This window comes from Typopeltis vanoorti, chromosome 6 (assembly GCF_054136105.1).
Source record: "Typopeltis vanoorti isolate ZY-2024b chromosome 6, IOZ_Tvanoo_1.0, whole genome shotgun sequence".
NCBI classification, from domain to species: Eukaryota; Metazoa; Arthropoda; class Arachnida; order Uropygi; family Thelyphonidae; genus Typopeltis; species Typopeltis vanoorti.
The window spans coordinates 55,902,532-56,892,204 of NC_143554.1; the positions used below are offsets into that span (position 1 = coordinate 55,902,532).

A 989,673-nucleotide genomic window follows, 5' to 3' on the forward strand; every position below is an offset into this window, starting at 1 on the left:
TAACATTTATTTTTAAGATGTATATAGGCGCACTAATCGAATTTGGGTATCGAAAAAAAAATGACGCACTAATAGGGGGGTGCATTAATTGAGGGATTGCTGTGTGTGTATACACACACACACACACACACTATTAAAAAAGTTCTTAGCTCACAGAGATTAACAAAAAACTTAACATCATGTCAAACCACCTAGGCTGGGGTCGCTAAAATTCATAAACCTAATTAACCCTGTTTGTCCAATAGTTGATAGCATAGACATCCCCACCTACAAACTAGCTAAACATATATCCAAATCACCTCCCCACTCCTCACAGTCAACTCTTCCTCTTTTATAAAAAAAATTCATTGCTCTTTAAAAAAAAAATTTAACCTTGACAGATTGTGACATTATGGTGAGCTATGGCATTACTTCACTTTCACCAATGTATCTTAGGCAGAGATACGAGGGACGTCCAGAAAGTAAGTTCTGTTTTTAAATATTTTCACTGCAGTGCTGCGAAAATGGTCCGCATGCATGCTGAGTTTGTTGATTCGTTAGCAAGGCGTTGGTGCCATTTTCAGACTTTCTCACGGTGCGTATGCTTCTTGGTGTGTGTTTATAATGTCTAAGAAAGTCGAATTGCCATGTGCCGCCAAACCATTAAGAAACTGTGTCATGCGATCCAGAATAAACGATGTGGCATACTTACCAGGGGCATTGTTTTGATTCATGATAACGCCAGCTCTCCCCCCCACACACACAACAACTTCTCGCCACCGTCGCCAGGGAACAATTCCATCATCCCCCATATAGTCCTGTCCTCACGGCAAGCGACTTTCACCTGTTCAAACATCTGAAATCTTTCCTTGGTGGCCGGCAGTTTCAAGACGACGACGAGGTCAAAGAAGCAGTCAATACGTGGTTTACGTCAAAGGCGGCAATCTTCTACGACGAAGGTATACAACTCTTGGTGCCCCGTTATGATAAGTGCCTGAACAATGGCGGAAATTATGTAGAAAAGTAGTGAAAGATGTCTACTTTAATTTCCAATAAAGTTTTTTTTTGTAAGTATATTTTTGTTTGTCTGACATCCCATCTGCATGTGCCTTGTACATTGGTGAAATACAGAGATACATAAGCCACATTTCTACTCTGTTATATTTGCATTATTCAAATTCACCATTCATTCTAATTAGTTCTTGTGGAAAAGAAAATTATATAAACAGCTGGATTGGACTGCTATGGGTTTCCACCTTCCTCCCCACAAGCCAACTTCTACATGGAACATTTGAAAATCAAGCACTCAACACAATTATACTCAAACCAACGGTCTGGTTGCACCATGTTGATGATTTGTTTTCCATTTAGCCTCATGGCTCAGACATATTGAGTACATTTGTAACACATCTCAACAGCCAGCATCCAAAAACAAAGTTCACCATAGAAAATGAAAGTAACAATTGTCTCCTCTTTCTAGTATACAAGTGACTTCCTAATGTCACGTGATCTTTTCCATTTACAAAAAAAAAAACAAAGAGTCCTGACTCGTTAGTGTTTTGAGGAAGGTACTTACATAAGCAAATCACGCCACCAACCACATCCCAATGGTACAGCATCCTCAAAACACTAACGAGTCAGGACTCTTTGTTCAAATGACCCAGCCCTTAAAACAGTGCTTTTGTAACACTTTTTTACCCAATGGCTATTATATGCATCTCCATCCCTCCAACAACCAACATATAGGATCACAGCAAAGCTATTCTAATCCCATATATATTAAGGTCACATCAGAAAAGATAGCTAAAGTTCTCTTCAAATACAATCTCCATGCAACTTTTAAACCACTCATGCAGCTAACTACCCTCATCTGTTCTCTGAAAGATCAACTTCATCCTCTTGCACATCTTGGAGTGTATAAGTTCCTTATGCCTGCAGTTTTGGTCTGCTTTGGACAAATTGATAGATCAGTTAACATCTGCCTCAAAGAATACAAAAATTACATCCACAATCATCTCTATACCCATGCCTTAGATACACCTTCACATTGCATTAAATGAATGGAGGAAGACATGTTTTACACAGAACTTGTTATAGGTCCAAAAGACTTTTTTTTAGAATCAGCATCTGCTATGAAGCCCCCCTCACCACCAACCTCAATAAGTATTGTATTAATTTGTCTGAGATCTGGGAGAAATTATGAAACTATATAGTCTGAGTTCTTCAAATTAACTTTATGGTTAACCATGCCATAGATGGCACCTTGTTAGGACATTAGTTCTGTATCAGTTACAAATTGAATTGTTTTTTAATGTGGTACTTATCACAGTTATAATTTGTGGCCTAATGATGATGGGTAGAAAACCAGAAATATTTGTAACTGCATTACACAAGGTATGGAAAGATGATCACAAAAATGGCAGGGTTTTTTTGTTGCTTATAGGAAAACAGATCAATAGAACATTATTGTAAAGAAAGATTTTGCAAACCTACATATATTTGCTGGACCTCAAACTAGAGAATTATTAAGAGATTAATTTAAAAAAATAAATAAAAATTCAAACAATTTTTTATAACATAGAAATGAATGTTAATGACAGGTTTTCAAACAAAAATAAACCTCAAAATTATTAAACAGCTCGTTGACCAACTTATAACAAAATACCATACAATAGTAGAGACCAGGATGTCAGAGGTTTACTTTTAAATTACAATTTAACTTTCCTGAAAATGATGGTACAGTGAGTGATGACTATGGGAAATTGCTCCACCAGAACACTGCGAAAATGATGTCCTAGTAGAACCATTATAAACCTTGAATGTTACACAGAAGAATACTGTTGGTTTCTTTGAGATACATGAAAGGTACTTACAAAGGTGAACTTAGTATACTGATAAGCACTTGTGCATTTTTAGCAATCTGTCCCCATTTTCTAACACAAACTGGACTTTATATTCATTTTCAAAAAAGTTAACTGATTTTTTTTAATCACTGGACATTAATTAGCATATAGTCTGCTATATACATGAGGTTCCTAACCTCTTAATAGACATGAGCTGGAAAGAGGTTAGGAACTTCACATACCTAGGGCGTAATATGCCAATTTAACAAAGATGACATGGAATCAGATAATCCTTGCTATTTGGACAGACGCCATTCTGCTTTGATTTAGAATCAAAGAACATAAAGATATTACATTTTTGGAATCCAACAAGACTGACCCTGCTTTTCATATTGATGATAATAAGCACTGAGTTCTTTTGAACCAGACAAAGATTTTTTCAAAACGTATATTCAAATTTGATCGTCTTTTCTTTCAAACATGAGAAAAGCTACAAAATTGTCTGAACCTTAACTACTCTGACTATCCAATGTATACCAATCTAAGTTTTGGGAAGTAATTACTATTAATTGTCCACAAATATACACATGCATACACACACACACACACACACACACACACACACGTGCATGTGTTTTTCCTAAATAATTATTTAAATTTTTTTTTTTTAATCTGTGCAACTTTCACAATTCTTCCTGTGGACTCTAGTACACTTCAGTGGTAGCCAAGACACAAGTTAGTAAGCACAAGCTTTGACTCATTCTTATGATGCATGTTTTGAATTGTTAACTTCCTAAGTCCACTATGGAATTCTCATTTTTCTATCCTTGCAGACAATTTCACCCATGTCTCCCTAGCTAAAGCAATCTATGTTTTCTTCAGAGTTTACCACCAAGACTCCAAAATTTGGTTTTTTCAAATGCTTTCATTTTTGCCTCAATAATGTTTGTAGAGCTGAGTCTACAGTTAACCTGTAAAAGCTGGTCAACGTTTTTTTTCCCAAAAACTCTTACATGCCATTCTTTTCAGTGTGACATTCATTTTTATCCTACTTAAAACTAAATGATCACTTACAATTTCAAATCTTCTGTACATTCTTGTACCTTGAAAAAAGGATGAAGATATCACTATCAACAATGGGCACAGTTAATGAGACTTATTTTTCTTGTCTTCTTTCCATGTGAACTTCTGCATATCTTTATGGTAGAAGATGGTGTTAGTTATTACTAGTCTATATTCTGAGCAGAAATCCAGCAGATAGCATTATTAGTATTGCCCTTTTTTTCCAAATTTTCCCAAAACATGACTATATGCCTGGTGGGATTAGTTTCCTACTCTACAGTTAGATCTCCAACAAGAACCACTCTTTTCCATTTCTTTATGATGACTCAAAAAAATCCCTCCACTTCTTCCTTAGAGGAATCTTTGGTGGAATCATCAGTACAAATAAGTTTCATTGTCCATTTCCCTATTTTGAAGTTTGTGCAATATAACCCTACTTGAAATTGCCTTCCAATAAGTTTATCTTCATGTTTGGTGTTGAATGCTATTACTACTCCTTCCTTTTCTTCATAATATTGCCTGAACATAGTGTTCTATACTTATTAAGATCTCACCTGTTTGTCTCAATAATGCCAATTATGTCCACGTGGTACTTCTCCAATTCTTCTGCACATTCAACATCTTTTTCATTAATACTCCTTATGTTGATGGTTCATATCTTCCATTCTTTTTAATACTACCAACTGCATTTTTGGTGCATTCGTTAACATTAATGAATCATGCTGATAAACTAGTTTTCTAAAAGTTCCTAATTTAAAAGAAGCTGTTTTTTTTTTTGGGGGGGGGGGGGGCTTTTTGACATACAGCATTCACCCTAGAATAACAATATTCTTTTCTGAGTATATTAATATTAATGTGCAAATCTGTAAATTTTGCACATTATTTCTGACAAGACTTGGGTTAATTCATCACACGGATGAGATGAAAAAGATGAATGTAAATAACCACCATGCCCTTTTATGCTCATATTACCTTCATCAGACCCTTCTTCAAAATCAGAATTTTATCATTTTCACTCCTAGTATTTACACAATCTTCACTTTTAATGTTGTCTTTTATCATAATATCACCTAAATCACTTTCCTCCCATTGCTTTTCCCCTGAAACTCATGCAAAATTTTTGAAGCTTTGTAGCAAAAGTTTGGATCACTTATTTCCAACTAAACAAAACTTCAAGTGATTACTAGTTTAGCCAGATGTCTGCAAGGAAAAAAAAATGTGCAGGATTCACTCATTTATAGGATTGCTTAAATCCATCAAGACCAATAAGCATCAATACATGAATTAAATAAAAAATTTTTTAAATTATAACACTGTTATTCTAGGAAGCTCTTCCTAGAATAACAGTTCTTTCAAGAAGTGTTATTCTAGAAAGAGCTTGCTTCCATAGCAGCTCTTTGTTTTTTATTTAAAATTTTTTTTTTTTTTTATATCGCACACACAAACACCACAAGGCCTATAAGCAAATAAATGCATGTGAGCTGGAGTCAAAAGCTTGATTGATTTCTGGTTTTTTTCAAGGACATAGGATATAAATAAATAATTATATGGAGAAAAATTAATGAATAAGATAAAATCCAAAGAAGATGATGGGAGGTGCTTTACCATCTCATAATGGATGTAATCAGGGCCCACAGTGCCAGGGTGAGACAGGAGAAGAGCTATTTTTGAATTTTAACTCCTGAACAAATGGCTGACTGTACAGCTCTGTCCCTTTGGTATAAAAGCTTAGCTGCTGTTTCTCTTTCAATATTAATATTAATAATATCAGAAAGATATGAAACTGTTGCTGAGATTCTGGCAAAGTTTTCTCTTTGGGATTAGCAACAATACATCCATTATGTTCCAAGGTAGACAAGCGGTGTGTTCAATATCTACCTTTCATCCTTCTGATTTTATCCGATACAAATTTTGCACTGGTTGTTTGATTAAGCAATGATGCAAATTGAATCAAGAATTATTTTTGATTCCGACGTCTCACGTAACATGCTTTGGCCCGAGCACATTTAAATACAATTAAGTTCATTGTGATAGAGCATCTACGAAATATATCCCATGCTTTATCTTGATCTTTTTTTTTAGCTACTTGGTACACTGGTTCCACAAAGGCTTTAGATAAAGTGGAAATCAGGATGATGTTTTTGGAATTGTTATGGTTGCTGCATGGACAATACAATTGCCACATACTTCACTGATAGGCTGACTGCTTTGGTATTAAATTTTGCAAGATTGGAAAATGTATTGCAGTCAGCATGGTCCATTTTCCACATGGACATACCTGAAGGATGACGTGGTTCCTGTGAAGACAGTGCAATAATAGGAAAATGATCATTTCTGTATGCATTTTCTTTGACATCCCACATGAGCAGTGGTAAAATAGCAGGAGAGCAGACTGCATATCAATTGCAGAATAACAGCAGACAGGTATACAGAAAAAGTTATTTTATTAATAAAATAGAGAGATCATGGTTGTCAAGCATTCACTCAATGATACAACCTCATCTATTTGTGTTGGCAATACCTTACAGAGTGTTATGTCCATTAATATATCACCCGTTAGGAGTATGGGTGAGGCAGCTAAAATATGAGATTATCAAGTTCCGTTTCATTTATACCATAACCGGTGGTAAATATATTGAGCATACTGTAATAAGAAACCCCATAGATAGTCAAATTGCTATCACGTCCAGATTAATATTAAGCTGGACATGATGGAAAGGAGTATGACTTCCCATGAGAATAGTTACTCCCATGAGCATGACCATCTTCAAGGTCCTCACTGGATTTTAAATATATTTCCTGTACACAGAAACAAAAAGGTTTGTGTTTCTGCAGCAGGTGCTTGATATCGATTCTGGCAAAACCCACAACAGTTCCATTGCAAAAATATTCCTCTTGTTTAACTTCCTAGACTTGTCTGATTTCTGGGAGATTGAGGACTTACACTTATTAAGTTCATATTTTTCATTAGATTTTGTGAAGTATGAGTAACTAGTTTCCATCTCTTCCTCTGAAAAAAAATATCCAATACATTATGAGGTGTGTCAGGATCACAGGGTAAGTTCAGGTTACTTTCAGTGGATACCGAAGTATCCATTTTTCTGTGGGAAGGTCTGGTGGTTTGTCTTTAAGTGATAACCTTGCCATAATTTTTTTCTCAAGTGGGTTCTCATTGAATGGAACCATTTTTGGGGCGACAGCATACATCATGCAATTGATGTGCTCTACACAGAAGCATTCATGATTGTAAAGTTCAAGTATGGTGAAATTATTAGATAGTGGAACAGACATATGAGTTCGAGTTACTGTTGATATTTTCTTAACTGCTAATTTTTCAGCATAGATCTTAGAGCAGGTGTGGTGATAGCTAGCTACCTTTTTGCATCCTGATATGATATATTTTGTTCTATCTTTTGTTTCTTTTTCATCTTTCCATTTCTGACATGCACAGGAGTATGCTGGATGATCTCCATGACAGTTTGCACCATTGGCTTTCTTTGCAGAGCAAGATTTGTTATGTCCTTTACTACCACACTGGGCATAGATGACAAAGCCACAACAGTTTGAGTATATCCATATTTCTGACATTTTAAGCATCTTAGTGGATTAGGGATGTACAGTCTAACAGGACAACTGAGATACCCTGCTTTTACAGATATTGGAGGCTTAGAAGTATCAGAAAGTAAGGAGGATGTTTCTGGTTGGAACCAGGTCACCTTCCCTATGGATCAAGCTATGCCTCATACCTGTCAACCCCCCCTCCCAATCTTTCATCTCTGAACATCTGTTTCATCAGGAACATCAAGAGATCTCATTCTAAGATCACTCCTCTACAGTAATTAATGTTTTATGAGGTATAACTATTATTGGTATTCCATCCATTGATGTTGCTTGGAGTAGTTTTTCAGAATGTTTTTTTTTTTTTTTTTTTAACTGTTTTGGGAGAACCTGCCAGTCCTAAACTGTCTGAATAAAAAAGGGTGACATATTTCCAAATGGTTTTTCACCTGTGGCATGATGATTAGAAAAACTGGTATATTTATACTGGTATGACATCTTTTGCTTTTTACTTCTATTATCAAAAGGTGTATCAATGGCATCATAGTTTTTTGGGGCCCCTCTGAAACAACTGAGATGAAGAATTCATGCTGGAGTGATTTTTTTTGTTCAACACCAGAGCTCTCCACTCACCATGGAGCCACATATGGATATGGATGCCCACTCTCTGGCAAGCAATGACTGGTGCTTGGGAGTAGAAAGCCAGAGCTAATACAGATGCTATATGTGCAACCACAGCAAGCCTTGGGCCATGGTCCCTGCTCCTTGGGGAAGAAGACTTACTGCAGCACACTTGATCCTTGCAGGCAAGACCACTGGCCAACTGATCCTGTCCTGGCCATCCAAGACCACCTATCTTGCCAAAGTAGTACAAGACTACCAGGGTCCCTCCTTTCCAGATGTCCATGGATCGCATCTCACAGCAAACTCAGTGGGAAGGTATTGGATTGCAGTGATAGTAAGTCTAGAAGACAGGATAGTAAGAAAGACTCCGGAGTAGTACAGCGAAGAATACTTGAAGAAAAGCAAAAGGGAAAGAAGAATGAAAAGGGCCAGTACCATAACTGAGAAGTCCCCTCCAACATGAATAGGTGCCTCATGTAATTTCTTGAAGAGTTGGAGATTGTAAAACTTAAGAAACACTTTGAGGGGGCAGGCTGTTGCATAGAACTAAGGTGGATAGAATAAAACATGAATAGGTGAGTCAGCAGTTCAACTATAAAGTAACATGGGACAGCTACTCATGTTGTTTTAGTTAAAATGGCAATAATAATGGAGACTGTGAAAATATCTGCAGAAAAAATACAATGTGGAAACTGTATGAAACAGGAGCTAGAGTCTGCAAGACTGGTCATCAATCAACTGAACCACTCTTTGGAATTTCAAATACGAGAGCAGTATTCCAAAGGTTAGGCAAATTTGTACATAGTAAGCAAATGGACAGGAGAGAGAGAGAGAGAAGCAACATCTTGAGCCAAAAAAGAATGCCAAGTTTTCTGGAAGCTGAAGATGCTATAGCATCATCTCATCCGCTTGGTAATGGGTTGAGTCCACTAAGAAGAATAGTTCTCCACTTATCGTGATTTTTGGCCATCTCAGTTATGACTGAGAACATTCTCATCTGCTCGGCAGATGAGAATGTTCTTTCAACAACTTTATCCAAGTACTTCTTGGTCTGCCTCTAGGTCTTCTACATCCATTCAGAGCTAAATATGGCAATCTGTGAGGGGGTCATTCTCTGGATGTATCCAAACCATCTGAGCTGATTCTTAATGTTTGTATCTATTATATCTCTGGGAAGTTTAAATCTATTCTGACTTGATCATTGGTCTTGTGTTGCATCCAGTGGGTGTTATTGATTTTTCTGAGGCATTTCATTTCAAATGCTTGAAGTTTCTTGATGGGTTGTTGAGTTAATCTCCAGGCTTCTGAAGCATAGATAGCCATGGAGATGATAATTGTTTTATATAATTTTAGTTTTAGACTTGTTGGGATTTTTTTTTATTTTTCCATATTTTATTTAGTTTATTCATGCTGGTCCAACCAAGGTTAAGTCTGTGTTTTACTGTTTCCATGCTGTTGAGGTTACTAGAAATGAGACTGCCAAGATAGACATATTTATTAATTTGCTCCAATGGATGATTTTCAAGATTTATAGAAATATTTTCTTCTTCTCTACCTCTCTTCATTATTTTTGTTTTATAAAGATTTATTTTCATACCATAGGTTTTACAGGAGTCATTTAAGATATTAATAGTTTTTTCTGTGATTTAGCGTCTGCTAGGATAATGATCTCATCAGCATATTTGATGTGATTAATGTTGGTGCCATTGATTTTTAGACCTGGTTCATCAGCTATGGTTTTACAGACATCTAGGAAGATGATAAATGTTCAGGTGAAAGAGGGCAACCCTGAATTACATGTTTCTCAACTCTGAAATCCTTGGTTTTAATGTTGTTCGTTTTAACAAAAGCTTTAGTATCTCCATAATAATTTGTAATAAATGTTAAAATATCAGAATCCATTCTTACAAATTATTTATATTAACTGAATCAAAGGCTTGCTTGAAATCTATAAAAAACAACAGCATATGGACATGTCGTATTCCTAATATTTTTTCTGCTATATTATTAATAGTGAAGATGTGGTCTATAGTGGCCTGAATCCTGTTTGATTTTCTTCTATGATTTTTTCTGTAAGCACCTATGTTCTCTTTCGAATAATTCAGATAAATAGTTTATAACTATGCCTTAATCCCCCTTAACGTACCAGAAAGCAGTCGTTTTTCTGCCAATTTTTTTGGGCGAGAGCGATTTGCTGGATCAAATTCATCATTTGAAAAATAATGATAAATTTGTGCAAACGCAAACGAAATAGCCGGTACATGCGTTGGCAACTTTTCTCGGCTGAAAGGAAATAGGCACAAGATTGTCTAGAGTCTACATTCAGTTGTATTTATATGTGAAACCAAAATTCAAAATCAATTTTGGTGCAATAAACAAAAGACGTGTCACAGACGTCTTTGTATGTTAAGGGGTTAAGAGTGTTATGGATCTGTAATTTTCACATATTCTTTTGTCTCTTTTTTTATGAGTTGGTATAACTCCTGTTTTCCAGTCAGTTGGAATTACTCCAGTATAAAGAATTTGGTTATATAATTTCTTTAAGAAATTAATGGCCTCCTTGCCATCATATTTCTATAGATATTTCATCTTTTCCAATAGCTTTTGAGAGTTTCATTTGGTTCATTGTATTTATAATTTCTGCTGCAGTTATGGGTGGTGCCTTTTCATATATCATCTCTTATATTATACTTTCCTCATGTTCTTTCTGAAATAACGTTTGACAGTAGTCCTTCCAGATTATTTTAATATTTTATATTGATCCACTTTCTAGATAATTTATATATAGTTTTATTGTCATTTTTTATTAGCTTCTTCACACAGTTTTGCTTTTTACTCCAGCCAATCATTTTTGGCAGATATGCACATTTTATCTATTTTGTTTTTAAGGTTCTTATGTTGTTTATTTTCTTCTGTATTTTTTTATATTTAACATATGCTTTGCTACTCTTTTTTCTTCTAAAGTATTTAAAATTTCAGGGGTTATCCATTCATGATTTGGTCTTGCTATTGTTCCAAGTATGTTTCGTGCAGTATTTATAATAATTTTTTTACTTTGATTCCATGTATTTTCTATATTATCATAGGTTAATCATCTAATCTCATTTCCTATTAGTGCTTGATAGCTGTTTTGAATGAATTTCTCTTTCAGTTTTGACATGTCCATTTTGTTGATAAAAGCTCGTGACTTGCTGTACTTAAATTTTAGTTTTATTTTTGCCACAAGAAGTTCATGGTCAGTGTCGAAATCTGGAGTTTTTAAAGTTCTAAAGATTTTGAACTGATGATTTTCAGTTACGTTTGATTAAAATGTAATCAATACAGTTCTTTGTTGTACCATCTGATGAGGTCCATGTGTATTTGTGGGAATGTCTATGGAAAAAAAAGGGTATGGCAGATAAATAGATTATTTGCTTTACAAAATTCTAGTACTCTTTCTCCTCTTTCATTTCTATTATCAACTCCAAACATGCCCATCACATTCTCCATGCCTGGGATGAACTGCCCAATTTTGGCATTAAAGTCTCCCATCACAATTAATATATCTTTCTTATTAGTCTTATCTATTAAATCTTGTAACTTATTATAAAAGGTGTTGATTTCTTCATCTTCATGTGACTGGTTGCGGGCATATATAAGCGGTGTTATTATGCCAGGAAAGACAAGGAGTAAGTGTCACTCCAAGAAGAAAGATCGGCTCTTGACTGTTAAGTTGAGTATTATCTAAAGTGGAGAATAAATTCTTTTTTGCAAATAAACAAAACTGTTTTGAAAGCACTGAAGATGACTGTTTTTTTGGTTACTTAATCAAAGATAATAAAAAAATAATTAAGTAATCAAAAATACAGCCATCCTAAATGGATATAATCCTAAAACAACTCAAAAAATCCACACATCAAACCAGACAGGAAGAAGTCCATAGGATTCCTATACCTTACTTTAAAGGCATCTCCGAACGTCTTTCTAAAATTATGAAGAAATACAAGTTTGCCACTACTTACAAACCTATCAACCAAATTTACAACTTGTTACCTTCTCCTAAGGACAAACTCTCACCTTTGATGTTGCTTGGCATTTATGAGATTCCATGGTCATGCAAATCGTCTTACTTTGGACAGACAGGTAGGTCTGTTCAGAAATGCATCTCGGAACATCAAGACCACATTCGTCTTTTTAAACCGCAGAAATCTGGCCTCTCTCAACACGGAATTAAAAATCCAAACCATAGGATCCATTGGAAAAGTCTAAACTTTTACACAGATCTTTATATAAACATGAACGTTTATACAAAGAAAGTTCTGAAGCCCTACTACACAGACCAAACTTAAACTGCAATGACATTCTTACTATTCCTAAAGTATGGGAAATTGTCATACAAAATTGTGTTAAATAATTTATTTTTTTTTTATTTTTTACTTCTGTAGCACGTTAAGCACACTTAATGAGATTCTATTGTAATCATGCGCCTAACTGTATGTTATTCCTATTATTGTTTTAAACTACTGTACTGATGATGATGTCCATAAATACTTAGGATGAAATATTTACAATTAAATAATTTTCACTGTGGTTAATACGTGTGTTTCTTTAAATTTGAGATGTTTATCCTTTGAGTGAATAGAATAAGGTTCTAATTCCATCTATAACATGCAAGAACCTTCATCGAGCTTTTCCAACTGATGGTGAGGAATTAGGTAGCAGGATTTTTCTCTCAGAAGCTACTTTATCATCGAAAAACAGGCAAACCGACCAGAGGAACATGAACAACTGGCAGAAATACAGTAAATCCTCGATTTAACAGACAAAATTTCCGTTAGTATGTCACATGTGAAAATTAACACCCTGTTAATTTTAAAATGCCTTTTAACCAAGATTTGCTTATAATTAAATGAACAGGTTATTTTTAACAAATTTTGGGAAATAGGCCACATGTTGGAAAAATAATATGCTCATAAACATGTTTGGCAAATGATTAGCATGTGATCACACCAATCACACTGTAATTGGTTCTTTTGTTGCATGGCGTGACTTTCTACAACAGTTTTAACGTGTGACAGCCGATGTTCCGATGTGCGCTAAGCCACGCCCAGTAGTGCATTTGTTTACTCGTGGCAAATGGTTTATGTATGTATGCATTTTATAAACCTATTCAACATAAATTTAATATTAGATATGTATGAATGGTAAAACACATCTTTGTAACCCTAACATAAAAGGTTCTACATAAGTAAAAACATGTAAATTAGCTAATTTGTCAATTTTTTAACATACGCATTCGGAAAATCTACTTTATTATATAACGTACTTTTGGATTTAATGGACACCCCTCGTCTAATTAGTTTGTTATATCGAGGTTTTATGTAATACACTATGTAGATTGGATCAGCTGCCCTATCAGAGCATTAATTACATTTCAAAGAAAAAATTACTCAAAAACTGTGAGAGGACATTGTGCTAAACATGCAAGGGAAAATGGGATGGCTAATCCCATTTTCCTTTGCATGTTTATACGCTATGCAGATAGGATCAACTGCCCTATCAGAGCATTAATTACATTTCAAAGAAAAAATTACTCAAAAAATTGTGAGAGAACATTGTGCTAAACATGCAAGGGAAAATGGGATAGCTATTTTAAAGTTAGTGCTATATTCGTTAAACTTTTACTCCTATTTTCCATTAATGGTATAACAAAGAAACTTGGAATTTATCGATATTTGATGAATAATTTGCCATTCTTTTATGAATGAGATGACAAACTGTAAAAAAAAAAAGTATAATAACAAATCAACAATAAATATATTGCTGGACAAATGTTTGTTAACAATACTCATCTAAAAAATTAAATTGTAACCCCCATTCTTCTTCTTCTTGCAGAGAGATTAATCGTGGAATGTTGACATCTTCCACCAATGTTAGTATTTCAGTGAATATCAGTGTGCTGTAATAGAATATCATCAAAAACACTGATAAAGTTAAGAAAAACTGATGGTAGATTGTCTGATTTATTAGAAAAAATAGTGTATTGACACACTGCAGTATGAATAAAATAGCAAGTATAGCATGTTGAGCTAAACATATAATAAATGCCAGAAGTAATTAACAGCAAGTTTCCAATTATATTTTATTCAATAGTAAAATGAATTAACATTCTTTAAATACTTTAGGAATAACTCCATAAAGATAGGAGTAGTGAATAATTGAAAATATTTTTTTCAATTACCTAGTAAGTTCAACTTACTGACAAGAAAACCAACTGCCTAAGACTTCCATGTAAAAGATTACTGTACATTATAAAATTCCATTCCCTTAAAATGACATAATTTGAGATAATTTAAAAACTGTGCATTGTAACTAATAGAAAAAATTGAAAATAGGAAACAAGTTTTGCAGTAACAATAATAAGAAGATTGTCATTAATATACAAACCACATGACAAGCCTGTGATCCAAAGAAAATTTCTTATGCACTTAATAAACTAAAGATGTAACAACCTGTAAAATTTTATCTCAATATTAACAGATGTGTTTATTATCTAAAAGCATGGTAGATTTTAAAAAAAAATTATAATAATAAATAACTGCACAACAATGATACTTTGTTGTATATACATTAAATTTCTAACAGAAGAATGACCAAGTGGTATATGTGATATAGTTAATACCAATTTAAGGTGAATATGAACTTCACTGACTTAAAATAAGAAGCATTAACAAAGTTCTTGTAACATAAAAGCCAAATATATGACAGCATAAATCCTATGAAATTATGTTTAATGGAAATAATCTTGGATATTCATCTTGACATTAATAAACAACTGAATTCTGATTTATCACTATTTTTATCAATAGTATGATAAAGTCATTAGAGAAATCATATCTCTAAATATAGAAAATATCAGATTAAGCAGATATCATATTTGTCACAGAAGCATACAAGCCAAATAGTCTCACTACATTGCGGGCCATATTTCTCAGTGGATGATTCTCAGGTTGACCAGTTTTCTGCTTTTCAGCAAATATTATAAGACCTTCCTGAAACAGAAAGTTAAAAATTATATGCACATCCTACAGAATTTAACAACTTGTAGAGACAAACTAAAAATATACAAATCATCAAGCAAAAATCATACTTTGAGCATCATATCTGATAAAGTTTTTTTTTTTTTTAATGCAGTTTTAGTGCTTACGTATGTTAGGGGGGAAAATAAAGATCTCAAAAAGAAAGCACACTTCTGGAAGTGCAAAAAAGCAAACTATAAGGAAGAATATAATTATAATAATCTTCTTGCTTTAAGCTTCAGCTTGTTGCATCTCCAATACTTCATATCTGTGTCACTTTTTTGGTCTTTCTGTATCTGATTTCCAGTTTGGCTACTTTAACTATTATTTTTTGATCCATCCTATGAACATGTTGATTCCATTCCAATCTTCTCTTTTTTATCCATGTGTTTATGGGTTATGATATTGACATTATTCAGAAATCTTTAAATTTTTTTTTACTCTATCGAATTTTGTTTTGTTAGCTATTTTTCTTAATGCTTTCAAAAATGCATGTTGTATTTATTTGTTGTGTTTCACATCAATATTGGTCAGACTACTGATTTATATACTTACTTTTATTTCTTTTCCTAGATCTTTATTTTTCCATATAGCTGAATTTAGACATCCTGCTATTTTTATTCATCTTCAAGAATTGTTCTTTTTTCTTCATCCTGTGTTATATTTTCACAGTTTAGTTATTCCTAAGTATTTAAATTTCATTACTTGTTCCAGTATTTTTCCTTTTAGTTCTAATTTACATCTGACCAGCTCTTTTGCAATTATGCATTGTTTTGGTTTTCTCTGTTGAGATCTGCATGTTAAAGATGCTTCTATCTGTTGGAGTCCGACTAATTGCTTTTGGAGGTAATCTTTATTTTCTGCAAGTAATGCTACATCAGCATTATTATTATTATTATTCAGGCCTCCATGGAGTCAAAAGACTCATCGTGGAAGGTTCTTCCTAAGAACATAAAGTCTGTCAGGATTCATCGAGGGGAGGTCCCCCTTAAGAAACACAAAGTCTATCATACTACTCCTTAAACTCATTGACCGTTCTCGCTCTCACCACTCCATCAGGCAATGCATTCCATCGTTCAAATACCCTCCATGCAAAGAAACCACTCCTCACCCTCTTGCTCACAGTTTCCTTTCGTAACTTCCAGGGATGGCCTCTTGTAATCACTCCTTCCCGCTGTTCAACTAAGCGAAAGAACTCCCCAGTGTCAACCCTGTAACCACCTCTCAACAGTTTAAAAGTCTTAATCATATCACCTCTCCTTCTATCCACCAAACTCTGCAGTCCACATTCCCTCAGCCGATCCTCATAACTATGCTTGTACAGTCCTGAAACCATCTTTGTCATGTTAATCCACAGTTAATTTATCCCCTTCAAATCCTGGGGACCAAATCTGAGAACAATAGTCTAAGTGTGGTCTGATCAGAGACTTATACAACGGAATGATAACCCTTTTATCTCTGCAGGTCAGTGTCCTTCTCATAATTGCAGCAATCCTCTGTGTTACCTTCACCACCTTTGCAATATGTCCCCTAAATTTCAGGTTTCTATCAATCATCAAACCAGGATTTCTTGTCTCCCCTACTTCCTCCATTATAACTCCTCCCATAGAGAATGCAGCATCCCATCGATGTTTCCCAAACCTCAAGACCTTACATTTTGCTGCATTAAACTGACACCCCCCATTCATTTGCCCATCTATCTAGCTTATTCAAATCCTCTTGCAAGGCTACCACATCTGCACTATTACTAATAATCCTTCCCAGCTTCGCATCATCCGCAAACAACTGAATATTCCCTTGCAGTCCACTGGCAATGTCATTGATATAAAGGTTAAACAATATAGGTCCTAGTACTGAGCCATGTGGGACCCCACTTGTAACCCTCTGCCTCCTTGAAACTGCTCTACCATACACAACTCTCTGATACCTATCAGACAGCCAATCCTGAATCCAGTTGACCAATCTGACATCCAGACCCATGTGATGCAACTTAAATATCAGCTTATCATGTGGCACCCTGTCAAATGCCTTTGCTAAGTCTAAGAAAATTGCAGTATATGCCTTTCCCTCATCTAATGTTCTTGTAACTTTATTATAAAAGGCTAGCATATTGCTAAAACAAGAGCGCCCTTTCACAAATCCATGTTGACTCTCACAGATAACATTACTCTCATCTGCCCAATGCTGTATACGGTCCCTCACTACTTTCTCCAAGATCTTAACTACTGATGACACACAGACTGGCCTATAATTAGACACTTCCAGTCTGTTACCACCCTTATGCAATGGCACCATCTTACCTTCCTTCCATTCCCTGGGCACCTTTCCCGCAGCCAGACTTTCATTGAAAAGCCAAGTTAAAGGCACTGTCAGTTCCCTAGCACATTCTCTCAAAACTCGTGGTGAAATACCATCCAGTCCCAAAGCTTTATTGACATCCAGAATACTCAGTATCTGAAACACACTCTCCTCCTGTACATCTAAACCTCGAACCAGCCCTATCCCTCTAGCATTAAAATTGACTCCTCTAGGATGAAATACTCCAATAAAGTGTTCATTGAACAATTCCACTATGTCCTCTGCATCAGTCGCTCTATTCCCATTTTTATCCCACAATATCATTCTTCCACAGTCATTTCTCCTCCTATTGGCCACATAGCTAAAAAAAAATTCCCTAGGATTTTCTTTGGATCTTAGGGCCAATCTCCTCTCATATTCCAGTTTCGCTTTCCTTACCACACTAGTCACTCTTCTGGCCTGTGTCTTATATTCTTCGTGCATCTTCATGCATGTCCAACCAAAATTAAATTTTCTTTGTTAATTTTATTTCATTTAATTTGTTTCTTAAATTCTGTTATTTCATCCATGATTATGTTAAATAAACATGGACGTAAAGAATAACTTTGTCTGATCTCTTTCCTTATAAGGATTTTTTGTACATTTGTATTTTGATATCTTATTATACATTCATTTTTTGCATATATATCTTTGATTATTTTGATGATTTGCAGTAGTATCTTTCATAATGCTAGTACTTTCAGAACATCCTGTAATCTGATTTTGTGAAAGGCTTCTTCAAGTCATTGAAACAGATAAATATTGAGTTGTTAAATTCTATAGCTTTTTCTGTTATTTGCTTTATAATAAATATAGCATCAGTACATGATCTTCCCTTATGGAATCCTTGTTGTTCAACGCTGTAGTTTAGTCATGATTCTAATTCTACCTTAATAATTCTTGCACATATTTTTAGAATGGTGCACAGTAAGTTTATTCCTTGATAGTTTTTGGGTTCAGATTTCGTTCCCTTTTTAAATACTGGTAATGTTCACATACCAGCCATTGAATTAGAAACCTTTATGCATATGAACTTCACTTATGCAACGTAATACAAAATATTTGGTCATGTGCACCACATGTTCCAGGCAACTATTTAAAAATGTTGCTGGTCAATAATCATCAATAGTGTTGATCACAATGGGAAAAACAAAGGATCTTTCAATCCTGTGTTTTTCCAATGAGTTCAATAAAGGAGGACTTATTGTAGGTACACATCTAGCTAGAAGCAGAGTAGACTGGTTTCTCAAAAGGTCAGGTAACCAGGTGCTTAATCAGTGGAAAAATAATTCACATTGCTTGTCTTAAAACATAACTGTGGTCCTAAGACAGCCTGTCAGGAAAAAGAGATCGGCATGATCCAAAAAAAGCTTGCACAGACAAACAAAACCTCCTGTGTGTAATTGACTGAAGCATTTAATGAAGGCTGTTCCCAATCCACATCTCACCAAACCATGCACAGGGAATTGATGACGATTGGTATTGGCAGTCGCATGCCTATATGGAAACCAATGATTTCTGCGAAGTTCTAATTCAGTGGCTAGTATGCATAATATTCATTCTCCACTCATTGGGAATCTGTCTTTTCTCAAATATATGTTTAATTAAATTTCTCATGTTTTTAGTTATTTCTTTATCTCCATATTTTAGCATTCCATTATAAATTCCATCTGTTCCAGATGATTTCCTATATCTCAATTTTGAGATGACTGATTCTATTAAATTTTTGTTTATTTCAATTCCATCTGTGTTTTCTGGCTGTGGTATTTGAGAAATTTTTATTTCTTCTTCTTCTCCTTCATATTTGGTAAAATAGGAAAAGGAAAAATGGGAAAACTATGATTGATATATTTATGTATTCACAAATTTCATTTCTCTGATTTTGAATCGTTCTCCATACTTGTTTCTGTACTCTAAAAGTCATTCTAGTTGTTTAGAATAACCTTCCCAATATTTTTGTTTTATTATTACTATGTGACACCTCCAAGGAGTCCAAAGACTCATTAAGGGAGAGCACCTACTCTATCTCCACCACTCAATCCACCAACTATAGCAAACTGCATCATCTACACCAAACTGCACCAACAGCATCTACTGCCCACCACCACTAGTATTTTCAGACAATCACAAACATCCATGCCCACAGTGGGATTCGAACCCGCAGCGCCTTTTGGCTGGAGAGTAGATATGCTAACCACTCAGCCAACCAGGCCAGCAATGAGTTATTTATTTATGAGTCTTATTTCACTTCTTTATATTTGGCTATATTAGTTTTATCTTGTAAATGTTTATTAAATGCAGTTTTTTGGTTTCCGATAATGCTTTTATTTCTTCAATATACCAGGGAGTCATGTTTCTGTCCAGGTACCTCATATGCCACTTGTTCAATACTTATTTGAATTTTTCACGATGAGAATCTATTTCTTCTTCATTATTGATAGCATTTTTTTTTTTTTTAATTTTTCTTTTAGTGTATTTTGGTCAAGTATACTGTCTTCTTGTAATAACTCGACCTTAAATTTATTTTGTTCACAGACAAGAAACTGACCTACATGGTCAAGTCAAACTGAACACATAAGGAGTATGAAACCCAAAAACTCATACTTTTTGCATTCGTGAAAACAGAGCATCATGTTATTTCTTTTGGTGGAATTAACATACAAAGGCCATCTGATTCCATTTCTAATCAATTGAATGCTCTGGAATTGGAAGACATTTGTTATTGCTCTTTAGATTTTAGTTCCTACTATTATTTTTTTTTATAGAAATTCCTGAAAGATAATGCCTACAAGAATATCCCACATTCAGATCAACTGCCAGCATAAATTACAAATGCTTAGAAAAGTATTGTTCGAGAAACACCAAGTACAACAACATAATACTAGATGCAGGAGGATTGATTGCATACTGAATGTTTTCATGTGAATAAAATATCCCATCCTTCATTGTGATTGTGATAACAGTGCTTAAAATATATTAATAAAAATGCACACTGAAAACTATATATATATATATATATATAATTTTTTTTTTTTTTTTGTATTATTCAATAATTGTCATACCACCTCCATGGAGTTTCAAGACTCCTCACTGAATCAGATCACAAAGTCCTCTAAATTACACTACCATTCCCTCACCTACTACTTTTTGGAGGAGGTGAGGGAATATTTCATTCCCATAATACAAGCAGCAGTATTGCATTCCATCCCATAGACATATTAGCATCAACCTTTTTTAATACTTTAACTTTCTGTCTCCAGTCAAATTCAACAGCCCAAGCTGCCCAGGTAACTCCAACATGAAATATATGGTCATACTAACACCCATCTGCAACCAGAACTATTCTCCCATACCAATTCTTTTTCATTGTCAATATGAACTACCTATGATTGCAACAGTCAACTTTTCTATTCCCTTTCCTCCTTTCTTATCACACCTACCACTTTTTTGTCTTTATCTCAACATGAAATATATGGTCATACTAACACCCATCTGCAACCAGAACTATTCTCAAATACCAATTATTTTTTATTATCAATATGAACTACCTATGATTGCAGCAGTCAACTTTTCTATTCCATTTCCTCCTTTCTTATCACACCTACCACTTTTCTTGCCTTGATACCCTTTATGCAGTTGCTGACTATTCTCTTACTTATATCTCTTTTTGCAACATTTCTCTGTAGGGCATGTCTAGATTGCAGTTTCACATGGCTATTTGAAATGGTCTTAAATTATTTTCCAAGCACGTTGATTCCCTCCACCCTTTAAATTCAGGTCATGATATCTGCCCAAGCTGCCGAGTTAAACATTCTTCATTGAAGTATTCAGGGAAGAATACTTCATTTATTACATTCTGAGATACTGATGGCCCAACACATTTCCTCTGATTATCACATGCTGCTTTTTAAATAATGGTTTTCCTAGACAGTTCAAGAAATTAATTTTTGCTAAGCATGTCAAAAGCACACTTTTCAATGTTAGTTGGGTCATCCAATTCTCCTCCCCCTTCCTACCAACAAGACTATCTTTCTCTCACCCATCCCCAGATTTCAATGAGGTCATCACCTCCAGTCATTGCTCTTTTCACAGCAATATGCACAGCTGTCATTATGACCCCTTTCAGTGAAAAAAAAACCACCATTTACAAACAGTTCCTTGACTTGATCCACAAATTATAACCAAGCTACAAACTCTAGCTATCACACTGTTTACTATCACTGCTTGCCTTACTCAATACTATCATATTGTGGTAAATGATTCTTCCTCTTGCACTTTTGACAAATAACTGTGTATGTTTTCTAAAACTCCATAATTAGTTTTCTGCAGTCTACTTAAAAAAAAAAAAAAGTTATAGAGTAACTTTTGCACATTGCAAAAAAGAGTCAACTATGTAAAAGTTATTTTTCCTTTTAACAGCAAAAATGGTGAGACAGTGAGTAAAAAGGAAATTAAAGAGATCAACCTTCATTTACAAGGAAAAGTTGAATTTGGTTTCTGAACTAAAAAATTAATCTGGCTGGATGTTACAAGGAATAACAATGAAAGAAGAGAGAAAGTGAGGGTCTGAAGAAATATGATATATTAATGGACTTCTGTGATTTGAATGAAAGTCGTGAACAAGAAGTAACAAGTACTAGATGAAAAGAGAAGGTAGTAATGGGTACAAGACAGATAATCGCCAAAAGAGCAAGCATGTGAATGTATGGAGAATGTGATAGTGAATACTGAAATGATTGAAAAAAGTAAGCATAAATGCAGAAATGGAAGAGAGTGGACAAACACAGTAAGCAATAGCAGAAACAATTACTGGAAATGCAAGAAGTGAAGAATGAAATTATTATGATGGGAAATAAGATTTAAGTGTACATAAAATGAAATTAAACGTATGGTAGATATGAATGGAAGAGTGGGAAAGAATAAAACTAAAGATGGTGAGAAATAACCAATTACTCAAGAATAGCATTACATGGAAATTCCATTATAAAAGGTGTGACAAATAAGAGGGTGCACAAGGTCTGTTTTCCAGGAGGGAGGATGAAAAGGACTGAGGTGCTGGATATGAGAAGAAAGAATATGAGGGAGTTAGTGATTGTGGTTGGAACGAATGATTTGGGTTGGACATAGGGAGAACGTGAGCATGGGATATCACATTACTGAGGAGAGTGAAAGACAACACTGTGGTAGGTCGGGTAGTCTGTGTGCTGCCCAGATATGACAACGATGAGTTATGGCAAAGAGTAAAAGATCTTGAATGGAATGTTAATGAAAATGTGTGAAGAGAAAGGTGTGCAGTTTGTGAACATGTGGAATAAGTTTCAGGGACAAATGGAACTGCTTAAGAGTGATGGACTGCATCAATAGTTTTCGAGTGAGTCTCCTGGTAAGGCTGCTACTACTTGAAAGAAGTAATTAGTAACATGAACAAGGTATTAGAGGAAGTCAGAGATGATGCCAATGAGCAGGAGAGTTAACCAGGTAAGAATGATGTGAGTAGAGAGGAGAATGTGAGAAGAGGAAAACAGGGTGGGCCAGGGAGAAAGTGTAAGGAGAGTGGATTATGAATGCATGTAAGGGAATGGTTAGCAAAGTAATGGGACAGCCAGGAATATGTGGGGAGGTAGCTGAGACTGTGGGAATATATAGATAAAGAGTAAGGGTGAGCACAGAGCCAAGCATAGAGAAGTCACAAATGAGGGGCAGCTTGAGCAAGACTGGTTATAGACCAACAAATGAATTGTTACCAGGAGACAACTAAGAGCTACAGAATGGAAAAAAGTGTTGAATGGAACAGAGACAGATGACAGATTCTGCTTTGGACATTGATCAAGAGCTATTTAACAGCAGCAATATCAATGTATTCCAAAGATCTTTCTATCATGGATTTTAGATCAAGTAGCTTGTTCCAGTCTCATACCATGGATTTATTAGTCTTCCAATTCTCTTTCTTCCATTTATTTAATATTATTATTATTATCATCACAGGCAACTCCAAGGAGTCGACAGACTCATCGAGTGAGGCCCTAACATCATGTCAAGAACAACTATTCGACATTCACACAGTATCTATCATACGTCGCCTTTAACTCATTCACAGTCATGGCACCACAACAGACTCTGGCAGTTTATTCCACTCATTCACCACTCTCCAAGTAAAAAAACCTAGCTCTAACACCCTTGCTAACCACATCTTGCCTAGCTTCCATGTATGGCCCCTAATCCTCCCACCACCAGTCCTATTCTCAAAAATATCTTCTGAACTAATCTTATAGAAACCCTTCAGTAATTTGAATGTCTCAATCATATCACCCCTTTTCCGCCTATCAACCAATTTCTGCAACCCTCAAATCTTCAACCTGTTCTCATAAGGTTTATTCCATAGACCTGCTATCATCTTGGTCACTCGTCTCTGGATCCTCTCCACCTCCTCCCCATCAAGAAGAAACCCTGGCGCCCATATCTAGGCACAGTAGTTTAGATGGAGTCTTATCAAGGCTCGATACAGAGGAACAATAACCTGTTTGTCTCTGCTTGTTAAAGTATTTTTCAGCAACCAAGTGATTTGATGAGCTGATTTAGCCACTTTTGCGATGTGTCCCCTAAACTTCAACTCCCTATTCACCAACACTCCCAAATCCCTGGCCTCGTCAATCTCCTGGAGTACGGTTCCACCAATGTGATATACTGCTGCTAATCTTTTCATCCCAAAATGCAAACCTTACACTTTGCCATATTAAATTGACATCCATTCTCCTTAGCCCAGTTCTCCAAACTATTCAAATCATCTTGCAAAATTTTGACATCCTGTGCACTCACTATTGCTCTACCCAACTTTACATCATCAGCAAACAAATGAACACTTCCTCTCAGATCCTTTCCTATATTGTTAATGAACAAATTGAAAGGTGGTGGTCCAAGAACAGACCCCTGTGGCACACCACTAGTCACAGGCCGTCGTTTGGACTCTACTCCTGAATAAACCACTATGATATCTCTCCATCAACCCCCCCCCCTCCTATCCATCTCACCAACCCTATATCACTGTAAACCCATTATCCTTATCCAGTTCAGCTGTCACTGTGTTATAAAACATGAGCAAGTTACTGAGGCATGATCTACCCTTCACAAAACCATGCTGTCCCCCATACAGAGTCCCATTTTCATCTATCCAATCCTGTATTTTTCTCTTCACTATTTTCTCTAAGACCTTGACAACGATTCCTGATATGCTGATCGGTCGGCAATTTACAACAGCAGTCTTGGAACCACCTTTATGCAGCTGGACTATTTTCCCCTCTTTCCACCCACCTCAGGACTAACCCAGACCCGAGACTCAAATTAAACAAAATGGTCAAGGGCACTGACAATTCTTTAGCCGCTTCACATACGACATGAGCTGGTATACATCCAATCCCACAGATGTATTGACATTGAGGTTTTGTAATAGACTATTCACCTCTACTTCATTCACCACAATTCCCATATAAGCTATTGGTTCATTCATTCCTGCAGTGTCGCCACCTGGATGATATACTCTTATTGCAAAGTGCTAGCTCAGTAATTCGACTATATCAACTGATTTGGTTACCTCCCTACAATCGGCATTCTTTAAAATCATTCTGCCACATACATTTTTTCTTTTACTTGCAACATATCGAAAAAACTGTTTGGGATTCTCCTTAGCCTGCATTGCTAATGTTCTTCCATGATTTGCTTTTGCTTTTCTTACCACACTCGTTAATATCCATATAGTGTTTTTGGCAATCTGCTATTGTCCATTTGATTTCAACGTTCTAACTATTTTTGTTTATATTTACCAATATAGTGGTAGTTTGGTTTTATATTCAGGGATTGTAGAATTTCTTCATTTGTTTTATGGTCCCACTTGGTATATCCAGCTGTTGCTATTTGAATTTGTTTTTCATTCTTTTTTTATGGTCCATGTTTTACTTCTATATAAAAAAGTTGGTTAAGACAGAACATTATATCTGATTCAGGTGTGTTTTGTAGCAAGGATGGCTTAAGTATATTAATTATGCCATTTACTTAAACAAAATTTGATACTTTAATGGCTACATCTTTTTCATCTTTATATGAAGGGTCGTAATCACAGGTATTTGAAAGTATTTACTTGGTCTAATAATTTACTTTTTATTGGGTTTTCTCCTTTGAAAACCATTATTTTTGTCTTTACTTCTGATAATCTCATATTATACCATTTTGAAATTTCATTTAATGATTTTACTGATCTCTGTAGACAATTTTCTGATGTAGCTAATACAATTTGATCATCTGAAAATAATAGTGTATGTCTTATTTAAGTTAAGGGATATTACATCCCATATTGTTTCATAGCCAAATAAGTAGAGATCCTGTGGGTAGTATCTACCCACAGGATCTCCTGGAAAAAAACAACCATGCTCCACCATAGTAAATTCAAAAGAGAAAGACTGTTTTTTGAATCTGCATCTGCACTCGGGAATCAACCTAATTTAAACAAATATGGTTGCATTAAACTTCCCAAAATTTGGGAAACATTAATTATTAGAGATCCCTCTTTAAATCCTAGGCCACCTGCCCATAGAGGGCACACCACCTAGATAGGACTTTAGTTTCACTCACTGCTGTATTGTTTTTGTGTGTGTGTTGTTACAAAAAGTTTTTTGTAATCCCTGAAGATGTCTCTGTGACAGAGATGAAATATTGGAAGTATTAAAATTATTTTTAATCCTTGCTCAGTGCTGATAATTATTCCATTAAACCTCCAACATGAATCAAATGGGTTATGCTTTTAATTATATATATATATTAAAAAGCAGTGGTGATTGTGTACATCCTTGCTGTACTCCTCTTGATGTGTTTTTCCATTCTGATATTTGTTCTAATTTGACTGCTATTTTATTTCTTGTGTGTATTTCTTCAATAGACTGTTAAGAGCTGGTTTGGCACATTTAAATTGGTTAATATTTGACATAACTTTTGTGTTAATTTTATCAAAGGCTTTTTCATATTCAATGATGGCCATGTGTGTTTCTTTTTGAAATTTTTGCTTTTCAATTAATATTTTTAGAGTGAAAATTGAGTCTGCAAGATCGACCTTTTCGGAATTCATTCTGTTCTTCTAGTAGTTTGTCCTATAAAATACTTTTAGTTTATCTTTTAATATTTCTGCATATATTTTGTACTCTGCATTTAGCCGACTAATTATCTTGAAGTTATTGCAGTTATCTTTATTTTGATAAGAGTAAATTTGTTAAATGAAGAGATTAAGAACGAAACTTGGAAAATAAGAAGAAACTGTAGATGCAACACAAAATGAATGTTGATGTTAATCAGTTACATGAGGAATAAAGAGCAGACCAGGAAAGTGACTTGGTTGGTAAAGACAGAAAAAGTGCAATATAAGAAATTAGCCAATGAATCTAAGAAAAATTCTTGTTAGTCCATTCAATATGTGACAAGTAGAAGAAAAAATGACTATGGAGCACTGATTCTAGATGATGACACCACTGACAGATTTGTCACTAATGCAGAGGATATAGTTGAACTATTCAATGAGCAGTTTATCAGTGTATTTCATCCTCATAAAGGCAACTTGCAAGAAGCTAGAGTATAAAGGATATGGTAGAGGAGGGACTGATGGTGAATGAGCTGGAGGTATATAAGGAATTAAGTAAACATGTTAGTAAGGCAGTAGGATTTGACAAGTATATTAGAGAATGTCTTGAAGGAATGTTCTAGGGAATTAACAGTGACTTTTTTGCACACCTGATTAACACAAGTCTTGCAAAAGGGTGATTCCTAAACCAAGGGTGGGAAAAATTGTTACACTACACAAAGGTGAGAGGAGATAAGACTGAGGCTAAAGATTATATGCCAATCTGTGTATCTGGAGTTAAGGTGTCAGAAAAATTGGAGGACAAGGATTCAGAAATGGGTTGATAATGGCAGTATTCTTTATGGTCAGCATGGGTTCCTTAGGGTGGGGGGGGGGTGAAGCACTTAGGTTTGCAACAAAGTGACAAATATACAATAAAGGAGATGCATATACAGTGCTGTACCACATGACAAGCTGGTAACTAATTGAAAGAGATGGGATTAGATAACAGACTAGGAATTGGATATCAACATATTGTGTATGGGTACTACCCGAAAAGAGGAAAGTCACTAGTGAAGTGCCCGAGAGATCTATTCTGGGACAATTATTGGTCAACTTGTATGTTAATGACATTTGAACTGGCTTAACTGGAGATATGCAACTGTTTGCCAATGATGCAAAATTGGGAAGAACTATGAGAAGTAGAGCAGATGATGTAGCCTTACAGGAGGATCTAAATAGACTATGTGACTGGAGCTGTCAGCTTAATGTGCAAGGTAATGAATTTTGGTAGGGAAGGTTGGAATGCAGAGCATACAGTTAAATTGGGAAATTTTAAACGAGGTGGAAGTAATGAGAGATCTGGACTGTTTAGGAAAGGAAAAATCCTAAACTTTTTCCTTAAAGGAAAAGGGAAAAAAAATTTTTAAGGATTTTTTTTTCTTTTAATGGCAATTCTGCTATGTAAAGTGAAAGTTATTCTGAATATAATGCAATCAACCCTGGAATTCTTTACATGAAAAACAACTACTTTAAGCAAAGCAAATGCTTAGTGCCCTGCTTATGTCCAGCAATGGTATCCGTCCCCATTTTAAATGTCAAACCACAACAGTTTTCTGACCGATTCGGGATTGAATTATCGGAGAGGCGGGTGCACCACTTAGAACCAGCCTATTACTCAGTAACGTTTTCATTCAAAAAACTTGGATAATTCACTCTCAGTTATAAAGGACTGAATATGTCTCTCCAACAATGAAGTTGGGATTACAAAGTCTTCGTAAAGAAATGAATGGAACAAATATTACAATATATATATATACTTACTTACCCAACCTCGATTGTCATTTATCCATTGCATAAGATTTTTACTGATATAACTACTCAGCATATGAATAATATCAGTAACAACACACACATTAAATCCATTTCTTAAACAATGAACTCCAAATTCACACGCAAATACAATTAGGCCTACAATTCTTGCCCATGTTATGCCTTCATTAAACATTTCATTTGCTATTCCCCAAAATACTGTGGAAAGATTTTGATAATTAAAAGGCAAGTCTTCAAAGATTTTATCCAAAGAATCGTGAAATTCATCTTTAAAGTCTTTGACGAGAATTTCTAGAGTACGATTAAGTCTATCTGACTTAGGTAAAGAAATTGATATTTCAAAGCCATTTGCTTTCAGGTAGGATATGATCACGTATGTAACCAAATTAACCGTGTTATCTACGCATATAAGACTATCTTCGGGCTGCTTGATGCATTTTACTGGATATGGTGAGCGACCTTCACACCTAAATGGCATTTTCTACTGTAATAATAATAATAAAAAAATGATTTTCATTAAAAATTAGAAACGCCCTTGCCAGATTCCATTATTAATTGACTCCCTAAAGAGCTAAACTAATCGACTACCTGTAAACACCACCAGTTCTAAAAATATACACGTATTCAAATATATGGAATATATACGTGAGCATATCTGTACTATGATTGGCTGAAAAGCACGCGCTTCAATATTTTTTCAACAACTCTCTTAATAAAAATAAAAACTACAGTAAAGGATTTACTTTCATTCGGGCTTGGCATACGTTATTGATTGAATTGTTTGAGCTCATGTGATTATACTCGATGGTATAAAGGCGTGCTTTAATGATCTGCGTTTTCGTCTATTTCAGTTTTTTTCTTTTCTTTTCTTTTCTTTTCTTTCGAGTTTGTGTGGTGCATAGAATGATCGAGGGAGTGTTGTTATCTGATGTGCAGTTCTGGTTACTCTAGGTAAGTACTTTACTCCAGAAAACTGTAATTGCAACGAGGGCAATTGCTAGGCCTAATTTTGCTTCCGTTACACACCGTCGTTAGAATCGCCATTGTTAGCTTATATATATTAGAAATAACAGATTATTAACTATTGTAGTGCTATCATCACCATGTGCGAGGAGGAAGATGACGTTTATATTGAATCGCTCAGCTAAGGGCGGGCACTCAGCATTCTCATAAAGATTGTAAGAAAAGTCGAATGCGAGTGGCCTGGCCCGACATCCTTAATTTCTGCTCAGTGCCAGAAGAAGTTGAAAGGCGAAGACACTGCCCAGATGGAGGAGAAGCTGGATATGGTGATTTCCACTCCCCCAGACATTGAAGAGGTCCGTGTGCGCAAGAAACGCAAAACCACCGACGCAGAACCTCCCATGGATTCCGGTATGGAAGATGACACTCCCAGTTCCGATCCCTCGGACTCCCCAAAGAGAGGATGCTACTGATTGTCTTCCGGGAAAAGAAAAAATGGACACACTTAAGGTCCACCATGACAAACTTACAAATACAATATATCTCAGCTAAGAACATAGATGATGGCATCAAAATCCAGCCTGCTACCGTAATGGACTATAGAAAGCTGACCAAAGAGTTAGTTTCAAGTAATACTCAATATCACACTTTCTCTCTCTCGGAGAGGAATCTGAAGGTGCTCCTCCGAGGTGTTACAGATGATGTAACTACAGATGAAATAGAGGACGACCTCTGCCACCTATTAAGGTCAGTAGGATGACTAGGGCAGACAAAACCCATATGTCTCTGATTTTAGTGGAGATCCATAACGCTTATAAAAATATTTATGATCTGAGATCAGTCTGTGGACTTTGGATCACCCAAGTGCCTCTGAGGAAGAAAGCTTCAACTGGACAGTGTCACAGGTGTCAAAAATTTGGCCGTACTCACAGAATCTGCAAGGCAGAATATAAATGCCTGAAATGTGCCAAGACCCACCCCACTAACACCTGCACAAAGCCAAAAACCACCCTGGCTAGTTGTGCAAACTGTGGTGGCTCTCACACAGCTAACTATAAAGGATGTGTTCAACACACGAACAACAGACGGTCCGAAACAAACGGACAATCACCTGCCTCTATCGGCTCACGAACACTTACTCCTCTGGCACCACAGTCTCACAGTGTTCAACAATATGTGACAGAAGTCCACCAATGCAGTTTCAGGCTCCTAAGAGAACAAACCACCAATGACGGGCAAGAATCTATACGGACGTGGCTCGTTCCAAACCGACAACAAAGGAACAGAATCCGAATCGATCAGCAGCACAGTCAAACCTGACAACTGTCTTTACTGCTTTGCTGGCAAACCCTGGATTTCAGGATTTCAGCAGGTCCAATTCTTCAGCAGCTGCTAAAAAAAAGATTTCTATATGAAACTCGATCATCCTCTCAGCACTTATTAATGAACAGAAATAAACTAACTCCAGACTCTTCACAGATTGCGATGTGGAATGACAATGGCCTCAAACACAAGATGATGGAGTTCCAAGAGTTCACTCAGAGACTTCAGCCAGACATTGTTTTGATAAATGAAATTCACCTAAAACAATCGGACAGCCCCAAAATTAGGGGATATTACCCCTACAGAATTGACAGGCCAAATTACAGAGGTGGTGGCACTTCAATCTTCATTAAAAATGCTATCCAACGCCATACAGTGAACAACTCTCCAACCATTAACCTCGAGGTAACCGGTGTGGAGGTTCTTACTAGCTCGGTTGGCAGACTGAAAATTTATGCAGCATACAATCCACCGCAAAAAAAAAAAAAAAAAATTGCACACGGATCTGGATGCCATTCTAGATGCTAGAGCGTCCATCATTATTGCTGGGGACTTAAACTCCAAACACCGGGCATGGAATTGTAGAACCACGAAAAACAACGGACACATCCTCGCCAACTACACAGAAATCAATTGCGCGGTCGTCGCAGGCCGCACTAAACCTACACAACACACTCCGAGTGGCACTGCAGATATCTTGGATATAATCTTTCTGCAATATGTTAAATTTCAATATGATTTAAAAACATTAAACGAGCTGTCATCAGACCATGATCCAGTGCTATTACAGCTGGGAACGCAACACAACCTGTCTCCACCCCCCTCACACTCATTCATATCCTGGGAAAAATTAGCAAAAAGCTATCCCAGAGTTCATTGGCCCTGTTCTTTCTGTAAGGTCAAAGCAAGAAACTGAAACAGCAGTCAAAAATTTTACTCAGCAAATCAATGCAGCCATAACGGCAGTCACCTCTTACACAACACACTCCACAAGAAATGGATTACCAGGGGATATTATGAACCTGATCAGAGAAAAATAAAGCTATAAAGATATAAAAATAAAGATAAAAATATAATAAACCTTATCAGATTAAATGGAGCTGTGAGAGACGATCTCAAAGTCCACAGGGATCGACTATGGGAGGATAAGTTTGTTTCCTTCTCACCTGCAGATCACTCTATTTGGTGAATCTTGAGGAAGCTCAGAAACAAAAACATATATCTTCCCCCCTCTACAATCGGATATGGGCCTTGTGCACATGGATAGAAGGCAGAAACCATTGCAAAAAATCTAGAAGGGCAGTGCTGACCTGCTTATGAAAACTAAAATTTCAACCACTTGTATAAAATTCATCGTCATGTGAGACGTGTACAAAAACTTCCTGATGCCTGTACTAATCAATAAACCCCCTAGTCCAGATGGCATCACCAATAAAGTTATTAAACTACTGCCCCGCAGAGCTATTGTGCACCTTACCAAAATAATCAAAGTGATTATTAGATTCCGATATTTCCCTTCCCCATGGAAACTGCTTATATAACCCCCCATTCATGAACCAGGCAAAGACCCCCGTCTACCACAAAATTATCGTCCCATTAGCCTGATTTCAAACCTGGGAAAGTTTGCCGAAAGGGTCATTCTCACCACACTCCAATCCATAGTAAATAAGCCGAATATCCTCCCAAATGAACAAATTGGATTCCCTCAACATCACAGCACCACTCAACAGATCCATAGACTAACTGAATATATTACCACAGGCTACAATTGGCATCAACTTAGCGGAGCTGTCTTTCTGGATATGGCCAAGGCCTTTGATAATATGTGGCATTATGGTCTGCTCTACAAGCTCATCTCCTTTAACATCCCGCTACAGATGGTACAGTTGATCCAATCATACCTCAGCAACAAATTTATGCAGGTCAAGAAAAACTACACTATATCTACCAAGTCCCCCATCCTGGTTGGTCTTCCGCAAGGATCATTACTGGCCCCAATTCTGTTTTGGATATTTATGGCAGATATCCCATACAATCCAATGTCATCTATCTTGGCCCTCTACGCTGATGACACAGCGATACTAACCAGATCTCTTCGCCCACACCTAGTCACCAAAAAACTCCAAAAAAGCCTACAAACATTAGAAAAATGGTTCTCAAATTGCAGATTAGAAGTAAACCTCTTGAAGAGGGGATATCTTCCTGTTTAACACCAAATTCCTTGGAAAATAGAAGTCAGATACCTTGGTGTATTGCTGGACAAAAGACTAACCTTCAACCACCACATCAAGGACTCGTGTGGAAAGGCATCAAAAGCCATCGCCTACCTCTATCCTCTAATAAACAGAAACAGTAAATTACACACCAGAATTTAACTGCTCCTCTACAAACTGATGATTCATACTATAATCAGTTTTGGTGTTAAACAGGAAGATGTCCCCTGTATGCTTCGCCAACATGGAGCCACACCGCTGATATTAATATCCTCAAACCACAGCGAGTGAAAAAGAAGTGCCTTTGTATGATTCTGAACGCCCCATGGTTTGTAAGAGTTCTTCCACTTTATCGGGACACAACCATCCCCTATATATAATCTTTCCTCCCATCTCTTGCAGCAAAGTATTAAGTATTTCTTAAAAACGTCTACACATTCCAATCCACTGGTGCAACAAGCTGCTGACTATCATGAAACGGATCTGTACAAACACAAAAGACCTAAAGCCATCCTGATTTCAAGAAATGATCCATAATCCCCTTGCCCTCTCAGGGCGAACATATTGCTCATAAACGTTTTCTTCACTATATCCCTTCAGAAAGCGGAGAATATGAAAAGCATGCTTCACCCTTGAAGTCAGTAAAGTTGAAGTTAAAGTACTTTTATTCGTGATATAGATCTATACTACGTTTGATTTGAATTACAAATTCGACAGCATTAGTGATACAAATCTACATAAGGCAAAGTCTATTCAGTATATTACGAATACTATTTGACTAAAATGACACTAATATTAATTTAATTTGAATTCTAATGAATGTGAATTATCTTGGAGAAAGGCTATTTTATGTTTATTATTATTATTATTTATTATAATAATAATATATTAAATAATATTATTATATTGGACCACATCAATGAGATGCTAGATTGTGTTCCCAACACCACCGCCTCCGAAACCATAAAACACAGCTTTATGAAAGACACAAAACCTATCCAACAACTAGTAAATGACTTTAACCAATACTTTGCAGACTCCATCCAAGAACTGCACAGAAATATTCCCCCAATCACAAAACGTAACCCTCCACTTGGACCACAATCAAAACAGACATTATGGTTCCCAATCATAAACGAAGCTGAACTTCTCTCTGCAATACATCAAATCAAACCAAACAAAGGCCCAGGAATTGACGGTATAAGAGCTAAAGATAGAAAGCAACATGCAACTAGTTTAAGTTCTATCCTACTAAAATTGATTAAAAAAATATTTAAAACAGTACAGATACCAAGTATGCTAAAGACCGCCATAATCACACCCATGTACAAACATGGAAAAAAGAAATTTAATCAGCAATTACAGACCCATAGCAACATTACCAATTATCAATCAAATTATGGAGCAGATCATACTGAAGAAACTCACTGCATACACAGAGACCTTTCATATTATCCCCAAAACACAATATGGTTATCAGAAAAATAAGGGAAGAACATCTCTCTTGGAAGACTTTACAGACGTAATTAATACCGCCTTACACAAAAACAAAATTGCCATGGTAGTCTTTATTGATCTAACTAAAGCATTCGATGCACTCACACATCAAACCTTGTTAGAAAAGTTGAGGCATGTTGGAATAGGCGGGCCTCTGCACAGACGGTTTACAAACTACCTTCAAAATAGAAAGCATATCACACGTATCGGGTCAAACCGAAGCAGAGAACTACTAGTAACCTGTGGAGTACCACAGGGACTGTACTCCTCTCCGCAACTCCATTCAACATCTACACGCACGATATTAATCAGCTGCCTCTCAAAGGGAAGTTATTCCAATATGCAGACGATACAGCTATAATATCCATCCATAATAACGCAAGCATAGCCCAAACAAATATGCAACATGACATAAATCTGATCACAGACTGGCTCACGAAAAACTCCATGCTGTTAAAAGACATAGTTAAAAGACAAAATTAATGATATTCAGAAACCCACTGACTCGACCAGCAAAACCACTACGACCAGTCAAGTAGAAACAATACGATACCTTGGAATTTACTTCGATGCAGATATGAACTGGAAGAGCCACATAAACCATCTTCACAACAAACTCCGAACAATAACTGGCAAAACTCTACAGGTTAAAAGAAATAGTTTCCACACTCCTAAAAACACTAATATACAAAGCACAAATATGCAATATGAAATATGCCAAAATATACTAAGATATGATATAACAACGTGTGCTTTCTGTGCACCCTACAAATTAAATAGATTAATGTCGCTACAGTACACAGTACAAAATGATAAAACTGATCTTTTGGGAGTTGTTCTTTTAAAGACGTCTAACTGCGGAAGATGAGCTTCTGACAATTTTTTGCTGGTCATTGAGAGGCTGTTTAGCTGAACCATCTGTCGTGGATCTACTGGGGGGGGGAGGAAGAGTCTCTGTCTCCAATCTATTTTTTGCGTTTTGAATGCATCCTCTGTAGTTTGCTGTGTGTGGGCTACCACAGTTGGCACCAGTAGCGCACTCAGGATTTAATCTTGGAGGGGGCCGAGCACTCGAGATTTAATCTTGGGGAGGGGGGAAGAGAGCACTCATGATTTAATCTTGTGGGGGGGGAAGTTGAGTAGACGATTTAATCTTGTTGGGGGTGGAGTTGAGTAGACGATTTGAGAATGCACACTACATTACATACGACTTATAACTGAGCATCTGCAGTGATCGCCAATACATGATACCTGTGTTCTCCTCTGGCTCGGCTAGGACAAACGAAGTAGCGCTCGGTCCGCAAGAGCACTACTTCGTTCACCTTGCGTTCACAGTGGCCGGGATTCCCGAGAGCTATAGGGTATTACAACTTTATGTGGCCGCTAATTCATAAGTAGTATAGAAATAGAAGACATAACATAAATTTAAAAAAATGAATTTTAATTAGGAAATGATTTTTGGAAAATTTTCTAGTGTTTTGTTTTCCGTTTTTCTTAGGGGGGCCAGGTCCCCTTGGTCCCCTCCCTGGGTGCGCCACATTTTAGACATTTAAACTCAGCCTAACACATTTTCTGGGCGTGGTCAAATTTTTGACATCTTTGCAGCCTTTTTCCTAAAGGGTTCTGGGTTGATTTTAAGTCCACAGTATCTCAACTAATACTACTGGCATCAGAGTGTTGTCTTTTTTGGTCATTCTGCTGACCTTGATAGGTGGCAGGTCCTGATGGCGTAGATCAGCAGCGACGACTTCTGTGGATACGTCTTCAGACACTCCTAGGAGCACCACCTTCAGATTTTTCTCTCAGCCGAGTGAGAAAGTGTGATACTGAATGCTTCTGGCATTCATTTCTCCTGTCAATTTCGGTAGTCCATCATTGTGTGTGGGCTGTATCTTGATGCCGTCGGTGACATTTTTGGCGGTGATATAAGAGATCTTCAGATTGGACATGGTGGCCCTAAGAGACAACCATCTTTGTTTTTTGCGGATTATGATTGGAGGTATATTTTCCCTACTGGAGGCAGAGAAGTCCGAAACTGGACCATCTTCTTTGATTCCATCCTCTTTTGGTGGTTCAGAGGCGGTGATTTTTTGCTTCTTACGCGCTCGGACCTCTGTGAAGTCTGACGGGTGCAGATCACCAAGTCCAGCTTCTCTTCTGTTGGAGCATTGTCGTCACCCTCTTCGTCGTCCCCCCATAGCGTAAAAATTGATTTCAAATTTTTTAAAAATCTTTTTACGTATGTTTATGGCTATCCCTCTGTTTAGTGGCTCCACCAAGGCGTCAGCGTCAACTAGGCTCATTTTGAGAAAATGAGGTACAAAAGCACTATTTAAGCTTAAATTCGCGTAAAACTCCCATAGACCCAATCAGCGGTCTACCCGCAAAGAGAATCCTGCAGCCGCAAAGGACTGCCAGCAAAAACCGAGCATTGGCACAAAACTCGAAGTAGCAGCAATGATTTAAATTAAATTAACCCGTGGTTTAATGGGGGATGTGTGATTCAGGACCTGCCTTGTCCCTTCTTTCCACCAAGAGTAGACCCGCAGTTGAAACCTCCTACTAGAAGCGGAAGACTACTGGCGGGCGCGGGACAGGGAACAGGAGAGGGCCTGTGAAAGTTGCATTAAAGCCAGAACATTACCTTGCGCTGAACGAATCCAATCGGCAAAATCCTTCCAGGCAAATCCGTCACATAACCATCGTGAAAACTAGGTGAAAGACCATAATCACAAAACTATAATCATATCATTGACAACTGACAATGCACAATCCTATCCCCCCCAAAAATCTAGATCACAATCACTGATTGAAGTTCATGCCTTGTGGCTCTATTTTATAGCACTGCCGCGGGCGTATCGCACAAAACGAAATGCATTAATCGAATATAATAATCAATAGGAAAACTTATAATTGGTCCCTGACCTTCAGTAATGTCCATAAAGAATTTTAAAAAATCGCAGAGTCTTTTATTCCCATCATTGGGTGTAGACCGATAAAATATCTTATATAACCTTTAAACTGCACATACCATTTAAAAGATATTAAAAATACACTGTAATTATAGAATTAGATGTTTATTGCATAAAATCCTCAACGAAGAAGCTATTTGTTGCGAAATATTTGAACATAAATACAGAAACAACAACAACAACAATAACATTACTGTCTAGATGGGCGAAGCAATTATGCTTTTATATTCCCCTTTGTCTGTGTAGGTAAACTGATGAATGGGATAGTTTTGAGCTTCATGCTCTCCCTTTGTGGGTCATGTGGTTAGTTGATTTCAGCTGGGAGCAGGATTGCTTTTGGTATTTTGTGCTTGCTGTAGACTGTCTCATCGTATTCTGAAGCTTGTGTGATCAGTGGATTAGGATGAGTGATTGCTCTGGCGAAAAACTTTTCTGCTAGATCATGTAGTAGAGGGGATGTTTGGGATTTTGGTCCCGCGATGGATCTCGGTGTTTCTGACATACCACGGTGCGTCCAAAATCATCCGTAGGCACTTATTTTGAATCCTCTGGAGTTTTAGGATATTAGAATGTGAGGTGTGACTCCACGGTGGGGAGGCATAAGTAATTACAGGATGTATCACCATCTTATATATTAGTCGTTTATTTTGTGCATGAAGTTTACTTCTGCAGTTGATCATGGGGTAAAGCTGTGCTATGGCTCTGGATGACTTGCAGGAGATGAGTTTAATGTGACTGTTGAATCTAAGTTTTTTGTCCAGTTGAACTCCCAGAAACTTGGTTTCTGTTTGCCACAGGATCTTTTTTCATAGGATTGGGTGTCTTCATTATTGAGCACTTTTATTCTGATAAAAAGCATAGCTTAGCTTTTCTGTGGATTGACCTGAATCCTCCAATCCGAGAACCCATTTGCAAGAGAAGATATACTATCCTGGAGACTTCTGACGACCAGCTTGGGGCTGAGTGATCTGGTCAATATTACCGTATCATCCGCATATAGGGCAGTGATGGTTGTTCTTGGGTTTTGCGCGATATCAGCTACGTAGATCGAGAAGAGTGGAGGAGGGGAGCAAGAAGAGAGAGCCCTGGAGTACACCTACCAGAATATTTCGTCTAGATGACACAATTCCATTGATTTTTATCTGCATGTATCTGTCAGAGAGACAAGATTTGATCAACCTTACGATGTTTATGGGTTTGTTGGCTTTTATAAGCTTGTAGATTAGGCCCTGATGCCTGACTTTGTCGAATGCCTTTGCTAGATCTAAAAATATGCCTGCAGTGTGCTGGTTCCAATTAAAAAAGAGTGTGATGTGTTCTACCAGGCGATGTGTTTGTTGTGTATCACTGTGCTCCTTTCGGAAACCAAATTGTTCATTAGGGATGATTCTAAGTTTCTCTGTTGCATCTTTTAGTCTAGAGAGAATTACTTTCTCTGCGATTTTACCGAGGCTGGATAGTAGACTGAGGAGCCTGTAACTTTGGGGGAGTTGTGGATTATTTCCAGACTTTTTTACAGGTGTTATATCCGCAGTTTTCCAAGCTATGGGAAAATGTTGCAGTCTGATTATTGCATTTTTTATATTAACTATATGAACTATGGCCTTTCTGGGGAGAATCTTTATGATTTTATTGGTGATTCCGTCTGGTCCTGGAGCGTTTTTTGAATTTAAGTACTTGATGATGTTATATATTTCTGTCGGGGTGGTACGGGTGATGTGTTCGGAGCAGCTCTGCCTTAAAGTACACCTGACTTGCCTATGAATATTGTATATTTGACTAATATTGAGGTTTACATACGAAGGTCTGCACTGCCCCTCCAGGATTTCAGCCAGAGCTTCAGTTTTATCTCTATCCTGAGTGTGTAATTCTGTAATGCTTGGTCTGCACGTTTGGGGCGGAGGGGGGGGTAAGGTTTGATTATTTCTGCGGAGGATCTTCAAGAATTTCCATACAATATGATCAGTTGGGTTTAGGGATGTTAGCTTCTTTTCCAACTCATGGTTTCTATGTTTTTGTAGTGCGTCTCTTACTTTTCTGTTTAAGTTGTTTGGGATCGTTGTACCTTGCGGGGCCCTAGTATCATGCTAACTCTTCCTAGCTTTATTTTTTATCCTGATTAAGTTCATAATCTCCTCTGGGATTCGACTAGTTGAATAGATGTGTGTAGTTCTGGCGATCGATGCAATTGCTTTTTTGATTTGGTCTGTTAAACTTTTTAATGCAATGTTTATCTTCTCCTTTTTGTGGATGAAAGGCACTGGGCCAATTTACTCCAGGAAGACTTTGGCTAATTTGTCCCATGCTATGAATGAGAGTAGGGGTGAGAATTGATCTATTTGCCTACTTTCAGCACTATAGGATTGTGATATGAAGATAATTCGTTAACTGTTTCCAGTTGGTACTGGTAATTGATGTTTTTTAATATGATGACGTCCATTACATCTGGTCTGCCAATAGGACTCTAATGGGTAGGCTCAGCAGGTCCAGCAACTATGGCCATATTGGATGCTGTATAGTTGTGTAGAATGTGGCCACTTGGATTCACTGTGGTGCTGTACCAGACAGTATGTTTAGCATTTAGATCGCCTGTTATAACTATGGGGTCTGTAGAGCTCTGGATGGAGTCCAGATCCGATATTAATAGGGGGTTTGCTGGAGAGTTGTAACCTGCGTATATCTTCAGACTTAATGCATTCTTGGTGTGCTTCTACTCCTGTAATCTCCAGGTTGGTGGTTTGTGGGTTGTGTACAGTATTGTGGTTGAGGTAGGGCTTGATATAGATGGCTATTCCTCCTCCTCTGGCACAGAGTCTGTCGGGGTTTCGTCTGAATGCGATCTCTTGTAGCTCCAGTTCCTTGTTGGTGAGGCCGTTGGCATTCCAGGAGACTATCAGAAGCAAGTTTGGTTGTATTTTAGTTTTGTTCATTTTTGAGGGCTTCCAGTATGGAGTGGGTTCATCGCAGGAATCTCTTCGTCGAGGGTGGGGATGGTTTAGTTTGACTAAATTCTTGTAGCATAGTGGCTAATGAGGCGGTCAGAATTGCCGTTATGTTGGTGCTTGTTTGGGTGGTATGTGCTGTATTCTTGGGGAGATTTGCTTCTGTGTAGGTTTTGGTGGTGGGTTATGATCTTTCCTGACTTGTTTGCTTTGGATTTCTTTGATTTGTAAGATGGTCTCAACCTGGAATCTTCGTGTGACAATGGGAGTAGGACTGAGGGGGGGGGATCTTGTCGCCACGCGGTTTTTAGGATGATGGATGCATCCTTTGTAGTTGGAGAGATGGGGGGAGGTCCACCAGTTGGCACATTTGGCCGACATGGTTCTTGGTGTGGTGCAGGTGATGGTTTGGTGTTTTTCGCCACTTTTAAGGCATCTGCTCGGCTTTGCACAGTTCTGGGGCATGGTCAAACTTTAGGCAGCAGTGGCATTGCCCTGGTGATGCTCTCTATCTGAGTGGTTCTGTGTTTATTCTGAAACTGCAGACGGCGGTTATCTCGTAGATCTGTTTCTTCATGTTATGGACTTCCACTAGGACTAGTGGCATTGATCGTTTGTTGGATCTGGTCATCCTGCTGATATTGATTGTTATTACGCCCTGCAGGGTGAGGTCTGCTGCGATCTCCTCGGAGGTAATGCCCTCCTCTACTCCCTGGAGTTTAGTGCTGCTTAGTGTGAAGTTGTGGTATTGTAGTTTGTTGTTGTTGTCCATGATTTTCGTTATTTGCCTGTAGTGGGTTGCATTTTCACCCCCCTCGTCAGTGTTTTTTTTTTTTTTTTTTTGGCCTAGGAGTAGTTGTTGTTGGGTTCACTGAGGTTTCGGGCGACTGCAGTCCATTTCGTTTTATCGTGAAGGATTACAGGGGGACCTTTTCCTTTTTTCCCGGGGGTGCTTGTGCGGGTGCGTCGTCTTCCGCGGTCCTGCGTCTTTTGTTTGTGTGTTCTTGTGTGGGGGTCTGTTTGTCTGTGGTCATTGGGTTGGGGAAGGATCGTGTTGTTTCTATCTGTGATCTCTTCCTCTTCGTCATCGATGTCTTCGGGTACGTCTGTCTGCATATACAGGCTTAGAAATCCTGGCCATTCTGTGTCGAACTTTTTTTGTAGTAGCAGTTTAAATAGTTCAAGTGCTTCTCCTCTATTTAGATGTCTTTACAAGTCTCTATTTCTAACGTGTATGTTTTTGTCACTCAGATGGTAATGCAATTTCTATATATAGCTAAAACAGGAATGATTAAGCCTTACCTTGGTAGATGTATTCATAACACTTTTAGTCCTCGATTCCTGTGGCCCTTTGCGATCCTATCAGGGTACCAAAAGAATTTCTTCGATTTCTCTGCGCTTCGGAAATCCTTGATCTGCTGCTTGAAGAATACATTTGTCTCATCAATAATCTTCAATCACTGTCACTATCACTCACGATGATCCATCATAAACCTTAAAAGTAATAATCTTTTCTCCTTTTTCACGATAATCGCTAAACTTTTATCTAATTTTGAACATAAATAATGTGGGCTTTTTCTTTCATCCTACAACTGTCGGCCTGATTGGCTGAGTAGTTAGCGTATCCGCTTTTGCAGCCATAAGGCTGCGGGTGCGAATCCCCCTCCCCCCATGGGCATGGATGTTTATGATTGTCTGTGAAAATACTGGTGGTGGACTGTAGATGGCGTTGGTGTATATGATGATGGTGGTTACGGTAGGTGCCCTCCCTCGATGAATCTTCGGACTCCCTGGAGGTGTCATGTCATAATATTAATTTCCGATAGCCAAAAAGATGCTTCTCCTTGACCCTGGAGAAACAGCGTGCTTTTTTCTATGGACAGTTCACCATCCATCTACCATTTGTTTCTTTGTGATATGTGTCACATAATAATAATACTACTACTACTACTACTACTACTACTACTAATAATAATAATAATAATAATAATGTGAAAATTTTCACCAAATTCTTTTACGGCTACTATTATCATCATTTTTTGCGGTAATATTTTCGTCTAGTTCACACTCTTTTTCTTCCACCTCTTTGTATGCACACTCCACTATTTATGTTTTATTATTATTATTTTTTCTCCATAACTTTCATGGATTCACAAAACTCATCTTGGGAGATCAACGCAAAGACTATCACCACCCTCTCAGGCAATAGCAATGATTTCTTCAATTCATTTGAAGAAGATTATAATCACGTAGCATGGGAATTGGTTTTAAATGGTTAGATACTGTTAACATTCGAGAATTACTAGAACAGCTAAGTGATTATGATATCCTTCAAATAAATTGAAGAAAATCATCTCTATTCCCTGAGATGGGGGATTAGTATTAGTTATGTCTTCAATAATCATTTTGAACTGCATCCTTGAAGAAATAAAATCGTGTGCCCAATTTGGTGAAATATATTGTTAAATACGAAATATATATTTCTGAAGTACGAAACTTTCATAGTTTCTACATTCGGCTTTACAAATAATGCTGATTTATATAATATTTCTAAGGTGTTCTTCATAATGCTGGCTGTCATGACTTCTTCCCATGACGTATGAATGTTTCCAATGGCCACTAAGATACTGCTAACGTTCGAGAATTACTGAATTCGCATTCAGAACAGCTAATTGATATGTGACCATAGCCATTGCCTGAGAGAGAGTGGTGAACGTCTAGACACTGGATGAATTTGGAAGGAGTGGACTTAGGGAATTCATGTTAACCCTCCACGATGAGTCTTCTGTTGATTGATTGATTTGATTTTTTATAACGCAAAGACATCAAGGGTCATACTGCACCAGGACTCATGTCACAGCAGTATCTATGCTAATTGGTTAGTAGGACAATCACAAGCACCCATGCGCTTGACAAGATTGTTTCTACATTCGTATTTTTTTCTAACAATTACGGTTATAAACTCGAGTTTTCGGGAAAAGGAACTCTATTTCCAGTTCCCAAGACCAACTATCTCGGAATTAAATGAAAAAAAAAAAAAAGTCACCTAGGCAGGTTACAGAATTTGTAATTTCTTCTGGAGGCCTAACATTATGGTAGAAGGAACGTTCGACAGGCAATATAGGAGCTATTAAAGAGGGAGATATGTTTTTGAAAAAAAAAAGTCTGAAGTATCTAAAATATCTTCATTTATTTTTTTCTCCATAATCTCTCTCTCTCTCTCTCTCTCTCTGCTGCCATACATTTTCTCTACCGTGTAGCAAGTTTTTCAAAGCCGTCGTTGTATTTGTATATAGTGAAAGATACTACAATAAAGAGAAGGTTGTGAGAATGAAACAATAAATTTTTTCTTACCTTAGGAACAGTTGATCCTGAGGTAATAATATGGCTGTTTTCTCAAACACCCAGTGGTGGCTCGTGGCTTGAAATCGTGGGGTTGCTGCAACTTTCGAAATATAGATACACACTGTAAATACAGTGTATACATGTTTGGATAAAATATCAAAATTATGGTAAAAATTTAAAAAAAAAATTAAACATGAAAAAATATTGTTTATTATCTTAAAATAAAATCCATTATCATTACCCCAATAATGTTCTAAAATAAAAACTATAACAAATGTTATGTTTTTAATTGTAATGTCCACATATTTAAAGAGACGGAGTAAACACGATAAGCATTACGAACACTCTACTACTGGCGTAAATTGCATATAAACATCAATGGAACTGCGCGACGAACAGTGCCGCATTACGCTAATAGCACGGATCTCACTATTACGTGCATATCCCTGCGCACGTAGCAATATGTCAATGTGGTAAACACAGTGCTGCTAGCGTCCTTCGCCCTCCTGAGTGCTACAAGATGGATTTTTATTATTTTTTTATACAAAATAAGAGAATTGTATAGGATTGTTGATGATAAAATTAAATATTACAAGCAAATATAAATAAATTAATAAATATATTTATATATCGGGAAAAATTGGGGGGGTGCTACAGTTCTGCAGTGCCTATGTACAAGCCGCCTCTGCAAACACCTATATTTTATCAGCTGGTAAAGCGAGATTACAATTGTGGAACATCGTCTCTACATCCTGGACTTGTCAGTGGTATATCGCTGTCATCAGTTGCTAATGAACATGAAAAATAGGTTAGTGTATAGGAAAGAAAATGCTTCCGAAAACAACGTGCCGTGAAGGTTGTTTTCGGAATATAATCCCCTATGTGGTAGGAAATAAAATACCACGCTACCGGCCAAGACGGCTATAGACGTCAAGGTTATCATAGATGCGAAGTGCATATTAAAAGTGTAATACCATTATTATTACATTGAAATATATGATGAATACGAAGCGTATGAAGATGCGTATTTGTTCCATAATGGCCGGTAAGGTGGTTAAAAGTTGGAAAGATTATTCGTTTATAAATAAAACTAGAGACTTAAAACTATATACATGTATGTTATACGAGCAATATAAAAATAATAAAATATAATAATATAATAATCGTATAATAAAATATAATAATATAATAATCGTATAATAAAATAAAATAAATAAATCAGCTAATACCTTTTATTCCCTTATACTTATAACTTTTGTGGCTGGATGAACCCCAATCCCGTGGATTATAATCAGTGGTGAGCTATGGAAATTTTAACAAAGGGCTTGCATTGTTGAGCAAAAAAAAAAAAAAAACTACACCAACGCCTCTATCTCCGACCGCCACCACTAGTATTTCCAGAGACAATCACAAACATCCATTCCCGCAGAGGGATGCGTGTGAACGCTAATGGATGTTCGAGGGATGTTTATAAACAAAATTAATTTCTTTTGTTTGCGATAGAAGTTTTTATGACAAACAATCTATAAATAATACATAAATATTATCTAAACACAATAATATTGAAATACATTATATTTCTCTTTTGTTTTTATACTTCAAGTGATAATCAACGGTACCAATCAAGGGGCATTATTTTATAGTCCTATTTATTATTTATTTATATGAGACTACCAAAAGTGAATTCTTATTTGTAAAATGGTAGTAACAGTAACTATAATATTTTATTTAATAAAATCACTTTCGAAACTATGAGACAATTTTACATGAAAAAAAAAAAAACTCACTGTCTGGTGCACATTTATCCAGAAAAAACTCTCTCCTTTACAGGTTAACAGTTACGAACAATTACTTTAAGGAAATACTTATGACAACAGCTGCCACACCTTATTTCCTCCTTCACGTCTTGTGTTCTTCTAGGAGGATCTATAGCCGAGCGATGATTTTCTAAAAAAGATTTGACATAGGGATTCGGATTAAATTCATTCAAGGGTTTCCCATTTATACATATTGTCATTAAATCCGAAATATGTTATATTGAGAGAAGATCTCTTCGTCGTTACGATGTTATTCATCACACTAAAAGCTCGTTCGGCTTCAGCACTGCAAACTGCGATTGTTGCCATAATCGCGTTTGCTTTTTTCGCCGTGCTGGGAATTTCGTTTTGTAACTTTCTAGTCAAACCCATTTCCACTAAATCTCTAAAATCATTAATTTTAATTTCATATTTAAAAATAAAATTTAAAGATCTTATCTTTTTTTCCCTTCTAACCATGGACACATGGTTAGAAGGGAAAAAAAAGGGTCTGTGCCGCCCGCATGCAATTTCTATCTAAGCGCCCCTGTAACGATCCGGGCGTGTGTGGTTCTTTTACGATAATAAAAATTTAAATTATTTGAAATTTCTTAAATAAATTTTGACAGAACAGCCACACGTTGGTTCGCTAAATGTAACGAACCGAGGGTGTTGACTAGGCATGATAATCGTTAAAAACCCGAATATTCAAAAAATTCTCAAAAGTTAAAGCAAATTTTGATAAAGCCACTTCACTTTTATCGTTGAATATAATGATACAGGGATTATAGCCTTCTCACCGACCAGAATCGCTAACAAAATTAAAATGAATTTTAATTAAAGTTAAAATTTATTTGAACTAAAGTTTAAAAAATTCTTCCATTTTACAAGTTACTAAATTCTTAGTAACTTGTAAAAAATTTTTAATAATTGTTATAAGTGGAACTATCTTTTAGGAAAATAAAAGAAACTCAAGATAGATGAGAAAATAAGAAAAGAATTCAGAAATAATTAGAACATTTAATATAAGTATTCAAAAAATAACATTTTTACAGAATAACAGAAAATAAATTAAATTACATAAATATGCTTGAAATTTAATTTAAGAATTTTTGATTTCATATTCACAAAATTAGAAATAATGGTCTTAACGTCTAATTCCGCACATATATCATTTTCAAAAGCTATGAACTCCACACTAACAAGCCTTTTTTTTTGTGACATACTTGTTCTTAAGTAGGTTTTAATCAATTTCAACTTGGAAAAGGGACGTCACCGCTCGCTACACTAACAGGTAAGGTTAATAGTATTCTTAAAGCAATTGAAAAGTTAGGGAAAGATAAATTATTGGACACAATAAAATTAAGAATATCGAAAGGGTTTTGAATTTAAATTATCCTTCCGAAAAATATCTTGGAAAGCACATAACACGTCATATAGTTCTATTGCATTTACGTCTTTACTCTCGCCGTCCTTCAAGAGAATCTCGAAATAGTCAAAATTTTTTCGTAAATCTTCGTTATTAATTTTTGGTAATCTATACAGGAAATTAAAATTAACATAATATGTTTTTAGTTGTTCAAAACGTTCTATTAACGAACACATTGCAACGTCTAGAAGTGTATAAAACACATTCACTCTAAATTTATCTTCTGGCGATTGTGGCGTTTCGTCATGATGCTCGTAGTCAAATTGTCGTGGTTTCGTCGTCGAACTTTCGTACCAGTTTTAAATTCTTGTTCTCCATCCGCCTCTTCACTCAATTCTTTTGCTGTTTTTAGAACTTCTTTAAAATTTGTATCTAATAGATACTCTTGTAAGAATATTTTTAAGTTTTCGATAGATTCTAAAGCAAGTATAATCTTCATATTTTTGTCTTGAAGCATTTTACTCACAAGGTTTATTTTGTTAAGGAAATCATGCCAAGATATAAGAGAGCAAATAAATTTGTAGTCCTTTATTTTAGCACATAATGTTTGTGCTTCATGCTGAGTTTCTTTATTAAGATTTTCATTACTTAAAATTTCAAAAAGTGCATCGTAAATTTCTCCTAAGTGATATCGTAGAGGGCGGATTGCATTAATTTTACTTTCCCATCGCGTTTCTGATGGCTGTTTCAATGTTAATAGTTTTACGAACTTTAAAAGGATTGCCCAACATTTGTAAGGGAATGAAAAGAAATTGTATATTTCTTGAATAATTGCAAAGAAACTAATTGTATCTGCATTTACTTTGGCTGCATCGTTAATGATTAAATTTAGAGTGTGAACAGCACATGGCACGTAAAAAGCTCGAGGATTTTTGTTCAAAAGCAAATTTTGGAGCCCATATTTTTTCCCTTTCATATTTGCCCCATTGTCATACCCTTGACCTCGCATGTCTTCATTGGGAATGTTCCATTTTCCCAGTTGTTCCATTATTGTTGCACATTAACCACGTCCTGTGGAATCTGATATATCTGCAAAACCTAAAAAGTTTTCCCTGATCCCTGAATTTCCTTGACAATTCCATTGTCATAGGAAACAAAGCGAATAATAATGGTCATTTGTTCTGTTTTACTTGCATCAGGTGTGCAGTCTAAAATATGGAATAATATTTAGATTTTCGAATTGATAATAAAATTGCATCCCTGATTGCATTACTTAAAGTTTCCAATATTTCATTTTGACTGTCTTTACTCAAATAGTGTACTATATTGTTTCGTTGTAGGACCCTTTCAACATGATTTTCCATAACGGGATCAAACTTCGCAAACAGTTCGACTAATTTAAAAAAAATGCAGTTATTCCTTTCATATAATTAATCAGATGATCTGTAAAAAGCTAAATTTTGGCTACCAAGGAATTTTATCATTTCCATCAAGCATTCTAAAACACTCGTCCAATGTTTCTTCTCCATTTCATACATGCTTTGAGTCTGGCAATCAAAGTTTTGTTTTTTAAATTTTTATCAAGTTCCTTCCATTTTAAGAAATTTTTCATGTGAGTTAAACTAGTCTCATGTCTATGCAAAGTTGTATTTACATTTCTCCAATCGTTATAACTTTCTACAAGACTACTTGATTCAGTAGGTGCGTAAAGTTTGCAAAAAAAGCAAAATACCAGAATTTAAAGTTTCAGAATAAATGAGGCATGTTCTTGGCACGAGCTCCCCGTTTTCCATTTTTCTATTATATACGTATAGCCAAATTTACAACCTTATGTATCTCTGGGATATACTATATTTTTCTTTTGAACAGGCCCCATTTCAATTAAAACAACTCGTAATTTTTCATCAATATTTCCCCATTCACTTGGATCTTCTAAATTTACAGAGACTAACAATGTGATAGTTTCTAGTCAGCTACAACTAAATCTTCTCCTGTTTTTCACTTAAATCATGCGTCTTGTTATCTTGTTCAAGAGTTGCAATAGTACTTTCGTACAAATTGGATGATGTGCACGGTTCTTCAAGTCTGATTTCTGATGTATCGAATTGGTTACAATCTGCATCAGAATATTTTAATATTTTAACAAATTTATTAAGAGCCCCAGTTTGTTTCTTAATATCTGCTTCTTTCGCAGCATGACGCTTACGATTTTGTGCACCGGATAACTTTTTTTTTTAATTTTTGATTCCATTTCTATTTTATACCCACAAAAAATTATTACACAACACGACACAGAGACGAACTAATAGTCCGCATTGCGCTACTGTCAGTAGCCTACTGAGATGCGTACCATATGACTGGTTAACTAGCAACAAATGTTTTGTACGAAAATTCGTTTCTACGCATAAAAACCGTTTACCGTTTCACTTTAGATAGACTGCAGTAGACACAACATTCTGCAGACAAGCCTTTACCCTGCTCTCGCTGCAAAATTGTAAACAGCCCGCTGATCAAAGAGGCGGCAATATGCAATTTTTTAAAATTTTTATTCGGTGTATCCGGCCTTATTTAGTTTAATATTGATCATTCTAAGAATTTTGGTTTTATGATAAATATTTTGTTTCTTAAAAATGAACTTCTGAACCGTGCCCTGATGGTGGCGCCCTCTTCTTAGCGTCGCCCGTATGCCCCGCATGCTCTGCACGCCCGCTTCCGCCGGCCCTGCATGGACAAGTAACTTCTTCCATGCTCCATGTTTCAGGATAACATACATTTTAAATGATTTTGAGTTATTCATCTTCTAAATCCTCATAATCTTTCATTTTTAAGTTTAAAATTTCTTTCCTGTGTTAATCTATCCTTTAAACACATTATAAGAGAGTTTAGTAATGTTTCTCGCGGTAGTTTGTGAAATCTGATTTTGCTTTTGCTATTCCTTCAAATTGTTTTGATTTTAACATGGTATCAATTTTAGATTCACAAGAACCTACAGAATTTTTAAAATCATTAATTGCATTAATTATTCACTTGATTAAGGAATTAGCCCTTATAATACTTATATTGCGACTTTGTAGAGCTTCTGACAGATATGATAATTCCTATAGGATATCAACCATTAATGCTAGATCTTTTAACAATTCAAATTGAGAAGTCGGTTTAAAAAGCCCTTATTTATCGTTCGATGCAAAATGCTTGCATAAAGCTGGGTAATTTCGCCACACAGCAAGAGCCGTTCGTAAACTGCAAGCTGCCCATCGTGGTCCAAACACACGACCGATCTTTAAAATTTCGATACCAAGTAATCGTATTTAATTCTCGTTGATGTTTTGGTGATTGATGATGAAAAGCATATAATTTATCCATAAATATTTCAAAATAATTTATTTCTTTAATTTTTTTTTATCGAATCGTCTTATGCTAATTGTAAACGATGAGATACGCAATGGCAAATCACAATGTTGGAAATTTTTGTAGACGTTTGATTGCAACAACTGATTTGTTTCCTGGCATTACACTAGCTCCATCAGAGCAAACTACAATAAGATGATTTTTTAAATTGTTATAAGAAAATCCATATGAATTTAAAGTAGCATGTATCCATTTCGCGGTGGTATTTTCTAGTTCTGCAAGATCTAAAAAAAATCATACATGGTTCAATGAGCTCAACCTGTATGTAAATAACTAAAACACTTTTTTTCTATAATAGCAGACGAATTGACAACATTATCGATTCGTCTGCTATTATGGAAATTTTGCATTTTTTTTCTATTATTTTAGAGAATATTTCTAATTTTATTTGTTTAGAAATATGTTCAACTATTCTACTTCATGAGAATCTAGAATGCAATGATAATCCTAGAACAATACCATTTTTAATTTAGAACTCTATTAAATCTGGCAAATCAGACATTGGTTGGTTTTTCTTCACCAACTTATAAACAGAATTAAGCATTTTTGAAGTTATCAAAATTTATGTTTCATTTAGTTTGTAAATTAAATTTGATAATATAGATTTGCAACATTCTTCATTTATTTTTATGATATTATTATGAGCAAATGATTCATTATGTTTGGATAACTTTTTACGCAGAGATGCGGTTCTTGAGTCTGTAATGTTTCCATTCCGTTCCACTTTCATTTCTACCCATTTCTTTGATGATAAAACAACTTTTTTCTCCTTCAACACTTAAGTTTTTATATTTTGAGCAAACACGACATCCTAATTTACCATTTTTAACTTCTTACCACTTATACATAGTGCGTTTAGAAATGCGATGCTTGCTTCTCGTTCCAGCCATCAGGTAAATTATTTTCTTTTTCTCCTCCAACTTGTTGCATATTCATTGAATCAATGTGCATATTATCTTCAAACTACATCTTCAACTTCAAAGAAGAAGAACAAGAGGCTCGCAAATTTGAGACAAATTTAACAAAGGGCTCGGGCGAGCCCCTTATAGCTCAGCACTGATTATAATCCCTTTAATCTCTATGAAAAATAGCTTAAATTATGAAAGTTTATCGAGCACCTGACTCACCCATTTTAGGGCAGTGTGGGAGCGTCTGTACCGATGAGCAGGGCCGCTTTCGGACGCTTGTGTTTCCACCTATCGTTTTCATCATAGTTAGATGACTCTCAAATGAGTTGATTGGGATGATTAGCTGCTTTGGTGAAATATGTAATGGCAGTATCAAGGAGAAACATGTGAATATCCGGAATGTCAGCATCTCGGTGGAGGAGAATATTCCTGATAAACCACGGAGCATTGAATATCATACGGAGACATTTGTTCTGGATAACCTGTAGCTTTTTGATGTTGCCAGGAGAGGTGTGACCCCAAGCCGGTGATCCATAAGTTAATGTGGGTCTAATGATTGCTTTGTAGATCCGTAATATGTTTTCGGTGCTGACACGGCTTCTTCGGTTGAGAAGAGTAAAGTTGCATAATTGCAGAGTTTGACTTGCTGCAGGCATAATCGATATGAGAGTTAAAGTTGAGACGGTTATCTAGTTGAATACCTAGATATTTGGTGCTGGATTCAACACAGCTATCCCATTTTCATGGGAAAGCTGTGTTGAAAAGTTTGACTTCTCCGTAGTGGGATGCCTTCTGTCTTGTGAAGAGAATGGCAGTGCTTTAGTCATCATTCACAGCTATTCTCCATTTACTGAGCCATTTTTTCTAGGTTTGTTGCTGCGGTTTGTAAGCGCTGCGTAGCTAAGTACGGTCTGAGAGATCTACTCAGAATTGCTATGTCGTCCGCATAGCAAGCTATGGTGGTTGATGTCGTCCCAGGGACGTCAGCAAAGAGGTGTTAAAAAGCAGCGGAGAGAGCAACGAACCTTGGGGAAGACCTGTAGTGATTCTTTTCGAAGAGGATTTGAGTCCTCTTAACTTGACCTGAAATTTCTGGTTTTTTAGAAAGGAGTCAATAAGCTTAGCAAGGTGTAGTGGAACGTTGGCTGTGAACAATTTATAGATGAGGTCTTTGTGCCAAACCCTATCGAAGGCTTTTGCAACTTCTAAAAAGATAGCTCCTGTATGTTGTCGCCAATTAAAACCGGTTGTGACGAATTCCGTCAATCTGTGAACCTGTTGTGTAGCACTGTGTACGGTTCGAAACACAAACTGCTCTTTAGGAATTATGTTGTTTATGTTCACTACATCTTGAAATCGATTGAGAATGAATTTTTCCGCAATTTTCCCCAAACATGAAGGGAGCTGATGGAGGTAGAACTTTGTGGTAATTGAGGTGCTTTTCCTAGCTTATGAATCAGGATTATGTCTGCTTGTTTCCATTGGGCGGGATAATAACTTAATTTGAGTATTGCATAATGGCCACCAAATGCATGACAGTTTTGTGCAGAAGGCCCTTAATAGTCTTGTTAGTAATCTCATCAGGACCGGGGGCTTTTTTGTTATTAAGTTTTCTAATTATTGATTAGACTTCTTTAGGCGAGGTGTGACAAATGTTTTCACGGCTGTAGGGTTGACAAAGCGCAATACGAACGCATCGGTGGATTTTTTCAATGAAGTGCAAGTCCGCATATACGTAGTTGGGACTGCACTGAAGTTCTAATGCAACTGCAAGAGCCCCCTGCTTTTCAACGTCCTTATAAACTATACATCTTTCTCCATGAATGGCTTGGATATTGGAACGATCTGTACAGAGAGCTTTTGCCAGTTTCCATAAAGAGTTATCTTCAGCTTTCAGGGAACAAAGTTTTCTTTCCCATTGCTGATTTCTGTAGTCTTTTAGTACATAACGAAGTAAGTTTGATGCTTTATTCAGCTGTCGGCGGTCTTGAGGAGTGCTGTGAAAACGGCGTCTGATTTTGTTTTTGTTTCTGATTAGAACAAGGATTTCTTCTGGAAGTAGTTTTGCTTGAGCTGGGGTGAAAACAGAGGAGGCTGCGGCTAAGCCAGTTTGAATTGTGTTTGCTAGGTTGTAGACTGCCGCGTCAGTTTCTTCACAGGAGGAGATATTTGGTACAGAATCTATGATAGTGTTGATTGTAGCATTGAATTTTGTGAAATTAGTAAAGGATTGACTGGGTATGAGTTCTGGATTCTCTCCCAGTTTTAAAAGTACTGGGTTGTGGTCTGAACTGAGGTCGTTAATCACTTGCAGCTGGTATTGATGAGATGTGTTTTTGAATATAGCTATATCTAATACATCGGGCCTTCCGTGCGTTCCGTAGTGTGTTGGGTCACTTGGACCTGCGATGATAATATTTCTCAGCCTAGCAAAATTGTGAGAGATTTTTCCGTTGTAATTGTAACACCTGCAATTCCATAATGGATGCTTTGCATTTAGATCTCCTGCCACTATTGTTGGTTCCATAGTGCCAAGCAGCTGAGAGAGATCAGAGGATAGCAGAGCTCTGCTTGAAGGGTTATAACCAGAAAATATATTCGAAATGCCTGCATTTTGGTGTGAATTTCTATGCCAGTTTTTTCCAGATTGGTTGTAGGGAGCTCTTTTATTTCATTGTAATGGATGTTTTTCTTGGCAAAGATCTTAGTGCCTCCACTTCTGGCATTGAGCCTGTCATTTCTGATTAAAGAGTAATTCCTCAGCTTGGGATTATCACAGGGCCGTAGATGAGTCTCATTGATTAATAGGATATCAATTTTGAAGTGATTAGCAAATTCTTGAAGTTCTGCAATATTGTTCCTGAACCCATTATCATTCCAGAATGTGATCTGTATGGAATTTATTGTGATTGCGAGATTATCCATTAATGATTGAGAATATGACTTGGGTATTTTTTTTAAGAAATCTGTTTGTATCAGCCTGGTTGGGATTTGATTTGTTAAAATCTTTTAGCATTTCTCCTAAGATGGCGGCAAGCATCGCGGCGGAGTTTAGACAGCTTGGTATGGTTTCTGCTGATTTTGTGAGGAAACCAGGCATACGATCTGTTACTTGTAGAAGCTTGCAAAGGGTTTTCTGGTGCAGCATGCTTCTGAGTTGATGGGACTCCTGTTTCTCTAGCTTGAGGCATATTAGATGGATGGGATGAGCAACCTTTGTAAATCGCCGGGTGCGGCCCACCGCAGTTTGCGTATTTGGCGGGAGTAGTGCATAGTTTAGAACATGTATGAGAGGGGTGATTGCCTCCACATTTATCGCACTTGTACTCTGCCCTACGAAGCTTCTGCATATACTCATACTTCTGGCAGCGGTGGCATTGACCTGCAGATGTTTTCCTTCTGAGCGGCTCTGTCTTAATCACTAGGTTGCAGACAATTTTTAGGTCATATATTTCTCTCTGGTCTTTACTAATTTGAACTAAAACGAGGGGCATGGGACGTTTGTCTGCACGGTACATGCGCGAAACTTTTATAGGTTTTAAGCCTTGTGACTTGAGGTCAGCCGGTAACTCCTCTGATGATGTTACTGTTTCCACTAGACCTCATACGACTACTTTTAAATTTTTCTCGCTTTTTAGCGGGAATGTATGATATGGAATTTTCAGCTCGTTCATAAATTTAGCAAGCCAACGGTATTCCGATGCTCCTTCTGGTTGAATGCGGACACCCTCATCTGTATTTTTAGCAGAGCTGAACTTGATTTCAATCTTCTTCATGACCTCTGCTAATGTCGACCATTTGCCTTTAGATCTTAGAGTTACTGGTGGAATTCTTTCTTTGGGCTGAATCGCTGTGTTCCTTGAAGCTGCTCTTTCAACGGACTGTATCGATGTGTCCATCGGTGCTATCTGAGTCTACTAGGGGCTGGTCGATAGCTGGCGACATAGTCTCCCTACTGTTATCTTGAGAAGTGCTGAAAAGTGGATCAGGGTGTTGGTAGTCCTCTGATTCCACTTCAGTAATCTGGTGGATCTCTACCCTACCGGGCCATTTGGAGTTAAGGAGGTGTCCAACATGCTTGAAAATTGCAACGAGTTCCTTAAAGTATAAGTCATCATATGGGGTATTCATGATTATTCTTAATCTGTAGTTTGAAGGGTGTTTCGCGTGGAACAGGACCTGCCTTGTCCCGTCCTACCACCGAGTGTAGACCGACAGTGGAAATCTCCTTTTTAAAGGCAATTTTGACTACTGCCGGGCACTGGGCAGAGAACAGGAGAGGGCCTGAGAAAATTTCAGTGAGATAAAATCTCACCTTGCACAAAATATAACTGCAAGAACGCGGTGTTGAAAATCACTCATCTGCCTGACATCTTGAAAAGCTCACTAATGCAAAGAAATGACCGCCACTACCTTTATTCCCTTATACGGAGTAGGCAAGGCCTTTATATCATATCTAGCTTTTAGAGAAGTGGGCAGTTCATTCTCCACCGGTAGCCAATCAGAGATAGCTGGCCCATGTCTATCACTAATTATAGCAGCCACCAATGAAGAGGCTGGCAAAAAAGTGTTGCCATCTCTTGGTACCTAATCCTAACAAGATATGTTGCTGTCTGAAATAATGTGGGTACTACGGTCGATTTTCTTGAGTTTACGGGATAAAAAAACCCGAGTGTCCAAGAGGAAAAACCCGCTTGCCCGTGCCCGAGATCGACTAACTCGAGAATTGGTCGAAGAAATACTTAGAAAAAGTTCCTTCAGGCGGCGACTAGACTTGAACTTAAGTCTGACTTCAACCGACCAAGCGCAGAGGAGGCAAGTGCCACTTCCGCTGAGCTACACAGGCCTTTTTAATCGCATAATAAAAATAACTAATACTGGGTTTATTGGTCGTAAAGATTTAATACAACTAGTTTCGCTACACTAAACTAGTGGCTTCATCTGGGTTTGGGTGAACATAAAAATATAACTGTACAGCAAGCATTAATTATGAATAAATACATTACTAAAAAATACCGACTGCATAGGAACCGTTACATAAAATAAGCATTCGGTAGTTTTTTAGTGATATATTGATCCATAATTAACGCTTGTTGCATAGTTACATTTATTTTCGTCCAAACCCAGAAGAAGTTACTACTTTAATTCGGTGAAACTAGTAGGTGGCTAGTATTATTAAATATTTAAGACCAAATAAACCCAGTGTTAGTGATTTTTATTACATTAGTTTCGTGGTCGAAAATAAGATATTTATCATGTATGTTATATATTACTTTGAGAATTTTCGGAAATAGGTGCATGAAGACAAGTCCAAAACAAGAGGTCAAAGTGACATTGTGAGAGGGCTGACAGCAGCAGCAGCACTGACCTAGAACAGTGCTTCCCAAACTTATGGATGCCAAGGCCCCCTTTAGAAATATTAAAATATTTCACGGCCCCCATTAAAAAATCGTAATATAGACACATATTATTATATTTATTGTATTTATATTCAATACAATTTATATTCAAGATTTTGCGTTTGTAATCTTTTTTTTTTGTGTTTCTTATGAATACCTTTGAAATGAAACTTATAGGAATAAGAATATATTTACTTCTTTCATTATGCGTTATTCCCGCTTTCTGTGCAGGGCCTGCGTGTTACTTAGATGCAACTACTTGTTAGTACCACTCCCAACCGACCTGTCGCCTCGTCGGCCGCTGGGGGGGGGGTATATTTTTGGCTGTAGAAGCGTATGTTCACGGGGCCGATTTGGCTGATTGTGGGATGAAAAACGTCAGATAAACTGACTATGCCTGAGGGAGATCCTCGAGTTCCTCACGTCTTCGATGGGAAATGGAACCTGGGACACTCCTTCCCCAGGCATATGGTTGCGAAGCACAAAGCCACTAGGCTAACTGTGCGGACAATAAGCATATAATTACTAATATTCATTAATCGCCGAAATACACAAGACACAATGTGTGATTTTTCCATTAAAATATAAAAAAGAACAAAAAAGAATTTATTAGGCCTCCTCTGAGATCTCGCATGAAGTTTGGCAACCCCCAAAGAATCGGTATGAGTCTTTCATCTTAAATTTCATGTTCGGCACGCCTTTTGTTCTCCTCCGCTTTCTTTTGATTGTAAGTTGTCGGCCATCGGAAAGTTGTTTGAACTCTTTCTGACTGACTTCGGAGATGTTTACACTTAGAGCCTGCAAGCTTTTCTCATACGTACAAGTTTCAATAACAATCTTTCTATTGCAGCCATGTACAGCTTCGGCGACAAAAACATTGCCTTTGTTTTTAATACTCTAACATATTCTTATTAAAGCAGTATATACAGTTAGCTTCAAAAGAGTTATTTATAAAAACATCTAATACAAACTATACCGAGACAAACGAAGTTTATTTTTTTACAATATTAACCTAAGTAAAAAATCGATGTAATATGCTTTGGAATGTTTAATATTTAAAGTACAATCGAGTTTTTACACTTTGCTTATAATCGTATTCACTCGGCTCGCTGTTGTTTGACTTCCACTGATCCAAATTAATTCATTTACCCTGACTTATAAGAAAATTACTGATTTGACAATTTTAACGAAAAATAAATAAACAATAGCAATACACTTAATGCCAATTAAAAATAATACAAAATAATGATAAATAAAACATTATGTTTTCAGTTTTAATTAAATTTGTAAGGAGGAATACACAAGAGATCGACGAAAAATCGCTCCGCGATCGACGGGTTGAACACCCCTGTCCTAAGGGATGTGTTTTACATTAGGGCTAATACTAAGAACAGTGATCGTATCTTTATCCACCTTTACTACGAATTTCCTGGTATTGTACCACCAAGTGTTTGCTTACGCTTGGACTCGCCGAACTTTTATAGTTTGCTATATTCGGCATGAAACTCTTTCATTTAATAGCCTATGTAGCGCAGTGGATGTAAGAGAGTGCCTCTAGTTTTCATAGTGTAGACGTGTTTTCTAGTGCTCTCTATTGTTAGTGACCCGCGCGACCCTTGCCCTGACCCCACAAGCTGCAGGCCGCAGAGGAAGACCGAAGATAAACCGTAGCTTCGCAGGCTAATGCGAAGGTTAACAAAGAAGGAACTGTAAGTACCTATTGATTTCAACCATCTCGTGATATGAATAGCATAATGAATAGAAATAACGATATTGAACCTAAAGCAGATACTGAACAAGAAAATCGGTCCGAAGGTTTTAACTCGCAGGACCTATTAAAATCGCTAAACTTAAAATCGCAAGTGACTATGAAAATCTAATTAATTTAATTAGTGACTCTGATTTAAAACAAAAATACAAGGAACTGTCAATAAATGATTCCTGGAGTGTCAAAGCTAGCTATTTTTGTTTTACTTCCTTTTACAACGAAATATTTATGCGAGGCAGGATTTTCATATTATGCTGCAACCGAATCAAAGTCCAGGAACAGATTCGACGCTACACCAAATATGAGAATTCAACTTTCTAATATTGTATCTGATATCAAAAGAATTTGTAATTCAAAGACCCAAAAACATAGGAGTCATTAAGAACTTAATTTGCAATATACTTTTACTATTTTTATGTGTTTTGTTTTTACTAATTAACATTTGACAATAAATGATTGTTTATTCTTAACGCTTAGATTTACTCATTTATTTTATTTATATTTCCCTAACCTACAAAACCAGCACACAGGAGAAAAAGTCTGCATTCACTAAATTTTTGGTGATCAGAATGGGATATGTCAATGAATCAGCACAAATTAATTTAATGTTGGTTAATTGATGTTTAATTAATTAATAATTAAAAATTAATTATCAATCATTAATAATTAAGTATAGATCATTATTAATTAATTATCAATCATTAAAGATTAATTATCAATTATTAAGTAACAGTAAAAAGCTAAATTACCAATTAATTATTAATACATTACAAACTAATCAAGGTGTTCCGTGAACATTTCAGGATTTGTGAAGTGTTCCGTCATAGAAAAAGTTTGAGAAACCCTGCCATATACTATACGAGTAAAAAAGGTTATGGGATTAGTTGTCGTCCCAGGAAGACCGCCATCCTGCTTCCGCTGTAAAAAAATCGGACATCTACGCAGGCACTGCAATGAGCCAAAATGTGAAAAGTGCAACCCGCATAGGTCACGCAGCAGATCAATGCAAGGGTAGCACGTACGCTTCCATATTGAGGCAAAACGAAGAGTCCCCAGACATGGAAGGCGGAGAAGAGGATGTGCAAGACACAGATGGGCATAACAAAGGTAAAGAAGAAAATAGGGAGAATAACAACGGAAGCAACAACTCATCAACAGACAGGGAAGAAAAAAAAAACTTCACGTTACAAAAAGGCAACAAAATCACTGTTCCAGAAATGTCTATATCAGACGATAAGAGGAGTAAAAGCAGAGAAAGTGAAATTGCAGAAAGTCGCCCTGAGCCATTACCGAGGGAAGGGATTAGTTGAAAGAACTGTACAGGTGGCAAGTAATAAACCTCAAATGAGTCACAAATAACCTCTAATCCGAAATCCCAAGGGCAAACAAGTAGCAAGTCGCCAGCAACACAAAACGTAGCTCCTAAAACAAAGCGAAGAACAAAAATTAAAGTCACGCCAAATACTACCAGAGCCAGAAGCAAAACATAAAACAACCCGAATAATTGTAACAGAACAAATCAGAACCAAAATGAAGTTAATGAGCCTAAATTGTAACGGGATAAATACCAAGGAATGCCAAAACCTGCTGATCTTGCCAGGCATCGTAATGCTGCAGGAAACAAGAATTCACTCGCCAGAGCCGGTAACACGCCTAGAAAAAAGACTAGCCCATCACTACATCCTAATCAATGAACCTGCCAGCAGTAGTAGTTCTAGGGGTGGAGTAGCTATCCTTATCAAAAAAGACACCACACATGCAACTGCTGTCCCAAGAAGTCTCTGTTGGGCACAGAACCCTAGAAGTTGACATACATCTCGACAATAAAATAATAACCTTAATGAATGTGTACGGCCCAACAAAACGTGAATAAAAAAACAACATTTTGGCAGATAATAACAGAAAATATGCAACAGAAGAACATAGCAGTAATTGCAGGTGACATGAACTTCGCGGAACAGCCCTTCATTGATCAAGATAAAGGGTCACAAGCTCCACAGAAAGGACACATCAAGACCTTTGTAGACTGCAGGCTAACAGATGCCTTAAGATTCCTGCATCCAAGAAAAAAGGAGTTCATGCATTTCGCTCCTGGGAACGCCTCAAGAATCGACAGGGTTTACCTATCCCAATGTTCAACACTGCTCGCAGTGTTGAACATATCCCTGTAACTTTCAGCGATCACTACATGGTAATAGTAGTGATCGCTGGCAATCAACTTCAGGAAATTGGCAACAACTTCAGGAAACAGAAGGAGCATGGCTCTGCTCCCGGTTAAGAACCATAGAAAATGATGAGGACAAAATATCCACAGCTTGGATTTTCGAAAAAAGGAATTACGAAAGAAAGAGAATAGAATGTTTACACTACGATGGGAAAATTATTAAAGAAGATGCGGAACTACTGCATGCTATTCACGAATACTTCGCAACACTGTTTTCGGAAAAACAAAGCGAGGAACGGGACATAAACAAATTCCTCCCCTTCATACCTAAGATAACTCAGCAGGAGGCAGAAAAAATTGACATCCCGATAACAACAGCAGAATTCAGGCAAACAGTAAGGCATTTACCAGACAAGAAATCCCCAGGAGAAGACGGTCTTACAAACGAATTTTACAAGCACTACTTCCAAAATTCGAGCATTTATTTATGAGAATGACGCAAGAAATATACGAAACACAAATAAAGCCAGACAGATTCAGCACAGGGTACATCACACTTACCCCGAAAACTTCAGACACATAGAAATTAAAAGACATAAAGCAATGGAGAGGGATAACTCTTTTAAACACCGATTATAAGAGCATCTTAAAAATCCTATCCAATAGAATACAGAAGTACCTACAGAAATTAATATCTCCCTCACAGACTTGTGCAATTAAGGGCAGATACATAGCAGACACAATTACTCATTTAAGATCAGTATACTACAATCTATACTACAATCTATACTACAGTACTACAATCTGACTGACAAACCCTGTGTCCTACTAGGCTTGGATATAGAAAAGGCGTTTGACACCATAAGCCACTATATATATTCAAAGTTGTAGAGGAAATGGGATTTGGCCCAAAATTTAGGAACTAGCTGCACACTTTCTACGAGAACGCAGAAAGTCGAGTGATCGTGAACAGGAAGCTATCTGCATCTTTAAAATGAAATGCTCAGTGAGACAAGGAGACCCCCCCCCCTCTATGGCCCTCTTCGTCCTTGCACTAGAACCAGTCATCAGAGCGATCAACTCCAACAAAGAAATCAAGGGACAAACATTCACGGGGAGAGCCAAGCAAAAACATTGGCATATGCTGACGACATCACATTAACCCTAGAGACGGAAACATCCATAGAAGAGTCAATGAAATTACTAGACGCCTTTACAAGAGCTTCTTGCCTGAAAGTAAACCTAAATAAATCTCATTGCATGGTAATAGGAAAATGGGAAAGGAACCCTGAGATTCATCAAGGCATAAGAGCTCAGGAATACTTGCCGGTTCTGGGAGTTAAAATAGGCGGCCCAGAAACGTATGAAGAACAGTGGAAAGAACTCCACGCAGCTGTTGCGTGGAAAATAAATACCATACGCCCAAGACAACTATCTGTAAGAAGAAAAGCGCGAATATGCAACATATATTTATCCTCTCGCATCTGGTACAAAGTGAACAACATCCCGTACCATGGGCAATGGGCAGACAAGATCCACAGGCTGTGCCCCACCTACATCTGGGGCTCTCGTACGAACCGATGAGGAGAACAACGCTCTTTCACGAATTAGAAGCCGGAGGTCTAGGTCTACTTAATATCCACTTAAAAACAGTTAACAGAGCGAAGACCGCAGAAATAGCAAACACTAAGTCATACCACGGATATGCAATAGCATTCCTACAGAAATGCCTTCCACACAGAATAATCAGCACAATGCCAGAGATTCACGGAAGAGTTCCCAGAATGTTTACAGAGATGGCGGAGGGATACGTATTTGTAACAGAGCGCATCAACACTGAAACCTTAATAAGTCCAAAAAACAAAAGCAACATACTACAAACTAAGCAGAACAACCATTCCCATACCACAACATAGAGAATTAAGAAGAGGACAAATCACACTCAGTGCGGTATTAAACAATGTCTTTAAGCACCCAATACATCCAAGGTATAAAACCTTCTTCTTTAAAGTGCACCATGCCTGCCTACCAACCAAGATGTGGATAGTGGCTAAAGGTATACCTATTGAAGGACATGCAACTTGTCAGTTTTTCCAGGAACCGGAAACACTATACCACCTAATGTTATATTGCAAGGAAGCAGAAGTAACTTGGAAAGCCGTTAAAAGATGGCTTGCCGAAATCAAATTAATCAATGAAGAAATATTATTCTGGCTAAAAGGAAAACATATAAACAGAGTGCAAACAATTGTTCTAATCCTAACGATGTACGCAATTTGGGCTCACAGGTGCTACCAAGCGTATGGACGGGAAGACAGTCCCGGAACAATATCGAAATTATATCACTACATCCAGGAGGAGATCACCAATTCAGTCCAGTCTAGAAGAATGACTACAGAAGAATGGACACACTTAACCTCCAATCTTACATCAGACGAACCCTCCAACCAACAACAGAACGACACCTTCATCACTCCTAGTAGGAATGGGGCAAATCGGAAGTAAATTCGGAAGGATACTAACTCTCCACCTTCATCAGAGGAAACAGCGCCTGAGTCACTTGGAATGATTAGAAGAATTAGAAAAATTAGAAGAATGACTACAGAAGAATGGACACATTTAACCTCCAATCTTACATCAGACGAACCCTCCAACTAACAACAGAACGACACCTTCATCACTCCTAGTGGGAATGGGGCAAATCGGAAGTAAATTCGGAAGGATACTAACTCTCCACCTCCATCAGAGGAAACAGCGCCTGAGGCACTTGGAATAGATCTCCTACCGCAAGAAAAAAGACTGCTCCTACTTCATTGGATATAAATGTTATTTCGCTGTACAGATGTATATATGATTTATCTTGTAGAATATATAAATTGTTAAATATATAATAAGTGTGATATATATTTATATATATGGTATGTAAATATAATTAACTGTATATTCTTTAAAAAAAAAAAGTGTTAAACCCAACTGAGAAAAAAAAAAGAAGAAGCTGAATTATACCTTAATTGATGTAATAGGAAGTAATGTGTATGTAACTACCAGTTATGATATTCCATGTTTATAAATAAAGGAAGTCAAGGCATTTTAAGAGAACAGTAATGTAACAACTAATTTATAACATGATGATATAATATAAAATGAAACTTCGATAGAAATAATGGTATAACAATTGTATATATTGTATATATAATTCTTTATGATGTAAATAATTGCAAAAGTTGATAATAAAGTTGTTCAAAAAAAAAAAAAAAAGTAGCGCAGTTGATGTGGCGTTTGCGCACCACGGTGCTTAACCGCACGAAAGAAGATTTCTTGGTTTCGAATCTAGTCGGCGACTAGAAGAAATTTTTCTAAGCCTTTTTTTGACCAGTTCCCGAGTTAGTCAATCTCTGGCACGGGCAAGCGGGTTTTTTCGCCTGGAAACGTTTCTTGAGTTTACGTCCGTAGAAACCCACATTATTTCAGACATTAAATACGAGTGTTAGGGTTATGGACCACGAGATGGCGGCACTTGTTGAGCCGTCTCTCTTCACTGCGTGCCGCTTAATTTGTGATAGCCTTGGGCCAACTGTCTCTGATTGACTACCAGTGGAGATTGAACTGCCAACTCAGTCTCCAGAAGTTAGATAGGGCTTAAAAACGGCCTCGCCTGCTCTCTATATATTGGAATAAAAAGGGCTTAAAAACGGCCTCGCCTGCTCTCTATATATTGGAATAAAAAGGCATTAGCTGGTTTTTTTTTTTAACTCTTTGATTTCTATCTTAGAGTTTCTTATTCGGCTTTGAAATAATGTGGAATTAAATATCCCCTTAATTTAAATAACTCTTTTAGCAGCTTATATATTTCTGTCACATGCCATTGAATCTTCTCAATCACTTCTGCATTCTCAAAAAAAAAAAAAAAAAAACCGAGGAGATCAAATCTGAGAACATCCCATATGTAGATGTATCAAAGCCTTTAAAGAGGGATAATGATACACCGACTAGCAAGAATAAAGAAGTCGGTGTATTTTTAAGCATACAATTGATCCACAGCGCTGTGTTGCAATTTTTTTGCGATATGGCCTCTGAATTTCAGTCCCTTGTTAATTATAACTTTAAATCAATGATTTCATAAATATTCGGAAGTAAAATGAAATTGATGACGTACAATAATAACAACAACATTACTGGCTAGATGGGTTAAGAAAATATGCTTTTCGTATTTCCCTTTATCTGTTTAGGGAAACTTGGGAGTGGGGGGGATTGTGTATTTTACACTCGCCCTGTGGGACCTGTGGGGGTTAGCTGTGTTCAGCTGGAAGTATGATTGTCTTGTGTCTTTTGGGTTTGCAGTGGTTGGGTTCATTGTAGTTTGCAGCTTATCTGATTTGTGAGTTTGGGTGTATGCTTGCCTAAGTGAAGAACTTTTCCGTTAGGTCGTGAAGGAGCGAAGAGATGTATAGGATTCTGGTGTCTAGATGGATGTTTCGAGTGAATCGTGTGGTGTCCAGTATTCTCTATTCGCTGCAGCGCAGGCACTTATTCTATATTTGCTGCAGTTTTAGAATGTTTGATTTCGAGGTATGGCTCCATGCTAGGAGGGCGTATCTGAATACATGGCATACAGAGTGTTGTTTCACCACCAGATAAAGTAGTAGCTTGTTTAGTGTACTGGTTTGCTGTGGCGGTTGATCATGGGTTAAAGTTGAGCTATGGCTTTGAATGTCTTTGCACCTATGTTTGATGTGGCGGTTAAATCGGAGTTTTTTGTCGAGTTGTACTCTGAGATATTTGGTTTCTGTCTGCCATGGAATCTTTTCTCCAAAGAATTTGATGTCATCTTTGATGGAGCCTTTCCTTCTGGAGAATAGTATGGCTGTGCTTTTCTGGGGATTACTTGGATCCTCCAGTGAGAGAACCATTTCTCCAGGTAATGGAGTCGTGGGATTGCAAGATGGAACGGAGAGATCTTGCTAGTATTGCCATGTCGTCTGCATATAGGGCTGTGATAGTTGTCCTCGGGTTTTGTGGGATGTCTGTGATGCAGATTACGAATAGTAGGGAGGCCAGCCGGGAATACCTCCTAGAATTTTCACCTGATTGAGATGGTTCCGTTGATTTTTACCTGCATTGTTCTTTCACTGAAGTATGCTTTTATTAACTTTATTTGATTTATTGACATGTTTGCTTTTATGAGTTTATAGAGGCCTCGGTTCCAGATCTTGACAAAGCTCTTAGCGACGTTTAGAAATACCACTCTTTTCTGCAGATTCTATCCTGTTGTGATACATTCTACTAGTCGGTGGATTTGCTGAACTGTGCTGAGCTCTCGTCGGAAGCCGAATTTTTCATTTGGAGATTTCTAGTTTATCTGTTGTTTCTAGTAATATTGAGAGGATGAGTTTTTCTGTGACTTTTCCTAGGTTGAATAGTAGATTAATGGGTTAGTAACTTTGAGGGAACTGGGGGTCATTGCTTGGCTTTTTTTATGGTTATGATGTCGGCGGTGTTCCGTGCTGTGGGAAAGTACAGCATTCTCAATATTGCATTTGTTATATTGACGAGGTGCACTATAGCCTTTCGTGGGAGCAGCTTTATAATTTTGTTGCTGATGCCATCTGGACTGGTGCTTTTTTTGTTGCTGACATGCTTTTTTACGATGTTGATTATTTCTGCTGGAGTAGTGGAAACGATCTGTGTTGTCCTTGGACAACCTTAAGGTGCATTTGACCTGTTGATGAACTTTGTAAATGAGGTTAATGTTTATGTTTTCGTATGATGGGCTGCGTTGTGTTTCTAGATTGTCCAGGAGAGCTTGCATTTTCGATATCTGTGGGTGCAAAACCGTGCTTGGCCTGAATAGAGCCTTGCAATTTGGGTACGAAGGGTTCTCGGGAATTTTCAGATTATATGATTCTCAGGGTTGAGTGCTTTAATTTGTTTTCTCATTCCTGATTTCTGTGGTTTTAGAAGTGCATCCCTGACTTGCATTTTTCTTTTCTTTTTCGAAGAGGGCCAGCGTGGCGTTATACTAACTTTCATAAAGTTATAACTCCAGGAATGCGAAAGAAAGGCACTTATAGGCTCGATTCTGTGAAAGACTTTATGAACTTCTTTATAAGGTATTAAAAAAATGATAAATCCTTTGTTGCCTTCCCCCCCCACACACAAAACGAGTGAGAGAAAACTCCTTAATCTTCATTTTGAAAATGAGGGTTGGCAGCGAGGTTCCACTCATAATCATCGTCATGTAACTGAGTTTAACAATACCTATAATTTATTAATTTATGGATAACGAGAGCAGAGCAGACACTGGTCTCATCTCCAAGCGATATTATGGAGGCTCAGAAAAAAAAGTCAATATGAGGACAGATTAGCGCAGGAAAGTTGGCTTACATTTCTTTTCTAGAAGAAACTCATGTTAGTTGAAAGTATATGCCAGCGTTCTTCAAACTTTTTATAACTGCGGATCGGGGAAAATAGGAGAAATATTTTTCAGACCGGCTGACGTCTAGGATAGAAACATAAACCAATGTACATAGTATTTTATTTATTAAATCTAGTGTTATAAAATTACAATTTTTAGCTAGCGCGACATCTGCTGCTGCTTAGAGTTTAGAAAATTTGATATATGTGGCTGGAGCAGATCACAGGTCGAAGAACAAGGGTGTACACTACATGCAAGCGAATGACAGAAATATCATCTAACGCCTATTATTCAGAATAACTTTCTTAGTCCTACCTTTTGCAAATCTTTAGGTAGTGAGTAATGGTCACTGATAATTAAGTTAATGGATTCCGAAGCTATTTACAAGAATTACGAATGGCAAGAATATGACAGACGACCGACAACGACTTCGTCATCCAAATCTAACTGCTATTACTATATAAACTCTTAATTAAAGATTTAGAAAATTATAACTTTGACCAGTGGCGGCTCGTACATAAGCTGCAGCACCCCCCCTCCCCAAGGAAAAAAATGAAAAAATTAAATTTCGTTGAGTTTATAAATAATAACAATGCTTACAACATTATATAAATGCAATACAACATGTTAAAGGTTACAGCTTATGTTTTAACATTGATTGAATAGTTAATAATTGGAATTGTTCGATTAACGCTTTAGATTACGAAACAAATGCACTGCGATCTAACACAGAGTCAGAATTATCACGTTAGGCCAATTGCAGCTATCCTCGCCGATATTCGGTTACGCTTCTCATTGCACGTTACAAGTGATTCCGACGCTGGTTGTTTGGGCAGTGTATCGTATGCTTGCGCGCGTTATTTCTATGAGATACGAAACTTTTATTATGTGTTTGTTCACGGTGAGGGTGAAATATTTTTAATAAAGCAATTTTTTAATATGTAAATTTATTTATTAATAAATTGGTTACTGATTTTTAAATTTTTTTATTTTGTATATGCAGCACCCCCACTTAAAAATTTCACCATCCACCACTGACTTTGACTAACTTGATAAATGGCAGGAAAAAAAGCCCAGAAATGTTTTCTAGTTATAAAATAATGGGAAACATGTTTTAGTTAATATATCAAGAACATATGTGTGTGCATATGCTGATTTAGTCTCCTGGGTTCCAAGGGGATAAAGAAGCTGTGGAAAGGGTGCAAAGAAGAGTTACAAAGATTATATCCAGATTATGGGATTTAGATTATGAGGACAGATTGCAAGTATATGGATTGCAGACTCTAGTTAATGGAAGAAAGAGGGGGGGGGTGATATGATAGAGATCAATAAACTTTTGAATGGGCGTTATAGCATTTCAAATGGTGAATTTTTTGTTAAATGGAAGGCGAGAAGAGAAAACGGTGTCATCCATGGAAGTTAAGTTTGTTCACAGTCAAGAAAGGGTTAAGAGCTAGGTCTCCCAGAGAGCAGTGAGTGGAATAAATTGCCCTTAGAGGTAGTGAGTGCATCTAGTATAAATGAATTTAGGGGAAGGTATGATAGCTGGGTTGGGTATTTACAGCCTCTCTCGATGAGTCCTTGACTCCCTGGAGTCAAGGACTAAGAACTCAGATAATATGAAGTCAAGGACTCATATAATAATAATAATAATAATAATAACAATAATAATAATATAAAACTGTAGAAATATATGAGCCTGTATAGCTCAGTGGATGTGACTGCATCCAAAGTACTAGGCCGTCGCAAGAAAGAGTAAGTTCGATTGTAATCGTTGACTAGAGGAACTTTTAAGCCTTCCTTCGACCATTTCCAGAGTTAATTGATCTTTGCCACGGGTAAGCAGGTTTTTTGTCCAGAAAACTCGGGTTTTTCGTCTCATAAACTCAAGAAAAATCGACCGTTGAACTTACACTAATTCAGACAATAAATATTACCTCGCCTTCTTCCTATACGAAAGTAAAAGGCGTTAGCATATTTTTTAGAAGCATCATAAGAAAATACGACCAGAGAAATAACAGATTATAAGAACTCTCACATAAGTACAAGTTGTAATCTTATTGGTAAAAACAGATTTTTTTAAATATGACTATAAGTAGGAATAAATCTAGTAAACTATTTACTTGTTTCTAACTAGCATCCACATTCGTCAACGTCTGAAGATTATTGCGATCTCTGCCAAGCGTACATAGACAAAGACAACAGGATATGAGCCTTCATGACACGTTCGTAATCTTCTTTCCTCTACTTCAGTGACTATTTTCAATTATATCAGTTGAAATAACTGAAAATTCCAGAGAAGTAGCTGAAAAATGTGTTGGAAAAAGTTTTAAACTGCGACTAGAATCGAACTTACTCATTCTTTTGCTGATTTGGACTTTCAGAGGTTATGCAGGAATATTTAGTTGATAAGGCAGAGTGATGACCCATAAAATTTAAAAAGTATATATATATATATATAATTAAGAGCGAGAAAAAATAAAAAACGAGGATTTAATTATTTTATATCAGCAAGAATTATCTTAGAAATTATCGAATGACAATTTTAATGAAAATCGATCATTATTTGTAAATTACAAAAATTATATCCACATATAACAGTACAAGAGAGCCTGTGTAGCTCAGTGGATGTGGCGTTTGCATACCATGGCGCTTGGCCGAACGAAGGAAGACTTGATTTCGAGTCTAGTCGGCGACTAGAGGAAATTTTTCTAAGCCTTTTTTCGACCGGTTCCCGAGTTAGTCGATCTTTGTCACGGGCAAGCGGGTTTTTCCTCCCGGAAACTCAAGAAAATCGACCGTGGAACCCACATTATTTCAGACATTAAATGTATTGTGTTAGGGTTAGGAACCACGAGATGGCGGCACGTTTGAGCCGTCTCTCTTCACTGTGTACCGCTTAATTAGTGATAGCCTTGGGCCATCTATCTCTGATTGGTACCAGTGGAGATTGAACTGCCCACTCAATCTCCAAAAGTTAGATTGGGCTAAATGGCCTCGCCTACTTCCCGCATACGGGAATAAAAAGGCGTTAGCTGATTTTTTTTTTTTTATATATAACAGTACTGAACTTTATGCAGATGTGCGTAAACGTCGCTTCTGCCGCGTATGTGCACAAAAATCGTTAATAGTATTGACCACAATGAAAAATATTCTTTATTTTTTCAAATGACTAAAATAAAAGGCTTATTGTGGGTGTCAGTCTGACTGGAACCACAGGTTTGAAAACAGCAGAGTAGACTGGCTTCTCAAAAGGTGAAGTATCCAGGGTGTTTAATCAGTTGAAAAATAACCTCCATTGCTTGTTTAAGAGATGTAACCATAATGATCCTAAGACATTCTGTCAGGAACGAGATCTGTAAAAGCTTGTATAGAGTGTAGGTAATTCCTACACAGCTTGTGTGTAGGTAATTCCTACACACAGAACTTTCTGTGTGTAGGAATTATCGAAGCATTTAAGGAGGGATGTTCCCAACCCACATCTCACTGAACAATGCACATGGTATTGATGAGGATTGGTATTGGCATTCGCATGCTTATAGGAAAACGACCGATTTCTGCGATGAACTGAAAGTTTGTCTACAGCGATGTGAGGAACACCATGACCGGATATCGAAAAACCTGGAAAGGTTATGTGATCCGACGAGTCATGGTACACCTTGTTCTCTACCGACTGCTAGAACCCAGTCTGCCTTCTAAACGCAATTCAAAGTTCTGGAGGTGGTGTCATGGTGCAGAGAATGTTATGGTACTGGTCCCGTGGTATTGCTGGAAGATCAGGTGTCCTACAAGGAATATCTAAACATTGTTGCCGATCTGCAATATTGACTTTTTATCTAGCAGGTGACGATTGTTTTATGGAAGAAAATGCTACTGTTCATTTTGCAAGAATTGTTTAGCAGTGATTAAGTGAGCATGACAGCGACTACGACCATCTTCCCTGACCACCAGGACATGTAAGTAAAACAGATCTGGGGGAGCAAAGTCCTCTTCCATCAAATCTGCCAGTTAAAGGATTCTCTGATGAATGCCTGGTATGCTTCAGACGTAGATAAAAGCCAGCACCTATGAGAAATTTATGCCAAACCTGTAATTGGGGCTAAAGGAGGTCCAAAAGTTTTTCTAATTCAGTGGCAGGTATATGTAGAGAATACATCAAGAATACATCGTCGTCATCATCAACACACACACACACACACACACACACACATGCACAAATAATCCTAATGAATAAAATATATGTAAAAATATGCAACGAAATAAATAGTAATAAAAAATTAAAATGTTTCTTGGATTGCTTATGTAGCATTGCAGTAACTTTCATTCATAATGCCAGAGGAAAGATTGTTATAAGTTCGATCTCTTATCTGTTCCTGGGTAGAGGAAAGTTTTCTCTTAGTCTTTTTTTTTTTTTTTTTTTTTTGAACCAGTTCTCGAGTTAGCGGGCGTTTAGGGCTGGCGATTAGCTTTCTTTCTCTCTCTCTCTCTCTCTCTCTCTCTTGCAAAGCATGGTTTTTATTTCCAAAAAAATTCACCTTAGAAATTGCACTATTCACACAATCACATTTAATAGACAGTAGACGCTAATTATGATTTTTATTTCACAAAAAATCGAACTCAGAAATTGCATTACATATTCACAATACAACATTTGTTAGAGAAAGGAGATGCTAAGTACTCCGCTAATCAGACAAAACCTCAGCCTGGTTAGCCAAGTGGTTAGCATGACTGTTAAACATCTAAGCTGTGGATTCAAAGCTCGCCTTGGGAATAGATGCCTGTGATAGATGGGAGATGAATTCCCTCTCAAGGTGTCAAAACACTACCCCGCTTACTGGAATACTGAAGTGGCTTTAAAAAAATTCAATATTTGCCCCCAGAACAGATTTCAGGATTATGAAAAAAATAAAAAATAAAAATAAAATAATAATTAAATATATATAAAAAAATCTTAACCCTATCCTCATTATTAATGCACTATATGCTAACGACTTTTCTTGGGTAGAATTCATATCAAATATTTATCATTAAGAGCCTTAGATTGCAGTAGTTGTCTGTCATATCATGTGTTTTCGACTTTCGGATAAAGCTCTTATTCAGGATATATTGTTCATTTAACTCATTTCTAAAAAAAAACCAGCTAACGCTTTTTATTCCCATATATAGGGAGTAGGCGAAGCTGTTTTAGCCCTATCTAACTTTAGGAGACTGAGTGGGCAATTCAATCTCCACTGGTACCCAATCAGAGATAGCTGGCCCAAGGCTATTACTAATTAATTTCCGGGAGAAAAATGCCGCTTGCCCATGCCATAGATCGATTAACTCGGGAACCGGTCGAAAAAAGGCTTAGAAAAATTTCTTCTAGTCGCTAACTAGATTCGAAACCAAGAACTGTTCTTTCGTGCCGTCAAGCGCCGTGGTATGCAAACAACACATCCACTGAGCTACACAAGCGATATTTATTAATCCAAAGCATCTATATACATTCAGAATAAATATATATATACAACTATTTACAGATATATACAATATATACATAGCATGCTTTTCAAAGGAAACGTTTTACATCGATATTTCATTTTCATGTACAACACTATAACATGCCCAGAGGATATTTCCGCCTAAAGTCTTTTACAATACTTTGAGCAGTCATTTCTCTTTATACAGCATAAGTTACATATTGATTTGATACAATGCTATTACTTATCTTTAGAAATAAGTTATTTACATATATATATATATGCGATGTTTGTTTCCTAGTATTTCATATTCATATACAATATTATTATTATTATGGTTATTTTTATTTTTATACTATTATTATTATTAGGTTATGCATTTTGGGGTGAAAAGATTAGCAGCAGTATACCACATTGGTGGAACTGTATTCCAGGAGATTGATGAGGCTAGGGACTTGGAAGTGTTGGTGGATAGGGAGTTGGAGTTTAGGGGGCACATTGCAAAAGTAGCTAAATCAGCTCATCAACTCACTTGGTTGTTGAAAAATACTTTGACGAGCAGAGACAAGCAAGTTATTGTACCTCTGTACCGAGCCTTGATAAGACCTCATCTCAACTACTGTGCCCAGATTTGGTCACCTAGGTTCCTTCTTGATTGGGAGGAGGTGGAGAGGATCCAGAGGCGAGTGACTAAGATGATAGCAGGTCTATGGAATGAACCATATGAGAACAGGTTGAAGATTTGTGGATTGCAGAAATTAGTTGATAGGCGGAAAAGGGGAGATATGATTGAGACATTCAAATTGCTAAAGGGTTTTTATAAAATTAATTCAGAGGATATTTTTGAGATCAGGACTGGTGGTGGGAGAACTAGGGGACACCTATGGAAGCTGGGCAAGAGTGTGGTTAGCAGGTTCTTTACTTTTAGAGTGGTAAATGAGTGGAATAATAAGCTGCCAGAGTCTGTTGTGGGTGCTATGACGGTGAGTGAGTTCAAGGCAAGGTATGATAGATACTGTGAGAATGTCGTATAGTTGTGATGGACATGATGTTTAGGGCCTCCCTCGATGAGTCTAAGGACTCCCTGGAGTCGCCCGTAATAATAATAACAATAATACCGCCCACCACCACCACAACTAGTATTTTTTGTCTGTAAATTCCGTGTGTTCTGAAGGGCAGATTTGTCTGTATGCGGGATGAAAAACCCTGCAACCGCCGTATGAGATAGGATAACTCACCTTCGATTGAAAAAGTCCACATAAAGATTCCTCCCGTCACGACGAGAATCGAACTTAGACCTATTCCAATCGAAGGGCGCAATGTACCATCGTTCAAATTATGACAAGCTTAGAGTCTATTTCCACCTAAAGTCCTTTTCATTTCTTTGAACAGTCATTTTTTGTCATATAGCATAAATTACATATTGATTTGATACAATGCTATTATCTTATCTTAAGAAATATGTTGCTATCTACATACGATGTTTGCTTCCCTATACAATTTTTTCATTGGTATTTAATTTTCATGTACAACAGAGTCTATTTCCACCTGAAGTTCTTTTCATTTCTCATCATCATCTTCCTTATACCCTCTGTTACCTTGCGGTGTCGAGAGTCCATTGATCATCGGACCTCACTCCGTTTACAGGATAAGGTGGTCAGCCTTATGCCCCAGTGTATCCTATGGCCTGTAGTGTTGAGTTCTCAAGGCCAGTTTGCCTGCTTTGCGGGATGAAAAACCCCAGAATAAACTGGGGAAAAAACCCTGCTGTCCACGCCCAAGACTGGCTAACTTGGCTATGGGTGAGGAAGATCCTTCAGTTCCTCACGTCACCGACGGGAATCGAACCTAGGACACTCCTTCCCCAGGCATATGGTTGCGAAGCGCACAGCCACTAGGCTAACCGTTTCTTTGAGCAGTAATTTTTTTTCATATAATATAAGTTACATATTGATTTGATACAATGCTATTATCTTATCTAAGGAAATAAATTGCTATTTACATACATACGATGTTTTTTCTATATACAATGGTTTTACATTAATATTTTATTTTCATATACAACACTATAACATGCTAACATGCTCAGTGTCTATTTCCATTTCCACCTAGGCTACTTTACCATTCTTTGGGTAGTTACTTTACATATCACACATATTCTTTACATATAATTACTTAAATTTTTTTTTTTTTTTTTTTTTTTTGCAGTACATCATTACATGGTTTATTCTGCCATTATTATCTCTTTTGGATTGCACTCTGTATATACATATGCAGTGTTGCTTTAACATAAAAGAGAGTGTTACATTTTGGCAGAGAGTTGAGATTACCCAGCGGATCAAGTAGAGTGTCGTCACATTCTTCCACTAAATAGACTGTCATTGACATTTTTGATACATAAAACTAAACTACAACCTCTATATTTGACCAATATTATGCACAAAATACAACTAATTATAGTATAAAGCAATCAATGCACGATTGGTTATACAGCTTAATGAAAAAGTGTACAATATGTTTTTCATTCGCTTATGTATGTCTATTTTATCCTTTCGCGTTCTACAAAAAGTCGTGTATGGGTTTGTTTATGTATTTATTTATGGCGGGTTCTTTATTGTTATGATTTGCAGTTGTTCTTCGAATTCTGAGATGAGACCTATTTTCCGCCATTGGTGTTTTGTTATTTTGTTTCTGTTTATGGTATCGGTGATTGTTTCTTTTAATATGTTGTTTATTTTCCTGAGTATGTCTGGTCCTGTTTCCCTTCCGTAGATTTTCCACTGAGCTACACAGGCTCTTCGCATATTTTTTCAAGCTTCTTCAGGTTTATAATAAGCAATGTCCGTCTCGATGAAAATCATCTAGACATAAAGACTCAAAAAACTTATTTCATAGTAGAATTTCTTATCTTCACATATAAAAAATGCATTCGTCATAACGAAAAATTTCAAGATCATTGTAAAATCTTTTTATAACGGATTTCTACTGTGATATATATTAACACGCACGATTGCATTTATATTTAAAATCAGCTTAACAAAACCTTCTGAAAATCCCTTTGATATGATATTCAGAAAATATAATAGTAGTTTCTTTCTTTTTAATATTAACTATATCAGTTGTTTTGTTGTCCTTTTAGGATTACATCAAGGTAGCTTAAACGTTCTCTCTCTCTATGAAATGGAGGTGTTTTCTACCTTTGGATATTTTGCAACATGAAAGTCCTGTATGTTACGGCTAACGCATATGACATTCAAAAACATCTTATGTTCTTTGCGTGTTGTATGTTACTGAAACTCAAGTTTTCCAATTGCGTTAATGAGACACGTTGTGTGTGTGTGTGTGAGAGAGAGAGAGAGAGCCTGATTGTTATATCAATAATATACAGTATAAGGTTTCTCCCGCATGCAGAAAATCTGGTTAGAGTACTGAAAAATTATAAAATTGGAGGGTGAACTGGTTAGGTCGTTAAATGGGCTTATTTTCATAAGGCAATCCTGTTCCCGCAGTTTTTTTTTGTGTGTGTGTGTGGGGGGTAACTGTTATCATTGATTATCGTTGTGATCAGAATTCTGGATGAGTTCAGTGATTATATAAATGATAATGCATCAACAATCTTTATTATATCACATGATCAATTTCGTTTGATGTACAAATGATGTGATTACAGAAATAATGTGAATGTATCAATAATATTTATTATATCACAGAAATTCGGTGCTTTTATTATATTATAAATAATTATTAATCTTAATAATTATTAAGATTAATAATTCTTAAAAATTATTAAGATTAATTATTTTTTCATGCTTAAATTATTCTCTGAAGAGAATAATTTAAGTATGAAAGAATGCCTTGATGAGTCTTGACTCCAGGAGATGTTTGTATAATAATAATAATAATAAAAAACAGAACTCGAGTGTAGTTAAAACGCAAGTCACCTACGATACATGACCTTTGAATCTCGATCAATCGTTCAGAAATTGCTACTGATGATAACAGCTATTTTAATTATTTGTGTGCCGCTGCTTGAAGAGAGCTTAGGACAGAGAACAAAATGATGAAGCCACAGTTTATTGCGTTATATTTTGGAGCGCTTTTTACGGGATGTTCAATGATCGGTCAATTTAGGCAAATGTTCCCCAAACCTATTCCTTTAAGTGATAATGTGGATTTTCAAGAATATGGAGAGCCACTGTTTCTTACCCCATTAATAGCTGCTGGCCAAGTTGAAAAGGCACGCAAATTAAGTCAAGTCATTTTATTACCTGGTGCTCCACGTATTCTCAGTTACAGCGGATTTTTCACCGTCAACAAACAGTACAGCAGCAACATGTTTTTTTGGTTTTTCCCTGCAATGGTAAGCTAGTCATGTTGATATTCTTTCTTAATATATTTTCTTCGTCCTTCTTAATAAATTCTTGTAATGTATTATTTCTTAGGAACAAAAATAATAAAGTTTATTAGCAAAATAAATTATTTTGTTATTCTTTCTTAATATAATCTGTTATTATTTCTTAACACATTTTATTATTCTTTTTTGATATTCTTTATTGATAAATGCTTAAAAAGTTTACTCATAACGCAATTCGCGAGACATTTTTGTGACTTTGATGAGATCGGATGTGCTATTTTAGGCTGTGCCTGATTGAATTTTATACAAGGTTTTTCGAGAAACTCACATTGCACTGGCGCTGACACAGTGTGAAACCTGTCTCCCCCTCTGCATGAAAAATGCACGAGGTCTGATGGCCGTGTAGGCCCCACCAGCTATGATGATGACCAGTGGCGGACGTATGGTATTTTAGGGAGGTAGGTTTTCACTCTGTGGTCAAGTGAGTTCTTGACACTCCTTTCCCACTTTATTAGGGCATTACAATTTTAAAAATTGATGCTACTTCGCGCGTTTATCCAACGCTAGGTTTTGCTGGCAGTCCTTTGCGGCTGCGGGCAGAATATTGATTGGGTCTATGGGACGTTTACGTGGACTTAAGGACCAGCGCTACAGTGCTTTTATGCCCTCATTTTCTCAGAATGAGTGACGCTGACATTGTAATAGAGTCTTGACAGAGGGCTGGCCATAAACACACTTAAAAAGATTCTTAAAAAAAATTTGAAATCAATTTTTACTCCATGTTGGGGTATGACGAAGAGGGTGACAGCAATGCTCCAACAGAAGAGAGGCTGGACTTGTTGATCTCAGTCCCCCACAGACTTCACAGAGGTTCAAGTGCACAAGAAGCAAAAAATTACGGCCTCTGAACCACCAAAAGAGGATGGAATCAAAGAAGATGGTCCAGTTTTGGACTCCTCTGCCTCCAGTAGGGAAAATATACCTCCAATCATACTCCGCAAAAAACAAAGATGGTTGTCTCTTAGGGCCACCATGTCCAATCTGAAGATCTCTTATATCACCGCCAAAATGTCACCGACGGCATCAAGATACAGCCCACATACAATGATGGACTACCGAAAATTGACAGGAGAAATGAATGCCAGAAGCATTCAGTATCATACTTTCTCACTCGGCTGAGAGAGAAATCTGAAGGTGGTGCTCCTAGGAGTGTCTGAAGACGTATCGACAGAAGTCGGCGCTGCTGATCTACACCATCAGGACCTGCCACCTATCAAGGTCAGCAGAATGACCAAAAACGACAACACTTTGATGCCACTAGTATTAGTTGAGATCCATCAATCTTACATACAGATTTATGACCTGACGTCAATCTGTGGACTTAAAATCAGCACAGAACCCTTAAGGAAAAGGGCTTCAAAGGTCAGTGCCACAGATGATTGTAAGGATGAGTTTAAATGTCTAAAATGCTGGGACAGCCACCCAACTAATATCTGTACAAAGCCGAAAACCACCCCAGCTAAAAAATGCCAACTGTGGTGGCCCACACAAACAACCAATTAGAGGATGCATTCAAAACCTAAAAAATAGAAGATCAGAGACAGACAGTCTTCCTTCCCCAGTAGATGCACGCCAGAGGCCTTAGCTCCACAGCCTCTCAATGACTAGCAAAAATTGTCAGAAGCACATCTGCTATGGTCAGAGGCCTTTAAAAGAACAACTCAACAGCGACAGACAAGGACATATGCAGATGTAGTCTGTTCTTAACAGATAACTCATGAGCTGGATTGCAAGTGGTTGGGCCTGAGGGCAACTTCCCTCAGGCCCAACCACTTGCCAGAAGATATCATGAACCTGATCACGGAGAAAAATAAGGCTAGAAAAAGGTTTCATACCTGCACACCACAAGACAAACGAATCCTGAATAGGCTCAATTCTGCAGTGAGAGATGCCTTTAAAGCACATAGAAGTCAATTTTGGGGAGAAAGATTGACTTCTATCTCTCCTTGCAATCACTGGAATCTAATAAGGAAGATCAAAATCAAAAACAAATCTCTTCCTCCTCTCCACACAGATCATGGCTTCATCCACACCGATGCAGATAAAGTCGAAGCAATAGTATAAAACTTAGACAAGCAATGTAAACCCTCATATGAACATCTAGACTTCAATGACATCTACAAGATCCATCTACATATCAGATGTTCGTTAAAATCTTCTGTAACCTGCTCCAATCAAATTGTACCGACATCACCAGCAGAAATATGTGGTATCAAAAAAGTTTTGAGACTAGGTTTATAACACCAACAGATGGCAGCACAAGGTTGCACACACAGTCACAGGGAGCACCTACTTTCATAAGTCAGTGTGCCAAAAGACATCGTCCTGTGTACATCAGGAGCTGTGCAACTGATGCTATTCTGACCACCTGTGTTACCACATCTGCGATTTGATCATGGACAGCAAGTTAGAACAAAGAACAAACATGAAATTCTGCATGAAACTGGACAAATCTGCCACAGAGACGTTTGACATGATTCGGCAGGTTTACGGCGATGCTGCAATGAGTTGCTTGAGGTGTTTTGAGTGGAACACGTGCTTCAAGAGCAGAACATCACTGGAAGACGATGAGAGATCAGGAAGACCTTCAATGAGCTCAACCCCCAAAAATGTCGAAACCATTTGCCAACTTGTGCATGAGGATCGTCGGAGAACACTCTACAACATTGCTGCCATTGTTGGTGTGTCATACGGAACAATCCAGGCAATCCTCACATGTGATTTGAACATGCCCCGTGTTGCTGCCAAGTTCATCTCCAGGCTGCTGACCCAGGAGCAGAAGGATCAGCATGCCGTGGATGACCCATCCTTTATGTCAAGGATAATTACCGGTGATGAAACTTGGGTGTACGGGTATGACCCTGAGACGAAGCAACAATCTTCACAGTGGAAGAGCCCATCATCTCCACGATCGAAAAAGGCGAGGCAGGGCCGCAGCTCGACCAAGTGCATGCTCATCATCTTTTTCGACATTCGCGGCATTGTGCATCGAGAATTTGTCCTCAGGGGCCAGATTGTCAATAGCGAGTTCTACTGCCAGGTTTTAAGGTGTCTGAGGGAGGACATTCGGCGAAAGCGACCAGATCTGTGGTGCGCGAAAAACTGAATGCTCCACAACGATAGTGCACCCTGTCACCGAGCTCTCCTCAAATGCGAGTTTCTTGCCAGAAACAACATGATCTCACTTTCGCACCCACCCTACTCGCCAGATTGGGGCTCCTGCAGACTTCGCTCTCTTCCTGAAGATGAAAATCCAGCTCAAAGGTCACTGTTTTTTCACCATTGCGGAGATCCAGTGCGAATCGCAGAAGGTGGTTGTCATGCTTCGAAAAGAAGACTTCCAGGACACATTACAGAAGTGGTAAGGATGCTGGGAGCACTGTATTGATATGCAAGGGGACTATTTTGAAGGTGATAGTGTGTAAATGTAGATAAATAAAGTAATTTCTCGTAAACAGAGCTAGTCTTGAAACTTTTTGATACCACCTCGTATATGACATAATCAAGAAACTAAACACGAAAAGGCTCCTGGACCTGATGGCACCACCAACAAGATGATAAAGCTGTTACCTTGTATAGCTATTGTACATCTGACCAACATAATTAATTCCATCCTCCATTTCAAACATTTCCCTTCCTGTTGGAAGGTGACAGATATAATTCCAATCCATAAGACCAGAACCTGCACCTGTGTCAAAATTATCGGCCGATCAGCCTCATCTCAAATCGCAGAAAAAAATTACTCACTAGACTCCAAGCCTCTGTCACAAATTAAACATTCTTCCTAAAGAGCAGTTTAGATATCAATCCCATAGTACCACCAACAGATACGTAGACTGGTCAAATACATCTCCATTGGATACAATTGGCATCAGTACCCTGGGGATGTTTTTCCTTGACATAGCCAGTGCATTTAATAAAATTTGTCATTTTGGATTACTCCATAAACTGATCTCAACTGGAATGCCAGTTGAGATCAGTTTATGAAATGGTTTACCTAATTAAATCATACCTTTTTGACAGGTGTATGCAAATCAAGATCAATGGTATAGTATCAGCCCAGAAACGTATCGTGGCTGGAGTCCCACAAGGATCCTTACTAGCTCAGATTCTGTTTTTCATATACACCCCACACACACTCTATTGTCATCCATCATGGCTGTATACGTGGATGATACAGCAATATTAGCCACTACAACTGCATCTTGGCATCAAAAAACCTGCAAGAAAACCTACTACAGATTGAGAAATGGTTCTCCAAATGGAGATTACAAGTAAATCCCCAGAAGAGCATAGCCATGCTATTCACCAGAAGTCCGATACTTCCTAAAGGGAACATCTTCCTGGTTAACACAAAAATTCCATGGCAAAGAGAAGTCAAATACCTTGGTGTACTACTGGATAGAAGGCTAACTTTCAGCTGCCGTACCAAGGCTCTCTGTGCAAAGGCATCAAAAGCCATTGCTCAACTCTATCCTCTAATCAACAGGAACAGTAAACTAAAGACCAGAATCAAACTACTTATCTACAAACTGATGGTTTGTCCTATACTCATGCTTCTCCAGCCTGGAGCCATACTGCTGATACTAATGTCCATGGTTCGTTAGAAATGTACAACTCCATCAGGACACAGATGTCCCCTATATTTACACTTTCCTGCAAACTATATCAACAAAGTTCTTTTCAAAAGCATCTGAACACCCCAATAAACTGGTTCAACTAGCTGCAAATTATGATGCAACGGATTTCTTCAAACATAAAAGACCAAAGGCCATCTTAAACTCCAATTCTGATGTTCATAAATTTTTCCACTCACTGGTTACCTATCAGATAGCAGGAGTATGAAAAGCATTTTGCTTCACCCTTGAAGTCAGAAATGTTAATCGTTAGTTTACTTATAACTGTCAACTACAAACTCTGCCATACAGTAAAGAAATTATAGCAGTTAATATATAACAGCAGTATTATTTTGTATGATATGCATAAGAATATGCAGTACATCCTTATGTCCTTATGTAATACATTCTTATACTTTATTATATTGAAGTGTGAGCACTTTTTGTTGGGAAGAGCTAAATTCGAATTCCATTTAGACAAAAGAAATTTTTATAATGGCTTATCAGCAGAAGTGAGTTATCTGGTCTCCCTCCCTCACTCACACACACAAAACTGGCCAGCGAGCATATTAATTGTATACTGTGGTTGTATAATTAATTGCTGAATTAATTTTAGTATTATTACTAATACTAAAATCAATCTTATATAAGATACCTGTTTTAAAAAATTCTTTGCATTATGAATATATAAAAAACTTTTTTTTTTTTTTTAAATCTAAATCTAATATATCTAATATTATAAGGAGGAGAGATGAAGCATATATATATATATATAGCATGTTTTATTCATTACTAGCTTCTCTAGTTAATTTACATTTTAGAAATCACTACACACACATAATTCCACTCACAGTTCTCACATTCTATCACTGACCACTGACGACATCAGGTAACATTGAGCCCGGGGGGGGGGGGTCGAGAGGGTACAATGATAGGTATAGAAGCAGTGACATTTTTATGCTCTATACTAATGCCAGGAGTATTCGAAATAAAGGAGATGAATTGGTAGCACTGATACCATCAACCTGGCCAAAGATTATTGGGATCTTCGAGATGTGGTTGATGGAGGATGATATAATAACCGGAATTGAAGTGGCAGGGTACAGCATTTTTCGGCAGGACAGGAAAGGAAAACGTGGTGGTGGAGTACTGCTTATGATAAGTGATGACTTATGTCCTCTAAGAGTGGAGGCTTTGGAAGGCAGTGACACAAATGGTTTTGAAAGCATATGGTGTGAGGTAGAAGTGGCCAAGACAGGATATTTAGTGGGATGTTGCTATAAACCAAGTTGAGCTTGGCAAGTGCAAGAAGAATAATTGTTATGGGAGATTTTAACTACAGCAGTATAAGCTGGGAAGAGGAAAATGCAAGTAGTACGAAGGGAATAGAATTTCTGCAATTCTTGAGGGACAGATGTTTTCGGCAGCATGTAATAGAGGGAACAAGAGGTTCAAGAGTTTGATTTGGTCATAGCATCAGAAGAGCTGATAATAAGTGAGATGACATCTTGCCCACCAGTTGGAGAGAGTGACCATGTGTTTTGACTTGAAAGATGAACAAACATGCAGGTGTATCAAAAGGGAACGTATGTGGAATTATAAGGTGGGTGATTATAATAGTCTTAGATATCAACTAGGGGCAGTTCCATGGAGGGCAGAATTGGAAGGCCAGGATATCATTAGTGCGAAATTGTGAAAGAATATTTGTTAGCAGCAGTAGTAAACTGTATTCCATGGGTGAAGAAGCAGACACAATTTGGTATGAAGTGGATGACAAACGATATCAAACAGGAACTGCAGTTGAAAAAGAGATTATGGAAGAGATATAAGGAGAGGGGGGGGGGGAGGACAGATACATGAAGAATATAAGATGCAGGCCAGGAGAGTGAATGGTAGGGAAGGCTAAACTGGAATATGAGAAGAGATTGGCACTAAGATCCAAAGAAAATTCTAGGGAATTTTTTAGCTATGTGGCCAGTAGGCAGAGAAACGATTGTGGAAGAATGACATTGGGGGATAAAAATAGGAATAGAGTGGCTGATGCAGAGGACATAGTCAAGTTGTTCAATGAGCACTTTATTGGAGTATTTCATCCTGGAGGAGGTTTTAATACTTAAAGGGATAGGGCAGGTTCAGGGTTTAGAGGTGCAAGAGGAGAGTGTGTTCCAAATACTGAGTATTCTAGATACCAGTAAAGCTGTTGGACTGGATGGTATTTCACCACGGGTTTTGAGAGAATGTGCTAAAGAACCGACAGCTCTGTTGACCTGGCTTTTCAATAAAAGTCTGGCTGCGGGAAAGGTACCCAGGGAATGGAAGGAAGGTAGGATAGTGCCGCTGCATAAGGGCGGTAGCAGACTGGAGGTGACTAATTATAGGCCTGTTTGTGTGTCATCAGTAGTTGTTAAGGTCTTGGAGAAATTAGTGAGGGACTATATACAGCGTTCAGCATATGAGGGTAACGTTATCTGTGAGGATCAACATGGATTTGTTAAGGAGTGCTCTTGCTTTAGTAATATGATTGCCTTTTATAATAAAGTGACAAGAGCAGTTGATGAGGGAAAGGCCTATACTGCAATTTTTTTGGATTTTGCAAAGGCATTTGACAGGGTGCCACATGATAAGCTGATAATTAAGTTGCAGCACATGGGTTTAAATGTCAGATTAGTCAAATGGATTCAGGATTGGCTGACTGATAGGTATCAGAGAATTGTTGGTGGGGCAATATCAAGGAAGCAGAAGGTTACAGGTGGGGTTCCACAGGGCTCAGTACTGGGACCTGTATTGTTCAACCTTTATATCAATGATATTGTCAATGGATAGCAAGGGGACATTCAGTTGTTTGCGGATGACGTGAATCTGTGAAGGGTTATCAGTAAGAGTGCAGATATGGCAGCCTTGCAAGAGGATTTGATTAAACTAGACAGATGGGCAAATGAATGGGGATGTCGGTTCAATGCAGCAAAATGTAAAGTCTTGAGGTTTGGGATCCGTCGATGGGAGGATGCATACTCAATTGGAGGAACTGTACTGGAGGAGGTAGAGGAGTAAAGAGATCTGGGGATGATGATTGACAGAAAACTGAAATTCACCAGTCATATAAAACACATAAGCTCGAAGACATCCAAAGTAATTGCTCATCTCTACCCCGTGATCAGAAGAAGCAAACTGGATACTCGAAACAAACTACTCACATACAGGATGGTAATATGCCCAGTTATCACTTACGCATCTCCTGCATGGAGCCATACCTCAGACACAAACATTCAAAAACTACACAGGATACAGAATAAATGCCTGAGAATGATTCTGGATGCCCCATGGTTCATTAGAAACTCCCAGATTCACAGAGAAGTCAACATTCCCTACATCACATCCCTCCTTTATGATTTAGCAGAAAAGTTCTTCATCAAGGCAAGTAATCATCCAAACCTGCTGATCAAGCAAGCTTCAGATTACAATGAAACAAAATTCTACAAATATAAAAGACCCAAGTCATTTCTATGCTCAGCTGAACACAGCTAATCTCACTGCCCTTCCAGGGCGAGCTTAACGCTCAATAACTCTCCACTCAAAGAACTTCCCTCTCAGAAAAGCATTTATGCTTCACTCATCAAATCAGTAATGTTCTCTGTGTGTCTGTGTCACATTAAAGTAAGAATTCTTGCTTTAAGTTACGTTCAAGATATATTGGGCTACAGGAAACACTGAGAACTTTGAAGTTCTCCTCTCCTGTTTTATAACACATTTAGTATAATACCTACCTATATTTTAAGATTTTTGATTCTTCCTAAATTCTTGAATTCTTAGCAGTGGTCTAGTTTGCCTTGGCTATGGTTTTGAAGATGGACCAACAGTTAATTTATTTGTGTGGTGTGTGTAGAAACAGTGAAAGATTGTAGATTCCACATGTAGATAGCAGGGTTCTACCACCTGGCCAGAGAACAATTTAGACACAATATTAACAATATTTTGTCATCTGAGCAATTCAGGTATAGGCTTTTTATGTCCTGTTCCTGCTCTGCAAATGAAGTTGATCTTTCCACCTTGATCTTGGACGTCTGCAGTAATTAACAATATTTAATAATATTAAATACATTCTTCTTCTTCAACCTTTTGGTTCTGTCCACTGCTGGACAAAGGTCTCCCCCATGATTTTCCAGATTACTCGGGTTTTCTGCCTCTCTCATCCATCTCACTCTTGCAATTTGTTCCAGTTCATCCCTCCACCTTCTTCTCGGTCTTCCTCTTTGTCTTGCTCCATCGATTGGTCTCCACTCTGTTGTTTTTCTAGTCCATCTCCCATCACTGCATCTGGCAATATGGCCAGCCTATCTCCACTTAGCCTGTTTAATGATTTTACAATATCCATGACACCCGTTTGAGATCTTATCCAGGTATTGTCTTCCTATCTCTTAATGTTATTTTTAGCATACTTCTTTCCATGTGATGTTGTGTTGTTCTCGGCTTTTTGTTTAGGGCTTCTGTTAAAGTCCATGTTTCTCCTCCGTATGTTAGAACAGGAAGTATGCACTGGTCGAAAGCTTTCCTTTTTAGACTCATAGGGATGTCACTTCTGAATATGTCTCTCTTTTTCCCATAAGCCATCAATCCAAGGTAAATTCTTCATTCAATCTCTTTTCTTTGGCACTCCTCAAAGGATAACAATTGGCCCAAATATACATATGAAGTAACTTGTTCTATTTCATGGTTTTCAACTTTGACAGTTCTATGGTTAATATATTTATTCATCATTATTTTTGTTTTCTCTCTATTTATTTTTAATCCAATTACTCTGGAGGTTTCATTTAGCTGATTTAGCCTTTCTTCCAGATCTTCAAGATTATCTGCTATTAGGACAATATCATCTGCAAATTTCTGATGATGCAACCTTTCTCCATTTATGTTTATTCCTTTTGTTTCCCAATCAAGGCTTCTAAAAGACTTCCTCTAGTGCAGCCTGTAAATAATTTGGGAGATATGGTGTCACCTTGCCAGATACCTTTTTTGTATTGGGAACTTTTCACTGTTTTTATATAATTTAATTACAGAAGTTGCATTATTGCAAATATGTTTTAGTGTTTCAATAAATGGTTTCTCAGTTCCCTGGGATTCAAGTGCTTTTAGTGTTGCAGATGTTTTAACTGAATCAAATGCTTTTTCGTAATCTATATAGGCCAGACATAAGGGTTTATTGTATTCAATTGATTTTTCAATGAGCTGTCTTAATGGGTGAATATGGTCCAAAGTATTGTAATTCTTTCTAAATCCAGCTTGTTCACAGGATTTCATTCCCTCTAGTTTAGATTTTATTCTATTATTTATAATTTTTGTGAAAACTTTATATATGGTGGAGAATAGGCTTATAGGTCTGTAGTTTTTAATTTCTTCCTTATTGCCCTTTTTAAAAATTAATATTAGAAGTGAATTGTTCTAATTTTTTGGAATTTTTCTCTGTTTTAGGCATTTATTAAAGAGTTTAGTCAGATGTTTGATGACAGGGCTTCCCTCTCAGTTTTTAAGAACTCTACCATAATTCTATCTTCTACTGGGGCCTTTCTATTCTTCATTTCTCGCAGTGCCATTTCCACTTCGCCTTGTAAGATCTGAATATGGTTTAGTGCACAATAAATATGAATGAATCCCACCATTCATTGGTTATAATAAAATAATAGGCACAACGCTTTACTGAAATTACAGAGTACATGAATCATGTACATCTGAATCGAAAATAAGCATTTTTTGATTAAACTAGTTGCAAATGATGACAGGAAAGGAAGTGTACTTCCTCGAAGAATAAGAAATTCTGAAGAGTAAAATCGAATAGGTTTCCATAGTCATTACTAGAAATTAATGAAATGCAAATTTCTAGCAAAAGAGACAACAGCAGTAAAAAAAACTTTTAAATTAGTTGCAATGTATACTCAATGACATACTGTTCTGTGCAGTGGCGCACCCAGGGAGGGGGCCAGGGGGCCTGGCCCTCCCCAAAAGAAAAAGGAAAAAACACTAGAAAATTTTCCAAAAATCTTTTCCTAATTAAAATTCATTTTTATTATTATTATTACCACCCCAAGACCTCATGGAGTCAAAGACTCATCTGGGAGGTCCTTTTATCACACACACAGCTCATCATACTGTGTTTTAAACACATTCAAACTCTTTGCAGACACCACATTCTCAGGCAAGGCATTCCAATCATTCACAACTCTGCACGAAAAAATCCTGCCTCTCAACTCCCCTACTCACACCCTCTTTATACAGTTTCCAGGGATGACCTCTGGTTCTCCCCTGATCTCTCACTATTCTCTGTAAAACTTCTCCAGCATTGATCCTATAACAACCCCTTACCAACTTGTAGGACTCTATCATATCTCCCCTCTTCCCCCTGTCCACCAGACTCTGCAAATTACATCTTCTCAATTTTTCCTCATACTCGACATCCCAGAGGTCAGAAACTACCTTAGTCAGTCTCCTTTGGACCCTTTCCAACATCTTTTCATCCTTCTGAAAACCTGGTGACCAACTCTGTGCACAAATAGTCCATGTGTGGCCTAATCAAAGCCTTATACAACGGAACAAGAATCTCCCTACTTCTACACGTCAGTGTCCTCTGCATCATTCCCAGAAGCATTTGTGTTGTCTTCACAATTTTGGCGATGTGTCCCCTAAATTTTAGATCCTTATCCACTATCACCCCCAGATCTCATATTTCCTCTACTTCCAACAATATATTCTCACCAAACATAAATTCTGCATCCCATCTTTGTTTTCCAAAATTTAAAACCTTACATTTTGCAACATTGAATTCACATCCCCATTTCCGTGCCCAATCACTCAATCTATTCAAGTCTTCCTGTAAGGCCACAACATCTTCACTACACTTCACGATTCGTCCTAACTTTGCATCATCTGCAAACAACTGAATATCTCCATCCAAATCTTCACCTATATCATTAATATATCATTAATATACAAGTTCAACAGTAATGGACCTAAAACAGACCCCTGAGGCACTCTACTAGTGACTTTCTTTTTCCTGGATATCGCTCCCCCCCATACACAACTTGTTGATACCTATCAGATAGCCAGTCTCCAATCCAATGCACCAATCTAATATCCAATCCCATCTGCTCTAGTTTGACTGTCAACCTATCATGAGGTACTCTATCAAAAGCCTTTGCGAAATCCAAGTATATTACTGTGTATCCTTCTACTCTGTCCAAGGAAGCAGTCACTTTATTGTACTAAGTAAGTAGATTACTAAAACATGACCTTCCTTTAGCAAATCCATGCTGTCCATGAAAGATAATACCATTATTGTCAACCCAACTCTGGATCCTAGTTCTCACAAGCTTCTCCAACAACTTAACAACAACACCTGACAGATAGGCCTATATTTTGATGCTTGAGTTCGATCACCTCTTTTATGAAGTGGCACAATCTTGCCCTCCTTCCACTCCTTAGGAACTTGACCGAGTGCAAGATTCATATTAAAAAAAATGTCAAGGCAGGTGTCAACTCCCTGGCACATTCTTTCAGAATATGTGGTGATATATTATCAAGTCCCACAGCCTTATTAACATCTAGTTTGCTTAACTCCCCATATACCTCTTGCTCACCTACAGTCAGTCTCTCCTCCCCATCATCAACTGCTCTCAATCCCTCCATGAAGTCACATTCACAAGACTGAAAGATCTTTATGAACTGTTCATTAAGTATCTCCACCACACATTCTGCATCAGCTGTCTTTATACCATTTTCTCCAATCAATGTCATCCTTCCATAATTATTCTTTCTTTTGCTGGCTACATATCGAAAGAATTCTTTAGGATTCTTTTTGGCTTCATTGGCCAACTGCTGTTCATACCTCTCTTTTAGCTATCCTCACCAACCAAGTCACCCTCCTTGCTTGGTCTTTGTAGACCTCATGGAATTGGTTATTTCCACTTCTCTTATGCTGCCTCCACAATGCCCTTTTTCTCTGTATTGCATGCTTAATCTCTTTATTCATCCATCTCACATTGCATTGCATCTACTAAACAGTTTTTGAAAATCTCCCAAGCTGTAATGATATCTTTTCCAGCTAACTTCTCATTCCAAGCTACACCCACAAGCTGTCTCCTGAGCTCTTCATAATCACCCCCCCCCCCTTGTAGTTCCACATATACCCTTTTCTCACAGAGGTCCTCACACTGCTGGCAACCACCCAGGTAATCACCTCATGGTCACTCTCACCAATTGGTGGATGATTTGACACCTCATTTATAATTACATCCTCTGATGAGATGACCAAATCCAAGACCCTCAATCCTCGTGTGCCCTCTGTTACATACTGTCTGAGGTAGTTATCCCTCAAAAACTCAAGAAACTCATTTTCTTTACTTCCAGTTGCTATCTCATCATTCGAGTCTATATTGCCATAATTAAAATCACCCATAATGATCAACCTTTTCTTATTTATTTGGCTAATTTGATTGTACATTTCATTTTCACCACCATCCACATTACCTGGTCTATAACAACATCCAACCAAGTATTTGATTCCATTCACCTCTATCTCACACCATATTGCCTCAAAACCGCTGACACTAATTTCCCTCTTGCATCTCCACTTTATATGGACATAACTCTTTCTCTATCATCAATAGCACTCCCCCTCCCTTTTTACCCCTTCTGTCCTCACGAAACACATCATACCTTTCCATCTCTATTCCTGTCAGGATGTCATCCTCTTCCAACCATGTCTCACTTATTCCGACAATCTTTGGGTGAACAGATGCAATTAATGCAACCATTTCATCTGCCTTGTTTCTTATACTTCTAGCATTTGTGTACAAACACAACAGCTCATTTCTGGATCTACAGCTAGTTCCACTGATACCACTCACTCGATGTGATCTCTCCATGCTCAACTGGGGCCATTTCCCTTTCTGCTTCTTCATTTTAAAACCCTTTTCAATTCCAACTGTTTCTTCTTGATCCCTGGTCACCCCATTCCTTTCCTGCCTACACATGCTCATCTCCTCTTGGAGCATCCACCTTTCTCATGCTATGTACACCTGTCCACCCTGAGCCTCCCCTTTTCCTTGCTCCTCTTGCACACTCATTCTCTCATTTTCTATACTCATACCAATCACTTCCCCATTCATAACCACCTCTTCAATCTCTCCTGTCTTACTCTCCTGCTCTTCCACATCACTTCCTACTCGATCTGATTCATTCTGTCTATTCACTTCTCTACCTTCCAGCAGCATTCTCTCTGCAAGCGACTCACACTATAACCACTCAAATGCAGTACATCACTCCCATACAGCTCACTTCATCCCTCAAACTCTTTCCACACATTATCAAACTGTACTCCCGTCTCCTCACACATTTCAGACAGCATATTCATAATCCCTGCTCTCCACCTCATTTCACCACAGTCATACCTAGGCAACACTCTAACTACCCTTCCTGTTACACTATTCTCTTTTATCCTTCTAAGCAGCCTGCTGATATCCATTCTGATACTCTTTGTCCTCTCTCAAATCCGTACCTATTAATACTATTAACTCTTTTGCTTACTCCTGCCACATATTCAATGCCTCAGTCACTCTACTCATTTTATTGCCTGGAAAACATACCTTGTGCATCCTCTCATCCAACATACAATGCCACTCGCTCATCTTTCATGGCATCATTATTTTAATAGTTTTTACCCGAATTTTCTTAATTTCATTCCGGATCCATTTCATTTCTTGCCTCATCCAATCCATTTCAACTTCCTAATCTCACGACACATTCTCTCTATCATTCAATCTTTCTAACTTTCCAACTCTCTCCCCACTCTTCTCACTTTCACTCATCCTTCTTTGTTTCCGTACTTTCGGTCCAAAATGTGTCGAACTTTCGCTATCATTCATTCTTTTTTTGCTATTATCCATTCTTTCGATTTTTTTTATTTTCGATTTCTGCATCATGGCATTTCTAGTTTCATTCGTTCTCTCAATTTCGTTTCCTTTCGCCACTCTCACCTCACTTTCGTCCCTTTTATGGTTTTCAAATTGCTCTTTTTCTTTTTTTACTAATTTTTTAACGTTTTTTCGCCTCTCTTTCTCACCATCCTTTTCTTTCAAACGTGTACTCATTTTCCCCGCAACAATTTCACTACTAACACTTTCTGTCATCTCTGTCATCAATTTCATATTTGCATTCATCAATTCCTCGTTCAGGTCACACTTCGCACACACCCTCCCTCCATCCTCACCAAATATCCACAAATCATTTATGTAATCAAAAGAATACATATAACAGACCTCACACTTAACGAAATGACTGAAATCTAAATTAAAGTCATGGAATGACAATGCCGCTGCCATTTTTTGCAGGTTACTAAGTCTAAATAATAACAATTCGTAATTAAGTTTGAGCAAAAAAAAAATCCCCCACACTAATAAAACAGGTAGCGCACAACGTTTACAGCCTCTCTTACTCAAACAATTACGCATATATATTTAATTATTTTCCTAGAAAACTTATCCCAATCAGGAGCTCTTCTTATACATGTCACTGCGCTTGACTCATTTTATTTATGTTGTGTCTTCTATTTCTATACCACTTATGAATATACCACTGTGAACGCAAGGCAAACGAATTAGTGCTCTTGCGGACCGAGCGCTACTTCGTTTGCCCAAGCCAGGCCAGAGATCACGGGTATCATGTATTGGCAATCACTGCAGATGCTCAGTCATAGGTCGTATGAAATGCATAGTGTCATTCTCAAATCGTCTACTCAACTTGGCCACCCCCCAAGATTAAATCTTGAGTGTTCGCCCCTCCCCCTCCAAGATTAAATCCTGAGTGCTAGTTCTATGTCATTCTGTCAAACAGAACGAAGTGCATAACCTTGAGAAAAATATAAAAATCAGATAATGTAAATTCAAAGTTACACTATAGAATTGTAGATAGTAACATCACCTATTATTTTAACATTTGATTTGCAGACATAATTTTGTTCTAATTTTACCATTAAAATGATCCCAGAGATATCAAAATTGAAATGAATATAAATTTTAATAATAATCTAAAATATACAGTGAAGCAAACAAATATATCAGTCTTGAACCTAACATTGAAAATTACCTAGTAGCAACTTGAAATTATTATTTTTGGTTTCTCTTTATGTTATACGAGGTTGGTCTGAAAAGTTCTCAGCCTATCAATGAAAAAATGAATTTATAATTTCAAAATTCCTGCAATGCTCCAGCACCATTATCCGGTCCCTGTAGTGGTTGTCAGTAAGATCTGCAAAATACCCCTCTACAGCTGCAATCACCTCTTGATTAGAAGAAAAAAGCTGACCAGTGAGGAAGAGTTTTAGTTTTGGGAAGAGAGAAGTCAGAGGGAGCCAAAATCTGGGGAATAGGGTGGTTGTTCCAACAATTCATAGTGCAGATCCCTTAATTTTCTCATTGCCAAAACACCTTGGTGGGCAGGTGCATTGTCCTGATGTAAGATGATTTTTTTTCTTCTGCAAACCGGGTCTTTTCTCATGAATTTTTTCATCTAGTCTGCTTAAAAGATCGGAATAATATTCCCCAGTTATTGTTTTACCCTTTTTAAGATAATTAATAAACAAAATGCCTTGAGCATCCCAAAACATCGATGCCATGACCTTTCCTGCTGATGGAACCAACTTTGTCTTCTTTGCTGCCTGAACAACCGGCTTCTGCCCACTGTTTTGATTCTGGTGTGTAATGGTTCAGACATAATTCTTGGTTGTATTTGGTTCAGACAGCTGTAGCAAAAAAAACTACTTGAATTCAAGTCTCATAGTAATAAACAAAATCAGTTTTATTCCTATTAAAACATTCCAAGCACTGTTCAGAGATTTTCATGCAAGTGCGTTTTTGATCAGCTGTGAGCAAGCGTGGCACCCATCTTGCGCAAAGCTTTTTCATATGCAATTCTTCATTCAAAATATATCCCACACATTCTTTTGACATGCCTATAGTCCCAGCAATTTCACACACTCTGACTCACTGGTCAACCAATACCATATTGTGCAGTTGTTCGATAATTTCTGGTGGTGTTACACTTTTTGGACAATCTTCATGTGGATCATCTTCAAAGTTGGTACAGCCACGTTTAAACTCGGCAGCCCATTTCTTAATTGTCAAAAATAGAGGAGAAGAGTGCCCATAAACTGTTATGAACTTCGAATGAATTTCTTTTGGCGTTAAACCTTCTTTTACAAAGAATTTTATCCATTTCAAGGGATACAGAAAACACTTCTGGTTCAGATAGCTGTATAAAAAAAAAAAAACTACTTGATAGAATGAATTGCAATTTCATATAGATGCTTACGACAGATGTACCAACTTAGAAAAATATTTTGCAGATAGTGTTGCCATCAATGGTCGAGGCCGAGAACTTTTCAGACCAGCCTCATATATTATTTTTCTAGTACTTTCTGAGTCCCATGACTTATTACGAGATGTCACTCCAACTGCACTAATTTTTTTTGTAATTCTATATTGTCTACTAATTTTGTGTTTTCAGGCCACTTTCTCTATTTTGTGGGAGGAGATAAAACCCAGTTACCTTAGTTTCAGATGCAAATACCTGTAAATATCTTAGATGGGAATCCAACCAGTGGTGGCTTGTCCATAAGGGCTGCAGCCTCCCCAGTATAAAATGAAGTTCCTGTTTTATTATTGCCATTCTTAAATTCTTATATATTTATCTAAAATCCATTATTTTCTTGTTTGTAATATAATACTGCTCAATAATATTTTATATAATTCATTTTGTAGCAATAGTCAGTGTGCTGTGTGAGTTAGGGCTAGTATCAGTACTGGCAAGTATACTCAATGCTGGAGTGTATTCAATGTGGGGGGATGCACCAAACGCTACCTAGTGGGGATAGCACGTGATTTATGTGCAGTTTGGGCTGGTAGCATTGCAGCCCTACCACTACTAATTCTTACAAGCTGCCACTGAATCCATTCCAGATCATTTCAACTAAAGAGCATCATTGTTATGGATAAAACTCTTGGTTGAATTGACTGTTACCACTGCAGAGCCGCAAAACTTATTAAAACACATTGTTTTAATAATTATCAAGTCACCCTTTCATCATTTCTTCAATCTTTCCACTGGTCTTTTAGAAGTCTGTTGAAACTTTTCTATGTTTTTTTTGTTCCAGCATTTTGCATTCTTTATATCTATTCTATATATATTCTATTCTATATATTCAGTTGTTTACGGATGATGTGAAGCTGGGAAGGATTATTAGTAATAGTGCAGATGTGGTAGCCCTGCAAGAGGATTTAAATAAGCTAGATAGATGGGCAAATGAATGGGGGGTGTCAGTTTAATGCAGCAAAATGTAAGGTCTTGAGGTTTGGGAAACATCGATGGGATGCTGCATACTCTATGAGAGGAGTTATACTGAAATAAGTAGGGGAGACAAGGGATCTGGGGTTGATGATTGATAGAAACCTGAAGTTTAGGGGACATATTGCAAAGGTGGTAAAGGTAACACAGAGGATTGCTGCAATTATGAGAAGGATACTGACCTGCAGAGATAAGAGGGTTATCATTCCATTGTATAAGTCTCTGATCAGACCACACTTGGACTATTGTTCTCAGATTTGGTCCCCAGGATTCGAAGGGGATAAATTAACTGTGGAAAGGATACAAAGACGGATGACAAAGATGGTTTCAGGACTGTACAATTTTGGTTATGAGGATCGGCTGAGGGAATGTGGACTGCAGAGTTTGGTGGATAGAAGAAGGAGAGGTGATATGATTGAGACTTTGAAACTGTTGAGAGGTGGTTACAGGGTTGACGCTGGGAGTACTTTTGCTTGGTTGAACTGCAGGAAGGAGTGATGACAAGAGGCCATCCCTAGAAGTTATGAAAGGAAACTGCGAGCAAGAGGGTAAGGAGTGGTTTCTTTGCGTGGAGGGTGGTTGAACCGTGGAATGCATTGTCTGATGGAGTGGTGGGAGCGAGAACGGTCAATGAGTTAAGAGTGGTATGATAGACTTTGTGTTTCTTAAGGGGGACCTCCCCTCAATGAGTCTTGACAGACTTTATGTTCTTAGGAAGGACCTCCCACGATGAGTCTTTTGACTCCATGGAGGCCTGAATAATAATAATAATATAAAAAGATAAGCTGAAATTTGAAACATTTTTATGTCATGTTTTTTGTCTTACCAGCTTACCAGCCTGGAACTTGGGGGGGGGGGGGGATTGGGAAGCGTGGGTGGCGTAGACACCAGGGGGAGCCCCCCCTAGTATATATATATATATACACTGATGTCATTATTTCACGTTCTCCTTTACTTATCCAGTCATTACTTGGTTGTACAGAAAACTGCCCATATATAAAACAAGTAAATCCTCTAAAGACTTTTATTATCATAAGGAATAGGCGAGGCCGTTTAGGCTTAAACAACTTTTTGAAGATCATAGGCAGCCAGCTCTACTTTCAGCTGTCACAGTTGGTCAAAGGCTATCAATGATTTAATAGGTATCTGTGAAAGAGATGGATAACTGCTTCAAACTTGTGGTTCCTAACCCTAATTATATTAGGATTAGGAACATAATGTCTGAATTAGAGTTCTACAGTCAATTTCCTTCAGTTGCAGGGTAAAAAACAAAGTATCCAGGAGAAAAAACTTAGTCTTTGGCTTTACCAAAGACTAAGTTGAGAACCAGTTTAAGAAGCCAAGTTCTTCTAGTTGGCAAACTAGTGCTATGGATGCAAACACTTCTACAGGATCTTTATTATATAATATATACATATATTTCATCTGATTTACACTCATTAAGTATGTGCAAGGATGTCTGTATAAGAGAAGCATTAGATGCTAATGCAGTTTGAACATGAATCAGAACGTTGTAATCTGTATGACCCAGTAGTATCATACAGATTACTGAGGAGATTATACAAAAAAGCATGGAGGTAACTTATGTCTAGATACATAAATGCCAGAAGTTAAGGGAACAAAGAGGTTGGGTTTGTTGTCTTAGTGAATACACTGTAGCTTCCAATTGTTGGCATTAGTGAAACCTGGCTTTTAAAGGTGCATGTACAGTGCTAACCAGTATCGAGGGTAAAGGGTACATTATTTTTAGGAAGGATAGATAAGATGGGAGAGGATGGGGGTGTGATGCTAATGATATTGATGATTTGAGTCCAATTAGGATAGAAAGGTATGATTGGAATACTAGTAACTATTTTCTTTTTGGCAGTGAGTTTGAATCTATGTGGTGTGATGTAGAGTCCAATAAGATCAAATGCAGATTTGGGCGTTGTTACAGACCTAGAGGACATGTTAATAGCGACAACAAAATGTTACCAAATAAACATAATGATGTGAAATGAGTAATTATCATGAGTGAATTTAGTTATCAAAACATTGATTAGGAAGTGGTAAAAACAAACAAGAAGAATGAAACTTAATTTAATGAGCTTCATTAGACAACTTCTTCATGCAGCATGTGAAAGAAGGAACTTGAGGTAAAAGAGTGTTAGATCTGATTATAGTGTCAGAAAGAGGTTTTAGTTAAAGACTGACTGTTTTGCCTCCAGTTGGTGACAGTGACTTTGGAAGTGGCTAAGTGTATAGCTATTCGATTTATAAAAGGTTACATACTAAACTACAAAGCTGGAAATTCTGACCATCTGAGGAGTATGCTAGGTTCTGTGCCATTGTATTGGTTGCTAGATGGAATCGATATCGACAATGCATGGAAAGAGTTTAAAGTACCTAAATGATGCAATATCAGAATATGTTCCTAGAGTTGGAAGAATAAATAGAGTAGGACAGAAATGGATGTGCAGTCTTATTAAGCAAGCAATTCTTAAGTTAATAAGAAACAGGCCAGAAGAGTTACACTTATTGTATGGAAAGATGCCAAGAAATTGGCATCTATAATTTATAGTATAGAGCCTGTCGGTATAGACGAAGCCCCTTGGTCTATACCTGAAAGACCTGGATTCGATTCCTGTCTATGACATGAGGAACCTTTATCTGGTCTCTTTTGACTGAAGGTGAGTTAGCCGTGTCACATACGGAGGTAGAGGGTTTTTCCTGCAAGAAACTCGGGTTTTTCATCCCTCAGAACAGACAAACCGGCCAGTAGAACACATGCAACTTACAGACAAGAATACTTGGCAGCATGGGGATAACCACCTTATCCTCATATTACAGTTAGGTGATCCAAGGATACTTGGTGCATAAGTTAAAGCCACTGTGGGTGGATGGAATTTATAGTACATGGTACCTTGAGATACGAGTGCCCCAACACACGAGTTTTTTAAGATACGAGCCATCACTAGGTTGATTTTTTGCCTTGAGTTACGAGCCAGAATTTGAGATACGAGCCTGCTTCAGTGACGTCACAACCACCACTCTGCTCAGATTCCCGAGTCTTGCACGTCGCTCATGTTTACCTCACCACAGAAGCATTTCTGTCGTGTTCAGTTTTAATTTTGTGTTTTTTTTTGTATGTACAGTTATTTAGCTAATTTTTTTCGTATAACCACGAGTCCAAAGAAGGTGAGTGTAAGTGAGAAAAGGAAAAAGGTGATATCCATGGAATTAAAGCATGAGATAATAGACAAACATGAGCAAGGTGTAAGGGTAATAGACTTGGCAATGCAGTACGATCGCACTACTTCTACGATATGTACTATTCTGAAGCAGAAGGACTCGATAAAGACTATAACTCCAGCTAAGAGCGTTAAAATTATTTCAAAGCTATGCAACTCTGTCCATGAAAAGATGGAGAACCTGCTGATTTTTTGATTGACAGGGAAGTAGCTCGCAGGATTCACTGTGATAGACTATAATTTGCGAGAAGGCATGAGCCATTTACGCAGATTTGCTACAGCAGACCCCAGATACTTCAGCACAGGAGGCTTCACAATAGCAGTTCAAAGCCAGTCGTGGGTGGTTCGAAAATTTCCGAAAAAGGACCGCATTCACTCTGTTGTCAGGCATGGTGAGGCAGCGAGCCATGATTCTAAGGCAGCTGAGGAATTTGTAAAAACCTTTGCTGAATTGATCGAAGCCAAAGGATACATCCCCCAACCAGTTTTCAACTGTGACGAGACAGGGCTCTTCTGGAAGAAGATGCCAAGCAAATCTTACATAACGGCAGAAGAAAAGAAGATGCCAAGCAAAACTTACATAACGGCAGAAGAAAAGAAGATGCCAGATCACAAGCCCATGAAGGATAGGTTGACCCTCGCACTGTGTGCAAATGCGAGTGGCGACTGCAAGATCAAGCCGCTGCTCGTATACCACTCAGAAAACCCCAGAGCCTTCAAGACACATAAGGTTTTAAAAGAAAAACTGCAGGTTATGCGGAGGGGAAAACCCAAAGGTGTGGGTCACCAGGCAGTTTTTTGTGCAGTGGGTCAACTTGGTCTTTGGTCCTGCCGTTAAGGAATACCTTGAGGTCAATGACTTACCCCTGCAAGCCCTTCTCGTCCTTGACAATGCTCCTGCCCACCCACCAAACCTCGAGGAGTTCAGCTTTATAAAGGTTCTCTACTTTCCACCCAACACCACCCCTATCCTACAGCCTATGGACCAACAAGTGATCTCCAATTTCAAGAAACTTTTTTACCAAACACATGTTCTGACACTGCTTTGAGGTTACAGAGAGCACAAACCTCACCCTTCGAGAGTTCTGGAAGGCCCACTACAACATTTTCATATGCCTCAAAATTATTGATATGGCCTGGCAAGGTGTTACAAAAAGGATCTTGACCTCTGCATGGAAAAAGCAGTGGCTGAAAGGGACTTTGAAGGATTTAGACCTGAACAGGAAGTGTTGGAGGAGATTGTGTCCCTCAGAAAGTCCATGGGCCTGGAGGTGGATGAGGGAGACATTGAAGACCTTGTCGCCATACATTCGGAGGAGTTGACGGAACTACACACGCAGTAACATATGGAGGTTCTGCAGGAGATTGGTACAACCGCAGAGGCAGAGGAGGTTATCTCTTCAAGTGAGATAAAGAAAGTGTTGGCAATGTGGGAAAAAGTTTCGGACTTTATTGAAAAGAAACACCCTGAAAAAGTTGCAAATGGTAGTGCAGCGGCGCTATTTAATGACACTTGCCTAACTCATTTCAGAAACATTCTAAAAGGGAGGAAGAAACAAAGCTCCTTGGACAGGTTTCTATTGAAACGCCCTGCCGATGAAAGTGACGAAAGCATGGCAAAAAAGGAAAAAACTAGTGAAGAAGAAAATTAAGTTAAGCAAAATTGAAGTGAAAGAAAAAATTAATACCATATGCTAATCGGCTCCGCCAACATCTGTTTATTTCTTTAGATTCTCTTTTACATGTATGTATGTATGTATGTATGTACAGTATTTGGTTTATTTTGTGTGTATACAATATTTGTTCATTATAAATACATTACTATAAAAAAATTTGAGTGGTTTTTTGGGGGCTGGTATGAATTAATCTCATTTTAATTAATTTCAATGGGGAAAATTGATTTGAGATACGAGCATTTTGACTTACGAGCTTGGTCATGGAATGAATTAAACTTTTATCTCAAGGTACCACTGTATAACCAAGTTGAAAAACTTTCAACAGTATGAAAAGAAACTGGCTCTTCAAGCTAAAGACAACTCAAAAGAATTCTGTCTTTATGCTGCATGTAAAAGAATCAGTATGAAAGAATGATTCTACTGAATGCAGATGGTATGCAAGTGACAAATGCAGAACAGGTCATTCAACTTATAATAGTGCATTTTGATAATAGCTATCAACTTGGTGAAAAGGCAGCATTGGGCTGAATGCTACTTCTACATTGGGGAAAGAAACTCAGGTGTATGAGGAGGTACTAGATCTGTTGTATAAACTGAATAAAAATTCAGCAATATGGATTGAAGGGATCAGCACAAATGCCAAATGTTTTCAGCTGAACTGGTTGTTCCTTAGATCAGGCTACATATTTTGAGTCTTGGAACAAGGAAGATTCCACAGGAGTGGAATGTGTGATAATCCCATTGCACAAGAATTGTGTAAAGACTGATCATGAGGGTGGTGTAAAACTAGCTGTTGACTTACCAGTATCTATGGAGTGGTAGTGAAGCGTTTGGAAAAGTGACAAGAGCTTGTAAACAAAAATAGTTTGACAGAGAATCTATACTTTGCAATGAATAGCATGGGTTCAAACCACCCATGCTATTCATTGCAAAAAAATAAGTGCAAGTTGCTTGCATTTTATATTGTTGAATTAGACAAAGGAAATGGATGTACTATGATGCTTTTATACTTTGTTCAGGATACAGATTATAAAGATTGAAAAAGTTTTGGACTGCAGACACTAGGAAACAGAAAAAAAGGGGATGATATGATTGAGCTTTATAAACTTTTAAAGGATATCATACAGTATAACCAAAAGATGGAATTTTTCATTTTATAGAGGGTGGGGAATGGATGAAAGGCCATCACTGGATGTTAAGAGCAAATGCATTCAAGAAAGGAATGAGAGCTCTATTTTTCTTCATATAGTAGTGCATGATTCCACTGGCTTAACTTTAGATATAGTGAGTGCAGGTATAGTGAATGAATTGAAGAAAACATATGACATCTGAGTTGGTGATGTGTAGCCCACACACACAATGAGTCCCTGACCTCTTGTAGGTCTGATAATAATAATAATTATATGATTATTGAATTACTTAAGGAATTCACAATGTAAACTGGAATATAAATTAAAATAAACTTTAATATATACTTCCTATATTTTGGCAATGTCACATTGCCATCTTCATGGGAACTTAAGATTAAAACACGTGCATGCAGGCACTAGAACAGCAAATGAGGTAGAAGTGAGGAGACCACTGTTATTCCTAAAGTTCTGATGGTGCCCCCTAGCGAGCTATATTAGGTATTCTTGGCCGTTGGGCTGAAGTGCTCATGATGTACATTTCCAAAATTTGGGGCAGTCTCATGCATCCAAATTTGTTGAGGTTGGGCATGTTTTTTAGGTCTGAGGCTAATTTCATGAATAGTCTTTCAAATTTTGTATATTGGTGGATTGATACAGTACAAAGTGCCTTAGACGATAGAAATATACGATCTGATAATGTTGGAGTCTTGACAAGTAACAGACTAATTTGGAGGAAAATTGTAGATAAGAAGTTAGTAATGATGTAAATTTTTTATGTAGTACTATCATATCCTGTACACCCCTTGAGGGTACATATCAGGAATTTGATGATGATCATGAGTCTTTCAAATTTATACTTGCCATGGTGTATTACTTCTACAAGAATAATAATTATAATAGCCGTTTCTTCAACCGGTTTCTGAGTTAGCCGATCTCTGGCATGAGCAATTAGGTATTTTCTCCTGGAAACTTGGGTTTTTCATCCTATAAGCTGAAAATCGACCTTAGAACTACACCTTCATGTTCGAGGCTTAATGGAATTATATACAACACTCAGAAAGGATTAAAACTGATTTTAATGCTTCCAATATTTCATCTCAGTCACTGAGACATCTTCAGGGATTACAAAAAAAACTACTGTAACACACACACAAAAAAAAGAACACAATACTAAGTGAAACACGTGGATGACTCTAATCCTATCTAGGTGGTGTGCCCTCTATGAGTGTTTGTAGGTGGCCTAGAATGTAAGGCGGGATCTCTGATAATTAATGTTTTTTATCAAATTTTGGGAAGTTTAAAGCAATTATATTTATTTAAATTCAGTCGATTTCTGAGTACCACCCGCAGATTCTAAAAATAGTCTTTTTTTTTAAAAAATTTACTATGGTGGAGTATGGTGGTTTTTTTCCAAATCCTGTGGCTTGTATCCAAAACATGGTCTGCAAGGCCAGATTGACCATAATCGTGATTGCAGATGTATGATTTGTGTTCTTCTAAGTGGATGGTTGCTAATATAACCGTTTGTCCAATCTTCTGTCAAAGCAACTGGCTAACTCTCTGACCCCCCCCCTCACTGGAGTTATTATTATTACCCCAAGACCTCATGGTGTCAAAGACTCATCTGGGAGATTGTTTTATCACACACACACACACACACACACACACACACACACACACACACACACACACACACACACACACACACAGCTCATCGTACCATGCCTTGAACACATTCAAACTCCTTGCAGACACCACACTCTCAGGCAAGGCATTCCAATCATTTACAACTCTGCATGAGAAAAACCTGCCTCCCACTCCCCTACTCACACCTTCTTTATACAGTTTCCAGGCATGACCTCTGGTTCTCCACCGATCTCCCACTATTTTCTGTAGAACTTCTCCAGCATTGATCCTATAACAACCCCTTACCAACTTATAGGTCTCTATCATATCTCCCCCTCTTACACCTGTCCACCAGACTCTGCAAATTGCATCGTCTCATTCTTTCCTCATACTCGACATTCCAGAGGTCAGAAACTACCTTAGTCAGTTGCCTTTGGACCCTTTCCAGCATCTCTTCATTTTTCTGAAAACCAGGTGACCACATCTGGGCACAATAATCCATGTGTGGCCCCTAATCAAAGCCTTATACAAAGGAACAAGAATCTCCCAACTTCTACATGTCAGTGTCCTCTGCATCATTCCCGGAAGCCTTTGTGTTGTCTTCACAATTTTGGCTATGTGTTCCCTAAATTTCAGATCCTTATCCACTATCATCCCCAGATCTCTTACTTCTTCCGCCTCCAACAATATATCCTCACCAAGCATAAATTCTGCCATCCCATCTTTGTTTTCCAAATTTTAAAACCTTACATTTTGCAACATTGAACTCACATCCCCATTTCCGTGCCTAATCAACTCAATTTATTCAAGTCTTCTTGCAAGGCCACAACATCTTCACTACTCTTCATGGTTCATCCCAACTTTGCATCTTCTGCAAACAACTGAATATCTCCATCCAAATCTTCACCTATATCATTAATATACAAGTTAAACAGCAATGGACCTAAAACAAACCCCTGAGGCACTCCACTAGTGACTTTCCTTTTCCTGGATATCGCTCCCCCCATACACAACTTGTTGATACCTATCAGACAGCCAGTCTCCAATCCAATGCACCAATCTAATATCCAACCCCATCCACTCCAATTTGACTATCAACTTATCATGCTGTAATCTATCAAAAGCCTTTGCAAAATCTAAGTATATTACTGTGTATCCTTCTCCTCTGTCCATGGAAGCAGTCACCTTGTTGTAATAAGTAAGTAGATTACTAAAACATGACCTCCCTTTAGCAAATCCATGCTGTCCATCAAAGATAATACCATTGTTGTCAACCCAACTCTGGATCCTAGTTCTCACAAACTTCTCCAACAACTTAACCACAACACCTGACACACAGATAGGCCTATAATTTGATGCTTGAGTTCAATCACCTCCTTTACGAAGTGGCACAATCTTACCCTCCCTCCATTCCTTAGGAACTCGACCGAGTGCAAGACTCGTATTAAAAAAAATATGTCAAGGCAGACTTGCATCCTATATAAAAAACTCTATCCATTTTAAAACTCTGATTGAAAATCTAACTTTAAATAATAGAGACATATCGGTAAACTTTGACATCACATCACTGCTCCACCAATATTCCCTTAAATGACACCTTAACACTCAAATAAAACTTTTTTCCTTCTGATATCTTAGATCTCTTTTACTTTACAATCAATTCTGGTTATTTTTCTTGGAAGAACAAAATTTACAAATAGATTTATATCTATTATAGAAAGATATCTGGAGAAGCAGAAAGAAGTCTACTTATGTTTTATTGACTACACAAAGGCCTTTGACAATATACAACATGAACAACTAATCAAATGCATCAGAAATTTAGGAGTAGATGGTAAAAATACTAGATTACTGATAAATCTATAATTGGGAGCGAACTGCCTCAATAAAAATATTCAGGAGAAATCTTGAAGGAATTTCCAGTAAAGAAGGGTGTCAGAGAAGGCTGTGTTTCTTTCTCCTATATTGTTTAACCTCTATAATGAAAATACCTTCGAGCAATTAGAAGAATTTAAAGGAGTCAGCATAGGAGATAGGAATATAAACAACTTAAGATATGCAGATGATACAGTACTGCTAGCTGAAAATAAAAAAGATCTTAAAAACCTAGTAGAAGAGACGCTGAAGCTAAGTGAAAAATATGGACTTAATTTCAACTTCAAAAAAACTAAAACCTGCTGGTCACAAGAGAAAAAGGGAAATGGAAAGTGTAATAAGGAAATATCAAGAAGAAAAGAAATTGCCTTCATTAGCATGAAAAACATTCTGACCTCAAAGGAAATTCACACAAAAACAAGAATTAGGCTATACAAATACTACGTATGGTCAACACTGCTATATGGAGTAGAAACCTGGATAATATCAAAATATTGTGAAAATAAACTCAAAGCATTTGAGATGTGGATCCTCAGAAGAATTCTTAAAGTCCTATGGACTGCCAAAAAAGCTAATTTAGAAATATTAAATATGATTGGAGAAGATAGGAATCTGTTGAAAACCATTAAGAAAAGGAAGCCCACCTACCTTGGTCACATACTAAGGCATGAATTCCTATAAAAAAACACTTCTAGAAGGAATAATACAAGAAAAAAGAAGAAGAAGAAGACAAAGAACAAATTGGATGGGAAATATTAAGGACTGGATGTTTTTGTCCTATGAAGAATACAAAAGAGAAGCACAAAACCTTACATGGTGGAAGCTCATGGTAGTCAATCTCCTGGAAGGAGATGACATCTGACAAGACAAGAACCACATACACAACCTTCTTTTCCAATGGCTACAGCAATTACAGAATTAAAAAAATAATCAGTTCCTCTTCCATTCCCAGCTATCTCTTGAGAAGGATTTCAGAAATGGCATCACCATACCCTACATCCGTGGCATGTCAGAAAAAATAGCCAGCTCCTTAAAAAAAGTACAACCTTCACACAGCGTTTAAGCCCTACCATAAACTTGCTACCCTTATGCATTCTACTAAAGATCAGCTCCCTGCTCTCTCAGTGCATGGAGTTTATAAAGTACCTTGTTCCTCTAAGCCGGCTTACTTTGGACAAAAAACACTTCTAGAAGTGTTTTTTTGTAGATTAGCAGCCATCTGTTTAGAGAACATAAATCATACATCTGCAATCACAACTATGGTCAATGCAGACCATGTTTTGGATACACCCCACAGGATCTGGGGGGGTATATGCAAAACCCACCATGCTCCACCATAATAAATTCAAAAAAGAAAGACTATTTTTAGAATCTGTGGCGGCACTCAGAAATCAACTGAATTTAAATAGATACGGTGCATAAAACTTCCCAAAATTTGGGAAACATTAATTATCAGAGATCCCACCTCACATCCTAGGCTGCCTACAAATGCCCATAGGGAGTGCACCACCTAGACAGGACTTTAGAATCACCCACATGTTTCACTTAGTGTTGTGTTGTATTTGTGCGTATGTTACAATTGTAACATGTCAATTGTAATTGTAACCTGAAGATATCTCAGTGACTGAGACGAAATATTGGAAGCATTAAAATCAGTTTTAATCCTTTCCGAGTTCTGTATATATTCCATTAAGCCTCCAACATGATGTCCTCACAGTGCTTAAGCCTCAACACATGGAACTATACCATCTCAGACAATATACTGTGCTAAGGTTATTGACCACAAGATAGCAACACTTGTCTGCTTCTCTTCACTGGATGTCATTTATAATTAGTAATATTCTTGAGCCAGATTTCTTTGCTTAGGTGTCTTGGAGATTGAACTTCTCCTCTCCCCTTTTCCAAAAGTTACATGTAGCTAAAATATATCATCAGATGCTGTTAAATTCATTGATAGTTTGAGCCAGTTATCTCTGTTTGGTAATGGGTGGAGTCTGAGTGTTCCACAGTCTCCAAAAGTTAGATAAGCACACAAAAAATATGCTTAGAAAATTCATCTAATCGGTGGCCTTCTTCTGTTGATCTGGTATCAGAGAGAGAGAGAGAGAGAGAAGAAAAATGGCTGAAACAAACTTCACCACCATATTCCAATTCACTTGTCCATTTTTGGTCATTGTTTTCTTCTTTCATTTGTAGTGAATAGCTGAGTCAGGCATACTTTCAGTTCCCATATTTTTGTTCTGTCTTAAAATCTTCTGCAAGGGTTTTACCAAGTCAATTCCAATATTCCACTGGTCTTGGAGGACTTCATCTGTTTTGGAACAGCATGGAAAAAAAAAAAGCACATGGAACCACATCTTATTTTGTTGTATATCCTTTACTCCTGACTTATTGTGGCTATCTACTTCATAGAAATCAAAAATGTTTCATTGGCAATGAAAGAGATCGTCAAAGGTTACATTTGAAGAAGTTTTCTTCTATTGGGTTTATTCATCATTTGTCTTAATGATCAGTAAACTAAGCAAAAGATAATAAATAAATAAAACACATCTTCTATAAATCAAACAACTTTTATTCTACAAGGAGATTAGATACAGAATCTTTAGCTGTAACCTCTTTGAAGACTGATGGATAACTGTTCTCAGTTTTAAGGTTTCAATGAATGATTTTTCAGGAGAGAAAGAGCAGGATGACAACTGCACCATCTAATGTCCATAAAATTAATAGTGAAGTTCCTGCAACAATTTTTTTGCAGTGTGTGTATGTATTTGTGTAGTTAAAAAGTAATGGTTCTTGGAGAAAAGTCTTACTTTCTGCGAAAGATCAACTAACTCCAGAATCAGTATAAAAAAAAGCTTGAAGAAAAAAGGCCTTCTAGTCAGCGACTAGAAATAAACCTAGAACAGTCTTTCCTCAGGCCACCCAGTGCTATGGATGCAACATCTTTCTAGAATTATGCAGGCACTGAAAAAAAAAAAAAACTTATTTCTATTACATATGTTGTGTCGGAAAAAGAGCTGACTCACTATTCGTAAGCCATCTTGTTTCCGACCCAACACGTAGTGACAATTAGACCTAAGGATAAGGACATGCTTATGCCTCCGGAGAAAGGGCTAAGAGAGTATTGTATATATGTTCACTCAAAAGTATATCAAACCGACTGAGATTGTTAATATTAAATAAACTTAGGAAATCTGTATTTAGAATTTATCAATTCTAAATACAGATAAATTGATAATGTGTAAAATAAGCAAAGGGAAATTGTGTCTCAGGACCGAAATTGTTATTATTATTGTGCATAAGAGATCTATGTATTAGAACCATGTCAAAACAGTTCGGAGTTGGGGTGACAAATCAGCCGTGGCTAATTGGTCACCCCAAAAGTTATTCAGTTATTTATGTTTTTCAAAAGCATAAACCCTCAACAAATTTTCCCTCAGTTCTCTGGCGAAGAATCAGACGACGTGGGGGCATTTTTTGAATACATAGAGGAACTTAGGAAAATAGGGCGCTGGAGTGACTTCCAGTTGCTTATTCTGCTCCGCAGCAAGTTGACTGGAAGGGCAAAAAGTTTCTTCTACTCCTCGCCACTATTGAAAAATACGATGGACTACCAGAGGTTCAGGCAAATTCTCATCTCACAATTTTCAAAAACCAAAACCGTGGGACCTAACCTCTGGAAGCTCCAAGGAATAAAACAGAAGGGAAAAGGAAAGCGTCCCTGAATACTATAACAGGTTACTCACATTTGCTAATACACTGAGTGTACCTGAGGATGAGAAACGCCATTTGGACTGGACCGTGTTCCAACTTTTCAGAGTAGGCTAAAGACAAGAACTAAGGGGGTAGCTTTTGCAAAGGGGATATCCAACCAAAAAGAATGCCATGATGCCGTTACAGAGAAAGAACAACTGCTTGGGGACATCTACCCCTCAGCCACTGTAAGCCATAAATGTTGTGAAGAATAAGCAAAGAAGATAATAGATGCCCAAGTCAAAGAGGGGAAGGGAGAGAAAAGGAAATGGAGAAATGTCAGAAAGTGCAGGAAAATATAGAAAGAAACAAAACTGAATCATCTGCAAAGTCACTATTGATGCCTGTAACTTCAATGAAGTTCACTCCTTGGTCAGACAGGAGGTTGAAAAGTTACAACAGCCGCTCATAGAACGACTTGACTTAGTAATCAGTCAGTTAACGATAAATCCTTCCAACGGTCAGAGTTCTCAAATGATTCAGGAAGAAAAGGTAACTGATCTCATTCATCAAGAAGTAAAAAGATTGCACCAGCCTGTGTTCGATAAGTTAGAGTCTCTGATGGAAAGGTTAACGGAAATGTCTGCCTAAAGTGGACCGAACTCTCCTTTGTCTTTAGAGAGGTTAGATGAGATTTTTGCCGAAAGATTCCTAGGTGTTACCAATGTAATAAATTAGGGCACATTGCTCGCGATTGCTTTACTGCGCCAGGAAGCTAAAGAGTCAGGCACCAACCTGAGACTACATCTCACATTTGTGCCAAACCAAATGAAAAGGGGGGGGAGAAAATTCACAGGGATGACCGTAAAAACAAGAATAGGCAGAAGGGATATTAACGCACTCTTAGACACCAGCTCTCAGGTTTCTACAATATCTGAGAACTGCATCAGGGAACTGGGTACCTGCATGAAAATAAGAACTAAGAGATTGAGGAAGTCCATTAGACTCTTACGGCTATGCATTAGACTCTTACGGCTACATTAGACTCTTGTGGCTTATGCCCAAAAGCGTGTGAGGCTAAAAGTAGAATTGGAAGGATTAGGCCTACATGCCTGGCATAACTTCCTAGTTCTACCCAAGAACTCGCTCTCACACGTGGAAATGATTTTAAGTGAGGACTTTTTAAGGAAGCACGGATTCTCTTGTGACTATCCCAAGGCGAGTTCCGTGGAAGAAAGGATGACAAAACAAAGGATCAGTAGTTCGAATGCCAAGGAGAGGAGGACAAACCCTTGCTCAGCGAGACTCAATACAGGAAGGAGGCAGAACTGAAGACAGGAAGGGAAGACTCAACGACTGACACTCAATCTAAGATTGATACCATTACACTTAAGAGAGTAGATAATAACTTGGTCACAGTAAAAAGGGCAAAGCAAGGAGATGGAAATAGAGAATTTGACTGAAAGCAAGAGCACACATCTGAGCGGGCGGCATGTGCAGGTCAAAAACCCCTACATATATCGTGTTACTGCCAAAAGTCAGTGCGTATTGGAAAGATCACCCCACCGCGGAAAACTGAGGACTAAAATTTTCTTGGGGAGAAATTCTGGTTACAGTGGGAAAGGGGAAATGAAAAGTAAGAGACAAAGAAATTTTCTCGTAACTCTGTTAAGAAAAAATTTTAAAGGGGAGGCCTTTGTTGTGTTGGAAAAAGAGCTGACTCACTATTCGTAAGCCATCTTGTTTCCGACCCAACACACAGTGACAATTAGACCTAAGGATATGGACATGCTTATGCCTCCAGAGAAAGGGCTAAGAGAGTATTGTATACATGTTCACTCAAAAGTATACCAAACCGACTGAGATTGTTAATATTAAATAAACTTAGGAAATCTGTATTTAGAATTGATAATGTCTGTGTAAAATAAGCAAAGGGAAATTGTGTCTCAGGACCGAAATTGTTATTATTAAATGTGCAGAAGAGATCTATGTATTAGAACCATGTCAAAACAGTTCGGAGTTGGGGTGACCAATCGGCCGTGGCTAAGAGTATGACGTAGTCACCGAGAGAGGGCGCTCGCATTTGTAACATAAGGCACGGCGTGAGACTCAAACTCTCTCTCATTTTCTGTTCCCGTCCAATCATGGAGAGCTACGGAAGCTTGTTGCCGGTGCCCAGCAACAATCTCCCAATTGCTGTTGTACCGAGTCGAGTAAAGCCACCAAAGGAATGAAGTCAGAATTCTAGTAAAGAGCCATTGGTAAGCTATGCCAATGCGAAGGGCAACCTTCGAAGATAGTGGAAGTAAGTCGCTGATGCCATAGAAACATGTGGTGAGAAAATACGGAAGTCTTGCATATCGGAAGTGAAAGCATGGAGGGAAGTCTTGGAAACACTGTGAATAGAACAGGATGGTAATATACAATTTTTCATACTCATTATAGAATTGTAATCGTAAAAGAAATAGGAGCCAAGGATTTAAGGAGCTCCACACATTAATTTACCCATAGTGCCTAAAAGACTGCTTGGACTGATCTGTCTGTGTCAAATAAGCTGGTGCCACTCTAAGTTTGTGCTGAAAAAGGAACCTAACCTTTGAACTGTTTGTCAGGAGGAAGCTGTATGATATAACGTTAGATATTAGCCTGATTTTTAATTAAGTTGTGGGGGGGGGATAGAGCTTGAGTACGAATTAGAATATTTTTCCATGTTAAAATATAAGACGGGATGCATCTGACATACTTACTTTGCATAAAGTTTGTATATAATTGTGCTTAGAAAATGAGCACTGAGTAACTCTGTATGGAATAATCGAGTCTAAACATAATAACATAACAGAGATATAGGATTGTTTCTTTTAAACATAAGAATTGAAATTTTGGATATCTTAACCTAAAGAAGGGGGGGGGGGAGTTCAGACTCTCTAGCATTGAAATTATTACTTAAAGTGTATCTATGCAAGTGTTTATAGTAAATGTATTTCTTTATATCAAAGTTCATGAGTCTGTTGTCTCTGAGATTGAATTACCACTTATAAAACTTTTGGACCTGTATGAGTGAAGGGGGAAGCAATTTACGTAAGAAAGAAAAGGGAGTAGCCATGACTGCACATCACGTGATCCCTTTGTTGTTTAGCGTTATTTATTTGTATCAGAATTTGGTTGCCGGCTGGCGCAGTCATTCTAAACAAAATATAAATTTGTTGGCAATGAAATAACTGATATGCATGAGAGATAAATAATACATACAGAATAATACAACATGAGAATAAAAGTAAAAGTGACAAGAGACGACGATGTAACACATACCAAAATGCACTTATGGTTATTCAGAGTTGATGTAAAGGTAAAGGAAATGAAGGGAAGGAGATTGTTTTGTCTGTTAGTTACATGTGTTCATTGGCCAGTTATGTTTCACAGGATGGGAAGGGGGGGGTAGAACAAACTACTTTCCTGGATGGAAGAAAAATCCCTTAACTTCCACGAGGCTAGATAACTCACGTTTATCTATTTGTATTTAATAAGCATTTAAGTGAAATCTTTCCAGCAAGAGGGCATGACTGCTGAAATGTCTTCCAGTAACAAAAGAATCAAATGAAAACTAATAATTACTAAAATATATGATGATGATACTTATGCAAAATTTCAATAACTGAATACTGTTTTCATTTCGTTTCAATAGAATAAAGATCCAAATGCACCAGTATTGCTTTGGCTCCAGGGTGGTCCAGGAGGATCATCGTTATTTGGTCTTTTTGTTGAAAATGGTCCCTTTGTGATAAATTCAAACCTCTCTGTAAAATTAAGAGAATATACTTGGGCACGTCAGTTTTCTATATTATACATTGACAATCCGGTTGGAACAGGATTTAGCTTTACGCAAGATGACAAAGGATATGCTCGCAATCAGACTGATGTGGCAAAGGATCTTTATGAAGCACTGCAACAGTTCTTCACTGTATTTTATGAGTTCCGGCTGAATGATTTTTATGTCACTGGAGAATCATATGCAGGTAAGAATCAGGAGATCGTAATTATAGATTTAATTATTATTATAATTTATATGTATATATAGAAAGAATTTATGCTATGTAGAATGTAAGCTGGAATAAATATTAGAAATTAAGTAGAGACTACAATAAATGCTTAATAAGCTTGAACTGCTGAAGTAACAGAGGGGGGGGTGGAGTGTTGAGACCCAAAGAAAGAGAGAGAGAGACTCATAATTTACCCAAACATGAATATATCACAATAATGCATTTTTTTCTATTATACTTTGCATATTCTAGAAAGATATAAAAAATGAGATTGCCTGCTTGTATGAGATGAGTAGTGATCAAAAAAAAAAAAAAAAAACAGAAATGAGTTCAAAAAATCAGAAGAGGAGTTTTGATTTAATCGTCAGTGTTATTTACATAATGTGGATTCTGCTTTATGATACTGAATATTTTCAATGGTTGCTTATAAATGACAGAAGAAATTATTATTATTATTATTAACATCTGACCTCCATAGAATCAGAGACTAGTTATGGGACGTACACACTATTGCATACAAACTTATTCAACCATGCCTTAAACTGATTCAATGTGCTTACATTCACAACACATTCAGGCAATGCATTCCACTCACCAACCACTCTCCATGGTTCTTTGCTCATACCCTCCTTATACAGTTTCTAGTGATGGCCTATTGTTCTACCCCCCCCCTCCAATTCTATGAAAAATCTCTTGACTAGCTTATATAGTTCAATCATATTACCCTCTTCCTCCTATTCATGAGGCTGTGAAATTCACATTTTCTCAATCTGTCCTTGTACACCACATTCCAAAGACCATGACCACCTTTGTGAATCTTCTCTGGACCCTTTCCAAGATATCCTAATCACCATGAAAACCAGGCAACCAAATCTCTGCACAATATTCAATATGCAGCATCATCAAGGCCTTATACAACAGCATTATAAGCTCTCTATATCTGTATGTCAGGGTCCTCTGCATCATTGCCATTATCCAATGTGACAACTTCACAACTTGTGAAATGTGGCCTTGTCCACCACCACTCCCAGATCTCTCATCTGCTCTCCCTCTTTAAAGTTTCCCCCACCAAGTGTATACTTGGCATCCCGTCACCATTTACCAAATTTCAAAACCTTACATTTTGCAACACTGAACTGATAGTTCCATTTATCTGCCCATTCAAGTTCTCGTGCAAGACCAAAATATCTGCTTGACTCTGCATTGCTCTTTCCAATTTGGCATTATCTGCAAACCACTGCATATCCCTAGTTACACCTATCCCAATATCATTAATATACAAATTGAACAACAATGGTCCCAAAACTGATCTCCCTGCAGCACCCCCCCCCCCCCCCCCCAGTGACCTTCCTCTTTCAGGATACTGCACTGCCATATACAACTTTCTGATACCTATCTGAGAGCCTGTCACTGATCTAACTCAGAAATATGTTATCCAATCCCATCTGTTTCGATTTATTTAGCAGCTTGTTGTGTGGGAGCCTATCAAAAGCTTTTGCAAAATCCAAGTACCCCACTGTATATGTATCTCCCTTGTCATAGTACATAAGTTAATAAAACATGATCTCCATTTAATTTGTTGCCATAGCCTTATCACTACCTTTATGCAGTGGAACAATTTTACCTTCTTTCCACTCACCTTGAACCTGTGCTATTGTAAGACTCTTATTAAACAGGCATGCCAATGCTACTGCCAGTTCCATGGAACATTCCCTTAAGACACGTGGTGGTATGTCATCAAGGTTATTTATTTCCTTAAATACCTCCTGCTCACTCACAATTAAGCCATCCTCTCCTATGACCTCTACACTTAAGTTGCTCATGATTCCACCCTGGTGAGGATGAAACACCCTTATAAATTGATCACTGAATACCTCAACAATGTCTTCTGCAGCAGTTACCATTCTACCACTTTCATACTTTCATCCATTAACTTCATCTTACCATGATCATTCTTCCTTCTATTTGCCACATATCTAAAAAACTCTCCTAGTTTTTCTTTGCCCCTGATTTGCCAATTTCTACTCGTACTCTACTTTTGTTTTCCTTACAAATGAGTCACTCTCCTGGCTTGTTCCTTATATTCTTCATGCGACTCTTGTGGAAAGGCTTAGACGTTTGTTATGCATTTTTTACTAAATAATTTAAGGAAATTACAACGTAAACTAGGATATATATTAAAATAAATTTTCATATACGTCAACGTCACATTGCCATTTTCAAGAAACTTAAGAACAAGACATGTGCATGCAGGCACAACAAAAAGTAAGTGAGGAAGAAGCAGGAAGCTATTATTTCTCCTAAAGTCCTGATGGTGCCCCCTAGCAGGCATTGTTGGTATTCTTGGGCGATTGGGCTGAAGGTCTTCTGATGTAGGTTTCCCAAATTTGAGGCAGTCTCATACAGCCAAATTTGTTGAGGTTTGAATTGTTTCTTTGGGCTGAAGGTGATTCCATGAAAAGCCTTTCATATTTGTATTTACTACAGTGTATTATCATGGCTTTCTTCCACCGTATTCTATGGCAGGTATCCAGCGCATGGTCAGCAAGACCAGAGTGGCTGTATTGGTGAAACCGGATGTAGTCCTTGTGTTCTGAAATTCTGATATTTGCTGTCCTGCCTGTTTGGCCAAAGTAGGACAGCTTACAACTGCAAGGGACCTGGTATACACCAGGTAGGTCTGGGGGGGTGGGAGAAGGTTGGTCTTTAGGAGAGTGGATAAGGGAGGCCAATTTTTTATATGGTCTGTAACAAGACGTTAAGTCATGTTTTTTTAAGGATTTTTGTAATTTTTTCCAAGGTGCCTTGGATATAGAGTATGGTGATGGTTTTAGAGTAATCCTTGTTGTTGGGGGGGGGGTTGTGGTTTACTGGTTTCAATATTTTTTGGATTTTTTTGGAGGGGTAGCCATTGGCTGAGAAAGTGTTGAGAATGTGGTTTAGTTCTGTGGTTAGGGTATTGTCATTTGAACAGATAAGTTTAGCCCTGTTGTGTAGTGTCTTAATGATTCCATAGTGTTGTGAGGAGGAGTGGTGGGATTGTTGATGAATGTATCTGCTTGTATGGGTGGGTTTTCTATAGACTGAGAAAACCAAGGTTCCATCAGGCTGGCAGGTGACTAGTGTGTCTAAGAAAGGAAGGCAGTTGTTTTTTTGTTCTTCCAGGGTGAATTTGATTCTGGGGTGTTGGTTATTTATGTGTGTTAGGAAGGAGAGGAGTGCATCGGAGCCATGTGGCCAAATAGCAAACACATCATCAACATAGCGAAGCCAAATGGTTGGTTTTTGTGGGGCAGAGTTTAAGGCTTCAAAAGTCTCCATATAAAAGTTGGCCAAGAGTGGGGAGAGTGGAGAATCCATGGCTGTCCTTTCTATTTGTTTGTAGAATTTTCCTTGCCAAACAAAATAGCCTGAGTTCATTGTGAACTGAAATAGGGCTGTGATATCGGGAGGAAATTTAGCTTGGATTAGCTCTAAGGATTCTTTGAGTGGGACATTTGTGAATAAGGAGGAGGAGGAGACATCAAAACTGACCATTATGTCAGTGTATTTGAGTGTAAGGTTTTCTATGCTGGCTTTGAAGTGGGCTGAATTTTTTAGTGTGAAGGTGTGTTGCCAGTATAGTGTGTGAGAGCTTTGGCCAAATGTTTAGTTAGTTTGTATGTGGGGGAATCTTCATGTGACTGATTATTACCATTATTCATCTTGTACTTCCTCCAAAGTACTTTCTTTTTTCCAGATTTCATGCTTAAGCTCTACATTCATCCATTTTACACCTACCTTATTCAGTCTTTTGGCCTTCAGAATACATTCACATGTTGATGTTATGTATTTCTTTGTATTTTATGTTATGTATTTCTTTGCAGCATTTATTTCCTTACTGCTCAACTCCTCATTCCATGCTATAGCTCCAAGCTGACTCCTAAGCTTGTCACAATCACCAGCCTTGTACTTCCATATATATCCTCTCCTCACGGAAGTCGGTATGTCGTTAGCCACAACCCAGGTGATCACGTCATGATCACCCAACAATTGGAGGAAAGTGCAAAACCCCACCCACAATTACATCCTCTGATGAAATGATCAGATCCAAAACTCTCAATCTTCACATTTCCTTCTATGTATATGCTGCCTGAGATAGTTATCTGTCAAGAACTTGAGAAATTCATTTATCTTATTCCCAAATGCTATCCCTTTATTCCAATCTATACCATAATTAAAGTCGCCCATAATAATTACACTTAGTTTGTTCACTAATCCAAGTTGTTTATATATTTTTTCATTGCCATCCTCCACATTCCCTGGCCTGCAGCAACATCCAACTAAGTATGTCTTCCTGTCAATCATCACTTCACACCACACTGCTTCATAACCATTGCCACTATTTTCCTCTTTATGTCAACCTTATGTGGACATAATTTCCCTGTTATCATCACCAGCACTCCTCCCTTCTTGTCCTTTCTATCCTCGTGCTGCTTCGTAACCATTGCCACTATTTTCCTCTTTCATGTCAACAGTATGTGGACATCCCCTGCTCATCATCAGCGTTAATTCTCCTCCCTTCTTGTCCTTTCTATCCTTGTGAAAAATACTGTATCTTCCATTTCTATTCCGATTAGGATATCATCATCATCATTCAGTTATGTTTTACTTATTCCAATAATTTTGGGGCAAATAAACTCAGTCAATGAAACCATTTCATCTCCCTGATTTCTGATACTTCTGGTTTATAAACCAGTGCTTCCCAAACTGTGGGCCGCGGCCCCCTTGGGGGCTGTAGGTTTTGTTGAGGGGGGGGCGTGAAATAATGAAAACAAATTTAAAATGTTTTAAGACTAAGTAGATTTTTTTTATTTTAAAAGAAACGTATTTAACTTTTATTATTTCTTTTTTGTTATTTTTTATATTTTAATGGAAAAATTCACACATTGGTGTTGGTTCACAAACTTTGCTTCCTGCGTATTTCGGCGCTTAATGAATATTAGTAAATATTGCTTATTCATATGTTTCATTTCAAAGTAGTGGTTAATTGTATTTACTTCGAATGCTCTCCAGCTCCAAATCTTCCTGTCCCTTTCATCACGCGTTCGTAATCGGGGACTGTTGATATTGACTTTATATACATATCAAAACTAGTTTTATATTATCACTGTCATCCGAGCTAGTCTTCTGTTACCAATAAAAGTTTCGCACATACTTCACACATGAAAAAAAGCTTAAACAAGTTCACGGGGAGATAATAACTTGCTTGCAGTGGTAAACAACACGCCCTCCCTAACAGCCATTATACTGCAGAGGCAATAAAAACAAGTACTTTTATTATGCCAGTGAATAAGGTATGAGGAGTCTGTGTAATATATTTCTCAACAAATAGTGCAATTAGAGACAACTGGGATAAAAACACACTAATTAATGAATCACATGTCCCCTCATACAGAAACTGCTGTATAGACTGAAACAAAACCATATGTTGCATGGGCAAACACATTATCTAACTAAAAACTATTGTTATTAATTAGATGTGTGCGAGTTCGATTTCCCAAGGCAGCAATAAAATTCAACCGAACGTGTTAAAATTCGTAAAAGTGTTAAAACTAAGTAATATATATATATAATGAATGTTATGGCAGTTTCACACATGGAATTCGGTTGAAGAGAGTTAGCATTTCAACTCAATTGTCGGCTATGCTTTTATCTTTCGGTTGCGCGATCTTTTGTTAATACCGCACCAATCATATGCACGTTTTAATAACCTGCCTTTGCTGTCTGTTTCGTGTTAGGCTTAATTACCTTAAAGGGAGAAAAGTCACTAAAGAGAAAAATGTTCCTGGTCCAGGGATTCCCTTATTCAGGTAATATTCACTAATTTCATGTTATCAGTCTGTGGTGTGCCAGTATCGGTAAGTGGTGATATTATCAGAACAATCAGAAGAAGCAGAAACAGACTCAAAAAAAAGGACAGTATTTAATATTTTACCAGAACAGCCCGCATCGTCTTCAGAACCAAACGGTAAGAGGCAAAAAATGTAATATATGCATTTGATTTTTGCAATATTTGCTGTGTATGTTTTGTATTGAATATAAATACAATAAATATTATAATAATATATCTCCCTATTACGATTTTTTTTGAGGGGGGGGTCATGAAATATTTTAATTTTTGCAAAGGGGTCCCGGACATCCAGAAATTTGGGAAGCACTGTTGTAAACAAACACAATAGTTCATTTTTATGTCTATAGCCAAAAATCTTCTGCCCTTGCCCAATCACTTTTATCATTGCTTGTCACATACATCTGTTCAGTCTCAACTTCCCCCACCTGCATGGCAATATACTCTATCTCCATACACACATTCACTACTACTTTCTACATCCACTCTCTTTCTATGTCATGTCTTCCTGTCCACTCAGGCTCCCCTCCCATTCTTTTTCATCTCTCATGCTACTACTGTTTCCACTGCCAAGCATTTCTGTCTCTTCAATACCACTCTCCTGATCTTTCACCTAATCTCTTACTTCTGATCTCTCCATCAGACATCTTGCACTACACTTCCATCCTACAACACTTTCTCCAGTGCACTCAAATGTAACCTATCACACCTGTATAATTCCATTCTTCCCTCAAACACATGCCATACATCCATAAACTGCACTCCCTAATCCTCACACAGATCCGCTAGCATACCATTCATGATTCTGGCTCTCCATCTCAACTCGTCACTGTCATACCTCGGCAACACACTGACTACCTTTCCCATTATGCTGTTATCTTTCACTCTTCTCAATAACCTCCTGATATCCACCCTGACATGCTCCTTATGTCTACTTAGATCATTTGTCCCCACAACCACTAATAATCTTCCTCATGTCCAACACCTGAATTATCCCCCACACATTAGTTTAATGAAAGAGCCTGGATAGCGCTTTCATTAAACTAATCCTCTAACTATGGAATCTCCATACACTGTTATCCTGGAATCATTCGTGATCTCTATTACTCCCCTTTTTTTCATTCTATTCTTTTGCACACTTTCATTAGTTTCCACTAAATGTCTAATATAACTCTGCTTATTTCTCCTTTCATTTTCAATAACTGTTTCAGCAAATACTGCATTCCAACAATTTCACTTTCTGTCACTCCTGTAGTCTCACTATCTCTCATTCTGCTGCACCTAACTTCCATTTGCTCATTCATACTTCCTTTCACATCCTTATCACTAACTTTTGTTTCTATATTCTTGTGTTCTTTTGCTCCCTCAGTTTCACTAGTCTTCATTTCATTTCTATCTTTCATTTATGCCATCTTTTATTTTCTCCCCTATATATGAACGGAGACTTTGTCTAGTCTTCCGTTCATTCTCTCCACAAACACATCTCATATTCTGCCATGCATACATATTACACTCACAACATCAAATCATTTTTGAAAAGTATGTTGTTAGTGCCACTTGATTTTTTGGAGCACTCGTCTGGTCGCATCTGTTGCCTCCCACGTGGTTGACCTTGGGAGTACCACTATTGTGTTCTGTTTAAACACAAGGCGATTTTAATTAATAAATCAATGCAGAAATCATGCCAAAAATCATGCAGACACACTACGTTACCAAAAATAAACAGTACCACACCAAAATTCAAACAATACCACCAATTATTACCACTTATCTTTTTGGAGCTTTTTTTTCCATCATCAGGAAACATACATATGTACAATATACAAGCTACATTCCATTGCACTATACAAAAGTAAAACGAATCTAAATGTTTGTTAATCATTTATCCTAGCCTGACCTCTGTGAAGAAAAAGAAAAAAACAGAACTACATTAAAACAATTTCTACAGTCCTTTCATATTGAGATTTTCTTCTGTCTTGTTGCTATATGGGTTAAAGATGTGTCCTTCACATTCTTGGAATAATTAATTCATCATTTTTGTTTAGATTTGGATGATGTTTTAGCATTTCACAAGCTTCTTTGAAATTTCTTTCATACCAGGTTTTGATGTGGTGTGGGGACTTAGAGCCTTTCCAGTCAATTCTGTGGCATGTTTGGAGAGTGTGGTCTGTTTTACCATAGTGGAGATATTTAGTGTGCCATTTGTATTCCTCTTTTCTGATTGGGATGATGCATCCTGTTTCCTCTATGTAAGGTATCTTACAGGTACAATGAATTTTGTAAACCCCTGGGTGGGCAAGGTATGGAAGAGGATCTTTGGAGGAACTAAGTAAATTTCTTAGTTTTGCTGGGGATTTGAAGATTGTCTTAATGTTGTATTTGAGTAGTGTTCTATCTATTTTTTCTGAAATGCCCCTAATGTAGGGTATGGCTATGGCATTCTTGTAATCTTTTTTGCTTTTAATGGCATTTTTATGGAGGATATTTGAACTGTCTTTTTATTTTTTAATGTAGCCATTTTTTATAAATGTTTGGTTAATGATTTCTAATTCTTGGTTCAGAGCTTGTTCATTGGAGCAAATTGTTAAGGCTCTGTGTTTGAGGGTGCTAATGACTCCTAGTTTTTGTGTTGGATGGTGCTAGTAGTCATTAGCACCCTCAAACACAGAGCCCTAATAGTTTACTCCAATGAACAAGTTCTGAGCCAAGAATCTGAAATCATTAACTAAACAAACATCTGCAAAAAATGGCTACAATAAAAAAAAAGTTCACAAGATCCTCCAACCTACCTTCTCATTCTCATCAGCTAATCTGTTCTTTCTTTCTTTCTTTATTTTTTTTAAAGAAATTATGGACTTTACAACTGTGTTATAAATGACTATTTTAATTTCCCGAAGTTTCATCATCCAGGTCATCATCTGAAGTATATACAAATATACAAGGCCAAGCTAAGTTACATTTCACACAGTAAGCTAAAGAAACAATGATCGTTGGTTATTGATCATCGGTTAATGAAAAAAAATACCATATATAGAGGAAACAGGACGCACAATTCCTATCAGACAAAAGAAACAAACAACGCATTAAATATAATAACTATGGTGAAGCTGGCCTTTCTGATCATGCCCTAAACACGTTACATAGAAATGACTGGAAAAGCACCAGTTGTTTACATCACACCAAAACATGGTATGAATGCAAATTTAAGGAAGCCTGTGAGATTCTTATCAACCACCCTAATCTGAACAATAACGATGGTCTAAAAATCCCAAGCATATGGAAGGCACATATTCTAACCACGGAACCTTTCTCCCTAAGAGTTAACTATAAACAGGACTGTAGATAATTCAGAATCCTAAATCTAATATAACAATTGTAATGTTAAAAATAGGACATCATTGTTACTGTAAGAAAACTATATATAAGAAAGAATGTTTCTGTCATGTTATCTTAAATAGAATTTAGCTTTGATGTAGTTTCTAAATAATTAATTAATTTGCAATTTTATCAGTATTTTTATTACTAGAGGTCATGCCAGTAGCATAACCAGTGATCAAATCATTGTTCCTTTAGCTTACTGTGTATAATGTAACTTAGCTTGTCCTTGTATATTTGTATATACTCCAGATGACGATCTTAACATGAAGATCAAAACGTCAGGAAATTAAAATAGTCATTTATAACATGGTTGTAAATGAATGCTGATCACAAAGGAATCTCTTCTTTAGTTGTTTAATATCCTCTTCGAGATGTTTCATTTTGCTTTTCATTTTCACTAACTCTTGCCTAAGCTCTTCTACTATGGTCTGGACTGTTGTTCCCATTTCTAATCGCTGTAATTTATCAAGAAACGTTTTGCATACATTAATGCTTCCCTTCTTTTTGTTGACCCAAACAGTACACAAATCTTTTACATTTTTCAATGTATACATATAGTAATTTTTTCACTGCAAGCAATGCATCCACTATGAAAAATTCAAGGCAGAACTCGATCTTTGCACCGAAGCTTTTCATGCCACAACATGCGTTTCTTTATGGAAGCCATTTTCAGAAGCAGTAAGAATAAACAAGAAGCAAAACAACAACGCATTATAAAAAGACACACTATACAGTAATAAAAAAAACACTTTTTTTTTTTCAGCACAGCTCAAATCTACCAATATGTTCACCTTGCAACTATAGTGCCACATCCACTTAAATCCATCCAGTTAAACTATGTCATATCTCTTAATTCAACATCTTTTCTTAAAATGAGTACAGTGAATGTAAATTTACTCATATTTCTAACCAGGATATAATACTTTCTTTTTAGTGCAATTATTAATATTCACAGTAGGAACAACAGTGCAATTATTAATATTCACAGTAGGAACAACAGTTATATTATGTATAACCCAGACCTGGTTATTTAATGAATGTCTTGCAGTGGGGTAGGTTCCTAATGAGTGGAAAGAAGGCAAAATAATACCTCTCTACAAGTATGGTTTGAGAACAGAAGCTTTCAGTTATAGACTGAACTGTATATCTGCAGTTGTGATCAAAGTATTGGAAAAATTGGTTAGAAATAGAATACAGGATTGAGTTGATAGACATAAGATTCTCTATTGATCACCATGGGTTTGTGAAGGGCAGGCCTTCATTTAGCAATCTGCTTATGTTTTATGATAAGGTGTTGAATGTGTTGGATAAGGGAGATTCATATACAGTGATTTTCTCATCATTATCATCAAATTCCTGACATGTACCCTCAAGGAGTGTACAGAATATGATAGTACTACATGAAAAATTTACATCATTACTAACTTCCTATCTACAATTTTCCTCCAAATCAGTCTGTTACTTGTCAAGACTCCAACATTATCAGATCTTATATTTCAGTCGTCTAAGGCACTTTGTACCATATCAATCCACCTATATCTTGGTCTTCCTCTGGGTCGTTTTCCTGCCAACCTGGCAGAGAAAACTTGTTTTGCTAATCTTTCCTCTCCCATTCTGTTTAAATGACCATACCATCTGAGATTAGCTCTGCTAACACATTCCTGGATGCTGACAATGTCAAGTTCTTTCCTAATATCCTCATTTTTAATATGATATTGCCATTGATGCCATCTGTTCACGCCTCTAATCTTTCTCAGAACTCTCATATCTGTGGTCTCTAGTTTTTGGACAAGTGTTTTACTTCTGACACAGCTCTCAGATCCATAAGTTAAAACTGGTTTGAACACTGTCTTGTATACAGCTAATTTAGTGTTCAGACTAATTTCTTTCTTATTCCATATGAATTTATTCAATTAACTTCCTACCATACCAGCTTTGTTAATTCTGTTGTCTATTTCCATATTTAATTTACCATCTTCAATAAAAATCGTGCCTAAGTAGCTGAAATGTTTTACTTGTTCCACAGGTTTCCCGTTCACAACACAGTTGATATTTTCAACAATTCTACCTATTTTCATTGTCTTTGTCTATTTAATGCTGACCTTCATACCATATCTATTACAACAGTTATTCAATTTAGTCAGGGAATTCTTCAAACTTGTAGCGGATTTATTTAGAAGTATAACATTGTCTGCATAAAGCAAAGAGCTGACATTAACATCTCCAATTCTGATATCATGTTTAATACCACTTTCCTTCATAATGTGATCCATATAGATAATGAATAACAGAGGGGATACTGTACATCATTGTCTCACACCAGATTTAACATTAAACCATCTTTTTGTACTTCCTTCAATTCTAACTGCTGATTTACAACTCAAATAAAGACTAAGTATCGGAAAGACTTTTAATGGGATTATATTGATCAAGTGCATATAATAAACAACTAAGTTATACCAACTAGTTTCACCAACTAAAGCTGTTGCCATCTTCAGGGTACATCAAAACGGCGTACCATTCTTTTGGTTTCCCCATGGATTCTATTCATATTAAAAAAAGTTTAATTTTCTTGACCAATATAATCCCATTAAAAGTCTTTCCAGAGCTTTTTGGTCAAGAAAATTAAATGTTTTTTAAAGGCTATGTATTGCTTGATATAATGCCCCATTGACACCATGTGTTTTGAATAGCTTCTCTCTTGGCACCATGTCGCATGCCTTTTCCAGATCAACAAAACTTAAATACAGATCTTTGTTATATTCCCATGCTTTCTCAACTATTTGTCGTAAAGTGAAGATCTGATCCTGACAGCCTCTATTTGGCCTGAATCCAGCTTGTTCTTCACCAAGCTTTTCTTCCACAATTCTTCTCAACCGTTTCTCAAGTATACTGGCATAAATCTTGCCCGGAACACTCAGTAGGGAAATACCTCTGTAATTCTCACATTCAGTTTTATTTCCCTTTTTATATATGGGTACTATTAGAGCTCTACTCCAATCATCAGGAATTCGTCCCTGTGTCCAGGCCTTCTGAACTATGCAGTGCAGCCACTGTAAGACTTTTATACCACCATACTTATTTCTGGTCGAATATCATCTATTCCTGCTGCCTTTCCCCATTTCAAGCCTTTGATGGCTTTTTCTACTTCAAGTATGTATATGTATTCCTGATTGTATGCCTGTTGAGTGTTTTTTACCACTGTGCTATCACTGCTTGTTTCATTTAGCAATTTTTCAAAGTAATTACTCCATACTTCAAGGATATCTTTGTCTCCCATTTTCATGTCTAATCTCACCTTGATCATCTCTAATGCCTTTTACAGCACTCTTTCCTCCATTTCTAAGCTTCTTCAACAACCTCCAGAATATCTTACCACCTTCTTGATATTTATTTTCTATGTTCTTGCCAAAGTCCTCCCATGATTTTTGTTTAGCTAGTTTTACACAGTGTTTAGCTTTCTTACATTTGTCTTTATATTCTCTAAGAGCACAAGTGGACTTATTTGCCAGGAACTTTTGATATGCTTCCTTCTTTTCTTTAATTCCGGGTCTTTAACTTCCTGTGTCCACCGTGGAGTTCTGATTTTTCTATTCTTGCAGACAACCTCACCACATGCCTCTCTGGCTGAATCAATCAGGTTTTTCTTCAAGGCTTGCCACTGAATCTCCAAGGTTTGGTTCCTGTTCTCAAACTCTTTCATTTTTTTTTTATTTTTATTTTTATTTTAGTCTACAGTTCACATCTGAGAGCTGCTCAAGTTTTATTCGCTTTAAAACTTTCATACATGTTATTCTTTTCTAATATGAAATTCAATTTTATCCTACTCAAGACTAAATAGTGATCACTTCCAATTTCAAATCCTCTGTACACTCTAGTGTCCTGCACCAGGGAGAAAACATCACTATCAACAATAACATAGTCAATGAGACTTTTCTTATTCCTTGCCTCTTCTCTCCATGTGAATTTGTGCGCATTTTTATGTTGGAACATGGTGTTAGTAATAACTAGTCCATGTCCTGAGCATAAATCCAACAGATATTTGCCATTATTATTAGCTTTTTAATTGGGCTCAAACTCTTTTAAATTTTTAATTTAAAAGAGTTTTAAATTGGGCTCAACATTTAAGTTATTCCTGTACTTGTTTTTGATATAAATGAGAGAAGAAAACCATATTCACAAAGGTAAGTAGTTGCAAACACCAACAGAAATTTTACAACTTTTTCTGAGATCATTGGATATTCATTTCTTCTTGCCAACCAGAAGTCTGTTAAATCCATCCTCTTGATCGTTTGCCTGAGACTTCTGTCACAGGAAAGCTGAATCAGTTCATCTTTCTCAGAAGGCGTTAACGTTTCTGGTAAGGTGTCATCAAAGGAAAACGGCTCTCTAATCCAAAATTCTGAAGCCGGTTTTCAGGGAAGTATTCCTTGAAATCTGTGTTTAGACTCTCAAGATGCTTCTTTATATTCACTGCCAGTTGACTATGAAGAAGAATTTCATTCTCAGTTAAGAAAGCATCCAAAAATGGAAAAGAACATGTGTTTCCAGTATCGATTTCTTTAATGATGAAGACAAGTTTTTTTCCTAAAAGCACAAGTTTTATCCTGTACCAAGAATAGGGAAGTATGCACCCTGCAAGCTCGTGTTCAGCTGGTTGAGGTGGCAAAATAAATCTGCCAGGTAAGCCAACCAGGAAAGCCACAGTTCATCATTGAAATAATTCAAGTCTGAGTCTGAGGATTTGTCAGAGAGAGAAATCTGCACTTTTGAACGAAGTTCAAACAGGCGGCTCAATACATTTCCCCTCGACAGCCACCTATCTTCAGTGTGAAGTAAAAGAGAATCATGTTCAGTACCCATTTCATTGTACAAAATGGAAAATAGTCATGAATTCATAGTTCTGGACTTAATGAAGTTAACAATTCTCACACTTTCATTCAAAACTGTCTTCAGAGCAACAGGCATATTTCTTGTGGCTAAAGCCTTGCGATGAATGCTACAATGTACAAATTTTGCTTGTGGAGCTACTTCTTTAATTTTTGCAACAACGTCACTGTGTTTCCCAGCCATTGCATATGCTCCATCAGAACATACACCAACACATTTATTCCATTCTATATCATTCATTTTCATAAATTGGTCTAATTTTGAAAATATTTCATTTGAAGTTGTTTGAGCAAGCAGTGTTTCACAAAACAAGAACTCTTCCTTCACTGTTTTCCCATCTATAAATCTTATATACGTAAGAAGATGGGCCATGCTGGTAATGTCAGTAGTTTCATCCAATTGTATGAAAAAATATTTACTAGCCTGAACTTTTTGTATTAACTGCTCCTTAACTTTGAAGACAAATCTGAAATTCTTTGTGATATGGTGTCATTGGATAATGGAATCGTTTCAAGTTGTTTTGCTGCCTTTTCCTCCAAAATTATTCTAACCATATATGTAGCTGCTGGTAATATTAATGACTTTCCGGTCGTGTGAGGTTTTCCTGCCTTAGCTATTCTTAAACTGACTTCATAAGATGCCTCCAGAGCCTTCGTGTTAAATCCTGAAAATGAGGATATTTGTTATTTCCTTGCTGACAAATTGGACAGTTTTCTCTGGAAATATTCTAAAAGTTTGTGTTTTAATTTGCCATGCTCGATTTCAAAATGACGTTTCAGAAGGGAAGGCTTCATCGAATGTTTTGATAGCATTTCATAACAAATCACACACTGGGGAACAGGTGTGGTTTCTTCTTCAATATATGTGAAAGCATATGATAAATAACTAAGATTATATTTATGTTGTGCTGTACGGGGCTTTTTGTTGCATTCTTATACAATGATGTCCTCCGTCGGTTGGTTAGGATTCAAAGTAGTGGCTTCTAGCAGAGAGAAATTGTTTCCCCTGCTTACACTCATTTCTCCCTTTGATCTTTTTGAGGACCCGCTCGTTAACCACTTATTCATGTTCTGGTTTCTATCCTCTGACACAAACTACATATAAATATGACAATTTCACAAATAAAATTGCACATTCAAAGATTCAAATCTAACACCACTACTTTCTTAACTGTAACTACAGCTCGCAGCTAAACAAATGACAACGGACAAACTGGTTCCCATTGTTGTCCGATCAAATATATTCGAGTTACTTTGTGTCATTGTCATTTGATTAATACTTCTTAAATTCAAATTGCACTTCCATATTATTTTTGTATATTATTATACAAAAGTTTTTAATGATAACGTAAAATCTAATTGTTTTCATTTAGTTGCATGAAATATTTCAAGTAGAACTGTTAAATATTTGTCATATATTTTTAATTCTCAACTCATGTTGTGAATAAAAAAATATGTTAATTTACCCTTTTATTTTATACTCTGTTTTCGTACAACCCGGCAGTGGCTCACATACCATAGGTTGAGAATCCCTGCTCTACACGAAGATTTGAATAGACTTTTAGCTTGGAGTTTAGTGGGATTGCAGTTTTAATATTAATAAATGCAAGGTGTTAAATTTTGGGATGGGATACAGAGATATATGGCTACATACTGTATTGATCGAGATGTACTTAAGTAATTGGATGATATGTGGGATCTTGGAGTGATGGTAGAGAGTGGATTGAAGTTCTAAAGGCATATTGCAAGTACTGCAAAAGCTGTACATTATATTTCTGCTGTGATAATAAGTACATTAACATGTAGGGATAAGGAGGTGGTGGTGCCTCTATATAATGCATTAGTCAGACAACACATGGACTATTGTGCTCAAATTTGGTTACCTAGTTTTCATTGTGATGTGAAAACACTAGAGAGGGTCCAAAGACTAAATAACCAAGTGATATCAGGACTCTGGAGTGTTGATTATGAAGAGTGCTTGAGGGAATGTTCATTACAGAAGTTGGTGGATAGGAGGAAAAGAGAGGAGATATGATAGAGACCTTCTAGTTAGTTAAGGGATTCTACCAGATTAATATAGAAGGAATTACAAAAAGAGTGGATGTTAAGATGGGAAGAACGAGAGGCCATTCCTGGAAGTTTATAAAGAGGTGGTGAAGAAGGGTGCAAGGAATAGGTTTTTTATGGAGAGTTGTTAGTGAGTGGAATGCATTACCAGAGCGTACTGTGAATGCAAGTAGCATAAATAACTTCAAACCTAATTATGAAGGGCATGTTGCTGGTGTTGAGTGTCTCCATGGAGTTAACAGTCTCAATATGAGTGTTAACTCCATGGAGATTGCTAAAATAATAATAATGATGATGATGACGCTTTATGTGTTGTTAGAGTTTTTTCACAGATGTACATTTTAGCTAAAATTATCGTACAAATAGTCTACTTCTGGAATCATTCAATCATGGAAGTACAGAACAAAAAAATTTCCCTACCACACAAATCCTTTGCTTTTTTAGTTTCAAATGAGAGCAGACTCAATACAGAACTTACATGTGTGCTTTTATAAAGCCTTCTGTTGTGAATTGTCTCCAAGTGATGGATTTTTAAAGCAGTGCTTAACAGTGTGAGTAGAATGATCCATCTTGTTTTTCTCACATGATGATGTTTATGACTTGGTGTAGATATTGACAGTGACATCTCATCCAGTTTGGTGGTTCTGATTGAACAGGGAAAAAACAAGATGGATGCTTTGCACCAGTATGCTAATTACATAATTTAAAATCCATCACAGATGCTATTAAAAAAATTTGAAGCATCCCAGTATTCCTAGATTATCTGTACCAATATCCCTCTGTGCACCATTAAGACTGACTTCACACTGATCTGTTGTTACTTTGAAAAAAAAAAAAAAATTCTAAAACTAATAGTTTGCCACTGAATTTGATTAGTTATAAGGACAGGGATACACAGCGTGAGAAAGGTGGATGCTCCAAGAGGAGGTGAGAGCATGTGTAGGCAGGAAAGTAATGGGATGATCAGGGATCAAAAGGAAACAGATGGAATTGCAAAGGGTTCTAAAATGAAGAAGCAGAAAGGGAAATGGCCCCAGTCCAGCATGGAGAGATCACATCGAGTGAGTGGTATCAGTGGAACTAGCTGTAGATCCAGAAATGAGTTGTTGTGTTTGTATACCAATGCTGCTAGAAGTATAAGAAACAAGGCGGATGAAATGGTTGCACTAATTGCGTCTGTGCACCCAGAGATTGTCTGAATAAGTGAGACATGGTTAGATGAGGATGACATCCTGACAGGAATAGAGATGGAAAGGTATGATGTGTTTCGTGAGGATAGAAGGGTAAAAAGGGAGGGGGAGTGCTATTGATGATAGAGAAAGAGTTATGTCCATACAAGGTAGAGATGCAAGAGGGAAATGGGGCCAGTGGTTTTGAGGCAGTATGGTGTGAGATAGAGGTGAATAGAATCAAATACTTGGTGGGATGTTGTTATAGACCTGGTAATGTGGATGGTGGTGATAGTGAAATGTAGAGTCAAATAAGCCAAGCAAATAAGAAAAGGGTGATCATTATGGGTGATTTTAATTATGGCAATATAGACTGGAATGAAGAGATAGCAACTGGAAGTAAAGAAAATGAGTTTCTTGAGTTTTTGAGGGATAACTACCTCAGACAGTATGTAACAGAGGGCACAAGAGGATTAAGGGTCTTGGATTTGGTCATCTCATTGGAGGATGTAATTATCAATGAGGTATCAAATCATCCACCAATTAGTGAAAGTGACCATGAGGTGATTACTTTGGTGGTTGCCAGCAGTGCAAGGACCCCTGTGAAAAAAGGGTATATGTGGAACGACAAGGGGGGTGATTATGAAGAGCTCAGGAGACAGCTTGCAAGGGTAGCATGGAATGAGGAGTTAGCTGGAAAAGAGATCAATGCAGCTTGGGGGATTTTCAAAAAATATTTAGTAGATGCAATGTCTAAATGTATACCATGGGTGAGAAGGTTAAATAAGGTAGGTGTGAGATGGATGAATAAAGAGATTAAGCATGCAATACAGAGAAAAAGGACATTGTGGAGGCAGCATAAGAGAAGTGGAAGTAACCAATTTCATGAGGTCTACAAAGACCAGGCAAGGAGGGGTGACTTGGTTGGTGAGAGTAGCTAAAGAGAGGTATGAACAGCAGTTAGCTAATGAAGCTAAAAAGAATCCTAGGGAGTTCTTTCGATATGTAGCTAGCAAAAGAAAGAATGATTATGGAAGGATGACATTGATTGGAGGAAATGGTATAAAGACAGCTGTTGCAGAATGTGTGGTGGAGATACTTAATGAGCAGTTCATAAAGATCTTTCAATCTTGTGAATGTGACTTCATGGAGAGATTAAGAGCAGTTGATGATGATGGGGAGGAGAGACTGACTGTAAGTGAGCAAGAGGTGTTTGGGGAGTTGAGTAAACTAGATGTAAATAAGGCTGTGGGACTTGATAATATATCACTGCGTATTCTGAAGGAATGTGCCAGAGAGCTGACACCTGCCTTGACATATTTTTTTAATACGAGTCTTGCACTCAGTCAAGTCCCTAAAGAGTGGAAGGAGGGCAAGATTGTGCCACTTCATAAAGGAGGTGATCGAACTCAAGCATCAAACTATAGGCCTATCTGTGTATCAGGTGTAGTGGTTAAGTTGTTGGAGAAGCTTGTGAGAACTAGGATCCAGAGTTGGGTTGACAACAATGGTATAATCTTTGATGGACAGCATGGATTTGCTAAAGGGAGGTCGTGTTTTAGTAATCTACTTACTTATTACAATAAGGTGACTGCTTCCTTGGACAGAGGAGAAGGATACACGGTAATATACTTGGATTTCGCAAAAGCTTTTGATAGAGTACCTCATGATAAGTTGACAGTCAAACTAGAGCAGAGGTTGGATATTAGATTAGTGCATTGGATTGGAGACTGGCTATCTGATAGGTATCAACAAGTTGTGTATGGGGGTGCAATATCCAGGAAAAGGAAAGTCACTAGTGGAGTGCCTCAGGGATCTGTTTTAGGGCCATTACTATTTAACTTGTATATTAATGATATTGGCGAAGATTTGGATGGAGATATTCAGTTGTTTGCAGATGATGCAAAGTTGGGACGAACCATAAAGAGTAGTGAAGATGTTGTGGCCTTGCAAGAAGACTTGAATAAATTGAGTGATTGGGCAAGCAAATGGGGATGTGAGTTCAATGTTGCAAAATGTAAGGTTTTAAAATTTGGAAAACAAAGATGGGATGCAGAATTTATGCTTGGTGAGAATATATTGTTGGAAGTAGAGGAAATAAGAGATCTGGGGGTGATAGTGGATAAGGATCTAAAATTTAGGGGACACATCGCCAAAATTGTGAAGACAACACAAAGACTTCTGGGAATGATGCGGAGGACACTGACGTGTAGAAGTAGGGAGATTCTTGTTCCATTGTATAAGGCTTTGATTATGCCACACATGGACTATTGTGCCCAGATTTGGTCACCTGGTTTTCAGAAGGATGAAGAGATGTTGGAAAAGGTCCAAAGGCGACTGACTAAGGTAGTTTCTGACCTCTGGAATGTCGAGTATGAGGTAAGATTGAAAAGATGTAATTTGCAGAGTCTAGTGGAGAGAAGGAAGAGGGGAGATATGATAGAGACCTACAAGTTGGTAAGGGGTTGTTATAGGATCAATGGTGGAGAAGTTCTACAGAGAATAGTGGGAGATCAGGGGAGAACCAGAGGTCATCTCTGGAAACTGTATAAAGAGGGTGTGAGTAGGGGTGTGAGAGGCAGGTTTTTTTCGTGCAGAGTTTTGAGTGATTGGAACGCCTTGCCTGAGAGTGTGGTGTCTGCAAGGAGTTTGAATGTGTTTAAGAAGCGGTATGATGAGATGTGTGTGAGATAAAAGGACCTCCTAGATGAGTCTTTGACTCCATGAGGTCTTGTTTAATAATAATAATAATAATAATATGCAGCCAACTTTTGATTAAAAAGTGAGAAATTAATGAAACCACGACTGTTTGATAGATCATTTTGAAATGTATATCCATTTTTCTCAAATGTTGCAAAGACTGTGGAAATTGTAAATTAACCAGGAAAACAAAAATTCAAGCATTTTCCCACTCATGTGTATTGTATTGTATGTTTTCTTGCCGGCTTGGTTGGCTGAGTGGGTAGCATCTCTTCCCAGTGTCTACACATCACTATGGGTTGAGGCATGAATGTTTGTTAATAGTAGCCTTTAGGTAGGAGATAATTTCTGTTGTCATCTTGAAAAAGTACCATGTTTGGTCTGTACACGTTTACAATCATTTGTGGAAGAGTTTGCCATAAAAGTTTTTAAAACTGTTTAAAAATTTAAACTAAAGGACTACTTAGTGGATAGTAGTTTTATAACTATACAGAATTTTCAATTTTCTTAATAATAAGTTTACTTTTTTCTTACTTTTTTGTAGGTTTATTTAAGGGGCTAATATTCATTATTTTTCTCATCTTCCAATATTTACAGGTAAATATGTTCCTGCTATAGCCTATAAAATCCACTCCGAAGGCAATGCTGCTAATATCAGTCTGAAAGGAATAGTAATTGGTGATGGCTTGTGTGATCCAGAAACTATGACTGATTATGGAGACTACTTATATCAAATTGGATTAATTGATCGAGTACAAAGACATTACTTTAAACAGCAGAGTGATCTTGCTGTGAAATACATCCAGAAAAAACAGTGGCTCAAGGCATTCTATTTATTTGATAACCTTCTAAATGGAGACAAATCTTACCCTTCATTTTTTCAAAACATAACAGGATTAAATTTTTATTATAATTTTCTTCTTACGGAAAGTCCAAAAGAATTTCAGTTTTACAATAAATATTTAGCTCTCTCAGAGGTAAGGAAGGCAATTCATGTTGGTAATCTGACCTATAATGATGGTTCAAAGGTGGAAGATTTCTTATTGGAAGATATTATGAAATCAGTAAAGCCCTGGGTTAAGATACTGTTGGAAAATTACAAAGTGCTAATATATAATGGCCAGCTGGATATAATTGTTGCTTATCCTCTTACTGTCAACTTTTTACAGAGTATAAAATGGAAATATGAAGCAGAATATAAAAATGCTAGTCGAATTATTTGGAAATTGAATCCTGCTGATGTCGAGATAGCAGGATACGTTCATCATGTTAAAACCTTTTATGAAATATTAGTGAGAAATGCAGGTCATATTTTACCTTATGATCAACCTAAAGTTGCATTTGATATGGTTAATCGATTTGTTAAAGGAATACCCTTTAAATAAAATAATTGTATAAATGTTCAATTATATATGGAAGATATTTCTAATTTTCGATTTTCTATTTAAAATGCATCCTCTGCTTTATTAAACCAGTATGTTTCATATTCCAGAACTAAAATGAACTTAAAAAAAAGTACTTGTTAGTTAATGATCATGTTAGTTAATTCACAAAGCATCAATGCTTTGTGAATGCCTTTAAACAGTAGATGATTTCTGTGTCTCATGAGAGACTACTAGCATGAGGGCTTAAAAAATGTACATGCTTGGTCACTAGAGTATGATTCCTAAATTATTTAATCCTTAATCAGTTCACAGTACTAATATTAATGTATTATATGGATTCGCATAAGTAAATAAATAAATAAACCTCCAAGAAAGATGCAATTTTAATAATCAGAGATTACAGTTGACCTTTGAAGAACGTGGCTTTGAACAGCATGGATCCACTTATACACGGTTTTTGGAAAAATTTTTGGAGATTTGCATCAATTTGAAAAAACTCGCACATGAACTGCATAGCTTAGAAATATCAAAAAAAATTAAGAAAACGTTAGGAATGTTATGAACGCATAAAATATATGTAGATATATTTTATACTAGTCTATTTTATCATTTACTACCATAAAGTATACACAAATCTATTTATAAAAAGATCAAATTTATCAAATCTTATGCACACAAACACTGTTAATAATTAGTTAAATAAATTAATTATCATAACATAAATTTTTATAACGATTCGTTCATTAGTGTATAAGGCTGGGCTACCATCAAGCAATTGTATTGATTGCTACGATAAAGCAATCATATTGCTGCTGCTTCATTATCAATGCATGAATCGTTATACCTGTAAATAAATATGAATTTCTTTTTCACATTATCTTTTCATTTTTGATGTCTAGTGTTAGTAATATGTATAACATCTAAAGTGTTTTGTATCATATAAAACAATACTGATGTAGGTACTGACAAGATGATTCATCTTGTAAACAGACTACATAAACTTACAATATCAATAAGTACAGTACTGTAAATGAAATTTCACTTCCTTATGATTTTCTTTAATAACATTTTCTTTAGCTTACTTTATTGTAAGGATATAGTATACTAGGGGCTCTTCCCCCTGGTGCCTACGGTGCCCAATTCCCCATGTTCCGGACTGGTAGGCCGGTTCTTGAATTCTGATGACTCGAAAGGGGCCACCTACAGAACCCCCCCACCCAAATTCCGGACTGGTAGGCTGGTTCTCCTTGAATTCTGATGACTCGAATTTTGAAAATGCGAAAGGGGGCACCTACAGGTTCCCCCCTGAGTGTTCCAGACTGGTAGGCTGGTTCTCCTTGAATTCTGATGACTCGATAATAAACCAATTATTATCTTGGTTACTAATTAGGAAAAAAATAATTTTTTAAAAATTATTTTATATAGGCAGCATCCCCACTTAAAGCTTCACGGGCCGCCACTGGGTGTAATAATAATGATAATAATCAGCACTTTTTTTGGGATGGTATGCAGCACAATGGCTTACCGTCACCTTTATTAAGACTGATATGTGACATATGGTTTTAATTTTCACTTTTCCTGTTAGCAAACAATGAGTACCAGCAAAAAGTGCCGATAATCCATTCAACTCATTCACCACTCTTCATGCAAAAAAAAAAAAAATCTAGTCTACATACCTCTACTAACCACACTCTTACACAATGTCCATGGATAACTCCTAGTTCTCTATTTGTCATACCTCGAAAAATTTCCTTTGCATCAATTTTATAAAACTCCTTAAAAGTTTCTATCATGTCCATTCTTTTCTGTATATCAACTAAACTTTGTAACCTGCACACCTTCAGCCTATATTCATAGAGAGCATTCCACAGATCTGCTTAGTCACTCATCTCTGAATCTTGTCTACCACCTCCTGGTCCCCAAGAAACCCAGGTGACAAAATCTATGCACAGTAATCAAGATGCAGCTGAATCATAGCCTTATAAAGAGGGATAATACTTCCATATCTTTACTTGTTAGCATGTTTTTCAACATCCAATAATATTTTGAGCTATTTTACCAACTTTTGTAATATGCCCTCTGAACTTCAACTCTCTGCCCACCATTATCCTCACGTTTCTAGCCTCATTAATTTCCTCCAATCTAGATTGGAGGAAACCACATGCAACCTTTTCAACCCAAAGTGCATAACCACCACAAAGCTGTGCATCCCTAATCCATCCGCTGTTGGATTTTTACCTCCTGATATAGTAATTGGTCTGCAGCGCAACTATCTTACCATCTTTCCACTCCCCATGGAACTCTATCAGAGCTGAGACTTAGATTGAACAACTTCATCAGAGGTAATGCTAGTTCTCTTGCACATTCACATAGTACACAGGTTAACATGCCATCTGGTCACACTGTTGTGTTCACAATGATATTTTTCAATATGCTGAACACCTCCTGTTTATCTACTCAATTTTGATATGCCACTCTGTCACATATCAGCAATCCTGAAATCTCCACATGAATGATACACATTTACAAAATGATCATTTACCAACTCAGCTATTTCTTTCATCTCTGTCACCTTTCTACCATGAATATTGTTTAAAGTCATTCTACCAAAAGTCATTTTTTCTCTTATTTGCTACGTAATGAAAAAACTTTTGGATTTACTTTGGCCTCTAAGCTAATTTTCTTTGAGAAGCTGATTCGGCCTTTCTTACCACACTGATCACTCTTCTTGCTTGCACTTTTGTACTGCTCATGAGTATGCTGATCTCCTTTTTCCTTATATCCCCTCCGTGTTGTCTTTTTTGCAGCTCTTGCTTTATATCTCTACTCATCCACTTAATCCCTACTTGGTTTTTCCTCCTAACTTTGGGTATGCAGTCTGATACTGCTTTTTACAAATAATCTGATCACTTCCCATGCACTAGTGACATTCTTTCCTTGTAACTTCTCAAGCTTTTCTTCGCTGCTCCAAGATGACTCCTAAGTCTGTCATAACTACCAGCTTTATAGTTCAGCATAAACTCTTTGTTGACAGTTCGGCAACTTCCCAAAACAAAACTGCATGGTCACTCTCCCTAATTGGAGGCAGAGTGTCTACCTTGGTTATGGATATATCTTCTGATACTATTACCAGATCCAACATTCTCAAACCTCAGGTCCACTCTATAACATTATGTTTCAGGTAATTATTATTATTATTTTCCTGACCTGCACAGAGTCACAAGACTCATCATGGGAGGACAACACTAGTCAACACAAAGTCTATCATACTACTCCTTAAAATCATCCACAGTCTTCATGTTCACTACCCTCTCAGGCAATGCATTCCATGCTCCCACTATTACTCTTCATGCAAAAAACTTACTTCTTACCCTTTTACTCACTACCTTCTTTTACAACTTCCAGGGATGGTCCCTTGTCCTTGCTCATTTCCCACATTCTACCATGTGAAAAATCTCCTTGGTTTTAATATGATAATAACCCTTCAACAGTTTAAATGTTTCAATCATAATCCTCCTTTGCCTTCTATCCACCAAATTACACTCTGCATGCTCTCAGTCTATCCCCATAATCAAAGTTGCTAATATTATTTTTGTTATTCATCTCTGCACCCTCTCCAAGGTTACTTCATCCCCTTCATTCCCGGTGACCAGATCTGAGCACAGAAATCCAGATGTCTTCTGATCAAAGCTTTATACAACAGAACCAGCACTTTTTCATTGCTCAGTGTCAGTGTTCTACTCAACATTGTCACAATTCTCTGAGATGTCATCACAACCTTTGCAATACATCCTTAGAACTTCAAATCTCTATCCACAATCACCCCAAGATCTCTTGCTTCCTCTACTTCTTCCAGTATAACTCCACCAAGTGAGTATGAAGCATGCCATCTCTGGATCCTAAATTTTAAAACCTTACATTTAGTTGCATTAAACTGACATCCCCATTCATTTATCCCCTGCCTTTCCAGCTTATTCAAATCCTCTTGCAGAGCCAAAACATTAGTACTAATAGTGCTGATGTTCTGACAACCAATAATCCTCTCAAGCTTCACATCATCTGCAAACAACTGACATCTTTCTGTAGTCCTGTATCATTGACATAAAGATTGAAGAGCAATGGTCAGAGGACTGAACCCTGTGGAACTCTACTTGTAACCTTCCTACTCCCATATACAACTCTTTGATATCAATCAGAGAACCAATTACCAATCCGATCCTCTAACCTGATATCCAAACCCAAAGGTGCAACTTAAAAATCAACTTGTCATGTGGCACCCTGTCAAATGCCTTGAAAGTCCAAAAAAATGACAGTGCATGCCTTACCCTCATCCACTGCTCTTGTTATTCTATTGTAAAAGGTAACCAGATTACTAAAACAAGAGTGCTCTTTAACAAATCCATGCTGACCCGCATAAATAATAGAGAGAGAGTCAAAAGGACCCCCCCATCTGCCCAATTCTGTATATGAGTTCTCATTTCTCCAAAATCTTAACTAGAGAAGAAATACAAACAGGCCTATAGTTTGATACCTCCATTCTACAACCACCCTTATGTGATGGTATTATCTTACCCTCCTTCCACTCTCCAGGAACCTTTCTCATTGCAAGACTTTCATTAAATAGTTCATTGCACAGTCAGTTCCATAGCACATGGTGAAATTCCATCTGGTCCCCCTTCATTATTACATCATTACAATATTAATGCTATTTTTAAACTCCCTATAAAATTGTACATGTTTTTGGTCATAAAATGTTACAAAATATAAGACTTATTGTTAAATTGACCATATATTTAAAACATACTTCTGTTCGTACAAATTGCCTACCGGTTTCGCTAGTAACTGACTAGCTTTCTCAAGGTTTGCACAAAACAAAAAATGGTAAATGCAAAAAGGTTTAAGAATACAAAGAACCGTTAGTGCCTGTTAGGTAGCTAAGGTAACACGTTTGCGTGACATATCTACTCAGCATCATGAACACGCGTTACATGCAAGCGCGTAATATGATTATTTGCGTACTGTAGCTCTGTTGAACTGAGGGAATTAATTAAATTTTTCCAAGTATTGTTCAGTATGACCCCCTGATTTCTGTTTAGGTTACTGCCCGTACGTAGTACAACTGCTGCTTCTTTAAATACTCGATGTCTGTAATCCCTCATCTATGTAGGGCATGGAGCTATTATTCCAGTCTATAGTGTGGTTTGAAGTTGAAAAGTGATGTGCCAATCCGAAGATGATCGTTCTGTTGTGATTAACATCGCCGACATGTTCTTTCTGTCTTATTTACAGGCTTCTCGAAGTCTGTATGTAGGAAAGACCGCACATACAAGGAATATTATACACACCTGGATATTTATAAAATGGAAACACTGTATATTTATAAAAATATACTTATATTTATAAATATATTTATAAAATTATAAGTATATTTTATAAGTATATTTATAAAAAAACTGGATATTTATAAAATGGAACTACCTATAAAATTATAAAACATACTCACTCCTCTAAGGATCCTTGCCTTCCCCATTGGCCCACCCTGGAGTATACCGTATCCATTGACCTGAAACTTGCCTTATATTGGTGAAACTGGATGCACAATCCCTATCTGTAAACAAGAACACAAATGACACATTCAATTTAACAATTTTGGTAAAGCAGGCCTCTCAGAACACATTCTTAACACCTTACACCAAACTGATTGTAAACGAACCTGTTCCTTACACCATACAAAAATCTGGTATGAATACAAATTTAAATAAGTCTGCAAAATTTTGATCAACCATCCTAATCTTAACAATATTTTTCTTGAGTATTCTGCAACTGAGCAGGTTCTTCTCTCAGTAGCAAAAACTTTCCTTCCACTCTCTTCTCTTCTCTTTCAAATAAGATGTGTTAATAAAATAATCTTTTCAACACGTGTATTTTTGTGTCCCTAAATTTATAAATATGAATGCTGATCACCATGTAAACTTAAAAGAAAGAATTCAGTATGTCATCTAGCATTGTTTTCTTTACTCTTCCTCTGGGTCTTTTTCCATCTATTTTTCTTTCGATGGCATCGCTGATGATTCCATTCCCCCCCCCCCCCTCAGAATATGTCCGATCCAGTTTCCCTTTCTTCTTTTTATCATCCGTAACAGACTTCTTTCTTCTTCTACTCTTTTTAAGACCTCTTCATTAGTTATTTTATCTGTCCATTTGATTTTTTCCATCCTTTTCCAAATCCACATCGCCAAGCTTTCCAAAATCTTAATTTCTTCTTTCTTCAATGTCCAAGTTACAGCTGCATAGAGAGCAACACTCCACACATAACATTTTATTAGTCTTTTCTTTAGGTTTCTATTCATTTTACTTCTGAATAAATTATATTTTCTATTAAAGGCATCTCTTCCCATCGCTACATCTTCCGTCACTGCTAATCACACTTCCTAGATATTTAAATGTCTTTACTTGATTCAATTTTGCCCCATTTATTCTGATATCCATATTTGCCTCTTTCCTTGCTATTTTCATTACCTTTGTTTTTCTTATGTTAATTTTCATCCCATAATCGATACAGGATTCCAGTAATCTGTTCCACAGATGTTGTAGTCCTGTTTCAGTATTTGAAAATAATGCCTTGTCATCTGCTTATCTTATTGCAAATATCTGTCTGCCTCCAATCTTTATTCCTTCTTCCGAATTCTCCAGTGCTTCTTTTAACATTGCTTTGGAATACATGTTAAACAAAATTGGCAAAAGAGAACAGCCTTGTCTTACTTCTCATCCAATGATACCTGGTTCGGTTGTACCATATATGTCTCTCACCATGGCAGTTTGTCCCATATATAGTGAAATAATTAGCCTTCTGTCTTTCCAATCTATACCAATCTTTTCCATTACTTCCACCATCTTATCCCATTTTACAAAGTCAAAAGTTTTTTCAAAATCTATATAACGGATATTAACTTCTTTATTCACTTCCCGACTTCTTTCACTTACTATTCTTAACAGTGTCCAATTGCATATCTTGTTCTCCTACCCTTCCTAAAACCAAACTGATCTTCTCCAAGAAATTCTTCCATCTTAGATGCAATTCTTTGTGTTAAGATTTTATTACTTTTCTTTGGTATAGGTATAAATATTAAGGTCATATTTATACTTTTGGTAATTCTCCTTTGTTATAAATTAAATTTATTATTTTGGTTATTTCTTCAGTTCCTTTCTTCTGAAGTTGCATCAGCAATTCTGCAAGTATTTCATCTATTCCTTCTGCCTTTCCACATTTTAGTTCATTAATGCCATTTCTATTTCTGTCTTCAAAATCTCTGGGCCTAGATCATCTTCATTTACCTTCTTTATATCTTCTAATGGCAACTCATTTGGTCTATTTTCCTTGTCATATAGATCTTCAATGTATTCCTTCCATCTCATTAGGATTTTATCTTCTTCATTTATGATGTCTCCATTCTTATTTTCTATGCCTCTAGCTCGAATTCCATTTCTCTTGTGATTTATGGTTCTTGCTTTTTCATACAAAAGATATCATACCTTCCCTCTCTCTCATAATTTTCCATTTCTTCACATTGTTTTTAAGCCAATCTTCTCTACTTCTTTCTGCTTCCCTTATCAATTTGTCATTCAAAGTTCTATATTGTATTTTCCCTTCTCGGGTGTCTTTATTTTTCAATTTTCTTCTTTCTTACATTAGAGAAATCATCTTATTAGTTATATCCAAGTTTTTTTTTTTTTTTTTAATTCTTTTAGCTCTTACATATCCAATTTCTTCTTCTGCAATCTTCTCTATTTTCTCTTTAACTTGTTCCCATTTCTTTTCTGGATCTTCAGTTTTGACAAAACTTGTTTCCTCTAATTCTTTCTCTAATCTATTTCCAAATTCCTTGGTATTTTTTAATTTCTCTAAGTTCCATTTTTTCCTTTTCATAGCGTCTTTTATTTTCTTTAGTTTCACATTTATTTCTATGAATAGTAGGTTGTGGTCAGAGTAAATATCAGCTCCAGGATACGTGCATGCAATTTTTTACACTATTCTTGTATCTTTGCTTTACTATAATGTAATCAATTTGATACCTTTCCGTATCTCCTGGTTTTTTCTATGTGTATAGTCTTCTCTTAGATTTTTTAAACCAAGTATTCGTAATTATTAGCTTATTTTCTTTACATAATTCCACTAACCTTTCCCCTCTCTCATTTCTATTACCTAGTCCGTATCTTCCTACTACATTCCCATTCTCTTCTTCTCCCAGAACTGCATTCCAGTCTCCCATTATAATCGTAGTCTTTTCTTTTTTCTTCCTTAATTAGCTCTTGTAATTGTTCATACATTTCCTCTATTCCCTAATTTGAATAGTCACTTGTTGGATCTTCCCCAGGCATAGCCAAGTTAGCTGGTCTTGGGCACGGGCAGTAGGGTTTTTTCCGCCAGTTTATCTGTCGTTTTTCATCCCGCAAGCAGGCAAACCGTCCACGTGAACATACGCTTCTACAGCCAAAAATATATCCCCCCCCCCAGGGCAGACTAGGCGATGGGTCGGTTGGGAGTAGTACTAACAAGTAGTCGCATCTAAGTAACACGCGGACCCTGCATAGGAAGCGGGAATAACGCGAAGAAGAAGAAGCAACATCCCACTAAATATCTTGTCTTATAAATATCTATCTCCACCATACTTTCAAAGCCATTAGTGTTATTTCCACTGAGATTTTCCATTCTGAGAGTGCACAATGCATCTCTTATCATGAGAGTAACATCCATCACCACCACCATATTTACCTACCCTATCCTGCCAAAATATGCTATACCCTTTGATTTCTATCCTTGTTAGAACATACCCCTCAGTTACCCAAGTTTCAATGATAACAACAATTGCTGGAGAGACTGAGTCAATCAATGCCACAAACTCATTCCCTTTATTTCTAATGGTCCTATCATGTATATTAAAAAAAAACCAATGTGTTGCCAGTATTCTTATAGTCATTATACTTCACCTGGCTCTGTAGTATAATGTACACTCCCTCATTTATCAAGCCACTATCCCCATGAGGCCATCCCTGCAACATTACATCTTGCAATTCTAGTTTCCCTGTCCTGACAACTCACTTACCCAGAAAACAACAGTCTATCCAAATGCCTGCATTCAGATGTCCATCTCTTAGATACAGCTCTCTTCTGTTCTCAAACGAACTCCATGCATCCATATATTCCAGATCTCTTTTCCTGCATTCTTGCTATCATCTCATTTGTCATCACTGCTCTTCTTCTACAGGGGCAACATGCTCACTATCTTTCCTCGTACACATTTCGGCTGCGCCATGTCTAACATCGACCTCGAATCTCATGCTTCCTCCCACGTCATTTGCCACAACCATTACTATAACCTTCTCCACACTTTCACTCCCCTCTTCACTACCATTACTATGCTCTATCATTCCACCAGGCAAGCACTCTACTCTGAACATCCCAAATCATCGAATCTCCATGCATGATACTCTGAACAGATTCGTTCATCCTTCTCTCACTGGCATCCCCTGACTCTTATGGCTTCCAATCTCTCTTTTTTCTCTCCCTCCTCCCTCTCACCTCTGTGTCCCTTGCTTCCACACTCTCACAACTTTCTGCAATTTCCTCTCTTTCCCTATCTTCCCATTTTCTCGCCTTCCTCTCTCCCTTGCTCTCTGAGTCGTTGTTTTACACCTACTCTAATTTCTCTCACACTGGCCAACCTCTATCCAACCATTCATTCACCCTCCTCAACTCAGTCTTCATTTCTTCCATCTCCTTTCTCAGGAGTTCTATTTCTCCACACATTCTGCTTTCAATTGACACTCACAAACACAATCATGGCCATCCAACAAACCATTTCCGTTCGCTAAACTACCCAAGGCTAAATCTATATGTACGTGTTTAACATTCTCTCCATCCTCCAACACACTACTCGCATCCACAAAGTGAAAACTGCTCATTTCTAAAGCCCTATCTCTGCCACTACTAAATCCTGAGATCGAGACGCTTGTGTCTCCCAGTGCCCCCCACTGCCTACGTTTCATGCATACCTACACATTCCCATCTCAAACCTGCCACATTTTTAAGCAATGGGACACATACATACTGCATGCATAGCAAACTACAAAATCACCAACTAGGTTATGAATAACATGGTCTTTAAATGAGGGAGGGCTAGTAGTGTAGTCATGTAGTAGTAAAACTGGTGGCCACCATGTTGATTATAATCGATACATGTGAAGACAATAGTGAGACAGTAAAATCCTAAGGAAATACCACACGATTATACAAAAAAAACAAAAAAAAAAAAATTGTCAATTGGAATAGTGCAAACTTAAAAACCAGTACTGTCATGAAATAAACACAATAATTTCTTTCTTTACTACTAATATTTATCTTTTTTTTTAACAGCTTGCATCGATCTTTGTGTATAATAGCAGTGCCCTGCCCTTAGCAACTGTATAAATTCCACTTCCATCTTGCCTTGCACCCTTTTCTCCCTCCAATCTATGTCCTCATAGTTAAGTGTCCCATAATAATTGTTTGACCAGCATTCATTATGCTAATCTGCCGATACATGACATCTACATCTTCCTGTGGATCCCCTGGTCTACAGCAGCAGCAGCAACCAACAATATATTTTATCTTATTGGCCTCTATCTCACACAAGACAGAGGCCAATAATACTTTCTGGCATTCATGTACATGCATTTCAACACCCCCCCCCCCCTTGTACATACAATTACCCTTGTGTAATGTCATTACCAGCCTATTCAAATTGAAAATCTGTAAAATTACATCCAGCATTGCATAATCATTTCTGTAATATGCTCATCTATGACATATGCTTGATTGCATCCTCCCTAATATCCCTAGTTTTGCACTTCCAAACTTTCTCCAACCAACCCCAAAACCATTTAAATGCAGTCCGTCAGGCATATATAAGTCCATTTGTCCATCAAATTCATTCCAGATTTCAATAAACTGCAGACCATTCCTCCTGCACTATCTTCTCATTGGCTCATTAGCAATCATGACCCTTCATCTCAACTCTTTCCTATCACACTGAGGCAGCAGAGTCACAATTTTTACTTCCTTACTCTTCATTTTCACTTCTTTCAACAAATCACTCATATCTTCTCGCATTGTATATTTCTTACCTTTCATATCATTTGTTCCTGTCATAAGAATCATCTCTTTCACTTTCTACCTTCTGCAGTATAACAGTTTCACTAACGTCCTTTACTTTGTAGCTGGGAAACATGCTTTTGTCACTTTCTTATTAAGTATAAGAAAGTGACATCATCGAATGTCACTCTCTTATCATCGAATCTCCATACAATCTCCTCTCCTTATTTCCAGTTTCATACAATCCCATTTACTTTTTCTTTAATTCTCCTCCCTTGCTGTACCACACAACAGTCATTTATCCAGTTGCTCTAACTTCTGTTTTGTCCTGTGAAGGATGCCACAAAAGCGCACTGTTTCGCTCCTTACTGTCACTTCATTACGAACATTACTTCTAGCCACCGCTTTCATGCTCTCATTCTGCACTATCATTTACTGCTTCCACATTTGCCAGAACACTTTCATTGTTAATATTTGTCATTTCATTTTCCAACTTTTCACATGACTTGCATTTCTTGCAATGGCACACAAAACATTAATGATAAATTCTCTCTCCATTCTCTCCTACATACCACAATCCATTCCCTCTTGGTAATGAATATAGAACACACAATAAAAAATCCCTCTTGCTAAACTTGGTGAATAAGGAAGCCTTGACCACCATTTTCCTTGCAAGCATCGGTGCCACCATGTATAAAAACGTTTTGTAAACAATATCCTGTGTTAAATTTCACACACACACTCTCTCTCTCTCTCTCTCAACATTACAGTCTAAAATGAGTAAGATATAACCAGAAATAATTAGTAAAATTACTAATATTCACTAAAATAAAAGACTTATGTGCAGAGCAAGTGCAACTTGCTCTACACCAGTGGCGGCTGGTGCAAATTTTAAGTGGGGGTGCTGCATATACAAAAAATTCTAATCAGTAACGAATTTATTAATAAATAAATTTACATATTAAAAATATTTCATCCTCACCACAAACAAACACCAATAATAAAAGTTTCGTATCAACAGCAATGACAAGCGCAAACGAATATCGGCGTTAGATCGCAGTGCTTTTGTTTCGTGTAACGATAATTGAAAAAATATAATTCTTTTCATATTTTCAACAGTGACACTCGTCATAATTCAGCCTTGTATCTATAATAAATAAATAATTATATGTTATTTTAACAAAATAAAATAACATTGACAAAAAATAGTTAACCATGCACACGCACCAATAATAAATGTTTCATATCTCACAGAAATAACGTGCGTAAGGATACTAAAAATACACTGCTGTTTGGGCAGTGTATTTTTATTTTTTTTTTATTTTATATGTATTTTTATTTATTTTTATTTTATTTTTCAATTGTCATTGCACGTTATGTCTGAATGACATAACATGCAATGACAAGCGAAAACGAATATAGGCTTTAGGTCACAGTGCATTTGTTTCGTAATCTTAAGTGTTAATTAATCGAACAATTTGAATTATTAACTATTCAATCAATGTCAAAACATAAGCTGTAGACTTTAACATGTTGTATTGCATTTATATAATGTTGTAAGCATTGTTATTATTTATAAACACAAACAAAATTAAAATTTTTCATTTTTTCCTTGGGGATGCTGCAGTGTCACAGTGCTTATGTACGGGCTGCCGCCACTGCTCTGCACATAAGTTTTCTTTTACATGTGTGAAACTGTTATTTAAAATATTGTACAATATAAAGAGATAATGGGAAATGTGATGAGCGAAACAAGAGCAGCCACAAGCATGGCAGGGAAGGTAAAATCAAATTACATGAGGAAAGTGAAGAAACCAAAGGAAATTCCAGATTTCTTTTGGTATAAAAGGAAGAATGATTATGGAAGGATAACTGTGCTGAATGCAGATGTTACAAAGATGAAAAGCAGAAGAAACAGCAGTTGAATTACTAAGTAGTCACTTAGTACACATTATCTCTGCCTGGACACACATTTTCCAAGTGGAGATAATGCAGTGAAGGTTGTGATATGAAGAAATGTGAAAATATAGATAAATGAACTGGAGATATTCAGAAAATTAAGAAAACTAATGTGAATATAGAAGAAATGTGAAAATATAGGTAAATGAACTGGAGATATTCAGAAAATTAAGAAAACTAATGTGAATATAGCCAAGGGATTTTATATTATGGACTGTATATTATGAGAAGGTGCAAGAGGAATGGCAGCACTCCTACCTAGGCCATTTAATTTAAGTCGCAGCACTAGCAGGTTCCAAAGCAGGTGAAAAGATGGCCAGATACTTTCATTACATGAAGGAGGCCCAAGAAAGAAAGAGGTTGTAAATTATGCACAGATCAGAACAATTGAGGGAAAGATTGGTTAAGGCCAGATTTCAATAATAGGTGGACAGAAACATGATATTCAGTGAAGGTGGGACAGCAGATTTTGTAAAGGGATGATCTTACCTTGTTACTACTGTACTCATTTTCTACAATAAAGATGATTTTGATAAAGAAATGGCTATACCACTGGACTCATTTGCCAGGCAAACACATGGAAATCTGTTACATAAAGCGGAGCAAATAGGAGATAGATATCCAACCGGAGTTGCAGATAAGAGAGTGGCTGATAGACATCAGAGTGGTATTATGGTAAGGAATGTGACTAGTGGTGAGCTCTGTGCTTGAAGAGCTGAAGTTTGGTTTGTCCATTAATAATACAGTTACTTGCTGTTGATGCTAAACTATAGAAAGCAATATTAAATGAAGATGATGCAGAGAGATCCTATGGGAGGATTTGAATAGGTTGACATTATAGGAAATAGATAATGGTTGCTAGTTCAATGTTACAAAGTAAACTTCACAGTCCAGAATATGCATGTCATGCATTCTTGATTGAGGAAATTACAAGATCTGTATTAAATGGACAATGATGGAAGGTTGAGATTTATGAGTAAGTAATGGTGGTAGGGAGTTGAAATTGGAAATATACTGCAAAAATAGCTCAAAAGGATCACATAGATATTGAAAAACACACTGACAATTAAGAAGAAAGAAGTTAGTGTCTGGCTTTATAACTGCCTTTATTCGACAGCATTCTGGACCACTGTACTCAGATTACCTAGGGGCTTTACATGGATAAAGAAGTAGAGAAGATGCATAACCAGATGGCTCCTGTCCTGTCAGGTGTCTTCTCCAGGAGATTGACTACCATGTGTCCCCACGATGTCCTATTCTGTGCCTCTCTGCTGCATTTCTCATATGAGAGATAGGTCCAGTCTTCTATATTTTTCATCCACTCCAGTCTTTGTCTTCCTCTTTCCCTCAACAGTTCCTTCGAGAAGTGTCCTTTGTTGGCAGTTATGTCTCAGAATATGTCCAAAATATCTGACTTTTCTCTTTTTAATTTCTTTCATCAGGCTCCTGTTGACGCCTGCCATCTCTAGTATCTCTTTATTTGTCTTTTTTTCTTTCCATGATATTCTCGTAATTCTTCACAGCATCCACATTTCAAAGGCCTCCAGTTTTTTCACACTCAGATTGGAGCGTGTCCATGTCCCTACTCCATATAACAATGTTGACCATATGTAGCATTTGGAGATTCTTAGTCTTGTTTTCAGATTTAATTCTCTAGATGTTAGTAGATTTTTCATACTGTTGAAAGTTGACCTTGCGATTTCAATCCTTTTTCTAATTTCACTTTCTGTCCTGCCATTCTCTGTGATCAAGTGTCCGAGGTATATGTATTTTTGCACCTGTTCTAATTTATTTCCTTTTATATCGATGCATATTTTTGGTATTTTCTTTTCTCTTGAAATTATCATGATTTTTGTCTTTTTAAAGTTGAAACTGAGGCCATACTGTTCGCTGTACTTGAAGGTTTCATCTATATAAGAGTTTTGAGGTCACATTTGTTTTCAGCTAGAAGAACCATGTCATCTGCATATCTTAGGTTATTAATATTTCTGCCCCCTACAGTGATTCCTTTGAGGTTACTAATTTTATTAAATATTTCTTCTGTGTATAGGTTAAAGAGAATCGGAGAAAAGACACAGCCTTGTCTCACACCTTTCTGAACTGGGAATTCTTCTTCCAGATGACTAAGATCACAATATGACTAGATTTCTCTCTGTAAGGTTATATTGAAAGTTTGTCAGTTGTAAAAATTTTTACATGAAGCAGTTCATATGATAGGCAGGAGATTTTATAGGACAGATGCAGAAGAAATTTTTCAATACATGGCATGATGGGAAGGAATGAGTCAAGTGAATAAGAGGAGTGAGGTTAGCAAGTGTGTGTGTGTATGTGTGTGCGCATTATCTGCGAATGAGTTAAAGGAGAGGTATGAGAATTTCTAATAATGCCTGAATAGTGATTAATGCAGTCCTTTTCCCATGGCAAGCCCTAGGAAGATGATGGCCAGATATATGAGGGTTGTTTGAAAAGCTTGGTAAAAAAATTAAGTTAAACACATTTTTTGGGAAAAAATCATCTTTATTTCTCAACATAGTCTCCATTGAGGTCTACACATTGGTCCAGCGAGTTTCCAATTTTTTCATCCCATCTAAAAAGTAGGATTTATCAAATTGTGCAAAACAGTCATTGACAGCCTTGATGACATCCTCATTCGAAGAAAAGTTTTTTCCACCGAGCCAAATTTTTAAGTTTTTGAACAAGAAGAAGTCACATGGGTCCAAGTCTGTTGAACACGGTGGATGTGGAACCAATTCAAACCTCAATTTTGCCATTGCAGCGGCTGATGTGTTGGACGGTGCATTGTCTTGATGAAAGAGCACTTTTTTTTTGTGCCAATCTTGGAATTTTTTTCCTTCAGTTCTTCTTTTAAAAGGTCCAACAATGCCGCATAATAGACTCCTGTTATTGTCTTACCCTTTTCCAAATAGTCTATCATGATAATTCCTTGGGAATCCAAAAAACAGTGGCCATCACCTTCCCAGTTGACAAAACGGTCTTCGCTTTTTTTGGTGGTCTTTCACCAGGTTGTCCACTGTTTTGACTGCTGCTTGGACTCAGGTGTGTAGTGGTGGATCCAAGTTTCATCTACAGTCACAAATTGGTGCAAAAAAATCCTATGAATTGCGATTAAGCATCGCCAAGCGTTGAAACATCTTTTTGCATGTGTTTTTGATCGACAGTCAACAATCGAGGCACCCATCGTGCACACGGCTTTTTTCATGCACAATTTTTTGTGTAGGATATTATATACACCCATTCAGTTGAGATGCCTACAATCTCAGCAATCTCACAAACTTTCACTCAGCAGTCTTCCATAATGATACCATGGATTTTGTCAATCATTTCTTTTGTAGTGACCATGTTTAAACTCATTTATCCAAAAATAAATAGTCTTTAATGCTGGTGCAGAGTCCCCATGAACTGTATCTAACTGCGTAGCCGTCCACTTCTTCAAATAAAAGGTTTTATTACTGCATGAAACTCATTTTTCTCCATTTTTTTATGAAAAATGTGAACACGGTCATTTTAAATGTTTGCCAAAAGAAAATTACGCATCGCACGTGGCTAAAATTTTGCCAGGGTCATGAAAAAGATGATATGTACCGACACTGGTATGAATGAATTGTATCACCATCTATTGGAAATTTACCATACTTTTCAAACAACCCTTGTATCTTATGTGAATGATAATATAATATGGATAAAAAATATTCTGCCAAAACCGTTTATGTTGCAAATTGATGAATTAATGGTTATTTCTAATAGTGTTCATTAACTATACTGATGATGAAGTTGATGCAAAAATATATATACTGTGTATGTGGTTGCAAGCAGCCAGACACAACAATGATGGAAAGGCAATTTAATAATAAACGAGCACCTTTAAAAGGATTGTCACGAGAAACGGTTTACATATGTGTGATCAGAAAAATGGCTTACTTGGAAGAATGGATTTGTTGGCTCAATTTATCAGGAAGAATCACTGCATTATACACATACAAACACTGGTTGCAAAATATCTGTATCAGGATTAATACATGCTGAAGACTGTGATGAAGAGTATAAACTTCATATAAGCACTTGTCAAATTCACATTTTGTTTGTAACTTTGTATATATCTGGGATAAAAGCATATCACTGTCATCTCTCTTTGTTAAGGTGAACTTCACTTGATATCTTATGGAAAGCTTCTGAAATATCCATTTGAGATGAGACATGTTACTTTTCTAAGAGAAGAAAAATAAAACTTTTTTTGCTTTATTTTTAAGGTAATATTTAGATGTGCAAAGATTATGCTACATTTTGCATAAAATTTTCAATGTTATTTTATGTATATGTTACCATTAAAGTATATAATTCAGTTATTCTATAGAATACCTAGTTATTCGACAGAATAAGAGATAATTTTTTAGAGTATGAAATAAGAATTTTATTTCATACTTTATCTAGGCAATTTATGAAATGCCTGGGTATTCATTCTATAGAATACCTAAGTAGTTATCCTTAAAGTATATAAAAAATAAATATTGCTTGGCAAGAGGTTGAAATTATTATTATTACACCCTCCATGGAGTTGGCAGAGTACATGGAGGGTGTAATAATAGTAACTGACAAGAGATTTATCACATAGAATCTTAAAATCCTTAACACTCCTTGCATTAAGAACACATTCTAGTAATGCATTCCATTCACTGACAATTCACCATGTAAAAAAATCTACTCTTCACACCCCTCTTTACCAGACTTTTATATAACTTCCAGCGATGACCTCTGGTTCTTCCCCTCTCACTTTCTACTCTTTTTATAATTCCCTTTGGATTAAGCTGATAAAATCCTCTCACTAACTTAAATGTCTATCATATAACCACTTTCCCTCCTATCTACCAAACTCTGTAATTTACATCTCTTCAACTTCTCTCCATAGCCAGCATTCTAAAATCCTGACATTGTCTTAGTCACTCACCTCTGAACCCTTTCCAATGTCTCCACATTACATTGAAAACCAGGTGACCAGATTTGAGCACAACAGTCCAAGTGTGGTCTGACCAGTGCTTTATACAGTGGCACAACCACTTCCTTATCCCTACATGTTAGAGTACTTCTTATCATAGCAGCACTATGATGCCTTTGCAACACTAGCAATATGGCCTCTAAACTTCAGTCTACTGTCAACCATCATCCCAAGATCTCTAATCTCATCCGCTTCTTGCAGTACAGCATCATCGATGTAGTATATAGCCTTATATTTCTGCACTCCAAAATGTAGCACTTTGCACTTATTGATATTAAAACTACAACCCCACTCCTTTGTCCAAGTAAAAAAAAGTATTCAAATCTTCCTGAAGGGAATTAACATCAACAGCCTACTTATAATTCTTCCCAACTTAGTATCATCTGCAAACAACTGAAGATCCCCAGTCAGTCCACACTACTCCTTGAACTCATTCATCATTCATGCTCTCACCACTCTATCAGACAATGCATTCTACAGTTTAACCACCCTCCATGCAAAGAAATCATTCCTTACCCTCTTGCTCATGACTTCTTTTTGCAACTTCCAGGGATGGCCCCCTGTCCCTGTTCCACCATACAAAAGAACTCCCCAGTGTCAATCCCATAACTACCCCTCAACAATTTACAGTTACCTTGCAAATTATCAATTACTTTATTTGAAAATTATCTCCTTAATATTATCAGAAATTTATCATTATCACCTCTCCCTCTATCTACCAAACTTTGCAGCCCACATTCCCTCAGTCTATCTTCACAAAGATGATATCAGGACTGTACAGTGGTATGGTCTGATATCATACAATGGAATGACAACTCTTTTATCTCTGCTTGTCAGCATCCTTCTCAGTATTGTAGCAATCCTGAGGGTTACTGTCACCTTGCAAATTATCAATTACTTTATTTGAAAATTATCTACTTAATATTATCGGAAATTCATCATTATCAGTCCAGTCTATAACACTGTGTCTATATCAAGACCATTTAACAAAATTTATAGCACTGAAGCCATTACAAACTAATCAGGTACTCCAAATAGTAAAAATATATAAAGTATTTGACATGCAACTTCCTCTTCCAGTTTAGTTACTATTGGTTTTGATACAGTATTATCAACTTGAACTTTCCATCAGAGTGTGAATGAAAAATTCTATTAAAGCTATTCAATAATGACAATATGAAGTTCAGAAAATACTACTGGCTTTACAACCACATCTTTTCTCACTTTCTTTCTTTTCCACTAATATTGACGCCAGTCTTGACATATTTTTTTAATACGAGTCTTGCACTCGGTCAAGTTCCTAAAGAGTGGAAGGAAGGCAAGATTATGCTGCTTCATAAGGGAGGTGATCGAACTCAAGCATCAAATTATAGGCCTATCTGTGTGTCAGGTGTTGTAGTTAAGTTGTTTGAGAAGCTTTTGAGAACTAGGATCCAGAGTTGGGTTGACAACAATGGTATTATATTTGATGGATAGCATGGATTTGCTAAAGGGAGGTCATGTTTTACTTATTACAATAAGGTGACTGTTTCCATGGGCAGAGCAGAAGGATACACAGTAATATACTAATATACTTAGATTTTGCAAAGGCTTTTGATAGATTACCGCATGATAAGTATAGTCAAATTGGAGTGGATGGGGTTGGATATTAGATTGGTGCATTGGATTGGAGACTAGCTATCTGATAGGTATCAATAAGTTGTGTATGGGGGAGCAATATCCAGGAAAAGGAAAGTTACTGGTGGTGTGCCTCAGGGGTCTGTTTTAGGGCCATTGCTGTTTAACTTGTATATTAATGATATTGGTGAAGATTTGAATAGATATATTCAGTTGTTTGCAGATGATGCAAAGTTGGGACGAACCATGAAGAGTAGAGAAGATGTTGTGGCATTACAAGAAGATTTGAATAAATTGAGTGATTGGGAATGGGGATGCGAGTTTAATGGTGCAAAGTGTAAGGTTTTAAAATTTGGGAAACAAAGATGGGATGCAGAATTTATGCTTGGTGAGGATATATTGTCGGAGGTGGAGGAAATAGTAGATCTTGCGGTGATGGCAGATAAGGATCTGAAATTTAGGGGACACATAGCCAAAATTGTGAAGACAACACAAAGGCTTCTGGGAATGATGCGGAGGACACTGACATGTAGAAGTTGAAGATTCTTGTTCCTTTGTATAAGGAACAAGAATAATATGTAGAAGTTGGGAGATTCTTGTTCCTTTGTATAAGGCTTTGATTAGGCCACACATGATTATTGTGCCCAGATTTGGTCACCTGGTTTTCAGAAGGATGAAGAGATGTTGAAAAGGGTCCAAAGGCGACTGACTAAAGTAGTTTCTGACCTCTGGAATGTCAAGTATGAGGAAAGATGGAGACAATGCAACTTGCAGAGTCTGGTGGACAGGAGGAGGAGGGGAGATATGATAGAGACCCACAAGTTATTAAGGGGGTTGTTATAGGATCAATGCTGGAGAGGTTCTATAGAAAATAGTGGGAGATCAGGGGAGAACAGAGGTCATCCCTGGAAGCTGTATAAGGAGGGTGTGAGTGGGTAGTGAGAGGCAGGTTTTTTTTCATGCAGAGTTGTGAATGACTGGAATGCCTTGCCTGAGAGTGTGGTGTCTGCAGAGAATTTGAGTGTGTTTAAAGCATGATATGATGAACTGTGTGTTTGATAAAAGGGACCTCCTAGATGAGTCTTTGACTCCATGGGGTCTTGGGTAGTAATAATAATAATAATATGTTTCACAAAAAACAAGAGATATCTTTATTATTGCATGCATTATATTTTTATACCTATTTGTTTCTTAATCATTCTATCTCTACCTTCATGACCAACTGATAAGTGGGTGTCATATAAAACTTTAAATCTTCTTTAATGACATAATATAATATATCATTATCTGAATCTTTCGTCAGAATAATCAATTTTTCTGTCCTTTGAGCCACAAGACTTTTATAATGTTGTAGTAATCAATAATCCCAAGAAATCTACTTTTTCAGTACTTTTATTTTTTACTTCATTTATTAAATCTAGATATTTATTGCACATTAACAATGCACAGTTAACCTCTGTTTCAATCTTATTTAATAATTCATTAAATTTCAGTTTCATTTTAGTTATACACATCATTATTTTCACACCATACATATCATCTATAGCACCAAACTTCACAGTTGGCACAACACATTGAGGCAGGTAGAATTCTGTTGGCATCACCAAATCCAGACTTGTCTGTTGGACTGCCAGATGGTGAAGCATGATTCATCACTCCAGAGAATGAACATGTTTCCACTATTCCAGAGTTCAATAGCGGTGATCTTTACACTACTCCACTCAATTTTTGGCATTGCCCTTGATATTAGGTTTGTGTTCAGCCATAGAAATTCATGTTCTTCAACTGCTGAAAAACAGTTGTGGTGCTGGTGTTGCTTGCAAGTTATTTTGGAACTCAGTAGTGAGTGTTTTTCAACTGAGGTGATTTTTTCATGCCATGTGCTTTAGCACCTAGTCATCCTACTCAGTGATTTTATGTAGCCTATCAGCTCACTGTTGTGATGTTACTGTTTGTATTCGTCTTGAATAATTTCTACCACAGTTCTATCACTTACTGTAGATAGTGTTATCTCATTTGATAATTTGGGGATAAGGAAGAGTTGTGCGAGGATCCAATGGTTGAGTAGTCTATGAAATGCTCTTTATGAAGACGGATTGAGGATTTGTGAGTTATAGAAGTTGGTTAATAGGAAGAAAAGTGGGGGGGGGGGTTATGATAGAAATGATAAGTAATGGTTTTATGGAATTGATGCAGAAGAAATTTTTCAATATATGACTAGAGGAGGAAAACAAGAGGTTATCCCTGGAAATTAGGTATAATTGTGGTTAGTAGGGCATCAGGACTAGATTTTTCGTTTGGAGAGTGGTGAATAAGGGGAATATGTTACCAGATTCTGTTTTGAGTGCCATCAGTGAATGTGTTCAAGCAGAAGTATGACAGGTATTGTATAAATAGGGTTAGTTTTGGTTTCCAGCAATGAATCTTCAGATTCCATGTGAAATAATAATAATAATACTTACTTAAATTAAGGGGATATTAAATCCCGCATAGTTTTAAAACCGAATAAGAAACTCAAAGATCGGAATCAGAGAGGTTCTTGCTGAATATAGTAAACTATAAAGTATCGGCGACACTAGCGTTAGCCAATGCAAGTGATCCTAGTACGTAGTACAATATCGGGCAACTCGTTGCAGAGGTGGAGGGAGTTCAGATCGCTATTCTTAGGTATTTTCCATAATGTAAAAACACATTTCCTAGGAAATGTATGCTGTTATTACATTATGGAGGGAGGTCACTACCCAGACCGGTTTCAGCCTTTTTTGAGGCTTCATCAGTGAGTAGCTAGACCTAATTAGGTCTTAAGGGTATTAGGTCTAACTCTTTCCTGAACTAACACTCAAGATATACAACCCGGTCAAAGTATACAACCAGTTAAGCTGAACATTCCTTTAGCATACATGGTGATATCCCATCTGCCCTCTTCCTGAAACTTAGTCCAGGTTATGCAACACTCTAGAACTTCCTCATGCACCACACTTTCTTCATCCAATGTGGTGTTGGAAACATCGTGTTTCATGCTGAATACATCCAAATTGATAGAAGTTCATGAAGCAACTTAAACAATTGTATCTACTTCAGAACACACACACACTGTCTGTAAAATTCAGTAAAATTATTCTTCCATTTTTCATTCTTTCTTTTACTTGCAAGATAACAATATAAATTCATTTTGGTTGCCTTTAGCCTATATAGCGAATTTCTTTTGCATATGCTGACTTTATGTACAATGTAAATTTTGGCCTGCTCTTTATATATTTCATAACTCCTCTCATCATTATCACAATAATCTTTCCACATTGAATCATCTTCTTATGAATCTCTTGCTTAATAAGGTTGCACATCCCTTTCGCTCCCATTCTATTTGTTTTTTATTTTTTTTTTTGAATTCTAGGGATACACTCAGATACTGCATCATTTGATATTCCTCCTATTCAGTATATGTTACCATGGGATCAAACATAGTATTCTTCTCGGTTTGTCATAATTCCCATCTTTGTGGTTCAGACTGTAAACTGTCCTAATTGGAACATCCATATACCAGGGTGGTCTGAAAAGTTCGCGGCCTAACAATGAAAAAACGAATTTATAATTTCAAAATTATTTTTATTTTTCAACATAATCTCCCTTAAGACTAATACATTTATTTCAGCGTTGCTCCAGCACCATCATCCTGTCCCTGTAGTGGTTCTCACTAAGATCTGCACCTCTTGATTCGAAGAAAAATGCTCACCAGCAAGGAAGAGTTTTAGTTTTGGGAAGAGATATAAGTCAGAGGGAGCCAAATCTGGGGAATAGGGTGGATGTCAAACAATTCATAGTGCAAATTCCTTAATTTTCCCATTGCCAAAACACCTTTGTGGGCAGGTGGATTGTCCCGATGAAAGATGATTTTTTTTTCTTCTGCAAACTGGGTCTTTTCTCACAAATTTTTTCATCTAGTCTGGTTAAAAGATCGGAATAATATTCCCTGGTTATTGTTTCACCCTTTTCAAGATAATTAATAAACAAAATGGCTTGAGCATCCCAAAACACTGATGTCATGACCTTTCCTGCTGATGGAACTGACTTTGTCTTCTTTAGTGCTAAACAACAAGCTTCTGTTCACTGTTTTGACTTCTGTTTGGATTATGGTGTGTAAAGGTGAATCCAAGTCTCATCCATAGTAATAAATCGATGCACAAAATCAGTATTATTCTTGTTAAAATGCTCCAGGCTTAAATACTCCAGTTAAAATGCACAAAGCTTTTTCATTTGCAATTCTTCATGCAAAATATATCCTACATGTTCTTTTGAAATGCCTATAGTCTCAGCAGTTTCACTCACTTTGACTCACCAATCAACCAATACCATATCGTGCACTTGAACAATGATTTCCGATGTTGTTATACTTTTTGGAAATTCTTCATGTGGATCATCTTCAAGGCTGGTACGGCCATGTTTAAACTCAGCAGTCCATTTCTTAATTGTCGAAAACGAAGGAGAAGAGTGCTCATGAACTTTTATGAACTTCAAATGAATTTCTTTTGCTGTTAAACCTTCTTTTACAAAGAATGTTATAACCGCCTGATATTCAATTTTATCCATTTCAAAGGATATAGACAACACTTTTGTTTCAGACAGCTGTATAAAAAATACTACTTGATAGAATGACTTGCAATTTCACACGGATGCTTATGACATATGTACTAACTTAGAAAAAAAAAATCTTGCTGATAAGTGTCGTCATCTATGGTCAAGGACGAGAACTTTTCAGACCACCCTCGTACTTAGCTATTTAGTCAGTATAACATGACCACCAACATTGAGTAGAATCCTTTGATGCTATGAACAAATTAACACTGATTCCCCCCCCCCCCCCATGGAGAATTGCTTGAACAAGTTGTGAGACAATTCTCCATTTTTTATTATGAGTTTTTTTCTGCTACTCAGTCAATATCTGGATAACTTAAGTCACTAATAATGATTACATTAGTATCATCAGGATAATTTAGTGATGCATTTCATTATCCCAAGCAACTGGACTGCCATGTCTGTAATAATGCTTCACTGTATGTTTCATCCTGTTAACCTTTACTTACACCAGACAGTGAGTATTACTATTATTACTATTATAGTTTTCATGAGTTTCTATGCTAACTAGAACTCAAAAATTATGATATTTTTAATAGCAATCCCCTTGTATCACCTCTGTCCTTCCTGAAAATAATATACTTATTACATTCGATTCCAGTTACTATATCTGTTTTCAAGAGTCAGAATTTACTAACAATCACATGCACAACGTTTACACTAAGGAACAAATTTAATGCCTTTGTTTCTGAAGCTCGTATACTTGGCTGTTTGGCTCAATTGAGTAGCTTTCTCTTTCTTTTACCCCCCCCCCCCACCCACACCCACACATTCAAAATGTCCACATCCAAAACAAAAAAAAAAAGCCCAGTTCCCACCAGATTAATAGTCATGCTTATTGACATTCATATTATCATATATGCCATCCAGTCATCTTGGTGATCTTGTGAACAAAGGTACTCCAACTCATTTGGCCTCGTCTTTTCTTTCAGCAGTTGTAAGTTCAAGTTGGTTCTTTAATCATTCTTGCAGTCCATGGGATTCTTAAGTCTCCTCCACATCCATAATTAAAATGAATCAATTTGCTTTCTGCCTTTCTTCTTAATGATCCAGCTTTCAGATGCATACATCACTAATGGAAATTACATTGCTTTGACAATTCTAACTATTCTGTCCTTATTAACCCCTCTGTCCTTTATAATTTTTGTCAGATCTAATATAGCTTTTTTTTATTTTTTCCCCCCATGCCTATCCTCCTTTTAATTTCATCTTTATGTTGACCATCTTTTCTTATTCTCAACCCCCAAGTAAATCATAATTTTCAACCACCTCTATCTTATCTCCTTCCATCATACATTCATTCAAATTGCCATCACTTTTGTTTTGCTGATGTTTAAATTAAGCCAGGCTTTTTTTTTTTTTTTCACTTTCCCTCTTAATCGACTGCTCCAGATCGTTTTTAGTTTCTTCTATGAGAGATATATCATTTGCATATCTTAAATTATTTATTTTTCTGCCACCAATTATAATTCTTTTGTCTAAGTTATCCATTCTCATAATATATTCACTATAAATAACAACAAGATAGGGTGACAATATATAACTTTGCTGCACCTCTTTTTTCTACCCAAATACTGTTTTTACTGAAGCTTCTTGGTTGTCATACAGCTCTCTTATCAAGCAAATTAGATGCTTGATCAAATATTCCCACTGATCTCATCACATTCCAGATTCTGTTGTGACCTACACAATCAAAAGCTTTCTTATGTATTTATAATCAATAAAACAAATGAATACTTCCTTCTGAAATTCTTTTGTTTCCACAATCTATCTCATTCATGTTTGGTATCTGATCTCTAGTTCCTCTACCTATCCTAAAGCATGCCTGTTCTGGCATTTCTCTATTCATATATGGCTCTAACCACTGTTGGATCACTTTTAACATAACTTTAGACTAGCACATGAAAATAAAGCAATGGTTCTGTAATTCTCTAAATCTTTTTTTTTTTTTTTTGTAATTGGGATTATTATTATTATTACGGGTGACTCCAAGGAGTTCTTAGACTCATCGAGGGAGTCTCTAAACATCCTGTCCATCACAACTACTCGACATTCACACAGTATCTATCATACTTTGCCTTGAACTCATTCACTGTTATAGCATCCACAACAGACTCTGGCAGCTTATTCCACTCATTTATCACTCTAAAAGTAAAAAACCCAGCTCTAACTCCCTTACTAACCACACGCTTGCCCAGCTTCCATGGATGTCCCCTAGTCCTGTTCTCAAAAATATCCTCTGAATTAATCCTATAGAAACCCTTCAGCAATTTGAATGTCTCAATCATATCTCCCCTTTTCCTCCTATCAACCAATTTCTGCAACCCACAAATCTTCCACCTGTTTTCATAAGACCTGCTATCATCTTGGTCATTCACCTCTGGATCCTCTCAACCTCCTTCCCATCAAGAAGAAACCTAGGTGACCAGATCTGGGCACAGTAATCAAGATGGGGGTCTTATCAAGGCTCGATACAGAGGAACAATAACTTGCTTATCTCTGCTCATCAAAGTATTCTTCAGCATCCAAGTGATTTGATGAGCTGATTTAGCCACTTTTGTGATGTCCCCCCCCCCTAAACTTCAACTCCCTATCCACCAACACTCCCAAGTCCCTGGCCTCATCAATCTCCTGCAGTACAGTTCCACCAATGTGATATACTGCTGCTAATCTTTTCACCCCCAAAATGCATAACCTTACATTTTGCCACATTAAATTGACATCCATTCTCCTTAGCCCATACTGCCAATCTATCGAAATCATCCTGCAAAATTTTGACATCTTCTGCATTCACTATTGCCCTACCCAACTTAGCATCATCAGTGAACAAATGAACTGTTCCTCTCAGATCCTTCCCTATATTGTTAATTAACAAATTAAACAGCAGTGGTCCAAGAACAGAACCCTGCGGCACACCACTAGTCACAGGCCGTCTTTTGGACTCTACTCCTAATCATTCAACCACCCTCCTATCCATCTCACGAACCCTATATCCATTCCCATATGTTGCAGTTTACGGATTAGACTTCCATGTGGTATCCTGTCAAAGGCCTTAGCCAGGTCCAGCAGTATCACTGTAAACCCATTACCCTTATCCAGTTCAGCCGTCACTGTGTTATAAAACCTGAGCAAGTTACTGAGGCATGATCTACCCTTCACAAAACCATGCTGTCTCCCATACAGTATCCCATTTTCATGTATCCAATCCTGTATTTTTCTCTTGACTAATTTCTCCAAGACCTTGACAACGATTCTGGATATGCTGATCAGTCGGTAATTTGCAACAGTAGTCTTGGATCCTCCTTTATGCAGTGGAATTATTCCCCCCCCCCCCCTCTTTCCACCCCTTTGGGACTAAACCAGACCCGAGACTCAGATTAAACAATAAGGTCAAGGGCACTGACAATTCTTTAGCCACTTCACATAATACCCGTGCTGATATACCATCCAATCCCACAGATGTATTCACATTAAGGTTCTGTAATAGACTATTCACCTTCACTTCATTCACCACAATTCCCATATAAACTAATGGTTCCTTCATTCCTTCAACGTCACCACCGGGATGATACACTCTTGCAAAGTGCTCACTCAGTAATTTCACTATATCGAGACTGATTCAGTGACCTCCCTACCAATGGCATTCCTTAAAATCATTCTGCCGTGTACAGTTTTTCTTTTACTAGCAGCATATTGAAAGAACTGTTTGAGATTCTCTTTAGCTTGCATGGCTAATTTCCTTTCATAATCCGTTTTTGCCTTTTCTCATGAATAGTGATGTTTTCCAATCTCTAGGCCAGTATATTTTCTTCCAAACTTGTTGAAAATTTCCATTAATATATTCACTACTTCATCTCCAGCTACTCTCAGTAATTCCACTGATACTCAGGTGCTTTTTGTTTTGGCAGCTGTTCCACTGCTGATATCACTTCACTTTTTTTTATTATCATGGGTTCCTCAATAAATATCCTTTCATCAAATTCTCCTTCAATTGTAATATCTTTCTAATCCAAATCTTCTACATACTCTATTTTTTTTTTTTCACTTTGTTCCTATAACTTTATTTTTCTAAACAGATCTCTTGTTATCAGGAATATTACTTTTTTCAGTTGCCTTGCATCTTTTGTTTAGATGTTTTTCTCTTATCTTTCCTAGCCTGTCACTGGAAATATGCACTCAGTTGTTAACCCATTCTTTATTTCTGTGAAGTTTCATTTTTTTTTTTCCCATGCTATTGACTAACTTCTTCTGAAAGCCATTTACAATCTTTCTTTCTTGATGTTTTACTTAGAGTTTTCTTTGCTTTACATTTTCTATTACTATACATTTGGTTTCTTCCCAGAGTTCTTCTAATATTCTTCCTGTCCTGTCCAAACTTTTTAATTTTTTTCCAACTTCTACTTTAAATGCTTCATTTACATGATTTAAATCACTTTTGATGCTGTCCTTTTGTTTCTTCTTTGCCCTTAATGTCACTTTAACATCAGCTATCAATAATTAATAATCTGTTCTACAGTCTGCACCAAATAGCATTTTTGCTGCTTGGATAGCACTTCTCCATCTTTTGCTGGCAACAAAATAATCTATCTGATTTCTGCATTCACCATTAGGTGAAGTGCACAGTCTTCTTTTATGTTGCTGAAAGTCTGCAATAAAGAAAATGTTCTCAACAACAAAACTCCAACATCCTTTCTCCTACTTCATTCCTCAGTCCTAAACCAAATTTTCTAGTGATGCCTTGGTCTCTTTTTATTAGGTGCATTAGGTGAAGTGCACAGTCTTCTTTTATGTTGCTGAAAGTTTGCAATAAAGAAAATGTTCTAGACACAAAACTCCAACATCCTTTCTTCTGCTTCATTCCTCAGTCCTAAACCAAATTTTCTAGTGATGCCTTGGGCTTCTTTTTCTCATTGCATTATAATCATCACTTAATATCAAGAGAAAATCTGTTTTTTCAATAGTGTTGAACAAAATGTTGCAGTCTACTATAAAATTCTTCCTTGTCCATCTGTAGCGGGTGCACACACCTGCATGAGTGTAATGTTCACTGAATATGACAGGAATGGATATGTGTTTGGGGGGTGGGGGGAGTGTGGAGGAGTCATATCCGAGGAGTTGGGGGGGAGGTGAGTGGTTTATTACAGAAACAGAAATCAACTAGTGTATGTTTACAAATGCTTTAAATATATGAAATATGAAACAAGGCAAATGATGAAATTGTAGCATTGATAGAGTTCATTCATCCAAAAAATTGTTGGTTACAGGAGAACACGAGCCAGTGCTCTGTCTAGCCATGTTCTGTTTTCTGCAAATTCTAATGAAGAGAACCACACCCATCCAGTACTATGGGACAAGTCTACTAATATTTTCTGATGTTATGATGAATTAGAGAGAAGAATAGTAGAATCTAAAGAAATCATTCTCAATCCTATACATCTCAATAACAACCTAAGTTATAACCTGTCTGACTGTCACTGTGCTGCTATACAATATTGGCGTACACAAGATTGTGAGTGCACGTGAATTCCCAACAATGAAGTCAGAGAGAGAATGTTTTTAAATACACAGATGTTAACACATTAATGTTGAAATGCATATGCTAACCTTTTTTGTACTGTTTAGAGTTATTTCCTTTATGGTTCTTATTGGTTGTTTCTTTTATTTTTTTTCACCTGAAGAAGTCTGTTAAAGACGAAACTAGTCATGCCATTAAATTTGTTTTATTTCTTATCTCGGTTTCCCAGTCATTTAATCCTAAAAAACATGTACCTCAACCGAGTAAATCAGTCTTATATATATATATATATATATTTAAATGTGAATTGTGGATGATTTTTGTCTTTGTGTACATTTTAATGGTTATCAGAATAAAAAAAAAATCAAATCACTTTGTAATCTGCAGTAATTCCAACTACACACAGTATACAAGTATACATGCTTGAAAACATGAGAATGAACAGTTCCATATACAGAGTAATTCTGAATGTTTCAAATAAAATGACAGTGTCATATACAGAGGGACTCTGAATAATGCAAAAAACATCAAAGGCACAGCAAATAGTCAGAACATGAGAACACTGGTCTTACTGTGGTATGTGTTGACTGTGTATTCAGTCAATGCATACCACAGGATTCAGCAGAAAATGAAGATTTCTGAGATTTCTTTCTTTTCACATATATACTGTAATTTGTTTTCATATACAGCATACACCTGATAAACCAAAATTAAATAGTGTATATATGTAAAGTGAAAATTAATATGCAGTAATTATTATGAAAGGAGTTGGCTTTCTTGTAAACAAATGAATTTCGGATAGAATATCCAAAGGTTTATCTGATAGAATAGCTTTTGTCAAATTAAAATTTAATGACAAAACATATATCAAAATAACAGATTTATAGCCCAACAAGCAAAAGTGATGATGATGATGATGAAATGGAAATATTTTATTATGTCAAAAAAGCATTAGATGAAGATAAGTGTCAATATGCAATAGTCATGGGAGATTTCAACTCGAAATTGGGACTTAAGAGGGAAGATAATGAAACATGTAGGGAAATATGAATGAGGCTTTCAGAATGAAAGGGGAGCCATGCGGATTAATTTCTTGCAGCTGACTAACTTCAGAGCTATGAATACCTTCTTCAAGAAAAGACCCAACAGAAGATGGACTTGGCTGAGCACGAATGGGACAACAAAAAATGAAATAGATTTCGCACTTTCTTCAAGCACTATTTTCAGGGATGTTAGTGTTTTAAACGATGTCGACATCACCTTTCACCTGTATTTCTCTTTTCCCCTCTCACCATTCTATGATGGTGAGAGGGGAAAAGAGAAATACAGGTGAAAGCTCTGAGATAGTCATATTGCAAAAAAAAGAAAAATATTATAAAAGCTGAAATACTTCACGCAAATAGGGATACCTTTAAGATACCAGTGGAAAAGAAACTTAAAAAAAAATACAAAGAATATCAAATACAGGAATAAGCATTGACCATGAAGAAGAAAAAATAAGAAACATTCTTATTGAATCAGCACAAAACATACGAAAATTTTATCATTGTCAATAGTAGTTCGCATGTACCTGGATGAAAAATTCATGGGAAGCTGTAAAAGAAGAGACGATTATTAAGTATTTTAAAAAATGCGGCATAAGTAATGCGATGGATGGCACTGAAGATGACTTAGTTTTTGAAGAGAATGATAACAATCGTTCAGACAATAATGTGACAGTAATGAGATGAGTGAAGATAAACTGAATGCTGCTGGCATAAGTTATGGTAATAATAACTGAAATTTAAGTTTGTGAATTTTTTTTTTTTAAATTGTCTCATAAATTTGCATCTTATAGTCCGGTGCATTTTATCGTCTGAAAAATACATTAAGCTTTCATTTGGAAGAAAGAATATTATAGCTCTTGAAGATCAAAATGGAAGAAAATTATTTGGCAAACAAGAAATCACAGAAGAAGCAAAAATTTCTACATGAATCTGTATAAAAGTGAAGACAGAAAGAAAATTTCAGAATCAACAGAAAAAATCAATTGTGATATACCTCTGATATACCTCCATTAGAAATCTTTGAAATTGAAAAAAGCATTAAAACAAATGAAAAACAACAGAGCTGCCAGAGAGGATGGTTTAATAATAAAGATGATTAAAGAAGGCAGGGATATTCTAAAACAAGAATTGAAAATCCTCTTCAACAGATGCATCAAAAGAGGAGAAACACCCCAAATATGGAATAATGCAAACGTTATTTTACTGCATAAAAAAAAAACAAAGTAAATTAAAACTAGAAACTACAGGCCTATTAGTTTGTTATCCCACATCTATAAGCTATTCACTAGAATTATAACCAATAGATTAGAAACAGGACTCTATTCAATACACCCTCTGAACAAGCTGATTTCAAAAAGAACTTCAGTACAATAGATAATATTCATTCAATAAGCCTACTTATTGAAAAATGCAATGAATATAATCTCCCTCTCTTCAATGGTCTTCATAGATTTTAAAAAAGTTTTTGATTGCATAAAAACATCATCAATAATAGAGGGTCTTAGAGATTATATTATTGTAAAACAATTTATTGACATAATAAAATGTATTTTTTGGAAATGCTACATCAAATATCATTCTTAATGAAATAAACAAAAAATTTCACACAAATCAAGGAATAAGGCAATGAGACACCATTCCTCTCAAACTCTTCACATTAATACTGGGACATATGATGAGTAATTTAGAATTGTCCAATAAAGGAGTCAGTATTAATGGAATTAAATTAAATAACCTAAGATTTACTGATGATATTCTTATTATTGCAATCAATATGAAAGATTTTAAAGAAATGATAGAAGATCTAACAACTAAATCGATAGAAATTGGATTAGACATTAATTCTGAAAAAACCAAAATAATGACAAACTGAAAAGGATACGAAGAAAGACCACACCACATTATTAAGGTAAGCAATAAAGAAATTGAAATAGTAGATGAGTATGTATACTTAGGAAAATTGTTAACAACGAAGAAACAAGGAGTCATGGAAGAAGTGAAAAGAAGAAGAAGAATAGGAATGGGATGGTCTGTTTTTAGAAAATTGAAGCAATTTTTAAACAGCAAATAAAACCTAAGAATAGAAACGCAAAAAAAAACCAGAAAGAAGAATAGAATGATGTCTGCTAAACATAAGACTCAGAGACAAAATTAAAAATGAAGAAATAAGAGCTAAAACCAAATTTTTAGATATTGTAGAAAACATACTTCAAAAGAGATGGAAATGGGTAGGACAAATTACAAGATTCAAATATCACATTGAGATGGCTAATGAATACAACAACGATGTAATGCATTATGAAAAAACTGTCAGTAAAGTTATACTGGAAGATACTGAAAGAAGATGGTCAGATGATACAAGAAAAACAACTGGAACTCTTTGGCACAAACAAGTTCGGGGTAGAAACAGATGGAGAGAATTGGGAGACACCTATAGTCAAAAGTGGCTATAAAAAGGATTAAAAGAAGAATTATTACGAGCTAAATATTACATGGAAAATACAATTTAAATGTTGATAATTTTTAATATATTTTGACAATACCATATATTCCGGCGTATAAGTCGACTCTTCAGCATTGAAAAAAAGTACTAAATTTTTTAATACTTTTTAGGTCGACTTATACGGCGGGTCAAAAATTGATTGCTTTCCAAGAAAAAACTAGTACGTATCATACTCTGTTAAATTTATTAGCAATATACAAAAAGTAAGCAAGTAAAAATTATTTGCATGTCCTATTAGATGGTTAGATCTAATATCTAACGTGCTATATCTAACAAATTAGATGGCTCTTCTGAGCCATCTAATTTGTTAGATATAGCACATTTTTTAAAAGATTTTATTACTGTATCTGGTTTTATTTCATCCCATGCTTTAGCTACCCATTCACACATAGTTACCAAAGATGCATGTCGCATTTGTCCTTCTTTTGTGTAACTTTTCTCTCCTTCTTGCATCCATGCATTCCACTGTATTCGGAAACTGTCTTTAAATGGCTTGTTTATACAAACATCCAATGGTTGCACTAGTGAAGTTAACCCACTTGGAATCACTGCCATATTGGTATTATTCTCTCTTAATAAAGATTTTGTGCTCTCCGTTAAATGGGATTTGAACATGTCCCACACTAAAAGAGTGTTTGGGATTTTTTAATGCACCTTGTCTTGTATTCCAAATATTTTTTATCCACAGCTTAACTCCTGCTTTGTCCATCCAACCATTCTCATGAACATGGACAAAAACGTTTCTTGGAATTTTGATCTTTGGCATTGTTTTTCTATGATCCTAGTGGTTGATACCTGTATAAAAATTTTACTTAAAAACTGTCATAATTTTTATTTTTAAAGAAATTTTTTGAGTCTGCTTATACAATGAGTATACTATAAAAACTCAAACTCAAAAAATTCCAATATCGACTTATATGCCGGAATATACGGTAAATAAATATTTTAAATGTAAGATAGGGAATATGATAAACAGGAATGAAATGGCCTAATATATTAGATATTAAATAATAAATATAAATGCTTTTAAGCCAGAATCACTTTATTTAATGATGAGGCAATATTTAGTGCCTAATATCACCTTAACAGTGAATTTGTTATTTCATATTTTTCTAATTAATGATGTAATCATAGCCTGCTTTGATTTATAAAAATAAAACACTAAATGCAAATATATAAAATGACTATTTTATATTTTATTGAAAATAAATATCACATAGAGATGGCTAATGAATACAACAATGATGTAATGGATTATGAAAAAACTGTCAGTAAAATTCACTTTTTTACAATGATTACAGTTCAGAGTTCTGAATGTAGCAGGAAATATCATCATTCCCGGCACGCGAATATGACAGATGCTAGGAAACTAATACACACACATACTGTAGTATTTCTTTTTATAAATCAAGACATTTTTTTTCCCTTTCTATTTAGAGATATTTTTGACAGACTGTATTTACTATTACATAATATTATTTCTCTCTTTCTCTCTCTCTCTCTCTCTCACTCACACACACACACACACACACACACACACAATCAAAGGACAGAGATTATAGCACATTTCTCCAAAATAAATCTCTCTCTCTCTCTCACTGTTTAAGTGGTTAATTTTTAAATGATAACATTGTTAATGATGACTCTGTTACATTTCATTCTGGAATTTTCTTAGTTCTGTATCAAAAGCAAACTCAAAATAACTAAAATAACACAAGTTTAAATTAAATGCATAGTAGTCATATCTGGATGAGAGTTTAATATCTACTGATATTACTTTTCTAAATAACATTATAAAAGAAGCACATAATGTGGTAGAAGTATAGATTACACAGAATTAGCAAAAGATAAGATAAATGTGGTAAAAGTTGGTCAAAAAGATAATTCAGAAATGGGTGGAAAAGAATATGTACTCTACAAGTATCAGCATGGCATTGTGAAGGGTAGGTCATGTCTTTAATCTTCAACTTTTTTATAATAGGGTGACAGCTGAATGGCTATACAACAATACTGCTGGATTTTGCAAAGGTATTTGACAGGATAGTACATGGAACTTTACTATGCCAACTGCAACAAATAGGGATGGATATGAAACTGGTGATATGGATAAAAGAGTGGCTGATGGACAGATACCAAAAAGTAGTATACAGAGGAGCAGAATGCAGGGGAAAGGTAGGTGACTAGTGGTGTGCTGAAGTGATCTGTTCCTGGACTACTGCTGTTTAATTTGTACATACATACATGATATAGGAAATTATTTGAAGGGAGATATACAGTTGTTTGCTGATAATGCAAAGTTGGGTAGGTTTATAGTTAATCAAGGTGAGTAGAGTTTCCAGGATGATTTGAATAGACAGACAGTATGGACAAAACATAATGGATGTCAATTTAATGTGGAAAAGAGTAAAGTTATGCATTTTGATATACAAAGATTACAAGCTGTGTACCACATTGAGGAAGCTATACTCCAGGAAATTGATGAAGCCAGGGGTTTGGCAATAGTTGTAGTAATAGATACAGAGGTGAAGTTTAGAGGTCATATTGCTAAAGTAGCTCACAGAATTACTTGGTGATTGAAGAACATGCTAACAAGCAGAGAGAGAGAGAGAGAGAGAAGAGTTATAATTCCTCTTTAAAAAGCCTTAATATGACCACATCTGGATTACTGTGCTCGGGTCTGATCACCTGGGTTTCTTGGGGATAAGGAAGTGGTGGAGAGGATCCAGGAGTGAACACGATGGTGAGTGGTCTGTGAAATGCTCCCTATGAGGATAGATTAAGGGTTTGTGGATTGCAAAAGTAGGTTGATAGGAGGAAAAAAAAAAAAAATCACTTCATAGATGAATGCTTATTACTGTAAATCTCACTGATGAAGAGGAGAGTTAAGAGTTTCACCTTTAAAATCTCCATCAGTAATCCTATCAATGACATTTGTTTTTAATATTTTGCTTACTTAAATATTTTTTTTAAACAGAAAGCATTATTAATATCACACATAATTAACCAAACTACAAATATTAATTTAATAAACATGAACAAGTTCTCTTATAATTCTGACTGTGGTTAATTTTATTTCATGTGTTTACTTGTTATACTCTGAACTGAATGAAGGTAAAGGAAAAGTCGAAACCTTTACCTTCATTCAGATTTAACACGGTTTATCAATTCTGGAGCCAGTATTAACATATCAAGAGAAAAATAACCAATTGTAATTTATCAGTTACGTTAATATTTAAGAAAGTTTTACCTAATGCATCATATTGAAAATAATTAAGTGTTTTGTGAAGTTTAAACTATGTGTAATCTATGTAAGTGCTATTACAATGTTGAAGGCAAAGGACAATCCGATTATACAGCAATGGCCTGAAGTTATACACGTGCACCTAATAGAACGCGCATGCGGATGTCCTCCGAAGACCACACTAGGGGAGAGATTGGCGCTCGGTGCTGAAAGGAGTGATGTGCTGTGAGGAAAGGGAGAAATCAGGATGATGTAGGCAAGAAACATAGGGCGCGTGCTTTAAAAGGCACTGCGGCGCCAGCTCGTAGCTTTTTTTCTCGTTCCCTGTACTGGAGTGGTCATCAGCAGAGAAGTCCATGGGCAGTTCTAGGCTATTAAATGACCTGACATGGTAAAGTTCCAGATCACGCTGGAGATCGAAAACCCATGCCCAGCCGATTGATGAGTGAGCAGGGAGCCAGAATTGCTTCCCCTGTCAGCGATGTGTCATGTCCAAATTCAACTGATGTGTAGAAAAGCCGAGGTAAATCTGGAAAGTAATCTGGAAATTGAAGGTGCTGTAGGGATACATACGAAGGCCTAGTGCGTCCCCAACTACTGGTAATGTAGACTCTTATTTGTTATGTAAAATTGTGTAGGGAACAATAATTAGATATAGGTAAAATTTTCAACTCAGGACTGAGCCCTCATTGAAAGAACTTTAGGAGTTATGCTGATGAAACTTAGGAACTCTATACTTTAATTGGAATAATAGTGTGAAGATAATTGTGAATATATATGAATTATAGAATGAATAGCCTTTAATGGTGTCATATATAGATGAGAGTTAGATCTTTGTTAGAATTAATGGTATGAAATTATGATCTAATATGTTAAAGGAGATAGCAATCATAAGTGAAACTACTCACTTCCCAATATTATCAAGATTAATTTTATGTCAATAAAAATTTCTTATAACATGTATTATGTCTATTCAGTGAATTAAATGTTAATTTCTTTTGAAATGAATATGAAGACTTGCCTGATTTCCATTTTACTGAACCGTTCATAAAAGTTCAAACCAAGGCGGGAGGTAAGAATAACAAACATAAAAAAGAGGGCTACGACTGCAAGATAAATCCTAACAGTGAGATTAATTGAGAATACTCTGCTAAGTGTTTAAGAATTACGAGACAGTGTGCTGATCTAGACTTTGGTTCCATGAATAAATATTCATCAAGCATATTTTAGGGTGGCGCAGTATAAATATAAATTTTCCCTAAAATTAAAAAGGAACCAGTACAAGAATTGAAACAAAGGAATTGGCGCCATTTCCTTTGTCTTCATAGCCCACGTGCACATCTTGTAAAATTGCTTATCGGCCTAGATTGATAGTTAAGACATGACTCACTGATGTTAGATTAAGAAGTTACTAAAGGGGACAAGTCAGAACAGAAGATATATATATGAATATAAATATTAAATTAAAATTGGAACCCAAGTTTAACATACTGCATTTGGATTTGAAAAATCATTAATATAGGTAAAATTTTAAAAACTAAGGTCATTGACAGATAATACCCATTTATGGAATATTTTAAAGATATGGTTAGATTTACCTTAATTTATCCATAAGTGTAACCAGAATGTCTGAAGGCGAGTAATGGCAGTAGAGTTAAAAGTAGGAAAGTGCAGAATGAGGGGAGAAGAGAGTAGTGTTGTGTGTTAGGATATGTGATATGAAGATAGATCGAGGGAATGCAGTTTGCAAACCCTTGTGTATAGGAGGAAGAGAGGGATATGACTGACTGAGGCATTTAAGTTGGTCAAGTGTTACTGGGTTAATGTAGAATAAATTTTTCAGATGGGGGAAGGGGAAGCTGTATAAGGAGGGTGTGAGCAGGGGCATAAGGAGTAGGTTCTTTGCATATAAAGTGGCTGGTGAGTGGAATGTATTGCCTGAGATTGTGATTAATGTAGACACACTGAATGAGTTTAAAGCATGGTTTGATGGCCTTTTGTGTGTAACATTGTGTGCCTCCTGCAACGAGTCTTTTGACTTTGTGAAGGTCTAGTTTTAATAACAATAAAGTGATATTTTGCGAGCATATATCACCCAGGTGGAGATAATACAGTGATTAATGCAAGAAGAAATGATACAAGAATTGAAGGTATTTAGGATATTAAAAAATCTCATTATGAATACACCATGGTATTTCAGCCTATGTATTATTAGAAAATGGAAGAGAAATGGTAGCATCTCTAAATAGGCTATTTAAGTCTCAGCACTGAGAAGTCCCAAGGAGAAGAAAGAAGGCAAGATAGTTTTATTATATAAAGAAGACTCTAAAGGCATAGACCAATACTGTCTCACGAGTTGTAGCTAAGGTAGCATTTGAAAAGTTGGTTAAAGCCAAAATTCAGGCATTGGTGAATAGGAATGTTTTTCTATAGAAGCAGCTTTCATTTTTTATGAAAGGCAGCTCATGCCTTAGTAACTACTCATTTTCCACATTAAAATGATAGTTGAGTTGGATAAAGGAAACTACTACATAATGATACTGCTGGACTTTGCAAAGGCATTTGACAGAATATCCCCTGGAATTCTATTACATAAATTAGAGTAAATAGAGATGGATATGAAGCTGGTGACAAAGATAACAGGACAGACACAAAAAGATGATATATGGTGGAATAGAATCCAAGAAAATTCAGGAGTACTGCAAGGCTCTGTTCTTAAGCTACTCTATTTAAATTGCATGTTAATGATATAGCGAATGATTCGAAGAGGAATATCTAGTTGTTTAATGATGACACCAAACTAGGAAGGAATAGTTAATAAAGATATCCTGCTTTTGAAGTAACACACAGAATATCCTGCTTTTGAAGTAACACACAGAATATCCTGCTTTTGAAGTAACACACAGAATTAGTTCTTCTGCCAGTCCAAGAGATAACATAAACTAAGATCTAAAGGAAACAACTCATCTGGCTTGGTCATATCAGCAAAACTAATGAACTTTCAATGCAAGTTCTTGAAGGACTTATTCCAGGAACTTGAAAAAGAGGCAGACCTAGAATAAATTGGACAGACAATATAAAATATTGGACAGGTGCTTCACTTACAGAGATGTAAGCAAAGTGACAATCAAGGATTGAGTGGAAGATTTCTGTGAGGAATATTTCCTGATATCTACTCAATGGTCCTTTGTGGATTATGGGAAGAAGAAGAAGGAGAAGAGATATCCTATAGGATGTTCACATTACCTTTATTAATTGACTATTTACTTTATAGACAGACTGAGAGTTTGCACTATGAATAACTGTTACCAGTATAAGGCTTTGAGCTGTGTATTACATAAGTAACTAGACCTAGGCTAGAGGGAAAAATAGCTCTACGGATACATGGATGTTAAGAAGCAAACTGATAAGCAAGGATAAGGAAATTATTATCCCTCTTTACCAGGCTTTGATGCAAAGGCATCTGGTGCACAGATTTGGAGATGAAGGTGGTGGATCCAGAGGCAAGTGATTAAAACAGAGATTACTCTGTATGAGATATAATGAAGGTTTATGGATTACAAAGTTTAGATGACAGGCAGAAAAGAGGAGATACAAGAGAACCATTTAAGTTATTAAATGAGGTTTTACATAGTAGATTTAGAAGAAATTTTCTAATATATGACAAGAAGGGAAGAGTTACTACTACTGGGAGTTGTAGTTCATAAGAATTGAGCACAAGTTTTTGTCAGTGAATGAACTAAAGGAGAGGTATGATAAGCATTATGTGAATAATAGTTAGCATGGGCCTCCCATGATGAGTCTTTGGATTCCATGGAGATGTCTATGTAATACTACTACTACTGCTAATAATAATGTCTGCATCATGGGACCAAATAAGAAAACCACATCAACATAGCACAGTGCAAATTGAAGGGTAGCTATACTGAAGGGAAGAATCTATGCCAATCACATCTTTATATATATATATATATACAGTAGCACACTCAGAATTTAATCTTGGGGGGGGGAGTTGAGTAGACGATTCGAGAATACACACTATGCATCGCATATGACCTATTACTGAACATCTGCAATGATCGCTAATTCATAAGTAGTATAGAAATAGAAGACACGACACAACATAAATAAAAAACAAATTAATTTTAATTAGGAAATGATTTCTGGAAATTTTTCTAGTGTTTTTTCCCTTTATCTTTGGGGGGGGGGGGGGGCAGGGCCTCTTCCCCTCCTCTGGGTGCATAACTGTATATATATATATATATTTTTTTTTATAAAAGAACAAGCACAAACAGTAATTCAGCATAGTCGGTTAATATCATAGCATGCCGCCTGAATTTTTGAGAATGAGGTTTTCTAAACTAATTTTTCATTTCAACCTTTATAAGTGAAGCTGTTCATACTAACAACTAGTGGATGAAGATACTGGATCTGCAAATATTTTGAATTTAGTGTTTGACTGAGTTAGCATAGAAAGGTTTCAGCTTGTTATTGATTTATTTGGGCCAAAAAGTACCCTCCCCCATTAATTTATAAACTTTTTTTTCCTTCTTGTGTGTCAGTGGGATCATCGTTTATAATCTATTATGAAGCATGTAACAGCTGATGCATTGATTTGTTATTATATCCCCCCCCCCTTTGTTGATGTATAGCTGTATAGTTTTAAATTTAAGAGCTATCTCTTTTTCATGCAGTACTGACTTGAGAAAGTTCAAGCTCAAGTAAGGATGTTGGTAACATCCAATCAAACAGATAATGCTCACCATCCATTATTTCCAGTTTAGGCACTTGTCTGATTTTGATGGCATGTTGAAATGAGCAGAATGTGTGGAGTGTGGTAAGTGTTGCAAAAAAAAAAAAGATAGGCAGAGAAATTGAGAAAGTGCATTTACAAGTTGAATAAATAAAGTTATTTCTGGTGGTCTGCTAGACAGTATCACTGTATTTACATTGTGATGTTAAGCTTTATGTTTCCTACTGAATCAATGGTGTTATAGTATTATGTCAAGACTGCCACACTTCTGTGGAAAAAATAGTAATGATACTTGTGTCTGTATCACTATCATGAGCCAATAAAGTGAGAGGATGGTTTAATTTTCAGAAGTGGACCATACAAAAGAAAATGGCAAATTGCTCAACACTAAAGCAAGCAATGCTTTAGTATCACAAAAGCAAAAACTAGTCACTCACTCACTCGACCAAAAAATTGTAGTATCATATAAACACTTAGATGGATAACCAAGACCTGTTGAAATACTTCATTACTGACAGGTGATAATTACTTTATTAGCCAAATAACTGGATTAGTTAATAATAGCTTAATAATTATAGTTATTATCATTATCGAGGTTACTTAAGGGTCAAAGCTAGATAACTTGGAAGATACCTCCACATAACTTTAAGGAATGCAGTGAATTGACTAGGGCTTCTGACATAATGTCAAGTCCTCACCTTCAGGCAGTGCTCTCTGTTGGTAGGTATCCACTGGATACTGAATGAATGAGGGACTAGCAATTTGAGACTTAGCTAATCAAGCTTTATTCTGTATTGGCTTTAACCACAAATAAACATGCACCATAATTTTGCTGGCATGTGAAATTTCATGCCAGCTCAGGTGATGCTCATTTAAACAGGCCTCACTATTTTCTGGCAGAGGACCAGGGCAAATAATGAAATACTCACTGGAACAATCTAAAATGTCAACAGAATTGAAGATAAGCATCATCAACATACAAGGCATCAAGGGAAGAAAAGAAACTGAACTAGCAGAAGAACTAGAGAAGTATCACATGGACATAATTGACATTACTGAGACAAAGAAGAATAAAACAATTGAGCTCCTACTAAATAATAAATACAGAATGCTATATTTGAGTGATCATTATCAGGGAAAGGATCATTATCAACATTCATCACCAAACATGAAGATAAACTTCTTGATTGGAAAGTCAAGTAGAATTATGTGGGCAAACTTGAGGAATTGGACAATGGAGCTTATTGTGCCTATGCTCCCACAGAAGGTTTTCATAAGGAAGAAGTGAAGCAAATTTATTATTAGTAGATTATATAATAAATTATTATTAGCAAAAGCTAATAATAATGGTGAGTACCATTATTTATCTGCTGGATTTCTGTTCATACCACAAACTAGTCATTATTAATACCATATTCCAACAGAAAGATGTACAAAATTCACATGCAGAGGAGACACAATAAATAAAAGCCTTGGTTACTATGTTAGTGCACTAATAGCAATATCTTCATGCTGGTTCAGAATATAATAGCATACAGGGGATTTGACATTGGAAGTGATCATCACTTAGTTTCAAGCAGGATGAAAATAAATATCATATTGAGAACAAATACATGTAAGAAAATTTTAAAAAGAATTAAGGTTGAGCAGCTTTTACAGGTGAACTGTAGACTCAGCTATACAAACATTATTCAATAAAAAACAAAGGTGTTTGAATACAAGAACAAAACCTTGGAGTTTCAATGGCAAACCCTGAAGAAAAACATTTGACTGATTCAGCTAGGAAGGCATATGGTAAAGTTGTTTTCAAGGACTGAAAAATAAAACCTCTGTGGTGAATGCAAGAAGTCAAAGAAGGAGTCCCAGAAAAGAAGAAATCTTCAAAGTTTCTAGCAAGTCAGTTATTAATATTATTATTAGCATCAGACCTCCATGGAGTCAAAAGACTCATTGGTTTGGCAGATGCGCAAAAGTATACAAAAAAAGTATACAGCAAAAAATATAAGACAGCTAAGTTATGTGCAAAAGTAGCTAAACATAAGTCATGGGAACACTGGTAAAATATAGAAGATAAATATCAAGAAGGTGACAAAATGTTCTAGAGGCTATTTAGAAAGCTTAGAAATGAATGAAAGTTTACAGTAAAAGGAATCAGAGATGATAAAGGTGACACGAAAGTGAAACTAAAGCCATTCAGGATATCTGGAGTAATTACTTTGAAAGATTGTTAAATGAAATAAGCAGTGACAGAACAGTGGTAGAAAAATTCAAGAGAAATGCAATCAGAGTACATATCAGTACTTGAGGTAGAAAGAAATATCGAACGCCTGAAATATGGAAAGGCAGCTAGAAGAGATGATATTTGATCTGAAATGCTCAAATATGAAGGTATAAAAGTTTTGCAGTGGCTACACTGCAGAAGTGAGAAAGTCTGATTAGAAAGTGAAATTCAAGATGACTGGAGTAGAGCTATTATAGTTTCCATCTATAAAAATGGAAATAAAACAAAATGTGAGAATTACAGAGAAATTTCTGTATTAAGTGTAGAGATACACAAAGTAGAGAAAGTCATCTATAAGCTAAGATTTACACAAACATATTTCAGAAGAGACTAAGAAAAACTGTCCAAGAGAAACTTGGAGAAGAACAAGCTAAGTTCATGCCAACTCTCCCCATCACCCTAATTATCTGATGGGGGCAAGAGAAATTACTGTGCCCTGCAGAAATTTTGTACTTGCATTTTGGCAGATGTGCTACATGTAACAGTTCTTTAATGTTAACCTCTTGCATAAAGGTGGATAATAATCTGTTTGTTTTAGGATATATTAGAAAACAATAATGGATGAGAATGTACATTTGATTGGTTGATTGAATTACGCAAAGGTGTGTATATATATGAATCATCAATTAATAAGCTATGTGAGAATAAGAAATGTAAAGGAAAGAACAAGTGTGAGTAGAAATATTTTCATTACTGGCAAATAAATGATTAATAATTAATATTTGTAATATTATATGTGTGTGTGTCCTTTAAGTTGCTGGTTGGAGCGAATAGCATGTGATCCATTCTAGCATGTGTAGCATAGCATGTGATAAAAATTCTAGACACGATCGAGTGAATTTATGGTGGCATGATTAAAAAAAAAAAGAAACTTACAAGGAGAGGGATAGAGATTTGTTTGCAAAATATAAATAACTAAACAATAATAAACAGCCGCTGTATATATATGGTAATAAGTAAATAACTATAGGGAGGGACTAATCTAACGAACTAACAATGTTGCTCAGGTGATTCATTTACGCATGGTGGGAATACGTGTGGGTTGATGGAGCAGCAAATCATCTTGTAAAATTTGTGCTTGTTATGTGTGTTTATTTTTATGGGTTTTTTTAATACTGAGCTTCATTTTCTAAGAATTTTCTTCTGTTTACTGAGGATCAGTATACATTTTACATAGTAATACATAGCATCTGATTATTATTGGAATTATCCACACTTTCACAAATTCTACATTCATTACTTTTTTTGTGAGTAGCTCTTCTATCTTATCAATAATACATATCTCATATATACTTTTATTACTTGTTGTAGGTCAACCACTTCTTATACAAGTATTATTTTTATTCAGGTCTGTTTTTTCTATGTCTGTTGTTTCCAAAGACTGGAATAAACATGTTCCTACACTGTGAAAAACATTTCAACCTCAAATCTCAAAAGATGCTATATTGCAAAAGAAAGAAAAACAAGTAGCTTTGTCATAAATAAGTACAGATGTTGGATTCTGAATAAGGAGAAATTTAAGTTATTAATATTCCTTATAGAATTCAACTTAATCCACCATACCAAAGGCTATACTTGTAAAAATTATTTGATATTAATCCCATGATTGTGAATTATTATTCATGTAATTGCCTTGAGTTTATTTATTAAATTTTATTAATTAATCTAAAATATGTCTTAAAAATGATAGGACCTTGTATCGAAATATTATTCTGTTTATTTTGATTATTCCTAATTTAATATTATGAGGAATTGTATATATAACTTTAATATGCCTTATGTGAATTATAATATTTTGATTTTTTATTTATCACTACCGGTATGTAAAGGTATAATGTTATGCAATATTTCTGTTTTATTTTATTTTGTTTGTTACTATGGAGACGGGCTAGAAATAGCTAGCGCATGCATGGATCACGAGATATGGTATTCAACTGCAGAGAAGGAATTGACATAAGAGAGCGTGAGAAACAATTTTGGGCAGGAAAAAGAAGGGAGGTATATAAGCTGAGAGCGGAGAAAACCATGAGGCTTCTCTTTTTCAGGACCAACCATTTAAGGATAGCACAGACAGACAAAGAGAATACTGAGAGGCAGCAAAGTGAATGCAAACGATTGCTGTGTCTAGAACTTTAGTGCTGTAATTGGACTATTTAAGGACCAGGAAAGTAATAGGATCAGTATTGAACTGAGAATAATTCTAGAAGTTAAAGAATTACTACGAGTTCCATTAGTTTCATGGAACTTTAACAGAGAGCTGAATTGGTCGAATGGTATTAAAGAAGGAATGAGCATTTTCCTTTATCCAAGTACGTCTATACACGTGAAGTGCGACCATTAATAGTTCAGTTATTATTGAGAAGATTTATTCTAAATAGTGCTGCCATAGTGTGCTAATTAAATATATTTATAAAGTGTGCCCATAGTGAAATTGATGAGCAAAGGATTTATCTGGTAAGAACTGTCCAATTTTATGTTACTTCAGTGCAGAGATATATGTGTAATTGCTCCTGTTATTCCCCACATTAACTGTAACGTTTTTTGCTGAAATTAGCCGGAGTATAAAGTATGAAAGTTTATACTTATGAAGCAATTGTTGCCACCATTAATGCATTGAGACTTTACTGACTTATGTGATAATAGTAAAATTTGTTACTAAGAGATTTTATGATATTGAACTCTATTAAAAGTTATTTTAATATTGTGAAAACCCATAGAAAGCCCACAGACTGATTCTGTAAGATGTTGTAACTAGTTAGTTAAGCTAAGACATTTATATTATCTTGTTCTCAGAATTGAGTTTATACGTATAATATATAACCCAGAATTAAATGTTTTGTTTTGATGATTTTAAAACTGTGTTTGCCTGAATCTCCTTTACTGCACCGTTCATGAAATTATCGGACCTAGCGGGAGCTTCAAACATAAGAGATAAACTCGGTCTATGTAAGAAATAATACTGATATAAATTTAGTTGATGTTTGGGTTCACTACATTTCATTTGGCTAATCTAGATATAGAGTGGTGCAGTCTAAAAATATAAATTTCTCTATATTTAAGTTAGTAATCAACCAGCAACTTATTACTTGTTTAAGAACAGAGTTAAAACAAGATGGCGGATTAAAAACAAGGAAGTACGATCCAACACAGAGACATTTACAGTCTCTGTACTATATTTAGCAACAATTTGTGTAACCAGTGACAACTGGAATGATACTCATAATGGAAAAACATTCCCTCCCACAGACTATGCTGCATGCATGCAAGCAAAACAGATTTATTGTAGCATTAAATGTAGCAGCTAACTAAACACATTTGTCCTAACATCCTCTTTCAAATTTTCAGTTTAAGAAAATATGTATAACAGCTATTTCTAATGCAGTCATTAGATACAAACAAGTACACAATTTATGTAAAGCAAAGAGATCAATATGAGAAAAAATATATATACGTGGGTGATCTGAAAAGTTCTTGGTCTCGACCATAAATAGCAACACTATCAGCAAGATTTTTTTTTTTCTAAGTTGGTACATCTGTCATAAGCATTCATGTGAAATTGCAAATCATTCTATCAAGTAGTTTTTTTTTATACAGCTATCGGAAGCCAACGTGTTGTCTGTAAACCTTGAAATGGATAAAATTTAGTATTGTGCAGTTATAAAATTCTTTGTAAAAGAAGGTTTAACAGCAAAAGAAATTCATTCGAAATTCATAAAAGTTTATGGGCAGTCTTCTCCTTCATTTTCGACAATTAAGAAATGGGCTGCCGAGTTTAAACATGGCCGTACCAGCCTTGATGATGATCCATGTGAAGGACATCCAAAAAAGTGTAACAACACCAGAAATCATTGATCAGTGCATGATCAGTGCATGATATAGTATTGCATGACCGGCAAATCAAAGTGCATGAAATTTCTGAGACTATAAGCATTTCAAAAGAACATGTAGGATATATTTTGCATGAAGAATTGCAAATGAAAAAGCTTTGAGCAAGATGGGTGCTACGCTGAACAAACATGCACTCGCATGAAAATCTCATCCAAAAAGTTTATCTAAATGTGTTTAGTTTATCTAACTAAACACATTTGTTAGGACAAATGTGTTTAGTTAGCTGCTACATTTAATGCTACAATAAATCTGTTTTGCTTGCATGCATGCATGCAGCATAGTCTGTGGGAGGGAGTGTTTTTAACAGTACTTGGAGCGTTTTAACAAGAATAAAACTGATTTTGTGCATAGATTTATTACTATGGATGAGACTTGGATTCACCAGTACACACCAGAATCCAAACAGTGGACAGAAGCTGGTTGTTCAGAGCCAAAGAAGACAAGGTCATGGCATCGGTGTTTTGGGATGCTTGTTTATTAATTATCTTGAAAAGGATAAAACAATAACTGGGGAATATTATTCCAATCTTTTATCCACACTAGATTAAAAAATTTGTGAGAAAAGACCCGGTTTGCAGAAGAAAAAAATTATCTTTCATCAAGACAATGCACCTGCACACAAAGGTGTTTTGACAATGGGAAAATTAAGGGATCTGCACTATGAATTGTTGGAACATCCACCCTATTCCCCAGATTTGGCTCCCTCTGACTTCTATCTCTTCCCAAAACTAAAAATCTTCCTCGCTAGTCAGGGTTTTTCTTTGAATCAAGAGGCGACGATTGCAGCTGTAGAGGAGTATTTTGCAGATCTTACTGAGATCCACTACAGGGATGGGATAATGGTGCTGGAGCATTGCTGGAATAAATGTGTTATTCTTAAGGGAGATTATGTTGAAAAATAAAAATAATTTTGAAATTATAAATTTGTTTCTTGACTGTAAGCCTGAAATCAGTGTGTATTATATCTGAGATATTCGATATCATCCAAACACTTCATCGATGTTAATTTTACAAATAAAATTCTACTGAAAAAGTTGCAACTAACATGCTGTGTAAGCTTTGCGAAAATGCAGCTGATCAACGCAGAATACATATGCTAAAGCTAGCTCCTGTCAGCGGTTACACACATGCCAACATTGCCCAGTACGAATGTGTTACGGCAAAAAATTTAAAAATCATGGAAATATAACAAGGATTTATATTTAGTTTTTGTAAAAGCTGGAAAATTTTTGAAAAGGTGTATGGCAAAGTACCAAAAGAAAAAGTTTTTTGGAATGCCTCAATTATATAGGGTAAATGGAACACTGACATAGAAAGACACAGTCTATATTTACATTGCAAAACAGCAGTTAGAATTGAAGAAGTACAAAAAGATGGTTTAGTGTAATATCAGATGAGACAAGGATGCATATTACCATTGTCATTCTTCTATATAGATAATATTAATGAAAGAAAGTGGGAATAAACCTGATACTAGAATTGGAGATATAAAATTAAATCTTTGCTTTATGCAGATGATGTTGATTCCTAAATAAATCTAGTGCAAATCTCCAGGATTCTTCAACTAAACTGAATAAAATTTGGTAGGAAAATTAACAATAAAAAGATCTGTGGAAAACTTTAAATGGATTTGCATTATTAATGGAAAATCTATAGAACAAGTAAAATATTTTAGCTATTTAGGCACAATTTTTAGTGAAGATGGCAAAATTAGTGAAGATTTTGTTGTCTGTTTCCACATTAAATTAATGTGGAAATAGATAATGGCTTGAAAAAATTCCATGTTTGGTCACTAGAGCAGAGTTTTTGGACTTGGTAAAAACTGAATAAATATCCTAAAAAATATATAAAATTAATAAAAAATATAAATAAAATAAAACAAAAACAAAAACAAAAAAAAACAGAATGGTAGAAGAAAGAATAGAAAAACAGGTATCTGATGCAAGAAAGAGATCCAGCAGAAGACAGAAATATAAGTTTCCTAATTTTGGAGTACTGACAATTGGTAATATAATTTGGAGGAAAATTGTTGACAGGACATCAGTAATAATGGAAACATAATCATGTAGTACTGTCATGGTATTCTGTACACCCACTTGAGGATAAATATATCTAGAAATTGATGTTGCTAATGATAATGGTATCATACCATCATATGGCACTGCCAGGAAATTCAAGGACTCATCACGGAAGGACACTGCACTGCACAACCACTAATTACTCACTTAATCTTCTATTCACACTATGTTCTCCTCCACATTTACACCATCTGCTGCCCAATGAAAGCATTTGTGTTCTCTGGCCAATTTGCATGTATTTATTATAACTATAAGGATTTGCAAAATATCACTGGTAAGCTTGTTTATGCCTAAAGTAATTTTGATGAAGTCAGTGGGAAAATATTAGCAGGTATCTTTATACACCTCTGAATCAAAAAATTAGAATAATCAAAGAAAATGTGTTGAATGATTTGCAATAGAAAGTAATTGTTATCAAATATGAATTAGCATAAATGTAATACAAATGATAAGAAAACTGTTATTTGAAAACATTCACAAAATTAGAATAATTTTTAACGCAGTTCAAATAATCCATATTTTTCCAATTAGTTTTGAGGAGAGCATAAAAATAACATATATTTCAGTAGCTGTGGGACTGACTTATGTGTGAGGAATTGTTTGTGTGTGGACTTCGGCTAATCATTTGCTAAACAAGGGTCGAACAAGTGACATATCAGAAGCTAAGAAGTTCGTATGGTGTCTCTACACAAAGAAGACCAAACTCAACAGTTTATAGCCAAGGAATTGAAATGTTCTCAAGCAAGCGTAAGTAGAGTATTTAGACAGTGTTCTAATAACTGCAGTTTTCAAAATAATCACTGCAATAGCAGTCAAAAGGTAATAACTACATCAAGAGATGAGAGGAAATGGAAGAATATCGTGAAGAAAAATTTATAATATAATATATAAATATATAATATGCAAAGTACATAGATTTAAATTATGATAATTCATATTTGGTAATAATTATTTTCAATGCAATAAATAGAATTGCAAATCATTTAACACATTTTTTTTTTATTATTCTAATTTTTTGATTCAGAGGCCACATAATTTATCACATTACAGAAATGTTTGCTTAATATATGGCACTTTTATTGCAAAAAATTTAAATTTTAAATCTTTGCAGAGAGACAGGACAGCATCTAGCTTAGAAAGCATATATTCACACACGCACGCACATTTAAAAAATATTTGGTGTAAATCATTGACTGAAAGATAAGTGAGCACTCAATAGTTGGTGAATATGGTGTTTGGGTAGAAGTTGTGTTTTAGTGTGGTATTTGTTAACATTCAAAACCACAACTGAATACGAAAAATCAGAAATGAATATTTCTGAAGCAGCAAGGCTGACCTTTGATAATAAAGGAGTATTTAAATAATTAGTTAATTAACCTTCATCTTTTAAAATCACAAAAACTAAAAGATTATAGTTAGGCTAGGTATAAAACCTCATATGATGGCTAATCTACTTCGAGAAATTGTACTTATACCACTTAGTGTTGAGTGCTGGTTAATGAAAATATTCTTAGCATTCCCCATCATTATGAACACTTTCCTTAAGACTTCCTGTTTCAAGACCAGTAAAAATTCTGTTATGACTGCATGAAATGCTTGATCACAAAAGCAAATTAATTGGAATATGTAGGTTACTGACTGACTGATTGAGACCACAGTGTACAACTGAGAATAAAACTTTTAACTAGAATGAATGATTTTTAATAACTGAATCAATGTGGTTTATCTTTAAACCAATAACAAAGTTTTATATCACAATATATTGTATACATATCTGCATTAAAAAACAATATGCCATGCAGCATTCATACTGAGCTGTTCTTATTTGATTCACTTGTCATTTATTATCAATTTATTTAATTTAAAATCATTTACAGTACAGTGCATATTTGTGACCTCATAAATGTATGAAAAGAGGAAAAGTGAATTTGAGAATACAAAACACAGTATGAAGGACCTAATCCTATTCACAAGTTTAGATTACAATGGCCTAGAAGCTTTTGCTGGTTAAATTTGGAGAGTGATGATCCAATTTTTTAATGGGATAGAAGATCTTAGCCACAGTCAGGAATGCCTTCTGTGGTACAGGGTTATAGAGTTCAAAAGAAACTACATGTGAATTTCTATTTATTTTTATTTTTTTTTATTATGGAATGCAGTACTTGCAGAATGATGCTAGTATTGTTGGTATGGGAAAATGAATGTCAGTTCAACATCAGTAAAATCATGCCTTTTGCCATAATTAAATATCCAATGTTATATTTGTGGGATTATGCTAGAAGAAGAAACTGATAGGCTAGAAATCTTGGAGAGTGTTAGTAGATAGGAAGTTGAAGTTCAGTGACTATGTAGCAAAGATTGCAAATACAACTGAAAAGCTAACTGTAATGCTGAAATGAACTTTGACATGTAAAGATAAGGATATCATTTTGTCTCTTTACAAGATCTTGATAAGACCTTGTAAAGAGAACTTGGACTATTGTCTGCAGGTCTGGCCTTCTGGTTTCCATTGTGATTCTGATACAGTGGAGAGAGAGTGTGTTAAAAATGATATTGGGATTGTGGAATACTGATTAAAGACAGACTGAGAATTTGTAGACTGCAGACACTAGCAAACAGGAGAAGAAAGAGGGGGGGGGATATGAATGAGACTTACAAATTTCTGAAAGGATCATACAGGATTTCAGTTGATGGAATTTTTCATTTTATGGAAGATGGGGAAAGGATGATGGGGCATCCTTGGAAGCTGAGAATGAATGCCACCAAGAAGGGGGTGAGATCTACATTTTTCTCTCATAGAATGGTGCATGATTGGAATGGATTGCTGCTGGATGTTGTGTTTGCAAGTGATGTGAATGAATTCAAGTATGTGGCTTCTCTCAATGAGTCCCTGAAAGCCTCTCTTAATAATAATTAAATGCATGAGTTACTTTTTCATTTCCTTATTTAAGGGATGTATTTTAGATTAGTGGATATTTTGGTATGGTATTTTATAGTTTACACTCTATTTCCAGGAATGAAAACTCAATTCATGACACTGAATCTTTGGCAATTTAGTGTTTGATTTATAATGCCCACTTAATGATAGCTTTCCAGGAGCCAATCAAGTCACAAGAGTGGGTCTAAGTTGTCCTAAGAATGCTAACAGTCTTAGGACAACAGTAAAATAAACTATTCTGTTTAAGTTACTCACTGTGACCAGTTATCAAAGTTGGAGATAAGACATATAATGGTATCTGTGTACAAAGTTTCATGCATCTGTGAATAAATAAAATCTCCTGTTACTTTCAGAACATCCTTGTAAAGATTTCTAACAAATGATACAACTGAATCAGTGTGAAAGGTTATGTATTCTTATGTACATATGAGTTTGAAGAATTCAACAACTCTATGAATATAAGCACTGAATAACTGAAGGTTATGTGTATATTAAAACAGTGTAAAGCATTTTAGTCCACACATCAGATACACATAGCAAATGATTCATAAAGTTCCTCCTTTGAGTTTTTTTATTGTATTTTTCAATGCTTGCCTTTTATTACAAAACCAGACCCTTATAACTTCTCGATCATAACTCAATTGTTCTGCAAGTTCAGTCATTTCAACTCCTGCAAAAATAAAGAAAAATAATTATTAAAAACTTTTAAAGATGATAACAAAAGAATAAAAAATCTATATACATATATATGATGTTTTGGAATGCTTAATATTATCAAAAGTCAATGTTAGGTTGTTTTAGTTTAATATCAATTAAATCCGATGACTATATAAAATGAAAGGCACCAACTAAACATTATTATTATTTCTTGTGCATTTCCATGGAGTCAAAGACTTATCATGGAGATCCCCTCTGACCATTGTTCACAAACACCTATCATACCTCTCCTTGAACTCATTCACTGATAACACATTTCTAACTACCTCTGCTAACCCATTCCATCCATTCATTACCCTCCAACCAAAAAAATCTAGTCTTAATATCCTTGCTAACTAGACTCCTATACAATTTCCAGGGGATGACTCCTTGTTCTCTTATTTCCTGCCATGTACTTAAAAAAAAGTCTTTGGTGTCAATCCTATAAAATGCCTTTTCATAACTTACATGCTTGCATCATGTCCTCTCTTATTTGCCCATCATCTAGTTTTTGAAGCTCAATGACTTTCAATCTATTCTCATATGAAGCATTCCACAGACCTGACACATCCACATTAAACTGGTAGCCATTTAGCTTTTTTTATATACTGCCATCATGTCCTCTCTTATTTGCCCATCAGCTAGTTTTTCAAACTATTTATGCTATCCTGCAGAATATCTACATCATCTTCATTAATATCACTCTTTCCAGCTTTGTATTATCAGTTAACAATCAATGGATTCCCCTCAAATCATTTTCTATCATATTGATGTACAAATTAACAGCAGAGGACCAGGTACTGAATCCTGTGGTATAGCACTAGTCACCTGCCTTCTCCTAGACTCATTTCCTCCATAAACCACTCTTTGATATCTGTCCTTGACCACCCTCTAATCCAACCCCATTTGCTTCAATTTATGTAACCGAGCTTCATGTAGAATCCTCTCAGATGCCTTTACAAAATTTAGCAGTATCACTGAGTAGCCATTTCCTTTATCCAACTCAGCCATCCCTTTATTAAAACAGAAATTAAGCAAATTATTAAGGCAAGACCTACCATTCACAAAACTATATTGTTCCTATAAAGTATTATATTCCCGTTCACCCAGTCTTGAATTCTCTCTTTTGTGAAACTGCTCCAATATCTTAACCTCTACTCCTGAGATACTGATTGGACTATAAGTTGCAATTTCTGTTTTGAAGCCTCCTTTAAGCAGTGGAACTATTTTGCTCTCTTTCCACTCTCTTAGCACTTTCCCAAAACTGAGGCTCAAATTAAACAGATTGGTCAGAGGAGATGCTAATTCCCTTGCACATTCTTGTAACACATGACTTGATAGCCATCTAATCCCATGGCAGTGTTTGCATTAAGTTCTGCAATACCTTAAGCACCTCAAATTCATCAAGCTCTATTCTCCCATCAGTCGATGTCACATCTGGGTATACACACTTACAAAATGATCTCTCAGTAATTCAACTACTTCATTTGCTTCTGTTATCTACCTACCATCAGTGCTTTATAAAGTCATCCTTCCAGTCATTCTCCCTTTTACTTGAAGCACATAGAAAATACTTTTTGGTATTTCTTTTGGTCTCACCAGCTATCCTCCTTTCATAATTAGCTTTGGTCTTACTCACTATAGTGGTCACCTATCTGCTTGTGCCTTGTACTGCTTATGGGCTTGCTGATAACCTTTTCTTTATATTCCATTTGCAACTTTTTCTTTTGCTGCATTTCTGGTTAATAATGCTATTCAGCCATTTAACTCCTACCTGATTCATCCTTCTAACTCTGGGTATACAGTCTGCTACTGCTTTCTTCAAATACCCCTTGCCCACCTTCCATACACCACCAACATTTCTCCCCTCCAAATTATTATGCCATGACACAGATGAAAGCTGACTCCTTTCATCCCCTATAATCACAAGCTTTGCAGTTCCATATATATCCCTTCTTAACAGAAAATTCTGTGTGTCTAGCAATCTCCCAGGTCAAGAAGCCACACTGCAGAACTGCAGTGTGGCTACAGTTCTGCTAAGTTCTCTGATACTATTGATCTGAACCAGTACTTTCCAACCTCGCATTCCTTTCATTAAATGTTGTTTCAGGTAATTATCTCTTACCAGATGTATAAATTCCATTGTATTTACATAGCTGCTAAGAGATAATTTCCTCTCATTCCTGCCACATTCTTCCATCCAGCCTATGTCTCTAGTTCAAATCTTCCCATAATTACTCAACTTGCACTCGTGCTAATTTGCCACTGCATGCCACTTACATGCTCCCTTATATCCCCTTGCCTATAGCAGCAGCTAACTATATATTTCATCCTGTTGGGGTCTGTATCACACTACATTGCCTCAAATGAATTGCTCTCTGTATCCTTGTCCTTTTGATGTACTTCCATTCTTTTTGAGTTCAATTATTCTGCTATCATTAGCAATACCCTCCTCCCATTCTGTTCCCTCTGTTCTCTCTGAAAATAGTATACCCCTTGCATTCTACACGTATCATATCATCTGATGGATAATGATATGGTAGGTGGAGAATGACTGATTATAATGACTATAATTTTCGGCCAAGATGAACCACCCAATATCAAAAACTCCTCATCCTCATTTTGAATACTTCTGGCATTATAATACATAAACTGCAATACCTGCTTCTTCATTTCACAATGTCCCTTATGCCTTGTGTTGATTAATCCACAAATGTTAAGAACCTGGCAGGCAGGCTATGTTCAGCATCATGTGATCACTCTCACTTACTTGTCTTGGTTGCCAGGATTCAACCCCCCCCCCCCACCACAAAGCATTCTAGTTTTCCTGACATTGTTCTTCAAACCACTCACTAAACAATACTTTCTCAAGACATCTAATTCTGAGTCTGTTCAGTTGCAAACTAATAACCACCACTTTGCAGCAAATATTTATTATCCATAAATATTTGCTGCAAACCTTGCGCACTAACTCATTCACAATCATAGTTCTTTGATTCAGTGCAGTGCTGAATAAGATGTCACAGAGGAGGTACAAGATGGTAGTGATCATATGCATAAGGAGTATAAAGTGCAGGTCAGATGGCAAGCATGGTGAAGAAAAGAGGTGATATTATTATTATTATCATCATCTGACCACCTTGAGAGGTACACATTATTGCACACCATGCTCATCCAACCAGGCATTAAACTGATTCAATGTGTCTACATTCCAAACACATTCAGGCAATGCATTCCACTCATCATGCAAAGAACCTGCTCCTCACTCCTCTGCTCACATCCTCCTTACACAGTTTCCAAGGATGGCCTATTGTTCTAACCCCACACTCTCCCATTCTAAAATGGGAAATTTTCTCTTCTACAAATCTCTTCCACATCATCCTGTAACAACCCTTGACTTCCTTATATGTCTCAATCATATCTCCCCCTCTTCCTCCTATTCACAAGGCTGTGCAATTTCCATTCTCTTAATCTGTCCTCATACTCTACATTCCAAAGACCACTACTTTTATGAATCTTCTCTGGACCCTTTCCAACATATCCTCATCACCATGAAAACTTGGTGACCAAATCTGTGCACAATAATCCATATGAGGCCTGATTAAGGCATTATACAATGGCATCAAAACTTCTCTATTTTTGCATGTCAGGGTCCTCCACATCATTACCATTATCCGATATGACGTCTTCACAACTTGTGCAATGTGGCCCCTGAATTTCAGGTCCTTGTCCACCATCACTCCTAGATCTCTCATCTTCTCTACTTCCTTTAAAGTTTCCCCACCAAGTGTATACTTCACATCCCATCATTGCTTACCAAATCTCAAAACCTTACACTCTGCAACACTGAACTGAACAGTTCCACTTAAATGTCCATTCATGCAATCTATTCAAGCCCTCCTGTAAAGCCATAAAATATGCTTGACTCTGCATTGCTCTTCCCAATTTTGAATCATCTGCAAACAGCAGCATGTCACTAGTTAAACTCATCCCAATATCATTAATATACAAATTGAGCCAATAATGGTCACAAAATTGATCCATGCAGTACACCACTAGTGACCTTCCTCTTTTGAGATACTGCACTCCCATATACAACTCTCTGATACCTATCTGACATCCATATTATGTTATCCAATCCCATCTGTTTCAATTTATTTAACAGTCATTTATGTGGCAGTCTATCAAAAACTTTTGAAAAATCCAAGTACACCACTGTGTATGCATTTCCCCTCTCTAAGGTATTTGTCACCTTACATAGAGATTAATGCTTCATGACAGTCAATTGAAGATTGTTGGAGGCAGGGAGGACTGCCCACAGACAAAAAAAAAAAAAAGGCTCAGTGGGCAAAAAGTGTACAAAGATTGGACTGTTGAGAAGTGGTAGAAGGTCATATTCTCAGATGAAAGCCATTTCTTTGTTCAAGGAGAGCGAATACCCTATGTTCACAAATCAGTGGCTGAGAAGACTTCTCCTGCACACCTGCAACAAGCTTGTAAACACCCAGCTAAAATGATGTTCTGGGATTGTTTTACACATGATGGTCCAGGATCATTTGTGTCTGTTGATGGCATGATGAAAAAGTGACCAATACATAAAAATAATTGAGAAAAGAGCGATCCCACAGATCCAGAAAGACAAAGAACCTATCTTTGAACAAGCTCTCACTCCATACCAAACTTAAAAAAAAAAAGTCAGAGTCCCTCAAAAATCACAACATCCAATTGCTTCAGTGGCCAGGTAACTCTCCTGACATTAACTGAATAGAAAATTTGTGGGCCAGAGTGAAAAGAGACTTGGAAAACTAAACTGATACAAAGGATAACTTAATACAATCCATTATAAAAGTATGTTTTGAGATGCAGAAATAAGAAAAATGTGTTCTGCATTGGTAAAGACCATGCCTAAGTGAATTAATGAACTTATTAGGAACAGAGGAGCACACAAATCATTAGGTAAAGTTGGAGTTTAATTTTTGTACTTATTTTCTTGTGAAATTAAAATTTTTCTTTAAAATGGGAGTATTTAGATTAATTTGTTCACTATTGTAGTACATTATAAAATTCATTATGGCCGGAGCATCACCTAGTTAAACAAGGCCCTTGTTGGTTTCATCAGAGAACTAGGGTGAACAGCAAAAAGTCAGCTACTGGAACAAATTCAACCTCAGCAGAACTGAAGATAGCCACCATCGATGTAAGAAATATCAGTGGAAAAGAAATGGAACAGACAGAAGAATTAGAGAAATACCATGTTGATATAATTGATGGTAGAGAAATGACGAGGACTAAAACTGGTGATAAACTACTTACATAATAACTATAAGATGTTGTAACTCTGGCATTCCACATTATATATGAAAATAAACTTAGAATTGGAGATGATTTCAAGTAGAGTAATGGTGACAAATTTCAAAATGGGTAATTAACAATCAGACTGATTTGTGTGAATAGACCTACAGAATGTTCTATTAAGGAAGAACAGAAGAATTTTTCGATCCAAGAGAAAGTAGATGACAAAGAATAAGAAAAAACCTGGTCCTCATAAGAGAAATTTTATTCCAACAGAAGTGGATGTATTTTCTAATCATATTAAAGAAGGAAGCTGACAAAGAAAAGAAAAATAAAGTTGATCCTTGTTAGAGATCTAAATAGTAGAGTAGAAAATGAATACCATATATATAGAAATGTTTTGAAAAATTTAGAGTAAAGAGCTTTACTCTTTTCTCAAGTTTTGAAATGAATCTAATTTGCGCAGCTTTTAAAGATTAACTAGAGACCAAATATGAAAAAACTACTACAGAAAAAAAAAGTTTGAAAATAAAAAACAAAACCCATAGACATAATGTACAAATTAAAAAAAAAAAAAAATTCTGACTGATTCATTCAGGATGGCAGGTGGAAAAGTTGTATGTCAAGATATAAGATCACATCCTTTCTATTAGTGTTGCACGGTGATCAGCATTCATTTCAGAAATTATGGACATCACAACCGTGTTATAAATAACTATTTTAATTTCCCGATGTTTAGAAGACAAATACCACCTTTGTGATATTCATCTTCTAAATTCATACCAGTCTTCCCATAGCTTAGCTTTTTTTTTTTTTTTTTTTTACATTGCCTCCAAATTCTTTCAGGGCAAGTGTTGACTTACCTTTTTTTTTTTTATGATTTCTTCTTTTTTCAGGATCACATCCTTAACTTTTTGTGTTTACCGTGAAGTTCTGATCTTATGTTCATTTTAGAAATTATGGACTTTACAACCGTGTTATAAATAACTACTTAAATTTCCCAACGTTTCGATTCATTTTTGACGTTTAGAAGATGAATACCACCTTTGCGATATTTATCTTCTAAATTCATACCAGTCTTCCCATAGCTTAGCTTCATATTTAGATCTCTAACAAGGATCAACTTTATTTTTCTTTTCTTTGTCAGCTTCCTTCTTTAATATGATTAGAAAATACATCCACTTCTGTTGGAATAAAATTTCTCTTTTTTTTTTTTTTTTTACATTGTCTCAATATTCTTTCAGGGCAAGTGTTGACTTACTTTTTTTTTATGATTTCTTCTTTTTCAGGATCACATCCTTAACTTTTTGAGTTTACCATGAAGTTCTGATCTTATATTCATTTTAGAAATTATGGACTTTACAACCGTGTTATAAATAACTATATTAATTTCCTGACATTTCGATCTTCATATTAAGATCATCATCTGGAGTATATACAAAGACAAGCTGAGTTACATTATACACAGTAAGCTAAAGGAACAATGATTTGATCACCGGTTAATCTACTGGCATGACCTCTAGTGAAAAAGAAAAAAAAAATACAAATAAAAATACAAATAATTAATTATTTAGAAACTACATCCAAACTAAATTCTATTTAAGATAACATAGGAAAAAATTCTTTCTTCTAGATAGTTTTCTTTCAGTAACAATGATGTCCTATTTCTAGCATTACAATTGTTATTTTAGATTTAAGATTCTGGATTATCTACAGTCCTATTTATAGTTAACTCTTAGAAAGAAAGGTTCTGTGGGTAGAATATGTGCCTTCCATATGATTGGGATTTTTAGACCATCATTACTGTTCAGATTGGGGTGGTTGATAAGAATCTCACAGGCTTCCTTAAATTTGCGTTATACCATGTTTTGGTGTGATGTAAACAACTGGTGCTTTTCCAGTCAATTCTATGTAAGGTACAGGGAATGGTCAGAAAGTTAGTTTCACTATAGTTATTATAGTTAATGTGTCGTTTATGTTCCATTTGTCTGATAGGAATTGTGCATCCTGTTTCCCCTATATATGGTATATTACAGGTGCAATAAATACGGTATACTCAAGGGAGGGCCAGCGCAGGCAGTGGGTCTTTGGAAGAGTTGAGTAAGCTTTTTAGTTTTGCAGGAGGTTTAAAGGTGGCTTTGAGGTTGTATTTTTGTAGTATTCTGTTTATTGTATCTGATGTCCCTTTAATGTAAGGAATGTTATAGCTTTATTGTAGTCTGATTTATCTTTGTTTTTATTAAGGTCTTGTACAGAATTCTGTTAATGGCATTATGGCTGTAACCATTTTTTAGAAAAGTATTGCTGGTAACTTTAAATTCATCTTTTCGCACTTGTTCATTGAAGCAGATCTTCAAAGCCGTGTTTTTTAGAGTATTAATGACACCTAGTTTTTGTGTTGGGCGGTGGTAGAAGCTTATGTGGTATATATATTGGCCAGCATGTGTCGGTTTCCAGTAAACAGTGAAGGAAAGACTGCCAGAAGGAAGACCTGTGACAAGTGTATCTAGAAACGGAAGTGTGTTCTATTTTTCAATTTCAATTGTGAACTGTATGCGTTTGTGTTGTTTGTTTAGGTGACTAAGGAAAGCGTCTGGTGGCCATGGGGCCAGATCGCAAAAACATCGTTAACATATCTAAGCCAGACTTTGGATTTTAAAAGAGAGGAATTTAGAGCATGTTGCTCAAAATTTTCGATATAAAAGTTTGCAATGGGGGGGGGGGAAATAATGGCGAGCCCATGGTTCTGCCTTCTTTTTGTAGGTAGAAAGCATTTTGCCATACAAAATAACCAGAACGTAGTACATTTAAGCAAAGAGCACCATTATGTCTGGAGGGAATTTGTTCTGTAAAAGAAGGATTATGTCATTGATTGGGACATTCATAAAGAGTGCAGAGAAGTCAAAACTGACTAATAAATCTTCTTTTTCTAGTGTAATGTCTTTGATTATGTTTATGAAGTGTCGTGTGTTTCTGATATAGGAGGGGGAATGACCTACCAACTCCTTGAGTGTTGCCGCTAATTTCTTGGCTAGGTGATAATTCGGGCTATCTATACCTTCGACTATCGGCCGGAGTGGTGTGTTTTGTTTGTGTATCTTTGGTAGACCATAAATTCTAGGGGAACGAGCATGGTGTGGAAGTAGTTTTTTGACTGTCTCTTCTGGCCATGTAGTAATAGATTTAAGTAGTTTCTTTCTCAGTTTTCTTTTTTATTCTATTGATTGGGTCATAGTTAGCGAGTTGGTATGTATTATTGTCCGAGACTAGCAGATTCATTTTTTCTAAAAAAAGTGGTTCAGTTTATAATAACGGTGGCATTTCCTTTATTGGCTCTAGTTATTACGATGTTTGGATTTGATTTTAATGATTTCACTGCCGTTAATTCGCATTTCGTTAAGTTACTAATTATTGTTTTCTTATGATTTATATTTAAAATGTTGGTGTTTCTAAATGTATTTTGTCTGTAATGTTATTTGGGATGAATCTTAAGCCTCTTTCAATAATGTTACAAATAAAATCCAGTTTGTTCATCGATCTGGGTGCTACGACAAAATTTAGACCTTTGGAGAGTAGTGAGAGTTCATCTTTGTTTAAGGCGTGGTTGGACAGGTTGACTACGTTTCCAGCTGGCGATTGGTGGCTCCTATTGCTTGTTAACGTTCACTGTGGAGAAATTCGAACATGTCCATTGGTTTTGTAGATCTTTTAGTCTATGAAATTTGGACCATGCCCTGAATACTTTACATAGAATTGACTTGAAAAGCACCAGTTGTTTACATCACACCAAAACATGGTATGGATGCAAATTTAAGGAAGCCTGTGAGATTCTTATCAACCACCCAATCTGAACAATAACAACAAAATACGGAGCTTGTCAACACTAGTTGACAAGCTCAATATTTTGAACAGAACACGCTATCTATGCTTTAAATTAAACCGCATTACCAATGTCAGCGCAAGGCGCTGTTGACAGCTTCGAGGTCATGAAAACTGATTGCATTGCCGACATAGGAAGTTTCGCTTGGTTGCTCCTTAACTTCATTTGTTATTGAATCGTGTAAGAGTGAGGTGTTTGTTTCAAAAATAACTTTTTAGTGTGACTTTTCGTGTTTTCATCATTTGAGTGTAGTGCAAGTAAAAAAAAAACTGTAAAATTGTAAAAAAAAAAAACGATAAAAAAATTTAAACAAAAAATAAAAATAAAATAAAAAGTTTTATTATTTATAATCCTTTAACCCTTTAACAGGCAGAAAAATCCAGAAGTTCAAAAGTACAAAATTTCATTTATTTGCCACCTAACTTTTATTTTTTTTATTCTTATTTTTTGGGGCCCTAGCCAAATATAATTTGCCAAGGGGCCCCCCAACTATCCTTAATCTGCCACTGCATACATCCATACCCATGTTGGGATTCAAACTTGCAGCCTACTGGTTGAAGATGCTAACCACTCTGTTAACCAGGCTAGCAGTTTTTAAAATTTTATTTATCATACACATGAGAGGTACAAAAACTTATAGCATATCAGTGTGTGTGTGTGGGGGGGGGGGGTGAAAGTAAGAACTGAGAAAGGAGAAATATATTAACATTCTCCTTAAAGAGAGCTGGAAGTTGCAGTTGTTGGGAAACAAATTATGAAGAAGGCTGTTCCAGAGGTGGACGGAAAAAATGTGGAAGAGGAGAAACAAGTTCAATGTGTTTGTTGTACTGAAAAGTGATGTTGGGCAGCTACTGATCCTTGTTTTGACAGGCTCACCAGAAAGCAGAGGAATGATGCTGGAGCAGTGACCACTGAAAAAGAGAAAAAGCTCTGTAAAAGAGATATAGAGCTGAAATTGCATTTGTGAGAAAGGGTTATCTATGAAACAAACTTCTCTCCTTTGTCTCTGGACAGCATTAAGAATTTTTAGGGAGGTGCTAGATGTTGCACCATATATGTGAATACTATTTGAATAGGTGGATTTGGGATTTACATAAGGTTAGTATCTGGGTGGGTGTAAAATAGCATCTTGAGTGGAAAAGTGTTTAGTTTTTTAGAAGCTGAGGAAGCTATTAATGTGATGCATTTATGCCAGTGAGGTAAATGTCAGTCCAAGGAGAGAGATTTTATCCTGTCTAGTGATATGTGTATCACTGAAGATAAGAGAGTGCGAGCTGAGATTCCCTTTTATGAGAGAAAAGGCAGTCCTGTTTTGGTGGTATTGAAAGTAAGCAGGTTATCCTTGCCCCATTGAAGGATAGTATGGAGATCAGTGTTTAAGGCATACTGGTTGCAGATGATCTTGAAGCTTTGGATATCCGAGAACTATATGGTTTGTTGAAAGAGTAGGATGAATTGAATAAGCTGTTGTCAGCAGACTTTAAGACAGGATTGGTGGTAATTGAGAGTAGATCATTTATGTATAAATCTGCTCTCTCATTGTAATAGGATGCCATGTTGCAGTATAAAAGAAAAAAGGCAGGTGATAGAACAGAGTCCTAAGGCATTCCTGCTGTGATGTGGGTGTAAAAACCTTGTAAAGAGGTGCCATCCATCATGACACACATTCAATGACCAGAGAGAAATCTGGCCATCCAGTTCAGAGGGTGACAGGTAGACTGAACGAAGGTGGTTTGTAAAGCAGGCCTTAACGCCAAATATGAAGACAGGCAGTGCATGCTTCTCCAAACCTTTTGATGACATGTGTCCAGTGGTGGGTGATGTGAGCTAAGAGACCAGCCATGGATCTGGTTTGACAACTAGTGGTTGATTGTTAACTAGTGAGCTTCTAGGCAGTGAAGAAGTTGACTGTTGAAAACCTCCATTATTTTTTGGCTTTTTTTTTTTTTTTTGTAATGGATTGGACAACTTACTCACATGTGCTGTGATAAATGCCAGCTAAGCATAGAAGATTGTAGAGGTAATAGAGGACAGGTGTTAGCTCTGGCGCACGTCTGAGCACACTTGGAGAGATGCCATTGGAAACAGAAGACTTTTTAGTGTCCAGATTATTTAGCATTCTTCTTATGTCTTTTTGCCAAAAAAGACCACAGGAGGCATATGGTGCTCAGTTAGTGGCATGGAAGGAGGTGATCTGCCTTTCTCATTTAATAGTATCAGAAAGATCAGAAGATGCATCCATAACCTAAGTAGCCCTACTCTCTGCCTTCAATTAGGGAGAGTGACCATGCATTCTTGTCTTGGAAGCTGCTAAATATGTGGAATTTTCACTTAAGGGGAAAGAAGTCAATAGACACTCCTATGAACAAGGTGCATCATGCCCTATAATCAATCACATTTGTAGCTTGTAAAAATTGGAGAAATATGATGCTCCCGAGTCAGTGTAACTGTGTCCAGATGAAATGGCTGTGAGAATGGAATTGATGGAGTTTGAAAGAGGCATTGTAATAGGATGCCATGTTGCAGGCCTATCTGTTTGGCAAATTGGACTGTTCCAAGTCAACAATCAGTGATGACATACTGTGATTGAAGTGCACAGAGTCAACTGTAAGTGCTACCTGCAATGGATGACCCACAACACTCCTCAAACATGACTATAGGTGATACAAAGGATAACATATAAAAACTACCATTCATCGACAACATGTTGAATGCAGAATTCCGGGTGTTGACTGAAACACAAATCTACACAAAACATTCAGAACCAAGACTCACAACATGGGTTCCATGGTAGGACCACAATAAGCAAGCCCCACATTACCCAAATCAACATGTAGGGTTGTCTTCAGGGGTGCAAAAAGCATTTACAGTGGGACATGGAAACATGGAAAGCCGTGTTATAGAGCGACAGAGCAAGCCACACCCTCTACTGAGCTGATGGATGGGTCTGGATGCAGCAGATGCCCATTGAATGTTTCTCCACAAAGCCCTGATCTCAACCCTATTGAACAACTGTGGGATGAACTGGAGCATTGGGTGAGGTTAAGGGATGTCAGATCCACAACAGTTCAGACATCATTATCAATGGGAATCCAAAATTCCCACTGATTGCTATCATATACTTGTGGAAAGTATGCCCTGTAGGATTGCTGAAGTCATCACAGCTAAAGGAGGTGTCCTACATCGCATTAAGGTGGGTGCCATGGCTGCTTGTTTCTCACATTATGGTGTCTGTGGTCTTCTTTCCAAGCATTACTGTCTGTTGACTTCTTTCCAACCCATAGAGCTGTGGCATAATAAATTGCAAGGGAAGGATTAATTCAGCTGGTTTCCAACAGCTGAATAAATTTATTTGGAATAAGGGAGAACTTAGCTAAAGCAGTAAACCATCAGTATACAAGACAACAGTATTCTAACTAATTTTAATTATGAATCTGAGAGTTGGTTAGGAATAAAACAGCTGACTAAACATTAAAGATTACAGATGTGAGGGTGCTGAGAAAAATTAGGGCAATGAGCAGATAGTATCAATGGCAGAATCATATTAAAAATGAAGATATTAGAAATCAACTTGATATTTTGCATTCAAGAAGAAATTAGACTGTGTGACCATACTATCTTAGATTAGGTTACCTCTAATTCAAAAATTAGAGGTAACCTAATCTAAGATAGTATGGTCACTTAAACATAATACTACCTCTTGATGGCAGGAAAAAGACTTTGAGGAAGACATTTGAAATTTGACAGGGTACCACATGATAAGCTGATATCTAAGTTGCAGCATGTGGGTTTAGATGGCAGATAAGTGAACTGGATCAGGATTGGCTATCTAATAGGTATCAGAGAGTTGTGTATGGGAGAACAGTTTCAAGGAGGCAGAAGGTTACAAGTGGGATCAATGACATTGTCAATGGATTGCAGGAGGATAAGTTGTTTGCAGATGATGTGAAGCTAGGAAGGGTTATTAATAATAGTACAGATGTGGTAGCCCCATAAGAGGATTTGAATAAACTGGACAGATGGGCAAATGAATTGGGAGTTTCAGTTTAATTCAGCTCAATGTCAAGTCTTGAAGTTTGGGATACATCAATCTCAACCCTATTGAACATCTGTGGGATGAACTGAAGCATTGGGTGAGGTTAAGGGACGTCAGACCCACAACAGTTCAGACATCATTATCAATGGGAATCCAAAATTCCCACTGATCGCTATCAATCATCACCTCCAGTGATGATTGATAGAAACCTGAAATTCAGGAAACATATTGCAAAAGTGGTGAAGGTAACCCAGAGGATTGCTGCAACACTGAAAATGATGCTGACCTGCAGAGATTTTGATTTGATTTTTATGGTGCAAAGACATTATAGGCCATATTGTGCTTAGTGCTGAATACTACAACTACACTTGATTTAGTCTGATATCTACCGGCTGATGACTGACATATGCAATTACGGCTAGCACAACTAAGGCTAAGAGGCTAGTATATTATGTTTATTAACTGTGTTGCTTTCTGGCAAGTTTGTCTGTTATGTAGAATGAAAAACCAAAGTTTCTGAAAGGCAAAGTCTTGCTACCTCTGTATGATATCAGCTAAGTCACCCTCAGTAGTAAAATCTTTATAATTCTCTACATTCACATTATCAAAACCAATTGTTTTTCTTGTAACTTGATATAATGCCTGAATGAATCATATTTATTATTTAGGAACTCACCTGAAGGATGAGTATTCCTTTCAAAAAACTGATTTAAAACTTCTAATGCAGCAGGAGTAAATGATGTGCGCCTTTTTCGTTTTTTGCTCGATTCACTTCCTATGAACTCTGTAAGTGTCTGGGCTCCATTTTTATACCTTTCTTCTGCTTCTTTCATCCACCTTTCAAGAACTGGTTTTATTTTTTGAGCACTTCTTGGAGTAATATCCAGCTTCTCAAACCTGTAAACACCATAACATACAAAAATATTAATATAGATGCATGCATATCAAATAAAACAAAATTATTGCACTTCACTTATACTTATGAGATAAAAAATCATCTGTGACAGAAAAAAAATAAAGTTAGGTTCAGTACTGAATAATGCAGTGAACCTTATAAGTCAACCTGGATTGTATTTGCTCATTAAATGAATATATTTACACCCTTTCGCCTGAACAGGTGTAAAAACAGTTATAAATGTCTACTGGCCTAATTGGTCAGTGGTTTACATGCCTGTTTTACAATCAACAGACTGAAGGTTTGAATCCTGTCATTGGTATAGATGTTTGTGATTGTCATTAGGTTGGAGATGAATTTCATCACCTAGTATGAGACCACTACCTGATTATTAGAGGCCTGAAGTAGTTTGGAAAAGTTTCATGGTTTCTGGATTATGTAAAAAATATAGGCCATCCACATTTCTAACATACTACAGGTTTATAACTCTTCATGAGTGGAACATTACATAAAAAATAATAAACAATAAAATATATGTATATATTCTATCATCATCATCATCAGCAGCAGCCATTGTCAATCCACTGCTGGATGAAGGTCTTTCCAAGATTACTCCAAAACTGTCTGTCCTCTTTTCCCATGTCACTCCTGCAAAGAGATGATATCATCAATGCACCATGATGTGGGTTGGCATTGTGGTCGTTTTTCCTCTTGTGGAATCCAATCCAGTACTTCTTTTGTTTTCCTTCTAGTTTTTGAGCAGCATGCCAAGCCCACTGCCTCTTTAGATGTTCCACTCTTCCTATGATGTCAGAGACTTTGGCTTGATTTCTTATTCATGTACAGTCTTTTGATACCTTTTGAGATACAGTCTTGTGATACCAAGCATACTTCTTTCCATACTAAATTGTGTTGTTCTTAATTTTTGAATTTCCTTTAAATTTAGTGCCTATATTTCACAGCCATATGTCAATACAGGAAAAATATTTTGGTTACATTATTATTATTATTATTATTAATGAGAGACCTCCAGGGAGTTAGAGACTCATCAAGGAGGGAGGCCACATACTACACACAACAGCTATCATACTTATTCTTGAATTCATTCACAGTGCTTGCACTCACAACTTCCCAAGGCAATCCATTCCAATCATGCACCACCCTCTGAGAGAAAAATCTAGCCCTCACACCCCTCTTGGTGGCCTTCATTCTCAGCTTTCAAGGATGCCCCTCTTGTCCTTTCCCCACCCTCAATAAATTGAAAAATTCCATCAATTGAAATCCTCTATGACTCTTTCAGAAGTTTGTAAGTCTCAATCATATCATCCCTCTTTCTCCGGTTTGCTGTGTCTGCAGTCTACAAATTCTCCATGTGTCCACAATCCTGATATCATTTTTAACACTCTCCTTTGTACACACTCTCTCTCTCTCTCTCTCTCTCTCTCTCCAATATATCAGAATCACAATGGAAACCAGGAGACTCGACTTGCGCACAATAGTCCAAGTGAGGTCTTATCAAGGCCTTGTAACGAGGCAAAATAACATCCTTATCTTTACATGTGAACATTCGTTTCAGCATTGCAATTATTTTTTGAGTTGTATTTGCAATCTTTACCACATGGCCCCTGAACTTCAATTTCCTATCTATTAACACTCCAAGATCCCTAGCCTCATCAGTTTCTTCTAGCATAATCCCACCAACATAATATGACATTGGATATCCATGCCAAAGTGAATGACTTTACATTTACTGGCATTGAACTGATACCCATGCCCATGCCCACAATTCCAGCCTATTCAAATCATTCTGCAAAATCATTCTGCATATCAGTAGCATTCCTGATTACCCTACCTATCTTTGCATCATCAGCAAATAACTGTATGTCGCTGTTAAATCCCTCCCAATATCATTAATGTACAGATTGATTAACAGTGGGCCAAGCACTGATCCTTGTGGTACACCACTTGTTATTTTTTTTTTTTATTAATCTTTGTACTGGTTATGGGCAGTCATCACGTCCAGTCCCTTACATCATGTCCAGACTTGATATAGGCCTAAGCCTTTACAAGTTTTATCCTATGCCTGTTCTAGTTATCATTGTAGTTATTCTCTGGTGGCAATACCATGCCACCAGTATGCCCTGTAGGGTCCTCAAGGAAAGAACTTTTCTCTGGATTAATCCAATAAAATCCTCTCATTACTCAAACGTCTCAATTGAAGGTAAATTAGTTTTGAAGATGCTAATGTACAGAAATATTAGCTTCAATAAGGGTAAAAAGGTAATAAATTTCATGTTTACATTGTAAAATTGCAATAGCAGAGAAGACTCGATTCTGATGCACTTATTATGGCCTTACATAATAAGAAGCTTGTGGATACTGAATTTATAAGTTTTAAAAATTATTATTATTATTCCCTCCATGGAGTTGGCAGGCTCATCAGAGGAGGTTCATTCAACTGATAATATACTTATCATACCGACTCTTAAAATCCTTAACACTCCTTGCATTAACAACATATTCTGATAGTGCGTTCCAATCACTAACAATTCTCCATGTAAAGAATCTACTCCTCACACTCCTCTTAACCACACTCTTACATAAATTCCAGGGATGGCCTCTGGTTCTTCCCCTCCCACCTTTTGCTCTTTTTATTATTTCCTCTGGATTAATCTGATAAAATCCTTTCACTAACTTAAATGTCTCTATCATGTCACCTCTTTTCCTCTTATCCACCAAACTCTGCAATCCACAAAGTCCTGATATTGTCTTATCACTCATCTATGGTTCCTCTCCAGTGTTTTCACATCACACTGAAAATTAGGTGATGAAATATGAGCCAGTACTTTATACAGTGGCACAATCACTTCCTTATCCATACATGCTAGAGCACTTCTTACCATAGCAGCACTATGATATGCAATCTTTGCAACATTTGCAATATTTCCTCTAAACTTCAGTCTACTGTCAACCTTCTCTTAGAAATCTCAAATCTCATTCACTTCTTGCAATATACTGTACAAAGCCTTATATTTCTGCACTCAAAAATGCAACACCTTGCACTTATTAATATTAAAACTCCAACTCCTACTCTTTTGTCCAAGTCAAAGTTCTATTCACATCTTCCTGAAGGGAACTAACATCAGCAGTGCTACTTATAATTCTCCCCAACTTTGCATCATCAGCAAACGACTGAAAATCCTCAGTCAGAAAAATGAATTAGATAAAAGTTATAGATAGATGATAAATTAAATAGACATAATTTTTAATTTATAATTTTTTAGACATTACCCATGACAAAGAAATAATATTCCTGTTTTAATCTTTTATTCACTATATAATAATATAGTGACCAGAATATAATTTCTTGTGAAGTATAATATACTTTGTAACTCAACGGTAAAACTTTCTACAAGATCATGTAATGTTGGTTAGATAACGATTATTAGTAAGTAATAAGAAATAACATTGTTGATAATGAGATATTCAGCATATTTATAATTGCATGAAGTGACTAAGAATAATTAACATAAGTAATTGGCAATGCAGAATTATTAAAAATAGACAATATATTTCAGTATAATGATAAATATTTGATAGTCAATTATCACTGAATATATTAGACGAGTTTTTGGAATATTTGCAGTAATAAAATCTATTATTTATTCTTGAATGTGTGTTGTTATTGTTAAATTTAATGACACTTACTGTGAAGGGTACTACTGAGTGAATGTTTATTATGCAATACACATTAATGAACATGTTGAGATGCTCTGGCATCTCAACATGTTCATTTAATGTAACAATAAAATAAAAATATTTTATTGTTACATTACATAGGAAAAATGGATATTAAAGATCCAACATTATTTCAAAGCCAAAGGTTTGCAGAAACTATGAAAGTTTCATAAATTTGACCAGAGCTTACGAGAATACAATCCTTGGCATCAGAGTTGCCTTAGCTTTTACTACTTAAAATAACACAACCACTGCCCAGAGCAACTCCATTGACGAGGATTGTATTCTCATAAGTCCTCAGGTCAAATTTATGAAACTTTCGGCTTTGAAATAATGCTTGATTTTAATATCCACTTTTCCTATGTAATTTTACATCACTGAAATGAAAAAGAGTAATTATAAAGAAATAAAAAGTAATTACTTTTACACCCTGACTGAGAATTCACTTATGAAAAATACATTTCTCTGACATTTGATTTTTTTTAAAATCAAATGTCAGAGAAATGTTTGATTTTTTTTAAAAATACAGAATGAGAGTTTTTCCTCTCTTAAGGTTTCTGCTTTGAGACAGTTGTTGAGCATCCACAGATTTTAGTTTGTTAGGGTGGCGTGTATCGAGGTTACCTCCATGGATGCTTTTCCTGGAATATGAACAGTTTTGCTCTGTGGTAGGGTTAGCCTGTTGCTGAGGAACTACCACTGAGTTAAATGATAGTGGTCTCTGAAGAGAACCAACCAGTTCAAAACAGTTGTCATGATAGTGAAACCTTTATGAAATGCACTAATAAGGTGAACATATGGATGCTTGGGTAGTGGTCATGTTCTTTTAAGTAGCAAGCTAAGGCAACTCTGATGCTGGGATTGTATTCTCATAAGCTCTCAGGTCAAATTTTATGAAACTTCATAGTTTCTACAACCTTTTAGCTTTGAAATAATGTTGAATCTTTACTATCCACTTTTCCTGTGCAATTTTACATCGCAGAAATAAAGTATTACGACTCTTTTTTTAGAAATTATATTTTATAGTTTTAGGTTTACAATTAAGCACACCGGTATGGAAAATTAATTGAGTTTTCACCCACAGCAATTAAAATGCACCAACAACTTCTGGTGGAAGGATGAATTAAAAATGAAAAATAAACAAATTCTCTAATGTCAATTATCCAAAAGGAGCAGACAGAAGCTGTTAACCCTAAATAACTTTTAGAAATCGGTAGGCAGCTGTTGCCACAACAGTTATCACCAGTAGTTGGGTTTAGGGCTACTGACAATTTTAAGACTTCAGGATTGAAAGAATGACAGCCAACTGCTCAGCCATTTGAGATTTACAAACACTGATGTTAGTGTCTGAAACAGGTGTGAATTCTATGTCAGTTTTTCTGAGTTGTTGTGGGTTTAAGAAATGAAGTTTCTGAGAATCCTGGTACTAGGCTTTTACACTGATTACTGCACATGATATTGTTTCAAGAAACTGATAACATATACTAAAATAATAACTAAAAATTTACTTATTTACTGAAATGTGCTGGCTTGCGCATGCTGATACAAATGTATTAATCCCCAAAGATGTCAATATAACTTTGGCAAAAACACTGGAAATAATAAGTAAATTTTTGTTATTCATTTAATCTACATTGTCAATTTCCTGACACAACATTATGTATGATAATCAGTATATAAGCCTGAACACCAGGATTACTGTAATCCATGGACACTGACATGCAAGACCCACAAGTTCAAGTAAGCTAAAAGAGAAGTTTCTGAGAGAAACAACCCTACTTGCCAAAGATTGCCTAACACGAGACACAGATGAAAAGTTCTAGAGAAAAACTGAACCTAATGGGCTTTTTTCTAATAGCATTAAGAAAGTGCAAACATTACCACAAAGTTATACAGGTAGGATGAAATAAAAATAATAATTAAAAATCTTGAAGGTTACAGTTTTCCAATTACATATGGATTATTATTTGTAATATTTCTGATTTGTTATGATATATATTTTTTTAAATTAAGACAAAAAAGCTTTAGTCTTACCTGCATATTGCACTCTGACTATAAGAAGGCCCTTCTGTTGCACTTAATGCTTGACCAACCTGAGTTTGAGTTAATCCTAAGGATAAACGTCGTATTTTAAAGGCTTTGGCAAATTCTTTGATTTCCTCCAAGTTAATTCCATCTACGACATTGGCTTCTGTATTGTTTATTGTATCTAAAAATATAAATTGTTATATGTCATGTACATATGACATTTACTGTATATCATGTTATATGACAACAGATATAAGATGAAAGTATAAATATGATGATTATCATTATTATCATCAGAGGCCTCCAAGGAGTCAAGGGCTCATTGAGGGAGGCTACAGATCACCCACATCAGATGTCATACCTTCCGTTACACTCACTCACATTGGATGCACTCACTTCAACCAGCAAATTGTTCCACTCAATCACTTCTCTATGAGAGCCTCTGTAGTTTAGTCGGTATAGACGAACCTCAACCAGTCCCATGGGACAGATGAGGAATCCCATATGAATGAATGAATAAATAAACTGCTCTATGAGAGAAAAATCTAACTCTTATCCCTTTCTTAACAGCACACAAACACTTAACTTCCACAGGTGCCACCTTGTCCTCTCCCCACCTTATGTATAATGAAAATTTTATCAACCAATATTCTATAATGCCTTCTCAAAAGTTTATAGACCTCTATCATAGCACCCCCTCTTTCTTCTGTCTACTAGTGTCTGTAAGTCCACATACTTTCAGTCTCCTCATGATTTATTCATAATCTGATATCATCTTTGTTACTCCTCTATGCACTCTTTCCACAGCTTCCTTATTCCTTTAGAACTCAAGAGACAAAATCTGCATGCAGTTGTCTAGGTATGGTCAGTCATATCAAGGCCTTGTAAAGAGGTAAAATTATTTCCTTATCCATAATACATATCAATTTTCTCCTCATAAAGCAATTATCCTCTGGAGTCGTGTTTGCAATTTTTGCTAATTGACCTTTGAACTTCCAATTTTTATTCACCATAATTCCAAGATCTCTAGCTTTGTCAGTTACTCCAAGCACAATCCCACCAATCTTATCATGCCAAAGTACATAACTTTGGCATACATAACAATAATACTGATATAGAGTCCTTACCAAATCATTTGGTAAGGACCCTATATCAGTATTATACCTGATCGCCCTGCCTGTATTTGCATCATTGGCAAACAATTAAGCATCTCCTGTCAGATTCTTCCCAGTATAATTAATATTGATATTAATGTACCTGAACAATTCTAGCTGTTTGAACATCAATTTTTGCAACTCAAATATAGATAACGTATTAATGAAATAAAGAGCCAAAAGGCTTCACTTCGGTGATGTAAAAATTAATCCCTGCCCCCAATTTAAATAATTTTTACATTGCCAAAGTGAAGCCTTTTGGCTCTTTATTTCATTAATTTATTTGTGCACCTCTTTAACAACTCATACTGTAAAGTGTTAAAGCTATTATCACTACAATCTTGGTATTTATTGGCCTACCTACTCACTAATGAGACCTCAAAAAAAGGTTGAAACTGGTCTGGGTAGTGATAATGTAAAACAACATACATCTCCTAGAAGATGAGTTTTACATTAGGGTTAATACTAAAAATAGAGATCCTAGCTTTATCCACCTTTACTACCAGTTGCCCAGTATTGCACTACCCCAGGTATTTGCTTATGCTTGGACTCGCCGAACTTTTATATAGCTTGCTATATTTGGCATGAAACTCTTTGATTTCTATCTTAGAGTTTCTTATTCGGTTTTGAAATAACGTGGGATTAAATATCCCCTTAATTTAAATAGATGATGCATTGCTTCATATGCTAGCAAAGGTTGGTCAACTGGTAGAGCCTCTGCTACTAATGGCTCACGAAAAAAGTTAAGCAAGTTTGAGCACGGTTAGTAGTTGGAAGGGATTCAATTGTTCGATGCTATTGGTACACTCTTCTTCGTTGAGTCTTTTGAACTCCCTGGAGGTGTCACATAATAATAATAATATAATGTCTTGTTTCCACTATACTTGAACAGCTTTAATCTTAGCACCTTTTCATATGTCTTTTCAAGGTCTACAAAACTTAAATACAGATTCTTGTTATGCTTCCATGATGTCTCAACATCTGTGTTAAAGTGAAAAGTCAATCCTGACAACCCCTATTTGGCCTGAATCCAGCCAGCTTGCTCTTCTCCAAGTTTCCTTCTACAGTTTTCTAAGTCTTATGTATGCTTGCATAAATTTTCTTTCTTATTGATGCTTCTTACAGTAACAGTGCCAATCTCAAACTCTGCTAACTGTGATTTGGGGTTTGTTCCAGTAGCTGATCTTTTATCATTTGCTCTGGTTTCCTGATGATAATAATAACAGGAAGTCTTGTTTGACCAGATGAAGTTCCAGATGATGGCATGACATTTTATCTTGTTGTACCAACATTATTGTTTGGTTTAAGGCAATACAAAATAAAATTTGTCTGCTAAATTTCAAATTGTCAGCCCCATCCTTGTTTATTCAATATCCAAGTAAATACCTACTAATGGGTGCACCCCAAGAAGGTGAGTATTGTCTCATATTATATATCATAAATTCTAATAAACTGTAATTACAATATATGTTAATACTTTCATCTAATCAGAAAGCATAAAACTGACTATGAATACTCGCAAGCAACTGTTGTGTGTGACATTCACACTCACTTGGATTAGACATTGGTATTATTTGATAGAGAAACTAAATTTAATACCTCATTTTCTTTATCACCAAGTATTGTTCTTGACAATGTTATAGTAACTGGATGAATATCATTACCTATAGTTTGAAGATTTCCTTCTTCACACAAAGAATAAATATTACTATTTATTCCTTGTGTTTTTAGTGTACATCTTAGTAGAAAAGGATAGTGAATGATTTTAAAGACAGCAACAATAATAATAAAAAAAAAAGCTGTTTCAACATCATATCAAATGTTGCTACTTACAACACAAGGAATAAATAGTAATATTTACTTAAACAAAGCTAAATATTTCATCCTGAGTATTACAGGCCATCATCAATGGCAATGATAATTAACTGCAAGGTGAAATGCAAACAATAGATTCATTTGGAACAGTACGAGCCACATGATGATATACATCATATGTCACGCTTTCATGCAGGCCTACACATTTCGCCACGTAAGCGTCCGTAACCGTTAATCCCGCGGAATAGGTTGGTTGCTCCTTATTCCCTTATTCAATTTTCCAGTAGTATCCCATGTCTGTCGAAACGTGTGTTCAAGAGGCCAGTTTGCCTGCTTTGGAGGGAAAAACCTGCTGTCCACACCCAAGACCGGCTAATTTGGCTATGGCTGAGAAAGATCCTCACATCGTCAACGGGAATCGAACCTAGGACATTTCTTACCCAGGCATATGGTTGCGAAGCGCATAGCCACTCGGCTAACCACGTGGACATGTTATACATAAAACAATGATAATAGTGCAACTGAGGAAATATTGCATTAATTACCATTAACTGTATTAAGAAAAAAAAATTGTGATGTGTGATTTGAATAAAATTTTCCCATATTTTAGATAGAGAGCGACAGTCATTCTGATTTAAGTTTGGACAATGAAGTAAATGCATTTCAGACCATGGGATATTGTGGTCTGTTGTTTTAAGGATACTTGTGACATAAGATTGAATGATATATTCATGTAAACACAAGAAAGATATTTATTTAACCAAATATTTCGGTCTGGAAATAGCAGACCATCTTCAGTGGTATTACAAATAAAATATTCGAACGTTTGTTCAAAGAAAGCGTGGAGGCCTTGCTCCATCGTCCCAACCTGAATTGTAATGACTGTATATCTATATCAAAAATCTGGGAAAGTCTAATCAAGATTGCTCATTAGGTTTTTATTATTTTTTTTTCAATCATGTCTCTACTTCAAAATATTCCGTTTCATACTTAGTGATATAACATCACGCGGTGTGTTCTATTTTTAATGATCTACTGTTAGTATTCTAGCTTGTATTTTTTTTTTAAACTGTTCTTATAATACCACTGAAGATGGTCTGCTATTTCCAGACCGAAATATTTGGTTAAATAAATATCTTTCTTGTGTTTACGTGAATATATCATTCATTGTGGTCTGTATCAATTCCATGTTATGTCAAGCCAGATTTCCTGTTGCAAATATAAGATTGGTAGTCATTTTTCTCTTTTCTACTGAGCAGCCAGTTTGTCTGAAATGAGACCAGAATTGACTGGAAAGGCACCAAGTCCTTACACCACACCAAAACCTTGTTTGAAAGACAATTCAAAGAAGCTTGTGAAATGCTGAAACATTATCCAAACTTGAACAAAAATGATTAATCATTCCAAGAATGTGGAGAACCCATCTGCAATCCATATAGCAACAAGAACAAGCCCAAACAGAAGATCTCAGGAGATCTTCTGTTTGGAGAGGACTCTAGAAATGCTTAATGTAACTTAATGCTTTATATTTTGTTTTTATTTTATTTAATATTTTCATTGATTTTATTTTATTATTTTTTACTTTTTATTTCTTTATTTTTTTCCCACAAGAGATCAGGTTAGGCTAAATAATTAACAAGCATCTTACTTTTGTATAGTGCAGTGTCATGTAGCTTGTATCTTACATATTTTTTTTCCTAATGATGACCTCAATACAGAGGTTGAAACATCGAATGTTACTTTACTAAAGTTTAAGTAAAGTAATTATTCTAACATGAGTGTTGTATCTCCATAAATTCTTCACTATGAATGCTTACCACCGTGTAACCTTAAAAGAAAGAAATATTACTATTTACTTGCATTTTTCATGTACATCTCAGAACCCTCTTATGGCATACCTCTCAACGAATGATCCCTTTCTTCTATTTATGAAACTCTTGCTTTTTATTTTGAAAAATATAAAATTTTTCTTCAGCATATTCCTCATGTGTTTTGTCTCAAGATAGTTTCATCGATTTATTAGATGACAAATCACACTGCATACCAAGCACAGTAGATTTTGTTCATTTTTGCTATCAACACGTATAAATCCCAACAACAAATAGTTATCAAAATATTTCTGTACATTTTGTTTCCAATTACTTACAAGCTACATTTTCATTTTCTGATTCTTTCACTGTTTTCTCTTTTTTGAATTTAAATTAGCAGGTCAATAATTTATTAACCACTGGCAAAGGTTGGTCGATTGGTAGAGCCTCTGCTACTAATGGCTCAGTTAAGTAAGTTTGAGCGCGGTTAGTAGTTGGAAGGGACCAAATCATTCGATGCTGTTGGCACACTCTCCCTCAATGAGTCTTTGGACTCCCTGGAGGTGTCAAATAATAATAATAATAATTTTAAACAAATTACAAAGGCAAATGAGTTTGATAAGGAAGACTGCGATTTACTAATTTACAGTGTATGTAGACAGCTGCACATGAATCAAACCTTCATAAAACAGTTTCCTGTTGGTAAACATTCATACTGATCAGGAATGTGGGGCATCTCCTAGTCAAATATTCTGTACAGCATATAAACATCAACTAATTCCTTGGCAGCTGCACTTGCTCAAAACATAAAATGTTTAGTAATAAAACTAAATTTAGAAATAAAGTGCTAAATCTCAGCAGTCTACTGGTGCTGGACTTCATTGAAGTCCAGCTGATTTGCAGACTGCAATTTACTAATTCACAGTGTATGTAGACAGCAACCAAATCCTTTATGTTGATGAACCTGCAACTAGCTCTGGATATATTCCCCAGCTGAGAGTCATTAAATTCAGTCTAGAGGAAATTATTATTATTATTATTATCTGAGCCCTCCAGAGAGTCAAAGACTCATCGAGGAAGGCTATAAATCACCGAAATCAATTGTCATACCTTCTCTTAAATTCATTCACACAGATGTACCCACTATCCCTAAAGGCAAACTATTCCACTCACTCACTGCTCTCTGGGAGAAAAGTCTGGCTCTTACCCCTTTCTTGATTGTGAACAAATTTAACTTCCACGGAGTCCCCCCACCCCCTTGGAAAAAGCCTTTCCTTTACCAACTGAACAAACCCACCAGGGATGGAGACATTTGCTATCACCATTTATTTTACAATTGTGCTTTTAATAATGCAAAGAATCCTGCCATCTTTGCCTCACACCCTACAGGCAACATGAAGTGAGGTAAAAGTATCCAACTGAATGAAATATTCAGTTGGATATTGCTGCAGATCTAGGAATGTGAAGGGCAGTGACAATGAAAGGTATAAGCTAACTAGACAAACAAAAAAGAAAAGGGTGATTTTAATTATGGCAATATACATTGGAATGATGAGATAGCATCTGGAAGAAAAGAGAATAAATTTCTCAAGTTTTTGAGGGACAACTACTTTAGATAGCATGTAATGTGAGGATTAAGGTTCTGGGATTTCATCATCTCATCAGAAAACGTCATTATAAATGAGATGTTGAATCTCCTTTCTGGTTAGTGAGAGTGATCATGAAGCGATTACTTGGTTGGTTGCCAGCTACATGAGAACACCCATGGAACTACAAGACTGACAATTATTAAAAGTTTAGAAGGCTTGTAGCTGTATCATGGAAAGAAGAGTTGGGTGAAAATGAAATCAATACAGAACTATCTAGAAGATGCACTAACTAAATGTATTTCAAGGTTCAGAAGGTTAAAATAAGGTAGGTGAAATGGATAAATGCAGAGATCAAGCATACAGTACTGAGGAAGAAGACATTACGGAGGCAACAGATGAATGGTAATAATCAGTTCCATGAGAAGTGCAAATTTAGTTATTTTTAATTTTTATGGCACAAAGACATCAAGGGTCATACTGTGCCAGGACACAGGTAAATGGTAAGTAAGACAATCACAAACATCCATTTTCTTGGTGGGATTTCAACCTGCAGCCTATTGGCTGGAGAGTGGATATGCTAACCACTTGGCCTCACAAAGTACAAAGAACATGCAAGATGAGTGACTCAGTTGGTAAGGGTAGCAAAGATGCAGTATGAATAGCAGTTGACTAATGAAGTTAAAAAACAAAAAACTATGGAGTTTTTTCAATATGCAGCAAGAAGAAAGAAAGATAATGGAAGGATGATGCTGACTGGTGTAAATGGTAGAAGGATATAGTTAAGATATTAAATGAGTAGTTCATAAAGGTATTTCATTCTCATGAATGTGGCATCATGCGGAGTTTGAGTGCAGTGGAAAGAGAGACGTGGACAGACTGACTGTGAGCAAGCAGGAGGTATATGGAGAACTGAGTAAATTTGATGTTTAATAAGGTTGTGGGACTTGATGATATATTACCACATGCTTTCAGGGAATTTGCCAGGGAGCTGACATTTGCTAATGAGAGTTTTACAATGCACCAAGATCCAAAGGACTGGAAGGAGGGCAAGACTGTCTCACTTCACAAGCGAGGTGACAAGACTGAAGCTTTAAATTATAGGATAATGTGTGTCTGATATTGTATTTAACATGTTGGAGAGGTTAGCTAAGGCAAGATCAAGAAATGAGCTGACAAAAGTGGCATTCTCTTTCAATAACAGAATGGAGTTGCTAAAGGAAGATGTTTTAGTAATCTACTTATTACAGCAAGGTGACATTCATTTTACACAGATGATGCAAACATGGTGTTTTACTTAGATTTTGCAAAAGCCATTGATACACTGCCACATGACAAGTTGGTAATTAAACTGGAACAGATAAGATCGGATAACAGATTAGTGCACTGGATTAGAGACTGAACAGGTGATAGGTATCAGAAAGTTGTGTGCAGAATAGAAATATCTGAAGAGGAAAGTCAAATGGTATTTGTTTATTTTAGTGCCACTGCTGTTTAACTTGCATGTTAATGATATCGAGGAAAGTCTAAATGGAGAATTCAGTTATTTTCAGATAATTCAAAGATGAGAAGAACTATAAGAAGTAAAGCAGATGGGCCTTTACAAGACAACTTGGACAGAGCAAGTGAGCAGGCATGGGAGTGGAATTACCAGTTCAATGGTGAAGAATGTGAGCTTTTAAAATTTTGAAAACAAAGCTTGGATGCAGAGTATATTCTTGGCGGGATATATTGAAAGAAGTGGAGGAAACGAGAGATCTGAGGGTGGTGGTGGTGGATAGGAACTCAACATTTAGAAGACACATTAAAATTGTGAGGAGAGCACAATGAATTCTGGCAATGATCCTTGCTTCTACAAGATGCTAACTTGTAGAAATAAGGAGATTATGGTTATTATTATGGACAACTCCAAGGAGTCCATAGACTCATCGAAGGTGGCCCTGTTGGATTCTAATTATGTAGAAAATAGAATAAATGTTATTTGATTCAGAATCCAACATGATTTTCCATCACAAAGGCTGCGTTTGTAAATATTATTTAATGTAAGTAACGTAAATTATGATTTGATATCATATAACCACCTTAATTATATCAAATATTTAATTATTTAATCAAAGAAATGTATTAATGGTAAATAGATTCTGTATTAAATATTATTAAGCTATTTTATTTATTGTTATGTCAATATTATAAAAACTTGTGTTTGCAATATTAACTACGCATTTGTTGAAAAGCAAATATTCTAATTATTCCTATTTGTGTATAAAGCTTAACGTATGTAATGACTCAATGTAGTAGTATAGCCTTATCTAACATTGGCGAGAATGTTTATGTTTGTCTGTTGTCATGGAGACGCGTGAAATAAACGAGCGCGAGTGGAACAGAGCGTGGGCTGAAGAGAGAATAAAAAAAATATATAAAAAGTAAGGAGTGGGGACGGAAACGGGACAGTGAAAGGAAGCAGGGTGATAAAATAAAGAAGTAGAAGTAAATAAAGGTTCTTAAGGGTAGGAGTTAAGTGGATAATTTTTATAAGTGAGCAAGAATGTAACGAATTTTATAGTTAGCTGAAATTGAAATCAGCAGTAATAATAGAAGGAAAATTAAAGCTACAATCAGATAAGTAAAAAGCTGAACATTCAAGGAAGAATTCTGAATAAACCCAGCTGATCTAGTATTGCAGCTTATTTCCGATTTGCCCTAAAGAGAACCTCACAGTGTTTTAATTAATTTATGAGTGGTAATAAGGATAGTTGAAGTGCCCTCTAATTGATGTCAAGAATTCTGAAGCGTAATTGATAGTGCTTTAAGTATAACTGCGGATAAGTTTTTGTAGATGTGTTTTTATTCTTTAAGTGTGATAAGTAAATTCCAGAAGTTTGCTCACAACAAAATAGATGTTCTAGGAACCATTTCCAGTAAGGTCTATCATAGTGAATTATTAACTTTAACTGTGGAAACCCTTCGTGATTGAGAGTTGAAGATAGGAATTGTTTGAAAGATATTTTCAGCTATTAGATCCTGTAATATTTTGAACTTATAGCATGACTGAAAAATGTGTGAAAACTAATTAGATTGGATGTTCTATTATATTCATTTAAGTGTAAAAACTTTATAACCCAGAAGCTAAGAGGGTGTATGTGAAGACTTGGAAGATTATGCTAATGTGATTGACTTGACTTAATGTTTGACTTATTTCTATTGTTTAAAATTAGAAGTAAAATTTATGTAAGTGTTATATGACCTATATTAAATGCTTTATTTGTTAACCTAACTGTTGTATTTGCCTGAAATTCTTTTTACTGCACCGTTCACAAAAATTCGAATCTAGCAGGAATCCCAAAGAGAGAAAATAAATACTTCGGCCTGAATGAGTGAAAAGACTGCTAACTAATTTTGAATTGATCCTACTATTTCATATAGACTTATCTAAGGATAGAGTGGCGCAGTATAACAGAAATTTCTCTACCCTTAGATCAGTGATCAATTTACAATTAGTTTTCCTTTATTTTATGAAAGTGACTTTTTAGCAAGATGGCGGATTCGAACATCAAGAGAACAACGTCACGACAAAATGGCGCAGTCGACAGGATGTGATTTAATTGATAGAAAGTAATTTAACAGCTGTAGATTAACAGATTTAATTTAACTTGGTAATAATAATTGTGAATTGCTCCCTGAAAATTTAGAAAGTAAAATGAATAGATCACAATGAACTGGTTGTAATCAGAAATCAGGCAAAGATAAAGTTTTTTTTTTAAATTAAAGGATTATATTATTTGAATTAATACTCCATTTATCACAATGGCTGTTACTTCAAATTCAGAGATGGAAGACAGTGAATTTTTTAGAAGTGTGAATCCCCAACAAGTAGTTCCCCAATTTTCAGGAGAAGACTCTGATGATGTATTATCTTTTTTTACTTATGTTGAGAAACTCAGAGAAACAGCAGGTTGGACAGACTTTCAGTTGTTGATATTACTTAGAAACAAACTAATTGGTAAAGCTAAGACATATTTTTTCTCATCTCCAATACTTCGGGAAACCTTATAATACAAGAAATTTAAGGATGAACTAATTTCTAAGTTTTCCCATACTAGGTACTACGTTAAAACCCTTATAGAACTCCACAAGTGCATGCAAGATGACAAGGAAGATGTGACTAATTATTTCAACAGGTTGATGAACATTGCTAGATCTATGAAGGTGTCCCCTACAGAGAAACCTCACTTAGATTGGATTGTGTTTCAACAATTTCGACTGGGACTGCATAAAAATTTAAGAGAGGTCATTTACAAAAAAAGGGCTGTCAGTTTAGAAGCATGTTACAGTCTAGCCAAGGAAGGAGAGAAAATATTGGAGGAAATGCAACAAATATACTCCATAAGACAATCACTCACTCAAGATTGTAATGATCAACTTACACCTTTACCAATTCTTGAATACCTTTCAAACTGTAAAAAAGGGAAAGAGATTAAGAATGAGGAAGTCAATGTAGATAACTCTATCACCTTAACTAACAAACCAGATTCACTAGACTACAATTTCCATAGAATGCAAAGTGTAATGATGGCCAACCAAAGAGAATGGCAAGTTGCCTTTAACCCTTGTACAAGGTCTGATTGGAAAAATTCCATGCAATATTCTATTAGATACTGGAGCCCATATATCAGTTATTTCTAACTCTATGGTGAATAAACTTGTTGATGATTTTTCTGATAACATCACCCTGATTCAGAGACCAGTAAAAATCATGGGAATTGCTAAAATTGAACTGATTGCTACAAGAAAATTAAATGCTGAAATTTCCATACCTTGTTTTCCAGTGGAGTTTTCACATGATCTCATTATCCTTCCTGAAGTTGCTGACACAAATGACCAAATCATACTAGGACTAGATTTCCTAGAGAAAAATAAATTCATGTGTGACTTTGCCTCTGAAACCATTTCCTTGTGTGGCGTGAGTCATAAATCAATGTACAATGAAGACAATAAAAGAAAACTATGTGACAAGATGGAGATTGAAACCTTAAACCTTGAAGACGGACTAAGTGATAAGAAAAGAAAATTATTGCACGAAGCTATTAATTTAGCAGAAATAAAAACTGATAGAGCAGAAATAAAGAATTTCATTCTATTAATCTTTCAAAAATACCATCAAACATTCACTGAAGATATTAGCTCATTGACCTGTACAAACAAAGTAGAGCATTCCACTGAAATCACTTCAGACACGCCTATCTATACTAAGCAGTACAAAACCCCTCTTAAATATCTATTACTATTATTACGGGCAACTCCAGGGAGTCATTAGACTCATCGAGGGAGGCCTCAAATCATATTCATCACAACTATTCGACATTCATACAGTATCTATCATACCTCGCCTTAAACTCATTCACTGTCACAGCATCCACCACAGACTCAGGGAGCGCATTCCACTCATTCACTACTCTAAAAGTAAAGAACCCAACTCTAACACCTTTACTAACCACAATTTTGCCCAGTTTCCATGGATGTCCCCTAGTCCTCCCACAACCAGCCCTGTTCTCAAAAATATCTTCTGAATTAATTTTATAGAAACCCCTTCAGTAATTTGAATGTCTCAATCATATCTCCCCTCCTCCGCCTATCAACCAATTTTTGCAACCCACAAATCCTCAACCTGTTCTCATACGGTTCATTCCACAGACCTGCTATCATCTTGGTCACTCGCCTCTGGATCCTCTCCACCTCCTCCCCATCAAGAAGAAACCTAGGTGACCAAATCTGAGCACAGTAGTCGAGATGGGGTCTTATCAAGGCTCGATACAGAGGAACAATAACCTGCTTGTCTCTGCTTGTCAACGTATTCTTCAGCAACCAAGTGATTTGATGAGCTGATTTGGCCACTTTTGCAATGTGTCCCCTAAATTTCAATTCCTTATCCACCAACACTCCTAAATCTCGTGCCTCATCAATTTCCTGGAGCACGGTTCCACCAATGCAGTAAACTGCCTCCAATCTTTTCACCCCAAAATGCATAACCTTACATTTTGCCACATTAAATTGACATCCATTCTCCCTAGCCCAGACCTCCAATCTATCCAAATCATCCTGCAAAATTTTGACGTCATCTGCATTCACTATTGCCCTACCCAACTTCGCATCATCCGCAAACAAATGAACTGTTCCTCTCAGATCCTTTCCTATATCATTTATGAACAAATTAAACAGCAGTGTCCAAGAACAGATCCTTGTGGCACACCACTAGTCACAGGCCGTCTTGTGAACTCTACTCCTGAGTAAACCACTCTCTGATATCTCTCCGTCAACCACCCTCCTATCCATCTCACCAACCCTATGTCCATTCCCATATGCTGCAATTTACTGATTAGAATTCCATGTGGTATCCTGTCAAAGGCCTTAGCAAGGTCCAGTAGAATCACTGTAAACCCATTACCCTTATCCAGTTCAGCCGTCACTGTGTTATAATAGGTGAGCAAGTTACTGAGGCATGACCTACCCTTCACAAAACCATGCTGTCCCCGATACAGTATCCCATTTTCTTCTATCCAATCTTGTATTTTCCTCTTGACTATTTTCTCTAAGACCTTGATAATGATTCCTGTTATGCTGATTGGCCGGTAATTTTCAACAGCAGCCTTGGAACCACCTTTGTGCAGTGGAACTATTTTCCCCTCTTTCCACCCCCTTGGGACTGACCCAGTCCTGAGGCTCAAATTAAACAAAATGGTCAAGGGCACTGACAGTTCTTTGGCCGCTTCACGTACGACACGAGCTGGTATACCATCCAATCCCACAGATGTATTGACATTGAGGTTCTGTAATAGATTAGTTACCTGTACTTCATTCATCACAATTCCAGTATAAGCTGTTGGTGCTTCCATTTCTGCAAAGTCACCACCTGGATGATATACTCTTGCAAAGTGCTCGCTCAGTAATTCCACAACATCGACTGATTCGGTTACCTCCCTACCCTCAGCATTTTTTTTAGGCTCATTCTACCATGAGCATTTTTCCTTTTATATCTAGATAGACTTCAGATCCTTCTGAATGATTATGAAAAAGCTGGGATCATAGAAAAGTCTAATTCCAGATGGAATAGACCCTTTCTGTTAGTAGAAAAGCTTGATGGAGGTCTCAGATTTATATTAGATCTGCGTGAGATTAATAAGGTCACTAAGCCCATTGACTTTCCTCTATGTAACATAGAAGAACTCCTGACTAGTCTAGAAGGAGCAAAATATTTTTCAAAATTGGACCTAAACTCTGGCTATTTCCAGATACCTCTTAGAAAGGAGGACAGACAGTTTTTTGCCTTTACCACTCGATGGCAAAAATACCAACTCTGTCGACTTCCTCAGGGGGCCAGAAATTCAGCTATGAGTTTCCAATGTCTGATGAACACTGTACTCTCAGACATGTTAGGAAAGGGAGTCATATGTTTCCAAGATGACCTATTAATTTACACCCCAGATTTAACATCACATGAAGAAATTTTAGATAATGTATTAAATAGATTAAATTTGTCACATCTATCGTTGAAGTGCTCAAAATGTAAATTCTTCATGAGAAGGGTTGAATACCTAAGACATGTTGTCAGTGAGACTGGAATAATCCCCACTCAAGAAAACATCTCTGCCATTCTAAAAGCTAAAATACCCACCTCCGTGAGACAAGTACGAAGGTACTTAGGAATGGTAAACTTCTATAGAAAATTTATTCCAAATTGTTCTCAAATAATGGAGCCCATAATTAAATTGACTAAAAAGGGAGAAAAGTTCATATGGGGAAAGGAACATGAATCTGTCCATAAATCTTTAAATTTAGCATTAACTAGATCTCCTGTTCTCACTCATCCCACTCTTGGAGAACCCTTCTATCTTGCAGCAGATGCCTCGAATAATACCATTGCAGCTGTGATATAACAAAAGAAAAAGGAAGAAATTAGACCCATTGCTTTCCTAAGTAGAAAACTATCTGCATCAGAAAAAAATTACTCAGTTATTGAAAAAGAAGCACTAGCTATTGTACATGCCTTAAGGAAATTCAGATACATGTTACTAGGACAAGAAATTTTTCTAAGATCAGACCATAAACCCCTAACCTTTTTATCCACGATGAATGATAAAAACCAAAGGATCAATCGATGGGCATTAGAATTACAAGAATTCCAAATACAGATATGTTATATTCCTAGAAAACTCAATGTAGTTGCTGACTACTTATCCAGGGTCCTAGATGATAAAGTAGATGAGGATATCAGTGCGAAGGAAAAGATAGTGAACTTGATAGCCGAAGAAAATGAGGGACAAGAAAACACAAGGAAACCCCCACACCTTCAGAATTGGACCAAATTCTCCATTATAGAAGCACAAAAATTAGATCCAACATGGGGAGAAATATATCGACGAATCAAAAATGGGGAAGGAGTCTTGGAGGAACACACGTTTTTGCAGTCCTTATTTTTGGATGATGATGGCCTCCTGATGGCAAAACATGGTATCGCCGGAAATTGGAAGAACAAAATAGTAGTTCCTACTGTCATGATACCTTGGGTGTTATATACCTTTCATGATGCTGATCTAGCAGGACACCAAGGGTTTTTCCGGACATGGGGGAGAATTAGAAACAGGTATGTGTGGAAGGGAATGAGACGAGATGTTGAAAGTTATGTGTTTTCATGTCATCTATGTCAAAGAAAATCAAATTACGGAGGAAAGGCTCCTCTTCAACCTTTCCCTATTCCTAGTCACCCTTTTCAAGCTTTGGCCATGGACATTATAGGTCCACTCCCTACTACCTCTAAAGGAAACAAATATATACTTGTTGTAATAGATATGTTCTCTAGGTTTCCTGAAGCCACAGCTATGAAGAATCAAACTGCGCAAACTGTAGCTGACAAGTTGTTCAAGATGATCATTTCAAGATATGGAACCCCCCAAACACTTCTCACTGATCAAGGTTCAAACTTTACAGCTGAAGTTATGCTTCAATTATGTAAGTTACTGAAGATAAAAAAGCTTTTCACTACTCCTTATCACCCCCAAGGAAATGGAATGTGTGAAAGGATGAATTGTACGTTGAAACAAACCCTATCCAAACTTGCTGATAATCACCTGTATAATTGGGATAAATTCCTTCCACACACCCTTTTTGCCAGCCCTGCATACTACCATAAAAGAAGCCCCTGCTGTAGTTTTATATGGTTTTGAACCACTGTTTCCCAGTGACTTCAAGAACACGCATGCAAACTCAGGATTCCCAGACATTGATCAGTAACTTAACAATATGATCTCTGAAAACAAAATTGCATATGACCTAGTAGCAGAAGCCAGTCAAAACAGCTCACAAAAGGCTAGAGCCTATGCTAATAAACTAAGAACCTATAAGGAATTAAAACTTGGAAACTTAGTACTTTTGCGACAAGATCATAGTAACAAGAGAACAGGAAAGTTTGGAAAATGTGCAATAGGACCTTATGAAGTTGTTGAAAAGACATCTCCTGTCAACTTTCGAATAAGAGAATCTACAGGAATGAAAAGAACTCTAGTTATCCACTCAGACCGACTGAAATTGTTCAAGAAGAGACCTGACAAATTAGTCTGCCTAGGAGATTCTCTAGAGGCAATATAGACTCATCGAAGGTGGCCCTAACATCATGTCAAGAACAACTATTCGACATTCACACAGTATCTATCATACTTCGCCTTGAACTCATTTACAGTCATGGCACCCACAACAGACTCTGGCAGCTTATTCCACTCATTCACCACTCTCCAAGTAAAAAACCTAGATCTAACACCCTTGCTAACCACACTATTGCCCAGCTTCTATCCTAGTCCTCCCACCACCAGTCCTATTCTCAAAAATATCTTCTGAATTAATCTTATAGAAACCCTTCAGCAATTTGAATGTCTCAATCATATCTCCCCTTTTCCTCCTATCAAACAATTTCTGCAACCCATAAATCTTCTCCCCGTTTTCATAAGGTTCATTCCATAGACCTGCTATCATCTTGGTCATTTGCCTCTGGATCCTCTCAACCTCCTTCCCATCAAGAAGAAACCTAGGTGACCAGATCTGGGCACAGTAATCAAGATGGAGTCTTATCAAGGCTTGATACAGAGGAACAATAACTTGCTTATCTCTGCTCATCAAAGTAATCTTCAGCATCCAAGTGATTTGATGAGCTGATTTAGACACTTTTGTGATGTCCCCCCCCCCCCCAAACTTCAACTCCCTATCCACCAACACTCCCGAATCCCTGGTCTCGTCAATCTCCTGGAGTACAGTTCCACCAATGTGATATACTGCTGCTAATCATTTCACCTCCAAAATGAATAACCTTACATTTTGCCACATTAAATTGACATCCATTCATCTTAGCCCAGTCCTCCAAACTATCCAAATCATCCTGCAAAATTTTGACATCCTGTACACTCACTATTGCTCTACCCAACTGTGCATCATCAGCAAACAAATGAACAGTTCCTCTCAGATCCTTTCCTATATCGTTAATGAACAAATTGAAAAGTAGTGATCCAAGAACAGAACCCTGTGGCACACCACTAGTCACAGGCCGTCTTTTGGACTCTACTCCTGAATAAACCACTCTCTGATATCTCTCCATCAACCACCCTCCTATCCATCTCACCAACCCTATATCCATCCTGATTTGCTGCAGTTTACTGATTAGAATTCCATGGACCTTGCAAAGGCCTTAGCAAGGTCCAGTAGAATCACTGTAAACCCATTACCCAACAAACTGAACAGTAGCTCAATTTGTTGAGTAATAGTTTAGCTCACTGTGTTATAAAATGCGAGCAAGTTACTGAGGCATGATCTACCCTTCACAAAACCATGCTGTCCCCCATACAGTATCCCATTTTCATCTATCCAATCCTGTATTTTCCTCTTGACTATTTTCTCCAAGACCTTCACGACGATTCCTGATATGCTGATCGGTCGGTAATTTACAACAGCAGTGTTGGAACCTCCTTTATGCAGTTGGACTATTTTCCCCTCTTTCCACCCCCGAGACTCAAATTAAACAAAATGGTCAAGGGTACTGACAATTCTTTAGCCGCTTCATGTACGATATGGGCTGGTATACCATCCAATCCCACAGATGTAATGACATTGAGGTTTTGTAATAGACTATTCACCTCCACTTCATTCACCACAATTCCTGTATAAGCTATTGGTTCATTCATTTCTGCAATGTCACCACCTAGATGATATACTCTTGCAAAGTGCTCGCTCAGTAATTCCACTGTATCAACTGATTCGGTTACCTCCCTACCATTGGCATTGTTTCAAATCATTCTGCCGTATACATTTTTTCTTTTACTTGCAACATATCGAAAAAAACTGTTTAGGATTCTCTTTAGCCTGCATGGCTAATGTTCTTTCATAATCCACTTTTGCTTTTCTTACGGCACTCGTTACAATGTTAATTAAGCATCGATTAAACATAAACATCGTCAAATTAATTTGTGATGATTTTCATTGACATATTCCATTCTGATCACCAAAAATTTATAATATTATTATAAGTACTTACGAGTTAATGCAGACTTTTTCTCCTGTGTGCTGGTAGTTTTCTCCTCCTTTTGTACATCCTGGAGATCGCTTTGTAGGCTGGTGGTGGATGACTCACTATCTGTTGTGTCACAAACACCTTCAATAAGAGATTTCTTAACAACAAAATTAAACCAAGTCCCTTGTCTCTTATTCATATTAAAATTTAAATCTGCTGGTCTATTACTTTTAAAAAATCATGGCACCATGTTTCGAACTACTTTCACACTACAATACGAACTTGCAAAGAAAGTATTCAGTAGTACTAGATTTGAGAACTGGATACGGACTGCCTTGATCTCCAATTTTAGTGGAAAAATTTTCTTTATACTTCCTTGCTGATTGGTCACTAACATTTGCAACACAGATATCATTTCATTTAGTTTTGAGAACAGAGGAATACGGCATCCATTGTTGTAATTGGCTTGCAGGCAATTTTTACGATCGGTCATAAACAGCAGTACAGTAAAACCCCGAAGTTATGCAGTAGGCGGGACCAACAGAAAGTGCATAAGTTGAATTCGCGTAACTCGGGGTATAATTCTGCATGTAATTTATATATATACAAACATACAATTGGGACCAAAGGTTTACAAAAACACCTATATTTGTTAAGAAATATAATCATAATTGTAATTTTTCGTACATAAAAAAAAAGAAAGTTATTTCGATGTCGATGGTTTCATAAAATCTAATAGATTCGTCTGACGGCATTATGTATTTTTCTTGTCAAGCAAAATTTCTTCATAGCAAGCTAATGATTTTTTTATTTCTTCCCTTGTGGCTACAATTCGTTCCTCGTTAGAATCTATGTCCTCCAAAATCTGTAAACCTTTCTTTTATGATTGTTCTTCCTGTGGATTCCTGTAGATCAAACTTCTTTGCTAGCTCACAAATTTTCATTCCGCCTTCAAAATCCTTAATAATGTTGAGTTTTGTTTCCAAAGTCAATGTTTTTCTTTTCTTGCTAGCTGTAGAAGAATCGGACTTGCTTCTTTTGGATGACATTATTATTTTTTATGTGATAAAATTTTTATCAAGAACATAACATTAAACAATCACAAGGTTTGTAGACTATAAAAATCTACAAATCGTGTATGAATGGAGATCATGCAAAACACGTCAGTGCTTGCTCACAGCATGTGCAACACTGGAGAATGCGGCCGGCGCCTGAAAGATACAACTAGTGGTGAGGCGTGAAGTGGGACGAGAATAGAATACGTACATATAAGAAACCGCGTAATTCCAGATTTGCAAAGGTCAGGGTATGATTGTATTCTCTTTTCTGATTGTTGAAAGATTTCGATGTGTGAAAATTAAAAATAATTCATGAATATTTCCATGTTTAAAAATATGCTGCTTGGTCACTGACATTTGCTACACAAATGTCATTTCCTTCAGTTTTGAGAACAGAGGATACCTCGCCCATTGTTATAATCCGCTTGCAGGCGGATTGTTTTTATGACCGGTCATAAACAGTGGTATTCCCTTTTCCAAATATTGAAAGGTTTCGATGTGTGAAAATTAATGATACACAGATGTTATTAGGCGTTCTGGGTCTGAGCTTTTCGACATATTCAAGAATATTATTCTCCTCAGAACATTTCCACTATAAAATATTTATTTATGAAAAATGCTTAGAAAACTAAAATGACAAATTCCAGGAACTTCTTGCAGAACACAGTTTGGGAAACCCTGGTGTAAGGCCTTGAATAGGCCCCAAAAAAAATCAATGATTACAGACATCACCAATCCATTGAATACGATGATATCACATATCTCTTCTGTACATTCACTGCACCTGAAAACAGACTGCAAGGCATTTTCATTCATTCATTCAATTCGGGTTTTATCCCACAATGTTGTAGCTTGTACTGCTTTGTGAAAAAAAAGACTGGCTGCCATTTCAGTTTAAAAACATGAATACATTATTGCAAATGTCAGTCTAGTCATCTTGAGCATTCACTGCAGTCAGTTACTGGATCACTAGAAAAACACAAATGTTATCTACAGTTTCTATTATATGAAAGACTATATAAAGAAAATTATTATTATTTTCCTGACCTCCATGGAGTCACAAGACTTGTTATGGGAGGTGAATGCTAGACAACACAAAGTCTATTGTACTACTCATAAAACTCATCCATCGTTTGCACTTTCACTACTCTCTCAGGCAATACATTTCATGCAAAAAAATTTATTTCTTATCCTTTTACTCATTGCTTCCTTTTGCAACTTCCAGAGATGGCTTCTTGTCTTTGTTCCTTCCCCTTGTTCTACTGTATGAAAAATCTCTCCATTATCAATCCGATTCAGGCCTCCATGAAGTCACAAGCCTGCCTCATCGTGGCAGGCCCGTCCTAGATAACACAAAGTCTGTCATACCCCACCTTGAACTCATTGACCGTTCGTACTCTCACCACTTTATCGGGCAATGCATTCCACGATTCAATCACCCTTCATGCAAAGAAACCACTCTTCACCCTCTTGCTCACAACTTCTTTTCATAACTTCCAGGGATAGTCCCTTGTTCTTAAGTGAACAACTCCCCAGTCTCAACCCTGTAACTATGTCTCAACAGTTTAAAAATCTCAGTCATATCACCTCTAATTTTTCTATCTACCAAACTCTGCAGTCCACATTCCCTCAGCCTAGCTTCATAACTAATTGTACAGTCTTGACACCATCTTTGTTATCTGCCTCTGTACTCCTTCCATGGTTAATTTATCTCCTTCAAATCCTGGGGACCAAATTTCAGCACAATAATCCAGGTGTGGTCTGATCAGGGTTTTATACAATGGAATGTCAACTCTTTTATCTCTACAGGTCCCAGTACTGAGCCCTGTGGGGCCCCACTTGTAACCTTCCACCTCCTTGATACTGCTCCCCCATACACAACTCTCTGATACCTATCAGATAGCCAATCCTGAATCCAGTTTACTAAGCTGACATCTTAACCCATATGCTTCAGCTTATCATGTGGTACCCTGTCAAATGCCTTTGTAATATCAAAAAAAAAAAAAAAAAAAGGCAGAATATGCCTTTGCCTCATCAACCATTCTTGTCACTTTATTATAAAAGGCAATCATATCACTAAAACAAGTGTGCCGCTTAACAAATCTATGTAGACTCTCACAGATAACACTACTTTCATATGCCCAAATGCTGTAAATGATCCCTTACTAATTACTCCATGATTAATAATTACTGATGAAATACAAACTAGCCTATAGTTTGACACTTCCAGTCTGCTACCACCCTTATGCAATGAAACTATCTTATCATCCTCCTTCCCATGACCAGACTTTCATTGAAAAGCCAGGTCAAGGGAGCTGCCAGTTCTTTAGCACATTCTCTCAAAATCAGTGGCGAAATCCCATAGTCCCATTGCTTTACTGACATCCAGAATACTCAGTATTTGAATCATATCCTTGTCTTACACTTCTAAACCTTGAACCTGCCCTATACCTCTAGTATTAAAACCTATTTCTTCAGGATGAAATACCCCAATAAAGTCTTCATTAAAAAACTCCATCAATTTGCATTCAATCACTCTATTCCCATTTTTGTCTAACAATGTCATCCCTCCACAATCATTTCTCCTCCTACTAGCCACATAGCGAAAAAATTCCTTAGGACTTTCTTTGAATCTCAGGGTCAACTCTTCTCATATTGCACTTTTGCTTTAATTACCATACTAGTCATCCTGGCATGAATCTTATATTCTTCACACATCTGTTCTCCATTCCTCTCCTTATATCTCTTCCATAACCTCTTTTATACCTGCAGTTCCTGTTTGATATTGTTTTTGTCTTCTAATCACCAAACTCTGCAGTTTGCATGCCTTCAGTCTATCCTCATAACCAACACTGTAGAATTTTTAGTTATCAATATAATTTTTGATATTGATAACTAAAATCATTTATAGTTATCAATATCTATACTCTTTCCAAGGTTATTTTATCTCCTTCAAATCTTGGTGAACAACCATTGCAATATATCCTCTGAACTTCAAATTTCTATGTACAATCACCTTAAGATTCCCAAGGTCAACAAGTGAGTATGAAACATCTCATCTGTCAATCCCAAATTTCAAAACCTCAAATTTAGTTACATTAAACATTGTACCATGCTTAGCATCAAGTGATTCAGGAGTTCTTGAGGCAAACTGGCCTATTCCTCCCTTCAGAACAAGAATAAAGCCTTGTTTTTTGGAGGCGAATTTTGAGCAGCAATATGTCTCCCTATTATGTTCCAAACACGTTTTATGGAGTTGAGATCTGGGGAGCGTGCTGGTCACATGATTTCATTAATATCCTTGGTCTCCAGTGGAGAAGTATCTCCACTGCTTGTGTGCAATGTGTTGCTGCATTGTCATCCATAAAAATGAATTCTTGGCCTACAGCACCATGGAACAATAGAACATGACATTGAAAAACTTCATTGCAATATCATTCAACAGTCATGGTCCCTTTTTCCAACACTTGTAGCTCGGAACATCTATTAAGCATAATACCTCTCCCAACTTTTCACTAAAAAATATCGGTACTTATATTAAACTTTATTACTGTGGTTATTATGTAATTTTGTTGTTAAAAGAACAAATTTTTCTTCTTATTATTGTCTCCTATTGTCATTTGGAGTAGAAAAACGTCCTTATGCATTTCCTAAAATGTACAATCTGCAAGTACAAATCAAAAGTGAACAGTATTTCTTTTTGACTTTTTGTCTATCCACCTACTAAAGGAAATGGCTACACTATGATACTGTAGGACTTTACAAAGCACTGAAAGGCCACTACACTCTAGTATGTTGTAAAGAAAGTTCGATCAAATGGGATGGATTAATGTAACTAAACATTAATAAGAGGGTGGCTCAGGGAGAGACAAATATTACTATACAGTGGGACAAAATCAAAGAGAAGGAAGGCAAGTAGTAATGTGCCACCAGGACCTGTGCTCGGTTGCTGTTTTAGTTTGCAAATTAATGATATTGAAGATTATTTGAAGGTAAACATTCAATTATTTGCTGAGGTTAAATTGGGAAGAGCAATAGTAAACAAGTGATGTAGACATCCTGCATGATGATAATGGTTGTCAATTCAATATGGTCAAGTATAAATTTGTGCACTATGATCTGAAAAGATTGAAATGATGTATTATATTGATGGACTGCAATGCTAGAAATTAATGAGAACAGGGTTTTGGAAAGGACAGAAGAGAGTTTAAGCTCAGAAGTTGTATTGCAAAGGTGACCAAAATAAAGGATTCACTTGGAAGTTGAAAAACTCCACTGAGAAATAGAGATGAAGTCTGTCAACCCAAAATTTTTGTTAGGTATAGCTATTTATAAGGTCTTGAGATAACCAAGATGACAGGCCTATGAAACACATCTTAGGATAAATTGCAGGTTATGAATTACAAAAATTGGTTTATAGGCAAGAGGGAGATATAAATACAAATTATTAAGGAGGTTTTAGTAAATAGGCTGAGTAAATTTTGGACTTTTTTTAATAAGATAATGGCATTACCTGATATTTGACACTATTCCATTCCAAAGTAGTTCCCTTGAAATTTGAAGGGAGTTTATTTTCCCACTGCTGTAAATTATGTTTTGAAGTACAGCCTTAATCACAATGGTATCAGATCTTGATATCAGAATTCTTTGGCATTAGTACTAAAATTTGCCTAATTTTGGTCTTACTGTGTTTGGCCAAAATTTTAACATAGACAAAGCATGGTGAACAGATGCATTGTGGAAAAACACCAGTTTTCACAGACAGAGCATTGAATGTAAATGTTGATTCACAGTTTGACATTGGAACTAAATCCTAATGCACAATTTATGAATGCCAAAAAATATTTCTCATCTAAAACATTGGTTTAGATGTTTGTGTTCTGATCATTACTTCCTCTCAACAGGATGCTGTAGCATCCCAAATGCTTCCTAGTTTGGAGATTTGATGTGCACATCAGGTATTACTTATCAATTAACGCAAGCTGTAACTTTAAAATCAATTATGAATGATTCATGCCTTTATAATTAATTTTTCAGTTTTCATGGGATAACCCAGAAACCCAGAATTCAACACCCATAATAAAAATTAAGTTTATCAAAACCTTACAAAACAGAGCTTTAAATATACTCAAATATGATGAAATTAAGAGTAAAGAACTTCAAATCCTGTTAAATCAGTTCCTCCAAAATGGCTACTGAAAAAGGTAATAAAGAAACTTTTATTTCTTTAATAATTAATAATTGAGAGTGGCGCTAGTGTCCTTGGTAAATGTGGCGGTCGTGTTTAGCTAGTCTAGAAAACGTGTTTTTAAAGTTAAATATAGTGTGGCTTTTTGTCACAAATTGTGCTGCAGTTGTGCATCGGTTAGATACAAGTGTCCTTCAGTGGTATTATTGTTTAGAACTGTGTTGTATATATTGTGTTTTCACTGCCGTTTGTTTCACTATATCAACGTGTAAAGATGGCGTCCAACAAGAAACGTACGTCAGCGGCACGCAGGACTTCTACTACTACACGAAAGGCTGGCTCAGCGTTAGATTTTTCGCAATGGATGCGTTGCAGAAACTGCTACATGTATGCGCCGAAAAATGTGAAGGATCTGTGGTCGGTCTGGCAAAATGAGAACGAAAATGTCGACGTATGTGAGATTTGTCGGGATAGGCTGGAGCGTTTAGGAATGGAAGCTGACATCGGGACCATAGCGGAAGAACTTCGGCGGGAGTTTATGAAAATGAAAAATGACCTTCATCTTCTTCATGAGGAAGTGGAAGTGATCGGTAAGGAGATACTGGAAGTTAAAGCTGAGTTTAATGTGTTAAACAGAGAAATTAGGACTACAGAGATTACTTTAGCTGAAGTAACTAGAACAGGATTACATATGGGTGAGTCTTTGGTGAATGATTCAGTAATAAATAGTATGGGAGTGATTGGGAGTCAACAAAATAAAACCACAAGTGGCCTAGAAGAAATGAGATGTAGTGAGAGTGGGGGGGTAAGTAATAGAGAGTTGAGTAATGAAGCTGGGAGAGTCATGCTGAATAGTGTAGAGAATGAGTCCATGAGTGTGGACTTGAATGAAGTTAAGAGTGGTAAAATATATGGTGATTCTATGATTAAGGGTATGGAGAGTGGTATGCATGAGGAGTGCTTGGCTGATGGTACAATAGAAAGAGTGGCTTTAGCAATAAAGAGAGTGCATGAAGCAGACAAGATGATAGTTATGGTGGGTACGAATGACCTGAGAGGTAGTATAAATCGGGTAGGAAAAGATTTAAGAACATTATTAGATATTGTGAAGAGGAAAAGTGTCAATGGGAGGATAGTGTGTGTGTGCTGCCTCGTTTTGACAATTACGAGTTAAGTAGACGAGCAATGATAATGAATGATATGATTGCAAGAATGTGCAAAAAAAGAGGTCTGGAGTTTGTTGATGTTTGGAGTGTGTTTGAAGGAAAAAGGCAGTTGTATGCTAGAGATGGACTGCATCTTAACATGGAATGACATAAGCGATTGAAGAAGTTATTGTTTTCTGAACAGTTTGAAGTTATTGGGCAGGGAAACCAATATTGAAAAGGTTGAGTGTGAGAGAGAGAAACTTTAGCACTGATTGTGTATTTATTGATCCTTATAGGCAGAATAAATTGCAGAAGAGAGGGGATAAAAATCGGCATAGGACTACGGTAGTTAGTGACTTATATATCAGTTCTAAAGCCGGTACAAGATCTAGAGGGAATCTGCAATTTTTGTATACCAATGCTAGAAGCATTCGAAATAAGAGAGAAGAATTTTTGGCATTAGTCAGTGAAATCTCACCAAAAGTTGTAGGCATTAGTGAAACTTGGCTGTCAGCAGAAGATGTGGTCACTGGAATTGAATGTGATGGGTACAGTATTTTCAGGGAGGATAGAGAAGATAGAACAGGAGGAGGAGTACTGTTGATGATAGCTGATGTGTTGCAGCCAAAGAAAGTAGTATATCATGACGATAGACATGTGAATGAGAGTTCATTTGAGGCAGTCTGGTGCGAAATAGTGACCAACGCAACCAAATATACAGTTGGATGCTGCTATAGGCCAGGGAGTACGGGGGGAGATATTGAATTCATGCATCAGCAACTTAGTGCAATGAGTGAAGGCTTAGTGATTATTATGGTGGATTTTAATTATGGTGATATCAATTGGAAGGAGGGAATATCACGTAGCAAAAAGGAAACGGAGTTCATACATCTTCTACGAGATAATTACTTGAAACAGCACATAACTGAAGGGACACGTGGTGTGAGAGTGTTGGACCTGGTTATTGGTTCAGAGGTTATATGCATAAGTAAGGTGTCCTCGTTACCTCCTTATAACCTGGTGGTAACCTAGTTACCACCAGGTTATAATTGCCTAACCTGTACGGAACTACAGGTTAGGCAATTATAACAAGCTTCGGAGTGAGCTTGCAGCCATCCCATGGCAGAACATATTGCAAGGGAAAGATGTTAGCAGTGCTTGGGATAAAATCAGCGGGTATCTGAGGAAAGCAATATCAGATTGTGTCCCCATGGTCAGGAGGTCAAACAAGGCAGGCATTAGATGGATGAGCAGTAGTATCAAGCTTGAACTGCAAAAAAAGAAAATGTTATGGAGAATTTACAAGGAGAAAGGCGATCAGGACACCCATGAGCAGTACAAGGCTCAAGCTAGGAAGGTTACCAGCATAGTAAGAAAAGCTAAATCAGATTATGAGAAGACCTTAGCCAAAGAGATCAAGGGTAATCCCAAAGAGTTCTTCCGCTATGTGGCAAGTAAGAGGAAGAATGACTTCGGAAGGATAACCTTAGTGGGTGCTGATGGTATTGAGGTGACAAAATCAGATGTAATAGTCGAGTTACTGAGTGATCACTTTTCAAAAGTCTATCACCCAAGAGGATATCTCTATACCTTTAGCAATACCTAATGTGAGAATTGAAGCTAAAGAATCAGAGGCATTAAATATATTGCAAAACTTAAATGCAAACACTGCGGTAGGCTTAGATGGAATATCAGCTCGGGTGTTGCGTGAATGTGCAAATGAATTGTCAACCCCTCTTACTTGGATATTTAATTTAAGTTTGAACTCTGGTATGGTCCCTAGGGAGTGGAAGTTAGGCAAAGTGGTTCCTTTGCATAAGGGTGGCTCTAAAACTGTGGTATTAAATTACAGACCAATCACCATCTCAGGAGTAGTGGTAAAAGTATTGGAAAAGTTGGTTAAAGACAAAATTCAAGAATGGGTGGATCAGGATATGATACTCTATAGAGGCCAACATGGTTTTGTTAAAGGTAGATCCTGCCTTAGCAATCTATTAACTATTCATAATAGAATAACATCTGAGTTGGACAAAAGAACTGGCTACACAGTGGTACTTCTGGATTTTGCTAAGGCTTTTGACAGGATACCCCATAGAACACTGTTACGCAAATTGGAGCAGATGGGAATGGATATTAAATTGGTGATATAGATAGGAGAATGGCTCAGGGAGAGATACCATAAGGTGGTGTATGGAGGAGCCGAATCCAGAATGAGGCAGGTGACCAGTGGTGTGCCTCAGGGCTCTGTGCTTGGGCCAATGTTGTTTAATTTGTATATAAATGATATAGGAAACGGCTTAAAAGGAGATATTCAGTTGTTTGCTGATGATGCAAAGTTGTGTAGTGCAATAAAAAATCAAGCTGATGTTGAAAGTTTGCAGGAGGATTTAAATAAGCTGGTAAAATGGGCAAAAGAAAATGGATGTCAGTTCAATGTGGAAAAGTGTAAAGTCATGCATTTTGGGATTAAAAGATTACCAGCTGTGTACTACATCGATGGAAAGGTACTCCAAGAGATTGATGAGGCTAAGGACTTAAGGGTATTGGTAGATAGGGAGATGAAGTTCAGAGGACACATTGCTAAGGTGTCCAAGATTGCACATAGGATTACTTAGTTGTTGAGGAACACACTGACATCCAGAGATAAAGAGGTTATTATTCCCCTTTATAAAGCATTGATACTTCCACATTTGGATTTCTGTGCTCAGGTCTGGTCACCTGGATTCCTTGGAGATGAGGAGGCTGTGGAGAGGGGGTTCAGAGAAGAGTGACCAAGTTGGTGAGTGATATAAAAAATGCTCCCTACGTTGATAGATTGAGAGCTTGTGGATTGCAGAGATTGGTTGATAGGCGAAGAAGAGGGGATATGATAGAAACATTCAAATTACTAAAAGGTTTTTATAGGATTGATGCAGGGGAAATGTTTCAGCTGTGTGATAGTGATGGAAGAACAAGATTTCATCTCTGGAAATTAAAGAAGAGTGTGGTTAACAAAGGTGTCAGAACAAGGTTTTTTGCCTGGAGGGTGGTGAATGAGTGGAATTCATTGCCCGACTTAGTTGTGAGTTCTTCGTCTGTAAATGAATTCAAGAAGAGATATGACAGATATTGTTTTGCTAGTTTGGGTCTCGCGCGATGAGTCTACTGACTCCATGGAGATACCCGTAATAATAATAATAAATTTTCTGATGAACCATCCCGTGATAATTCAGAAATTAATCACAAAGGCAGTCCTTACTATAAGTTGGCAGTGCTTCAAGGAAAAATAGCCCAAGCATTAAAATCAGTCAACATGAGAACAGATTTCAAACCATTTAACACCTTACAAAGTTTCCTACGTTCCCCTAAATACAAAGTTCCATTTTATAAACATTCTGGAATATACAAGAATCTGTGTTCTTGTGGAAAGGTGTACATAGGCCAAACTGGGAGAAGATTTAAAATCTGTAAAAAAGCATGTACGTGATGTTGAAAACAAAATGGAAGAAATATGTGAACTTGCAGTGCACATCCTCAAAAAATGTCATATGATAAGCAAGCATCCTCCATGCCTTACTTAAAAGACAAATTGTTCAGGGAATCTTCTGAGGTGTTCTGCTCAAAAGACACTTTAAATGAAAACCAAGAACTGATCCTTCACATTTGGAAATCATTAATTAACATGCAATATTCAAGACCTCTCCAATGCTAGCAATCACATACAGAGTTTACACAACAGTGTAGCGACTGCACATATTATGAGTGGCCTGAAAAGTTCTGATAAACACCAAGGATAAAAATTATAGTTGCTTTACTATTCAATATAATTGCAAGAAAGAATATATCTTATAATGCTTTAACCACCCCATCTTTCATCAAATTATTACAATTTGATGAAAGATTGGGTGGTTAAAGCAATCTTTTTCTTTTAGGATATATAAGAAGACATGTCAGAGGTTTTGAAGAAATTCAAAGACACAGAGGTGCCAGCCATCATCAAGTTTTTTGTGCTGCAAGAAACGTTTGCAACTTAGATTCACCAAACTTTAAATACAATGTGAGACTTTAAGCAAATGGGTCCCAACATATCCAACAGTTGCCAGATGGGTGGTCAAGTTTAAAACTGGGACAACAGATGCCCTCAGGTCAGGAAGACTTCCCACAGCAATCACACCTGAAAACATCAATGGAGTGCAGGCCATGATCCTTGATGATAGATGAATACCAGTCAAAAACATTGCAAAGATTCTGGAGATATCCAGAGAATGAGTTGAGGTCATTATCCATCAACATCTGGACGTGCAGAAGCTCTCAACAAAGTGGATTCCCAAATGTTTGCATGTGGACCAAAAGAGAGAACGTGTGCTGTCATCTCAAGGGATTTGGGGTCACTTTGAGAAATCAGGTGCAAATTTTTTGGCTCATACTGTGACTGTTGTTGAAACACAGCTTCATCAACTATGATTCAGAGACCAAACAACAGTCAATCGAGTGGAGACACAGAGGTTCTCCATGGCCAAAGAAGTTCCAAATCCAAGTCAGCAGGGAAAGTTCTTGCCATTGTCTTTTGGGATATGGATGGTGTAATTCTTACCAAGTACCTCAAAAAAGGTGAAACTATTACAACAGCAGTTTATTCAACAGTTCTGCAGGAAATGAAAGAGGTACTGAAGGAAAAATGTTGCAGAACATGAACAGAGGCATGTTGTTTTTGCAGGAGCAATGTTTCTCACACTGCTCATAATACATAATAATATACAAGTTGGGCTTTCAATGTATGCAACACCTACCCTATTCGCCACTATTTCCTATTCCCAAATTAAAGAAACACTTGAAAGGAACAAAATTTACCACAGATGATGAACTCATATCTACAAGAGAAAGACTTTTTTCTCAAAGGATTGCAAATGATGCAGTAGCACTGTAACAAGTGTGTTCTACGTATTTCACACAAAGTGTAACACTTTGTGTAGAATACGTAGAATAATGTGTGCGAGTTACATGGTTCTAGCTCAATTCCTTCATTGTGATTATCACAACTTTTCAGCACATCCTTGTATACCTAATGATACATGTGATTAAACTATCATTCCAGCCCTTTTCAATTTATAGAAATAATAGCTGTTAGGAAACGAGTAGAATTACATTAAGTTAATGTAAATCTACTCATAGTGAATTACTTAATAATGTAGAACTCTGTTTCAGACAATATACTGTGTTAGAGACCATGAAATGGTGATAGTTATCTTCTGTACTCTCTTATTACTAATACTTATCTTTTTTTAACAGCTCACATCGACCAAGTACATATATCTTTGTAAGCTAGTGTCACCTCTGTGGACCACTAATAAATGGCTGCCTCCATCTTTCCCAATTCTGAGAAGTGGTGTTAATTTTTCTACGTCAATGTTTAAGGTTATATACCTTAAAATGTTTTAAAGTATACAACCACACTGAAAATGTTGCATCTTTCTTCTCATTGCACTATTCCATCACTTAAACTCACTTGTCTTTGTAACATGCTTTAATAAATTTAACAGATTAGACATGGACAAATTAAGAGTTTATTAAAAAAATTACAGCTAATATCTCTCTATAGTTATGCTAGCATTATCAGAGCCATATTGAACAAGATAAAAAATTAAATTTAACAGTTTCTGAATCATATAAAAGATTCTCGCTAAGATGGATACAGTATCTTTAATAATTAGTCTAATACAATGAGAGAAAATTAATTTAACTAATTGTATATTACTCATTTAGAGAATTATTTCTCAAGCGAAGAAGTTCCGAAAAGTAGATACATAGAATCAGTCTTATGGAAATCTGGCTGATAGAAAGTCTTCACGATTCTTTAACTATAGAATAACATGTATACCACAGTAAATAACTTTATTATTATGTAAATATTTCATCTTATGTATCATAACACATCAATCAGTACAATTATTGAATAACAATAGGAAATGAATTAAAAAACAGTAGTGCACATGCTTAAATTGGAATACATTTGCGTGTTAATGGATTAAAATTAATGGAGTGAAATTAAAACTAAATTAAATTAAAATATAACAGATAAATTTATTTAATACAATTAAGGATAACAATATCCCAAACTTTTGGAATAGTCAGACAGTCATTCTGATTAAGATTAGGTCTATGAAGTAAGGCTTCAGCACCTACTTTATACAAATATTCATGTTTATACATTGATCTATGTAGTAGCATAGCGTTTTGCCACTGGATCCTGTGGATAGCATTTTCAATGCCATGTTGTGCAAGGCCAGATTTGTGAGATTTGATGAGACAGACGTGGTTTTGATGTTCACAGATACATTTATTTATAGATCTTCCTGTTTGTCCATAGTAAGACAATTTACACAAACCTTTAATATATGATATAGGAGATATGCAAGGTTTTTCTTGTCTGGGTTGATTTACAAGAGAGTGGTTGATTATCTTTGGGGTTACTATTGGATTATATCCATTTATTAAGGCTGTTTCTTTGACAATTTCCAATTCCTGTTTCAGAGATTCTTCTGAAGAACAAATCTTGTGTGCTCTGATACTATTTCATGATGCCATGTTTTCGAGGTGGATGGTGTGCTGATATATTATGGATGTAACGACCTGAAAAAGTTGTTTTTCAGCAGACAGAAGTGGAAATAGACCCATGTTGCTTACATTGGATATGTACATCAAGAAAGGAAATATTGTTTGAAGATTCTTTTTCCTAGTGTGAGCTTGATACAAGGATGTCGGTGTTGATTTTTTGTAGAAATGCAGAGAGTTCTGGTTCTGTGTGGCTCCAAACTGCAAAAACATCATCTACAGTAGCAACATTGCTGTTTTGGGGTCAAGAGCAAAAATTCTTTCTTCAAGGTGTCAAGAAAAAAGTTGGTTAGGTGATAAGGGTGAACCCATTGCTGGCTTGTTTATATATTTTATCTTTCCATACGAAGTAACCTGATGTGATTGCAAATTTGAATAAGTCTACTATGTCAGACAGAAATTGTTCAGTTAGAAATTCTATTGTCTCTTTGTGAGGGATATTCTATGATTCTTTAATATTTATAAGGACTATGATGTGAAAAATTATAAGGACTAAGTAAACGTTTATAACAGAAAATGTATATAAGGATTATATTATATTATATCGATTTGCCTTTCTTTGAGCCATCTAGTAGTGGTCTTGGAAGCGAGACAAGAAGCTGAATCTTGCTGGAAAAGGAAATCACCATCACCTAAATCTTCCAATGTCAGTAACATAAAGTGCTCAAGAATTTCTTGGTACACTTTGGAATTGACTCTTTCATACACAATACACGGCCTACTTGGATCCTCTGCGGTCATATAAGCCCATGCCATGACAGAGGTTGCAAATTTCACCGAACATTTCATGCATTCTTTATCAAATGCTTCAGATGGCAAATACATATTCCTTGATGACCATGGGACACACAAAACATACTTTCATCACTAAAAAGTACCTTTTTCCAGTTCTCTTGACCCCACAACAGTCTCCGCTTACACCATCGCACTCTAGCTGCCTTTTTCTTGGAAGTCATAAGGAAGTCTTAGCCACATGTGATTTAAAATCCAATTTGAGAAGTTGTCTCAACATCGCAGATTTAGACACATCCACACCTAGTTCATTCCATCTCTGTGAAATTACCTTACACTTCAGAAGCAGTTATTCTTAATGATGTTCTCTCATCTCTTGATGTAATTATTACCTTTTGACTGCTATTGCAGTGATTGGAAAACTCCGGTTATTAGAATATTGTCTCAATACTCTACTCATGCTTGCTTGCTTGAGAACATTTCAATTCCTTAGTATTATTTACTATAATCTGTTCGGTTTGGCTTTCTTCATGTAGAGACACCGTACAAAACTTCTTAGCTTCTGATATGTCACTTGTTCTACCCGTGTTTAGCAAATGATTAGCTGAAATCCATGCATAAATGATTCTTCAAACACACACACAAACACAAGTCAGTCCTACAGCTACTGAAATATATGCTATTTATTTCTATGCTCTCCTCAAAACTAATTGGAAAAATCTGGAATAGTCTAATATTTTAAACCATGTTAAAAATTATTCTAATTTTGTGAATGTTTTCAAATAAGAGTTTTCGTATAATTTATATTACATTTTTATGTGCTTACATGGTTATATAATTTACAAAGTACGTAGATTTAGATGATGCTAATTCATATTGGTGATAATCATTTTCTATGCAATAAATTTGAATTGCAAATCATTCAGCACATTTTCTTTGATTATTCTAATTTTTTGATTCGGAGGTGTAATAATGGCTTTGAGGCTATTTTATGTGAGGTTGAAGTAATATTGAATTTTAAATATTTAGTGGAGTGTTTCTACTGTCCAGGAAACATAAAGGGAGATGATTCTGACATGTTTAGAGAAATGAGACAAGAGGGTGATAATAATGGATGACTTTAACTATGGAAGGATGCAGTATTTAGTTCAGTCAACATGTGGGACACAGTGTTGGATTTAATAATATTTTAATAATATTGTCTCATGTAAATAACAGTAGATGTCACCATGATGCCAACAATCGGAGAGAGTGATTGTGTGGTTTTAATACAAGGAGCTATGCAGCAACAAGCTTTAACCAAACAAATCAAGGGAACAGACTGCTGATGTGCAATGACTTGATCAACTGATGGAGAGAGAAATCAGCAGTGCTTGGGATTTGGTTGGAATTCAGTTACTTATAGCAACATCAGATTGTATTCCTAAGAGAAGGAAGAGGATAAAAAAAAGCAGAGTTGAAGGATGAATCATGGAATTATGCAAGAGCTTCTGAGAAACAGGGTATTATGGAGGCAATAAAAAGAACAAGCTACCCCTCAGCAGTATAGGGATTAAGGCACAGGCTAGGAAGGAGGAAGGAAAAACTGGCATATGAAAGGAGATTGGCTGAAGGAGTAAAGCAAAATTCTAGTGAATTCTACAGGTATCTAGCTAGTAAAAGAAAGGATGAATATGGAAGACTGACTTTAGTTGCTGGAGATGGGACACAGGGCACATCTGCTGAAGATGTAGCGGAAATGTTTAATGAGTATTTTGTTAGTGCATTTCATGTAATTTGTTAGAAGTAATGTTAAAGGAAGGAAGGAAGAAGACTGACAGTTCAAGAATAGGAAGTGTTCAGAATATTAAGTGACCTTGATGTTAATAAGACTGTGGGATTGGATGGATATCACTACATACATTAAGGCATTAAGGGAATGTACGAAAGAGCTGGCAGTGCTCTTGATTGCGTTCTTCAACAAGAAGTGTATGGCAAGAAAAGAGTTCCAGAATAAAGAAAAGCACAAGACAATCTTAGTCAATGGTGTCCAATTATAGGCCACTGTGTATATCAAGCGTAATAGCAAAGATTGTAGAGAAGCTGGTACAAGAATGGAAATCTTTGAAGAGAGCAGCATGGCTTTGTGAGAGGTCCTGCTTTAGTAATTTAGTTGCCTTTTGTAATAGGGCAACTAGTGTATTGGATAGAGTGGTTGCTTATACAGTGATTTATGAGAACTTTGCTAAAGCATTTGATAACAGTACCACATGATAAGCTGCTGCTGAAACCGAGGAGAATGGGGATGGACAAATAGTTGGTAACTTGATAACAGGGATAGTTGACTAATAGGAGCCAGCAAGTTGTGTATGGGATGTCAAAAAAGGAAGGTGACAAGAGGGATAGCTCAAGGTTCTGTTCTAGACTACTGTTGTTCAATTTATATATCAACGATATAGTTCAATGTTTAAGAGGAGACATTCAATTGTTTGCCGATGATACTAAATTAGGAAGTTCTGACATGATGATGATGATGTGTTTTAAGCAGATGTGAATAGGTTAGTGCTTTGGGTTTAAGAATGGAGATGTCACTTCAGTTTTGCTTAAAGATATGTATTTTGGCTAGAGAAGAGAGAATGAGGTCTATTGTACTGGAGAAACATTGCTTCTGGAGGAAGAGGAGGAGTAGTTTGGGTGGATGGGGAATTGAAGTTCAGGGGACATATTGCAATAGTGTTGTAAATGTTATCCCCAGAAAATTGTTGCTATAATGTGAATATAGATAAGAAAGTGACAGTTTGACTACTTAAGGCCACATTTGGATTCTATGTATAGATCTGGTCACCTGGTTATATGGGCAATAAGGAAACATCGGAGGGCATACAGGGACAAATAACGAAGCATTAGGACTGTTGAGAATAGGGACAGACTAATGGAATATTGTCTGCAGAGCCTGGTAGATAATAAGGAGGCATAGAGATGATATGATTGAGACATGCAAGCTGGTGAGAGGAAACTATCAGACAAATGGAGAGGAATTATTGTTTAGGGTAATTGGTGAAGGAAGAATGAAAGCTCATCCTTGGAAACTGAGAAACCCACCATGCAAAAAATCTCATTTTTTGCATGGTGGGTGGTGAATGAGTGAAATGCATTGTCGGAGTGGGCAGTGAGTGAGTGCTTCAATGCTGAATGTCTTTAAAGGAAGGTTTGATTGTTACTGTAGTGTGTGTGTGTGTGTGTGTGTGTGTGTGTGTGTGCATTCAAGCTACTGTGATGAGTCTTTGGACTCCATGGAGGCTTGGAAGTAATACTAATTATTCATCCACTCTACTTGAACCTGTAAGAACACAAACAGGTACTAATCAACATCCACTTACTGTACAGGTTTCAACCTACTGAACCAACTTCACTTCTTACTCTTTCAATATCTCTTAAACATTCAATCAGCACTGATATTTCACCACTAGCAATCGTTTCCCATCCTAGCTCAGCAGGAGTTGGTCAAAGGAAAGACATCAGCTGCCAGTCTTCCAAAAGCAATGGACAAAGGTCAGTACTCTCTGTCTCTCATGCCAATATTGTAGCTAATACCTCCATGCAAATTCCTGCTACTGGGACCGCTATGGTGCACACAAATGCTCAACTAACCAACTGTGTTTCCCAAGACAATGGAATGATCATCTTTGCAATCGAAAATACCCCATTAGAGAAATACCTAGATGCAGTGGCACAGCAAAACTGAACCAACTGGTCTAAGTCTGGTCCCAGATCTGCAGAGGAAAACAAATACTTGGGAGTTTACCTAGGAAGCATGCCCTCTTACATGGATAAGAACTGGGATACACTCAGTGGTGAGCTATAAGGGGCTCGCCTGAGCCGTTTATTAAATTTTTCTCAAATTTGCGAGTCCCTTGTTCTTCTTGTTCACGTTTTTTTTTAAAAACAATTTTTTTAAAATATATTAAGCAACAAACTCATACGGTAACCTAACAAAGTGATTTTATTAAATAAAATATTATAGTCATTATAATGCTCCTTGATTGGTACCACTGATTATCATTCGAAGTATAAAAACAAAAGAGAAATATAACTTTTGGCTTATTATCTTTGTAGAAATATAACATATTTCAATATTATTGTGTTTAGATAATATTTATTTATTATTTATAGATTGTCATAAAAACTTCTAGCGCAAACAAAACAAATTTATTTTGTTTATAAAAAATGTGGACTATTGCATATGTGTGATTATAAAATATTTTATTCTTATTATATTTTGATAGTTAAAAAAATGTTTTTCTTATGTAAGATAAATTAACACAGAAGTGTGCAAATATTTCATGTTTAGATCATGAAATATTTGTTTAAAAATGATAGCCTTTACAGGTTGATTGTCCCCTCATACTTTTTGATTAAGGAGTACACAAGCTGTATTAATAAAAGTTTTTGTGTGAAACACGGCTTTTTTTTCTTTTTTTTTTGCTCGATGATGCAAGCCCTTTGTTAAAATTTCCATAGCTCACCAATGGATACACTCATTAAATATTTCAAGCATGTAATAGGAAAGTGGACAGCAATACCTCCACAAGAGGGGAGAGCAATAATTGTTAATCAAATAGCTTACACTAAAGATTCTCACACCACTAGTGCAATTTATGAAAAAAATACAGTCAGCCATCTACTGATTCATACGGAAAAAAACAAACTGGCTTTCTTACTCAAAACTAAGCATTTCTCTTAAAGGAGGACAAAACTCGACATCCATCTTTTTCGTTATTACCCTACAACAGGAAATGACACACAAATGCACCATCAAATATATTTCATTAGAAATATATATACGTTAACACAAGAATAATGTTTAATTTGTGAAATATTTTGGTCCGAATATTACAGATCATCTTCAGTGGCTACATAGGGATAGTTTTAAAAAACAAAGTGGAATACGAACAATTGATCATTTATACATAGAACGCGCCGTGTGATGTCATATCGCTAAGTATTAGAAGAGTAAACATTTTGTAAAAAATATATTAATTCAGAAATTCATATAATGATCTTAAATAACATTATACTGATATAAAAAAAAAAAAAAATTATGGTCTACCAAAAATACATAAGACAGATATTCCTCTTCGCCCTATAGTGGATTGTATTGATTCTCCTACCTATCGCATAGCCAAATATCTATCTAATTATTGAAGTCACACATTGGCAACTCATGCTCTTTTTTGAAAAACTCTTCTGATTTCTTAAATAAATTAAAAAACTTCTCTTTACAACTTACAGATCTTATAGTTGCCTTTGACATAGAATCTTTATATACGAATGTACCTCTCAAAGAGACTTTGGAATTACTAGCTGACATCTTCCCACAAGATATTATAAAACTATTTGATTTCGTAATGCACTCTGGATATTTCTTATGTCAAAATAAATTTTACAACCAAGTGGAAGGACATGGGAAGTGCACTCTCTACTGCTCTTGCAAAATTTTATTTAGAACATCTAGAAGTCCTGTTCTCATCTATATTTCCTCAACCATCCTTTTGGGTTAGATATATAGACAGCATCTTTGCTATATGGCCTCACGACAGAGACCCCTTACCTTCCTTTTTAAGCAGTATCAATTCCTTACATCCTCGTATAAACTTTACCATGGAAATTGAAAAAGACAACAAGTTATCCTTTTTTAGACGTCCTTCTCATCCGTTCACCTTTTGGTATTCTTACAACAACAGTTTACAGAAAACCAACTTTCACAGGTCGTTAAAGAATATTCTCAAAGAATCTGCTCATCACCCTTGTCAAAAAATAGGAGTCACAAAATGTTTAATCTGACGAGCAAAAACTAACTGTTCAACTTTTCATTTATTACAGAAGGAACATTCAACTATCAAACATCACATGAAATTTAATGGCTGCTCCGAAAAGAGTACACAACATCTTTTCGATTCTTACAAACCAACACAGAACAACCAAGATTCAATATGTCAAGTTCCAATTCCTTACATTTCCGGGATTTCAGAACCAATTTTGAGAATTCTAAAGAAATATGATCTAACAGCCACTTATACACCTTTAACAAATTATCCAACCAGTTTCCTTCATCTAAAGATAAACGCTCAACCTTGTCTCTACCTGGTGTGAATTAAGTTCCTTGTAATTGTAATCTTTCTTACTTTGGACAAACTGGACGTTCCATAGAAAAAAGAATTCAAGAGCATCAGTCATCAATTTAACAAAACAAACCTGAGAAATATGGATTAGCCCACCATGGATTCGAAACAAACCACAACATCCTTTGGTCCAAGACTCTCCTACACAGATGTCGCTACAAATTTGAACGTTTATTTAAAGAACGTTAGAGGCCTTACTTCAACGTCCTAACTTGAATCGTAATGACTGTATATCTATATCAAAAATTTGGGAAAGTTTAATCAGCATAACACATAAATTTTTTTTTTTTTTTATATCATCATCATCATCATCAAATTCCTGCCATGTACCCTCAAGGGGTGTGCAGGATATGACAGTACTACATGAAAAAAATTACATCATTACTAACTTCCTATCTATAATTTTCCTCCAAATCTGTCTGTTACTTGTCAAGACTCCAACATTATCAGATCTTATATTTCTATCATCTAAGGCACTTTGTACTGTATCAATCCACCTACATCTTGGTCTTCCTCAGGGTTGTTTTGCTGACAACCTGGCAGAGAACACTTGTTTTGCTAATCTTTCTTCACCCATTCTGTTTAAGTGAAAATACCACCTGAGAATAGCTCTGCTAACGCATTTCTGGATGCTGACAATATCAAGTTCTTTCCTAATATCCTCATTTTTAATATGATATTGCCATTGATGCCATCTGCTCATGCCTATAATCTTTCTCAAGATGCTCATATCTACGGTCTCTAGTCTTTGGTCAAGTGTTTTACTTCTGACCCAGCTCTCAGATCCATAAGTTAAAACTGGTTTGAACACTGTCTTGTATACAGCTAATTTAGTGTTCCGACTAATTTCTCTCTTATTCCATATGAATTTATTCAATTGACTTCCCACCATACCAGCTTTGCTGATTCTGTTGTCTATTTCTATATTTAATTTACCATCTTCACTAAAAATCGTGCCTAAGTAGCTGAAATGTTTTACTTGTTCCACAGGTTCTCCATTCACAACACAGTTGACATTTTCAATGATTCTGCCTATTTTCATTGTCTTTGTCTTTTTATTGCTGACCTTCATACCATATCTATTACAACAGGTATTCAATTTAGTCAGATAATCTTGCAGACTAGTAGCGGATTTATTTAGAAGTATAACATCGTCTGCATAAAGCAAAGAGCATACATTAACATCTCCAATTTTGATATCATGTTTAATACCACTTTCCTTCATAACGTAATCCATATAGATAATGAATAACAGAGGTGATAATGTACATCCTTGTCTCACACCAGAATTAACATTAAACCATCTTCCTGTACTTCCTTCAATTCTAACTGCTGACTTACAACTCAAATAAAGACTAAGTGTTGCTTGATATAATGCCCCATTCACACCATATAACTGCAGCATATTGAATAGCTTCTCTCTTGGCACCTTGTCATATGCCTTTTCCAAATTGACAAAACTTAAATACAGATCTTTGTTATATTCCCATGATTTTTCCACTATTTGTCGTAAAGTGAAGATCTGATCCTGACAGCCTCTATTTGGCCTGAATTCAGCTTGTTCTTCACCAAGATATTCTTCCACAGTTCTTCTCAATCGTTTCTCAAGTATACTTGCATAGATCTTGCCAGGAACACTCAGTAGGGAAATACCTCTGTAATTCTCACATTCAGTTTTATTTCCCTTTTTATATATGGGTACTATAAGAGCTCTACTCCAATCATCGGGAATTCGTCCCTCTGTCTAGGCTTTCTGAACTATGCAGTGCAGCCACTGTAAGACTCTTATAATACTTCAGCATTTCTGGTGGAATATCATCTACTCCTGCTGCCTTTGCACATTTCAAGCCTTTGATGGCCTTTTCTACTTCATTTTTTTATATCAGGATAATGTTATTTAAGATCATTATATGAATTTCTGAATTAATATCTTTAATTATGTTTTTTACAAAACGTTTACTCTTCTAATACTTAGCGATATGACATCATGTGGCGCGTTCTATGTATGAATGATCAATTGTTTGTATTCCACTTTGTTTTTTAAAACTATTCCTATGTAGCCACTGAAGATGGTCTGTAATATTCAGACCAAATTATTTTGCAAATTAAACATTATTCTTGTGTTAATGTGTAAATATTTTCTAATCATTATGTCACAAGTATCTTTAAAAAATTGCAGTTCTGCCACTAGAGATCCCTCTTTCTCCACAACCTTAAGAATGATAACAGTCCATGTGTCAGTGAGTCTAACAAATTCTACAAAGATGCCCTTTGAAGATGGAAGAACTTAAACCTTCAGCACATAGTGAAGACAGCAATATCCCTTTCTGAAATCCTCATGGAACAGATCTTCCATAACATGATGATAAGGAACCTCCATCACTTAGAGAGAGAGATTTTCGTTCCTCCATGGAACTGACGAAGTGTTTGGGTCTTGGGTGACATTCTTTCTCCAAGCTTTACCTGGCACTTTTCAAGTGGCTATGCCCACATGAAAATGTGTTCTCCTGGAGGGCCAAAGGGGTGGCCCTATTATAAGGGCCCTTTACCAGGCATGGCTTGATAGATACTATGCATCCATGCACACATTACCCATCATAAGGAGCATTACATATCTTCCATCTTCTAAGCATCTGTATCCCTGGACTCACTGAACACAAAGGAGGAGCATTGAGAGGAAACAAGAATTCAAGAGCATCAGTCATCAATTCAACTTAACAAACCTGAGAAATATGGATTAGCTCAGCATGCATTAGAAACAAACCACAACATCCTTTGGTCCAAGACTCTCCTACACAGATGTCGCTACAAATTTGAACGTTTATTTAAAGAAAGTTAGAGGCCTTACTTCAACGTCCTAACTTGAATCGTAATGACTGTATATCTATATCAAAAATTTGGGAAAGTTTAATCAGCATAACACATACTTTTTTTTTTTTTTATATCAGCATAATGTTATTTAAGATCATTATATGAATTTCTGAATTAATATCTTTAATTATGTTTTTTACAAAACGTTTACTCTTCTAATACTTAAAGTAAAGTTGAACAGCTCTCAGATGTGAACTGTAACTAAAATACACAAAGATTATTGAAGAAAAAATGAAAGAGTTTGAGAACAGCAACCAAACCTTGGAGACTCAGTGGCAAGACTTGACTGATTCAGCTAGAGAGGCATGTGGTGAAGTTGTCTGCAAGGATAGAAAAATTAGAACTCCATGGTAGACACATGAAGTTAAAGAGGCAGTGAAGGAAAAGAAGAAAGCATATCAAAAGTTCCTGGCAAATAAGTCAGCTTTTACTCTTACAGAATACAGAGACAAATGTAAGAAAGCTAAACAGTGTGTAAAACTAGCTAAACAAAAGTCATGGGAGGACTTTGGCAAGAATATAGAAAATAAATATCAAGAAGGTGGCAAAATATTCTGGAGGTTGTTGAAGAAGTTTAGGAATGGAGGAAAGAGTGCTGTAAAAAGAGTTAGAAATGACAAAGGTGACATGAAAACGGGAGAAAAAGATATCCTTGAAGCATGGAGTAATTACTTTGAAAAACTGTTAAATGAAACAAGCAGTGATGACAGCACAGTGATAAAAAACACTGACCAGGCATGCAGTCAGGAATACATATCCATACTTGAAGTAGAAAAAGCCATCAAAGGCTTGAGATGTGGAAAGGCAGCAGGAGTAGATGATATTTGACTAGAAGTGATGAAGTACGGTGGTATAAAAGTCTTACAATGGCTGCACTGCATAGTTCAGAATGTCTGGACAGAGGGACAAATTCTCGATGATTGGAGTAGAGCTCTCATAGTAGTACCCATATATAAAAAGGGAAATAAAACTGATTGCGAGAATTACAGAGATATTTCTCTACTGAGTGTTCCTGGTAAGATTTATGCCAGTATATTTGAGAAACAGTTGAGAAGAATTGTGGAAGAAAAGCTTGGTGAAGAACAATCTGGATTCAGGTCAAATAGAGGCTGTCAGGATCAGATATTCACTTTACGACAAATAATGGAGAAATCATGGGAATATAACAAAGATCTGTATTTAAGTTTTGTCGATTTGGAAATTCATATGACAAGGTGCCAAGAGAGAAGCTATTCAATACGCTGCAGTTATATAGTGTCAATGGGGCATTATATCAAGCAATACTTAGTCTTTATTTGAGTTATAAGTCAGCAGTTAGAATTGAAGGAAGTACAGGAAGATGGTTTAATGTTAAATCTGGTGTGAGACAAGGATGTACATTATCCCCTCTGTTATTCATTATCTATATGGATCACATTATGAAGGAAAGTGGTATTAAACATGATATCAAAATTGGAGATGTTAATGTCAGCTCTTTGCTTTATGCAGATGATGTTATACTTCTAAATAAATCCGCTACAAGTCTGCAAGATTCTCTGACTAAATTGAACAGCTGTTGTAATAGATATGGTATGAAGGTCAGCAATAAAAAGACAAAGACAATGAAAATAGGCAGAATCATTGAAAATGTCAACTGTGTTGTGAATGGAGAACCTGTGGAATAAGTAAAACATTTCAGCTACTCAGGCACGATTTTTAGTGAAGATGGTAAATTAAATTATAAAATAGACAACAGAATCAACAAAGCTGGTATGGTAGGAAGTTAATTGAATAAATTCATATGGAATAAGAGAGAAATTAATCGGATCACTAAATTGGCTGTATACAAACAGCCAATTTAGTGTTCAAACCAATTTTAACTTATGGATCTGAGAGCTGGGTCAGAAGTAAAACACATGACCAAAGACTAGAGACCGCAGATATGAGCGTCCTGAGAATGATTATAGGCATGAACAGATGGCATCAATGGCAATATCATATTAAAAACGAGGATATTAGGAAAGAACTTGATATTATCAGCATCCAGGAATGCGTTAGCAGAGCTAATCTCAGGTGGTATGGTCACTTAAACAGAATGGGTGAGGAAAGATTAGCAAAACAAGTGTTCTCTGCCAGGTTGGCAGCAAAACAATCCAGCGGAAGACCAAGATATAGGTGGATTGATACAGTACAAAGTGCCTTAGATGATAGAAATATAAGATCTGATAATGTTGGAGTCTTGACAAGTAACAGACAGATTTGGAGGAAAATTATAGATAGGAAGTTAGTAACGATGTAAATTTTTCATGTAGTACTATCATATCCTGTACACCCCTTGAGGGTACATGGCAGGAATTTGATGATGATGAAGAAGAGAAACATGGAAAACAACAATACCGAAAGCAATAGCAAATATTAATAAAAACAATAGCAAAAAACTGAGTCTGGTGGAAAATGGTCGTGGAAGACCTATGCTCCCAGGTGGAGTGAAGAGGATTAAGTAAGTTATTTTTGAACATGTGAATTATAATAAATTACACACATATGAAACAATTTTTAAATTTAATAATTTAAATATTAAATAATAAAGTTTTTTTTTATTTTTTTTTAAGTCTACTAATTCTACCAACCCAATTTTGCAATGATGTGAACTGGGAAGGGCAGTGATACTTGAAAATCCTTTCTGACAGACCTGGATATTTGTATCTCAAACTGTAATATCTCAATTTAAGAACGATTTTGAAATTTAGTGGAGAGTTCAAACTGTGTGTCTCGAACTATTTGAATTTAAATTCAAACAGTTTGAGCCATGTAGTTGGAAAATAACTGTTGATCAGACAAAGTCCTAATGAAGGTTATTTGATACAAATCAAAAGACAGAGTTTCTTTAAAAAAGTTCTTCAAATTTTTTTAGTTATTGAAAAATTGATTACAGAACAGATCTGCACTTGTGTTATGACAATACGTTGACAAAAGTTATTATTATTATACAGGCTCCTCCATGGAGTCCAAAGACTCATTGCGGAAGACCCAATCTATCCACGCAGTCTATCATACCTCTCCTTGAACCCATTAACAGACAAAGCACTCAGAACTGACTCTGGCAACCTATTCCGCTCATTAACAACTCTCCAAGCAAAAAATCTAGTCCTCATACCCCTACTAACTACACCTTTATTCAACTTACAGGGATGACCCCTTCATTGTTCTGGTTCTTCTAACAAGTGCTGAAACATTTCCCCTGTATCTATCCTATAAAATGCTCTAAGCAAATTAAATGTTTCTATCATATCCCCTCTTTTTCTGCTATCAACCAACTTCTGCAATCCACACATCTTCAATCTATCCTCACAGGGAACATTCCACAGGTTATTTACCACCTTGGTCACTTGCTTCTGAATCCTCTCCACTGCTTACTCATCCTCAAGAAACCCAGGGGATCAGACTTGAGCAAGTTAAATAATAATAATCAAAATTTAAAAAAGTGCCTCGTATCCCCTAAAGTTTTGCATACTCTTGGGAGTATACATACCACTTTGGGAAACACTGTTTTAGAGAATATAATACATAATCAGGACTGTAAAGTAAACATTAGACTTTGCTTATTTCTCATTAGAATTAACTATTTTTAACAAAGAAAGGAAAGAATTAAAAACAGAATTATAATTAAATCATAAAAACAAAACATTAACAATTTTTAAGGAAATACTTTTTATGCTGAACATATTGCAGCAATCATTAAAAAAATTCAATCATCACTAGTGGTGCAGAGCTTATATAAGTAATGTGACAAGGAGAAAACTTTTGTATAATGAATGGTGAGCGAGCAGAATGTAATGCGTGCGCGAGAGAGAGAAAGAGTTATCAATATACAGAAAGGGAAATAACTAAATCTAGGAAATAAAACAATCAATATTATGATATACAAATAAGCTAGATGCTTTCTGTGCCATAAAATAACTTATTTTCCACAAATTTCAAACTATTTTACACAAAACTTAAAGCAGTACAAGTCAATTATTTTAGTTAGCATTACAAATGATGTAAAATACATCACCAACTTGCTACTTTTGTTATAATAGTTGTGGGAAGATGGATTATATTATCCATCCAGCTATGGATAATATAATCAAACTTCATAAATGATTTTTAATTTACTGATTATAACTCAAATATTAATTAAAAAATTGAAAAGTAGGAACTGAGTTGTATATTCAGACTAGTTTCTGAAAGTCACTAAAGAACAAAAAAAGTAATTACTTGAAATGGCACTGGCATCACCTACACTGCTTGAATTATTATTGCTATTGCTTGATGAAGGTGCTTTCTGTTGTTGTACTGTCTGGGTAAGTGTAGAGACAGTATTTTGGCTTTGTTGAATTTTCTGGATATTGAAATAGTATAAACAATATTAGATAATTTATTTTATTTTTCAAACACAGGTTTAAAACAATTTGTTATACAAACATTATTACTGCTATATCCTCAGTGGCCACTTCACTGTATAACACCTCCATTATGTGACATATAAAGAGGGAGGTTTTCTTCTTTATAAAAACAGATTGAGAATGTTCATCATGTGGAATCAATAGATTCCACATGAGAGAATCATTCTGCAGGAATATTAAATGAGATAGCAATTCTCAACAAAATGACATCACAACTATAAGACATGAAAGAGATCGATCAATATCTCAAACTTCTCATTTTACATCATTCCATAAACTATAAACCTCAATTCAAATAGCAGCTCTGAACCTCAATTTGAATTGAGAGTTTGCTCAGTTAGGTGACAAATTTATCACCTAACTGAGCAAACATGCTTACATTATGCAGCTAACTATTACTTGATATAAGTCATATGGCATAGTATGTTATTTTGCTGGACACAGCCACCATAAAATGATAGTCAGCATAGATTTGTATTTGGCCTGCAACACTGTTGTGTAGAATGTTTCAGGTCAAGCACTGGACATATTTTGCCTATCCACATGCTGACAACTGTTTTGTGGGTGGGATTTACATAAAAAAAAAGAATATAACTCAAATAACTATATTACCTCCACTAGAATGTTTTTGCCACATTTGATAGGTCAATGGTTCTTACTTTTTTTCCCCCCATTTCTCCAGTTACAGTATGTTCAACTGGAGAAATTGTGATGATGCAACTAGAATATAATGAAATACAAATTCATGGTTAGAAAACTTCAGGATTGAGAAAAGGTATCTCTTTTTTTAAATCCTGAAGCAACTAGTTTGGGTTGTCCAAGGACACGATGTTTTAATAGGTAATGACAAAAGTGGTACATAGCAAGATTGTACTGCTGCTGCAACCCAAATAATATTACAACATGAAGTGTAGTCCAATAAATTAATCACAGATGCATTCAGATATCATTTTGGTAACGTGGCATGTCTCTTTGTTTGACTGCAATTTTCTTCCTCCACACTGCAGGTCTCAGATAACTTATTTTTTTTCAAGAAAAATATTTTGTTGTCTCATTCTTGCTAAATCCTTGACTGTTTCGAAATAAATTACAGATATCGTGTGTCAAATATTTTGTTATTTCTCTCCTGGTATGTATCCATAATTATACACTTTTCATAACCTGTTCATTTGCATGCTTCATCCATTGTTCATTTGACATTTCAAATTATGCTTTATAAAAATGTAAAAAATTGTAAAAGCCAAGTGATATCAAAAAAGAGATAAATAACATACAGTTCAGGTATGTTTCCAATAAAGAGGCCAATGAGTATTAACTAGCATAAACTGGAATACACATTACATATATCTGTATTTTATTCAATATTTTATAATCTTTTTTAAATAATAAACATACATTTAGAAACAACTAATAAAAACACAATGTAATTTCATCAAAAAAACTTCACAGCTCAGGGACCCAAAAGTTGCATTATAAAAAAAAAAAAAAAATCCTATAAATTTTCAGAATACCCATATGATTTAATGCGGCAGGCAATCAAGAAGTATGTTTGCTACAATGCCATCTTAAGGTGTAAGCTACGTGGGGGCCCTGTCTGGAGTCTTTAGACTAGGGGTCTGCTTTAAACTGAACAACATGTTTTCTTAAACTGTTAATATTTTGCTGGAAGCAGCATTTTCAGAGAACAAAAATACTTGTCAATACAAAAATCAAGAGTACATAAGAGATAGAACAAGCCATCAAAATATGAAATATGGAGGTCCAGCTGAAGTGGATGATATCTGACCAAAAATGATTATTATGGAGATACAAAAGTTTTATGCAGTCGCTGCTGGATTCAGAGGACATAGCCTTGGTCATAAGCTTGAATTACAGATCACTGTACACAATGTACAAATTAGAGGAAGCAAAATCAAACTAGAGAGAGAGAGAGACATGTTCCCAATCTCTAGGACAGATTAGGGAGTTTATCCACAGCTAATATGTTAGAAATGGTCTTAAAATGACTGTTGTCTAAATTTTTGATAAATTAATGCACCCATACTTTGGGGGAGGGGGGGATGATTAAGGATCAAGCAGAGAATTGTCTAGGACTTTTGAACCATTTGTCCAATCATCACTTTCTTGTGATACAATATTCATTCATTCAGTATCTGGATAGTGAAGGAATGAGAATAGCTTGACAACTTGGGATTTAGCTGACCAAACTGTATTCTATTAATAGCTTAAACAAACAAACAAAAAAAAATGAAGGTATAACATGATGATATTTTATGCTGGTTTGTTAACTCATCAAGTTACAAGGCTCATGCTTTTCATCATTGAATCAGGACGAACAGTAAAAAGTTATCTACTGGAACAAACTCAAACTTGACATCAGCAGAATTCAAGATAGATACATCAATGTAAGAAATATCAAAGAAAAAGAAGTGATAGAAAAATTAAAGGACTATATTGACATTGACAAAAGGTTCTTCCTGCTGAAGAAAAAGCAGAGCAAATTTTTAAGTCATGAGAGAAGGCAGCACAGTCGGAAATAAATACTAAATATATGAATTGGGAAAATTTGTAGAAAAGAGTAAAGCTAATAATAATGGTAAGTATCTGCTGGATCTCTCCAGCAGATGCTTACCATTATTATTAGCTTTACTCTTTTCAGGACATGAACTAGTCATTAGTAATATCATGTTCCAACATAAAGATGTATGCAAATTCATGTGGAGAGAAGACATGAGAAATAAGAAAAGTCACGCTTACTATGTTATTGTCGACAGTGTTATGTTCATACTAGTTCAATAGACAAAAGTATGCAAGAGGATCTAAAACAGGAAGTGATCACCATTTAGCTTATTGCAGGATAAAAAAATCAACTTCATAATGAAAAGAAAAATATATATGAAAGTTTTAAAAAGAATCAAAGTTAAGCAGCTTTTAGAAGCAAACTGTTTGTTAACAAAAAACAAGAAACTTTGGAGACTCAGTGGCAGATGCAATATTCATTCATTCGGTATCTGGATAGTGAAGGAATGAGAATAGCTTGACAACTTGGGATTTAGCTGACCAAACTGTATTCTGTAATAGCTTAAACAAAACAAAAAAAAAATGAAGGTATAACATGACAATATTTTATGCTGGTTTGTCGGAAGACTTATCAGAAAACTTTGGAGACTCGGTGGCAGATCCTGAAGAAAACAATCAATGATTTAGCTAGAGAGGCATGTCTGGATGTGGTGAAGTTGTCAGCAAGAATAGAAAAGTCATCTTGAACTCAAAAAAGGCTTAGATGGCAACTGGAAAACAAGAAAGCATATCAAAAGGTCCCAGCAAATAAATTAGCACATATTCTCAGAGAATACAAAGAAAAATGTAAAAAGCTATGAAATGCATAAAAGTAGCTAAACAAACATCATGGGAAGACTTTGGTAAGAATATAGAAGATAAAATGAGGAAGGAAGGTGGCAAAATGTCTTGGAAGCTATTGCTTCCAAGACATTTTGACAAATAGCTTAGAAATAAAGGAAAGAGTACAATTTAAAAAAATAATAATAAACATGACATGAAAACTAAAGATATTCAAGATGTCAGGAATAATTACTTTGAAAGAATGCTCTAAAAGAAACAAGAAATGACAAGAGGAATGAAATCAAGAGTACATAAGAGATAGAACAAGCCATCAAAATATGAAATAGGAGGTCCAGCTGAAGTGGATGATATCTGACCATAAACGATTATTATGGTGATACAAAAGTTTTATGCAGTCGCTGCTGGATTCAGAGGACATAGCCTTGGTCATAAGATTGAATTACAGATAAAGCAAGCATAGATAAATACATTATCTATATTTGAGATGTAAGTCAACAGTTACAACTATAGGAGGTACAGGGGATGGGTTGATCTAAAATCAGGACTGAAACATGGGTTGACACTATTTCCAATTTTATTAATCAAATATACATGGATCACATTATGAAGGAAAGTGGCATTAGGCCTGATATCAAAATTGGCAATGTTAATCTCAATTCTTTACTGTATACAAGATAATATTATATTCTAAGATAAATACAGATATTAAATACAGATAAATTCTAAGATAAGATAAATATAAATCTGCAGGATTTATTAAACTAAACTAGTACACAAATTTTATATGAAAATTAGCAACAAACAGACAAAGACAATGAAAATAGGAAGAAATATTGAAAAAACCAGCATCCTGAATGGGAAACCTATAGAACTATCAAAACAATTTGATAGTCACTAAAACAATTTTTAGTGACTATCAAATTAAATATATGAAAATAGACAACAGAAGAAGCAAGGATGGTATGGTGGGAGAGAGCTGAATAAATTTATACAGAGTAAGAGCAAAAACAGAGGAAAAATAGTCTATAAAACAGTGCTCAAAACAATTTTAATTTCTGGATCGGCAAGCTAGGTTTGAAATAAACCAATGGATCAAAGAGTAGAGACTACAGATATGAGTATCAGAATTAGAGAAGGAATACACTGTACAAATAGGAAAAATATATTAATAATGAATATATTAGGAAGGAACATGGCATTGTTAGCATTCAGGATACAAACAGGCCTAATCTGAAGTGTATTATTATTATTATTATATGAAATCTCCATGGAGTCTGGCAACACATTGTGGGAGACCCACACTACTGTTTATACACACAAAATCCATCATACCTCTCCTTAAGCTCATTCTCTGAATAGGGCACTTACAACTAATTCTGGCAATCCATTCCACTTATTTACCACTCTCCATGCAAAGAGTCTAGTCTGTACAGTCCTGTCGTTACTAACCACACGCTTACACAACTTCCATGGATAACCCTTGTTCTCTATTTGTAATATACTGAAAAATTTAATTTGCATCAATTTTATAAAAACAACACATTATGGTGTTTTTATATCATATAAATTTATAAGTTTTTAATATCGTATAAGTTTCTATCACGCTCCCTCTTTTCTGCCTATCAACTAAACCAACACACCTTCAACCTATTCTCCTAGGATCATTCCACAGACTTGTCACAAGCTTAGTCATTCATCTCTGAATCCTCTCTTCCATCTCCTGATCCCCAGAAATCCAAGCCAGTGCACAGTAGTCAATATGTAGCTGAATCATAGCCTTATAAAGAGGAATAATAATTTCTACATCTTTATCTGTTAGCATGTTTTTCGACATACAAGTAATCCTTTGAGCTATTTTGCCAACCTTTGCAATATGCCCTCTGAACTTCAACTCTGTTCACCATTATCCCCCAAGGCTCTAGCATCATTAATTTCCTGCAATCCAGTCACAATGCAATACACATTATGTAACCTTTTAAACCCAAAGTGCATAACCTTACATTTTGTAACATTAAATCGACAATCATTTGTCCACAATGCCAATTTATTTAAATCATCCTGCAGGATATCTACATCACCTTTATCAACTATTGCTATTTTCAGTTTAGCATCAGCAGCAAACAACTGAATATCCCCAAAGAATTAGTGATCGTAGTATAGAACCCTGAGATACTCCACTAGTCATCCTCTTTCTGCTAGATTCCACTCTAATATATCTTCTTCTTCTTCTTCTCCCGTAGTCAGTTGTCTCGGTCTCTTGTTCTTGATGTCAGTTGAGAAAGGGAGGAATTTGTCCATTTTTTGATGTTATCAGTCCATTTTAATCGAGGTCAGCTCCTACCCCTTGATCCCGGAATGATTCCTACTAGTGCTTTGGAATGCCATTAGCCATCTCCACATGTCCGAACCATTTCATCTGTCCTCTTCTGATGACTGTCAGAATATTTTCCCCTTTTCTCCCATCTATTGAATCAATCAGTTTTTGGACATTTTCATTGGTTTCGTAAGAGGTATAGGGAATTCTCAAAAATCTTCTGTAAGTTTTCATTTCGAAAGACAGGAGTCTCCTCCCATCTTCCTTCAATAAAGTCCAGCCCTCACAACCATACAAGAGGACAGAATTCACCAAGGTGTCACTTAGCCTTAGTCTGGTTGTGATTGCTATTCTGTTATCTCCCCACAATAGTTTTAACTTCTGTAGGGCCACAGTTGCCTCAGCAATTTGGTATTTAATGTCAGTTTTTGAACGACTATCTTGACTCAACATGCCTTCTAGATAAGTGAACTTCTTTACATTCTCAATTTGTTTATTGCCAATTTCTATCTTTAAGAATTCAATGTCTGATTTTGAGGTTATCGTTGTTTTTGTTTTTTGTAGGTTTATGTATAATCCATATTTTTTTAATGTTCCAAAAACATGGCTGGTTATCTCTTGTAATTCTTCTTCACTTTCTGCCAGAAGATCGATATCGTCAGCGAAACGTAAGTTATTTATTCTTAGTCTGCCAACTACTATTCCAGTGTCATATTCATAAAGAGTCATATTCATTCACATTCATAATTCCAGAAAACAATTAAAAAGAAGAGGGGACAAGATGCATCCCTGTCTTCATATGCTGACTTCATATGAAGTATGTCACAACTGGGCCACTTGTATATAGAGGCTAATGACTTCACATCAACTGCCTTAGTATCCCATAATGCAACGCATACCCCCCCCTTTCAGACATGTATGAAGGCTGTTCAATAAGTAATAACTTATTAATAACGCGAAACCACTCATCACAATATTAATTTCTGTGGAATAAAGAAATGTTGCTGTCTGTATTAACAAAAGAGGTTGATAGATGGCGTATATGGGCTGATGTGCCAGAGTGTCACGTGACTAAACGCAGGCTTGTTTCAGCTTGCCTATGAATCACGATCAGTCGTCGAAATGGAAGCGTCCTTGGAACAGTGTTATGCGATTAAATTTTGTGTGCATTTGCAAAAATCGGCATCGGACACTTTTAACATGATACGTGAAGCTTTTCACAATGAAGCAATGTCGAGGGCAAGTGTTTTTCGCTGGCATAAAACTTTTAAGGAAGGAAGGCAAAATGTGGAAGATCTTGAACATGAGAGAAGACCTTCAACGTCCATCACAGAGACAATGATCAACACAGCAGCGATTATCATCAAGGAGGATCGCAGAATTACAGTACGCCAGCTGCATGTTGTCCTGAATATTTCTGTGGGAAGTATTCACTCAATCATGGTTGAACATTTGGGACTGAAACGTGTTTGCGCCGATGGATTCCCAAACTCTTGACACCGGAGCAAATGCAGCATCGAGTGGATGTGTGCACAGAATGGAAAGAAAGACTGGAACAAGAAGGCAACAACTTCTTAAAACGCATCATTACAGCAGATGAAGCTTGGTTGTATCACTATGACCCTACAATGAAACAACAAAGCAGTGAGTGGAAGCATCCGTCTTCGCCTACCCCCAAGAAAGCAAAAACTGTAAAATTGTTATGACCATAATGTTTTTTGACTAGGAAGGCATTGTTTACCAACATGCTGTAGAACCCGGGAATACTGTAAACAGCTCATACTATGCTATATACATAGAGCACGTCAAAAGGAAGTGTCCATTGCTGAAGAATGGCTTCTTATTGCACCACGATAATGCAAGGCCACATATTGCTGGTGGTGTAGTGGACGTTTTGTAGAAGAACAACATAGATATCCTACCACACCTTCCATACAGTCCTGATCTCGCATCGTGCGATTTCTGGTTGTTTCCTCAGCTCAATAAACCACTAAGAGGCCGCCATTTCAAAAGCAACAAAGCATGTGTAAAAGCTGCGGAGGCGGTTTTGAAAGAACTCTCAAAAAACAGACTTTCACATGTGTTTAAGAAGTAGATGCAACGTTGGAACAAATGCATCGCATCTCACGGTAAACTCAGTTACTTCGAAAAAGACCATGATGTAAATGATGATGATGATTAAAGGTAATCTGTTTTCTGTATAAATATAGTCTTATAAGTTATTGAACAGCCTCCGTATAATGCTATGCATTATGGGGAGGGGGGGGTCACTACTCAGACTGGTTGCGACCTTTATTGAGGTCTCATCACTGGAAGCTAGGTCCAGAAGAGATACAAGGTTAACTGTTCTGAAAAAATGGATTAATTGACCTGTGGTCCCCTTTTATCCTTTTGTCAGATTTGCAATGAAATTTCTGGATTAAGAAATATTATTGAGCACTTGGCTCACCTACTGATGGCCTACTGACTGCCAGTGAGTTTACTTTTTTTTTCTTCTTCTTTTTTCCCCCCTTAAAACAACAACAACAACAACAAAAATTACTTAAATTAAGGGGATATTAAATCCCACATAGTTTTAAAACCGAATAAGAAACTAAACAAAAGGTTTCTTATTCAGTTTTAAAACTATGTGGGATTTAATATCCCCTTAATTTAAGTAATGTTTTCATTGCCGAAATGAAGCGTATTAGCTCTTTATACTTAAGTTAAACAAAAATTACTTTTTTAAATAATGAAACCTGTGGTGCGTTCATAATTAGAAGAAACACACGTATAAACCACAGTGAAAATTATTTAATTGTAAATATTTCATCCTAAGTATCTTAGGACATCATCAGTACAGTATTTAAACAAAAATTAGGAATAACATACAGTTAGGGCGCATGATTACAATAGAATCTTATGAAAACGTGCATAACGTGCTGAAGTAGTACAAAAAAAAAAAAAAACATTAATTATTTAACAAGTTTTGTATGATAATTTCCCATACTTTAGGAATAGTAAGAACGTCGTTGCGGTTTAGGTTTGGTCTGTGTAGTAGGGCTTCAGAACTTTCTTTGTATAAATGTTCATGTTTAAATATAGATCTATGTAAAAGTTTAGCCTTTTCCCAATGGATCCTATGGTTTGGATTTTCAATTCCGTGTTGAGAGAGGCCAGATTTCTGCGGTTTAAGAAGACGAATGTGGTCTTGATGTTCTGAGATGCGTTTCTGAACAGACCTACCTGTCTGTCCAAAGTAAGATAATTTGCATGAGCATGGAATCTCATAAACACCAGGTAACATCAAGGGTGAGAATTTGTCCTTAGGAGAAGGTAATAAGTTGTAAATTTGGTTGATAGGTTTGTAAGTAGTGACAAAATTGTATTTCTTAATAATTTTAGAAAGACGTTCTGAGATGCCTTTAACGTAAGGTATGGGAATCCTATGCACTTCTTCCTGTCTGGTTTGATGTATGCAGAAGTGACTGATGATTTTTTGAGTTGTTTTGGGATTATATCCATTTAGGATGGCTGTATTTTTGATAACTTCTAATTCCTGGTTTAAAGATTCTTCAGAGGAGCAGAATTTGTGTGCTCTGGAAACTAGTGACTTAATAATGCCAGATTTCTGAGATGGATGATGAGCAGAAGAATTGTGAATGTAGCGACCTGAGAATGTAGGCTTGCGAAAGACGGAAGTGGAAAAAGTAGCTAAAGTGATCTACAATGCCAAACCTTCAGAATTAAATATCCCACCGTCGGAATTGAAAGCTATTATTTCCTTAAAACGTAACAAAAATTTAATCATTACTAGAGCTGATAAAGGAAATACCACTGTGGTTCTTGATACCAATTCAATATGACCGAAAAATTAATTTACTTCTTTGAGATTGTAATACTTACTCCAAATTGGATTTTGATCCTACGAATCGTCAACTCAGAAAATTAAATGAGCTACTTAATGAAACTTCCTCCTTAGATGAAGAAACAATCAAAAAACTTAAGACATACCATGCAAGACCTCCTAGAATTTATGGCTTACCTAAGCTACACAAAACTAATGTTCCACTTAGACCTGTCGTAGACTGTATCGGCTGTCCAACGTACAAGTTATCAAGATTCTTATCTAACCTTCTCCGCCCTCACATAGGCCACTCAGTCTCTTCAATCAAAAATTCTAATGAGTTTCACACAAAAATTAAAGACATTCAACTATCAAAAACTGACTTGTTGATCAGCTTCGACATTGTCTCCCTCTTCACTAACATTCCCCATAAAGAAACAATAGAATTACTAACTCAAAAATTTCCGTCTGATATAGTTGAATTGTTCAAGTTTGTTATTGCATCATGTTACTTCACCTGGAAAGGTCAAATTTACAAGCAAGAGGAAGGAACAGCAATGGGATCTCCTTTATCACCAAACCTAGCAAATTTGTTTCTAGAACACCTTGAGGAAAAAATATTCACTTTTGAACCCAAACCAAAAAATTTGGCTAAGATATGTCGATGACGTATTTGCAGTATGGAATCATCCCGAACCTGAATTACAACCGTTTCTAGATAAAATTCATTGCATCAACTTTACATTAGAAAAAGAATCTCCACAGGGTATCTCTTTTTTGGATTTACACATCAAAAGAAAAGAAGACGGTTCCATCGCCTCTTTCGCAAGCCTACATTCTCAGGTCGCTACATTCACAATTCTTCTGCTCATCATCCATCTCAGAAATCTGGCATTATTAAATCACTAGTTTCCAGAGCACACAAATTCTGCTCCTCTGAAGAATCTTTAAACCAGGAATTAGAAGTTATCAAAAATACAGCCATCCTAAATGGATATAATCCCAAAACAACTCAAAAAATCATCAGTCACTTCTGCATACATCAAACCAGACAGGAAGAAGTGCATAGGATTCCCATACCTTAAGTTAAAGGCATCTCAGAAGGTCTTTCTAAAATTATTAAGAAATACAATTTTGTCACTACTTACAAACCTATCAACCAAATTTACAACTTATTACCTTCTCCTAAGGACAAATTCTCACCCTTGATGTTACCTGGTGTTTATGAGATTCCATGCTCATGCAAATTATCTTACTTTGGACAGACAGGTAGGTCTGTTCAGAAATGCATCTCAGAACATCAAGATCACATTCGTCTTCTTAAACCGCAGAAATCTGGCCTCTCTCAACACGGAATTGAAAATCCAAACCATAGGATCCATTGGGAAAAGGCTAAACTTTTACATAGATCTATATTTAAACATGAACGTTTATACAAAGAAAGTTCTGAAGCCCTACTACACAGACCAAACCTAAACCGCAACAACGTTCTTATTATTCCTAAAGTATGGGAAATTATCATACAAAACTGTGTTAAATAATTAACGTTTTTTTTTTTTGTTTTTTTTTTGTACTACTTCAGCATGTTATGCACGTTTTCATGAAATTCTATTGTAATCATGCGCCCTAACTGTATGTTATTCCTAATTTTTGTTTAAATACTGTACTGATGATATCCTAAGATACTTAGGATGAAATATTTACAATTAAATAATTTTCACTGTGGTTTATACATGTGTTTCTTCTAATTAAAAATTACTTGTTTGATATGGTTTTTTAGGAGCACTTGAGATATTTGTCTTTTGTCTTCAGATATTTGTTTTAGTCTACTGCTAGGTGGTACATTGTAATGAGCTAGGAATATTATTGAGCCTTTGGTTTACCCATTTTGGGCTTCTGGCAGTGATTTTTGGGTTATCAGTAGATTAGGATGGATAGCAACATTTGCAAAGAATAACACAGTAAGAGTGTAGTTAGCAAGGGTGTTAGAACTAAGTTTCTTGCTTGGAGAGTATTGAATGAGTGCAATAGGTTAGTCTTTGTGGGGAAGTCCATAGTGAGTTAGAGTTTAGATCCAAAGGTCATGGGTTTGAGTCCTGTTGAAGATAGATTTTTGGATTGAATGCAAGGTGGCATATGGTAGTATGACTGTGTTTGGAGAGCTCTGAAAACTAAGTTGTTTAGTTTTAAAAAAATAGCTTTATCAGTTAAAAAATTGTGTTAGAATTAGACTGTATTGTAGAGTAAATTAGTTTAAAGTTAAACGTTTTGTTGTAAATATTGTTAATTTAATCTTTTGAAAAATAAGTTATGTAGAAAAGTAAGCACATGGCACTGAAGTGAAGCAGAACAATGGCATCCAAGGCATTATTGTTTAAAGAATTTAACCAAAGGATCTTCTTGCAGTGAAATGTCTGCAAATGTATGCATTATCGAAGGCAGATGAAATTTGGTTTGAAAGTGACAGTAGGGAAAGTGTGCCAAAAATGCTATGCCAGTGAGGGTTAAAAGTGTGTATCAGGTCGAGAGATTGAAGTAGTGGATGGAACTCAGAATACACTTGAAAATATGCAATGAAATAGCAGATTATTTTGTCTATGTTTTTGCCAAAGTCTTTGCATGACTTTTGTTTAGCTAGTTTTATACAGTGTTTAGCTTTCTTACATTTGTCTCTGTGTTCTCTAAGAGCACATGCTGACTTATTTGCCAGGAACTTTTGATATGCTTTCTTCTTTTCCTTCCTTCGCTGCCAATTTAACTTCCTGTGTTCACCATGGAGCTCTGATTTTTCTATCCTTGCAGACAACCTCACCACATGCCTCTCTGGCTGAATCAAAAACAATGTTTTCTTCAGTTGCCACTAAATCTCCACAGTTTGGTTCCTGCTCTCAAAACCCTTTCATTTTTTCTTCAATAATGTTACTTTAGTCTACAGTACACATCTGAGAGCTTGTCAAGTTTTATTCACTTTAAAACTGTCTTACATGTCCTTCTTTTTAATATGACATTCAATTATCCTGCTCAAGACTAAATGGTGATCACTTCCAATTTCAAATCCTCTGTACATTCTAGTGTCCTGCAGCAAAGAGAAAACATCATTATCAACAATAACATACTCAATTAGACTTTTCTTATTACTTGCCTCATCTGTCCATGTGATTTTGTTCACATTTTTATGTTGGAACATGGCGTTAGTAATAACCAGTCCATGTCCTGAGCAGAAATCCAACAGGTATTTGCCATTATTATTAGCTTTGCGGGGTGCTTAAGGGTCAAAGCTGTATAACTGAGAGGAGACCTCCACATAGCCTTTAAAGGAATGCAGAGAACCGACCAGGGCTTCTGACCTAATGTCCAATCCTCACCTTCTCGTGGTGCACCCTGTTGGGTATCTACTTTGATACTGAATGAACGAGGATGGGCTGGCAATTTGGGATTTAGCCGACCAAATTGTATTCTTATTGGTTAAACCAAAATAAAAAATGATGGTACAACATGACAAAATTTCATGCCGGCTGGGGCGTCGCCCGGTTAAACAAGAGGCCCCCCGTTGTTTTCGCCGGGGAACCAGGGTGAACAGCGAAAAGTCAGCTACTGGAACAAATCTGAAAACAAACCCCAACTCAACCTCACCAGAGTTAAAGATCGGTACTATCAACATAAGAAGCCTGAATGGCAAAGAAATGGAGCTAGCTGAGGAATTAGATAAGTAACAGATCGACATAATAGGGGTGACTGAAACAAAAAAGACCAAAACTGGTGAGAGCTTTCTGAGCAATAAATACAAAATGTTATATTCAGGCAATGACAATCAAGGAAAAGAAGGAGTAGCCATAGTAATCAACACAAAATACGAGGCTAATCTTCTTGAATGGCAGTCAGTCTCAAGTAGCGTAATGTGGGCAAATATGAGAATGGGGAACTGGACAATGAGACTTATTTGTGCCTATGGTCCCACAGAAGGTTCTACTAAGGTAGAAGTGGAGGAATTTTTTGACGCTCTAGAAAAAGCAACTGACACAATGAAAAAGGAAAAGTTGGTCCTTGTTGGGTATCTAAATAGCAGAGTAGGAAATGATTGTGAGACATACAAAAATATTTTGGGAAAATTTGGAGAAAAGAGCAAAGCTAATAATAATGGGAAATATCTGTTGGATTTCTGCTCAGGACATGGAATGGTTATTACTAACACCATGTTCCAACATAAAAATGTGCACAAATTGACATGGAGAGAAGAGGCTAGGAATAAGAAAAGTCTCATTGACTATGTTATTGTTGATAGTGATGTTTTCTCCCTGGTGCAGGACACCAGAGTGTACAGAGGATTTGAAATTGGAAGTGATCACTATTTAGTCTTGAGCAGGATAAAATTGAATTTCACATTGAAAAGAATAACATGTAAGAAAGTTTTAAAGCGAATAAAAGTTGAGCAGCTCTCAGATGTGAACTGTAGACTAAAATACAGAAAGATTATTGAAAAGAAAATGAAAGAGTTTGAGAACAGGAATCAAACCTTGGAGATTGAGTGGCAAACTCTGAAGAAAACATTGATTGATTCTGCCAGAGAGGCATGTGGTGAAGTTGTGTGCAAGGATAAAAAAATCAGAACTCCCTGGTGGACACAGGAAGTTAAAGAGGCAGTGAAGGAAAAGAAAAAAGCATATCAAAAGTTCCTGGCAAATAAGTCAGCTTTTACTCTTACAGAATACAGAGACAAATGTAAGAAAGCTAAACAGTGTGTAAAACTAGCTAAACAAAAGTCATGGGAGGACTTTGGCAAGAATATAGAAAATAAATATCAAGAAGGTGGCAAAATATTCTGGAGGTTGTTGAAGAAGCTTAGCAATGGAGGAAAGAGTGCGGTAAAAGGAGTTAGAGATGATAAAGGTGACATGAAAACAGGAGAAAAAGATATCCTTGAAGTATGGAGTAATTACTTTGAAAAACTGTTAAATGAAACAAGCAGTGATGACAGCACAGTGATAAAAAACACTGACCAGGCATGCAGTCAGGAATACATATCCATACTTGAAGTAGAAAAAGCCATCAAAGGCTTGAAATGTGGAAAGGCAGCAGGAGTAGATGATATTCGACCAGAAATGCTGAAGTATGGTGGTATAAAAGTCTTACAGTGGCTGCACTGCATAGTTCAGAAAGCCTGGACAGAGGGACGAATTCCCGATGATTGGAGTAGAGCTCTCATAGTACCCATATATAAAAAGGGAAATAAAACTGATTGTGAGAATTACAGAGGTATTTCCTTACTGAGTGTTCCTGGCAAGATCTATGCAAGTATACGTGAGAAACGGTTGAGAAGAATTGTGGAAGAAAAGCTTGGTGTAGAACAAGCTGGATTCAGGCCAAATAGAGGCTGTCAGGATCAGATCTTCACTTTACGACAAATAGTCGAGAAAGCATGGGAATATAACAAAGATCTGTATTTAAGTTTTGTCGATTTGGAAAAGGCATATGACAAGGTGCCAAGAGAGAAGCTATTCAATACGCTGCAGTTATATGGTGTCAATGGGGCATTATATCAAGCAATACGTAGTCTTTATTTAAGTTGTAAGTCAGCAGTTAGAATTGAAGGAAGTACAGGAAGATGGTTTAATGTTAAATCTGGTGTGAGACAAGGATGTACATTATCCCTTCTGTTATTCATTATCTATATGGATCACATTATGAAGGAAAGTGGAATTAAACCTGATATCAAAATTGGAGATGTTAATGTCAGCTCTTTGCTTTATGCGGATGATGTTATACTTCTAAATAAATCAGCTTCAAGTCTGCAAGATTCTCTGACTAAATTGAATAGCTGTTGTAATAGATATGGTATGAAGGTCAGCAATAAAAAGACAAAGACAATGAAAATAGGCAGAATCATTGAATTATGTCAACTGTGTTGTGAATGGAGAACCTGTGGAACAAGTAAAACATTTCAGCTACTTAGGCACAATTTTTGCTGAAGATAGTAAATTAAATATAGAAATAGACAACAGAATCAGCAAAGCTGGTATGGGAAGTCAATTGAATAAATTCATATGGAATAAGAGAGAAATTAGTTGGAACACTAAATTAGCTGTATACAAGACAGTGTTCAAACCAGTTTTAACTTATGGATCTGAGAGCTGGGTCAGAAGTAAAACACTTGACCAAAGACTAGAGACCGCAGATATGAGAGTCCTAAGAAAGATTAGAGGCGTGAATAGATGGCATCAATGGCAATATCATATTAAAAATGAGGATATTAGGAAAGAACTTGACATTGTCAGCATCCAGGAATGCATTAGCAGAGCTAATCTAAGGTGGTATGGTCACTTAAACAGAATGGGTGAAGAAAGATTAGCAAAACAAGTGTTCTCTGCCAGGTTGGCAGGAAAACGACCCAGAGGAAGACCAAGATATAGGTGGATTGATACGGTACAAAGTGCCTTAGATGATAGAAAAATCTGATAATGTTGGAGTCTTGACAAGTAACAGACTGATTTGGAGGAAAATTGTAGATAGGAAGTTAGTAATGATGTAATTTTTTCATGTAATACTGCCATATCCTGTACACCCCTTGAAGGTACATGGCAAGAATTTGATGATGATGATGATATTAGGTTTGCTATTTTCTCCACATTTTCCCAAAATATTTATGTATGTCTGACAATCATTTCCTACAAAGCTATTTAGATTCCCCAACAAGGACTGACTTTTCATTTTTCATTGTATCAGTTGATTTCTCTAAAGCCTCAAAAAATTCCCCCACTTCTACCTTAGCAGAACCTTCTGTGGGACCATACGCACAAAATAAGTCTCTGTCCAGTTCCCCATTCTGATATTTGTCCACATCACTCTACTTGAAATTGCCTACCATTCAATCAGATGGCAGTGTTTAAGTACTATGGCTACTCCTTCTTTTCCTTGATTGTCATTGCCTAAATATAACATTTTGTATTTATTGCTCAGAAAGATCTAACCAGTTTTTGCCTTTTTTTTGTTTCAGTCACCCCTATTATATTGATCTGGTACTTATCCAGTTCCTGAGCTAGCTCCATTTCTTTGCCATTCAGGCTTCTTATGTTGATAGTACCGATCTTGAACTCTCGTGATATTGAGTTGGAGTGTGTTTAGGGTTTGTTCCAGAAGTTGACTTTTCATTGTTTGTCCTGGTTCCCTAGCAAAAACAACAGGGGGGGGGGGCTTGTTTAACCGGGTGATGCCCCAGCCGGCATGAAATTCTATCATGTTGTACTATCATTTAAAATTGTGGTTTAAGCCAATAAGAATACAGCTAAATATCAAATTGCCAGCCCATCCTTGTTCGTTCAGTATCCAGGTAGATACCTAACGCAGTGCACTCTAAGAAGGTGAGGACTGGACATTAAGTCATGAGCCCTGGTTGGTTCTCTGCATTCCTTCAAAGGCGAAGTGGAGGTCTCCTCACAGTTATACAGCTTTGACCCTTAAACACCCAACCCTCCATAAACTGAAAAATTCTACCAATTGAAATCCTGTATGATCCTTTCAGAAGTTTGTAAGTCTCAATCTTATCATCCTTCTTTCTCCTGTTTGATAATATCTGCAATCCACAAATTCTCAATCTGTCTTCATAATCAGTATTCCATAATCCTGATATCATTTTTCACACTCTCCTTTGCACTCACTCACCCCCTCTCTCTCTCTCCCCCCACAGTATCAGAAACACAATGGAAACCAGGAGACCAGACCTAAGCACAATAGTCCAAGTGAAGTCTTATCAATGCCTTATAAAGAGGTAAAATGACATCACTATCTTTACATGTGAACATTTGTTTCAGCATTGTAATTATCTTTTGAGTTGTATTTGCAATCTTTGCTACATGGCCCCTGAACTTCAACTTAGTATCTATCAACACTCCAAGATCCCTAGCCTCATCAGTTTCTTCTAGCCTAATCTCACCATATAATACAACATTGGATATCTAATCATATCAAAGTGAATGACTTTACATTTACTGACATTGAACTAACACCCATTTTTGCATGCCCATAATTCCAGCCTATTGAAATCATTCTACAAGTACTGCATATCAGCAGCATTCCTGATTACCCTACCTATTTTTGCATCAACAGCAAATATCTGTATGTCGCTTGTCAAATCCTTCCCAATATTATTAATGTATAGATTGAATAACAGTGGACCAAGTACTGATCCTTGTGGTACAATGATCAGTACTTGTTACTTAAATTTTGCAGACTCACCCCCCCCCCCCCATATCCCACTTTTTGATATCTGTCAGTCAGCCATCCTCTTATCCATCATAACATTCTAATCCAAACCAAACCCATATTCTCCAATTTATGGAACAGGCTACTGATTTAAAAAAAAAAAAAAATGCTGTAGTCTGTCAAAAGTCTTAGCAAAATCCAAAAGTACCACTGTGTATCCATATCCCTTGTCTAGTTCAATGGTAACATTGTTATAGAATGTGAGCAAGTTGCTAAAACGATATCTACCCTTATTAAACCCATGTTGCTCATTGGAAAGTAGAGATTCACTATCAACCCATTTCTGAATGTGAGCCGTGACCAATTTTTCCAAAATATCCACCACCACTCCTGAGATACTAATTGGTCGATAGCTGGATACATCAGTCTTTGCACCATCCTTGTGCAATTGAATTACTATACATTCTTTCCATTCCTGTGGAATATTCCCTCTTCTGAAACAGCCTGGTCAAAGGAATAGCCAGTTCAACTGAACATTCTTTTAGCACATGTACTGATATCCCATCAGTCCCCACTGCTGAATTTTTATTCAGTTTGTGCAACAGCTCTAATACCTCATCCTCATACACCTGAGTTTCTTCATCCAGTGAAGAGGTAGCAGTGAGCTCAATGTTGTGTACACATTAGTTGAACAACCTCTTCTTCATCTGCAACCCTCATGCCACCTGTATTTTGAAGAGTTATTCTTTCATATTCATTCTTTCTTTTACTTGCAGCATATCAATAGAATTCTTATGGGTTGTCTTTAGTTTGCAGAGCCAGTTCTTTTTATACTCAGACTTAGTTTTCCATACAATAGTCGTTACCATTCTAGTCTGCTGCTTATAATTTTCATAACGGACATCATCCTTATGCATACGATATTCTTTCCATATCATCCTTTTTCTGACAAATCTCTTGCTCAATAAAATTACACATCCATTTGACTCCTACCCCATTTATTCTTTGAACTCTCGGAACACATTCTGAAATTGCATCATTTAAGTATTGTTCAAATGCTTCCCATGCACTGTTGATATTCTTCCCATCCAGCAACCGATCCCATTCCATTGAACTCAGTATACTCCTCAGTTGGTCATAATTTCCTACTTTGTTCAGGAAATCCTTTAGAAAAGGATTGAATGTTCCTTTTCTAAATGGAACATTCAAAACTTAGTCACTTCCCAAGTGAATACCGCATGATCACCGTCACCATCCTGAGGCTGAATAGTTATACCCCCTGACAGTATAATCAAATCTAACACTCTTTGACCTCGAGTTCCTTGTCACATGCTGCTTGAGGATGTGTCCTGCAACAGCTCAATAATGCATTTTCATTCTTCTCATCAGATTCTACTGCTATCCAATCAATATTTGGATAATTAAAATGTCCCATGATGATTACTCTTTTTGTGCTCATCTTTTCTATTTGGTGATGCATTTCTTCATCACTAGCAATCGATTCACCAGGTCTGTAACAATACCCCACTATGTAATTGATCTTGTTAGATTTCACCTCACATCAAATGGCTTCAAACTCACTGCAACATGAAATACTGTTAGTAGTAGCAGTACTACAATCATAGGTCTCAACTCTAACTGGATTCAAGTCATCTGATATCATTAGCAGCACGCCCCCTCCTCTCTTAACCCCTCTATCCTTCCTAAAAATATTGTATCCTTTACACTCGATATCAGTTAGTATGTGTGATTCTGAAAGCCAGATTTCACAAATGCTTACAATCTGTGGTTCCAACATATTGACTAAGGCAACAACCTCTAACCCTTTGTTTCTGATACTCTTAGCATTCGTGTACAGACATAATAATCTACCTGCATAATCTTTTGTATACTCTTGTCTGTAGTCTGCACGACATACACCCTCTGTCTAGAAAGAAACCGAATTTCTGATAGAAAATAAAACAGGTCAATTATCATTATTCCAATCATTTATTTCAATTCAATATACTCTCCTTCAGCTTCGATACAGTGTTTGGCATGGTCAATTAATTCATTAAATGAGTTTTTTATATCGGTTTTTGGGATACTGTTGAGGGTCGTGGTTACAGCCACTTGGATGTTTTCAATGGTGTTGTATCGCTTTCCTTTCATTGGCAAAGGAAATCGGGAGAAGAAGTCACAGGGTGCTAAATCAGGTAGGTGAGTGATCCAACACACAAACTTGGTTTTTGCTAAAAAACTGTCTCACAATGTTTGAACGATGAGATGGTGCATTATCATCCAATAGTGACCAGCTGCCTGCATCACGATATTCATGCTGAACGAGACTAATTCTTGCCATCAATCGCTTTAAAACTTCGAGATAAAACTCACCATTGGCCGTTTTGGCCAGGCAGAACGAATTCTTTGTGGATAATGCCCTTTGAATCATAGAAACAAATCAGCATTGCCTTTACTTTTGACTTCTCCAAACGACTTTTTTTCGGATGCCCCTCTTCTGGTGGTCTCCAATCAGCACTCTGTTGCAGGCTCATACTCGAAACACCATGTTTTGTCACCAGTAACGATCGTTTCAAGGAAATCTGAGTCCTTACGAGCGGTTTTAATGAGGTCCTTGCAGTGTTCAATTTGATACATTTTTTGGTCAACTTGTGGGGAACAAATTGCAAATTCAATTTATGAAGGCCCAACCTCTCGGTCAAAATGTCGTGCACAGTTGATTTTGGAATCCCCAATTCATCTTCAATCAATCTCACGGACGATTTCGGGTTTTCTTTGATGAAATCACACATTTTTTGGATGTTTATTTTGCTCAGTCCAGTTTTTGGAAGACCTGGCTTTTCGTTGTCCTCACGCATCTCACGACGACCACTTTGAAATCACTTAAACCACTCGTAAATTTGAGTATGGGATAAGCATTCATCACTGTATGCTTTTTGAAGCATTTGATGCGTTTCGGTAAAACCTTTACCAAGTTTAACACAAAAGTCAATTGCAGCTCTCTGATTGAAACTCATTTTCCGACCATTCATCAAAACACACTGACACTCTTGGCACTATAACTCGGCTTACAGTTGACACAACATTAATGAAGATTGCCGCTTTAGACAACAAAAAGATACAATAGGTGGCACCACTAGTTTCTTCTATTTTCGAAAAGTTTAGTTTCTTTTTGGACAGAGGATGTAGTTGGACATTTACTATTACTATTATTACGGGCAACTCCAGGGAGTCATTAGACTCATCGAGGGAGGCCCCAAATCATATTCATCACAACTATCTGACATTCATACAGTATCTATCATACCTCGCCTTAAACTCATTCACTGTCACAGCATCCACTACAGACTCAGGGAGCGCATTCCACTCATTCACTACTCTAAAAGTAAAGAACCCAGCTCTAACACCTTTACTAACCACACTTTTGCCCAGTTTCCATGGATGTCCCCTAGTCCTCCCACAACCAGCCCTGTTCTCAAAAATATCTTCTGAATTAATTTTATAGAAACCCTTCAGTAATTTGAATGTCTCAATCATATCTCCCCTCCTCCGCCTATCAACCAATTTTGGCAACCCACAAATCCTCAACCTGTTCTCATACGGTTCATTCCACAGACCTGCTATCATCTTGGTCACTCGCCTCTGGATCCTCTAAACCTCCTCCCCATCAAGAAGAAACCTAGGTGACCAAATCTGAGCACAGTAGTCTACATGGGGTCTTATCAAGGCTCGATAGAGAGGAACAATAACCTGCTTGTCTCTGCTTGTCAACGTATTCTTCAGCAACCAAGTGATTTGATGAGCTATTTTGGTCACTTTTGCAATGTGTCCCCTAAATTTCAATTCCTTATCCACCAACACTCCTAAATCTCGTGCCTCATCAATTTCCTGGAGCAGGGTTCCACCAATGCAGTAAACTGCCGCCAATCTTTTCATCCCAAAATGCATAACCTTACATTTTGCCACATTAAACTGACATCCATTCTCCTTAGCCCAGACCTCCAATCTATCCAAATCATCCTGCAAAATTTTGACGTCATCTGCATTCACTATTGCCCTACCCAACTTCGCATCATCCGCAAACAAATGTACTGTTCCTCTCAGATCATTTCCTATATCATTTATGAACAAATTAAACAGCAGTGGTCCAAGAACAGATCCTTGTGGCACACCACTAGTCACAGGCCGTCTTGTGGACTCTACTCCCGAGTAAACCACTCTCTGATATCTCTCCGTCAACCACCCTCCTATCCATCTCACCAACCCTATGTCCATTCCCATATGCTGCAATTTACTGATTAGAATTCCATGTGGAATCCTGTCAAAGGCCTTGGCAAGGTCCAGTAGAATCACCGTAAACCCATTACCCTTATTCAGTTCAGCCGTCACTGTGTTATAATACGTGAGCAAGTTACTGAGGCATGACCTACCCTTCACAAAACCATGCTGTCCCCGATACAGTATCCCATTTTCTTCTATCCAATCTTGTATTTTCCTCTTGACTATTTTCTCTAAGACCTTGACAATGATTCCTGATATGCTAATCGGTCGGTAATTTACAACAGTAGTCTTGGAACCACCTTTATGCAGTGGAACTATTTTCCCCTCTTTCCACCCGCTCGGGACTAACCCAGACCCGAGACTCAAATTAAACAAAATGGTCAAGGGTACTGACAATTCTTTAGCTGCTTCTCGTACAACACGAGCTGGTATACCATCCAATCCCATTTGCAGATTTCTATTCTTCTCTAGGCAGGAAAGCAGCCTGATTGAGCAATAGTTTTGGGGAAGATGTTCCTCTTTTCCTGATTTGTGATTAAGAGTACATCTGCTACTTTCCATCATGCAGGAAAGTAGTGATATCTTAACACTGCATTAATAATAGCAACAGTGTGCATTATGGCTTTATGTGGCAGGGGATACCAAGGTTGAAGTAATGCAAAAGTCATATATTTTCCATATACAAGTAGTGAAAAAAAGGTGTGTCAACTATTATTAAAATACTCTGGATCACAGACAGATGCTGAAAGATTTTCATGTGGTTTGAATTATAAAATTAAAGATACCAAGAAATTATATTCTTGGCTTAATCCTTTATCCAAGTATAAGCTAACAAAGTTTGCACATGAAGTATCTTCATGACTGAGCTACTTGTATAAAGAGGCTATTTCACTCCTTATTGTCACTTCATCACTCACATTACTTTCAGCAGCTTCGTTCATGCTGTCTTTCTGCACACTATCATTTACTACCTTCACATTTCACTATTCATCACACTTGCAAACAAAACATTTACCACAAACTCTCTCTCTCTTTCCACTCTAGCTTTCATACCATAACCCACTCACTCTTGGCAATGAATACATGGAATATAAACTACATCCTACGTGATTCCTCATGCTAAACAAGGAAGCCTTGGCTGCCATTTTCCTTGTATGCATCAGTGCTATGAGAAAAATATGCATTCTAAATGATATTCTGTATTAAACAAACACACACTCCACTCATTCAAGACTAATGTGGAGGAAAAAATGTTGACAGTAAGTAAGTAATAATGTAAACTTTTTCATGTGGTAGTATCATAGTATCCCACACACCTTTTAGGGTACACATAACAAATTTGATGATGATGATACTTATGAAGAAAAGGGGAGCTGATCTTGACTCAAAAATAGCCTCTCACACTTATATTGACTTCTGTGCAGCACTTAATAGTTGAGATCCATTTAATCCTGTGTGAAAGGCTATCCAAAGTATTATTATTAATATTAAGAAAGACTTCCAGGGATTTGAAAACTCATGTTAGAGGTTTAATGGAATATTATCAGCACTAATATTCCATATATATAAGAAAGGATTAAAGCTAATTTTAATACTCCAATATTTTGTCTCTGTCACAGAGACATCTTCAGGGATTATAAAAAACTTTTTGTAACAACACACACAAAAATACAATATAATACAGTAGTGAGTGAAACTAAAGTCCTGTCTGGGCGGTGCACCCTCTATGGGCATTTGCAGGTGGTTTAGGATGTAAAGAGTGATCTCTGATAATTAATGTTTCCCAAATTTTGGTAAGTTTAATGCAACCGTATTTGTTTAAATTAGGTTGATTCCTGAGTGCAGATGCAGATTCAAAGAACAGTCTTTCTTTTTTTGAATTTACTATGGTGCAGCATGGTGGTTTTTTTCAGATCTTGTGGGTTGTATCCAAAAAAACATGGTCTGCGAGATCAGATTGAACAAACTACTTAAATTTAAAGTCTGACTATTTAAATTAAGGTCTGACATTTAGCTACAAGATAACCACAAACTATTTTTTTTTTTTAAAATCTGGCCTTGCAGACCATGTTTTGGATACACCCACAGGATCTCCTGGGAAAAAACCACCATGTTCCACCATAGTAAATTCAAAAAAGAAAGACCGTTCTTTGAATCTGCATCTGCACTCAGGAATCAACCTAATTTAAACAAATATGGTTGCATTAAACTTCCCAAAATTTGAGAAACATTAATTATCAGAGATCTCTCTTTACATTCTAGGCCACCTGCAAATGCCCATAGAGGATGCACCACCTAGACAGGACTTTAGTAGTTTCACTCACTACTGTATTGTATTTGTGTATGTGTTGTTACAAAACGTTTTTTGTAATCCCTGAAGATGTCTCTGTGACAGACGAAATATTTTCCAATATTTCCAGTATTAAAATTAGTTTTAATCCTTTCTCTCTGTGCCGATAAATTTCATTAAACTTCCAACATGAATTCTTCAGCACTTAAGCCTCAACACACGGATTTGAGAACTCATCAAGGAAGACCACACATCACCTGCACCAGCCATCATACCTTTTCTTGCATTCATTCACACTACCTGCACCCACAATTTCCAAAGGCAATTCATTCCAATTACACATCACTCTATGAAAAAAAAAAAAATCTAGCTACCACCCCTCTATTATTTTATTTTATTTTTTTAACACATGGAATAAGATCAGCTGAAAAAGTCTACATAAAGAACCCTTGTATCATGATGAGAGAATCAAATCTTCTAATCAAAGGAGGCATATCATATCACTCTTCAAATGTACTATGGAGGTACTAAAGTACATTATCCACTATATTTTATCAGGAAAAATATAAGCAATACAAAACCAAATAAATGCAATTCTTTATTACCTATATAATGATTATTCATATAAGACAAACCAGTACTGTGTAAGTTTGCTTGACCTATAGAAAAAGATGTGAGCCAACAAGTACAGGATTTAGAAATATTCAGATTGGGGGGGGGGGAATAGAATAAATTTATTATTACTATGGATCTGAACAGACTACTTAAATTTAATGTCTGACTATTTAAATTAAGGTCTAATATTTAGCTACAAGATAACAACAAATTGTCTTTTTTTAAACAGACTATCACTATCTATAAGACAGCTACATAAGTTTTATTATTAAAACCAATATTTTCAATGTATGCAGACATGAATAACATAAACAATACAAGCAAACATAATTGTTTATTATACATATAATGGGCAATGATGTATGACAAACCTGCATTGTATATGTTTGCTTAATTTGCGGAGAAAGTTGTGAACCCACAGTAGGCACAGGATTTAGAGATACTTGAGTTGAATGATGCTGAACTGGATGAGTCTGGGACACTGCAACAAATGAACTTGAAGTCTATCAAAACAAAAATTACAATTAAAACAATTAGAAGCTGTACATTTATATAATATGTTCAGAAATTAATAAAGTATTAATTTATAAAAATATAAAATGTAACATTATCGGGGCTTAATTACATAAGAATAAATACAATGTCATTTACTTATTATAGGAAATAAATTTTATTATTATTATTATTTTTTATGGCATTTCCATGGAGTCAGAGACTCATCATGGGAGACCCAAATCAACTGTCATACACGCAAATCCTATCATACTGCTCCTTGAATCCATTCACCGTCAGGGAACTCATAACCAATTCTGGCAATCCATTCCACTCACTCACCACTCTTCATGCAAACAATCTGGTCTGCACACACCCCTACTATCCATAGTCTTACACATCTTCCACAGATGGCTTCTAGTTCTCTGACTATTTGTTACATAATGAAAAATTTCACTTGCATCAATTTTATAAAATCCCTTTAATATCTTAAAAGTTTCTATGTTCCCTCTCCTCTGCCTGTCAACAAAACTTTGTAACCCACAAACCTTCAACCTATTCTCATAGGGAGTATTCCACAGACCTGTCACCATCTTGGTCACTCGTCTCTGAATCCTCTCGACCATCTTCTGTCCGAAAGAAACCCAGGTGACCCAGTGTGCAGTAGTCAAGATGTGGCTGAATCATAGCCTTATAAAGAGGGATCATAACTTCCTTATCTTTACTTGTTAGCATGCCTTTCAACATCAAAGTAATCCTTTGAGCTATTTTACCAACTTTTGCAATATATACCCTGAACTTCAGTTCTTTGTCCACCATTATCCCAAAGTCCCTAGCCTCATCAATTTCCTGCAATCCAGTACCATCAATATGATACTCCATATGCAACCTTTTCAACATGAAGTGCATTTTACACCTTACATTTTGCATTAAATTGACAATCATTATCCTTTGCCCACAATGCAATGCCAATTTATTTAAATCATCTTGCAGGATATCTTCTTCTTCTTTGGCACTACAGCCCCATGTAGGGCCATGACCTCCCATTTTTTTTGGTTACATAACTCCCTACGAGGTGGGGTCGTTACCCCCATGCTCAATCATGTGTAATTTTCTGTGAAGCGTTGTGTTGTTAAGACTGGTTTGCCTGTTTGCAGGAGGAAAAACCCCAGATAAACTGGGGACAAAAACCCTGCAGTCCATGCCCAAGACCGGCTAACTTGGCTATGTCTGAGAAAGATCCTTAGCTCCTCATGTCAGCGACGAGAATCGAATGCAGGACACTCCTCTCCCAAGCATATGGTTGTGGAGCACATAACCACTCAGCATGTACCCTGCAGGATATTTACATCATCTTTATCAACTGTTGCTCTCCCCAATTTTGCACTATCAGCAAACAACTGAATATCCCCCTCTTAAACCTTCCCCTAGAGTAGTGGCCCTAGTACTGAACCCTCAAGTACTCCACTAGTCACCATCATTCTCCTAGACTCTACTCCCCCATATACTACTCTCTGGAGTCTGTCCATTAGTCCCACCCCCATCTCCACATTCATGCTACTAGCCTCATATCCATAAATTTTATTTAAGCTGAACATATACAGTGGATACCTGCTTGATGAAATAAACCAATTGTAGATCACTGATACAATAAACAATAATAGCATTGATGGAGACAGAGATGACATGTTTTGGATTAACACATTGAAAAAATCCTATGAACTGTACTGGTAACTAATTGTCATTACTTGGTGTTTAAAATCTACACTATTTTATTATTATTATTTTTTGAGGAGGAAGCAATATATATTATTAGTAGTAGTAGTATTATGAGTGCCCTTCCAAGGAGTCTAAGGATTCACTGAGAGAGCCCATTTAGGCACAATACCTATCATATCTCTCCTTGAACAGATTTACTGAAGATGCAGTCACAACATAGTAATATATTATAAAATGGCTAACACATGTAAAGGAAATCAGAATTTAATATCAACTCCTCACCTATCACATGCTTCTATAAATCTATTATGTATTCAAAACATCCATCTAACCCTCTCATGCATAAGAGTCTCATATGAGGACACATATAGATGGCGTTGATGGAGATGATTCGTAGTATAGGTTCGGTGTGGTGATTGAGACAGCTGTAGATATCCTCCCGCAATGAGTCTTCAGACTCCTTGGAGGTGTCAGGAATAATAATAACAATATATTTTCCTTCATAATAATTATTCATTCATAATTTAGTGCTACTGTATGCATGTAGTCCTCATCTGGGAAGACCAAAGTGTTCTTAGAAACCACATCAGATGGCAGGAGTATCAATAGAGTTACAGGAATACCAATCTCTCTCTCTCTTTGCAGTGCATGGTGATATCAAGGAAGTGAAAAGCTGCTGTTCTGTTGATTTGAATTTGGTGATTTTATGAGTCTTCTGGAAAGGTTAGTATGGTTTTATATATTGTTATACCTTGCAGATGAAGTGTGAATATTTAATTTGCTCATGTTTATTACCATATTCTTAAAACGAACTTGAAAACAACCTGTCCTCACATGAGGACAATATGTTTGTAAGGAAATCTATGCAGCAAATAGTTTGAGGTTAGAAAGTTCTTGTACAATATTTTTATAATTTTACTAGGGGGGCTCTCCCCCCTGATGCCTATGGCACCCCCCCTATTGAAGTCAAGTCCCTTTAAGAAGATCTGAATAAGCTAGCAGCTTGGACAGATAACTGGGGTTGCTGTTTTAACATAGCAAAGACCGAAGGGTTTGCAGTTTGAAATGCATAAGTATAACGATGTCTACTGTATTTTGAACTCTGATATAAGTGGTGGATAACATTCAGAATTTAGAATTGACAGTTGATAGAAATTTAAAGCTCAGGTGTGATATTGCAAAAGTTATAAAGATCAGATTGCACTGCTGATATGATAAGAAGGACACTGACAAGCAGAGACAGGCAGTTGTACTTAGTAAGGCCTTGATTAGCCCAGAACTGGACTATTGTACACACAATTGGTCATCTGGTTTCCATGATAATAAAAGAAACGTAAAAGAAAGTCCAGAATAACTAAAGTAATATCAAGATTCTGGAATAATGGTTATGGAGAAGAAGTGTAATTATTAACACTTGATGGAAAGGCAGAAAAACATTCAAGTTAGTGAGGAGATTTTACCAAATTAATATAAAAGGGATTATTTATAGGGTTGAGGAAGAAAGGAGAAGAATGAGAAGTCACCACAGTGAGTTGAAATTGAGGAACAGATTTTTTAAATAGCAAACAGGTTATGAGCAGAATGCATTTCTGGAGGATATTGTCAATGCAGAAAGTGTGAATTGATGGCAGGTATGTTAATGGTTGGGTGGTACCTATGATGAGCATGTTGACTCCATTGTCTGTTAATAATAATATTTAATTATGGATAGCCAATTTAGAGTCTATCTTCAAATAAAATTTTATTTATGAAACAATCATCTGTCTCCTTTAAATGTATTTCACATTTCAGTTCACAGAATAGTCAATTAGCAGAAATTTTATTCTAAATTCTGTTCTGGTTAGTCTAAAAGTAAATTTTCCAAGAAGTAAAGCATTTTGTAAACCACAATAAATGATGCTTTACTTGTTGTATAATGATTTGACTAATACTGTCAATAATCCTCTACCATACCACCAGGTAATGAGTATTCTTTCTTTTAGGGTTACACGGTGATCAGCATTCATTTTAAAAATTTTATGGAATTTACAACAGTATTAAAAAAAAAATTTTTTTTTATTATCCGGACGTTTCGATCTTCACATCAAGATCATCATCTGGAGCGTACATAAATATACAGGACAAGCTGAGTTACATCATTAACTGTAAGCTAGAGAAACAATGATTTGATCACGTTATTCTACTGGCGTGACCTCTGGTGGAAAAAATAAATAAATAAATAAAAATAAAATAAAATAAAAAATAAATTTTTACATCAAGCTAAATACTATTTTTACAATGACAGGAATAAACATTCTTTTAGATGGTTTTCTTTCAGAAACAATTAGTGTCCTATTTTTAGTATTACAATTCTTATTTTTGATTTACAATACTGGATTTTCTACAGTCCTGTTTATAGTTGTTCTTGGTGAGGAAGGTCGAATAATATATACCTTCCATATGTTTGGGATTTTTAAACCATCATTGTTGTTCAGTTTGGGGTGGTTGCTGATAATCTCACAGGCTTCCTTGAATTTCCGTTCATACCATGTTCTAGTGTGATGTAGACAGCTGGTGGTTTTCCAGTCAATTCCGTGTAAGGTATTCAGGGCATGATCAGAAAGGCCAGCTTTACCATAATTATTATATTTAATGTGTCGTTTATGTTCTTTTTGTCTAATAGGAATAGTGCGTCCTGTTTCTCCTATATATGGTATGTTGCAAGTACAGTATCCGGTATACTCCAGGGTGAGCTAGTGGAGGGAGTGGGTCTTTGGATGAGCTGAGTAAGCTTTTTAATTTTGCAGGAGGTTTAAAGGGGGCATTGAGGTTGTACTTTTGTAGTACTCTGTTTATTTTGTCTGATATTCCTTTAATGTAGGGAATGGTTATAGTTTTACTGTAGTCTGGTTTGTCTTTGTTTTTTATTGTGGTTTTGTAGAGAATTTTGTTTATAGTGTTTTGGCTGTATCTGTTTTTTTGTAAGTTATTACTGATAATTTTAAATTCATCTTTCAGTGCCTGTTCACCAGAACAAATCGTCTGAGCTCTGTTTTTTAGCGTGTTGATGACACCTAGTTTTTGTGTTGGGTGGTGGTAGGAGTTCATGTGTATATATTGTCCCGTATGTGTCAGTTTTCGGTAAACAGTGAAGGAAAGATTGCCCGAGGGAAGACATGTGATAAGTGTGTCTAGAAACAGAAGTGTGTTGTGTTTTTCAATTTCAATTGTGAACTGTATGCGTTTGTGTTGTTTGTTTAGGTGGCTAAGGAATGTGTCTAATGTCTGGCGGCCATGGGACCAGATCGCGAAAACATCGTCAAAGTATCTAAGCCAGACTTTGGGTTTTAGAGGGGAGGAATCTAGGGCAGGTTGCTCAAAATGTTCCATGTAAAGGTTAGCAATAGGGGGGATAATGGCGAGCCCGTGGCTGTGCCTTCTTCTTGTAAGTAGAAGGCGTTTTGCCATACAAAATAACCCGACCGTAATACATGCGCAAAAAACGCTGTGATATCTGGAGGGAATTTTTTCTGTAGGAGAAGGATTGTGGCATTGATTGGGACATTCCTAAAGAGGGCAGAGACGTCAAAACTGACTAATAAATCATCTTTTTCTAATGTAATGTCTTTGATGATGTTTATGAAGTGTTGTGTGTTTTTGATATAGGAAGGGGAATGACCTACCAACTCCTTGAGTGTTGCCACTAATTTTTTGGCTAAATGATACGTTGGGCTATCAATTCCTTCACGATAGGTCTTACCGGGGTGTTTTCTTTGTGAATTTCTGGTAGCCCGTAAATTCTAGGGGAGCGCACGTAATGAGGGAACAGATTTTTGACTGTATCTTCGGGCCATGTGGTAATTGATTTAAGTAGTTTCTCTGTTTTGTTTTTTGTTCTGTTAGTTGGGTTGTAGTTAACTAATTTGTATGTGTTATTGTCAGAGACCAGCAGATTCATTTTTTTCTCTATAAGTGGTACGGTTTAAAATGATAGTGGCTCTGGTTTTTACTATGTTCGGATTTGTTTTAAGTGATTTTATCGCTGTTAATTCTTGTTTAGTTATGTTGCTTGTTATTGTTTTGTTATGGTTTAAAATGTTCGCAGTTTCTATACGTATTTTGTCTGCTATGTTATTAGATATGAATCTTAGGCCTCTTTCCATATTACAAATAACTTCAAGTTTGTCTATCATTTTTGGTGCTATAGCAAAATTTAAACCTTTGTTAAGTATAGAGATTTCGTCTTTGTTTAGAGCATGGTTAGATAGGTTAATTATGTTATTGATACCTGTGGGTGATTGGTGGCTCCTGTTGTTTCTTGCTTCTGGTTGGTTGGTGTTGTTCACTGTGGCAAACTTTGAATATGGTGGCTGGTTTTGTCGTTCTTTTAGTCTTTGAAATTTGAAAATTAGGTTTTCTTTCTTCGTTTCTTGGATGTGGTTTGCTGTGTTGTCCGTAATCCTTTCTAGGATTATCCAGATATCTGCGTTTAAGTAGCTAGACAGATCTGTTTTTTCTTTTAGTAGCTGGTTTTGTGTAGTGGCTAGATTCTTTCTGGTAGCGTGGATCTGCTCTCTCAGTAGTGCTTTCTCCATATGGTGGTGTATTCTTTGTGCCTTTGTTGAAGTGAATTTTTTCTTTAGCCTGATGTAATTAGGAGTGATATCGCTGTCGCCACAACGGATACAGCCAAAACACTATAAACAAAATTCTCTACAAAACCACAATAAAAAACAAAGACAAACCGGACTACAGTAAAACTATAATCATTCCCTACATTAAAGGAATATCAGACAAAATAAACAGAGTACTACAAAAGTACAACCTCAATGCCACCTTTAAACCTCCTGCAAAATTAAAAAGCTTACTCAACTCATCCAAAGACCCACTCCCTCCACTAGCTTACATTGGAGTATACCGGATTTATTGTACTTGCAACATACCATATATAGACAAATTTTGCCTATTAGACAAAAAGAACATAAACGACACATTAAATATAATAATTATGGTGAATCTGGCCTTTCTGATCATGCCCTGAATGCCTTACACAGAATTGACTGGAAAACCACCAGCTGTCTACATACTAGAACATGGTATGAACGGAAATTCAAGGAAGCCTGTGAGATTATCAGCAACCACCCCAACCTGAACAACAATGATGGTTTAAAAATCCCAAATATATGGAAGGTATATATTTGACCTTCCTCAGCAACAACAACTATAAACAGGACTGTAGAAAATCCAGTATTGTAAATCAAAAATAAGAATTGTAATACTAAAAATAGGACACCAATTGTTTCTGAAAGAAAACCATTTAAAAGAATGTTTATTCCTGTCATTGTAAAAATAGAATTTAGCTTGATGTAAAAATTTATTTTTTATTTTATTTTATTTATTTATTTTTTTTCCACCAGAGATCATGCCAGTAGAATAACATGTGATCAAATCATTGTTTCTCTAGCTTACAGTTCATGATGTAACTCAGCTTGTCCTGTATATTTATGTACGCTCCAGATGATCTTGATATGAAGATTGAAACGTCGGGATAATAAAAAAAGTTTTTTTTTTACTACGGTTGTAAATTCCATAAAATTTTTAAAATGAATGCTGATCACCGTGTAACCCTAAAAGAAAGGATTACGATAATTCATGGAGATTTGATCCACAAGCGATGTAATCAATACGGTAAGCTGAAGATCCAAGTTTCAAATTTGATCAATGGACTGGCATTTTTAAAACGGTGTAGGGACAGCGATATCACTCCTAATTGCATCAGGCTAAAGAGAAAATTCACTTCAACAAAGGCACAAAGAATATACCACCACATGGAGAAAGCACTACTGAGAGAGCATATCCAAGCTACCAGAAAGAACCTAGCCACTACACAAAACCAGCTACTAAAAGAAGAAACAGAGCTGTCTAGCTACTTAAACGCAGATATCTGGATAATCCTAGGAAGGATTACGGACAACACAGCAAACCACATCCAAGAAACGAAGAAAGAAAACCTAATTTTCAAATTTCAAAGACTAAAAGAACGACAAAACCAGCTGCCATATTCAAAGTTTGCCACAGTGAACAACAATAACCAACCAGAAGCAAGAAACAACAGGAGCCACCAATCACCAACAGGTATCAATAACATAATTAACCTATCTAACCACGCTCTAAACAAAATAAAATCTCTATACTTAACAAAGTTTTAAATTTTACTATAGCACCAAAAATGATAGACAAACTTGAAGTTATTTGTAATATGGAAAGAGGCCTAAGATTCATATCTAATGACATAGCAGACAAAATACGTATAGAAACTGCGAACATTTTAAACCATAACAAAACAATAACAAGCAACATAACTAAACAAGAATTAACAGCGATAAAATCACTTAAAACAAATCCGAACATAGTAAAAACCAGAGCCACTATCATTTTAAACCGTACCACTTATAGAGAAAAAATGAATCTGCTGGTCTCTGACAATAACACATACAAATTAGTTAACTACAACCCAACTAACAGAACAAAAAACAAAACAGAGAAACTACTTAAATCAATTACCACATGGCCCGAAGATACAGTCAAAAATCTGTTCCCTCATTACGTGCGCTCCCCTAGAATTTACGGGCTACCAGAAATTCACAAAGAAAACACCCCGGTAAGACCTATCGTGAAGGAATTGATAGCCCAACATATCATTTAGCCAAAAAATTAGTGGCAACACTCAAGGAGTTGGTAGGTCATTCCCCTTCCTATATCAAAAACACACAACACTTCATAAACATCATCAAAGACATTACATTAGAAAAAGATGATTTATTAGTCAGTTTTGACGTCTCTGCCCTCTTTAGGAATGTCCCAATCAATGCCACAATCCTTCTCCTACAGAACAAATTCCCTCCAGATATCACAGCGTTTTTTGCGCATGTATTACGGTCGGGTTATTTTGTATGGCAAAACGCCTTCTACTTACAAAAAGAAGGCACAGCCACGGGCTCGCCATTATCCCCCCTATTGCTAACCTTTACATGGAACATTTTGAGCAACCTGCCCTAGATTCCTCCCCTCTAAAACCCAAAGTCTGGCTTAGATACATTGACGATGTTTTAGCGATCTGGTCCCATGGCCGCCAGACATTAGACACATTCCTTAGCCACCTAAACAAACAACACAAACGCATACAGTTCACAATTGAAATTGAAAAACACAACACACTTCTGTTTCTAGACACACTTATCACATGTCTTCCCTCGGGCAATCTTTCCTTCACTGTTTACCGAAAACTGACACATACGGGACAATATATACACATGAACTCCTACCACCACCCAACACAAAAACTAGGTGTCATCAACACGCTAAAAAACAGAGCTCAGACGATTTGTTCTGGTGAACAGGCACTGAAAGATGAATTTAAAATTATCAGTAATAACTTACAAAAAAACAGATACAGCCAAAACACTATAAACAAAATTCTCTACAAAACCACAATAAAAAACAAAGACAAACCAGACTACAGTAAAACTATAACCATTCCCTACATTAAAGGAATATCAGACAAAATAAACAGAGTACTACAAAAGTACAACCTCAATGCCCCCTTTAAACCTCCTGCAAAATTAAAAAGCTTACTCAGCTCATCCAAAGACCCACTCCCTCCACTAGCTCACCCTGGAGTATACCGGATACTGTACTTGCAACATACCATATATAGGAGAAACAGGACGCACTATTCCTATTAGACAAAAAGAACATAAATGACACATTAAATATAATAATTATGGTAAAGCTGGCCTTTCTGATCATGCCCTGAATACCTTACACAGAATTGACTGGAAAATCACCAGCTGTCTACATCACACTAGAACATGGTATGAACGGAAATTCAAGGAAGCCGGTGAGATTATCAGCAACCACCCCAAACTGAACAACAATGATGGTTTAAAAATCCCAAACATATGGAAGGTATATATTATTCGACCTTCCTCACCAAGAACAACTATAAACGGGACTGTAGAAAATCCAGTATTGTAAATCAAAAATAAGAATTGTAATACTAAAAATAGGACACCAATTGTTTCTGAAAAAAACCATCTAAAAGAATGTTTATTCCTGTCATTGTAAAAATAGTATTTAGCTTGATGTAAAAATTTATTTTTTATTTTATTTTATTTTTATTTATTTATTTATTTTTTCCACCAGAGGTCACGCCAGTAGAATAACGTGATCAAATCATTGTTTCTCTAGCTTACAGTTAATGATGTAACTCAGCTTGTCCTGTATATTTATGTACGCTCCAGATGATGATCTTGATGTGAAGATCGAAACATCGGGATAATAAGAAAATTTTTTTTAACACGGTTGTAAATTCCATAAAATTTTTAAAATGAAAAGGTAATGAGTATGATGTAGACATTTTAAGAGGAGAGGTAGAAAAAGCAATAGGATGGCTAAAATACAACAAGAGTCCTGATAATGTCCTGGTAATGATAACATCGCTGGAGAAATGATTAAATATGGTGGTGAAAGTATCATCAACTATGTAATATGGTATGGAAAGAAGGGAAAATGCCAGAGGAGTGGGTAAAATTATACAAGAAAAGAAAGAAGCTAGAATGTAAAAATTATAGAGCAACTGCTTTGACAAGTCACTGTGTTAAGGTGACGATGATGATATTGGCAGAAAGACTGAGAACACAATTGGAAGCATACCTTGCAGAACTGGAAGCAGGATTTAGGAAAGATAGAAGCACAATTCAACATATTTTGACAATTCAGTTAATAGCAGAGAAAGCTAGGAGAAAAAACAAAAACATATATATCTGCTTTGTTGATTTTCAGAAGGCATTTAACAGTATAGACCAGAAAGTGACATTAGCAGTGCTAGAATCCTATGGAACTGATAGAAAATTAATAGCTATATTAAGATATAATAAAATTAGTTTAATCTTTTTTCCAAGTGTGAGCAAACAAAGAACTTTCAACAGCTATATTAAGAGATTTTACAAGAATGCAGTTGCAGCAGTTAGGATAGGAGATGATTTGGGGAAACGATTTAGAACAAGCAGAGGTACTTGACAGGGGGGTGACCCAATATCATTAAGCATTTTCATCACACATTTAGAAAGCGCAATGGATAAAATGAAGAAAGGTGCAAAAGGAATATTGATACATGGGATGAGAATTAACAATCTGAGATTTTTTTTTATGTTGAGCCCATACACAAGAGGTTGGTAGATCAACCTGTAGTACATTAGTACCTTGTATGGGTTGGGAAAGAAGGTACTTGTTCACATTGGATTTGAATGACTGTATATCGTATTCCTTAGGGAACCCATCAAAGGGAAGACTGTTCCATAGTATAGCAGTTGCAGGGAAGGAGGGAGAAAAAACTTGTTCTGTGGGTTTCAAGTTGCACTGTGCAGGGATGTTGAGCAGCAGCTGCACATGTTCCAACGAGCTTAAGTACTAAGTGGGGGAATTATTGATGCTATTTCAGATAAACATTTTCCATGGAAATATTTTTTATTTTTTTTATGAGACAGTACTGGGTTTTATTTGCATTGAAATTGACTAGGTTATCTGAACCCCATTGGAGGATGGCTTGCAGGTCTGAATTGAGGGCAGTGGTGGTTGCTGTTCTGTAGGTTGAGGTGAGTTGTGTGGAGTAAGGTTTATCAAAAGAAAGGGAGGAGTACAATGTGCTGTCGTCTGCAAAACTGTGTATTGGGCTGGAAGTAAGCTGAAGTAGGTCATTAATATATAGTAGGAAGAGGGCTGGTGAGAGGACAGAACCTTGAGGAACCCTGGCATTAGTCGAATGGTGAGACGATAAGAAGCCATCCACCACCACCACACATAGCGTGCATCCAGAGAGAAAGCTGGCAATCCAGCTACAGAGGTCTTGAGATACACCAAACGATGGCAGATTGCTTAGTAAACCCTTGTGCCAGATCCAGTCAAACACTCTGGAGATATTAAGTTCAACTGCTTGATGCTATTTTGATGGCATTTGTCCAGATATAAGTGACAAATACCAGCAGATCTCCTGTTGATCAGCAGCGACAGAATCCATACTCACAGTCGTTTATTAGACTGGTAGCTTCAAGGTAGTGTAGGAGTTGGGAATTGATGATTTTTTCCATTACTTTAGACAGGACTGAGGTGAGCAAGATGGGGGAGGTAGTGACAGCAATGACTTGTCGCCCTTCTTGGGAATGGGTTGAATATAGGCCAATTTCCAGGCTGTGGGATATTGGCCTATATTCGGTATATAGGCGACATAGTATATATAAGCGACATAGGACAGCAGACAGTTATGGTGAACAAACCTTCAGGACAATTGGGGCATGTAAGTGCATGTTAAAAACGAAGCAACGAAGATCGACTTACACCCCATTCAGTAGAGGATAGAATGTGAATGAGATTCAATGCTCTCTGTTTCTGTTAGTTGACAAACATGTGCAAGGAATGTTAAATTTTCTGTCAAAGATGGGTCCCAAGAACTTGGCTTCTGTTGCTACTGGAATAACAGTTTGTCCCATTCTTAATTCAGGATCTGGGTGAATCATGTGTTTTTGAAAGAAATATTTAAAGTTGCATTGTTTTCTGATGAAAACCTGAATCCATTACTAAGAGCCCATAGAGAAACATGATCAATTGCTTCCTGAAGTTGTCTTTCAACTACATTCATGTTACAAGTGACGGTAAATTCTGAAGTCATCAAAATACAGAGCATTGTCTACAATGGAAAGAAGATGTTCAGTGATTGAGTTAACTTTGTTAGCAAAATGTGTCACAGTTAAGACAGAGCCTTGGGGAACACCCTATTCTCGAAAGAAGTATTCAAAGACAATTGTTTTCTGATGAAACCTGAACCCATTACTAAGATCCCATAGAGAAACACGATCAATTTCTTGCTGAAGTTGTCTTTCAACTACATTCATGTTACGAGAGTGACAGTAAATTGTGAAGTCATCAAAATACAGAGCACTGTCTACAATGGAAGGAAGCTGTTCAGTGATTGAGTTAACTTTGTTAGCAAAATGTGTCACAGTTAAGACAGACCCTTGGAGAACACCCTGTTCTTGATGACATGGCTGAGATATCGTACTTCCTACTCTGACTTGGAAAGCTTGCCTGGACAGAAAGTTTTTAATAAATACAAAGTGTCCTCTGAGACCAAGATTATAGAGATTTTTAATATGCCATATCTCCAAGCATATTGCATTTTTTCACTCTTGTCATAAGCATTTTCCATGTTAAAGAACACTGAAACTAGATGTTCTTGCTTCAGAAATGTGCCTCTTATACAAGGTTCTAAACAGGCCAAATGGTCTAAAGTTGAACGTCTATGAAATTTACACTGTGTATTGGAGAGAAGATCTTTGCTTTCTAAATACTAGAGAGGTCTGGCATTAGCCATTTTCTCTAATATTTTACATAGGTAGCTGGTCAGAGCAATAGGTCAATAATCATTTGCTTGTATTGGATCCTTTCCTAGTTTTAGGATAGAAATCATAACTGACTTATGCCAAGAATCCAGAAACTCTTCCTGTGCAAGAATTCTGTATATTGCAAGAAGATCCATAGAAGATGTTTTATCATTTCATAATTGATGTCCTCAGGGCCCTATTGCATTAGGGTGAGAGAGTAAAAGGGAAGGGCTCTTTTTAGTTTCACTTTAACAAATGGCTGATTGTATGGCTCAAACCCATTGGTAGAAAAAATTAGCCACTATTTCTCTTGCTGCTTTTTCAATATTAAAAATTCAGGAGGATACGAACTATCCAGGATTGTTTTTGACTCACGTCTTGCACAGCATACTTTGGCCACAGGACATTTAAAAGCTGTTAAGTTTGATGTGGTGGGGTATTTACAAAATACACACTATGCTCTGTGTTGATCTTTTTTTTTTTTTTTTTTTTTTTTGGCTGACGGGCACTCTGAGTTCTACCAAAGCTTTAGATAGAGTGGAAATCAAGATAATGTTTTTGGAATTTAACTGTTGCTGTCTGGATAATGCAGTCTTTTACTTTACTGCTTTATTAATAGGTGTTTGACTGACTGTATCAGCATTAAATTTTGCAAGATGAGAAAATGTATGACAGTGAGTCTGGTCCATTTTCCATATGGCCATCTGTGTAGGAGAACATGGTTCCTGTAAAGACCTTGTGCAAAGAACAGAAAAATAATCACTTCCATATATGTTCTCTTAGACATCCCACGTGAGCAGTGGAAAAATGGAAAGGAAGCAACTAAAAGTTCGACTGCAGAATATGAGTGAGGGAGGCATATGGAAGAAAGTATTCAGTCTATTATTCAAAAGGGAGAGGTCATTATTGTCAAGGATTTGTTTAATGACATAACTTTGTCCATTTGTCTTGGCACTACCTCACATAGTATTGTGACCATTAACATTAAAGTCACCCACCAGAAGTACAGGCTCAGGCAGTTGCAAGATAAGGTTATCAAGATCGATTTCATTTAACTCAGCACCGGTGATAAACAAAGCAAACATACTGTAATAAGAAATCTCATGAATAAGCAAATTGCTACTGCTTCCAGAGCAGTATTAGGCTGGACATGATGGACAGGAGTATGATTGCTCACTCCTCCATGAGCAAAACCACCCCCAGTTCTGTCCTTGCATACAATAGTGACATTCCTTAAGATAGTCTTCATTGAATTTTAAGTATGTTTTTTGTAGACAGAAACAGAAAGGTTTGTGTATCTGTAGCAAAAATTTTCCTATTGTTTAGACTTTGTAGACTTGTCTGGATTTTAGGAGGTTGAGGGCTTAAAAAAGTTAATAAATATAAACAGTTGATAATTATAAACCTTTGTCAGGTTTATATTTATAAACTGTTTTTGGGAAGTATCGATGGCCAGTGTCTATATCTTCCTCTGGTAAAATATTCAATACAGCTGATGTGTCAGGGTCAGTTGGCAAGTTTAATTTACATTCAGTGGATAACAGTGGAAGAATCCATTTTTTCTGTGTGTGTGTGTGGGGGGGGTGTCTTTGTTTATCTTTAAGTGACATCCTCACCATAATTTTTAACAAGTGGGTTCTTACTGAATGGAACCATTTCTTGAAGCTGCTTCTGGGGTAAGACTATAGGTCATGCAATTGATGCACTCATGATCATCAAGTTCAGGTATGGTGAAATAGACATATGTTTGAGATGCTGTTGACATTTTCTTAGCTGCCACCTTCTCAGCATAAGAAGATCTCAGAACAGGTTTAGTGGTGGTTATTTTTCTCTTTGCATCCTGTATAATAATATATTTTGTTCTGTTTTAATCTTTTATATTTCTTTTTCATCTTTCCACTTCTGATAGGCATGGGACTAGCTTTCTTTACAGAGCAAGATTTGTTATCATGCTCTTTACTACATATCAGGCGTAGGTGGTAGAGCCACAACAGGTGGTTTTGTGCATATCCACATTTCTGACATTTAGAGCATCTCAGTGGATTAGGGATGTACAGCTTAACAGGACAGTTGAGATATCCTGCTTTTACAGATTTGAAAGCAAGAATGGTGTTTCTGGGAGAAACTAAGTGAGCACCCTACATATCAGGATGCACTTCATACCTGTCATTCCCTGATCCTTAAACTATTAACATATTTCCTCATCTGAAACATCAAGGAGATACTATTCTGATATCACTCCTCTAAAAGAGTTTAGTATTTTATGAGGCATCACTGTAATTTGTATTCCACCCATTGATGTAAGCCTTGAGTAATTTTTCTCAGTGTTGCTGACTAGATGTTTCCACAAGGATATCACCCAAATTTAGTTTCTTGCCTGTTTTAGGAAATCTTGCTAGTCCAACTCTTTTGAATAAAGGAGGGTCACATTTTCCCTATTGGCTTTTCACCTGTTGTGTGGATGATGAGGAATACTGGTATATTTATACTAGTATAACATATCTTTTGATATAATTGCTTACTTCTGTTACCAAATGCTGTATCTACTGGGTGGGACTTTGTTATGGTCCTTGAAATGTTTGAGGATGAAGAATTCATGCTAAAGGAGTTTTTGGTTTGGCATCAGAGCTCCCCACTCACCATGGAGCCACGCATGGATGTCTTCTGACTGGCAAACAATGACTGCACTCGGGAGTGGAATGTCAGTGTTATCCTGAATACTATACCAGCATTACAGCAAGCATTAGATCCTGACCCCAGTCCATGGGGGTGAGGCACTTACTGCAACACCATTGACCATTGCAGGCAACCCTGCTAATCAAATGATCCTGGCTGGGATATCCAGGACTGTCCATCTTGCCAAAGTGCAGGAATACCAGGATCTCCCTTTCCAGATGTCCATGAGTTGCACTGCATCATAAACATGGCAGTCGGGAATTCGATATCAGTGATGGTGGTCTGGAAGAAGGGATGGTAAAAAAGACTCAGAAGAAATAGAGTGAAGAATATGGGAAGAAAAGGAAAGAAAGAGATTAAGAATGAAAAAGGTTAGTATCATCACTGGGAGTTGATATTACACTTGATGTTGCCAGTATTTTTTATCTATTTTTACCTTCTAAAGAAAATCTATCTTCTTGGCAATTCAGTGCCCTTAAGAAACTACAAATATAGCAGTATAGTTATCACCAGAGATGATAAGGGTAGTGCTACCATTATTCTTAATAGATTCTGTGAATACAATAGAAAAATTGGATAACATTGAGGCTATTCCACCTACGAACGGACCTTTAGATTACGATCTCACTAAATCTTAGATAAAAAGTTTCTTTCTGGCCCCCTGAAATCACAAAAAACTCAAATCCTCAGTCCCCCCCAATATACAGATTACTAAAGACACATACCCTCCCCTCCCAGGACCTATAGTAGATGATACAGATTTCCCATGCTATAAATTAACAAAACAGTTAGCAAGCTCTCTTACCTCCGAACTGGTCCTACCACTTCCTATATTAAAAAACTTTATCCATTTTTAAAACTTTCACTGAGAATTTAACATTAAATAATACAGATACTTTAGTTTGCTTTGATATTACCTAACAGTTCATTCACAATATTCCCTTAAATGACACCTTATCACTTATAAAAAAGTTTTTCCTCCTGATATTACTGATCTCTTTTCCTCTGCTATCCATTCTTGATATTTCTCTTGGAAGCACAAAATGTATAAACATATAGAGAATACCTCTATGGGTTCTCTCCCCACCAATTTTTTAATGGAATATTTTGAAAAACAAGTTCTTCACTTGCCCCCCCCCCCCCCAACCTTCTATTTGGTTAAGATATGTTGATGATGTGTTCTCCATTTGGCTTCATGACCACCCAGACACATTAGATTCTTTTCTTTCTCACCTCAATAGTCTTCACCCTAGAATCCAGTTTACCATGGAAAAAGAAACTAATAATAGTTTGGCCTTTCTAGACACCTGCGTAACATGCCAATCCAGTGGTAATCTGTCCTTTTCGGTATACAGGAAGTCCCCCCCCCCAGTCATAGGCAGATACATTAACATATACCTTCTCATCACCCATCCCTCTCAATATGGTATCATTAAAACACTAACCAATATAGCCTATCACCTTTGTTCCAGTGAATCCTCTCTTACAGCAGAACCCAATCATACACACTACACCTTATCTAATAGCTACAGTTCCCATAGTATATAAAAAAAATAACCATCCTTCCCCCAATCCTTGACATTCTTTTCAGAAAGATTTTAAGTAATGCTATCATCATTAAGTATATCTGAGGCACCTCAGAAAAAAATAGCCAGAATCTTAAAGAAATACAGTCTGCGCATGAGTTTCAAGCTGCACTCCTGAAGGGCTCACTTTAGTGAGTAGAGGAATGGAAAATCCAAGGTACATGATGCTGAACCATACCTTATTTCATATAATATCGATCTGTTATATTATTTATAGACTGGTCCCTACTTTTCTTACAATGGCAAACCACTTCTGTATATATTTTGCCAAGAAAATCTTATGAACAGAGGCTTAAGTTATTGTGATATAGTGCTGAAAGATGGGACACACAGGTCAGAAACACATTGAAATTGCTACTGGGGAAAGAGAAGAGAGGAACTTCCAATGAAGTTAATGAGAATGATAACTTAATCTCAGAAGATGCCCCTACTTCACTGATTTATATAAAATAGGTACATAAAATGTAAGAAGCATGCATCGAAGATGTTGGAGTTTTGTGTCAAGAACATTTTCTCTATTGCAAACACTTACTTTCAACAACATTAAAAAAGACTGTATATTGTTGCCAGCAGAAGATGGAAAAGTGATATCTAAGCAGCAAAAATACTATTTGGTACAGACCGTAGAATAGATTATGAATTACTGACAGCTGACATTAAAGTGACATTAAGGGCAAAGAAGAAATAAAAGGACAGTATCAAAATTGATTTAAATCATGTAAATGAAGCAATTAAAGTAGAAGTTGGAAAGAAACAAAATGTACAGTAATAGAAGAAGAAAAGAAAACTCTAAGTAAAGTAACAAGAAAGAAAGATTGTAAATGGCTGTCAGAAGAAGTTATTCAAATAGCAGGAAAAAAAATTAAACTTCACAGAAATAAAGAAAGGGTTAGACAACTGAGTGCACATTTGCAGAGACAATTAGGAAAGATAAGGAAAAACGTCTAAACAAAAGGTGCAAGGAAATTGAAGAAAGCAATATTATGGGTAAAACAAGAGATCTGTTTAGAAAAATAAATGATGTTCCTGGGATCTATCCCTAGATAAGAGTGGTAAAATGTAATTTGAAAAAATGTCTGATGGAAGAAGAAGCAGTGGAGAAACATGGACAGAGTATGTAGAGGTTTGTACAAGAAAGATAATAATACTGAAGGAAAATATGAAAGGAGTGAATTTGTTGAGGAACCTATGATAATGAAAAGTGAAGTGATATCACTTCACTTTTCATTATCATAGGTTCAGCAATAGAACAGCTGCCAAAAAGAAAAGCTCCCAGAACTTATGAAGTGTCAGTGGAATTATTGAGAGCAGCTGGGTATGAAGTAGTGAATATACTGACTGAAATTTGTCAACAGGTTTGGAAGAAAATATACTGGCTTAGAGATTGGAAAACATCAGTATTCATCCCAATTTAAAAAAAAAAATCAAAAAAAAAAAAAAATCTCAGAGATTGGGAATTATAGAACCATCACTTTAATTTCACATGCAAGTAAAGTTATGCTGAAAGTGATCCAACAAAAGCTGGAGCCAAATGTGAATAAAGAAATCCCACAAGAATAGGAGGGTTTAGGACTGGTAGAGGAACTAGAGAAATAGCAAACGAAATGGATTATCTGGATTAAATAGCAAACATGAGAGGAAAATGATCTATAGCTTGCTACCCTCATATGTCCTACTAAAGATCATCTCCCTCCTCTCTCTCTCTGTGCATGGAGTATATAAAGTGCCCTCTTCTAGCAAGGATGAACGCAAAAATATATCTATAGTGATGATTATGGTCAATTGAGCCTTGCGGACCATGCCTTAGATACAGTACATAGAAGCAGGGCTATGCAGAGACTGAATTTCTTTAAGATAAGATGTTTTATTGATCATAAGAAAGGTTCTGATTGCATGGATCACAACAGACTGTGAATTGTAATGAGATCAACGGGAATGGCACTGAGCATCTAATTCTCTTGATAAGAGATCTGTATGACAACCAAGAAGTTTCAGTAAAAACAGTCTTTAGAATAAGAGACAGTGTTTGGGTAGAAAAATGGCTGCAGCACGGTTGTATACTGTTGCACTATCTTTTTAATATTTATACCAATATATTATGAGAATGGCTAACTTAGACAAAGATCCAGCTGGAATTAAGATTTCTGATAGAAAAATAAATAATTTAAGACATGCAGATGATACAATGCTCATAGCAGAAACTATAAAAGATCTGAGTGGTTGATTCTATTGGTAAAGAGGAAAGTATCAAAGCTGGACTTAATTTAAACATCAGCAAAACAAAAGTGATGGCTTTTGGCAATTTAAATGAATTTATAATAGAGGGACATAAAATAAAAATTGCTGAAAGTTATGATTTCTTGGGATCCAAAATCAGAAATGATGGTAAACATGAAGATGACATTAAAAGAAGGGTAGTCATGGGTAAAAAACGCTATATTAAGACTGACACAAATTATGAAAGACATGAAAGTTAGAATTGTTAAAGAAATGGTATTTCCAGTAGTGATGCATGGATATGAGAGCTGGATTATTAAGAAGAAAGACAAAAAGCAAACTGATTAATTTGAAATATGGGTGTGGAGGAGACTAGTAATAATCCATGTACTGCAAGAATGACCAATAAGAAGGTTTTAAGTATAGAGATAGAATGCTCCTTAGAGGCAATGATTATTAAACAGAAGTTGATCTACTTTGGACATATTATGTGAGCTGATGAATCATTGGAAAAGGCAGATGTTGGGGAAGATTGAGGGAATGAGAAAAAGAGCAAGACCACAAATGAATTGGATGGACAACATAAAAGAACTTGCCAACTTTAACTTACAATTGCTGAAAGAAAGGACAAGAGGCCAAGTGGGATGGAGAGCCTTTGTTCACAAGGTCACCAAGAGCTGAAAACAAGTGGATGGCGCATAACAACAACAACATCATTCTGTATGTCTGAGCACTTCAGAAAAAATAGCCAAATCTTGAAGAAATACAATCTCTGCATGGCTTGCATGCCTCACTGAAAGCTTGTTACTCTCATATGTTTTACTAAAGATCATCTCCCTCCTCTCTCTCTCTCTCTCCTCTTTGTGCCTAGAGCATACATGAGAGGTTGATTAATCAACCTCTCGTGTATGCTCAACATAAAAGAAAAAATCCATGATTATTTCCTTACTTGTTTTGCATATGAGATGTATTTTTAAGGAATATCACTTATATAACTTTAATAATTTAGTAAATAACTTTAATTTATTTTTCAGTACTGAGTTAGTTGGTTGGTGTTGGGGCTTTGGCTTTGTTCCAAGTGCATAATAGTGTTCTTTCTTCCACACAAACAAAGCTGACTTTTAACACAGTTTGGAAGGGGCACTGTTACAGTGAATTACATATAAAATAGGAATATGGATATGGAATTCATCCTATTGCTAGTTGGCCATAAGTCGCTGATGGGGAAGGTGACAATATGCCTTGTAGTGGCATCCAGTGTGGGGATTTCGTCTTGTAGAATCTTTCCCCATTTTAGCTTATTCTGAAATTCTCAAATTAATCTAAGAATCCCAAGAAACAACTATACAACTGATCTTAACAGTGTGCTGGAGAATAATGAAAAGATACCCAAATATTGGAAAGAAGCAATGATAACTATAATTCCAAAGAAAGGAGATCTCACTAGATGTAAAAATTGGATGGGAATTAGTCTACTCTCAGTACTTGCAAAAATTTTACCTTACATTATCTTATAACATTGAATTGACACCATTGTCCTTTGGCCATACGACCAATTTATTAAATTACCTTGTAAAATGTCTACATCACCTTTATCAACTACTGCCCACCCTAGTTTTTCATCATAGGCACACAACTGAACATCTCCCCCTTCAAATCTTCTGCTATATCATTAATGCACAAATTAAAGAGTAGTAGTCCTAGTACAGAGTCCTGGGGCACTCCACTAGTCACTTTGATTTGCCTTGATTCCATTCCAGTATACACCACTTTCTGATGTCTGTCTATCAGTACCCCCCCCCCCCCCTAATCCATGCCATCAGTTTCATATTCATTCTGATTTGCTCTAACTTATATGCAGTAGAAGTAGCTAAAATTTTACATGCTTGGGAGAAAATGTAGATATGAAGGTAGAACTGGCAAGGATTTAATGCCAAGAGTGACAAAAGCAAATACTGCTTTCAGAAAATTAAATAATATATGAAAATCATCCAAATATCATAATAAAATCCAAGTAAAGTAAAATCAAAATAAAATCACAGTAGCAATGTTAAGGCTGTATTATTATTATATGGATCAGATACATGGAAACTGACCAAAAAACAGAAAGCTAAATAAAATTGTTTCCAAAGAAAATGTCTGTGTATATTTTGGCCACAACATATAACAAATGATGACGTGACCAAAAAACAGTAAGCTAAATTAAATTGTTTTTAAACAAAATGTCTGTGTGTATTTTGGCCACAACATATAACAAATGATGACATATATTATTATACGTCATCATTTGTTATTTACGGCATCTCTATGGAGTCCAGAAACTCATCGCGGTAGACCCAAATCAACCATCATACACACAAATCTTATCACACCACTCCTTGAATCCATTCACCATCAGGAAACTCACAACCAATTCTGACAATCCATTCCACTCATGTGCCTCTCTCCATGCATAAAATCTGGTTGCACACTCCTACTAACCAAACTCTAACACAACTTCCATGGATGGCCCCTAGTTCTCTGACTATTTGTCATATACTGAAAATTTTCACTTGCATCAATTTTATAAAACCCCTTTAATATTTTAAAAGTTTCTATCATGTTCCCTCTTTTCCACCTATCAACTAAACTTCAACCTTCAACCTATCCTTGTAGATATTCAAACCTTCAACCTATCCTTGTAGATATTCAAACCTTCAACCTATCCTTGTAGATATTCCACAGAATTGCCACTATCTTGGTCACTCGTCTTTGAATCTGTTCGACCACATCCTGGTCCCCAAGAAACCCAGGTGACCAAATCCGTGCGCGGCCAAGATGTGGCTGAATCATATAACATCCTTAACTTTACTTGTTAGTATGTTTTTCAACATCCAAGTAATTCATTGAGCTATTTTATAAACTTTTGCAACATGCCCTCTGAGCTTTAACTCTCTGTCCACCATTATCCGTAAGTCCCTAGCCTCATCAATATGATACACCATATGCAACCTTTTCAACCTGAAGTGCATAACCTTACATTTTGCAACATTCAATTGATAATCATTATCCTTTGCCCACAATGCCAATTTATTTAAATCATCCTGCAGGATATCTACATCATGTTTATCAACTATTGCTCATCAGCAAACTACTGAATATCCGCTCTTAAATCTTTCCCCATGTCACTGATATAAAAATTAAAGAGTAGTGGCCCTAGTACCAAACCCTGAGGTATTCAACTAGTCACCATCATTCTCCTAGACTCATATCAATTCCCATCCCCTCCAGTTTATGTAAAAGTTTTCCATGTGGTGTCAAATGCCTTGACAAAGTTGAGCAGTATCATGGTGTAGCCATTACCTTTATTCAATTCTGCTGTTACATTATATTATAAAATGTGAATAAGCTACTAAGACAGGACCTACCCTTTACAAAACCATGGTACCCCACTATATAGTTATAGCATACCTGTCCACCCACTGTTGTATTTTACTTTTCACCAACTTTTCCAATGCTTTAACAACCACTCTCAATATGTTAATTGGTCTGTAGTTTGCTAGGTCTGTCATGGACCCCCAACTTTATTCAATGGTACTATCTTATCCTCTTTCCACTCCCTTGGAACCCTGCAGAGATGAAACTTAGATTGAACAACTTCATCAGCGACAATGCCAATTATCTTGCAAATTCAAATTAGTACATGGACCGATATATCATACAGATCCCACTGCTGTGTTCACATTCATATTTTTTAATATGCTGAACATTTCATGTTCATCTACCTCAATGTTGATATGCATCTCTGTAATATTTGTAACATTAGCAACTGTAAAATCACCACCTGGATGATACACTTTTGCAATTATAAACTGATTGAGCAAAAAAAAGTATCATCACTAAAATCGGGTGTAACAGCTAAGTTTTTGTTCCTGCACCCTAAGTACCCATTAGGGGAATTTAAAGCTGTTGCCAACCAAACGCAAGTGATCAAACTAAAATGCTCCCAAATTCCTGCCCTAAAGGATCCCACCTGGGGCCAGGCCTAAAAATAATATAATTTAATACTGAAGGTTTCTCCAGTGTCAAACAAGATCTCATTGCAAATATTTGCAGAGATAATAACTGTGATGTGCTCTGCCTACAAGAAACTCACAGAGGAGAAGGTGCTGAGTGCATGAAATTCATCAAAGAGATACCCCATGATAAATACAGTAGTGCAATATTTACTAAAAAAAAACTTAATTCCATCATCCATTGACTCAACGAATAACAGAAACATTGAGATTATTACGATCACATTTAAAAATACCTCAATCACCTCAGTTTATAAACTGCCTGAAGAAGCCTTCTCCTTTCCCAACATTCTCCTCAATAATAATGCATACACGACCAATGTTACATTACGTGACTTTAACACCCATAGTATTAACTGGGGTTACACAAAGTCCAATGAAGATGGAGAACTTGGTGATAAATGGGCTGAAAACTTTTCTCTAAACCTGATACATAATCCAAAACTCCCTGCATCTTTCAACAGTGGCAGATGGAAGCAGGGATATAACCTGGACCTCATATTTGTTAGTCAAAAATATCCAACACTTGTGTTAAAAAGGTCTTAAATCCCATTCCACATAATCTACATAGACCTATAATGCTTCAATTCAATCCAGCCATTATGCCTAACAGTTGACATCCCTTACAGATGATGATTTAATTTCAAAAAAGCTAATTGGAAGGGTTTCATGGAAGATCTTGACTGCTCCATAGGGCTTAATCCCTCCAACCCTCAAGAATAACCCAATTCATAAAAATACTGAGGAAAATCTCCACCAAACACATCCTCCCGAGGATGTCGCATAAACTATATTCCAGGCCTTTCCAGTGATATACAAGCCTAGCATGCTGATTACTTACAACTTTATAACACCAACCCCTTTTCAGAGGAGACTATCCATGCAGGAGAAAAATTATGCTCCGAGACGGCAGAGGAAGGGAGTTCCTCATGTAAAAAAAGAAATAGACGCCCGTGATTATGAATCATAGTAGCAGAAAGGCATGGAACTTTATCAAACAGAAATAGGAAGGATTTTACTAAGCCATATGAGCATCCACAGGAAATAGCTAATGAAATTGCTCAACAGCCGCTGCTGAATGGAATATTCCGTAAACAGCACCCCAAAAATAAGATATTTGGAACCTCAAGTGAGGAACAAAATATGATTAACTCAGATTTCACGATCGCTGAACTCAATGTTGCCATAAACCTATTAAAACCTAGAAAATCTGCAGGCCTTGATGATATCTGGAATGAACAAATCAAACATTTTGGACCCAGGACTAAAGAGTGGTTATTAAACCTTTACAACACTTGCCTCAGAATCCTACGGATACCAACTATCTGGAGGCATGCTAAAGTGGTGGTCTTTCTGAAACCAGGGAAAACTCCAACCGAAGCAAAAAATTACAGACCTATATCACTACTCAGCAATCTCTTTAAACTTTATGAATGATTAATTTTGAATAGGCTACAACCCCTAATCAAAGCCCATCTTATTGCTAAGCAGGCTGGTTTTAGACTAGGCAATCCTCTACATCACAAATTCTCAACCACACTCAATATATAGAAAATTATCATGAGCAAAAACTAGCACAGGAGCAGTCTATGTAGACCTAACTGCAGCATACGATACCATAAACCATCTTTATCGCCTTGTTCTCCTGATCCAATCACACTCTTGGAAAACAGTCGCTTTTTTGTGGACCTGGGAGGTAGGAAGACCCACTGGCATCCCCAAAAAACAACCTCCTCCAAGGAAGTGTGTTATCATCATTAAGGATCCCTTAATGATGATAACACAAAAAGTTAATGCAAGAAACAACATACTAAGAAAGCTTACTTCCTCCAAATGGGAAGCAGACCCTAGCACACTGAGATCTTCTGCCTTGGCAGTTTGCTATTCTTTTTCTTCTTCTGAATATGCCTGTCCTGTATGGTCCAGATCCTGCCATGCTGAAAAACTTTACCCAGCATTGAATGAAAGCTGCTGTTTAATTACAGGATGCCTAAAACCAACACCACTAAGAAATCTGTATACTTTGGCTAGTATTGCACCCTGTTCAATTCGAAGATGTGCATTCTTAGCTGACAAAAGAAGCAGACAAATGAATGATGAGTGCCATCCACTGTTTGACCAGATTACAGTGCTCTAAAGATTAAGATCCTGATGTAGCTTCCTAGCAACCGTTGAACCACCTAAAAACTCTCCAGATAAGACTTCAACAATGGCTTACAATATACCTTGAGAATAATACTGGTATTCCAACAGCTGAACATCTTCCACATGGTGCCAACTTGGACTGGAATACTTGGAAAAGCCTCAACAGACTACGTACAACAGGATGCTGCAAACAAAACCTCATCAAATGGGGCTACCTCACTGGACCAGATAATTGTGAGTGTGGGACAACCCAATTCATGGAACACCTTCTTTCTTGCTCCCTTCTTCAATCACCTTCAATCTTATATCCTGCACAGAAAAGAGAAAGAGCAGTTGATTGTGCAAGATTCTGGAGGAACATATGACCATATTTATTATATATAATTTATGTATAGTTTCTTTTTTCCTTCATATTTTACTTATTATTCCCTATAATTTACCTTTTTTAAGCTGTTCTCATTTGTAATGTAACTGAGCCTCTATAGCTCAGCCCGTATTGAAGAAGACCTTTGGTCGGAAAGATCTGGGTTCGATTCCTATCCATGAATTGAGGAACCTTTATCTAGTCTCTTTCGACTAAAGGTGAGTTAGCCAGTCTCTTATGGAGGAAGAGGGTTTTTTCACCCAAAAAGAACAAGCAAACCAGCCCCATAAACACATGGATCTACAGTCATAAAATATAAACTTAATCCCTCACTAGGAGGACTCAACCAGTCCTAATGGGCAGTGGAGAAAAAGGGGGAACCCCACACAAATAAATAAATAAATTTGTAATGTATCCTAATTCATTGTAAATAATATTGTACTAATTATTTACTTTTTAATTTTTTTTTTTTTTATGTTGGGTCCATATATGAGAGGTTGGCTGGGTCAACCTATAGAACCTATAGTACTTTAGTACCGTATATGGATAGTGGGTTGGGAAAGAAGGAACTTGTTAACATTTGATTTGAAAGCCTGTATATTGTATTCCTTGGGAAATACATCAGGGGGAAAGACTGCTCCACAGTACAGCAGGGATGAAGGAGGAAGAAAAGAAACTTGTTCTGTGGGTTTCAAGATGTACTGTGAAGGGATGTTGGGAGGTGGCTGTACGTGTTCCAATGGGCTTAGTACAGAGTGGGGGAATTATTGATGTTGTTTCAGATGAGCATTTTCCATGAAAATATTTGTAGAATATACAAATTTCAGAGACTAAACATCTATGTGAAAGTGGGGGTTCCCACAAGCATTTTGAGGGAACGTTTAGGAGCCCCACTTCAAATGTGAGAACAGTATTCGATAGCTAGACAAATTTGCGATTTGTATAAGGTTAACAGCTGTTTTGAAGTGAAGTAACGTCTTGAGTGAAAGAGAAAGCCTAGTTTTTTGGAAGCTGAGGATGCAATGGTTGTGATGTGTTTATGCCAGGAGAGGCCTGATGTCATGGTAATTCCGAGAAGAGAGATTTCATCTTGTCTGGGGATTTGAGTGTTATCAAAAATAATACTGGGGGAAAATGGTTCTTTTTTGTGGGAAATAAGACAGAACTGGGTTTTACTAGCATTGAAGTTGACGAGGTTATCTGAGCCCATCAGAGGTTTTGGAGGTCTGCGTTAAGGTAAGTTGTGGTTGATGTTCTGTGGGTTGAAGTGAGTTGTGTAGGGTAAGAATTTATCAAATGAAAGGGAGGAGTGCAATGTGCTGTCATCTGCAAAACTGCGTATTGGTTGGAGGTCAACTGAAGTATGTCATTGATGTATAGAAGGAAGAGGGTCAGTGAGAGAACTGAACCTTGTGGAACCCCAGCATTAGTTGGATAGTGGGAGGATAGGGAGCTATCTACCATTACACATAATGTGCATCCAGACAGGAAGCTGGCAATCCATCTGCAGAAGTCTTGAGACAGTCCAAATGATGAACGTTTGCTTACTAAGCCTTTGTGCCAGACCCAGTCAAAGGCTTTAGAGATATCGAGTGCAACTATTTGGGATTTGCCAAATTTTTCCATGGTATATGTCCAGAGATGGGTGATATATGAGAGCAGGGAGCAGGTCATCTGTTGATCGACATCGGCAGAATCTGTACTGGTGGTCACTTAATAGCTGGGTACCTTCAAGGTAGAGCAGTAGTTGAGAATTGATGGTTTTCTCCATCACTTTAGATAGGATTGAGGTGAGTGAGATAGGGCGGTAGTTAGATGGCAGCGATTTGTCTCCCTTTTTGGGAATGGGTTGAATATAGGCCATTTTCCAAGATTTGGGATATATATATATATATATATATATACCCAGTGGAGTAAGATAGTGTGTACAGATTGCTACTGTACCACTCGTGTTTTGATATGAAATAAATAAATAAAAATCACTAAAATAAAAACAAGCAGACGGAAATGGAATAGACAGTAGAGAGATTCTGGAAGGAAAAGGGGAAGGCCTAAATTAACTTGACAGAGAATGACAAAAAAAGAAAGAAGAATGGCAAGTTGGGAGATCTGAAGAGAAGTAGAATTAGTGGCACAAGAGAGGTATCTGAGGAAATGGATCTCAGACTTATGTGCCACAAGACAAGAAGAGGGAAGTAAGAAAGAACTATATTTTAAATTTGGCAAAAATCAGTCGAATAATGAAACTTAGTGAGCAGCATCTACAACATAAAGTATCTCCCTTTAGTCACAATATGCTCATATTTAAGAAACACAAGAAGCAATTATAGTATATATCCTATATCTGGATGAAAATGGTTCAATGATGTGACCTGTAAAAGTGCAGTGCAGAGCAGAGCAGCAACGCTTCCTTTTATAAAGAATGTTGCAGACAAAATCATCTGCATCCTGAAACAGAACAGCATAAGTATGTTAATTTCCATGAACAGGATGGTTCCTTTTTTGACATCAAAAATTCCAACAATGATTCTATATATCTTTTAAGTGAATGCCACCAACAAAGAGTTGTAAACATATTGTACATTAGTACTATTGCAAATGGACTATGGATAAGTTAATCAGAACACTCCCTCTGTAAAGATCACATACAGACCTTTGCCCACAAAGTATCAGGAATATTTTGTGGGCAATGCCTAGAAAGTCACCTACAGTCGGAAATGACTGAAAGGGAAAATCAGTCAGTCAACCAGACCAGATCTCTTGTAGAAAAAAAGCTTGGAAGAAGCTATTAAGGGAATGTACAGAAAAGATCAAAACTTATTACAAAAATAAAAAAAGGGGGTTACACTAGTCAATACATCAACCCCCCCCCATTCACACAAGATTCATTCCATATTCATTCATGATAGCATTTGTAATACATGCTGTATAAATGTTATCATGAATGAATTTGGAGTAAAATGTTAACTCATAAAAGTGCAAAAGTGAGTGTGCTCATGGTTCATATGTTTGTATATAATATAGTCCATGTTTTTATAGTTTTTATAACATATGATAGTCATCATCAGTGAGTAACAGAAGGTCTGCTAATCTTACAGTGAACAATAGCAATTAATTAAATATATAAATAAATAAAATAATAATTCTGACATACTGTAATAACGTTCCTTGAGTTAATTATAAAAAGTTTGACTTCTGCTTGCCTAGAAAAATCTTGTATGTGTCACACAGCAACTTATAAACCTTTTTTCTAGCAATTATTTCAAGTGTAATGATTGTTATTTGAACCTCTTTGCATCTTTCTTTCTTTCTCTCTCTGCCAAGATGGTAAAACTGTAACACACCTAAAGGTAAAACTAATCCCCTAGCATCACTCTTCTCATCTGTCAAATCCTGCACAGACAACCAAAGCAAATCACCTCCTATCATAAGAGAAATAGTGCATCAAATGCTTTCTTTGGTTTTCTATCTGAAATAAAGATGAATCCTTAATGACTTACTCTACAGTGTTTCCTTGTCCTGAAGGTATTTCCCTAGTTTCAGCACAACTTTTGAGTTATGCATGGAAAAGGGAGATGAAAATCTGGTATCAAACTATCAATCTTGGGTAAATCATGAGGGATCTTTCCCTCACAATCTACCTCAAAATTAATTTGATTAATTTGAAATTGTAATAAATAAACTAAGAAACAACTATATTCCAAATCTGACAAAATAAACTAAATGTTGTAGCTTGATGAAGTATCTGCCTTCACCTAATTCCTTTCTAAAATAATCACTTCTCCCTAAATAATGAAGTTCACTGTCATAAAGAGTGAATTTCTTCATTAGTGAATGCTCACTATATATATTTCACCACTCCAGATCATGGCATATTCCCTAGTTGATATCACCTACTTCTGAAACACAGCTTGAAAAGGTTTAGCACAACCCATGCTGTTAATCTTGACATATTCCTGAGCATTTGACTGAATATGGCAATGAGGCCTGCTCAGTAAACTGTCATTTAATGAGCTACCTTCCATCCAACTGTAACTGTGTAGCCAGTTTCTCCTTGGTCAATGAATACACATTATGGTGGATAACTTCCTCTTTTTGGACTTCTACAACAATGCAAAAGTGCAACCAAAGTGATGTGTTCTATTGCTTGTTCTCATTCTCCTATTTACAAATGACTTTCTCTTCTTACCCAAACATGGACTTACCTTCTTTTTCTACAAAGAAGGTAAGACTATATGTTACGTTCTTTGTGGCACTTTTCTTTACCTTTGATAATATACAAATTGCCAGATAGGATCAGATCTCTTGTTTATTCTTCTTCTTGAGATGTTTTTTTTTTAAAGAAAATATTCACAATATTTCACAATACTTTATAACTGTATGATTCAGAGTGTTTGCTTGCAATTTTTATTTACATGATATTGTTTAAAAAGCATTTCTACACACGTTACTCGGCATGAAACTCTTAGATTTCGATCTTCAAGTTTCTTATTCGGTTTTAAAATAATGAGGGATTTATTATCCCCTTAACTTTATTTATTAACTAGCCGACTCATTTTTTGTATTTTAAATTTCAATATGACTTCTATACACTTCGTAATTCTACAATTACGAAGTGTAATTCTTCGTAATTATACAATTCTACACAATAAAAATAAACTTAATTATACGTTGTTTTTTTCAAATTTTATGTTTATACTGTTCTTTTAACTCATTTGTCAAAAAATGTTATTTAAATTTATCTGGTAATAGATCAATAGAATAGAATTGCATATTTGATCTTTTATTCCGTCATCCAGTTATCCGTTGCCCAGTTGTCATGTACCCTGTTGAAAGCAGAAAAATTAAGAAGTGAATGCTAATGATGTATGGTTGATAATGAAAGTGTTGTAGAAAAGGTAGTAGAAGGACATTGCAACAGTAGATGAAATATGAATGAGACTGTTATGAAAGAAGTGACTGAAGGTAATGTGGATGATGAGGTGGCAGTGAAAAGAGAAAGAGTGCATTTATGAAGTCCCTCACAGGACAAAACATGAGGTCTAGTGACTTGAGAAATGTTTGGCACATGGCAGAGAAGTAGGGAGAATGAAAGAAAAAAGTGAATGGAAAAAGTATGAATGAGAGAGAAACTGGAAGTAAAGAGAGGGTACTGTATGGAGATTCTATGACAACATGTGTACTTCATGGGAATGTGATGAGAGCGTGTTTCCCAGATGTGAAGATCAAGGATGTTAGTGAAGCTGTTAGTTTGCAGATGGGAGAAGTAAAAGAGTTAATTGTTTTGGCAAACAAAAATGATCTGAAAGGTGAGGAATATGCATGCAATGAAAGATATGAAAGTGCTGCTGGAAGATGTGAAAAAGAAGACTGAGAAAGTAAGGATTGTGAGTGTGCTGCCACAGTATGATAGGACTGAACTGATGATTGTCAATGAGAAGCCTGGGTAGTTTATAGTCATATGGAGTGAATCTGATGGATGAAAGAACCTTGTATATGCCTAATGAACTGCATTTGAATGATTTTGGAAAGTGTTGTTCAGTGAGAGGCTGGAAGTGCAATCAACGAGATTAGGAAGTATTGGAAACAATGTTCCTTCTAAATTGCATGTATATGTGCATACACATCAGTCAACAAAGGAGTGAATATGCCTAGTAAGTGCATGCACAAAATTTTTGCTTTCCGAATTTCTAATTTACAGTTAATAATTTTTTGAACTTACTATAAAAATGAATTATATGATAAATCACATATATATCACTTATTTTATTTAGTAATTTCAATAATTTCTCCAATCCAATATTACCCTAATCCATTCTAACTTAATAAACTCTAATTAGTTACTTTTAGCCTGTGCCATGTGGGTGAACTGACACTTATATTAGTAAATTGCAGAGGCATATATTTATTTAGACTGTCCAGACTGTACAGTCACTTGAACTCATGCAAACATTGAAGAATTTTTGTAGCAATGTGGATTTAAGCAAATTAAATATACTATAAATCAAATAAAACTAACCACATACTTATCGAGTCTGAGATTAGAAACAGCTTGCACACAAAATGTTTATCATGCGCACATGGGCTAGCAAGAATTAAATAGAATATAGGTTGTGTGTGTGTGTGTGTGTGTGTGTGTGTGTGCGTGGTGGTGGTGGTGGTGGGGGGAAGCAGTCAAATGTATCTCCAGCTACCACCAGTGAGAAAAATATTGTGATTACAAAATGGCGTTGCAAGGATATTTGTGGTTTATAGGGATGCTAATATGCACATACAAAAATGCCAGAGGTATCAGAAATATAAAGGAAATCTTCATCCCCCCACCACTTCAGAGATACTGATAGATCAGTAGTTGGATATATTAGACTTTGCACCACCACTGTGAACATAGTAGTGGGTTATGACAAAATTAGCAGACATCTCGGAGAAGTGACAGTATCAAAAAAAAAAAAAAAAAAAAAAAAGAATGTTGAAAGTACATGGGAAGTGGTCAGCAATTGTTTGGAAGAAGAGTATCAGACTGCACAATCAGAGTCAGGAGGATAAACCAAGTAGGGGTGAAATGGATGAATAGCAATATAAAGCAGGAGCTGCAAAAAAAAAAAAAAAAAAAATATTGTAGAGGTAACATGCTCTGATTCAGTTCTTATGCAGTTCTCCTTATTGTTGGTAAGGAAAGCAACATCGGACTATGAGAGAAAGTAAGCTCAACAGACCAAAGGACATTCTAAAGAGTTTTTTTGCTATGCAGCAAGTAAGAAGAAGAATGATTATGGAAAAATAACTTTAATCAATGTTGATAGCAGGAGAGTGATAGAAGCAGAAGAAATAGTTGAGGTATCAAAATCACACTGCAAGATGTGTATCGTCCAGTTGGAGATTGTGAATTTGCTGATGCAACAGAGCTTGATGTGAAAAATGAGGAAGATAAACCAGAGGTGCACAGAGTATTGAAAAATATCAATGTGAATACAGTAGTGGAATTGGATGGCATGCCAGTGATACAAGAACATGCAAGAGCACTGGCAGTGCCTCTGACAAAGTTGCTTCATCTAAGTCTCAGCTCTGAAAGGTTCAAAGGAATGGATAGAGGGTAAGCAAGTTCTCTTACAATAATAGTGGCTTCAAGAAAGAAGTAGCAAATTACAGATGACAAATTAGTATCACAGGAGTGGTGGTGATTAAGGTATTGGAAAAGTTGATTAAAGATAGAATACAGGAGTGAGTAAATTGGCCCAAGCTTAGTAATTTACTCACATTTTATAGGGTGGTAGCAGATTTATTATTATTATTGTTCTGGGAAACTCCAAGGAGTCGACAGACTCATCGAGGGAGGCCCTAATCATGTCAAGAACAACTATTCAACATTCACACAGTATCTATCATACCTTGCCTTGAACTCATTCACGGTCGTAGCACCCACAACAGACTCTGGAAGCTTATTCCACTCATTCACCACTCTCCAAGTAAAAAACCTAGCTCTAACACCCTTGTCAACCACGCTCTTGCCCAGCTTCCATGCATGGCCCCTAGTCCTCTCACCATCAGTCATATTTTCAAAAATATCTTCTGGATCAATCTTATAAAAACCCTTCAGTAATTTGAATGTCTCAATCATGTCACCCCTCCTTCGCCTATCGTCCAATTTCTGCAACCCACAAATCTTCAACCTATTCTCATAAGGTTCATTCCACAGACCTGCTATCATCTTGGTCACTCATCTCTGCAAAGGTATTTGAGAATACCACAGAAAACTATTGCATAAGTTGGAGCAAATAGGATTGATTGACTCATTGATGGTTTATTGGCACCTGGACAGCAAAGGTCATACTAAAATAATAATAAAGTGAAAAATTAGTAAATAGTATGTACTACATAAAAAGCAAATAAAAAAATAAGCAATTCAGTACCAACACAACAGAATTCATAATCAAATGTGCTTAAATAAATTAATTCTTTGTGAAACAGATAATGCAATTTGTTCAAGTCTGATAGTATCTGCCTGAGTGTACATGGCTTAGCTAGATTAGCAAAAATTTCATTCCTCTCTTGTGTGAAGTACTGACACTCTACCAGAATATGACAAATAGTGAGATGTGTGTTGCATTTTTCACACCTAGGTGGGTCATCAGTCCTCTGTAAATGAGAGTATGCAACATGACTGTCATCTATGTGGAGCCTATGAAGAATAACTTGCTTTCCTCTGCTGAATGTTGACTAGATTGCCAATGATTAATTTTAGACTTAATCTTGTGCAATTTGTTTGTCAGTGCTTCCTGCCAGGAAGAATGCCATTGAGTAATTAGCTCTGCTCTTATAAGCTATCTGAAGTCTGTATTTGGGACTGTCAAACAGTACACTGAAAAAGTATCAGCTGATCTAGAAGCTGAATCTGCAATCTCATTTATTTTAATTCCAATGTGGCTTGGAATCCAGCACAACTGAACATCGAAATTAAGTCTTCATTTTGAAAACAGTAATAAAACCTCACAAAGCTCTGGATGTGGATTACACAGAAGACAAGATGGCCTGTAAATAATTCAATGAGTTTGTGTAAATGACATACTTTTGGTAGCATTTTCTTTGGCAAACTGAATGGCATGCAACTCTGCTGAATAATTACTGCAATTAAGTGGGAAATAGTAATGTCAGGAAGCACAGCCGCACAACTAACAGAGGTATCAGATCTTGAACCATCAGTACAGACGAGCAAGAAATCAGAGTGGGCTGCTCTGTGCACATTAAGCAATTGCAGGTAGATGGAGTATGAGATGTCTATAGTTGACAAAGTGAGAGGTTAGAGCATAGGTTCCCAAACTTTTTCAGGCCACCGCCCACTTTGCAAGACATAAATTTTGTAATCCCCCCCCCATTATACCCACAACATATATGCATGCTTTATTTTCTCATTGACATAGAAAATTGACATCTCTTTCTATCTGACATGGTAAATTTTCAAATGATTAAATAATTGAAATAGAAAATTAATAAATTATTAATTTCTTCTATAAAGAGCCACCGACCCCTAGACTGCCTGAACGCCCCCAAATGCTTCTGATCCCACTATAGCCCCCCCCCCCCCTTTAGAAGGCTTCAGCACCCACTAGGGGGTGGTATCGCCCACTTTGGGAACTTATGGGTTAGAGGATGGAGTGCAAATTTACCATGGAGGAATGCTGTTATATTTGGTGCAAGTAATGTTGTTGACATTCATGCCAGCTTCCATAATCTCTTTAACATGCATACCAAAGGGATGCATGGCAGTCTTATGCATGTGATATGATCTTCCCAACACAGAGAAAAGATACTAATCCACACAGGATGCTCTGGAACAGACTTTATTTTTAAGGCATAGTTAAGAGACAACTGTTTTCATTTATGTGATAGAGACAGTTCATTTGCTTCAAAATAAAGACTTTGAATTGGAGATCGAAAATCACCAGTAGTTATTCATATATTCTGATGATGGATAGGGTCCAACCATCAGAGCATGATCACCCTTGCAAAACTGTAAAGCTGAAATCAGGCTTTGACTGTACAAGTGCATGATAAAGGTGCAGCAAGGAACAGTGATCAGCACCGCATTCTGTAGAGGATGGAGTGCAAACGAGATTCAATACTTTTTTAATTTGTCCATGAGTTGACAAATGTGTATAAAGAATATAAGCTTTCTGCCAGAGTTGAATCTCAAGAACTTGGTCTCTGGTGCTACTGGAATAACATTGTCAGAGAGAAAAGTGAACATCATTAACTTCATTCATAGCACAAATCACATGATATGAGTCATGTGGCATGTGCTTCTATAGCTGAGTTATCAAGTGAATGCACTAATAGAGTTGAAATGAACAAAATGAATAGCTTCTGTAATTCAAAATTAAGTGACTTATCGAACATTGCAAAAAAATTGTGAATAGTTTATGGCAATAACTTCCCAGAACTTTGAGACTAGCATGCCAGAACAGCTAAGATTTAGATGATGTTGTAAAGTTTCCCATTGTTTCAATGAACAGATAATCAAATTTAAATGTGCTGGAATGCAACTCTTACTTTGTGATTCATGTTTCAGATATAGTTAACCGATCTTCTCTTTTTTCTATGACAATGTTCATGTAACATTGGGAAAAATATAATGGAGTTTTAATCAATTTTATTTTCTATATGCATTAACTGTCATAATACACGATTATTTTCCTCAACATGTGTTAGTCTCAATGACTTGTCATGGCCAATTAGGTATCTATGATAGGGTGATTAAGCCCATCTGAAAAGTTTGTATGCTTGTCAGACTGATTTGAACCTCTAATCAATAGGTTGAAGGTTCAGATCCCACTATGGCTATGGATGTTTCTGATTGTTTTCAGGTGGGAGATAAATTTTACTGCCAAGTGTGAGATCACTACTTTGCACTGGAGACCCTGACTATGTAAAAATAAAAAAAAATCTATAATCCACTAATGGTTCTTATGTAGTATAGGTTTACAACCTTTAATGGGTAGGAGACAAAAGATGTCTGTGAACTGTGTGTATTCTCTGGTCTGTCTGATTGCCATGTGGGATGAGTAGAGTCTCTGGTTTCTGGTGGAAAAAGCCCAGCCACCTCCATGTGAGACCAACTAGCTAACCTTCAGCTGAAAAGTACTTATAAAGATTATTTAAGTCCTATATGAGATTCAGATCCAAGTGGAGGTCTATATTTATCTCCCCTCTAAAATCTCCTCTTTTCTCTTCAATGCACCCTATTCCTGCTACAGGTTTAAATTTGGAAGAAGGCAAGTTCAAAAGCTTTAAGTTAGCAGTCCTACCACTGGACTATCCATTGCCAGGCTAGTAACCTGACATGGAGAACACTAAATTACTTTTAAGCTAACAGAGAAAGGTATATGAAATGAATCTATGGAAAATGACCTTGGAATGAAAAAGGTAAAATGAAAATGGAAACGACAAAATATAATACACATAGCGAACTGGAATGTAAGATGAATGGCATATAAAGAAATAGAATTAGATTTAATATTAAACGAAAAAAATTTCCAAAAAGCAGTAATCACGAAAAAAAAAAAAAAAAACCACCTAAAAGGAGCCATGAAAAATAAAAATTTTAATGTAATTGTTGACTCAACTAATATATAGTGGAGTCAACAGAGACCAAAGAGCACAAACAGGTATTATGATCTTGATTCATAATTCCCTTTCAAAACATTTAATATATTATAAATTATGGAATAAAGGAATAACAGAAGCTAGAATAAAAATAAACTGAAGTTATTTAACAATAGTTAGTTTATATGCCCCAGAAGAAGGAAGAGAAGGTGATAATATTGAATTTCATAATCAATTACAAAATATATATAATAAAATAAATAAAAATGATTATGTAATATTAGCAGAAGACTTAAATACAAGAACTGGAAAAAACAAAAATTAATAATAATATAAGAATAAGCGGAGAACATATTCTAAAACAGGAATGGTAAAAAATTGATTGACTTTGTAGTTTATAACAATCTTAAAATAATGGATTCTTTCTATAAACATAAAGACATACATAAATATACTTGGGCAGCAAGACGATGGAAATCAATATTAGATTACTTTATCTTAAATGAAAAGATCAAAATTTTCTATAGATGTTAGAGTCCACAGAGGATATGAAATCAGTGGAGATCATTTCCTCATTAAAATAAAATTAAGATTACCACCTAAATGGCTACCAATAACAAGAACAGAAAGAAAAGTTAAAAAATTCTTTTATAAAACTAGTTATTAAATGACACAAATATACAATGACTATATGAACAAAGAATTAACTAATATTTAGATATAATAAATTTAGTTTAATCCTTTATCCAAGTGTGAGCAAACAAAGTTTGCACCTGAAAGTATCTTCAGGACTGGGTTAAGGTGGTACAACACCAGGGCAACTCGTTGCAAAGGTGGAGCAAGTTACCAACACTCCTATCTCAGTATCTCCTATAATGCAAAACACATCTCCTTGTGGATATGTCTAATGTTATGCATTAAGGGAAGGGCCACTACCCAGACTAGTTTCGACCTTTATTGAGGTCTCTTCAGTGGAAGCCAGGCCCAAGTGGAAATATCAGGTCATCTCTACCTATAGGAATTGCCAATTGGTGTGCCACCCTTTTTTTACCACCTTAACCCAGTCCTGAAGATACTTTCAGGTGCAAACTTTGTTTGCTCACACTTGGATAAAGGATTAAACTAAATTTATTATACTCTAACCAAGTGAAAAATAAACGTTCAACATCTTTCTCTAAATCCAGAGTAAATTATTAAAAAAGGGTGGCACACCAATTGGCAATTCCTATAGGTAGAGATGACCTGCTAATGCTTCTGCCTGATATTTCCACTTGGGCCTGGCTCCCACTGAAGAGACCTTTTTCAGCAGCCCTGAGAGAAAGCTCCATGTTCCAGTCCTTCTTCAAACCTGTTCCAGCGGATTCCAGCAACAGTTTAGGAGAACCGAAAAGAGAGCTCCGATTGAAGTCCTGCCTTGGTAAGATTCCTTTGTTCTTTTTGTGTTTTTTTTTTTTTTTAGGCCTATACACGGCATTCCGCTATTTTATAGGAATAGACTATCCTTGGAAAGTCTTCTTCCTTTCTTTCGTTAAATAATGTCTTCGGTTTTACCGAGGGTAAGAACCCTCGGGTTCGAAATAGATACTGGTCTTCACCAGAGGACGTTTGCGAGGGCTATTATTGACTGCATCGGGGCAGACAATATTTCCGGTTTCACCCCTTATGGGGGGGGGGGGAAGGTTTCAAGTTGTATGCAAATACGCTGCTACTAGAGAAAAACTTCTGAAAGGAGTCGAGTGCGAGGCAAAAATTTTTCAACCTTTTGTGGTAGGAAGCTTTGTCAAAAGAGTAAGAATAGATCGTTTTCCGCTTGAATACTTAGAAGAAGACAATGACATCATAACTAAAGTCTTCTCGAAATGGGGAGCTGTTCGAGATATCGAAGTTGGCATGGACGCTGAGATCCCACAATGGAAATCTGGTGAAGTCACCTTTTCCGTCATGATGAAGGCAACAATTCCGAATTTTGTCAGGATAGGATCGGCCAGGGTAATGGTGAGTTACCCGGGAGTAAAGAGGCAATGCTTTAGATGCGGCACCCTCACTCATCTAGGGGCCCAGTGCCCGAAGTTAATATGCAAGAACTGCCTAACAGCGGGCCATACAGTAGCACAGTGCCAGTCAGCATGCCTAAAATGCGGCACTAACGGCCATAAGGTGGACACCTGTCCAGACAGAAACCTGGCCGAAAAATTGGGAGGCAGTATTATGCCCAACATGGAAGCAACAGCCAAAAATGTCATTGGCGCAGAACAGAATGAGTTCCCTACCCTGAAGGCCGCTCATGAAGGAACAACAAGAAAGAATCATGCCGCCACGTCTGAAACACTGCCGAATACACCAATAGAGAAACCTACAAGCAGGAAAGACAAAAGGCAGAAAGAACCAGCCACCAAGCAAACCGCCACTACAAATGTAGCAACCGAAAATAACCAGCAGCACCAACAAAAAGGAACTATCACTGCAGTCACAATAGACGAAGACACGGAGGCAGTAGATATGGAAATCAACAATGCAGAAAGCACACAAAAGAGGCCAGCTAGCCCTGAAGAAGTAAATATAAAAAAACCAAAACCAGCTGAAGTTGGAAAAATAAAGTCAACTTCAGAACCCACAAAGTTCCCTCACGCAAAGGCCAATGCACCTATATTGCATCTCTTAAAAGATTTCCCAGAGGAGGAGGCGAGACTACGAAAAGCAATAGAAACATTCGGAGACATTCAACTGATACTCACAGGACAAAACGGGCCAAGAGTCGTCAGTGCAGAATGGAACGACGTGTTTGTCGATAACATAGATGAAATCACTCCTGAAAAGATCATTGGTCTTATCGATGCAGAGGACGACGTGGGACTAGCACTGCACAGAGGCCTCTACATGCTAAACCACGTCCGTGGAGACAAATTAGCAGATCTCATCATTAAAACCCACAACAATAGACAGCAGGAGGATTTAAACCTCGCCTAACAAGTCAGTCGACTCCTAGTATCGATCTGGCAGAGGGGGGGGGGTGGAAATCTGGTTTGTTTTTTCTTCTTTTTGTCCTCTTTCAGATTAGAATTTTTGTTGTAAAAAAGGTCTATGTCTATTCCACACAGGAGGGGGTATCCTGAGAACCTGGGCTGCGAAGGCTTACACCGAGGCGGTGCAGCTCCTTGTGGGCTGCATCACCCAGGCCAGGCTCTGCCCCCGCTCTTCTCAGTATTAAACTGGTCATTCCGGTTGAAATTTCAGAATTTTCCTAGTTTCTTACAAAGTGTTATATGTAATTTTAAAGGTTATTTACCAGTTCCTCTTTTTCATGTGGTGCTTCTTTCATTTGTTTTTCCCCACTTTCCTCAGGCAGACACCTGAAGAGGTGACTGACCGGGGAAAGCTGAAAAGAATGGATGGAGGGAGATAATGTCGGAGATCTGCTTGGTGCTGACATTTAAGTCAGGCCAAGTAGATCGACTGAGGCCTCTTTTAACTATCTACTGCTATCCACTCTATCTTTCTCCTCCTCTCTCACTATCAAGCTGACTCTCAGCACAACTTTTTTAAATCTAAAGAGGCCAGTGATGAAAGGCATGAACTCCCATTCGACCTCAATAAAGGTCAAAACTAGTCTGGGTAGTGGCCCTTCCCATAATGCATAACATTAGACATATCCGCAAGGAGATGTGTTTTGCATTATAGGAGATACTGGGACAGGAGTGTTGGTAGCTTGCTACACCTTTGCAACGAGTTGCCCTGGTGTTGTATCACCTTATCCCAGTCCTGAAGATACTTTCAGGCACAAACTTTGTTTGCTCACACTTGGATAAAGGATTAAACTAAATTTATTATACTCTAACCAAGTGAAAAATAAACTTTCAACATCGCTTCATTATGTAAAGGTGGCTTCTAAGAAAGGAGTTGCAAATTACAGATTAATTAATACCTAAGAATTGATGGTTAAAGGAAAAATCCAGAAATGGGTGGATAGGAATACAAAACTCTATGGTGGTAGCATGACTTTGTAAAAGGTAGGTTCTCCTTAGTAATTTACTCACAATATAGTGACAGCAGAATCAGATAAGAGAAATGGCTGAAAAAAAGATAAAAGGCATTTGAAAGATTAATGCGTGTAAAACTATTACAAAATTTGGAGCAAATTTTGGGAATGGATACGAGGCTGGAAGAATGGATAGGAAGATAGCTGACAGACAGACACCTAAGAGTGGTATATGTTGGAGTGGAATCTACAAGAATGAGAATTGACAAGTACCGCAAGGTTCTGTACTACACCCACTACACTTCAATATGTATACTGATGATATAGGGAAAGATTTAAGGAGGAAGGATATTCAGCTGTTTGCTGGTGATGCAAAATTGCAAAAGGCAATAGTTGAAAAAGGTGATACAAATGTCCTACAGGGTGATTTAAACAAAGTGGCAATGTGAGCAAGGGAAAATAGTTGTCAATTTCATGTTGCAAAATACCCTATGGGTTGAAAATGTTACATACTATGTATCATGTTGATGGTGTTGGAATGCAGGAAATTGATGAGGCTAGAGACTTAGGGATAATAATGGACAGAGAGTTGAAGCTAGAGGGCATATTGCAAAAGTTGGCAAAATAGCTCAAAGGATTACTTGTATGTTGAAAAACACAGCTAACAAATAAAGTCAAGTTAGGGAGATTATTATCCCTCTTTATAACACTATGATTCAGTTGCATCTTGAACTGTGCACAGATTTGGTCACATGGGTTTCTTGGGATTCAAAGACAAGTGATGACGAGAGAGAGAGAGAGAGAGAGAGAGTGTGTGGGAGGGGGATGCAAGTTTAGTTAATAGTTGGAAAAGTCAAGACATGATAGAAACTCATAAGTTTCTATAATTATACGTTGGCTCTATAAGGTTGACACAAAGAAAATTTTCAGTACATGATCAGCGTTCTCTCCAGAAATTTTTACCTAGTGGAATGAAGCATTAGCCGGGTGTACAAAAATTTTGAATCAGTTAAGAAAGACCCTTTTTCATAACAAATTAAAATAGTAATTTTATTAGAAATTACTTCAAACAAGGATAATATTTTATATAGTAATTATAACAAACAAGACTAGGATTTTTCTTATTTTCTCATTAAGTAATGAAAAACCTTGTAATGCTCACATCTTAAAATTCTATATTCTCTTCTTCTTAGAAGCCCAGTTGTCAGCAGCTTTTTCATAATTAACACGTTCGCTGCCACTCTACTTTGGCATAGTCTGTTCCCCTACGCCGAGCAGCTTTACTTCTTCAAGATCAGTACGATAATCTCGTTACCGGAGGTAAACGTCCTACGAGTATACTCGTAGTTGGCTTGTACAGAGCACATACGTTCTATGAGAATGCACAGTGTTCATGCTAGCCCCACAAGCCAAGGATTTTCACTTCTTCAAGGTCACTACAATAATCTCGTTCCCGGCGGTAAGCGTCCTACGAGTATACTCGTAGCTGGCTTGTGAAGCAGGTTTAGCCACTACGAGTATACTCGTAGTTGGCAGCGAACGTGTTAAAATGGATCTGGTCCCTCCAGTGAAATCAGCATCCGATTATTTAGAGTGCTCTGACTGATGTGATTCCTCATACAGGTTTTTATCCTTTTTTTAATGCAGAAAAACCCCTTTCACATTCAGTTGTGCTCACAGGTATGGCCAGTCCAACAGTAGCTAGTTTTTAAATTTAGAAAAGCCTCTTTGAGCTCAGATGCTGTTGATAATTTCATCAGTATTTGTCTTGGATCTAGATTTTTGTATGACTGTCCATTAATCATTAGATGCAACTGCCATTCTAGTTTAGTACTTTCATAGTTTAAAAATGCAGAACTTCCATTTCTAGAATAATAATCAAAAAGAATCTCAGAAGCCTCACGTTGATCATGACTTTCTGCATTGAAAAGCAGGAAATGATTGGCATATCTGGAAATCTTGCATCTAGGTGTTTAATAACTGTGCCTGTGTATTTATCATATATTGTAGTCTTAAACGTAATAACATTAGAATCTGAATAATCAATGTGAAGGTCTGACCATTCACCTGAAAGATGCCGATGAAGATATTGAAAATGACTGCCAGGAGTGTCTTTCAATTCCATGATGGATAATTTTCTGGCTTCCAAGACTGGCTCTATTTCAGTTAAGTCAACATCTTGCCTTTGCCATGATCTAGACAAGTTAGATAAATGCAGTAGCACATCTGAAAGCATTTCATTAGTGAAGCTACGAAATTTTATGTTCTGATATATTTACTTAAACCTTCAGTGTGATATCATTTCGTTCGGTGGCCTCTCTTTCCAATGCAGAAATTTCAAACATCAAAATTATGTCTCTTTCGTAAAAGATATTCTTTACAACCGATACTGTTGTATTCGAGATCCCGATTTTTGTCTTCTTTCACGTACGGATTGGTATGTATCAAAGCGAATATCCGAAGCTCTTGAGATTAGCTTGCAATGCAAGAAACTGAGCTGGTCTCACGAGTATTGAGACTCTCCGGTTCGATTTCTCATCACTATTAATTAAAAAACGTCTTAAATTATTTTTCCATTCTTGCTCATTATTTAGCCATGTCAATTCACAACATTAATAAGCTGGGCGGTAATAAAACCAACCGGGCAGTTTGCCCATTCAAAAGGTCTTGGGGAGAACATAGATGATTGAGAGAGAGAGCCTGGAAGTTGTGTAAGAGTGTAGTTAGTAAAGGTGTGAGATCTAGAATTTTTGCTTCGTAAATGAGTGAAGTGGATTACCAGAATTAGTTGTGAGTGTCCTGACAGTGAATGAGTTTAAGGAGAGATATGACGGGTGTTGGGCAATATAAAAGTTAATCTCCCACAATAAGACTTCTGACACTAAGGAGATATCCTCCATATAATAATAATAATATAATAATAGTTTTCCAATGCATGTAACATATCAAGATATATCACAAGTAGAGAGACAAAAAAAAACCCTCATTGCTTGTCACGTATGGAATTCACTTACAATAATCCTGTATAGTCACAATTAATCATGATAAGTGGACCCAATTGAACACTTATTTATTTATTTATTTTTTTTTTTGTATGATTTTCTTCTAGATATGATGGTGTGGAAATGTCACAAAAAGTTGATCAACAACAAAAAAAAAGCTTCTGCTGTATAGTTCTTCGAAGCAATATGGTGTGAGATTATGGTCAATATGACAAAATATATAGTCAGAGGATTCCAGGGATGATCTGGAAGCATGCATCAACAAATTAGTATGAGTGCAAATTAAGCAGTATCAGATTGCATACCCAAGGTCAGGATTAACGAACCAGGAGTTAGATGGATGAGTAGTATCCACTTCATGCTTAATTATTATTAAGAATGAAGTGAAAAAAAAAAAAGAAAATGTTGTTGAGAATATATAAGGAGAAAAGTCACCAGCATTTAAATTTCAATTGAAATTAAATTGAAACTGAAAAAAATAAGTTGAGCAGGTCACAGGAAATCCCAGAGTTCTTTCATATTACATAGCAAGTAAGAGGAAGAATGACTATGGAATGATAACCATAATGAGTGCTGATGGTAGCAACATGACAGAAGCAGACAAAATAGTTGAGTTAGTGAGCAGCAACTTTGCAAGGGTAATATCATCCAAGTGAGGTTATTGCTGTGACGTGACAAAGTGACAAATGTGACATATGCGCACAAGTACCTGATGTGCAAACAGAGGAGGATGAACTGGAAATTCTTAAGGTAGTACAGAATTTTCAATGTGAAGATGGCCGTGAGTTTAGATGGGATAACAGCTTTTTTTTTTTTTTTTTTTTTTTTTTTTTATAAAAATGCACAAGGGAAGTGGCAATGCCTCTCACTAGGCTCTTAAATTTAAGTCTCAGCTCTGGCAGAGTTCCATGGGAGTGGTAAGAGAAAAATTACTTTCTTTGCATAAGAAAGGTTCTAATATTGCAGTAGCAAATTATAGACCAATTAGTATCTCAGGAGTGGTGGTGATAAATGTACTGGAAAAGTTGGTCAAAAAGAGGATTCAATAGTGGATGGATGAGAATAAGATACTCTACGAGGGACAATATGGCTTTGTGAAAGCATCGGTCATGACTTAGTAATTTAATAACTTGCTATAATAGCATGACAGCCAAGTTGGATAATGGGAATGGCTCCACTATGATACTGCTAGATTTAACAAAGGCATTTCACAGGATACCACATGGAACTCTATTGCACAAATTGGAAAAAATTAGGACGGATGCAAGAGTGGTTGATGGACAGATTTTATAAAGAAACATATGGATGAGCAGAATTCAGGAGAAAGCAGATGATCAATGGTGTACTGCAAGGGTGTACTTGAAGAGAAATATTCAGTGGTTTGCTAGTGATGCAAAATTGGATACAGTAACAGTTAATCAAGGCGATGTGGAGAGCTTGGAGGATAATTTATATAGGTTCTCAGTATGGGCAAAAGATAATGGGTTTCAGTTTAATGTGGAGAACTGCAGTTATGCATTTTTGGGATAAATCACTTACAAGCTGTGTGCTACATTCATGGAATTGTACTCCAGGAAGCAGATGAAGCTAGGGATTTGGTGGTGGTAGTAGACAGAGAGTTGAATTTTAGAGATTATTGCTAAGGTAGCTCATAAGATTACTTGACTATTGAAGAACACACATTAACATGCAAAGATAAGGAATTTGCTATTTTTCTTGATAAGGTCTTGCTATGTCCACATTTAGATTAGTGTGCTCAGTTCTAGTTTCTTGGGAATGAGAAAGTAGTGGAGCAGATCCAGAGGTGAGTGACCAAGATGGTGGGTGGTCTGCTCCCTATGAGGAAAGATTCAGAGTTTTGGGGTTGTAGAAGTTGGTTGACAGGCAAAAAAGAGGGCGATATGATAGAAACATTTAAGTTACTTAAAGGTTTTATAGAATTAATGCAGGGGAAGTGTTTCAGTGCTTGGCTAGAAGGAGCAAAACAACAGGTCTTCTGGAAGCAGAGTAAGAGTACAATTAGTAGAGGTTTAAGGACTAGATTTTTCATTTTTAGAGTGGTGAATGAATGGAATGGGTTGCCAGAGTTAAGATGCGAGTGCTTTGTCTGTTAATGAGCTCAAGGAGAGGTATGATAATATTGTGTGGATAGTCTGGGTTTCCCATAATGAGTATTCATCTCCATGGAAGTGCCCATACAATAATAATAATTCTTTTTTTTGGAACAGCAACACTTCTTGTTTAAAATTCTTTCATGCAAGTTTGCCATACTTTAGGATTAATTGCTTTGACACTTCCACTAACTGCTTAAATACACATTTGCCTTATGTTAGATTTATTAACTAGCTTTTGTTCCACATTCAATTTTATATGAATATGTAATCAGCTGATGTGAAACTGCTTTGCTAATACCTGAAAAAATATAGTCTATTTCTTTTTTTTTTTAATTAATGTTGGCAAACCTTGAAATATATTCAATTCCTAAAATCTATTTTCAAATCATTATTGATAATAATGCAAATGGAAGTACAAAATAATACCTTAGGTGGCGAATGTAAAGATTGTCCATTTGTCTGTACAGCTGTCACTGTATTTGGAGACTTATCCTCTTGTTGAATGGTTTGATACTGCTGGAGCTGTGTGGTTGTTATTTGAGGTGCTACTTGAATAAGGTTAGGTGCTTGAGTTGGCGACAACAACGGATGAGTCATTAACTAGTCAAAAATAATGCATTCATCAAAATGTGCCAGTGAAATTTATTAAAATAATCAGTAGTTAATTATACAACTTACTAATCAAAATGATAAAAAATAATATTTATTTGAAAGTAAAAAAAAAATGTACTTGATGGTATGTCCAGCACACCATTCTTTTTATGTTGTATAAGCAATGACTATGCAAGATCATGTTGGAGGGAGTCTCCAAGCAGCATACAGGGAGTGATGTCAAGGCCACACTTGGATTGGAGTCTGGGGACTCTCAGTGTGAGAGTTATGTGCACAAGTACCTCACTTCAGATGCTAAATCCCTGCTCTATAAGTTTTCTGTACCAACTCCACCAAGAAATAACCAAACAAATATTAGGGTCACTGCAGATGTAAAAAAATCTCCCAAAAAATAACCAAAAAAAAAAAAAAAAAAAAGAAAAAATACAACAAAAATAGCAAAAGATAACAAAAATATTCCCCCCCCCCCCTGAAAAAAAAACTAAAACAGCAAAATTACATCCAATAAAAAATACTTCTACATCCATTTTACCAGGACATCAGTACAAACATTAATGCTATATACCACTGCTTATAGGCATTGAAACCTGATCTGCTATTCCTATCCAAAGTTCAATGGGCTTCATAACTATGGAACTATGGTCCATCTCAGCAAACAGAACATCTTGCATGATGCCTTCTGTAAAAAATGGGAGGAATGTGCACTTTTGTTAATATGGACATTTCTTGAAAGGTTATCAAACTTGGAATTCCTACAAATCTATTCTAGTTCAAGATTTACCTACCTGACTTTATAGATTCCATTTGCTGTCTTGATTGCTCTCCTAATTCAGACAACCATGCAGCTCTTGTTGTTACTTATCTGTAAAAGTTGATTCCAACAGTCTAATTACTTAATGGTGATGTTATCTTCTTAAGAGACTTTCCAAGTACATATACACACACACACACACATTGGCTTCCCTTGTATAACTTCACAGATTAAGGTTGAAGGAAAGCCATATCATGATCTAACACAACAAGAATACCAGATGATGTTCATTATTCTTCCATTACTCTAGATCTTTTCCTTAATCAGCTCCACTTCCAAATATATATCACAAATGTCTGCTCTCCTCTTGGCAGTACCTTCCATACCCTAATCCACATATCCCTTTCTACAGATTGATCTCCTATGAGCCAACTTCAGTCTCGTAACCTATGGCACTATAATGGAGGTAAGAGGGATGAAATCCAGGATTTCTGCATCACTTTTCCATATGGGCATGTTTACTTTCAGTCCCTATTTCAATCACTAACCTCAAACTAAGCTCTGGTTTTCCAAAATATGCACCTTTGCAATCTAGGATAAAAATATAGCATACAATTCAAGGGCTTGAGTCAAAAACCTCAGTATCTCACTCAATCTACACCATAACCCAAAACAAGTATAAAAAATTATCATTCAAAAATAGACCTCATAAAGGGCCAAATACAACAAACTTGCTTCCTGGCAGTTGAGCCTTCTCCCTTACTAAGACTGTTGGACATAACTTTTGCCCTTCCTCATTTCCATCTCTTTGTCACATATTAATGTTACCATGGTAATATCAATGAAAGATAAAATAGATCTCTTGGCATCAGTCTTTTTCTCCAACTGTTGTCTAGACACCCAAGGCAAATTATCTCCTTCAATACCGAGAAATGCTCACATCATTCCTCCTCTTATATTTTGCTAGAAAGCCATCAGAAAAATCCTCATCAGTCTTGAGAGTAATAAGTCTCTTGCTCCAGATGTCATCCCCTCCAGTTGAATTCAAAGCTTGTGGTCCAGAATTAACGCTCATCCTGTACCGTATGCATAAACTGCCATATTCATCTGGAATCTAACAAACTCATTCATCCTTTCCCTAAAGAGGGAGATAAAAGGCAACAATCACACCATCATTTCAATGCTCTCACCTCAGTACTCTCAAAGTGATGAAGAACGTCATCAACAACTTACCTTCTTCCTTACACAGAAATCCATCAGTTAATTAGTGATCACAAATATGGATTCCATCTTTCTTATTCTACAGCAGACCTCCCTCACTTACTCATCTTTGGGCCTGCCAGGAAACATGGCAGGTCCAAAAATGGGTAATATGAGGTTTCTGAAAAATCTTTCCATGAGAGGCCATGGAAAGATTTTGAGAACCTCATGCAGTCACTCTTGATATTTCTATGGCATTTGATCATCAAGGCCCTCTCAATGAGCTAACATCTATGATCTCTCTTTTCCTGCCCTTTATGACACACAGAACACAGAGACTTCCTCCAGTCACTTTCTCATAGTTCTCGCTTAAGGGCAATGTACTGCTTAAATGGCCACAGCTGTTCCTCTGCTTTTCCTCTTATCATGTGAGAACTAGAGTCACTATTCAACATTCATACATAGTCCAATTGTAAACATATCAAACTGCCTCTCATCTTCTTCCCTCATTCCATCTACTTCTGTTATTTGGAACAGCATTCCCTATACTGTTTTTCCCAATGACTACAACTCCCAGCTTTTCAAAAAAAAAAAAACAAAAAAAAAAAACCTATTAATAGATTCTTTCTTTCTCTTTAACTACATAACACTACTGTGTCATAGGTCTTGTGACATATCATGTATGGGAGCAATATGAAAAAAAAAATCAAAAGATTCAACACAAGTAATAGGATATAAATGGACATGTTGCGCTAGTGTCATTAGTGAATGTGACTGTCGTGTTGAGTTGTGCTGGAAAACGTGTTTTTAAATTAAAGTATAGTGTGCCTTTTTGTCTCAAATTGTGCTACAGTTGTGCTTTGGTTGGATACAATTGTCCTTCAGTGGTGTTATTGTTTGGAATTCTGCTATATATATTGTGTTTTCGCTGCTGTTTGTTTCACTATTTCAGCAACTAAAGATGTTTCACTATTTCAGCATCCAAAAAGAAACGTACGTCAGCAGCTCGCTGAACTTCTCTACGTTGGATTTTTTGCAGTGGCTCTGCGTTGGATTTTTCACAGTGGATGTGTTGTGGAAACTGTTATATGTATGCGCCGAGGAATCTGAAGGATCTATGAACTGTTTGGCTAAATGAGAAGAATGAAAATGGCGACGTATGTGAGAAGTGTCGGGATGGGCTGGAGCGATTAGGCATGGAAGCAGATGTCTGGACTGTAGCGGATGAACTTCAGCAGGAGTTCGGGAAAATGAAAAGTGACCATCTTTTGCAAGAGGAATTGGAAGTGCTCAGTAACAGGGTTCTGGAAATTAAAACCGAGTTAAATCTCTATGGGTTGCATAGAGAAATTAGGACTATGGAGATTACTCTAGCTGAAGTAACTAGAACAGGATTAAGTATGGGAGAGTCATTGGTGATTGATGAAGAAATAAATAATATAGGAGTGATTGGGAGTCAACAGAATGAAAGCACAAGAGGTCTAGAAGAAATGAGATGTTGTGAGAGTGAGTAAGTAAAAGAGCGTTGAGTAATGAAACTGGGAGAGTCATGCTGAATAGCATAGAAAATGAGGCCATGAGTGACTCTTGTTTGGACTTGAATGAAGTTATGAGTGGTAAAATATATGGTGATCCTATGATTAAGAGTATGGAGAGCGGTATGCCTGAGGAGTGCTTGGCTGGTGGAACAACAGAGAGAGAGAGTAGCTTCAGAAATAAAGAGAGAGGCATGATGCAGAAAAGATGATAGTTATGGTGACCTGAGTGATAGTATAAATCGGGTAGCAAAAGATTTAAGAACATTGTTAGATATTGCGAAGAAGAAGAAAAGTGTCAATGGGAGGATCGTGTGTGTGTGTGCTGCTGCCTCGTTTCGACAAATATGAGTTAAGTAGACGAATGAATGATATGATTTCAAGAATGTGCAAAAAATTAGGTCTGGAATTTGTTGATGTTTGGAGTTTGTTTGAAGGCAAAAGACAGCTGTATGCAAGAGAAGGGTTGCATCTGAACATGGAAGGTCATAAGCCATTGAAGAAGTTACTGTTTTCTGAACAAGTTGAAGTAATTGGGCAGGGAAACTAAAATCGAAAAGGTAGAGTGTAAGAGGGACAAACTTAAGCAGTGATTGTATAATTGTTGATCCTTATTCACAGAATAAATTGCAGAATAGAGGGAATAAAAATTGGCATGGGACTACTGAAATTGGTGACATGTACAGTGGTACTTTGGATTGAGAGTAACTTGGTCTGCGAGTGTTTCGCAAGACAAGCAAAATTTTTTAATAAATTTTAACTTGATAAATGAGCGACGTCTTGCAATATGAGTACTGTATTACTACGCTTTGTCTGCCGAGCGTCATGTGATCACAAGCCACTCAGGATTGTGATCCGGATGTGGGTAATCGTCTCGCATGCACAGTCTCGATCGGCATACCTCATTCGTATAGTCAACATTCATGCTAGCGTTGTGACCATGTGTGTGCGCGCGCAAAGCATTTTTTTTATTTTGTGTCCAAATGTAGTGACTGTTCTTTATTAAATGTACTATGACAATGGCCCCAATGAAGAAAAGGGTAGGCGGTAAGAAGAAGGAGATGATTATGGTGGAAGTTAAGAAGGAAATCATCGGGAAACACGAACAAGGTATGCAAGTGGCTGCCATGGGAAGATTTTTTAAGAAGTCTACATCTAAGAAGTCTAGGGAGGTGTGTAAAATGTGGGAAACAGTGCAAAATTTTGTAGAAAAGCACCACCCGAGTAAGGCTGTGGAGTGCGAGCGATGAATCTGTTTAACGACAATGCAATGTCATATTTCCGTGAAATCCTCAAAAGGAGGCAAAAGCAAGTGTCATTGGATAGGTTCCTTATTAAAGCCACACAAAAAAAAAAGAAAAAGAGTCAACAGATAGCAGTGATTCCGTTAGTAACAATGAAAGTCGTCCTACCCAATACAATTACTGTAATTTGTAATGTAATTAATAAATTCGATTACTTTATGTATTTTGTATTAATCATTTTTATATGAATATTTTTGAGTTTTGGAATGAATCCGAGTTTCTATTATTTCTTATGGGGAAATTCGCTTTGATATACGAGTGCTTTGGATTACGAGCACATTTCCGGAACGAATTGTGCTCGCAAACCAAGGTACCACTGTATATCAGTTCTAAAGCTGGTACAAGAAGCTGGTGCAAAAAGCATTCGAAATAAGAGGGAAGAATTTTTGGCATTAGTCAGTGCAATCTCACCAAAAGTTGTAGGCATTAGTGAAACTTGGCTGTCAGCAGAAGATGTAGTCACTGGAATTGAATGTGAACAGTATTTTCAGGGAGGACAGAGAATATAGAACAGGGAGGAGTACTGTTGATGATAGCTGATGAGCTGCAGCCAAAGAAAGGTAGTATATCAAGATGATAGACATGGGAATGATAGTACATTTGAGGCAGTCTGATGAGAAATTGTGACCATCGCAACCAAATATACAGTTGGTTGCTGCTACAGGCCAGTGGTTATATGGGGGTGATATTAAATTCATGCATGAGCAAATTAGTGCAACGAGTGCAGGGTTAGTGATTATTATGGGGGATTTTAATTATGGTGATATCAATTGGAAGGAGGAAATACCACATGGCAAAAAGGAAATGGAATTCATACATCTTCTATGAGATAATTACTTGAAACAGCACATAACTGAAGGGAGGGACACGTGGTGTGAGAGCGTTGGACCTGGTCATTGGTTCAGAGGATATATGCATAAGTAAGGTGTCCTTGTTACTGCCAATTGGTGAGAGCGATCATGTGGAATTGACTTGGGAGGTTGCAAAATTTGTGGATTTCCCTCTTAAGAAGGGGTATATACGGAACTACAGGTTAGGCAATTATAACAAGCTTCAGAGTGAGCTTGCAGCAGTCCCATGGCAGAACATATTGCAGGGGAAAGATGTTAGCAGTGCATGGGATAAAATCAGCAGGTATCCGAGGAAGGCAATATCAGATTGTGTCCCCATGGTCAGGAAGACAAACAAGCTAGGCATTAGATGGATGAGTAGTAGTAGCAAGCGTGATCTGCAAAAAAAGAAAATGTTACGGAGAATTTACAAGGAGAAAGGCAATCAGTACAAGGCTCAAGCTAGGAAGGTTACCAGCATAGTAAGAAAAGCTAAATCAGATTATGAGAAGACTTTAGCCAAGAAGATCAAGAGTAATCCCAAAGAGTTCTTCCGCTATGTGGAAAGTAAAAGGAAGAATGACTTTGGAAGGATAACCTTAGTGGGTGCTGATGGTATCGAGGTGACCAATTCGGATGTAATAGTAGAGTTACTGAGTGATCACTTTTCAAACATCTATCACCCAAGTGAGAATATCTCTGCACCTGTAGCAATAATTAATGTGAGAATTGAAGTTAAGAAATCAGAGGTACTTAATATATTGCAAAATTTAAATGAGAACACCACTGTAGGTTTAGATGGAATATCAGCTTGGGTGCGTGAATGTGCAAAGGAATTGTCAACGCCTCTTACTTGGTTATTTAACTTAAGTTTGAACTCGTGTATGGTCCCTAGGGAGTGGAAGGAAGACAAAGTAGTTCCTTTGCATAAGGGTGGCTCTAAAACTGCGGTAGTTAATTACAGACCAATCACATCTCGGGAGTGGTGGTAAAAGTATTGGAAAAGTTGGTTAAAGACAAAATTCAAGAATGGATGGATCAGGACACGATACTCTATATGGGCCAATATGGTTTTGTTAGAGGTCGATCCTGCCTAAGCAATTTATTAGCTTTTTATAATAGAATGACATCTAAGTTGGACAAAGGAAATGGCTACACAGTGGTACTTCTGGATTTTGCTAAGGCTTTTGACAGGATACCCCATAGAACACTGTTGTGCAAATTGGAGCAGATGGGGATGGATACTAAACTGGTGATATGGATAAGAGAATGGCTCAGGGAGAGATACCAGAAGGTGGTGTACGGAGAAGCAGAGTCCAAGATGAGGCAGGTGACCAGGTGTGCCTCAGGGCTCTGTGCTTGGGCCATTGTTGTTTAATTTGTACACAAATGATATAGGAAATGGCTTAAAGGGAGATATTCAGTTGTTTGCTGATAATGCAAAGTTGGGTAGTGCAATAAAAAATCAAGCTGATGTTGAGAGTTTGCAGGATGATTTAAATAAGCTGGTAAAATGGGCAAAAGGAATTGGATGTCAGTTCAATGTAGAAAAGTGTAAAGTTATGCATTTTGGGATTAAAAGATAACCAGATGTGTACTACATTGATGGAACGGTACTCCAAGAGACTGATGAGGCTAGGGAGATGAAGTTCAGGAGACACATTGCTAAGGTGTCCAAGATTGCACATAGGATTACTTAGTTATTGAGGAACACACTAACATCCAAAGATAAAGAAGTTATTATTCCCCTTTATAAAGCGTTGATACTTCCACATTTAGATTACTGTGCTCAGGTCTAGTCACCTGGATTCCTTGGAGATGAGGAGGCTGTGGAAAAGGTTCAGAGGAGAGTGACTAAGTTGGTGAGTGATGTAAAAAATGCTTCCTACATTGATAGATTGAGAACTTGTGGACTGCAGAGGGGATATGATAGAAACATTTAAATTACTAAAAGGTTTTTATAAGATTGATGCAGGGGAAATGTTTCAGCTGTGTGATAGTGATGGAAGAACAAGAGATCATCCCTGGAAATTAAGGAAAAGTGTGGTTAACAAGAATGTGAGAACGAGGTTTTTCGCCTGGAGGGTGGTGAATGAGTGGAATGCATTGCCAGACTCAGTTGCGAGTTCTTTGTCTGTAAATTAATTCAAGAAGAGATACGATAGATATTGTTTTTTTAGTTTGGGTCTCCTGCGATGAGTCTACTGACTCCATGGAGATACCCGTAAAAATAATAATAATAAAATTGGCTGTGAACGAATAACCCATACACAGAGCTGACTATAATGGACAAATACTTCAAACCCAATATACCTTGCAGATCCTGGCTTATTTTAACAACAGATGAGGTACCTTTTGGTAATCACGGTATAGTGGATATGTTGTTTAGAGGGATGAAGGCAACTTTTACGTTGTACTGTTTCTAGATCTTGTTATTTTGGCAGTCAAATTTTTTATAGAGTGACAGAGTCTCTGAACAATTTTCTTAACTACTATCAAAAGCAACTGTATTCTTGTTTTAATGTGTTAATAGCTGTTTTTGCATTGTATCTTTTTAATTAAGATATCCTTTAGGCTGATGTGGATCTCAGTGGATAGTGCTTCTACTCTCCAACAAAAAGATACCCCCCCCCCCCCCCACCCCCCCCCCCCCCCACCCCCCCCCCCCCCCACCCCCCCCCCCCCCCACCCCCCCCCCCCCCCACCCCCCCCCCCCCCCACCCCCCCCCCCCCCCACCCCCCCCCCCCCCCACCCCCCCCCCCCCCCACCCCCCCCCCCCCCCACCCCCCCCCCCCCCCACCCCCCCCCCCCCCCACCCCCCCCCCCCCCCACCCCCCCCCCCCCCCACCCCCCCCCCCCCCCACCCCCCCCCCCCCCCACCCCCCCCCCCCCCCACCCCCCCCCCCCCCCACCCCCCCCCCCCCCCACCCCCCCCCCCCCCCACCCCCCCCCCCCCCCACCCCCCCCCCCCCCCACCCCCCCCCCCCCCCACCCCCCCCCCCCCCCACCCCCCCCCCCCCCCACCCCCCCCCCCCCCCACCCCCCCCCCCCCCCACCCCCCCCCCCCCCCACCCCCCCCCCCCCCCACCCCCCCCCCCCCCCACCCCCCCCCCCCCCCACCATAGCACTTCACAGAATAAACAACACCAAAAGAAAAAATATTGGAGTAATATAATCCAAATATGGTCAAAGGAAGTGCTTATAAAAGATAATAACTTCTTTATCCCTACTTCTCATTTATGTTTTTCAACATCTAAGCGATTTTTGTGATATTTTGTCCACTCAGTAATATTCTTCAAACTTCATGCATAACTACAGAATAACACATATGCCACAGTAAATAACTTTTTTTATTATGTAAATATTTCGTCTTATGTATCATAAGATATCATCAGTACAATTATCGAAGAACAATAGCAATTGAATTCAAAAAACAGTAGTGCACATTGGAATAGGGATTCCAATCCCTATAGGTATACAGTCGTATACCTATAGGGATTCCAATATAAGTATACATGTTCATGGATTAAACCTAATGGGCTGAAAAAATATCAACTCATTGCTACCTATAAACCCTCAACCAAATTCACAACTTGCTACCTTCTCCAAAATACAAACTCTCACCAATGATGCTACCTGGCATATATGAAGTACCATGTTCATGCAACTTGTCTTACTATGAACAAATAGGAAGATCTATAAATAAATGTATTTCTGAAAAAGACTACATCTGTCTCATCAAACCTCACAAATCTGGCCCTGCATAATGGAACTGAAAACACTAACCACAGGATCCAATGACAAAAAGCTGCTACACAGATCCAAATATAAAGAAAGTGCTGAAGCCATACTTCATAGACCTAATCTTGATCAGAATGACTGTCTTAGTATTCCAAAAGTTTGGGAAATTGTTATCCTTAATTGTATTAAATAAATTTATCTGTTATATTTTAATTTAATTGGATTAGTTTTAATTTCAGCCCATTAGGCTTAATCTATGAACACACGACTGTATACACAGAGGGATTCCAATTTTAAAAAGTGTGCTACTGTTTTTTTGAATTCATTTTCTATTGTTCGAAAATTGTATTGATATGATACATAAAATGAAATATTTACATAATAAAAAGGTTATTTATTTACTGTGGCATATATGTTATTCTATAGTTATGGATACTCCACAGGTTACACTATTTAAGAAAAACTTCATGCATTCCATCTGTGTCACACATCTTGTATTCTCTTCAAGCCAGAGTGCACTTTAGAACATCAAACTGGCAAACAATATCCTTTGATCACAATATAAGTTCATTCAAATGCTTCAACAGGATTTCTCTCTACATGGGTTTCATTTATAATTTGGCTAATGCTAAGGTGCTTCTGCAACTTAGCATTATAAACAAAAAAAGTGGATGTTTCCCTTAAAATCACCCTCAATATCATTACATTACAAATGATAAGTAGAGATCATATATAGGCAAAAAGTCGGAAGAGTTTTAAAAAAAAAGAAAAAATGTGCTATTTTTGAAAAATCATGACAAAAATTAAGTTAAAGAGAGATGGTAAATCCCGTATTATTCTACAGCCGGGTACGAAACTCGGATCGAAATCCATCGTAATCCTAGAGTTTCATGCCGAAAAAACTATCAGCGAGCCCAGTGTAAGTAATCACTTGGGTAGTACAACACCAGGGCAACTCGGAGCAAAGGTGGAGCAAGCGCCATCACTGTCCTTAATATTCTCTCATAACGTAAAATGCAGCTCCTAGGAGATGTATTACTGTTTTACATTATGAGAAGAGGTCACTACCGAGACCGGTTTCAACCCTTTTTGAGGTCTCATCAGTGAGTAGGTAGACCTGGAATATCAAGGTTTTAAGTGAACCAAACTTACATATACCTCTACTAATGAACTGCTAAACTGGTGTACTTATATATTGTTATTACTACTATAAGAAGCCAAAAGGCTATTTTACCGGTGACATAAATTAAGTTTATGGGAGATGGTAAATCCCGTATTATTCTACAGCCGGGTACAAAACTCGGATCAAAATCCATCGTAATCCTAGAGTTTCATGCCGAAAAAACTATTGGCGAGCCCAAGTGATTACTTACACTTGGGCCCGCTGATAGTTTTTTCGACATGAAACTCTAGGATTACGATGGATTTCCATCCGAGTTTTTCTTACCCGGCTGTAGAATAATACGGGATTTACCATCTCCCTTAAACTTAATTTATGTCGCCAGTAAAATAGCATTTTGGCTTCTTATATCATGACAAAAATTTTGGAGATTACTGATGAAGCATTTGAAAAAAAAAAAAAAAAAAAAAGTTTGGTTTGGCTGTAACACTAATTATAGCTGAAGTAGATAAGGTTTATGAATCCAGAATATTAATGTATGATAACTGCATTTGCTTTCTGGTTGGCAGTGTATCTCTTTTGTGATATGATCTACCCCAGAGTTTTTAAGAGGAAAATTCAATATCTTTGGCTACCAAGGAACACTGTGCTAAATAAATATGTCACTTGATCTACTAAAACTTATTTAACAGCAACAAAGCAACAATAACTATAGCACTAAATCATTAGTCAAACTATCAGACTTTCTTCCATGTTCACAGAGTTCCATTATCAATACTACTATTTACAATATTCACAATTATCAATCTTCTAACTTCTGTAGATGCTATGCCAATTAGAGAATTAAAAGAGAGAAAAAATTCCTAATAACTCTATCAGTAGTGAAGAGATTTTAACCATCTCAATGGCAGGTAACTAATAGCAGGTAGCTGATATCGGTGTAGATTACATCTCACTGTTCAAAATAAGAAAAACAAAACTACTTCTTAATAAACCAACACATAAATAATCCACTTCAAAAACTTTGACTTACAATAATCAACAACAAAGGTTTTGTTAAATCTGCTTTAATCAAAATGCAATATCTCTTTAAACAACACACTAACTTAAAATGAACTCTGAATGATGAAATGAGTGCATAGACAGTTGATTCTATTATAACTGCAGTATTTCGATACATATCTCTAACTTTAACAACTTCTGATATCAAGTATCCTAGTAAATGACTCCCCTTATTTCATGAGCACCAGTCGAGATGCAATCTGTACTTAAACTGTTCATAAGGGTGTAAACATGTATGCCATGTGGAATATACTACAAACTTTTCTGCATGATTCCAGCATATTACATATTCTTACATACAGTTTAACAACAATACAAGAAACATAAACAAATAATAAATAAAATAAAATAAAAATTATTAAATATGCTAAACTAAACTCAGCAGGGAAAACTTAAAATGATTCAGTGATGCAGCAATGTGCAATTTTGTGAAGGCTGGTATGGCTGATGAAAAACTCATCATGGACAATGAACATCAATCATCTACTACCTAAAGACAACCATAATTATCTGTGCAAAAATGGGACTCAAATCCACAAGCTATAAAGTTAAAAAGTGGAGTTGCTATCCACCACCATGGCCAACTAGTAACCAGCTTGTTCATATGCTCACAGGCAGGTTGTGGTGAGAAAAATCCTTAGATGTACTGAAACAGACTTATTAATTTTGCATTTAAAAATTAAATAAGTAATGAAAAACAAATGTAAATATCACTTTTTTATTTAAAGGATAGTAATATATATATATATTGTTATTAACATCTAACCTCTATAGGGTCAGAGACATTCTTGAGAGGTACACACTATCACACATAAAGCTCATCTAACTATGCCTTAAACTGATTCAATGTCTCCATACAAACACACTCAGGTTACGTGCATCACTCACCAACCACTCTCCATAAAGAAACTCTCCTAACTCTTCTGCTCACACCCTTCTTAACACAATTTTCAGGGATGGCCTCTTAACACCCCCCCCCCACTCTTCCATTCTATGAAAAATCTCTCAATGTCAACCTGAAAACAACCCTTGATTGCCTCATATGTCTCACTCATATCCCCCTCCCCTCCTCCTCCTATTAACAAGGATTTGCAATTTATATTTTCTCAATCTGTCCTCATACTCTACATTCTAATGACCACTGACCATCTTTGTGAATCTTCTCTGGATCCTTTCTAACATACCCTTGTCACCATGAAAACCCAGTGATTAAATCTGTGCACAATAATCCATATAGTTCATAAGGCTGATCAAAGCCTTATAAAATGACATCATAACCTCTTTATTTCTGCATGTCAGGGTCCTCTGCATCATTGCCATTATCCGATGTGATCTCTTCACAACTTGTGTAATGTGACCCATGAATTTCAGGCCCTTGTGCTCCATCACTTCCAGATTTACCATCTCCATTCCCTGCCCATTCATGCACCCTATTCAAGTCCTCTTGTAAGGTCATAACATCTGCTTAATTCTGCATTGCTCTCCTCAATTTTACATGTTTAATGTAAAATGCCAATGTTTAGCTGAATACCACTAGTTAAACCCATCCCAATATCATTAATATACAAATTGAACAACCATGGTCCCAAGACTGACCCCTGTGATATACACCACTGGTGACCTTCCTCTTTTGAGATTCTGCACCCCTACAACTTTCTGACAGCCAGTCACTGATCCAACTCAGAACCCTGTTATCCAATCCAATCTGTTTCAATTTATTTAACAACTTGTAGTGTGGCAGTCTATCAAAAGCTTTTGCAAAATCCAACTACACCATGGTATATGCATCTTCCTTGTTCAAAATATTTGTCACCTTGTTATAGTATATAAGTAAGTTAGTAAAACATTATCTTCCTTTAACAAACACATGCTGATAACCACAGATAATATTGCTGTATCAACCCATTTCTGTATCCTACTTCTCACCAATCTCTCTCTCTCTCTAGTACTTTCACCGCAATTTCAGATATACAGATTGGCCTATAATTTGTAGCCACAGCCTTATCACCACCTTTATGCAGTGGAACAATTTTACCTTCTTTCCACTCCCTTGGAATCTGTGCTGTTGTAAGACTCTTATTAAAAGGCATGCCAATGTACTCCCAATTCCCTGGAACATTCCCTTAAAATGCTGGTGATATGTCATCAAATCTTATCGCCTTATTGACATTAAGGTTATTTATTTCCTCATCCACCTCCTGCTCACTCACTCACAATTAAGCCATCCTTTTCTATGTCCTCTACATTAAGTTTCTCGTGATTTCACCCTCATGAGGATGAAACACCCTTATAAATTGAATTGAATACTTCTACAGCAGTTACCATTCTACCATTTTCATCCATGTGATATACAATATATATACATATATATATTTTTCTTTTTCAAATGTGAATGCCACCCATGAAATTTTGTGAACCTATTTTATATTATTACTGTGGTGAGAAAAATAATTACATAACACTATCTTACCATAATCGTTCTTCCTTCTACTTGCCACTTTTCTAAAAAACTCTAGGGTTTTTCGGCACGTGATTTGCTAATTTCTACCCATACTGCACTTTTATTGTCCTTACTAACTGAGTCACTCTGCTGGTTTGTTCTTTATACTTTTCACATAATTGATTATTACCATTGTTCATCTTGTACTGTCTCCAGAGTGCCGTCTTCTTGATTTCATGAAGAAGGGGGGGGGGCCTCATTCATCCATGCTACACCTACATTATTCAGCCTTTTGACCTTCGAAATACAGTTACATGTTGATGCTGTTAAGTATTTCTTTGTCAGTTCCCAAGCAACATTCATTTCCTTACTGCTCAACTCCTCATTCTGTACTATAGCTCCAAGTTGCCTCCTAAGCTTATCATAAAGAGTTAATAGATTCAACTTATGAATATTATTCTCTGCACATAACTTTTTTAAATCTTTTCATTATGCCCTTAACTTATGTTATTTTATAAGCCATTTAAAAATGCTATTAGGAATTTGCCATCAAAAAATTATACCAAAACAGTATCATTTTTTGATGGACATAACTTTACAATGAGCAGTTCAACATACTACTATGAGAAGTGTACCTCTCTTGTAAAGGAGAAATATTTCTTCTTCTTTTTGGTTATGGAAAGAGGAAGCTACCATACTATTTTTATTAAAGAGTGGTTGGATACTATGAGAGAAATAAAAACAGATTAGTTGGTGAAGTTAAGAAAATACGAGACTAAAAATAAGAGATTGAGACTAAGAGGTAATAAAATTCCAAAATCTTAAAATGTTGTCAAGTATTATGAAATCATTTAAGATAAGAGGAAAAAGAACACTTGTACTGCTGTCATGTTCACTTGTGCTTGTTTTCTCAACAAACATTTTATGTAAGGAACCCACAGGTGATGCATAATATATATACATATATATATTTTTTTCTTTTTTAAATGTGAATGCCACCCATGAAATTTTGTGAAAATCTATTTATATTATTACTGTGGGTGAGAAAAATAATTACATAATCTAGTAAATCCATTCTAGCAACTAAACACAGTTTTTTATTTTATTATTATTTTTAATGTCACTTTAGGCCTCCAGTATGCAGCGTGGCAGTCTTACACTGGGCAATGAAAATCATTGTTCACCTAAAAACTCACACACATCCATCCCAGTGAAATTCAAATGAACCCACACAATCTTAGCAGGAGAGTAAAAATGTCATCCAGTTGGCCAACCAAGCTGGTGTTAGTCTAAGAAGCAATAACAGTATAAGATATCATCATCAGCAATGTGTAATATTTACAAATATGTCAACAGTATTTTAAGCAAATGTGATCAGGTGCTGTGTCACCAATATCTAAATTTGGAGTAAGGATGATATATTTCAAGGAAACAAGATTTCAGTTTCTTTTTTTTTTATTTAAAAAAACTATACATCATTGAACATTTTATTAAAATATGATGAAATTTAATTTGATAGTATCAATCCGCTTAGAGGAACACAAGTCTTACATCTGTAAACACAACTATGGTCATTCAGGCTTGGCTGACCATGTCTTGGACACCACCCACAGAGTATCATGGAAGAAAACCACCATGCTCCATCACAGCAAATTCAAGAAAGAGAGACTATTCTTAGAAGCAGCTCTTAGAAATCAACCAAATCTTAATAAATACGGTTGCATTAAGCTTCCGAAAATTTGGGAAACACTCATCACCAGAGATCCTACTTTATATTCCAGGCCACCTACAACCGCCCTTAGAGGGCGCTCCACCTAGATAGGACTTTAGTGTCACCCACGTGGTTGGGCTTAGTATTGTATGATATTTGTGTTATGTTACATTAGTTATTTTTGTAATCCCCGTAGATGTCCTAGTGACTAGGACGAAATATTGGAAGTATTAAATTCTTTTTAATCCTTTCTGAGTGTTGTAAAAAATCCATTAAACCTCTAACATTATGTCTTCACAGCACTTAAGCTTCTATACACAAATTAATTTGATAGTGACTAGTAACTTCTACTCTTTTACAAAACATATACATATTAATGAAATATTAGGAGTTGAATATTTGTATATTTGCAACAACTTTTTGAAATGAGGTTTAAAGATGATTAACCTATTCACAAGAAAGAGTAAGAATGACCACCTGATCAGTTCCAATCAAGAAAAAAATCTGTTTGCATATCTATGATAATGAGAGAGAAATTAGAAGAAATGGGTTAATAGGTGTTGAAAGTTTTTCCACTTGGTTATACTATAAATTAAAGATACCACGAAATTATATACTTGGTTTAATCCTTTTTTTAAGTGTGACACCTTTTGGCAACTCGCGTTATTTCTGCATTATTTCAACCTTGGTATCACCTCTGGGTCTGGCTCCCATTGATGAGACCTCAATAAAGGTCAAAACCCGTCTGGGTAGCAACCCTTCCCATAATGCATAGCATTATACATGTCTGCAAGAAGATGTGCTTTGCATTATGGGATACTAAGGCAAGTGATGTGAAGTCATACCACCTTTATCACGAGTTTCCACAGTCCTGAAAATACTCCAGGTTCAAACTTTGTTTGCTTACACGAAGGATTAAACCAAGTATATAATTTCTTGGTATCTTTAATTTATGGGTTAATAGGTATATGATACTTTATGATGGGTAGCATGATTTTGTAAAAGGTATGTTCTGTTTTGTAATTTACTCACATTTTATGACATAGAATGACAGCAGAATTAGATAGGAGAAATGGCTACACCATGATACTGTTGGATTTTGCAAAGCCATTTGAAAGAATACTGCATGGCAAATCATCACAAAATTTGGAACAAATGGGCTGGTAAATGTAAATATGAAGCTGGTAAATGGATGACTGAAAGACAGATGCTAGAGAGAAGTATATGGTGAAGTGGAATCTAGGAGAATGAGGTTGACTAGTGAGTGCCTCAGGGTTCTGTACTAGGGCCACCACTCTTTAATTTGTATATTAATGATATAGGTAAAGATTTAAAGGGTGATATTCAGTTGTTTGCTGATGATGCAAAACTTGGGAGAGCAACAGTCAATAAAGGATTTATATTATAAATGTGAAATAAACTGGCACTGTGGACACAGGCGGTTGTCAATTTGATGTTGCAAAATGTATAGTTATGCACTTCAGATTGAAAAGGTTATATGCCATCAAATTGATGGCAATGGACTGATTAATTGATTCAGAAAACTGATGAGGAGAGAGAGAGAGAGAGTTGGGTGTAAATGTGGACATAGAGTTGAAGTTCAGAGGGTGTATTTGCAACAGTTGGTAAAACAGCCCAAAGAATTATTTGGATGTTGAAAAACACACTAACAAGAAAAGATAGGGAGATTATTCTTCTTTGTAAGTCTATGATTTAGTTGCATCTTGACATTCCCACAAAACCCAGGTGACCAAATCTGTGCACAGATTTGGTCACCTGGGTTTCATGGGAATAAGGTGGTAGAGAGGATGCAGAGAAAAGTGACTTAGCTGGTGATAGGTCAGTGGAATTCTCACTATGAGAATAGGCTGAAGGTGTGTGGGTTGCAAAGGTTAGTCGACAGGCAGAAAACAGGGAATATGATAGAAACTTATAAGTTATTAAAGGGATTCTATTAGATTGATAAAAAGAAATTTTTCTATTCATGACGAACAGGGAAAGAATTAAAGGTCACCCTCTTGAAGTTGTGTAAAAATGTGGTTAGTCAGGTGTGTGGACTAGATTTTTGTGTGGAGAATGGTGAATGAGTGGAATGGATTTGCCAGAATTAGTTGTATGTGGCATGACACCGAAAGATTTAAGGAGGAGTACAACAGGGGATACACAGCTTTGACCCTTAAGCACCCTAACTCTGCAAGATTCCCTGATTAAATTGAATAACTGTTGTAATAGATATGGTATGACGGTCAGCAATAATAAGACAAACACAATGAAAATAGGCAGAAGCACTGAAAATATCAACTGCATTGTGAATGGAGAACCTATAGAACAAGTAAAACATTTCAACTACTTAGGCATGATTTTTAGTGAAGATGGTAAATTAAATATGAAAATAGAAAACAGAATGGCTGGTATGGTAGGAAGTCAACTGAATAAATTTATATGGAATAAGAGAGAAATTAGTAAAAACACTAAATTAGCTGTATACAAGACAGTGTTCAAACCAATTTTAACTTATGGATCTGAGAGTTAGGTCAGAAGTAAAACACTTGACCAGAGACTGGAGGCCACAAATATAAGAGTCCTGAGAAAGATTAGGGGCATTTTTAGCATCCAGGAATGTGTTAGCAGAGCTAATCTAAGGTGTATGGTCACTTAACCAGAATGGGAAAGGAAAGATTAGCAAAACAAGTGTTCTCTGCCAGGTTGGCAGGAAAAAGACCCAAAAGGAAGACCAAGGTATAGGTGGATTGATACGGTACAAAATGCCTTAGAAGATAGAAATACAAGATCTGATAATGTTTGTGTCTTGACAGGTAACAGATTGATTTTGGGGAAAATTGTAAATAGGAAGTTAGTACCAGGGGTGTACAGGATACAATAGTACTACATGAAAAACTTACATATCCTGTACACCCCTTGAGGGAACATGTCAGGAATTTGATGATGATGATGATAAATGGGAATGTAAGACATAACTTGATAAACAACAACTCACTATGGATTTAATACTTATGTGATATTTTTCAATATGATATTCAAATTAACCAAGCTGAAGAGAAAACCAGAAGACAAAAAAGAAAACTTATGAGCTACATGTACATGATACAGAGCAGCATTGTCTAAAATATGTTAAGGTCTAAAATACACAAATTTAAAAAAAAAAAAGTATTACTTTTTAAAAAAAAAAAAAAAAAACCTATAGAATGTGAGGAGAAGTGCTATTTTTTATAACAGGAATAATTTCAGTCTATTACTATTATTATTATTATCAGAAGACATATGAAAGACTCGACATGCAGGTGTCCAACTTTTTCACACATAATACTACTGAGCCTTAAATGCATTCAGTGTCTCTCCACACTCTCAGGCAATGCATTCCAACAACTTGCTACGCTATATTAAATGCCTACTTCTCACCCCTCTATACAGCTTCCAGGGATGGCCCGTTGTCCTCCTCTATCCCACCATTTCTATGAAAAATGTCATCCACGTTGATCTGGTAATACTCCTTACCAGCTTATTATTATTACGTGACACCTCCAAGGAGTCCAACGCCTCATCATGGGAGGGCAAACTACTCTACTTTGCTAAATACATCTCATTCTCTCCACTACTACTTAATTCTTCTACTATGACAATACTACCATCAATACCATCTACTGCTTATCATCACCAACAACAGTATTTTTTGTCTGTAAATTGTGTATGTTCTGAAGGAAGGCTGATTTGTCTGAAAAACCCAAGTTTCTGGGAGGAAAAAACTGTGCTACCTCCGTAGGAGATCTGCTAACTCACCTTCAATTGAAAAAGGCCATATAAAGATTCCTCTCATCATGACGAAAATCGAACCTAGGTCTTTTCCAATCGAAGGGTTACGATGTTCTTCTATTCTTCCAATTGCATTACTGAGGCATTGCATTCTTTCAAATGTCCTCATAGTCAACATTCCAGAGACTAGCAACCACTTCAGTCAGTCATCTCTGGGCCCTTTCCAACATCTCTTCATCCTTTTGAAAACCCAGGTAACCAAATCTGTGCACAATAGTCCATATGTGATATGATCCAAGCCTTATACAATGGAACAAGAAAATTCTTATTTTTACACAATAGTATCCTCTGTATCATTGCCAGAATCTGCTGTGCTGTCCTCACAATTCTAGAAATGTGTTACTGAAAATTCAGGTTCATGTCCACCATCAACCCCCAGATCTCTCATCTACTCCAAGATCTCCCCATCAATTGCATACTCTGCATTCCATCTATGCTATGTGAATTTTAAAACCTTACACTCCGCAACACTGAACCAGCAATCCCTCTCATCTGCCTATTTTGACCAGTCTATAGTCAAAGCTTCAGCATCTGTGCTATTTCTCATAGTTCTTTCCAACTTTGCATCATCTACAAATAATTATATCACTATTCAAACCTTCCTCAATATCATTAATGGCTACAAACAGACTCTTGGAGCACACCACTAGTGACTTTCCTCTTCCAGGATATTGCTTCCTCATACAGAACTTGATGATATCTATCAGATTGGTTTGGTTTATTTAAATTTATAGCCGAAGCAACTCAAGTTATGAGGCCAGTGTATTATGTATGTTAAATGTGTGTTTTCTAATGGCTTTGTGGGATGAAAAATCTGACTTTTAAGGAGACCCAGGGATGAAAAACTCTGCCATCTATGAGACCAGCTAACTCAACTTCAGTCAAAAAGCCCTGATAAAGGTTCTTTGCATCCTAGATGGAATTCAAACTCGGGCCTCACTAACCCAAGGGTATCATTGAAACTGACTGAGCTAACGAGGCTTCACCTATTAGACAGGAAATTTCCAATCCAGTGCACTAATCTATTACACAACCTCCAAGCTTGTCATGTAGTAATTTATCCAAGACCTTTTCAAATTCTAAATATACCACTATCTCCCCTTGTTTATAATAAGTAAGTAGACTGCTAAAACAGCCTCCATAGCTCAATCGGTATAGATGAAGCCCCTTGGTTGGAAAGACTTGGGTTTTCCTATCAGTGATATGCCTTTATCTGGTCACTTTCGATGAAAGGTGAGTTAACTGGTCTTCATACAGAGGCAGGAGTTTTTTCACCCAGAAACTTAGGTTTTTTATCCCCCCAGAACAGGCAAACTGGCTCCATGAACACACATCTACAGACATAGGACACACTGGGAGGCACAGGGCTAACCACCTTACCCTCAAGTTATTGTTGTGAAGTCCAAGAATACTTGGAAAGGTCATGGGCACTTAAGTGCCTGTTAGGACCACTGATAGGATAGGACAAAGAGACTATTAAAACACATTCATCATGTAGCAAGCCCACGTTGTCTATCAAAGAGAATGTTGCTGTTATCAACCCAATGATGTTAGGCCTAAAACTTAACCATAACTCCAGACACAAAGTCGAAATTTGTGGTAAAAGGAGGTGATAAGACTAAAGTAAAGTTCAAATCTTTAGTCTTATTACTTCCCTTATGATGAAGAATAATTCTGCCCTCTTTTCACTCCATTGGAACTTTGCTCAATCTAAAATTCATGTTAAAAAGGTAGATCAACACTGTTATAAACTTCCTGTAACCTCAAAACATTAGGTGATATAGCAATAGTCATGTGAATTAGCATAGAACATAGCAATTGCATGTGAATTAGTCCTCCCTCCGGCCTAATTCACATGCAGTTTATTCAAAAATCTCCCCTTCCCAGTACAGGAATACCTTGTATAGTGCGGTTTTGAACAACGCGGGTTTTGGTGTAACGCGGTTTTTATTATTACACTAACATTGTTAACACTGACTGGCTACTCCCGGGCACCGCAAGTGACAGTTGAGAGCCACGTTTATGCAGTAGTTTTTCGATTGGTTCTCACATAAACATGTTCTTTCCCCGCGGCATTTTATTATTTACGTTAATATTAGTATTTAATATTTTTTTATTAATTAAGTATGAGTGAAAAGAGACAAAACAAAGAAGACACTGTTGGAGTAACAAAAAAACGCAAGTGGTTGACATTACAGAAGAAACTTGAAATTATAAAATGTCACGACAATGGGGCTTCGTTTGCTAAAATAACATGTGAGAATTCAGTGAATGAGTCATCTATACAAACAATTATTCAGAGCAAAGAAAAGATTAAACAACAGGGAATGAGCACCGCTTCTTATATGTCAAAAGTGATCACGAGAAATCGATCTTCTACAATGGAAAATATGGAACGCCTTCTAATGATCTGGATTGAAGATTGTAATCAGAAAAAAGATCCTTTGAGTAAAAAGATAATCCAGGCAAAAGCAACAAGTCTATATGACAAAATAAAAGAAAATGAAAGTGAAAATGAAGGAGGTACAACCAGTGAAACGTTTATAGCAAGTCGCGGGTAGTTCTACAATTTCAAAAAGCGTATGGGACTCCATAAGCTAAGAATCCAAGTTGAAAGCGCAAGTTCTGACACTAAAACTGTAGAATTATTTCCCAATGAATTGAAGGAGCTTATTGAGAAGGAAGGCCACACAGATGATCAAATTTTTAATGCTGACGAGACTGGCTTGTTCTGGAAAAGAATGCCATCGTGCACATTTCTAGCAGAGAAGGAAAAAACACAAGCTGGGTATAAAGTGTCAAAAGACCGATTGACACTTTTACTAGGAGGTAATGCATCAGGTGATTTAAAATTGAAGCCACTGTTAGTGTACAGAGCAGAAAACCCAAGAGCTCTTAAGGGCTTTACCAAGAACAATTTACCTGTTCATTGGCATTCGAATAAAAAACATGGGTGACTCGTTCAATTTTCGAAGACTGGTTTAAAACCTTGTTTTTGCCCTGAAGTTAAAAGCTATTGTAAAAAGAATGATATTCCTTTCAAAATTTCACTTTTATTGGATAAATGCGAGGGTTGATGTCAGGAAGGGCATCCGGTCGGAAAACTTCAATGCCAGCTCAAACTATGATTATGAGTCAAAGAGAAAATGATATAAGGGCTAGGGCGTACCCCTTAAGCGACGCGCAGCCACATCGCCCTACAGCTGCGAGAAATGGACGAGGGCTACCGCATCAAGGGCGGGTGCGGTTAAAGAAGCGAGTCCAGCAGGTGGACAGGATGTTGCGAGTGGGAACACTGAATGTTGGAAGCATGACTGGAAGGGGAAGAGAGGTGGCAGACATGATGAGGAAGTTGGACATTTTATGTGTGCAGGAGACAAGGTGGAAGGGGAGAAAGGCAAAGGAACTGGGAGATGGATATAAATTGTTCTACTCTGGAGCGAATAACGAGGGAAGAAATGGTGTAGGAATTGTGGTGTGTGGCAGAATGAAGGGTGAAGTACTGGACGCGGGTAGAAGGAATGACAGGATCATGCGAATGAAATTGGGTCTTGGAGAAGAGCGGGTGGTCGTATTATGTGTATATGCCCCGCAAATTGGTTGTACAGCAGAGGAAAAAGATGAGTTCTGGAACGTGTTAGATGAAGAAATGAGCGAATTGGAAGAAAATGAGATGGTGATTGTCGGAGGAGACTTGAACGGACACATAGGAAGACAGAATAGAGATTGTGAAAGGGTGCATGGTGGCCACGGAGTGGGAATGATGAACCAGGAAGGAGAGAGGGTTGTGGACTTTGCAGTAGCTTTTGATCTGGCAATTGTGAACTCGTTTTTCTACAAGAGGGAAGAACATTTGATAACATTTAGGAATGGTAACAACAGCTCACAAATTGACTACATTTTGACTTGAAGAAAACATCTTAAGGTTGTGACAAATTGTAAAGTAATTCCAACAGATCAAGTAGCACAACAACACTGACTGCTGTGCGCAGATGTTCAAATAAGATCGAAGATAAGAACTTCTGGATGCCGTGGAATGAAGACAATTAAGTGGTTTCGCTTAAAAGAGGAGAGTGTGAGGAATCGTTTTAGGGAGAGGGTGTTAGAGAGGATTTCAGATGAACTGGAAAGTGTACAGGATTGGTGGAAACATAATTCAAAAGTAATCCTGAGCTGTGCAATCGAGGTGCTTGGTGAGACATCTGGAAAGATTAGAGAGCAAAAGGAGGGTTGGTGGTGGAATAATAATGTACAAGTGGCAGTGACAGCAGCTAAGCAGAAGTGGGATGAGTCAAGAGTGGAAGAGGACAGAGAGGTGTACAAAGAGAGAAAGCAAGAAGCCAAGAGAGTTGTGGCACAGGCAAAGGCCATGGCATATCAAGATCTGTATGATCAATTAGAAACAAAGGAAGGACAGAGGAAAAATTTACCAACTAGCGAAATGTAGACATAAAGCAGCAAAGGACATCTTACATGTGAGGCAGATCAAAGATGCTGAAGGAAGAGTATTATGGAAGGATGTGGACATAAGAAACAGATGGAAAATATACTTTCAGGGACTTTTGAATGAGGAAAATGCAAGGACTCTCAGAGGAGATGGGCAGCCTTCTGAGGGGATGGTGCAGAACATCAGTAGAGTGGAAGTGACGGAGGCCATGAAGAGGAAGAGGAATGGAAAATCGGTGGGCCCCAACAGAATTCCAGTGGAGGCATGGAAGGCACTGGGGGAAGAGGGAATTGAAATATATAAAACTTTAGGGTATCTTTATTACTGAAAGAAAGAACTTTTAGTTTACTATCTCGAAAAACAACTTGTATATTTATAATAAGAAAGATGTGGTACTGTTTTTTTTATAAGAAAGTTTTCAAAGACAGCATTTCTTCCACAGTGAAAAAATATATGGAAAAAACATCTGAAAAAAACTTCTGTGAAAAATACATCTTCTACAAGCCCATCTACAAGGGTAAAGGGGATGCACAAGACTGTAAAAATTACAGAGGAATAAAGTTGAGGTCCCACATAATGAAGATCCTAGAAAGCGTTCTTGATGGTAGATTGAGGAAGGAGGTGGAGATTGCAAAGGAACAATTTGGTTTCATGCCTGGTAGATCAACAACGGATGCTATTTTTGGGTTACGGCAGATGATGGAAAAATATCAAGAGAAACAAAGGGAGCTACATCTGGTATTTATTGATCTGGAGAAAGCATACGATAGAGTGCCAAGGCAAGAAGTCTGGAGGTGTCTGAGGGAGAAGAAGGTGCCGGAGAAATATGTCAGGTTGGTGTGGGAAATGTACACAAATGTGAAGACAAGTGTTCGGACCTGTTTGGGACAGACAGAAAGTTTTCAAGTAACAGTTGGCTTGTATCAAGGGTCAGCATTAAGTCTGTTTCTGTTTAATATTGTGATGGAGGTGGTAACAGAGGAGGTGAGAGAAGATGTGCCTTGGACAATGTTGTATGCAGATGACATCTTGTTGTGTGTAGATTCAAGAGAAGAAGCGGGAACTAAACTGGAAAGATGGAGAAAAGTACTGGAAGAGAGAGGTATGAGACTGAGCAGAAGTAAGACAGAGTATATGTGTTGCACAGTAGGCGGCGGCCAGGAGACAGATCTGGAGCAGGAAGGAAATGTCATCAGGAAGGTGAGAGACTTTAGATACTTAGGTTCAACAGTGGAAGAAGATGGAGGAGCTGAGAAGGAAGTGGGATGCAGGATACAAGCAGGTTGGAGGAACTGGAGGAAGATGGCTGGAGTGTTATGAGATAAGAGGGTGCTGATCAATCTGAAAGGCAAAATTTATAGGACAGTAGTGAGGCCAGCTATGACATATGCTATAGAAACTGTGGCCCTGAGAAAAAATAATATCAGCAGGATGGAAGTAGCAGAGATGAGAATGCTTAGGTGGATGTGCGGTGTGACCAGAAAGGATCGTCTGAGAAATGACTATGTCAGGGGAACAGTGAAAGTTACGAACTTAGGAGCGAAAATACAGGAGGCAAGGTTGAGATGGTTTGGTCATGTGATGAGGAGGGAGGATGAATATGTGGGAAGAAGGGTCATGCAGATAGATGTGCAAGGAAGGCGGAAGCGTGGGCGGCCAAAGAAGAGATGGAGGGAGCTGGTAGAAGAGGACTTGAAGATGAAGAACTTGGATGTGGTGACAGCCCAAGACAGGAAGGTGTGGAAGAGACTCATTACAAACAGTGACCCCACTTAAGTGGGAGAAGCTGCAGAAGAAGAAGAAGATTGGACAATGAGCCAGGCCATCCAACTCTATTGACTGACTTAGATGAAAATGTCAAGATTTATTTTTTCCCTCCAAACACAACATCAATTCTGCAGCCGATGGATCAAGGCGTTATCTCCACTTTCAAGGCTTACTATTTAAGACGAACTTTTGCTCAGGCTATTAAAGCTGCAGCAGAAGAAGATTCTTGATCTTTGAGTGAATTTTGGAAGAAATTTAACATAAAAGATGCCATTCAAAATATTTATGAATCTTGGCAAGAGGTGACTCAAAGCAACATGATAGCCATATGGCATAATATCTTGCCACATTGTTCAAAGGACTTTGTTGCCTTTGCAACACAGAAAGAGGAAATCTCAACAGAAATTGTGCAGATGGGCAAAGACCTTGGTTTTACAAGTTTAGATTGTAACAATGTGAACGAATGTATTGATTCTCATTCAAATGATCTGGATGATGAAACCCTTTTGGAGTTGGAACAACAATGAGCTTATGAAGCAGAAGAAGACGAAGATGACCCCATTGATGTCATGGTTGAAGAATTTTCTTTTGTTGACCTTTCAACTTTTGTGAGAAAAATCGACGAAGCTTCCTACTTTCTAATAAATGCTGACCGGAATTTGGAAAGAAGTATCAAAGTGAGACAAAGTCTCAATAATTCCATCAAATGCTACAGAGATGTAGTACTTCAAGAGACAAGGATGGTTCAACGAACACTAAAAGACTACTTTAGTAAAAAGTAAATTACTGTATGCTAAAATTGAAGCAACATTTGTTTTATTTTTGCAACTTTTATATCAGTTTAAAAGGATTTTATTTGTTATTTAGTTAATAAAAATAACATTTTTTTTTTCATTTTTAAACATTTGTATTATCCTAAATTTTTGTAATAAACAAATTAAATTGAAAACCTTTATAAATAGACCCCAAACAATGCAGTTTTGCATAGCCCGGACGCTTCTTGGAACCAATTAACCGTGCTATGCAAGGTATTCCTGTATACTCAAGTTCTGCATGATGTCACTTTCGAAAGAAGTCATTGGGATTTCTTTTGTCATAATTAACTAACTGCTGCCGATGCTGCACATTTGCCATCCTTACCAAGCAAGATGCCTTAATTTCCAGATTGCATAACTAACCTCTTCAGTCATCCAATTTATACCTGGCTTATTTAACTTTCATCATCATCAAGTTCCTGACATATACCCTCAAGAGGTGTACAGGATATGATAGCACTACATGAAAAACTTACATCAACAAATTTCCTCCAAATCAATCTGTTACCTGTCAATATTCCAACATTATCAGATCTTATATTTCTGTCTTCTAAGGAACTTTTTACTGTATCAATCCACCTATATCTTGGTCTTCTTCCTGCCAACCTGGCAGAGAACACTTGTTTTGCTAATCTTTCCTCTCTCATTCTGTTTAAGTGACCATACCACCCAGATTAGCTCTGCTAGCACATTCCTGGATGCTAACAATGTCAAGTTTGTTCCTAATATCCTCATTTTTAATATGATATTGCCATTGATGCCATCTGTTCACACTCCTAATCTTTCTCAGGACTCTCATATCTGCAGTCTCTGGTCTCTGGTCAAGTGTTTTATTTCTAACCCAGCTCTCAGATCCATAACTTAAAATTGGCTTCAACACTGCAGCAATACAGCTAATTTAGTGTTTTGACTAATTTCTCACTTATTCCATATAAATTTATTCAGTTGACTTCCTACCATACCAGGTTTGTTGATTCCGTTGTCTATTTCCATATTTAATTTACCATCTTCACTAAAAATCGTGCCTAAGTAGCTGAAATGTTTTACTTGTTCCATAGGTTCTCCATTCACAATGCAGTTGATATTTTCAATGCTTCTGCCTATTTTCATTGTGTTTGTCTTGTTATTGCTGACCTTCATACTATATCTATTACAGCAGTTATTCAATTTAGTTAGAGAATCTTGCAGACTTGTACCAGATTTATTTAGAAGTATAACATCATCTTCATCAAGTAAAGAGCTGAGATTAACATCCCTAATTTTGATATCAGGTTTAATACCACTTTCCTTCATAATATGATCCATATAGATAATGAATAAGAGAGGGAATAACATACATCTTTGTCTGACACCAGATTTAACATTATTAAACCATCATCCTATACTTCCTTTAATTCTAATTGCTGACTTATAACTTAAATAAAGACTTGAGTATTGCTTGATATAATGCCCAATTAACACCATATAACTGTAACATTTTGAATAGCTTCTCTCTTGGCACCTTGTCATATGTCTTTTCCAGATCTACAAAACTTAAATACAGATCTTTGTTATATTCCCATGATTTCTCAACTATCTGTCGTAAAGTGAAGATCTGATCCTGACAGCCTCTATTTGGCCTGAATCCAGCTTGTTCTTCACAAAGCTTTTCTTCCACAATTCTTCTCAACCGTTTCTCAAGTATACTTGCATAAACCTTACCAGGAACACTCAGTAGGGGAAACACCTCTGTAATTCTCACATTCAGTTTTTAATTCCCTTTTTATATATGGGAACTATGAGAGCTCTACTCCAATTATCTGGAATTTGTCCCTCTGTCCAGGCCTTTGAACTATGTCTTACAGTGCAGCCACTGTAAGACTTTTATACCTTCATACTTAGGCACTTCTGGTTGAATATCATCTACTCAGCTGCCTTTTCACATTTCAGACATTTGATGGCTTTTTCTACTTCAAGTATGGATATGTATTTCTGATTTCATGCTTGTTGAGGGTTTTTTTACCACTGTGCTGTTACTGATTGTTTCATTTAGCAATTTTTCAAAGTAATTACTCGATGCATCCTAGATACATGGAGTAGTTACTTTCATATCTTTTACTCCAGTTTTCATGTCTTCTTTATCATTGCTAATTCCTTTTACAGCACTCTTTCCTCCATTTCTGTGGCTTTTTCAAAAATCTCCAGAGTATCTTGCCACCTTCTTGATATTTATTTTCTAAGTTCTTACCAAAGTCTTCCCATGGCTGTTTTTTAGCTAGTTTTTCACAGTTTAGCTTTCTTTTTAGTTTTCTATTTAACCTTCTGATCTTCAAAATACATTTAAACACTGCCTCTGTCCGACAGTTGCAGCACTGAAACAGCACTAATCTCCTTCTCAACCAATTCCTCATTTTGTGATACAGCTGCAAGCAGCCTCCCAAGTTTGTCATAACTGCTAGCTTTACAGTTCCTTATACATCCCTTTCTAACAGAAATTGTCATATGGCTAGCCAAAATCCAATTATCACTTTATATTGACTATCACAAAATGGTGGAAGATTTGACACTTCATTTTAATAACATCTTCTAATGAGATGTTCAAATCCAAGATCTCTGATCCTCATGTGCCTTCTGTTATGGTAGTTGTCTCTCAAAACTTCGAGAAATGCATTCTCTTTATCCCCCAGATGTCATCTCTTCAGTCCAGTCTATATTATCATAATGCAAGTCATCACCCAGAAGATTACTCTTTTATTATCAGCAATACCCAACTAAATATTTTATCATGTCTACCTCTACCGCAAACCATACTACTTCAGAACTACTGCCACTCTCTAATCCTAGTATTGCTACCTTAAATGGTCATAACTCTTCTGCTATCATCAACAGCACTCCTCCTTTTCTGCTCTGTCTGTCTTCATGAAAATCAATATTCCTCCATCTCTATTCCATGTCAGAAACTCATCCTCATTCATATTCCAACAATTTTTATGCATATGAACTCACTCAAAGTAACAAACTTCATTGTTCTCATTTCAAAAACTCCTGGTATTTGTATACAAACATAATAGCTCACTTCTGGTTCTATAACAAGTTCCATGGATTCTCCTATATCACTAACAATCCTACAACCCTTACCGTATATTCTCTGCAAAAATATTCAGATCATGAAGCAAGGTTTCATAACTTTTTTTGAATAATCTTCTGTAAGATAATTACTTATAGAATGTTTAATGTAAATCTTTCATTCTCATGATGTTACTTCTGCATCATCTTTTTATGGATCTCTTTCTTAATAAGCTTGTGCATCTATTTCACTCTCTTCCTATTTGTTCTGCAAATTCCAAGGATACATTTACATCATTTAGATATATTTTCAAACTTTCCATGTGCTGCTGATGTCCTTCCAATTCAGTAACTGATACAATGGAACAAGCATAATATTCTCCTGAGTTTGTAATAAATTTTAGCTTTGTAATTCAGCATGTATCCCCTGTTAATTGGATTGTTCGTATATACTGAGCTACTTCTCAGGTCAGCATAGAATGACCACTATCACCAAAGACAAAACACTCACATTCTTAACTGAAATCCTTTCTGACAATATGATCAAATCAAATACTCTTTAACCTTGACTTCCTTCTTTTCACTTATTTAAATTCTTTCAATATATCTTTACCTTACATGTTAAGAAGTTCTTGCATGGGAGATCTCCACATAGTCTGTAAATAAAGACTATGGAGAGCCAGGTTTTCTGATCCAATATTCAATCCTCAACTTTCTATGTGCTGCTTCCTGTCAGTAGGTATTTAACCATATATTGAATGAATGAGGATGGGTTGGGAAATTGAAGCTTCCAAACTGCACTTTGTATCACCTTAAACCACAATAACATTTAATGGTGCAACACATATTTTGTTATTGGTAGCAATTCTGACAAGAATGCTGTATATTTAGGTATAAACTCTCCTATCATTTGTTTGCAATATTGTTCATCATTTGGTGTACACATGAAGACCTAGACTACCTATTGTATGAAAAATACATTCTATTGTAATCATAGAGTCTGATAGGAATGTAATGTTCTTCTGTTGCATACCACATATCTGATATGAAACAAATATGAAAATTACCTTCTATGCATGAACCATTTTAGTCATGTTTTCTAATAGAGTCAGAAATGTCTTACATTCCACTTTTTTATTTATTTGTAATATTTCCTACCTTGTTCTTTAAAAATATCTGTGCATATGCATATAATAAATTTAAGATTGTGCATGTTTGTGAGAGAGAGAGGGGAGGAAGAAAGGAAGGGAGGACTAGGGAAGAAAGATAATTCTGCCAATCATATATTACCTGAGGTCCAAATGCTAACACTTGTCCAGCACCATTTGTGAAAATTTGTGGGATAGCAGCTACTGGTCCAGTGACACCAGCAAGGTTTCCTGCAGTTATTATTGGTTGTGGTTGTACTAGAGTAGCAGCTAATAAGAAAATAGAATGACTAATATAATTTTTCATTTAAAAGTAATTCCTAACTGAAATAATATATATTTCAGATGATATAATATAGGATAAAGTTCATTGAATACTGCAGGAATATCCCCATATAACACTGTTTAAAACAGCCTGAGTTTCACTATAATGCAGTTTGCAATTAGCATAAAATGCATTTAGTTTATTTATTGTAATTTCATCAGAAAGGCAATTATACTGATTATATTTTACATTGTAGACATTGTCCAAAATATTAAGGAAATCAAAGAATGAAGAAAGAAATACAGCACAAATCAACATATTATAAGAATTTACGTATGAACCAAATTTATTAATAGAAAATAGATGAAGAAATCAGCACTGATATAGAACCAATTCAACTAGAATAACTAAAAGAAGCAATAAAGGTGTCAAAAAAAAAAAAAAATCAACTGGATTTGATGGTATAAATACCCAGCTGTGGAAGTATTGTGGAGAATATTTACATCAAAGATTCTTAAAGTTAATAAATAACTGTTGTAGGCAAAGTGAGCTTCCATCAAATTGGTCAAAAGCTAAGGTTATATCTACATTTGAGAAAGGAGATGATTGTGGAAATTACAGAGGAATAAGTTTATTAAGTTTATCTCTTCGTTTCAATCAATATTGCCATAGTAGAAATCATCCATAATGATCACTTTTTGCTTGCTCATTAAGCCAAGATGCCTACACATTTCTTTGACTCTACCTTCTACATTTTCTGGCCTATAGAAACACCCCACCAAATATCTCATTTTATCACCCTCCACTTCACACCACATTGCTTCAAAACCACAGCCACTTTTTTCTCCTTGAATCTTAACCATGCATGGACATAATTCCCCTGCTATCATCAGCAGCACTCTTCTCTCTCTCTTCTTGCCTTTTTTAGCTCATGAAAAACATCATATCCCTCCATTTCTATTCCCATCAAGATGTCATTCTTGTCCAACCATGTTTCACTTATTCCTACTATTTTATTATTATTATTATTATTATTCAGGCCTTCATGGAGTCAAAAGGAGGTTCCATGGAAGGTCCTTCCTAAGAAACAGAAAGTCTATCAAGACGAATCATGGGAGGCCTGTCCTAGATAACACAAAGTCTATCATACCACTCCTTAAACTCATTGACCATTCTCACTCTCACCACTATATCAGGCAATGCATTCCATGGTTCAACCATCCTCCATGCAAAGAAACCACTCCTCACCCTCTTGCTCACAGTTTCCTTTCGTAACTTCCAGGGATTGCCCCCTGTCATCACTCCTTCCCGCTGTTCAACCAAACGAAAGGACTCCCCAGTGTCAAACCTGTAACCATCTCTCAACAGTTTAAAAGTCTCAATCATATCACCTCTTCTTCTATCCACCAAACTGTGCAGTCCACATTCCTGAAATAATCTTTGTTATCTGCCTTTGTACCCTTTCCACAGTTAATTTATCCCCTTCAAATCCTTGGAACCAAATCTGAGAACAATAGTCTAAGTGTGGTCTGATCAGAGTCTTATTCAACAGAATGATAACTCTTTTATTTCTACAGGTCAGTGTCCTTCTCATTATTGCAGCAATCCTCTGTGTTACCTTCACCACCTTTGCAATATGTACACTAAATTTCAGGTTTCTATCAATCGTCAATCCCCAGATCTCTTGTCTCCCCTATTTCCTCCTCTATAGCTCCTCCAATAGACTATGCATCCCCATCAATATGTCCCAAACCTCAAGACCTTATATTTTGCTGCATTAAACTGACACCCCCATTCATTTGCCCATCTGTCTAGCTTATTCAAATTCTCTTGCAGGGTTATCGCATCTGCACTATTACTAATAACCCTTCCCAGCTTTACATCATCTGCAAACAACTGAATATCCCCCTGCAATCCACTGCCAATATCATTGATATAAAGGTTAAACATATAGGTTCCAGTACTGAGCCCTGTGGGACCCCACTTGTAACCCTCTGCCTCCACCATACACATCTCTCTGTTACCTATCGGACAGCCAATCCTGAATCTAGCTGACCAACTTGACATCCAGACCCCCATGTGCTGCAACTTAAAGATCAGCTTATCATGTGTCAAATGCCTTCACTAAGTCCAAGAAAATGGCAGTATATGGCTTTCCCTCATCAACTGTTCTTGTAACATTATTATAAAAGGCTAGAATATTACTAAAACAAGAGCACCCCTTCACAAATCCATGCTGACTCTCACAGATAAAATTACCCTCATCTGCCCAATGATGTATACGGTCCCGCACTAATTTTCCAAGTTCTTAACAACTACTGATGATACACAAACTGGCCTATAATTACACACTTCCAGTCTGCTACCGCCCTTATGCAATGGCACTATCTTACCTTCCTTCCATTTCCTGGGCACCTTTCCCGTTGTCAGACTTTCATTGAAAAGCCAGGTCAAAGGAGCTGTCAGTTCTTTAGCACATTCTCTCAAAACTCATGGTGAAATACCATCCAGTCCCACAGCTTTACTGACATCTAGAGTACTCAGTATTTGGAACACATGATGAAATATTCCAAGTTCATTGAACAATTCCACTATGTCCTCTGCATCAGTCACTCTATTCCCATTTTTATCTGACAATGTTATTCTTTCACAGTCATTTCTCCTCCTACTGGCCACACAGCTAAAAAATTCCCTAGGATTTTTTTTTGGATCTTAGGGCCAATCTCTTCTCTTATTCCAGTTTCGCCTTCCTTACCATACTAGTCACTCTCCTGGCCTGTGTCTTATATTCTTCATGCATCTTCTCTTCACCTGTCTCCTTATATCTCTTGCATAGCCTCTTTTTCGCATGCAGTTCCTGTTTAATATTGTTTGTCATCCACTTTACTCCAAATTGTGTCCTCTTCTTCACCCTGGCTTACTATTGCTGCTAACAAATATTCGTTCACAATTTCCCAAGCACTAATGATATCCTGTCCTTCCAATTCTTCCTTCCATGAAACTTCCCCAAGTTGATGTCTAAGACTATTATAGTCACTTGTCTTATAATTCCACATACATTCCCATCTCTTTGATACTCCTGCATGTCTATTCATCTTCCAAGTCAAAACCATATGGTCACTCTCTCTCTCTCTCCAACTGGTGGGAGAGATGTCATCTCAGTTATTATCAACTTTTCTGATGCTATGACCAAATTCAAAACTCTTGAACCTCTTGTTCCCTCTATTACATGTTGCCTAAGACATTTGTCCCTCAAGAATTCAAGAAATTCCATTCCCATATTGGTACATGCATCTTCCTCTCCCCAATTTATGCTGCTGTAGTTAAAATCTCCCATAACAATCATTCTTCTTGCACTTGCCAAGCTCAACTGTCTAAACATCTCCTGGTCCCCATCCTCTGTGCTCCTTGGTCTGCAGCAACATTTTGTAGCATTTTGTCTGTAGCATTTTTGGGCACCTTATTTCTGATGTTCTTGGCATTCATAAATAGACATAACTATTCATTTCTTGGTCTATAGCCAGTCACACTCATTCTGTCCCCTGTCTGTGACATCTCCACACCTGCTCCTGTCTGATCTGATCATCTTCTACTCCCCACAGTGCTTTCTTCACACACTCCTTGACCACCTCCCTTGAAAATTTTATGCCATGGCATGGCTGATAGCTGACAACTCAGCTTTATATTCACTTATAATGAATGACCATGCCAATTCAAGTGCTCACAAAAATCAAAAAGTTAGAGAAAACTGGTGAAGAATGAGGTTTATTTATGGTAAACAGATGTAGTCAAAATCAGACTTGAGTTAACATCCAACAGTTGAGATATCACAATAATATAATAAGTTATATTCCTATGATATCACAAGTTTTGATGATCTTGACAATGCATATGACAAAGTATGAAGAACTAAAGTTATTCAAGCTGTACAGTGTAAATAGAATAGAATCTTAATCAGAGCAAATATAGATTATACAAAAGTTGCAAATGAGTAGTTAGAATTAAAAGATATACAGAAAGATGGCATGATGTCAATTCATGTGAGGTAAGATTGCATCGACATCTAGACTGTTACTTATTAATTGGTATGAACTACATTATAAAAGAAAGGAATATTAAACCAGATATCCACATAAGAGATAAGTTTCTCCATTTTATGCAGATGGCGTTATTCTCTTAAATATGCTAACAATTTGTGAGAGTCCCTAGCAAATCTTTCATATGTGCATTAATAACACATGAAAATAGGCAGGAAAACAGAAAACATCAGTTATGTTCTCAGTGGAAAATTTAACAGGTTTGCAGATGCTGCATTTTTTCCCTATTTTGGCAATGTTTTTATTAGAAATAATAAATCAAACATGGATATAGATTACAGAATAAGTTAAGAATTACGGTTGGTATGGCAGAGAAACACATGCTAGTAATATACAGAATATAGCATTAAAATCAATTTTAAGATAGAGTTATGGTTAAAAGACATGTGATGCTTCTTTAAGACATTTGTATTCTTAAAATAATTGTCCTCTTTTCAGACATTTTTGAGACATAAATGTAAATATGTTCTGTACTATAATTTTTAAATTAAACTGACAAAAAAAGGAGTGACGCAAATTAAAACATTTTGCTTTAACTGTAGGTTCCCTTCTTTACCTTGGAAGTGATTGGACACAGCAAAAAGAGTGACAGTTTTGTTTCTTTTTAACCACAAGTATGCATGCAGTATTTTGTGGCATAAAACTCAATCACTGGATAAAAAAATAAACCATGTTAATTCAGTTATTAGAAAACATTCATACTGATTAAAATGTTTTAGAAAACAAAACTATGAAAACATGCAGAAAAAAATTATTATTAAAAGTAAAACGCAAATACACTCATACCTTGCTATACAGCCGAGATATGTTGGTGGAAAGTCGGCCACAAAGCGAAATACTGTATAACGAATCATTTATTTCCATATAAAGCCGTATAAATTTGGTAAGATTGTTCCAATTTTATAAAAAAAATAGAAAATCATTGGGTTTCTGGTTGAAAATGCATTTTTTATTTCATTTAAAATATCGTTTACATTAGTTATTAATAAAAACAAAAATATAATTCTATAATACTAATAAAATAAAACGAAATAAAATACAAATAATAAATGAACGTTTTTCGTTTTTTTTTAAATTTTCGAATCAGTCTGTGACGAATTGCATGACATCACTTCATTATTGTCACCATCTGTTGCTGTCTGAGGACCCGGTTTAAAAAATTTGTCCAACGTTTGTTGCAATGTGTCCTTTTTCTTTTCTTTTTGCAATTCTTTGTAGCAGTTAATAAATGTGTTAATGCTGCAAGAAACTTTGGCACTGTGTTCTTCATTAGGATCGTTTTGAAGTAGGATGTTTATTCCTTGTTCGAAATGAGTAAGCGCATTCGATAAATCCTTTGAGGTTAATTGTCAGCAAACAACTGGCTCTTGTTGTTCCTCATCAAATGTACGGTTTGTTTCCAACTGTATTAATTTTTCATTAGAAAGTGGTTCTCTAATCAGCATCTAGCAAATTGATTACATCACGTTCTTCCACATCCTCAAAACCAAGTTCATTTGCTAGGTTCAATATATTTTGTCTAATTTCAGAAAGGGGTTCAAATTCAGAATCATTACTTGTAATGCATTCTGGCCAAATTTTTTCCATATATGGTTCATTGTGGTTAATTTCAACTCATTCCATGATTCGCTAATGTTGTCCACAGCATCTATGATATTGAATTTTTTCCAGAACTCTTTAATTGAAGATTCACCATCGGTTTCATTTATAAGTTTTCAAAAGGTTCTTCGTAAATAATATGCCTTAAAAGTAGCTATTGCACTCTGATCCATTGGCTGGATTAGGGCCGTTGTTTTTTTAGGTAGATATTCAATCTCCACATCTTCAGATAAGTTAACTGGATGCCCTGGAGCATTATCCAATAGGAGCAAGAATTTGTTACTTAAATTTTTCTCCTGCAAGTATTTTTTGACATCAGGGCAAAAAATAATTTTTGAACCAATCTTCGAAGAGTATTTTGGTCATCCAATAATTGCCCATCGTTTGGACCTCCAAATGACGGGCAATTGTTTCTTGTTCAATCCTTTTAAAGTACTTGGATTTTCAGAAGCATATACCAAAAGCTGTTTCAGCTTAAAATCCCCTGCCGCATTTGCACCAAGCAGCAAAGTTAATTGCTCTTTGGACACCTTATATCCAGATGCAGCCCTTTCGTTCTTTGAAATGTATGTTCTTTCAGGCATTCGCTTCCAATAAAGGGCTGTTTCGTGCACATTAAAAACTTGCTGAGGAACGTATACACCTCTTTCAATAATTGATTTCAAAATGTTTGGATAGGCTAGAGCTTCATTGGCGTCGGCACTAGTTGCTTCACCTTTCATTATAATATTATGCAAATTATTACGATTTTTAAATTTTTTGAACCAACTTGTGGCTTGCTAGAAACGTTTCATCTGCCAAATCTTCACTAGTATCTTCACTCTTCGAATTTTCAAAAATACTTCTCACCTTTTCCTGGATAGTCATTTGGCTCATTGGCATCCTATGTTGATTGTTGTCTTCAATCCATATGTTTAATAATTTTTCCATTCTTTCCATATTGCTACTTCTTTGGCATGTTAATTTTGAAACACTTAAAGGTGCAAGTGACTGTGAATGTGCATTCATTTTTTCTTTGTTAGTGCGAATTGTTTGAGCCGTACATTTCGCAAGCCCTAATGCCTTACATATATCAACAATTTTTTCAGAAGCTTCAATACAATGCAAAACATCTAGTTTAATCTCTAGTGAGACAGATTTATGGCTTCTTTTTTTAACTTCATCACTCACCAAATTCAAAGACCGTTTCGGGCTCATGTTTACCCCAAATACATACTTTTTCGATTTAAAAAAACAAAAAATAATAACAGTTACAATGTACACATTTTATAGCAACAAAAATACATACATACATATTTATTGAACACTTTAATATGTATGTATTTACATACAAATGCATATTGTGTACTTATCAACAATGTTTATAGTTGTTCCTCATCAACTATAAATTCATAGTGTTAACATAGTGTTTGGTTTAACACATTCATATGTGTTAAACCAAACACTTCTACTTTTGATACTGGGGATTTACCTAATTTACTAAACTAATCACTAAATGCATCTACTCATGAGCATGTTTACAGAAGGCAGGGACGAATTATGTGCTACGCAAAGATTGCGTGACTACAAGACGACGCAAGTAGCGTTCCTGCGTGGAGCAGTGCGGCCAGCCTAGAACACATGACAAAAGACGCACACAGGGTATTTCCCGACTTTTTTGGCTGTATATTGAAAAATTGTAGGTTGGAAATCGAAACTTAGCCATAATTACACAAGGCTGTTATAGCGAAAAGCCGTATAAAGAGGGGCTGTATAGCGAGGTATGAGTGTATTTTTATCTGAAGCTTACAGATTGTCTTTGGTGGAATGATAATTCAAAAGGTAGAATTTTACAAAAGAGAAATAAGCCACATGATAGAAATGTTTTCTTTTTTTTGTCAACTTCATATTGATTATAAACAAATAATCGATAAAAATTTGATAAAAATAATCTCCCTTAAGACTAATACATTTATTCCAGCGATGCTCCAGTGCCATTATCCCATCCCTGTAGTGGTTCTCAGTAAGATCTCCAAAATACTCCTCTACTGCTGCAATCACCTCTTGATTCGAAGAAAAACACTGACCAGCGAGGAAGAGTTTTAGTTTTGGGAAGAGACAGAAGTCAGAGGAAGCCAAATCCAAGAGCCAACAATTCATAGTGCAGATCCCTTAATTTTCCCATTGCCAAAACACCTTTGTGGGCGGGTGCATTGTCCTGACACAATGTGATTTTTCTCTTCTGCAAACTGGGTCTTTTCTCACGAATTTTTTCATCTAGTCTGGTTAAACGATCGGAATAATATTCCCCAGTTATTGTTTTACCATTTTCAAGATAATTAATAAACAAAATGCCTTTAGCATCCCAAAACACTGATGCCATGACCTTGTCTTCTATGGCACTGAACAACCAGCTTCTGTCCACTGTTTTGACTGCTGAATGGATTCTGGTGTGTACTGGTGAATCCAAGTCTCATCCATAGTAATAAATTGCCACATAAAATCAGTTTTATTCTTGCTAAAATGCTCCAAGCACTGTTCAGAGATTTTCATGTGAGTGTGTTTTTGATCTCTGCGGCACCCATCTTGCGCAAAAGCTTTTTCATTTGCAATTCTTTATGCAAAATGTATCTTACATGTTCTTTTGAAATACATATAGTCTCAGCAATTTCATGCACTTTGACTCACTGGTCATCCAATACCATATTGTGCACTGATCAATGATTTCTGGTGTTGTTACACTTTTTGGAGGTCCTTCACATGAATCATCTTCAAGGCTGGTACAGCCATGTTTAAACTCGGCAGCCAATTTGTTAATTGTCGAAAATGAAAGAGAAGAGTGCCCATAAAATTTTATGAACGTTGAATGAATTTCTTCTGGTGTTAAACCTTCTTTTACAAAGAAATTTATAACTGCACGATACTCAATTTTATCCATTTCAAGGGATGCAGACAACACTTTAGCTTCTGACAGCTGTATAAAAAAACTACTTCACAGAATGACTTGCAATTTCACATCAATGCTTATGACAGATGTACCAACTTAGAAGAAAAAAATCTTGCCGATAGTGTTGCAATTTATGTTTGAGACCTAGTACTTTTCAGACCACCCATGTATGTTCATCATCATCATCATCAAATTCCTGCCATGTACCCTCAAGGGGTGTACAGGATATGACAGTACTACATGAAAAAATTACATCATTACTAACTTCCTATCTACAATTTTCCTCCAAATCAGTCTGTTACTTGTCAAGACTCCAACATTATCAGATCTTATATTTCTATCGTCTAAGGCACTTTGTAGCGTATCAATCCACCTATATCTTGGTCTTCCTCTGGGTCGTTTTCCTGCCAACCTGGCAGAGAACACTTGTTTTGCTAATCTTTCCTCTCCCATTCTATTTAAGTGACCATACCATCTGAGATTAGCTCTGCTAACGCATTCCTGGATGCTGACAATGTCAAGTTCTTTCCTAATATCCTCGTTTTTAATATGATATTGCCATTGATGCCATCTGTTCACGCCTCTAATCTTTCTCAGGACTCTCATATCTGCGGTCTCTAGTCTTTGGTCAAGTGTTTTACTTCTGACCCAGCTCTCAGATCCATAAGTTAAAATTGGTTTGAACACAGTCTTGTATACAGCTAATTTAGTGTTCCGACTAATTTCTTTCTTATTCCATATGAATTTATTCAATTGACTTCCCACGATACCAGCTTTGCTGATTCTGTTGTCTATTTCTATATTTAGTTTACCATCTTCAGTAAAAATTGTGCCTAAGTAGCTGAAATGTTTTACTTGTTCCACAGGTTCTCCATTCACAACACAGTTGACATTTTCAATGATTCTGCCTATTTTCATTGTCTTTGTCTTTTTTTTGCTGACCATCATACCATATCTATTACAACAGCTATTCAATTTAGTTAGAGAATCTTGCAGACTTGTAGTGGATTTATTTAGAAGTATAACATCATCCGCATAAAGCAAAGAGCTGACATTAACATCTCCAATTTTGATATCAGGTTTAATACCACATTCCTTCATAATGTGATCCATATAGATAATGAATAACAGAGGGGATAATGTACATCCTTGTCTCACACCAGATTTGACATTAAACCATCTTCCCGTACTTCCTTCAATTCTAACTGCTGACCCACAACTCAAATAAAGACTAAGTATTGCTTGATATAATGCCCCATTGACACCATATAACTGCAGTGTATTGAATAGCTTCTCTCTTGGCACCTTGTCATATGCCTTTTCCAAATCGACAAAACTTAAATACAGATCTTTGTTATATTCCCATGCTTTCTCGACTATTTGTCGTAAAGTGAAGATCTGATCCTGACAGCTTCTATTTGGCCTGAATCCAGCTTGTTCTTCACCAAGCTTTTCTTCCACAATTCTTCTCAACCGTTTCTCAAGTATACTTGCATAGATCTTGCCAGGAACACTCAGTAGGGAAATACCTCTGTAATTCTCACATTCAGTTTTATTTCCCTTTTTATATATGGGTACTATGAGAGCTCTACTCCAATCATCGGGAATTCGTCCCTCTGTCCAGGCTTTCTGAACTATGCAGTGCAGCCACTGTACGACTCTTATACCACCATACTTCAGCATTTCTGGTCGAATATCATCTACTCCTGCTGCCTTTCCACATTTCAAGCCTTTGATGGCTTTTTCTACTTCAAGTATGGATATGTATTCCTGACTGCATGCCTGGTCAGTGTTTTTTATCACTGTGCTGTCATCACTGCTTGTTTCATTTAGCAGTTTTTCAAAGTAATTACTCCATACTTCAAGGATATCTTTTTCTCCTGTTTTCATTTCACCTTTATCATCTCTAATTCCTTTTACAGCACTCTTTCCTCCATTCCTAAGCTTCTTCAACAACCTCCAGAATATTTTGCCACCTTCTTGATATTTATTTTCTATATTCTTGCCAAAGTCCTCCCATGACTTTTGTTTAGCTAGTTTTACACACTGTTTAGCTTTCTTACATTTGTCTCTGTATTCTGTAAGAGTAAAAGCTGACTTATTTGCCAGGAACTTTTGATATGCTTTCTTCTTTTCCTTCACTGCCTCTTTAACTTCCTGTGTCCACCAGGGAGTTCTGATTTTTTTATCTTTGCACACAACCTCACCACATGCCTCTCTGGCAGAATCAATCAATGTTTCCTTCAGAGTTTGCCACTGAATCTCCAAGGTTTGATTCCTGTTCTCAAACTCTTTCATTTTCTTTTCAATAATATTTCTGTATTTTAGTCTACAGTTTACATCTGAGAGCTGCTCAACTTTTATTCGCTTTAAAACTTTCTTACATGTTATTCTTTTCAATATGAAATTCAATTTTATCCTGCTCAAGACTAAATAGTGATCACTTCCAATTTCAAATCCTCTGTACACTCTGGTGTCCTGCACCAGGGAGAAAACATCACTATCAACAATAACATAGTCAATGAGACTTTTCTTATTCCTAGCCTCTTCTCTCCATGTGAATTTGTGCACATTTTTATGTTGGAACATGGTATTAGTAATAACCAGTCCATGTCCTGAGCAGAAATCCAACAGATATTTGCCATTATTATTAGCTTTGCTCTTTTCTCCAAATTTTCCCAAAATATTTTTGTATGTCTCACAATCATTTCCTACTCTATTATTTAGAACCCCAACAAGGACCAACTTTTCCTTTTTCATTGTGTCAGTTGCTTTTTCTAAAGCCTCAAAAAATTCCTCCACTTCTACCTTAGTAGAACCTTCTGTGGGACCATAGGCACAAATAAGTCTCATTGTCCAGTTCCCCATTCTGATATTTGCCCACATTACTCTACTTGAGACTGACTGCCATTCAAGAAGATTAGCCTCGTATTTTGTGTTGAATACTATGGCTACTCCTTCTTTTCCTTGATTGTTATTGCCTGAATATAATATTTTGTATTTATTGCTCAGAAAGATCTCACCAGTTTTGGTCTTTTTTGTTTCAGTCACCCCTATTATGTCGATCTGGTACTTATCTAATTCCTCAGCTAGCTCCATTTCTTTGCCATTCAGGATTCTTACGTTGATAGTACCGATCTTTAACTCTGGTGATGTTGAGTTGGGGTTTGTTTTCAGATTTGTTCCAGTAGCTGACTTTTCGCTGTTCGCCCTGGTTCCCTGGCGAAAACAACGGGGGCCTTGTTTAACCAGGCGACGCCCCAGCCGGCATGAAATTTTGTCATGTTGTACCATCATTTTTTATTTTGGTTTAACCAATAAGAATACAATTTGGTCGGCTAAATCCCAAATTGCCAGCCCATCCTCGTTCGTTCAGTATCAAAGTAGATACCCAACAGGGTGCACCACGAGAAGGTGAGGATTGGACATTAGGTCAGAAGCCCTGGTCGGTTCTCCGCATTCCTTTAAAGGCTATGTGGAGGTCTCCTCTCAGTTATACAGCTTTGACCCTTAAGCACCCCTATGTTGGGTTATTTATTTATTTCGTGTGTGAACTACAGAAAATGTAAGTGCATACATATAAATGATTAAACGCATACATTAAAAAAAAAATAGACATTAAAAGAATAGGAACTAAAAGCATATATTAGAAGACAAAAATGCCACTTGCATGAAATATTAAGCATAAAAAAACATATAATGTCAAATTTCACTCATCCAGTGACTAATATACTTTAAAAGCTGTTTCATTACACTGCATTAATTCTTCTCAGGTACATATATTATTAATGTCTATTAAGCAGCTTTGCAGAAGATGATCCATGATTTGTGTTTCACGACATGAGCAGCTGTCATTGTCTGTGTAGCCCCATCTGGCCACATTCTGCTTTGATCTGCCCATTCCGGAACGAAGTCTATTCAATATCTTCTATCTTTGCCAGTCAAGACGTAAGCCGGAAGGAAGAGATTCATTTAAGTTCAGAGCCTCTGGAGATTGTTCTTGCCACATTGTTGACCTTGTAGCTTTTATGGAATCAACCAACAGTTCCACCGAGTGAATAAAACTTTTCCTTGACCTTAGCCGCTTATGTACAGGTATCCCTCGATTAACACGGTAAATTAATCCCTCAATGTTACCGGGTATATCAAAATCGTGTTAATCAAATCTAATAATCAATAGTAAAAAAGTACAATTCATTCCTGATCGATTACTGTACTAATAGTTCATTTTATATGGTACTCTTTTAGGAAAGATAAAAAATGAATGCAAAGTAAATGTTTAATAAATGCTTATGCCTACATTATTTACTGCAATTTTTTATCAAAAGAAGTCATCAAGAGTCATTTGAACAGTTTTAGTTTTTTTCTTATCGGCATAAATTCTATGATAACAAGTAAAATGACTCTCCAGACCTCGGCAAAAAAAGCAATAAAACATGAAGAAAAAACACTGCAAATATAATACATGATGGTACAAATTAAGTGGATAATCAATCCAATGTTATTTCATAGCCGAATATAGAAACTACAAGAGTTTCGTGCCGAATATATAGAAACTAAAAGTTTCAGCAGATGCAAGCATAACCAATCTTACAGGCAACCGTAGTAAAGGCGGAATAATCTCCAGATCACTTTTGCTTAGTATTTTCCATAAATGTAAAGCACATCTCCTAGAGGACATGTATGATAAATAAGTCATTGGCTCTCTATTGTAATACATGATGGTTTATTTATTTTCAGTTACTATCTAAAAATTATTGAACAAAGAATAAAAAAAATAAAAAAAATAAACCATATTATACTGACATCGGAGATCGCGGTATCTCTCAGATACAGTTTACTGTCAAATATCACAAACCTTTGCATAACATGTGTTAAACCAAACTGATAGCAAAAAACAGTGCGGAATATCACTCGTAACATATGAATGCACAGCTACTCATGACCTCCAAGCTATACACTGAATTGTGTGAGAATATTTATATTAAGCATTTTGCTTGTATCTGTCAGATCAGCTGTGAGCTCCTCAGGGTTAAAGGCGCGTTAATCAAAACTCTTGCTGCGTATATCAAGGGAATGCCGCAATTAATTTTGCCGCGATAATCAAAACCGAATTCCACAGATGATCCGGAAGACATGCATCACCAGACTAGTACAATGAGTACAGGTCAAGTGATTATTATGGGGGACTTCAACTATGTAGATATAGACTGCAAGGAAAGAAGAAAGATCACATTGCAGGAAAGAAATAGAATTTATACACCTACTAAGAGATAATTACTTAAGGTAGCACGTGATGGAGGGGACTAAGCATGAAAGAGTATTGGACCTAGTCACAGGATCAGAAGATCTATCTATAACAAATGTGACAATGCCTGCAATTGGTGAAAGTGACAATGCAGTCTTGACTTCGGAGATTGCAAAATATGAGGAATATTTTATCAAGAAGGGTATTAGTGGAACTACAAGGCAGGTGATTATGACATGCTTAGGAAAAAGCTTAAATCTGTACCATGGCATAAAACACTGCAGGGTAAGGATGTTAGTAGTGCATGGGATATAGTTAAGGGTAATCTAAAGGAAGCAGTATTAAGTTGTATAATTAGAGTAAGGAGGGTTAATTGGGTAGGAGGTAAATGGATGAGTAATATCATTAAGCAAGAGCTGCAGAAGAAGAAAATGCTGTGGAGGGTATATAAAGAGAAAGGTGAAACGTTACCGATGTATAAGCTTATTAACAAGAAAGAGAACGGCGACCAGCAAATTCATGAACAGTACAAGGCTCACGCAAGAAAGTGACCTGCATGGCAAGGGAGGCAAAAATCAGATTATGACAAGAATCTAGCTGATTAGGCCAAAGGAAATTCTAAAGATTTATTTTGTTATGTGGCAAATAAGAGGAAGAATGACTATGGAAGATTAATCTTAAAGAGTGATGATGATGGGCACGAGGAGACAGAAATGGATAAAATAGCTGAGTTACTGATTGACCACTCTGCAAGGGTATATCATCCTAGAAATGTTACTGCTTTAACCTATATGACAGACACTAATGTGGGAACAGAGGTGGATGAACTGGAGGTTCTTAGGATATTGCAGAGTCTCAATGTAAATATAGCTGGGATTAGATAGGATATCAGCTAGGGTTTTGTGAGAATGTGGAAGGGAACTGGCAATGCCTTTAACTAGGCTGTTTAATTTAAGTCTCAGCTCTGGTAGAATTCCAAGGAAGTGAAAAGAGGACAAAGAACCTCTCTTGTGCAAATTCCTTTGCATAAGGGAGGTTCTAAGACAGCAGTAGCAAATTAAATTCCAATCACAGGCATGGTGGTAAAAGTACTAGAAAAATTGGTAAAAAGAGGCGATATCATCCTAGTGAGGATGTTAGTCATGCCTTAATAATTTACTAACTTTTTATCATAGAGTAACAGCTAGGTTGGATTGAAGGAAATGGCTACATGATGATTTTGCTGGATTTTGCACATGGAACTCTGTTATGCATATTAGAAAAAATGGGGATGGATATGACACTGGTTAAGAGGATAAGAGGGTGGCTGCTGGAGATATCAAAAAGTGGTATATGGAGGGGCAGAATAAAGGTGAAAACAGGTGACTAGTGGTGTGCCACAAGGTTCAGTGCTGGGACTGTTGCTATTTAATTTGTACATAAATGATATAGAAAATAACCTGAAAGGAAATATGCAGTTGTTTGCTGATGATTTAAATTTCGCAAAATTAGGTAGAGTAATAGTTAATCAAGGTGATGTGGAGAGTTGAGGATGATTTAAATAGGCTATCAGTATGGTAAATAGTTAATGGGCATCAGTTTAATGTGGAGAAATGTAAAGTTATGCATTTTGGGATAAATAGATTACAAGCCATGTATCACATTGATGATACTGTACTCCAGGAAACAGATGAAGCTAGATTTAGGGATGGAGGGAGACAGAGCGTTAAAGTTTAGTGGACATATTGTTTAGTTTGCATAAGATTACTTACACATTAACAAGTAGAGATAAGGAAGTTGTTATTCCTCTTTATAACGCCTCCATATGCAACATCTGGATTAATGTGCTGAAGTTTCGTCCCCTGGGTTTCTTGGGGATGAGGAAGCTATGGAGAGGATTCAGAGGTGAGTGACCAAGATGATGAGTGGTCTGTGGAATGTTCTCTATAAGGATAGATTGTAGGTGGGTGGATTGCAGAAGTTGGTTGATAGGAGAAAATGAGGCGATATGATTTAAACATTTAAGTTACTTAAAGGGTTTTATAGGATAGATTCAATGGAAATGTTTCAGCACTTGGCTAGAGGGACCAGAACAAGAGGTCATCCCTGGAAGTTGAATAAAGGTGTCATTAGCAGGGGTGTGAGGACTAGATTTTCTGCTTGGAGAGTTGTGAAGTGAAATGGGTTGCCAGAGTCAGTTGTGAGTTCTTTGACTGTTAATTGGTTGAAGGAGAGGTATGACAAATTGTGTGGATAGATTGCGTCTTCTGCGATGAGTCTTTCTACTCCATGGAGGTGAATGTATAATAATAATAATACTTTGGATAAATAATAGATTCTGTTGAGAAGAGACTTCAGGGACATCAATCTGACATCCATTATAAGAAATCCCTCCCCACCTTGTCTGGCTCAGCATGGGGGTGACACTGACCACAGAATCTTCCAGTCAAAGACTTGTTTCTTATAGTTTAAATTTGGGCACTTATTCAAGAAGTGAGAGTGTTAAAGTGCTACTTCAACACCCTAAACTCAACTCTGAATGATTGTGTTTCATTATCAAAAATATGGGTTTCCTAAGTAATTACGTATTCTTAGTAAATCTAAACAACATTTTTTGTGTGTTTGTTTGTTGTTGTCAACTTCATCATGATCAAATTCCTGGTATATACCCTCAAAGGGGGTATATAGGATATGAGAGTAATACATGAAAAATTTATCATTACTAACTTCCTATCTACAATATTCCTCAAAATCAGTCTGTTACCTGTCAAGACTCCAATATTATCAGCTTTATATTTCTGTCTTCTAAGGCACTTTTTCCTGCCAACCTGGCAGAGAACACTTATTTTGCTAATTTTTCCACTCCCATTCTGTTTAAGTGACCATACCACCTGAGATTAGCTCTGCTAACACATTCCAGGATTCCAACAACATCGAGTTCTTTCCTAATATCCTCGTTTTTAATATGATCTTGCCATAAATGACATCTGAAAACTCTTTCTCAGGACTCTCATTCTGCAATCTCTAGTCCTTGATAAAGTGTTTTATGTCTAACCCAGCTGTCAGATCCATAAGTTAAAATTGGCTTGTACACTGTGTTGTTTACAGCTAATTTAGTATTCTGACTAATTTCTCTCTTATTCCATTTAAATTTATTCAGTTGTCTTCCAATAATACCAGGTTTCTTGATTCTGTTGTTTCCATATTTAATTTACCATCTTCACTAAAAAATCATGCCTAAGTAGTTTTAATTTTAATTTAATGAAATTTAATTTTATCCTGCTCAAGACTAAATGGTGAACACTTCCAATTTCAAATCCTCTGTACACTCTGGTGTCCTGCCCCAGGAAGAAAACAGCACTATCAACAATAACATAGTCAATGAGACTTATCTTATTCTTTGCCTCTTCTCTCCATGTGAATTTGTGCACATTTTTATGTTGGAACATGGTGTTAGTAATAACCAGTCCATGTCCTGAGCAGAAATCCAACAGATATTTGCCATTATTATTAGCTTTGCTCTTTTCTCCAAATTTTTCCAAAATATTTTTGGATGTCTGACAATCATTTCCTACTCTGCTATTTAGATCCCCAACGAGTACCAACTTTTCCTTTTTCATTGCGTCAGTTGCTTTTTCATCATCATCATCATCATCAAATTCCTGCCATGTACCCTCAAGGGGTGTACAGGATATGATAGTACTACATGAAAAAAAAAAATTACATCATTATTAATTTCCTATCTACAATTTTCCTCCAAATCAGCCTGTTACTTGTCATCACTCCAACATTATCAGATCTTATATTTCTATCGTCTAAGGCACTTTGTACCGTATCAATCCACCTATATCTTGGTCTTCCTCTGGGTCGTTTTGCTGCCAACCTGGCAGAGAACACTTGTTTTGCTAATCTTTCCTCGCCCATTCTGTTTAAGTGACCATACCACCTAAGATTAGCTCTGCTAACGAATTCCTGGATGCTGACAATGCCAAGTTCTTTCCTAATATCCTCGTTTTTAATATGATACTGCCATTGATGCCATCTGTTCACGCCTATAATCTTTCTCAGGACTCTCATATCTGTGGTCTCTAGTCTTTGGTCAAGTGTTTTACTTCTGACCCAGCTCTCGGATCCATAAGTTAAAACTGGTTTGAACACTGTCTTGTATACAGCTAATTTAGTGTTCCGACTAATTTCTCTCTTATTCCATATGAATTTACTCAATTGACTTCCCACCATACCAGCTTTGCTGATTCTGTTGTCTATTTCTATATTTAATTTACCATCTTCACTAAAAATCGTGCCTAAATAGCTGAAATGTTTTACTTGTTCCACAGGTTCTCCATTCACAACACAGTTGACATTTTCAATGATTCTGCCTATTTTCATTGTCTTTGTCTTTTTATTGCTGACCTTCATACCATATCTATTACAACAGCTGTTCAATTTAGTCAGAGAATCTTGCAGACTTGTAGCGGATTTATTTAGAAGTATAACATCATCTGCATAAAGCAAAGAGCTGACATTAACATCTCCAATTTTGATATCATGTTTAATACCACTTTCCTTCATAATGTGATCCATATAGATAATGAATAACAGAGGGGATAATGTACATCCTTGTCTCACACCAGATTTAACATTAAACCATCTTCCTGTACTTCCTTCAATTCTAACTGCTGACTTATAACTCAAATAAAGACTAAGTATTGCTTGATATAATGCCCCATTGACACTATATAACTGCAGCGTATTGAATAGCTTCTCTCTTGGCACCTTGTCATATGCTGTTTCCAGATCGACAAAACTTAAATACAGATCTTTGCTATATTCCCATGCTTTCTCGACTATTTGTCATAAAGTGAAGATCTGATCCTGACAGCCTCTATTTGGCCTGAATCCAGCTTGTTCTTCACCAAGCTTTTCTTCCACAATTCTTCTCAACCGTTTCTCAAGTATACTTGCATAGATCTTGCCAGGAACACTCAGTAGGGAAATACCTCTGTAATTCTCACATTCAGTTTTATTTCCCTTTTTATGTATGGGTACTATGAGAGCTCTACTCGAATCATCGGGAATTCGTCCCTCTGTCCAGGCTTTCTGAACTATGCAGTGTAGCCACTGTAAGACTCTTATACCACCATACTTCAGCATTTCTGGTCGAATATCATCTACTCCTGCAGCCTTTCCACATTTCAAGCCTTTGATGGCTTTTTCTACTTCAAGTATGGATATGTATTGCTGACTGCATGCCTGATCAATGTCTTTTACCACTGTGCTGACATCACTGCTTGCTTCATTTAGCAGTTTATCAAAGTAATTACTCCATACTTCAAGGATATCTTTTTCTCCCGTTTTCATGTCACCTTTATCATCTCTAATTCCTTTTATAGCACTCTTTCCTCCATTCTTAAGCTTCTTCAACAACCTCCAGAATATTTTGCCACCTTCTTGATATTTATTTTCTATATTCTTGCCAAAGTCCTCCCATGACTTTTGTTTAGCTAGTTTTACACAGTGTTTAGCATTCTTGCATTTGTCTCTATATTCTCTAAGAGCACAAGCTGACTTATTTGACAGGAACTTTTGGTATGCTTTCTTCTTTTCCTTCACTGCCTCTTTAACTTCCTGTGTCCACCAGGGAGTTCTGATTTTTTTATCCTTACAGACAACATGTAAGGATAAATTTCACCACACGCCTCTCTGGCTGAATCAATCAATGTTTTCTTCAGAGTTTGCCACTGAATCTCCAATGTTTGATTCCTGTTCTCAAACTCTTTCATTTTTTCTTCAATAATCTTTGTGTATTTTAGTCTACAGCTCACATCTGAGAGCTGCTCAACTTTTATTCGCTTTAAAACTTTCTTACACGCTATTCTTTTCAATATGAAATTCAATTTTATCCTGCTCAAGACTAAATAGTGATCACTTCCAATTTCAAATCCTCTGTACACTCTGGTGTCCTGCACCAGGGAGAAAACATCACTATCAACAATAACATAGTCAATGAGACTTTTCTTATTCCTTGCATCTTCTCTCCATGTGAATTTGTGCACATTTTTATGTTGGAACATGGTGTTAGTAATAACCAGTCCATGTCCTGAGCAGAAATCCAACAGATATTTGCCATTATTATTAGCTTTGCACTTTTCTCCAAATTTTCCCAAAATATTTTTGTATGTCTCACAATCATTTCCTACTCTGCTATTTAGATCCCCAACAAGGACCAACTTTTCATTTTTGATTGTGTCAGTTGCTTTTTCTAAAGCCTCAAAAAATTCCTCCACTTCTACCTTAGTAGAACCTTCTGTGGGAGCATAGGCACAAATAAGTCTCATTGTCCAGTTCCCCATTCTCATATTTGCCCACATTACTCTACTTGAGACTGACTGACATTCAAGAAGATTAGCCTCGTATTTTGTGTTGAATACTATGGCTACTCCTTCTTTTCCTTGATTGTCATTGCCTGAATATAAGATTTTGTATTTATTGCTCAGAAAGATCTCACCAGTTTTGGTCTTTTTTGTTTCAGTCACCCCTATTATGTCGATCTGGTACTTATCTAATTCCTCAGCTAGCTCCATTTCTTTGCCATTCAGGCTTCTTACGTTGATAGTACCGATCTTCAACTCTGGTGATGTTGAGTTGGGGTTTATTTTCAGATTTGTTCCAGTAGCTGACTTTTCGCTGTTTGCCCTGGTTCCCTGGCGAAAACAACGGGGGCCTTGTTTAACCGGGCGACACCCCAGCCGGCATGAAATTTTGTCATGTTGTACTATCATTTTTTATTTTGGTTTAACCAATAAGAATACAATTTGGTCGGCTAAATCCCAAATTGCCAGCCCATCCTCATCTATTCAGTATCCAAGTAGATACCCAACAGGGTGCACCACGAGAAGGTGAGGATTGGACATTAGGTCAGAAGCCCTGGTCGGTTCTCCGCATTCCTTTAAAGGCTATGTGGAGGTCTCCTCTCAGTTATACAGCTTTGACCCTTAAGCACCCCCTTGCTTTTTCTAAAGCCTCAAAAAATTCCTCCACTTCTACCTTAGTAGAACTTTCTGTGGGACCGTAGGCACAAATAAGTCTCATATTTGCCCACATTACTCTACTCGAGAGTGACTCCCATTCAAGAAAATTAGCATCGTATTTTGTGTTGAATACTATGGCTACTCCTTCTTTTCCTTGATTGTCATTGCCTGAATATAACATTTTATATTTATTGTTCAGAAAGATCTCACCAGTTTTTGCCATTTTTGTTTCAGTCATCCCTAATATATCGATCTGGTACTTATCTAATTCTTCAGCTAGCTCCATTTCTTTTCCATTCAGGCTTCTTATGTTGATAGTACCGATCTTGAACTCTGGTGATATTGAGTTGGAGTGTGTTTAGGGTTTGTTCCAGGAGTTGGCTTTTCATTGTTTGTCCACACTATACTAACATACTATTACTGCATCAGTACCATGGGTACTGATGGATTATTAGGTTTATAACCTTCCATGAGTGGGATTCATTTAAAATAATAATAACACTCCTATTGAGGACTGCCACTAGAAAATGATCATGATATAATTTATATAATTTAATTTTAATACTAGATGTTATGACAGTACCTGATACCACACTTGAATTTTTTAATGCTTCCAGTATGTGTTATAGTCTTGCTGTACAACACAAATTTCTTCTGATCCTCTAATCTTTCTTTCATTATTGTAATTTTATTTTATTTACATACCCAATGTATTTATTCTTTTTATTAATTACATCCTTTATTGTATACTTTTTTTTCCTGCATAGTATTTTCTTTTTAAATTCTTATTTAGTGTGTTGTTGTTGTTGTAACACTATGATCAACAGGCAGGCACAGCATGAGTCACTTGACAATATTATATCCTTTCCACTCCTATGATGAGCATGTTAAAATTCAATTTTAGTCTATTTCCTTAGGCTACTTAATGATTGTTGAATCATTTTTGTATGAGCTTTATTAACGAAAGCTCTTAATAGGTTCACCATATGTTAGCAATTTAATCTGAACATTATTTGTAATGCCAATTAAAAATAACCAAGTGCAAATGCTTTCCTCTGTCCAATTTTCTAAATGAGGCATTTCAACCTAAATGTTTAAAATTAAGTTACTAAAGTATAAAGAGCTAATAAGCTTCATTTCGGCAATGAAAACATTACTTAAATTAAGGGGATATTAAATCCCACATAGTTTTAAAACCGAATAAGAAACTCAAAGATTGGAATCAGAGAGTTTCTTGCCGAATATAGTAAACTATATAAAGTATCGGCGGACACTAGCGTTAGCCAATGCAAGTGATCCTAGTACATAGTACATTACTGGGCAACTCGTTGCAAAGGTGGAGGAAGAAGTTCAGATCGCTATTCTTAGGTATTTTCCATAATGTAAAAACACATTTCCTAGGAAATGTATGCTGTTTTTACATTATGGAGGGAGGTCACTGCCCAGACCGGTTTCAGCCTTTTTTGAGGCTTCATCAGCGAGCAGCTAGACCTAATACCAAAGTGTATAGCGAAAAGAACTTATGTACTTTGCGAACGAGTTTTCCAAACAGGTGCAACCATTAAGTTACTAAAGTATAAATATAAAGATAAAGAGCTAATAAGCTTCATTTCGGCAATGAAAACATTACTTAAATTAAGGGGATATTAAATCCCACATAGTTTTAAAACCGAATAAGAAACTCAAAGATTGGAATCAGAGAGTTTCTTGCCGAATATAGTAAACTATATAAAGTATCGGCGGACACTAGCGTTAGCCAATGCAAGTGATCCTAGTACATAGTACATTACTGGGCAACTCGTTGCAAAGGTGGAGGAAGAAGTTCAGATCGCTATTCTTAGATATTTTCCATAATGTAAAAACACATTTCCTAGGAAATGTATGCTGTTTTTACATTATGGAGGGAGGTCACTGCCCAGACCGGTTTCAGCCTTTTTTGAGGCTTCATCAGTGAGCAGCTAGACCTAATACCAAAGTGTATAGCGAAAAGAACTTATGTACTTGGTATTAGGTCTAGCTGCTCACTGATGAAGCCTCAAAAAAGGCTGAAACCGGTCTGGGCAGTGACCTCCCTCCATAATGTAAAAACAGCATACATTTCCTAGGAAATGTGTTTTTACATTATGGAAAATACCTAAGAATAGCGATCTGAACTTCTTCCTCCACCTTTGCAACGAGTTGCCCAGTAATGTACTATGTACTAGGATCACTTGCATTGGCTAACGCTAGTGTCCGCCGATACTTTATATAGTTTACTATATTCGGCAAGAAACTCTCTGATTCCAATCTTTGAGTTTCTTATTCGGTTTTAAAACTATGTGGGATTTAATATCCCCTTAATTTAAGTAATGTTTTCATTGCCGAAATGAAGCTTATTAGCTCTTTATACTTTAGTAACTTAATGGTTGCACCTGTTTGGAAAACTCGTTCGCAAAGTACATAAGTTCTTTTCGCTATACACTTTGGTATTAGAATATATTTGATTATGGAATGGTGAAAAAATGGCGGCCCGTGTGTTAGTGTTTTGTGTAGTGTATTATTGATGATGAAATTAAAGAGTCAGCTGAGTCATTGTGTTGTTAATTAGTGGCGATAGTTTTGAATGATAAATGATATATACAGAGGTAAGTGTTCTTCATTTTCTAAGGTTTTTTAAGGTGAAATATTTGCTACCGTTGCTGGTAGATCGATTTGATCTACGGGATATATATACATAGAGTAACATTTTATTGCTGGTAGACACCTAAGAGTGTCTACGGGATCTGCTAGTGGACCCTCAAAAGTTCACAGGATTGTCTTTGCCTGCTCGGGGCACCTGAGGGACCTCTACTCTTTCTCCATCTGTGTCTCAACACATTTTTATTTCTTGAAATGACAAAACTTCTAAATGAGACCCAATTCGAAGAAGTCTACAGGGAATTCCTCAGACTGGGAAAGCTACTGAGTGATAACTGGCCGGGAAAGGTTAAACTGTATGACACGTTTCCCCCTGAATGTGTCTCAGACGCTGTCGCTGAAGATCATTTAGAGTCGATGCCTTCTACTCCTTCAGACGTTGCAGAAGTGCGTGCTCACAAAGTCGTCGCTGAAGATCATTTAGAGTCGATGCCTTCTACACCTTCAGACTTTGTAGAAGTGCGTGCTCGCAAAAAGCGAAGAACAACAGAAGAACCGCACAATGACAACGAAATGGAACAGGATTCTCAGGGTTCGGACGCCGCTACCTCCAAAGAAAAGGTGCCTCCGGTCATCCTTAGAGAAAAACAAAAGTGGGCAGCTTTACGATCCACAATGTCCAATCTGCATATTGGCTTCATTAAGGCCAAAAACATGGATGAAGGCATAAAGATTCAGCCAGCAACAGTGACAGACTACAGAAGGTTGACCAAGGAACTGGACAACAGAGGCATCCAGTATCATACCTTTGCGCTCAGTTCTGAAAAAAATTTAAAAGTAGTCCTTCGTGGTGTCTGTGAAGACATTGACACAGCAGAAATCGCTGCTGACCTAAATTCTCAGGATCTGCCACCAGTCAAAGTGAGCAGAATGTACAAAGCAGACAAAACTCCCATGCCATTAGTCCTTGTTGAGATTCACAAAATATATAAGGATATCTACAACTTAAAAACAGTCTGTGGTCTCATCGTCACACCGGAACCACTCCGTAAAAGATCATCTTCTGGGCAGTGCCACAGGTGCCAAAAGTTTGGCCATGCCCAGAATCTATGCCGAGCAGAATATAGATGTTTAAAATGTGGAGACAGCCACCCAACCAATACCTGCACTAAGCCAAGGACCACCTCGGCCAAATGTGCCAACTGCAGTGGCCCTCATCCGGCGAACTACAAAGGATGTACTCAACACCCAAAGAACAGACGGATGGAGGCAATCAATCAGCCCTCCTCCTACAGTACAAGAACACCAGCAGCCCAGACATCAAAACCGGAGACTCATCGACCACAGTCGGAAACCTCCAACCAAAAGCAAACAAGAAGTTATGCCGATGTGACCCGTACAACTAGGCCAATTCCAGAACAAAATCAACCAAGAGCACCTAAAAACCTAACAGCTATTATCACGGCCTCACTAGCAAACATGCTACAAAATTTTAGCCTATCAAACCCTACTGAAACCTCCACTAAAAGATTTCTTCGTGAAACACAGGTCATCCTCACAGCTCTCATAAATGAATAGTAACAAACTCATTCCAGCATCTCTTCAAATAGTTGCTTGGAACGCAAATGGCCTCAAAAACAAAATCCTGGAACTCCGTGCCTTCACATCTAGGTATCAGCCAGATGTTATTCTAATCAGCGAAACTCATCTAAGACCCTCAGACAACCCTACAATAAGGAGCTATCACCTATACAGAAATGACAGACTACTCTACAGAGGTGGTGGCACTGCCATCTTCATTAAAAACTACATTAAGCACCACTCTGTGAGCATTCCTTCAACCACTAACCTTGAGATCACAGGAGTGGAAGTAGTCACCAGCTCCACTGGCAAACTGAAAATCTACTCAGCTTACAACCCTCCCCAAAAATCTCTACTTCACTCTGATCTAAATGCCATCTTAGGCATCAGAGGGCCCACCATTATTGCCGGGGATCTGAATTCCAAGCACCCTGCCTGGAATTGTTCAACCACAAACAAGAATGGTTGCATCCTTTTCAATTACTTAGGATCAAGCAACGCTGTTGTGGCAGGCCCCACCGAACCAACTCATCTCAGTACGTTCGGCACTGCTGATATCCTGGATATAGCTATCCTGCAGGATATTAAACTTCAGTACAGTATCATTTCTATGGATGAACTATCATCCGATCACAATCCAATACTGCTGCAGCTGGGAAATCATGAATTCCTGTGTCCTCCTTCTCACTCCTACATTGTATGGGAAAGACTGTCAGCCGCACTCAAGGATCATATTGGACCTGTTCCTCACATACGCACAAAAGAAGAAGTAGAAACTGCAGTTACAAATCTCACACAACAAATTAATTCTGCTATAAAGGTAGCTTCCTCCTACAAATCTGCCCGCAAGCCAGATCGTTTGCCTGAAGACATCATGAACTTAATCAGAGATAAAAACAGAGCTCGAAAGAGATTCCGTAACACGTGTGCACCACAAGACAAAACAAATCTAAACAGACTAAATGGGGCAGTAAGAGATGCACTGAAAGCTCACAGAGACTATGTATGGGATGAAAAGTTATCCTCCATTTCACCTAGTGATCACTCCATCTGGGGACTACTGAAAAATACCAAAAACAAAGGCAGATCCCTTCCCCCAATATTAACTGATCAGGGCCTTGCTCACACAGATGTGGACAAAGCAGAGGTTATAGCGCACAGCGTGGAAGAGCAATGCAGGCCTTCGTATGGAAACCTTGAATTTGACCACATACATAAGATTCACAGCAAGGTCAGACACTCACTCAAACTTCCTATCACCAGCACTGACCATATTGCATCAACATCACCTGCTGAGATATATGACATTATTAAAAATTTAAAGAACAAAAAAGCTCCTGGACTAGACGGCATTACTAATCGTGTGATTAAACTTCTGCCCCGGAGGGCAGTAGTGAACCTGACCAGTATAATAAATGCAATTTTAAGATTTCACTATTTTCCTTCCACCTGGAAACTGGCTGGCGTAATTCCCATACATAAGCCAGGCAAAGACTCACACCTACCCCAAAATTATCGTCCAATCAGTCTCATCTCAAATCTGAGTAAGGTTGCAGAGAAGGTCATCCTCTCTCGACTTCAAACCTCAATAAATGACCTAAACATCCTTCCAAAAGAACAGTTTGGTTTTAGGCAACACCATAGTACTACCCAGCAAATCCACAGAATTGTTGAATACATCACAACCAGCTACAACTGGCGCCAGTGCACAGGCGCTGTTTTCCTAGACTTATCCAAAGCATTTGACAAAATCTGGCATTTTGGACTCCTGCACAAGCTTATCTCAGCCAGCATCTCACCTAAAATGGTTCATTTAATCCACTCATATCTTCAAAATAGATCAATGCAAGTAAAAATCAACGGTTCTACATCCTCCCAGCGCCACATCTTTGCTGGAGTGCCGCAGGGATCTCTGCTGGCTCCATTGCTGTTCTCTATATACATGTCAGATATCCCACACAATCCGATGACTTCCATTTTGGCCCTATATGCAGACGATACGGCAATACTAACCAGATCTCTCAGACCTCTTTTCATTACCAGAAAGCTTCAAGAAAACATTCTAAAGCTGGAGGGTTGGTTCTCTAAATGGAGATTGGAAGTCAACCCCCAGAAAAGCTCAGCCGTTCTTTTCTCAAAAAGGCCAATGTCTCCTGTAGGAGATTTGTTACTATTCAATATTAAAATTCCCTGGCAGTCAGAAACAAATTACCTGGGTGTAATTCTCGACAAAAAGCTATCTTTCAATCAACACACCAAGTCTGCATGCACAAAGGCATCTAAAGCCATAGCACAGATCTATCCGCTAATTAATAGAAATAGCAAGCTCAGCAACAGAATCAAATTGCAGCTATATCAGTTGACGATTCGTCCTATAATCACCTATGCCTCTCCGGCCTGGAGCCACACCTCTAATGCTAACATCATCAAAATACAGCGAGTGCAGAACAAGTGCCTGAGAATGATTTTGAATGCCCCGTGGTATGTTAGAAACATTCAACTCCACAGAGACACAAATATTCCCTATATCTTCTCTTTTCTACGATCCTTAGCCACCAAGTTTTTCTTAAAGACGTCCACACATCCCAACGATTTGGTTCAACAAGCTACAGCATACGATCCAACGGACATATTCAAATACAGAAGACCAAAAGCTATATTGGCCTCCTTTAGTGATGCATAATCTCCATGCCCAATCAGGGCGAGCATTCTGCTCATAAATTTTACCTTCACTGCAACCCCAACAGATAGCGGGGAATATGAAAAGCATCTTGCTTCACCCCTAAAGACATAAATGTCAATTGTCAATTGTCACTTTGGTATTAGGTCTAGCTGCTCACTGATGAAGCCTCAAAAAAGGCTGAAACCGGTCTGGGCAGTGACCTCCCTCCATAATGTAAAAACAGCATACATTTCCTAGGAAATGTGTTTTTACATTATGGAAAATACCTAAGAATAGCGATCTGAACTTCTTCCTCCACCTTTGCAACGAGTTGCCCAGTAATGTACTATGTACTAGGATCACTTGCATTGGCTAACGCTAGTGTCCGCCGATACTTTATATAGTTTACTATATTCGGCAAGAAACTCTCTGATTCCAATTTTTGAGTTTCTTATTCGGTTTTAAAACTATGTGGGATTTAATATCCCCTTAATTTAAGTAATGTTTTCATTGCCGAAATGAAGCTTATTAGCTCTTTATCTTTATATTTATACTTTAGTAACTTAATGGTTGCACCTGTTTGGAAAACTCGTTCGCAAAGTACATAAGTTCTTTTCGCTATACACTTTGGTATTAGGTCTAGCTGCTCACTGATGAAGCCTCAAAAAAGGCTGAAACCGGTCTGGGCAGTGACCTCCCTCCATAATGTAAAAACAGCATACATTTCCTAGGAAATGTGTTTTTACATTATGGAAAATACCTAAGAATAGCGATCTGAACTTCTTCCTCCACCTTTGCAACGAGTTGCCCAGTAATGTACTATGTACTAGGATCACTTGCATTGGCTAACGCTAGTGTCCGCCGATACTTTATATAGTTTACTATATTCGGCAAGAAACTCTCTGATTCCAATCTTTGAGTTTCTTATTCGGTTTTAAAACTATGTGGGATTTAATATCCCCTTAATTTAAGTAATGTTTAAAATTAATATTCTGTACAGGTTCTGTCCATCTGATGTTATGTGCTGTATAATGCGAGTATAACAATTTATAAGCAATTTCTAGATCTTCACTTTGATTGTTTGCATAGCTGTATACTCATGTGGTTCGATCTAGGAATACATTCCTTGTAAAATCTGTGGGATATACTGCTTAACAAAAATAGCACCTCCTAACAACACCTATCATAGTTCTTAACTACTGGGTTGATCCATCATAAACAAGTATAAAGGGCTTTGGCAGCAGGAGTCTCAATCTGCTTTCAAAAAAAATTCTACTTTGGTTTGGTAAGACTAAGCCATTGGTACCTGGATTTCTATCTGACTAATATTGGTTGACAACGTCCAATATTTATTAGACAATGTCAACCATAAGGAAGTTTATTTAATACTTGTCTGGAAGCATGTAGTGGCCCCTTATTATTATTACATGTAACTAAACATAAAAACTGAGTTATATTCTTCTTGCCTCCTTGCAGAACAAAAAAGTATCCCTGTCTTCAATAATGGAGAATTTTTAGTAATGGAGAATATATCTGAATTTTTGCAACTTGTGTAAAAATTCATCTAAATTAGATAATGAATGTTTGACACAAAATGAGAAAATGAACCTCTTATCCTCAGAGACGAGGTGGAACTAGCCATTAAAAATAAGAAAACTGGAAAAACAGCAGCTAATGATGGAATTTATACTGAGATGATAAAGAGCATGGGCAGAGTGCAGATTGAAGTAATGCTGAGATTATGTAATCGAATTTGGGATACTGGCATATAGCAAATGGACTGGTTGAAGATAATCTGTAGATCGATCATCCATAAAAAAAGGAAGCATCAAGAAATGTGCAAATTATAGAACAACATCAACATTAATCTGAAACACAAGTAAAATCATGCTCTATATTATCAAATAAACAATTAATAATCACTTGAAGGCTCATATTTCTTTAGAACAAGATAGATTCAAGAAGGGAACAGGAACCAAAAATCAGATTTCAAATCTCAGAAACCTTATTAAGAAATCAAGAGAATTCAATACTACAGCTTATTTATATTTTATTGACTACATAAATTGGAAAGTGATGTGGGAAATAATGTCCAAGTCTGGCTTTCCCCAACATATTAATAAGTCAATTTTATAACAATAACCAAGATGCAGGAAAAACTGATAACACAGTATTAGACTGGTTCTGTTTAAAAAAAAAAAAAAAGTAAGGCAAGGCTGTATTCTATCTCCTGACTGACTCTTTAATCTCTATGGAGGAAATCATCAAGAGATCTCTGGAGCACTGGAATAGAGGCATATTAATAGGCAGCTCAAGAATCAATAATTTAAGATATGCTGACAACATAGTACTAATAACAGAAAATTAAAATGAAATGAATGAACTCCTTGGAAGAACATAATAATATGGTCAGCCATATGTCCTCAAGATTAATGTCGATAAAACAAAGATGATGATCCTGGATAAGAATCATAATGGAAATACTGAAATACTTCAAGACTGCTTACTAATGTTAGATCCTGAATGGACGAATTTCAAGAAATTATTCATTCAGAATCTAACATGAGAATTCTGGCTCACTTAGATAATACCTGCTCACCAGCAGAAAATTCTGATTTTTGTTGTATAGGAAATTGTGTAATAGTATATGAATTGTATCAGAAATGGGTATCTAAGGCATGGTCTGCCTTAGATACCTACCATAGAATAGTGGGTATCTAAGGCAGACCATGTATCCGGTTTCACCAGTACAGCCGCTCTGGGCTGGCAGACCATGCCTTAGATACCCACCATAGAATTCGTTGGAAGAAAACTAAAATAATATACTGCAGCAAGTTTAAATACGAAAGATTATTCAAGGAATCATCAGCAGCTCTAAAAAATGTTCCAAACCTCAACAAATTTGGGTGCATGAAACTACCCCAAATTTGGGAGACTTACATTATAAGAACTTCAGCCCAACGGCCAAGACAACCAAATTAGCCTGCCAAGGGCACCATTAGGACTTTAGGAACAATATTAGTTTCTTGCTTTCTTCCTCCTTTGCTTTTGTTAGTGCCTGCGTGCACATACCATATCTTTATGTTCCAGAAGATGGCAACATGACGTTGCCGAAATATAGAAGTTATTCATTAAAGTTGCCTTTAATTAATATACTTTATATGCGTTGTTAATTCTGTAAACTAATTACCAGTTAGGTGTTTAAGTAATAGATTATTGGCCACGATTGCAATTGGTACCGATATCTATTTAGAGTGTGTTAGAGTGAATGCCAACCAATCAAGGAATATTCCCTGAACCTGAATAAACTCATGTTATAGGATACTGGCTGGCGCAGCACAAAAATATAAATTTGCCAGTGTCCGAAAAGGAATCATTCCTAGGTAGGGTCAAGTTAGGCGTACACACGCACACACACACACACAAAAAAATATATATATATATATATATATAAAGGAGGAGATTGTATGACAAAAATTTTAATAGGAACAAGATAAGAACCATATATAAAAATGGTATATATAACAATGGCACAGCCGACTAAATATGGCATTTTAACAATGGCGCAGCAGCCGACAGGATGTGTTTAGGGCCCAAATAAATTAATTGAATAGATCCTAAAGCACTGCAAGTAGTCTTGAACTCGCATCAGGCAGTCAGGCAGTTATTGGAATTGAAAATTTTGAAGAAAAAGGGTTAAAATTTTGTAAAGTGTAAGCTGATAGCAGGTATGTCTCATCTGACCAGTTCTGAATTGGAAATTTGGAATTTTTCTGAATGATAAATCCCCAGCAAGTAATTCCACAGTTCTCTGGGGAGGAGACTGATGATGTGGTCACGTTTTTTAATTTTGTAGAAGAACTAAGAAGGATTGGCATATGGTCTGACTTCCAACTTCTTGTGCTGTTATGCAGCAAGTTGGTAGGGAAGGCCAAGATTTACTTTCATTCATCGCCAATCCTGAAAGAAACCAGGGAATATTCAAAATTTAAAGAAGTACTAATTTCCGAGTTTTCAAAAAGGGGGCTGGGTCAGACACTAAGGGAACTGTACAGGTGCACACAGAAAGAAGGGGAAAGGGTAGCAGATTATTTAAACAGATCATTGCTGATCACCCAATCTTTAAGGGCGTCAACGGAAGAGAGGGCTCACCTCGAATGGGTGGCCCTTCAATGTTTCAAATCGGGCCTGGTGGGTGAATTGCAAGAAGCTGTTTTTTCAAAAAATACGAGAAGTCTTGATGAATGTTATAGTCTGGCCGAAGAAAGAGAAGGGGTGCTAGAAGAAATGGCCCAAGCCGATTCCCTGAGAGCATTACTGTTGGGAGGTTCAGATACGCACCCCCCCCCCACACACACACCCGCTTGGACAATGAAGGCAGAACTAAGTCTAATAAGAGTACAAGCCATGTGATATCCCCAGAACACAGGAGTGAAGAAAGGGCTGGAAAACAAGACCTAGGAAGGTTACCTCTATCCCTAGTGGAGGGCTTTATTGAGAAAGTCCTGTGTAGTTTCCTGTTCAACACTGGAGACCACATTTCAGTAATTCCCATGTCGTTATTCAGGCTCATTACTCTGTCTCCTGATAGTCTGGTTGAATTACGAAAACCTATTAAAATCATGGGAGTTGCCAAGATTGGATTATACTCAACAACCAAAGCCAGTGTAAATCTTTCTTTTCCCTGTTTTCCCGTGAGCCTAACTCATGAAGTGCTAATCCTCCCTGAACTAGCTGACACAAGCAATCAAGTCATATTAGGGCTTGACTTCTTGGAGAAGCATCATTTCTTGTGTGATTTTAAGCACCAATCAATCTCTCTCTGTGGAAAGACATTCCAACCAAAATTTGAGACAGGTAATGAATGGGGAGCACAGGAAGCCATGTGTGTTGATTTAAAAAATTTTGGGGAAGATCCAATTGAGTGGAAGAAGAAACTAATGCATGATGTTATAGGTTTGTCTGATACAGAGGGTGAAAAGGCAGAACTTGAGATAGTTTTTCAGTTTATGTATCAAAAATACCCAAATGTATTTTCGGAGGAGATTAGTTCCCTGCCGTGCACAAACAAGGTTGAACATGCGGTGCAGATTACATCGGAAACCCCCATTTATGTCAAGCAGTATCAGACCCCCCCCCCCCTCAAGCATATGGACAAACTAGAACGGCTGTTGCGAGAATATGAAAGGGCGGGGATCATCAAGAAGTCTAATTCCCGATGGAACAGTCCATTCATCCTCGTAAAAAAATCGGTGACCTGAGGTTTGTGCTGGATTTAAGAGAGATTAATAAGGTCACCAAAGCCATAGATTTCCCTGTATGTAGGATTGAGGACTTGCTGATTGGCCTGGAGGAAGCTAGGTACTTCTCCAAACTAGACCTGAACTCTGGATATTTTCAAATCCCCCTTAGGAAAGAAGCCAGAAAATATTTAGCCTTCACTACCAGGTGGCAGAAATATCAACTCTGCTGACTTCCCTGGGGGGGGGGGCAGAAATTCTGCCATGAGATTCCAGTGTCTGATGAACTCTGTACTGAGCAATATGTTGGGGGAAGGGAGTCATCTGCTTCCAGGACGATCTGCTAGTTTACTCTTCCAGCATAAAGGAGCACCAGAAAAATCTTGCTAGGGGTCCTAGACAGACTGAGCGAAGCCCGCCTATCATTGAAGAGTTCAAAGTGTAAATTCTTCCTGAGAGAAGTGGAGTACTTAGGGCATGTGGTGAGTGAGACAGGGATTTTTTTTATCTAGAAGACTTTTTTTTCTAGAAAGGGGAGACCTTTGTTAGATCCTGAATGGACGAATTTCAAGAAATTATTCATTCAGAATCTAACATGAAAATTCTGGCTCACTTAGATAATACCTGCTCACCAGCAGAAAATTCTGATTTTTGTTGTATAGGAAATTGTGTAATAGTATATGAATTTATCAGAAATATTTGTAGTCGAAAACTAAACTGGAGAATTATCAGATATTAGGAATTTTGTAAGAAGGAAATAGTAGTTAAATAAGAAGTTCCAGACAACTTAATTTAAATAAATTAAGCTGCGTGGAACTTCTTAAATAGCCAGACAGTAAAGGGCACCAGTGCAAAGGTCACGTCTGAAACGCACATGTCGGCCATAACGCTGCAGGGTACTGCGTACGTGGAAGATGACGCAAGCACGCTTCCCTAGAAGACAGCACCTAACGGCAGTAAGGAAATTGAGGATCATCTTGAGGGCAAAAAAATTAAGGGTCGTGCGGAAAAGAAGAGAGAGAATATAAGGCAATATGCGCCATATTAGGATTCCTGACCAGTGGATGGAAAAAGAACCAGCCAGGGTCCAATGATGTTGGAAAGTCGTTCTGAGTATGCCGAACAAGATCCCATGATGAGCCGCTCACGAATCATCGGCTTATGGAGAAAATGTGCCAGTAGTTGAATGTTTCATTCGATAAGGAGCAGAGATAGCCCTCAGTCGAGGCAGTAATAAGTTCGAGTTTGAAAAATGTAGAAGGAACTACGTAGCCATAAGCCAGGTGCTGAGACAACCGATCGAAGGATGACCCGGACAACACGTGGCAGTTAACAGACCTTCGGAAAGAACTGGGTAATGTAAAGATCTTTACTGTATGTTTTGAAAAAAGATAGAAATTAATGTTAGATTAAGTAATGTGGATAATCCATAGAGGACTCCGATAAGAATTCGTAATTTGAGATGGCATAATTCTGATGAACAAAGAAATATCTGGAATGAATCTATATAGTTGCATGTGACTAAAATTATATGTGTATTTGTATTTTGTGGATGACCTTTATCAGATAGTAACAAGTTGTATAAGATGTCTTTAAGAGTAGCATGCATAAGAGAATTTATTTCGAGTAATATCGTCATTTAGTTCTATTGTTTTGTATGATTAGTATTGTGATCTAAGTGCATTTTGATAAGTTTAGCATTCTGTAACTAGCGTAGCATGAGATATTAACCTAGTAAGAGATTTGGAAGTATTAGTATTTTAATCCAATTTTAGTCATCATCATCATCATCAAATTCCTGACATGTACCCTCAATGGGTGTACAGGATATGATAGTACTACATGAAAAAAAATTACATCATTATTAATTTCCTATCTACAATTTTCCTCCAAATCAGTCTGTTACTTGTCAAGACTCCAACATTATCAGATCTTATATTTCTATCGTCTAAGGCACTTTGTACCGTATCAATCCACCAATATCTTGGTCTTCCTCTGGGTCGTTTTGCTAATCTTTCCCTGCCCATTCTGTTTAAGTGACCATATCACCTGAGATTAGCTCTGCTAACGTTCCTGGATGCTGACAATGTCAAGTTCTTTCCTAATATCCTCGTTTTTAATATGATATTGCCACTGATGCCATCTGTTCACGCCTCTAATATTTCTCAGGACTCTCATATCTGTGGTCTCTAGTCTTTGGTCAAGTGTTTTACTTCTGACCCAGTTCTCAGATCCATAAGTTAAAACTGGTTTGAACACTGTCTTGTATACAGCTAATTTAGTGTTCCGACTAATTTCTCTCTTATTCCATATGAATTTATTCAATTGACTTCCCACCATACCAGCTTTGCTGATTCTGTTGTCTATTTCTATATTTAATTTACCATCTTCACTAAAAATCGTGCCTAAGTAGCTGAAATGTTTTACTTGTTCCACAGGTTCTCCATTCACAACACAGTTGACATTTTCAATGATTCTGCCTATTTTCATTGTCTTTGTCTTTTTATTGCTGACCTTCATACCATATCTATTACAACAGGTATTCAATTTAGTCAGAGAATCTTGCAGACTAGTAGTGGATTTATTTAGAAGTATAACATCATCCGCATAAAGCAAAGAGCCGACATTAACATCTCCAAATTTGATATCATGTTTAATACCACTTTCCTTCATAATGTGATCCATATAGATAATGAATAACAGAGGGGGATAATGTACATCCTTGTCTCACACCAGATTTAACATTAAACCATCTTCCTGTACTTCCTTCAATTCTAACTGCTGACTTATAACTCAAATAAAGACTAAGTATTGCTTGATATAATGCCCAATTGACACCATATAACTGCAGTGTATTGAATAGCTTCTCTCTTGGCACCTTGTCATATGACTTTTCCAGATTGACAAAACTTACAAATTTTTGTTATATTCCCATGCTTTCTCGACTATTTGTCGTAAAGTGAAGTTCTGATCCTGACAGCCTCTATTTGGCCTGAATCCAGCTTGTTCTTCACCAAGCTTTTCTTCCACAATTCTTCTCAACCGTTTCTCAAGTATACTTGCATAGATCTTGCCAGGAACACTCAGTAGGGAAATACCTCTGTAATTCTCACATTCAGTTTTATTTCCCTTTTTATATATAGGTACTATGAGAGCTCTACACCAATCATCGGGAATTCGTCCCTCTGTCCAGGCTTTCTGACTATGCAGTGCAGCCACTGTAAGACTCTTATACCACCATACTTCAGCATTTCTGGTCGAATATCATCTACTCCTGCTGCCTTTCCACATTTCAAGCCTTTGATGGCTTTTTCTACTTCAAGTATGGATATGTATTCCTGACTGCATGCCTGGTCAGTGTTTTTTATCACTGTGCTGTCATCACTGCTTGTTTCATTTAGCAGTTTTTCAAAGTAATTACTCCATACTTCAAGGATATCTTTTTCTCCCGTTTTCATGTCACCTTTATCATCTCTAACTCCTTTTACAGCACTCTTTCTTCCATTCCTAAGCTTCTTCAACAACCTCCAGAATATTTTGCCACCTTCTTGATATTTATTTTCTATATTCTTGCCAAAGTCTTCCCATGACTTTTGTTTAGCTAATTTTACACGGTGTTTAGCATTCTTGCATTTGTCTCTGTATTCTCTAAGAGCACAAGCTGACTTATTTGATAGGAACTTTTGATATGTTTCTTCTTTTCCTTCACTGCCTCTTTAACTTCCTGTGTCCACCAGGGAGTTCTGATTTTTCCTTACAGACAACCTCACCACATGCCTCTCTGGCAGAATCAATCAATGTTTTCTTCAGAGTTTTCCACTGAATCTCCAAGGTTTGGTTCCTGTTCTCAAACTCTTTCATTTTTTCTTCAATAATCTTTGTGTATTTTAGTCTACAGTTCACATCTGAGAGCTTCTCACATGCCTCTCTGGCAGAATCAATCAATGTTTTCTTCAGAGTTTGCCACTGAATCTCCAAGGTTTGGTTCCTGTTCTCAAACTCTTTCATTTTTTCTTCAATAATCTTTGTGTATTTTAGTCTACAGTTCACATCTGAGAGCTGCTCAACTTTTATTCGCTTTAAAATTTTCTTACATGTTATTCTTTTCAATACGAAATTCAATTTTATCTTGCTCAAGACTAATAGTGATCACTTCCAATTTCAAATCCTCTGTACACTCTGGTGTCCTGCACCAGGGAGAAAACATCACCAACAACAATAACATAGTCAAAGAATTTTCTTATTCCTAGCCTCTTCTCTCCATGTGAATTTGTGCACATTTTTATGTTGGAACATGGTGTTAGTAATAACCAGTCTATGTCTTGAGCCGAAATCCAACAGATATTTGCCATTATTATTAGCTTTGCTCTTTTCTCCAAAATTTCCCAAAATATTTTTGTATGTCTGACAATCATTTCCTACTCAGCTATTTAGATCCCCAACAATTACCAACTTTTCCTTTTTCATTGTGTCAGTGGCTTTTTCTAAAGCCACAAAAAATTCCTCCACTTCTACCTTAGTAGAACTTTCTGTGGGACCATAGGCACATATAAGTCTCATTGTCCAATTCCCCATTCTCAAAATTGCCCGCATTACTCTACTTGAGACTGACTGCCATTCAAGAAGATTAGCCTCGTATTTTGTGTTGAATACTATGGCTACTTCTTCTTTTCCTTGAGTGTCACTGCCTGAATATAACATTTTGTATTTATTGCTGAGAAAGATCTCACCAGTTTTGGTCTTTTTTGTTTCAGTCACCCCTGTTATGTCGATCTGGTACTTATCTAATTCCTCAGCTAGCTCCATTTCTTTGCCATTCAGGCTTCTTACGTTGATAGTACCGATCTTTAACTCTGATGATGTTGAGTTGGAGTTTGTTTTCAGATTTGTTTCAGTAGCTGACTTTTTGCTGTTTGCTCTGGTTCCCTGGCGAAAACAAAGGGGGCCCTTGTTTAACCGGTCCACGCTCCAGCCAGCATGAAATTTTGTCATGTTGTACCATCATTTTTTATTTTGGTTTAACCAATAAGAATACAATTTGGTCGGCTAAATCTCAAATTGTCAGCCCATCCTCGCTCATTCAGTATCCAAGTAGATACCCAACAGGGTGCACCACGAGAAGGTGAGGACTGGACATTAGGTCAGAAGCCCTGGTCGTTCTCCGCATTCCTTTAAAGGCTATGTGGAGGTCTCCTCTCAGTTATACAGCTTTGACCCTTAAGCACCCCAATTTTAGTTGTAATTGTAATTTGATCCAATAAACATGTTTTGTTCCATATACCTGACTCATCCTGAATTCGAGATTTCAAATACCACTTACAAAAATTAGAACCATAACAGGAGGAATTTTGATGAATGTGTTTAAGTAATAGATTATTGGCCACGATTGCAATTGGTACCGATGTCTGTTTAGAGTGTGTTAGAGTGAATGCGAACCAATCTAGGAATATTTCCTGAACCTGAATAAACTCATGTTATAGGATACTGGCTGGCGCAGCATAAAAATATAAATTTGCCAGTGTCCGAAAAGGAATCATTTCTAGGTAGGGTCAAGTTATGCACACACACAAAAAAAAAAATATATATATATATATATATATATATAAAGGAGGAGTTTGTATGACTAATAAGATAATAGAAAAAACATAAAAGGAATAAGATAAATATAGAACAAAATGGCATTTTAACACTAACATACAAGAGTTGTTTGAAAAGTCTGGTAAAAAAATAAGTTAAACACATTTTTTTTGGAAAAAAATCACTTTTATTTCTCGACAGTCTCCATTGAGGTCTACACATTTGGTCCAACAAGGTTCCAATTTTTTCATCCCATCTAAAAAGTAGGATTTGTAAAATTGTGCAAAATAGTCATTGACAGCCTTGATGGTATCATTGTTCAAAGAAAATTTTTTCCCACCGAGCCAAATTTTTAAGTTTGGGAACAAAAAGTCACACGGGACAGAGAATACTCCGGATGTGGAACCAATTTGTACCTCAATTTGTGCAATTTTGACACTGCGATGGCCAACGTGTAGTCACAATGTTAAATATCACAATGGGACGGTGCACTGTCTTGATAAAAGAGCACTTTTTTTTTGCACCAATCTTGGTAGTTTTTTCTTCAGTTCTTCTCTTAAATGGTCCAACAATGACGCATAATAGACTCCTGTTATTGTCTTACCCTTTTCCAAAGTCTATCATGATAATTCCTTGAGAATCCCAAAAAACAGTGGCCACACCTTCCCAGCTGACAAAATGGCCTTTGCTTTTTTTGATGCTCTTTCACCGGGCATTGTCCACTGTTTTGACTGCTGCTTGGATTTCAGGTGTGTAGTGGTGGATCCAAGTTTCATCTACAGTCATGAATCGACGCAAAACATCCTGGGAATTGAGATTAAACATCACCAAACACTGCGTTGAAATGTCTTTTTGCATGCATTTTTGATCGAAAGGCAACAATGGTGGCACCCATTTTCACGCACACAGCTTTTTCATGTGCAATTTTTCATGCAGGATATTATATACCCATTCAGCTGAGATACCTACAATCTCAGCAATCACATACACTTTCGCTCAGTGGTCTTCCATAATGATACCATGGATTTTGTCAATAATTTCCTTCATAGTGACCACAGTCAGGCGTCCGGAGTGCGCTTCATTTTCGACAGACTTACAACCATGTTTAAACTAATGTATCCAAAAATAAATAGTCTTTAATGATGGTGCAGATTCCCCATGAACTGCATCTAACTTGGCTTTGATTTGTGAGACTGTCCACTTCTTCAAATAAAAGTGTTTTATCACTGCACGAAACTCGTTTTTGTCCATTTTTATGAAAAATGCAAACATTTTAAAATGTTTGCCAAATTAGAACTACGTGTCGCACGTGGCTAAAATTTTGCCAGGGGTCATGAAAAAGATGATACATGCCAACACTGGTATGAATGAACAAATTGTGTCGCTGTCTATTGGAAATTTACCAAACTTTTCAAACAACTCTTAAATAAAGTTGATCAGTTTATTTGGGTTCATTGCTCTCTGCCAATGGAAGTTCATATGGAGGAGGTAAAAAAAAGACAAATTTACTGTGGGAAGATCCATAATGACTCAGCTCACAAAGATCACAGTGGTTAGAACCATAGTCTTTTCTATGGTTCTTTATGGCTTAGAGTGTTGAACACTGAAAGAGAGAATTAAGAAAATCAATGCTTTTGAAATGTTGGCTGGAGAAGGATGCTTTGAATTCCTTGGACAAAGAAAAGACCCAACCTGAGCATCAGTGGTCAACAGAATTTTGAAATGAGTCTCTGCAACATGGTGCATCAAAGAATCCTCAAATATTTTTCACACCTTGAGAAGAGAGGACTGAAAAACTCTTCATGTAGGGCAAGATGCCAGGGGCTAGAAGAAGAAGCAGGCCCATGGGGGAGATGTATGTATCAAATTCCTGCTCTAGCTGAACTAAGGTTGGAGAATGTCAGAAGACAGAGACAGGTGGGAAAAAAACTAATGAATCAGATCATAAGTCCTCAGCCATGGGAGGAGTGACCAGAGTGACATAAGAAATAAAAAAAATTAATTTCTTTTTTTTCCCCTCTTCTTTTAATTTCATTCATTTGGTTTATCTTTTTATTATAAATTTTTATTTAGATTTTCCATATTTTCCATATATACATATTTTAATAAACTGTATAAATTTTAGTGAAGGCTGTGCATTCTTCACCAGATTCTGACTAAAACGTTACAGACAGCATAAACAATGGGAGTTATAAATTACAACCATTACTTTCACTTCACAATTGTTAACTGGTAGATAACAAAAAATAGGCCATCCTAGTGGTGCCAAAATGCTCAGTGTAAATAGCAATTAAATAACTATTGATTCTCAAAAATAAAGGTGTTCAACTGCCATGAAGTTTAAGTAATAAAGTGTAAAGAACGTGATTAAAAAACTTTCATCTGTCATATGTTACAAAAAATCAATATTAGCATTTAAATTTATAATCATATATTTTATCTGGTGTATTGATAATATCTTAGATTTAAATATCAAAATGTCTTAAAATTTACATACAGTAACAAATATTGTGAATGGCAATTCTGGGTATCAGTTTTTTTTTTTTTTTTATCTGGGGTAAACAAATTCAATGTGAATTCCACATATGCTCCAACATTACCGGAGTAACTGAAACTGCAACATATCTAACTATGTCTTCTAACTCTTGTAGTGAAGTAAATTTTTTAATATGTGCACTCAGTCTTTTACTTAACCCCACAAAAAAAAAAAAAAATAATAATCTAAGTTTGTGTGAGGTCAGGATTATGAGGTGACTAGAAAACCAGTCCTTTTGTACACAACCACCTATTCTGGAAATGGACATCAAGGACAGATAGTCTGTAGACTTATGTTTATGACTGCCTGCAAAAATATACAAGTATGTTTTTCTTTTTTTGCAGAACCCTTAAACAAATTTTGAGGGATGGTATGTAAAATATGCTTGTGACATGATAGTAGAGTAGCTGACTCAGAGTAATGTATGGAGGTGATAAGACTAAGGTCCGTGGGATATATTTCATCTTCTGTTTAACTTGTACAGTACTAATGATAATCTGATTAGTCGGGATAATAATTTACAATTATGCAAAATACACTTGTGACATGGATAGCAGAGTGGTTGATTGATAAAGTATCAGATAGTAATGTATGGAGGTGATGATTCTAAGGCTAGTGGGATACTTGGACTTCTATTTAACTTGATTTAATTCAATTATCCAGACCAATCCCATATCATTACTACTGTAATGATATGGGGCTGGTCTGGATAATAATTTACAATTATTTACAGATGATGCAAAGTTAGTGAGAGTGATATGGGACATTTCCAGCAAAGAATCCATGCAGGATGATCTGAACAAACTGTTTCTAGTTCTATGGACAAATGACAATGAATAACAGTCCAGGAATATTATATTAATGGTACATTCATGTTACACTTTAATGGAATAATTGTACTGTACAAAGAGAAATAATTAAACCTGTTGTTTAATTATTTCTCTGTGTGGTAAATTATTCCAAAGTGCAACATGAATGTAAACCAGCACCTAAGTCTAAAGACTTGTATAAAATGGTAATTTGCTATAAGTGGTCATTTCAGCTAGGGGTGATGGTAGACACAAAGTTAAAGTTTAGGGGATATGTTGCCAACATGGTTAAATTATCACATTGAATACAATTTTGAAGAGGAACACTAACTTGTTGGAATAAGTAATTTATTTTGTCCCTGTACAAGACTTTGATAGAACACATATTGACTACTTGAGCTCGGATGTACCTAGATTTTGAAGTCAAGAGGAAACAAGGGGGAAAGATCCAGTTGATGGCAATCAGATGATATTTAGCTTATGGAATTTGTGTGTATGAGAAAAGATTGAGGAAATGTGACCCCTCAGTGATTGAGGAAACATGACTAGAAGCTGCTAAGTGTGTGTCCTGACCACACACTTAGCAGCTTCTGTTTTCTAAATTCAGGAACTAATTTAGGCTCAGGTTTTTCTCATGGAGTATGGTGAGTGCCTAGTGGAATGAGAGTGTATGGTATATACGTGTGTCTTTGGTGAATGTGTTCAAGGAAAGATATGACAGGTATTTAAGTGAGTAAGTGGGCTCGTTTCGTAATAAATCCTTTAACTCCCTATAGGAGGATATGTATAATATATCTGGCCTAAGGGACTGCACATATGATAATAGGCTGAGGAGAATGTGGTCTGCTTGAGTAATAGATGAGATGACAGGAAATATATGATAGAAACACTGACATCTGCTCATGCATGTGCGTATGTGGAAATGGGCTACTTTTGCAATGCATGTGTTCAAGGAGATACATGATAACTATTTAAATTGAACTGGAAGAGGTCCTCCGTCATGCATTCTTGATTCACTGGAGAACCTTGCATAACATCCTGTCCTCCAGGCATGGAGGATGTTTTTTTGCACTTTAGAACTCTGCAAATCTTCCTCTAAAAGATTCAGAGATTACATCAAATAATTCAATTTATTCTTAGATCAGTTCATTTTAAGACAGCTAGATGGCAGCCTCTTTTTAGTATACAAAAACAAAATTAACGAAGTGAGATACATTGATGCTAAGTCTACACAATAAACAGTTAGGTTTTTGGTGTCCTTGTAGCTTTTTTTTATCTTTTTAGTGTGACAATTCTGAAATTCAGTAAATATCCTGTCGATGGTGTGTTGGCACCTGCCTCAATGCTGTAGTCTGTCTATGCTACTGCAATTTCACCATCCTAAAAAGTTAGGTATCATCAAAATGCTTTCATCAAGCTCACACCAGTCCTTACAACCTTTGTTTTTGATCTCCTCAAGAAAACATGCATAGTGTCACCTTCTATATGTCCAAAGTTTATCAGAAAAATTATCAAGTTCCTAATCATTTAATATGTAAGTTAGTTTCCTTCCAACACATAAATAAAGACCTTACTCCATTATCTCATGAAGGATGCTATCAGGTTCTGTTCATGTGGTCTATCAAATTATGATCAGAGAGTCAGCATTTATATACTTAAAGGAACACTTGGAATATATAAATATAGAGATACCAGGAGTCAGACAAATCAGATCTTGCACATGATATGATTTTTTCCCCCACTTAATTAGTAAACACATGCTTAACATGCTCTTAAGATAGACTGATACTAAAATATTAATTATAATAACTTTAACTTGAGCCAAGCATGTGATGGAAGGGATTAGGAGTGTGTGAGACTATGGGAAAATGACGTGGGAAATAATGTCTGAGTCTGGCATTCCCTAACATCTTATCCAATTAATAAGCCAATTTTATAACAATAACCAAGCTGCAGGAAGGATCATAGGATCAGAAAATCTATCCATAACAATGTGAACACATTGGTTATGGATAGATTTTTTATTCTGTTTGGTGAAATTCATTACTCTGATTGGTGAATGTGCATTGTGGTCTTGACTTGGGAAACTGTAGAAGATGAGGATGATTTTGTCAAAAAAAGGATTTTTGTGGAAATACAAGAAAAGTGATTATGATATGCTTAGGAAGAAGTTTAAATCTGTACTATGCCATAAAACACTGCAGGATAAGGATGTTAGTAGTGCATGGGAGATAGTTAAGGATCATCTAGAGCAGGGTTTCTCAAACTTTTTCTATGACGGAACACTTCACAAATCCTGAAATTTTCATGGAACACCTTGGTTATTTTGCCATGTATTAATTAATAATTAATTAGTAATTTAGCTGATTTTTATTATTAATTAACAATTAATTAAACATCAATTAAAGTTTAATTTAATTGATGTTTTGATTAATTTAATTAAAGCATCAATAAACCATCATTAAATTAATTTGTGCTGATTTTCATTGACACATCACATTCTGATCACCAAATATATTTATAATATTATAAGTACTTACGAGTGAATGCAGACTTTTTCTCCTGTGTGCTGGTAGTTTTCCCCTCCTTTTGTACATCCTCGAGATCTTTGTAGGCTTGAGGTGGATGACTCACTATCTGTTCTGTCACAAACACATTCAATAAGAGATTTCTTAATACCAAAATTAAACAAAGTGCCTTGTCTCTTATTCATATTTGAATTTAAATCTTATTCCTAATACTTTTAAAAAAATCATGGCGCTCCGGTTTCAGAATAAGCACTTACACACTGCAATACGATCTTGCGAAGAAAGTATTCAGTATTAATAGATTTGAGAACTGGATACAGACTACCTTGATCTTCAATTTCAGTGGAAAAATTTTTTTTATACTTCCTTTCTGATTGGTCACTGACATTTGCAACAAAGATGTTATTTCATTCAATTTTTGAGACTAGAGGATACATACACCACCAATTGTTGTAATCGGCTTGCAGGCAATTTTTATGATCGGTCATAAACGGCGGTATTCTCTTTCCCGATCATTGAAAGATTTCTATATGTGAAAATTAACAATACACATATGTTATTAGGCATTCTGGCTCTGAGCTTTTCGACATATTCACGAATATTATTCTCCTCAGAACATTTCTACTATAAAATATTTATTCATGAAAAATGCTTAGAAAACTAAAATGACAAATTCCAGAACTTCTCGTGGAACACCTATTCACCTTCCGCGGAACACAATTTGAGAAACCCTGATCTAGAGGAAGCAATATTAAAATGTATACCTAAGGTAGGGAGGGTTAATCAGGTAGGAGTTAGATGGATGTGTAATATCATTAAGCATGAGCTGGAGAAGAAAGAAATGCTGTGGTGGGTATATAAAGAGCAAGGCGAACAGCAAACTCATGAACAGTACAAGGCTCAGGCAAGAAAAACGGTTACCAGCATAGCAAGAAAGGCAAAATCAGATTATGAGAAGAACATAGCTAAGCAAGCCAAAGGAAACCACAAAGAGTTCTTTCATTATGTGGCAAGTATAAGGAAAAATGACTATGGAAGATTAAACTTAATGAATGATGATAGTCGCAAGGTGAGAGAAGCAGATAAAATAGTTGAATTACTGAGTGACCATTTTGCAAAGGTATATGATCAGGTTACTGCTTTAACATATGTGGCAAACACCAATGTGGAACAGAGATGGATGAATTGGAGGTTCTTAGAATATTGCAGAATCTCAATGTAAATAGAGATGTGGGAATACATGGGATATCAGCTAGGGTTTTGTGAGAATGTGGAAGGGAATTGGTAATGCCTTTGACTAGGCTCTTTAATTTAAGTCTCAGCTATGATAGAGTTCAAAGGAAGTGGAAACAGGGCAAAATAATTCCCTTGCATAAGGGAGGTTCTAAGAGTGCAGTAACAAATCATAGACCAATCAGTAATTCTCAGGAGTGGTGGTAAAAATACTGGAAAAATTGGTAAAAAAGAAAATTCAAGATTGGGTGGATAAATATATGATACTGTATGAAGGCAACATGGCTTTGTGAAGGGTAAGTCATGCCTTCGAAATCTGCTAACTTTTTATAATAGAATAACAGTTGAGTTGGATAAAGGAAATGGCTACATGATGATTCTGTTGGATTTTGCAAACACTTGACCAAATACCACATGGAACTCTGTTATGTGAATTAGAACATATGGGGATGGATATGACACTGATTATGTAGATAAGAGGGTGGCTACTGGACAGATATCAAAAAGTGGTATATGAAGGGGCAGAATCGAGGTGAAAACAGGCGACTAGTAATGGGACAATTGGTGTTTAATTTGTAAATAAATGATATAGGAAACAACCTGAAAGGAAATATTCAGCTGTTTGCTGATAATGAGAAATTAGGTAGAGTAATAATTAATCAAAGCAATGTGGAGAACCTACAGGGCGATTCAATAGGCTGTCAGGATGAGCAAAAATAATGGGTGTCAGTTTAATGTGGAGAAATGTAAAGTTATGCATTTTTGGATAAATAGATTACATTGCTTAGTTTGCATAAGATTACTAGCTATTGAAGAACATATTAACAAGTAGAGATAAGGAAGTTGTTATTCCTCTTTATAATGCCTCCATCTGGATTACTGTGCTGAAGTCTTGTTCCCTGGGTTTCTTGGGGATGAGGGAAGCAGTGGAGAGGATTCAGAGGTGAGTGACCTGTGGAATGTTCCCTATGAGGACAGATTGTAGGTGTGTGGATTGCAGAAGTTGGTTGATAGGAGAAAAAGGGACAATATAATTGAGTCTTCGGACTCCATGGAGGTGATTGTGCAATAAAAAAAAAAATAATAATTAGCACTTTCCTACATTCCGTCAACATTACATTGCCATCATAGGGATCACAAAAACATTGATATGTGCATCAGGCACAATTACTGGGCAAATGAGACTGAAGAAAGGCAACCAAAGACGGGAGTCCTAAATGGTCCCCTCCTAGTGGACTAGATTGGGTGGTCGTGGCTGTTGGGCTGAAGATCTGAAGATGAATGCTTACCAAATTTGGGACAGTCTTATGCACCCAAATTTGCTGAGGTTTGGAAAGTGTTTGAGGGCTGAGGCAGCTTTGAGGAATAGCCTTTCATATTTGTATTTGCTGTGATGTAATAGAGTGACTTTCTTTAGCATATCCTGTGGTGGGTATCCAAACCATGGCCAGCAAGTCCCGAGTGGCTGCAATGATGGAACCTGATGTAGTCCTCGTCTTCAGAAATTATGACATTGGCTGTCCTGTCTGTCTGACTGTAATAGGACAATTTGCAACTGCAAGGGACTTGGTAGGTCTAGGGAAGGTGGATGGTCTTTAGTGGAGCAGATAAAGAATGTGAATTTTTTATGTGGTCTGTAAGTGGTTGTAAGGTTGCATTTCCTTAGGATTTTTGTCAATTTTTCAGATGTGCCCTGGATATATGGAATGGTGATAGATCTTGAGTAATCTCTGCTCTGAAGAGGGAGGGAATGTGGGGTTGCAGTTACAAGGTTTTAAAACTTTTTGGATTTTTTGGGGAGATTGTAGTCATTGGCTAAGAAAGTGTTGAGAAGTTAGGATACTGTTATCAGAACTGATTAATTTTGCCCTGTTATATAGGGTTTTATAATCCTATATTGTTGGGAGAGAGTGAGTGACTGCTGGTGAATGTATCTACTTGTACGTGTGGATTTTCTGTGGATGGAGAATGCCAGGGATCCATCAGGCTGGAGTGTAATCAGAGTGTCTAGGAACAGGAGGCTGTTGTTTTCCTTTTCTAAGATAAACTGGATATTTAGATATGTTAAGAAAATGTGGAGCATATACAGGCCATGTGGTCAAATGGAGAACACATAATTTACGTGGCATATTCAGACAGGTGCATGAGCCTGCCCCAAATTTGGGAAGCACTCATCCTTAGATCTTCAGGCCCAACAGCCAAGACCACCCAATCTAGCCCACCAGAGGAAAGGGGGGTATTCAGGAATCTAGGCCTGACTTTGTTTGCATTTCTGCAGTGTCATTTGCACAGTTTCAGTATCTGCATGCACATGTTTCTGTGATCCCTGATGATGGCAATATAACATTGCTGAAACATAAGAAAGTATTAATTAAAGTTATTACAATTAATATTTTACTATATGTTGTTATTTCCTGAAAAATGTTAGCTATGAGTAACCAATGTATAAGTCTATCGACCAGAATTACTATTATCCATGGAGATTCCATTAAATGCAAGGACTGTCAATATGGCAAGCTGAATTTGAAGATATCCAGACAACTGAATAGATTAGGCCTTTTTTAAAACACTGCCCGGATAATAACGTTATCCCAAATTGTGTGAAATTGAAAAACACTAGTTTACTTCACCTAAGGCTCTATTGTATTTACAGGTGCACTAGCTTCGTTCTTTTATGGGAACAGATTGCCACCACTTGTGTTCTCCTGGCCAACACTAACAAAGCTATACATATGTTAGAAGAGGAGCTTGCCACAATGCTGAACATCAAGAAACATGAAAATCTGCTAAAAAAACTCAGCTTTCAAGTCTCAAATACCTCCTAACACAGTAGTAAACTTATTAATCTTTACCCCTCAAGCCAGAGGCAATAAGCAGACTTGCATGTGACCATAACTACATACCAGCACCTAAAAAAATCCTGCAGAAGAAATAATGATCCAAGTAGAATGAGGTATCATCAACCTTCCCAACCATATAGCAACAACATCAGACTAGATGTCACCATTGTATTCAATCACGGTAAACCACCAAAAAAAGCAACCTGTCAAGAAAAGAATTTGAAGCTCTGCAAGAAAGTGAAAACAACAACAGAATACTAATTACCAAAGTGGATAAGGGAAATGCCACAGTGGTTTTGAACCAATTAGATTACACAGGTAAGCTTGTGTAATCTAATTGGTTCTCCTTACTTCTAGATTGCACTACCTAGATTCTTATAGACTATGATCCAACCAATACACAGATCAGAACACTCCATAAGCTCCTTAAAAAAATTTACCTTTTTGTCTATGGAAACCACAAACAAACTAAAAGTGTATAACTCCAGGTTCCCCCCCCATATATGGACTACCAACCCCCCCAAATGTTAAAGCCATCTAAATGCACCCCCCTTCCTTCCCCTTCAGACCAGAGATTAGATTACTCAAGATCTATCACCACCATTCCATATATCTTGGGGCACATCCGAAAAAATGACAAAAATCCTAAGGAAATACAACCTTACAACCACTTAGACCATATAAAAAATTGGCATCCCTCATCTGCTCCACTAAAGACCAGCCACCTTCCCAAGACCTACCAGGTCCATTGCAGTTGCAAATTATCCTACTCAACCAATGTCAGAATTTCTGAACACAGGACTACATCCGGTTCCATCATTGCAGCTACTCAGGACTTGCTGACCATGTTTTGGACACCCACCATAGCAAATATAAATATGAGAGACTATTCCTCGAATCTGCCTCAGCCCTGAAAAACTTTCCAAACCTCAACAAATTTGGGTGTATGAAACTACCCCCAAATTTTATTCTGATGACAGCTTTCCCACACCCATTGGATGCAGTAAAGTTGTCATCAGAATAAAAGAATAAAATTTTGTACTGTACATTATGAAGACTGTGTCAATGCCATTAAGGTATTCTAATTGGATGAAACTTTTTTGTTGTTGGGAAGCTGCTAAACCTCAGATATAATGTAGTGGAAGTGGATATTGTTTCATTTTTTTGGAAGCTAAGAATGGTTTACATACCATTAGCTTACAAAAATGGGATACAAAGTTAAGAACATCAAAAGCCATTGAAATAAAAACACACTGCAATACTGTCAATGTCCACTGCTCCCAGATGATATTTGAGGTTTGGTAGCTCCTCAACACCAAAAAACTTTCAACTAATCAGAAATAGCACTGACAAGCCTAAATAATATACACTACAAAATTTTATTCTTTTATTCTAATGATGAATTTCCTGAAATGGCCTTACTTCACCCTGATTCCATTTCATCAATTTTATCTTTCATCATAGATTTTTATATCTTTATGTTTTACTTTCAATTCCTTTACATTCTTTTCTTATCCTTTATAGTTTTTACATTCTGGTTTTTAATCTTTTAATATTTTTCATTTTAAAATAAAATTTTGTACTGTACATTATGAAGGCTGTGTCAATGCCGTTAAGGTATTCTAATTGGATGAAACTTTTTTGTTGTTGGGAAGCTGCTAAACCTCAGATATAATGTAGTGGAAGTGGATATTATTTCATTATCCACTAATTCTATTAAATTAAATTCTACAAGTTTTATAATATATTTATTAATAATATCACATCATTCATTATGGGATTTATTATCATCTTTAATAGTATCCTTTTTTTATGCTTTTAACTCCTTTATTCATATTTGTTCATTCATAAAATAGTTTATAACTATTTTACCTATCACTAATATCATACTCATTCATCACCATCTGCAATCTCCATTCCAAATTTCAAAGTCTGCTATTTCTAAAAGAACAACAAAGGTAAGCAATATACAGGTAGTCCTCGACTTACGATGGGGTACGTTCCAACATCTCCGTTGTAAGTCGAGAACTTTTGTTAATTCTTGATTTGTTTGATTTCTGTTATAATATTTTCATAAATTAGAATTTCTATTTCAATTTCTATTTAACTTAAAACGGTTGAAAATGTATAAATTACATAAACATTTATAAATTATTTATTAGCACATATACATATAAAGACATAAATACAAAATTAAGAAAGAAAAAAATACATAAACACATATCAAAAATCACTATTTTTGATGTCTGTTAATTTCAGATTTTTTTTTCCATATCTTTTTTAAAAATTTCGGCAGTTTCAAAACCAGAACTAGCAGCTTCTCCCGTTATTCGTATGTTATGTAAGTTAAATAGGCTTTTGAATCGATAAAACCAACCTTTACTAGCGTTAAATGTACGCTCGCCATATTTATCTTCTTGTCGTTTCCTTAAATTGTCAAATAGGCTGCGTGCTTTTGTTTGAATCTTAAACAAACTGAGAGGAATATTCTTGTTGATTTGATCATCTATTCATATCATTAAAAGCTTCTCCATTTCATAAATTGGCCCTTCTCTTTTTTTTTTTGTTAAAATTGTACATTTCATATTAACTGCCCCTTTAGCTGCCCCTCCATTATTCTTGATTTATCTTTTATAATTGCTGAAACAGTTGAATGAGATAGTTTTTTTTCTCATGCTGCTTCACCAACTTTCTTTCCTTCGTCATATGCTTTAATTACCTTCATTTTAACATCTAAACTTAAAGCTTTCCTCGCCTTCTTTATTATGTTGGAATTGTGATCAGTAGTATTACTTCTCTTAATGGACATGATAGAGTTACGATGAGATACAAAAATTTCAATGAGAGAAATGAACACTTCGACAGATGATTAGCAACTAACTTGCCAAAGGCTGCGATAAGTTAGAAGTGGGCAAATCATAGCAGCGGCTATTGCGTATTGGTGATAGGCTTTGCTTGTCGACTAATGGCAACGCTGCAATGCGTATACAAAAGTAATGTGATATATGTATGTATATGCTGGCGGCAAAGTTAAATTAGAGAATTTTTAATAATAATTTTCGCCATCGTAAGTGCGAATCATTGTAAGTTGAGTCGTCATAAGTCAAGGACTACCTGTATATATGATCACTTAATTAAATTTTTATTTCATTTTTTAATTAAAAAATAAAGTTGCAGTCAAAAGACACATTCTGATTTAGGGTGCTCTTTACATAAAAGCTTTGCTTATCTCTGTTTATCATACTGTTATCATTTTAACATGAATTTGGATTATTTGGCTAAAGCCAAATAGTCCAAATATGCTTGTTCGGTAGAACATGAGAGGACAAGCCAACTATATGCAATAAAATTAAATGAAAGGCCAATTTCACATTTTATGTAAACAAGAAAAATGAGATGATGGATCAAGCACTAACTTGCAGAAGATGGTGAAGGTACTCCAGCTAATGGAACAGGTTGAGAAAGAGCTTGCAGATTAGCTAAAGTAGTAGTAAATAACTGGCCACTGGAAGCAACTAACTGGACAACTTGGTTACCTGCTAAGTGGCTCACTGGTATGGTAATTACTTGTTGAGTGGCAACACCTGAAACAGATGCATATTTTTATTTTGTAAGATATCCTATTATTTGGCATATTGATATTTTATTTCATAACATTATACAAGATATTGATTATAACTTAGTAATTAATGTACTGAGTGACTCATTTATTAAATAAGTATATACTTATGATTACCACTTGTGAAACAAAAAATAGTGCAGCTGTGAAAACAGACAAAATGTATTTTCTGCTTTTATATCTTTCAAAAGAAATTTCTATAAACAAACAAAGTTTTAATTATGGTTGTTGATAGTACTACTTATATGGTATAAGAGGATAAAAATTTTCTCCAATCTCATGATACAATTTGTGTGAATCCAGGGATGATTCCTGGAGTCTGTAGATATTGAGAAATACTTTGGAATATTATTGAATGAGATTAAGCAACTAGAATTCTAGGAGGAATACAGTCATGAGTAAAATTATTATGGGATGAAGAAGCAGCTAAAAAATTCTGAAATGTGAAAAGGCTATTCCAGTGTTTCATTTTTTTTTTCCTTTCTAGTTACTTCAGAGGGTATCTAAAGAATTATCCTTATCAAAGCTTTCACTCTTTTTCTTCTTCTATAACTTCATTTATTTTGGGTATAATTATAAATGATATAAGGATGCAGAGGATGGGAATAGACAGTATATAGGTTAGATGGATCAGAGATTGGCTCTCTGAATGATACCAGCAGGATGTGTATGATGGAGCGGTGCCTCAAAAAAGAAGGGTAACCAGTGGTGTGCTCCAGGGTTCTGTTCTTGGGTCCCCTGCTATTTAACTTGTTTGTAAACGATATATCATGTGGACTGACTGGGGATCTTCAGTTACTTGCTGATGATGCAAAGTTTGGAAGAATTATAAGTAGCACTGCTGATGCTGAATCCCTTCAGGAAGATTTAAATAGACTTTTTACTTGGACAAAAGAGTGGGGGTTGTAGTTTTAATACCAATAAGTGCAAGGTGTTGCATTTTGGAGTGCAAAAAATAAGGCTGTGTACTACAGGAAGTGGATGAGATTAGAGATTTGAGAATGATGGTTGACAGTAGACTAAAGTTTAGAGGGCATATTGCTAGGGTTGCACATCGTAGTGCTGCTATGATAAGAAGTACTCTAACATGCATGGATAAGGAAGTGGTTGTGCCAATGTTTACAGCACTTTTCAGACCACACTTCGACTATTGTGTTCAGATCTTGTCACCTGGTTTTCAATGTGATGTGGAGACATCAGAGACGGGTGACTAAGACAATATCAGGAGTTTGGAATGCTGGCTATGGAGAGAAGTTGAAGAGATGTGGATTGCAGAGTTTGGTGGATAGGAGGAAGAGAGGTGATATGATAGAGATGTTTAAGTTAGTGACAGGATTTTATCAGATGAATCCAGAGGAGTATATGCAAAGAGTAGAAGGTGAGAGGGGAAGAACCAGAGGTCATTCCTGGACGTTATGTAAAAGTGTGGTGAAGAAGGGTGTGAGAAGTAGATTTTTTACATGGAGAATTGTCAGTGATGCATTACCAACACACTGCCAGAATGTGTTGTTAATGCAAGGAGTGTTAAGGACTTTAAGATTCTATATCATAAATATGTTGTCAGTTGAATGACCCTCCCTTGATGAGTCTGTCGACTCCATGGATGGTGTTGTTGGATTCTGAATATACAGAGATTAGAGTAATTATTATTTGGTTCAGAATCCAACATGATCTTCCATCACAAAGGCCAGACTTGTAAATATTATTTAATGTAAACAACTTATTTTACAATTTAATATTCATATAACTACTTTAATTTTGTCTAATATCTAATTATTTAATCAAAGATATATGTATTAATAATGAAAATATTGTATTTAAATATTATTAAGTTTATTTTATTTATTGCTATATTAATATAAGAACTTGTATTTGATAATTTAACTGCGCATTAATTAAAATGTAAATATTCTCTATTTATTCCTACTTGTAGAAGTTCAACGTTATGCAATAGCTCAATTTTATTATATTTTGTTTGGTTGTCATGGAGACGTATGTAAGCAAGCAAGCACGAGTTGGAACACCATGTGAGGAGAATGTTGAAAACTTATTGAAAACAGTTTTAGTAAAAAGAGATCACGAGAACAATTTAGGCAGGAAGAATGGATATAAAAAGGAAGAACGCTGGAAATTATTATTATTGAAAGAGATTAGATAGATTATTACGAGAGAGAGAGAAAGGAGAGGATTGGCATTAGGTTGGAATCGAAGTATTCGGCATTCGGGAATCACAGTACGATAATAGCGAGTTGGCAAGTCACTCAAGCAGCTAAATAAAGTCTACTAGTCGAGAGGCGGTTAGCTAATAAGTTGTAGAATAACAATTATAGTTACGGAAGACAGCTGAGTGACTACTAAATAGACTAGCAATACTTGAGGTGAGATTTAATTTAATAGGGCCGACCTGTCAAGGACACACAGAATCTTGAAATAAAGCATCGAGTAACTAGAGAATAGTAGAGGCTGTAAAATTGAAGTTTACCGATAGCTGTGTTTAGAATTGTAGTGTCTAAAGAATTAATTGAATGCCAGAAGAGTGAACAACTGTGCATATAAAACCTCAAGATAAGGAATTATTGTGTATTGCCTTAATTCATGAGTGATTAGTAGTACTTCATGCAAGAACATTTGTTTATGTGAATAGTGACCGGTGATTAATTCAGTTATTGCTTAGAAGATTTATTTAATGAGTGCCGTATACTGCTTAAGTGTTTACAGTTATAAAAAGTGTTTAAGTATAAGTAGATGAAGATAGAAGATTATCGGTAAGATTATTCCCACCACTAATATTCCTATACAGAGAAGTGTGTGAGTTTCATCCTAGAATTTCCTTATGTTAACAGCAACTATTGTGAAGATTAGCTGAAGTGTAAATTTAAAAATGTTTGCTTGTAAAGTGGTGTTACTGTGATTTTATTGTATTTGGAACTTAAGGAACTGTGAGAAGACTGTATTAGAGACAACGAATTTACCTTTGTCTGAGTCTGTATGATTGAACTTATCAGAGAAGCTAAAATGTTTGTGATATCTTAATTACTGATTTGATTTTAAGTGTGTAATTTGTGATTCTAAAATTAAATGTTTGTTTTTGTTAATCAAAGGTTGTATTTTGCCTGAATCTCTTTTACTGCACCATTCATAAAATATTCAAACCAAAGCGGGTAAATTAAGTAAGTTAAATATACTCAGCCAATATATATAATATTAACACCTAAAAGGAGAGATAGTTGTGAGTTGGTTTATCTTCAATTCTTGAACTAATTCAGATATAAAGTGGTGCAGTCTTTAAATATAAATTTTCTTTATATTTGAATTAGAAATCAACTAGTAACCTTCTATTTTGTTAAGAACATCATAGTAAATAACATGTCGGATCCAAGGTATAGATAAGACGAAGTAGGATCCAACAAAATGGCGCAGTTGGAAGGATTTGAATTCACTAACAAAGATTGTGATATTAAGTATTAGATTTTGTAATAGTAAAGAGAATTTAAAGTAAATTAAGTGAATCAAGTGAATTGGTTGTAAACTAGAATCAGGCAAACTGAGAAATTATTTTAGAATTCTATTTTTTTTTTTAAAGTTATTGTTAATAGATTAATATGGCAGTTTCATCAACTTCTAAAATGGAAGATTGTGAATTTTTTTGTACAGTGAACCCACAACAGGTTTTTCCCCAGTTTTCAGGTGAAGAATCAGATGATGTACTCTCTTTTTTTACTTATGTTGAAAGACTTAGGGAAACAGCTAACTGGATTGATTTCCAATTGCTTATATTATTAAGAAGTAAATTGATTGGCAAGCAAAATCTTTTTTGTACTCATCTCCAGTGCTGAAAGAGACTTTAGATTAACAAAAATTTAAAGATAACTTGATTTCACAGTTCTCAAAATTAAGAAGTATTGGTCCAAACTTATGGAAGTTACAGAGAGTCTAACAAAAAGATAAAGAAACTGTTACTGATTTTCACAATCGTTTATTGACACTAGCCAACAGTTTAAATGTGACTAATGAGGATAAACCACACTTAGATTGGGCTGTATTCCAACAATTTAGACAAGGTGTTAGGCAAGAATTAAGAGAAACAGCCTATAAGAAGAAAATTTCCACCTTAGAAGAGTGTCTCAAAAGTGTCAAGGAAAAAAGAACAAATGTTAGGAGACCTTTATCCCTCATCCAGCGTAGGTCTTGTAAATGTTGTAAATAAGACTGATTGTTCCTTGAACCAATCTGAAGTTGAAAAGAAAAATAAGGATGAAAAAGGAAAAGGAAAGAATATTGGAGAAAGTCCAAGTAGTATTAATTGCATAACTGAAAGTAAAGAGCAATTTGACAAAAGGCTGATGACAGAAGTGCAAACCCTAATTCACCAGGAAGTAAATAAGTTAAATCAGCCAATAATGGATAGTCTTAATGAGGTTGTGAGACAATTATCAGCTATTACTTTGAAGTCGCAAGAAAACCAAAACCCCACAACTGATAAAATTAATGAGATAATTAAACATGAAGTGGAAAAACAAAATAAACCCATTTTAGCTAGTCTAGATAAGGCAATTCAAGGACTAGATAATGTTAAACAACAGATGTCTATTGTCCCTCAACCTAAGACAGAGATAAAACATAGAGATCCTCCCAAATGTTATAATTGCAACAAAGTTAGACATTATGCCAGGAATTGTTTCTATAACAAAGGAAACTACTCTAATAGCAGATGGGACTTGAAGTTTGGATACAAACCCCACAGAAGAAATAATGGAATTCAGAAACACCAAGCACCTAATGAAAGAATGATGAGAGTTAGAGGAGAAATCCTAGGTTCTAAATGTAATATTTTGTTTGATACAGGATGTAATGCTTCAACTATTAGAAAGGACTATCTCCAAGGTATAAGACATAAATTAAGGAATAATATTGCCAAACTTAGACAACCTGTAAAAATTACTACTCTTTCAGATCCAAACTTCGTAACGTATGAAAAGATTCGAGCAAGAATCTACCTACCAGAATTTAAACTAAGTGTCTGGCAGGACTTACTTACCATCCCCTCAACCGCTGACATAAGCTCCCATATCATATTGGGAACAAATTTCTTAGAAAGATATCAGTTCTCCTGTGATTTTTTTAAAAGGGAAGTATGCCTAATGGGCAGGAAAATAAGTGTCAGAACAAATGGCAATTATATGCATAATAGAACAAGGAGGCAGAAAGAAAGGTTTCATGTACCTGAGAAAGGATTTGCCCCAAATAAAGTGGAGCTGTCTGTAACTGAACCAACTGTGGAGGATAGTAATACACAGTCTGTTATGCCTTATCTACCAGAATCAAAATGTAACACTGATGAACATTCTCAACAACTGATAGCCAAACCTGAACCTGAAGTTATCAATAAGGAACAAACAACAGTTGAGGTAAATTGCATCAGGGTGACTAGTCTATATAACAGAAAACAAGATTTGTATCTTAAAAGGACATTCCCACATAATAAATATAAAATACATTTAGTTACTAGTGTATGGAGCAAGAGGAATCCAAGAGAAAAAGTAAAAGAAAGTAAGTGCACAAACTGGAATAGTAGGTGTGGAAACTATATAAGATCTCATGGAGAAAATATAAGATCTGATTCTTCCACATATGTGAAAAATTTTTCTTTAAAGAAAAATTTTTCAAAGGAAGAGTAAGCCTTTGTTGGATTCTGAATATATAGAGATTAGAGTAATTATTATTTGGTTCAGAATCCAACATGATCTTCCATCACAAAGGCCAGACTTGTAAATATTATTTAATGTAAACAACTTATTTTACAATTTAATATTCATATAACTACTTTAATTTTGTCTAATATCTAATTATTTAATCAAAGATATATGTATTAATAATGAAAATATTGTATTTAAATATTATTAAGTTTATTTTATTTATTGCTATATTAATATAAGAACTTGTATTTGATAATTTAACTGCGCATTAATTGAAATGTAAATATTCTCTATTTATTCCTACTTGTAGAAGTTCAACGTTATGCAATAGCTCAATTTTATTATATTTTGTTTGGTTGTCATGGAGACGTATGTAAGCAAGCAAGCACGAGTTGGAACACCACGTGAGGAGAATGTTGAAAGCTTATTGAAAACAGTTTTAGTAAAAAGAGATCACGAGAACAATTTAGGCAGGAAGTATGGATATAAAAAGGAAGAACACTGGAAATTATTATTATTGAAAGAGATTAGATAGATTAGTACGATAATAGCGAGTTGGCAAGTCACTCAAGCAGCTAAATAAAGTCTACTAGTCGAGAGGCGGTTAGCTAATAAGTTGTAGAATAACAATTATAGTTACGGAAGACAGCTGAGTGACTACTAAACAGACTAGCAATACTTGAGGTGAGATTTAATTTCAGGGCCGACCTGTCAAGGACACACAGAATCTTGAAATAAAGCATCGAGTAACTAGAGAATAGTAGAGGCTGTAAAATTGAAGTTTACCGATAGCTGTGTTTAGAATTGTAGTGTCTAAAGAATTAATTGAATGCCAGAAGAGTGAACAACTGTGCATATAAAACCTCAAGATAAGGAATTATTGTGTATTGCCTTAATTCATGAGTGATTAGTAGTACTTCATGCAAGAACGTTTGTTTATGTGAATAGTGACTGGTGATTAATTCAGTTATTGCTTAGAAGATTTATTTAATGAGTGCCGTATACTGCTTAAGTGTTTACAGTTATAAAAAGTGTTTAAGTATAAGTAGATGAAGATAGAAGATTATCAGTAAGATTATTCCAACCACTAATATTCCTATACAGAGAAGTGTGTGAGTTTCATCCTAGAATTTTCTTATGTTAACAGTAACTATTGTGAAGATTAGCTGAAGTGTAAATTTAAAATTGTTTGCTTGTAAAGTGGTGTTACTGCGATTTTATTGTATTTGGAACTTAAGGAACTGTGAGAAGACTGTATTAGAGACAATGAATTTACCTTTGTCTGAGTCTGTATGATTGAACTTATCAGAGAAGCTAAAATGTTTGTGATATCTTAATTACTGATTTGATCTTAAGTGTATAATTTGTGATTCTAAAATTAAATGTTTGTTTTTGTTAATCAAAGGTTGTATTTTGCCTGAATCTCTTTTACTGCACCATTCATAAAATATTCGAACCAAAGCGGGTAAGTTAAGTAAGTTAAATATTCTCAGCCAGTATATATAATAACAACTTATAAAGGAAGGGTAGTTGAGAGTTGGTTTATCTTCAATTTTTGAACTAATTCAGATATAGAGTGGCGCAGTCTTTAAATATAAATTTTCTCTATATTTGAGTTAAAAATCAACTTACAACCTATCAACTAGTTAAGAACATCATAATAACTATATATTGGATTCAAAGTATAGATTGAGAAGAAGTAGGAATCCAACAGTGTAATAATAATAATAATAATAATAATAATATTTTTTAATACTTTCTTCTTAGAATAGCTATTCTTTATATTCTAGTATATTTCTTGTTTATTTCCTCCTTCCCCCCCCCCCCATTTGGTTAATATATCTATTTTAGAAAAATACCAAATATTGATCTGAGAAATTTTGATGTTATTTATAAATATGTACATTTCTATCATTATGTGGAGCTAGTTTATGGTTAGTAATGACATAATTAACAAACACAGTGAAACTAGCTTTCCAATTGTATTTGTTTATATCTTTCTTTTTTTTTTTTTTAAAAGGTATCTGTTAGTTTAAGTCATCAAAAATGCCAATGTCTAATAGTTTTTTCTAATTTTTATTCACAAATTTCTCCATATATTTAATGGTTGTTTTTTTTATACTAGCATTTATGTCTCATGATATTAATATAGTCAATGTTACCCGCACGCACAGCAGTAACACTGCTATGTTATAGGTCTTGAAACTTCTCATGTGTGAAGGTGATATATTTTTTGTACTTAATTTGTCCATTTTCTATTAATCCGAATGGGCGCTCTATTTTATCTAGTATGTTGGTAGAATCGTCCACATTTGTTGGTCTGTTTGGCTGAGGTGGCAGAACTTTTGCCATATGTGCAGCAAGTTATGGGTTTGAATCTCATGACTTGCTGTAAGCATGGCAGGCTATTCGTGAATCTCTAAGAAGCAGATGAATTTCATTATTCTATGTGAGACCCTGCTTACTGGCATATGAAGAGGCCTGAAAAAGTTCCATGTTTGGTCTCTAAAACATGGTTCCAGAATTACTTAACTTTTAGCACATCAATTGTATTAATAATATATAATGGTTCAAGAGCTTTTGAGCCTGAGATTCATATACCACACACACACACAGTAATCTACCATTTATCCAACCTTCAAAACGATGACTCATCAATTAACTGACCCTTGCATGCCAGCAAACTTCTAGTACAGCAGCACTAATTATACTTCAATTACCCGACCATTCAATTATCAGAGCAGCAAACTGCCTTACTGATGTGGCCTACCTGACATAATTGAAGAAAGTTAAATGACTAAAGCCGAGGGCTAAGAAAATAGAAAGAACTATTTATTATTTGAATGCATGATTAGCTCATCTTCCTAGTAGACTTCATCAGGAATATAACACAGAAGTGAAAAAAAAAAAAAACTATATAGAGGACAACAGCTATAAATTAAGTTACAAATGGACTGCTAACATTTGAAGGCATTCTGGATCCCACAGCACTGTTGAGCATGTTCATGTGGGCATGATCTCTTGTACACCACACTTCAATGGCTGAGGAGTAATAATCAGAGAAGCTATAACTTGGGTTAGGATCAAGGTGAACTAGATTGAGGACAGTTTCTAGTGAATCAATAAATTTTCTTTCAAGCTCATCATAGCATCTAAAAATGTGTTCTGATTTATCCAAGTTCATTGGGCGAGTGGTAGAATCTTCATAGTTAGGGTTATCAGAATTAAGAATATGAATGGATAGAGCAGTGGTTCTAGTTCTGTCATAGGTAATGTCTCTCACACGTTCCTCTATATGCAGTTCAATAGATTTTTCATTCATCAGATCAAAATATGGTATATTGCAGTTACACTAAATCTGCATTTCTTTCACTCCTCTATCCAGACTCCATTCTTTGCTTGGTACAGAAAAACCAAAACATGACACATTAAAATATTTAAGGGTTTACTGTCTTTGGTGTAACTGCAATATACCATATTTTAGTCAGACAGAAATATCTATTGAACTACATACCGGACATTGAATTAGAACCGTTTACTTAATACCATGTTGTATTTCCTTTAGCCCAATTTACAGCAGATCCTCTTCAATTCCCTGCACATAGTTCGGTGAGATATGGGTTGGGAACAACCTTCATTAAATGCTTCGGTCAATTGCTGCACAAAGGAAATTTTGTTTGTCTATACAAGTTTTCTCAGACAATGGTGATCTCATTCCTGACAGGCTTTCTTAGGATCACAGTTATGCCTCTTAGACAAGCATGGTGGATTAATTTTCCACTGATAAAATACCTGGGATATCTCAAATTTTGAGAAACCAGTCAGTTCTGCTGTTTTCAAAATTGTGGCTCCAGCCAGATGGGCACCCACAATAAGGCCTTTATCAAACTCAGAAAGATCCTTTGTTTTTCTTATTCTGATCAACACTATTGATGATTACTAACCAGCAGCATTCTTAAACAGTAGCCTAGAACACATTAACACAAGGTATCTAGTATTTTGCATATATGCTGCTTAAGTGAAGTTTACATATATCAAGGTTTCAAATTCAGTGGTCAGTGTGTGTATATATAGAGGAACATGCGGGATACATCACCTGAGGACAGTTCTATTGAATCAATAGAAATGTCCTCAGTCCAGTCCACCTTAATACTAACTTCAGTTTTAGCCTCTTTGATTATTATTCCTCAACCATCCAACTGTGGTGTATAAGCGATCATATCCACATGAACATACTAAACAATACTGTGGAATCCAGAAATGCCTTCAAATGTCAGCAGTCCATTTGTAACTTAATTTATAGCTGTTGTCCCCTGGTATTGTATATATCGTATTCCTCTTTTTTCACTTCCATGCACCTAATGAAGTCTTCTAGGAAGATGAAACTAGTCATGCATTCAAATAATATATAGTTTTTTCTATTTCCTTATGGCTCAACTTTTGGCCATTTAAGTTACTTGAATATATATACATATACTTCTTATTTCTCATTCGTCAGATGACGAGCTGAGTTCCTAATTGAAGAAAAAATCTTTACCATCTGGCTCATCTATGGCCATTTCTGTCATCTTTTACTGAAGCTGATATTTCTGACATTTCCTTCAAAGACTGTAAAGAAGTTCTTTTTGGTTGTCTTCCTTCGGTGATTCTGTTCAAGGCAACATTTGGTAATCTCTAAGAAGAAATTTTCTAGAGGTGCCTAAACCATCTTAATTGTTGTTTAAGAATAATATCTATGATATTTTCTTTATAGTTTAATTCATGTTTGACTTGCTCATATGTTTTCTGTTTTGACCAGTGAGTCTTATTTATTTTTTTATTTATTATTATTATCCTAAGAGTCAAAGACTCATCTAGGAGGTCCCTTTGTCATACATGCAGCTCATCATACCTTGCCTTAAGCACATTCAAATTCTATGCAGACATTACACTCTCAGGCAATGCATTCCAATCATTCACAAATCTCCATACAAAAAAACCTGCTTCTAACAACTTTACTCACACCCTCCTTATACAGCTTCCAGGAATGACTTCATGTTCTTCTCTGATCTCCCACCATTTTATGAAAAAACCTCTTCAATGTCAATTCTATAACAGCTGCTTACCAACTTGTATGTCTCTAACATATCACCCCTTTTCCTCCTATCTACAACTCTGTAAATTGCATCTTCTCAACCGTTCTTCATATTGAACATTCCAGAGATAATATACTATCTTAATTAATTGCTTCTGGACCTTTCAACATCTCTTCGTCCTATTGAAAACCATGTGACCAAATCAGTACACAGTAATCCATGTGTGGCTTAATCAGAATCTTATGCAATGGAACAAGAATCTCCTTACTTCTCAAGTCAGTTCATCTGAGTTATTACCAGAATTTGTTTTGTTTTCCTCACAATTTTGGCAAAGTGTCACTTAAAGTTTAGATCCTAATCTACCATCACCCCCAAGATATCTTATTTCCTCCACCTTCAACAATATATCTGCATCAAGAGTAAATTCTGCTTCCCATCTTTGTTTCCCAAATTTTAAAACCTTACATTTTGCAGCACTGAACTGGCATCTCCACTCTCATGCCCATTCACTCAATCTATTCAAGTCTTCTTGTAAGGCCAGAACATCTGCTCTACTCCTCATAGTTTGTACCAATTTTACATCATCTGTACCAATGTGTAGATCTAGTCAAAATGTTATCAAAGAGATGTTGTTCAAAGTGTTCCATGAAGAAGGTTGGCAATGGTTAGAGAAATAGAACTGCCCATAGCTGTTCCTTCAATCTGCTAATATAATTTGCTTTGAAAGGTGAAATATCCAGGGTGTATAACAAAATCAGATAGTTTAACAATATCCAATGGAAATTCTTGTTGGAGTAGTTCAATGGTGTCTGATAAAGGAATATTAGTAAACAAAGATGTTGGAAGTTTATTTTCCACTTGGTTAGACTATAATAAATTTAGTTTAATTCTTTATCCGAGTAAGCAAACAAAGTTTGCACCTGAAGTATCTTCAGGACTGAGGCAACTCATAGTAAAGGTGGACCAAGCTCTCATCACTCCTTGTCTCAGTATCTCCCTTAATGCAAAGCACATCTCCTTGCGGACATGTATAATGCTATGCATTAAGGGAAGGGCCACACAGGGTCGTGGCCCAGCCAGTGGGTCTGGATCCCACTGACGAGCCCTCAATAAAGGTTGAAACCGGTCTGGGTAGTGGCCCTTCCCTTAATGCATAGCATTATACATGTCTGCAAGGAGATGTGCTTTGCATTATGGGAGATACTGAGACAAGGAGTGATGAGATCTTGATCCACCTTTACTACGAGTTGCCTCAGTCCTGAAGATACTTCAGGTGCAAACTTTGCTTACACTTGGATAAAGGATTAAACTAAATTTATTATAGTCTAACCAAATGGAAAATAAACTTCCCACATTTTTCTCTAAATCCAGAGTAATTTAATAATAAGGTGGTACACCTTTTGGCAACTCGTATAAGTAAATATGACCTCTCCATTGCTTCTGCCTTAGTATCACCACTTCTGGGTCTGGCTCCCACTGACGAGACCTCAATAAAGGTCGAAACCGGTCTGGGTAGTGGCTCTTCCCTCAATGCATAGCATTATATATATATATATCTGCAAGGAGATGTCCTTTGCATTATGGGAGATACCGAGATAAGGAGTGATGAGAGCTTGGTCCACCTTTACTACGAGTTACTTCAGTCCTGAAGATACTTCAGGCACAAACTTTGTTTGCTTACACTTGGATAAAGGATTAAACTAAATTTATTATAGTAAACAAAGATAGAATATCTAAGACGATAACATTGGAAGGGTTTAGATGAAGATTGCAAATTTTGTTTTAAAAAGCAAAAGTGTTTTTTATATAGGTTGAAGATCTAGTAAAGATAGGAAGTAAATCAGATAGGTATTTAGATAACTTATAAATCAGACATCCTATTCAACCAACAAGTCTTATTGGAATATCGGCATATGGACTTTGGGTAAACCATATAACCTAGGTGAACATCCATGGTAGGTTTTAAACTTTTTCTTTTGCTTTCCTCCCAAATAGAAATATTCATATTCATCATATACATTAACAATAAGAGAATTAAGATTATTCATCTGGCTACCACTAGGTTCAGAAGAAAGAAATCTATAAGTAGAATAGTCTCAAAGTAATAATAGTGACATTTTGCTATCATATTCTCATTTATCTTGTACAACCACAGCCTTTCCTTTGTCTCTGCTAGAGTAATAATAAAATTCTTGTTTTCCTTCAATGACTTCAGAGCTTTAATTTCAGAAAGAGAAAGATCAGAATGAGAAGGTTTAGCATCAAAAAGAATTTTTGCACATTTGAACCAAATCTTGTTAGCTGTTTTAGCAGGTAAATGATGGAAGGCCTCTATCTATGCTGTGAAAAAATTTATACAGCCATGGATAGCTCTCTGTCCCTGCCCTTGGTGAATTATGATTATAGGGTGTCCCATAAATTTGTAAATATTTCAATAATTCATAAAAATCAGAAAAACTGGCATATTAGAGCGCAGCTTGCATGAAAGTGAATTGCAAGGCAGAGGATTTCTTTCGGTGGGAAAAAAAAAATTTTAGTTCAAATTTCACTGATAGAGGGTGACCCCAGTGATGACAGTCAGAATGGCATTGAAAACTTATTTATTCATATACAGGAAACCTGTTACATATCACTACAGTAATTGTTCAATGTGTCTGCTGGCACAAGATATTATATGCTGCAAGTAAGTGAGAATGCCACTTATAGAAGCGTGGAGCATATCCAGTTGGATGCAAGTAACTTCATGCAAATGGCATCTTTTAAAATCAGCTAAGGAAGATGGGCTGCTCAGTTAATGAAATGTGGTAGCCATTTCATCAGTTAACCAGTTGTGCATGTCTTGTATTCTGTCTTTCAATGGCTTGTTTGTTTCATACTGATGATGTACTGTTATTTTCAGCAAGAAATATTTGTGCTACTTTCTTTAAAATTATTTACTCTGTCTGATGTCTATGTTCTTTTGATCAATTAAGCTTCCATAATACTTTCATATTTCTCTAACTTTAAAATGTGGAAGCATGCCAGCAGCTCAAAAAATGACAGCTAAGCTTAAAAAAAAACTGCCAGTAATTCTTGATGTATTTCTAATCCATGACCGACATGAGTGGATCATGGATTAGAAATATTAATGCACCATAAGTTTGCAATAACATACAAAAGATTTATATTTATTGTATAAATTTTTCTCTATTCAAAACAAACATATATAGTCATTTTTATTTTCTGTAAAAAAGTAAAATGTATTAAAAATTTTGCTAATTGATATTATTAGGTATACCTGATGAGGTAGGAATCAGAAGCTGTGCTCCCTGAATACCCTGAACTGGCTGTCCACCAGAAGCAAGGATAAAATGTGGTGCAGTTACTTGGGGCTATAAAATAAGTTTTAGATCTTGAAATAAATATAACTGCACTTGAAAAATTCAAAAAATTCTCCTATAAATATGTTTTTTTTTTTTTAATAACTATAATAAGAAATTTCATTCTACTTTTTCTGTTCTAGTAAAAAAAAAAAAAAAAGGTTTCCAGTCACTTGCAAAAATTCATACTGGATACCTGATACTTAAGATTTCTTCAGTATGATGTAACTATTAAAGAAATGTCAGAGCAGAAATTTTTTAAGTAATGTTCAAATTCCGGACTTGGTATATCTACCAAAACTTTGAATTTGCTTCTCCAAACACTTGCTAGAGAAGAGCCTTACTAGTCATGAGTAAACAGGTGAATTTTCTAGAAGGTAAAGTTATTTTTTTGTATAAAATACTTTACTGGTCTCATACTGCAATAAAGTATAAAGTGCAGGAAATGTGTCATTTATAGCTCACTAGCCAGAAGTGGCCTGATAACATTAAGTAAAAATATCAAAACCATGAAATTATAAGCATATATCCAAATGCTCCGAGCCAAAGTAGTGCATGCAACAAACATTAAACATATGTGATGGATATCTGCTATATTGTTTGTTACTTTCATTTCAAAATATTCTAATTTCTGTATCACTATCATCATACACTTTTCTTTGTATGAAATCAAACAAAACTAAAACTGGAATTATCATGCGATCCTCTTCACTGTTTATTGCAAATCTGTATATCATCTATAAGGGTAGAATTAAATTTTCATATCTTTCTTCAAATCTTTTTAATAACACCAAAAATGCCACATACTCTCAAGGGGGTGCAGCATGTCAGGAATATTATGATGGTACTAAATGAAAAACTTACATCATAATACACACATCATAACTTCCTATCAACAATTTTCCTCCAAATCAATCTGTTGGTGGTGTGTTTCAGGATTTGTTCCATAGCTGACTTTTCGTTGTTTGCCCTGGTTCCCTGACGAAAACAACGGGGACCTTGTTTAACTGGGAAACACTCCAGCCAGCATGAAAATATGTCATGTTGTTTAAGCTTTAAGTTATATTATGGTTTAAGCCAATAAGAATATAATTTGGTCAGTAAATCTGAATTGCCAGCCCATCCTCATTTTTTCCGGATGCAGGTAGATTCCTAACAGGGTGCACCATGGACATTATGTCAGAAGTCCTGGTCGGTTCTCTGCATTCCTTTAAAGGCTATGTTGAGGTTTCCTCTCAGTTATACAGCTTTGATCCTTAAGCACCCCATACAGCAGACCATGAACCAGCAAACATGTCATAGCAAATGTTTGCTTCCATTGTTGTTTCATGTTTTTTTGTCTATTCACGTATTTCTCCTAATGATGTGAAACAAAAGAACATTCATTAAACTAACAGAGTAGTCTATAAAATTACGGCTAGTTTGTTCATAAGAGTAATACTGTTGAAAGTTGAAAAAAATATTTCTCATGTGTCCTCTCTCCACTGAGGCAATGCAATAAATAAATTGCATCAATATCAGATTTTCACTTTACAACAAATAGTTGAGAAATCATGGGAATATAACAAAGATCTTTATTTAAGTTTTGTAGTTCCGGAAACGGCATATGACAAGCTGCCAAGAGAAAAGCTATACAAAACACTACAGTTGTATGGTGTCAATGGAGCATCATATCGAGCAATACTTAAGTCTTTATCTGAGTTGTAATTCAGCAGTTAGAATTGAAGGAAATACAGGAAGATGGTTTAATGTTAAATCTGGTGTCAGACAAGGATGTACATTATCCCCTCTGTTCTTCCTTTGAAAAATTGCTAAATGAAACAATCAGTGACAGCACAGTGGTAAAAAACACTCAACAGGCATGTTGAATTGGAGTTTACTTTATGCAAATTATGTTATACTTCTAAATAAATCTGGTTGAAGTCTGTAAGATTCTCTGACTAAATTGAATAACTGTTGTAATACATGTGGTATGAAGGTCAGCAATAACAAGCTAAACACAATGAAAATAGGGAGAAGCAGTGAAAATATCAACTGCATTGTGAATGAGACCCTATAGAAAAGTAAAATTACTACAAGACCATTTCAGCTACATAGGCACAATTTTTAATGAAGATGGTAAATTGAATATGGAAATAGACAACAGAATCAACAAAGCTGATATGATAGAAAGTCAACTGAATGAACTTATATGGAATAAGAGAGAGAAATTAGTCAAACACTAAATTAGCTGTATACAAGACAGTGTTCAAGCCAGTTTTAACTTATCTGAAAGCTGGGTTAGAAATAAAACAATTGACCCAAGACTAGAAACCACAGATATGAGAGTCCTGAGAAAAATTAGGAGCATAAACAAATGGCAATATCATATAAAAAACGAGGATACTGGGAAAGAACTTGGCATTGTTAGCAGAGCTAATCTCAGGTGGTATGGTCACTTAAACAGAATTAGAGAGGAAAGGTTAGCAAAACAAGTGTTCTCTACCAGGTTGGCAGGAAAAACACCCAGAGGAAGACCAAGATATAGGTGGATTGGTACGGTAAAAAGTGCCTTTGAGGACAGAAATATAAGATCTAATAATGTTGGATTCTTTACAGGTAACATATTGTTCTGGAGGAAAATTGTAGATAGGAAGTTGGTGGTGATGTAAGTTTTTTTATGTAGTATCATATCCTGTACACCCTTGAGGATACATATCAGGAATTTGATGATGATATATATATACTGCTATATACTACTGGTAACCACTTATGTGTTGTGTTGAATTTAAAGAAGACCAGATCTGATGTAAAATCATCACTTGTTTTCTTTGTTGCACTGTTGAGGATGTGTTATCATTTCAGCTGATTTGCTGAATGCTCTTGTGAAAAATCAGATCTATATGTGGAGCAGGCTTGTTTGTTGCCATAATACTTGATGTTTAGTTTCAGATGTATGTACTGATATTCCTGATTTGCGTTTTCTTTCATTCTTGGTCTTTGAAGTGCTCAGATTGGTGCAGCTCCGCTAACCCATCTGTTTGTCCCATTTATTGTAAACACAACTGCAACTGAATTTGTAGACAACAGGCTTTTATAGAGGTGTTAGGAGAGGTTTTGGATGTCTCAGGAAATTAGAGATCTTATTGATGGAGTGGAAGGCAACTTTTATATTTTGCTGATGAAGTATTCCTGCTATTTTATCTGTAACTGATTATATAGTGAGCCTCTGCAGCTCAGTCGGTATAGAAGAAGCCTTTTGGTCGTAAAGACCTGGGTTCGTTTCCGTCAGTGATGTGAGGAACCTTTATCTGGTCTCTTTTGACTAGAGGTGAGTTAGCCGGTCTCGTACAGAGGCACAGGTTTTTTTCCTAGTAACTCAGGGTTTTTCATCCCTCAAAACAATTAAACCGATCCTGCAGACATATACATGGCTACAGTCATAAAATATACTACGACAAGGAAGGCAATGGGAAACCGCCTTGCTCATAACCATCTCCATAGAATGGTAGCTTATAGCTACCCTTACCAGCCATATGGCTGAGGGAATAGGATGATTATATATAAGAGAGAATCACTTTTCCTCTAAAGTTTTTGGGTTTGTATCTATTGCCTGGTAGGATGGAGTTGAGGTAATCTAACTCTTGGTTTCTTTTATCTATATTAAGTGAAAATTCTGTAAGCTCTATCATGTAAGGAACGAATAATGATTATTTTCTGTGCCAGGTGGTGATGAGATGTGGCATGCAACTTATGGAATTCCTAAGATGTATAAGCATAACTTTGCACTGAATCCTATTGTTGATGAAAGATATTCTCCAGCTTTATTGTTATCCAAATATTTATCAAGCCTGCTAAGCCCATATTGCCAAAAAAATCTCCTTTATAACAAGCATTACACACTTTATAGAACATACTAAAGACATGACAATAGATCATACTGATCTACTTGCAAGCCTTGACATTGTTAATCTGTTCACAATGTACCAAGAACATAAAACATACAACTACTACAAGACCTCTTTCCACCAGATCTTTAAACATTGTATAAACAGCACTTTTTTGTCTTCAAATTCCAAGAGAAATACTTTAAATAGAAGCTCACCTTATGAAATATTTTTGCTCACCTTGTTAGCATATCTGTTCATGCAGTGGCTTGAAGAAAAAAAAATTTCAGTACCAAGGAACCTAAAGGTTGGCTCTCAGAAATGTTGACAATATTTTTAATCATTTGGCAAGGTTCAATTATCCAATTATGAGAATTCTTAATGTACCTTAATAACATTCATCCTTAGAATAAATTTGCTGTTGAACTGCACATGTTGATGTATCCAAATAGAACACATTCAGTTTCTCAGTTTATAGGAAGCCAACAAACATTGGATGCTACTTACATGCCACATCCCATCACTACTCAGCAGAGAAAATAGTCATTATTCATTCCCTACATGACAGAGCTTACAGAATTTCCTATAGATAAAAGAAATCAAGAATTAGATTCCTCAGCTCCATTCTGCAAAGAATGGTTACAATAGACCAACAGTGAACAACATTCTACATCAACCTCCAAACCAGTTAGATGAACATGAAAACCAAGACTTTAGCGGAACAGCGATTCTACCCTATATGCAATCAGTCACAGATAAAATAGCAAGGACACTACATCAACAAAACAGAAAAGTCGCCACCCCCATCAACAAGATCTTTAATCTCCTGAAACCTCCAAAACCTCTTCTTCGACCTCTCACAAAATCTTTTCTACACATTCAGCTCCAGCTGTGGTTTACAATACATTGGACAAACAAGTAGGTCAGGAGAAGTATGTCAATCTGAACACTTCAAAAACATCAAAAACAAAAGAAAACACAAATCAGGACTGGCAGCATATGCAACCAAAACTAAACATCAAGTATTATGGCAATAAACAAATATACTCCACACAGATTACTGATTTTTCTCAAGAGCATTCAATGAATCAGCTGAAATGATGAAACATCCTCGATGGTACAACAAAAAACAAGGAATGATTTTACATCAGCTTTAGTCTTCTTTAATTCAATATGACATGCACATAATTACCAGTAGTATCATAGCAAATGTGTACTGTCATTGTGATTTCTGTTCAAATATCTTCATTATACATTCCTTGTTTTTTTAGTTTATTCACATATTTCTCCTGATAATATGAAACAAAGAAATGTTTATGAGGATTCATGAAATTGACTCATGAGGCCTCATAATAATCCATATGAAACCTTGAACATGCTTCATACGAATTACTGTGCACAGATTTGGCTGCCTGCTTTTCATGATGATGAGGATATATTAGAAATGGTCTAAAGAAGATTGACTAAGGTGGTAACCTGTCTTTGGTATGTGGTGTATGAAGACAGACTGAAGGCATGCAATTTACAAAGCCTCCTGAACAGAAGGCATAGGAGAAGGGATATGATTGAGACCTTTAAGTTGGTAAGGGGTTGTTACCAGGTTAATGTGAGAGAAATTTTTCACAGAATGAGTGAGTGAAAATAAAACATGTGGCCATCTCTGGAAAATGTATAAGTAGGGTATGAGCAAGGGCATAACAAGTAAGGTTCTATGCATGGAGAGTGGCTAGTGAGTGAAATTCATTGCCTGACAGCATGTCCACATTCACTACTGTTATGCAATGCATTTCACTCACTAGTCACTCTCCATTTGATGAGCTTTGTGTGTGTGTGTGTGACACCATGCACCTCACAAGAAGAGTCTTTTGACTCCATGGAGATCTGGGATTATTAATAATAATAACTCATCCTGTTGTGCTGTGTAATGTAGAAGCCTTGCACAATGAGTTCTGGGAATTCATGAGGTGTTATGTAATAATAATTTCAGTGGTATTTTCAGAATATATAACCTTATAAAACCAAGTAGCATCACTGAAATACATCATTTACTAACTATTTCATACATCAAGCTTCTGATGAAGCTTAATGTGTAACAAATGGCAAGAGGTGACAATCTTCTTTAATTTAATACTATGATATATAAAATGTTGTTCAGAACGTTTTCTTTGAACTTTCCTCATGGCAGTTGTGGCTGCCATAAACATGCATTATAACCACTGAGTTGTATTCAAACAACAATCAAAACATGTTATAGCATGTTTATGAAATATGTTTTAAAACAAAAGGCTAATGCATTTAATTTTATAAAAATTCACTCGAGTAAAAAAGCTCACAACAGAATAACCTTTTACTTCATATCTGAAGTTTAAGGGAATCAACTGCAATATTTTTCTGTTTTATAAAATTTGAGCACGTGAGCTCTCAAACTTTTCAATGCAAATATGACCAAAATGTAAACAAACAACTGCTGAGAAGAACAAATATTATTTTCATTATTATTATTAAGAGAGACTTCTGGAGAGTCAGGGATTCATCAAGGGAGGTTGCATATCACTCACACCAGCTGACATACCTTTTCTTGAATTCATTCACATATATCTACACTCACAACCTCTAAAGGCAGTCCATTCCAATCACACACTGTTCTGCGAGAGAAAAATGTAGCTCTCACTTCTTTCTTCACTGCATTCATTTTTAACTTACATGGATGCCCTCCTCTCCAAACCCTTCATAAATTGAATTCCATCTAGTGGTACCCTATACGACCCTCTTGGAAGTTTTGCAAGAGGGTTGTATAGGGTACCACTCAATCATAACTCCCCTCTTTCTTCTGTTTGTTAATGACTGCACTCCACAAATTCTCAGCATGTCTTCACAATCTTGATGCAACAACCACAATATTATCTTTAATACTCTCCTTTGCACTCTCTCCACTATATTTTTTGATGGCACCATTGAAACCAGGAGATCACAACTATGCACAATAGCTCAAGTGAGGTCATATCAAAGGTTGGTAAAGAGGCAAAATGGCTTCCTCATCCTTATACTTTACGGTTTTTTCAGTACTCAAATTATCCTCTGAGTTGTATTTGCAATCTTTGCTATATAAAACTTCATATCTACTAAAATTCTAAGATCTCTAGCTTGATCACTTTCTTCTAGCATAATCCCACCAAATTAACATTATATTGACAGTGGATTTCTGATTACACCAAATTGTGTAATGTTTCAGGTTGGTCAGTGAATTTATTGCTCATGTAAAATTGGTGATTTTTGCCTGTTTTATTGTGTTTTTCCCTTAGAAAATTAATGTTTTATAGTAAATTACTGTAGATTTTAGTGTTCTTAGTGTTTTTATTATTATTATTATTAAGAGAGTCTTCCAGGGAGTCAGAGACTCATCGAGGGAGGCCACATACTATATAACATTAGTATACAGAAATTAGTATGTTTTATAACATATTTTTATTAAGATATTTCAATAATAAGTATAAGTTTAAAATGGTGCCAAAAACACACAAGAAAAGTAATAGTAAGAAGACCACCACAGGCAAGAACAAGAAGGCTAGCCCTCTTGAGGTTATAGGAGATATGGAAGAGGTTACTGAAAATGAATTAACCTCCAAAATAGAAAACTTAAAGCAGATCATCGAGAGACAATGCAGGAATTACAAAAAGGTGAGAGGCATTTAAATGAACATCGGGAGAAAAAGAAAATTAAGCAGCAAAATAAGAAACAACAAAGCAAGGATACAGGTAAGTCAGGAAGTAGCAGAAATTAGGCAAGTGACGTTGTTTGTAAAAAGAAAAGTAAACGAGATCGTAATTTTAGTAGGTACTAAAGACTAAACTAGCGATAAATTCAGTGTGAAAGGGCTGTTGGAAGAGATGAGAGAGTGAAGAGAGAGAGAAAGTGATAATCGTCAGTATTTTACCTCGATATGATAAAAATGAATTAAGAAGAAGGGCTATGATGGCAAACAATTCGATGTGTAGGCTGTGTAGAAGGAATGGATGCGAGTTTTTGGGAGGACGCGTGTGTGTGTGTGTGTGTGGAGTGAGTTTGAGGGAAGACGATTTGTATAAGACAGACAGCCTACACCTGAATGTGTTTGGCATCAGAAGTCTTGAAAAACTAATAACAGGTATGAGACCTAACACAGAGAGCAAGAGGAAACTAAATTCTAAAGGGAGAGGAATGGTCAGAATGCAAGTGTAAGAGTGACAATCTTATATAACCATGTTAATGATGGGAATGGTCTTTATTATAGAAATATTGACGAGGAGAGTACAAGGAACTCGAGGTCAAAGAGTGTTAGATTTGATTATACTGTCAGAGGGTATAACTAATCAGTCTCAGGATGGTGACAGTGATCATGTGGTATTCACTTGGGAAGTGACTAAGTTTTGAATGTTCCTTTTCTAAAGGATTTCCTGAACAAAGCAGGGAATTATGACCAAATGAGGAGTATACGGAGTTCAGTGGAATGGGATCAGTTGCCGGATGGGAAGAATATTGACAGTGCATGGGAAGCATTTAAACTATACTTAAATGATGCAATATCAGAATGTGTCCTGAGTGTTCAAAGAATAAATAGAGTAGGAACCAAATAGATCTCTAATCTTATTAAGCAAGAAATTTGTAAGAAAATGATGATGTGGAAGGAATACCATGTGCATAAGGATAATGTCCATTATGAAAATTACAAGCAGCGAGCTAGATTAGTCACAACCGTCATACGGAAAGCAAAGTCTGAGTATGAAAAGAAACTGGTTGTGCGTGCCAGAGATAACCCACAAGAATTCTATCGATATGCTGCAAGTAAAAGAAAGATTAATTATGAAAGAATAACTCTTCTAAATGCAGATGGTGTGAGGGGTAACTTATGCAGAAGAGGTTGTTCAACTAATGAGTGTCCATTTTGTTAAAAGCTATCAACCTGGTGTATGCAACATTGACATCACTGCTACCTTCACTGGATGAAGAAACTCAGGTGTATGAGGATGTGGTATCAGAGCGGTTGCAGAAATTGAATAAAAATTCAGCAATAGGGACAGATGGGATATCAGCAAGTGTGCTAAAAGAGTGTTCAGCTGAACTGGCTATTCCTTTGACCAGGCTATTTTACCATACATTCTGCAGTAATGGAAAGAATGTATGGTAATTCCATTGCACAAGGGTGGTGCAAAGACCAATGTCTCCAATTATCGACCAATTAGTTTCTCAGGAGCAGTGGCGAAGATTTGGAAAAATTGGTTAGGACTCGCATTCAGAAATGGGTTGATAGTGAATCTCTACTTTGCAATGAGCAACATGGGTTTACTAAGGGAAGGTCATGTTTTAGCAATTTGCTCACATTCTATAACAATGTTATCACTGAACTAGACAGGGGGAATGGATACACCATGATATGTTTGGATTTTGTTAAGGCTTTAGACAGAATACAGCATGCTAGATTGTTGCATAAATTGGAGAATATGGGTTTGGATTATTTTGCTTATCCTGTTGATAAGCAAAATGATTTGAATAGTCTGGAATTGTGGGCATGGGAAAATGGATGTCAGTAAATACAAAGTCATTCCCTTCGGCATGATTAGATATCCAATGTCGTATTATATTGGTAGGATTATGCTAGGAGATACTGATCAGCCTAGAAATCTTTACGGTTAGTAGACAGGAAGTTTTCAGGAGACATGCAGCAAAGATTGTAAATAACTCAAAAGAAAATTGCAATGCTGAAACTAATGTTTGTAGGTAAAGATAAGGTTGTCATTCTGCCTCTTTACAGGGTCTGGTCTCTTGGTTTCCGTTGTGATTCTGTTATAGAGGAGAGAGTGCAAAGTACAGTGTTAAAAATGATATCACGATTGTGGAATAGTGATTATGAAGATAAATTGAGAATTTGTAGACTGCAGACACTAGCAAACAGGAGAAAGAGGAATGATATGATTGAGACTTACAAACTTCTGAAAGGGTCACATAGGATTTCAATCGATGGAATTTTTCAATTTATAGATGGTTGGGAAAGGACAAGAGGGCATCCTTGGAAGCTGAGAATGAATGCCGCTAAGAAAGGGGGGGGGGGAGATGAGAGCTAAATTTTTCTCTCATAGGGTGGTATGTGATTGGAATGGATTGCCATTGACTGTTGTGAATGAAAGCAGTGTGAATGAATTCAAGAATAAGTATGATAGATGGTGCATGTAGTATGTGGCCTTCTTCGATGAGTCCCTGACTCATCGAAGAATGGAGGTCTCTCTTATGTCAACAGTTCTTGCTGTCTGTCTGTCTATAGTAAGCCAAGTCACAAGTACAGGGCACTTCATATATACCTGGATGTGATAAAGGAGAAAATGTGTATCCTTAGATGAATGGATGACAGTCACCAATTTGTGGTTTGAATGTGGTGCATAGCTGATATTTATTAAGCACTCTAGATATCTTTTGGATTGCCTTGAATGTATGGGATGGTAACAGTTTTGTTGTAGTCTTATGTAATAGGCAACGGAGGGGGATTTCTGGGGAGCATGTAGTATTTTTCTATTCTTTTGGGATTATAACTATTGGCTAAAAAACTGTGATGTAAGTAAGTGTGTTCAGTGGTGAGAGTATTCTGACTGGAACAGATAGCTCTAGCTGTGTGAGTCAGTGTTTTCAGCATACTATATTGTTGAGCTGGATAATGGTGGGAGTTTGTGAAAATATTTCCCTGTATGTAGGTTTTTTTATAAATAGAAAAAGATAAAAGTTTTAAAAATTGAGACATAAGTGGAAGCATTCATTATAATATATTAGTAATGGAATCAACTTAATTTAAATGCTGTAAAATTTTTGGCTAAGTTTCAAATCCATTGTCAATATAATTATAGGAAAACACAAAAAAGTGAACATCAATTCAATTGAAAGCATGTGATATTATATGCTATCGGCTACATGAGAATAGTGCCATGTAAATAACCAAAATTGATACAATAAAATAATTTAGTCAATAAATTATTTCTAAATAAAAACAATAATACTCATCATTCATGTGTTCCATAATTTGTAATTAATTTACTGTTTATATTTAGAAATAATTTATTGACTAAATTATTTTATTTATTTTGTATATCATTTAATGCAGATGGAACTATTCTCCTGCAACTGATAGTGCATATAATATCACATGCTTTCAACTGAATCGATGTTCTCTTTTTTTTTTGTGTTTTCTTATAGTATCGATAATGGCTATGAAACTTAGCTGAAAATTTACAATTAAAGATATTTAAATTAAAGTAACTTGATTCCATTATTAATATATTATAAAAAAAAAGATAATGAACCATCAAGAAGGCATGTGACTAGTGTATCTAGGAAGGGCAGACAGTCATTAGCTTCCGTTCCATTGTGAAGTGGATTTTAGAGTGTTGGCTATTTAAATGCACTAAACATACATGTGGCCAAATAGCAAACACATCATCAACATAGTGCAGCCACCATCTGAAAGTGGCTGTATTCATAGCTAGGTTTTTTAAGTGTTCTGTGTAGAAAATGTAGAAACTTAAGAATTCTTCATGGAGATGATATTGTATGCAAGTCACTGCAATTCACTATGGGGAAATTAAAATTGGTATGGCTGCTAAACAGAGCCTTCTTAAAGAAGAGTTGAGACACTAATACAATACCAAACTATGTCAAAATTAAATGCAAGTGGCCAAAACTGAAACTAGATCATTTGTATTTACACATGGGCTAGTTTAGCACAGTTGCGTGAACAGATTACAGCTACTCATATGGAGCTGTCAAAAATAAATGCAGCCATTAATCTCTTGTGACTCCATAGAGGTTCTGAATAATAGTAATAAAATTATCATTATATTTCATTATAATGTTAATTATAATGTTTCTTTAAAATACTATATACACAAGAGTGTTTTGAGCCCTAAGGGTCTTTTTTTTTTTGTGAAATATAGTGTACTGTTTAAAATGCATAGTTAATGAGAAGTAGTTTAAAATAATGTAGAATTAATGAGGATGATACTTTTCAGATCATTTCATGATTATGTTTCAAAACAATTACAGAAAATTTTTTGATACAAAGATGACAATCAATATTTATGAAAAATACTTTGCATTACTGTCAGATAATTATCAGCACTCTTTATGGGGGCACAAAATAACTAATTATTTGATATTTTGACAAACTTCATATTAACGTCTTCATCATCTGGGTAAACATACATATGCAAAGAAACAAGCTAGCTACATTACAACACACAAACACACACACCATTTTTACATTAAGCATTACTGATTTGCTCGACTGTCAAGTCTACTAGTCTGACCATAGGAAAAGCTAGAGGTCCATTTATTTTGGGTGGGGCATGGAGTACTTCAGTCTTATAATCTGCTAATTTTGGTTGGAAGGACAATGGTTTAATGCTGGTAGCAGCCTACGATCTCTTATTGTTAGCTATTTGTATCACCAAATATGGATCAAGGTTATTCAGTGTAAAAGTTAAGAATGCTGAAGACCTAGAGTCCTAATTCATTTTATTTTATTTGAGACCTGTCTTACTTAGAGTCCTATTACTTAAATTAATAAATATTGTTAACCTCTTGAAACAGAAGTTATAGCTCAACCACATTCCCGAGATTTTTAGGAGATCATTACTGCTAAAATTAGGATGAGTGAATACGATCGCAAAGGCTTCTTGAATTTGCATTCATACTAGGTTTTGGTCCAATGTAAGAATTGGGTATCTTCTATGGAACTTATCCAGGGTATGATCATCAAGGACTAGTTTCCCTGAATATGATCCATGATTTGTGTTCCTTTTTTTTTGTACTGGAATTGTGTGTAAAATTTTGCACACACACACACACACACATATATATATATATATATATATATGGCTATTACTTCACTATTTGGATAGCTGGACGGTAAAGAATATCTGATTAAGAGAGCAATATAACAGCAAACAAATTTGATACAATGAGGCAGAGTGATTTCTCTGTACAAAATATCAAACATAATCAGAGAAAACATATGCACAAATGGTATCTTTGAGTTTCGGTTATCAAGCTGAAATCTGAGTTTCTGTTATGAAAAGTAGGTGTGGTTTTGAAGGCTGGAGATTGGAAATGAACATTCTTCTAGTTTGAACTAAGAGCACATACATTTGTGAGATAAATGTAGAATGGCTTGGGAAGTTTGCCTTATTCCTTCTTGTAATGGAGAAGAGTGATCATAATATCAGAGGAGTTGTGCCCATCAAACAACAAACAGCACAGTGGTTTTGAAGAAGAAGTGGTGTGAAGTGGAGGTGCACAAGAAGATATGTCCACCTATAGACCTGGTAATGTGGAGGACAATGAGAAGGAAATGTATAGGTAAATTGGTCTGGCTAATAAGAAAAGGTTGATCATATGGGTGATTTCAATCATGCTAATATAGCCAAAAGGTTATTTTAAACTTAAACTTAACTTACGTCGCCGGTAAAATAACCTTTTGGCTTGTTATAGTAGTAATAACAATATATAAGTACACCAGTTTAGCAATTCGTTAGTAGAGGTATATGTAAGTTCGGTTCACTTAAAACCTTGATATTCCAGGTCTACCTACTCACTGATGAGACCTCAAAAATGGTTGAAACCGGTCTGGGTAGTGAGCTCTTCTCATAATGTAAAACAGTAATACATCTCCTAGGAGCTGCATTTTACATTATGAGAGAATATTAAGGACAGTGACGGAGCTTGCTCCACCTTTGCTCCGAGTTGCCCTGGTGTTGTACTACCCAAGTGATTACTTACACTGGGCTCGCTGATAGTTTTTTCGGCATGAAACTCTAGGATTTCAATGGATTTCGATCAGAGTTTTGTACCCGGCTCGAAATTCATTCTCAAGAACCAAAGAGAATGAATTTCTTGAGTTTTTGAGGGACAACTATCTTAGACAGTATATAACAGAAGGTACATGAGGATTAAGAGTCTTGGATTTGAATATCTCATCAATGTTATTGTAAATCAGGTGTCAAACCTTCCTCCAGTTGGTTTAAATGACCATAAAGTGATCACTCGAGTGGTGGTGGTCAGCCATATTGTCTGCATGTGTTACAAATAACAGAGATTAAATAAAGTAGGTATTAAATAAAGCAGTTACATGGTGAGTACAAAGAGTAAGCAATGAAGGTGACTCACTTTGTAACAGTAGGAAAAGTGAAGTATGATCAGCAGTTAGCATGTGAAACCAAAAGAAATCTTAGGGAGTTTTGTCAATATGTGGCCAGTAAAAGGAAGAATGATTATGGAAGGAAAATGTTGGTCAGTTGTAATGATAGAATAATAACTAGTGAGGAAGATATAATAGAGATGGTAAATGAGCAATTCATGAAGGTATTCCATCCTTGTGAATGTCACATAATGACGAATTTGTGAGTAGTGGAAAGGAGGAAGAGCAATTGATGATGACAGAGCAGGATGTATATGAGGAACTGACTGACCTTGATAGTACATCACCACGTGTCTTTAGGCAATATTCTAGGGAGTTAATAATAGCTTTAACTTGCCTCTTTAGTATGAATCTAAGATCGTTTAAATAATGAAATGCCATGAGTTGATATATTGAAAAAAAATTATAAAACTGGAGGAAAACTCATGTAAAAAAAGGGAGGTGGGGGCGGGGAACCTGATCAAGACATAAGTAGGTAAGGGATAATTACCAAATTAATGTGGATGAATTATAAGCCAATCTGCTTGTCTAGAGTTGTGGTCAAGGTGTTAAAGATACTGGTGAGAATCAGGATTCAGAACTGGTTTGACAGCAGCAGAATTCTCTTTGATGGACGATATAGGTTTGATAAAGAAAGATCATGTTTTAGTAATCTGCTTACTTATTAAAACAAGGTGACATGCATTGAACAAGGAACTTCATAAACTGAAGGATAGTTAGATTTTGCAAACGCTTTATAGATTTCCACATGACAAACTGGTAATTAAAATGGAACAGATGATGATTTTGGATGGTAGATTAGTGCACTGGACTGGAGATTGGCTGTGTGATAGATACCAACAAGTTATATATGGATAAGCAATATCCAAGAAGAGGAAAGTTACTAGTGGTGTGCCCAAGGGGTTTGTTTTTGGGGCTATTGTTGTTCAATTTGTAAGTAAATGACATTGGGAAGGGCTTGAATGGTGATATACATACATTTGAGATGATGCAATGAGTTGGAGAGAGCTATAAGGAGTAGAACAGATGTGTAACTTTGCTTGAATAGACTTTCTGAATGGACAAAATGGATGGGAGGACTATCAGTTCAACACAGCAAAGTGCATTTTGAAGCTTGGGAAGCACAGATGGGATGCAGAGTATAAGATTGGTGGGAATATCTTTCTTACAGGAGGTGGAGGAGATGAGGAATCTGAGGATGATGGTGGATAGGAACCTGAAATTTCAGGGACATTTTCTTAAAATTGTCAGGACAGCACAATGGATTATGGCAATAATGCTGACATGTAGAAGTAAGGCAATTATGATTTGATTCTACAAGGCTTTGATCAGACTGCATACAGATTACTGTGTGAAGATTTGGTCACCTGGATAAGGATGAAGAGTTGTTGGAGAGAGTTCAGAGATGACTAAGTCAGTTTCAGGTCTCAGGAATGTTGAGCATGAGGATAGATTGAGAGAATGCAAATTGCAGAGCCTAGTTGAGGAGGGGGGGGAGATCATGATCAAGACATATAAGTAAGGGAAGAGATAATTACCAGATTAATATGGATGAGTTTTTCATAGAGTGGCTGGAGATACAGGGGGGGGGGGGGCGGACAAGAGGCTATCCTTAGAAGCTGTAAGGAGGGAGGGGAGTTTGCAAAGAAGGGAGGACTAGGTTTTTGGGAGAGTGGTGGGTGATTGGAATACATTGCCTGTAAGTGTAGTGAGTGCAAAGAGTGAATGCATTTAAATCGCAGTGATGAGCTGTATGTGTGTGAGAGAGAGAGAGAGAGAGAGAGAGAGAGAGAGAGAGAGAGAGTGGGACCTCTTGCAATGAGTCTCTTGACTCCATGGAGGTCTAATGATGATAATAATAATAGCTTTACAAAATGTCTTGTAAATTTTTTGAAAATGTCTCTTCAAGATAACGAATCTGAACATAAACAAATATGTACTGATATTCACCGATGTAAATTTGTGATGTGTGCAACTAAGAAATGCATGGCACTCAAAATACTGTCAAGTTAGCACTCTGAATGCAAGCTGCAATGCTGGCAACTTGCAACACATGGTCACTGCTCAACTAACATGTGGTATCTCAAGTGACTGTAGAAAATACACAAACAAAGGGACATGGCTGTGTCATGTTAACACTATTTTATGGATACTGAAACAACAGTTTCAAGACTCTGTCGTGAAATTCATTTAAAAACCATCTTAAGCTCATGAGGCATACAATAATATGTGGAGACCAAAGATCTATGGGCCATATTCTGTCAATCCCTGATCTAGGTGAAGCCAGAACTATTGTTTGTCCAGAATGTCAAACGATATTTACCACCTCTATTAGTCTTGGTATTCACTATCATGCAAAACATCCTGTTGCTGTTAATGCTAAAATCATTAGCAACTGATGGTATAGCTCATATTAACAAATGCTTTAGCAGAGAGGTTCTGCCTAGTAACAAATGACAACAATTAGATCATATCATGAATTACCATTCTACAATGGTAAGGTAAGAACTAATGATGAGGATGCAGATATATCTATATTAGAAAATCTCTCTTGGGTAGGTAATACCTTTGTACCTCCTGTCCTGAGACTTATCATCTCCCTAACTACAGTATAATCTTAGGGAAGTAGTAGGAGTAAGACTGTAAAGAAAATTATTAGAATGTGTCATGCTTGACATCCCCATTACAACTAAACTGGATCATTATTTGGAGGCAGAATTTGCAAGGCAGCATCCTCCTTCCCAATTAGCAGAATATGACCATTTGATCCAAGCAAAATGAGAGAAATTTTTTATTTTTTTTGTACAAATGCTGGTGTTATATTCTTAAGAGGAATAGAAGTATTTGTGCCAGAACAATACTGGATGGAACATCTCCAACTTCTCCAAATGAAATGTATGATGAATTCTTCCTCTTTAGGAAAGCTATTTTTCTCAATCACCATCACTACATCTATACGATTTTCTTCCTTCTATTCCCCATTCGATTCCAAAGAAAGAACTCTTCCATTCATCTTATTTTCATGAAATAAAGTCTTCTCTTTCAGACACTTTGTTATCGATAAAGCCATACCTAGATAGCTTTACTGTTGCTGAGCTTTGGTTGGCCCTTCTGCCTATCATGCAAGATATAACTAATTTAAGTCTGTTTACCAAACATATACTATTGCATCAGCCTAGAACAGTGTTCTTAATCGGTGTTCCGCAAACTGGTTACAAGTCTTCCGCCAGTGAAAGATGTCACATGACATCTTTCAAAAACATTACTGCCAATATTAAAACTGTACTAGACCAAGTTGTAAATATGGTAAATTACATCAAGTCAGGATCTTTAAAAGCACACCTTTTTAAAAAACTTCGCATATCTATAGAAGCCAAGTATGAATTTTTGCTTTTGCACATAGAAATAAGATGGTTATTCAGGAGTAAAGTGATATTCCGAATTTTAGAACTTAAGAATGAATTATTGGCCTTTATTCAAAATGAAGGCACAGATGCTTTTGTAAAATGTCTTCAAAATGATATTTGGTGTTGCTGAAATGGCGTATTTAGTCGATATTTTTAATTACTTAAATAGCATTAATACAAGTATCCAAGAGAAAAATAAAAATATTTTGACATCCACTGACAAATTGTCAGTTTTCAGAAAAAGTATCTCTTTGTAAAAACCGTATATCAGAAAAAATATAGTAGATATTCGCTCCATAATAAAAATGAAGAGGGAATTATTTCTGTTATAATAGAACATTTCACAATATTGAAAGAAAAGATTTCAACTTACTTTCTTTCCTTAAATACACACAATTATGACTGGATAAGATATCCATTTGGCACAGTTAATATATTGAGGGTAGCAATATCACATATTAGACCTGATATTGTTGAAATCTGCAAAAGCTGACAAGCTCAAATATTTCATTAAAATAGGTTCCATTTTTATGAAAGGCAAGCCCATGCATATTTTTATTGTTACTTTTATGACCCTAATGCTTTTGGTGTTCACCAAATTTTTCTTATAATCAAAAGTGTTCCATAATGTTGTTCTGAGAACAACATCACTCCTGTTCTCCTATATCTGCATAAAACTCACAGATAAATGTTTTCAATCATACATCCAAACATTTTAGGTAGGGCTTCATCCCTTTAGAGAACACCATTATTGTTTCCTCTCTCTCTCTACCCCTCTGGATCCAGGTGCCAATGCTGGCCTCTCTTTATGGCATTGCTAGACCTCCAGAAGCCTTTGACTGCATTGCTCTTCAAGCTATACACTACTTAGGAAGAAGTTAACAGAACACCATGGTGTGAGGAACAAATAGCCATAATAGCTATGGCACCCACCTTAATATGTAGGACTGCCATTTGCTGCAACGACTGCAGCAATCCGACAGGGCATACTTTCCATAAGCATATGATAGTGATCAATGGAAATTTCGGATCATTCTTTCTGTAAGCATATAATTGTTGTTGAGCTGACATCCCTTGACCTCACCTGAAATCTAGTTCATCCCATATGTGTTCAATAGGATTAAGATCAGGGCTCCGTGCAGCCAGTAAAATGTGGTGACATTCATGTCCACAAACCATGCAATTACAGCAGCAGCAGCAGCCTTATAACATGCTGCATTGTCTTCCTGAAAGAGACAATGGTCAGTTCCATAGAAACACCACAACGTAGGAAGCATTGCATTGTCCAGAATGTTTAAATACCTCTCGGAGTTCAATGTTCGTGGCACTACAGAGGACTGAGGCCAAACCATGAAAAACAGGATCATATTATCACATAGCCACCTCCAAATTTCATAGCTGGGGTTATGTACTCTGACAAGAAATGTTCACCAGGCATCAGCCAAACCCATCCATTTGCTCAGTAGAGAGTGTAGAGTGATTCGTTTCTCCATACTGAGATGGAGAAACAAAACAGCTTCCAGTTTTCCTTTCCAAGCTTCTATGTTCCACTGTACATGCCTCTTTGCAACACCAAAGATAATGCTACATGTTGGTTCAGGTAATGTGGGGCTTGCATATAGTGGTCATACCATGGAAACCCATGTCATGAGCCACAGTTCTGAATGTTTTTGTGCAGATTCGTGTTCCAGTTGATACCTGGAACTCCACATTCAACGTGCCGGCTGGCAAATGGTGGTTTTTACATATTATCCTTCGTAACACCCTATGGTCATGTTCAGTGAGTGTGGGTAGCTCTTGCAGTTGACTCCCTGCACTTCCATCTCAGTATGGTATCACTGACTGTTGAGCTGGGATACCATAATTTGTCAAGAATTTGCCAAACAGATAGGCCTGCAACATGGAATTCTATAACAACCCCCTCTTTCAAACTCTGTCAGTTCCCTTCTCGCAGCCATTTCACCCAGACACAGTTGCACTGACTTGGGAGCATCATATTCCTTCAATTTATATAGGCAACAAATACATGGCTCATAAAATGGCACAATGCATATTACTGATGGGGGGGGGGGGATCCATTCACTTCTTTCCAAGCAGTGTACTTTAAATGCTATCTATTGTAGGATGTCCAGAATTTTTCCTTGCCCATGATTTGGAGATTTACTCTGTAAATTCTCTTACTTTTGCTCTCTACTCCAAATTAATGTCCATTCCAGGATTAGAATATTCTTTGTCACCTATTTTCTTCAATTGTATCATTGATGAGTTTCTTTATTCTCTTCCAAACTGCACTAGATATACTACTAGCTTTAAAATTACTGATAATGCTGGGACAATTGCAGATGTTTTCATACTCATAATCTCTATTGAAGGGTAGGTGGGTGGGTGGGTGGGTGTTCAAGGCCTAAATATCAGTGTGGTAAAATGAAATATACTTTTTTAATCACTTCCCTGCTTGGCATGTTCTTATCTCAGCCAAGCAGCATCAGTAAATAAGCTATGCTAAACTTGTGTTCCTGCATTTTTTTCATTATTGTGAGTGTTTTTCATCGAAATTAATCATTAAACGGAAATCTTAACAATGAGTACTAAGGAGCGGATTACTTCTGCACAACCTGTAAGTACTTATAGTGAATAAAATCGGCAATCATTTGAATTCTAAATCAGCCACATGTAAGCACCCACTATGCCAACTGTAAAGCAAAAATGGCAGCAACAAATGAGCACCCCTGTGTCTCGCCAGCACAGTGTTGTCAATCACTGCCGACAAACCCACAACATGCTGCAGATGTAAAACTGCTGTCACAGATAACAACAGGGGGATATTGCCACTGGCTGCACGCTTCCTGTGCCAAAACAGACAAATCAGCATACAAGCTATTTATCAACCACAACCAGCCCTTTTTCTGTTCACCGTGCCTCCCTTCTGTAAAACAACTCCTGAACATAAATAAATGAGTCAAAAAACCTTGAACAGCACATCAATGCTATAAACGCAACTTTTCCTCCAAAATACGAGCGGTGGAAGCTAAGCTCGAACAAACTGACAAGCAGCAGAACAACGCAAGTTCACCCTTGCCCGCGAATGAATTCTGCGATCTAATCACATCAATAGTATATGACTCGATGGATGTCAAAAACAAAAAATTCAACGCCGTTATTTTGAACTTTCTGATGGGAAACAGAAAATCATTAAAAGAAGACACTAACAAATTAGCAGAAGAATGTAACATCAATTCTAAAAATATCGTCAGGCACCATCATTTCAGGCCCATAAATAAAAGAAAGGATGGAATAAACTTTCCATGCCTCGTTAAAGTGACTTGTAACACTCCGACAAGCACATCTAAATTAATAACAGTGATCAATAACAAGTTCAAAGATATCTGCCCTCAATTGCGCATACATGCTCAACCAGACCTAATTTGTATAGACGCCATCTTCGAAGAGAACTTGAAGAAAAACATCAAATTGGAGACGTCAGTTGGATCACTGACTAAGAGCAAGTTAAACTGGTGCAAAAATCAAGTAACACCACTAGTAGCCACCATGGAAACCAGTATGTAGGGACTAGATAAGATATGTGCAAGACCCATGTGGTCAAATATATGCCTCACAGAACCTTTCATATCCACTACACCAACGTTCGTGGCCTAAATTCCAACCTTAATAGTATCCACTACCACCTACATTCTACCAAATCCCACCTACTCATTCTGGCAGAAACTTAAATCTCACCTCACCCCATCACTATTAATCTCAAACTTCACACTCTTTAATTCCTTTCGACCCAAGGGTGGCATCTGTGCATACATCCACTGACATACCTTGCCAGAGAGCACCCAACCTAAAATTGCCAAACTTTGACCTTCTTTGGTTGAAAATATCCCTTCCCACTCAGTCAAATTTATTTGCTGTCTTTATCACTCCCCCAATGCAACTAACCACTCTGAGCTCTTTAATTTTCTCTCCTTAAAAATTGATTTTCTCCAGTCCCACTTTCCTAACAGTGAAATTATCCTCTTAGGAGATTTTAATGTTCACAACAACAGCTTGCTTTCCTCCTCCAGTTGTACAGATCTTGCAGAGTTCTGGTATTCTGGTTGTTCAGATACCAACCAGAATACCAGAACCAAATACCCTAGACCTCTTCCTCACCAATGACCCTTCCAAATACACAGTGAACATAGTGCCCCACCCCCAGGTAATTCTGACTACAATCTAGTGCTCATCCTCCTTCCCCATGCAACAACACTCACACAGACACTCCCATACAAGAGTAGTTTGGCATTATAAAAGCGCCAAGTGAGACACCCTCTGCAACTTCTATGTCACATTCCCATGGTTAGACTATTGCTTCGACCGTCCAACTGAAACATATGCACTGAACTTATCACCAAAGTAATCCTCACCAGTATGGAAACATACATTCCCCACACTACTCTGAAATGCCATGCCCTAACCAAACCCTGATTTTCCAAAAGATGTGCCAAGGCTGTACAAATGAAAAACCAAACATACCACAACTGGCTAAAATCAAGAACCTCATCCTCCTTTAGAGCTTATACCGAAGTCCAAAATAGATGCAAAAAAAAAAAAAAAACAGTCAATGCTTCCAAAACAGAGTTTGAAAGAGCAATAAGCAGGAAACAAGCAGCCTGTCCAAACAGCAGCAGAGACTTTTGGTCTCTCACCAAAGCAATTGGCCGTGACTTCTGCTGAACACTATTCCCACCCCTATCATTCCTGGAAGGCTCTAACATCATCTCCTACAGAAAAAGCAAATCTTCTGGCTTCACACTTCCAGTGCATGCATAACTAACAATGGCAAATGTCCTCCAACCATTCCAGACACCCAACATACAATGCCCCCCCCCCATAACCTTCTGCCAGCAAGAGATCAGAAAATACTGTACAAACTAGACACAAAAAAGTCATCTGACCCTGATGGTATTCCTCCAATTGTCCTGAAAGTTTGTGTACTAGAACTGACTCATATTATTGTATATTGTGGTATTGTGTATATTAGTCAAAACACTAAATTAGCTGTATACAAGACAGTGTTCAAACTAATTTTAACTTATGGATCTGAGAGCTAGGATAGAAGTAAAACAGTTGACCAAAGACTAGAGACCACAGATATGAAAATCTTGAGAGAGATTAAGGGTGTGAACAGATGTTATCAATGACAATATCATATAATTAACGAGGCTATCAGGAAAGAACTTGACGTTGTTAGCATCCAGGAACGTGTTAGCAGGGCTAATCTCAGGTGGTATGGTCACTTAAACAAAAGGGGAGTGGAAAGATTAGCAAAACAAGTGTTCTCTGTCAGGTTGGCAGGAAAAAGACCCAGAGGTAGACCAAGATATAGATGGATTGATACAGTAAAAAAGTGCCTTAGAAGACAGAAATATAAGATCTGATAGTCTTGACAGGTAACAGGTCACCTCACCTTTGATTTGGAGGACTATCATATCCTGTGCACTCCTTGAGGGTACATGTCAGGAATTTGATAATGATGATGATGAACTGACTCCTATCCTATGTCGCCTGTATATACTCTCTTACCCCACTGGTATCTGTCCTGCAACCTAGCCTATATTCAACCCATTCCCAAGAAGGGTGACAAGTCACTGTTGTCCAACTACTGTCTTATCTCGCTTACCTCAATCCTGTCTAAAATGATGAAAAAATCATCAATTCCCAACTCCTACACTGTATTGTGGAACAGGCTGCCCCTTGTTGTTTCTCCCAAGGAATACAATATACAGTCTTTCAAATCAAATATACACTAGTTCCTCCCTTTCCTAACGCACTACCCATATATAGTTATGTACTATAGGTTGATCAACCAACCCCTCATGTATGGGCTCAACAAAAAAAAAAAAAAAAAAAAAACTTCTATTACAGTTAGGAGTGAGATATTTTGATGTCCCTTTGTCCATCCACTAAGGATCTTATTTCTTCTCTTCAAAGGGTATTGTGTTGCCTCACTTAAGCCTTAACAGTGGCTGTTGATTATTAATTACTTTTTCTTCCTAGACTTTACCATATTAATCCTAGGCAAAATCTCTCACACTCAGTACTGTCCTGGATGGATGCAGCTGTTTTCTTAGCAGTTCACAATATCACATTAACGTTTTTTCATGCCAGTAAAGTATAGAGGTCTTGGGATTCCTTTTGTGTGGTTAGTAACTAAATTCTCTCTTACCAGATTATAGAAACTTTTCCTTTCAGAAGTATGTGTTGTTATTTACAACTTCAGGTAAGCAACAGGTCACATCAGGTAAAGATGGTTACTGACATACCTCTGCATGGGTATGTGATGGAAAGAAAATGATTATGACTGCTGAAAGTCACAAAGGAGATGGACTTTAATGCTGCACCTTCAAACAGCATTACAAGAATTAAAACATGTTTCTTTCCATCATTAGGGAATAAGGGATAGAGAATATATAGATTTAACCAAGATGAGAATCAATGCTCTGCAGACTCAAGCTTGTATAACTCAGATGTGAAGATGATAAATGTAGTGTAGGATGCAGAGTATCAAAACTTTGGTTCATGATGCACAATATTACTATCACACACACAGTGAGTACATGTCACAAATGCAGTGGGCATGGGTTATAAATAACAGATTAAAGAACAAATGTTGAATAACAGCAGAACCTCACTGTTGAATTACATTGTAATTCAACTTTTTTTATTTTTTTCCTTTCATTATTCAAATAGTTGGGTGAGAAAGTTGATCACTATGTTCAATACAAGACCGGGTACATCTTCTTTAAGAACACCAGCACATCATCATCATCAAATTCCTGACATGTACCCTCAAGGGGTTTACAGGATATGATAGTACTACATGAAAAAAAATTACATCATTATTAATTTCCTATCTACAATTTTCCTCCAAATCAGTCTATTACTTGTCAAGACTACAATATTATCATTATCAGATCTTATATTTCTATCGTCTAAGGCACATTGTACCGTATCAATCCATCTATATCTTGGTCTTCCTCTGTGTCGTTTTCCTGCCAACCTGGCAGAGAACACTTGTTTTACTAATCCTCCCTCGTCCATTCTGTTTAAGTGACCATACCACCTGAGATTAGCTCTGCTAATGCATTTGTGGATGCAGACAATGTCAAGTTCTTTCCTAATATCCTCATTTTTAATATGATATTGCCATTGATGCCATCTGTTCACACCTCAAATCTTTCTCAGGACTCTCATATCTGCAGTCTCTAGTCTTTGGTCAAGTGTTTTACTTCTGACCCAGCTCTCAGATCTATAAGTTAAAACTGGTTTGAACACTGTCTTGTATAAGGTAATTTAGTGTTCTGACTAATTTCTCTCTTATTCCATATGAATTTATTCAATTGACTTCCTACCATACCAGCTTTGTTGATTCTGTTGTCTATTTCCATATTTAATTTACCATCTTCACTAAAAATCGTGCCTAAGTAGCTGAAATGTTTTACTTATTCCACAGGTTCCCCGTTCACAACACAGTTGATATTTTCAACAATTCTACCTATTTTCATTGTCTTTAGTCTTTTTAATGCTGACCTTCATACCATATCTATTACAACAGTTATTCAATTTAGTCAGGGAATTCTTCAAACTTGTAGCGGATTTATTCAGAAGTATAACATCATCCGCATAAAGCAAAGAGCTGAAATTAACATCTCCAATTCTGATATCATATTTAATACCACTTTCCTTCATAATGTGATCCATATAGATAATGAATAACAGAGGGGATAATGTACAGCCTTGTCTCACACCAGATTTAAAATTAAACCATCTTCCTGTACATCCTTCAATTCTAACTGCCGACTTACAATTCAAATACAGACTAAGTATTGCTTGATATAATGCCCCATTGAAACCATATAACTGTAGCGCATTGAATAGCTTCTCTCTTGGCACCTTGTCATATGCCTTTTCCAGATAGACAAAACTTAAATACAGATCTCTGTTATATTCCCATGCTTTCTCGCCTATTTGTCGTAAAGTGAAGATTTGATCCTGACAGCCTCTATTTGGCCTGAATCCAGCTTGTTCTTCACCAAGCCTTTCTTCCACAATTCTTCTCAACTGTTTCTCAAGTATACTTGCATAGATCTTGCCAGGAACACTCAGTAGGGAAATACCTCTGTAATTCTCACATTCAGTTTTATTTCCCTTTTTTATATATGGGCACTATTAGAGCTCTACTCTAATCATCGGGAATTCGTCCCTCTGTCCAGGCTTTCTGAACTATGCAGTGCAGCCACTTTAAGACTTTTATACCACCATACTTCAGCATTTCTGGTCGAATATCATCTACTCCTGCAGCCTTTCCACATTTCAAGCCTTTGATGGCTTTTTCTACTTCAAGTATGGATATGTATTCCTGACTGTATGCCTGTTGAGTGTTTTTTACCACTCTGCTACCACTGTTTGTTTCATTTAGCAATTTTTCGAAGTAATTACTCCATACTTCAAGGATATCTTTTTCTCCCGTTTTCATGTCACCTTTATCATCTCTAACTCCTTTTACAGCACTCTTTCCTCCATTTCTAAGCTTCTTCAACAACCTCCAGAATATCTTACCACATTCTTGATATTTATTTTCTATGTTCTTGCCAAAGTCCTCCCATGACTTTTGTTTAGCTAGGTTTACACAGTGTTTAGCTTTCTTACATTTGTCTCTGTATTCTCTAAGAGCAAAAGCTGACTTATTTGACAGGAACTTTTGATATGATTTCTTCTTTTCCTTCACTGCCTCTTTAACTTCCTGGGTCCACCATGGAGTCCTGATTTTTCTATCCTTGCAGACAACTTCACCACATTCCTCTCTGGCTGAATAAATGAGGGTTTTCTTCAAGGCTTGCCACTGAATCTTTAAGGATTCGTTCCTGTTTTCAAACTCTTTCATTTTTTCTTCAATAATCTTTGTGTATTTTAGTCTACAGCTCACATCTGAGAGCTGCTCAACTTTTATTCGCTTTAAAACTTTCTTACACGCTATTCTTTTCAATATGAAATTCAATTTTATCCTGCTCAAGACTAAATAGTGATCACTTCCAATTTCAAATCCTCTATACACTCTGGTGTCCTGCACCAGGGAGAAAACAGCACTATCAACAATAACATAGTCAATGAGACTTTTCTTATTCTTTGCCTCTTCTCTCCATGTGAATTTGTGCACATTTTTATGTTGGAACATGGTGTTAGTAATAACCAGTCTATGTCCTGAGCAGAAATCAAACAGGTATTTGCCATTATTATTAGCTTTGCTATTTTCTAGAAATTTTCCCAAATTATTTTTGTATGTCTGACAATCATTTCCTACTCTGCTATTCAGATCCCCAACAAGGACCAACTTTTCCTTTTTCATTGTGTCAGTTGCTTTTTCTAAAGCATCAAAAAATTCCTCCACTTCTACCATAGCAAAACCTTCTGTGGGAGCATAGGCACAAATAAGTCTCATTGTCCAGTTCCCCATTCTCATATTTGTCCACATCACTCTACTTGAGACTTCCTGCCATTCAAGAAGATTAGCCTCGTATTTTGTGTTGAATACTATAGCTACTCCTTCTTTTCCTTGATTGTCATTGCCTGAATATAACATTTTGTATTTATTGCTCAGAAAGATCTCACCAGTTTTTGTCTTTTTTGTTTCAGTCATCCCTATTATGTCGATCTGGTACTTATCTAATTCCTCAGCTAGCTCCATTTTTTTGCCATCAGGCTTCTTATGTTGATAGTGCCGATCTTTACCTCTGGTGATGTTGAGTTGGGGTTTGTTTTCAGATTTGTTCCAGTAGCTGACTTTTTGCAGTTCGCCCTGGTTACCTGGCGAAAACAACGGGGGCCTTGTTTAACCGGGCGACGCCCCAGCCAGCATGAAATTTTGTCATGTTGTACCATCATTTTTTATTTTGGTTTAACCAATAGGAATACAATTTGGTCGGCTAAATCCCAAATTGCCAGCCTATCCTCATTCATTCAGTATCCAGGTATACACCCAACAGGGTGCACCACGAGAAGGTGAGGATTGGACATTAGGTCAGAAGCCCTGGTCGGTTCTCCGCATTCCTTCAAAGACTATGTGGAGGTCTCCTCTCAGTTATACAGCTTTGACCCTTAAGCACCCCGAACACTAGCACATTATACCCATATTTTTGTCTAAAACTATATGCTTTAGAGGTTTACGGTGTTAGCAAAAAAAATATAAAGACTTACTAAGCTCTGGACTCTATTGAGCTGATTTCAACATACTTTTGGGCATGATTTGTTAGGCACAGTGCAAATGACTTCTCAAAATGACTTCTCAATTTCTCAGGTCTGCAGTTGGATAGAACAGGATATTTTTGGATTTTAGATCTGCTCTGGCAGAGAAATGGAGCTGTTTCTGTGTTTATGGCAATAAATTTCTATATAAATCTCTTACTGACAGCAGATGCTTCTGAGCTACAGTGCTGCAAAAATAGCTTCTTTATGCATAAACCACAGTGCAAAAACTCTGACCACATTCCTTGTGGCATGAGGAATAATGTATGTGTGTGTAAATGAGATATTTACTTTTACTGAATAGAAGAATATTTTCTAATCATGGATAATAAATTATAAATAATAATCAACAGTACTAATGCTTTAACTTATAAACTGATTACTACAAAAAAGTTTGTTTATTACCTGTCCACTCACAGCTGCATTTATATTTCCTGCATTAGTGTTTGTTAACACAGTATTAGTATTATTAGTTCTACAAACTGTTGCTGATGGATGTAATAACTGTGTTGGAATTTGTCTGGCTACATTGAGACCTGTAATTCCTGGTATAGTTGCCATCTGTGGCATATTTGTAAAACATGCCAGTGAAGGGGCTGTAAGCACATGTCCTGTAGAGGCATTTGGTGATTCTAATGACATTATTTGATCCAACTGAACAGCACCGGTAACTGAAGGTGTACCTTAAAAAAAAAAATAATAAAATAAAATAAATACACACATGCGCACACAAAATGAAATCAATGAATGCCCTTTTTTATAAAGTAAATCCCATACACTAAAACTAATGAATTATTATTAATAAAGGTGCTTAAGGGTCAAAGCTGTATAGCTGAGAGGAAACCTCCACACAGCCTTTAGCCTTCAAAGGAATGCGAAGAACTGACTAGGGCTTCTGATCTAATGTCCAATCCTAACCTTCTCGTGGTACACCCTGTTAGGAATCTATTTGAATACTGAACAAAAGAGGATGGGCAGGCAATTTGGAATTTAGGCTGACCAAATTGTATTCTTATTGGCTTAAAACACAATATAAAATAATCGTACAACATGAGAGAATTTCATGCTAGCTGGGGCATTGCCGAATTATACAAGGCTCCCATTGTTTCTACCAGGGAACCAGAACAAAAAGTGAAAAAGTTAAACTCAGGAACAAATCATGAAACACATTGCAACTCAATATCACAGTTTAAGATCAGTACTATCAATATAAGAAGCCTGAATGGCAAAGAAATGGAGATAGCTGAGGAATTGGATAAGTACCAGATCGAAATAATAGGAATGACCGAAACAACAACAAAAAAAAAAAAAAACTGGTGAGATCTTTCTGAGCAATAAATACAAAATGTTATAATCAGGCAATAACAATCAAGGAAAAGAAGGAGTAGCTATAGTTTTCAAAATTAAATACGAGGCTAATCTTGAATAGCAAGGAAATATCAAGTAGAGTGATGTGGGCAAATATCAGAATGGGGAACTGGACAATGAAACTTATTTATGCCAATGGCCCACAGAAGATTCCACTAAGATAGAAGTGGAGGCATTTTTTGAGACTTTAGAGAAAGCAACTGACACAATGAAAAAGAAAAAGTTGGTCCATGTTGGGGATCTAAATAGCAGAGGAGGAAAATGATTGTCAGATAAAAAAATATTTTGCAATTTTTGAGAAAAGTGCAAAGCTAATAATAATGGCAAACACCTGTTGCTCAGGACATGGACTGGTTATTATTAACAGCATGTTCCAACATAAAAATGTACACAAATTCACATGGAGAGAACAGGCAAGAAATAAGAACAGTCTCAATGACTATGTTATGACTATGTTATTGTTGATAGTGATGTTTTCTCCCTGGTGCAGGACATCAGAGTGTACAGAGGATTTCAAATTGGAAGTGATCACTATTTAGTCTTGAGCAAGAGAAAATTGAATCTTATATTGAAAAGAATAACATGTAATAAAGTTTTAAAGCGAATAAAAGTTGTGCAGTTCTCAGATGTGAACTGTAGACTAAAATACACAAAGATTATTGAAGAAAAAATGAAAGAGTTTGAAAACAGGAACCAAACCCTGGAGATTCAGTGGTAAGTCTTGAAGAAAATCCTGATTGATTCATCCAGAGAGGGATGTGGTAAGGCTGTCTGCAAGAATAGAAAAATCAGAACTCCATGGTGGACACAGGAAGTTAAACAGGCAGTGAAGAAAAAGAAGAAAGCTTATCAAACATTCATGGCAAATAAGTCCTTGTGCTCTTAGAGAATAAAGAGACAAATGTAAGAAAGCTAAACACTGTAAAACTGGCTAAACAAAAGTCATGGGAGGACTTTGGTAAGAACATAGAAAATAAATATCAAAAAGGTGGCAAGATATTCTGGAGGTTGTTAAAGAAAGCTCAGAAATGATGGAAAGAGTGCTGTAAAAGGAATTAGAGATGATAAAGGTGACATGAAAACTGGAGAAAAACATATCCTTGATGTATGGAGTAATTACTTTAAAAATTGCTAAACGAAACAATAAGTGACAGCAGAGTGGTAAAAAATACTGACAAAGCATGCAATCTGGAATACATATCCATACTTGATGTAGAAAAAGCCATCAAAAGCCTGAAATTTGGAAAGGCAGCTGGAGTAGATGATATTCAACCAGAAATGCTCACATATGGAGCTATAAAAGTCTTACAGTGGCTGCACAGCATAGTTCAGAAGGCCTGGACAGAAATATGAATTCCAGATGATTGGAGTGCAGATCTCATATTACCCATATATAAAAAGGAAAATAAAATTGAATGCGAGAATTACAGAGGTATTTCTCAACTGAGTGTGCCTGGTAAGATTTACACAAGTATACTTGAGAAACAGTTGAGAAGGATTGTGGAAGAAAGAGCTTGATAAAGAACAAGCTGGATTCAGGCCAAATCGAGGCTATCAGGATCAGATCTTCACTTTATGGCAAATAGTTGGGAAATCATGGGAATATAACAAAGATCTGAATTTAAGTTTTGTAGATCTGGAAAAGCATACAACAAGGTGCCAAGAAAAAAGCTATTTAAAACGCTAGAGTTTGTATGGTGTCAATGGGACATTATAACAAGCAATACTTAGCCTTTATCTGAGTTGTAAGTTGAGTTGTTTTATTTCTAACTCAGCTGTCAGATCCATAAGTTAAAATTCGCTTGTACACTGTGTTGTATACAGCTAATTTAGTTTTGACTAATTTCTTCCTTATTCCATATAAATTTATTCAGTTGACTTCCTACCATATCAGCTTTGTTGATTTTGTGGTCTATTTCCCTATTTAATTTACCATCTTAACTAAAAATCATGCCTAAGTAGCTGAAATGTTTTACTTGTTCTGTAGATTCTCCATTCACATTATCAACAGTGAGAATTGAAGGAGGTACAGGAAGATGGTTTAATGTTAAATCTGGTGTCGGACAAGTGTGTACATTTTCCACTCTCTTATTCGTTATCTATATGGATCACATTATGAAGGAAAGTGGTATTAAACCTGATATCAAAATTGGAGATGTTAATCTCAGCTCTTTACTCTATGCAGATGATGTTATACTTCTAAATAAATCTGGTACAAGTCTGCAAGGTTCTCTAACTAAATTTAATAACTGTTATAATAGATATGGTATGAAGGTCAGCAATAACAAGACAAACACAATGAAAATAGGCACAAGCATTGAAAATATCAACTGCATTGTGAATGGAGAACCTACAGAACAAGTAAAACATTTGAGCTACTTAGGCACGATTTTTAGTGAAGATGGTAAATTAATTTGGAAATAGACAACAGAATCAACAAAACTGGTATGATAGGTAGTCAACTGAATAAATTTATATGGAATAAGAGAGAAATTAGTCAAAACACTAAATTAGCTGTATACAACACAGTGTACAAGCCAATTTTAACTTATGGATCTGACAGCTGGGTTAGAAATAAAACATTTGATCAAGGACTAGAGACTGCAGAATGAGAGTCCTGAGAAAGAGTTATCAGATGGCATTTATGGAAGATCATATTAAAAACGATGATATTAGAAAAGAACTTGACATTGTTAGCATCCTGGAATGTGTTAGGAGCTAATCTCAGGTGGTATGGTCATTTAAACAGAATGGGAGTGGAAAGATTAGTAAAACAAGTGTTCTCTGCCAGGTTGGCAGGAAAAAGATCCAGAGGAAGACCAAGATATAGCTGGAATGATACAGTAAAAACTACCTTAGAAGACAGAAATGTAAAATTTGTTAACATTGGAATTTTGACAGGTAACTGGATTTAGAGGAAAACTGGAAATAGGAAGTTAGTAATGATGTAAGTTTTTCATGTAGTATTATCATATCCTACCTCCTTGAGAGTGCATGTGAGGATATGATGCTGATGATGATGTTATTATATGGGTATCTCTCTCCATGGAGTCAAAAGCTTATTGCAGGAAACTCATACTAAACATTATTAACACAATACCTATCGTGCTTCTCCTTAAACTAATTCACCATTGGAAACACAGAACTGCAATCCATTCCACTCAATCATCACATTCCAAGCAAAGACCTTACTCTGCACACTCATACTAACCACACTTTTAAACAACTTCCAGGGGTGACCGCTTGTCGTCGATGTTATAGAATCCCTTTGCTCTGCAACCCGCACATATTCAGTTTATCATCATGTAGAGCATCCCACAGAACTGTCACCATCTTGATCACTCATCTCTGAATCCTCTCCACCACATCCTGATGTCCAAGAAACCCAGGTAACCAAATCTATGTACAGTAGTCAAGATGTGGCTGAATCATAGACATATAAAGAGATATAATAACTTCGCTATCTCTACTTGTCAATGTTTTCTTCAACAAACAAGTAATCCTTTGAGATATTCTGCCAACCCTTGCAGTATGTCCTCTCAAATGTAAATCTCTGGAATAACCATAGCGATGGTGAAGAAGTCATAGGGAAAATTGAAAGAATTTTTTCACTATGTCACAAGTAAAATCAAAAATGACTATTGAACCATAGTATATAGAAAAGTGTCAGGTGCTTTAGAAATGGTTAAGTTCTTAAGTGATTACTTCAGTAAGATATACATCCCAGGTAGAAATCGATTAACTATCAGTATGTGGAATGATGAAGGTATAGTAATGAAGGTATTGCACTGCAAGAGCTTGAATCAAACACAGAAATGGGAGGGGAGGATATATAAGATATAATAAATTTAGTTTAATCCTTTATCCAAGTGTAAGCAAACAAAGTTTGCACCTGAAGTATCTTCAGGACTGAGGCAACTTGCAGTAAAGGTGGACCAAGCTCTCATCACTCCTTGTCTTAGTATCTCCCATAATGCAAAGCATGTCTCCTTGTGGACATGTATAATGCTATGCATTAAGGGAAGGGCCACTACCCAGACTGGTTTCAACCTTTATTGAGGTCTCGTCAGTGGGAGGCAGACCCAGAGGTGGCGATACCACGGTGGAAGCAATGAAGAAGTCATATTTATCTATACAAGTTGCCACAAGGTGTCTCACATTATTATTAAATTACTCTGGATTTAGAGAAAGATGTTGGAAGTTTTTTCCCACTCAGTTAGACTTTAATAAATTTAGTTTAATCCTTTATCCAAGTGTAAGCAAACAAAGTTTGCACCTGAAGTATCTTCAGGACTGAGGCAACTCATGTAAAGGTGGACCAAGCTCTCGTGGTAAAGGTGGACTAAAGATCCATTTTGACCTTTATTGCGGTCTCTTTAGTCAACTAATGTAAAATCAACCATCTCTATATAAAAGTAGCCTAGTTGTGAAGATACTTCATGTACAAACCTTGTTTGCTTATATTTAGACATAAAATTAAAACAATAATATTATTTCTTATCTTATAATTTACCTGATAACCAAGTGAAAAAAACTTTTCTACAACTATCACTGATCCAGAGTATTTTAAACATATGTCAAGGCATTATTTAACTACTAAAAAAAAATTTTCACATTTGACGTCCGTAGACACCATATGGGTCACTGCCATACCTCACATGGTTTTTGCTATGATGTCTTCTGCTAGAATAAATAGGGTCGCAGATTTCCTTTCCACACAAAGTTTGTAGGGCAATCACAAACATCCATCGGGATTCGAACCCGCAGCCTCTTGGCTGGAGAGCGGACATGCTAACCACTCAGTCAACCAGGCCGACTTTAACTACTTGTACATGGAAAATACATGAATTTTGATTTAACCCTAGTATCTTACTAGATCTAGCTCATAATGAAGAGACCTTGATAAAGGTTGAAACTGATCTGATCTGGATAGCAACCCCCTTCCATAATGCATAGCAACATACGCATCAGAAAGGAAGTGTGCTTTGCATTATGGGATACTAAAGCAGCAGATGTAAAGTCAATAGCCTTTATATACAAGTAGCCTAATCATGAATTGCAAATTTTATTTGCTTATGTTTGGGTTTAAAGAGGATTAAAATAAGAATGTAATTTTTACCAATCATAATTGACTTCATGACCAAGTTAACATTTTTTTTGCAACTATCTCTGATTCAGAGTATTCTAAAAATATGGTAATACATCATTTTACTAGCTGCATATAGAAATTATAAGATTTCCAGAAGTAGAAAGATAATACAGATGGAAATTAAATGGATGACTAATAACATCATTAAGCAAGAGCTTCATAAAAAGAAAATGTTATGAAAGGAATATTTTTGGGATTAATGGACAGGTGATGTGCAATATACAGCCACTCCCAATAAAGTAAACTCAACCTTTACATGGTACCACCTTTTTTTTTTTTTTTTTTTTTTTTTTTTGCAAAACAAGGCTTTGGCAAGGTGGGTAGTACCAACTAATAAGCATTTATCTTTCCTAGTATTAGAATAAATGCCAACTAGACCTCTAGGTGGCTTTCATTATCTGGTAAAACACTAACTGCACTGCTTCTTGGAGACAAAGGGTTACTGCCAAGTTCCCAGAGCACAGTCCTGGTTTGTGTGCCCCCCCCCCATCTTTCTTCACACATGCAGTGCAGGTTATGGATTTGCTAGGCATGCTGAATATACTATTATTAGGAAGCCAGCACCACTTCCAGCTAAGGATAGAAAAGTAGAGTAGTTTTGGTGGGTCAGCCAATAGATGGTACATGGGAATGAACCTGATGGTAAGTGACACTTCATGATCTGCTGGCAAATAATTCTGCTGCTGCTGCTTGCAGATTCTCACAGATTATTATGCAAGGGAATGATTGTTAGGACTATGCTTGGACTGGAGTCTGGGTACTTCCCAGGTGGGATTTATGCACAAATCCATTGCTTCTGCTACAAGCCCTTGCTCATAAGTTTCTAGTACTACTTGAACATGAAAGGTAATGAAAAAAAAAAATACCAGTGTCACAAAAAATATCAAAAATGCAGCCAAAAATTGCAAAAATATACCTCTCTGCAAAAAAAAAAAAAAAAAAAAAAAAAAAAAAAAAAAAAAAATCAGAATTTCCTAGAATAAAATGTTTCACCAACATATGGAACAGCAATATAAATATTAATGATGTCTCACTAGTTACAGGTGAACTCAATTTGCTATTTCTTAATGAACTCAAAATATCATCTTCTACCACTGTTCTCCTTGGTGTTGTCATATCCTGAAAACATCAAGCATGATGCCTTCCTTAAGATGGACAGAATGTGTTTTCATGAAATAAGACACTTACTTGAACTACAAGTGAAATCCCTACTGTATGATAGCTCAGTTCAGAATTTTCTCGCCTCGCTTTATAGCCTTCGTTAGTTGTTGCCTTTACTGTTTTTGTAATTGAGATGGCTATGCTGATTTCTTTGATTATTTATCTCTGAAAGTTGATTTTATATGGTCTAAATATCCAAAGTGTGATTATCTTCATCGTAAAAATTTTTTTTTCTGCCTAGTTATTTCATCATCTTAATTATATCATTAAATTATAACATAAATTAAAAATACCAAGATTATATTCTAATTATAGGCTAATTGTATACAGAGATTAATAACTTCAAATCAGATGCAATAATATCCCATATACTGCCTTTTGGATGTGTAAATAAGGTGATGCAACTTTTCACTACTTGTATACAGTAAAAATATGACTTCTGCATTTATTCAACCATTGTATCTCTTCTGCGCTAGGTAGTGGCCCCTCCCATAAAAATGGCGTTATACATGTCTGAAAGGAAGTATGCTTTTCATGAAGAGATACTAAGGCAGCTGATTGCGAAGTCATTAGCCTCTATATACAAGTAGCCTAGTCATGATAATACTTCATGCACAAACTTTGTTTGACTACATGGATAAAAGATTAAACAAGAATATAATTTCTTCATCATCATCAAATTCCTGACATTTACCTTCAAGGGGATGTACAGGATATGATAGTACTACATGAAAAACCTACATCATTACTAACTTACTACCTACAATTTTCTGCCAAATCAATCTCTTACCTGTCAAAGTTACAACCTTGTCAGATCTTATATTTATATATCTATCTTCTAAGGCACTTTTTACCATATCAATCCACCTATATCTTGGTCTTCCTCTGGGTCATTTTCCTGCCAACCTGGCAGAGAAAACTTGTTTGCCTAATCTTTCCTTGCCCATTCTGTTTAAGTGACCATACCACCTGAGATTAGCTCCACTAATGCATTCCTGGATGCTGGCAATGTCAAGTTCTTTCCTAATATCCTCGTTTTTAATATGATATTGCCATTGATGCCATCTGTTCACACCCCTAATCTTTCTCAAGAATCTCATATCTGTGGTCTCTAGTCTTTGATCAAGTGTTTTACTTCTGACACAGCTCTCAGATCCATAAGTTAAAATTGGTTTGAACACTGCCTTCTATACAGCTAATTTAATGTTTTGACTAATTTCTCTCTTATTCCATATAAATTTATTCAGTTGACTTCCTACCATACCAGCTTTGTTGATTCTGTTGTCTATTTCCATATTTAATTTACCATCTTCACTAAAAATCATGCCTAAGTAGCTGAACTGTTTTACTTGTTCTATAAGTTCTCCATTCACAAGGCATCTAATATTTTCAATGCTTCTGCCTATTTTCATTATCTTTGTCTTGTTATTGCTGACCTTCATACCATATTGATCACAACAGTTATTCAATTTAGTTATTCAATTCAATTCAGGGAATCTTGCAGACTTATAGCAGATTTATTTAGAAGTATAACACCATCCACATAAAACAAGGAGCTGACATTAACATCTCCAATTTTGATATCAGGTTTAATACCACTTTCCTTCATAATGTAATCTATATGGATAATGAATAACAGAGGTGATAAAGTACATCATTGTCTGACACCAGATTTAACATTAAACCATCTCCCTCTACTTCCTTTAATTCTAACTGCTGACTTACAACTCAAATAAAGACTAAATATTGCTTGATATAATGATCTACTGACACCATACAACTGTAGCGTTTTGAATAGCTTCTCTCTTGGCATCTTGTCATATGCTTTTTCCAGATCTAGAAAACTTAAATACAGATCTTTGTTATATTCCCATGACTTTTCAACTATTTGTCGTAAAGTGAAGATCTGATCCTGACAGCCTCTATTTAGCCTGAATCCAGCTTGTTCCTCACCAAGCTTCTCTTTACTTAGTGTTCTCTTTACTGAACTTACCAGGAACACTCAGTAGGGAAATACCTCTGTAATTTTCACATTCAGTTTTATTTCCCTTTTTATATATGGGTACTATGAGAACTGAACTCCAATCATCGGGAATTTGTCTCTCTGTCCAGGTCTTTTGAACTATGCAGTGCAGCCACTGTAAGACTTTTACACCACCATACTTCAGCATTTCTGGTCTGATATCATCTACTCCAGCTGCCTTTCCACATTTCAGGCTTTTGATGTCTTTTTCTACTTCAAGCATGGATATGCTTGAAGTAGAAAAAGACATCAAAACAGTGTTTTTTATCACTGTGCTGTCATCACTGCTAGTTTCATTTAGCAATTTTTCGAAGTATAATTACTGTATACGAAGTATGGAGTAATTATCTTTTTCTTTTTCTCCAGTTTTCATATCACCTTTTTCATCTGTAATTCCTTTTACAGCACTCTTTCCTCCATTTCTGAGCTTCTTCAATAACCTCCAGAATATCTTGCCATCTTCTTGATATATAATTTCTTGGCAAGTTTAAATTATCTTCATTGGGAACTATAATGTTAGTAACTTGAATTGGCTCCCTTCTCTAACTTTGCAGATCAAGGTGGAAGGGATGCCAAATTCTTTGATACAGTCATGATCTAAAAGAGATTGTTCACTAGCTATCCAGAATAATATATAATGCTCACCATTCTCCAAATGTTATGGTCCTTTTCTTAATCAGCTTCCCTCTAAATACACTGTAGATATTTGCTCTCCTTAGTAACTCTGACCATAAACTTATTCTCATTTCTTTTTTTCCACAGACTATTTTTCTATCAGTCAATATCAACCTCATACTATATGGAACTACAATGAGAACAAGATGGAATGACTTCTGGGATTTCTATATCTCTTTCTATGATATAATTGTTGTTTCTGCTCTCCTGATCAAAACACCTGTTCCAACCAAATATTTGAGATATTTACTGGAGTGAGGGCCTTCATTTCCCACTCCACTGTAAACCCTTACACTTCAACAAATGTGTCAAAGCCAACCAAAATAAAAATTCAGGATGTATCCAATGGCCTAAGTCAAAATTTCAGCTTTCTCACTTGGTGTGTTGAAAAATTTTCTGCATATGTGCCATTAATTTATAAATCACGAATGTTATGATCTAAAGTTATTTCTTAACTATTACAAGCAAACAAAATGCAAACTACTGCACCATTAAGAGTTTAAAATAATTATATTCCAAAAACTATTACCAAAAATTAAATAAGGTCAGGGATTAATGAAATGACCACTAATTATTGTAGTGCAAGTCTGAACCATTTTTGACTTAGTAGTATTCACTGTTATGTCTGAAAAACTTTCTGCCATAACATTACTAAATGTTTCCTAAAATTTAATGAAAAAATGAAAAGAAATTAAATAAATGAATGGGAGAATATATGCTTTTGAAATTTATCTGCCTAACTACACACAGTAGGTTTATTATAAGTTTATAATTTATAACTTATAATAAACCTAAGAAGCAATATTTCCCTGTGATTTTATTTCATTTCTCTTAGATTTAAAGCAAAAGAAGGCTAATCTATTCAAAGTTAAATGAATAGACTAGTCTTGATTAATGCCACTGAGATTAATTAAACAAGATTAATTTCACATCAATCCCACTGAGAAGTTCATTGATTATTATCATCATCATTTAGTGGAATTTTGTAATCAACACTGACATAAAATTTTTCTTTCTTATTCCAGAAAAATACAGTCAACCAGCTGATGAATATGTATATGTTTCAGAGATATAAAACACATCTATTTCATGGTCTCAGTCAACTTGACAATAATTCGAAATAATCTAAACTAAACCAGCTTGTTTAAGTTAATACTTTTCACTTGTGTAACAATGATAATCTAATTTAGATTCAATTGGAATTACAATTGAAACAACTTATTTTATTAGGTCAGCATATGACAAACCCAAATAACCATGAGGTAAACTACTCTTCCTCCATACAGGAATGATAAACTTATTTTCAGCTGAATAGCTTACAAAAGGTTCTTCACATTTCAGATGGGATTCAGATCTTCCAAAGGGCATCACTATTACTGACTAAGCTATGGAAGTTTTATGTGAATGGCTTGATGAAGAAAGATGGGGTACATTTACTTGCCCACTAATGAGATTAAATAGGAAATTACTTTAACTTAGCATCTCTTCAAGAAGATTTTAATAAACTGCATGCTTATTTAAACAGGTTTTAAATTGTGAAATTAAGGCAGATTGTGAGTTGCATTTTATCATCCTCATCAAATTCCTGTCATTTACCCTCAAGGGGTGTACAGGATATGATAGTACTACATGAAAAATTTACATCATTACTAACTTCCTATCTGCAATTTTCCTCCAAATCAGTCTGTTACTAGTCAAGACTCCAACATTACCAGATCTTATATTTCTATCGTCTAAGGAATTTTGTGCCTTATCAATCCACCTATATCTTGGGTCTTCCTTTGAGTCGTTTTCCTGTCAACCTGGCAGAGAACACTTGTTTTACTAATCCTCCCTCATCCATTCTGTTTAAGTGACCATACCACCTGAGATTAGCTCTACTAATGCATTCCTGGATGCTGACAATGTCAAGTTCTTTCCTAATATCTTCATTTTTAATATGATATTGCCATTGATGCCTTCTGTTCATGCCGCTAATCTTTCTCAGGACTCTCATATCTGCTGTCTCTAGACTCTGATCAAGTGTTTTACTTCTGACCCAGCTCTCAGATCCATAAGTTAAAACTGGTTTGAACATTGTCTTGTATACAGCTAATTTAGTGTTCCGACAAATTTCTCTCTTATTCCATATGAATTTATTCAATTGACTGCCCACCATACCAGCTTTGCTGATTCTGTTGTCTATTTCTATATTTAATTTACCATCTTCATTAAAAATTGTGCCTAAGTAGCTGAAATGTTTTACTTGTTCCACAGATTCTCCATTCACAACACAGTTGATGTTTTCAACAATTCTACCTATTTTCATTGTCTTTGTCTTTTTAATGCTAACCTTCATACCATATCTATTACAACAGTTATTCAATTTAGTCAGGGAATCTTGCAAACTTGTAGCGGATTTATTCAGAAGTATAACATCATCCACATAAAGCAAAGAGCTGACATTAACAACTCCAATTCTGATATCATGTTTAATACCACTTTCCTTCATAATGTGATCCATATAGATAATGAATAACAGAGGGGATAATGTACATCCTTGTCTCACACCAGATTTAACATTAAACCATCTTCCTGTACTTCCTTCAATTCTAATTGCTGACTTACAACTCAAATAAAGACAAAGTATTGCTTGATGTAATACCCCATTGACACCATAAAACTGTAGCCTATTGAATAGCTTCTCTCTTGGCACCTTCTCATATGCCTTTTCCAGATTCACAAAACTTACAGATCTTTGTTATATTCCCATGATTTTTCAACTATTTGTCGTAAAGTGAAGATCCGATTCTGACAGCCTGTATTTGACCTGAATCCAGCTTGTTCTTCACAAAGCTTTTCTTCCACGATTCTTCTCAACCGTTTCTCAAGTATACTTGCATAGATCTTGCCAGGAACACTCAGTAGGGAAATACCTCTGTAATTCTCACATTCAGTTTTATTTCCCTTTTTATATATGGGTACTATGAGAACTGTACTCCAATCATCGGGAATTTGTCTCTCTGTCCAGGTCTTTTGAACTATGCGGTGCAGCCACTGTAAGACTTTTACACCACCATACTTCAGCATTTTTGGTCGAATATCATGTACTCCAGCTGCCTTTCCACATTTCAAGCCTTTGATCGCTTTTTCTACTTCAAGTATGGATATGTATTCCTGAGTATATGCCTGTTGAGTGTTTTTTTTACCTCTGTACTATCACTGCTTGTTTCATTTGGCAATTTTTTGAAGTTATTACTCAATACATCAAGGATATCTTTTTCTCCCATTTTCTTGTCACCTTTATCATCTCTAACTCCTTTTACAGCACTCTTTCCTCCATTTCTAAGCTTCTTCAACAATCTCCAGAATATTTTGCCACCTTCTTGAAATTTATTTTCTATGTTCTTGTCAAAGTCCTCCCATGACTTTTGTTTAGCTTTCTTACATTTGTCATTGTATTCTCTAAGAGCACAAGCTGACTTATTTGTCAGGAACTTTTGATATGCTTTCTTCTTTTCCTTCAATGCCTCTAACTTCCTGTGTCCACCATGGAGTTCGGATTTTTCTATCCTTGCAGACAACCTCACCACATATTTAGTGCTGAATACTATGGCTTCTCCTACTTTTCCTTGATTGTCATTGCCTGAATATAATATTTTGTATGTATTGCTCAGAAAGATCTCATCAGTTTTTGTCTTTTTTTTTTTTCAATCACCCCTATTTTGTCAATCTGGTATTTATCTAATTTCTCAGCTAGCTCCATTTCTTTGCCATTCAGGTTTCTTATGCTGATAGTACCAATCTTTAACTCTGATGATGTTGAGTTGTGGTGTGTTTTCAGATTTGTTCCAGTAGCCGACTTTTTGCTGTTTGCCCTGGTTCCTGCCAAAAACAACGGGGGCCTTGTTTAACCGGGCGATGTCCCAGCCAACATGAAGTTTTGTCATGTTGTACCATCATTTTGTATTCTGGTTTAAGCCAATAAGAATACAATTTGTTCAGCTAAATCCCAAATTGCCAGCCCATCCTTGTTTGTTCAGTATCCAGGTAGATACCCAATAGGGCACCAAGAGAAGGTAAGGTTTGGACATTAGGTCAGAAGCCCTGGTTGGTTCTCTGCATTCCTTTAAAGGCTATGTGGAGGTTTCCTCTCCGTTATACAGCTTTGACTCTTAAGCACCCCATTGCATTTTATTTATTTTTTTTATTTTGACGAGACCACATTGTTAAACTAAAAAAATGTAGTAAGATAGTGACGCAGAAAGAGAAGTTCAGAAGATGCACTACAAAAATGATAACGGTGACAGATAATCAATGCTTTAAGAATAATGATACTGATGAATATGAACAAAAAGTTATGTTTGTATAAAACCTTATCACATTGTAACTGAATTATTACAAGTGACTTTCGTCACTTGCATTTAAGTGAACTTTCTTAAACAGGAGAATGTAGTAAGATAGTGGAGTAGAAAAGGAAGTTTAGAGGATGCACTACAAAAATTGAACCCACTAAATGACAGGATTTTGTCTGACCAAAGAAATTTTGGTCAGGCCTCAAATTCTGTCTAGAACATGAAGAAATATATATATATATATATTTTTTTTTTCATCCTGCAAAATGGACAAACTAGACAGAGGAATATATGCAGTTTGTTAGACAAAATATTACATAAGTGTGCATTGACCACTTCATCTTACTGCACATTCAAATGTTGAAAGCCATGGACACTTGGCATGAAAGCCTGGAAAACATCAGTGAATAACAGGGATAAAGAATCCTCACCTGAGTCCAGAAGTTCCATTTTAGATTCTCCATCTACTGTAACATTCCCATTAATATTTGGTACGGCAACCATTAGATGTTCTGGCAATGATGCTGCGGTGTTCATAATAAACTATAAATCTGGAAGAGGTGATTTTTTTTTTTTTTTTAAATATGCTGAAGCTGAATATTGGTATTCAGGATTATTTCTGGAATGCAAAGAAAGAAATAATCAACAAACTTTCTAAAACACACACACAGATATAAACAAACAAAGAATTAAACATTCTTGTAGAGAGGCTTATACGCTGGTTAAACATGATAACTAATAATTAAGGAATTGACAGCGTACACTAGAAATATAAATTAAATAAACTTTAATATATACTTTCCGATATTTCGGCAAACGTCACGTTGCCATCTTCTTGGGAACTCTTGGGAACTCCTTGGGAAATTCCCAAGAAGATGGCAATGTGACGTTTGCCGAAATATCGGAAAGTATATATTAAAGTTTATTTAATTTATATTTCTAGTGTATGCTGTCAATTCCTTAATTATTAGTTATCAAAGAATTAAACACTGTTATGAGAGAACAAGTTATTTCTGAACAGGTTCTTAGTATAAAGATAAACTTTGAAAAATTTGACTAGGGATAATCAATTTAAAAAATATCATTTATTGCCAACAATTTTTAATGCAAAGATACATATAGTGTACTCTTTGCAAAGATACAAAGAATGAACTATAGGTAACTTTTTTCCTCCATTTAACTCAGTTTCTCACTTAACCTAATCAAGGAGAGAGAGAAAAGAAAAAAAAATAGCTTCCATATTTTCTCTGCCTATCACATATGAAACAGTAAAAGAGTACAACAAATTTTATACAATCTATTACTTTATATTACTAGAACACAATCATTAAAACCTTATAAAAAAAAAACTTTTTATTTTTACTTTAGTAAGGGAAAACATTTTGTTATATATGAATACTATAAACTAATCGATATTTACAGACAGAAACATATCTTGTGACAGCCACTATCAGTTGGATTCAGAATTATAGCCAAAGCAACTAAGGTTATAAGGTATGTGGGTTTGTTACCTGCTTGTGTTCTTCCAGATGGCCTTGTTTTTCAGGATGAAAAACCTGCGTTTCTGGAAGGAAAACTCTGATATTTCCACATAAGATTATGAATTCACTTTCAGCTGAAAAGCTCTTATAAAGGTCCATCTCATGCTCGATGAGATTTGGAATAAGGTCATACCAACCTGAATGACAAATGTCACACTATTCCTCTGACTGTATATGGAGATGACAAAACAGTCTCTGCAACTCAGCAAGTAGTGATGCTACTGTTTGGGTGGAAAGAACAGTGCAGAAATCCTGTTTAGGCTTTAAGGAGACTTGATGAGGGATTTCCCACTAAACATGCATAAGCCAATTTCATACATAAACAATGCTTTTCCCACTGAAAGCTGTAGTTTTTGATCCTTCAAAATATCAGAATCATGCAGATTAGATTAACTGTCCTATCACAATATTTATTGTGATAGAACTTCACAGTCAGTACTGCAATACTGATTGATAATAAAATTTCTGCTTCAAACAGTAGCCTGGATTTTTTCCATCTGATGAAGTGATCTCCAAGGCTTGTGGTGAAAGTCCATTTTTTGGATGTCTGTTCCAGATATGTTTTTATATTCTTTTTCCCTGAATAAAGCAGTCCATCCTGTCGGTCTGAAATACTGAGTTCCACACTGGCAAGGGATGCTGTATACACCTGAAAAGGAGATCCTGGCAATCCTTCAATTGTGGTAGATAATTTTTTAAATGTTTGTATATTGTTCTCTTCTGTGTTGTTTCAGGCAGGAGCATAGTTTATCTGTTGTACCTTAGATGGAAGGTAAAGATATGGTCTATGTATCATCTAGTTTGGAGTGGAGGGAGAGGAGGAGGTTGTTCTTTTTTAAGCAGTTTGGAATGATGTGAGCAGAGCTTGTTGTTCCAAGTGCAGAGCTGATCTTGAGAACAAAATTTGCTCTGTGCTGGAAGCTTATCTTTTGAAAAATCCAAATTTCTGGGCAGAATGGTGGAGTAAAGTGGCATGCAGATATCGGGTTACATTCAGTTTACAATAAACCTACCCACACATAGAGATGTGTGGGCTTATTGTAAACTGAATATATGATGGACTCATCTACTTTCCTTGTATCCAAGATGGCTACAGACCCCTTCTTTTTCCTCCAGAATGAAACTAATTTGAGGATGGATATCATTGAGGAAATGTAAAAAGTTAGAGAGAGAGACTGTGGGCCATGCAGCCCAATGGCAACGATACTGTCTATGTACCTCAACCATACTTTGGGATTGGGGGGGGGGGGGGGGAATTAAGTGCCAAAGATTCAAATGATTCCATGTATAAGTTAAAAATGGGGATAAAAGTTGGAGCCTATTGCTACACATTCAATTTGTCTAAACTGGTGGTGTTCCAGCTAAAATACCCTGATTTAAGACAGTGCTTAAGAAGTTTACAATTGTCAGGGAGATAAATTTTTGAAAGAACTAATGTAATATCTACTGAAACATTTATAAAAAGAGAAAACACATTGATGCTTACTAAGCAATCATTCTCCTCGAACTGAAGGTTCAGTATAGTGGTTTTAAAGTGCAAGGAGTTTTAATGTAAGACAGCATTATATTACAGGCATCAGTGACAGCATTATATCAAAAATCAAGATATTAGGAAGGAAGGGACTCACATTATTAGCATTCAAAAATGTAAATTAAACTTCACAAGAAATTATATTCTTGTTTAATCCTTTATCCAAGTATAAGCAAACAGTCTAATTAATTTACAACCAAAAACTTTTCTACATTCAAGAATGGATGAGCAGAGTTAATCTTTGGTAGTATATGTAAACAGAATGGACGAGGAATGGTTAGCAAAACAGGTTTGATGGAAGGATAAAAGGATTCAGAAGAAGATCTCATTATAGATGGATACTGAAGCATAAAGACTATGCCTTAGAAGGTTGAAATAAAAGATCTGACAATATTGTAATCCTTACAGATAAGACTAATTTGAAGGAAAGTTGTCAACAGGTAGTTAGTAATAATGTAAACTTTTTATGTAACTATTATCATATCCCATACACTCATTGAGAGGATATATATTAGGAATTTGATGATGAGTTTATTGTAATGATTTGAGAAACAATATCCAGTTGTCTGCTGAAGATGCTAAACTGGGGAATGTTATAATTAATAATTTGCTGTGCAGATCCTGCAAAATTATCTAAATAGACTGTTATTTCCATGTCCATATTTCCATAGCTGTTGCTATGATTCATTTCTACATTTTTGGAATGGAAAACTACATAGCTGGAATGCAAATAAATATTGTACTGACTAAAATTAACTATATACAAGCCAACATTTTGCTGGCTCAAGATAGCATTTTCAGAAGCACTTTAACATTTACACTCATTGAAGACACAAAATAAAAATGCTTGAATAACAAGGACAGTTATATGTATAGAGGGTAACAATGGCATTCTTTGTTGATTCCTGAAGGTACATTAATGATGACAGATATATAGGGCAGTGCACCAAAATCTATTCAAGGTCGTACCAGTGATTCATTAGAACTTGAACTGCTTCCAGGAGCAGCCTCTCGGATTTAAACTGGGATTTGGGAAGTAGCCTGGCATTCTTCCATCTGATGAAGTGTCTTTCTCCAAGGAATGTTGTTCGAGTCTGCTTTTTGAGCATTCATTTCAAATATGTTTTTTATATATTTTTTTCCTGACCAAGATCTGATCATCCTGTCTATCCAAAATTCTGAATTCTACAGCAGTGGAATCTGAACTCAGCAAACACATTTTAAGAACATTTCTAATCTTTTCCTAATCTATTCCTAATTTTTCTCAGAATTCTGAATGTGTGGTGTCTAGTCTTTGATCTACTGTTTCATTTCTAACCAATCTCTTCATAAGTTGAAGCTGGTTTGAACACTAGCATTCTGACTATTTTGACTGATGTCACTTTTATTCCAAATAAATTTATTTGCTTGATTCCTCAATATAAGAGCTTTGATTATTCTGTTATATCCATTTTCATATTTAATTTGCCATGTACAATAAACAATGTGTCTAAAGAGTTGAAATGTTTTATTTGTTTTTTAGGTTCTCAATGCAGGATACAGCTGATGTTTTTCAACATTCCTGCTTAATATAATATTTTCTTGCTAATTGTTTTTTTCCCCCTTAATTTCATGGCAAATATGTGACAGCAAAAATGGGTCAATGGACAATGAAACTTATTTGGACCTGTGATCCCACAAAAAGATTCCTAAGGAAGAAGTAGAAGACTTTTTCAAGTCACTCGAGCAAGCAGTTAACATGAAGAAAATGGAGAAGAAATTTGAAGAAAAGGGCAAGGATAGTAATAATGGTAAGTATCTGCTGGATTTCTGCTCAGCATATGAACTAGTCATTACTAATAGAATGTTCCAAGATAAAGATGTGCACAAGTTCACATGGAAAGAAGACACAAGAAATACAAAAAGCCTCATTGACTACGTTATTGTTGATAGTTATATCTTCATGTTGGTTCAGGATACAAGAATGTACAAAGGATGTGAAACGGAAAGTGACTACCTAGTTTTAAGTAGGATAAAAACTGAATAGTGAGAAAAGGACAGTATGTAAAAAAGTTTTAAAAAGAATTAAAGTTGGGCTGTTGTTACAGGTAAACTGTAGACTTAACTATACAAACATTACTGAAGAAAGAAGGAAACAGTTCAAAATAAAAACCAAACCTTGAAGTCTCGGTGGCATACTATGAAGAAAGCATTGATAAATTCAGCAGGAAAAGCATGTGTGAAGTTATCTGCAAAGATAGAAAAATAAGAATGCCATGGAAGACACAAGAAGTTAAAAAAGCAGTCCTGAAAAAAAGAAGAAAAACATACCAAAAGTTCCTAGCAAATAAGTCAGCACTGACTACAGAGAAAAATGCAAAACAGCTAAGCTATGTGTGAAAGTAGCTAAAGTCCTGGAAGGCTGGCAAGTATATGGAAGGTAAATATCAGAGATATAGCAAATTATTTTGGAGGCTATTGAAAAAGTTTAGACATGGAGGAAAGAGTACTGTAAAAGGAATCGAAGATGATAAAGGTAAAATGAAAACTGAAGATATGGATATGCTAGATGCCTGGAGAAATTAATTTGAAAGACTGTTAAATGAAATAAGCCATTAAAGAACTGTAGTAGAAAATTTCCAAGCAAAAAGGAGTACATATCAATACTTAAGGTAGAAAAAGCCATCAAAAACTTGAAATGTGGAAAAGCAACTGGAGTAGATGATATTCGACTGGAAAATTTCAAATATAAGAGCTATAAAAGTTTTGCAGTGGTTACACTGCATAATTCAGAAGGCCAAATCAGAAGGTCAAATTCCAGATGTTTTGGAGAAGAGTTCTCATGTTACCATCTATAAAAAGGAAATAAAACAGAATGCGAGAATTACAAATTTCGTTACCAAGTGTTCCAGGTAAAATTTATGCAAGTATATTTGAAAAGAGGCGGAGAAAAATTGTGACAGAGATATTAGGAGCAGAATAAGATGGATTCAGGCCAAATAGAGGGTTGTAAGGATCAGATTTTCACTTTACAACAAACAGTTGAGAAATCATTGGAGTATGACAAGGATCTGTACTTAAGTTTTGCAGATGATCTGGAAAAGGCATATGACAAAGTGCCCAGGGTAAAGCTTTTCAAAGCATTCCAGTTATATGGGATAAATGGAACATTTCTCCCATATTAAAACTCTGTTTTAATAAAACAGAGCAACACATACCCTATATATTTAAGTTGTCAGTCAGCAGTAAGAATGGAAGGAAATATAGGAAGATAGTTTGATGTAAAATGAGGTGTAAGATAAGGGATATACATTTTCTCCACTCTTATTCATCATCTATATGAATCACACTGTGAAAGAAAGCAGCATTAAACTGATATTAGAATTGGAGATATCAAATTTAGCTGTTTACTTTATGCAGATATGTTGTACTCTTAAACATATCCAAATCTCCTGGATTCTCTAACTAAATTGAATAACAGCTGTAACAAATTTGGCATGAAAATCAGCAATAAAAAGACCAAAATTATGAAAATAGGCAGGAGAATAGAAAACTTCACAAGTAAAATATTTCAGCTATTTAGGGACAGTTTTTTAGTGAAGATGGCTGGTTATATCTGGAAACTGATAACAGAATAAGCAAAACTGGTATGGTGGGTAGCCAGCTGAATAAATCTATAGATAGGAGAGAGAAATTAGTCAAAACACCAAGCAAGCAGTATACAAGGCAGTGTTCAAAACAGTGTTAACTTATGGATCATTAGAAATAAAGCTCCTGATCAAAGATTAGAGACACAGATATGAGAGTTCTTAAAAAATAGTGGTCCAAACAGATGGCATAATCATATTAAAAATTAAGACATTAAGAAGGAACTTGATTGTTAGCAATCAAGAATGTGTGAGCAGGCCTAATCTAAGGTGGTATGGTCACTTAAATAGAATGGGGGAAGAAAGATTAGCAAAACACACAGGTGTTTTAAGACCAAGATATAGGTGGATTAATACCATCAGAACTGCCTTAGAAGAAAGAAGTGTTAGATATGACAATATTGGAGTGCTGACAAGTAACAGATCAATTTGGAGGAAAATTGTTGATAGGAGATTAATAATAATATAAAATTAATCATGTAGTGCTGTCACAATAGGCTGAACACCACTTGAGGATATATATCAGGAAACTGCTGCTGAAAATGATATATTGTTGTTGTTTTAAAAACATTATAACAGACCACATATTGGTAATCTCCCGCCACCAACACACAAAATTCTTAAAATGTGTAGAGGAACCCAAAATTTTAACAATGAAGTAAGATACAGAGTATGACATGGTATTATTACTTGAGGATATATATCAGGAAACTGCTGCTGCTGCTGCTGAAAATGATATATTGTGGTTGTTTTAAAAACATTATAACAGACCACATATTGGTAATCTCCTGCCACCAACACACAAAATTCTTAAAATGTGTAGAGGAACCCAAAATTTTAACAATGGAGTAAGATACAGAGTATGACATGGTATTATTACAGATTAAGTCAGTGCAATATTATAAAGTGACAGAATTATTATTTTATATAGAGTTATTAGTACATTTCATGCACAGCATTTGTCTTACTTGTACAGAGGGATGCTTCAATGCATTCCATCTCTGACATAATGAAAATCTACTAGAGAACTAATGCACTGTTTACCATGCAGGGCAACATGATGAAAATGTTACTGCTTTTTAAATAAATCAATGCAGAAAATTTATTAGCATTTTCATCATATAACCTACTAATTGTAATTAAAGACAATAAAATGTTTTCTAAGTTAAGTGACACTGCAGGATTAGACTTTAACTAAACAAATCACTATTTTAAAAATAAAATGAGACAAAACCAAAATTTTGTGTTTTCATCATATAAGGCGAAACATATCTAAAAATCCAAACTCAAAATATTAACTAACAGGTAATTAGCGTGTCTGATGCATATACACATAAAATCTATTTTTGTGTTTCATTATGTAACAAAGGTAAGCATATCAAATTAATATGAAATTAATATTTAGATGCAGCTACAACCAGTTAAAAATTGAGAGAATTAACATTTTGTATCATTTGGCTACCTAATCATATAAAATACCATATAAAGCTGAATGTAAGAATTACAGAGGAATTTCTCTATTAAGTAAGATTTATGCGAATATACCTGGAAAGAGGTTAACAAAAATTGTGGAAGAGAAACCTTGATAACAATAAGATGGGTTCAGGCCAAAGAGAGAATCTGTATTTAAGTTTCAATAGATATGGAAAAGATATACAAGAAGGTGCCCAGCAAAGTTTTCAAAACACTACAATTACACGTGATAAATGGAATATTATAATATTATACAGAGCATGCATATGAGTAGTCTATATTTCAATTGTAAGTCAGCAGTTAAAACTGAAGGAAATACAGGCAAATGGTTTGATATAAAATCAGGTGTAAGACAAGGATGCACACACACTATCTCAATTCTTATTCATCATCTATATGGATTGCATTATGAAAGAAAGTGGAATTAAACCTGATATTAGAATTGAAAAAGTAAAACTTAGTAAACTCTTTGCTTTATGCAGATGATGTACTCCTAAACACATCCGGTGCTGGTCTCCAAAAATTCATGCTAAAGTGAATAACAAATGTAACAAATTGCAAATGAAAATGAATAAAAAGACAAAGAGAATGAAAATAAGCCAAAACATCAACTACATCCTGCATGGGGAACCCAAGTAAAATTTCAGTAAATTAGGCCCTATTTTTTAGTGAATTACAGCAATTAAATATGGAAATAGACAACAGAATAAGCAAAGTGGATAAGGTGCGGAGCCAGCTGAATCAATTTATTTGGAATAAGAAGCAGTTAGCCAAAACACCAAACTAGCAGTATGCAAGGTAGTGTTCAAAACCAGTTTTAAGTTATGGATTTGAGAGTTGAATTAGGAAAAAAAAAAAAAAAAACATTTTATCAAAGATTAAAGATCACAAATATGAGAATGATAAGAAAGATTAGGAGAATGACTGCACGACATTAATGGCAGAATCATATTAAAAATGAAGATACAAGGAAGAAACTTTTCATTGTTCTCATTCAGGAACATGAATAGTTGCTTAAACAGAATGGTAATAGGAAAGGTTAGCAAAACAGGCGTTTGATGCCAAGATGGTTTGAAAAAGACCCAGAGGAAGACCAAGATTTGTGCGGGATGATTAAGTCAGATGTGCCTTAGAAGACTGAAATGTTAGATATGACAATATTGGAGTGCTGACAAGTAACATACTAAGCTGGAGGAAAACTGTGGATAAGAGATTAATAATAATGTAAACTTAAATCATGTAGTACTGTCATAGTAGTATATCTTGTTGAAGGTACATATCAGGAAACACTTATGACTAAATCAATCCACCTAGACCTTGGTCTTCATCTAGGTTGCTTTTCTGCCATCTTGGTATCAAACAAATGTTTTGCTAACCTCTCTTCACCCATTCTATTTAAGTGGCCTCAGTACCTTAGATTACCTCTGCTTACACATTCTTGAATGCTAACAATGTCAAGTTCCTTTCTAATATCTTCATTTTTAATATGATTCTGCACTGATACCATCGGTTCACTCCCCTAATTCTCCTCAGAATCCTCATATCTGTGGTCTATAAACTTTGATCAAGTGCTTTATTTCTAACCCAACTCTCAGATCCATAACTTAAAACTGGTTTTAACACTACCTTTTATACTGTTAATTTGATGTTTTGGCTAATTTTTCTCTTATTCCATAAAATTAAATCTGGAAATAAACCAAAAAATTCCATTCTTTGGTTTTTTTCCAGATTTAATTTGCCATCTTCACTAAAAACTGTGGCTACATAGCTGAAATATTTCACTTGTTCTATAGGCTCTCCCTCCACTGAGAATGCAGCTGAAGTTATCTATGCTGCTGCTTATTTTCATAGTTTTGGTCTTTTTATTGTTGATTTTCATGCCAAATTTGTTATATCTGTTATTCAGTTTAGTTAGATTATCCTGGAGATTTGCACTGGATCTGTTTAAGAGTGCATCATCTGCATAAAGCAAAGAGCTAAGTTTGATATCTCCAATTTTAATATCAGGTCCCTAACGCCACTTTCTTCCATAATGTGATCCATATATATAATGAATAAGATTGGAGATAATGCGCATCATTGTCTTACACCTCATTTTACATGAAACTTCCTATATTTTCTTCAATTCTTACTGCTGATTGACAACTTAAATATATGTTATGTATCCCATTCCAGTTATATGGGATAATGTTCCATTTATCCTATATAACTGGAATGTTTTGAAAAGCTTTTCCCTGAGCACTTTTCATATGCTTTTTCCAGATCTAAAAAACTTAAGTATACATCCTTGTCATATTCCCATGATTTCTCAACTATTTGTCGTAAAGTGAAAATCTGATCCTGACAACCTGTATTTGGCCTGAACCCAATTTGTTCTCCTCCAGATTCTTCTTTCACAATCTTTCTCAATCATTTTTCAAGTATGTTTGCATAAATCTTACCTAGAACACTCAGTAGTGAAATTTCTTTGTAATTAATCTAACAGACAAGCTTATGTGTTGAACATTATTCATAACTTATTTTAATGGTATTAACCACACCAGACAAACTATTTTATATTAAAAAAAAAAAGTTTATTAACTGGCTTATATTTTGTTGAACCTTGACAACCTCTATTTGGCCTGAACAAAGCTTGTTCTTCTCTGAGATCTTATTTCACAATCTCTTTTCAAGTACCACTAACTCTTGATTTAATAAAGAATGATATCTATGAATTATTCAAATTTACTATGTATGCTGGTTAGTTTATATGAGGAGAAAGAATCTACAAACAGATTAATGGCACTGCAATGAGTTCCCTCCCTCTCTCTCCCCTTTAGCAAACTTTTACATGAAACACTTTGAAATGCCAACCTTAATAGTGTCCACTACCACCTTCAGTCCACCAAACCCCACCTACTCTTTCTGGCAGAAACTCAAATCACACCTCCCCCTCCCAGCACTATACATCTCAACCTTCCAAACTATTCACTGTTTAACAACTTTCGTCCCAAGGGTGGTGTCTGCACATACATCCACTCTGACATACCTTGCCAGAGAGAGACCTAGAATCATCCAACTTTGTTCTTCTTTGTTTGAAAATATCCCTTCCCCCCATTCAATCAAATTCATTTGTTGTCTTTATTGCTCCCCCCCAACGCAACTAACCACTCTGAGCTCTTTAACTTCCTTTCCTTAAAAACTGATTTTCTCCAGTCCCACTTTCCTAACAGTGAAATTATCATCTTAGGAGATTTTAATGTTTACAACAACAGCTGGCTTTCCTCCTCCAGTTATACAGATCTTGCAGACAGAGATATTGAATCATTTGCCGTCACTAACGACCTTACACAACTTGTTCAGATGCCAACCAGAATACCTGAACCACTCCCCAAATGCCCTAGACCTCTTCCTCACCAATGACTCTTTCAAATACACAGTGACAATAGTGAGCCCCTGGTTAATTCTGACCACAATCTCCTCCCATGCAACAACATTTACACAGACACTCCCATACAATAGTTTGGCATTATAACAGTGCCAAGTGGGACAGCCTACACAACTTCTATGCCACATTCCCATGGTTGGACTATTGCTTCCGGCCTTCCAACCCAAACATATGCACAAAACTTATTACCAAAGTAATCCTCACTAGCATGGAAACACATTCCACACAATTCTCTGAACTGCCATTCCATAACTAAATCTAACATTCCCTAACTGATGAGAATTCTCCAAAAGATGTGCCAAGGCTGTACGAGATGAAACACCAGACATACCATAACTGGCTCAAATCAAGAATCTCATCCTCTTTTAGAGCTTATACTGAAGCCCGAATTAGATCAAAAAAAAATCAATGCTTCCAAAACAGAGTTAGAAAGAGCAAAAAGCAGGAAACTAGCAGCCTGTCCAAACGGCAGCCGAGCCTTTTGGTCCCTCGCCAAAGCAATTGGCTGTAACTTCTGCCCAACTATTCTCTCTCACATTTATCATACCCAGATGGCTCTAGTGCATCATCACCCACAGAAAATGAAAATCTTCTGGCTTCACACTTTGCTTCTAATGCATGCATAATTGATGATGGTAAATGTCCCTCCAACCATTCCAGACACTCAACATACAATGCCCTCTATATCCTTTTGCCAGGATAAGATCAGAAAAATACTGACCAAATTAGACATAAAAAAGTTTCCTGGTGCTGGCGGCATTCCACAAATTGTCCTAAAATTTTGCGCAGCAGAACTGACTCCTATCATATGTCACCTATATATACTCTCTTACTTCACTAGAATCTATCCCACAAACTGGAAATTGGCCTATATTCAGTCCATTCCCAAGAAGGGTGACAAGTCACTGCCGTCCAACTACTGCCCCATTTGTTTACCTCAGTCCTGTCAAAAGTAATGAAAAAAATCATCAATTCCCAACTCCTACACTACCTTGAAGACACTCACATAATAAATGACCGCCAGTATGGATTTTGTCGCTGGCGATCAACAGGAGATCTGCTCACATATGTCACCTATCTCTGAAATGTTTAGCAAATCTCAAGTGGATGCACTTGATATCTCCAAAGCCTTTGACAAGGTCTGGCACAAAGGCTCACTAAAGAAACTACCATCATTCGGTCTGACCAAGGACTTCTGTAGTTGGATTGCCAGCTTTATGTCTGGATGCAACTGTATGTGATGGTGGATGGTTCCCTATCCTCTCACCATTCAATTAATGCTGGAGTTCCACAAGGTTCTGTCCTCTCAACAACCCTCTTCCTGTTATATATCAATCCCTACACAACTCACCTCAACCTACAGAACATCAAGCATCAGTCTCAATTCCGATCTCCAAGCCATCCTACAATAGGGTTTGGATAACCTCATCAATTTCGATGCTAATAAAACCCAGTTCTGTCCTATTTCCCATAAAAAAAAAAACATCTTTTCCCAGTATCCTTTTTGACAATATCCAAATTTCCAGACAGTTTGAGATCTCTCTCTTCTTGAAATTACTTCACATCAAATCTCTCCTGGCATAAACACATCACAACCATTGCATCCTCAGCTTCTAAAAAACTAGGATTTCTCTTTTGCTCAAGACATTACTTCACCTCTTAACAGCTGTTAGCATTATACAAATGACAAATCCGCCTAGCTATCAAATACTGCTCTCGCATATCGGATGGAGTCCCTAAAAGCTCCCTCAAAATGCTTCACTCAATACAGAGGAGAGAAATTAGACTTATTAATGACCCATCTCTTACCAAATCACTCCCCCCACTTTCGCACAGATGTTTGGTTTCTGCAATACGTAATCATCATCAAAATCCTGCCATACTATCATATCTTGTACATCAAGGGGTGTACAGGATATGATAGTACTACATGAAAAATATACATCATTACTAACTTCCTATCTATAATTTTCCTCCAAATGAGTCTGTTACTTGTCAAGACTCCAACATTACCAGATCTTATATTTCTATCGTCTAAGGCACTTTGTACTGTATCAATGCACCTATATCCTGGTCTTCCTCTGGGTCGTTTTCCTGCCAACTTGGCAGAGAACACTTGTTCTGCTAAATTTTCCTCGCCCATTAAGTGACCAGGAGCTGACATTAACATCACCTGATATTAGCTCTGCTAATGCATTCCTGGATGCTGACAATGTCAAGTTCTTTCCTAATATTCTCGTTTTTAATATGATATTGCCATTCATGCCATCTGTTCACGCCTCTAATCTTTCTCAGGACTCTCATATCTGCGGTCTCTAGTCTTTGGTCAAGTGTTTTACTTCTGACCCAGCTCTCAGATCCATAAGTTAAAACTGGTTTGAACACTGTCTTGTATACAGCTAATTTAGTGTTCCGACTAATTTCTCTCTTATTCCATATGAATTTATTCAATCGACTTCCCACCATACCAGCTTTGCTGATTCTGTTGTCTTTTTCTATATTTAATTTACCATCTTCAGTAAAAATCATGCCAAAATAGCAAATGTTTTACTTGTTCCACAGGTTTCTCCATTCACAATACAGTTCTACCTATTTTAATTGTCTTTGTCTTTTTATTGCTGACCTTCATACCATATCTATTACAACAGTTATTCAATTTAGTCAGGGAATCTTGCAGACTTGCAGCAGATTTATTTAGAAGTATAACATCATCCGTATAAAGCAAAGAGCTGACATTAACATTTCCAATTTTGATATCATGTTTAATACCACTTTCCTTCATAATGTGATCCATATAGATAATGAATAACAGAGGGGATAATGTACATCCTTGTCTCACACCAGATTTAACAATAAACCATCTTCCTGTACTTCCTTCAATTCTAACTGCTGACTTACAACTCAAATAAAGACTAAGTATTGCTTGATATAATGCCCCATTGACACCATATAACTGCAGCATATTGAATAGCTTCTCTCTTGGCACCTTGTCATATGCCTTTTCCAGATCGACAAAACTTAAATACAGATCTTTGTTATATTCCCATGCTTTCTCGACTATTTGTCGTAAAGTGAAGATCTGATTCTGACAGCCTGTATTTGGCCTGAATCAGCTTGTTCTTCACCAAGCTTTTCTTCCACGATTCTTCTCAACTGTTTCTCAAGTACACTTGCATAGATCTTGCCAGGAACACTCAGTAGGGAAATACCTCTCTAATTCTCACATGCAGTTTTATTTCCCTTTTTATATACGGGTACTATGAGAGCTCTACTCCAATCATCGGGAATTCGTCCCTCTGTCCAGGCATTCTGAACTATGCAGTGCAGCCACTGTAAGACTCTTATACCACCATACTTCAGCATTTCTGGTCGAATATCATCTACTCCTGCTGCCTTTCCACATTTCAAGCCTTTGATGGCTTTTTCTACTTCAAGTATGGATATGTATTCCTGACTGCATGCCTGGTTGTTTTTTACCATTGTGCTGTCATCACTGCTTGTTTCATTTAGCAAATTTTCAAAGTAATTACTCCATACTTCAAGGATATCTTTTTCATCCATTTTCATTTCACCTTTATCATCTCTAACTCCTTTTACATCACACTTTCCTCCATTTCTAAGCTTCTTCAACAACCTCCAGAATATTTTGCCACTTCTTGATATTTATTTTCTATGTTCTTGCCAAAGTCCTCCCATGACTTTTGTTTAGCTAGTTTTACACACTGTTTAGCTTTCTTACATTTGTCTCTGTATTCTCTAAGAGCACAAACTGACTTATTTGCCAGGAACTTTTGATATGCTTTCTTCTTTTCCTTCACTGCCTCTTTAACTTCCTGTGTCCACCATGGAGTTCTAATTTTTCTATCTTTGCAGACAACTTCACTACATGGCTCTCTAGCTGAATCAATCATGGGATTTCTTCAAGGCTTGGAACTGAATCTCCAAGGTTTGGTTCCTGTTCTCAAACTCTTTCATTTTTCCTTCAATAATCTTTGTGTATTTTAGTCTACAGTTCCCATCTGAGAGCTGCTCAACTTTTATTCACTTTAAAACTTTCTTACATGTCATTCTTTTCAATATGAAATTCAATTTTATCCTGCTCAAGACTAAATAGTGATCACTTCCAATTTCAAATTCTCTGTACACTCTGTTGTCCTGCACCAGGGAGAAAACAGCACTATCAACAATAACATAGTCAATGAGACTTTTCTTATTCTTTGCCTCTTCTCTCCATGTGAATTTGTGCACATTTTTATGTTGGAACATGGTATTAGTAATAACCAGTCCATGTCCTGAACAGAAATCCAACATGTATTTGCCATTATTATTGGCTTTGCTCTTTTCTCCAAATTTTCCCAAAACATTTTTGTATGTCTGACAATCACTTCCTACTCTGCTAATTAGATCCCCAACAAGGATCAACTTTTCCTTTTTCATTGTTTCAGTAGCTTTCTCTATAGCCTCAAAAAATTCCTCCACTTCTACCTTAGTAGAACCTTCTGTGGGACCATAGGCACAAATAAGTTTCATTGTCCAGTTCCCCATTCTGATATTTGCCCAAATCACTCTACTTGACACTGCCTGCTATTCAAGAAGATGACCCTCATATTTTGTGTTGAATACTATGGGTACTCCTTTTCCTTGATTGTCATTGCCTGAATATAATATTTTATATTTATTGCTCAGAAAGATCTCACCAGTTTTGTCTTTTTTGTTTCAGTCATCCCTATTATGACGATCTGGTACTTATCTAATTCCTCATCTAGCTCCATTTCTTTGCCATTCAGGCTTCTTATGCTGATAGTACGGATCTTTAACTCTGGTGATGTTGACTTGGGGTGTGTTTTCAGATTTGTTCCAGTAGCTGACTTTTTGCTGTTCGCCCTTTGTCCCTGCCGAAAACAACGGGATCTTTTTTAACGGGGCGACGCCCCAGCCGGTATGAAATTTTGTATGTTGTATCATCATTTTTTATATTGGTTTAACCAATAAGAATACAATTTGGTCGGCTAAATCCCAAATTGCCAGCCCATCCTCGTTCATTCAGTATTCAAGTAGATCCCCAACAAAGTGCACCATGGGAAGGTGAGGGTTGGACTACATTAGGGTGCCAAATTAGGACTTTAGATCTTTTGTGTATTATAATTTGAATTGTTTCACATACTAATTGTTGTGTATATACATGCTGGTTTGTTCTCTAAATATGCTGATTTGAAATTCAGTGAAATATAAACCAGTTAATAAACACCTTTTTTTATGAAATAGTTTGTCTGGTGTGGTTAATTCCTCTATAGAGTAAGATTCCTCTATATCGACCTTTTGACCAGGTCCTCTGAATTATATAGTGTATCACTGAAAAATTTCTATATGTATTTAGAAATACATAGTATTGCCAATACTCACCTGTTACACTTTTATATAATCCACAGACATATTGCCATCAAAAGGAATAAATATAATGGAATTTTTTTTTCAAGAAACACACAATTTCTGCTTATTTTCTCTGTACAACATCTGTTCATTTTCATTTTCCTAAAAAAAGGATAAAAAAAATTTATTTTATATTAGTTCATCGAGAATAGCATAAAAGAACAAGACAGTATCAAAAACATCTGATAATTAAAATAAGGCAGAAAACCGATTTGGTTAGAATATTTAAAATTTAAAAGATAACTTTTATTTAACAATATTACTGAAGCATATTAGCAGACAGGTTTAAATGATTATGGATTGTAACTTCTGGCCAACAAGACTTAAGTTATTATTATTATTATTACTCCTATTACATGGGTATCCCCATGGAATCAGAAGACTCATTGTGGGAAACCTACACTAACCATTATTCACACAATGGTTAATCACACACAATTCACACCTATCACACATCTCTTTACACTCATCCACTGGCAAAGCAATCACAACTGTTTGTCGTCATTTAATCCACACCACCACCACCACTCTTCAAGCAAAAAAATCTGGTTTGTACATCCTTATTAACCATGCTCTTACATACCATAAGTGACTTCTAGCTTTCTTTCTATTTGTAACATATTGAAAAATTTGTTTTGTGTCAATCTTATAGAACTTACATATCTGTCAACAACTGTATACTGTGCAACCCAGCTTGGTCACTTATCTCTTGCCTCACCTCCTGATCCTAGAGAAATCCTGGTGACTACAACTGTGGACAGTAGTCAAGATGTGACAGAATTATAGCCTTGATAACCTCTCTTTTTACTTGCCAATAAGTTCTTCACCATCTAGGTCATTCATCCTTTGAGCTTTTTTGGCAACTTCTGCAATATGCCCTTTGCACTTCAACTCTGTCCACCATCATTTTTAAATCCCTAGCAATGTCAATTTCATGCAATCCAGTACCATCCTTTTGATATAAAGAATGTACAAGGGTGTGTTGAAAAGTTGTGATAATCACCATGAAGGAATTGACATGTCTGGCATATCTTCTTATATATCTTAAAAGAAAAAGAACAAATTCTTACAATTTAATGAAACATAGAGGTTAAAGTGTTTTAAGATATGTTCTTTCTTGTGGTTATATCAGTTGCTTTAATATAATTTTTGTTCTACGTGTTTATCAGAACTTTTCAGCCCCCCCCGTATGTTTTCATTCTGAAGTACACCTTACATTTTGCAACATTAAATTAACAAACACATTATTCTTTGCCCACACTGCCTTGAAAAATCACATCTCCCTAGTTTTGAATTGTCAATAAATAAGTGAATATCCTCCACCCTCTCCTAAAAACACATTCTCTATATCATTAATATAGAGTAGTGGAACTAGTACAGATATCTGAAGCAGACCATTAATCACCCTTATTTCCTTGAATCCACCCCACCATAAATCTCAGTTGTCTGTCTGTCAACAACCTCCCCAATTGATACTATCAGTTTCATATCCAATCCTATTTGCTTTAACTTGTAACAGTTTTCCATGCAGTACTGTCAAATGACACTGCAAAGTCATCCACTATCATCATGGTGTAGCCATTTCCTTTATCCAATTCCACTGTTACTTTATTATAAAATGTAAATAATACCAATACAGGACCTAACTTTAACAAACCATGCTGCATGCCATAGAGTATCAAATTCCAATCCATCCATTCCTGAATTTAACATTTGACAATCTTTTCCAATACTTGAACCACCACTCCTGACATAGTTATTAGTCTGTCATTTACTACTTTTGTCTTGGAGCCACCTTATATAACGGAACTATCTTATCCTCTTTCCACTCCCTTGAAACCTTACCAGAACTGAGACTTAAATTAAACAGCTTTGTTAGAGACACTGTCAATTCTCCAGCACATTCTTGTAGCATATTAGCTGATGTGCCAACTACTTCCACTATTATATTCACACTGATATTTTCAGTATACTGAGTGCCTGCAGTTTGTCTAACTCAATTTTCATGTTAGCCTGTATCACATGGCATACTACATTCCCCTGGGTCTACCTCTCCCTCTTTTTTTCCATCCAGTTTCCCTTCTCATATTAATTTCTGAATGCCTTCGTGTCTAGTTAGATGTCCAAAATATTTGTTTTCATTCTTTAATGAACATTATTTTCATTAATGTTCTTTTCATTTTTGCTTTCTTTATAACATCATTTTCTCTGTCCATGATATTTTCAATATTCTTCTGATAGTCCACATTTCGAAAACTTCTAATTTTTTCTCTGCTTTATTTAGAGTCCATGTTTCATTGTTGTAGAGAAGACTTGACCAGATATAGCATTTTATTAATCTTTTTCTTGTGTCTATGTTAATGTTTCTCGATGTTAGAACAGTTTCATATCAATAAAGGCTTTTCTTGCTATCTCTATTCTTCTTTTTATTTTTTTAAGGGAATTATTATTATTATTATTAGATACCTCCAGGGAGTCCAAAGACTCATCGAGGGAGGGCACCTGCTCTACAACTCTGTCTCTGCAACTCAATCCACCAACTAACTGCAACTAAACCAACACCACCTACCACCACTAGTATTTCCAAAGACAATCACAAACATCCATGCCCACGGTGGGATTTGAACCCGCAGCCTTTTGGCTGGTTAGCGTATTTCCTCCATCTGTAAACATTTGTCCCAAATATATAAAAGACTGAACCTGTTCAATTTTCTTTTTGTTAACAGTTATATTTAATTTTTTATTTATTAGTTCTTTTGATATAATCATTCACTTTGTTTTCTTTACGTTAATAATTAATCCCATGTCTATGCTTCTGTTATAAATTTCAGATTTTGCAGATCAGTTTTGCAGGTCATCTTCAGATTCTGCTATAAGGACTGTGTCATCTGCATACCTGAAGTTGTTGAAGTTCCTACCCCCGACTTTTATCCCCTTCACAATTCTGAAATATCTTTAAAAACTTGTTCACTATATATATTATACAGTAAAGGTGATAATATAGAGAGAAAGATATTGTGAAGCAGGTTGTGGAAGGACAAGAGAAAGGTGGATTCAAGATTGAAGATGTGATTATGGAAGAACATATGATGGAATACATAAAGGTGGAGATCAGATGGATATGGATGAAAATCAAGAGTCAGGATCAGGGAAACAGGAGTGGTAAGGCTGGAGAGAGAGAGAGAGAGAAAAAGGAGGGAGGAGTAATAGAAGCTGGAGTAGGGAGTGATTCTGTTTGTTGGATGGCCTCAAAACTCATTAAGCAAATTGGTTAGGCATCTAAAAAAAGAAGAGATTTTAATTATAGAAGTGTGGATGGCAATGAAGAGATAGTGTATGGTTGCAAGAAACATGAATTTATTTAATTTCTGGAAACAGCTCAAGGTTTTCAAATGTCTGATTTGATGATATCCTCTCAGGATGTTTTTGCTAATTAAATAACATTGCTGCCTGCTGGTTGGCAAGTGTTTGGTACTGGTTTGGGAAGTGATGAAATAGGAAAAGTTATTGTCAAAGAGGGATATATAAGGTGGGTGATTATGAGATGCTCCATAAGCAACTATCATCAGTATGTTGGATTGATTTGCTGTGTAGAAAAGGTGTTGACAGAGCATGGAAACTGATAAGTCAATATTTGACAAAAGCAATACATAACTGCATACAGTTAAGTGAATAAATAGAGTAGGAATGAAGCAGGTGGTGGAATTATGCAGGTGGAAATTTCCACCTGCATAATTTACTATGCAGTGTAACTGCTGTAAAATTTTATACCTCTGCATTTAAGGATTTTTGGTAAATATCATTTACTCCATTGCCTATTCACATTACAGAATTTTGAAAGTCGTTTCTACCTCCAATACTGAAACATTCTTATGACTACATTTTCCTCCAGGATATTTTGTAGAAAGTTATACCACTGGATGAAGAAGTATATTAAACTTGACAAGAAATTATATTCTTATTTTAATCATTTACCCAAATGTAAGGAGAAAAAAAGCTTGCATGTGATATATCTTCATGACTAGTCTACTTGTTTATAGAGGCTGTTAACTTCCCATCTGTTGTCTGAGTCCCATAATGCAAAAACATATGGGAAGAGCCATTACCCAGATCAGATTTCACCTTTATTTAGGTCTCATCAGTGGGAACCAGACCAGGTTAAATCAATTCAGAAATCATATATTTTCTATATAAAGTAGTAAAATAGTGCATCACGCTATTATTAAATTTTCCATATCATCGATAGTTGTAGGAAGTTTTCCTGCTGGATTATAAAGTATATATTTGTTTTAATCCTTTATCCAAGCAAAGTCATAAAGATATTTCACATGCAAACTTTGTTTGCATGTGAAATATCTTGGCATCTTTAATTTGTATAGAGAGGCTGTTGAGTTCACATCAATTGCCTCAGAATCCCATAATATGAAATTATTAAACTAGACCCAAAGATACAAAGGTCTATTTGCTTATGCTTGTGTAAAAGAATACTAGAAGCATTATATAAATCCTTCTTTCCATCAAATATAGACCACAGATCCACAAATCCTACATCATTCTTTCTGCACATATAGACTTATTAGCCTCCTCAGTTCGCCTCTATCATAGCGTGGTAGGAGACTTACAATCTTCATCTCGCTCTTCAGTTTTGCCTCTTCTAACAACTACTTTACATCCTTCCTTGTACAATATTTCTTACCTCTCAAATCATTTGTGCTAACCAAGACAATCATTTCCTTAGATTTACCTTTTTTGCATCTGGGTGGCATTTTGAAATTATGTTTAGCATTATGAATTCTGTTTTTCTGTCTTTGCAGTGAACTTCATCACGTTTCTTTGGATTAATCGATGAATGTTTTTTCATATCTTGCCAACTGGATTTCTAAACTTTGTTTTATGTTTCAAGCTCTTTCACTTTTCCTTTAAGAATATTTGTATATTTCACTCTGTAATTCGCATCTGAAAGATTGATCAATTTTTATTTTTTTTAAAAACTTTTGTATGTTTTTCTTTTAAATGTAGTACTCTTTTTATACTAGTACTTATCCTCTTCATGCCATGACCCATGAAGAGAATAAGTAAATAGTAAATAATTAAGTCTCAGATCTGTTTTTTCCAGATACCTCTGTCTTGAGCTACCATTTCAACTTGTTTCCAACTCTGCCAACCAGCCAACTATTCTTCTTTCCTTTTCTGTCATTCTCTGACAAGTTAATTTAGGCCTTCTTCTTTTCCATAATCCTTCTGGGATCCATGTCAGTGCCACTCTATGAATCCCTCTGCTGTCCATTCCAAGTGTGTATCTAATCCATTTCCACTTGGGATTTTTAATTTCATCAGTGATACTTTTTTTTTTTTTTGCCAGTCTGCTTATATAAAGTCATTGTTTGTTATATATTGAGGTCAAAATATTATATTTTATGTTATTTGAAAAATATTTAATTAGCTTCCTGTTTTTGAATCAGTTTCCATGCCTCTGATCCATATAATAATACTGCTTTAACATTACTATCAAATATCTTTATTTTGTTTTTATTATGACATTTTGATGATTTCCATGTATTATTTAATTTTCTGAAAGCAGTATTAGCTGTTGTCAATCTTTGCATTATATCCCTGTCAATTCCTCCTTCAGTATCTACAAAATTGCTCCCATGTATGTAAAATTCTCATCTTCTGCATACTGACTAATTTGATCTCCTTGTGCCATTTGCTTTTTAGTTTAAATTTAATTCCAAACTCTCTGGCAATATCAGTAATTCTGCAGCCTTCTTCAAGCTTTTCATTAATTCTTCCCCAGGTGAAATCATCTAGATGACATCTTTGAGTCATTGCAAGACATCCAAGTTTGTTACGACCTTGTTCCTTCACAAAAAGAGCTTCCTTCGAACACAGTTCACTTAGTGCAGCCTTTTGTCTTTTATTCTGTTAAGTGCTAAGTGCTACCCCTTTGCATGCAATTTGAAAATTTGAATGTGGAAACCCGCTTTCTATTGAAATTGTCAGTTATACAAATTGCCACAAGCTGATTTGTCTGAATTTGTTGTTGTAATATAATATTAAGAATTAGTGTTTGCTCATCCTTAGGTTTTTGGACACCAGTGTATAAATAAATGAGGTCATTGTTTTAAATAAAACTTCTTCATTGCATAAAAGACTGAGAGTTTCTTTGTGCTTGTTATGTTAAGTTATTACAGGAATGAATAGTATTTTTTCATCATGCATCCTTTTTTTTTTTGTGTGTGTGTGTGTGTGAGAGAGAGATAAATGCAATCAGAATATTTCACCAACAAGAATAGTCACTCTAAGAAAATGTAGATTAAGAAATATAAAAATAATAATAATGATGATTATTATTTTAGGGAATGGGTTTCATGATTAAGAAAGACATCTTTAAATATGTAATGGGGCTGTGGTCCATAAATAAAAGGATGATGCTTATTAAATTAGCTGCAAAGCCTTTTAACATCATAATTATCCAGGTTTATGCCCGCTCCAATGAAGTAGTAGATTTACTATAATAATAACTTGCAAAAATCTATAGAATATGTAAAATCAAATGAGATATTCATAGTGATAGTGACTTGAATGCAAAGGTTAGAGAAAGGGAAGAAAATCTAGTTGTTGGAAAATTTCGATTGGGCAAAAGAAATGAAAGAGACGAGAGATTGATACAATTCTGCATTCAAAACAACTTGCATATAATGAATACTTTCTTTCAACATCCAAAGCACAGACTATATACTTGGACAAACCCAGATAACTCTATAAGAAACCAAATAGATTTCGTAATGATAAATAATAGATACAAAAATAATATAACCAACATTAAAACATACTCAGGTGCTGATATAGGTTCAGACCATAACCCTATTGTGTGTACTTCAAAAATTAAACTTAAAAACATTTCTAAAAACAATCATTCTGAAAGACTTAACTTGACAGCTCTGAATATACCTGACAATATAATGGCATATAACTCAGAAATTAGGAAGAGATTAGATCATGTAGGATATAAAACAGAAGACGATATGCTTTGAAACATAGAGGAAATTGAAAACAGATGGTCAAATTTTAAAAGTGCAACATATGAGACAGCTAACAAGATTATTCCAAAAAGTAAATACAATAAGAAAAAACCCTGGATGACAGAATCAATATTAGAACTTATGAATGAAAGAAAAGTACACACCAGTATGGAATACTTAGTAAAATTATAAAAAATGAATGCAGGAAGGTAAAGACAAGTGGCTAAATGAAAAATGTAAAGAAATTACAATATCTCAGGCTACTGGATTAGATACTCACATATATAGAAAGCAAAAATCATACATAACCAATGAACTTTATAAAATGAAAATATATTTCTGCTTGATATAATAATTCTAAATTATAGATGTACTGATTCAAAGATGGATATAATTCTTGTCACTTTGAATTTCCATACCATGCAAAATTAAATTTTTTAAAATCTTGTTCTTATCCAAAATACTGGCAATACATCTTTTTATTTCTTACATATTTGATAATGGTTTGAACTGCTTAGTAAGCTTACATAAGCTTTGGGAATTTTCACTCATTGAAAAGATCTCAGTTTAGGACTGAAACAAATGTTCCAGTGCATGTGTGAGAACAACTCATGGTAAAGTCATTACTCTTAGAATGGAAACAATGTCATGAATAAAATCAAACTTGCTAGAACTAACAAGAATGTTTTGTTTATACTTGGCGAACAAGTACAATAACAACTCCTGCTAGTTGAAATTATATTCAGAGCAGCTGACGTCAATATGCAGCATTATTTAGAGCATACTTGATCAGTGCTTAGAGAAATAGGACTAATAGTGTCCTTTCACAGAATGTAATATAACACGGATAAAAGCATGAATGTAATTTTTTGTTAACTATTAAGAAAATGTTTTACTGTGGTTGATTAAAATTCAGTGAAGTTTCTAAAAGAAATTATATACACACCTTCTTTAAATTAAGTAAAATCAGATCCTATGATCCTCAGTAGTCAACTTCCAGCTTATACATGTTTTTCTTCTGTCCAAAGAAGTAAGCAACTATGTAGTAAACAAACATACTATTAAATCGGAAAGTTAAAGTCCTTATCACAAAACAGCATAAATTTCAAAAGTAGGTACATGCTAACTGTCACGTGGAAGAAAGAGAAATTATATTCAGAGCATGCTAAAACAGAATTAGCATAAATATTAAGAGGAAATTGCAGAACAGGTAATAAATAATGCTAAGGAAAAAAGCCATACCTGGGTTCTTATTTCAAGAATACCATTATTATTATTATCATCATGTCAGCTCCAAGGAATCAGCAATAAAATAAACTTAAGGTTCATTTTAGAACTTTAAAATCGTTAACATTCCCTGCATTCACAACACATTCTGGCAATGCATTCCATTCATCAGTAATTCTTCATATAAAAATCTACTCCTGTCACTTCGTCACTATAACTTTTACACAGCTTCCAGGGATGGCTCTTGTTAATTCCCTCTTACCTTCTACTTTTTTTATAATTCATACCTTATATAAATCCAATAAAATCTCAGTTTTTTTTTTTTTAATGAAAAGTTATTTGCAAACCATAGTAGTACATTTTGTACCTGGGATGGGCTACGAATATTTTTTTTTCTAATTTTTATCAAGTATATATTTATTTTTAATTTCTTTTTTACATAATCTGGAAATCATGCTCTAGAAACTTAATATGGAACTTTTTCAAACCACTTCAGACCTCCAATAAGTGGGGAGGTGGTCTCACACTGGGCAATGACGTTTCTCTGTCTAAAGACAATCACAAACAACCATGCCTATGGTGGGATTCAAATTCTTATATCTCTGTACTCCAAAATGCAATGCCTTGCACTTATTACTGTTAAAACTAAAATTCCATTCATCTAAACGAGCTAAAATCCACTCAAATCTTCCTGAAAGGAACCGACATCAGCAGAGATCCTTATAATTCTCTCCAACTTTGCACCATCAGCAAACACTAAAGATCCCCAGTCAATCCCTTCTTTTTTTTTTTTGAGATACTGCTCTACCATTCAGAGAGCTAATCTCCAATCCATCCAACCTATCTAGTCTGCAGAGGATGGGAATGGATAATAATCCATTCCTATCCTCTGCAACTTGTAATCTATTATGAGATAATTTATTAGATGCTTCAGAAAAGTCCGAGAATATTAATGTATATGAATCTCCCATCTCCAACACATTTGTTGCTGCATATCATAAATTCAAGTAAATCACAAAACAAGACCTACTCTTTATAAGCCCGTGCTGATTATCATAAAGAATTGTGTATATATATATATATATATATCCATCAACCCAATCTTGTAACCTTCCTAACCAACCTCTCCAATACCCTAACACAATTACAGATATACAAGCTGATCTCAAATTCAAAACTTCCATCCTAGAATCATGACTATGGAGTGGTACTATTTTGCCATCTTTCCACTCCTTAGGAATCCTTCTCACTGCAAGATATTTTCATTCAATAACCAGGTCAAGGGCATAAATAATTCTTTTGCACATTCCTTAAATATATGTGGTGATATGCCTTCAACCTCTAATTTTCCTAATATTTGCCTCCTTTCTACATGTTGCACAACATTATTTAAATTAGTATGATATATATTGATAAAGTGTTCATTAAATAAATCCTCTTTTATCATTTGCAATGATTGCTGCTACAATACCAGTCCACCAGTGTTACCCTGCCATAATTATTCTTCCTCTGGAGTGCTACATAGCAAAAGAATTTCCTTGAGTCATCATTGGCCTTTCATACTATATACCATTTCTTTCTTTATCATGCTTGTCACCTTTCTAATCTAGCCTGCAATTTATACCCCTCTCCCTCATGCATCTGATTGCTGCAGAATGTCTTATCTTATACCTTCTCAATAACTTCTTTTCCAACAGTGCTTCCTGATTTTATTGTTCATCCATTTCATTCCTACTCTATTTATTCACTTAACTGTATGCAGTTATGTATTGCTTTTGTCAAATATTGACTTATCAGTTTCCATGCTCTGTCAACACCTTTTCTACACAGCAAATCAATCCAACATACTGATGATAGTTGCTTATGGAGCATCTCATAATCACCCACCTTATATATCCCTCTTTGACAATAACTTTTCCTATTTCATCACTTCCCAAACCAGTACCAAACACTTGCCAACCAGCAGGCAGCAATGTTATTTAATTAGCAAAAACATCCTGAGAGGATATCATCAAATCAGACATTTGAAAACCTTGAGCTGTTTCCAGAAATTAAATAAATTCATGTTTCTTGCAACCATACACTATCTCTTCATTGCCATCCACACTTCTATAATTAAAATCTCTTCTTTTTTTTAGATGCCTAACCAATTTGCTTAATGAGTTTTGAGGCCATCCAACAAACAGAATCACTCCCTACTCCAGCTTCTATTACTCCTCCCTCCTTTCGCTCTCTCTCTCTCTCTCTCTCTCTCTCTCTCTCCAGCCTTACCACTCCTGTTTCCCTGATCTTGACTCTTGATTTTCATCCATATCCTTCTGATCTCCACCTTTATGTATTCCATCATATGTTCTTCCATAATCACATCTTCAATCTTGAATCCACCTTTCTCTTGTCCTTCCACAACCTGCTTCACGATATCTTTCTCTCTGATACTTAGTTACTAAATTAATCTTGATTCTGTGCTCTCTCACCAAGCAACAATTTCTCTAAATGTCCAACATCAAACCCATTCAAATGCAATTCATCAACCTTAAAATATTTCAACTTCCCTTCAAATTTACTTCATAGATTCACAAACTGAATACCTTTTGCCTCACATACTCAGCCATTTTTCTATTCATTATCTCTGCTCTCCTTCTTACTAACTACTATCATATCTGGGCAACACATTAACTACTTTCCCAACAATGCTATTTATCCTTTATCTCCCACAACTCAAATCGCTATTAACATTCCTTTTTTCACCATCCAAGTCACAATTACCACTAATTCTGATGCATATTTCTTCCTTCCATGGAAAGAAGAAACATCAGTTATTTGTTTCAGTGTTTAATGTGGATAACACGTTTTATGCATATTAAATTCCACTGTGATAATGTGACTTGTGTTTAGGTTTATACGTTGATTCTCCAGCATCATGTTGGTTAAGGAAAGTAATAACGCAGACTAGAAAATAACTAAAAATATTTAATTATTACTTCCTATATTTTGTCAAAGTTAAATCAGCATCGTTAAAGATACCAAGCTATTTTAAATATAAACCTGGTTTTGATTCATTTCCCAAGTAAGCAAACAGACAAGTAAGTCAAGTTTGCACCTGCAAGTAGTGCAAGTCTGGGTGACCCCCATTTTACCCAAGATAAAAAACTTTCTACATCTATCTCTCATCCTGAGATTTTTATTTAATAAGGTCAAAGCACCTTATGGTAACTTATGTTAAAGATACCAAGTAATTTTAAACCTGGTTTTACTCCATTTCCCAAGTAAACAAACAGACTAAAAGTCAAGTTTGCGCCTGCAATTGATGCAAGTCTATCTGATCCCACAGGTAGTGCAGGATCAGGGCAACTCGTGGCAAAGGTGGAACAAGCTCCGATCACTAATCTTAATATTTACCCTTAATGCCAAAACACATCTCCAAGAAGGGGATATATGATGTTTTGTATTAAAGGCAAGGGGCCACTACCCAGACCGGTTTCGACCTTTATTGAGGTCTCGTCAGTGGGAGCTAGGCTAGAAATACCAAGATTTACTTCCTTCCTACACTTATGGTAACTTGTTTTGGTAAAATACTTATAAGCTCTTAAACCTTGGTATTTCTAAGCCTGGCTCCCACTGATGAGACCTCAATAAAGGTCAAAACTGGTCTGGGTAGTGGCCCCCTTGCCTTTAATACATAGCATCATACATCTCCTCAAGGAGATGCATTTTGCATTAAGGGTAAATACTAAGAATAGTGATCAGAACTTATTCCACCTTTACGAGTTGCACTACGTGCGGGTCACCCAGACTTGCACTACTTGCAGGCGCAAACTTGACTTACTTGTCTGTTTGCTTACTTGGGAAATGGATCAAAACCAGGTTTATATTTAAAATAACTTGGTATCTTTAATATATATTATACCGAAGGTAAAAAACTTTTTAAATCAGCATCTTCAGAGATTATTACGCAGGTACACTTCAGTAATAAAGATGAAAATCCTCATCAGCAGAGTTAGCCCAACAGCCAAGAACATCCAACCAAAGCCAACAGATGGCAATAGGTGATCTTCTTGTATCTCTCCTGTTCCATCTTTATTACTGAAGTGTGCCTGCATGCATGTGTTAACCCAACAGCCAAGAACATCCAACCAAAGCCAACAGATGGCAATAGGTGATCTTCTTGTATCTCTCCTGTTCCATCTTTATTACTGAAGTGTGCCTGCATGCATGTGTTAATAGCAGTGTATTAATCCCTGAAGATACTAATTTACTTCAGCAAAATATAGGAAGCAATCTATTTAGTTATTTTTATTATTATCTAACCTATGTTGTTAATTTCCTTAAACAACATATTAAATCTTAATTTGTCATAAATGTCTCACAGTAACATTACAGAACTACTTAGAAAAGACTAATGAACAATACAAAAAGGAATTAAATTATTCTTCATCAGTTAAAAAAAACAAAACAAAAAAAAAAAAACAGCAAGTGTACCTATAGAGTTGCAACAAATAAGATCTCAAATGCAAAATCCTTCAGAATGTAATTCCATGAACAACTCAGCCTCTTGTTATTCTCTGTATCAGTTTTACAACATAAGTGCCCTTGTTCATGTGTCACTTATCAAAACATAATTGATCTCTCTCTTTATAAAAAACTTAGGCATAGTAAAGCCTATTTCTTTAACCCATTGATTGTTCAGCAAAAGACATCAAGACATATCATTTTTAAAATGTTCCTTTGTTTCTATCTGATAAATGAAACAATACTATAGTTTTTCTTTCTCCAGTCAACTACAAAAACTTTTTATATTAATTGTCGGCCTGGTTGGCAGAGTGGTTAGCGTATCCTCTCTCCAGCCAAAAGGCTTTGGGTTCGAATCCAGTCATGAGCATGGATGTTTGTGATTATCTGTGGAAATATTAGTGGTGGTGGTGGTGGGGGGGGTAGATGGCATTGGTGTAGTTATGGTTAGTTGTAGTTGGTGGATTAAGTGGCAGAGACGGAGAGTTGTAGAACAGTGCCCTCCCTCGATGAGTCTTTGGACTCCCTGGAGGTGTTACATAATAATAATTTACTAAAGATAAAGTAAATTAATTCATCCACAGAAGTAACCAACTTTAGGGAAAAACACACATCTCTCTATTGCTTTCTTCACATCCTTTATCTTTTCACATGTGCATTGGCTGTTGTTATCATGTATGAATATATCTTATTATGTACTACTAGTCAGTGAGACTGTGCTACAGGATATCACTATAGCTTTATGTGTGTTTGGATTTATGTTTGCTTTATGTATTTTTGCTGAAAATTGATCACTTCTATAGTTGATTTTATTTATTTTATTGTTACTAAATATGATGAAGCCACTTTCATAATTATTTGGAGAAAGGAAGCCATAGTACCATTTAACGAACAGCAGTTAGAAAGAAACAAAGGAAACATACAAGGAAAAAAAAAACCCTTAAAAATAGACACTCCTATGCGGAGGAGGAAGAGAGAGAGAGAGAGAAAGAGAGGAGCCTAATTGTGTTTCCACTACATTTGAAAATGACTTGTGTGGCAAAATTGAAACAAAGATTAATGATGAAATTAAACTGTAAGTTATGTTTATAGATGGCCTAGAATTCATTCCGAAATATTCTACACATTTGAGATATGGAATTTTATTGCATCACTGCATGACTGTTTAAAAATGCACCTGCTGTTTCTTATTTCTGCTAGAAGAACTTTCATTGCTCAAGTTATTCCAGAAAATGGAAAGGATGATATTTTGTAAAAATACAAAATATCAGTAAAAGGGGAAAGAGACGGGTGGAAGCAAAGTGAGCACAACTGTCTGTGTGAAAGCTGGTGCAAATTATGGAACCAAAGCAAGCATGATTGCAGGAGAAAATGCAAGAGTACAAATGACAGACCAAAAGTTGGTGTGAATGAAGCCATGAAAGAGAATGCAACTACTGGAATGTAAGATTTGAAGAATGAACTGATCTTTATGAAACATGAGATGAACATGTGCAGTGAGATTAAATTTAATTGGTAGGAATGAAAGTGTGTCAAAGGATAGAATGAAGGAAATTAGTGAAAGAGAACTGAAAAATGACTCAAGAGTTTAAAAAGTGTGATGAATGAGATGTCAGCAAGATCTATTTTCAAGGAGGGAGGAAGAACAGGATGTTATGTTTTGCACATTAAATGAGCAAGAGTGATTGAAAAGTGGTGATTGGTGGAATAAACGATTTGGCTGGACAAAAAAAGAATATGGATGTTTGAAAGTTTGTTCAGTTGGTTATACTATAGATTTAAATTAAAGACTCCAAGAAATTATATTCTTGGTTTAATCCTTTATCAAAGTATAAGCAAATAAAAATTTGCACATGAAGTAAATCACGAAAAGGCTACTTGTATATAGAGGCTGATAACTTCACATCAATTGCCCTAGTATCCCATAATGCAATGCAAATATCCTTATGGACACACGTATAATGCTATGCATCATGGGACAGACCAGTTTCAACCTTGATTGAAGTCTATCAGTGGAAGCCAGACAAAGAAGTGATATCAAGATCGAAGTAATCAGTCTGTTTAGTGGCCCTTCCCATGGTGCATAGCATTATACATGTCTGTAAGGATATACAAGTTGCATTATACGATACTAAGGGAAATGATGTAAAGTTATCAGCCTCTATATACAAGTAACCCAGTTGTGATGTTACTTCATTTGTAAATTTTTATTTGCTTACACTTGGATAAAGGATTAACCCAATAATATAATTTCTTCATCATCATCAAATTCCTGACATGTAGCCTCAAGGGATGTACAGGATATGTTAGTACTACATGAAAAACTAACATCGCCACTAACTTCCTATCTACAATTTTCCTCCAAATCAATCTATTACATGTCAAGACTCCAATGTTATCAGATCTTATATTCTATCTTCTAAGACACTTTTTACCATATCAATCCACCTATATCTTGGTCTACCTCTGGGTCTTTTTCCTGCCAACCTGGCAGAGAACACTTGTTTTGCTAATCTTTCCTCTCCCATTCTTCTCTATAAGTGCAGATAGCACCTGGGTTAGCTCTGCTAACAGTCATGTTCTTTCCAAATATCCTCGTTTTTAATATGATATTGCGATTGATACCATCTGTTCACATCCCTAATCTTTCTGAGAACTCTCATATCTGTGGTCTCTAGTCTTTGGTCAAGTGTTTAACATCTAACCCAGCTCTCAGATCCATAAGTCAAAACTGGTTTGAACACAGTCTTGTAAGCAGCTAATTTAGTGTTTTGACTAATATACACAACATGCAATGATACACAATACCTACCACAATATACAATGATAGGAGTCAATTCTGGTGCCAAACTTTCAGGACAATTGGAAGAATGCCATCAGGGCCAGAAGACTTTTTTTTATGTCTAATTTGGACAGTATTTTTCTGATCTCTTTCTGGCAAAAGGCTACAGGGGGCATTGTATGCTGGGTGTCTGGAATGGTTGGAGGATATTTACCATTGTCAGTAATGCATGCATTGGAAGCAAAGTGTGAAGCCAGAAGATTGGGTTATTCTCTGTGGGCAATGATGCATTAGAGCCATCTGTGTACGATGGCTCTAATGCAATAAGTGAGGTGAAAGGTGGATGAGATGATTGTGATGGTGGGCACAAATGACTTGAGAGGTAATGTAAATAGTGTGGCGAGAGAGAGATCTGAGATTCATGCTTGAGGTTGTACAGAAGAAAACTCAGAGAGAGAAGACAGTGTGTGGGTGTTACCCAGGTATGATAATGATGAGCTGAGCAGAATAGCAGTAATAATGAATAGCATAATAGCCAGAATGTGTCAGAAGAGAGGAGTGGAATATATGGATGCTTGGAGGGCATTTGAAGACAGAAAGGAACTGTATGCGAGAGACCACTTGCATCTGAATAAGGAAGGATGTGGGCATCTGGAGAGATTGCTGTTTTCTGAATGAGTCGGTGTGTGAATGCAGAGAAACTAGAATTCCCAGGACGGACAGTAGCAGGGGGGGGGGGTGACCTCGCGTAGGAATAGGTGCTTGGAAGAACAGTGAATACAATGGATAATGCTGAATCCAGTGGAGTCTGGAGGAACAGTGACATTTTTATTCTTTATACTAATGCCAGGAGTATCTGGAATAAAGGAGATAAACTGGTGGCACTGATAGCATCAGCCTGTCCAAAGATTATTGGAATCTCTAAGACGTGGTCAATGGAAGATGATATACTATCAGGAACAGGAGTAGCAGAGTACATCATTTTTCAACAGGATACGAAAACGTAGTGATGGAGTACTTCTTATGATACGTGATGAGTTACGTGTTCTCAGAGCAAAGGATTTGGAGGGCAATGGCACTAATGGTTTTGAGAGCATTTGGTGTGAGGTAGAGGTGGGCAGGACTGGATATTTCTACAAGCCAGGGAGCATAGGGGGTGAGGAGCCAGAGAAATTTAGGCAGTTAAGCTTGTCGAGTGTAAGAAGAATGGTTGTTATGAGAGATTTTAACTATAGCAGTATAAATTGGGGAAGAGAAAACTGCATATAATAATAAGGGAAAGGAATTTCTACAATTCTTGAGGGACAAATATCTTAGGCAACATATAGTAGAAGGAACAAAAGGTTCAAGAGTTTTGGATTTGGTCATAGCATCAGAAGAGCTGATTATAACTGAGATGGCATTTCTGCCTCCAGTTAGAGACATGACCATGTGGTTTTGACTTGAAAGAAAAATAGACATGCAGGAGTATCGAAGTGAAACAAATGCATGTGGAATTATAAGGCAGGTGATTATAATAGTCTTAGATATATCAACTTGGGGCAGTTCCATGGAGAGAGGAATTCGAAGGGTGAGATATCATTAGTGCTTATTTAATTATGAAGGAATATTTGTTAGCAGCAATAGCAAGCTGTATACCATGAGTGAAGAAGATAACACAATTTGTAAATTAAAGATGCCAAGAAATTATATTTTTGATTTAATCCTTTATCCAACTGCAATCCAAGTTTGCACCTGAAGTATTTTCAGGACTGGGCAACTAGTATACAGAAGCTAATGACTTCATAACATTTGCCTTAGTACTCCATAATGTAAAGCACACATCTTATGGACATGTGTAATGCTATGTGTCTCATCAGTGGGAGCCAGACCCAGATGTGATACCAAGATTGAAATAATGTAGAAGTCATATTTTCATATATGAGCATCCAAAAGATGTCACAGTTTATTATTAAATTACTCTAGATTACAAATAGTTGTTGGAAGTTTTTCACTTGGTTATACTATAAATTAAAGATGCCGAGAAATTATATTCTTAGTTTTATCCTTTATCCAAGTGTAAGCAAACAGAGTTTGCACCCGAGGTATTTTTTGGTGTACAATTTGGTGCAAAGTGGATGAGAAACAAAATCAAACAGGAACTACATTTTAAAAAGAGGTTATAGAAGAGACATAAGGACAGGGGATGGAGAGCTGATGAACGAAGAATATAAGACTCGGGTCAGATGAGTGACTAGTATGGTAAGGAAGGCAAACTGGAATATTAGACGAGATTGGCCCTGAGATCCAAAGAAAATTCTAAGGTTTTTTTTGATATGTGGTCAGTAGCTGGAGAAATAACTGGTAGAAGAATGACATTATTCGATAAAAAAAAGGGAACTGAGTGACTAATGCAAAGGACATAGTTGTTGGATAAAGGACATAGAGGGATATGGGAGGTTTAGAAGTGCAAGAGGAGAGTGTGTTTCAAATACTGAGTACTCTGGATGTCAATAAAGCAGTGAGACTGCATGGAATTTCATCACAGGTTTTGAGAGAATGTGCTAAAGAACTGAGAGTTCTGGTGAACGGCTTTTCAATTAAAGTCTGGCCAAGGGAAAGTTACCTAAGGAGGGTAAGGTCAGTAGTTGTTAATATCTTGTAAAAATTAGTGAGGGACCATATACAGTATTGGGCAGATGAGGGTAATGTTATTTGTGAGAGTCAACATGGATTTATTAAGGATACTCTTGCTTTAGTAATACGATTTCCTTTTATAATGAAGTGACAAGAGTGGTTGATAAGAGAAAAAATTCTGCCATTTTCTTGGATCTTACAAAGGCATTTGACAGGATACCACATGATAAGCTGATATTTAAGCTGCAGTACATGGGTTTAGATGTCGAGTTAGTGAAATGAATTCAGGATTGGCTATCTGATAGGCATCAGAGAGTTCTGTATGGGGGAACAATATCAAATAGGCAGAAGGTTAAAAGTGAGGTCCAACAGGGCTCAGTACTGGGACCTGTACTGTTTAAAATCAATGACATTGTCAGTGGATTACAGGGTGGATATGCAGTTGTTTGCAGATGATGTGAAACTGGGAAAGGTTATTAGTAATAGTGCAGATGTGGTTGTGGTATCCCTGCAAGAGGATTTGAATAAACTGGATAGATGGGAAAATGAAATGGATATAAGTTTAATGCAGCTATGTGTAAAGTCTTAAGGTGTGGGATACATCGATGGGAGGCTGCATACTCTGTTGGGGGAACTGTACTGGAGGAAGTAAGGGAGGCAAAGGATCTGGGGGTGATGATTGATAGAAACCTGAAATTCAGGGAACATATTGCAAAGGTGGAGAAGGTAACCCATAGGGTTGCTGCAATACTTAGGACACTGACCTGCAGAGATGAAAGAGTTGACATTCCATTGTATAAAGGAACTATTGTTCTCAAATTTGATCCACAGGATTTGAAGGAGATAAATTAACTGTTGATAAGGCACAGAGCTGGATAACAAAGATGGTATCAGGACTGTACAATGTTAGTTATGAAGACAAGCTGAGGAATGTGGATTGCAGAGTTTGAGACTTTTAAACTATTAAGAGGTAGCTACAGGGTTGATGCTGGGGAGTTCTTTTGCTTGATTAGATGGGAGAAAGGAGTGAGGACTAGGGGGGCCATCCCTGGAAGTTACGAAAGGAAGCTGTGAGCAAGAGGGTGAGGAATGGTTTCTTTGCATGGAGGGTGGTTGAACCTTGGAATGCATTACCTGATAGAGTGGTGAGAGCACAAATGGTCAATGAGTTCAAGGAGTGGTATGATAGACTTTGTGTTTTCTAGGCTGGAACTCCTACGATGAGTCTTTTGACTCCATTGAGGCCTGAATCGTAATAATAATAATAATATAAACTTAACCATATACTGCAAAAACATAAGGCTTTCTGTTGTCTTCTTAACATTAATGATTCATTTAAGATAAGTGAAAAAAAAAAAATTACATTTTTGAAAGCTTTTTGTTTCATAAATATTTCTGATAAAGATATGGAAGAAGGTATATGGCATAGCCAGATATTAAGTAGAAAAAATTTTACTGCAGAGAAGAGGATTATATTAACAGTTTTAGTTTAGGTAGCAGGATGTCAAAAGGATGTTAGTACTGTAAATACAACTGGGAATGGTGAGGGGGGGAGGCATTACGAGCAGAAGCTTATTTGGTATGTATGGTGTTCATGATTTTTCTGATCTTTCTGGTGAAAGGATGCAGCATGTATGCAGTGCATTATTCCTAGTAAGGTTGGAGAAATTTGTCTTTATAATGGCAGAATGTTAGCATTGTGTTTAGGCATTGTTACAAATAGTGCCATAAAAAAAAGAATGTGGGAGTATAGATAGACAAAATTTATGGAAACTTTTGCAAATAATGAGAAAGAACAACTGCTGTGTGTGTGTGTGTGTGTGTGTGCAAGGTGAGAGTTTTCTGCATTTAGTTTTCAGAAAGTTAAACTTAGATTTGTTACTGGTTGTTTTATAATTGTTGCAGACTTCAGTATGGGCTGAGAATGATGCTAAAGTTGTTTGTTTCTGGCCACTTGCAACATGCTGATTTCTTTTCTCAGACTGCCGTGGCACATTTGTTGGAAAAAAACCAAGGTTTGAATTCTGTACAGGTAATATGAATGAAATGAAGGATATCATTTCAACATGAATAATTTCAGTAACCCCATCAGGGCCAGTACTAGGATCTAGAGAGCAAAAACAGTGTTGTAATGCTAAAGGACACAAGATGAGAGTGGCTGAGGGATAGATGAAACCTGTAGAATATTATGGTTTGAGTTAGCAAGTCTGCAACAAAGTTAGCACTTTGTTGCAGACTTCTAATTGAATTAAGAATTGCTAAGAATTTGTCAGATAGTTAAGAATTAGAATATAACTAGGATATGTATTTAAGTTTCTTAGATCTCAAAAAGCATTGACAAGTACCAAGAGAAAAGATGTTCAAAATATTGAATTTATTTGGTGTAAATAGGACATTATGTTGAGCTGTACAGTCTATAGCTCAGTTGTAAGTCAGTGGTTAGAACCTGGAGATACAGGAAGATAGTTTGACATTTAAGGCAAAAATGCCCATGCCCACTATCTCTTATTATTCTTCATCATCTATATGCATTAAATTATGGAAGTAGTATTAAACTGATATCAAAACTGGTGATGTTAATCTCAACTCATTTCTTTATGCATATGATCTTAGATTCTTAAATAAATCCCGTACAAGTATGCAGCATTCCTTAACTGAATAGCTGCCATAACAAATCTGTCTCAAAAATCATTAATGAAATAACACAAACTATGAAAATAGTCAGGGACATGGTATTAGAAAAAAGTGTAATATTTCAGCTATTTGGGCCCCATTTTTTAGTGAAGAGGGCCAACTAATTTAAAAAACAGAATAAACAAAGCTGATGGTGGAGAGCTTGTGGAATAAATTTATATGGATAAGAGAGAAATTAACAGTACCACTAAACTAACAGAATATATATATGACAATGTTTAAACTTACGAATTTGAGATTGGGGTAGAAATAAAACAATTAATCAAAGACTAGAAACCACAGATATGAAAATTTCTGAGAAAAATTAGAGTAAAGATATTAAACACTTAGTACTACATGAAAAGTTCTATTATTACTATCAGCGTATCCTGTAAGCCTAAGATGAGTGTAAATGTCATCAACTGATAATGATACCGGTATTGTTTGAGGTATTCTCAGCCTCAGATTACCATTTCTTCCTCATACAACATTCATAGAATGTGAAATTACTTCTTTCTAGGCATTGCAAATTATGTTGATTACCATTGCAATTTTAAGCAGTCACAAGAATTCTTTAATCGTAGGTTATCTATTCATCAAATTATTTTGGGTGTTATATAAACCTGGAAGTTCAACAGGTGCTATATTTTGAAAGCTGCAACGTTCCTTGATTCACAGTTTGAAAATTCTGTGGAGAAAATATCAGAAGCTGGTAGCAGGGGTTTCCACTGAATAGTGTACAATACTTGACAAAAATTATAATCTTGTTTTCATTTATATTTTATCCTAGTAAGCAAATGATATTTTGCTCATGAAGGATCTTCAAACTTATCTAATTGTGTAATAGCAACTTAACAGCTGCAAAAAAAATTATAGACAGAAAATAATTACATGGATAAATATTCATCATCATCAATTTCCTGATATGTATCCCCAAGGAATGTTCAGGTTACTATGACAGCACTACATGATTAAGTTTAGATTATTATTAATCTCCTATCAATAATTTTCCTCCAAATCAATCTATTACTTGTTAGCACTCCAGTATTGTCATATCTAACATTTTGTGATTCTAAGGCACTTCTGAATGAATCAATCCACCTAGAATTTGGTCATCATCTAGATCTCTTTCCTGCCTTATTGGCATATAACACCTGTTCTGCTAACTTATCCTCACCCATTCTATTTCACCCATAGCACCTTAGATTAGCTCCACTTACACTTTCCTGAATGCTAACAATGTCAAGTTAATTTCTAATATCTTCATTTTTAATATGATTCTGCACTGATACCAACAGTTCAGTCCCCTAATTTTTCTTAAAACTCTCATATTAAGTGCTTTATTTCTAACCAGATTCTCAGATCCATAACTTAAAACTGGTTTGAACACTGCCTTATATATATACTGCTAGTTTAGTGTTTTGGCTTAATTTCTCTCTTATTCCATAAAAATTTATTCAGTTGGCTACCCACCATACCAGCTTCGCTTATTCTATTTCTCTATTTTCATATTTAATTTGCCATATTAACTAAAAATCATGCCCAAATTGTTAAAATTATACTTGGGTTCTCCATGCAGGATGCAGTTGATGTTTCTGTCTACTATCATTCTCTTTGTCTTTTTATTGCTGATTTTCATTCAAAATTTGTTACAGCTGTTATTATTATTATTCCGGGCAACTCCAAGGAGTCTACAGACTCATCGAGGGAGGCCCTAACATCATGTCAAGAACAACTATTCGACATTCACACAGTATCTATCATACCTCGCCTTGAACTCATTCACAGTCGTAGCACCCACAACAGACTCTGGCAGCTTATTCCACTCATTCGCCACTCTCCAAGTAAAAAACCTAGCTCTAACATCCCCTGCTAAACACATTCTTGCCCAGCTTCTATGTATGGCCCCTAGTCTTCCCACCACCAGTCCTATTCTCAAAAATATCTTCTGGATTAATCTTATAGAAACCCCTTCAGTAATTTGAATGTCTCAATCATATCACCCCCTTTTCTGCCTATTGACCAATTTTGCAACCCACAAATCTTCAACCTGTTCTCATAAGGTTCATTCCACAGACCTGCTATCATCTTGGTCACTCATCTATGGATCCTCTTCACCTCTTCCCCATCAAGAAGAAACCCTGGCACCCATATCTGGGCATAGTAGTCTAGATGGGGTCTTATCAAAGCTTGATACAGAGGAACAATAACTTGTTTGTCTTTCTTGTTAAAGTATTTTTCAGCAACCAAGTGATTTTATGAGCTGATTTAGCCAATTTTGCAATGTGCCCCTAAACTTCAATTCCCAATCCACCAACACTCCCAAATCCCTGGCATCATCAATCTCCTGGAGTACGGTTCCACCAATGTGATATACTGCTGCTATTCTTTTCACCCCAAAATGCATAACCTTACACTTTGCCACATTAAACTGACATCCATTTTCCCTAGCCCAGTCCTCCAAACTATTCAAATCATTCTGTAAAATTTTGACATCCTGTGCACTCACAATTGCTCTACCCAACTTTGCATCATCAGCAAACAAGTGAACACTTCCTCTCAGATCCTTTCCTATATCATTGATGAACAAATTGAAAAGTAGTGGTCCAAGAACAGAACCCTGCGGCACACCACTAGTCACAAGCCGTCTTTTGGACTCAACTCCTGAATAAACCACTCTCTGGTATCTCTCCATCAACCACCCTCCTATCCATCTCACCAACCCTATATCCATCCCCCATCTGCTCCAGTTTACTGATTAGAGTTCCATGTGGTATCCTGTCAAAGGATTTTGCAAGGTCCAGTAGAATCACTGTAAATCCATTACCCTTATCCAGTTCAGCCGTCACTGTGTTATAAAACGTGAGCAAGTTACTGAGGCATGATCTACCCTTCACAAAACCATGTTGTGCCCCATACAATATCCCATTTTCATCTATCCAATTCTGTATTCTTTTTCTTGACTAATTTCTCCAAGACAATGATTCCTGATATACTAATTGGTCGATAATTTACAACAGCAGTCTTGGAACCTCTATTATGCAGTGGAACTATTTTCCCCCTCTTTCCACCCCCTTGGGACTAACCCAGACCCGAGACTCAAATTAAACAAAATGGTCAAGGGTACTGACAATTCTTTAGCCGCTTCACGTACGACACAAGCTGGTATACCATCCAATCCCACAGATGTATTGACATTAAGGTTATGCAATAGACTACTCACCTCCACTTCATTCACCACAATTCCTGTATAATCTATTGGTTCATTCATTCCTGCAATATCACCACCTGGATGATATACTCTTGCAACGTGCTCGCTCAGTAATTCAACTATATCAACTGATCCGGTTACCTCCCTACCATCGGCATTCTTTAAAATCATTCTGCCATATACATTTTTTCTTTTAGTTGCAACATATCGAAAAAACTGTTTGGGATTCTCTTTAGCCTGCATGGCCAATGTTCTTTTGTAATCCTTTTTTGCTTTTCTTACCACACTTGTTACCCTTCTGGCCTGCGCTTTATACAGTTCATGTGCCTGTCGGTCACCTTTCTCCTTAAATTCCCCCCATAGTCGTTTCTTTTTTTGCAGTTCAAGCTTAATGGTGTTATTCATCCATTTAACCCCTACTTGATTTATTATTTGGACTCTAGGTATACAGTCAGTCATTGCTTCATGCAAACACTTCTTAACTGCTTCCCATGCACTATCAACTTCTAGCCCATTGCAGTTGTACATGCCATGGCACTGAACTAATCAAACTCCTAAGCTTGTCATACTTACCAGCCCGATAATTCCACATGTACCCTGTCTTAATTGTAAATTCCACACCTTTAGCCACCTCCCAAGTCAAGACCCTATGATCACTCTCACCAATTGGTGGCAATGTGGTCATATTTGTTACAGCCAAATCCTCAGATGCAATTATTAGGTCAAGCACTCTCTGACCCCTAGTATTTTCCATTACATGCTGTCGCAGATAGTTATCCCTTAATAATTGCATAAAATCCAATTCCTTCCTCCCGTGTGTCCTCACCTCACTCCAATCAATGCGACCATAGTTGAAATCTCCCATAATAATTACCCTCCTTCCACTCATTTCTTCTATTTGCTTGTGCATACTATCTCCACCATCTTTTCCATCACCTGGTCTATAACAGCACCCATTGTATATTTTGTTCTGCTAGCCACAATTTCACACCAAATGGCTTCAAATGTGCTCTTTTCTCTATCCTGCAATTTAACTTCTATTCTCCTTGGCTGCAGCTCATCAGCTATCATCAACAATACTCCTTCCCCATTTTATTCTCCCTGTCATTCCTGAACACACTATACCCATCATATTCAATCCCACTAGCTATATCATCTACAGTCAGCCATGTTTCACTAATGCCAATAACCTGTGGTCTGGAAGTGCCAATCATGGCCAAAAATTCTTCCTTCTTGTTCCTAATACTCCTAGCATTAGTGTACATGAATTTCAGATCCCCCATTAGCCCCATCCCTACCTTGATCCCTTATACTAACTATCCCATTCTGATTTGTTGTCCTTATTCGCTCAGGCATATTATACTCATTCATACACTCAACTGCCTCCCTAAGGTCTGCATATCTACTCCACATCCCTTAATAAATCTAGTTTCCCTGATTCTGCACATCCACTTCATTCAACAACACTTTTTCAAGTCTCCTTACACCGAATCCATTCAAATGCAGGCCATCCATCTTATATAGATCCTTTCGCCCATCGAACTCACTCCACACGTCCACAAATTCCATACCACTCATCATACATAACCCATGCATAAAGTCATTTGCAATTATGGCCCTCCTTTTAAACACTTCACTGTCATACTGTGGCAAAAGACTAATCATCCCAACTCTCTCACTCTTTTCTTTTGCTACCTCAAACAATTCATTCAGGTCCTCTATCATTTCCATTTTATCTCCTTTCAAATCATTCATACCTGCCACAATAATCATTTCTTTCACCCTTTCCTTTTGCTCTCTATTAGAGACTCAATTACATCCTTGATGGTCGCACCAGGTTGGTACGATTTTGTCAAATCCTCTACTAACACACCTCGTACTAACGAATCTCCATACAGCACTCTCTCTTTCATTTTGTTTAAGTTCACACTCATACTCTTATTTTTCCTATCATACTTTTTATTATTGGCTGGTACACTCAGTAGACTTTTGTTCATACGTTCTAGCTGCTGCTTTGCTCTTTGTATCGCTCCGCTCAACAACGCAATCTCACTCATAGCATCTATCTCATCTTTTTTATTTTCTGTTAAATCATTAATTTGCTCTGTATTAATACCATCATTCACACTTTCTACATTCATGCCCTCACAGTTCTCTGGTACAACCTCGCCATTTCTTGTCATATCACTATTTTCTTCATTCTGAAGTTTGACAAAAATATCACACTCACGACCTGAAATATACTTTAATTCCTCATTTTCCTTACATTTTCTACACACGTTCACTCCTTTATTATCATCTAACCATACACCAACCGCACTCTGTAAAACGTACATTTCACAGATAGTACACTGAATAATCTCCTTTATATTACAGTTATTGAATAAAGATGGCAATCCATTATTACTAGCCGCCATTTTCCTTTTTAAGGGAGCCATGCTCGCTTCTATCATACTTTATCAAATTAATAATTGAAACACCAAAAACCCACAAACAGACACACTAAGATACGCAAAGCAAACAAAACTACGTAATAATCAAGTAAATCTGTCCATGATAACTTAAAATAACACTTATCTTATCAGGAGCTCTCAACGAACACTGCACACCACGAATCCCTCTAGCCAAAAAATTATATCAAGATTCCCTACTGAATCTTGGAGACTTGCACTAGACATGTTTAGGAATACATCACTTGCATAAAGCAAAGTTTGACATCTCCAATTCTAATATGAGGCCTAATGCCGCTTTCTTTCATATGATCCATACAGATGATGAATAAGAGTAGAGATAACGTGCTCCTTGTTGTACTCCTGATTTTACATCAAGCCATCTTTCTGTATTACCTTCAATTCTGACTGACAACTTAAATATATACTATGTATTATTCTGTATAATGTTCCATTCATCCCATATAATTGCAGTGTTTTGAAAAGCTTTTCTCCAGGGACCTTGTCATATGACTTTTCCAGATCTACAGAAGTTAAGTACACAATCCTTGTCATATTCCCACGATTTCTCAATTATTTGTCTTAAAGTGAAAATCTGATCTTGACAATCTCTACATGCATAAATCTTACCTGGAATACTTAGTTGAGAAAGTCCTCTAATCCTCACATTCAGCTTTATTCCCTTTTTCTTATAGATGGTACTATGAGAGCTCTACTCCAATCATTTAGAATTTCACCCTTCTAACCATGCCCTTTGAATTATATACTGCAAAACTTTTATATCTCCATATGTAAGCATTTATGGTCGAATATCATCTACTCCAGATGCCTTTCCCCATTTCAAGTTTTTGACAGCTTTTTCTACCTCAAGTAATGGTAAGATTTATGCAAGCATACTTGAAAAGAGGTCGAGAAAAATTGTGGAAGAAAAACACTTTGAGAAGAACAAGCTGGGTTCAGACCAAATAGAGACCATCAGAATCAATTTTCAAAGTGTTTTTCTTCCACAATTCTTCCAAAATAAGACAAATAATTGAGAAATCATGGGAATATGACAAGGATTGTGTACTTAAGTTTTGTAGATCTTGAAATTTTTCTAGTACAGTTCTGTCACTGCTTGGTTTGTTTAACAGTTTTCAAAGTAATTACTGCAGACATCTAGGATATTCTTATCTTCAATTTTCATGTCACCTTTATCATATTTGATTCCTTTTACAGTACTCTTTCCTCATTTCTAAGCTTCTTCTTCAATAGCCTCCAGAACATTTTGCCACTTTCCTGATATGGAACAAACAGCCCCTGGCACACACCTTAATAAGATGTAGGACTGATTTTTGATGTGATGACTGCAGCAATCTTACAGGGCACATGTTTCACAATTATACAATAGCAATCAATGGGAATTTTGGACCATTCTTCCTATAAGCATGTATTGAGATCCCGGACTGCTTGGGGAGGATAAATATTCTACAGATATAAAATTTCATAGTATCGAAGGCATCTTCAACACAACTAAATAATTGAACACAATTAAAATGTAAGTACCAGAACAATTTTAAAAAATACCATCACAGCTCAAGTAAGACAACAACCAGTTAATAATTCCTAATTAAAAAACAAAAAATATACACTGCTTGAAAAGAAGCCAATGGAAAGGTGCCCACCTAAATAAGATAAACCGCCATTTGCTGCGATGACTGCAGCAATCCTACATGACATACTCTGCATATGTGTATGATAGCAATTAATGGGAGTTTTGGACAATTGTTCCTGTAGTCATGTAATGAGGTCCTGTAATGTTGTGGGGGTAGATGTCCCAGAGATGTTCAATAGGGTTCTAACCAATTACCATGAGATCAAGCTCTGTGTAGCCAGTAAAATGTGGTGATATTCATGTCCACAAACCAGGCAGTTACAGCAGCAACCTTATGACATGGTGTGTTGCTTGCTGAAAGAGACAATGGTCAGTTCCATAGAAACGCCACAAAGAATGAAGCATTGCATTGTCCAGAATCTTCAGTTACTTCTCAGAGTTCAATGTTAGTGACACCACAAACAGAGGTCCAAGGCCAAACCTAGGTAAAACAGAACCATACAATCACACTGCCACCTTCAAATTTCATAATTGAGGATCATGTGCTCTGGTAAGAGACATTCACCAGGCATTTGCCACACCCACACCTATCCATCACCAGCCTGGTTGGCCGAGTGGTTAGCGTATCTGCTCTCCAGCCAAGAGGCTGCAGGTTGAAATCCCGAGAGAAGGGCATGGACATTTGCGATTCTCCTACTAACCAATTACCATACATACTGCTATTACCTGTGTCCTGGTGCAGTATGATCCTTGATATCTTTGTACCATAAAAAAAAAAAAAATAAATAAAATAAATACAAAATCAAATCATCTGCTCGGTAGAGGGTGTAGCGCTATGTATTGTTCCATAACATAGCTTTCCAAGCTTCCATGTCCCACTGTACATGCTCTTTGCACCACTGAAGATACTTAATGTTGGTTTGGATAATGTGGGATTTGTATATTGCAATATTTGTATATCTACAATGGAAATCCATGTTATGAGCCTCAGTTCTAAATGTTTTTGTGGAGATTCGTGTTCCAGTCGATGTCTGGAACTCTGCATTCAGCGTGTCAGCCAACAAATGATGGGTTTTACATATTATCCTTCATAGCACCCTACATTTGTTGAGCATGGTGGGTCATCTACCACAGGTAGCACTTCCATCCCAGTATGGTTTCACTGATTGTTGATTTGGGATGGCACCCAATTTGTTAACAATATGCTGAACTGATAGGCCTGCAACATAGAATTCTATACTACAATGCTTCTTTCAAACTCTGTCAGTTCCCCTTCTTGCAGCTATTTAATTCAAACACAGTTTCACTGACTTGGGAGCATCATATTCCTTCAATTTATACCAGCTATAAACTTGTCTCATTACATGATACAATGCACCGTGCCCATAGGAGTGTGTGTGTGTGGGGGGTCCATTAACTTCTTTTCATGCAGTGTGTGTGTATATAAAACAAAAATTAGGAATTTTTGTTTTATATACACACACTTATTTTTATTAGAGAAGTGAGAAGTGATATTAGAGAAGTTTTATTAGAGAAGTGATAATACAGTATTTCCCACAGGGGAAATAACCGAATGGTATTGGCTCTGTTCAAATCTGGAGAGAAATTCTGTAAGGACCCTGCTTTTATGCAGGAGTGTGATTTTCGTCCCTATGATTCTGTGCTGAGAAAAAATGACATGTTCGACCAAGCCAGATTGCTGAGGTTCATGCTATTGGATATAAGATTTATGTTCTTGTAATGGACAACAGTATATCTATTGATTAATCGAAATAAGGCAAGTCACAAAAGCAAGGAATCCAGTAGACACCTGGAAAGCTGAGTGGAGGAAGCTATTGTTTAGGGGTGGAGAAAAGAAGGATGAAATGGCACAATGATGTTGAGAAACCTCAGAACTTTTGCAGTACACTCTGATATCCCTTTAACATAAAGAAAAAAAAAGAGGATTTCTTCTTGAGACATAATAGAGGTAGGGAGCCTAAAATTATTGAATGCTTTGGTATTAGAGGACTCAATGAAACCATTTTTTAAAAAAGCTGATTTGATGTAATCTTGCTCATGAAATAATAAATCATTTGTAAAACTTAAAAGCACAAGCACAATGTATTAAGGTCTTGATAGATCATATTTTTTCGATAGGATGATGATGTAACATAACATGGGTGTAGCTGGTATGACTTTTTTCTGAAACAGTGAAAGTTGCAGACTACAATCCAGTTGACAAAGAATTAGTAAATCCAGAAAGGCTACTCAGTTGTTTTTTGTCTCCTCTAGAATAAACTGAATCTTAAGATGAATTGCATATATTTTGAAGATGAAAAGTTCTAAATCAGAGAACTATTCCAGATAGCAGATGTCATCCATATGCATGTGCCAGAGCATAGGTTTATGGAAAATGTCATTCAGAAGAGACCATCTTGAAAACACTCTATAAAATAGTTTGCAAGTGTAGGAGAAAGAGAACCTCCCATAGCTGTACCTTCAGTCTATTGATATAAGTCATCTTGAACAGCAAAATAATAAAATTGAATAACAAAATCTAAAAGCTTAATGCTGTCAGAAGGAAAATTTTCTTGATACAGATAGTTGGTATCTGTTAAAGGAATGCTTGTGAAAAAGAGATACTATGTCTAAGTTGATCATAATATCTGAAGAGCTTATATCCCATACCATAACCCTGAACAGACCTGGCCTGGCTGAACATGCCTTCTCTGCTAAACCCAGATAATACTCTGGATTAGAGATAGATGTTTTTTCAAAAATTTTTTCACCTGGTTATACCATACCTATTCTACACTATTCTATCCTAATCCAGAGTGTTTTAGTAATAAGGTGCGACACCTTTTTACTACTTGTATATGGAAATATGGCTTCTGCATTATTTCAACCTTGGTATCACCTCTAGGTCTAGATCCCACAGACCTCAATCAAGGGTGAAACCGGTCTGGGTAGTGGCCCTTCCCATAATGCATAGCATTATACATGTCCATAAGGATATCTGCATTGCATTATGGGATACTAAGGCAATTGATGTGAAGTCATTAGCCTCTACATACAAGTAGTCCAGCCGTGAAGTTACTTAACATACAAACTTTGTTTGCTTATACTTGGATAAAGGATGAAACCAAGAAGATAATTTCTTGGCATCTTTAATTTATAGTATGACCAAGTGCAAAAACTTCCAACTGCTAATATGCAATTAACTAACTCAGCTGGGAAAAACAGAAAAGTAGATTAATCATATACTGAGTAATCATCATTATTATGAAACCACTATGTAGTAGTGCAGCAAAAAAAAAAAAAAAGTCATGGGAATTTAGGCAAAACATGGAAAAGAAAAATATTTTCTTAGTCATCTTCTTCAATTCTTCAAAATAATCCCCCTAGGGACCAAATATACTAGTAACAGCATCTATCAATTCACAACTAGGTCTTTGGAAAGATCAAGTTGTGATGATATTTTTAAGCATTATAAATACTATTAAATCAGCATAATTTCAATCCTGATTTTCAACTCAGGGGAGTAAGGAGGGTAACTGAGCACTGTAAAGTGCTTGTGAGCCAGAAACATCTACACATTGATTTGCTGTGTGACCTAACACATTATTATGCAACAGCCAACTAGACTGTTCTAAATCTGAACAGTGTGGTTGGTTATTCAGTTTTAATTCGATAATATCTTCAGCATTAACTGGTGGACAGAGCATGTTTTCAACTGTCAGCTTTGAGGATCATTTGCTACATCCTTTTTGTCCTCTTTAAAACACCTAAACCATTGAAATGTTTGTTATTTAGGACAGAGCCTAATCTCAACAAGCTGTTCATAACATTGTGCATTTCAGTAGGACTTTCCACAACTGTATATAAAATTTGGTAATGATCTGTTGAGTTATTCTTGCATTTCTGTTAGTGATGCTGGAAATGATGCACAAAGAATATTTGTACAAAAAAAGAACTTGAAGGTCATTTGGTTTGGTGAGACTATTCACCTGGTTATACCTGGTTGCACCTTTATACTTCTCAAGCATCCTCTCTAGGAGCAATACAGACAATCCTTGACTTACAGCAATCTGGACTTGTGAAGTTTACTAATAAGGGAACATGATCTGGATATCATTATTATTATTACGTGACACCTCCAAGGAGTCCAAAGACTCAAAGGAGGGCACTCACTAAACAGCTCTCTCTCTCTGTCTCCACTACTCTCAATCCCTAACTATAGCGAATCGCAACTAGTCATCATCTACACCAACGCCATCTACTGCCCACCACCACTACCACTAGTAATTTCACAGATAATCACAAACATCCATGGCCACAGTGGGATTTGAACTCGCAGCCTTTTGGCTGGAGAGCAGATATGCTAACCACTCCACTAAACCAGGCCAGCATTTGAGGCATTTTGATATGATATGAGATATGAAGCATTTTGTTCACACTTACAACATTTAAGATTCAACTCTTGGAAACAATTTTAAACATGTATTTATTGTAGATTTAAAAATCAGTTAATCTCTATTACAATGTGAAAAAGCATTCTGCTAAGTAAGCGTGTGTGTGTCCTGAGACTTCAAAGTGAACATGTTTACCCCTGAACATGACCTTCATTCTACAACCAATAGACTGAAGGCTACTGTGTCCTTTAAAGCCTAGTATCTCAGATGAATATTTGACCAGGCCATTATATCCACAGAATTTAGGCTAATGTTAATTTTGTTCTCACACTATTTATTTTCCTTTTCCAGCTAAGTAAGTTTTATTAGAATAAAAATCCAAAATATTTTTTAGTGTTTTTAATCTTTTACTCTTCTAACAAAAGCAGCACATACAAAGCGTACTTGTAGACAATCTTAAATAAAAGAACATAAGGTTAATTTTTAATAGTCCAGTAAAAGGAAATCACAATTCAACTTACAATGCAACTTATCTGGAACCATTTGTAAGTGTGAGGATTGTCTGTATTTGCATTAATTTTTATTTTATTTTATTTTTTAAATTCAGTCTCATTACATTTTTGCAAAACTGTGTACACATTTATAACAACTATTAATAAACAGAATATCAATATGTTTTGCTATGCTAAATTATTATAATCATCATATATAGACTTCTAATTAATTAATCCTATAACCACAGCAAATGCATAATTCTTTCTAAAATTACATAAATTCATCACTTGTTTATGAAGGCCAATTCAAGGATTTTTAACTCTACCACTAAAAATGAAGAGCATATTTTTGTTCTAACCTCTTATTCACAAGCTTTTTTTTTTCATTAAACCATCTAACAGAGCCTGGTTTAGACAAGCACAATCATCTTCCCCCTCTCTATCTTACATATGTTTTAAATAACTTGAATTAAATCTCCTTTTGTCTCCTATTATAAAAAAAATTCAACAAATTAAAACCAACTAGTTTTCATAATTTCCCTGATAAATCAATAAATCATGGTGGGCTACTTTTTAAAAGCTCTACAAACTGCTGGTTCATTCACCACAATACTATATAATAAACATATTTTGAAAAAAATATAAATAGCGTAAATCCTACTGAATGTTGGTTAGTCACCCTATAGTGTAATAACAATTAATGTAATGCTATAATACTAAAATCAAAAAAAGTTTTGAAAAACTAGAAAAAATAATTTTATTAAAACATACTGGAGATATTCTATATATACATACTGTATAATAGACATGTGAGAATGAACACAAAATGTGGTTCAAAATGTAAAGCATTTCATAGTATAAACTGCAGAAACAGTTGATGGACATGGGGTGAAATTTTCAAGCCTCACTGTGGTAGGTAATAACCATTGGTTCTATCAGCCAACCATTCAGATGAGTACAGAACTTTTTTGGATAGAACTAATCAGAATCTAGAATCTTCTGTGATGAAGTTCAACATGAATCCTATTCTTTTGTTGATCATGGATTAATTCTTGTGAAGATTTGGAAAATACCTAATTTCAACAATAAACAAATGTGAAAAATCAGAATAAAAACAATACAAAATTTAAAAAAAGCATGCTATTAATGAATATGTTATAACTATGATAACAAGTGTTATGTTTATTTATAAGATCTTGATCAGAGTAAGTATGCTGTGCATCTTAGTTTATCTTAAAATTTGTCAATTCAGCATTTTTAAGATGCTTATATTATTCATGGGTAAATTTTTCACTGCAATATGGCATTACCTATTGTGATGGAGATTACTGCAACAATCTGCTTCTAATACAAAATAGAGCAATCAGAGCTATAGCCATTACTAATTTCTTCACATATTCATCTTGTGAGCTGTTTGCCATTCTTAACTTCAATTCCCATTGAAGAAACTTTATCTATATAATTGTATACTATATGTAAGAAATAATATTGTAAATTTTTCTGTATATAATGAAGACTATAGTTCATGTTGTGGCTGGAACTTGCTGGTGGTTCCCAATGCAAACAAGGAAATTTTTCACAAATCTTTTGAGTACTTAGCGGCAGGCAGCTACAGTACCTAATGAAATAAAGTAACTCCAGGATACTCTATTAGAAAAAGATCGAAAGACTAAATAATGTTGACTTTTATTTTAAATGCATCATCATCATCATCATCAAATTCCTGCCATGTACCCTCAAGGGGTGTACAGGATATGACAGTACTACATGAAAAAATTACATCATTACTAACTTCCTATCTACAATTTTCCTCCAAATCAGTCTGTTACTTGTCAAGACTCCAACATTATCAGATCTTATATTTCTATCGTCTAAGGCACTTTGTACCGTATCAATCCACCTATATCTTGGTCTTCCTCTGGGTCGTTTTCCTGCCAACCTGGCAGAGAACACTTGTTTTGCTAATCTTTCCTCTCCCATTCTATTTAAGTGACCATACCATCTGAGATTAGCTCTGCTAACGCATTCCTGGATGCTGACAATGTCAAGTTCTTTCCTAATATCCTCATTTTTAATATGATATTGCCATTGATGCCATCTGTTCACGCCTCTAATCTTTCTCAGGACTCTCATATCTGCGGTCTCTAGTCTTTGGTCAAGTGTTTTACTTCTGACCCAGCTCTCAGATCCATAAGTTAAAATTGGTTTGAACACAGTCTTGTATACAGCTAATTTAGTGTTCCGACTAATTTCTTTCTTATTCCATATGAATTTATTCAATTGACTTCCCACGATACCAGCTTTGCTGATTCTGTTGTCTATTTCTATATTTAGTTTACCATCTTCAGTAAAAATTGTGCCTAAGTAGCTGAAATGTTTTACTTGTTCCACAGGTTCTCCATTCACAACACAGTTGACATTTTCAATGATTCTGCCTATTTTCATTGTCTTTGTCTTTTTATTGCTGACCTTCATACCATATCTATTACAACAGCTATTCAATTTAGTCAGAGAATCTTGCAGACTTGTAGCGGATTTATTTAGAAGTATAACATCATCCGCATAAAGCAAAGAGCTGACATTAACATCTCCAATTTTGATATCAGGTTTAATACCACATTCCTTCATAATGTGATCCATATAGATAATGAATAACAGAGGGGATAATGTACATCCTTGTCTCACACCAGATTTAACATTAAACCATCTTCCTGTACTTCCTTCAATTCTAACTGCTGACTCACAACTGAAATAAAGACTAAGTATTGCTTGATATAATGCCCCATTGACACCATATAACTGCAGCGTATTGAATAGCTTCTCTCTTGGCACCTTGTCATATGCCTTTTCCAAATCGACAAAAATTAAATACAGATCTTTGTTATATTCCCATGCTTTCTCGACTATTTGTCGTAAAGTGAAGATCTGATCCTGACAGCCTCTATTTGGCCTGAATCCAGCTTGTTCTTCACCAAGCTTTTCTTCCACAATTCTTCTCAACCGTTTCTCAAGTATACTTGCATAGATCTTGCCAGGAACACTCAGTAGGGAAATACCTCTGTAAATCTCACATTCAGTTTTATTTCCCTTTTTATATATGGGTACTATGAGAGCTCTACTCCAATCATTGGGAATTCGTCCCTCTGTCCAGGCTTTCTGAACTATGCAGTGCAGCCACTGTAAGACTCTTATGCCACCATACTTCAGCATTTCTGGCCGAATATCATCTACTCCTGCTGCCTTTCCACATTTCAAGCCTTTGATGACTTTTTCTACTTCAAGTATGGATATGTATTCCTGACTGTATGCCTGGTCAGTGTTTTTTATCACTGTGCTGTCATCACTGCTTGTTTCATTTAGCAGTTTTTCAAATGCATATTATAGAAAATTTTATATCACCTCAGAGAGTCTATAGCTCAGGTGGTATAAACAAATCCCTTTGGTCGGAAAGCCCTGGGTTTCATTCCTGTCCATACCTTTATCTGGTCTCTTTTGACTAAAAGGTGAATTAGCCAGTCTCATACAGATGTAGAGGGGTTTTTACACACAGAAACTCAGGTTTTTCATCCTTCAGAACAGGTTAACAAGTCCTATGAACACACAAACACTGATTTACAGCTATGAATACTTACAACATGTTGACGAGATAGGGTCCTCACCACATGTCGTTACGGCCGTGGTCAACCTTCTGAATAGGAGATGGCACATGAATGGGATAGAAAGTTACTCTAAATGTTATATACTGTCTCTAATTATATGCTATATGTATACATATGCCCTCATAAATATAGTGATTTAAATTATTAGTGACTATTGCCTACATTTGTATTTTTATAGTAATCAATATAGCTATGGCTCTTGATAAACACTGTACTGTTTCCTTTTAATCGATTTTCATTTTTTTTTTTTTTTTTTGTTATTTGTTCCTATTATCAATTATATTATATTTTCACTTGTACTACTTCAGTGTTAATAAATTTCAATTATTCAGGACGTCAATGCAGTTATAAGACTAATTGTGGAAGGACAATCTTATACAACACAAAGCTTATAATATCATTCTTTATAACAATTCACTATCTGCATTTTTTCCATCATCAGGAAATGCATTCCATGGTTCAACCACCTTCCCATGTAAACAAACCACTTTGCCCTTTTACTTACTGCTTACTTTCACAATTTCCAAGGACAGCCATTCTTGTTTTGTTTCTTCCAAATGTTCTACCACATGAAATATCTCCCTGCTCTCAATTTGGTAACTACCTCTCAACAGTTTAAATATCTTTCTTATATCACCTCTTCACGTTCTATCCACTAGGCTCTGTAGCTTGCATGTCCTCAATCTATCCTCCTAACTGACTGCACTGTACTGATATCAATTTTATTATCTGCCTCTATACCCTTTCCAAGTTCACTTCACTTCTTTTAAATCATAAAAAGCTTACTCTACCTTATCCTTCTCAGCATTGCAGTGGTTCTCTCAGTTACCTTCAATACTAATGTGGTATATCCATTAAATTTCAACTTTCTACAGACAATCACACAAAGATCCCTTGCCTTCTCCACTACCTCTAATATACTTATGAGGGAGGTCTGAAAGGTTCTCGGCCTCAACTATAGATGGCAACACTATCGGCAAGGTTTTTTTTTTTCTAAGTTGGTACATTTGTCACAAGCATTGCCAGTCATTCTATCAAGTAGTTTGTTTTATACAGCTGTCGGAAGCAAAAGTGTTGTCTGTAACCCTTGAAATGGATAAAATTGAGTATTGTGCAGTTATAAAATTCTTTGTAAAAGAAGGTTTAACACCAAAAGAAATTCATTCGAAGTTCATCAAGGTTTATGGGCACTCTTCTCCTTCATTTTCGACAATTAAGAAATGGACTGCCGAGTTTAAATGTGGCCATACCAGCCATGAAGATGATCCATGTGAAGAATGTCCAAAAAGTGTAACAACACTAGAAATCATTAATCAAGTGCAAGACAAGGTATTGGATGACTAGTAAGTCAAAGTGTGTGAAATTGCTGAGACTACTGGCATTTCAAAAGAACATGTAGGATATATTTTGCATGAATTGCAAGTGAAAAAGCTTTGCACAAGATGGATACCATGCTTGCTCATAGAAGATCAAAAACGCACTCGCATGAAAATCTCTGAACAGTGCTTGAAGTGTTTTAACAAGAATAAAACTGATTTTGTGCATCAATTTATTAATATGGATGAGACTTGGATTCACCATTACTCACCAGAATCCAAACAGCAGTCAAAACAGTGGACAAAAGTCTGTTGTTCAGCGCCAAAGAAGACAAACTCAGTTCCATCAGCAGGAAAGGTCATGGCATCGGTGTTTTGGGATGCTAAAGGCATTTTGTTTATTAATTATCTTGAAAATGGTAAAACAATAACTGGAGAATATTATTCCGATCTTTTAACCAGACTAGACGAAAAAATTTGCGAGAAAAGACCTGGTTTGCAGAAGAAAAAAAAATCATCTTTCATCAGGACAATGCACCTGTCCACAAAGGTGTTTTGGCAATGGGAAAATTAAGGGATCTGCACTATGAGTTGTTGGAACATCCACCCTATTCCCCAAGATTTGATTCCCTCTGACTTCTATCTCTTCCCAAAACTAAAACTCCTCCTTGCTGGTCAGCGTTTTTCTTCGAATCAAGAGGTGACTACAGCTGTAGAAGGGTATTTTGCAGATCTCACTGAGAACGAATACAGGGACGGGACAATGACGCTGGAGCATCGCTGGAATAAATGTATTAGTCTTAAGAGAGATTATGTTGAAAAATAAAAATAATTTTGAAATTAAAAATTTATTTTTTCATTGTTAGGCCGAGAACTTTTCAGACCACCCTTGTACATCAACAGAATATGCAACCTCTCATCAATATATTTCAAGACCTTACGTTTAATTTATGTAGAAGATAACGTGCCAAGTGTGAGGTCATCACACCATTTATTGGAGATCTGAAGTGGCTTGGAAAAGTTTCATGCTTGGTCTCTAGAGCAGAGTTTCCAGATTAAGTAAACCAAAATGATGTTGGAAGTTTATTTTGCACTTGGTTAGACTATAATAAATTTAGTTTAATCCTTTATCCAAGTGTAAGCAAACAAAGTTTGCGCCTGAAAATATCTTCAGGACTGAGGTAAGGTGGCACATCCCTTGGCAACTCGCAGCAAAGGTGGATCAAGTTCTCATCACTCCTTGTCTCAGTATCTCCCATAATGCAAAGCATATCTCCTTGTGGACCACCTTACCTCAGTCCTGAAGATATTTTCAGGTGCAAACTTTGTTTGCTTACACTTGGATAAAGGATTAAACTAAATTTATTATAAAACAAAATGAATTAAAATACAAAAAATATATATAAAATCAATAAAAATAGAAAAAAAAATCCTAACCTACTCATGGTATCAATGTATTGTAGATTTACAAATGAACCTTTCGTGGGTGAGAGCCACATAAAAAAAAAATGATTAAATTGACCTCCCCATTCAGTTCCCACCTGTCTGGCTTATTCAAATTCTCCTGAAGGGCCACACAGTATACTGGCACTATTACTAATAACCATTCCCAGCTTTTTTTTAATCATCTACAAATAACTGAATATCTCCCTGTAATTCAATGACATAAAGGTTAAAACAGTTGAGGTCTCAGTACTAAGACAGGTGGAACTCCACTTGTGACCTTACTCTTTCTTGTCACACACAGTTCTGTTATAATTATTATACAGTCCATTTCCAATCCATTCAACTAACCTGATATCTAAACCCATATATTGCAAAATCAAAAAAGATAGCATAAGTTATCCTTTTCAACTGCTTTTCTTACTTTGTTATAAAAGGCAAGGATATTAGTGAAACAAGGGTGCCTAAACAAAGTCCATGCTGATATTATTATTATTATTTTGGTAACCTTCATGGAATCAATAGACTCATTGCAGGAGGCCCACTCAACTAGCAACATGTCTGTCCTAATCATATTTGAAGTTATTTACACTCCCTGCATTCACAATGCACTCTGGCAATGCATTCCACTCAGCAGCAACACTCCACATAAAAAATCTACTCCTCACATGTTTATACAACTTCCAGGAATGGCTTCTCATTCTTCCCATTTTAGCATCTACTCATAATTACTGTATTAACTGGTAGAATCCCTTAACTAACTAGAGGATCTCTATCATATCTCCTCTTTCCCTTCTATCTACCAACCTCTGTAATCCACATTCCTTCACATGATGTTCATAACCAACATTCCAGAGTCCTGATATCACTCTGGTTATTCATCTTTGGACCCTCTTTAGTGTTTCCACATCAAATAAAAACTAACTGACCAAATCTGAGCAATAGTTCATGCATGGTCTGACGAATGCCATATATAGAGGCAAGACCACCTCCTTATCCCTACATGTTAATATACTTTTTATCATACCAGCAATATGATGTGCAGTCATTGTAACACTTGTGATGTGTCTGTAGAAATTTATTCCATTGTCTACCATCACTCCAAGATCCCAAATCTCATCCACTTAACGCAGTATAGCTCCACCAATACAGCATGTAGTCATATCTCTGTACCCTTAAAAAGTGTAACACCTTGCATTTATTAATATTAAAACTGCAACCCCACTCAATTGTCCAAGCTAAAAGTCTATTCAAATCTTCCTGTAGAGAATTAATATCATCACTACTCCTGATAATCTTACTTTGCATTATTGGCAAACAACTGAAGATCCCCAGTCAATCCACAAGAAATATCATTAATGAATAAGTTAAACAGTAGGGGGGGAGGGGGGCTAAGAACAGAACTCTGAGGCATGCCACTGGTCACTGCCATTTCTAAGACACTGCTCCATTACACATACATACATATATATATATATATGCTCATTTAATTGGAAATATATTAATATGCATTCACATAATTCCAATACATTCTTCACCTTATCATAAAACATAAAGCATATTACTAAAATAAGACCTACCCTCCACAAATCCATGCTGACCATAACAGAGAATTTTATGTTCATCAACCCAATCCTGTATTCTATTTCTAACCAATTTTTCCAACACTTTGATCACAACTGCAGATATACAGACTGGTCTATAACAGGAAACTTCTGTTCTCAAACCATGATTGCGGAGAGGTATTATTTTGCCTTCTTTCCACTCCTTAGAAACTTTCCTCACTACAAGATTTTCTTTAAATAACTAGGATGAAGGACATGGCTAACTCTTGTGCATTCTTTAACAATACGTGGTGATATGTCATTCATTCCCACAGCCTTATTAACATCTGGTCTGGCCAAGTAATAATTGATACACCTCTGATTCTTTCACCATTAATTCTAATTCTTGCCTCCCTTCAGCATGTTGCACAGAATCATTCATACCACTGTGATATACACTGATGAAGTGTCCATTAAATAATTCTACTAATCATTTGCTATGGTTACTCTGCTACCATAATTATCGACCAGCATCAACCTGCCATGATTATTTTTCCTCTTGCTTGCCACATAGCAGAAAAATTCCCTTGGATTAGCTTTGACCTGACTGGCCAATCTCCTCTCATATTTTACTTTTTCTTTTTTAACCATGCTTGTCACTTTTCTGGTCTGCATTTTATATTCTTCATGCGTCTATTCACTGCAAACTGTCTTGTTCTTCCTCCAAAACAACTTCTTTTGTAACACTGCTTGCTAGATTTCATCCATCTCACTCCTACTCTATTTATTTGCTTAACTCTTGGTATGCAGTTATGCATTGCTTGGGTTATATACTGCTTCATCATTTCCCATGCAGTTGTCAACATCTTTTCTATTTATAAACACAATTTAAAAACCCAATGTATTGATGCCAGTTGACTATGGAACTTCTGATAATCACCCACCTTATAGTTCCACATATGGCCTTCTTGATAACTTTTCCCTGTTTGACTACCTTCCAAACCAATATCTCATTAGCACTTTCACCAACAGGTAGCAGTGTTGAGACCTCATTCACAACCAAATCCTGCGAGGATATCACCAAATCCAACACCAATAAACATCGTGTTGCTTCCATCACATGCTGCTTTAGATGGTCGTCTTGCAGAAACTCAACAAATTCATTCTCATTGTTATCATACATTTTCTTTCCAATCTACATTCCTATAGTTAAAATCTCCCATTAGGATCATTGTCTTTTTACTTGCCCAACTAATTTGTCTAAACATTTCTACATTTTCTAGCCTATAACAACATCTCATTAGATATACTATTGAAGTTTTCCACTTTCACTCTTTAAGGGCATAATTCCTCTGCTACTATTAACAATACCCTCCCTCTCCTCTTCACCTTCCTATCCTCTCGGAAAATTCTATATCCTACCATTCCTACTACACATTACCCTCATCTGCCCAATTTTTTATTGGATAAGTATTTAAGACTTATGTGTTGGTTTAAACTTATTATTAGGATCAGTGGAATGGATACAACACACAGAAATAATTAAACACACATTTAATGGATTTTATATTTCATTTCAGTCATTATTAGGATTACAATACAAAAACACACAAAACAAGTGACAAAAATTAAATTAAAAGTCTAAAGTTCTATTAGGGATGCCCTAAGAATTAAAGTTTCCCAAATCTAGGACAGTTTAATACAACTGTATTTATTAAGTTATGTTGGTTTATGAAATCTGCTGCTAATTCTAAAAAAAAAAGTCTTGGTATGCAGTTATGCATTGCTTGGGTTATGCATTACCTTTCAAATTCATATTTGTTACAGTGAAGCACAGTAGTTTTTTCCATTTGATTCTGCAAGGTATCCAAAGGCATGATCAACTAGACCTGACTGCCCAAAGTTATGGCAGCAGATGTATTTCGTATGTTCCTCTAAGTGGATGTTGGTAGATCTCCCAGTGATATGATATGACATGATATAACCATGATATGATAAACTGAAAGAACAAGGAACCTTGTAAACACCTAGAACAGGGAGAGCAGATAAGGACAGCATCTTCAGATGAGGTTTGAAAGCAGTTGAGAGATTACATTTCTTTAGTGTTCTGGTTAATTTTCAAAGGAGTCCTGGACAGAGGGAATATTAATAGCATTACTGTAGTCTATGTTGAGAGGGATATGCAGAGATGAGAGGAACAACTAATCTGTTGAGCATTTGGCATTGTAACCATTGGACAGGAAAATTTGGTGAATAAAGGAGTGTTCGGCTGTGAGTGACGAGTGCATAGAACAGAGGTTGGAGGTTCTGATGACAAGGGTTCTGATATTGTTAGGTGGGGGGGAGATGATGGGCATATCTACCTGCATGGGCGAGTTTTGTGGAAACTGAGAAAGAAAGGGGACATTGTGAAGATGTATTATTGGAGTATCTAGAAAAGACAGACTATTATTATTTTTCTGTAGTAAACTGGATTCAGGAGCACCTGGTAAGGTGAAGGAGAAAATGGTCTAATATATCATCAATATATCTTAGCCAGCCAGCCTGGTTGGCCGAGTGATTAGTGTATCTGCTCTCCAACCAAGAGGCTGCGGGTTCAAATCCCACATAGGCATGGATGTTTGTGATCATCTTCCACCTTCATACATTCATTCACCCAAGTATAGATACTCTCTCCCAATATAGACTGGGTCACCATGGGAGTAGTAGACCCAAACCTCACTCAATGGGAGAGGCCTTCACCCTGCAATGGGTAGAAAAATAGGCTGTTCATCATTATATCTATCTTAGCCAGATAGAAGGTATGAGAACAGTAGTATCTATGGCATGTTTTTCAAAATATTCCATATAGAATTTGGCTAGAGGGGAGAGTGGATATCTGCTCTATCTTTATATATATATATATATATATATATATATATATATATATATATATATATATATATATATATATATATGGATTCTTCCAAGTAAAGTATCCAATATGGATGGTCAAATTGAAAAGATCAATAACACTGGGGGGGGGGGACATTTTTCAGGAAAGCTGAAGTGTCAGAAAGGGAAATATTGGTAAATAAAAAAGTAACATCACAGCTCACCAAATTTTAGATTAAAAATTTGAAATGAGTGGAATTTTTAATATAAGACGAAGTATGACCATTAAGTTCTTTGGCTAACTTAAAAAGGTGGGCAGTTAGTAGCATCTACCATGGAATTTTTTCCACTTATTGTTTTATGATGCTTTTACAATTTAAGATTTCATTCCTGATGATGTCTCTAGTGTCTGAGATGAAATATAGTATCTATTAAAATTTTATTTAATTGTTTCTTTGTGTTATATTCATTCCATTAAATCAAATACAGGTAACCCTCATATAACGTGCTACTTATACAATGCGGTTTCAATAAAAATAAGGTCTACAAATTGTAGTAACCCTTTATCTTTTCATATGTTTTTCACCGGGTAACATAAGAATCAAAAAACAACTGAATATTTCCACCTACAGTCCCTGTGGCAATATCATTCACATAAAGATATGAATAGTAATGGTCCCAGTAGTGAACACTTGTCACTGTCCTTACTGGAAACATGTCACTTGACTGCAAAATGGATGAAGATAAATAAATAAATAAAAGGCAACAGAAATTGTGTTTCAAATAAAACTTTTCCATCAGAAACCTATATCAAAGAAAATTAGTAATCTGGTTGCCTTAAATAGTACTACTCTTTGATAGCTATCAGAAAAGCAATTTACATAATCCAATCCACTAATCTGATATCCAAACCAACTTAAAAATCAACTTGTTATGCAACTTGTTATGCATTGACAGGTGTGATGTATAGACAGAGATTCAATGATTCAAGGAGTGCAAAATAAAATGCTAGAGGAGTACTTGCTTGGAGGAACAAAAGAGAGTGTGACTATGGCAATTAAGCATGGTGAAAACATAGAGGAGATGATAGTGATGGCAGGCATGAATGACCTGAGAGATTGTGTGAATTGGGTGGCAAGAGATCTGAGGTTAAAGTTTGAGATTGTATAGCTGATGACAGTAAGCATGTTATCCAGATATGATAATGCAGAGATAAGGAGAACAGCAGCAGTAATGAACGATGATAGCAAGAATTTGTCAAAAGAGAGGCTTGGAGTAGGTGGATGCCTGGCATGCATTTGAGGATAGAAGAGAATTGTATGCAAAAGATGGACTGCATTTGAACGAGGAAGGATGTAGACATCAGGAGAGAGAGACTGCTGATTCTCTGGGTAAGCGAGAGTATTAGAGAAAGGAAACAGAGCTACAGAGCGGTCGGTAGCAGGGGTGGCCTCTTGTGGGAATAGTCATTTAGAAGATGGGAGAATGTAATGTATTTTGCAGGACAGAACTGATCCTGCAAAATGTCATACATTAATTCACTGCACAATCCTACTTGAGTGGGAATGAAGCTGAAGAAGAAGATAGATAGTAATATTATATTGGCAATGCATTGATGTTTCTTTATACAAATGCCAAAATTATCAGAAATAAAGGAGATGAATTAGTGACACTGATTGTTCACAGATTATTGAAACATCGATGATGGAAGATGATATATTGACAGGAATTGAAGTATAAGGGTACAGCATATATTGGTAGGTGAAGAAGGCAAATGTGGTGACAGAGTATTACTTATGGATGAGTTGAGTTCTCTTGGAGTAAAGTAATTGGAGGGAAATGCCACTAATGGTTCTGAGTGCATGTGATTTGAAATCGAAGTGGGCAGAATGGGATATTTATTGGAATGCTGCTACAAATCAGCAAACAGAAAGGGTGAAGAATAATAGAAGATATTTACACAGTTGATTCTGCCAAATGAGTGATCATTACAGCAGATTTTAACTACAGCAATATAAACTGGGAAGAGGAAAGAGCACATAGTAGTAAGGGAATGGAATTTCTGGAATTCTTAAGGGAATAATGTCTTAGGCAACATACAGTAGAAGGAACATGAGATTCAAGAGTTTTGCATCTGGTCTAAGCATCGCAGGATATGATTATAACAAAGATAAGATAATAAATAAGATTATAATCTTATTTATTTATACTCCCTAATACTTATTTAGCTTTTATTTTTTAACTAATTAGCCACATTATTTTGAATAATTAACGATTACACTAGTATTCGCTCAGCAGTAACGAATAATGACGGATTCAGCTGCAGTCGCAAAGTCCTCCACCATTTAAGAATTCTATTATAAACAATATAATAAAGGAGTTTGTGGCATGCAGTACTTGCGGCATGTATGTGTCTCGGGGGAATTGGATATCTAACTTGTGAGGGGGGGTGTGCATGTGCATAAAGTGTAAGCAGTGGGAGGAAATAAATGCAGTAGATATCTCAATAACCGACCTTGTTGCTCCAGGAATGGGGAAATGAATACCGGAAGACGAGTAGTGGGATAGGAGAGAATGAAGAAAAAAATGTGAATGAGAAAATAATAGTTGATAGCATAGAAGGTGTGAGTGACTGTGAAAGTTTAGGAGATGGTTTTTTTTGGAGAGTGAATTTTGATTAAGAGTGACTGACCTGCAGAGAAAGATTGAGGAGCTGAAAGAGGAGGTGGAATGTCTTGGGAGAAGTACAAAAGATGAGATCAGGAGAATGGAAGAGATAAATGCAAGGCAAATCAGAATAGGAGAGAGTTTCGGGAATGATAGGAGAGGAGAGAATGGAATTGGATATGGAAATGGAGAGAATGGAAACAGAAGGAGAGAGGGAATGAGAAAGAGGTATGGTAATGCTAGAAGAGGAGAGAATGGAAACAGTTGGAGAGACAGAATGAGAAAGAGATATGGGAGTGCTAGAAGAGGAGAGAATGGAAACAGTAGGACAGACAGAATGAGAGAGAGGCATGGGAGTGCTAGAAGATGAGAGAATGGAAACAGTAAGAGAGATGGAATGAGAGAGAGGTATGGGAGTGCTAGAAGATGAGAGAATGGAAACAGTAAGAGAGATGGAATGAGAGAGAGGTATGGGCTTTACTAGAAGAGAAGAGAATGGACACAGTAGGAGAGACGGAATGAGAGAGAGGTATGGTAATGCTAGAAGAGGAGAGAATGGAAACAGTAGGAGAGACGGAATGAGAGAGAGGTATGGAAGTGCTAGAAGAGGAGAGAATGGAAACAGTAGGAGAGACGGAATGAGAGAGGGGTATGGGAGTGCTAGAAGAGGAGAGAATGGAAACAGTAGGAGAGACGGAATGAGAGAGGGGTATAGGAGTGCTAGAAGAGGAGAGAATGGAAACAGTAGGAGAGACGGAATGAGAGAGAGGCATGGGAGTGCTAGAAGAGGAGAGAATGGAAACAGTAGGAGAGACGGAATGAGAGAGAGGCATGGGAGTGCTAGAAGAGGAGAGAATGGAAACAGTAGGAGAGACGGAATGAGAGAGAGGTATGGAAGTGCTAGAAGAGGAGAGAATGGAAACAGTAGGAGAGATGGAATGAGAGAGAGGTATGCCAGTGCTAGAAGAGGAGAGACGGAATGAGAGAGAGGTATGCCAGTGCTAGAAGAGGAGAGAATGGAAACAGTAGGAGAGACGGAATGAGAGAGAGGTATGGGAGTGCTAGAAGAGGAGAGAATGGAAACAGTAGGAGAGACGGAATGAGAGAGAGGTATGGGAGTGCTAGAAGAGGAGAGAATGGAAACAGTAGGAGAGACGGAATGAGAGAGAGGTATGGGAGTGCTAGAAGAGGAGAGAATGGAAACAGTAGGAGAGATGGAATGAGAGAGGGGTATGGGAGTGCTAGAAGAGGAGAGAATGGAAACAGTAGGAGAGACGGAATGAGAGAGAGGCATGGGAGTGCTAGAAGAGAAGAAAATGGAAAAAGTAGGAGAGATGGAATGAGAGAGGCATGGGAGTGCTAGAAGAGGAGACAATGGAAACAGTAGGAGAGACGGAATGAGAGAGGTATGGGCTTTACTAGAAGAGGAGAGAATGGAAACAGTAGGAGAGACGGAATGAGAGAGAGGTATGGGAGTGCTAGAAGAGGAGAGAATGGAAACAGTAGGAGAGACGGAATGAGAGAGGGGTATGGGAGTGCTAGAAGAGGAGAGAATGGAAACAGTAGGAAAGACGGAATGAGAAAGAGGCATGGGAGTGCTAGAAGAGGAGAAAATGGAAAAAGTAGGAGAGACGGAATGAGAGAGGCATGGGAGTGCTAGAAGAGGAGAGAATGGAAACAGTAGGAGAGACGGAATGAGAGAGAGGTATGGGAGTGCTAGAAGAGGAGAGAATGGAAATAGTAGGAGAGACGGAATGAGAGAGAGGTATGGGAGTGCTAGAAGAGGAGAGAATGGAAATAGTAGGAGAGATGGAATGAGAGAGAGAGGCATGGGAGTGCTAGAAGAGGAGAAAATAAAAAAAGTAGGAGAGATGGAATGGGAGTGCTAGAAGAGGAGAGAATGGAAACAGTAGGAGAGACAGAATGAAAGAGAGGTATGGGAGTGCCAAAAGAGGAGAGAAAGGAAACAGCAGAGGAGAGGGAATGAGAGAGAGGTCTGGGAATGAAAGAAGAGGAGAAAATGGAAACAATAGGAGAGAGGGAATGGTAAGAGGTATAATATATGGGGACTCAATGATCTGTTGTGTTCAAGATAGGATGTGTGAGGAGTGTTTTTGCCAGGAGGAACAATAGAAAGTGAGGCTTTGGCAATTAAAAGAGGTGAAAGGGTTGATGAGATGATTGTGATGGTGGGAATAAATGCTTTGAGTGGTGGTGTAAATAGGGCAGCTAGAGATATCAGATTCTTGCTCCAGATGGTACGAAAGAAGACACAGAGAGGAAAGATAGTGTGTGTGTGTTGCTTAGGTATGATAATGATGAGCTGAGCAGAAGAGCAGTAATATTGAATGACATAATAGTTATTACACATTCTAAGAGAGGACTGGAATATGTGGATGCTTGGAGTGCATTTGAGGACAGAGAGGAATTGTATGCGAGAGACTGCTTACATTTGAATGAGGAAGGACGTAGGCATCTGGAGAGATATTGCTGTTCTGAACAAGTCAGTGTGTCCCAGGGATGATGGCTACACGGGTGGCCTCTCGTGGGAATGGGTACTTGGGAGAAGGGGACAACATCAGGTAACACTGAGCCCAGTGGAGTCTAGAGGGGATAATGCTGAGTATAGAAACAACGGCATTTATATGCCATATACTAATGCCAGGAGTATCCGGAATAAAGGAGAGGAATTGGTGACACAGATATCATCAGCCTGGCCAAAAATTATTGGGATTACTGAGACATGGTTGACAGAAGAGGATATAATAACAGGAATAGAAGTCGCTGGGTACAGCATTTTTCAGCAAAATAGGAAGGGAAAGCGTGGTGGTGGAGTACTGCTTATGATAAGTGACGACCTATGTCCTCTAAGAGTGGAGACTTTGGAAGGCAGTGGCACTAATGATTTTGAAAGCATATGGTGTGAGGAAGAGGTGGGCAAGACAGGATATTTAGTGAAGTATTGCTACAGACCCAGTAGCACAGAGAGTGGGGACCAGGAAATGTTTAGACAGTTGAGTTTGGCAAGTGCAAGAAGAATGGTTCTTATGAGAGATTTTAACTACAGTAGTATAAACTGGGGAGAGGAAGATGAATGTAGCAATAAGGGAATAGAATTTCTAGAATTCTTGAGGGACAAAAGTCTTAGGCAACATGTAATAGAGGGAACAAAAGGTTCAAGCGTTTTGGATTTGGTTATAGCATCAGAAGAGTTGATAATAACTGAGATGACATCTCTCCCACCAGTTGGAGAGAGTGACCATATGGTTTTGACTTAGAAAACGAATAGACATGCAGGAGTATCAAAGAGATACTCAAAGAGATACTATCAAAGAAATTAACTGTGGAAAAGGTGCAAAGGCAGATAACAAAGATGGTTTCAGGCCTGTACAATGATAGTTATTAGGATCAGCTGAGGGAATGTGGACTGCAGAGTTTGGTGGATAGAAGGAGAGGTGATATGATTGAGACTTTTAAACTGTTGAGAGGTAGTTACAGGGTTGACACTGGGGAGTTCTTTCGCTTGGTCCAACAGCAGGAAGGAGTGATGACAAGAGGCCATCCTTGGAAGTTATGAAAGGAATCTGTGAGCAAGAGGGTGAGGAGTGGTTTCTTTGCATGGAGGGTGGTTGAACCATGTAATGCATTGCCTGATGGAGTGGTGAGAGCAAGAACAGTCAATGAGTTTAAGGAATGGTATGATAGACTTCGTGTTTCTTAGGAAGGACCTCCCACGATGAGTTTTTTTGACTCCATGGAGGCCTGAATAATAATAATAATAATAATGATGATGACATACCTACCCACAGTTGGAGAGAGAGAGAGAGAGAGTAGCCATGTAGTCTTGGCCAGGAGGATAAACAGAGCTGCAGAAGTATCAAGGCAAAAGGCATTTATGTGGAATTATAAGGCAGGTGATTATAATAATCTTAGAAATCAGACTTGGGCAATTCCATGGATAGAAGAACTGGAAGGGAGAAATATCACCAGGGCATGGAAACTAATGAAGAGATATCTATTAGCAGCAATAGCACACTGTATACTTTGAGTGAAAAAAAGAAAACATGGTTTCATATCAAGTGGATGACTAATGATACAAAATGAAACTAGAGATGAAAAAGAGGTTATGAAAAAGTGTAAAGAAAAGAGCAGAGAGAGTAGTGCAGTTGCATGAAGAATATAAGTCTCGGGCCAAGAAAGGGACCGGCATAGTAAGAAAGACAAAACTGGAATAAGAGAAGGAATTAGCCCTGAGATTCAAAGGACATCCTAAGGAATGCATTTCTTACATAGCTAGCAGGAAAACAAATGATTGTGAAAGAACAACTGTTAGACAAAAATAAAAGTCAAGTGACATATGCAGAAGATATAGTGGAGTTATTTAATATCACTTTATTGAGGGATGGGAAGGGTTCAAGGAATAGAAATGCTGAAGGAGAGTGTGTGGTTCAAATACTAAGTATTCTAGATGTCAATATGCAATAGGATGGAATGAGATTTCACCATGTGTTTTAAGAGAATGTGTAAGGAACTGAGAGATCCAAATGACTTGGCTTTTCAATGAGAGTCTGGCTATGGGAAGGGTGCCCAATGAAAGTGTCAAATTGTAGACCAGTTTTGTAATTCTGCTATTGTTAAGCATTTAGAAAAATTAGAGATGTTAAACAGAATTATGCAGAAGAGGATAATTTTATTTAAGAGGGTCAGCATGAATTTGTGAAGGGATGCTCTTGTTTTAGTAATCTGATTCTCTTATAATAGAGTAAAATGAAAGGTTAATGAGGGAAAAGCAAATATGGCCTTTTTTTATTATTATTTTACAAAGGAATCCAACAGAGTGCCACATGATAAGCTGATATTTATGTTTACAGCACCCAAATATAGATATCAGGTTAGTGAATTGGATTGGGACTTGGCAGTCTGACATATCAGAGGGCTGCGTACAAGGGAGCAGAAGGGTGCAAGTGGGATTCCACAGGGCTTAGTACTGGGGCCTGTGTTGTTTAACCTTTTAAATCACTGGCATTATCAATGAGTTGAAGGGGGGGGGGGGAATATTCAGCTGTTTGCAGATGATATGAAGCAAGGAAGGGTTATTAGTGATAGTGATGTGGTGGACTTCCAGGAAAATTTCAACAAGTTGGATAGATATGAAAAGGAATAGAATGTCACTTTAACACAAATAAATGTGAGGGCTTGAAATCTGAGATCTGCTAATAAGAGGCAGTGTACTCTGTTTGTGGAAATGTGCTAGAGGAGGAGGCAAAGGATCTTGCTTCCTTGTCTTTTCTACGTGGAGGATGGTTGGATCATGGAATGCATTGCATGATAGGGTAGTGGGAGCACAAACAGTGAGACAGGTTATAGAGTGGTATGATAGACTTAGTGTAGTAAAAGATGGGACATCCATAATGAGTCTTGTGACTTAATGAAGGTCCTGAATCCTAATGCTACCTGAAATACTCATATCCTATTCACAGATTATGAAAAAAAAATCTGACCTAGTTAAAAAAAAAATAAAACTTTTTGAAACTTTGTTAAAATGAAATATAAAATAATATAAAATATTAAAATCAAATCTTATTAGTTAAAACTGAATAACTTCCTCAATAAATAAACACTACTGGCAATATATATGAAATAATATCACAACAATCAAGGCCAGTAATATTCTTTAATGACTTTAAAGATCTAGCATGTCTCTCCAGTCCTTTTTACCGTGTTTCCCTGAAAATAAGACCTAACCGGAAAACAAGCCCTGGCATGATTTTTCAGGATGCTCGTAATATAAGCCCAGGTTAAGATCGTCAGCCAGACAGACGCATTTAGTACGTCCATTGCAACACACGACGGAAGTATTGAATTATAAAATAATAACATTAATATATAATTAAATATAAATAAATAATATTATTGACATTAATACTTAACATAAATGATAATATAAATTATAATTAAGTATCTGTAAATACCCAAGCGGACACCTTTGGACGAGAGGTAAACGCCTATGTAAACAGATGAACTCTAGACTTATTGCCGAATGACCAATTGGTCGTGACTTAGGTGAAGAATTCATGGGATAAAATCACTGACAGCTGTGTTGCCAATGCATTACAAGCAGACTACATGGACAAGAAGTGCTCATTTAAGGATAGCTCTATTGCTGGACATGAGAGATTGGGGCCAATGGTTCTACAGGAAATGGAGTCGTAAGAATTTCAGGCCAGAATTCGGGGTTTGGAGAGTTATGACAATGTTCCAGAAGAAGATGACATAACTGTATTTGAATAAATGTAGATTTTTGTACATGAAAATATAAGGCATCCCCTGAAAATAAGCACTAATGTGTCTTTTGGAGCAAAAATTAATATAAGACCCGGTCTTATTTTCGGGGAAATACGGTATTAATAAAACATTAAAGAAATAGCAATGTGTAAATAGTGAATCAAATAAATGATTAAAGATATGTGCAAATGATAAAATCTTAATTACTAATATAGACAATAAACTACAAGACCAAATATAGTATCAGATATGTGATTATTAATATTATTATGTGGTACAGGGAGTCAGAAGACTTGTCAGAGAAGACTCATTATTCACACTATACCTATCGTATATCTCCTTGAACTTATTCACTGATGAAGCATTCACAAACCTCCAGCACTAATCCAAACATTCTTGCTAACTACATGCTTATATAATTTCAAGGAGGTGACCCTTTGTTCTGTCTAACAGCCATGCACTGAAAAAAAAAAAAAAAAGTCTTCAGTGTCAATCCTATAAAACCCTTTTAATAACGTATATGCATCTATTATCCTCTTTTTTTCACTCTCAGCCAATTTGTGACACCTACAGAACTTCAATGTAGTCTCATAGGAACCATTCCATAGATCAGGATCTTCTCCACTGCTTCTTCACTCCACAGAATCCAGGTGGACAGATCAGCATGCAGTACTTCAGATGTTGAACCTCCCTATCCCTCCTTGTCAGTTTGTGTTCTTCAACAACCCTTCAAGGGATGGAGGGGTACTTGAGGGGTTTTTTGAACAAGTTACGGGAGTTTTTGGCATTGACTAGTTCATGGCCAAAGGTTATAGGCATTAATGAGAAATGATTAACTGAGGATGATATTGTGTGTGTATGGCGGGGGGGGGGGATGTATATATATTTACTTTCTTGCTTACACTCAGAGTGGATAAAACTCTTAAATTCAAAATAAAACACCAAAACTAATCTCCCAATTAATCTTGCACACAGGTTCATATCCCAGGATATCACAGAAACACCTTAACCCCTCTATTACCTTAATAACCCATAAAGAGACTGAGTCTTCAAAAACTTTATAACCAAAATACAAATCTAATTTAAAATTAACACAAATTATATAGAACATCAAATCAACTACTTAACTATCACACAAGTGTCAATGTATTCTTCACATTACAACAATAATTAAATGTGCACAGCTTCCTTTCTATCACATAAACCAACAGGTATTGTCCTAATTAAAAGAAACGCACGTATTAACTACAGTGAAAATTATTTAATTGTAAATATTTCATCCTAAAGTATCTTAGGACATCATCAGTACAGTAGTTTAAAACAATAATAGGAATAACATACAGTTAGGATGCATGATTACAATAGAATCTCATTAAACATACGTAACGTGTTACAGAAGTAAAAAAAATAAAAATAAAAAACTAATAATAATTATTTTACACAATTTTGTATCACAATTTCCCATACTTTAGGAATAGTAAGAATGTCGTTGCGGTTTAAATTTTGTCTGTGTAGTAGGGCTTCAGAATTTTCTTTATATGAACATTCATGTTTATATAAAGATCTATGTAAAAGTTTAGATTTTTCCCAATGGATCCTATGGCTTGGATTTTCAATTCCATATTGAGAGAGGCAAGATTTCTGCGGTTTAAAAAGACGAATGTGGTCTTGATGTTACGAGACGCGTTTCTGAACAGACCTACCTGTCTGTCCAAAGTAAGACAATTTGCATGAGCATGGAATCTCATAAACGCCAGACAACATCAAAGGTGAGAGTTTGTCCTTATGAGAAGGTAACAAGTTGTAAATTTGGTTGATAGGTTTGTAAGTAGTCGCAAAATTGTATTTCTTCATAATTTTAGAAAGACATTCGGAGATGCCTTTGACGTAAGGTAAGGAATCCTATGGACTTCTTTCTTGTCTGGTTTGATGTGTGGGAAAGTGACTGATGATTTTTTGAGTTTGTTTTAGGATTATATCCATTCAGGATGGCCGTATTTTTGATTACTTATAATTCTTGGTTTAGAGATTCTAAACAATCAGAATTTGCACTATCTAAACAATCAGAAAAGACGAGCAGAATTTGCATGCTCTACCTCACGTCAAAGGCATCTCCGAACGTCTTTCTAAAATTATGAAGAAATACAAAACCGCAATGACGTTCTTACTATTCCTAAAGTATGGAAAATGTCATACAAAATTGTGTAAAATAATAATAATAATTATTATTATTATTTTTTAAACTTCTGTAACACGTTACGCACGTATAATGAGATTCTATTGTAATCATGCACCCTAACTGTATGTTATTCCTATTATTGTTTTAAACTACCGATTGATGATGTCCTAAGATACTTAGGATGAAATATTTACAATTAAATAATTTTTGCTGTGGTTAATACATGTGTTTCTTTTAATTATGATCTCACCACAGGTTTCGTTATTTAAAAAAGGTATTGTCCTATATGGACAAAATCCTCAAAAGTTAGTCTCTTGCCTACAACAGAACTTTTTATTCCTTCTTAAATTCACACAAGAGAAAGGATTTCAATTTATATACTAATAAAATTTTAGTTAAATTAAATAGTTATTTTAATAGTTTTGTAGATAAGAAAGAAATGAAATATCAGCTAGTCCAGGTTTCCCAAAGCAGGGTCTGCAAATCTTGTTTACAAAGATTCACTTATTTAATGAATGAATGAAATTAATGAATCGATAATATCACGAAATGATATGATGCTACAAGTTACATCCATCATACCAAACTGAAAAACTTTGCAGTTCAAAACAACTGCACTGTAGTCATTAAAATGAACTTAATTTTTTTAAATTTACAGAGCACTAAATTGTAAAACAGTGAGTGTTTATTGATTTTTTTTTTTTTTTTTTTTTTTTTTTCATGTTTATTTTCAAGATTGAGTTGTGAGGGCTCCACAAAAATGTTTTGCTTGCTTTTAGGGCTCCACTTTAGCAAGAAGTTTGGGAAACCCTGAGCTAATCTAATAAAGCTAATAAATAGTGTCTTATAATGCAGCTGAAAGAATAATAGAAAATTGCCTCTTCAACTGGAAGAGAGGAAAAAAAAGGCCAGAAAACACTTGCAATTAACAGACCAAAATATCAAGAGTAGGTGGCAGACAGCACAGCATGTAGATGATTAATGATGAGTAACTCCCACAATGTGTCACATAATGGTAATAATAATAAAAGCTTAATATTTCTACTTGTCTGACATCGTGATAAGCATAATTTTGCAACGAAGAAAAATTATGTTCCCAAATTCAAATATAACTGTTTATCTAAGATGCCTTGATTAAAACAAAACAAAATATCTGAGAGAATGCTGCAAATATTTCATTTTGTTCATATCTCACAAATGAGTCAGGATGCTGCAGAATAATACTACATGAAGTAAATACCACAGTATTTTTTACTTATGATTTCATTTAAAATTTAATCAATGTCTTGGAAGATGTCAGCCTTCTATTATGATAAATATTCTTTAATGCATAGTGTTTCTTTTTCATTTTTGAAATCATTATTGCCAATGAAGTACAATAAAACCATCATCTTCATCATCATCATCATCAAATTCCTGCCATGTACCCTCAAAGGGTGTACAGGATATGACAGTACTACATGAAAAAAATTACATCATTACTAACTTCCTATCTACAATTTTCCTCCAAATCAGTCTGTTACTTGTCAAGACTCCAACATTATCAGATCTTATATTTCTATCGTCTAAGGCACTTTGTACCGTATCAATCCACCTATATCTTGGTCTTCCTCTGGGTCGTTTTCCTGCCAACCTGGCAGAGAACACTTGTTTTGCTAATCTTTCCTCTCCCATTCTATTTAAGTGACCATACCATCTGAGATTAGCTCTGCTAACGCATTCCTGGATGCTGACAATGTCAAGTTCTTTCCTAATATCCTCATTTTTAATATGATATTGCCATTGATGCCATCTGTTCACGCCTCTAATCTTTCTCAGGACTCTCATATCTGCGGTCTCTAGTCTTTGGTCAAGTGTTTTACTTCTGACCCAGCTCTCAGATCCATAAGTTAAAATTGGTTTGAACACAGTCTTGTATACAGCTAATTTAGTGTTCCGAGTAATTTCTTTCTTATTCCATATGAATTTATTCAATTGACTTCCCACGATACCAGCTTTGCTGATTCTGTTGTCTATTTCTATATTTAGTTTACCATCTTCAGTAAAAATTGTGCCTAAGTAGCTGAAATGTTTTACTTGTTCCACAGGTTCTCCATTCACAACACAGTTGACATTTTAAATGATTCTGCCTATTTTCATTGTCTTTGTCTTTTTATTGCTGACCTTCATACCATATCTATTACAACAGCTATTCAATTTAGTCAGAGACTCTTGCAGACTTGTAGCGGATTTATTTAGAAGTATAACATCATCCGCATAAAGCAAAGAGCTGACATTAACATCTCCAATTTTGATATCAGGTTTAATACCACATTCCTTCATAATGTGATCCATATAGATAATGAATAACAGAGGGGGATAATGTACATCCTTGTCTCACACCAGATTTAACATTAAACCATCTTCCTGTACTTCCTTCAATTCTAACTGCTGACTCACAACTCAAATAAAGACTAAGTATTGCTTGATATAATGCCCCATTGACACCATATAACTGCAGCTTATTGAATAGCTTCTCTCTTGGCACCTTGTCATATGCCTTTTCCAAATCGACAAAACTTAAATACAGATCTTTGTTATATTCCCATGCTTTCTCGACTATTTGTCGTAAAGTGAAGATCTGATCCTGACAGCCTCTATTTGGCTGAATCCAGCTTGTTCTTCACCAAGCTTTTCTTCCACAATTTTTCTCGACCGTTTCTCAAGTATACTTGCATAGATCTTGCCAGGAACACTCAGTAGGGAAATACCTCTGTAATTATCACATTCAGTTTTATTTCCCTTTTTATATATGGGTACTATGAGAGCTCTACTCCAATCATCGGGAATTCGTCCCTCTGCCCAGGCTTTCTGAACTATGCAGTGCAGCCACTGTAAGACTCTTATACCACCATACTTCAGCATTTCTGGTCAAATATCATCTACTCCTGCTGCCTTGTCACATTTCAAGCCTTTGATGGCTTTTTCTACTTCAAGTATGGATATGTATTCCTGACTGCATGCCTGGTCAGTGTTTTTTATCACTGTGCTGTCATCACTGCTTGTTTCATTTAGCAGTTTTTCAAAGTAATTACTCCATACTTCAAGGATATCTTTTTCTCCTGTTTTCATTTCACCTTTATCATCTCTAATTCCTTTTACAGCACTCTTTCCTCCATTCCTAAGCTTCTTCAACAACCTCCAGAATATTTTGCCACCTTCTTGATATTTATTTTCTATATTCTTTCCAAAGTCCTCCCATGACTTTTGTTTAGCTAGTTTTACACACTGTTTAGCTTTCTTACATTTGTCTCTGTATTCTGTAAGAGTAAAAGCTGACTTATTTGCCAGGAACTTTTGATATGCTTTCTTCTTTTCCTTCACTGCCTCTTTAACTTCCTGTGTCCACCAGGGAGTTCTGATTTTTTTATCTTTGCACACAACCTCACCACATGCCTCTCTGGCAGAATCAATCAATGTTTCCTTCAGAGTTTGCCACTGAATCTCCAAGGTTTGATTCCTGTTCTCAAACTCTTTCATTTTCTTTTCAATAATAGTTCTGTATTTTAGTCTACAGTTCACATCTGAGAGCTGCTCAACTTTTATTCGCTTTAAAACTTTCTTACATGTTATTCTTTTCAATATGAAATTCAATTTTATCCTGCTCAAGACTAAATAGTGATCACTTCCAATTTCAAATCCTCTGTACACTCTGGTGTCCTGCACCAGGGAGAAAACATCACTATCAACAATAACATAGTCAATGAGACTTTTCTTATTCCTAGCCTCTTCTCTCCATGTGAATTTGTGCACATTTTTATGTTGGAAAATGGTGTTAGTAATAACCAGTCCATGTCCTGAGCAGAAATCCAACAGATATTTGCCATTATTATTAGCTTTGCTCTTTTCTCCAAATTTTCATAAAATATTTTTGTATGTCTCACAATCATTTCCTACTCTACTATTTAGATCCCCAACAAGGACCAACTTTTCCTTTTTCATTGTGTCAGTTGCTTTTTCTAAAGCCTCAAAAAACTCCTCCACTTCTACCTTAGTAGAACCTTCTGTGGGACCATAGGCACAAATAAAACCAAGGTGCTTTAATATTTAAAACTTTCAGATTATTTTGTACCAACATATAGTTTTAACAATGAACTGATGCTTTAACTAGAAGAGAATCACATAGTTTCTTTTATTCTTGTCCCCTTGGTTATACTATAAATTAAAGATGCCAAGAAATTCTATTCTTTGCTTAATCCTTTTTTCAAGTGTAAGGAAACAAAGTTTGCAGGTTTGCAACTGGGCTACTTGTATATACAGGCTAATGTATCCCATAATAAAAAGCACATATCCTTATGGACATGTATAATGCTATGCATTATGAGAAAGGTCACTACTCAGGCTGGTTTTGACCTTTATTGAGGTCTCATCAGTGGCAGCAAGACCCAGAAGTGATACACAAAGATAGGAGCAATGCAGAAGTCATATGTCTGTAAGGATATGTGCTTTACATTATGGTATATTAAAGCAAGTGATGTGAAGTCATTAGTCTCTATATACAAGTAGTCCAGTCATGAAGTTACTTCACATGCAAACTTTGTTTGCTTATACTTGGATCAAGGATTAAACCAAGAATATATACTTTCTTGGCATCTTTAATTTATAGTATAACTAAGTGAAAAAACTTCCAACATCGATCTCTAATACAGAGTATTTTAGTGATATGGTGTGACACCTTTTTGACTAGTTGTATATGGCAATATAACTTCTGCCTTACTTCAACCTTGGTATCACTTCTGGGTCTGGCTCCCATTGATGACTTCTTGGATTTCAGCAAGATCAATACTTGGTTGGTCGAGTGGTTAGCGTATCAACTCTCCAGCCAAAAGGCTACGGTCCGAATCCTGCTGTGGGCACGTATGTTTGTAATTGTCTGTGAAATTAGTGGTGGTATTGGACAGTAGATGCCATTGGTGTAGTTGATGATGGTAGTTGTGGTTCACTGTAGTTGGTGGATTTAGTTGTGGAGTGGACGCCCTCCCTCAATGAGTCTTTAGACTCCCTAGAGGTATCATGTAATAATAATAATAATAACACTTTGGTTTTCTTTTGTTTGTCTTTCACTGATTTTATTTTACTGATGCTTTTTTCGACCCCATATACTGGTTTTTTTTAAAGTAAATATCAAGGTTACTGCTAGTGCAGTTAATATCAACATTACGGGATTAATTTTGATGATCTCACAGTAACCATTTTATAGTAGCTTAAACAGAGCATTTGCTGGTGGTGTAGAATTATTTCTATATCACAGGATTATTTAATTCTCAGTCTTATGATTGAAAGTTGTTTTTTTTTCCCCTCTCTTACAAACGCAGAGGTTTTAGTCCTTATTCCCACCTGATATAATGATATCAATTCCTCCAAGGGTGCGAACTCTAGGAATTGAAATTCTAGGATGTGAAGAAGTAAGATGAGTGACTAAGGTTTTAAAATAGATAGTCAATGCTAAAAAGATTTATTCTTTCATCCCATATGACAGAGAGAAATATTTCATTGTAGCTGAAGATGTGGAAAAATGAGATAAACTATTACAGGATTTTACTTTCCAAGGCAGGAAAGTAATTCCTGTAATGGTGGGAAGCCAGGTTTAAACATAAAAAATCGAAAGATTTTCAGTTGAATATATAGTTAACAGTAATGAAATTCTTATTCAGACATTCTTGAAATGGGGTAAAATTAGTAACATATGAAAGGATTTATCAGATGAAGATCGAAACTAGTTTTCTGGGGAGGTCACCTTCACAATTTTGTCAACATTAGTACAACCCGAGTTATGGTAAACTATCCCAGAGTACAGAGGCAGTGCTTGTAGTGTGGTTCATACAATCACTTGACAGCAAATACCTCATATCTAAATGTTTCAAATGCATGGAGATTGGCCATATCACTAATCAATGTCTCAAACCCTGTCAGAAATGCGTTAACACCTGCACTTTAAGAACTTTCGCTGAAAGAGTGGGAGCACTGGTAGAGTCAATATCAGAGAGGCATACAGAAGAGTTCCTGTATCTTCCAATTCAGTCTAGTAAAGGCAGTATTTTTAAACAAACTACACCTGGTAAAATCACAAAAAGTGATTTTACCAACCAAATCAGCCAGAAATTAGTCCTAAAATTCCAGAACTACAGGAGTCACTTTCCCAGTCAAATATGGATGGGACAACATCAGTTGAAAGTGCCAATAATGAACCTCGTACATTATTGGCAACTGAACAGATACTAAATGAAATGAAAAAACTGTTCTACAAGGAGATGGAGAAGAAACAGAAAAGCAAGTAAGAGAACTGAAAGAACTTAATAAGCAGACAAGATCATCAAAAAAGAAAGATAAATTAATAAAAAAAAATTGAGGATAAACAAAGAAAATTAAAAGATGTGTTTAAAAAAAGGAACTACAAGTAGAAGAAAAAGAAATAATCAAAAATGTAAAGATGATGAAAGTTGCAGATCATCAAATGAAGACACTTCAGCCTCAGAAGAGTTTATGGACTATGAAGAACCCTCTCATGCTAATAAAGGGAAAGCAAGAGATACAATTAAAGAAAAAATAATAAAATTTACTGATTCAAAGTTTTCTCAATATGATTATCATCTACATGAAAAGAAAATAACTAGCTTTCAAATCAATAACAACATGTATGAAATTAAAATAATGGAAGGAAACTGTAAAAAAGTGGAAAACAGTTTACAAGAAGCAGGATACACAACTGCTCCTTCAGAGATTGAAGGCCTCATCAGGTTCATCCAAAATCTAGAAGACTTACCACTGACACTTCACTAATCATAGTGCATCCTTTCTGAATTGCCTCATTAAATGTAGGAGGATTCCACTGGCATATTAGACAAGTAACTATAAAGAAACTTATCTTCTTCTTCTTCTCTTCCGTCTAAGACGGGTTGAGTCTTCTCTTGAGCAGGATCTTCCAGTCTTCTCTATTCCTTGCTGTTCGAAAAAGTTCCTTACATGTTCTGCATCCTGACATGTTCTTTATTAATTTCAGCCAGGTAATTCTTGGTCTTCCGGGTCTTCTTTTTTAAGTTGGAAAAGTACTGATTAGGACATAAGAAGTCTGTCTGCGTCCATGCATACAGTGTGTCCAAACCATCTCAGTTGTTGTTTTCAAATTTTTTCTATTATTGTCTTTTTATACAATAGTTCTTGTCTGACTGTGATGTTTGTTTTCTTTTCTATCCAACTTGTTCTATTTATATTTCTTAAGCATTTCATTTCAAATGCCAGCAGTTTTTTCTCCTCTCTTTTTTTAACTGTCCACGCATCTGCTCCATAGATGACTGTTGGTATAATTATTGCTTCATATAATTTGATTTTGGCTTGCTTAGATATCTTGTTTGTTTTCCAGATTTTCTGTAATTTTCCCATGGTGGTCCATCCTATCGCTATTCTGTGTTTGATTGTTTTAAGTTCATCTATTATTTCTGTTCCAAGGTATATGAAGTTGTCTACTTGTTCTCCGTTTAGGGTGGCTGAGATGGTAGTTCTGTTCCTCCCTATTTTTATCACTTTTGTATATTTATTGTCATGTCATATGTTTTACAGGTTTTGTTTAGCTTGTTGATCAACTTTTGTAGTTCATTTGGGGTTCTTGCAAGAAGGACGAGATCATCTGCATATTTGATATTATTTATGTTTAAACCATTGACATTGATTCCAGTCTCATTGTCTATTGCCTTCTTTACAACTTCTTCTAGATATATGTTGAATAGGCATGGGGATAATGGGCATCCTTGCATTACTCCTTTTTGGATCTCTATGGGTTCTGTTGTGAGTGTGTCCTTTTTAATTATTGCATTTGTCTTAGAGTAATATTTTATCAGAAACTGTATTATGTATTTGTCTATTGCTTTTTTCTAGTAGAATTTTAAGAAGGATTTCTCTGTTGATGTTATCGAAAGCTTGTTTAAAGTCCACAAAACAACAATACAGTTCTTTATGGTCTTCCCAGCTGAGCTCTGCTAATTGGTGCAATGTGAAAATTTGGTCTATTGTTGAATAGTTTCCTCGGAAACCAGCATGTTCTATGCCTATCATTTCTTCGTAGGTGTTTTTTTTTTAATCTATTTTGTATAATTATTATGAATATTTTATAGGTGTGAAGGAGTAAATGGATTGGTCTGTAATTTCTGCAGTCTCTTTTGTCTCCTTTCTTGTATATTGGGATGATCTTTCCAGTTCTCCAGTCATCTGGGATCTCGCTTGTTTGTAGTATTTTATTGAATAGGGTTGTTAAATATTCTATTGATATGCTGCCTCCATATGACCACAGTTCAGTAGGGATAGTATCAATGCCTGGTACTTTATTGTTTTTCATCTGTTTTATTGCATATCTAACTTCTTCTTGTAAAATTTTTGGGGGATCATTATTTTCTTCTATTGTTGGCATTGTGGTTTTGTTTCCTTGGAAGATAGTCTTAAAATGGTTTGACCAGATTTTTCTTATATATTCAATATTCCCGGTTTCAGTCATCTTGTTTATCATTGTTACTGTTTTTGTTGAGAATTTCTTTGTAATTTCTCTTACAGTATCATGGAAGACTTTTAGGTTGTTTTGTTGGTATGCTTCTTGGCATTTCTTAGCTTTTTCCTCTAACCACTTTTCTTTGGCTTTTTTGCATAGGTTATCAACTTTATTTTTTAGTGCTCTGTATTTTTCTCTATTTTCTTCATTGTTTTTTGGTTTACAAGTATCTTGGTCTCTCTTTTCTCTTCTATAGTAGCTATGATTTCTTGGGTTATCCACTGTTTATTTTGGATTTGGAACCTAGAGTGGCTTTTGCAATTGATAACACTGTTTCTTTTCCTTCTTCCCAGTATTTTCTGCTGTTCTGGAAGATGGAGGGTTTTAATTTCGAGCACATCTGTTCTAAAAATCAACTTCTGTTTGAGCTATCTTTTAGTTTTGATAGGTTGATGTTTTCTTCTTTTCTGATATTATTTTTCCTGTTGAATTTTATCTTCACTTTGGCAGTTAATATTTCATGGTCAGTGTCAAAATCAAAACTTCTTAATGTTTGTATATTATTTACTGATCTTTTCCATTGTTTGTTTATGATGATATAGTCTATGCAGTTCTTTATATGGAAACTTATGCTATACCATAATAATATCAAGTTTTTGTTTCAACAAGAAACATACTTCTGCAGATATAAAATCTTTAACAGATAGATATGCACTTCTTTCTTATTGGAGCTTTGAAAAATTTAACAGGACTGGAATGGGAGCTTTTATTCTAGCTCCCCCCCCCCGGGTTATTCGGTAATATCCAAAGGGATGCCGAATGGAGAACTTGACAACAGACTGGAAATACTGTGGATTACGTGTAATAAGCTTAATAAATGTTTATGCTCAATCCAATGGAAAGTTAGAAGAAAATATGCTTCCAGCAATTGAAGCCATTTATAAGGTACTCACTATATCATAGCAGCTGGAGACTGGAATTGTATTGAAATCCCCCACATTAGACAAAACAGAACACCCCAGGAGTGAAAAAGTGGGATATTCACAGTCATAAACATGTCTCGACAATACTCAACTAGTAGACATATGGAGGATTCGCAATCTCAATTTCTAGGCTTACACATATGTGAATCAAGATATTGGTAACCACCCATCTTGATAGAATTAATATCTCTTCTTCTTAAGTTAACAGGATAATAAATCCCTCATTATTTTAAAGCTGGATACGAAATTCGGAGATCAAAATCGAAGAATTTCATGCCGAAGAACTATCGGCAAGTCCGAGCATAAGTCAACACCTGGTAGTACAACACTAGGGCAACTTGGAGCAAAGGCGGAGCAAGCTCCATCACTATCCTTAATATTTTCTCCTAATATAAAATGCAGCTCCTAGGAGATGTATTAGTATTTTACATTATGAGGAGAGGTCACTACCCAGAGCGCTTTTGACCTTTATTGAGGTCTCATCAGTGAGTAGGTAGACCTGGATAATACCCAGATTTAAGTGAACCAAACTTACATACCTTTACTATACAAATTGCCAGAAAGGCGTACCCATATATTATTACTACGATAAAGAGCCAAGAGGCTATTTTTCCCGGCGGCGTAAATTAAGTTAAGGGGATAATAAATCCCTCATTATTTTAAAGCTGGATACGAAACTCAGAGATCGAAATCTAAGAGTTTCATGCGAGGGATTTATTATCCCCTTAACTTAATTTACACTGCCAGAAAAAAATAGCCTCTTGGCCTTTTATCTCTTCTTCCCTTATAAATAGGATAATTCAGATAAAACATCTCGACATCAACACGTCAGATCATAATCAAGTTCTACTTAAATTTTGCTGCATGGATCAAGTAGAGATCAGTTCTGGCCAGTGTAGACTTCCAAATTTTCTGTTTTTTCAAGTAAATTCCAGACCCTCTTTTTCAAATTAGAATAATGTTACCCAGAACTTAGATATATGGTTAAAATTCAAACAAGCAGTAAAACAGAATATGATTGAGTGTACCATATACGCGGGTGGTCTGAAAAGTGTTTGGCCTCAACTATAAATGTCAACACTATTGGCAAGATTTTTTTTTTTTTTTTATCTGTCATATGCAACCATGTGAAATTGAAAGTTATTCTATGAAGTAATTTGTTTTATACAACTGTCTGAAGAAAAAGTGTAGTCTGCATCCCTAGAAATGGATAAAATTGAGTATCGTGTGGTAAAATTCTTTGTAAAAGAAGGTAAGAAATTCATTCAAAGTTCATAAAAGTTAATGTGCATTCTTCTCCTTCGTTTTCGACAATTAAGAAATGGGCTGCTGAGTTTAAAACATGGCCATACCAGTCTTGAAGAAGTCCTAAAACTGTAACAACACCAAAAATCATTGATTGAGTACATAATATGGTATTGGATGACTGGCAAGACAATTGCTGAGACTATAGGCATTTCAAAAGAATGTGTAGGATATACTGAGTAAGAAATGATGGAGGATTCAGCAGCAGTCGCAAATGGCATATATCGCCAAGTCCTCCGCCATTTAAGAACTCTATTATAAGCAATATCATAAGGGACTTTGTGGCATGCAGTACTTGCTGCATGTATGCGTCTCGGGAATTGGATACGTGGCTTGTAAAAGAGAGCGGCGAGCGTATGTGTGCAAAATGCGGGCAGTGGGAGGACATAAGTGCATTAGAAATATACTATCGATATCCGACCTTGTTGCTCCAGGAACGGGGAATGAATGTAGGAAGACAAGTAGCGTGATAGGAGAGAATGAAAAAAAATATATATATGAATGAGAAGATAATAGTTGATAGTGTGGAAGGCGCAAATGACTATGAAAGTTTAGGAGATCGTTTTGTTTGGGAGAGTGAATTTAGATTAAGAGTGACTGACCTGCAGAGGGAGATAGATGAGCTGAAAGAGGAGGTGGAAGAGCAAGAGGGTGAGGAGTGGTTTCTTTGCATGGAGGGTGGTTAAACCGTGGACCGTGGAATGCATTGCCCTGATGGAGTGGTGAGAGCGAGAACGGTCAGAGTTTAAGGAGTGGTATGATAGACTTTGTGTTTCTTGGGGGGGGGGGGGTGACCTCCCCTCGATGAGTCTTGACAGACTTTATGTTCTTAGGAAGGACCTCCCACGATGAGTCTTTTGACTCCATGGAGGCCTGAATAATAATAATATATTGCATGAAGAATTGCAAATGAAAAAGCTTTGCACAAGATGGATGCCGCGTTTGCTCACAGCAGATCAAAAACGTACTCACATGAAAATCTCTGAACAGTGCTTGGAGAATTGTTATAATAGAACTGATTTTGTGCATCAATTTAATACTATGGATGAGACTTGGATTCATCATTACATACCAGAATCCAAACAGTGGACAGAAGCCGGTTGTTCAGTGCCAAAGAAGACAAAGTCTGTTCCATCAGCAGGAAAGGTCATGGCATCAGTCTTTTGGGATGCTAAAGGCATTTTGTTTATTAATTATCTTGAAAATGGTAAAACAATACCTGGAGAATATTATTACAATCTTTTAACCAGACTAGATGAAAAAATGTGTGAGAAAAGACCCGGTTTGCAGAAGGGAAAAAAATCATCTTTCATCAGGACATTGCACCTGCCCACAAAAGGTGTTTTGGCAATGGGAAAATTAAGGGATCTGCACTATGAATTGTTGGAACATGAACCGTATTCCCCAGATTTGGCTCCCTCTGAATTCTGTCTCTTCCCAAAACTAAAACTCTTCCTTGCTGGTCAGCTTTTTCTAATCAAGAGGTGATTGCAGCTGCAAGGTATTTTGCAGATCTTACTGAGAAGCACTACAGGGACAGGATAATGGCACTGTAGCATCACTGGAATAAATGTATTTGTCTTAAGGGAGATTATGTTGAAAAATAAAAATAATTTTGAAATTATAAATTCATTTTTTCATTGTTAGGGTGAAAACTTTTTAGTCCACCCTCATACAATATTCACCAGGGGGTGATAAAATTCTGTCTATTTATGGTATGAGAGGTTTTTAAATGGATCCATCCTCTTAATTCAATGTGGTCTTATGGTCAATTGCAGGGATGAATGGAAGGCAATCCCAGGCAGAGAAGGCCAACTGAAGGCAGTTAACTCAGATAAGGTTAACCATCTCAGTATCAGTCATCTTTGAGCTTTAGTTTCAATTGTTCTTTTGGTTGTTCATCTATATGAGATTGGAAAGGAAAACTGATAGCCTTTGGCTATATGATGATATAAATGAGCTGCAGCCTTTTTTCTATTTCTCAATCAATCTATCTATCTGTCTGTCTTTCCTTCTCCTATACTATCAGGCTTTCTTGCACACCTATACTGACTACTCTAGCTCTATGATGAGTACCCGCTTTAGTTTTTCACCTTAATAAAACCAGTCTGGACCATATCTGTAAGGATATGTGCTTTGCATCATGAGATACTAAGGCAAGTGATATGCAGTCATTAGCCTCTATATACAAGTAGTGTGGTCATACGTTTGTATGTGAAGTTACTTCACATACAAACTTTGCTTGTTTAAATTTGGATAAGGTATTAAACCAAGAATATGATTTCTTGGAATCTTTAATTTATTTCTTGTCCCTTAGTATTGTCTGGGAAGCATTCTCCTGGTTATGGCCATAATCTGCTGTGTTCTCTTAAAATCCCTCCAGCCATGATGTGTAGCATTCAAACAAAATAAAGTGTACTGTTTAAAATGAAAAACCCTTCAGATATCACTGAAATAACACGGATATGGTCTGTTAATATATTTCATCTACAATGGTTGGATGGGTGATTATTAATTTCTGTCATAAGATTTCTAACCTCTAATCTGGCCTCTTGATCTTAAATATTTTCCACCATTTTAAATGTCTCATTAACATAATTATCAGGTAACCAAAACAGTTCGTGTGATTTTTGGTAGAGTTTGCTGCAATGACTTGTTTTATTTTATGGTGGTTTGCAAAGTGCAATTTTTTGTGTGCATAGAATGGTGCACTCTAACTTGGTGTTTACTCTTTTTCTGTAACTCTGAACCATTTAAAATGTCACTTGAACCTGGTGTAATTCGGGCTTGTTTGCATCTCAAATTTAAACTCAGTTCAAAGGCTTCAGAAGCATCCTGTAAGATATGTGTAGCATTTGGAGAAGATGTGGTAGCAGAACATATTGCTCAGCTGAGAAATGGTTTTAAAAATTTGTTTCTGGTGATGAATCACTTGAAGATGCACCACATTCAGGAAGACCCTCCATTATTGATAATGAAAATAATTCCACATTAACATGACAAGAACTTTCACAAAACGTTCAATGTAAGTGGTGAAATGATTTGTTTACACTTATATCAACTGGGAAATCATGGAAGCTAAGCAAATGGATCCCACATGTATTATCAGCATGCATTCATCAACAATGCATTAATTTTTATTATGAAAAACCGTACAAACTTTTTCGGTTACCTGATATTACTATTACATTATTAAAATACTAATACATACTATTATAACCTCCACGGAGTAAACAGACTCACTATGGGAGGCCCACTAAACCAACATGTCTATCATAATGAACTTTAAAATTATGTATGCTAACTTCATTTCACAATGCAGTTGTTAGTTTTTCGCTATTATTGTTTGTTTTCTTATGTTTTAATTTTTTCAAGGTATGCTAGAATTCCTCCCCCTTATCCTTACTCAACTGCGTTCGAAAATTGTTAGATGTACCTGCAAATATAGTAATTTATCTATCCTTGACCCCTCTGCTACTACAATCTGCTTTAGCTAAATCCTATCCCTTTGGTGGCTGCTCCTTCGGTTGGTTATGAGGTGCAAAGCTCAGAAGACAAAGAGTCTGTCTCGGGTTAGAGTCAAGCCTCTTTGAATGCAAAATCCGGAATTAACTCCCTTTCAGAATTAAGAAAAATTTGTTTGATAATGCTGTGCCATCTTATTTCCTATACAAGAGAAACCTCCTTGTCATGGAGTTAATACAGACTATTTTACAATTCTAGAATCTAGCAAACAGCAATCCCAATTACAAATTCTTAATAAACTTATTCTACATGCAGTCGTAGCCAATCCGCCCGCATTTGAATTCGTACAGGTTCTGATTTTTAGTGAGTGGTGCATTGATTTTAGAGATCATGCAACTTTACAAGGTAAAGAAAACATGAATGTTTATTCATTCTTTAGCTCAATATACACTTATCAAAAGTTCACTTAACTAAATTGAATTGCACTTGCACGTAACAATTATTAACTAGACAAAATAGAACTACAATCAATATATCACATTATGAGACAATAATCAAATTTAAGTTGTCCTGCTTCTACTCATGTAACACAATTAAGTTAGCGATTATCTCATTCATCTAAAGCTAACAGACAATGGCACACCTCAACAATTCAATGTCAAACTCTACTACTATGCACTTTTAGAGTTACAGTAATTTATCGATAGGCTAAATACTAAAGTCCTATTACTATCAAGTCCTATCACATAATATATCAGCACTTTTTTGCACTACAGCTTAGTTCAGAATACAATGGAACTAGAAAGATTTTACATTACCCATCATCTGGTTCGTGCTGGCATCTTCTCCCAATCAGTCCTTTGTGAGCATGTTACCTCATTCTACAGCCTGTTGACTTCGGCTATGACCCTCCAGTGACTACATTCATGAATCACCCACTTGCCGATGTGGGCGAGACTGCTCTACCTGGACAGGTCCTCGTGATTGGGCATGAAGCTTCGGTTCTCGCTGACTGTCTAACTGTACCGTAGATATGCCTGGACTGGACCGCCGCTGCTGACCATTGTCCTTCCTGACCACTTGTGCCACTTCTACCGGTACCCAAAAGCCAAAAGGGAGATGAAGAGCCTGAAGCCCACGCCGCTATGCTTCTTATACCTCCACGTTTCTGCTCTCTCTGCCTAAGTCACTGATTCCACTCGGCACCTAAATCCCTTGCACTTGGTACTATCTTCTCCTCAATATCTTCTCCACGTGGATGTCTCGTGTGCATTTCAGACCTCATGACTGCCTCGGGTTATGTCTTTAAGCCGATTATTTCAATGTGAACTTCAATCTAACCTTTCCTGTTCTAATATAATTCTCACAAAAATCTGATTCCTTTCAGTTATACATAGGACAGTTAGTAATATAGCAAAACGGAGGAATTCACAAAACAAAGGACTAATACGTTATTTATTTCATTTATACCTATATACAAATACTTCTTTAGGAAAATTTATTTGTATCCTAGTTAAATCCCGAATGAAATGTTTATTCCAGCAATGCATTCCACTCACCAACCACTGTAAACATAAAATATCTACTCCTCACATCCTTCTTCACCGCACTTTTATACAATTTTGACAAATCATCTTTCATTCTTCCCATCATAATGTTCACTCGTTTTATAATTCTATTATATCTCCTCATTTTCTACTATCCATCAAACTCTGTAATCCACATTTCCTCACCCTGTCTACATAACCAAAATTCCAGGGCAATGATATCACTTTCCAGTTTCTTCACCAATATCACAAATTCTTCAAATTAGGTGGATATTGAATCCAACATTATTTGAAAGCCGAATAGAGAAACTACAAGTTTCATGCCGAACATAGAAACTACAAAAGTTTCGGCGGATCCAAGAGTAAGCAAACCTTTCATGACAGGGGCAACTCGTAGTAAAGGTGGAGTAAGCTCTGTTCACTATCCTTAGTATTTCCCATAATGTAAAACACATCTCCTAGCGGACGTGTATGATGTTATATATCATGGGGTGGGGGGGGTGGGGGGTCACTACCAAGACTTCGACTTTTGTTGAAGTCTCGTAGAACCCATACTTTACGATACGAGTTGACAAAAAAGATGTCACATCACAAAAGGCACCAAGAATTACTGAAAAAACAGAGCTAAAAGGCTTCACTTTGGCGATGCAAAATTTTTCTAATTAAGTGGATATTGACTCCAACATTATTTCAAAGCTGAATAGAGAAACTACAAGACTTTCGTGCCGAATATAGAAACTATAAAAGTTTCGGTGGATCCAAGCGGTAGAAACTGGTCTGGGTAGTGACCCCCCCCCCCATAATGTATAACATCATACATGTCCGCTAGGAGACGTGTTTTACATTATGGGAAATACTAAGGATAATAATGATCAGAGCTTACTGCACCTTTACTACGTGTTACCCCTGTCATGATGAAAGGTTTGCTTATGCTTGGATCTGCTGAAACTTTTATAGTTTCTATATTCGGCACGAAACTCTTGTAGTTTCTTTATTCGGCTTTGAAATAATGTTGGATTCAATATCCACTTAATTAGAATAATTCTGCATCGCCAAAGTGAAGCCTTTTGGCTCTCTTTTTTCAGTAATTCTTGGTGCCTTTTGTGATGTGACACCTTTTTTGGCAACTCATATGGTAAAGTATAAGTTCTGCATCACTTCATCCTGAGTATTTACATCTGGGTCTGGCTCCCACTGACAAAACCTCAACAAAGGTAGAAACCGGTTGGAAGCTTGGGTGATGAATGGCAATGCTGTAGTCCATGAAGTTCTAACTGAGGCTTGGCTGTTGCTGTCAACCAGGTCCTGGGTGTGCGTGTGTGTGTGTGGGGGGGGGGGGTAATGAATGGCAATGCTGTAGCCCATGAAGTTAACTGAGGCACGGCTGTTGTTGTTGTTACCCCTCCGATGAGATATGAGTGGCTCTGCTCGGTGGTGGGATGAGCCTGACATAGTGTAGAGTCAACCGGTTCTGAGAGTTCTCAGTGGCAGGATAAGCCTGTTACTGAGGGGAACAACGTTGAGTTTTTGAAGTTTGACCCATACTTGATCATTCAACAAAGGTCAAAACCAGTCTGGGTAGTGACCCTCCCATAATGTATAACATCATACATGTTCGCTAGAAGATGTGTTTTACATTATGGGAAATACTAAGGATAGTGATCAAAGCTTACTCCACCTTTACTACGTGTTGCCCCGTCATGAAATATTTCCTTACGCTTGGATCTGCCGAAACTTTTATAGTTTATATATTCATCACGAAACTCTTGTAGTTTCTCTATTCGGCTTTGAAATAATGTTGGATTCAATATCCACTTAGTCTGAATAATTTTGCATCGCCGAAGTGAAGCCTTTTGGCTCTCTTTTTTCAGTAATCACAAATTCCACCAATTACCTTTCAATTCTTCCCATAATAACATCCATTCATTTTATACCTCTATCATATTTCCTCTTTTCCTACTATCCACCAAACTCTGTAATCCACATTCCCTCACCATTATGCATAACAAACATTCCAGGGCACCAATATCACTTTGCGCACCATTTGTCTTTGGATCCTCTCTAGTGTTTCCACATCACAATGAAAACTAGGTGACCAAATCTGGGCATAATAATCCATGTATGGTTCGACCAATGCTTTTTATGGATGCACTACCACCTCCCTATCCCTTCATGTTTTACTAACTTACTTATGTACTATAACAAGGTGACAAATGTCTTGGAGAAAGGAGATGCATACACGTATACTTAGATTTGGCAAAAGCTTTTGATAGATTGTCACACAGCAAGCTGGTAAATAAACTGAATGAAATAGGACTGGGTAACAGACTAGTGGACTGGATCGGTGACTAGCTGTTAGATAGGTATCAGAAAGTTGTATATGGGGATGCAGTATTGGAAAGAGGAAGGTCACTAGTGCTGCAGGGGTCAGTTTTGGGACCCTTGTTGTTCAATTTGTATATTAATGATATTGGGATGGGTTTAACTAGTGATATGCAGCTGATTACAGATAAAGCAAAACTGGGAAGAGCAATGCAGAGTCAATCAGATGTTATAGCTTTAACAGAAGGACTTTAATATACTGCTTGAAAAGGCAGGTAAGTGAAACCATCAGTTCAATGTTGCAATGTATACACTTGGTGAGGAAACTTTAAAGCAGGTAGAGGAAAAATGAGAGATCTGGAAGTGGTCAAGACAAGGATGTCTGGCTTGTGAGAGAGGATGGGGGGGGGGCGTGTGTGTTTAAAGTGTATGGGAGGAAATAAATGCAGCAGATATCTCAATGATCGACCTTGTTGCTCCAGGAACGGGAAATGAATACAGGAAGTCGAGTAGTGTGATAGGAGAGAATGAAGAAAAAAATGTGAATGAAAAAATAATAGTTGATAGTGTAGAAGGCATGAGTGACTGTGAAAGTTTAGATCGTTTTGTTTGGGAGAGTGAATTTCGATTTAGAGTGACTGACCTGCAGAGGGAGATAGAGGAGCTGAAAGAGGAGGTGGAATGTCTTGGGAAAAGAATGATAAGTATGAAAGATGAGATTAGAAGAATGGAAGAGATAAATGCAAGATAAATCGGAGTAGGGGAGAGAGAGAGAGTTTTGGGAATGAGAGGAGAGAAATTTGTGAATGATAAAAGAGAGAATGGAATTGGATATGGAAATGGAGAGAATGGAAACAGGAAAGAGAGGTATGGAAGTGCTAGAAGAGGAGAGAATGAAAACAGTAGGAGAGACGGAATGAAAGAGAGGCAGGGGAGTGCTAGAGGAGGAGAGAATGGAAACAACAGGAGAGACAGAATGAGAGAGGGGTATGGCAGTGCTAGAAGAGGAGAGAATGGAATGAGAGAAAGGTATGGGAGTGCTAGAAGAGGAGAAAATGGAAACAGTAGGAGAGAGGGAATGAGAGACGGGTATGGGAATGTTAGAAGAGGAGAGAATGGAATGAGAGAGAGGTATGGGAGTGCTAGAAGAGGAGAAAATAAAAACAGCAGGAGAGAGAGAGAATGAGGGAGAGGTATGGGAATGAAAGAAGAGGAGAAAATGGAAACAATAGGAGAGAGGGAATGGTAAGAGGTACGATGTATGGGGACTCAATGATCCGTGGTGTTCAAGACAGGATGTGTGAGGAGTGTTTGCCAGGAGGAACAATAGAAAGGGTGGCTTTGGCAGTTAAGAGAGGTTAAAGGGTGGATGAGATTATTGTGATGGTGGGAACAAATGACTTGAGTGGTCGTGTAAATAGGGCAGCGAGAGATATGAGATTCTTGCTTGAGGCAGCACGATAGAAGACACAGAGAGGAAAGATAGTGTGTGTGTTGCCTAGGTATGATAATGATGAACTGAGCAGAAGAGAGGTAATATTGAATGACATAATAGCTAGAATGTGTGATAAGAGAGGTCTGGAATATGTGGATGCTTGGAGTGCGTTTGAGGACAGAGAGGAATTGTATGCAAGAGACCACTTACATTTGAATGAAGAAGGACGTAGACATCTGGAGAGATTGCTGTTCTGAAAAAGTCAGTGAAAAAGTCAAGAGGCCACCCCTCTACCATCCTCAGGGAGGATGGTAGAGAGAGAGAGAGGTGGCCTCTTGTAGGAATGAGTACTTGGGAGAAGGGGGACGACATCAGGTAACACTGAGCTCAGTGGAGTCTAGAGGGGGATAATGCTGAGTATTGAAACAACAGCATTTATATGATATATACTAATGCCAGGAGTATCCGGAATAAGGGAGAGGAATTGTGGCGCAGATAGCATCAGCCTGGCCAAAAATTATTGGGATCACTGAGACATGGTTGACAGAAGAGGATATAATAACAGGAATAGAAGTCGCTGGGTACAGCATTTTTCAGCAAAATAGGAAGGAAAAGCGTGGTGGTGGAGTACTGCTTATGATAAGTGACGACCTATGTCCTCTAAGAGTGGAGACTTTGGAAGGCAGTAACACTAATGATTTTGAAAGCATATGGTGTGAGGTAGAGGTGGGCAAGACAGGATATTTAGTGGGGTGTTGCTACAGACCCAGGAGTACAGAGGATGACCAGGAAATGTTCAGATAGTTGAGTTTGGCAAGTGCAAGAAGAATGATTCTTATGAGAGATTTTAACTACAGTAGTATAAACTGGGGAGAGGAAGATGCATGTAGCAATAAGGGAATAGAATTTCTAGAATTCTTGAGGGACAAATGTCTTAGGCAACATGTAATAGAGGGAACAAAAGGTTCAAGAGTTTTGGATTTGGTTATAGCATCAGAAGAGTTGATAATAACTGAGATGACATCTCTCCCACCAGTTGGAGAGAGTGACCATATGGTTTTGACTTAGAAAATGAATAGACATGCAGGAGTCTCAAAGAGACGGGAACGTATGTGGAATTATAAGGCAGGTGATTATAATAGTCTAAGACGTCAACTTGGGGAAGTTTCATGGAGGGAGGAATTGGAAGGCTGAGATATCATTAGTGCGTGGGAAATTATGAAAGAATATTTGTTAGCAGCAATGGTAAGTTGTATACCTCGAGTGAACAAGAGGACACAATTTGGAATAAAGTGGATGACAAACAATATTAAACAGGAATTGCATGCAAAAAAGAGGCTGTGGAAGAGATATAAGGAGACAGGAGAAGAGAAGATGCATGAAGAGTATAAGACACAGGCCAGAAGAGTGACTAGTATGGTAAGGAAGACGAAACTGGAATATGAGAGGAGATTAGCCCTAAGATCCAAAGAAAATCCTAGGGAATATTTTAGATATGTGGCCAGTAGGAGGAGAAATTACTGTGTAAGAATGATATTGTGGGATAAAAATGGGAATAGAGTGGCTGATGCATAGGACATAGTAGAATTGTTCAATGAACACTTTATTGGAGTATTTCATCCTGGAGGAGTCAGTTTTAATGCTAGAGGGATAGGGCAGTTTCAAGGTTTAGAGGTACAGGAGGAGAGTGTGTTTCAAATACTGAGTACTCTGGATGTCAGTAAAGCTATGGGACTGGATGGTATTTCACCATGAGTTTTGAGAGAATGTGCTAGGTAACTGACAGTACCTTTGACCTGGCATTTCAATGAAAGTCTGGTTGCAGGAAAGGTGCCCATGGAATGGAAGGAAGGTAAAATTGTGCCATTGCATACGGACGGTAGTAGACTAGAAATGTTTAATTATAGATCAGTTTGTGTGTCATCAGTAGTTAGTAAGATCTTGGAGAAAGTAGTGAAGGACCGTAAACAACATTGGGCAGATGAGGGTAATGTTATCTGTGAGAGTCAACATGGATTTGTGAAGGGGCGCTGTTGTTTTAGCAATATGCTAGCCTTTTATGATAAAGTTACAAGAGCATTAGATGAGGGAAAGGCATATACTGCCATTTTCTTAGACTTAGCGAAGGCATTTGACAGGGTGCCACATGATAAGCTGATATTTAAGTTGCAGCACATGGGTCTGGATGTCAGATTGGTCAACTGGATTCAGGATTGGCTGTCCGATAGGTATATGAGAGTTGTGTATGGTGGGGCAGTGTCAAGGAAGCAGAGGGTTACAAGTGGGGTCCCACAGGGCTCAGTGCTGGGACCTATATTGTTTAACCTTTATATCAATGACATTGGCAGTGCATTGCAGGGGGATGTTCAGTTATTTTGCAGATGATGCAAAGCTGGGAAGGATTATTAGTAATAGTGCAGATGTGGCAGCCCTGTAAGAGGATTTGAATAAGCTAGATAGATGGGCAAATGAATGGGGATGTCGGTTTAATGCAGCAAAATGTAAGGTCTTGAGATTTGGGAAACATCGATGGGACACTGCATACTCTATGGGAGGAGTTATACTGGAGGAAGCAGGGGAGACAAGAGATCTGGGATTGATGATTGATAGAAACCTGAAATTTAGGGGACATATTGCAAAGGTGGTGAAAGTAACACAGAGGATTGCTGCAATAATGAGAAGGACACTGACCTGCAGAGATAAAACAGTTATCATTCCGTTGTAAAAGACCCTGATCAGACCATACTTGGACCTATTGTTCTCAGATTTGGTCCCCAGGATTTCATGGGATTAAATTAACTGTGGAACGGGTACAAAGGCAGATAACAAAGATAGTTTCAGGCCTGTACAATGAGTTAGGAGAATCGGCTGAGGGAATGTGGACTGCAGAGTTTGGTGGATAGAAGAAGGAGAGGTGATATGATTGAGACTTTTAAACTGTTGAGAGATGGTTACAGGGTTGACACTGGGGAGTTCTTTTGCTTGGTTGAACAGTGGGAAGGAGTGATGACAAGAGGCCATCCCTGGAAGTAACGAAAGGAAACTGTGATCAAGAGGGTGAAGAGTGGTTTCTTTGCATGGAGGGTGGTTGAACCATGTAATGCATTGCCTGATGGAGTGGTGAGAGCGAGAGCAGTCAATGAGTTCAAGGAGTGGTATGATAGACTTTGTGTTTCTTGGGGGGGGGACCTCCCCTCGATGAGGCATGATAGAATTTGTGTTTCTTTCTTAGGAAGGACCTCCTACGATGAGTCTTTTGACTCCATGGAGGCCTGAATAATAATAATAATAATAATATAGCAGAAAAACTCCGAGTTAACCTTGGTCTGACAAGCCAATCTCCTCTCATACTGCACCTTTTCTTTCTTTACCATTCATGTCATCTTTCTAGCCTGCACCTTATATGCTTTATGGATCTGATCATCACCAACTGTCTTGTACCAACTCCATAGCATTTTCTTTTCCAACACAGCTTACTTGATTTCACTGTTCGTCCATTTCACTTCTACTCTATTTACTCGCTAAACTCTTGGTATGCAGTTATAAATTGCTTCTGTCAGACAGTGCCTTGCAAATTTCAATGCACTGTTGACATCTTTTCTGTTCAGCTCATCTACCCAATGTACTGATGCTAACTGACTACAGTGCTTTCCATAATCACCAGGTTTATACTTCCACATATATCCATTTTTGGCAGTAACCTTTTCTTGTTTCACAACTTCCCAAACAAGCAGCCTATGATCAATTGGTGGCAGTGTCAACACCTAATTAACAACTACATCTTGTGAAGTTATCACCAAATCCAAAACATTACAGCCCCTAGTTGCTTCAGTCACATGCTGCTTAAGATATTTATCTCTAAGAAATTGAACAGATTCACTCTCCTTGTTCCCATACACTATTTCCTCCTTCAATTCCATATTCCTGTAATTAAAGTCTCCCATCAGGATTCCCTTCTTTTTACATGCCCAATCAATTTCCCTAAAGATTTCACAATCAGCATTCTCTACATTTCCTGGCCTATAATAGCATCCTATCAGATATACTAGCCCATTTATTTCAACTTCTACACTTTGTGGACACAATTCCTCTGCAATCATTAAGAGTACTCCCCCGCCTCCTCTTTACACATTCCTGTTCCTCTAAAAACTTTTACATCCATCCATTTCTATTCCTAACATCAAATCCTCCTCAGACAACCAAGTTTCACTTATTCCAATTATCATTGGGCATACTGAGAAGGCGAGGTCAGAGTCGGACGTATTCTGCAGAAGAAGAGAAGAAAAAGATAAGTTTTTGTTATTTAGTATAGTTGTAGTATAGATAAGTTTATACTTATAGTATCATGTAAATATAAATTATAGTAGAGGGTTTAGTATAGTTGTAGTAGTACCTAGTACTTAGCACTATTTAAATGATGGCAGCAGTTGCAGCGCAAATTACTAATGGCATGTCATAAAGTCCTCCCCCATTTAAGGACTACATTTTGCATAGCATACTACATTATTTTGTGGTAAGTATGCATTCTGGAAATTGGATATGCGACAGGTAAGAGATGGAGGAATAATACATATATGTGGAAAATGTAGGAAATGGGAAGAACTTTATGAGTTAGACATTAGAATAACCAACCTCAGCAGCATTGAGTCAGAGGTGGAAGAATATTGACCTAGATGTGATAGAGGGTGAGGATAATGAGCAAAATATAAATGAAAGAATAAGGAGGGAGGGGGTAGAGTGTGGAAAGTTTGAATAATTGTGAAGTTTTTGAAGATGGTCTTATTTGGAAGGATGAATGGCGAGCAAGAGTGGGTATTTTGCAGAGAGAGAGAGATGAGCTGAAAGAGGTGGAATGTCTCAGCAATGAGTTGAGATTAAGTGAATGGAAGAGATGAATGCAAGGCAAATTGAAGTAGGACCGAGACAGAGTTATGGGAATGATAGAAGAGGAGAATAATAGAAACAGTAGAAGAGAGAGAATGAGAAGAATGCAAGGGAGTATACTTACAGTATCATTAAAATATAGCTTATAGTAGGGAATTTAGCAATACTTGTAGTAGTTCCTAGTACTTAGCACTATTTGAATGATGGCAGCAGCCACAGCTCAAATTACTAATGGAGTGTCATAAAGTCCTCCACCATTTAAGGACCACATTTTGTAGAGCATACTACAGGATTTTGTGGTATGCCAGAATGGCAGGTAAGTAAGGGAACACAGAGAGAAAGTATTGGGAGAGAGAGTGAGGGATGCAAGTGAGCACTCAAGGAACAGAGTGATAAGATGATGTATGAAGACTCAACGATCCATGGCGTGGAAGATAGGATGCCTGAAGAGTGTTTGCCAAAAGGAAAGATAGAAAGTGTGGCTATGGCAATTAAGCAGGGTGAAAGGGTGGATGAGGTGATTGTGATGGTGGGCATGAATGACTTGAGAGCCAGTATAAAATCGGGTGGTGAGAGATCTGAAATTCATGCTTGAGGTTGTACAGAAGAAAACTCAGAGAGGGAAGATGGAGTGTGCATCTTGACCAGGTACGATAATGATGAGCTGAGTAGAAGAGCATTAATAACGAATACCATGATAGCCAGAATGTGTCATAAGAGAGGACTGGAATATGTGGATGCTTGGAGGGAATTTGAGGACAAAAAGGAACTATGTGAGAGACTGCTTGCATTTGAATGAAGAAGGAAGAATACTGTTCTCTGAATGAGTCAGTATGTCAATGCAGGGAAACTAGAAATATGTGAGTGGATGGTAGCAGGGGTGGCCTCTTGTGGGAATAGGTGCTTGGGAGAATGCATCGGGTAACACAGAATCCATTGGATTCAGGAAGGGATAAGGATAGGTATAGAAACACTGACAATTTTAATACTTTATACTAATGCAAACAGTATCTGGAATAAAAGGAGATGAACTGGTGATGCTGATAGCATCAGCCTGTCCAAAGATTATTGGGATCTCTGAGACGTGGTTGATAGAAGATGATATAATAACAGGAATAGAAGTAGCAGGGTACATCATTTTTCGAAAGGAGAGGACGGGAAAATGCGGTTGTGGAGTACTGCTTGTGATAAGTGATGACTTATGTCCTCTAAGAGCGGAGGCTTTGGAGGGCAGTGACACTAATGATTTTGTAAGTATATGGTGTGAGGTAGAGATGGGCATGAGAGGATATTTAGTGGGGGTGTTGCTAAAGCCAAGGAACACAGAAGGTGAAGAGTGGGAGATGTTTAGGCAGTTGGGCTTAGCAAGTGCAAGAATACTGATTGTTATGGGAGATTTTAACAACAGCAGTATGAATTGCGAAGAGGAAAATGCATGTATTAATAAGGGAATGGAATTAGTACAATTCTTGAGGGATAAATGTCTTAGGCAACGTGTAATAGAAGGAACACAAAGTTCAAGAGTTTTGGATTTGATCAGTTATAATCAGAAGAGCTGATTATAACTGAGATGGCATCTCTTCCCCCCAGTTGGAAGAGTGACCATGTGGTTTTGACTTGGAAGATAAATAGACATGCAGGAGTATCAAAGAGAAGGGAATATATATGGAATTATAAGGCAGGTGATTATAGTAGTCTTAGATATCAATTTGGGGAAGTACCATGGAGAGAGGAATTGGAAGGGTGAGATATCATTAGTGCTTATTTAATTATGAAAGAATATTTGTTAGCAGCAACAGTAAGCTATATACCATGAGTGAAGAAGAGGACACAATTTGGATGACAAACAATATTAAACAGGAACTGCATGTGAAAAAGAGGCTATGGAAGAGATGTAAGGAGACAGGTAAAGAGCAGATTGATGAAGAATATAAGACACAGGCCAGAGTGACTAGTATGGTAAGGAAGGCAAAACTGGAATATGAGAAGAGATTGGCCCTAATATCCAAAGAAAATCCTAGGGAATTTTTTTAGCTATGTGGCCAGTAGGAGAAGAAATGATTGTGGAAGAATGACACTGCAGGATAAAAATGGGAATAGAGTGATGCATGCAGAGAACATAGTGAAATTGTTCAATGAACACTTTATTGGAGTATTTCATCCTGGAGAAGTAGGTTTTAATATTAGACGGATAGGGCAGGTTCGAGGGTGCAAGATGAGAGTGTGTGTTTCAAATACTGACCACTCTGGATGTCAATAAAGCTATGGGACTGCATGGAATTTCACAACGGGTATTGAGAGAATGAGTTAAAGAACTGATAGTTCCCTTGACTGGGCTTTTCAGTAAAAGTCTTTCTAAGGAAAAAGTACCCAATCAATGGAAGGCAGGCAAGATAGTGCCATTGCACAAGGGAGGTAGCAGACCAGAAGTGTCAAATTAGAGACTAATTAATTAACAACTTTTATCAGCAGTTGTTAAGATCTTAAAGAAATTAGTGAGGGACCATATACAGCATTGAGCAGATGAGGGTAATGTTATTTACACGAGTCAATATGGATTTGTTAAGGGGGCACTCTTGTTTTAGTGATATGATTGCCTTTTATAATAATGTGACAAGAGCAGTTGATGAGGGAAAGGCATATTCTGCCATTTTTTTGGATTTTGCAAAGGCATTTGACAAGCTGCCAAGTGATAAGCTGATATTTAAATTGGAGCACATGGATTTAGATGTCAGGTTACTCAACTGGATTCAGAATTGGCTATCTGACAGGTATCTGAATGCTGTGTATAGTGGGGCAATATCAAGGATGCAGAAAGTTACAGAAGGAGTCCCACAGCGCTCAGTTGGTACTTTTGTACTCAGTACCTGTATTGTTTAATCTCTTTATTAATGAAATTTCAGTAGAGTGCAGAGGGGATATTCAGTTTGTTTGCAGAAGCTAGGAAAAGTTATGTTATTAGTAACAGTGCAGATGTGATAGCCCTGCAAGGGGATTTGAATAAACTGGACAGATGGGCAAATGAATGGGGATGTCAATTTAATTCAGCAACATTTAAAGTCTTGAAGTTTGTGATGCATCGATGAGAGGATGCACACTCTCTTTTGGAGGAACTCTACTGAAGGAGGCAGAGAGTGCAAAGGGATCTGGGAGTGATGATTGATAGAAACATGAAATTCAGGGAACATACTGCAAAGGTGGGAAAGGTAACTCAGAGGACTGCTGCAATACTGAGAAAGTCGCTAACCTGCAGAGAGAAAACGGTTGTCATTCTATTGTGTAAAGCCCTGTTCAGATCACACAGGCTATTGTTCCTAAATTTGTTCCCCAGGATGGAGGGGATAAATTAACTGTGGAAAGGATACAGAGGCAGATAACAAAGATGGTTTCAGGACTATACAATGTTGGTTATGAGGACTGGCTGAGGGAATGTGGGCTGCAGAGTTTGGCAGATAGAAGAAGGAGAAGTGATATGATTGAGACTTTTAAACTGTTGAGAGGTAGTCACAGGGTTGACACTCAGGAATTCTTTCGCTTGATGGAACAAGGAGGCCATCCCTTGGAAGTTACGAAAGGAAGCTGTGAGCAAGAGGGCGAGGAGTGGTTTCTTTGCATGGAGGGTATGGTCAATGAATTCAAGAAGTGGTATGATAGACTATGTTTTCTAGGAAGGACCTCCCACAATGAGTCTTTTGACTCCATGGAGACCTGAATAATAATCAACCAATCAATGCAACAAACTCTGACTTTTTGATTAACATTTCAACCATATTTTTAACTGTTTTTCATTTTGCTATGTACACCAAATCAGCAGTAAATCTAATATTAATTCTAATGATGCTTATTTTTATCCCTATTTCGAGTAATTTGTATTCTTTCATTATCATTTCGGTTTGAAAATATATTGAAAAAGTATGACAAATATTATACACCCTTGTCTCACTTCTCTTTTGATATCTATTGTTTCATTATTAATTCATTTATAATTTGTGTATTATAATTCCAGTATAATTCCATTGTTATTCTAAGGTCTTTTGAACTAAATGCAATGTCATTTAATATTTCTATTAATTTTCAAGGCTTACCGTGTCAAATACTTTTTTTTTGAAAGTCTATAAGGTATAGATATATGTTATTTATTTCTACTAATCTTTCAATACAAGTTCTTAATTCATAAATTGCATTAATTGTACTTTTTCCTGGCATGAATCCTTTTTTCTGTTCACTTATATACCATTTAATTCTAGAAAACATTCTATTTTTTTATTATTTTCAATAGTATTTTTGAAGCATAGGATATGATAATAATTGTTCTAAAATATTTATTCTGCTGCATCATTTTTTTTTGGTTTCAGAATGTATATAATGTAATAGATTTTATGAAGTCTTCTGGTAGTATGCCTGTATCAAATATATATATTCTTTAGTATTTCTATTCAAAATTTTGTTTCATTCCCCTCTCCCATCTCTTTTATTAACTAAGCTGATATTCCATCATTACAGTCCCTAGTCTGTTTTGTTTTGCCCTGTTGCACACTTTTCAGGACTTTCTATTAGAGATATACTGTAAATCTAATAAATTTGGGAATGAGGTCATTAGATTTCCAATCAGTTTAATGTGAAAGCAATCCTTCATGATATCTTCTCTCAACTTCTGAGGATTCTGAATGTAGCCTTTGCCAAACAGGTGAATAATTTGTTGATAGAAGTTTCCTTTAGCAGAAAATATAAGCAATAATTTATACAGTTGATTAATGCTAAAGGAAACAAAACACAGAATAAATTATTCCTGTTAATTTAACAGCACTACTAATTTTGTCTTTCTAGGTGCATCAGAAATGTTACACCAATACTATTATAAGAAGAAACGAAAGGTATCAGAATCCACAGAAATTATGCTGAACTCTTAGTACAGCTTATGAGATTGTTATTCAGCTATGATTCAGGTATAGCATAATAAGACACACACGTTCTGAACAACAGAAATTTAATGGAATGAGAAGAGTACGAAAGGAATGAATTAAACAATTGTTTAATTCACTTTCAGTGTAATACTTTCTTTGAGCTGTTTCATTCCACTCAACTGTTACTTTTATCATTATTATTTTTTAAAAAAATTTTTGATCCTTATAAACCACTAAATATATATATTATTATTATTATCATCATCATCATCCTAAGATCCCCATGAAGTCAAAGCCTCATCTAGGAGGTCGCTTTGTCATACACAAACTCATCACACTTTGCCTTATAAACATGATCAAATTCTCTGCAACAATTACACTAAGGAAAGGCATTGCAATCATTCATAACTTTGCATGCAAAAAACCTGCTTCTCACTGCCTTGTTCACACCCTCCTTATATAGCCTCCAAGGGTGAAATCTTGTAATATTCCAATCCCCCACCATTTTATTAAAAACCTTTTCAACATTGATTCTATAACAAACCTTTACCAACTTGTACGTCTCTATCATATCAACCCTCTTCCTCACATCTACTAAACTCCGTATATTCATCTTCTCAACCTTTCCTCATATTAAACATTCCAGAGATCAGAAACTACCTTAGTCAATCAACTCTGGCCCATTTCTAACATCTTTGGCCTTTTGAAAACCACAAATCTATGCACAGTAGTCCATATTTAGTCTAATCAAGGTCTTATATAATGGAACAAGAATCTCCTTACAAGTCAGTGTCCTCTGTATCACTTCCAGAATATGTTGTGTTGTCCTAACAATTTTGGCAATGTGTCCTGCAAATTTTAGATCTTTATCCACCATCATCCCAAAAATCTCTTAATGTTGGAGGTTTAATGGATTTTTTACAACACTCGGAAAGAATTAAAAAGAACTTAATACTTCTTTAATTAATACAAAAAAATAAAAATAAAAATAATTAGTTCCTCTCCCATTCCCGGTCCTTCTCGTCAACAAGAATTTAAAAATGCCATCACCATATCCGACATCCGTGGCACATCCAAAAAAATAGCCAAGATTCTAAAAAAGTACAACCTACACACAGCATATAAACCCCACCGCAAACTTGCTACCCTTATCCGTTCTACAAAAGATCAGTTCCCTCCTCTCTCTCTCTGCCTGGAGTTTACAAAGTACCCTGTTCCTGTAAGCTGGCGTACTTCGGACAGACAGGCAGATCAGCATCCATCCACTTAGAGGAACACAAGTCTTACATCTGTAAACACAACTATGGTCATTCAGGCTTGGCTGACCATGTCTTGGACACCACCCACAGAGTATCATGGAAGAAAACCACCATGCTCCATCACAGCAAATTCAAGAAAGAGAGACTATTCTTAGAAGCAGCAGCAGCTCTTAGAAATCAACCAAATCTTAATAAATACAGTTGCATTAAGCTTCCAAAAATTTGGGAAACACTCATCACCAGAGATCCTACTTTATATTCCGGGCCACTTACAACCGCCCTTAGAGGGTGCTCCACCTAGATAAGACTTTAGTGTCACCCACGTGGTTGGGCTTAGTATTGTATGATATTTGTGTTATGTTACATTAGTTATTTTTGTAATCCCCGTAGATGTCCTAGTGACTAGGACGAAATATAGGAAGTATTAAATTCTTTTTAATCCTTTCTGAGTGTTGTAAAAAATCCATTAAACCTCCAACATTATGTCTTCACAGCACTTAAGCCTCTATACACGAATTCCAAAAATCTCTTATTTCCTCCACCTCCAGCAATATATCTCTACCAAGTGCTAATTCTATATCCCCATCTTTGTTTCCCAAATTTTAAAACCTTACATTATGAACAATGAAGTGGCATTCCTGCTCCCATGCCCTCACTCAATCTATTAAAGTCTTTTTGTAAGGCCAGAACACTTGCTCTACTCCGCATAGTTCATCCCAACTTTGCATCATCTGCAAACAACTGAATATGCAGATCCAAATCTTCCACAATATCATTAACATACAGTTTAAACAACAATTGCCCTTAGTTATACCACTAGTGACTTTACTTTTCTGGGATATTGCTCCTGCATAGACAACTTGCTGATATGCATCAGATAGCCAATCTCCAAACCAATGTACTACTATAATCCATGTGTTGAGGCTTATACAATCCATTAAGCCTCCAACATGAAGTACTACTATAATATCCGAACCATTCTGCTCTAGTTTGACTATCGACTTATCATGTGGTAATTATCAAAAGGCTTTGCAAAATATAAGTATACACCTGTGTATCCATCTCCTTTGTCCAATGAAGACATCACCTTATTGTAATAAGTAAGTAGATTACTAAAACATGACCTCCCTTTAGTTGGATCCTGGTTCCAACCAGCCTCTCCAATGTTTTAACCACAACATATGACACACAGATAGGCCTTATTTGATGCCTGAATTCTGTTACCTCCCTTATGAAGTGACAGAATCTTGCCTTCCTTCCACTCCTTTGGAACTTTACCTGGTACAAGACTCATAAATATAATAAATTGAAAAACAAATATAATAAATTTAGTTTAATCCTTTATCCAAGTGTGAGCAAACAAAGTTTGCTCCTAAAAGTATCTTCAGGACTAGGGTAAGGTGGTACAACACCAGGGCACTCCTTGCAAAGGTGGAGCAAGCTACCGATACTCCTATCTCAGTATCTCCCATGTGTTTTGCATTATGGGAGATACTGATATAGGAGTGTTGCTCACACTTGGATAAAGGATTAAACTAAATTTATTATACTCTAACCAAGTGAAAAATAAACTTTCAACATTAAACAAATATGTCAAGGTAGATGCCAACTTCCTGGCACATTCCTTCAAAATACATGGTGATATACACCTCCACATCAAAAAGTCTGAATAATCAAAGGAAAGGTGCTGAATGATTTGCAATTCTAATTTATTGCATAGAAAATAATTATTATCAAATATGAATTAGAATCATCAAAATCAGTGGTTCTTAACAGGTGTTCCTGAGAATACTTGTGTTCTGCGAACTGGTTACAAGTGTTCCGCCAAGGAAAGATGTCACATGACACAGTTCTGAGTGTAATTGGCTATTCTGATCCTAACAACTGAAGAATGCTATGCACGTTGACTTCTAAACCAATAGGATATCATTTAGAGATCATGTGTTTGCAGGAGGAGGGGGGGGAAAGGGAGGAGGAGCAACTCTTTTACAATCATTCAGTGATGTGTGTTTGGCTTGTACATTGTGTACCATCATAATAGCGCACAGTCCATTTTTAATGTGTATTTGGTTTGTGTGTTGTCCAACATCGTTAAATCGCACACTTCTTTTTTTATGTGTATTTGGTTTGTGGGTTGTCTAACATCATGGTAGCGCAGAATGGATAAATTTATTATTACACGAAAACGTGATTCTGAGGCAAATATTAATGATGGAGCAAGTACAACTGGAAGTAGTAGTAATGACACTGCTACAAATATGTCTCATACAGAAGACAGTATTATACGTAGTAAAATAAGAAAAATTAATAGACAATATTCGGATGAATATTTACGTTGCGGTTTTACATGGATCAGTGAGGAAGAATGTACTATATCCCCGCATCTTGTATGCGGGGAAAAACTATCCAATAGCACAATGGTTCCTGCTAATTTGAAATGCCATTTTACTACCAAGCATGCCAATCTTGCTTCACAAACTAAAGATTATTTCAAGAGATTGTTGGATATGCAAGTTAAGCAAGTAAAATATTTTGAAAAGACTTAAAATTTCTGATAAGGCACAACTTGCATCATATAAGCTAGCTGAATTAATTGATATAAAATTAAAATCACATACTATAGCAGTCTCTTATTTTACCAGCATGTTGTGAAATAGCAAATATTGTTTGACAACAAAGCAATAAAGGAAACTATGAAAATTTCTCATCATAACATGATGAAATTTCAAACTATGAAAATTCCCGTTAGCCAGCAATTTTCAAGGTATACAATCCAGAACCTATTCTTCTGAAGACATCTTTATTTAGAACCTCACGATGGCAGAATTAGAAACAGCAATTAGTCAAACTGAGCCTGACAAATCACCCAGAATTGATCTTATCTTTGGCCATATGTTTTTCTTCTGAAACATTTCTTCTGAAGATATTTAACACTTTCTGGAATGCTGGTAAACAGTCAAAAATTTGGAAAACATCAGTCATTATACCCTTACTAAAACCTAACAAAAAACTTAGGGACTGTAAAAGCTACAGACCAATAGCGCTGACTAGTTCTCTCTGTAAAATAAATGAATGAATAATACATACTAGACTTATGAATTGGCTCTTAGAAAATAACAAGATCAACTTCTATAAAATTGCATACAAGTCTCAACACAGTACAGGCAGTGGCATATTTAGGTATTTCCTGCCCCCAGGCCCACAAAAAGTGCTTCCCCCCCCCATATTTAATGAACATGTTGATTTACATGCATAACCTATTTATATCGTAAATTTGTAATATAAATATAATTACAAAAATGAGAACCCGGAAATTTCCACCACCCCTCAAAATTTACTACTCTAGGCATGGGCCTATATGGCCTAGGTACCTAAATATGCCACTGAGTACAGGAGATCAATTATTTTTGTGAATCAATCATAGATGGCATTCAAGAAAAACCACCATAGAAGACAACAGCTATCTTCTTGGATCTTATAGCTGCATTCGGTTGCGTTTGGAAACAAAAGTTAATAAAAATTGCATATGATACTGGAATAAGGGAGAACGTATTAATTTGAATTTCGGATTTGGTGAAGGAAGAAAAATGAAAGTAAAAGTTAATGGAATTCATCCCAACATGCATCGAACTTGGGCTGGTGTCCCACAAAGTTCTGTTTTAAGCCCATTCCCATTTCTCATCTACACGAGGGTGGTCTGAAAAGTTCTCAGCCTAACAATGAAAAAACAAATTTATAATTTCAAAATTATTACGATTTTTCAACATAATCTCCCTTAAGACTAATACATTTATTCCAGTGATGTTCCAGCACCATTATCCTGTCCATGTAGTGGTTCTCAGTAAGATCTGCACAATATCCCTCTACAGCTGCAATCATCTCTTGATTTGAAGAAAAACGCCAACCAACGAGGAAGAGTTTTAGTTTTGGAAAGAGACAGAAATCAGAGGGAGCTAAATCTGGGGAATAGGGTGCATGTTCCAACAATTCATAGTGCAGATCCCTTAATTTTCCAATTGCCAAAACACCTTTGTGGGCAGGTGCAATGTCTTGATGAAAGATGATTTTTTCTTCTGAAACTGGGTCTTTTCTCGCGAATTTTTTCATATTATTGTTTTACCTTTTTCAAGATAATTAATAAACAAAATGCCTTTAACATCCCAAAACACCGATGCCATGACCATGTCTTCTTTGGCACTGAACAACCGGCTTCTGTCCGCTGTTTTGATTCTGGTGTGTAATGGTAAATCCAAGCCTCATCCATAGTAATAAATCGACGCACAAAATCAGTTTTATTTTTGTTTTAAAATACTCCAAGCGCTGTTCAGAGATTTTCATGCTATCCAAACCTCAACAAATTAGGTTGTATGAAATTGCCTCAAATCTAGGAAGCACTTGTCTTCAGAGCTCCAAGTCAACAGTCAAGAACACCAATCCCAGTCCATTATTTAGGACTTAACTTGCCTTTGATGTTGTTGCTCTGCCTTGGTCATACGTACCCTATATAATACCTATGCGCATGTATCAATTTGTTCATTGGTCCATGATGGCAATGGCAATTTGACTTTGTCGAAATACTGAAAATATTAATTAAAGTTATTCTAAGTAATATATAGTGTATATTGTAACTTTCTGAATTAATATCGTTATGAATAATCAACATATAATCCTTACTACCAGAAGGCCCATAGTTTGTTATAATTTCTCAACATTATGGTTTCACTCACTGAAGATGCAGTGCAATATATTTATTTTATACCTAGAAATTATCTACCCTCCACCCCAGTTCATATTACTATACTGATTTTGTTAACATTTCTGCTGGTAACAATAATCTAGTACTTATTACATCAAAGAATATTTTTGATGAAAATTTTTTGAAAATGAAGTCAACAGCTAGCCAAATTTGACTTATCTCATTCCTTAGTAGTTTGGTTAGAAGTATTGTCATTACTAGAATTGGCAAGCAATTACAAAAGCAAAACTTTCTGAGAAAATATAAAAGTGTATTTCATGAGCAAAAATAAGGCAAAATGTATTTTATACATAATATTTCAAAATGTTATCTAGTATTTACAAAACAGGTGCTGATGCCTGTTATATTTTTCAATGTTACAAACTGTAATGCTTTGTTCCTTGTACCTTTGAGTTTTTTTTTTTTTTGTTTTGTTTTATATTACCCTTAAAAAATAGCCCCTTGGCTCTTTATTGTTATATTACCCTTTTTAGAATTTGTATAGTGTAAATTGTAGAACTGGCAAATCTCATACAACAAAATAATGTTTTTTAGGTGACATTTCTTAGGTTTTCTGTGTTTCACCAATGATATCTTTTTTTTTACTCATCATGATATAGAGTTCCTTTCTGCTGAATTAAAAAAATTTTTTTTTTTTATTTGTGTGGGGTGTCCTCCATTTCTTGATCGTCCTTAGGACTGACTGAGCCCTAAAGAGGGATTAAGTACTATATCCAATGACTGTAGCCTGTGTTCATGGAGCCAGTTTGCCTGCTTACGGGATGAAAAACCCTGCTGTCCACAATCGAACCTACGATATACTCCCCCAGGAATATGGGTGCAAATCGCATAGCCACTAGGCTAACCACACGGACATTTTTTTAAATACTATCAAGTCACTTGACTATGCACAAAAATTACAAAGAAACAGTCTAATACAGTGGATCAAAATCAACTGAAGTTAAAAGATAGCATTCCAGTTTTTCTTCATTTGTACAAATAAAATTTTGTGTTCAAGTACAAATTCTGAGAGCAGCTCATTACAAGTACCTTAATGTTTGGGACTTAGGTATTGTTTTTGATTTTTATTACTGCACACTTAAATAATTAGGCTTTATTTAAAGAAATAAAAGAATTACTAAATGCTTTAAGAATAATAACACCTTAGATATTGCATGCTATTCCTTTACTTATTTCCAGTTGGAATTTTCTATCCTGATATGATCTTCTTATCATATGAACTATTCAGATAAAAAGATAAAGTCAACATAAGTTTTTCAGATTGGGTATCTTCATACTGAATACATTATCACCTGATATTTGCTAAAAATGTTTTACAGAACTGCCACATCTTCAAAGCACAATGTTAATAAGGCAAATATGTTGTGATATGGATTGTCTTTACAAAACAATCATCATACTGATTGTCCTAATTTTCTTGAGATGTTCAAGAAAAGTAGGAGAATGAACCTGTTGCCTGTCATGTCACTGGTGTTATTGTGGGCACTTTACATACTGATATTACAAGTACATGTTATAATGCTATAATAATAGCATCTAAGGATGTGTCCATAAATGAGATGGCCATTCTATCTCCAGTTCATGAATGATTATTTAGTTCTGACCAGGAAGGTCACAAGGCCTGTAATAACTGATACTTAGAGAAAAAAAATAAGCTATATGTGCAACTTCAAAGCAGGAAATTTGATAAACCAAGAGGAACTGCTACACACATCTCACCATCTCCTCTAATATGTAAATTGTGTGTGCTCTCATGGCTGATTTGCCTGTATGTAGGATGAAAAACCTGAGTTTCCAGGAGGAGGAAACCTTGCTACCTACATATGAGATCAGGTAACTCACCTTCAACTGAAAAAGTCCATATAAAGATTTCTCTTATCACACAAGAATCGAATGCAGGTTCTTTTCCAATCAAAGGGAACAATGTTTCTTTATTCTTCCAATTGCACTATAGAGATGATGGAGAAATAATTTCAGCGAATGCAGATTGTAGAAAAGTTAAGATGCAGCAAAAATAGCAGAATTCTGCGAGAAGATAGTAGGGTAGTTCAGAGGCAGTAATGAAGATTATATGACATGTGGAATACTGCATACATGCTAATCAAATGTAGCTTCAGTTTCATAAATAAACAAGGAAAGGAGATATGACAACCACACAAGTAAATTAGCAAAAGAGAACGTTTATTTATTTATAATCTCTCACTGTGCAAAAAGTACTATCAGTTGCTGCTGAATCTTGTGCATGCATCTACAGCGAATTTAGGCAGTTATAGTTAAAGGAATCTTCTTCTTGTTGAGCCCTAAGACACACTGGAGATAATATAATCATACTATTACTATAATAAGGGGATGAACTTTTCGGTGACCTTCACTGTCTGGACAGTCAAACAGTCTTAAGATTATTTCTTTCCAAATGAAGGTTCAATATGAGCTAAATATTTGTCTATGATACTTACTGTTGTTAACTACATTAGTTTTCTCTATATATCTTGTAACTGTGTTTATTGCATTTATGTAAACTTATCACTTCTTTCACCAGTTATAGTCAATGTCTAATAGACACTCTGCATTCACATAAATAGTTATTCACATAGCTTTATTATTATTTTTTCAAAGCAAACATGTTACATATGTTATAATTAATGTAAAATAATGAATGTTATAATGCGCTTTAAGAAAATAAAGATATGTGTCCTGCATCCCACCTACTGTGTTTCACAGCACATATATATTTCAGAGGCAGGAGAATAAACAAAAGGTGATCACCCCTACTAGTTGAGTAAAAGTGTGGATAGTAAGGACTAAATTTTCTGTTTGGAGAGCAGTGAAGGAGTGGAATGAGTTGCTGGAGATACTCTAAGTGAATAAGGTTGAGAAGGAAGTATGATAGGCATTGTGTGGATAATGGCTAGTTTGCCCCCCCCCCTTTTGCAGTGTCATCTTCTTGATGATGGTAAAAATAATGACTTTTCATTGAACGTGCATCCAGGCAAATGCACTCTGCAGAACTGTCAAATTATAAAAAAATATTTTAGTACATCTACATGAAGTTTATTGGCATAATGATCAAATGCAAGAAAATAAAAAATAAAATAACGAAAATAATTTAGCTTGTTTTTCTACATTGAATATCACAAACATCATTGGGTTATATTTATTTATATTAATAAAACTTAATATCATAATATAAAATATGTTCAACGTTTTTACTACAGCTGTCGAGTAAAAACGCGAAACACTTTTTTGTTTTTAAATAATTTTACTGACATGGCATGTAACGCAATTCTATATATGAAATCACGTATGTGGTATATGAAGAGCCATTCTCTACATTCGAAAAACACTATAATCATAAAAGTTATTTTATGAACCATTTCGTTATCCGACAAAAAATAGCAACTTTCATAAAAACAAACGATGTAATGATGTTTCCGATACAACGGACTTTTTCGGTTAATAATTAAAGGGAACTGGGGTATATCAGTTCTAACGTAAGAGTAGCTTTGTTCTAAACTCGGAAATTTATACTGGCTCCCAAAATATTATTATTGCAATGATTTTTAAGCGAATCGTCTCCTGCGTTGCAGTCAAACCAGCACTGTACAACACATCCCCCCATCATCGATATGAAACATAAACCTATAATAGCTTAAAATTTTGATAAACTATTTAGATATGCAAATATAATCAGCAGAAGTATGGGAGTATACAATAAGATAAATTATGCAAATACAGCAAACAAGTAGCACATGTCTGTACATAGTATACGCCTAACGCCATTTAAACACAGATACAAAACTGATTTTTAAAGAGCAAGGATTCACATAACATGACTTAAATTTTATTTTCGAATTAAAATCAAAAGCAGTTAGGTGCTTTTCTTCTATTACAGAACAGCCATTATGTTCCGATCTCCGAAGTCTCGAATGATGGAGCACGTTATACTAGTCGGTATTATGTTGAGGAAGGAAGTAACACAGCAACAATAAATATTTATAAACAAAGAACAAAAATGTACGACAATCCAAAACCGTACAATTTAACAAATTAAAGTAGTATACCTTTTAATGAGGTCGGAATAGCTAACCCTGAGAAGTTGCCCGACGGATTTTAGAGCCAACAACACCAGCGCACAGAAATATCCAATTGAAAAATGCAATACATAAGTCCTTGCCCACTTCTATATAAATTATGATAATAGCTTTCTTGACTGTTTTTCATCGTCAAAATAGAAGTAACAACTGCTTCTTTCTTCTTGAAGAGGAAGTTTGAACAAGAAAACTCTTAATTTTAAGACTAGAGTTAATACATGATTATGTATTTAAAGTCATAATACAAAGTAATTATGCACCGCTGTGAAAAGCAGGCTTTTTAATAAAAAATGAGCGCTTAAGAACATAAGCATGTGATTAATGACGTTTCTTCTTCTTGGGATTAGCTACACCCACATATAATAAAAATATAAGCCTATTAATACGTTCATCCTATTGGGTTTTAATACCAACAGAGTGGTTTTGCAGTGTCAAACGAAGAACGCGATTAGGTAGTAAGTTTGATGGGATAGTTGAGATTGTAGGAAGGAACGTTTAGATTAGCGATGCATGTTCCGTCATCTGCATGTCATGTTTGAAAGTAGGTTTCGTTAATTCTGTATATATTTGACTCTCTCAGTTATTTCTTTATTAAGACAATGGCAGAATCAGCTGGTACATTGGATATGGCAACCAAGGCAAGTTTTATTTTGTAATAAATGCTCATTATGCAGTTTTCCGTTTAGTAGAAATAAAGGCATGCCATTTGTGCATAATAAACGATTCATATGTCCTTTTTTTATATTTTACGCCCATCATTTTGCGTGTAATAAACAATTATTCACATGTGCTATAATAAGTTAGTGTATGTGTTTTTTTTTCCCCTCTCATCCAAAGCATACGGTAAATTTGTGCTATTGAATGAATGCTTATATTAAGTGTAATCTCTGGAAAATTCCCATGTTACTCCTCTTAAACACTATTATTATAATTACGGTGTTATAACCTGTTTTTGTTTAGGAGTGTCCCCTATCAATACTCAAAAGAGTGTATATATATATGTGTGTGTGTATGTATGTATATAGGCATTATTGGTGAGTATAGACATTCTATACTCACCAATAATGCTTATATATAATTTTCAAATACTAGTAGGAATATATAGAGAAGAAGAAGAAAATTATTTTTGTTTCTATGAATCATTTTAATTAAATTTTAATGGACAATGTAGGATAACAAATATATCCTTTTTATTGTATCAGTTATGAGTTTTCAGGATTTGACTGTATGTGTTTTTTGACTATATATTATGTAATGAAATGTATGCACACGATAATGGCATGTTTTCTTATTGTTATTGGTATCTCGATGAAGTCAAAAGACTTATCGTACCATCCACAATCCGACAGAATATCGCCATCGGAGGCAGTAGTAGCCAACCAGTATTCACACAGTACCTATCAAATCTCTCCTGAAACTGATTCACCGAAGAACTAACACAATCGCAGGAAACAACTCCACTTATTCACAACCCTGGTAGCAAAAAAATCTAGACCTCCATTCTTTCTGACTAAAAGTATATTCAACTTCCAATGATGACCTCTTGTTCAATCCCCACCTATATTCTTGATCATAACGAGAAATTTGTTATGATGTATTAAGCCAGAAATGTAGAGCATATTTTTATTATACGGATGCCGCCATGGAGTTAAAGACCCATAAAATTACGAGAGCATTGCTCTTGTAATTTTGTGATGCTGTAGCTGTAATTTTAAATCTAATGCCACAAATAATGAATTGTTAATCGTGAATAATAAAGTTAGCTTTCTCACCCCTGAATTTAAGACATTATTTAAAACAAGTCTTTTCCCCTCTTTATAAGGCCCTGATATATGTCTGCATCTTGAATATTGTGCTCAGACTTTCTTTGGGAAGTGGTTGAAAGGATTCAAGGACTGCAAACAAGATTGTTTCAGGTCTGTAGAATGCTTTGTATGAGAATAGATTGAAGGTTTGTTGGTTATAGAATTGATCGAGAGATGGAAGAGATATGGTAGAAATAAATAAGCTGCTAAAAGAAATGTATGGACTATATGTAGGAGAAATTTTTCAGTATATGCTGAAGGGGGAAAGAACAAGAGGTCATCATTGATAAATTTGTAAAGTTGAGTTGAGTAAAAGTGTTGTTAGTAGGGATGCAAGGTTTAGTTTTTTGCTATAAGGGTAACGAATGAGTGGAATGTGTGTTGTCTGAGGTAGTTGTCAGGCAAGAGATTCTTTACTAGTGAATCAGTTTAAGGAGAGATATGATAAGTGTTGTGTAAATAATGCAGATTGGGCCTCCTGCTGCAAGTCTTTTGATGCATTGCCAGGGAAGTATGAAAGGTATATTGCGAACTGTGAAATGGTTAGTGTGGGTCTCTCATGATGATTCTTGGACTCCACGGAGATACCTAGCTAATAATAATCAATGCCCTGGAGTGGCCAAATGGGTAGCATCTTCACTGTCTAGCATGCAGTTGAAATTTGTGACATGGAACATGTTTGTGGACATCACAAACTGGCCCGGTTGGCAGAGTGGTTAGCGTATCCGCTCTCCAGCCAAAAGGCCACGGTGAGTTTGAATCCCACTGTGGGCATGGATGTTTGTGATTATCTGTGAAACTAGTAATGGCCCTTCCCTTAATGCATAACATTGGACATATCTCCAAGGAGATGTGTTTTGCATTATAGGAGATACTGAGATAGGAGTGTTGGTAGCTTGCTCCACCTTTGCAACGAGTTGCCTGGTGTTGTACCACCTTACCCCAGTCCTGAAGATACTTTCAGGTGCAAACTTTGTTTGCTCACACTTGGATAAAGGATTAAACTAAATTTATTATGGTAGTGGTTGGCAGTAGATGGCGTTGGTGTAGTTTCAGCTCGTTGCAGTTGGTGGATTCAGTGGTGGAGACAGAGTTGTAGAGTAGGTGCCCTCCCTCGATGAGTCCTTGGACTCCCTGGAGGCGTCAAGTAATAATAATAAATAATGATATATATCTTCAGGTAGTAATGCATGTTATTGAGTGTAATACCACCATTTAGGAATGATGGAAAAAGTGCCATTTGGTATCTATAACAGATTGTCTAATAAAAGCTTACCCATGGTGTAAAATCTATTGTGAGTAAAAAAAAATCAGCTAATGCTTTTTTTTTTTTTGTTACTGTATAGGGAGTAGGTGAGGCCATTTTAGCCCCAACATTTGGAGACTGAGTGGACAGTTCAATCTCCACTGGTAGCCAATCAGAGATAGCTTGCCCAAGGCTATCACTAATTAATCAGTATGCAGTGAAGAAGGTGGCTAACAAGTGCTGCCATCTCATGGTCCCTAACACAATATTTTTAATGTTTGAAAACAGTGTGGGTTTGACGGCTGATTTTCTTGAGTTTACAGGACGAAAAACCAGAGTTTCCCAGAGGAAAAAACTCTCTTGCCCATGCCAGAGATAGACTAAACGCGGGAACCAGTTTGAGGAAAGGCTTAGAAAATGTTCCTCTAGTCAGTGACTAGATTTGAATCCCGAGTCTTCATGCAGTCAAGCACCATAGAGTGCAAACACCACTTCTACTGAGCTATACAGGCTCTACCTATTGTGAGTAAGACATCATTTTATACAAACACACAAACAATCGTTTAAATAGAAGTAGAGGAATCATGGGTTGATGGCTGATGAGGAATTGAAGTTCAGGCAGTATATCACACCAATGTCAAAGATAACTCAATAGATTACTCCACTAGCAAGAAGCACACTGACGAGCACAGATAGCAATTAGTGTTGGTTCTCTTCAATAAAAGTCTGATTGGGCCACTTTAGACTATGCGTAGTTAACATTGTTAGGTAACAAAGAGTATGTTGGAATAATTTTGAAGCATTGGTATTATTATTGTTATTAAAATAGTATTATTAGCATATTAATTAAAAAAATTAGGAATGTTGTTATTAAAATATATCAGTGACATGTAATCTGCAATGTTTGTTCTTAGCCAGAAGAAGCAAGAGAGGTGATATGATTGAGACATAAGTTGAATGGATGGATGCTGTTGAAATTTTCCATAGGGAAAATGAGAAATGTTTTGAGAATTGGAAACAGAAAATGCATAATCTGAGTGGATAGCAAAAGTGTGGATGGTAAATGAATTTGAGTGATACTTTGTGATGCACAGAGCAGACTAACTCTGAATCAAGAGACTCATTATGGAAGATTGTGTAATGATAATAATACAATTCTTTGCATTATATCCATATATTTCAATGTTTCCATATACTGTAATTAAGAACCTATGTAATAAATATAACCATTTTCCAAATAATCTTTCCACTTCCCCTCAAAATATTCTTTTACTCTTTAAATTACTGTAAACCTTTCAGTTAGAAAGAACTGGATTTGAATCTATTTAGGAAGTAAAGAGCAGCTTTGAATCTAAAGCAAGCAACTCCATAATGTAGCGGGAAGAATGACTTGACATGTACCCTTTGATTTAGACCAGCTGATTTTTTTTTTTTTTCTTTTCATAACTTTGTATGGGTATTTTTATTAGGAGTGAGTTAACCAATGCTATATTGGAGGAAGTTTAATTTTATCTGCCAGAACTTTGGTTTCTCTTCCTTTATCTCACACATGATTTTACTTGAAATCATCTTGTATGCTTGAATTCTAACTGCTGACGTACAACTTAAATGTGGATTACATATTGCTCATTGTGATATCTTTTTAATGCTACATAATGATTGTGTTTTTAACAGGCTTTTCTCTAGGCACATTGTCATATGCCTTTTTTTCAGAGGAATGTGACAAGGTGCCTCTCTAAAATTTATACAGATCTTTAGAAGATTTCTCTAGTACTTGTCTTAAAGTGAAATGTATGATATATGGAGGTGGGCCATGAAGAAAGAAAGGTGGAAATATGGATAAGATGATAGTAATGTTTGTAAAAATAACTACAGAGGTAGTCTGAATTGTGTAGTGATAGATTTGAGATTGATGTTAGAGATTGTGTAGAAAAAATATGAGAGGGAATAGGGAGTATGTTGGCTTACTAGGATATTTCAGAGAGGAAGAGAAGAGCAGTAATAATGAATGAGATGATAGATGGATTGTACAAAAAAGATGAAGGCATTTGGAGAAAGTGTTGTTTTCAGGCCAAGTAAGTGTGTTAGAATACAGAAACTAGAATTGCCAGGGTAGAAAGTAGTAGGGATAGTGGTTTGAGAGAGAGAGAGAGAGAGAGAGAGAGCAAGAGAATGAATGAATGTGCTATGTTATAGAGCTGGTTGGAGTCTGTGAGTAGTAATAATAGCTGTGGAAGTACTGATGTGCATTGGTTTTTTAGTATACAAATTTTGGAAGTATTGGTAATGAATTTGAGATATTGATGTCTGTCCAAAGATTGTTGATATCAAAGAAAGTTGGGTCGACACAGGTGAATGTCCTGACAAGGATAACATTTCTGTAGGATAGAGGGTAAAAGGGATAGGGTGTTATCCTAAAAGGTGAATTATGAGCTCTCAGAGTAGAGAATCATGAGGGAAACAGCATTGATAGCTTTGAGAGAATATATGGTGAGGAAAGAAATGTATAGGAGGATATTTACTGGGATGTTGCTATAAATCAGGAAATATGGATGGCAATGAGGAAGAAATGTTTAGGCAAATTAGTTTGGCAGTATGATATGCAGAATTTTCTGTTAAGAAAGGATATATGTGGAATTACAAAGTAGGTGATTATGACCAGCTGAGGAGTCAGCTTTAAACACCACCATGACAAGAATTTGGAAGGAAGAGATGGCGGTGGTGCATGGAAAGGTGGTCATGGGGCATTTGAAGAAAGTGGTATCAAAATATACAGGTAGTCCTCGACTTACGACAGAGACGTTGGAACGTAACCCCATCGTAAGTCGAGGACTTTTTGTTAATTCTTGATTTCTGTTATAATATTTTCATAAATTAGATTTCTATTTAACTTAAAATAGTTAAAAATATATAAGCTTACAAAAACGTTTATAAATTTAACAGCACATATGAATACAAAATTAAGAAAGAAAAATTTAAGAAAAAATACATAAATACATATCGGAAATCACCATTTTTGATATGTTTTATTTCAGATTTTTTTTTTTTTTTAAATTTCGGCAGTTTCAAAATCAGAATTAGCAGCTTCTCCCATTATTCGTATGTTATGTAAGTTAAAACGGCTTTTGAATTGATAAAACCAACCTTTATTAGGTTAAATGTATGCTCGCCATATTTATCTTCTTGCTGTTTCTTAAATTGTCAAATAGGCTGCGTGCTTTTGTTTGAATCGTAAACAAACTGAGAGGAATATTCTTGTTGATTTGATCCTCCATATCATTAAAAGCTTCTCCATTTCATGAATTGGCCCCTTCTCTTATTTTCAATAAAATTGTACATTTCATATTAACTGCCCCTTTAGCTGCCTCCATTATTCTTGATTTATCTTTTATAATTGAAACAGTTGAATGTGATAGTTTTTCTTCTCGTGCTATTTCACCGACTTTCTTTCCTTTGTAACATGTTTTAATCACCTTCATTTTAACATCTAAACTTAATGCTTTCATCGCCTTCTTTTTTATGTTGGAATTTTCATCAGTAGTATTACTTCTCTGACTGGACATGATAGGGTTACAACGAGGTGTGGCCAACTCCGTTCTATACGAGGGGCCAATATATGATGAGTGGTAGCCTCACGGGCAGCACACTTTTAGACAGAACTAAAATAAATAAACTGCATTTTTTTCAAGGCAATAGTTATATGTATTGAATTACTGTATTTCTTAAATCATTTTAGTACTGAGAGAACAATATAAAATACTTGATTGATTTAAATCTAATTTAAATTGAATTGATTTAAATCTAATTTAATCTAATTTTAATTGATTTAAATTAATTTAAATATTAGTTGTTAAATTAAATTAAATTTAATTGCATATTTCTGGTTTGTTACATGTAACATAACTTAATGAGAACACTGTGGGCGTTCATGTGCAGCAACAAGTTAATCGAAATAGATTTTTGCTGATGATGACTATATTCGTAATAAATCCTGACAGCGGTCATCAGTGACGATTTAACCGCCCTCACAGTTGAGAAAGTGCATTCACATATGTATGTGCTTCCAAACATAGATGCAGTTCTCAAGCTGAAATCACTCAATGCAGGATATTTTCCCCTTGGTACCAGTTTCCAAAAGTCAATGCCTATCTCCACCCTTGACTGGAAAAAGGGGTCACTTTGAAGGTCACACAACTCCATTTGAGTAGTGTCATGCTGCTCTGAAATGTCGCATGTCATTGGGTTGTTAAATAATGTCAGTTATGGCCGCATGTCACTGAAGTCAGAAAATCACTTGCTGAATTGCTCCAAAAATTGGTCTAACATTGGCACAGATAACCTGAAGTCAATGTCATGGCTCTCCTCCATCAACTCCCTGCAGGAAGGGAAGTGTACCAAGTTTCCTCTGAGTAGGGTGAATTTAAAAATCTTCAGTCGACTTATGAACCCATCTAGGTGTCCAACTAAATCTGAGATTGTTTGGTTGCGTCCCTGTAACTTCACGTTGAGTTCAATTCGTGTGGTGTGTGATGTCTGTTAGAAAGGCGAGTAAGCTGTTAAAAGGGAGATCACATAGTTTTGTGATTAGTTCTTTGTTTGTCTTCTTGTGTTCCTCTAAAAGCTGTTTTATTTCCTTTCTCAAAGCAAAAAAACCATTTCAAACAGTTCCCTCTGTTTAACCAACATACTTCTGTGTACAACACTAAATCTCATATTCTGCCTCCATTTCTGTTAGAAAAGAAAGAAATTTGCGGTGTGTCAAGGCCCGATTTCCACCCTTAATTAGGTTCACACACTTCATTACAGTTTTCATAACATCCTCTATCTTCAGAATTTTACCACACAGAGCTTCCTGATGTATAATGCAGTGCAATACAGGGCAATTGATTCCAGCCTTCCTTAGTAAGCCAACTAAGCCTGTTTGAGTAGCATGCATTGATTTGGCACTATCTGTCACAATAGTGTGAGATTGTTGATGTCACCAGTACCATTTACAACCTTCATAACTACATCATAAATGTGTTGACCTTTGGCTGTGTTACGCAATGACTCTAATGCTAGTAGCTCTTCATTAATAACAAAGTCTTTGGAAACAGTTTGAATGAAAATTAGATGTTGAGCTGTATCTGTTATGTCAGTTGATTCATCCAGAGCCAATGAGAAGTAAGCTGAATCTGTAATAACACTTTTTAATTCATTTAATATGTGAGAACCTATTTCCTCACCTCTTTTTGTTACAGTTTGTTTTGATAGTGGGACTCTTTCAAACTTGCTAGTAATTTTATCTTCCCCAAATGCACGTGCCATTTTCACAGAACGGTGTTTTACAAATTCACCATCAGATAATGATTTTTTTTTGCTTTTGTTATCTCTGTGCTTTCAACAAACGATGCCAAATTACGTACAATTATAGTACGTACTTGTCCAACTTATTCTTGGTATTTAGCGGCATGGTGCTGTATGTAGTGCCGTTTGAGATTGTATTCCTTGTGCGCAGACAATACTTGCAAACACACAAGGCACTGTGGTTTGTTGTTGTTATTGTTTATAAACAGAAATTCATTTTCCCATTTCTCCTGAAATGACCTGTTTTCTTCACAGATCTTACGTTTATCGCTCATAGTATATAAGGCTGAAGCAACTCGCCAGGGGACACAAACTGCGACAATAACACTGTTAACTGTGAAGCCGAGTCTCTGAAGCTGATCACTGTAACCAGAGCAGAGCAAGTAACCTTCATTGATGCATTACTCTGGAGTGCATGGAAATCTACCACTCCCACTACTACAACTCGCACAGAGAAGCAGTAGATTTTATAAATTGAGTAATCTTTTTGAATCAATTTTCATTCCTTGTTGAGAATATAAATTGTTTCCGTCATCAGAAATAATGAATATAATTAGTATATCAATCAGAAAATCTGCAGTCGAAACTAATAGCTAAATTGATAATACATATAATTTAATATAGTTTTTATCCTGCCGTGGGCCGCACAAAATCACATTACAGGCCGCATGCGGCCCGCAGCCCTGCTGTTGGCCACCTATGATCTAGAGCAGGGGTCGGCAAACTTTTGAGACAGAAAAGCCAAACCTGTCCTTCACAACAATTTAAAAATTATTAGAGAGCCATAAGTATATTTTTACAAATAAGGAAAATTTAAAGTAATATTATAGTAAATTTATAGTAATATATAACAAGTTATAATATTAATTATATCTTTATTAAATGAAAAAATTACACAAAAAAAATTGCTCTCATTGGTTTTAATCAGTGTGAACAATGAGCTTGCATTTCCTTAGAAAGTTTCTGTATGTCCAATTTGTAACTAGTCGTTTTTAATTTAAGGCACGATTCCAAGTTGGAATCAGTAATTTGGCTCCTCAATTTACATTTAATGAAATTCATGTTAGAAAATGATTGCTCACATAAATATGTAAACCCGAAGATACTGAGAACACCAAATGCAAATTTTTTCAACTGATGATATAAGTCTCGAAGACTGTTCCAAGTATTGAAAATCATTGAGTCTGCCTTCTGTAGTTAATAGCAGTCTGCTTGCACTGTGAAATATAAATTGCGCTGTGAAATCAGACTGCATTTTTCTTTTTCCAGTTCAGTTATTTCACTACCAAGACGTACAAATTTGGAGCTCCATAAGTCTTTGCTTGTCAATTCCAGCAATTGTATTTCAAAATTAGCCATGTCAATATCAAATGGAGAAAAATTTAATTCCTTCACATTGGCATTAAGAGGATTTGTAATAAAAGTTAGTCGCTTTATTATTTCTGAATTCCTGAAGCCTTTGAAGAAAACGATTCTCTCATGTTTAAAACTGCTGTCTTGAAATAATCTTTGTTAATGAGGGCATTGTTTTCTCAGCGATATTGAGACAAATTTGGGAAATGAGCTAAAGTTCCCCTCTCTATATCTTCAGTGAACAGAATCAATTTCTTTTCAAATGAAATAACTTTCTCTAGCACTGTGAAAAAGCAGTATTTCCCTTGCCTTGTAATTTACGATTGAGCTGATTCAGTTGTGATGTAACGTCCACCATAAAGTATAATTTTTGCAACCATAGATCTTATTTTAATTCTGGATATTGAACATCCTTGTTGTCGATGGATAATTTGATCTCATTTATGCAAAATGCGAAATGCTTTAACATGTCATCGAACCCTGTTGTACTGGAAAAGATCTGAATACTCTCTCTCTCTCCATTTCACTTAGCTACTATTTAAATTGTCGATGGTTAAGTCCCCTTGCTATAATGGCGTTGGTAATCTTAACTACCAATTTCTTCTGTAAATTTTTGTGCACAAAGTGCTTCCTGGAGAGTATACAATGGAAAGTAATCACTTCATGATTAATTTTTCCTTTTAAAATTGAAACAAAACCCTTTTTTGCTCCCGTCATACTTTTTGCATTATTGGTTGCAATTGACGCAATTTTATTGATTGGGATATGATTTTTTTCCATCCATCGAAGGATGGCATTTGCTATGTCCTCTCCACGCGTTTGGCCCTTGAGTGGCAATAATCCCAGAAGTTCTTCTCTTGGACCCTCAGATGATATATACTGCACAAAAAGGGAAACTTGGGCTGTGTCCTTGATGTTGCAAGACTCATCTACCGCAATTGATGCTGAAGCTAATTTAACGTCTTACTTGTTGGTTGGTCACATTTGAGGACATAACTATCCTATCTGCTACTGTTTTGGCAGATAACGGTATGTTTTTAATTTTATTTAAAATCTCTGCTTTGTTTTTGAAATCCTGAAAAAGTTCTTCAGATGCATTTTATGTATTATGAAACAACATTTTATGTATTAACCATCTGTGAATGGTTTTCCTCTCTTAGCGATCCCCTGACTCAAGCTTGCAATATTAACATCATAGACTCTCTCCAATAATTAAATACAGAACTTGATTTTTCAACATTTTTCTGAAGTTCTTCAACTGCTCTCTTTCTCATGTCACCGACAGGATATTTTCTGGCAAATGTGGCATGTTTTGTTGTGAAGTGTCTCTCCAAATTTGACTTTTTGTTGTGCGCCAGTTTTTCTTGGCAAATAAGACAGGTTGGAAGACCATCTGAGTTCGAGATAAACGAGAAAGATTCAGTTTTAAAGTCACGATTCTCATCTGTTGTTTTTCTTAGTTTTTTCTTCGGAGCCATGTTGAAAAGCACTCTAAACAATATATTTTATTTAACATGTTATATAAATGCATTATATAAAAAGAACTAAATGATTATTTAAAATAATAAATGATGATAATTCGAAAATATAATAAAAATAAATCTCTCCAGTAACACGTTTTATTGTAGCAGTTGCACGTGAAATAAAACGTGCTGAGGTAAATCGCGACCATCAACGTATCTAAATATAATAAAATTAATATTATATATATATATATTTATTTAAAATAATTGCCTTTATAATAATTGCCAGGTTGCCTTTATCACCATAATACAGTTTCTGGATGCACCTAGCCAAAAGAGAATACTAAGTTGCAGAAACAGCAAAGCGACACAGACTCCGCTTTCACATTTCACCATTGCCAATGTTGACTTGCCCGGTAGAGGGTACCCGTGCACTCACTTTTTAGTCACTTTGTTGCTCTGCAAATGACCTCAGATGTCGAGGCACCCTAAAACCTAATCCTAATTAGTCACTCTGTTTGGCTGCCCTGCCTACCATGTGCTCAACCGTTCCCTCCACTCCCTGTGTATACCCCCCTCCACGCTCCCTTTCCCCTTCCTGACATCGCACATCTTAGTGACACGAACTTTTGCGAGACCTATAAAACAAATGAAATCACCATTATGTGAATAAAATCCTTTAAAAATTTTATAAATGAAACTATGATAGTTTTATTTTCAATTTTACTTCAGAGCCACATGTACATACCCAAAGAGTCGCATGTGGCTTGCGAGCCGCAGTTTGCAGACCCCTGATCCAGAGGATTACAGTGCAATGTGAGATGTGACATTGATTGATAGGAGAATAGAGGTTGAAGAAATGGAGGTGCTTAAAATATTGCAGGACCACAATATTAACACATCCATGGGATTAAATGGCATATTAGCCCATGCATTACCAAATGTTCAAATTATCAGCTGTTCTGACCACTGATGCAAGTCTGAGTGCTTGGAAGGTGCCAATTGAGTGGGAGGAGGAGGACCACTATGGACTGGTGATCGCACAATAAACATTGTCTCCCAGTCAAGTCAACCTTGGCTTCTTGTGGGGGTGGCCTGTTTCTACTAAAGGGGCTCTGGTGACATCAACTATGGTAGAGCAAATAACAACTTGTCCTAATTGGTAGATGGCTTTCATTACTTGGTAAAATACTACCTTGCTTATTGGGGAACTGAATGGTTATTGCCATGTTTGGTTCCCAGAGCAAGGGCTCTAATCTCCCCCCCCCCCCCCAAACCTTTGACATGCAGCGTAAGTTATAACTTTCAAGGGCATGCCAAACATACTGCAGCGATCCAGTATCTCCTCTACTTTTAGGGTAAAGCAGTTCTGCAGGCTGGCTGCCAGTTAGTGTATGGGACCAAACCAGATGGTAATGCATTTTTTAGGAGGCTTCCCAATCAAATGGCAGATAAATCGCTGTCAACTACACTGCCCAGTTTTGCCTGGAGGGAGTCCATGTAATGGAAGGGGGGGGGGGTACAATGGTGATCCCACGTTGTGGTTGGGAACTGAATACCCTCTGTATGGGCAAACGTTCAAGCATCAATTTTCTCAAATTGCATGTTTCCCTTCCCTTTCTCTCTTCAATTTTTGTAACTTTAAACATGAAACTAAGTCTAAATAGGTATAGAGCCTCTGCTGTTCAACAAAAAAATAAACTTCCCCCTAAAATCCCCCCCAAAATTAAAAATTACACACAAAAAAAAATATCCTTTATATTCACTTTACAAACATCTATTTCATCAACAGTAACTTAAATGATGTGCATCATTATCTTCAATCATCCAAACTTGGTGTTCTGTTTCCTGACTGAAACCCCAAATTTCTACTAAATCAGCCACATCTCATCTTAACTGCCCAAATTTCTGTATAAACTCCTGCCATAAGGGAGGTACTTATGCATATGTGTATTATTCTGATATTCCTTGCCAAAAGATGTTTAACCTAGAATCTCACCTTCTTGACCTCTTATGGCTTAAAATTTCTTTACCACCTTTAGTTTCATTCATCTGCTGCCTCTACCATTCTCCCAATTCTGAAAATCATTCTGACCTTTTATGACTTCCTCTCTTTAAAGCTCAATTTCATATTATACAGTCAAAATTTCCAAGTCATGAAGTTCATTCTTCTTGATGATTTCAATGTGCATAATTCTAATTGGCTCCCTTTTTCAAATTTCACTGACCGAGCTGGAAGAGAGGAAGAGATTTTTGATATAAGCGATGATTTAAAACAGATCATTCAGCTCCCTACCTGAATTCCTGATAATACTCTTCGCTCATCCAACACTCTAAATCTTTTCTTAACTAGTTCTCCTTCCAGGTACTCTGTTCAATTGACTACTCCGCTTGGCAATTCAGACCACAATTTTATCCAAGTTTCAACTCTGGTGGAAAGTTGGATAAGACTGCGGTCTGAATTGTGACCGCAGTCTTATCCAACTTATCCCGCTTACAACAATGCCAAGCGGGAAGACTCGCATGACTTTTACTCTCTTTTCCATGGTTAGACTACTGTTTTCATTCTTCAGATCCTGTTGTAATCTTGATACAGAAATAATCCATATTGGAATGGAAAGCTTCATTCCACACTCTGTTCAAATTCCCTAGCCTACATCTAAACTGTGGTTCTCCAAAGAGTATGCTAGGACTTTCCAAGAAAAGCTGTTTGCTTTTCTTGGAACCAGCTTCATTCACAACCTACACAGTTGGCCACAATACTTGCAAAATCACCATTAAAAGGTCAACATTTAAATTCAACAAGGATAAATGTAGAAAACTTGCTGTTTGTGCCACTGGCAGTTGTGTCATCTAGTCTCTAGCCAAAGCCATCGATTGCAACTTTTGTCCATGTGTGCTTCCTCCTCTATCTCACAATAATGGTAACATTATAACATCGCCTAAAGACAATGCCGATGCCTTGGCTTCATTCTTCTTTTCTGACTCTTACATATAGTAGAATTATGAAAAGGAACAAGGATAAGGGAAGTGGCAAAAGGAGGTCTTGAGTAAGAGGAAAAGAACTATCTTGGATTGAGAGTGATAGTAGCATGGAACATTGCTTGAGAGGGTGATGAGATTGCAGACTGAATGAGTTTTAAGGAGGTCATGTAATGGACTTTGTTGTCTAAGGCAGCCCTCCATGACAAGTCACAAGACTCGTCATGGAGATCCATAATAATAATAATAATAAATCTGATCTTAATATCCTTTGACTTGATCTCAACTTGTTCTTTTCAGTTTCTCTTCTGCAGTTTTTCTTAGCCTCTTCTCGAATCTTGCCTGGAACACTCAGCAACAAAATTCTTTTGTAATTCTCAATTACAAATCAATGACTTTGCCAATGTCATCGATTTTGCTAACAGAAAAGCAAGAAAAATAATATTTTAGAATGTTGAAATTAAAGTTTTACTTCAAAAATAAACATAGTGTTTTAATTTATTTCCCTATACGTCGTTTTAGCTTCTTGTAGTATTTTTGGTGTGTAGTGAAAGGGGCGGCAAAAAGCTCTAGCTACACCACTGGTGCTATGAGAGCTTTTCTCAAGTCATCTAGAATTTGACCTTTTGACCATCTGATTTATGCAGTGCAGTTCTATAAAGTTTTGAGCATTTCTGACTGAATATCATCTACTGAAACACATTTCAGTTTTTTTTTCCTGACTTGTTTATCTTTGAAAGTAATAAATCTGAACATCTATGATATCTTTCTCTTTAGTTTTCATGTCACCTTACTATTTCTGATTCCTTTTACAGTACTCTATCTTCCATTTTTTTACAATCATTTTCTATAGCTTTCAGAACATTTTGCCACATTTCTGATATTTATCTTCTATATTCTCACTAGTTTTTCCATGACTTTTGTTCATCTACTTTTACAGACTACTTCACTTTCTTACCCCCCCCCCCCCCCCCCCAGTGTATTTTTTCATAGCATATACTGACTTCTGTATTACAAATTTTTGATACCTTTTCTTCTTTTCAGTGATTGCTATTTTAGCTTTGTCCGCCATGGAATTCTTATTTTTCTATCCTTGCAGAATGCTTCACCATGCCTTTCTGACTGAGGTTTCATAATTGTTTTCAAACTCAAAATTTTTTCCTTCAATAATATTTGTATTATTTCTCTCTACAGTTTAACTCTGAAAGTGGTTCCATTTTCTGATTATTTTTTAAAAAAATTTCGTATGTATTTCTATTTCCACTATGATATGATCATTTCATTATTAATATTTAATTAAATGTAATTTAATAGCAGCCCCTAGGGCTTCTTTTTAAGAAGAGGATAACATAAAGCTAGTTAACTAGAAACCTTCAGTGGTCTCTAAGGAATGCAAGTAGTAAATGGAGCTTTCACCATGGCCAGAAATTTCAGTGGTGTTCTCTGTAGTTGATATTTGCTTGCTTACTGGATGAATCACAATAGGCAGGTGATCTGGTACTTGGCTCATCAAATTATATTCTGTTGATAAACTCTGTATGCATTAGGAAGGTAAAACTTATTTAGACATCATCCTTACTGTGATACTGCCCTGCTAGAAAAAAAAAAAATAATAATAACATGAAGAAACTGAGTGTTTGAAGCATCAGAAGAAAGAAGGTGAAACAAGACGAGTAATTAGGCATAGTGTGGAGATAACTGTGTGATCAGTACAAAAAGAACATTGGTTGAGATTTTCTCATTGATACTTGTAGAAGAAGATTCATTGTACCTCCAGTATTATTGGAGGATTGGTGGTGTTAACATACTTCTTTCTGACTTTCCAGATGTAGAACTTTAATTCATTAATGGTAAAAATAAGGATTCTTTGGCTGTTGTTAACTTCGGGGAGGGGGAGCTGAAGATGGACTATTTGTTCCTGTTAAAGGATGAAAATGCAAAGTACATTGCTCATTCTCCTCCACATCCTCAAAGAAGCTGGACTTCATAAAAAGCATGTTGAACTGAGTCAGTGTCTTGGCAGAGATCACAGAAGGTCTGGATGTTGATGTTTATTTCAAAGTTGCCATATGCTCCATCTCAGGTCCTTTCTTGATGGGAAAACCTCCATACTTGATTACATTACCAAGTGGGATGTTGTCATTAGTTCCTTCCTAAGTCTGCACTGGGATATCAGTAAAGAATGTTAAATAAAAGTTTGTACTAGGTTTTGTTGCCTCAGATGTTAGTGATGTTGGTATCTAAAGAGCAGAATTGTTCTAAAAGCTGGTTGTACTGATCGATTCTGTTTTGGTTTGACATGGGGAAGGTTTGAAGCCTAGGAAGTGCTGCACAATATGGTAGGTTTGCATTATCTTGTTTAGATGCTAGGCAGTATTGTTGCAATAGTGTGTGCTAAGAATTGCAAGGCCAAAGCCTCCAAGCTTCTTCAGAAGTTAGATCGTGATATCAACTCTTAACGTAAATTGTCTAGTATGTCGAATAGAAAAGGATGCCGGACACTGCTAAATGCCTATTTTGAGTCTGTAGAAAGCATTGCCATTTGGATGTTTTTTGAATTACCAGGTATTGCAGATCTCTAATGAGAAACATATTGAATTCTATTCCACATCTTGGAATGCCATACACTTGTATGCTCTGGATGACATATCTCATCCCTGGCTTGAGTCTGTGGTTAAAAACACTGGTGAGGATCTTGTATTTGAGGTAGTAGAGGCTCATTAATTTCTACTTCCTTGACTTGCATTTCTTCTACAGTGAGATGGGGCTTGCTGGCAATTATAGGAGAGTCATCTCCTCAGGCTATTCAACAAATGGTGCATGCTGTCAGCTGGATTATAGGGCAATAGTTCCCAAGAGGTAGTTGACGTAGAAGTGGATGGCGGTGGGGTGAACTACTGAGGTGGTCATAGTGGAGCTACTTTCTTCATCTTTCTTGAGGATGGTTTGTGCAAATTTTTCTCCATTTGTCTCTGGTTTTAATGTTCACTGTTGGTGGCAGTAGGTTGCATCTTTATTGGGTGCACTGGAGTCCCTGCATGTTCAGAAAAAGGTACACAACTAACAGGTGGTGATTTTAAATTGTATATATTTGGTCTGTTGTATTACAATAAATAACTTTTATTATTAAAAAGACCAGAAGATAAATGATAAAATATACAAAGAGCCAAAAAGTTTCACTAGCCACTGTCTAGCATTTTCAAGGCTGAACTGGTGTGAAAACAAATGCATTGAGTTACATTTCAAAAAACATACACTTTAGTAACTGTTAGGCCGTTACATTTGATCATTCTGTTTGAAGGCGTGCATGTGTTCGAAAGCTTCAGTTAGATACCGGTACATGACTACGTGTTTTGTAGTTGTTTGCATATTGTAATTCTGTTGAACTGAGAGAGATGATGAGATTTTTCCATATGTCTTTAAGAACAATGCCCTGATTTCTATTTAAATTATTGCCTGTGCGTAATACCACAGCTGCTTCTTTTAAAGTTCTGTATCTGTAGTCATTCTCGATGTAAGGCATAGAACTGTTTTTCCAATCTATAACATGATTTGATGTTGAGAAATGATGTGCTAAACCAGATGTGATGATTCTATTATGATTGACATCCCCCACATGTTCCTTCTGTCTTATTTCAAAACTTCTAGAAGTCTGACCAACGTAAGAAAGGCCACACGTGCATAAAATTTCATATACTCCAGGACATTTGAAGAAAGGTACCTCATCTTTAGGTGATCCTAAGATTTGTCTGATCATGATAGTTGGTTTAAAAACCACTCTGATGTTATGAGCTTTTAACATTCTTGCCAATTTTGTGGAAACTGAATTAATATATGGAATGACAGCTGTGTACACATATTGGGGTACTCTAACACGTTGTTGGCGGTTGTCTTTAAATAGCCATTTGTTTAAAATGTTAGAAGGGTATCCATTAAGAGATAGAGTGTTAGATATTAGTGACAGTTCTCTCTGTACCTCTGTTTCTTTTGAAATCGACCTTAAGGCTCTATTACGGAGCATGTGAATGATGCTGTGTTTTTGTGATCTATGATGCTTGGACAAATAATGTAGATATCTACCAGTATCTGTGGGTTTCCTGTAAATGGACAGTTGGAAATTGTTATCTTCTTCTTTCTTCACTAGGATGTCAAGAAAAGGAAGTTCTTTGTTCTTCTCTAGTTCTATAGTGAATTTGATCTTATTGTGTAGTGAGTTGATTTTGTTCAGAAATACGAGAAGGTTTTCCATGGTGTCTTTCCAGATGATGAACACGTCATCAACATATCTCCACCAAATTGATGGTTTTGGTACAGTGGTGGAAAGAATATCCTTTTTAAGTTTTTCCATAAAAAGGTCTGCGCATGGTGGTGACAGAGGGCTACCCATGGCTAGTCCTTCCAATTGTTTGTATACAGTGTTGTTGAATTTGAAGAAATTTGAATTCAGGCAATGATGAAAACAGCTGTGTGATGTCTTGAGGGAAAAGATCTTGCAGAAAGTTAACTACCTCTACGATCGGTACATTAGTGAATAAGGACACTACATTAGGTGGTGATTTTATTCTCTTGTGCTATTGCACTTTTGGCAGTTGGTTGGACATGGCTGGAAATGTGCATGATGCTAGCACAGTTGAAATACTTGGCTTGTGGGCAGTTATTGTCCAAATATTCAGTCAAGCCACAATGCAAAGACTGTCTCTGGGCTTTAGGATAGTTCACCATCACCCTAGATGTTCTAGTGGTGACCTAGAATGGGTACTGATGTTCTCATGTCCATTGTGAAGGAGACTTCTGTGGGATATCAGAATTGGTCTTTCTTGGAGACTATTCTTCACGTCTCACCTTTCTCCACTTTGAAAATGCATGCCTTAGAATGTCATCTCTGGCCTATATACTGTATGGGAACCTCTATTTTAGTAGTTCTCACTAGGCTCCCTCCCATATTGGGTGCTATGTGCTTACCCTGGAAGGGGAAACCCTATAAAAATTTCTCTCTCTCTCAGATCTGTGTCTTTAACTATGACAAGGTACCACCTATATATATATATATATATATATATATATATATATATATATATATCATGTCAGGAATAGATCATGTCAGTTCCCTTATGGTCTCCTTGAGTATCTTTATTATGGCTCTGGGCTCATACACTCTGGTACCTCAGTTCCAAGTATCCTCATACTGATGGGAGGGATCCGATTTTCTTTTTTTTTAATTTTATATTTAACTTTCATGCGTAGGATACTACACATGAAAGTTAAACATACTTTCATGTATTTCATGTATACTTTCATAAAGTTAAATACCACACAGAACCTATAGCAAACAGATGCCATATGAGGACTGGGTCAGGAATAAAGTAATCTGCTGGTATTCTTGAACTGTTGAGGATTATAGTCCTTTAGAAATGCTTCATGAGGACGACTGTTCCACAGAACTGAGGTGGAAGGGATGAAAGATGACTGGGAGTAGCAGGTAAGATGAGTATGCAGTTTAACTGTAAAAGGATGTTGAGCAGTAGTATAAGTTATTTTGGATCTAGCAAAAATGGGAGGCATAATGGATGCTGCTTCTACTGAACAATGTCCATGGACATATTTGTAGAAGAGATACAATGCAGAAACTGATCTTCTTTGGGAAAGTGGCTGAAAAGAAGTGTCATTTATAAACTGGACTATCCTTTTCTGAACAGTATCAAGAATTTTTATGGAGGTCTTAGGTGCACCATTCCAGGCATTGAGAGCAGCACTCCAGTGTTGGTTCTATTTGGAATTTATACAGTGTAAGTAAATGTTTAATAGAGAAGTAGCGTCCTGACCAGGAAAGGATTTTTTGGATTCTGTTGATGCTATACAACAATATGATTGTGCCAGGAAAAGTTTGGAATAAGAGTCAGGCTGAGAAGAGAGATTTGCTGTTGACTGTTCAGCTGAGCATTATCAGAAGTAAGTGGTGAAGATCTGAGGTCTTTTTTTTATGGGAAAACAAGCAAAACTGCTTTGAAAGCATTTGAAGTTACCAGGTTGCTTTCATCCTACTCAAGAATACTGTGGAGATCAGTTCAGGGCACTTATTATAGATGATTTTGAAATTTGAGAAAGTTGAGCAATGCAAGGCTTGTCATATGAGTAGCATGAGTTGAGGGTGTGCTGTCATAGGCTATATGAATAGGATTTGCAGTCAGTGAGAGCAGGTTATTGATATAAATCAGAAAGAGAATGGATGAAATGACAGAGCCCTTAGAGACATTGGCATTAACCATTAGGTTTCGAAACCTGAGATTTGAATTTAACTATGATAGAAAGCGAGAAACATTGTTTTCTTTGAGATCACATTGTCATTCTAGAATGGCCATATAGTTGTCCTCTGTGTTTAATCTGAAGAGTTAGGCATGGCATATAGGAAATTTCTAAATTAATTTTTTATTAATTGATATTCTACCAAAAAATATGAACATCTGATCTCTAGAGAGAGAAAGAGAATTATTAAATATACATATGCTGGAGCTTTATTTTTTAAATACACTAAATGCTGATTTTGAAGTCATTGCATTATTACAGGTATCAATCTGAAAATATTCTAACCAACCAATAAACAAAAATAAAATTATATATAAATATAGTTAATTTACTTTCCATGATTGACTTTTAACATAAAATGGTTGGATATAGACAAAAGTGGATGGTTAATAGCTTCAGCATGGAGATTGAAACATTTTAAGATTGTTTATTATTGTAATAATACTGTATACAAAAATAGCAGAGTAGCTAATTTCAGAAAAATCTATTTCTTATTATTATTCTCTAGACAGTTGTTGAATCTGAAAGTCTGGTACAACGCTGTACACCATTCAGCCTCTAAAAAGCAGATTCAGCTGTCTTATTGTGTTATGATGATTTTCATGATTTTCAGGCAAATCATTTTGCTTAACACTATAAATTCTTCCACCTTATTCTTGATATTCCTGCATTTATGAACATAGCAACTCATTTTCAGGTCTCTAACTAGCCTGGCTTATGTTATCTTTCAGCTATAACTTCTCCTTTCCAGAGTTGAACTTGTCTCTTCATCAGTCCCATCTTTTCATTGACCTCTCACTACCTACTACCACAACTAATTTGCCTGATCATTTACATCTCGTTTCCAAAGTCATAATTGCTCTACTTATCCTTTCTCTTAGAATACGTTCTATGCTCCTCTGATTCCCTATTCCTGTAATGATGGAATCTCCATTATTCTAATACCAATCTAAAATTATTTATAATTTTTTCTCTTTGCTATCTTATACATGATCCTTATGCATACATCTATCACCCATTGGTGTAATCATATGTATCATTTCATCGCGACTATGCTTTACCTACTTGCTTCCAATTAACCGAACATCATAATTCATTCATTGTTATCACGCTCACTTCAGTCCTATGTAAGAAGAAGAATCTTAGTTATAGATAGTTAACCGATTACAAGTGGTAAAATTCTGCAGAATAGCACTGCAGCATAACCTATACTGACAAACATCAGAGGTTTGTTGGTATAAGTTACTTCTGAAAATAACTCTTGAAATGCCCTATAGCAAAAAGTTAATAGGTATTTAAAAGTTAAAAATTTCTCTTACCTCTTGGTGAGACAAATTATTAGTTATCTATCTGATTAATGTTAATATGCAATTGATTTCTAGTTTTTAAAAAGATTTGTAGTTAAAATTGAAACCTCTAAACAGTTTTTGTGAAAACCTACTAATTTTCTCATTGCATAAAAGGGTAAGTGTGATGTTTCTCTTTTGATGTAGGAAATACAAGATGATGACGATGATGATAGCAGTAGTTTTTCTGATGATTCTTATGAAGAAGTGAGAATTGTTTAATTTTAAAAATATTTGAATATATAAAATTTTAAGCCTTTTTTTATTTTATTTATTTTCTTTTATTAATTTTGGTTCAGTAGATGTAAATGGGCTCTGTTGTCAGATAAAAATATTCCCACATTAATGACTATAAAATAAGAAATTGGATTTTTCAATTATGCTTTGTTGGATTGTGATAGAGTGGAATTTTATGAACTCTTATCTTATCACAATCTAACATGCATTTCCAAACAAAAAAGGGAGATAAATACAGTAAATTGCCTCTAAGTATAAAATAAATTCTATGTATATATATATCAAGCATGTTCTGTTATGAAAGGTTAAATAAGTATGTATTTTGTGCCATTCTCGAATGAGGGTAAATTAATATTGAAAGTGTAAAACATTAGCAGAGCATTATAAAATAACATGTATAAAAGAATTATAGAATGTAAGCACAAATTCAACAGTTGGGGGGAGAGTCAAGTCCAAAGGTCACGGAACCGTAACGTGAGGGAGCGGCTCGCCCCGAGCAAAAAACGTGACGTCAGTGTACGTGCGATAGCAGGGGAGAGGATCGACACTGTGACGTAATAGCACGTGAGAGTTGGTTGGACATTGAAAAGGGCGAGAAACGCCGAGAAGAAAAGAGGGAAATATAAGGGTCATGCAACCCTGAAACAAGGCTTTTTGTTCCTGGATCTCCTGGTGTTAGTCTCTCGCGGTGGCGAAGGGTGGCAGTGCCTCCGTGCTGGAGGATCCCAATTAAGGCAGTTGCAGGTCTCGGCAGCAATATTCTTGGAAAAGGCAAGTCCGGCTGTCCACAGAAGGTCAGTTTCCTGTAAACCAAAGATGCAATAAAGAACCAAGAGGGGAAGATAGTGCCATGTTGATATGTTATGAAAGGGGAACATTAATGGTATAGGATAAGATTGTATTGCTATCACTTTAGAAAGCTGTTGAATTTAATCTTACTGTCTGTCGATGTGTTAAAGCTCGCTTTCATATTGAATGAAGTTACGGATATGTTAAAGTAAAGAATTGATAAATTATAAAGCGATTGTGAAAGATATGAATGTTATCTTGTGTAGTCTGACAGAACTACGGAGTTTTAGAATGACTGTGATAATATTACATGACTAATGCATTAGAGAGTGTTACTACAATTCTTATTTTAGAAGGCTACTGCATAATATGTTATAAGTATGTTAGTAGTAATTGAATATTTTATACTTTGTCTGGAACTCCCTTAAGATGGGAATTAAACTAATGCTATTAAGTGTACCAACTTTTGAGATATAATAAACCTTGCTTTTGATTCTAACAAAGACTTTCTGTGATTTTCTGGAATCCGATGCACCTCTTATAAAATATTACGAACCTATGCGGGATATTAGAAAAGGATAAATTTGGCCACGTCTGCAGAGTTGATGGGGATCATTAAGTACTGTCCTGAGATTACCTCTTGGTTGTTAATATTAATAATCTAATAGCGCTAAGTGGCGCAGCGAAACAAATAAATTTCTTGGCGTTTTACGAGAGGTAAATCTCAGACACTCTGATACTCTTGTACTACCTCAATCTCGAGGAAATTCCATTGTCCCTCAGTGGTACCATGTGATACCCGATTGAGTATATAACAGAGATATAGCACAAAGGTTGAAAATAGATGTAATAAGAAAAGGGCGACGCAACATGCTTAGCAGTTTTTTTTTTTTTAAAAAAAGCTTTATTAAAATCTGATACTCTTATAAAATAAAGTTTTTTGCTGAACTTAGAAATATGATTAATTAGGATAGGACTAGCAGTTTAATATTTATTGTATTATAACTTATTATTATATATTTTTATTTATTCATGGTCAGGTAATTGTTCTTCAGTATTAAGTGTCAGTGGTATCTCTGTAATACATTTGGAAGGCTGATACAACACATGTCCTTTGATTGGTAAAGATCTGAATTTTTCTGACACAAGGGAGTCTTATAAGCTGAAAGGGCAGCTTTTAGCTTATAAGACTTTTCTCATGCAGAGGTTGCAGGATTTTCCTTCCCTCCCTGGTAATTTTGATATTCATTCTGCAAACAAACTGGCTTGAGAACATATAAGAATTCATACTCCATTGTGAAGTTTACAACTATAACTTAGTTTAACAAGTTAAGGTTTCTATGGCTTTTATTTCCATGCTTTTGTATCTGGCAAATACCAGATACAATCTCTTTCCCATATGCTGATTAAAATCACTAATAATCTTCTGGGCCAGCTAATCTGTGAATGGCTAAGAGTGGAGTAGCTGTTCACTAGTTTGTTTCAAAAGTTACTGCCAGGTGACCTTGGCTACTCTCTTTGGGAATAAAAGACATTAGCAGATTTACTTTTTTTTTTCCCTATGGAAGAAAAAGAACTTCAGTCCTTTCTCCACTAGTTTGTCCTGGCATTCTAAGAATGCTGTCAAGCATTTTTCGTATACTCACCCTACCAAAGTTGTATTATTATTGCACCCCTCTACGGAATCGGGGCAGACTAATCGTGGGAGGTTCATTCAACTGACAACATATTCCTCATATTGAATCTTAAAATCCTTAACACTCCTTGCATCAACACACATTCTGGTAATACATTCCATCCACTGACAGTTCTCCATGTAAAAAATCTACTCCTTGCACCCCCCTCTTCACCGCATTCTTACTAACTTCCAGGGATTTCCTGTGGTTCTTCTCCTCTCACCTTCTTTATAATCCCATCTGGATTAATCGGATAAAATCCTCTCAGTAATTTCAATGTCTCTATCATAATCACCTCTTTTCCTCCTATCCACCAAACTCTGCAATCCACATTTCTTTAGCCTTCCTCCATAGGCAGCATTCCAAAGTCATGATATTGTCTGTCTATCTGTCCGCTAGGTGGCCAAGGTGTTGCATGTTGCACGTGCGTTCATATCGCTCCTGCCTTCTCCCACCTTTTATACGTTTATCTGCAAGGAAGGACTTAGTTTTCTTATATAGATATATTCTCCAATCTGAGAGCTATCCACTCATACTAGTCATGTATGGGTAAGTGTAGTGATAAGTGATTTGTGACAGTTTTCTTCTCCTGGTGTATGAGTTCCTATGTATCTTCAACTTTGACACCATAATTCCTTCTTTGCCACCTTCACTAGCTGCATTCCTCACCTGCGGCTATCGCTAGCAAAGGATTACCTGCCATGGCACCCTCACATTCCAGTACTACCACTGACTCAGCAAAGCAAGTACCCCCTTATGCCTTCAGACCCGGAAGAAAGAGCAAAGTTCATGGGAGCTATGGACACGGAAAACAGGTCAGTCAATTCCAAATCTTACACTAAAGTTGTATCAAACGGAAATACCCTATCGTCCCTCCAAAACAATGGTTTCACACACGAATGCCTCATCAGCCAGCAGTAAACCAATTAATGCAAAAATAACTACCACTGTTAGCAACGTCATTTACAGAAATAATGGAATTATTATTTTCACCACTAAAGAAAACATCGCACTAGAAGAGTATCTGACGTCGATCGCCAAAATTGTACCCACAAAAAAATATTACTGATGCTTCCCACGTAGCTGGTACCGTGCTTGCGTATTTCAGCCACATCTCGTGGGCACAAACCATACTGCAAAAAGTCATTGATATCAGTGATTATCACTTCGAAGAAGCCCAATCGCACTGACCCCGGCAAAAGTAACCATATCAAATGTTCCCCCTGAAATTCCACATCAACTCATCAGATCCATGTTATCTAGATGTGGTTCTGTCACAGGAAAAATATGCACATTGTTGGCAGCCACGAAAAAGCCTAAATTCGCCCATGTTAAAAGCTTTCGAAGACGGGCATTAATTCACTCTCCAAACAATGACACACTACACGACCTCCCAAAATTAATCAACACGGACATAAATGGAATAACCTACACTTTCTACTCGTCTTTCTCATCACAGTGCTTCTTCTGTCATGAAGAGGGTCATATTAGGAATGCTCCTATATTACCAAGAATTCATCAACAAATATTCCAGCCCAGAATAGCAAACCAGTTGAATAGAACAACATTGTATGCGAAGAAAATGCAAGCATAGGGAAAAGTAAACCAAAAATTCTCTCCCCATCACAAATTTCAGAGCCAAGAAAATCCTGAACTGGAAAAGACAAGGTTCTGTCGAGTAATGAGATCCAAAGTTCTGATAACGAAGTCTCGCAGCATGAAAACATGGATCCTCCCAACAGAGATGACCAGGATGAGCTAATTAAAAGCAATCCCTGGACACAACAACCAGATTCACTAACCCAGCCTCCCATTATCATGAAGCAGCTGTCATCCTTCATACAGAAAGTGCGAGGTTCCCCTCACAAATTAACTATAGCCCTTAAATACACCACAAGAATCCTGGAACTAATATCTCAACTTCAGGATCTACACTCAAAACTGAAATATAAAAAGAGAATAGCAGAGATTAACAGGAGTAAGCAAATCTACTACCTGATTAATGGACTACAAACACAATACCAGGACCAATATTAGATTCAACCTACAATTAAACTTTCATAAACATAATGTTCGTTGAGCCTTTTTTCTCTCAACGCAAGAGGATGTGCTTATGCTTTATGCAACAGAATAGTCCTTGACCAGGTACAAAAACATCATATAGATCTATTACTTCTGCAAGAAACGAATATCAACTCCTCATCCAATTTAGCTAGAAGACGGGCATAGTGGCCTTATGATTTACGTCACTCTGCAACCCAACAACATCATGCAGAAGGAGTTAGCTTAGGTGTACATCATCAATCTCCCTACAATAAAAATAAAAGTGATTGCTGATATACCAGGATATGCCTTGTATGCTCACATAAAAGCACCCAACCATAATTCCCTGCATGTATTCAATATTTATATACCACAGCAGGATGCTATGGCATCACATATCTTGGATTTCATTCAAAACCATCTTTCCAGTATTGACCAAGAATGTATCATAATAGCTGGAGACTTTAATTGAAATCTTGACCAAGAAAAAGACAGACTTCAATGTACTGAACATCATAGCTCATGAATAAACCAACTTCAAACACTGGTAAACAATAATGAACTTATTGATGTCTTTCGGCATCAACATCCAGATAAGAAGTCCTACACATGGAGGTCAGCAATCACAGCAACTAATAGGCCACACTACCAAGTACGACTGGACAGATACTACATTTCCAAACACACTGTTCCTCTAGTTAGAAACATCTCGCACATTCCTACATCTCAGATCATTGCTTCATCAAGCTGCAACTTTCATTATTGTTGGAAGCATCCAAATCAGGAAGTGCCTATTGGATCTTTAACAATACCCTCCTGAAATATCCAGAATACATAACAAACACTCAGGCTTTAATAACTAACCTCACTCACTTGAAAGGGGAATACAGAACCAATGAAAACATGGTGGACCCACCTAAAATCACAAATAAAATCCTTTACACAAATCTACAGTCACCAAAAGAATCAACAGAGAAACATTAACATCAGACAACTTGAAGAACAGCTCAAGTATCTTCCAGAAGAAAGCCCTGAATATCATTCAGCCCTCCAAGCCATGCAAAGATACTCAGAATTATCTGCAAACAGTACCCTACTTAGATTGTGGCACACACAAATAAATCTTTCAGATGCCCTCACAAAATATTTTTTCTCTTTGGAAAAAAAATACCAGGCAGCAAATTGCATCTCCTCTATTAGACTTCGAGATGGCAGCATCACAGAAGATCCAAGTAAAATCACTTCTGAAATCCTACAAGAATACATCTAGCTCTACAGGAACATCCTTTCATGCCATTCACCAAATACTGCAAGAAACAAAAAGAATCTCTGCAGCAGATCGGAACACTTTGAAAACCCAATCACTCTTGATTAACTTAAAACTGCATGCACAACCTTGTCAAAGAACAAATCTCCTGGACTTGATTGTCTCACAACAGAGTTTTTCCAAGTCTTCTGGAATCAACTCAGACCACTTCTTGAAGCACTGCAAGAAGCCTACAATCCGTCACGACCTCAGTAGCATGACTGATACCAAAGAAGGGAGACCACATGGACATCCGAAACTGTCGTCCTATCATACTAATCAACACCAATTGCAAAATCATTACCAAAGTTATAGCAAACCGAATAAAGCCAACACTGCGTGACGTTATTGGCCAACATCAAACTTATTCTGTTCTAGGAAGATCAATACATGATAACCTCCATTTAATATGAGATCTCATCTACATTGCAAACAGCCACAACGAAAACCTGTCATTCGTCAGCCTTGATCAGGAGAAGGCTTTCGACAGAGCATAACTACCTTTTATGAAGTCCTAAAGGTATTCAGCTATGGTCCTCTCATTATCAAAGCAGTGCAATTGCTATACAGAGATGCACTTTCTGTTCAAAAATCAACAACAGGCTCACCCGCACTTTGTCATACTCTCGAGGGATCAAGCAAGGATGTCCTCTCTCTCTCTCTCTCTCTCTTTGGCCAATTATACACACTGGCCATTGAACCCTTCTTAAAAAGAGTACATGATGCCATCATCTCCAAATGAACCAGCATAATAGAATCACATAAAAAAATAACCCTGTCAGCATATGCCGATGACGTCATTGTAATAGTCTGAAATGAAGAAGAAATGACAGTAACCGAGGAACCACACAGACTATATGCACAAGCCTTGGGCCAAATTAAACTCTGCAAAAACCACGGGCTTTTGGTCAGGCAGATGGAAGTCTAGAATTGATTCTCCGATCAAATGTGCCTGGTCAAATGAAGGACAAACATACTTAGGCATACACCTTGGGAACACCAAAATATATAATAACCCGAACTGGACACAGCTGCACAACCGTTTTAAACAAGTGTTAGGAAAATGGAACAGCATTTGTTCAATTGATCCAATAGGCATCGAATTCGTTCAACAAATTCTTCATTTAGAGGAAGATTACTAATAGTCAATCAGATGGCTGCGAGTGTGCTATGACACCCTCAAAGTACTCACTCTCCCCCCCCTCCCCCGACGACTTTCTCCATCACATTCAAAAGGAAATCGCACATTTCCTCTGGAACAATACTAACTGGACAACATACTCTGAACCCTGCAAGCCATTCTGTAAGGGAGTCAAGGTCTGATTTCCCTTGGAAACAAGATTAGATACTTCAGGATAATCTTTCTCCTAAAGACACTTCAGTCCCATCACACTTATGTAACCACCTTCGATTACATCATGAAATCATCCACCAGAGGACTCACACTTTCCACAATCTCCAAATAGCCAGATCTGCACCATCACCTAAACTATCTCATTTTTACAGAGGTGCTCTACAGCGGTGGAAAAATACAGAACTCATCACACACTGACAGGATCGACAGAGTCAACTGTCCTTACAGAACCTCTATTTTTGAACAGAAACATAACAAGTCTCGCAACTGGTCAGCCCTTTCTTTTCCATACATAGAACTGGGCAGGAATAAGAATCATAGGGGAGGACCTCCTGACCCAGACCCTAAAGTGGAAAACATTCATATGTCCACCACTGAAAAACCCAAGAACTGAAAAGCAATATCAACAGATGCAAGCTGCTATTATAAAATCCAGATCCAGACATCGCTACACCTCAGGGAATCCGTATTCTTTCTAGAAACTGCGTGGAGCCAATCTTTGATCTTGTATCACCTGAAGCCTCACTTCCGATGCTTCCCCCCCAACTACAAGAAAATATGCTACCGCCTGATGTCAGGGCCTCCAACTTTGCCCTTTGTATATTCATCCTTAACCCTCTCTTCCACAAAGCTGTACCTACCACCCAGATTTCAGTGGGATCTTCCATATAAATCGAAGTGTGCCAAACCAGATTCCGACATACAGTGGAGACTATGGCATAACATCTTGCCAACCCCCTTCTAAGCTCTACAAATTTCAACTTAGAGTAAAGGATCTGTGTCAATTCTGCGAAGTTTCAGGTACCTTGGAACACGCATATCTAACCTGTCCTGTTAACAAAGCAGTGATCACCTATGCTCTAGCACTTATAACTACGCACACAGCCAAGAAGACTACTGGAATTTAGACCATACAGAAGAAAACAGACACAGAATATGCAATTTCCTCTTTATCTGTGCTAAAGCCATCATCTACAGCTTCTACCTAAAACACACAAGAAATAACCAGCACCCATCCATCACCGAATCGGCACAAACCCTCATATATAGCTTACATCGGAAACTACAAAGCAGGCTTTCACCGGAACTTGATTACTACAAAGAAACAAGAACTGTTTCAAAATTCATGGAGGAGTGGAATCCAACTGGTACCTTGTTCTGGATTGCTGACAACAATACACTTCATCTGAACGATAACTAAGAGTGAAACTGAACTGTAATGTTGATTAATTTATTGCATTCTCTATTGTATAACCGAAAGGAACATCTTTCTTTCTCTCTAATAGTATACTTATAATATGCAAGTAGTCCTTTTGTTACCTATCGTCTAATGTATATTTTAACGAGTTAAATAAATAAATAAAAAAAATCTATCTCTCCCTTCCATCTGTTACAAATGGGTTGGGTCTCCTCCTAATGAGGAGTCATGCCGAAATAATGCAGCTGGCATGCCACTCCTCTGCTGCATCCCTAATGGAGGTATTCATGACTGTAGTCAGTGTGTGTGTTCACGGGGCTGGTTTGCCTGCTTGCGGGATGAAAAATCCCCTATTAAAATGGGGGGAAAACCCTACTGCCCTCGCCCAAGACTGGCTAACTTGGCTATGGCTGAGGAAGATCCTTGAGCTCCTCACGTCTCCAACGGGAATTGAACTCAGGACGCTCCTTCCACAGGCATAGGTTGCGAAGCGCACAGCCACTAGGCTAACCATGCAGACTCTGATATTGTACGTCATGAAAATTATGGAAACAACTACCGTGTTAGAGTAAAACTTTAGTTTAATATAAACCAAAATATATTTATATTAAACTAAAGTTTTACTCTAACTGTAGTTGTTTCCATAATTTTCATGATATATTCTGATCACCATGTAAGCATGAAGGAAAGGATCCTGATATTGTCTTAGTCACTCATCTCTGGACCCTCTCTAATGTTTCTGCATCACACTGAAAACCAGGTGACCAAATTTGAGCACAAGTTATTTAAGAGTCATATTATCCAAGTAGCTTACAAGCATATCCAAACTGTCCAGTCTCCTTAGATCTCCAAAAGACTGCAAACTCTTCTACAAACATCTGGATGTTCATAGAATTTTATGTTCTTGTAGCCTAGCTTCAGACAAACAGAAGTTTTGAATTAAGAAAAAAAAGAACATCTCAGCAATGTAGAATACAGAAGTGAGTAAAATTATGAAATTATACATTATCAATGAACAACAAATCATATCATCAATTGGAATACAGCCACCATGCCTTATTTAGAGGACAACTTCCATTTAAATCACCTTTTTTTTTTTTTAAACTTATGACAGTAATCTAATATTCCATTCTTCCTGCATCCATATATACCAACTGTTTTTTTTTTTTTTTTCATTTTTACTTTTTTTAATTGCTTTTTGTATTTCACTTTTTTTTTATATTATTTCTTTGAGGTCTATTTTTTTTTTTCTTTTCTTCCTGTCATTTGAATTTCTTTTTCAAGTTTTTCTCTATTCAGTATCTCTCTGAAGTATTCTACCCATTTTTCTATTTTCTTTTTATTATTGTTTATTTCCTTGTTTATCTTTAATAATATATTCTTCTTTTCTTGCCAATCATTGTTCCATTTTAATAATAATGTTTCAGTATCACCTCTACTAGCATCTCATTTGGTAGGTGCTAGTAGAGGTGATATTCTTACTTGTATTATTTTTTCTTTATTTCTGCAATTTTGAGTTTTGTATGTGAAGATATATTCTTTTTATGCACTCCTAATATTTTTTCTGCGGCTTCATGGTATATGTTTTTAATTCATTTCCATATTTCTTCAATGCTTCTGAATTCATGATCATTCTGTCTGGTCTGAGTAAGAACTTCATATCTATTTTTAACTTCTGCATATTTTCTTTCAATTTTCCATATTTTTAAGTTTATGTTATACGTTCTATTTTTGCCTATTATTCTTTATGTTCATTAATCTTATTTTAATTTCTCCTATTACTAGAAAATGGTCTGTATAAGCATCTTCTCTTCTCATTGATATTCACGTTCAAAAGAGATCCTCTCTATTTTTTGTAATTTTATATATTATTATTATTTTGGTAACCATTATTATGGTATAAATTTTATTCCATTAAACCACACAATGAGTTCAAACCAGCACGTAAGTCTAACTAAATAGTAGATTATTATTGGAGTGATTAAATGTGTTATTTAATTATTTATATATGCTGTATTTGTTCTGCATATGAGTTCAGAATTACATAATACATTCACTCAAGAATAACAGATCTGCAGGAATAGATAAAATCCCTGCATTGTTACTGAGAACAGGAGGAAAGAAATTATGTCTTCTAATTTCTTTCCTCCTGTTTTCAGTACGTGGTTTCAAAATACGTGAATTTGATTTTAACTGTATGAATGGAAAAAGAAATGCCAAAAGAATTGAGGTGTAGTCTGATCTGCCAGATACATAAGAATAATAAAACAGTTTGTAGAAATTATGGAGGCATTTCTCTGTTATGTACAACATACAATATTTACCCATATTTTGGAGAATAGATTAAACCCAGTTATGGAGAAGATAATTGATGTCTTTCAAGGAGGTTCGGGAAAAGCAAATCTCCATTTGATAAGATATCTATAATTATACAACTGTCAGAGAAATTTTGGGAATTTGATATAAATGTTCATCAGATATTTGTTGATTTCCAACAAGCATATGGTAGCATTAATAGAGATAAATTATATGAGAAAGCGATACACTTTGGAATACTAGATGAGCTACTAAGACTTACAAAGTTAACAGTCGAAAATTTAGAAGCACAGGTTAAAATACAAAATGATTTAACAGATTCCTTTCCAATAATTAAAGAATTAAAATAAGGTGATAGTACATGTCCAATGCTTTTTAATTTAGCTTTGGAAAACATTATTCAAATATTTCCAGTAGATACTAAAGAGACTCTAATAAACAAATTAGTGCAGATTGTAACAGAATATGTTCTTGACATGATGTTAATGTCACCTACAAACAGAAACCAGAAGAAGTGTATTTGAACTAGAAAAATCAGCACAAGAGATGGTGCAAAAAATTAATCAACAAAATAATGAATAATACAGGGCAGAAGCAGTTAACTGATAAGAGTGTGAAAATAGGAAGTAGAAGGTTACAAGTTTAGTTTCACAGGGTTCAGTACTGGGACCATTGCTGTTCATTCTTTATGTTAGTGATATTGTCACAGGATTACGGAGAGAATGGGGGGGTGACAGTTTAATGCAACTAAATGTAAGGTTAAGGTTTTAAAATTTGGTATCCACAAATGGGTTGCCTCATGCTCACTCAGTGGAGTTATGCTAGAAGAAATGAAGGAAGTAAGGGATGAACTTGGAATGATTGTAGATAGAAATTTGAAGTTCGGAGGACATATTGCAAAGGTTGTTAAGATATTAAGATATCTTAGAGAATATTGATAAGGGCATTGGCCAAGAGAGATAAAAGGGAGGTAGTCCCATTATATAAAGATTTGATCAGACCACATCTGGATTTCTGTCCTCAGATCTGGTTACTGAGATTTGAAGCAGATGAAGTAACCTTGGAGAGTTTGCAAAGGCTGATAACAAAAATGATATCAGTAGTGTTCAATGTTGATTATGAAGATAGACTGAGGGCATTCAGAAAGCAAAGTTCGGTGGATAGAAGACAAAGGGAGAGATATGATTGAGACATTTAAGATGTTGAAGGATTATTATTTCATTAGCACTGAAGAGATTTTTCATGTGGTGGAAAGGAACAAGGACAAGGGACCATCCCTGAAAGTTACAGCAGGAGGTAGCGAGTAAAAGCTGAGAAGTAGATTCTTTGTATGGAAAGTGGTAGGAGCATGGAATGCGTTGCCAGAGAGTAGTGAAAGTTCAAATGATGGATGAGTTTAAGGAGTGGTATGACAGACTTTGTGTAGACTAGTGTTGACCTCCCACAATGAGTCTTGTAACTCCATGATGGTCAGGAAGATAATAATTTGATTTCAGCTTTTGAAAGGAAAATCTTTGAAAAAATGTTTGAATAATAATGGTCTCTGGAGAATCAGATACAATCACAAGTTATATCAACTGTATAATGAACCCACAATATCTAGTTTAATCAAGTTCAAAAAAGTTGCAGTATGCAGGACATGTGTTTTGTATGGAAAATGACAGTATTCTTAAGAAGACAATAAAGGATAAAATTCTTGTTAAAAGACCAAATGGAAATCTTAAAACAAAATATCAAGACACGATTTCTCAAAATAGCAGCATCATATTACATTGTCCAAATTAGAGAAGTAATTTTTTAAACAGAGGGGGTTGGAGACAAATCTAGAAAGCCAAGGCTTGATTTTGGCTGTAGAGCCAATAGGAATTAATTATTCATTTTATGTAGATTTTTTAAATATAAATTTATTGTTAGCTGTTATTCTGTCAATTTTATTTTATCTTTTATTTATTTATTTATTTTGCTTATTATCATTATTATTATATCAGAAGTCATGTCAGGTAGGTTAAGTAGGCTTTAGATGTTATGTAGCTTACTAGTTACTAGTAAGTAACTAATGTTTCTAGTTACTCTAATGTGGCAGTTGTATCTTCTTCTTTTAGTAGCAGAAACTTTCCTTCAACTCTCTTCTGTTCTGAGCCTTCTCTTTCAAGGTTGTGTACCTGTCTCCATTGAGCATGTCGTCTAGCATTGTTTTCCTTACTCTTCCTCTGGGTCTTTTCCAGTTGTATATAGATGTGTATATTCCTGAAGATGACTTCAGGAATATACACATCTAAAGATCATAATATAGAATTTTACTATTAAAGTTTTTTTTTTTTTTTTTTTCAAACAGTGGTTGGCTCAAGTCATGACCAAATGTAGGAGGTTTGTTTTTGATTTATGGCTGAAGCGACTAAAGGCTGGTATATTATGCCTGTAAATTAAATCGAGGTGTTCTTCTTTTAGGATGAAAAACTAGTTTCCAGCAGAAAAAATCCTGCCACCTCTATGAGACTAGCTAACTGATCTTCAGATAAAAAAGCCTGATAAAGGTTCATTGCATCCTAAAAATGGGTTGCAAAGTACCCTTATCAGGGTCTTTCTAGCCAAATTGCTAATACCGACCGCATATTGGAATCTCACCAATCTTTATGGGGTGGGGATGGGGGATGGAATGGTTCACCAGTAGATACGAAAGTCAAAATACGATGTCCAAGCTACTACATGGAAAGTTTTAAATAAAGCTCATATTATTTGTCATTGATGAATTAGGACTAAGTGTCATATAGGTATTCTATGTTTGTTCTAAATATTATGAAGCAGTCAGTTACAATTCTGCAAAGAGATTCAAAAACAGAATGCAAAAATTACTGGAAGAGGTTGCTTCCTGGCTATTTGAGGTTGTGAAAAAATAATGCTATACTATAATGTAGAAGTTGTATATGGAAACAGTAACATTTGTTGAACTTGCTTTGTCATAAGCTCACTGCTCAAGGAATGGATATTTTTCATAATTTTTATACAAGTAGAAATTAAGTCAATATCACAATATTTTGCATATACTGGTTGAAGGTATGTGTATTTATTATATATATAATAAATACACATACCTTCAACCAGTATATGCATATATATATATTTATTTATTTTGTTTTGTCAGTTTAATTTAAGTGTTACAGTTCCATCTAATTATTTTACAGAAAATGTTAACATGAATACTTCAAGGAAGTGGTATAATTAGATTATGAAAATAGTGTCTTTATGGAAAAGCAGTCAACAAAGAGGTATAAAATGTAAACAAAGTATTTGCAAAATGGCATAAAATTAGCATACTACTAGATAAAATTTTAGCCTTCCTGTTAAAGATTCCAGGGATCCTTTGTTCTCAACAATGCATAAAGAAGAAGAATTCATAAAGAGTGTCCTTTCATTTGATTACTTCATAAAATGAAAGAAAGCAGAATTATTGCATGAGTCAAGTTTTAAATTACAAGGATTGTTCTTGAAAGCACAAAAGATCTGCAAAATTATTTTTAATTGCAAAAATTGTTTATTTTTCAATAAATTTCTGCTCCCTGCCTTAACTTTCTTTCATCCCAGAGATTCTAATAAAGAAGATTGTCATAAGGAAACATTTTAAAAGTGGGGAATGTTAGTTGATGCTTAAAACAGAAGATCAATCACTGTGTGTTGAAGATTTGACTATTAAAAAATACTGATCAGTTGTCAAAGTAAAATGGGAATTAATGGAATGGAAACAGCATAAAGAAATAAACACAGGCTTAATAATAATACCAGTATTTCTTTTCTGTCACAGAGACATTTGGAATATAACATAAAAATTATGATCTCTCACACAGTGGAAGCCTGAAGTCCTTAAGAAGAGTGAGCAACCTCTGTGGTTTGGTCGCTAGCCTTTGCTGTTGGACATGAAGTCTATGAATTGATGTTTCACATCTTGGGAAGTTTAACACAACCATATTTATTTAGATTCATTTATTATTATTATTATTATTTATTATTATTTTAGTCTACTGCTGATTCCAGTAAGTCTTTCAAGTTTGCTACAATGAAGCATAGTATTTTTTTTTCTGTATTCTGTATAAGATATCCAAGGCATAATCAGCTAGACCTGATTGAACATCGTTGTGGCAATGGATGTATTTCTGGTGTTCTTCAAGGCAAATGTTGGCAGATCTACCAGTATGTCCGTAATATAAGTTGCAAACAATGTCCTTTCTAAGCTTTGAATGTGTGCACACACATACACACCAATCAAAAAGGGAGCATGCACACCTAGTAAATGTGTGTGCAAAATATTTATATTTCAAACAATTGATTCATTTTTTGAACATACTGTTAAAATTAATTATATCATAAATTGTACTTGTCACTTCATTTATTGAATAATTTCTCCTCTGTTTCCAATACAATTCCAAACCATTTTAACTTAATACACTGTAATTAGTTACTTTTAGCCTGCAGTATGTGGACAAACTGATGCTGATTTCATCAAGATGCATAGGTATATTTATTTAGTGTCTACTATCTTGACAGCAGTCACTTGAGCTCATGCAAAACAGTGATAGATTTTAGTAGCTATGCAGATTTAAGCAAATTAATTTTGTACTTGCAGTTTTACAGATTATAGCTAACCAAAAAAAAAAAAAAGGCAAAAATTCATAGGAGAAATATTACATACATGCACATTGAGCCTGAGACCAGAAACTTGTGCACAAAATGTTTAGATGTGCACATGGATCAGCAGAAATTAGATGGAACTTTGGCTGTAAGAACAAGGAACCTTGTTTACTGTAATCTGTTTGTTGAGAGATGAGGTGATGGGAGGAACAACTGTTTTCTTAATATTTTTTAGTATTGTAGCCTTTGGACAGGAAGGTACAGCAAATAAAGGAGAGTTCAGCTGTGAGGGAAGCTTGGAACAGTTTTTGTGATGCCCTATTGTTGGGGGGGGGGGTGATGAGAAAGTTTGTGTATGTATCTCCTAGTGTTGCTAGATTTTCTGTAAACTGAGAAAGAAAGAGTGCATTGGGAAGATGTGTGAAAAGATTTCTGTGGTGCTGGTTGAGGTGAAGGAATAGTCTGTATTTGAGTCATGAGGTCAAATGGAGAACACATCATGAATGTATATCAGCTATATAGAAGGTGTGAAGAGCAGTATCAGTTTTATTTTTCCCCTAATTGCTTCATATAGAAATTGGCTAGAGGAGGAGAGGATTCATGGTTCTGCTTTCTGCTGTTATGTGGTGTCCTTTCAAGTGAAGTAATCAGTATGGATGGCAAAATCCGAATTGGTGATGTCATGGGGTGTAAAAACATATTTAAGTTGAGTTGGTGTCAGAAAGGAGAATATTTTGGTAAATAAAGAAGTAATATCTGTTTGTCTGCCAGATTATGTGTCTTCCAAAACGGTTCACAACATTGTTGCATCTACTTAGCTTTTAATCTGAATGTAAGATGAGTTTTCGTTGAACATGGATATGAACAGAAACAAATGCATTGAAATTTGAGCAATATTTGATTCATGTTGAGCCAAATTCTGAATTTTTATCATCCATTTCCTCTGTTAAATCTTCATTTAGAAACTATAACCCAAAAGCTAAACAGCAGGTCATGCAATGATGGAGGTAGCTTGGCAATCAGCAGACACCTGCAGAACACTCACCTTACAGTCCTAGCTTGGCCCCATGTGATTTCTGGCCTTAACCAATGTTTAGCCATGAACTGTATGAATCCAAATTTCATTCCAAAGCAGAAATAAACCAAGTCAGTATCTTATTCAAGGTCTAAATATGATTTATCACATGCTTTTGAAATGAGTCAAGTGATCAAAAAAATGTGTAGCATGTGAAGCGCCTTACTTTGAAAAGGAAATCATACACAATCCTGAGAATACTTCAAAGTACTAAATGATTATTATAATTATTGTAACAAATATCCATGGAGTTGGGCATACTCATGGGAATTCTTACTCAGAAGCAACATATAATATTGAATTTTAAACTCATTCATGCACCTAGCATGCACAGCTCATTCTAATTGTCTACTGCTCTCCATATATATATAAAAAAAAAAAAAAAAAAATCTACTCATTAATTATATACAACCTCTAGGGATGGCCTCTTATCCTTCACTTCTCACCCTCTACTCTTTGTATAATACCTTATGTTAGGGATGGACCTGGGGGAGTCCAACCAGCTCACTTTTTTTCTTAGACAGCAGCCCAAGGAATTCAAAAAAGCAAAGCAATTGGTCAAAATTATATATTGAACACAAACAAAACCAGAAACAATGATTTTTATGTTGCATTCTAAGAAAATGAACTTTATTCAATTTAATTGGATCTTCTTGCCAAATATATAAAGTTTTGGCTTCTATCACCTGAAGCAGCTAAGCTTTTTTAAGGTTTGTTGTGCCAAAATAATTTAAAAAGGAGATAATTGTTCAAATGATTTTTGTTATGAGATAAAACTGCAAAGCAAAAATCCATTTCACTTCAGAAGTAAAATTTTGTCTTTTGTATTTTTGCCCAGTAGAAAATAAAATTTTATATTACTCCTTGCCTATTTTTCTTTGCCTAAAATGCAAAATATTTGTGCTCTCAAAAAATGAAGTTAAATTAATATTAACACATACTATTTGGATTGCAAGACCATAGGTTTTAATACACATATATACAGAAAGTCTACTAGTTTCGTTAGCTGTAACTGATTAGCTTTGTCAAGACGAAAAGGTAAATAAATACTAGTAAAAAGAGCATTCCTTTGTTGTTGTTTTTGCATTTACTAGTAGTTTTTTACCTTTTCATCTTGACAAAGCTAGTCAATTACAGCTAGTGAAACTAGTAGATGTTTTTGTATACAGTGGTGCCTTGGTTAACAATGGCCTCAGATAACGACTTAGTTGGTTAACGACGAGTGACTGTAAGAAAAAATCTCTTGGTTAATGACACAGGCTTTGGTTAATGACTCTCGATTATGTGAACCTCTGTCCGATCTAAAATACCATAATTTTCCGATCGCACTCAGCCACACGCAGGAAGACATTGTCGAATAGAGAACAGCCACACAACATAGCTGTGAAGCTCAGATATGTTTGACCCATCATAGCCAGCTGTTTAAGTTTTCCATTTATTGTTTCTTTTCTTGTAGTGTACTGTGCTTTATTTTAAAATTTGTGGTTATAAGTGCATTTTATATGAAAATGAGTATTTAAACATTTATTTTTTATGTGTTAGTTCATATAGACAATAAATCAGCGGGTGCGTGTCACTGTTCGTTCGCCATCAAAAGGCAAAATCAAATCTCATCTGTATAATAATCGTTGTATCTATAAGCTGCTAATCAGTGTATGTTACAGTAAGTGCTGTTCTAATATCGTCACCTTACAAGCAAAATGCACTAAGTCAAAAAATTGCAGGTTTCGAATTTAACTGTTAACTTTTATTTCAAAAAGTTTTTATTTTTGAACTTTTACTTTTATTTTCAGGTGACGATATGTTCTTTGTATCCCTTGTCTTAGTGTTGTACAATTTGTAACAATACCATATTTTGTGTATCTTTTATTTATAGAGTGAATTTTTTTACCGTGTGACAAAATGGGTCCCAAAAAGAAAGCTAGTGAGGGGAAAAAAACTGAAATTTTCTCTATTGAACATAAGAAAGAAATAATAGCAAAACATCATGAAGATGTGAAAGTTATGCAGCTAGATTGAATATATGAAACCAGTCATTCTACAATATCCACCATTTTGACTAAGAAAGAAGAACTTATGGTAGCTAAGGTTGCTAAGGGAACTTCAAGGTTGAATGTCAGAGAGCTTCTTTTTGAGCAAATGGAAAATTATTGCTAATTTGGATCAAAGAAAGAGAAATGGTGGGCAATACTACATCTCAAAATGCAATCTGTCAGAAAGCTAAACAGATTTATCAATATTTGAAAAAGAAGACTTCAGGATCAAGTTCTGAGGTAGATGATGATGATTTCAAAGGTGGCAGAGGTTGGTTTGACAACTTTAAAAAAGAACTTGAATTCATAGTGTGGTCAGACATGGAGAGGCAGCTATTGCTGACAAAGCAGCAGCAGTGAATTTGTCAATAGCTTTACAAGAATTATAGAAGAAGGAGAATATCTATCTCAACAAGTCTTCAATTGTGATGAGACTGGTTATTTTGGAAGAAAATGCCCAACAGGACATTTATCACAAAAGAAGAAAAAACACTTCCTGTGCATAAACCAATGAATGATAGGTTAACATTGCTTTTAGCAGCAAATGCAAGTGGAGACTGCAAGGTAAAACCAATGTTAATCTACCACTCAGAGAATCCCTGAGCATTCAAAAAGTTCAATGTCTCTAAATCCAATCTCAGTGTTTTGTGGAAGTCTAATAGCAAAGCCTGGGTCACAAGAATAGAATTTAGAAAGTGCATTCACGAAGTGTTTGGACCAACTGTCAAAGCCTATCTTGAGCAAAACAATCTGCCTCTAAAAACTATTTTAACCTTGGATAAGGCACCTGGCCATCTAATGGGCATACAAGAAGAGCTACCAGAGGAATTAGATTTTATCAAGGTGATTTTTCTTCCTCCCAAGACTACATCTCTGATTCAATCTATGGATCAGTTGATAATTGAAAATTTTAAATAACTTTACACAAGGGCACTTTTTACCAGGTGCCTTGAAATGTGTGAGGCTTCCAACATAACCCTAAGAAACTTTTGGAAGGAAGAATTCAACATTGTCATAGCAATTAGGCTAATTGTAAAGGCTTGGCAAGAAGTAACAACAATATGTCTCAAAGTAGGATGGAGGAAACTGTCCTTCCTTTGGTAATGAAGAAACTTTAGATGAAGGACACAAATTGGTAAAGGATATCGTGTCAACTGCTCATGATCTTAACTTGGAAGAAGATGTTGAAGAATTATTGTAGATGCATGACCGAGAACTGACTACTGACGAGCTAAAAGAACTTTTCAAGCAGCAATGTGAAGAAAAGGAAATGGAAATTTCATCTGAAGATGAGGATGGAGAGAAAGAACAAATTACAACCACTGAAATCAAAAATGTTTTGGCAAAGTGGAAGGAAGTTCAAAATGTTGCTATGAAATGGAATCCAAACAAATGTGAGGTTATCAGAACTGCAGATCTATTTAATGAAAAGTCCATGCAGTTTTTCAGAAACATTTTAAAAAAGAGTTTTTTTACAGGTCCATTTGTCAAAAAACTCCGAAGTGAGCCCAATTGTCCTTCTGGTGAAGATTGATAATTAAAAACTGTTTTCATGAACAATTCATTTTATTAATGTTAATTTTTTTGTAGCAAATACATATACACCCCAACTGTATAAGAAATAAATGATATTTACCATATTTTTATGACATTTTAAATGAGTTTTATCTGCATTTTTAATATGTAATATGGTTGTGGGTGGGAGCCAGAACAAATTAATCGATTTTAAATTAAATCTTATGGGGAATCGCGCTATGGATAACTATGGTAATCCTGGAATGGATTACTGTCATTAACCAAGGCACCACTATATATGTGTATTAAAACCTATGGTCTTGTAATCCAAATAGTATGTGTTAATCTTAAAAAAAAAGACCAAATATAACTTTCATCATGAAGTTAAACTTTTAAAACTTTATGATCAGGACAGCAAAAATTGATTTCTGCCTTCCTCAGATTTTATTATATATTCAACCCTGTCTAGTCTGTGTTAATCCAATAAAATATCCTCTCTAATTAAATCATCTCATATTGGTTCCATTTCTCTTTTCTGCATGTCCCCTGAACTCTGCAATTTATCTTTTCTTGCATTTCTGCAACCTCTTCCCATAATCACTATTCCACAGGTTTAATATTGCCTTATTCACTTCACTCTGGATCTCTTCAGAGTTCTGATATCATAGTAGAATTTAGGTGACCAGATTTGATCACAACAGTCTAGCTATAGCTTTGATCAGTGTCTTATACATTGGCACAGCTGTCTCATTACATCTATTTTTTAGAATGTTCTTTAACATAGCATAGTCAACATGCCCTCTGAACTTTTGGCCACTGTCAACCATCATCCTCAAATCTTGTTCGCTTCTTTAATCACTATTCTGTCAATACGGTAAACATGTCGGTATCCTTGCATTCCATAGTGAAACACCTGCCTCTTAACCTTAAAAATGCAGTGATATTCATTCATTCAAACATTTCTTGTATATTAAAAATGAAAAATAATAAACCTGTAGGTAAATCAGTGTGGAATAAAGTCTCAGACCAGAGAAAAAATGCTTTTCTACAGTCTTCATTTATGTAATTTAATATGTTACAGCAGTAGTTGTTGGAACATATTTCTAATTTATATATTACTCTCTGTTATAGGATACAGAACCTAAGTTAAGATACATTCGTTTAAATAATGATGTCCCTATGCTTTTGAAGAAGGCTGCTGCAAGCTGCTTAACTGTGCATCCAAAGGTAAATAATTATAATAGTCTTTTTTTTCCCTCTTTCCACAGAGAGAAAGAATTCATGTTGAAAATATATAAAATGAAATCTAATGAATATTTATCTAGCTTGCTTAGGAAATTAATATTTAATAAATTGCATATTCTTTGTTGAGAGAGAGAAAGGAATTTTAGTAATCATTGAGTACCATTATTATACAGCAGTCGAAAGTCAAATTAATCCCTAGTTTTATAATAGTTCCAGGAAGTTATAAAGTAGGATGATTGGAATGATAGGCCATGGGGTATTTGTGATGAGGTTAGAATTCGAAGTACATCTTTGTGTGTGTGTGTGTGTGTGTGTGTGTGTGTGTGTGTGTGTGTGTGTGTGTGTGTGTGTGTGTTCATTCTGGCATAAGCAATAAAGGCTTACATATTCATACAGATATATTGGTTTTGGCATGGAGAGTGGCTAGTGGAATGTATGGAATTACAGAGTAAGGGACTATGATAATTTAAGGAAACAGATTGGTGATTCAGTGGCTTGATCAGTTAAGGGAAAGAGAAATCAGCAGTGCTTGGGACTTTCGTCCAGAATCATTTACTTATGGCAATGTCGGGTTATATTCCTAAGGTACTAAGATAAACAAAGTAAGGGATGAAATGGATGAATTGTGCAAAAGATTTTTAAAAATAGGACAATTATGGAGGAGATATAAAACAGGATACTCCTCAGCAGGGGATTTTCCTTGCCAAACGAAATAGCCTGAGTTCATTGTGAACTGAAATAGGGCTGAGATATCGGGAGGAAATTTAGCTTGGATTAGCTCTAAGGTTTCTGTGAGCGGGACATTTGTGAATAAGGAGGAGACTTCAAAAGTGACCATTATTTCAGTATGTTGGAGTGTAAGGTTTTCTATGCTGGCTTTGAAGTGGGTTGAGTTTTTTATGTGTGAAGGTGTGTTGCCAGTATAGTGTGTGAGAGCTTTGGCCAAATGTTTAGCTAATTTGTAAGTGGGGGAATCAATGCCATCCACTATGGGATATAATGGCACATTTTCTTTATGCATTTTTGGGAGTCCATGTACACGGGGGGGGGGGGGTAGAGTTAAACGGTTTTAATTTGTTAGTGACTTCTACAGGCCAAGAAGTGACGTGACCTTGTGGAGTTTCTAATCTGTGAGTTGGTGGGATTGTATTCAATAGAGAGATAAGTAGCCCGATCTAATAATAGAGCATTAAGCTTGCCTGTGTAATCTGTTTGGTTAAGTACTACTGTGGCATTACCTTTATCTGCTTTGGTGATTACTAATTCTTTGTTTTTCTTCAATTCCTGCAGAGATTTATATTCATTATTGGATATATTGGTTTTTGGTGGTCTTGCTTTGGTGAGAACACAAGCTACATCCAGTCTAATATTGTTGCCGACGTGGTTTGGAAGGTGGTGGATCCTGTGTTCAATTTGGATCATAATATCCTCGGCCGGTAACTTTCTGGGAGCATTGCTGAAGTTGTGGCCATGTAATTTAATTTATATCCTTTGTATGTTGTAAATTTCCTTAAGTTATTTAATAAGCATGTTAAACCAATGTCTAAGCCTTTCTACGAGAAGATCTACGAATAAGTTTAAATATTATAACACATGAATGGATTGTATAAAAAAATAATTAGAATAAAATATAGCACTAAAATTTGGCATTGCTGGGCTACAATAAAATAAAAATAAATAATAATAAAGTTTTGAACATACTCCCTACATAAAGATATAAACACACATTGACATAGTGCTGAAACACACAGTGTACAGAGAACATGAAACTTCATAGGTTGCACTTGGTTTATTTTGCAAATATATTTGCTAGTCTAAGTCCTGTTGTTCTCAGCTACATAAGCAACATAATTTTCATGAATTAATTCACAGTTAGCTAGAAAATAACTTGTAATGTCATTTGTAAATTTTCTCTACCATCAACTTGATATCTGGCAAATGACTTTGACCTCCATTGCAGTAACTCAAGAAGCAGCAGATTTGACTTTAACAGTATATACCTTGCAGGTCATCAAAGTACACATTCAAAAGGAATGTCTTTAAAGGTTTTATTTGTTATTACGGAGAAATAATGTAAGTGCAGTGTCGAGACAGCTTATCTGGAGATATTGTTATGTAATTAAGCACACAGACTCATCTTGATTTTGCTGGACTGTTTTGGCTGAGTGGTAAACATATCTACTATCCAACAAACTGTGAGTACAAATCCTGCCATGGGAATGGATGTTTGTGGTTGTCTTTGGGTGGGAGATGAATTTCATAACTCAATATAAGATCACCATCCTGCTCATTGGGGATCTAATGTGGCTTGAAAAATTTCCATATTTGGTCTTAGAGACCAAAGCAGGGTTTCTGGACTATAAAACATGTATATATAAAAATATATAAGGAAAACAAATTCTCTGCTCAACCATGATACTAATGCACTTTAGGTTTTACAACCTTTCCTTGGCAGGAGTAACAAAAAAAAAAAAAGCATTGACTACATACTACTTAATAGTAAGCTTTCAGTGACCTTGCTCCATTCTTGGAGTAAAGTACAGAGGTAGTTTTGTTCAGTATCAGATAAGATGATCAGCCAGAAAATACAGATGAGTAATCAAGTGAATGTAGTTAATTGAATGCAAAAATTGAGCAGAGAATATGAAGTTGAGAAATAAGATTAGATGATTGATGGAAGAGTATGAAATAATCAAGGGAAAAGGTAGTATGAAGGAAGAGGTAATAAATGATTTTAGAGTGATAATATACTGTATATGTATATATAGAAATTGTAGTATTTAGGTATGGTGAAAAAGGTTTGTTTTTCCAGTAGGCAAGAAGCAGTGTAATTGATGATTTGGATATAAATTATACAAATGATCTGAATAGAGAAAAGGAGAACATGACAGATTTCTGAAAGGTGTTGAATAGAGTGAAATATAGTATTGCCTCTCTCTCTTTTAAAAGGTTTTGATATTACTACATGTGGGCTGCCATGCAGAAATTTGGTTGTCTTTGTCTCTTTGGGAAGAATTGGTGAATGGAATTCAGAGGCAAATGCTCAAGATGATGTCTATGTATTATCCTCTTATATGTATTAATATGTATTATCCTCTTCTCACTTATAAAATATAAAAAAATATTTTATAAGTGAGAAGAGAGGGGATGTGATGGAAATATAGCACTTACTGAAAGGTGTTTTCTAAAATAGATGCAGAGGAAATTTTTCAACCTTTCTAAGACCACCCTTGGATGCTGAATAGAACTAAGCAACCATGCGAGGAATATATTTTTTCTTGGAGAGTGGTGAGCAAATAGATCCGGTTTCCTGGAGGGGAGTATGTTGTCACTAGAGTTGAAGAGATATGATAGGCATTTTATGAATAATCTTTTATGTGCCTCTCACAGTGAATCTTGTGACTCCAAAGAGATCTAGTTAAGTAAATAATAATTGCAGTTTCTTGTGAAATAGTTTTGTATAAGGATGCTTAGTTTGAGAGTGTTATGTTATTTTTTATAGCATGATATAACTGTCCAGTTTTAATTTCAGTTCATAGCACTAGGAACACACGAAGGGGCTATTTATATTTTGGATCATGAAGGAAATAATATACGTTTCAAAGAGTTGATATCTGTAAGTTGCTTTTCTTTTTTCATAATATAGTCTTGAATAGTATTATATATTTTCAAAAATTAATAAATGGTTTCAGTTATACAAGGGGGTCTGAAAAGTTCTGATAAATACCTAGAACAAAGTTGATATTAAAGCAACTGATATAACCACAAGAAAAAACATTTCTTAAAACCCTTTAACCTCCATGTTTCATCAATTTGTAATAATTTATTCTTTTTCTTTTAGAGTATATAAGAATATATATCAGACTTGTCTATTCCTTCATGGTGATTATCACACTTTTCGGCACACCCTCGTTTATCTGAAGATGTTATTTTTAGTCAATTTGTAAAGTTTTGTTTAGAGTGAATAGTTTTTAAATAATTTTTCCTGTTTCTATTAAGTATTAACTTTTGAATGAAGGTGTGAAGGTCCCTGAAATTTCCTCATAGCACATATCACCTGAACATCTGTTTAACTTATAGGCATGTTATATGAAAATACTTGGACTTGCAGAAACTATATTTTAGCAAAAATATAGTTTGTGGACTATTTACGGTATTTTATGTTGGTTCTAAGTTCAACTTAATCACCAACTTTTTTAATACACACATTTTCATTTCATTCAAGTTAACAGTATGCTTTTAAGTTCATCCCATAACTACACATTACAGAAAGGCTAACAAAACTTGTCAGTATGAATGGTTCCAGGAAGTTGCCTCTTTTGCCATTTAGAATGAACATAAGAGGAAGCAGCCTTTTATGTTCTTTTAATTTTGGTAATCACTCATAAGTCCTAATTAAATAATGGTAGCAATATTAGCTAAATTATTATAAAATGAAACTGCTTATGCATATAAGAAACTAGGCTTTTTGCCAAAAAAAAAAAAGAGGGGGGGTATCATCAGATACCTACAGGAAATGAGTAAGCTGGCATTTTTTTCAGCAACTTTGTCATAGAGCTCTTAAAGATTTCAGCATAGTAGATGACCTAGAGTCTTGAGATCCGAATGTATTACTGGTATAAAATTTGTCAATATTGATTTGTTGGAGGCATGACTGAAGTTTGAAGGAGAACCTATAGGCCAGTAGTTGGATACTTGATCTTTAGAATAGAGACATAGAAAAACTGGTTGTAGCATGGATATTTTAAAACATCTGTTGTAATAGATCTATTAATTAAAGACCAACCACTAATATGGACTCCATTAATTTCAATTCACAGCAGATCTCCTAGTCAACATTACTCATTTTGAACATAAGCTATGGTGTGGAGAAACTTATGTGATTGCTTTTGACATTTATTCACCAATGATAGATTATCACAAAGTTGTAAAAATTTTGCTCACATTCTTTCTCATGCATAAATAATCTTCTCTCAAATGTTAAGAAGAGTTTTTACTAAATGACAGTACACTCATAATGACTCCCTGCCATTCTCAAGGAGAGTAAGAACAACTTTGTGAACTTCAATGCTATCTAAACATAGTTCATCTTATTTATTATTATTATTATTATTATTTTTTTTTTTTTAAGCACTGGAGAAAGTGCTGCTAGATGGAAGTGCAGTGTGTGTGATACAATCAAGAGATCAGAAGTAAGAGGATATAGTAAAAGATCAGGAGAGTGGTATTGAAGAGACAGAAGTGCTTGGCAGTCGAAACAGTTGTAGTGTGAGAGATGAAGAGAGAATGGGAATGCAAGAGGAACAAGGAAATGGGGGCGGGGAGCCTGGTGAACAGAGACAGAACATAGGGAGAGTGGATGTTGAAGTCCCATAACTCATCGAGGGAGGGCACCTACTCTACTCTTCTCTTGCTCTCTCTCTCTGTCTCCACCCATCATCTACACCAATGCCATCTACTGCTCAACACTACCACCACTAGTATTTACACAAACAATCGCACACATCCATGGCAGGATTAGAACCCGCAGCCTTTTGGCTGGAGAGCGGATACGCTAACCACTTGGCCAACCAGGCCAGCATTAATGGACGAAAATGGTAGAATCGTAACTGCTGCAGAAGATATTGATGAGGTATTCAGTAATCATTTCATAAGGGTATTACACCCTCATCAGGGTGTAACATCAGAAACCTAAGAGTAGATGATATAGGAGAAGATGGCTTAATTGTGAGTGAGCAGGAGGTATTTAAGGAAATAAATAACCTTGATGTCAATAAGGCAATAGGATTTTGATGACATATGTTCCAAGGAATTGGCAGTAGTGCCTGTTTAATAAAAGTTAAAATAGCACAGATTCCACAGAGTGGAAAGAAGGCAAAAAAATGTTTCACTGCATAAAGGTGATAAGGCTGTGGATTCAAATTATAGGTTGGTTGGTATATCTGGAGTTGTGGTGAAGGTACTAGAGAAATTGGTGAGAAGTAGGATATACAGAAATGGATTGATAACAGCAGTATTCTCTGTGGTTATCAACATGGATTTGTTAAAGGGAGATCATGTTTTACTAACTTGCTTATGTACTGTAACAAGGTGACAAATATTTTGGACATGGGACATGCATATACAGTGGTGTACTAGGATTTTGCAAAAGCTTTTGATAGAATGCCTCATGACAAACTGTTAAATAAATCGAAATAGACAAGACTGGATAACAGACTTCCGAGTTGGATCAGTCACTGGCTGTCAGATAGGTATCAGAAAGTTGAATATGGAGGAGCAGTATCCCAAAAGAGGAAGGTCACTAGTGCTGTGCTGCAGGGAATATTGATATGCAGATGATGCAAAATTTGAAAGCAATGTGGAGTCAAGCAGATGTTATGGCCTTACAGGTGTACTTAAAGAGATTGCATGAATGGAATGATAGACCTGGGAGTGGTGATGCACAAGGACCTTGTCCATCACCACTCCCACAATAATCCATATGAGTCCTTGATCAGGCCTCATGGATTATTGTGCACATATTTGGTCGTCAGTTTTTCTTGATGACAACAATTAATTAGAGCGCAGAGAAGATTCACAGAGGTGGTCTTTGAAATGTGGAGTACGAGGACAGATTGAGAGAATGTAAATTGCAAAGCCTTTTGAATAGGAGGAGGAGGGGGGGGGAGGATATGATTGAGACATATAAGCTTATCGGGGGATGTTAACATGTTAGAGATTTTTCTTAGGGTGGGAGGCAAATAGAAGAAGAGGCCATCGCTGGAAACTGTATAAGGAGGGTGTGAGGAGCAAGTTCTTTCCATGGAGAGTAGTTAGTGAGCAGAATGCATTTCCTGAGTGTTGTGAATGTAGACACATTGAATCAATTTAAGGCACTATTGGATGAGCAACATGTGCAATAGTGTGTACCTTCCACAATGAGTCTCTGACTCTATGGAGATCAGATGTTAATAATCATATGGTGTTAGTTGACTGATGGCAACTTTGGCTGCTTCCTTAACCCATTTCAAACCAGTATCTAGTTTGTCAATGCACTTGCACAATTTCAAACTAATTTTGTACTTAGATTGCACAAAATTGTGCGAGTCCTGGTTTGTGTGCATGTCAGAATGAGTGAAGTAAACGAACTGAGGAATAGTTTATCTACCCTACATCACCGCAATATGTGACTGCATTTACAGTCAGACATTGTATAAAATATATATAAACCATAATCATTGTTACTTTAATCACTTTGTTAATCATTTACCCTAGCCTGACTTCTGGCAGGAAAAAAATGAAGGATCGAAAAATGAAAATGTTGTCATGTAGCTTGTATCCTGCATATATGTATGTTTTCCTGATGATGATCTCAATACAGAGGTTGAAACGTTGAATGTTACTTTCTTAATGATAAGTAAAGTAATTATTCTGACATGTGTTGCAACTCATAAATTCCTCACTGTGAATGCTGACTACCATGTAACCTTAAAAGAAATATCAATGGATTTTGCATAAACCTTCATGATTTCTTATCTTTTTTTTTTTTCCCCTCTAGGTTATTAAAAAAAAAAGAGAGAGATTATCTATCATACGAGCCTTGCCATTGAATTAAAATAACATTTGGAACTATTATGATAACATGGATACAAAGCATAAATTATTTGATATATTTTATCCATGTGACCATTTGGCCATATTTTATCCATTTGAAGAATGAGATGAACCACTGTGAGATGATAAAGATTAGTCCTTTTCTTTCACATTAGTTAATCTCATTCTTCATTTCACAGTAGTGTTAAAAGAAAATCTAATTTTTGGACTTGACACTGGAGGTCACGCTTATAAACCATTATACCAACTGAAGAGAGTTTTTAATTGCACTTGTGACATAGTAAGTTATTACAATTAGTACACACATTTTCGCAGGAATAAAGAATGATTTTATTATTACAAACATTTTAGACTGAAATTAACAGTGCATCAGCATAATCACAAGGTAAAGCTAGAACAAAGAATGTTAGCTTATTTACAGAGCAGAGCTATGTGCCAGAGTGCCACCATCCAGGTGGTTACAAAATAAGTGAGTTTGTAATTAAAACTAAAATTAAAATAATAAACTTTGAAATACAATAAATTGAAGTTAAATAAAACTATTTCATTTAATTTTTACTTAAACTATTTACATTAAACTGTTTAATTTTATTTCTTTAAAATAAAATCATTAAATGACATGGTATTTTATTTTTTTAAAGACAGGAAGAGGAAGGGAAGCATACTATTGCTTGCCATTTATGAGGATGAGACTTTCCCATCCCAAATCTTAGCAATGAGTAGACAGTCATTCTGATTTAAGTTTGGATAGTTATCGGACCAGAGATTATTGTGATTGATTCGTGTTCACTCCATGCTTTTTTGTCTGACAATCATTTCCTACTCTACTATTTAGATATCCAACAAGGACCATCTTTTCCTTTTTCATTGTGTCGGTTGCTTTCTCTAGCCTCAAAAAAATTCCTCCGCTTCTACCTTAATAGAACCTTCTGTGGTACCATAGGCACAAATAAGTCTCGTGTTCAGTTCCCCATTCTGATACTTGCCCACATCATTCTACTTGAGACTGACTGTCTGCCATTCAAGAAGATTAGCCTTGTATTTAGTGTTGAATACTATGGCTACTCCTTCTTTTTCTTGATTGTCATTGCCTGAATATAACATTTTGTATTTATTGCTCAGAAAGATGTCACCCCTATTATGTTGATCTGGTACTTGTCCAATTCCTCAGCTAGCTTCATTTCTTTGCCATTCAGGCTTCTTATGTTTATAGTACCGAACTTGAACTCTGGTCATGTTGAGTTGGGATGTGTTTCAGCATTTGTTTCAGTAGCTGATTTTTCACTGTTCACTTGGTTTCCTGATGAAAACAACTGGGGCTTTGTTTAACCGAGCAATACCCCAGCCAGCATGAAATTGTGTCATGTTGTATCTTTCATCATTTTATATTGTGGTTTAAGTGATTAAGAATACAGTTTGGTTGGCTAAATTCCAAATTGCTAGCCCATCCTCGTTCATTCAGTATCTAGGTACCTAACATGGTGCACCACAAGAAGGTGAGGATTGGACATTAGGTCCGAAGCCCCAGTCGGTTCTCTGTATTCCTTTAAAGGTTATATAGAGGTCTCCTCTCAGTTATACAGCTTTGACCCTTAAGCACCCCATGCATACCATTCATTATTATTATGTGCATTATGAAATCTCTACTCTTATGTGGGATCATATAGTTCTTTCTTCACATACTGGATCTCTGTATTCCATTTGGAAGGGACAACAAATTTGATGGAAAGACCCAGGTTTGAATTCTGTTGAAGATTTGAGGGACGTTTTTTATAAAAGTCAATCAGTACTGCAGATAATTTAGCTTGCTCATATATTGCTGAGCTTTTTGAAATTCTTGGAACATATTGTATGTGTTATTGATTGGTCTCAACTGCTCAATGAATTCTAAACAACCACTGCTTCTTTGAATCCATTTTCATCAGATATGAAGCCACTTGACTTCAGGATGTGAGGATTTTTGAAGACATTGCCATATTGTACACTCCACTCCATACTCTCTCTCTCTCTCTGATCTGAAAGATGTCTAATATCATATAGTCATCTTTATCTTCAGATCATGCTAGATGCTAACTGGGGACCTATAAAGTTATGTGTTATGTCTTTTTGTGTGTGTGTGTGTGTGTGTGTGTGTGTGTGTGTGTGTGTGTGTGTGTGTGTGTGTGTGTGTGTGAGTGAGAGAGAGAGAGAAATAGTCATGTCATGAATGTTCTATGCATATTTTAATGTACAGAGAGAGAGAATTTTTTTTAAGCAGTGAGTTTTCATGTTATTTATTCATATTTTTGGTTTTATTATAAATATACCAGTCAGGCATTTTTTACTTGTAGTATCGTACTGCAGTCAATTATATAAGCATTGATGAGAATGGAGATCATATTGCATCCTGCTCAAATGATGGAAAGGTAAATTTGCTTTAATATTTTCTAATTGCCAGTTTCACATAAAGGGAGGATTTTAATGATAGCCTTAGTGACTTGAATTCCAACTTCTTATTTTAACTGATTTAGATAAAATAACTTACCTTCCTTCTAAGGAATTAGATTTTTAACTTATAAATAATTTTGCTTGCTAATTTAGTGGTATCATCATTATAAAGAAAATAGTGAATGGTTTGAAGTTGAAAATAAAAAGATATAACAACTGCAATTTTTTATATAAAAAATTATATAAAACAATATAATTTTTTAAAAAATGAAATGCATGTCCTTCCGTGCGGTTCGTAACCATATGCCTGCGGAAGGAGTGTCCTAGGTTCGATTCCCGTCAGTGACATGAGGAACTGAAGGATCATTCTCAGCCATAGCCAAGTTAGCCGGTCTTGGGCATGAACAATAGGGTTTTTTCCCCAGTTTATCCTGGGGTTTTTCATCATTCAAAGCAGACAAACCGGCCTTGAGAACTCAACACTACAGGACATGGATACATCTGGGCGTAAGGCTTGACCACCTTATTCTGTGAATGGTTTGAGGTCCGATGATTAATTAACCCTTGACACTGCAAGGTAAAAGAGGGTAAAAAAAAGATGAGATGTCTTTTGGCAAAAATATTGCTTGTTATTATTTGTTTATTTTATTTTATTTTTTTCACAGTTTAAAAGAATATTTGTAAGATAAGTTTGACTTAAATGCAAAAGATTTTATGCTATGTATATGCCACATACACAGAAGTGTCATTATTATAGCAATTTTTTTGCTAGTTAAACAGTAAATTATATTTAAGAAGAAATTACTATATTCTTGTTTTTATACTTTATCCAAGTGTAAGCAAACAAAAATTTACATGTGAAGTAACTTCACAAATGATAGCAAAACTGGTCATCAAATTCTATGTGAATTTGATGTGAATTTGGATTCTATGTGAATCCATACTAGAAGTAGAAAAAGCCATCAAAGGCTTGAAATGTGGAAAGGCAGCAGGAGTAGATGATATTCAACCAGAAATGCTGAAGTATGGTGGTATAAGAGTCTTACAGTGGCTGCACTGCATAGTTCAGAAAGCCTGGACAGAGGGACGAATTCCCGATGATTGGAGTAGAGCTCTCATAGTACCCATATATAAAAAGGGAAATAAAACTGCATGTGAGAATTACAGAGGTATTTCCCTACTGAGTGTTCCTGGCAAGATCTATGCAAGTATACTTGAGAAACGGTTGAGAAGAATTGTGGAAGAAAAGCTTGGTGAAGAACAAGCTGGATTCAGGCCAAATAGAGGCTATCAGGATCAAATCTTCACTTTACGACAAATAGTCGAGAAAGCATGGGAATATAACAAAGATCTGTATTTAAGTTTTGTCGATCTGGAAAAGGCCTATGACAAGGTGCCAAGAGAGAAGCTATTCAATATGCTTCAGTTATATGATGTCAATGGGGCATTATATCAAGCAATACTTAGTCTTTATTTGAGTTGTAAGTCAGCAGTTAGAATTGAAGGAAGTACAGGAAGATGGTTTAATGTTAAATCTGGTGTGATACAAGGATGTACATTATCCCCTCTGTTATTCATTATCTATATGGATCACATTATGAAGGAAAGTGGTATTAAACATGATATCAAAATTGGAGATGTTAATGTCAGCTCTTTGCTTTATGCGGATGATGTTATACTTCTAAATAAATCTGCTACAAGTCTGCAAGATTCTCTGACTAAATTGAATAGCTGTTGTAATAGATATGGTATGAAGGTCAGCAATAAAAAGACAAAGACAATGAAAATAGGCAGAATCATTGAAAATGTCAACTGTGTTGTGAATGGAGAACCTGTGGAACAAGTAAAACATTTAAGCTATTTAGGCACGATTTTTACTGAAGATGGTAAATTAAATATGGAAATAGACAACAGAATCAGCAAAGCTGGTATGGTGGGAAGTCAATTGAATAAATTCATATGGAATAAGAGAGAATTCAGTCGGAACACTAAATTAGCTGTGTACAAGACAGTGTTCAAGCCGGTTTTAACTTATGGATCTGAGAGCTGGGTCAGAAGTAAAACACTTGACCAAAGACTAGAGACCACAGATATGAGAGTCCTGAGAAAGATTATAAGCATGAACAGATGGCATCAATGGCAATATCATATTAAAAACGAGGATATTAGGAAAGAACTTGACATTGTCAGCATCCAGGAATGCGTTAGCCGAGCTAATCTTAGGTGGTATGGTCACTTAAACAGAATGGGCGAGGAAAGATTAGCAAAACAAGTGTTCTATGCCAGGTTGGCAGCAAAACGACCCAGAGGAAGACCAAGATATAGGTGGATTGATACGGTACAAAATGCTTTAGACGATAGAAATATAAGATCTGATAATGTTGGAGTCTTGATAAGTAACAGACTGATTTGGAGGAAAATTGTAGATAGGAAATTAATAATGATGTAATTTTTTTCATGTAGTACTATCATATCCTGTACACCCCTTGAGGGTACATGGCAGGAATTTGATGATGATGATGATGATGATGAAATTCTATGTGTATGTAATTTAGAAAATTTTGGACAAACTGATGATTTACTAAAAAAAAAAAAAGAAAAAAATTATTAGTGTACACTAATGTGAGCATTAATTAATGTTTTAAATCTCACATGTCGGGTCTCACACAGCATGGTGTTCAGCCCAGACAGAATCATTTGTAATAAAACTGAAAAATAATTACGTGTTTTGGTATCTTAATATTTTCTATCTTTATCAGATTTAAGATATTTGTTTTCAAAATGCAAAGATGATAGCTGTTTAATAATATACATTTAAAAAACCTTAACAATATAAACTATGGAAAATTGTTCAGCCTTTTTGAGATCTCCAAAATAAATCAACCCTTTATCGACTAAATTGGGGATTTACTTTTGATGGAAATCCTTACATTAGTTAGACAAGAAGATACAGGAATTTTAACATTTAACATCATATTGACATTGCTCATAACAAAAATTAGAAGTTGGGCTTAACAGCCCATGTCTCTTCACAAACAAATGCATCTACAATGCATGCTTGGAATAAAATTTCTTGTTATGCTGTTTTAAAGAATTTTGTATTATTTGTTTACATAGAATCCTTAATAGGGAACCAGAGATAGATTTTGCATAATTTGCACTTTATTTTTATACATATCATTCATTATCAAGTTATTTGATACCAGGCAGCCTTCAATAAATGTAATAAAGACGTTTTTATTTTCAACAAGGTGATAGTATCTTATGTAATTAAGTTAATTCTCTCAGAGACAGTTTTCACCTTACCAAAACTTCATTTGCATGAAGATACTCTCAAAGATATCTTGCTACTGTTTCTGAAATGAAAAGTAATTCCCATCTATGACAACAGGTGGCACTATTTATCTCTCACCCTTTGTTAAAAACTAAATCCTACCCTGCATCCACAGACTGATTTTGAAGTAAATAGTCAAGTATTCTCAAATGATATTTTATTTTGTATAACTTGAAATTCATCGCATTATAAAAAAATCAAAGATGTTGTTAAACAAAAAATATAATTTAACAAGACTAATTTTCATTTGGAGATTCATTTGAAACCTTGAAGGAAACCCTGATTGATTGCCAGAGAGGCATGTGGTGGGATTATCTGCAAGGATAGAAAAATCAGAACTCCCTGGTGGACACAGGAAGTTAAAGAGGCAGTGAAGGAAAAGAAGAAATTATATCAAAAGTTCCTGGCAAATAAGTCAGCTTTTGCTCTTAGAGAATACAGAGACAAATGTAAGAAAGCTAAACACTAGTAAAACTAGCTAAACAAAAAGTCATGGGAGGACTTTGGCAAGAACATAGAAAACAAATATCAAGAAGTGGCAAAATATTCTGGAGGTTGTTGAAGAAGCTTAGGAATGGAGGAAAGAGTGATCTAAAAGGAGTTAGAGATGATAAAGGTGAAATGAAAGCGGGAGAAAAAGATATCCTTCAAGTATGGAGTAATTACTTCGAAAAATTGCTAAATGAAACAAGCAGTGGTAGCACAGAGGTAAAAAAACACTCAACAGGCATACAGTCAGGAATACATATCCATACTTGAAGTAGAAAAAGCCATCAAAGGCTTGAAATGTGGAAAAGCAGCAGGAGTAGATGATATTCGACCAGAAATGCTAAAGTATGGTGATATAAAAGTCTTGCAGCATAGTTGAGAAGACCTGGACAGAGGGACGAATTCCCGATGATTGGAGTAGAGCTCTCATTGTACCCATATATAAAAAGGGAAATAAAACTGAATGTGAGAATTACAGAGATATTTTCCTACTGAGTGTTCCTGGTAAGATTTATGCAAGTATACTTGAGAAACGGTTGAGAAGAATTGTGGAAGAAAAGCTTGGTGAGGAACCAGCTGGATTCAGGCCAAATAGAGTCTGTCAGGATCAGATATTCATTTTACAACAAATAGTTGAAAAGTCATAGGAATATAACAACGATCTGTATTTAAGTTTTGTAGATCTGGAAAAAGCATATGACAAGATGCCAAGAGAAGCTATTCAAAACGCTACAGTTGTATGGTGTTAGAGGATCATTATATCAAGCAGTACTTAGTCTTTATTTGAGTTGTAAGTTAGCAGTTAGAATTGAAGGAAGTACACGAAGATGGTTTAATGTTAAATCTGGTGTGAGACAAGGATGTACATTATCCCCTCTGTTATTCATTATCTATATGGATCACATTATGAAGGAAAGTGGTATTAAACATATCAAAATTGGATATGTTAATGTCAGCTCTTGGCATTATGCAGATGATGCTATACTTCTAAATATATCCGCTGCAAGATTCTCTGACTAAATTGAATAACTGTTGTAATAGATATGGTATGGAGGTCAGCAATAAAACGACAAAGACAATGAAAATAGGCAGAATCGTTGAAAATGTCAACTGTTGTGAACGGGGAACCCGTGGAACAAGTAAAACATTTCATCTACTTAGTCACAATTTTTAATGAAGATGGTAAATTAAATATTGAAATAGACAACAGAATCAACAAAGCTAGTATGGTAGGAAGTCATTTGAATAAATGCATATGGAATAAGAGAGAAATTAGCTGGAACACTAAATTAGCTGTATACAAGACAGTATTCAAACCAGTTTTAACTTATGGATTTGAATGCTGGTTGAGAAGTAAAACACTTGACCAAAGACTAGAGTCCGCAGATATGAGAGTCCTGAGAAAGATTAGAGGCATGAACAAATGGCATCAATGGCAATATCATATTAAAAACAAGAATATTAGAAAAGAACTTGACATTGTCAGCATCTAGGAATGCGTTAGCAGGGCTAATCTCAGGTGGTCTTCTTCTTTGTTGCATCAATCCGAAAGTAAATATAGCAGCACATCACAACATCCTGTCTTGTGACTTCCGTTTTATCTCTTCATAACTCTTAGCGCCAGTTAGCATCATTATGTTATTTATACATGAAATTCTTGGTCTGCCTCGTGGCCTGTTTCCTTCTACAGTCCCCTCCATTATTTCTGTAATCAGTCCCCCATGCCTCAAATGGTGTCCAATTAGGCTTTTTCTTCTCTTATTGATGTTTTTCATTAATGACCGCTCTTCATGAACTATATTCAGAACTTCTTCATTACTTTTCTTTTCTGTCCAACTAATTTTCATCATCTTTCTCCAGCACCAAATGTCAAATGCCTCCAACTTTTTCATGTCTTATTTTGTTAGAGTCTAGGCTTCACAACCATATAATGCAATGCTCCATATGTATGTTTTCACTAGCCTTTTTTTGATCTGGATGCTAAGTCCTTTACTGGTAAAAATGTTTCTTCTGTTATAGAATGCTTTTTTTTGGCTAGGATTATTTGTGCTTTAATATCTGATTTGGTTTCTTCCATCTTCTGTGATAAGACTTCCAAGATATTTAAAAGAGGATACCTGTTGTAGTAAGTAATTATTTATTTCCAGGTTTATTTTCATTGGATTTGCTTTACTTGTAATTAATAATTTTGTTTTCTTATAATTAATTTTTACGCTGTACTGTGTGAAGATTTCTTCCATCTTTGTTAGGGTGGCTTTCAGTTTGTTTTCGTTATCAGCTAAAACTGCTATATCTTCCACAAACCGTAGCCAGTTAATATCAATTCCATTTATCTTAGTTCCGGTTTCTATTAGTTCTTTCAGTTTATTTATTGCATCTTTAATGTACAGATTAAACAATATGGGTGAAAGAGAGCACCCCCTGTCTTACATCTCTACGTATTTTTGCTATTGCAGTTTTTGTTGTATTGCTGGCTGCTTCTATTAGGGCTTTTTGATGCTTGTAAAGATTAAATATGAGCCTCTATCTCTCCAATCTACCTTTATTGTTTTTAGGAGGTGAAACATTTGATTCCAGTCAATACTATCGAAGGCTTTCTCCAAGTCAAGAAAGACTATCAGAGTATTTTGATTCTTCTCCAATCTTCTTTCAATAACTGTTCTTAGAGCTAGGATTGCTTCTCTTGTCCCCTGCTGTTTCCTGAATCCAAACTGGTCATTGCCAACATATTCTTCAATCGTCTTTGTTAGTCTTTTTTGTATAATTTTGAGTAGTATTTTTGAAGCATGTGATATTAAGTTTATTGTTCAATGATTTTCACACTTGTTTGTATTATTTACTTTAGGAATGGGTATGATAGAGCATTGTGTAAAATCTTTGGGGATGATCCCTGTTTCATAAATATCCTTTATGTTCTTGAAAAGGTATGACTTAGTAATGTTTCCTGAGTATTTTATTAATTCTGAGGGGGATGTTATCAGTGCCTGGTGCCTTGTTGGCTGACAATTTATTCAGTGCCCATTCAAATTCATCTTTTAATGTAGTTGGACCAATTTCTTCCATATCAAGTCTTGTTTCATCTTCTATAGCATTGGCATCTAGATCTTTTTCACTATATAGTTCTTCTAAGTACGCCTTCCATCTTTCCGAAATTTCTTCCTTATCTATAAGTATGTTCCCCTGTTTATTTTTGATAATTATACTTCGTGTCTTGTTTTGCTGGCTTATTCCTTTTATAATGTTATAAACTTTATCGATTCTTCCAGTCTTTGTTAGATCTCCTATTTCTTTACATTTCTCTGTAAACCATGCTTCTTTTGCTTCTTTACACTTTCTATTTATCGTATTTTTTATATGTTTATATTTGTCTTTGCTTTCTTCCTTTAGGGAGGTTTTGTATTTTTTCTTTCATCTATTAGATCTAGAATATCCTGGGTGATCCATGGTTTTTTATTTGCTTCTCCCTTAATCCTATGCAGTCATTGGCAGCCTTGATGATTGTATCCTTCAGATGAGTCCATTTTCCCTCTGTTTTTCTTTTCCCTCTCTCTCTCTCCAGTTTTAATGCTTTCATCAGTTTGCTGTTTATAGTTTCTATGGTTTTCATTTGTTTTCAGGTTACTTATGTTCCATTTGGGCCTTTTCTTTGGTTGTGACAACTTTTTAAATTTCAGATTACATTTCAATATAACCAAATTGTGGTCACTATCAACATCAGCTCCCGGGTAACTTTTGCATGATTTTACTTGATATGGAAGAAATTTTTAAATCTATTTCTTGTCATAATATAATCTAGTTGGTACCTTCCTATATCCCCTGGCATTTTCCAAGTATAGCTTCTTTTTTTTGGTACCTCATACCAGGTATTATTAATGATCAGATTGAATTGGTGGCAGAACTCCAAAAGTCTATCTCCTCTTTCATTTCGGAATCCAAGTCCATACTTTCTCACCTCTCTACCATCTTTGCCTTCACCAATGACTGCATTCCAATCCCCCTATGATAATAAGATTATCTTCCTTCCTGGTAAGTTTGATTAGATTCTGAATATCTACATATACTCTCTCAACTTCATCATCACTGTGGTAGCTAGTAGGCATGTAAGCTTGTATTATTATATTATTTGTTGGTTTTGCTTCTAGTTTTACCATTATCAATCTGTTACTACATTTTACTGAGTTAATTACTCTTCCCCATTCCTTATTGAGAACCACTGCGACTCCATTTTTTGCTGTCTCATCACCTGAATAAATGATTCTGTAATCACCACTCCAAAAGTCTCCAGTTCCAGTCCTTCTCGTTTCACTAATTCCCAATATGGTTATTTTTAATCTATCCATTTCTCTCTTCAAATTTTCCAATTTGTAGGAGGGTTCTCACATTCCACATCCCAATGAATGTACAAGGATTTCGCTGGTTTATGACCTGGGAAGCCTTGCTTCTTCCCCTGCTGTGCACAAGTATTGAGCCATTGTGCGCTTTACTATCTTTTAGAATGTCCATCCATACTGCTATCTTACTAGGGAAAAATAAAACAGGGTGGTATCCCCTTGCCTTCCTTATCCAGCAATAGCCTTCTAGAGAGGTTCAGTGTGCTAGCCGTTTCTCATTCCTCATGATTATCCGCCTACCACAGTATCCTTTACACTGTTGTCACTTATGGTGATCTTCTGCTGATCAGGATGAAAGTTGTTGCTGCCCCAACTTAATCTCAGGTGGTATGGTCACTTAAACAGAATGGGCGAGTAAAAATTAGCAAAACAAGTGTTTTCTGCCAGGTTGGCAGGAAAAAGCCCAGAGGAAGACCAAGATATAGGTGGATTGATACAGTACAAAGTGCCTTAGATGATAGAAATATAAGATATGATAATGTTGGAGTTCTTGACAAGTAATAGACTGATTTGGAGGAAAACTGTAGATAGGAAGTTGATAATGATGTAAATTTTTCATGTAGTACTATCATATCCTGTACACCCCTTGAGGGTACATGGCAGGAATTTGATGATGATGTTTTTCATTTGTTTCACTGCCAACTGTAATTCTCCCAAATACCCTCTATAACCCTTAAGTCAGTATGCAGTTGCAATCTAGTATTGAAGTAAACTTATTTTTACTTATTTTCACAACATAAATTAACTTAGTATAATTCAATACTTGAACATTGCATGATGAAAAAGGATTTTTAATAGGGTTATTTAAAAAGACACAGTTACCTTGCAAAGACAAGTTGGAAACTGGATTACATTGTTGACATCACATCACTAACTGAATATGATCATTTTTAGTAGAATTCTGATGTTACAAGATAAAAATCTTACAGTGTTATTTCCAAGAGAAGCTATATTTTTGTTGCATCCTGAATGAAGAATTTTTGAAAGGAAACAATTCATTCAGGATTTAACAAGTCAGAAAAATCAGCTGAGAGAAAAAACTTGTACTCGAGCAGAAGAAATAAAGTACTAACTGTAAATAGAAATAGAATTACCTCCTTTTAGTGGAATTGTAATACCATGTAAAGAACTTTGTGTGTAAATTAGTATTAGATGTAAACAATAGGCCAAAGGTCACGGGCGGGCCTGAGGCGTTGGCATTCTCGGAAAGCGACGCACATTCGTTTCCTGGAAGATTCTGCTAGAGATCTCGCAATGTGCCAAAATCCCTGTGGACAAAAAAAGTAGCGGGTGGGAAAAGATTGCAGAAAGTAAGAGGGCGCTATCGCAGCGAGTAACAGGGTACTTAAAAAGGAGGGAAGTGAAGGGAGAATAAAGAGGGTTTGCACCCCTTTCTCAGGGCTTTTTTTGCCCATTTTGCTGGATGATGATTCGACTTTTCCCTTCGACTGGAAGTTCCTGATGGTGTTTCTTGGCGATCGGACAGTGTGCTTTTCCCTTTGATGTCTGAATTTCTGTCGGTACTAAAGCATGAGATGTCGGCATATGCTGTCTTCACTCCTTCGCTGAAAGTTCCGACGGAATAATATCGCGGACATATCCTGTAGAAACAAGGATGGCTCGAAACTAATCGAGAATAGATGAGGGGAAAAACGCCAGGTGCAGAGCATAGCTTAATCTGATGACCATGGTGACCCACCATGTGGACCCTGGCTTATGGAAGTATCGAGAGGTAATTCAAACAAAGAAGGACAGTTCAGACGGACCTGGAGATCCTGCCCCAAAGAAATGGTAAAGTACAGATTTTGTTGTATAATTACCCAGTTTACAAAAGGGAAAGGTCATTGTAGTGTAATAATCAAGTATGGACAGTATTTAAGAATTTTCAGTGATTATTTAGCAGTGACTAATGTCCATAAGACAAATTGTCTGGAATGATTATAGGTGATTGTGACTAGTTTAATGTGCAAGACTAATATTATTATTATTATGGGCAACTCCAGGGAGTCATTAGACTCATCAAGGGAGGTCCCAAATCATATTCATCACAACTATTCGACATTCATACAGTATCTAACATACCTCGCCTTAAACTCATTCACTGTCACAGCATCCACCACAGACTCAGGGAGCACATTCCACTCATTCACTACTCTAAAAGTAAAGAACCCAGCTCTAACACCTTTACTAACCACACTTTTGCCCAGTTTCCATGGATGTCCCCTAGTCCTCCCACAACCAGCCCTGTTCTCAAAAATATCTTCTGAATTAATTTTATAGAAACCCTTCAGTAATTTGATGTCTCAATCATATCTCCCCTCCTCCCCCTATCAACCAATTTTTGCAACCCACAAATCCTCAACCTGTTCTCATACAGTTCATTCCACAGACCTGCTATCATCTTGGTCACTCGCCTCTGGATCCTCTCCACCTCCTCCCCATCAAGAAGAAACCTAGGTGACCAAATCTGAGCACAGTAGTCGAGATGGGGTCTTATCAATGCTCGATACAGAGGAACAATAACCTGCTTGTCTCTGCTTGTCAACGTATTCTTCAGCAACCAAGTGATTCGATGAGCTGATTTGGCCACTTTTGCAATGTGTCCCCTAAATTTCAATTCCTTATCCACCAACACTCCTAAATCTCGTGCCTCATCAATTTCTTGGAGCACGGGTCCACCAATGCAGTAAACTGCCGCCAATCTTTTCACCCCAAAATGCATAACCTTACATTTTGCCACATTAAATTGACATCCATTCTCCTTAGCCCAGACCAATCTATCCAAATCATCCTGCAAAATTTTGACGTCATCTGCATTCACTATTTCCCTACCCAACTTCGCATCATCCTCAAACAAATGAACTGTTCCTCTCAGATCCTTTCCTATATCATTTATGAACAAATTAAACAGCAGTGGTCCAAGAACAGATCCTTGTGGCACACCACTAGTCACAGGCCGTCTTGTGGACTCTACTCCAGAGTAAACCACTCTCTGTATCTCTCCGTCACCAACCCTATGTCCATTCCCATATGCTGCAATTTACTGATTAGAATTCCATGTGGTATCCTGTCAAAGGCCTTAGCAAGGTCCAGTAGAATCACTGTAAACCCATTACCCTTATCCAGTTCAGCCTTCACTGTGTTATAATACGTGAGCAAGTTACTGAGGCATGACCTACCCTTCACAAAACCATGCTGTCCCCGATACAGTATCCCATTTTCTTCTATCCAATCTTGTATTTTCCTCTCGACTATTTTCTCTAAGACCTTGATAATGATTCCTGTTATGCTGATTGGCCGGTAATTTTCAACAGCAGTCTTGGAACCACCTTTGTGCAGTGGAACTATTTTCCCCTCTTTCCACCCCCTTGGGACTGACCCAGTCCTGAGGCTCAAATTAAACAAAATGGTCAAGGGCACTGACAGTTCTTTGGCCGCTTCACGTACGACACGAGCTGGTATACCATCCAATCCCACAGATGTATTGACATTGAGGTTCTGTAATAGACTAGTTACCTCTACTTCATTCATCACAATTCCAGTACAAGCTGTTGGTTCTTCCATTCCTGCAAAGTCACCACCTGGATGATATACTCTTGCAAAGTGCTTGCTCAGTAATTCCACAATATCAACTGATTCGGTTACCTCCCTTCCCTCAGGATTTTTTAAGATCATTCTACCATGAGCATTTTTCCTTTTACTTGCAACATATTGAAAAAACTGTTTGGGATTCTCTTTAGCCTGCGTGGCCAATTTCCTTTCGTAATCTGCTTTTGCTTTTCTTACCACCCTTGTTACCATCCTGGCCTGAGCTTTATACTGTTTCTGCACCTGATGGTCACCCTTCTCCTTAAATTCCCTCCACAATTGTTTCTTTTTTTGCAACTCAAGCTTAATAGTGTTATTCACCCATTTAACCCCTACTTGATTTATTATTCGGACTCTTGGTATACAGTCAACCATTGCCTCCTGCAAACAGTTCTTAACCACCTCCCATGCACTATCAACATCCAGCCCTTGCAGTTTTACATGCCATGGCATTGAGCCAAGCACACACCTAAGCTTGTCATACTTACCAGCATGGTAATTCCACATATACCCTGTCTTAATTGTAAATTCGACTCCTTTAGCCACCTCCCAAGTCATGACCTTATGGTCACTCTCACCAATTGGTGGCAACATGGTCATGTTCGTTACAGCCACATTCTCAGTTGCAATTACTAGGTTCAGCACTCTCTACCCCCTGGTATTTTCCAATACATGTTGCCGTAGATAGTTGTCCCTTAATAACCGTATAAAATTCAATTCCTTCCTCCCATGTGCCCTCTCCTCTTTCCAGTCAATGTTACCATAATTGAAATCACCCATAATAATTACCCTCCTTCCACTCATTTCTTCTATTTGCTTATGCATACTATCCCCACCATCCACTCCATCACCCAGTCTATAGCAGTACCCAATTGTATATTTTGTTCTGCTAGATTCTATCTCACACCAAACAGCCTCAAATGTGCTTTTTTCCTCATCCTGCAGTTCAACTTCTATACTCCTTGGCTGAAGCTCATCAGCTATCATCAATAACACTCCTCCCCCCCCTTTTTATTCATCCTGTCACTCCTGAACACGCTATACCCGTCGCATTCAATCCCACTAGCTTTATCATCTTCTGTCAGCCATGTTTCACTAATACCAACAACCTGTGGCCTGGAAGTGCCAACCGTGGCCAAAACCTCTTCCTTCTTGTTCCTAATACTCCTGGCATTAGTGTACATGAATCGCAGAAGCCCATTTGTCCCATCCCTACTTTGATGCCTTATACTATCTATCCCATTCTGATTTGTTGTCCGTAATACTCGCTCAGGCATAATATACTCATTCATACACTTAACATACCCTTAATATAGTAGGTAGACTATTAATTAGAAGTGTATAATGTGTATATTATGTGTGTTTGATCTCTAACTTAAAAGAAGGATTTATTGTTCATGCATTAGAGTATTAATCAATTTGATACAGTTTGATTTAGCATGTCATTGAACTAATTGAAAGTGAGATTGGTCTATGTGTATATGTCTTTAGATTCCAATAAATATGTTTTTTCTTCTATACCTGAGTTTTGTTTTGCCTGTGATATGAATCAAAACTACCACTCATTAATCTGCACCATAGTGGGGGGGGGGGGGGGGAATTGAAAGAAAGGTATAACATGTTGTTATAGAGGTTACGACTGCAAACCAGAATTTACTTAGCCACAGTATAGCATTTAATTTATGAGTTTAAGCACTAAATTTATTCACCTATGTGCACCAAAAGTCTGGAAAAGTCTCCCTGAATAAGAGTCCCCTCTGATCTAAGATATTGGCTGGCACAGCTTTAAAAAATAAATTTGTCAATATCTGAAGAGGAGATGGCCCCAGAAAGAAATTAGAGGATTCATTTCTTTTAGCAAGGAATAACCTTTAACAGTCAGGGTAAGCATGTGAGTAAAATTAGGAATCGGCTAGAGATATAGAATTTGCTTTCCTTATAGAATGAACACGTAAGAAGTGATACAGATATTAGAGTCAGGGAAATTTTTGCTAGTCTTGTAGTTATTGTAGAGAGGTAAATTCATAAAGGAACTAAATTATTTTAAGAAAAGTAAGTGACTACATAGCAATGGCACAGACACAGCATTTAACACTTTCACAACAAACTGAAAATCTAAACACGAAAAGTTAGTGTAGGTTTTGTTGCCAGTGTTGACCATTTTCTGATGTGTTTTTATACACTTGTTTTACCTGTTGAATTATTTTTGGATAATTTATATAAATTAACCCTTCATTATGGACAATAAATTAAATGAAATGATGCAAAGCACACTTTTTGTTTCACAAAGTGCAAAACTGAATGAAAGACAAAAGTGCTTTCGAGGCAAGTTTTTTGAACTTTTGAATGCTGCTGTTTCTTTATAATTAACTCCCTAAAATTATGAAAATGTGTGTAATAAAACTGTTGCAGAAAGTCACGCCATGCGGCAAATGAACCAGTTACAGTGCGATTGGTGTGATCACGTCCTAATCATTCGCCGAACATGTTTTATGAGCTGTGACTCATTTATGTCGGCTAAATTTCTACAGTGTTTTTCAAACATCTGATGGCCTATTTGCCAAAATTTGTTAAAAATAACAGGAAATTAATAACAAAAAATAACCTGTTATTTTTTGTTATTTGGTGTTTTTTGTTTTAACAATTTTGGTAGAACATATTCTTGTTAATTTAATTATAAGCAAATCTTGGTTAAAAGCATTTTAAAATTAACAGGGTGTTAATTTTCATGTGACATACAAACTGGATATATATATATGTGTGTGTTGATCAGCTTTTACTCGGTTGTTGTGATATATTTTAAAAAATATAGATTTAATGACTTAAAAAAACTGAGATAACTTATAAAGATTTTAATGAGAAATACTACTAGTTTCGCCTTATAAGCTGAAACTAGTAGTATTTCTCATTAAAATCTTTATAAGTTATCTCGGTTTTTTGAAGTCATTAAATCTATATTTTTTAATATATATATATATATATATATATATATATATATATATAGAGAGAGAGAGAGAGAGAAAGCAGATTTGTTTTTGTAGATGAATTTCAACACCCATTATGACAGCTGCATTCTACTTAATGGACTCTGAAGTGGCTTGAAAAAATTTAAAAATTCTGTAAAAGGTCCCTGGAGCAGAATTTCTGGTTTATTCTGACCCTCAATACATTTACTGAATATATTATAGGTTTGCAACCTTTTTAGCAGATGGTGACTGATATAAAGTTGAGATACCGAATGTATTTATACTCTTTTTAATTTCATTATAATACATAAGGAGGTTTCAGAAACAAATTATTTTATAAATACCTGCTTGTGATAATGAGGAACTGGCTCCTTGCAAAAGCTGAGGATTCTCAGTTTGGCTGGAGGTTTAAAAGGTGGCTTTTAAATTGTTACTTTAGGGAATCTTATTTATATTTTTCTGAGATTCCACTTATATAAATATAGTGCTATGTTCATCCTTATCAAAGTTGGTGTTTTTTTTTAGAATTAGTATCCACCATTTATTTAATTTAATTTTTTTTTTTTTAGTGTGTTTTTTGGTAGAACATATTCCTGTAAATTTGAATTACTTGTTTACACAAGTACTAAGAGATTGTTCTGAAGAGCTAATCATTTTGGTCATCCCTTGTTAAAGTATTGTTAATGACCCAATGCATGTGTGAGGTTGCAGTTACCAGAAAATTATAAATGAAGAAAAGAAGTACATCTTTTTTTTGTTGTTGTTTTAAATATAAAAGCAGATTTTTTTTTTTTTTTTTGTATTTCAGTAGTAAATTACAATCTGTTTTGTTTGTTGAAATGAATGAGAATGGTATTGAGTATATATATAAGGGAAAGTGCTTATGGCCAAATCACATAGATATTATCTACATATCCTATAAAGTTTTTGGCTTCAAAGAATCTGATTTAAGATAATTTTCCTCCTGAGATTCCATAAAAATATGGTTAACAAAGGATAGAATGGTAAGAATTCTACTACTGTGGAATGTGTTTGAGGATCAAGGTGGAGGAGATAAAGTACCTGGGTGTGAAGATTTCCATGAACCTGAAATTTAGCTGCCACATTGCAAAAGTTGTAGAGATAAAACAGTAGATGGAGCCACTTACATGTAAAAATAAAAAATTTCTACATTATACTGATTTGATCACCTGTTTTCAGTATAATAAAAAGATTTTGGAAAGGCCTAGAGAAGAGGATTAAGGAGCAGATCTCCGGAATGTTTAATATGAAGTGAGATTGAGGGGAATGTTATTAAAGGTGGTAGGTAGGATGAATGATATGATTGACATGTAAGTTGATAGGAGGAATGATATGAGTGGCATGTAAATTGGTGGTGATTTGTATGTGATTAATACAGAAAGATGAGAATTATTAAAGAATGCCATAAAGCTAATAATCACTATAGCTAATATCATTATAACAAACTACCAAAAAACATTTCTAGGCACAGTATCATGCTAAAGCAAGTTATCCAGCACTTTACCCAAATAAGACTATTTCTGAGTTTGCTTATTACATTTCTCTATCAGTTGAATTGCTAACAATCTTAATTTCATTAAACTTTGACTATTAAATGCACGAATTTATTGTTTTTATTTTGTACAACAAAATAGACAGGCTGGCTATCTGCTTTGTTCCAAGTTGGATGTCCTTGGCTAAAGTGCTGAAGAGAATTTTCAGTGAAGAATATAGTTTTTCTTTTTTTTTTTTGGTGGTGGTGGGGGGGAGGGGACTTTAAACTTTAAAATTTGCTTTCCTAGGTGTTAATGCATTTGAACTCAGTTATAATCATAGGATTATATTTTAAGTGTGTTGTACTTCAGCTGATTGAAGTTCAATGAGAAATGTTGCCAAAAAGGCTTGAGAAATTCTTAGTAGATGATTTCCAGCACATCATTCAGCCCTCCTTAGTTAGTGAACAGTATGAAGGTTGATGTGATAAACAGTATCTGAAACAAAGAAAACAAAAAATAAATAAATAAAATAATATTTAAAATGACTGACTTTGTTTTAATATGGCATATTTTTAGTGTTTCATTTTCAAGTGTGTGTGTGTGTAATTCTGTAACTTATTTCCCTTGAGATGTATACATCCAAATATTGATTAATATATATTTTTAAATAAAGAAATGCATTTGAGTATCTTACTTATTAAAGTAAACAGTAGATTATACATTATTAACTTGTTTAAATGCAGGTAACACTCCATGGTCTTTATTCATCTGAGAACAACTATAGCTTTAGAATAGATCGGCCAGTTAGATCGGTATCTCTTGATCCCAATTTTGGTAAAGTGGGAAATGGCAGGAAATTTATTATTGGTGAGGATAGGGTAAGTTTGGTATATATGTTGTTTGAATATGTCATATTTTATAATCTTTTGTATAAGACACATTTCTTGGGAACTTGTCTATAACCTTTGGCCAAGTTGAACTAACCAATGTCGAAGATATTTCTGGCATCAGTGTATATATAAATTGCATTATCCTCCTTCAGCCCACATTCCACCCTTGCATTCACTGAACAATACTTTCTCTATAAAGATGAATCTCAATTTATTCAAGTGTAATCTATCAGTCATAACTCCTTCTCTCCATCAGATTGATTCCACACATCGACAAACTGCACATTTCTCCTTTGCAACTTAAACATAGATTTAACTGTAATCACGGCCTTTCTTCTCACGTTTGGCATACCATTGCAGTAAACTCACGATCTTGTCTCTCTCTCTCTCTCTCTTTCCTTTTTTATTGCTTCTAACTCTAATTTTGAACTTTGTCTGTTTTTTTATCATATTCTCTTGCATGTCGTACCATATAAGTCCACCTTTCAGATCATTCATATCCTCAAAACGATTATCTCCTTCACATTCCTTCTGTGCATCTTAAGTCTAACTAATATCCCTTACCTTTGCACCTGGGAAACGAGAAATTATCATTCTTCATCTAATGAAGCACTCCTCTTATTGCTGAATTACATACAAAACTTTCTTTCTCATACTCTATTTTCTCATCCCTCACATTTCTTCTTTCTTTGTTTCACTTCTCACTGTACAATTTGGCAGATTGTACTTGATCACTTTATCTTGTGCTTTGTACTGTGAAAGAAAGGCTCTCTCTCATTAACACCTCTTGGTTCTCCTGATCTACCACTTTTTTTTCTTGTTATCACTCGTATATATTGTTCACCTTTGCTTGTCTGTCATTGTAACATGCATCTACAATCTTGTTAACAGTCACATTTCCTACATTTTGTTAGTAACATTCATCACTCTGCTATCATGCTTCTTACCTCTCTTGCACTTCTGGCTTTACCTTTTAAACATTTCTGAAGTACATGCTCACTCAATCACCACTATTGCTTTCCTTTCACAAATCATTCAGCCTTAATAAAGAATAAATCTCGCACTGTATCAATCAAAATCCATCATGTTAAATTTACCTTATAATGATACCTCGGCTACCATCATTCAGTATACAACTTTTTTCTAAAAAAATAACAAGTCGACTCAGTCACATATTCATAAAAAAACAAGAAATAATATAAATAAACTTGTTAATTATTTATGAAAAATAACTTCTGATATTTACCAGCATTAAAAACAATTATCATCACAAAATCTTTGACTATTCCCTATGGAATAGTCAAAGATTTTGACTTTTTTATATTTTTTATATTAGCTTTCAGATGTGTGTTTAAATTTGCATTTGAGGACAGTTCAATAGTATGATAGGTCTTTCTGTTCCATTTTATTATTAATTTTAAATAATTAATAATTCCATTTATTTAAATAGTTATTCATATAGCATACATCCTATCTAATTACATTATTTCTTTTCAAGACCGACATTTAGAATTCAACGTTATCTGTGTTTCACTATCTTTACCATTATACCAGTACACTCATAAATATGCCAGTTCACAAAATGTTCTTTGGATGTTTTTCTTATATTTTCATTTTTTTTTTTTTTTTTTTTCAAAATTTATAAATGTAAATTTATATTCTAGATTGTACTGCTTTCTTTTTTTCAATTAATTTTAGGCAAAAAGCTGAATCTGTTTTATTTACCTTCTTGGATGAGTGGATAGACTATCGACTCTACAACCTATAGGTTACAAGTTTGAATCCCACTACGGGCATGGATGTTTGTTAATATCTTGAGGTGGTAGATAACTTTTGTCACCTACTGTAAGACAGTGCAAGACATCGGAAGATTATGGCATGATGAAAGAGTAATGTGATGAGAAGTGATAGGTAGAGTTTGATGCATATGTATGAGCCATGTTCTGGACAGTTTGTCTTTTTTTTTTTTTTTTTTCATATTTGGATAGATAATTACTACTTCTGTTGCATCCTTGAACCATCTTTCTAGCTAAATTTTCTGTAGTGTGATATATTGAGTATTCTTCCAATTTAAACTGCAGTAATTGTGGAGTGAGTTCGATGGGCGAAAGGATCTATATAAGATGGATGACTTGCATTTGAATGGTTACGGTGTAAGAAGACTCGAGAAAGTGTTGCTGAATGTGGTGGATGTGCAAATTCAGGGAAACTAGATTTATTGAGGGGGGGGGAGTAGATATACAGTCCTTAGGGAGGCAGTTGAATGTAAGAATGAATATAATATGCCCGAGCAAATAAGGACAACAAATCAGAATGGGATAGTTAATATAAGGCATCAAGGTAGGGTTGGGGCTAATGGGGGTCTTAAATTCATGTACACTAATGCTTAGGAGTATTAGGAACAAGAAGGAAGAGTTTTTGGCCATGGTTGGCACTTCCAGACCACAGGTTATTGGTATTAGTGAAACATGGCTGACTATAGATGATATAGCTAGTGGGATTGAATGTGATGGGTATAGTGTGTTCAGGAATGACAGGGAGAATAAAATTGGGGGAGGAGTATTGTTGATGATAGCTGATGAGCTGCAGCCAAAGAGAATAGAAGTTGAATTGCAGGATAGAGAAAAGAGCACATTTGAGGCCATTTGGTGTGAGATTGTGGCTTAGCAGAACTAAATATACAATTGGGTGGCTATAGACCAGGTGATGGAAAAGATGGTGGTGACAGTATGCACAAGCAAATAGAAGAAATGAGTGGAAGGAGGGTGATTATTGTGGGAGATTTCAACTATGGTCGCATTGATTGGAGTGAGGTGAGGACACACGGGAGGAAGGAATTGGATTTTATGCAGTTATTAAGGGATAACTATCTGCGACAGCATGTAATGGAAAATACTAGGGGTCCGAGAGTGCTTGACCTAGTAATTACATCTGAGGATTTGGCTGTAACAAATATGACCACATTGCCACCAATCGGTGAGAGTGATCATAGGGTCTTGACTTGGGAGGTGGCTAAAGGTGTAGAATTTTCAATTAAGACAGGGTACATGTGGAATTATCGGGCTGGAAAGTATGACAAGCTTAGGGGTTTGATTGGTTCAGTGCCATGGCATGTACAACTGCAAGGACTAGAATTCGATAGTGCATGGGAGGTAGTTAAGAAGTGTTTGCATGAAGCAATGGCTGACTGTATACCTAGAGTCCGAATAATAAATCGACTAGGAGTTAAATGGATGAATAACACCATTAAGCTTGAGCTGCAAAAAAAGAAACAGCTATGGAGGGAATTTAAGGAGAAAGGTGACTGGCAGGCACATGAACGGTATAAAGCGCAGGCCAGAAGGGTAACGAGTGTGGCAAGAAAAGCAAAAAAGATTACGAAAGAACATTGGCCATGCAGGCTAAAGATATGTAGTTTTTTTTAGATATGTAGCAAGTAAAACGAAAAATGTACATGACAGAATGATTTTAAAGAATGCCGATGGTAGGGAGGTAACTGAATCATTTGATATAGTTGAGTTACTGAGTAGGCACTTTGCAAGAATATATCATCCAGGTGGTGACATTGCAGAAACGAATGTACCAGTAGATTATACGGGAATTGTAGTGAATGAAGTGGAGGTGAGTAGTCTATTGCATAACCTCAATGTCAATACATCTGTGGGATTGGGGATTGGATGGTATACTAGCTCGTGTTGTACGAGAAGCAGCTAAAGAATTGTCAGTACCCTTGACCATTTTGTTTAATTTGAGTCTCGGGTCTGGGTTAGTCCCGAGGAGGTGGAAAGAGGAGAAAATAGTTCCACTGCATAAAGGTGGTTCCAAGACTGCTGTTGTAAATTACCGACCGATTAGCATATCAGGAATCATTGTCAAGGTCTTAGAGAAATTAGTCAAGAAAAGAATACAGGATTGGATAGATGAAAATGGGATATTGTATGGGGGGACAACATGGTTTTGTGAAGGGTAGATCATGCCTCAGTAACTTGCTCACGTTTTATAACACAGTGACGGCTGAACTGGATAGAGGTAATGGGTTTACAGTAATACTACTGGACCTTGCCAAGGCTTTTGATTGGATACCACATAGAACCCTAATCAGTAAACTGGAGCAGATGGGATAGATATAGGGTTGGTGAGATGGATAGGAGGGTGGTTGAAGGAGAGATACCAGAGAGTGGTTTATTCAGGAGTGGAGTCTAAAAGACGGCTTGTGACTAGTGGAGTGCCACAGGGCTCTGTTCTTGGACCACTGCTTTTCAATTTGTTCATCAATGATATAGGAAATGATCTGAGAGGAAGTGTTCACTTGTTTGTTGATAATGCAAATTTGGGTAGAGCAATTATGAGTGCACAGGATGTCAAAATTTTACAGGATGATTTGGATAGTTTGGAGGACTGGGCTATGAAAAATGGATGTCTATTTAATGTGCCAAAGTGTAAGGTTATGCACTTTGGGGTGAAAAGAATAGCAGCAGTATATCGCATTGGTGGAACCGTACTCCAGGAGATTGATGAGGCCAGGGATTTGGGAGTGTTGGTGGATAGGGAATTGAAGTTTAGGGGGCACATTGCAAAAATGACTAAAACAGCTCACCAAATCACTTGGCTTCTGAAAAATACTTTAACATGCAGAGACAAACAAGTTGCTGTTCCTCTGTATCGAGCCTTGATAAGACCCCATCTGGACTACTGTGCCCAGTTATGGGCACCAGGGTTTCTTCGTGATGGGGAGGAGGTGGAGAGGATCCAGAGATGAGTGACCAAGATGATAGCAGGTCTGTGGAATGAACCTTATGAGAACAGGTTGAAGATTTGTGGGTTGCAAAATTGGTCAATAGGCAGAAAAGGGGGTGATATGATTGAGACATTCAAATTACTGAAGGGGTTTCTATAAGATTAATCCAGAAGATATTTTTGAGAATAGGACTGGTGGTGGGAAGACTAGGGGCCATACATAGAAGCTGGGCAAGAATGTGTTTAGCAGGGGATGTTAGAGCTAGGTTTTTTACTTGGAGAGTGGTGAATGAGTGGAATAAGCTGCCAGAGTCTGTTGTGGGTGCTACGACTGTGAATGAGTTCAAGGCGAGGTATGATAGATACTGTGTGAATGTCGAATAGTTGTTCTTGACATGATGTTATGGCCTCCCTCGATGAGTCTGTCGACTCCTTGGAGTTGCCCGGAACAATAATAATAATAATTCATATTAGTGCTTCACTGTATTAACAACACCAAGAGATGAAAAACTAATTAATTTTGGTAGTACTTGTGTGCTTGTCACAGTTATAATTTGTATACTGATGATGATGCCGGGTAGAAAACAAGTGAAATATTAGTAAGTTCAATAAATTTATTTATTTTTTCATCTCTTGGTTTTATACTGTGAAGCACTAATATGAATAATCAATGATGTCTAAACCTAATTTAATAAGCCGAAAGGCTTATTAAATTAGGTTTAGATATAATTGATTATTGATAAATTAGTAATTAACATTGAATTAGTAATTAACATTAAATATAGGAGTACACCACTTCGCAATTCGATAGTAGAGGTATGTAAGTTCGTGTTCACTTAAAACCTTGATATTCCAGGTCTACCTACTCACTGACGAGACCACAAAAAAGGTTGAAACCGGTCTGGGTAGTGACCTCTTCTCATAATGTAAAACAATAAATATATATACATCTCTTTGGAGCTGGGTTTTACATTATGAGAGAATATTAAAATTAGTGACGGAGCAAGCTCCGTCACTAACTTTAATATTGCTCCACCTTTGCATGGAGTTGCCCTGGTGTTGTACTACCCAAGTGATCATTTACACTTGGGCCTGCCGATAGTTTTTTCGGCATGAAACTCTATGGATTTTGATCAGAGTTTCGTACCCGGCTATAAAAACATAGGGGGATTTACTATCCCCCTTTCTATTGATATCTAAACCTGTCTATGTATATGCTATGGTAAATTTGTAAGGTGTGTTATCGGGACCTAATTTGTTTAAGTCTGCCATACTTTTGACAAGATCAGGTTTTGTGTAACTCTATTCTAATGATTAACATGAACTTATTCCTTCATCAACATATATTGATTCCATATCGTGACAAACTTATTGTAGTACTGATTGGCATAGCGTCCTGCACCTTAAACCCTACAAAAGTTTGGCCAGAAAAGGAGCTCAGAATAGTAGCTGATTAATTACATATACTTATCCATACCTTACAAAAATGACCGCATGGAATTATACAGAACATAGATTACATACTTTGTACCACTTTACCCAATCCTTCCCAGAAGTAGCTGATTAAACACATGTACCACTTTATTCTTTAATTTCATTTTGGTCATTGGCAAGGACAGTTTCTAGATAGATTGAAAACTGCAAAAGATTAGATGGTCAGTGACTAATGATGAGTGATAGATGATGAACCATGTGTATAGTTTCGTAGAGACGACATGCCTGGAGTCCTACAGCATTTTGTAGGCCTTGAGACATTTTTCCTGTTACACAAGGTAATTTATTATAAGACATTCTGATTGAACAACTTCATTGCCTCAATTTGAGGATACACTTCTCTTTATCAACAGTGTTTCAGCTTACAATATAGGACTTCAAGTCAAATGGATGAAATTATTTCCATCCATTATACTTTATTATTACTTTTTTTTTTTTTAATATATTACAAGTGTATGCAGAGGGAGTTGTGCTGATTGTAGTTTCATCAGTCCTATAAATCAGTTGATATGTTGATTAAAGGATAAATGCATGTTAATCATTAGAATATAGTTACACAAAATCAGAGTTAAATATTTAATTAACTAAGACTGGTTATAGTGCAGATATTTTGAAACACACATAGTGAGCCATCTTTAGTGAAATATGCTGAAGATGGTTCTTGATACATGATTATAGTTGGGATTGCCAAAAAGAGAGCACACATTTACAGTGCATTTGGAGGGAGAGCTGGTTAAGAAAATGTTCAAAATGTTTGAAGAATAATGGAGTAGTTAGTCTGATATTCTGGTTGATAGATTGACTTTTTTGTGTTAGATCATGACTCCTTTCAGTCTTGATCTAACACAATAACACGTGATGTGTGTTAGATCTTAATATGTGAAGTTCGAGAAGGGGAGCCAGTTTGTGGTATAATCATTAATCGCCTAGGAAAATATTCTCACAATTTGGATAATTACACTGTAAGAAATCACCTTTTAGAGATGAATTACTGGCCTGTTTGACCAAGTGATTGGTATATCTGCTTTTCAATCAGCAAGACTGCAGATTCGAATCCTGTTATGGGCACAGATATTGTGCTTACTTTAGGTGATAGATGAATTTCATTGCCTAGTGTGAGACTGCCATCCTGTTGTTCAAACAGTGGTTTGAACACTGTCTCTTATATACAACTAGTTTAATGTTTGGTTAATTTTTCTCCCCCTCTCTCTTATTCCATATAAATTATTAGTTGAATTCCTATCTTACTAGCTTTGCTAATTCTGTTGTCTGTTTCCATATTTAGTGTGTTTCAGTATTAGGCATCTTCGCTAAAATTTTTGCTTAAAGAGCAGAAATATTTTACTTATGTAGGTTCTCCTTTCAGGATGCATTGATGTTTTCAATGTTTCTGCCTATTTCCATAATTTTTGTATTTTTATTTCTGATTTTCATACCAAATTTATTATAGCAGTTATTCAGTTTAGTAAAGGTTTCATTAGTATTTATTTTAATAAGTTTACTACTGACCTCTACTGTATCTATTTAGAGGTATAGCATCATCTGCATGAAGTAAAGAGCTGAAATTAACATCTCCACTTTTGATATCAGGTTTTATATCCACTTTCTTTCATAATGTGATCTATATACATGATGAATAACAGTGGAGATAATGTGCACCCTTGTCTCACACCATAAAACCATCTTCCTGTACCTCCTTTAATTCTAACTACTAACTCACAACTCAAACATACACTAAGTATTTCTTGATATTATGTCTCATTTACACCAAATAACTATAGTGTTTTGAACAGCTTTTCTCTTGGCACCTTGCTATATGCCTTTTCCAGATTTACAAAACTTAGAGATCCTTGTTACATTCTCACAATTTCTCAACTATTTGTCTTAAAGTGAACATCTGATCATGACAATCTCCATTTTGCCTGAATCCGGCTTGTTCTTCTCCAAGCTTCCCCTTTCACATTTTTTCTTAGCCAGGAATACTGGATATGGAAATTCCTCTGTAACTCTCACATTCAGTTTTATTTCCCTTTTCATAGATGGGGACTATGAGAATTCTATTTCAATCATCAGGATGTTGACCATTTGACAAGGCCTTCTGAATTATGCAGGGTAGCCGCTAGCTGTAACACTTCTATACCTCCATATTTGAGTATTCCTGTTTGCATATCATCTATTCCATCTGCCTTTCCATGTTTCAAATTTTTTATTCCTTTTTTTCTACATTAAGTATTGACATGTACGTCTTGCATTTCTCTTGAATATTTTCTGTCACTGTTGTGTTACTTTTTGTTTAATTTATAATTTCTCAAAATAATTCACATATCTAGAAATACCTTCAGATATCCTTTCTTGTTTATCATCATTTTACATTACTGATTCATTTTACAGTACTCTTTTCTCCATTTCTAAGCTTTTTAATACCCTCCTCCAGAATATTTTGTTGTCCTCCTGAGATACATAATTTATTATATATTTAATTTGATAGTTGATCTTGTGTTGCCATATTCTTGATGTTTCTTTGAATTATGAAAAGTGCCCTTGTTTGTTTAAATTAAAGTTGATTTATCTTGCCTGATCATTTTTATTTAAAAATAAAAAAATCAGTAAATCGTATTTTGCTGGTTTTAGTACTGTGGAATTGCAGTTATCATTCCATATAGTTAGAAGCTTAACTGAAATGCAGTCATTTAGCCAAACTTGTAAATACCTTGAATCATTTTTAAAACAGTTATGATAATTTCACAAGAAATTTAATTTTTCTCATTACTTGAGTATACTTAATTTCTTTTTTCTTTTTTTTTCTTTCTCCCTGTTAGGTTGTATTATATGAAAATGCCTTTCTTACTAAGTATAAATCTACAGTTCTTTATGCTGGTGAAGGACCCATACGAAATATTAGATGGAAAGATCAGTTTGTTGCATGGGCTACAGATAAGGTAGGTATGGTGAAATTTTTTTCTAATTTAATCACTAATTGTTATTCTTCGCTTCCCGTATTAGGCAAAATTGTTTGCATGTAACATTTTCAAGGGTTTTCCTCTTCCTCTTGATCGGTGTCCCTTTGATTTATATTTTCACTAATTATTATATATTTCTAATTATAAGTATTATTAATATTTAAAGAGAAATTTAAGATAAGAGATCTTATGATTTTTCTTATAAAAATAAAAAGATGATTGTCTGCAAATTGGTTACATTATCTTGAAATAAGAAATGTGGCTGCATTTGTTTTTGTTAATAGATTATTATATTTATTATTGAGGACTTTACTGGTAATTTTACACAAATTTTATAGCTACATACAAGTGTATACAAATTAACATTACCACCCTGTTAATTTGTATACACTCTATGTAGCTATAAAATTTGTGTAAAATTACAAATAGGATCCTTCAACAATAACTGTGAGGGATCCTATCTGAAATTTCATATTTGTATAATTAATATATTTTTGAAAGCAATAACATGTGAATGAACTAAATACTATTAACTGAGATACTGGGAGGACACTCATTTATAGGATTTTACTTTTTGTAGTATGAGTAGAGTGTTTATATCTACATTGCAGCATCTTCAAGAAGTTTTTACTAGTAAACAACAGTGAAATAGAAGCTGACTCATAAAAACAGTTATTTTTAAAAATAAATAATCCGAAGACTGGACAGTTAGACATAATGCTTGTAGCATACTTGCTGTTTGTAGTCCATTATAATGTGTAGCATTTTGAGAGAATGTGCTAGGGAATTGACAATACCTTTAACGTGGCTTTTCAATGAAAGTCTGGCTTTGGCAAAGGTGCCCAGGGAATGGAAGGAAGGTAAGATAGTGCCATTGCATAAGGGTGGTAACAGACTGGAAGTGTCTAATTATAGGCCAGTCTGTGTGTCATCAGTAGTTGTTAAGATCTTGGAGAAAGTAGTGAGGGACCGTGTACAGCATTGGGCAGATGAGGGTAATGTTATCTGTGAGAATCAGTATGGATTTGTGAAAGGACGCTCTTGTTTTAGCAATATGCTAGCCTTTTATAATAAAGTTACAAGAGCATTAGATGAGGGAAAGGCATATACTGCAATTTTCTTAGACTTGGCGAAGGCATTTGACAGGGTGCCACATGATAAGCTGATATTTAAGTTGCAGCACATGGGTCTGGATGTCAGATTGGTCAACTGGATTCAGGATTGGCTGTCTGATAGGTATCAGAGAGTTGTGTATGGTGGAGCAGTTTCAAGGAGGCAGAGGGTTACAAGTGGGGTCCCACAGGGCTCAGTACTAGGACCTATATTGTTTAACCTTTATATCAATGACATAGCCAGTGGATTGCAGGGGGATATTCAGTTGTTTGCGGATGATGCGAAGCTTGGAAGGATTATTAGTAATTGTGCAGATGTGGTAGCCCTGCAAGAGGATTTAAATAAGCTAGATAGATGGGCAAATGAATGGGGGTGTCAGTTTAATGCAGCAAAATGTAAGGTCTTGAGGTTTGGGAAACATCGATGGGATGCTACATACTCTATGGGAGGAGTTATACTGGAGGAAGTAGGGGAGACAAGAGATCTGGGGTTGATGATTGATAGAAACCTGAAGTTTAGGGGACATATTGCAAAGGTGGTGAAGGTAACACAGAGGATTGCTGCTATTATGAGAAGGACACTGACCTGCAGAGATAAGAGGGTTATCATTCCATTGTATAAGTCTCTGATCAGACCACACTTGGACTATTGTTCTCAGATTTGGTCCCCAGGATTTGAAGGGGATAAATTAACTGTGGAAAGGATACAAAGACGGATGACAAAGATGGTTTCAGGACTGTACAAGGATAGTTATGAGGATCGGCTGAGAGAATGTGGACTGCAGAGTTTGGTGGATAGAAGAAGGAGAGGTGATATGATTGAGACTTTTAAACTGTTGAGAGGTGGTTACAGGGTTGACACTGGGGAGTTCTTTCGCTTGGTTGATCAGTGGGAAGGAGTGATGACAAGAGGCCATCCCTGGAAGTTACGAAAGGAAACTGTGAGCAAGAGGGTAAGGAGTGGTTTCTTTCTGTGGAGGGTGGTTGAGCCGTGGAATGCATTGCCTGATGGAGTGGTGGGAGCGAGAACGGTCAGTGGGTTTAAGGAGTGGTATGATAAACTTTGTGTTTCTCAGCGGGGGACCTCCCCTCGATGAGTCTTGACAGACTTTATGTCTTAGAAAGGACCTCCCTCGATGAGTCTTTTGACTCCTTGGAGGCCTGAATAATAATAATAATAATAATAATAATAATAATAATAATAATAATAATTTAGCTGACTGCTAGCACTGAAGTCTAATATATTGTATGAACTATGAGAGACTTTCAAATGTCATGAAGTATGAGAACTTGGACATTGTTTAGACTACCGTGTAAGCATATAACCTTGCTAGATTCATTGAAAATCTGGCTAGGAAGTTATTGTCAAGATAAAATATTGAAGCATAGGACTAATCCATATCATGTTGTTCTATGAAGACATAGAGATAATGTCTGATTTTTCTTTGCATATTTGCAGGCATTGTCACTGATATATGTTCACGCTCATGGATCTCAAAACTTCTTCCCCTGTGATATTTTATATTTGCTAATTGCAGGCACTGAAGATCATGTAGACCCCAGGATATTTTTTGAAAAGAATTGTATTTGAAAAACATTAGATTTGAAATATATATACACTTCTTGGCAAGAAATCAATGGATAATAGTGTGAGGAACAAACAACCATAGCAGCCACCTTAATAAGATGTAGGACCTCCTTTCACTGCAACCACTGCAACAATCCTTTGAGACACACTTTCCACAAGCGTATGATAGATAGTGATCAATGGGAATTTTGGACCATTCTTCCTGTAAGCATCTAATAAAGTCATGGAATGTAGTGAGGGTGAATGGCCCTTGACCTCATCCAATGCTCCAGTTCATTCCACAGATGTTAGATAGGTTTGAGCTCAGGACTCTGGTGAGGGGGTGAGGGTAGTGATGTCCACAGACCATGCAGTTATAACAGCAAACTTATGACATGGTGCATTGTGTTGCTGAAAGAGACGGTGGTCAGTTCCATAGAAATGACACAAGGTAGAAAGCATTGCATTGTCTGGAATGTTCAGATGCCTTTCAGTGTTCATGGCACCATCAATAGAGGTCTAAGGCCAAACCATTACCATACCATTTCATAGTTGAAGTTACACTCTCTGATAACAGACGTTCACCGGGCATCTGCTTGGTAGAGGTTGTAGCATGATTTGTCACTGAATAACACAGTTTTCCAAGCTTCCATGACCCACTGCACACACTATTTGCAGCAGTGTTGGTTTAGATAATGTGGAGCTTGCATATTGTGGTCCTACTATAGAAACTCATGTTGTGAACCTCGGTTCTGAATGTTTTTGTGCAGATTTGTGTTCCACTCGATGTCCAGAACTCCACATTCAATATGTCAGCCTACAAATGACAGTTTTTACATATTATCCTTTGTAGCAACCTGTGGTCACATTCAGTGAGTATGGTGGATCGTCCATTTCGGGTAGCACTTGCAGTTAACTCCCTATCGCTTCCATCTCAGTATGGTATCATTGATTGTTAACCTGGGATGGCCCAATTTGTCAACAGTTTGCTGAATAAATAGGCCTGCAATTTGGCATCCTATCACAGTGCCCTTCTTTCAAACTCTGTCAGTTCCCTTCTTACAGCCATTTCACCTGGACACAGTTGCACTGACTTGGAAGCATCTTATTCTTCCAATTTACACTAGCTACAAATACATCACTCGTTACATGGCATGATGCACCTTGCTTGTGGGGATGTCCGTTGACTTCTTTCCAAGTGTGCGTGCGCGCACTTGTTTGAAGGTGGTTTTGATGTCTACATTTTTTAATATTGTATATAAACTGTATATGTGTGGAAATCTCATGAAGATTTCCACACATGAAGATGAAGTGTTTATATTTGATTTTTGTGGTGCATGTTGTTTTTTGGTAAATAACAATTCTTAAAGAAATCTTTTTTTTTTGGGAGGAGGGAATAGAAATTTTGAAGGAATTGATGTGATTATTATTATACAGGTATTTTCATGAAGATAGAAGACTGTTTGCAAGAGATCCATTATTTACACAATACCTCTCATACCTCTTAACTCATTCTCTGACAAAGCATTCATACACATTTGGCAACCCATTCTACTCACTCGCCATCCTCCAGATAAAAAAATTTAGTCCTAATACCCTTGCTAACCCCGTTGTTTACACAATTTCCATGGGTGATCCCTCATTTTCTCCCTGCCATTTAATGAAAATAAAAAAAAAAGTCTTCAGTGGCAACTCCATAAAACTTCTTTAATAACTTACATGCTTTTTAACCTATCAGCTAGTTTTTGAAGCACAGACAGTCAATCTGTTCTAATAGGGACCATTTCAGACCTGCCACAATCTTTTTCCTTAGCTCTGGATTCTCTCAAATCCCCCCCCCCCCATCTCCACAGAGTCCAGGTGTCCAGATCTGTGCACATTCGCACAGATGTGACCTTATGCAGGGGAACAATAACTTTCTCTGTTCCTGCTTGTTAGTGTGTTCTTCAATAACCATGTTATCTGATGTTCTGTTTTGGCAATATTTGCTGTATTCATAATATATCCTCTTAACTTCAACTCCCTGTCCACAATTACCCCATGTCCATGACCTCAGTTTCCTGCAGTTCAGTTTCATTAATATAGTACACAGTTTTCATCTCTTCTTCTTCTTCCCAAAGTGCATCACTTTACGCTTAGTCACATTAAACTGGCACCATTTACCTGAAGAAAGTGTTAACTATTAAATCTTGTCCATAAATTATGCCACTGGATTGGATTTCTATACAGAAATCTTAGCATGTGTAATATCCTAGATATATGTATTTTGCTAAGATAATTTGTTATCTATTCTCAAATTTAATCTTAATTGCAACAATAATTAAGTAAATTGAGTTTTCACACTTTTATATACAAAAACAAAAAATAGTTTAACAATACTAGAATACGTTAAATAAATTTACAATATTCTGAACTTTAACCACAAATTAAAATCTAAAAAGAATTAACTAAATCACATCTTATCTGGGTTTTTGGGTTCAAATATCAGTTAAAAAGAACATTATCTCTTAACTGCATCTGGACCTCTTGAAGAAACAGTTTATTTATTTCATCAGCAGAATAAAGTTCCTCTTGCTGGAAACTATTTTTCTTTTACAAAATTAAATGTATATTTCCTAAGGGTCAAAGCTGTATAACTGAGAGGAGACCTCCACATAGCCTTTAAAGGAATGCGGAGAACCGACCAGGGCTTCTGACCTAATGTCCAATCCTCACCTTCTCGTGGTGCACCCTGTTGGGTATCTACTTGGATACTGAACGGACGAGGATGGGCTGGCAATTTGGGATTTAGCCGACCAAATTGTATTCTTATTGGTTAAACCAAAATATAGAATGATGGTACAACATGACAAAATTTCATGCCGGCTGGGGCGTCGCCCGGTTAAACAAGGCCCCCATTGTTTTCACCAGGGAACCAGGGCGAACAGCGAAAAGTCAGCTACTGGAACAAATCTGAAAATAAACCCCAACTCAACATCACCAGAGTTGAAGATTGGTACTATCAACGTAAGAAGCCTGAATGGCAAAGAAATGGAGCTAGCTGAGGAATTAGATAAGTACCAGATCGACATAATAGGGGTGACTGAAACAAAAAAGACCAAAACTGGTGAGATCTTTCTGAGCAATAAATACAAAATGTTATATTCAGGCAATGACAATCAAGGAAAAGAAGGAGTAGCCATAGTATTCAACACAAAATACGAGGCTAATCTTCTTGAATGGCAGTCAGTCTCAAGTAGAGTAATGTGGGCAAATATGAGAATGGGGAACTGGACAATGAGACTTATTTGTGCCTATGGTCCCACAGAAGGTTTTACTAAGGTAGAAGTGGAGGAATATTTTGAGGCTTTAGAAAAAGCAACTGACACAATGAAAAAGGAAAAGTTGGTCCTTGTTGGGGATCTAAACAGCAGAGTAGGAAATGATCGTGAGACATACAAAAATATTTTGGGAAAATTTGGAGAAAAGAGCAAAGCTATTAATAATGGCAAATATCTGTTGGATTTCTGCTCAGGACATGGACTGGTTATTACTAATACCATGTTCCAGCATAAAAATGTGCACAAATTCACATGGAGAGAAGAGGCTAGGAATAAGAAAAGTCTCATTGACTATGTTATTGTTGATAGTGATGTTTTCTCCCTGGTGCAGGACACCAGAGTGTACTGAGGATTTGAAATTGGAAGTGATCACTATTTAGTCTTGAGCAGGATAAAATTGAATTTCATATTGAAAAGAATAACATGTAAGAAAGTTTTAAAGTGAATAAAAGTTGAGCAGCTCTCAGATGTGAGCTGTAGACTAAAATACACAAAGATTATTGAATAAAAAATGAAAGAGTTTGAGAACAGGAATCAAGCCTTGGAGATTCAGTGGCAAACTCTGAAGAAAACATTGATTGATTCTGCCTGAGAGGCATGTGGTGAGGTTGTCTGTAAGGATAAAAAAATCAGAACTCCCTGGTGGACACAGGAAGTTAAAGAGGCAGTGAAGGAAAAGAAGAAAGCATACCAAAAGTTCCTGTCAAATAAGTCAGCTTGTGCTCTTAGAGAATATAGAGACAAATGCAAGAATGCTAAACACTGTGTAAAACTAGCTAAACAAAAGTCATTGGAGGACTTTGGCAAGAATATAGAAAATAAATATCAAGAGGGTGGCAAAATATTCTGGAGCTTGTTGAAGAAGCTTAAGAATGGAGGAAAGAGTGCTATAAAAGGAATTAGAGATGATAAAGGTGACATGAAAATGGGAGAAAAAGATATCCTTGAAGTATGGAGTAATTACTTTGAAAAACTGCTAAATGAAACAAGCAGTGATGACAGCACAGTGGTAAAAAAACACTGGCAGGCATGTAGTCAGGAATACATATCCATACTTGAGGTAGAAAAAGCCATCAAAGGCTTGAAATGTGGAAAGGCAGCAGGAGTAGATGATATTCGAACAGAAATGCTGAAGTATGGTGGTATAAGAGTCTTACAGTGGCTGCACTGCATAGTTCAGAAAGCCTGGACAGAGGGACGAATTCCCGATGATTGGAGTAGAGCTCTCATAGTACCCATATATAAAAAGGGAAATAAAACTGTATGCGAGAATTACAGAATTATTTCCCTACTGAGTGTTCCTGGCAAGATCTATGCAAGTATACTTGAGAAACGGTTGAGAAGAATTATGGAAGAAAAGCTTGGTGAAGAACAAGCTGGATTCAGGCCAAATAGAGGTTGTCAGGATCAGATCTTCACTTTACGACAAATAGTCGAGAAAGCATGGGAATATAACAAAGATCTGTATTTAAGTTTTGTCGATCTGGAAAAGGCATATGACAAGGTGCCAAGAGAGAAGCTATTCAATACGCTGCAGTTATATGGTGTCAATGGGGCATTATATCAAGCAATACTTAGTCTTTATTTGAGTTGTAAGTCAGCAGTTAGAATTGAAGGAAGTACAGGAAGATGGTTTAATGTTAAATCTGGTGTGAGACAAGGATGTACATTATCCCCTCTGTTATTCATTATCTATATGGATCACATTATGAAGGAAAGTGGTATTAAACATGATATCAAAATTGGAGATGTTAATATCAACTCTTTGCTTTATGCGGATGATGTTATACTTCTAAAGAAATCCGCTACAAGTCTGCAAGATTTCTCTGACTAAATTGAATAGCTGTTGTAACAGATATGGTATGAAGGTCAGCAATAAAAAGACAAAGACAATGAAAATAGGCAGAATCATTGAAAATGTCAACTGTGTTGTGAATGGAGAACCTGTGGAACAAGTAAAACATTTCATCTATTTAGGCACGATTTTTACTGAAGATGGTAAATTAAATATAGAAATAGATAACAGAATCAGCAAAGCTGATATGGTGGGAAGTCAATTGAATAAATTCATATGGAATAAGACAGAAATTTGTCGGAACACTAAATTAGCTGTATACAAGACAGTGTTCAAACCAGTTTTAACTTATGGATCTGAGAGCTGGGTCAGAAGTAAAACACTTGACCAAAGACTAGAGACCACAGATATGAGAGTCCTGAGAAAGATTATAGGCGTGAACAGATGGCATCAATGGCAGTATCATATTAAAAACGAGGATATTAGGAAAGAACTTGACATTGTCAGCATCGAGGAATGCGTTAGCAGAGCTAATCTCAGGTGGTATGGTCACTTAAACAGAATGGGCGAGGAAAGATTAGCAAAACAAGTGTTCTCTGCCAGGTTGGAAGCAAAACGACCCAGAGGAAGACCAAGATATAGGTGGATTGATACGGTACAAAGTGCTTTAGACAATAGAAATATAAGATCTGATAATGTTGGAGTGTTGACAAGTAACAGACTGATTTGGAGGAAAATTGTAGATAGGAAATTAATAATGATGTAATTTTTTTCATGTAGTACTATCATATCCTGTACACCCCTTGAGGGTACATGGCAGATGATGATGATAGTTCCTATTTATAGTCAGAGATACAACGTTCAGACTTGGCAATGAAGTCCTCAAATTCAAGCATTGTCTAGCATTCCTCATTTAATGTCTTCTAGAAAAATCCCACAGAAATGTTTCTCCTTTTTATTTTCATATTCAAGATTCACAATCAGAGTAGCAGGCAATATACCTGATTAAAAAATACCCTTTTACATTGACCTGTATATGATACTGCTGTACATCTTGTTTTAACTTATCCTTCAAGAGCAAAAAATAATTGCCTGGTAATAACTGAAAATTTGAGAACCAGTGTTTAAAAGCACCTTACATGAAATTTTTGTATTAAGCAAATTTAATTATTCCCTATTGACTGCATAAGGTAGTCAATGTCTTACAAGAAGAACTAACAAAACTGGAAAGAAAAAAAGGTTTATTTCTAACGACTGGCCCAACTTTGCATCATTAGCAAATAACTGAACAGTTCCTCTCGGATCCTTTCCTATATTGTTAACGAACAAATTAAATAGCAGCAGTCCAAGAACAGAACCCTGCGGCACACCACTAGTCACAGGCCTTCTTTTGGACTCTACTCCTGAATTAACTACTTTCTGATATCTCTCCATCTCACCAACCCTATTCCATCCCCACGTGCTGCAATTTACTGATTAGGATTCCATGTGGTATCCTGTCAAAGGCCTTTGCAAAGTCCAGCAGTATCACTGTAAACCTTCATCCAACTCAGCCATCATTGTATTATAACGTGGAGAGCAGGTAATGATCTAACCTTTACAAACTATGCAGCCCCCATACAGTATCCCATTTCCATTTATCCATTCCTGTATTTTGCTCTTGACCAACTTCTCCAATATTTTGACAACGATTCCTGATATTTTGATCAGTCAGTAATTTGCTACATCAGTCTTGGAGCCTACTTTATGCAATGGAACTATTTTCTACATCCTTCCAGCCCATCAGGACTAACCCAGAGCTGAGACTTAGATTAAACAATATGGCCAAGGGCACTGACAATTCCTTTGCTGCTTCACGTAAAACTCGAGCTGGTATACCATCCAATCCTACAGCTGTATTCACATTAAGATTCTGTAATATGCTATTCACTTCCATTTCATTTACCTCAGTTCCTGTATAAGCCATTGGTTCCCTCATTCCTGCAATATTGCCACCTGGATGATATATTCTTGTAAAGTGTTCACTTAGTAATTCTACTATTTAGACTGATTCAGTTACCTTCCTACCATCGGCATTCTTAAAATCATTCTGCCGTATACATTCTTTCTTTTACTTGCAGCATGTTGAAAGAACTATTCACTATTCTCTTTAGCCTGCATTGCTAACTTCCTTTCATAATCTGCTTTTGCCTTTCTTCCCACACTAGTTACCTTTCTGGCCTGTGCCTGCAGGTCACCTTTCTCCTTAAATTCCCTCCACAATTGTTTCTTTTTTTTTTTTTGCAGCTCCAGCTTGATGGTATTATTCATGCATTCAACTCTCACATTATTTATTCTCATGACTCCAGGTTTGCAGTCTGCTATTACCTCCCTCAAACACTCTTTACCACTTCCCATGCACTCTCAAAATCCAGTCCTTGCAGTTTTACATGCCATGGCACCCATCCAAGCAATCGTCTAAGCTTGTCATACTTATCAGCCCAGTAATTCCAGACATACCCCATCTTAACTGAAAATTCCACACGTTTACCACCTCCCCAGGTCAAGGCCATATGATCACTCTCACCAATTGGTGGCAATGTGGTCATATTCATTATATAGACAAATTTTCAGATGCAATTACTAGATCGAACACTCCCAAACCCCTAGTATATTCCATGACATGCTATCTCAGGTAATTCTCCCTTAGTAACTGCATAAAATCCATTTGCTTCCTCCCATGTGTCCTCTCCTCCTTCCAATCAATGTTACCATAGTTGAAATTCCCCATAATAATTACCTGCTCTCCACTCATTGAGCTTATTAGCTGATGCATACTATTCCCATCATCTTTTCCATCCCCTGGTCCACAGCGGCATGCAACTGTATATTTTATTTTGCTGACCTCAATCTCACACCAGATAGCATCAAATATGCTATTTTCACTCTCCTGCAGTCTTACTTTTACTCTCTTTGATTGCAGTTCATTGGCTATCATTAGTGACACTTCTCTCCCCATTCTTTTCTCTCTATCCTTCCTGAACACACTATGTGCTTCACATTTTATCCTAACTATATCATCTTCTGTTAGCTGTCTCACTAATGCCAATAACATTTGGCCAGGATATGTCAACCAGTGCCAAAAATTCCTCCTGCTTGTTCCTAATGCTCCTGGCTTTAGTGTACATAAAGTGCAAAAGCCCCTTGGGCCCACCTCTATCTTGACACTTTATACTAACTATCCCATTCTGGTCTGTTACCAGTGGTACTAACTTAGTATATTATACATATTCTTACACCCAACTGCCTCCCTGATGTCTGCATATCCACTCAACAGCTTACCTCCTCCCGCCCCCAAACTTCTTGTTTCCCTGATTCTGTTCATCCACTTTCATTTCATTCGATAACACCAAATCCATTCGGATGCAAACCATCCTTCCTGTATAAGTCCTTTCACCCATCAAACTCATTCCACACATCCACAAACTCTACACCACTCCTTCTGCATAACTTACTCATCGAGTCATTTGCTATTATGGCCCTCCTTGTGAACTCTACTCTGTTATACCATGTCAACAGACTTGCTGTCTTAACTCTCTCCTCTTTTCCTTTGCTACTTCCAGTAATTCTTTCATGTCCTCTCTCGTGTCATTCTTTTCTCCTTTTAAATCATTCGTTCTGACCATTACGATCATTTCTTTCACCCTACCCTTTTTGTGCTCTAATAGCCCCACTAACATCATTAATTTTCACACCAGTAAAGCACAATTTTGTCAAACTCTCATTGATTATGCCTTTTACAATTGAATCGCTATATAACACTCACTCCTTAATTTTCTTTCTCTCTCAGTCATGCCCTCATTCTTCTTAACTTGCACTTCTTTATTTTTATTATTAGCTGATCAAGAAGAGCATAACTAATGTAAATGACAAAGAAGTTAATAAGAAGAAGCAATAAGGATGATACGGTTGCTTTATATGGTGACTCAATCATTAAAGGTGTGGTAAAACATAAAGTGCACATGACATGTTTTACAGGTGGTACAATAAAACAAATATCAGATGCTTTGTATAGAAGGAAGGAATGGGCATCAGAATTAGTGGGTAGGCAAAAATGACTTAAATAGTGAAACTAAGAATGTGGAAAGGGATTTGAAGAAGTTGTTGCAGAAAGTGAAAAATAATAGTGTCATTGTGAAAGTAGTTTGTTTTTTGTCCAGATATGACAGCAGTGAACTGAAAAGAAGAGCAATAATACTGAATAACAAGATAACTGAATTGTCTCAGGCTAAGAGTGTTCAATTTGTGAATGTATGGAATGATTTCAAGGGAAGTTAAAATGTTCAGGGTTCAAAGCTGATAGAATGCATTTGGATGGGTTTGGCATCGGTCATTTGGAGTGATAGTTGTTTACTAAGAGTACACAGGGTTCATGTGAGATTAGTACCACTAAGTGTCAGAGAGGTTGTGAAGTAGGTTGTGGAAGGACGCGGTAGGGGATGGATACAAAGATGAGCAAGTGATTATAGCAAAGCAAAGTGATGCAGTGCAAAACAGTGGTGGTGATAAGAATATAAATCAAAATCAGTCAGGATCAGGAAATAGGGCTGGTCAGGACAAAGAGAGAAGTGCACTGTAGCAACAGAGTAAAAAGTGATTGTGTTGATGGGCTCAAAGAGTGGAGAATTGTTATGCTTGTATACTAATGTGTGGAGTATTAGAATTTAAAGGGCTGAGTATGTAGCATTGATTGCATCAGTATGCCCAAAGATAATCAGCATAAAGTGACACTTGATTGACTGAGGATGATATACTGTCAGAACTTGAAATGGTGGGATACATAATTTCCAAAAGGATAGGAAGATGAAGAGAGGAGAGTATTGTTAATGGTAGAAGAGGAATTGTGTCCCTGAAATGTCAAAGTGGATAGTATAACGTGTAAAGATTTTGAAACTACTTGTGTGAAGTTGAGATCAGTAGAATAGTATATGTAAAAGGATGCTGTTTATAGGTCACGGAATTGGGTAAGTATTGATTGTGAAATGTTTACACAAATTATTTGAGCAAGTAAAATCTCACATCAGCCTAATGCGAGATTTTAATTACAGAAATGTTGATTGGAAAAAAGAGATAGCATATAGTAACAAAGAGTGAATTTGTTGAGTTTCTGTGGGATAACTATCCAAAGCAGCTTGTGATGGAAGCAACATGAGGTTTATCAGTATTAAATTTGGTGATATCCTCATCGGATGTGGTTGGGAATGAAGTATCAACACTGCCACCTGTTGGTGAAAGTGTTCATGAGGTATTGGTTTGGAAGGTAGCCAAACTGGAAAAAGTTGTTATCAAGAAGGTCTATATGTGGAACTAACACAAATAATGCAAAACTGCATACCAAGAGTTAAGGAAATAAATAGAGTAGGGGTGAGATGGATGAAGGATGAAATTAAGCAAGCAGTGCTACAAAATAAGTCGTTATGGAGGAAGTAGAAATGAGTTTGCAGTGAACAGATGCATGAAGAATATAAAGCGCAGGCTAGAAAAGTGACAAGCAGTGGAAAAAGAAAGAAAAAGTAAAATATGAGAAGTGATTAGTCAGTCAGGTCAAAGTTAATCCAAGACAATTTTTCTGCTATGTGGCAAGCAAGAGGAATAATAATTATGGCAGGTTGATGCTGGTGGATACTTATGGTAGCAAAGTAACCATGCTACTGATGCAGTGGAATTATTTAATGAACACTTCATCAGCGTATATCATAACGGTGTGAAAGATGCTGTGCAATATATAGAAGGAAGGCAAGAATTAGGACAATTAAAGGTGAAAGAATCAGAGGTGTATCAAGTGTTGTTCAGGTTAGATGTTAATAAGGCTGTGGAAATGAATGACATCTTTCTTCTTTCTTTCTTTTAACCCTTTTTATAGCCATGTCTAGGTATAGGTGTCTCCCATTTCTCTCAATCTGTTTCTATCCTGAGCTTGTTTGTGCCAAATAGTTCTAATTGTTTTTCATATATCATCTGACCATCTTCTTTCAGCTGTTCTTTTACCTTCATATGGCCGCCACTCCAGTAAAACTTTTGTCGATCTATTGTCCTTGAGTATTGCGATGAGTCCCGCCCATTTCTTTCGAAGCATGTTTTCTCCAATATCTAAAAATTTTGTTTTAGTTCTTATTTCTTCATTTTTGATTTTATCTCTGAGTCTTATGTTTAGCAGACATCTTTCCATTCTTTCTGTTTTTTTCATTTTATCTATTATTTCCTTTTTTTGATTGGCCAGGTTTCTGCTCCGTATGTCATAACAGGCAATAACATTGGTTGAACTGTCTTGCTCTGCTCTCTGGTTTTATTTTGCTTTTTAAAAATCTCTTCGATTTTCCAAATGCTGCCCATCCCATTCCTTTTCTTTTCACTTCTTCCATGACTCCTTGTTTCTTCATTGTTAATAATTTTTCCTGAGTATACATACTCATATACTATTTCAGTTTCTTTATTGTTTATCTTAGTAATGTTGTGTCTTTCATCATATCCTTTTTGGTTTGTCATTATTTTAGTTTTCTCAGAATTAATGTCTAATCCAATTTCTAATGATTTAGTTGTTAGATCTTCTATCATTTTTTTTAAATCTTTCATATTGTTTGCAATAATAAAAATATCATCAGCAAATCTTGGGTTATTTAATTTAATTCCATTAGTATTGACTCCTTTATTGGACCATTCTGAATTGCTCATATGTTGCAGTGTTAATGTAAAGAGTTTGGGAGAAATGGTGTATCTTTGATTTATGTGAAATTTTTTGCTTATTTCATTAAGAATGATATTTAATGTAGCATTCCATAAATATATTTTATTATGCTACTAAATTGTTTTTCAATGCCATGCTGTTTTTATGCAATCAATTTTTTAAAAAAAAAAACCTGAAGACCATGTCAAAAGGAAGGTTGTATTGATTGAATATGATCTATTGTATTGAAGTTCTTTCTGAAACCAGCTTGTTCAGAGGGTTGTATTGAATCCAGTCTTGTTTCTAATCTGTTGGTTATAAGTCTGGTGAAAAGCTTATAAATGTTGTATAACAAACTAATAGGTCTGTAGTTTTCTAGTTTTAATTTACTTTCTTTCCTATATAGTGAAATGATGTCTGCGTTATTCCATATTTGGGATGTTGCTCCTTTTTTTTTATGTTGAAGAGGATTTTTAGTTCTTGTTTTATAATATCCCCACCTTCTTTAATCATCTCTATTATTAAACCATCCTCTCCAGTAGCTCTATTGTTTTTTTTTAATTTGTTCGAAACTTTTTTCAGTTTCAAAGATTTCTAATGGAGGTATATCAAAGGTATTGTCATAATCTATTTTTTCTGTTGTTTCTGAAATTTTCTTTCTATCTTCACTTTTATACAGATTCATGTAGAAATTTTTTTTCTTCTGTGATTTCTTGTTTTGCTAAATAATTTTCTTCCGTTTTGGTCTTCAAGAGCTATAATATTCTTTCTTCCAAATGAAAGGTTATTTCTTAGAATACTGAAGTTTCCATTTTTTGGATTACATCATCCTCTCCTTTCTTAATATCTTCTTTTATATTTATCCTTATTGCCTTATTTATTACTGTTATTTCAATAGTTCCTCTTTTTCCTTCTGCAATCAATTGTTTTCTCTTTTCAATAAGATTTATTGTTTTTTTTTCTGATAGTTTCTTGGTCCAGCTCCTTCTGTTTTCTTTTAAATTTTGTGTGGATTCAATAAGAATGTTTCTTAAATTAAAGATACCAAGAAATTATATACTTGGTTTAATCCATTATCCAAGTGTAAGCAAACAAAGTTTGCACCTGAAGTATCTTTCAGGACTGGGGCAGCTCGTGGCAAAGGTGGTATAACTTCTCATCACTTGCCTTAGTATCTCATAATGCAAAGCATATCTCCTTGCGGACATGTATAATGCTATGCATTAAGGGAAGGGTCACTGCCCATACTAGTTTCGACATTTATTGAGGTCTTATCAGCAGGAGCCAGACCCAGAGGTAATGATACTAAGGTGGAAGTAATGGAGAAGTCATATTTTCCTATATGAGTTGCCAAAAGGTGTCACACCTTTATTATTAAAATATGCTCTGTATTACAGATAGATAGTTGTTGAAAGTGTTTCACTTGGTTATATTGTAAATTAAAGATACTAAGAAATTATATACTTGGTTTAATCCATTATCCAAGTGTAAGCAAACAAATTTTGCACCTGAAGTATCTTTCAGGACTGGGTCAACTCGTGGCAAAGGTGGTATAACTTCTCATCACTTGCCTTAGTAAGGCAAGTGATGAGGTCTGGGCAGTGACCCTTCCCATAATGCTATGCATTAAGGGAAGGGTCACTTTCACCACCTTTGCCACGAGTTGCTCCAGTCCTAAAAGATACTTCAGGTGCAAAATTTGTTTGCTTACACTTGGATAATGGATTAAACCAAATATATAATTTCTTGGTCTCTTTAATTTACAATATAACCAAGTGAAAAACTTCCAACAAGAATGTTTCTTATTTTTTCTTCTTCCCAGTCAATGCTTATTCCTGTATTTGATATAATTGTATATTTTCTTTAAGTTTCTCTTCCACTGATACCTTGAAGGCATCCCTGTTTGTGTCAAGTGTTTCAGCATTTATAATATATTTCCTTTTTTGCAATAAACCTTCTCAGCTTTCACCAGTCTGTGATCAGAACCGATGCCAGTGTGGTTAAAACACTAACATCCCTGGAAGTATGAGTACTTGAAGACAGTATGAAATCTATTTCATCTTTTTTTGTCCCATTTGGGACTCAGCCAAGTCCATCTTCTGTTGGGTCTCTTCTCGAAGAAGGCATTCATAGCTTTGAAGTTAGTTGCAAGAAGTTGTTCACCATGTCTCCCCTTTCATTCTGAAAGCCTGATCCATATTTTCCTACACGTTTCATTATCATCCCTCTTAATTCCCAATTTTGAATTAATATCTTCATGACTATTGTATATTGACACTTATCTTCATCTATTGCTTTTTTGACATCATAAAATATTTCCATTTCATCATCATCACTTTTGCTTGTTGGGCTATAAATCTATTATTTTGATATATGTTCTGTCATTCAATTTTAATTTGACAAAAGCTATTCTATCAGATAAACCTTAGGATATTCTATCTGAAATTCGTTTGTTTATAAGAAAGCCAACACCTTTTGATCTCGAATCTTCTGGTCCTTTCCAGTAAAGTACATTGCCTGAATGTAGTGTGAGATAGTTTTCCTCTTTTCTTTTAGCTTCTGATAGTCCAATAATGTCCCACTTTATCTTGTTTAGTACATTTTCAAGTTCATCTGTTTTATCCTGAGTCCTCAGTGTTCTTACATTATATGCTATTAAAGTTATAGAGTAGTATTTCCTTTTATGGTATTTTGTCTTGTTTGTGAATTTATCATTCAGTGGAATTGTTTTCCCTGCTTCATTGGGTTCTGCCCTCCAAGGATCGTTTAAGGCAGCACCATCATATGACATATTACTATGTATTTTTAAAGAATGTACAAAAGAGTTAGCCATGCCCCTGTCCTGGTTATTTAATGAAAGTCTTGCAGTGGGGAAGGTTCCTAAGAAGAAAGTTTCCTAAGAGGAAAATAATACCTCTCCACAAACATGGTTCGAGAACAGAGGTTTCCAGTTATAGATCCTGGCCTGTATATCTGCAGTTGTGATCAAAGTGTTAAAAAATTGGTTAGAAATAGAATACAAGATTAAGTTGATGAACAAAAGATTCTCTATGATGCTCAGCATAGATCAAAAGTGTTGTGATCAAAGTGTTCGAAAAATTGGTTAGAAATAGATTACAGGATTGGGTTGATGGATATAAGATTCTCTATGATGGTCAGCATGGATTTGTGAAGGTCTTGTTTTAGCAATCTGCTTATGTTTTATGATAAGGTGACGATATTTTGGATAAGGGAGAATCATATAAGTGATATTCTTAGACTTTGCAAAAGCATTCAGTAGATTACCACATACGTCAGTGTGCAAGATGCAGAGGATAGGAATAGATAGTATATTGGTTAGATGGATTGGCAATTGGTCTTTGAACGATATCATCATCATCATCATCAAATTCCTACCATGTACCCTCAAGGGGTGTACAGGATATGATAGTACTACATGACTTCCTACCTACAATTTTCCTCCAAATCAGTCTGTTACTTGTCAAGACTCCAACATTATCAGATCTTATATTTCAGTCATCTAAGGCACTTTGTACCGTATCAATGCACCTATGCCTTGGTCTTCCTCTGGGTCGTTTTCTTGCCAATCTGGCAGAGAACACTTGTTTTGCTAATCTTTCCTCGCCAATACTGTTTAAGTGACCATACCACCTGAGATTAGCTCTGCTAATGCATTCCTGGATGCTGACAATGTCAAGTTCTTTCCTAATATCCTCACTTTTAATATGATATTGCCATTGATGCCATCTGTTCACGCCTCTAATCTTTCTCAGTACTCTCATATCTACGGTCTCTAGTCTTTGGTCAAGTGTTTTTACTTCTGACCCAGCTCTCAGATCCATAAGATAAAACTGGTTTGAACACTGTCTTGTATACAGCTAATGTAGTGTTCCGACTAATTTCTCTCTTATTCCATATGAATTTATTCAATTGACTTCCCACCATAACAGCTTTGCTGATTCTGTTATCTATTTCTATATTTAATTTACCATCTTCAGTAAAAATCGTGCCTAAATAGCTGAAATGTTTTACTTGTTCCGCAGGTTCTCCATTCACAATGCAGTTGACATAATTCAACGATTCTGCCTATTTTCATTGTCTTTGTCTTTTTATTGCTGACCTTCATATCATATCTATTACAACGGTTATTCAGTTTAGTCAGGAAATCTTGCAGACTTGTAATGGATTTATTTAGAAGTACAACATCGTCTGCATAAAGCAAAGAGCTGACATTAAGATCTCCAATTTTGATATCATGTTTAATACCACTTTCCTTCATAATGTGATTCATAAAGATAATTAATAACAGAGGAGATAATGTACATCCTTGTCTCACACCAGATTTAACATTAAACCATCTTCCTGTACTTCCATTAATTCTAACTGCTGACTTACAACTCAAATACAGACTAAGTATTGCTTGATATAATGCTCCATTGACATCATATAACTGTAGCGTATTGAATAGCTTCTCTCTTGGCATCTTATCGTATGCCTTTTCCAGATCAACAAAACTTAAATACAGATCTTTGTTATATTCCCATGCTTTCTCGACTATTTGTCATAAAGTGAAGATCTAATCCTGACAGCCTCTATTTGCCCTGAATTCAGCTTGTTCTTCACCAAGCTTTTCTTCCACAATTCTTCTCAACCGTTTCTCAATATACTTCATAGAACTTGCCAAGAACACTCAGTAGGGAAACACCTCTGTAATTCTCACATTCAGTTTTATTTCCCTTTTTTATATATGGGCACTATTAGAGCTCTACTCTAATCATTGGGAATTCGTCCCTCTGTTCAGGCTTTCTGAACTATGCAGTGCAGCCACGTTAAGACTTTTATACCACCATACTTCAGCATTTCTGGTCGAATATCATCTACTCCTGCTGCCTTTCCACATTTCAAGCCTTTGATGGCTTTTTCTACTTCAAGTATGGATATGTATTCCTGACTGTATGCCTGTTGAGTGTTTTTTACCACTCTGCTACCACTGCTTGTTTCATTTAGCAATTTTTTGATGTAATTACTCCATACTTCAAGCGTATCTTTTTCTCCTGTTTTCCTGTCAACTTTATCATCTCTAACTCCTTTTACAGCACTCTTTCCTCCATTTCTAAGTTTCTTCAACAACCTCCAGAACATTTTTGCCATCTTCTTGATATTTATTTTCTATGTTCTTGCCAAAGTCCTCCCACGTCTTTTGTTTAGCTAGTTTTACACAGTGTTTAGCTTTCTTACATTTGTCTCTGTATTCTCTAAGAGCACAAGCTGACTTATTTGCCAGGAACTTTTGATATGCTTTCTTCTTTTCCTTCACATCTTCTTTAACTTCCAGTGTCCACCATGGGGTTCTTATTTTTCTATCCTTGCAGACAACCTTACTACATGCCTCTCTGGATGAATCAATCAGGGTTTTCTTCAAGGCTTGCCACTGAATCTCCAAGGTTTTGTTCCTGTTCTCAAACTCTTTCATTTTTTTCTTCAATAATCTTTGTGTATTTTAGTCTACAGTTCATATCTGAAAGCTGCTCAACTTTTATTCACCTTAAAACTTTCTTACATGTTATTCTTTTCAATATGAAATTCAATATTATCCTGCTCAAGACTAAATAGTGATCACTTCCAATTTCAAATCCTCTGTACACTCTGGTGTCCTGCACCAGGGAGAAAACATCACTATCAACAATAACATAGTCAATGAGACTTTTCTTATTCCTTGCCTCTTCTCTCCATGTGAATTTGTGCATATTTTTATGTTGGAACATGGTGTTAGTAATAACCAGTCCATGTCCTGAGCAGAAATCCAACAGATATTTGCCATTATTAATAGCTTTGCTCTTTTCTCCAAATTTTCCTAAAATATTTTTGTATGTCTGACAATTCCTACTCTGCTATTTAGATCCCAACAAGGACCAACTTTTCCTTTTTCATTGTGTCAGTTGCTTTTTCTAAAGCCTTAAAAAAATTTCTCCACTTCTACCTTAGTAGAACCTTCTGTGGGACCATAGGCACAAATAAGTCTCATTGTCCAGTTCCCCATTCTCATATTTACCCACATCACTCTACTTGAGACTGTCTGCCTTAGTGTTGAATTCTATGGCTACTCCTTCTTTTCCTTGATTGTCATTGCCTGAATACAATATTTTGTATTTATTGCTCAGAAAGATGTTACCAGTTTTTTGTCTTTTTTTGTTTCAGTCACCCCTATTATGTTGATCTGGTACTTATCTAATTCCTCAGCTAGCTCCATTTCTTTGCCATTCAGGCTTCTTATGTTGATAGTACCGATCTCTGGTGATGTTGATTGGGGTGTGTTTTCAGATTTGTTCCAGTAGCTGACTTTTTGTTTTTCGTCCTTTTTCCCTGGCAAAAACAATGAGGGGGGCCTTGTTTAACCGGGCGACGGCTCAGCCATCATGAAATTTTGTCATATTGTACCATCATTTTGTATTTTGGTTTAAGCTAATAAGAATACAATTTGGTCGGCTAAATCCCAAATTGCCAGCCCATCCTCATTCGTTCAGTATCCAGGTAGATGCCCAACAGGGTGTACCACGAGAAGGTGAGGATTGGACATTAGGTCAGAAGCTCTGGTCTGTTCTCCGCATTCCTTTAAAGGCTATGTAGAGGTCTTTTCTCAGTCATACAAGTTGCATATGATAGAGCTGTCTCTCAGAAATGGGAGGTGACTAGTTGTGTGCTTCAGGGTTCTGTTATTGAGCTCCTACTGTTTAGCTGTTTTGTTAATGATATTTCATGTAGATTGACTGGAGTTCTTTAAATGTTTGCAAATGAAGCAAAGTTAGATAGAATTATCAGCAGTAGTCTTGATGTTTAATTCTCTACAGGAAGATTTGAGTAGACTTTTTTAGCTTGGACAAATGAGTGGGATTGCACTTTTAATGTTAATAAATTCAAGGTGTTACATACTGTATTGTTGAGGCTGTACTGCAGGAATTGGATGAGATTTGGAATCTTGGAGTTATGGTAGACAATGGACTAAAGTTTTACAGACACACATCACAAGTGTTGCAAAAACTGCACATTGTATAGCTGCTATAATAAAAAGTACATTGACATGTAGGGATAAGGAGGTAGTGGTGCCTCTATATAAGCCATTGGGTACACCGCATGCTGACTATTGTGCTCAGATTTGGTCATTTATTTTCATTTGATGTGGAAACACTAGAGAGGGTCTAAAGATAAATAACCAAAGTGATATCAGGACTAGAGTGTTGGCTAGAAGAACTTTTGAGAGAATGTGGATTATAGAGGTTGGTAGATAGGAAGAAAAGAGGAGATATGATAGAGACCTTCAAGTTAGTTAAAGGATTCAATTAGATTAATACAGGAGAAATAAAAGAGTGGATGTTAAGATTGGAAGAATGAGAACCCATCCTTGGAAGTTGTATAAAGATGTGGTGAAGAAGGGTGTGAGGAGCAGATTTTTTTATGTGGAGAGTTGTTAGTGATTGGAATGCATTTCCTGAGTGCAGGTAATGTAAATAACTTTGAGGCTCATTATGATAGACATGTTGATTGAGTAGGCCTCCTATGATTAGTGTTAACTCCATGGAGGTTACCAAATAATAGTTTATGTGAAAATATTTCATGCAAATTTTATGATAAAAACAAAATATAATTTTGTATCAATGATCAGTTTGATGATTATACAGTGGTTTGTTAATAATAGTATACTGCGTTATACTCTGTAATACAGTATTTTGTGTTGTGAATCAGAGTTTTTGTAAATGCACAGTATGAATGACTGACAGTAATAGATTTATTCTGTATTTTATGTTGCATTTATGACATAATTATTATTAGGTTGTGCTGGAAAATATACTGTCCCATAACATGTCTGTAATGCATGAATTTGTTCATGTGTGATAATAAATGGGAATAAAATCAATGCAACATGAAATTGTGTTAACTCTTATGCTCTTTTGCTATTGTCCTACTTACAAGACTGTACATGTTTTGAGTATTCTGCCACTGCCATATTTTTCTCTTAAGCTCTTAATTATAACACTGCTATTTCACCTTTAATTGCAAGAAATTGTGTAATCAGTGTTTCTGAATAACACATTTACAATATTAAAGGTGGAATAACAGTGTTATAATTGAAGAAATATTTCATCCTGGCATTAGGAAACAAAACTCTGCATGTGACTTGTCTTCATGACTGGACTACCTACATATAAGGAGCAGTGCAATTTGCATAGCATTTTTTTTTTTTTTGCATCACATAATGTAGCCCACTTCCTTGGCTGGATTTGTATAATACCACACATTATGGCAAGAATTACTTCTAAACTGATTTGTCTTTAAGTCTCATCAGCAGAAGCAAGACCCCCATGGAAATACTAATGAAAGCAGTCGTGATGGCACTATTTGCTACTTTTATATGAGAAATATGACTAAAGCCATGGAAATAGCATTCATTATCTCCATGGATCTAGTTACAGCAGATGACCTAGATACCACTGATGTGAAATTTTTGGAGAAACTCTTATTGCCACTTGACCTCTCCCAGGGCATTTGATTAGGTCTGATACAGGGGCCTGCTTACCAGACTACAATCTTATATGGTGTACTTTTCATACTTTGCAGTTGCTGGTTTCTTCTTTTATCGTTGTTCATTATGGCAGACAGCGTATTCTCTTCAGATTTCTCCATTTTGTTTTTTGGTGTACTTCAGGGCTCTGGCATTTGCCTATGTTCTTTTTTTCTTTATATAAATTATCTATTCTCACTAATCTTAACTCTTATACATAGTTTTGCTGATAAGCATATATCCTATTTGTTTTCTCTGTTGACAAACTTAGTGCTCAAAAATTCGAAGCTTAAAGACCATCCATAAACTGTGTTTTAAACACTAATGCCATAGTCATACTACAGTGGTTGAAAACAACATTGTGAATTTCATTGTAACCAAAACACTGTTCTTACTTATTTCTGAATCCATTCCTTTTCTTAGTTTGACTGACTTCATAATGCATAAACTTTCTGCACTTCAGCATTCTTCCATAATTAAGCCTTAAATTCAGATATCCTTGCTATCTTTGTTAGGTTGCAGTTAACAATACAAACTTCAGTGCTACAGAAATGCAGACATATATTTCTTGTAAAAGATTCACTTCTCATCTTGTATAATACTCATATCCCCAGATAAGTTCAGATATCCCTTTTCATCTAACTTGACATGTAGCTTTTCCTGGCACAAAGACATCAAGTCCACAATCTCCTTGCTCTCCATAAAACTTGGTATCTTTCCGCTTAAAGCATTGCTTTTACCTGTCCATTAGGTCCATCTGCTAACATCGTATAAATCCTAAGTCTATCCAGTACCATTCTAAAGTTACATCACATGCAAACTTTTGTTTCCTTATGCTTGAGTAAAAGATAATATTTGGAGTGGTGCATCAACATGTCTCAAAAATGGGTGCTATCAGAAGGAGCGGTCTTCATCCTTTGAGTTTCATTCCATCTATATCTTGTTGATAAGATATAGGTGGTAGATTTGCCAGAATCTACCTCGCTCTGTTTTCCCTAAAAGATTACAAGCTCCAGCTTTTCAAGAAACGTCAACAGGTTCTTTCTTCTTCTTTTGCCACCTGTCCCCACACAGCACTGATATCCTCTGTTTTGCATCCTCTCAATAGTGAGTTTAATTCACAAAAAAAAAAAAAAAAAAAAAATCAGTGTTGTTGAGTATTAAACATAAACATTTTGATGCTGCAAGCAAATTGAGTTCAGAACATTTTCTTTTTTAATTTGTTTAACATCTTATGGTTAAAAACATTTATGTTTTCCATTTTCAGAGTGTGAGAGTGTATGACATGGATGCACGTGAAACCATTGCCCAAATTAAAAAAGATCATGATTCTAGGTGGGTGCCACTTTTTTACTATATATTTATTTAAAATGTCCATTTCCTTTGAAGTTCAAATTGATACTTTATTCAGAAATAGATATTTCTCTTTTGCTTAGAACCTCAATTTAAGTTTATTATTATTATTATTATTAGATGATACCTCCAAGGAATCATTGCAGGAGGGCACTCTACTCTACTCCACCACACACACACACACACACACACACACACACACACATCTCACCATGTCCCCTTACTACTTAATTCTCCAAATACACACAATGATACTACTACCATTAATGCTCCCCCCCCTTTTTTTTTTCTTTTAATAAAAAAAAAAGGCCACGACAGCTTCTCCCAGTTGCTGGGTAGAGAGTTAGGCCAATGAATTTACCTGACTGATTGTTTCATATTCTACCATAAATATTCATGGGAAAGTGTAGCAGAGAGAAAAATCACTGTTGATGAAACCTCTTAACGATAGTTGTCATCACAAAATGAGTAAGCAATTAGCATGATGACAACTCTCATTAAGACTGCTGGTATTTAGGAACCACATTATGCATATGGTCTTGTGTTGCTTTCTTTATATCCTGGTTGTTTCATCAATGGTTTGTTTTGAATCTAGATTCATTGTTCCTGGTCATCTAGATTTTGAAAAAAAAGAAATTCTTAACATTGGATCTGTGAATACATTTGAGATTGCACTTTTCGTTAAAACTTATGAGAGGAGAAGAACAGCACTTTAATGGGATCCATTCACCCGTTGCTGTTTAAAGCTGAACATAGGTAGCTGCCTGGCATTGCTTAGGATTTATTGGCAAATGTGGAATTGCTGATATACATTCTCATGAACAGAAATATCTGTAGACAAAGTATGTGCAGCAGAAAAACTCAGATGGAGTGGTGAGAAAATAGTTACCACAATTGTTCTCATTTGTCAAGAAATAAAAATGTTTAGGAAGCTCTTAAAAAGCACTACCCTATATACATGAAGTACCTTGATAATCCAGATGAGAGAATGACAATTGGTTGCAAAGTTTGAAAACTAAAGTGAGCTAGCTGCTCGCATATGGTGGGTTGGGGGGATAGTTGTTTCCTTCTGCAAAGCAGATATCCTGACCAAAGAAAATACATGTGGTTTGAAATACATAATATGCTCACCTCATTGTCAGAACTGTGTTGACATATGTAGAAATTTTTTTCACTTCTTTACAAATTAAATTAAAGTTGAAAGGAAATTATATTCTTGTTTAATCCTTTATCCAAACGTAAGCAACAAAGTTTGTGCTTAAAATATCTACAGTAATAGGCTGCTCTTGAAGTTATCACATCAGTTACTTAATATCCCATAATGTAAAGTACACATCCTTTTGCAAGTGTATAATGCTATGCATTATGGGGAGGGTCACTATGCAGACTGCGTAGTGACCTTTTTTGAGGTCTTATCAATGGGAGTTGGACCCAGAACAGATACCTGGGTTGAATTAATGCAGAAGTCATATTTCATGGCATTATACATTTCCAAAAGGATGTGTGCTTTGTATTATAGGATATTAAGGCAATTGATGTGAAGTCATCAGCCTCTATATACAAATAGCCTAGGTGAGAAGATACTTCATGTACAAACTTTGTTTCTTACACTTAGATAAAGGATTCGACAAGAATATATCTTTGTAAGTTTAATTTAATTTGCCTTGACATAATCTTACACGGCAACGACCGTGTAAGATTACATGTGAAGAGAATAGTTGTTCACAGGGAAGAGAGAATCTCTCCATTATATATTATATATGTATATATTTATTTATTTATTTATTTACAAAGTAATTGACTCAGCTTAATGACATGTTTATAATTATTAACTGACTTAAACACTAAGAAAAAATATAAGAGATTTAGTAAAGTTTCACTACTAGTTTCATCAGAAATGCTGACTTCGTCAGATGAATACAGTACCTGGGGGGGGGGGGGTAAACAACATTTTAAAACTATATTGTACTTTAGACAAACACAGAGTTTAGAACAAGTAGTAGTCGTGTTTGAAATTGAGTCCAAGCATTAGTTCTGGCATGAAGCACTTTGCGTGTGAATGATATCACAAGTGTGCCAAAACTGGATTACAGCGCTATGTGAATCAGGTAGGCTGTAACTGAGATTGCTGTTTAGATGGGTAGGGTCGAGAGCTATTTCTTTGGATTCCAAGATATGTCTTTCTAATTCATTGGAGCATTTATAGATGTTTGAAGTTAAGTTCTAGTCTATTTGATGTTGTCCTTTAACATTGGTATTGGCAGAGAATAAAATGTGGTTGGATAGGGCACTAGCATGGGTTCTATTGTAAGAAATGTCACGTTGCTGTTCTACTAGATGGAGAGAGAGAGAGAGAGAGAGATTGACTTTCTGTCTGGCCATAATAAGGTTTGCTGCAACTGCAAATGATTTTGTATATGCCTGGGAACTGAAGAAGGTTGTGTTTTACTTTAGGTTGACTGAGACAAGATTGGAGTTTTTGAAAGATGGAGAAATATGTTTTAACATTAAATTTCTTCAGGGTTTTCACCAATTTAGAAGAAAGAAAACTTATATATGGTAAGGAGATGTAGGCTGTGGAGTTTGAGTTATCTTCATTACTATGTTGATTACCTACACTAAGATGATTATAGATACTTTTAGTAGAGTAACTGTTATTTAAGAAAGTCTTTTTGAGGTAACTAAGGTTCTTGTTGAAGTTCTTCTGACAACAAGGATCTCGCACACAGTGAGCTAGTGTGGAAATAATTCTTAATTTTTGAGGGGAGGGTAGTGGTGAGACGAAGCATGTAGGTATCTATCGGTGTGTGTGTTGGCTTTCTAAAGATAGAAATCTTGAGATCATCAGTTGTTCTAGTAAGTTTTATATTTAGAAAAGCCAAAACTCCATTAACTTCTGGTTTGGATGTGAAGTTTATATTTTGATGAAATTGTTTAAATGATCCAGAAAGGTTTGTAAGTTTTCTGAGCCATGCTCTCAAATTAGGAAAATGTTATCCATGTAATGCAGCCAGATTTTGGGTTTCAGTATCGCTGAGAAAATAGCTTTTTCCACATAATCTTCCAGAAAAACGTTGGCTAGCACCGGAGACAACGGACTACCCATTGCCAAACCACTGTTCTGTTTGTAGATCTTGTCTTCAAATAAGAAGTAGCCTGAAAACACACAATGAACAAGTAAGGCAAAAATATTTTTAGATAACTTGTTTTTTAAAAGTGGCCTGTCATGTCCACATAACTTAGCACATTTGAAACCTAATTAATGCTCTGATATGGAGGTTTATCCTATCTGTATAATGTATTATGTCTATCAATTGCATATGTCCTGCTGGTCAGTTTGCCTGCTTATGTGATAAAAGGCCAGAATTTCCAGGAAGGAAACCCTGCTACTTCTGTATGAGACTGGCTAACTCACCTTAAGTTGAAAATTGAAAAGTTGATAAAGATTTCTTGCATCCTAGATGGAATTTGAACCTGTATCCTTCCAACCAAAGGGCATTGGCAAAATCACCTGAGCTATGAACATTGGTATACTGGTGTGTGTGTGTGTGGGATCACTGCTCCAATAAGTGGGGTGGTAGTCTCACATTGGATGATGAATTTCATCTCTCACCTATAGACAATCACATACATACATCCATATCCAATGCAAAATTGAACCTGTAGCCAGTTAGTTGGAGAGTAGATATGCTAATTGCTGAGTCAACTAGACTGGCAGTTGTGGTTTCTTCACTTATATATAATTGTGATATATAGTTTAGGATATACAGTTGTAGATTCTTTATTGAACCACATAAATTGAGAATTTCACTCCCCTCTCCTAAAAATCATCCAGTCAACAATTTGCACATATGCACTGCTTCATTTTCAGCACACATGAAAGAAAGATTCACCTGCTGACTTGAAAGTCTTCTAATCATTACCATTAAGTTGTCAAGTGTCATCATCCAGTCCATAGAATAACTGTTTTAAAATAGACCCAAAGAAAAAATATTGGATCTCTCCATGATGTCCAACACAACCCTAAAATCCTCGTGTTATGCTTGAAGAAATTGGGAGGGTAGTACAAAAAAAAAAAAAAAAAAAAAAAAAAACTCCTGTTAACCAGAACTATGCTCTCTAAAGTCTAAACTAGATTTTGTTCACTACTAAGTCTCCAGTAAGCAAAATTATGGATTAATTATCCAGTGTAAAATTATTGCACTGGATAGTTACTGAGTTAGTCTATGTCTGGCATGGGCAAGCGGGTTTTTTATCCCGGAAACTCGGGTTGGGTTTTTCGTCCCATAAACTGAAGAAAATTGACTGTAGAACCCACACTATTTCAGACATTAAATATATTGTGTTAGGGACACAATATATTTAATGAAATGGCGATGGCGGCATTTGTTGAGTCTTCTCTTAACTGCATGCCGCTTAATTAGTGATAGCTTTCACCCAGCTATCTCTGATTAGGTGCCAGTGGAGATTGAACTACGCACTCAGTCTCCAAAAAGTTAGATAGGGCTAAAATGACCTTGCCTACTCCCTTTACGGGAATAAAAGGGGGTTAGCTCTTTTTTTTTTTTATAATTAAAATATCTACCAGCAAGAATTGTCTAGTTCTAATAGAGTGATGTGGGTATTAAACTTAATACCACCTTTGTACAAATGTAGACAAAACTTGTCTGCAGTGTTTATTCTTAGATACTTTTTTTCAAGCTTGGTTTTAATTCCTTTTGGCTGGGTTATCCATGACCTAACAGACTTATCAATATGAAGGTATAGAAAGAGGATTTGGTTGCTGCAAACCAATCAGATTTCACTGAAGTTTGGTATATACTCATTTCATTGTGGACTGAATATCACTTTCATTAGAATTTTGCATTTCTGAGATAAAAAGGTAATTTGATGCACAAAGTCGTGCATTCTCTTGGCTATCTTAAAATGATATCTGCAATCTTGCTGGAAATGAGGCAAAAAACATTTGACTGTGTTGTTGATAATAGACTGTGGAATGTGATGAGAGTAACGGGAATATCTGAGCTTCAAATTCTCTTAATCAGAGAAATATGTATGACAACCAAGAAGCTTCAGTAAAAACAATCTTTGGAGATTAGTGTTTTCTTGTAGAAAGGGGTTAAGCAGGGGTGCTCTATGTTTTTAATGCTTATAATGAATATGCTATGTGTATGGTTAATATAGATAAATATTCAGCTGGAATTAAGATTGAATCTAGAAAAATAAATATGATATAAGATGATACAACTCTCAATATTATAATAATCAGTTTGGAAGAAAGTTCAAGTTATGAAATTTTGCATTCCACTATCAGAGTTATGTAACATCTCTTGACGGTGTATGCCAAAAATGATCATATTTAAGAAAATTGGTGATATCATTTTTTCTTAATTGTTTTTCAGAATGCCTCAACCAGAGCATTGATCTTAGTGTTGGCTATACACTATTTTTTAATATCCATACTAATTTATATTTGATTTTGTTTTTAATTAATGCAATTTGGCAGTATTGCTTAGAACGCTTAAGTTCTAAATGCCAAATACCATGTCTCTGCAATTAATGATTCCTTATGTTTTTTGTATGTTCATTTCCTCAACAGTAGTAAAATGGATAGATGGTGTTTGAATAATGCCTGTTTTTCTGGGACACTTAATATACTAATCTTTATGTTTCACTGCCTTTCTGTTTCATTTGCTACACCTGAAGGCAACTCTTGAATGGAGATGAAATGAGTACGTTTAAAATAAAGTTTTTTTTTTGTTTTTCATCCACCGAAAGTTGTAAACCTGTGCTTGAAGTACTGTGCATCTTCTATAGGTGGATTAATGATTACATAATCCAGAAATCCTGCTTTAGACATTAAGCTTGAAAAAAGTACTCTTTCAAGCTGCTTCAGGTTTCCAATAAATAGTGGTTGTCTCATGTATTATGTTCTTTTTTTTTTATTTATGCACTTATTTACTTTATTTTTTTACTTACTTATTTACTTACTTCATTTATGTACTTTTGTACTATTATGTATAATATTATGTACTTTTTCAAGCTGCTTCAGGTTTCCAATAAATAGTGGTTGTATTATGCACTTATTATTACATTTTACATTATGAAAAATTATGGAGACAACTACTGTGTTGGAGCAAAACTTTAGTTTAATATAAACCAAAATGAACACTCGATATTTCGACCTTCATGTCAAGGTCATCATCATACACATATATACAGAGAAACAAGCTGCACTGCAATTTACATGGTTTCCTAAAGTTACTGACCAACCTTATTACAATTATTGGCCTGACCTCTGGTGGGGGGGAAAAAAAAAAACTTGACTACATCAAAGCTTGAGTCCTATTATTATTATCTATTAGGTTACAAAATTAAATGGGACTGGAGAGCAATATGTTTATATATATGAAAGAATGATCATTAATTCGATTAATATATATATCTTTATGAAGAATTGAATGACTAGAACCAAGATTTAAGTAAAAAAGTCTTAATATAAAAACACGACTAGTTTCGGCCTTCATCAGGTGACATTATAAAAGAAAGAAAAAAGAAAAAACACTAAACACTGAAGGTTAAAAGACTATGGATAACATAGAGAGTCTCTGTACATAATTAGCATGAAAATGTTGTAGTTGTATTTAAAGCTGTTCTTTTGTTTGTTGCATTGTTGGGAGAATGCGTGCTTGCAGCATCACATGAACGCCAGTATATGATTGCAGCTGAATGACTATCTGGGAGGTTGTAGCTCAAGTTATTATTTAGATGAACAGGACTGAAGATGATTTCTCTAGTTCATCATAGTTTACAAGAGACAGTGAGCCAGTGCATTATCGAGTCATATCCTTTTCTCGACTAATCCTAATGATGAAAACTGAAGTTACAAAGTCTGCTGGGAAAAATCTACTAACATCTTCCGTTGCAATGATGAACTAGAGAGAAAAATCATGGAATCTAGAGAAATCATCTTCAATCCTGTTAATCTAAATAATAACTTGAACTACAACCTCCCAGATAGTCATTCAGCTGTAATCACGTGATGCTGCAAGCACGCACTCTCCCAACAATGCAACGAATGAAAGAACAGTTTTAAATACAACTACAATGTTTTCATGCTAATTATGTATAGAGACTCTCTATGTTGTTCATAGTCTTTTAACCTTCAGTGTTTAGTGTTTTTTCTTTCTTTTATAATGTCACATGATGAAGGCTGTTACAGACAGAAACTAGTCGTGTTTTTATATTTAGACCTTTTTACTTAAATCTCAGTTCTAGTCATTCAATTCTTCATAAAGATATATAAATAAATTAAAAAATAAATTTTAAAAACTGTCATTATACATATAAATTTCCACAAATTGATATCGAATAGTTTCCAATAAAAGCCGCAAATTGCTTAAAATCCTAAAGCATGCTAGATACTAAGTAGGCTGAATATGTGCCATCCAAATTCTTGGAATTTTTATGCCACCATTATTGCTGAGATCAGGGTGGTTAATCAGAATTTCACAGGCTTCTTTAAATTTTCTTTCATACCAGGTTTTTGTATGATGTAAAAAGCAGTACTTTTGCAATCAATTTGGTGTAGGGTGTTGAGAGCGTGATCTGAGAGGCCTGCTTCACCAAAATTATTATATTTAATGTGTCGTTTGTGTTTTTTTTTACGTATAGGGATTGTGCATCCAGTTTCACCAATAAAAGGTAAGTTGCAGGTGCAGTAGACGAAATAAACTCCAGGATATGCCAATGGGAGGAGAGAATCCTTAGAGGAGTTGAATATGTTTTTTAATTTTATAGGTGCTTTAAAATTGGCATTGAGATTATAATGGTGTAGGATTCTATTGATTTTTTCTGATAACCCTTTAATGTATGGGATGACTATAGTTTTATCTATATTCTTTTTTGATGAAGTTTTATGAAGAACTTTATTAATAGTATTTTTGTTATAGCCATTATTTATAAATGTGTTGCTAATAATCTTTAATTCTTAACACCCTTAAAAACAAAGCAATAACAATTTGCTCTAATCAACAAGCTCTTAAACAAGAATTAAAGATTATTAGCAACACATTTATAAATAATTGGCTATAACAAAAATACTATTATATTTTTTAATTTACACACACACACACACACACACACACACAGTGGTGCCTTGATTAACGATGGTAATCCATTCCAGGATTACCGTCATTATCCAAGGTCCGATTCCCCGTAAGATATAATTGAAAATCGATTAATTTGTTCCGGCTCCTCCTCACAGCCATATTACATATTAAAAATGCAGATAAAACTCATTTAAAATGTCATAAAAATATGGTAAATATCATTTATTTATTATGTATTTGCATAAAAAAAAATTAACATTAATAAAATGAATTGTTCATGAAAACGGTTTTTAATTATCAATCTTCACCAGAAGGACAATTGGGCTCACTTCGGAGTTTTTTGACAAATGGACCTGTAAAAAAAAAACTCTTTTTTAAAATGTTTCTGAAAAACTGCATGGACTTTTCATTAAATAGATCTGCAGTTCTGATAACCTCACATTTGTTTGGATTCCATTTCATAGCAACATTTTGAACTTCCTTCCACTTTGCCAAAACATTTTTGATTTCAGTGGTTGTAATTTGTTCTTTCTCTCCATCCTCATCTTCAGATGAAATTTCCATTTCCTTTTCTTCACATTGCTGCTTGAAAAGTTCTTTTAGCTCGTCAGTAGTCAGTTCTCGGTCATGCATCTACAATAATTCTTCAACATCTTCTTCCAAGTTAAGATCATGAGCAGTTGCCACAATATCCTTTACCAATTTGTGTCCTTCATCTAAAGTTTCTTCATTACCAAAGGAAGGACAGTTTCCTCCATGCTACTTTGAGACATATCATTGTTACTTCTTGCCAAGCCTTTACAATTAGCCTGATTGCTATGACAATGTTGAATTCTTCCTTCCAAAAGTTTCTTAGGGTTATGTTGGTAGCCTCACACATTTCAAGGCACCTGGTAAAAAGTGCCCTTGTGTAAAGTTTTTTAAAATTTTCAATTATCAACTGATCCATAGATTGAATCAGCGATGTAGTTTTGGGAGGAAGAAAAATCACCTTGATAAAATCTAATTCCTCTGGTAGCTCTTCTTGCATGCCCATTAGATGGCCAGGTGCCTTATCCAAGGTTGAAATGGTTTTTAGAGGCAGATTGTTTTGCTCAAGATAGGCTTTGACAGTTGGTCCAAACACTTTGTGAATCCAGTCTCTAAATTCTATTCTTGTGACCCAGGCTTTGCTGTTAGACTTCCACAAAACACCGAGATTGGATTTAGAGACATTGAACTTTTTGAATGCTCAGGGATTCTCTGAGTGGTAGATTAACATTGGTTTTACCTTGCAGTCTCCACTTGCATTTGCTGCTAAAAGCAATGTTAACCTATCATTCATTGGTTTATGCCCAGGAAGTGTTTTTTCTTCTTTTGTGATAAATGTCCTGTTGGGCATCTTCTTCCAAAATAACCCATTCTCATCACAATTGAAGACTTGTTGAGATAGGTATTCTCCTTCTATAATTCTTGTAAAGCTATTGACAAATTTATCTGCTGCTGCTTCGTCAGCACTAGCTGCCTCTCTGTGTCTGACCATACTATGAATTCCTGTTCTTTTTTTAAAGTTGTCAAACCAACCTCTGCTACCTTTTGAAATCATCATCCTCTACCTCAGAACTTGATCCTGAAGTCTTCTTTTTCAAATCTTGATAAATCTGTTTAGCTTTCTGATAGATTGCATTTTGAGATGTAGTATCGCCCACCATTTCTCTTTCTTTGATCCAAATTAGTAATAGATTTTCCATTTGTTCAAAAAGAAGCCCTCTAACATTCAACCTTGAAGTTCCCTTAGCTACCATAAGTTCTTCTTTCTTAGCTAAAATGGTTGATATTGTAGAATGACTGGTTTCATATATTCATTCTAGCTACATAACTTCCACACCTTCATGATGTTTTGCTATTATTTCTTTCTTCTGTTCAATAGAGAAAATTTTTTTTTTTTTTCCCTCACTAGCTTTCTTTTTGGGAGACCCATTTTGTCACACGGTAAAAAAAGTCACTCTATAAAAAAAAAAGATACACAAAATACGGCATTATTACAAATTGTAAAACACTAAGACGAGGAATAAAAAGAACATATCGTCACCAGAAAATAAAAGTAAAAGTTAAAAAAAAAAACTTTTTGAAATAAAAATTAACAGTTAAATTTGAAACCTCCAATTTTTGACTTGGTGCATTTTGCTTGTAAGGTGACAATGTTAGGTACACTTACCGTAACATACACTGATCAGCAGCTTATAGATACAATGATTATTATACAGATGAGATTTGATTTTACCTTTTGATGGCGAACGATCAGTGACACACACTCGCCAGTTTATTGTCTATATGAACCAACATATAAAAAAAAAATGCTTAAATACTAATTTTCATCATAAAATGCATTTATAACCACAAATTTTAAAATAAACACAGTACACTACAAGAAAAGAAACAATAAACGGAATACGCAAACAGCTGGCTATGATGGGTCAAACATATCTGAGCTTCACAGATATGTTGCGTGGCTGTTCTCTATTTGACAAAGTCTTCCTGCACATGGCTGAGTGCGCTCGGAAAATTCCGGTTTTTTAGATTGGATAGAGGTTCACATAATCGAGAGTCGTTAACCAAGAGATTTTTTCTTGCAGCCACTCGTCGTTATCTGAGGCCGTTGTTAACCAAGGCACCACTGTATTTATATATATAAACATATTGCTCTCCAGCCCCCTTTTAATTTTGTAACCTAATAGATAACAATAATAATAGGACTCTAGTTTTGATATGAAGTTTTTTTTTTCACCAGAGGTCAGGCCAATAATTGTAGTAATGGTTGGTCAGTAACTTTAGCAAACCTTGTAGATTGTAGTGCAGCTTGTTTCTCTATGTATGTGTGTATTGTTCCAGATGATGACCTTGATATGAAGATCGAACCATCGAGTGTTCATTTTGGTTTATTTTATTTTAAACTAAAGTTTTCTCTAACATGGTAGTTGTCTCCATAATTTTCCATAATGTATTCTGATCACCATTTAAGCATGAAAGAAAGGATTATTGTTGTATTTTGTTTACTCTGATTATTAGAAAATCTTCACCAACACATTCATATACATAATATTAAATTTTTATTTCATTTACAGTATCAGAACTGATCTCTATCGTTGTAATTTATTTTGGAAAGATAACAAAACTTTATTAATTGGATGGGCTGATACAGTAAAGATATGTGTAGTTCAGGAAAGAGCACAAGAGGCACAAATAACCAAAAATGTGAGAAGTCACTTTTTAGAAATTGGTAAGTCTTTTTAAAGCAAGAGATTACATATATGTGTTTCTATTTGTTCTATTCATATTATATAAGTGATTTAATTATACAAAGCCATAACATCAAAATTGATTTCCAAAAGAGATCATCATCATCAAATTCCTGATATGTATCCTCAGGGGATGTGCAGGATAATTATGATAGTACTACATGAAAAACTTACACCATTACTAACTTTCAATCAACAATTTTCCTCCAAATTAATCTGTTATCTGTCAAGATTCTAACATTATCAGATCTTATCAGAAGCCAAAAGGCTATTTTACCGGCTACATAAATTAAGTTTAAGGGAGATGGTAAATCTCGTATCATTCTACAGCCGGGTACGAAACTTGGATCAAAATCCATTGTAATCCTCGAGTTTCATGCCGAAAAAACTATCGGCGAGCCCAAGTGTAAGTAATCACTTGGGTAGTACAACACCAGGGCAACTCGAAGCAAAGGTGGAGCAAGCTCTGTCACTGCCCTTAATATTCTCTTGTAATGTAAAATACAGCTCCTAGGCGATGTATTACTGTTTTACATTATGAGAAGAGGTCACTACTAGACCAGTTTCAACCCTTTTTGAGGTCTCATCAGTGAGTAGATAGACCTGGAATATCAAGGTTTTAAGTGAACCGAACTTGCATATACCTCTACTAATGAATTGCTAAACTGGTGTACTTATATATTGTTATTGCTACTATAAGAAGTCAAAAGACTATTTTACCGGCTACATAAATTAAGTTTAAGGGAGATGGTAAATCCCGTATTATTCTACAGCCGGGTACGAAATTCAGATCAAAATTCATCGTAATCCTAGAGTATGATGCCGAAAAAACTATCGGCGAGCCCAAGTGTAAGTAATCACTTGGGTAATACAACACCAGGGTAAGGTGGAGCAAGCTCCGTCACTGTATTTAATATTCTCTCATAATGTAAAACACAGCTCCTAGGAGATGTATTACTGTTTTACATTATGAGAAGAGATCACTACCCAGACTGGTTTCAACCCTTTTTAAGGTGTTGTGGTGTACTTATATATTGTACAATATATAAGTACACCAGTTTAGCAATTCGTTAGTAGAGGTATATGTAAGTTCGGTTCACTTAAAACCTTGATATTCCAGGTCTATCTACTCACTGATGAAACCTCAAAAAAGGTTGAAACCGGTCTGGGTAGTGTAAAACAGTAATACATCTCTTAGGAGCTGCGTTTTACAATATGAGAGAATATTAAGAAAAGTGACGGAGCTTGCTCCACCTTTTCTCCGAGTTACCCTGGTGTTGTATTACCCAAGTGATTACTTACACTTGGGCTCGCCGATAGTTTTTTCAGCATGAAACTCTAGGATTACGATGGATTTCGAGCTGAGTTTCATACCCGTCTGTAGAATAATATGGGATTTACCATCTCCCTTAAACTTAATTATCAGATCTTATATTTCTGTCTTTTTAAGGTGCTTTTTACTGTATCAATCCAGCTACATCTTGGTCTTCCTCTGAGTCTTTTTCCTGCCAACCTGGAAAAGAATACTTGTTTTACTAAGCTTTCCTTCCCATTCTCTTTAAGTGACCATACCACTTGAGATCAGTTCTACTAACATATTCCTGAATGCTAACAATGGAAAGTTCTTTCCAAATATCCTGATTTTTGATGTGATACTGCCATTGATGCCATCTATTCACTCCACTAATCTTTCTTGAGACTCTCATATCTGTGGTCAGGTGTTTTATTTCTAATCCAGCTCTCAGATGTTAAATTTTACAAATTTTTAGAAATTAAACTCCTGACCATAGGAGTTTTATTTCTAACATTTCTAATCGAGCTCTCAGATGTTGAATGTTAAAATTGGTTTAAACACCATCTTGTATACAGCTAATTTAGGGTTTTGGCTAATTTCTTTATTATTCCATATAAATTTATTCAGCTGACTTCCGACCATACCAGCTTTACTAATTCTGTTGTCTATTTCCATATTTAATTTACCATCTTCACTGAAAATTTTGCCTAAATAGTTGAAATGTTTTATTTATTCTATTGATTGTTCATTCAGGATACAGTTGTTGTTTTCAATGTTTCTGCCTATTTTCATTATCTTTGTCTTTTTATTTCTGATTTTCATACCAAACCCATTACAACAGTTATTCAATTTAGTCAGGGAACCTTGCAGAACTGGATTTTTCAGAAGTATATCATCATCTGCATAAACGAACCAAGATTAACATCACAAATTTTGATATCATATTTGATATCACTTTCCTTCATAATGTGATCCATATAGATAATGAATAATAGTGGACATAATGTGTACCCTTGTCGCATGCATGATTTGTTATCTCAAACCATCTTCCTGTACCTCTTCAATTCTATGCTAACTTACAGCTTAAATAGAAACTATGTATTGCTTGATATAATGTCCCATTTACATCATATAACTAGATCAACAAAACTTAAATACAAATTCTGGTTATATTCCCAAAATTTCTCAACTGTTTGTCTTAAAGTGAAAATCTGATCCTGACAACCACTATTTAGCCTGAATCCTGCTTGTTTTTCACAAGCTGATTGCTATCTTCTAGTTCATACAGGATGAAGATTCCAAAAAGGATGAGACTTCAGGATGTCTGAGTTTGATGTTGAAGCCATCCAAGTTGTAATTTTGTGACTGTATTGACGAGTGGTTCTTGCTTAGCCAGTTTAGCACAGTAGAGTTACTGACACTGTCCATCCAAATGTATCCAACGATCAGTCTGAGACATGTACTCTGAAGGAGTTAATTAGATCTGTAGTTTATTTGGCTGCACAGGTTTGAGAACCATACAAGAAGATGGATCTTCCAATTACATGGTACAGTCTTAATTTTGTCTTTAATGATATTAATGATGATTTCTAGATGGGACAGAGTTTGTTATGGAAGACTATAGTCAGCTGAACATTTTCTAATGTCATTTTCTGTATTGCTGATGTACAATCCAAGATATCGAAAGTCCTTTACTCTTTCTAAGGGCCTGTTGTTGATATGAAATATAAGGTTTTCATAACCTATTTGAGAACACTTTGGACTTTTGGATATTGATCTGCAGATCAATAAGTTTAGCTTGTGCCTCTAGCAGACTGATATGTTTTTGTGCATTTGCTGGTTCTGTATCAATAAGTAGAACATCATCAGCAAAGCTAAGATCAGTTATTTGAATGGTGTGGGTGGATTCTATTGTTAGATCTTCCGTGTTGATGATCCAGAAGATGTAATTCAAACATACCAAGAACAAATAAGGTGCTAGTACAACACCATGCATAACTTCTGTTGTCACCGGAAAGGATTCAGATGTTTCTGTTTTAATGATCTGTGACATTGTAATCTTTATAAGGTTGCTGAGATTGCTTGTATGATTTTTGAGGGTTAGACCATAGAGGCTGAGTATTTTAAACATACTTCTATATTAATTAATAGAATCAAAGGCTTTTTTTAAGTCTATAAAGGTTAAATGAGTGGTATGTTTTTATGATTCTTCTGATGTAATGTATCTGTTCTATTGTACATTGTTTCTTTAGAAATCCAGATTGATTTTTTCTTAAAAGTGGTGTTAAGTAAGTAGATTTTAACTCTAGTTGATAACAAAGTAATACCTCTGTAGTTATCCATTCTTTTAAGATTGCCTTTTTTTGGGTATAGGACAATAAGGCCGTGTTTCCATTGTTGAGGTATTATTTCAGTGTTTAATGCTTGATTTGTTATGGCAAGGAGATTGGAATATACCCAGCATATTTGAAATCTTTTGCTCTGATTCCATCAATCTCTGGGGATTTTGCTGCTTTTGTTTGATCTATTGCTATTTTTAGTTCTTTTTCAGTGAAGTCTTCACAATTTATTGGTAGAGTGGTAGTTAGATGTAGGTCTGCTAACTGGCTTGAATGTTGGAGATTATCAACATTCAGTAATACTTTAAAGTAGTTTCCCCATTCTTTCATCAAGTTTGAATTTACTGATAGCTGTCTACCATTTTTGTCATGTGTGACAATATTTCCACTTCTTTTGGTTTTGTGATGACAGATTTGGTTTATCATTTGAAAAGTATTCCTAGTATCTCCAATTTTATTATAATTTTCAAGTTCCTCACACTATTTATTTATTTGTTTTTCTTTGTCTCTGATCATTAGTTCATTGACCTTGTCATTTAAAATGTTTAGTTTATCTTTATATATTACATTCCTGTTTAAGCGGTAGAGTTTCCTTACTTTATTTCTTTCATCTATCTATTTTTCAGTTTTGGGAGTAATCCATTTTTCCTTTTTTAATATAGGAGATAAATTCACTGCTATAGTCCTGTTTAAAATTCTGTTAGTCCTGGTTATAAAGGTTGCATAACCTTCATAACCAGGACTAACATATTTCATACTGAAATAATGCAGTGAGTGTTTAATTATGTGCATACGCGCGCACACACACACACACAAGTGAGTAGCATATAGAGAAAATGTAGATGTAATCTCTGTATGCTACTCCAGTAAGGAAGACTCCTATGCTCAAATGGGTTGATGGATTTGGATCAGTGTCTTCTTTTTTTCTTTGAAATGAAAAGCAAAGTATAAAATGTAACATCTATCCATACTTTCATTGTTATATTGATGTTTATCATACATTATGAAAAAAACTTTTGGAGGCTATCTCTGTGTTTAAGTAATAACTGTAAAAGGATAATATTTGCTACACATATTTTGTGTTTCCCATTAAAGCCATCATCTAGAGCAGGAGTTCCCAACCTTTTTGTTTCCAAGAGCACATTCTAAAATATTGGTAAGGCGACGGGCACCATCTATTTTTTCAAGCAAATTTTTTGAATTCTTTTGTTAAATGAATACATACAAAGTTTACATTATAATCAAATGTTTTATTACTTAAAAGTTTACATTATATAAAAATTTAAATATATACATGTAAGTTAGTGTGATCTTTGGCATTGCATTTCATTGGCCAGTGCTTCATAATTAGGAGAATATGATGATATTCCAGTTCTTAAACTAGAATGAACAACTTCAAATGCGCGTCTACTTTACATTGTATGCAGTTAATACTCGTCATGTGTCATTAACGCATGCATCATATAGTATGCCATGAATTGTTGTGCGATGTGCATGTGATTATTTCAAACTATATGGCACATGGTTGAACAACTGCAGACACACACATATTGGTCGATGGGCACCATGGTGCTCGCAGGCATAGGGTTGGGAATGCCTGATCTAGAGTATATACATAAACATAATCTAAACTATGGAATAGCTAATTTAGTCATCTGTGGGGAAGGAATAAATAAATTACAGAATTAGTCATCATCATCATCAAATTCCTGACATGTACCCTTACGGGATGTACAGGATATGATAGTACTACATGAAAAATTTACATCGTTACTGACTTCCTATCTACAATTTTCCTCCAAATCAGTCTATTACTGTCAAGACTCCAATATTATCATTATCAGATCTTATATTTCTATCATCTAAGGCACATTGTACTGTATCGATCCATCTATATCTTGGTCTTTCTCTGGGTCGTTTTGCTGCCAACCTGGCAGAGAACACTTGTTTTGCTAATCTTTCCTCGCTTATTCTGTTTAAGTGACCATACTACCTGAGATTAGCTCTGCTAAGCACATTCCTGGATGCTGACATTGTCAAGTTCTTTCCTAATATCCTCGTTTTTAATGTGATATTGCCATTGATGCCATCTGTTCACGCCTCTAATCTTTCCTCAAGACTCTCATATCTGCAGTCTCTAGTCTTTGGTCAAGTGTTTTACTTCTGACCCAGCTCTCAGACCCATAAGTTAAAACTGGTTTGAACACTGTCTTGTATACAGCTAATTTAGTGTTCTGACTAATTTCTCTCTTATTCCATATGAATTTATTCAACTGACTGCCTACCATACCATCTTTGTTGATTCTGTTGTCTATTTCCATATTTAATTTACCATCTTCACTAAAAATCGTGCCTAAGTAGGTGAAATGTTTTGCTTGTTTCACAGGTTCTCCGTTCACAACGTGGTTGACATTTTCAACGATTCTGCCTATTTTCATTGTCTTTGTCTTTTTAATGCTGACCTTCATACCATATCTATTACAACAGTTATTCAATTTAGTCAGGGAATCTTGCAGACTTGTAGTGGATTTATTGATAAGTATAACATCGTCTGCATAAAGCAAAGAGCTGACGTTAACATCTCCAATTCTGATATCATGTTTAATACCACTTTCCTTTATAATGTGATCCATATAGATAATGAATAACAGAGGGGATAATGTACATCCTTGTCTCACACCAGATTTAACATTAAACCATCTTCCTGTGCATCCTTCAATTCTAACTGCCAACTTACAACTCAAATACAGACTAAGTATTGCTTGATATAATGCTCCATTGACATCATATAACTGTAGCGTATTGAATAGCTTCTCTCTTGGCATCTTATCATATGCCTTTTCCAGATCCACAAAACTTAAATATAGATCTTTGTTATATTCCCATGCTTTCTCGACTATTTGTCATAAAGTGAAGATCTAATCCTGACAGCCTCTATTTGGCCTGAATCCAGCTTATTCTTCACCAAGCTTTTCTTCCACAATTCTTCTCAACTGTTTCTCAAGTATACTTGCATAGCCCTTGCCAGGAACACTCATTAGGGAAATACCTCTGTAATTCTCACATTCAGTTCAGTACAGAATTAGTTGGGTGAGTAAATTAAATGCTGAAATCCATTTCTCTCCATTAGCTGGGGAATCTTTCTTGAATATAAGGATAATCGATACAGCAACTGCTGGGGTGGTGTAGAGTGGTACTTTTATTTTTGATTGAGAACATACAGATTTCTGATTTTCTCTTATAGACTGTGAAAGTCCATTGATTATCTTGGTAACCTAGAGTTAGTATTTCCTGTTAAGTATCCTATTTTAAGTTGGCTAAAAAACTGATTACTTTTTTTGTTAACTATAATAATAAAAATTACTAGTGGTAACCTTGAGTCCTATTTGGAATTTGATTTGTTCAGAGTATTCATTTTGTATTCATTAACCTTATATATCGAGAAAGGTTATTCATGCACCTGGAACTAGCAAGATTCTGGTATTTGATTATCATAGTGAGATGTAGATCTAACATGGTATTCATGTATATATGTTTGTGCTTCAGGTGACAATGATGATCTGGACATGAAGGGTGAAATATCAAGTAGCTTAAGTTCATTTTAATAAAGATTTTTATTCTAACAGTAATAGTTTTTGTAAGTATTTTCATAATGCATGCGATATATACGATAGCTGTTTAGCATTTGTTATTTTATGTGTATCTTATTTGTCCATGTGCATTATCTGCATATTGCCATTGGTTTTAGTTTCTTTAATAGTGTAATTAATTCTGCTATTACTTCTACCAATAATATTTTATAAAGCTCAGTGTAGTTTTACATTTTCATGGAAAAGCTTGTGTAACTCAAAAGTTACTTTTGTTGATCATACATTGGCAGTATGCACATGTTTTTAATGTTGATATTTTCAATACTATTAATGAACTGAATTTTGTTTTTTAAATTTAGTTTCACTCTTTACTACTGATTTTTTTATCTGCGGTATTGCTGCTATGGAAAATCATGTGGTGTCACTTTCCCTGATGAAAGAACAAAGTGAAAAAAAACAAGTAAGTGACATTAACCAGATCATGATTGAACTATAATTTGAAAATGTTAAAAACTGCCAGTCTTTTTGAAAATAAATTTTTCCTTTTTTGTGCAGTTTTAATGATTAAAACGTATCAAGTATAAAATGCACATTTTAAGATACAGATTTATTGAAAAAATATTTTTGGTTTAAATAACTTAATATTTGTGATTTTACACTGTACTGATTTGGATGACATTTTTCTTTTCTTGCTGAAAATAAAATGAAAATATCTTAAGTAGGAATTTGACTTTTATGAATTTCTGCCATTCTCTGCATCATCTATTGTCAGCACGTATGGTTTCACACATTGGAATGAGCTAAAGAGTTTTACATTTTGTTACATTGATAGCTGAAGTTTCCAGAGCTCATAGAAAAGTTTTTAATTTCATTTGAATTTTAAGTGAATAAGTTTTTATTTTCATTTGTTTGTTTTTTCTCAGATGCTGTGTGTGTGTGTGTGGGGGGGGGGTCAGTTTTAAGCTGTATAGTTTAATTACCATATTTTTCCGTGTATAAGACGATCCGTACTTTTTCGAAAGAAAATTAAGAAATCAGTATTTTAAACATCTCTACTGTCTAATCATGCACTCAGTGGGAGGAGGTCCAAACTGTCTCTCTGAAGTTTTAATTCCATGTTCTTTTGCATAATTGATAAACTTGAATTTTGAAGAATATGACAATCGTTTTTTATTTTGGGACATTTTTATGGGCTAGTGCTCACAATATTGTTAATGCATTAACAGCATTGAACAATGTTCAATAACTTCTATATCCATTCTCGTTAGTGTCCAGCAGATACTTTGAACTATTTTGTTCACTTTTGCAATATGTCCTCTACACTTCAACTCTGTCTACCATCACTCCCAAATTCCCAACCTCATTAGATTCCTTTTAACATGTTGTCATCAGTATAATACAATCTCTTCATTACAAAGTGCATAACGACACACACACACACACACACACTTTACCACATTAAAGTGGCAACCATTATCCTGTTGAACGTATGGGTCTATTCAAATCATCTTGCAAAGCCATAACATCATCTTTATCAACTATTGCCATTATTGGTGTCATAATTGATAAACAAGTGGATATCCTCCATATCATTCCCAGTATCATTAATATACAAATTGAGTGACATTCGCCACTCAATTTGTATATTAATGATACTGGGAATGATATGGCACAGAATATATGGCACATCGGTGCCTTCTCTTTGATTCAGTTAAAGCATAATCTTCATCAACATGATAACACTCACAATGTATTACTCACTCCACAGGTCAAATTGAAATACAACGAAATTTTCCTGGAATCCACTCAGTATTAAGGAACTATGCAGATCTTAACAAATTTGGTTGCAAGAAACTGCTACAAATCTGGGAGGCATGCACCCTTAGAACTTCAGCCCAACAGCAAAGGACACCCATCCTAGACCATTACAGCGGCATTATGGACTTTAGGCTCACTTCTGTTGCTTTGCTTCTGTCTCACTTACCCAATATAGTGCCTGTGTGCACATATGAGTTTGTTCATTATTCCCTGGTGATGATAATTTAACCATGCTGAAATATTAATGAAAAGTTATTATAATCAATATATAGTGTACATTGTAATTTCCTTAAATAATATCATTGTTGTGAACAAACTATAAAAACAAAGAAAAACTTTCTTATAAATCTTATTACTTGTAGAATTTTCTAAGTTTCATAGGCATCTTCAGCAGAATTACAGAACAATGAAACAGTATGAAAAAATTATAAAAAGCTCCATCTTAATAGCTAATGTAGGACAACTAAAATGGTCAATATTTCCCTAACTAGGGAAAATATAAAGTTAGAACGAGCAAAAATTCTCTTCAACACTAAGCCTCCTAATTCCAGTCTTTCTTTTTCTGAATATAAACCTATGAAGTCTTGGAAGAAAAACAACAATTTTATTACTACTAAAGCAGATAAAGGAAAGGCTGTTGGTGTTCAAGATAAAATATAATAAATTTTTAAAAAATGTCACTGTTATTGAAAACAATTCTACTTATAGGTCCCTCACATCTGATCTTACTGGTACTTGGTCTCCTACACATTAATCTAATGACAACTTTTCACCAACTTATATGTCTCAATCATATCTTCTCTTCTATTCACAAGTGCTCTAAGTTGCATTCCATAGATTTGACAATGACTTAATAAATCTTCTATGGACCCTATCAGTACACCCCCCCTGAAAACCATGACCAAAGCCTTATACAAAAGGAACCATAACCTCTTTGCTTCTGTATGCCTGTCCTCATTATTGCCATAATCCATTGGGGTGTGCTTACAAATTTAGCAATGTGACCCCTAAACTTTGTCTCTGTCTGCTATCACTCCCAGATTTCTCATCTCCTCCACCTCCTTCAAAATTTCTCCATGAATTGTATATCCTACATCCCAACCAAATTTCAGGGCTTTGTAGCATTGAACTTACAAAGTGCAAGTTTAATGCTGCAACATGCAGCAAGTTGTTAATGCTTAACAACAGTGTAAAGGATATTGTGGTAGGCAGACAATCATGAAGAATGAGAAACAGCTAGCACACTGAACCGCTTTAGAAAGTTATTGCTGGACAAGGAAGACAACGGGATACCAACTTGTTCTATTTTTTCCCAGTAAGATGGGGGGAAGAAGAAAGGCTTCCCAGGTCATAAACCAGCGAAATCCTTGTACATTCATTGGGATGTGAAATGGGAGAACCCTCGTACAAATTGGAGAATTAGAAAATTTGAAGAGAGAAATGGATAGATTAAAAATAACCATATTGGGAAGTAGTAAGATGAGATGGAATGGAACTATAAATGGAAGTAAAGCACATCCAATGAAAATAAACTTGGAAATAAATAATAACCTAATACAGCTGGTATCCTCCTTTAAATATCTTGGAAGTCTTATCACAGAAGATGGAAGAAACCAATCAGATATTAAAGCATGGCATCTTGACCAAAAAGGCATTCTACAATAGAAGAAAAAACACTTTTACCAGTAAAGGACTTAGCATCCAGCTCAAAAAAAGGTTAGTGAAAACACATATGGAGCATTGCATTATATAGTTGTGAGACCTGAATGCTAAAATAAAAAAACAGAACATCAAAAAGTTGGAAGCATTTGAACTTTGGTGCTGGAGAAAGATGATGAAAATTATTTGGAGAGAAAGAAAAAGTAATAAAGTTCTAAATATAGTTCATGAAGAGCAGTCCCTAATAAACCACATTAATAGGAGAAGAAAAAGCCTAATTGGACACCATCTGAGGCATAGTGGACTGATTATAGAAGTAATGGAGGGGGGGGGGGGGACTGTAGAAGGAAAGCGGCCACAAGGCAGACCAAAAATTTCATATACAAATAACATAATAATGCTTAGTGCCGTTAGCATCATTATGTTATTTTATATATAAATGACATATTGGTGCTAAGAGTTATGAAGAGATAAAAAGGAGGTTACAAGACAGGATGTTATGACATGCTGCTATAACTAACCAGTCTTCGGATTGATGCACCAGAGAACAAGCATTAAACGTATAGCTCCGCTCATTCGTTCACTCACATAGTATATTGAGATCCTCCTGTAAGGCCACATTTGCTCTACTTCTCAGTTTTTCCCACTTTACATCAACTACTGCACATCTCCAGTTAAGCTGGTCTCATTGTCATTAACAAGTTGAACAATAATGGTCCCAAAACTTCTATGGCACTCCACTAGTGACCTTCTTCTTTTGGGATCCCACTCCTCCATACATAACCTGCTGATACCTGTCTGACACCCAATCAGCTATACAACTCACTAGTCTGTTATCTAATCCCATCTGTTTCAATTTAGGAACTAGCTTATCATGTTGCAGAGTATCAGAGGCCTTTGAAAAATCCAAGTACACAACCATATATGTATCTCCTTTATTGAGTGAATTTGTCACCTTGTTGTAATGCATAAACAGATTGCTGAAACATGACTTTCCCCAACAAACCTGTGCGGACCATAATAAAGAATACTTATGAACCCATTTCTGAATCTAATCCTCACCAAGGTGTCTAACACCTTAAGAACAACCCTCCACACACACACAGATTGGTCTATAATTTTTAGCCTCAGGCTTACTCCCTCTCCCCTTTTGTGAAGTGTGGAACAATTTTTCCCACCTTTCATTCCTTTGGAATTCATCTTGTTATAAGACTCATGTTAAACAGGCATGCCATAAGTGTCATTAATTCCATAGGGTATTCTCTCAAAATCATGTGGTGATATACAGTAATCCCTTGATTAATGTGCCCCGATTAGTGCGTCATTTTTTTTTTTCGATACCCAAATTCGATTAGTGTGCCTATATACATCTGGAAAAAAAAAATATTACAGATTTTAAAAATTTTCTATCTATACTATCTATACATTTTTTATGGCTAACTATTTTAAAAAATCACTCACCAGAATGAAATAATTTTGTTACTGATTTAATACATTTTACAAAGTTATTTTTAATGGCATGCTACACTACTTTCATATGCTATGTATACTATGTTCCAAATTTTTACTGCCAAAATTTATGTCGTCTGCTAAATACATAGCATTTTCCTTATCATATCTCTTACCTCCTTTGCAATTATTTTCCTTACATTTTTTTTTATTTTAAAGTATTTTCCCAACCTTTCATCATGAGTAAAAGAATTAGTGAGCAAGTGAAAGTGTGAAAATGATTCGAAAAGTAATCTCATTGGAAGAAAAACTTGAAATAATAAAGAAAGTGAACAAGGCGAGTCCAGAGCAAAGATAAGACAAGAACACAAAAATGGGTGAATCAACTATAAGAGCAATTTTAAGCAAAGCTGCTGAATACAAAGTATTATAATGATTGAATTAGAGAGACTTCTTTGTACACGGATCGAAGATTGTAACCAAAAATGGATCCTGCTAAGAACTGACCTTATTAAATCAAAAGCATTAAGTCTCTTTGCAACCTTGAAAGAAAGGACTATCAATGATGGAAAAGAAGAATTCCACGTTAATGCTGGGTGGTTTGAGAAATAGCCTACATAATGTTCTAATCACAGGCGAAGCTGCAAGTGCCGATAAGGAGGTGGCCACAAATTATCCAGAGATTTGAAGAAAATTGTATAAGAAGGGAGCTATTGTGCCCAACAAATATTTAATGTCGATGAAACCGGCCTTTTTTTTGGAAGCCAATGCCTTCCAAGACTTTTCTGGCTAAATCCGAGAAATCTCAGCCTAGTTATAAAGTCACAAAGTCAAATGAAATTACTGCTAGCAATATGTGATCCATTTGGAAGCATGGAAACACATTCTTCCACATTGTGCAAATGATTTTAGAGGCTTTTCAAATGAATCTAAGTTAATTAAATCTCATTCTAAGAAACTGAATGATTCTGACCTTCTAAATTTAGATGCACAGCGGGGAAGATCCTGAAGAATATGAAGATAATTTAATCACTGATAAGCTGAACGAGATTTCAAAGAAACAAATTTAAAATATTTTTCATGCAACCAAAATTTTTAAGTAGCAATGCTTAAAGACTGGCCCTTGTGAAGAAAGGAGCAGGAAAATTTGCAGAAGAGGCAGTTGTATGAAAAAAAGAAACAGAATGCCCGCCAGAATAATAGATTTATATTTTGAATATGTTTTATTGTCTTTCAGCTTCATAGTTTTCCTTTAACTAGGCCCTGAGACATACCGTAATTTTTTTATTAAAAAAAGTCAAAGGTAAAAAAAGAAATTTGAGGAGCGAATTATACTTTTTTCCATAGGTTATTATACTCGATTAGTGCGTTTTTGATTAATGCGCCTGTTTTAAAGAACACATTAGGTGCACTAATCGAGGGATTGCTGTACTGTCAAGTCCTACTGCCTTACTAACAACGACTTTACTTAATTCTTCATATACTTTCAGCTCATTCACCATCAGTCCCTCGTCCACTATACCCTTCTACACTCCAGCTTCTTATATGTTGCCTTCACAAGGATGAAATACACTATTAAACTAGTCATCGATACTTCATATATTTCTTCTAAATTGATTACCAATCTGCCACTGTCATCTCAACTAGCATCATCCTCCCATAGTAATTTTCCCTTCTACTTGCCACATATCGAAATAACTCACCAGGATTTTTCTTAGCCTGATTGGCTAATTTCTACTCATACTGCACTTTTTGCTGTCTTTACCAAACGAGTCACCTTCCTGGTCCACTCTTTGTACTCTTCATGCAACTAATTATTAACGACATTCATCTTGGATAGTAGCCTCCACAGTGTCTTTTCTTCCAGATTTCATGCTCAGTTTTTTCATTCATCCATCCATTTTACTCCCACCTTGTTTAGCCTTTTCGCCTTTGGAATACACTCAGACATTCCCTGTTGCTGTTAAACTGCTCTTGATCAGCACCCATGCAGCATCTGTCTCCTTCTCACCCAACTCTGCTTTCCTTGCTATAGGTCCCAGTTGTTTCCTAAGCGTTTCATAATCACCAGCCCTGCAGTTCCAGATATATGTATTTTTTATAGAAGTTTTCATAGGACTGGACTGGCTGCAACCCAAGTAATCACTAAATGGTCACTCTCACCAAATGGGTGAAGATTAGACACTCCATTCACAATCACATTCTCTGATGATATAACCAGTCTAAGACCCTTGTGTGTGCCCTCTATTACATATTGCCTAAGATTGTTGTCTCTTAAGAACTTGAAAAATTTATTCTCCTTATTTTCTGATGCTATATCTTCATTCCAATTAATAATGTCATAACGATTAACCTTTGTGTTTGTTTGCTCACTAAGCCAATTTGCCTATACATTTCTTTGTCTCCACATTCCCTGGTCCCCACCAAATATATCATTCTATCAACCTCTACTGCACATGGTACTACTGCAAAACCACTTCGACTTTTTTTTTACCCTTGTTTCTCAACCTTGTGCAGACATAATTCTCCTACTGTCATTGTCAGTATTGTCACTCCTTGCCTTTCCTATCATCATGAAAAACATCATATCCCTCCATATCTATTCCTGTCAAGATGTCATTCTCATCCAGCCATGTTTTCACTTATTCCAATTGTTTTTGGCACATAAACTCAATCAGTGCAGCAATTTCATCTCCCTTATTTCTGATACTCCTGGCATTCATAAACATAACACGTTGATGAAACATAATGAAGTATAAGCAAAACAATTTATTTTTTGGTCTATAACCATTCCCATTCATGCTGCTCCTCATCTTTGACTTCTCCTCACTTACTTCTGTGTGATCACCTTCTGTCACCCCCTCAGACTCACCTCATGTATTCTAGGCCATTTCATTCCTGTGCTGACCATCCACATATAAGCATTCATTACTACTTTTAGAAACCACTTCATTACACTGTCTCCCTTGCCAACCCTCTTTTCCTATCTAACTTGCATTTATGTTTTCACATTCTCCTCTTCATTCACAATCTCATCAGTCTCACATGTTCCACTTTCCTGCTCGTTCACATCATCTGATTTCCACTTATACCTTATTTAAGTTCTCTTTCAGCAGCCTTTCCAAATGATTCATTTCAAAACCATTCAGATGCAGTCCATCTGTCTTATACAGTTTCATTTGCTCTTCAAACTCATCCCACACATTCACAAACTGCAGCCCTTTCTCTTCATACGTTTCTGCTAACATCCCATTCAAGATCTTTTGCTATTTACTGCAACTTCATTGTCATACCTGGGCAACAGAACTCACAAGCTACCCTTCCTACCACTGTTATCAAAAACAGTTTCATTCAAATCCCCCATTAAAATGAATATGGTTCAAAATGCCATGAGTCATGTAGGGTACAAAACAAATAATAAATAAATGCCACCCTGGTATAAATGCCAATCTCCTACACAGAGATATAGTACGCCCACAGATACAAGACCCTTCGACACTTCTGCACATGTCAAAAGAAGAAGAAGAATCCATTCCGATAATAGGGTATTAATCCGTATTGTGGGATGAGTATTTATTATCGCATGTCGGAAAATTGACTTCTCTTTTATGATCATTGTAGTTTTTAAAGTGGTAGCTATTTTGCTTGTATAACAGTTGGAAAATTTTACGTATAAAGCACATGATTTCGCATGTTGGTGACCATTTCGTACATCGCCTTACTTCTTTCTACCCTTCAACATGAATTGACTCTTCTTGGCAGTCTGACAACAGCTCTCTCACTTCTGTGATCGGACTATACCTGCTGTCCTGCCATCAGACTGCTGGTCCAAATCCCATCTTGGGCTTTTAGGTGGGAGATGAGTTTTGTTCTCCAGTAAAGAATAAAATATATATACCCTTCACTGGGGAATAAAAAACAAAGAGGCTAGAATAAATTACAATACATTTCTCAATCTCTTTCTCTCCTCCCCCTTCTTTTTATAATTTAACATTTTTTTTTTTATTATGGTAACCAGTTTCTTCTCTTTATTTCTCAGTACAGGATGCAACAGTCTGATTGTTTCAGACTATTACCTTTTATCTGAAGTTCAGAACTTACAAAAATAATTTGACATAATTAATTAGCATTCATCATAGGATAACTTGTGTCTGATTTTTCTTGTTGCATACTTTATTTTTGAATTGATAAATTATAGTCCTCCCACCTGCCGTTTTGTTAATAAATATTAACCATTATATTGTGTGTGTGCGTGTGTGCGTGTGCGTGTGTGTGTGCGCGTGTGTGTGCGCGCGCGCAAACACATACTATATATATCAAGTTCAAACCAAAAGTAATACACTTACAGTTAAAAAAAATATTTGTTGTGGGTTATATATTGCTTTGCATAATTAATATAAGTTGAAAATTTAGTCCCTTGAGCTTTAAATTAAGTGAGATTTCTATATTCTAATCAGATGTGTATATTTAACAACTACATGCCATTCAGAGTGACTTTCCAAAGCGATCTAGATTTTAATTCCATCTAGAGTAAGTTGAAAATTCACTTAAGTGACTCCTCCTCCTCCTAAAACTTTATAATTTTAGTTGCCTTTGTGTTATCTCAAACAGCAACAGCTCTTAGCTTTAGTTGAAATAAAGGTAAATTTTTGTTTAAAAATGCCATATATCACTCATCAAATTATATTTCATTTGTATGAAAATTTTCTTTAGATAGAGAATGCAGGTGGATCACGTCCTCAGCTATATATTTTAGAACCCCATGGAGAAGATTATTCAACTGTGTCAAATGATATTCTCAGTGTACGAAATTATGAGGAACACCTTTGCAATGATTATCATCTAGGTTTGTTAATTTGACATGTTGTCTTTAAGATTGTCAGTACATAATACAGGGTTTTCACAAGAGAATGGTATTTTATAAGCAAATACAGTGTGCATATATATATATATATATATATATATATATATATATATATATATATAGATACAGCAGTAACAAATATTTTGATGGACATCTGCAAGTGCCAAGTTTTTTATTTAAAATGAAAATTTTCATTGTAGCTCCATATGTATCATCACACACCCAATCTGTGAAGACTGTGCAAATAACAAGAAAATGATCGCTTCTGTATGTTCTCCTGCAATCTGCTCTCCCTGCCATTTTTCCTCTGCTCATGTGGGAGCAGATTGTAAGATCTGTTGCAGAATGAGTGGGTAGACAAATGGAAGAAAGTATTCAGTCTGTTATTCGAAAAGGTTCATTAGTGTCATGGATTCATTCAATGATACTACCTCATCCATTTGTGTTGGCATTACCCCACTGGGTGTTGTGCTCATTAAAATCGCCCATAAGAAGTATCGAATCAGGCAGTTGCAATATAAGATTATCAAGATCTATTTCATTTAATGGAGCAGCTGGTGTAAATAAAATGGAACATGCTCTAATAAGAAATCCCACAGAGAGTCAAATTGCTTCTTCTTCCAGAGCAGTATTAAGCTGGAAAAGAGTATGACTACCCATTAGGAAAGCTACTTCACCATGAGCAGGACCATCCTTCCCCCCCCCCCCATCCTTATGCACAATAGTGAAATTCCTTAAGATAGGATCGCACTGTGTTTTAAATGTTTCCTGCAGGCAGAAACAGAAAGGCCTGTGTTTCTGAAGCAAAATCTTGCTATCATAGATATTCTGGTGAAACCCCTAGGAGTTCCATTGTAAAACTTTCTATTGTTTTGGCTTCATCTACTTGTCCAATTTCAGGGAAGTTGAGAGCTTACCTTTATCAGATTTAGATTTATCTTATTTTGAAAATTTATGGTTGGCCAGTGTCCATCTCTTCCTCTGGAAAAATATTCACTACATCATCTGATGTGTTAAGATCACTTGATAAGATTAATTTACTTTCAGTAGATACTGAAGTATTCATTTTTTTCCATAGGAGGAGTCTGGTGGTTTATCTTTAAGCAATATCCCTGCTGTAATCTTTTTAATAAGTGGACCATCATTGAATAGTATCATTTTTGGAGTTATTTTTTGAGTGAGGTCACAGGTTGTGCAACTGATGCACTCCACAGGGAAACACTCACAATAACAATGTTCATGTATGTATGGTGAAATAATCAGATAGTGGAATGGACATATGAGTTTGAGTTGCTGTTGACATTTCTTAATTGGCACTTTCTCAGCTTAAGAAGATCTCAGGACAGGTGCAGTGGTGAATTCCCAAATGAGTAGACAGGCTTATGTGTTGGTATTGATTCATAACACAGAATGATAAGAAAATAATATATATTAACTTATTTAGGACTTCAATTCTTTTGTGTTGTCCATTTCAATTTGTCATTGTTTCCTGTACTGTGACAAACTGTTCTTGTGTTTTGAAAATGTGGGATATGAATATGAGTGAAATATCAGCTAATCAGTTAATAAATATTAATTATTTTCTTATCATTCTGTGTTGTGAATAAGTACCATTAAAATATACTAACAAGGTGTAGCAGTGACTAGCTTCCTTTTTACATCCAAATATGATATATTTTGTTCTGTTTTAATCTTTTGTATTTCCTTTTCATCTTTCCATTTCTGACATGTATGGGAGTAAGCTGGATGATCTCTCCCTGACAGTTGACACAATTAACTTTCTTTGCGGAGCAAGATTTGTTATCATGCTCTTTACTACCACATCAGGTACAGGTGGTAGAGCCATGACAGACAGTTTTGGCATGTCCATATTTCTGACATTTAAAGTATCTCACTGGATTAGGGATATACAGTCTAACAGGACAGTTGAGATACCCTGCTTTCACAAATGTTAGAGGCTTAGGTGTATCAAAAGTAAGGATGATTTTCCTGGTCTGCAAGTGACCATCCTTACGTATTGGGATTTGTTTCATACCTCTCGCTCTCCGATCTTTAAGCTCCGAATATATCACTTCATCTGAAACATCAAGGACCATTCCGATATCACTCTTCTACAAGAATTGAAGGTTTTGTAAGATGTTATTATGTTTGATATTCCATTCATTGATCTTGCTCTCAGCAATTTTTCAGAATGTTGCTAACATGATGTTTCCACAAGGATACCACCAGAATGTAGTTTAACTAATTTTGGGAGAATCTTCCATCCTTCTAAACCCTTTGGAATAAAGAAGGGTGACATTTTCCTTTTCTTTTCATTTGTTGCATGGACAATTAGAAACACTGGTACAATTACATTGGTTTCATGTCTTTTGTTTCTTACTTTTGTTACAAATCATGTATCTAAAGTATCAGTATTTGGTTGGGACCTTGTATGGTTCCCAAAATATTTGAAAATGAAGAATTCATGCTCAGGGGATTTTTGTTGAGTACCAGAACTCCCCGCCCACCGTGGAGCCACACATAGACTCCCACTGACAGGCAATCAATGACTGCACTAAGGAACGGATTGCCATGACTAAACCCCAGATTTTATACCAGCACCACACCAAGCTTTTGATCCTTTTCCCTGTACCATGGGGAAGGCCACCTGCAATTGATACTTGCATTCAAGCCTGCTAGCTGATTGATTCTGGTCAGGTCATCCAGGATTGCCCATCTTGCCAAAGTAGTGCAAGACTACCAGGTTTCCCATTTCTGGATGTCCACAGCTTGCATCACACAGCAAACATAAAGGCAGGGCATTGGATCCCAGTGATGGTAGTCTGGAAGAATGGAGAATTTTCCATTCTTCCAGTTAAAAAAAAGACTCAAGAAAAGACTTTTAATGGGATTATATCGATCAAGTGCATATAATAAACAACTATGTTATACCAACTAGTTTCACCAACTAAGGCTGTTGGCATCTTCAGGGTACATACCTGATGTAAGGCACTAATAAGTAAAAAACTGTTACAAACTATAATCAACCGATTCCAATTATATTAAACAAAGAACAGAGCACGTACAATACATACATAGAGCATGTATGCTATCACTTGTTGTTATTTAGGAATGTTCTATAGTTGGCAGTATAATTCAGTTCTGGCGAGTTGAGGGATCTAATAAGGGTCTTCCAGATCACGGGCAAGATTAGTCCTTGGTTCCTGTTAAGGTTTTGTATACAGCGGGCAACTGTTGTGGCCTCCTTCAAAATTCGGGAGCGGAAGTCCTCCTCCGTGTAAGGAATTGTGCTTCTATCCCACTCTATGGTATGATTCGTTCTTGAGAAATGAAAAGCTAACCCCGATTTTTCTTCTCTGTTATTATTGACGTCACCTATGTATTCTTTTTGCCTAATTTCAACGCTCCTCGAAGTTTGGCTGATGTAATTCAAGCCTCACAAGCAGGTTATGTTATAAACTCCAGCATATTTGGAGAAAGGATGGCTATCTTTTGGAGATCTTAAGAATTGTCTAATTGTTTCTGTAGGTTTAAAGGCCACTCTTATTTTATGTGGTCTAAGGAGTCTAGCAATCTTATTGGAAACGGTCCCTAAGTATGGAATGAGGGTGGTAGAAATATAACATATATCGTCTTGTTGTCTTTGTCGGGGTTCAGAGAAAAATATCTTGTGGATGAGTCTTCGAGGAAATCCATTCATGGTAAGGTTGGTGGATATCAGGGATAGTTCTTCTTGGAGGTCTTGTTGATCTGTTGTAAGGAGAGAGAGGCACGGTTCTTCAACTTTTCACTGAACCCGACAAAGACAACAAGATGATATACATTATATTTCTTCCATCGTCATTCCATACTTAGGGACAGTTTCCAATAAGATTGCTAGACTCCTTAGACCACATAAAATAAGAGTGGCCTTTAAACCCACAGAAACGATTAGACAATTCTTAAGATCTCCAAAAGATAGCCATCTTTTTCTCCAAATATGCTGGAGTTTATAACATACCCTCCTCATGCAGCTTGAATTACATCGGCCAAACTTCAAGGAGCGTTGAAATTAGGCAAAAAGAATACATAGGTGATGTCAATAATAACAGAGAAGAAAAATCGGGGTTAGCTTTTCATTTCTCAAGAACGAACCATACCATAGAGTGGGATAAAAGCACAATTCCTTACATGGAGGAGGACTTCCGCTCCCGAATTTTTAAGGAAGCCACAACAGTTGCCCGCTGTATACAAAACCTTAACAGGAACCAAGGACTAATCTTGCCCGATATCTAGAAGACCCTTATTAGATCCCTCAACTCGCCAGAACTGAATTATACTGCCAACTATAGAACGTTCCTAAATAACAACAAGTGATATCATGCATGCTCTATGCATGTATTGTACGTGCTCTGTTCTTTGTTTAATATAATTGGAATCGGTTGATTATAGTTTGTAACAGTTTTTTACTTATTAGTGCCTTACATCAGGTATGTACCCTGAAGATGCCAACAGCCTTAGTTGGTGAAACTAGTTGGTATAACATAGTTGTTTATTATATGCACTTCAGCGATATAATCCCATTAAAATCATTCCAGAGCTTTTTGGTCAAGAAAATTAAACCTTTTCCAACAAACTCAAGAAAAGTTGAGCAGAGAATATAGGAAGAAAAGCCAAGGAAAAAAGGAAGAATGAAAAAGGCCGGTACAATAATTAGGAAGTCCCCCTTTACCACAAACAGGTACCCCAAGGATGAGGAGAAGAGTACTGAGGAACACTCTCTTGTTGGGGATATTCTGGGATAATGTTCTTCCTACTTGCTTGAAGACTCAGAAAGTTTTTAATAAAAAAAATAAAAACTGGATTATAGAGGTATTTTAATATGCAGTATATCCAGGCTGTATCATAAGCCTTTTCCATGCCTAAGAAACTAAAATGAAATGCTCTAGTTTCAGGAATGCATCTCTTTTGTTTCTAGACGGATTTCTCCAATGTCAAATGGTGTTCAAGAATCCATATTATGTATTGGGAAGAAGATTTTTTTCTGAATGTGAGTGAAGTCTGGCATTTGGATTGGTTCAAGGATATACATTGTGGTTGGTTGGCGAATTTGGTGCTCCTTTGAAATTGGTGATTTTTGTCTGTTTTTATTGTGTTTTCCCTTAGAAAATTAGTGTTTTGTAGTACGCTAGTGTAGATTTTGTGTTTTTTAGTGTATTTAGTATTTTATCACATATTTTTATTAGATGTTTACGTTTGAAATAGCACACAAAAAAGTTGAAGAAATGTAATCCTAAAAAAAAGCACCACAGGTGAGAACAAGAAGGTTTGCAAGGCTAACCTTCTATTGAGGTGGTTAATGAAAATAAGTTAATCTCCAAAATAGTGAAGTTGAAGCAGATCATCAGAGAGACATTGTGCAAGAATTGCAAAAAGTCAAGAGGTGTTTAAATGAGTATAGGGAAAAAAAATTAAACAGGAAAATAAGAAACAACAAAGCAAGGAAACAGGTAAGTCGGGAAATAACAGAAATCAGGTAAATGACGTTGATAGTAAAAAGAAAGGGTTGGTGAAAGAGGTGAGTGAAGAGTGAGAAAGTGAAAATCATACTATTTTACCTCGCTATGACAAAAATGAATTAAGAAGGGCTATGATGGTAAACGATTCAATGTGTAGTCTATGTAGAAATGGATGTGAGTTTTTGGATGTGTGGAGTGAGTTTGAGGGAAGATTAAATTTGTATAAGAGGGATGGCTTACTCCTGAATGTGTTTGTTATCAGGAGTCTAGATAAACTAATAACTGGTATGAGACATAACACAAAGAGTCAGTGAAACTAAATTATAAAGGGAGGAATGGTGAATGCGAGTGTAAGAGCAACAGTGTTATGTAACTGTGTTAATGACGGGAATGAGCTTTGTCATGGAAATGTTGACAAGGAGAGAACAATTTCGGGTTTGTGTTCGTGCAGTTCAGACCCATCATGTTTGCGCAAAGATGTCTACATGTGTAAGGCATCTGAGAATAATAGAGATCTGCAAGTTATCCAACTGTGTCAAGCAGACTACAGACAATACAAAAGAACAAGCAGGTAAATTAGTGACTAAACCGTAATAACCACAGTAATGAGTTTTAATAAGGAAATATTTCATCCTAAGTATCTTAGGACATTGTCAGTACAGTTAATTCAAACAATACTAGGAATGACATACAGTTAGGGCACATGATTACAATGGAATCCCAATATTAGTAAGACACGGACAACAAAAATTATAATGATCAAAAACAGAGAGGGACAACTAATTGAAAGTAAAATGAAAAGAATGGCCAGATGGGAAGAATACTTCAAAGATTTATATAATAAAAATAAAAACAGCTCCCAGGATATTACGATTCCAGACACTGAAATGGAAGAGGAAATAAATATCTTTACCAAAGAAATAATAGCACACAGCATAGAAAAACTCAAAACTAGGAAAGCACGTGGTATTGATCAAAAAACATGCAGAATTCTTAAAAGCAGGAAAGGAACAACTTTTGGAACCATTAAAAACATTATTTGAAAGGATCTACAAAAACGAAGCAGTGCCTACTGATTGGACCAAATCAGTCATAACTCCTATATACAAAAAGGAGATAAAACAGAATGCAATAATTACAGAGGCATTAGCCTCCTCAGTATTCCAAGTAAGGTTTTTACGAAAGTACTCCAAAAACAAATTAAGCCATATATAGAACTAGCACTAGGAGAAGAACAAGCTGGATTTCAGACTAGGGCGAAGCACAATTGATCAACTATTCACCTTAAGACAGCTAATAGAAAAGACACTAGAGTACAACCAAAGTTGTGAAAAGTTTTTACCTTGGGTATAATACGAGGGCTGTTAAGTAAGTAATAAGACTAATTTTACTGTCGTGAAACCACTCATCACAATATTAATTTCTGTGGAATAAAGAAATGTTGCTGTCATATTAATAAAAGAGGTTGATAGATGCTGTATACGGGCTGATGTGCCAGAGTGTCACGTGACTAAACACAAGCTTGTTTCGGCGCGCCTATGAACCACGCCTGGTCGTCGAAATGGAAGCATCCTTGGAACAGTGTTATGCGATTAAATTTTGTGTGTGTTTGCAAAAATCGGCATCGGACACTTTTAACATGATACGCGAAGCTTTCAAAGATGAAGCAATGTCAAGGGGAAGTGTTTTTTTCTGGCATAAAGGAAGGCAAAATGTGGAAGATCTTGAGCGTGAGGGAAGACCTTCAACGTCCATCACAGAGACAACGATCAACACAGCAGCGATTATCATCAAGGAGGATCGCAGAATTACAGTACGCCTGCTGCATGTTGTCCTGAATATTTCTGTGGGAGGTGTTCACTCAATCATGACTGAACATTTGGGACTGAAACGTGTTTGCGCCTGATGGATTCCCAAACTCTTGACACTGGAGCAAATGCAGCATCGAGTGGATGTGTGCACAGAATGGAAAGAAAGACTGGAACAAGAAGATGACAACTTCTTAATACGCATCATTACAGCAGATGAAGCTTGGTTGTATTACTATGACCCTACAATGAAACAACAAAGCAGCGAATGGAAGCATCCATCTTCGCCTACCCCCAAGAAAGCAAAAACTGTAAAATTGGCTGTAAAGTTATGACCATAATGTTTTTTGACTACGAAGGCATTGTTTACCAACACACTATAGAACCTGGGAATACTGTAAATGGCTCATATTATGCGGACGTTTTACAGACAATGGTACAGCACGTCAAAAGGAAGCATCCATTGCTGAAGAATGGCTTCTTATTGCCCCACGATAATGCAAGGGCACATATTGCTGGTTGTGTAGTGCACGTTTTGCAGAAGAACAACATAGATATCCTACCACATCCTCCATACAGTCCTGATCTTGCACCGTGCGATTTCTGGCTGTTTCAGCAGCTCAAGAAACCACTAAGAGGCTGCCATTTTGAAAGCAACAAAGCATGTGTAAAAGCTGCAGAGGTGGCTTTGAAAGAACTCTCAAAAAACGGACTTCCACATGTGTTTAAGAATCGGATGCAATGTTGGAACAAATGCATCACATCTCATGGTAGTTACTTCGAAAAAGACCATGTAAATGATGACGATTAAAGGTAATCTGTTTTCTGTATAATATAGTCTTATAACTTATTGAACAGCCTACGTATATGTTAAAGATATCAAGTAATGTTATAACCTTGGTTTTAATCCTTTTTTCCCCAAGTAAGCAAACAGACAACTAAGTCAGGTTTGTGGCTGAACGTGGTTCAAGACTTATGGTGGTAGTGCAACACCAAGGCATCTCGTGGTAAAGATGGATTAAGTTCTGATCACTTTCCTTAGTATTTCCCATAAATGTAAAACGCATCTCCTATGAGATGTATGATGTTATACATTATGGGTAGGGGTCACTACCCAGACCAGTTTCAACATTTATTGAGGTCTCATCAGTGAGTAGGCAGACCCAGAAATGCCAAGGTTTAAGTAATACAGAGCTTATCAATTTTACCTATGCAAGTTGCCACAAGGTGCTTTGACCTTGTTAATTAAGAATCTCCGGATGAGAGAAAGATGTTAAAAGTTTTTTACCTTGGGTATAATATATGTTAAAGATACCAAGTAATTTTATAACCTTGGTTTTAATCCTTTTTCCCAAGTAAGCAAACAGACAAGTAAGTCAAGTTTGCACCTGAACGTGGTTCAAGACTTAATAAGGTCAAAGCACCTTGTGGCAACTTGCATAGGTAAAAATTGATAAGCTCTGTATTACTTAAACCTTGGCATTTCAGGGTCTGCCTACTCACTGATGAGACCTCAATAAAGGTTGAAACCGGTCTGGGTAATGACCCCCACCCATAATGTATAACATCATACATCTCCTAGGAGATGTGTTTTACATTTATGGGAAATACTAAGGAAAGTGATCAGAACTTAATCCATCTTCACCATGAGTTGCCTTTGTGTTGCACCACCACCATAAGTCTTGAACCACGTTCAGGTGCAGACTTGACTGACTTGTCTGTTTGCTTACTTGGGAAAAAGGATTAAAACCAAGGTTATAAAATTACTTGGTATCTTTAACAACCAAAATTGCTACATAAATTTCATAGACTTTTGTCAGATTCAATCCGTAGAAGAGAACTATGGAAAACTATGGAAGAATTTGGAATTCCCAACAAAACCATAAGAATAATAAAGAATTTGTATGAGAAATCTGAAAGTGTAGTACGAATGGAGGACACCTTAACCAAATGGTTCCACAGAGAGCAGAGTAAGACAGGGATGCAATCTGTCACCAGACCTGTTCAATCTTACACTGGAAGAAGCAACCAATAAGGCTTTAAACAATGTAGACTCCGGAATAAAAATATATGGAAAAAATGTGACAAATTTAAAATTTGCAGATGACATTGCATTACTTACAAGCACAGAAGAAAATCTACAGCGAATTTCTGATAAAATAAAGGAGGAGTGTATAAAATCTGGATTAAACATAAATATAGGCAAAACAAAAATTATGCAAATAGGAAAAAGAAGCACCAATCTGAAAATCGAAATTGATAGTAAGAATCTAGAGCAGGTAGAAAACTTCACCTACCTTGGAGGAGTTATTGAGTACAATGGTGAAATTATAAAAGATATAAACAGGCGAATCAGTCAATCATTCCAAACTTTTGGACGACTTAATAAAATATGGAAGTCAAGAGACATCAAACAAGTAACAAAAGTAAGAATCTATGAAACAATAGTCCTCCCCAATACTCACTCTATGGAAGTGGATGCTGGAATCTCCAAAAGGCTGAAGAGAAAAAATTATTAGTTACTGAAATGGGTTGGCTAAGAAGAGTATCTCTGCTGGATCGACTATGAACTGAAGACATAAGGAAACGACTAAAATAACAATAATAGACAAAATCCAAGAAAGAAGACTGCGATGGTTTGTCCATCTGACCAGAATCGGAACAAAAAGACTACCATCTAAACCCTGAATACATCGATGGAAGGTAAAAGATCCAAAGGATGGCCCAGAATTAGATGGATAGACAAAATAAAAGAAGACCTGAAAACGAAATCATAACAAGCGTCACCAACTGGACAGAATTGTTCGGACTCTCCCAGGACAGACAGAAGTGGAAAGAGTTCATTCGGCCTCATCATCATCCACGTAGATGATGGAAGAGAGAAAAAGAAGCATGTTATAGAATTAAATTAAAATATATCTGGAGGGGAGAAAAAAAAACAGATTACATTAAAATAAGATAACATATATAAAAATTATTTTACACAATTTTGTATGACAATTTCCCATACTCAGGAATAGCAAGAATGTCATTACAGTTTAGATTTGGTCTGTGAAGTAGAGCTTCAGCACTTTCTTTATATAAACGTACATGTTTATATAAAGATCTCTGTAGAAGTTTGTTCTTTTGCCAATGGACCCTATGGTTTGGGTTTTTAACTCAGTGTTGTGTGAGGCCAGATTTCTGCAGTGTGATAAGATGGATATGGTCTTGATGTTCCAAAATGCTTTTATGAACAGATCTACTTGTCTGTCCATAGTAAGACAATTTACAGGAGCATGGAACCTCGTACATGCCAGGTAGCATCAGAGGTGAGAGTTTGTCTTTAGGAGAAGCTAACAAGTTATAGATCAGGTTGATTGGTTTGTAGGTAGTAGCAAGTTTGTATTTCTTCATAATTTTTGAAAGACATTTGGAGATGTCTTTGACATAAGGTATGGGTATCTTATGGGCTTGTTCTTGCCTAGGTTGATGTGTGAGGAAGTGACTGATGATTTTTTGAGTTGTTTTGAGATTGTATCCATTTAATATGGCTGTATTTTTGATTATTTCCAATTCTTGGTTTAGAGATTCTTCAGAGGAGCAGAATCAGTGTGTTCTGGTTACTAATGATTTAATGATGCCAAATTTTTGAGATGGATGATGAGCAGAAGAATTGTGAATGTAGTGACCTGAAAATGTTGGCTTGCAATAGACAGAAGTGGAGATGGACCCATCTTCTTTTCTTTGGATGTGTAAATCCAGAAAGGAGATACCCTGTGGAGATTCTTTTTCTAGCCTAAATTTGATGCGAGGATGAAGGTTTATTTTATCTAGAAACACGTGTAGTTCTGGTTCGGAATGACCCCAGACAGCAAAGATGTCGTCAACATATCGTAGCCAAATTTTTGGTTTGGGTTTAAATGTGAAAATTTTTTCTTCAAGGTATTCTAGAAACAGGTTTGCTAAGTTTGGTGATAAGGGAGATCCCATTACTGTTCCTTCCTCTTGCTTGTAAATTTTTTCTTTCCAAGTGAAATAACTGGATGTAATAGCAAATTTGAATAATTCACCAATATCAGACAGAAATTTTTGAGTTAACAAGTCTACAGTTTCCTTATGAGGAATATTAGTGAAGAAGGAGACAATGTTGAAACTAATTAGCATGTAAGTTTCCAACAATTGAATGTCTTTTATTTTATTTATTTGCGTGAAAATGTGGAATTTTTAATTGACGAAGCTGAGTGGCCTATGTGAGGATGGAGAAGGTTAGATAAAAAGTTTGCAAATTTGTAAGTCGGGCTGCTAATAGAATCCACGATGGGTCTGAGTGGAACGTTATTCTTGTGAAACTTAGCTAAGCCATATATTCTACGAGGTCTGGCATGGTATGTCCTGAGTTTTTTTTATTGTTTCTTCATCAAGGAAGTGGTTTCATCAAGTAACTTGTTCAGTTTCTTGAGCTGTCTTTTTGTAGGATCATAATCAAGTTTGGCATATTGCAATCTCAGAGTAGTAAATTCATTTTTCGTTCAAATGAATTGGTATCTAGAACAACAGTGGTATTTCCCTTGTTGGCTCTGGTGATGATTATGTTTTTATTATGGTTTAAGGAGGTAAGAGCTTTCAATTCTGATGGTGGGATATTCAGGTCCGAAGGTTTGGAATAATAGGGCCTCACACAACACGAAGTTGAAAACCCAAACCATAGGATCTATTGGGAAAAGACCAATCTTCTACGTATATCTTTATATAAACATGAACGTTTATATAAATAAAGTGCTGAAGCAATACTTCGCAGACCAAATCTAAACCGTAATGACATTCTTGCTATTCCTAAAGTATGAGAAATTGTGATACAAAATTGTGTAAACTAATTTTTATATATGTTATCTTATTTTAATGTAATCTTTTTTTTCCCTCCAGATATATTTTAATTTAATTCTATAACATGCTACTGCGCGCATATTGGGATTCCATTGTAATCATGTGCCCTAACCGTATGTTATTCCTAGTATTGTTTGAATTAACTGTACTGACGATGTCCCAAGATACTTAGGATGAAATATTTACTTATTAAAACTTATTGCTGTAGTTATTACGTGTGTTTTTTAGTCATGAATTCTCCACAGGTTTCATTGTACAATAAAGCAGTAGATTATTATGTCTGTACACAAATGCTATTAGTATCAGAAACAAAGGGATAGTTTGTTGCCTTAGTCAATATGTTGCGACCTCAGATTGTAGGTATTAATGAGACCTAGTTATCAGAAACAGACCTACTAACTGTATCGAATGTCAAGGGTACATTATTTTTAGGAAGCATAGAGGATAGGAGAGGAGGGGGTATGCTGCTAATGATATTGGATGACTTGAATCTAGTTAGAGTTGAGACCTATCATTGTAGTAATACTACTAACAATATTTCATGTGGTAGTGAGTTTGAAGCCATCTGGTGTAAGGTGGAATCTAACAAAACTAATTACATAGTGGGGTGTTGTTACAGACCTGGTGGATCAGTTGCTAGTGATGAAGAAATGCATCACTAACTAGAAAAGATGAGCATGAAAAGAGTAATCATAATGGGAGACTTTAATTATCCAAATATTGATTGGGTAGCATCTCATGAGAAGAATGAAAATGCATTCATTGAGCTGTTGTGGGACAACTTCAAGCAGCATGTGACAGAAGGAACTCGAGGGCAAAGAGTATTAGATTTGATTATAGTGTCAGAGAGGGTTTCAGTTAAAGACATAATTCATTATTATCATTATTATTAATAGTTATTTTGCCTCTTTACAAGGCCTTGATAAGACCTCACTTGGGCTATTGTGTGCAGGTGGTCTAGTCTCCTAGTTTCCATTGTGATTCTGATATATTGGAGAGAGTACAAAGGAGAGTGTTAAAAATCATATCAGGATTGTGGAATACTGAGTATGAAGACAGATTGAGAATTTGTAGACTGCAGACACTAGCAAACCGGAGAAAGAGGGGAGATATGATTGAGTACAAATTTCTGAAAGGGTCATACAGGATTTTAGTCAATGAAATTTTTCATTTTATGGAGGGTGGGGAAAGGACAAGAGGACATCCTGGGAAGCTGAGAATGGAGGCTGCTAAGAAAGGGTGAGAACTAGATTTTTCTCTCATAGGGTGGTGCATGATTGGAATGGATTGCCATTGGATGTTGTGAGTGCAAGCAGTGTGAATGAATTCAAGAATAAGTATGATAGCTAGTGTGTAGTATGTGGCCTCCCTCAATGAGTCTGACTTCCTGGAGGTCTCTTAATAATAATAATTTCCAGTTTCTCGAATATCTTAACAAAGACAGCTGCTCAGAGCAATAATTTTGGTAATTTTGTGCTTCTGTTAAATAGAGTGGCAATTGTATTATCCTATGAATCTGGAAATTTCAACTCAATAACTATTCTGTTGTATAATAAGAGAAGGAGACTCATAGGAGATGGTGGAAGATGCTTTATTATTTCATTATGAATGTTATCAGGTCCTATTGCACTTGCATAAGAGGTAAAAGTGCTTTTTTTTTTACCTTTTTAATGAATGGCTGATTATTCTTTTAACCCATTTCTATAAAAGTATTGATGCTTAAAGAACAAATTTCTCTTTTTATTCTTTAAGTATCAAAATTCAAATGGCTACAAAGCTGTTGCTGAGATTCTAGCATATGTTTCTCCTAAAGTGTCTGTAGTTACTTTGGGTTCAGTATGCTTTGGCAGGCACATATTTAAAGCCGGTATCTTGTTGTAGTAGTAGGTTATCTCTGAAATATACTTCATGCTGTGCCTTGATCTGATTATTCTATGAATGGCTGATTATTCTTTTAACCCATTTCTATAAAAGTATTGATGCTTAAAGAACAAATTTCTCTTTTTATTCTTTAAGTATCAAAATTCAAATGGCTACAAAGCTGTTGCTGAGATTCTAGCATATGTTTCTCCTAAAGTGTCTGTAGTTACTTTGGGTTCAGTATGCTTTGGCAGGCACACATTTAAAGCCGGTATCTTGTTGTAGTAGTAGGTTATCTCTGAAATATACTTCATGCTGTGCCTTGATCTTTTTTGACTGCTTGACACCCAGATTTTCCCATGAAAATCTGGGTGTCAAGCAGTTTTCCCATGGCTTTAGATAGAGTGAATATTGAGATATGTTTGGAATAGCAGTTGTTGTTCTTGTATAATACACTCTGCTACATATATCGCTGCATCAATGATAGGTAAATTATTATTACATGATACCTCCAAGGAGCCCAAAGACTCATCAAGGGTGGGCACCTACTTTTACAGTTCTGTCTCCACCACTTAATCCACTTAACTCAGATTTGATGGTTAATCTAATTTAACTCAGAACCTAGCGATAAATAAATAGAACATACTGTAATAAAAACTCCCATTTGGAGACAAATGGTGTCCACTTCCAGAGCACTGATTGAACTATTATTCACATCAGTGCTCTGGTTTTATGTTTTATTATGTTTTATGTTTTATTATGGTTTAATGGTTTTAAATATGGATTTTAAATACATATTTAAAACCCTCACTGGGTTTTAAATATGTATTCTGCAGACAGAAACAGATAAGTTTGTGTTCTGGAGAATCCTGATATTGTTAATATTTTGGCTGAATCTATGACAGTTCCATTGTAAGAATTTTCCTGTTCCTTTATATTTCTAGACTTATTAAATTTGTGAGAGAGAAGGAGGTCGAGGGCTTGAGTTTGTCAGTTGATTTTGGGTAATATGGATCACCAGTTGCCATCTCTTCCTCTAAAAAAATGTTTAATAAATCTAGCCAGGATCAGTTTTTGTGTTTAATTTTCAACAGTGACGTATCCATTTTTTTCTGTTTGGGGGGGGGGGGGGGGGGTTGCTTTTAGTGATGTTTTTGTCATAATTTTCTTGACAAGTGGGTTCTCATTCAGCAGGATATCACTTTTGGAATGAGATTGTAATAGGTTGAATAGTTAATGTGTACCACACAGGCACTCAGTAATGAAGTTCAGGTATGCTGAAAGTGAAGATGGCAGCTAGGAGAGACAAATCAAAATGGCTAGGGGGAAACACTGTGAGGATATCAATAAATATTTTGAGAAGTATATAATATGATCAGAAACATCAACAAGAAATGGAGTCCAAAGCAGAGAGCTATAAATAATGAAGGTAATCAAATCTTGACAGAAAAAATAGGAGAGAGAGAAATGGACAAGATACTGCTTAGAATTATATATGACACAGAGAGCGATGTTGAGTTACAAAAGAAGTTGATTGATGAAGTGAGGGAAATATCACCACAGATGGAGAGACAGATATACTGAGGGATTAGGTTGTAAAGGCAGTAAAACATCTTTAAAAAAAAAAAAGTCCTGACTTTGATTAAATCGCTGGAGAAAGTTAAACATGGTAGGTGAGGTGATAATAGATTAACTGTACTGGTTATATAACATGGCATATGTTAAACACCAGAAGAATGGACAAGATTAATCCTGATATCTGTTTACAAAAAAGGAATCAAAATGGATTGGGAAAATTACAGAACAATACCTCTGATGAGTCATGTGGGAAAGGAAACTAATGGAAGAAAATATGGAAGATGAGCAAGCAGGATTTAGAAGAGATAGAAGTACTGTGTACCAAATACTAATATTAAGATTGTGGAGAAAGCTCTATGTAAAAATTAAAATATTTGTACCTGTTTTGTTGACTTTCAGAAAGCATTTGACAGTATACACCCTCTATCCAAAAAGAAACCAAACTTTTCAAAAATAGAAGAAACTAGTGGCGCCACAGTTGTATCTTTTTGTTGTTGAAAGCGGCAACCTTCATTGGTGTTTTACCAACTGTTTATGACATTTGTTTCATTAGAAGCCGAGTTATAGTGCCAAGAGTGACAGTGTGTTTTGACGAACGGTCAGAAAATGAATTTCAAACAGAGAGCTGCAATTGGCTTTTGTGTTAAACTTGGTAAAAGTTTTATTGAAACTCATCAAATGCTTCAAAAAGCATACGGTGATGAATGCTTATCTGTACTCAAGTTTACGAGCGGTTTCATAGTGATTTCAAAGTGGTCGTGAGACGCTAGAGGAAGACGAAAAGCCGGGCTGTCCAAAAACTGGACTGAGCAAAGTTAACATCCAAAAATTGCATGATTTCATCAAAGAAAACCCAAAATCGTCCATGAGATTGATTTGAAGATGAATTGGGGATTCCAAAATCAACTGTGCACAACATTTTGACCAAGAGTTTGGGCCTTCATAAATTGAATTTGCGATTTGTTCCCAACAACCGACGACCAAAAAATGTATCGAATTGAACACTGCAAGGACCTCGTTAAAACCCTCATAAGGACTCGGACTTCCTTGAAACGATCGTTACTGGAGACGAAACGTGATGTTTTGAGTATGAGCCCGAAACAGAGTGCTGAGTGGAGACCACCAGAAGAGGGGCATCCGAAGAAAAAAAAAAAGTCGCTTAGAATTCAAAAGTAAAGACAATGCTGATTTGTTTCTGCGATTTTTTTGTGGATAATACGAGTGATCACATTATCCACAAAGAATTCGTTCCACCTGGCCAAGCGGTCAATGGTGAGTTTTATCTCGAAGTTTTGAAGCGATTGATAGTGAGAATTTGTCACGTTCGGCATGAATACCGTGATGCAGCAGCTGGTCACTTTTGCACAATAATGCACCATCTCATTGTTCGAACATTGTGAGACAGTTTTTGAGCAAAATCCGCATTTGTGTGTTGGATCACTCATCGTATTCACTTGATTTAGCAACCTGTGGCTTCTTTCTCTTCCCCCGACTTCATTTGTCGATGAAAGGAAAGTGATACAACTCCATTGTAAATGTTCAAGCAGCAGTAACCACAACTCTCAACAGTATCCCAAAAAACGTTATAAAAAAATCTCATTTAACGAATTAATTGAATGTGCCAAACGCTGTATCTAAGCTGAGGTAGAGTATATTGATTGAAATAAATGATTTGGATAATTATAATTGGCCTTTGTTTTATTTTATATCAAAAGTTTGGTTTCTTTTTGGACAGAGGGCGTAGATCAGAAAGTAGCATGGACTGTACTCAAATCTTATGGAGTGGACAAGAACGTGATACGTCTCTTTCAGAACTTCAGTGGCAATGCTGAGGTTTCTGTGAGAAATGGTGGAGAAATAGGAAGATGGTTCTAGACAACATGAGGCACATGACAAGGAGACCCAATATGCCCAAGCATCTTTTATCCTGCTTTTAGAAAGAACAATGGATGTCATAAAGGATAATATAAGGAGAAATTCAATCCAAGGTACTAAAATAAACAACTTGCAGTTTTTTGCAGGTGACATAGTCATTACTGAAGAAGATAAAGAGAAACTAGAAAGAACAGTGCTGAAGTTAAGTGAAGAAGGAAAGAGATATGAGCTGATAATGAACATTGATTAAAAACAAAAAAATGATATTCGTAGAGAAAAGGATGAAAAAGCAATTAAAGGTCAATGGACAAGAGCTGGAAGAGGTTAGTAACTTCGCATACTTAGGGAACAACATGATTCTTGATTTAGGCTGTAAGAAAGAAATAAGATCCCAGATAATAAAATCTAAAGTAAATCTACAGGCAATGGAACAAGATAAAAGTAAATCAGCAAGCTTTTCCATAAGGCTGAGACTGCTGGAAGCATTCATATTCAGATGCATTTTTGAAAATTATTGAGACAACTACCGTGTTTGAATAAAAACTTTAGTTTAATATAGCTAAAATCTATAATCGACGTTTCGACCTTTATGTCAAGGTCATCTTCTGGAGCATACAACTATGCACAGAAAACAAGCTACACTACAATCAAACTGGTTTGTTAAAGATACTGACCAACCGCAACATCAATTGTTGACCTGACCTCTGGTGGGGGAAAAAAATTATACATCAACGCTAGAGTCCTATTATTAGTGTTATCTGCTGGCTGTAGAAATACATTGGGCACAACAACAAGTATCTATCTATATACATATATTAACATCATGATTATACTTGTACATTCCAGCTAGTTGGTATGTACATGTCAAGAACAGATGGTAGAGCTACGATAGGTAGTTTGATCATGGCCATATTTCTGATGTTTAAAGCATCCTAGAAGTTGAGATATCCTGCTTTTACAGATGTTGGAGGTTTGGTTGTGGCAAAAGCAAGGACAATATTACTGGTTTGAACCTGCTGACTATTCAATACCTATTAGGATGTGCTTCATAGCTGTCATTTCTTGATCTTTAATCTTTGAACATATCACTTCACCTAGATTGCCAAGGAAATTCCACTCTGATATGACACTTTTAGAATTTGAACATTTTAGAGAGTGTCATTGTAATTAGTATTTCCTCAATGATGTTGCCCACAGTAAGTTTTTTGAGTATTGCTGATGGTGTTTTGGCAAGAATATCACAGGAATATAGTTTTTAATTATTTTGTGAGATCTGGACCAGTCCTAAAAATCCTTTGAATGAAGAAGTGGGACATTTTCCCTGTTGGCTTTCACCTTTTTCATGGATGATAAGGAACAATGATTTGTGTGTCAGGTGTCTTTTGCTTCTTACTTCTGTTTATCAATGATGTATCTGTACTTGGTTAGAGCTTTCTGAGGGATCCTGAAAAAGTAGAGGAAGTATTCATGCTAAGAGGGATTTTTTTGGTTCAGCACCAGAGATTCCACCTACCTATCCATCATGGAGCTCCTCATGGATATTCACCATCCAGAAAGTAATAAATGCGCTTGGAAGTAAAATGTCACCCTGCAGCAGGCTTTTAGCCCTGTTTCTTTTTCCAGATGTCCACAGGTCACATTACACAGCAAACAGTGCAGGCCAATGATCCCAGTGATTGTGATCTTGAAGATAGACTATAAAAGGTGGAAGAAAGTGAAGAATATTGGAAGAAAAATATAGCAAAAGATGATGAATGAAAAGAGCCAGTACTGGGAAGACACCTCCACTATCATCAGTGCCCTATATGGAGGGATACTAAAGACCATTATGTGTGTGTGTGTATTTTTGCATAAATAATTGCCTTCAGTAGCTGTCATTTCCAAAATCATGGGAAAGAATGCTGCTGCTGTTCACCACATTTATTCATCCTTTTCATTGATTATAACTGTGGTATTCTGATTTTTTAATCACTTGATTCAGAAATTTCTGCCTTGGCCTTTTACACTGCCCTATGCTTTAGATGCCCTGCTCATTTTACTCTTCCCTTTTCCACTGTACTAATGATATTTCTGTCTTCTCTTGTTTACTAGATTACGTTATTTTTAGTCACCTTTCTGTTCATTTAATTTTCAGTACTCTTCACTACACCATAAAGCAAATGCTTCTATTCTTATATCTTGTTTTGAAAAATTCAATGTTTCACTTGCAAAAGGAGCAATACTCCAATCACATGTTTTTAGAAACTGTTTCATAGCTCCAAATTTATATCGGGGGAAAAAAATAAATGTTATTTTTATTAAAGCTTCTTTCATCATTTACATCTTATTTATTTTATTATTTAATCTTTATTTATTTAAATTTATATATATATAAATAAGATTTATTTAATCTTATTTATTCTTTCTTTGTTATCACTCTCCTAATACTTAAAACATGAAGTTTGATATATTTTTTCACTGTTGACTGAGAGCTTGCAGTGACTTTTGGATTTCTATTCATGCCCAGAACTTTGGTTTTATTGTTTCTAATAGTCATATTATTATTTTTTTAAATAAAAAAAAAATTGGTAAATTTAACCCAGGCTATAATGAATGAAGTTATAATGAATGTATATAATACAAGGGAGACATGAAAAGTTCTTGGTCTCAACCATAGACAGCAACACTATCGGCAAGATTTTTTTTTTCCTAAGTTAGTACATGAGTACTGTCATAAGCATTCATGTGAAATTGCAAGTCATTCTATCAAGTAATTTTTTTTTATACAGCTGTCTGTAGCAAAAGTGAAAAGAAATACCCAATTTTATCCTTGAAATGGATAAAATTGGGTATTTTACAGTTATAAAATTCTTTGGAAAAGAAGTTTTAATGCCAAAAGAAATTCATTCAAAGTTAATAAAAGTTTATGGGCACTCTTCTCCTTCATTTTCGACAATTAAGAAATGGGCTGCTGGGTTTAAACCTGGCCATAAACATGGGTCAGCCTTGAAGATGAGCCACATGAAGGACGTCCAAAAAGTGTAACAACACGTGTGTTGAGGCTTAAGTGCAGTTTAATATTCCATTAAACCTCCAACATGAAGAATTCGTGTTGGAGGTTTAATGGAATATTATCAGCACTGAGAAAGAATTAAAATTAATTTTAATACTTCCAATATTTTGTCTCTGTCACAGAGACATCCTCAGGGATTACAAAACACTTTTTGTAACAACACACACACAAAAATAATACAATATCTCTGGAGACAAAATATTGGAAGTATTAAAATTAGTTTTAATCCTTTCTCAGTGCTGATAATATTCCATTAAATCTCCAACATGAAGTGTAACAACACCAGAAATTATTGATCAAGTGCATGATATAGTATTGGATGATTGGCGAGTCAAAGTGAGTGAAATTGCTGAGACTAACATTTCAAAAGAATGTATAGGATATATTTTGCATGAAGAATTGCAAATGAAAAAAATTTGTGCAAGATGGGTGCCGTACTTGCTCACAGCAGATCAAAAATGCACTTGCATGAAAATATCTGGACAGTGCTTGGAGCATTTTAAGAAGAATAAAACTGATTTTGTGCTTCGATTTATTACTATGGATGAGACTTGGATTCACCATTGTACACCAGAATCCAAAGAGCAGTCAAAACAGTGGACAAAAGATGGGTTCAGCAGGAAAGGTCATGGCATCGGTGTTTTGGGATACTAAAGGCATTTTGTTTATTAATTATCTTCAAAAGGGTAAAATAATAACCGGGGAATATTATTCCAATCTTTTAACCAGACTAGATGAAAAAATTCGTGAGAAAAGACCCTGTTTGCAGAAGAAAAAAAATCATCTTTCATCAGGATAATGCACCTGCCCACAAAGGTGTTTTGACAGTGGGAAAATTAAGGGATCTGCACTATGAATTGTTGGAACATCCACCTTCCCCAGATTTGGCTCCATTTGACTTCTCTCTCTTCCCAAAACTAAAACTCTTCCTCACTGGTCAGTGTTTTTCTTCGAATCAAGAGGTGATTGCAGTTGTAGAGGAGTATTTTGCCGATCTTACTGAGAACCACTACAGGGATGGGATAATGGCGCTGTAGCATCGCTGGAATAAATGTATTAGGCTTAAGGGAGATTATTGAAAAATTAAAATAATTTTGAAATTATAAATTCATTTTTTCATTGTTAGGCCGAGAACTTTCAGACCACCCTCATATATACATTCATTATAGCTTCTTCAGCGTATTAGTTAAAAAGAAGTATGGAGAGAAATATCCCTGACTAAACTCCTCTCTTTTTTTGTTAACAATTAGAGTTTTCATTTCTTCCAAATTTAGCTTTACCTAGGCAAAATGTCTCCTCAAAATCCACAAAGTAATACATGTGCATTCTTCCCTACTTCCATTTTTTTTCTTTATGTAATTTGTCTTAGCACGAAGATTGCTTCTCTTTTTGAGATATTTTTTGAATCCTGATGAACCTTTACTGAGGTCTTCCACTTTATTTCTTATTCTCTTTCCTTATTATTTTGAAAAGTAAGTTTGTGGCATGGGACAAGAGATTAATCATGCAATGTTTGAAATCTATAAATTAGTTTCCTTTGGCATTGGATTATTACAATTTTTGTTTGAAGTCCCTCATTTTCCTTCTTTTGAGCATTTTGTGACTTGCTTTTTTCCATGGTTTTTTGTTGCTAAAGTGCATTATCAAGCTCTTCTTTTAGAACATCAGAACATTCATCTTGAAATGTGAGCAGCCAGCTGGAGTAGATGAAATTTGGTCAGGTATGCTCAAATATGGAGGTATAAAAGTTTTAGATGGCTGCCTTGCATAATTCAGAAGGGCAGAGGATTAGAGCAGAGCTCTTATAGTACCCATCTGTGAAAAGGGGAAATAAAATTCAATGTGAGAATTATAGAGCTATTTCCCTATTGATTGTTTCTGGTAAAATTTATACAAGTATACTTGAGAAACAGCTAAGAAAAATTGTGGAAGAGAAGCTTGGTGAAATGTGGATTCAGACCAAATAGAGATTTTCAAGATCAGATTTTAACTTTAAGACAGATAGCTGAGTAATATCTTGGGAATATAACAAGAATTTATATTTAAATTTCATTTGTGGAAAAGGTATGAAAAGGTGCCAAGAGGAAATCTCTTCAAAACACTACAGTTATATGATGTAACTGAGACATTATATCAAGCAGTACATAGTCTCTATTTAAGCTGTAAATCAGCAGTTAGAATTGAAGGTGGTACAGGAAGATGGTCTGAAGTAAAATCAGGTGGGCAACATGGGTGCACATTATCTCCACTGTTATTCATTATTTATATGGATCACATTAGGAAGGAAAGTGGTATTAAATCTGATATCAGAATTAGTGATGTAAATCTTAGCTCTTTACTTTATGCAGATGATGATGATGATATACTTCTGAATAAATCCAGTAGACAGTGAAAATAGACAGAAATGTTGAAAACATTGACTATATCCTGAATGATGAGTCTAGAACAAGTAAAACATTTAAGCTGTTTGGCACAGTATTTAGTGAAGATGGTAAATTAAATATGGAAATCCTATCTATCCTTCTCATCTGTCTAAGACGGGTTGAATCCCCCTCCTAATGATGGGTTACTGGCATATTAATGCAGCCGATTTGCCACTACTCTGCTGCATCCCCTAAGGGTGATATTCCTAATGTATCTGTGTGTGGGTGTTCATGGGGCTGGTTTGCCTGCTTGCATGATCAAAAACCCAGATAAACTGGAGGAAAAACCCAAGACTGGCTAACTTGGCTATGGCTGAGGAAGATCCTCAAGCTCCTCACGTCATCGACGGGAATCGCACCTAGGACACTTCTTCCCCAGGCATATAGTTGCGAAGTGCATAGATCCATTTTTAACATATGGATCTGACAACTGGGTTAGAAATAACTCTTGATCAATGACCAGAGACCTTTTGATATTAGAGTTTTGAGAAAGATTAGTGCAATGAACAGATGTCATCAATGGAAATATCACATCAAAAATGAGGATATTAGGAAAGAACTTACCATTGTTATCATCCGGGAATTTGTTAGCAGAGCTAATCTCAGGTAGTATGGTCCCTTAAACAGAAGAGGAGAGGAAAGATTAGCAAAATAAGTGTTCTTTGCCAGGTTGGCAGGAAAAAAAGACCCAAAGAAAAACCAAAATGTAGATGGATCGATACAGTAAAAAGCACCTTAAAAGACAGAAATATAAGATATCTGATAATATTGAAATCTTGACAGATAACAGATTAATTTGGAGGAACATTCGTGATTGGGAGTTAGTAATGGTGTAACTTTTTCATGTAGTATGTCATAATTATCCTGTATATACCCCCCCCCCCTCCCCCGAGGGTACATATCAGGAATTTGATGATGTTTGGTACTGGGATTATTACAATCTTTGTGTGAAGTCCCTCGCTGTTTCCCTTCTTTTGAGATTTTGTGACAGTTTTTGCTATCAAAGTACATTATCAAACTCATCTTTTAGAATATCAGAACCTTCATCTTTACTCTAAAAACAGGGCTTTGAAGATCTTCTCCAATTAACATGCTCTGAATGATGAATTTAAAGTTATCAGCAATACTTTTATAAAAAAATGGTTACAGCAAAAACACTATTAACAAAATTCTCTACAAAATCAGCTATCATCAGCTAATGTCTTTTTATTCCTGTATACGGGAGTAGGCGAGGCCATTTAGCCCTATCTAACTTTTGGAGACTGAGTGGGCAGTTCAATCTCCACTGGTACCCAATCAGAGACAGATGGCCCAAGGATATCACTAATTAAGCGGTACGCAGTGAAGAGAGACGGCTCAAATGTGCCGCCATCTCGTGATCCCTAACCCTAACACAATATATTTAATGTCTGAAATAATGTGGGTTCTACAGTCGATTTTGTTGAGTTTACAGGACGAAAAACCCGAGTTTCCAGGAGAAAAAACTTGCTTGCCCGTGCCAGAGATCGACTAACTCGGGAACCGGTCAAAAAAAGGCTTAGAAAAATTTCCTCTAGTCTCTGACTAGACTCGAAACCAAGTCTTCCTTCATGCGGCCAAGCGCGGTGGTGTGCAAATGCCACATCAACTGAGCTACACAGGCTCCTTCTACAAGACCTCAATAAAAAAACAAAGATAAACCACGCTACAATAAAACTATAACCATTCCTCACATTAAAGGGATATCAGATAAAATAAACAGAATACTACAATATCTCTTCATCCTTCTGAAAACCAGGTGACCAAATCTGGGCACAATAGTTCATGTGTGGCATAATCAAAGCCTTATACAATGGAAAGAATCTTTCTACTTCTACAAGTCAGTGTCCTCTGCATCATTCCCAGAAGCCTTTGTGTTGTCTTCACAATTTTAGCTATGTGTCCCCTAAATTTCAGATCCTTATCCACTATCATTCCCAGATCTCTTATTTCCTCCACCTACGACAATATATCCTCATCAAAGCATAAATTCTGCATCCCATTTTTGTTTTCCAAATTTTAGAACCTTACATTTTGCAACATTGAACTTGCATCCCCCATTCCTGTGCCCAATCACTCAATTTATTCAAGTCTTCTTGTAAGGCCACAACATCTTCTCTACTCTTCATGGTTCGTCCCAACTTTGCATCATCTGCAAACAACTGAATATTTCCATCCAAATCTTCACCAATATCATTAATATACAAGTTAAACAGCAATGGCCCTGAAACAGACCCCTGAGGCACATCACTAGTAACTTTCCTTTCCCTGGATATTGCTCCCCCCTACCCCCCAATACATAACCTGTGGATACCTATCAGATAGCCAGTCTCCAATCTAATATCCAACCCCATCCACTTCAGTTTGACTATCAACTTATCATGGGGTAATCTATCAAAAGCCTTTGTAAAATCTAAGTATATTACCGTGTATCCATCTCCTCTGTCCAAGGAAGTAGTCACCTTATTGTAATAAGTAAGTAGATTACTAAAAGATGACTCCCTTTAGCAAATCCATTCTGTGCATCAAAGATCTAAGCGTTGATCCAGAATTGGGTTGACAACAATGGTATCAACTTGATGTATTATCAAGTCCCACAGCCTTATTTACATCTAGTTTGCTCAACTCCCCATACACTCTTGCTCATTACAGTCAGTCTCTCTTCCCCATCATCATCAACTGCTCTCAATCTCTCCATGAAGTCACATTCACAAGACTGAAAGACCTTTATGAACTGCTCATTAAGTATCTCCACCATACCTTCTGCAACAGCTGTCTTTATACCATTTTCTCCAATCAATATCATCCTTCCATAATCATTCTTTCTTTTCTGGCTACACATCGAAAGAACTCCTTAGGATTCTTTTTGGCTTCATCAGCTAACTGCTGTTCATACCTCTCTTTAGCTACCCTTACCAACCAAGTCACCCACCTTGCCTGGTCTTTGTAGTCCTCATGGAATTGGTTATTTACACTTCTCTTTTGCTGCCTCCATAATGCCCTTTTTTTCTCTGTATCACATGCTTAATCTCTTTATTCATCCATTTCACATCTATCTTATTTAACCTTCTTACCCTTGGAATACATTTAGACATTACATCTACTAGATAGTTTTTGAAAATTCCCCAAGCTGCATTGATCTCTTTTCCAGCTAACTCCTCATTCCATGCTACACCTGCAAGCTGTCTCCTGAGCTTTTCATAATCACCCCCACCCCTTGTAGTTCCACATATACCGTTTTCTTACAGAGGTCCTCGCACTGCTGGCACCACCCAAGTAATCACCTCATGGTCACTCTCACCATTTGGTGGGTGATTTGACACTTTATTTATAATTACATCCTCTGATGACATGACCAAATCCAAGACCCTCAATCCTCGTGTGCCCTCTGTTACATACTGTCTGATGTAGTTATCCCTCATAAATTCAAGAAACTCATCTTCTTTACTTCCAGCTGCTATCTCATCATTCCAATCTATATTGCCATAATTAAAATCGCCCATAATGATCACTCTTTTCTTATATGCTTGGCTAATTTGATTATACATTTCATAGTCACTACCATCCATATTTCCTGGTCTATAACAACATTCAACCAAGTATTTCATTTCATTCACCTTTATCTCATACCATACTGCCTCAAAACCACTGGCACTATTTCCCTCTTGCATCTCTATTTTATATGGACATAACTCTTTCTCTGTCATCAATAGCACTCCCCCTCCCTTTTTACCCCTTCTATCCTCATGAAACACATTATATCCAGCTCTCTATTCCTGTCAGGATGTTGTCCTCATCTAACCATGTGTCACTTATTCCAACAAGTTTTGGGTGAACAGACTCAATTTGGGTAGCCAGTTCATCTGCGTTGTTTCTTACACTTCTAGCATTTTTATATAAACACAATAGCTCATTCCTGGGTCTACAGCTAGTTCCACTGATAACGCTCATTCGATGTAATCTCTCCATGTTTGACTGGGTCCATTTCCCTTTCTGCTTATTCATTTTAGAACCCTCTTCAATTCCAACTGTTTCCTCTTGATCCCAAGTCATCCCATTCCTTTCTTGTCTACACATGCTCTCACATCCTCTTGGAGCATCCACCTTTCTGATGCTGTGTACACTTGTTCACCCTGAGCCTCCCCATTTCCCTGTTCCTCTTGCAAACCCATTCTCTCATTTTCCTTGCTCATTCCACTTCTCATTCATAACTACCTCTTCAGTCTCTCCTATCGTACTCTCCTGCTCTTCCACATCACTTCCCACTTGATCTGATTCATTCTCTATACTCACTTCTCTAACTTCCAGCAACAGTCTCTCCAAATGACTCGCACCACAACCACTCAAATGCAGTCCATCGCTCCCATTCAGTTCACTTCATCCTTCAAACTCATTCCACACATTAACAAATTGTACTCCCCCCTCTCCTCACACATTTCAGCCAACATACCATTCATAATCCTTGCTCTCCACCTCATCTCACCCACAGTCATACCTAGGCAACACTCTTACTACCTTCCTGTCAGACTGTTCTCTTTTATCTGTCTAAGCAGCCTCCTAATATCCATTCTAACGTGTCCTCTGTCAAGTCATTCGTACCTAAAAAAAAAAAAAAAAAAAAAAAAGAGTCACAGGTTCCACTGAGATTTGAACTCTGATCATTGGATTCAAAGTACAGTGCTAACCATTATACCATGTAACCACACCTTTATTTCCTTTTTTTTTTTTTTTTATAGATATATTTCTATATATATCTTATAGATATATTTCTATAAGAGCTCGCTCTACTCCGATCATTGGGAATTCAATCTTCTATCCAAGCCTTCTGTATTATGCAGCGTAGCCACTTCAGAACTTTTATACCTCCATACATAAGTATTTCTGGTCGAATATCATCTACTCCAGCTGCCTTTCCACACTTCAAGTTTGTGACGGCTTTTTCTACCTCAAGTATTGATATGTACTCCTCTTTGCATTCCTCTTGAACATTTTCTAGTATAGTTCTGTCACTGCTTGGTTTGTTTAACAGTCTTTTAAAGTAATTACTCCAGACATCTAGGATATGCTTATCTTCAGTTTTTATGTCACCTTTATCATCTTTGATTCCTTTTACAGTACTCTTTCCTCCATTTCTGAGCTTCATCAATAGCCTCCAGAACATTTTGCTACTTTCCTGATATTTATTTTCCATACTCTTACCACAGTCTTCCTATGACTTTTGTTTAGCTACTTTTACCCATAGCTTAGCTCTCTTACGTTTTTATTTTATTTTATTTTTTTTTTTTTGTATTCTTTTAGGACTTCTGCTGACTTATTTGATAAGAATTTTGGTATTCATTTCTCTTTTCCAATTGTGCTTCTTTAACTTCTTGTGTCCACCATGGTGTTTTTACTTTTCTATCCTTGCAGACAACTTCACCACATACTTTTCTAGCTAAGTCAAAACTGCTGCAATTTTTTTTTTCAATAATGTTTCAATAAAAGTTGAGTCTACAATTTATCTGTAAAAGCTGCTCAACTTTAATTCTTTTTAAAACTTTCTTACATATTGTTCTTTTCAACATGATATTCATTTTTGTCTTGTTTAGTACTAAGTAATGATCACTTCCAATTTTAAATCCTCTGTACAATCTTGTATCCTGAATGAGCCTTATGATATCGCTATCAACAATGACATAGTCAATGAAGCTTTTCTTATTCTTGTGTCTTCTCTCCATGTGAACTGGTGCATATCTTTATGTTGAAATATAGTGTTAGTAATGACTAGACCGTGTCCTGAGCAGAAGTCCAGTAAATACTCACCATTATTATTAGCTTTGCCCTTTTCTCCAAATTTTCCCAAAGTGTTCCTATATGCCTGGTGGGAGTGATTTCCTACTCTCCTGTTCAGGTCTCTAACAAAAACTATTTTTCTTTGTCACGTTTCCATTTTCTTTATGCAGCTGCCTGTTCTAATGACTCAAAAAATTCCTCCACTTCTTCCATGGAAGAACCTTCTGTGTGCACCATAGGCATAAATAAGTTTCATTGTCCATTTTCCCATTTTGAAGTTTGTCCACACAACTCTACTTGAAACTGCTTTGTTTATCTTCATGTTTAGTGTTGAATACTGTTGCTACTTCTTCCTTTCCCTGATCATTATTGCCTGAAAATAACATCCTATACTTATTATTTAGTAAGATCTCACCTGTTTTTGATTTCTTTGTCTCTGTACTGCCAGTTATATCCACATGGTACTTTTCCATTTCTTCCACAAGTTCAATTTCCTTTCTGTTAATACTCCTTATATTGATGGTTCCTATCTTCAGTTCTTCTGATGTTGGGTTGGAGCTTGTTCCAGTAGCTGACTTTTCACTGTCCACCATTTTCTGATGAAAACAGTGGGGGGGCTTGTTGAAATTGGCAGTGTCCCAGCTGGAATGAAATCTTGTGTTTTACCATCATGTGCATTTGTGGTTTGAGATTAAAAAATACAATTTGGTCAGTTAAGTCCCAAATTGCTAGCCCATTCTCATTCGTTTAGTACTCAATAGTTGCTTACTGATGGGGCACACACGTGAAGGTGAGGATTGGATATTAAGTCAGAAGCCCCAGTAGGTTCTCTGCATTCTTGAAGGGTAATGTGTGTGTTGGGGTGGGGGTGGGGGGGTTCTCTCCGGTTATTTGGCTCTGACCCTTAAGCGATCCCCAAAGGTTTACATTCATTTTTTTATAGCTGTATTTTATAGTTGATTCATATAATAAACGTTCTTCTTTGAGGTTTTGGTTTTCTTCTTGAATCCAAGATTGTTTTAGCCATGATGAAGTTATGATGTCATCAAGAGTAGTCAGTTTGGTTTCTTCCTAAATCTCCCACATATCATCTTTTTCTTTTAAATTTATGAATGTTCTGTTACTGATAACTAGATTTTTCGTTATCCACTAACATAGTTTATTCCTTACAGGAGACAGTTTTAGCTCTTTATAACTTTTGGAGACTGAATGAGTAGTTCATGTGATTGTTCTGTGAAAAATTCTGTCACTTTTCTAGACAGAATGACTAGAATTGAACTTAAGAAAGACCTTAAGTTCAATTCTAGTTGCCAACTGGAAGAACTTTTTTCAGGAGGCATAGTAGTGTGGATGCAAATGCCACTTTCACTGTGAGCTACACAGACCTTGACTAATTTTCTTTGTCTGCTGATCTGTTTTATTTATTGTAGCAATTCCAAAATTTCCAGGTTTTTCTTTTCTTACTTCTCTAGCTACTATATTACAATCTCCTGTTAATATGACGTTTTCATTTTTGCCATGGTTTATCAGGTCTTCAGTTATATGGTATATTCTGTTATATATCAGATAACTTCCTCTTCTTATTATTATTATTACTGACACCTCCAGGGAGTCCAAGGACTCATCGAAGGAGGGCACCTACTCTACAGCTCTCTCTGCCTCCACCCATGAATGCCATCTACTGCCCACAACTACTACTAGTATTTTTCACAGACAATCACAAACATCCATGCCCACGGCAGGATTCAAACCCACAGCCTTATGGCTAGAGAGCAGATATGCTAACCACTCGGTCAACCAGGCCAGCATATAGTTTTGGCATATAGACTTGTAATACAACAGCATGTACTGGTTCTTTAGCTATTTAACCATGAATATCCTGCAAATGATATGTAAAGCGTTCACTATTCTTTTGTCCATATCTAAATATTGTAGTTATTCCATTCTCCAGAATATATATAACAATATAGCACATAACTTAAACCTCCATTTCCTTTGCTTACCTTAAACTCCTTAGTATACTTTTTCAGTTTCTACAGTTTTTTCTGTTTTTAGTAATATTCTTTCATTACTGTAATGCAAGTTATAATGGCTCTTTTAACAGCTTCTTCCAGACATAACTCTTCTTATCAAAGCTCTGTTTCTGTTTCTATCTTTTGATTCTTTCCATGACAACATATTAATTTAAAATTCTAGTATTATTATTAGTTATTTCATGCCGGGCTGGTTGCTGAATGGTAAGCATATCTGCTCTCCTTCTCAAAGGCTGTGGGTTCGACTCCTGCTGTGGGCATGGCTGTTTGCAATTGTCTGTGAAAATATTAGTGGTGGTGGGCAGCAGATGGCCTTGGTGTAGATGATGTGGTTCGCTGTAATTGGTGGATTAAGCAACGAAGAGTTGTAGAGTAACTACCCTCCCTTGATGAGTCTTTGTACTCCTTGGAGGTGTCACACAATAATAATAAAATATTCCAAAAAAAGCTCTTAAAAAGAATACATAGTTTGGAGACAAAAATCCTTATGTGATGGAATTTTTCGGAATGTTTGATTGGAGTTTTGCACCTCAGATAAACTATGTACTAATAATTATCCTGACATCCTCTGTTATTTAAAGTTATAGAACATTCCAGATTTTTTAATAAAATAAAAACTGGGGTACAGATAGTAGGAAGCAGTATTTCCTTGTAACAGTTGAATACAGGTAGTATGGCAACATGACGTGAACTCAGTGACTTTGAGAGAGGTGTCATGATCTGCTCAACTGAAGCATCCAAAATCAATGGTTGGCAATGTGATCAACAAATGGAGATGTTCTAGCATCACTGGTGCAGGAAAACACCAAGGTGGCTGACAAAAATGACTGACAGCGACAGGAAGGTGTTAAAACAGGTGACATGCAAAATCTGGCTACAATCGGCACACACACTATCTGTGATGAGTCTCAGAGTGCCAATAGCACCGTGGTGAGCACTAATACTGTATGAAAAGAACTCCATTTACTGGGTTTCCAAGGAAGAGCAGCAGCACACAAGCCGAACATCACAACAATGAACAAGGTGGCTTGTCTGGCCTGGTGCAAAGAGCATGCGAACTGGACAGCTGACCAATTAAAAACCGTACCTTGGAAGGTGAAACAGGAGGTTTACCTGTTTCAAGTCTGATGGCTAGGTATGGGTGTGAAGGCAGCCTGTGAATGCTTGTTACCACAGTGTGTTGTACCCACAATAAAGTTTGGTGGTGGAGTAATGGTGTAGGATGCATTCAGCTGGTTTGGAGTGAGACCACTGGTTGTTGTCCGTGGTTCTATGAAGGCAGCTCAGTACCTTGATATTCTGGATAATCAGGTGCTGCCTACACTGTGGAGTTTTGATGGAATGTACCCTTGTTATTAGCAAGACGACAGTGCCCTGTGACACAAAACTGCAGCTGTTATGGAATGGTATACAGAGATGGGTGTTAAACGACTACCCTGGCTTTCACAGAGTTCTGACGTCAGTCCTGTGAAATGAATTGCAGTGGCAATTGAGGTCTAGAGCAGCACGTCCTCGATCTTCCGCTGGACTCAGTGATGCTTAGATGGATAAATGACGACAAGTTCCACCTGATTTCTGCCACACATCTGTGGAAATCCTTCCTCAAAGGGTGCAGGAGGTGATCAAAGGTAGACATACCCTGATATTAGGGTTTGCTTGCTGGCATCAGTTGTAAATTGCTAAAGTATCTGGACATTGATTGGAAGGTAGTTTACATTAATATCAATTTAATTTCGGTTACCAAAAAAAGAAAAAAAAGGTTTCAATTTGTTGATCAGTGATATTTGCATTTAAAATTTTGCAGTCATCTTCTTTTTGTGGAAACCATGTAAACTGATGTGAAAAGTGATGTAAAGCTTGTATATGTATTGTATCTGCAAAGTTTTTATATGTATTTTTGTATTATCTATTCCATTAATTGCAGTCTGCTCAAGTGATACTGTTCTGAGAATAATCTTTTCTATATTGCTGCCTGGTTATCATACCTACTTTCCAGTCAACAGGCCATCTGTTCGAATTCTGATATGGTCATAGATATTTGAGTGTCTGTAGGTGGGAGTTGAATTTCATTACATGTGAGAGACCTAATGCTCCACTTACTTAATGGAGGCCTCAAGTGGCTTGAAAAAATTCCATGTTTGGTCTCCTGAGCAGGATTTACAGACTTATTTAAAACATAAATAATTAAATAATGAAAATGATAGAATTCCTTAGGCTGCCCATGTTCCTGCTGCACTAGTGCCATAGATTGACAACTTTTTGTGGGCAGGAAACACACTCGCATGCACACACACACCAAAAAAAAAAAAAAAACCTTGCTGAACACAGGGGAATTTGTAATTTGCATGATAAGTAGAGAATTTCTAAACCAACATTCATCCAAGGAGACTAGTTACTTTCATGTCTAAGAGTCTACTCCTCTTACTGCATGTCCCTACTTTATTCTTTCACCAACTTCATTTCATAATCAATAATGAACTATACAGCAAACAGTGATGGTGTTACTGTGACATTATCTCTCTTTGCTATATGGTGATAGCGTTACTCTGATCAAATAAAACCTCCTTCAAAATCCATTTTCAATGAATAAGTGAATTCAAATAATACACTCCAAAAAATGTGCAAAATGTAAGTTTCTGAAATTTGGTAGACAAGGATGCAATGCCAAGTATATGCTTGGTGGGAAAATTTTGAAAGCTGTTGAGGAGATGAGAAACCTGTGAGTGATGCTGAATGAAGACCTTAATTTTAGGGATCGCATTGCTCAAGTTGTGAAAATATCACATCAGATTATGGCAATGGAGATAAGGAAGAGTAATATGCTGAAGTAAGTAGGTTGTGTTTCCATTATGTAATGCCTTGCACTCGACAATTGTATAGGTTATTGACAGTAGATTTAGTCGACTACCTTCAGTGATGATTAGAAGATATTGTAATGGGTGTAGAAATGGACAGGTGACACAATATACAACCTCTTCCTTTCAAGTCAATCCAACCTCTTAGTGTGTGTTTCTACAAAGGGGCTTTAGCCCAGAGAGCAGTCCTCTTGTAAAAAAAGGATATCTTCCTAGTTGCGAGAAAGGCCAGCTAGACCTAATAGGTGGTATATGACCTTCATCAGCCAGTGAAACATCACCACCCTGCTTATTAGAGGCCTGAAGTGAAGATGTCTGGCCTTCAGAGTAACCGTTGCTGTTTGCCATCTCCTCTCTTTTTAATACAGTATAAGTGATATCCATCAAGGGCATGCCAAACATACTGAGAGACCCAGATTTCCCTATTTCGAGGGTACATCAAAAATGGTGTTGCCACAAGACTGGTTTTCAGATAATAAACAAGCTCAAACCTGTCAGTAACAAATGCTGTCAAAGCCACATCATGTAAGTAGACTGGTCACTTTCTGTACTGACTAAGAGACTCTCCTCTTACTGCATGTCCCTACTTTATTCTTTTACCAACTTCATAATCAATAATGCAGTAAACAATAATAGTGTCACTGAGATCAAATTAAAATTTTATTTGATCAACAAAAAATTTCAATTCAATTCAACAGTTCAATTTATTTGAACAGAAAAAGGTTACATGCTGAACTACAAAGCAGGACATTATGACTAACTGAGGAGTATACTGAGTTCAGTGGAATGGGATTGGTTGCTGGATGGGAAGAATATCAACAGTGCATAGGAAGCATTTAAACAATACTTAAATGATGTGATATCAGAATGTTCGAAAGTTCCCGAGAGTTTGAAAAATAAATAGGGTAGGAGTCAAATGGATGTGTTATCTTATTAAGCAAGAGATTCGTAAGAAACGGATGATGTGGAAAGAATACCGTGTGCATAAGGATGATGTCCATTATGAAAATTATAAGCAGCAGGCTAGAATAGGCATGACTGTTGTATGGAAAGCAAAGTCTGAGTATGAAAAGAAACTGGCTCTGTTTGCTAAAGACAACTTGCAAGAATTCTATCAATATGCTGCAAGTAAAAGAAAGAATGAATATAAGAATCACTATTCTAAATGCAGATGGTGTTGAGGGTAAGAAGTGGTTATTCAACTAATGAGTGCCCTTTTCGTTAAAAGCTATCAACCTGGTGTATGCAACATTGAGCTCACTGCTACCGCTTCACTGCACGAAGAAATGCAGGTGTATGAGGACGAGATATTAGAGCTGTTGCACAAATTGAATAAGAATTCTGCAATAGGGACTGATGGGATATCAGCATGTGCACTAAATGAGTGTTCAGCTGAACTGGCTATTTCTTTGACCAGGCTGTTTAATGTGATTCTCGGAAGAGGGAAGCTTCCCTAGGAATGAAAAGAATGTATGGCAATTCCATGCACAAGGGTGGTGCAAAGACTGACATATTGAACTATCGACCAATCAGTATCTCTGGAGTGTTGGTGAAGACTTTGGAAAAGTTGTTTAGCGCTCGTATTCAAAAATGGGTTGACAGTGAATCTCTACTTTGCCATGAGCAACATGAATTTACTAAGGGAAGGTTATGTTTTAGCAACTTGCTCACATTCTATAACACTACCATTGAACTAGACAAAGGGAATGGATACACCATGATACTTTTGGATTTTGCTAAGGCTTTTGACAGAATAGAGCATGGAAGACTGTTGCATAAATTGGAAAATATGGATTTGGATTATAGAATATTAACTTGGAAAATTGGATTGCTGACTGACAGATATCAAAATGTGGTATACTGGGGATGTGCTGCTGCAAGATTTATGGTAATCAGTGGTGTACCACAAGGATCAGTGCTTGGTCCATTGTTACTGAATCTGTATATTACTAATATTGGAAAGGATTTCACAAGTGACATACAGCTATTTGCTGATATGCAGTACTGCAGAATAGGCTGGAATTGTAGGCATGGAAAAATGGATGTCAGTAAATGTCAAGTCATTCACTTTGGTATGATTAGATATCCCATGTCGTATTATATTGGTGGGATTATGCTAGAAGAAACTGATGAGGCTAAGGATCTTGGAGTGTTAGTCGATAGGAAGTTGAAGTGTAGGGGGCATATAGCAAAGATTGCAAACAACTCAAAAGATAATTGAGGATTTCACTTGATGGAATTTTTCCATTTATGGAGGATGGGGAAAGGACAAGAGAGCATTCTTGGAAGCTGAGAATGAATGCCTCTAAGAAGGTGTGAGGGCTAGATTTTTCTCTCATAGGGAGGTGCATGATTGGAATGGATTGCCAATTGGATGTTGTGAGTGCAGGCAATGTGAATGAATTCAAGAATAAGTATCATAGCTGGTGATGTGGTATCCCTCGATGAGTCTGACTCCATGGAGGTCTCCCTTAATAATAATTATAAAAACCATTTCAATGAATAAGAGAGTTGTTCATAGTTTTTTTTTTTTTCACTTGGGTATGTTTTAAATTAAACATGCCAATAAATTATATTATTGGTTTCATCTTTTATCCAAGTGTGTAAGCAAACAAAGTTTGTGTGTGAAGTAACTTCACAACTGGGGCTATTTGTATATAGAGGCTAATGACTTCAAAAGTCTTTTTGACAAGTAGTCAAAAAGTCAAAACCGATCTGGGTAGTAGCCCTTCCCATCCCTTACAGACACCTATAATGCATATCATTATAGATGTCTGTATTTCTACTTGTATATATAGGGTGTCCCAAAATTCACGCGAGATTTAAATTTAGCGCCATTTGTGCGGTAAAGTGTTGCCAACGAGAAAAAAAAAGACTGCGTGACAGCTGACAGGGTTATTAAAAATGGAGCGCTACACAAAAGAACAACACATTTTCATTGTTGAGCAATATTTTAAAAATAATGAAGGTTTGGCAGCTACAGTTCGCAATTTTCATACAAAATATGGTCGGAATAGTGATTTAACTTCATCAACTGTGAAAAGATTAATTAAAAAATTCAAGGAAACTGGATCAATTAGTGATCTTATACACTCTGGCCGTCCTTCAACAAGTCGTTCAATAGAAAACATCAAAGCAGTTCGTGAGAGTGTTGCTGAGAGTCCAGGAACATCAATTCGGCACCGTGGTCTTGAATTGGGCATTTCGAGAAGCTCTCTACAGCATATTCTCACGAAAGATTTGCATCTTTATGCTTACAAAGTTCAATTGACTCAAGAAGTGAAGCCTACTGATCACACACAGCGAAGAGAGTTCGTTGAATGGATTATGGAACAACAACAAGTGGATACTTATTTTTCGAACAAAATCATCTTCAGCGATGAGGCTCATTTTCATGTTGATGGCTTCGTTAATCAACAAAATTGTCGCATTTGGGGTTCAGAAAATCCACGAGTGATTGTTGAGAAACAAATGCATCCACAACGTGTCACTGTTTGATGCGTATTTTGGGCTGGAGGCATCATCGTTCCATTCTTCTTCGAAAATGCAGCTGGTAAGGCAATAATAGTTAATGGTGCTCGCTATCGCGACATGATAATCCAGTTTTTTGTGCCTAAATTGCAAGATATGGATGTGGACGACATGTGGTTTCAACAAGACAGTGCCACATGCCATACAGCCCGAGAAACAATTCAATTACTGCATGAGTCATTTCCCAGTCGTGTAATTTCCCTTTTTGGTGATCAGAATTAGCCGCCCAGATCATGTGACTTAATGCTGTTGGACTTTTTTCTTTGGGGTTTTTTGAAGTCTAAGGTTTATGCCAACAAGCCCACGACCACCCACGCTTTGAAGGAGGAAATTGAGCGCTGTATCAACGAAATTCAGCCGCATTTATACAAAACGGTCATGGAAAATTTTGACAAAAGAGTGCATATGTGCCAGCAAAGTCGTGGAGGCCATTTACCCGATATGCTATTCCATGCATAATCCTATACTGTATACTTTATGAATCAATAAGAAATTACAATTTTTAATTAAAAACCTGTGTTTTCTATCAAAATTACTTCTTGCGTGAATTTTGGGACACCCTATAGAAGCCATTAGCTTCTATATACAAGTAGCCCATTTGTGAAGTTACTTCACATACAAACTTGGCTTCTTTAATTTAGAATAAGAGAATCAGACTACTACTTCAGTTTTATTCCCACTCAAGTAGGGTCACTACAGCAGATCAACCTCCTCCACTCAGTTCTGTCCAAGGCCAATTTCTACTCTAGTCTGAGTTATCCTCTCCAGTTGTCTAGTCACCATTGTTTAGATCTCCCCCTCCTTACTTCATCTGCCTGGTGGCTTCATCTTCAGCACTCTCCTTCTCACATAGCTTTTATCTTGCTGCATAACATGACCAAACCACCTCATCCTTGTTTCTCTAATCTTTCCAGATATTTGGGTTACCTTCACTGTTCCCCCTGATGAGCGAGTTTTTGATCTTGTCTAATCTTGTTATACCTTCATACTTTCATTCTCTTCTCTCATCTCTTGGTCATCACTGATGTATAGCAGTGATGACTATCAGTTCTCACTGCTATACATCAATGCTGGTCTTACTACCATTTGTAGATCTTTCCTTTTAACTTGCTAGACACTTTTTTTTTATCATACAAGATACCTAAAACCTTTTTCCAGTTTATCAACCCTGATTGGATCCTGTATCCAATCCTATCCATCACTTTGGACAGACACATGATCCTAGATATGTGACCCTAGACACTTGTGACATGCCCCTGCAATGTTATACTTCCTTTTGCTTCACTATAACGCATTTATTCTGTCTTATTTCTACTCAACCCACTGTCTTTCAAAGTTTTCCTCCATTGTCTTTCTTCTGCTTCCTGCTCAAACTTTGTGCAAATCACCACATCGTTCGCAAACATCATCATCCACGGTGATTCAGTTCTTACTGTCTCTATCAACACATCCAAGAGCATAACAAATAAGAAGGGCTCAAAGTTGACTCTTGATGAACTCTGACTTTTACTAGGAGTGCCTCAGTGGTTCCTTGTTCAATCTTGCCCCTGTTTTACTACCATCATATGTCTTGTACAAGATGCACATACTTCTCTGGAATCATTTTCTTTTTCATGCTTCTCAATATCTCTTTTTTGGGATACTATCAAATGCCTTTTTTTAAATCGATGATCAGAAAACCTTCTGTGTTACTCTCCCATTACATTTCTGTGATCTATCATAGAGCAAGATAGTATCAATTGTTCACCAATTGAGCATAAACACATAAACACGAGCATAAATTACTCTTCACTAATTCCAACCAAGTCTTGCAATTTCTTCTCAGTTACCCTTTCCTATACCTTCATAGTGTAACTCATGAGTTAAATTCTTCTGTAGTTGCTACAGGACTGGATATCACCTTTGTTCTTATATATTGGAACCACTGTACTCTCTTTCCATTTCTCTGGCATGTCCAGTTTACCTAGATATTTTCTTACTTCTACAAGGATGTTATCAGGTCTGACTGCCTTCCCATTTTTCATCTTTCTCAGTGCTTCCTCCAATTCTATTTTTGTTGTTAGGAATTGGTACCATGACCAGATCTCCACAGTCCTTTTGTATATCCCTATTTATTTCATTCATTAATTTTTCAAAATGCTCTTTCCATCTATCTAACACATCCATTTCTTCATAAAGAATGGTACCATCCTCTCCCTTAATCATCCTGGCTTTGTTTATATATATATATATATATATCTTTACTTTTCCACTCCTTTTTTATCCTGAGAGCCCTTTTGACACCTTCTTTATTATTCAGATTTTCATGCAGGGCTAACATAGGCTTCAGCTTTAGTTCTTGCTACTCTTTGCCTTTTTCTTTGCTTCTCTGTTATTCTTGTCACCTACCTCTGTCCCACTTCTGCTTTACAATTTTCTTCTCCCTAATGCACTTTTGTATCTCTTTGCTCCACTACCACTTTACTTTGTCTACCTAAATATTTCCTGTTTGTCTTGCCCAACACCTCTTTCCCGATATTACACGTTTTCCTTTTTTTTTTCCCTTTTCCACCTACCATTAGTTGATTTTCAGCAATCATTGCTTGTGTACCTTTTGATGAACTCTCTCTAAGATCATTTTCTCCCAGCTTCCACCATCTTGTTTTGATGATCCCTTTTGTTTGCTTCCCTTTTACCCCCTTTTATTTCTTCCTTGCAGAGTAGAAGCCTTTGTTGCACTGCTACTACTTTACTTTACAGTCATTTACCTACTTCATATATTCTCTTCTACAGAATATATAGTCCACCTGGAAGTGCCACCCCCCCTACTGAGTATGTGTACCCGTGATTTGGTAACTTGCTGTAAAAGGTGTTCAGTATAGCAAGATTCCCTGCCATTGCAAAATCAGCAATCCTATCACCTTCATTGTTCCTTTTGCCTTTTACCTACCTTCATTACTTTCACCATTGTGGCTGTTGAAGTCACCACACACAAAGATCCATTCCTTATTTTGTAACCGTTTGTTTATTATACAGGGTGAGTCAAAATGACATGAGTGATTTGTGTAAAGAAACAATTAACAATAGGAAAATGCAACATGCAGTAATACAAAAAAAAATGAAATTCAAAGGGTTCCAAATTATGCATATGCAAGAGTGCATTTCAATAGCTATCACTAGAGCATTTGAACATTTTGGACATCCAACTTCCTGGCAGGTGGATAGGCCAAATGGGTCCTGCAGCCTGGCTTGCACAGTCACCAGACCTTACCCCCCCCCCCAGATTTTTTCCCTCTGAGGGTATGTAAAGGACAAAGTTTATGTGCCACATTTGCCATAAAACTTGGTTGATCTGAAGGATCACATATATATGCAGAGCTTTAGAAATCATGATCATTCAGATGTTGGTTTCTGTGTGAGAAGAAGTCGCATATCATTTTGGATGACACCATCCTTCCACATGGTGTACAGATTGAACTTTTATAAATCAGGTACAAAAACTGTTTCAGTTACTATTTCAACTAATGCAAATTTTGTATTGTTATGTTCAATAGTTTTTGTTCAGTAAATGTTTCTTATTGCTTGCGTCATTTTGACTCACCCTGTACATTGTCTCTCCAGACATTTTCCTTTTCATCTTCTTCACAGCCAGCTTGAGGTGTGTATATGCTCACTAAAGTCAGAATTTCACCACCAAGGTCTATACGTGCCTCAATTATTCTATCTGATATTCTGTTCACACATTTCTTTAAGTTTCTGATTGAGCTCAATTCTCACTCCATTCCACTGTCTGTTCATGCCACAATAAAATAACTTGTATCCTTCTTCAATCTCTCGTGTTATTTGTCCTTTCCATTTTGTTTCTTGCACGTATTGCCAGCCTTCTCTGCTGTATTGAGTCTTTAGCCTCTTGGGTCCTTCCATTGAGGGAACTCACATTCAGGATTCCTGTTTTGATGTGTGTGAAGCACTTTTCAACTTTGGTTTTTCTCTTCTTCTCTGAGCTATCTTCTTTAGCCATACCCATGCTTGATAATGGTAGCCCTTGCCCATTTTTCATGAGGGCCAGGCAAATCCCACACACACACATCACTTCTGGGATATGCCATACTCCTATCCACTTCCTTGAGGTTTATCTGCAACCAGATGATCTGGAAAAGTTTATCACATTCAGGCATGCCCTAGCTGATGCCAGCCTTAAAGGAGTTCATTTTACTGCATGAGACAGATAACTTGGAGAGAAGGTAGACTCCCACTGCATGAGACAAAAAGAAACAGTAAATAGAAATATTTACCCTTAGCCCTTGAATACTCTAATAGCATTGGAAGGAAGGAGGAAAGAATGGCAACCACCAGTCTCTACAGATAATGTAATAGATGTATATTTCATAAAGTTAGGCATAGTCCAACATGCCTTTTCTTGAGGAACCTTTGAGGAAATATAAATAAATAAAATAAATAAATAAATATAAATAACGTAATAAACAGTGGCTGCTTACATATTGTATCCATTAAGTAATAAGACAACAATTATTATATCAAAACAAAGAACTATATTTGGAATTGTCAAGTGCACAGATTCAAAATAATCTCCCTCCAACTCCACACAACGTTTGCATCTGTCATACAGTTGTTCGAAGACATGGTGGAAGCCTTGAATGGGAACCTCCTTCAGTGTTCCCATTCAAGGAGGAATGGGAAATGGGAGGATGTTTGATAACACAGATCAAGTTCAAAGCCAGAAACTGCTTCACACACAGTACACTGTGTGCGGGTTCATGGTCGTGCAACAGAAACCAGTTATTGTTGTGGAACAGTTCCTGATACATCACATGCATATGTACAGATGTTGCATTACTCCTAAATAATACTGATTGTTCACTGTAGTGTCTTCAGGAACAAATTCATGGTGGATAATTCCAGCAACATCGAAAATAAACAGTGACCATTGTCTTGACACACACGTGATTTTTACAACCTGACTTTCACACCATTCCATGCTCTAGCATTTTTTTAATTTCTGGATCAAACTGAAAATACTAAATTGTCACAGGTGACAATTCTTTGCAACACATCATGATCTTGATCTGCATGGATGATATTTTGACAACATTCAACCTGGTACACTCTCTCTGTTCATGTGTCACTGTGTGCGGCACAAACCTTGGACAAATATTCCTGTTGTGCAGATCTCTTTCTAAGATTAATCTGGCCATTTCCTTACCAACACCTAGTTGTACAGCGAATAGCTTAGTGAATATTTTCATCATGGGCAACAATTTCCCTAGCTTTCACCACATTTTCATTTGTTCATGCAGAAACTGGCCATCCACAACTTGATTCATCCACAAGGAACTTCGTCCCCTCTTTAAATGTTGAAAACCAGCGGAACACCTGTGCATGGCATCGACAGTCATCGCCATAAACTTTTTTATCACTTGGTACTCTTCAGTAGCAGTTTTTCCTAATTTACAATAAAATTTTATCAAAGCTCTTTGTTCTACAACGTAACTTCTCACACGCTCTACTGACACACTCGTATTTCAATGGTTGCCTCACGAAAACTGCTGCATTACTCTACTCAAAAGTTGCACCTGCGTTACATCACACTGTAGTGGTCAAAACTATAAACACGTTTGTTACTTTGATTTTTTATTGGAACCCTTTGAATAAATTTCATTACTTAACTGGCATCTGTGTACATTAGGCTAATCCAATGAACTAATAATATTCATGAGATGAATGATTCATTTAGGAGTGGCAAGAATATCTGTGGGTTGATGGAGCAGCAAATCATCTTCTCTAATTTTGTTGTGCTTGTTATGTATATTTATTTCTGTTTTTTATTTATATTTTGCTTTGTCTTCTAAGAATTTTCTTTTATTCACTAATGATCTGTATACACTATTTACGCAGTAATACACATAAATAATGTCTAATCATCGGAAGTATCCACCCTTTCATAAATGCTACATTCATTACTTAATTTTCTTTTTCGTTAGTGGAGCTTCTATTTTATTAATAATAGATATCTCACATATGATAGCCTTTTGTTTAGAGATCAACAGAGACAGTTCATTTCTTATAACACATAGGATTCATAGATGAATTTTTACTTACCACATCTGTTCTTTCTGAAATAATGAAGAAAAAAAAAAAAAATTCCCAACTGACACTGCTGCAGAAGCAAGTATAGTGTCAAGTAGTCAAGACCACTTTTCCCAATCAGAGGCAATGTGGCCACCTTGGTTTTAATGTCTTAATGATATTGAAAATCTAAAATGCAATTCGAACTGATTTTAAGTTTATATATATCTTTATTCACTTTACATAAATTGTTTGCTTTCTGCACCGAATGACTGCAATTATAAACAGGTATTACCAAGTATTTTCTGCAACTGAAATTTGAAACAGGATATTAGGACAAATTCATTTAATTAGACACTGTTATGTAGTGATACAATAAAACTGTTTTTCTTGCATGAAGTATCCTTCCAGTTATCTCTACACTGCATTTCAGTGAATTACAATGTGAACTATTTCACTGAAATGCAGTGTAGAGACAACTAAAAAAGATACTTCATGCAAGAAAAACAGTTTTATTGTATCACTACATAAGTGTCTAATTAAATGCATTTGTCCTAATATCCTGTTTCAAATTTCAGTTGCAGAAAATACTTGGTAATACCTGTTTATAATTGCAGTCATTGGGTGCAGAAAGCAAACAATTTATGTAAAGTGGATAAAGGTATATAAACTTAAAATCAGTTCGAATTGCATTTGAGATTTTCAATATCATTAAGACATTAAAACCAAGGTGGCCACATTGCCTCTGATTGGGAAAAGTGGTCTTGACTTGGGAGATTGTAAAACATGGAATATTCTGTCAAGTATGTGTGGAAATATAAGACAGGTGATTATGATAAGCTTGGGAGGAAACTCGAAGCTATGATGTGAAACCCTGCAAAGGAAGGATGTTGGTAGTGCACGGGAGATAGTTGAGGCATCTTTAGGAAGCATTATTAAACTGTATACCTAAGGTAGGGAGGGTTAATCAAGTAGGAGTTAAATGGATGAATAACATCATTAAGCATGAGCTTAAGAAAAAGAAAAATGCTGTGGCAAGTATATCAGGAGAAAAGTGACAAGCAAACTCATAAACAGTACAAGGGTTAGATAAGAAAGGTGACCAGCATGGTAAGGAAGGTAAAATCAGATTATGAGAAGAAACTAGCCAAACAGGCCAAAGAAAATCCCAAAGAGGAAGAATGATTCTAGAATGGATAATATTAATCAGTGCTGTTGGTGGCAAGGTGACAAAGGCAGATAAATTGATAATTGATTTACTGAGTGACCATTTTATAAGGGTTATATCATCCAAATGAGGTTAATGTTGTTACATGTATGACAAAGATTGATGTGAGAACAGAGGTGAATGAATTGGAGGTTCTTGGAATATTGCAGAATTTCTATGTAAATATGCTGTGGGATAGTTTAAATGGGATATCAACTCATGCTTTATGGGAATGTTCATGGGAACTGGCATTGCCTCTGACTAGACTCTTTAGGTCTCATCTTTGGTACAATAACAAGGGAATGGAAAGAGGGCAATATTACCTTGCATAAAGGAAACTCTAAGACCGAGTAGCAAATTATAGACCAATCAGTATATTAGGAGTGGTGGTGAAATTTGAAAAATAAAAATAGAATTCAAGAATAGTTGGATAAGAATATTACTCTGAGGGGCAACATGGCTTTGTGAAGGGTTGGTCATGCTTTAGTAATTTATTAAATTTTTATAATAGAGTGACAGTTGAGTTTGATAAAGGAAATGGCTACATGATGATTCTGCTGGATTTTGCAAAACCATTTGGCAGAATACCACATGAACTCTGGACAGATATCAAAAAGTGCTATATGGAGGAGCAGAATCCAGGTAACTAGTGGTGTGCCACAAAGGTTAAGTGTTAGGATCTACTGTTTAATTCGTACATAAATGATATAGTAAATAACCTAAAGGAAAATATTTAGTTGTTTGCTGATTCAAAATTAGATACAGGAAAAAATGAATCAAGACGATGTGGAAAGCTTGCAGGATGATTTAAATAGGCTGCCAGTAGGACAAAAGATAATGGGTATTAATTTAATGTGGAGAAATGTAAAGTTATGCATTTCGGGGGATTTTTTTATTTTATTTATTTTATTTTTTTTAATATTTGATCCACACACGAAAGGCCACATGGCCTATAGCACATTAGTGGGAATTTGGGGAAGGCAGAGTGTGGGGAGACTGTTTCAGAGGACAGAAGTACATGTAATGAAGGAGAAGGCAGTGAAGTTGGTTCGGTGAGTTTTAAGGTGGACTGTAAAGGATGTTGGCTAGCAATGGCTCTTTTTTTAATGATTTTGGAGGAGAGTGGAGGAATAATAGTGGTCAGTTTAGTAGAGCACTGTCCATGAAAATATCTGTAGAAGAGGCACAATGCAGCAATTGAACGTCTGTGAGTGAGGGATTGAAGTGGGTATGTGAGAGATCACATACCCACTTCAATATCCAGCTCATTAATTTACTGGATTGCCCTCTTGTCATAGTATATCTTGAGGATTCTAGTATTTGAGCACTACACAGTTTGTCGAATTAAGAGGAATGGAGTGTGCTGTCATCGACAAAGCTATGGATAGGTTTGGAAGTCTGAGAGAGCAGGTCATTTATATACAAGAGTGGTTGAAAGAACAGAACCCTGGGGGGGTACTCCTGCATTGGTGTGAAAATCTGAGGAGAGTAAACCATCCACCATTACACATAGTGAACAACCAGAGAAATTAAACAACGCAGATACGAATATAAATTAAATTACACTTTAATAAATATTTCCGATATTTTGGCAACTTCAAAAGGAACTTACAAAAAAAGGCACGTGCATGTAGGCACTACAACACAGTAACTGAGAATGAAGAGATGAAGCCAAGAACACCTGCTTAGCCTGCTAGAGGAAACCAGGACTTTTAGGAAAACATTAGCTTCATCTCTTCATTCTCAGTTACTGTGTTGTAGTGCCTACGTGCACGTGCCTTTTTATTTGAAAGTTCCTTTTGAAGATGGCAACGTGATGTTGCCGAAATATCGGAAATATTTATTAAAGTGTAATTTAATTTATATTCGTATTTACGTTATTCAATTCCTTAAGTGATTTAATAATGCATAACCAATGTATAAGCCTGTCTACGAGAACCAGTGAGAAAGTTGGCGATCCAGTTGCAAAGTGAGGAAGGCAGACCATAGCATGGCAGTTTAAGCAGGTCCCTGTGCCAAACCCGATCAAATGCCTTTGAAACGTTGAGGGCAACCATGTGAGTTTCTCCATGGCTTGAGTCCAGAGGTGGGTGGTGAAGGCAAGAAGATCAGCTGTGGATTGTGAGTGGTTGAATCCATACTGCTGGTTAGCTGGTGTAACTCTAGGTGGTTCAAGAGTTGGTTGTTGATGGCCTTCTCCATAATTTTAGAGAGAACAGAAGTGAGAGCAATTGGACAGTAATTTGTGGTTGACTTTTACCACATGTTTTATCATATCTATTTTCTCCATGACGCAACTTCTCACACACACACTCCATTCCCACACTCTTACTTCAACGGTTGCCTCACAAAAACTACTGCATGACCCTACTCGAAAGTTGCACCTGCAATTACAACACACTCTAATGGTCAAAAATGTAAACACATTTTGTTACTTTTATTTAAAGAGTTCTCCTGTAAACACTGTGTGGTTTAGTGAAATTTTTTTGTTTCACTTCTTCCAGATAATTACATGAATAAACTAAAAAAAAAAAAAAACAAGTAATAACGGGTTTCAAATCTAGTGAAAATATTTGAACATGAATAACAATGGAAAACATTCATTTGCTATTACACTGTTGGTTAATGAATTGCTGTATACTATTCATAGATACGGGTGTATCATGATGAATTAGTGAAGACCAAATGATGTAAAACCGTCCATTATTTTTTGTTGCACTGTAGGGAATGTTTCATTATTTCAGCTGATTCATTGAACACTCTTGAGAAAATATGGTAATCTATATGGAGCAGTTTTGATTTGTGTCCTCTCTCATTCTCAACATCCTTGAAGCATTCTGATCAGCATGCCTCTCCAGATTTTTGCTTATCTGTCCTATGTAGTGTAAATCACATCTAAAATTGATCTTCTACACACTTAGTTCTTTAAGTGGCAATGTTAGAGGTTTCAGGTGATTAGGGATCTTGTTGATTGGGTAAAAGGCTATCTTTAAATGTTGTTGAAGTAACTTTGCTATTTTGTTTGTGAGTGATTGTATATATGGGAGAATCAGTGTGCCTCTAAATCCTTTGGTTTTCTTGTTCATCTGATTGTTTTATAGGTCGAAGTGGAATTTTTTGATCATTATGTCTATTGTAGCCATTTTTTAGCAAGATTGGACTCATGTATTGTAGCTCTTAGTTCATTTTTTAATATGTTAATCAAGTTCTTGAAGCAGTTTGGAACTCTCTTTCTTAGCTTTCTTGTCATGCAGTTATTATGTTGACACTATTTTTAGTACCTCTTACAATTGGTAAGACTTATTCCGCTGCTAAATTATTGTATGTAGCCAAGTCTTCATATTTGTTAACTTTTTGTGATTTGTTCATTCTGCTTATCGAAAATGTTTTGAACAAACAAAATTAGGTAATCCTTGATCTGTTCCAGTCCATTTTTGAGTGGTAAATTTAATGAATTTAAAGTTCACATGTACTCCTTGTTCTTTTAACTCTTCATCTTGTTTTGCCTCCATTAAGATTGGGCTGTGTTGTTAAATTATCCCTGCAGTTGATGGGATAATTTCTTTGTTCTCCCTTCAGTAGAGACATTTCCATTCATCACATTTCACGTTGGATTTACATTGCTTAGGTAGAATCAAAATGGCTAGAATATGTAAAGTGCAGATTTCAAAGGTATTTGTTACATTACACTTCATGATTCACCTTACTTCCTTTTGCTGCTGCCACCTGTTAACAATGACAACATCCTTTGTTCTTCTATCATTGTTAACCACTGTCTGAACCTGAATTTTGAAAAACATAATTCAAAACCATGCATGATGAATTTAGATAATGTATACCTAAACATCTTTAGCTTATTGATTGGAACTACTTTGTAACACCTTCAGATTAGTTAGCAAGAATAAAACCACTATGTAACACTAGAAATAATAATGATGACAATATCATTTCATAGGAAATATCAGCATGAATATCGGATTATAGCAAATTCTGTAAACCAAAGCATCGGCATTTCCCGACATGTACAAGATAGCGTTACAGTACTAGTACATAATTAAGTTTACATTACTACTAGCTTCCTATCAGCAGTTTTCTTTTAAATCAATGTTATTTTTCAGGTGTCTAATCTTGTTTCATCTTCATTTTAGTGTTCTAAGGCAGTACTAATTACATCAAATTCCTCTTTATTTTTCATTCCTCAGTCTTTAAAATTTAATCATCATCATACTCTGCTGTGATGCCAGAATAGTAAGAATCATGGATTCTTGTTTTTTCTGGTGTCAAATGCATATTTTGTTTACCATCTCTCTTATATTCTGGTTAAGTTATTATACCACCTTCAGATTATTTCTGCTCACACATTTCAAATGATATAGTGACATACTTGTCATTTTCTGTCAATGTCTCTCATCTGTCATATAAAATTTTAGCCATTGACCATCATCTCATGTCAAACCTTTGTAGATCATCCCTCTGTCTTGTTCTTTGCCAACTTTTCCTTCTCTTTCTATTCGTTAGTGCCTAATTTTGTCCACCTTTCGTCGGACAATCCACTAATATAGACAGCCCATCTCCAGGCAGACAGAAATGGAAGGTTTAAGGAGGAGGCATATATCTAGTAGTAGATAGAGGCTAAAGAAGAAGAATAAGTGTCATCTTGCTTTCTAATATCTTCATTTCTAATATTCTAACAGTGACACCCATCTGTTAATTTTCCATTTTTTTTTTTAATTTCTCTCATATCTGTGATATTTAGTCTTTGATCAGTTGTTTTATTTCTAACACAGTTCCCAGATCCATGAATTAAACTTGATATATAAACATATACAGGGTGTTCGGGATAAATTTGACAGTTTCGTAAGGAAAAAGAAAATCTTCTTTGTATCTATTAAATTTAATGAATTGACAAAAAAACATTACAGGCAGAGTTAATTACAATACTATCAACAAGATTTACTCAAAATAACCACCATTAGCATCGATCACAGCTTCAATTCTGCTTCGGAACCTCGAACAAGCTGATGCTACAGTCTCCCTGGGAAGGGCCGCAAAAACTGTTTTAATTTTATCCATTAACTGGGCTTTTGTATTACTGGAAGTGCGATTGGTGTCTTTTTCAACTGCGCCCCATACAAAATAATCCATGGGGTTAAGGTCTGGGGAGTTTGGAGGCCAAACATTTGGACTGGTGAAGTCGTAGAAATTTTCAGACAACCATTTTTGACTTTTCCCAGAGGTGTGGCAAGGGGCCAAATCCTGCTGCCATACATACGGCCTACCATTGGCTACCCTTGTTATCCAGGGCTTGACTACAGTTAGCAACTCCACGAACAAAGCCCGAATTCCAATGCCAGGGTTCTTCAACACCTGTTCCTGCAGATTTGCGAGGAATTCTGCTGTACGAACGCAATCAGATCGTCTGCTAGGGATCTTTCTTCTTGCTACATCCTCGTAGTCACCATTGCAAGTCTCTAGTTCATGCCTGATTGTTTTTACTGTATTCAGGGAGCATTGGGCAGCAGTCGTAATATCCTTATTTTGATGGCGGGCACGAATCATCATGATACAAGTTATTCTCTTCCATGATTCAGGTGGGTTCCAGCTATCCATCCTTTCTGACATCTTGTATATGAATGAAGAAGGGTCCAAACTTTTAAATGAAGAGAAGTGTGTGTTAATACATGTAACTTACGGAAAAATATAATTAATTATAAATATGTCAAATTTATCCCGAACACCCTGTATATTGTATACTGCTAATTTAGTATTTTGGCCAATTTCAATCTTATTTCATATAAATTTGTTCAGCTGGCTTCCCACCATACTACTTTTGCTTATTTTATTCTTATTTAGATATTTAATTTTTCATCTTAACTAAAAATTGCACTTAAATAGCATTTGGTAATTTCCATGTTTCTATATTCAGTTTTTTATGCTGTATTTCTGATTCTCATGCCAAATTTGTTACTGCAGTTAGTTAATTTAGTTAGTCCTGAAGACTTGTGTGAATTTATTTAGGTTTATATCATTATCCTGAAGTAAAATGTGTGTCTTTTGATTTTGATATAATATTTTACACTGCTTTCATTTGTAATGTGATCTGTATGGTTGATGACCAAATGAAGATCAGCATGCACCCATACCTTATACCTAATTGAACATCATTTTGTGCATTCATCTCTTCTAACTGCCAACCTACTACATAAGGATAGGCCTCATAACATCTTATATACACCATATAATTATTATAGTATTTTACAGAGTTTTTTTTTTTTTTTTTGGTATATTTTATTATATGCCTTTTTCAGATATACTAAATTTAAATATATATTATATTCTAGTGGTGTGCTTGGACCACTGCTGTTTAAAATTTGTGCATAAATGATATAAGAAATTATTTGAATGGAAATATTTTGTTTGCTAATGATAGAAAATTAGGTAGCGTAATAGTTAATCAGAGTGGTGAAGAAAGCTTGCAGGATGATTTAAGTAGGCTGACAGTGAATGCCAGCTGAATGTGGATGCATGTAAAATTATTCATTTTGTGATGAAAAATATTACAATCTGTTGCTTGCAGAAAGTTTTTTATTTCACTTGATTAAACATTAAATTAAACTTACCAAGAAATTATATTCTTGCTTAATCATTTATTAAAGTTTACACTTGAATTATCTTTACAACTGGGCTTCTTGTATATATAGAGGCTAGTGACTTCACATTAATTGCTTTAGTTTCCCATAATACAAAGCTCTTGTCCTTTCATACATGTATAATATTTTGCATTATGGGAATGACCATTGCCCAGACCAGTTTTGACCTTTATTGAGGTCTCATCGGTAGGAACCAGATATATGAATGCATTACTTCATTTGAAGTAATGCATTCATATATTTCCCATGTACGAGTGGTAAAAAAGTGTAAAACCTTATTATTAAAATACATTGGATTATTGAATCTCCAAGGTTTGGTTCTTGTCTTCAAAGTGTTTATTATAATTTTTGTTTTCTTGAATGGTATTTGAATATTTGGGTGTACAGTTCACCTCTGAAAACTTCTGGATTTAGATTCTCTTTAAAACTTTGATACACATTTTTCTTTTCAATGTGATATTCAGTTTTATCCTACTCAAAAGTAAATGGTCCTTACTTCCTACTGAACTAGAATGAAATATCATTATCCACAATAATATATAAATATTATTATAAATAGAAATAAAAAAAATTATTTTTCTTATTTCTTGTCTTCTCTCCATATAAATTTGTGCATATCTTTGTTGAAATATGATATTAGTGATGACTAACTTTGTCCTGAATAGAAATACAACAGGCACTTAACATTTTAATATATCTAAAATATATATTATAACTGCTCTTAAAAATATTGGCTTAATATTTTTAAGTCTTAATAAAAAATTGACATTTGCGAGGTTTTGCATTAATATTCTTTTCAACAACATTAAATTTTTAAAAATTAAAGATGCCAAGAAATTATATTCTTGGTTTAATCAAGATTAAATTCTTGGATTAAACCAAGAATATAATTTCTTGGCATCTTTCATTTATAGTATAACTAAGTGAAAATTCTTTCAACATTAAATTTTAAGTTAATTTTTAAAAATACAGATAACTTTCTTCTTTCTTTTTAGAATGTCTGCCAGATGAACGTTTGTTTTTTATTCTCTCATTGACTGATTTTGTGGTTGCAAGACCAAGGGATGAAGATGATCATATATCTTGGTTGTTGGAGCATAATAGATATAAGGTCTGATTTGTTATTTAATCATATCAGCACATAAATTTGTTCATTTGGTGTAATATTTTGTATTAAGCTTATATCCTTAAGCCAGTAGAATCATAGATATTGTGTTATTATTTCTGAATCTTTAGGAGCAAGAGCAACTGGACTCATTATAACTTATCATACAGATTTCACCACACCTGTCGTACATTTTGTTTAGAAAACTTTAGTTTAAAGCTGTGCTGGTGCTCATTCATTAAGGACTATTTAACTGAAAGGGAGTTTGTGAATGCTATATGAAAGTAACAAAGTACTCCTTCCTAAAAACTCAGATTTCTATACTATACTATAAAAATACAAATCAGCTGGAGAAGATACATAATGGACAAATATGGTATATTTGCCTTGTTGCCTTATCTACATTGGTATCATCCTATATAATAAGAGTGTTTTTCATACCTTTCCTTTAATGAAAGCAGCAGTATTACCTCTCGTATAATAATTTCCAATTTTATCTTTCTGTTATATTTTTCTGCATATGGGTGCTCTTTCTCTCGTGTGTGTGTGTGTGTGAGTGAATGATTAATGACAAGTAATGAATCAAATCTGTTCAAGCAATTCCTCGTTTTATGACAAGGTTCATTCTCACAAGAATTGTTTGAAAAGATAACCAGCATGTATCTAAATATATATAAGAACAGCCCTGCTGCAACATAAAAAATAAATAAATAATTTACTAAATAAATAGCCAACAGACTTCAGTTCAGCAATGCTAAATTATATAGGTAAAGTGGGTATTAGATCCAGCATTATTTAAAGCCAAATGTAGAAACTATGAAAACTTTCATAATTTTACTTATATAAATAAAAAATTGTCACATAATCTCATTATATGCTTTTCTTTTCTTATACCTCTCCCTTTAATTGTCCTTATAGGTAATTGAAATTTATTATCTGTAATTGATACAAAATTCAGTTACTCTAATGATCCTGTTAAATTGATTGTATTTACTTATAATCTAATGCTTATCTGTCACATTATTACAAATGCATTGCTGACCTTTTGACATGTGTTCATAGCCCAGGCACATAAATTATTCTGCCATGCAATTCACAAGGCATTTAAAACCAGATGGAGTCATCAGAAAGAGATAGAGGATGAACTTGTCTACAGAATTCAGTTGTTTGTAGGACTTCCACATATAACAATCAGATTGAGCATTCCCTGTTTTATCCCAACACATACTAAGACCATTATGAGAATTATGTGATTTGATTTTCCCTTATGTGAAAATCTACTATTCTGCAATAAGCAGTAGAAACTATTTTCGAAAAGTTCAGTTTCTTTTTGGACAGAGGGTGTATAAATCAAAGATGCCAGAAATTATATTCTTGGTTTAATACTTTAATCAAGTGTAAGCAAACTTATCATTCTGGCCATCTGTCCCTAGTGACTGTTGCATGCAGTGTATGCTTGCTTGCTATTATTATATTCTACAGTACAACTGATGCTGTAAGCTGATGTTTCTATCACATTGCAACAACATTTTGCTGACCAAGACTACCATGATAATCGTTGTGCAAGTGGTAAGCATGTTTGCAGTCCAGCCTACAAGCTGTGGATTTGAATCATGCTGTTTTATGGATGTATATGGGAATGTTATTTAGGTTGTGGATGATTTTCATTTCATGATACCAGACTATATCATCCTACTTATTGAAGGCAGGAGGTGGCTTGAAGTAACACCATGCTTTGTCTCTAGAGTAGAGTTCTGTGATTGCTTAACTCTTAGTCCACCTCCATACTAAAATGATACAAGTTTATCTTTTATGAGTAGGAAAGCCATTAAAAAACATATTGTTAAAGGTATTTAAATGCATTAAAATGCTCTGATTATATTATTTGGAAGTTAATAATGCATAATGTCTTAGAGCAAGTCAATACTAAAATAAAATTTGTGATAATAATGGTTGGTCAAGTGGTTAGCATATCCGCTCTCCAGCCAAAAGGCTGCAGGTTCAAATCCTGCCATGGATGTTTGTGATTGTCTGTGAAAGCACTAGTGGTGGTAGTCAGCGGTAGATGGCATTGGTGTTAGATGATGAAGGTTGGTGGAGTAGTGAAACGAAGAGCTGTAGAGTTGATGCCTTCCCTCGATGAGTCTTTGGACTCCCTGGAGGTGTGATATAATAAATAATAATAATGGAGGTGTTTTACATAAAAGACTGGTTAGTTCATGCTTGCTGTCCAAAAGGAGGGACCATTCATGGTATGGATTGTACTTTATTGAAGAAAGAATTGAAGAGATGGAAAGAAGCATAGACAAAAATCAGGAAGGGGTTAATGAAGCCATGTCGTTTGTTTGTTTTTATAAATGAAGTTGCACCCAAGGATAAAAAATATGAGACATACTTTAATTGGCATCTTCATGAAAATTAAATCAACTTCACACACAAAGAGATCGCAAAACCTATAATCAGGAATGTATTATTAGTTTTCCCCACAATTCAGGAAGGCTGTAAGAGTATGAGTTCTCTGAAACATCCATTTGTATAGTGAAGGTATTTTTTTATGTGGCTCTCACCCACATCAGAGTTTTTCAAATCTGTAGTATATTTGTACCATGGGTGGGTTAAGGATTATTTTTCTATTTTTTAATTTATTTGTTACATAGTCCCAGAAATCCTGCTCTAGACCAACATGAAACTTTCAAGACCACTTCAGGCTTCCAATTACTAGGGGTGGTGATCTCACAATCTGACCCAGGGACAGATGAAATTTATGAATTTATTTTCATACTGTGATTCAATCAAATATTGGTGGCAACTAAGTTAGTGTAGAATGTTTTTCGCTATGTTCATCTAAGCTAACTTGTGGTCATAAATATTAGGCAAAGCTGCAGAAGCACTACAAAATTTCAGGGATGAGTTTGCAAAAGTAAGATATAACTGAACGTTGATTTTCACAAAAATATAAATTTTAAAGTTTTTTTTTTGATACGGTAATTGAAGATAAGTGTGACTGGATTACCTGAAAAACTCTTTTAGAATTAATCTATTTTATGTAAATATTGATGTTGCCATATGTTTATGGTCTTGCTTATATCTGCTGTTGAGGTGGATAATGGAAAAACACTTCTTACCATTCAAAATTTTGTTGCGTCTCAGTTTTCTGACTGAGAAAAAGTATGAAGTGTATTAACACCTTATGATATGAGGAATCCATAGAAATGTTTTCTTCTTCAAAGAAAGCATAATATTTTTTAGCCATCATATTGCACAGCTAGAAAGCAAACTTGCATTACCTGAAGTCCCTGTCAACATTTTAATCACTGCTGCATTAGTATTAACCAATTATTGTGAATTAACAAGTTGCATTCTTTGTTTTAGAGTTATGGATAATTTTAATTACTTCTTTTGGCATTAAAATATTTGGTATGCATAATATAAAAACGCATATTACTTTATTATTTCCTGATGTATTAAACCTAATAAGTGAGACGTTTAAATTTTTTTTCATTCTTACAAATGTACTTGTTTCATATTTTTGTAAGAGTGTTTGTGAGAGGAAGCATTTCTTTAATATGTATATGTCAGTCTCGTTAGCCAAGTGAATATTAGCTCTTCAAACAGGCTGAGAATGTGAATGTCATTCCTTGGGATGAGACCACCATCTTGCTTACTGGAGGCCTGAAATTGCTGCAAAAAGTTCCATGTTTGGAAACAATGCACAAAAATGCATTCACAAAATGTGTAAAAAATTCCTACGGAATTTTTTCAATATGTGGCCAGTAGAAGAAAGAATGATTATGGAAGGATGGTAATAACTGGTGAAAATAGAGGAATGATAACTGCTGCAGAGGATATAGCTGAGGTATTTAATGAGCAATTTATCAAGGTATTTCATTCTATTTCATTATATTTCAGTGGGAAAGGAGGTGGAACTGTTCGTAAGTGAGCAGGAGATATATGAGGAAGTTAATAAATGTGATGTAAATAAGGCTGTATGACTTGATTCTATTTCACTGTTTTGAGGGAATGGTTCCAGGGAGTTAACAACAGCTTTTACATATTTTTTTAATGCGAGTCTTGCACTGGGCCAACTTCCAAAGGAGTGGAAAGAGGGGAAAATTGTTCCAATTCATAAGGAAGGTGATAAAACTAAGGCTTCGAATTACAAGCCAGTCTGTATGTCTGGTGCTCTAGCTTAAAGTATTATAGCAGTTAGGTAGCACTAAGATTCAGGAGTCGACAACAGAAAAATACTCTTTGGTGGCAAGCATGGATTTGTTAAAGGAAGAGCGTGGTGTAGCAATTTGCTTACTTATCATAATAAGGTGACAAATGCATTGGATAAGGGTGATGCATACACAGTGGCATATATTTACATTTTGCAAATGCTTTGATAAGTTACCACATAACAGTAGATTGGTGCACTGGATTGGAGACTGGCTGGCTGATAGGTATCAGCTAGTTGTTTATGGAGGAGTGATATCTCAGAAGAGGAAAGTTACTAGCGGTGTACCCAAGGGGGTCTGTTTTGGGTGCACTGTTTAATTTGTATGTAGATGATAATGGAAGAGGTCTGAATGGTGATATGCAGTTGTTTGCAGATGATGCAAAGACAAGCAGTAGAGCAGATGCCATAGCTTTGCAAGAGGATTTTAATACACTGGCTGAATAGGAGGTAAATGAGTGGGATGTGAATTCAATATTGTGAAGTGTAAGGTTTAAATATTTGGGAAGCAGAGATGGGACATAGAGTACACAATTGGTGGAAATATCCAGGAAAAGGTAGAGGAGATGAGAGATCTTGGAGTTATTGTGGACAAGGACCTAAAATTTTAGGGGAATATTGCTAAAATTGTGATGACAGTAGTGGATAATGGGAATGATGCACAGGTCACTGACTTGTAGAACTAAGAATGTTGTGGATCCCTTGTATAATATATACAGGCTATAGTAAAAAACATTTTTTGTCCAAATTACAGCACACTTTTTACCTGTTTATACATTTGTATAAAAACTTTTGCCAACATAATATTTACGTAATATTATTTATTTTGCTGTGTATGCTAAACTAAAGTGCCACTAATTGCTGTTAACATGACAATAATTATGTCATAAAGTACTGTGAGCTGGTTGAATTAACATGATCAGTTATGGTTGTCTCAGGGGACCCTGTAACCCCTAGAGAGCGCGTCCCCTGGGTGGCGGATAGGGGAGCCCACCATGTGTGTGTACATGCGCGTGCGTGTGTGTGTGTGTGTATATATGTATATATATATATATGTATATATGTATATGTATATATGGTAGGGTGGTCCGAATATACTGAATAAGGACTCGTGGACCAACAGGGCCATCATCTTGATTGTAAGGGAAGCAGCACTCCCATGGACCCCTAGCTGGATCTATCATCTCCTTCTTCTACTTTGAGGAAGACCCACTTACTTTAATCTTTCCTATAAGGCCTTATCAGCCAACTCTTCTTACTTTATGACCCTTGTGCTATTAGAGTACTCGAGGGTCATGGGGTCTTTTCATTTCTGGCCTTACAACTATGTCCTCTCTATAAACCTTACTATATTTCTTCTATAATCTACCCTTTCCCCTTCAATATACCCTATTCCTCCTATGGGTTTAAATTTGGAAGAAGGCGAGTTCAGAAGCCTTAAGGTAGCAGCCCTACCACTGAACTATTCCATCGTCAGGCTAGTCCCCTGACATGGAGAACATAACCATACTTGTAAGCTGACAGAAAAAGATAATCGGATTGAATCTATGGGAAACGACCCTGGAATAGAAAAGGGAAAACAAAAATGGAAACGACAAAATATAATACACATAGCAAACTGGAATGTAAGAGGAATAGCATATAAAAAAATAGAATTAGACCAGTTATTAAATGAAAGAAATTTTAAAATAGCAGTAATCACTGAAACAAAAAAAAAAATTAAAAGGAACTATGAGAACTGAAAATTTTAATGTGATATACAGTGGAGTCGACAGAGACCAAAGAGCACAAGCAGGAGTCATGATTTGGATTCATAACTCCCTTTCAAAACAGTTAAAACGTTATAAATTATGGAATGAAAGAATAATAGAAGCTAGAATAAAAATAGATAGAGGCTATTTAACAATAATTTGTTTATATGCCCCAGAAGAAGGAAGAGAACAGGATAATATTGATTTTTATAATCAGCTACAAAACATATATAATAAAATAAATAAAAATGATTACATAATTTTAGCAGGAGACTTAAATGCAAGAATTGGAAACACGAAAATTAATAATAATATAGGAATACATAGAGAACACACTCTAAACAGAAATGGTAAGAAATTGATTGACTTTGTAGTTTATAATAACCTAAAAATAATGAATTCCTTCTATAAACATAAAGACATACATAAATATACTTGGGCAGCAAGAGGATGGAAATCAATATTAGATTACTTCATATTAAATGAAAAGACATCAAAATTTTCACTAGATGTTAGAGTTCACAGAGGATATGAAATAAGCAGTGACCACTTCCTTGTTAAAATAAAATTAAGATTACCACTTAAATGGCTACAAGTAACAAGAACAGAAAGAAAAATTGAAACATTTGTTTATAAAACTAGACTATTGAAGGACACAAAATGTACAATGGCTATATGAACAAAGAATTAGCCAGTATCTAGATAAAATAAAACAAAATGAAGAAATAGAAATAGAATGGCTTAATATAAAAACGATACTAAATGCAGCAGCAAATGAAAGCTTAGGAAAGACCAAAAAATTCAATAAAAGAAAAAAAAAATGAAGATCTGGGATGATACAATCAAAGAAATAATCAAAAAGAAAAAAGAAGCCTCTCACAAACGGTTAAGCAGTAAAAGATTAGAAGATGAAATAGAATATAAAAGAATAAGTGCCATAGCTAAAAGAGAAGTGAGAAAAAGACATAGAGAATCATGGAATAAATTTGTTTCTAATTTAGAACATGATTTATATAAAATAAGACCCAATGTATATAAGATTTTGAAACACCTAAATGCAGATACCAAAGAAAACATAAAATTAAACACTGAATTGAAATTAAAAGAATTTCTAAATTATTACACAGAACTGTGGACAGACAAATATTTTAAAAAAGACAACTGGCAAACAATTAACGAAAATGAAAAGGAAATAACTGAAGAAGAATTAGAAATCAGCCTGAAAGAAACAAGAAACGGAAAATCACCTGGAGAAGATAAGCTAGGTTCAGAACTATAAAATACGCAGGAACAAGATTCAAAGGAAGACTCTTATTATTTTTAAATAAAATTTACTTAATTGGTATCCCCCCAATAGAATGGAAAAAAGCAATTGTGATTCCTATCTTTAAGAAAGGTAATAGAGATGACCCTAAAAACTATAGAAGTATCAGTATACTAAATTCATGTTACAAAATATACAGCAGAATCTTAAATAATAAACTAATGAAATATTCCGAAAACTTTATTCTAGAGGTACAAAATGGATTTAGAAAAGGACGATCATGTATAGACCCAGCCTTCTGTCTAAAATTAATAATAGAGAAAAGAAGAGAATATAATTTAGAAACACATATTGCATTTATTGACTTTGAAAAAGCATTCGACAAAGTTAAAAGAAACATATTATTTAACATATTAAAAGAAAGACAAATACCAAATAACATCCTAAAAGCTGTCACAAGTATATATGAAAATAATCAAATACAAATAAGATTAAATCATGAGCTATCATATACAAGAGAGGTAAACAAAGGGGTCCGACAGGGATGTCCCCTCTCAGCAACTCTTTTTAATATCTACTTAAATGAAATAATAATAAAATGGAGTAAAAATTTACATCAAGGAATTAAACTTTCACCTACAGTTAACTTAAACACTCTCCTCTTTGCAGACGACCAAATAATAATTACAAATTCTGAAGATAACTTACAGAAAGCTATTTTAAATCTAAATGAGATATCCAAAGATTATGGTATGATAATATCAACGGAAAAATCAAAAACTATGGCCTTTAAAGGACAAGATCCAGCAAGAACTAAAATAGTATTAGATAACAAGATCTTAGAACAGGTGAATTCATTTAACTACCTAGGATGTATGATCACTTATGAAAATGAAAAAGATATAAACATAAAAATTGCAAAATATTTAAAAATAACAGGAGTAATTAGCTCTATATTTAAACCAAACCTAGTTCAAAAACAAACCAGGCTAAAAGTATGCAATACATTAGCCCTATCGGTCTTAATGTATGGAAGCGAAATCTGGACAATAAAACAAAAAGACAAACAAAGATTAACAACAGCAGAAATGAAGTTTATGAGAAAAACTGCAAAGTATACCCTATTTGATCACAAAAGAAACGAAGATATTATGAAAGAATTAAACCAAGAACCAGTAATTGAAAAAATTAAAAAATATAAACATAGATAGATGGAACACGTTCAAAGAATGAAAACAGAAAGATTACCAAAACAAGCCTTAAAGTACAAGCCATTAGGAAAAAGAAAACCAGGATGTCCTCTTAAACGATTCAACGATGACTTCTAAGGCCGGAACAGGCCATACTAGGCCTAAATCCTTGATACGTATGATGATGATATATATATATATATATATATATATATATATGGTCTCTTTTTATGCAATAGATACGTTCCACAGAAAAACACACATAAAAAAATCGCGCAAAAAAAAATCCTAACTTACGTTGAAAAATTAGGAAAACGTTCCATACTTTTCTCAAACCCCATAAAACTGAAGCAATGAATTAAAATAAACCTAAAATTGCATAAAAAAGTTTATAAAAATTCAGGAAAATAAGAATGCCTAAGTTTGTTTTAAAGCTTTATTCATTTAATTTTATTGAAAAGTAACAATTTTTTTTTACATTTTGTCATCAGAATTATCGTCGCTATTAGACAATATTTGGCAACGTTTGCAAACTGGTGCAAAATCACTTTCATCACCAGAAAAAATAGTCGGCCCATCAGATCTGTATGGTAAAGGCAATGGTTCTTCACAAACAGAATTAGCTTCTCCCTCATTCTGTGCTGATTTTTTTCTTCTGACAATGTAATTAGTGATTAAACTTTACGATGATGATTTTACTAATTTTTTTTATACAGCTCGCGATAACCAGACATACAGTTCTTCAGCTCACGTTGGAATTTAAAGGCTCGTTCAGAATTTGTGTCATTAACAAGAAAATGATTTTCCAATTTATTGCACAGTTCAAGACCTTCTCAAATAATATTTGCAGTAAATGGGACAGGTTTTTCTTCCGCTTCACTATCGTTTTCTGGATCTTCAACGATATCTAAAGTTAATCAATATCCAATAATATCATCATCACTTAAGGCATTATCCACAAGCAATTAGTCTACATCATTCTGGCTAAATGTATCAAAACTTTCTCCACCAATTTCCTCTGCCAAAGTAATGATTTCAGCTGGTAATGTAGATGTCTGCATGGTTGCACTGTTTGCAACACATCCATGCCAAGCTGCTTTCCAGCAGGTATTTAAAGTTTGTAGTCTTATTTCAATGATAGCAGATGCAACATGATTTAAGCATTTCAAAATAGAAATTTTTTTTTAAAACGTCAGTTACTGTTAATGATTCATTTTCTAGTTTATCCAATATAAATTGAAAAGTGTGCTTAATGTAATATTTTTTAAAAGTAGCAGTTATGCCTTGATCTAATGGCTGAATAATGCTTGTTGTATTGTTTGGAAAAAACACTACCTTCACATTTGGATGTTTGAAATGCAGATGACTTGGTGCATTGTCAACAATTAATAAAACTTTAAAATCGAGAGCTTTTTGCTTCATATATGTTTCCACTTCTGGTACAAGACAATTATTGAACCATTCAGTAAATACTGTAATGTTACCCAGACCTTTTCTATTAGCCATCCGGTAGGTGGTCTTAGAGATCGATTTACTAGGAGGGGTTTCAACATTCAATCCCCTGATGCACTGCTACAAAGTAACAACGTTACTCGAACTTTGCTTGGTTTAAAACCCATTTGCTTTTTTCTCAGACTTTGCGATGTAAGTTTGACTAGGCACTTTCTTCCAAAACAATCCTGTTTCGTCAGCATTAAACACTTGATCGGGACAATATCCACCATCTTCAATAATTTTGGCTAACTTCTCTTGAAAAATTTTGGCTGCTGCTTCATCTGCTGCTGCAACCTAGCCTGTAATCTACATGTTATGAAGTGTATTCCTTTTTTAAAAAACCCGGTTAACCATCCTTTGCTAGCCGAAAATTCTTTATCAGCCTGGGAAGGAGAAGTAAATGGCTCCAATTGCTTCATCTGTTCATAAAACTGAAGAGCTTTTTGTTTAATTAAATAATCACTTATAGGAACTCTTCTTTAAGTTAATTCTTCAATCCAAATTACGAGCGCTTGTTCCATTTTTTCTATTAAAGCATCTCTTGAGTACGATGATAATTTGGTACTTAGTTTTGTGCCAGAAATGACAGATTTTCTTATTGCGACGTCATTCTTTTTAATTGCTCTTATAGTAGATTTGCCTAAAGTAAAATGTTTACCAATCGCCATAGATCCCTCTCCTTTTGCTAAGCAATCTAAAATCGCAATGCCAGAAATGACAGATTTTCTTATTGCGACTTCATTCTTTTTAATTGCTCTTATAGTAGATTTGCCTAAAGTAAAATGTTTACCAATCGCCATAGATCCCTCTCCTTTTGCTAAGCAATCTAAAATCGCAATTTTCATTTCCAAAGAAATTGCTTTTCTTTTGGTGCTTTTTTTATTTTTCTCCATTGGGCCAAATTAAATCTTTAAAATAAAAATTAGCAAAATTTAGACTTTCGATAATGAAAAGACAAACACTTATTTGCATGCAAAATTAAACTTCACGGACACTCACTGCTTACACGTTACTCACATTACACCAGAATGTGCTGCAACAGTTCGTTATGTACAACGGTACATAAGTTTTTAAGTTATGCGGTGCATAACTTCAAATCCGCATAAAAAAGATACACATAAAAAGAGACCCGAGTGTATATAGCATTCTTACTTTATGTGAGTAGTCAAAAACCAGAAATTATATTCACATTTTACAAAAGCTTTTGCAAAATTAATCTTAATATATGATAGATTTTCAGGTGATATGTATTCCAATGATTGTGAACTTAGCCTTTGGTGTGAATACTTTCAATTCCTAAAAGGTTATTTATTTCTAAGCAACAGTTCAAAACAGCTTTCAGTCCTCTAAAACCTAATCACTGCACTAATAAAAGGTGAATATACAGGCTCCTTGTCCAAAGTCTGTGTCAAAGTAGTGCAAGCGAAGACATCTCCTATGTCTAAGGTTACATTCTCATAAATTCCATGGTAAAATTGGATTTTTTTTAGTCTCATCATATTTGATTGTAAAAATATGATGGATCTTTAATATCCTCATTATGCATTACTCATTTGCCAAATCTGAGACCATGTGGCTCTATATGTATTATTTATTTGTGAAAAATCATGTTTATACAAAAGAGGAGCTTGAATTCTGCATATTGCATTTGTTCTTTATTTGTGCACTTAATACAAAGTGTTATCTTTTTACATTGTGAAGCATTTATTGTAATAAAGAGTTTAATATTTCCTTAGTATATAAGTGTAATTTTTCCTTTTTTGTAAACAGGAAGCAACAGAAGCTGTTTTATCCAGTAAGAATTTAAAGAAGCATACACTGTTGGTAAGTATTTCAAAAAAAATAAAAATGCTCAGTGTGCATTGATCATTTATTTATTTAAAAAAAAAAAACTGTTCAGAGATGTTTTGGGAAATCTACAACATAAACTAAATAACTAAAAATTTACTTATTTCCAATATTTCATTAAAGTTAAATTGGCATCTTCAGGGATTAATACACAGGTATCATCGTGTGAATGCAGGCACACTTCAGTAAATGAGAGAGAAAAGAATAAATACAGGGAAGCCTACAGCGCTAAAACTATTCCACCTATTGGCTTTGGTTGCATGTTCTCGGCTGTTGGACTGATTTTCTGCAGATCAGGGTTTCCCATATGAGAAGCATGATGCACAATGTTTGTTCTAGGATAGTTGGTGAGGACTGAATTAGATTCAAGGAAAAACATCTCAAAGACCATGCCTTGTGATGAGTATCATAGGGCATGGTCTTCTAAATCTGAGCAGCTATGGTGTTGGGAAGCAATATAGTCTTTTTATTCTGACATTAGCCATTCTGCTTGTTTAGCCATAGTCTGAATGGTTACAGGTGCAGGATTAGCTGTTAGACCCAGATAAATCCAGCAGTTGTAGGCAATCTTTAGGAGAGCAAATAAGGGGTGCCAACTTTCTGTGTGGTTTGTAAGTAGTTACAAGATTGTGACTACTCAAATCTGATATAAAACAGATTTCAATACTAGACTATATGAACATGTAGACATAATTCAAACAACTTTCATGGCTTACACACGTAGCAAAAATTATATACAATTTTATTTAAAAAAAAAACTCCAATATATTTCATCCAATGTTATGGGGACATCGTCAGTGAGATAAACCATTAACTACGTTTAAAAGATAAATCACAATAATGAGTCATAAATCCAGTGTATATTAATTCATGCCTCATTTGCAACTGAAGTATATGGTAAAATGATGATTGAAAAATAAAATTACAAATCTCTACAGTGAGGATCATTGAAAATTTTTAAGAGGATACAGTAAACTACATTTGAAGAAAAACAAATCTGCATAATAGACTTGTGTTCCTTAAGCTTTGTTGCATTGCTAATATTATTCCTAATTTTGTTAAAATTAAAGAAACCTTCCAGTAACATTCCATGCAGAAGATTTATCAAAAATCGAACAAGATGTTATTAGCAAATCAAACACATGAAATGAAAAAAACTATTTTCTTTAAATGATGTGCAGCTTCTGGAACTTGAAAGTACTTTAAAAGACAGTCGTAACCACGACCATTTTGAGTTAATTTTTCATATTTCACTATGTTTGGCCAGAAGAGTACACTTTGTGGATAAACATAGATTAATTCATAAATTTGAAATATTAGAAGGAAGAAATTGTCGCAATATACAGTAACTGAGTGTGACAGCAACAGCAGGGTTATAAATTTAACCAATAGACCAATAACAAATAATGAACTAAATGTTTTGTCTAAAAGTCCCAATTTTGCCTTGTCTCCTTGAACATGCCTTACTTACATATCATGGCAAATGTGGGAAAAGGTATCAGAAAATTACACACAGATGAAGCAAATAAATTACATTTTGAGGTTACCCAAATTCTGTACAAAGCAAAACCACCTCCTTTAAATATACCCTTCTCAGAAGTACAAGCGCTTCGATCCCAGTGCCATAACCCAATATTGTCATCACGAAGGCTGAGAAAGGTAATGCCACTGTTGTCATGAACACCACCAAATATAATTGTAAAATTTATGTTTTATTAAGAGAGGTCAACATACAGTGTTATCAGCAAGGATCCAACAAAAAGTCAAATTAATGAATTGAAGAAATTATTAGCCAATGTACAATCATGGGATGCCATACTGTTGGAGATTATGAATCCGCCATGCCCATCTGCCTTGTCTCTATGGCATTCCTAAAATACATAAAGATGGCAACCCACTATACCCAGCAGGGGACTGTACTGGTTCTCCCACTTAATATATTGTTAAAACATCTCTCTCTTTCTCTCATCATCATCATCATCATCGGAATCTCACTGGCCATACCAGCACTTACATCCCAAGCAGTCTTGATTTTAAAGAGAAAATAAAAGATCTACATCTATCTAATAATGAGATTATGGTTAGTCTCCCTATTCATCAACATACCACTAAAAGAGAGACCTCAGTTTTTACAATCTGATTTCCCAGAAGATATTATTAATCTGTTTAAATTCATCATCAATGCAGGCTATTTTACATGGAATAAGTTGTTCAAACAAATAGAAAAAAACAACAACAATGGTCTGTCCTATCTCATCAGCCATAGCAGATTATTTTATGGAGCATCAGAAAAGGAACTCTTTGACACTATATTTCCTCAGCCTCATGTAAGGTTAGGTTTCGTTGATGATTTATTTGTAGTCTGGTCCCACACTGAGTTAGAATTACTTTAGTTCATAGAGGAAAAACTCCTTGTACTTCTGATCAAGCTCGCTATTGAATGTGAATCCATCAACCAATTACCCTTTTTTGGACACCTTAATAATTTGTAATTCCACAGGTCATGTTGTTTCAGTTTATCCTAAACCAACCTTTACTGGCAGATACATTCACACATCCTCCCACCATCATTCATCACAAAAAATGAATATTATCAAGAATCTTGTACATGGAACTCATACAATTTGTTCTTTTAATCCCCTTTTGTTAAATTAACTGAATAAAATTAAAAGCAATCTGATATGTAATGGATATAACAAAATTCCTATTCAAAAAATTATTGATAATTATCATCCTTCTACCAGACTACAGTCTGGTGTAAAAAGAATTTCAATACCCTACTTTAAAGAAACTTCAGAACAAAAACCATGGATTCTTTGAAAATTCAATCTATATCCTTCCTTCAAACCAGCTCAGAAACTGGCCTCTTTCCTACCATCTACAGAAGATACATGAATGTGAATCCATTGCCATCTCTCACCTTACCAGGTGTGCATTAAGTACCTTGCTCATGTCATCTTTCCTATTTTGGACAGACTGGCTGTTCTACATTGATTAGCATTGAAGAACATCAAGTGTATATTACATTTTTGGAATCCGACAAAGTCTGGCCTTGCTTCGCTTGCTATTGACACTAAGCACAAAGTTCTTTGAAACCAGACAAAACTTCTTCATTCCACCAGGTTCACATTTAATCATCTTTTCCTTGAAACATGTGAAACTTAACATTATTAATTGTATATAAGTTTTTTAATGATTATTTTAAATAATTTTTGCTTGTGCAACTTTCTACAATAAAATAAAATTACAATAAAAAACCAATAGTGTAATACCATATACTTCAGTAGCGACTGAGACATGAGCTAATATACCCATAATTTATAACACTCATTATTGTAATCTTTCAAATGTAGTTAACAGTCTACCTCCCTGACAATGTCCATGTAATGTTGGATGAAATATATTGGATTTTTTTTAAATAAAATTCTATGTAATTTTTGTTGCATGTGCAAGACGTGAAAGCTGTTTTAGCATGTTTAGTGCACATGTTCCATTAAAACTGTTAAATTACATTACCTTGATGGACCTGTGATTTCAGTCAGGATTTCTCCATGACTGCAGATTATAAAGAGTCCAGTTATTCCTGTCTTGGACCTTTCTTCTCCATTTTCTTCCAACTTTCTTAATCATTGGGTCTTCCCACCTTAAGGCTGGTCTTCTAGGTTTCCTTTTGGTATCAATTTGTTACTCTGACTGTCCATCTGTTGTCTCTCATTCTGGCAAGATGTCCTGCCTATCTACTTTTGCTGTTGTAAATTGATTTTATTACATCTTTGAGTCCTTGTCCAGACTTCTTCCTGATTTTTGGGTCTGTTTCATTTATATTGCACATTCTTCTTTCTATTGCACGTTGAGTTGCTATTAAGCTTTGTTCTTCTTTTAAAGTTGTGTTCCATGTTTCACTGCCATAAGTTAATACTGGTAGGATGTGACTATTGAAAAGGTTGGGCTCTTATTTCTATATGTTTTGGTTGGTTGGTAATTGTTGATTTTATTTTGTTGAAGGCTATCCAAACAGCTCTTTTTCTCCTTGCTGTTTCATTTGATATGTCATTATTCATTTTTATGGATTGTCCACGGTAGATGTAATCTTCAACTTTTTTGATGGCATGGGGGTTCTAGAGTGATTGTGTAATCTTTACGGTATTTGTTTTTGTCTGGATTTTGTCTGGATGTATTTCCAATCAAATTTTTTGGCAGTTTCAGCTTATGTCATTCAGTATTGATTCTAATAGTTTTGGGGAGTGAGATATTAATACCACATTGTGGCAAATAATAGGATATTTAACATTTCACCATCAATGTTTATTCCACCTTTCATGTCAGTTTTTTTAATGCCTTTTTAAAATCTGTAAAAAGAAGAAAGTGGAATCTGGTATTTTCTGCATCTTTATGTTAGTTGAGTAAAAGTTTGAATGTGGTCTATTGTCGAAAAGCCTTTTTTGAAACTGGCCTGTTCTTTGGTTATTTACATTGATGGAGGTTTATTCTGTTTAGGATGACTCTGGAGAATATTTTATGTGTCTGATAATAGACAGATGGGTCTGTAATTATGTCTTCCTTATTACCTTTTTTATGCAGAATTATGGTCTTTGATGTTTTCTGTTCAGTAGGTGCTTTCCTTAATTGTTTATATCGAGTAAATCTTTCTGCTAGAGCTTTAAAGAGTACTTGTCCACCCACTTTTAATTCATCAGATTTTATACCATCAATTCCTGGTGATTGGTCATTTTTCATACGGTGGATAGCCAATTTTACTTCTTCGGGTAGGATAGATGGTTTTTCCAAATTTTTATCTGGTACTGGAGCTGTGACTACATGTTTAGATGAGCAAAGGTTCTCATAAACGATTTTATTATTTTTTCCATTTCACCTCTGTTTGTGTGTGTTTCCTTGATTGTCTATGAAGGCTATTGGTAGTGGTTGCTTTAGACATTTCTTTTTCTACTTTTTTTAGGCTACTACTGAGCCTAGCTGCTTCTGCCAATTTTGTCATTCTATATATATTATAGTCGTCTTTGTTGTTCTGCCTCAGTTGTTTACAGATAATTTTATATTCTAAATGGTCTTTTCATGTATCTTTCAGTACTCTTCTTTTCTTCAATAGTTCTGTTGTTCTTGCTGATAGGTGTTCCTTGGTCTTAGGAGGAAGTTCATAGGAGGCTCTTTCTTTGCAGTTCAATAAATAATTATTAAAATTTGTTAAATCTTCGTCAATGTTGTTTTTTACATATTGTTAAATTACATAGATACAAGAAAGTTTATTACTAATCTAAATAACCAAATATTTCAATCTGAAACTTACAGATCATCTTCATTGTAATTCACAGTTCAAAAGACAGAACACCAGATTTAATAAAATTTGGTGTTCTGTCTTTAATACTGTACATATAATATTGATAGACATTCAGTGTTGTGGAGTGTCAGTGTCTGATGAGTTTCATTCACATGCATCACTTTTTTTTTTTTTTAAATTAGGTGACTATATTCTTATCGTGATACTAGACAGATGAGTCTGTAATTATGTCTTTTTTAATGTTTTAAAAAAGACATAACTACTTATGCCACAATATAAAATTATAGTACAACATGATAAAATTCCTGCTGGTTGAGGTATCACCTTGTTAAACAAGACCCTCGTTCATTTTACACAAATTATGGACTGCAATCCTGTTATAAATAATTATTTTAATTTCCCTACGTTTCAACCTTCATATTAAGGTCATTATCTGGAGCACGTGCGCACGCGCACACACACACATATATATATATGTATATAACAGAGACAAGCTAAATTACATTTCACACAGTATGCTGAAGAGACAATGATTTGATCAATGGTTATTCTACTAACCTGACCTCTAGTGAAATAAAATAAAATTATAATAAATAAATGAAAGAAAATAAATTAACTACATCAAAGCTATATTCTATTTAAGACAACATCAGAGAAGCATTCTTTTATATAGATAGTTTTGTTACAGTAAAAATGTCCTAATTTAACATGAATTGTTATATTATATTTAAGATCGTGGATTACCTATGGTCCTATTTATAATTAACTCTTTTATAGGTAATCGGTAATCCAAATCTATAATGGGCAATCTAGGATCTTAAATCTAATATAACAATTCATGTTAAATTAGGACATCATTTTTACTGTAACAAAACTATCTATGTGGTTATTATAAGAGTTCTATATGAAAAAGTTACACCATTACTAACTTCCATTCTGATATCTGTCCACATCACTCTACTTGTTATTGGCTATTCAAGAAGTTTAACCTCATTTAGTGCTGAATGCTATGACTACTCCCTGACTGTTATTGCTTGAATATAACATTTTGTATTTGTCACTTAGAAAGATCTCTTCTGTTTTTGTATTCTTTGTTTCAGTCATGCCTATTATGTCGATCTGGTACTTATCCAATTCTTCTACTAGTTCCATTTCTTTTCCATTGATAATACCAATTTTGAACTCTGCTGATGATGAGTTTGGACGTCTTCTGAGATTGATTCCAGTAGCTGACTTTTTGCTGTTTGCCCTGGTTCCCTGATGAAAACAATGGGATGGGAGGTGGCTTTCATTTAGTGTTACACTGTGATCGGCATTCATTTTACACAAATTATGGACTCTACAATCATGTTATAAATAATTATTTTAATTTCCTGATGTTTCGACCTTCATATTAAGGTCATCATCTGGAGTATGCACATATATATATATATATATATATATATATATATATACACACACACACACACACACACACAAAGGCAAACTAAATTACATTTCACACAGTATGCTGAAGAGACAATGATTTGATCAACAGTTATTCTACTGGCCTGACCTCTAGTGAATATAAAATAAAATGACAATAAATAAATGAAATAAAACAATAAATAAAATAAATTAACTACACCAAAGCTATATTCTATTTAAGACAACATCAGAAAGAATGTTTCTCTGAACACTTTACATAGAATTAACTGGAAAAGCACCAGTTGTCTGCACACCAAAACATGGTATGAATGTAAATTTAAGGAAGCCTGTGAGATTCTTATCAACCACCCTAATCTGAACAATAATGGTCTAGAAATCCCAAGCATATGGAAGGCACATATTTTACCCATGGAACGTTTCTCCTTAAGAGAACCATAAACAGGACTGTAGATAATCTAAAATCTTAAATCTAAGATAACAATTGTCATGTTAAATTAGGACATCGTTGTAAGAAAGCTATCTATATGAAAGAATGTTTCTCTTATGTTATCTTAAATAGAATTTAGCTTTGATGTAGTCTCTAAATAATTAGTTTTTTAATTTTATCTGTTTTGAATATTACATTTTCACTAGAGGTCATGCCAGTAGAATAACCGTTGATCAAATCATTCTCTTTAGCATACTGCGTGAAATGTAACTCAGCTTGTCCTTGTATATTTGTATATACTCCAGATGATGACCTTAATATGAAGGTCGAAACATTGGAAAATTAAAATAGTTATTTGTAACACAGTTGTAAAGTCCATAATTTCTGAAATGAAATGAGAGGAGGTGATTATAGCAGGGTAAAGTGATGCAGTGTAAAATGGTGGTGGTGGTTAAGAATATGAATGAAAATCAGAGTTAGGTATAATAAATTTAGTTTAATCCTTTATCCAAGTGTGAGCAAACAAAGTTTGTGCCTGAAAATATCTTCAGGACTGAGGCAAGGTGGTGCAAATGTTGGCAACTCGAAGCAAAGGTGGACCAAGCTATCATCACTCCTTGTCTCAGTATCTCCCACCATGCAAAGCACATCTCCTTGCGGCATGGTGGGAGATACTGAGACAAGAAGTGATGAGAGCTTGGTCCACCTTTGCTATGAGTTGCCAACAGTTGCACCACCTTGCCTCAGTTTTGAAGATATTTTCAGGGGCAAACTTTGTTTGCTGACACTTGGATAAAGGATTAAACTAAAATTATTATAGTCTAACCAAGTGCAAAATAAACTTCCAAAATCAGAGTTAGGATCAGGGAAACAGGGTGGTCGGAATAAAGGAGAGAAGTGCACTATAGCAGAGAGAGAGAGTCAAGAGTGATTGTGTTCATTTAATAACAAGAATGGGATGGCCTCAAAAAGTGGAGAATTGTTATGCTTGTATATACCAATATAGGGAGTATCAGAAATAAAGGGACAGAGTTTGTAGCATTGATTGCATTAGTATGCCCAAAGATAATTGGACATACTGTTGCAATGAGGATGATATACTGTCGGGACTTGAAATGGTAGGATATAGAATTTTCTGAAAGAATAGGAAGATGAGGAGAGAAGGGGGGGGGTATTGTTAATGGTAGCAGAGGAATTGTGTCCCTGAAGAGTCAAAGTGGGTGTGTGAAGGTATATTAGCAGGATGTGTGAAGCTATTTTCATGTGAAATTGAAATCAGTAGAATAATATATGCGATAGAATGCTCTTGTAGGGCAGGGAATTTGAAGGGTATTTGTTGAGAAATGTTTACACAAATTAGCTAAGTAAAAAGAAGATTATCTTAACGGGAGATTTTAATAATAGGAATGTGGATTGGAAAGAAGAGTTAGTGTATAGTAACAAGGAGAGTGAATTTGCTGAGTTCCTGTGGGTTAACTATTGAAAGCAGCATGTGTTGGAAACAATGTGAGGTTTATCGGTGTTAGAATTGGTGATATATCCTCACAGAATGTAGCTGTGGATGACGTATCAGCACTGTTACCTATTACTGAAAGTGTTCATGAGGAATTGGTTTGGAAGGTAGTCAAACAAGAAAAAGTTGCTATCAATATATGGAACTATAAAGTGGATGATTATCAGAAGCTCCGTAGTCAACGAGCATCAGTACATTAGGTTGATAAATTGTGTAGAAAAGATCTTGACCGTGCATGGGAAAGATAAAGCAGTATCTAACACAAGCAATGCATAACTGCATACCAAGAGTTAAGTGAATAAATAGAGTAGGAGTAAGATGGATGAGCAGTGAAATCTAGCAAGTAGTGTTACAAAAGAAGTTATTAAAGAAGTAGAAGACAGTTTGCAGTGAACAGATGGCTGAAGAATGTAAATTGCATGCCAGAAAAGTGACAAGCATAGTTAAGAAAAAGAATGTGAGAGGAGATTGGCCAGTCAGGTCAAAGCTAATCTAAGAGAATTCTCTGCTATGTGACAAAGAGGAAAAATAATTATGGCAGTTTGACACTGGTGGATAGTTATGGTAGCAGAATAACCATAGCAAATGATATAGTGGAATTATTTAATGAACTCTTCATCAGTGTATATCATAGTGGTGTGAATGATTTTGTGCAGTATGTAGAAGGTGAGGCAAGAATTAAAGTTGAAAGAATACCAGCAAGTTGTGTATGTTGGAGCAGTGTCTCAGAATAGTAAGGTGAACAGTGATGTGCCTCATGGTTCTGTTCTTGGGCCTTATCATTAATAAATAAGTTAAATAGTATTTTATGTGGATTGACTGGGAATCTTCAAATGTTTGCTAGCCAGAGATCAGGGATGGCCTCTTGTTCTTCCCGTCTTAAAACCCACTCTTTTTATTAGAGACCAGGATCAGAGATTGGCTCTCTGAATGATACCAGCAAGTTGTGTATGATGGAGCAGTGTCTCAGAATAGGAAGGTGACCAGTGCCATGCTTCATGATTCTGTTTTGGGACCATACTATATAACTTATTTGTTAATGATATTTTATGTGGATTGACTGGGGATCTTCAAATGTTTGCTGATGATGCAAAGTTAGGGAGAATTATCTAGAGCAGTGCTAATGTTAATTCTCTACAGATAGATTTGAATAGACTTTTAGCTTGGAGAAATGAGTAGGGTTGCAGTTTTAATATTAATAAATACAAGGCTTTACGCTTTGGGATACCAAGATATAAGTCTATGTACTGTATTTGCAGAGCTGTACTTCAGGAAGTGGATGAGATTCAGGATCTTGAAGTGATGGTAGACTGTGGATGGAATTTCTGAGGGCACATCACAAGTGTTTTGCGAAGAATGCACATCGTACTGCTTCTATGATAAAAAGCACGAGGGGTAAGGAGGTGGTGGTGGTGCCTATATATAAGGCATTGGTCAGGCCGTATATGGACTATTGTACTCATATTTGGTCACCTCATTTTCATTATGGAAACATTACAGAGGATCCAAAGATGAAAACCAAAGTGATATCAAGACTCTGGAATGCTGGTTATGAAGAGTGTTTGAGAGTTTGTGGATTACAGGAGGAAAAGAGTAAATACGATATCCCTTCAAGTTAGTTAAGGGATTCTATGAGATTAATACAGAAGGAATTATAAAAAAAAATTGGTTTTAAGGGAAGAACAAGAGGCCATCCATGGAAGTCGTCAAGGTGTACTGATTTGGGGTGTGAGGAGTAGGTTTTTTTTTTTTTTTGCATGGAGTTGTTAGTAAATGGAATGCATTGCCAGGGTGCGTTGTGAATGCAGATAGTGTAAATAACTTCAAAGTTCATTATTATAAACATGGTATTGGGTGAGTGGGCCTCCCATGATGAGTCGGTTGACTGTATCAAAGTTATCAAAATAATAACAGTAATAATGGTTGTTAGAAAATTAGTAATATAACATTAATTGTGTGGTACTATCATAGTGCCCTATACATCCATTTAGGATACATATTAAAAAATGATGATCTAAAAAAAAATCTCATTGACTAAATTTTCATAGTTTTTATTTTTCCTTTTTTTAGGGAGTTGGTAGAGCTTATTTGGAACATTTGCTACAAAGCCGTCAATATGATGAAGCAGCTCAACTATGTCAAAGTATTTTAGGTACAAATAAATCATTATGGGAAGAGGAAATTTGCAAATTTGCTCAAATTCAACAGTTACGTGCTATTGCTCCATATATTCCAGTTGAAGATATTAAACTAAGTGCAGCCACATACGAAATGGTCCTGAATGAATTTCTGCAGTTTGATTCAAATGTAAATGTGAATTTTTCTGAATGCTTAAATTTGATTAATGCCATTGTTTTCTTACAGAAAGTAATAGCCTAATATTGAATTGAGATTGCACTCCTGTGATCACAGGATTTTGCAATTCAGAACGTTGTTTATTATGAAAATTCTTGATTTTGGAATTAAAAATATTCAGTATTACTAACATTGTTTTCTCTGATATTAAACAAATTATAGATGTGATTGGTTTAATGCTGTAGCAAGACAAGGTTAGAGAAAGTCATATTTTTTATTACTATTCTGTATTACATGTTCTTGTTGCTTAAGGTATGTATGCTTTATATAGACAGATAGGAAAGCCAATAATACATTGGCTCTCTGTCTCTCTGGAAATTTTTCAAATTATAATGGGCAGGATAACAAGTTAACATTAGTAAGGTGATGGAAACATTGTAGCAGTTACATTTTTACTTTATTCACTAATTATCAATCATTGTCTGTGTGGAGAAAGAGAGTATTTATCAGTCATTGCAGGTTGAGAAATATAGTATTCAGCAGGGCCCCACGTTCTGATTTTGTTACTTTTTTTAATTTAATATCATTACTGCTTTTCTTACTTTTTTAAAAAATATTCCTAATGTTTATTTGTAATGGCAGAAGTTTTCTAGAAGTTAAAAAAAAATGAGGTTAATTTTTTTTTTAGTTAACTTGATTGTTAAGTCAGTGAAGTTGGTAGGCTTGAGCAGGGGTCAGTAACCTTTTCAGACTCACGGGCCACATTCAACTGTTATTTTTCATAATCAGGCTGCAAGCATAGCACGAACAACGGATTCATTATGAATACTTTGCATCTTAAATATGTTTTGCTAAGCAGTCAAAGAAGCTTGTAATTTATTAATTTGATTTTTTCAAAGTTCACAGTTCAAATCCTTGTATTGGCTTTCATGTTGATTCTCATAATGATGTCTGATGTTATATTCTCTCATAACATCAACACTTATGTTTTCATAAGAGCATCATTAAACCTTCTTCCTTCATCTGTAATTTTACATTTTCTTGAACACATTTTTGAAATTATTTTTAACAACTATATATCTGAAAATAATAGTTGATGTTATTGAATTATATTAAACGATGGACCAGTGAACGCGACTGCAAAAGTGCGGCAAAATCTCGGTTGTCGTCGGATGAAGTCTCATTTCTTTTCCCCACTCATGACTCACATGGTTGTCTCATGCCAATTTGCGCTACGTATTCACGAAGTATAGGTATAAAATTATTTTTAATTTATTATTCATATTATAAAATGTATTATTTAAATAATTCAACATACAGGCCACATGCCATGTAAGTATGGTCAACCTTTTATTGGCCACCAAAAATGCACATTTGGGCTGCATGTGGCCTGCAGGCCGCAGGTTGCTGATCCCTGGTCTAGAGAATGAAAAGAGAAACATATATCAATATTTATTACCTTGTTAAATTGCTTATTCCGGATTATTATTATTATTATTATACAAACACTTCCATGGTGTCCAAAGACTCATCACCTGAGACCCAATCTATCATACTTTCCTTGAACCTATTAGCAGAAAAACCACTCACAACTGACTCCAGCAACCCATTCCACTCATTTACCACTCTTGTATCTCAACCCTGAAACATTTCCCCTGCATCTATCCTATAAAACCTTTTAAGCAACTTAAATGTTTCTATCATATCCCCTCTTTTTCTCCTATCAACCAACTTATGCAATCCACACAACTTCAGTCTATCCTCGTAGGGAACATTCTACAGGCCCCTCACCTCTGAATCCTCTCCACCACTTCCTCATCCCCATGAAATCCAAGAGATAGACTTGAGCACAGTAATCCAGATGTGGGCATATCAAGGCCTTATACAGTGGAATAACAACTTCTTAATCTCTACTTGTTAATGTGTTCTTCAATAGCCAAGTAATCTTATGGGCTACCTTAGCAATATGTCCTCTAAATTTTAACTCTCTGTCTACCACCACCCTTAAATCTCTAGCTTAATCTAAATGCATAACTTTACATTTCTCGACATTAAACTGATACCCCATTATCTTTTGCCCATACTGACAGCCTATTTAAATTGGCTTGATTAACTATTACTCTACTTGATTTTGCATCATCAGCAAACAACTGAATATTTTCTTTCAGGTCATTTCCTATATCATTTATGTACAAATTAAACAGCAACGGTCCAAGCACTGAACCTTGTAGAACACCACTAGTCACGTGTTTTTGCCTCAATTCTGTCCCTCCATATACCACTTTTTTGATATCTGTTCAGTAGCCATCCTCTTATCCACTTAACCAGTGTCATATCCATCCCCCATTTGTTCTAATTCGCATAACAGAGTATCATGTGGTATTCTGTCAGATGCCTTTGCAAAATTCAGCAAAATCATCTTGTAGCCATTTCTTTTATCCAATTCAGCTGTTACTCTATTCTAAAAAGTTAGTAAATTATGAAGGATGACTGACCCTTCACAGAGTCTTGTTAACCCCTCATACAGTATCGTATTTTATCCACCCAGAGATAATGATTGGTATATAATTTGTTACTAGTCTTAGAACCTCTCTTATATGATATTATGTAAGTGTGTGTGGTATTATATTTCACTGTTCTCAGAAGTTATTTTTATCTTTCAGAGATTAAAGTAATTACAATATTCATTATATACAGAAAATGAATTCTAAAAGGAAGTATACCAATAAATTTTAAATTCAACTTTAAATAACATTGGTATAATTTTCATGATGCAAATCCTCTTTTAATAATATAATATTATATATACAATATGTTAATTTAAATAATATATATATATATATATACAATAATTTATGTACACAAACACCAACTATATGCAATATTGCAAGTAGCAGAGAAATACCTGTACAAAATAAGAGGAAAATCTAAAAAACTTAGGGTAGCAAATGAAGTGATCTTGATATATATGAGTGAAATAGAAGAAAATACAATCAGGATGATAAGAATAAAGAATAATGCAAAAGAAGTGCAGAAGACAGAAAGAAAGTGGATAAATGAAAGATGCTAGGAGATTCACAATCTGATAAAAGAAACAAAACAGACATTGAATGCAGATTAATAAAGAAAATGCAATAATGTGGGAAATTAGAAGCATCATGTCCTGTTTCTTCTTGCTTTCAGCTTTTGCTTCTACAGTACTTCAATACAGGTAGTCTGTCCATTTTTTGGTCTACCAATTGTTTTTTTTTTTGTATTTGGCTTCCAGTCTTTTTCCTAGTTTAAATTTCTTTTTGGCTATTCTATTCTGATCTTCTTTTCTTTATCCATTTCTTTATAAGTTGTAACTAGCATTATTCATAAATCTTTTCATTTTATTATTTTATCAAGCTTTGTTTTATTAACTATTTTTTCTTAGCATTTTCATTTCTTATGTAGTGTTTATCTGTTTTATTTTAGATGTTTCTATTATTCTTTCACATGAATAAGTCAATATTGGTCAGACCATTTATTTAAAATGTTTCTTTTTCTTAGATCTTTATTTTCCATATAATTGAATTTAAACATCCTGATATTTTATTAGAGCTTCCATAGTTCAATTGGTGTAGATGATCCCTTTGGTTGAAAAGACCAGTGTTCAAATCCTGTCAATGACATAAGAAAACTTTATCAGATCTTTTCAATCAAAGGATGTGATCTCATATGGAAGTAGAGAGTTTTATCTCCCAGATATTCAGGTTTTTCGTCCCTCAGAACAGGCAAACTGGCCCTGTGAACACACTTTAATACAGACATGAAATACTTATTTGACCTATTCCTGGAAATTGACCTCTATTCAGTGGTGAGCTATAAGGGGCTCGCGTGAGCCCTTTGTTAAATTTTTCTCAAACTTGCGAGCCCATTGTTCTTCTTGTTTAATAATCTTGTAGAACTAGAAAATACCACCGTGAATGTATACATGCTACTATAATTGCTACTTTAAATTCATATGGATTTTCTGATAACTATTTAAAAAATCATTTCATTGCATTTTGTTCTGATGGAGCTAGTGTAATGTTAGGAAACAAACCAGGTGTTGCAATGAAACTTCTACAAAAATTTCCCAACGTTGTGATTTCGCATTGCGCTCATCGTTTATACTTAGCATTAGACAACTCAATAAAAAAACATTAAAGAAATAAATCATTTTGAAATATTTATGGATAAATTATATGCTTTTTATCATCAATCACCAAAAAATCAACAAGAATTAAATATGATTGCCAAAGACCTTGGTATTGATATTTTAAAGATCAGCCGTGTGTTTGGACTACGATGGGCAGCTTGCAGTTTACGAACGACTCTTGCTTTGTGGAGAAATTACCCAGCTTTATGCAAGCATTTTGCATCGAACGATAAATATAAGGGCTTTTTAAACCGACTTCACAATTTGGAATTTTTTAAAGATGTAGCATTAATGATTGATATCCTATAGGAATTATCATATCTGTCAGAAGTTCTACAAAGTCGCAATATAAGTATTATAAGGGCTAAGTTAGGCTTTTTTTTTGCTCGACGATGCAAGCCCTTTGTTAAAATTTCCATAGCTCACCACTGCCTATATTCAATCCATTCCCAAGAAGGGTGACAAGTCACTACTGTCCAACTACCACCCATCTCGCTCACATCAGTCCTGTCTCCAAAGTAATGGAAAAAATCATCAATTTCCAACTCCTCCACCACCTTGAAGCTACCCATCTAATAAACGACTGCCAGTATGGATTCTATCGCTGCTGATCAACAGGATATTTGCTCACATGTGTCACCCACCTCTGAATAAATGTCATGGAGAAGTTTGGCAAATCTCAAGCGGTTGCACTTGATATCTCCAAGGCATTTGACCGGGGTCTGGCACAAGGGCTTATTAAGAAAGTTGCCATCATTTTGTCTATCTCAAGACCTCTGTAGTTGGGTTGCCAGCTTTCTGTCTGGATGCACACTATGTGTATTGGTGGATGGTTCCTTATCCTCTGGTTTTCTTTTTCCTAATGGCTTGTACTTTAAGGCTTGTTTTGGTAATCTTTCTGTTTTCATTCTTTGAACGTGTTCCATCTATCTATGTTTATATTTTTTAATTTTTTCAATTACTGGTTCTTGGTTTAATTCTTTCATAATATCTTCGTTTCTTTTGTGATCAAATAGGGTATACTTTGCAGTTTTTCTCATAAACTTCATTTCTGCTGTTGTTAATCTTTGTTTGTCTTTTTGTTTTATTGTCCAGATTTCGCTTCCATACATTAAGACCGGTAGGGCTAATGTATTGTATACTTTTAGCCTGGTTTGTTTTTGAACTAGGTTTGGTTTAAATATAGAGCTAATTACTCCTGTTATTTTTAAATATTTTGCAATTTTTATGTTTATATCTTTTTCATTTTCATAAGTGATCATACATCCTAGGTAGTTAAATGAATTCACCTGTTCTAAGATCTTGTTATCTAATACTATTTTAGTTCTTGCTGGATCTTGTCCTTTAAAGGCCATAGTTTTTGATTTTTCCGTTGATATTATCATACCATAATCTTTGGATATCTCATTTAGATTTAAAATAGCTTTCTGTAAGTTATCTTCAGAATTTGTAATTATTATTTGGTCGTCTGCAAAGAGGAGAGTGTTTAAGTTAACTGTAGGTGAAAGTTTAATTCCTTGATGTAAATTTTTACTCCATTTTATTATTATTTCATTTAAGTAGATATTAAAAAGAGTTGCTGAGAGGGGACATCCCTGTCGGACCCCTTTGTTTATCTCTCTTGTATATGATAGCTCATGATTTAATCTTATTTGTATTTGATTATTTTCATATATACTTGTGACAGCTTTTAGGATGTTATTTGGTATTTGTCTTTCTTTTAATATGTTAAATAATATGTTTCTTTTAACTTTGTCGAATGCTTTTTCAAAGTCAATAAATGCAATATGTGTTTCTAAATTATATTCTCTTCTTTTCTCTATTATTAATTTTAGACAGAAGGCTGGGTCTATACATGATCGTCCTTTTCTAAATCCATTTTGTACCTCTAGAATAAAGTTTTCGGAATATTTCATTAGTTTGTTATTTAAGATTCTGCTGTATATTTTGTAACATGAATTTAGTATACTGATACCTCTGTAGTTTTTAGGGTCATCTCTATTACCTTTCTTAAAGATAGGAATCACAATTGCTTTTTTCCATTCTATTGGGGGGATACCAGTTGAGTAAATTTTATTTAAAAATAATAAGAGTCTTCCTTTGAATCTTGTTCCTGCGTATTTATATAGTTCTGAACCTAGCTTATCTTCTCCAGGTGATTTTCCGTTTCTTGTTTCTTTCAGATGATTTCTAATTCTTCTTCAGTTATTTCATTTTCGTTAATTGTTTGCCAGTTGTCTTTTTTAAAATATTTGTCTGTCCACAGTTCTGTGTAGTAATTTAGAAATTCTTCTAATTTCAATTCAGTTTTTAATTTTATGTTTTCTTTGGTATCTGCATTTAGGTGTTTCAAAATCTTATATACATTGGGTCTTATTTTATATAAATCATGTTCTAAATTAGAAACAAATTTATTCCATGATTCTCTATGTCTTTTTCTCACTTCTCTTTTAGCTATGGCGCTTATTCTTTTATGTTCTATTTCATCTTCTAATCTTTTACTGCTTAACCATTTGTGAGAGGCTTCTTTTTTCTTTTTGATTATTTCTTTGATTGTACCATCCCAGATCTTCATTTTTTTTCTTTTATTGAATGTTTTGGTCTTTTCTAAGCTTTCATTTGCTGCTGCATTTAGTATCGTTTTTATATTAAGCCATTCTATTTCTATTTCTTCATTTTGTTTTATTTTATCTAGATACTGGCTAATTCTTTGTTCATATAGCCATTGTACATTTTGTGTCCTTCAATAGTCTAGTTTTATAAACAAATGTTTCAATTTTTCTTTCTGTTCTTGTTACTTGTAGCCATTTAAGTGGTAATCTTAATTTTATTTTAACAAGGAAGTGGTCACTGCTTATTTCATATCCTCTGTGAACTCTAACATCTAGTGAAAATTTTGATGTCTTTTCATTTAATATGAAGTAATCTAATATTGATTTCCATCCTCTTGCTGCCCAAGTATATTTATGTATGTCTTTATGTTTATAGAAGGAATTCATTATTTTTAGGTTATTATAAACTACAAAGTCAATCAATTTCTTACCATTTCTGTTTAGAGTGTGTTCTCTATGTATTCCTATATTATTATTAATTTTCGTGTTTCCAATTCTTGCATTTAAGTCTCCTGCTAAAATTATGTAATCATTTTTATTTATTTTATTATATATGTTTTGTAGCTGATTATAAAAATCAATATTATCCTGTTCTCTTCCTTCTTCTGGGGCATATAAACAAATTATTGTTAAATAGCCTCTATCTATTTTTATTCTAGCTTCTATTATTCTTTCATTCCATAATTTATAACGTTTTAACTGTTTTGAAAGGGAGTTATGAATCCAAATCATGACTCCTGCTTGTGCTCTTTGGTCTCTGTCGACTCCACTGTATATCACATTAAAATTTTCAGTTCTCATAGTTCCTTTTAATTTTTTTTTTTGTTTCAGTGATTACTGCTATTTTAAAATTTCTTTCATTTAATAACTGGTCTAATTCTATTTTTTTATATGCTATTCCTCTTACATTCCAGTTTGCTATGTGTATTATATTTTGTCGTTTCCATTTTTGTTTTCCCTTTTCCATTCCAGGGTCGTTTCCCATAGATTCAATCCGATTATCTTTTTCTGTCAGCTTACAAGTATGGTTATGTTCTCCATGTCAGGGGACTAGCCTGACGATGGAATAGTTCAGTGGTAGGGCTGCTACCTTAAGGCTTCTGAACTCGCCTTCTTCCAAATTTAAACCCATAGGAGGAATAGGGTATATTGAAGGGGAAGGGTAGATTATAGAAGAAATATAGAGGTTTATAGAGAGGACATAGTTGTAAGGCCAGAAATGAAAAGACTCCATGGCCCTCGAGTACTCTAATAGCACAAGGGTCATAAAGTAAGAAGAGTTGGCTGATAAGGCCTTATAGGAAAGATTAAAGTAAGTGGGTCTTCCTCAAAGTAGAAGAAGGAGATGATAGATCCAGCTAGGGGTCCATGGGAGTGCTGCTTCCCTTACAATCAAGATGATGGCCCTGTTGGTCCACGAGTCCTTATTCAGTATATTCGGACCACCCCACCATATATATATATATATATATATATATATATATATATACACACACACACACGCACGCACGCACGCGCATGTACACACACATGGTGGGCTCCCCTACCCGCCACCCAGGGGACGCGCTCTCTAGGGGTTACAGGGTCCCCTGAGACAACCATAACTGATCATGTTAATTCAACCAGCTCACACTACTTTATGACATAATTATTGTCATGTTACCAGCAATTAGTGGCACTTTAGTTTAGCATACACAGCAAAATAAATAATATTACGTAAATATTATGTTGGCAAAAGTTTTTATACAAATGTATAAACAGGTAAAAAGTGTGCTGTAATTTGGACAAAAATGTTTTTTACTATAGCCTGTATATATTATACAAGGGAACCACAACATTCTTAGTTCTACAAGTCAGTGACCTGTAGAACTAAGAATCATTCCCATTATCCACTACTGTCATCACAATTTTAGCAATATTCCCCCAAAATTTTAGGTCCTTGTCCACAATAACTCCAAGATCTCTCATCTCCTCTACCTTTTCCTGGATATTTCCACCAATTGTGTACTCTATGTCGCATCTCTGCTTCCCAAATATTTAAACCTTACACTTCACAATATTGAATTCACATCCCACTCATTTACCTCCTATTCAGCCAGTGTATTAAAATCCTCTTGCAAAGCTATGGCATCTGCTCTACTGCTTGTCTTTGCATCATCTGCAAACAACTGCATATCACCATTCAGACCTCTTCCATTATCATCTACATACAAATTAAACAGTGCACCCAAAGCAGACCCCCTTGGGTACACCGCTAGTAACTTTCCTCTTCTGAGATATCACTCCTCCATAAACAACTAGCTGATACCTATCAGCCAGCCAGTCTCCAATCCAGTGCACCAATCTACTGTTATGTGGTAACTTATCAAAGCATTTGCAAAATGTAAATATATGCCACTGTGTATGCATCACCCTTATCCAATGCATTTGTCACCTTATTATAATAAGTAAGCAAATTGCTACACCACGCTCTTCCTTTAACAAATCCATGCTTGCCACCAAAGAGTATTTTTCTGTTGTCGACTCCTGAATCTTAGTGCTACCTAACTGCTATAATACTTTAAGCTAGAGCACCAGACATACAGACTGGCTTGTAATTCGAAGCCTTAGTTTTATCACCTTCCTTATGAATTGGAACAATTTTCCCCTCTTTCCACTCCTTTGGAAGTTGGCCCAGTGCAAGACTCGCATTAAAAAAATATGTAAAAGCTGTTGTTAACTCCCTGGAACCATTCCCTCAAAACAGTGAAATAGAATCAAGTCATACAGCCTTATTTACATCACATTTATTAACTTCCTCATATATCTCCTGCTCACTTACGAACAGTTCCACCTCCTTTCCCACTGAAATATAATGAAATAGAATGAAATACCTTGATAAATTGCTCATTAAATACCTCAGCTATATCCTCTGCAGCAGTTATCATTCCTCTATTTTCACCAGTTATTACCATCCTTCCATAATCATTCTTTCTTCTACTGGCCACATATTGAAAAAATTCCGTAGGAATTTTTTACACATTTTGTGAATGCATTTTTGTGCATTGTTTATATTGTGTTTACATGTGACGTTAATATTGAGTGAAATGAGTTTGGGGAATGATTCACTTGATTAGAAGTTCATATATCGGAAATAAGAATTGTAATTTAATGTTTTTGATAAAGTCCTAATATGGGGAGAGGAAAAAATGAGATTTTACCATTTTCAAATGAAGTGCTGTGATGAACAAAAGTGATGGTAGCTGCTTCTCTCACTTCATGATGAAATGAAAATCATATTCATTGATGGTGAAGCTCAAAGAGAGGAAGCCATCACACATGTGTGAGTAATATTACTTCATTACTCATAAAGTGTAAAATAAGTTTCACACATGTGTGAGTAATAAAGAACATGGTTACTAGAAAAATAGGGACTTTCAAAATGAGAATTTAGAATACTGTTTAAAATCTTTCATATAGAAAGAAAAACAGTAAAAAGTTATGAAGCATTTTATGTTATAATGGTAACTAGGAAAACGGCTATTACAGAAATTCTGAAACTTGATAATGGGTAATTCTATATGAAAATGTTAATAAGTTATCAAATGCTATGTTAGGACAGTAACTTTTATGTAGCTGTTCTAGAGAATAAGTAGCAACTTGAGTTTTAATGGTTGTTCATTTATCATAATAGTCCTTTATATTGATCCCATACACGAGATGTCAAAAGACCTCAAATATGAGCTGATTGTTGTTTTTTTTTGAAAAGCTGAGAGTTATCATTGTTTGAGAATACTTCATGAGGAAGGCTCTTCCAGAGGACAGAGGTAGATGGAATAAAAGAGGAAGAGGAGAAGTAGGTTTGGTGTGCTTACAGTTGCACATTAAAGAGATGTTGGGCACTAGCTGTTCTTCTATTAACAGGTTAACTGAAAGTGAAGGTATGATAGTTGCCAATTCATTGGAGCAGTGACCATGGAAGTACCTGACATTGCTGAAACACTGCATCTGTAAGATAGAGATTCAAGAATCTGTAAGAGAGGTATCATTAATGGGCCTAACCTCTGGATGGCATCAAGAATTTCAAGGGAAGTTTTAGGTAAACCACACCAAACATGTGAGCAGTATTCTAAGCATGGGTGGATTTGCGATTTGTATACAGTTAGGAGTTGGTTGGGTATAAAATAGTCTTTTGAACAAAAGAAAAAAATGCCTAGTTTCTTGAATGCTGAGGAGGCTGTTGATGTAATGTATTTATGCCAGGGGAGATTGGAGGTAAATGTTAGTCCAAGCAGAGAGATCTGATCTTATCTGGTGATATGTGTATCACTGAGAGTAAGGGTAGATGGGCCTGAGATCTCTTTTGTGAGAGAAAAGGCAAAATGTGTTTTGGTGACATTGAACATGACAAGGTTGTCCTCATCCCATTGAAGGATAGTATGAAGATCAATCTTTAATGCACTGGTTGTAGATGATCTTGTGGCCTGGGATGTCAGAGTACTGCATGGCTTGTAGGATGAGCAGAGAGTACTATTGTCAGCAAAGCTGTGGATAGGATTAGTGGTGATTGTAAGTAAGTAGGTCATTTATGAACAAGAGAAAAAGGGTAGGTGATAGGACACAGAGCCTTGAAGCACTTCAGCATTGATGGTGAAGCTCAAAGAGAGGAAGCCAACTACCATGACCCACAGAGAATTCCATGGAACGTGTCCATGACATAGAAAGAACAAGGTTGTTAACCTTAAAGGAGATCATAGGAAGAAAAGGTGTAGATATTTGGTTTACATTACTTTTAGAGGAAAAAAAAAAATTAAAATTAGAAGCATTATCTGTGACATTTCACATTTTGTGCTTTCCTATTTGCATATCAAATAAGCAAGCAACAAATTGTTGTGTTCTTTTCATGTATACTTATTTTTTATTTGTATTTCTCACTCTCTTTATTTTTCTAAAAATAATATTTCTAGTGAATAAACTCAAGTAACTCTAATTCTCCCTTACTGCATGTCAAAACAAAACTAGTTTCATTGTAGCACTGAGTATAGTATAATGTCCTAACAATGTATTTCAAAACAACTGATAAGGTAAATTTTTTCTGAGAATTTTGAAGATTATTGTTATTATTATTATTTATATATATATTTTTTGTTCTCTTACCCCCCCCCCCCCCAAAAAAAAAAATTACTTGTAGTTTTTGGAATTCATTTCCATGGAAAAACTTACTAGTCCTTTAATCTTTTTTGAAATCTCTGGATAAAAAGTTGGAAATGAGAAATTGTAAAGCTTTATTGAAACCTATTGATATGCCAATAGGTCATTGATACAAAATTTGTGATGTGTCATATTACAGCAGGATATGTCATTTTTGCAAAGTAACAATGTGTGTGTGTTTACACATAGTTTGATTACATTTTGAATGATTGTAGGGTAGAACAAGAATGGAATCTCTACCTTCACTTTTGTATTGACCACTTGAAAATAATTGAAAACTTTTATCTGATTGATAAGTAGAAAACATTACAAAGTTTTCTTTCTTGCTATCTTTCCTATTTCTCAAAGCAACATATAATTAAATCAAAATAAAATAATTAAAAAAAAAACAGCTGTAGAAAATGTTGTCATATTAGTTCATAATTATATGCAGCATTAATTTGGAGTTAAATGAGTGGGAAACTGATTGCAATGATTGTTTTGCTTGGTTTTGCTGCTCTTGTGAATATTGTAGGGTTATTTATTTATTATTATTAAGAGTGACCTCCAGGGAGTCAGGGACTCATCGAGGGAGGCCACATATTACATGCACCAGCTATCATACTTATTCTTGACTTCATTCATACTGCTTACACTTACAACATCCAATGGCAATCCATTCTAATCATGCAGCACCCTGTGAGACAAAAATATAGCCATTACCCTCTTTTTAGTGACATTTATTCTTAGCTTCCAAGAATGCCCTCTCGTCCTTTCTCCACCCTCCACAAATTGAAAAATGATATCAATTGAAATCCTGTATGACTCCCCCTTCAGAAGTCTGTAAGTTTCTCTCATATCACTCCTTTCTCCTGTTTGCTAGTGTCTGCAGTCTACAAATTCTCAATCTGTCTTCAGAATCGGTATTCCACAATCCTGATATAATTTTTGACACTCTCCTTTGCACTCTCTCCTGTTGGAATGTCCCACCTAACTGACTGTTCCATTTTTGTTGGTTTGTTAATCTTATCTTTACCACTTTAAATTCCGTTTTTCTTAGTTAGTTGTTAATTGATGCTCATCTGAATATAAAAAAAATTATATTATACTGTGCCACCCTATATTCAGATCAGTATAAATAATATAGAGGAATCAATCATCAACTTTACTTATATTATCACTTTATCTTCATGCCAAGGTTATTAATAGCTTTTAAGGCTTCCGCAAAGGTCCGATTACTCTTCTCAGTGGTGCAATGAAAGAAAATCAGCCCAACACCAAGTTTAACTCAACAAAAGAAAACATTTAACATGGAATAGTACAACATATACATTCAAGTATAACTATCTGCAAAAGGTTATCAAATTGAACAATTACAAAAATTCATATTCAGATGTTAGTAATTTCTTATTTAGGTTTGAGGATTATGGCTAATATCGACACTTCTTAATTCTTAAAGCATCAGTAATTCTTTTACATAGTTCTCTCTACCCAATTAGATGAATTAAATCATAAATATATTAGCTCAGTTTAAAGTATTCAGAATAATTACAATCCATTAACTAACAAACATTCACCCTTCAATTCTTTATGCTCAGTCAATCAAATTGAAAATAGTTCTTAAAAGTTTAACTTTCCAAATGTAACAATATCTAATCTTATGACAGATATTTCTATACTCTATCTTAGTCAGTTAACACTTAACAGAACAACATAGCGCTTATCATTTCGAAGGCAAAGTACTTCAATACATCTTACATCCAACGATTAATTGATATAATCTACAGCCAAGGTGAAAACATGTCCGACAGAGTTAACTGTTATTGCTTCATACAGTTATGGAAAGGACAATTCTTACCAGGCTACAGCTTTTACACATCGAATTCACATAGGCACATTTGAAATTCTTGTTGACTTATACTTTATGGCAACATAATTCAAAGAAATCTTCCACTATAATAACTGAATTTTAGACACAGAAATACTCAAGTCTTGATGCACTTGGTTTAAGTTATCTACTAATTCCTTATTCTCTTCTGTGTATTAACTTCAGTTCTGCACTATTCTTCCACTAACCATTTGGAGTTTATCATAGTATCAGAACTCCCATAGAAGTTCTGATACTAGTCGATTTTTGGCATATATTAATTCCCCTTCTGCCACTCACTAACTATCTCTATGCTGTCTCTAGGGCTTCTCCTTTTTACTCTTTTTTTTTCTTTACGAATTAACTCTGTTCTCTCTTTCCTGCCAAAGTCCAGTTCTGCCCAGTTCAGCTCATAACAACTCGCTTCTCCCTTTGTATACAGTACTCCATGCTCCAATCATGTGCTACCTAAAAATAACTCCGTTTCCTTGACAGTGACCAATCAAATCTCATTAGCAGAATTCCTTAAATTTACTTTCACTTTCATTTACAATAATAAAAAACATATATCGCAGTTTATATAAAGTACATTTAAATTTATATACACAATTTCTTACAATAAATTTTACAGAATAAAGTAATTTAAATGAATGATATTTTTATACAGTCTTTTTATTACTATTACATATCTTAAGATTATATTATTAAATAATAACAAACAAAACTCAAGGCAACTATATGAATAACACATAAGCTAGAGACTAACAACAAATAATATTTACAAGTCTTGCTTATGACATGAAGGATTATGTTAAATATGAATGCAGTATTATAATTTACAAAATACTTTCATTCACAATTTAACACTCCGCTATATCAGAATCACGACAGAAACCAGGTGGCCAGACCTGTGCACAGTAGTCCAAGCGAGGTCTTATCAAGGCCTTGTAACAAGGCAAAATGACATCCCTATCTTTACATTCATTTGCATTGCAATTATCTTTTGAGTTGTATTTGCAATCTTTGCTACCTGGCCCCTAAACTTCAACTTCCTATCTACTAACACTCCAAGATCCCTAACCTCATCAGTTTCTTCCAGCATAATCCCACCAATATAATACGACATTGGATATCTAATCAATTTGAAGTGAATGACTTTACATTTACTGACATCCATTTTCCCATGCCTACAGTTCCAGCCTATTCGAATCATTCTTCAAGTACTGCATATTACCAGCATTCCTGATTACCCTACATGTCTTTTCATCATCAAATAGCTGTATGTCACTTATCAAATCCTTCCCAATATCATTAATATACAGATTGAGTTACAGTGGACTAAGCACTGATCCTTGTAGTACCCCACTAGTTACCTTCAATCTTGCAGACTCACATTCCCTGTATACCACTTTTTGATATCTGTCAGTCAGCATCCATTCCAAGTTAATATTCTATAATCCAAATCCATATTTTCCAATTTATGCAACAGTGTACCATGCTGTATTCTGTCAAAAGCTTTAGCAAAATCCAAAAGTATTATCTTTTAATTGCAGCATATTGATAGAATTCTTGTGGGTTGTCTTTTGCACGCAGAGCCAGTTTCTTTATATACTCAGACTTTGCTTTCTGTACAACAGTTGTGACTATTCTAGCCTGCTGCTTTTAACTTTCATAACAGGACATCATCCTTATGTACACGGTATTCCTTCCACATCATCCTTTTTTTACAAATCTCTTGCTTTGTACGATTACACATCCATTTGACTCCTACCCTATTTATTCTTCAAACTCTTGGAACACAATCTGATATCGCATCATTTAAGTATTGTTTAAATGTTTACCATCCAGCAACCAATTCCATTCCACTGAACTCGGTATACTCTTCAGTTGGTCATAATTTCCTGCTTTGTAGTTCATCATGTCTTTTCTGAATGGAACATACATAAACTTAGTCACTTCTCAAGTGAGTAACGTATGATCACTGTCACCAACTGGAGGCAGAACAGTTACATCTTTAACTGAAAGTCCCTGTGACACTATAATCAAATCTAACACTCTTTAACCCCTCGTTTCTTCTGTCACATGCTGTTTGAGGAAGTTGTCCTGTAACAGCTCAATAAACACATTTTCATTCTTCTCGTGAGATTCTGCTGCTACCCAATCAATATTTGGATAATTATTTAATTATAATAAATTTAGTTTAATCCTTTATCCAAGTGTGAGCAAACCAAGTTAGCTCCTGAAAATATCTTCAGGACTGGGGTAACTGATGTTAGCTTGGTCCACCTTTGCTACGAGTTGCCTGGTCTTGTACTACCTTACCCCAGTCCTGAAGATATTTTCAGGCACAAACTTTGTTTGCTCACACTTGGATAAAGGATTAAACTAAATTTATTATAGTCTAACCAAGTGAAAATAAACTTTCAACATCTTTCTCTAAATCCAGAGTAATTTAATAAAAAGGTGGCACACCTTTTGGCAACTCCTATAGGTAAAGATGACCTCGCCATTGCTTCTGCCTGATATCTCCACTTCTAGGCCTGGCTCCCACTGAAGAGACCTCAATAAAGGTCGAAACTAGTCTGGGTAGTGGCCCTTCCCTTAATGTATAACATTATACTTATCCGCAAGGAGATGTGTTTTGCATTATGGGAGATACTGAGATAGGAGTGATGTTAGTTTGGTCCACCTTTGCTATGAGTTGCCCGGTGTTGTACTACCTTACCCCAGTCCTGAAGATATTCTCAGGTGCAAGCTCTGTTTGCTCACACTTGGATAAAGGATTGAACTAAATTTATTATAGTCTAACCAAGTGAAAAATAAACTTTCAATTATTTAATTAATAATAATTAAATTAAATAATATAAAATAGAAACATTGCTAGGCAGTTATGTATACATCACCAGGAAAAAGAAATCAATTTTATGTAATGCATATTTCAAAAGGTAAATAATTTTTTTTTATAACTTGAAATTACTGTTGAGAATTTCTATACTATGAAGATAGTTCACAAATACTAGTTTAACATGAAGATTCCACTGAAAAAAAAAATTGAAACTGAAATGTCGTGTGTGTGTGTGTGTGTGTGTGTACACATACCAGCCACTAAATTAGAAACCCTTATACAGATTTACATAAACATCACTTAAGCAGTGTATGCAAAATACTTGGTCATATATATCACCAACCCTTCTAGGCAAATGCTGCTGGTCAGTAATCGTCAGAAGTCCTGATCACAATGGGAAAAACAAAGGATCTTTTAGAGTCATAAAGAGCTTGTGGGTGCCTATCTAGCTGGAGTATAATTTTGAAAACAGCAGTTCTGTCCTAGTTTCTCAAAAGGTGAGATATCCATGGGGTTAAATCAGTGGAAAAATAACCTGCATTGCTTTTCTAAGAGGCATAACTGTGGTTCTAAGATTGTCTTCAGGAATGAGATCACTGTCATCTGAGAAGTCCTGTATGGGCAAACAGAACTTTGTGTCCAGCAATTGACTGAAGTATTTAATGAAGGCTGTTCCCAGCCCATATTTCATGGAACTATGCACAGGGAATTAAAGAGGATCTGGATTGGCAGTCACATGCCTATATGGAAACCACTGGTTTTTGTGAAGAACCAGAACGTTTGTCTACAGTGGTGTCAGAAATATTGTGACGGGACGCTAAAAGATTGGAAAAAATGTCATGTTGTCTGACAAGTCAAGGTACACCTTGTTCTGTACCAGTGGTGGGACACTAAAAGATTGGAAAAAATGTCATGTTGTCTGACAAGTCAAGGTACACCTTGTTCTGTACCAGTGGTAGTCAGAGAGTTTGGCAGGAGCCCCATGAACCCAGCTTGTTTTGCAAACACAACTCAAAGTTCTAGAGGTAATGTCATGGTGTGGGGCATGTTTTGTTAGTATAGAATGGGCTCCCTGATATTGCCAGATAGTCAGGTGTCCTCTAAGGGATATTTGAACATTGTTGCTGATCAAGTTCATTCAGCAGGTGACAACTGTTATATGGATGACACTGCAACTGTTCATCATGCAAGAATTGTTCAGCAATGGTTCATTGACTTCCACCATCTTCCCTGGCCACCACAATGCCCAAATCTGAACCCCCATTGAGAATGTATGGAACATTTTAGAAAAACAGATCTGGGATCAAAGTCCTCTTCCATCAAATCTAGCCATTTAAAGGACTGTCTGCTGAATTCCTGCTATGTTGTAGACAATGTAATCCAATACCTTGTGGAATCTGTGCGAAACTGTATGTGTGCTGTAATTTGGGCTAAAGGAGGTCCAACATGCTATTAAATAAAAGTTTCTAATTCAATAGTTGGTGTGTGTGTATTAGTAAATCAGTTAATGTATGTTTGACAGATTTAGACTGGTTGCTTAAACTAGTCTTCAAAAAGTTAGGCTAAAGCAGATCATTGTACTCCTTTTGAGAATAAAAGATGTTAGGGGATTTAATTTATTCAAGTTTATTTTATTAGTAATAATTTATATTAATTATGATATTGTTTTATTATAAACAGTTTGTTTGTGTCGTTTAATTTCAGGGTTTCTTAAAATGGATTCAGAAATGGCCTCCTGATCTTTATAATGTCTCTGCAGTTGTAACTGCTGTTATGGAACGTACAACAATTGCACTAGATGTGTATTTAATGGAGAGCCTTGGAGAACTCTATATTTATCAAAAGAAATATGACAAGGCTTTATCTATATATCTTCAGTAAGAATTTGGATTATTTGCACATTACTATATTAATAATTACTATTATTATTTGCCCATTATAAATGATAGTCTAAATCTTGTTTCATAATTATTTCAGCTCATGAACATTTCACAGCTTAAAATTGTATTTAAATACCTATATGTTTTACTCATTCTCATAAGAATACAGATTATATTTTCTGATTTCCTCCATGTTTTCATAGATTTCATCTTTTCACTGCTGATTTTTTGAACAGATTTATTACAGCAGTTATTCAGTTAAGGAACATCATGTCTTATACTAGTTTTATTTAAGAGTATAACATTACCTGCACAAAGTGAAGAGATGAGTTTTAAATATATCTGATTGTGATATATGTCACATTTTTTTCATATTGTGATCCTTGTATAGTGTTCACTTTCTTCAATTAAACTTTTGACTTTCTACTTAAGTAGAAGAATGCAACCTGCAGATTGAGCATAACCAAAAATTTATGGGATCATGTGTGCGTGCACACACACACACACACACACTGCTACTTGTCTTGGATGATCTTCATGCAAGTTATGCAACATTTGAATGTGGTAAGGTTTTTTTCTCTTCAGAGTCAAATACAAGACTATATGAATTGTTGGTTTTGGGTACATACATTCAGGATTCATTCCTCCCTGATAATTTCATGTGCTATTCAAAGAATTTTGCAAACAGATTCAGCGTTTTCTCATGCTTCCTTGGTGTCCAGATCTCTCTTCATCATGCACAAATATCGAGTTCTTTTAAATTTATTGACAGTTTTTTGTTTAGAAGTATACATATAATCATGTTGTTTTAAGGATACTTGCGACATAAGACTGAGTGATATAATCACGTAATCACAAGAAAGATATTTATTTAACCAAATATTTCGGTCTGGAAATAGCAGACCATCGTCGGTGGTATTACAAGAACAGTTTAAAAAATATACAAGCTAGAATACTAACAATAGATCGTTGAAATTAGAACATGCCGCGTGATGTTATATCACTAAGTATGAAACGAAATATTTTGAAGTAGAAAATGTTTCTACTTCAAAATATTTCGTTTCATACTTAGTGATATAACATCACGCGGCATGTTCTAATTTCAACGATCTATTGTTAGTATTCTAGCTTGTATATTTTTTAAACTGTTCTTGTAATACCACCGACGATGGTCTGCTATTTCCAGACCGAAATATTTGGTTAAATAAATATCTTTCTTGTGATTACGTGATTATATCATTCAATACATATAATCATGTTGTTGACACATTTGTGTGAGATGTCTTGTATTATAATTATTATTACTCAGGACGTTGATGGATGTCCCCTCCGACAAAACTCATTATGGAAGGCCTATCTTAGACAATATAGTCTATCATGCCATTCCTTAAACTCATTTGCTGTCTGCTCTGCACTCTTACCACCTCAGGTAATACATTCCATTGTACAACCACACTCCATGCAAAAAAAGCCGCCTTTTCACCCTCTTGCAGTTTATTCTCTCATCTTCCAGGAATGATCCCTTGTTTTGCCATTCAAAAAATTTCCACACTGTCAATCGTGTGTGTGTGTGTGTGTGTGTGTGTGTGTGTGTGTGTGTGTGTGTGTGTGTGTGTGTGTGTGTGTGTTCTGTCTACCAAACTCAGCAGTTTGCATGTCCTCAGTATATCCTCACAACCAACATTGTACAGTCCTATATATGTTCATAGAAACCACATCACCTGCTGTAACTATAAATTAACTCTAACCATCACTTACTCTATTTACTTGCTTTATCCTTGGTATGCAGTTATACATTACTGGTGTCAGATACTACCCTATGAATTTCCATGCACTGTCAACATCTTTTCTGCATCTCATCTACCCAACATATCGATGCTCATTGACTACATAGCTGCACTGTCAACATCTTTTCTGCATCTCATCTTCCCAACATATCAATGCTCATTGACTACATAGCTTCCCATAATCACTCATAATACTTCCACATATATTCCATTTTTTGGCAGTAACCTTTTCTTGTTTCACCACTTCTCAAATAAGTACTTCATGATCACCCTCACCAACTGGTGGCAGTGTTAATAGGTCATTAACAACATCTTTTGAAAGGTTAAAGCCTGTAGTTGCTTCAGTCACATGTTGCGTAAGATATTTATCTCTCAAAAATTCAACAAACTCGCTCTCCATGTTCCCATATGCTATCTCCCCCCCTTCCATTCTATATTCCTGTGATTAAAGTCTCGCATCAGGATCACCTTCTTTTTACATGCCTAACCAATTTGCCTAAACATTTCACAATCAGTATTCTCTACATTTCCTGGGCCTTTAACAGCATCCTGTCAGATATACTAGTCTATTTTGCAGAGACAGTTTCTCTGCAATCATTAACAGTATTCCCCTTTCTCTTTTCACCTTCCTTCTGGAAAATTGTATATCTTTCCATTTGTATTCTTGACTTCACATCATCCTTAGACAACCAAGTTTCACTTATACCAATTATCTTTGTGCTTACTGACTCAATGCAACAAACTCAGCTTTTTTTTTTTTTTTTGAATACTCCTTACATTTGTGTACAAACATACACAAATCCCTTTGTCCCAAATGTCCCTTTGGCTTTGAGGCCATTCTAACCAGCACCAACATTCTCTACTCTAGCTGCTATACCATGCCCTTCAGTCTGACCACTCCTGCCTAATCCTGACTCTGATTGCCATTTATACATCTCAACCCTCACCTTGTGCTACTACAGCCACGTCTTCAACTTCATATCTATCTTCATTCTGTAGTACAACCGATTTACCTATGCTATACTGCTTCACAAGTACCCTTTTGCTAGCTATGTTAGCCTCTTGATTCTATGCCGTCTCAGCAAACATGCCCAACACCAAACCCATTCAAATGCAATCCATCAGCTTCAACCCATTCCAACTTTTGTTCAAATTTACTCCACAGATTCATAAACTGTGAACCCCCTTTGTTTCACACAACTTGGCAATCTTGCTATTCATCATCTCTGCTCTCTTCATTTCACTACCATCATATCTGGGCAATATGCTAATGACTTTTCCTTTATTGTTATCCTTTATTTTCCTCAGCTTCCTGAAGTCCAACTGAGTCATTTGTACCCACAGCTATGACTAATTCTGATACCTGCCCTTTCCTTCTCTGCAAAGCATCAATTCTTTTTTTGTGTACTCTATTAGTCATGACACCTCTAATGATAAAGTCCCCATGCAGTGATACACAATTATCCCTTTGGCCCTTTTCTTCATAATTGTAACTTCTTCCTTCTCATTCACATCAGGTAAAACCTCATATTTAGGCGTTTGATCTCATCTTCCAGATGCTTCATTTTCACGAATTCTTGCCTAATCTCTTCTACTATAGTCCGAACTCTAGCTGCCATTTCTAATCATTCTAACCAATAACTTCTACACTTGGTGGACACAATTCCTCTGATAAAGTTTTTCTGATATTCCTCACACAAAATTCCTCTGATATGATAAAATTATCCTTAAAAATATGTGCGTGTGCATTTATTAATGCAATTGTATACGTTAGTGTTATTGGAACTCCCATGTGGTACAGTTGTAGTCTGATACAGGAGACTTAAATGTAGTTTTAAGTAGTAAACTTTCTTACCATATGTTGTAATCTTAGGGATTAACACAGAAATGCTGTGTATATATAATTGTATGGGTGTTTTTAGTAGTGTTCATATGTGACATTATTACTGTACTACATGCGAGCACTGTAGTAACTGGCATGCTTGTTACTTATTTTTAGAACAGCTGTCGCCGGGAGGTAACAAGAATGCTAGTAAGCAAATAGTAGATAAGCAAGGAAGGGGTGCTGATAAGGTATAATACACAACTCAGTTAAGTTCTCTGATCTTGGAAAAGTTTTTATATGCATCTTTAATTATTGCCCAATGATACAGAACTGTGAAGTTAATATTTGAAGGACAGTATAATGTATCAAGCCTTTGTATATGAGAAGCAGGTGATATATGTTCCAATGGAATCTACAGCAAAGTTCCTGTTATTGGAGGTGCATTTTGAACTGTTCAGTTAATGTGTTCGTATTGTTTGAGTTATTATTCCTCTTCCCTACTTCAGCAAAATGAAAGAAGGATACATTAAGGAAACATGCTTACTGAAAGGAAGACGTATGCAAGTATAATAATTAAATGAGGCCTTTTAACTTTGACCGTATTCTAAGGAATTTCAGATAAGACGGAATGAATTATTGAGTAAAACAACAAAATAGCTGAATACTATGTTCAGTTTGTTTTGCAAAGAGGTAACATGCTAATATTACCTTGTTACCTCTTTGCAAAACAAACTTTTTAGAGATGATAAAGGTGACATGAAAATGGGGGGAAAAAGTTATCCTTGAAGTATGGAATAATTACTTCAAAATATTGCTAAATAAAACAAGCAGTGATAGCACAGTGGTAAAAAGCACTCAACAGGCATACAGTCAGGAATACATATCCATACTTGAAGTAGAAAAAGCTGTCAAAGGCTTGAAATGTGGAAAGGCAGCAGGAGTAGATGATATTCGACCAGAAATGCTAGAGTATGGTGGAATAAAAGTCTTACAGTGGCTGCACTGCATAGTTCAGAATGCCTGAACTATGGACAGAGGGATGAATTCCTGATAATTGGAGTAGAGCTCTCATAGTACCCATATATAAAAAGGGAAATAAAACTGAATGTGAGAATTGCAGAGGTATTTTCCTACTGAGTGTTCCTGGTAAGATTTATGCAGGTATACTTGAGAAACGGCTGAGAAGAATTGTGGAAGAAAAGTTGGTGAACAACAAGCTGGATTCAGGCCAAATAGAGGCTGTCAGGATCAGATCTTCACTTTAAAACAAATAGTTGAGAAATCATGGGAATATAACAAAAGATCTGTATTTAAGTTTTGTTGATTTGGAAAAGGCATATGACAAGGTGCCAAGAGAAAAGCTATTCAACACGCTACAGTTATATGGTGTCAATGGAAAATTATATCAAGCAATACTTAGTCATTATTTGAGTTGTAAGTCAGCAGTTAGAATTGAAGGAAGTACAGGAAGAATGTTAACTCTGGTGTGAGACAAGGATGTACATTATCCTCTCTGTTATTCATTATCTATATGGATCACATTATGAAGAAAAGTGGTATTAAACATGATATCAGAATTGGAGAGGTTAATGTCAGCTCTTTGCTTTATGCGGACGATGTTATACTTCTAAATAAATCTGCTACAAGTCTGCAAGATTCTCTGATTAAATTGAATAACTCTTGTAATAGATATGGTATGAAGGTCAGCAATAAAAAGACAAAGACAATGAATATATTTAGAATTGTTGAAAATGTCAACTGTGTTGTGAACGGAGAACCTGTGGAACAAGTAAAACATTTCAGCTACTTGTGCACTATTTTTAGTGAAGATGGTAAATTAAATATGGAAATATACAACAGAATCAACAAAGCTGGTATGGTAGGAAGTCAATTGAATAAATTCATATGGAATAAGAGAGAAATTAGTCGGAACCGTAAATTAGCTGTATACAAGATCAAACTGATTTTAACTTATGGATCTGAGAGCTGGGTCAGAAGTAAAACACTTGAACAAAGACTAGAGACCGCAGATATGAGAGTCCTGAGAAAGATTAGAGGCATGAACAGATGGCATCAATGGCAATATCATATTAAAAACGAGGATATTAGGAAAGAACTTGACATTGTCTGTATCCTAGAATACATTAGCAGAGCTAATCTCAGGTGGTATGGTCACTTAAACAGAATGGGCGAGGAAAGATTAGCAAACCAAGTGTTCTCTGCCAGGTTGGCAGGAAAACGACCCAGAGGAAGACCAAGATATAGATGGATTGATACAGTACAAAGTGCCTTAGACAATAGAAATATAAGATCTGATAATGTTGGAGTCTTGACAAATAACAGACTGATTTGGCAGAAAATTGTAGATAGGAAGTTAGTAATGATGTAAACTATCATATCCTGTACACCCCTTGAGGATACACGGCAGGAATTTGATAATGATGATATATACTAGAGCCTCATTCTTTACACAACATGTGTTGATCCTTGAAGTCAATGCACCATCATAGGTATGAATCTGAAACATTCTAACTAAAATAAAATTATATATAATACATTGCTATCTTATTCCATAACTGTCTGTAATGTATAGGTGGCGAATAACATAATTGGAGAATTAAATATTATATGAAACTGAGAACAGGAATCAAGATAGCTCTTCCGATGAGTTCTGCCCATGATTCTTTTCCAGAAGGATTCCTACAAAAATGCCTGACTAAAGACATATTCCCTTTTACCAGAACTTTATGTTATTTATCATAAAGGAAGAAAGAAAGAAGGGAGTTATAAGAAACTAGAGTTGAGCATTGCTGATAGCAGGGAGAGGAAACAACTCAGTGAATTGCAAGCAAAAAATCTGCAATGTACTGCAAGTCTTGTATGATATTAAAGTGAAGAATGATTGATCAATCAGAACTAGTCAACACACTTACCAGTGTGAGAATATGCTGTTTTGTTAATCTTAACTCAGAAGGCCAAAGAATAACTTTCATAATGAGAATAATCTCAACTCTTGTGTTTTCAGAGCTGATGGAGATTTTGTCTGACACTGCAGTATGCTAAAAGAATGTGTAATAGACATGTCCATAACACTCCCACTAAGAATTATCTCCAACTCAAAGAGGGGATTGAGTAGGGCTTTGGACACAGTTCAGTGAATCTAAATGTGCATCTGATGGTTTTAAGTTTGTCTGAAGTTATTATTCTAACCACCTGACAAAACTGAAGTTTATTAATGAAATGTGATAAGCACATATTGCATATGTTCAGTGCTAAGTAATAATGTAATCATGGTGATTAGATATGTAGTAGACACTAAGCTTTTGTTCTGTGACCTATGTATATAGCAGACAGTAAGTCACCACTGCATTTAATTGAATGTGTGGCAGAGAGCATGTCTTTGTTGTACTAACCATTCGCCTAGCATACTATTGTCATCTAATCTAATGTATTTGTGATATTATTTATCCTTATTAAGTTATTGTTATAGTCAATGCATCATCCCTGAAATCTAAAAACAGTCGCACTTCAGTATTTGCTATTTACTCAAATCACCCTCTTATCTTATAATCAGGAGCTAAATCTCTATTGAAATATTGGAAATGAGAAGCTGGGTGGAAAACCCACTCAGTACACATTAAGTTTACCGCTCTGACCATAACACATGAAGATTTGTACATTTTGCATGAGGTTGCTGAGGACAATATCTTATAATGAATGTTGATCTTATCACTTTAATCTAAAAACCAAATCACCATGGAATGGCATCGCACTGCATTTCCATAAAAAAAAAGATCTTCAGTCATCAGACTTTTGGGATACCAAAGAATGCACATCCTTGGATTTTCTGCTCAAAGGAGATAAACCATCATCACAGTGCCCGAGTTGCTCAAGAAACTATTACCTGCACTTTGTGCGGCATCCAATTAAAAGAAATGACTTCTTCATAATGCATATACTCATGCTGGGAAGTGCTTCTCCATTCTTTCTAAGTCAGAACTTGTCTCATTCAAGTTGCTGAAAGATCATGAGGAAGGCTAGCACTACAAATCTGATTTGGCAGTCTGAGATGCCATCCAGAAGTTTGTTTTTGAACAGACTTAGATTAAAAAAAAAGAGAGATTTAATCTTCTGTTATGCATGAACCATTCTGATTTTGGTAAAATCAGTGAAATGCATATTACTATTGAGAGTGTAAATTTTTGTCTTTTATCTTAGAATATATGTACTGACTTTAGTGCAACTCTTGTAATTTTGTCACATAAACTGATATTTTGTGTTTCTTAATTTCCAGTTCTCTTAATATTTTCAAGTCATATTTCAGTAAAAGTTATTCCTGGAATATGAACCTAATTCCCAAATAAATATGATATATAAATCAGCTAACACATTTTATTCCCTATAGGAAGTAGGCAATGCTTTTTTAGCCCTATCTAGCCTTTAGAGACTGAAGGGGAAGTTCAGTCTCCATGGTAGCCAATGAGATAGCTGGCCTAAGGCTATCAGTGGCCTAATTATAAATGGCATTCGCTGAGGAGAGGCAGATAAGTGCTGTCATCTCATGATACCAAACACAGTATATTATTGTCTGAAATTATCTAAGGTCAATTTTCTTGAGTTTAAGAAACTCAGGTGAAAAACCTGAGTTTCTGGGAGAAAAAACTACTTTGCTGTGCCTGAGATTGGCTAACTCAGGAACCAGTCAAAGCAGGGTTAGAAAAGTTCCTCTAATCAATGACTACATTCAAACTCAGAATGGCTTTCTCTGGTGGCCTAGTTCTACAGATGGAAATGTCACTTCCACAGGACTACACACACACACACACACACACACACACACACACACACACACACACACACACACACACACACACACACACACACACTTTTTGTTGAGAAATCCAATAAACTCTGTGCATTCCATTCTAATATGCAGAAGATAGCATTAAAGGAAAATGTTGTGACTATTGGAAATGAGCAGCTGTTATTAATGAATACTACCTAATTCCCAGATACTGAGATATATGCACTGTAACATTAACATTTCTAGCAGTAACATCATTATGATTAGTTTTGCAAAAAGAAACATTCCATTTCACCATAATAGATGAGATGTATTAAACCAAATACAGTCATCTACCATTTATCCAACTTCAAAACAATGACCTTTCAATTAACCGACCCTTGAATATCAACCAACTTTTGGTGGAGCACCACGCATAATTTTATTAAATTATCTGATCCTTCAGTTATCAGAACTTGCCATTCTGATAACTGAAGGTTTGGATAAATGGTAGATTACTGTAAACATGATTAATCTGACAAAGGACTGAAATTCCACATTAAAAAATTTGTCCTGAATTTGAGGTCTGTTAATTTACTTTGGGCAAAACTTAGTTTTTTTAACATGCATCATTGGAAATATGCTATGGAATGGCACAAAGGTTAATAAAATTCTGAGATTTTCTGATTACAAAAAATAAATATTAAAATGCTATCTGTGATGGACCACTTACATAAAGCTTAAAAAAAAAAGTATGCATTAAAGTTTCTGATGGCAAGATTTTGAAAAACGTTTTGTGATGATATGCTGCATTTTATTTAAAATTCTTTTGCTCTTGTTATTAATGTGTATATTCTCATATCTGCACAGGATTAAAAAAACAGACAAGATCTTTACTTTTATAAGAACTTACAATCTTTATGGTGCCATTCAGGATAAGCTAGACATGTTGATGGATCTTAGCCCAGAATATACGATTGACATGCTTATTGAGAATACAGAAAATATTCCAATTGATATTGTTGTATCTAAACTAAAGGATAAACGCAAACTATTATTTGAGGTGAGTATTGTATTAATAACACTGAAGTCTATAAAATGTAGTTAAACAGAATTAACTTATTTACTGAAATAAAATTAAATCATTATTGCCACATCATCAGATTTCCTTGGAGTCATAAGACTCATCTAGGAAGGTCTACAGGTACACATAACTGATCTAGGTGTCTTAAAGTCATTCACTGCTTCATACTCTTTGCACTCTCAATGTAGTGCATTCCACTTACCAACTCCATGAAAAAAAAAAAAAAAAAACTTGCTCTTCACTTACATCTATCTGATATAGCTTCCAGGGATGGACTCTTGTTCCACTTCTGTCTTCCCATTCATTAAGGCAGAAGAGATGAGAAATCTTTCACCTTAATCTGGTACCAATCCTTTACCAACTTATGTGTCTCAATCATGTACCTCCCCCTCCACACACACACACACACACACTTCCTCCTATTCACAAAGCTCTGTGAATTCCATTTTCTTTATCTTCTTTAAGCTCACCATTTCAGCAATTACCTTAGTCATACTCATTACATGCAATCTTTATACAGTTGACTTTCACCGTAGTGCCTAGTTTGCTGTAGAAAACTTCTTAAAATATCATTGTGCCCATGGAACTTTGGTTATGACCTTTTATTAGTTTCTTATATTGAGTAAGCTTTGAGTAATAATAGTGTTTACTCTAATGAGATTTTTATCTTACAAAACAAACAAGCCAGAAGAACACAAATAATTAACAAACATAATACTCTTGGCCTTCATAGCTTTAGTTGCTTTGGCTGTGATAATAACAGCCACCTACACCAGTAGCATCCAACTAAATATTTCATCTTATTCATCACTTTGCCATACTACCTCAAACTCACTGCTACTATTTCTTCCTTGTGAGGGCATAATTCCTCTGCTTTCATTGACAACATTCTCTTTCCTCTTTTTTGCTCTTCCTGTCTTTATGAAAAGCATCGTTCCTTTCCTCCTTCTCATATTTAGTCCAATCAGGTTATCATCCTTGTCTAACTATGCCTTGCTTATTTCAACAGTTTTCAGATGAATGAACTCAAGTAATGCAATAGTTTCATTTCTCTTATTACTGAAGCTCCTGTTATTTTATTTATAAACAAACACAGTAATTTCTTCCTTGTTTATAACCAGTCCTACCCATGCCACTGTTCAGATGAATGTGACACCCATTCTTGGCCATTCTCCTCGCTCATGAGCTGTCCCATAATTTTTCTCACATTGGAGTGTTCCTCTTGAGTCCTCCAGACCATCACATTCCTATGCTGACCCCCCCCACACACACACAAATTCTCTTCTTTGTGCACCCACTCTTTTCACACCTTGTCTCCTTATCCATCTAGACCCTCCAATTTCCCCTGTCCATCTTACATTCTTGTTCTCTCATTCTCTTTTCTCACACTGCACACCTGCTTATTTGTAAACACTTCTTCAGCTTCTTTGCACTATTATTTTTCCACATCATTCTTATGTCCTCGGATCTCTTGTTCGTCTTTGTCAATACTCTGCTTTCCAGCAATTTCTCCAGTTCACTTGCAAAAACGTTGCTGTTCGTGGCAGCGGTTGAACCTGACATCTGATCTGATGTCAGGCGACTTATCCATATATAGACCATGCAGACAGCAAAGAAACAAATTCTGATAACTGAATTTGTATTCTGTAGTTTAAACATATTATTAAAAACATACTGAACATCACTAACTTGCAAAAATAGAGAAACACTTTTTCTTTTATTAATGTCAGTTTTGAATTTTGGGGTGCTTAAGGGTCAAAGCTGTATAACTGAGAGGAGACCTCCACATAGCCTTGAAAGGAATGCGGAGAACCGACCAGGACTTCTGACCTAATGTCCAATCCTCACCTTCTCGTGATGCACCCTGTTGGGCATCTACCTGGATACTGAACGAACAAGAATGTGCTGGCAAATTGGGATTTAGCCGACCAAATTGTATTACTATTGGTTAAGCCAAAATACAAAATGATGGTACAACATGACAAAATTTCATGCCGGCTGGGGCGTCGCCCGGTTAAACAAGGCCCCCATTGTTTTCGCCAGGGAACCAGAATGAACAGCGAAAAGTCAGCTACTGAAACAAATCTGAAAACAAACCCCAACTCAACATCACCAGAGTTAAAGATAGGTACTATCAACGCAAGAAGCGTGAATGGCAAAGAAATGGAGCTAGCGGAGGAATTAGATAAGTACCAGATTGACATATTAGGGGTGACTGAAACAAAAAGACAAAAACTGGCGATCTTTCTGAGCAGTAAATACAAAATGTTACATTCAGGCAATGACAATCAAGAAAAAGAAGGGGTAGTCATAGTATTCAATACAAAATACGAGACTCATCTTCTTGAATGGCAGGCAGTGTCAAGTAGAGTGATTTGGGCAAATATGAGAATGGGGAACTGGACAGTATTCAACACAAAATACGAGACTCATCTTCTTGAATGGCAGGCAGTGTCAAGTAGAGTGATTTGGGCAAATATGAGAATGGGGAACTGGACGATGAGACTTATTTGTGCCTATGGTCCCACAGAAGGTTCTACTAAGGTAGAAATGGAGGAATTTTTTCAGGCTCTAGAGAAAGCTACTGACACAATGAAAAAGGAAAAGTTGGTCCTTGTTGTGGATCTAAATAGCAGAGTAGGAAGTGATTGTCAGACATACAAAAATTATTTGGTAAAATTTGGAGAAAAGAGCAAAGCTAATAATAATGGCAAATACCTGTTGGATTTCTGCTCAGGACATGGACTGGTTATTACTAACACCATGTTCCAACATAAAAATGTGCACAAATTCACATGGAGAGAAGAGGCAAGGAATAAGAAAAGTCTCATTGACTATGTTATTGTTGATGATGTTTTCTCCCTGGTGCAGGACATCAGAGTGCACAGAGGATTTGAAATTGGAAGTGATCACGCTTTAGTCTTGAGCAGGATAAAAATTGAATTTCATATTGAAAAGAATAGCATGTAAGAAAGTTTTAAAACGAATAAAAGTTGAGGAGCTCTCAGATGTGAACTGTAGACTAAAATACACAAAGATTATTGAAGGAAAAATGAAAGAGTTTGAGAACAGGAACCAAACCTTGGAGATTCAGTGCCAAGCCTTGAAGAAAACCCTGATTGATTCAGCCAGAGAGGCATGTAGTAAGGTTGTCTGCAAGGATAGAAAAATAAGAACCCCATAGTGGACACAGGAAGTTAAAGAGGCAGTGAAGGAAAAGAAGAAAGCATATCAAAAGTTCTTGGCAAATAAGTCAGCTTGTGCTCTTAGAGAATACAGAGACAAATGTAAGAAAGCTAAACAGTGTGTAAAACTAGCTAAACAAAAGTCATGGGAGGACTTCGGCAAGAACATAGAAAATAAATATTAAGAAGGTGGCAAAATATTCTGGAGGTTGTTGAAGAAGCTTAGGAATGGAGGAAAGAGTGCCGTAAAAGGAGCTAGAGATGATAAAAGTGAAATGAAAACAGGAGAAAAAGATATCCTTGAAGTATAGTGTAATTGCTTCGAAAATTTGCTAAATGAAACAAGCAGTGCCTTAGATGATAGAAATATAAGATCTGATAATGTCGGAGTCTTGACAAGTAACAGACTGATTTGGAGGAAAATTGTAGATAGGAGGTTAGTAATGATGTAATTTTTTCATGTAGTACTGTCATATCCTGTACACCCCCCTTGAGGGTACATGGCAGGAATTTGATGATGATGAAACAAGCAGTGATGACAGCACAGTGATAAAAAAAAAAAAAAAAAACACAGCCCAGGCATGCAGTCAGGAATACATATCCATACTTGAAGTAGAAAAAGCCATCAAAGGCTTGAAATGTGGAAAGGCAGCAGGAGTAGATGATATTCGACCAGAAATGCTGAAGTATAGTGGTATAACAGTCTTACAGTGGCTGCACTGCATAGTTCAGAAAGCCTGGACAGAGGGACGAATTCCTGATGATTGGAGTAGAGCTCTCATAGTACCTATATATAAAAAAGGAAATAAAACTGAATGTGAGAATTACAGAGATATATCCCTATTGAGTGTTTCTGGTAAGATGTATGCAAGTATACTTGAGAAATGGTTGAGAAGAATTGAGGAAGAAAAGCTTGGTGAAGAACAAGCTGCTGGATTCAGGTCAAATAGAGGCTGTCAGGATCAGATCCTTACTTTTCCACAAATAGTGGAGAAATCATAGGAATATAACAAAGATCTGTATTTAAGTTTTGTCGATTTGGAAAAGGCATATGACAAGGTGCCAAGAGAGAAGCTATTCACTACGCTACTGTTATATGGTGTCAATGGGGCATTATATCAAGCAATACTTAGTCTTTATTTGAGTCGTAAGTCAGCAGTTAGAATTGAAGGAAGTACAGGAAGATGGTTTAATGTTAAATCTGGTGTGAGACAAGGATGTACATTATCCCCTCTGTTATTCATTATCTATATGGATCACATTATGAAGGAAAGTGGTATTAAACATGATATCAGAATTGGAGATGTTAATGTCAGCTCTCTGCTTTATGCGACGATTTTATACTTCTAAATAAATCTGGTACAAGTTTGCAAGATTCCCTGACTAAATTGAATAACTGTTGTAATAGATATGGTATGAAGGTCAGCATTAAAAAGACAAAGACAATGAAAATAGGCAGAATCATCGAAAATGTCAACTGTGTTATGAATGGAGAACCTGTGGAACAAGTAAAACATTTCAGCTACTTAGGCACGATATTTAGTGAAGATGGTAAATTAAATATGGAAATAGACAACAGAATCAACAAAGCTGGTAAGGTAGGAAGTCAATTGAATAAATTCATATGGAATAAGAGAGAAATTAGTCAGAACCGTAAATTAGCTGTATACAAGATCAAACTGATTTTAACTTATGGATCTGAGAGCTGGGTCAGAAGTAAAACACTTGACCGAAGACTAGAGACCACAGATATGAGAGTCCTGAGAAAGATTAGTGGTGTGAACAGATGGCATCAATGGTAATATCGTATTAAAAACGAGAATATTAGGAAAGATCTTGACATTGTCAGTATCCAGGAACGCGTTAGCAGAGCTAATCTCAGGTGGTATGGTCACTTAAACAGAATGGGCGAGGAAAGATTAGCAAACCAAGTGTTCTCTGCCAGGTTGGCAGGAAAACGACCCAGAGGAAGACCAAGATATAGAGTGGATTGATACGGTACAAAATGCCTTAGACAATAGAAATATAAGATCTGGTAATGTTGTAGTCTTGACAAGTAACAGATTGATTTGGCAGAAAATTGTAGATAGGAAGTTAGTAATGATGTAAATTTTTCATGTAGTACTATCATATCCTGTACACCCCCTGAGGGTACATGGCAGGAATTTGATGATGATGTTTTGAATTTTAATTAGGTAGACATTTTGTTAGTGGAAACCATGCCTGTGTACCATATAGTAACAAATCTGAGTCTTAACAATCAATATGTAAAGATGTCTTAATTAGTTTGCATATCTTTACATATTTGTCTATGGAAAAATTATATTGTTCAATTATTAAATTGGAATAAATGATGTTTATAGATATCATTGTGTAAATAATATTTTCAGCTATCAGAACATTATTCCATTATAAGAAGAATGTGCTTGTGGTTTTGTTATTGGTTGAAGACTGGTGAGGCTGTTAAGCCTAACCATGCCTCCATTAAATTCTCCAAAAACAATCAGCAATTGCTGATTTCTTGTTACTAAACTAAACTACTTGCAGACTATATTAAATTACTTAAAGATTATATTGTATTACTTCTAAGCCTCCATAAATTTGGAGACACATTGTGGGAGGTCAGATATTCACAGAACACAATAACTATCATATCTTGTCTTGAATACATTCGCTGTTCGAGAACTTGCCATCCACTGGCAATACATTTCATCTCGAGATGGTTTTAGTTTCAGGAGTCTGGAATATTGTCTCTGTTTGTCTCTGTACTGTCACCAGTGTTTCCTTATCACCATCCTTCCCAGGTGACAGATCTATGCACAGAAATTCAAATGAGGAATTATACAGTAGAACTGTACATGTTTTCTGGATAACCCTTACAATTTTTGTGATATCTCCTGCACTTCGGTTCCCTATCTAATCCCCCAGATCCCTTGCTTCCTCCACCTCCTGAAGCATAGTTCCTCTAATATGGTAAGCATTATTCCATCTTCTCTGGCCAAAGTGCATTACTTTATGCTCAGCAGCATTGAAAAGACATTCCTCATTCTTCAACCCAAAGCACCAGCCTATTCAAATCCTCTTGTGTAATAACACATCAGCATTTCCTGATGTTACTCTTCCTAATTTCGCATCATCAAATGACCAACTATTTAATCACACACTCTGAACTATGAGTATATCAATGATAATATAAGTTAAACAACAGTGGTCCCAGAACAGAACCCTGTGGTACTCCCTACTCTTTGCCTTCCTTTTTTTTTGGGACACTGCACCTCCATGCATAAGTCGCTGCTTTTATCAGTCAACCATCCCTGTAACCAGCTGTGGAATGATATTCATTCCCATCCTGCTCAGTTTAAAGAATAGTTTATCATGCAATACTTGATCAAATGCTTTAGAAAAATCCAGATAAATCACTGTTCTACCGTATCTTCAACAGATGTGACTTGTGTTCAATCTCCAGCAACTATGGTCCTTTTTTTTTTTTCATCCTTTCTTCTACTAGCAACATGCCAACCAGAATACCAGATAACCCAAATACCCTAGATCTCTTCCTTACCATTGACCTTCCAAACATACAGTAAATGTAGTGACCCCCCAGGGTATTTCTGACCACAACCTAGTACCCATTTTCTCCTCATGCAACAACACTTACACAGTCACACCCACAGAAGAGTAGTTTGGCATTATAACAGTGCCTTTTGGTCTCTCGCCAAAGCAGTTGGTCTCAACTTTTGTCCTACACTATTCCTGCCTCCCTATCATACCCAGATGGCTCAATTGCAACACCACCCACAGAAAAAGCTAATCTCCTGGCTTCACACTTTGCCTCCAATGCATGCATAACTGACAATGGCAGATGCCCCCTGTATCCTTTTGCCAGAAAGATCATAAACCTGTTGTCTAAAGTAGACACAAAAAAAGCTCCTGGCCCTGATGGCATTCCTCCAGTTGTCCTGAAGGTCTGTGCAGCAGAACTGACTCCTATCGTATGTCATCTGTACATACTCTCTTACTCCACTGGTGTATATATCCCAAAAGCCTGGAAATTGGCCTATATTCAACCCATTCCTAAAAAAGGGTGACAAATCGGCCATCTAAACTGCCCTATCTCACTCACCTCAGTCCTATCTAAAGTGATGGGAAAAACCATCAATTCTCAACTCTTACTCTACCTTGAAGGTACCCAGCTATTAAGCGACAACCAGTACAGATTCCATCAATGCCAATCATCAGGTGACCTGCTCTCATATATCACCCATCTATCTCTGGGCAAATGCTGTGGAGAAATTTCGTGAATCCCAAGTAGTTGCACTTGATATTTCTAAAGCCTTGGACCTGGTCTGGCACAAAGGCTTACTAAGCAAACTTCCATCATTTGGACTGTCTCAGGACTTCTGCTGATGGACTGCCAGCTTTCTGTTTGGACGCATCTATGTGTGATGGTAGATGGCTCCTTATCCTCTCACCATCCAACTAATGCTGGGGTCCCACAAGGTTCAGTTCTCTCACTGACCCTCCTCCTATATATCAATGACCTACTTCAGTTGATCTCCAACCCAATACACAGTTTTGCAGATGACAGCACATTGCACTCTCCCCCTCCTTTCATTTAATAAACCTTAACCTACACAACTCACTTCAACCCACAGAACATCAACCACAACTTCCCTTAATTCGGACCTCCAAGCCATCCTCCATTGGGATTGTTTGGAGTTTTATTTTTTGGAGTTTTGCTGTTTGGATTCTGGTGTGTAATGGTGAATCCAAGTCTCATCCATAGTAATAAATTGACTCACAAAATCACAAATTCTTGTTAAAACACTCCAAGCACTGTTCAGAGATTTTCATGCGAGTGCGTTTTTGATCTGCTGTGAGCAAGCATGGCACCCATCTTGCGCAAAGCTTTTTCATATACAATTCTTCATGCATAATATATCCTACATGTTCTTTTGAAATGTCAGTAGTCTCAGCAATTTCACTCACTTTGACTAGCCAGTTATCCAATGCTATATTGTGCACTTGATCAATGATTTCTGGTGTTGTTACACTTTTTGGATGTCCTTCATGTGGATCATTTTCAAGGCTGGGATGGCTATGTTTAAAATTGGCAGCCCATTTCTTGATTGTCGAAAATGAAGGAGAAGAGTTGCCCGTAAACTTTTATGGACTTAGAATGAATTTCTTTTGGCATTAAACCTTCTTTTACAAAGAATTTTATAACCGCACGATACTCAATTTTATTCATTTCAAGGGATACAGACAACACTTTTGCTTCAGAAGGGGTATAAAGCAAATTTCCCATGCTTTATACTTGCAATTTCCCATGGATGCTTATGAGAGATGTACCAACTTAGAAAAAAAAAATCTTGCCGATAGTGTTACCATCTATGGTTGAGGCCAAGAACTTCTCAGACCACCCTCGTACTAATCTGTTTCCTTAATTTATCATAGCCCCCCCTGCTCTGTAATACTACATCAGGACATCAAGTAAAAGAGAAGCTTCTCCTTGAACATGTCACTGATAAATGAACTATGTCTGCAATTATTGAACTTTCTTTGCTGCTGTGGCTGTCATGACATCATTTACGCATCTGCAAATAATTAAGAATACAGAATATGTGCTATGTTATGAGAAGAAGAAGAACTGCTTATAGATATCTATAGAAGAAGATGACAGAAAATTATGCTAAAGATATATTAAAGAAAAAGAAAAGAGATGTTGTGTAGCTCAGTGGAGGTGGTTCTTACATTCTCTGCACTGGACCGCCCAAAGATAGACTTATAGTTCAAGTCTAGTCACCAAATGGTGGAACTTTTTCTAAGCCATTCTTCAACCGTTTCCCGAGTTAGTCAGTCTCTGGCATGGGCAAGCAAGATTTTTATTCTGGAAACTGATTTTTTGTCCTGAAAACTCAAGAAAATTGACCATAGAACTCACATTATTTCAGATAGTAACATATCCTGTTAGGGTTAAGTACCAAGAGAAAGCAGCACTTGTTTGCCCATCTCTTCTTCGATGACTGTCTATAATTAGTAATAGTCATGGACCAGCTATCTCTGATTGGCTACCAGTGGAGATTGGACTGCCCACTCAGTCTCCAAAAGCTGGATAGGGTTAAAAGGCCTCTCCTACTCCCTGTAAAGGAATAAAAGGCATTAGGTTATTATTACTTTATTAGCTTATGTTAAAATGTAAAGGGAAATTTGCTGATAATTGATAATTCCTCTAATAAAGGAAACAAACAAAAGGAGCGATATTGGTTCTCTGTCGGCATTTTGTTATTATTGAAAGTCCAGTGGATAAATTAATTTACCTTTAGTGTTGAATGCGTTATAACTTTTTTTGATTTCATATCAAATGGAAACTATACAGTGTCATTTGTGGACCCATCAAGTGTCATATAATAATAATTTTAAAAACCAAATTCCAAAATAATTATTGTTCTTTACAACAGTTAAAGTTTGTAATATAAATCATTAATTTGGTTCTTCTTTAACAGAGATTGAATATTATTATTATTATTCATATCTCCATGGAGTCTGAAGACTCACTGTGGGAAATCCACACTAACGTTTATAGACACAAAAACCTATTATACTTCTCCTTAAACTCATTCACTGCCAGAGCACTCACAACTAATTCTGGCAATCCATTCAACACCACACAAAAGATCTCATCCACACATCCCTATTAACCACAATTTTACACAACTTCCATGGATGGCCCATAGTTCTCTGTGTCATATATATTGAAACATTTCCTTGCATTTTATAAAATCCCTTTGATAAAGTTTCTATCATGCCCCCTCTTTTCTACCAATCAACTAAGCTTTATAACCCACACACTTTCAACCTATCCTCATAGGGAGCATTCTACAAACATCTCACTAGCTTGGTCACTTGTCTCTGAATCCTGTCTGCTACCTTCTGATCCCTAAGAAATTCAGGTGTTCAAATCTGTGCAGAGTAGTCAAGGTGTAGCTGAATCATAGCCTTATAAAGAGGGATAATAACTTCTCTTATCTTTACTTGTTAACATGTTTTTCAAATGTTCACGTAATCCTTCGAACTATTTTACCAACTTTTGCAATATGCCTCTGAACTTCAACTCTCTACCCACCATTATCCCCAAGTCCCTAGCCTCATCAATATCTTGCAATCCAGTATGATCAATGTGATACACTGCATGCAGCCTTTTCACCCTGAAGTGCAAAATCTGACATTTTGCAACATTAAATTGGTAATCATTATCCTCTTCCAACAGTGCCAATTTATTTAAATCATCCTACAGAATATTTACATCATCTTTATCAACTATTGCTCTCCTCAACTTTGCATCATCAGCAAGTAACTGAATATTCCCCCCTTAAATCTTTCCTTATATCATTGATACAAATTAAAAAGAGTAGTGGTGCTAGTACAGAACTCTGAGGTACTCCACTAGTCACCCTCATTCTCCTAGATTCTACTCTACCACATACTACTCTCTCCGTTGTCTCTCAGCCACCCCCATCTCTGCTGGTACCATCATATCCATTCCCATTTGCTCCAACTTTTGTAATAGTTTTCCATGTGGCATTCTGTCAAATGCTTTGCAAATTCCAGTAGTATCATGGTGTAACTGTTTCCTTTATCTATTTCCACTGTCACTTTATTATAAAATGTGAATAAATTACTGAGATATGACCTACCCTTTACAAAGCTATGCTGCCCACTATAGAGTATTGCATCCCTATCCACCCATTGTTGGATTTTACCTTTAACCAACTTTTTCAATATTTCACCATTCTGGATATATTGATTGGTCTGTAATTTTCTGTTTCTGTCTTGGAGCCAACTTTCTGTAATGGAACTATCTTACCCTCTTTCCTCCCTTGCAGCTGAGATAATGCCAGTTCTCTATCATATTCACATAGTACATGGGCTGACATGCCAAGGTATTGATATATTTGAAATAAGACACAGCTGAAATATCAGATGTGGATTGTTATTGTTCGTTTGTTTTTGTTTTTGTTTGTGTGTGTACACGTGCATAGAAATCTGCTGTTTCTGTTACCATTAGAAAACATTCACTAATTCAGATTGCTCAGGAACTGTTTTTTAATGTATGTATTATAAAATTCAAGATTAGACAAATTTTTCAAAATATTGGTTAGTTGATTGAATAGGTTAATTTTTTTCTCTACAGACATTTTATAACTAATGTTATAAAATGCTTAATGCATAGTTTTAAGTTTTGGGTATGTGCACAAGTGAGTAAAAAGTTTGTTATATTATATAGTTTTAGTATTTATATATATATATATATTGAATTCACATATATATATATATATATATATATATATATATACACTTTGATAACGAAATGCTGAAAATTAGTTTAGTCTGATTCATTTAAATGTCTGAAAATTTAATGCTCAATTTCATTGTGTATGAAAACACCCTTCCTGAGGATGATAACCTGTCTTATTAAAAATTGGAAAAGTTTATAAATTCAATGACACAGTCCATGGTAGAATCAGTGAGAATAAGATTCGCATAAATGTTGCAGCATTGATAGGATATGAACAGGCTTCACAGCCAAAGTCAATTAATTATTATTTGTATATTATTTTATGCTCAGATTGCATGTTTATGATATATTCTAATGCCAACATGTTTCACTACATGATGAACTCGAGCTTTCTCAGGGCCACATGCTATGAAATACATTTGATCAGAAATATAAATTATTGATTAACAAACAAATATGTATGTTTGAACATATATATTTGTTACATGTTCATAATAATGAACATATATCAAGAATCATAGCTTTAACTCTTAAGTCATGAACTGCAGCAAGTTGTTTGAAACTGCTTTTATTACAAGAATCATTAAGACAAAAAATTTAGCATGACATAACGCTAATTTTAAGGTGAATGTTATAGAATTGCAGCTTTATTCATCAGACATTCCACAAAGCACTGTGAATATTAAAATTTATATATTTATGTATTTTGTGTTTTTCCATGCTTAAAAAAGGTTTATACCATTATTGTCGAGTATCTCCCATGAAGTCATAAGACGCATTGCAGGCAATCCATCATAACCTTCATATGCACAAGACCTGTCATACCTTTTCTTAAGGCATGGCAGGCATTGTGTGACAGGTACATTCTACTCATTCGATGTACTCTCCAAGCACAAAATGTACTCGGCACACCCTTATTAACCACAATCTTATATAACTTCCAGGGGTGATCTGTACTCTGTTATGAATTGAAAAATTTCCTTTGTTAGTCTTATAGAATCCTTTATAAACGAAAGTTCCTATCATGTCCCCCCCCCCCTCTGCATCTTAACCAACCTCTGCAACCCAGACATCTTCACCATCCTCATAAGGAACATTCTACAGACCTGTCACCAGCTTGGTCACTCATCTTGAAATCCTCTTCATCCCCAAGAAACCCAGGTGATCAAATCTGTGAACAGCAGTCAAGATGTGGCCTGAATCGCAGCATAATAACCTTCCCATCATTACTTATCAATATGTTCAATGTCCAAGTAATCTTTTGAACTATTTTGCCAACTTTTGCATGCCCTCTGAACTTCAACTCTCTGTTTATCATCATCTCAAAATCTCTAGCTTCATCAATTTCCTGCAATCAAGCATGATCAATGCAATACAGAATATGTAATATTTTCATCCAGTAGTGCATAACCTCATATTTTGTAACATTAAATTGGCAATTGTTATCCTTTACCTACACCACCAGTTTATTTAAATCATCCCTTAGGGCATATACATCACTTCCCCTATTACCGGTCTCAGTTTCGAATAATCAGCAAACAATTGAATCCTTCCCGATTTATGCTTATGCATAGACCCATACTTCATTGTGCAAGTATTTGAAACCAAATATGACAATAGGTTGATTAATCCTTATTCCCAAAGTGTTCTATACCTGTATATTGTGTATGTATATTCTTCTGGGAGAAAAAGCCCTCCACCTTTGAAAAAGATTGGCTAATTCGCTATTTAGTCGAAAACAATTGATAAAGATTCCTGACATCATAGATGGGATTCAAATCAAAGGACTCGTCTAAACCAGGTGAGCTACAGAAGCTTGAATAACTGAAATCCCTTTTAAATCATTCTCCTTATATCATTAATATACAAATTAGAGTGGCAGGCTCTATTACAGAGCTCTGAGGCATGAAGATCATTTTCATGTAGTTCTGTAGTCCCTGAGGGTAGGAGAGTGGTATTCTAACCTTCATGTGGTCTCGCAGACAAGATAGCAAGTATATATTATGTCAACAAGGAATAAAAATTGCTTTCTCTGTTGAAAAAGAGCTCATGCTTCCTTTTACGTTTAAAACCTCCCCATTCACTATTCAAAAAACAAGAAGTATATAAGATTGCTTGTTCGTGGGGAATTTCTGTAATGACAGATGGATGCTAAAGAGAGATGTTCATGTCATAGCACATCAAGGATTTGTAGATAAAACTCATTACTAGCAGCACACACAACAGAGACAAAACATCAACTACTCTAGCAGATTACAAAAATAGCTTATGTTAACTACAATTTCTTATCAGAACATTCAAAGTCATCACAAATTTATGTGTACACACACACACACACACACACACATTGTCTACCAATAATTGTCTGGACACTTCAGCAATTTACAATTGATACCACCAGTTAAACCCTAATATTGGGCATGTCCACCTTTGGCTTTGATCACCTCCTGCACCCTTTGAGGGAAGCTTTCCATCAATGTGTAGCAGACATCAGGTGGAATTTGTCCATTTCTCCATCAAAACAGCACTGATTCAGTGATAGATTGAGGACATGCTGCTCTGGACCTCAATCGTCACTCCAATTCATTCCACAGTTGTTCGATGCAGTTGAGGTCAGGACTCTGTGCAGGCCAGGGCCAGTCGTTTAATACCTATCTCTTCATACTATTCCATTACAGCTTTGTGACATGAGGAGTTGTCATCTTGATAGTAATATGGGTCTGTTCCATAAAAACTCCACGGTGTAGGCAGCACTTGATTAACCAGAATATCAAGGTACTGAGCTGCCTTCATGAACAATGACCAGTGGTCCTACCCCAAACCAGCTGAATGCACCCTACACCATTACTCCTCCACCACTAAACTTTACTATGGGTGCAACACACTGAGGTAACAAACGTTCACCAGGCTGCCTCTACTTGATTTACCCTGCCATCAGACTGGAAACAGGTGAACCTTGATCTATTGCTTCAGAGTACTATTTTCCACTGGTTAGTTGTCCAGTTCACATGCTCTTTGCACCAGGCCAGATGAGCCACCTTGTTCATTGTTGTGATGTTCAGCTTGTCTGCTGCTGCTCTTCCATGGAAATCCAGTAAACTGAGTTCTTTTCATACAGTACTTGTGCTCACCGATTATACAAAAATTTTTGCATGCACCCGTTTTAACACCCTGTCCGTCATTTTCAGCGGTAACCCTTGGTGTTTTCCTGCACTAATGATGCTGAAATGTCTCCATTTGTTGATCACATCGCCAGCAGTTGATTTTGGATGCTCCATTTGAGTGGCATTGACACACATGGACATGCCACCAATGTGACAGCCCATGATGACACCTCTCTTGAAGTCACTGAGGTCACATCATGTTGTCATACTACCTGTATTCAATTTCCATGATGAAATACTGCTTCTGCTATCTGTACACTGGTTTTTATGTTATTAGCAAACCTGGAATGTTCCATAACTTTAAATAACAGTCTCAAATAACTATCTACCAATAATTGTCCAGGTGTCCAGACAATTTTTGTGTGTGTGTGTGTGTGTGTGTGTGTGTGTGTGTGTGTGTGTGTGTGTGTGTGTGTGTGTACATACACAAATTGTCCTATATATACATATTCAAATATATAAAAATATATACTATATATATATTAAAATATAATAAATATATACTCAAATATATATATATATATATATATATATATATATATATATATATATAAATAAACCATCAGTGCAATGAGAAACAAGGTGTGATCTTACATTAGATTTGTTCATTTTTCATCAAAAACCAGATGCGTGCAGAGCTCAGGCACTCTTATCATGTTGCTAGCAATCATATTACATGAATCATTCCTATTCACATTGTTAATCTTCTTTTTAAAAAAAATATTTTTTTTTCTGTTACTCTTTCTATTAAATTACTTGTTGTTTAACTACTCAGTCATTGTTTTTTCACTCTTATGATGACACATTCTATAAGTTATGCAAAATTAGTAGAAGCATAAACTCACAAAAATTATCAGTCATCAAATAGTCTCCATGTGGAATTTATACGGAACTTAATTGTTTGTCAAATGATATACAACAGCAGGATGGGAGTTAAATTATTTAATTATATAAATTAATGTTTCTGTTTCAGAAAATTCCATGTGACATAGTTAATCTAATAAATTAAAGATGCCCAAGAAATTATATCCTTTCTTTTAGGCTTGCACCGTGATCCGAATGCATTTTTGGAAATTATGGAGACAACTACCGTGTTTGAATAAAAACTTTAGTTTACTATTACTAAAATTTTACAATTCGACGTTTCGACCTTTATGTCAAGGTCATCTTCTGGAGTGTACAAATATACACAAGAAACAAGCTATACTACAATCATACTGGTTCGTTAAAGACACTGACTAACCGCTACCACAATTGTTGGCCTGACCTCTGGTGGGGAAAAAAAAAAAAATATATACATCAATGCTACAGTCCTATTATTTGTGTTGTCTACTATATACATATATTAACATCATTCCAGCCAGTTGGAGTGGAATGGTTTCTAATACTAGCGGATTGGCTAGAGTCCTGACTTATGTTGAATCTTTCATATTAGGTTGGCTGAATGTGTGCCATCCAGATCCTTGGAATTTTCATACCATCTTTATTGTTGATATTTGGGTGGTTTATCAGGATTTCGCAGGATTCTTTAAATTTTCTTTCGTACCATGTTTTTGTGCGGTGTAAGGAGCAGGTGCTTTTCCAGTTGATTTGGTGTAAGGTGTTAAGTGCATGGTCTGAGAGGCCTGCTTCACCATAATGGTTATATCTAATGTGTTCTTTCTTGCGTATAGGGATTGTCTGTCCTGTTTCCCCAATGTACGGTAAGTTACAGGTGCAGCGGATGCAATAGACTCCAGGATGTGCTAATGGGAGGAGAGGATCCTTAGAGGAGCTGAATATGGTTTTAAGTTTAGTGGGTGGTTTAAAGGTGGCATTGAGGTTATAATGTTGTAGGATTCTGTTGATTTTTTCTGATAACCCTTTAATGTATGGGATGGCTATGGTTTTACTGTAATCTAGATTCGTTTTTGTTGTGGTTTTATAGAGTATTTTATTGACAGTATTTTTGTTATAGCCATTGTTGATGAATGTGTCACTAATGATTTTTAGTTCTTGTTTCAGGGCTTGCTGGTTAGAGCAAATAGTTGTGGCTCTGTTTTTAAGGGTGTTTATGACTCCATATTTTTGTGCTGGGTGGTGGTATGAATTGGCATGTATGTATTGGCCCGTGTGTGTCGGTTTTCGGTAGACCGTGAAGGATAGACTGCCTGAAGGAAGACGTGTAACCAGTGTGTCTAGGAACGGGAGCGAATTTTGGTTTTCGATTTCGATGGTAAATTCGATGGAGTCATAAACACCCTTAAAAACAGAGCCACAACTATTTGCTCTAACCAGCAAGCCCTGAAACAAGAACTAAAAATCATTAGTGACACATTCATAAACAATGGCTATAACAAAAATACTGTCAATAAAATATTCTATAAAACCACAACAAAAACGAATCTAGATTACAGTAAAACCATAGCCATCCCATACATTAAAGGGTTATCAGAAAAAATCAACAGAATCCTACAACATTATAACCTCAATGCCACCTTTAAACCACCCACTAAACTTAAAACCATATTCAGCTCCTCTAAGGATCCTCTCCTCCCATTAGCACATCCTGGAGTCTATTGCATCCGTTGCACCTGTAACTTACCGTACATTGGGGAAACAGGACAGACAATCCCTATACGCAAGAAAGAACACATTAGATATAACCATTATGGTGAAGCAGGCCTCTCAGACCATGCACTTAACACCTTACACCAAATCAACTGGAAAAGCACCTGCTCCTTACACCGCACAAAAACATGGTACGAAAGAAAATTTAAAGAATCCTGCGAAATCCTGATAAACCACCCAAATATCAACAATAAAGATGGTATGAAAATTCCAAGGATCTGGATGGCACACATTCAGCCAACCTAATATGAAAGATTCAACATAAGTCAGGACTCTAGCCAATCCGCTAGTATTAGAAACCATTCCACTCCAACTGGCTGGAATGATGTTAATATATGTATATAGTAGACAACACAAATAATAGGACTGTAGCGTTGATGTATATTTTTTTTTTTTTTCCCCACCAGAGGTCAGGCCAACAATTGTGGTAGCGGTTAGTCGGTGTCTTTAACGAACCAGTATGATTGTAGTATAGCTTGTTTCTTGTGTATATTTGTACACTCCAGAAGATGACCTTGACATAAAGGTCGAAACGTCGAATTGTAAAATTTTAGTAATAGTAAACTAAAGTTTTTATTCAAACACGGTAGTTGTCTCCATAATTTCCAAAAATGCAAGAAATTATATCTTTGGTTTAATACTTTATCCCAATGTAAGCCAACAACGTTTGCATGTGAAGTATTTTCAGGAATGGGCTACATGTATAGAGAGGCTATTGACTTCATCAATTGCCTTAGCATTCCATACTGCAAAGCACACCACCTTTTTGGACATGCTTAATGCTAAGCATTATGGGAAAGGCTGGTTTCAACCTTCTCTCATCTGTGGAAGTCAGAGCCAGAAAAGATACCAAGGTTGAAGTAATGCAGAAGTCATATATTTCTCATATACAAGTAGTGAAAAGGTGTATCTAATGTTAGGCAAGTGATCTTATGGGTCATATCTTTATTAAAGTAAATCGATTAATTACCACTTCTTTTAATGAATTGAAAGCTTAGGCTGTAATTGTACCTGTAAGGTTCAATTGGACTTTACACTTTGGAAAATATGCATGCTGCTCAGGCATCCATATATTCTCTTTCTAATTTGGTCCATTTTTTTAAGGTTTCACTGGCCTGACAGCTGTTTCGAACTGGTTCTGGTCAGAGACAGGCAGAAACCAAAAGAGAGCAAAAACTCTCTTTCAATACTAGGAAACTTGAAACGTTGAAGAGGTGTATTTTTATTAAGCAAACTCTCGGTCAGTGCGTAAAAGTATTTACTAAAATAAAGAGCCAAAAGGCTTCAGTTCGGCAATGCAAAAATTATAAAAATTAAGTGGATATTAGATCCAGCATTATTTCAATTGTTATCTTTCAAAGCCAAAACTATGTAGAAACTATGAAAGTTTCATAAAAATAAGTTACCCAGAGAGGCTTACAGGAATATGCCCACTGGCATTTACGAGTCACCCTAGTGCAGACCACTTTAGAAAATATGCACTGCCCAGGCATCCATATATTCGCTTTCTAATTTGGTCCATTTTTTTAAGCTTTCACTGGTCTCGCAGCTGTTTCATCAACTTAATTTAAAAAACTTTCATAGTTTCTACATTCGGCTTTGAAATAATGCTGGATCTAATTATCCGCTTGATTTTTATATTTTTTGCATCACCAAACTGAAGCCTTCTAACTCTTTATTTAGTAAATACTTTTATGCACTGACCAAGAGTTCACTTATGAAAAATACACCTCTGACGTTTCAAGTTCCTTAGTATTGAAACAACATTTTACAACAACATTTAATTTGTAATATTTAACTAGATATACCAAAAGTGACATATTTCTTTCTTTTCTTTTTCTTTAATTTCTTTTCAGTACCTGAAGAAAATCTTTCAAAAAGATCCAACTTTGGGTGAAGAGTATCATGGAGACTTAGTGGAACTGTATGCTGAACATGATCCTGTCATGTTGTTATCATTTTTGCGCAGTTCTAATAATTATCCATTAGAGCATGCCCTTACTGTGTGCCAGGAGCGTAATCTCAGTCAAGAGATTGTCTTTCTTTTAGGTAACATGATAATTTTACATTATGTATAAATGGAAATGTAACTTTATTACAGGAACTGTCATTGCCAAAGCTATGAAAATTGATGACAAAGAACATCATAGCAATATACCTTACAAAGAAGAAAATCAGTCCTAAGTGTTGATAACCATTTTAACAGCTATTCTTTGATTATAGTAATGATGCTCTAATCTAAAAATAATTAATAAAAAAATAATATAATTAATAATAAAAAAATTAATGAAAAATAAGAGTCCAGTTACATTAAATAATCATCTAAATAAAAATCAACACTATAATAATGTAAAGTTTGAGATGCTTTTGAGTTTGCTGCATAATGCTCTAATTAATTATAATCACAACAGTGGATATTATTATCCTTTGAGACACTTTTTTTGTTCCTTTCAGTGAATGAAGTCTGTCTTATTTAACCAAACTAATGTTCTTTCTTGTTGTTATTTTTTAATGGGATTTTAGATTATATTATTAAGGTGTAATGTCTATTGTAAATTTTAAGTGATTTCTTACCTTTTACACATAAGCTTTTACTTTATTCGTATATTCTATCCTACAGAAAGCATAGAAATATATCTCGATTCAGTGGCATATTTAAGTATAGGCTGTATAGGCTCGGGCCTAGAGCAGCAAATTTCGAGGGGCATTGGAAATTTCCAGTCTCTCATTTTTTAACTATAACATGTTCCTTATATGCTGCATCTACTCACAAGTAGAGAAATATTTTTTTTCCTCATTGTAAGTTTAGTCTGCAAGCATATGCATAACTATACAGACAGAGACACATGCACGGAAAGCTACTGTATTGTTGTTGGTAACTTGACACAAAGGCAATAGGGATGACTGAATTTGATCACTTTCTTGCTGAGCACATTGCCAAAAGCGGGGGGGGGGGAGGTTTCGTTTCCTATCTTTCCTATGCCACACATGAGGAATTTATTAAAATAACGGGCGAGAAAGTAATCAGATTTATTGTGGAAGAACTTAAAATAGCTAAGTACTATTCCATAAGTGTTGACTCAACAATAGACTTGTCTCGTGTTGATCAGCTGTCTCCTTCATTGTATGATATGTGAAAGAAGATGGAACTCCTGTAGAGCATTTCTTGCGTTTCATTCCTAACATAAGTCACAAATCTGAAAAGTTACAAGAGGTGGTTTTGACTTCACTAAACGAGCTTGGAATTGATATAGCAAATTGCAGAGGACAGGCATATGATAATGCTAGTAACATGTCAGGCAAGTACACAGGACTGCAAGCAAGAATTCTTGAAATAAATCCATTGGCAGAATTCACACTGTGTGCTGGACGTTCTCTGTCTCAAATTGGTACTTGCGCTGCCGAATCCTGTTCGTACTCTTCTGCATTTTTTGATGTCCTTCAGAAACTGTACATATTTTTCACATCTTCAACACATTGGTGGAAAGCACCTGGAAACTTCTGCAAAAGTAATCAAATGTCCTTCGCCTACTCATTGGTCAGCTTGTGACGATGCCTGTCGGAGTCTTTGTGAGGAACGGATGGAAATAATTTCCACTTTATCCAAAATTGAAAATGACACCACCCAGAAGAAAGTTACGTGATGTGAAGCAGGTGGGATTCTATGGCAAGTTCAGTCACTGGAGGTTGGGATCATGACCTGCCTATGGATAGGTCACGAGGGGTGGCACTTTCTGCGGGCCTAGGGATGGGAAATACCTAAATATGCCACTGCTCTGAATACAGAACAGTGAGTATGACTAATCCATATCTCATTAGGAGCAACTACCTCAGGCAATATGTAATAGAGTATGCAAGGATCAATGGTCTTGAATCTGATTTTTTAGATCTTTTGAATTCTAAACTACACCTCAAGTTCAACCTTTTCATGCAGTAATGATCACTTCAAATTCTTATTTTCAACAAAAATGAATTATAATGAGAGTAGGGGATTTTTCATTATACAATCTTGAACCTAGGACTAGTTTCATAGCAGAATTACTGCACTGCAGCATATTCATTCAACCATATAAACATAAACTTTAGCTTTTATAATTGTTTGATACATGTGTAAAATTGTCTGTTGTTTTTGTCAATATTTTCATAGTTTTTGTAAGAACTTATGGTTTATGCAACAAAAACAAATTTATAACATTTAAAGAACTGAGCATTGATGCTTTTTACCAAAATATGAACCATTTTATTTATTTTTATATTTTTGGTTAAACTTTTAATATAACATGTTGAACTCCATTTTTACTTGAAATGAATATTAAACATTAGGTTTAAATTTAATATTCAATAATCAGTACTCTGTATTTAATTTAATCATAAATAAATGCTTAAATACAGATCATTTAAGCCTGCATAGACACTGAAGAGTTTGGTATTTGAGTTGAAGATAAATAAACAAATGTATATTATATATATATATATATATATATATATATTTTTTTTTTTTTTTTTTTTTTTTTAATTTGATTAATTTGTAACTCAGATCTTTTGTAGAAGTTGGCATAATATATTACCATATAAATATTACTGATTATTATTCTGCTAGAAGCTGAACACAGTGCAGCAAAATGCTGTCAGCTTTTTTCAGTTCAAGTGGGAAAATATTAGGATATACTAATAACAAAACAAAACAAAAAATTGTTATATACAAGCAGAAACAATCTTATTGTTGATCTAGTGAATAGAATGTTCTTCATATTTTCAGCTGAGACTTTTAATTAAGCCAATTGCACATTAAGAAACATACCCTGGTTTTCATTGCACTGAGTGGAAGTGTATTTGCCATCTTAGTCATTCCTAGAATTTTTTTATGTGACAGGAGTTTAAAATACAGGATTTTTTGTCTCATTCCAAATAACTATATGAGCTGTGTGTGTGTCTTACATTACAGTATAATATAATAACAATATAATTACATTATACTGCTGTTGTGACATGCATATTATAACTGGTACTCTCCAGTTTTTGAAGAATGGGTTTTCAATGTTTTTGGTGAACTCGGAATAGATGTAAACTTCTATAATGAAAAAAGAAAAAAATTTGAAGTCATAAGGATAGTGATATGTCGTGATTTATTTACCGATGTTCAACTTTCCTCTTTACTTCATAGATGAATTTATGATGTGGAAACTGTAGCATCTAAATATGCAAAAGATCTATTTCCAATTAGAGGATAAATTGTGTGTTTTCAGAAATACATTGTTGTGATGGTTCACAAATGTTGGTAGTTTTCCTGTTGTGTCAAACTATGAAAACATCATCCAACACAAAGTTGAGAGAATGGAATGAAATGCCCATCACCAAACTATCATTTTGATCATATACTTGCTGCAGTGACATACCTGCCACACAATGCAATAAGAAAAACAAGGTATAATTTACTGTGTAAAGTTGGCTTTAATTAAAAGTTTCATCCAAAAGGATGTGGGATATGAAATGCATTACATTCATAATATCAGTGAGTGTTGTAGTTGACAGCACATATGATAATGTGCTGTATCAAAACTAAAAACTTAACAGAGTTTTCTCTCTCAAATTGTATGACCACTATTATTATATTTTCTGTGTTTGTGGTAACTTAAGATTAATAATTTCTGTACTTGTTCTGGAACAAGTCGATCAGAGTGCCAGCAACTAGTAGAATAATAATTTAAAAAAAAAAAATGTTAGCAGTAGTAGTATACATATGCTGTATTAAATGAATAATAATAACATTTTGTGGTAGTATACTACATTAACTTTTAGAAAGATGGACTGCAATTATCAGAGCACCTGCTCAGACCTAATTATAATATTGAATTATACAAATATTTCAGAGTTACTGTTACTGAAATAAAAAAAAACAACATAGAACAAAAGCTACTTTTTTTGTTCTAAAATCCTGATGAGAGGAGTTAAAAATATGTATATATATTTTATGTAAACAGATTCAATTTACCAAAAGGACTACAAAGGTAAGCTTAATGCTCTTCTATTAGATCGGGCTACTTGCCTCCCTATCAAATACAATCCCACCAACTCACAAATTAGAAAACTCCATAAGCTCCTTAAGAAGGTCACTTCTTGGCCTGTAGAAGTTACCAACAGATTAAAGCCGTTTAACTCTATACCCCCCGTTTTTACGGACTCCCAAAAATACATAAAGAAAATGTGCCATTACGTCCCATAGTGGATGGCATTGATTCCCCCACATACAAATTAGCTAAACATTTGGCCACTATACTGGCAACACACTATCACACATAAAAAAAACTCAGCCCACTTCAAAGCCAACATAGAAAACCTTACACTCCAACATACTGACATAATGGTCAGCTTTGACGTCTACTCCTTATTCACAAATGTCCCACTCAAGGAAACTTTAGAGCTAATCCAAGCTAAATTTTCTCCCGATATTCAGCCCTATTTCAGTTCACAATGAACTCAGGATATTTCGTTTGGCAGGGAAAATTCTACAAACAAATAGAGGGGACAGCCATGGGTTCACCACTCTTCCCACCCTTGGCCAATTTCTTTATGGAGACCTTGGAAGAAAAAGCCTTAGTCTCTGCCCCACAGAAACCAACCATGTGGCGCCGCTACGTTGATGATGTGTTCGCTATTTGGCCACATGGCTCTGAAACACTCCTCTCCTTCCTTACACACTTAAACAACCAAGTTCGTCCTGGAAAAAGAGGAAAACAACAGCCTCCCTTTCCTAGACACACTAGTCACCCGCCAACCTGATGGAACCTTGGTTTTCTCAGTTTATAGAAACCCACCCATACAGGCAGATACATTCACCAACAATCCCACCCCCCACCCCCTCACAACAATATGGAGTGGTGAAAACACTATACAACAGGGCTAAACTAATCTGTTCTAACGACATGGTCCTAAACACTGAACTACATCACATCCTCAACACCTTCTCAGCCAATGGCTACCCCCCCAAAAAAAAAAATCCAAAAAAATATTAAAACCTACAAACCATAGCCCCCCCCTCCCTCTCCACAACAAAGATTACTCTAAATCCATCACCATTCCCTACATCCGAGGCACCTCGGAAAAAATTACCAAAATTTTTAAAAAACATGACCTCACCTCCTGTTACAGGCCTTACAGAAAATTGGCATCCCTTATCCGCTCCACCAAAGACCAACCACTTCCCCTAGACCTACCTGGTATATACCATGTGTCCCTTGCAGTTGTAAACTGTCGTACTTTAGCCAAACAGGCAGGACAGCAAATATCAGAATTTCTGAACACAAGGACTACATCCGGTTTCACAAGTACAGCCATTCTGGTCTTGCAGACCATACTCTGGATACACGCCACAGAATACGGTGGAAGAAAGCTACAGTAATACACTGTAGCAAATACAAATTTGAAAGACTAGTTATGGAATCAGCCTCAGCCCTAAGAAACTCTCCAAACCTCAACAAATTTGGTTGTATGCGACTGCCCCAAATTTGGGAGGCATACATCAGCAGACCTTCAGCCCAACGGCCAAGAACACCTACTTAGCCTGCTAGAGGGCACCATCAGGACTTTTAGGAGAACGATAGCTTCATATATTCATTCTCAGTTACTGTGTTGTAGTGCCTGCATGCACATGCCTTTTTGTAAGTTCCTTTTGAAAATGGCAACGTGACGTTGCCGAAATATCGGAAATATTTATTAAAGTGTAATTTAATTTATATTCAGATCTACGTTGTTCAATTCCCTAAGTGATTTAGAAGATTCAATTTAAACAATATTTTTATAAATTTGCAACATAAAATTAATGGATGAATGTAGATCTATAAATGTTTATTAGAAAATTAATGGCTCCATAAATTTATTTATTCATTTACACCCATGAGCAAAAGCATTATGACCTACCTAAAACATGTTTGGACTCCTGATTGAGATAACTGCTTCCATCCATCTTGGTATTCACTCCATTAGACCACAGAAGATGTCCTCAAATATTCTGGACCAACTTGACAGAAATGTCCCAGAGTTTAGTGACCTAGCAAAGTATTAGCATTGACTGGTGGATGCTGCATTCCATGTGATTCTACAAATGATTGATGAGATTCAAGCCAGGAGAACACACAGGATGCTTAGATTTGTCTTTGAACCATACTTGTACATTGTTGGATGGGTCCTGATCCATCAGATCACATTGTCACACATAAAAATGTGCACAAATTCACTAAGAAAATTCTCATTGACTATGTTATTGTTGATAGTAATTTTTTCTTACTGGTGCAGGACACTAGAATGTACAGAGTATTTGAAATTGGAAGTTATCACCATGTAGTCTTGAGCAGGATAAAATTGAATCATACTGAAAAGAAGAATATGTAAGAAAGTTTTAACGTTTTCAATTCTACCCTCTCTTGAGAGGGTAGAATTGAAAATTGAATGTTCATCACACATCAGCCCTAAGTGTGATGAACAAGATTCTGCTTTACAAAATAGTGATAAGACCTCTTCTAACTTACGTCTCACCAGCCTGGGGACACACACCACTGAAAGTAATATGAAGAAGCTACAAATAATCCAAAATAAATGCTTAAGGATGGCACTGAATGCTCCCTGGTTTGTTTGTCAGGAATAACTAGCTGCATCATGATGCCAAAATACCAGACATACAATCCTTCCTAAAACTACCACTGAAAAGTTTTTTAGAACTACAGCAACCAACTAATCCATTAAGCTGCCAATTACAACCCTGGAGATATTACTCTAAATGCAGAAGATTGAAATCCATTCTATCAGAAACATCATCAGTAATTACCAAAAGCTTACAAGGAGTGGGCCGAGCAACCCCCCCCCCCCAAAGTCCCATTCACAGCAGCTATTACAGATGTAGCGATTAAGAGTCAATGGATCAGTCCATCCACCAAAGAAGTTAACATTTAAACTTGGTATCTCTTCTGGCTATTAATGCTTGTCATTGGGTTCACTTACTTCCTGGGAGAGTAGAGAGGTTCTACTTAGTGACACCTGTCACTGCATGGAACCACTAATGAGTTTAGTAGTGATCTCTTAAGGTCACTGAGTGAGATTTAGAGTGATCTTGTAGCTCACTCAGAATTTTTGGAGAGGTATTCCTGCACTTAAACATACCTGAATAATATAACACACCTGAAACCAGTCTAGATAGTGGTCCTTCCCATAGTGCATTGCATTATACATATCTGATAGTGTGCGCGCATGCATGCTTTGCATTATGGGATACAAAGGCAGTTATGTGAAGTCATTAGCCTCTATATACAAGTAGCCCAGTCATGAAGATACTTCATATGCAATTACACTTGGATAAAGGATTAAACCAGAAATATAATTACTAGATATCTTTAACATTTCTTGAAAATTAGTTACATTTGTTGCAGATCTTATTTTGTCCTCATTTTTCATAATTGTTCTTATAGTAGATGTTGCTAAGTTTTAAGAAGCACCTATATCAATTTAACATTCACCTGCTTCTAACCCATTTAACACTTAGTTTCATATTCTGAAAAATGTAGTTTCTTTTTGCATCTTTGATTTTCATCTTCATATTTTTGCTATTAATAGATTATACCTCAGGAAAGAAGGAATTATTTTTTTTAGTGAATTTCAAACACTATGTACAATAACTGAACATGTGTTTCGTAACAAGCATATCAAATTATAAAGAAAGTTGATACATTCAGTATTATTGCTTGAAGCAGTGAGTTTGGTGGATCAGGGAATTACTGTTTTATGGAGCATTTGCAAAAGAGCACTACACTATATAACAAAACAACTTTGAAAATGGGATAGTGTTAACCAGTGTCTTAACTGTTTTTATTTGATATCATTTGTGCAATTTATAATCTTTCTAAAGATGAAATTCTGTTTCATTTTCAAAATATATTTACCAAATGCATCTCTTTGTTTTGTGGCCAACTGCTTATTTAACCATATACTTTTACTATAGGAGTTGTGTTATTGATGATAGCTGATGAACTGCAGCCAAGGAGAATTGAAGTATTGCAGGATAGTGAAAGGAGCTCATTTGAGGCTATTTGGTGTGAGATTGATACTGGCAGAATAAAATATACAGTTGGGTGCTACTATAGACCAGGTGATGGAATAGATGGTGGAGATGGTATGCATAAACAAATTGATGAAATGAGTGGAAGGAGGGTAATTATTATGGGGGATTTCAACTATGGTAACATTGATTGGAAGGAGGAGAGGACACATGTGAGGAAGGAAATGGATTTTATTCAATTATTAAGGGATAACTATCTGAAACAGCATGTAATTGAAAATACTAGGGGTGTGAGAGTGCTTGACCTGGTAATAGTATTTGAGAATTTGACTGTAATGAATATGACCATGTTGCCACCTATTGGTGAGAGTGATCATAAGGTCTTGACCTGGGAGGTGGCTAAAGGTGTGAAATTTGTGATTAAGACAGGGTATATGTGGAATTACCGTGCTGGCAAGTATGACAAGCTTAGGAGATTGCTTGGATCAGTGCCATGGCATGTACAACTGCAAGGGCTGGACGTCGATAGAGCATGGGAAGTGATCAAAGAGCATTTACAGGAGGTTATGGCTGATTGTATACCTAAGGTCCGAATAGTGAAACAAGGAGGGGTTAAATGGATGAATAACACCATTAAGCTTGAGCTGCAAAAAAAGAAACAACTATGGAGGGAATTTAAAGAAAGGGGTGACCTGCAGGCACACGAACATTATAAAGTACAGGCCAGAAGGGTAATGAGTGTGGTAAAAACAGCAAAAGCTGATTATGAAAGGAAACTAGCTATGCAAGCAAAAGAGAATCCCAAATAGTTCTTTCAATATGCTGCAAGCAAGAAAAAAACTGTACATGGCAAAATGATTTTAAGGAATGACGATGGTAAAGAGTTCACTGAACCAGTCAATATAGTGGAGTTACTGAGCGTGCACTTTGCAAAAGTATATCATCCAGGTGGTGACGTTGAAAAAATTAAGGAACCATTAGTTTATATGGGAATTGTGATGAATGAAGTGGAGGTGAATAGTCTATTACAGAACCTTAATGTGAATACATCTGTGGGATTGGATGGTATACTGGCACGGGTCTTGCATGAAGCGGCTAATGAATTAGCAGTGCCCTTGACCATGTTGTTTAATCTGAGTCTCAGGTCTGGCTTAGTCCCGAAGGCGTGGAAGGAGGGGAAAATAGTTTCACTGCATGAAGGAGGATCCAAGACTATGGTTGCAAATTACCGACCGATCAGCATATCAGGAGTCGTTGTCAAGGTCTTGGAGAAAGTAGTCAAGGGAAAAATACAGGAATGGATTGATGAAAATGAGATACTGTACAGAGGACAGCATGGCTTTGTGAAGGGTAGATCATGCCTCAGTAACTTGCTCAAGTTTTATAACAAGGTGACGGCTGAACTGGATAAGGGAAATGGGTTTACAGTGATACTGCTGGACCTGGCAAAGGCGTTTGACAGGATACCACATGGAATTCTAATCCGTAAACTACAACATATGGGAATGGATATAGGGTTGGTGAGATGGATAGCTGGGTGGTTGATGGAGAGATATCAAAGAGTAGTTTATTCAGGAGTAGAGTCCAAAAAACGGCCTGTGACTAGTGGTGTGCCACAGGGTTCTGTTCTTGGACCACTGCTGTTTAATCTGTTCATTAACGATATAGGGAAGGGTCTAAGTGGGACAGTTCATTTGTTCGCTGATGATGCAAAGTTGGGTAGGGCGATAGTGAATGCAGAAGATGTCAAAGTCTTGCAAGATGACTTAGATAGATTGGAGTTCTGGACTAAGGAGAATGGATGTCAATTTAATGTGACAAAATGTAAGGTTATGCATTTCGGAGTGAAAAGATTAGCAGCAGTATACCACATTGGTGGAACTGTACTCCAAGAGATTGATGAGGCCAGGGACTTGGGAGTGTTGGTGGATAGGGAGATGAAGTTTAGGGGGGCACATTGCGAAAGTAGCTAAATCAGCTTATCAACTCACTTGGTTGTTGAAAAATACCTTGACGAGCAGAGAAAAACAAGTTATTGTACCTCTGTACCGAGCCCTGATAAGACCTCATCTCGACTACTGTGCCCAGATTTGGTCACCTCGGTTCCTTCTTGATGGGGAGGAGGTTGAGAGGATCCAGAGGCGAGTGACTAAGATGATAGCAGGTCTATGGAATGAACCATATGAGAACAGGTTGAAGATTTGTGGGTTGCAGAAACTGGTTGATAGGCGGAAGAGGGGAGATATGATTGAGACATTCAAATTGCTAAAAGGATTCTATAGGATTAATTCAGATGATATTTTTGAGATCAGGACTGGTGGTGGGAGAACTAGGGGACACCCATGGAAGCTGGGCAAGAGCGTGGTTAGCAGGGGTGTTAGAGCTGGGTTCTTTACTTTTAGAGTGGTAAATGAGTGGAATAAGCTGCCAGAGTCTGTTGTGGGTGCTATGACAGTGAGCGAGTTCAAGGCAAGGTATGATAGATACTGTGAGAATGTTGAACAGCTGTGTGAACATGATGTTTAGGGCCTCCCTCAATGAGTCTAAGGACTCCTGGAGTAGCCCGTGGTGGTAATAATAATAATAATAATAATAATAGGAGTTTTTAATTTAAGATTTTGGAATTTCTTGGCGGGCTTGAGTGTACTTTTTTCATTTTTTAAAATAAGCGAATTGTACAGATTATTACTAATTGTAGTTGATGTATTAAAATTTTATTAAAATGTTGACAGATACAAGTTCAGTGCATGAAAATTATAAAAATCACCACATTTTGCTTAAAGGGAGAAAAAAATTAAAAAAAAAAAAAAAAAAAAGAACTTTTTGTTATGTATTGATTTTTTTTTTTTTTTATTCCATATATCATCCCAAATTTTTTTTCCATCTCAAAATACTACAACTAGCATTCTTGTTTCAGAAGTATAATTAAGTACTGACTGACTATATTCACTTAGCTGTATAATGTGCAAGTCCATATCGGGGAATAGGAAGAGTGACATCTATTTAGGTAAGCAAATTATTCGGGGATTAGAGAAGAAACATGATAGTGATTACTATATATTATTATCACCATCACTCTCTCTTATATCATGATGAAAAATATAGCCACTTCAAAGTAAATGTCTGGGATTATTTTTTTGTTCATTGTGAACTACTCTCATGAAAATCAGAAGAATGATCTTAGTTTGCCCATAGATATAGAATGTACAAACATGTATTCTATATCATAATTTTTTATAGCCCATGTTAATATTTTTGCTTAATTTTATTTTCTTTTTGATTAATCTGGCAGTGCTGCTTAGAAAAGTTAAGTTCCAAATGAATAATTATCAGCATAAAGGAAAGTTTTGTGTTCTAGACTAAAATAGATTAAGCATGAATACATTATATGAAGTTTAGAAATGCTCTCTGAGTAAGTTCCATGTTTTGTTTTTTTCCTCAAAACATTCTTACTTCCCCCCCCCCCCCCCCCCCCCCCGCCTGGAAAAGAGAGACTTCGCATTGTTAAACAAGATGCAGAATCAGATTCATGAAATGCATCTTGTTTTGCATCCTGTTTTAGTGTATGAGTGTATATATATATATATATATATATATATATATATATATATATATATTTGTATAACCTAGTTTTTACATTATTACTATAATACGTGTGTATATATATATATATATATCATTTATTTACTTATTCAGGACGAATGGGAAATACTAAACAAGCTCTTCAGCAGATAATGGAAGAATTAAAGGATATTAATCAAGCAATAGAATTTTGTAAAGAGCATGGAGATAAAGATTTATGGGAAGATGTTATAAGATATTCTCTTGAAGAACCAGGTAATATTGTTTATTATAATCTAGTGAAAGGTAAAATATGAATGAGAGTGTTATGATAATAATAAGATGATATCCTTTTTGTTGATATTGAAATGGTAACTGGTTTGCGAAGTGCCACCTGTGAAAATATTGAAGATTTGTGGTTCGTATAGTTTAGCTCATAAATAGAAAACAGGGAATATGCTAGAAACATATACGTTACTAAAAGGATTCTGTAAAGTAGATGATGAAGAATTTTTCAGTATGTGACTGGATGAAAGAGAATGGGGGTGGGGGGATCACCCCCCCTTGAGTACAACCTTCAGGAATAACCTGCACATACTAAGATTGTTACTGCAGGTGTAAGACTGTTTTTTGCTTGACAGTTCTCAGTGAGTGAGAGAGATACGAGAGGTATTATGGTTAATGTGGGATTCCCACAATGAGTCTTCAGACTGCATGAAGAGATGCCTGTGTAATAATACTAAGAATAATTAATGCATATTCTTTATTATTGCAATAAACGTTTTTTTATGTTGATAAATTAATTACAGCTATTATGATTAGGTGAAATGTTTGCTTACTTTTACAGGCTTCTTCCTTTTCAGTGTGCTAGGTTTCCTTGTTCACCAATGGATTGTGATCTAAACTCCTTTCACTTATAGCTTGTACAATTCCTCATCTCCAGGCTATTTGTAAAAGTAGCAAAACAAAATAATGGGAATTTGATAAGAGATAATTATCAGGAAAGTGGCAAAATGTTCTGTATATTGAACATTTTACAGGCTATTGAAAAAGCTTAGAAATTATTATTTTGAAAGATTAAATTAAACAAGCAGTAACACATCCATGTGTTGAGGCTTGTGAGGACATCATGATGGAGGCTTAATGGAATGTATACAGCATTTGGAAAGGATTAAAACATACTTAATACTTCCAATATTTCTTCTTAATACTTCCAAAAACTCAAATCGTACTGTTTCCCCCCCCCCCTCTGAATATATGATTTACCAAAATCCACAAACCTAATTTCCCTCCTAAGACCTGTAGTAGATGCCACTAATGCACTTTGCTTCAAAGTGTGTCAAAGCAGCTAGCTAACTCTCTGAACCCCACCCCCCCCCTCACTGGACTTACTACATCCTATATAAAAAACTCTACCCATTTTAAAACTCTAATAGAAAATCTAACTTTAAATAATACAGACATATTAGTAAGCTTTGATATCACCTCACTGTTTTCCAATATCCCCTTAATTGATACCTTAACACTCTTAGAAAACATTGAAAACGTTTTTCCTTCTGAGATCATAGAGCTCTTTTCCTTTGCCATCAATTCTGGTTATTTTTCTTAGAAGAACAAAATTTACAAACTGATAGAGAGCCGCCATTGGTTCCCTCACCCCTCTTACTAATTTTTATATGGAAAATTTTGAAAAATGAGCCTTAGACTCAGCCTGTTAAATATATTTATTTATATGATTTATACTTGATTATGTCCTTTCTTGGTTAAATCCTTTCTTATTCAAAACCTTATTCAATTAAAATCCTACCAGCTGCTCTATTGTTATGTCGTTGCTTTCTCTATATTTTACTGCCTTATATCTTCCTATTCTATCTTTCTATCGCTATTTTACTTCTTCAGATATCAGGCCTTTAATATGCTTACATCTATTTATATCTAGGATTGTTTCCTCTTCGGATACTGGCAAATTTATATTATGCTGTGCCAGCTAGTATCCTATAGTAGAAAAGGATTCCTACTCAGGGAGACAATACTAGATTCTGAGGTTTAGGTAAATATGACAAGTTTATTGGAATATCTAAACAGAATACAAAATTCAGTCACTCAATTATGACTCAATACTAAATGAAACTCGAGTTAAGAGGTTAACATATTCTAAATTAATTAAAGGTCATAAAGCATGCAAAACAATAACTGCATATTGAGATAGATAGCAAATGATATGAAATTAAACTAAAATTCCTTTCTGCAATGCTATTCATAAGATAATATAAACAAACATTCTAATGTTACTCAGTTACTAAAATCCACAATTCTGATCTCATTAAATTAATTCTATCACATACAATTACTAAAGATCTCTTTCAAACAATTCTTCTTACTCTCTCAAAGGAGGTTAACTTTCTAATTAGAGACTGTCCATAGAGTTCTTTAGAATACTGTTCTTAATTTCACATTCGCAAACAATCTTCTCTCTTCTAATGAATTTTATACACAAAATAGAGTAATTTTACCTTACCGAACTTTTTCCACATCTTTCAGCACCACGTGTACGTCTGGTTACTTCTTGTCTATTGGCTGTCCATATGCCAATAGGGGTTATGCTATCTTCATTATTTCTGCCGAAAACGGACTTCAATCTTTGCGTTTCAGGAACAACTCGATGGGACTTCTCAGCGACGGCTTTATTCTGCTAGGACTGGAAATTTTTACCTTCAGCTCTGCGTAGAATCCTCCATTTTCAAGAAAGCCTGCTGTTCGACATCTTATCTTAGCACAGACACTTCATCCCCTCTCCCCTTTATGCGAACTCCCGCTAACTTCCGAGCCACCAAACAGGAAAACGATACGACGAGAGATCTTCCCGATATGGCGCCTGTCCCCTTATATTCTTCGATAGAGCCCCCTCTTCTTTCAGAATCCCCTTCGCACACGACCCGTCTCTTTTCTCCCCTTGGGTTCATCCCCTGCTCTCCCGACGCTGTTATGCTCTTGCATTCCCAGAATTCGCATCAAAGTACGCTCCGTGTATGCAACTGCTGCCAGCGTTACGCTGTACACGTGTAGTTTTATACCTTCCAAGAATTATTATTTAGTAACTATTTGATGACTCACTGTTAATTTTACACAGCTTAAGTGAGGCTTAAATTAAGTCAGATTATCCCTTTTTTAAGACGTACTCATAATAAAATTTTAATATGATCACAATAGATTAAATATATGGTACGTGAAATAAAAATTACAAATTTTATACATAAAGTGAAGAAGTTTCACTTTTAATTTCAGCTGATGTGCAGCTATTTCTCTTTTTTAGTAAGTTTAATATGTTGGATTCTGAATGAATGATTTCTTTGCAAGATTCCCTCATTCAGGATCTAACATAGCCCCTCTCAAACCTTCTATCTCGCTTAGATATGTAGATGTGTTCTCTATTTGGCCTCATGGACTAGACACACTAGACTCCTTCCTCAGACACCTCAACAACCTACATCCAAGAATCCAGTTTACAATGGAAAAGGAAAATAACAATAGTTTACCCTTCCTAGACACTTTAGTTACACACCTGCCTAATGGTACACTTTCCTTCACTGTATATAGAAAACCTATGCACACAGGCAGATACATTCATAAACTCTCCCACCACCACCACCACCATCCTTCTCAAAAATATGGCATTATTAAAACTCTAACCAAGAGAGCCCACAATCTTTGTTCCAGGGGAACCGCCCTTTCAACTGAACTCAACCACATACACAGCACTTCCACCCAATCCCTGACCTTCTCTTCATAAGGAGTTCAGAAATGCCATCACCATGCCCTATATCCATGGCATATCAGAAAAAATAGCCAAGACTAAAAAAAAGTACGACCCTCACACAGCATTTAAGCCCCACTGCAAACTTGCTACCTTTATCTGTTCTACTAAAGATCAGCTCCCTCCTCAGTCAGTGCCTGGAGTTTACAAAGTACCCTGTTCCTGTAAGCTGGCTCTGGAATAGACAGGTAGATCTGCAACCATCTGCTTAGAAGAACACAAGTCATACATCTGCAGCCATGACTATGGTCAGTCATGCCTGGTAGACCATGTTTTGGATACAACCCACAGGATCTCTTGGTAAAAAACTGCCATGCTCCACCACAGTAAATTCAAAAAAGAGAGAGACTGTTTTTAGAATCTGCAGCAGCTCTCAGAAATCAACCAAATCTAAATAAATACAGTTGCATTAAACTTCCGAAAATTTGGGAAACATTAATCATCAGAGATCCCTCATTACATTCTAGGCCACCTACAATAGCCCATAGAGGGCACACCACCTAGATAGGACTTTAGAGTCACCCACGTGGTTAGCTTAGTATTGTGTGGTATTTGAGTGTATGTTACATTGGTTTTTTTTGTAATCCCTAAAGATGTCTCAGTGACTGAGACGAAATATTGGAAGTATCAAAGTCTGTTTTAATCCTTTGCGAGTACTGTATACATTCCATTAAGCCTCCAACATGAAGCAGTAATAACAGTAGTGGAAAAAATCCAATAAAATACAAACAGGAGTATATATTGTACTTGAAGCTGAAAAAGAAATCAGAAGTCTGAAATGTGAAAAGACAGCTGGAGTAGAAATTTAAGTATTTCAACCAGAAATACTTAAATATGGAGGTATAAAAGTATAAGAGGCAGAATGATTAAAAATTAAAAGTATATATATATAAGAGGCCGAATTCCAGATGATTGGAGTAGCTCTCATAGTTATGATCATTAAAGGGGAAATAAAAACTGAATGTGAGAATTACAGAGGAATTTCTGTACTAGATCATAGTATTTTGTACACCCCTTCAGGATACATATTAGTAAATTAATGATGATGATGATGTATATTTCTTTGAGTTTCCACCTTTTCATGTGTTGTAACAATACGAAAGTTGAGCTCTGTCCATGATGACAAACTTTTTCACTTACGTTAATGTTAAAAAATCAATGAAACTATCTGAAATTTGGCACATGTTTCTCAAGTTCACAAGTGATTGTTTTTATTATTATTATTATTACACGACACCTCCAATAAGTCCAAGTATTTATCACCATAGGGCACTCTTTTCTCTCTCTCTCTCCGCTACACACACCTCACCATCTCTCCTACAACTTAATTCTCCAAATACATACACAGTGACACTACTTCTACCATCAATTGTCCATCACCACTGACACAAGTATTTTTTGTGTGTAAATTGCTTGTTTTCTCATGAGAACACATCTCCATATGAGATGTGTTCTCATGGCCAATTTGCCTATATGCTGGATGAAAAAACCTGAGTTTCCAGAAGAAAAAAAATGCTGCTACCTCCATATGAGTTCAGCTAACTCACCTTCAGTTGAAAAAGTCCATGTAAAGAATCCTTTCATCATGATGAGAATCTAACTCGAGTATTTTCCAATCAAAGGGCTCAGTGTTCCACTCTTCTTCCAGTTGCTTTGCGGAGACACTAAAAGCTTCCAAAACCAGAGATCGAACCAGAGAAATTTGGATCTTCAATCTAATGCTCTACCAATTGAGTTATTTTGGCATTATTGCTTTTTTTTCCCCTCCTATTTTTGCTGTATCATGTAGTTGAAGCTGAGATCGTTTCTCAGTTTCATCATCAAATTCCTGCCATGTATCCTTAAGGGATGTACAGAATATGATAGTACTACATGAAAAAAATTACATCATTACTAACTTCCTATCTACAATTTTCCTCCAAATCAGTCTGTTACTTATCAAGACTCCAACATTATCGGATCTTATATTTCTATCATCTAAGGCACTTTGTAACGTATCAATCCACATATATCTTGGTGTTCCTCTGGGTCGTTTTGCTGCCAACCTGGCAGAGAATACTTGTTTTGCTAATCTTTCTTTGCCCATTCTGTTTAAGTGACCATACCACCTGAGATTAGCTCTGCTAACGCATTCCTGGATGTTGACAATGTCAAGTTCTTTCCTAATATCCTCGTTTTTAATATGATATTGCCATTGATGCCATCTGATCATGCCTATAATCTTTCTCAGGACTCTCATATCTGCAGTCTAAAGTCTTTGGTCAAGTGTTTTACTTCTGACCCAGCTCTCAGATCCATAAGTTAAAACTGGTTTGAACATTGTCTTGTATGCTAATTTAGTGTTCTGACTAATTTCTCTCTTATTCTATATGAATTTATTCAATTGACTTCCTACCATACCAGCTTTGCTGATTCTGTTGTCTATTTCTATATTTCATTTACCATCTTCAGTAAAAATCGTGCCTGAGTAGCTGAACTGTTTCACTTGTTCCACAGGCTCTCCATTCACAACACAGTTGATATTTTCAATGATTCTGCCTATTTTCATTGTCTTTGTCTTTTTATTGCTGACCTTCATACCATATCTATTACAACAGTTATTCAATTTATTCAGGGAATCTTGCAGACTTGTAGCAGATTTATTTAGAAGTATAACATCATCTGCATAAAGCAAAGAGCTGACATTAACATCTCCAATTTTGATATCATGTTTAATACCACTTTCCTTCATAATGTGATCCATATAGAAATTGAATAACAGAGTGGATAATATACATCCTTGTCTCACACCAGATTTAACATTAAACCATCTTCCTGTACTTCCTTCAATTCTAACTGCTGATTACAACTCAAATAAAGACTAAGTATTGCTTGATATAATGCTCCATTGCCACCATATAACTGTAGCGTATTGAATAGCTTCTCTCTCTCTTGGCACCTTGTCATATGCCTTTTCCAAATTGACAAATAAAATAAAAACTTAAATACAGATCTCTGTTATATTCCCATGCTTTTTCGACTATTTGTCATAAAGTGAAGATCTGATCCTGACAGCTTCTATTTGGCCTGAATCCAGCTTGTTCTTCACCAAGCTTTTCTTCCACAATTCTTCTCAAGCATTTCTCGTGTATTTATTTTCTTGATATTTATTTTCTATATTCTTGCCAAAGTCCTCCCGTGACTTTTGTTTAGCTAGTTTTACACAGCGTTTAGCATTCTTGCATTTGTCTCTGTATTCTCTAAGAGCACAAGTTGACTTATTTGACAGGAACTTTTTATATGCTTTCTTCTTTTCCTTCACTGCCTGTTTAACTTCCTGTGTCCACCAGGGAGTTCTGATTTTTTTATCCTTGCAGACAATCTCACTACGTGCCTCTCTGGCAGAATCAGTCAATGTTTTCTTCAGAGTTTGCCACTGAATCTCCAAGATTTGATTCCTGTTCTCAAACTCTTTCATTTTTTCTTCAATAATCTTTGTGTATTTTAGTCTACAGTTCACATCTGAGAGCTGCTCAACTTTTATTCGTTTTAAAACTTTCTTACATGTTATTCTTTTCAATATGAAATTCAATTTTATCCTGCTGAAGACTAAATAGTGATCACTTCCAATTTCAAATCCTCTGTACACTCTTGTGTCCTGCGCCAGGGAGAAAACATCGCTATCAACAATAACATAGTCAATGAGACTTTTCTTATTCCTTGCCTCTTCTCTCCATGTGAATTTGTGCACATTTTTATGTTGGAACATGGTGTTAGTAATAACCAGTCCATGTCCTGAGCAGAAATCCAACAGATATTTGCATTATTATTAGCTTTGCTGTTTTCTCCAAATTTTCCTAAAATATTTTTGTATGTCTGACAATTCCTACTCTGCTATTTAGATCCCCAACAAAGACCAACTTTTCCTTTTTCATTGTGTCAGTTGCTTTTTCTAAAGCCTCAAAAAATTTCTCCACTTCTACCTTAGTAGAACCTTCTGTGGGACCATAGGCACAAATAAGTCTCGTTGTCCAGTTCCCCATTCTCATATTTGCCCACATTACTCTACTTGAGACTGCCTGCCATTCAAGAAGATTAGCCTCGTATTTTGTGTTGAATACTATGACTACTCCTTCTTTTCCTTCATTGTCATTGCCTGAATATAACGTTTTGTATTTATTGCTCAGAAAGATCTCACCAGTTTTGGTCTTTTTTGTTTCAATCACCTCTATTATGTCGATCTGGTACTTATCTAATTTCTCAGCTAGCTCCATTTCTCTGCCATTCAGGCTTCTTATGTAGATCTTTCACTCTGGTGATGTTGAGTTGGGGTTTGTTTTCAGATTTGTTCCATAGCTGACTTTTCGCTGTTCGCCCTGGTTCCCTGGCGAAAACAATGGAGGCCTTGTTTAACCGGGTGACGCCCCCAGCCGGCATGAAATTTTGTCATGTCGTACCATCAATTTTTATTTTAACCAATAAGAATACAATTTGGTCAACTAAATCCCAAATTGCCAGCCCATCCTCGTTCGTTCAGTATCCAAGTAAATACCCAACAGGGTGCACCACGATAAGGTGAGGATTGGACATTAGGTCAGAAGCCCTGGTCGGTTCTCCACATTCCTTTAAAGGCTATGTGGAGGTCTCCTCTCAATTATACAGCTTTGACCCTTAAGCTGAGAAAATTAAGTGTGAAAATTCGTTTTACACTTAAAACCAGGAATTAGTTCCCTGAAAAGTGGATCAGATCCCAGATAGGCAATATGGCTCCTTATAAAACCAATATGAAGCTCTTGGTTATAATGTATTTTTGTTTAGTAATTGCATGTGTTCACCTGGCCAGTTTGCCTGTGTGCAGGATGAAAAACCTGAGTTTCTGGGCAGAAAAATCCTGTTACCTCTGTATGAGACTGGATAACTCACCTTTAGTTGAAAAATCATGATAAAGGTTCTTCATGTCCTAGATGAGATTTGAACTTAGTTAGGATCGAATTGAGTTCAGGAAAGTATAAAAGACAAAGTCAATTCAAAATATTTTTAAATTATAGACAGAGCATTCTTCCCCAGATCGTATAATACAAGATGCACTATAATATTTGTATGGGGATTCGCTATTAAGAGGCGTAATAATTGAGAGTTTAACGAAGTCGTACCAGCCGGGTGCGAACATAAAGGACGTCAGCGAATCTATTCGACTGCAAAAACAGAGGGTGAAAGAGATGATAATAGTGGCAGGAACGAATGATTTGAAAGAGGACAAAATGGAAATGATAGAGGATGTGAGGGAGTTGTTTGAGGTAGCAAAAGAGAAGAGTGAGAGAGTTAGGATGGTGAGTATCTTACCGCGGTATGACAGCGAAGTGTTTAGAAGGAGGGCCATAATTGCCAATGACTTTATGCGTGGGTTATGCATGGAGAGTGGTGTGGAATTTGTGGATGTGTGGAATGAGTTCGATGGGCGAAAGGACTTATATAAGATGGATGGGTTACATTTGAATGGAGTTGGTGTACGGAGACTTGAAAGAGTGTTGATGAATGATGTGGAAGTGGATGTACAGACTCAGGGAAACTAGATTTATTAAGAGGGGGGGGAGTAGATATGCAGACTTTAGGGGGGGAAGTTAAGTGTATGAATGAGTATATTATGCCCGGGCGAGTACGACGGACAACAAATCAGAATGGGATAATTAGTATAAGGAATCAAAGTAGGGATGGGACAAATGGGCTTCTGCGATTCATGTACACTAATGCCAGGAGTATTAGGAACAAGAAGGAAGAGTTTTTGGCCATGGTTGGCACTTCCAGGCCACAGGTTGTCGGTATTAGTGAAACATGGCTGACAGAAGATGATAAAGCTAGTGGGATTGAATGCGATGGGTATAGCGTGTTCAGGAGTGACAGGGTGAATAAAAAGGGGGGAGGAGTGTTATTGATGATAGCTGATGAGCTTCAGCCAAGGAGTATAGAAGTTGAACTGCAGGATGGGGAAAAAAGCACATTTGAGGCTGTTTGGTGTGAGATACAATCTAGCAGAACAAAATATACAATTGGGTGCTGCTATAGACCGGGTGATGGAGTGGATGGTGGGAATAGTATGCATAAGCAAATAGAAGAAATGAATGGAAGGAGGGTAATTATTATGGGTGATTTCAATTATGGTAATATTGACTGGAAAGAGGAGAGGGCACATGGGAGGAAGGAATTGGATTTTATGCAGTTATTAAGGGACAACTATCTACGGCAACATGTATTGGAAAATACCAGGGGGCAGAGAGTGCTGGACCTAGTAATTGCAACTGAGAATGTGGCTGTAACGAACATGACCTTGTTGCCACCAATTGGTGAGAGTGACCATAAGGTCATGACTTGGGAGGTGGCTAAAGGAGTCGAATTTACAATTAAGACAGGGTATATGTGGAATTACCGGGCTGGTAAGTATGACAAGCTTAGGTGTGTGCTTGGCTCAATGCCATGGCATGTAAAACTGCAAGGGCTGGATGTTGATGGTGCATGGGAGGTGGTCAAGAACTGTTTGCAGGAGGCAATGGTTGACTGTATACCAAGAGTCTGAATAATAAATCAGGTAGGGGTTAAATGGATGAATAACACTATTAAGCTTGAGCTGCAAAAAAAGAAACAATTGTGGAGGGAATTTAAGGAGAAGGGTGACCATCAGGTGCATGAACAGTATAAAGCTCAGGCCAGGATGGTAACAAGGGTGGTAAGAAAAGCAAAAGCAGATTACGAAAGGAAATTGGCCATGCAGGCTAAAGAGAATCCCAAACAGTTTTTTCAATATGTTGCAAGTAAAAGGAAAAATGCTCATGGTAGAATGATCTTAAAAAATGCTGAGGGTAGGGAGGTAACTGAATCAGTCGATGTTGTGGAATTACTGAGCGAACACTTTGCAAGAGTATATCATCCAGGTGGTGGCTTTGCGGAAATGGAGGAACCAACAGCTTATACTGGAATTGTGATGAATGAGGTAGAGGTAACTAGTCTATTACAGAACCTCAATGTCAATACATCTGTGGGATTGGATGGTATACCAGCTCGTGTCGTACGTGAAGCGGCCAAAGAATTGTCAGTGCCCTTGACCATTATGTTTAATTTGAGCCTCAAGACTGGGTCAGTCCCAAGGGGGTGGAAAGAGGGGAAAATAGTTCCACTGCACAAAGGTGGTTCCAAGGCTGCTGTTGAAAATTACCGGCCAATCAGCATAACAGGAATCATTATCAAGGTCTTAGAGAAAATAGTCAAGAGGAAAATACAAGATTGGATAGAAGAAAATGGGATACTGTATCGGGGACAGCATGGTTTTGTGAAGGGTAGGTCATGCCTCAGTAACTTGCTCACGTATTATAACACAGTGACGGCTGAACTGGATAAGGGTAATGGGTTTACAGTGATTCTGCTGGACCTTGCTAAGGCCTTTGACAGGATACCACATGGAATTCTAATCAGTAAATTGCAGCATATGGGAATGGACATAGGGTTGGTGAGATGGATAGGAGGGTGGTTGACGGAGAGATATCAGAGAGTGGTTTACTCAGGAGTAGAGTCCACAAGACGGCCTGTGACTAGTGGTGTACCACAAGGATCTGTTCTTGGACCACTGCTGTTTAATTTGTTCATAAATGATATAGGAAAGGATCTGAGAGGAACAGTTCATTTGTTTGCTGATGATGCGAAGTTGGGTAGGGCAATAGTGAATGCAGATGACGTCAAAATTTTGCAGGATGATTTGGATAGATTGGAGGTCTGGGCTAGGGAGAATGGATGTCAATTTAATGTGGCAAAATGTAAGGTTATGCATTTTGGGGTGAAAAGATGGGAGGCAGTTTACTGCATTGGTGGAACCGTGCTCCAGGAAATTGATGAGGCACGAGATTTAGGAGTGTTGGTGGATAAGGAATTGAAATTTAGGGGACACATTGCAAAAGTGGCCAAATCAGCTCATCAAATCACTTGGTTGCTGAAGAATACGTTGACAAGCAGAGACAAGCAGGTTATTGTTCCTCTGTATCGAGCCTTGATAAGACCTCATCTCGACTACTGTGCTCAGATTTGGTCACCTAGGTTTCTTCTTGATGGGGAGGAGGTGGAGAGGATCCAGAGGCGAGTGACCAAGATGATAGCAGGTCTGTGGAATGAACCGTATGAGAACAGGTTGAGGATTTGTGGGTTGCAAAAATTGGTTGATAGGCGGAGGAGGGGAGATATGATTGAGACATTCAAATTACTGAAGGGTTTCTATAAAATTAATTCAGAAGATATTTTTGAGAACAGGGCTGGTTGTGGGAGGACTAGGGGACATCCATGGAAACTGGGCAAAAGTGTGGTTAGTAAAGGTGTTAGAGCTGGGTTCTTTACTTTTAGAGTAGTGAATGAGTGGAATGCGCTCCCTGAGTCTGTGGTGGATGCTGTGACAGTGAATGAGTTTAAGGCGAGGTATGATAGATACTGTATGAATGTCGAATAGTTGTGATGAATATGATTTGGGGCCTCCCTCGATGAGTCTAATGACTCCCTGGAGTTGCCCGTAATAATAATAATAATAATAATAATAATAATATATAGTGTATTTTGTAAACATTTTCATTTTATTCTGTTAATGCACTTTGGAGATTTATTTAGAGCTTTGTTTGCAGTTGATAATGCTCAGTTCAGCAGTTAAGACAAAATCTCTCTTACTCTAAACTTTCTTGGCACAATCCTATAACTTCTATGGCATCATCAACTTCCAAAAAAGTTGGAATAGTTACTTTGTATCATTTCTTTTAGTGTTGCACGGTGATCAGCATTCATTTTAGAAATTATGGACTTTACAACCGTGTTATAAATAACTCTTAATTTCCTAACGTTTCGATCTTCATATTAAGATCATCATCTGGAGTATATACAAATATACAAGGACTAGCACAGTAAGCTAGAGAAACAATGATTTGATCACCAGTTATTCTACTGGCATGACCTCTAGTGAAAAAAAAAAAAATTAATTATTTAGAAACTACATCAAAGCTAAATTCTATTTAAGGTAACATGAGAAAAGCATTCTTTCTTATAGATAGTCTTCTTTCAGTAACAGTGATGTCCTGTTTATAGTTAACTCTTAGAGAGAAAGGTTGAATATGTGCCTTCCATATCCTTGGGATTTTTAGACCATCATTATTGTTCAGATTGGGTGGTTGAAAAGAATCTCACAGGCTTCCTTAAATTTGCATTCATACTATGTTTTGGTGTGATGCAAACAACTGGTGCTTTTCCAGTCAATTCTATGTAAAGTGTTCAGGGCATGATCCGAAAGGCCAGCTTCACCATAGTTATTATATTTAATGTGTCGTTTATGTTCCTTTTGTCTGATAGGAATTGTGCATCCTGTTTCCCATATATATGGTAGATTACAGGTGCAATAAATACGGTATACTCCAGGGTGGGCGCAGAGGGAGTGGGTTTTTGGATGAGTTGAGTAAGCTTTTTTAATTTTGCAGTAAGTTTAAAGGTGGCTTTGAGGTATTTCTGTAGTATTCTGTTTATTTTATCTGATGTCCCTTTAATGTAAGGAATGGTTATAGTTTTGTTGTAGTCTGGTTTATCTTTGTTTTTTATTGAGGTCTTGTAGAGAATTTTGTTAATAGTGTTTTGGCTGTAACCATTTTTTAGAAAAATATTGCTGATAACTTTAAATTTCTCTTTCAGAGCTTGTTCACTGGAGCAGATCTTCAAAGCCCTGTTTTTTTAGAGTATTAATGACACCTAGTTTTTGTGTTGGGTTTTGAAGGGACCTCAGGACTTTGAAGATCTGCTGCAGTGAACAAGCTCTGAAAGATGAATTTAAAGTTATCAACAATACTTTTCTAACCATGTTACCTTAAATAGAATTTAGCTTTGATGTAGTTTCTGAATAATTTTTTTTTTTCCCACTAGAGGTCATGCCAGTAGAATAGCCGGTGATCAAATCATTGAGCCTTGATAAGACCCCATCTAGACTACTGTGCCCAGATATGGGTGCCAGGGTTTCTTCTTGATGGGGAGGAGGTGGAGAGGATCCAGATACGAGTGACCAAGATGATAGCAGGACTATGGAATGAACCTTATGAGAACAGGTTGAAGATTTGTGGGCTGCAGAAATTGGTCGATAGGCAGAAAAGGGGTGATATGATTGAGACATTCAAATTACTGAAGGGTTTCTATAAGATTAATTCAGAAGATATTTTTGAGAATAGGACTGGTAGTGGGAGGACTAGGGGCCATCTATGGAAGCTTGGTAAGAGTGTGGTTAGCAAGGGTGTTAAAGCTAGCTTTTTTCTTGGAGAGTGGTGAATGAGTGGAATAAATTGGTCGATAGGCAGAAAAGGGGTAATATGATTGAGACATTCAAATTACTGAAGAGTTTCTATAAGATTAATTCAGAAGATATTTTTGAGAATAGGACTGGTAGTGGGAGGACTAGGGGCCATCCATGGAAGCTTGGTAAGAGAGTGTGGTTAGCAAGGGTGTTAAAGCTAGCTTTTTTTTACTTGGAGAGTGGTGAATGAGTGGAATAAGCTACCAGAGTCTGTTGTGGGTGCCATGACTATAAATGAGTTCAAGGTGAAGTATGATAGATACCGTGTGAATGTTGAATAGTTGTTCTTGACATGATGTTGGGCCTCCCTCGATGAGTCTAAGAACTCCTTGGAGTTGCCCGTAATAATAATAATAATTGTTTCTCTAGCTTACTGTGTGTAATGTAATTCAGATTGTCCTTGTATATTTGTATATACTCCAGATGATGATCTTAATATGAAGATCGAAACGTCGGAAAATGAAGAGTTATTTATAACACAGTTGTAAAGTCCATAATTTCTAAAATGAGTTACTTTCTATAAATCCCAAATCTGACCAACATTGGAATACTGCTCTCATGTGTGAGGTGGTGCACCTAAAACCTTGCTAAGAATTCTTGATGCTGTTCAGAAAAGGGAAGTTTGGTTGATGAATGACACTTCTCTTACACACTCTCTTAAGTCTCTTTCCCATAGAAGATCATTTTCTGCTTGTGTCTCTTCTACAAATATTTCTGCCAGATCTACAGCAACTTGTGCTACAGTTGCTCAAATATCCTTTTGCAGTCAAAGTGCATACTCACCGAACCTGCTACTCCCAGACATCTTTTTTTCTTTCCACCTCAATTCTGTGGAACAGACTCCCTAATGAAGTATTTCCAAAGGATTTTAATCTTCAACAGTTTAAGAAGAACTTCAAAAGATTACTCTATTCCTAACCCTGCCATACATGATGCCTCACATGGCATCTGTTTGCTTTAGGCGCTTCTGCCTTTCGTTTGTGGGGGGCAAAAAAAATTTTTTTAATAAAATAAAAATTGCTTTGACATAAATTAACCTTTGTTTCAAGTATATTATACTCCTGTGTTGGCTTTTAAAGAATAAGTATTATTTCTGATGTTTCTGGAGTTCAATAATTAGAGGAACACTGCAGTTTTCACTACATTTTGGTCACTATAATCCCTAGGTATTAATCATGTACGGTACTTGCATCAGATATTGGGAACATTTATGTGAAATGTTAGAGAAAAGGTCGAGAACATCTACAGGACTGTAGAAGTTTCATTAGCTTATTTGTGACCTATGTTTCTGTTTAGAACTATTGTACGAAATTCATCAGGCAACAAAGGAATTTGTTCCTCTGTTGCCTGGTATGAATTTGAGACAAAAATCAGAGAGAATTTCCTCCTCAGCGTTTTTTTTTTTTGTCTCAAAGTATTAATCTAAAGAGGAATGATTAACAGATGAGTGTATTATGTATCATGTTGTGACTACAGGCATATGTGTTTAAAAAAAGAGATATTAGTTATTTTACAACTGCATATTATCATAATGAAAACAATATTATACGATTTTCCTTTTAGATTTCATAACTATACTACTACAGAACATTGGAGCACATGCAAATCCCATCTCCTTGATTGAAAAAATTCCCAAAGACATGCATATTCCAGGACTTCGAGACTCTCTAGTTAAGATTTTACAGGATTATAACTTACAGGTAGTAACATTTACTTTTGGCTAAAAAATTAACTTAGAATTAAGTATTAAACAGCAACAACCATTTTATTTTCCACCAGTTTAGATCCATGACTGGTCTCCTAATCTACATCAACCACCACTGGACATTTGCCATAGAAAGGTATGAATAAACATGCATTGTTGCCCTAGACATGTCCAGCTGTTTTTCTCACGTATGGCATTTGAGGCCTGCTTCACAAACTGTCCTTCAATTCACCTGCCACTTTCGATAATTGGATAGCCAGCTTTCTGGTCATTCACTGCATGTCATGGTGGATGGCACCCTCTCTTCAAGCTTTTGCCATCAATGCAGGAGTTCCTCATTGCTCCATTTTATCAACTACTTTCTTTTTCCTTTACATAAATGGTCTACTGTCTCTCACACCACTAATTTTATCCATAGTTTTGCTGATGATATTACACTACTCCATTCATTCTACTCTTTTGACAAACCAAATAGTTCTCAGACATCCCATGTTTCAGAAACACTGATCTCCATGACATCTTTAAGTCTGGCAAGACTACCTTCATTGCTACCAAAATGCAGTCTTGCCTTTTGGGATCCGAACTGAGATCTCTTATGTGAATCTCAGTTCACCTTGCCTATCCTCAGTAATACAAAAATCACTGCACAGAATCAGGTCTCTCTTTGGACTGATATTTACTTTTAGCCTCTCCTGGCATAAACATATCATGTCAATAACTTCCTCAAGCTTTAAAAAAACTAGGCATTCTTTTCTACTCAAGAAACTATTCACATGCACTGTTCACACATGTGGGGTGGGTCACTTAAAACCTCTTTAAAAATTCTTGATGCTATCCTGTGGAGAACCATTTGTTCTCCGCAGGACGGAGTCACAAAAAGAGTCGCATTTGCACTCGCATATGACTCTTTCACTGTAACTCTTCTACAGGTGCTCCCATGGTCACTGCTCTAATGGGCTATCAAACATCAATCTTCTGTTCTCTGTTGAGCCTGTTAAAACATGAGCAAGCATGTTTTAACAATAGCTGCTCAGTATCCCCTTTCAGTACAACTGCAGCCACATCAAAAATGTTAATCTCTTGCTCATTTATTCCATCTACCTTTGTTCTCTGGAACAGCCTTTTTTATAGTGTGTTTCCCAACAACTTCAACCTCCAGTTCTCTAAGAAAAATGTCAATAAAGTTCTTCTTTCTCAATCCTTACTTCCACCTCACACACACACACAACACTGATGAGCTGTAGGTTCTTGTACCTCTTCTTTTTGGGATAATAATAATAATCGAAATTACAATGTGTTTAAATAATTTATTTTTTTTTTAAATAATTACAATTCAAGAAGTTTGTCATCAATTTCCTGGTATGTATCTTCAAGGAGAATATGGTGACAGTACTACATGATTAAGTTCCCATTATTACTAATGTCCTATCAACAATTTTTCTCCCAATTATTTTCTCACTTATCAGCACTCCAGTATTATTATATCTTATATTTCTGTCATCTAGAGAACTTTATTCAACCTTGTAGTATTTCACTGAGTATTTTCCTGCCATTTGGATGGAGATAAATGCTGCATTGGAACCGAACAGAAGATATTTAACACCATTGATGTGCAAATGTATTCCAAAAGTCAAAAGACTGAATAAAGTAGGTGTCAAATGGATGATAAAGGGTTTAAGCTTAAAATTTGAAAGAAGAGGATACTATGGAGGCAGTACAAGATGAATAATGATAGCAATTAGTTGCATGAGAAGTGTAAAGAGCAGGCCTGGAAGATGACTCAGTAAGAACAGCAGAAATTAATAAATTGGGCCAAGAAAAACCCTAGAATTTATCAGGTATGGGATAAGTAGATGGAAGAATTATAGTAAAATGATGAAAATGGTAGAATGATAACTGCTGCAGAAGACATTGTTGAGCTACTCAGTGAACATTTTCTGAGGAAGTTCCATCTTCATCAGGATGAAATCATGAAAAATTAAAGTGTAGAAGACATAGAAAAGGATGGCTTGATTTTGAGTGATCAGGAGGTATATGAGAAAATAAATAATCTTCGTGTTTATAAGGTGATAAGATTTGATGACATATCACCTACACATGTGACATATGTCTTAAGGGAATGTTCCAGGGAATTGGCAGTAGCATTGGCATGCCTTTAATGAGAGTCTTAAAACAGGACAGGTTTCAAGAGAGTGTAAAGAAAGTAAAATTGTTCCACTGCATAAAGATGATAAGGCTGTGGCTACAGATTATAGACTAATCTGTATGCAGAGTTGTGGTGAAGATACTGGAGCGATTGGTGAGAACTAGGATGCAGAAATGGATTGATAACAGCAGTATTCTCTGGTTATCAGCATGGGTTTGTTAAAGGGCAATCATGTACTAACTTACTTATGTACTATAACAAGGTGACAAATGTCTTGGTTAAAGGAGATGCATACACAATAGTATACAGTTGACCCTTCAATAACACAGGGGTTAGGGGCTTCAGTCCCCATGCAGTTGAAAATCTGCACATAACTTTTGAATCCCCAAAAACTTAACTACTACTAATAGCCTACTGTTGACTGACTAATAACATAAACAGTTGATTAATACATATTCTGTATGTTATATGTATTATATGCTGTATTCTTACAATAAAGTAAGCTAGAGAAAAGAAAATGTTATTAAGAAAATCATAAGAAAGAGAAAATACATTTACAGTACTGAACTGTATTTATCAATATACACATATTTATTTACAGGTATAATGATTTGTGCATTGATAATGAAGAAGCAGCAATATGATTGTTTAACGGTAGCCTAGCCTATACACTAACGAACGAATCGTTATAAAATTTTTATTTTACAGTTCTAATTTAATACTGCATGTTTACGTTTGTTACATTTCTATTGACTATGAATGGTGCCATATACCATTTGTAGTTGATATGCACTTAGTCTTGCAAGTGTTTGTGTACATAAGTTTTGATAAATTTAACTTTTTATAATAGATTTGTGTATATTTTGTGGTAGTAAATGATAAAATAGACTGGTATCTACACATATTTTATGCATTCATGATATAGCTAACTTTTTCTTAATTTTTTCAATATTTCTAAGCTATGTGGTCCATCTGCGAGTTTTTTCAAATTGTCGTAAATCTCCAAAAAATTTTCCAATATGTTTATTTTATTGAAAAAAATCAGCGTATAAGTGGACCCGCACAGTTCAGACCCATGTTGTTCAAGGGTCAACTGTACTTAAATTTTTGTGCAAGCATTTGATAGACTTTTAAATAAACTGAAACAGATGAGATAACATCTGTTTCAGTTTATTTAACAATTGGATAACAAGGTGGATCTGTGACTGGCTGTCAGATATTTATCAAAAAGTTGTATATGAGGGCGTAGTATCCTAAAGAGGAAGGTCATTAGTGGTGTGCTGCAGAGGTTAGTTTTGTGACCATTGTTATTCAGTTTGTATGTTAATGATATTGGGATGGGTTTAACTATTGATATGCAGCTATTTCCTGAGGATGCAAAATTGGGGAGAGCAATGCAGAATCAATCTGATGTTACCTTATAGGAAGACTTGAATAGATTGCATGAATGGGCAGGTAAGTTGAACGGTCAGTTCAGTGTTGCAAAGTACAAGGTTTTGAAATTTAGTAAGCAACAATGGGATGCTAAGCATACACTTGGCGGGGAAACTTTAAAGGAGGTAGATGAAATAAGAGATCTAAGAGTGGTGATGGAGGACAAGGACCTGAAATTCAGGAAACACATTGCACAAGTTGTGAAGTCATCCCATTAAATAATGGCAATGATGTAGAGGACCATGATGTGCAGGAATAAAGAAATTATTATTCCATTGTATAAGGCCTTGATCAAGCCTCATATGCATTCTTGTACACAGATTTAGTCACTTGATTTTCATGGTAATGAGGATATTTTAGAAAGGGTCCAGAGAGAAGATTCACAATGGTGGTAAGTCATCTTTGGAATTTGGAATGTGGCAATGATGTAGATGACCATGATGTGTAAAGACCAATTGAAAGAATATAAATTGCAAAGCCTCATGAATTGGATTGGGGGGAGGGGGGATATTATTGAAATATGAGTTAATCAAGGGTTGTTATCAGGTTAACATGGAAGAAATTTTTCATAGAATGGGAAAGGGGTAGAACAAGAGGCCATCCCAGGAAACTGCATAAGGAGTGTGTAAGCAGAGAAGTGAGGAAAAGGTTCTTTGCATGGAGGGTGGTTGGTGAGTGGAATGCATTGCAGATATATTGAATCAGTTTAAGGCATGGTTGAATGAGCTTTCTGTGTGATAGTGCATACCTCCCATGATGAGTCTCTGACTCCATAGATATCAGATGTTTAATAATAATATTGTCATAAAACATCTGTTATATTAATCTTTTCTCTCCCATTCTGTTAATTTGACTATAACTGCATAAGTTATGCTCGCAAATTCTTGCATGATAATGATCACAAGGTCCTTCCTTATACATCAATCCCTCAATTAATGCGCCCCGATCAGTGCATCATTTTTTTTCGATACCCAAATTCGATTAGTGCGCCTATATACATATTAAAAATAAATGTTACAGATTTAAAAAATTTTCTATCTATACATTTTTTATGGCTAACTATTTTAAAAAATCACTCACCAGGATGAAATAATTTGGTTACCGATTTGAAACATTTTACAAAGTTCTTTTTTAATGGCATACTACACTATTTCCATGTACACTGTGTTCCAAATTTAGGGTCAAAATTTATGTCGTCTGCTTTATATAGCATTTTGCTGATCATATCTCATACAATTGTTTTCCTTACTTTTTTATTTTAAATTATTTTTCTAACCTTTAATCATAAGTAAAAGAATTAGTAAGAAAAAAAAATAGAAGTGTGAAAATGATTCAAAAAGTAATCTGACTGGAAGAAAAACCTGAAATAATAAAGAAAAATGAACAAGGCGAGTCCAGAGCAAAGATAGGACAAGAACACAAAAATGGGTGAATCAACTGCTTAATACAAAGAGAAAGGTAAGGCTGCTTCAAGTTCATCATGCATGCACTCGAAATCAAAATATTGTAATGATTGAATTAGAGAGACTTCTTTTTACATGGATCAAAGATAGTAACCAAAAACGGATCCTGCTAAACACTTGCCTTATTAAATCAAAAGCATTAAACCTCTTTGCAACCTTGAAAGAAAGACCTATCAATGATGGAAATGAAAAAGAATTCCACTTTAGTGCTGGGTGATTTGAGTGTTTCAAAAAGAGAAATAGCCTACATAATGTTCTAATCACAGGCGAAGCTGCAAGTTCAGATAAGGAGATATCCAGAGATTTTGAAGAAAATTGTGTAAGAAGGGGACTATTGTGATCAACAAATATTTAATGTCGATGAAACCAGACTTTTTTTTGGAAGCGAATGCCTTCCAAGACTTTTCTAGCCAAATCAGAGAAATCTCAGCCTAGCAATATGCGAGCCGTTAGGATGCACATTCTTCCACATTGTGCAAATGATTTTAGAGGGTTTCAAATGAATCTAAGTTAATTAAATCTCGTTCTGAGAAGTTGAGTGATTCCAACATGCTAAATTTGGATGCACAGTGGGAAGATCCTGAAGAATATGAAGAAAATTTAATCACTGACAAGCCGAAAGAGGTTTCACAGAAACAATTTGAAACTAGTTTTCTTACAATCGAATTTTTAAGCAACATGCTTAAAAATTCGATTATTACATAGCATTTTGTTTCTCTAAGCAGTCAGTCTCTAAACATTCTTAGAGACTGACCCTGAGGAAGAGAGAACCCATAAAATTTGTGAGGCAATAGGGCCATACCGTCAGTTGTATGAAAAGAAAAAGAAAACAGAATACCCGCCAAACTACGTTAGCTCAATTCTCTGTTAAGAAGCAGAATAATAAATTTATATTCTGAATATGTTTTATTGTCTTTCTGCTTCATGATTTTCCTTTAGCAGCTAGCCCCTGAGACATACCCTAATTCTTTTATAAAAAAAAACTTAAGGGTCAAAAAAGAAATCTGAGGAACGAATTATATTTTTTCCCATAGGTTACTATATTTGATTAGTGCGTTTTCGATTAATGCACCTGTTTTAAAGAGTGCATTAATCGAGGGATTGCTGTATCTTCATTTTTAATATAATTGTGTCATTAATGCTATCTGTTCGTTTCCCCCTCCTCCCCAATTTTTTATTGATATCCTGATAATTGTGATCTCTCTCTCCCGTCTTACATCAACTGTTTTATTTTTAACCCGATTCCCCAAGCTTAAATTGGTTTGAACACTGTCCTGTATGCTGCTAGTTTGTGGTTTTGGGTAATTTCTATCTTGTTATTATTATTATTATTAACAGAGACCTGCAGGAAGAGAGGCCACATACTACATACACCAGCTATCATATCATATCATATACTTATTCTTGAAATCATTCACACTGCTTACACACAACATCCAATGGCAATCCATTCCAATCAGCACTACTATATGAGAAAAAAACCTTTCCCTTATCTTCTTAGAGACATTCATTCTCAGCTTCCAAGGATGCCATCTTGTTCTTCTCCCACCCTCCATAAAACAAAAGATTCCTTCAACTGAAATCCTGTATGACCCTTTCTGAAGTTTGTAAGTCTCAATCATATCACTCCTTTAGTGTCTGCAGTCTACAAATTCTCAGTCTGTCTTCATAATCAGTATTCCACAATCCTGATATCATTTTTAACACTCTCATTTGCAATCTCTCCACTGTTTCAGAATGGAAACCAGGAGACCAGACCTGTGTACAATAGTATAAGTGAGGTCTTATCAAGACCTTGTTAAGAGGCAAAAATGACATCCTTATCTTTACATGTGAAAGTTCATTTTGGCATTGCAATTATCTTTTGAGTTGTATTTGCAACCTTTGCTACATGGTCCTGAACTTCAACATGCTATCTGCTAACACTCCAAGATCCCTAGCCTGATCAGTTTCTTCTAGCATAATCCCACCAATATAATACGACATTGGATATCTAATAATATACTACTAAAGTGCATGATCTTACATTTATTAACTTTGAATTGATATCCATTTTCACATGCCTGTGTTGAAGCTTAAGTGCTGTGAAGAATTTATGTTAGATGTTTAATGGAATATTAACAGCACTGAGAAAGGATTAAAACTAATTTTAATACTTCCAACATTTCGTCTCCGTCACAGAGACATCTTCAGGGATTACAAAAACTTTTTGTAACAACACACACAAATAAAATACAAAGTGAAACTAAAGTCCTATCTAGGTGGTGCACCCTCTATGGGCATTTGCAGGTGGCCTGGGATGTAAAGAGGGATCTCTGATAATTAAAGTTTCCCAAATTTTGGGAAGTTTAATGCAACCGTATTTGTTTAAATTAGGTTGATTCCTGAGTGCAGATGCCAATTCAAAGAATAGTCTTTCTTTTTTGAATTTATTATGGTGGAGCATGGTAGTTTTTTTTTCACGAGATCATGTGGGATGTATCCAAAACAGATGATTATGGTCAATCTGGTCTGCAAGGCCAGATTGACCATAATCATGTTTGCAGATGTAAGAACTGTGTTCTTCTAATCAGATGGATGCTGACCTGCCTGTTTGTCCGAAGTAGGCAAGTTTACAGGAACAAGGTACTCTATATACACCAGGCACTGAAAGAGGAGGGAGCTGGTCTTTAGTGGAGCAGATAAGGGTAGCAAGTTTACGGTGGGGCTTAAAAGCTGTATGGAGGTTGTACTTTTTTAATGATCTGGCTATTTTTTCTGAAGTACTACGAATGTAAGGAATGGTAATGGCATTTCTGAAGTCCTTCTGAAGAGATGGTTGGAGAATGAAAAAAAAAAAAAAAATAATAATAATAATCAAGTTCTTCACCATTCCTTACATCTGTGGTACTTCAGAAAAAATAGCCACATCATTAAAAAAAGTACAACCTCCATACAGCTTTTAAGCCCCACCGTAAGCTTGCTACCCTTATCCGCTCCACTAAAGACCAGCTTCCTCCTCTTTCAGTGCCTGGTCTTTAGTGGAGCGGATAAGGGTAGCAATCGTGATTGACCATAATCGTGTTTGCAGATGTAAGAACTGTGTTCTTCTAATCGGATGGATGCTGCCTTGTTCCTGTAAACTTGCCTACTTCAGACAAACAGGCAGGTCAGCATCCATCCTATTAGAAGAACACAGTTCTTACATCTGCAAACACGATTATGGTCAATCTGGCCTTGCAGACCATGTTTTGAATACATCCCACAGGATCTCCTGGAAAAAAACTATCATGCTCCATCATAGTAAATTCCAAAAAGAAAGACTATTCTTTGAATATACGGTTGCATTAAAAAACTTTAATTATCAGAGATCCCTCTTTACATCCCAGGCCACCTGCAAATGCCCATAGAGGGCACACCACCTAGATAGGACTTTAGTTTCACTTTGTATTGTATTTGTGTGTGTGTTTGTTGTTACAAAAAGTTTTTGTAATCCTTGAAGATGTCTCTGTGAAGGAGACGAAATATTGGAAGTATTAAAATTAGTTTTAATCCTTTCTCAGTGCTGTTAATATTCCATTAAACCTCTAACATGAATTTTCACATGCCCACAATTACAGCCTGTTCAAATCGTTCTGCACTCCTGATTATCCTACGTATGTTTGCATCATCTGCAAATAGCTGTATATCACATGTCTAATCCTTCCCAGTGTCATTAAGATTGAATAACAATGGACCAAGGACATCCATGAGGCACACCACTGGTTACCTTGAATATTGTAGATTCACACCCTCACACACAACATTTTAATACCTGTTGGTCAGTCATCCTTTTATCCATAATCCAATCCTATATTCTTCAATTTATGCAACAGTCTTCCATGCCGTATTCTTTCAAAAGCCTTAGTAAAATCCAAAAGTATCACGGTGTATCCATTCCCCTTGTCTAGTTCAATGGCAACATCACTATAGAATGTGAGCAATTTGCTAAAACATGATCATCCCTTAGTAAACCTATGCTGTTCATTGCAAAGTAGAGATTCACTGTCAGCCAATTTCCGAATGTAAACATTAACCAATTTTTTCCAAAATCTTCACCATCACTATTGAGATATTGATTGGTCAATTCTTGGATACATCTCTCTTTACACCACCCTTGTGTAATGGGATTACCATACATTCCTCCCATTCCTGCAGAATCTTCCCTGTTCTGATACTCAAATTATATAGCCTGGTCAAAGGAATAGCCAGTTCAGCTGAACACTCTTTTAGTACCTGTGCTGATATCCTATCAGTCCCTATTATCAAATTCTTATTCAGCTTGTGCAACAGTTCTAGTACTTCCTCATCATCCACATGAGTTTCCTCATACAGTGAAGAGGTATTGGCGAGTTCAATGTTGCATATATTAGTTGATAGTTTTTAGCAAAATGGACACTCAACAGTTGAACAATTTCTTCTGCATCTATCACCCTCACACCATCTGTATTCAGAAGAGTTACTCGTTCATATTCGTTTTTTCTTTTACTTGCAGCATATCAATAGAATTCTTGTGGGTTGTCTTTAGCTTACAGAGCCAGTTTCTTTTCGTACTCAGATTTAGTTTTCTGTATAACAGTTGTGACCATTCTAGTCTGCTGCTTATAATTTTCATAACAGATATCATCCTTGTGCACATAATATTCCTTCCACATCATCCGTTTCTTATGAATCTCTTGCTTAATAAGATTACACATCCATGTGACTCCTGCCTTATTTATTCCTCAAACTGTTGAGACACATTCTGATATCGCATCATTTAAGTACAGTCATACCTTGACTTACGCTACCAGACTTACGTGAATCCGGAGTTACACGGTTTCTTATATGTACGTATTCCCATCCCCCTTCACCATTAGTCTCCGGCACCAGCCACGTTTGCCAGTGTCGCACATGCTGTGAACAAGCACTGATGTGTTTCGCGCAGTCCCCATTCATACACGATTTTCATAGTCTACAAACCTTGCGATTGTTTAATGTTATGTTCTTGATAAAAATTTTATCACATAAAAAATAATAATGTCATCCAAAAGAAGCAAGTCCGATTCTTCTACAGCCAGCAAGAAAAGAAAAACATTGACTTTGGAAACAAAACTCAACATTATTAAGGATTTTAAAGGCAGGATGAAAATTTGTGAGCTAGCAAAGAAGTTCGATCTACAGGAATCCACAGTAAGAACAATCATAAAAGAAAGGTTTACAGATTTTGGAGGGCATTGATTCTAACGAGGAATGAATTGTGGCCACAAGGCAAGGAATAAAAAATCATTAGCTTGCTATGAAGAAATTTTGCATGACAAGAAAACAACATTATGCCGTCAGACGAATCTATTAGATTTTATGAAATCATCGACATCGAAATAACTTTCTTTTTTTTATGTACAAAAAACTATAATTATGATTATATTTCTTAAAAAATATAGGTGTTTTTGTAAAGGCTTTGGTCCCAATTTAACTAATATTTTGTATGTTTGTATATATAAATTACATGCAAAATTATACCCTGAGTTATGCGAATTCGACTTACGTGCTTTTTGTTGGTACCACCTACTGCGTAACTTCAGGGTATGACTGTATTTTAAAAATGCTTCCCATGCATTGTCGATAATCTTCCCATTCAGCAACTGATATCATTCCGCTGGAAATTATGACCTTAGTTGGTCATAATTTCCTGCTTTGTAGTTCAGCATGTAAACTTTTCTGAATGGAACATTCATAAACTTAGTCGCTTTCCAAGTGAGTACCACATGATCAGTGTTACAAACCAGAGGCAGAATAGTTACGTCTTTAACTGAAACACCATCTGACACTATAATCAAATCTAACACTCTTTGACCATGAGTTTCTTCTGTCACATGCTGCTTGAGGAAGTTTTCTTTCACCATTTCAACAACTTCAGTTTCATTTTTCTCATGAGATTCTACCCAATTAATATTTGGATAATTAAAGTCTCTCATTGTGATTACTCTTTTTGCAACCATTGTCTCTATTTGCTGATGCATTTCTTCATCACTAGCAACTGATCCACCAGGTCTGAAACAACACTCCACTATGTAATTGATCTTGTTAGATTTCAGCTCACACCAGATGGCTTCAAATTCACTGCCACATGAAATACTGTTATTATTTCATATTACTACAGTCATAGGTCTAAACACTAACTGGATTCAAGTCATCTGATATCATTAGCAGTATTCCCCTCCTCTCCTATCCTGTCTATCCTTCCTAAAAATACTGTACACTTAACACCAGTTGTATGTCTAATTCTGATAGACAGGTCTCACTAATGCCTACAATCTGGGATCCCAACATATTGACCAAGGTAACAAACTCTACCCCTTTGTTTCTTATATGCCTACCATTCATATATAGACACAATAATCTACCTGCACGTTCTTTTGTCTACTGTTGTCTGCAGTCTGCATGACCCAGTTGGACAACTTGCAGATCTCTATTCTTGTGCCTTATACATTTAGACTTCTTTGCATCCTGATATGTTATGTTTTGTTCTGTTTTAATTTTTTGTATCTCTTTTTCATCTTTCCATTTCTGACATGCACAAGATTATGCTGGATGATCTCCCTGTCAGTTGACACATTTAGCTTTTTTTTTTTCACAGCAAGATTTATTATCATGTTCTTTACTACCACATCGGGCACAGTTAGTAGAACCACGACAGACAGTTTGGACATGTCCATATCTTTGACATTTAAAGCATCTCAGCGGGTTAGGGATGTACATTCTAACAGGACAGCTGAGATACCCTGCTTTTACAGATGTCAGAGGCCTAGTTGTATCAAAAGTAAGTCTTTGCAGTTTGAGTTTTACCAAAGCTTGAGTTTCTATAGTCTATTAGGGCATCTGCTGACTAAATGCTAGGAATTTTTATATGCTTCCTTCTTTCCAGGACTGCTTCTTACTTCTTAAAAATGAGAATGGAATTCTTATTTTTCTATCCTTGCAGATAACTGCACAATGTGACTCCCTAGTAGAATCAATCAGTGCTTTCGTCAGAGTTTGCCATCCAAAGTTTGGTTCTTGTTTTCAAATCTTTCAATTTTTCTTGTATAGTTAACTCTACAGTTCACCTGTAAAAGTTACTCAACTTTGATTCTTTTTGAAAACTCTTACAGAGCATTCTTTTCAATGCTAATCATTTTTATCCCACTTAAAACTACGTGAGATTCACTTCCAGTTTTAAGTCCCTGTATACTCTTGTATCCTGATGCCTGAAGATATCACTGTCAACTGTATTATTATTATTATTATTATTATTATTATTACACAGGTAACTCAGTGGAGTCTGTAGACTTATTGAGGGATGCCTTAAACATTATGCTAAGCACTATCCAATATTTACAATATCTGTCATACTTTACTTTGAACTCATTCACAATCATGGCACCTGTACAGACTGGCAAAAAATCCAGTCTTTACACCCTTGCTAATCATACTCTTGCTCAATTTCTAAGGATGACCCTAATTATCCATTACCAGACCTATTCAGAAGAATATCCTCTATTAATCCTGTAGAAACCTTTCAGTACTTTGCATGTTTCAATCATATGTCTTTTCTACCTATCAACCAATTTCTGTAAGCCTCAAATTTTCAACCTATCCTCACGAGGCACATTCCACAGACATACTATACATACCAGCCATTGAATTAGAAACCTTTATGCAGATTTATGTAAACGTTATGAACTCGGTGTACATTCAAAATACTTGGTCAATGCATCACCATATATGCTAGGCAACTATTTTAAGAATGCTCCTGGTCAGTAATCATGTTGATCACAATAGGAAAGACACAGGATCTTTTGGAGTTCGATAAAGGGCTTATTGTGGATGCCCATCTAGATGTAGCTATGATTTTGAAACAGCAGAACTGACTGGTTTCTCAAAAGGTTAGATATCCTAGATGTTTAATCAGTAGAAAAATATCCCACATTGCTTGTCAAAGAGGCATAACTCTGGTCCTAAGACAAGAACGAGATCACCGTCTTCCAAGAATGGCTTTACAGACAAACAGAACTTCCTGCGTGCAGCACTTGACCGAAACATTTAATGAAGGCTCTTTCCAACCCATATCTCGCCAAACTATGCACAGGGAATTGAAGAAAATCAGTATGGTATTAAATAAAAGTTTCTGATTCAGTGGACAGTATGTGTACTCATCTCTGAATCCTCTCCACCTTCTCTTCATCTCCAAGAAATCCAGTGATCAAATCTATGCATGCACAGATCTGGTCACCTGGATTTCATCTGTGGAAGATGGGATCTTATCAAGGCCTTATGAAGAAGTATATAACCTGCTTATCTCTGCCTGTCTCGTTGTTCTGCAGTAATCAAGTCATCTGATAAGCTGTTTTAGTCACTTTAGTGATATGCCCTCCAAATTTCAACTCCCCTATCCACAAGCACCTGCAAACTACTTGCTGAAACATCATTTTCATGGAGTACAGTTTCATCAATGTGGTACATAGCTGGTATACTTTCATTCCAAAATGCATAACCTTACACTGTGCCACATTAAACTCGCATCCATTCTCCTTTTTTTTTTTCCATAATGCCAGTCTATTTAAATCATCCTGAAAAATTTTAACATTATCTTTGAACTATTGTTTTACCCAATTTTATATTATTGAATGCAGACTACTTCATATATCCTCTCAAATCATTTCCTGTATTATTAATGTACAAATTAAATAGCAGTGACACAAGTACAGAGTCCTGTGGCATGCCACTAGTCACAGGCTTTATACTAGACTCTACTGCTGAATAAACTGCTGCTAGTATATCTCCATCAATCACCCTCTTAGCTACATCACCATTTACCAGTTACCTTCATCCAACTCAGTTGTCACTAGAATACAAAAGGTGCATGACCTACCCCTCACAAAACTATGTTGTCCCTATATAGTATCCCATTCCTGTCTACCAATTTCTAGATTTATCCCTTAACCAACCTCTACAGTACCTGAACCATTACCACTCCTGAGATGCTGATTTGCCAGTAATTTGCTACTGCAGTCTTCGAGCTTTCTTTATGCAGTGAAACTGTTTTCCCCTCTTTTCTTCCTCTTGGGACCAACCCAGAGTTGAGAATTAAATTAAACAATATAGTCAAAAAGACACTGTCAATTTCTTATCACCTTCTTATAGCATTCTGCTGCTACACAACCTAATCCCATAGCTGTATTCACATCAGATTTCTGTAATGTCCTATGCACCTCCAGTTCATCTACCTCTATTTCCATATAAACTATTGCCTCTCTTGTTACTTCAATATATCCACCTGGATAATATATACTTGCATAATGCTCACTTAGTAATAATTCAAGTATTTCTTCTGCTTCAGTTACCTCTATGCCATCAGCATTCATCAAAATCATTATTCCTTTTATTGCCACATACTGAAAGAACTCTTTGGGATTACATTTTTCCTGTACTGCTAATTTTTTCCCTTACATTTAACTCCTACTTGATTTATCCTCCTAACTCTAGGTTTTCACTCTGCTGTTACTTCCCTCAAACATATCTTTATCACCTCCCATTCACTGTCAACATTCAACCCTTGCAGTTTCTTATGGCATGAAAAATATAGGACTGGTAACAATCTCCTGAGATTGTTATTACCATCCCTGTAATTCAACATATCCCCCTATTAATATAAAATTCCACATATTTAGCCACCTCTCAGGTCAGGACCATATGATCACTCTCACTAGTTGACAGCAATATGGTCATCTTGCTTACAGCAAAATCCTTTGATGCAATTACTAGAGCTAGCACTCTCAAACTGTTGTACACTCCATGACATGCTGTCTCAGATATTTTTTTTCTTAGTAATGGCATAATTGAATTTCCTTCCTTCCACATGTCCTTTCCTTCTTCTGAACTATGTTTCAATAGTTGAAGTCCCCCATAATAATTACCCACCCTCCACTCATTAAGCATATTTCCCAGTGCATACTATTTGCATCATCTTTCACATCCTCTGGCCTATAACAGTGCAACCAACTGTATATTTTTTCCTTTTGGCCTCATCTGCAAGCAGATGGCCTTAAATGCATTATATTCGCTGACCTCCAGTTGAACTCATTACTCTCTTTGGTTGCAGGTTCATCAGCAATATCCCCCCCCCTCCATTCTTTCCTCTCTATCCTCCCTAAAAATACTATACCCTTCACATTCTCTCCTACTAATAATATCATCTTCTATCAGCTATGTCTCACTAACCTTTGGCCAAAGGAACTAAACAATTCCAAACACTCCTCTCCCTTGTTCCAAATGCTGCTGGCATTAATGTATATAAAGTGAAATAGTCTCTTAGGCTCAGCGCTATCCATATGTTTTATGCTATCACTAATTATATTATGAAAGCACTACATGAAAAAGTTATATCATTACTAACTTCCTGTTAACAATTTTTCTCCAAATTTTCTGTCAAGACTCCAAGGTGTTTTGCTAATCTTCTACCATTCTGTTTAAGTAACCTTACTACCTGAGGTTAGCTCTGGTCACACACACTCCAGATTGCTAGCAATGTCAAGTCATTCATAATAATAATCTCATTTTTAATATGATACTGTAATTTATGCCATATATTCATTTCCCTAATCTTTCTTAGAACTGTCATATCTGTGGTCTACAGTGTCTGATCAAGTGTTTGATTTCTAACCCAGCTCTCAGATCCATAAATTAAAACTGATTTGAACACTATCTTGTATACAGCTAATTTAGTGTTTTGACTAATTTCTCTTATTCCATATAAATTTATTCAGTTGACTTCCTGGTCCATACTAGCCTTGCTAATTCTGTTGTCTATTTCCATATTTAATTTGCCATTTTTACTAAAAATTGGCAAATTAAATATGGAAATGAAACATTTCAGCGTAAATTGCTGAAATGTTTTATTTATTCTATAGGCTCTCCATTCAGAATACATTCTGCCTTTATTCTTTATTTTATTTATTTTGTTTCTTTTTTATTCTGTGAAAACAGTATGTTTTCAATGCTGACTTGGTCTGGAATTTTTTAGGAGTGTAACATCATCCTCATAAAGTAAAAAGCTGAACTATCAAGTTTAATACCACTTTTCTTCATAATGTGATTCACATAGATAATGAATAACAGTGTAGAATAATGTGTCCTTTGTCTTACACCTAATTTATGTTAAACCACCTTCCCATACCTCCTTCAACTCTAACTGCTGACATTCACAACTCAGATATAGACTAGGTATTTTGCTCATAATAATGTCCCATTTATACCTTATAACTGTAGCAATTTGAACAGTTTTCATTTTGGCATCTTTTCATATGCCATTTCCAGATCTACAAATCTTAAATACAGATCCTTTTTATATTCACATGATTTCTTGTCTATTTGTCTTAAACTTAAATTTTGATCCTGACAACCTCTCTTTTGGTCTAAATCCAGTTGTTCCTCAAGCTTCCTTTCCACAATTTTTCCTAACTTTTTCTCAAGTATACTTGCAAAAATCTTACCAGGAACACTCATTAGAAAACCTATTTAGTTCTCATATTTAGTTTTATTTCTCTTTTTATAGATGGATATTATCAGAGCTCTACTCCAATGATTTGTCATTCGACTCTCTAACAGGCCTTCTGAGTTATGCAATATAACCACTGTTAAACTTTTTATCTCCATATCTGAGCATGATTTCCTTTCCATGTTTCAGGTTTTTCATGGCTTTTTCTACTTTTAGTGTTTATGTATTTCTGATTGCATTCCTCTTGAATATTTTCTACCACCATGCTGTCACTGCTTGTTTTATTTAGAAATCTATCAAAATAATTACTCAAGACAGTTTATCCATGATTCCTTTTACACTCTCTTTCCTCCATTTTTAAGCCATTTCCAATAGTCTCCAGAATATTTTGCTTCCTTCCTCGATATATATATATATTTTTGTTGTTGTTGTTGTTGTTCTACAAAAGTGTTCCCATGACTTTTTGTTCAGTTAATGCAGTATGGCACAGTGCTTTGCTTTCTTTTTTCTCTGTATTCTTAGTGCACATACTGACTTACTTTCCAGGAACTTTCATTGCATTTTCTTCTGTTCCTAGGTTGCTTCTTTATAGTTTTGATTTATCTCTCCTTACAGACAACTTCACCACATGCCTTTCTGGCTGAATCAATCAACATTTTCTTCAAAATTTTTCACTGAAACTCTAGGGTTTGGGTTTTGTTTTCAAACTATTTTATTTTTTCCTGAATACTGTTTGTGTTTAGTATCTGACAGCTGCTCAGATACTCAGCAAAGCAAGGTCAAGGAAACAATTTTCCTTGTCTACACTATTATAGCAACATAAGCTAGATTGTAAATCTTCCTAAGCTAAATTTCTACTCAATCTTGTTTAGCATAGCAGTCATGGTTCCACTAATATTATTTGGGTTTCCCGCCTAGGTTCTTAATATTTAAATGAGCGGCACAGTGGAATGAAATCAGGCAAGCAAGTGGTTTGAAAAATCAAAGAATATTTAATAAGCAATGACATGAATTACACAAAATGAGAAAATTATCTGGTCTAAGTTAACTAAATAAAAGAAAGAGAATTCTCTGTTTAAGTAACACCTCATCTATGATACCTCAAGGATTTAACATATTCTTACACTCATTCACAGATTCCTAAGCCTCAAAAGGAATATTCTAACTACAAGTGCAAGATCTTTACAATAGATATCAAGCTAATGGATATCTCCATTGTTATTCAGCTTAGATAATTGGAATAAATCCCAAAACATCTCTTCAGCTCTATACATGATAAACATAAAGTCCTTTCACACAATGGATAGTATTATAGCGAGTCCCTCTCAAAGAAAATTACACGATCTCTTCAAACAGACACTAAGGTATTACACAGTTCCTAAGAATATTCACAAAGATAATGAAAGGAGTCTCTTACCCAGGACAGGTGGTATACTTGGCCTATATGCACGTGCATTCGAATAGCACTTCCTTTGTTCCTTCCAAATTCTCCAGGTGACATCCATGTAGCAGAAATCGATCTAGGGGAAAAGCCTATCTTCAGTGGTCTCGAAGGTGAGGACTGCCATTCACAGGTCACTGTAGCTCAGCTTGGTACTGGTTCACCAAAGCGGTCTCGGCTTGTAAGGGAACACATTTCTGCCTAGCTTTTAGATGACCGTCGAATCGGACTGCCATAGACGCTTCATGCAAGACTTCCCGACCTCCTCTAAGAACACAATACTATTGCTGCATCATACCTCAGAGCTTGAAGACACAAAAAAAGAGAGAAGCTTTTACAGGCTCTGCAATCCCTTTTATATTTGGCGCTTTCTTCCCTCATTGGTCCTACTCTTGGATGTACTGCGCATGTTTTACATACAGCTAACACCAGGTAGTACTCTCGTGGTTGACTCCGGTAACCTCATATACAGCAGCTAGCACCAAATAGGACTCTGGCAGACAGATCCAGTGTCTTCTTCATGTTTCTCAATTCCGATACACATGCAACGCTTTAGGCAATACTTTACATAAGCTGATTAAGTCTCATGTATTTGTGTATATTTTACACCGTATACACATACAATACTAAGAAGATACTATATACAGAGTTGGCTTAAAACTACAAGATATAATACAGATTTAGGAACATAATGAAAATTAAATATTTTAATGTTTAGTCTGATGAACAAATTCGACTCTGGGAATGCCAAGACATGTTAAACTCTGAATGAAACATTATTATTTCATAATTCTTTTCATTCAGAATTTAACACCATGTCTTCAGCAAATATTTACTATTATTATTAGCTTTGCTATCTTCTGTAAATTTTTCTTATAATTATTAAGAGTGATTTCCAAGGAGTCAGGAATTCATCGAAGGAGGCCACATGTTACCTTCGCCAGCTGTCTTACCTGTTCTTGAATTCATTCACATTACCTCACTTACTACCTCCAATAACAATCCATTCCAATCATCACCATTCTATAAGTGAAATATCTAGCTCTCATTCCCTCTCTGACAGCATCCATTCTCAACTTCTATGGATGTTCTCTCTTCCTTTTCCTCCCCCTCCATAAAATGAAAAATTCCATCTACTGATATCTTCTATGACCCTTTCAGAAGTTTGTAATTCTCAATCATGTCACCCCTCTTTTTCCTGATTGCTAGTGTCTCGCAGTCCACAAATGCTTAATGTCTTAATAATCTGTATTCCACAATCCTGATATCATTTTTAACACTTGCTCCACTATATCATAATTTCCATGATGAGTCTTGTAAAGAGGCAGAATGACTTCCTTATCTTTACATGTCAATGTTCATTTCAGCATTGCAGTTATCCTCAGAGTTGTATTTGCAATCTTTGTTATATGGTTCTTGAACTTCAACATCCTTCTTATTAAAACTCCAAGATCCCAAGCCTGATCAGTCACTTCTAGTATAATACCACAAATATAATATGACATGGGATATTTTATCACACCAAAGTGCATGACTTTTACATTTACTAACATTGAACCTGATATCCATTTTCACATGCCCACAATTCCATCCTGTTGAAATCATTCTCCAAGTACAGCATGTCAGCTGCATTTCTAATTACCCTGCCAATCTTTGCATCATCAGCAAATAGCTGTATATCTCCTGTCAAATCGCACCCAATGTCATAAACGCATAGATTGAATAACAATAAACCAAGAACTGATTGCTGTGGTACACTACTGGTTACCTTACATCTTACAGACTCGCATTCCTTTTGATATCTGTCACTTAGCCATCCTCTTATCTACTCTAATATTTTATAATCCAATCTCATATTCTTTACTTTATCCAACAGCCTTCTGTGCTGTGTATTCTGTCAAAAGCCTTAGCAAAGTTCAAAAGTTATCAAGATTGGTTTCAGGGTATATGAGAAACCAATAAATAAGGAGAATTTCATTGATATAGAAGGTTTGTCTGGGAAATTCCCAAACTTTTTAAATAAAAATTTTCCTGTCTAATCTAACTTAGAAACTATTCAGCCCTGTTGCCTTCAAAGTACTCTCCTCTACTTGTATACCCTACTGCCAGCATTTCTTCCATTCTTTGAAACATTTCCAGAATGCTTCTTTCGGGATACCATGCAGTTCTGCTAGCAATTTTTTTTTTCTTTATCTAGTCAATCAACTCAAAATATCAGCCTTTCAACCTCACCTTCAATTTGGGGAGAGAAAAAAAAAGTGCTGTTGCAAGGTCAGGCAAGTAAGCTGTGAAATGACCATTATTTAGTCTTTTGCCAAAAATTGAGAGATTAGTAATGATGTGTGTGTGTGTGCAAATGCATTATCATGATTAAGCATCCATTGGTTTCCCTCAAAGCATCAGGCCTTTTTTTCTAATAGCCTCTTGGAGATGTTGCATTGTTGACTGAAGTTCAGCCATCTTTGAAATATTTCCACTACTTGTATCTTTGAGTCTAGCCTAAAGCCTCATTTCCAAATGCTGTTTTTAACATTTCAAATGTCTCCATAAAAGATTTTCCCAATTTGATGCAAAACTTCACAAAAATTTGTTGATCTCGAAAATTGCTCATGGCAGGCAATTTCAAGTAGAGTGATGTGGGCAAATATCAGAATGGGGAACTGGACAATGAGACTTATTTGTGCCTATGGTCCCACAGAAGGTTCTCCTAAAGTAGAAGTGGGGGAATTTTTTGAGGTTTTAGAAAAGAAACGGACACAATGAAAAATGAAAACTTGGTCCTTATTGGAGATTTAAATAGCAGAGTAGGAAATGATTGTCAGACATAAAAAAATATTTTGGGAAAATTTGGAGAAAAGAAAAGAACAAAGCTAAAAATAATGGCAAATACTTGTTGTATTTCTTCTCAGGACATGGACTGGTTATTACTAACACCATGTTCCAACATAAAAATGTGCACAAATTCACATGGAGAGAAGAGACAAGGAATAAGAAAAGTCTCATTGACTATGTTATTATTGATAGTGATGTTTTCTCCCTGGTGCAGGACGCCAGAGTGTACAGAGGATTTGAAATTGGAAGTGATCACTATTTAGTCTTGAGCAGGATAAAATTGAATTTCATATTGAAAAGAATGACGTAAGAAAGTTTTAAAGCGAATAAAAGTTGAGCAGCTCTCAGATGTGAACTGTAGACTAAAATACACAAAGATTATTGAAGAAAAAATGAAAGAGTTTGAGAACAGGAATCAAACCTTGGAGATTCAGTGGCAAATTCTGAAGAAAACATTGATTGATTCAGCCAAAGAGGCATGGTGAGGTTGCCTGCAAGGATAAAAAAATCAGAACTCCCTGGTGGACACAGGAAGTTAAAAAGGCAGTGAAGGATAAGAAGAAAGCATATCAAAAGTTCCTAGCAAATCAGTCAGCTTGTGCTCTTAGAGAATACAGAGACAAATGTAAGAAAGCTAAACACTGTGTAAAACTAGCTAAACAAAAGTCATGGGAAGACTTTTGTAAGAACATAGAAAATAAATATTAAGAAGGTGGCAAGATATTCTGGAGGTTGTTGAAGAAGCTCAGAAATGGAGGAAAGAGTGCTGTAAAAGGAATTAGAGATGACAAAGGTGATATGAAAACTGGAGAAAAAGATATCCTTGAAGTATGGAGTAATTACTTCAAAAAATTGCTAAATGAAACTAGCAGTGATGACAGCTCAGTGATAAAAAAACACTGACCAGACATGCAATCAGGAATACATATCCATGCTTAAAGTAGAAAAAGCCATCAAAAGTCTGAAATGTGGAAAGGCAGCTGGAGTAGATGATATTAGACCAGAAATGCTCAAGTATGGAGGTATAAAAGTTTTACAGTGACTACACTGCATAATTCAGAGGGCCTGGACAGAAGGACGAATTCCAAAATGATTGGAGTAGAGCTCTCATAGTACCCACATATAAAAAGGGAAATAAAACTGATTGTGAGAATTACAGAGGTATTTCTCTACTGAGTGTTCCTGGTAAGATTTATGCCAGTATACTTGAGAAACGGTTGAGAAGGATTGTGGAAGAGAAGCTTGGTGAGGAACATGCTGGATTCAGGCCAAATCGAGGCTGTCAGGATCAGATATTCACTTTACGAAAATTGTTGAAATATAACTAAGATCTATATTTAAGTTTTGTCGATCTGGAAAAAGGATATGACAAGATGCCGAGAGAAGCTATTCAAAACGCTATAGTTGTATGGTGTCAGTGGATCATTATATCAAGCAATACTTAGTCTTATTTGAGTTGTAAGTCAGCAGTTAGGATTGAAGGAAGTACAGGGAGATGGTTTAATGTTAAATCTGCTGTCAGACAAGGATGTACTTTATCTTCTTCTTCTGCAGCTTCTCCCACTTAAGTGGGGTCACTGTTGATAATGAGTCTTCTCCACATCCTCCTGTCTTGGGTAGTCACCACATCTAAGTTCTTCATCCTCAAGTCCTCTTCTGTCGGCTCCCTCCATCTCTTCTTGGGCCGCCCACGCTTCCTCCTTCCTTGCACATCCATCTGCATGACCCTTCTTCCCACATATTCGTCCCTCCTCATCACACGACCAGACCATCTCAACCTTGCCTCCTGTATCTTTGCTTCTAAATTCGTAACTTTCACTGTTCCCCTCACATAGTCATTTCTCAGACAATCCTTTCTGGTCACACCGCACATCCACATAAGCATTCTCATCTCTGCTGCTTCCATCCTGCTGATGTTATTTTTCCTCAGGGCCACCATTTCCATAGCATACGTCATAGCTGGCCTCACTACTGTCCTATAGATTTTGCCTTTCAGATTGATCGGCACCCTCTTCTTGCATAACACTCCAGCCATCTCCCTCCAGTTCCTCCAACTTGCTTGTATCATGCACCCACTTCCTTCTCAGCCCTTCCATCTTCTTCCACTGTTGAACCTAAGTATCTAAAGTCCCTCACCTTCTTGATGACATTTCCTTCCAGCTCCAAGTCTGTCTCCTGGCCGCTGCCCACTGTGCAACACATATACTCTGTCTTACTTCTACTCAGTCTCATACCTCTCTTTCAGTACTTTTCTCTATCTATCCAGTTTAGTTCCCACTTCTTCTCTTGAATCTGCACACAACAAGATGTCATCTGCATACAACATTGTCCAATGCACATCTTCTCTCACCACCTCCATCACAATATTAAACAGAAACGGACTTAATGCTGACCCTTGATGCAAGCCAACTGTTACTTGAAAACTTTCTGTCTGTCCCAGACAGTTCTGAACTCTTGTCTTCACATTTCTGTACATCTCCCACACCAATCTGACATATTTCTCCGGTACCTTCTTCTCCCTCAGACACCTCCAGACTTCTTGCCTTGGCACTCTATTGTATGCTTTCTCCAGATCAATAAATGCCAGATGTAGCTCCCGTTGTTTCGAGAGAAACAACGGGAGCTACATCCCATCATCTGCCATAACCCAAAGATAGCATCTGTTGTTGATCTACCACATGTTGTTGCATGAAGCCAAATTGTTCCTTTGCAATCTCCACCTTCTTCCTCAATCTTCAATCAAGAAACCTTTCTAGGATTTTCATTGTGTAGGACATCAACTTTATTCCTCTGTAATTCTTACAGTCTTGTGCATCCCCCCTTTACCCTTGTAGATGGGGACAAGAGTACTCTCCCTCGGGTATATTTTCCTGTTGGCAAACTTTCATGAACAGGTCCCACAGCAGGGCAATTCCCTCTTCCCCCAGTGCCTTCCATGCCTCCACTGGAATCCTGTCAGGGCCCACCGATTTTCCATTCCTCATCCTCTTCCCGGTCTCAGTCACTTCCACTGTACTGATGTTCTGCACCATCCCCTTAGAAGGCTGCCCATCTTCTCTGTGAGTCCTTGCATTTTCCTCATTCAAAAGTCCCTCAAAGTATATTCTCCATCGTTTCTTATGTCCACATTCCTCCATAATACTCTTCCTTCAGCGTCTTTGACCTGCCTCACATGTAAGATGTCCTTTGCTGCTTTATCTCTACATTTCGCTAGTTGATAAATTTTTCTCTGTCCTTCCTTTGTTTCTAATTGATCATACAGATCTTGATATGCCATGGCCTTCGCCTATGCCACAATTCTCTTGGCTGCTTGCTTTCTTTCTCTCTCTGTACACCTCTCTGTCCTCTTCCACTCCCGACTCATCCCACTTCTGCTTTGCCTTCCTCTTAGCTGTCACTGCCACTTGTACATTATTATTCCACCACCAACCCTCCTGCTCTCTAATCTTTCCAGATGTCTCACCAAGCACCTCGATTGCACAGCTGAGGATTACTTTTGAATTATGTTTCCATCAATCTTGTACACTTTCCGGTCCATCCAAAATCCTCTCTAACACCCTCTCCCTAAAATGATTCCTCACACTCTCTTCTTTTAAGCGAAACCACTTAATTGTCTTCATCCCATGGCTACCAGAGGTTCTTATCTTCGTCTTATTTTAAAGTCTGCGCACAGCAGTCGGTGTTGCTGTGCCACTTGATCTGTTGGAATTACTTTACAACTTGTCACAACCTTAAGATGGTTTCTTCTAGTCAAAATGTAATCAATTTGTGAACTGTTGTTACCACTCCTAAATGTTATCAAATGTTCTTCCCTCTTGTAGAAAAACGAGTTCACAATTGCCAGATCAAACGCTACTGCAAAGTCCACAATCCTCTCTCCTTCCTGGTTCATCATTCCCACTCCGTGGCCACCATGCACCCTTTCACAGTCTCTATTCTGTCTCCCTATGTGTTCCATTCAAGTCTCCTCCAACAATCACCATCTCATTTTTTTCCAGTTCTCTCATTTCTTCATCTAACATGTTCCAGAACTCATCTTTCTCCTCTGCTGTACAGCCAACTTGCGGGGCATATACACATAATACGACCACCCGCTCTTCTCCAAGACCCAATTTCATTCGCATGATCCTGTGGTTCCTTCTACCCACTTCCAGTACTTCACCCTTCATTCTGCCACACACCACAATTCTGACACCATTTCTTTCCTCTTTATTCGCTCCAGAGTAGAACAATTTATATCCATTTCCCCCTTCCACCTTGTCTCCTGCACACATAAAATGTCCAACTTCCTTTTCCTCTCTCTTCCTCATCATGTCTGCTACCTCTCTTCCCCTTCCAGTCATGCTCCAGCATTCAGTGTTCCCACTTGCAACATCCTCTCCACCTGCTGGGCTCGCTTCTTTAACTGCACCCAACCTTGATGCAGTAGCCCTTGTCCACTTCTCACAGCTGTAGGGCGATGTGGCTGCGCATCGCTTAAGGGGTACGCCCTAGCCCTTATATCATTTTCTCTTTAACTCGTAGCATAACTAGAGCTGGCAGCGAATTTTTACGACCGGATACCCATCCTGACATCAACCCTCGCCGTTTATCCGGGCTTGGGACCGGCACCTATTGAGGCTAGCTTGCCTCCTTCAGTGGCTGCATAAGGTGAAATGACTTAGCAAAATAGGAAAGATTCACCCCTAGCCCTCGAATACTCTAATAGCATCAGGGGGAAGGAGCAAGGAGAGGAGAAAGAAGCAAAGAAAGAAGAGGAGGGACCAGTCTACAGAATAATATAGCAGATGTATATTACATGAAGTAAGGCATGGTCCAGCATCAGGTACCTCGGGTTTGCCATGCCCGTACTCACTAAAGTGAGCCCTTGAGGTCAAGGATGTACTTTACATGGTCTTCGCCTGTGCCACAACTTTCTTGGCTTCTTGCTTTCCCTCTCTCTGTACACCTCTCTGTCCTCTTCCACTCCTGACTCATCCCACTTCTGCTTTGCCTTCCTCTTAGCTGTCACTGCCACTTGTACATTATTATTCCACCACCACCTCTGTTATTCATTATCTATATGGATTACATTATGACGGAAAGTGGTATTAAACCTGATATCAAAATTGGAGATGTTAATGTCAGCTCCTTGCTTTATGCAGATGGTGTTATACTTCTAAATAAATCTGCTACAAGTCTGCAAGATTTCCCGACTAAATTAAATAACTATTGTGATAGATATTGTATGAAGGTCAGGAATAACAAGACAAAGATAATGAAATAGGTAGAAGCATTGAAAATATCAGCTGCATTGTGAATGGAGAACCTGTAGAACAGGTAAAACATTTCAGCTACTTAGCTACGATTTTTACTGAAGACGGTAAATTAAATATGGAAATAGACAGTGGAATCAACAAAGCTGGTATGGTATGAAGTCAGCTGAATAAATTTATATGGAATAAGAAAGAAATTAGTCAAAACACTAAATTAGCTGTATACATGACACTGTTCAAACCAATTTTAACTTTGGATCTGAGAGCTGGGTCAGAAGTAAAACACTTGACCAAAGACTAGAGGCACAGATGAGAGTCCTGAGAAAGATTAGGGGCATGAACAGATGGCAATATCATATTAAAAACAAGGATATTAGAAAAGAACTTGACATCGTCAGCATCCAGGAATCCGTTAGCAGAGCTAATCTCAGGTGGGTCACTTAAACAGAATGGGCGAGGAATGATTAGCCAAACAACTGTTCTCTCCCAGGTTGACAGGAAAAAGACCCAGAGGAAGACCAAGATGTAGGTGGATTGATACAGTAAAAAGTGCCTTAGAAGATTGATATATAAATATAAGATCTGACAATGTTGTAGCTTTGACAGGTAACAGATTGATTTGGTAGAAAATTGTAGGTGGGAAGTTAGTAATGATGTAAATTTTTCATGTAGTGTTATCATATCCTGTACTCCCCTTGAGGGTAAATATCAGGAATTTGATGATGATGAAAATTGCTCATTTAAACACAACAAAAAATCACTAGATGCACCAGACACATGTTGACATGAACAGATGTAGCACAATAACTACATCTGTTCACAAAAACTGTAACAATCATGTTGCAGTTTTTGTTAGGCTATCAGATTGCAGCATATGAAGCATACAGCTAGTATCACTTGTTTTTGTGATAATTAAAAAGTTCAAGAATTTCCCAGACAAACCTCATATTTAAATTATTAGAAGGTGCAAATATGTGAACTAAGAGAATGATTGGCAAATATAAGGAAGAATTTGATACCTGTGGAAATGCTTTCATAAGAGGCAAATGAATTACTACTAACTCACATGCTGAAACAGGCAGGTTTCAGAATGTTTCTTAACTTTAGATTATTTACAAGCCTTAGATCAAGTAATGGAAAAAAACAATAGAATATAATATATCCGTTTCTTTGGCTTTCATAGATTACGAGGAAAAAAAAAGCCTTCTACTCAATGGACCTATGTAAAAATGCTTGAGACTTTAAAACTTATATAGGAATAGATGATATTTATATTAGCATATTAATTCATATATATGAGCTAGGTTTAGCAATAATAAATTTAAATGACATAAGAATGAATGAAAAATTAAATGAAAGAGAAATAGAAATAAAAGGAGTCAGACAGGGAGACTTTCTCACCAAAATTATTTGCTACAGCCTTTGAATATGCTATTAGAAAATTGAACTGGAAAATTGAATTGTAAATTAAGCAGTCTATGATTCACTGATGATATTCTAATGGCAACATCACCAAAAGAACTAGAACACAATTTATCCATATTTATTTATAGAACACTATATATAAATAAATGGCATAGGGGGTAATAGCCTTATTCTTGTGTTACAGTTGGGAAGTCCAAGGATGCTTTGAAGGCCATGGGTGTTTAAATGCCTGTTAAAAGCCACTGATGGATGGATATATAAATAAATATGGATAAATTAAAAGTAATGTATAGTGAAAATACTCCAGAACAAAAACCAATCGAAATAAATCGAAGAGATTGAAATAGAAAGTTCAAAAAAAAAATCTAAGACAAATCATTACAAATAACATTAAACTTGAATAACAGTATGAGGGAAAGTTTTTAACCATTTTAGAGAGAGATTTAAAAGCAATTTATCAAACAGTCTAAAATGAAATTTCTACAACCAGTTGTGTGTGTGTGTGCTCCTGACAAGCACCTATGGTAGTGAAACCTGCAGTCTGACTGAAAAACACCTAGAGAAACTGAAAATAACCTAAACAAACATGGAAAGAACTATTTGGGGAATAATCCAGTTAGATAAAAAGAATAATACTTGAACAAGGAAAAAACCAAGGTAATGGACTTGCATTAGTAATAAAAGGCAACAAATGATGCTGGGCAGGACATGTGATGAGAATGTCTGACAACAGATTGGTAAACAGAACAACAGAATGGGCATCAAAAACTGGTTATTGGAAACCAAGTAGACCAGGGTACAATGGGTTGATGATATAACATGATGCTATGAATATCTATGGTGGAAAGATGCACAAGTCCAGCCAAAATGGATTGGAGCATGGAGAGACATTTGTCCAGGAGTGGACTGAAGAAAGTTGATGATTGTGTGTGTCCATTAAATTGCTAGGGTGGAGCAAATTACATAAGATCCTATAACATCTAGATATGCATGTTTGCATTTATTTTGGATGTAATTAAAACTTATACTTCATGCTGAGGTAAGTAGATTTAAATTTTAACCTAAGCTTTACAAATCAAAGAAAAAATCATGCATATTATTTCTGGGAAAACTCCCATGTTACTCCTCTTAACAATCTATTATATTTACAGCTATTTTGCCTGCTTCTGTTTAGGAGTGCCCCTGTTTAAATGTCATTGGCTTTTTACTCACAGATTCTTAGGGCATTGTAGATGTATATTTACCAATAAATATATGTAGCATAAAGGAAGAGAAATTTGCACATACCTTTTTCTGGGTGCTGTGGCTTTTCTTCTTTTAGCAATGTCCAAATGTGGGAGAATTAAAATAGAAATGGGAAAAAACCCAGGTTTTTTTGAATAATATATATATACATATATATTATAAGGGATGGGCGGATCGTTTTTTTTTTATATTTATATAGGATGGGAAAGGGTGAAAGGAGTTGAGAACAGCAATTGATTTTTAGAAGGGGGGGGGGTTGACGGGGTGCGGTCCATTTCGACTATTCTTGGTCGTCATCTGAACACGTGGAGGGATGCTATGTCAGGTCGGGTAGGTGCTTCTGCTTTTGAAGTGTTTGTGTTATTGACTATTGGTTGGGGTTGTGACCTCAATTTTATGTTGTGAAGCTTCCAAATCTCGGAGATTATGTAGGGCCTGTGTACGTTGATAGAGAGTAAAAATTATGCATTTCTTTAAATATTTATTTTTAATTTTTATTTACATTTATTTTTATATGTTACCAGATTTTTTGTTCAATAGATTTTTTTATTTCAGGATGGAACTCCTGGAACTGAATTATCAATAACTACTCTAATTGTCTACTGGTTTGAAAGTTTTCACAACCAGTATTCAATATCTATTACTTCATTTTACCATTTGATAAAGTAAGCCAATAATATTGTTGTATCTGCCGAAGAGAGCCTCCATAGCCCAGTTGTTATAGACAAAGACCTTTGGTAAGAAAGACCTGGGTTTGATTCCCATCTATGATATGAGGAACATTTATCTGGTCTCTTTCGACTAAAGGTGTGTTAACCGGTCTTGTGCAGAGGTGGAGGATTTTTCTTTCAGTAACTCGGGTTTTTCATGCCTCAAAACTGGCAAACCAGTTCACGGCTAGTCATAAAATATACTACGGCAAGGAAGGCAACTGGAAACCACCTTGCTCACAATCATCTCCCTAGTATGGTAGCATATAGCTACCTCCACCAGCCATATGGCTGAGGGAATAGGATAGAATGTGCTGAAGCAGATACTTCTAATTCTGGACTATTTTTTTTTAAAATCTACAATAATTTGTTCAGCTGTCTATTTGAAATTATTCTCGGTTTTAGAAATTCTATTCTATATTTTCACCATATAAAAACCGTTTACATGTACGCAACAAAAAAGAAAGTTCGGTAGTGTTAGTTTTTTTTTTCTTAAAAAATTCCAAATAGGATGACTTTTATTGCTACTGGAAATAATTTTTGTCTTAGAAATACTAGACAGTAATCTTATCAGTTGGAAGTAAAGGCTAAAAGCTTAGAATAATCTTAAGAAAGACCACTTCTTTAGAAGTCACACTCTCAAGCAGTAGTACATAATACATCAGTAATGTCTTGTTTTGTTTTCAGTTATATCCTAAATTGAAATACTGATATTTCTTTTACAGTCTGACACAATATTTATGTCAAAATAATTTCTTAATTTATAATGATCACAATGTCATTTTTATTATCAAAAATTTATAAATTATTTGATGCAGTTATTTAAGAAAGAAAGAAATATTGGAATTTAAAAAAAAAAAATAGGTGCATATGTGTTGCATATAAGCGTTCGGCTTTTTTTTTGGGTGGGGTGAGAGGACCTGCCTATTCATCCTGCTGATTTTTGAAATAATTTATTTTCAAAACCATTCACAAGACAATTGTTACAAACATAAATCACTTTGGGAACATACTTATAATTTTTTAATGTAAAATTGTAGTAAAATTATAGTTAATTTGCCACCTATCTAGAGGTAAGTGTCTTTTCCAAATATGCAGTGATTTCTTCTTTGTACTAAAAGAAAATGCCAGATAATGATGATAATAAGAATGATAATATGAAGAAAGTACTTAGCATTTTCTTTTTCATCAAATGGAGATTTCAGAATGAAGTGTGATTGATAATGTACTTTCTTTGTGTGTGTTTTTTGAAAAGAAAATGCACGTGATTATTTTCTTACTATTTTTGTCAACTGAACATTGAAAATAATGCGAATGACTACTGTAGCTGTAGCAGATTTATAATGTTTATGACCTCTTGACTTCGATTAGTGAACCTGTGTTACCAGGAGTTTCCTCCATTAGGAAATTTTTCAATGTGTTTTTCAAAGTACACAATTTTATATGAAAAATGTGTTTTGATTTTTTAACCTTTAAATTTTAAGCACATTAAAAAAAAAGTAAGGGGTGCTCAACTCAAAAATACTGTCTATATGTACCAGTATGCTTTTTAATTGATGCTCAGGTACCATTCAACACCAAACCCAGAACAACAGAAAAATTCTAATTAGAAATGAGTAGCACAATAATAGCCCTATTTGTTGTACTGATTTTTTTTTTCTTTTCTCATCCCTAGATATCTCTTCAAGAAGGCTGTAAAAAAATACTTGTATCAGATTGCTATGCATTATTGGAAAAACTGAATAGGCAACAGAAAAAGGGCATTATTATCACAGGTATACAAAATTTGTTACATGAAGACCTTATTGCTAAAAGAATTAATTTTAATATAAAATATTTTTGAAAATTTGCATTTATCAGTTTTATTTTGTTTTTTTGACCAAGAAATAAGGAATTGTTTAAATGAGATCTGATAAAATGCACATAAAGTTACTATGTGTACTTGAGAAAGTTCCTCAGTTGAAGTTTTAAATTGATCTTGGGGTGGGGAGTCCACAAGATTGAGGAATTTCTTATTCGATAACCTAACTTCCAACATAGCAACTAAGATTACTTCATAATGAACCTCTGTACCTCAGTCAGTAACGAAGATCTTTGGTTGGCAAGATCTAAGTTGTAATCTTGTCAATACAATGCATTCAATCTTTATAAGGACTTTTCATATACAGGTTAGTCAGTCTCATACAATGGTAACAGGTTTTATCCTACCTTAAACTGGGATCTTTATCCTGCACAATGATCAAACCATGCAGAGGATACTTGCAGTTTACAGACAAAATACATTTCATTGAATAGTAAAGATGGTAACCTACCTGGCATATGCACCTCATGTTTATTATTATTATTAAGAGAGACCTCTTGGGAGTGGGACTCGTCGAGAGAAGCCACATACTACACGCATCAGTTAATGTACTTATTCTTGAATTCATTCACACTGCTTGCACACACACAACATTCAGTGGCAATCTATTCCAATCATGCACCACCCTATGAGAGAAAAATCTAGCCCACGCCCCTTTTTTTTTTTTTTAGCACCATTCATTCTCAGCTTCCAAGGATGCCCTATTGTCCTTACCCCCACCCTCACCCTCTATAAAATGAAAATTCCACCAAATGAAATCCCATATAACCCTTCCAGAAGTCTCAATCATATCAGCCCTCTTTCTCCTGTTTGCTAGTGTGTCTGCAGTCTACAAATTCTCAATCTGTCTTCATAATTAGTATTCCACAATCATTATATGATATTTAATTAATTAACCTCATAATATGTTACTTAAGCAGGGGGTTCTTAACCTTTTTTTGTGTGTGCCATAGACTGCTGTGGACTTCACCAGAACCCTATGGATCCCTACTCAATTTTTTTTAAATGCATAAAATACATATGATTATAATGGAAACCAATTATATTGAAATACAGTTATCAGAATATTAAAAAAGCAAATTTGTGATATATTAATATATGTGATTATTTATTAGCATTGCATGTAGATAGGAATATTGCAATCACATGCTATCTAGCATGGATGATTGTAAACAATATTTTGCAATATCTGCAACAACAACTATAAACTACTGTTGAAAAAAATGTTAAATTCCACTTAGAGGCTAGTGATTTTAGAATGAATGTAATTTTTTTTTTCCATCCAAGTTCTCATATCTCTCCCCCCCCCCCCCACCCCTCCTTCCTTGAGGTTTCCAAAGTTCCATGTTTGGTCTCTCGAGCAGGCTTTTCCCAGACTACAAAAAATAAAATTTAAAAATGCAGAAAGATATAAAATTGATAAAAATAGAAAAAAATTATTCTTAGCCCATGTATAATAAAAAATGTACTATAAGTTTGCAAATAACCTTTTGTAAGTGATAGCAACATAAAAAAAAAAAAAAAAGAACATAATTATGTTATATGCCGGCCGGCCTGGTTGGCCGAGTGGTTATCGTATCTGCTCTCCAACCAAAAGGCTGCGGATTCAAATCCCACCATGGCATGCATGTTTGTGAAAATACTAGTGGTGATGGTTGGCGGTACATGGCGTTGGTGTAGATGATGAAGGTAGTTGCAGTTACTAGAGTCGTGGAGACGGAGAGTTGTAAAGTACCCTTGATGAGTCTGGACTCCTTGGTGGTATTACATAATAATAATTATTTAAATTAAGGGGATATTAAATCCCCCATTGTTTTAAAACTGAATAAGAAACTTAAAGATTGGAATCAGAGAGTTTCATGCCGAATATGGTAAACTATAAAAGTATAGGCGATTATTAGCGTGAGCTAATGCAAGTAGCCTTAGTACGTAGTACAATCTCGGGCAACTCGCAGCAAAGGTGGTAAAGTTCTGATCGCTATTCTTGGTATTTTCCATAATGTAAAAACACGTTTCCTAGGAAATGTACGCTGTTATTACATTATGGTGGGAGGTCACTACCCACACCGGTTTTAGCCTTTATTGAGGCTTCATCAGTGATTAGTTATACCAAATAAATAAATACCAAAGGGTATAGCGAAAAGAACTTATATACTCTGCTATACGAGTTGTCAAAAAGGAGCAACCATTAAGTTACTTAAATATAAAGAGCCAGTAGGCTTCCTTTTGGTGATATAAACATTATTTAAATTAAGGGGATATTAAATCCCACATTGTTTTAAAACGGAATAAGAAACTCGAAGATTGGAATCAGAGAGTTTCATGCTGAATATAGTAAACTATAAAAGTATTGGCGATTACTAGCGTGAGCTAATGCGAGATTGTACTACATACTAGGACTATTTGCATTAGCTCACGCTAGTAATCGCAGATACTTTTATAGTTTACTATATTCGGCACGAAACTCTCTGATTCCAATCTTTGAGTTTCTTATCTGGTTTTAAAACAATGTGAGATTTAATATCCCCTTAATTTAAATAATGTTTATATCGCTGAAATGAAGTCTATTGGCTCTTTATATTTAAGTAATAATAATAATTGACTTCATGTCACTAATATTTTAGATCCAATTGTTTTATTGGTCATACTTCAGAGATACTTAGTCTGTTGGAATGATTTGTTGGTATCCTTTCTTCGTTTTTTTTTTTATTTTTTTATTAGAACATTAGTCTTTGGACAGTATTACTCTTCATGTGTATATAGCTAGAATATTTTTATAATTGTTTAAGTGAAACAACCTGCAACTTATATCTATTTTTTACTTTCAGAGGATCAAGTATGTCTCTCTTGTCATCACAAGATTCTAACAAATGGTATGTTTAATATGTATATAAACACACACATGATAGTAGATGCGAAATTCTGGTAGAAAGTTACAAATTTACTAGGTAGATTCTAGATTGTACTACCTGTCTAAATCAGAAACAGAATTTAAAATTTGTATGGCATTGTTTATTAGTTTCTTGAAAGTTTAATGTGCTTCTCTAAGCAGGATTATTCTGTTATCCAGTTTAAAAGATTTTATTCAAAAGCCAAATTTATTTGTGTAATCTACAAAACTTAATCATAATCTAGTGTACTGTAAACACACTCATTAAGGGCAGCGTTGTTGTTGTTAAGCAGAAAAATCATAAAGCACCTTCTAAAATTTTAACTTTTCAGTGATTGTTTACTTAAACCTTCTTATGGTATTTTTTATTTTTCTTTCTGTATCACTATTATCTAAGAGGCAATCTCCACATTATTCTATAAGGAATGCAAAGAAACCCTAGGATTTATAATCAGAATCTGATCTTTTCCACCCTGTGGAGTACTGTATCAGTACTGATTATAGGAAGTACTCATTAGAGTCATGCACATTGATTAATATTCTATCCACCTCCTTACATGCTGTGAGAGTGACACTCTTCAGGATTATTTTGGCACACCAAAATGAACAATCATTCAAGGACTTGTTCCATAAATTGCTGGTTACCAGCCTTTTGATATGTAAATATTGAAAAATCAGTGACTGAACAACCTCAGAAAATAAATGTTGATTCTGTTGATATGATTAGTGTTACTTAGTGTTCAGTATGAGTCTGTCACTCTTTGGAGTATTTTCCAATTACAGCCACAAATGGACTTTTCATTTGCAACCTGTGGCCTCTCCCAACCAAGCAAAACAACTATATCTTCACATAATGTGGCCTATTTCCCACACATTTGCATGTGTGGGAAATAGGCCACATTATGTGAAGAATGTAGCAACCCTGGTGAATATGCACTGCCATGAATACATTCTTGCTGGTGGAAATTCCGACTTGACCTGTGGATGGGACTACTTGCAATGTGCTGAAACACTGCCATCTTGCTTATGGTGGCTTATGGATATGATTAGTGTTACTTAGTGTTCGTATGAGTCTGTCACTCTTTGGAGTATTTTCCAATTACAGCCACAAATGGACTTTTCATTTGCAACCTGTGGCCTCTCCCAATCTTGCTTATGCAGGCTTATGGATATGATTAGTGTTACTTAGTGACCTGAAGTGACTGTTGCTATGTTTGGTCTCCTATTTCTGTCCACCTTTACTTCCTGCATGTAGCAAGAGTGTTGACACTCTCCAGGCATATACCAAATACACTACAGCAACCCAGAAGCTTTCTGGTTTAAAAGTATAGCAATTTTAAAAGGGGTTCAACATGCCATCTTCTAGAAAGTATACAGTATCCATGATCATCAAGGCAAAATCTGATTTAATTCTATGTGGAAGACATGAGTCTTTCACTCCCATATTGCATATTATACTTGACAAGAAATTATATTCTTGTTTTAATCCTTTACATAAATGAAAGCAAACCAAGTTTGCTTAGGAAATATCTTCACAGCTATTATACTACTATTGTTATAATGTTCTGTATTTCTATTAGGTATTTCTCAACTTTCTCTGTTGTTCTTTTATTTAAACTTCATGTAAATGGTTGACTGCCTTAACTTGTACCATTTTTTTTATTTCTACTAGATCTTATGTTCTCACACTCAATAGTCTAACAAATTTATTTGTTTTATGACTGCACCAGTTAGACTATGTATTGAGTATGAGATTATAAGATTTTAAACCAAAGACAAAGCAGATATTTGTTAGCATTCCCCACTTATGTTAATCTTTACCTTTAATTAGTTGTGGCTTAATTATTGATCACTTAAACTTTATCTTATGCAGGTTCAAAATTTTTAGGATAGTGCATTGAAAGAATCAGTCCATGAATGTGTTGTTCACAAACCATTTAATTAAATCAAAAGGAATATTTATAGCTTGATCCACATTAACACACACACACAGACACACATATATACAATTCCATCACAAGTCTTTGGTAATTTCAATTTTAACCGATTCAGAGATAGTTCTATGTTTCTTCCCTTAAAGTTAAATCACAATCTAGAATATCCTGCTAGTCAAATATACACAAACTGACCATAAAGCATACCTTGAGCAAGCTTAATTCATTATCAATATACATTATCTTATTGTACCCATAAACAGATGCACTCGATGTACATTCTTGTTTGGAATTATCACATACATAAGCACTTATACAATACTCATTCAGGCACTGCCTTTTACATGAATCTGTTAGGTCTGAAATAGGCGACTTCAGAATTTACCTGACGTCACCATTCCAGAATCTAACAATTTACATAAAATCACACTTGCATACTTATCTTTTAGCAGTGAAAATGTGTATTTTTGTTTATAACAACTTCCCATATGATAATTTGTGAATTTGTAAATTTTAAAACTTTATATCTAAGTGTCTAGCATAAATGTAAGTCAGAAAAAAGGGCAAAATAAGAGAGGAATTGTTAATGAAATAGTGTAAGTGAAAGAATGCAAACTATTCAACGACATAGGGCAAAGATCACCCAAAATACTGTAAGATCAGAGAAAGCACCCGCAGGCATTACATCTTAGAAGGCACAATGACACGTTCCCCAAACCAAAAAGTCCCGTATGTTAATCGGTGAAGTCACCCAAACGGAGACCAGTGGGTGAAACGATGAGAAATTTCAAACTCGGAAAGGTGGCACTCCAGAAGAAGGTATATAACCTGAGACACGGAAGAAAATGACCCCCCTTTTTTCTTGTTCCTGAGTTTTCTCTCTGTGTGCTCCAAGAGTTCTTCATGGTTCAGCTCTCATACTTGAGGGCTGACTTACGATAGAGTTCAGTATGGCACCGTAGTAGAGTTTTGGCAAGATTAACCGCAGGCCGTGGTAAGAAGATCATCTACGTAAAATCCTAAGCAGAAGTATAGCATCCAGCCCAAGCAAGCGCGTGGAACCCACGTGGCGTTAAAGTCGAGACAACCAGATTCAAAACAAAGGACGAAGGACGGCAGGAAACCGAAGAAAAAGAATAGATGAGTACTCTCACTTATTCTAGCCCTTTTGAGATTGACTAACATTTAAGAGAGCGAAATTTGAAATTTGTATTAGAAGAAAGAGTGAAAAGTTTAGATCTGTAAAAAAATGACTATGTTCTTTTGAAGCAAACTGTAGGAACTTTCAACCAAATTGAGATTCTGTTATGCTTATTCTGAGAGAGTTTGAAGAATGTGTTAAAGTGCCTTAATGTTAAAGATGAATTGTAATCTAAAATGTAGTATGTATTGAGATATTGAATTTTGATAATACTCTGAATTAATGTTAAAGATGAATTGTAATCATAAAATGTAATATGCATTGAGTTATTGAGACATTGAATTGCTGATACTTTGAAGTAGAATACTAAAATTAATTTAAGACAGAGAGAGTGAATGAAAGGTAGTGATTTAACTTTAGAATTTGATGATCAATTTAACTTGTATAGCATCACTAATTGAATTTAATAAATGTTTGATTCTTTAATTATATGTGTTTCTGATCATGTTGACTGACTCTGACCCTTCATAAAATGTTGAACCTGAGTACGTGTGAGTGTGCGGGAATACCCCAATTGAAAGTAAGGGCACGACTGCAAATAAGAGTAAAATTATACCAGCGAGCCGAAGTTTCTAGGAATTTAATTGTATTGTTAGTAGCACCTGAAATTCTATAATTAACCTAAAGGCAGTGTCTGTCTCTAACTTTAAGGCTCAGGCTGGCGCAGTGAAAAATAAATTTGCTTGAGTGATCAGGATAATATATAGAATTCAGGGAACAGGTAATCTTCTGGTGGCCCTTAAAGGTTAAGCTAAGTAAGAAGGAGCATAAAAGAAACGAGACGTAATGCTAAGCTTATTACTAATGTGGATCGCATAACAATGACACAACCTATTTAACATAGAGACACGTGCGATAGAACTTGATATTACGACTGTAATAAGAAAGGCTAATATAAAATGCGTGGTCCCGATGTATAAGTGAGAAAGATACAAGATACACACATATAGAAAAAAGGAACGATGCAATAAATCTTTTGTTCACTCGAAAGTGCTCCTTTTTGTCCTTCTTTCCTTCTGCTTGCTCATTCTTGATTTCCCACCAAATTTCTTCGTCTGAGTTGTCAATTATTCCATGCCCTATAGAACCCTTAACATGGTGGCAATGTGCAGCCCTTTCCTTTTGATTCCCAACATCAGACCTCACGTGGTGGTAGACTCAGGTAAGAGAAGGTGAAAACCCTAAGACAAAGTCCTTCTCAATATCTTGCCTTATGGGCTCAGACTTCCATTGTACCCATGTGTGCATCTCTTGAAACTTCCATATATGATCACACATTGACATCCATCCATGATGATGTCATATGCCACATTATTTTAACAAAGGCTCATAGTTAATTTATTACAAATACAAGATTGTTTATATACAAAATTTGACATCTCTTTAAGTTCAGTCTCCTTAGAAAAACATGTAAAAGCGAATATAAAATATATAGTTACATATCATGAGCGATTTTACAGTATCACCTCACCATTCACTTCACATCAATTACTTCAGTATGCCCTAATTCAAAGCACACTTCTTTTCTAATTCATATATTGCTATGCATTATGGAAAGGATCACTACCTAGACTAGTTTAGACCTTTTATTCGGGTCTCATCAGTGGGAGCTACACCTAGGAATTCATAAAGATACGTCACATGCAGATGTTATTTGCTTACACTTGGGTATAGGATTAAAGCAAGGATATAATATTTTTCAAGTAATTTTGTAACCAAGCAAAAGAATTTTTTACAACTAATCTTGGTGTAGAGTATTTTAATAATGTGGGATACATAATTTTACTATGTGTATACAAAAAATGTATGACTTCTGCATTGATTTAACACAAATCCCTGGGTCTAGCTTCCACTGATGAGACCTCAGTAAAGTTTGAAACTAGTCTGTCTTATATTGTAATTCAATTGTCCAACCTTTCAATTATCAGAATAGCTAGCTCTGATAATTGAAGGGTCAGATATATGACAGATTACATTACAACCAGTCACAAAGATAATTCATCTATAAACTTTGTTTGCTCATACTTGAGTAAGGGGTTATTGAAAAGAAATAAATAATTTCTTGTCAATAACAAGGATCTGTACTTTAGTTTTGTAAATCTGGAAAAGGCATACGAGAAGGTACCCAGAGAAAAGCTTCTCAAAACACTTCAGTTAGATGAGGTGAATTTAATATTATACAGAGCAATACATAGTCTATATTTAAGTTGTCAGTTAGAATTGATGGAAATACAGGAAGGTGGTTTGATGTAAAATCAGGGGTAAGACAAGGATGCACATTATCTCCACTCTTATTCATCATCTATATGGATCACATTATGAAAGAAAGTGACATTAGGCCTGATATTAGAATTGGAGATGTCAAATTTAGTTCTTTGCTTTACACAGATAATGTACTCCTAAACACATCTAGTGCAAGTCTCCAGGATTCTCTAACTAAATTGAATAACAGCTTTAACAAATTTGGAATGAAAATCAGCAATAAAAAGACCAAAACTGTGAAAATAGGGCAGGAACATAGAAAACTTCAGTTGCATTCTGAATGGAAATATTTTACTTGTACTCAAGGATTTCCATTCAGAATGCAGCTGAAGTTTTCTATGTTCCTGCCTATTTTCACAATTTTTCAGTTATTGTCACATCAGTTATTTTCAGTTATGGATCTCAGAGTTGGGTTAGAAATAAAGCATTTGATCAAATACTAGAGACCACAGATATGAAGGTTCTGAGAAAAATTAGGAGAATGAACAGATAGGGTCAATGGCAGAATCATATTAAAAATGAAGATATTAAAAAGGAACTTGACATTATTGTCATTCAAAAATGTGTCAGCAGAGCTAATCTAAGGTGGTATGGCTCCTTAAATAGAATGGGTGAGGAAAGTTTAGCAGAGTAGGTGTTTGATGGCAGGAAAGAGACTCAGAGGAAGACCAAAGTCTATGTGGATTGATTCAGTCACAAGTATCTTAGAAGTACAAAAATAGTGAACTTGATCATGTAGTGCTTTCATAGTAACCTAACACCCCCTTGTGGGTACATATCAGGAAATTATACATAAAAATATAACGGAAAAACTCACGTAGAAAAATTATTTAATGGTATAATTTTCGCCCGTGTGTCACAGGCATCTTCAGTACAATTAGGCACAAAAATTAAACATTAACTGACAATTCCAAAAAGCGCCACCTAAGTAGCTGGTGTAAGATAACTAAAAAGGTCAATAACTTTCCTAAAAAAAAAAAAAAAAAAAAAAAAAAAAAAAAAAAAAAAAAATTAATACAATAAAAAGTTAGGAAAGATTAGCTGATTTGTAAAGTACTATCTCCCATAAAGGGGACAGACGTAAGCCGTCGGATCTGTTTAAGTTAGGAGAATGAAGTAGAGTTTCACATGCTTCTTTATAAAGGCGTTCCATGAGAAACTGACTTTTGTGAAGAACTCTTGTCTTTTTCCAATGAACTCTGTGTCTAGTGAAGATGGCATGTTCTGCAAGTCCAGACTTTTCAGGTTTAAAGTATTCAATATAAGATTGGTGTTCTTCTAGCCGAATGGAGGCAGATCTTCCCGTTTGTCCGAAATAACATAATCCACAAGAGCACGGAATCTGGTAGACACCTGGATGATTGAGATGTGGAAGCTTGTCCTTGGGAGAAGCGAGAAAGGTGGAGATTTTTCTAAAAGGTCGAAAGGCAACAAAAATATTCAGTGGTTTTAAAATTTTTGCTATACGTTCACTGATGCCTTGTATATAAGGGATGGTAATGCGCGTTATTTCCTCTGTGTTTGAAGAGGGAGACATATTAAATCTACTCAAAGTTCTTTTAATGAAGCAATTCTTATAGCCATTAGATAGAAAGGAAGAAGTTATATATCGTATTTCTTTCTGTAAAAGATCGTCTGTAGAACAAAAGGAGTGGGCCCGATGAACCAGTGTTTTAATAGTTCCTGCCTTTTGACTGGGATGGTGATGAGATTCCGCATGGATATAATGGCCTGTATGAGTCTTCTTTCTATAAACTGAGAAATGTAGGTTACCATCTGGTTGGCGAAGAATTAGAAGATCTAAAAAGGCTAACTGCTTATTTGATTCTACTTCTAGGGTAAACTTGATCCTAGGATGAAATGCGTTTAACTTATTGAGAAATTGTTGAAGTTCATCAGAAGAGCCATTCCATACAGCAAAAATGTCATCGACATATCTGAACCAATGAGTAGGTCTGGGAGAAATATTGTCAAAGATACGTTGTTCAAAATGTTCCATAAAGAAATTGGAGATAGCAGGAGAGAGAGGATTACCCATTGCTGTTCCTTCAATTTGTTGATATAACTTATTTTTAAAAGAAAAATAACCAGAATTTATTACAAAATCAAATAAGTTTACAATGTCTGAAGGAAATTCCTGTTGTAGTAATTCAATACTTTCCGAAAGAGGCACATTTGTAAATAAAGAAACAACATCTAAACTGATCATGATATCAGAAACGTCCAAATGAAGATCTGAAATTTTATTTTTAAAATCCAAAGTATTTTTTATATAAGTATCAGTTCTTCTAGTTGAAGAGGAGAGTAAATTAGATAAAAATTTTGAGATTTTGTAAGTTGGGCAACCTATACAATCTACGACTGGTCTTAACGGAATGCCTGGTTTATGAACTTTTGGAAGACCATACAATCTAGGTGGACGACCGAAGAAGGTTTTAAGTTTTTTCTTTTGATCTTCATTCCATGTAGATACATTATCTATAAGAGAATTAAGTCTCTTCAATTGACTCCGGGTAGGATCCGATGTAAGAGGCCTATAAGTTGAATAGTCGCGAAGTAAAAGAGACATTTTTCTCTCATATTCCTTCCTATCTTGAATCACTACAGCCTTCCCCTTATCAGCTTTCGTAATTATTAAATTATTGTTATTCTTCAGTGATTTCAATGCTTTAAATTCAGAGTAAGAAAGATTAGGACGAGGAGGCTTGGCATGATCTTATTCGATCCTTATCCCAAAAAACAGCCAACAGATTACGTTTTGAATGTGCACAAATTCTTTTTCATGCCAAGCCTCCTCGTCCTAATCTTTCTTACTCTGAATTTAAAGCATTGAAATCACTGAAGAATAACAATAATTTAATAATTACGAAAGCTGATAAGGGGAAGGCTGTAGTGATTCAAGATAGGAAGGAATATGAGAGAAAAATGTCTCTTTTACTTCGCGACTATTCAACTTATAGGCCTCTTACATCGGATCCTACCCGGAGTCAATTGAAGAGACTTAATTCTCTTATAGATAATGTATCTACATGGAATGAAGATCAAAAGAAAAAACTTAAAACCTTCTTCGGTCGTCCACCTAGATTGTATGGTCTTCCAAAAGTTCATAAACCAGGCATTCCGTTAAGACCAGTCGTAGATTGTATAGGTTGCCCAACTTACAAAATCTCAAAATTTTTATCTAATTTACTCTCCTCTTCAACTAGAAGAACTGATACTTATATAAAAAATACTTTGGATTTTAAAAATAAAATTTCAGATCTTCATTTGGACGTTTCTGATATCATGATCAGTTTAGATGTTGTTTCTTTATTTACAAATGTGCCTCTTTCGGAAAGTATTGAATTACTACAACAGGAATTTCCTTCAGACATTGTAAACTTATTTGATTTTGTAATAAATTCTGGTTATTTTTCTTTTAAAAATAAGTTATATCAACAAATTGAAGGAACAGCAATGGGTAATCCTCTCTCTCCTGCTATCTCCAATTTCTTTATGGAACATTTTGAACAACGTATCTTTGACAATATTTCTCCCAGACCTACTCATTGGTTCAGATATGTCGATGACATTTTTGCTGTATGGAATGGCTCTTCTGATGAACTTCAACAATTTCTCAATAAGTTAAACGCATTTCATCCTAGGATCAAGTTTACCCTAGAAGTAGAATCAAATAAGCAGTTAGCCTTTTTAGATCTTCTAATTCTTCGCCAACCAGATGGTAACCTACATTTCTCAGTTTATAGAAAGAAGACTCATACAGGCCATTATATCCATGCGGAATCTCATCACCATCCCAGTCAAAAGGCAGGAACTATTAAAACACTGGTTCATCGGGCCCACTCCTTTTGTTCTACAGACGATCTTTTACAGAAAGAAATACGATATATAACTTCTTCCTTTCTATCTAATGGCTATAAGAATTGCTTCATTAAAAGAACTTTGAGTAGATTTAATATGTCTCCCTCTTCAAACACAGAGGAAATAACGCGCATTACCATCCCTTATATACAAGGCATCAGTGAACGTATAGCAAAAATTTTAAAACCACTGAATATTTTTGTTGCCTTTCGACCTTTTAGAAAAATCTCCACCTTTCTCGCTTCTCCCAAGGACAAGCTTCCACATCTCAATCATCCAGGTGTCTACCAGATTCCGTGCTCTTGTGGATTATGTTATTTCGGACAAACGGGAAGATCTGCCTCCATTCGGCTAGAAGAACACCAATCTTATATTGAATACTTTAAACCTGAAAAGTCTGGACTTGCAGAACATGCCATCTTCACTAGACACAGAGTTCATTGGAAAAAGACAAGAGTTCTTCACAAAAGTCAGTTTCTCATGGAACGCCTTTATAAAGAAGCATGTGAAACTCTACTTCATTCTCCTAACTTAAACAGATCCGACGGCTTACGTCTGTCCCCTTTATGGGAGATAGTACTTTACAAATCAGCTAATCTTTCCTAACTTTTTATTGTATTAATTTTTTTTTTTTTTTTTTTTTTTTTTTTTTTTTTTTTTTTAGGAAAGTTATTGACCTTTTTAGTTATCTTACACCAGCTACTTAGGTGGCGCTTTTTGGAATTGTCAGTTAATGTTTAATTTTTGTGCCTAATTGTACTGAAGATGCCTGTGACACACGGGCGAAAATTATACCATTAAATAATTTTTCTACGTGAGTTTTTCCGTTATATTTTTATGTATAGTTATGTCTACTCACGGTTTACCTCTTTTAAAACATATCAGGAAATTGATGATGATGATGTCAAGTATAGTATACTTTGTAACCAATTGAAAGAAATTTCTGCCCACACTTCATGAGAAAAAATTTTATGAATAAAAATGGTTTCATAAAAATATCAATAATCCATCCAGGGAAGAAAAAAAAACTGCTTCCACAACCCCTTTACTAATATTTATGACCATAATACCAACATAAACAGTTTGCACTACTCACTCACAGACATCTAAACCTGGCCTATTATTTCTAACAGAACCTTAACACAGTGTCCAGCTCATTTATTCAAATTACGCTTTGCATGATTCTGTAGGATATCTGTATTAAAATTCAGATATTCCTCAAAATAATGAATTATTTTGAATTATTAATTCAAAATAATTCTAATAGATATCAGTATACTAATATCTAGTTATCTTACTTGTGTGCTCATATTTCATTATAGAAATCTGATACCGCTTGCAGCCAGTTTTATAATTTGCACAGTCAGTGATAGGATTAGAGTAAACTTACTGAGATAATTCAAAGAAATAATGAAGATATTGTGAACACTGTCCATCTCAATTATCCAAATTACATTTTGCATGATTCTCTAGAATATCTGATATTTTAGCTGTAGAATATCTTAAAATTTTGATTAATTTAAAGTCAAGAAGCTAATAATGTGGTATTAGTTTGTAAAGGTGTTAGTTAAATTATGTTTCTTTTTGTATGTTAAGAACAAGACATTTTGAGGTGTTATTTTTATTTTGGCTCCTGAAGTCTTGTTTAAATATAATCTAATTTTATTTAAATTCATTATTAGAGATTAATTGTAATTTTGTATGAACTGAAGTTGAAGTATTGGTGCTATTTGTATTATTTATTAGAGAAGCAAAGTGGCCATTGTAGTAGGAATGATTTAAATGAACTTATCTCAGTGGACAAAAGATTGTGAAATGAAGAAGTTATAAATTCTGCTTGTTTCATGATGAAAGTATAATGAAGTAACTTTGTTGCATTATGAAAAGAACCTCATCATCACTTAAAGCACAGCACTGAAACAGTAATGATGGAAACCAATGGTGAACTGAAGTGGAAGTTGCTTTACTGTATTACTCTATTGCTTTCCCCAGTTTTGTATTATTTGATTTAAGTTGGGAAGATATTCAACAAACAACCGAATATCTTCTCCCCTTAAATCCTTCCCTTTATCATTAATATACAAATTAAAGAGTTGTGGCCCTAGTATAGAACCCTGAGGCACTCCACCATATACCACTATGGTGTCTCTCCCCTCTCTCACCCATCCATGACACCAGCTTCATATCCATTCCCATTTAATCCAAATTTTATAACAATTTTCCATTCAGTATTCTGTCAAAATGCTTTTGCAAAATCCAGCAGTATCATGGTGTAGCCATTTTGCTTATCTAATTCTGTGTCACTCTATTATAAAATATGAGTAAATTACTATGGTAGGACCCACATTTTAGAAACCCATGCTGCCCACCATAGAGCATCATATTCCAATCCACATAATGCTGGATTTTACCTTTAACTGACTTTTCCAATACTTTAACCTTCAAGATGCAAGAAGAATTTGACTGTCTTTTGTTGCTGTTATATAGATAGTTTTCGTGTTATCTTATTCCTGTGAATTCAAGAAAGAATTGAAGCTAATATAGGAAGTAAATGACCAAAATACCAGAAGTTTGTACATTTAGGATGATAAGTGTTGGTTTATGTGTTTGAAGGTGGCAATAAAGAAAAGATTTAAATTGTGATCTGAAATGTATAATGCTGCTTGCATAGTCATTTTATGTTGTGTATATATACTCATGAGCAGTTGAATTAGAGATACCTGCCGAGTTGGCAAAATAGTGCTGTGGTCGCCCCCCCCCCCCCCGGCAAATGGAATAGTGATGTGGATGTCGTCAGACCTTGTACCGACCGTCTGAGTAATAGTCGAGCACAGAATGGGGAAAACTCGAGATCTCAGTGAATTCAATTGCGGCCAGATAGTCGGAGCCAGACGTATGGGGCACTCCATCTCCGAAGTCGTGCAGGCATGGCTTTTTCACGGGCCACTGTGTCAAGAGTGTACCGTGAGTACATGGAATCGGGTAAAACCACAACTGCCAGGGAAAACTGCTGTGGTGTACAACGTGTCGATGACAGGGGATGCCGTCGGATGGTAACAGCAGATAGATGGGCCATAGTGTTGCAAATCAGTCACCAATTCACTGCTTGACAACAATGACAACATGTGAGCAGCCACACCATCCAGAACTATCTCCTTGCTATGGGGTACAGAAGCCATCGACTAGGGTACCTCTGCTCACCGCACGTCACAAGGCACAACGATTAGCATGGGCGCAAGGACACCGCCATTGGACCCTCAACGCATGGAAAAAGGTCACCTGGACTGATGAGTTGAGATACACGGTGATGGCAGGGTACGAGTACTTCGCCAAGCACATGAAGCTGTAGATCGCTTGTGCCAGCAGGCTACAGTTCAGGCTGGAGGGAACTGTTTACGTGGGATGAAATGGGTCCCCCCGGTACATCTACCATCGTCCCTCACCAGCAAACGATACAGGGACCTGCTGTCAGATCATGTGCACCCATTTCTGCTCCAACAGCACTCTGCAGGAGACCTGTACCTACAGCAAGACAGTGCACCTGCCCACCACTCCCAAATTGTGGCCAAGTGGGTGGATAAACACTCCACGGACATGAGGATGCTTGGCTGGCCCCCCCCGAGGTCCCCTGACCTCAATCCTATTGAACATATCTCGGATACTGTCAAAAGAGAGATATACACACCCTGGACCCTGCTCCGACTAATCTCCGTGCATTGTGGGATGGTGTGCAGCGATCATGGATCAATTTGTCTCCCCCAATGCTTCTGGCACCTTGTGGAGTCCATGCCACAGCGCATCGCTGCTGTCATCAAGGCAGAAGGGGGGTGCTACTTGCTACTAGGCAGGTATCTCTAATTCAACTGCTCATGAGTGTATATAGATATATATTTATTCATAGTTAAGAATTTGTTGATGCCAAAACCAGGGATGAAATGTTGAATAACAGAGAAAGGACAACGGCTAGGGCATCTCCCCGTAAGCGACGTGCAGTTCTGTCGCCCGAGGACTGTGAAGATTGGGCTTGGGCTACCAAACCGAAGACGGGTTCGGCTAAAGAAGCGAGTCCAACAGAAAGAGAGAGTGTGTAAAGTAAGAATCGGGTCGCTGAATGTGGGTATAATGAATGAGAAGAGTAGGGAGATAGTAGACATGGTGAGAAGAAGGAAGCTGAAGACCTTGTGCATGTAGGAGACAAGGTGGAAGGGCAATAAAGAAAAGGAGCTGATGGAAGGATATAAACTGTTTTACAGTGGTGTGAATGAGAATGGAAGAAACGGAGTTGGAATCATCATCGACAAGGAGCTGAAGGGTGAAGTCTGCGAGGTGTGCCAGAAGAACAATCGGATTATGAGTGTTAAACTTGAGATTGGAGGAAGCGTGGCTGTGATAGTATGTGGATACGCTCCACAAGTAGGTTGTGATGAGGAGGAGAAAGAGGCATTCTGGAGAGAACTAGACCAGGTAATAATGGGAATCCTTGATGGTAAGAGAGTGATTGTCGGAGCAGACCTGAATGGGCATGTAGGAAGGCGATGAAGTGGTGAAGAAAGGGTGCATGGGGGTTGGAGTAGTGGTGAAAGAAATGAAGAAGGTAAAAGAATCGTAGAGCATGCTATGGCCTTCGACCTGGCTATAGCTAACACGTGGTTTAAGAAGAGAGTTGGATAACATATAAGAGCGGGAATAGGATGAGTCAGATTGACTATATTATGTGCAGAAGGAAACATCTGAAGGAGGTGAAAAACTGTAAAGTGATTAATGGAGAAAGTGTAGCAGCACAACACAGGTTGGTCGTGGTAGACTGTGATAGAAAAGAAGAATAGATGGAAGTGGTGGAAATTGGAAGAGGAAGGTCCAAGGAATGAGTTTAAAGAAAAGGTATTGGAAGGAATGAAGTTACCAGAGGATGTAGAAGAATGGTGGGACGTAAATGGTCGGAATATTAGAAAAATTGGAGAAGAGGTGCTCGGTATAACATTAGGTTGGTTGGTTGGTTTATAGTGTATTTGGCGCAAAAACTACAAAGGTCATGCTGTGCCATTCTAAAGGTTACAACATTAGCATTTACAGAATTGTAAACAATATGTCTGTACAAGAATCTAGTTTCACAAAGCAGTATCTCTAGGTAAACAGAACTGCTGCAGAGGGCACAGCAACACACAAGGTCAGAAGTTATTACAGTATTGCAAAAATAGTTAATAATACATAATATATGAAACACTAAACCAAGGAATGCAGTATCTACATATATGTAAAATTATAATAGATGCCTTTATAGCAGTACAAAAATAGGCAAAAAAAAGGGATTATTATACAATGTGCATGGATGAAAATTAAGGATTTTCAATTTGTGAAGCAGGTGTAGTACTTCATAAAGTACTGGATGAGGATTATATATAGGAGAGGAGATAGCCTGTAAAGATCTCAATGAGTCTGTATAAATTATACACTTTTGGTAGCAGTTTTCTTTTATATGCACAAGTGCAAGCTGAATGGCATGTAACTCTGCTGTATAATTACTGCAGTCTGGTGGGGATCAGATTTGAGATAATAATGTCAGGAAGCACAGCCAACAGAGGTGTTAGTTCTTGAACCATCAATATAGATGGGTAAGAAATCAGTATGTGCTGCTCTGTGTGCATTAAACAATTGCAGGTAAATGGATGATGGGGTATAAGATTACTGTAGCTGACAAAGTGAGAGGTTGCAGGATGGTGTGCAAACCTGCCATGGAAGAATGCTGTTATGTTTAGTATAGCTAATGTTGTCAACATTTATACTAACAGCTTGCACAGTTTCTTTAATACGCATACCAAAAGGATGTATAGCAGTTTGATGTGGGTGATATTGAGCTTCCCAATGCAGAGAGAAGATACTATTCCATGTAGGGTGATCTTGGAGAGATTTTATTTTTAGGGCGTAATTAAGAGACAACTGTTTCCATCGAAGTGATAGAGCCGGTTCATTTGCTTCTACATAGAGACTTGGAGTGGATGAGGTGCAAAAGGTAGCTATTTGTATACCCTGATGATGGATGGAATCCAACCATCGTAGATTACTTTGGCTCAAGCATGCTTGAAAGTTATTAAATTTGATGTGTTGGGCTATCTACAAAATATGCTCCGTGTTGATCTTTTTTGGCTTCCTGACATTCTGGGTTCCACCAAGGCTTTGGATAGACTGGAAATCGAGATGATGTTTTTGGGATGGAGGTTGTTGCTGCCTGGACAATGCATTCTGTTATATATTTTACAGCTTCATTGATAGGTGTTTGACTGAAGGCATCAGCATTAAATTTTGCAAGATGAGAGAAAGTGTTCCAGTCAGCCTGGTCCATCTTCAATATAGGTATCCCTGTGGGTGAACATGGTTCCTGTGAAGACATTGTACAAAGAACAGGAAAGTGGTCACTTCCATATATGTTCTCTTCAATGTCCCACATGAGCAGTGGAAGAATGGAAGGAGAACAGATTGTAAGATCAATTGCAGAATATGAACGGGTAGGCATATGGAAGAAAGTATTGAGTTTATTATTTAGAAGGGAAAGGTTATTATCATCAAGAATTTTTTCAATGATTCGACCTCGTCTATTAGTGTTGGCACTACCCCATAGAGTATTGTGACCGTTAAAGTCACCCATCAAAAGTATGGGTTCAGGCAGTTGCGAGATAAGGTTATCAAGATCAATTTCATTTAACTCAGCATTTGGTGGTAAATAAATTGAACATACTGTAATAAGGAATCCCACAGAGAAGCGAATCGCTACCGCTTCCAGAGAAATATTAAGTTGGACCTAATGGAAAGGAGTATGACTGCCCACTAGGATAGCTACTCCTCCATGGACAGGACTATCTCCATTTCTATCCTTACATACAACAGTGAAATTCCTAAAAGTACGGTCCTCATTAGGTCTTAAGTACATTTCCTGTTGACAGAAACAGAAAGTTTGGGTTTCTGTAACAACAACTTGATATTGTCAATATTCTGGCAGATCCCATGACAGTTCCATTGTAAAAATTTTCCTATTGTTTTGATTTTATTGACTTTTCTGGTTTTTGAGACATTGAGGGCTTACCTTTGTCCGATTTATATTTATCCACTGTTTTAAGGAAGTATGGATGGCCAGTGTCCATCTCTTCTTCTGGTAGAGTGTTCAAAACATCGAATGTGTTAGGGTCAGTTGGTATGCTTAGTTTGCTTTCAGTGGGTAACGAGGTATCCATTTTTTCTGTGCGAGTGTCTGGTAGTTTATCTTTGAGTGAAGTCTCCATCATAATTTTTTTGATAGATGAGTTTTCATTGAATGGGACCATTTTTTAAGATAGGAGTAAGGCCATAGGTCTTGTTCTTAATGCGCTCAAGAGAAACACTTGCGATCGTAAAGTTCAGATATGGTGAAATTATCAAGTGGTGGAATTGACATACATGTTTGAGTTGCTGTTGGCACTTTTTTAGTTGTTACTTTTTCAGCATAAGATGATCATAGAACAGGTGTAACTGTGGCTAGCTTTCTTTTTGCATCCTGATAGTTATGTTTTGTTCTGTTTTAATTGTTTGTATCTCTTTTTCATCTTTCCATTTCTGACATGCATGAGATTATGCTGGATGATCTCCCTGATAGTTGACACATTTAGCTTTTTTGTCACAGCAAGATTTATTTTCATGTTCTTTACTACCACATCGGGCACAGGTAGTGGAACCATGACAGGCAGTTTGGGTATGTCCATATCTTTGACGTTTAAAGCATCTCAGTGAGTTAGGGATGTACGTTCTAACAAGACAGCTGAGATACCCTGCTTTTACAGATGTCGGCGGCCTAGGTGTATCAAAAGTAAGGATGATGTTCTTGGTTGAGACCAGGCAACCATCCCTGCGTATCAGGATGCACCTCACACTTGTCACTCCTTGATCTTTAATCTGAACATATCTCCTCATCAGGAACCTCAAGGAGATTCCATTCTGATATCACTCCTCTACTGGAATTGAGTGTTCTGTGAGGTGTTACTGCAATTTGTATTCCACCCACTGTCGTTGCTCTCAGTAGTTTCTCGGAATATTGTTTGCACATTGTTTCCACAAGGATATCACCAGAATGCAATTTCTTGACAGTTTTGGGAGGTCCTTCCAGTCCTTCTAAACCTTTTTGGAAAAAAAAGAAGGGTGACATTTTCCCAATCGGTTTTTCACCTGTTGCATGAATGATTAAAAAGGTCGGTACATTTATGTTAGTATCTGATATCTTTTGTTTCTTACTTCTGTTTCCATGTGCTGTGTCTATATTATCAGTACTTGGTTGGGACTTTGTTAGGGTCCCTGAAACATTTGAGGATGAAGAATTCATATTTAAGGAATTTTTAACTCAGCGCCAGAGCTCCCCACCCACCACGGAGCCACTACCCAGCAAGCAAAGACTGCACTCAGGAGTGGAAAGCCAGGGCTACCCTGGATGCTATACCAGCACTGCAGCAGATTTAGGATCCCGACCCCGGACCATGGGGTGAGAGACTTACTGCAACACCTTTGACCCTTGCAGGCAAGCCCACTAGAAACTGGCTGGGCAATCCAGAACCACCCGTCTTGCCGAAGCAGGGGCCAAAGTAGTGCAAGACTACCAGGATCCCCCTTTCCGGATGTCCACGGGTCGCACCGCACTGCAAACATGGTGGCAGGGCATTGGATCCCGGTGATGGTGGTCTGGAAAAAGGATAGTGAAAAAGATTCAGGAGAAGTAGAGCAAAGAATATGGGAAGAAAAGCAAAGAAAAAGAGAAAGAATGAAAAGGGCTAGTACCATCACTGGGAGGTCCCCACCACCACGAATAAGTGCTCCACATGGAGGGGTAACATCAGAAAAGGGGCTGCCCGAGGATATGGAGGCATGGTGGTGGAATGAAGAGGTGCAGTTGGAGATCAGGGAAACAAAAGAGGCAAAGAAAAAATGGGACATGACTGGAACCAGAGCCGATAAGGAGGCATATAGATTAGTGAAGAAAAGTGCAAAGCAAAGAGAGCTGTGGCGAAGGCAGTTGAAGAGGTTTATGAAGTACTGGAGAGAAATGGTGGTGAAGCCAAGTTGTTGAGAATAGTGAAAACTAGAGATAAGGCCTCGAAAGATATAACATCAGTTAAGCAGATAAAGGACGCCACAGGAGTAGTACTACAAGAGGAGGACAAAATCAGAGGAAGATGGGAAGAATATTTTCGTAATCTACTAAATGAGGAGAATCCAAGAGAGAGAGAGAGAGAGAGGTGTGAGGATGGAGAGGCAAACGAAGGATCAGTGCAGGACATAAGCAGAGAGGAAGTGTATTGGTCACTGAGAAAAACAAAGAATGGAAAAGCTGTGAGGGGCAGACCAGATACCTGGAGAAGCCTGGGCAGCGAGGACGTAGACATGTTATGGGATCTGATGAGGAAAACAGCCCAACAGGAAAAGAAGATAACAGAGGAATGGAGGAAAAGCATTCTCGTCCAAATCTACAAGGGGAAAAGGAGATGTTCAAGATTGCGGCAACTATAGAGGGATCAAGCTGATGTCACACACGTTGAAGATATGGGAAAGAGTAATTGAAGGAAAGATATGGCAGGAAACAAAAATTGGTGAACAGCAATTTGTTTTTATGCCAGGAAGAGGGACAACGGATGCAATATTTGCGCTAAGGCGATTGATGGAGAAATATAGGGAGATGCAGGCAGAGCTACATATGGTGTTTATAGACCTGGAAAAGGCATACGACAGAGTGGCCAGACAGGAGGTATGGAGGTGTATGAGGAAGAAGGGGGGGGGGGTGTCAGAAAAGTATGTCAGGTTGGTGAAGGAGATGTATGAGAGAATACAGAGACAAATGTAAGAAAGCTAAACACTGTGTAAAACTAGCTAAACAAAAGTCATGGGAGGACTTTGGCAAGAACATAGAAAATAAATATCTAAAAGGTGGCAAAATATTCTGGAGGTTGTTGAGGAAGCTCAGAAATGGAGGAAAGAGTGCTATAAAAGGAGTTAGAGATGATAAAGGTGACATGAAAACTAGAGAAAAAGATATCCTTGAAGTATGGAGTAATTACTTCGAAAAATTGCTAAATGAAACAAGCAGCGATAGCAGAGTGGTAAAAAAACACTCAACAGGCATGCGGTCATGAATACATATCCATACTTGAAGTAGAAAAAGCCATCAAATGCTTGAAATGTAGAAAGGCAGCAGGAGTAGATTATATTCGACCAGAAATGCTGAAGTATGGTGGTATAAAAGTCTTACAGTGTTTGCAATGCATAGGTCAGAAAGCCTGGACAGAGGGACGAATTCCCAATGATTGGAGCAGCGCTCTCATAGTACCCATATATAAAAAGGGAAATAAAACTGAATGTGAGAATTACAGAAGTATTTCCCTACTGAGTGTTCCTGGAGATTTATGCTAGTATTCCTGAGAAATGGTTGAGAAGAATTGTGGAAGAAAAGCTTGGTGAAGAACAAGCTGGATTCAGGCCAAATAGAGGCTGTCAGGATCAGATCTTCACTTTATGAAAAATAGTTGAGAAATCATGGGAATAAAACAAAGATCTGTATTTAAATTATGTTGATCTGGAAAAGGCATATGACAAAGTGCCAAGAGAGAAGCTATTCAATACGCTACAGATGTATGGTGTCAATGGGGCATTATATCAAGCAATACTTAGTCTTTATTTGAGTCGTAAGTCAGCAGTTAGAATTGAAGGAAGTACAGGAAGATGGTTTAATGTTAAATCTGGTGTGAGACAAGGATGTACATTATCCCCTCTATTATTCATTATCTATATGGATCACATTATGAAGGAAAGTTGTATTAAACATGATATCAGAATTGGAGATGTTAATGTCAGCTCTTTGCTTTATGCGGATGATGTTATACTTCTAAATAAATCCATTACAAGTCTGCAAGATTCCCTGACTAAATTGAATAACTATTGTAATAGATATGGTATGAAGATCAGCAATAAAAAGACAATGAAAATAGGTAGAATCATTGAAAATGTCAACTACATTGTGAACGGAGAACCTGTGGAACAAGTAAAACATTTCAGTTACTTAGGCACGATTTTTAGGGAAGATGTTAAATGAAATATGGAAATAGACAACAGAATCAACAAAGTTGGTATGGTAGGAAGTGAATTGAATACATTCATATGGAATAAGAGAGAAATTAGTCAAACACGAAATTAGCTGTATACAAGACAGTGTTCAAACCAGTTTTAACTTATGGATCTGATAACTGGGCCAGAAGTAAAACACTTGACCGCAGATATGAGAGTACTGAGAAAGATTAGAGGAATGAACAGATGGCATCAATGGCAATATCATATTAAAAACGAGGATATTAGGAAAGAATTTGACATTGTCAGCATCTGGGAATGCATTAGCAGAGCTAACCTCAAGTGGTATGGTCACTTAAACAGAATGGGCGAGGAAAGATTAGCAAAACAAGTGTTCTTTGCCAGGTTGACAGGAAAACGACTCAAAGGAAGACCCAAGATATAGGTGGATTGATAAGGTACAAAATGCCTTAGACGATAGAAATATAAGATCTGAAAATGTTGGAGTCTTGACAAGTAACAGACTGAATTGGAGGAAAATTGTAAATAGGAAGTTAGTAATGATGTAAATTTTTCATGTAGTACTATCATATCCTGTACACCCCTTGAGGGTACATGTCAGGAAATTGATGATGGTGATGACCAAAAATATAATTTCTTGGCTTCTTTCATTTATTTTTTTATTATTATTATTTAACACTTTACTTTCATGAAATTAAAAAAAAACTCGTTGCAGGAGGCACACATTATACACATGGGAAGAGAAAGCCCATCAAACCATGCTTTAAACTCATTCAATGTATCCACATTCACCACACTGTCAGGTAAGCAATTCCACTCATCAACCATTCTGCATGTAAAGAACTTGCTCCTTATGCCCTTGATCACTACTCCCATTATATAAAAATTTCTTCTGCATTAATCTGGTAACAATCCTTGACCAAAGTAAATGTCTCAATCCTATCTCTTATCTTCCTCCTATCCACAGGGCTTTGCAAATTACATTCCCTATCTGTCTGCACATATCCCAAATCTGAGCACAGTAATCCATATGAGGCCTGATCAAGGTCTTATACAATGGAACCAGAATCTCTTTATTTCTAAAAGTTAAGGTCCTCTGCATCATTGCCACAATCTGATGGACGACTTCACAACTGCAATATGACCGCTGATCTTCAGATCCTTGTCCAACACCACTTCGAGGTCTCTTGTTTCCTCAACTTCCTCCGAAATTTCCCCACCAAGTGTATACTTTGCATCCCATTGTTAGCTACAAATTTCAGAGCCTTATGCTTTGCAATATTGAACTGACAGCTTCATACTGTTACTTACTCATACAGGCTATTCAAGTCTGCCTGCAAGTTTACAATATCTGCTTCATACTCTTAAAACTTTCATACATCAATATAAATGCAATCATATGGTCAAATTGATGTGAATTTTATAGCGTGGGTTGCATAAGCCACACAATAGCACAATACCTAAATGGGCACGCAATGCCACTGATACACACAATCTACCAGTAATTGTCCGGACACTTTAGCAATTCACAACTGATACAAGCAGGCGAACCCTAATATTGGGTAGGGTCCACCTTTGGCTTTGATCACCTCCTCCATCCTTTGAGGAAGGCTTTCCACCAATGTGCAGCAGACATCAGGTGGAATTTGTCTCCATTCCTCCATCAAATAGCACCGAGTTCAGCAACAGATCAAGGATGTGCTGCTCCAGCTAGTCCCACAGGTGTTCAGTGGGGTCATTTAACACCCATCTCTTCATACCTTCCATAACAACTGCAGCTTGTGGCATGAGGCATTGTTGTCTTGATAGTAACACAGGTTTGTTCCATTAAAAACTCCACAGTGTAGGCAGCACCTGATTATCCAGAATGTCAAGGTACTGAGCTGTCTTCATAGAGCTATGGACGATGACCAGTGGTCCCACTCCAAACCAACTGAATGCAACCTACACTATTACTCCTCCACCACAAACTTTACTGTAGGTACAACACACTGTGGTAACAAGCATTCACCATGTTGCCTCCACATCCTGCCATCAGACTGGAAACAGGTGAAGTTTGATTCATCACTGCAGAGTACCATTTTCCACTGGTCAGTTGTCCAATTCACAAGCTCTTTGCACCAGGCCAGATGAGCTGCCTTGTTCGTTGTCATGATGTTCAGTTTCTGTGCCACTGCTCTTCCATGGAAATCCAGTAAATGGAGTTCCTTTCATACAATATTAGTGCTCAGCATGGTGTTACTGGTGCTCTGGAACTCATCACGGATGGTCTGTGCCAGTTGTAGCTGGTTTTTGCATGCCATCCATTTTAACACCCTCCTGTCCCTGTCAGTTATTTTCTTTCAGCCACCCTGGGTGTTTTCCTGCACTAGTGATGCCAGAACATCTTCATTTGATCACATCGTGAACCATTAATTTTGAATGCTCCATTTTAGCGGCAGTGGCACGTATGGACATTCCACCAATGTGACAGCCCATGATGACACCTCCTCTCAAAGTCAGTGAGTTCACGTCATATCACCTGTATTCAACTGCTACGATGAAATACGGCTTCCTACTATCTGTACATCGGTTTTTATGTTATTAACAAACCTGGAATGTTCTATAACTTCAAATAACATGAGTGTCCAGACAATTATTGGTAGAGAGAATGTTTGTAACTCCCTGGGTTTTTTTTTCTTGGCCTGAAATTTCTGCTTGTACTGCACTTTAATCATCCTTACCAACTGAGTCACCCTCCTAGTCTATGCGTTATGCAACTGATTATTCCCATTATTTATTTTGTGCTGCTTCCAAAGTGCCTTCTTCTAGATTTCATGCTTAATCCCCTCATTCATCCATTTGACTCCCACCTTATTCAGCCTTTTAACCTTTGGATTAAATTCAGATATTAATGCTGTTAAGTATCAATGTGTGAATTCCAAGCTATCTCCTAAGCTTCTCATAATCACCACTTTGTAATTCTGCATATATATTCTTTCTTCACAGAAGCCTTCATGTAGCTAGCCACAAACCAGGTGATCACTTGATCAAACGGAGAGAAATGTGAACCTCTGCTCATGATCATGTCCTCTGATGAAATTAGCAGATATATAAAACTCTCGATCTCACATGCACACCTTTACATACTGCCTAAGCTAGTTGTCTCTCAAGAACTGAAGAAATTAATTTTCCTCATTCCCAAATGATATCTCTTTATTCCAGTCTATACTGCTATAATTAAAATCATAATGATCTCTCTCTCTCTCTCTTCCCTTGTTCACTAACCCAAGTTGCTTATGCATTTCTTCATCACCACCCACCATGTTCCCCTGCCTATCGCACATCCAACTAAATATCTTTTCCTGTTAACCTCGCCTTCATACTACACTGCTTCAAAACCATCACCACTATTTACCTCTTTGTCTACCTTATGTGGACATAATTACTCTGCTATCATCAGTAGCACTTCTCCCATCCCTTCTTGGCCTTTCTATCCTTAATGAAAAACATTGTACCTTCCCATTTCTATTCCCATCAAAATATCATCCTCATTCAGTCATCTTTCACTTATTCCAACAATTTTTGTATGAACAAACTTAATCTATGAAACAATTTCATTTCCATTATTTCTAGTGCCCCTGTCATTTGTAATTGGTTCACTTTTAGGCCTATAGCCAGTCCCACCCACCTATTGCAGGAAAATCACCTATTGGTTGTGATTTTCCTGCCACACCTTCCCTTGCTCAGTTTCTGTCATCACTGCTTTCCCCACATATTATTATTATTACTGTTTTTTTTTTAAATCACAAAACTATACCTGACCTGCTTCCTTGAAACTTTAACAGTATTGTCTCCTGCTTACTCAGCTGCAACTGAGACATGTGAAAGTATGACTCATGCTATTTAACTCATTTTTATGCTGATATTTTGAATGTTGTAACCAGTTCTTTTCTTTCTCTCCTTGAATGATGATCATTACAGTGAGAGAAATATATTGAAGTTATAAATAAAGTTCTGATTTCCTTTACATGACTTAAATTTTTTTTTTTTTCAAATATATCATGACATCAGGTTTAATGCCACTTTGCAATGTGATGCACATAGATAATGAATAACAGCATCCTTAGCATGCACTCTTGTCTTAAATCTAATTTGACATCAGATTGTATTCCTGTATCTCCTTCAATTCCGACCACCAACTCACAATTTAAATAGAAACTAAGTATTATTCTGTATAGTGTGTCATTCACCATTTATAATTGTTAACTCTTTAGTGACTTTTTTAGTACCTTGATTTATGTCTGTTACAGACCTACAGAAAAAAAAAAAAAAAATTGAATACATAGACCCTTATTATATTCCCCCGCTTTTCTTAGCTGTTTGACTTGAAGTGAAAATCTGATCCTGAAACCTATTTGGCCTGAATGTTGCTTGTTCTTCCTTAAGTTCCTTTATGTAATCTTTTCTTAGTGTGTTCATAAATCTTATGAAAACACTTGTCTCATTATAAATCTTACCTGCAGCATTCAGTAGCTACTCATAGATGGGAATTATGAGAACTCTGCTCCAACCACCTGAAATTCATCTTACTTTTTATTTTATTAATTTTGTTTGAAATTCTTTGACTGCTATGAATTATTCAGCATAGCAGTGAGAGCTTCATTTGGGTCAGCAAAGAGAATGTGGGTGGTAACCAATCTGTTCCATAAAAGAACAAAGCTTGGGGGGGATGCATTATTTTTACTTACTTTCTCCCTCACACACTCCAAGTGAATAAAACTCTTAAATTCAAAAGAAAAAGAAAACACACTGAAACTAAACTCCTAATTAACCTTGCACACAGGCTCATATCATAACCTATTGCTTATTAAACCCATGAAGAGATAGTCTTTACACTCCTGCAACCAAATAAAAATCTTTAATTTACTCACAATTATATGCAACATAAAATCAACTACTTAACTGCACAAGTACTAATATATTCTTCAGATTGCAACAAGAAATTTCCTATGGAAACATTCTTTCTTGAATTCACACTGAAGAAAGACTAACATGAAAACTGCTCTTTATGTGATAGCAACATAAGTCAGTTCATTTGACTTCTATATGAAAGCTGCTGAAAAAGTAAAAAAAAAAAACTGTTAACAGTTAGAAATCACTTATCAGACTGAGAATTCTAAATAAAACAAACTTTACTGGAATTTCTGTATGAAGCTGGCAAGCAATAAAGTTCCTTTTCAATTTATTTATTTCACCTGTAATAAAACCTATATGAATTAATGACTACAAAAACTTCACTTATCTCTTCATAAAAGGATATTCTCTCTCTGACTTCCATTTCTAACTTTTCTTCTCATTTCTGTTCAGTCTTCATATACTGAAGACATAGAAACTCCACAGATTTCTCTTGCTGTGTTCCTTTCCTATGCCCCAAACATTTGGATGCTTATCAATGTTCAATAATCTTCTTTTCTTCTGTGCATGCTCAGAAATATGTTAGAGTAACTTTTGCTCCTGTCCACTATTGCGTGCCGCCATTACTGCTTTCAGCACTGAGCTTGAAACGACAATGTCCTTTCTTCATGATGGAAAAGTTTAATTAGAATTTCATTATGAAACAAGCAGAATTTATTACAGCTCATTTCACAACTCCTTATACACTGAGGGAAGTTCATTTAATTGTTTGTGCAGTGCGAGTTACTGTGGTAACTTTTACTTTCCTGACTACTAACGACATATTTTGTGAACAACATTTGTCTGTATACAAACAGAACCAAGATTACAAACTTTTTTGACAGCTTATAGAAAATTATAATTATGCTTACAAATATCTAATTTAAATAAATTTATTTCACACCTAAGCAACACTTCAGGAGCCAAAAAAAGAAAATAACATACATACATCTCAAAATGTCTTGGCTGGTACATACAAAATTAAACATACGTTTAACTACTTTACAAAATAATACCTTATTAACTTCTTAACTCTAAATTAATTACTTTCTTATTTTTAATTTGTGAGAGATCTGAATACAGCTATTCCATATACCTGTATTTGCAGAGAGCCTTTGGCGAATAAAACCAGTGTTTTAATTTAACACAATTTGGAACGACATTATTATCTCAGCAGCATTTTAAAAAAGTTAGTCTGTTTGGTTGTCTAGATACTTCAACTTACTATAATGGCAAGCCTTGTTTGCTATGGAATTTCTGGAATTGCAAAGGAACATTAAAATATTCCAGAAAGATGACTATACTATAAAGTTAGATGGGAAAAAATCAAGATTTAAAGAAAGGAAATCATCAAAAAATTCAGACTAATTGATGGCATTATGAGAGCAATAGTGACAGCAAATTAATTTGATAGAATGAGGCATGTACTTTTTAAATCAAAGAAGATCAAAAAGATGAGATTTGAAGTTGGAATCTCTTTGACATAGTAATCAGAATGACCATATGCACAAATATTACCAATGAGATGAAAAGAGGCAGTGAGTTGCACAGGTGTAATTGGGAAAAACTGAGATGAGGTGCTTGAAGAAGTTGAAGATGGATATGAGCATCATTTATGTTGAAACTAAGACTTGCATATATTTGAAGTGAAGCCAGAAGGTTTTGAAAGGTTTGCTTTTTATTCCTTGCATGCAGTCTATTTTTATTTGCTTGACTTTTAATTGTTGTTGAACTTGCAGGGGACATTGAATATACAGTAATTCATTCTTTACTAAGCTACCCTATTGAGAATTTCCACCAACTCTTCTGCAAATCATAGTCTCAGCAGTACTCTTCTACTTTCCATCATGTATACTTTTTGACACAGTGACACAAAATTATTTGTTAGCTGATCCCAGAAGCTTCATAAAATATTACAATTAGGTTTAGTTCAATATACTATTTAGTAGCCAGTTTGCAGAATAACTATTTTAAGACTATTCATCCAAAAGAATAAAATGCTGGAAATAATGCAGAAAAGTAAACCTAGTTGATGCTTGAGTCCAAACTTGATTTGGGCCATTTCAAGCTTCTAGTAGCAAAGTGGTATTCTAGTATTACAATAGACAGTGAAACTCACCACCCACTTAGTAGAGTTTTTAGCATTACCAAGGCTCATCTTTCTCAAGAGGAGGTGTGAATTTCACACCTGAACTTAGTTAGTTCACTAGTATATAGAAATAGTGACTATTGAAGATCCAGCATTATTTCAAAACTGAATGTATGTAGAAGCTATGAAAGCTTTGTAAATTCGACATTGGAATTGCTAAGCCATCTCCAATGCTGAGGAGCTTATGCAAATACAATCTTTGGCATCGAAGTTGCCTTATCTTGCACTACTTAAAAGAACATGACTGTTGCCTAGTATATCAGTATATTTTTGCCTTTTGCTAGTGCATTTGTTAAGGTTTCACTGGCCTTACAGCTGTTTCAAACTGATTAGCTCTTTTCAGAGACCAGGCAGAAACCTTTAGAGAGCAAAAACTGTCATTCCATGCTAAAGCAGTCCATTCTCAGAGAGTTGTATTTTCCATAAGCGAACTCTCGCTTGTGCATAATAATTACTAAAGAAAGCCATACAGCTTCATTTTGGTGCCATAAATTATATAGAAATAGTGAATATTAAAGATCCAGCATTATTGTATGTGGAAACTATGAAAATTTTCTAAATTTGACCAGAGAAAGTCAAAGGACTGTCAGGCCAGTGAAACCTTAACAAATGCACTAATAAAAAGTGAATATATGGATGCTGGGCAGCAGTCATGTTCTTTTAGGTAGCGCAAGCTAAGGCTACTCCATTGTGAGAATTGTATTCGTATAAGCTCTCTGGTCAAATTTATGAAACTTTCATAGTTTCTACATACATTTGGCTCTGAAATAATGTGGATCTTTAATATCCACTATTTCTGTATAATTTATATCGTCAAAATGAAACTGTATGGCTTTTTCTTTAGTAATTGTTATTATGCACCAACTGAAAGGTCACTTATGGAAAATACAATTCTCTGACATTGGATTGCTTTGGTATTGAAAGAGAATTTTTGCTCTCTTAAGCTTTCTACCTGCTAGCCAAAAAGAATGATAAGTCCATGTGCTCTTGTGGTTTGTCTGCTGCTTTGCCTGGCGAAGGCTTGGCGCAGTGGCAGACTTACCTCTCATTGTTGGTCAGAAGTTGTCTGGTATAGTTTGATTTCAACCAAATTCCAGAGAGTGACCATTTTGGGCACTGATTAATTATCAGCTACTTGGGACAGCATCCCCTTTTGGGGCACTGAGAGGTTTGCAGATACTGAAGGGTGGCCTTTTAAAGGTCACTTGTTCCAAGTTTTTGAAACTTGGGCAGTTTTGAACTTGTTTTTCCTGCTGGTCTCTGAAGAGAACCAACCACTTTGAAACAACTGTTGGGCCAGTGAAACCTTAACAAATGCACTAATGAAAGGTGAATATGGATTCTGAGCAGCAGTCGTGTTCTTTTAGGTAGTGCAAGCTTCCAATGCCAGGAATTTTTTTATTTTTATTTTTATAATGTAGTTAACAATAATGAAAGGTTATTACTAAACCTTTCGTGGGTGGTAACTATAGTACCTTTGTACCATGGGTAGGCTAAAGATTTTTTTTTCCCATTTTTTGTCAATTTTTAATACATTTTTTGTAATTTTTTAAGATTTATTTTTATATGGTCCCGAAACCCTGCTCTGGAGAGACCAAACATGGAACTCTTCAGTCACTTCAGGCCTCCAATAAGCAGGACAGTGGTCTCACACCAGCTGATGAAATTTGTCTTCCACCACAGGCAATCACAACCATCCATGCCCACAGCCGGATTCGAACTGCAACTTGTTGGTTGGAGAGTTGGTATGCCAACCACTCAGCCAACCATACTGGATTGTATTCACATAAGCTCGCTGGTCAAATTTACGAATCCTTAATATCCACTATTTCTATGTAATTTATGTCACTGAAATGAAGCTGTTGGCTTTTTCTTTAATAATCACTTGTAGGTAGTTTTTTCACTCTGATAGTTCATGTCTCTTTGTTGGGAGATATATCCTGACGTTTAGGCAGAGGATTAGATTGTTGTAGACCATCAAATTTCTCTGAAATTCATATTTCTACATTGGAGTGGGTGATAACATCTGTTCTACATTTTAACTTCTACAGTTTAACCTAGACACTGCAATCATTCAGTTTATCTTAGCTGTTTGTAGAAAATGTCTTAAGTTTCCTTTTATGTCCATTAGTGTACAGCTTCCTCTTATAATAAGATATTGTTTCATTGACTTCTCCTTCTCCTTGAGGGCCTAACTAAAAACTAACAGATTTTACCTAAGACTTCAGACTGTCTTAAGTGCATTTCAAAAAATGCATAAGCATTCTCCATCCATATGCATAGTATTTTTTGGCTCTGGATTGTTGGATAGATTTTATTCAAATTTAGTACTTGGAAGCCCTTCTGTAAACTTTCGAGTAATTTCAGTTTCAGTTCCATTTGAACACCATTTACAAGGCGACATTTGTCAATAAAACTTTTAAAATGGTATTCAGTAATAGCTCTATTTTGTCTGAATGGAATTTAATGAAATTTGGTATTCATTTTTAATCTGCCTATTTTAATTACAAAAATTAGTAAAAAAAAATTATAAATGTACACTGCATATGCCAGAAATCGTTCATTCATTGCAATAACAATATCAGTATCCACAAATGCTATTGTGAATCACTCACAATAGCATTTGTGAGTGATTTTTTCATGATTGCTATTTTCTTATTTTCTATCTTAAGATATGTACAGTTTCCCCTTCCTTTGAAGCAAAATCCAACCAGACTCATGCCTGTAAAATCCAACCAAACTCTGCTGTTTCATGTCACTCATTCCACATATTATAAAACACCAAAACAGTGGAGCAGCTAACCACTTACACTAAAACATTGCAAGCTATAATGGTATTGCTCAGCAGACTAATTAGTGATGAAAAAATACAACAGTACCTGAGATTGGTAAATGATAGCTTCAGCCATGTAACTCCCTTACTTTCATTCAGAGAACTTAATATAGATGGGAAGAGCTGATATGTAATTACATATTGATATCATTATAATTTTCCATTACAATTGCATAAATTGTACAACAAGATTATTCCTTTTCTGTTAACCGTTAACAGTTAGTAGATTGGTTGGTTGAATTTATTTAGAAATTTTCTAAATAAATGTATTTAGAAATTGAATTTATTTAGAAAGTTTTCTAAATAAATTCAATTCATTCAATACATTGTTCTCACAATGGTAATTAATTACCATTGTAGATGGTAATTAATTACTATTGTAATTGTAGAAACAGTTTACATATTAGTAAAATAAAATATAACATATTAGTAATAATGAATAATAAAATTTTAATCCCACTTATTTATTAGTATTATAATTATTATGGCAAAATTTTAAAAGGGCATTCTTTTTTACTGTTAAATATGCTATTTCAGATGTACAGCATGTTGGAAATGTGTTTGTCTTTTACTGCAAACATTCTTATCATGAAGATTGTTGTCCAACCGAAGGAACAGTGAGTATTTAGCATATAAACATACTCAAGAATTGATTTTGCAAGATTTTTTAATAAACTTGATCCTTCCTTTTATGACTTCTATGAGTGTTCCTTCTAATTTTTGTTGACCCATGTGTGCATGAAAAAACATTTTGTGTGCAAGAGTCCAATCTCAGAATCAATATGTACTATAGCATGTGCTCACAGTAGCAAGAAGTCACAAGACACAAACTCTTAATTTGATTTCTCTAAAATTGGTGACAACATCTTTGTTAAAAGATTGTGTGTTGCGTGCTAAATATTTCTATAAGAACAATCTAAATGCTTACTCCTTGAGTTACTTAAATACTGCATATACATACAGTTTATAAACAAATTCGGCCATTGAAATTTAAACAAATTTGCATTTCTGTTCCGCTTTAATTTCAATATGACACTATGAGGGTTAATGCACTAAAAACCTCTGTAATAATATTTATAATATTAATGCTGCCCCATTTTTGTTTATCAAGCATTTGATAAAGAAGTATTTTTTTTAACATATTAAAAGAAAGACAAATAGTAAATAATATTCTAAAAGTTATAAGTATATATGAAAATAATCAAATACAAACAAGATTAAATTATGAACTAGCATATCCAAGAGAGATAAACCAAGGAGTCCGACAAGGATGTCCCCTTTCAGCAACTCTTTAATATTTATCTAAATGAAATAATAATAAAATGGAATAAAAATTTCCATCAAGGTATTAAACTTTCTCCTACTTGAACTTGAATACTCTCATTTTTGCTGATGACCAAATAGTAATTACAAATTCTGATGATAACTTAGAGAAAGACATTTTAAATTTAAATGAAATAGCCAAAGATTATGGAATGATAATATCGACAGAAAACTCAAAAACAATGTCCTTTAAAGGACAAGATCCAATAAGAAATGAAATAGTAATAGATAACAAGATTTTAGAACAGGTGAATTCATTTTACTATCCAGGATGTATGATTACATATGAAAAAGATATAAATCTAAAAATTGTGAAATATTTAAAAATAACAGATGTAGTTAACTCTTATCTTTAAACCTAACCTAGTACAAAAACAAACCAGACTAAAAGTATACAATACATTTACCCTACCATTCCTATTGTATGGAAGTTATATCTGAACAATAAAACAAAGACAAATAAAGAAATAACATTTACTGAAATAAGAGCCAACAGGCTTCACTTCAGCGAAGTAAAATTATTCAAAATTAAGTGGATATTGAATATACCACATTATTTCTTAGCTGAATAAGAAACTCAAAGATAGGAAATCTAATCTAAGAGTTTCATGCCGAATATAGAAAACTATATAAAGTTCGGCAAGTTCAAGCATAAGCCAACACCTGGTAGTGCAATGCCAGGGCAACTTGTAGTAAAGGTGGAGCAAACTCCGATCATTGTCCTTAATATTTTCCCATAAAGTAAAACACAGCTCTTAGGAGATGTATTGCTGTTCTACATTATGAGAGATGGTCATTACCCAGACCGGTTTCGACCTTTTTTGCGGTCTCATCAGTGAGTAGGTAGACCTAGATGTAATACTAAGGTTTCAATAGTCAGAGCTTATTTCTTTACTGTACGAGTTGCCAAAAGGTGCACGAATACAATTGCTGAAATAAGAGCCAACAATTTTACTTCGCCGAAGTGAAGCATGTTGGCTCTTATTTCAGTAATTGTATTCGTGCACCTTTTGGCAACTCGTACAGTAAAGAAATAAGCTCTGATTATTGAAACCTTAGTTAGAGTAGAGAATGCTAGTACTGGTAGAATAATTCCAGGGACACAAGGATCGTTGTATTTATATATGGATCTAAGGAGTATTCAAAATAAAAGACTGAGTTTGTTGCATTGATTGAGTTGGTATACATGAAGATAATCGATAGTGAGACTTAGTTGTGATAATGTCAGGAATAAAAATGGAAGGATAAGAAGGTGAAAAGAGGAGGGGATGGGAGTACTGTTAATGATTGCAGATAATTGTGTCATCATAGTGCAGAAGTTGATAGTACATCTGCAGAAGACTTTAATTACAGGAATATAGAATAGAAGGAAGAGATAGTGTATAGCAGGGGTGTTCAACCCGTCAATCGCAGAGCAATTTTTGGTCAATCTCTTGTGTATTCCTCCTTATTTACAAATTTAATTAAAACTGAAAACATAATATTTTATTTATCATTATTTTGTATTATTGTTAATTCGCTTTGTATTGCTATTGTTTATTTATTTTTCGTTAAAATTGTCAAATCAGTAATTTTCTTATAAGTCCGGGTAAATGAATTAATTTGGATCAGTGGAAGTCAAACAGCAAGCCGAGTGAATATGATTATAAGCAAAGTGTAAAAACTCGATTGTAGCTTAAATATTAAATATTCCAAAGCACATTACATCAATTTTTTTCTTTGGTTAAGTCCCATGTGAATATTGTAAAAAAATAAACTTTGTTTGTCTCAGTATAGTTTGTATTAGATGTTTTTTTGTAAATAACTCTTTTGAAGCTAATTGTATATACTGCTTTAATAAGAATATGTTAGAGTGTTAAAAACAAAGGCAATGTTTTTGTCGTCGAAGCTGTACATGGCGGCATTAGAAAGATTGTTATTGAAACTTGTATGTGTGAGAAAGGCTTGCAGGCTCTAAGTAAACATCTCCGAAGTCAGTCAGAAAGAGTTCAAACAACTTGCTGATGGCCGGCAACTTATAATCAAAAGAAAGTGGAGGAGAACAAAAGGCATGCCGAACTTGAAACGTAAGATGAAAGACTCATACTGATTCTTTGGGGGTTGCAAACTTCGTGTGATCTCAGAGGATGCCTAATAAAAAGGGACTGAAGCAAGCAGAAGGGGTCCCAGTTCCAGAATTGCTGTCAGAGAGGAGGCTGCCCGGTCGAGAGTCACCATCAGAGAGACTGCCCGGATCAACGTTGCTTGAGAGAGGAGTTTCTCTCTTCCAGAAGGGATCTTCTCGGTTTGAGACGTCGCTAGAGAGAGACTACTTCTAGGCTGCAGACAAGGTTTCAAATTGCCAAAAGGAAGAGTTCCAATTGCCGGAGAAAAGTTTCCAGGCCAGGTTAATGTCAGATGTTTACCAGTGTGTTGTGTTTTCATTACAATTTGATGAATCAAACGACTTCACTGATATTGCTCATTTAATGGTATTTATTCGCATGGTATTTCAAGATTATTCAAGTAAAGAAGAACTTTTGAAAATTATACCATTATTGGGAAGGACTGGGGGAGAAGACATTTTTTCGGCATTTGATGAATTTGTGAAACAACACAAACTTCCGCTTTTTAAACTTGTGTCTATTACTGCTGATGGTGCTCCTGCAATGATAGGTAATAAATCAGGCTTCATTTCATTATGTAAAAATGATGACAAATATCCAGATTTTTTAACGTACCACTGTATTATTCACCAACAGGTACTGTGTAGTAAAAGATTAAACACAAAAGATGTTTTGGATATTACATTTAAAATTGTAAATTCTGTTTGAGGAAAAGCCCTGCAATGGCGGTTATTTAAATTACCAGCAGATGATGATGGGGAACTTCTGTTGTACAATAATGTTTGCTGGCTCAGCAGAAGTCAATTTTTAGAAAGATTTCTTGTATTAATTAACGATATAAAAATTTTTCTTGATGAAACAGGAGATATTTATCCACAATTGAGTGATAAAAGATGGTTGTTACATTTATCATTTTTAGTAGATTTCTGTACAAAATTAAGCAATTTAAATTTAGAGTTACAAGGTAGAGATAAAAATTTATTTGACATGTTAAGTTCAATAAAAACTTTCCAACAATACTTACTTTTATTAAAGAAAAATATAACTGTCTACAAATTTAGACATCTCCCATATTTATTTAAATGTTTTGAACAAAATCAAGAAATGCTTCGCTATGATTTAAAAGAATTTATTCATGAAATAGAATTAGTTGAGGAAGAAATAAATTCAAGATTTAAAGATTTTAATAAAACTGAAATGATTGTATCTTCATATTGGTTTGAATGGCCTTGACTGTCAAGAAGTGCTCTTCTCACGTCAGGAAGCAAAAGGAAGTGTCCAAAATTTTTGGTGGTTTCAAGAATTCATATTTATTACAATTGGGAGAGTTCAGTGTTATTTTTGCCAGTTCTTTAAAAACTCTCTTGGTTTGATATAGTGTGCTATGCCAGTCTTCTTCTGCTTTATTTTGGGAGCTTGGCTATCCTGGGTATTTGGCTATGATGCTGGGCTTAACATATGTAATTTTTATGCTTGTACAGTCAAACAACTTTCCTTCTTGTTTTAGCCAGAGTAAGCGAGCAAGCTTGCAGAAGCAATAGACTATATCCTCAAATGGAACAGGAAGGAAGCATTCTGTTGCTGTGGAAGCAGATGAGGGAAGCTTGCAATTGGCATTGTTTTAATTATATTAAACATTAAAAATCATTAAACAATTAAAGATCTCAGACAACTGAAATGAGGCTCACTTACATGTAACCAGCATTTTAGATCAGATCAGAAAAATGAAAACAATAGTTCACCTAAGGAAAATATTAATAGAAAATATGGATATTATCAGTTAAACATAATTATATTAAACATTAAAAATCATTAAACAATTAAAGATCTCAGACAACTGAAATGAGGCTCACTTACATGTAATCAGCATTTTAGATCAGATCAGAAAAATGAAAACAATAGTTCACCTAAGGAAAATATTAATAGAAAATGTGGATATTATCAGTTATAATACCAAATGATATGAAGCATGAGGCTGACACTTCAGTTACAGAGGAAATCTGCACTAAAGAAGCTGAATACTGTTGTTCAGCTTCTGTCTAGTAAAATTCTGAAAAATCACTAGAGAACACTTCTGAATTCATTCATTAACATGGTTTACTTTGGAAATGGAACTGTTTTTATTAATTTTTAATTATCATTTAGCACTTGTTTTATGAGCTTACATATATCATGATGAACAAATATTTCTCTCTCCTTATTAAAACAAACAATAAGTTTTTTTGAACTTAAATTAGACTGCTACCACCAGTTCATATCACCCAAAAATAAATGCTTCATTCATTTCTTGATTTTCAAACAACCATGGACATATGGAAAATCTTAACAACAAAAATGCTGCATGCTTTATGTCTAACAAGATATACTTTGCAAGTAGTGATAATAAGAACTCTTTGCCCGGTCCACACACACACACACACACACACACACACAAGAAGAACCTGCATCTCACATTAATCGTAACACGCTTAGCCAACTTCCAAGGGAGACTGAGAATTCAGTCACTACCATCCATAAGCTTCAAAATCTCTTATGTCTATCTTGTAAGATTTCCTTGCCTAACCTTCTCTTATATCTCTTCTCCTCCATCTGTTCCTTACAATATGAAGACCACATTGTCCATCTGTCATATGCACAGTTCAGTCTCTATCCCTATTGTACTCTAGAACTAAACAGCTATCTTAAGCTTTTTATGTTAGCATTTTCTTCATATCTTGGAAATTAGCATATATCCAGCTTATTCTTTAAAAAAGGAAAATGTCTTTGCTACTAAATATTTCACATACCATATCAGTATTCACCGTACCACTGTTTATTTTGACAAATCTTGTAATGTATAAACTTTCAAGTACACTTGATTAAAATGGCTCAGTTAAACATTTTTAACTGAACAAAAATGCTTCAAAATATTGCAAAACTCTGCTCTGATGGTGGAATGTAATAAAATTTGGCACAGAGGATATCTACTGTAATTTGTGTAGTGTGGGGAATGACAATTTTGCCATTGCAACTAAAATACAGTTTAGTGTTGTTTTTTACAAAATACTTTCTTCACCTATAATAACAACCAGATCCTCAAAAAGATGAGATATTTACTTTTTTATTAGAGATTATTTCTCCAAGAATAAAAGTCAAAATTAACAGAGTTAAGTAACCAATTGGATATGTTTAAAAGAACTATGTTTACTTTGATCTGTTAGTCATTTAAGCTGCAACAGTCATACTTGATTAATGCCAGGAATTATCCTCAGTTTTAAATATCTGGTCAAAAAAGTGTTCTGACTAATTTAACATTTGGGGAGGGGGGTGGAATATAGTAATCTCATTTTCAAAGATCTTCATAAAAATTTCTCAAATAATGCATATAATATAGATTACAGTAAAATCATAGCTATCCCATACATTAAAGGGTTATCAGATAAAATAAATAAAATTATACACCATTACAATCTTAATGCTACTTTAAAACTACCTATAAAATTAAAAAAACATTCAACTCTTCTAGGGATCCTCTTTTCGCCATTGGCCTGCCCTGGAGTATATCATATTCATTGCACTTAACTTATCTTATATTGGTGAAACTGGATATGACATAAATAATAATAAATAAATTTTCACATTTGAAGTCTGTAGACGTCGTATAGTCACTGCCGTACTTCGCATGGTTTTGGCAATGATGTCTTCTGCTAGAATAAGTGGTAGGGTCGCAGATTCCCTTTCCACAACAATAACAAATAATAACAATAATAACAAAGTTTATAGGACAATCACAAACATCCATGCCCACGGCAGGATTCAAACCTTCAGCCTCTTGGCTGGAGAGCAGATACGCTAACCATTCAGCCAACCAGGCTGGCTGGCTCCCCGGTGGAGAATCGAACCCCGGTCTCCCGTCTGACAAGCGGGGGATACTAACCACTATACTACCAAGGAGGATACTTTATACTCCAGTCAATTCCTATCCATAAAAAATAACACAAATAGCACATTAAATTTAACAATGTTGGTGGGCAGGCCTTTCAGATCATGTACTTAACACCAAATTAATTGGAAAGGTACCTGTTCCATACATCGTACAAAAAACTGGTATGAACACAAATTTAAAGAAGCCTGTAAAATTTTGATCAATCATCTTAATCTTAATTAGGATGTTAATTAATGCCATTAATTATAATAATGCCATCCAAATTCTTGGAATTTGGATGGCACACATTCAGCCAACTTAAGTTCAAGTTTACCAGCAAACCCTTCTTTAGGACTCTAAGCAATAATTTCAATTCTTATAATGTTTTGTTCTAATCAAGTGAATAATTAGGTGAGAGCATGTTGCTCTCTATTTTAATGTATTTCTTAAATATAAAGAGCTAATAAGCTTCATTTTGGCGATATAATTTGATTTATAATTGATTTGATTCAATCGCCGAATATAATTGAATTATATTTGGCGATTGAATATAATTCAATCTTTGAGTTTCTTATTCGGTTTTAAAACAATGTGGATTTTATATCCCCTTAATTTAAAATATATTTCTTAATGATTTCTAACCAAATAGGTAATAACAGGACTAGCTTTGATGCAGTAAGAGTTTTTCACCAGAGGTCAGGCCAGTAATTTTAATGGTTGACCAAATTACTGTGACATTAACATGCCATGAGATTGTGATATAGCTTGTTTCTTTGTATGTATGTGTACTCCAGATGATGACCTTGATATAAAGGTCGAAATGGCAAATGATTATTTTGGTTTATATTAAACTGAAGTTTTACTATAACATAGTAGTTGTTTCTATAATTTTTAATAATGAATGCTGATCGCCTTGTAACCATGAAGGAAAGGATTCTCGAAATGGTAATGCTTTAAAAAAAAAAATCTAATGTTGATATTTTTTATAACTTTGTATAAAAAGCATGATAAAAACCATCCTTTCTAGAGCAGTGTTCCTAGATAATCTGATTATTGGTTTGGTTTGGCTTGGTGTTATTCAAGGGATGGTGGAATAGATATATTATCTATAGTACATTACTAATTCCAGCCTTTTTTTTTTTTTTTTATATTCCTAAATAAATCCTGAATTAAAAAACAAAGTTTAGAAGTAGTTAAGTCTTCAAACCAGGACTTGTGCCAAATGAAATACCCCCCCCCCCCCTCTTTAAAAAAATGAAATAATGCTGTAATGAATGGTGGATGGGTGTGTGTGTGTGCGCTACAAATTTAAGTGCTGCTGCTTTTTTTTTTGTCTTATACAAGTAAATATATAAATGTAAATTTAAATATATTTTACGAGAGTGGTCTGAAAAGTTCTCAGCATAACAACGAAAAAATGAATTTATAATTTCAAAATTATTTTTATTTTTCAACATAATCTCCCTTTAAGACTAATACATTTATTCCAGCAATTCTCCAGCGCCATTATCCCATCCCTGCAGTAGTTCTCAGTAAGATCTGCAAAATACCACTCTACAAGTGCAATCACCTCTTGATTCGAAGAAAAAGCGAGGAAGAGTTTTAGTTTTGGGAAGAGATAGAAGTCAGAGGGAGCCAAATCTGGGGAATAGGGTGGATGTTCCAACAATTCATAGTGCAGATCCCTTAATTTTCCCATTGCCAAAACACTTTTGTGAGCAGGTGCATTGTCCTGATGAAAGATTATTTTTTTCTTCTGCAAACCGGGTCTTTTCTCATGAATTTTTTCATCTAGTCTGGTTAAAAGATCCGAATAATATTCCCCTGTTGTTGTTGTTGTTTTACCCCTTTTCAAAGATTATTAATGAACAAAATGCCTTTAGCATCCCAAAACAGTGATGCCATGACATTTCCTGCTGATGGAACCGGCTTTGCCTCCTTTGGTGCTGAACAGTTGTGGCTTCTGTCCACTTTTTTGACTGCTGTTTGGATTCTGGTATGTAATAGTGAATCCAAGTCTCATCCATAGTAATAAATCAATGCACAAAATCAGTTTTATTCTTGTTAAAACGCTCCAAGCACTGTTCAGATTTTCATGCGAGTGCATTTTTGATCTGCTGTGAGCAAGTGCAGCACCCATCTTGTGCAAATCTTTTCATTTGCAATTCTTCATGCAAAATATATCCTGCACATTCTTTTGAAATGCAATTTCATGCACTTGATCAATGATTTTTGGTTTTGTTACACTTTTTGGACGTCCGTCATGTAGGTCATCTTCAACGCTGGTACGGCCATGTTTAAACTCGGCAGCCCATTTCTTAATTGTCAAAAATGAAGAGAAGAGTGTCCATAAACTTTTATGAACTTCGAATGAATTTCTTTTGGCATTAAACCTTCTTTTACAAAGAATTTTATAACCTCATGATACTCAATTTTATCCATTTCAAGGGATACAGACAACACTTTTGCTTCAGACAGCTGTATAAAACAAACTATGTGATAGAATGACTTGCAATTTCACATGGATGCTTATGACAGATGTACCAACTTAGAAAGGAAAAAAAAATCTTGCCGATAGTGTTGTCATTTATGGTCGAGACCAAGAACGTTTCAGACCACCCTCGTTTATGAATAAAACAGCCATTTTGAATATATTTTGTTCTCTTTACAGGCAACTTGTCCAATGTGCAGGAAGAAGTAATAATTGTATTCTACCCTACAAATAAACTACTATTTTTAATATTTGTTGATTGCAGTTACTAGAACTAATGAATACAATTAGCATTGTTTTGACAGCACAGTGCAACAATGAGTACTCATTTACTATGAAACTGATCATAGTTTCATAATTTCTGGTTTTATACTGCATAAATGGTGGCCATTATACCCAAAACACCATTATAATGAACTTGCTCATTATTGCAAAACAATGAAAAGTTTCTGCTGAAGTTCCACAGCATCAGTGCTATATACATGGCTAGTGTATCAAGTAGATTTTTTTGGTTCTTTAACATACAGGGCAAGAACTGCATATGAAAATGTATTTTTACATATTACCATGATACTTATGTTTTAACAGTTAGTTGTGGTATTTATACTATTATAACTGCAAGTGTCCTTTGGTTTGGTTTTGTACAGTAAAAGCTCTATATTCTCATATACAAATGTGGAGCTTTACTATATATAAAAAATAAATAAATAAATACCCATTATATATATATATATTATTTTATTTTGCTTGGTGCTAGATATTAAGTACTGATCTCACTGTTAGCTGTAAATTTAATTACTGAAAACAGTTATGTTTGCATATTAAAATTTCAGATGACTCACTTGGATGTATATTCATTCCATGTTTATATCATTAAAGCTAAATAAATCCCAAATTAAAGAAGAAAATAAAAAGTAGGACGTAGTTAAGCTTGCAAATAAGGACTTGCACCAAATGAAATGAATATGTATATATATTTGATGTAATGGATATATTTAGCTATTATGACATAATTGAAAAAACTTAAATGACTAAAAGCGGAGGGATGACAAAATGGAAAAAGTATTTGTTATTTGAACGCATAACTAGTTTCGTCTTCTCAGACAACTGCATCGAGTGCATAACATGAAAAGAGAAAATACAAAATATACATTACAAGAGAACAACGGCTATAAATTAAGTTAAAATGGATTGCTGACATTTGAAGGCATTCTGGATACCACAGTACCATTGAGTAAGTTCATGTGGGTATGATCTCACATATGCCAAAGTTGGATGGTAGAAAAGTAACAGAGAGAAAGATATAGTATAGATTAGTATTAAGGTGGATGGAATTGAGGACATTTTTTGTCGATTCAATAATTCTTCTCTCAAGCTCATCATAACATCCAAAAATTATGTTAGCAATGTGTCAAAGATCATCTGATGGGTTTTGGATCAACTGTAATTAAAAATAAATATCTATTGTTGTATAGTTTTCTAGTTGAAAATTTTCTAGCAAAATAACATGTAAATGAACATTTTGAAAAAGGCTGGTGGCAAGACTTATGCATTGACTATTCATAGCTGTATTTTTTCATATAAGAGTTAAATTAATTAGATCAGATAAGTGTCCTCTCCACTGAACTTGACCAACTTCACAAAACCTTCTTAGTGAATGGCTACAGTTCCAACCATATCCAAAAAATATTAAAACCCCAAACCCACACATCCTCTCCAGAACAGAGACTACACCAAAGTTATCACTATTCCATGTACCCAATCTGAAAAACTAACAAAAATCTTTAAAAAATACAACCTTTCAACCACCTTCAGACCATATAAAAAAATTAGCATTCCTTATCTGCTCCACCCAGCCATAGTCCCTAGACCTACCAGGTGTTTACTCGATCACCAGGTCCCTTCCTGTAGTTGAAAACTATCCTACTATGACTGAATAGGCAGGCAGCAAACATAAGGATTATGTCTGTTTCGATTGCTACAGGTACTCTGGACTTGCTGATATCCACCATAGAATATGCTGGAAAAAAGCCACTCTACTTCATCACAATAAATATGAAAGACTTTTCCTTGATTCTGCTTCTGCCTTAAAAAATTACCCCACCCAGCCAACAAATTTGGTTGCATGAAACTTTCCCAAATTTGGGAAGCTCTCATTCTCTGCACTTCAACCCAACAGCCAAGGATTCCTATCTTCACCTACTAGAGGCACTATTTAGGTCTACTCAGTTGACTTGCTTCATCTTCATTACTTAGTGTAGTGCTTGCATGCATGTATGTTATGGTTTTGTTCCGTGATGATGGCAATTTGCCAAAATATTGGAAGTATTAATTAAATTTATTTTGGTTAATAAATAGTCAGCTGTATTTAAGGAAATTACAACACAATGTATAGAAAAAGGAATGCTTCCTAACATTTTGTATATAATGCTGTATATATTTGAAGGAAAAAATTCTTACCTCAAAAACTAAGTTAATGATTAGGTCTTAGAATGCTGTTTGGTCTATCTTTCTTGTAATGTGTTAAATGAAATGTTTACCTTATGGAATGTTTTTTTTTTTTTTCTCAAAATCAATAAATGTGATGTGTGTCTATAGATTATACCCTCATCTTTTTTTTTTTTCTGTTTTGTTTGAGAACAGAAAAAATAAATAAATCATTACTTAACTTCCTAAGATTAAATCTTTCCCAGGAGCTAATATTTGCAATGATCACAACATGATAATTGCTATCTTTAATCTAAAATTAAAACAAATAAAAGGTAACCAAGAAAAATATAGTGTTGAGAAGTTGGAATCACCTCATATCAGAAAAAAATATAAATTCCACATTACTACTTCCTTGAATATCTAATACAAGAATTTATAAGCATTAATAATGAATACAAACCATTTTAAAAGCAGCTGATATCATAAGAAAATCTTACAGGATAACAATGGATTACAGAAGACATTTTACAACTATGTAATCAGAGGAGAACCTTAAAATCCACTATAAGCAAGGATAATGATAGCAGAGAAATATATAAAGAATTAAACAAAATAATAAACAAAATTAAAACATCTGAAACCACCTGGATTCTTAATTAATGTGGAAATATTGAAGTGGAACTACAAAAAAAATAATAATAAAAACCTAGAAGCACTTTCCAAATGATAAGGATATTAACAAAACCCTTCACTAAAACAAATTGGTCAATTCAGGATGAAAATAACAAGCTTTTCACTGGAAAGTAGGAAATCTTGCAGTGTGGGCAAGATTACTCAGCTACCCTTTTCTCAGAAGACAGTAGTCTTAATAATTAAAACCTTGAAGACATGATACAAATGACACTGGATAAAGGAGACTTCTCTATTTTAAGACAAGTAGAAGCAGCAATTAGTTCTTTGAAGATGGTAAAATCACCATGCATAAATGGAGTAACTTCAGAAATACTGAAAGCATGGGGGGAAATATATCATTGAGCCCTGCTTCAAAATTTGTCAAGCTGTGTGGAACAATGAATCATAGCCTAAAGATTGGTGCACCTCTGTTCTGATACCTGTTCCTAAAAAAGGGAACGGTATAAAATATAGCAATTATAGACCTGTCAGTTTAATCAATCCAAGCAATATCACCATTGAAAACAATATAAAAATCTACTCTTTAGGATTAAGATGAAAATAGAAAGTATTATTTTGGAGAATCAAACATCGAATCAACACTAAAGAAAGGCATTCTGGATCATTCTGGCAGAGGGCTAGCTATACTCTTAAGGACCCGACACATTAAATATAACAAAATCATATCGACTACATACAACAATACAAATAGTAACACAGAGGATCAAGTAATTAAGATATTTCTACCAAAACGCATTACAATAGTCAATGCATATCACCCAGGTAACACAGTAAGCAACTAAGTCAAGCAATGTCAGATACAAAGATCCTTTTAAGAGATTTAAATGCCAAAATCCCAACTTGGGGCTCTCCACAACTAGATCAGAAAAGAGCACAAACAGAGGACGTAATTGCTTATCTAAATCTTTGATCATAAACAACAAACAAAATACATATCTGTGGAAAGGCAGCAGGAGAAGATGATATTCAGCCAGAAATGCTAAAGTATGGTGGTATAAAAGTCTTACAGTGGCTACCCTGGACAGAGAGACGAATTCCCGATGATTGGAGTAGAGCTCTAATAGTGCCCATATATAAAAAGGGAAAAAAACTGAATGTGAGAATTACAGAGGTATTTCCTTGCTTGAGTGTTCCTGGCAAGATCTATGCAAGTATACTTGAGGAACAGTTGAGAAGAATTGTGGAAGAAAAGCTTGGTGAAGAACAAGCTGGATTCAGGCCAGAGGCTGTCAGGATCAGATCTTCACTTTATGACAAATAGTTGAGAAAACATGGGAATATAACAAAGATCTATACTTAAGTTTTGTCGATCTGGAAAAGGCATACGATAAGTTGCCAAGAGAGAAGCTATTCAATACGCTACAGTTATATGGTGTCAATGGGGCATTATATCAAGCAATACTTAGTCTTTATTTGAGTTGTGAGTCAGCAGTTAGAATTGAAGGAAGTACAGGACGATGGTTTAATGTTAAATCTGGTGTGAGACAAGGATGTACATTATCCCCTCTGTTATTCATTATCTATATGGATCACATTATGAAGGAAAGTGGTATTAAACATGATATCAGAATTGGAGATGTTAATGTCAGTTTTTGCTTTATGCGGACGATGTTATACTTCTAAATAAATCCGCTACAAGTTTACAAGATTCCCTGACTAAATTGAATAACTGTTGTAATAGATATGGTATGAAGGTCAGGAATAAAAAGACACAGACAATGAAAATTGGCAGATTCGTTGAAAATGTCAATTGCATTTTCAAACTGAGAACCTGTGGAACAGGTTCTCAGTTTCAAAATGCAACATTTCAACGTTGCATTTTGCTACATTTCAAAATTTCATTTCAGCTACTTAGGCACGATTTTTAGTGAAGATGGTAAATTAAATATGGAAATAGACAACAAAATCAAGAAAGCTGGTATAGTAGGAAGTCAATTGAATAACTTCATATGGAATAAGAGAGAAATTAGTCTGAATACTAAATTAGCTTTTTGTTCAAACCAGTTTTAACTTATGTATCTGAGAACTGGGTCAGAAGTAAAACACTTCACCAAAGACTAGAGACCGCAGATATGAGAGGCCTGAGAAAGATTGGAGGCGTGAACCTATGGCATCAATGGCAATATCATATTAAAAATGAGGATATTAGGAAAGAACTTCACATTGTCAGCATCCACGAATGCGTTAGCAGAGCTAATCTCAGGTGGTATGGTCACTTAAATAGAATGGATGAGGAAAGATTAGCAAAACAAGTGTTCTCTGCAAGGTGGTTGGCAGGAAAACAACCCAGAGGAAGACCAAGATATAGGTGGATTGATACTGTACAAAGTGCCTTAGACAATAGAAAAATAAGATCTGAAAATGTTGAAGTCTTGGCAAGTAACAGATTGATTTGGAGGAAAATTGTAGATAAGAAGTTAGTAATGATGTAAATTTTTCATGCAGTACTATCATATCCTGTAGACCCCCCTAGAGAATACATGGCAGGAATTTGATGATGATGAAATATTTTCTTAGGACCTCACAATGACAGAATTAGGAACAGCAGTTAGACTCTGACAAATCACCTGTAATTGATCTTGTCTTTGAACATATGATTAAAAAATGGGAGAAAAAGCCAAAAACTGTCTTCTGAAGATGTTTAACACTTCCTGGAATACAAGTAAACACCAAAAATCTGAAAAACATCAGTTATTAGACCCATGCTAAAACCTAACAAAAACCCAAGTGATTGTAAAAGCTACAGACCAATAGCTTTGGCTAGTACTCTGTAAACCAAACAGAAGAATTGGCTCTTAGAAAATAACAAAATCATCAAATTCCTGCCATGTACCCACAAGGGGTGTACAGAATATGATAGTACTACATGAAAAATTTATATCGTTACTAACCTCCTATCTACAATTTTCCTCCAAATCAGTCTGTTACTTGTCAAGACTCCAACATTATCAGATTTTATATTTCTATCGTCTAAGCACTTTGTACTGTATCAATCAACCTATATCTTGGTCTTCCTCTGGGTCATTTTCCTGCCAACCTGGCAGAGAACACTTGTTTTGCTAATCTTTCCTCGCCCATTCTGTTTAGGTGACCATACCACCCGAGATTAGCTCTGCTAACGCATTCCTGGATGCAGACAGTGTCAAGTTCTTTCCTAATATCCTCATTTTTAATATGATACTGCCATTGATGCCATCTGTTCACGCCTCTAATCTTTCTCAGGACTCTCATATCTGCGGTCTCTAGTCTTTGGTCAAGTGTTTTACTTCTGACCCAGCTCTCAGATCCATAAGTTAAAACTGCTTTGAACACTGTCTTGTATACAGCTAATTTAGTGTTCTGACAAATTTCTCTCTTATTCCATATGAATTTATTCAATTGACTTCCCACCATACCAGCTTTGCTGATTCTGTTGTCTATTTCTCTATTTAATTTACCATCTTCATTAAAAATCGTCCCTAAGTAGCTGAAATGTTTTACTTGTTCCACAGGTTCTCCATTCACAACACAGTTGACATTTTCAATGATTCTGCCTATTTTCATTGTCTTTGTCTTTTTATTGCTGACCTTCATACCATATCTATTACAACAGCTATTCAATTTAGTCAGAGAATCTTGCAGACTTGTAGTGGATTTATTTAGTAGTATAACATCATCCGCATAAAGCAAAGAGCTGACATTAACATCTCCAATTTTGATATCATGTTTAATACCACTTTCCTTCATAATGTGATCCATATAGATAATGAATAACAGGGGATAATGTACATCCTTGTCTCACACCAGATTTAACATTAAACCATCTTCCTGTACTTCAATTCTAACTGCTGATTTACAACTCAAATAAAGACTAAGTATTGCTTGATATATTGCCCCATTGACACCATATAATTGCAGCATATTGAATAGCTTCTCTCTTGGCACCTTATCATATGCCTTTTCCAAATCGACAAAACTTAAATACAGATCTTTGTTATATTCCCATGCTTTCTCGACTATCTGTCATAAAGTGAAGATCTGATCCTGACAGCCTCTGTTTGGCCTTAATCCAGCTTGTTCTTCACCAAGCATTTCTTCCACAATTCTTCTCAACCGTTTCTCAAGTATACTTGCCTAGATTTTGCCAGGAACATTCAGTAGGGAAATACCTCTGTAATTCTCACTTTCAGTTTTTTTCCCCTTTTTATATATGGGTACTATGAGAGCTCTACTCCAATTATCGGGAATTCGTCCCTCTGTCCAGGCTTTCTGAACTATGCAGTCCAGCCACTGTAAGACTCTTATACCACCATACTTAAGCATTTCTGGTCGAATATCATCTACTCCTGCTGCCTTTCCACATTTCAAGCTTTTGATGGCTTTTTCTACTTCAAGTATGGATATGTATTCCTGCCTGCATGCCTGGTCAGTGTTTTTTACCACTGTGCTGTCATCACTGCTTGCTTCATTTAGCAGTTTTTCAAAGTAATTACTCCATACTTCAAGGATATCTTTTATTCCAGTTTTCATGTCACCTTTATCATCTCTAACTCCTTTTACAGCACTCTTTCCTCCATTCCTAAGCTTCTTCAACAATCTCCAGAATATTTTGCCACCTTCTTGATATTTATTTTCTATGTTCTTACCAAAGGCTTCCCATGAGTTTTGTTTAGCTAGTCTTACACACTGTTTAGCATTCTTGTATTTGTCCCTATATTCTCTAAGAACACAAGCTGACTTATTTGACAGGAACTTTTGATATGCTTTCTTCTTTTCCTTCACTGCCTCTTTAACTTCCTGTGTCCACCAGGGAGTTCTGATTTTTCTATCCTTGCAGACAACCTCACCACATGCCTCTCTGGCTGAATCAATCAGTGTTTTCTTGAAGGCTTGCCACTGAATCTCCAAGGTTTGGTTCCTGTTCTCAAACTCTTTCATTTTTTCTTCAATAATCTTTGTGTATTTTAGTCTACAGTTCACATCTGAGAGCTGCTCAACTTTTATTCGCTTTAAAACTTTCTTACATGTTATTCTTTTCAATATGAAATTCAATTTTATCCTGCTCAAGACTAAATAGTGATCACTTCCAATTTCAAATCCTCTGTACACTGTGGTGTCCTGCACCAGGGAGAAAACATCACTATCAACAATAACATAGTCAATGAGACTTTTCTTATTCCTTGCCTCTTCTCTCCATGTGAATTTGTGCACATTTTTATGTTGGAACATGGTGTTAGTAATAACCAGGTCCATGTCCTCAGCAGAAATCCAACAGATATTTGCCATTATTATTAGCTTTGCTCTTTTCTCCAAATTTTCCCAAAATATTTTTGTATGTCTCACAATCATTTCCTACTCTGCTATTTAGATCCCCAACAAGGATCTACTTTTCATTTTTCATTGTGTCAGTTGCTTTTTCTAAAGCATCAAAAAATTCCTCCACTTCTACCTTAGTAGAACCTTCTGTGGGACCATAGGCACAAATAAGTCTCATTGTCCAGTTCCCCATTCTCATATTTGCCTACATTACTCTACTTGAGACTGACTGCCATTCAAGAAGATTAGCCTCGTATTTTATGTTGAATACTATGGCTACTCCTTCTTTTCCTTGATTGTCATTACCTGAATATATAACATTTTGTATTTATTGCTTAGAAAGATCTCACCAGTTTTTGTCTTTTTTGTTTCAGTCACCCCTATTATGTCGATCTGGTACTTATCTAATTCCTCAGCTAGCTCCATTTCTTTGCCATTCAGGCTTCTTATGTTGATAGTACCTATCTTTAACTCTGGTGATGTTGGGTTGGGGTTTGTTTTTAGATTTGTTCCAGTAGCTGACTTTTCGCTGTTCACCCTGGTTCCCTGGCGAAAACAACGGGGGCCTTGTTTAACACCAGGCGACGCCCCAGCCGGCATGAAATTTTGTCATGTCGTACCATCATTTTTAATTTTGGTTTAACCAATAAGAATACAATTTGGTCGGCTAAATCCCAAATTGCCAGCCCATCCTCATTCGTTCAGTATCCAAGTAGATACCCAACAGGGTGCACCACGAGAAGGTGAGGATTGGACACTAGGTCAGAAACCCTGGTCGGTTCTCCGCATTCCTTTAAAGGCTATGTGGAGGTCTCCTCTCAGTTATACAGCTTTGACCCTTAAGCAAATCAACTTCTACTAAACTGCATACAGGTCGGAACTCAGTATAGAAGATCAATTATTTTATCTTTGCCAATCAATCATAGATTGCTTCCAGGAAAAAATGCCAAAGAATACAACAGCAATCTTCTTAGATCTTACAGTTGCCTTCATTTGTATATGGAGACAAAAGTGAATAAAAATTGCATACGATACCGGAATAAAGGGGAACGCATTAATTTGGATTTCAGACTTCATGAAAGGAAGAAAAGTGAAAGTCAATGGAATTTATTCCAACACATACTGAATTTGGGCTGGGTCTGTTCTGTTTTAAGCCCACTGCTATTTCTCATCTATATGAACGATATTCATCTTGCATCATAAATGATATGAAAATAGCATGCCATCCAGATGATATAGCAATCTGGCACTCAAGCAGTAATCCTCAACGATCTGAAAAAGTCCTAAATAAATCAAGGCTTAGGAAGATGAACAGAGAAACTTAAATTACAGATAAACCCAGAAAAAACAAAACTTGAGTATCTTCTCCACTGATAGAAAAAACAGACATAATAACAACCCTCAAATCAAAATATATAATATCAAAATAGGAAAAAAAGTCTCCAGAACTCTAGATACTGAACTGAGATTTACCTTTATATTATAAAAGATGTGCAAAGGAACTTAAATTATTATTATTATATGACACCTCCAGGGAGTCCAAAGACTCATCGAGGGAGGGCACCTACTCTACAGCTCTTTGTCTCTACCAACTACAACAAACTGCAACTATACCAGTGCCATCTTCCACCCACCACCACTAGCATTTTCATAGACAATCGCAAACACCCATGTCCACAATGAGATTTGAACCCTCAGCCTTTTGGTTGGAGAGCGAATATGCTAACCACTCAACCAACCAGTGTCTGGTTGCTTGGGAATGCAGCCCTAAGTGGGTGGTAAACTTCACCTAAGGCTAAATACATCCATGATACCAATAGGAAACAAGTACCATGAGAGAAAGTTGCTGTGAAACCACTCAGAGGCAAATGGTCCCTTCGAAAGCATGTGGGAGATTCAGTCAGTGGAAGTTAGGCTCGTGCTGGTCTGCGCGACGGACTGCAGCCAGATTCGTTCCGGTCGCTGATGCACTTTCCTCTGCTAGTAGGATGCCACAACCGGTTGGATTTCCCTTCACGGGGAATTTGTCAGCCATGAGGGCAGGTGACGGAAGGTGGCCAGTGGTGCTTGACGCATCACCGGTTGTATATCCAGCCTGCCTATGGTGTGACAACCGACAGTGGTCGAACGGTCCCTTGTGCTGGACCTTGCTGAGCTCTCACGAGCGAACGAGATCTCCAGCAGGTACCCTTCCTTCAGCGACAGTGTTAAACTTTCATTCCACACAAGCCTGTGGGCAGACCTCAAAGGTGTGCCGCTGGTTGAGAGAGTGACTCACGGAGGTACAGGCGACCTGGGGGGATGGGGGTACACGGCCCATAGATGATGCTGTCTTCGTCGGGTGTGATCTCCTTGGAGTCGGGTTGCTTGGGAGCGCAGCCCCTAAGTGGGTGGTAAACTCCACCTAAAGCTAAATATGCCTGTGAGACCAATAGCAAACTTAAATTACAGAAAGTCAAATTAAATTAAATTAAAGAAAATATATCTAATAAAGCTCTTAAAAAAAGCTTAATATCATCAAAAGACTTTGTGGAACAAAGTGGGGTGCAAAATCGAAGACACTCAGAACTACATATACAGCACTCACGTGACCCACTATGGAATATGCCTCATCCATCTGGGCTCCAGCTTCTACTAGCTCAAAAGAAAAACTTGACAGAGTACAATCAAGAGCTGCAAAAATTATTATAGTTCACAAATAATTTAAGTGTGAACTTCATATACTAGAAGACAGGAGAAAACTCTCCACAGTTAAATTCACTAACAGAATCAGGAGCCAACAACAGGATCACTTCTCACTCAGGATTTTTGAATCCTGGACTGGAAAATCTAGACTGAAGAGATCATCTGCTTTACAGTATGATCATGAAATTAGAAAACAGGTCGACTTAGAGCACTTATTGAAATAAGCAAAGAGCCATTCTTCCCCACTTATACCACCAAAAAACACAATGATCAAATCTAAAACCTTGTTCAAAAAGGGATCCACAGCATGAAAATAAAAGGACTGGACACTATACATCACTTAAATAAACTAAACCATGTCATAGTCTACTGATGGATCATCTGATGAAGCACTTAATCAAGGAGGAGCAGGGGTTTTATTAATTCTACCTGGAGGTGAGGAAGCACAAATCAATTTCATTTTATTTTAAAAATCTTTGTACTGAAATGCAGTGCTATGTACTGTGGTCTACCAGAGCAAAGGCCAATGCCTTTGCTCCAATAGACCAGAAAGGTTGAAGCCAAAATACATCAAGATCTATCCCATGCCAATAAAGGTATTCTAGAAGTCATTTGTTGGTGACTATACCAAGCCACCATTGTGCCCTGCAAAGTTCTGAGCGACAAGATTTTAATGTCTGCCGATAAAAGTCGTCTTTGTAACTCTCATTGCACCATACACCACAAAGGGAGATGGTAACACTAGTGAAATGAGGAGCTGCCCCAAACTCCAATTTTTCAAGCAAGATTTTGCCCATAATATGAGCCCTTGTTCATGACTGACAACAAGTGGGCACCCAGTATCCACTATCTGTGCATCAATAACCCAAACTCTTTCACCCTTTGCATTTAAATCGAACTTTCTAATACCAGCTGTAGTCCTATAGTGCAGTTCAACTGCAGTCTCCCAACTTTTGTTTTTTAACTGATCATTTAATATGGAATCCACAGCATCATGCTGCTTCACCTGAATACCATGAGTTCAAAAACAACATTGGGCAATATGAGAGAGGGTTTCACTGTAGCGGCAACCTGTCGTACAACTTATGCCACCTCTACAGCCACGGGTTGTGTGGGCCCTCGTTGGCAGGGCATTGATCCTAACCCTGATTAAGTCATTAAATTTGTAACCAGGTAGTAGTCTAGCCTTCCTGTACCCATTGATGCTGGGGAGGAACTAGATGATCCATAAAGTGATGCACCATTAACAGAGCTATATAGCCAGTGGTGAGCTATGGAAATTTTAACAAAGGGCTCGCATCGTCGACGAAAAAGAAAAAAAAAAGGGGCTTAACTTAGCCCTTATAATACTTATATTGCGACTTTGATGAGCTTTTGACAGATATGATAATTCCTGTAGGATATCAATCATTAATGCTAGATCTTTTAAAAATTCCAGATTGAGAAGTCGGTTTAAAAAGCCCTATTTATCGTTCGATGCAAAATGCTTGCATAAAGTTGGATAATTTCCCCACAAAGCAAGAGCCGTTCGTAAACTGCAAGCTGCCCATCATGGTCCAAACACACAGCCGATCTTTAAAATTTTGATACAAAGGTCTTTTGCAATCGTATTTAATTCTCGTGGAGATTTCGTTGATTGATGATAAAAAGCATATAATTTATCCATAAATATTTCAAAATGATTTATTTCTTTAATGTTTTTTTATTGAGTTGTCTAATGCTAAGTATAAACGATGAGCGCAATGCGAAATCACAACGTTGGGAAATTTTTGTAGAAGTTTCATTGCAACACCTGGTTTGTTTCCTAACATTACACTAGCTCCATCAGAACAAAATGCAATGAAATGATTTTTTAAATAGTTATCAGAAAATCCATATGAATTTAAAGTAGCAATTATAGTAGCATGTATACATTCACGGTGGTATTTTCTAGTTCTACAAGATTAGTAAACAAGAAGAACAAGGGGCTTGCAAATTTGAGAGAAATTTAACAAAGGGCTTGCGCGAGTCCCTTATAGCTCACCACTGTGTGTGGCCCATTTCTTATGCTCTGCTGATGCAGTCTCTATCAGTTAACTTTGATACTTGGTCTACCCTATAGTATGTCGAAGGTCTTCCTGGATAATAGGACAATCGAATGTATCTCTACAAATTTGAGAAGTAGATATTTCTAATTTCTTAATTCTATTATAACAAAGGAGTTGGATAAGACAGTGGAGGGAAGTTATACCAAGTCTGCCATCCTTCACCATGGCATGAAAATGGGCAACAGGAGTATCTAAAGGAAGCCTAAGCCATGAATGAACAGCAGAGTGAATAGCCCTATCCATACGTGACAGTACTGAGACATAGATATGCCTGAGTATCAACTTATGATAGGGAGCAAATAATTTGAAAGGAGGAGGAAAAGCCTTTGGGAGGAGCTTTTCTTAAAGGTGACAAAGCATTTTCTAAAGAGAAGGAAATAGAAAACTGTCCTTTTGATTTAAAGAAGATACCAAGGTAGCTTGGTATCTTCTGCAAAAGGCCATAGCATTAAAAGAAGATGCATCGAGAGTAACCAATGTGGTTAGGTAGACAACAAAGAATCTCATCAATAATGCAGTTGAAGAAAAGAGAGGAGAGACAGAATCACTTGGCAAACACCCCAAACTGCAGGAATTGAAGCTGCACAGTCCCCAGTATTAATAGTAAGAGAATTACTAGAGTATGACTCTAAAACATATGAAAGAAAAGAAGCTGGCCTGCAATAGATAGTGCTCTTAAAATACATTATCAAAGGCTTTCTGAAAGTCCAGGGAAGTCATAAACAAAGGCTTAAGATGTTGGCAGGAGGGCGGAAAGAATATAGATGTTCCACAGCCATCCTAAGAGACAAAGGCTCTCTGCCGAACGTCATGTTGGATATACTTTTGCAGTGTCTTGATTAACACTTTATGATAAAGTCGAAGAAGAACAGGAGAAACTGTAATAGGCCTGTGATCCGCAGCACTACTAGTGGTATCCTTTTTTGGGATAAATATAGTTCTTAAGTTCCGTAAATAAGATGGAATAACTTTAGTTGATAGGAAAATGTTCAGAAGATCTTGAAGGATCTGAATAGGCACTTTCCTTAAGTGTGACACTGGAAAGTCATCAGGGCCAGAACCTGAATTACTAGGAGGCAAAGCTGATACAATTTCTTCATGCAATACAGAAGAATAAATGGCTGATTCAGGGACAGACCCAAGCATACAAGGCTGGGCTTGATCAGGTAAATGCGGTGGTAGAGTGGACACAGATCAAATCCACAGCTGGCAAAATAGCTTCAAACTTCACTCTTGTTAATTAACAACCATACAAGCAGCTGTAAAGTTCTTTCTCTCTAATCCAGTAATAAACATTACAGAAGGAATAACCATCATCAGTGACTCAAAATCTGCACTTCAAGCATTAAAAAATGGAAATACAAAACTCACACAGGAAATTCATGAATATCTAACAACTTTAAATTTGAAAAATAAAAACTGTACACTGCAATGGATACTAGCCCATGTAAATATTGAAGGCAATGAGGGAGCAGACAGACTAGCCAAAGAAGCAACATACTCACCTCAAAAATTACACTCACTACTGCTAACTGATGCTAATTCTGTTGCAAAAATAAGATTGTTAAAACAAACTATCAAGAAGCATGAAATCTGTGAAAATAATGAAAATAAAGAAATAACCACAACCATGACCAGATTAAAGATGGAACATTTTAAAGGTATGAAAATTCAACCGGACAGTACTAGAAGCTATGAAATATGCAAGAGCTGTCCACGAGTTGAACTAACACCTGCCCATATCTATTCTTGTCCAGCAATTGCTGCTGCTCTACAGAATATTGACACTAACTGTATAGAAAAGCTCTACTCTATCAAAGTTCTACAGGCTCATGATCATATCTAGAAGCTCTTCAATGGACTCGACAACAACTAAGCAGGATTCTGTAAAAACAATAGTATAATAAATCATTTATTTACAATACATCTCACTAGAGAAATATATATTGTACATAATAAAATACTATGTCAAAATTTGATAGATTTACAGAAGAACTTCAATTCAGTATGGTACGAGGCACTGGAGAATACTGAACCATATTGTTCCTCAGAAATGTTAATAGAAATCATTGGCAACTACAGCAAGCCTTTCGAAATGGAAAGAGGTGTGCATCATGGCTGCATACTTTTGCTAATTGTTTTTAACCTTTATTTGGAATATATAATAAACTTAGCCTTGGAAAACAATTGTATTGGAATTAGAGTTAGTGGCAAAAGAATCAACAATCTCAGATTTGCCAGTGACATTGACTTAATAGTAGAGAATGAGCATCAGTTACAAGAATTAACAGAGTTTTGAAGGTACTTAGTAATTATGGATTAAAGATCAGCATTCTCAAATCAAAAATGATGTAATTATCTTCAGGCAATAAGCCTATAAAAATTTCACTTAATGATGAAAAATTGTAAGAAATAGAAAGATTTGCCTACTTGGGAAGCATACAACACAGAGATGGCTGGTCTAAAGATGACATTAAAGCACATTGCAAAAAGCAACTGTTGCCCTTCAGAGGTTATAGCCACTTTTGAAAGAACAATAAAATACAACTAACTACAAAACTCTACCTCGTTTTAATAGAGTTCACGGTATGATATGAACACAGATGGATAAGAAAATAACTATTTATTAACTTAAAAGCTAATATATCCAGCATCAGATGCTGGATATAATACCAGCAAAATATTAGCTTTTAAGTTAATAAATAGTTATTTTCTTATCCATCTGTGTTCATATCATACCGTGAAATCTATTACAACATGTCTGACGAACACATAAGCCTATCCACGCGCATAAACTCTACCTCATCGATATGTATAGTAAGAACTGTCTTACTATACAGATCTGAAAGTTGGATTGTTAAAGTAAGATGAGAGGAGAGTATTGGCCTATAAGATGGTGCTACAGAAAACTTTCGAAGATACCATGCACAGCACATAACAAATAACAGGATTAGAAGGAATATCTGCTTCATTGCTACAACTCAAAAAAAATATCATCACTAAAATAAGTTGAAAACAGCTCCAGTGGCTGGGCCACATAAATAGATCAGACAGCTTGTCTAAAATAGCACTAGACTGCTTGACTTCTGGTTTAAAAAAAAAAAAAACACCAGGGTGACCTAGAATCACTTGGATAGATATTAGAAAACAAATTAATTATTTGTTCTCTATGTTCTCCTGTTAAAGAGATCGAAGACAGAAACATCTGGAGAGCAAGTATATTAGAACTGTCACTTATAGTATTCTAACAATCTACATAGACCATGGGTGAAGGAGAAGAAGAAGAATATCATCTGGTGAATTTCCATTTTCCACCCCTTACTTTCAAACGAATTTCTAATTCTTCTATTCTGAACCTTACCATTCCCATTATCTGCTAGATATATGCAGTCAGTCTTCAACTTACAATGGCATTTCATTCGGTGGCGTTGCTATAGCTTTTGCCGCCCCTCTCAATACACACCAAAAAACTACAAAAAGTCAAAACGACATATAGCATAAGGTTCAAAGTGCCATCTGGCGCGGACCCCCCCCCCTCCTAGCTACACCACTGATTTCATTCCAACGATCCCATCATAAGTCGGAAGGTACAGTGCTTCTTTGCACTTACTAGTAATATGATCAGCTGGAAACACATGTAGCAAGAGTAATTCTTTGAAGTTGCTGCTTTATTAATTGGAAAGCTCATTGTTGGAAGCAGAATAGGCTAGTTCACCAAAAACAAATTCCAGAATTGCAGCAAAGCATTCTGAGACTGGTTCACCAAATGCATAACTTGTGGAAGGTCCAGGCACATCTTTAGGTGAGCTGACTGCAGGAGTGAACTTCTTTAAAAACATGTACATTACATCAAACTGAGTCTGCACAGTTTGCTTTTTTCTTTTCTGCGTATATTTTTATGTACTAAGCAATTACAGCTTGCATCATTCTTCTGTCTACTTTGTGAAATCTCTCCATGTTGGGGGTTCACTTCCTCAAACAACTGAACTGTTTGAGGAAGTGAACCGTCTTATTAGCAGAGACAAATGCCTTTGCATTTTTTTCACTGTAAACTTTTAGGTGCTCAGCTCCTACTTGTTCTGCTTTTTTCCCTGTCTTCTTTCTCTGCAGCTTTCTGTGATTCTAGTTCTATATTCCATCAACTACTCTACATCTTAATTGTCAACCTCTAGAACTGTCACCAGTCTTTTTGCAAATCATTTGAATGTATGAACATATATTTTCAGCAACTTCTAAGAAATAGAAAGATTGCATTTTGTTGCATTTTTATTCTTTTTTTTTTATCTTTTATTCTGTATAAAAATTTAGAAATTCTGTTGTTTCTCTAATATATGTACTTAGATGCATGAAAATTTTCTTTTATATGCATTACTTCATATATCACATTATGAATTAGAAACATCTATTACACAATTGTGTGTGTAATAGATTCTGTCACCTCTCTCTCTCTCTCTCTTTTTTGGGTATAGTTCTTATTCTTTTGCATTGTTTCATCGAACTGTTTACTGCATAGCTATTTGTACATTTCTATTTATTATTATTACTTCTTTAATTTCATCTTTCTTTCTTTTTGATAAAAATGTCAGCCTTCCTAGATTTTCATTGCTGCTGTGCCGTTTAGGCTACTTAATTTTTTGTTTTTAAGTTATGCCATTCTCTTTCTACTTCTTCACTTTTTTTTTTTTTCTATTTTGTCTAAGCATTGGTTAATTCTTTGCTCATATAGCCACTATGATGGGATGTTTCACTTTCTTTTTTTTTTTTTTTGGTATCTTCATTAATTATTATTATTACAAGAGACTTCCAGGGAGTTAGGGACTTGTCGAAGGAAGCCAGAGATCGCTCACACCGTGTCATGCCTCTTGAATTCATTCATGCTATCTGCACTCACAACCTACAAAGGCAAGCCATTGTAGTCACGCACTGCTCTATTAGAGAAAAATCTATCTTTCGCCCCTTTTTTTTGACTGCATTCATTCTCAACTTCCATGGATACCTTTTCATTCCCTCCATAAAAAAAAAAAAATTTCCATTCGCTGGTATCCTATATGACACAAAACTTTGTAGGTCTCTATTATATCACCCCTCTAGCATCTGCAGCTCACAAATTTTCAATCACTCTTCATAATCTACATTCCACAGTTCCAATATCATCTTGAACACTCCCCTTTGCACCCACTCTAGTGTATCTGTATTGCCTTGGAACCAGATCTGCACATGGTAGTCCAAATAAGTTCATATCAAAGCCCTGAAACAATATATATCTATATATTGTTTCAGTACTGCAACTAATCTCTCTGAGTTGTATTTGCAATTTTTGCTGTATGATTCCTGAACTTCTTATCTACTAAAACTTCAAGTTCCCTAACCTGGACGCTTTCCTCTAGCATAATCCAGACAATAACATATGCCATTGCGTATCTCATTACACTAAAATGCATAGCTTTACATTTACTAACATTGCATTGACAGCCATATCCCCAATTCCAGCTTATTCAAATCATTCTGTAAGTACTGCATCATCAACAAATGGCTGTATGTCTTCTTTTAAATTTTTAAATCTTTCCTGATATCCATATTTTAATTAATTTATAAAAGGATGGTTATTAACTGGCATGTATTTTGCTGGATTTCAAACCAGCATCTTTAGAGCAAAACAAGTTACAGTTTTTACACACAACACTGAATCAAGTGGAACAATTTCTTTTTTCCATAGCGCAATTGGAAGAATGACAGGACATTGTGCCCTTCGATTGGAATAGGCCCAAGTTCGATTCTCGTCGTGACAGGAGGAATCTTTATGTGGACTTTTTCAACTGAAGGTGAGTTAGCCAATCTCATACGGTGGTAGCAGGGTTTTTCATCCTGCATACAGACAAATTGGCCCTTCAGAACACATGCAATTTACAGACAAAAAATACTAGTGGTGGTGGTGGGCAGTAGATGACATTGATGGAGATGATTAATAGTAGAGGTTCGGTGTAGTGGTGGAGACAGTTGTATAGAGGGTGTCCTCCCGCAATGAGTCTTCGGACTCCTTGGAGGTGTCACGAATAATAATAATTATTCGTGACACCTCCAAGAAATGCATCGCCAATTTAGCCTTATGGGTACCGAGCGAATGATCATTATGGGTGACTTTAATTTTCCAAACATTAATTGGGTAGAACAGAAATCTCATGATCAGAAAGAACAGAAATTTATTGAATTATTGTGGGATAACTTTCTCAAGCAGCATGTGAAAGAAGGAACTCGAGGTCAAAGAGTGTTGAATTTGCTCATAGCATCAGAAGGGATCTCTGTCAAGAATATAGCTATTTTTACCACCAATTGGTGACAGTGATCATGCTGTTCTTTCTTGGGAAGTATCTACTTGTATTGAAGCTCCAATTAAAACAGGCTACATGCTGAACTACAAAGCTGGAAATTATGATCAACTTAGAAGAATACTATCTTTGGTCCCATGGTATCGGTTACTGAATGGAAAAAATGTCAGCAATGCATGGGAATCTTTGAAAAAGTGCTTGAATGAGGTGGTATCTGAATGTATCCCTAGTGTTCGAAGAGTAAATAGGTTGGATGTGAAATGGATGTGCAGCCTTATTAAGCTAGAAATCCACAAGAAGAAGATGATGTGGAAAGAGTATCGTGAAAATAAGAGTGAGAGGAGTTATGAAATATATAAAGCTCAGGCCAGAAAGATAATGAGTATTGTGAGAAAAGCTAAAACGCAGTATGAAAAGAAATTGGCATGCAAGCTAAAGGCAATCCAAAAGAATTTTATCTTTATGCCACAAGCAAAAGAAAGAATGAATGTGGAAGAATAACTTTATTGAATTCAGATGGTACACAAGTGTCAGAAGCTAAGAAGATTGTTCAGTTAATGAGTGCTCACTTTGCTAAGATATATCAACCAGGTGTATGTAGTATGGTTCACAGTGCTACTGCTACGTTGGATGAAGAGTTAGAGGTTCGTGAAAATGAGGTTGAAGAGCTTTTGCATAACCTGGATAAGAATTTGTCAATAGGGACATGGAATATCTGCCCATTTGTTAAAGGAATGTTCAGCTGAATTGGCTAGGCCTTTCACACATTTGTATAACTTCAGTCTCAGCTCAGGAATGATACCACAGGAATGGATGGAATGTAATATAGTTCCATTGCACAAGGGTGGTGCAAAAACTGATGTGTCTAACTACCGACCGATTAGTATTTCTGGTGTGGTAGTGATATGATATATATCACTACAACATTATCACATATATCATTATTTTATATGATATATATAGGATAATGAATGATAAACAGCATGGGTTTACTAAAGGAAGGTCATGTTTTAGCAATTTGCTCATATTTTATAACAACGTTACAGCCGAGTTGGATAAAGGAAATGGATACACTATGATAATGTTGGATTTTTCTAAGGCATTTGATAGGATACCACACGATAGACTGTTGCATAAACTGGAGAATATGGAATTGGAACATAATCTATTGACTCGGATCAGGGGATGGTTGACAGAGAGATATCAAAAAGTGGTTATACAGTGGGTGTGAACCTGCCAGATTTAAGGTAACCAGTGGTGTACCTCAGGGTTCAGTCCTTGGGCCATTATTGTTCAATCTATACATTAATGACTTCAAGCAGGGTCTATCATCAGATTTGCAATTGTTTGCTGATGATGCAAAGATAGGCAGGGCAATCAGGGATGCTACTGATATTCAGCAATTACAAAATGATTTGAATAGACTGGAAATCTGGGCAAACGAAAATGGCTGTCAGTTTAAAGTTATGAAAAGGTGAAAAGTGATTAGAGATCCAGCGGCATATTAGCGGGGTTGTGCTACAAGAAACTGAAGAGGCAAGGGATCTTGGTGTATTGGTGGATAAGAATTTAAAGTTCAAAGGTCACATAGCAAAAGTTGCAAATACAACTCAGAGAATAAATTCTATGCTGAAGCAAACCTTGACATGTAAGAATAAGGAAGTAATTTTAATCCACACTTGGATTACTGTGCTCAGATTTGGTCTCCTGGGTTCCAAGGGGAAAGAAGCTGTGGAAAGGGTGCAAAGAAGAGTTACAAAAGATTATATCTGGATTATGGGATTTAGATTATGAGGAGACATTGCAAGTATGTGGATTACAGACTGGTTAACAGGAGAAAGAGGGGTGATATGATAGAGGTCTAAAAACTTTTGAATGGGTGTTATAGCATTTCAAATGATGAAATTTTTCATTTTATGGAAGGCGGGAAGAGAACACAGGGGCATCCATGGAAGTTAAGGTTGTTCTCAGTCAAGAAAGGGGATAAGAGCTAGGTTTTTCTCTCAGAGAGCAGTGAGTGAGTGGAATAATTTGCCCTTATGGGTAGAGAGTGCATCTAGTATAAATGAATTTAAGGGAAGGTATGATAGCTGGGCTGGGTAATTTACAGCCTCCCTCGATGAGTCGTTGACTCCCTGGAGGTCTCAGATAATAATAATAATATATTCACCATTCAGGATACAGTTGATGTTTTCAATGTTTCTATCTATTTTCATTGTCTTTGTCTTTTTATTGCTGATTTTCATACCAAACCAATTACAACAGCTTTTAGTCAGGGAATCTTGCAGATTTGATACAACTTTCCTTCATAATGTGATCCATGTAGATCAGTGTTTCTCACCCTGTGGTCTGCGACGATGGGACAGGTGGTCCGCTGGCAGATTTAAATTAAATAAATAAATATATATTTTTTAATTATCCAAACAAAACAAATCAAATTTGAATAAGTAAGTAAAAAATTATTGAAATAAAATGGATACTTAAAAAAAAACAACAAATAGTGGCAGAAAGTTCATTCCATGAATATTCTGCCACTACAGTAATTTGTAGCCACAGAATGACGAGTAATAAAAGAGGGGTGAAGTGAACAACAATATGATTTTATTGCTACAAATACAAAGTACTAATCCTTCCATTGCTGTTTTGTCATATTTGAAGTATACGTGTTAGCCACATTTCAACTAATTGCTTGTTGTTCATTGATTTTTATTATTGAAGGTTTTCCTCCTTCAACCAAGGCTTCATATATCTTCAGAAGTGCTAAGTGATACTTGGATAAAGTGTGTCATGAGTTAACCCCAGTATTTATATATTTTTCGGGAACATTTTTTAATAATGGAAAAATGGCTTAGAACAAGGACTTTGAAAAGAAAAGCAAATGAAACAGGTGATGCTAACCCTAATTGTGATACATGTGTTGTAACGGCGAGTAAATCTGATACTATTAAAATAGAAGAAATAAGCAGTTAAAACTGAAAATACAGTAGGAAATATACACTTCATATTTGGAATTCGAGTTTACTTGGTGTGGATAAAAATGAACAGAAACCTCAATGTGTTTTGTGTTATGAAATGTTGTCGAACGAGTGCATGAAACCTGCGAAACTCCGACATTTTGGAGTTAAACATTGTGATGTGAAAAATAAGCCAATTGAATTTTTTCAGCGACATGGGAAAGATATAGTTTCGGCCATGGGTTCCATTAATAGCAAGGCACTGGAAGCATCCTATCTCTTAAGTTTGCACATAGCGAAAACAGTGAAACCTCATTCTATCGGGGAAAATTTACTACTTCCAGCTATATAAGATGTAAAAACTATGTTTGGCAACAAGTTACTAAAAGATATTGATTTGATTCCTCTTTCAAATGACACTGTCAGTCGCAGAATTAATAATATGGCAGGTGACATAGAATCTCAATTAATCAAAAGAGTTAAGAAGAGCCCTTATTATGCATTACAAATAGACCAGACTACTAATGTTACAAATGATACACAGTTAATATGCTACGTAAGATATGCGCATGATAACAACATTCATGACGATATTCTGTTTTTAGAACTTTGTCATCCCGAACAAATGAAAGAAATATTTTACAATCTCAATAATTACATAATACGCAAAGGGATCCAGAGGGGAAAATGTATGGGCTTCTGTTCGGATGGAGCTCGTGCCCTTATAGGCACGCAGGCAAGGGAAGCATTAGCCACCAAAGGAATGCCATCAGAATTTAAAACTGCTATACAACGCTGTAAAGCTAGTTAATTTTATTAAGGCTCTTTCAGAACTCTGCGATGAAATGGGCAGTGAACATATACAACTTTTGCTTCATTCGGAAATTCGCTGACTTTCCAGGGTCAAAGTACTAATAAGTTTATTTCAATTAAGGAATGAAGTTTTATTGTTTGTAAATGAACGTAATTCTGATTTTGCATCACTTGTTGTTGACGAGGAGTCAACAAGGCATTCGAGAAAAAACTGGTGTTATGAATTATAATTCATAACATTATTCATAAATAATTATTTATGTAAATGACAGACAATTTGCATCCTTTCCAACATTGGAATCCTTTTTAGTGGAAAATGATATTTTTGTTGATTCTAAGTTTCTGGAAAGGGTTTGGGACCACCTCAAAACTCTGAAACAGAATTTTGAAACATATTTTCCAATGAGCTGGGAAAAAAAAAAAAAAAACTGTGGAGGGAATTTAAGGAGAAAGGTGACCTGCAGGCACATGAACGGTATAAAGCCCAGGCCAGAAGGGTAACAAGTGTGGTAAGAAAAGCAAAAGTGGATTATGAAAGAACATTAGCCATGCAGGCTATAGAGAATCCCAAACAGTTTTTTTGATATGTTTGCAAGTAAAAGAAAAAATGTATATGGCAGATTGATTTTAAAGAATGCTGATGGTAGGGAGGTAACCGAATCAGTTGATATAGTAGAATTACTGAGTGTGCACTTTGCAAGAGTATATCATCCAGGTGGTGACATTGCAGAAATGGAAGAACAAATAGCTTATATGGGAATTGTGGTGAATGAAGTGGAGGTGAATAGTCTATTACAAAACCTCAATGTCAACTCATCTGTGGGATTGGATGGTATACCAGCTCGTGTCATACGAGAAGTGGCTAAAGAATTGTCAGTGCCTTTGACCATTTTGTTTAATTTGAGTCTCGGGTCTGTGTTAGTCCCAAGGGGATGGAAAGAGGGGAAAATAGTTCCACTGCATAAAGGAAGTTCCAAGACAGCTGTTGAAAATTACTGGCTGATCAGCATATCAGGAATTGTCGAGGTCTTAGAGAAAATAGTCGAGAGAAAAATACAAGATTGGATAGATGAAAATGGGACTATGGGGGACAGCATGGTTTTGTGAAGGGTAGATCATGCCTCAGTAACTTGCTCACGTTCTATAACACAGTGACGGCTGAACTGGATAAGGGTAACGGGTTTACAGTGATTCTACTGGACCTTGCTAAAGCCTTTGATAGGATACCACATGGAATTCTAATCAGTAAACTGCAGCATATGAGAATGGATATAGGGTTGATAAGATGGATAGGAGGGTGATTGATGGAGAGATATCAGAGAGTGGTTTATTCAGCAGTAGAGTCCAAAAGATGGCCTGTGACTAGCAGTGTGCTGCAAGGTTCTGTTCTTGGACTGCTACTATTTAATTTGTTCATTAACGATATAGGAAAAGATCTGGGAGAAACTGTGCATCTGTGTGGATGATGCAAAGTTAGGTAGAGCAATAGTGAATGCTCAGATGTCAAAATTTTGCAGGATGATTTGGATAGTTTGGAGGACTGGGCTAAGGAGAATGGATGTCAATCTAATGTGAAAAAATGTAAGGTTTTGCATTTTGGGGTGGAAAGATTAGTAGCAGTATATCACATTGGTGAAATTGTACTCCAGGAGATTGACGAGGCCAGGGATTTGGGAGTGTTGGTGGATAGGGAGTTGTAGTTAAGGGGACACATCACAAAAGTTGCAAAATCAGCTCATCAAATCACTTGGTTGCTGAAAACACTAACGATCAGAGACAAACAGGTTATTGTTCCTCTGTATCGAGCCTTGATAAGACCCCATTTAGACTACTGTACCCAGATATGGGCGCCAGGGTTTCTTCTCGATGGGGAGGAGGTGGAGAGGATCCAGAGACGAGTGACCAAGATAATAGCAGGACTATGGAATAAACCTTATGAGAACAGCTGAAGATTTTTGGCTGCAGAAATTGGTTGATAAGCAGAAAAGGGGTGATATGATTGAGACATTCAAATTACTGAAGAGTTTCTATAAGATTAATTCAGAAGATATTTTTGAGAATAGGACTGGTAGTGGGAGGACTAGGGGGGCCATCCATGGAAGCTTGGTAAGAGTGTGGTTAGCAAGGGTGTTAGAGCTAGGTTTTTTACTTGGAGAGTGGTAAATGAGTGGAATAAGCTGCCAGTGTCTGTTGTGGATGCCATGATTGTAAATAAGTTCAAGGAGAAGTATGATAGATACTGTGTGAATGTTGAATTGTTGTTCTTAACATGATGTTGGGCCTCCCTCGATGAGTAAGGACTCCTTGGAGCTGCCCGTAATAATAATAACTAAGAAATTTCTGTGGGCTCACGATCCCTTTCAGGCTTAGTCATGAGAACGACCTTTCATTATCGAAAAAAGAAGTTAATTAAGCTTTCAAGTGAAATGGGCTTAAAATGCAATTCTGTGATCTTGGTTTGGCTCGATTCTGGATCTCACCTTCACTGGGAAAGGAATTTCCCGAATTATCTAAAGAAGCATTGAAAATCATCATGCAGTTTTCTACAACCTATCTTTGTGAGAAAGGATTTTCATCACTCCTTCAAATAAAAACAAAATACAGAAATCGTCTTAGTGTGTTTGCCGATCTTTGACTGAAGTTGACCTATGTTGAGCCAGATATCCAACTACTTTGCTGGGCCAAAAAGCTCATGCATCTCATTAAAAGTGAGTAGTAATATAATTATATCATATTATTTATTTGTTTAAAAAAAATTAAACTTTGTTCATTGAGGATATACTTTTAATTGTTTACTTCCAATTTAGTTATGTTTCCATATGTATTCTGAACATGATTTTAGATTTTCTTTGTTATAAATGGCATAGTTTTTTCCAAATGTTGGTAATCCCTACATAGGTTTTTTTAAAAAATTTACATAACTGAGTGGTCCATAGAATTGTTTTAGACATTTTATTGGTCTTTGGGCTTAGAAACATTCAGAAACGCTGATATAGATAATGAATAACAGTGGAGATAATTTGCAGCCTTGTCAGACACATGATTTTTCCTCAACGCTCAGGAAGATGGTTTGATGAGGAAATTTTTCCTCATCAAACCATCTTACTGAACTTCAAGTCTAACTGCTGATTTACAGCTTAAATAGAGACTATGTATTGCTTGATATGTCTCATTTAAATCATATAACTAGCATTTTTCAAGAGCTTTCCTCTTGGCACCTTGTCATATGCCTTTTCCAGATCAACAAAACTTAAAAACAAATCCTTTTTATATTCCCAAGATTTCTCAACTATTTGCCTTAAATTGAAAATCTTATCCTAACAACCTCTATTTTGCCTGAATTCAAGTTCTTCACCGAGCTTCCCTTTCACTATTTTTCTTACCCATTTCTCAATTAATATTGTTAATTGAGAAATTAATAATATTCATATTATTTCTGAATATTATTAATATAATAACAATCAAGAATTTTCCTCCAAATTAATCTTATCTCTCAGGACTTGAGTTAGGTGGCCTAGAGGTTAAGTCTATGACCTACTACTAATCTATTAGGCTATGTCCATATGTGATTGAATCCCATCCTCATCAAAGTGTGTTTGTTTTTATTATTACACCTCCAGGGAGTCCAAAGGCTCATCGAGGGAGGCACCTGCTCTACAACTCTGCCTCCGCCACTCATTCCACCAATTGACCACAACTACACCAACACCAACTACCACTGACCACCACCACTAGTATTTCCAAAGACAATCACAAACATCCATGCCCACCGCAGGATTCGAACCTGCAGCCTTTTGGCTGGAGAGCAGATACGCTAACCACTCAGCCAGCCAGGTTGGCATTATTTATTATCTTTCAAGTGAATTATTCTATATAGCCTCATTCTATCCTGAGTTTGTTATCGAAGTGTTTGCTGCAGTGAGAGTTGACTGTATAGTCTACTCCAGCTGTTGTTGCAAGACTTTCTAATGAGTTTTTCTTTAACTCAGTATTGAAAAGCATATTCATACTTGCATTGCTTCTGTACATTTTCTATTTTTCACTTGAATGACCCCTGTACCACTTCATCTATCTTTGATACCTTCATAAATATTTCAAGCTGAATATCAACTCTACCATCTGCAGGGCTTGAAAAATTTTGTGCTGGCTCACCAGTCAGGCAAATATCTCACTTGTCAGATGTTATTTTGCAGGGCCGACGGAAGTGAGCATTCAGCGCATGCGGGCACTGTTACAAAGGGGGCGCCTCCATCGGGGCGCACACACACACACACGCCTGGATCGTTACACGGGCGCTTAGATAGAAATTGCATGGGGGTGGCAAAGACCCCAGCGCCACCACTGTTCTTTTGTTTGTAATCTACCCCATGTTTGCCTGATATATCATATTTTATTCCTGGATCTGATCTATTTAAAGGCTTTTGTTACTACCAACATTGAATGTTAGCTACTTATATTAGTAGGTTTACCAGTCTGTGAAGAAAAAATTCAGGTATTGTGTAAGTGATACAAGATAATTTATTAATTACCATTTTGTGCTGTTTTTTCACTTCTAACACCTATGTCTTGATCACTTTTATAAAAAAAAATGAAACAATTTCTTGTCTGACATTTGCAAGCAATGTTGAAAATATTCAAATAAAATATTGAAAATATAATAAGCAACGTCAAAAATATTTTTGAGATGTTAAAACATCTCTAAAATAAAAACCTTAAGTCAACACATATATTTAATTGCATTGGAAAAATTATATGAAAAGTCACACTGAGTCAAACAGGTCTAAATAATTTGGCAATCCTCTTAGAAATACCCCTGATATAATGGATGACACTATGATTTTTAACTTCCAGGGAGATAGCAACCTAGAAACTCCAATTAATGACCTTGTTAACAAAGCACTCGGTAAAGCCATTAGACAAAAAAAATAAAAAAAAAAAAAATTCTTGATAAACTTTATTTCTTCCAGCAGCAATGCTTCAATAGAAAAAAAAAAGAGTGAGCCCAATGTATGAGAAATTTAATGATGCAGATTTTGGACAAGGATAGTGTTGTGACTGAACATGGATATAAACTCCAGTTTTCTTCGTAGAATAGCAAAGAATATTTTCAGATAAGCAGCATTAATCTTTGTAATGAAATCTTGCTCATAAGGGAACCCTAATATGCCACAAAAATCTTGTCCACATATCTGTATCATAAGGAGAGTTTGGGATGACTAATATCAAGCAGTTGCTATTCAAATCATTCTCTAAAGTACTTTGTGAGGGCAGGGAAAAACAGGACTTCTCATGGAAGCATCCTCAACTTGGTAAAATTTGTTCTGACAAAGTGAAGTAGCCAGAATGAATGAATGACAGAGTTAAAGGACCAAAGATTTACAGAGAAAGTTTTGTCAGTGCAATTCTAATGTTTCTTCTACAGCAGGGGTTCGGCAGGCCGCTTGCGGCCCATAAAAGGTTGACCATACTTGCATGGCATGTGGCCCGTAAAATTTTATCATCAAGAAAAGATGTTATGGACATACAAGAGGACGTTATCTACTACTCAACTGTTGGATAGTTAAGTATAGGTGCTGTGCTAAAAAGATTTTTTTAATTTACGTGAAGAAATAGATATTTTCATGACGGAACACGAAAATACTGTCTCACAACTATCGGTTAAAAAAATGGATTATGTCTCTTGCATTTATGGGGACATTACAACTACCATAATGAACTTAATTTGACCCTGCAGGGCCAAGGTAAATTACTAGCAGAACTGTTTTCTGACATAAAAGCTTTTGAAGGGAAACTATGTCTGTTGAAGAAATATATGATGGAAGAAAATCTACATGATTATATATACGTTACAAATCTGCATCTACATTTGGATGTAGATGCAGATTTGTAAGATTTACAAGCGGAATTTTCAATAAGATTTGTGGATTTTCATAAAAATAGCATCGAAATGCGATTATTTTTATACCCTTTTAGTGTCGACGTTGATGACGTAACAAACCGACTATAGACGAAAGTTTTGGAATTACAACAAAATGAAACATTAAAGAACGCATTTTCGTTAGAAAATGTCCAAAAAGTTTATCGTTGCTTACGAAAAAATTTGAAGGTTTAATCATTTTCGCAAAGAAGATGACAGTCGCATTTGGAAGCAAATACATTTGCGAACAAGCGTTTTCTGCCATGAGTTTTAGAAAAAATAAATTTCCTTCTCAACTGACTGACTGAATCTTTGCATGCTTCGATTCAAATTTTCACCTTAGGTTATCAAGTGGATCTAGATAATTTGGCTAAGGGTAGACAATCACAAAAGTCACATTAAGCAGAGAGAGAGAGACATATTGTGATGCATGAACTATATTACTTTGTTTTTACGTGATAATAATTTTTCATTGTTTCATATCTCGTACTTTAAATATTTCTGTGTATTTTAAGATTGATATAATAAAAATTGATAACTTAGGTATTTTTTTTTCACTCACTATTTTCTATTAATTAAACGCTTGCGGCCCAATTATTAAAAATAAAAGTTGAATGTGGCCCGCGAGTCTGAAAAGGTTGCCGACCCCTGTTCTAGAGGAAAGTTTGTGAAGAGATATATATCTAGGTTGATTGATAGATCAGTAGGGTGAAGATGCAGCTCTAAGATTATTTCTTTGAAATGCAAACTGCTGTTAATGAAGGATGTAGTTTACCTTGTAAGGCTGTGAGTAAACTAGAAAATACTTTGCAACTTTATAACATAGTGAACCAATGCATCTGATGACATGTCAGGTAGCAATGGAACATTTATTTTGTGGTCTTCAGGGAGTCCATACCATCTAGGAGCATGGCCATGATAGTTTTTAGTTTCTTTTTGGTTTTATTATCCCAACAGGAGATGCCATTGATGAGATTTGTTTGATTTATTTAATTGGAAGACAGATCATTAGAAAGGGGATAATAAATAGTGGGATCAGATAGCAATAAGATAAATTTCCTATAGTAGTGTTTCCTTTATCAGCCATCATGATAATAAAATTGAAGTTGTAAGCTTAAAGAATTTGTATCATTTCAAAATGAAGATGATCTGCTGTTTGAAGTAATATCACATAGACCTTTATCTATTGCCAGGAAAAAAATCCATAACAATAATAGATTTAGGAGTAATAGCAAAGTCAGGATCTTTGGATAAGGTGCTTATTTCCTCCATAGAGATCATCTTGAAATATTAATAATTGTTTTAACTGGCTTGCAAGTTTATCAAGTGTAGCTGCAGAAACATTCCTGGATGACTATGTGGAAATAAGTTTTATAGCATTAAACATCTCCAGGGGTACTATAACTAATTCATCATGAGTAGACTGAATGCTAAGAATGTTTTGGCTTCATTGTTGACAACTGTGTATAGACTTGCTGACCTTATATGTAAACTCAATAACTTGAGAAAAAGGAAAGGTTTCTTTAATCTTGCACAGTGGGTATCACCTGGACCACTCTACACAATTATGCACTTAACATGTTTAACCACAAGTTACCATAACAGCTACATTGCAGAATATTGTCAGGAATAAGAACATAATACAATAATAACAATGGGAGACTTGGGTGAAAATTCTATAAAATAAACTCTCTCATGTAAGTATCAAAGGCAACATCAGTATAAAATTTAAATTAAACAAACATAAGTAACAATGAAAATCAAACAAAGAACATCTGAGCCACAGTTTTAAGCACTTTTATGTCCGAAGTTTTTAAACAAATTATATATATATTTTAAAAAGAATTCTAAGGGTAGCATGTATTGAGAACAATTTCTTATAAGGGATCGGTAATTTTAGTCTTCTGTTCATATTCAGATTATTAAAGTAAGGCTTCACAGTTTTTTATATATATATATATATATATATATATATAATGGTTTAAAAGGAAACAATTCTTGTATTGGACTTTAGTTTTCTTCCAAAGGATCTGATGTTTGGTAGAGATGGCATATTCAGAAAGGTTTTAGAATGATTTAAATTTTATATGTACATAAAAATTCTATAAAATAAAACATCTCTCATGAAAGTGTTCTGTTTTTATTACCGTATTATGTGTAATTATAGTTCTATTCATTGCAATACTAGACATTACTTTTGGAATGTCCACATCTTAATTGTCATTATTATTATTTTATGACATCTCCATACAATTCGGAGACTCATTGCAGGAGATGCAAATCAACCATCATACACACAAATCCTATCTCCCTCAGAGAATTCACAATTCGGGCAGTCCATTCTACTCGCCAATCTCCACGTAAAAAATCTGGTCCACACATCCCTACTAACCACGCTCTTATACAACTTTCACGGATGATCCCTAGTTCTCTATTTGTCATATATTGAAAAATTTCGTTTGCATCGATTTTATAAAACCCCTTTAATACCTTAAAAAGTTTCTATCATGTTCCCTCTTTTTGGTCTATCAACTAAACTTTGTAATCCACAAACCTTCAACCTATCCTCGTATGGAGTATTCCACAGACCTGTCATCATCTTAGTCACTTGTCTCTAAATCCTCTCGACCACCTCCTGGTCCCCAAGAAACCTAGGTGACCAAATTTGTGAGCAGTAGTTCAAGATATTGGCCGAATCATAGACTTATAAAGAGGGATAATAACTTCCTTATCTTTACTTGTCAGCATGTTTTTCAACATCCAAGTAATTCTTTGAGCTATTTTACCTCCTTTTGCAATATGCCCTCTGAACTTCAACTCTTTGTCCACTATTATCCCCAAGTTTCTAGCCTCATCAATTTCCTGCAAACCAATACCATCAATATGATACACCATATGCAATCTTTTCACCCCGGGTATGAAAGCGCCTTTGGCAAATGTCTAACTTTCTCCCCCCCCCCCAATCCAAAAATGACAAACAGTTTGAAAATTTTAAATGTAACAAGTTAAATTTTACTAAATGCAATATGTTAAATACTTGCTATTAACCCCCATCAAAATGAGTTGCCTGTAAATCCAATTATGTATTTGTATAAATAAATAATCCATTAAATAAGAACAAATTTTTGTTCATATTCAGTGACAAATAAATTAAAGAAATACACGACATAGGTATAATATAAAATAATATAATAAAAACATAAATAAGTTCAGCATATTTTATAAAGAAATTTTTCTAGCTTTTTCATTTGCAAACACATCTATTATATCGTCATAATTTAATGTTTTTGCAATATCTTTTTCAATTGATATTATAGACATGTTTGTCAGTCGCTATTGTCCAAGAGAAGAACGAAGGTACGATTTTACAATTTTCAATTTGCTAAACGAACGTTCACATGAAGCTGTTGTTACAGGCATTGTTATGAAAATCTTTAATGCTATGTCTATATTTGGATACGTGTTTTGTAATGAGAGTTCGTAATTTTTTTTTTTGCAAGATTTGAAAAGTGTTCCATATCGCCTAAATTTTCAAACACTTCCATGGCTTGATATTTGAAATTCTCAATTTCACATACAAATTCTGGAGCATCTAAGTCGCTATTATATTTCAATGCCAGGTCAGCTGTACATCGTTTGAGATCATCTAGCTTCATAATTTTTAAAGCGTGTCCATTTAAAAAACTGATTTTTTTAAATGCGACATTTTGTAAAGCAGTAAATCTATCATTGAGTTGTATGAGTATTAGATCTAAAACTTCATAGATTTCTTTTTTTAGTAATGCAGTTTCATTCATGGCAAACGAATCATCAGTAGCTTTCTCACCAGGCATATTTTTTATTTTGGGCCGTCTCTTTTCTGGAATGCAAGTTTCAATATTTATTGTTTCGGCTAAACTTTTTGCCGAATTGTGAAGCGAATTGAAAAAATCATTTCAGTACTGTTGAATTTCATTTTTTAGAGCTTTGATCATTTTCGACTGTTTTTTTTTTCTTGTAAAAGTAAATTTACTTTATTTATCTTTCCTATTTAATAGTGCAACAAATTTAAATTTTGTTAATAATTTTAGCAACATTCGAGCATTTGTTACAGAGTCTACTGTAATTTGTCTTCGTCCATCACACATTTCATTAAGAAGTTGTATTATTAAAGGCATTTGATTTCGTAAGGCTTTACCGTGTTAGCTTTCGCGGACCACCTCGTGTCACTTAAACGTTTAAGACGAACAGATAATTTTTCCTTTAAAAGATCCCATCTACTAGTAGAATTTACAAGCGGCGAAAGGCGATTGTGGGAATGCAAATGGCGGCTCGCGTATTAGTTCAGTGCGATAGTTTTGAATGATAAATGATATATATAGAGGTAAGCGTTCTTCATTTTCTGAAATTTCATATGCTATTGATTTGCGCATTTAGCTAATCGCTCTATATTGCTGGCGATCCTTTTCATCTGCAATATCCTCTACAAAATTTCTGCTGGCAGGTCTCAAGACCTGCGGGATCTCTAATTGCGATCATAAGCAATTTTCCAATCACTACCTACTAGATATAGCAACAAATAAAACAGACATGGATAATATTACTGATCTGCTAGAGCATCTAAACAAAGAGCAAGCATTAAAATTGTTTAAATTACTGCTTAAAAAATTTGATACTGAATGGCCAGGTTTCCTAAACCTGTACACAGCCGGAAGAATCCGATGATATGGAGGGCGAAGTGGAAGAGATCAATGACATCCATCTCCCTGCCCGAGAGCCTCAGTCAGACGGTCTTCACAGGAGAACAGACGGGCAAGAGACGTAGAATCGAGGATGATCATGTGGAAAACGAAACACCCACACAAATAGTCCCTGAAAAAAGGGAAAAGGTCCCCCCGGTAATTCTCCGTGAAAAGGAAAAATGGACCACAGTTGCAAGAAACCTAAGAGAACATCAAATTGGATACTCCTGGGCCAGAAACACCGACGAAGGTGTAAAAATTCAACCAACAACAGTCACAGACTACAGAGGAATAACAAAAATGATGGATAACAACAAACTACAGTACCACACCTTCGCACTAAGCAGCGAAAGAAATCTAAAGGTTGTACTGCGAGGTGTCACCGAAGGCATTACCTCCGAGGAGATCGCGGCTGACCTTACCCAGCAGGGCCTAACACCTATCAAAGTCAGCCGGATGTACAGATCCGATAAACAACCGATGCCATTAGTATTGGATGAGATACAGAACACACAAAGACAAATTTATGACATAACTGCAGTCTGTGGACTTAAAATATCAACAGAGCCACTCAGGAAAAGGGCATCAGCAGGGCAATGCCATCGTTGCCAAAAGCTTGGCCATGCCCAAAGACTAAAGCCGAGTTCAGATGCCTGAAGTGTGGCGAGAAGCATCAAACCATTACATGCACAAAAGCAAGAACCACACCAGCCAAATGTGCCAACTGTGGAGGTCCCCACCCAGCAAACTACAAAGGATGCAGCCACCATCCCAGAAATCACGGAACTACAAGACCCGTCCAACCTCCTCCAATCTGGACCACCACTCAAAGCATCTCTGCTGCACAGTCATCAAACCACCAAAACCCAATCCATAAAAGTCAGAAAAGGGCTCAACCTTCCACCAAGACCTATGCAGAAGCAGCCCGCCCAAAGGACACAATACAAAGCAATCAAATAGGCTCCAACATCACAGCAATACTGACTGCTTCGCTAGCCACTGTGCTGCAGGAATTCAGCAGAACAAACCCAACTCCATCCTCCACAAAGAGATTCCTGCAAGGAACCCATTCCATACTCACAGCACTCAACTATGAATAAAACAAAAGTAAAACCTAACTCGCTTCTAATTGCAGCCTGGAATACCAGTGGCCTCACCAACAAAACAGAACTACAGGAATTCGCACAAAGACACAACCCGGACATAATGCTGATCAACGAGACCCACCTAAGACCTGCCAACAACCCAAAAGTGAGAGGATGCACAATATACCGAACGGATAGACTCAGCTTCAGAGGGGAGGCACTGCCATCTACATCAAACCATACCTCCATCACAATGCCATATCCAACCCACAGACTACAAACCTGGAAACCACAGGAATACAAGTCCACACAAACAATGCTGGAAGCCTCAAGATATTTGCTGCCTACAACTCACCAAGCAATCCTCTACTGACAACAGACCTGGATGCAGTCCTCGGCACCACATACCCCACCATCATAGTAGGTGACTTGAACGCCAAACACACAGCATGGTTTAGCACCACCAACAACAGAAGTGGTCGCATACTACACAACTATTCAACACTTAACTCAGTTGTGGTAGTAGGACCCACTGAGCACACTCATTACAGCCCTCATGGCAGATCAGATGTATTTGACATAGCTATCCTTAGAAACATCAGTTATCAATACAAACTAGAGACGCTCAGTGAACTATCATCTGACCACAACCCAATCCTGATCAAACTTGGCAAGCAAGACCAACTGGCCCACCAGCACACCTTCATATCGTGGGATAGGCTAGCTAAAATCCTACCAGAATACATTGGTCCTGTACCAATCATCCACAAAAAAGAAATAGATGAAGCAATAAGCAATTTAACAAGCCAAATTAAAAAAGCACTAGAAGCAGTCACCAAAACCACAACCAACCACCCATCCGGTCGGCTCCCAGAAAACATAATGGACCTCATCAGAACAAAAAACAAAGCCAGGAAAAGATACCACAACACAAGAGCCCCACAGGACAAGAAAACTCTGAGCAAGTTGAACAACCAAGTCAGAAAAGCACTTCAAATCCACAGGAACCAGGATTGGGACAATAAACTATCATCACTCAACCCAGAAGATCACACAATATGGAAATTTCTGAAGATTCTGGGCACTAAACACAATCCCCTACCGCCCATGCAAACTGCTCATGGAACGGCGCACACTGATAAAGAAAAAGCAGAAGCAATAGCAGAAAACCTAGAAAAACAATGCAGCCCGTCATATGATAATATAAACATCACCCACATATATAAAGTCCATCAGCAGGTCAAGCGTACCTTAAGTCAGTCCGAAGACAAACCAGCCAGCATCACCCCCACTACTCCAGTTGAAATAACCAACATCATAAAACATCTAAACAACAAAAAAGCTCCAGGGCCAGATGGAATTACTAACAGAATCATCAAATTACTTCCTAGAAAGGCTATTATGCACCTGGTTAACATAACCAATGCAATATTGAGGATACAACACTTCCCCTCTGCATGGAAAACAGCAGACATCATACCAATAAAAAAGCCAGGAAACAATCCGCAACTCCCGCAAAGCTACCGTCCAATAAGCCTGCTTTCCAACCTGGGAAAGATTGCTGAAAAAATTATCCTTTCAAGACTACAAGAAAAATCAGACCAAATAGGAATAATTCCAAACGAACAATTCGGCTTCCACCGTATGCACAGCACAGTGCAACAAATACACCGACTAGGGGAGCATATCACTCAAGGATACAACTGGAACCTTCACACAGCTGCAGTTTTTCTGGATATTGCCAAGGCCTTTGATAAGGTATGGCATCAAGGATTACTCTATAAACTCATTCAGGCCAACATTCCAACAAACCTTACCTGTCTAATAAAATCATACCTCACTGACAGATCTATGCAGATAAAAATAAATGGCACCATCTCAACTAGGCGCAAAATCCTGGCAGGAGTACCACAGGGATCTCTTTTGGTTCCTTTTTCACAATTTACGTGTCGGACATTCCACAGAACCTGAGGACTACCATCACAGCACAATATGCTGACGACACAGCCATAATGACAAGATCTCTCCGCCCACACCTGGCGATCAGTCGTCTCCAGGATACTATCACAAAGCTAGAGAAATGGTTCTCCGACTGGAGGATACAAGTAAACCCCGTCAAAAGCTCAGCTATACTGTTCACCAGACGCAAAGCCTTCATCCAAGATGATATTGAACTTCTCGGAAAAAAGATACCATGGCAGACAGAAGCCAAATACCTTGGAGTACAGCTAGACAAAAAGCTAAATTTCAACAGCCATATCAAGCTCATAGGCACAAAGACATCCAGAACCATAGCCCAACTCTATCCCGTGATCAATCGCAACAGCAAATTGGATAAACGCAACGAGCTGTTATTATATAAGATGGTAATTCGACCAGTAATCACATATGCATCCACGGCATGGAGTCACACATCCAAATCTAACATCCAGAAACTACAGAGGATACAAAACAAATGCCTGCGGATGGTCTTAGATGCCCCATGGTTCGTCAGAAACACGCAGATCCACAGAGAAACCAGAACCCCTGACATCCGTTCTCTCCTTCATGACCATGCGGAAAAGTTCTTCAGCAAGGCACATTCTCATCCCAATCCACTAATCAGACAAGCTTCCAGTTATAGTGAACATGACTATCAAAAACACAAAAGACCCAAGGCAATCCTTGGGTCTTTTGTGTCTTTTGGGTCTTTTGTGTCCTGCTTTCAGCAGAACAGAGCTAACTCCATAGTTCACAAAGTGCGAGCATAAGTCTCACAACCTCCCCCATCAAGCTTCTCCACACAGATAAAGGGGAAAATAAAAAGCATTTTATGCTGAACCCAGCAAGCCAGTAACGTTGTTGTTGTAGAATTTACAAAAAAGTTGAACAATTGCTGATTTGTTCCAAAACATGATTTCATTTGAACAAATATTTGTGCACCATGAATGCCTATTAAATTAAGGCTGTGAGCAGTGCCGGATTTACATATGAGCTAAAAAAGCTACAGCTTAGGGCCTCGCAATCTGCCGGGGCCTCAAATAAAAAAACAAAAAGACCAGCTGATGTAATTTAAAACAGTGGGGGGGGACTCTGGGTTTTGTATAGCTTAGGGTCTCAGCAAGTCTAAATCCGGCCCTGGCTGTCAGCAGTGCATGGAACAAATCTCGCCATATTGTTTAAACGTAATACCCTGGCTTGTACCCCCTTGTATTTATCCGCCATATTCGCTCCATTATTATTTGTGTCCTCTTATATTTCTAATATTTAATCCGTCTGATATTAACTTTTTTTTTTTCGATGTCATTCGCAAGCGCTTCGCCAATTTTTGCATGTGTCACAATAAAATCTATGAAGGTTTCTTCAATGCTACATTTATTCGTATTGGGATCAATGTTAACATAGCGCAAATTTTGGGTTATTTGTTCCTGGTGAGAAGTGTCAGGTGTACTATCAAATAAAATAGAAAAATATTTTGCTTTTTGAATATTTGAAATAATATGCTGAATAATTGGTCGATTGGTAGAGCCTCTGCTACTAATGGCTCGCAAAAAATTAAGTACGTTTGAGCGCGGTTAGTAGCTGGAAGGGGTCAATCGTTCGATGCTGTTGACACACTCTCCCTCGATGAGTCTTTGGACTCCCTGGAGGTGTCACGTAATAATAATAATTTTAGAAGCAACTATATTAATTATATCATTTTGTATTATAGGAGAGAAATAATTAACTTGAGTTTTCTTATGACTTTCAATATGTTGCGCAGTAATAGGATCGTAATGACTAATTAATTCTATCGTGTTCAAAAATTTTCCACATTCGGGATGACCAATTTTTTCACAAGTTCCTCTCAAAGCGTCATTATTTTTTACGCAGTGCAGAATGGCATCCAAAATAACTTTTAAAATATGCCTCCACTTTTCTTTTTCGTTTAAAATTTCTTCTTGTAATTGATCGTCTATAAAACTACCTTTCTTCATTTTTGATTCGAAAATTTTCCATTCGACATAATGTTTTTTATGATATAATGCATTTTCATGACGTGGTAACATAGGATTCAAATGCTGCCAGTTTCGAAACCCCCACAGTGGTCCATACATTCTGATTTTTTCCAAAAATAATAACAGTGCATCTTTTCGCTTTGCGATATATCAACCAAAGAAAATGCCGATTTTCTGTATCAGGATAAACACTTATATTATCGCACAACTCGGGTCCATGTTGAACAAATATTTGTATGTTACTATTGGTTTTGTGCCATGTGTGGGATCATTAAAATCTATTATTTTTGCATTATCAATATTTTCTAATTTAACATTCACTATGTAATTATCATTATTACATTGCTTCTCGATTTCCTGGTTTTGATGTTCAATTGCACTTTTCTCGTCTGTTTCAATTTCACATGAAACATAACTACTTGTAGAAGGCAGATTTAATTCAGTTGTTAAGCTTGAATGAACTAGAGGTGGATCATCTGTTCGTAATTCTTGTTTGTCGCTGTCATCATTTTTGGAATCACCACAAATGGTTGTTACGCCAGTATCAGTGGCTGATACGGGGAAATTGTTGGTATTGGTGGACGAGGATGTAGAAGCTGCTCCAAATCTGGTGCTGAAAATTTTAGAACTTTTGGTGCTGGTTCTGTTGAAAACTTGTTCTCTTTGGTGTCTTTCGTTAAAATTCCAAATCTCCTTATATCGCTTGTTGTTTTCTTTACTTGCTATTCCTTTTCTCTTTTCCTTTTGAGAAAAGCAGCTCCCGATAACTTTTTTTTCTTTAAAATTACTGATCTAAATGACAATAAATTTCGTATTGATAAATTATTCTTTTTCTATTAATTATTAATTTTGAGTTAATTTATTTATTATTTTTAAGAGTTTTAAAACACAATCTTATTTAAAAAAATCGATTTAAAATAGTTGCCTTCTACGGATTTTTACTATATAAATAATTAATGTATACAATAATTTGAAAATTTGATAATTTAAGGTAAACTATAATTATTGAGGGTAATGTAAGATGTAAAGTATGCTGCCCAACGAGCGATTTTGGCATTTTAGCAAAATGCGCTTCTGATTAATATGTTTATTACTTATAAACTACCTACCTTTAAAATTTTATTTGTCTATCAAAAATCCAAAAATAAGTACACAATTAAAATCAAAGTCTAATAAAAGTAAAAATACATTGTTTTTTAAAATTCCTTTTAAAATATAAATTCAAATAAACATTGTAGAATGTATTATTGCAGATGTAGCTTTTATCTAACGACATATAAAATGTATAAGATAGAATATCCTTGGAGTAATCGTTATTATTAATTCGATCTAGAAGTTAGTGATAAAAAGTTTAATGTTTCTCCTGTAGCGTCAGCAGTGTGCTCGTTCAGCAGAGCAGGTAAGACTTGTTTTCGTTAACGGAAAATTTTCAGGCTCTCTCCTGTTCCCCGCCCTGCGCCCGGTAGCGGTCAGAAGGGACAAGGCAGGTCTTCCAATGAAGCCAATAGGCTTCATTTCGGCGATATAACACATTATTTAAATTAAGGGGATATTAAATCCCACATTGTTTTAAAATCGAATAAGCATCTCAAAGATTGGAATCAGAGAGTTTCATGCCGAATATAGTAAACTATAAAAGTATCGCCGAAATGAAGCCTATTGGCTCTTTATATTTAAGTAACTTAATGGTTGCACCTTTTTGACAACTTGTATAGCAGAGTATATAAGTTCTTTTCGCTATACCCTTTGGTATTTATTTGGTCTAGCTACTCACTGATGAAGCCTCAATAAAGGCTGAAACCGGTCTGGGTAGTGACCTCCCACCATAATGTAATAATAGCATACATTTCCTAGGAAATGTGTTTTTACATTATGGAAAATACCAAGAATAGCGATCAGAACTTTACCATCTTTGCCGCGAGTTGCCCGTGTTTGTACTACGTACTAGGACTACTTGCATTGGCTCACGCTAGTAATCGCCGCTACTTATGTAGTTTACTATACTATATTCGGCATGAAACTCTCTGATTCCAATCTTTGAGTATCTTATTCGGTTTTAATACAATGTGGGATTTAATATCCCCTTAATTTAAATAATGTTTATATCGCCGAAATGAAGCTTGTTGGCTCTTTATATTTTAAGTAATTATATAATTCCTGTATTAGCCCAAAAATTTTTACAGTTTCACAGGATATCTTAGCTGCATCATTAACTACCAAATTTAATGAATGAGCAGCACAGGGAATAAAAATAAAAAAAAAAATTGACTTCATTTCAAGGATTTTTTTCTGCAGTCCGTTATGTTTACCTCGCATATTTGAGCAGTTAACATAAGCTTGGCTGCGTAAATCGGAAATGTTAATATTCAATAATTTTAAATAATTTTTTATAAATTGAAATAGTCCTTGCCCAATGGTATCTTCTACAGATTGAAAACCCAAAAATGTTCATGAATTTCTGCTATATTTGTATCTTTATTTTGATTAACAAATCTAATCTTCTTCTTTCACTATGCCTTATCCCATGTTAAACCTCCCTCTTCCAAGTTCTCCTGTCCAGGAGAACAAATTGTTGTTAGATTTGATTAACAAATCTAATAACAATAGATAATTGTTCTGTGTGGCTTATATCCGGACTAGTGTCAAGAATTAATGAATAATATTTCGCCTCTTTAACCATTTCTAAACTTTTTTGTTTTATAGCTTCAGAAATTATACGGATGATTTCATTTTGTATTTTATCACCTAAATAATGAGCAATGTTCCTTTTTTGTGATGTTTTTGGATGCGATGCAAGTGTTCTGCCATTATCGAATCAAATTTAGCGACAGTTTCTACTAACTTTAAAAAATTGCCGTTATCATTTTCAAAAAGTTTTTGTGAAGAACCTCTAAAAGCTATACACTGTCTTGAAAAATATTGCATTAAGTAGATTAACCGTTCGATAATAGATTGCCAATATTTTTTCTCAGTTTCGTATAATCTTTGTTGTGTGCAATCAATAATGCATTTCTTAATCAACGACATTTTAAGTTCGCTGTATTTTGAACAGTTTTTAACGTGCGCGGAACTTGTCTAGTGTATTTTTAGTATATGACTCAAATGTTGCCATCAAAATTACAACTGAGCCTCTAAGGAAAAGAGCATCTGCAGGTCAGTGTCATAGATGCCAAAGATTTGGACATGCTCAAAAATTATGTAAGGCAGCCTACAGGTGCTTGAAGTGCGGCGAGGGACACCAGACCATCTCTTGCACCAAACCTCGCACAACTCCAGCATGCTGTGCAAACTGCAGAGGACCTCACCCCGCCAACTATAAGGGATGCCTTTCCAATCCAAAAAACCGAGGAACAATAAAAGTCAATCTTTCTCCGCCACGTAACAATGTTTCAAGCATCCAAACAAATTGTCTTCCAGTCCGAAACACCTTGCCTTCTACCTCACAAGAAGGAACAACCAGGGACAAAACATATGCTGAAGCTGCAAGAACTAAGCCTCCTACATCTCCCGAGCTAGAATGCTCCAACATAACATCTGTCTTAACAGCCTCACTTGCCACTATGCTGCAAGAATTCAGCAAGACATGCCCATCAACATCTTCCAGAAAAAGATTCCTGCAAAGCACTCAAAACATTATAACAGCCATCTGTCATGAATAATAAATTCAAACCAAAAGCTCTTAAGATAATAGCATGGAACGCTAATGGACTAATGAACAAGATATTGGAACTAAAAGAATTTTCAACTCGTCTCAGTGCAGATATCATCTTGATTGGTGAAACACACCTAAGACCAGCTAATAACCCAAAAATCCGTGGATATACAATGTACAGAAACGACAGAATTGGCACAAGAGGCGGAGGCACAGCCATATATATTAAGAGTTATTTAAATCATAACACAATAGACAAGCCCAAAACAGTAAACCTGGAGGTGACTGGTGTGGAGGTGCATACCTTCAATGCCGGGAGTCTCAAGATCTATGCTGCATATAACCCTCCAAGCATTCCTCTGCTGACAACAGATCTGGACTCCATACTTAGTCCAAATGACTCCATAATAATAGCAGGAGATTTCAACTCAAAACACACATCTTGGTACAGCTCATCTACTAATACCAAAGGTCACACACTTTTCAACTATGCAATGCTCAACTCTATTGTAGTGACCGGCCCTACTGAGCCCACCCATTTCAGCCCTTCGGGTGGCTCGGATGTGCTGGACATTGTCATCTTTAAAAATTTAAGATACCAATACAAATTGGAATCAGTCAACGAATTATCTTCTGACCACAGTCCAATAGTGCTTAATCTAGGTTCATCAGATCAATTCTCTCCTCTGCACACATTCATACCATGGGACAAGTTAGCCAAGGTTCTTCCTGATCATATTGGTCCGGTACCCAATATCAGTAAAAAGGAAGAGATTGACACAGCAATAAATAACTTAACTATACAAATTCAGAAAGCAATTGAATCAGTCAGACAATCCACTGCCTTCAACCCAACTAACCGAATCCCTGAAGAAATCATGGATCTAATCAGAGCAAAAAATAGAGCCAGGAAGAGATACCACAATACCAGAGCCCCACAAGATAAAAAAGTATTGAACAATCTAAACAGGCAGGTCCGAGAAGCTCTTCAAAAACACAGAAACCAACAATGGGAAACCAAATTGTCCAACATTAACATTGATGATCATTCTGTATGGAAATTCTTAAAAGCAATCCGCACCAAAAAACAACTCATACCCCCTATCCAAACCAAGAAAGGAACAGTTCACAAAGATGAAGAGAAAGCCGAGGCAATAGTAGATAATCTAGAATCTCAGTGCAACCCATCGTATACTAATTTAAATATCAACCTTATATACAAGATTCATCGTCATGTTAGGTCAACCTTAAGACAGAACAATGTCAACTCAGAACTTATCACTCCTACAAATCCAACAGAAATGATAAATATCATCTCCCATCTAAACAATAAAAAAGCCCCAGGACCGGATGGCATAACTAATAGAATAATAAAACTACTTCCAAGAAAGGCCATAGTCCATCTCGTCAACATTACAAATGCCATCTTTAGATTCCAGCATTTCCCTTCTACATGGAAAACAGCCACAATCATGCCACTGAAGAAGCCAGGAAATAATGCTCACCTACCTGAAAGCTACAGACCCATAAGCCTATTATCCTGCCTCGGAAAGATAACAGAGAAAGTGATCCTCTCAAGATTCCAAGCAGAAACAGATAAGTTAGGAATTTTGCCTAATGAACAGTTCGGCTTCCGTAGGGCCCATAGTACATCCCAACAAGTGCACCGGCTGGTAGAAATTATTACTAAAGGTTTCAACTGGAAACTCAATACAGTTGCCATCTTCATCGACGCAGAGAAGGCGTTTGATAAAGTATGGCATCAAGGTCCTCTCTACAAACTGATAAAATTTAATTTTCCAGTCAGGCTAATAAAGGTAATACATTCTTACCTGAAAGACAGATACATGCAGGTCAGGGTAGGCGAAACGGTTTCGACCAGACGCAGGATCTCGGCAGGCGTACCTCAAGGATCTCTTCTGGCACCTCTACTGTTTTCAATATATGTAGCAGACATCCCTCTGAACCCAAGAACAACATTCACTGCATTATATGCAGATGATACTGCACTGATGGCAAGACCACTGAGCCCAAAACTGGCAACTAAAAGATTACAAAATAGCATACACACCTTAGAAAAATGGATGGCAGACTGGAGGATCCAAGTTAACCCCCAGAAAAGCTCAGCCATACTGTTCACTAGAAAGAAAATTCACACCATGGAGGATATTTATTTATTGGGAGTAAAGATTCCATGGCAGACTGAAGTTAAATATCTTGGAGTGATTCTTGATAGTAAACTCCTATTCAGCAAACATATTAGTTACATTACCTCTAAGACATCCAACGTCTTAGCACAGCTCTTCCCTATGATCAACAGAAAAAGTAAATTGGATATGCAAACAAAATTAACAATCTACAAGATGGCAATTAGACCGGTTATCACTTACGCATCCCCAGCTTGGAGCCACACCGCAAATTCAAACATTCTAAAACTTCAGAGATTACAGAATAAGAGCCTGAGGATGATTCTAGATGCCCCCTGGTACATAAGAAACACCTAGATCCATAGAGAAGTTAATATCCCTTATATCTCTTCCCTTCTCAAAAATCTAGCTGAGAAGTTCTTTACCAAGACAAGTAACCACCCAAACCCTTTAATCAAGGAAGCCTCGGAATATAATGAAGAAGAAATCAACAAATATAAAAGACCAAAGGCTATCTTAAGTTCAGCTGAACACAACTAACTTCACTGCCCTCAATGGGCGAGCATAAAGCTCACAAACATTCCATTTAAAGTCCTACCATTACAAGACAAAGGGGAATATGAAAAGCAATTTTGCTTTACCCATCTAGCCAGAAATGTTAAATGTTAAATTAAATGTTGCCAATCGTTACAACCGTATTCGTTAGTAAGTTGGGAATTTTGACTACCAAATATTTTGCAATAATAACAGAAAACCGAATTTCGCGATTCTGAATAAGCTAAATAACTTCGTAAAAGTTTTTCTCCATTTACTAAAGTTCGATAATAGTATGAATCGGAAAACTTGCGGCCAGATTCATCTTTGGGAAATTCTTTATTAACTACTTGACGCGGGCAATGCTCAACTAAACAATCTCTAACTTTGGTAGTTATATCTTTCGCATATAACATTTGTTTCCTCATAGTTATCTTGTGTCCTCTCTTTTTCTGTAGTAGGGATACACGGAGTACTTGCTTCGTCAGAACTTTCTGTTCTTCGTTTTTTATGTGGTCCTGAAGTTAAAAATTTATTCAGCGATCCAGCCAATTTATGTTCCAGTTGTACTCCTTGCAATTGTCTTTTCCTGTTTTGTGCACCAAAAAACTTCTTTGGCTTTTTTTCCGACATCTGGGGGTTAACATACTTGGTTAGACTTTAAAATAAGAAGAACGTTAAAAGTTATCCACCAAAATAAATAATAATTGCTGAAATTTTCCCTTAAACTTATTTTTTAACCCCTATTATTTTTAAGGTAAATGGCCCAAAACTGACAATTTTTTTTTTACTGCAGAATTTGATTTTTCAGATGTTTTGAATAATAAATATGCTTACATTTTAGGGTTTTTTTTTTTTTTTTTGAAAATTAGCAAGTAGAGATATTAGGCACTGATTGATTTCTCAGTGATATTTATTTAATATTTTTTACATTCTGGTAATTGTTAAATAATTAAGAAATTTCTAGAATACTAAAATTATTTATTAAAGAAATTAGTAAAAGGACCACAACCCCAATGTCTTCCAACCAGAACAAGAACAAATATATAAATAAATCTCTTATTTTCTAGACGTCTACCCAACATAAGATAAAAATCTTTTGTTTTCAAAATAAGATAATTAACTAAAATGAAAAATGAAACAATGAAACTGATTTTCAAACTTAGCAAAAATATAATAGACGTACTTACTTTACGTGAATAATAATCCAAATTCACAAAAACGAGTCAAAAATTGCCCAAAGTCACTGAAACACAGAATACACAATACACTCGATATGTTTCACATTCAAAATTGAAATGACGCTGAAAAAAATGTAAGTGCATATTTGGATAGACGCTATTTCGTCTATTCAAATTCGAAGCTGAATTTAAGAAAACGAACATCGTACTATACACCTATGTGTCAGACTAAATATTTGGATAGATCAGTGTTTCTGAAACTTCAGATATCTGTGTACCACTTCTTTAATTTTCATTATTACCAAGTACCTTTTCAAAATACCCTTATCAAAATAATAATAATAATAATAAATAAAAATATATTTCATTTTAAATGTCTGTTTTATTTGAATTTAGATATACATTTCAACAACAAAAAAAAAGATTTATTTTTAATAGAACAAAATTTATAAAGATACTATACATTTTTACTTAATATAAATAATTTATCATCAATGAGACAAGTGAAATTGCCTATTTCTATATCTGCTATATTGCTCTCTTTTGCGCGTTTTATAAATCCAGTCTTTAACCAATGGTCCATACTTAAGAATTTGAAAGCTAAAAAAATTACCGTATTTACTCGACAATAACTCGCACTTTTTCCCAAAATTAAGCTAAAAAATCGTGGTCCGAGATATATGCGGGGATTTTCCGAAACTAAAGCTATATAACTGAGAGGAGACCTCCACATAGCCTTTAAAGGAATGCGGAGAACCGACCAGGGCTTCTGACATAATGTCCAATCCTCACCTTCTCGTGGTGCACCCTGTTGGGTATCTACTTGGATACTGAACGAACGAGGATGAGCTGGCAATTTGGGATTTAGCCGACCAAATTGTATTCTTATTGGTTAAACCAAAATAAAATATGATAGTACAACATGACAAAATTTCATACTGGCTGGGGCGTTGCCCGGTTAAACAATGCCCCCGTTGTTTTCGCCAGGGAACCAGGGTGAACAGCGAAAAGTCAGCTACTGGAACAAATCTGAAAACAAACCCCAACTCAACATCACCAGAGTTAAAGATCGGTACTATCAACATAAGAAGCCTGAATGGCAAAGAAATGGAGCTAGCTGAGAAATTAGATAAGTACCAGATCGACATAATAGAGGTGAATGAAACAAAAAAACACCAAAACTGGTGAGATCTTTCTGAGCAACAAATACAAAATGTTATATTCAGGCAATGACAATCAAGGAAAAGAAGGAGTAGCCATAGTATTCAACACAAAATACAAGGCTAATCTTCTTGAATGGCAGGCAGTCTCAAGTAGAGTAATGTGGGCAAATATGAGAATGGGGAACTGGACAATGAGACTTATTTGTGCCTATGGTCCCACAAGGTTCTACTAAGGTAGAAGTAGAAATATTTTTTGATGCTTTAGAAAACGCAACTGACACAATGAAAAAGGAAAAGTTGGTCTCTGTTGGGGATCTAAATAGCAAAGTAGGAAATGATTGTCAGACATACAAAAATATTTTGGGAAAATTTGGAGAAAAGAGCAAAGCTAATAATAATGTCAAATATCTGTTGGATTTCTGCTCAGGACATGGACTGGTTATTACTAACACCATGTTCCAAAATAAAAATGTGCACAAATTCACATGGAGAGAAGAGGCTAGAAATAAGAAAAGCCTCATTGACTATGTTATTGTTGATAGTGATGTTTTCTCCGTGGTGCAGGACACCAGAGTGTACAGAGCATTTGAAATTGGAAGTGATCACTATTTAGTCTTGAGCAGGATAAAATTGAATTTCATATTGAAAAGAATAGCATGTAAGAAAGTTTTAAAGTGAATAAAAGTTGAGCAGCTCTTAGATGTGAACTGTAGACTAAAATACACAAAGATTATTGAAGAAAAAATGAAAGAGTTTGAGAACAGGGATCAAAACTTGGAGATTCAGTGGCAAACTCTGAAGAAAACATTGATTGATTCAGCCAGAGAGGCATGTGGTGAGGTTGTGTGCAAGGATAAAAAATTCAGAACTCCCTGGTGGACACAGGAAGTTAAAGAGGCAGTGAAGGAAAAGAAGAAAGCATATCAAAAGTTCCTGCCAAATAAGTCAGCTTGTGCTCTTAGAGAATATAGAGACAAATGCAAGAATGCTAAACACTGTGTAAAACTAGCTAAACAAAAGTCATGGGAGGACTTTGGCAAGAATATAGAAAATAAATATCAAGAAGGTGGCAAAATATTCTGGAGGTTGCTGAAGAAGCTTAGGAATGGAGGAAAGAGTGCTGTAAAAGGAGTTAGAGATGATAAAGGTGATATGAAAACGGGAGAATAAGATATCCTTGAGGTATGGAGTAATTACTTTGAAAAACTGCTAAATGAAACAAACAGTGATGATAGCACAGTGGTAAAAAACACTGACCAGGCATGCAGTCAGGAATACGTATCTATACTTGAAGTAGAAAAAGCCGTCAAAGGCTTGAAATGTGGAAAGGCAGCAGGAGTAGATGATATTCGACCAGAAATGCTGAAGTATGGTGGTATAAGAGTCTTACAGTGGTTGCACTGCATAGTTCAGAAAGCCTGGACAGAGAGACGAATTCCTGATGATTGGAGTAGAGCTCTCATACTACCCATATATAAAAAGGGAAATAAATCTGAAAGTGAGAATTACAGAGGTATTTCCCTACTGAATGTTCCTGGCAAGATCTATGCAAGTATACTTCAGAAACGGTTGAGAAGAATTGTGGAAGGAAAGCTTGGTGAAGAACAAGCTGGATTCAGGCCAAATAGAGGCTGTCAGGATCAGATCTTCACTTTACAACAAATAGTCGAAAATGCATGGGAATATAACAAAGATCTGTATTTAAGTTTTGTCGATTTGGAAAAGGCATATGACAAGGTGCCAAGAGAGAAGCTATTCAGTACGCTTCAGTTATATGGTGTCAATGGGGCATTATATCAAGCAATACTTTGTCTTTATTTGAGTTGTAAGTCAGCAGTTAGAATTGAAGGAAGTACAGGAAGATGATTTAATGTTAAATCTGGTGTGAGACAAGGATGTACATTATCCTCTCTGTTATTCATTATCTATATGGATCACATTATGAAGGAAAGTGGTATTAAACATGATATAAAAATTGGAGATGTTAATGTCAGCTCTTTGCTTTATGCGGACGATGTCATACTTCTAAATAAATCCGCTACGAGTCTGCAAGATTCTCTGACTAAATTGAATAGCTGTTGTAATAGATATGGTATGAAGGTCAGCAATAAAAAGACAAAGACAATGAAAATAGGCCAAATCATTGAAAATGTCAACTGTGTTGTGAATGGATAACCTGTGGAACAAGTAAAACATTTCAGCTACTTAGGCACGATTTTTAGTGAAGATGGTAAATTAAATATAGAAATAGACAACAGAATCAGCAAAGCTGGTATGGTGGGAAGTCAATTGAATAAATTCATATGGAATAAGAGAGAAATTAGTCGGAACACTAAATTAGCTGTATACAAGACAGTGTTCAAACCACTTTTAACTTATTGATCTGAGAGCTTGTTCAGAAGGAAAGCACTTAACCAAAGACCAGATACTGCAGATATGAGAGTCCTGAGAAAGATTAGGGGCATGAACAGATGGCATCAATGGCAATATCATATTAAAAATGAGGATATTAGGAAAGAACTTGACATTGTCAGCATCCAGGAATGCGTTAGCAGAGCTAATCTCAGGTGGTATGGTCACTTAAACAGAATGGGCGAGGAAAAATTAGCAAAACAAGTGTTCTCTGCCAGGTTGGCAGCAAAACGACCCAGAGGAAGACCAAGATATAGGTGGATTGATACGGTACAATGTGCCTTAGACAATAGAAATATAAGATCTGATAATGTTGGAGTCTTGACAAGTAACAGACTGATTTGGAGGAAAATTGTAGATAGGAAGTTAGTAATGATGTAATTTTTTTCATGTAGTACTATCATATCCTGTACACCCCTTGAGGGTACATGGCAGGAATTTGATGATGATGACGAAGTTTTCAGGGGGGGGAAGAAAATGGGCATGACTTACCAAGAAGCTTCTATTGTCCATCACTTTTTCTGTCCTCGAGAGCAGTTTCCTTGTGTGCAATCAAAGTTATCTACCGAAATAGAGTCATCTCCTTTCCCATTATATCAAGCAAAAATTATCAGTAATTTAAAACTTGAGATACGTAATGAACAATCCTTGACAAATTACTAATGAGAAGTGAAAGATGTGCTCGATTGTAGACCAGTAGAGAAAAAGCAACTATTGAGAAATGCATATGATTGGTGCGGTATTAACAAAAGATCGCGTGACTCAAAGAAAACAAGCTGGCAATTGCTAATCCTCTTAAACTGATTTCCATAATATCTGAAATGCATTCACAATATATTTCTTAGTTTTAACACGCTCATGACGGGGTAGTGTCAAGCAAAACCATATGTTGCACCTGCAACATATGGTTTTGTTGAGTAGGAGAATTCATGCATAATATAATTTAATATATATTTATATATATATATAATATAATATATATATATATATATATAAGTATTTTTTTTTAAGTATCTAATAAGTGGGTTGTAAAATATTTAGTTATAGTATGTATGACTAATTTTTTATTGATAAAATATAATAAGCACATATTTAACTGTCAGCGGAAAATGGCGCCTTTTTATTTGCTAAACTAAACGCTGTATTTTTGTAAAATATCATGTTGTCGTAATACGGCTATAGTGAACTGTCATTCACCAGATGTCAAGGAAGCAGGCAGGCTGCCTCTATGCTACACCCTGTTGACGGTATGAATTCACTGTCTGTCTTAGTATAAAAATATACTAAACAATCGAGAATATTTATACAATTTTCGCTGAGTCGATGCTTACTCTATGAAATAAAACCTGTGGTAATATTGATAACGTTTCACTTCAAACAAATTGCTCAGGATGAAAAGCCGCTTAGGTGAATAAGTAGTGGTAGCGTTATGGAGCAACGAGGAAATATCTGGGATATCAGCACCCACGGCTGAGCCGTGCGGTTGTGCACCCACAACGGCGCTTGAAAATAGGGACGTATCTTGGTATCTTTAACTTAATATATATATTAAGTTAAAGATACCAAGCTATTTTAAATATAAACCTGATTTTTTACTACATTTCCCATGTAAGCAAAGAGACAAGTCAGTCAAATTTGCGCCTGCAAGTGTTGCAAGTCTAGCTGACCCTGCACATAGTGCAAGTCAAGTCAAATTTGACTGACTTGTCTGTTTGCTTACTTGGGAAATGGAGTAAAAAACCAGGTTTATATTTAAAATAGATTGGTATCTTTAACATATATTATACCCAAGGTAAAAAACTTTCTACATTTATCTCTGATCCTGAGATTTTTATTTAATAAGATCAAAGCACCTTATGGTAACTTGTTTTGGTAAAATATTTATAAGCTCTGTATTACTTAAAACTTAGTATTTCTTAGCCTGGCTCCCACTGACGAAACCTCAATAAAGGTCGAAAGCGGTCTGGGTAGTGGCTCCCCTTGCCTTTAATACATAGCATCATACATCTCCTCCAGAAGTTGTGCTTTGTATTAAGGGTAAATATTAAGAATAGTGATCAGAGCTTATTCTTTCTTTACCACGAGTTGACTTGTCTGTTTGCTTACTTGGGAAATTTTAAATATAAACCCAGGCTTATATTTAAAATAGCTTGGTATCTTTAATGTATATTATACCCAAGGTAAAAAACTTTCTACATATATATATATATATATATATATATATATATATATATATATATATATATATATATATATATATATATATATATATATATAAATTTTCTTATTCTTGAATTTTATCCTGCTATATAAATATTACAAATTATAATTAATGCAATAAAAATAAAATTTTAAATCAGTCAAATGATTATGATTTCTAAATAATCTAACAACATTTTAAACTTAACACATCACCAGGTTTATTATATCATACTATATTTATATAATACGATATAATTCAAGAATAAGAAAATTTATATATATATATATATATATATATATATATATATATATATATATATATATATATATATATATATATATATATGTGTGTGTGTGTGTGTGTGTGTGTGTGTGTTGTGTGTGTACGTAGAAAGTTTTTTACCCTGGGTATAATATAATATATGTTAAAGATACCAAGCTATCTTAAATATAAACCTGGGTTTATATTTAAAATTTTCCAAGTAAGCAAACAGACAAGTCAACTCGTGGTAAAGAAAGAATAAGCTCCGATCACTGTTCTTAATATTTACCCTTAATACAAAGCACAACTTCTGGAGGAGATGTATGATGCTATGTATTAAAGGCAAGGGGCCACTACCCAGACCGCTTTTGACCTTTATTGAGGTTTCGTCAGTGGGAGCCAGGCTAAAAAATACTAAGTTTGAAGTAATACAGAGCTTATAAATATTTTACCAAAACAAGTTACCATAAGGTGCTTTGATCTTATTAAATAAAAATCTCAGGATCAGAGATAGATGTAGAAAGTTTTTTACCTTGGGTATAATATATGTTAAAGATACCAATCTATTTTAAATATAAACCTGGTTTTTTACTCCATTTCCTAAGTAAGCAAACAGACAAGTCAGTCAAATTTGACTTGACTTGCACTATGTGCAGGGTCAGCTAGACTTGCAACACTTGCAGGCGCAAATTTGACTGACTTGTCTCTTTGCTTACATGGGAAATGTAGTAAAAAATCAGGTTTATATTTAAAATAGCTTGGTATCTTTAACTTAATATATATATATATATTAAGTTAAAGATACCAAGATACGTCCCTATTTTCAAGCGCCGTTGTGGGTGCACAACCGCACGGCTCGGCCGTGGATGCTGATATCCCGGATATTTCCTCGTTGCTCCATAACGCTACCACTACTTATTCACCTAAGCGGCTTTTCATCCCGAGCAATTCATTCAGGAGTTTTCTAAGCGCCCGAAAGCTGTTCTGCTTTTCGGTTCAGGCGCTTCCGCACTGCCTGAATAGGGTGAGGCAAGTGCTCGTTAATCTTTATTACAAATCAGTTTCCTAGCGATGAAGGGATAATAATCCATGGGATCGTGATCCATCAAGCCACAGAAGTTAGCAGTTAATCGTTATTAATATTGCAATTTTTGCGTGACTAAGGGAGTTAATCGATTTGGCAAGTGAAAAAAAAAGTAATAACATCAAATTCAGTCTTCAAATTGTTTTTTTATCACAGAAAAACTTCATTATCATACATTATTTTATTAAAGATTTTTCGCAAAAATGAATAACTGTTCTGTTACTGTTACAATTATTATTATTAGTTTGTGTAAATTGATTCATCAACAACATAAATTATGTCTTCTTCGTTAGCTGTATTTGAGGTCTCGTCATGTCGATTTGTTCTTAAGTTTTTATAATAATCATGTTTAATAAGAGGAATGAATTTCAACAGGTCCATATCTTTCCTCTTGTCACAGTTCTACCTGTAGGATATAACAAAGGCTGGTCTACGTTTTTCAGACCTAGTGGTCTACCTGCTACAGATTTTCTTATATTAATGGCATGAAATTCTGAATCTTCGTTAGTCATATTTGAATTGTATGACATGGGGTTTCGACCTTTCTAATTTTATCCAGTGCATTTTCAGTCAATTTACTGGTAACCCTGTAACTGTTACTTTTCTGTTAATGATAGAATTTTCTAAAGGATTTGTTGAGAAAAAATCCTGATGAGTCATTTGAACCACATTAAATGGTGCTTTCTTTTTACTGGTTTTGATTATATTATGCCAATCATCTCGTTAAAAAATGTTTTGAATTTTTTTCGCATTTGTGACTCGATAATGGCAAAATTTGAATCATTAGGCAAATAACTATATCCACTTACCAAAAATTTCATTTCAATTGACTCAGCTCTTATTTCTGTACTTTGAACCAATTTCAATAAACTTAAGACAGTTTTGATATTTCTATTTTGTCCAGTACACGAATCTGAATAGGTTATTATTTTTTCATAATTTTTAGCATAAGTCTTTATATACTTTATTAGGCATGATGAAATTTCCTGAGACCCGCGAGATCCTTTAGTTTCTGGCCAAACGAACATATGGCTTATATTTTTATTAAAATCGTGGCAACCAAAATTATAAACATATAAATTTCGCTTATAATAGCTACCGATGTAGTAACTTTAGGAAAGGCTCAAGCTTTTTCTAAGTCGAAAGAAAATACAAAAATTTCTTCGGATGCTGCCATTCCATCTGCAGCCATATATGTTCGATTCTCGTCGCGACGGGAGGAATCTTTATCTGGACGATTTTCAATCGAAGGTGAGTTAGCCGATCTCATACGGGGGTAGCAGGTTTTTTCCTCCCGGAAACTCGGGTTTTTCATCCTGCATACAGACAAATTGACCCTTCAGAATACACACAATTTACAGGCATAGAATACTAGTTGTGGTGGTGGGCGGTAGATGGAGACGATTCATAGTAGAGGTTCGGTGTAGTGGTTGAGACAGTTGTAGGTGTCCTCCAGCGATGAGTCTTCGGACTCCTTGGAGGTGTCAGGAATAATAATAATAATGACTACGAGCCTGTTCAGCCTCTTGTGAGCGTCATTTTCAAGTTTTGCCATCCGAATTCCCTCACTATCCGAAGACTGAATTTTTATTTGCAAAGAATCACAAGTTTGGCATGTATCTTTAGACGGTTGCTTGAAATGTAAATTAAATTTAGTGGAGAGAATACCTTGTAGTAATATTTTTCTTTCGTCGGTACTATATCTTCATCTCCACATTGCGCGATGTACAGTTCATGCATTTTCTTAATATTTAGGTCTGGATTTAAATCTTTTCGTCTTGGATTGTGAGCTCTTCTGTCGTGACTAGTGTAGGCGGGAAATGAGTCTATGTTTTATAACGTGTGTCATCGATTTTATTGCCTGGAACATGGCGACCGCGACGATCAATCAAAGACGAAACTTGTTCTTTACAACAAGTCGTATATTCGTCCGTCACTTATCTGATAAGTATTCTAAACAGTGAATATTTTTTGCAAACATAAATGTCATTTTTTCGGCTATTTCGAAAATAATATGTGAAAGAACGTGATCTTGGCATTTTACTGTTATCCATCGGTCGCCTTCTTTTTATTTCGTTAACTTTAATACAACCTTAAAAAAATATTTTGCTCAATTTGACTGTCTAAATTATAAAATGCCTCCATCGCAGCTTCTCTTTCATCCGAAGTAATTTTTTCATTGCACTTCTGACGACATCGACATATTACATCTACAAATGTTTTTGCAGGTATTAAATTTCCCCTTCTATTTCTGCATTCCAAACATTTTATTCTTCTATGCTTTTGGACATTTCGAGCCCATTCATCAGGATTACATCTTCTTTTCCGCCCAATCGAATTATTTGTTGTAATGTTTTCACTGCTACAATCAGATGACGAATCCTAAGAAATACATGAACGTTTTCTTGAGCCGAGCTTTCTGCTAATAAATCGTATTGAATAACAATCAGATTCATCATTTTCCACATCAAATAATTATTATTATTCTCATCCATCTTGATAAAGTATAATTTTTCTTTTTTCTAAAAACTAAAAACAACTGACACTAAAATTCACAAGTACTTACTTCTGCGGCAGTTAGACTGTAACTGATTAACACGTTCGCTGCCAACTACGAGTATAGCTGGCCATACTCGTAGTTGGCAGCGAACTACTACGAACGAGTATGGCTGGCCGAGTGGTTAGCGTATCCGCTCTCCAGCCAAAAAGGCTGCGGGTATGGATGCTTATGATTGTCTGTGGAAAAACTAGTGGTGGTGGTCGGCGGTAGATGGCGTTGGTGTAGTTGGAGAGAGCTGCAGAGCATGTGCCCTCCCTCGATGAGTCTATGGACTCCCTGGGTGTCTAATAATAATAATAATAATAATAATACTCGTAGTTGGTATGTTATAGTAATCATCATCATAATAATAATAATTATACAAAGCAATATAAGTCTATAGTTTGGGCTGAAAGTCAACATTTAGAAGTGAAGGAAGACCTTGATGTCAAGTCAGGTGTAAGAGTGCATGCCATCTGAAATCATCCTTTATATAGATCACATTATGAAGAAAATGGAATTAAACCTGATGCCAAAATTGAAGATATTAACTTAGCTCTTATTTTATGCATATGATGTTATACTCTTAAATAAATCCAGTGTGCAAGTTTAGAATTCTTATACTGTAAATAAAATTCATAAAATTCAACAATAAAAACATAAAAGCTCTGAAAACAGGCAGGTCCCCGGAAAATCATTGAGTCAAATGTATTAGCTATTTAGGCACAATTTTTAGTGAAGATGGTAAATTATATGGAAATGTAAGCATGATATTACATTCGAGAAAGTACATGGCAAATATATACAGGGTGTTCGGGATAAATTTGACAG

The 989,673-nt window shown here is 36.0% G+C and overlaps 4 protein-coding genes across 7 annotated transcripts; 2 read left to right on the top strand and 2 right to left on the bottom strand.

Annotated features, from left to right (window-relative positions):
* Positions 1-14,162: 14,162 nt before the first annotated feature.
* LOC150105466 (bcl-2-related protein A1-like) lies at positions 14,163-29,040 on the bottom strand. Its single transcript, XM_090394837.1, has 2 exons — positions 28,387-29,040; positions 14,163-15,097 (listed from the first exon to the last, which is right to left on the bottom strand). The coding sequence occupies exons 1-2, from the start codon at positions 28,867-28,869 to the stop codon at positions 14,966-14,968; spliced, it is 615 nt and encodes a 204-aa protein (XP_090250963.1). The 5' UTR covers positions 28,870-29,040; the 3' UTR covers positions 14,163-14,965.
* A 47,213-nt stretch (positions 29,041-76,253) lies between these two features.
* On the top strand, positions 76,254-133,864 carry LOC150105467 (putative serine carboxypeptidase CPVL). The gene is made up of 3 exons (XM_090394168.1): positions 76,254-76,692; positions 111,658-111,988; positions 132,703-133,864. Exons 1-3 carry the CDS (start codon positions 76,390-76,392, stop codon positions 133,488-133,490), a joined length of 1,422 nt encoding a protein of 473 aa, XP_090250294.1. The 5' UTR covers positions 76,254-76,389; the 3' UTR covers positions 133,491-133,864.
* An 86-nt stretch (positions 133,865-133,950) lies between these two features.
* pdm3 (POU-domain protein pdm3) lies at positions 133,951-576,579 on the bottom strand. Of its 4 annotated transcripts, none has more exons than XR_016548447.1 (17): positions 576,250-576,579; positions 515,642-515,919; positions 489,843-489,934; positions 481,845-481,973; positions 465,275-465,462; positions 450,539-450,816; positions 422,275-422,368; positions 408,024-408,191; positions 355,983-356,110; positions 324,907-325,080; positions 277,989-278,120; positions 252,545-252,668; positions 206,655-206,829; positions 200,664-200,884; positions 186,678-186,753; positions 150,520-150,806; positions 133,951-134,006 (listed from the first exon to the last, which is right to left on the bottom strand). XR_016548447.1 is itself a non-coding variant. In XM_090394165.1 (16 exons), exons 5-16 carry the CDS (start codon positions 465,378-465,380, stop codon positions 150,758-150,760), a joined length of 1,725 nt encoding a protein of 574 aa, XP_090250291.1. In that variant the 5' UTR covers positions 465,381-465,462; positions 481,845-481,973; positions 489,843-489,934; positions 515,642-515,919; positions 576,250-576,579; the 3' UTR covers positions 147,663-150,757. The 4 variants fall into 4 exon arrangements, 2 of the variants coding, with proteins under 2 accessions (XP_090250291.1, XP_090250293.1); XR_016548448.1 differs by lacking the exon at positions 133,951-134,006 and adding an exon at positions 139,054-139,098; XM_090394165.1 differs by lacking the exon at positions 133,951-134,006 and having other exon boundaries at positions 147,663-150,806.
* Positions 576,580-576,692: 113 nt separating this feature from the next.
* Positions 576,693-932,937, top strand: lt (vacuolar protein sorting-associated protein light). Its single transcript, XM_090394164.1, has 23 exons — positions 576,693-576,917; positions 598,271-598,330; positions 619,420-619,515; positions 623,066-623,149; positions 629,457-629,531; positions 646,561-646,695; positions 655,758-655,877; positions 680,220-680,287; positions 691,521-691,675; positions 699,277-699,377; positions 708,557-708,689; positions 760,795-760,910; positions 772,593-772,646; positions 783,405-783,641; positions 801,992-802,164; positions 811,433-811,625; positions 830,761-830,953; positions 842,646-842,786; positions 858,215-858,351; positions 889,519-889,618; positions 892,533-892,577; positions 923,398-923,477; positions 932,864-932,937. Exons 1-23 carry the CDS (start codon positions 576,879-576,881, stop codon positions 932,891-932,893), a joined length of 2,565 nt encoding a protein of 854 aa, XP_090250290.1. The 5' UTR covers positions 576,693-576,878; the 3' UTR covers positions 932,894-932,937.
* Positions 932,938-989,673: the final 56,736 nt, after the last annotated feature.

What these genes read in the sequence shown, in the direction of transcription:
- LOC150105466 (XM_090394837.1), bottom strand. Translation starts at nt 28,869, where the DNA reads ATGCCATTTAGGTGTGAAGGTCGCTCACCATATCCAGTAAAATGCATC. An exon ending in TAAATGACAATCGAGGTTGG is followed by an intron (nt 15,098 to 28,386) that starts GTAAGTAAGTAT and finishes TTTCTGTTTCAG; the next exon opens with GAAGGTCTTATAATATTTGC.
- LOC150105467 (XM_090394168.1), top strand. Translation starts at nt 76,390, where the DNA reads ATGATGAAGCCACAGTTTATTGCGTTATATTTTGGAGCGCTTTTTACG. An exon ending in TTTGGTTTTTCCCTGCAATG is followed by an intron (nt 76,693 to 111,657) that starts GTAAGCTAGTCA and finishes TCGTTTCAATAG; the next exon opens with AATAAAGATCCAAATGCACC. An exon ending in CACTGGAGAATCATATGCAG is followed by an intron (nt 111,989 to 132,702) that starts GTAAGAATCAGG and finishes CAATATTTACAG; the next exon opens with GTAAATATGTTCCTGCTATA.
- pdm3 (XM_090394167.1), bottom strand. Translation starts at nt 465,380, where the DNA reads ATGAACACCGCAGCATCATTGCCAGAACATCTAATGGTTGCCGTACCA. An exon ending in AATGGAACTTCTGGACTCAG is followed by an intron (nt 450,817 to 465,274) that starts GTGAGGATTCTT and finishes TTTTTTTTTAAG; the next exon opens with GTACACCTTCAGTTACCGGT. An exon ending in GTCTGGTTTTGTAATAAAAG is followed by an intron (nt 150,807 to 186,677) that starts GCAAGCATTGAA and finishes TTCTTCTCTTAG; the next exon opens with AAAAGTAACATGTCTCATCT.
- lt (XM_090394164.1), top strand. Translation starts at nt 576,879, where the DNA reads ATGGCAGAATCAGCTGGTACATTGGATATGGCAACCAAG. An exon ending in GCTTAACTGTGCATCCAAAG is followed by an intron (nt 619,516 to 623,065) that starts GTAAATAATTAT and finishes TTTTAATTTCAG; the next exon opens with TTCATAGCACTAGGAACACA. An exon ending in AGAGATTGTCTTTCTTTTAG is followed by an intron (nt 830,954 to 842,645) that starts GTAACATGATAA and finishes TTACTTATTCAG; the next exon opens with GACGAATGGGAAATACTAAA.